Source organism: Bos taurus, chromosome 6, assembly GCF_002263795.3.
Source record: "Bos taurus isolate L1 Dominette 01449 registration number 42190680 breed Hereford chromosome 6, ARS-UCD2.0, whole genome shotgun sequence".
Classification (NCBI taxonomy): Eukaryota; Metazoa; Chordata; class Mammalia; order Artiodactyla; family Bovidae; genus Bos; species Bos taurus.
In genome coordinates, this window is record NC_037333.1 from 68,250,425 (window position 1) to 69,403,857 (window position 1,153,433).

General features: G+C 41.9%; 5 protein-coding genes, 3 long non-coding RNA genes, 5 other non-coding genes and 1 pseudogene across 33 annotated transcripts; 6 read left to right on the forward strand and 8 right to left on the reverse strand.

Annotated features, from left to right (window-relative positions):
• Positions 1-53,513: 53,513 nt before the first annotated feature.
• USP46 (ubiquitin specific peptidase 46) lies at positions 53,514-128,051 on the reverse strand. The gene is made up of 9 exons (NM_001192444.2): positions 128,016-128,051; positions 99,155-99,235; positions 96,305-96,518; positions 94,586-94,815; positions 80,595-80,671; positions 64,344-64,427; positions 62,019-62,216; positions 58,314-58,392; positions 53,514-57,455 (listed from the first exon to the last, which is right to left on the reverse strand). The coding sequence occupies exons 1-9, from the start codon at positions 128,049-128,051 to the stop codon at positions 57,354-57,356; spliced, it is 1,101 nt and encodes a 366-aa protein (NP_001179373.2). The 3' UTR covers positions 53,514-57,353.
• TRNAY-AUA (transfer RNA tyrosine (anticodon AUA)) lies at positions 123,417-123,488 on the reverse strand. The gene has a single exon. It is a non-coding gene; the product is annotated as a tRNA-Tyr (tRNA).
• An 11,496-nt stretch (positions 128,052-139,547) lies between the features above and the next one.
• On the reverse strand, positions 139,548-160,755 carry LOC132345517 (uncharacterized). The gene is made up of 2 exons (XR_009494900.1): positions 159,331-160,755; positions 139,548-148,195 (listed from the first exon to the last, which is right to left on the reverse strand). It is a non-coding gene; the product is annotated as an uncharacterized lncRNA (long non-coding RNA).
• Positions 148,919-157,567, forward strand: DANCR (differentiation antagonizing non-protein coding RNA). The gene is made up of 4 exons (NR_131910.1): positions 148,919-148,955; positions 149,256-149,394; positions 153,841-154,232; positions 154,925-157,567. It is a non-coding gene; the product is annotated as a differentiation antagonizing non-protein coding RNA (long non-coding RNA).
• MIR4449 (microRNA mir-4449) lies at positions 149,091-149,159 on the forward strand. Its single transcript, NR_129533.1, has one exon. It is a non-coding gene; the product is annotated as a microRNA mir-4449 (primary transcript).
• Positions 154,539-154,660, forward strand: LOC112447192 (small nucleolar RNA SNORA26). The gene has a single exon (XR_003035298.1). It is a non-coding gene; the product is annotated as a small nucleolar RNA SNORA26 (small nucleolar RNA).
• Positions 160,756-280,013: 119,258 nt separating the features above from the next.
• RASL11B (RAS like family 11 member B) lies at positions 280,014-284,473 on the forward strand. The gene is given in 4 exon segments (NM_001015635.2): positions 280,014-280,340; positions 280,946-281,002; positions 282,159-282,235; positions 283,016-284,473. Coding segments are annotated over 4 exon segments (747 nt in total). The 5' UTR covers positions 280,014-280,198; the 3' UTR covers positions 283,487-284,473.
• A 4,062-nt stretch (positions 284,474-288,535) lies between these two features.
• SCFD2 (sec1 family domain containing 2) lies at positions 288,536-685,597 on the reverse strand. Of its 2 annotated transcripts, NM_001078005.1 has the most exons (9): positions 684,672-685,597; positions 670,925-671,093; positions 638,243-638,370; positions 615,650-615,825; positions 527,268-527,517; positions 335,024-335,169; positions 317,762-317,896; positions 300,869-300,988; positions 288,536-290,069 (listed from the first exon to the last, which is right to left on the reverse strand). In NM_001078005.1, exons 1-9 carry the CDS (start codon positions 685,507-685,509, stop codon positions 289,977-289,979), a joined length of 2,055 nt encoding a protein of 684 aa, NP_001071473.1. In that variant the 5' UTR covers positions 685,510-685,597; the 3' UTR covers positions 288,536-289,976. The 2 variants fall into 2 exon arrangements, with proteins under 2 accessions (NP_001071473.1, XP_015327103.1); XM_015471617.3 differs by lacking the exon at positions 288,536-290,069 and having other exon boundaries at positions 300,901-300,988; positions 317,743-317,896; positions 684,672-685,586.
• Positions 445,664-445,735, reverse strand: TRNAC-ACA (transfer RNA cysteine (anticodon ACA)). The gene has a single exon. It is a non-coding gene; the product is annotated as a tRNA-Cys (tRNA).
• A 4,859-nt stretch (positions 685,598-690,456) lies between the features above and the next one.
• On the forward strand, positions 690,457-755,413 carry FIP1L1 (factor interacting with PAPOLA and CPSF1). Of its 16 annotated transcripts, none has more exons than XM_024992931.2 (18): positions 690,457-690,766; positions 691,928-691,972; positions 692,076-692,115; positions 695,329-695,386; positions 696,407-696,510; positions 701,171-701,235; positions 701,904-702,014; positions 702,451-702,581; positions 702,872-702,940; positions 709,950-710,059; positions 725,482-725,575; positions 727,322-727,478; positions 739,469-739,495; positions 741,497-741,551; positions 743,204-743,259; positions 746,781-746,994; positions 754,190-754,327; positions 755,101-755,413. In XM_024992931.2, exons 1-18 carry the CDS (start codon positions 690,682-690,684, stop codon positions 755,246-755,248), a joined length of 1,707 nt encoding a protein of 568 aa, XP_024848699.1. In that variant the 5' UTR covers positions 690,457-690,681; the 3' UTR covers positions 755,249-755,413. The 16 variants fall into 16 exon arrangements, with proteins under 16 accessions (XP_024848699.1, XP_024848700.1, XP_024848701.1 ...); XM_024992932.2 differs by having other exon boundaries at positions 701,907-702,014; XM_024992933.2 differs by lacking the exon at positions 739,469-739,495.
• Positions 751,961-943,586, reverse strand: LNX1 (ligand of numb-protein X 1). Of its 5 annotated transcripts, XM_059887616.1 has the most exons (12): positions 883,347-883,447; positions 863,403-863,894; positions 792,945-793,183; positions 792,304-792,456; positions 785,718-785,920; positions 782,981-783,352; positions 769,970-770,104; positions 766,272-766,449; positions 765,049-765,277; positions 757,344-757,502; positions 756,771-756,943; positions 751,961-752,224 (listed from the first exon to the last, which is right to left on the reverse strand). In XM_059887616.1, the coding sequence occupies exons 2-11, from the start codon at positions 863,792-863,794 to the stop codon at positions 756,808-756,810; spliced, it is 2,196 nt and encodes a 731-aa protein (XP_059743599.1). In that variant the 5' UTR covers positions 863,795-863,894; positions 883,347-883,447; the 3' UTR covers positions 751,961-752,224; positions 756,771-756,807. The 5 variants fall into 5 exon arrangements, with proteins under 5 accessions (XP_059743599.1, XP_010804438.1, NP_001069702.2 ...); XM_010806136.4 differs by lacking the exons at positions 751,961-752,224; positions 883,347-883,447 and adding an exon at positions 943,325-943,586 and having other exon boundaries at positions 756,355-756,943; NM_001076234.2 differs by lacking the exon at positions 751,961-752,224 and having other exon boundaries at positions 756,355-756,943; positions 883,347-883,474.
• On the forward strand, positions 873,599-873,670 carry TRNAG-GCC (transfer RNA glycine (anticodon GCC)). Its single transcript has one exon. It is a non-coding gene; the product is annotated as a tRNA-Gly (tRNA).
• A 66,324-nt stretch (positions 943,587-1,009,910) lies between the features above and the next one.
• LOC132345518 (uncharacterized) lies at positions 1,009,911-1,026,645 on the reverse strand. Its single transcript, XR_009494901.1, has 2 exons — positions 1,026,229-1,026,645; positions 1,009,911-1,010,045 (listed from the first exon to the last, which is right to left on the reverse strand). It is a non-coding gene; the product is annotated as an uncharacterized lncRNA (long non-coding RNA).
• A 125,463-nt stretch (positions 1,026,646-1,152,108) lies between these two features.
• LOC101906021 (ubiquitin-fold modifier 1-like) overlaps positions 1,152,109-1,153,433 on the reverse strand; it is a 2,067-nt pseudogene continuing 742 nt past the window's right edge.

Here is a 1,153,433-nt window from a genome sequence, read left to right on the forward strand (position 1 = left end):
GGAGGCGGATAAACTTCCACAATTCCTCATTTGCTGTTGATGTTGTTTAGTTGCTCGTGAGTGCATACTCAGTCATGCCCAACTCTTTGAAACCTCATGGACTGTAGTCTGCTGGGCTCCTCTATTCATGGGATTTCCCTGGCATGAATACTGGAGTGGGTTGCCATGTCCTCCTCCAGGGGATTTGCCCAACCCAGGGATCCAATCCATGTCTCTTGTGTCTCCTGCATTGGCAGGTGGGTTCTTTACCACTACCCCCGCCTTATCACCTGTTTAGCTGCTCAGTCGTGTCCAGCTCTTTGCAACCCCATGGACTGTAGCCAGCCAGGCTCCTCTGTCTATGGGATTTCCCAGGCAAAAATACTGGAGTGGGTTGCCATTTCCTTCTCCATGGGTTCTTTCCAACTCAAGAATCTAACCTGTGTCTCCTGCATTGGTAGGGATTGACATGCGGATCCTTTAGCGCTAAACCACCAGGGGAGCCCCCACTTCCTTGTCATACTTAAAAGCTAATTTGAAACATATCCCAGATATAATGTGAAAGGTACAATGACAAAGCTTCAAGAAGACACATGGGAGAATATTTCCTAGACTTAATGCTAGGCAAAGATTTCTTCAATGATACACAAAAAAGCAGCAACCGTAAAAGTCTTACAAAATTGTTTGAGAATTTGAGTCTCAATAAAACAAAGAACTTCTGTTTTTCACTATCAAGCTGGAAAACAGACAAGCCATAGAATGGGAGAAAATATTAGTAATGCATAATACAATGAAGGACCCATATCAAGAATATATAAAGAACTCCTCCAAATCAGCAAGAAAAAGACAGTCAATCCAAAATTAAAAATAGGCAAAAGAAATGCACGTCTCAAAACAATGTATCCAATTGGCCTATAGGCTTATGAAAAGTTGGTCAATGTCAGAACTTCCCTGGTGGTACAGTGGGTAAGAATTCGCCTGCCAATGCAGGAGACACAGGTTCAGTCCCTGGTCTAGGAAGATTCCACATGCCTCAGGGCTACTAGGGCTTCCCTCATAGCTCAGTTAGTAAAGAGTCCACCTGCAATGTGGGAGACTTGGGTTCGATTCCTGGGTTGGGAAGATCCCCTGGAGAAGGGAAAGGCTACCCACTCCAGTATTCTGGCCTGGAGAATTACATGAACTGTATAGTCCATGGGGTCACAAAGAGTCGGACAAAGTGAGCAACTTTCACTTTCAGGGTTACTAAGCCCCTGCGCCACAACCAGGAGCCTGAAAGCTGTAGAGCCCTTGCGCTGCAACAAGAGAAGCCACTGCAATGAGAAGCCCGAGCACCGCAACAAAGAGCAGCCCCCCCTCTGCAAATAGAGAAAGCCCATCAAAGCAATGAAGACCCAAAAATAAATCAATAAAATGAAATAAATAAGTTGGTCAATGTTATTACTCACCAAGGAAATGCAAACTAAAACCACATGATCAGAAAGAGAAAGACAAGTATCATTTGTATGTGGAAACTAAAAAAATTATGCAAATGAATTTATTTACCAAGCAGAAACAGACTCACAGATTTAGAAAACAAGTTTATGATTATCAAAGGGGAAGGCAAGGAGGATAAATTAGGAATTTGGAATTAGCAGATACAAATTACATAAAATACATAAACAACAAGGTCCTACTATATAGCACAGGGAACTATATTCATTACCTTGTAATAAACTATAATGGAAAAGAAAAAAATAAAAACCACAATGAGTTACCACTACATACCCCTGGAATGGCTAAAATTAAAGACTGAGATACCAACACTGGTAAGGCTATTGAGCAATTGAAAATCTTACATGTTAGTGATGAAATCTCAGCCTGACTTATCCTCCCTGCCTTCCCCTTTGATAACCATAAATTTGTTTTCTAAATATCAGGAAACTGTTTGGTAACAAGCACTGAAATTAAACATATACCTACCCTTGTTTGTTATGTCGTTCAGTTGCCAAGTTGTGTACCACTCTTTGCAATCTCATGGACAGGGCACACCAGGCTCCTCTATCCTCCACCATCTCCTGAGGTTTGTTTAAATTCATGTCCATTGAGTTGGTGATGGTATCTAACCATTGCCCTCTCTGCCCTAGAAGCCAACAATTCTCCACTTGGGTATATAATGAAAAGAAAAGAGTACTTGTGCCAACTAAAATATAAATGCCAGTATGTTCTTAGCAGCTTTATTTATAATGACCCAATATTGAATACAACCCACATGTCCATTCAACTGGAGAATAGATCCATTCTGATACAGTCACATAAAGAACACAATTGTTGTTTAGTCACTAAATCATGTCTGACTCTTCCCAACCCCAAGGACTGTAGTCCACCAGGCTCCTCTGTCTTTAGGAGTTCTGCAGGCAAGAATACTGGAGTGGGTTGCCATTTCCTTCTCAGGGGATCTTCCTGATCGAACCTGCATCTCCTGCTTTGGTAGATAGATTCTTCACCACTGAGCCACCAGGAAAGCTCCATCCCTGCTGCTACTACTGCTGCTAAGGCGCTTCAGTCGTGTCCGACTCTGTGCGACCCCATAGACGGCAGCCCACCAGGCTCCCCCGTCCCTGGGATTCTCCAGGCAAGAACACTGGAGTGGGTTGCCATTTCCTTCTCCAGTGCATGAAAGTGAGAAGTGAAAGTGAAGTCGCTCAGTCGTGTCCGACTCTAGCGATCCCATGGACTGCAGCCCACCAGGCTCCTCTGTCCATGGGATTTTCCAGGCAAGAGTACTGGAGTGGGATGCCATTGCCTTCTCCACCATCCCTACTCAGACCCTATTATTTGGATTGTATCTAAAACAAAATTTATTAAATCATCCATTGCGAAAAAAATAAAATAAAATTCAACAAAGTTGATAAAGATGAATGTACCCGAAATTATCAAACAAGAATTGATATTCTGAAGATAGTTGAGGATAATAAATCTATGAAATGCTATTCCCAACAGTCCTTAGTTCTTAGCTTCCCCATCCTCAGTTTTACAAAGAAAAACCTACTGATGCAAGCAACAATGTAAATGAGTCTCACAGTCATGCAGAATAGAAGAAACCAGACGCAAAAGAGAAATAGAGTTCAATTCCATTGATATGAGGTCCATGAAGAGGCAAAGCTATGGATTGTGGTAAAAATCACTTTAGTGGTAAACTCCAGAGAGGGCCAGGTATGTGCAGGCAAGAGCATGAGGGAACTTTCAGGAGTGCTGTAGATTTTTACATCTAGATCTGAATCGTAATTACATGACTGTGTATATATATATAAAATAGAAAGAACTAAACTTTACACTTAGGGTTGGACTTTTTGTGCACTTTGATGTTCACGTAAATTTTGTACCTCGGGGCTTCCCTAGTGGTCCAGTGGTTAAGATTCTGCACAGCTACTGCAGGGGCACAAGTTCCATCCTTGGTCGGGGAACTAAGATCCCACATGCTGTACAGCACAGCTAAAAACAAAATGTGCCTCAATAGGAAAGAAAATACATAAATTCTAAGTAAAAGACCAAATGGTGGAAGCAATGATGCTTCTCATTGTTTGTCCTTTCTAGACTATACTTGAAGCCATAATGAAATAAGGGAGTAGAAAGTAATAGTACTGATACTATAATAAATTGTGAATAGTTTTTAAAATAATGATGACATTGATATCCATATGACAAGAAATCCATATATTTTCTTATAGGGAAATGGAAAATGCTGTTCCATTTTCTGTGTTCTGGGGTCTTAATTTTCCTTGAAATCTACTGTTGAGCTTTAACAAACACACAGCACACTCTCTACCCTTAAAGCATTCTGGGAATCTGTTAGTTCAGGAAAAGTGAAGAGGGAAACAGTTTTTATCTAATCTGCAAAAGACGCACTGATTTCTGTAAAGGACAGAATGAAACTGTTAATGCTTATAGTTACCCTGTGTGCAGTGGTGCCTCTGGAGGGCAATACAGCTGTAATCCAAGTACATCCCACACTTGGCCTCCTGTTTGTTAGGAAAATAGGAAACAACACTGACATCAAGAAGACAAATCATGGATGGAATGCTGCTCCAGACAAAAGGGCAAATAGAAGCAGCCACCAGTGCCAGCCTGGAGGAGAGAAGAGTGTGTTGTATACGTTGGGACAAAGTCGGGAGGTGTGAGGTGGTATCTGAAAGCAACATGCAGAAAAGTAGAAATAAACTTGAGCAGATGGAAACTCCTGGGTCTGAAGGACAGCTTGCCTTCATCATTATGCCCTCATGCTGACCTCCCAGAAAATTAGATTTGCATCTAGGAGTAAATGTTCTTAGCCATAATTTATTTCTTAATACTATTTAAATACTAATAAAATAATAAGACTTTAAAGAGGAAAAAAATTGCATGGCAGGATGAAACAGAACTTTCCAAACATTTCTTGAAGGCCTGGTTCTATGATGAATGGGTTACATGGCCTTGTGCGTGTCCCCCAACTTTTCTAAGCCTCAAGAACGTTTGCTGCCCTAAAATTTAGATCAGTCTCTGAAAAAGAAAGAATTCACAGTTTGTAAATTCAATACAAAAGGCGTTAGACTTTGGATCAATCCACCAAGTTTCTGACTCAGGATGTACCTTTTTTTTTTTTCTTTCAAATAAAATGGACTTTTCTCCTATATAGCTCAGCTGAAGATAGTACCACTAACTGCACTTCATGATTCAAGTAGGCCAGGAAGACACTGACATAATCTGCTAGGTTGAGCAAATTAAAAATACTCTTCATCATAAAACTTTCCATGTTTTAGCTGGGAACTGCCAGGAAGGCATAAGGTAAAGTGCTTTGGCCACAGTTGACCCTGAAAGTGGTGCTTGGTATCAAGGGCCAGTGATCACCAGCTTCAACAAAGTACACAGGGGAAGGACAGATTCGATCCCATTCTCTCTTCTAATGGGCTTCCCTGGTGGCTCAGTGGTAAAGAATCTGCCTGCCAATGCAGGAGACCTGGGTTCAAGCCCTGGGTCAGGAAGATTTCCTGGAGGAAGAAGTAGCAACTTCCAGTATTCTTGCCTACAAAATCTCATGGACAGAGGAGCCTGGTGGGCTATCATCCGTGGAGTTGCAAAAGAGTTGGACACAACTTAGCAACTGAACAACTGTCTTCTAATACTTCTACAATCTGACACTCCACTCTTATCTTTTAACCTTTTCCTGCTTCTGGAATTTGTATTTAAAAATCTCAACTGCAGTCACAAAATAGCACTTTAAAAAATATGATTCCCCTAAACATGATCAATGGATAGCCAGCATCGCTGAGTGGGGAAGTGGGGGATGTGGTCCTTGAGAATACACAGATTCCTAGGCCCGGGCCCAGAGCTTCTGAGTCAGGATCTGTGGATAGGAAGCTGGCAATGTGTGTTTCTGACAAACATCCCTAGTGATTCTAAAACACAATGAATTTGAGAACTGTTTACACAGCTTCACAGCCTGAACAAAACTAATTTTCACTGTTACATTTTAACAACAGCTAAAAAAAGATAAAGGATAGAGGGTTAGAAGTTTAAATCATCATAGCTTTGGTCCCATAATATAGGGTATCATTTTTAAAGTGCTTTTTTATGTGCACAAGGCTCACCCGGGGATCTTGTTAAAAGGCAGATTCTGATTCAGTGGCTCTAAGGTGGGTCATGGTGTCTGCGGTTCCCAAGGCTCCCGGGTGATGGTGCTGCTGCTGATTCTTGGACCCCATTTTTAGCAGGAGGGATATAGAATTTGGAGATCTGCTCTAGAGCTCTGTATCTGTCTCATAGCTAAGGGATCTGGTCTCTGGCATTCTGTTAACCAATACATCCTCTTGTCAACTCGTCTGCATCTAGAATGTCATGGTAACCAGGGAACAGCCCTTCCGGGTGCTGACAGTACTCTAGAAATAATAATTCGGATTTGGGAGTTAATCAGTTTTGCCTTCGTGTCCCACTTTAACCACCTAGTTCTTGTGTACGACCTTGGGCAGAAAATTTCATAAATTTCATAACCTGTGCCACAGTTTCTTCGTCTGAAAAGAGGGTGCACTCCTGATGCCTAATGTCTGAGTTGTTGGGAGAATCAGATGAGATGAAAAGTAAAAACAGTCTGAGCTATAAAGTGCAGCATCAGTATGGATCATCGAGAGCACAGTCTCCAAAGTTCAGCGTTCCAGTTGTGCGACTTTGAATGAGTCCCATAATCTCTCAGGGCTTCAGTTCCTTCATCTGTACCATAAATGTGTCTCAAGATGTTGTTAAGAGAATTAAATCAGATACTGTGTAATGTAAGGCATATATCTGTTAGATGCCACTTAAGATAATTGCTATATTTAATATGATTTGCATATTAATATCATTGTTATATTTTTATTTCACTTGTTTAGTCACTAAGTCATGTTCAACTCTTTGTGACCCCATGGATTGTAGCCCACCAGGCTCCGCCATGGGATTTCCCAGGCAAGAATACTGGAGTGGGTTGCCATTTCCTCCTCCAGAGGATCTTCCTGACCCAGGGATCAAACCCATGTCTCCTGTGTCTCCTGGCAGGCAGATTCTTTACCACTGAGCCACCAGGGAAGCCCTTTATTTTATTACTACAAGTATTTTAGAGCATTCTAATTTTTTAAAAAAGAAAATGTGCACTATATTCATTAATCAGATTAATAAATCCTTGCTCTTATTGTGACAACCTTCCCTGAGTTTACCTAATGTCTCAACTCAAAACATGAATCTCCTGAAAAAGGGCATTAAGAGGAATTGATGATGGGAATTTGGGCAGAGAGAATGTTAAATTTAAACAAGGCCTTATGGGTGGGGCTCTAATCCTATATGTTTGGTGTCCTTATAAGAAGAGGAAGAGACACCAGGGGTGTGTACACAGAGGGACGGCCATGTGAGAGCATATAGAGAAGACTGCTATCTACAAGCCACGGAAAGAGGCCTCAGAAGTAACCGATCCTGTTGACAGCTTAATCTTGGACTCCCAGACTCCAGAATTGCAAGAAAATAAAATGTTGTCTAAGCTGCCCAGGCTGTGGGATTTTGTTATCGCAGCCCTAGCAAATGAACACAAGGAGAAGGAAACCCTGGGATGGAAGAAGATTTTGTCATGAACAAACATACCTCAAAAATACGCTGCTGTTTTTAAGCAGCGCCTCCTATTCTACATAGTTATTGCTATGTTCAGTAAAAGCATTTACTGCACAGCTAATGGTGTCGTTTTCATACTTTCACGTGAGTCTGAGCAGTTCCATGAACATGGAGGGAGGAATCCTTGCAGGGCCTCTGGATGAGTTTGGATTCATACTCTGGTCTTCCTTCCTGCAGCAGGTGTGAGGCTCCTACAGAACAGCCACACTCAGGCATCCCTCCATAACCTGGCAGGCCTGGGCAACTGGGCAGTTTGATGGGCATACCATGGGCAGAATAGTGGCACCTCAAAGACATTCATATCCTAATCTCTGTGAATATAGTAAAAGGGATCATGCTGTGTGATTAAATTAAGTGCTCAGTTGCTCAGTCATGTCTGACTCTGAGACCCCATGGACTGTAGCCCACCAGGCTCCTCAGGGAGATTCTCCAGGCAAGAATACTGAAGTGGGTTGCCATGCCCTCCTCCAGGGCATCTTCCCACCCCAGGGATCAAACTCAGGTCTCCTGCATTTCAGGCAGATTCTTTACTGTCTGAGGCACCAGGGAAGCCCAAGAATACTGGAGTGGGTAGCCTATCCCTTCTCCAGGGTATCTTCCCGACCCAGGAATCAAACTAGGGTCTCCTGCATTGCAGGTGATTCTTTACCAGCTGAGCTACCAGGGAAGCCCACATATTATGTATATGCTATGGATATTCTACGTTTATGGTGGTTTAGTCAATAAGTCGTGTCCAATTCTATGTATATACCAGCTAAACCTGTCTTACTTGAAGTTCCATGGGTAAGTGTATTCCTCTGTGTTCTTTGCTACCAAGGAGTGGAGAGTGTGCGTGCTTGTAGAGTGTGCATGCATGGGTTTGCACGGTGTGTTTGTGTCAGGAAGATGAAGAGAGAAGTGAAAAGGCACAGAAGGCAGAAAGCAGTGACGATTTGGGGAGAACAAGGAGATAATGGGGTAGGAGAGCCTGGCCATGGGACTAACAGAAATGGACAAGGTCATCATCGAGGCTTCTTGATACGTTTGGCACATGTGGCTTCCTGTGTCCCTCGGAGTCCCTTTCTCTTAAATATACCACATAGAGAAGAGGGCACAGTAGCCCTTCTATCTACATTACTGATCCATCATTGGATTTACTCAAAAAGTCAGTTCATCTTCTTCTAAAGAGCTGGTCTGTAGACCCTATAGGTTAGGACTCCTGCTCAAAAGGAGTAGAAACCCAGTTTGGACCAACATCTGGCTTCTCCTGGGCTGTCGGGCACCTTCCCGCTGGCCTGCTTAGGGCTGGGACCATGAGGAGGTGACTCCTGCATCCATATTCTGCAGGTTTCACCAGTCCAGACCACAGAGACACTTAGAGTGAGTGCTATAACCAGAAGGGAGCCATCAGCTGTGTTTTCATCAAATGTGAGAGCCTTGAAAAAGGTATGGGGCAGACTCGGCAAGCACAACAGGAGAGTTTGTTGGGTCTGTCTCTGAGCTGTTGGTCTGGCTCTGGGTGTGACCAGCACAGCCAGCACGGCCCGGACAGCCCAGTAGACTTGCAGCTCGTGTCTAGCCCAGTAGGAGGCAGCATCGCCCCTCCCATTATTCAGCCTTGCCGTATCTGCAGGCTGTGATGCCGGGCTTCCGTCTCAGCAGGAACAGGATTGGAAAAGTGATCTTATCTTCAGAAAAACTGCATCACACCTCAAATGTCAAGACTCTCCAAGAGTAATCTAGACTTTCCTCTTCCTTTTAAGTCTCAAATTTCAAAGCAGAATCATAAAACAGAAAGAGACTTTGGGATTATATTACTTCCAACATTCTGGTTTAAAGATGAAGAAATAGAAAAATTTAAGACCTAGAAATAGAATACATGACAAGAGGCAAAGGGAGATTCAAATATATATTTTAGTATTTGGTAGCAAGTTGCAAGTCATCTGAACCAAACATAGAGCAATAAAGGAAAGATTAAATGATCTAAATGAGGTGTCCGTTATCAGTTTTTAAAAGGCAGGACTAAACTTTTACTAGGAAGACAAATCACACACACAAAAAACCACCCAAGTAACCTTGAGGAAGAAACACTTGTACAATGATTTGGACAAGCACTGTGTGCTAGAAATATAATTTGAGCCACAAAGATTAAGTCATAGACATAATTTTAAGGTGACTGCCAGAATATTTTTGAAAGATAAGAAGAAATGGGTGAAATTAATTTTAATAACACTTTAATATTTAATCCACATATCCAATATATTATTTTACCATGTAATCAATTAAACATTGTGAACGGGAGCTTTCACATTCTTTTTCTGTACTAAGTCTTTGAAAGGCTGGTGTGTATTTTACACTCAGAGCACCTCTCAGTTCTGACATTTCAAATGCTCAGCGGCCACGTGCTGGTGGTTCCTGTGCAGGACTGTGCAGAATGAACAGGTTCATTCTGGGCCTGGCAAAGCTAAGGACTCGTCACACAGACACCTGTGCTCACCCAGAGCCCTTCCGAGAAATGTTTTCCCCAAATATAATGGGTAAAACGCCTTTGATCAAAAGGAGCTTCCTGTAACAAAATAACCTACGTTTGACTCCACCTCCCCTCCTCAGCTAAAGTCCAGAAGGACACATATTCATCGCCTCCTTGCTATTCTTAAACAGTGAGCTAGGGTGGACATGGTCAGGTCAATGCCAATGGGGCTGGATAGGAGAGTCTGTCCTGCTCTCTCCCAGAGGGACCCCACCTTCCATGACCCAGGAGGGGTTCATACGCTCTCAGCAAGCCCACTGAGAACAAATGTGCTGCAAACACCAGGGTCAACTTTCACAGAACTGCTCTTTCTGTGTAGGGGCTAGGGGAAGAAGCGGCTGTTCTCAGAGTGTGTTACGAGGACAAACAGAACACCTCAGGCACGTTGCTCCTTCTAGACAATAGCAGCCAAATAAACAAAACAGCTTTCAGGACCTCCAGACACTTTCACGTACTCAGGAAAGGACAGCTGTTTCAGTCTCAACATCAAAATGGAGACCACTCAAGGCCAACCTGGACACCAGCAAGGAGTGGGTTAAGGGGCCTCCGAGGCCCACCTTCCCAGCAGGGACTGGGGTGCACACGTGTCTTTTTCGGGCAGTGGGTGGTTTGTACTCTGCTCTCCTCAGCAGCCTTTGCTGTTATTGTTAGCTGGGGCCCGTGTCTGTGCACACCCCTAAACACCACCATCTCCCGCCCTGGGGGGCTGCGGCTTTTCTCTCCCTTGCAGTGACCTCGGAGGTTGAGGATTTCTCATTGAACACTGAGCAGAGCTGCACACTGACCCTGACCCAGCTTCACCCTAACTGCACTGAAGTAAAAGAAGCATCTGCTCTAAAAGGAGCCTGAGTCTTCCCTGTATTTATGGAGTCCACCCATCCCTAGAAGCCTGTGATAAGGATCTTTGTCATTCAGAGCCTCTGAGTCTTTTGTTCTAAAAATAATGATTGTCAGCCACCGACCACTAACTCTATTCTGCACTGGTTCACTGTAGTAACTCATGTGATGCCCTTTCCAGCAGTACTACCTTCAACTCCGTTCTAAGTGCTTTACTTACTGCATCAGTTTCCTAGGGCTGCTGTAACAAAGCACCACCAACTGGGCAGGTTCAGCAAAAGGGATTTGTTTTCTCATAGTTCTGGCGACTAGAAGTCCAGGATCAAGGTGTTGGCAAGCCTGATTCCTCCTTGCGGTTTTGAGAAAGAGTCAGTTCCATGCCCACCGCAAGCTTCTGCAGGCTTGTTGGAGATCTTTGGTGCTCCTTAGCTTATAATAGAAGCATTGTCCTGATTTCTGCCTTTATCTTCACATGCCATTCTCCCTGCGTATATCTGTGTCTAACTTCCCCATTTTCTAAGGACACCAGTCATCCTAGATTAGGGCCCACCCTAAGGACCTCATCTTGACTAATTACATCTGCAATGACCTTGTTTGCAAAGAAGGTCGTTCTCTGCGGTACTAGGGCTTAGGACTTGAACATGTATTATCGGGGGCACAATCCAAGCTCTAACTCATACATTAGCTCATTTAGTCTTCTGAGGAGCTCCTCTGAGACATGTTCTTTGATAGTTTCTCCCCAGTTTGTAGAGGAGAGCGCACAGAGAGAGGAAATGACTTGCTGAGATCACATGGTGAGTGCAAGTCTGCTGAGCAACCCTGAGACATGAACTGTTACTGCTATCTTGAACTTACATTTGAGGAAACAAAAGTATGCAAGGGTCACAAAACGCACCCTGGATTACAGCTAGTCATTGGTAGAGCTGAAACTGAACCCATTGCTTCTTAGCTCCAGTGTCCAAGCTGTTGACCACTCAGCTCTCCAACTTCTCTAAAATGAAAGAAGTCTTCCCAGAATTTAGGAAAGGCTAGTTTATTGCCATTTCACACTTTCAAAGCCTACACAATGTCTTGGCATGGGTGGTTGTATCATATTAGTGCTTGGAAAGGCGTGATACTGATACTTTGTATCAGTGGAACCAGGAGAGCATCAGGAATCAGGAATGGATAAAGGGACCTAGAAGGTTGCAAGTGCTTGATCCCCTACCCCAGCACTGTCCTGAACCACCCCAGGCTCTGCCATGGAACAGGGAGAGGACGAACCAGGTCATTCTGGGCTTCTTTGGCTAAAATAAAAGTGGGATAGGGAGTGAAAGGATTCGGGCTGAGAAGAGCAGAAATCCCATGGATTTCCCCTTATTCTTTCTTCATCGCTGGAGGAAAATGAGTCCCACCTTACTCACTCATGAGGAAATGGGGAGTCCAGCTTCAGAGCCAACAGACTAGTCTCACACTGGGTCATGTGCAGTGGTTTGCTCTAAATGAAGAGGCACAGAAACTAGGATTTGAGAGTTGTCTCATTAAAGTCACAGTTGGGGTCAACGTGGCCCTCAGGACTTGCTATTCAACGTCTGCTTGAATTCTGAGAGTAATTTGCTGAATTCCTCTCTCCTAACCTGGTTGTTCATTGTAATTGTTGGTGAATAGCATTTGAGTTGTTTTTTCAATACAGTTGGTATGAGTCTGGTATATGCATGATTCTAACAGATCATCTCCCAGTTTAAAGAAGTTTCCTTTATTTATTTTTTTAAAGTGTGATCTCTTCTCTATACCTTTATTGCCTATCTATACACTTACACACACCCACACCCCACCACATATACTTATTTCCAAAACCATTCAAAAGTAAATCATGACATTTTATTCCTAGAAACTTCAGCATGTATCTCTTGAGAACAAGAACATTCTACAAAACCAAAATATCCTACCCAAGAAAAGTCATGTTGGTACAATGTTATAAACCAATATATAGTCTATATTCAGAGTCTCTAAATGGCTCCAAGGATGTCCTTCAAAAAAAATTTTTTTTTCCAGTTTGGAAGCCCATCAAGATCACTTACTTCATTTTGGTCCCACTTAATTTCCTTTGAACTATGACATTCCCCCATCAATCTCCCTTTAATAGAAGTGACATTTTTGAGAAGTTCAGGCAGCTGTCTTGAAGAATGTCTCACAGAGGATGTCCAGCCATAAAACTATGTTCAAAAGTTAATCTATTCTTTCATTCTGTGTGGTTAATTAAGAAGTTTCCTTTATTTGACTCTTACGAACTAGACACCATACTACGAATAACTGTGTCTAAAATAAATCAATCATATTTACACTCTTAGTGTAAAAGCTCCATGAGGGCATTGATGTCATCTGTTTGATTTACTTCTATATCCTGAAGACCTACAAAAATGCCTATTACTGAGTGGCGTAAGTAATGATGACAATAATAATAATAATGAACAAATAGACATGTATAAATATTTCCTTCCATTTTATACATGTAGAAACTTGCTAAATATACTGTTCTGCATGTTGCTTTTTTTTCTTTAAGCTTATTTATATATACTGCAGATTGTCAACAGAGAGGCAGGAGGCAGAACTGAAAAGAATTCCAAGCAGAAAAAAGCAACTCTCCATCTATGCATTTGGGTACTAATCCCAGGAAGCAGCCATCACCCAGCATGAATCAGACCCACTGGGCAGGGCATGCCTGGTATGTGTCAGAGCCCCTCTTTGTTCTGTTTTTAAGTAAGATGATCCACATGATAGCCATTGTGTCTCAGTGCTCAGCATGGAGAATCAGTTAAATTTTTAAATGTCTGTTTTGCCCTGTGGAATCCTTTTATCTTCCTACCAAGCTAAACATGAGTGACTTACACATTTGCTGCTGTTAAGTCACAAAGCCGTGTCCGATTCTTTGCCACCCCGTGGACTGCAGCCAGGCTTCCTTGTCCCTCACAATCTCCCCAAGTTTGCCCAAGTTCATGTCCATTGAGTCGATGACGCTATCCAACCATCTCATTCTCTGCTACCCTCTTCTCCTTTTGCCTTCAATCTTTCCCAGCATCAGGGTGTTTTCCAATGAGTCGGCTCTTTATATCAGGTGGCCAAAGTATTGGAGCTTCAGCTTCAGTATTAGTTCTTCCAATGAGTATTCAGTATTTATTTCCTTCAGGATTGACTGATTTGATCTCCTTGCAGTCCAAGAGACTCTCAAGAGTCTTCTCCAGCACCACAATTTGAAAGCATCAGTTCTTTGGCACTCAGCCATCCTTATGGTCCAACTCTCACATCCATACATGACTACTGGAAAGACCATGGCTTTGACTATATGGACCTCTGTTGTCAAAGTGATGTCTTTGCTTTTTAATACACTGTCTAGGTTTATCATAGCTTTCCTTCCAAGAAGCAAGTATCTTCTAATTTCATGGCTGCAGTCACCATCCGCAGTGATTTTGAAGCCTTAGAAGAGGAAATCTGTCACTGTTTCCACTTTTCCCTCCAATATTTGCCATGAAGTGATGGGGCCAGATGCCATGACCGTAACTTTTTTAATGCTGAATTTTAAGCCAGCATTTTCATTCTCCTCTTTCACCTTCATCAAGAGGTTCTTTAGTTCTTTGCTTTCTGCCATTAGAGTGATATCATCTGCACACCTGAGGTTGTTGATATTTCTCCCAGCAATCTTGACTCCAGTTTGTGCTTTATTCAGCCTACCATTTCGAATGATGAACTCTGCATATAAGTTAAATAAACATGGTGACAATATACAGCCTTGATATACTTCTTTCCCAATTTGGAACCAGTCCCTGGTTCCATGTCTGGTTCTAACTGTTGCTTCCTGACCCACATACAGTTTTCTCAGAAGCCAGGTAAGATGGTCTGATGTTCTCATCTCTTTAAATAATTTTCCACAGTTTGTTGTGGTCCACACAGTCTTCCCTGGTGGCTCGGATGGTAAAGAGTCTACCTGCAGTGCAGGAGACCCAGGTTCAATCCCTGGGTTGGGAAAATCCCCTGGAGAAGGCAATGGCACCCCACTCCAGTACTCTTGCCTGGAAAATCCCGGGACGGAGGAGCCTGGTAGGCTACAGTCCATGGGGTCGCTAAGAGTCGGACACGACTGAGCGACTTCACTTTCACTTTCCACTTTCATGCACTGGAGAAGGAAATGGCAACCCACTCCAGTGTTCTTGCATGGAGAATCCCATGGACGGAGAAGCCTGGTAGGCTGCAGTCCATGGGGTCGCACAGAGTCGGACATGACTGAGCGACTTAGCAGCAGCAGCAGCAACTGAGTAAAATAGTACCTCAGAGTTTAATTTGACTTAAAATAATTGTGGTATAATGGAAAATATATATTGGTCTTTATTCCTAGTTCCTGGCACATAGCTTCTAAGACCTTTGTAATTTCTGAAACAGTAAGAATTTTTTTTTTGCTTTGGTTTGCCTTTTTGGCCGCTTGTAGGATCTTAGTTCCCTGACCAGGGACTGAACCCAGGCTGCACAACAGCAATGAAAGCACCAAATCTAGACCACCAAGGAATTCCCCAAGAGTGTCTTTTAAATGCCATTGTGATGACTGGTGGCTGGAGATGCCTAGATGGCTTTAGGATGGGGGCTGATGGCCAAAAAAGTGATGGTTAGAGGGTTGGAAATTTCAGAGTCCCCTGTCCTCACACCCCCGATCACTTCCTAGTCCCTTCCCAGGCCTTGGGAGAGGGGAGAAGGGCTGGAGGTTGAGTTTGATCACTAATAGCCAATGATCTGATCAAGCATCCATATAATGTTACCTTAGTTAAAAACCCTAAACAACAAGGGTCAGAAAGCTTCATCAAGGTGCTGGGAGGGCATGGAAATCCCACCCCCTTCTTCTAATCTTACACTGCATATCTCTCCCATCTGGCTCAGATTTTCCAAATAAATGAATAAATGATTTAATCAACTGCAAGTCCTCCAAACTCAGTCCATTTGGATCTAGTGTTTAGCATGAGAGCTCAGGCTTCTGGCAGCATGAAACCTTTTATTGGCTTTCATGTTTTCACTGTGGAGGAGCCCAGACAAATGATCTGGTTTCATTGTGTCTCAAGTCTTAAAATGGGAATTGTAAAATCACCATGAAATTAAATAATTTTAGAGCCATGAAGGATGTTCATTATTAAAATTCTCCTGCAGGGCTAGCCTCGGGCAAAATTGTGAAGCAAAGGAAACGGCTTTGCTACCTCAATTCTGCAAATCTCCTCAATCCTCTCCCCACCACCTAACATATGCAACATTCAGTTCCATAGACAGGCATGTTTTTTGCAGGGTTTGTTTCTATATACCTTGAGAAAATATCAGTTAGAGATCATAATACTATATACGTGTACATTTCAGTAAATTTAGTTAGGCAAATTTTTCTTCTGGCTTTGAAACATATCACTAAATCTCTGTGAACATCTGATGAAATTGTTGGCTTATAACTAGGAGTTGAGGTATGTGGAAATCCTTAACACTAGCAAGGTTCACTGTGGAGAGATAATCAATGTCTAGACCTCACTGCGTGCATGTATGCTAAACCACTTCAGCTGTGTCCGACTTTCTGCAACTCCATGGACTGTAATCTACCAGGCTCCTCTGTCCATGGGATTCTCCAGGCATGAATACGGGAATATGTTGCCATGCCCTCCTCCAGCGGATCTTCCTGACCCAAGGATTGAACCCACATCTCTTACGTCTCCTGAATTGCTAGGCAAGTTCTTTACCACTAGTGCCACCTGGGAAGCCCCAGATCTCACTAAAGGGCAGCATATTCCCATACCCCATTTCAGGGCTCACCTGAAGAATGCATGCAGTGAGTGGAAGGATGGACAGAGTTTACTCATCTGTTCATTCAACAAATCTTCTCTGAGCCAGGCATTGCTCTAGGTGCCAAGCTACTCTCACTTCTGGTCTTTACTCAAATATGCTTTCAATGAAGTTTAGCCTGACTTTTATATTTTAAGTTGCAATGTCAATTTCAGATTTTTTGTATCCCTTACTCTGCTCTAGGCTTTCTGATTTTATAACATGTGCTACCTACTAACATACTTTAACATAAGAACATTTTTTTAATTTTATATTGAAGGATGTGTGTGTGTTAGTTGTTCAGTCACGTGCAGCTCTTTGTGATCCCATGGACTGTAACCCACCAGACTCCTCTGTCCATGGAATTTCCAGGCCAGAATATGAGAATGGGTTGCCTTTTCCTTCTCCATTATATTGAGGTATAGTTGATTAATGGGCTTCCCTCATGGATCAGCAGTAAAGAATCCACCTGCTAATGCAGAGTACTCAGGTTTGATTCCTGGGTCAGGAAGATCCCCTGGAGAAGGAAATGGCAGCCCACTCCAGTATTTTTGCCTGGGAAGTCCCATGGACAGGGGAGCCTGGCGAGCTTAGTCCATGGGATCACGAAAGAGTCAGACACAACTTAGCAACTGAACAACAACAACAGTTGATTAACAGTTTCAGGTGTACAGCAAAGTGATTCAGTTATACAAATACATGTATGTATTCTTTTTCAAGTTCTTTTCCCACTTAGGATATAACAGAATGTTGAGCAGAGTTCCCTGTGGTACACAGTAAGTCCTTGTTGGTTAAGTGAAGTGAAATCGCTCAGTCGTGTCCGACTCTTTGCGACCCTGTGGACAGTAGCCCACCAGGCTCCTCAGTCCATGGGATTCTCCAGGCAAGAATACTGGAGTGGGTTGCCATTTCCTTCTCCAGGGGATCTTCCTGACCCAGGGATCAAACCTAGGTCTCCTGCATTGCAGGCAGACGCTTTAACCTCTGAGCCACCAGGGAAGCTGTACATGTCAATTCCAGTCTATCCCTCCCTCTCCTCCTCCCCCCTTATAAGTTACATATTTATTGCATTTTATTTGTATCTTTCTCCCCGACCCTGACTCTCAGTGTTCCAGCTCCAGAAGGCAGGAATCTTAATCTGTTTTTTTCACTGATATGGGACCTGGCCCATAATAGGTACTGAATAGTTGGTGAGTGAACAGAACAAGGCCCCCAAAGATACAATAGTGAATAAAACAGACAAAATTCTCTGCCTTCTGCAAATTTACCCTCCTGTCCCACTCCCTCCATCTGGGCACAGAGTTGTGATTCCCTGGATTGAGATGATGGATTTAACACGGGGTCCTGACATTTCCATTGTTTCCTGCAGGTGCTCCAGGCCATCTGTGGCTTCTCTCCAGAGCTAAGTGCCTTGGCTGTAAAACCTACACCTCCAGGTCATTCCAGACTCTAACTTCACACTGGTTCTTATGAAAATAAAGTTTGCCCTTTAAATGTAAAATGTTCCAGAGCCCCAGCCCTGCTTCCTGAACTCTCCGCATGGCAGTATTTCTGGGTTTAGCAAAGAAAACTTGCTTGTTCTTACTCTGATAATTCGAAACAGAGTTACAAAGGGACTTCTCTGGTGGCACAGTGGATAGGAATCTGCCTGCCAATGCAGGGGACACGAGTTCAATCCCTGGTCCAGGAAGATTCCACATGCCTTGGAGCAACTAAGCCCGTGCGTGGCAACTACTGAAGCTGTGTGCCAGGAGGCTGTGTTCTGCCACCAGAGAAGCCACCACAATGAGAAGCCCACGAACCACAAGTAGAGAGCGGCCCCCCTCTCCCCAACCAGAGGAAGACTACATGCGGTAGCAAAGACCCAACACAGCCTCAAATACATACAGCAGTGTGTACGTGTCAAAAAGGAAACCAGGGTTACAAAGCTATACATCTTGGTCAATAAAGTTAAGATTGCCACTTGCCCCTCTCCAAACTATGAAAAAGACAATGCTTGTTCCTCTCCCCAAAACCACATTAAAAGCAAGAGCATTCCAGTGATAGTTTAATAAAAAACAGGACATGCCAATAGAAAGACAGCTGGAATTAAAGAAGGGGGCCAGAAAGGCCAGATTAAAGATTCTCAGTGAGCTTGTCAACAACAGGAATGTTTAAAGGCAGGTTTTCATTAAAGTGCATGAAAATGATAACTGGCTTAAGTAACATCAGTGACCTTTCAACAGAATCACATTAGTATATGTGATACAGATTAGACATGAGGAAGTATTTTTCCAAGTAGAAAGAAAAATGGGAACAAAAAAATGATATATGGAAACAAATTAGGCAGAAAACCAGAGGAAAAAAGAGAGGATGTGAATAGAAGGCAGCTAAGAAGGGCTATCTCAGGAATTTGAAGGAGTGTTTTGGTGGGAGCAGAAAGGGACAAAAAGAAACTTTTGTGGTTTTTGTTTATTTTGCTGAAGAAAGAGAGGCCAGTAGTATCTGGTTCTGCAAACCTGGGACAGAATTACACCAAACCTGATCCTCTAGAGCTCAGTTCAATAAGGTTGCCACCAGTCCCCTGTGTTATTTAGAATTAAACTAAAATTAATGGAAATGAAATAAATTTAAAACATAGTTTCCCAGTCACTCTAATCACATCTCAAGGGCTCAATGGCCACATGTGACATGACATATTGTTGTTGTTGTTTAGTCACTAAGTCGTGTCCGACTTTTTTGCAACCCCCATGGACTGTAGCCTGCCAGGCTCCTCTGTCCATGGGATTTCCTAGGCAAGAATACCGAAGTGGGTTCTCATTTCCTTCTCCAGGGGATCTTCCTGACCCAGGGATAGAACCTGCATCTCCTGCATTGGCAGGCGAATTCTTTACCACTGAGTCACCAGGGAAAGTGACATAACATAGCACAGATAGTAATCTTTTCCATCACTCCAGAAAGTTCTATGGAACAACACTGCTATAGAGCTTGACAGTGGAAAAGCAAACACAGGTCAATATCTATGTCAGCTTGATCATTACTTATCCCCCTAAAGAAAGGCAGACTCATAATGTGGTAGCTGGCAAGGACCTTGGCAACCTAGATCAAAATTCTTACTGCTCCTAATGCTTTTTTTTCTCCTTTAACAAATGAGGCCCAGACAGGTTAGTTTAAACCCTTTATTAAACATATATTTATAAAGATTCCAGAGACACTAAAGTGAATAAAACACAGTCCAAAACTTCCAGATGCTCACACTTAAGTCAGGAGAATAGAGATAAAAGAAACTAATTATGTCAGGATGGTAAATATTATGGTAGAGGTATGTATTAGGCATTGGAACAGATAGGACTTTCTAAATATGGCATGGCAGTATTTTTAGTTCCACATGCCTTTCCAGCCCGCTGCCACATCACACATCAAGAGTCAGAATCATCCCCTCCAACCTCAGTGGGCTCATGACTGCTCTGCCAGATATAGTATGGCAGAAGTGATGCTATGTGACTTCCAAGGCTAGGTCGTATAAAGAATACAACTCTCTCCTGGTTTTCCCTTTCTCTCTCTCTCTCTCTCTCTCTCTCTCTCCCCCTCTCTCTCCCTCTCTCTCTGTACGCCTTTTGAGCCCTGAACCACCTTGGAAAAACTTCAGTTACCTTGAAGCTGCAATATGGGGAAACAACCGAGATATAGAAAGAGATGCCCAAGGATCCCCTGCTATTCCACCCTCCATATGATTGATCCCTCCCATCAACCACCAGCCAGGTGAACGAACCAGTCATCAGATGGTCCCAGTCCTGCTGTCAAGATTTCCAACTGAGGTAGGGACAAGACCCCCTGCCATGCCGAGCACAAATTCCAGGGAATCCAGGGACATAATAAACGGTCATTTTCCCCACTAAGTTTTGGAGTAAACTGTTACACAGAAACACCAAGTGAAACTCTGGGAGCATGAAATTCTTCACTCTATTTAGGGAAGTCAAATAAGGTTGTCCAGAGCAGCTGATATTTGAGCTCAGTTCTGAAGGAGGAATGCACAAGGAATTCTCCGGATGAACAATAAAGGGATATTCTTCCAGACACAGAATAAATTGTGCAAAATGCTGAAGCTAGAGAGCAAGGCCCAGGCTGCAACTAGTAACAGTCAGACACAGCTGGAGTGTGGAAATGTGTGGTCAAAGTAGGAGTTTCATTGACTCATTCTCTTATTAATTCATCCATTAAATACACATGGAGCCCATATTGCCTGGTACCCAACTCATGTATCTGTGAGGATTGCTTTTGACTGCAAATCCCCACTCCAAAAAAGTGACTTAAACACTAAGGACCTGTTATTTATTTAATGAGAAAATCAGAGGTTCCAAGGCAGGCAGCATCAGGTAATAAGAGGCAGAGCATGGAAAGATAAGCAATGGTTTCAGACAGCACGTTGATTTATTCAGAAACACAATGAGAAACAAACAAGAGGGAAAGAAGGGGAGGCAGAGTTAAGTAATGTCCACATCACACCTTCACAATAGTCACCCTTACCCACATGCACAATTGAATAGTTATTATTTAATTCAATAATAGGATATATTAGAAAACTCTGGTGCAGTATAGGAGAAGGATTGTCTTGGATTAGGTCAGAAACAGGAAGAATAGACTTGTCCAAAAAAAAAACAAAAACCCACCTGAAATGGACATTTCTCTGAAGAAGAAATACAGATGGCAAAGAGGTACATGAAAAGATGTTTAGCATCACTAATTATTAGAGAAATGCAAATCAAAACTAAATGAGGTATCACCTCACACTGGTCGGAATGGCCATCATTAAAAAGTCTATAGACAGCAGTGCTGGAGAGGGTGTGGAAAAAAGGGAATCCTCCTGCACTGTTGGTGTGAATGTACATTGGTACAACCACTGTGGAAAATAGTAAGGAGGCTCCTTAAAAAACTAAAAATAGAGTTACCATGTGATCAGTGGTCCCAACCCTGAGTATATATTTGGGGGAAAACATCATTTGAAAAAATACATGCACCCAAAATTCATAGCAGCACTATTTACAATAGCCAAGACATGGAAGCCACCTAAGTAGACTTCAACAGATGAATGAGATAACAAAATTGTGGCACATATACACAATGGAATATTATCCAGCCATAAAAATGAATGAAATAATGTCATTTGGAACAGCAGGGATGGACCTAGAGATTACACCATAGAAAGTCAGACAGAGATTACCATGGTAAGTCACACAGAGAAAGACAAATATCATATATCGCTTATATGTGGAACCTTAAAAAACATGATACAAATGAACTTATTTACAAAACAGAAATAGACTCACAAACATAGAAAACAAGTTTAAGATTAGCAAAGGGAGAGGGTTGGGAGAGATAAATTAGGAGTTTAGGATTAAAATATACACATTACTATATATGGAATAGATAACCAACAAAGACCTACTGTAGGGCAGAGGGAAATATACTCAATATCTTGTATTAACTTACAAGGGAAAAGAATCTGAAAAAGAACGTATATATGTGTGTGTGTGTGTATTTATGATGCATAACTGAATCACTTTGCCATATACCTGAAACTGACATGACATTTTAAATCAACTGTATTTCAAAAAAGCTTAAAAAAAAATTCACCTTAGTTTTAAAACAAATTGGAAGTCAAGTTTGAAGAACCGACTTCATTGTTATATGATCTACAGAAGCATGAAAATTGCCGTCTCCAGAGATCCTTTCAATTTAAATGTTTTCTATAATCATAGAAAAAGAAAGAGGCAGAAGTAAATTTCTTTAGATTCAAAGAACTTTCCAGTGCATTAAAAAGGAACAAAGGAACTTTGTAACAAAGAGTGTCAGTGCCAGAGAAGATGCCCATCCCTTCCCTACCAACAGTTCACCTTCCCCCAACACAGGAGGCAAAATGCAACTCATGTTTCACTGAACTGCCAAACCATATTTTCTCTCTTCCAACTCAGTCCTGGGCTTGATAGATAGTGTTCTAACAAGAAATGGCTCTGAGATATTCTAAAATAATAAGCTGCATGCACAATTGCTCTAGCCTAAACCGTCTCTAAGCATTTTTCTGCGGATAAGAAATAGACATGATTACCCCAAGGTTTCTGAATATCGGTGTTCAGAGGGCATATTGAGAGTGTAATTACACTGGAATGCTAGACTAAATGCAAAAGTAAACTGGATCATTCTTCTATGAAGTTACCTTTCTGCAGAAAAACGAATCTAACTGCTAGGTCTTGCTTTTCTCCCAAATCAGTGTTCACCAGGAGATTTGAAGACCCTGCTGCTGCTGCTGAGTCGCTTCAGTTGTGTCCGACTCTGTGTGACCCCTTAGACGGCAGCCCACCAGGCTCCCCCGTCCCTGGGATTCTCCAGGCAAGAACACTGAAGTGGGTTGCCATTTCCTTCTCCAATGCATGAAAGCAAAAAGTGAAAGGGAAGTCGCTCAGTTGTGTCTGACTCCTAGTGACCCCATGGACTGCAGCCCACCAGGCTCCTCCATCCATGGGATTTGCCAGGCAAGAATACTAGAGTGGTTTGAAGACCCTACAGGGATGGAAAAGAAACACATGTGAGTGTTGGTGTGTGGATGGAAGGGAATGGACACAACTCTTTGCTGAGGGCAGAGAAGGAAGTGAAGGTTTGTACGTAAGAAGTCAAATTTCCCTTCTAGCTGCCCTTGGCCCTGAGCTGCCCCAGCCAGCTGTAGCTCTGGGTGACTGCGGCACAGTGATGTGGGACCCGGGTAAGACAGACTAGTAAGCGCTGACCCCACTGTCCTGCAGAAGCCACTCAAACCACATTTTGCCCCTCCTGTGGGTCCTCAGTCAACCTCTGTGTTCAAGCCATGCCCCTCAAAACAAACAGCCATCCAGTAGGGGCAGAGCCATGGTACATGTGAGAGAGTGACCTGTTTGATTGGGGAAGAAGCGGGATGGGAGAGGGAAGTGACTGGGAAACTGTACCTCCTCTCCCCACCCCCACCTCCCATGATCTAACCCTCCCACCCTCTCTCACACATAGGCATGCTGATTGTTCACTTTATGTGTCAGCTTGGCTAAGCCACCCTACTCAGATATTTGGCCAAACTTTGTTCCAGATGTTTCTATGAAGGTATTTTTAGATGAGATTAACATTTAAACCAGTAGAGTTCGAGTAAACAGATTCCCTTCTATAATGTTGGTGGGCCCTGTTCAATCAGTCAAAGACCTTAATAAAACAAAGATTGACCTCCCCTGAAGAAGAGGAAATTCTGCCAGCAGACCTGTGGATTCAAGCTGCAACTCTTTCCTGGGTCTCCAATTTGCCAACCCACCCTATAGATTCTGATTTTGCCAACCTTCACTACTGTGTGAACCAATTCCTTACAACAGTTCCTCTTTTTCTCTCTCTCATCTGTCACGCTGGGGAAGCAAGCTGCCTTGTGTGACCAGCCCTGCAGAGAATCCCATGAAGCAAAGAACTGATGCCTGTGTGCTCAGGTGCTCCAGCCAGGATCCAGTGAGGTTCTGAGACTTGACAACAGCTGTGGGACTTCACTTGGAAACGAGTATTCCGTAGCATGTCAATGACCTGAGTGAGCTTAGAAGCAGACCATCTTGCAACCAAGCCTTCAGCGGCCCCGGCTTGAATGCAACCTCATGAGAAATCCTGAGAGACACCCAAATTCCTGACCCATCGAAACTGAAATACTGGATATTTGTAGTTGCTGTTTTTTAGTAAACAAGGCTTTATTTTAAAAAATATTTATTTGGCTGTGTCAGGTCTTTGTTACGTCATTCAGGATCTTTGTTTGCATTGCACAGACTCTCTAGTGGTGGTGTGGGGGCTCCACAGCATGCGGGCTCCGTAGTTGCTGTGTGAAGGCTTAGTGCCCTCAGGCATGTGGGATCTTAGTTTCCTGACGAGGGATCGAACCTGCATCCCCTGCACTGGCAGGTGGATTCTTAACCACAGGAGCACCAGGAAGTCCCTCAAGAAGTATTTCTTAAATTGCATGAATTGAACAGTTTGGGATATCCACAAGTTTGTGGGTGCAGGTGGTGCTGGCTGTTAGACAGTGGTAAAACTGAGTGTCAGGAAGAGTGAAAGGACACATCTAACCCTCTGTGAATTTCCTTTTTAATATGCTCGATAATCAGCAAGAGTTTTCCTGGTGGCTCAGTGGTAAAGAATCCACCTGCAATGCAGGAGCCACAGGAGACTCAGGTTCAATCCCTGGATCAGGAAGATCCCCTGGAGGAGCGCTTGGCAACCCACTCCAGTGTTCTTGCCTGGACAGAGGAGCCTGGCAGGTTACAGTCCTTAGGGTCGCAAAGAGTTGGACTTGACTGAAGCAACTAAGCACACAAAATTACTAAACCCACATGATTAGGCTACTCAGAATTTTTTAAAGATACCCAATAAATATGGTCTTATTTATTTCTTATTCCAGGTAAAATGGGAAGCATAGTTTTATTTACTTTTTTAGTATGTTAGTCAATAAATTTTCATTAGAAAAGACCCTGATGTTGGGAAAGATTGAAGGCAGAAGGAGAAGGGGATGACAGAGGATAAGATGGTTGGATGGCATCACCGACTCGATGGACATGAGTTTGAGCAAGCTCGGGAGTTGGTGATGGACAGGGAAGCCTGGAGTGCTGCAGTCCATGGGGTTGCAACAAGTCAGACACAACTAAGCAACTGAACTGAGTCAATAAATTTGCACAGACTGTTAGAAGAACTCTCCCAGCACTCCCCCTTTTCTCTGCCACCACCTGGACCAACTATATTCTTGCCCTTTGGATTTTAATTTAGAAGCGATCCCCTCCAGGACGTTAATTTTACTGACATGCATCACACTCTATATACTTTCCTGTATACCTGTCTGTTTCCCTGAGGGCAATATACATGATTTACTCATCATTAAATGCCTAGATCTTGGCAGAATGCTGAGTGCATGATAGGCAATTGTTGAATTTAACTATTCTGGCCCAATCCTTTATAATGCCCGAATATCATTTTATCATGTTTGCTTTACTTGGTGGGAACAAGGTACTCTTCACCCCATAAGACAGCTTGTTCCCAGCTTAGAAAGTTCTAGATTCAGAAAAGTGAATCTTCTTCAAAATAGGCTCATGCCTGCCTTCCTGTAATTGCTTCCACCCAGTGACCCCAGTTCCCCCTTCCTAAGCTGCACAGAAGCAGCCCAGTGCCTGTTCCATCAATCAGTCCTTGAGCCTGTGAAGCCACATCTTCCCTTCCTAAACTGCGCACATCACCTCCTCATTAGTCTTTAAATCAAGCGTCTGGATACTCATCAATGCATGTGAAGTATGTATCTTCTTAGTGAATACTTTTAGGAAATCAAACAGAAACCAAACTTCGGTCCAAAAAGAAGTAAGACATTTCTCAAAGCCAAGAATCTGTTGTTACTTTTCTTTATGTCCACTTTCCAGGGCTCAATAGACGTTCAAACTCAGTTACTTTGGCTATTCCTTTTCTTTTATTGTATAAATGTGAAAAGAGAAGCATGGCTCCCCAAAGTCCTCTCTAATATCACCCCCTCCTCATGCCCACACTCAGCCCTGGGGGAAGGAATTCACTGATCCTTTAGGTATTTCCACAGCCCCTTGTATAAACATATGTAAGAGTCCTATCACAGTGTGTTACAGTGAAGCTTCGTGTATGTGTCTATCCCCACTAGACCAGCAGCCCCTTGAGGAGGGCAGGATCTTATTTGTTGCTGTATTACAATACCTAGCACAGGGCCTGGCACATCATAGATATTCAATATGTTGCAAGTAAATACCATGGAGTATCTAAGCTAAAAATACTTTAGGGTACACAGGATTCTTTGTCGCATCCATTTTGAATAAAGAGATAAAGTTCTGCTTTGCTGACCATTTAGGGGCAAGAGAAGATGACTGTATCTATATTGTACTGTTCAGATATTTGGAGACTATCAGAACAGAGTCCTTAACAGGCTTTTAGAAGAAAAGGTATGTATTTTTTTTATGCTTCCATGTAGTAAATTTGCAGAGCACAGACTATACCCTGAATTGAATTTAATGGCATGACACTTCATTGAGGGCACTCTGACTTTCCAAAACACTATGCCTGGAGACTGCAGGTGATGCCCTAGTCCCTTTAAGGCAACCTGCATGGGAAACCAGCAATCCAAGACAAAACCCACCCTAGGAATCAACCCTTACAATGAAATTTCTTGCTTTTAAAAATTAATTTCTATCATCATTTTAATCTTCTTTAAGGACCTAATGAATTGATGGGTTAGAAATCAATAGCCATGACAACTTTTCTTAGCAGTTACGAAATTGGAAACGTGTGTGTAGCATGGGTGTGTGTCAGGCAGTCTTCAGTTCAAATAGAACCAAAGGTTTCTGAAATTTCACTGAGATGCCCCCAAAGACAGACGCTGAATCTCCAAAGTGGAGTATGGACAAAGACTCCATGGCAACCATTGCTAGGAGATATGGATGTAGTAAGAGAGAAAAGAGTTAGGAGCAACTGATGAGCTTTTATCTTATGACTATTACAAAGCAGGTAACTGTCCATTTCCCTGTCCATTGCAGTTGACTTTGAAAGAGTGAGCCAGCCCACCCTTAACAAGTGTGAGTTTACATTTTGTACACAGCCTCTTTGCTGAACCATCTCATATCTCTGTGTTATTTGTATCAGTCCTCATAAATTAGTTTGGGAACAATGTGAGAAATAGCAGAGACTGTGCATGGGGCTTGTCGCCTGGGGGGCTTCTCTGGTTGGACAGCAGGCTATAGATGCCTAATTCTTTACATGCTCAGGCTAAACACCACTAATTCTCTTTTCTTGGGCGGATTGGTTTTACCAGAGAGGCATCCTCTGATTTCCTGCCTGGGACAGAGAGGGACATAAAGCCTCTTTTCCAGTCTGCATGTGCTTTCAGAACCCAGTGGTGAAGGAGGACTAGGGAAGAGGGTAGTCACTGTTCAGCTGATGTCCTCTTGTGATTTCCCCTTTGGTTGTCCCTTTACTAAATACTGGTGATGGGGGAACGGTTGTAGACTGAGGTAAGTATGTGTTACCTACTATGATTCATGGCGATGGTCCTTCCAGTGATGTCAGGGTGGGGTTGGGTCACCTGTGATTGCATGAGAAGGAACATCAGGTATGACCTGTATCTAGTATCACGTATGACCTGGAGAACATTCAGCTGAACTTTCTCTGTTGGAAACAGAGCTGCTATTCTTCAGGTTGTCTACCTTTCCTCAGATCGTATTAACCCAGTTTGTTCCTGGGGGATTTAAAGGTCCCATGGTGAGAGCCCCAGAAAAGGTCCAGACGCTATCTGCCAAGTAGGTTCTAAGCTAGCCCCTATCACTAGGGACTCCACAGTCTTTGGAACCACTGTTAAGAGAGGTTCAGGTACACAGCAGGACCATCCTTGTCCGCTTCCTCCAAAGGGATGCTCCAGACTAGATTTCAGGCCAGGATCCTGCCAGGTGTGCCTGGTCTCCTTCTCTGTGATTGTCAACTCTAGAGAGCCCTAGTTTCCTCAAACAAACTCAAGTGTCCCCAAGCAAACTCAAGCCCAGGAAACACTGGGAGGTTTGGGCAATATGGGGAGGGTGCCCGTGTGGTACTAGGCAAGAGGGAAAGGGAAAAAACCCTTTCCTGGTGGAGCTTATATTCTCATGGGGATGAAAGAGAGCTTACATTTAAAGGGATTAAGACCAATTTTAGAAAACACTTACCCACTCATTCTAATTTGGTAAGAAAAATAAATACAAGGGGTGCATGTAGGCTTCTAAATCTTAGGAAACACAAGATCTCTTTATAAGCTCAAAGAGTGAAGATGGTGGGCACAGAGGAGAAGAATGGCAGGTTAGCAGGTCAGCAGTGGGTCAGCAATGTTCCCTGAGTCCCTGCGTGGTCTGAGGAAAGGTAGACAACCTGAAGAATATCAGCTCTGTTCCCAACAGAGAAAGTTCAGCTGAATGTCCTCTCCATCCATTGCTGACCCGGGGACCTAACATTCTAAAGTGCTGAATACAATGCTCAAAGGATAAATTTTGATATTACAGCCACTTTAGTGAACTGTTCTGCTTTCTACCCCTTGTTTGAGGACGACTCTGTACCCATACGCTCCCAGACACACTTCGCTTATCTGAAACACTGTTCCTCTAAAGCACTTGGATTTATGCTCCAGATAAAAATTCTCACTTAATCCAGAGCAAAAGCATTTGGAAAGCTGAGGTCTACTCTGCCTGTTTAGGATGTTGACTTCTCTTGCTGTTTTAATGCAGAAAAGAGGGTTAGGCAGGTCTGGTAATGGACATTTGTTGATTTCGGGTCATCCAGTATCCATTCACCCTACTTCCACCAACAGGCCCTGCTCTCATTTCCTTTGGGAAACCCATGCTCCCTTATTCTTATACCATGTAGATCAGATGTACACCACCCCTCACCTTCCCCCGTCCCCATGGCCCCCAAAGTACAGGGTATGAAACATGTGAGGTCAGCTATGCAGTTCATGCAAACTCTCTCCAGCAGTGATTGGTCTTAGGTACCCACATATGTTCTAATCAGAGCCAGGGAAATGCAATGAGACCTTCGATTAATTACTAGAATAGAAATCAGTGCTCTTACTTGACAAACTTGAACCTTGACGTTGGAAAATCGAGGGCCACAACCATCTTGAATGAGGAAGGCACTGAGAATAAAGCTAAAATTGAGGAAATAGGACCAAAAGTGTGAGATAAAATAGGAGAGACAAAGGATATGAAAGGAGGAACTTCCCTAGTGGTACAGAGGTTAAGACTCTGCAATTCCAATGCAAGGGGTGTGGGTTAAATCCCTGGATGGGGAACTAAGATCCTGCATTCCATGCAACACAGCCAAAAAATAAAATAACAATAAGAATGTTTTAAGTTAAAAATAAAGAATGAAGTAAGCCAGAAAGAAAAACACCAATACAGTATACTAACGCATATATATGGAATTTAGAAAGATGGTAACAATAACCCTGTATACGAGACAGAAAAAGAGACACTGATGTATAGAACAGTCTTATGGACTCTGTGGGAGAGGGAGAGGGTGGGAAGATTTGGGAGAATGACATTGAAACATGTATAATATCATATATGAAATGAGTCGCCAGTCCAGGTGCGATGTATGATACTGGATGCTTGGGGCTGGTGCACTGGGACGACCCAGAGGGATGGTATGGGGAGGGAGGAGGGAGGAGGGTTCAGGATGGGGAACACATGTATACCTGTGGCGGATTCATTTCAATATTTGGCAAAACAAATACAATATTGTAAAGTTTAAAAATAAAAAAAATTTAAAAAAAATAAGTAAAACAAAACAAAACACACAAAAATAAATAAATAAATAAAGAATATACAATGAAAGTAGGAAGAGAGATTGGATCCTGTTGACATTCTGTGAGCCCTGGATCAAACTGTGCTGGAGGCTGGAGGTAGATGCATAGATTTTTCAATTATGTCAGGCAATCATCTATTTCTACTTAAATCAATTTGCATTACCTTTACAATCGTGTGCAGAGAAAAAAGCCTGGTTGATAGGCTGGTGCAGCTACCAACACAGAGCAAGGAGGAAAGGATACCTCACTGATGTGACTTGAAGGACACCAGGTCCAGGAATTGCAGATGTAACGGGAGAGATTGTATTCGTGGAAGACCCTCCTGATTATCCTTTGGAACCTGGGATTGCTGAGACCTTGGAAAGAGGATACATTGTTTGTGTCAAGTAACACCAAGCCTATATGGCTATACATTTGGAAGGTCATGTGATTTGATAGACTGCAATTAGGAAAATAACAAACTGCTTCATAGGGAGATTTCCTAAGTCTCTCAGATTCCAGAAAGGAAATGATTCTCACAGGGTTTTAACACATTCATCAAAACGGTCCCCAGATCAAGGGAAAGAACCCAGTTTCCACACTCTAAACCGCAGAAGCTCTTTCTAATGTGAAGTACAAAGTCAACCACTGTCTTAGCTCAGGGTACTATAACAAAACAGCATAGACTGGTGGTTTAAACAACATTTATTTCTCACAGTTCTGGAGGCTGAGAAGTCTGAGATCAGGGTGCCAGTCCAGCAAGATTCTGGTGAGAACCCTCTTCCTGACTTGCAGACGGCTGCCTACTTTCTGTATCCCCTCATGGCAGGGAGAGGGGAAGCTCCAGTCTCTCTTTCTCTACTTACAAGGGCACTAATCCAATCATGAGGCCTGCACCCTCACGATCTCATTCAAACCTCATTACCTTCCAAAGGCTCCACCTCCTAATACCATCACACTGGAGGTTAGGACTTCAACATATTAATGGGGGGAGGGGCACAAATATTCGGTCTATAACCATCACCAAGATGCTGCCAATATTCAGAGGACTCCTGGCTGGTGCAGCATTTAAATGTCATGCTATTACAAATGCCTTCTGGCTTTTCAGAGGTTGCTGTGGCAATTTTGATAGTTGAGATTCCTGACTCTCAGTTTCCATCTGGCATCCCCAAACCAACGTGCATCTATTATCATGAAGTGGGTAGGTTTCCTCTGCATTTTCTTTCCATTCCAAGTTGGGGCCTGTTTTCTAAAATGGATATGCTGCCCTTGGCTGCTGATCATGGTGACCTTCTAAAGGGGCGTAGCCAAAAGAATAAGCCTTGTTCATAAGAAAGACCCCTACTGAGAAAGCTTAACTTAAACCACATTCCACAAATCACAGCACCCCAGGAGAACTTTCCATTCTAAGAAGATGATTGCACTTTTGTCTTTAAAGTAGAGCTCAAGCTCCTCTAAATTCTGTCAGGGATTCTCCATGGGATAATGAGATTTAGGACTAGGATGAATACCAGAGTATGTATCCCCCAAATTTCAAAGAATTACTATTCTTCAAACCCTGTTTTTCATTTTGTTAGAAGATGAAGTTAAAGGGACAGCAAATTACTCATTGGCTTGTCTGTTAATTAAAACAATATGGAGCAAGAATTCCATCTGTGGTCAGCTTGAACAAAGCATTCTCTACCCGGTGGTATACCCTTAAATTGCAGAGTGTGATTTCCATCTGGTCCCAGCCCAAAAGTAAAATAAAACAGAACTAGACAAAGGTTCTCATCTTCTCTATTAGAATCCACTCGCTATTGCAATAAGTAACTTAGTAATTTAACATTCATCAATTTTCTTACTTGCTTATGCAAAGTTCAACTGGCTATAAGGCAAGCAGTCTAGTGGGGTCACCAACTTCGAGCAGAGCCTTGGGACTCTGCTCCATGCACACCTCTACCCACCTCCCTCCTAACCACCTCCCACCATACCCCAGCAGTGGATTCCTGCAGTAAACCCCAACAGAGTACCACAAGAGTGTACCCAGGAATGTACCCTAGCAGAGGACCCCAGCAATGTACCTCAGTAGTGGACTCCTGCAGTGAACCTCATCAGTGTTCCCCAGCAGTACCCATAGGAAATCTCCCATCATGTAGAATCTCCTACTCATCTTGGGTCCCAGGGAATGTTGCTATGAACACTCCTATATCCCCCAAAGCCAGAAACCTGCTGTGCATGGACAGTCCTAGTGACCATGCTGAGACACCCCAGGGTGCTTCACTCCTCCCACAAACCCTTACTGACCACTGTCATGTAGCAGGCCACGTGCCCAGCCCTGGGGAGACAGTGGTGAATAGGTGGAGCTTGTCTCTCCCTCCTCTCATGGAACCTGAAGCCTGGTGAGCGAGGTAGTCAACAGTAATCACTAAATAAAGTTTAGAATCACGGTGGAGGTGGTTTAGTCGCCAAGTTGTGTCCAATTATTTTGCAACCCCATGGACTGTATGTAGCCCACCAGTCTCCTCTGTCCATGGGATTCTCCAGACAAGAATACTGGAGTGGGTTGCCATTTCCTTCTCCAGGGGATCGACCCAACCCAGAGATCGAAACTGCATCTCTTGCATTGCAGGTGAATCCTTTACCACTGAGCCAGCGGAGATTCCCAACAGAGTCATATGCAAAGTGAAGGACATGCACAAGAGCCTGTAGGAGGGAGATGGCGCCTCACCTGGGCAGGTTTGCTGCAGAAGTGGCATTTGGTGTGCAGATGCTAAGACAAGAGGTATAAGGAGGAGATGGGACTGCCTTATAAAACCCTCAGAGAGGAAGAAACTCAACATCTGCAAAGACCTGAGAGGTCTGTGTGACTAAGGCACAGGAAGCTGGGAGGACAGGACCCCAGTGAAGCCTGACAATTTCAATGACTTGTCCCAAGGTCGAACATCCAGGACATTTGGGGAACAGATGGATCCTGAGCTGGATTATGCAGAACATTGTAGCTTTAAGTTGTTCATTTCATGAACGAGGACATTTACTGAACACATACTGTGTACCATGCTCTGTTTTAGGCATTGACACAGAGAAGAAAACAGAATCTCTTCTCTCAAAGAGTCTGATCTTTGTCCAGAACACTGGAAGCCCTGTGCAAGAATTTTAGGCAGGAGATAACACAATCAGACTCATAGTATTGAGAGACTGGGCTACTTGCAGCACGCTGAAGGGCACAGAGGCCATTTAGGAGGCATCTTGGTGGTCAGGGTGAGAACCAATGGTGGCTGGGCCCGGAGAGTGACAGAGGACCTAGAAAGAGTGCACACATTACAGAGACATTTAGAAGGAAATGGTTACAGCACTTGGTGACTCATTCAATGTCAGGGTGAAGGTGATCACAGTTAACTTCCAGGTCCCTGAAGATAAGCAGTGCCTTCAGAATCACCTCAGAATGAAGAGTTAGTGTGCAATGCAGTGTAAATATTTGGATTCCTAAAATCAAGGACCCTGCTGTGGGACACCGTAGTTAACCAGAACTTGCCCTTTACTCTACTATGTTTAATCTGGGATAAATAAAAGGTGCATGTGAGGAGGCACTGTTATTTTTACTGGCAGAAGTAGATTGTCTAGGTCTACCCTCTAATTTTGTCAGTTACTGAGATTAAAACAATTGTTCAGAATGTCCTTAATCATCATGAGGATATTATTAGCTTCCTAGGGCTGCCACAGCAAATGACCACAAACATGGCGGCATAAAACAACAGAAACGTGTTTGCTAACAGTTACAGAAGCCAGAAGTATGAAAGTAAGCTGTTAGCAGGGTTGGCTGGTCCTTTCTGGAGGCTCTGAGAGGGAATCCACCCCACCTGCCCCCTTTTAGTTTCCAGTCATTAGCAGCAATCCTTGGCCTTCCCTGACTTGCAGACAGACCACTTCAGCCTCAACCTCAGTCATCATTGGCTTTCCCCTTTATAAGGTCTCTTATTCGTTGGTGGCTCAGATGGTAAAGAATCTGCTCATAATGCGGGAGATCCAGGTTCGATCTCTGGGTGGGGAAGATCCCCTGGACAAGGGAATGGCAACCCACTCCAGTGTTTTTGCCTGGAGAATCCCATGGACAGAGGAGCCTCATCCATGGGGTCACAAAGAGTCAGACATGACTAACACTTTCTCTTTTTTCTTTCATAAGGACCAGCCATTGGATTTAGGATCCATCCCACTTCCAGGATGATCCCATCTCATGATCCCTAACTTAAGTATATCTGTTAAGATGCTATTTCCAAATTAGTTTCATTCAGAGTGTTAGGGCTTGAACACAAGTTTGGGGAGATACCCTTCAAGCCATTATGAAACCATGCACCTCAAATTGGGACTTAAACCCACACGGCTAGAACTTGAACCCAGCCTAAACCCAGATTGGGACTTGAACTCATACAGACAGGACAGGACCTAGCCAAAACCCAGATTTTTCTTAACTGAGATCACACACATGGTTTCAGAACTTAATGAAGCTCGGGTTCTTAATGTCTCATCACAGAAAGAATTCAGTGAGAGAAAAAGTGCTTGGTAAGAAATGGGCTTAGAGAAAAAGACACTCCACAGACAAAATGTGGGCCTTTCAAAGATGGTGAGAGTGGCCTTGAAATATTGTATGGTTAGTTTTTATGGGCTGGGTAATTTCATAGGCTAATGAGTGGGAGCTGTTTCAGGGAAGAAGTGAGGACTTCTGGGAACTGGGCCACTGCCCAGAGACTGAGCTTTGATGGTTGACCTCAGAACTGTCATGGTGCCGCTGGGCGTGTCACCCAGCTTTGCTGTTGTTGTTCAGTGGCCAAGTCGTGTCCAATTCTTTGTGACCCCGTGGACTGCAGCATGCCAGGCTTCCCTGTCCATCACCATCTCCCAGAGTTTGCTCAAACTCATGTCCATCGTGTTGATGAAGCCATCCAGCCATCTCATCCTCTGTCAGCCCCTTCTCCTTCTGCTATCAATCTTTCCCAGCATAGGGGTGTTTTCCAATGAGTCAGCTCTTTGCATCAGGCAGCCAAAGTATTGGAGCTTCAGGCTTGTCATTTAGCTTGCTGATATATTAAGATGAACATATACTGAGCCTCAAGGTCTCAAGTGGAAGTTGACTTGTCCACCACCTTGGACCAATTTGGTTCTAATCAGTTTATGTGGTGTCTTCAGGTTATGTCATTCTTTTAAAGTTTTTACCCTGCCCCTTTCCCTCCTGTTTCAATTACAAGAAGATAACCTCGTATATTAGGACATATGACTGCAGGAAATAGATTTGAAGAGAGACATTTCTGAGTTTCAAGGATGTGAAATGTGATAGAAATGCACCAGCTTTCTCTATGTTGCTAAACATTAATTACCATAGTCTTTTTTTTTTTTCTTTCTGAAATGCCTTTAGAGGAAAGAGGAGGCTTCCATAGTTCCATCTCACAGTTTATATATAAACAGACAGAACAAAGGATTTGTTTCATTGTGCATGGCCTTGGAGATTTATACAAATTCTTTCAAGCTAAGACTAATTGTGTAGTTTAAAGGTTGATAATTTATGTGCCAAAGAGTCAGAAAGTAACCAGAGATTAAAGAACAGCTGTGGATGAATTAATTGTATCCCCAGTCACATGACTGAGAGCTGGAAATGTACCATGAGGAAAAGCAAACAAATGAATTGAAAATGTGAGCCATGTGCATCAGACTTAGGCTGATCATTTCCAGTCTATTCCCCACTGCAAAGAATAATAACAGCTTACAACTGAACATTTACTTTATGCTCGCCAACTACTGCTCAAAGCACTCTACACAAATGATCTAATGTGATCCTCACAACGCTATGACAATTACTGCCCTTATTTTGCAGAAGAGAACATTGAAGCAATAAGAAGCTAAGTACTTGCTCAAGGTCACAAAGCCAATAAGAAGTAGAGAGACCAGGATTTGAACTCAGGTAGACATCAAAGCACCTACTTCAAATCAGTACACAAATTTTTAAAGTCTTCTTTATTTCAAAGCTATATAATAACCACTATTACATATTTATTTATTTTTCTGCATAAGGCAAAAATGCTGGGTACCACATCCTGCCAGGCTCTACCAAACTCCCAAACTTCTAATTATCCTCCATCTTCCTACTTTCCAAAATGATAATTTAATTGTACCAAATGTCTCTCTACAGAGAATATTAAGTGTAAAATTGTTTCTTAGAGCAAGCAGCCTCTATTTGCCTATCTAACCAGTATATAAAGGACTCCACTGGGCAAGGTCACATAAAAGACACACTCTGAGATTAAAAACAAGAAAATGCAGATTGTAGACTTTATTTAGAAAAAAAAAAAAAAAAAGATGGAACCTGTCAATTAGTCTAATCTAAACAAGCCATGGCACCCCACTCCAGTACTCTTGCCTGGAAAACCCCATGGACGGAGGTGCCTGGTAGGCTGCAGTCCATGGGGTCTCGAAGAGTCGGACACGACTGAGCGACTTCACTTTCACTTTTCACTTTCGTGCACTGGAGAAGGAAATGGCAACCCACTCCAGTGTTCTTGCCTGGAGAATCCCAGGGACGGCGGAGCCTGGTGGGCTGCCGTCTATGGGGTCACACAGAGTTGGACACGACTGAAATGACTTAGCAGCAGCAGCAGCAAACAAGCCATAGTGTCCGAGAATGCACACCAGATAATAACGCTATTTTTAAAAACACAAGAATATGATAGCAGAACTATTACTTCTGGGGAAGTGGTGGTGGCGACAAGCATGAGGCACACGGAGGGGCTTCTGGGTGACCCCTCGGGTTCTGTCTCACCCTGGGTGGTGGTTACAAGGAGTTCAGTATGCTCACCATATCCCGCTAAACCATTCATTGGCTTTATGCGGTGTTCCTTGTGTTTTATTTTACCTTAAACAGATTTTTTTTTTTAATTTAAGCATGTTATTTACAAATACAGAGGTGGCCAGGAGAGATGGCTAGAGCAAGTGAGGCTCCTTCCTTCTAAGGGGTTGTCTGGCTTAGGGGTGATGAACACCTATATTTCATTGTAAACCTTTTGATGCTGAGTCTTTTTATTAAAAAAAAAACCAATTTGGGGACTTCCCTGGTGGTCCAGTGGGACTCTGAGCTCCCAATGCAGGGGCCCAGGTTCAATCCCTGGTCAGGGAAGTAGATCCACAAGCCACAACTAAAAAGGTTAGTTTTTGTGTGCCATAACTAAAAGATCCCATGTGCTTAAAGAAATAAATATTTTTAAAAATAAAAATAAATCAATTTTTAAAATAATATGAGGAAACAATGGAAATAGTGACAGACTTTATTTAGGGGGCTCCAAAATCACTGCAGATGGTGACTGCAGCCATGAAATTAAAAGATGCTTGCTCCTTGGAAGAAAGCTATGACCAATTTAGACAGCAAATTAAAAAGCAGAGACATTCCTTTGCCAACAAAGGTCCATCTAGTCAAAGCTATAGTTTTTCCAGTAGCCATGTATGGATGTGAGAGTTGGACTATAAAGAAAGCTGAGCACCGAAGAATTGATGCTTTTGAACTGTGGTGTTGGATAAGACTCTTGAGAGTCCCTTGGACTTCAAGGAGATCCAACCAGTCCATCCTAAAGGAAATCAGTCCTGAATATTCATTAGAAGGACTGATGCTGAAGCTGAAACTCAAATACTTTGGCTACCTGACGCGAAGAACTGACTCATTGGAAAAGACACTGATGCTGGGAAAGATTGAAGGCGAGAGGAGAAGGGGACAACAGAGGATGATATGGTTGGATAGCATCACTGACTTGATGGACATGAGTTTGAGTTAGCTCCAGGAGTTGGCAATAGACAGGGAGGCTTGGTGTGCTGCAGTCCATGGGGTTGCAGAGTCGGATACGACTGAGTGACTAAACTGAACAGAGCACTGGGCCCAGTGCCCAGCTTGCAGGAGGCACTCAGTAAGTGGTGGGAATTCTATTCCTTCTCCCCCACCAAACCATGGGATGGAGAAATGTATCCATGGATCCCCAGCACGTGTATCCTCTGGCACATGGTATGCACTCAGTAAATATCTACTTATTAAACAAATAAGTGAATATGCTGCTGCTGCTGCTGCTAAGTCGCTTCAGTGGTGTCCGACTCTGTGCAACCCCATAGACGGCAGCCAACCAGGCTCCCCTATCCCTGGGATTCTCCAGGCAAGAACACTGGAGCGGGTTGCCATTTCCTTCTCCAATGCATGAAAGTGAAAAGTGAAAGTGAAGTCGATTAGTCGTGTCCGACTCTTAGTGACCCCATGGACTGCAGCCTACCAGGCTCCTCCATCCATGGGATTTGCCAGGCAAGAGTACTGGAGTGGGGTGCCATTGCCTTCTCTGAAGTGAATATCAGATCAGATCAGATCAGTTGCTCAGTCGTGTCCGACTCTTTTCGACCCCATGAATCGCAGCACGCCAGGCCTCCCTGTCCATCACCAACTCCCGGAGTTCATTGAGACTCACGTCCATCGAGAAGTGAATATAGGAGTCTCTATATAATTCAGAATCTTTTCAACAGAAGATGCCTGGTAAATCTTTGCTAGTTCTAGCTCTGAGTCAGCTCAAAATGCTACATCATACTAAGGCCTTTGTAATTAGTGTGGGGGAGGTACTGAAGTATGGTTCAATTAAAACATTTCAGAACACAGCCTTTCTGCCTCCAGAAATAGTTGAATAAAAAAAAAATATTAAATTCTAAATGGCAAAAGTAACAGGTAATGTACCACATGGGAGAGGGGGTGTACTTCAGAGTGTGCCGAGGGCATTATGGAACATCCTGCTTTTTGAGTAATACAGCATTAAAGGAATGAAGCAAAGAAAGCAAAAGACAAGTAGCCTTAAAGAGGGAAAACTGTTTTGAACACAAATCGCCTTACAGGGACTTCTTTTTCAAGGCAGTGGCAATTCCTCACTCTCTTTTCCTTGGGCAAGCTTATGGAATGTTCGAAATGATCAACTGTGAGAAGAATGAGGAAGAGCTTTCCACAATGAGGGTTTAACGGGCTGAAGGAACTAGAGGAAGCCCAGTGTGGCTGGAGAGATGATGTGAAAAGGCTAGGTCAATGAGATGCCTCTGGAGGGTGATAACGCAGAAGAACCACGGGCTGATGACTTACCATGGCACCTCCGACCCCGAATGTGATGCTCAGAAATAGAACCTATCCAAAATGAATCACCCACATTTATTTACTCATGAGAAAACCTCAGATGAACCCAGATGGAGGAGTGTTGTGTAAATGACAGGTCTGTACCCTTCAAAAGAGTCTAATGTTACAAAAGACAAAGTAAATATTTGCTGGGGACCAGATCCTAGAAGAAAAAAGAATGCTATAAAGCATATTTTGGGCGCAACTTGTGAATTTTGACTATGGACTATAAATTAAATAATAGTATTGAATCAATGTCAAATTTCCCAATTTGATCATTGTACTGTAGTTACTGTGTTAAGAGGTTGCTCTTGTTCTTGGAGGATACAGGCTGAAATGTTCAGAAGTGAAGGGCCATGATGTCTCCAGTGTACTCTCCAGTGTATCTGCAAAAATAATAATGCGAATAATAATAGTAATAATAATAAGACATACATATTTAAAGAGAGAAAGCAAATACGGCAAAATATTGCAATCAGTAAATCCAGGGAAAGGGTATATCGGTGCTTATTACTCTATTCTTGCAACTTTTCTGTAGGTTTGCAATTTTTCAAAATAAAAAGGTAAAAGTAATCCCTCAGGCTTCTGTACCATGAATGGCCTTTCTGGGTGGCATTATTGGTAAAGAACTCTCCTGCTGATGCAAGAGGTGCAAGTGACGTGCATTCTATCCCTCGGTTGGGAAGATCCCCTGGAGAAAGGAATGGCTACCCACTCCAGTATTCTTGTCTGGAGAGGAGCCTGGCAAACTTCAGTCCATAGCGTCGCAAAGAGCTGGACACAACTGAAGCAACCTAGCAGGCAGGCACCATGAATGGATTGTCATATCTGACTATCCATTCATATGGATATCTGACTCTTTGCAACCCCATGGACTGTAGCCCACCAGCCTCTCTCTCCATGGAATTTTCCAGGCAAGAATACTGGAGTGGTTTGCCATTTCCTACTCCAGGGGAATCTTCCCAACCCAGGAAGAGAACCCACATCTCTTGGGTCTCCTGTATTGGCAGGTGAATTCTTTACCACTGCACCACCTGGGAAGCCCATGAGTGAATGGATTGGAGGAAGCAGTAAAGAAGGTTGGTCCAGACAAGACATAAAGTAGGCTGGACTAGGCTTTTGACAACAGACATGGAGAGATGCCTATGTGATTGTCATATGTCTTGTAGGTGAAGGAATGACATTTACACTTGTGACTGTGACAAGCTAAATGTCAGCTCCTTTCTAGCTGCTGTATTAGCAAAATATTACCTTTCAACACATTATAATAATCACTAAAATCACCATATGCATAAATGTATATGTGCTATCGGAGAAGGCAATTATTACAAACTATATATGAGTAACTTGTTTCTACTTAGGTAACAAATGCTTATGGGTGAACTGTCACCACAGGCCAGAGTCTGTGATCCAGTAGGTGTGGGGTGAGACCCAGGAAATTATATTGAAAGCTTCTAGATGGTTCTGATGTTGTCAGGTTGGGGAACAATGGCTCCGGAAACCCAAATCCATTCTAGTCTGGGTTTGGATTCTAGCCTTTCACCCTGTCGCCTCTCAGTGTTTTGCAAGAAGCCACCCTCAGCCTAAGTGGATTTATTACTCACTGTGGCAGGGATTATCTGACAGACAGACTAGATGATTCAAGAGACCCTGACGTCAAAGCAGGAGGAGACACTCTCACTCTCATTAAGGACTTTAGCTCAACCGTAGCTTCTTAAATTCTCTCTCCAAGTCCTACCCTTCAACTTTTCAATTTACAAATTTTATCTCAAGAACAGTAGAATAAGAATACATTTTGTGGCATTGACAATTTAAGTCATGTGACTTTAGCAACAGTTACAAAACAACCCCAATCAAGGAAAAACATTTCAGCAAGAAGGCGAGTTTCACAAGTGGACCAGATGGAAAGTCTATATGCTGGTGGAAAGGAAACAACAGAAAACCACACACTATCAGTTTTCAAGCCTTTCTCTTGGCTCTCAGACACTTGAAAGAATTTCAGACACCAGATGAGGATAGACATCAAGTCTACTGTGCTATAATGATGACTCCTTAGATGATGGCTCTAGGGTCTACATACATTAAACCAACAGGAAACTAAGAAATCTCTAAGTATTCATAAACCAGACTAGTTCTGAAGTTCCGTGTTCATTCCTGTCCAAGATTTAGAGTCCCTCTAATTTCCCCAAGTGCTTCCCTGGACTAATGCAACATTTGCACTTAGACAGCTAAATCTTCCAAGCCTACAGGTATAAATCCTTCCTGCACTAAGGGGGAAAGTTGTAAGTTTGAATTAAAAATGCTGTTTGCATAAAGATATATGTACAAAGATACTTATTGCAAGGTTGCTTATCACAGCAAAAAAGGACCTAAATGTTTTTAAATAAGTTATGGTATGTCCATGTTATGGAACTGTATGCAGTACCTTTTTTTTTTTTTTTTTTTAAATGAAGTAGCTCAGGTACATAAAGATCTCCAAGGCTATTAAGTTGGGGGAGAGGGAAGCAAGTTGCAGAATAATATTTTAAAACATTTACATTTTCTTTTTCTTTTTTTGGACTCACCTCGTGGCATGCATGATCTTAGTTCCCTGCAGCTGCTAAGTCACTTCAGTCATGTCCAACTCTGTGCGACCCCATAGACGGCAGCCCACCAGGCTCCCCCGTCCCTGGGATTCTCCAGGCAAGAACACTGGAGTTGGTGACCAGGGATAAAACCCCCCACACCCCCTACAGTGGAAACAAGGAGTCTTAACCACTGGACCACCAGGGAAGTCCCACATTTATGTTTAAAAATCAAAACTAAATACATATGTACATGTTAATATTATCTCTGGCACACATATGTGTGTTAATGCAAGAAAAGGTCTAGAAGAGTCTTCTACAACTTTCATTAGTAGTTATCTCTGGAGAAAGAAATAGAGTTGGGAGAAAGGAGAAACTTTCATTTTTACTCTATTTAACCAGGTCTTGTTGAATTTTTAACTATAATCATGATTCGTATGTCACTTCTATAATTTTCTAATTATTTATATGTAACTTAAATGTACAATAAAAAAATGGCAGCTGGTTTACTGGGCCAACCTTCAGCGGATGGACAGGGACAAAGAAGCCCTCACCCCAGGCTCCCCGTTCACTATCCCTCTGGGCCCAGGAGTGAACAGTATCTGGGAGTCTGGGACACAGCAAGCTGACTGCCCCTCGCTGAGCCCCACGGCCACAAAGGCCTGCAGCTGGCAAGCCCCTCTGTCCTGCAGGGGCAGAAACAGCCCCTGTGGGGACAGCACTGATTCATTAGACACCAGCATCAGCTTCCCACTCCCGGGGACCAAACTGCTCCCAGAGATACTTACAGAAGTTTGCACAAAATGCAAGGGTGACAGCTTGATGATCTCGGGTCTCTCTGCTGTCTTTTTTGTTGACTTGCCTCAAACAACATCCACCTATGCTGAGACTCCCACCTGCCCAAAGGGAAAAGAAGATATCAAACGTTAACTTTAGAACTGGCCATGGTAGAGGCCCAATATGAGCTGGTGTCTTTCCAGAGGAGATGATACTTTGAAAGGATCAAAGAATTAAGCTAGATGGTTTTAGCATCATCTCATTTCTTTCATTAGATTAATCCAGGCAGGGCTTCCCTGGTGATCCTGTGGTTGGGAGGCCCCTTGAAATGCAGGGGAAACCAGTTCAATCCCTGGTCTAGGGAAGATCCCCTGTGTCACAGAGCAACTGAGCCTATGGGGCACAGCTACCGAGCCCGAGCTCTAGAGCCTGCAGGTCCCGACTGCTGAAGCCCAGGAGCCCTAGAGCCCGTGATCCGAAATAAAAGAAGCCACTACAATGAGAAGCTCTGCAATGAGAAAGCCAAGCACCCCAACAAAGAGTACATCCCACTTGCCGAAGCTAAAGAAAACCTGCACACAGCAACAAAGACTCAGAACAGTCAAACATAAATAAATTAAATTATATATATATATATATACATCAGATCAGATCAGTCACTCAGTCATGTCCGACTCTTTGCGACCCCATGAATTGCAGCACGCCAGGCCTCCCTGTCCATCACCAACTCCCGCAGTTCACTCAGACTCACGTCCATCGAGTCAGTGATGCCATCCAGCCATCTCATCCTCTGTCGTCCCCTTCTCCTCCTGTCCTCCCAGCATCAGAGTCTTTTCCAATGAATCAACTCTTCGCATGAGGTGGCCAAAGTACTGGAGTTTCAGCTTTAGCATCATTCCTTCCAAAGAAATCCCAGGGAGATGTCCTTCAGAATGGACCAGTTGGATCTCCTTGCAGTCCAAGGGACTTGCAAGAGTCTTCTCCAACACCACAGTTCAAAAGCATCAATTCTTCGGCACTCAGCCTTCTTCACAGTCCAACTCTCACATCCATACATGACAACAGGAAAAACCATAGCCTTGACTAGATGAGCCTTTGTTGGCAAAGTAATGTCTCTGCTTTTGAATATGCTATCTAGGTTGGTCATAACTTTCCTTCCAAGGAGTAAGCGTCTTTTAATTTCATGGCTGCAGTCACCATCTGCAGTGATTTTTGAGCCCCCCAAAAATAAAGTCTGACACTGTTTCCACTGTTTCCCCATCTATTTCCCATGAAGTGGTGGGACCGGATGCCATGATCTTCATTTTCTGAATGTTGAGCTTTAAGCCAACTTTTTCACTCTCCACTTTCACTTTCATCAAGAGGCTTTTTGGTTCCTCTTCACTTTCTGCCATAAGGGTGGTGTCATCTGCATATCTGAGGTTATTGATATTTCTCCCGGCAATCTTGATTCCAGTTTGTGTATCTTCCAGTCCAGCATTTCTCATGATGTACTTTTAAAATAAGAATAAATGATGTTGTCTGGATTAATCCAGACAACATCATTTATTCTTATTTTAAATATGTGCTTAAGTGGAAGATTTGATGGGTACCATTTTGTTCAGGCAGTTCTATTAATGAATTAATGACAAAATAACAGCAAATACTTTCCAAACACATTCCAACATTGAATGTACTGAATGCCCTGAACACAAGGGTAGGTATTGTGTTATATGCCTGACATACTTCATCTCATGTAATCCTCACAATGACATTGGATGTGAGTGTTATTTTCATTATCTGTTTGACAGACGAGGAAACTGAGACTGACGAAGAATACAGAGCTGGTAAGCAGCAGAGCCCATATCCTGATTTGTGTTCATTTGATTTTAGAGCCTGCAGCTGTGTTATTAGAGGGAAAGGTCTAGCGTTTGCCTACAATGCAGGACACCCAGGTTCAATCCCTGGGTCAGGAAGATCCTCTGGAGCAGGAAATGGCAACCCACTCCAGTATTCTTGCCTGGAAAATCATTTTCACTTTTCTATTCCGCAGATAAACAAAAGTTCTAAACTACCTCATTATTTATACCTGGAATTCGAACCAGATAGCTCGAGTGGTACCAGAACAAAGTGCTCCAGAAAGATTCTCAGTGTACTCTGGAAGTCCCAGCTTCAGTTTTCTCATCTCTAAATGGGAATGGTGATACCAGACCCTGTCTCAAAGTGGTGAGAACCCAAGGAGGAAACTCATACAAAGAGCTTAGCTTAGTATCTGGCACATAGCAGTTGCTCAATAGATATGTAGTCAAAATAACTAATACTTGCAAAAGCATGCCAGGGATTATATCAGCTAGGCTAGTTTACCAGTACAGCCAGCAAACGGACAACTTCGTAGAAAGCACGGTGTGAGCCATGGGATACTGAATGTGGAAGTCTTGATGGAAGGACTATTAAGTCCATGTTCTTGATGATTCTCTTTTGAACTGGAACATACCCTCTTTATACCAATGTGGGAGCAGAGGGGAGGGAAGGGAGACAGGAATGCAGGGACCTAGGCAGAACAAGCTGGCTGCTGTACCCTCCTCTCCATCCTCCCACCAACAGTCTTAGAGAAGACTCCCGCCAATCTTAGTGAAATTGAGTTACAGTGAGTTCAACACTATTTGAAAGTTGTAAGACAGCTCTCACCACAAAACAAAACATTGTAACTATGCGAGGTGATGGATGTGTTAACTAACCTTACTGTGGTATTTATTTGCAGTACATACATATGTCAATCATTACATTGTATATCTTAAACATACACAAAGTTATCTGTTAATTGTATCTCAATAAAGCATAAAAAAAAAAATAGTTCAATGCTTTCTCTAAAAGGGGGAAAAGCCACGATGGTGCCCTATTAAAGGCTTAAAGATGTTTGGGTAAGGAAATAAAAGGAAGCCTTACCTTTTTAACATCAGATTGTTGGTTTTCAAACTGTGTTTCATGGAACCTTGCTTTGGGGGTTCCACAAATGTGTTAAGATTTCACTTTTAAAATACAACTTGGTTAAATAATCAACAGATATACTCAAGGGTGTTATAAATCAAATTTAAACTCATTGGAAGACCCCAACTGAGATAAATTGGGAGGTTAGTTTATTTTTATGAAGACCTCAAAAGTTCTTCTACTACCTTCCTTTATTGTAAAGAATCTTGGATAATACAAGACAGTTGTTTACAAAACAACAGAAACAAAAGAGGAATTTGCAATTATATATTTGTGTGAACTCGGATTGTCTTAATCCTCTGTGAGCAAAAACAAAATTCAGATACAAACTGAATGCTGAGACCAGTAGCAGATTGCCACTTCCAAAATTTCATGTTCTTCAAGTAGCCATTTTGTTCTCATTAACTTTCAAAATTTATTTATAAAAGAACCATACACTAGGACTTCCCCGGTGGCTCATCTATAAAGAATCTGCATGCCAATGCAAGAGATGCGGGTTCAATCCCTGCGTTGGGAAGATCCCCTGGAGAAGGGAATGGCAACCCACTCCAGTATTCCTGCCTGGGAAATCCCATGGACAGAGGAGCCTAGTGGGCTACAGTTCACAGGATCACAAAGGAGTTGGACATGACTTAGTTATTAAAGAACTCTACCAATAAAATAACATATAAAATACTATGTACGTATTTACAATAGTAAGGTTTTACGTAACATTTTATTTTTCAAAAAGATTATGGTACTATTACTAAATGAAAAGTTTGAGAATTTCAGCCTTTGATCATTTGAACAATGGAACAGAGAAGGTGAGTTCCTTGTATAAAACCCTCTGGATCCTGCGCTACCTTGACTGCTAAGACCAACTCTTTTCTCTTTCCTGCCCAATGCCCTGAAGCTCTGCAGGCATCAGGTAGACAGAGATTCAGGAAGATGAAATGGACCTGTAGTCCGCTTCTGCTGCGAGGGTCCACCGTACAGAACTGTGACCCTGCTTCAACGCCTGGCAACTTCTACCAGCCCCACCTCCTTATTTTAGGTAATTCTGACTTGGAAAACAATGAAGCAAGTCTTGCTAAGGTCTCAGGGCTTCCAGTTCTTAACATGACTATGGAAAACTTGCATTCTTATCCAGGAACGTCCTTCCTCTCTCTTGCATTCTTCAGTTTAATCCATTAACCGGTGAAACCAGCTAATGACACGTCATGAGGAAAAATACCAACAGGAAAAGCCAGAGACAAACAAATGTTGAGACTAACCCCATCTCTTTGGGGAAATTCCAGAAGTAGGGGGCAGATGGAAAAGTGAAAACCTGTAACAGAAAGCATGTGAAATAGCCATGGGCTTTTTCACTTTTGCATATATACATGTGAGATCATGCATATTCTATAGTAAAGTGCCATTATTTTTGTTATAATTTTCCAAATAAATGTGGTCACCTTCAAACACTACAGCTTAAGTTCCACTATATTTCACATTATTTAGCCACTATACAAAGTAAGCTTATTTCAACCACAATGCCTCTGTATCACCAAAAAACTAACAAAACCCTGCATTATGTGAGGACATTTCAACTGAGAGGAATGACACAGTATTTCAAGTCAGAGGAACAAACAACTAGGCAGATAATCCCTTAGAGACGGGGGTTAATGCAAGCCATACTACACCGCGCATGTCATCTTCTACCAGTTTAGATATTCTGAAGAGTGGAAAGTTTGTTAGTTTGGTAACTTTCCAGTATGATCTGAGAGTTCTGTCTGAAACAGGAATAGCCATAGTTAACTGGTGAAGCTGAGCTCCAGGTTCATGGAGGTTCAGAAATCCATTCTATTCTGTATCCTACTTTTGTACATGTTTAAAATTTCCCATAATAAAGTTTTAAAATGTATCTGCCTTCCTTGAAATCTATTTTAAAATAGATGCTTTCAGCCAGCTTCATCTAACTCTTCCTGTGACAGAAGTCACATGCTAACCAGCCTCGCCTACGAAGATTAACACACGTTCTTTCTCCCTGTTCCCTTCCGCTCCGCTTTGCAATTTTTCTTTATTGAATGTTCTCACACTTCTAACATTCACTATTCACACTCCTCTTCTTAGATTTCACTACAGACTTTCCATCCAATACTTCACTTCCTATATATCCAGAGAAGAGAAAAATACTGAGTCTGATGTAATTAAAGTTCTATTACATACGCTAAAGTTTGGGGTCAGCAGATAGGATTACAAATACAGGTCTCTACAAGAATAATGTAAGACTGCTCCAAAATGCAAAACAATTTCCCAGAAAATCTCAAACCATCAGCTCCCTGTGAGGCCTCACAGGCTTTATCACAAAAATCAATAGCTTGTGAAGAACTTTAGCCAAAATGTGCATAGCAAAATAAAATCTGGAGAAGATTCTTGAGAGTTCCTTGGACTGCAAGGAGATCAAACCAGTCAGTCCTAAAAGAAATCAATCCTGAATATTCATTAGAAGAACTGATGCTGAAACTGAAGCTCCAATACTTTGGCCCCATGACGCAAACAGCTGACTCACTAGAAAAGACCCTCATGCTGGGAAAGATTGAAGGCAGGAGGAGAAGGGGACGACAGAGGATGAGATGGATGGATGGCATCACCGACTCAATGGACATGAGTTTGAGTAAGCTCTGGGAAATGGTGAAGGACAGGGAAGCCTGGCATGCTGCAGCCCACGGGGTGGCAGAGTCAGACACAACTGAGCGACTGAACAACAAGAACAAAAATAAAATAGCATGTTTGCACTCTAGTTGGACTATAAGGAGTAAATTATGCCTTGTCACCTTAGCTGGCTTTCTGTGGGCAGCTCTCCTGTCACTTCCCAAAAGAAGACAGTAGCTCTTAGATCTTTGATTTAAACCCTTACATCACTTTCTCAAAGATGTCATTATTTTTCTTTCCTTCCATATTTTTTCTTCCCTTTCTGCTTTGTGACATTAACAATCTAAGTTGGACCAGGAACCAATAGTCCTCTTCTCTCTAACTCCTGCTTGACTTCATGCTCTTGTTTTCATCTTTCTCTAGCCATGACACTTCAGAGGTGAACAGGACAGTCTCTGTCTTCAAGGAGGTTTCTTTCCTCTCTCCTTTGACCCTGTGTTGCCCCATCTTGCTGAAAGATGACGGCCTGTTTAACTTAACCCTTGGCTTTGAGCCAAGGTAACTGTTGTCAGATTTTAGGTTGGCTTGTTTCTATTAAAAACCCATGGACAAATAATGTATATAAAATAAAAGCAAGACATGTCCAACAATTTTGAGAAAAAATCAGGAGCTATTTTAGACCATCACCACTAGAGGGCACTAGACCCAGCACAAGTCCTCAATCACCTCTTCTGCTACCTGTCTTCATCCTCCTCTGCTCTTATCCCAACCCAACTGTATGCTTCTAAATACAGAGCTCTTTGGCACATACAGAAGATCTGGAAAGAACTGAGACCTTGTCTGCTATAGAAAATTGGAATTCCTGAAGTAGATTTTGTACTCTTCCTACAGGTGGAGCTCAGGCCCCATCTTACTGGTTTCAGACCCTGCCCCAAACAGGGGTTCTGACAGTGAACTCAAGGGCTCTAGAGACAGACACAGCTGAGCCTGAGGGAGTCTAAGCGTAGGTATGGGGGTGCCAGGAATCCGTAAGCAATAAATAAATTGTCAGTGTTACCATATCCTGCTCATAATCATATTAAATACCTCTTCTGCTTTCTAGCAGTTTCTACACATCATGGCCCTGTTATCTCTTTCTTTTACAGGTTAGGGAAAAATGAGGCCCAGATTCATCCAAAGCTACTTGTAAGAAGCCTCCTTGGCAATCAGCCCTACACCTGCATTCCCTCTGGGTGGGAGTCACTGCAGATTGAGGTCTCAGGACGCTCAAGACAACCTTGAACTGGCTTTCTCCTTTGCAGCCATGAGGTCAGCAGCCACAGGCTGACCCCAGGAAGCAGCTGACCTCTCAGTCCAGCAAGTCCTGACTCCATGCTCTCCAGCCAGACCTCCAGGACTACAGCTGTGGTTCACAAGTGTGTTTAAAGCTCAGAGAGACCACACACTGTGGGGGAAGCATGGGGGATTTCAGTAAGAGGCTGTTAGAACTTAAACAGGATCAAGGCTTTGGTTTGGCGATTTGGGGTAGGGTTCAAGGAACAGGGTTTAGCTCTGGACCAGGTACTGTCAGGAAGCGGGGCTAGTCCTTTGCTTGTGTATCTTAATAGATCTCACCCAGGACAGATGGGAGTGGTGCTGACGCCATCACTGGTCCAGTAGCAGCAGTGACTGGGAACTGGTCCAGGAGGGAGGTTTGGTATTTTGTGGTTTTCAGGGATCTGGTTTTTGTCCACACTTGGGCAAACTTACAAAGTGGTCTTATTTCATTTCATCATGATCACACCATGACCTTGTCTGAGGTTGGTGTCCTGTGAGATTGTTTATGTCTAGGAAACAGCACAGCCCATTTTTAGACAACATCCCAGGCATAATTGTCATTGGCTATCTGGCTACTGGGGTTTTTTTTTTTTTTTTTCACTCAGCTCTTTTTAGTTTTGTCTTTTATGCCTGGAAGATGTTGTGGGGATTAGATTGAATGAAATAGTATAGCTACACTACCCCACAACCTCCTATTTAAGTAACTGAGCTCTCATGTGCATTCTATTGTCTTGGCAATTGCATCTCTATCTCCCTTGAGGACCTACAGAGAAGGGTCCCTCTGCCAAACACCACTCATTAGCATCCCAACCGCAACATTATGACCAACATCTGACTCAGGTTGGTAAGTCAACATCAACAGGTGACAAAGTCTTAACATCATCCAAGCAGGACGCCACAGTCAGGACGTGAACTCAGACCTTCTGCTTCCTGACCCTCTGCCTTTCGCACACGCTACGGTGACAGCACCAGTGGACGACAGCCTGCACTGGAACCTGGATTTGTGATTCCAAGTCCAGCTGGGCTTTCTCAAACTGCTATTGAATCGAGTCTGAAGTTTTACTATTAGAGATCAAAGTCAGGACGACAGAAAGGCCATCAAGCCCGTAGGTTGTCTGTCAGCTAGGGGCACTTGTGGGGCTCACTGGGATTCCCCCTTGACCCTGCAGGGCAAACGCACAGACTGGGACAGACATTGCAGTGACACCTGAGGTCAGAAGCTATGCAGTCACGTTAGAAGGTAATCATCAGTATGTTCCTATTTTTTTGTTTGGGGTTTTATTTTTAGTGATCTTTTCTAAGATTTTTTTTTTTCTTGACATACACCATTTTTAAAGTCTTTATTGAATTTGTTACAATATTGCTTCTGTTCCATGTTTTGTTTTTTTGGCCTCAAGGCATGTGGGGTCTTAGCTCCCCCGCCAAGGATGGAATCTGTACCCCTTGGAAATCCCTGTAGGTCTCTATCCGTTCCTTTCTCTTTTGTTCTCTTCTCTTGTGGTTTGATGACCATCTGTAGTGTTATTTGGGTTGCTTTTTCTTTTGCGTGTATCAGTTGTAGTTTGGGGGTTTGCTGTTTCGTGAGGTTTCAATAGAGCAGCCTCTCTCTATATATACAAACATTAGGAGGGTCTCAACCTTTTCCCCTCCTCTTACCCCCTGAAATTCACCCCCTGCCAACTTATTCTACATTCTGTACCAATTCCATTTGAGGGTAGATTCTGCCATGAGCTGCTTCTTCTTAATCTTCCCAGACTCCTCGAATCTGACACAAAGATCGGGTCAGTCAATGAATGTCCAGGAGGAAGGTTTCTCTCCATTCTACAATCTTCACCCCTTCTTCTGCTGGAGCCTCGTAAATCCAAGTTGGCACTGGCAACATACTTAGGCTAATTTATACTTATTTTTTGTTGTCTGGGCTTTAGGGTAACAGAGGTGGGAAAATATGCACAAACAATTTCTTTTCAAAAAGAGTTTTCAAATTGTTCTATGGGGTTGGTGGGGAGCGAGGAAGAGTCTCTCCTTTACATAAGTCTTATAACCCATCAAAATATATTCTTGTACCCCTCAGCATGGGAAACAAGCAATTCTTAACTCAAGATGGGCTCTGCAGTGAAGAGACTTAGCTTTCTGTGGAAGATATGACAGCTCACTCTCAAATTTTTCTAGTGTTTATTTTCATTTATCTCAGCACAGAATGTTCTCTCAGGCAAGGTCAACTAAGAGACACTCTGAAATACAAATACAGTTGAGTTGGATCATAGAAGGAGGGCTTGGTTAAATATATAGAAATAGTGGTTTCAACTATCCTTCCTGCCAAGTCAAATCTACATCTCAGTTTTCTTCTCCAAGCTCCCTATTAGGAGGAGGTTAGAAAAGATTTCCACCCACAACACAAACGCTTAACCTTCCTGTGCAGTTTCTGTGGAATTTCACACCTCCTTGATCCAGCCCATATGCTCACTTGAGGGAAGGGGAAAAAAGTGAAAGACACATCGATGTAACTTATACGATAACCTCAAGGTTGTTAATAAATACTTTATTAGGAACCATCACATGGATAATAAGCACAAAATTAGGGGCCCTTTTTACAAAATCTAATGTCATTTCTGACTTTGGTGTCTCAGAACCAGAATGAAGCTATCTAACATTTGTTTGTAAGCTCCTAATGTGCTTTGTTCAAAAGCACTATTAAAATATAATGGAATCCAAAACGGGAGCATAGGTTGAAAGGTCAGTAAAATGGCTTGAAAACTGATGCGTGTTTGATTTTGGTGAAGTAAAGTTAGGCTCTCATTATTCGGTAGTCACAGAAGGAGATTTTTTTAGATAATTTATTCATAAAATCCTGTGAAGATCTTCAATATTCTGGCTCTTTTAACATGAGCATTAACAAGCAAAATGCCTGAGTCCATCACTGTAACATAATGGATTTATGCGTTGTTTTAAAAATGGGGTCATCCCTGCTACAAGGAGCTAAAAGGAAGGTGAAGGCGACACAGAGCTCAGGCGAGGAGGAAAGTGGGGACTCCAGGAAGGCGACCCAGGGGGAAAAAAGAGCTGGCTGCTTCACCCACAGCACCAGCTGCAGCAGTGCCCGTTTGCACCAGAAGACCCAGGCCGAAGACCACAATGTAGCAGGTTGTGATGGCTTCCGCTGCTCACATTATTTCCACAATTTAAATTTCTTTTCCACAAAACTTTTTTTTTCTGAGGCAGGATACTAGAAAGGGGATCCTATCTGCTTCACCTTTTTACCTCCCAACTCCTGTCCCCATGCCTAGCACTTCCAGGTGCTAAGTGATGTCTTCATTAAAAATCTCTCCAATCTCTCCGTGTTGTGTTTAGTTGCTCAGTTGAGTCCAACTCTGTGCGACCCTATGGACTGTAGCCCACCAGGCTCCTCTATTCATAGGATCCTCTAGGCAAGGACGCTGGAGTGGGCTGCCATTTCCTCCTCCAGGAGATCTTTCTGAGCCAAGGATTGAACTCACGTCTCTTGAGCCTCATGCATGGGTAGGTGGGTTCTTTACCATTAATGCCACCTGGGAAGCCTGGAGGATCTCTAAGACAAGTCTAAGAGTTCTGTCCCCAAGATCAAAATCTTCCCTCAGGAGGAAAAATTATTTAGCAAGCCTTTTAATCTTCATGGGGATACAAGACATGGAAAGGGAAGTCTTCGTCCTCTGTTCAAGGGGTTTGAAGTCTCAGCGAACAGGAGGAGGGAAATTTAGAGAAACGGGCAATTCTCACACCCCAGAAACTGTATTGTGCTGGTGGCAACAGGCTTATCCCGTAAACCTTTTCAGCAGATGGACAAAAGCAGGCCACGCAGCTCAGCCAGGTTCACCTGAGCTGCTCTAAGATGGGTGGAACCCGGGAGACTTCAAGGCACGTTGCTCTGCTCTTGGTCTATGCGGTTTTATTCCCGTCACTGGGCCCAGGAAAATGTATTCAGATGACAATCTCCTGTCCACACAGGGACCCCTTGAAGTAACTGTTGGGGGAAAAAAACCTTAGACATTTTAACAGCAAGCTTGAGTATCAGCCCTGGGGAGCCACATGCTGAGACCACAAGAAATGGGCCCACACTGCCCCCCTCCAGGTAGGCCAGTGGTGGGACTGGTGTGCACCCCGCTGGGGTCTGTGCAGCTCAGACCCTACCCAGAGGCCTGTGGCTGCTGCCAGTATTGGGGGCAGGGGAAAGCCACACCGATTCTTTCCTAGAAACCAGATGCCCATGAGATCAATGAGCTGGAAGCCACTGCCTTATTTTGAGAATGGATCTTTTATTTCATAACCGATAAAGGGCATTTTCTATGCAAAATCTCAGCTAAGCAATTCATTACACCTAATATACCTACCCTAATTCTGTTTTTCACTGATATTCTCAATTTGCTCTTCCCAGACCCAGGTTTCTGGATTGTGTTGCTTTTTCTGACTCAAAAAAATGGTGAGTACCCTCCAGAACCCTAACTTTCTGAACTTCAACAATAGTGGCAACTTTACTATGATAACCAGAATATCCTCTACAATGCCTCAAAATCAGGCTTGGACTGATTACCTGGACATAAGACTTGCCAAGGACTCACATTTTATAAAAAGGATTTTAAATCCATGTGTGTTAACACTACTCAGATATAATTCTCTAGGAAGAGAATTCCTCTTTATTTTTCTGTCAACAACTTCAGAGGCAGGGTATTAAACTGATTGAAGTTTAACAAGATTGACATTATTGCTTAAAGTGCTTGAATTGGTTACATTAAAAAAAAAAGGTACAGATTTTTTAAATAAAAACTAAAAAAAAAAAATTTTTTTTGCAACAAAGTCAAATGTGCCACACAAATGCAGTAACTATTTTGGTTACATAGAAATGGAAGCCAGAAATATATTAATATAATACTGAAAAACAAATTTAATTAGGCAGAAATGTAGGAAATAACTTTCCCTGACCCGTGCCACTTACATGAGTGAATCACACTAGTGCTGATAAATGCCTTGACCATATAATAGCAGACAGGGGCAAAACATTTAGTGCACAATATTTTAATACACATGAACGTACAAAGTTGATCAAAATGCAATGTTTATAGATAAAATCCATCTTTGTAATAAAGCTACACTCCAATATCTAAAATAAGCCCTAAGCTCCAGTTATAACATAGTTCATTGTTAGGCATGCCCATGAAAATTAAGGGTATCCATGAAAATAAATGCATAGGGACCATTTCTGTCATTTTTTCCCCATTTCATCTGAAATCCAAAATATACCAAGCTATAAAACCAGTATGACTGGCTTCCTCGACAAAGCACCACTCTCTTGCGTTTTTGCTCCTTGGCTCTCTTCAAACCAGCTCACTTCGTGTTTCTTCGGAATGGAAAATGCATCAGAATAACAAGACTGGGCGTCGGCATTCTACCAATATTTACTTTTACATAAATGACACTTCAGCATACTGTATCATAAGCTAGATGTTAAACAAGGAAGTAACCAATAAAGCAAACATTCCTTCTCTTCTGAAAGTGGCAAACACTGTAACTTATTTTAAAACACCCAGCAGTGAGAAGAAATACAGCAAGCCTGCCCATTCCTGCCAGAAAAATGACACACAAAACCCTGGCCATTTGAGGGACTATTGCTGAGCTTTTGTGCTATCGTTCACCTCAGAATGGTCTCACACATCCCACACCATCCCTGCTTCACACAACGAACGAGGGATGAAAAATAAAGAAGTGTTATGTACTCTAGTCTTCACACAAAGTGAAATGACTTGGGAGGATGTAGCTGCCTAGTGTTTCTTTCATTTATTAAAGAAGAAGGGGGAAGATGATCCCAGATAGTGCTAAAGTTTAAAAAACTGATGGAGTGTGTTGGTGGATACGTGTATTTTTATCTCAATTTTCTTTTTCCTGCACCACACGACCATGTTAATGTCTTTGTATTATCTTCAATATTTATGCAAACATTTATCCATGAACACTGAATTTTAACTGACCTTTTCTACTAAAAGGAATTATTTCAGTTAAATCACTGAGAAAAACTTTTTGCTCATCCAAAAAAACCCCAAAGTACTGAATTTATGACTTAGCACTCAGATAATACTTCTCTAAGGGGCTTCCCTGGTGGCTGAGCAGTAAAGAACCTGCCTGCCATTGCAGGAGACTCGGGTTGGATCACTGGGTTGGGAGGATCCCCTGGAGAAGGAAACCCACTTCAGTATTCTTGCTGGAAAAGTCCCATGGACAGAGAAGCCTGCAAGGCTACACTCCATGGGGTCACAAAGTCAGACATGACTTCACGACTAAACAACACATTAGTTCTACAGGTTTCCAATTGAAACTTTTTTCCTCATAAATTAGCTTCAAGAGTCACTTCACAGATAATTTTAACAGTGTTTCTCATGTATCACTTCCAACTATATTAGGAATCAGCCATCGTTTTTTGAAACTTTGCAACCTGCAAATATATGGATTATGTATAGTATAAACAGCTCCCTGTATCAGTCACCTTCAATTGAAAAGCATCTCTTCTTAAAAACAGGATGAAAACTCACCTTCCAGGTAAGCGATAACTGCATAAGTCTTATGGAGGGAAAAAAGACAAAATATTTATAAATATGAATTCGCCTCTAAACAAGGCAAGGTATATTTTCATCACTTGTATAAAACAATAACATGAAGATCACCCTGTTTTTGTCTTCTCCAGTGAAACGTAAAACATTTCACTTCAAGCATGAACAGATGAAGGGTGGCATGCTTATGGAAGTTGTGAGCAATAAACAGTTCAAGATACTTCAAAGATAAAGAAATCCAGTTTTCATCTAGATAAAGTGCTATGCTCTTAATTGTTGCAAAATGGCCAGTAACATTTTCAATTTCAATTTTAGTTCACATTATGCCAAAAGTTTGCGTGTTCCTTCGCTGATGTATTAGGTAACAAAATAACAGGTTCACAGTATATTATAGTGTATGGAAGTCAGCGGTCTTCCCACAGGAAGCTGAGATCTACACCTCATAAGATTTGTAGGAAACCAAAAACCTGCTCAACAGCAAAACAGCATATCGAACCTTTTAATAAAAGGCATCGATACTCAAATGATTTAATAAATATACATACAACAAAAGTGAAAAAAAAAAGTAAAACTATGGTGAGATGAGGTTCTTCCAAAAAACTCCGTCTTGTCAAACATCCTGGGAGCCTGAGCCAAAGAAATGCTGCCACTTTGTTCATCGCACCACCTGCCCACTGACACTTCCTCTGACCCACCTGCATCCCCAGCTAACTCCAGTATCTCCTCTGGAGAAGGTTCCACGGTAGCCCTGGGCTTGCCAGGACCTGAAACGCTGAAATATGAACTGTTGTACAGTGTGGCTGATGGGAGGACAGGTGCAGCGTCTTTGTTCTTCCTGGGAAAGGACGGTGTTGGTGCTGCCTGGCCAAGCAGAGCTGGGTGGGTGGCAGTCCCCGTGGTGTCTCAGCCCTACCGCCTCTGACCATGGAACACCAGTGGGGTTGGAAAGATACCCTGGAAGGCTTAGCAGCACCGGATAAAGGAGAGATACAACTCACAGGACAGAAGAAGAGCATCACTAAAAACAAAGAGCACAGAGCTATTTTCCTGAAACTTGGTTTTGGTAGAAAGAGAAGAAAAGCAACTTTCCACTGTGTACAAAAGCTTCCTCCTCTTGGCTTCGCCTGCCCTGAGCTCCACGCCTCCTCAGCCCCTGGAATTGTAACGGCCGGGTGGGCACAGCCCTGGGCATCCTCGAACAGCTTCTCTTCGCCCTGTTCCACCCAGAAGATGAATTCAGTTTTGAGGTTACTCAATTTTAAAACATTTTCACTCGAACAAACTTAAAGCTATAGTTGCAGCTCTAAAAGGTAAGCATCTACCCCATTCTTCTGTCCTTCTGTCAGAAAAGAGGCAGAGAAGCTAAAAATGGGGAGCAATGTTTCCAGGGGCAAGTTAAAGGAATGCATTGAAAGGAGACCCCAGAAGCCATTTAGAAAGATTAGCAAAGACCCCAAATAGACTGTCGATGTTTGTAAGAAATGGCATTCTAATTTAGCCAGACAGCGGCATAGCATGTACCTGAAACTAAAATTAGCAAATGTTATTCATCTAAACCTTACTACAGTCTGATTGCAGTTAACTCTACCTCAGACTAACATAAAACCACGAGTAGTGCTGCTTGTAGAAAAATGAAGGGGGAAGAGAGTCACGCAGCCAGACCACCGAGACTTGGAGTGATGCCGTGCATCGGTGGCCCACTGGAGAGGAGGGACGTTTGCAGAGAAACCAGGTCCGAGTGCATTTTCCCTCACTCGAGTTAGTTCCACAGTCCTTTAAGTTATTCTCTTGACTGATAGAATAAAATATATCCAGATTCTGAATTTTTTGATATATCTGATGTCAGGCCATAGAATTCTTCAATAGCTTGGGCATCTATTTTCTGCAAGAAAAAGAGAAGTGAAACAACACAGTGGTTTAACATGATTACTGGGAGAAGGGAAGAAAGGCTAACGGGATGCACAAGAAAATGTAAGAAACACCGTCATAAAATTGGGACCTTTCAACAGCAAGTGGGTAACTCCACAGGCTTGACCGAGAGAACATGAAGACATACGCTGCAAATCACTGGGAAAGAATGCCACCCTTTCGACTATTAGCAACCATAGGTCTGCACTCTTTGAAGAAGACAGGACTTCTATCTTTCAAACGGTATACTGTGGGAGCTCTTGGGAATAAGCATAATTTATTCAGGTCATCAAAGTTTATTCCCTTTACTGCTACCTTAAGTGGGCTGAAACAGACCATGTCTTTGAGTATGGAAGTCTCTCCGGCTAGTGTTCCGTTACAACAAAATCAATATATGGAATATTCTGGTGTCATATAAAGAATTCTAGGTTGAACAGAGAGAAAACAAAATTTTCAATAATAATATCAGAAAATTTTGGTATAATAAAAGGATTTTAATACAACTTTGAAGTTTATTATTTGGTCCCAGAGTAGGCTTTAGTCACTGTAGGAAAGAGGACTTCCATGTAAACATGACTTAGGATGGCAAGGAGGTCCCACGTCTGTGGTCAATCAGTTAACAAAAATACAGTATTGATGAGCCCCTGATCTCACCCCTTCTCCCGTTCCAGAGAGGATGGGGAGCAGCGGAATGTATTTCTGAGAGAAATGTAAGCTGTTTTCAAGTCAGATGACGGGAATACAGGCCTATTTTAGAAAATGTCCACATGCACACATCCCAAAACACTGTCTCCGCCCCAGCTCCCTTGGATATAATCATCTGCATACCAACCTCTACAATGTCGTCGTCAAACAAAAGCCAGAAGCCATGACTTTTCACAATAGTAATATAATGCCCACGATTAGGACCACTGGAAAAGAACAAACAGAAGAATGTTACTAAGTTAACATTTACTTCTTTATAAAACTCTATGTAGCTCTTTATATGCAATGACTTTTTTGGGGGAAAAAAAAAAAAAAAACTATCACTGGGACAGAGAACTTTGGATAAGTCATGTCCACGTCCACATGTCTTTGGCCACAACTCACAGAGAGATACCTGGGTGCTGACACTGTGCTGGGCACAAGGGAAGATGAATAAAGTCTCTGTCTTTGAAGGATTCACAATCCACTGGGGAAAACAGACACTCAAATCCAACAAATATTAACACATAATTATTGTACACCCACTAGGCTCCATCTAGGTCCATTCAGGAAGTCAGGTAAAAAAAGCAGTGAATGGGGCTTCCCTGGTGGTCCCGTGACTCTGCTCCCAGTGCAGAGCGCCTGGGTTTGAATCCTGGTCAGGGAACTAGATCCCCTGTGCCAAAACTCAGTTCGCAGGACATCCAGCATGGTGCAACTAAGACCACGCAGTGCAGCCAAATAAATGAATAAATGTTAAGACTGGGAGAAAAGCCTCTTCTCTTCTACTTAAACAAACAAACAAAAAGCAGTGAATGAAACAAAGTCCTGCCTTTCCTGAGGTTGAGGGTTGGAGTGGTAATAAACTAAAATACAAATATATTTCAAGTGGTGATACATGCTGAAGAATATAGCAGTGCAACGGCTTGGTGAGCGACAGAGGGAAGATGCTACGGTGATGACATGAGATGTGAGCAGGAAGAATTTCCCTGAAGGGAAGGAGTGTGTGTGTGTGAGAGAGAGAGACAGAGGGAGAGACAAGCCATGAGACCACGTGATGGAAGTTTCAGGAAGGGAGGAGAGCAAGTGTAAGGCCTAGGGGATGGGTGGGGGTGGGCATAGTGTGATCAGGGAACAGCAAGGCAGCCAGAGCCAAGTGAGCTGCAGTGGAGGAGGGTTAGGAATGGGCCACTGTGGTTAAGATTATGGACTTCAACTGTGAGTGAGCCAGGAAGACACTTGGGAACTTTGAGGAGTGATGTGATCTGATTCGAGTTTTAGAAAGATATTAAACCAAAATGTATAATAACCAGTAGGAAAACAAAAAGGTACATTATTACACACTACAGAAAAAAGTAGACCGAACAACCAAACAGCTTCTCCTATGAAGTCAGATTTGCACAACTGAGGGAATTTTTAACTCTAACTCTGAAGTTTTGTTTTCTCAATGCATCATCAAAGTTGGAAAGTTGAATCTGCCTTAGTTTGCTTTTTCTTTGCTACACTGCACAGCATGCGGGATGTTAGTTCCCCAGTCAAGGATCAAACCCACATCCTGTGCATTTGAAGTGCAGGGTCTTAACCCCTGGACCACCAGGGAAGTCCCTTTAGTTTGCTTTCTTTAAATAAAAGATACCCCAGAGGACTGTTCTCACCTTTCTCCAGCCACTCTCCCCTCTCCCTCTGAGCTCCAGCCCATGGGCTGCCTCTGTTTTCACACACATCAGCATTCTCAGCTTGGGCCCCTGTGACTGCTGCAGCTCTGCCTGAAAGGGTCCTCACTCATGTCTGCATTCTTGCCTCTTTTTATTCCTTGGGTGGGCTTCAGCTCAAATGTCATCTCAGGAGATAAACCTTTGCTGACCACCTTCCCTAAAGGGGCACCTCCCACTGCTCTCTGTCATTGCCCTGTTCCTTACTAGGAAGGCTTCCCTGGTGGCTCAGACGGTAAAGCGTCTGCCTGCAATACGGGAGACCCGGGTTCGATTCCTGGGTCAAAAAGATCCCCTGGAGAAGGAAATGGCAATCCACTCCAGCACTCTTGCCTGGAAAATCCCATGGACGGAGAAGCCTGATAGGCTACAGTCCATGGGGTGGCAAAGAGTCGGACATGACTGAGCGACTTCACTTTAACTTCCCTAAAGGGGCACCTCCCACTGCTCTCTGTCATCGCCCTGTTCCTTACATCATGTGTGTGCTTAGTCGCTCAGTCACGTCTGACTGTGTGTGACCCCAAAGACTGTAGCCCGCCAGGCTCCTCTGTCCATGGGAATTCTCCAGACAAGAATATTGTAGTGGGTTGCCATTTCCTAGTATATACATAGAGTCAGACATGACTTATTGACTAAACCACCAGGAACATAGCATTTACATAGCATATACATAATATATGGGATTCCCTGGTAGCTCAGCTGGTAAAGAATCCACCTGCAATGCAAGAGACCCTGGTTCAATTCCAGGGTCAGAAAGATACCCTGGAGAAGGGATAGGCTTCCCACTCCAGAATTCCTGGGCTTCCGTGGTGGCTCAGACGGTAAAGAATCTGTCTGCAATGAGGGACACCTGGGTTCGATCCCTGGGTTGGGAAGATCCCCTGGAGGAGGGCATGGTTAAATCAAAGAAAACTGTTAAAGAACCCTTAGAATGAATAAATAAATAGAAAATAGATGTATGTGTATGTATGCTCAGTCACTCAGTTGTGTCCACCTCTTTGGGACCCCATGGACTGTAGCCCACCAGGCGCCTTTGTCCATGGAATTCTCCAGGCAAGAATACTGGAGTGGGTTGCCATGCCCTCCTCCAGGGGATCTTCCCAACCCTTAGGTTCTTTAAAATAATTAGCAGTTAGAAGTATTCTTCAGGGGGAAATAGAAAGGTGGCTTGTAACTGACCAACAAATACAACTTTCTGAGAACGTAAGACAATAATCTGTGACTATGGCTCTGCATGGAACAAAACAAGGGTTGCTTCAGGTATGTTACAGTTTCTGATACCATCCACCCAGTAGAGGAAAGGAAATCACTCCATCCCTCCCTGTGGAACCACGCATCCTCTTGGTAATGGTCTGTTTACTACCACTCCATCCAGGTGGATGGAGAGGAAAAGACACCTGCTCTGTGACAGGCCCCAATCTGAAACCTACAAGGGCGACAGCGATATCGATCCCAGGGAGGGGACACAAACCCATCCCAGCTGAGCAAATAATAACAACAGGTGAATTTTCAGTAGAGTTTTCAAGACTTACACCAAATTATACAATAAAAAATATTTCCTCAAAAGACTTCCAGCAAAAACACTTTGCTTCTCCATATCTAGGGGATGTCTCTCCACTCTTTTTTTTTTTTTTGATTATGTACTTACTATAGAATACAGGGGAAAGGCTTAAAACTGCCTAAAGAACACATAAGGATACATTTTAATTATTCAAATGCCAAAGAAGTACTAAATTCCATCCACTGCTTCCAGTCTTTATTTAGGTATCTTAAAACACTTTTGTGATCATACTAAATGAGTAACCTGGTTTTTCAAAAATTAAAATCACAGCACAAACATTTACTTTTCCATGTGATTTCAAATTCTTTGTATCCAATGGAGATTTATTATTTCCCTTATGAGAGAACATTTAAATTATTATTATGCATTAATTTTATCTTTATTTTTAAATTTATTATTTTACTTTATATACCTAAGTTTAGAGATTCATTTTGAGGTGATAAACTGGAGCTTAGAGGAAATTCCCCGAAGCGCCATCACCACTGAGTCTGAGATCCCCGGCCCCGCCCCTGAAAGATGTGGCAGAGTCCACGTGGCCCAAGGACAGCCCCCCCTCAACGCGCTCCTTGCCCGCCCTCACCTGCCGCAGTGTACCACCACCGCGACCAGGTCGTACATGCGGTCCAGGTTTACTGCATCACTGGAGGTGTTGAAGAGCCGGAGTTCCAGTGGGAAGACCACTCGGTAAGAGAGCTTGGTGTACCTATGGAGCTGCTCCATGTACTTGAACCGCTTGAGGTGCAGGGCCAAAATCATGGGCAGCTTTTTGACTCTCATCCTAAAATAAACCACGGAATAGAAAATCAGTGGCACCCAATCCCTGTGAGTGGGACCAATTATACCACGGCCTGCACAAATGGAGAGCAGGAGGGGTTCAACAAACTTCAAACCAGCAAACTGCCAATCCACGTGCCAGAGTAAAAGGACGCTCGCTTGTACAGACTTGGCTAACTGGAGCCTAGTAAGCAGAGAAAAGTGCAGCGGGGCTAGGATGTGGGGGGTGGGATCATATGCTTGGTCAAAGGAGACACCCCAGAACTTACGTACCAATAAAAATATGATGCACAATTGCTCTACGTCACTGCCCTCTGCCTCCCAGGGAGAACGATATTTGGATAATCCCTCAACTCTGAGATAATGGAGAGGAGGGGGACAGTTTTTGAGAAAAGCAGGCTAGGGAAAGGACAAGCAGAGGGTGGATTCTGTACATATAGGTTCTGAGAACCGACAGGCAGGTATGCCTCAGATACCACTGCCAACTGGTTACCATCAGATAACCAGGCATGCTAGGCCCTTTCTCCCTCCTTACCCCTGGGCTCCTGGGCAAGTCATTTCCCTTTTCTGGCTCTCAGGTTCCTCGCTTATAAATTCAGAGATTGATTGGCTTAGGGCTATATTTCTCAAAATAGGCTCGTGAGAGCACCGGAGATGTTAATGGATGCGGGGTTTCTGAGGCCAAGTCAGGATGCTGCTCTCCCTTCTGTTCCTAAGTTCCTCCTGGCACATCCACATACCAAAGGCTTTGAGAAATCCTGCAGAAAAGGATTTTTTGTTCGATGCAGCAGTTCCGCAACTTACACAAACATGAAAAGCTCTTTTTTTCAACTAGATGACCATTAAGATTCTTCGGTAAGAAGTTGCAAAGACAACAGTTTATGGAGATAACTCTGACAGAACAGAGGATTTTCTGGTTACCTTCGAGGACACCCTCTTTGAAGGCCCTGAATTATTGTAAATGCTGTTTGACTTGTGCATATTTTCCATGAATTATTGTTTGTAAAGGACACATTTAATAGAATATTATTTAGAAATCTATTGGAAAAAAAAAATCCTGTGCATAAAAGTAAGCAAAACCACACCATCAGCAGAAACATAAGATTTATGGGGATCCCTATTATTTTTCAGGAACACAGCATTTTAGTGTATACAACTTCCAAGGTTGAATAGAATATGCTTTCATGCTCCACTGGAAGACCTAGGATGGCCTTAGGCAGACTTAGTTTAGATTACACGGATGAGGACAGAGGTAAGCTCCCCAGCCACTAATAAATGTTAACTCCCATCTGCCACCACAATGACTAACCTTTCTCCAGTTCTGAGGCACCAAAGAAAGCTGTGTATGCCTGGGGATGAAGAGCTGGGAGACTGGTCAGAGAAACTCGTTCAACTTCAGCTCTAGACCCCTCATGGTGTTAGATGGTAGGAATGGGCATCTGTGAGTTATCCTGAATATGCCACAAACCATGGGCAGGGTAAAGTTAACTCATGGTAAAGCTTTACAGGATAGTAAAAAATGTCAAGTTTCTTGGCTTCTGGGGACAGAACATAGGGAAGGACAATTATTTCACATTGTTCAAGACCTGTAACCGACCAGTGCTGGTAAAAAGATGGGCAACCTTGGGTCTTGTATCAACTCTGAATACGATAACTTTCTTATTACCCATCCATAGACTGATGTTATTGGTTTCATGCTTCCTTACTAAATGATTAGTATTACTTGCCTCTATCTTCTAAATAAGAAGTTCCAACATTAGGCAATACTAACAGTGTTACTGGGTGACCACTATGTGTTATGTACTATGCTAAGTCATTTTTATAATTCACCTTTAATCCCAAGAGGACAGTGATCACACTTGATCACCACTTGTTTACCCAGCATGAGTATCTGGCACACTGAATAAATGAATGAACAAACAAACAGATGAACACATGATCAGATGAATGGGCAACTTCCCCAGGTAGGCATCCTTATTCTATTCTACAAGTGAAGAAGGTAACTGACTTCTCCAAAGCTACTTGGTTACGAGCCCTAGGAACTGGGATTCAAAAATCAGATCTGTCAGGCTCCACGATCTGGTCCCTTCTGCGGAAAGGAAGCCACCCCCTAGGCTAAACCCTTACGTACCTTTTCTGGGCCTCCTGTTTGCTGCAGCATGTTTCACAATAATACTTCTGTTCACTACACAGTGTTTCTGTGTTGCTGAAATCTCTGCAGAGAAAAATATTTTCAACTCAACAGAAGTCCAAAATGTACTCAGCTTACCATGTCCTAAACTCTCTATTACCTGTAGGGTAATTTTTAAGTGAATGTGGGGAAAGAAGTAATGAGAAAAGATCCTTCTTGGGAGCAAGTGCTATGATGATTAGAGCATGTTCACTGGGCTGGGTTATGATTTCACCATGAAAGATTTTCAAGTAAGCTTTATTTAATGGGACACAGATAGATCTAAATTAGGGTTTCCAACTGATTCAGGGAAAAAAAAAAAAAAAAAAAAGAAACTCAAGGTTTTTAAGAGACAGTACCCGAAAACTGGAGATAAAAATTATAATAGAAAAATACTAACTACAGTAAAAGCCAACCATTACAGTGAAAGTCAAATCCAAAAAACCATCACACAAAATGCCAGGAGACATTACTACACGGTTAATGAAAAACAATCTGTCTTAGGTGGTCTACATTTTCAAAGAGCACGAAAGATAATAAAATTTAAATCGTATTCAATGGCCCTTATATTGAACTCAGAAAGTCTCAAATTATCAGGAGATGACTACCAACCCCCTGCTCCCCTCCTCCCCACATGCTGGAAGATAAGAACTCCCAACTACCTCCTCTTGAGAACAAACGCCATTGGGATGCTATATCTGTATTCACCTCATCATAAGATTTTACTGTACTACTGATAGCTTTCATTTTTTAACATGTCATGGCTTTTCATTCTTCTCTGGTCATCAAGATTCTACTTAACATTCCTGGGGTACTGCCTCAAAGGCTGAATAGAATATCCAGAATATCATAACACCCTGGAGTCTTGAAAAAGGCCGTGACATTTCCTTATTCATAGGAAGTGTCCTAGCACTAGCTCGACCAGCTTTTACCAAACAGAAAAAGTTATTTACGTGGTGTTACTAACTCAACCACTTAAATAGAGCTTATCAAGAGAATACATAGATTATTCATTCATTAGATTCCCCAGTGGCTACCGACCATACCCTGGACTGGGTGCTGGGGATCCACAGAGAATGCCTGCCCTCACAGCACACAGGTTACCAGAGACACACGCAATGAGCCACTTACAAGACTTAGTGTTCGGTGCAGATTAAACATACATCATTTCATACTACTGACTCCCCTGCCTAAAGCTCTTCGATAGTTTCTTGGTGAATTCAGGAATAAAATCCAAATTTCTTTTTTAACTTCTTAAAAAATTTATTTGACTGTGCTGGGTCTTAAGTTGCAGCATGTGGGATCTCGTTCCCAGGCCAGGCATCAAACCTGGCTCCCCTGCATTGGGGGCGCCGAGTCTTGGCCACTGGACCACCAAGGAAGTCCCTAAAATCCACATTTCTTGCTATGCCAACAGACTGTCTGCTCTTCTGACCTATCTCCTGCCTTCCCACCTCCTTCACGCTGCTCCAGTCCCACTGGCTGGTCTTCTCTGCAGCTCCAGGGTGCCATGCTATCCCTACTCGGGGCATTTGCTAGTGCCATTTTTCTCTGCACTGACAGCTCTTTTTCCAGATGCTTCCATCACTGGCCCTGCTCATTGTTCAGAGCTCAGCTTCTACGTCACCTCTTTGGAAAGGACTTCCCCAGTCACTCTTTCCAAACCCATCCAGCCCCTACTCTGTTGCTGTCTTGTTTTCCTCTGAGCACTTATCACTATCTGAAACATCCTCCTACTTGCTGGATGACGTGTATGGGCAGTGACCGTGTCTGTCTCACTCACTGCCAGAGTCCCAGCACTGAGAATGGGCCTGACACACAACAGCACTCAACGACGTGTGCTGGATGAATAAAGAGAAACGCATGTGTATAAAGTCCCCAGCAAAGTACGGAGGATGGAGAAATGAATTTGAACTGCAGCAATTCAGTATGTTTCCCCAAGGGGTGATATCTAAGTCAGATTCTCAAAAAGGGAAAGTGAACCAAGGGATTAAGAGTCCAGGATTCCAGACAGAGTGAAGGCCATGGCTGAGAGGCATGAACACAAGGTACAGAGCACACTTCTTAGAAGCTGTGTGGACCCTGTGGCTCTCTAACTTGTCTCTGCGGGCTTGACAGCATCAGATGGTGCTTTCTGGACCATTTCTGGCAGCACTCTAGAGGAAGGACTGTAGGGGGTCAAAAAGCAAAAACACAGTTTAGAAGGCAAGTATACTCAACCCTCAGACTCCAAGTGCCTGATACCTGATACAGACTCAAACTCAGCTGAATGAATACTGCTCGGCTCTTCATGTTAAGTAACTGTTGTGAAATCTCTTCTTGGTCTGCACAAGATTTACTGGGGTAGAACAGAGCAACCAAGAAGGGGCAGTGAGTCTGGGTGAGGGTGGAGAGTCATAGTTTTGGAATGTCTACCACAGACAAACCTCTCCTCTATCCTACTAAAGAATCAGAGTAAGTCAGGCAACAACACTGTAAGTAAGGTACACTCCAATAAAAGTTAATTAAAAAAAGAAGACCTCAGGCAAGTACAGCAAATAAGAAATTAAACACTTTCTACTCAAATTTCTCAATAAAAAATGTTTTTGTAGATCCACAAAGGTAAAAACATAGCAGAAGTTGGTACTTAAAGACCCGATTCACCATCCTGCCCAGCCCTAGATGACTGGAAGCTTGTTGCCACAGGAGAGGCAGGACAAAGCCTTCAGAGCATCTCTGAGTCAAGAACTGGAAAATGCGGCTAAGTTATAAAGACAGAGTGGCCCCAGCAGGAAACTGAGGCACAGCAGAACTGTCAGATAATGCTGTACAGTTGTTGGAACAAAAGAGGGCAACAAATGTTGAGGAAACTCCTCAATGAGGAAATCAAAGAGGAGAGGAGAAAGGTCTTTTAGACACTTGGGATAAATTACATCAAAGCACAGAGGAGAGGTTACCAGGAAAGCACAAAACTCTGTATTTCTTGAAAAAGAGTCAAAGAAACACTTTTTAAAAATATACTTTGGGAGCAAGTCTAATATGAAACACATACCTTCATAAGGACTATAAAGCCTAATGGAAATGTACACAAGAAAACTTGAAAAAAATGGAGAATGACTATGTTTCCAGCTGAGACAGCTACAGGTTGTAATAGCAATCATGACCAAGGTAATGTCTATGTTTGAGAGAAAACATTTTTTATTTAAATCTTAACCTTTCACTCAACACATTAGCTCAAAAATTGATTTAAAAAAATTCTCAGGGGCGGTCCTAAGATGGCGGAGGAATAGGACGGGGAGACCACTTTCTCGCTCACAAATTCATCGAAAGAATATTTGAAACTGAGCAAATTCCACAAAACAATTTCTAAATGCTGGCAGAGGATATCAGGCACCCAGAAAGACAGCCCATTGTCTTCGAAAGGAGGTAGGACAAAATATAAAAGATAAAAAGACAAAAGAGGTAAGGACGGAGATCCTTCCCAAGAAGAGAATTTTTAAAAAGAGAGGTTTCCAAACACCAGGAAACACTCTCTCTGGCGGGTCTATGGCAAGCCTTGGGATCTCAGAGGGCAAAATAACCGGGAGGAAAAATAAATAAATAATTAAAATCCATAAATTACATGCCTAACAGCAACTCCCAGCGGAGGAGCAGCCCGGACAGACGCTCGAATTGCCCATTAGCAAGCAGGGGCTGGACAGGGAGGTGCAAGCCGCATTGCTTAGGGTAAGGACCTCGCCTGAATGCCCCAAGGGCAATCTGAGGGAACTAGCTTGAGATAGCAACCCAGACTGTGGGATAGCTATGGGTGGCTCAGACGGTAAAGTGTCTGTCTACAATGCGGGAGACCCAGGTTTGATCCCTGTGTTGGGAAGATCCCCTGGAGAAGGAAATGGCAATCCACTCCAGGACTATTGCCTGGAAAATCCCATGGACAGAGGAGCCTGGTAGGCTACAGTCCATGGGGTCGCAAAGAGTCAGACATAACTGAGCAACTTCACTTTCACTTTCAAGGTACACCGCCAGGCCTGCTCACAGAACAAAGGACTGAGCAGAGCTAGCCGGCTGCGGACCAGCCCATCCCCCACCGGAGACAGGCAGGTGAGGGCAGCCAGAGCTGGAAGAGGGCAATCCCGGCCCCAGAGAGGCATCCTATACCAAACTGCAAGCTGACGTCATTGCTAACCAAGACTTCTTGGGATTCTGGATAGTCAACATCTGCCAGGAGAGTTGCAGACAGAGATCAGTTCCCCAGAAGAGACACACGGCACACCTGAGAAGGCATGCCCGTGTACACCCAGAAAACCCAGTGGCTGGGATGGGGGAGGTGATAAGTCATAGCCTTCAACTGGGGGCAACTGCGCTCATCAAGCACCTGGTCACCTGAGCTGCTTGGACCTGGAAGGGCACGAAACGCAGGCCCAACCAACTCTGCGCCTTTGTGGAGTACCCGAGAACCTGAACGGCTTAGACCTGGAGACTGCATGAAACCCAGGGCCTGCATCAGACAGTTCCCGGCAGAGCAACCTAGAGCCTGAGCGGTGTAGACTGGGAAAGCACACACGCCATGAGCAGGGGCAAACCCAGTGTGGCTGAATCACTGTGAGCACACGCCAGTGATATTTGTTTGCAGTACCTCCCCACAGCACAACTGAACAAGTGAGCCTAAAAAAAGTGACCTCCACCGCCCCACTTGTGTCAGGGCGGAAATTAGACACTGAAGAGACCAGCAAACAGAAGAAGCTAAAATAAACACAGGGAACCACTTTGGAAGTGACAGGTGCAATAGATTAAAACCCTGTAGTTAGCACCGACTACATATGAAGGGACCTATAGACCTCGAGAAGTACAAGCTGGACCAAGGAACTATCTGAAAATGAACTGACCCCACACTATCCGCAACAGCTCCAGAGAAAAGTCCTAGATATATTTTTATTATAATCATTTTTTAAATTAAAAAAATTAAAAATTTTAAGTCCCCTATTACATCTTTAATTTTCATTTTTATAACCTACTATTATCTTGCAAAAAGAAAAAAGAGAGACCCTATTTTTAAAGCAAACTTCATATATATATATATATATATATATAATTTTTTTGACTTTTTTAAAAATATTCTATTTTTGAGAATCTAACCTCTACTCTAGATTTTTAATCTTTGCTTTCTGGTATTTGTTATAAATTTTGTACCTTTAAGAACCCAATCTTCAGTACCCATTTTTACTTGGGTACAAGATTACTGGCTTGACTGCTCTCTCCCTCTTTGGACTCTCTTTTCTCTCCACCAGGTCGCCTCTATTTCCTCCCTCCCCCTTTTCTTCTCTACCCAACTCTGAATCTCTTTGTGTGTTCTGGGCTGTGGAGAACACTTAGGGAACTGATTACTGGCTGGATCTGTCTCTCTCCTTTTGATTCCCCCTTTTATCCTCCTGGCCACCTCTGTCTCCTTCCTCCCTCTTCTCTTCTCTGTGTAACTTCGTAAACATCTCTGAGCGGTCCAGACTGTAGAGAGCACATAGGGAAGTGATTACTGGCTAGCTTACTCTCTTCCCTTTTGATTCCCCCTCTTCTCCTCCTGGTCACCTCTATCTCCCTCCTCCCTCTTCTCCATGTAACTCAGTGTACCTCTCCAGGTGTCCCTCACTGTGGAGAAACTTTTCATCATTAACCTAGATGTTTTATCGTTGGTGCTATATAGATGGAGAAGTCTTGAGATTCCTGTAAGAATAAGACTGAAAACCAGAGGCAGGAGGCTTAAGTCCTGAGAACACCAGAGAACTCCTAAATCCAGGGAACATTAATCAATAGGAGCTCATCAAACGCTTCCATACCTGCACTGAAACCAAGAACCACCCAAGGGCCAACAAGTTCCAGACCAAGACATACCATGCAAATTCTCCAGCAACACAGGAACATAGCCATGAGCTTCAATATACAGGCTGCCCAAAGTCACACCAAACCCACTGACATCTCAAAACTCATTACTGGATACTTCATTGCACTCCAGAGAGAAGAAATCCAGTTCCACCCACCGGAACACTGACACAAGCTTCCCTAACCAGGAAACCTTGACAAGCCACTCGTCCAACCCCACCCACAGCGAGGAACCTCCACAATAAAGAGGAACCACAAACTGCCAGAATACAGAAAGGCCACCACAAACACAGAAATATAAACAAGATGAAAAGGCAGAGAAGTACCCAGCAGGTAAAGGAACAGGATAAATGCCCACCAAACCAAAAAAAAGAGGAAGAGATAGGGAATCTACCTGATAAAGAATTCCAAATAATGATAGTGAAAATGATCCAAAACCTTGAAAACAAATTGGAGTTACAGATAAATAGCCTGGAGACAAGGATCAAAAAGATGCAAGAAAGAACTTCCCTGGTGGCTCAGACGGTAAAGCGTCTGCCTACAATGTGGGAGACCTGGGTTCAATCCCTGGGTCGGGAAGATCTCCTGGAGAAGGGAATGGCAACCCACTCCAGTATTCTTGCCTCACCCCCCAAAAAGCAGCTCAAAGAAATATTTTGGGCTTCCCTGATAGCTCAGTTGGTAAAGAATCCACCTGCGATGCAGGAGACCCCAGTTGGATTCCTGGGTCGGGAAGATCCCCTGGAGAAGGGAAAGGCTACCCACTTCAGTATTCTGGCCTAGAGAATTCCATGGACAGTCCATGAGGTCGCAAAGAGTGGGACATGACTGAGCCACTTTCACTTTCAAACCAACAATTTGCCCCATAATAATCATAGGGATAATAACCATAGAATAAATTAAAAAGAGTCAATATATAATGAATAATGTAATAAATGAGATCAAAAACACTCTGGAGGGAACCAACAGTAGAATAACGGAGGCAAAATACAGGATAAGTGAGGTAGAAGATAGAATGGTAGAAATAAATGAAACAGAGAGGAAAAAAGAAAAAAGAATTAAAAGAAATGAGGACAACCTCAGAGACCTCTGGGACAATGTTAAATGCCCCAACATTCGAATCATAGGAGTCCCAGAAGAAGAAGACAAAAAGAAAGACCATTAAAAATACTTGAGGAGGTAATAGTTGAAAACCTCCCTAAAATGAGGAAGGAAATAATCACCCAAGTCCAAGAAACCCAGAGAGTCCAAAACAGGATAAACTCAAGGTGAAACACCCCAAGACACATATTAATCAAATTAACAAAGATCAAACACAAAGAACAAATATTAAAAGCAGCAAGGGAAAAACAACAAATAACACACATGGGGATTCCCATAAGGATAACAGCTGATCTTTCAACAGAAACTCTTCAGGCCAGAAGGGAATGGCAGGACATACTTAAAGTGATGAAAGATAATAACCTACAGCCCAGATTACTATACCCAGCAAGGATCTCATTCAAATATGAAGGAGAAATCAAAAGCTTTACAGACAAGCAAAAGCAGAGAGAATTCAGCCCCACCAAACCAGCTCTCCAAAAAATGCTAAAGGATCTTCTCTAGACAGGAAACACAAAAAGGGTGTATAAATTCAAACCCAAAACAATAAAATAAATGGCAATGGGATCAAACTTATCAATAATTACCTTAAATGTAAATGGATTGAATGCCCCAATCAAAAGACAAAAACTGGCTGAATGGATACAAAAACAAGACCCCTATATATGTTGTTTACAAGAGACCCACCTTGAAACAAGGGACACATACAGACTGAAAGTGAAGGGCTGGGAAAAGATATTCCATGCAAATAGAGACCAAAAGAAAGCAGGAGTAGCAATACTCATATCAGATAAAATAGACTTTAAAACAAAGACTGTGAAAAGAGACAAAGATGGACACTACATAATGATCAAAGGATCAATCCAAGAAGAAGATATAACAATTATAAATATATATGCACCCAACATAGGAACACCACAATATGTAAGATAAATGGTAACAAGTATGAAAGGGGAAATTAACAATAACACAATAATAGTGGGAGACTTTAATACCCCACTCACACCTATGGATATATCAACTAAATAGAAAATTAACAAGGAAACACAAACTTTAAATGATACAATAGACCAATTAGACCTAATCGATACCTATAGGACATTTCACCCCCAAACAATGAATTTCATCTTTTTCTCAAGCGCACACGGAACCTTCCCCAGGAGAGACCACATCCTGGGCCATAAATCTAGCCTTGGTAAATTCAAAAAAATTGAAATCATTCCAAGCATCTTTTCTGACCACAATGCAGTAAGATTAGATCTCAGTAACAGGAGAAAAACTATTAAAAATTCCAACATATGGAGGCTGAACAACACGCTGCTGAATAACCAACAAATCACAGAAGAAATCAAAAAAGAAATCAAAATATGCATAGAAATGAATGAAAATGAAAACACAACAACCCCAAATCTATGGGACACTGTAAAAGCAGTCAGTGCTAAGGGTGAGGTTCATAGCAATACAGGATTACCTCAAGAAACAAGAAAAAAGTCAAATAACCTAACTCTACACCTAAAGCAACTAGAAAAGGAAGAAATGAAGAACCCCAGGGTTAGTAGAAGGAAAGAAATCTTAAAAATTAGGGCAGAAATAAACACAAAAGAAACAAAAGAGACCATAGCAAAAATCAACAAAGCCAAAAGCTGGTTCTTTGACAAGACAAATAAAATTGACAAACCATTAGCCAGACTCATCAAGAAACAAAGGGAGAAAAATCAAATCAACAAAATTAGAAGTGAAAATGGAGAGATCACAACAGACAACACAGAAATACAAAGGATCATAAGAAACTATTATTAGCAACTATATGCAAATAAAATGGACAACTTGGAAGAAATGGACAAATTCTTAGAAAAGTAAAACTTTCCAAAACTGAACCAGGAAGAAATAGAAAATCTTAACAGACCCATCACAAGCATGGAAATTGAAACTGTAATCAAAAATCTTCCAACAAACAAAAGCCCAGGACCAGACGGCTTCACAGTTGAATCCTACCAAAAATTTAGAGAAGAGATAACACCTATCCTATTCAAACTCTTCCAGAAAATTGCAGAGGAAGGTAAACTTCCAAACTTATTCTATGAGGCCACCATCACCCTAATACCAAAACCTGACAAAGATGTCACAAAAAAAGAAAACTACAGGTCAATATCACTGATGAACATAGATGCAAAAATCCTTAACAAAATTCTAGCAAACAGAATCCAACAACATATTAAAAAGATCATACATCATGACCAAGTGGGCTTTATCCCAGGGATGCAAGGATTCTTCAATATCCGCAAATCAATCAATGTAATACATCACATTAACAAATTGAAAAATAAAAACCATATGATTATCTCAATAGATGCAGAGAAAGCCTTTGACAAAATTCAACATCCATTTATGATAAAAAACCCTCCAGAAAGCAGGAATAGAAGGAACATACCTCAACATAATAAAGCTATATATGACAAACCCTCAGCAAACATTATCCTCAATGGTGAAAACCTGAAAGCATTTCCCCTAAAGTCAAGAACAAGACAAGGGTACCCAGTTTCACCACTATTATTCAACATAGTTTTGGAAGTTTTGACCACAGCAATCAGAGCAGAAAAAGAAATAAAAGGAATCCATATTGGAAAAGAAAAAGTAAAACTCTCACTGTTTGCAGATGACATGATCCTTTACATAGAAAACCCTAAAGACTCCACCAAAAAATTACTAGAGCTAATCAATGAATATAGTAAAGTTGCAGGATATAAAATTAACACACAGAAATCCCTTGCATTCCTATACACTAACAGTGAGAAAACAGAAAAAGAAATTAAGGAAACAATTCCATTCACCATTGCAACAAAAGGAAAAAAATACTTAGGAATATATCTACCTAAAGAAACAAAAGACCTATATATAGAAAACTATAAAACACTGGGGAAAGAAATCAAAGAGGACACAAATAGATGGAGAAATATACCGTGTTCATGGATCAGAAGAATCAATATAGTGAAAATGAGTATACCACCCAAAGCAATCTACAGATTCAATGCAATCCCTATCAAGCTACCAACGGTATTTTTCAGAGAACTAGAACAAATAACTTCACAATTTGTATGGAAATACAAAAAACCTTCAATAGCCAAAGCAATCTTGAGAAAGAAGAATGGACCTGGAGGAATCAACCTGCCTGACTTCAGGCTCTACTACAGAGCCACAGTCATCAAGACAATATGGTACTGGCACAAAGAGAAATATAGATCAGCGGAACAAAATAGAAAGCCCAGAGATAAATCCACGTACCTATGGACACCTTATCTTTGACAAAGGAGGCAAGAATATACAATGGGATTAAAGACAATCTCTTTAACAAGTGGTGCTGGGAAAACTGGTCAACCACTTGTAAACGAATGAAACTGGAACACTTTCTAACACCATACACAAAAATAAACTCAAAATGGATTAAAGATCTAAATGTAAGACCAGAAACTATTAAACTCCTAGAGGAAAACAGGCAAAACACTCTCCAACATAAACCACAGCAGGATCCTCTATGACCCACCTCCAAGAATATTGGAAATAAAAGCAAAAATAAACAAATGGCACCTAATTGAAATTAAAAGCTTCTGCACAACAAAGGAAACTATAAGCAAGGTGAAAAGACAGCCTTCAGAATGGGAGAAAATAATAGCAAACGAAGCAACGGACAAAGAATTAATCTCAAAAATATTCAAGCAACTCCTGCAGCTCAATTCCAGAAAAATAAGCGACCTAATCAAAAAATGGGCCAAAGAACTAAATAGACATTTCTCCAAAGAAGACATACAGATGACTAACAAACACATGAAAAGATGCTCAACATCACTCATTATCAGAGAAATGCAAATCAAAACCACAATGAGGTACCATTTCAAGCCAGTCAGAATGGCTGCTATCCAAAAGTCTACAAGCAATAAATGCTGGAGAGGGTGTGGAGAAAAGGGAACCCTCTTACACTGTTGGTGGGAATGTAAACTAGTACAGCCACTATGGAGAACAGTGTGGAGATTTCTTAAAAAACTGGAAATAGAACTGCCATACGACCCAGCAATCCCACTGCTGGGCATACACACCAAGGAAACCAGAAATGAAAGAGACACGTGTACCCCAGTGTTCACCACAACACTCTTTATAATAGCCAGGACATGGAAGCAACCTAGATGTCCATCAGCAGATGAATGGATAAGAAAGCTGTGGTACATATACACAATGGAATATTACTCAGCCATTAAAAAGAATACATTTGAATCAGTTCTAATGAGGTGGATGAAACTGGAGCCTATTATACAGAGTGAAGTAAGCCAGAAAGAAAAACACCAATACAGTATACTAATGCATATACATGGAATTTAGAAAGATGGTAATGATAACCCTGTATGCGAGACAGCAAAAGAGACACAGATGTATAGAACAGTCTTTTGGACTCTGTGGGAGAGGGCGAGGGTGCGATAATATGGGAGAATGGCATTGAAACATGTAAATTATCATATGTGAAACAAATCGCCAGTCCAGGTTTGATGCATGATACAGGCTGCTCGGGGCTGGTGCACTGGGATGACCCAGAGGGATGGTATGGGGAGGGAGGTGGGAGGGGGGTTCAGGATGGGGAACACATGTACACTCATGGCAGATCCATGTCAATGTATGGCAAAACCAACACAATGTGGTAAAGTAAAAAAAAAAAATCTCAAGCTAAGGAGGTCTCTCGATAATTTCATGTTATGATGCACATTTAAAAAATAGTGGCAAAAGAAAAAGAAAAACAAAACAATCAACAACAGCGAAAAATGGTGCCACGTAGAAAGGAGCTGAGGTACACTGACACGGCTGCTCTGCCGGCAGCTCCAGGCTCTGCCTGCAAGTTGAGGGGATCTGCACACACCTGGAACCCATCTTCCATGGCATATAAGCTAGGAAGCTTTGTTCTAGAGTCTACAGCAGTGGTTCACTCGGCTGCTCATCAGAATCACCAGGGGAGCTTTCAAAACAATCTCAATCCCCCATCACTCTGCCCCAAGCCAAGTTACATGAGAATGTCTCCAAGAACCAGAGGCACCATTGTTCTTAAAACTCCCTAGGTGGTTCCAATATGCTCCGTGGGCTGAGAGCCACTGTCCCCAGCGCTTTGCAAATATGAACATGTTATGGGAATCACCTGGAAATCTTGTCCAAGTGCAGGCACTGACTCGTGCACTCATTGTTGAAGGAGACCAGAGATTCTGCCCTACTAATGACCCAGGTAATGTCAACGGTACTAGCTCGCAGACCCCTATTTGAGTAGCAAAGATCTAGGGCAGCAGTTCTCAAACTCTGGCGGTATCAAAACCATCTGGAAAATTAAGGAATAGTAGATGCCCAGGCTAACAGAAGTTAAATATCACCTAGGCCTCCATTTTTACCAACTTCTCCAGATGATTCTGATATGCACCAAAGTTTGAGAACTACTGACTCAAGTGTTAAAGAAAGTTGAAAAAAAGAAATCCACAAGAAAGGTGTGTCAGATATTAGCAAATACCATATATGAGAAATAGCCAAAACTAAGACACAAGCCAGATAAAACAGAGAAACTGACAGATAAGCATATGGCAATAGATTTGTGATAGAGTTCCATATAAACTTGGCACAGAGAAGTTTCCAAAATGAAAAGACATTTTTTTAAAAGGAAGAGTAATTTTAAAATAGAGCTTTGGGAGAACTAAAAAACGCTGACCTCCCTGGCCCTGAGAGAATGGGCATTTTTAATGAGAGGAGGACAGAGGAAGAGGAGAGTGGTGTCAGAGCATCGAGCCCTTTGAGGAGAGAGGTACATTTCTGTGCAGGAGCCACAGGGAGGGACTAAGGCCCTGAAGTGAAAGACAAAAAATGCCCAAAAGGACAAGGGGGTAAGATAAACACATATTTTAAGTTTTTGCCTGAGGCTATCCCTGAACTTTTCAAAAGAAAAAGAAATTTCTCAGTATCCTCCTATGATGCAGATGGCTCACTCTGCCTGCCTAAGACACGGTGCTGTGATGTGAAATATTAGAAGTATACCTCAGCTACAATATGGCTTTAATGGCTTCTCTAAACCTGTTTCCCAAATTAACCACTATTTATATCATCATTTCTCTGGGATAAAAGTTCATTGAAAACACGTTGTAATTGATCACCTAAAGCCCTTCTGGAAGAAGGTGGCTTTAAATCCTACAATTTTAGCTTGATTTTTAACTTTTCTCAATATCAAAATAAATGGTAAGGATATCACACCAGAAAAGATACGCAGGCATGATGTTAAAGAAGACAACTCATAATTCTAGTTTGAAAAACAAATCCTCAAGAATGCAAACCACATTAAGCCATAAAAGGGGCCAAAAAAGATCATAATCATTCCTTCTCTTTTGTCTCAAATAGAAAAAGTTAACAGATCAGCTGGCATCATTTATTCCCTGAACTCTCTCCTGCACTTTGTTCCTCTGGGAGAGGCTGGAAAGCTGCCACCCCCACCCCAGAACTCTCAGTGGTTGAACAGCAACACCTGGCAGGCTTCTCTCTGTTGGGGAGGTGAGCTCTTAGGCACCGATGAAGGCAGGTCCAGGTAAGTCAGCCAACGTCTATTTTCAGGATGATGTACTAAGGGGGAGGGGCAGGCCCTTCAGGAATATCAGCCTGAACAATCAGATGAGAATTTGATGTTGTTTAAAATGTATTGTGAGGCTATTCTGTACCCATCCCGGCTTAAAGGCCTCCAAATGTCTCCAGTCTGCCTTCATCAGGTATGCACTGCCAATGTATGTATTTCCTCCAGAAAAAAAAAGTGAGGGGACTTAGTTCTGGGTTACATTTGTCTGTAACGAGGCTCCCCAATGGTTGAAATTCTTAGCTGGTCTCAAAGCTATAGCCACTGCCATCTGCCCTCCTGAACAGCCCAGGAATTTCTTAGAAGGGAGGGGAAGCAGCCAGCCTCCTAGCTCCTCTTCTCCAAGAAGAATGGGCAGGTAATACCCTTTCTTGTGCTCCCTCACATATGACCAGCTCTGGCATAACTTTATAGCTTTTTCGCCTCCTTGTGATCACAAAACCCTAAGGAAATCAAAACTGGCTTCTTTTCACAGGAATATTAAGAGCCCATGCCAAAAACAGAACCAATCAGAAGAAACAAAAAAAGCTATCTTGGCCTGAAAAATGCTTTGCAAACAGAGACCATAAATGTGTCCTGGACACCTGGACCCAAGGCATCTGGAGACAAACGATGAAATGCCAGACCAGCAGGAGGTGCTGAGGTAACTTGGTGGGGACAGGGGAAGGCTCAGCCTCCTGGGAATGAGAGAGTAACCAGCCCCCAGCTCACACAATACATGACACCCAGACGAACTGGGACGTTCTGCCAGGTTGGAATTGGTGCCTCTACCATGAAAAATGACTTTCTAACAGTCGACGGCCACAGCAAGTCCCTTTAATCTAAAGAGTTCTGAGTAACCTGAACTCCTGATAGAACAATTCTGTCACACAATGCCCACTGATAAAGATCAACAGGGCTTGGAAGAGAAAGACAAATACCATATGGTATCACTTATGTGTGGGACCTTGAACTTATCTATGAAACAGACTCACAGACATAGAGAATAACAGCCTTGTGGTCGCTGGCGGGGTGTGGGCAGGGGGTGGAGGATTGGGAGTGTGGGGTTAGCAGATGCAAACCATTAAATATAGGATGGATGAACAAGTTCCTACTATACAGCACAGGGAACTATATTCAATATCCTGTGACAAACCAAAAAAGAATGCATATATAACTGAATCACCCCGAGGTACAGCAGAGAGTAACACCACACTGTAAATCACCTATCCTTAAATAGAATAAACTTTTTTAAAATAAATAAATAAAAACCCAACAGTGCCCTGAGCTGATGAGGCATTCTAAGCAATGGGAAGGGCCACCCAGACCACCTGGCCTGCCCGGGCACCCCCACTACCAGCCACTCTCTAGACATGTTTAATGTCCTTCAAAGCACCAATTCCTGTCCGTGGATTCCCACCAGACTATAAGCGCCACGAGATACATACCTGACGCTAGCCCTTGACCTCCGGTGTATAGAAGAGTGGGGCTAATTATAAGTTAAAAGGAGGAGAAAGAAGTGAGGACAGGACAGTGAATTGTGTCTCCAGAGTATTAAAATAGCAGAGACATCACTTTGCCAACTAAGGTCCGTATAGTCAAAGCTATGGTTTTTCCAGTAGCCATATATGGTAAGAGTTGGACCATAAAGAAGGCTGAGTGCCGAAGAATTGATGCTTTCAGCATCAATTGTGGTGTTGGGAAGATGCTTGAGAGTCCTTTGGACAACAAGGAGATCAAACCAGTCAATCCTAAAGGAAATCAACCATGGATATTCATTGGAAGGTCTGATGCTGAAGCTCTAATACTCTGGCCACCTGATGGAAAGAGTCGACTCATTGGAAAAGACCCTGATGCTGGCAAAGATTGAGGGCAGGAGAAGGGGGCAACAGAGGATGAGATGATTATGCAGCATCACTGACTTCAGGACATAATTTGAACAAACTATGAGAGAGAGCTGAAGGACAGGGAAGTGAGGCATGCTGCAGTCTATGGGGTCACAAACAATCAGATACAACTTAGCAACTGAACAACAACAAATCAATTCTGAGCACGTTTTCAACTACAAGTCAAAACACAATATCTGCAGGAACCCTGGGCGTATGTTACTCTTACACTCAGGGAACCTTACCTCCCCTCAACTCTAATTAGGAGAAAGCCTTCTTCCATGAATGAGCTCTACACAATGCTGCGAGATAGAGGAAAAGGCAATGCCGTCATCGGTTCTCAGTTCAAAAGTGCATAATTTTTAAAATCAAAGACTAGATTAGCTTAGAAAAAGAAAGGAATGGTAGGCATCCGTAGCATTTTTCAACTTAATTGTGTGACTGTGATTGGGTATGTCTGTGTGTGTGGAGAGGCAGATGAGGGCCCAAAGCACACATCTGTATTAAAGATTAAAACCTTATTTTTAAACTTAATGACTAATGACTTCCACTTGATCCCCTCACTCCTCAGCAGGACTCTTCTCTAGACAACATATACTTATTTCTAATCTCTCTAGGGAAAGAAGAAATAGAAAATAATAGGATTACATTGGTTTAACAGAAAGGAAGATTATCTCCTGAAGAAATACAGGAAATTTTCCCCCATGACTTATTAGCCTCATCAAAAACTCAGACCATAGTCAGAATTCATGAGGTTACCTTAGACAGTGGGTAATAGATGTGTTCTGCTCCACATCAACAGAAAGGTCAAGAAAATCTTCATCTTTGCTGCTAACCTGAAGCAAAAAAAGGAAAAAGTATTAGGTATAAAATACATAACAGACAAGCAGGTGTAATTTTGAATACTTACAGGGAACCAAAACCCGTAACTACAGTTAAAGGCAGGTGTGACTTTGTATATTCACTGGCAACTGGTTAACCTTGAAAACAATCCCAAGCAAGAGAAAACTCTAAATTCTTAGAAAACTCTAAAGCATACCTATATCCCAGCTTTGACTCAGGCTTTTCACAATTATAACTCAACCAGATTTCTCTTCCTGTCCTTTCATCTCTCCCACTGTTTCAAAGCAAGAAGTATCAGACAGGTATCCTTACAGCTCAGCCTGGCAGAATGGTTAACAATGGAAACAGAAAAATGACAAGAGCCTTATAAACCTATTGCTCAGATGACTGCCCTCCATTAAGCTGTCTGCACTTCCTGCCAGTGCCCTGAAATCACTCCCTTCCTCTGGTGCCTCGTCATTCAAACTGTATGTGGGGCCAGGGAGCTGAAAGTGCTATGGGCCAGAGGGTCACCCTACCTGCACACACAGCTGTCCTCTGGCCCAGCAAGTGCCATCCTGCAGAATGCCCATTGCTGTCTGGGGTACCACCCAGACCTGGAGCTTGGGCTTGGGCTGCTTTGCTTGCTAAGTCACTTCAGTCATGTCCGACTCTTTGTGATCCCATGGACTATAACCTGCCAGGCTCCTCTGTCCATGGGATTTTCCAGGCAAGAATACTGGAGTGGGTTGCCATGCCTTCCTCCAGAGGATCTTCCCGACCCAGGGACTGAACCCACATCTCTTATGTCTCCTGTGCTGGCCGAGTTGATCATCAGTCCCGACTATTTCTCAGCCTGCACAGCTAACACCACACCACTTCTGGGTCTGTACTTAACGAAGCTCACCAGCTAGCCTAGCATTTCACCATCTTGGAGTAGGAGGGACAAACTAGCCCAGCAGCAACTTTAAGATGCCCAGTCACCTAGCAGCAAACAAAAATAATACGCCTATAAATGTGACAACTATCCTAGGAGCCAGTACTCCAACATTCAGAGATGTGGACACAATCCTTCATGCTTTTATTAGCACACCGAAGAATGGGTACTGGCAGTTGCCCAGCTCCATGTCCTGTCTCTGCTACTTACAGTGGATGACTTTAGCCACTCTGTACCTCAGTTCCCTCATCTGTAAAGTGGGAGAAGAGTAGCTATTTCATAAAGTTGTTATGAGAATGAAATAAACTAATACATGTAAAGTGCTTTAAGAAGTCAGTACTCAACAAATCCAGGAGGGGCAAAATATTTTAAATGGTCTAAAATGGTCAAATAGTAGGGAATGGGTTACTATGTTGTGGGCATAATATTACATGAAATACGGGACTCCTCTCCTGCACTTCCGCCACCACCATGAGAAAGGTAACCCAGGCTGGCCCCGTGACTGCTCCCCTGAAGAAGATGAGAGCCCACAGAGGAGAGTGTTCTCACTAAGGTGTCCTGGCGAAGCCCAGACTAGAGCTCAACCCCCACCAGCCTGTGGATACATGTGTGAGACAGCTGAGATGCAGACCCACAGGTCTGGGTAAGGCCAGCTGGATCAGGCAACTCCCCACCAACCCAAGGCTGCAGAATTATAGTGAAAATAAATCAGAGTTGATTTAAGCCTCAGAGTTTTGGGGAAGTCTGTAGCAAAGCAACAAATAACCAACAGAACTACTTAACATGACAGGCATTCCTCCTTTCATTGCACCTGGCAGACAGTGTGTTTTTTCTAATTTGAAGATTTGTGGCAACTATGTGTCAGGCAAGTCTATTCGGTAACATTTGCTCACTTCATGTCTCTGTGTCACATTTTGGTAATTTTTGCAACATTAAAAAATTTTTCATTATTATGTCTTATGGTGATCTGTAATCAGTGATCTTTGATGTTACTTCTATGGCTTACTGAAGGTTCAAATGATGATTATCATTTTTTAGATTTAAGTATTTTTTAATTAAAGTATTATACATTTTTTAAATGCAATGCTATTGTACACTTAAAAGACCACAATACAGTGTAAAAATAACGTTCACATGCACTGGAAAACCAAAAAATTTGTGTGACTTGCCTCTTTGTAATATTCACTTTATTGCAGTGGTCTGATACTAAACTCGCAATACCTCCAAGGTATGTCTGTATATACTTTTTATTTTTATTCATTTATTGTCAGTTTCCCCCTTACTAAAATGAAAGTTTGAAAGACTGGCTTCAGTAATGACTAAGATCCTGTCTTCCAGCACTCCTCCAGAAAACTATAAACTCAGATAAACCAACAGAGAAGAAACAAAGACAGGCAGATGGGCGGTTCACATTTGGGAGGAGGAAGAGTTGCAAAGGATGAATTCATAGTTTCACAGCCTTTAGCTGGGGATTCATGGGGGGAAAATGCAATCTTTCTGGTTTAGGAGGCAGAAAAACCATCCTGGGAAACCATGTCCACTGAGAACGGAAAAAATCTGAGAAGGTATTCCCAACTCTGGCTGCCCACATCTCTGGCTGACCCCTGAGCCACGCTCACACCGAGTACACTCACAGCAACACGGCTGGAGACAAGAGGGCTGACCCAAGAGTCAAGCTGCTGCCTGAGAAACAGAGTCTGCAGTTTGAGTCCAACCAACACAACTACCTGCTAAAACTTAAGAAACTCATCGAAGAAAAACAGCAGAACCCAGAGACTCTCAAACTTAACATTCTTAGCGTCCTAGATATGATCCAAACTTACCATATGTGAAGAATCAGGAAAATGGAAGATATTCTTAAGTAAAAGGAAATAACTGAGACCAATCCTGGGATGCCCCAGATGTTGGAAGTAACAAACAATGATTCTAAAGAAGCTACTGTAACTATCTTCAATAAAGTGAAATATAATATATTCACCGTGAACCAAAACATAAGACTGCAGAGAAATAGAAACAAACAAAAAAAGAATCAAATGGAAATTCCAGAACTAAAAAATTAATAAAGAGTCTGATGCTGGGAGGGATTGGGGGCAGGAGGAGAAGGGGACGACAGAGGATGAGATGGCTGGATGGCATCACTGACTCGATGGAAGTGAGTCTGAGTGAACTCCGGGACTTGGTGATGGACAGGGAGGCCTGGCGTGCTGCGATTCATGGGGTCGCGAAGAGTCAGACACGACTGAGCAACTGAACTGAACTGGACTTAACAGAGATCTGGAGAGAGATCAGTGGATTTGAAGACAGAACAACAGAAATTATCCAATGAGAAGAATAAAGGAAGAAAAAAGATTGAAATAAAAATTAATACTCATAAACCTGTTAGAAAATATCATAAACTAACGGGAGTCCCGGAAGGGGAGGAAAGAGAATAGGGCAGAAAAACTATTTGACAAATAATGGCTGAATATTCCCTAAATTCAGTGAAAGATATACATTTATAGATTGAAGATATTCAACAAGAATCAAGCAGGATAAATACAAAGAAGGCCAGCCAAGGTCAAACTGCTGAAAGCCAAAGGTGAAAAAGCAAATCTTAAAAACACGTAGAGAGAAATGACACATTACAGGGAGTTCCCTGGTGATCTAATGATTGGAATTCTGGGCTTTCATGACTGTGGCCCCAGTTCAAATCCTGGTTGGGGAACAGAGATCCCACAATAAACAATTTTTTTTTTTTTTTTTTCAAAAAATGACACATTACCGGAGAATGATTTCACTGGAAGCTGGTCTCTCATCAAAAATTCAAGGGCCAGAAGACACTGAACTTGTTTAGTGTGCTAAAGGAAAAACTATCAGAACAGAATTCCTGTATCTGATAAATATCTCCTTCAAGAATGAAGACAAGAAAATGAACAGAATTCATTATTAACAGAATTGCACCACAAGAAAGGTTAAAGGAAATTCTTTAAACCAAAAGTTACCAGATGGAAATCCAGATCTCAAGAAAAAATGAAAAGCATCGAAAATGGGAATTGTGATTTTGTCTTGTGGGGGTTATAATATGTGTAAATGTAATACATATAATTACAGCATAAAAGACAAGGAAGGTTGGGGTGGAAGGAATAGGCACCTACACAGTTATGAGTTAACTATGTTTTATGTGAAATGTAACATTAGTATTGGGAGAAGGCAATGGCACCCCACTCCAGTACTGTTGCCTGGAAAATCCCATGGATGGAGGAGCCTGGTAGGCTGCAGTCCATGGGGTCGCTAAGAGTCAGACACGACTGAGTGACTTCATTTTCACTTTCCATTTTCATGCACTGGAGAAGGAAATGGCAACCCACTCCAGTGTTCTTGCCTGGAGAATCCCATGGACGGAGAAGCCTGGTGGGCTGCAGTCCATGGGGTCGCACAGAGTCGGACACGACTGAAGCGACTGGGCAGCAGGCAGCAACATTAGTATTAGGTTGGTGCAAAAGTAATTGTGGTTTTGCAATGTTGAAATTTGCCATCTGATACTGGAATACGTTTTAAATAAATGTGGTTTTGTTATACATCATTTTAAAACACATTTCTCACTTTGTTTTTTGCTAATGATTTATTACTTGCTGTTCATTTTATATTTATTTTAGACTATGGAAATGACATTAGACAAAAAGCAAATTCAAGCGATTTTCTTATTTGAGTTCAAAATGGGTCATAAAGCAGCAGAGATTAACTTTCAGCATCAACACGTTTGGTCCAGGAGCAGCTAACGGACGTACAGTGCAGTGGGGGTTCAAGAAGTTTTGCAAAGGAGACGAGAGCCTTGAAGATAAGCAGTGCAGTGATCAGCCATTGGAAGTTGACAATGACAAACTGAGAGACATCATTGAAGCTGATCCTCTTATAATTACAGAAGTTGCCAAAGAACTCAACGTTGATCAATTCTGTGGTTGTTCGGCATTTGAAGCAAATTGGAAAGGTGAATAAGCTTGATAAGTGAATGTTTCATGTGTTAGTCACTCAGTCATACCTGACTCTTTGCGACCCCATGGACTGTAGCCTGCCAGGCTCCTCTGTCCATGGGATTCTCCAGGCAAGAATAGTGGAGTGGGTTGCCATGCCCTCCTCCAGGGGATCTTCCTGACCCACGAATCGAACCTGGGTCTCCTGCACTGCAGCTGATTCTTTATCATCTCAGCCACCAGGGAAGCCCTGAATGCCTCATGAGATGACTGCAAATCAAAAAAAATTGTCGTTTTCAAGTGTCATCTTTCCTTATTCTACACAACTACAACGAACTATTTCTTGATTGGATTGTGACACTGGACGAAAAGTGGATTTTATATAATAACTGGCGATGACCAGCTCAGAGGCTGGACTGTGAAGAAGCTCCAAAGCACTTCCCAAAGCCAAACTTGCACCAAAAAAAGGTCATGGTCACTGTTTGGTAGTCTGCTGACTGATCCACTATAGCTTTCTGAATCCCAGTGGAACCATTGTAGTGAGAAGTACGCTCAGCAAATTGGTGAGATGCACCGACAACTGCAGCACCTTGCAGCCAGCACTGGTCAACAGGAAGGGCCCGATTCTTCTCCACGACAACACCTGACTGCACATCACACAACCAACATGCTAAAAGTTGAACAAACTGGGCTACGAAGGTTTGCCTCACTCGCCACATTCACCTGACTTCTTGCCAATCAACTACTGCGTCTTCAAGCATCTCCACAACGTTTGCAGGGAAAACACGTCCACAACCAGCAGGAGGCAGAAAGTGCTTTCCAAGAGTTCCTCAAAGCCCAAAGCACGGATTTTATGCTAAAGGAATAAACAAACTTATTTCTCAGTAGCAAAACTGTGTTGATTGTAATGGCTCCTATTTTGATTAATAAAGATATGTTTGAGCCTAATTATAATGATTTAAAATTCACGGTCCAAAACTGCAATTACATTTGCACCAACCTAGTAACTTTAAGTGGACTGTGAAAAGTATACTATATTCTCCAAAGATACACTAAGAGAAAAATGTTAATGGAATTATTAAATATAATACATATACATATACATGCACAAATCATCCAAAAAGGGGAAAGAAAAAAAAATCGGAGAAAGAGGAATAGAGCTCAGGAGGAAAAACAGAAAATAACGGAGCATCAAACCCAACCATGTTAATAATTAAACACTTTTTTTCAAGTGAAAGTTTTAAGTTGGACTTTTTTTGAAAAGCAAGACCAGTTATATACTGTCCACAAGAGCTATACCTTAAATATAAAGAAATAGATAAGCTAAAAATAAATGGGTGGAAAAGATATACTATGTAAAGAGTCAAGATGCATATATAGTGGACTATTTAATATAAGAAAATAGATTTTAGACAAAATTATAAGTAAAAAAACTATTTCCTAGTAATTGGGTCAATTTACTAGAAAAACATAATAAAAAATACAGAAGTCCTTCATAGAAGTGTGAAAGTGAAAGTCGCTCAGTCGTGTCCGAGTCTTTGCAATCCCAAGAACTATATACACTCCTTGGTATTCTCCAAGCCAGAATACTGGAGTGGGTAGCCGTTCCCTTCTCCAGGGAATCTCCCCAACTCAGGGACTGAACCCAGGTCTCCCACACTGCAGATTCTTTACCAGCTGAGCCACCAGGGAAGCCTAAGAATTCTGGAGTGAGTATAGCTTATCTCCTCTCCAGGGGATCTTCCTGACCCAGGAATCAAACTGGGGTCTCCTGCATTGCAGGCGGGTTCTTCACCAACTGAGCTACTAGTGAAGCCCTAGTTTTTTGTAGCAAAGTCTCAAAAATATATGAAGCTGGAACACTTCACCAAGAAAAAAAGAATGAACCACATACTATAACGCAGATGAACTACAAAAATGATATGCAAGTAAAAGAAATCAGATACAAAAGACTACATTTGTATGATTCTAATTATATGAAATGCTCAAAAAAGGTAAATATCTGAAGACAGAAGTTGATATAATCCCACAAGATGATGTCACATTCCCATTCTTGATGCTGCTCAATACAAAGGATCTTATTGGTGTGGTGGAAAAGTTTTAAAACTGGATTATGGTTATAGTTGCATAATCCAGCAAATCACCAAAAAAATATATATATATTTTTTGCACTGAATGGATAAATTTTATGGTACATAAACTGCACCTCAACAAAGTTGTTTTTAAAAAGTAGAAAAAAATTCATGAAGCAAAAACTGACAGGATTAGAGGGAGAAATAAGACAATCCCACATTATGGTTAGATATTTTAACATTTCTTTCTCAACAAATGACATAAAACCCGGGGGGTGGGGGCGGGCAGGGGAGTTAAGAAAAACACAGACAATCTGAATAACTCTACCAATCATCATGACCTACTGATACTTAGAGAATACTATACCCAACCACTACAAAATACAAATCATTTTTGACTCAATGGTTCTTAATAAGGGAAACTTTGCCTTTCAGGGGATATTTGGCCATGTCTACAGACATTTTTGTTGTCATATCTTTGGGGATGCTACTGGCATCCAGTAGGTAGAAGCTAGGGATGCAGCTAACCATGCTCAGAGCAGTACCCCACAACAAAGAAACATTGGATCCCAACGGTTAATAGTTCTAAGGTTGACACACCTTGTTTTCAAGTACATTTACCAAGACAGACACTGTGTTAGGATCCAAAACATGTTACAGTAAATTTTAAAAGACTGAAATCATAAAGAATATATTCCTTAACCAAAACAAAGTGAAATTGGAAAACATTAAGAAACCTGGGAAAACACCAAGTATTCGAAAATTAAACAACATACTTCTAAGCAATACATGAGTAAAAGGAAAAGAGACACAAGAGAAATTAGAAAATATTCTGAGCTAGTGACAAAGAAAACATCAGGATTTGAGAGACGCAACCAGCACTGATTGCGTGATAAAAGGAAAAAGTATAACTTTAAACATGTACGTTAGTAAATAAAAGAGCAGGGACTGTCTTTTCTGTTTGCTTTAACTGCTATATCTCTAGTACATAACATAATTTCCATTATTTAATAGATTCATATTACTATTCACTAAATAAATGAATACATAACTGAACAAAAGACTGAACAAATGAAAAGATATCGAAATGCCAACAGTGGCATCTGGGTGGCAGAATTATGGATGATTTACTGTTTATACATTCTTGTTCCTGATTTTTAAAAACATAATTCACGGGTAGTATATTTTTTTCATCAGTAAATCTTTTTAAAAACTCAAATGGCCCTTCTTTGAGAGATAATAAAAGGATTCTAGCCAACTGAAGTTCACACATAATTTAGATAGTTCTACTCAAGTTCTTGTACTTAAAGGGGGATAAAAACAAAGAAACACTGTCTCCCTTTAGATGCAAATCTTTTCCTCTACTTAATTATTCTAGGGAGAGGGAAGAAAGGTACACATCTAATTAAAGGACTGGAGAAAGTTATTGTAACTTTCTCAATTCCCAGTGCAAACTGTTTCCAGAATTAAGAGTGAGCAAGCACTGCTCAGGTGGGTGAGCCACGCCAGGGACATCAAAACACAGCACTAACTCTTTCATGGGGATTTTTCTCTCTCCCTCTCCCTGTCTCAGACTGACATAGTCAAAAGCAGTGAGTGATCAAGCAATTTCCCCCCCCTCCCTTTTCTCTCTTCCCAGGAAACTGCCAGAAAATAAAACCATTTTCTTCCCACACAGAAGAATCTCATTCTGGTCTAAGTGAAAACACAGCTTGTCTCCAAGGAAACATATATATCGCTAAGACTCCAATACTCTCAGCAGGTACAGGCTACATCTTATTCTCCTTTCTTCCCTCCTGATTCTGGGCATGGACTTCCTCAGAAACTAATTTTAAAAGAGTGGAAGAGATCCTACTTGCTCTTCTTTTTAATTACAAATTAATAGAACAAATTAATATACAGGGCATACATAAAAAATCAGGAGCTTTGCTAAAAGTCCTGAGTAATTAAAATCCTATTCAAATGTGCTTCTAAATTCCCAGCAGCCTTTGCTAGGCTTAACAGTAAAGGTGACCAGGTGGCAGCTCCATGCTGTTCAGCCAGGAACTGAAAACTGGCTTAGAGGTGATGCCAAGAAGGTGGGCTCAGGAAAAGTGGCAATGACAGCCCATCTGAATCCCAGGAACCCAGCACCATTACTCAGCGACCACGTGCCCATCCCCCACTGCTCCTCTGTACAGGGCTCAGAAGCTCTACTGAATCAATTTTAACCTTGGCAAACAAAGCAAGAAGGAGCCTACAACTGGTACTTAATAAAGCAGCTCTTTAGACAAACTTTTGGCTCTAACAACAGATATAAATGCGTTAAAGCCACTGAGAAGCTATGAAAACCACAAATTTGCAAAGCAAAAACTTGGATTAAACAGAAGGGAGTGAAAATTAACAACAACAACAACAAAATTAAGCTCCAACTGGTGCAGCAAATCTTGTGACCCAAGCAGAGGACAACCAAGGGAGAGCTGAGGCTAGACTGGAAAATCCCATGCCTCAATTCTAAAGTACCTTGGTCAAGCTCATCTGGAAAATTCAGCAAAGGATGAGCCCCTTAAAATTGTCTCCCCAGTTCTATTGCAGAATGAAAACCGGCTGTTCTCCATAAACCTTTCCCTTGACATTTGCACTGCAATCCCAGGCAACATTTACAAAGGGTGAGACCCAGAAAAAGACAAAAATCATTGTTGTCTGAAAGCATGAAGACTGGCACAAAAGGTTTTTGCACAATTGGAGGAACTACCAGCTGAGGCTGCCCAGACAGCAAGGCTCCCCCAGGGGTCAATTTGCTGCTCCAGATCCAGTGTAGTTTAATCCCACTGTGAGCACTCACTAATGGCCTTGGCAATTCTGCTGGAAGCACTCTGAAAAGGCTGCTTGCCCTGGGCAGAGGACAGTACTCAAATGGGGCCCTATATTTCTCATCCTGTGAAGGAAAACTTTAACTTAAGGTCTTCTTTTACACTGAATTCTCAACGTTCTACAATAACAACGAAAAAGCCTGCAGACTATGTATTTTCTTAGAAAGTAGACGGCTTTCTAACAATCAGAGCTTTCTAAAAATGGAAGGTGTCGCCTGGGGAGATTGGGTTCCCTATCGCTGGACAGAATCCAGCAGATGCTGGTGACCAACTGGCTAGGACGTCACTGGAGGGACCTGGGCACAGGGCGAGAAAGGATTAGGTGACTCCTAGGCTCCCAACCAGTTACAGTCGCTAAGAAAATGGAGGTGATTATCCAAGTAACTCCAGAGCGGCGGTGGGGGTGGGGGGGACAACTCTTGCCACAAATCTAATCATTGCTATATAACACAGGAAGCCCAGTCTCGCGCTCTATGATGTAGAAGGGTGGGATAGGAGAGGGAAGGGAGGCTCAAAAAGCAGGGGAGATATATATAATTATGACTGATTCACATTGTTGTAGGGCAGAAACCAATACTGTAAAGCATTATCCTCCATTTAAAAAATAAATTAAAAAAATAAAATTGTGGTGGGGGGAAAAAGATCCAGGTTTTTCAAAATGCACCATCCTCCACAAAGACACAGTCTCATTGTTTTCTGCAAATGAAGTATAAATGGTTGGAATCCCACTGAAACAAACACTATGGTATGATCCAAAAGTTTTGGAGGAATCTTTGGGCACAGGCTTCTGATCCACAGTAACCTCACAAACTAACAGGCTCAGTAACAGGTTCTGCAAATCAGTCGTCTGGGGGTGCAACCTTTGTATTTTTTGGGATCAACTGACCTGTTCTTAGACAAAAAAAGAAATTACCAATGTGACTGAGCCTATCTGAAAATCCATGCAGAGAATCACAAGATAGATTTAGTAACTGTGTTCATTTCAAAGATAACCAAACGGATTAGACAATCTGGGGAAGGTTATCTGGCTAAATGAAGAGATGTGATGACCCACTGTTCTGGTTCTTGTATCATAAGCTCACAGAATACTCTGTTCTCCTTCATAAAATTTTGCAATCATAATTACAAAACTCATTATTTGTTATGTCTATCATTCATGCTCAAACTTCCAGAAAGGCAAAGGTCTCACTGCATCCTCAGTGTCTGTATCTTTACTTAGTACATGTGAAAAAGAAAAAAAGGTGTTTATTGAATAAAAGAATAATTGTCTATACAGCCACTATATTACCAAAGTGAAGATATCTAAGAATGGGTATAGATAAGAATGTAGAGAAATGAGAATGCTTATATACCAGGTGGGAATTTGATATTTTCAAATGAGTTTAATGATAAGCACACCTAATGACCTAACAAATTTACTTCTGTGCATATATCCTAAAGAAACTAAATTTATGTATACTAGATTATATGTTAGAATGTTCATTGTTCATAGTTGCCCCAAATTGAAAACAACTAAATATCCATCAGCAATAAAATGGATTCATGAATTGTGATATCTTCAGGCAATAATTAATTTAATAGAGAGCAAATATTAAGAAGTAAATCTCAAATAAATAGCTTGTATCATAAAAATAATAGAGTTGTATAAATACTGACATAGGACAATGAGAATGAATGAACTAAAGCATCATGTAACAACACAAATAAATCTCACAAGGGTTAGTGAGGAAAAAAAAACAGGATGCAAAAGAACACATATTGTATGATTTCATTCATATAGAGATCAAAAACAAGGCTGCTGCTGCTGCTGCTGCTAAGTCACTTCAGTTGTGTCCAACTCTGTGCGACCCCATAGACAGCAGCCCACCAGGCTTCCCCATCCCTGGGATTCTCCAGGCAAGAACACTGGAGTGGATTGACATTTCCTTTTCCAATGCATGAAAGTGAAACGTGAAAGTGAAGTCGCTCAGTCGTGTCTGACTCTGGTGACTCCATGGACTGCAGCCCACCAGGCTCCTCTGTCTATGGGATTTTCCAGGCAAAAGTACTGGAGTGGTGTGCCACTGCCTTCTCCAAAAACAAGGCAAACTGAACTATATGTTTTAAGGATGCAAAGATAAGTTCTGAGTTCTACCAAAACATTCAAAATGTATACAAACTCTCCCAAAGAAAATATGGACTATGTATGGACCATGTTTGGATCCTGATTTGAATTAACTAGCTGTTTAAAAAAAAAAAGACATACTTGGAGAAACTTGAACACTGAGTGAATTATGATCTAAAGGAATCATTTTTAGGTGTGATAATAGTATTGTACTGATGTTTAAAAAAATTTTTTTTTTCTTACCTTTTATTATCTTTCAGAGATTTATAGCAAAGTAATGAAGAAATGAGAAATGATGTTACCTGGGACTTCCTTAAAAACAGACCGGTTCAGTGAAGAGGGATATGACAGGAAAGACGATCAAGATGCGTCAGTGTGCTAACAATCACTGACCCCAAGTTATATACATATGGATTTATTACACATTCTACTTCTATATTCCATTGAATTTTAATGGAATATAAAATATAAAGGAACAGAAGGAGAAAGGGAGGGAGGAGAGATCTCTAGATAGATAAATATGTGTAGAAAATGTTTTGGCAGGATATATTTCAAAATGTTAAAATGTTTAAGTGGTTATCTCTGGGCTAACAAGATCACAATTTTTAGAAAATGTTACAAATTTATCATCTCTAGTGGAGATTACTGGTAACTTTTAGTCTCTTTTTGCTTAGCTATGTTTTCTAATTATTTCTACAATGAACATATCAGAACGCTTCAAAACTTGTTTAAAAGGATAGAAGACTGCCAAAAAACAAAAAACCTCTCACTTAAGTTCACATTTCTTAACCATTTCTGGGTCCTAGACCCCTTGCAGAATCTGATGAAAATCATTCTCTCCCCTAGAAATGCACAATTCTTGAGAATTTTTCATAGTGTTAAACTTTGAGACCCCAAATGAGCCCATACTCTCCATATTGTTAGTAGTTATAATAATAAATAATAAACGCTGACTTTTACTGCATACTTGGTTGGTATGTGCCAAGCATAGTTTTTAAGTGCTTTCAAGAGTTAACTCGTTTAATCCTCCCAGCAACACTGGGGCTTCCCTGATAGTTCAGTTGGTAAACAATCTGCCTGCAGTGCAGGAGACCCTGGTTCAATTCCAGGGTTGGGACAAGCCCCTGGAAAAGGAAATGGCAACCTACTCTAGTATTCATACCTGGAGAATCCTATGGACAGAGGAGCCTGATGGGCTACAGTTCATGGGGTCACAAGAGTTGGACACGACTTAGCGACTAAACCACCAACCAGCAACCCTAGGAGATAAGCACTCTCAACACCTCCAATTTACAGATGAGGAGAGTGAGTTCAGAGAGGTTGGATAATTTGCATAAGGTCCCATAGCTCCAAACTTGGCAGCCTACATACAAACTTGGCAGCCTGGCCCTAGAGTTGGGCTTTTATCTATCACATCATGAGGCCACTCATAGAGTTAACTCAAATATACGAAGCCAACGTGACCTCCTGAATCACCCTCTAGAAAACGTCTTCAAATTCAACACTAAGTGCCTACCACGTGCCAGACTCACCCAGGCCCTGCAACAGCGCTGTCAGAGATTCATCCCATTCACCCAGCTAACTGCTGGAGAATCAGAAGTTAGGTCTGTCTTTTGAGTTCAAGTTCACCATAGCACAGCTGATTCCCTTTATGCCGGGGAAATGGTCTGTTCTAAGTCACACATGACTTCCTTGTGGCCCAAATATTTTCAAGATAACTGGCAGAGGTCCAATTCAATAGTTCAATTTTTAGACCCTCAAATTAGCCCATGCTGCATAGTGATCTAAGTTTTTGAGATTTTTCCCTGATCACTCTACTTCCACCGGCTGAGACATCTAAGATAGAGACAAGCTTCCAAAGTTTGCACCTGAGGCTCAAACATATAAACAGAACAGTCTGTATACAAGGAAGACAACTGCTAGGTGCTACAATGCCACACTGCACTCATGCACAACATAGCTCATGCACAAATATGCACAAGCAAATTACATGAAAGCCCTCGTGATGCTTACAGTTTCACAGTTCAAGCATCGAGTTTCATTGGTGAGCGTTCCCTGAAAAATCTCATGGACCCAGGTGAGTTCTGGTTTATTATTCTCTGCAGGTTCATTCATGTTGCCATTTTTTAATTTTCCATTTTGTTTCTCCTGTTTCTTCTCTTCCTGCAGGATGTCCGCAATAGTGTTTAGCAAATAATTTAAAAATTCGTGGGCGTCCTGCTGCATGTAGTTATCAAAGAGATCTGGAAAGGAGAGGGTTGTTATTTCAGTCTCTGGCTCTTGAAAAGCAAAGGAAATGCTTAATTTTACAAACCATGTTTCAATTTTTATATCGAAAGAATGGACATGTATGGGATATATTCACCTCTATCTTGCAACTTCAATGGATAAGTTTTTTAAAAAATTTTTGTTCACTTCTACTTTTTACCACTGAGAACTAAATTTTCCCAATCTCCCTCTGTAAAGTCATCATATATATATAAAGCTACAAACACTTGTATTTGCTCTACAAAAAAAGAAAAGAAAAAGAACAGGAAATACTTGACAAGCTCCCTGATAAAATATCAATATTTAATATAATATGACCACCAATGATCAATTATTCAGTTTGTAATCTATCCAGAATGACAGGGTCTCTTCCCAAAGATCATATTAAACTCTGGACCAGCCTAGAAGCAGCTTAAATGAAACACATAAGGGAGACGAGAGATATATACGAGAATGTATCTATCTGATAGCATTCTGAAACCAAATACAGAAGATTCTAGCAGCCCGTTGCTGCTCCCTGCCATAAGGACAAACAATCAAGAGATGAATGCAGCTGTGAAACTTCATTATTAATCATGTTCACAAGGGAGACTTGGGAGGGTTCTGCTTCCTTCTCAGATTATTTTTATTCTGGTCTGTATAAACTACAACAACTTCAAAAGACAGCAATCAAATTAAATGAGACTTTAAAAAACAAACATCTGATTAACTGTGCAAGTCTGTTGCAATACGGCTGAAATCTAGGCTAAACACAAGTTGCCATATCAAATATTTCTATAGTCATAAAATTTACCCATGCAAAACTTCTGGAATAACCTTGTTTCTACCACCACATCTCCCCAAAAAAAAACAGATAAAGAGGGAAAAAAAAAAAAGAAGAAAATCAAGTGACAGCAGGACATTTTTATTATAGAAAAATATCAATTTGATATCCTTCAGCTCTTTTAGACATATAAAAATCAGAGGTATTATTTTTAAAACAGGAGAGGCTCTAATTAGATAATGTGCATTTAGTTTAATCACTTATGACAAGTTTATAAGACAGTACTGTTTTATTCAATTATTACATCAACCTATTTATTCCAGTCAGTGTCCTGCCTTGGGCAATTTTTCCTCTTATAATGATTACTTTTTTTTTTTTTTTGGCCATGTGGCATGTGGGATCTTAATTCCCTGACCAGAGATGGAACCCACACCCCCTGCACAGGAAATGTGGACTCTTAACCACTGAACCACTAGGGAAGTTCCAATCAGAATTTTTAAGTATATTTCTTTTTATCCAATTTTGCTTTATATACTGGGTGGAAAAGAAGAAATATCTTTTATTTAAAAACTGATATTTGAGTAGTTGGCCATACTATTTTCCCATTTAAAAAAAAGGGGAGGGATTCATTTTGAGGTTACACAGACCTGTTGATTCTCCTTATCTCAGATCCGAAACACATTCGTCTCCATGCCACTCACCATTTTCTTTTCTCAGCCTCGAAATGAACTTCTTTGGTGGGATCACGCCGACCTTCTTCTTCTGCGTGGCGATGCTGTGGAAAAGGTCTGCCAGGCATGTCAACAAGTTCTCTTTCTTTTTTTGCTGGGCCTTGTACGCCAGCACGTTCTCCCGGAACGGCCGGCAGAAGTACAGGGCCTGAAGAACGGAGTTACAGTAGCATGTGTTTCCGAACTGCCAAAGGACCAGAGGGCCGATTTAAATCAGGGTTCTCGGGATCAGTGAGGAGAGGGAGGGGCCGCCCTTGTGTGAACTGGCCCAGGTCCCCCATGTCATGCCGTGGTAGACCAGTAAGCCATGCAGAACACCAGTGACTATCTGATCACCAGGGAAATGAATGCTGGTACACACAAGCTGGAGAGATCTCTAGGCTATAAAAGTCTCTATAAAATGATAAGGAACACTCAGCCTTGGTTTTTAAAAATCTAATGAGACTTTCTGGTGCTTAAAAGAGAGGGTGAAGAAAGAAAAAAAAATCAACATGATATGGAGACACAGAAAAGCAGCTGGCGACACAAAAGACGTCACATTGCAACACATCAAAACTCCTATGACAGGGAAAATAAAAACCCCAATCAGAAAGAAATCCAGCTACTAGGAACCACTTGCTCAGCTGAACCAGCCTTAACCGAGCAGGAACTTGTTTTTAAGTTTCTCTCTTTCAAGGGTCTGGCACTCCTGCCACAGGCTTCAGACCAATCACCTCACTTTCTCCAAAGCAATCTCGTTTCTGCCGAAGTAGCCACTGCCTCAATACAATAGCACATAGGTCCTGGTCTCCTGCCATCATAGTAGGACTCAGAGAGTAACATTCTGCACTTCTCAAAAGCCACGGTTATGATTGAACGAGGCAAAAAGTCATAGTCTCACTGGTTTTCAACTGGCTGGATAACCAATTCTATGGGAGAACACATAGCTGAGACGTTCATTTTAGAATTTTTCATACATGCTAAAATAAAGAGGAAAACCATCTAAGGTAATTAGAAGATTAAGAGCAGGTTAGAAAATGCTGTGTAAGATTAAAATAGAACATGAACATCTTCTCAAGCCTGGTTTGTTGGCTTGTGTGTCATCTGCCCAAGAGCGAGGCAGATGCACGGCCATCCTTACCGTGACATTTCTTCGTATGCTAAGATAGAACACTTTCTATTTTTATACATTTTAATCTACTTTGACACAATTACATGATGAGACAAACCCCTTTTTAAAGAGAAGCTGTAACTTTCATGAACTACCATTCGAAGTGAACATGTACAAAACTATTAATAGGTTTAGATCTCACAACGCTTCCATAGGCTAGGAGATGGCTTTAGTTCTTTATTCCTCCACAGTCTGCATCTGTCTTTTCCCTGGCCAAGGCAGAATACCCTCAACTTGAATAACTATTCTCATAGAGCTTAAGCAAGAGGCCTTTGCACAATGCCTAAAAAGTTGTATTACAATTATAAGTCAGTATTCCATCAACACAGTGCCCTATATTTCAGTACTGTAGCCTCCTCCTTCCATCCTTTTCTTTACTCAGTACCTCACCTTTAGCCAGACACCCTTTAGTAACACTTGGTCCCTGGACCAGTGAACAACTCCTGGGAAAGAAAAGGAACTAACGTTTACTGAATGTCACTGTGTGCCTCAGCCTCACGTCAGGACCGTCAATAGGAGCTCTCATGGATCCTTCACCATAAGCCGGGGACACAGCTGCGGGACTTCACTTTCACTTTTCACTTTCATGCACTGGAGAAGGAAATGGCAACCCACTGCAGCGTTCTTGCCTGGAGAATCCCAGGGACGGCGGAGCCTGGTGAGCTGCCGTCTATGGGGTCGCACAGAGTCAGACACGACTGAAGCGACTTAGCAGCAGCAGCAGCAGCAGCAGCAGCAGCAGCAGCAACCACCGTGATCCATTTCACAGAGGGGGAAACGGAAGCTCAGAGAGGGCAAGTGACTTGCCCAAGGTCACACAGCTAGGGAACAGCACAGGCAGACTTTGGATTAGTCTGCACCACTTCAGAGACAATGTCCACTCCATTATTCCACAAGCGGCATTCGCTCAGGACACTCTCAGTAGAGACTATGACCTATGACACCTGAGTTCTGACAGACCATGCTCAGAGCAGTTGTTCCAGAAAACCTGGTGCTTGTGAGGTAACAGCTGATGTTATTTAAATCCTCCACCCCAGAGAGAAAGGAGAAGAAAGCTGCAGAAGAAAGCTCATGAGGGTGGTGCGTAATATTGCCTTACTACCTGGCCATCATGAACTTATCCAGGACACAGTGCCTGACAAGTCTGGCTATATACAAGGGGACCATTGCTGAGCACAAGTGAAATGAGGCCAAGGGATTTAGAGATAAACTGACCCCAGTCTCCCCCCACTTCCCATCCATGCTTCCGATACCAAATTATGCTATGAAGCAACCACTGGTGATGAGCCGGTAACCCTTTCAACACTCTGGCTGAGCTGATGTATACCATCTGACAAGCCCATTCAGATGGTAAAGGGAGGACACACAAAAGCAGATTTTGCTACAAAGGCTAATAATATTGCTCTGAAAGTTAGTGTGCAAAGGAAATCCTTTAAAGCACAGGGGAAAAAATGAGAATCTGACCTAATAATGCACTAATTAAATTTCCTCTTCTAGGGGAACTCATACTTCCAAAAATTGGACTAAACATCCCCTACTCTGCTATTTGCCACCTATGGTAACCAAGGAGTATGAACAATTATTTAAAACTTGGTAATGATGAAAATGGCAGTGACATTGCTTCAAGAATGCTAAAACACCTGAGTAACAGTACGTTTCAAAATACTTACGTTGACCAATCCGAAGTAGTGTTCATTGATCGGAAACTGCTCTGGACCAATGTCTTTTTCCAGAGCAGAGGCATTGGTGCCCTGAAAGAGAAAAACAGCAAAAGTTCTGTTGCATGTAAAAAAGACAAAAAGTAAAAGAATACTTGAGAGAGCCCGCTATTGAGACCAGCATTTCCCCGAGTGGCCACAGAGTCTGGAGATGGTCATGCTGAAAACAGGTGTTGGAAGCAAACCGTAGATGAGGTAATGAGGTCAGCCTATTCCTCTCCTCACCCAACTTCATCGTCCCTCAAATCTGTTCTACCCGGCTTCAATGACCTTCCATTAGGAAAGGAGGTTTAGGACAAGTAACGAGCAAACTACCACTCAGAACTTTCAAATAAAATGTTCTAAGCTCAGATACCTGGAGTAGCTTTTATACTTTTATACAGTGGTGTATAGAATCATACCACCAATGTCAAAGTCAATGGTGTTTTTCTGATAAAGATTTATCTACTGTGCACCCACCACATGCCAGGCACTATTCTAGGCTCTGACAACAGAACAGTAGACAAAGACAGTCTGAAAGAAAAAGCAAGTATACTGGACAGTACATCAGAACGCGTAAGTGCAGTGGAGAAAAACAAAGCTGGAAATGAGGGTAGGGACTCCAGGGAGTAGGGGGAGGAGGGAAAGCATGGAGTGGGGAGGCGTGAAGGATAGATAAGTTGCAGCTTTAAATAGGGTGGTCAGGGAAGGCCTTATTGAGAAAGCAAAATGTCCAAGGACATATAAATAACGGAAACATAGAATTTAAAACCTAACTGTTCCCAAGTGTATGAAATCGTAAGCCATGCATACTCATTTCAACACTCCAACACGAGGATAATAAGTTACTGGATACTCCCACTGTGTGCCAGGAACTGCACTATTTATTCTCACAACATTCCTATCAGGTAAATTGTTGTTGTTCAGTCTCTCAGTCGTGTCCAACTCTTTGCAACCCCACAGACTGCAGCATACAAGGCTCCTTCACTCTCTCCTGCAGTTGGCTCACACTCATGTCCATTGAGTCAGTGATGCTATCCAACCATCTCATCGTCAGCCGCCCCTTCTCCTCCTGCCTTCAGTCTTTCCCAGCATCAGGTCTTCCCAGGATCCAATGAGTCAACTCTTCGCATCAGGTGGCCAACGTATTGGAGCTTCAGCATCAGGTAAGTACTTACTATTATAATCCCCATTTAACAGTTAGGAACTTAAGGCTTCGAATGGTTGAGAATCTGTCCAAGAACCACAGTCAATAAGTGGCAGAGCTTAGACTTGAACCCTGGAGTCAGACTTGGGATTTCATACTCTTAACCAAATACTATGCAGAGCAATCCTACTGAATAAAATCATCTCCTGAGCCCTGCTAAGGGCCAAGAGGTCATTGGCAATACCTCACTGATGATCATTTCCCCCCAAGGCCTGGATACTGGGATTAGGAAAAATGACCAAAGTTCAGTCCAACCAGGTGAGTAATGTGGGGGTAGGGAGGACCAGGCCCCACGGTTACTCACAGCTCTACATTATTCTATGCTCCTCAAATCCTCGGGCTATCACAGAAGACCTACAGCTCACAGACTCTCAAAGATCTGGGAGACAGGCATTTTAAAAAGAGACTGTTTAGGCTTTATAAAAAATAAATCTGCTGCTGCTACTTATTCTGGATTCGTATAATTAGAATCTCCTATCACAGAAAGAAATGGCCAAAAGGCAGGCTAAGAACCTGTCAAGATGGTCACGTGTCAACAAGCAAACAATAAAGGGGCAGAACAACTCAATTCTGAGCAAACAGAACCTCAGCAGAAATAGTACATTCCATCCCCTTATCATAATATCCTTTGTTTCCACTTGTCTTCTAGGTCCATTATACTGTTCCGCCAATCTAAAGTCCACCAGAGACTTTACATTCAGTGGCCATTTGTGTGCACAACAGTTTCACTATCTTTTAATGGTGGGGGGTCCGGTTGGGGGGCAGGGAGCGATTCATTGCCTTCACAATGATGTGACTCCATATACAGGCTGAATTCATAAAATACTTCATTAAAGCAGGATTTCATGGTATTGAAAAAAATCACTAATATTTTCCAATAAAGCTACATCTCAATCATAAATCGATGTAAATAACGTGTATTAAATATACCCACGGCCATTTCTGAAGCAACGTTAGGATATATGGCTTAGTGCCCAGGAGGAATGTCAGATATAAAAGTAGAGCACATGGAGACAGATCTCATTAAATCTTTCTTTATGAGGCAGCCATTTATTCAATCCATGACTTCTGCTATTTGGGAATTCTTGAGTGGAGTCTGCTTTTTTCTATCTATCTTAATACTTTCCCACCAAAGAGGGAGCTGGTGGCGGTAGGGGGGGCAGTGCTGGTTGTGACTCAGGCTGACTACAGTGACTGGGGGTGGGGGTGGTGGTGCTTGAGAGGATACCCTGGACAAGAGGCAGCAGGGGAGGAGGCACCGCAGCACAGCTCAGGAAGAGGGAAGGGAGCTAACAGGGTCTTCATGAAACCTGAGAGCCACACTTCCTGGCCACGCCTCAGGTCAGGCCCACTCATCCTCTCGCAGGAGGTCTGGAAGGGTCAAGAGGGAGATCTGATACCCTGGGGGGCTTCCAGATCACTGCAATGTCACCCTTTTGTCAGAACAGCTACCCTCAGACTTCCCTGGTGGCCCACTGGTTAAAAATCTGCCTGCCAATAGAGGGGACATGAGTTCAATCTCTGATCTAGGAAGATCCCATGTGCCATGGAGCAACTAAGCCTGTGCCTGCAACTACGGAGTCCGTACACCCTAGAGCCCATGTGCCACAACTACTGAGCCCACGTGCTGCAGCTACTGAAGCCCGCGTGCCCCAGAACCCATGCTCTGTAACAAGAGAAGCCACCGCAGTGAGAAGCCCACGCGCCGCAACTCGAGAGTAGCCCCGGCTCACTGCAACTAGAGAAAGCCTGTGGAAATAAATACAAAATTTTAAAAAATCTGCCCTCTGCAGCCCATGCCTCCCAGCACTGTACAAACCCCTTCCTTTCTCCTCATCTTGCCTAACCCTCCATCTCCCAGCGACCTACCTTGACACCCCGTCTCCTGCCATCATGCTGGGTGGTTTCAGGATCCACGTGGCAGCACCTTCCCACACCTGCTCTCTCAGTGTTGGTGTCCTCTTTTGCAGCTGCCTTTTATTCCACTCCACTCCAGCTACCCACTCCCAAAGACACAGCCTGGATCTGGTCACCACCTAAACCCAGGCAGGCTGGGCTCTGCCTGCCGGCTCATCCCATTACAGCCACACAGAGACTGGCTGGAACCCCTCACTCCTCTCCTTTCTCATCTAGCTTAGAGTCCATGGATCATGATTTCAATGGCTCTCATAAACACACACCCCCACCCATCCTTTGCTTACACTACTTGGCAAAAAGTCAACCCAGAGGGGACCAAACTATCCACCCTCTCTGAACCCGGACAGATGAGCAATATTAGAGGGGAGAAGTCACACCCCAAGCTGACTGCACTCAACTGAACTCACCAAATTCAGGCAGCTCTCAACACGCCCACATTCCAATAGCGTTTTCCTAACACGCTCATTCTCCACTCCACAGTGACTATTTCCAGCCTTCTCCAAGCTCCTCAAAACTCTTACACTCCTTTGCCCCTCTCACTGGCCTCCCACTCAACAGCAAAAATAACAAAATAAAATGAGCAGAGAGGAGCTTTTTTAATTAGACTCCCAGAAAAACATCTATTTCTGCTTTCTTGACTATGCCAAAGCCTTTGACTGTGTGGATCACAACAAACTGTGGAAAATTCTGAAAGAGATGGGAATACCAGACCACCTGACCTGCCTCTTGAGAAACCTATATGCAGGTCAGGAAGCAACAGTTAGAACTGGACATTCAACAACAGACTGGTTCCAAATAGGAAAAGGAGTACGTCAAGGCTGTATATTGTCACCCTGATTATTTAACTTATATGCACAGTACACCATGAGAAACGCTGGGCTGGAGGAAGCACAAGCTGGAATCAAGATTGCCAGGAGAAATATCAATAACCTCAGATATACAGATGACACCACCCTTATGGCAGAAAGTGAAGAAGAGAGTGAAAAAGTTGGCTTAAAGCTCAACATTCAGAAAACTAAGACCATGGCATCCGGTCCCATCACTTCATGGCAAATAGATGGGGGAACAGTGGAAATAGTGGCTGATTTTATTTTGGGGGGCTCCAAAATCACTGCAGGTGGTGATTGCAGCCATGAAATTAAAAGACGCTTACTCCTTGGAAGCAAAGTTATGACCAACCTAGACAGCATATTAAAAAGCAGAGACATTACTTTGTCAACAGAGGTCTGTCTAGTCAAGGCTATGGTTTTTCCAGTGGTCATGTATGGATGTGAGAGTTGGACTATAAAGAAAGCTGAGCTCTGAAGAATTGATGCTTTTGAACTGTGGTGATGGAGAAGACTCTTGAGAGTCCCTTGGACTGCAAGGAGATCCAATCAGTCCATCCTAAAGATCAGTCCTGGGTGTTCATTGGAAGGACTGATGTTGAAGCTGAAACTGCAATACTTTGGCCACCTGATGCAAAGAGCTGACTCATTTGAAAAGACCCTGATTCTGGGAAAGATTGAGGGCAGGAGGAGAAGGGGATGACAGAGGATGAGATGGTTGGATGGCATCACCAACTCAATGGCCATGGGTTTGGGTGGACTCCGAGAGTTGGTGATGGACAGAGAGGCCTGGCGTGCTGCGGTTCACGAGGTCACAAAGAGTCGGACACGACTGAGCAACTGAACTGAACTGAACTGAACCCTTCAAACCTACATGCCTCCCCGTCAATGATGGAGATCTCGCTCTCGTCCAAGGTTGATTGCTCCTGCACTATTAGATCCTGCCCTGCTGAACGGAACATGCCTACATGTCTCTCATGTGAAAATATATACACACATCTTCTTCCCACATCTCCCCAGTCCCCATCCTCTCTCACCTTCTCTTCACAGCTAAACTACTTTAAACAACTATCTATTCTGAAACATTTTACAAATGAATCAGATGATTTCTAAGAGTTGTTTCAAATAATCCAGTGGGGAGAAGTGGGAGGTGGGGGGTGGGGATAAAACTCTGCTGTTGAAGCTGAGCGTGGGTACATGGGGCTTATTATACCATCCCGTTTATCCTTTACAGATATTATGGGCAGGGTAATGGTCTCCCAAAGATGCCCATGTCCTCTTGTAATGACATGGGCAAAACTTGTGATTACTCTCCAAACTTGTGATGACATCACCTTACGTGGAAGAGGGAAATTTACATTGCAGAACTGATTTGCAAATCAGTTGACCAAAAATAGGGGGATTGTCCTGGACCATCCAGTTGAGCACAACGTAATCACAAGCATCCTTAAAAGGGGGAGACAGAGCAGGACAACCAATGAGAGTGATATGATGTGTAAGTCATGCCTTTGCTGACTTTGTAGGTGGAGGAAGGGGCCAGGAACCAAAGAACCAAGCAGCCTCTAGAAGCTTAAAAGACAAGGAAGCAGGTTCCACTAGAACCTCCAGGAAGAATACAGCACTGTACTGCCTTCATTTTGGCTCAGGGAAACTCAGCTCAGACTTCTGACCTTGAGGCTATAAGATAATAAATTTGTACTGTTTAAGCCACTTAAGATTATGGTAACTTGTTACAGCAGCAAGAAGAAACCAATACACTGTGTTTGAAGTTTTCCATAATACGTATTGAGACCTGCCTCTGTTTTCTCCCCTTGCCATCTCTCCTCAAAATAGCCCCTTCTGGAGGCTACCCTGGATGCACTCCACACACGGTCAACTCTGGATGGTACACACAGCTGCTAGCTTTCCCCAGCCACTGTCTGAGGTCTTCCTCACTCCCTCCATGCCTCTCTGTGGAGGGTCCAGATAATAACCAGGCTTTAATCAGCAGCTATGTGCCAAACACCTCCAACTCTTTACCTTCATCCCTGGAAGCTCACTTCTGAGCTCATTCAGGTATGATGAATACACATTTCCACTTGCTTGTCTCACAGACCCTCAAAGTCATTCTACCCCAAGCCCTAGCTTTCATTTCTCCTTCCCCCCAAATCCAATCTTTTCCTGGTGTTTCCCCACTTAGTCCATGACAATGCTACCTTCCTTCCAGCTCCTTCTACAAACCTCAGGGCCAGGCCCAACATCCCACTCCCGGCTCAACACTCATTCATCACTGAGTATTGACTGATTGCCTCTCCTTAAATCTCTCAAGTCCTTTCGCTTCTCTTTAACCTCCAGCCACCAGTGAGACCAAGCCACCACCATTTCTCACCTGAATTTAAACAGCCTCCTAAATGGCATTCAACATCCACCTTGCTGGCCTTAACCCCACTGTCAACGTGGCAGCAAAACTGTTCTTTTTAAATACAGATCTGGGGCTTCCCTGGTGGCTCACTGGTAAAGAATCCGTGGTCTGGTAAGATCCCAAAACCCAATAAGCTCATGTGCCACAACTACTGAGCCTGTGCTCTAAAGCCTGGCAGCTGCAGCTACTGAACGCATGTACCACAACTGCTGAAGCCCACGCACCTAGAGCCCGTGCTCCGCAACAAGAGAAGCCGCCACAAAGAGAAGCCCATGCGCCGCAACTAGAGAAAAGCCCTCGCAGTAACGATGACCCAGTGTGGCTAAAGGGACTTTGCAGACATGACTGATTTAAGAAGCTTGAGATGGGGGGATTATCCCGGATGGTCTGAGTGGGCCCAGTGTCATCAAGGGTCCTCATGAGGAGGAGGCAAGAGTATCACAGTCAGCGAGGAGACATGATGACACATGCAGAGTTGAGAGAGAAGTGAAGATGCTATGCTGCTGGCCTTGAAGATGGAATGCACCCTGAGCCAAGGAATGCAGCAGGCCCTAGACAATGGAAAGTGCTCTTGTAGAACCTCTGGAAGCGGTGCAGCCCTGCCAACACCTTGATTTTAGGACTTCTGACCTCCAGAGCTCCAAGAGAATAAACCCTTGTCATTTTTAGCTGCTAAGGGACTTCCCTGGTGGTCCAGTTGTTAAGACTCTGTGCTTCCACTTCAGGGGGCACTGGATGGATCCCTGGTTGGGGAATTCAGATCCCACATGCCACACAGTACGGCCAAAAAAAAAGCTGCTAAATTTGTGGTACTATTTTACTGTAGCAACACGAAATTGACATACCCCCCTCCCCAACAACCTCCACCCTCCACTCATAGCATACCGTCTCCCTTACAGTATTTATGCCAATTGTTATTTGCATGATTATTAATATCTGCTGCTGCTAAGTTGTTTCAGTCACGTCCGACTCTGTGCGACCCCACAGACAGCAGCCCATCAGGCTCCCCCGTCCCTGGGATTCTCCAGGCAAGAACACTGGAGTGGGTTGCCATTTCCTTCTCCAATGCATGAAAGTGAAAAGTGAAGTTGCTCAGTCATCTCCGACTCTTCGCGACCCCATGGACTGCAGCCTACCAGGCTCCTCCGTCCATGGGATTTTCCAGGCAAGAGTACTGGAGTGGGGTGCCATCGCCCTAAACTATATGTCCCATGGTAGCAAAGACTATGTTTAACCTATTTAATCCTGCAAGTACAGTACTAAGTGACTAGCACAGGGCAGGCCCAGTCCTGCTGGGTGGGTAAATGGATGGATGGATGAATGAGTGGCTGGATGGATGAATGGTTGGATGGATGCCTGGATGGGAATGGTCAAGGGTGTGTGAACTGCTTCCATATCCATTATCATTTGGACATGGGTGCACACATGGATGCGTGCACTCTCCAGATCTATTGTTCAGTGAGGCTCAGTGAGGGTACAAGTGGTACCCTCAACCACTTCCCCATTCTCCCTGCCCATCCTAGGAATTCCTTCCTATGGATACAGAATGTTACTAATATTGACCCTTGGAACCAAACTCTTGGTTCACATGCTAGCATTTTCCATTGGTAACATGAATTTTTGTGCAACCTTAACAGATTTTGGAGTTCTCTATGTTAAATGTAGATCTCTGTACAATAAAAGGACATAGACATCATGGGGAATGTTTCATGAGATGATGATGACAGATACTTAAAGATCAATTAGACAATGTAAATCAAAACTTTAAATGAGCATGTCCTTCAGCCCTGCAATTTGTTCCACATCTATACTCACACAGGTGGAAAAGATACAGAGCCTGTATCCAGGCCCCAAATGAACCAGGCCTGGCTTAAAACAAGATGGAAGTTTCTTTCTCTCTTTCACGTAAGTGTTCACAGGAAGGAAGCAGTGCAGGTCTGAAATGGCAGCTCTGCAGGGCCAGGGACACAGGCTCCTTTTAACTTGTTGCTTTGTCATCCTCAAGAGTCTATCTTAGGAACCAACATGGCCACTCCAGTCCCCTATCATCAAACCCCTGCCGGGGCAAACAGACAAGAAGGAGAGAGATATGTCCTTCCCTTACAAAAAAGTTCCTGAGAGTCACACATCACATTTTCTCAAGATCTTGAAGGCCAGAACATCTCCCAGCCACGCGGCCACACCTAGCTGCCAGGGGAACTTGGCAAACGTGCTCCTGAGCAGCGATGAGCCACCAAAATTAGAAATGGAAAAAGGATACTGAAATAACAGTCAGCATGCAATGGTCCTCCCTGGCACGGTTTTAACAGAAAAAAGAAATAATTTAGTGTTAGTCATTCAGTCGTGTCTGACTATTTGTGACTCCATCGACTGTAGCCTGCCAGGCTCCTCTGTCTAGGGAATTCTTCAAGAAAGAATACTGGAGTAGGTAGCCATTTTCTTCTCCAAGAAATAATTTAACTGGTTAAATAATTACAGTAATAAATAAGACAGAATACCATATAGCTACTTAAAAAAAGCAAAGCTACTCCATAGGTATGGCTGTGAAAATTTGTCCAAGATACAACGATAAGTAAAAACATGTGAGTGAGCCAACGTGTGTACAGAACAATTACTGGAAACGTCCTCCATCCAAGCAACAGACACTGAGCCCACTTGGTCCACAGCACAACTACATACCTGAGGGACACAAAGGGACAGAGCGGCCAGAGCCTGCCTTCAACATCTGTGCTCTAATGGAAATTCCAGAAAGAATACTTGAGAAAACATTAACACTTGTCACCAGTGTCTGGATCATGGAAAGAGCAAGAGAGTTCCAGAAAAACATCTATTTCTGCTTTATTGACTATGCCAAAGCCTTTGACTGTGTGGATCACAATCAACTGTGGAAAATTCTTCAAAAGATGGGAATACCAGACCACCTGACCTGCCTCTTGAGAAACCTATATGCAGGTTAGGAAGCAACAGTTAGAACTGGACATTCAACAACAGACTGGTTCCAAATAGGAAAAGGAGTACATCAAGACTGTATATTGTCACCCTGTTTATTTAACTTATATGCAGAGTACATCATGAGAAACGCTGAGCTAGAAGAAGCACAAGCTGGAATCAAGATTGCCAGGACAAATATCAATAACCTCAGATGTGCAGATGATACCACCCTTATGGCAGAAAACAAAGAAGAACTAAAGACCCTCTTGATGAAAGTGAAAGAGGAGAGTGAAAAAGTTGGCTTAAAGCTCAACATTCAGAAAACGAAGATCATGGCATCTGATCTCATCACTTCATGGCAAATAGATGGGGAAACAGTGGAAACAGTGTCAGACTTGATTTTGGGGGGCTCCAAAATCACTGCAGATGGTGACTGCAGCCATGAAATTAAAAGACGCTTACTCCTTGGAAGGAAAGTTATGACCAACCTAGATAGCATATTCAAAAGCAGAGACATTACTTTGCCAACAAAGGTCCGTCTAGTCAAAGCTATGGTTTTTCCAGTGGTCATGTATGGATGTGAGAGTTGTACTGTAAAGAAAGCTGAGCTCTGAAGAATTGATGCTTTTGAACTGTGGTGTTGGAGAAGACTCTTGAGAGTCCCTTGGACTGCAAGGAGATCCAACCAGTCCATCCTAAAGGAGATCAATCCTGGGTGTTCATTGGAAGGACTGATGCTGAAGCTGAAACTCCAATACTTTGGCCACCTCATGCAAAGAGTTGACTCACTGGAAAAGACCCTGATGCTGGGAGGGACTGGGGGCTACAGACTCAATGGACATAAACCTGGGTAAACTCCGGGAGTTGGTGATGGACAGGGAGGCCTGGCATGCTGTGATTCATGGGGTCACAAAGAGTCAGACACGACTGAGCGACTGAACTGAACTGAACTGCACTGAACCAGTGTCTAGGAGAATGGCTTGCAGATGAGAAGCCCACCAAGGGGCTTTTTGTTTTTTCAACTGTTCCAATTTTTAACTATGAGCACATATTATCTTTGTCATAAAAAATGTAATGAAAGTTAGCAAACTAATATCCTGCAGACCAGTGATCGAACACCCACAGCACACACCTCACAGTTATATTTGGCCATTGTTCCCCCCAGTATGAATTTCCTTTTGATTTCAGGCACGTCCTCTCTCTTGGTCTTTGTTTCCTGGGTTAGAAGTGGGGTTGCTCATATTCAGCCTGCCTGTGGCTCAGGGTGTCAGAGGAAATCAAGCAAAACAAGGAACATTATCAGCACTAAGTAAATGGCAAGATGCATTGTAAACCCAAGTCTGCACTTTGATCAGTGGCACCCAGCATAATGACACAAAAGGCAAACGGGGCACTGAGAATAACTGACCAGATACTGAACGAAAAACTGATTCACAGCAGTAAGTCACAGGGTGTGCGGGTATAAGAAACAGAGTTTTCATTTACATCGGTAAGAAACGTGGTAACCTTTGAAAACAATGCACCGCAGTTTATTAAAAATAGAATCTGGGCTGGGACAAGTTCCAACAAGAAGACTGTAATGCTAGCTCTTCACAGCATGTCTGAAAGCACTTGTGTGGCTGCCAAGGGATGCGACAAAAACACAGAAGCAACAACAACGACTCGGGAAGAATGAATCATAAACGTATGAGAGGTATAAAGAAAGGCAATTCTTCTAAAGCAATTTTAAAAGCAGCTTATAGGAAAACAAGTTAGAATGGCTTCCCTCAGGGGAGAGGGGATGAAGACAGATTCTTGCCCAGGAGGCTGTAATCAGAACAATGGCACTGCAAGATCTAGCAAAGTCCATGAAGGATTTCCCTTGTTGGTTCAGTGGCTAAGATTCTGCACTCCCAATGCAGGGGGCCCAGGTTCCATCCCTGGTCGGGAACTAGATCCCTCAAGCTGCAGCTAAGATCCCACATGCCACAACTAAGACAAGAAGCAGCCAAATAAAACTTAAAAAATAAATAAATAAAAAGAACATTGTATATTATGCAGGAGCCTAAACTGAAAATAGAAACCAGGAAGGGGCCTTGAAGATCAGCTAGACCATTATACAGATCCAAAAAACCAACACCTAAGATCATAAACATAAACCTACTTCTCAAGATCACCCCAAGGCAGCCTACTCTTCTGCATCCTAAGGCATGCAGGATCTCTTTCAAGTTTGTACAAAGTACAGAAAGGCCCCAAAGAACACATAAGAATTCTAAGTACACAGAGAGTAAGTCGCTGATTATAAACCATGAATTAAAATACATGACAGGGGGTACTCTTTCTGCCCCCGAAGATGCCTATGTCAGAAGCTTTCTCTATCTCCTTTATACTTTAATAAAACTTTATTACACAAAAGCTCTGAGCGATCAAGCCTCGTCTCTGGCCCCGGATTGAATTCTTCTCCTCCGGGGGCCAAGAATCCCGGTGTATTCGCGTGATTCAACAACAACCTTTCATCTTGGGGGCTCGTCCGGGATCCTTCAGGACAAGGTAAGGATGCTTGGAGCTTTAGTTCTTTGTTCTCTTAGAGAACACATTTTCTGCTGTGCTTTACTAACTCTACCATGTGCTTGTGTGAATGAATGGCATGCCCTGCGTGAAGCAAGGAAGAAGCCCCGCTCTGCGGTTCCACGGTGATCTCATACGGCTTATGTCAGAAACCTGTCGGGGCGTTATACCGACCTGCCAATGCCAAGAGGCACCCAATGTCTCCTTCGGGAACCGACCAGAAATGGGCAAAGCCTGTGGACCGAACTCTCCTTTCTCGGTCAAACTTTTCGGTCTCTTTGACCATTTCATAACTCCTTGGGAATTAGAAGTACTAACCTAATCTATCGGATCATAGACTTTCAAGGGACTTGTGATCTATACTGTTATTGTATACTGTGGCTTAAGTCCCAAACTTGAATTGGTAGCCAATAAAGTATTTAAAAAATAAATAAATAAATAAAATAAAATACATGACAGGAGAGGGGAATGTTGTTGCTAAAACGACCTTTTAAAGTAGACATTCAAAAAAGGGCTGTTTTACCTAACAAGCGTGTTTCAAAGTACAAAAGTATTTTGAGGACAAATTCTCAAAAGGACTAGAATTCCCAGACTTCTGATGACAAAAGGTCTTTCGTAGAGCCTTAAGGAGAAAGTGAAGCAAAAATGAAGTGATGTTTTCTTCTGGAAGAAAGTTTTTGATAGAGTTTCTCCCCCCTCCCCCGCCACCAAAATTGACATAGATATTAAAATTTGGTGCTTATAAGGAAGGACTTAAAAATGAATAGCAATACTTCAATTAAAATTACAAATGAGAAATAAAAATAAGTAAATAAAGTGATGCTACTCAAGATCTCAGGATGAGTCAGGTGCCAACTGCCAGAATTCAAAGATGGTTAAGGACAGATTACAGTCACTGGCTTCCAATCATAATTAGTAATACTAATAGATAACACAAAAAATAACACTGTGTCCAGTCACTGCTCTGAGGACTTAAGGTATATTTTACTCATTTTAATCTTCACAATAACTCTATGAGGTGGATATCATTACTGTTTCCATTTTAAAGATAAGAAAATTGAGGTACAGAGGGAGTAAATAACTTCATCCAGGTTCACACAGATAATAAATACTGGAATTAGGTTTTAATTCACACCATCTGGCTCCAGAGTGTAGGCTCCCAAGCACTATACCACACTGACTCTCAAGGTCATAGGGTCCCCTCAGAGCCCCAGAACCGTAAGAATAGAAACCTGAGGAAAAAGAAGAGGTCACAGTTAAGAGATCTAATCCCCTACCTCTGAGGCACCACTCCAAATATTCTAGAATGAGGAACACAGGTATCCTTCTCTGTAAAATCACCACAGAACGCTGCAACCAATTTAAAGAATATATAAAACTGAGGTTGAAAATCAGGAGAAACCTGAGATGTAATCAAGAGGTAGTAATTTTTTTTTGCCAAAATAGTTTCAGGCTGTGAATTTTTACCCAGCCAAATATAATAGTAAAAGAAAATATTACTGTTTAAAATAGGAGAAAGCAAAAACAAGATCAAAAAGTAGAAATGAGTTCTAAGGAGTAAACCATTTTACATCTAATAATGGAATAACGTGCATTCTTACTTCCCTAACATGGACAGATATTGACAATTTAAAAAAGAAAAGGAAGCCAGAGAGAAAGGACCCACCAGAAGTATTCAGAATAAAATATGTTAATATATTAATACAGCTTATCTCTCAGTACTGGGACTATTTGGGAGGGGTAAGTGGGGAGAAATGGTGTGAATTATGTATCAGGGGAAAAACTTGTCATTTTTTTTCTTAGCCAAAGAAAGTGGCAAAGCCTCTGTCATGCCTCTATATAGACATAAATGCAGACTGCAATTCTGTGCCTCTTGGCTCAGAACTGGTGCAGCCAGTTCTCTGGCCCCTCAGCGCTGTCCCCTCTCCCCCAACCCCCACCACCCCTCCTTAGCATTTGGCTTTAACATCACTTCTTCAAAGCTATCTTCTCTGACCCTTCCCTCTCACAGAATCCTGTGTCACTCTTCATGCAACTAATCATAATCTGTAATAATATATTTATTTGGGGCTGATGTCTTTAACATCTGTCTTCCCACTGGACCACAGATTGGCAAATGACAGTCCCTGGGCCAGATGTGGCCCACTGTTTTTGTAAATAAAGTTTTATCGGAACACAGCCATGACCACTCATTTACTTATTGTAGCTATTTTCACAATACAACAGCAGAGTTGAGTAGCTGCGACAGAGACACGTGGCCCACAAAGCCTAAAGTATTTACCATCGAGCCCTTTACCAACAACCCTGCCAAGTCCTACACTGGACCATAAACTCTGAGGACAGGACTGTGTCTGATGGGTCTACCTGGACCCTACAGAACACTTGACATGAAAAGGCACTTACTAAAGTTGCTGACTGAATCAACTTGGTAAAAGGGTAATAAGCAGTATGTGCCGCTTGTGGTTCAGAAAATTTCACACCTCTGTACTCATCAACTCCACTGTCAACCAGCCAAAGCCATTCCACTTATTGTCCCATTCCACTCCGCCAGTAAGGGCAGAGCCAGGACTCAACCCCAGGCCACTTGGCTCCAGAGCCTGAGCTTCTGACCACAAGGCAGGGAAAATGATCTACCCATTCAGACTTTGAGTAATTCCTTAGCTGCAGATGGAGGGTCTGGGCAGAGGGCCATGACTGGTTCTGACTGCATCCTCGTTGGCTGCTGGCCCTCACACATCACCTAACCACCAGTGCGCTGTACCCAGAGGAGTTCAGATGCCATCCGTCCTCCTCAGAGAACAGACACGTCACCTGGTCCCACTGAGCAATACCGACACTCTCCCTCCAGACAAGGCACTCACTCGGACTCACCACCTCCATTTCATAGGTAAGGGAAATGAAGTTAACGGAGGTTCAGTAAATTGCCAAGGTCAAGTGTTAGTATGAGGCAGAGGTCAGCTGCAAACCCACAATCTTATTTACCATCACAATGCCAACTCCCGGTTCAACAGTGCTCCTGCACCTCCCTCCAGACTCCCCCAAGGAAAAAGGCATTCAGGAGAAGGCAGTGATGGGCATTTTCATTCTACACCAGGAGAGCATATCACTTCCATGCCTTTCTGGGGAGGGAGAAACAATGCTGGAAAAAAACCTCAGTGTGACTTCACTTAATGACCATAACACAGAAGCAAAAATGCCTGTAACTGAAGACGACGACCCTGGGATACATAATGACCCCAAGTCGTCATAGGAAGGACAGTAAAGAGCAGCGGGAGACTCCGGCCTGTGAAACAATTCTTCTCGTGGCTAGAGACAGCACAACAAAGTCCTCAGGCAAAGGCAAAATTTCAACTCAAAAGTAGAACAAAGAAAACTGGGACTGGGTCTGTCTTCCAGCAGAATGGGAAAGAGAAACTATTTATCCAGTCCCTGAATTCAGTGAGTTAGAAACAAGAACCTCCTTCTTTTTTTCGCTTTATTATTATTTTAAATTTATTTATTTTTAATTGGAGGATAACTGCTTTACAATGTTGTATTGGTTTCTGCCATACATCAACACGAATCAGCCATAGGTATACATATGTCCCCTCCTTCTTGGACATCCTTCCCATCCTCCACCCTATCCCACCCCTCTAGGTTGTCATAGAGCAAATTCCCACTGGCTGTCTATTTTACATACGGTAATGGGTATGTTTCCATGCTACTCCCTCAGTTCATCCACCCTCTCCTTCCCCAGCTGTGTCCACTAGCCTGTTCTCTGTCTGCATCTCTATCGCTGCCCTGCAATTAGGGTCATCAGTAGTTTTCCTAGATTCCGTATATATGCATTAATATAAGATATATGTTTTTCTCTTTCTGACTTACTTCACTCTGTATAACAGGCTCTAAATTCACCCACCTGACTAAAACCAACTCAAATTCATCCCTTTTTATGGAGTAACATTCCATTGTATATATGTACAACTTATTCATCTGTCGATGGACATCTAGGTCGCTTCCATGTTCTGGCTGTTGTAAATACTGCTGCAATGAACACATGCGTGTTTTAGAATTGTGGAAGAACCTCATTCTAAATCCAAAGTTCTGCAAAGGCACCAAGTTACCTCCTTGACCATCAGATGGCACAGGAATCCTGGTCAAAGAGGACAACTCTGCAAATTTAATTAATAGGGTGACCTCAAGTACTTTCCTCACTCTCTCTAGCGCAAGCTCAAGGTCTTTAAAACCCAGTACCCCCACTTGACAGCACAGACTCCTGCCCTTGAATCAGTATTGCCCTCTCAGAGATACTTTAGTCAAGTGCACTGGAAACACCCTGTAATGTACTCATTATGAAACATAAAATACAAAATTCTGTGGACTCCTCCCCCATTCCCAGACAGTGTTGCAATGGGAGAAAGCAGAGGGAACAAGGAGGTCTTCCCAGCAGCATTACTCAAAGTGTTATTAACCCTCTGCCAGGAGCAAAGTTCAGAAACTGAAAACATGTATAATGAACGCACAGAGTAATTTCCTTTCTGTTGAGTTTAGTAACAACAACAAAAACGACAAAAAAGAAAAAAAAAAAAAAAACAAACCCTAAAGTTGGTGTTTTATGTATCTTTGGGGTTTTTATTCCATTTTGCAATTAATTTTTTATTGTAGTTTACAAAAATATCAGTCTGTGACAGATTGAAAATAAAAATAAAACTGGTCCTTCCCTACAGACTTGGAAAATAATTGCCAACAGCAAAACAGCTGAGTGAAATTGAGCTTGTTTTCTGAAATGTGTGAATAGCTGCTCAAGCTCACTCTTTATATGAGAGATGCAAACTAAAAATATACTAAGACACCATTTCCCTCCTATTGGCAAAGATCAAAAGGCTTTTGGATAGCACCCTACTTTGGCAAGGCTGGGGCAGCAACAGTCGCACCCATTGATAGTAGAGGGCAATTTGGCAAAACTCATCAAAGTTACAAATACAGATGCACAGCAAGGAAGTCAGCTGACAGATACACCCCCATATACACAAAATGATGTAGGCACAAAGTTGTTCCCTGCAGCCTTGTTTGTAAAAAAGGCATGGAAAACTACCTCCATGCCCATCCGTAGGGGCTGGTTAAGTGAATTCAATACGTTCAGGCAACTGAATACTCTGCAGCCATAAAAAGAGAATGAGGGTGCTCTTCACACAGTGGCACAGACCCCACTCCAAGATACAAAAAGCAAAGGGCAGGTCCAGACTGTTCCGTATATGCTACAAGCACTATTTGTGTTTTTAAAAACTAGGAGAGAAACAAAACATACTTGCTTGTATATGCATAAGAAGACATCACTGAATACAAGAGGAAGAAATGGCAAATACTGATGAATGCCACAGACAAGAATCGGAGGGTGGAAATAACTGCAACACAGTATATCCTTTTGTACAATCTGAAATTTTTTTCTACCAGTAATTCATACTCCCTTTTCAAAAACTTTATTTCAAAACTTTTAAAAAGAAAGAAACTGAGCTTAGCCACTTCATGTTTTTGTTAAGAATGCCTCTGTACACCAGATAACACAAAAGGGTATGTTTGTTGGCTTATCAGATGACTGAAAATCGTTTACTGCATCACGCGTGCTCGTTACTAGGAAAGGGAAAACACAGCATCCTGACTGATGATTATAAAAGCTTTGCCACACACCAGCAGCCCTGTGTCTTCCAACATCTCAGTAGGAAATCACAGCTTCTTCCTCCTTTTGTCCGCTCCATGCACGTCCCCTCCCCAGGCCTGCCTCTGACTGGAAGCCCTAGTGAGTTTACAAGTCTGCTCATCTCTTTCTTTAGCGCTACTCACCAGAAGGAATGGCTCTTAGCATCTTACAGACCCAGAGACCTAACTCACCTGCCCAGCATCACAAAGCTACAAAGTAGCAGGATCAGGACTGGAACTCAGGACCTTGGATCCCAAGTTCAGGGCTCTTTACACTACATCCTGTGGATTCCTTTGCTAGTCGGAAGGAGGGGGCAGTAGAAGAAAACAGCAATAAAATAAAATGGCCAGGTTCTGGGCCAAGCACTACACACAAATGATGCCACTTACGCCCCGCAATGCCCCAGGGAGGGAGGTGCTCTCGTGACCCACATCCTGTGGATGAGAAGCAGAGTCTCTTGAGAGGGTGGAGCATGGAGAGCTCTCACACCTAACCAACCAGATCCCATCCACACACTGACCTGTCTCTGGAGGAAGCTCACCAGCCCACAACCTGCAAACCAGTTTAACAGTGTCACTCCAAGAGCCAGTTACATGAACCACCATAAAGAACTTCTTCTCTGAGCCAATGTCTCCCAAACCACAGACCATGAATGCCCAAAGAAGGAGAAATAATCTTAGGTGGCACGAATATGAACATTTTTTTAACTTTAGCAATTATACTTGATATGTATTTAAAAAGCATATAACTAGCTCATCAAACCCATTACTTCACAGATGTCTTAGCACAAAATGAGACTGAATTAAAAGAAGCTGAACAGATTTAAGGACAACTGCTAAATAAATAAGTTCAGGTGGTTCACAGATATAATGAAAACCATGAAGGAAAACAAACTGACATTCACGAATCATGGGTCTAAGGAAGTGGATCCAACCCACCGTTTTTATCTAGAGGAAGAGAAACTCAGGAATACTCCAGCACACAACACACATGGCTTCTGAATGTCGCCTTATTTGTATTTATTTCATTTCCATCTGCCCTTCACACCACCCAGCCTCGCTCAGATGCCCGAGGCAGGACCCCTGTTACCAAAGCAACTTGAAACCTTCTATCAAGGTTTGACCCTGAATAGTTCTGATTACACGTATAGTAGACCAGTTAATACCAGGTAATTATTTTGAGCGTGCCCTCTCTAAGTATCTGACCTGGCCAGCAAACTGGAGAGCCAACTGGGAGAGACCTGTGACCTCTCTCTAGCCCTTGTCGCCCCAGAAACAGTGAGAAGGAACCCCACTTCCCCAGCACCCGCAGTCAGAACTGCACCATCTGGTGAATGTTGCCTCTGCTCTTGCCCAACCTCTTTGTCCAATCCTATTGTTCCCCACATGCCCACTAAATGTAGACGGCAGGTCAGAGTTAAAGGATCCCACTGGCTCCTGCAATGTCAACAGCTCTGTGCTTTGATCAAACTAAAGAAAATGTTCAATTCACTAAAAGAGAATTATGAAAAGTAATATGTGTGAGGGCATCATGGTTCAAAATGCTTCCATAAGCGAGATATCCTTTGAGTCTCAAAAAAAAAAAAAAAAAAAAGCTGTGAGGAGGGTTTTTCATCATGTCTTTTTGTGTTGTAAAGAGATGGGGAAACAGGCTCTGAGATTTATCAAGCAGGATTTCAAACCCAAACTGCTCCACTTTAGAGTTGTATGGGGAAAAAAAAAATTTGTTTTCCTTTTCTTCCTAGGGTCTTAAGTGTGCTCCCCAAACCAAGAGCATCTGGTCACGAGAGAGGGCCCCAGAAAGGCAAAATGTCAGCCCACTCCTGACATACTGGATCAGAATCTGCATTTTAAACAAGCTCCCCAGGTAATTTCTGGGGACAAGACAATCTGAAGAGCACTGGTTTACTGCAAGGCAGTCCTTCCATTCTCCCACGCTGCATCTCTTCATTCATTTATCCAATAGTTATTTTTTGTGCATCTACTACACTGTGCTGAATGCTGGGAAATCCACGGTGAATAACATAAGCACAGGTCCTGCCCTCATGGGTTGCCAGTCTAACATAGTGGTTTTTCAACCTTGGGTGCTCACCATAATCAAAGGTGGCACTTAACAAAAAAAAGGCAAAAAAAAAAACAACAGATGCCTAAACCCCATCCCAGACCCACCTACATCTCTATACAGTCAGAAACTGAGACTGAAACCCTAGATGCTGCTTATCAGAAAAGCTCCAATTCATGCACCTACCTTGGAGAATAAGTTGACAGTATCTAGGAAAGCTGCAGGCAAGCGTATCCTAAGAGCAGCATTTCCATTTCCAGGACTATATCCTGGAGAAATGGAAGCATGTGTGCAAAGAAGACGGGAACAAGAACACTCACTGCAGCAATGCTTCCAGACAGAAATCTGGGAAACCATTCAACTGTCTTTAGATAAGGGAATGAACAAGTAAACCATGGTTAAATAAAGAATACTGTTAAAGAGCCCTCGGGATGCATAAACAAATAGAAAATAGATGTATGTGTGCTCAGTCGTGTCCAACTCTTTGAGACCCCATGGACTCAAAGCCAGGTTCCTCTGTCTGTGGAATTTTCCAGGCAAGAATACTGGAGTAGGTTGCCATTTCCTACCACAGTGGATTTTTCCAACCCAGGGATCAAACCTGCATCTCCTGTGTCTCCTGTACGTGTTGATATATTCTAGAATATAATTGTTGAGGGGAAAAAGATAGTTCCAAAAGGCTACATAATTTTATACATGCCATATATGGATTCATAAATATGAAGCATAAAGACATGCATGGCAAACACACACCATCTTCAGGAAAATGGCTAGTTCTAGGAGGAGGGGAGAGGAAAGAGAAAGTGGTGGTTAGTGGTTTTTTCTAAGGTACTTAGTAGATCTGAAAAAAGATCTTAACCAAATACAATTAAAGTCTGCTAAATCTGAAGGTTAGAATTTGGGTATATAATATATACTAAATTACATTTTTTCCCCATACATTTTTGGGTGCTAATGTTTTGTGATTTAATTTCTTTAAAATTCTTTCAAATGCTTCACAGGGGATGTAATATATAGTCAGGGTAAGGAATCCCTGTTCTAAGAACATGAAGCAATACAACTCTAGCTGTTTAATATCAGGAAATACATCTATAGAATGGCAATGATCTATAGCTCCTGAAGTTAAATTACTTCCTTAAATAATTTTATATATATTACAAAAAAAACTTTCACGTGGCAGATAGTTTCTACAAGCTATATATTTTTTTTCAGGAGCCAAAGGTAAGTATTACCCAAGGAAAGAAACATTTCTCAAACTGTGATCCTCAGTTCACCAGCGATACAAGGAAGAGGGAGTGAGAAGGAGAGGGAGTATTTATTAAAATGCAGATTCCAGGTTTCCTGCCTTGGACCTACTTAATCAAAAGCTCTGAGGGCAGAAACCCAGAGGCTGAATTTTTAATAAAAGAATGCACCCATGGGTGCAACTGTACACTGAAGAACCACTCAAGTATATTTTTTTAAGTTACTATTACTCAAATTTTTAAAAACATATGTGTCTGGTACGTCACCATAAGGTGACATTGCTTCATACTCTGAAAATTAAGGTGCAGGGGACATTTCCTAAATGCTCGAGATCATAATTCCACAAGTATATGCAAGAGCAGATCCTGATGAAAACTGGTTTCCCGCACAGTGTATCTAACCCTGAAGGACAAAGAAACGTATTTCAGGAAGAACATAACTTCACACTGCTTTTCTAAATAAAACAACTTCAAAAAGCAACTGGGTAAACAGGAAAGCTCCACAGATCCAGCCTTGCTGCTGGCCCCGACACCAGAGCCAGGTTCAATTAAACAGAAATGGTTAGCAGAGTTAAGAGATGCCAAATTTCTCCTCTTAGGACCATCTTCATTCTACTCTATAGTCCTTTTGCTACAAGTTTTCCACATCTTGTTAACATCTCCTTGATCTGAGTATCTTCCATTCCATCCTTATCTTTCTTGACTTTTCCTTCAGCCTCCCCCATGTTCCCCTTCATTTTCTATTTCCCTATGTGCAAACAAAACCAATACCACAGTCTGACTTTCATGCCCTGGAAAACCTCTCTGGAGCCCCTGGGGTTAAAAACAATCCAGTATAGGGAATTCCCTGGAGATCCAGGGGTTAGGACTCGGCACTTCCACAATCAGAAGTCTGGGTTCATACCCTGGTAAAGAAACTAAGATCCCACATATGCAGCCAAAAAAACAAACAAACAAACAAACCCACAGCACAGTGTGTGTGCATGTAGGGGGGAGGGTAAATTAAGAGTTTGGGATTAACATATACCCACTATTGTATATAAAATAGATCACCAATAAGAACCTACTACACACAGCACAGGGAACTATACTCAATATCTTATAATAACCTATAATGGAAAATAGAAAACAATGTATGTATGTATGTGTGTGTGTGTGTGCACGCGTGCCGAGTGCGTGCTCAGTTACTCAGTCCTGTCTGACTCTTTGTAACCCCATGGACTGTAGCCTGCCGGGCTCCTCTGTCTATGGAATTTTCCTGGCAAAAATACTGGAGTGGATTGCCATTTCCTCCTCCAGGAGATCTTTCCCACCCAGAGACTGAACCTGCATCTCCTGCGTCTCATGCACCGGCAGTGGATACTTTACCACTGAGCCATCTGGGAATTCCTAATAATGTGTGTGTGTGTACACACATATGTATAACTGAAACTAACACAACACTGTAAATCAACTATATTTCAATCAGCAATTTTTGAAAATAAAATTAAAAAGAAAGCACAACAAACACATGAAAAGATGTTTGGCCTCATTAGAAAATTAGAAATTGCACATTTTAAATCACAATGATATCATTTCACACCCATCAGACTGGCAAAACTTTAACAATTTTGAGTGTCTGCAAGCACATGAAGCAACTGAAACTCTCAAACCTGCCAGATGAAATGTAAATTGGTACAACTGCTTTGAAGAGAAATCAGGTCATATATTAGAGTCAAGATGCCCACTTCCTCTGACCCACAATTTCCCTTCTAGGTAGGTACACCACAGAGAAAAACTGAACAGACGCAGAGGGAGACAAGTTCCAAACGGTCATGGCACACAGACAAAATTCTAAAACTAACGGAAAAATGAATAAATATAACCCATCTGTGTGATGGAATATTATACAGTAGTTAAAAACAACCTAGATTACATGCTTGCATCAATAAACCTCAAAATCATAACTTAAAAGCAACTTTGAAGTTGTTCAGTATTACAAGAGCATGTTTAAAACGTGAGGAAGCAATACAATATGTAGTGTATGAATACCTACATATCTAGGAAAGGTGTAGAAACACATGATAAATTCAGAACAGCGGTCACTGTCTGGTAGCAAGGGGATGGGGAAATGCTCACTCATATTTGTAATATTTTATTTCTTCACAGGGTGTAGACACTGAGTGGCCACTCTATTAGTTTGCATATTTTTCTGCATGCCTGAAATTTCAGAGAAGGCAATGGCACCCCACTCCAGTACTCTTGCCTGGAAAATCCCAGGGATGGAGGAGCCTGGTAGGCTGCAGTCCGTGGGGTCGCTAAGAGTCGGGCATGACTGAGCGACTTCCCTTTCACTTTTCACTTTCATGCACTGGAGAAGGAAATGGCAACCCACTCCAGTGTTGTTGCCTGGAGAATCCCAGGGACAGGGGAGCCTGGTGGGCTGCCGTCTCTGGGGTCGCACAGAGTCGGACACGACTGAAGCGACTTAGCAGCAGCAGCAGAAAGACAGTCCCACGTCTGAGCTACCTGAAAGCATTTGAAGGTTCTGAAAGCAGAATCAGAACTTGATGGGGAGAAGGAAAGTTGGACCTGTGAATGGAAAGCTAAAACAACCAATAGCGTTCCTCTCTCCCTCTTCAAACTATCCATGGCAAAAAATCATTCTCAGAATTGTGGCAAAATTCCATATAGAGGACTTGTGACACCCCCAAAATTCTAAGCCACAATCCCAGAACAGAAACATTCCAAACAGCCTTTAGTGCTGACACAGAATTTATCTGCCTGAAGACATTTTTTTCCTGGTTCATTTTTTGGGTGGCCTCTTCTTTGAAAAGATCAGCAAGGCCTTTCAAACCCTTAAATGAGCATTGGGTTTCACCACAAACGAAGGTTTATTATAAGAAACTGCATTAAAATATTTAGGCCAGAAAAGTTAACTAGACTCAAAGTTAACTTCTACAACTCTCCCAGTTGGTTTGCTTTGGGCTGGCTCCGTGGGTAGGCCAGAGATAAAACCACCGAGAGATACCTTTCTGATGATACCAAAGAATTCAATACCATCATAAAACTTCAACTCATTAAAACTAACTAGACAGACTAGGCCCAGTGTAGGGTGAAAAAAGACATGTGAACTTTCTTGTTTAGAGAAATTTAGGGAGTTTTCTCTTAATTGCTTAAGAGAATAAAAACTTTCAGTTGCTACCCAAACACACCAAAATTCCACATTACTGAAAAATAACTAGGTTTTATTGTTTGGGTGAACTGGAACACACAAAGCTGATATCCAGAAGCGGGTATCACAGTCTTCAGTGAAAGTGAAGTCACTCAGTCCTGTCCGACTCTTTTCGACCCCATGGACTATAGCATACCAGGCTCCTCCATCCATGGGATTTTCCAGGCAAGAATACTGGAGTGGGTTGCCATTGCCTTCTCCAGGAGAGCTTCCCGACCCAGGGATTGAACCTGGGTCTCCCGCATTATAGGCAGACGCTTTACCGTCTGAGCCACCAGGGAAGATTTAATTCTAACAAAATACTGGCTTTCAGCTTTGTTTTCCCATATGATTCCAAGAGAAACAGAGAAGAATCTGTAGACCTAATTGTCAGGTCCTGACCCAACACAAACTCCTTCATGTTAGACCTAAGAGGCCAGAAGAACAGAATGTTTTTTTAAACATTAACCCAGCCCACTTCAGGCTGCAATTTCTAAATCTGACGATTATCAGTGTAGATGCTCACAACATGACCTTAACCTCTCCTAGCTGATTCATTAACTCAGAGTCTCCAATTATCTTTGCAATGGGAAGGAGTAACAGAGGAAGAGACACAGTCATCTCTTCTCTCAAATTTTGAGTTTTACATATTTTTAAATAATGTTTAAAAACTGTTTTCAACTTCTAAAAATGCCTGCCTCAAATAAGTAACTGACTTTCCAATATAAAATGATTTCTATAAATGTCCTCCAGCTTTATTACAAATTTCTAGTAATTTTATTTTTCCTTCATATCGAGGTGACTTCTATTTAAAAGAATTGAAATCTGGCACTCACAGTGGTGCCCAATAGCATCCTGGGGTTGTTCAATGGATGCTGAAATGGTAATATCTGGTAAATTCAACACAGTTTCAAACAAAGTAGTTAAATACTCAAGGAAAGAGTCTAAGAACTACTACTCACTAAGGAAGTTTCTGACAACCAAATATACATACACATTAGTTCTACAAGTTGAGAAAGAAACTACAGTCCCAAGAAACACAACAATTTGTTCAATGGCACCATTAGACTCAAGCTTAGCTGGAGAGACACCCAATAGCATAGACCTCAGTTCTAAGCTCTTCTGACTACAATCATAGAAAATAAAAGAATCAAACTTGAATCAAATGCAAATTAAAGAAACATCCTGCTGTGATCATCAGTTTACTGTACTGCTTCTGAGATTTTGCTCAATCTTTATCCGTGTGGATACCACACTGTATTGAGATAGTTTCATCTTTACCAATGTTATGCCCACAAGAAACCACTGAGTTCCTTGGGGACAGCGACTCCCCTCACTCAGTTACACACCTGCACATAATATGTGCCAACACTAACACAGAGATCCTCAACAGATGGCCATTTCCAGGAACAAAATGTGATCTATTTGACACACGGCATTTCTTTCATGGAATATTTTACAGCACTATTCACAAATGAAATTAAGATTTGATGATTTAGGCCAATCTGCATCCATACAAGTCACATTTCTAGAGGGCACATTTGGTTTCTACTAACAAATGCTTCCTCTTTAGAAAGTTCCTCAGGCTTTTCAAACAGAAAATCTACCCCCCAAAAACCTTTCACTTACAGAACTTAAATCCATTAGCCTGGCCAAAATCAGAAGACTATCAACAAGGGACATTTCCTCATGCTTGGTAGCAGCTAATACATTTAAAAAATTACAACATACCAGCCAAACAAGCTTTACTATCTCTGAACCAGACACGCTGTGTAGCTAAGGTGACAAGCCCTCAGCAAGCTGATCAAGAATCACTATGGCAGGAATTCACACGAAGTGAAATTAAAACAAACGGGAACTCACATTAAACTGCCAATGGACAATAAAACCTCGGGGGTAAAAGACAAGTAGAGGGATGGGAGTATTTTCCACGACCCCTATATCTAAAACTGGCACAAGAAGTGTGGGGGAAAGAGAAGGTGTTTATTTCTCAATCACACAAGGATTTGCAACAAGGTTTTTCCTGCTCTGCTGGGTCCTTTCTTGTCTGCTGGATGAAACAAATCCAGACTCAGTACTAGGTCCTGGTTTGCACAAGCCTTACCTAGAAGGATGTATCTTCTATCACTGTTTCTGTGACACACATCAGCCTGTTTAAAATATGCCAGATGACCTGCTTAAAAAAAAAAAAAAAAAAGACGCAACTGTCACTTCTTCTTACTACAACTCCATTTGGGATCAAATGGAGTTGGGACTGGGAAGGATCAGTTAGAGCCCCCCAGAGAGAAAAGAAGTGGTGAGGAGAGACCCACAGAAGACCTACCTGGAAACAATTCATCATTGAGTGAAGAATCTAAAGGGAGGTCCAATGAAACTGTATGTCTGAACAAGTGAAAACACAGCAGTCTCCTCATCACCGAGCCTCCTCTGTGGGAAGCAAGACTGGGAGGGACCAGGGCACCACAGCAGCCTTTTATAAGGGGGCGGGGTTAAGGACTCCCACCCCAGTCTCCCTGTAGGGCTTGGTCTGCATAAACATTTATCTTAGCAGCTGCTTACATCAGGTCCAAAAGACATTGTACTTTAAACAACTGAAGGTGACATAATGAGAAAGATGAATCTGATCATCAACACCTGATACTCAGTAAGTACTTGCTACATGGTAGGCTCAGTAACTCCTTTAATACAACAGTCCCATGAGGTAGGAACCATTATCATCCCCTTCTTGTACATAAGGAAAGTAGGAGAGAGAGCAACTGGTTCCGGGACAAAAAGCTAGTATATGTTCGAACCCTGAACCCAGGAAGCCTGACTTTACAGCCCAAACTCTTCATATCCCCTACTCTAGGCACAGGGTCCATATCAGAATGTACAACTCCCGAGTTGTGAATTGATTCCTCATCTCACTTGGGTGATGATCCTAAGTTCGGTGCCTTTTTAAGGACTTCACATGAGGTGTCAACTCTCCACAGCCCACTCTTCTCATGTCTGCCCTGAAGCTTGCCTCTCTAGCTGAGTTTTGTTGGAAACAGGTTGTGACATTCTGCTCAGGTGCGCCAAGAAGCCCCAGCTGCACTGAGGGCAGAAAAGAAAAAAAAGCTGGGGGCTGGCTTCATCTTGGCACACGCTAGTTCTCAAGTTTCCAGCCTGCTCCAATACAGAGGTGTCACCACACACAAGCAGGGCAGGAACACCACCACGGACGGCTTCACTGCCCTGTAAGCCCAAAGCCACCCCAGGAGGCACGAAAGAGAGTGTTGCTCTGGTTTCACAGTTCCCCTCAGGAGCTGGTCTTAGAAGACAGAGAAACCGAGAAGAAAGGCATCACCTTTTCAGTGCACCAAGCAACATTAATGCCACTCGACAGGAGGGAGCAGGGGGCCTGTCTCTGCGTGGAGAAGGAAGAGAGGAAATGGAAACCCACCAGGAGCCACCCACCACGTTTAACTGGTCCTGCGCCAGTATCTTTGCAGCTGTCACTCCGGGAAGGCCCAGCTTTTGCTCTGCCCACCACAGCAGTAGCCACGTCCAAGAGCACTGAACACTGAAGCCAGCCCCAGTAGGTCTTGATTCCATCCCTGAGTAACACATGGCTCCTTAATGCTCCTTTCCCATGTGTTAATCTTGCAGGGGAATGTGGGACAGAAGATTTTAAAAGCTCGGTGATGGGGGAAGGGCAGCCAGATCACCTTACTCTCAGGCTTCTCAATCAAGCCTCCTCAGATTCCCTTTAGCGGCCTGTGTTATTAGCTTCAGAGAGGTTTCCCCAAACTGGCATTAAAAGACCATGTGTTCCATCCAGCTGGAGGGAGGGGAGACAAAATGGGGGCGGGGTGGGGGGTGGTCTTTGGACAGGCGAGGCAAAGCACACACCCTCTCATCTTGCACAGGAAGGCAGTGCCTCACTCCAGGGGGCAAGCCTTGCTCCCCAAGGCTCTGACAAGTGGAGGTACCAGCAGGAGGCACCCTGGGGACCCAAGGGCTGGAGGTTGTTCCTGCAGAAGGCAAAGCAATGGGAGAAATACAAATTAAAGTGGACACGATGTCATGGGCCCCGTCCTCACCAGAGCCCAGCAGTGTCCTCTTGCTGCGTCCACACCCACCGGTCCACACTTGGGTCTACAGTTAATCAGGCAGGATAACCCTGGAGACCTCCTCCATGCCCTCAGGCGGCCCTTTAAATGTCACTGCCTTATGACCTTGTCCCCCTTTCACAGATGGGGAAACTGAGGCATCCACAACAAATGACCGTTCTTTCCCAAACCAGGTAGAAGTTCACTTCCCTAACCACAATTTTGCACTTTTTTACAGCTCTATCACATTTCAGATTTCTCCAGACACACCGACTGCCTCTGCAAAGTGAATCTTAAATACAGTTTAAAAGAGTGAACTCAAAAATGAGACAAGGGCGGTCAGGGAGTCCGGCAGGGCTTTATCTTCGGCAAGAACATGGTGGGCGTCCCCCGCCACCCCAGCTTCTCCTCCAACCTGGTCCCCCGGGACGTCCGGGTTCGGCCTACCCCCTCCCCCCAAGACGCTTCACCGCAACCCGAGGGCGGAGGCGCAGCGGCGCAGGGACGCGCGGGCGGGCGGGCTCCCGGGTCCCGGGGCCGAGAAGGGGGCGGGGGGCTCCCGGCCCCTCCCCCGGCAGCTCTCCGGGCCGCGACCGGCCCGCCCAGCCCGGGGGCCGGGAACTTCTGGCGGCGCCGCGCTGCCCCCGCCGCCCCCACCCCCACCGGCCGCTCGGCGGGCGTGCAGCTCGGGTTTCCCATTCTTCGTCTCCCCGCGCCTGGGGCTCGACCCTCGAGGCGGCGGCGGCGACCACTCACCATATTACAGATGGAGGCGATGTTTCGGACAGTCATTAGTCTAAAGGTTACAGCGATCCCGCACCGCCATCTTTACAAGGGGAAAACAGGACCGGCCATGGTGGAGCGCTCGCGGGGAGGCCGGGCGCGGCGGCGGCGGCGGCGGGGAGGCGGCCTGGGGTCCGGCTTTCAGTTTGGCTGGGAGAAGGGAGGCCGGGAGGGAGGAGAGGAGGCGGGGAGGGCGGGGAAGGCGGGAGGCGGGCGGGAGAGCGGAGGGGCGGGGAGTGGCGGAGCGAGGGAGCCTGGGCCGCGGCCGGCTGCGCCGGGAGGAGGGGCGGCCCGAGCGCCGCGTGCAGCCCGCACGCCCCGAGCGCTCCGGCCCCGACCCGGCCCGGGTCCCCGCGGCTCCTCCTCCCGCCTCCGCCTGCCGCCCTGGCTCGGCTTTTCTCTTTTTTCTTTCTCGGCGTCCTGCTTCACTCCGAACCGGCTGGAAAGCGCGGCCAGGCCCGGGCTCGCGCAGCTGCAGCCTGTCCCCCGGGCGGACCCGTCCGCGCCGGCGGCCTCCTCCGCCCAGCTCCGGCCCGCGGCGCCGCCCGGGAAGCGAGGACCGAGCCCGCGCTGGGTGTCGGCCGGCGGAAGGTGCAGCGCGCGGGCTGGAGACTCGGGGCCGCTTTCTCTCTTCACTTGTTCTTTCCGGCCGCGCGGCCCGCAGCAGCCCCGCGTTTTCACTTTCGGGCGAGTGGAGGAGGCAAGGGGCAGGGGTGACTACGTCCAACTTTTCGTTTGTCCCCGGGTTTCCAGCTAGATGGCACCGGCGGGGACCCACGAAGTAAATGGGGTCAGGACACGGGAGTGCCGAGAGCCCTTGGCCTGCCGGGTCGAGGGGGACGGGAGCCTGGGCCGAGGCGCGCTCGGGCACTGGGTGACAGTAGCAGGTACAAAGGGGAAGTCTCGGTTCTGGACAAGGACTAGGGATGGTCCGAGGAGCGTTGGACTCTGGAAAGAATGAAAAACAAACTTTTCCGCGTCTTCTAGAAAAACCTACTTCTCTCGGGGCCTCCCAGCTTGTTTAGGTTTGGAGGGTCATTGTATTGGCTTATACACATTTCCTGCAAACACAGTCGTGGTTTTTGACTCAAACCGTGAATCTACACCACTTAGCAGTTATGTTCTGTGAAGTGGAGGAGCCCGTTTCCGAAGGTGTAAAACAGTTCTCATACAAAGTTGCAGTTTTATGCTTTAAACAGAGAAGTCTTACGAGGGAAACGCCTGACAGTTCTTAAACCCATATATTTAATGACAAATCGAATTGGAGGAGAAATTAATAAAATTGAAGATAGCATTTATCTAACCACCAAGAGGAACATACTGGGAAAATAGCTCACTTCCTGTCCTCCATTATCTATTCAGTGTTATGCTCTTTAATAGTTGAAGACCATTGATTGTTAATGTCCCTAGGACCTGGGATGGAAATAAGACAACGGAGACTAAAAGTTTCGTTGGGGGTCATCTTGGCTCAGGATATTTAATGGGTTTCCAGACATCAATTCCTGCTTAAGTTATTCTGCCTACATCTTTTTTCCAAACAGATCCTGATAATGATGGTAGCTCACTGTGACTTTTTACCATTGTCAGTCATGATGCTCTTTACATTCAGGATCTTGGTCACCACCAAAACCATCAGATAATAGATCCTATTATAATCGCCTTTTGTAGGTCAGTTAAAAAAAAAAAAAAAGCTTAGGATACCAAGCATCCTACTGAAGCTGGTGTGCTAATCTGCCTGAGCACCTTGAAGACAAGACAACAAAACACCCAACCTATGGCCAGTTAGGGTAACTGACACCTGAGTGTATGTGCCTGCTCAGTGGCTCAGTCACATCCCACTACCCCATGAACTGTAGCCCTCCAAGCTCCTCTGTCCATGGGATTCTCCAGGTAAGAATACTGGAGTGGGTTGCCATTTCCTCCTCCAAAGGATCTTCCCCACCCAGGGATTGAACGCCCGTCTTTTGCATTCCTGCATTGGCAGGCAGATTCTTTACCACTGTGCCACCTGGGAAGCCCACAACTGACACCTGTAAAGGTTTAAAATATTATACTTGAGGAAAGTCATAGAACAAGTTCAGGAGCAACCTCAAGGCTAGAACTCAAGCCTTAGGACTCAAATTTCACAGACATTCCACTATAAAAGCATTAATACAAAATCTTAAATAATATAGAAATTTTATGCCATAATAGAGTTCAGAATTTCTGCCATTATTATAGCATAATGGATGGCAAAGTCCACAGGATTGAAAATGCCATTGACACAATGAAAATTGAACATCGTTGGATTGCTGAGTGCTATGTCAGCAAGGCATCCTTTGCATGAACAGCCTATAGGCTAAAACCTAAGTGTTCAATATAGACAAACATTCAGATTGAAACTCAGTGAATTACAAACAACAAATCAACTGAACACAGCAGATCTTGTCAGACTCATGAATAATTAAATATATTTTTACACTAGTACGAGGTTGGTATTCACAGGCCTTAAATCGGAAAGGGCATTAGTTGAAGAATTGTAACCTCAGTCTTTTTCAGCGGGAAACATTGGCGGTGATAAGATGCAAAGTAATGAAAATGTTGACAAGCTAATGAGAATTTTTAGGAGAAGTGTTTCACACATAGGGGCCAGCTGATTCGAAGATATAGAGTAAAATCTGGGCAAAGTACACAAGTGGAAAGTTGGGACATAGGCTAGCACTAAACAGATGAAGGAACCTGATTCAGGCCAGGCCAATGAAAGCACCACATGGCCCAGCCACAGTGATTGGTTCAGCTAGGAGGATGTGATATACGCTGAGCCAATTAGAGTTGGCCCTGGGTCTTTGGGGAAAGAAGTGCTCCCCTTCTTTAGTTTGCTGAGCTGGTACGATAATATCTAGAGCTTCTGTCTTTCCACTGCTTGAGTGAAGAAAAATAAAGCTGAGAAATGTAAAACAACATCTTTTGTCCTGCTGCCAAGGCCTTTTCAGCAACTCAAGTTGGTAATGTCCTTGTTTTCTTTGGTCGTTCAAATTGAGTGACTGCTGCTCATGACTGAAACAATTCTAAAACATCATTGTTTCCCTGTTCGCAAAATTCATTAGGTTCATTCTGAATTCATGATGTTCCCTTTTCCTCTGTTCTCTTCCTACTACGTGGATTTTTCCAGTCTTTCTTCTCCATGATGCCGTCCAAGATTGCTTCCCACCACCACCAATGAAGTACATCCAGATGGTTCATGCCCTTCTGTTGTTACCAGTTTTGTGTCATTGCCCTCCTGCTTCCCCTCTTGGCTTAGTTACCGTTATGCAGCCTCCAGATGACCTGAGACAAGATGGGATGCCTTTGTCATATGTTCTCACAGTGCCATCCCTCTTCCCTTCATGGACCTTATATTTGTGAATTGCTTATGCCATCCAGCACACAGCGTGGAGACAGTAGAGTGGGTGGTTAAAAAGGGGAGTCCTGGATCCAGACTCTCTGGACTTGGGCAAATGTCTTAACTTTTCTATGCCAAAATTCCTGGATCCATAAAAAGAAGAGGCCCTTCATAGAGTGTGATTGTGTTTATATAGAGTACAAAACTATGGCTGATGTGCATTATAAGTGATTGCTGCTATTATTTTTGTGCATGTGAGTGTTTAGTATCTGTTTCTCATCTCACATTAGATGTGAAGTGAGAGGTCTGTTTTTGCTTACCATTTTACACCTAAGACACAGTGCTTTGTCCAAAAGAGCAGCCAAGAAATCAGATATTAAATATTTGGGCAATTGCCTCTTTCCAAGTGGCCTGGAAGCTCCTAGAGGGAAGGTACCTTGTCTTTTGTATTAAAAAAGATCTCATCTGGTCTCAGGCACTGTGCCTGGCACATTCATCTCTCTCCCTTTCCCCTCATTGCTGAATAGGTTATTGCACCTCATTTGAAATGCAAAGACTAGTAAACATTTGGCTGTCAGGGGGAAAACATTTTCCTAGTTGTAGACTTCAGTTTAAAACCAGACTGGCTTCTGAGGGTTATATTTCAATTCTGTGAGGAACTTTATGACAGTCTTTTCCCTTTTACATCATGTATACAGCAAATACTAAAAACATGCTTTGCACCAGATGCTGTGTGAGGTACCAATGGTCCTAAAATAAGAGGAGGCAGTCACAGCATTCTGCTGTGCTCTGTGTTTCTAGTGTGGTGGTCATTGGCATCACTGTGGATGTCTTCACTACTTTTTGCATGCAGTTAATATAAATTAGGATAAGCAAACTTTGGAGTGAATTTCTACAATGAGAAAACTACCTCTAAAGCCATGAATGTGTTTATGGGTGGTTAAGATTCCCTAAGTCTTTGGAACAATTGACTTATTTTGAAGTGCCAATTGAAATGCCATTGAAGGACTTTTAAACTGGGCTAGAACATAATTTGATTTCAATTTGCTAATACATTTTGATTAACTGAAAGAAGAGATGACTATAGCTGGCTACTGTGTGGGGAAAGCGGGTTGACAGAAAGCAAAAGTGCTCTATGGGAGGCCAGTTAGAAATCTGTGGAGAGAGAGTCCCAGAGCTCCTGGGAGCCTGGGTTTAGGTAAGGAACAGCAATGGAAAGGGGAGAAGCAGACAGACTGCAGACGTTTTTGGAGGTTGTCTGGGATGAGGGACAAGGATGAGTCAAAGATAAAACCCAGGTTTCTGACTAGAATGAAAAGGAATGTCATTTTTCTTACGATAGAGAATGCTGAAGGAGAAAGTGCAGGTATAGGTGGTTGAGAAGAAATGAACTTGATTTCAGAAGCTGAGTTAGAAATAACCATGGAACAACCTGTAAAGATTATGTCAGATACCAATCTGGGGCTCAGAAGAGATGTCTGGGCTGGAGGTAAGTCTAATTAACATAGAGAAAATAACAGAAGGCATGTGGTTATGGATGAAATTGCATAGAAAGAGTTTTGCCAAGGAGTGTTGACTTAGAGTAGACAAAGGAATAGCTGGGAAGAGCCCCACCATGCAACCGATCAGGTGGAGGAAGGAGAAGCCAAAGGAAATGAATACAGTGCTTCTAAAGTGGTAGACGAGAAACAAACATGCAGCGTGGCAAATGCCAGAGTACTTCAAGATGGGAGGGGGTAGTCAAAAGTATCAAATACAGCTTAGATATCAAAGGTGATTAATAACAATGTTCAATTCTTGAGCAAAACTTTAAGATGCATTTAACCCTCTGACAATCCTGTGGAGGAAAGCACTGTTAAAGTTCCCATTTTAGAGAAGAGAAAACCAAGACTGAAAGGGTTTAAGTAACTTGTTCAGATTCAATTAAGCACCAGAACCTACTGCTGAAAAGTTCTTTGAATTATATCAAAGGCAGTTTGCATGGAACAGTTAGGATATTGGATTATTCGTATTAGATTAATAAGAGTGATATGAGAAAACAGACTAAACGTGTTTGGCTTTCAAGGGAAGAAGAGATAAATAGATAATTAAAGAGCTCAAAGTTACCTTCCTGAAGTGGGCCTCTGCTTGGTTTGCAAGGACCTCCTTTAAATCACATCACTCTGCCTCTGTGCCTGCAGCCTCACAGCTCCCCCCACCCTCAGCTGATTATTCTGCCTTCCATTTCAAGTCCACTCACTCCTCAAAACTCAATTCAAAGCTTGCTTCCAGAGGAAGTCTTCTCAGTCTCACCTTTCTTGGTAGGCTTTTATCAGAGGTCACTTTTGACATTTCTTTAGAAACCTGAAATGCCTGGCACAATGCTGTGTGCACACAGGAAGCTCTCAGATAATTAACAGGTAATTAATTTTTTACCTACAACACTTGGCTTCCTTGATCAGAACCATTTTGCTCACCATCCTGCTTTCCTGGTGGTTTTCTCTTTCCTTCAAGTTCTGATCTGAATTATACAGAATTTAGCCATCATGCGTATGGGGAAGGCAGGATTTAGAAGGTAAGTGCATGATGAGGAAGTTGAAGCAAATGAGCTTCCTTCATTTAGAAATGAGACTTCTAAAGAGATTTGATCATAAAATGAGAGATCTCAGCAGCCTAAGGAAGGCAAGGGAATCAATGGAAGGGTTTAGTCATCTTATTTTTTTCTTTTACCACAAGTATTAGTACATTTGTCATCAAGATGTGAGGAGCCAGTGAACCTGCAAGTGACGGTTATTAGAAGAATAGGAGTCAGGTTGAGCGGCTTCCCAGGTGGCTCAGTGGGGAAGAATCCACCTGCCAATGCAGGAGACGCGGGTTTGATCCCTGAGTCAGAAACATCCCTTGGAGCAGGGCATGGCAACCCCTTCCAGTATTCTTGCCTGGAGAACCCAATGGACAGGGGAGCCTGGCAGGCTGCAGTCCATAGGGTCGCAAAGAGTCAGGTGTGCCGGAGCACAGCACTCGTTCAGGTTGAGGGCCCAAGAGCTTTGGAAAGGAGGAAGTCATCCATCCATTAGATTGAAGAAATTAACAGGAGATGGCCTCCACTGTCTTAGTAGACAGGAATAGAAGCTCCATTGCCCCCAAGGGGTTTTGACTGCTTTCTTTATTGCCATGGCCCTCAGAACAGTAAGGCTCTTAGAAGGCTCAATATTTGTTGAAAGGTTGACTGAAAGGATAAGATTAGAAGAACTCCAAGTATAAACTCTCGTGTAAGCGAATCGTTGTTCCAATAGCCTAATCAGATTTAGAACAGGCTTTCTTTGGGGGCACTTGCATTCCTTCCATGTCCATAAACACTGTTTACAGTAGAGGAAAGATGTATGCCTCCTCACCAGATCATACCCAAAGGGGTGCTCCCAGCCCATGTCTGATCGCTTGCATAGCTTTAACAACCTCCCGACAACCGCTGCCACCTGGTGGAAGGGCAGGGATTCACAAGTGATGCCTGGAATGAGACTTCCCTCAGGCAGAGGCGCTTTTAAGTCTCCTTTGTGGTGCTGCTCTTCCAGAAAACTGGCAACCATGTGGTTCGTTGAAAGCAAGATTGACGTGAACTCTCTCACTGTATAGTTTTGTCTCCAGTGAATGTTTAGGGTTCTACTCTTGCATTTCTTCTCAGAAAAAAGGGTCAGCAATTTAAAAATAAATTTTAAAAAATAAAATAGGGTCAGACAGCCAAATTAAGGGTGATAGTAATAAGGCCACGTGAGCAGATCCTCCTACTGGTGGCTGTGGTGCTGTGTGCCCTGAAAAGTACTGTACACACGCCAGTCATCACCTACCATCGCCAGTGGTCCGAGAGAGGCTGTGAGGAGCTGACAGCTTGGGATGCTCTACGTACCCATTCGATAAGCCTTTCAAGATCTCCATGAGCTAGATGGTGGTGGTGGTTTAGTCGCTAAGTCATGTCTGACTTGTGACTGCATGGACTGTAGCCTGCCAGGCTCCTCTGTCCATGGGATTTCCCAGGCAAGAATACTGGAATGTGTTGCCATATCCTTCTCCAGGGCACCTTCCTGACACAGGGATTGAACCTGGGTCTCCTGCATTGTAGACAGATTTTTTTTAACCAACTGAGCTATGAGGGAAGCTCAGTAAGTGAATTCAAATGTTTCAAGAGTACAAATTGATTCAAATGATTACAAGTGATTTCTGCTGTTTTTGATGGAATTCTGATTCAACTGAAACAATGATACTGTGGATGTTTCCATTTTAAGCACACTATATTTGTTGCTGTTTGAACTTTATTTTTAAATAAAAAGGACAATTTAAGATAGCTTACTTCTTCAGCCATTTAGTTGAAGTCACTTATAATAAGTTTCAGCTATTATGATTCCTATAGGTTATAACAACTTTTTAAAAGAGCTGTTGATATTATGTCTAAGAACAGAGCATGAGACTTTTCTATGTTTTTAATATTTTAAATTAAAGCACACATTCAGAACTTCTAATTTTTAATTAAAACATACATACAGGCATAAACCTTAAGTGAATTGTCACAAAACAGGCACACCTGTACAACCACCACCCAAGTGAAGAAATAGGACATAATCAGCATTCCTGAAGTCCTCGCCCATGCTCCTCCCAACCCCTCTCCCCCCTCAAACCCCTACACTGACTTCTAAATCAATAGCTTATTTTTGCCTGGGTTTTCTGTTTGTGTTTATCTAAATAAAACCATGCAGTGTGTAACTCTTTTTTGTGTGGCTTCTTTTGCTCAGTATTATAAGATTCAGCCATGTTGCTCAGAAAATCTGTAGTTTGTTAGCTTTTGTTGCTATACAGTATTATGAAGATATCACGGTTTATATAAAAATTCAACACTGATGGATATTTGGTTGGCTTTCATCTTAAATGTATTACCAAAAAATGCTTCTATGAATGTTCTTGTATGTGTCCTTTGGTGAACATGCACACACATTTCTGTTGGATATACATCTAGGTATAAGTTGCTGGATCATAGGGTAGGCATGTTTTCAACTTGGGGTGATAATGCTAAACTGGTTTGTAAAGGGGTCATACTAACTTACACTCACCTGTTGCTTCACATGGCTCAGTGGTAAAGAATCCACCTGCAGTGAAGGAGACATAGGAGACGCAGTTTCAATCCCTGGGTTGGGAAGATCCCATGGAGAAGGAAATGGCAACCCACTCCAGTATTCTTGCCTGGAGAATCCCATAGTCAGAGGAGCCTGGCTGGTTACAGCCCATGGGGGTCACAAAGAGCCGAACACGACTGAAGTGGCTTAGTACATCAAGCTTTTTAACGTTCGCCTTTTGGTAAGTATGCCATATATAACTTAATAAAGTGAAAGAAAGTGAAGTTGCTCAGTCATGTCTGACTCTTTGTGACCCCATGGACTGTAGCCTATCAGGCTCCTCCGTCCTTGGGTTTTTTCCAGGCAAGAGTACTGGAGTGAGTTGCCATTTCCTTCTCCATATAACTTAATAACGCTTATTAAATATTTTTGGTACTGAATCCACATCACCCTGTTTCATTGTAAGCCCATCTCAGTAAGGTCCATGTCCCAACTAGTATAAAAGCAATAACATAGACATGTGACAAGTACATGTGAATCATCTAGCAAGAAAAGGATCCATCCACTCTCTCCTCAAAATAAGACAGAGGAATGAATAGTCAGTGCCTATAAGCAGTAACAGAAAATAACCAGCTTTTTAAAAAGTAAAGTGTGAGTTGTAGAATAATTGAATATTACAGTTACGTTAATCTAATTCAACTGCCTTGGAGCCGGGAGAGATTAAATGATTAAGACCCATATCAGTTGCGGATAGAGCCAGAACTAGAATTCTAGTCCCTACATCCCTGGTCTTTTATAGGGTACCTAAATTTTTATTCAATGTACTTTCTTAAGTCTAAAATTTCGCTTTGAACTCAATTTCTTAGAGTTCAGATTAATTTTGTAAGTGCACTTAGTTAACCATGAAAGAACACTCTGTCCACATGTTGTAATTATATAGCCATGCTTTCTCTGACTAATTAGAAGACAACAACACTGAAATCCAATCCCAACAGAACATGCCATCTGGCTATCACTCTTCAGAAAGACAAAAGCAGTCTGTCTAAATTCTCACTACTGTCTTCACCAGCAAGTCAAGACTAAGAGTTTTATAGAGCAATTCATGCAAATACTGTGCTGTCTTCCTTTGAGGACTCAAGGGGGGTTGAGGGCTAGCTCCATAATGTGGTGACTTTCTTGTAGGAAGATTTCACTACTGACCCACAATCAGTAGATTGTGAACCTCAAGTTATAGCTCCACACTGATCCTTGTACATTCATCCAGAACTTCTAGATTAAAAATGGCACACAATTGCAAATGTCTAGCCTTTCTCTACTGACCAAAATATAGCTAATTTATCCCTACGATGTTCATGGTTTGAGTTTCTGCTTCCCTTGTGGCTCAGCTGGTAAAGAATCTGCCTGCAAGGCGGGAGACCTGTGTTTGATCTCTGGGTTGGGAAGATCCCCTGGAGAAGGGAAAGGCTACCCACTTCAGTATTCTGGCCTGGAGAATTCCATGGACTCTATAGTCCATGAGGTTGCAAAGAGTCGGACACAACTGAGTGACTTTAACTTCACTAGTAGCATCAGCAAACCATCTATAGGCTAACTTTCACCATCTTGGTCTGGGAAATATAAGTTCTCCTCTATATCACTGTGGTATTAACTTAAGGTACTGTATCTCTTAAATCAATCCCAAATGAAATCAACCCTGAGTCTTTGTTGGAAGGACTGACGTTGAAGCTGAAGCTCCAATAGTTTGGTTACCTGATGCAAAGCACCAGCTCACTGAAGAAGACTCTGATGCTGGGAAAGATTGAAGGCAAAAGGAGAAGTGGGTAGCAGAGGATGAGATGGTTGGATGGCATCATCGACTCAATGGAGATTAATTTGAGCAGACTCTGGGAGACAGTGGAGAACAAGGGAGCCTGGCATGCTGCAGTCCATGTGATCACAAAGAGTTGGACATGACTTAGTGACTGAACAACAACAGTCCCTTAAATCAAAAGCCCCCAAACAATAGCCCACAGATGTGTTTAGTTTAACCAGTGCAGTGTTTAGAAGCTATTTGAATTAATGACAACCTTTGAAATCTAAAGAGTTCACATAAAAATTTAGATGATAAGCCTCTCTTGAAATACCAAAAGCTCGAGCCATTCAGAGATCTTGTTGACTGGGGTGGCTTTGTTCAATGGGGACATATCTCCCTAATTTACCAGCCTCCTATCCAGGCCTCTTCACTCCTTTATGCTGCCTTCCTTTCATAGGCACTTGAACTGACTCCTGCCCTAATCAAATAACATCAAGGCCAGGTTTCTGCCTGGAATTCAATGCCAGGGCATTCATTGGCAGCAACTTGAAGAATCTCAATAAAAGTTGCATATAATTCCAGTCCCCTGTAGGGACTTCTGGATCGCCCAGTGCTGTCCTTTGCCATGCCCTTCTCTGGGCTGGGTACTGGCATAACACAGAGCTTCACTGGCACACAATGAGTCTGCATTCATTCAGGGAGAGCTAGGACTTCCGCTATGCCCCAGCTACCTAATTCTCATTTGTTTTTTTTTCCCCCTTCAAGTACTTGGGCAGAAAAAATGCTGAGTGATGTAGTTTAGCATTCTCCAATCTGCAGAAAATTCAGTTGCCAAGATTTGCAAGTTTGGCTTTTCTTCTATGCATCTGTATTTTATCCCCTATGAGTCAGTGCATTCAACAATGATATTTAAAATTCAATAAATAAAGGCAAGTGAAATTACAGAAATGGATCATCACTTCTATGGAAAACCAACTAAATAAATGTTTCGCTCAAAATGCCAAGCACCTGGGGACTTTAATAAAATGTTGAAAGTATATCCCCTTGAGGAGATGAGCAATTTGAAAGTAGGACGTGTGAGAACGATGCTACATGATCCTCCAAATACCAGTGACACTCCATGTCTTAACGGATGCAGAGCCATGTTACCTGATGCGACGACACATCATGCAGTGATAGTCTCTGGGGCCTACTGGACAGCAGCTACGCAGGATCTGAGGCTTTGGATGTGAACAACACACTGGTCCAAGAAAATCCACAGGAGAGGTTAGTTCAATGTCATGTCGAGCCATGCTGTACAGAATTTATTGTTGTGGAAGTTTTCCAGAGTTCTAAGAACAATGTATAGTCAGAACCTAGATTGTCTCAATCCAGGTAGAGCACTGTAAGGGGTCCAGGACCATTTGCATCAAAGACCAGGCAAGGATTCTAGTGCTTTTCAGTCCAAAATGTTCGATGCTTCCTCTAATATGAAATGATCCACATGCATAAACATTATGTTTACAAAATATCTACCAAGTATTGAAATATAAGGTAGAACTATTATTTTCTTTCATTACACAGGCATCCCACTTTTATTTATTCAACTCTCTGCAAACATTTATTGAACACCCCAGGGATGGGGAAGCCTGATAGGCTGCCATCTATGGGGTCGCACAGAGTCAGACACAACTGGAGTGACTTAGCAGCAGCAGTATATGCCAACCACTTTTCTAGGCCCTTGAAATAGTTGGAAAAACGAAGTTCACTGCTCTAATATGGCCTGCATTCTAGCAGGTGGAGTCAGACAAGGGGCATAATAAATAAGTTGATAATTGCTATGTAAAAAAAAGGTAGTAGAACAGAGTAATTTGGCAGGTTGCCATGTTACGAGGTTAGAAGATTGGCCTCATTGAGACGGTGACATCTGATAGAAAACTTGAAAGAGCTAAGGTCACTGTACAGTACTACTCTTGTCTGTTGGGCCCTTTTTAATAAAAAAAATATATATATATATTTCATTTATTTGGCTGTGCGGGCTTTCGTTGCAGTATGTGGGATCTTTTAGCCTTGGCATGTGAATCCTTAGCTGTGGTATGTGGGATCTAGTTCCCTGGGGTCGAACCTGGGCCCCCTGCATTGGGAGCACAGAGTCTTAGGCATTGGACCACCAGGGAAGTTCCTGTTGGGCCCTTTTTGAAGGGGTTAGTGTATCCACCTTCTCTTTTCTTGAATGATCAGTGGTCATTGATCTTGTGACCTTATTTTGAATTGCTCAGCTGTGTACCCACCTGGGGCTTTGTCCCCGCGCTCTGATGAGGTTGTTCCGTAAAGCTACCCATTCCATAGCTGCTTTAGAAATCTTTAGAGAAGCTTGTTAGAAATGCAGATTCCGGGGTTTTCCTCCTTGGAGAGGAGGTCTTGGGGGGGGACCAGGAATTTACAAATTAGCCAGTGCCCCAGGGGATTCTGATGTATATGGTCTGTGGCCATACTTTGAGAAACTCTGGCTCAAAAGACTGATGCCAGTATTTCATTATTCCATTTCCAGCATCAGTTTTAGAAACTTACTTTTGATGAATGTAAAACATATAAAAATCCTGAATTCATGAAAATATGAAACCTTCCTGTAATTCTTGAGGTTGTATAATATTATTCTGAAATTTGAGGTGGGGGGGGAGAAAAAAGGTTTATCCTGCCTTACCCATGTGACCTGTTTTGGGGAGTAATCAAGCAGTATTTGAAGAAAACTTGTTCTTTCTAGAAGTCCAGCTAATAAAAGCAGAAGGAATGATTTTTTTAAAATTTCTAATAATTCTGATATTTTACAGCTATGAATAAAGAGCTTAAGGAATGAGCACTAGTGGAAGCCAAAGCCATTTAGTGAAAGGGTGCCTGTGTGCTCAGTCGCATCCGACTCTTTGCAACCCTATGGGTATGGGATTTCCCACCAAGAATACTGGAGTGGGTTGCCATTTCCTCCTCCAGGGGATCTTTCCAACCCAGGGATTGAAGCCACGTCTCCTGCATCTCCAGAGAAGGCAATGGCACTCCACTCCAGTACTCTTGCCTGGAAAATCCCAGGGACAGAGGAGCAGACACAGAGGCAGACACAACTGAGTGACTTCAGTTTCACTTTTCACTTTCATGCATTGGAGACGGAAATGGCAACCCACTCCAGTGTTCTTGCCTGGAGAATCCCAGGGACGGGGGAGCCTGGTGGGCTGCCGTCTACGGGATCGCACAGAGTCGGACATGACTGAAGCGACTTAGCAGCAGCAGCATCTCCTGCATTGGCAGGTAGATTCTTTACCACTAAGCCACCTGGGATTAACAAGAGACTAGTCAGTGATAGGGTGATGACTAAGGATGGTGTCCTGACACCACTGGAATGGGTTGGCATTCGCTTCTCCAACCTCAACCCACTAATAAAGTGTAAAAAGGGGCAAGTGTGCCATTATGGGCCTTTTGGTATGATGCACCAGAAGTGCTGAAAGTTTTCTCACCCCAAAATTCAACTTGATACTTATCCAGCTAGTTTGTAGAAAATAAGTTAAATAAAGAAAACAAGCTAAACAAAGATAAACACACTAAATGACAGAAGGGAAAACAAAAAGACAAATCCAGAATGTGGGTCATTTTAATAGAAAAAGTTACCCAATTCTACAACAAATCAGTGACCAGGTAAAGAAGGAGGATCATTAAATAAGAGAGACTTAAAGATGCAGCCAAATGTTATGTGTGGATCTTATTTGGATTCTGATGGGAAAAAACCAACTGTAAATAGAGAGTTTTGAGACAATAGGGGAAGTCTGAACATGGACCTGGTATTAGATGATTTAAAAAAAAAATTATTAAGTATGATAATGGCAAATAGTTATGTTTTAAAATGTTTTCTTATCAATCTAGAAATGCTTACTACAATTTCAATGAGTGAAATGACAAAGTCTGGAATTTCCTTGAAAATGAATAAAAATAAAGGTGGGTGGGCAGATGAAATGAGATTGGCAAAATGTTACCAATTCCTGAAGATTGGTGCTGAGTATGTGAAGCTTTTCCTTATATGGGGGTATGCTTGAAATTGTCCATAATAAAAAGTTTTTAAAATATACTTTTGCTGTAGGTATATATTCCTTACAAGCCATGGTAATGAGTCAAGACATTGAGATTATCATTAGTCACAAATTCAACTTTCCCTTTTACTGGTAACTCCCCTATAAATGCCCAAAACTAAGTTTTCATATCCTGATATCCTTTTTTTTTTTTTTTTTAATCTCTCTCTCTCACAGCCCAGAAAAGCACGGTGGTTTTTCTCCCACATTGATCTCTTCTGTAATAATGGAATGTGCAGAGTAAATGGAACTCCATTTGCTCCTTTGGCTGCTTGAGAACCATTAAGACCCTGTTAACATCACTCATCTAATAAGTGAAAGAAAATCCTTGTCATTGAATTAAGGGAAAACCACTCTTCATACTCAGGAGTTTGGGGTGTTTAAAATGCAATATTTACATAGTGAAAAAGATCATGAAAAAGTGTTGAAGCACATGCAGTTGTATATGGTTATAGCCTATTTCTAGAGGAAAAGGGGAGCTCTCTTAGAATACTTACGACCTACTTTGGCTTTGGTCACCTAAGAGAAAATGGCTTCAGATTAAGAATTAAAATTTCCTGCATCAGAAGTACTCTAATTAATCAGGCTGAGTGCATTTGTAAATGTTGAGGTCAATAATGTAAAGATCCATACAGTAATTTAATTCTTAGAGGCTATTTGACTTCCACTGTGTTTAAAACTAAATTTGGCTACTTCACTTACTCCAGGGTGGCTAATTAACATCCACAACTCATTTCTACTGGCCATCACTCCTGCAAATATCTAAATCCAACCCAGAAGACATCATCCAGGGTATTCACTTAGCCTCTTCTAGTAACTCTGTAGTAATATTTCCAACTTTATTTTTTAAAAGTCTTAGTCAATAATCTCCCAGTTGCTGTTATGACTTTTTTTTTTACGTCAAGTGCTATTAAAATCAAAATTTAGGGACACCTAATAGTGCTTCTGGACAAGGCTATGGCAACCCACTCCAGTACTCTTGCCTGGAAAATCCCATGGACGGAGGGGCCTGGTGGGCTGCCGTCTATGGGGTCGCACAGAATCGGACACAACTGAAGTGACTTAGCAGCAGCAGCAGCAGTAGTAGAGCTTCTCAAAGCATATTCTGGGAATACTTGCATAACAATCAACTGGTGGGTTAAAAAATACAGTTTCCTGGGCCTTCTCACCAGACTGCATCAGACTCTCTGCTGATGGGCCTGGAATTCTGCACCTTTAGCAAGGATGTCGGGTAGTTCTTTCATACATTAAAGTTTGACAAACAAGTTTCCAAGAATGTGAGTTTCTCTCAGGGTTTTAAGAAAAACAGGATAAAGACACCCAAGTTAAATAGCAGCAGAAGGAAGCAATCAGCCAACATGTGGAACATACCACAACACAACTGACCTGTCCACCAGCTAATAAACAGGTGAACAAAATTTAGTAAGTCCAATCAGTGGAATATGACTCAGCCATAAAGGAATAAAGTCCACCAATGCATAGCACTGCTCTTGTTTGTTCCACCTTGAATAACATTATGCTAAAAGAAGCCAGACTAAAAGAGGATTAAACTTTGAAGACGTACTAAATATAAGTAAACCTGCTTGAATCTCGATTCAAATAAACTGTAAAACAGACATTTTTAGACAAGCGGAGATGTTGAATATGAATTTGGAATTATTGTTTATTTTCTTAGCAACCACGTTGGTATTGTTTTCAGGTACAATTATGTCTTTTGAGATTCATACTGAAATACTGAGGCCTGAAATAACATAGTATCTGGAGTTTTCTTTGAAATACTTCAAGCAAAAAGGGAGATAAATGGAAGAAGTATGCAAAATAAATGATAGTTTTGGTTGACAGTTGTTGCCTGGAAGATAAATATACAGGGACTTGTTGAATTCTCTCCCTTTTATATTTGGAAATTTTTATGATAAGATTTAAGAATGAAGGAACTCAGGGCTTCTTGATGATTTTGTTTTGATTCCAAAAATTTCAATTGTACCTGCAGTGTTAGAGTGAGACTGAAGGGCAAATATTAGAGGCAGGTTTTTTTTTTTTTTTTCTTTTTCTTTTTTTTCCTTCAGCTTTTTTTTTTTTTTTTTAATTTTATTTTATTTTTAAACTTTACATAATTGTATTAGTTTTGCCAAATATCAAAATGAATCCATCACAGGTATACATGTGCTCCCCATCCTGAACCCTCCTCCCTCCTCCCTCCCCATACCATCCCTCTGGGTTGTCCCAGTGCACTAGCCCCAAGCTAGAGGCAGGTTCTTAACTTTTTAGCTTTTCAACAGGAAAAGATCAGAGGGAGAATTGAGAATAATTCCATATACTCAGAAAAATTAATGGACACACTGAAAAGGAACTGAGCTCAAAGTTCTTTGGCTATTTTTTTTAAAAGAGAAAAGCCAGTCTAATTCTTTCCTCAAAAGTCACTTTAAGTTCTCAGGGGATGTACAATGAATTGACTTCACATCAAAATAAATTTGTACTTTGATGTGCTGTTCTGGACTTAAGATTTCATTGTTGATAAATGCTGGAGAGGGTGTGGAGAAAAGGGAACCCTCTTATACTGTTGGTGGGAATGCAAACTAGTACAGCCACTATGGAGAAGAGTGTAGAGATTCCTTAAAAAACTGGAAATAGAACTGCCATATGACCCAGCAATCCCACTGCTGGGCATACACACAGAGGAAACCAGAACTGCAAGAGACACGTGTACCCCAGGTTCATTGCAGCACTGTTTACAATAGCTAGGATATAGAAGCAACCTAGATGTCCATCGGCAGACAAATGGATAAGGAATTTGTGGTACATATACACAACAGAATGTTACTCAGCTATAAAGAATGCATTTGAGTCAGTTCTAATGAGGTGGATGAAACTGGAACCTATTATACAGAGTGAAGTAAGTCAGAAAGAGAAACACCAATTCAATATATTAATGCATATATATGGAATATAGAAAGATGGTAACAATGACCCTATATGCAAGACAGCAAAAGAGACACAGATGTAAAGAGCAGACTTTTAAACTCTGTGGGAGAAGGCAAGAGTGGGACGATTTGAGAGAATAGCATTCAAACAGGTATATTATCAATATAAAATAGATGACCAGTGTAAGTTTGATGCATGAAGCAGGGCACTCAAAGCTGGTGCTCTGGGACAACCTAGAGGGATGGGGTGGGGAGGGAGCAGGGAGGGGAGTTCAGGATGAGGGGGACACATGTACACCCATGGTTGATTCATGTCAATGTATGGCAAAAACCACCACAATATTGTAACGTATTTAGCCTCCAATTAAAATAAATAAATAATTTTTAATTAAAAAAAGATTTTATTGTTGAGAACTTCCTAATTCTATAATGTTGTTAGAGATTTAGTTGTCTTAAAAATCTACTACTGTACACACACATATACAATTTGATGATGAATCTTTGATCAGGGAATTAACCCAAATTACCACGTCTTTCTTTGGGATCATACTACCTGTTTTTGATCACTGATTTCAGTGTTATAGAATGTGGCCTATCTGCTTCAAAATCAGGTGCAATTTTGTTCTCAGATGCATGTGGCCTGATAACCCTCCTATCACATGATAATTAGGACTTGGAAGAAAATAATTATTTTAAGTAAGTTTAAGCATGTGAAATCACCTTGACTAGGAAACTGTCTGCCCGGGGGTCAAAAATCTTGAACATGTGAATTATATTTTTCTAGGTTTTTGATATTGAGGAAGTTGGTTGCAGTGCCCTCTTTATGAAGACCCATGGAGGAAATTTTCTTCAGGAATCTTTGTGCTTCTCTTGAGTGTCTGATTTGTTTCCATTTTCTGGTTTTTGAATTGACTGTTAGGCAGCTCAGAGTAAAATTTTTGGCCCTTTTCCAGCAAGTCAACAGAGCTTCATGGGTTATATTTTCTGTACCAGCCCCAGCTTTATCTTATTTCCCCTGCAATCCAATTTTCTCACTGTGTTTTAAAAATAGAATTGTAATATATTCTTGTAAACTACATTCTTCTTGGGCTAAAATGAGATGTAAAACAGTGAATAAATGAATGAACAACAATAAATTATTTTAAAAATTACAAATAAATATCAATATAAGCACAAAAAATTACAAAGAAATACATTGCAGGTCATTTTCAAGTTGCTGGTTAAATCCATCTTATTTTTAACATGTTCCACATCTTTCTTTATACATGGATGTCTCTTTTCTGACATCAACTGTGAGCTTTACCACACAAATATAATGAAGGGACTAAGAAGGTTTCAGGTTTATTATGACTTTTCAACATTGAAGGGGGAAAAGTAGATTTAAAAAGGTCTGAGGAAGATACTGTGATCTATCTTTTTATGTGCAAGACAGTATAAAAGAAGAGCATGTGCTATCTATTCCATCCCAAGGAGAGTGGAGAAAGCAGAGTTAAACTGTTCCCAGATCACTTTCCCAGCAGTTTTTTTTGTCCAGAGGACTTGAGGGCTGCTTAGAAAGTGCAGGCAATTGGCCATTTTTAGAAAGTGCAATTGGCCAATGCAGGAGACATAAGAGACATAGGTTCAATTCCTGGGTCAGGAAGATCCCCTGGAGGAGAGCACAGCAATCTACTTAAGTCAGTATTCTTGCTTGGAGGATTCCAAGGACAGAGGAGGCTGGTGGGCTACAGTCCACAGGGTCAAAGGGATGGACATGACTGAAGCGACTTAGCACACATGCAGTCACACAATAGCCTACTGTATAGCACAGGGAACTCCACTCAATATTCTCTATGGACCTATATGGGAAAAGAATCTAAAAATAGAGTCAATATATGTACAACTGATTCACTTTGGTATACAACAGAAACTAACACTGTAAATCGACTATACTCCAATTAAAAAATTGATAAAAAACAAAAGGCTTGAACAGTTTTTCATTTGTTCTCAGCATAAAACACAAAGTCTGCCAGGGGCTCCTGCATGGTGTGGCCCCACGCTTTTCTCAGGCCACTCTACTCCTACATCCCTAAGTTCTGTTTGCACTTTGGAGCCCTTAACAGGTCAGTTCAGTCGCTCAGTCGTGTCCAACTCTTTGCAACCCCATGAACTGCAGCACGCCAGGCCTCCCTGTCCATCACCAACTCCCGAAGCTTACCCAAACTCATGTCCATTGAGTCAGTGATGCCATCCAACCGTCTCATCCTCTGTTGTCCCCTTCTCCTCCTGCCTTCAATCTTTCCCAACATCAGGGTCTTTTCAAAGAGTCAGTTCTTAGCATCAGGTGGCCAAAATATTGGAGTTTCAGCTTCAACATCAGTCCTTCCAATTAACAGGTCAAGCCCTTTCCATTCTATCTCAGGGCTCTATCACAAGCTGTTCTCTGTGCCTGCAGACCCCCAACTCCACTGGAGATGCCTACCTTGGTCAGCCATTCAAACCTAGGCCACTTGTTTTCCTTCCCACCCACCTGGGGAAAGCAATGTAGTGTGGTGTTTTGAGGGGCTCTGCCTTCAAAATTGGAGAAGGCAATGGCATCCCACTCCAGTACTCTTGCCTGGAAAATCCCATGGACGGAGGAGCCTGGTAGGTTGCAGTCCATGGGGTCGCTAAGAGTCGGACACGACTGAGCGACTTCACTTTCCCTTTTCACTTTCATGCATTGGAGAAGGAAATGGCAACCCACTCCAGTGTTCTTGCCTGGAGAAGCCCAGGGACAGGGGAGCCTGATGGGCTGCTGTCTATGGGGTCGCACAGAGTTGGACACGAGTGAAGCGACTTAGCAGCAGCAGCAGCAGCCTTCAAAATGCATTCAAATCCCAGATCCACCACTTGTTTGCTGCTCTGGACTTGTCTGGGTTTCCCCACCTATAATGTGACGATGATTAAAAATATTTTGAGAATTAAATTTAACAAATGATAAACTCTTAGAACAGTAATGTAAGTTATCATTTTATATACTCCAATTTTAATCCAGTTGATTGTTTGCCAAGTTTGATACCTGTCACCTAGGAAAGGTTTATAGCGCCTCTTTGCCCCCCCCCCGCCCCCACTCACCACCAACACCCTCCCCCATCACACCCACCCCCCACCCCAATTTACTTATTAAACACTGTGAATGAGTGAACAGAGAGCATGAAGAAAGGCTGGTCCTCCAGGTTTAGGAGGGACCATGGAGTGAGCTTGTTCAAGAAGACGTGGCTCTGGCCTCTAAGTTTAGTTTTGCAGGACACAAACAGAACAAGCGTAGCTACGGGAAGGGGAATCTCTGGGTTGGCCAGAGCCTTCTAAGGGCAGTCCAGAGGAAGACACTTGGCCGAGAGAACCAGATTCACGAGTACCAAGGCCTAGGAAGGCGGCAAGGCTCCTAGAGCATCTGAGTAGAACGCTCTGCGTAGGTTTGCCTAGTCCTCCTGCCACAGAAAGACCTGCAGCATCCGGTCTAGCCAGAGACCGCATGGCCAGGCCCGCACCGCCCAGGTCCGGATAATTCCCGGGATTGGCTGCCCGGACCGCCCCTACCCCCGACCGTCCCGCCCCGGATGCCCTGCTCGCGCCCCGCCCCGCCCCGCTTGCATTTTCTCGGCGCAGCACACGCGCACCGGCCTCAGTCTTGCTGAATTGAGAGGTGAGTGTAGGTCGGTGTGGTGGGGAGGGCACCCGGCCGGACTTCGGGCCGGGTGGGGCTGGGCTCGCCCCTCATCCCCTCGAGCTTTGCCCGCCCGGAGCTCCACTGCTCTCGGCGGCCAGAACGCAGGGGTAGAGCAGCCCTCGGCGGCCTGGGAGGGACGGGCGGCGGTGCCCGTCCCGGGGCCGCTCGAGGCACACTGCGCCGCGCCGAGTCGCCCGGAGGCTTCCATGCTGGCCTACCCGGGCTGTAGTAACAAGCTTGCGGGCGCGGTAACAAGCTTGCGCTTTGCTTCCCCAGGGTTCAGCCGCGGCTACTTTGTAGCGGGGTCGGGCCCCACCCAGACTGAGGCGGTTACAGCGGATCTTGAACCAACCGTGGGCCTGGGGAATTTATCTCCAGCTACTGCCGGCTGCAGCGGCCTGAGTACTAAGCGCAGGTATGACCTCGGGCCTAGAAAAAGAAGATAATGGGATGAGCCCGGGACTTCCCCCCGCTGTCCGGACCTTCCCGCCCCCTGCTCAATCGCAAATGGCATCACAGCTAAAGATCACCCAAAACGCCCCGCCTGACTAAAGCTTCTCGTATCACTTCCGCAACCCACCCCCTCACCCAAATACGCAGCCTCCCTGATCCTTCGCGCGCTCAGCCTGGTCGTCAGGCCGCTTGTCCCCTACTCCTTGCCTGACTAAAGGTAACCTGTCTTCTTTGAGGTCGTTTTCCTTTCTTTGCCTCATCCCGAACTATTGCTTGGAGAAGGCAATGGAACCCCACTCTAGTACTCTTGCCTGGAAAATCCCATGGATGGAGGAGCCTGGTAGGCTGCAGTTCATGGGGTCACTACGAGTCAGACACGACTGAGCGACTTCACTTTCACTTTTCATTTTCGTGCATTGAAGAAGGAAATGGCAACCCACTCCAGTGTTGTTGCCTGGAGAATCCCAGGGACGGGGGAGCCTGGTGGGCTGCCGTCTCTGGGGTCGCACAGAGTGGACACGACTGAAGCGACTTAGCAGCAGCAGCAGAACTATTGCTTTCATTTTTTTGGTGCTGAAACCCCGGAATGGGCGAGGCACTCGTGTCTCGCTCTCCTCTCTCCTCTCTCTCCTCTTTCCTCTCTCTCTCTGACGACCTCTGGAACAGGGAACTCTTGCCATTCGACGGCTCTGCATCCAATATTCCACTCACTCCGGCCCCCATATTAAGGTAAGATCCGGATAGTGTTCTAGAGGTACCCTAGTATACTGTCCTCTCTGGTCCCGGGGTCCCCTGGCCTAAGGCCACTCTGTAAGCGACAGTGAGGGCTGCTCCGCCTTGATAATGAGCTCTCTTCTCATAACTCCTATTGTGACTACGGGTGACGACCGAGACTCACAGAAGGAGCCTCTGCTTGCCTCCCAATCATGGGGTCTGGCCAGTCTATCCCAAAAGATTCCCCTCGTCCTGCGTCCTCAAAAATCCCAAACTACTCTTACTGAATTCAAGGCGAGCTGCTTAGAGCAGCTCTGTATGCAGATCTGGCCTCAGTACTAATTAGACAATCAAAACCACTGGCCTGAATTTGGCACATTTGACTTATACATTCTTCAAGATCTTACCAACTTCTTAAAATGGAATGGCAAGTGGTCCGAGGTCCCATATGCCCAAGCCTTTTGGGCCTTTCGGAGCAGGCCCTCCCTATGCAAGTCCTGTTGCATGAGGTCCTTCTGTGCACCTTGCCTCCCAAACAAAAGGACCCTTCTGCTTTAACCAGCCACGCACGACCTTCTGCACCCCCAAAGTTCAACCCTGTGGACGAGCCCCCTCCCTACCAGCCACACCATCAACCCCCTCCTTCCCCCTCACCGAACTCACCTAGTGACTCTGAAACCTCTCCTGAGCCTTTCTCAACCCCGTGACCCCAGTCCCTCCTCCCTGCTTCCCAACCCCCCTGCCATGCAATCACGTACCCAACACGTTTCTCCTGAGAGTGGCAGGACCAGAAGGCCCCACCCGAGTCCACGTGCCATTTTCATTGTCAGACATGAGCCAGATAGAAGAAAAGTTAGGATCATTTTCTGAAAACTCTACCAGGTACAGAAAAGAGTTCCTGAGGCTTACCGAGACCTATAACCTTCACATGGAGTGACATATATTATATCCTAAATGCCACTCTCAATCCAGATGAAAAAGACCGTATCTGGCAAGCGGCGGAAGCCCATGCCAGTCACAACCAAGACTGGGCCAGCCCAGCTGCTGAGGAGGTGGTGCCTCAACTAGAACCTCACTGGACATACCAGCCCAGTGACCCAGGCATCAGGATACTCAACCATATGGTCACCTGCCTCCTAGAGGGCATGCAGAAAAATACTCATATCCATGTCAGTTATGATTAATCACCCAAGGGGCGGACGAAAATCCAGCCTTGTTCTTGGTGTGCCTCACAGAGGCAGTCCAAAAGTATAACAACCTCAATATCAGTCCGCCCCTGACATTAGACGCAAACTTCGATAACTAGAGAAGGGCCCCAAGAGCTCCCCAAAGGGACCTTCTAGGAGTAGCTGGAGGTGTTCAATAATAGAAGGAGGCTAAAAGAGAAAAAGACTGAGAGAAAGGCTAAATATACCTTTTGGCAGCAGCAATTAAGGGAAGAGATCAGCCCAGCCCAAGTCATCCCAGACTGGGGCTCAAACCGCCCCCCTCCCTAACCCCCCTGGCCCGGACCCTGCAACCAGTTGGGACACTGGTCAAAGGCATGCCCAAACCCACTGACCCACACCAAGGCGTACCTGAACTGAGGCCAGTGGGAACACTGGAAGGTGGACTGCCCCCAGGAACGCCCTGGCACCCCTGGGGAGGTCCCCACCTCTCCCCAAAACTCCAGCCCGACCCTGTGAGAGTTGGTCCAATGATGGAAACCAGGTTCCAGCACCCCCCCGGCCTGTGTCCTGGACACGAGCTCAGAACTCAGGGTAGACGGGATAGTGGCTGAGAGAAAGGTCTCCTTCATAGTAGACACTGGAGCTGCCTTCTTTCGACCTCCTACTCTGGCCCAACCCAAAACTGAGAGCTCACAATCAAGGGGGTCTCTGGAGTCCCCCTGAGCCCAAGAATCAGCCTCCCGTTACTCGGTCAATTTGGAAACTTGACCCTTGAACACTCATTTCTCATAATGCCTCAGTGCGCCGTGGTGCTCCTGGGGAGAGATTTGTTATCCAAATTAGGGGTCTCTGTTACCATACCCCCTCTCAATGTGGTCTCTGTCCTACATGCAGATGGCACCTGGACCATCCGTATCCCCTACTCCTGACCTTCCCTGGACCTACCTGCCATAGACCCCCGAGTCTGGGGTACTGGTCACCCATCCATAGCCAAACATACCCCAGTCCACATCACCCTTAACCTTAGCCCTTGCTATAGACCTAACAACTGTCTCCTCTAGACTGGTCACCCATCTTCCATCTCTTCGTCAGTGCCACCTATGCTGTCAGCTGTGTTTTACTCCTAGGATTCTATTTCCTTCACGTTGTCTAACTACCAGACCCATGACTCGCCTTTTCCTTATCCTTGCTACGCTCCCCGGCCTTCTGGCTAGTTCCTGCCCCTGTGATGAAATTCATTTCTATGTCCATTCCTCATGTTTTAACACGGCCCCTAAACCATGCACTATGAACATCGGGGCAGGAAAGTCCAAATCCCTACTCACTGTTAAAGTACAGAAGACAGGGAGTGCCGTGAGCAGCTGCTATAAGCCAAATGGAAAACACATGTTTCTATCCCACTACCCGCTGGGGGTACTCAGACGGGGGAGGGGCACAAGATCAACAGTGTAAAAAGAATCAAGAACAGGTTATAAGAAACCTAATCTCCCAGTTACAGGCAACCCCTGAGTCCTATAGATGCTCAGACCACCTTTCCCAATTACGGCCCCTCCTAAATCCTCCCTCTGACAACTGACACCTTATCCTCCTTAACTCATTCCAGTTCTTCTAGAACACACACTACACATCCCAGTGCTGGATATGCATGTCGCTGTCTCCATCACTACACATAGCAATCCCTTTACTCTCCACTTGGTTGTCACAGGGCAACTGTACCTCCCCTCCCCAACAAAACACTACACAACTCATTGGGCCAGTCTCTGACAATATCCTCCTTTCAGCCCCTTCAAACCTAACCTGTGTCAACTACTCTAGTCCCAACTACACCAGGCTCACAAACTCCACTCTCTTCTGTTCCACTTTGGTTCTCTGGGACAGCACAAGTAATTGCACCAGCCCAGGAATCTTCATTCTCTGAGGGACCTATGCCTACTCATGTCTTCCCCCCAACCCCCTGGACCTTGCATCTTGGTCTTTCTGACCCCAGGTCTTACCATCCTAGAAGATAAAGAGATAGAACAAGTAGCAGATCCCCAGGTGAAACATTCCCACAGGAAAAAAACAGGCTGTCATGGCCCCCCTCCTGATTGGGACTGGCATAGCGGCAGCTCTGGGCACTGGGATTGGGGGCATCTCGACCTCAGCCCATTTCTACTACAAACTGTCCCAGGAACTTAAGGATAATATGGAACAGGTGGTGGAGTCCTTTGTTGCAGTCCAAAGGCAAATTAACTCATTGGCTTCTGTAGCCCTACAAAATAGACGAGCCCTGGACCTTCTCACCACAGAAAGGGACGAACCTGCCTTTTCCTGGGAGAAGACTACTGCTCTTTTGTTAACGAAACAGGCATAGTCCAGGGTAGGGTCAGAGAACTTAGAGACAGAATCAAAGGCCACAAAAAAGAGTTACAAAAGCTTTCCACTCCCCGAAGCCTGTTCCAACTGGCCTGCCCTTGGTTGCTCCCTTTCTTGGAACCATTAGTACTTATTATCTGACTCCTCTTATTTGGCCCCTGTTTCTTCAGTCTCTTTCAAAGGTTTCTCCAAGACCGGATTTGGGCCATCTCTCAAGACCAAGTCAAAGACCATTCTTCTTGAGAGCCTCACCTTAACTTCAGAAAAAGGAAACCCTGGGCCCTAGAAAGATCCTCTGTTCCAGACCCCAAAACCGTCGCCCCTATCCAGGAGGAAGTAGCCAGAGAGATACGGCACCCTTTTCCCATCCTTTTATGACTTCAGGGTCTGTAATGAAGGAGTCCTCAGGCCTAGAAAAAGAAGATAACTACCTCAAGGGCCCTTGCTGGACCACCTGACTTCAGGGAAAATAAAAGTGAACTTTGCCCCACTCCAGTACTCCAGGCAGATTGCATCAGCCTGGAACTTTCCACCCCCTGCTCAACTACAAATGCCATCTCAGGTAAAGATTACCCAAAACGCCCGGCCTATTCCTTACAACCCTGTCCTTGAGTGAAAGTAAGATGACCCAGGCCCGAGCGTGTGGCTAATGGTGACTGGAGAGTTCCCAAGCTCCATGCAAAGGCTTGGATCAGGCTCTTCCTTAATGTTAAAAGAAATGGATGTTTACTGGCTTCACCCAGCAGACCAGCTGCTTCTAAGTGGGTTTTCGGACTCGGCTAAAGAAACTGCTGATGTCCATGATATTATGAAGAGGAGTGCAGGAAATGGTAGAGAACCCTGTGAGAAACCCAGATCACCCTTTCCAGTGCCCTTTTAAGGTTGACACAGTGCCTTAAGAGGCTAACACAGGAGGGTAAAGAAAGTCTCCATAAAACCCAGAGAAGAGATTTTAGAACTCCTCTCTGGATCCTGTCTGGAGTCACAACTGAACCAGAAGATTTTAAGTCTTAGCACTTACTAGTATGTGTATAGTTAATACCAAGGTCATTAAATTTAAACTTGACCTTCGGTTTGACAATACTTTCAGGCCTGATTTTTAGATTCCTCTGCGGGTCCCATCTAGTGTATTCAAAAATACAAGACAGTTTGGGTACTTTGGTCGCTTCTGATGGTGGAAAAATATCTAGATGATGGAACACATGTACAAATTTTCTATTCAAAAAGGTAATTTTAAAACATTTATTTTTTTAGGTTGAAAACTACAGGTACAAGCCATTGAAGCCAGGATGCTCTCTGATGCTGGTATTTTAACTGACCTACACCAACTATATTGCTCTGCAGTGTACAACACACAAGTGAGTCTAATGAGGCCAGCTATTCTCACATAACTTGTAGCAGCTATGGATCTGCACTGGCATAGGAGTTGGGTCAGTGGGATAATGCTGGTGGTTTAATTCTCCCAGCTTTATGAAGTGGGTAGTGTAAAATTATAGATGAAGCAATATTTCAGGTAGTGAATTAATATTCTATCACATGCATAGCCCTAAACAAGTAACCTCATATGTACCTTTCTGGCTATGTAAACTATGGAAAGTCATGTATCTCTCGGGATTTAGTGTCCTCGTGTAACAGTAGAAGTATTCAAGTAGAGATTAGGCCATTTGGGGAGGGAGTTAGGATTAGAGACTTAGTATATATGTTGAAATTTGGCACAAAGGGACCATTCTTCAGCATGTTAAATGCTGCTGAATGTAGCACAGTGAGCTGTAAGAAGGAATTTAAAGGACACAATGATGCTAGATTGTTAGAATTCTGGAAGTATTGGAGGTGATGGGAAAGTTTTCATATAGGAAGAAATGTCAGTGTAGCAAAATTAATAGTCCAGTAGGAGCTAGGAATTCTTTCTGTTATCAGCACTGAATGCTTGCAAATACCTCATTTTCCAGAAATCTTAAATCTTAAGCCTAGGATTCACTCTTAATGCTTATTTCAAAACATTGTTTTAGCCTCTGTGTAAACTTCATTTTTTTAATATTCCAAATTCTGTAAAATCTAGCCTAATATAGGAAATTCAACAAATATGTTGTAAAAGAATAATTGCTAGAGGGAAAAGACAAGGAAAATAGGAAAGGCGTGTGTATGCACTCTGAGTGGAGGACATAATTTCAGATAGAGCTGGCTGAGACTGACTACAGAAGACCTGAAAGGGCTGCAGAGGGTAACATGGTTGTTACAGTCAACCTTTGAGTAACATGGATTTGAACTTAATAGGTCCCCTTATTCATAGGTATTTTCAGTAGTAGATACTACATGGTTGAATTTGTGGATGTGGAGGGCCATCTATAAATTATTCAGATTAACTCCTTTATTATACAAAGGTCAACTGTAAATATTTGGATGAAGAGGATTTCAGGTAGAGGGAAAGCAAGTGCAAAGGCCCTGGGGAGGGATATGTTTAAAGGTTTGTGGGGAAAGCAAGGTGAAGCTGCAGAGAAGTGGCCTTAAGTGTGTGTGCAGGGCTAGGGTGGGTATTTGAGACCATTCTAAGATGGCAGCTTGCTTTCTGGCCTGTCAGACCTTGGAATGCTACCACTTAACCTACAATGCCCCCTGCCATCCATATACTTTCCCACGTTTCTATTAAGTGCTATCTTCCCTCCCCGGTGCTCTTATTCTGGATTTCTATAGCACCTTGTAATGCCCTTATACTTGGAAGCACATTTTGTGGTTTCTTGTGAGCTTGCCAATAAAATCCATCTTGGTTTCTACCATATTCCTTGGGTCTGACCAAATACCTGGCATATTATAAGTTCTCAAATAGTCCTAAAACCATGGTGACTATAGTACAAGGAGCAGTATCATTTATAATACTATTGTTAGTTGTGTTGAATTGTCTTATAAATCATACTGAAGTAAGTGGCTTACTTAGGAGTGGAGCCTAGTTAGTAAGAGCCTAGATTCAAATCCCCATCCTAAATGATCTCTGACCAGTTCTTAACTTCAATTTCTTTATCTTCGGTGGTGGCTTAGTCGCTATGTTGAGTCTAACTCTTAAGTTGATGATAGTTACTGGGGTTTATACACAGTACATCTAACTCCCTGGTGAGTAGTAGGCACTTAGTAGTGCTATAGGATCATTTTGATAATACTGTATGGTCACTGTAATTTAGATCAGAATGAAAATACTGATACTTGATATTTATATGCTACTAAGATCCTGGCTTTAATGTTCGTTAAAAAAAATAATAGAGTACCTGCTATGGGCCAAGACCTATTCTGGGTATTGTGAACAAAGCAGATCAGAGTATGTAATTGCAACTGGTCTTTGACAAAGGCCTCCGGTGTAAAGGCCTGTGACTAGTTAGCATTTTGGTGGAGAAGTATTTGGTAGACTAAAGGCCTAGATGAAAGTCTGAGGGCGCTAGCAAAGTTTCCAAGGGTAACCACTGGTTGCACAAGAAGCGTCACTCCACTGAGCCCTGCTGGTGGTTCTCTGTCCCTTGAGGAGTCACTTGGGCTGGGCAGACAGGTGGAAACCTTGGGTCTGCCACAGATTTCCCCCTCTCCCAGGAAGCAACTGCAACCGGTACAGTCCTGTTCATATGTTGATTTTCCAAAAATTTTTTAAATAACCAGGAATTTGTTATTTAAAATTCTACATCCATGGGATTACAGTCCGTGCAGGCTACAGTCCATGGGGTTGCAAAGAGTCAAACACAACTGAGTGACTAAGCACAGCACACAGGTTGCAACAAATACTGATACCGAATAATGGCAGCTTCATGCTAGAGATTGGTAAGTAGATGGACAGACCCAAGTTTCTGAATAAAAAACTTACTGAATTTCAGTATTCTTGTGGGGCTATCACAGTCAATAAATAAAACATTGAAAAGATTGTGTGTTGTTTACATGTTGCCATTCACAGTAATGCCTTTTGAATCGCATTCCTTTCAAAGAAGTTAGGATCAAAACTCACCATAGCAAATTGTAGACCTGAATAGAGTGAAAGTATAAAAAACTCCCCACCATTCCTTTCTTGCTGACAAATTTGAATACCTATTGTTAATACCTTCCACAGCAAAAAAGTTTCATTATTACAAGTCTGAATATTTCTGCCTAAAAGTGGCCACTCTTCTTTTGAGATATTCCCATTATCTCTGGCTTAACTCCCTGGTTCCCTGGAGGCTCAGAAGGTAATGGATCCATCTGCAATGCAGGAGATGTCAGTTAGATCCCTGGATTGGGAAGATCTGGAGGAGGGCTTGGCAACCCACTCCAGTATTGCCTGGAGAGTCCCCAAGGACAGGAGCCAGGCAGGCTACAGTCCATGGGGTAGCACAGAGTTGAACGCGACAAGCAACTTGGCATTCCCTAAACATGCACCCAAGTGGCAGGTTCTGGTGCAGCCCTATTTTGGTTAGACTTCTACAGGATCATTGCCCACAACAGAGTTTGCTAGGAACTTCCCTCAGGTGCACGCTTCCTTTCAGAATGAATCTATTAATTCAGCTTCTTACTCATTTTTTTTTCTTAGTTAATTGGCTTTCAGCAAAATGCCTGACCCTCAACTGTTCATGTGTAATATGGATAACTGCAATATGCTTGCATCGTCCTGGGTGTCATCTCCGCCTTCAAGCCTTTTATGCTAGTCAGAGGCTTGCTCTTGACAGTACTTCTTCACCATAAATTATATTTTAACATTTCAAGGGTGTCGCAGATTTACACTTGGCTTTATACAAAGCTTAATACGAAATTTTTGCTCTAAATAATGATCATTCGTTTTTATGGTTGAAAAACAAATTGTCATCTACTCACAAAATTAGCTGGCAACCTAGAAAGCAGTGTGGTCAGCTGAAACGTGTTGTATTAATAGGCCAAATACATAACAAGAGAATGGATGCTGTTGTCTACAATCTACTACTCAAAATAGTACTTTTGAGTATATACCAGGATGCCGAACCTCAACATTTGCTATTTTCTACCACTTTCCACAACAGTACGTGAATATTCAGTTATGTACAGGGCTCAGTAGTCGAGGTCCCCATTTACCTTTTACCCCCTTCTTGGCCGTGCTTTTTCTGCAGTGAAAACAGACTCAGCCACAAGACTTTTAGTATTAAGTGTAAAATACTTGAAGATAACTGTGTTTGCCAAGTGCAAGAATTCAATACATATTGACACTCCCCATTACTGGAGGAATCTGCATTACTGCAGGTGTTTCCATTAGAAACGACCCTCAAAATGTAGATGTGACTTTATCCTCACTTAACTATCTGTACAGCAGCCGAATAATCACGAGCTAGAAACAGGCTAGAACATGAACCGACCATTTAAGCGAGGCGGTTCATTCCTCTAAGCATTCTATCTCACCGTCCTGCGAACACTCAAGCGCGGTAACCAGAAAGCCACAAACTCTTCCACTATTTTGAAGGCAAATATCCCTTCTGAGGCCGCAAACCGTTCAGTAGACGGAGTGAGCGTCAGTGCCCGGCAGGGCCCAATCAGGTCGCGCTTTACTAGCTTGGGTTCCTCCCGCCAAGCGGCAGCAGAGCCGCGCCAACAGCGAATCTCCGCCCCGCGGAGGGGAGGCAGGGAACCGAGAGGGAAAACCCGAGACCCGGCGGCTAAGCGACCCCACGGCCCAGGCCCAGCCTCACCTCCGCCTCGGGCACCACGGGTCCGGGGTTCGAGACAGGCAGCTCTTTGCCTGCGGCTCGTCAAACTCCCTGACCACGCCCACTGCCCCTCAAAGCCCCGCGGCTCGGGATAGCGAGCGAATGGACGCTACCAAGGGCCGAAGCATCCGAGTAGGCAAAGACACCGCACCCTCCACCCACTGGCAATGAGACCAAGTGTTCCAAACCCGGTGGAAGACCTGCCCCCTCGCGAGAGTTCTGACGCGCTGCTACCGGCCGCGAGAACCCCGGGGGACGCAGCCTGCCAATCACCACATGGAGGCGGTTCCGCGCGCACCCAATTGGCTAAGCACGGGAAGGTTCGCGTCCCATTGGCATGTTTTCCGGAGCCAACTTACCCTTCTCCGTCTGAACCCTCGTCCCACTCTCCGGCACTGCTTCTCAGCTGAGGAGATGGAGAGCAGGAGAGGAAACGCCTACGCTTGCCCCGAGTTCCTAGTGCGAGAGCTTGGGCTGCCCGAGTAGAATCCCACCTCTTCATCCGTGGCATTTTAGAATCATTTCTTGCCCAGATTCTAGCATGTCTTGTCTCGTTCCTAACCTCAGTTTTCTAACCTGTGTCCCCAAACTGACCTTGTCCTGGGCAGGGAGCTGTTTTTACCCGTGCTTGGGAGAAAACAGGCTTCCATAGACCTTGCCAAATTAAGGTATTTCTTTAAAAGCTTTCTGATCTCCAAACCTACGTCTTGCTCTGCATAGCATGCACTGAGAATTAAATTTTTTTTTAACAATCATTAACCACCACTCCCTGCCCCGCGTGCCTTAATTAATTAAATCATCAAAATAATCATCAGTGAAGTAGGTACTGTCAATGGTTTTTCAAGTGAAGAAACCAGAAGCACAGAGAACTTAAGTCACCTGCCCAAGTTCTGTGTTTGCTCTGCAAGTATGCACTATACTCTGTCCTTTTCATCCCTGTCTCTTATTTTAATCCGGGACTTCGTAATTGCTGGATTACCTCTAGAAACAACTTAACTCCTCTCCTTGCCATCCTCTACAAATCCAAGGATTAATCTTCCTAAGGCAAATCTGATCGTCTCTCTCAAATCCTTCTCAGGTCTCAGAAATCTCAAATCCTTCTGTGGTTCCTTATTGCCACTCTCTGGCACACAGTGCTATTTATTGAAATATTCGCATCTGCAGTTAAGTACACAAGCCATGTTGGGTGTATAACCAGAAACGGAACTGTTGGATCAGAGTTGTGCCATGTTCAAATTTAGTAGACATTTTAAAGCAGTTTTCCAGAGTGTTTGCACAAATTTACACCCTGATCAGCAACATATGAGAGTTCCAGTCATTCCACATATTTGTCAGTGCCAAGTATGTCCCATCTTTTTTCATTTTGGCCATTTTGGTGGGTGATGATTATGTTTTCTGTGATTTTAATTTTCATCTCCCTGATTAATGAAGTACATCATGAGAAACGCTGGGCTGGAGGAAGCACAAGCTGGAATCAAGATTGCTGGGAGAAATATCAATAACCTCAAATATGCAAATGACACCAGCCTTATGGCAGAAAGTGAAGAACTAAAGAGCCTCTTGATGAAAGTAAAAGAGGAAAGTGAAAAAGTTGGCTTAAAGCTCAACATTCAGAAAATTAAGATCATGGCATCCAGTCCCATCACTTCATGGCAAATAGATAGGGAAACAGTGGAAACAGTAGCTGACTTTATATTTTGGGGCTTCCAAATCACTGCAGATGGTGATTACAGCCATGAAATTAAAAGACATTCCTTGGAAGGAAAGTTATGACCAACCTAGACAGCATATTAAAAAGCAGAGACATTACTTTGTCAACAAAGGTCTGTCTAGTCAAGGCTATGGTTTTTCCAGTGGTCATGTATGGATGTGAGAGTTGGACTATAAAGAAAGCTGAGCACCAAAGAATTGATGCTTTTGAACTGTGGTGTTGGTGAAGACTCTTGAGAGTCGCTTGGACTGCAAGAAGATCCAGCCAGTCCATCCTAAAAGAAAGCAATCCTGGGTGTTCATTGGAAGGACAGATGTTGAAGCTGAAATTCTTTGGCCACCTGATGCGAAGAGCTGACTCATTTGAAAAGACCCTGATTCTGGGGAAGATTGAGAGCAGGAGGAGAAGGGGATGACAGAGGATGAGATAGTTGGATGGCATCACCGACTTAATGGACATGGGTTTGGGTAGACTCTGGGAGCTGGTGATGGACAGGGAGGCCTGGCGTGCTGTGATTCATGGGGTCGCAAAGAGTCGGACACGAACTGGACTGGACTGGACTGAACTTGAACTGGATTAATGAAGTTGAGCACTTTGTCATATGGTTATTGGTTATTTAGAAATAACTTTATGAAGTTTCTGTTAAATTTTTTGCCCATTTTCCTGAGTTTTTAATTTTTTTTCCTAATACTTGATTATAAAAATGTTCAAATAGCAAAGTTTAAGGAATTTTACAGTAAACACAGGTAAACCTGCCACACAGATTCTGTTGTTGTTCAATTGCTAAGTCATGTCCGACTCGTTGGGACCCCATGGACTGCAGCATCCCAGGCTTCCCTGTCCTTCACTATCTTCTGGCATTTGCTCAAACTCATGTCTGTTGAGTCGGTGATACCATCCAACCATCTCATCCTCTGTCACCCACTTCTCCTCCTGCCTTCAATCTTTCCCCACATCAGGGTCTTTTCCAATGAGTTGGCTCTTTGCATCAAGTGACTAAGGGCTTCCCTGGTGGCTCAGATGGTAAAGAATCTGGCTGCAATGCAGGAGACCTGGTTTTGATCCCTGGGTTGGGAAGATCCCCTGGAGGAGGGCATGGCAACTCACTCCAGTATTCTTTCCTGGAGAATCCCCATGGACAGAGGGGCCTGGCGAGCACCAGTCCATGGGGTTGCAAAGAGTTGGACACAACTAAGTGACTAAGTACAGCATAGCACACATAAAGTGACCAAAGTATTGGAGCTTCAGCTTCAGCATCAGTCCTTCCAGTGAATATTCAGGGTTGATTTCCTTTAGGATTGACTGCTTTGATCTCCCATTTTTTATACAACTTGTTTTATTATATTTCTATCCTTCCCTTTATCCATCTTCATGTTGTTGCATTTCAAAATTGATTGCAGATAGCAATATGTGTCTTCTAACTTCAGCATATATATAATTCAGTATTTAAGGTTTCTTCTTTTGATATAAAACTTAAATGCACAAATCTTCAGTGTAGATTGGCTGAGTTTTGAGCAAAGGAGTTTCAAGTTCAATGCCACCTTCCAGTCAATCTCCATTTCCACTTTCCTGATGGAAACCATAGTTCTGATTTATTTTTTCCCTACAATGGATTAGCTTTACCTGCTTCAGAATTTCATATAACTAGAATCATAAATATCTGCTATTTTGTGACTTCTTTCACTCAGCCTACTGTACTTTAGATTCCTTCATGTCGTTGCATGTGTCAATAATTCATTTCTTTTTATTGCTGAGTAGAATTCCATTGGGTAAATATACTAGTTTATCCGTAGTAAGAGGACTTGTAAAATATGCCTCCTTTGTGAAGTGTATGTGTTTCAAATATCTCTTTCAATTCTGAGTTCCTTCTCATTCTTCTAGCGATGCCCGTTGAGAGGGAGAGTTCTTATTATTTATTTATTGGCTGGGCTGGGGTCTTCATTGCTATATGGGCTTTTTCTCTAGTTGCAGTGAGGGGGTCTTGTCTGTAGTTATGGTCCATGGGTTTCTCATTGGTGCATCTTTTCTTGTTGCAGAGCACAGGCTCCAGGCATGAGGGTTTCCGTAGTTGTGACTTCTGGGCTCTAGAGCACAGGCTCAGTAGTAGTGGCACATGGGTTTAGTTGCTCCCCAGTTTCTGGGGTCTTCCTGGACCAGGGACTGAACCCGTGTCCCCTGTGTTGGCAGGCAGATTCTTTACAACGGAGACACCAGCAAAGCCCACGTTCTTAGTTTTAATACTCCAATGTATCAATTTTTGATGGTGACTGGTTTTAAGAAATCTCTGCCTACTCCAGGTTATGAAGATTCCTTCTCTATTTTCCTCCAAAAGTTTTACTGTTTTAATTTGCCCATTTAGAATAGTAATCCATTTTAAACTGATTGTTGTGAGTGATCAGATATAAAGGTAGATCCAGACATCTGTTTTTCTATATGGCTATCCAATGAATCCAGCATGGTTATTTAATCGATCACTTGCCCACATTTGCAGTTGTCACAAATCAGGTGACCACATACGTGTAGACCTATTTCCCACTCTGTCCTATTTAACAGGTTGATTTTGTCTATCTTTGTACCAATACCACATAGTCTTCATTACTATAGCTTTATAATTAGCCTTGATAGTGCACCAGTGAACTGATTTTTAAAATTTAATTTAAATAGCTATGGGGCTAGTGGCTACCATATTGGTAGAGCAGATATAGAAAATCCTCATAGGAAGTTCTGTTGACAGCACTGCTTTAGAAGACACCTAGAGGCCAATACCAGATACTTCATTTCACAGCCACAGGCCATCTTGAGTTTATGGCTGGGCTGCTCTTCAAAAATATCTGTGTAGTATCTTTTTAAAAAGAAATTAAAAATGCATCTTCCCAAAGATAGGTAAGACATCCAGCTGTTTTGACCTTGTACTTTTAGCAACGAAAATATTATTTCAGGTTTGGGAAAGTTTAATGTTTTAGGAGACATTTCCTGTGATCAGACACCATAAAATATGTAGCCCCAAATCACAGGGAAAGTTTGCTGCTATACTGCCGTCACCTGTCGTTTACTGTCTGCTGTCATCCAAGGTCACACAATTCTCTGTCAGAGGGCTTTCCTGGGCTGTTACTAGCTGTGTCTGAGAGTTTGCCCTCAGACTTGTAATCAAAGGTCTGAGTCAAATCTGGCTCCTATGTGTAAGGGATTCCTTAAACCATACTGTCCTATTTATTCCATGGTATCATTGGAGTCTTTTGACTTTTAAATGATACATATGTACTTATTATGTCCTTCCAGTGTTACTTTTTATGTTACATGTATTTATTTCTCCCCACAATGCTTGATTGCATTTAATGACTGTTTCTTTTCCAATGTCTTGTGTCTTATAGTTACTGTGATGGCTGTTTTAATTATCATCAGTTTCCACACATGAGGATAGCAGAGGGCTTACTCTGTGAGATGCCCTGTGCTGGCCCCTAGGATAAACTCTGACAAATAACCAATAATAGTTACCATTGAGCATCTACTAAATACTATACCCCAAGCACTTGCATTTGTTATTTTTAATCCTAACAACATTGTAAGATATATACTGTTACTACTTTTTTTTTTTTCAGATGGCTTATCAGTGCTGGAGCTGAGATTAAAGCTGTAAATCCCACCACCGCCACCTCTATGAGAGTTATCAGATTTAAAAGGTACTTTGTTTCCTCTTGAGGAACCTATGGTCTCATAGTGGAGGCAAACTCACAATAACCACAACCCCCCAGCAGAAAAGATATTACAAAAAGAAAAGGGGGTGAAAGCACAGAAGAAATGGCAACTGGCCATGAGTCCTGGCAGCAGGTCTGCAGCACACCATAGTTGAAACTAGTCTGTGGGAAATGAGTCAGATGTCCTTAGCAGCTTGGTCTTGTAGATGACTCCTAATCCTTTCTCCTTTTGGGATGATCCGAGGAGAAGGAACAAGTTTCCCTGTTCTCTTCTCAATCCTCAGCCAGGCTTATCTCTGATCTCACTTCTGAAGAGGAGCATTGCTAACAAGTGGTCAGTACCCTCTTTAAAGAATGACTCTCCAATGACTCTCACCTCAAAACCAGAATCTGTTCATGCTAGGCTGCTTTGAGAAACCCTCTAGAATAAGGATGGGCCCTTTAAGAAGACCTTCAATGTGGCTGTGATGGTTGCATCTCTAGCTGCCGTCTTTGACCATCTCCTAGATGAGATGGGTTGGATTGTGTCTCCCCTAAATTCATGTGTCCAAGTCCTACCCCTCCCCCTTAGACATGACTTTATTTGAAATGTGATATTGTAGGATCATTGCAGATGTAATTAGATAAGAAGGTCGTATTAAAGTAGACAGCACCTAATCCAGTATGACGGGTGTCCTTATGAAAAGGAGAGACATGGGCACAGAAACACACTCTCAGGAAGGATGCTATATGAATAGAAAGATGAAGGAAGAGATGATTCTACAAGCCAAGGAGTGCCCAAGGTTCCCAGGAAACCACCAGAAACCAGGAGATAGACCTGGACCAGATTCATCCCTCCAGCCTCTAGAAAGCTCCTTCTCAGATGTCCAACCTCCAGAACTGGGAGACGCTGCTTTTCTGTTTTTTAAGCCACCCAGTTTGTGGTCCTTTGTTATGGCAGCCCTTGGAAGCTAACACTAAAGATGGCAGAGAAATGAGTTAGGAAGAATCTGAGCCCCTGAGAACTGTATGGAGCACAACTTCTACATCAGCTTTGGTCCTGATGAACATCTGCCTTGTTCAAGGTCCTGTTACTGTGGCCCTGTTTCTGGCACAGAACGCCTAAAACTCTTGATGAGTACAATAAAAAGTGTCTTTTGTTATGCTAATGACATGACTTTTGGAAAGTACAGGATAGGGGCCGGTTGCCAGAGGACCCAACCCTGTGGTTCGAGGATTGGAAGTTTTAGTCCCTCCTGTCTTCCCCCTACCCAACACCAGGGAAGGAAGAGGGCTGGAGGCTGACTCAGTCACTAATAGCCACTGATTTAATCAGTCACACCTTAGTGAGGAGCCTCTACAAAACACCAAAAAGAACTCTGGGTTGGTGAACCCATGGAGATTCTGGGAGAATGGTACCCTCAAAATGGGCATGTAAACTCTGCTCCCCTTTTTAATATGTTGCCCTCTGCATCTCTTCCATCTGGCTGTTCCTGAGTTATGCCTTTTTATAATAAACTGATAATTTAGTAAATAAAATGTTTCTCTGAGGTTTGTGAGTCATTCTAATTACTATAGTTGAACCCAAGTCTAGAGTTGTGGGGACATCTGATCTAAGTCAGTTGTCAAAACCACAGGTAACAACCTAGACTCACAATTGGCATTGGATGTTTGAGCCGGGAGGGGATGTTGGGACTGAGCCCTTGATCTATGGGATCTGATGCTATCTCCAGGTAGATAGTGTCAGAATAGAGCTGATGTGTGTGGCAAATTCCCACACATCTTAATTAGTGATCAGAACCTTGGACACTATCACCGGGCCTCTGTTATTTGCATGAAAACCAATCCTGATAGAAAGGGAAAAGCTCAAACTCCTTATGATAACATACTAGACCCAGTTAAGATGTCCCCTGCCTTATTTTCTGCCTTCTCCCTTTGGAGCCCGCATATTCAGTCACATGGCACCACTTTACTCCCAACCTCTCTCTTAATCTCTTTCCGCTGTGCCAGTAACATCTTTCTTACCCTCTGCCTGTGTTCTTTCTCACCCTTCTTAGCCTGGCAACCCCTTAGGCTTTTTCATTCTCCAGAATTCCTTTCCTGACCTCATCAGGACTGGTTTCTGATCTCATGCTCCCAGTGTCTCCTGCTATCACGATGTTTATTAATTATGTTGTAGATTGTGAACTTCTTTTAGAGTTCAGTGCCTGGCCCATCATAAATACTCATTACCTCATTACTCAGTGATGAAGGATCACTAGGGGTTTTCCTTGGCCATCTATGGGAAGAGGTGTTCTGAATTTCTTTAAAAAAATTACATAGTTTTTTTTCTTTTGAAGAGCAGCCCAATAATAACTTAAGATGGCCTGTAACTATGAAATGAACTATCTAGAATTGGCTACTGAAAGTGAAAATCACTCAGTCGTGTCCGACTCTTTGTGACCCCATGGACTATACAGTCCTTGGAATTCTCCAGGTCAGAAAACTGGAGTGAGTAACCTTTCCCTTCTCCAGGGGATCTTCCCAACCCAGGGATTGAACCCAGGTCTCCTACATTGTAGGTGGGTTCTTTACCAGCTGAGCTACCAGGGAAGCCCAAGAATACTGGAGTGGGTAGCCTATCCCTTCTCCAGTGGATTTTCCGAACCCAGGAATTGAACTGGGGTCTCCTGCATTGCAGGTGGATTTGTTACCAACTGAGCTATCAGGGAAGCCTACATTGGCAGCTAGATGTCTCCTAAAGCAGCGCTGTTTCTATAGAACTTCCTGTGAAGACGAAACGTCCTATGTTTGTACTGTCCACTAGGGTGGCCACTAGCCACATGGATATTTACATTTAATTAAATAAGAAATTCAGTCCTCAGTATGGTGGATGGAATAATGGCCTCCAAACAGATCCACCTCCTAATATCCAGCACCTATTAGTTGTACCTTATGTAACAAAAGAGACTTTATGGATATGATTAGACTAAAGATCTTTTTTTAAATCTATTTTTTTATTGAAGGATAATTGCTTTACAGAATTTTGTTGTTTTCTGTCAAACCTCAACATGAATCAGCCATAAGAAAGAAAAGTGAAGTTGCTCAGTCGTGTCCGATTCTTTGTGACCCCATGGACTGTAGCCTGCCAGGCTCCTCCATCCGTAGGATTTTCCAGGTAAGAATACTGGAGTGGGTTGCCATTTCCTTGTCCAGGGGATCTTCCTGACCCAGGGATCGAACCCGGGTCTCCCACACTGCAGGCAGACTCTTTACCATCTGAGCCACCAGATAAGCCCCATAGGTGTCATATAATCCCTCCCTTCTTAACCTCCTTCCCATCTCCCTCCCCATCCCACCCCTCTAGGTTGACACAGAGCCTCTGTTTGAGTTTCCTGAGCCATACAGTAAATTCCTGTTGGATATCTATTTTACATATGGTAATGTAAGTTTCCATGTTACTCTTTCCATACATCTCACCCTCTCCTCCTCTCTAGATTATAGATCTTGAGGTGGAGAAATTATCCTGGATTATTCGAATGGGCCCTAAATGTAATTACAGGTGTCTTATAAAAAGGGGACAGAGAGATCTGACTGCAGAACAGAAGAAAAAGACAATGTGACAGTGGAGGCAAGATGCTACACTGCAGGCTTTGAAGGTGGAGGGGGGGCCTTGAGCCAATCAATGCTCAGAGTGGAGCTCTACAGCTAAAAGAGGCAAAGAAACAGACTATTCCCTGGAAACTTCAAGAGGAGCATGGCCCTACAGACACCCTGATGTTGGCCCAGGGAAACTAACTTCCAACTCTGACCCCCAGAACTGTAAGATCATAAATGTGTGCTTTAAGCCAACAAGTTTGTGACATTTGTTACAGCAGCCATAGTGAATTAATATACTCAGTAGCACTAGCCTCATTTCAAGAGTACACTTCTAGACAGTACAGTTCCAGAATCTTCTGCTTAAGGAGGAAGAGTATCTCCTGGAAATCTTTTAGAATTTAGAAACTCTGAATGTTAATATGTTCCTTGCAGCCAGTATGAATTTATGATACAATTATTTTGCATAGGAAAACCAAGCTCCGAGAGCTCACCTGTCTTCTGCTCAAGCAGATCATCCGGACTGGTAAATCAAGCCCTTTGACATTGTGATCCATTTACTTTGGTTAAGACAGCTTATAAATAGCCTCATTTCTGTCATGAAAATTTGATACCAAAGAGACTTATTTCACTTTATCTTTCTCTTTGGAACACCAGAAACAGCATCACATCGGATACAAATTATACTTCTCTTGCTAAATGTCTCACAGAAATAGTGATCTAGATGTCTCGGTTTTGTTTGCTGTGCACACGTACAGTCCAGGAGGGAGTGCATCAAAGATGTGAGGGTCAAAGAGACTCACTTTTGAACTTTGCTTCAAAAAGATCCTCACACAGTAGTTTTTACAGCATTGCATTGCAGATTTCAGCTTTACGGTCTCTACCTGTCTGCACACATGCAAAGGTTTTATAACAGTTAACTGTTGTCTGGTCTAGTGGTTAAGAATCCGCCTTCCAATGTGGGGACGTGGGTTTTATCCCTGGTTGGGGAACTAAGATCCCAAATGCCTTGGGGCAACTGAGCCCACACACCGCAACTAGAGAAGCCAGTGAGCTCTAGAGCCCATGCTCTACAAGATGGGAAGACCATGCTCCTCAATGAGAAGTGGTGCCACAACTACAGAAAGCCCATGCACTCAAAGGAAGACCCAGCACAGCCAAAAGAAAGACCCAGCACAACCAAACATTTAAAAATAAAGTAAAAATAAAAAGAACTGCCTTCTTTGAAAACGATGTGGAGAGAAAACCACCACCAAACTCTGTTAAGACCATTACTAAATTACTCTGTATCATAGTCCTTACCATCAACACTCTAAAACTAGCTGGGAAAGGTGGCTTGTAGCCCACCACTGGCAACCTTTATGCTTAACACTTTTTTATTGTTCTAAAATATATATAACATAAAATTTACCATTTTAACCATTTTTTAATGTACAATTAAGTGGCATTAAGAATATTCACAATGTTGTGCAATCAACACCACTATCCATTTCCAGAAAATTTTTGTCATCCCTAAACTGAAACTATACCTCTTAAACAGTAAATCTCCAAGACCCTGGTAACCTCTATTCCACTCTGTCTCTACAAATTTGACCCTTCTAGAAACTTCAGATTCAGGGGAATCATGCAAGATCTGGCTTATTTCACTCAGCATGATGTTTTCAGCATCCATGCATGTTGCAGCATCTAACAGAATTTCATTCCGTCTTAAGGCTAAATAATACTCCATTGTATGGATATGCACTTTGTTTATTCACATCCATCAATGGGTATTGGATTGTTTCCATTTTTTTTGGCTACTATGAATGTTGGTGTACACAGTGGCATATTTTACTACTAGGTTATACAGACCTTTTTAACCAGAATTTGTACAGGGTGAGAAACAGGTTTAGAGTCTTCCCTAAACTAGTGATTGTAAAACTTGGCCATATATTAGAACTTTCTGGGGTGTTTTTAAAAGCTTCCAGTGCTCATGTTGCACTCCAGACCAATTAGATCAGATTACCTGGGAGTGGAGCACAGGCATCAGTGTATTTTGTAAATCTTACCAGTTGATCCCAATGTGCAGCCTGGTTTGAGAACTAGTGCTCTAAACAAACAGTGGACTAGGAACACCGTTTCATTTAAAGTATTTTTTCTTTCCCCACAATATCTAAATCACACTTAAATTTCCCATACTTTCAAATCCAGTTTAACTGAATTCATCTTTATAATTTTAAGATCTTCTAGTCAGAGTATTTGGGGCTTCCCTGGTGGCTCAGTGGTAAAGAATCTGCCTACAATGCAGGAGACATGGTTTGATCCCTGGATCGGGAAGATCCCCTGTGGGAGGGCATGGCAACCCACTCCAGTATCCTTGCCTGGAGAATCCCCATGGACAATGAAGCCTGGTGAGCTACAGTCCATGGAGTCGCAAAGAGTCAGACACGACTGAAATGACTTAGCATGCACACAGTCAGAGCACTTAAACCTATAATCTAAGTTTGGAAGGGGGTGGTTGAGAGGAGGTCTCAACTCTACCTTCCATTATTATAGAAATCTTTGTTCCTATCAGAGACAAAGTGAACACATTTAAGAATAAAAAAAAATAAACTTTCATGCAATTAGATCTAATAAACTAGAATATTTTCTTTAATTTCAGGTCTAAAAATTAGCTCCCGCTTACACAACTATTTAAGATTTCTTTGGAAATTGTATGCTAATGTAATTATACATGAAAAGAGAAAAGCACCATTATTTGCTGGTAATGCAACTGATAGTCTTAGAAAATCCAGAGTAATTAGGTTTTAAAGAAAAATTCTAGAGATATAAAAATAGGTTAATGGTGAGAAAAAGATGAAAATTAATAGGATCCTCATGTAACCAGCTGAAAATAAGAGATCAAACTTAAAAATATACAATACTTAGATATATACTTTATTTTCTTTTGTTTTATTGGTTTAGTTATCAACCATATAGGATAGTGCTTCAGAGGGCACCTTATAGAGTGGGCTGTTTGCTGCCCATCTTGGCTTTAACTGTTAGCAGCTGTGGAAAATTGGGAAATTATTTAACTTCTCTGAGTCTTAGTTTATCCATCTGTAAAATGGGAGATTTTTGGAAAAGGAATAAAGACAAGTGGAGAATTATAGCATATTCTCAAATAGTGTGAATTTATAGGCATAAAGGACGGAGGGAGATAGAAAATAAAGAATGAAACATTGGGTATGTAAGAAATTCTGAAACTTGAAACTAAGTTTTTATATGTATGTGTTCCTTATTTATAATTGCATAAATATTTAAATTATAACATTTGATTTTAATATAATTCCAATTAAACATAGAGAATACTAAATTTAAATTAAAAATAATTTTTAAAATGGAAAAGTACATGGATTCAACTATAAACGAATATCTGAAAGGGAAAGGCTGTTATCAGTTTTTACATCCTCTTTTGCAGCAATTACAGACTAGTAGTGATATAATGGAATTCTACTTCAATGTAAAAGAATCCAGAAACAGACACAAGTTTAAAGAAGAAACCCCAAGTTTAAAGAAAGAAGAAACAGAAAACAGAAAATCTGACTGTGTTAAGAGCATTCAAAATCAAAGAGATAAAGGAAACTAATGAACATATTTTGATAACTGAATAGAAATCTAAAAGATAAATTCATAGATAAAAATTTAAACATAAAAGCTTAACTTCTTGGAGACTTATCAGGGAATGATTTTTGAGACACATCTGTGAAAGAAAAGTCAATTTCTCTCTGTTTTGAAGAAGTCAATAGAAAAAGACATTGGAATATATAACTTTAAATATTTGTAAAATGAAAAACAAAAGCACAATATCAGAATTGGAAGTTTAAAAACCAAGTACAACACAGTTAAATCATCACTTCTCCCAGTCTCCACAGCTACCATCCTGCCTACAGCCTTCCGTACCTTAACCTCCGAAACAGATTCTCCAACTTGTCCGTCTACTTCCACCCTTGCTTTCCTAAAAATCCATTCTCTGCATGATGAACTGAGTGATCCTTTTTAAAGATTTTAGTTAAGATTGGGTCAACTCTCACACTCAACACTCTCCCTTGCCTTTGCATGGCTCCTAAAATTTAAACCCTTGGTCAAGCTCATGTAGCCCCATGTAGACTCACCTCCCCCTCAGTCCCTGGCCTTGAAGGGCCCCGCCTGAGTCGTGTGTCACCCGTTTCCTCTGACTGGGATGTTCTCCCTAGCCCATCTGGGTCTCTTATGTCTTTTAGGTCTCAGCTTAAATGTTTCTTCCTCCCCGAAACTTTACATGAGTCCCCAGTTTAAAGTAATAAAAACTAACATTTATGAAGTGTCAAGGCACTGACACTTTATTTTCAATAATCCAAAACTCTCACAAGAACCCAATGAGACACATTCTATTATTATCCTTTCCGTTTTATAGTAAGGGAACTGACTCCCAGCAAAGATATGTAAAAATCTCAATATACTGCAAGAAAGTAGCTTATCAGAGACTTTGGTTAAGTGCTCTGCTGCTTATAAGATAGCCTGCCAGCTACTACATGTCACAGTCATACCTTTCAAAGTGTGATTTTGCTTGTGCATTGTTTTCTCCTCTTGGTAGAATGTAAACCTGTCTGTCTTGCTCACCGATTTATGTCCAGCACCTAAAACAAGGGCAGGCACATGGGAAATAATCAAGTAATGTTTATTTTTTTCTCAACTAATGTTTCTTGAATGTTGAATGAATGGATGAGTAAATAAGTGAATAATTATGAAATAAACTAGATAAAAAAAAAAGATCAGGAGAACCAAGTGAAGTCTTTCAGTCGTGCCCGACTCTTTGTGACCCCATGGACTGTAGACTGCACCAAGCTCCTCCATCTATGGGATTTTCAAGGCAAGAGTACTGGAGTGGGTTGCCATTTCCTTCTCTAGGAGAACCAAAGGTTCACTTTAAAAAAATTATTTCCTTTTTTTTTGGTTGTTTTATTTTTATTTAAAGACCTAATTTGAATTTTTAATTTTTTTGGCCACGTTTGTGAGATCTTAGTTCCTCAACCAGAGATCTAACTTGCCCCCCCCACCACGCCCCTTCCACGCCCCACGCTTTGGAAGCTCAGAGTTTTAACCACTGGACCACCAGGGAAGTCCCCAAAAGTTCACTTTTATTCTCATTCAAAACCGCCTACATTCTGATGGGTGTAGCCCGCACTATCCCTTATTTATTCTAGAAGGGAAAAAAATTACTGGGGAGTAAATGTGTCACAAAGTGAGGGATGCAGGTGCTTCTTGAGATGTGGTGCTCAGGTAAACAAAGCCTCTGAAAGGTAGTATTTAAACTGAGACCTGAGTGGCAAGAGCTCCAGTTATTGAAGATGGGGCCAGGGTGAGCACTGTGGGCAGAGCTAGAACAATGGTCTCAAGAGCAAACGTGGGGGAGAGAAGGCTCTGATCACTAAGGCCTTACAGGCCACGTAAGGGCTTTGGATCTTATTCTAGTTATCATGGGAAGCCCTTGACATGTCAGAAATTCTGTGATATTGTTCACTTTTAAAAGTCTCCTTTTAAAAGAATAAAGAATAAATTTTTATTTCTTGTAAATAAATAAAGAATAAATTTCAGGAGGACAAGATTGGATTCTGTTAGAAGAGTTAGTAGTGGGTGAAGATCCCCTGGAGGAGAGCATGGCAACCCATTCCAGTATTCTTGCTTGGAGAATCCCCATGGATAGAGGAACCTGGTGGGCTACAGCCCCTGGGGTCGCAAAGAGTCGGACATGACTGAGCAACTCAGCACAGCACAGCACAGCACAGCACAGTAGCAGTCTAGCTAGAAGTTATTTGAATAGGGTGATGTGGATAGAAATGAGTTGAAAGAATTTGCTGATGGCCTGGCAAATTGCATTTGTGGGCAGCTGGGGAAAAGGACAAAGGAATAGTGGAAACCATCTGATTCAGGGATGAGCAACTTGAGTGCACAGTGTCATCATTCACTGAGCCCAGGAAAACTGAAGAGGGAGCAGGTTTGGGGAGGGAATCGAGAGTGAAGTTTTGACCATGATTAAGTAGAGGTGGACATGAAACATTCAAGTGGTCACAACAAATACGTAAGAATATATTAATTTAGAGGTGAGACGAGGAATCAGCTTTGGAGATAGATTTGCGAATCACTGACACAAAGATACTGTTTATAGAGACTGGTACGGAATACTATGCAGATAGAGAGTAGTAGGGGTTTCCCAGGTGGCTCAGTGGTAAAGAATCTACCCACCAATGCTGGAGCTGCAGGAAACATGGGTTCAATCCCTGAGTCAGGAAGATCCCCTGGAGTAGGAAGAGGCCACCCACTCCAGTATTCTTGCCTGGAAAATTCCATGGATAGAGGAGCCTAGTTGGCTACAGTCCGTGGGATCATAGAGAGTCAGACACAGCTGAGCGACTGAGCGTGCACATTGCCATTGCACAAGTAGTAGGGAGTCCAGCCCCAGTCCCAGAACATGCCAACATTTAGAGATGGAACAGAGAGGGGTTGGCCAAGGGGAGCACCTTGTACAGTAGGAGAAAAGCCAGGGGAGTGCACACAGAGATTTATTTTTAAAAATTGGCTCATATGATTACAAGCCTGGCAAGCCTCAAGATCTGCAGGGTAAGTAAGCAAACTGGAGGTGCAGGAGAGCTGACGCTTTAGTTCCAGTCTGAGCCCACAGGCCTGAGAACCAGGAGGACTGAGTGCAGCTCCTACTGAGGGCCAGCAGGCTCATGACCCAAGAAGAGCTGGTGTTTTAGTTCAAGTTCAAAGGCAAGAAAAATGCTGATGTCCTAGTTTGAAGGCAGTCGGGAAGAAGGAATTCTCTTATTCATGGGAGAGGCATTCTTTTTGGTCTGTTTAGCCCTTCAACTGATGAGATAAAGCCCATCTACATTAGAGAGAGAAATCTGCTCTGAGACTACCCATTTAAATGTTAATCTTATCCAAAACACCCTCACAGAAACAGCTAGAACATTTGACCAAATATCTGGGCACCCCATGGCCAATTCAAGCTGACATGGAAGGAAGGAAGGAGGTATTTGGAAAGAGGAAGTGGTCAGTTATTAAGAATGGTACTACAGGCCAGGGGCGGGGCAAACATGGGCGGCGCGGGTCGGGGCGGGGTGGGGGTGGGGTCCTAGTTGTGCTCTCGGCGGTCGCCTTTGCAGCTGGGAATGCACCAGGAGCGCGCCAGGGGCGGGGCAAACCCAGGACGTGCGGGGTGGGGGTCGGGTAGTGGCGGGGGTGGAGGGGGTGGTTCCCAGTTGTGCTCTCCAGGGTCGCCATTGCGGCTGGGAACGCCCATTTCGTGCGCTCCTGGGTCCCCATGGATTGGCATCCAGTGAGCGGAGCGGAGGGGTGCGGACCACAGACCCAAGGCATGGCGGTTACTAAGAGACTTCCCACAGTACTTCTTCATTCCATGTGGACTCCTTCAAGGGCAGTGGCGCATCACAGCTTCCCTTGAACTTCGTCTGGAATATATAGGTGAACTATAAAGAAAGCTGAGCGCAGAAGAATGGATGCTTTTGAACTGTGGTGTTGGAGAAGACTCTTGAGAGTCCCTTGGACTGCAAGGAAATCCAACCAGTCCATCCTAAAGGAAATCCGTTCTGGGTGTTCATCGGAAGGACTGATGTTGAAGCTGAAACTCCAGTTTTTGGAGAGCTGACTCATTTGAAAAGACCCTGATGTTGGGAAAGATTGAAGACAGGAGGAGAAGGGGACGACAGCGGATGAGATGGTTAGATGGCATCAGCGACTCAATGGACACGAGTTTGGATAAACTCTGGGAGTTGGTGATGGACAGGGAAGAATGGTGTGCTGCAGTCCATGGGGTCGCAAAGAGTCGGACACGACCGAGCGACTGAACTGAACTGAACAGAAAAACAAATGCTGTTCAAGGACACTGAAAGAACCCTGATGTTGAAAATCAGATCTGTATTGTGAGCGATGCTTAGAAATCCATGAGTTGACACATAGTATTACACCTATCATCCTTGTAGTTCCCTCAGTGAAATATGTTGCGAAAAGCTCTTCCTTCATGGTATAGATTCATGAAGAAGCTAAATAGCATGAATCCTTTACATCACAACTGTGAATTTAAATCTCCTGTGAATCCTATGTGACAACCACACATACCAACATGATTTATTAGTATTATATCAATATTTTTAGTCCTACTGTATTTCAACTAAAAATGTCACTATACAATGGTACATGAAATCAAGACATAAAATCAGGGCAAATACAAAATATTCCGTGCTTTGAGAAAGGGAGCGAAAAAATAATGTGCTTTGCCTATTGCATTTTTATGTATTAGATCCTTAAGTATTTTATTCACCACACCCAACTGAATGGTTCACAAATGTTTCAGAGAGGAAAGGATTATTTCTCTTTAACAATGAGGAGCTCAACTGCTCTCAAAGCAAATACCAGACGGTAATCACCATGAAGGACAAAGTTGATTATTCATATTTATATTACTCATTCATTAGCTTGCCAAAGGTTCTAGATCTGTTACCACATTTTTTTAAAAATAATATCACCATGTGAAAGTGAAAAAAAAAAAAGAATGGTACTACAAGTGTATATAATAGAATACTTAGCCAAAGCCTTTGACTGTGTGGATCACAATAAACTGTGGAAAATTCTGAAACAGATGGGAATACCAGACCACCTGATCTGCCTCTTGAGAAATTTGTATGCAGGTTAGGAAGCAACAGTTAGAACTGGACATGGAACAACAGACTGGTTCCAAATAGGAAAAGGAGTACGTCAAGGCTGTATATTGTCACCCTGCTTATTTAACTTATATGCAGAGTACATCATGAGAAACGCTGGACTGGAAGAAACACAAGCTGGAATCAAGATTGCCGGGAGAAATATCAATAACCTCAGATATGCAGATGACACCACCCTTATGGCAGAAAGTAAAGACGAATAAAAAGCCTCTTGATGAAAGTGAAAGTGGAGAGTGAAAAAGTTGGCTTAAAGTTCAACATTCAGAAAACGAAGATCATGGCATCCAGTCCCATCACTTCATGGGAAATAGATGGGGAAACAGTGGAAACAGTGTCAGACTTTATTTTTCTGGGCTCCAAAATCACTGCAGATGGTGACTGCAGCCATGAAATTAAAAGACGCTTACTCCTTGGAAGGAAAGTTATGACCAACCTAGATAGCATATTCAAAAGCAGAGACATTACTTTGCCAACAAAGGTTCGTCTAGTCAAGGCTATGGTTTTTCCTGTGGTCATGTATGGATGTGAGAGTTGGACTGTGAAGAAGGCTGAGCGCCAAAGAATTGACGCTTTTGAACTGTGTGTTGGAGAAGACTCTTGAGAGTCCCTTGGACTGCAAGGAGATCCAACCAGTCCATTCTAAAGGAGATCAGCCCTGGGTGTTCTTTGGAAGGAATGATGCTAAAGCTGAAACTCCAGTACTTTGGCCACCTCATGTGAAGAGTTGACTCATTGGAAAAGACTCTGATGCTGGGAGGGATTGGGAGCAGGAGGAGAAGGGGACGACAGAGGATGAGATGGCTGGATGGCATCACCGACGCGTTGGACCTGAGTCTGAGTGAACTCCGGGAGTTGGTGATGGACAGGGAGGCCTGGCATGCTGCGATTCATGGGGTCACAAAGAGTCAGACATGACTGAGTGACTGATCTGATCTGATAACCACAGAAGGAATGAAATAATGCCATTTGCAGCAACATGGATGCACCTAGAGATTATCATAAGGGAAGTAAGTCAGACAGAGAAAGACAAATATTAATACCATATGATCTCACTTATATGTGGGTTTCAAGACATGACACAAATGAACATATCAGTGGCTCAGACCGCGAAGCGTCTGCCTGCAGTGCAGGAGACCTGGGTTCAATCCCTGGATCGGGAAGATCCCCTGGAGAAGAAAATGGCAGCCCACTCCGGTACCTTGCCTGGAAAATTCCGTGGATGGAGGAGCCTGGTAGGCTATAGTCCATGGGGTCACAGAGTCGGACACGACTGAGCGACTTCACTGGTTCACTGGTGAAAGAAGCAGACTCACAGACGTACAGAACAGACTGGTGGTTGTCAAGGGGGAGGGACAAATTGGGAGTTTGGGATTACTGGGATTAACAACTACAAACTATTATAGATAGGATGGATAAAAAATAAGATTCTATGGTATAGCACAGAAACTTATTCAATATCCTGTGATAAACCATAATGGAAAAGAATATGAAAAAGAATCTCTAACTGAATCACTTTGCTGTATAGCAGAAATTAACACAACATTGTAAATCAACTATATTTCAATACAAAGTTTGTTTTTGCCAAGGGTTATGTTTTTTAATGTTAGATAAGTAATTCTACAAGCAAAATAATATAATGAAACTTTTTTCTAGTAAGTTACTGGAAGGTTTCACTGTTTTAGGGACCTGTCATATATGAAACTTCTTAAAGGATAAAAAGAATATTAGATAGTCTCATAATTATGGGTAAATATTAAGGCATTATATTTTACAGTTTTAAATAAAATTCCATCTACCAAAAAAATAAAAAATAAAAAACAAAGAAATCAGTATTTTGTAATAACGGTAAATGTACAAAAGTAACCATACAAAATTGTATAAAAATTTAAAAAAGTTTTTAAATATGAAAAAGAATGGTATTGAGAGATTGTTAAGAACCTAGTTAGGACCACTGATTTGGCAAGATGGACATAATTGAAGTCCTCAATGAAAACAACCAGGTTGGTGGATACAAGCTTCATGCAAGAATGTGAGATGCAGACATTAGTAGGTTCAAGGGCACTTCATCAGAACAAAGGGAAGGCAGAGTGCAGGTACCAATAGAGGCTGGTTGGTGAGAAGGTGAATGATAGACTGCTTGTCTAATTGCTTCTACTTCTCAATGAATTACGAGGCAAGGTCATCAGATGAAAATGTGCTTGGGGGATGAGAGTATAAGACTATTCTGAGGGAAAAGATGACAAAGTATGGCAGTCATTAAAGAGAACAGAGATTATAGAATTGTCAGGCAGTGCTAAGTGCCAGTTCTGGTTCTGTGATTGTGAACTTAAAGTGAGACCTGGCAGCACATTTAGGTATCATGACAAATTGAAACAATAACAAAATAATCATTGTACAGGCATATAAAAATGGAGCCCAGTGTTCACTGAGGACCTCGTCTCACCCCTGAGAACTTGAACTTTCTATAAACTATACCTAACCAAGGACACCAACCATTTTTAAAACATCTGCTAGCTGCAAGCTTATTGCAAGGCTGTTCCCCCTTGTAACTATGTAACCATTTCAGACCCCAGTCAATCCTTGTTTAACAAGTATCCTTACTTCCTGCCAGCTCCAATTATAATTCTTGACAAACAAGTTATGTAACAACTGTAACCTTGCAGTTTTTACCTTGATAAACCTCTCCCATTTTGTAGTCTGGAGGAATGCAATTCAAGTGCTTCTTGAGGCTTTCTGAGCTTCAGTCCTAACAAACCCTCAATAAACATCTTTTTTATTTCAATCAGGTCTCCATTTCTCAAATTTTCATTCAGTTCAGTCCTGTCGCTCAGTTGTGTCCAACTCTTCGCGACCCCATGAATTGCAGTATGCTAGGCCTCCCTGTCCATCACCAACTCCTGGAGTTCACTCAAACTCATGTCCGTCGAGTCGGTGATGCCATCCAGCCATCTCATCCTCTGTCGTCCCCTTCTTCTCCTGCCCCCAGTCCCTCCCAGCATCAGAGTCTTTTCCAATGAGTCAACTCTTCGCATGAGGTGGCCAAAGTACTGGAGTTTCAGCTTTAGCATCATTCCTTCCAAAGAACACCCAGGGCTGATCTCCTTTAGAATGGACTGGTTGGATCTCCTTGCAGTCCAAGGGACTCTCAAGAGTCTTCTCCAACACCACAGTTCAAAAGCATCAATTCTTTGGCGCTCAGCCTTCTTCACAGTCCAGCTCTCACATCCATACATGACCATTGGAAAAACCATAGCCTTGACTAGACAGACCTTTGTTGGCAAAGTAATGTCTCTGCTTTTGAATATGCTATCTAGGTTGGTCATAACTTTCCTTCTAAGGAGTAAGCGTCTTTTAATTTCATGGCTGCAGTCACCATCTGCAGTGATTTTGGAGCCCAGAAAAATAAAGTCTGACACTGTTTCCACTCTTTCCCCATCTATTTCCCATGAAGTGATGGGACCAGATGCCATGATCTTCGTTTTCTGAATGTTGAACTTTAAGCCAACCTTTTCACTCTCCACTTTCACTTTCATCAAGAGGCTTTTGAGTTCCTCTTCACTTTCTGCCATAAGGGTGGTGTCATCTGCATATCTGAGGTTATCGATATTTCTCCCAGCAATCTTGATTCCAGCTTGTACTTCTTCCAGCCCAGCATTTCTCATGATGTACTCTGCATATAAGTTAAATAAGCAGGGTGACAATATACAGCCTTGACGTACTCCTTTTCCTATTTGGAACCAGTCTGTTGTTCCATGTCCAGTTCTAACTGTTGCTTCCTGACCTGCATATAGGTTTCTCAACAGGTACATTAAATCACAGCAATGCTCAGGTACAGAGGTTCCCCCTGAAATATTCCTTTGCAGTCATACTATTTATTGACAGCTACCTTTAAATACTTTATCTTCTGTAAAGTCCCAATATAACCATTAGAATACAAAGTGTTTTTTCCAGTAGATCATCTATGCAACATTAGAATTGAGTGAGGAATACATGCCATTTCCTTTAAGTGGTTTTCTTGCTCAATTTCATTTTTACCTAGATAATCTAGATTCCAATGATGGATCAATTTTTAAATAGTTTTATATCATATACACACATGATAGTATTTCGTTGTTTCAGAAAAACACATATATATTTTTTCCTGAAAAGATCACTGAAACATGAATTAAAAATTTTAAAATGCCAATCCTTACAGATATCTTTCTGACAAAAAAAATATCTGGGAGCAGACTTAACTTTTGAAAACAGTACTTTGATTGGATTACAACAGTACTTGTAAAGTACTTGTAAAGCTCAAGACAGACCAAAGCTGTATTCTAACTGGGAAACCTGAGACTGGTAGCGGTACAGGTCAGCAATTCTGTAATTTTATGCAACAAATTTACACACAGGATAGAGTTTAACAAATAAGTTTAACAAATGACAACAGACTTCCCATTATTAGAGACAGAAGTCACGAATAAGTAAGGGAGGCGGTTGGGTTAGAATGCACCCTGTGGTGCTGAGGGTGGCAGACATCAGTATGAACTCTTTTATTTATTATGTCTGGATACAGAACTGTAGGAGCCTGTGTCTCCATAGGTTAATATACAGATGTATTTCCTAGCTTTGTCCACCAAGGGGACCTAGGCACTGACACCCTCGTAACAGTAACAATGAGCACAGTGTGTGCCTAGATCTTGGTTTCTAAATAACATTATCAGTAAAAGGAGTCATGGTTACTTAGAAAAATGACAGGTCCTAGGATTGCACAGGAAAACTACAAGATGAAGCTGAAGCAATACAAAAAGAGTAAGGAAGTGTTCAAAACCAAAGACGGATGGGAGTGTGTCAAAAGGACGTAGAAGCCACCTTCAGAGTTCTGAGGCCAAAGCTGGGACAGTCTGAACAATAGTAGAAACAGTAGACTTGGATTACAACCAAAGAATAATGTATATATCCATAAGTCCATACTGATAAAAATGACTGAGATGACAAATCTTTCTTACAGTAGAATTTCCATTAATAAATAGAGAAGTAGTAAATCACCACAGTAATAACTGAAATAGGCAAGATCCACTGTAGAATAGCAAAATTCTGTGAGTTACACTTTAATAAGAAACAGGATATTTGCATAACAACACTTCAATTTTGGTGGTTTCATTCATTAAACTAAAATTTCTAAAATGGTATCAATTTGTGAACAAAGCACTTAAAAACAATGCCTTTTAGAGAGCTGTCTTAATTCTGAGTTCAGGTGTTCAAATCCTTTATCATTGTAACAAATATCACTCTTAACTCTAACAGAATTGATTACAGCGGCCCTTATTTTCTGGCATCTTTCACTGAGTCTTGGTAAATGTTGATAAATAATTCAATTAATTGCTAAAACATCTGAGAAGCCTTTTGAGTTGGCTAATAGATAAATTCTTTTGCCAATCAATGTATCTTGTGCTCCATCTGTTACAAAATGATGGAAAGAGGGATTCTGTCCCACAAATAATTTAAGATGGAAATATCAAAAAACATGTGTTCATTATTAATAATTTTGAAACTATTTTTACATAAAGAAGCATAAAAGATTCATATTCTTTAACCTAGTATTATGTTGCTAAACACACCTTGAAATCACTCATACCAGTTGACAGAATAAGACTTTATCCTTCAAAAAAAAAAAGACCTTATCCTTCCAACAGACATTTTCTAACATTCCAATCACTGCACTCTTATTTCACAACTGTTCCTAACTTTGTTAGAACTCAACAGTGTGAAATAAAGGCTGAATAGTTGTGGTGCAGTTTTAAAGAATCTGCATGCCAATACAGGAGACATAAGAGATGTGGGTTCAACCCCTAGGTCGGGAAGATCTCCTAGCAACCCACTCTAGTATTCTTGTCTGGAAAATTCCTTGGACAGAGGAGCCTGGTGAGCTACAGCCCATGGGGTCACAAAGAGTCAAATATGACTGAACAGACAGCGCACACAGTGAAATAAGGGCTGAATAAACACATCTGCATATTCATGTGAGGTTTCTAACATACCTGAATATTTGAAAAGGGAACCAAAGTGAGCCATGATCAGAACTCTAAAATGGTATAATCAACTTTATTCATAAGTTTTTAGAAATTTGCATCTGACAATAGCCAACGCTGAATTTCAAACCTGCTGATCATATTGGCTGTTGCTGTTGAGTTGCTAACTTGTGTCAGACTCTTTCGTGATCCCATGGACTGTAGCCTGCCAGGCTCCTCTGTGCATGGGATTTCCCAGACAAGAATACCGGAGTAGGTTGCCATTTCCTTCTCCAGGATATCTTCCCAACCCAGGGATTGAAATCATGTCTCCTGAGTCTCCTATATTGGCAGGCAAGTTCTTTATCACTAAGACACCAGGGAAGTCCAACTGAGTTCACGTACATTTAGTTAAGCAATGCCTAAGGTCAGGTTTACATGCATTACTTAATGTTCATCATCATCAAAAACCCTCTTCATCATGTTTTAAAAGACATGCCTGTCCTTGTGAAGCTTACATTCTACCAGGGAATAGACAATTGGTATACAAATTAGTAAATCTAGTCTGTCTCATCACTGATGGCATCACTGATTCTATGGAAATGAGTTTGAGCAAGCTCTGGGAGTTGGTGATGGACAGGAAAGCCTGGTGTGCTGCAGTCCATGTGGTCGCAAAGAGTTGGACACGACTGAGTGACTGAACTGACTGAATCTATCTCAAACCTCTTTAAAAGTGACCCTTGACCACAATGAGGTACCATCTCATACTGGTCAGAATGCTTGCCATTAAAAGTCTACAAACAATAGATGCTGGAGAGGGTGTGGAGAAAAGGGAACCCTCTTATACTGTTGGTGGGAATGCAAACTAGTATAGCCACTATGGAGAACAGTGTGGAGATTCCTTAAAAAACTGGAAATAGAATTGCCATACAACTGAGCAATCCTATTGCTGGGCATACACAACAAGGAAACCAGAACTGAAAGAAACACATGTACCCCAGTGTTCATCGCAGCACTGTTTACAATGGCTAGGACATGGAAGCAACCTAGATGTCCTGCTGTGGAGTCAGGCTCCTCCCTTAGAGAAAGCTCTCTGGGAGAGGGGTTAAGTGTATGTGCGCTCAGTCGTGGCCGACTCTGCACCCTCATAGACTGTAGCCCACCAGGCTCAGTGGGATTTTCCAGGCTAGAATACTGGAATGGGTTGCCATTTCCTTCTCCAGGTGATTTTCCTGACCCAGGGATCAAACCCACATCTCTTGTATCTCTTGCATGGGCAGGCAGATTCTATACCATTAGTGCCACCTGGGTTATAGCAGCTGAATTCTTAGAAAGACTTGCTATACATATCAAAGGGAAGTTGTTTGTTTTTTTTTTTTTTTTACCCCCTTCAGCTGCTGTTTGTTCAGATGTTCTCAGTTTAAAATAGTCATCATGCCATTTTGGTGGGGTTAGCCCCTTCATTTCCCTGTTATAAGTTGTCATGAAGTTTCACTGGCAAGGAGCTGTGGAGATTGCTGTGGAGAGCCGGGAGGTAAGAGACCTGCAAACAAAAGCACAGATACAAGGATGAATATGCCTAAAACAGCAAATCCCAACATGTAGCCCCATCTTTCACTGAACCAGTCTCTTATCCTCGAGAACAGGTCAGTCCAATTAATCCGTGCTTCCCTCATCTTCTGTAGGATGTCAGCCTGGTTTAGTAGCTGGCTCACATCCTTCTGTATTTCTTCTGACCTGCTTCCATACAAGCAGCACTGCCTGCCAATGATGGTATACTGTGACCCTTGTCGGGCAGCCCATGGGGCCAAGAGATGGTGATTTTGGAGCACAGAGGCAAAGCTGCCAACCCCCGGTAGACATACTTTCAAGGTGTGTGGGGAGGCAGTGAATCCTGGTTCCATGACTCTGGAAGTGTTCAGAATTGCTTCTTCTGGATCAGAAGTTCTCAAACTTGAAAAAGCATCCTTACTGAATCAGTATTGTGATACATGAGTACTTGCCTACGATGTCTGGTTGGATGCGTCTATGTGGTGCTACTTTATGCCTGAAGGACCCGGGCTTGTATCTGGTTAGCATTTAAAGTGGGATGCCTAGTGAGGGGGACTTCCCAGGTGATGCCAATGGTAAAGGACCCGTCCTGCCGGTGCTGGAGACCTAAGAGATGCCGGTTCAATCCCAAGTTGGGAAGATCCCCTGGAGGAGGTCATGGCAACCCACTCCAGTATTCTTGCCTGGAAATACCCATGGACAGAGGAGCCTGGTGGGTTCATAGGGTCATGGAGTTGGACACAACTGAAGTGACTTGGCACACACGCATGCACCTAGTGAGGAAGGTCCCAAGTAGCCAAGACCACGTCGCCCTGACCATTTATATGGGAACCCTTTATATACTTTATGGCCACCTAAAATAAGCAGACCAGAGGTGTTCACAGACAAGGTCAGAGTGGAACCTGTGACCCACCAGGTTGGAGCCTGGTGTCCACAGTGGCTTCCATCATTAGTTATCGTGGCATCTGTACATCTCCATTTCCCCACATGCCTCTGTGAGGTTGTCAGAGCAGAATGGATTGTGAAACATGGTGGTGAAGACCTTTAGTCCAGTTTCGGCAGCTGTAGAGATAGGTGTCATTACCTGCCCAGATCATTCCAGAATTCTGGTTGGCCCCTTTGTAGCCTGGGGCATGGGGCAGATCAACCAGGGAAACAGCTGAGCTGTTCCAGGTCCCATTTGTGTGGGCTGCAGACCAGGAATACTTCCCAGTTGACTAGGCAAACATTTGTATCATTATAATCAGTCTTGAACTCATTTGTAACACCTATGGAGGGTTTGAGGTGCCATCCATCCATGGAATGCAACCTTAGTACTTGATTACACTACTGCTTTGGTATGTCACCTAAGAAGAGTCCAGGGACATTTTTATTTTCAATGCAAAGAGAAATTTTTCCCTCCAATAGCCTCACCTGAGTGAAGGACAGACCCTGAGTTTCCATGGGGGATCCCCAAGTGCCCTGCCATAGGAGGAAGTAGGGTGTCTTCCATACATCCACTGTCCAGAATGGGTCCACCAGATGTTTGCACTGGCAGGAACGAAACCTAATTCAGGTTCTTGGGCAGTATTTAGATGTTGACATAACCAGCAATTACACTGATTAGTTAAGGTGGCTGTTGCTGCTGCTGCTAAGTTGCTTCAGTCGTGTCCGACTCTGTGCGACCCCATAGATGGCAGCCCACCAGGCTCCCTCGTCCCTGGGATTCTCCAGGCAAGAACACTGGAGTGGGTTGCCATTTCCTTCTCCAATGCATGAAAGTGAAAAGTGAAAGTGAAGTCACTCGGTTGTGTCCGACTCTTAGCGACCCCATGGACTGCAGCCTACCAGGCTCTTCCATCCATGGGATTTTCCAGGCAAGAGTACTGGAGTGGGGTGCCATTGTCTTCTCCATAAGGTAGCTAGGGTCTGGAAGATTAGTGTGAGTGGGTGTTGGGGCCATGTTAAAATTGTTGAAAAAGCAGTAAGAGTTAGTTGAAGCAAGACATAGCCTCAAAGGGAGCGCACAGTAAAGGAATAGAGCGGGGATAGGTTAAGACAAGCAACCTCCAGTTAATCTTTCACTAACTGAAAGAGGAAGGGTTTTGTTTTAAATTTGTAGGTCAGAGAATTTTTCAGGTCAGGCAGAGGAGAGGTTTCAAGGGAAGATAAATGGAGAAATTCTTGATCTGAGATCTTGGAAAGAGCCATCTATTTGTGGTGTTGTCTGCTTCTGGAACTCTAGAGAGCTCTGGAAATCCTCAGTTTGAGGTCGCTCATAGGAATGGCCTTCTAATCGTTCGGGAGGGTGATGTCTGGATGCAGCTTGCTATTTCATGTAAATCCAGGAGGACTTTTATTCTGATGACAGTGCACATAGCCGTACTTCCTAAGGCCTACCCTGGCAGGTTGATGGTGTATGTTTTCTTCTAAAAATGTTGATGTATACTCACCTCCTGGAAGAAAGGGAAAGCATGGCCTGTCAGTGAAGACCTTGCTTTTTTTCACTTGATGATATACACCAAGTATAGAACTAGTCAGAATACTGAAACTGTTCACTCAAATCCCCAAGATGCTAGCCCAATCCAGGAATGGAAGGTTTCCAAAGAGGTTCAAAAGAGGTTCATTTTGAGTCATCTGGATCTGCATAAGGGTCAGGGCTAATACTTCTATCCATGTAAGTCTCAGTTCAGTTCAGTTCAGTCCCTCAGTCGTGTCCGACTCTTTGCCACCCCATGGACTGCAGTATGCCAGGCTTCCTTGTCCATCACCGACTCCCAGAACTTGCTCAAACTCATGTCCATTGTGTCAGTGATGCCATCCAACCATCTCATCCTCTGTAATCCCCTTCTGGTCCTGCCTTCAATCTTTCCCAGCATGAGGGTCTTTTCCAATGAGTTGGTTCTTCGCATCAGGTAACCAAAGTATTGGAGTTTCAGCTTCAGCATCAGTCCTTCCAATGAATAGTCAGGACTGATTTCCTTTAGGATTGACTGGTTGGATCTCCTTGCAGTCCAAGGGACTCTCAAGAGTATCCTTCAATACCACTGTTCAAAAGCATCAATTCTTCAGTGCTCAGCTTTCTTTATAGTCCAACTCTCACATCCATACATGACTACTGGAAAAACCATAGCTTTGATTAGACAGACCTTTGTTGGCAAAGTAATGTCTCTGCTTTTTAATATGCTGTCTAGGTTGGTCATAACTTTTTCTCCAAAGAGCAAGTGTCTTTTAATTTCATGGCTGCAGTCACCATCTGCAGTGATTTTAGAGCCCGCCAAAATAAAGTCTCTCACTGTTTCTACTGTTTCTCCATCAGTTTGCAATGAAGTAATGGGACCGGGTGCCACGATCTTAGTTTCCTGAATGTTGATCTTTAAGCCAACTTTTTCACTCTCCTCTTTCACTTTCATCAAGAGGCTCTTTAGTTCCTCTTAGCTTTCTGCCATAATGGTGGTGTCATCTGCATGTCTGAGGTTATTGATATTTCTCCCTGCAATCTTGATTCCAACTTGTGCTCATCCAGCCTGGCATTTCGCATGATGTACTCTGCATAGAAGTTAAATAAGCAAGGTGAGAATATACAGCCTTGACGTACTCCTTTCCCAGTCTGGAAACAGTCTGTTGTTCCATGTCTGGTTCTAACTATTGCTTCTTGACCTGCATACAGATTTCTCAAGAGGCAGGTCAGATAGTCTGGTATCCCCATCTCTTGAAGAATTTTCCACAGTTTGTTGTGATCCACACAGTCAAAGACTTTGGTGTAGTCAATAAAGCAAAAGTAGATGTTTTTCTGGAACTCTCTTCCTTTTTCAATGATCCAGTGGATGTTGGCAAGTTGATCTCTGGTTCCTCTGCCTTTTCTAAATCCAGCTTGAACATCTAGAAGTTCACAATTCATGTACTGTTGTAGCCTGGCTTGGAGAATTTTGAGCATTACTTTGGTAGCATGTGAGATGAGTGCAATAGTGTGGTAGTTTGAAAATTCTTCAGCATTGCCTTTCTTTGGAATTGGAATGAAAACTGACCTTTTCCATGTAAGACTAATTTCTAGATAAATCTTTTTCCCCTTAACATTCTTTTTTATGTTTACACTTTGATGTCTTCCTTCCCTTGAGGATCAGGGATGGTAGAGAATATGAAATTTTAATGAATATCCTCTCACAGGTCTTTGTGAGCAAGTGATTTGCTTTTGCTGTAAAGTGAGTTCCTTGGACAAGCTACTGGTTACCAATGCAAGGGTGGGGAGAGGCAATATAGAGGTGGAGGAGTGGAAGGGACAAACTATTGGGTGTACAATAGGCTACAATGATGTACTGTACCACACGGGGAATGCAGCTAATATTTTGTAGTAACTGTATAGGGAGTGTAAGCTTTATTAATTGTATGAAAAATTTAAATATTATAAAAAAAGAGAGAGTTCCTTGGTCAGATTCAGTTCAAAAAGGAGTGCCAAAACAAGAAATAGTTGGAGTTGTTGGTCACAATCACTGTGACATCAGTATGTCTAACTGGAGAGCACAGACCATCCACTAAATGTACAGACAATAGCCAAACAGTGAAAAAGAGTCAAAGGCTGAAGGTAAATTGATAAAGTCCACCTGGAGTGCCATAAAGGACAGTCTGGGGTCTTGGAGGTCTCCCTGGGGTACACTAGTTACCTCTGGAAACTTGGTAAGATTATTATAGGTGGCGCACTGGGATACAATGTGCAGAAAGTACCTGCAGAGGTCAAGAAACTACGGCGCTGCCAAAGTATGCTCACAGCATGACAGACTCCAGAGGCTCATCTAGTTCTGTAAAGGGTTGTAGCTTCCCCTTCTGCCAATGTATCAGCCCTCGAAAGAGTTAGGAGTTTTGCTGCTTGGGCAGAGTTTCTAGTGGGCATGCACGCTTAGTCGCTCAGTTGGGTCTGACTCTTTGCAACCCCATGGACTATAGCCCTGCAGGCTCCTCTGTCCATGGGATTTCCCAGGCAAGAACACTGAAGTGGGTTGCCATTTCCTTCCCCAGGGGATATTCCTGACTCAGGGATTGAACCTGCATCTCCTGAGTCTCCTGCATTGGCAGTGGACTCTTTACACTGAGCCACTTGGGAAGCCCTTTCTAGTAGGCAGCATGCAGCAAGTGTTTTCTGTGGGATAGTCAGCTTCCTTGAAAATTTTATTACAAGAGCCATCATAGAAAAGAACACATACGGTTTGCGAAAGGATGCACTAAAGTTTTTCTTGTGGTTTAGAAACCATCTAGATGGTCATAAAGTGGGTGGAATGGCTCTTCCTTATGGCTTAAGGAGCCCGCGAATAGGAGCTGGGTTTATCTGGTGCCTTCCTAGGCCTTGGTCCTCATGGATCTGATTTTTCCCACCAATGGTCCCTCTACAAGAACTCTCCTAACAAGGCCTTCGCCTTTATCCTCTCTTCAGGTCTGCACCTGGTCCAGGGCTTCCGGTTACACAACCCCCTAGAATCCTGAGTTGCTTGCTCCTTTGCTCTGTTTCCATTTATTTTGCATGTCTCCTATGTGTCATGCACCCTTCTAATCCTTCAAAGGACAAAACAGAAGCCTTTGACATTCTAGTGGAGAACAACAACAAAAAAATCAAGATGTAAATATATAATGTCTTAATAAGAAAAAACTAAGTATTTATTACTACTTGGAAGACTAAAGATAGAAAATAGTATTTTCTGTGAACAAATGCCTCTTCTGACAGTGAGAAACAAAGAAGCAAAACTCATCATGATTGGTGTTACTGCGCTGCTTTAAGGAAAGCAGAAAAACATATTTCACTGCAGAAATGATTAAATGTGATAGAAGGTTTTTACCAGGAGTGATAGCTGGGTGGCGCCCTGCACACCCAAGTAAGGTTCTACTTGGATCTGTATTTGGTCACACAGAGGAGACTGAGATGGACAATAACAATGGCCCTGAGTTTTGGGACACGTGGTCCACAGTCCTGGGGGCAGTCACTAGTTAAAGGATGCTCAGGAAGAAGGCTAACTGTCATGGGGCTGGGATAGTGGTCTTCAAACCTTTCATATTCCTAGTCCTCCTCTCCCAGCCCTGAATAGGCCTGCAGTGTTATCCTTTCCAGTGTTCCAATAGCTCAGGGGAACCCTTCCAAAGAGCAGCAGCAATCCCACTGTTCCAGGCTGGGCTCCAGTCCCATTAGTCTCTTCAGCCCTCCCCAGGCTATTTATTTTTTGTCTCTTGCCTCTTCAGTGCCTGCTCTTTTTGCTCTTCAGTCTGGCTCCAGAAATGAGTGTAACCACTATCCAAACTGCCCTTTGCTTATGCTGATGGACCACCTCATTTGTAACTATCTTTATTTCATTGATGTCTCCTTTCCTCCCTCTCCCTTTTAAATTAAATTACATTTTGTTTTCCCCAAGCTATTTCTACCTACTAAAATATGTCTGTTTTTACAGTGTAATTGAGTAAAGTTGGGGATGAGAAGAACAGTGGTGGTGAAATAAAGTGGAAAGAGACAAACAAATGTTCAGTCTTTGGAAGCAATTGCCTCATGTTGGGATGTGTTTATTCATTTATAGAACCCATTTGTATTGAGAACTACCATATGCCAAGTCCTGTGCTAGACCTGGAGATAAACAGACCGAAGAAAAAAATGGAACAAAACACGGACCTTGCCGTGTGGAACTTTTAGTCTAGTGAGTAAAACACATTAATACAAGAATCACATTGGAGGTCAGAGACTCAGCTGTGAGGCTGAGGAAGGGATTTTTAAGCAGAAAATTGACGATGAGTTTATGAGGCCAAGTACAGGGGCTTCTATGAAGAGGGAAGAGCATGTACACGTGGAGTGTGAACTCCAGAAAGGAGCTCAGTGCATTCATGGAGATGGAGGAAGGCTGTTGTGACTTCTGCACTGAAAACCAAAGGATGAGGATGGAGCTGCAGGATAAGGCATGATGTAAACTGGGCTGTGGGGGTGGGGGCTGGGGTGAGGTTAGGGGTGGGGATTATAATGTGTTGTATATATGCATGTTAGTACAAATTTGTTTGCAAGCCTGGCATGTGTTCAGGCCAGCATGTCAAAGATAATAAGTGCTAGCCTTTACTGCACACTTACCACATGCTTCTGTAATCGAGCACGCCCCTATGGGGCCTTCCTGGGACATGCCTTACCCCAAACCCTCTGCTTCAGCTCCTCTCTAAAGTACCTATTAATAGATAATAGTATTTGATGCACATTTCCTGAGTCGTTTTGTAGAAATGAAATGCCACTGCCCCCCACCCTCACCAAGTGAAGGAACCTCTTGATGAGCATAAGCATGTTGTCTGGAGCCTAAGCACTGATAAAGTTAACCCCTGTGATACCACCCTTCTTCCTCACCATCAGCCAGTCAGAGAATTGTGCAAAAAACTGGTCAGGTACACTGCTGACCTCTGATGCCCCTCCCCTCCACCTGCCCTTTAAAAATGGATAAGAAAGCTGTGGTACATATACACAATGGAGTATTACTCAGCCATTAAAAAGAATACAATCGAATCAGTTCTAATGCGATGGATGAAACTGGAGCCTATTATACAGAGTGAAGTAAACCAGAAAGAAAAACACCAATATAGTATGCTGCTGCTGCTGCTAAGTCACTTCAGTCATGTCCAACTCTGTGCGACCCCAGAGACGGCAGCCCATCAGGCTCCCCCGTCCCTGAGATTCTCCAGGCAAGAACGCTGGAGTGGGTTGCCATTTCCTTCTCCAATGCATGAAAGTGAAAAGTGAAAGTGAAGTCGCTCAGGCTTGTCTGACTCTCAGCGACCCCATGGACTGAAGCTTACCAGGCTCCTCCATCCATGGGATTTTCCAGGCAAGAGTACTGGAGTGGGGTGCCATTGCCTTATTTGCCAATACAGTATACTAATGCATATATATGGAATTTATAAAGATGGTAATGATAACCCTGTATGCGAGACAGCAAAAGAGACACAGTGTATAGAACAGTCTTTTGAAGTCTGTGGGAGAGGGAGGGGGTGGGATGATTTGGGAAAATGGCATTGAAACATGTATAATATCATATAAGAAACAAATTGCCAGTCCAGGTTCGATGCAGGATACAGGATGCTTGGGGCTGGTGCACTGGGATGACCCAGAGGGATGGTACAGGGAGGGAGGTGGGAGGGGGGTTCGGGATGGGGAACACGTGTACACCTGTGGCAGATTCATGTTGATGTATGGCAAAACCAATACAATATTGTAAAGTAATTAGCCTCCAATTAAGATAAATACATTTAAATAAAGAAAAAATACTTTGCAAAACCCTTTGGCGAGCTGGAGGCTTTTCAGGGTATGAGCTGGCTTGTTTCCTTACTTGGCTTTGCAACAAACCTTTTCTCTTTTCCAAATTCTGACATTTCAGTTTGTTTGGCCTCACTTGTATGTTGAGCACATGGACTCGCCATTAACATTCCTTTAAGTGTTCTACACATATTATCTTATGTACTCCTTTCAGCTATTTACTGGGTATAAAATTTCTCATTTTGTACCAGAGGATCCACATATTTCTAATATTTTCTGAGAGCTGTTCCCTTGTCACTTTAACAGATTGCTGCTGCTGCTGCTAAGTCGCTTCAGTTGTGTCTGACTCTGTGCAACCCCATAGACGGCAGCCCACCAGACTCCCCCGTCCCTGGGATTCTCCAGGCAAGAACACCAGAATGGGTTGCCATTTCCTTCTGGCAACATATAAAGGGACTTCTTGGCAGTCCAGTGGTTAAGACTGTGCTTCCAATGCAGGGGATGCAAGTTCAATCCCTGGTCAGGACACTAAGATCTCACATGCCCTTTGACCATAAAAAAAATTGGAGGGCTTCCCTTGTGGCTCAGCTGGTAAAGAATCCGCCTGCAACTCGGGAGACCTGGGTTTGATCCCTGGGTTAGGAAGATCCCCTGGAGAAGGGAATGGGTACTCGCTCCAGTATTTTTGCTTGGAGAATTCCATGGACAGAGGAGCCTGGCAGGCTACAGTCCATGAGGTCGCAAAGTCGGACATAATTGAGCAACTTTCACTTCTCTTTACTTCAAACATATAAGGAATTATAAGCACGTCCAGTGTAGCATCTAGTGGGTCAAGTTCCTTTGTGAAATGTGTACACAAACACAAACTTAGGGAAGAAAACTGAAATCATAGCTGCAATGGCCAGCTGGTAGGCACAGGATGGCAGCATGGAATTCTCAATTTCTGTAGCTTTGAAGGTGCATTTCTCTAAAAATTATTGTGGAATTTAAATTAGAACACTGAAAAGACCCAGAAGTATGTTGATGGCCATATTAGAAGTGGCACGCTGATCAGCTGAACCTAAACAGCACTGGTGGTAGTGGTGGTTTATTTGCTAAGTCATGTCCAACTCTTGAGACCCCATCGATTGTAGCCTGCAAGATTCCTCCGTCCATGGGATTTCCCAGGCAAGAATACTGGAGTGGGTTGCCCTTTCCTTCTCCAGGGGATCTTCCCGACCCAGGAATCAAACTGGAGTCTCCTGCATTGCAGGCAGATTTTTTACCAACTGAGCTACATCATATAGCATTTGATTATATTGGATTTTAAATATTGCCTTTTCTTTCTATTTTTGGCCATACAACACAGCTTGTGGGATCTTAGTTCCCCAAACAGGGATTGAAACCAGGCCCTTGGCACTGACAGCACAGAGTCCTGACTGCTGGACCACCAGGGTATTCCCAAAGACTGCTTTTTCTTTAAAAAAAAAAAAAAAAAAGAGCACTCTTTAATTTGATTACATGTTATTCATGAGAAATGGAATATTTCCTGCCATGTCAATAAACAAAGGATGTCACGGTCACCAGCCATTGCAGCTACTGATGACAGAGAGCTAGTGAGCCCTGAGGGAACTTAGGAAGGAAAAGAGGAACTACCATCTAGCAGGTCTCAGACTGTAGCCACTCCCTACAGTGAGCCCTGAGGAAATTCAAGGTGTGAAGACACAGGATACTGGCCCTGCTAGCTGCGGTGCATATCAAAGGAATGACTTCAATGAGCCCAGACTCCTGCATTTTCCTATACATGCATGCATGCATGCTAAGTCACTACAGTTGTGTCCAACTCTTTGTGATCATATGGACTGTAGCCCACCAGGCTCCTCTGTCTATGGGCCTCTCTAGGCAAGAATACTGAAGTGGGTTGCCATGCTCTGCTCCGGGGGATCTTCCCAACCCAATCAAACCCCCTTCTCTTATGTCTCCTGCATTGTCAGGTGGGTTCTTTACCACTAGTGACACCTGGGAAGCCCTTTCTCATTCATAGAAAAGTGTTAAATTCCTTGACAAATCTGATTTTCCTTAAATAACAATAATCTCTTGACATTCAGACTACCTGCCCTTCTGTTGGAAAACTTTATATAATATCCTGGCTCCCCACTCAGTTCTCTCAGGGTTACTTGAGATGCTGCCTTCTAGGCTTGAAGTCCTAAAAATTTCCACCAAATAAAATGCAACTCCTGGACTTCCCTGGTAGTTCAGTGGTTTCGAGTCCACCTGCCAATGCAGGGGACGTGGGTTTGATCCCTGGTCTGGGAAGATTTAACAGGCATTGGAGTAACTAAGCCCATGCACCACAACTACTGGGCCCAAGTGCTGTAACTACTAAAGCCCAAGCACCCTACCGCCTGTGTTCCACAACAAGAGAAGCTACTGCAACGAGAAGCCCACAGTAAAAAGTAGCCCCTGCTCACCGCAACTAGCGAAAGCCTGTGTGCAGCAATGAAGAGCCAGTGCAGCCAAAGACAAATAAATAAATCTTTGCTGCTAAGTCACTTCAGTTGTGTCCGACTCTGTACGACCCCATAGACAGAAGCCCACCAGGCTCCCAAGCCCACCAGGCTCCCCCGTCCCTGGGATTCTCCAGGCAAGAACACTGGAGTGGGTTGCCATTTCCTTCTCCAATGCATGAAAGTGAAAAGTGAAAGTGAAGTCTCTCAGTTGTGTCCGACTCTTAGCGACTCCAAGGACTGAAGCCTACCAGACTCCTCTGCCCATGGGATTTTCCAGGCAAGAGTACCAGAGTGGGGTGCCATTGCCTTAAAAAACCCTAAAAACATAACTCTCAACTTTCAGGTTGTGAATTATGTATTTTTAGTTTCTATCCATTATGCTTAACATCCAGTGTACTCTATAAAAGTACTATATAAATTATATTTGGTTGGTCAGCTAAACTAATTAGCATAAGGTATCCAATTGAAAGTACAGTCTAAATGGACTATTTAATTCCATTAAATATAATGGGGTGAAGAGCTAGACCCTGCTTCTTCTGTGGCACAATTTTAATGAGAGTGCTTCAGATGAGTCTTGCTCTACATCAGAAAAGAAACACAAATCCCTCCAGCTTCTATTTCTGGTTCTACCACAGGCTTTGCTGTTATACCCAGAGCAAGATGGAACCTGTTACTTTTTTCCACCTGCAAAATGTAGGCAATGCTTTTAGCCTTTTTTACAGAGGCACAGGATTAATGAGAGCCACAAATGACCTTGACCTGTTTTGTAACTGCAAATGTCTTTTTATTGCCAAATATTCATGAAAAATGAAAATCTGCTAGTTTTTTTTTTTTTTAATGAGTCAATATTAGGCTAAAACTTTAAAGTCTGGAACATGTACTTTATCGGTTGTTTTTAAAAATTCCAGTTTCCAAATTTAAACAAAAGGAGAATAAGATAAATCTTTCAAGTGATAATCAAAACAGTAGGAAGGAAGTATATGGGTTGCCTTATAAATTGAAGTCTGTTTTTCAAAAACTATGATTTTCAGTAAGATTAGTAAGAGTGTCTGAAATATTTATGTTAGTAAAGCCATGGTGAATGAGGCTGACTTGCTGGAAGAAATCATGCCAAAAGTTGGCATGTCAGGATGTGGTATTAGTGTGTTTACATGTTAAGCCAGTTGAGAAGTTTGTGATAATGTGCTAATTTAGAATGATTGTTGACTACTGAAATCTTTCTATCAATCCCGATACTGATGCTGTGGGCCTGGGACTGATGGTTCACAAAGGAAGAAAACATTCTCAAACGTGGTGCTTTTGCAGAGCTCCAGCTAGTCAGGAGATTCTTTTTTCATCCTAGGCAACTGTTACTGGTCTATAGCACCATGGGAGAATGCAGTCCTTATTTCGGTGATTGAGTTAGATACACATTATGATTTACTTGTTTTTGAAAGACACAATTTAGGTCAGAATCACAAGGAATGAAATCAACTACTCCCAAAATATGGAGCTGGTTAGTGGAAAGTGCTTAATTCACTAATCTATAGGTTCCAGGTGGAAGTATTTCAAGTAAAATAACACGCTTGGTTGTCTGATTCCTTCCTCTTCCCCTGGGGAAGGAGGGGCTTCTCTCCTGGATGAGTTGGAGAAGGAGCTGGGCAGCTTCTCCCCACCTCCGGGGCCCTGAGAGCAGCTGAGCCGCAGGAGTTGATGTGATTTCTGTTTACTGCCACTGAGTCCATGTAACATATTTACTTCATGCTTCTGTCCATGTTATTATTAATGTTCATTATCTGGACTCTGGGATGAATTTTGCATAATGAAGACAGTTCATGCATATTCATAAAATTCCCCTCAATCAAGACTCATTTCAGTAACTCAGAGGAGAAATCACCCTTTTATATATCCTGGGATCCAGATAAAATGGAAAATAATGGATATTCTGTCTTTTACTCCTGTTCACCTTCTTCATATTCTCCACAGTAGTGGCTGTAGAAATGCAGAGGGAATGGAGAAAATGCAACATTTTTACATTTACTTTTCCTACTTTAATTTTAACAAAGACTGGGTTATACAAGGCCATCTCCTTAGGTCTAACATAGCAGCTAACACATATTTGAAGCTCAATCTTATTTACTGACTAAATGAATTATTAAATTCAGAACATTTTCATTGAAAATGTTTAAAAAACATTCTAAGATATTTCATAATGCCCTTAATCAAATTCCATAATTACTTACAGGTTATTGGATCGAGCCTGGGGGTCTTACCAAGCTTCTTTTGGGGCATCCCATCACAAAGGTCATGGGTATGCAGAAATGAGGAGGTTTTAAAAGCATTTATCACACAAAGGGGCAACTACCAATTAGCATACAGACTCCCCATCTCACTCCCCACCCCAGAACAGTGGTTCAAGCCATAAAAAAAATCCATGTGCAATGCAGGAGATACAAATTCGATTCCTGGGTCAGGAAGATCCTCTGGCAGAGGGCATGGCAACCTACTTCAGTATTCTTGCCTGGAGAATCCCATGGACAGAGGAACCTGGCGTGCTATAGTCCATGGGGTCACAGAGTCAGACATGATTAAGCATACACACACACAGACACAGAGAGAGAGAGAGAGAGATCTACATAAATATATAATACAGAAATATAGAATCCCAGACAAACACTTTTAGATGGGAAGCATCTATCATGGACACTAATTACAAGGAAAATATCAGCCTTTTGGGGCCTGAAGCTTTAGCCTGTGCCCAGCAATAGCTGTCATTCAATGTCCACCTCACCCTCGGCCTGTGCCTAATGAGCCCCTGTCTACTTACCAAGTGTACTTCCTCTGACTCCCTGGACCTTTCCACATCACAAACTCCAATTGCCTGTCCTTGCTCCAGATGACACACCTTTAGGGATTCTTGCTCTCCTTTCCCAGACTCCATTTTCAGCCTCATGGGTGGAGTGGTCTCAATTTCATTAATGCACTTAATTGAGTAACACTAATGGAGCACCAAGTGTGTTGAGCACTGGGCTATGTGCCTGGGATACAAAGATGATCTACACCTAATTCTAGCTCTCCCAGTGCTCACGGGTAATGACTGGACAGTAAGTGATGTGGTCGAGTTAGCACCAGGCACTATGGAGACAGAAATGAAACACTGAGCCAGACCTAGAAGAGTTCCAGGTGCAAGACCGCCTTCCTCAGGTTGCCATGTCCCAGAAGAGACTTAGGTGGAGGTAGAATTGAGATTTTGTTTTAAATTTTAAATTTTTTTATAATAGGTGTTTGTTGGTTGTCTATTTTATTAATAAATATAGCAGTTTGTGCATGTCAGTCCCAAACTCCCAATCTATCCCTCCTCCCAACCCTTCCCCACTGGTGACCATAAGTTCATTCTCTATGAGTCTGTTTCTGTTTGGTAATAACTCCATTTGCATTATTATAAGAGATATCATATAATATTTGTCTTTCTCTAACTTATTTCACTTAGTATGATAATCTCCAGGCCCGTGCATATTGCTGCAAATGGTATTATTCCATTCTTTTTAGTGGATAATATTCCACTAAATATATGTGTGTATATATATATATATACATCTTCTTTATCCATTCATCTGTCAATGGACATTGAGTTTGCTTCCATGTCTTGACTATCGTAGACAATGCTACAGTGAACACTGGAGTGCATGTATCCTTTCAAACCATGTCTTTATCCAGATGTATGCCCAGGAGTAGGACTGTTAGATCATATGGTAGCTCTATTTTTAGTTTCCTTAAGGAATCTCCATACTATTCTCCATAGTTGCTGTACCAATTTATATTCCCACCAATAGTGTTGGAGGCTTTGAAGGAGAAAACAAACAGAACAGGCTCCATCTTGAAAGCAGGACATCTTGGGCCGGACTGTGGACTTTGAGCTATATGCCCAGTATCTATGGAAAAGATATACCAACTGGAAAACCAGGCCCCCTGGACAGAAGAGCCCCAGGGCTCGTACCTAGACTCTCTGTTGCCTAAAAGAATATCTTAATTATCTGTGTAACTGAATAGAATCATAAATTCTATTATGCTTATTGGAGTATGACCACAGCCCTATTGATAATTGTCCCCTGTTAATTATGTAGGCTTAAGGCATATGAATCACGGGTTAACTTTGATTGTATCTTTCTTTTCCTCTGTTCAGACTAGTTTCAGGGAATTTAGCATGTACACTTAGGGTATATAAGGTTTTCAGAAAACTGGTTGGGGTCCTTGGCTAAGAGGAGACTCTGCCTTGGGCCTGCCAGTGTAATAAGCTGCACTCCACTATCTGCACTGTCCTTCTGAGTGAGTTTGTTTCCCAGAATGCGTGGCTACAACAGCTTCACTTTTCTTCATACCCTCTCCAGCATTTTTTGTTTGTAGACTTTTTGGTGATGGCCATTCTGACTTGAGAATTGAGAATTTTGAACAAGTCCCAGATCCACAACAGAAGGCTTTATGAAGCTGAGTCTGTGGTCAGATAAAGAGGAACAGTTAGACGTGGGCTCTGGAGAAGGAAAGGAAAGTTCCATAGACATTATAGAAAACGTTAGTTTAGATATGGGTGCTTAGAATCAGTACTCTTCCCTCTTTTTGATGGGGCCTTATTGGCACCTTTGAAAAACTGGGGTTAGAGAATCAGGGACAAGGGTAACAAGGATCCATTTACTAAAATTCTCTTATAATACATCAGGGAAAATTGTGTGTGTGTGCTGTAGTATTTTACTGTCATTTTAGGGGACGTTTATGACTCTGATGCTGGGAGGGATTGGGGGCAGGAGGAGAAGGGGGCGACAGAGGATGAGATGGCTGGATGGCATCACTGACTCGATGGACGTGAGTCTGAGTGAACTCAGGGAGTTGGTGATGGACAGGGAGGCCTGGCATGCTGAGATTCATGGGTTCGCAAACAGTCGGACACGACTGAGTGACTGAACTGAACTGAACTGATGGTTTCCTAACAAGCTTCACTCATTATAACTTGCATACTGGTATAGACAAGTTGAGGGAAAAAAGTTTAATTGACGATAATCCCAAAGGTGTTGATGGGAAGGGTTTTTTGTTTGGCTGTCATTGAAGTGAAGATCAGAGGTGATTCTTTGTCTCCCACAAAACTTTGATGTTTTCCTGCACTAATGCTCACAGGCAGGATGTAAACACCAATATTCAGTGGCAACATCCATATCACTTTATGATTAGGTGAGACGTTTGTTAAGGAAAATATAATTTGTTACTGCTCAGTGTGACTGTGAAATGTTCTTGGGCACCCTGAAGGGAAAGCTAGTTCTAGAATAGAAGCATTAACATCCACTAACAGTCTATATAAAAAACTGGTTTAACTGACTGCAAATGAATAGTTTGCATAGTTAAGACGACTAATACATAAGTACATGCTCAAAATGGTAGATATATTGATCTCGAGCAAACTAGTCATTTCACAAAATTTTAACTGAAGCCTCAAAGGATATGGTATCCTTTGATATGAATTTTAAGTGTACTAAATGCATTTACAGTTATGGTATGAATTTTATTTTTTTTCATTTTTCTTAAATTTATTTATTTTAATTGGAGTCTAATTACTATACAATATTGTAGTGGTTTTGGCCATACATTGACATGAATCAGCCATGGGTATGAATTTTAAATGCACTAAATGCCCCATATACCCTACCTTGCCAGCACTTCGTGGTATGATACTGGCTAATGTGTTTCATCATTGCCATGGAAGGCTGAAAATGTCAGACAGGACTCATGGAATAATATGGATGAAACCTGGTAGGGAACCTGGTAGAGGACCAATTTGTTCACACACATAATGATTGTAATTATCCTATATACTGTATTAACATAAGCCTCAATGATTTCTGATTATTTCTGGCTTTCTCTTACAAATATTATCCTCTCCTTAGTTTATAACCTGATATATAAAGGTAGGCACTTCCCTGGTGGCTCAGTGGTAAAGAATCCACCTGTTGATGCAGGAGATGCAGGTTTGATTTCTGAGTCAGGAAGATACCCTGGAGTAGGACATGGTAACCCACTCCAGCATTCTTGCCTGGGAAATGCCATGGACAGAGAAGCCTGGTGGGCTACAGTCCATGGGGTTGCAAAAGAGCTGGATACAACTTGCTGACTAAACAATAACAACAACACATAGGAAGCAGTGCTTTAATCAGCAGAATGGTCCTCTAATCTCTGATTATCCTGCTGCTGCTGCTGCTAAGTCGCTTCAGTCATGTCCGACTCTGTGCGACCCGAGAGACGGCAGCCCACCAGGCTCTGCCATCCCTGGGATTCTTCAGGCAAGAACACTACTGTGCCTTAAAGAAGGAAACTGCTGCCTGGCCCCACAGAACAACCAAATTCATCCAAACATCCATCCAGCTTTCATCCATGCGCGTGGCATCCATCCGTCTATCCATCTACCACTGTTCTAAGCAGTGGGGACATAATGTTAAGCAGACAACTACCCTCATAGACTTTGTAATCTATGAATCACTGGGGCGGCTGATTTGCCAGCCAGTTTGTCCTCACATCAGAGCGAAATAAGAGCATTCCATCCTAAATAATTACTTAATCTAGAAAATTTAGAAAATATACAAATAAAGAAAATGATGATCATTTTTAATATTTCCTAGAACTAATCACTATTAGGGACCTCCTTGGTGGTTCAGACAGTAAAGAATCTGCCTGCAATGCGAGAGACTCAGGTTTGATCCCTGGGTTGGGAAGATTCCCGGGAGAAGGGAATGGCTACCTACTCCAGTATTCTTGCCTGGAGAGTTCCAAGGACAGAGGAGCCTGGCAGGCTACAGTCCATAGGGTCTCAAAGCGTCGGACACAACTGAGCGACTAACACTAATCACCATTAACGTTTTGGTGTGTTTACTTAAAGTCTTCTGTGTTTGTATGTGTATAACAACAGTGAAATATACAATACAAAATTTTAAGTCTCTTGTTTTATTATTTGCTTAACATTATATCATGAGCAATTTCTATGCTATTAAATTATTAAAGATATGACTTATAGTAGTTGCTTGATGTCCCAGTCTATAGATCTATTAATTTTTGCAAAACATTTAGACTGTTCTTATTTCCCTTATTTTTTTGCTTTCAATTAATACTAAAATAACATCTTTAAACCAAAAATTGCACCCAAATCTCCTTATGATTTCCCCTTAGATTTCTAGAAGTGTAGTTTCTGGATAAATGCATATGAAAGTTTTATGGTTTTTGCTAAATTGCCTTCCAGAATAGAAAAGATTCCACTCTAGAATATCTAGAAAATTTAAAAATAGTTTAGCTCAGTGTTTGCTGTCATGCATATCAATCATGATGCCATATTTGGCTGAATGGTAGTGTCTTTTACAGGTGAATGTTTGGACACAGACTTTTTAAATTATAGGTTTTGAGAGGGTGACTTTGAATGAACCATGCTGAAAACAGTGGACATTTTTCGGGTGTTTTTCTTTTTTGTTCATTTCTTACAGCTAACCTCCTCATTCCCTTTCTTACTCTTTTTTATGCATACAATTTCAAATCCTTTACCCCATTTCCATGCCTTCACTTATGCTGGTAAGCCATCTTTCCATATTTTTTCTGAAGCTCACATAATCAGGTATACATTTATACACACACATGTACACACACATAATCTTGTTATTTTATAGAAATGCTATCTCATTATATTCACTTCCACATAAAAAAAAAAAAAAGAAAGCAGTGCCTCTGGTGGTATGTTCAGCAGAGTCTTCTGGGAATCATTACTGGAGGTCTAGCATAGAGCCAACTGTCCTAGCTTTTTCAATAAATTCTGGTATTAAGTTTCTCTCTAATTCAAACACCTAAAGTGATGCCTCTTTTATTCACTTGAATCCTGACCTTATTCAAGTCCCTTCCTCCAAATCCCATGATTATTATACATCACTGCTCTTTAAAATTCTTGTCAGCATGATGGGTATTGGGCTTCCCTGGTGGCTCAGTTGGTAAAAAACCCAACTGCAATGCAGGAGACCCAGGTTTGATCCCTGGGTCAGGAGTATCCCTTGGAGAGGGAAATGGCAACCGACTCCAGTATTCTTGCCTGGAGAATCCTGTGGACAAAGGAGCTTGGCAGGCTACAGTCCATAAGGTCGCAGAGTCAGACATGACCAAAGCGTCTGAGCATACACACATGCATAATGGGTATTAAGTGATGTCTTGGTATTGCTTAATCTTGAATATGAGTCTCCGCCAACTCTCTTGCTCTGATGTGTTTGAATATCGTCTTTGCTCCTCACTGCAACTCTCTCTGCGTTTTCCCCAGATTTTACTGCCCTTCTGCCCTTTGTGGTTGGAGTAATCTACTGATTCATAGGTTATTCCCCTTTATTCAAAAATTATTTTCACTCCTGCTTCCTTGATATTCTCTTCAACACTACTTCTACCCTACTGCTGCTGCTGCTGCTGCTAAGTTGCTTCAGTTGTGTCTGACTCTGTGCGACCCCATAGACGGCAGCCCACCAGGCCCTCCCGTCCCTGGGATTCTCCAGGCAAGAACACTAGAGTGGGTTGCCATTTCCTTCTCCAATGCATGAAAGTGAAAAAATAAAGTGAAGTCGCTCAGTCGTATTCGACTCCTAGCTACCCCATGGACTGCAGCCCACCAGGCCCCTCCGTCCATGGGATTTTCCAGGCAAGAGTACTGGAGTGGGGTGCCATTGCCTTCTCCACTTCTACCCTAATTTATGGCATATCAATATCCATGCAGGCCAATTCTTCCTGTATCCCTCCCTTACCTCTCCGTGATCATTCCTTTTTTTTTTTTGGCCATGCTAAGTGGCTTGCAGGATCTGAGTTCCCTGACCAGGGATCTTGCAGGGGAAGCAAAGAGACCTAAGCACTGGACCACCAGGGAATCCCCTCAGTGTTCATTCCTTTAGATTGCTGAGCTGCATTTCATTGTATGCATATAGCATCATTTGTTTATCCACTCACCCACCAATGGATCTTTGGGTTGTTTTCGGTTTTTTGCCCATTGTAAATAAAGCTGCTATGGACATTCATGTTAGTCTTTACAGTCAGATACAGTGACAAATAGAGTTTGTGACAAATAGAGTTTGCCCACAGATTCCAGCTGGCCCTTGACCTCCATTGCTCTGTTTATAGTTTGTTTCAGTTTTTTTTTAATGGAAACATAGTTGATTTATAATACTGTGTTAGTTTCAAGTGTACAGCAAAGTGATTCGCATATATACCGATATCTATCTATCCTTTCTTTTTCAGATTCTTTTCCATTATAGATTATTACAAGATATGGGGTATAGTTCTCTGAGCTATACAGTAGGTTCTTGTTGTTTGCCTATTTTACATATAACATGTGTATCTGTTAATCCCAGACTCCTAACTTATCCCCCACTCTCCTCTTTGGTAACCATAAGTTTGTTTTCTATGTCTGTGAATCTATTTCTTTTCATAAATAAGTTCATCTGTATGTCTCTAGCTCTTAAGTGCTAACCCTGCTAGCCGGCAGTAGCCCCCAGACTCACTGCAAATGCTGGGTGGTGGACTCTCAAAGGGACTATCAAAGGATATGCTCTACTTCAAGGTAGCAGCCTGCCACAGAACAGTCCATAGCCTCCTTCTTTATGATCCCATTTCAATAGCTGGCCATGCTTAGCTTCTCAAGAATCACAGACTTATCTGCCTACACCAGTGCACAGAGAAACTGTCAGTGACTTTTTCTCTGATCCATTAACTTCACCTTATAGACAGACTCTGCCCAGTCATTCAGATCTAAACCCTACCATATTCCATAACACCCACAGCGGCTTTGCTACCCTGACAAATATATCCTCTCAAAGCTGGAATAAACTTATTTCTTTGGTGTTCATTTCCTTTTTCTTCTTCTCTTTATAAAATGAGAATTTTTTAGCAGCTTTATTTGTGATAGCCTCAAACCAAAAATAGTTCAAGTAGCCATCAACAGTAGGAAGGGCAAATTCTGTATATTTTATTCATAGAATGAGATGCTACTTAGCAACAAAAAGAATTACCAACACCCTCAACAACACGGATGAATGTAACAGACAAATGCTAAGTGAAATAAACCAAAAAACAAAGAGAACACATTGTATGATTCTACCTGTATGAGGTTCAAATCAGAGAAAAGTGGTCTATGGTGATAGGAATTGGGACATTATGTCCTTGGAAGAAGGCCGTGGACTCAGAGGGACATGAAGATTTCTTTCTACTTATGGAAATGCTCTATATTGTGGTCTGAGTGATGTTTACAAGGATATATACATATGTTAAAATTTTAGCAAGCTGTTCAGTGATGATTAGTGTATTTTACCTTTAATATATGGAAAGAGAGAAAGACAGAAATTATAGTCTCTTAGTCTCTTGTCTGGACTCAAGCTTTTTAAAAAAAAAAATTTTTTTTTTAATTTGAAATGATTATAGGTTGTCGGAAGTTGCACAGATACTACAGAGAAGTCTTGTGTACCTTTTCCTCAGTTTCTCTCACTGGTTACGTAGTACGGTGTTTACTTCTTCAGAATCATTTCCATCATCATCATTTGGTTGCCCACTACCAGTGGGTTTGAAACAGTGGTATCATTTCTTGACAAGAAAGCCCAGAAAAACTTGTTTATCATTTATCAATAAGGTTTAATGTTTTAAAAAAATACAGATTTCAATTCTCTGATTCAGTTAATAACATATATCAAAAAACAGGTTTGATGAAAAATAAAAGAATAAATAAAGGCTTATATTGTCTCTGACTTTTTATACACATTTGTGTTACCTTGATGAACTGACCTTAAAATGTCACATATTGTCCTATGGTCCCACTGCACATGCCTGGTACTCATCCCACCCCCCTACCCCCACTCCCCGCCCTGGTGACAGAAATCTGATAGCTCTTGATGAGCCAGACCCTATTCACCGAGATGTGTCCACTAATCGCACACCTAGATGTAGAAGCAGGGTTAAAGTCAAAGGCTCCTGATGGGTTGTACCAAGTCAGTTAAATGCATGGCTGAAGTAACAGGCAAAGCTGTAGTCACTGTTCAGGCTCCAAGTCTCTCTGTTTCTGGAACTTTCTTTGAAGGATGGCCATTTAAAGTGCTCTTTTTATGTTTATCCACTATGTATTTGGAGTGGGGTCTGCATTAGCTCATGGGCTTCCCTAGTGACTCAAAGAAAAAGAATCCTCCTACAACTCAGGAGACCTGGGTTTCATCCCTGGGTCAGGAATATCCCATGGAGAAGGAAATGGCAACCCACTCCAGTATTCTTGCCTGGGAAATCCCATGGACAGAGGAGCCTGGTGGGCTACCGTCCTTGGGATCACGAGATGTGGACACGACTGAATGAGTAAACCACCCACTGCATTAGCTCAGGAGTCAGATTGTCTGGGCTCTAACTCTAGCTCCACTAGATACTAGCTGCATGACCCAGGACAAGTTACTGCACCTCTCTGGGTCTCTGTTTCCTCATTTTTAAAATGGGAGGAAAAAAAATGAGAAATTTCTGGTAAAGATTAAATGTCTGAAGCACTTGGAACAGGGTATGGAACTGGGTATCAGCGAGTACATTTTTTATTAGTAATATGTTATCAGAAGTACCTCTCTTAGATATATTATATCAAACCCTTGCAAAATTATTATCCAATTGTTAAATTAAAAAAAAATCTCATTTGAAGAAAAAAGCTAAGAATGTCTCTTCTGTTCTAGCTTGGGTTTTGCCTTTTCCAGAAGCCAGTGAATACTGTTGGTTTAATAGGGGGATGCGGAGGCTAAGAACTAAGCACTGTTGGGAATAAGATTTCCATAGGTTTATTATCCCCAACTAACTTCAGAATATCAATGTTTGTTTGATAATTTTAGATACACATCTTTATTGACTTTGTTGAACTTTTATTTATTTTTTTAAGCAAGGGATGGCTTAGTAAAATATAATTTTAGACAATCAAAATGATAAGGTATAAGAAGGGATGACTGACCTCTGTAATCAGATTGGGCAAAGCTATGGTTTTTCCAGTAGTCATGTATGGATGTTAGAGTTGGACTATAAAGAAAGCTGAGCGCTGAAGAATTGATGCTTTTGAACTGTGGTGCTGGAGAAGATTCTTGAGAGTCCCTTGGACTGCAAGGAGATCCAACCTGTTAATCCTAAAGGAAATCAGTCCTGAATATTCATTGGAAGGACTGATGCTGAGGCTGAAACTCCAATACTTTGGCCACCTGATGTGAAGAGCTGACTCACTGGAAAAGACCCTGATGCTGGGAAAGATTGAGGGCAGGAGGAGAAGGGGACAACAGAGGATGAAGTGGTTGGATGGCATCACCAACTCAATGAACATGAGTTTGAGTAAACTCTGGGAGTTGGTGATGGACAGGGAGGCCTGGTGTGCTGCAGTCTATGGGGTGGCAAAGAGTCAGACACAACTGAGCAACTGAACTGAACTGATCATGAAAATGGAAAGATTTTGGTGGTTGTATTTATCAAAATATGGTAAAATATGTGCATATATCAAAGCTGGATGAAGCACAAGCTAGAATCAAGATTGCTGGGAGAAATATCAATAATCTCAGATATGCAGATGACACCACCCTTATGGAAGAAAGTGAAGAAGAACTAAAAAGCCTCTTGATGAAAGTGAAAGAGGAGAGTGAAAAAGTTGGCTTAAAGCTCAACATTCAGAAAACTAAGAACATGGCATCTGGTCCCACCACTTCATGGCAAATAGATGGGGAAACAGTGGAAACAGTGGCTGACTTTATTTTTCTGGGCTCCAAAGTCACTGAAGATGGTGACTGCAGCCATGAAATTAAAAGACACTTACTCCTCGGAAGGAAAGTTATGACAACCCAGACAGGATATTAAAAAGCAGAGACATTACTTTGTCAACAAAGGTCTGTCTAGTCAAGGCTATGGTTTTTCCTGTAGTCATGTATGGATGTGAGAGTTGGACTATAAAGAAAGCTGAGTGCAGAAGAATTGATGCTTTTGAACTGTGGTGTTGGAGAAGACTCTTGAGAGTCTCTTGGACTGCAAGGAGATCCAACCAGTCCATCCTAAAGGAGAGCAATACTGGGTGTTCACTGGAAGGACTGGTGTTGAAGCTGAAACTCCAATACTTTGGCCACCTGATGCAAAGGGCTGACTCATTTGGAAAGACCCTGATGCTGGGAAAGATTGAGGGCAGGAGGAGAAGGGGACGACAGAGGATGAGATGGTTGGATGGCATCACTGACTCAATGGACATGAGTTTGGGTAGACTCCAAGAGTTGGTGATGGACAGGGAGGCCTGGCATGCTGTGGTTCATGGGGTGGCAAAGAATCAGACATAACTGACTGACTGAATGACTTAGCTTTGACTGATCAAAGCTAAGAAATGCCTTTTGTTGTGTGGTGTGATAAGCTTGGTTCCACTCTCTCCATGGAACAATGACTATCATTTACTCAACAGCTTCGGAAGTCAATCTTTCCTTCAATAGGGTTTTCCTATACAGTCACTGGGCTGCAGTCTATGGGGTCACACAGAGTCAGACATGACTGAAGTGACTTAGCAGCAGCAGCAGCATACAGTCCCTAGATGTGTTCCTGCTAATATCATGGCTCTGATCTACATACTGTGCTTCTTCTCTAGATTTTAAGAACTTGACTCTCATATTTCCTTTGGTATCCTTGTTGCATCTGTAGTAGTTAATTCCCTTTACTCTAAAATGATACAAGTAAAAAGCCCCCAAGTACTTCGTGTGTTCTTCTGGTGAAATAATAAATCAATGTATCTGTGAGTTCTACCAAGGATTTTATTTGATCACTATTCATTTTGCTTAGGTACTTTGCATTTTGCAATGTGGTAGAGTCTATTTAAATATATTCATTATTTTCTAGTCTCTAGCACAGCATAAAACTATAGCTATTTAAAGGGAACTCCAAAATAATTATTTTTTAAAATATCTACATTTCTATCATCCATCTATCTATATTCTAAAGAAAGAACTTGAAATAAAGATTTAGGGAAATCCTCATGGTGATTTTTGAACTGGAAATTGTAGAAAACATGTCCAGTTTCCTCATTACTTTTAATTCCCCATAATTACCAAATGCCTCCTCTATCACCTTCAGGAAGGCTTCTCAGAGTGATTAGAAGAAGACACCCTCTCTATCATACTTCAGGTTCCTACAAAAGCATGGGTCTCTTCAGGAGCTTTCTTCTCTTTCCATGGATATTTTGTCTAATACTTACTATTATAGGTTCATAATGCATCTTCACATTCTGAAGAGTAATTCTCTCATCTATCTCAGAGTTTCTTGACTCTTCTCAAACATTTATTTTTTCAATTAAACATTAGAATCAGTTTTTCAATTTCCCCAGAAATATCTAAATGGAAATTGGATTGGGATTGCAGTGAATGTATAGCTTAATGTGGAAAAATAGAAATATTTGGAATAATTTTATAATTGATGATTTGACAGAAGTTGCCCATAAAAATCATTTGAACATGCTGTCTTTTGGGAAGAGGAAAAAGTTTTTAAAATTTCTTTAGTATTTGTGGATTTAAATTTTTTATTTAATGAATTTATTTATTGCCATCCAGTATCTGAAATACCTTCCTGTTGGGGAATTCCCAACCTGTATTCATTGTAAGAGTTGAAACGATTAACACATACTTTTCTCTGTGCTCTAGCATCTAGGACCTGGAACTATGTTTTTGGCTCAGCTCATGGTACCCAGGATTTTAAGTCTGGAGCCAATTAGCAAAGAATCAGGGACATTCAAGAGAGTTGGGCTTTTTTTTTTTTTTTCATGTGGCAATGGTATGAAAAACAGCATCAAATGTTTAAGAACAATGCTTAGTGGTATCATGATATCCTTTTCAATTATGGCATGATTTACCTTTGGATCCTCTTTTTTAAAATTCATTGCTGCAGTCAGTGAATTAATATTTTATTTTGGGTATTTGCTGGCATAGTCATAAGAGACATTGGCTGGTAACTTTTCTTGCACTATCCTTTTTCACTGTTTTTAAAACAAGGCAAAATTATTTTGTTGCTTGACCATAGGAACCATAACTAAATCTTCTCTTCAGATCTTTTTCATATTGAATAATTTTTAGTATTTCATATTTTTCTAGAAAATTATCCCATTTAAGTTTTTAATTTTATTGGCCCAGAATATTCTTCATTCATAGAATACTCTATTTCCCTCTCTAGTGTACCTATGGTTATTATTTTATTTTCTGCCCTAATATTGGCTTGTTTATGCTTCAAAAAAGATCAGTGTAGCCGTAGGTCCATTTGGGTTTTTTTTTGGCCATGACACATGCCTTACCGGGATCTCAGTTTCCTGACCAGGGACAGAACCTAGACCAAGGCCATGAAATCCTGGAATCCTAACACTAGGCCACCAGGGAACACCTCCAGAGGTCCACTGCTTTTACTTGTCTTTTCAGGAAACAAATTTTGGGTTTTATAATCTCTCCTGTTTGTCTTCTGTGAATTTCTTGCCTTGCTTCCTGTTATAACTATACAACAGCTCCCAGATCTTTCCTAGTATCTGTTGATGGATAAAGGAATTAGCAGATTTCTGGCTTCTCAATTCTCGCAGGGAGCCCAGTTCCAGCTCTCTGCCCTGTGCAGGGCCCACTGCTTTAATTCTCGGCCCTGGGCATTAGAAGCTCAGCTCTGAAACCACTAATCCAGTCTCTCTCTCTGCAGGCTATATTGATTTAATCTCTGCATAATTCTGGGGCTGTGAGTTACTGCTTCATGTTTAGCTCCTGGAGATACCCTTTTCTTACTTTTGAGTGTGAACATGTGTGTTTTGTTTTGTTTTTTAATTTTTTGGCCACACCACGCAGCATGTGGGATCTTAGTTCCCTGACCAAGGATCAAACCCATGCCCCCTGCATTGGCAGCTCAAGAGTCTTAACCACTGGGGCTATCAGGGAAGTCTTGATGAATACATATTTTAAAATATATTTCAAAAGACATTTAGTCCATCATTTCTATGTATTTAAAGTACATCAGGATTCTGTTTTTGTCCGTCATGTCAACTAGAAGTCATCCTTTTGTGTATGTGTGTTGCTAACACTTCAAATTCTCACCTGTGCTCTCATTTTTAAGAATTAACTTCATAAAAATTATTTCTGACTTAGTCCTGAAGAGCAGAGAGAGTAAGTGGTGGTTAGTACTCTTGCCTGGAAAATCCCATGGACGGAGGAGCCTGGTAGGCTGCAGTCCATGGGGTCGCTAAGAGTCGGACACGACTGAGTGACTTCACTTTCACTCTTCACTTTCATGCACTGGAGAAGGAAATGGCAACCCACTCTTGTGTTCTTGCCTGGAGAATCCCAAGGACTGCAGAGCCTGGTGGGCTGCCGTCTATGGGGTCACACAGAGTCGGACACGACTGAAGCAACTCAGCAGCAGCAGCAGCAGCAGCATCTTTGGCCTTCCGAGGTGGCGCTAGTGGTAAAGAATCTGCTTCCCAATGCAGGAGATACAAGAGAAACAGGTTCGATCCCGGGGTCAGGAAGATCCCCTGGAGAAGGGAATGGCTACCCACTCCAGTATTCTTGCCTGGGAAATCCCATGGACAGAGGAGCCTGGCGGGCTATAGCCCATGGGATTGCAAAGAGTCAGACACGATTGAGCGGCTGAGCACAGCACAACATCATCTTTACCAACCCCCAGCTGCCATACAATTACCCTCCAGACAGAGGTGGTCATTTCAGAGGGAGGCAGTGCCTCTGAGCAGCATCTCCATCTACCCTGAGAGAGGCCTGCCGAGATCCACTCTGGGAGGAGACGAGGGTGTCCAGGTAGAGGACTGAACTTATGATCATACGGTTCAGGAGTGGTTTTCACACAGAGGATTAGCACGGTGGGATTGTCCCCTCCCTCTGTGTCCCCTTCTGCCCTGGTCTTGCTTTGCCGGCTCACTTTCTCCCTCCTCCACATTGAGGACAGTCCTGTCTTGATTTGCTGTTTCCTGGGTATTGGGGATTCTACACAGAGAGAATGGGTATGGGTGATAGGGCAGGAGAGGAGGGAGGAAAGAGGAAAGAGAATACAGCTTCCAAGAAACAGCGAAGCATCAAGATGCTGAAGCAGTGTCAGAGTGTGAGCAAGTAAGATCTCAGAAATGACAAGGAGGTGTGGCTGTGGCATATGACTCAGGTTCCTTTACTGATCTTGGTAAATATGATGAATAATTAGAGTTACTTTTTACTATTTCTGGTTTTCAGATATTTTCCTTCAAAGGTGCTTAATGTTTAATTTGGCAATATGAGCCCCACCTTACCTCCGGGTTACAGTTGGATAACCACCCCCTTTGTTTGCTTGGGTTGTTGACTCTTATCTGTGGCTGGTTAAGCTGATTCTCCCTGTCACCCAGGGAGAAATGCCTGGTATTAGGAGTAGGGAAGCATCTTTAAGGAGCTGAGAGTAAACTGGCTCTTCCTTACTTGGCTGGCTTCTTAATTACTTACTTCTTAATTTTTACTTGGCTGGACTTTCCAGTGAGGCTGAAGATTTCTAAATACTAGGAATTTTCTGGTGGTTCAGTGGCTGACTGCACACTCCCAATGCAGGGGCCCTGGGTTTGATCCCTAGTCAGGGAACTAGATCCCACACGCTGCAACTAAAGGTCCCACATACTGCAACGAAAACCCAGCGCAGCCAAATAAATAAATTAATTAAATAAAAAAGAATTCTAAATACTGTAGTTGAATATTATTGAGTAATTCTCAAAATGAATTTTATTGGTGTCATGGGAATATTCAGAATTTATTTTTAAAAATAATTTTATTTATCTGTTTTATTTTCGGCCGTGCTTGGTCTTCATTGCTGTGTGCACTTTTCTCTAGTTGTGGAGAGTGGGGGCTGCTCTCTATTTTCTGTTCATGGACTTATATTTGTGACGGCTTCCCTTGTTGTGCGGGCTTCAGGAGTTGTGGCTCCTGGGTTCTGGAACACAGGTGAGTAGTTGTGATGCTTGGGCTTATACGTTCCATGGCATGTGGGATCCTTTCAGACCAGGGATCGAACCCATGTCTTCTGCATTGGCAGGCAGATTCTTTACCACTGAGCTACCAGAAAAGCCCTCATTCTTTTTAAATTATGTATATGTAGCATCGGTTCCTAATTATCCTTGGTAGCCTTTTCCTTTTTTTCCTTAATAATAAAATTCCAAATGTTTTAGCTTCCAGGATAAGGACCACATTGCCCAAACTTCCTTGCAGCTAGGGGTGGCCAAGGACTCTGAGTGGAAGTTTATATTATCCTTCTAGGAAATGTCTTTAAAAGGAGAGCAAACCCTTCTTCAGGCCTTCCTGTCTTTCTGCTGGTTGAAGTGTGGACACAGTGATTGGAGTCAAGCAGCCAACCCGGACCATGAAGCTCAGAGCCTCAGATTTAGGATGAAGGATAAACAAGATAGACATCTGGATCCTTGATGACTGTGGAGCCACCCTATTAGCCTGGCCTGCTACCCTGTGGAGTATTTACATGTGTAAGAAGAGAACTACCATGTCTTTTAAGTCACTGTTATTTCAGTCTTTTGTCACACACAGCCAAAGCTAGTCTGAAATGATACATGTGCCAGACATCTAACTGTATATTATTTGATGTGTGAAAATATTACTATTTATTTTTTTAATGCACATTCTGAGAACCCAAAAGAACATGACATCATAGTTGTAGACTGAATAATGGGGTAACTACTTAAAAGTATAAGATGCAAAGGAGCCAACGTTATTATCATTAATGCTGATGGTGGTCTAACCAGCAGGAGAGTCCATTCTAATAGAAACTTAATTTTTTTCAGATACCTACTTACTTCTGTTCAACACAGCCTGGGATAAGACAACCTCATCTCTACTCTGTGGACAGCCTGGTGAACTAAGCATTATCCCAGATTTCTGCTCAGAATTTGGTTCAGGAATGGCTCTATGACCCAAGTTGGGCTGCTGGGATACAGAAAGCAGATCCAGGAGCTCCTGGGGAAGTTCTTTCTCATTTTCTTGGGGAGTTTCTGAAAGCTACCTTCTCTCACTTTCCCTGGATATTGCTGTCCAGATGCAAGGCCTGGTGTTACTGTAATCATCTTATCAGCTTGACGATGAAGCCGACACAGACGGCAAAGCCAGTTATGTCACAGACCTATAGAATCACAGCCATTGGATCTCTATCATCTTGAAGTGGGTTCTACCTCTGACCTTCCAGTGAAACGAGTCAATCAGCTTCCCTGTTATTGAGGGTAGATAAAATTGGGTTTTCTATGATCACAGTAACATGTAAAGTAAAATGGCCACATGGTGGAAATAAACCCCTGGCTGGAGCAGAACATTTGGTTCTATTCCCAGCTTTGCCACCTATATATATAGGCTGTGTGACCATAAGCAAGTCACTTCACCTCTCTGAAACTCACCTTCCTCATCTGAAGAGGCGAGGCTGTTGGACTAGATCAGTGGTCCTCAGCCATGGGTGGTTCCGCTCCCATAAGAGGTATCTGGGGAAATATGGGGCATTTTTCATTATTACAGTAAGTGTGGAGACACGGCTGGCACTCACTGAGCAGGCAGGCATGCCAAACGTCCACAATGCTTGGCGTGATCCCAATAAAGAAAATCCATTTCACCCAAAGTGCCTCTTGAGATACTGTGCTAGATGTTCCTCTTACTTTTTACCTCTCTTGTGACTCTGGGTCATTTATTCCTTTCTCTTGATTTCTGCTTTCCTACTTTTTGCCATCTGCTGGTCCCCTTTTGACTGCCTAGATGGAGCCTTTATATCAGTGTTCCTCTATTTAGGTCCCAAGGACAACATCCATCAGAGTCAGCTCGGGAATCTGCTAGAAATTCAGTTTCATGGGCCCAAACTGTGACCTACCAAATCAGTATCAACATCCCCAGGTGACTTGTATGGAGTCTTGCTTTACATGTTCCTCTATCTCACTAGGCCACAAAATGCCAAAATATAAAGCTTTTCTTATAAAACTTATAAATTTTAAAGTCACTTATAAAGTTTAAAAAATAAGGTTATCACTCATCCTGGTATTTGAGTTCTTTGCATAAATTATTTCACTACCCCTCACAAAAACTTAATAAAAGAAGTCTCCTATTCCCATTTCATGGGTTAAACAAAAGGATTCCTTATCATTACAAGTTGGTGAATGCAAGGACTGGGACTTGAGCCCAGATATGCTTGACCCCAAAGCCCCCTTCATTACACTGCATAGTCTCATGCTGTTCTCTGTCTTTGTGATACTGGCTACCAAACAGACACACCAGAAAAATGCCTGGCTGCTACTTACAACCATGTTCTGTTCACAGCAATGACGTACAATACATGTGACAGATGTGTGATTTGATTTATTGCTAATGAAGAAAGATCATCTTTACTGTAATAAAGCAGTAAGTATTAATATATATCTTTTTGCCTTTTCATACTGTTCATGGGGTTATCACAGCAAGAATACTGGAGTGGTTTGCTATTCCCTCCTCCAGTGGACCACATTTTGTCAGAAGGGAAAAAGGAGAAGAGGGTGGCAGAGGATGAGATAGATAGCATCACAGACTCACGGGGCATGAATCTGAGCAAACTCCAGGGAGATAGTAAAGTTCTGGGAAGTTTGACGTGCTGCAGTCCACGGGGTCCCAAAGAGTCAGACACAGATTAGTGACTGAACAACAACAACATTAATATATGTAGTATGATCCCATTTGTTAGCTATATTCCAAATGTTAACAGTAGGAGGCATTGCAGAATATATTTTTTAAATGTAATTACATTACACAGTGTGTCAGGGATGGCTGGTAACCTTTAACTCAGAGTTATTACTCAGACACAGCTGCCTAACTAGGGACTACATATCTGAGCCTCCTTTGCATCCAGAACAGGACGTATGGCTAGTTCTTAACCATGGGATGTGAACAGAAGTGCTGTGTCACTTCTGGTTTGTGTTTTAAGTAGTGGGCTATGCCTTTTTTCCTGCTCCCCTCCCTGCTTCCTGGCAGCCAGATGCAGAGGACTCCAAGGAAGCGGGCTATTGGACTCACCGTGTGGAAGGACCCTAGGTCCCTGAATGACCAAGTGTGGGTACAGCCACTCCAGGAGCTCTGCATTCAGATGGATATGTCTTTCCTTTTCTCCTCTGTCTTGCACTCAATATACCAGCAAAATTGGAAAACTGAGCAGTTGCTACAGTCAGTTTACATTCCAATCCCAAAAGAAAGGCAATGCCAAAAAATGTTCTAACTACCGCACAATTGCACTCATCTCACACGCTAGTAAAGCAATGCTCAAAATTCTCCAAGCTAGGCTTCAAGAGTATGTGAACCAAGAACTTCCAGATGTGCAAGCTGGAATTAGAAAAGGCAGAGGAACCAGTGATCAAATTGCCAACATCCTCTGGATCACAGAAAAAGCAAAAGAATTCGAGAAAAGCATCTTCTGCTTCATTGACTATGTTAAAGCCTTTGACTGGGTGGATTACAACAAACTGTAGAAAATTCTTCAAGAGATGGGAATCCCAGACCACCTGACCTGTCTCCTGAGAAATCTGTGTGCAGGTCAAGAAGCAACAGTTAGAACCAGACGTGGAACAACAGACTGGTTCCAAATTGGGAAAGGAGTACATCAAGGCTGTATATATATTCTCACCTTGCTTATTTAACTTCTGTGCAGAGTATATCATGCAAAATGCCAGACTGGATGAAGCACAAGCTGGAATCAAGATTGCAGGAAGAAACATCAATAACCTCAGATATGCAGATGGCACCACCCTTATGGCAGAAAGCGAAGAGGAACTATAGAGCCTCTTGATGAATGCAAAAGAGGAGAGTGAAAAAACTTGGCTTAAAACTCAACATTCAAAAACAAAGATGATGGCATCTGGTCCCATCACTTCATGGCAAATAGATGGGGAAACAATAGAAACAGTAAGAGACTTTATTTTTTTGGGCTCCATAATCACTGCAGATGGTGACTGCAACCACAAAATTAAAAGATGCTTGCTCCTTAGAAGAAAAGCTATGACCTACCTAGACAGCATATTAAAAAGCAGAGACATTACCTTGCCAACAAATGTCCATCTAGCCAAAGCTATGGTTTTTCCAGTAGTCATGTATGCATGTGAGAGTTGGACCATAAAGAAAGCTGAGTGCCAAAAAATTGATGCTTTTGAATTGTAGTGTTGGAGAAGACTCTTGAGAGCCCCTTGGAGTGCAAGGAGATCCAACCTGTCAATCCTAAAGGAAATCAGTCCTGACTATTCATTGAAAAGACCGATGCTGAAGCTGAAGCTCCAATAGTTTGGCCACCTGTTGCGAAGGGCTGACTCATTAGAAAAGACCCTGATGCTGGGAAAGATTGAAGGCAGGAGGAGAAGGGGGTAACAAAGGATGAGATGGTTGGATGGCATCACCGACTCGAAGGACATGAGTTTGAGCAAGCTCCGAGAGTTGGTGATGGATGGGGAAGCCTGGCATGCTGCAGTCCATGGGGTCACAAACAGTCAGACATGACTGAGCAACTGAACTGAACTGAAGTGAGGAACAGCCACAGGCTAGGCAAGAACACTTACAGTTATGTGAGCAATAAACAAGCTTCTGTTGTGCTGTGTTATGGGAATTTGGAGTTTGTTATGGCACCCTACCTAATACAAGTAATGGTGCTACCCTGTCTAATACAAGTTATACTGACTGATCAGTAATTACAATCTTTATTTTCTTCTTTTCATATATGTGTAATTAAAAACATATAAATAATATTTGTGGGTTTCAGAGCTCTACTTATAGCAATGAGCATCCTCACTGGTTTTTAATTCTCAAAATTCACATCATCTAAAAGATACTGGAGAGAGCTATAGAAGAAGGAGTAAAAAACTGGCAGTATGATCCTTTCTGTCCCTTTCTTTTAATATAGAATCTGATCTTGAAAAGAAAGTCATCTAAAAATCCTCAAGTTATTACTACTCCAAAGGGACAAAAAGGTGTCAAAGATACTGGAAACAGATACTGCAAATTTTGCTTTTCCTTGCATTGAGTGGAAAATAAGTTTGTATAAGCAAAGAACATCAGTTTGCAAAGTGCTCTTCAGTTACAAAGAAGAACGGGTAAAACATTTGCGGAAAGTTCTCTGGTGGTTCAGTTGTTAAGACTCCATGCTTCCACTGCAGGCGATGCGGGTTGGATCCCTGGTCAGAGAACATAAGATCCCACATACTGTGTGACAAAAAAAAAAAAAAAAGATTTGCCTACCCTTTATCATGAAACCTTGTATTAAATAAAGGAAGCTGAATTTAGTACCTCATTGACTGCAAGAAATCACAAGCTTTTGAAAAGCTGGGGGGTACCTTGGATTTTATTTCCAATTGTGCTACAGCATCTTATCCAATAACTCATAGTGGATTGCAGTAACATAATCCAAAGGCAATAAAGAACAAAGCTGACTTACCCATGAGACTTGATACGAACCACGAGGAGTACACATCGGAAGGGTTTTAATAGGTTTAAGATTTCATCAAACATTAAAAAAGAAAAGATGAAGGAAATGCTTGTAATTGCTTGAGGTAAGAAAAAACATCAAAATTAGTTTGACTGTTTAGAATGAGAATTGTGAGAGGGTTTAGCTCTAAATGTAAGAGAATATTTATTTTCATGGACAAGATCAGATAAAATGGCAATGACATTGGTTTCTTAGAGTTCTATGATGACTATGTTCTCTCCTTTGGTATCTGAATGAGGAAGGAAACAGACCTTTGTAGGCAGGGACTCAAATTTAAATAGATCCTTCACACCACCTGGCTATGTCTACACGAAACCAAAATATCAGGATAAGGAGTATAAAACTTTAAAAATGCCAGGCGATGCCAAGGTTCCTGATGTTTCCAAACATCCAAGTGTTTGCACAGATGTTTCCAAATATGTAGATGTTGGCAGTTTCATTGACGAAATTCAGATAAGTGCGGGGACTTTTTATTTTTAGCACAACTATTTTTAGCCTGAGTTTCTATCAATGTTTAGTAATGGGTGATAGAGTAACTGCTTCAAATTCTTGACCTCAGGAAGAGCCCAGGTATTCAGGGAGGCATTTGGAAAGGTGCTCATCCCTCCAGGCTTCTTTGGGTACCACTTCTGCTGTCACTTGAAACCTAATAAGTCCTTGAAACATTCCTGAGTTATTTCAGAGAGGAGAAGGCATGTCAAAGATGTGGGGAACCTGGCAAAAAGACTGGATGAAGAGCCAAGGGGTGGACATGCAGGAGACACTCAGTAAGTACATGAGAAAATGTGGCAATCGGAAGTGAAGTTTCCAGCCTCCTTTGACCACATCTACCCCCTGGTGACTTCTGGGGCCATATCTTAATACAGACGAATTTCCTATGGTCCCGTCTAAAGTCAGTTCTTTCACTTTGCACCAGAGCCCATTTGCTCTTGCCTACTCACAACATTATTCCAACAGTTATCTCTCCTACAGTCAGAAAGTCTTCTCTCTTCAGGATTCTTCCTAAACATATACGCCTGCTATTATTTAAACACACGTGTACACACAAATGGGGCTTCCCAGGTGGTGCTAGTGGTAAAAGAACCCGTCTGTCAATGCTGGAGATACAAGAGATGCGGTTTCTATACCTGGATTGGGAAGATTCCCTGGAGGAGGCATGGCAACCCACTCCAACATTCTTGCCTGGAGAGTCTCATGGACAGAGGAGCCTGGCTGGCTATAGTCCATAGGGTTGCAAAAAATTGGACATGACTGAAGCAACTTAGCATGCACGCATATACACACAAATGCACACACTGTAACTTCTTTTGATTATACTTCCTCAGCTAGCCCCTGTCACCTTTATTTTAGAGTAAAATTCCTCAAAGATGTGTCTGTACTCACTGTCTCCAAGCCTTCTCTCGTTTTTCCTCAGCCTACTCTCATCAGGCTTTTTGTTCTGCCCACTCCATCACATCTGCTCTCATCTGGTGAGGCTGCAGAATCCACAAGAACCCATCAGTCCTCCACCCTCAGATTAACTTGATCTCTCTGTAGCATTTGAACCACTTGATCATTCCTTCTTCCTTGATCCTTTCTCTTCACTGGTTCCGGGACATCGGACTCTCTAGTTTTCTTCCTGCCTTGATACTGGCTCTTATCACTCTCCTGCAATGCTTTTTCCTCTTTCTCCAATCTTATAAAGTTGGGGCACCATCATAGTTCAGTCATTACCCCTTTTCTCTTTTCTATGCAAATATATTTTCTAGGAGATTTTATTTAATCTAATAGTCTTAAAATTATCTCTCATATACCTATGACTCTTGTGTTAGTCGCTCAGTTGTGTATGACTCTTTGTGATCTCATGGACTGTAGCTGGCCAGACTCCTCTGTCCATGGAATTCTCCAGGCAAAAATACTAGTGTGGGTAGCCATTCCCTTCTCCAGAGGAATCCTCCCGATTCAGGGGTTGAAGCTGGGTCTCCCACATTGCAGGTAGATTCTTTACCTTCTGACCCACTAGGGAAGTCCCAAGTTTTAATTATTTGGTCACGCAGCAAGGCATGTGGTATCTTAGTTCCCCAACCAGGGATCAAACCTGCATCCCCTGCATCGGCAGCTCAGAGTCTTAACCACTGAACCACCAGGGAGCCCTGTCCAGATGGTCATCTTTCTAACTGCCTTCTCCATATCTCCACTTGGATATCTGATTGACTCCTCAAACTTAGCATTTTCCAAACGCCATGGCTGATCTTCTAGCTCAGTGAAAGGCAACTCCATTATTCTAAGTGCTCAGGTCAGAAGCCATGGAATAAATCCTTGACTTCTGTTCCTCTCACACCCCACATCCAGTTCACACCTATGGGAAACCCTACTGGTGCTCCCTTCACAACACGTCCAGACTCTGCCTATGCTGGGCCACTTGCACTCTTTCCACTTGATCAGAGTCATCATAACCTGTCACCTGTCATTGTCACCCTTAACAGACTCCCTGTTTCTACCCTCGACCCTTACAGTCTATTCCAACACAGCAGGCAGTGATTTTACAGCATGGAAGCCCCACCCTGTTACTCCCCTGCTCAGAAGTCTGCAGTAGTTCCTCCATCCACACAGAGGAAGAGGTCTTATAAGGCTCCATGTGGTCTGCCCCGCCACCTCTCTCTCATCACCTTCCCCTGCCACCCGCCTCACGGCTTTTGTTCCCACCACACTGCCTCTTGCCTGCCTCTGAGGCTCCAGCACACTCCTGCTCCCAGCCTTTCTCCTGTTATCTGCTTGTCTGCTCTCCCACCCTCTCCAAGTCTTTGCTCAACTGTCACTTTTTCACTGGCGCCTCTTCTGATTACCCTTCTTAAAATTCCAAACTGAAACCCCAAATTCCTGAAAATCCTTACACTGCTCTGCCTTGTCTTTCTCCATAGCACACTCATTACCTTCTAAGATACTGTACACTAGCTTCTTCAGCTCTATTATTTATCGTCTGTCTCCTCCTCCCCCACCACTAGAATGGCAGCTCCCATTCAGGCCAGGATCTTCAACTGTTCTGCTCACGGATGCCCCCCAAGTGCCAAGAGCAGAGCCTGGCACACGGTGGATGGGCACTCACTGAAGATTTGTTAAGTGAATTGAATCGATAGGTGGAAGAATCTGGTTGTAAGATTCTCCTGATGGACCAGCATCTCAGGTCCAAGCACTTTCTCTCATTTAATCCTCAAAATAGCCACGTGACATAAATGCACTGATTTCCCCCATTTTTCAGATAAAAAGTCTGCAGCGCAGAGCATTTCTATCATCTGCCTGAGATTGCATGATTGGAGGGTGGCAGAGGTTCAAGCCCAGTCTGCATGTTCCACTTCCTCACTATCCTTCTTCATTCCTGGAGTGAGTATTAATTGGTGTTGCTCTTATGGAGGGTAATTCAGCCTTTGTATGAATGGCTTTATGAATGTTCTCACCCTTTGTTTCAGAGAACTAATCATGGATACACACGGAGACATATCTACACCATTGTTTGTAATGGCAAACAAAACCCCAGGAGAGAACCCAAGTGATGCACAGGAGGGAACTGATTTTTTTAAAAAATCATGGTACATTCACATAATGGAAAACTACATAGCCAGTACTAATGATGGTATAAAAGAATGTATAATGACATGGAGAAACCTCCCCAGCATATGTTAAGTATAAATAACAAAGATGATAAACTATAACACTGTATCCACATCACAATTCCCCAATTTTGAAAAATTACATTATTTATAACACATACACAAAATGTTTAGAAGAAATACATCAAAACATTAATAATGGTTTTCCCTAATGATATGATTATGGGTGATTTTTATTTTCTTTGTAAATTTCTGTGTAACTTTTTATAATAATAAAACATTTTTAAGAGGAACTGCTACCTCAATATTAAAATATGCTTTCCTATTTATATTCTACCCTAATAAATGTTATGGAAAAAATTCAGCATACGGGAATAGCTGAAAGGTAAGACTAGATCCTTGTGAAATACCCAAGGATTCTAAGAAGTTAGGTTGTTACAACTGTGTTTTATTTGGCCGATTAAAATAATTTAATTGTATGACAACATCCCTATCTAGGTGAACTGTAATCAGCCATTTCATTTACGCCCACTGGATTTTCAAAGTTTTAATAAAGTTTAGTTTTTCTTTTTCTTTCTTTTGGAGAAATCCCCACCCCCACCCTGCTCCCTAACAGGCATTACATTCTGTTTCTCTTTGGAGCACTTGCATCTCTTAACTGGAGAAAAGTATCTCATTCCACAGCACAAAGGACCTCGAATTGTTTCAAGAACATCTCAGATAGCACGTTTAAACTGTGTCATCATATTAAGAAATTACAGTATTAAGGCACATTCTTAAGCAATTACTTATATAATTTTTCTCTTTTAACTCCACTCCTGGAGAATAATCTTGTTTAAAGCCTGTCTTGGAAAACGTCACTTGCGGGTTTTTTGGTTTTTGCTTTTTTCCTGATCACAAGCCATTTTAAGAGCAGTCAGAAACCTATATAGTGTGAGGGGTACTGTGGGATTCCTTAACATCAAAAATGAGGGCAATGCCAGAATGATTAGTTGACTTACTAAACGAAGAAGGAAAAGGACGCATTTAGATCTGCTAATGGAACAACTTGAAAGATTCAAAAAGGTTAATGTTTCTACATGAATGGTCATGCAATTGGAAGTGACTTTGAAACTAGCTAATTCCTGAAGCCCAGATAGAATCTGAACATTCTTGTGGGTTTAAAGATGAAATGTTTCAAAGGATTGGAATGAATTTGTTTAAAGACAGGCTGCGAAGAGAGTGGAAGAGCTGAAAGTTGACAGGAGGGGTTACACTGGAGAAGAACACGCATCACAGATAGGCACACACACGTGCATGCAAGTACACACCCCACTGTTCACATGGCCCCTGCTGCAAACTGTCCTCACTTCTAAGAACTGAACATGAGCCAAATGCCTGTTCCCAAGAGGGTGTTCAGCACAGTCAAAGGAGCCCAAGAGAAGGGGACAGAGACCATGAAAGAACAGACATGCCATCAACCTTGAAACAGAAGACGGTGGCTTCAGGCCTGAATTCCACATCTGGAATAGAGGCTGCGAGTGAATGAAGAGGTGACTAGCTGCCAGAGTGTCCCAGGGCAGGGCTATAAGCAGAAACAAGAGAAGAAAAGTAGTTCACATATGAGAACCTAGTGGTCCAGTGGTTTTCAGCAAAGGCCTGGCCAGGGCTGGACCAGCCTGGTGGCCGCCCACTGCCCCCAACTCTTCTTACTCACACACCCTCAGCACAATCTCACCTTTTCAGGTGCTGTCAGGGCGATGGTCCTTCTCACCTCAGGCCCCCGTCCGATCCTCCTCTCCCCTGGGAGCAGTAGGGAGCATCAGGCCAGGCTGTCAGATTTCCTAGTCTCACAAGCGGAAGAAGTTCCCACTGTGTCCTCTCCAAGCCTCCGCCTGCAGCCGACGTTGCTGGGGACTCTTCACTAGGTATTATCACAGACTTTTTTACTCATGAGGAAAGGAGGGCTTTCCTTGCTCACTCAGCTGAGAAGCAGCAGCAACAGGATTTAAAATCAGTCCTGCTTCCCTCTAAAACTCAGATGTTTTTAATCACCCCATAATGCCAATGAGTTCTAGCCCTAATGGTAAATCTTTAACAAATGGTGGCAAGAATTTCTGTTGGAATCTGGTTTTAGAAATTCTGATTAAATATTTTCTCCTTTCCCAGCTTCTGTCTGGGGCTTCCCTGGTAGCTCAGCTGGTAAAGAATCTGCCGACAATGCAGGAGACCCCAGTTTGATCCCTGGGTTGGGTAGATCCCCTGGAGAAGGGAAAGGCTACCCACTCCAGTATTCTGGCCTGGAGAATCCCATGGACTGTATATACCATTTAGTTGCAAAGAGTCAGACATGGCTGAGTAACATTCACTTTACTTCTGTCCATTCATTATCCCCCCTCTCCTCCATCCAGTCTTCTCTCTCCCTTTATCTTTTCTTTTTTCTAATCTGAAGGAGCAGTTTTAAGCCCCACCTCTTAATATCCAGCATTCCATCTCTGATATGGAAACAACGGATGTTTTTTGCATCATATTTGTAGTACGGCCTCAGAACAAGCCCCCTCCCCAAACCCCCGCTATCAGCCTGGCCCCACAATCCTGTCTTTGTAGAAGTTCCGCGCAGGCCCATGTTCCTGTGCACCTGTGATAGATGATCAACGTATCTGGGATACTGTGCCTCTCAGGGGGCACAAAAGGTAAAAAATCTGCCTGCCAATGCAGGAGACACGGGAGACACAAGTTCCATCCCTGGGTCGGGAAGATCCCCGGAGGAGGAAATGGCAAACCCTCTCCAGTATTCTTGGTGGGATAATCCCATGGACAGAGGCCAGCAGGCTACAGTTTGTGATGATACAAAGAGTCAGACATGACTGAGCACACACACACACGTGATTCTCAGGAAGCAAGGCCAGTCATCCAGGCTACCCCACTATTCCTGCTGTGCACTTTCTGGATCTTTCTTGCAATGGGCTGAAAACCCAGGTTTCTCATTTTTCTTATCCCTGTTGAACAAAAAGAGAAAGAATGCTCAGATAGGTGGGTGTAGGACATGAGCCCTTCCATGTGAGGACCACCCCTCCTAGAAAAGCAACTGAAAATTGTCCACACATTTTCATTTTTTTCAGTTTCAAGCCTTGTGTTTTCCAAGAGAAGAAAATGTTCTCCACTGAAACAATTATTGGAATAAAAGATAAGGATAAAGGTCATAACAAGCTTGTGGTGAAGAAGTATGAGTGGAAGAAAGAATGACCTGGTTCACACCCAGGGCCCAGGCTCTCTAGAGGTGAGGCCACTGCTGCCCACCTCTGTCCTCCTCTGGATGCTCATGTGAAGCTACCTTTCGCTCCAGACCTGCTGGAACCTAAGATGAGACATGATAAAATAAATGGGCTGACCAATAAAACAGGGGGAGCTGAGTTTCAGGAGAGCCTATCCTGCTGTCTTTACCAATGGTCCCTGGAGCTCTGTTTATAAGTAAATTAGGAGGATCGGCCTGCTGGGTCAAAAAAGCATAGTATAAAGCAGTAATAGTTGTGTGGTTGTGTGCGTGAAGCCTTTCAGACGCATTCAAGTGTGTTTGAATCAGAGACATCAGATTTGACTCTTGCATTGCTTCCTCCAGGAAGCCTTCCCAGACTGTTCCCAGCACAATCTATAAGGGTGGGTTAGGCCTTCCTCCCGTATACAAAGCAACCGCTCAGAATACCTAGCAGCACATTTAACTAGTGTACTTTTCCACCAGCTGTGAACTTCTTGTGGCCCAGGCCTGGCTTTTGTTTTTATGATACTAACACCTACTCCAGGACCTGGCACATAGTAGGCCTTCAAGACCTGTGTGCTCAGAAGTGAGGCATCTTCGGATTTTAAGGGGCTGGACACAGTGGTTTACACTGAATGGCTCTGGAGCCAGACTTCTAGGAATAAGCCATGCTATTAGCCTGTAGTAACTGTGGATTCTTGGAGCCCAATTTCCTCACATTTTCACTTGGGGGTATGATTGGGATCTGCCTCTTTGGACTATTGAACATTGAATGAGGTAATTATTTCAGGAGCTTAGCCCAGACTCTGCCACTTGGCTTAGTAGGCAGTCCATAAACAACAGCTAATCTTGCTGTATTGTTAGGTGAGTGAAACTTTCAGCACGAGAACAAGTGAACCCTAGTTCTGTCCCTACTTGGCCTTTAATCCAGGTTTTAGAGACCAGCTCATCCAAAATCTATCTCTGTGTGGGGTGTGAACAGCTTCAGCTTTCCTGGAAGCAACGTTCTAGTCCCTATCTCAACAGTCTGTGCTCTGTGACGAAGGCTCATGACTGCTCAGGCAGCAAGTCAGTTTACCTTTGGCATTTCCAAGGAAGCTGATGATATCAGCCTCATTCTGTCCACTTAAGGACAGTGGACATTATCCCACTTCTGTGCTCGTAAGGACTTCTTGCTGGTTGCTGGGTTACAGGAAGAACATCAGAAAGACAGAGTGTTGTTTGCTTCCTGCCGCTGCTGCTGCTAAGTCACTTCAGTCGTGTCCGACTCCATGCGACCCCATAGACGGCAGCCCACCAGGCTCCCCCGTCCCTGGGATTCTCCAGGCAAGAACACTGGAGTGGGTCGCCATTTCCTTCTCCAATGCATGAAAGTGAAAAGTGAAAGTGAAGTCGCTCAGTCGTGTGTGACTCTTTGCGACCCCATGGACTGCAGCCTACCAGGCTCCTCCGCCCAGGGGATTTTCCAGGCAAGAGTACTGGAGTGGGGTGCCATTGCCTTCTCTGTGTTTGCTTCCTGAGTGCCTCCAAATCTCCAAATACTTCACAGATTGGGAATTTCTCAAAATTAACATCCTCCCTAAATGTGATTACTCACTCCCACCCCCTGCTAAGCCTTTTAGTTATTATGATCTTACCAGCTCACATAACATGTTTATGCGGTGGGCAGGCTAGCCTCCCTTTTGTGGATGAGAAATCAAAGTCCCAGAGAAGTTAAAGGAATTCACAAAGTCACCTTGAGAACAGTAGTGGGGTGAGGGAAGGGCACTGTAGAATTCAGGACTCTTGACAAAGAAACCAATTTCCTGTTTTATAAGATGTTTTGGCAATGTTAGAAATATTCCCTTCCTTAAAGTCTTCCAGTACTATAGGAGAGACTGCTGTTTATCCATTTTCTCTCCTGCTTCCTTAGTAGTACAACATTCAATTCTTAACTAGGCACATGGGTAATGGGAGAAAGACTATTCCCCCGGCTCCCTCACAGGCAGATGTGAAAATGATGTGTATCACAAGAGGGAGAAAGCATATCCTCCCTCCTGCTGACTGCCATGTGGATGTGATAGCTGGCACTCAGGCAGCCATTCTGAACCATGAGGTAGGGGTGAACTGTGTTCTGAGGACTGCAGATGGAAGACTGAAGGTGCTAGTCCCTGATAACTGTGTAGCTTCTGATGGATTATGCAAACCTTAGTTCATGTGGGGAAAAGTTTAATTGTTTAATAGATTGTTATTTGGAGTTTCTGTCACTTGCAGCTGGACCTGACCTAACAAAATGAGTGGTTTTCTATTGTACTGAGAAAAAAAAATCTTAAGTACTCAATGAGGGCTGCCATGTCCTGCATGACCCAGTTCACGTGCAGCTGGACCTAACCTAACAAAATGAGTGCTTTTCTATTGTACTGAGGAAAAAAATCCTAGGTACTCAACGAGGGCTGCCATGTCCTGCATGACACTATCCTACTTACTTTTTCAGTATTGTCTTATATCCATCTCTTGGTCCCTACAGTTTAACTCCACTCTCCTTTCTCACATGCTGTTCCTTCTCTGTGGAGTGCTATTCACCTGGATAACTCTTGCTCACCATCGGGGTCTCAGTCTATGCACCCCATATTCAGAGAGGCATTCCTTGACCAAGTTTCTTTTATGCTTTTCCTTTCGCATTGTTCTTTTCCTTTTTCAGATCAGATCAGATCAGATCAGTCGCTCAGTCGTGTCCGACTCTTTGCGACCCCATGAATCGCACCACGCCAGGCCTCCCTGTCCATCACCAACTCCCGGAGTTCACTCAGACTCATGTCCATCGAGTCAGTGATGCCATCCAGCCATCTCATCCTCTGTCGTCCCCTTCTCCTCTTGCCCCCAATCCCTCCCAGCATCAGAGTCTTTTCCAATGAGTCAACTTTTCCTTTTTAGCACCTAGCTTTACAATGTGGAAATATACATTTTATTGCATGGTTGGTTAATGTCTATCTTGATTACTAGATGTTAGCTCTAAGGACTGGGGAGCTCTCAACAACTGTACCACCTGGCTGTACACAGATCCGGCTTGTGGCAGATCAGTTTCCAAAGAATCTGGCAACAATATTTCCTACCCAACGTATGCTACTGCAGGGTGACTTTCCACTCTCCCGTCAAGGAGTAGCATCTATTTCCCCACCTCCTTCAATCTGGATAGACCCTGTGACAGCTTTGACTCATCGACTATGGCAAAAGTGACACTACCTGTGCTGGGGGGCCCTTAATTGGGCCGGCAGATTCTGCTTTCCACCCTTGGAAGCCAGTTGCCATGTAAGACGTGCAGGTACCTTGAAGCTACCATGCTATGTGAAGCTCACACCAGGTGGAGAAGGCCTGGAGACTGAAACACTATGTGAGGGGAGAGAGTCCATGGGGCACCCGCTGGTGAGGGAGCCACCCTGGTCATCCTGCCCAGAGGGCCCTTTGGGTAACTCCAGGCCCAGCTGCAACCTGATGACAACCACATGAGACCTAAAGCTAGGACCCCCGAGCTGAGCCTAGTCAGAGGACAAATTCATAAGAAGTAATAGTAAATAGTTGTGTAAAGCCATTTTATTTCTGGGTGGTTTGTTAGTCAGCAATAGATAACGTGAACCCCAGGCACAGAGTAGGTCCCTGATCAAATGAATGATGGATGGATTTCCCTCTTTTTGTTCTTTGATAGCTGGAAGCTATAGGGCCACAGTAATGTGAGACAGACCTAGAACTGGTGTGTCCTCCAGGGGGGGACCTCTGGCCCCGGGCCACAGAATCCTTACTGCAGGCCTGTGGTTTAATCCTTAAGATTAATGCAAAAAGAAGATGGACTTCCCCTGCAGGAGTGGGTCCAGGAATTGAGGACACACGTGAGAGAAAAGACTGGGGGTGTCTGCTGGCTAGCACTGGCTCCCTGGCTTATTGCAGCAAATGCCATCTTTAAACCACCAGAAACACACCTAAAACATCTAAACAGGAGTGAGATGGGCGGGAAGTGAGGAAGTTCATGAGATGCAAAAAAGTGAAAGTGAGAGTCAACGTGGACAACGGCCACGGCTGTCTCTGGGTGGGGGGCGTATAGGCCGTTTCAAATGCTTTCTTCCTTCTGCTCGTCTGCATCTCCTAAATACCCTTCAAAACATGCCTTGCTGTTTTACTAAAAATAAGAAATACATTTGTATTTAAAGATTTTGTTTGTGCCCTGAACTTTGCAGAAGGAGAAAACAACCAACCAAAACTCAGGCTCCAAAACTTCTTTCTCAGCAGCCAATTGATTTTTGTTTTCAGTTTTAAAGGCCATTATTTGAGGAAATAAAGAAATAGACATATCCTATGACCCAGATAACCATGATGGTGTGATCACTCACCTAGAACCAGACATCCTGGAGTGTAAAGTCAAGTGGGCCTTAAGAAGCATCACTACGAACAAAACGAGTGGAGGTGAGAGAATTCCAGTTGAGCTATTTCAAATCCTGAAAGATGATGCTGTGAAAGTGCTGCACTCAATATGCCAGCAAATTTGGAAAACTCAGCAGTGGCCACAGGACTGGAAATGGGCAGTTTTCATCCCAATCCCAAAGAAAGGCAATGCCAAAGAATGTTAAAACTACTGCACAATTGCACTCATCTCACATGCTAGCAAAGTAATGCTCAAAATCCTCCAAGCCAGGCTTCAGCAATACATGAACTGTGAACTTCCTGATGTTCAAGCTGGTTTTAGAGAAGGCAGAGCAACCAGAGATTAAATTGCCAACATCTACTGGATCATAGAAAAAGCAAGAGAGTTCCAGAAAAACATCTATTTCTGCATTATTGACTACGTCAAATCCTTTGACTGTGTAGACCACAACAAGCTGGAAAATTCTTAAAGAGATGGGAATACTGGACCACCTTACCTGCCTCCTGAGGAATCTGTATGCAGGTCAGGAAGTAACAGTTAGAACCAGACACATGGAACAACAGACTGGTTCCAAATCAGGAAAGGAGTAGGTCAAGGCTGTATATTGTCACCCTGCTTGTTTGACTTCTATTAAAAAGTTGGAAGAGTACAACATGTGAAATACCAGGCCGGATGAAGCATAAGCTGGAGTCGAGATTGCTGGGAAAGGTATCAATAGCCTCAGATATGCAGATGACACCACCCTTATGGCAGAAAATGAAGAGAAACTAAAGAGCCTGTTGATGAAAGTGAAAGAGGAGAGTGAAAAAGTTGGCTTAAAACTCAACATTCAGAAAATGAAGATGATGGCATCTGGTCCCATCACTTCATGGCAAATAGATGCGGAAATAATGTAAACAGTGGCAGACCTTATTTTGGGGGGCTTCAAAATCACTGCAGATGGTGACTGCAGCCATGAAATTAAAAGACACTTTCTCCTTGGAAGAAAAGCTATGACAACCCAGACAGCATATTAAAAAGCAGAGACATTACTTTGCTAGCAAAGGTGTCTAGTCAAAGCTATGGTTTTTCCACTGTCGTATGGATGTGAGAGTTGGGCTATAAAGAAAGTTGAGCATTGAAGAAATGATGCTTTTGAATTGTGGTGTCGGAAAAGACTCTTGAGAGTCTCTTGGACTGCAAGGAGATCAAACCTGTCAGTTCTAAAGGAAATCAGTCCTGACTATTCATTGAAAGGACTGATGCTGAAGCTGAAACTCCAACAATTTGGCCACCCGATGCAAAGAACTGGTTCATTTGAAAAGACCCTGATGCTGGGAAAGACTGAAAGTGGGAGGAGGAGACAACAGAGGATGAGATGGTTGGATGGGATCACTGACTCGATCGACAAGAGTTTAAGTAAGCTATGGGAGTTGGTGATGGACAGGGAAGCCTTGCTACAGTCCATGGGATCACAAAGAGTAGGACACGACTGAGTGACTGAACTGAACTGAGTGTAGCTTATAAAGGACAAACAAGAGTGAGCATCAGAGTGGGGTGTAAAGGGGGAGAGCGGTCTGAGAAACAGGTAGAGAGCATGCCCTGGTCTGTATTTTTCCATGGCATTTTCGGTTTGCTTAGCTTGAGCCATCAGGGCCCCGTGTAGCAGCATCCTGGACTCATCACACTCTCTGATTTGTAATTATCCAGCTCTAAGTTGCTCTTTGGAAACTATTTTGGTCATTATGCTTGCTGGTGTGATTAATTATACCTTATTTAGAGACCAAGATATATTCTCTGGAAATGTAACCTTTTCTAATTTACAGGAAGTAATTTTCAGCTCAGGCAGCTTCAGGACCATATAACACTGAATCACCAATGGAGAATCACTGCTCCTGAAGTGGGCAGCTTAGTATTTGCAAATCTGATGAGGAAAAAAAAACAACAACTTGAAAAACTAGCTTGGAAAGGGAGTATTTTTGCCTTTGTAATAAGGTCTCCCAGGATTCTCCTAAGGGCAGGCTCCAGACTGTTTCATCTCATCTTATTCAACAGGCATTTACTGACTCCTGCTTGTATGCCTGGAGTTGTTTGGGTGACTGGTTCCCTGTAACATGTGACATTCATTCATTCATTCATTCTGTAAGAAGTTAGCATCTGTTATGTGTCAAACATTGCTGTATGTCTAGATTCTTGTGTTACATCAATGAACAAAACAGACATAAATCTGGTGAGTTGACATTCCAGTGGGAGGGGAGAATAACTATAAACCTTATATAAAGGATTTAATAACCATAAACCTTATACAATTGGCATAGTACACTAGAAGGTGGCAAGTACTATGGAAAAATAAGAAAATAGTAGCAGGGTAAGGGTGTCAGGAAGACCTGGTGTGTGTATCCGTGTGTAAGTATGTGTGCATGCATGCACACGTTTATAATTTTGCAGTTACTATATAGAGTGGTGTAGTGGGTTGAATAATGGCCCCCCAAAAAAGATGTCTCAATCCTAACGCCTGGAACCTATGAAAGTGACCATACTTGCGAAAAGGGTTTTTGCCAATGTAATTCAACTAAGGGTCTTCTATTAGGTTCTCTAGAGAGATATAGAACCAACAGGATAGATATAGATATATAGATCGAGATAGATAGATGTAGATTAGAAGAGATTTATTATAGGAATTACACAGTTTATTAAAGGCTTACACAGCTATGGAGGCCAAGAAGTTCCATGATCTGCTGTCTGCAAGCTGCAGAACCAGGAAAGACGATGATATAATTCAGTCTGAGCCTGAAGGCCCAAGAATCAGGGAGCTGATGTTGTTAAGACCTCATCCAAACCAGGAGCGCCAGAGTCCTAGGGCAGGAGATGGTGGATGTCTTAGCTCCAGGAGAGAGAAAGCAAAGGTGCCCTTCCTTCACTTTTTTGTTCCATTTGGGCTCTTGACAGCTCAGTGGGTGATGCGGGCTCCTGTTGGGAAGGGTCATCTGCTTTACTCATTCTGCTGATTCAAATGCTAATTCATTCTGAAGAAGATGTGCTGCTGGATTTGAATCTGGGCATTCTGGCCCTGAGGTTAGTGGTATTAGGTACTACACTCTCACCAATAGTTGACAGAGGTTCCTCAACAAACCTGAAAGCTCTCATTTGAAAAGAATTATAGAGGATCACAGTTGATGTATACACACTTGTATCCATACATACATACACACATGGCATATAGCTGCCAGAGGCAAAAGGGTTTTTGGTTTGAATTTTACTGCATTTGCATGTGTTTGTGTTTTAACTTCTCTAACCCTGAGCAGATCTGTTGCCATATGGAGCAGAATGCTTCCAAGATGATTACAACAATATCTCCTATCCAACACACCCTTTGCCTCTCCTTCAAGGAAGAGAATATGAAAATGAATATATATATGTACATATATATGCACATATGTAATACATATATATATATATATATACACACACATCTGTATGTCTAATTGAATCACTTTGCTGTACAACAGAAACTAATACTGTAAATCAATTATATTTCATTAAAAAAGAGTGAAAAAGTTGGCTTAAAGCTCAACATTCAGAAAACTAAGATCATGGCATCCGGTCCCATCACTTCATGGCAAATAGATGGGGAAACAATGGAAACAGTGGCTAATTTATTTTTCTGGGCTCCAAAATCACTGCAGATGGTGACTGCAGCCATGAAATTAAAAGACGCTTACTCCTTGGAAGGAAAGTTATGATCAACCTGGACAGCATATTTAAAAGCAGAGACATTACTTTGCCACAAAGTCCATCTAGTCAAGGCTGTGGTTTTTCCAGTGGTCATGTATGGATGTGAGAGTTGGACTATAAAGAAAGCTGAGCTCTGAAGAATTGATGCTTTTGAACTGTGGTGTTGGAGAAGACTCTTGAGAGTCCCTTGGACTGCAAGGAGATCCAACTAGTCCATCCTAAAGGAGAGCAATTCTGGGTGTTCATTGGAAGGACTGATGTTGAAGCTGAAACTCCAATACTTTGGTCACCTGATGAGAAGAGCTGACTCATTGGAAAAGACCCTGATGCTGGGAAAGACTGAGGGCAGGAGCAGGAAGGGATGACAGGGGATGAGATGGTTGGATGGCATCACTAACTCAATGGACATGAGTTTGGGTGGACTCCAGGAGTTGGTGATGGACAGGGAGGCCTGGCGTGCTGCAGTTCATGGGGTCACAGGGAGTCGGACATGACTGAGTGACTGAACTGAACTGAACTGAAAAAAGAATAAAAGAAGGGATTATCACTAAAAATTACATAGAAATCAAGGGAATAATAAGGAAATGTTTTAATAATCTTACATCCATTATTTAAAAATCTTCAATGAAAGGAACAAATTCCTTGAAAGATACAAACTACCAAAGTCCGTTTAAGGAGGCATATAGAACTGAACAGATCTGTATCTATTAAATAATTTGAATTTGTAATTAAAAACGTTTCTGCTGCTGCTGCTAAGTCACTTCAGTCATGCCCGACTCTGTGTGACCCCATAGATGGCAGCCCACCAGGCTCCCCCGTCCCTGGGATTCTCCAGGCAAGAACACTGGAGTGGGTTTCCATTTCCTTCTCCAATGCATGAAAGTGAAAAGTGAAAGTGAAGTCGCTCAGTCGTGTCCGACTCTTATCGACCCCATGGACTGCAGCCTACCAGGCTCCTCTGTCCATGGGATTTTCCAGGCAAGAGTACTGGAGTGGGGTGCCATTGCCTTCTCCGAAAAACCTTTCTACAAAGGAAAAAAAAAAACAGAATCTATTTTCCTTCCCTTGGATCTGGACTGCCCTTTGTGCCTTTTGCTCCAACCAGTTAGAGGATGGTGGAAATGCTATTATGGAACTTCAGGCATGCCTTAAAATTTAGCTTCTGCTTTTGGCTCAGATGGTTAAAAAAAAACTGCCTGCAATGCAGGAGACCCGGGTCTGATCCCTGGGTCAGGAAGACCCCCTGGAGAAGGAAAAGGCACCTCGCTCCAGTACCCTTGCCTGGGGAATTCCATGGACAGAGAAGTCTGTGGTGGGCTACAGTCTATGGGATTGCAAAGAGTCAGAAACAACTGACTGACAAACACACTTCACTTGGGGAAAGCAGCTGCCATGGGGAGAACTTGGGGCTATCCTGCTAAAGGGAGAAGACACCTGGAGAGAAAGGCACTGGAGGACCAGGCAGAATGAATCCAGAGAGGCTGCAGACAGATGGGGGAAGCATCTCGGATCTTCCAGCTCCGCTGATGGGTCAGCTGAATGCTGTTGCTGGAGTGAAGGAGCCAATGCCACATAAAAGTGTCTTCATACTGAGCCCAGCCCAAATTCCTGACCCAGAGAGACATGAATGGTAATAAATGGTTGAGGACTTCCCTGTGGTCCAATGGCTAAGACTCTGTACTCCCAATGCAGGGGACCCGAGTTTGACTCCTGTTCAGGGAACTAGATTCTACATGCCGTTAACCAAGATCAGAGTTCCCACGTGCCACAACTAAGACCCAAGTGGCCAAGTAAGTAAAAGTAAATAAAAAATATATAATAAATAATTATTAAAAAATAATGAATGCTTATTGTTGTAAACCATTAAGTTTTGGTGGTTTGTTATACAGTGATGCACAACTGATAAACTCTACCCAAATACTCTTTTTCTATTCCTAAAGAGTGTTAGAAATCAAGGTAGAGCCTTTTACTTTGACTCACAAATCTGTAGAAAACCTGGAAGGCCTGGGTTGACCTGCTCTGTCTTCCCTTGTCTTCATGTACCCAATAAAGAAGATCTAACTTTGTTAAAAGCTACTCCTCTGACACCAAAATGTTATTAACGGATTTCTTTGGATGCAGAAATAGCTAACTACCTGCATTTTCCAATCTTCCTAGAATTAGCAAAAATTCCTTAAAAAATGAGGACGGATATGCCATAGCTCTCTTCTATAATTACAGCAGCCACTCCTAATGCTTTTCCTCCTTCTTGTAGGGCCTTAAACAGCTAGATATTCATTTTCCTAGTCTCCCTTGCAGTTGGACCAGGCAACCAAGTATCATCCAGTAAGACACAAAGGCAAGATTGCCAAAGGGGTCTGGGGCAAGAGTTTTCCTTCCTGGGAAAAGAGGAGAAAAAGAGCTACCTACGAGAATTTTCTCTCACTCTCCTCCCTCTGCTTCCTGCCTTTGGATATTTTTACTTAAGACTGGGTAGTCTGGAGCTCATGCACGCATCTTCTAACTATGTGGCAGTAAGTCTACAGTTAAAACAACAACAACAGAAGGATGGAAAACACCTGACTTCTCAGTATCTTGATGTCACCTTTAGTTGCTGAATAACCCTGGGATTTTCTACCTGTTTTCTCCACATTAACTGACAGATATGCTGCTGCTGCTGCTAAGTCGCTTCAGTCGTGTCCGACTCTGTGCAACCCCATAGACGGCAGCCCACCAGGCTCCCCCATCCCTGGGATTCTCCAGGCAAGAACACTGGAGTGGGTTGCCATTTCCTTCTCCAATGCATGAAAGTGAAATGTGAAAATGAAGTCGCTCAGTCATGTCCGACTCTTAGCGACCCCATGGACTGCAGCCTACCAGGCTCCTCTGTCCATGGGATTTTCCAGGCAAGAGTACTGGAGTGGGGTGCCATTGCCTACTTAGGGCTTAAATCACTGTAAGATTTTCTTTTTCTTGCTTTTTTTTTTGCACTAGGTCTTCATTGGTGCATGCAGGCTTTCTCTAGCTGCAGCAGGCAGGGGCTATTCTCTAGCTGTGGTGCGTGGGGTTCTTATTGCAGTGGCTTCTCTTGTTGAGGAACACAGGCTCCAGGGCGCATGGCTTCCGTAGTTGAGGCTCGCAGGCTCTAGAGCTCAGGCTCAGTAGTTGTGGCACACAGATTTAGTTGCTCCATGGCATGTGGAATCTTCCCAGACCAGGGATCAAACCTGTGTCCCCTGCACTGGCAAACAGATTTCTAACCACTGGACCATGAGGAAGTCCAAGATTTTTTTTTAGTTCCTTGCTTCAGTTACTTGTATCAGTTACTTTAGTTACTTGTATCAGTCCTAGCTGATACAATAATACTGTGGTATTTAACATTCCAATACTTGTAATAATTTATTTTTTCCATAAGCTAAATCAAATTTCTCAATCTTGTAAATTGATCCTTTCCTTTTTATGTTGCCTCAGTAGAGTGAAGGAATTGATGGTTATCCATCTTTGCAATTTTTTCCTTTTTTTGCAGGCAACACTTTATATTTCCATTCAAATTTTTTTTTTTTTTTTTTTTTTTTGCTGCACTGCTTGGCTTGTGGGATCTTAGTTCCCTGATCAGAGATTGAACCTGGGGCCCCTGACAGTAAGAGGGCCAAATTCTAACCACTGGACAGCCAGAGAATTCCCTTCCCATATTCTTTTGAAGCAAATTCTAGAAGACATATCATTTCATCTGCAAACATGTCAGTATGCATCTCTAAAAGCTAATAAGTCATTAAAAAATATAACCACAATATCATTAGTATACTTAAAGACACTTCCTTAATATCATCGAATATTCTATCAGTGTTCAAATTTCCACCTGTTTTCATTTTTAAGATTGATTATATTATACATCTTTAGTTGACACAAAAGTAGCACATAATCACAGAACAACTCTGGGGAAGTATGGAAAAACTTACAGAAGACAATTTTGACTCACCCACAATCCTAGAGGGCTTCCCTGATGGTTCTGGGGTAAAGAATATGCCTGCAATGGAGGAGATGCAGAAGACATGGGTTGGATTCCTGGGTCACGAAGATCCCCTGGAGGAGGAAATGGTAACCCATTCCAGTATTCTTGCCTGGAGAATCCCATGGACAGAGGAGCCTGGGAGGCTACAGTCCATGGGGTATCAAGAGTCAGACATGACTGAGCACAGCATAGCAGTAGCAAGTACAGTCCCAGAGCTAACGCCAGTCTCCATGGTGCCAAGTATGTTCAGAAAAAGATGGCCCTTCCCAACAGGGTCTGTTCTGTGCCAAGGTGTCAGCCACTTCTGTTCTCTCAAATAGATGCCCTTGAGGGGTGCACAGACTCTCCATTGTGTGTTTGTGACCTAGAGTATTTCATCGATGTTTATATTTTGGATTATAGCCTTCCAGATTTTCAATGGCTATCTACCTAATTTTTGCATAATTATTTTCATACTGTAAATTCTGTTTTGTAAGCAGCTTTTTTCACTTAATAGCAGACCACAAACATTTCCCCATGTCATTAAATTTGCTTCCAAAGCCTGACATTCTGTGGCTATATAGGGGTGCATTGTATGGCTGTACCACAATTGGTGTTAGCAATGACCGGTTGTTCAGACCTGTCACCTTTGGAATGCAATGCCTGTATTTGGTAGATAAAACACAGGCAAGAACACACATCCTTCTCGGGAGGAACATAAAAACACACAGGGGAGTCTCTGCACACGCAGTGAATGATCCTGAGGTTTTACATTGGTTCCACCCATTGGTTTGGGAGGAAAGCAAAGGTATGGTTCCATTTAGTTCAACTCATGGCTGTGGGACTGGGAGCATTGTCCCTGGATGTGTTTAGATTCTTAGAAATTCCACAGTAAACAAGAAGCTTCAGGGAAGAGCAGTGAGGCAAGAAAATAGAACACGTCTTTTAGAACGGTTACTCCCAAAGTTATGCAACCAGATCTAGGATTTGGTCAATCAACCTTGGCCAATGTGTGAGGCTGACAGAAGGCAGTGGGCTTAGAGCTCCTGCGGGCCAGAATTGCTGGGTTTTAGGGTATGAACACAGCCACCCCTGGATGTAAACCACCAAGTGACTGCCTTGCAAGAAATCCCACAGACTCAGGAGCAAGCCAATGGATTCTGGAAAATTGCCAGCTCTTGAGATTGAAGATAAACATTAAGATTAATTGCAAAGCATCTATTTGACCAAACCCCTGGCCCACTGTCAGGCCAAGCCTGAGCCATGGTATTTTCTACGCCAGCTCTTAACCTCTTTCCTAAAGCCTGCTCAACAAAAGGACTCAGTTTAATGAAGTCATAGGGACAGGGAGAGGTCAGAGGCTAGATGTAAACCAGGAATTCCTAACCCCCGCAGCCACTCCCATGGGTCACAGAATTGGGTTTAAGCGCCTTGAAATTCCTTAGAGGGGAAGGCCATTCAAGAGCAAATGATCAGAATTATGTTGGGCAGCCTGAGACAGATTCAGGGGATAAGTCTCCTGGTTTGACATCAACTCATAAATTAAAGCTGAGAAATTGAGAAGGAGCCCATATCAATGGGCCTCATGGGAGGGCACATCTCAGGATAGGAGGCGGCACAGAGGTGACTTGCACAGTAAACGTGATCTGGTCAGTAGCCAGGGGTCCAGACCCATAACCTCTCATCGCTTCTAAGGAGCTGCATTTTCATCCAGAATTCACTTACATCTTGTATCAGAAATGCTTTTGGATGATGTATAGTTTCTCAGGGCTGCTGTACAAAGTGCACAGACTGGACTACTTAGAACAACCGAAGTGTACTCTCTCACTGTTCTGGAAGTTCAAAGTTTGGAATCCAGGTGTGGGGCAGGGCCATGCTCCCTCCAAGCCCTAGAGGAGGACACTTCTGTGCTCTTTCGGCTTTGGTGGTGTCATCCCACTGCTCCCTGGACTGTGGCTGTATAACCCTCATCCCTGCCTCCTCTTCAGGAGACTGACTTTCCTCTATGAGGGGGCCTCTGTCTACACTCCCCTCTTCCGATAGGAAACCACCATATTGTAGAAAGATGGTAGCGATAACCCTACATGCAAGACCGCAAAAGAGACACAGATGTATAGAAGTCTTTTGGACTCTGTGGGAGAGGGCAAGGGTGGGATGATTTGGGAGAATGGCATTGAAACATGTAAATTATCACATGTGAAACGGATCACCAGTCCAGGTTTGATGCATGAGACAGGGTACTCGGGGCTGGTGCACTGGGATGACCCAGAGAGATGGGATGGGGAGGGAGGTGGTAGGGGGCTTCAGGATGGGGAACACATGTACACCTGTGGTGGATTCATCTCAATGTATGGCAAAACCACTACAATATTGGAGAGTAATTAGCTTCCAGTTAAAATAAATAAATTTATATAAAAAATAAAAAGTCTGGGTGCAGAGAGAAAAAAAGGGAAATCACCATATTGGATCAGGGTCCCCCCAGGGACCTCACCTCGACTTGATTCCATCTGCCAAGATTCTGTTTCCAAACAAGGTCACATTCATAGGCAGCAGAAGTTAGGACCACAGCAAATCTTGCGGGGGATACAATTCAACCCATGACAGATAGAAAGTCAAAGTTCTAGGATAGAAGATCCAGCTTCATTACCAGCTGCTCTGTGATCCTGAGCAAGTCATTTACCATCTCTGGGTCCCAGGTGCCCTCATCTGTCCCCACAGTTACCCTTGTGGCCCACAGATACAATGCAGCTTGAGTGAGAGCCTGTGTGTGTACTGAGTCACTTCAGTCGTGTCCAACTCTGCCAACCTGTGGACTGTAGTCCACCAGGCTCCTCTGTCCATGGGATTCTCCAGGCAAGAATACTGGAGTGGGTTTGCCATGCCCTCCTCCTGGGGATCTTCCCAGGAGGGAAACTGCATCTCTCATGTCTCCTATATTTGCAAGGTGGTTTCTTTACCACTAGCGCCACCCAGGAAATCCAAACGAGAGCCTAATTTATTGCAAATTAGTTAAAGAAAATGGACTCACTGTGGAAAGGGTCTGCCAGGGTGGGAGCCACATCATGACTCTGAGAGGCAGACCCTCAGAGGAAGGGACGGAGTGGGCTGTGGAATGCGCTTCCTAGCATGGCAGGTTGGGTACCTCGAGTGCCTGGTATCTCTCTGGATAAAGAATCTGCCTACAATGCAGGAGGCCCAGGTTCAATCCCTGGGTGGGGAAGATTCCCTGGAGAAGGAACTGACTACCCACTCCAGTACTCTTGCCTGGGAATTCCCATGGAGAGAGGAGCCTGGTGGGCTATACTCCATGAGGGTCTCAAAGAGTCAGACACGACTGAGGGACTAAACCACTACCATTCCCTCAGGTACCCAGGACTGCTAACTGGGGACAGCATCCAGGATCATCAGCCCCAGAGCCCAGTGAGCACAGCCCATGACTCTTGGCTTCCAAAGCTCATCATAAAACCAGCACTAACAGGTGAGACCCCCCCATCAGCTTGGACAACTCAGTGTAATCAATCCAACTGCATGGCCCTCCCCTTGGCCCAGCTTAAATATTTAGACAGCCACAGCAAATATGTGTTCCAAATGCAGAGGCTGGGAGTGGGTGAGAGGGTTTTAGCCCCGGGTGAGATTGAAGGAACTTGACATGTTATTGAATCGAGGGCCACAGAAGGTGAAGCCGGGCAGTTACACATCCCAGGAATGCGGATGTAGCGCCCACTGTGTATCTGAGGCTGACAGGGTTTGACAGTCTCCATCTGGGAACAATAACCCATCCGCGGCAGGCTGAGCCTCAGGGAGGGCTGCTCTTCCCCCAGCTCTGTCCTCTTCTTTCCCTCCCTGTGTCGCTGTGGGATGTGGACTCCGATTGGGGTGGGGGAGCTGGTGGGGACATAAATGTCCCTGTTACTCCTGGCTACACGTGGGAGTCCTGGAGAAGGCAGGGCTGGGGACTGGCTCACCGAATGCCTGCAATTCCAGGAGCAGCGGGCTGAGGACAGAATCCATTTCCCCGCTCTGGGAGACCTGGGTGGAATGCCATGGTGGGGGAAGGCCATTTGGGATGCCAAGGGCTCACCAGCCCGCTGCAGCGGGAGGTGGTGAGGCTCGAGGGGGTGGGGGCCATGCGTTCATTCCCTGGACTTTCTTTGTGAGAACGGGGGAGGGGGCTTTCATCTGTGAAGTTCAAAGCACCGTTCACAAACTTCCTCTGCTAATCCTCACTCTGATCCGAACTCTGTCGTGTAACTAAACTGATTACAAGAATTTGGTGAATCAGGCGAGGTTGGGCCCCTTGGACAGGCTTCCTCAGTCTCTGCCTCCACGGAGGCCAAGCAGCCCTGGGGTGGGGCAGTGGGGTGAGGAGGCTGGTTTACAGTCCAGAGAATGCTAGAGGAGAAAGGAGCCTCGAGGACCCAGTCACACAGCCCTGCAGAGCCCTGTCTTATAAATGATGCTGAGGGGAGCCAGTGTGAGAAGTGCGACTTCAAAATCTTCTTTCTGTGTCCCAGAATGACAGCTCTGGCTACCTCCTGATTATCTCCACATGCACGCGCGCTAAATCGCTTCAGTTGTATCCAACTGTTTGCTACCCTATGGTCTATAGCCCGCCGGGATCCTCTCTGCATGGGCTTCTCCAGGCAAGAGTCCTGGAGTGGGTTGCCATGCCCTTCTTCAGGGGATCTTCCTGGCCCCAGGGATTGAACCTGGGTCCCTTATTACATCTCCTGCATTGGTAAGCAGGTTCTTTACCACTAGCGCCACCCGGGAAGCCCCTTCAAACACAAGCTGCCCAGAACTAAAGTCAGCATCTCCTTGCACCCTGCTTTCTCCTGGCAGCACTGCCCTTACACCTGGGTCCTGGGACCTCTGCCCCAGGGCACTTGGAGGCCCCCTTGCCTCCTGCTGACTTTTGCCTCTGCCCCTTGCGACAGGGACATGGCCACCCAGAGCACATGCCAACCCCTCAACAATCTTATGTTCCCAGGCCTCAGCATTCCCCAACCAAATAGTTCTGAGCTTCTCCCAGAGTTTGCGCTGGCCTCTGGCCCCAGATCAGCCCCCAGACGACGCTTTCTGCTTCAGGAGGAGCCATTTCTGTGGGAAAGGGTGTCAGGGGAGCCAGGCTATATGGGCCAGTGTGTCTACTTGCCTGACTTCTCAGGAGGCAGGTACAGGGCAGGCCTCAGCCACAAGTCCTGGCCTGTTCCCCTGCATTATCCAGTCCTAGGACACATCACCAGCTAGTGTCCAAAGCTAGAAACCCTGAGCTGGAAACCCGCCATCACATTTGAATCCCTTCTTCCGTCCCAAATCAGATACTCCTCACCACATTCTCTGATGTCACCACTGGCATGACTCTGTATGCTTCCCCTTCTCACCATCCAAGCTGCCTCTGCCCCCCGGCTCCTCTGGATGGAGCAACAGCCTCATCGCCGGGTTCCTCACCTCCACATGGGCCCCTCTCCAATTCATCCTCTGTACTGTGGCCACCAGGATCTTTCATCCTTTGATCTTGTGACTTCTTTGTTATTTACAATCTGAATAACCTCTGCTTGACCTTCAGCTCTCAACTTGGAGGTCACCCCTGTGACCTCCCACCTGTCCGGTTGTTGTTTAGTCAGTAAGTCGTATCTGACTCTTTGCCACCCCATGGGCTGTAGCCCACCAGGCTCCTCTGTCCATGGGATTTCCTGGACAGGATCAAAGGAAACCTGCCAAGGAACCACCAGGGAGCCTCACCTCTGGCCCCCAGCACCTCCCCACCATGCATTACCAGTGCCTATGGATTTCCTATAGGTGAGTACATGAGAACCAATTGACACTGCGCGTGTGGGTTCCTGCGTCCACAATACTTAGCACAATATCTTGGGCAGGTCAGATGTCAAATATTTGTTGAATGAATAAAGAATCCAGACTGATGGTGCTGGATTGCTAAGACTAGGACCTAGGTCTCTTGTCAGAGCCAGGTAACTTTTCAGACCAAGAGTTGAGGGGAGTTTAAAATATTGTTGTTAAGTTAAACCATCCTTAGTCATGTTCTGATGTGGAACAAACTCTATTTACTAGAATTCTTCTGTAAGAGAGTATAGTATAACATAGACAGATGGGAGAAATCTTAACATTCTCCAGGGGGATACTTGAGTAACAAGTAAACATGGTGCTTTAGGAATCACTTTATTGCTAGGTGGGTGTGCAAATTTGGATCCAGAGCAGAATTGCTCAGGACAGAAAGCTGGAGGCTGTGCTACTGCTAACAGGCTTCATTCTCCGCTTTCCCTCAAGCCACTCTCAGTGTCTTATATGTAACACAGCCTCTTCTGCGGTCAGGAACAGGTGTGTGGCTGAGCTCTGGCCGCTGAGATTTAGGCAGAGTTGCTCTATGGGATTTCTGGGAAGGCTCTGTAAAAGGCAGAGGGTGTGAATACTCCTTTTACCCTTCCTTGGTTCCTTCTTCCTGTTGTCTGGAATATAGATGTAATGGCTAGAGCCGGCAGCCACGCTGGATCATGAAGCAAACTTGAAGGATGAAAGCAATGAACCAGGATGGTGGAGCAGAAAGCTAAGGAGTTTGAGGAGCTACTACAGAAGTCCTCCAGACTTCTTTAAGAGAGGAATAAACCTCTTCTTGAAGGTACCACAATTAGATCGCTAATACAAACAATTAACACTATTTCTACGTGAGTCAGGAGTCAAGTTGCCAGGGGTGCTATATGCCTCCATTGGGTCTGCCCTGGTTCTTAGCCCAGAGCCTTCTTCCTTTTTCCTTCTTTACTTCCCTCACAGGCCCAGGAACCCAACGATTCTTGCAGGCTGCCTATAAACAGTTCCCCTCCAACTTGGCAAGGTGCACCCTGCTGAGGTAGTGCACGAGTGTGCAGCAGGAGATGGAGTGCCAAAACAGTGATCAGCCGGGGAAACACAAACTTGAGCAAGATTCTACAAATACTGTAAACAGAGAGGCTTTCTCGGAAGTTTGGCGCTTCTCATTCACTTTGCAACCTGTTGCCTGGAATAAACAGCTGACATGTGATTTTTTTCTCCTGAAATTGTAGACAAAGAACACCACTACGGTAGGCTGTTCAGAACACTCTGTAGCACTCCTCCCAGGACCAGGGTGCCAGGGAGAACTCAGGGGACTGGGGAAGACACCCTTGTTCTAGTGGAACAGGGAGACAGGGAGACAGCGAGGGGAGCGAAGGCAGCCTGGCCAGTTCGTGGCCCCCTCGCCTCCCGTGCGGTCATCACCTCCTCCTGACGGTGCCGCTTTGCTTCCTGTAAAGGCCTCAGCAGTTGCCAGGCCTTTAGAATGTGGTTGTGGAGTTTTGCTCAGTCTCAGCCTGGGAGGGAGGGCTGTCCATGGATTCCTGTGAGAGCACCTCTGCGGGCCTTGAGACGTGAACCTACTTGCCCAAGATCACCAAGACCATTCGAAGAGTCAATTCAACAACAACAATAATAATAAAAGCAACCAAGAGCTATATTATTACTAACAAAACATAAAATATGACAATACCTTAATTGGTGACAGACATTCTTCTGTGCACCTGACCCATTTCAACTTCTTTAATCCTCAGAATGACCTCATGGGATGCTAAGATTCCCATTTCACAGATGAGGACACTGAGGCACAGATAGGTAAAACATGCTCCCAAAGCCAACCCGCTGGTTCCTGGCAGAACCCAGACAGAGGGCCCCTCCCTCCAGAGTTCCTTCTACCCCAGCACGTGTGAGTGTGTGTGCTCACTTAGTCGTGTCCCACATTTTGCGACCCTATGGACTGTAGCCTGCCAGGATCCTCTGTCTGTGCAATTTTCCAGGCAAGAATACTGGAGTGGATTGTCATTTCCTACTACAGGGGATCTTCACCCTAGCACAAGCACTTAAAAAAAGGCCTCTACGCTGGGGTCATTTTTGAAAAGGCAAAATCTTTTAGGGTCTTTCTGTGATGGCTGCCTCCATCTGCATGTGACCTGGAGCAACAGACTTCACCTACAGGCTGGACTCACAGCAGGTGCTGGGGAACAGCAAGCTTTGTCTCCTCCATGCCTGCTCTGCCCTTGTCCTCTCTGGGCACAGAGGGCCTGGATGGGCAGCTTGGCAGATAATGTTCCCACAGGGTGGTATATGCTGATGACCTTTGAGTATCTCCACCTGGGGACCAGAGACCCTTTGAACAACAGATGAGCCGATAAAAAAGCTGATGCCTTATTTTTACAGACAATCCTGTTTGAAATGCCCAAAAAGGCTGTGTGTGTGAAACTTGGCTGAGAGCAGCTCTGTGGGGACCCATTCACATGGCCTGTTATCAGTTACTACCCACCCTCCGTTTTATTTCTCTTAAAAATGTAGGGTTTTGATATAAGGATTGTTGAAATCTGAATATCTCTGTATTTATGATTCTGAAACACAATCTCCAAGCGGGGGTGGGGAACACTAATCCCGACTAGTCCTGGGGATTAGTGACATTCCTGTAATATAAATGTGGATCTAGCCTAGGCTGTTTGGGAGACACCCATATGTCCAGTGGGGTGGCTTATGGTCAGCATGCTTTGTTTGACAAACTTTCCTGGACCCCTTTTCTTATGCATCTTGACTCATTCCCTGTATGATCTCATAGCTTAAGGAACATCTTTTCACCCACAGTTCCCAACAACCTACTCATCAACATCTCCACATGGATGTCCAGTAGACATCACACACCAATATGTCCAAACAGAGCTCCCTCTGAACACAAAAAGGAGTATGCCTCACCCACAGCTCCCCCATGTCAGTTAATGGAAACCATCTTTCAAGATTTCAGGCCAAAAGCCTTGGAGCCAAGCTTGACCTTCTTTCTCTTTCATACCTGACATTCAGATTCTCAGAAAATCCCATTGATATGGTTTTCAAAATATTTCCAGAATCTGACCACTCTCACCACCCTCCCTCTTACCCCCTGGTCCAAGCCACTCTCTTCTCTCACTTGGATTATTGCAGTGGCCTCCTGATCTGTCTTCCATCTTCCACTCTTGGCCTCTTCCATCTACTCTCACCACGGCAGCCAGGACAAACTGATTAAAATGAAAGTAAGACCATGTCAACCCTCCGCTCGGAAACTTCCAGTGGCTTCTTAACTCCCAGGAGGAAGTCACAGTTCTTGCTAGACCCCCCGCCTGCCCTGTGATTTGGCCTCCTCCCTCTCCATCCCGTCGCAGACCTCCTCTTCTGCTCCTACCCCTGACACTGCTCTGCTCCAGCCTCATTCCTCTGTCTTCAGTTCTGGGACCACGACCACATCCGATCACTGGGGCTGACCCTGCCTCTTTCTGGAACTCCCCATCCCAGCCTATTGAGGATTTTACCTTCCATTGGCACTTTATTCCCCCTTCCCTCCAAGGTAGACATTTCTGTCACCCTACCCAGATTCTTTTCTGGGCCAGTGCACCCACCCCCAGCCGTATGAGTGTGGCTGCCAGTGGCGCTGAGATGCCCTGTTTTTCTGGAGAACTGCCCTCAATTAAGAGGCTCTGCCTTGGCTGGGATGTTGCAGCCCTTCCTCACCCACCTAAGGGCAGCTCACAGCCAGTGACTGAAGGGTAAAGGGGCACAAGACGCTGGCTGCCATGCTTCAAGATGGAGACAGTTCCATAAGAGTTATATGAAAACTCTAGAGTCTCCCATGGATCAGACCTAAGCCCACATTCTTACTTGACTTTCTCCCATTCATTATCTGCTTATTTCACTCCCTTTCATCTAAGAACTTTTCCTCAAAAACAAAACCAAACAAACTAATAAAAACAAACCCACCTGCATGAAATCCCTGGCTCAGACTCTGCTTCTAGGGAATCCAACCTAAGACATTTCCTTTGTTTTTTCTTTCTTAGCTCTCACTTGACATAACATATTGACACATTTAACTTTGTCCATCTTTCACTAAACTGTCCGCCTAAGAGGGCAGTCATTATCTCCTTTGTTCCCTGCTGCATCCTCAGTAGCTAAAACAGCACGTGGCATATAGTAGGTGCTCAGCAAATGTGTGCTGAAGGAACGACTAAGTCCCTGCATCTCCATGCACCCCAGGACTTGCACAAATCGTGACCTTGGTCAACAAGCCAGGAGTCTTAAACTGTTAACACTGTTGCCCACAACCTCAGGCCACATTCTCATCTATTTTCTTCAGCCTATGGAAGCTGGCTTCTGACCCCAGGGGACTTTTCCTCTCTGTCTTGGATGCTCTGCCAGTAACCCGGCTCGCTTGCTTATTTGTCCAAGAGCATCTGTCAGCTTCTCTTGGGACTCCCTGCCTCCCACAGTCTTGCTCACTCAGGTCTCAGTCAAATGATAAGTAAACAAGAGAAATCTGTTCACCATCCCCGATGTGATCTGAAAACTACGTGGATGAGGAAAGATGCGCAGTAGAAGGCATCCAGGTAAGGCTGTGATTCCTCCTTGGGATGAGCGATCAGAATACGGTACCCAGGCAGGAATGGCCAGGGGCAGGGGAAAGACTTCTATTTTCCTGGGCTGGAGCTCTGCCCAAGCCAGCTGAGGACCACTGCCTAACTCATTCTAGAGGTTAATTCTGGCACATTTCATGGATGTGTCTGGGCTTCCCAGGTGGCCCTAGTAGTAAAGAACCTAACTGCCAATGCAAGAGACCTAAGAGATGCAGGTTTGATCCCTGGTTGGAAAGATCCCCTGGAGGAGGGCATGGCAACCCACCCCAGGATTCTCGCCTGGAGAATCCCACGGACAGAGGAGCCTGGCGGGCTACAGTCCACGGGGTGCACAGAGTCACACATGACTGAGGCAACCTGGCACACACATAAAAAGGCTGCGTTCCAGCAAGGCTGCACGGCTGCCAGCCAGGAGTGACTAAGGGACTGGACACATGGAGTCAGACAGTCAGGTGGGGCTCAGATCTTGAGGGTTCTGCACTGTTGACTTGTTAGTGACCTTGTTTCCTCCCTGGGCTTGGCTTCTGGGCAGTGTGTGTTCTTTGGTTTCAATAACAGCAAATGCTCAACACTACTTTCCACGGGGGCACTTCTTTGCTGTGAGCTGCACAAGCCCTGAGGTAGGGGAGAAAGGGGCTATGATGTCCCAGCCAAGGCAGAGCCTGTTGGTCATGGGCAGTTCTCTGGAAAGCAGGGCATCTCAGAGCTACTGGCGACCCCACTCACAGCAGCTGGGGTTGGGTGCACTGGCCCAGAAAAGAATCTGGGTGTGATGACAACAGTGTCTACCTTGAGGGAGGGGAATAAAGTGCCAGTGGAAGGTAAACCCTAGATAGGCTGGTCAGGGAGCGCTCGCTGAGAAAGTACCTGAAGGAGGTGAGGGAGCTGGTTGTGGGCAAGGTGGGGAGGGTGCAGGAGGGAGGGGAGTTCCAGGAGGAGGCAACGTCAGTCCCAGTGACATCTTCCCCTTTATCCTTTCTTCCTGTGACTCACTTTGAATTGTCCCCTGGAATTTCTGTCTGTGCCAGATATTTACAGGTCATAGAAAGGAGGAACCCTAAACCCCTCCCCTGCCACTCTCAGGAGAGGCAGAAGCAGGGCTTACTTGTGCAAAATGCAATACACGTTACTATGCTCTCTGAGAGAACTGCATCATTTGGTGGTTCACAAAATAAATTCGTATTTATCATGCAGCGAAATCCTGTCCTAGTAACACACTAAAATCTGTTTAAATTCTAAAATCCACAACCATGTGAAGTTGAGTTCTCAGAAGACCAACCCTAGGGGCTGGGTGATCTCCTAGACTTTATGGAGCGTGTGGGCTTCCTAGGAGGCGCTAGTGGTGAAAAAAAAAAAAAAAAACAAAAAACCTGCCTACCAATGAAGGAGACGTGAGAGACCTGGGTTTGATCCCTAGGTCGAGAAGATCCCCTGGAGTAGGAAATGGCAACCCATTCCAGTATTCTTGCCTGGAGAATCCCATGGACAGAGGAGACAGGCGGGCGATGGTCCATAGGGTTGTAAAGAGTCGGACACGGCTGAAGCAACTTAGCACGCACAAGCACGTGGTGAGTGTAACTGCTACTGTTTTCAGATTTAAAATCCTAGTTTCTCACACGATGGGCAGCACATATCAACTCATTCAATTATTCTTAACAAATACACTAAAGAATCAGCTAGGAATTACTGACCGTGGTGGGTGCTCAGTTACAACAGCTAATAGAGCTGACTCCAACCCTGCCTTCATGGAACTCAGGGTTTGCAGTGCTGGGGATGTGGTGGAGGCAAAAAGAAAATATTAAACCAATAATTGTGCAAATATTTAATTCTGTGATTTGACTCCAGTTGTTGCAGAGGAAAGAGTACAGGAGGTGAGGAGACTGCTGCACAGTCTGCTTCAGATTGCACTGCCTTGTTCTGCTTTTCCCACAAGGGCCAGACCCCTGAAGGCCGTGTGCCAAGAGGAGGCTGGAAGGCAGGGCGAAGGGAGAAAATCGAAGATATTTTGTCTCCTTTCCCTCCCTGCCTGGGAGATCCTAATTCCGACCAGACAGGCCTGCTTTGGTTATGGCTTCTGTCAGGGATCTCCTGCCTCAGCTCTGGTTCTCCCATCTCCTCTCTCAGCCTCCCCAGCCTTTGGGAGGTAGCTACTTCCTGATATTGTCAATGTCAGGACTGTCTCACCATCCCTCATTGGGCTTCTCAGCTCTCCCATCACTCCTGTAACAAAGTCCTTGGAATGCATTCCTTGTTTGAAATCCACAGTGGTTTTTCTTGGCCTCGTTGGACTCAGACTGATGGGATGACTCTTTGCAGCTTCAGCCCCGACTGTGACATGTGCTCTAGTGCCTGCTGCCAACGTGGAGCTGGGCTGTGACTTTTTCAGCCCCAGGGATGGCCGACAGCACTGAGCAGCAAGCACTCGGGGGGACAGAGACAGGGATTGTGATACAATCTCCACACTTGGGGGACTTCCCTGGTGGTTAAGAATCTACTTCCAATGCAGGGGATGCAGGTTCGATCCCTGGTTGGGGAATTAAGATACCACATGCTGCAGGGGAAACTAAGCCCACACAGAGCAACTATGGAGCCCACGCACCGCAGCTAGAGAGAAGCCCAAGCACTGCAATGGACAGCCTGTGCACTACAGCTAAGACCCATGCAGCCAAATCAATCAATCAAGAAATATTAAAAAATAATTTCCTCACTTGGGGGGTGAGGAACCTGTTCTAGAATCTCACATTTCCTGATTCCCAGTCCATTTCCTTGAGGAACCCACCTGTCACCTCTAGGGTCCCACCCATTACCCTGCGGTCCTTCCTACATGCACCTCAGGTTCACCTGACTTCATTACTACCCAAGCGAGAATTTGTCTGAGCCCAGAACCCACAATCCCCACCTGAAAGTGCTGTTGTTTCCATAGCGTGCTGAGGTGAAGGGGCAAAAGTTGGACTGTCATTTTAAGCAGGACAGAGGTCTCAAGTCCAGGGGATCAGCCCGCAGTGTGATCAGGGAGCAAGCCAGGATTGCTGATGGAAGGGCAGGAAGAGGTGAAAAGCAAGGCGGTGATTCCCTTGTCTTCAAGCCCCAGACTTTCCCAGGTGAGTGCCCATCAGTTGGAGCTGCTGCTGCTGCTAAGTCGCTTCAGTCGTGTCCGACTCTGTGCAACCCCAGAGACGGCAGCCCACCAGGCTCCCCCGTCCCTGGGATTCTCCAGGCAAGAACACTGGAGTGGGTTGCCATTTCCTTCTCCAATGCGTGAAAGTGAAAAGTGAAAGTGAAGTCGCTCAGTCGTGTCTGACTCCTAGCGACCCCATGGACTGCAGCCTACCAGGCTCCTCCATCCATGGGATTTTCCAGGCAAGAGTACTGGAGTGGGGTGCCATTGCCTTCTCCGTCAGTTGGAGCAGTAGCAGGTTAAAACCCACTAAGACAATCTCTTGGGCTTCCCAGGTGGTGCTGGTGGTAAAGAACCCGCCAGCTAAAACAGGAGACGTAAGGAACACGGGTTTGATCCCTGGGTCAGAAAGATCCCCTTGAGGAGGAAGTGGCAACCCACTCCAGTATTCTTGCATGGGAAATCCCACGGACAGAGGAGCCTGGTGGGCTACAGTCCATAGGGTCGCAAAGAGTGGGACATGACTAAGCATGCATGAACACACACACACAGTATAGTTTCTTGGTCCTGAACTGGCTGCTGGAGCCCGAAGGAGGATGAGAAACAGCCAGTAATTTCCACAGGGGACAAATGTTTCTCTCATCCAGCCCTGTGTGCGAAAGCCTGCCCTCCTCAGAAGAGGCAGCCAGAAAAACCCACACTCCTCATAATCCTATGGTTTCCCCTAATCAGATGTCTAGACAAGAACGGCCCCTGCCCCCTTTCCGGTTTGCAAATCTGCCTTGACAAGTCATATCCCCCCTGACAATACCATTAAAATGCTCTTTTATTTGCTCTGCAGGCCTTCTGCGACTGGGCTGCTGGAAAGACTGTTAGTTTCTGGATCCGCTCACTTCCCTGGACGTCATGCTCTGATACGCCTCTGCTTAAGTTTCATTCTCTTGAGACAGGTCTGTTAGCCAGGCAATTAGTACTCTCAGCGTAAGTTAGAGGACTGCAGGGTTCAAGGCCAGATGGCCCACAGGTTGAACTTGTTTCAGGGTTACTGCGACTCTGGACAGGGTGCCGTTCTCACCGTGGCCTTGACCGGTTCAGACAACACAATGAGTTTCTTTAAGGCGGTGAGGAAAACGGTGGGGAGAGGGGTTTCAATTTCCATCCATCCACTGGAGACCAGCAGAGGCTCTCAGTTAATTCCTCTCCCTTGGTATGCTAACATAATGAAGGCTAAAAGCAGGATCTATTTATATATTCTAAAATTAGCAATAGAATAGTAGCAGTGGGCCGGCTAGAAAACAAACCTCAGCTTCTTACTAGAGAAGCTGGGGAACCTGGGCCCTGGGCTCATGGTCCTTATCACCCCCACCTCCCTCTAGACACCACCCAGCCCGCCCCTTACTCTCAGAGCTGGGCACAGGGATGGCATAACTCTCAAGATCAGAGACAGCTGCAACAAACCCCCTTGACAAGAAAAAAACAGTGTTTTTGTTTTTCTTCGAAAACAGTTCATGCATGCGGCATTTGGAGCCTCTCTATTTGCAATCAAATGGCTGCTCTGCCACTTACTAGAGGTGTACACACTCTGTACTACACTTTTCTCATCTGTAAAATGGTCATAATAAGAGTTCCTACATCTTAGGGCATGGTGACAATTTTAAGTGAATTTAAACATGTTAAGTGCTTATAACAGTACTTGGTATATGATAGTGTGAAATAGTGGAAAAGACCCTGATGCTGGGAAAGACTGAGGGCAAGAGGAGAAGGGGGCGACAGAGGATGAAATAGTCGAATGGCATCATTGACTCAATGGACATAAGTTTGAGCAAACTCCAGGACACAGTGAAAGACAGGGAAGCCTGGTGTGCAGCAATTCATGGGTCACAGAGAGTCGGGCATGACTGAGGAACAATGAACAACAGCAAAGTGCCAAATCAGTGTTCATGATGGTAACAACACTTTAAAAAAGGTTCTAAAATTCAAATATTATAGATGGGGATGGAATGAAAAGTAAATGTTCCTTTGAGCTTGATTTGAAAGCTCTTAGTTTTCCTCTCCAGAAACAACCACTGTTACAAGTTAACCAGCTGTCAGCCAAGAGCTATTTAAAGCATATTTGTGTACAAATATAGTTATTTATACAGATATACACATAACAGAGAGGCTTCTCAGATCGCAAAGTGGTAAAGAATTTGCCTAGATGAAAGAGACTCGGGTTCTATCCTTGGGTCAGGAAGATTCCCTGGAGTAGGAAGTGGCAACCTACTTCAATATTCTTCCCTGGAAAAGTCCATGGACAGAGGACTGTGGCGGGTTACAGTCCATGGCGTTGCAAAGACTGAGCACTCACGCAACTGCACTACACATGATGGAGAGAGAGAAAGCTATAGATACAGATAGCTCCCAACTTAAATAAAATAAAACAGATTATACAATGATCTGTACTTTTAAATTTTAAGTACAAAAAAATATTTGTTGTAAATCAGAAAACAAATTGTTCCTTATGAATCCCTACAGATCCAGCTCATTCTCAGCAGCTGCATGAGCCCCTGTCTGGATATGCAGGGACCCTTTAACCAGCCTTTGGACATTTGGGTTGTTTCTCCCCCTTTGCCTGCATTGCTTTCGCTCCTACACGCTGCTCTTTGCCTTCCCTCACATCAGTTAAGTGGGAGGACCCTACCTGAGTCTTTTCATGAGGAATCTGAAGCAGGCCCTCGCTTCTTTATATATATATATATATATATATATATATATATATTTAAATTTTATTTTATTTTTAAACTTTACAATATTCTATTGGTTTTGCCAAATATCGAAATGAATCCGCCACAGGTATACATGTGTTCCCTATACTGAACCCTCCTCCCTCCTCCCTCCCCATACCATCCCTCTGGGTCATCCCAGTGCACCAGCCCCAAGCATCCAGTATCGTGCATCAAACCTGGACTGGCAACTCGTTTCATACATGATATTATACGTATTTCAATGTCATTCTCCCAAATCATCCCACCCTCTCCCTCTCCCACAGAGTCCAAAAGACTGTTCTATACATCAGTGTCTCTTCTGCTGTCTCGTACACAGGGTTATTGTTACCATCTTTCTAAATTCCATATATATGCATTAGTATACTGTATTGGTGTTTTTCTTTCTGGCTTGCTTCACTCTGTATAATAGGCTCCAGTTTCATCCACCTCATTAGAACTGATTCAAATGTATTCTTTTTAATGGCTGAGTAATACTCCATTGTGTATATGTACCACAGCTTTCTTATCCATTCATCTGCTGATGGACATCTAGGTTGCTTCCATGTCCTGGCTATTATAAACAGTGCTGCGATGAACATTGGGGTACATGTGTCTCTTTCAATTCTGGTTTCTTCAGTGTGTATGCCCAGCAGTGGGATTGCTGGATCATAAGGCAGTTCTATTTCCAGTTTTTTTAAGGAATCTCCACACTGTTCTCCATAGTGGCTGTACTAGTTTGCATTCCCACCAACAGTGTAAGAGGGTTCCCTTTTCTCCACACACTCTCCAGCATTTATTGCTTGTAGACTTTTGGATTGCAGCCATTCTGACTGGCGTGAAATGGTACCTCATAGTGGTTTTGATTTGCATTTCTCTGATAATGAGTGATGTTGAGCATCTTTTCATGTGTTTGTTAGCCATCTGTATATCTTCTTTGGAGAAATGTCTATTTAGTTCTTTGGCCCATTTTTTGATTGGGTCATTTATTTTTCTGGAATTGAGCTGTAGGAGTTGCTTGTATATTTTTGAGATTAGTTGTTTTTCAGTTGCTTCATTTGCTATTAATTTCTTCCATTCTGAAGGCTGTCTTTTCACCTTGCTTATAGTTTCCTTTGTTGTGCAGAAGCTTTTAAGTTTAATTAGGTTCCATTTGTTTATTTTTGCTTTAATTTCCAATATTCTGGGAGGTGGATCATAGAGGATCCTGCTGTGATGTATGTCGGATAGTGTTTTGCCTATGTTCTCCTCTAGGAGTTTTATAGTTTCTGGTCTTACATTTAGATCTTTAATCCATTTTGAGTTTATTTTTGTGTATGGTGTTAGAAAGTGCTCTAGTTTCATTCTTTTACAAGTGGTTGACCAGTTTTCCCAGCACCACTTGTTAAAGAGATTGTCTTTAATCCATTGTATATTCTTGCCTCCTTTGTCAAAGATAAGGTGTCCATATGTGCGTGGATTTATCTCTGGGCTTTCTATTTTGTTCCATTGATCTATATTTCTGTCTTTGTGCCAGTACCATACTGTCTTGATTACTGTGGCTTTGTAGTAGAGCCTGAAGTCAGGTAGGTTGATTCCTCCAGTTCCATTCTTCTTTCTCAAGATCGCTTTGGCTATTCGAGGTTTTTTGTATTTCCATACAAATTGTGAAATTATTTGTTCTAGCTCTGTGAAGAATACCGCTGGTAGCTTGATAGGGATTGCATTGAATCTATAAATTGCTTTGGGTAGTATACTCATTTTCACTATATTGATTCTTCCAATCCATGAACATGGTATATTTCTCCATCTATTAGTGTCCTCTTTGATTTCTTTCACCAGTGTTTTATAGTTTTCATATAGGTCTTTAGTTTCTTTAGGTAGATATATTCCTAAGTATTTTATTCTTTCTGTTGCAATGGTGAATGGAATTGTTTCCTCAATTTCTCTTTCTGTTTTCTCATTATTAGTGTATAGGAATGCAAGGGATTTCTGTGTGTTGATTTTATATCCTGCAACTTTACTATAATCATTGATTAGTTCTAGTAATTTTCTGGTGGAGTCTTTAGGGTCTTCTATGTAGAGGATCATGTCATCTGCAAACAGTGAGAGTTTTACTTCTTCTTTTCCAATTTGGATTCCTTTTATTTCTTTTTCTGCTCTGATTGCTGTGGCCAAAACTTCCAAAACTATGTTGAATAGTAATGGTGAAAGTGGGCACCCTTGTCTTTTTCCTGACTTTAGAGGAAATGCTTTCAATTTTTCACCATTGAGGATAATGTTTGCTGTGGGTTTGTCATATATAGCTTTTATTATGTTGAGGTATGTTCCTTCTATTCCTGCTTTCTGGAGAGTTTTTATCATAAATGGATGTTGAATTTTGTCAAAGGCTTTCTCTGCATCTGTTGAGATAATCATATGGTTTTTATTTTTCAATTTGTTAATGTGCTGTATTACATTGATTGATTTGCAGATATTGAAGAATCCTTGCATCCCTGGGATAAAGCCCACTTGGTCATGGTGTATGATCTTTTTAATGTGTTGTTGGATTCTGATTGCTAGAATTTTGTTAAGGATTTTTGCATCTATGTTCATCAGTGATATTGTAAGCAGGCCCTTGCTTCTCCTGAAATAATCAGGCCTCATACTGACTCCAGATGTGAGCCAGGCAGCTTCTGGAAGCAGCTCCATCTCCAGGTGGTTGACCACAGTCCGTGAGAAAGAAATTCACAGATATTGAAAACAAACATGGTTACCAAAGGGAAAAGGAGGTGGGAGGGACAAGTTAGGCATTTGGGGTTAACATATACATGCTACTATATACAAAGTAGATAAACAACAAGGACCTACTATTAATATATAGCACAGAGAACTATATTCAATAGCTAGTAATAGCCTATGGAAAAGAATGTGAAAAAGAATCAATTCAGTTCAGATCAGTCGCACAGTCATGTCCGACTCTTTGTGACCCCATGAATCACAGCACGCCAGGCCTCCCTGTCCATCACCAACTCCTGGAGTTCACTCAGACTCATGTCCATTGGGTCAGGGATGCCATCCAGCCATCTCATCCTCTGTCGTCCCCTTCTCCTCCTGCCCCCAATCCCTCCCAGCATCAGAGTCTTTTCCAATGAGTCAACTCTTCGCATGAGGTGGCCAAAGTATTGGAGTTTCAGCTTTAGCATCATTTCCTCCCAAGAAATCCCAGGGCTGATCTCCTTCAGAATGGACTGGTTGGATCTTCTTGCAGTCCAAAGGACTCTCTTGAGAATCTTCTCCAACATATACATATATATACATACATACATACATATACATATAACTGACTCACTATGCAGTATACCTAAAACTAACATGACACTGTAAATCAAGTATACTTCAATTAAAAAAATTCAGAACACCTGAGTCTGGTCAGACTTCCAAAAGTTTGTTGAGTTTTAAAATGGGTTTGAATGATTTTCAAGAAACCATTCTAAGAAGATAGATGTTGGATGTATACATAATTGCAGATCACAGACAGGTGAAAGTCTGCATATGTATTTATATATTTGTACATCAAACTTGTTTTTCTGGTCCTTGGGAACCCTAGGAACAAGCCATTATATGTGCACAGCCATTTATCTCACTTTCTGAATAGTTTTTTTTTTTTCTTCAGTTGCTCTAAGAGAATATTTAATTTTAGCATCACAATAATGATAGCTCTGGAAAATAGTCTCCCTTCCATCCTGACAGGCTTTCCAACACAATAACTTCAGGCATAAATAACAATTGCCATGTTAGAGTATTGTCCAAAGATTAGCTAATATGACTGGAAGAAAAAATATGTCTCTACTTCTCTCTAGGACAGGGAACATCTTCTGAAAGCTACACCATGGTACAATTTTGAAAGTTGGTAAATTTGTTTGAAATATCCAAAGGTCATCAGGGAGGCAGCTCTGTGATTATCAAGTATCAAGGTTTTCAGCCAGATGGGCCTGCATTTGAACCTCCTCCCCAGCCCCGGGCTGTTCACCACATATTAGCCAGTCACCTTGGTGACTTGCCCTCCATAAACCTTGGAGACCTGAGCTTTGACACAGGAATCAGGTAACCCCTGAGATCAGTGAGAGGGATGAGAGGAGAAATGAGGTCCTGCGGATGAGCCCAGCAGGTAGCGCGTGCTCAGGAACTGTGCCTCACTTTACGGGCCTGATGTCACTGTACTGCTCAGCCCTTGGAAGCACAGAGAGGATGAGACTAGCAGCCTTCCTCATCTTTCTTTCCTTTTAAATTTTGTTTCTGTTGAATCTGAGTGAGGCAGCCAGGGCCCCCACCTCACACAGGGCCAGTGTCTGAGGGCTCGGGGATGCTGGGAGACCCATTAGGCTGACCTGGGGGCCCACCAGGTCCCCATATGGTTTTCACATCACCAGGCTTGTTTTGACTTGCTTGAGCTTTCTCGCCACAATCCCTTCACGACTCTGGGAGAGAGGAAGTGAGGCCATCCTGAGTGAGGGCTGTGCACACAGACTCACTGAGGGTACAGGGAAGGAAAACACCTCCCAGGCCTGTGCAGAAGCCCCTAGAAGGGCCCCCTGCAGTGACGATCCCCACCCGCCCCTCTCCTTCCCAGGCTCCCAGCCTCTAGCCTGTGTCGGCCTTGCAACGACTCAGCCATGTCTGCTCTTTCTTCCCAGAGGAGGACAGCCTAGGGAATTTGGCAGTGAACAAAAGCCATGAGCAGCGTCTGGTCTGGCGGAGGCGGGCCTTGGGCTCTGCTGGGCTATCCGTGGGCTGCACCCTCCCTCAGATGCTCTTCAACAGTTGGTCCTCTGGTCGGTTCCAGTACCAGCAACTGGTCATCCAGAAATAAAAATGGATCAAGGAAATCAGGCCCTTTCTGTGCAGGGTAGTGGAGCGGGTCTGGATATAGCTTGCGAGTGCTGTGTGAAGACACATCTGTACTAATTATCATCAATTCAAGCCATATATGCTGAGCTCCATATTTATTGACTTTTATTTATCTATTTGCTTGTGGCTCCACTGGTTCTCCATTGCTGTGTGCAAGGCTTTCTGTCGCTGCAGTGAGCTGGGCTTGCTCTCTAGTTGCTGTGCACAGGCTTCTCATTGCAGTGGCTTCCCTTGTCGGGGAGCACAGGCTCTAGGGAGCACAGGCTCTAGGCACAGGGGTTTCAGTAGTTGCAGCATGCAGGCTCCCTAATTCTGGCAGCATGTGCTTAGTTGCTCTGCGTGGGTCATGTGAAATCTCCCCAGATCACGGATAGAACCTGTGTCCTTTGAATTGGCAGGTGAATTCTTAACCACTGGACCATGAGGGAAGTCCGAGCTCCATATTTATTGAGCCCCAGCTATATACCCGGTGCTGGACTAGTACTGAACAAGGTCTATTGTGTGGGCATGAGTGCAAGTCGCTTTTCATATGCCATCTTAACTAGCCTGCTCCTTAACCTCATGAAGCAGAAAGTAAAGTTAGCCCCATTCTTCAGCTGAAGAAACTGAGGCTTAGAAAAATAGGGCAACTTTCCCCAAATATTATCACCAGAATGGAAGCTACTGGTTGGGTGGTGGGCCAAAAAATGAAGCCAAGACCCTGACAGTTGTGGAGTGATCATGTCCATCCACCATGGATGACCCCAAGGTCCACCCTAAGACTTCTGTTACATGCAGCTCATCTACCTTTAATGCTCTCCAAGATCTCTTCCCATTCTGGAGTCCTGACTATGAACACAATGTCTAGCTTGCCTTGCAGCCTTCACTTTCTAACCTTTAGAACCCATGTAGAGTTTTACCCACTCCTCTGCTTTCTCCTCCACCTCAGGCTTCTCCTGGATAAGGAAAGAGAGGTCGTCCCAGCCCTGGAGAACAGCCCCTCAGTTCAGGGGCGCCTGGCTCCACCCACTCTTACAATCTTTTCTAATTCCCGAGTCCCTGCCTTCTTCTGAGACGAAGTTGCCATTTCCACCACGACCACCCTGGACCCCTAGGATCCTTCTGACCCATCTCGCTGCCTGTCTGGTGCTGGGGGTCCCCTGAATTGGGCGCTAGCTGGAAGTTTGCTAATGGGGATATGGAGGGAAGGCGCGAGCTTAGGAAGCTCTGCTACTAGAGCAAAGCTTCCAATTACTGGCTCTAGCAGGTCAGTTTGGTGGAAACGGAAGGCTGTACTTCTGAGGTTTCAGGGCTTGGGTCTGCATATCTAACTTCAAGGAAAGATGGAGCATAATCTCTTCTGCCCTTGTCTTCCACTCTGGACACTGCATCTTTATCATCGGTTGTGACCAACAACCGTCTTCTTCAGCTCAGTTTCAAGCATCTCTCTGACACCACTTCCCACATTTTCAGCTTCTTTTCTCTGTAGCTCGTCTTGCACCATTCTCAGCCTCATTGGGCAGAAGGCTCCCTAAAGCCTACAGGCAGTATACCTCCCCCACTTCCCTTCCTCAGTTGCCTCCAGCCCCAGTTTAGAGCCCATGGTCCACATCTATAGTCACTTGCTTGCAAGAACCCTCAACCCCTTGCCCTGTCTCTTTTCATTGAACTTTTTTTTGATAAAACATGAACTCTACTTAAATCCTGGTCCCCAGCTGCACACAGGCCGATGAACAAGATTGGAGGGAAACACTCACCCATGCTGTCTGGTCTTACTCTACAACCTCGACCACTAACCTCAGGTCAGTCCTGGGCCTGGCCACTGATCTTAGTATGTGTCTCCACGTCTCCTTACTCGTCCTCACTTGAAGTTGACAGTCTTGCTGTCTGCTTCACTGTGAGAAGGGAATGATGGGAAGAGACTCCCATGTGCCTTCCGTCCCGCTCCCCACACCCCCCTCAACCCCCAACTAGCCTGCTTGCTCCCATACACTGACCTGCCTCTGCCTGTTAGGGCAGAGGCCAGGGCCAGCTGCATCAAAGCCAAAAGTTTTCTTGCAACTCAATAAACCTCCACTTCTTCTTTCATTGGCTGGAACCATGCTTCATCCTCCTTGCTGTAAAGGAGACTGAGAAAGGAAAGGTTGTCTCTTCTGCTTCTGTAGCAAAAGCAGCAAGGGCCAGGGGGTTGTGACTGGCATTGGTGTGTCTGCCACAAATACAGTCTCATTCCCTGAGACTCATTCACGGCAGCAAATTGGTTTCCTGGATTATGTGATGTTCTCCTGGAGGGTCCTTCCCTCCTCAAAGTGGGTGGGGGAGGGGAGCTCATGGACACTGTTCCAGGAGGAGGAGAGTTCTCAGCTAGGCTAAAAGGAAGGGAACAGCTCTTCTGAGCTTTTTGACTTTCTGTCTCCCTCTAGGCCTTAATCAACACGCTGCTACTGCTAAGTCACTTCAGTCATGTCCGACTTTGTGGGACCCCATAGATGGCAGCCCACCAGGCTCCACCATCCCTGGGATTCTCCAGGCAAGAACCTTATTCAATCTGTTTGACACAGTCCCTACAACCTAAACCGAGCTGGAGGTTCTGTTTTGCTTATGTTTCTTTCTTGGTGATTGGCAGGTATTTCTTCATATTCTCTCAACCATGTATTTATGTTGGGGATTGAGACTGTTTTATAAAAAAAGGCAAAGTTACAACGAAACTCTAAACCAATTAAAACAATGAAGGCTTATCGATGAAGGTGCAGAATAGTTATACCAGGGTGTTCAGGATAAGGAACATGCATCCAGTTAAGGGTAAACCTCAGGCCTGAGCTTCCTGGGCAGTGTAATAGTGTACAGTAGCCACTAAAGAGCAAAAGGGTGTCAGGGTGGGGAGAAGAAAGTGGATGAAGAGAGTCAAAATGTACAAACTCCCAGCTATAAGGCAAATTCAGATCAGATCAGTCGCTCAGTCGTGTCTGACTCTTCTTGACCCCATGAATCGCAGCACGCCAGGCCTCCCTGTCCATCACCAACTCCCGGAGTTCACTCAGACTCACGTCCATCGAGTCAGTGATGCCATCCAGCCATCTCATCCTCTGCCGACCCCTTCTCCTCCTGTCCCCTATCCCTCCCAGCATCAGAGTCTTTTCCAATGAGTCAACTCTTCCCATGAGGTGGCCAAAGTACTGGAGTTTCAGCTTTAGCATCATTCCCTCCAAAGAAATCCCAGGGCTGATCTTCTTCAGAATGGATTGGTTGGATCTCCTTGCAGTCCAAGGGACTCTCAAGAGTCTTCTCCAACACCACAGTTCAAAAGCATCCATTCTTCGGCGCTCAGCCTTCTTCACAGTCCAACTCTCACATCCATACATGACCACAGGAAAAACCATAGCCTTGACTAGATGAACCTTTGTTGGCAAAGTAATGTCTCTGCTTTTGAATATGCTGTCTAGGTTGGTCATAACTTTCCTTCCAAGGAGTAAGCGTCTTTTAATTTCATGGCTGCAGTCACCATCTGTGGTGATTTTAGAGCCCAGAAAAATAAAGTCTGACACTGTTTCCACTCTTTCCCCATCTATTTCCCATGAAGTGGCGGGACCAGATGCCATGATCTTCGTTTTCTGAATGTTGAGCTTTAAGCCAACTTTTTCACTCTCCACTTTCACTTTCATCAAGAGGCTTTTGAGTTCCTCTTCACTTTCTGCCATAAGGGTGGTGTCATCTGCGTATCTGAGGTTATTGATATTTCTCCCGGCAATCTTGATTCCAGTCTCTATGTACTAAGAATATAGTGTACAACATGATACATATTTAATTGCTGTATGTTCTGTATGAAAAGTTGTTAAGAGGGTAAATCCTAAGAGTTCCCATCACAAGGAAAAACTTTTACAAACTTCCTTAGTATTGTATCTATATGAAATGATGGATGGTCACTAAACTTATTGTGGTCATTTCATGATGTATGTAAGTCAAGTCATTATGCTGTATACCTTAAAATTATACAGTGCTGTATGTTAATTCAGTTCAGTCGCTCAGTCATGTCCTACTCTTTGCAACCGCATGGACTGTGGCACACCAGGCTTCCCTTTCCATCACCATTTCCTGGAGCTTGCTCAAACTCATACCCATCGAGTCAGTGATGCCATCCAACCATCAACCATCTCATCCTCTGTCGTCCCCTTCTCCTCCTGCCTTCAGTCTGTCCCAGCATCAGGGTCTTTCCCAATGAGTCAGTTCTTCGCATCAGGTGGCCAAAGTATTGGACCTTCAGCTTCAGCATCAGTCCTTCCAATGAACACCCAGGACTGATCTCCTTTAGGATGGACTGGTTGGATCTCCTTGCAGTCCAAGGGACTCTCAAGAGTCTTCTCCAACACCACAGTGCAAAAGCATCAGTTCTTCAGTGCTCAGCTTTCTTTATGGTCCAACTCTCACATGCATACATGACTACTGTAAAAACCATAGCTTTGACTAGACGGATCTTTGTTGGCAAAGTAATGTCTGCTTTTGAAGAGAAAGAATGAAAGTGTGTCTCACCAGCCTGACTCAGTTCAGAAAACAAGAAATTCTGGGGTCTGGTCTGGACCAGCTTCTTTCTGTTGTGGATATCTCTGAGGAAGGTGGTGGCAGTGTCTGCTGTAACAACTGCCATGTTGAAGTCCCATGGCTACAGAGGCTCCTCACTGGGGCCTTGAACTTGGAGATGAACTATGGGAGCCTGAGGAGCTTTGTGAACAATGGGGAATTTTGACCAACTGCGAGGTGTTGGAAGAGGCAGGCACCAATCACTCCAAAGACATTGCATTTGTCAGCAGGCCCCCGTGGAAGAAGTAGAAGCAGCCATGCATGCAAGGCCACTGAAGGTGGATGGACAAGAAAATTTCAAGGTGAGCCAAACAAGCTTTTCTCAAGAGAAGGCTCTTGAAAGCCTGCCAACCTGGCTAAGTTAGACACTGAAGAACTCCTCTCAAGAGGTTAGTTGAACAGTATGGAAGTAAATAATAAAGTTGAGTGATATTGTGATAGAATCCACTTTATTGATGGGCAAAAACTTTAGTGGTTATGGTGGTCTTGGTGACAGTCCTGGTGGAGAAGGTAAATGATGTGGGGATGAGGGAGGTGGCAGAACCCACAATGCCCTTCCTTGGTCAATTACAATTAATCTTCAAATTTTGTTTCAGGAAAGGACCAAGATGTCAGAGGCAGAAACCTTGGCTCTAATGGTGGCAGAAGTCACTCTTCTGGCAAACCACAAGACCAAGGTGTCTCTGGTGGCTCCAGACGTGGTAGGAGCTCCAGTGGGCACAGACAGTAATCACTGCTGGGATAAGCCCTGGCAGGGGTGGAAAGCAGGAAAGCGAAAGGGCAGCTGCACTTCAGTCTTGGCTGACGACCATCCCACGTGCACTGTGCAGCCTGGGTCCCTTTGAGGTCAGATTTTGTGCTATAAGATTGATAAGTATTTCCAGTGTCACGCCTCAATAAAGCAGGTCTGTGAACTCAGCCAAAGCAGTACTAGGCCCTCTAAGCCAAGTTGTACAATATGTCCCTTCAGGCCAAGGCCTCCAAAATACCCCCACATGCTACTCCTTTGGGGCCTTTTTCTTTAATTGGACTGAATGGCTTATAGGGTCCCCTAACAGCCCTGGTTCAGAGGTAGTCACAAAATGAGGGAATCTTAGAGTCATGAGTACGCGTGCTCAGTTGTGTCGGACTCTTTGCAAACCCATGGACTGTAGCCTACCAGGCTCCTCTGTCCATGGGATAATATCCAGGCAAGATTACTGGAGTGGGTTGCCATTTCCATCTCCACTAGAGTAGAGAAGCGGAGAAGGCAATGGCACCCCACTCCAGTACTCTTGTCTGGAAAATCCCATGGACGGAGGAGTCTGGTGGGCTGCGGTCCATGGGGTTGCTAAGAGTCGGACACGACTGAGCTACTTCACTTTCACTTTTCACTTTCATGCATTGGAGAAGGAAATGGAAACCCACTCCAGTGTTCTTGCCTGGAGAATCCCAGGGACGGGGGAGCCTGGTGGGCTGCCGTCTATGGGGTCACACAGAGTCGGACACGACTGAAGTGACTTAGCAGCTGCAGCAGCAGAGTGAAGAAGAGACCTTAGATGGGTTCTAGTCCAACAACCTTATTTTATAGAAGGGAAAAATGAAGTGCAGAGAGAATTACCTTACTCTTCTGTTCAAATTAAAACTAGAGGCTGTACCAGTTTAAATCTCATTTGGCAGTGATCACTTACAATGAAAGAACGTTTATTACTATTTACTTACAGAAAGTCTGGAGGGAGGTGATTTCACTCATTTTGTTCACTAACTCAAAGGTATCATAAAGAGCTAGGCTTCTGCGTTGCCATCAAGTTGGCTTTTTACCCTTGTGCTTGCTACCTTATGATCACAAGATGGTTGCAACGGCTCCAGGCATATGTCTTCAGACAAGTGGTCCAAGCAGAAGAGAATGGGGAAGGAAGAAACTATGTTTCTTTTTAACTAGGTGGAAGGTGATTCCCAAAACCTCCCTCAGAAGACTCCCCTTTATATCTCACTGGTCACTTCTTGTGGCAAAGGAGCCTGGGGAAGTAAATATCCCATAGAGGGAAATGGGAGAGTTAGGGTTAGCTTAGACTAATCATGAGGCATGATGAAGAGCTAGGCCCATTTCTACCCACAGCAAAATAGGGTCTTGTTGGTGAGGAAGAAAGAATGATGAGGGAAAGAGATGGTTTCTGGAGGCAACCTGGGGTGTCTGCCACTATCTGCATGGTGGAGGAAATGTAGGCTTTGGGGTGAAAAAGACCGGGATTCAAATCTTAGCTCTACTGTTTACCAACTGGGTAGCTGTGACTAAGTTCCTTAGCCTCTCTAGGACTCATTTCTCTTTACTTTAAAATGCAAGAAATAGGCATTCGCTGGTGGCTCAGTGGTAAAGAATCTGCCTGTCATTCAGGAGACATGGGTTCAATCCCTGGCCTGGGAAGATCCGCAGGCCCTGAAGCAGCTAAGTCCAGTACCACAACTACTGAGGCTGTGCTCTGCAACCAGAGAAGCCATCACAATGAGAAGCCCATGCACCGCAATCAGAGAGTAGCCCCTGCTTGCCTTAACTAGAGAAGAGCCCATGTACAACAAAGACCCCAATAAATAAATATTTATATATTAATTATATAAATAAATAACTTATCATTTGTATATTTATAATTTATATACTAAAAGCATGGCCAAATAAATAAATGACAATTTTAAAAGCAAGAAATATAATGTATTACTGACACACAGCTATTACTGTAACTACTAATAGTCTATCAAGTACTTTCTCATAATTTCAAGCGTTCACATCCTCACCAGTCGTTGAGGTAGGGAGTAATTCCTTTGATTAACGTGTCCAAGAGCACATGGGAAGCAGGTGGTACAGCTGGAACTTAGACCTGGGAATACAAACATCTCTGCCCTCCCCTCAACCTTCCCCATGATGTTCTGATTGTCCAGTGCACGTGGGCCAGTCACTGGAGATAAAGGCCCTTTCATAAATGCCATCTAAATCCCATTTTTCTGTCTTCCAGAGAGACACACTAAAAGGAAACAAGGGAAGTACAAAGCTCTCAAGGAGTCTAAGACAGTGTACCCGGGCCCAGGAAGGCCCTGTTCTATTTCAATGTCACAGTCCAGGACCCATATGAGTCAAATAAGACCCCAGAAGAGACTGTTCATTTACGCATGGGGAGGGGCATGAGCTGGAGATCTGCTCTTTGACCTGCCTGGCATTCATTTCCTAATTATAAGCAGCCTGTTTTCACTCCTGGTCCCAGCAATCCAGTGGGGAATCCAGACCTCACCTGCACTGCTCCAGGGCTGGGCATATGATCCACACCTCATCAATCATCATTTTCTATCCTCTTGGTCGAGATGATTGCCTTTGGGTTGAAAATATAACCCAAGCCAGGCTAATGAGACTCAGTCCTGGAACTTTCTCTGGAGATACTGGGAGAGAGGTTGTCTCTTTGAGCTGAGAGTTGCACGCTGTGTGGCTGAGCTCAGCCTGGAGCTTCCAAGGAAAGTCACCTGGCTAGAGCCTGCCTGGAAAAGAAAACAGGCAAGAGAGGAGAAGCCGGCCTGGGACCTGTGGACTTATGAACACTGTTAGAGCCTATGAACCCATATGTTCAGCCATACTTAAACCCCCGCCAAGTCTACCTTTGGATATTCTGAGCAGTTACACAAGCTTAGAAATTTCATATTGATCCTTGCTGCTGCTAAGTCGCTCAGTTGTGTCTGACTCTGTGCGACCCCAGAGACGGCAGCCCACCAGGCTCCGCCGTCCCTGGGATTCTCCAGGCAAGAACACTGGAGTGGGTTTCCATTTCCTTCTCCAATGCATGAAAGTGAAAAGTGAAAGGGAAGTCGCTCACTCATGTCCGACTCTTAGCGACCCCATGGACTGCAGCCCACCAGGCTCCTCCATCCATGGGATTTTCCAGGCAAGAGTACTGGAGTGGGGTGCCATTGCCTTCTCCGATATTGATCCTTAAGCCAGTTTAAATGGAGTTTCTGTCATTTTTTTTCCCCGTAGAAAGTATCCTGACTACTTTGAAAAGAAAGCTTCTTCTCCTATCGTCCCTAGATAAGATGAAAACCATTCCACTAGCCTTGTTCCTTTGCTCTGTAGCTGAGACCAGCCCTGCTCTCTCAGCTAAACATCATGGATTATTCTTCAGCATCACAGATTGACACCGTGATGACCCCATCTCCAACAATGACCTCAGGACTGAGGGATTTCGGTTTGAGTGGGAGACAGCTGTGAGCAGAGGCTTTCCATGGAAAAGATTCAGCTTTTCCATTGCTTTGCTGACTCAAGCTTTCTATGGAAATCACTCTTCATCATTGTAAGCAATCAGACATCCGCTGTGACATTAAGCCAGTTTCCTACTATATAAACCATCAGTGGGGCACTACTATCCACTTCCTCAAAGCATCCTGTGCCCCCCCTAGTACCTATATGTGACTGCTAGCTCATGTTCAAGAACTCATGCAGCTGATGAGAAGGAAAAGTTGAAGTTTTGCAGAACTGAGGGCAGAGAAGTCCACAAATTTTTACTGACTTCAATTTTCTCACTCAAGTAAGTGTTTAATGAGGTAGAGAGAAAGGTATCATAACAGGTTTGTTGTTATTCTTTGTCAGAGGCCTTCCAGAGGGAGTAAAGCCATTTGTTCCGCAGCACAGACTAGAGAATCAAGTCATTTCAGGTGTCTGATCTGTCTCCAGAGGGGCTGGATCTGTTTGCGCTCATACTGACCTTTCATCACCGAAGGAAGGCAACCCCCTGGGGGCTTAGCAGAGGCAACTTTTTAATCTAGCATTTGTCTATAAATGTGCTTTAATTCTCACCTCTCCCTCTTCAGCACCTCTCTGCCTGCAGTTTTCCTCGCATCTATTCTAATGGGCAGACAGGAATGAGTGGGCACAAACAAGAGCTGATCCCTGGGATCTGGCAGGATTTGCTTTGGGGATGTGTACATGCTTATATATAGGGCTTCCCTGGCAGATGAGACAGTAAAGAACCTGCCTGCAATGCAGGAGACCTGGGTTTGATCCCTGGGTTGGGAATATCCCCTGGAGAAGGGAATGGCAACCCACTCCAGTATTCCTGCCTGGAGAATTCCATGGACAGAGGAGCTTGGCGGGTTACAGTCGCAAAAAGTCAGACATGACTAATGACTAAGCACAACACACACATGCATGTCTTACTCTCTTTTCGATGCCCTTTCAACTGTCAGCCTTGGCTGTTTCTATTCTTGTGTTTGACCCCAGGAGACTTCCCTAACAGTCCAGTGGTAAAGACTCTGAGCTTCCAATGCAAGAGACACGGGTTTGATCCCTGGTTGGGGAACTAAGATCCCACATGCTGTGTGATGCAGCCAAAAAGAAAAAACAAACAAAACAAAATATCCTTAGATGTGACCCAGAACCTAACTCTTCTGCACCAGGACAGTGCCTGACACATAGTAGCCATGCAATCCAGGCTACCTTGATGCACGACTCCAAAGGCCCAATTTATATTTATTCCACATGGTGCTGCAGTGGTGCCATTTATATGGAAAACAATGTGAATGGGCTCCCTGGAATCAGGCAACTCAGCGACAGCATTCAATATATTTTGCTGATGAATAGACGAATGAATGAAAGAAATCTTGGTTGGTCGTGCTTTGGCTTCTCTCCTTTAATACCCAAGGTTCTCCTTTTCACTAAAATTCTATTCATAAATATTGACTGGATGGCATCAGCCTCTAGATTAATCCTGTTCCCATGCCTAGCTGCTTTCCATTTAAGAAATGTGATTGTTTGTTTTAACTTCTGGACAAGTTCCACTCTAGCAGCGAACTCTTCAGGGTTCCTGGCCTGTACCCCTCTCCCCATCTCTCTTTTATTCCTGCTTGATCCTGCATGTGGACTTTTGCTCCTGGACTGTCAAGGCACCAGTATCAGTGGTTTAACTTCTTTATTTCTTATGGAAAAATAAATGTCATAAATGGACCATAATTCAAGTTAGCCATTAAACCATGGTCACTTTTTTTCTGCTAATGTTGTTCTTTATTTTTTTGTTAAGGTGATACTCTTTTTTGTTTTACTAATATTTATTGGAGTACAGTTTTGTGCAGTGCGTGTTGGTTTCAGGTGTACAGCAAAGTGAATCCGTTGTATGTGTGCATATAGCTCCTCTTTTTTGGATTTCCTTCCCATTTAGGTCACCACAGAGCACTGAGTGGAGACCCTGCGCTATACAGTAGGTTATCATTACTGTGGTCCATTTTTTACACTAACTAGGGTCTCATGTTTCTTCTCTCATTTCCTTTGCTTCCTTAAACCCTACTGTGCTAGCACCTTCTGCCTTGCGGGACCTTGGGGTTCCCTGTTGGGTTTGGGCACAGTGTAAATGTCCTGCCTGCCAGCTTCCAAATGCTTTCATCTTCTGGCTACATCTTACTCACCCAAGCCAAGTTCCCACTCCATCCTGGCACAATTCCTTCATCAGGGCAGCCTCTTCTACCCCTCTCTACGATGCCACATTCATTCCTCCCCTTTAAATGCACTCTCTTATCCAAATTTCACTCACCCCTCAACGTCCAGCTCCACTTCTAGTGCTTCTAAGAAGCCTCCCCTGGCCACTCCAGCCCTATTGATCTTCCTCTTTCTCCTTATGTACAACTTGACACTCTTTGTATGCATCACAATATATCATTCTTCCCTCCGTAAATCTTGCCTTCCTAACCAGACTACACATTCCCTGGGAGCAGGAATCATGCCAAATTATTTCAGTGACCTTCACATGGCCCCCCGTACATGACAGTTTAAACAAGTAAACAGATCCTACTTCATATTTAAATACCTAGTATGTCTGATGTATCTTCTTCTGTTAACATTTGAAAAAGCACCAGTTTTTTCAAACTTTCAGCATCACGTTGATGAGGACAATTGAACATATGTTTGCCAGGGATGCAGAACAAACTAGAATACTCTCCTCTGAACCCCTGCTGAAGCCTGTTACCTGTACATAATGGTCACATGGGAAGAACATACGAAGCAATCAGAGGGTCTATGAATGACTCAATGCTCAAGTGGGACTGCGGCATTTGTCAACAGCCACCAGTGTTCAGCAAATGTGCTTCTGGTCACTGAGCACCAGGCCTATTGTGAGGCATTATCTCTGCTCTGAATAGGGCTGATGTTATATAATAGGAGGACAGGAGGTGGAAAGAGAAATAGACGAATGCCACTTTTCCTTTTTTAAAGTACCTTGCAGAGTACCAGGCATACAGTTGGAGTTAAATGGAATTTCACTCCATAGACCCATTCATTTCTAAGTACCCAGTCCCCCAGTACAGGTGGGGCATTGGTTCCAGCAGGCCCCTCAGTGGCCCAAATCTACAGATGCTCAGTCTTCCCTCCGTTTCTGTGGGTTTTGCACCCATAGCTGTGGAGGGCTGGCTATAGTCTCTTTTTCAGACCTCGAGACTTCTGGGCAAAATGAAGAGGTAGTTGAACTGAATGCTTAAGTTAAATTCAAGAAGTGATACTCTTTCCTCTTCCCACCTTGGGAATAAGCTAAAAGTCTTTGTTTTGTCGCTTCTTTTCTGATGAAACAATCCTCCACTTTTGGGCTCTGATCCTAAATTGACCAGTAACACCCTGGTCACATCCCAGCCCTGTAGTTGTGGCTGGGAAATGCTCTTACCCTGGTGGATTATATGAGAAGCCACTTTTAAATACATATGAGAAGTCATTTTTAACAGCCGCAACTCCTGCTACACCACACACCAAACACACACACACAGAACTTGGGACTCCAGTCTTTCCCCAGTCAGCTGCCCTCTTCATCATTGCATTTCACATATTCTTTTCCAAATACAAAGCCTCTCCACCTGCAAGTTGCACAAAAGATCAACAAGCAAGATGAAGGCTGAGGATAGAGGGGACTTGGCTCCAGGGAGGTGGGACAGTACTGAGAAGGGGGCAATAGGTTGTGGGTGGCAGGGCTCTGGAGCCAGACTGTCTGGGTTCAGACATTGCCTTTCCCACTTTTCACCTATATCATCTTGAGCAAAGTGCTGAGCTTTTCTGGGCTTGTCGTTAAACAAGGAGACAACAGTATTAGCCTTGTCTTATGGGTTTGTGGCGACAATTAACTGACTCAATACGTATGGAGCACTTGGAACAGTGCCTGTCATGTGGCCTATGCCTAATCAGTATTAATTATCATTGTCAGGGAAGGCACATGAGTCCCCTCAGGACCAAGCGAAGACCCACACGAGACAATAAATGATAGAAAGCCACATCGGACCTGTTCCTGCACAAAATCTCCTCTAGCCATTAATTTTAATCAACCACTATTTACCGAGACCTGCTTCCCCAGTGGCTCAGTTGATAAAGACTCTGCCTGCAATGCAAGAGACCCAGGTTTGATTGCTGGGTTGGGAAGATCCCCTGGAGAAAGAAATGGCAACCCACTCCAGTATTTTTGCCTGGGAAATCCTATGGATAGAGGAGACTGGTGGTTTACAGTCCATGGGGTCACAAAAGAGTCAGACACGACTTAGTGACTAAACCACCACCAGTATGTGCCTGACACTTGCCAGGCACAGAGAATACAGTCCTAGCCCACTGTAAGCTTATGGTCCAGCCTGCCTGTCTCTGCACAGACTGGAGGCTGGCTGTGTAGCACAGGGACTGGCCGCCGGGAAGGTCCGAGAGTCACTCACCATTACTCTCTTCCTCCTCACGGACAACCTGCCCATGTAGATTCAAAAATCACCTGCCTATCCAAATCCCAGATACACTCACTCCCTTAGTCCCTTAGCTCCCTGAGATGCCATACCCCTTTCTCTGCTTCTGCTTACCTGCATGGAATGTTGTTGCTTGAGCTACACTCCCCATATTCCTATTCTGTTTTTAGCCAGTCCTTTAGTTTCTGAAGCATTTCAGTGGATTTGACTTGCCTGTTATGTTCTTCTTGAGCTATCCTCACCACCACCTGTCATTTCCTTGTCCTCTCCCTGAGTCTGGGCCATTGGTCTTAATTCTGCTTCCCCAGCCCCCAGTCAGCCGGCAGTAGCACCCTCTCCACCTTCTCCACCTGACCATAACCTCTGACCGCAAAGCCACCCTCTTAGTCCGTCTCCTGGCATCAGTGGAAACAGTGAGCCAAGGCTGAGTCAGAGCCTGGAGCAGCCTGGGAGCCTGCTTCACTTCTGAAGCCCTTCTCCATCTGCGTTCTCCTCCCCACTCTCCTCCCTGTGCCCACTCTCGTCCTGACTCCCCCACCATTCCCATCTACAGTTCTAGCTTCCTAGGCTCTCTTCACCACCTCCTTTCTCAGTCCCTAGAAAATGCACAGATTCTTTCATCTGTTCACTTTTCACAATACCTATAAGTGTTAGTGGGCTTCCCTGGTGCTTCAGATGGTAAAGAATCCACCTGCAATGCAGGAAACCCAGGTTCAATCCCTGGGCTGGGAAGATCCCCCAGAGGAGGGCATTGCAGCTCATTCCAGTGTTCTTGCCTGGAGAACCCCCTGGACAGAGGAGCCTGGTGGGCCACAGTCCATGGGACTGGAAAGAGGCGGACATGACTGAGCAGCTGAGCACGAACATGAGTAAGTGAGAGTATGTGCTATGCGCATGCTTCTGGGTTCTGGAGATGAAGCAACAAAGAGCAGCACATCTCTACTGCATGGAGCTTATACTCCAGTGTGGAGAGTTGGACAATAAACAAGCAAATAGTGTAGCATGAAGGGTGAAGGATACAGCACACTGCAGCATATTCCAGTGGCCCTGGGCCTGGTGGGTGAACTGGGAAGGAAGGCTGGAGGAACAGGACAGGTCATGCCACAGAAGGGCCTCCTGTAGGTCAGGGCTGTTTCATTATAATGAGGGAGAAGCTGCTTAGGGCTCCTTTAAGATGCTGCTTGGGCAATTTGAGGAATTCCCTGTGTCGGCTGCTGTACAGCACAACTGCCTGGAAATTGTTCTCCACGTGTTCTTGGGCTGGGTGTGCGCCATGACCTCAGGGAGCCGGCCGCGTTCTGCCCTCGAATCAGAGTGGGTCTGCTTGATAAGCAGTACACTGGCCGGTCCAAAAGACATGATTCCACCTCTTGCCTGCAGATAGGGAGAGAGGAATGCCTTGGCTGGATGTTTTGACAAATAAACACAAGAAAGGCTTTATTCAGCCTTGCTCTTTGCAGACTGTTTCCACATTTAGGCCCAGGTAAAGAGGGATTTGAGGGAGGATTTGACTGAAATGTAAATAGACTTGTGTGTGCTAAGTCACTTCAGTCCTGTCTGACTTTTTGCAACACCATGGACTGTAGCCCGCCAGGTTCCTCTATCCATGGGATTCTCCAGACAAGAATACTGGAGCGTGTTGCCATGCCCTCCTCCCAGATGTCTTCTTGACTCAGGGATAGAGACTGCATCTCTTATGTCTCCTTTATTGGAAGGTGGATTCTTTACCACTAGCACTACCTGGCATGCCTGTTGTCAATGGAATACTTCCCAACAACTGATTATGGGATGATCCAGGCTGGAACATTACTCTGCTTCAGTCTCATAATGAAGATCTAAAAGTATTAAACCTTGATAATTTACAGAGCACTTTCATATGCTTAATCTTAATGGATATTCAACATATATATAGCACAAAAACTGTTATAATTTATTTACTATTGAGCTAAACATATTTTTTTAGTTAATATGGTAGTATACATTCTTTAGGTGCTTCCCTGGTGGCTCAGTAGGTAAAGAATCTGCCTGCATTGCAAGAGATCCAGGTTCAATTCCTGGGCCTGGAAGAGCCCCTGGAGGAGGGCATGGCAACCCACTCCAGTATCCTTGTCTGGAGAGTCCTATGGACAGAGGAGCCTGGTGGGCTACAGTTCATAGGGTTGCAAAGCGTCAAACACAACTTAGTGACTAAACCACTACCACATATTCTCTGCAAAAGAAAAAAAAAAAAAAGTCATTGTTGTTTGCTTTTAGAGCAAGGTAAGAACTGTCTCAAGCTACACTGCAGTTTTCCTAGCTTGACAAATGCTAAGGTCATGGAGCGGCTAGCTTTACATTCCACATGAATTAATAATGGACTTCACACAACATTCCCGGCAGAGATGGCCCAGCATACCAAGCTTCATGTTCCTCAGGCTTGGAATGTGTAACTCCTCTCTGAGCTACATTCTGCTGTGTGAAGCTCTATTTTGGGACTAGGTTGTTTCTTTATATAGAAACCAGTACCCTTGTCAAATCAAGTGAGTACATGAGTCATTTGTGCATTTCCTAAAAGCGATCGCATCACGTTTTTCTCATCTGCTATTCATTTTTTTTAATCAGAAGGGAGATGCATTAACAATGCAAATATCTTGGTGCAAATTCTAAACTCTCATAGAGTTCTGTTGTAATGAAAATGTTTTCTTATTTTTTGGCAGTGACTGAATTTCATGCTTGTTTAAGAAATGATCACATCACGATTTATATTTCATGAACCAAATAACTTGGTTATTGACTAACCTGGGGGCCATTTCTATAATTCACAGTATGACCTGTGATATTTCAGACACTCCTGAATGGCCTGAGCCAGAGATGCTAATTAGGGCTTAGAAAGCATTTGATGGTTCCTGTGATTTTGAGAGCTAATTAAAGCAGTGAGAATCAGTAGCTTTGGCCCCAAACAAGACTTCGGTCCTGTTAATTCCGCCATCCAGGTAATTTTGGAATGAAGGGAAGCAGAAGTTTGTTCTCTCATAACATGGCTGGATATTTATGAAGTTTTAATTTCCTTTTAGCTTCTCACCTAATGCTTAGAAGCTGAGGCTGTGGGGAGAGGCTTTGCCTTCTCTGCAAAGACAAATAAGGATGACTGAAGTGTTCTGAGGTGACCTTTTAAGCACCCTAAGAAAAGTTAGAGGGTAAATATTAGGTGTGTCCAATCTGCTTAGGAACTTGGAACCAATGATTCTACTAAACAATTGGCTCAATTGTCTGATTCTTTCTGAACCGTTTCTTCTTATGTTTATCACCTGATCCCAGAATCCTGTCAATATCCCAAGAGCATCACTCCTGCAGGACCAATTCTTATTCCTCTTGGCTCCTTAGTCTTCTGGGCAAATGATGGGTTGGAGAGAGAAGGGGCAGGATCCTTGTATGCTTGCAGGATTATTTGCACTGGAGAAAAGAAGATGAAAACGATCTCAGAGAAAATTAACACTGTTTAGTGCTGATATTGTAAGACTTTTCATTTAACTAAGGGAACCTGAATCATGGCTTTATTAATAATGCAGTCCTGGAACTAATAATATGCAGTCCTAATAATTAGGAACTAATGCAGTCAGTTCCTAATGCTCAATGTTTTAAAAGGCTTCGGGAAAATGCACCCTGTGAGTTTTCTTACTTTCCATGAAAACACAGTGGAAATTCACTAGCTGCTGCAAGTAATGTTTAAACCTTGAATATATTCTGAGTATTGTCATCAGTGTGTGTGTGCTAAGTTGCTTCAGTCATGTTTGACTCTTTGCAACCCTATGGACTGTAGCCCGCCAGGCTCCTCTGTTCATGGGATTCTCCAGGCAAGAATATTGAAGTGGGTTGCCATTCCCTTCTCCAGGGGATCTTCCCAACCCAGAGATTGAATCTGCATCTCTTATGTCTCCTGCCTTGGCAGGCAGGTTCCTTACCACTAATGCCACCTGGGAAGCCCCACTGTCATCGATTACTTATCAAATAGGTCTTCTATGTTGCCAGAAAAAAACAACTTAGGCTTTAAGATATAAATCATTGAGAGGAGAAGAAAATCTCCAATTTTGCCCTAAAGGACTAGGAGGATTATCTCCACTTTTTCTTTTACCTTCACTTTATGTATTACATTCAAGTAGAGAAAGAGAGTGGAGGAAACCTTCCAGAATAAGAAAGATAAAATCTGGTAGAGCAGCAAGGGATTATAATTGTAGAACACTAGTTCTTCTTTCTCTCTGAGTGTGGAAAGGGGGGTGGGGAGTGTGGGTCATTCGCTACCATAGAAACCAACCAAGGTATGTAGAGGGGAGGGAAGGCCCATTTGAGGAACTTAAAGATCTTAACTTTTTTCAAAGTTAAATTGTTCTTGTCAATAGGTAATCTTTCTAATGGCAAGAGGTATGTGTATGTGTGCGCATGTATCCTTTTTATTTGATTTCCAATCTGCCTTCCCTCCTTTGTCTCTTGAGCTTAGTTATTCTTTCAGTCCAGCCTCTGCTAAAGAGAAGGTTGACAATTTAAAAAAATCACTGTGCCCCCACTGTGTACCAGGCATGACTCTCTGCAGTGGAATGCACAGAGCTGCAAGACATTCAACACGCAGCGCACAGAGCCACTGGGTGAAAACCCTCTATCACACTTACTTCCATCTGGTGCTATTGCCACACTCAGAAAGCTCTTAGAAAATGAGCAGCTCGAAATGAATTCTTTCCCCTCTTTCATCCAGATGCTGCTTCTGAGCCATGGTTCTTCTTAACTTTTAAAACAGAATGATTGAAACACTATTACAAGTCATCCTCAGTGAAGATGCAGGAGACTCGCCTCTGGTGGGTTTTTCTTGTTCCTTTAGGAAAGCACCTTTCCTTTTCTCTTATTCAGTCATTTAGTCCTTTCCAGATACCATGGAAGGCTTAGGAGCAATGGATCAGGGTTTGGAAAGCTGGTGAGGGTGCCAATGTCTGCTTTTCAGGAAGGAGGATCTATTCCCCTTGTCCCTTAATCTGGGTCAGTTCTGGGACTGACCAATATAGCTGAAGTGATGCTGTGCCAGCTGCTGTGCACAGGCCTTAAGAGATTGACAGCTTCTGTTTCCTTTCTTAGAATACTCCTAAAGGAAGCCACTTGCCATGCTGTGAGGGAGCCTGAGCTAACCACACTTAGAGGCGAGAGAGAGAGAGGAGAGAGAGAGAGAGAGAGAGAGAGAGAGAGAGAGAGAGAGAGAGAGAGAGAGATACTGGCCAGTCCCCAGCTGTTTCAGCCATTCCAGCTGACATGCAGGGATGTCAGTGAAGAAGCCATCTCAGATGTCCAGCCCAGATTGAGGCTTCAGATGACTCCAGCCCAGCTGCTGTCTGACTGCAACAACACGAGAGACCCCAAGGGAGAACCACCCAGCTGAGCACAGTCAACCCACAGAACTGTGAGACGTGAAGGCTGGGGTGGTTTACTGAGCAGCAGCAGAAAACTGCAATGGGAAGTAATGACGGCATCTACCTTTTAGGACTGTCACGAAGGAAAAAGGAGATTTTTGCTTGTTAAATCCCTAACCTGCAGCCTGGAATAAAACAAGCCTTCAATGTACATCAATTCTCCTGCTCCTTCCTCTTCCTTTATACTAATTCTATGTATTTCTGAGAAGGGGTAACTCTCAGTGTCATGGTCTGAGGCAGGGTGGGGTGGAGGTAGGTAGGTTCTTTGCTTGATATTTGGAATCTGAAGAGCTTTTGCCCATCTTTTTCTTCTTTCTTTCTTTCCTGTGTTCTTTAAAGCACAGTCAGATGGTTTAGACCTAAAATAAGAATACCAAATTCAGCCTTTGTGTTTCAGACAGAAAAATCATAGGCTTGGTACAGGCTCATGGTACTGAAAAATCAAGCTCCAGAAGCTAAAATGATTCAAAGCAAATTTCCCCTTGACAACTTTTGTATGTCTGTGTGTGTGTGTGTATAAAAAAACAGTTAAACAAAAACTTTATAGAGTACACAATTATTTTACCATGTAAGCATGATAGAATTACCACCTTTTTTTGGGAGGGGAGGTGGATTGAAAAGTACATGGTTACCTGTAATTACAGTCTTCTTAAGTTTGATTTTGTGGCTGGCAAAAAGAAAAACACAGCACATTTCTTTGGAGTGTCTATGAACAGCAAAATTCAAGTTTGAGTTAAACTATACAGAAAAACATAGTGCATTTTGGATATATCTTTTCCCTTTGGACTCAAATGGCTGAATTTCAGTCATTCTTGAGACCTCCCTAGAAGCCAATCTTTCCTTGTGTTTATGGCTAAGGTTGTGTGTCTTGCTAATTATGTTGCCTTTTCTAGCAGACTTGCTGCCAAGAAACTTGAGATTACTCTCCTATTTTGTCCTTGAGTTCCTGCAAACACCTAAACCATGACAGGCTAGAGAGTTCATCTCAGCGTCTGAAATGGGTCAGCATCATAAATTCTGTCACATACCTGGTCAGTGAAGTCAAGGTTGGAAGGGGGAGTTGAACTAGATGCCTGATGTGTAGATAAGGGAATTGGTTTACTTTACTTTTACATTTTATCCTTTAATGTGGGTGTGGACACAGTGCCATGGTGTTTGCTCTCATATACCTCTAGGATAAAAGCCTCTGGAAGATCTGGGGGCCGGCAAGGTTAGGGGGGTGGTGAGGATAAGGGGTGAGATGGGGGGTTGGGTAAGCGGTCAGCCTGAGTGTCTGGTGACATTGTGCAGCAGTTCCAGCTACAGAACGTTGCTTGCATGGGGAATTCAGATGCCTTTCCTTGGTGAGGATGTGAGGGATTGGAGCTTGGGATTTTATGAGTGCAAACTGGCATCAAATCACTTAATTGACTTTGCCATTCCTCATAACCAGAGACTAAGTTCAAATGCTTTTTGCCTCCCAATCTGGTCCCCGAGACAGCTGGGGCAACCGTTTCTTTCCTTTTCACAGCTCCTGGACGAGGTGTGATATGTGTGAGGCGCTAGAAAGCTTGTTCTATAATTACTTCTAGATTTGCCTCTGGGTGTGCTGCACACGCACCCGACCATATGTGTGTTCACGTGAGCCTGTCACTCGGCCAACAAGAGGCAGAACAAGAAGGGTGGCTTTATTTCCCGCCCCCTCCCCCCACCCGCCAAAGTCAACGTCAAAGTGGGAGTGGGTACCGGGTCTTTTAATAGATTGCCATTGTAGTCAAATCTGTGATTCGGGATATGCCACCCCGGATGCACCCGAGTCAATGTCTCCCAAATTTAGGAGACAAGCACGCAGCTGGACAGCCAGACGACAGACCCCGAGTGCTCACACCGTAAAGGCCCCGGCCTCCTGGGCGCAGGTTCCCGGAGGGTGGGCGGGGCTGGGCCCAGAGGTCCGCAGGCTGAAGGGAGTAGGCGGGCGGGCTGGTTATCCAGGCGGGTGAAGATGCCTGTGAGAGCTCACGAGGGACCGGGGCGGCGCTCTTGTGGGTAGGCAGGCAGACAGGGTGCAGACATCTCCCACCGCCGACCCCAGACCCAGCCCCGCTTCCCGGAATCAAGGCGCTCCCAACCCCACAGCCACAGCATCTGCCCCGTGCCGGCGCAGCAGGACCTAGGCCCGCGCCCGGCGCTGTTGTCCCCGGCGCCCGCCATTGGCTGCGCGGTCGCCTCCAACCCCCTCCCCGTTGCCCCCTCCCAGGCTGCCTGTCCCATTTCCCCCACGCCTCACGGGGCCCCGCACTGGCTCCAAGAGACCCCAGGGGCGCGGCGCGCGCGGAGCGGCGCCGTGGGCGGGGCCTCGCGCAGGGCGCCCCGGGATTGGCCGCGGGAAGCAAGGGGTGGGGCCGGTCGCGGAGAAAACAGCGCGCGCGCAACCCGGCTGCAGTCCCAGCCCGGAGCCTGAGCCTGCACTAGTTGGCCTCCGCGTCCTCTCCGGTGCATTTTTTCCCCCCATTTCTTTTTATTTTCTTCTTTTCAACCGCGGAGTCCTCTGCTTGGTCCTCCCGCCGCTGTCGCACAGCGCGATCCTCTTCCTGCCCTGCAGGTCCCGTCCCCCGCGGTGAAGCCCCGGCCGAAGCGGCGATGCGCCTTATTCAGAACATGTGCACCATCGCCGAGTACCCCGCCCCGGGCAGCGCAGCCGCAGCCGATTGCTGCCTGGGGGCCGCGGGCCGCCGCCTGGTCAAGATCGCCGTAGTGGGCGCCAGTGGCGTGGGCAAGACTGGTGAGTCCTCGCGCTCCGGCGAGAACCCGCTTAACTCTCGGTCCAGAGTTCGGCGGCCCCCGCTGGCAGTTTCGACTAAACCCGGCTTGGGGTAGAGGTTGATCCACGGTCCCTGGGGAAGGACCTTAGCCAGCTTCGTTTCCACTCCCCCTTCCTTCATCAGATGAGGGAAACAAACTGATCCTAAATGGCTTGACGGCCCTCTGCACAACCGACACAACTGGGATTCGAAGTTTTGGGTTCTTGAGCCCCTGGCAGTATCTGGCACAGAAAGGGGAGTCAGTGAACGTAACCCTTCCTGGAGCTCTTTAAGGTTAGGAAAGACGTTTGTGTGCGGGCAGGCTTAGGTGTGGCTCGGCCGGGCTCGGAGAATGGGGGTGGGCCAAATGACCCTTCCAGCTGGACAGAGCCATAATTCACAATGCCTCCTAGCCCCCTCGCCGTTGTGTCTGGAAGTAGGGTCAGGGAGCTGCAGGGTAGGAATTTCATTTGGTGGCTGGCTTTGCCTGAGAGTTGTTTTTTAGGGTGGGGGTTGAAGGGGGGAGACCAATCTAACTTCTTGTGCCAAGACTAACCCCCTTTCCTTTCTCTTTTCTGACCTGCAGCTCTCGTGGTCAGGTTCCTCACCAAACGATTCATCGGCGACTATGAAAGAAATGCAGGTGAGGAAATGTATTTGAAGAAAGTGCTGTCAGCCTGCACCAGTACTGCTGTTCCCATTTTTTAAGTGTCTACCAGGCAGGTTCCTTCAGAGTGACGGCCAGAGCACCGGGATCCTGCCACTTCCAACTTTCCTAGCCCCCTCCTGAGTGCCCCCCCTTCCCATAACTGCCATCTGGCCTCATTCCATTCCAAGCCCATTCATCATTTTATCAAGTGCCTGAAAGTATTCTCCTTGGTATGTTTTAACTATAGGGACCCCAGTTGGAAGCACCCTTTGTACTCAAGAGCCTCTCCCTTCAAAACACTCCTGCAAAAGTCATAAAAAAAAAAAAAAAAAAAGATGGCCAGCGCCTACCCCCACCCCTGGCCTTCTCTGTTGGCTGCCTTTCAGAGGTGACCTTTTAAAGCAGAGGCCAAAGGAGCACAGTTGTAAACCTAAAGTTCTCTTTTCTTAACAAAGAAAAATAACTACATGGTAAAATTTTAGGAGGAGAGTTCCTGAATAAATGATTGGACACCCTTTCAATCCCTGTGATTAAGGATATCCACTGGGGAGGCTTAAGGGCTTTCTACCTATGCTGTGTTAGCAAATTGCTTAATTCCTTAGACCATATGAAGTACCTACAGGGGATTACTTCAAATGTACTATATAAACCATCCCCTGATAAGGCAAGGCAGCCTTCTGCTTTGATGTAGAGTCAGCTATGTTATGTTACAATTTTATTCCAATTGATGATGTTGGCTGTAAATTTACTAACAATATCTGCCCACTAAGCCTTTATATCTAATGGCTAAAAAACAAATTGGTGCCAAAGAGCAATAAGTACGAAAATAGACCAAGAACATTTTTTTTCAAGGAAATTCTCTAAAAATGTAAGTTTTGTTTAAAATTAGACAATTAAGTTTCCAAAAATGTAAAAAGCTTTGTCCTAGTTTTAATAAACGTGCCTATGCAGGGTTGAAACTGCAGTTGTTTTAAAAAAACATCTGAAATAAATCCATTAAATAGAATAGACTATAGCTTATTTTGTGCGTTGGTTCAGGTTATAATTTCTAAGTAAAAATTATCCTATGATGTTTTTTTTTTCCTCCCTACAGTGTTTTAAAAGTTGTACAAGAAGGAAGGACATAATCTTTTTTTTCCCCTCTTTATAGGTAATCTCTATACCAGACAAGTCCAAATAGAAGGTGAAACCCTGGCTATTCAGGTTCAAGACACTCCAGGTATTCAGGTGAGTGTCTGATATATGTGATTAAGTCTAAAGGGAGTCTGCTTGGCCACAGAGTTGTTCTCCTGTTTTCAAAGTACCGAAGAAGGAAAGAAACCTGGGGAGTCAAGTCTAGGCTTTTATATATTGCTTGACACTTCAGTTGTATCTGGCTGTTGATCAGTCTTAGCCTAGATGGGAGACTTGGCTAAAGGGGCAGAAATCTTTTAGGACGATTTTACTCAGCAGGAAAGACCAAACCAAACACACTTGGATTTGGCAGAATGCCCGTACTAGGGTTTAAAAGGTCAGTTTTTACATTTGTGTTTTTGGCATTAAAAATCAAACATCTAGGTATCGTCTCCAAATCCTCAGAATCACTCTTACACTGTGGAAAGTTACTCTATAGACAAAGAGCCATGCTAGCATGTGTGTGTGTGTGTTTTCCCTCTTGAACTGGGCAGTTATCCAGGTTTAAATGCTTCCAGCTCCTATCTTTACTTCCCCAGACTTACTGTCTAGCCAGTTAATTTCCCATTTTGTGCAACTACAAAGTCTCTCTGCATGGAGTTCTCTGCAGGTCAATTTTCCACTTGAGTGTGGTGAGCAGCTCTGTTATTTATTCCAGCTCCATGCAGCTGGATCAACATATTGTCGAGAAAGCTAAAGTGTGGGGGAATAGAACTTGTTGATGGCCTGCAACCTGGTGTTCTTGCTCAGGGCTCTTTTGAATTCTCTCTGTAGCTGAGCCAGGGCTCTCTCTGGCCCTTGCCCTTCACCTTGCTGTCACCCCTTCTCTTTCAGGTCCACGAGAATGGCCTGAGCTGCACTGAGCAGCTAAACAGGTGCATCCGCTGGGCAGACGCCGTGGTGATTGTCTTCTCCATCACTGACTACAAGAGCTATGAGCTCACCAGCCAGCTTCACCAGCACGTGCAGCAGCTGCACCTGGGCACCCGGCTGCCCGTGGTGGTCGTGGCCAACAAGGCTGACCTGCTACACATCAAGCAGGTGGACCCTCAGCTTGGACTGCAGCTGGCCAGCATGCTGGGCTGCTCCTTCTATGAGGTGTCCGTCAGCGAGAATGACAATGACGTCTACAACGCTTTCCACGTGCTGTGCAAAGAAGTGAGTCACAAACAGCAGCCCAGTGGCACGCCAGAGAAGCGACGGACCTCCCTCATCCCTCGGCCCAAGTCCCCCAACATGCAGGACCTGAAGAGGAGGTTCAAGCAAGCCCTCTCGGCCAAAGTCAGGACTGTCACCTCCGTCTGAAGCAGGGGTACTCGAGGGGGTTCGGTCTTCCCGGGAAGGGGTCCGGGGTGATGCAGGAACGTTGGATGCTGGCGGTTACTTGTGGTTCCAGGAAGGGCTGGAGCAGAGAGGCCAGGAGGGCCTGTTGAACCGCTTCAGGAGAGGAAGTGTTGTCCTGAGCAGGGGAACAGAACTGATGTGGTGTGAACGAGTCACCTCTGATGATGCCAAACAGCCTCCACGACTTTCCCTCTGTAGTGGGGAGGGATTGGGTGATGGCTTGGGATTTTGTTAACTACCTTGTAAATGACAGTCAGTTGTAGATTCACCCAGTATATTGATGTGATTTACAGTGGGAATGAAAGAACAGATTAAGCATTCACAGACTTCTTTTTTTTTTTTTTTCCTTCTTTTTCTCCCCCCAAGAGAAAGAATTGATTTTTCTTATACAAGTATGTGTCTCTCGAATACTCTTCCTTATAGAATGACTTTCAAACCTGAAGGATACTCAGATTTCTTTTTTTTTTTTTTAAGAAAAAGAAGAAAATGCTACCTCCACCTGACTAGAAAGAGTGGAGTTTATGGGCCGAATGTTATATATGCAGATGTGTGTAAACTTCTGGGCTCAGACACAGCATGAGGATGCTGAGTTGGGAACGTGTTGGCTGGTTGAGAGCACAAACTCTTTAGCCCCAAACTTTTGAATAATTGTGAGGCTGTATAAGTTTTTTTTTTTTTTTTTTTTTTTCAGATCATTGCATCAGGTACAGAAAAACAAAATGTGTCCAACTGATTTTGGTGTGATTTGTGTAAACACAGCAATGACGCTGGGTTGTTTCCAGACCTGGCCGAGTTGTGGCTTAACTGTGGAAACACTATTTTACAGCAAGTGAACAGATGCAGGGGCGACTGCCGAATCCCCTACACAGATGCACTTTAAAAAGCCACTCATGCTTTGGCTTAAACTGTAATTTATTTTATGTACAATAAAGCTCATTTTAAAAGGGCAGACATCTGACTTGGTCTTGATCAAAATGTTCGTCTTTTGTCATTCAAACTGTATGTCTCAGCACCTGGTGTTTCTCTGGCACGTCGAGTGGGCATTCTGCCTTCCTGGGGTGAGCCCTGGAGTCTCCCAACAAACCACCAAGGTGCATTCTATTCTCATCCCTGTTTTACAGATGAGGAAACAAACTTGAAAACAAGTTAGATAACTTGTCAAAGGCCCCGGCCTTTGAGCTTGTAAATTCTGGTTTGCTGCTCTCTAGTTGAGAGTAACATATCTATTCATTTCCTTCCTGATCCTCCAGGGAAACCTAAGACAGATGTCTGGGTCTATATTTTAAGCTGATAAGAGATGTCCTGGCTAAGCCAAGGAAGATCATGCTCCTACACAAGATCACTGCTTATTATTTGCCCTATTTGGTGAGCCTTCATTGGGTATGCCACTTTTGAAAAGTGCACGTTTTTCTCATGTTGTAGAAGCTCATAGCCATTGATGCGGGTGGTTCAGGAACCCCTCCCTTGTGGCACCTGCCCCAGGTGATGTGCTAAAACTCTCATCTGCTTCCATCCAGGCCAGGGAGAGCTTTCATACAAGCCAGGTGAGTCACCACCTTTACGGGCAAATAATTACACCTTGTATTTGTCTGAGAGTGCTTTCACATATCTGATCTCATGTAACCCTCAGGATAACTCTGTGGGGAGGGCAGAGGAGGAAATACCACTGTTTCTACAGGTGAGAGAAACAGGCTCTGAGTTTAGAGTGATGTCCTTGAGTTCACAGATAGGGCATGAATCAATGTCTTCTGACTATATTCAATGTTCTTACTCCTTCACAGCATTTCATATACGGGCCACTGCTGCATGTATGGGGCCTTGGGACTGAGGGAAGCAGCCATAATGAAGAGTTGAAGCTCTACTATGGCACAATGCCAGATGTTCAAATCTGTTTTCTCACAGGGTAAATGTCCTGCCTGCTCCTGACAGGGCTTCTGGTTATGCCCTACACCTTCCTTAGGTAGAGGGCAATTTTCTACACTTCAAGCCTAACCTAACCTCTGAGAAGGTATTGGGTGCAGGGAGGGAATGGTGCTCACAGGAGATTCTAAAAACATCTCCTTTCAAAGGCAGTGACAAGGATCTCCAATTAGATTCTGCTCATGTTTGGTTTTATTCATCCTACATGGCTATATTAGTAATGTCCACTGATTGAGCGGTTCATCTTTATATACTTCACAATGGTCTTCTACCCATGTTCTGGAAGTGAAGATGAGTGTTCCCCGGGGCTTTACCTTGCAGTGGTGCTGAGCAGTGCTGGACATCCTCTGTTTATAAGGGGTCCCTGGCTGCCTCTCCATTCCACCTGCTCCAGGAATCTGCAGAGCTCAGGCAGACCTCTCCTCCTCCCTCGTGAGCTGTCCTTCCTGACCTCCTGGCACTTCTCCATTGCCTCTCACTTCCCCACCATACTGGACTCGGTCTCTTAAACTTCCTTTCAGAAATTCGAGCTGAAAGAGTCTCCGGGTTCTCATCCATCCTGGGGATAATGCTTCGCTGGAGGCCACTCTGGAAGAGAGAAATTGACCCCTGGCTAGAAACCACCTGAGTTCCACTCCTGTCCACTGTCTCAGGCTGACTTGACTATTTATAGTTCTAGAGTACACCATGTTTTCTTCTCACGAATTTATCTTCCTATTTCATTACCTTTGTTCCTCTCTTTCATTATATCTCTGAATCCCTTGTTTGTTTTTAGTATCTGCAATCACATGGCACTGAGGACGGTCCCCTCCTACCTAGGTAGGGGATGGTCTCCCTACCACCTGGGTAGAAGAAGGGAAAGGTGTGTGTGTGTTCAGGGGAGTGAAGAAAGGCATCAGAATTACTGAGCATTTACAGTATGCCAGACTATAATCCATCTCCTTTAATCTTTTGAAGAATCCTGCAAGGAAGGTAATGATAGCACTTCCAGTTTAAAGATGAGAAAACTGAGATTCGGACAGATGAAAGCTGGGATCACACAGACAGTCATTGTTTCTATTGACTGAAAACTCCAGCACTGGAGGGGGATTTGAAATAACTTTCATTCTCCACACCAACCCCACAATCCATCTTTAGTCCCTTCTACAGATGCAGAGAAGGGAGGCTCAGAAAAACAAGCTCCTAAGTGGCAGATTCAGATTCAAGACTCCACCCAGGTCTGCCTGATGCCCAGACGCCAGGCAGCCAGCTCACGACTTTGCCAGCTCACGACTTTGCAAGCCACCATCGCTTCTCTGTTCCTCTGGCTTGCAGATGCGGGCCCTCCCTGTCTTGGCCCCGTGTTCTTCATCAGGCTTCCCTTAGGCTTCCCTTGCTGCTACCCTGGGCTTGTGGCTCCTCCCTGGCCCAGGCCTGCCTGGCTGCCAAGGCCACATCTGCTCTTGCCATCAGCCAGCTGCTCACTAGCCTCCAGTCCCAGTTCAGTAATAAAGACGTCCAGGCTGGAACAGGGGCCAGCACGGCCCACAGCCCGTCTGCCTCAGCACCAGATTCTCGTCTGTAGAGATGTCTGGCTTTCAAGTTTCCTCCCTGCTGCAAATCAAAACCATCCGAACACTCTACAGCCAGCCTGGCACTGAGTCGTGGGCTGAGGTGGCTGAATGCTCCCGGCCTGGGGCTCCCTGTCAGCACCTGGCCATCACCCTGCCCGAATCCCAGGTTCCAGAGCTGTGGGCCTGCTTGCAGTGAGCTGCTCGTGCTGGTGAAAAATGAGATTTCAACATTCACTTTATACCCTGTGGAGGATAAAGCTGTTGCTCAAGCTTGTGGTGAAATCCCTTAGGAATGAGACCTTGGGTAACTCCGATGTGGGGTGGTGGTGTGGGGTTGCCCCGCTGAGTCTCTGCTGGTAAGTCAAGATGGTGCTTGGAAAAGGCCACTAGGAATTACAGAGCTTTATCTGTTACAATAAATAAACCAGGAGTGAAAACCCACCTTGCTCAGTGCCACAGGCTAGCTGTGTTAGGGATGGGATCCTTCTACAGCAGCCCTCTCACAAAGTGGGGACCAATCATTATTATTCCCTGGAGTTTATAGATGGAGGCGCTGAGGTCTGGAGATCACACTGCTGGCAGTGGCGAGCTGAGACTCAATCCCAGACAAGACTGTGGAGCTCTGTTCTAACCACTGCTGCTTCACAAGATGCCAAGAGCACAACTGTTCCCTGCACCCCCCACCCCATCCTCCACCCAGGGCCAGATGTGCTCCTTCTGGAGTCCCTGCTTTTTCCTTGTCTGCTGAAGGCCCTTTGCAGGATGTACACCAAGTCTTCATTTTACTCCTGCTTTTCATTCAAGAGCAGCACCCTGTCCTGTGCCTCCGACCTTTTTATTCAAAGCAAACTCTGGTCACCACGATCTTCTTTCAGCTCACCTTTCCTGCAAAGCCTTCTGCTATCTGATTGTCTGCCTAGCTCAGTTTCTACAACCAGTGACCACAGAGATGGAAAAAGATGATTATAAACTAAACTTTTGATGTTTCCCCCACCACTCAGAGACTGCCTTTGGCTATATTTAATTTAGTATTGTGAGCCTTTGGGGAACACAGTAACTGATGATGGGTAACATTTACAATTAGAAACGTCCTTTGTTTACCACTTCAGATTAGAAGCTTTGGAATATTCTTTTTATACAAGAGGAAATCAACTTGTAAAAATACATTAAAGGCCCAAGAGTAATATATCAATACATCTACTGTGAAAATATTCAAATGACACAAATATATTGAGAGTGAGTGAAGTTCTATAATAGACTCCTTCCCAGAGGGAACCGCTTGTTAGCAGTTTGAGGTTTGTATTTTCTGAAAGTTTCCTTTGCATATAGACATATGGTTTAAAACTTAACCTTGAGCAGATCCTCTCACAGGGCCCAAGCTTCAGGAAAAGCACCAGATGGGCATTCTGTGAGAGACATGGGGTCCAGGATGAGCCTCCTTCCCCACTGGCCTGGAACGCTGGGGACTGTCTGGCACGTGCCACTGGGGAGTTGGGAATGAATGAGTGATCAAATGAATACAGATTGGAGACCCACAACAGGTTACTTATTTACTTTATTAATGAATGAATTAATTTATTGGCCATGCTTAGTTCCCTGGTCAGGGAACTCAAGGAACTGCAGAAAAATGTTAAGTTCTAACCACTGGACCGCCAGGGAATTCAAGAGGTTATTTATTCATTTTAAAAAAGAGTGATCTTTGCTTTAATGATCATTTCTTTGGGGCTATCTGCCATTTTCTCCCTTACTCAAATTCAAACTTCTGAGTAGAATGAATGAAGCATCTGGGGCCTCCACTATTTCAGCACCATGAAAGAACCAGTGTTAGGTGGAAAACATACTTGGACAAAATAAAGAATCTTGGGGTCAAGAAAGCCTGCCTTGATGACATCTCAAAATGATTTCCAACTTCACAGTTTTCTCATAAAATGGTAGTGTTTTGCAGAGAACTAAAAGTAGAGACACATTTTGGTTTACATTTTATTTCTTCTACCTGTTTAATTCACACTAGTCATTGTTTTCAGCTTTCCCTCTTTATTGTAAACATCTTTTAGAGACACTAGAAATTTCCATCAACTATACACCTACAAATGTATGGGTTCCAAGAAGTTCCTGTCTGCTGGAGTTCTTATATAATTCCACTCTGTGGGTCTAGGTTTTTCTGTTATGGCTAGAAGGAAGGCTAAGATTTACAGAAAAGAAAGTAGAAATGTGTAATCAGTAGAAATGTGAAATCATAAGTCATAGGGGTAGGGTTCCAACCTAGACCTCCTGGACCAGATATCTTTACTGGGGCCTTCCTTTGGAAGGACAGGAAACCTTTCTTGGGCTGTCACAGTGCTCCAATCAACCTCTCTCCCACTCCTGTTCCAGGCAGGCTGGCAGCCCTGCCCAGTAAGCAGACAGGAACAATGCAGCTCTTTGTAAAGGCAGGAGATTTACAACAGAGGCAGACGATCGGCACTGCCCTAGCCGACCCCCTCCTTTCCTCCCCTGTTCAGAAATGTCTCAGCTCAAAAGAGAAACAAAGCCTCAGATCCCATTCGCAGTGTTCCCTCCTCAGCTACATTATCTTGAAAACCCAACTTTCCTGACACTCATGATTCTAAAGCATGTCTAACTTCTCCTGGAGCATCTGCAGATCAAACGGTTTGTAATCTACCAACACTCACCGACAGGCACTTGTTTAGAATGAATGAACTTGCAGGTGGAATCAGAAAGATCACAGAGAGAGGGGTAAGGATAAATGGGCATTATCATGAATTAGGCCAGCTGAAAGGCAGTTTGATGCCTTTAGAAAAATGATTTAAAAAAAAATCTCAGCAATACTTCACTGTGTGGTTATGAAGATCCTTTGGGCAACATTCAGTCATAACCATGATTAGTAACAGGGACATTGGTTTGGGAGGCATTGGATTTTAACAGATAACAGTATTGGGATTTCCAGCTCAGGTAGGGCTCATCTTCTTAGGAGATGCTTAGAAGCCAAGGTCTGGATGCAGCCGGTCAGTCGCAAACAACAGCTCAGGGATGTTAAGTGGCTTCAGGAGTCGTGTGGACAGCACAATTACCTAACAATGGGAGGGGCAAACACATTGCAGACAATTAGGAGAGCCAACCCAGCTTATTCGATAACAAGAAATAAAATGCAACACCCTTCTTTGAGGGGAAGGCATAGAGTGGATACTGTGGAGGAAAAGGCAGAAGGCAGCTGCTGGAATCAGTGGGTTCTCGAGTCCCAGGTGGAAGGAGGGGAACGCAGGCTGGGAAGGGTGGCTTGAGGACAGCAGGGCTGCGTCTGCTGAGCCTTTAACCAGTGGGCACTGGGCAGGGCCAAGCCTAGCCACCACCTCGCTGCTTAGTTGTACTAAATCAGACCTTTGCTTTGTAATCTGGTAATCTGAACTCCACAAAGAGGTCCCTCTCTCCTCCAGGGAGGCTTTGTTCCTTCCGGGAAAGAGAGAAGGCATACTCAAGAGCAGCATGTTGCTGTGGGTGATGATGATGATGATGACTGTATCTATCTCCTAGTACCCAGTTTCCATGACAGAAAGTCATCATCTCACAGCTCGGGAGGTCAGAAGTCCCAGATGCAGGTGTTGGCAGGTTGGTTCCATCTACAGGTTGCGAGGGTGAACCTTCCCCCTCAAGTTCCCTCATGTCTTCACCCTGTCTTCCCTCTGTGTGTCTGTCTCTGGGTCTCTCTTTCCCCCTTGATAAGGACACAGTTGTATAGGATTAGAGCTTACCCTAATGACCTCATCTTTTTTTAATTAATTATTTTAATTGGAGGCTAATTACTTTACAGTATTGTGGTGGTTTTTGCCACATGAATCAGCCATGGGTGTACATGTGTCCCCCCTGTCCCGAAACCCCCTCTCACCTCTCCCCCATCCCATCTCTCTGGGTCCCAGTGACCGGCTTTGAGTGCCCCATTTCATGCATCGAACTTGGACTGGTTAATGATTACTTTTTATTTTGAAAGAGAATTATCCTTGAAAATATATGGTTAATATCAGTCAAGTCATATTTTTGGCAGAAGAAGTACACTGCAGTCTGTGCTCACGTTTTTCCTTGAAAGCCATGTGATGAGAGAGTTTGAGGGCAGAGAGTGAACACTAGCACCCTCTTATCACATGGTATAGATACCACTGGAATACGCGGCTCTGGAGAGGGACTGTACTCACCCCTCAGGGTCTTCGAGACCAAGTCCAACAGATAGTAGAGAATGGTGGTACCCAGACCAGCAGGCTCATCAGATGCTAGCAGAGCCCGGCACCATGGCTGATTGGCTATGTACACTGGGGAAGGTTATTCCGCTTGTGGCCTCACTTTATCCGTCCCAGGAGAAAAATAAAAGCTTGTAGAATTATGGCAAGGATTACCCAAGGTGAAGACTGTAATGCATACAAGGTGCTCAGCAATTCTGAGCTGCTGTTTTATTGTGATTGGGTCATGTTGGTTTAGTCACTAAGTCGTGTCCAACTCTTGAGATGCCATGGACTGTAGCCCATCAGGCTCCTCTGTCCATGTGATTCTTCAGGCAAGAATACTGGAGTGGGTAGCCATTGCCTTCTCCAGGGAATCGTCTTGACCAAAGGATTGAACCTGGGTCTCCTGCATTGCAGGCAGATTGTTTACCTATTGAGCCACCAGGGAAGCCCAGGCCTCCTTTTGAATATTATGAAAGCTAAGAACTTTCTAGAAAAATACATGTACGTTCATCTATACAAGATTTTGAATATAGTTTCAGGTGAGGTTTGTGGCTAACTAGGATTCGTAGACCACAGGTTGTGCTGTGCTTAGTCGCTCAGCCATGTCTGAATCTTTGTGACCCCTTGAACTAGAGCCCGCCAGGCTCCTCTGTCCATGGGGATTCTTCAGGCAAGGATACTGGAATGCGGAGCCATGCCATCCTCCAGGGGATCTTCCCAACCCAGGGACTGAACCCAGGTCTCCCACATTGCAGGAGGATTCTTTACCATCTGAGCCACCAGGGAACCCCAGATAACAAGTTAAAAGACCCTTATTCAGATATTTTTAAAAGACCACACATAAAGACAAGAATCCTTTGCATGAGAGTAGACTCTCGTGAAGTACAGGAGGACAGGTAGCTAGGCCACAGGCCCCTCCCTTGCCCTGTGCTTGCCAGACCCCACCACCTGGGTCAGATGGGGCTAACCACCATGGTTAGACCATGCTAACCCCTGGGGTCTTAGTTCCAAAGCCAAGACGGCAGATTCCTCTCTGGCTCAGGTGAGGGCAAGTATAACGGCTAGGGTGAGTCTCTGAGGATGCGTACGTCTCGTGAACACGGTAGAGGAGCTGGGAGGGAAAGGCTGTAGACTCGGCTGATGTGCAGACTTCCAGGGCAGTGACAACTAAGCCCAAAGAATCCATCACTCTCAGGGTGTGGGCTGGGCTTTCAATCGTGGCTGATGGACGTTGGCCCAGTCACCTGCACTGAGCTGGCACTAAGGAGCGGGACCCTGTCACAACTAGACGAGTGGGTATTTGGCATAAGGGCTGAACCAGAGGATGTCTTGGGTGTGTGTTCTGGAGGGCAGGAAAGAAACAATGGAAAACAAAGGCAGTCTGTGAAGTAAATGAGAGGTGTCAGTGTCATTAGGAGGGAAGGACGTTGAGACCAAGGACTCCCGCCAGATGGTACAGAGGCCTTAGGAGTGTCCAATGTGAGTGGGGCCTCAGTTGGCCACCTGTCAGACAACAGACCCTGGAGAATTTGCTGGATCACTCTGAGCCTCAAGTTCTTCGTCTGTGAAGTGGAAATAATGACACCCACCTCACATGATTATCATAAGGATCAAATGCGAACATAGATATAAAATACTCAGCACAATGACAGGCTCTGGAGGGGCTTAAAATGGTGCCTGCTGGTTTCATCTTCATTAGCACCACCACCTCCACTAGTCCCATCCTCTGCTGCGCTCCCTCTACTCAGCGCAGAGCAGTCACTGGGCTGATATAGGGGAGGAGGATGTGCCAGAGATGTCTTCCTCACGTGTAAGCCTGATAGCATTTACTCACAGGCTGCAAATCCTGACTGCCTTCCTCCACCCTTTCTAAGCTTGACCCACTGCTGCAGAATAAACAAAGAATGAGAGAACTGAGGACAGTCTACTGGACCTCTGGGACAACATTAAAGGCATCAACATTCACATTATAGGGGTCCCAGAAGGAGAGAGAGAGAGAGAAAGGGCCTGAGAAAATATCTTAAAAGATCATAGCCAAAAGCTGCCCTAATATGGGAAAGGAAATAGTAACTGAAGTCCAAGAACCACAGAGAGTCCCATACAGGATGAACTGAAGGAAGAACATACCAAGACACATATTAATCAAACTGGCAAAACTTAAAGACAAAGAGAAAAATATTAAAAGCAACAAGGGAACAGCAACAAATAACATACAAGAGAATCCCTGTAAGGTTATCAGCTCATTTTTCAGCAGAAACTCTGCAGGCTGGAGGGAGTGGCACAGTATATTTAAAGTGATGAAAGGGAAAAACCTACAATCAAGAATACTTTACCCAAAGGCTTGTTCAGACCCGATAGGGAAATCAAAAGCTTTCTAGATAAGCACAAGCTAAGAGCATTCAGTACCACCAAACTAGCTGTACAACAAATATTAAAGGAACTTTTCTAGATGGAAAAGAAGAGGCCACAACTAGAAATAAGAAAATTATGAGTGGGGAAGCTCACTGGTAAAGGCAAATGTACAGTAAAGGTAGGAAATCACCCCACACAAATACGAATTCAAAACCAGCAACTGTGAGAAGAGGAGAGTACAAATGCAGGCTATTGGACATGCATTTGAAATTAAGAGACCAGTCTTGTATGTAGATAAATTGCTATATCAAAAACTTATGGTAACCACAAACCAAAAATCTATAAGCCTGATCCTCTTAGAGAGCATCGCAAGACTTTGGAGTCTGATGGCTGCTCAGCACTCCACACCCCAGCCCCTGGCCACAGCATCCCCCTCATTACCAGTTCCACATTCTAGACACTCTAAACTATTTGCAGTTTCACAAATGGAACTTTGGGGGTGTTTCTTCACCTAGAATGAGAGTTACCAACTCTTTGCCTGAAGATCTTTTAGTCATCCTTCAACAATCTGCTCAGGCATCACCACCTCCAGGAAGCCTTCCCAGACCACCTCTCCCTGAAGACTGAGGATGTTCCCATGGCTGTTGCTATTACACTGTATTCCTTGTTTCCTTGAGTTTCTTTGTTGTTTGCTAGCACAGTGCCTGATACCTCGCAGATCCCTGATACAATAAGTTAGCCAATGATTGATTAATTGAATAAACAAAAACAAGACTAGGAAGGAGGAAGTGGGTTTAGCCATGTTCAGCAGTGACTTTTTCACACCAAGAGGCTCTGGTAGCTCAAATATAATGGCTCTGTGTAAATTTGTTTCAAATTGGTTTAACTGAAAACCCATTTGTCTAAAATTCCTATTTTGAAGAGCAAGCAGGATCACATGGCTAACATTTCCTTTACAGTATAATAGCTGATGGTCCTTAAGTATTTTCACATCTCAGGCATCTTTTGTTCATTTTCAGTTTTCTAGCCTATTCAAGTGAAGGTATTTTTGCATTATTTGACTAAAACAGTCCTTAAAATTATAAAAATCTTAGCTAAATGGGGGGGGGGGGGCGGGGAGCGGAAGGACACTCTAAAATGAAAAAGAAAATGCTTAAAGCAATCCTATATCAGCCTGCTGGATATGAAATTTAAATTTTATAAACATAATCATCAAACGTGCGATATGAGGCAAATCAAGCACTAGAGACTTCCTTTCAGAGGACTGGCTTTTTCTCAAGCAGCCGAGGGCAAGGATGAAAATCTCCATCTGTGAGGCAGGGCCAGAGGGCCCAAGGGCACCTGGGAACCAAGCCCCTAAAAAGCAGCCTTTGGGGCTGCATGCAGGTTCTCCTCCAGCCGAAAGAACCGCTTGTCTCTGTGCTCAGTCTGCCCTAGTTCCTGCAGGGGTGGCCCAGTGCACCTGCTTTCTCTCCACTTTTCGCTTTTTTGGGCCATTGCTATAATTTGGAGGTGCCAGCATCTTCCTGTTCTATTTCTGCTGAAAGAGAGGAAGCAGGGCAGCCCAGGATTTAGACTCATATCCCTTGATTTCCAACACTGTGAATTGAAAGGAGCAGGGGACAAAAATGTTTTTTTTCTCTATTTTTCTTTTAAACTTGGGAGATGCTTTCCAGTACAAGCAACTCACATGCACAGGCACCAACATGCATATTCATCCAGCTGATGAACTGGCTCTTGAGCACATATCATATTCAAGGCACTATTTGCCCTCATTTGTATAGGTGCCACATGTGTTAAACATAAAAGGTGTGTCTTGTTAAACCACTGGGATAGTGGATTGAAACAGACATGATCAAGCTTTCTGGAAAACTCATTGCCTTTGTGTTGCTGGTGGGGTGAGTGTGTTGTGTTTAGGCTCTTCTAAAGAATGCCCTGAGATTTCAGATGTCTCCATTTTTGTCCCTTCCGATGGTTGTTTAAAAGGAAGTTACTTGAGGGAAAACAACAAGAAACTTCTATTGCAAATGACTTCAGCATTGCTAAGAGGATTGCATCAAATATCAAAGATACATGAAGTACATAGGAATAAAGGGCAATATTAATAAGAATAATATGAACATGTGTGATGCTGTCTAATATTTCAAATTATAAGGTAAAGAAGAAAAATTGTAAATCTCACTGACATTTTCCTTAGAGTAGGAAACTTCAAAACAAATTAAATGCAGACCAGAAGGAAAAAAAAAGAAGTTGCCTGACTTCTCTCCTTGAGGGCTTGCATTAAATTTTAGAATAACCTGGAGCCAGGGTTTAGAGTTAGGATTTAGTTATCCTCGAATGTCTACAGTGGCACAAAATTGTAAGCGTACGAGCATATTTCTGGGTCTACTTTTTTTTTTTCTATTACAGTCTCACTGAACATTTGGTTCCAGAAATGCAGACGCACATGAAAGCGTGGTTGGGCAACGTGTACCGTGAAGAGCCGTGGCGGAAGGTCAGGCCCACTTTGTCTCTCTCTGTTTCCTGAGCTGGCCTTTCCCTATACTTTCTGGGAGGGTCCCTCCCTGTTATTTTCCTCCCACAATCCCAGACTTCGGCTGGCATCTTGGCCACCTCCCAGCTCCAGGGTTCAGCCTGCAGAGCTGTCTGCAGTGAGAAGAGGCCAGTGCTGGGCACACGCGTTCCAGAGCCAGGGCAAGCCTGCAAAGTCAGCTGCTTGTGGCTGCGGCTGTTTGGGGTGGGGCTGAGAGGCTGCCTGTTTGATCCCTTTTTTTGTAGTCAGGGAAGAGGGCTTTCTCTAGCTGCCCACTTTCTCTCATCAGCACGTTTAGCAACAACCAGGGGAGGAGAGCAGAGAAAACACACCCACTGTAGTGCAGGACAGCCATCCTCTGGGACTAGCAGGTGCTAACGTGGTTTCTGAATGCCACTGTTTCCTGAGATCCTTATCACCCTCTGTAGAAGGGAATTTATTTCTGGATGTGCCTTGAGTGAGTGACAGTTGCTCAGTCATGCCTGACTCTTTGCAACCCCATGGACTATAGCCTGCCAGGCTCCTCTGTCCATGGAATTCTCCAGGCAAGATTACTGGAGTGGGTTGCCATTTCCTTCTCCAGGGGATCTTCCAACCCAGGGATCTTACATTGCAGGAGAGTCTTTACCATTTGAGCCACCAGGGAAGCCTACTATTAAGAGACATTTCTAGCTCAGTCGATAAAGAACCTGCCTGCAGTGCAGGAGACATGGGTTTGATCCCTGGGCTGGGAAGATCCCCTGGAGAAGGAAATGGCAACCCACTCCAGTATCCTTGCCTGGAAAATCTCATGGACAGAGGAGCCTGGTGGGCTGCAGTCAATGGAGTCACAAAGAGTCGGGCACGACTGAGCAACTAACACACAACACACTCTAAGTATAAAGACAGGTCAACTTAAAAAGTATCAGCAGGTACATGCTTGACTTTATCTTATAATCTATAGACAACACATTAGAATATGTAATGAACCCATACACCTTTTCCAAAGGAATACCCAAGACAGAAGTAGCAATAAAGTTATAAATGACAGTCATCAATCAGATGAAATAATTTAGACGAAGCTTTTTTCTCTCCAAGAAGTGCGGGCCTTACGTGGCTTCTATTGGCAGTTTCCTTTGATGAGTGGATCCCTGAATGCCTTGCACATCTCAGCTCATCAACCCTCTCCTTCAGGAGAAGCCGATGCCATCTGAAGGACCCTCCCGCCTCCACCCCTTTCCTGCAGGTATTCCCATCAGAGCACCTGCCTCTGTTCTAGAACACTCACGTCTGGCTGGAGCTTCTGTGTTTGATGTCAGTCACTCACTATTAGAGTGTAAGTTCCAGGAAAGAAGGTACACGTCTGGCTTGGTCACTGCTCTATCCTCAGCACAAAGAACAGTGCTTGGCACAGAGGAGATGCTCAATAAATGTTTACTGAATAATCAACTACTCCAATTAAGAGGCTGTTAAGTTCCTATTCCTGGGTCCAAAAAGCATCTATGTGGTATGGAATAGATATGAATTACAGCAACTGATGCAAAAGACAGGGTGGTCTTAGTTGTTCATAATCTCAGAATCAATAACAGGCTGGTGTAGTCTCCAGAAAAACTGCTTTTATCTTACAGTACTTCAATAATGCAAGTAGAATTTCTAGTGTTCTGTGGTGATGGTTTAGCCACTAAGTCACGTCCAATTCTAGCAACCCCATGAACTGTAGTCCCCCAGGCCCCTCTGTCCATGGGATTTGCCAAGCAAGACTACTGGATACCATTTCATTCTCCAGGGGCTTCTTCACCGACTGAGCCACCTGGGAAGTCCTCTAGTGTTCAATGTTCAATGAGTAATCATGACACCCAGTGCCAGATCCTTTCTGAGGTGCTGGAATTAAAATAAGTGCAAAGTCCTGAGGCTAGGGAAGAGAGGCCAGCAGAAGCGGGTAGGAAAAGAAGGCCCAGAGGCAGGTAGGGGCCGTGGTGGGAGGAGGAGGTGGCCTCAGCGCCTCTGCACTGCTCAGCCCCTGGCAAGGGAGGAGCTCAGGTGTAAGTGAGCCTGAAAAGAGAGACCAGGGTCCCAGGAGAGCCGTCTGGGAACTGGGATACCCAGGTTCACAGCACGGGCTGCAGTGAGGTGGCTGGAGGGACAGAAGACACTCAGTTTGGAGAAGAGCAGCCTGGAAGAGGACCTGTGGAGGAGGGGTGAGCCTGATCTGTTTGGAGATTCTGTGGGGCCCAGGAGCTACAGGCAGAAACTGCTGAGTGAGACCTCAGAGGGAGTGGAGGTAGACTCGGCAGAGCAAACAGTCCTAAGGGCCAAGGCCTCCAGGACTCGGGTAGGCTATGGGCAAGGGGGTAAATCCTCATCCCTAGGGACCTTTACATGTAGGCTGGATTAGACATGTATTAGCCAGCAGTATTAGATACGTATGTTTAAATCATCGGTCAGGTTAGAGTCACTCTCTTGGTTGCCAGACCTGCCCCCCTTCAGTTGTTCCCATGTGCGCCCCAGCAGAGACCTAAGAGGGCGACAGATTAGCAGGCCTTTCCGTGTACAGCCAGAGCATCCAGCCCTCATCCCTCTGAATGCACCTCTGAAGCCGGAGCTGGTTACATCTCAGATCTGGGCTGACTTAGCTGCCGGTCTGTGGAGGTCTAATACTGGGAGACCCGCCTCCGCAGGTGTCGCTCCAGCAAACAGGCAGGTAATCCACCTCCTTTCAGGACTTGGAATGAAGGCCATGCTGGTAAATAACTCCTCTCTGGAATCTTCTTAGGCCCTGTTAACTCTTCAGGGGGAGCTTTCTGCACAAAGGACAAGCAGCAGGCACGCCTGCCCCTTAAGCCCCCAATTCTTTGAGCCGCTCTCTCTGCAGATGACTGAGCACAAGGTCGGTCAGTTGCAGCCCAGCCACTGAGCCACTGCAGATTCCGGGTCTCTGTTGTCAAACTCAGGTCACATGGCTTTGAAAAAGTGTGCATTTCATCCTTTTAGAGGGGAGATTAACATGTCTGTCAGCCAGTTAACAATGCAGCAGCTAAGAATTCGGTTCACCATGTTAGGGGCAGTGAGAAGCATGCTTGCTGATAAAAAAAGAATGTCTTGCTCAAAAAGGCAACTGCTCACTAAACAGACCCTGAACACTGCTGATGGAGTAGGTGTGAGGTGAGGCTGAATTTACCACTTTATCAGAAATCCCACCAGCTACGACCAAGACAGGTGTTAGTAACAGCAGAAGTGGCCATAGCCAATGACGGGTCACTCCTTTGCTCAAAAACATGCCATGGCTCCCTGCACACCTGGGTCCCTTTCCTAAGTTGGGTGTTTGGAGACCCACAGAGATCTGGCCTTTTCTATACCACCAGGTGGGCTGGCCATCTCAACAACATCACACCACCAGACCTCAAGGTGACAGAGCTCCTGTCCTGTGCACAGGCCTGGGAAGGCCCAGTCTTTGTCCTCAAGGAAAGCACGTTTGCTTCAGGAGGCTAGGTCAGCAATGGGGATCCATCAGTGAGCTGTCTGGGATGCCAGCGGGGATAGGAGCTCCTTGGCTGGCTGAGTGGGTGGAAGTAGGAGACATCTGTACCTCTCCCCCAGGGCGGGGGGCGGGCAGCCAGGCATGGTTGGAATACCACCAGGATTCTGTGCGGTTATGGTGGACAGTTCTCTTCTGAGCCGGCATCCTACCCGAAGCACTGCACTGGCATCTCTGTTCTGCTGTCTCCAAGTCACAGAAGGCTGCTGGCAGCATACAGACCCAGCACAAAGCTGAAGACAGGCCCCAGGAGACAAGCCTCAACCTCAGGGTGAAGTCCCAGGCACTCCATCCCCTAGCAGGACAGTTTGGAGGACAGTCCTTGGCCCCGGGAGGACAGAGCCTGGGGTACCCACAGCAGCAAGCAGCCCAGCCACGCACTCTATATTGGCTTTTCTCCCTCCACTGTCTCTCTCCCAGTTCTCTCCCTTCTGCTTCTTGGGATCCCCTCCCATGTAAAGTCTGCTTGCAGCCTCCTGTTTCAGGCTGCTTTGGGAACCTACTAAGGCAAGGATTTTTTAGTCTTACTGAGTTACAGGCTCTGCTGCCCCAGCCAGCTGAGAGCTTCCAGAGACAGGGAAGTCCTTGCCTGTTCCTCAAGTCCCTATCCCTGAGCTCCTGCTGCAGGGTAGGGTGGCAACTGCTCAGAAGTGGTTTTTGATAATAACCTTGGCCACCTGTATCGAGGGCTGTGTGCTGGGCACTGCACTAAGAAGCACATTCTCTCCCATCTCTCAGTTAAGATTCACAGTCACCCCACCCTGTCGCTTCAATGAGAAAACTGAAGGCTTTTCTCACTTGGATCACCTGGCTAGTAAAAGGCAGATGGAGGAGGGCTGTGCCTTAACCACCATGGGCATTTTGTGGGGAGGGAGACGGAGCCTGGCAGGAGGCAGGAGAAGAAAGACACTGCACTTGTCACTGTCCAGACGAGGTGCCTTTCTGTCCTCTCCACAGGGTGGAGAGGGTCCCTGGGAGCCACCCTCAATTATCTAGAGCCTGGTAAGAGGTGAAACCGCTAGAGTAATTAAGCACTGCTTGGACATCAGAGAAGACATGCCTTTTAGGAATCGGGGGAACAGCACTGCAGCCCAGGGTAGGAGAGGTCTCAGGCCTGGGACAGGTAGAAGGAGCAGGGGAGAGGAGGCTGCAGGATGGTGACGCAGACGGCTGGGAAGCCTAACGGAGGCCCACCCTTCCCCCTGTCCAGGCTTCCCATTCAGATCATGTCACCAAGCGTCACCGAGGACTCAGTACCTGTGTTCCCGGCTTCAGGGACAGCACTAGGTCTTTGATCATTTTGGCTTCAGAGACTGTGACTCCGCCCACCACGAAGAGGATGAGGAGAGGGTGGTCGCTGGGATGAGGCCGGCTTACCTGCAACACAAAATGCGCCTAGCGTTAGAGGCGTCTTCAGGTGCGGTGAACAGCCACTCGAGAGATTATAATTCGTTAGGGGTACAGTGTGTTAGGGGGTGCGAGCCCATTGACCAGGAGCATGCCCAGCACGTCGCCTTCCTACAGCCCTTTACATAAATATTTTATTGAAAGAGAAGTTAAAGGAGCAGGAGCTATTAAATAACAGAGAAGACTGAGGGCAACTTTCCCTTCCTTTTCAGTCTACAGGTCTCAACACAAATGTGCTCCTGCCTTACAGAGCCTGTGCAGTTCCTTCCAAGCGATAGCCACAGCCTGGAGTCATCGTCTCTGCTTACACATGTTTCTTTGATGGCTGTCTCCGTTAATGGAACACAAACTGAGGAGGCAGCGATCTTGTCTGCCTGGTTCACTGTTGAAGTCCCAGAGTACTTGGTGCCGTTTCAGAGTAGGTGCTCAATAAATGCCTGTGGCATTGAAAGATGGTCACATCCCTAGGGAGGAGGAGGTGAAGGGTGGACAAAGATGCAAGAGCCCCGTGCCCACCTTTGGGGGCAGACTTCATGCCCTTACCTTCTGCAAACCAACCTCAGCTGAGGATTGCACCTGCCTGCGATGCTGCACTGAATGTCGTGGAGAATCCCTGCCGGGGCCTCAAGGTCTCACCAGCGAGGCACAGTATAAACAACTAAGATGAGAGCATCCCTCAGTACCATCTCAGGAAATGCACAATGCCAACATGTAGACCTGGTGACTAACCGAAGGGGACAAGAGGGGGTTCCTGAAGACAGTGTGTTCGAGTCCTACCTGCAAGTTCAGGATGGTTCGGGGAGGAGTGGGTACAAGTGGTATGAGCCAAGTTCTGCAGGCAAGAGGTCACCAGCTGGGGAAAGTGAGCAGGACAGCTGCATGGAGTCATTATAGGAAGGATGCTGCCAGCTGCCTGCATGACCAGTGAAGCCAGAGGTGGGAGAAGCAGGCTGGTCTCCAGCCAGAAGAGGGTAGACAAAGTAGGGAAGTGTCTGCACTCACCACACTCACTAACACACAAGCCATCTTTGGGCCAAAGGATGGTCCCCATGGGTGGCAGGGTGGGCAGCAGGTTGAGAGGAAGAGAGCCAGCCCTTCTCTTACCCTGGCTTCAACTCTTTTTTCATCTTGGTTCTTCTGACTCCCTTGCCTAAATATAACTTTTCAGTATCTTATTTTAAAACACTTAGGAAGGTAATACATTAAGTGCTTCCAGTTACATAAGTCATTCCTTGGCTTCTGGAGAGGAAACTCAGAGTGAAGAGGGAGGGAGGGAAGGATGGGGAGAAATCGGGGGAGGGAAGGGAAAAACAAAAGGCAGGAAGAAAGAAGGAAAAGTGGGTCTAAACTTCTTCCAAATGGGCAGTGGTGAATACCGGACAAAGTTACAGAACTCTTGGATCTTCAGAAACAGGCTCTAGACTCCCCGCCCCACCCCCCAGCTTTCTGCCCTGAGGTTCCTTCCCTTGACTGCATTTGTTGACGGCTGTCCTCCAGCCCAGGTACCACACATGCACAGCTGTGCTGCTTCTGTCCTGCTGTCCCCTGTAATAGCTCTCACTATAGTCACCAACGGCTGTCACAGATAGGGGTCGACAGACATTTGTCTTCATTATCTGGACATTTCTGTGGCATGTGTCCCAGCTGATGACATCCTTCTTGGCTACCACAATAGCACTCTCTCTGGGGTCTTCCTTCTACCTTTCCCATGGCTTCTTCTCACATTTCTTCATAGGTTCCTTTTCTTGGTCTGCTCAATTGTCGATACTCCTTGGGCTTTATCTTTGACCCTGTGCTAGGAATCAGTGACCTAAAATGGGACTGGAATGGGTGAATTTAACTCAGATGACTATTATACCTACTACTGTGGGCAAGAATCCCTTAGAAGAAATAGAGTAGCCATCATAGTCAACGCAAGAGTCTGAAATGTAGTACTTGGATGCAATCTCAAAAACAACAGAATGTTCTCTGTTCATTTCCAAGGCAAACCATTCACCATCACAGTAATCCAAGGCTATGCCCTGACCAGTAATGCTGAAGAAGCTGAAGTTGAACAGTTCTATGAAAACCTATAAGACCTTCTAGGACTAACACCCTAAAAAGATACTCTTTTCATCATAGGGGACTGGAATGCAAAAGTAGGAAGTCAAGAAACACCTGGAGTAACAGGCAAATTTGGCCTTGGAGTACAGAATGAAGCAGGGCAAAGGCTAATAGAGTTTTGCCAAGAGAATGCACTGGTCATAGCAAATACCCTTTTCCAACAACACAAGAGAAGACTCTATACATGAACATCACCAGGTAGACAACACTGAAATCAGATTGATTATATTCTTTGCAGCCAAAGATGGAGAAGCTCTATACAGTCAGCAAAAACACACCAGGAGCTGACTGTGGCTCAGATCATGAACTCCTTATTGCCAAATTCAGACTTAAATTGAAGAAAGTAGGGAAAACCACTAGACCATTCAGGTATGACCTAAATCAAATCCCATATGATTATACAGTGGAAGTGAGAGATAGATTTAAGGGACTAGATCTGATAGACAGAGTGCCTGAAGAACTATGGATAGAGGTTTGTGACATTGTAGAGGAGACAGGGATCAAGACCATCCCTAAGAAAAAGAAATGCAAAGAACCAAAATGACCGTCTGAGGAGGCCTTACAAATAGCTGTGAAAAGAAGAGACATGAAAAGCAGAGGAGAAAAGGAAAGATATAAGCATCTGAATGCAGAGTTCCAAAGAATAGCAAGGAAAGCCTTCCTCAGTGATCAGTGCAAAGAAATAGAGGGAAATAATAGAATGGGAAAGACTAGAGATCTCTTCAAGAAAATTAGAGATACCAAGGGACAATTTCATGCAAAGACGGGCACAATAAAGGACAGAAATAGTATGGTCCTAACAGAAGCAGAAGAAATTAAGAAGAGATGGCAAGAATACACAGGAGAACTATACAGAAAAGATCTTCATGACCCAGATAATCACGATGGTGTGATCACTCACCTAGAGCCAGACATCCTGGAATGTGAAGTCAAATGGGCCTTAGGAAGCATCACTACGAACAAAGCTAGTGGAGGTGATGGAATTCCAGTTGAGCTATTTCAAATCCTGAAAGATGATGTTATGAAAGTGCTGCATTCAATAGACCAGCAAATTTGGAAAACTCAGCAGTGGCCACAGGACTGGAAAAGGTCAGTTTTTATTCCAATCCCAAAAAAGGCAATGCCAAAGAATGCTCAAACTACTGCACAATTGCACTCATCTCACACGCTAGTAAAGTAATGCTCAAAATTCTCCAAGCCAGGCTTCAGCAATACGTGAACCGTGAACTTCCAGATATTCAAGCTGGATTTAGAAAAGGCAAAAGAACCAGAGATCAAATTGCCAACATCCGTTGGATCATCAAAAAGGCAACAGAGTTCCACAAAAACATCTATTTCTGCTTTATTAATATGCTAAAGCCTTTGACTGGGTGGATCACAACAAACTGTAGAAAATTCTTCAAGAGATGGGAATACCAGATCACTTGACTTGCCTCTTGAGAAATCTGTATGCAGGTCAGGACAGCAACAGTTAGAACTGGACATGGAACAACAGATTGGTTCCAAATTGGGAAAGGAATATGTCAAGGCTGTATATTGTCACCCTGCTTATTTAACTTATATGCAGAGTACATCAGGAGAAACCCTGGGCTGGATGAAGCACAAGCTGGAATCAAGATTGCCAGGAGAAATATCAATAATCTCAGATATGCAGATGACACCACCCTTATGGCAGAAAGTGAAGAGGAACTAAAAAGCCTCTTGATGAAAGTGAAAGAGGAGAGTGAAAAAGTTGGCTTAAAACACAACATTCAGAAAACGAAGATCATGGCATCTGGTCCCATCACTTCATGGGAAATAGATGGGGAAACAGTGGAAACAGTGTCAGACTTTATTTTTCTGGGTTCCAAAATCACTGCAGATGGTGACTGCAGCCATGAAAGTAAAAGACGCTTACTCCTTGGAAGAAAAGTTATGACCAACCTAGACAGCATATTAAAAAGCAGAGACATTACTTTGTCAACAAAGGTCAATGTAGTCAAAGCTATGGTTTTTCCAGTAGTCATGTATGGATGTGAGAAAGCTGAGCACTAAAGAATGGATGCTTTTGAACTGTGGTATTGGAGAAGACTCTTGAGAGTCCCCTGGACTGCAAGGAGATCCAACCAGTCCATCCTAAAGGAAATCAGTCCTAACTATTCATTGGAAGGATGCTGAAGCTGAAGCTCCAATACTTTCACCACCTGATGTGAAAAACTGACTCATTGGAAAAAACCCTGATGCTGGGAAAGACTGAAGGCAGGAAGAGAAGGGGATGACAGAGGATGAGATGGTTGGATGGCATCACCGACTCAATGGAGATGAGTTTGAGTAAACTCTGGGAGTTGGTGATGGACAGGGAGGCCTGGCGTGCTGTAGTCCACGGGGTCACAAAAAGTCGGACATGACTGAGTGACTGAACTGAACTGAACTGTGATACTCTCACTTGAGGACCTCATCTACTTATATGCCTCCAATAATCTTTCAATTCTTCCCAAATCTATGTCTTCAGCATCTCTATTTAGTTCCAGTGGCCATCTCCACCTGGATGCCTCCTGGCATTCCTAAACTCAACAGATTTCAAATTTGGTGCATGATTTTAACCACTCCCCACCTCCTGCCAAGTCTATTCCTTCTCTGAACTTTTGATAAGCATCATCACCTTCACAGTCACCTGGGCCAGATACCTAGAAGTCATCTTGGACTTGCTATCTTTTTGATCTCCTAGGTAAGTCTATTAATTCTGCCCCCTCCAATTTACTGATCTCTCTTTGATTCCCACTCTCCCTGTTCTGGTTGGCTTTCATTTCTTCTTCTTTTTAATCTTTATATTTATTATTTATTTTGGCTGTGATAGGTCTTAGCTGCAGCATGCAAACTCTTTGTTGTGGCATGTGGGATCTAGCTCCCTGACCAGGGATTGAACCCTGGCCCCCTGCAATGGGAGCTCAGAGTCTTAGTCACTGGGCCACCAGGGAAGTCCCTCATTTCTTCTTTACTAGATTATTGCTAGATTCTTCTAACTTGTCTTCCTGTCCCTCATCTGGCCACCCCCATCCATTCTTCTCATTCCTGCTTAAGTGAACTTTCTAAAGTGTAAATATTTATTATTGAATCTTTGTGCATTATCTTATCTCATTCTCAAAAATCCTTAGGAGGCAAATACAATCATTGGTATATGATGCAGATGAAGAGACTGAAGTTTACACATAGTGACTAAATTGTGGAGGCAGGGGCCAAACCGCAGAGGTTACACTCTTAAACACCGGTCACCTCCTCACATGCTCAGAGCCAGGAAGGATAAAGTTCAGACTCCTCAATTCAGTATATAAGGTTTTTCTCACATGGCTTTGCTTTTTGTCTCCATTTTCATCTCCTCCATTTACACTGTTTGCTGGAGTCAGTCAAAGACCTGAACCATCCATGAATGCATGGTATTTAAAAAAAAACATTTTGCTAAACATGCAACATCTTACTGAACACTTGCTCTGAAAAGAGCATTTATCACAAGTGTTCAATTTATTTTCATAAACCAAACCCCTGTGACCAGTACTTAGATCAGAAACAGAAAGCTGGCACTCTGGATCCCTTCATGCCCCCTTCACGTCACTACCTCGCCAAGGGGCAACTGCTATCTTGACTTCTAGCTGCTCAATACTGGGCTTTGCTTTTCTTGCTCAATGATATACCCTGAGGGTTTTTCTGTATTAGTGGGAAAGATCTGGGGCCCACAGGAATTGGTTGGGACCACACTGGTGGGTTGGCCTAGCCACACCAGTGGCCTCTGTCTGTGCCCATCACATTCCAGTTATTAAACACTTTGAGCACCATCTGCATTGTCTTATGTTATGTGGCATGGACAGTTTCCTCTGTGTAAAGTGCCCTTGGCTCTCCTTTTTATCTTAATATATGTTTTATTGAAGTACAGTTGACTTACATTTCAGGTACATAGCAAGGTGATTCAGTTATATAAATACACATACATTATTTTTGAAAGTATTTTCCATTATAGGTTATTATAAGATATTGACTATAGTTCCCTGTGCTATACAGTAAACCTTTGCTGCTTGTTGCATATTTGTCTGCTCTTCTTTATCTCCTTCCTTCTGTCTTTAAAAGCCATCCTCGCCTCTAAAAATCTCTCTCTAACCACCTCTCAACTCCTGCCCCATGACCCGAATCTGATAGACACCTCTGCCCTGGCCTTGTCACACGGGCTGCAACCTCGATAGGCCTGCCTATCTCCTCTTCTAGACTGTAAGCTACTAGAGGGTAGGGACTGATTGTATTTATCTTGGTAATTTGGGCTCTGAGCATAGAGCTAGCTCATGGTAAACTTTCAACAAGTGTTGCGTGAATAAAAAGAATGAATGAATGGATGAGGTCCACAGGTTAACTGGAGAGGTCTTTCTTTCCTTAGCTCTCTCTCTAAGAGAGAGATCTTTTAGACACTCCATTCTATGCATGGTTTTCCTGGCTGAGTAACAACCTGAAGTTCCTTCCAACCCACAAACAATTGTTTCTCACTTATTCCTGGGACAGAAATACAACTGGCTTCAGAACTTCACATTGGTACAGCATGTTCTCAAAGACATATGCTTTCCATAAGAGAGTCCGGACTCTGAAGTACATTGCAAGAATCTTGGAAGGATGCATTGAAAGATGAAAAGGAAAAAAGAAACAGCAACAGGGATTAATACCCCTGGGCCAAGGAGTTGAGAGAATGTTGATTTTGGTACAAATTAATGGGTGCCATTAATGCATGTTGCTGTTTGCTATTTTGGTTTCTGTTTAGATTTATGTTTTGATACAGCTTCCTTTATAGAACACATCAAGTTGGCAGACTATTGGGAAGTGGAGTCTTTCCAGTCTTTTCCATCAGAATAACACATTCCTTATAATCAGCCACACTCGGCTGAGTCTCATTTGTATGTGAGTTCACGGTGTAGGGCACTTTGAAGTTCCAAGATGTAAACGTCATTACTGCCATCATAAACACACAGATTAATAAAGCAAGTCGGGCTCACTGCCCTTTCTTTCATTTTCTAAACCTTCACTGGCTGTGACTTTAAGACATTTCCAAACCTTCATTGGCTGTGATTTTAAGACATCAGTTCTGATCAGAGAAGACAATTTCTCCCCACCATTTACCCAGCCTTTGAAGCCAAGGATGCCGACACCTTCTCTGCAGCTGTGGCCCCAAGAGCACTCTTTGATGTCCTGACTGGTTTCTATGGGAAGTGTTTCCTCTGCTCCTGGTTCCCTGGAGTTCTCTGGGCATTCCGGGAACCCAGCTGCTGATTCCTCTCCACTCTGTTTCTCTTCATGACTGACTCATTTGTCCCCAGCACACGCAACGGTCAGGTCCTCCATTCTCCAACAGTGGGCGGGCCTCGTAGGAGGGAGACAGCATAATGGGAGCATTGGCCCAAAGGGTTAGAGAGCAGCTGTGCTGACTTTGAAGGTGGCCTCGTAATGGCTCTTGTCCCCAAAAGTCAGTAACGGCACTGCTGCCGCCACCGAACACTTCACGTTCAGCTCCGCTTTTTATTCATTTATTCATCCATTCCACAAATACCTATTGAGCAAGTTCTATGGGCCAGGCACTGCTGTAGGCACTGGTAACTCAGCGGTGAATGAACCAAGAAGAATCTCTGCCATCAAAGAATTTATATTTTTGTTGGGGAAAATGACAAAATACAGAAGTAAATTGATAAGTGAGGAAAGCAGTAAGTGCTATGGAGGAAATAAAGCAGGGTTGGGGTTCCCACGTGGTACTAGTGGTAAAGAACCCGCCTGCCAACATAGGAGAAGTAAGAGACATGGGTTTGATCCCTGAGTAGGGAAGATTCCCCTGGAGAAGGAAATAGGCAACCCATTCCAGCATTCTTGCCTGGAGAAACCCATGGCCAGAGGAGCCTAGTGGGCTATAATCCATAGGGCTGCATGGAGTCGGACACAACTGAAGTGACTTGGCACGCACGCACAGGGCAAGGATTACTTTGCACAATCTTAGAATCTGTGAAGTAGGTAGAAGCTCCATTTTACAGACAGAGACAGTGAGGCTTACAGAGGTGAAGGACTTGTCCCACGTTTTCCAATTCGTAAGCTATAGGGCTGAGACAGAAATCCAGGTCTGCCTCAGAGAAGAGTGGGATACATTCCACATGCCCTAATTTATAAACAGATTCTTCCAACTGAAAGCATTTTTACTAGCTCTCATCTCTTAAAACTCTGTACTTTTAGTTCTTCGGCAATGTCAGCCAATGACCAGTTTCCTCGTGGGACTTATTTCATCTCAGCGCAACAGCTGCCATGCTGCCAGGGGCACTCTGTCATTAGCTCGACCTCCCTGCTGCATTTGCTGCCGTGGATGGCGTCCCCATTCTGCAGACTCCCACCCCCACCCCAACCCTTCTCTGTTTTCCAAGCCCTCTCGGTGTCTTTCCTGCCTCCTGGGCTCTCCTCTTGCTTGACCTGTCCCATCACACACTGTGTTCCTGACTGCTGGGGCCTCTTCTCCCAAACACCCTCCTTGGGTGGCCCTGTCCTGCCCACGGTCCAGGCCTCAGAGGGCCTGTGTCCCCAGGTCGCTACTGCAGGCCCAGGCTCTGCTGAGCTGCAAAGCTGTATCACAGGCACCTAAACTCTAAAACACAAGTTATTTTCTTCTCCATTTCTTCTTCTGAGTCAGAGAGAATGTAAACACCTGCCATCGAATCATCCCCGACTGGACGAGGGGCCCTGGATAATGCCCTCATTTACTTCCACATCCCATCAACGCCCAGTCCAGTGGGACCCACCAGGGCTGCATCCTTGACTTCATTCCCTCAGCCCCTACCTGACCCCGACTCTTCTTACCTTCTCTCCCTAATCTGGTGCCAGTCTGGCCTCCTTCCCTGCTCGCTCACTGCTGCCAGGTGATCTTTATAAAATACACACTGGTTGTTTTGGTGATTTAGTTGCTAAGTCATGTCCAATTCTCGTGACCCCATAGACTATAGCCTGCCAGGCTCCTCTGTCCGTGGGATTTCCCAGGCAAGAATACTGGAGCAGGTTGCCATTTCCTTCTCCAATACACTGGTTCTATATTCCTAAAAAACATGGTATAAAACCTCGTCATTTCTGGTCAAATGTCAAGCCTCCAGCCCTTCGTGACCTGCCTTCTGCTTCTCTCTCTGTCTTATCTTCTTCCACTCCTCACAGGCTGCTCTGAGCTCCCGCCATTTGGAGCTACCTGGAATCCCTTCGACTTAGCCCAGAACTTCCTTCACTTTGTATCTCACTCCTACTGGTCAGACACATTCAACTCCTCTGACTCCCTGATTAAGCTCCCCCTTCCCCGTACTCTCACAGCCCGCCCAGACACCACTTCTCTCTTGTACCCCCCACTCTCAAGGTTCCTGTCCTTCTCCCTAACCAACTGTAAGCTCTCCGATGTGAGATGTGCTGTGACAGGAAGGACAGCTAGCCTGTCTGCATCTTCCTTACCCACAGCAGTGACTAGCATGCAAGAGGCTCTCAGTAATTGTTCACAGGCAGGCAAAGTTTGTAGCCGGCCAAAACCAAGTTTGTGTTTAATGATTCCTTCCAAGATCTAACTCACTAGAACTTATGGATCTTATTTAGCAAATGTTACACAAAAATCAAACCATAGTACGGAGCATAATTGAGAAGGAGAAAATATAAACAATAGTTATAAATAGTATTGCAAACAAATTCCAAGACTTGTGCTGATTTAATCAACAGACACCAAATGCTGAGATGTTTTCCTCTCATCAGAAATACTATTAAGTATAATGGGCCTAAGCCAACAGTTCATCTCTGAGTTGTGTTTTTCTTATGTAAATGATGAGGAGCTGGACTTGATGACCATCCTCAGTCCAGGGATCTGACATCAAATTGCACCTGAAGCTCATCATTTTTGCCCTTTATCCTTACAGCCTCCTTCACCCCACTGTAGTTGCTTCTGTAGATGTCTGTCCAGCTCACACATGAACAGTCCCCGCCATCTGCATGGCCACGGGGTGGGCTCCTGGCAGCTGTGTAGTTACAGTGTGGTTCTGCCCTCCTCCGACCTCAACTGAATGGTACAGGAATGGGCCCCTGGCCCAGGCCCCATGTGAGACCCTCCCCTGGGAATGGAGACTTGACCAAGACAGATGGGGCCCAGTCACAGCTCCTACGGAGCAGCAGCACCTGTGGCACAGCTCCCAGCCGCTCACTTGACTCTTGTTCACTGAGCGTGGACCCTGAGCTGGGACGGCTCTTGGCATCTTCTGCAGCCCGCAGCCTGTCTTCAAGAACTGTCTGGTTTCCTGATGGCTTTCCAGTTCGTGGGCCCAATCTTTCCTGAGGCTCACTGCATGGCTGCCCTTGAGTTCTTGGAGACACTCGGTCCTCCTGATGAGGGCTTTCCTTGATGAAGTTAGTGCCACTTGGTTAATTGCCAACAACGTATCTCAGCTCCAGCGTTTCCGGGTGGGCCTGAGCAGCTGCCCCCTCTACCCTGCGGGCCCAGGCCATGGAACACGCACAGTAACTTCTACTGAGGGCCCAGAGGCAAGCACTGAGTCTTCTGTGAGTGTTTTTCATAAATCTTTTTTTTCCAGTTAGGCACGGCCATAAGAAAGGGAACGACAACAACACGCAGTTTAACAACGCTCGTAAAAGGAGGTGAAAGGGCCTTGTGCAATTTCATCAGATACAACCCGCCCTCCTCATGCCAATTCCAGCAGGGAAAACATCTTGACAAATCATGTCCTTTAGTCAAAACAAGCTGGAGTCCAAACACATGGAGCAGATATAAAATTTATTATTTTCAGGAGACTGAAATCCAAACCACAAATTCCAGAAACGCATTTTCAAAGTGCTGCCTATTAGACATGCTCATTTTAAATTAAATTAACGCTGTTGTGAGAGTGGGAAGGTATGGTTCAACTTATTTATTAGATCACTATCAAGTTTTTTTCTATAGAGATCAAGGTGCTTCACGCACAGGCATTGGGAGAGAAGACTTACTTGACTGTTTAAAAAAAGTTAGGTTCTGCCAAAGCGGTTTCTTTGGACTTTGATACTCCCCTCCATCCAGGACACTGCCCTTTGAAGCCGACAGTTCTGTGCGGCTAACCACAAGTCTAGCCTCCAGTGGAGGAGTATGCTGAGTTGACTCCAAACACTTTCTTAGAACCACAGGCAGAATGACCTCGAGGGTGCCCAGCTCTGCTCCCTGGCCTGTCTCTTTCCTTGACAGGCCTGATGGTGAGAATTTGAGAGAGCAAAGTTCTACAGCTCAGCGTCTCATCCCTCAGGAAGGCTTTTTTAATTTTTTGTTAATTTTTTTAAAAGATTATATTATTTAAAATGATTTAGGCAAACAGCAAGCATGCCTTTTGCTATCAGAGTCTTTCCAGGCTCACTTATTTTGAAACCAGATCAGAAGCATGAGTGAGTGAATTTTCTGTCCTCTAGATTGAAGGGAAACTTGTAGAATTCAAACACCATTCTTGCTGGGCTGGACAGCCAATCCTACACTTAGGTGGAGGGCAGATGGTATTTTTCCAAAGTGGCCTCGATGATATTTTCTGCTCCTCATGCTCTGGTTCCCTTTTTAACAGGAAGAGAGCAGGTCCCTCCCCTTGAACCCAGGAAGGCATTTGTGACTGCCTCAACCATCAGAGCACTGTGGGAGTGATGCTCTGCGGCTTCTGAGGTTCCCACCTGGTGCTCTCTCAGGATGCTTGTCCTTGGGATGCGGCTGCCTTGCTGTGAGGAAGCTCAGGCCACGTGGAGAAGCCTGTGTGGAGAGGAACTGAGGCCTTCAGCTCACAGGCCGGGCTGAGCTACCAGTTGATGGTCAGCATAACCTTGGAGGCGAATTCTTCTCTGCTGAGCTCTGCCCAGACAGCACATTCATGAACAAAATAAATGATCAATGATATTTAAAGCCAGTATTTCAACATGGCTTCTGATGCACCGATTGATATCTGGGACAAGTGGAGATGAGAGACTTGTCTGGAGAGTCTGATTTATGCAGGAAAGCGTGCTAAAGCAATGGAAGGAAAGTGACTTTAACAAGTTGCAGTCTGATATCAGTACATGAGGTTCTGACTGTACTAAGGGCAGAACCCAGCCGCCTTGACTTCCCTCTCACAGAGGATTAGTTTGATGCAGAGAATCCTGGACACATGGGGGTATCCCCTAACTTTCACCATCTGCAGACACGTACATCAGTGAGACTGAATGCTGTGAGCCACTTTGGAGCATCTGGGATGGAAGTCTCATTTCCCTACAGCACAGAGGCTGTCTGAGGGGCACTTGTAGGGTGGAGCATATGCCCTCTCCCAGGATGTGGAGACAGAGCTTCTGTAGGGCTCCTGGTGGAGTTAGGGGCCCGAGTTGTTGTGGGCTTCTGCCTCCATTTAGGTGGTCAGGGTCTAGCCCAGCTGGCCTCCTTTGAACCATCTCATCACAGCACATGTATGGAATCTCACAGGCTCCACAGCTTGCCCCAGGCGGGACGGTCTGTGTCCCCTGAGACTGAGGACACCAAGGTTGGACTCACGGGGGAGAACAAAAGGGTCTGGAAAACCACAGCGCGGTTGTACAAACACAGCTTCCCACAGGCACTGAGACTCCATGTCTCTTAGAAAGAACAAGTCAGGAGTGAGAGAGGACATGCTCGTGGCTTTGTGGGGAGGTGTCTATTCTCTCCTATGTGATTCACGTGTTCACTCAGCAGTCAATCTGTATGCATCAAATGCCCGCATGTTGGCTCCGCTGCTGCTGCTGCTAAGTCACTTCAGTTGTGTCCGACTCTGTGCGACCCCATAGACAGAAGCCCACCAGGCTCCTCTGTCCCTGGGATTCTCCAGGCAAGAACACTGGAGTGGGTTGCCACTTCCTTCTCCAATGCATGAAAGTGAAAAGTGAAAGGGAAGTCGCTCAGTTGTGTCCGACTCCTAGCGACCCCATGGACTGCAGCCTACCAGGCTCCTCCGTCCATGGGATTTTTCAGGCAAGAGTACTGGAGTGGGGTGCCATTGCCTTCTCCGGTTGGCTCCGCACAGGGATACAAAGATTCCCAAGGTGGCTCTTGGGAACCACACTCTGACCAGGACCATGAACTTGTAAAAATAAAAATAGCAAATACGTACTTAGCACTTACTGTAGGACGGGCACCGTTGTAAATACCCTGTATGTACGAACTCACTTTATTCTCACAACAGCCCTATAAAGTGGCTACTATTATCATCCTCAATTTATAGTCCACAAAGAGTTGGACATGACTGAGTGATCTTCACTTCACTTCAATGTGTAATGATAAAGATGTAGAATGATAAAGCAAGGACTATGTGCAGCCGCAGAGGTGTGTGCAGAAGGTACGGAGCCCTGACGATACCCTGGGGCCTGGAAACCCCTCTCCTATGGTCTTCCTATCACTGCTGTGGGGCCCACAGCACACCCTGTGGGAACATCTACTGGTCTACTTACTAGCACATCTCTCCCCGGCTTCTCACCCCCTGCCTAGGCTACAGGTCCTCCCTCTGATGACTCTGAGCTAATGTCATCTGTGAAACCATGTGAGTCCAGAGATAGGCGAGCAGCTCAGCTCCCTTCCCAGCACCACGGCTCTCCCGTTTGGATGAGCAGCACACCAAGCCGAGAAGGAGGCCACATGGACACCTTTATTTCATCAGGTTCTGTCTGTTTGCTCCTTTCAGGCTCAGCTTCAGTTGGTTCTGAGTGAGAAGAGGGGGAAACAGGTCCCAGAGGCAAAGAGTAGGGCAGAGAGTGGCAGGAAAGCAATGGCTGTTGGCCGCTGATACAGAATGAAGCTGCAGCGTGTGGAGGCAACCCAACACCACTGCACACATTTCTCCTCCCGGGGCTGTACGGCCCATGAGTCCCTGGACTGAGTCCCAGAGAAGCAGTACCAGCAGATGACCCTGGGAGAGTGTCCTCACCTGGCACTCCGGATCACTCCGGCCCGGGAGCTGATTAAGGCACTGCATAGATACTGGAGAGGGAAAGCATCTGTGCTAATGAATCAGCAGGAAGAAAAGAATTTATGATACATGAATACTGAACTTGCAAGAGAATACTTGGTAACATCCTGGTGCCAAGAAATGTTGTGCGTAAGAGCGTGGACTTTGGAATAAGATGGATCTGGGGATGAATCCTGGCATCCCACTTCCTGTGTGCTGTTCAGCCTTCTGAAAGTTCATGTCTGCTGCCTACCCCTTCTGGGCTTCAGTTTCCCCATGAGTAAAGCAGGGATAATCGAAGGGTCATCGTGAGGTTTGAATGTGAGAGTGGCTGATCCCCGGGTACAGGTGACCACAGCTTAGCTGCCTGACTTTGGTAGTGAGAAGCCTCAGAGAACAGGACCAGGGAGACTGGTGAATGGCTGTGGCCATGAGAGCCTCTGCCTCCTCCCTCCACATCCTCTTCTTTCCATCGGCCTTAAACCAAAGTAGAAGACACCCTCTCCTGATGGCGCACCCCCATGTCAAAGACAGAGCTCTACAGGAAAGCAAAGGTGGTTCCTAAAAGCCCTAGTGTTCCTCTTTTCATTTACTGCAGGTTTGTTCAAACCCTGACACATGGGCTGCCAGGAACTTTCCTTGCCAAGTTCTCTGGAATGATGAGAAGAGCCAGCCATAGAGGCCCAGGTACAAACAAAATAAAATGATTCTCCCTTGGGGTGCTGGGGTGGGGAGGGTTTTGCCTAGCTCACCAAGACTCTCCCACCACCTGCAGACAAATGAGACACCCCTGGTAAGTGAGTGCAGAGGCCCAGCAGCTGGGGGCTGAAGAGTGGGTCTTGGCAGCTGCTGGGAGAATGCATGATTCTTTTTCCTAAATCCATTAAATGGAAACCTCCCTTTGGGATCCATCTCTGGGGGCAGGAGCATCTCTGCATGAGCCCTAACTCCAGGGATTTGAATGGAGAGAAACATGGCAGCCCAATGATGGCCCAGGACAGTTCTAAACATCCCCCCAGGCAAAGCCCATTTTAGGACAGTGAAGCTTCCAACTGCAAGGAGAGCTACAAAAAACACACTGTAGAGTTTAAAAGGGTAATTTAAAGATGTGATGTCTCACGGTTCATGAAACAGCGATGGAAAATGTAAGTGGACAGTCCTCCTACAACAGACGGTCTCTGTCGGCCGTCGGAGAGTTGCTAAGTCCATTGGTGTATTAAAGGCACTGTGACATATGACAGCAAAGACTTTTGGTTTAATTTTCTGTTTAACTGAGGGTTTTCCGAACATATTTTGTCACAGAACCCTTTTCCAGGAAACTGTTCTTTTGTGGAACAACACTGGCAAGTTATGTTCGGGCAAGTTAGGGCCTCCTCTCACTGACACCGTGCCTCTTTGCAAATCAGAAACTCCTGCAGTGAGCAGAGCGCGGGCGGGTTCGAGCCTCCACTTGGGCCCTTGGCCAGACTATGGGTGCAGCAGGCCGACTGCAGAAGGTCACGGTGGGCTGTCCTCAGACCTGACCGATCAGAGCAGGGAAGTCCACACTTCTTATTTCAGTTTCTCTTCAAGGTTAAGTCCAAGCTTATGAGTGAAGCAATAGAGTGCTCAGGCAGAGAAATTCAGAGAGCACGTCTAGCTGGGAAGCATCTGTAAAAACCAGCCGGTATGAAGAGCTGCTAGACAACCCTGGCTCACATCTACACAGGAGCCCTTGAACACTTTTGAGAAGCTGATCTGTGCTGTATTATTTAAAAAAAAAAACAAAAAACAAAAAACAGATAGAGGGAAAATGCCCCAGCCACATGTTGCATCAGAAGCTGATGATGACTGGGAGCACTGGGGAGGAGACCTAGCATCCATTCCAGCTGCTCACTGCTTGGTTTAGAGTCTGACTGGCTTCCGCCCTCTGGCTTTTGGAGTGGACCAGTTTTCCTGGCATATGCATTTATTGAACTCTGAAAGGGCAGATCGTCTATGAAGATTAATTCATGATTTCAAAGACGCTTTGAAACTGGCAAAACATTCTGTTATTTCCAAGAGTTATTACAACCGAAATCCTGGCATAGATGAGGAGGTCAGCCTGTAATCTCATTTAGATCTTTTTAAATTTAGAAACTTTACAGTGGGTTAAAAATAGATCACATTTGTGTACTTTTCCTCCTTTCATCTCTACTGCAAAGGCAGTTTGGTAGTTTTGACTTAGCCTCGATATTAGCTACAGAAATTCTGGTACTTGTCACCCGGGAGTCTGCTAAGCCAAAATAAAAGTGATTTTCAAATGGATTTTGGGATGATGCTGGTTATATAACTGAGGAGAGTTACTTGTTATCCCGCACAGTACGCTCTAGAATTAAGGGCGCAAGATTACCACTAAGATCTGTATGTGGATTTGTGTTAAGTGAAAATGTGAACCAGGAGGGATGTTTTCAGTAGTGCTACCCTGGAGGGCTGTGTCCTTACCTATTGATCAGAAAAGATCATAATACTTAGGTCAAGGGAAGCTAGAGGGTCAGGCTGCTTATAAGCAAAAGTTATGTGAAGATTGTACCTGATTTCAGAAAGCCCAGACATTCTCTTCTGTGATAGTCACCAGGGTTAAGGAGGTACGAGCATTTTCAAGCCCAGCAAAGACAGCATTACACTTAGGATTACCTTGTCATGGTGACTTTACCTTCATGAACATGCTGAATCCAGTTTTAAGGAGATCAGTGAGGCCTGAAGACATATGTTCAATGTCAACTGGATCTGGCCTCTCGGGATTAAATATTTCCTCCACAACCTGCTTCAACAATGGTTTATAGGATGCCTGGAAAGACAAAACATTGTGCTGTAAGTAAAAGGGTTTGTTTGGTTTGTCTGGAGAGAGGATAGCTTTATCTGTACCAAACAAAGCAAAACAAGTTTATTTTCAATCCTGAGCAATGGCTATGGTTTTGTGTGTGTGTGAAAAGACAATATAGCAACATTGATTTTTTGGGAATTATTCCATTACACTAGCACTATTTTTTGTTTCTTATACTCCCTTCCACAAGCAAACAACTCTTACCAGAGCTATAGTTATAGGATGGCTAATTTTTCAATCTAGATTTAAAGTGACAATTTAATGTATCAGGTATAAGTTCAGTTCAGTCACTGAGTCATGTCCGACTCTTTGCAACCCAAAAGACTGCAGCATGCTAGGCTTCCCTAGCATGTCCATCACCAACCTTCCCCTGTCCATCACCAACCCCTGAAGCTTGCTCAAACTCATGTCCATCAACTCAGTGATGCCATCCAACCATCTCATCTCTGTCGTCCCCTTCTCCTCCTGCCTTCAATCTTTTCCAACATCCAGGTCTTTTCTAATGAGCCAGCTTTTTGCATCAGGTGGCCAGTGTATTGGAACTACAGCTTCAGCATCAGTCCTTCCAATGAATATTCAGGTTTGATTTCCTTTAGGATTGACTGGTTTGATCTCCTTGCAGTCCAAGGGACTCTCAAGTCTTCTCCAATACCACAGTTCAAAAGCATCAATTCTTTGGTGCTCAGCTTTCTTTATGGTCCAATTCCTACATCCATTCATGACTACTGGAAAAACCATAGCTTTGACTAGATGGACATTTGCTGGCAAAGTAATGTTTCTGCTTTTTAACATGCTGTCTAGGTTGGTCATAGCTTTTCTTCCAAGGAAAAAGTGTCTTTTAATTTCATAGCTGCAGTCACCATCTGCCGTGATTTTGGAGCCCCCAAAATAAAGTCTCTCACTGTTTCCATTGTTTCCCCATCTTTTTGCCATGAAGAGATGGGACTGGTTGCCATGATCTTTGTTTTTTGAATGTTGAGTTTTAAGCCAGGTTTTTCACTCTCCTCTTTCACTTTCATCAAGAGGCTCTTTAGTTTTTCTTCATTTTCTGCCACAAGGGTGGTGTCACCTGCATATCTGAGGTTATTGATATTTCTCCCAGCAATCTTGATTCCCGCTTGTGCTTCCTCCAGCCTGGCATTTCACATAATGTACTCTGCATAGAAGTTAAATAAGCAGGGTGACAATATACAGCCTTGACGTATTCCTTTCCCAATTTGGAACCAGTCTGATGTTCCATGTCCAGTGCTAACTGTTGCTTCTTGATCTGCATACAGGTTTCTCAGGAGACAGGTAAGGTGGTCTGGTATTCCCATCTCTTGAAGAATTTCCCACAGTTTGTTGTGATCCACCCAAAGGCTTTAGCATAGTCAATGAAGCAGCAGTAGACTTTTTCTGGAATTCTCTTGCGTTCTCTATGATCCAACAGATGTTGGCAATTTGATTTCTGGTTCCTCTGCCTTTTCTAAAACAAGCTTTAATATCTGGAGGTTCTTGGTTCACATACTGTTGAAACCTAGCTTGGAGAATTTTGAGCATTACTTTGGCAGCGTATGAGATGAGTACAATTATTCAGTATTCTGAACATTCTTTGGCATTGTCTTTCTTTGTGATTAGAATGAAAACTGACCTTTTCCAATCCTGTGGCCACTGATGAGTTTTCCAAATTTGCTGGCATGTTGAGTGCCGTACTTTCACAGCATCATCTTTTAGAATTTGAAACAGCTCAGCTGGAATTCCATCACCTCCACCTGCTTTGTTCGTAGAGATGCTTCCTAAGGCCCACTTGACTTCACATTCCAGGATGTCTGGCTCTAGGTGAGTGGTCCCACCGTCATGGTTATCTGGGTCATTAAGATCTTTTCTGTATAGTTCTCCTATGAATTCTTGCCACCTATCTTCTGCTTCTTTTAGGTACATACCATTCCTGTACTTTATTGTACCCATCTTTGCATGAAATGTTCCCTTGGTATCTCTGATTTTCTTGAAGAGATCTCTAGTCTTTCCCATTCTATTATTTTCCTCTATTTCTTTGCATTGATCATTTAGGAAGGCTTTCTTATCTCTGCATTCAGATGGATATATCTTTCCTTTTCTCCTTTTCCTTTAGCTTTTCTTCTTTTCTCAGCTATCTGTAAGGCCTTCTCAGACAACCATTTTGCCTTTTTGCACTTCTTTTTCTCGGGGGTGGTCTTGATCCCTGTCTCCTGTACAGTGTTAGGAAACTCTGTCCATAGTTTTTCAGGCACTCTGTCTATCAGATATAATCCTTTGAATCTATCTGTCACTTCCACTATATAATCACATGGGATTAGATTTAGGTCGTACCTGAATGGCCTAGAGGTTTTCCTTACTTTCTTCAATTTAAGTCTGAATTTGGCAATAAGGAGTTCATGATCTGGGCCACAGTCAGCTCCTGGTCTTGTTTTTGCTGACTGTATAGAACTTCTCCATCTTCGACTGCAAAGAATATAATCAATCTGATTTTGGTGTTGATCATCTGGTGAAGTACATGTGTAGAGTCATCTCTTGTGTTGTTGGGAGAGGATGTTTGTTATAACTGTTGCATTCTCTTGGCAAAACTCTGTTAGCCTTTGCCCTGTTTCATTTTGTACTCCAAGGTCAAACTTGCCTGTTACTCTAGGTATCCCTTGACTTCCTATTTTTGCATTCCAGTTCTCTATGATGAAAAGGACACTTTTTTTTTTTTTTTTGATGTTAGTTCTAGAAGGTCTTGTAGGTCTTCATAGAACTGTTCAGCTTCTTTGGCATTAGTGGTTGGGGCATAGACTTGGATTACTGTGATACTGAATGGTTTGCCTTGGAAATAAACAGAGATCATTTTGTCGTTTTTTGAGACTGCACTCAAGTACTGCATTTTGGACTCTTTTGTTGATACTGAGGGCTACTCCATTTTTTCTAAGGGATTCTTGCCCACAATAGTAGTTATAATGGTCATCTGAATTAAATTTGCCCACTCCGGTCCATTTTAGCTTACTGATTCCTAAAATGTTGATATTCATTCTTGCCATCTCCTGTTTGACCACTTCCAATTTACCTTGATTCATGGACCTCACATTCCAGGTTTCTATGCTTTGGACTTCACTTCCATCACCAGTCACATCCACAATTGGGCGCTGTTTTTACTTTGATTTAGCCTCTTAATTCTTTCTGGAGCTACTTCTCCACTATTCTCCAGTAGCATATTGGGCACCTACTGATCTGGGGAGTTCATCTTTCAGTGTCATATCTTTTTGCCTTTTCATACTCTTCATGGGGTTCTCAAAGCAAGAATACTGAAGTGGTTTGCCATTCCCTTCAGCATGAAGTATGCTGAAAAGTAAAATACTGTCAACTTAGATAGACATGAAGATGTTCTCAGGTCTTTCCTAAACATTCTTAGAATTATGCTCCCTTCCTTTAGGATCCCAAATGTTTTCTTACAATGTATTGTCACTAACCAAGCCCAAAGCAATCTCTTTTTTCTAGAGAAGTCAACTCCAAGTACAACTTGGCCAGAAAAAGAAGCCAAGATACCCCAAAGAAATCTGACCAAGGTCAGGACTCAGAGAAAGGATGCCACGTGAACAATAAGAATTTCAGTAGGGGACTTCCCTGGTGCTCCAGTGGCTAAGACTCCACACTCCCAACACAGGGGGCCGGGTTCAATCCCTGATCAGGGCACTAGATCCCACATGCTGCAACTAAAGATTCCACATGTCACAGCTAAGACCTGGCACAGTTAAATAAATGAATAAATTAAAAAAAAAAAGAATTTCAGTAGAATTAAGTTGATGTGAATTTACAATACCTACGGTTTGGCAAATGGTGCTACATCTATCCAGGTTTAGGTAATATTTGGAGGCAGCTGCCTCTGACCAGTGTGTATTCTAAGCAAATTCCCTTCCTCCTTTCCTTGGGTCTCTTTACTACCAAGCTTTTCCTCTCTCCTTCCCTTCCCATCAGCTGGACAGCTTTACTCCCAGTCATGTTGCTGCCTTTGCACTCCAGTTCTGTATGGCACCCCAGTGGGACCATGAAGGGTGAAGGAAGAGGAGTGTCTACCCTCAAAGCACTCTACTGCATCTATCACAGACTCAGGAAAGCCAGCACTGTAGAGATGCGGTGAACTGTGTGTCTCTTTGCACTGGCCAGATCTGTGACCAACCTCTAGCCAGTGTTGAGGACTTCTGGGGCGCTGACTTCATCCCTGGCCTCGTCCTGCTTTCCCTACAGTCATGTTTTACTCTGAGTTTTCCCTTATTCCAACTTTCTTACTTGAAATATCTTAGAAAGAAATCAGGGTATAAATCCTCACAATCATAAATAATCACTTAGCTAGAAGGCAACTAGTGCATTTAACAGGGATAAGATGCAGGGAGAAATGGCAACTGTCGAATTGAAGCTGCAGCTCTCCTCTGTTTATTAATCAAACAGACCATGGCATGCCCAGAGATCTCATATGCAGACGCTCACAAAAGGGATAGCACTGCGCAGAGACACAGAACTTTAAAAACAAACAAAACTATGAGTCAACCTCCTCATCATAGTGCTGTAACACCAAGTTCATTTTTTAAAATTTATCATACAGGCAAAAATACAGAGGTTTGAAAATACACTCTTTTGACAAGGTCATAGGGAAACAGACATGCTCATATACTGCTAGTGGGAGTGTAAATTGTTACAATCAGCACAGAGAGTAATCTGGGGATACCTATCAAAGTTATGAATGCATCTGACCTAGCAATCCCACATCTAAAACTTAAGCCTACAAATATGCTACTGTATGCAAATGAGATCCATAAAAGTCTGTTACAGCAAAAGATTGGAAACTCATGTGTCCATCAATAGGGAGCTGTTTAATAAATGGAATCCATCCACATGAAGGAATGCCATGGAAGTGAAGAGGGGAACTCTGTGCTGATAGGAAAAAGCAAGGTGAGAATAAACTGTGAGTGGAGAAAGCAAGATGAGGAACAGTATGAATAATGGGCTTTTGTGTAAAATGTGCCAAAGGGAATATGAAAGTTTGCACTTGCTGGAACATGCAAAAAATAAACTCAGGTGTGATATACAGAACCACCATGAGCAGTGATCACAACGTGGGGGACTGGACAAGAGGCAAAGGTGGGAGGACGTCTTTTCACTGTATTCCTTTTTTAAAAAGCACAGTTAAAACACCACCACACACACCTACACCCGCACACACTCCCACAGATCAAGAACGGTCTTTTTTTCTTCACTTGTTAAAAATTAATGTTATTTATGTCCAGAAGAGGTTGGAATAAAGCACACGAAAATGTAAACGAGGGCTAATGCTAGGTTCTGCGAGTAGGGGACTCTATTTTCTTCTTTTTCCAAAACTTCAGAAATTAACAGGTATATTTCTGGAATTAAAACAATCCAATATGTATTTTCAATGTTAAAAAAAAAAGTTCACAGAATGGCCTCTGAATTTTCCAAACCCTCCTCCCCGAGTAAACTGTCTTGAGAAATTTTCTACCATCTCAGCCTTTCTGGATATTTAATCTCTTAAACTTTAATCTCTCTAAACTGCTCTCCATGGAGAAGTCCTTTGGCCAATACTCCGCTAACTTACCAAATATTCATCAACTGCTTCCTTAGAAATAGAACCAGTTTTTGGCCAGGAACATGATCAATTGGCTGAAAACTCCATTCTGCAGCCTTTCTTGCTGCTGAGTCTGGAAGTTTTGGAGAATGATATGCAAGGAGAAGGGGAGTAGGACTTCTAGAAGCTTTCCTCCCCTTTCTCTTTTCTGCTGTCTGGAATATGAAAGTGATGGCGGCAGCCCCAGCAGCCACTGTGGAAAACTGAACCATTTCTTGGAGATGCTAGAGCAGAGGGCTGGAAGAAATCTGGGTCAGTGGAGACTCGTGGCAGTACCACAACACAGATGGACTGAATCAGAACCTACATATGTGACAAGACAAACCTTGCATGTTTAAGCCGTTATGTTTCAGCTCTCTGCTGCTGCTAAGTCGCTTCAGTCGTGTCCGATTCTGTGCGACCCCATAGACGGCAGCCCACCAGGCTCCCCCGCCCCTGGGATTCTCCAGGCAAGAACACTGCAGTGGGTTGCCATTTCCTTCTCCAATGCATGAAAGTGAAAAGTGAAAGTGAAGTCGCTCAGTCGTGTCCGATACTACTTGCAACTTAATAAAATTCTGTTACAAAGCACAAAGGGAAGGTAAATAAAAAGCCCACTGCTTCTTTCCTGGAGCTTACAGTTATTTCTTTTATTAGTCTACATATAGTTATACAGACTAACATGGGGCAGAACCAGAGATACACATAGGCTGTCACATTTAAGACAGGAGGGAGTATACCCCTCAACCTACAAAAACCAAAAGAAGGCTGTTGCTCGCCACAAGATGCACCTTCAGTAAGTAGGATGAGTAGTGACCCCAAGAAGAGCTCAGGCATAGGAAAAAGGCGGACCTGTTGTCCAGCAAAAACATTATGTTGGGGCCCCCTCTGTGCAAGGCACGGGGTACCAGGGTGACAGGACTGTGCTCAGGGCCCCAGAAGCCCCTGTGTAGACTGGAGACAGGGAAAGAAGGAAGCATGGAGGCTTAGACATCCCCTTTCTCCCTTGCTCCACTTTCAGCTCAGCCCTGGGGAATGCAGCTCTAGGGAGAAAGGCCCTTTGAGTCAGCCTCCCCTTAAGGATGAGCAAAGATTTGGAAGTCCTATTCCCTTAACACCTTCATTCTTGGGACTTTGTGATCATGGAATGTTACTTGGCAGGGCTGTAAACACGTTTTATTATTTTTTAAGATATGTAGGTAACATTTTTTAGATTGAGAAAAGCAGCCACAAATTAAGTATGGAAAAGTCACAGATAACAGACACATCACATAATCCAGAGAAATAATCAAAGTGCTTTTCTTAATGAACTGCCTCTCATACCTCCGTAATACTTATTTTTTCCCTTGACTGAACTCTCTCCTATGACATTCACATGACATTCTCACAACTGTCTTCTCATGATAGCAATTTTTTAAAATAATTTTATTTTTAATGTTGGCTGTGTTGAGCCTTCACTGTTGCATGGGCTTTTCTAGTTGCAGTGAGGTGGGGTTACTCCCTAGGTGTGATGCTTGGGCTTCTCACTGCAGTGGTTTCCCTTGCTGCACAGCATGGGCTCCAGGGCACGTGGACTTCAGTAGTTGTGGCTCCCAATCTCTAGAGAGCAGGCTCAATAGTTACGGCACATGGGCTTTAGCTGCTCTGCAGCATGTGGGATCTTCCCAGCCCAGGGATCTCTACCCATGTTTCTCTACCACAGGTTGATTCTCTACCGCTGAGCCACCGGGGAAGCCCCAGTTCAGTTCAGTTCAGTTGCTCAGTCGTGTCCGACTCTTTGCAACCCCATGGACTGCAGCATGCCAGGCTTCCCTGTCCATCACCAACTCCCAGAGTTTACTCAAACTCATGTCCACTGAGTCAGTGATGCCATCCAACCATCTCATCCTCTGTCATCCCCTTCTCCTGCCCTCAATCTTTCCCAGCATCAGGGTCTTTTCTAATGAGTCAGCTCTTCGCATCAGGTGGCCAAAATATTGGAGTTTCAGCTTCAACATCAGTCCTTCCAATGAACACTCAGGACTGGTCTCCTTTAGGGTAGACTGGTTGGATCTCCTTGCAGTCCAAGGGACTCTCAAGAGTCTTCTCCAACACCACAGTTCAAAAGCATCAATTCTTCAGTGCTCAGCTTTTTTTATGGTCCAACTCTGGGGGTGGGGATCGAAGCCCCATGATGGCAATTTTGAAATATCATTTTTCATAATTAGATGTGATGGTTATTAAGCTGTTTTATCTCGAGCCCAAATCTTCTCTTCCATGCTCAGTTCTGGGAGGCTGTCCTGCAAACCGTATTTGTGCTTTGCCATCTAGATCCATTTGACTCTGCCCACAGGAGCCCAGGAAGGACACTGGAAGGCAGGGAAAGCAAGCGGGAACCTGCCCCTCTTTGTTATTTCTGTTAGCATCACCCCAGCAATGGCTCCTTACCACTTGAAGCTGCCCCTTCTCTGGTCTTTTAAATCATACATTACCTTTCTTGTTTAAACTGCTTTCAGCTTTTTTCTTTTTTCTATTTTCACTGGTAACCAAAAACTCATTAAATGATATAAGTATGGTTAATTTAAAGATACATGCACCCCAATGTTCACTGCAGCACTATTTACAATAGCCAGGACATGGAAACAACCTAAATGTCCATTGACAGAGGAATGGATAAAGAAGGTGTGGTGTACACACACACAGAGTATTACTCAGCCATAAGAAAGAATAAGGCTATGTGCTGTACACACACACACACACACACATACACACAATTACTCAGCCATAAGAAAGAATAAGGCTATGTGGTGTACACACACATGCACACACACACACACACACACACACACACACACACACACAATTACTCAGCCATAAGAAAGAATAAGGCTATGTGGCATACACACACACACACACACACACACACACACAGTATTACTCAGCCATAAGAAAGAATAAGGCTATGTGGTGTACACACACACGCACACACACACACACACACACAGAGTATTACTCAGCCATAAGAAAGAATAAGGCTATGTGGCGTACACACACACACACACACACACATACACACAGAGAGTATTGCTCAGCCACAAGAAAGAATAAGGCTATTTGCAGCAACATGGATGGACCTAAAGATTATCATACTAAGTGAAGGAAGCCAGAGAAAGACAAATATGTATCACTTATATGTGGAATCTAAAAAAATGATACAAATGAACTTATTTACAAAACAGAAATAGACCCACAGACATGGAAAACAAACTTAAGGTTATCAAAAGGGAAAGGGGCAGGGAGGGATAAATTGGAAGGTTGGGATTAACATATACACACTATTATATATAAAACAGATAATCAACAAGGACCTATTGTATAACACGGGGAACTATACTTGATATTTTGTAATAACCCATAAGGGAAAATAATCTGAAAAAGAATATATATACATATAACTGAATCACTGTACTATATACCTGAACTAACAATATTGCAAACAACTCTACTTCAATTTAAAAAAGAGAGAGAGAGAGAGAATTTACAGTGATTTACGGTCCAGTAATTAGGACTTGGTGCTTTTACTGCTGGGGCCCGAGTTCAATCCCTAGTCAGGGAACTGAGATCCCACAAGCTGCACAGCACAGTCAAGAAAAAAAAAAAAAGACGTTTTGCCACTTAAATATTATATAGAAGGAGATTTCTAAATTCTTCTTTAAAACAACTAAGCACAGAACAACTAAATAACATTGTTCATTTAAAGAGCTCGATTTAGGAAAAGACTTTCTCAGGTTCAAAGCAATACTTGTCTCATGATTCATTAGCAAACACATTTCTTAGTTTCCCCAATCAGGGTTTTAATCATGAGAACTTTTGGCTTCTTCCTTACTTACTTTGGATTTTTTTCTGCCTCAAATCACGTCGCTGAAATCTGACTAGAATGAATGGCTTTGGCAGTAGCTTCTTTTTTTTTATATTTTAAGACTTTGAGTCTTTTTTTTTAATTTATTTTTTCCTGTGCTGGGTATTCTTGGCTGTGCAGGCTTTTCTCTAGCTGTGGTGAGCGGGGTCTACTCTCCAGCTGCTGTGTGGGGGCTTCGCATTGCAGTGGCTTCTCTGTTGCGGAGCATAGGCTCAATACCTGGACCAGGAATCAAACCTATGTCTACTGCATCGCTGGGTGGACTCTTTACCACTGAGCCACCAGGGAAGCCCTGGCAGTAGCTTCTTAAATGAGACTCCTCTAACTGTTATGGAATTTTCTATTCAGCCAGAAGCTACTTACTTCTCAGCAAAGGCCCACAGAAGGGGGTGATGGGAAGACAGATGTCTTTCCCTAGGGCCCTGTTCAGTTTTCCTCATGTGTTAGAGAGGAATAGAGGGGAGATCAGTCGTGTAGTTTGACTTCATGAGATGTTAACGAGAATAATTTAATTTTCCTAATCAAACATTCACTGGCAGTTCATCTTTCAGGGGAGAAGGAGAGGGATTAAAAATGCAGACAGATTCATCCCTATTTCTTGCTTCTGCCACATTCAGTGTGTCCCTGCAGTAGGGGGTCTATGCTCTACACAATCATTCAGACAGACATCCGTGTTCCTGCTGTTGAGCAGCCCCCGCCACCCCCTAGGGCTCTGGAATCCCACATGGAAGCCTTTGCATCTCATCAACTGAGGATGAAAGAGATAGTGTGGAGGGGATGAAAGAGAGATAGTGTGGAGGATTTCCAGGGAGGTTTTTATGGGCTGAAGGTGATCTGTATCACGCCTACCCATTGTTCATTGGTCAGAATTAATCACAAACCTACATCTACCGGCAAGGGAACTTGGAAAATGTGGTCTAAGCATGCCAGGAGGAAACAGAAATAGAGTTTGGGGAACCCACATAGCCTGTCTCTACCACAGACATACTGCAAATCTGAATTGAAATATTAGTTATTTCCTTAATAACTGGCAGGTTGCTTGTGGTAGGCAAAGGATTATTAAACCTCTTTTCCCTTCTGCATAAGAATTTGACCTTTGGTTAACTTTTGAGCTCTGTTTCCCTGGAAACCTGATAAGGGAAGAATGTCAAACGCTAGCCAAGCAAGATTGCTTATGATAAAAATGACCCCCGCTTAGTAAATTGCATTAGATGGGGAGAACTATAAATATTGGACAGAAAGTCAGGGCTTTGGGCTTCTCTGAGTACAATGACTTTTGTATAATTGGCATGTCCCTTGGAGGAATGCTAGAATCATGTCTGTGGAGCTGGTTCAGAGAAAGTGGCTCCTATAGGATATGAGAGCTTTAAGCCAGGAGACTCCTGCCCCCACCCTTCCTTCCTTGTGAGTCTAATTCCTTCACTCCTCAGCTGTCACTTTGGGACCAAACCAAACAGCTCCTGGGTAGCTGCATGGACTGAATCATGGATGGTCACAATGGTTACTCCAGAGGAGAAAAATGCCTGCCGCTGCCTATGAGTGAGCTATGTTCCTATCCTGGGCCGACTGATGCCAGTGGGGGCTATGACCACAGAGATGACTCAAGCAGGAGGTGCAGAATGCATGATGCCTAGGGCGCATGAGACCATTAGCAGTCCATGAAAATGTAATTTCTTTTAAAATCAGAAGAAAAATATGAACTTTTACATGAAAGATAATGTTTTGATATATAGTATAAATAGATTTGTCTCTATACCAATGTAACTGTATAATTACATGTACACAATTGAACATATGCAAATATAAGAATATTCATATAAACACATGAATTATATACTCAACATATATATTCAAATGAATATATTTATAAATTTTATTACATACAACTTTAGTCTCAGTATTAGTCACTCAGTTGTGTCCGACCCTCTGTGACCCATGGACTGCAGCCCGCCAGACTCCTCTGTCCAAGGGATCTCTACACACGAGAATATTGGAGTGTCATGTCCTTCTCCAGGGGATCTTCCCAATCCAGGGATTGAAGCTGCATTGCAGGCAGATTCTTTACCATCTGAGCCACCAAGGAAGCCCCACATAATACTTAATAAATATTTATTCACATAAATATATATATATATATATATATATATATATATATATATTAATATAGGAAGAGAGCCATGAGCCATGAAGGCAAACATGCTTAGGGCCGTGGAGATTGCAATGTGGGCCTGTATGACAGTCTCATGAGGCTAGCTTGAAGGTTTGGCAGAACCTAACGAGACCTCCATGGGTGTTACACGTAAAATAGATGAGGTTTCAAAAAAAACAGAAACTCTCTTTTTGTCATTAAATGGTATCTGTTCCAGAACAAACTGGACTTTTAATATCCCATAGTTAATCAGAATATGAAAAATAAAATACTTGTTTCTATGTCTTTGGTTCCTTTTCATGGTGGAGATAATGTATGATTCAGTCCAGAAGGTCCATACTGACCTGATTCCAACCCTTGAAGAAAGGTTCTGAGCACAGCAACAGTTTCTGACATTACACATAAGTCAGAGACAATTCTGAAAAACCAACTCCAACATCTTCTTAAATTTGGCCACCTGAAGATGGCCAAGGAGATCAGTTTTGAAGAAAACTGTTGTTGCCACAACCATATCCCCTCGGTCGTGCTACTGACCCTGGCCTTGCTGGTTGGTACTGGTGCAGCCAGGGCCTCTCTTAGTCCTCCTGCTGCAAATGCTTCTTTTCTGAAAAACGGACTCTAAACAACCAACTTCCCAGGAGAACTAGACTTGTACAGAGGATATTTACTTTGTTTCAATCCAAGATCACACGGAAAAAACTTTTGTTCAAAACTGGTCTTGGCTTTGGGCTTTGACTACTCCATGGCTTATTTATTTTTATCTTTTGCTATATACTATGACTGATTGTTTTCCTCCTTTCATCTTCTTAAGGATAATGGTTTGCTCTGGAGATTAAAAAGTAGTTTATTCGTCTATCTGTTCATCCATCCATTCATCCATCTATCCATCCCTCAAACCACAAGCAGATGACTTTTACAAAGTTTGTTTTAAGCCTAGTCCCTTTAATTTCAATATAAGGAAATCAAAGCCCAAAGCTATTAATCAACTTGCTTGAATTCACACACAGGCAGTTAGAAGTTAGGCTGCAGGAGAGAGTCAAGCTCCCTGGCCCCCGGTTTATGCTATCTCATGTAGATGCTTTCAAAAAGGATGTCAGCAGGTCTAGAGTTAGGTAGATAGAATTAGGAGGAAGAACAGAGCTTAGCACTTGGAAAAGGACAGCTGGTGGCCAGGGCTGGGGATTGCTGATGAAGAGACTGGGCCTACAGACTGTTCAGAGGCCCTATTTCACCAGGCACAAGATGAATTGAGCCTCCTTGGGCCCTGCAGGTTCTAAAGGCTCTTGTTCAACACGCCAGAGGCACAGAAGATGGTACCCATCTGTGGGACATTTCCTCCAACACAGCACAGCACTTTGAGAATTTTGCCAAAGCCACTCAAGCAAGAGTCATACAGTATTTTGTCTGAAAGGGCTCATAAGCTCCTTGCCCTGAGTCATCTGAGGAACAGCAGCACATCAAACGCTGACATTCAGGAAGAGGGTTAAGCCTCCCATTAAACTGGAACATTTGTAGTAAGAAACGAAAGCAGAAGAAGGCTTGTTATAAAGGCAAAACTGGGGCTTAGGTTTCTGGTTAACAGAGTCTACAGACAAACATGACTTTTCCAAACAAAGGGGTATGAGTAGTAAATTCTGACCATATGCCACAGCTAACGGGAAAGTCAACTTGAGAATGACCTCCTTTCTGTGTAGCCCATCTCCTAACAAAGGAAACAATGAAACTCTACAAAAGAGAACAAAGAGAAGGTCTATTTCGTCCTTTACACAACTGTTACAGCCAGTACTTACATAGCACTGTCTGTGTTGGCTTGTGTCCTAAAAAGCCTTATATGTATCAACTCACCTAATCATCACAGCACTTGTATGAAGGAGCTAATAATAGTGGCTAAGAGGAACTAAGCTCAGAGAAGTAAAGTAATTTCCCTAAGGTCACACAGTTAGTAAGGAGCAGAGCTGGGTTATGAACCCAAAGGCTGATGTTCACCTACATGCTAACCTCCCTCTCACTTAGAATTAAGAACGTAAGAAATACCATTCTGAATAAGACCCAGAGTCCAGGATCCATCCATCCATCCACCTACCCCTTTACCCTCAGGTGGCAAGCACTGAGCTGGGCTCTGTATTTACCAGGATGAGAAAACACAGAAGCTGTCTCCAGCTTTGCTGGCGTGTTCTTCAAGCCAAGAGCTTCAATGGCAGCCTCGTGGTGGACACCATGCCCACTCCCCTGGCTGTGGCAGAGGTACTGGTTCTCTTGGAACCAGGTGTGTAGTGATGTTTGGGGCTCATTTCTACATACCTGGTCTAGATCCCACTCCTCCAGCTCTTTCAGATACTACAGGTACTTAATTCCTTATATGAAATCACATTTTCTTTAAAATGATGAGAGTGGTGTCTGCTTTCTACATCTGAGCTGTGACCAAAACATTTACCTAAAGGGTTAAAGGATGAAGGTTAAATAAGAAGTGCCTCTAGCTAATAGAGTAAAGAGGAGTGGCTCTAAGAGTCAACTCATTTGCATCAGAGCAGGAGAAAAGTACTCTGGGAGGAAGCCTGGGGCTGAGTAGGGCCCCAAGATCCAGGGGAGAGAGCCCAGATACACAGCACTGGGCCGAGCCGAGGCAGGAATCCCTCGCCAGACCAGGTCTATGTCTTCTCTGAGTGCCCCAGGAAGCCCAGGACATCCCAACTAGATGATGTGTAGAAACAGCATGGAGCTAGATAGAAAGCACTAATTTTTCCTAGAGCTGAGGACCGAACTGGGAGAAGAGATGGACGGAAAACTGCCTAGCCAAGGTCCATCTTCAAAGCTAGATGGAGCTGGACTCTGCTTCTAGTCTGGACACCTGTGATTTTCTATCTGTATATATTTTTGTCCCAATGACTCTTCCAATATATGATAAAAATATATGTAGTGCATTCAAGATGTACCCCAAAACACTTATCAGGCACCCATTATGTGCATGATACCACTACAGCACCAGATCAAATCCCTGTCCTCACAGGGCTTACACCTGTGACTTAGTACTTCCTTACCTCTAAAAGATGCTGAAAAACCCAAACAGGTAAAAATGATCTGTAATCCCATCAAAAATTCTTTCTCTACATATATAAAGCAAGAAGCCAGAGTTCCTCCTTGTCCATTCGACCCTTCCTATTCCCCATAAGTAACCATTATACACTTTTCCTAAAATTTTAAATACTTATTAAGTATACATACCCACATACTTTTTATTTTATTGTTTTTTAAAAGAAAATTAGGATAACACTTTACAGAATAATCTACAACACTTTTCACCCAACAGACCACGAACCACTGTTTGAGTTCTCCAAGTAGAACCTAAGGATCCAAATACAGTCCTTGCTGAGTATGTAGAGATCTCACTTTTTGGTTGTATAGCATTTCACTTGGTGTCTGGATTAATATTATTAAATCCCCTCAAGATACACATATACTCTCTGCCTTGCCCCACTTCCACTCACGGACCTTTAGGGGTTTTGTTGAATGAGTTGATAATATTACTGACTCACTATACAGGAAGTGTATGCAACAAGGGAGAGTTCATTTTCCAAAGGCAAAGGCTGCTCAGACAGGGTTCTGAGGTCTGGAGAAATGACCGAGTTGGTGGCAGGGAGGTAAAGTCTAGGAAACTGATCATTGTCTTTGTCATGCTCAAGATTTATAGATAACATATTTATGTGAAGTTGGCCAAATCAGCCAACCATGATGATCAAAAAAAAGAAACTGAAAAGACCTTAGTAATTTAGTGGTTACCTTCCCTTTGTTAATGACAACAGCCACTTGCCTCTCAACAGTCTTTGGTCTAAATTTCATCATGCATCTTCAGTTCAATCACATCTTGTAGAACCAGTCTACACTGCCATATTTAAGACTGGTAATTTTTTAAATGACAAAACTACAGCTGATCAATTATCTGAGTGATTTTATCAGTATTTTTTTAGATCATTGAACAAAGGATGGGAACTTATATTACTAAGTTGAGTGCCAGTTTCTAAGGTCTTCGGTGTCTTGGTGGGTGACTTCATGTACCCACAGCACCATCAGTTAGTATTTCTAGAACCTCCATGAGAACCATGGTGCAGTGACTGGAAGTTTTGTGTTGGCAGCAAACACATGGTCAGGTCTTGGCCACCTGTGTGCCTGTGGCAAGTCACTGCGGCCTTCCTAGGTCTCTGATAATAATACCTCTCTGGCTTACTTGCATGAGGATCAAAGGGAAACCAAATGCAGGGGACTCTTCAAGTATCAGCTACTATCTGAATAAATGGGAGGAAGAACCTGCATGTCGCTAGGTGATCGTGGGTAACCTTAGCTCCTGTCTACATGCCCACCTTGGAGAGTCAGCACCCTGAAGCTGAACCCCTCACTGGATCATAGTCCCCACTAACAGCACATTCAACTCTCCAAGAAAGCCTTAGCAAATAGAGTGAATTCTGTGGAATATTTCCTAGGAAGATGGGAGAGAAGATTCCTTCATCCACTCCACACCAAAACCTAATGAGCTTTTCTGTCAGAAACATCTATTCTTCCTTGAAAGCTCATCTTTGGCCACCAGCAACCTGATCGCTTTCCTCCTTGTCTAACAGAGACTACCCAGCCTCGATGGCTCTAGCCTTTCTTTACCCTTTATCTTCCCATTGGGTCTTTCTGTGCTTCACTCTACGACCCCACTCTTCCCTTTTTCATCAAGTTGTGGTACAGTAATTACCCCATTCATCTTGGATTTTCTTACCATTTTCCAACTCCCTGTTCAAAACATCCTTGTAAGGTTCTCCCACTCTCCTTATAAAGTGGTGAAAGCGAAAGTCGCTCAGTCGTGTCTGACTCTTTGTGACCCCATGGACTATACAGTCCATGGAATTCTCCAGGCCAGAATACTGGAGTGGGTATCCTTTCCCTTCTTCAGGGGATCTTCCCAACCCAGAGATCGAACCCAGGTCTCCCGCATTGCACGCAGATTCCTTAACAGCTGAACCACAAGGGAAGCCCATAAAGTGATGGGGGCATTTTAAATAACAACTGTTTTTGCTGTCATCAACTTTTATTTTCTTTGCATAATATTATTCAGTAATTCTCTTATTCTTAGATCCAGAAACCTGGGCACTGTCTAAAGCCAGCCCCTCATCTAGCACTTACGGACTTGCCTAAGGTGACAGGACAGGTCTGGGCCACTGACAAAGCAGAGCTGACCCCCAGTCCATTGCTCATCTCACTGCATTAAGCCTTGGTACAAATAAATCGGGAAGCTTTCAGATTCAGGGGAATCCAGAACTCTGGACTAGAAGAACCTTAGGTTTGATCTTGAACAAATCCTTCATTTTAAACAGCTTAACATGGAAACTTTTCTTTTAGTCTCTGAATCCTAAAAACACAGCACAGATTAGCTGGTTACTTTAAAACATATGTACTTGCCTGGTGGGTATGATTTCCAGGAACATATACAGACTTGAACTGTTTCATGAGGTTCCGAGCTCCAGCAATATCCCGAAGCAAAGTGAAGAGTTCATCCACAGCACTTTTGGATTTGTGAAATGTCAGATTAATTGAAGAGTCACAGCCTGAAACAGTCCAGAGATATTTTCTCGAGTGAACAAATCTTTAAACAGAGTTTTAATCATGACAGGCTGAGCTCCATGTAACATTGCTGAGTTCCTCTTTTTTTTTTTTAACCCTATTTCCCCCTGGCTGTTCACCAATTGGGCTGTTTCAATCATCCCTGAGCAACGAAACACACTGAGTATAAATGCCTTTGACAGAATTAGAACTCAGAATTGCCTGGGATTGCAGCCACTGGCTTCAACCCCTAGACTGTAGAAGTTTCACAAAAAGAAAGCTCCCTAGGGTCTGCTATCCTTAGAAAATAGCTCTGAGAAAAGAGGAGGAGACACAGAGGAAAATACAACAGAGGACTGTGATGAGCCGCTCACACTTGAATCCCACCAACGGTTTCCATAAAATAGAACAGCCAGAACGAGAAAGCTCATAGAGCTGCTCCAATAACAGAACTTGCTGGGCTGGGCATCTAATGTGCTAACAAAGCATACAGCGTATTTGAAAAGGCAACCATTCAAAGCTGATCAAACACAAAGGGGGCCTTATATGGAGACTGTTCTCGGAAATGGTTCTATTTCCTTTTGAAACTTATAATAGATGGATTTATCTTCTATCTTGTTAGAAGCCTATTCAGAAGAGGAATGATTACGGTAAGTTAGAAGTTCAAAAAATAGAGAAAGACTTGAGATGAGAATTTTTGAGTGTTGAAATACTGCAGATATAGGAATTCATCAATCCCCATATCACCCTTATGAGGCAGGAGCTATTCTTTCTCCTATTTTGAGGATAAGAGAGCTGAGATCCAGAGAGGTTAAGGAGCACTCCCGCTAGCACGCTGACAATGCTCGGCCCATGCTGGCTCAGTCACTGCGGGTCGTGTGTAGGTCTGGAGAGCAGATCTTGTGGCCTCTGTGTCCTTCCTCAAGTACCTGCACGTCTTTCTCTTTATCTGTCTGTTTCTGTGTCTCTCTTCCTGTCTGAGGGCTTCTTCTGGTTAGAAGCATGGAAGTCAGCACTCAGAAACAACACCACAATTGTTGTTGGGGGAATAGTAACAGCTGGGGACAGGTGGAACGATTCTGAATTGTGGTCTCCATAGCCTGACGGGGAGGGGGTGGTAGGGCTGAGTCCCAGTTGCCCACAGCAGTAACTCACTCGTGAATGCCTTCACTACTGAGCTTTCTTTCCTCCCCTGTCTCACTTCCCTACTTCCTGACCACACTGCCTGGGACATCTTCTCAAATATAGTGCTTGCACTCAAACCCTTATCTCAGGAAACCAGAGCTTCCAGGGTGATCTGAACACAGGCAGCCTAGACCTTCCCAGATAGTGCGGTGGTAAAGAATCTGCCCACCAATGCAGGAGGGGCTAGAGACACAGGTTCGATTCCTGGATCGGGAAGATTCCCTGGAGTAGGAAATGGCAACCCACTCCAGTATTCTTGCCTGGGAAATCCCAAGGACTGAAGAGCCTGGTGGGCTACAGTCCCTGGGGTCACAAAAGAGTTGGACATGACTTAGTGACTAAACATCAAGAACAACAACAGTTTATATAATTTTTCATTTGGTCTCTTTCAATTTTTTTGAAAAATGAGGACGATAATGTTCTTCCATTAGGCTGAGAGGGATAAAACCATATCCTGGATTGTAGAGTACTGAAAATAATAAAGTACATGTGGAAGTTGTGGATTATACATTAGAATTAGATTAAGCAAAGGCTGTGTAATTCCAAAGAGGCAGGTTGACTGTGGAGCAGGTTGTTGATAGAAATGTTTACAAGTAAACTGAACTCAAAGAAACCCAACAGAAAAATAAAACTGTCAAATAAATTGTTGGGAAAAAAGTCCTAAATTTACAAATAAACTAAAATTTCCCTGAAAAACAGTTAATATTCTCCACTGTTCAAATCAACTACACAACGGCAACTTCTTCCAAACCATCATCTCGTTCTGATGTGTCTATTATCCTCAAAGCAAGTGCTCTACAATGGATATGCTTCTGGGACACCAGGCCAAAGGGGTCTCATTTTTATCATCTCTGAGCATTTTCATAACTTTATCAATCTTCACCAAAAGCAGGGTTTACATTCAGTTACCCAAACCCTATAATGAAAAGTCATTCACACAAACACACACACGAGAAATGTGGATCAAAGGAGACAAATGATGTGCAAAAGCACATCACCATCTCCAGCAAAATGTTCCTCTGATCACAGGCCTGACCTCCTCCATGTACACTGCCTCCTGCCTTTCAGAATATCTCCTCTGTGAATGCAGCTCATTCAACACTCATGCTGCAACTAATAATAGTTAAAGGAGATGTGGGTGCAAAAGTTATGAAATGGGATGAATTCTTTTTCTGTGTAAAAGCTATAATCACTTAAAGCTCACCTAAATAACCACTTACATCAGGCGCTATTCTAAGGAGTTTATAGATATCAGCTCATTTAATCTCCACAGAAACCCAATGAAGTACTACTATTATTACTCCCATTTTGCAGATGGGGAAACTGAGCCATGAGAAGTAACACGTGGTCACTCAATGAAAGCAGTAAAGCTATGATGCAAAGCCTGTGGTCTAACTCCCAAGACAGTCGTATTAACCACTCCACTCTACTGTCTTCATATGTGCTGGAGGCCACATACATAAAAGGTTAGTAAAGCACTTTTTGTTATTCAGCCACCCAGTTGTGTCTTTTGTAACCCCAAGGACTGCAGCACGCCAGGCTTCCCTGTCCTTCACCATCTCTGGGAGCTTGCTCAAACTCATGTCCATTGAGTTGGTGATGCCATCCAACCATCTCATCCTCTGTGGTCCCCTTCTCCTCCTGCCCTCAATCTTTCCCAGCATTAGAAGTGCTTTTAAAATGGAGTGAGTGGCAGATGCCTTTCTTGGGAAGACTTGGGCCCATCCCTGGGGGTAGATGCTAACAGTGTGGTTTGCAGGTACACCCTGGCCTGTCTTCTGCATCCACACAAGGTGTGGGATCTTGGGATCTCCCAGGGCTGCTGCACACCCTCCATCTGATCTCTGTCCTGTAAGGCGCTATATTCAGTTACTTCTTAGAAGCCCCTGACAGCCTGTTCCATTAAGCCAGCTTATGAGATAACGGTGTTTTGTAAGGGAACGCTAAGTGTACAATTCCAGTCAATTCTCATTTAATCCACTTAGTTTAATAGATAATAAAGCAGAAGCTGATCCTAGGCTTTGGCCAAGCACAATCTGTGTACTTCAGTTGCCTGCTTCTTGATAAGGGAGGCCCCCAACCCCCAGGGCACCCTTGAGTTTGTCTAAAATGGGGTATGACTCATGCTCCTGCAATTCCTTTCTCTGGAGGGCTTGGCGATCTCAGGCAGGGGTCCAGTTACTTCTCCAAGCAACCAAATAGGGCTCCCGTGTCCATGTCTGCCCTCGCCAGGCCCCTCTCACCCGTCTCCACTTACTGAAGTGGCTTTCCTCGGGCAGAGAGAGGAGAGCAGTTTCCATGGCTGTGAGTGCTGCAGGGACCCACAGTTCAGGCAACAACAAGGTTAAAGTGGACAGCAAGCTGAGTAGCTGAGCGATCCTTTTGGGAGGGCTGAAATGAAGCTGAACCCCTCTCTCCAGTCTGCCTACTCCTTCTGTTTGGTTCTTGCATGGAGCAGATTTTAAACTTTCTGGGGCATGGGGAACTTTTTTCAAAAGAGCCTGGCTTCCAGACTTTGGGTTTTATTTCTTAGGTATTCAGGAAAATAAAGCATTTTGCAACAGGAGGCTGCCTTATCCAAAGCTTCAGTTTGGATTAGAGATGTAGCACCTCACCTAAGGAGCTTCCCTAGTGGCTCAGAGGTTAAAGAGTCTACCTGCAATGCGGGAGACCTGGGTTCGATCCCTGGGTCAGGAAGATTCCCCTGGAGAAGGAAATGACAATCCACTCCAGTATTCTTGCCTGGAGAATCCCATGGATGGAGGAGCCTGGTGGGCTACAGTCCACAGGGTTGCAAAGAGTCGGACATGACTGAGAGCCTTCACTTTCACCTCACCTAAGGTCTTCCAACACACACACACACACACATACACACACACACGGAACCTGTGTGGTTGAATAAGCTGGGGAGCATGGTTGGAATAGGACTTGAAATGCCTCCCTATTTAGAGATATTACTCTCTTCACAGCTGTAAAGTTCCCTCACATCCGACTAGGAAAAGCTAGGGTCAAAGAGTATCACTGGAGCCTGGTCAAGAGGCTGTTTTCTTATTTGTACCCAAATTATCCAAAGATGGCCTCCTCATCCTTCTTCCAGCCCAAGATTGAGAACGTCAGGCCCATTTTTCCAATTTGCATTGGAAAATGCAGGGCATTGGAAAATGCCCTCCTGCCTCTCAGCAAACCCTTGGCAGCAGGGGACCCACCTCTGTGGGATCCCCAGGAAGTTAGAGAAAGGGTTGGCTTGGGAGGGCAAGATGGCCAGAAAGGACAGAGCGCTGGGAGGTCATGACCTTCCTCATCCATCTGGCTGTCTGACGTTGCCTTTTCTCTCTTTTCAAACCATTGTTTTAAAGATGGAGTCATTTTTTCATGGCTCTCAATAAAAGGTTGGTAAATGAAAATAAAACAAAACATAATAAAAAACCCAAATAAACCTTAGCGAGTGGTGTCACATCTGAAATCTCTTAGGGAGACTGACTGTGTAAAACCACTCCTGTGTACGGCAGTCCTGGTAATATTTACAGTAGAAGCCCTCCTTTTCAAATGTGCTTGGGACCAGTAGGTGTTAGGAGTCATTTAACACAGGGGAGGGATCATGAAAAATTGATCTCTCTTCCATGCATACACAAATGTATGTATACACATAGACATATATGTGTATTTGTGTGTATGTATAGTTTTGTTTAAAATTAAAACATAAACTATGAACCTATTTGCAGGGCAGCAGTGGCAACACAGACAAAAGAGAACAGACTTGTGAGCGCAGTGGGAGAAGGGGAGGGTGGGTCGGATTGAGACAGGAGCGCTGAAATACACACGTTACCATACGTCAAACAGATATTCAGTGGAAATTTGCTGTGCATGCAAGGAGCTCAACCTCGGCTCTGTGACAACCTAGAGGGGAGGGACGGAGGTTCAGAGGGAGGGGACATATGTATACTTATGGCTGATTCACGTTGTATAGCACAAACCAACACAACATTTTAAAACAATTATCCTTCAATTACAGATAAATTTAAAAAAATGTTAAGTGTCTATTTATTCACTAATCTTTCAAGAAAAGGCCAAGGTCTTTTCTTTGAGTACTGTCTGCTGATTAGAGTTCTTTTTTCTTCTTTTAAACCATTACATACCAGGTATAATTTCTAATTTTAGTCCATTAAAAATGGAACAAGAAGTTGAAGACACCTGAAGCACTATCTGAAAGCAGAATTCTTCTAGATTTTAATCTTGCTTTTTCCTTCAATCTTTCACAATCACCTAGTTCAGACCTAATTCAAAAGCATGTTTAAAATGACTCATCTTTAAATGCTTTTCGAAAGCATTCAATTTGGTTTTCATTGAAACAAGTTTTTTTGAATTCATATTTCCTCAGAGGACATTTAATTAGAGTTTGCAACTTAATAAAAAGTACAATTAGCAAAGGCAGGTTTGGGAACAAACGCAACTGGCTCCTGGGAACCACACGCCTAAACCAGGAAGAGCGGAGATGCCAGGCACAGGCAGGCTGCTTCGAGCTCTGCAGGGGTCACAGTTCTGCGTGAGTCGTTCTGTTTGTTTCACAGATGGATTGCAGGATGTAAGTTATTTGGGTGAATGGGTCATGTGGAGGCTGGTTGAGAACACATGAATTAGATGTACATATTATTTATATTCATTGAATTTATATTATATTGCATATACAGTAAATGAAACATATATATACATACATATTTCTAAGGTCTCATATTTATATTACACAGGCAATGTATTTATGTCATCAATCTAATATTTATATAATGATCTAGGGTGGCTTTTAAGTTCTTCTAACATAAAACAGCCAAAATCTGGGTTTTAAGCCTTTAGATCTTACTGGGCTGATTTCTTTCCTTGTAGGATTCTTGATCTACACCACACGGCAGGGGCTCCTCAGCAGGTGCCGACATAAACATGCTTGGACGAAAGTATTAGTGTGCCTGACCTAACTAAGAAAATCAGGGTCAGAAATACTCAGATGAGGCCACAACGGGCTGGAGACGGCTCACGGAGACTGGACCACCTTCAGAAGTCCCTTCAGATCTCCCCTCAGGCTCTTAGCCCACACTGATCCCATGGCCCCGTGGGGTACTGGATCCTGCTCAGGGTCCTGGAGTCTCCTAGCCTGAGGCCTCTAGTTATTGTTCAAATGACAGAGGAGGGCAGGAGGGGAGGGGTGAGGACAAGCTCCAGGGAAGCCAGGGCTTTACCTGGTTCTCCACTGGTCTCCAACACAGAGTCTTTGTTCATAGAAGAACTCATGAAATATTTCTCATTCAAATAAATGAATGAGCAAAATAGGTGATGGGAAAAAGCTTAATCAGACCAAACATGCCATAAAGCGACAGCAATGATTCTTGAGGAGCTGATAAAAATGTCTCTGCAGAAAATTTCAAACAAAGGGCTCCCAGATGGGTTTGAGCAAGTGCAGCCTCCACGCATAAGTGGATCATGTCCCAGGAAGGCTACTTTAGAAGAATAACCTCAATTGGCCGCATAAATTCATTTTGTCTCTTTAGCAAGCAAAACTAAACTTACATGGTTTGGGTATTCGTGCATATGAGATAAAACTGTTTTAAAAGGAAAGAAAATGATAAATACAAGCTTCAGAAAGTGGTTACCCCTAGGGGAGGAGGTGGGTGGGTAAGCAACCCTTTGGGAGGGGGTGATGGGTTCATGAGTGTTTCTTATGTAAGTATGCTTTATCGCATATATATCATATAATCTTTTAAATGTATCCCCTACCATCTTGGGCTTCCCAGGTGGTGCAATGGTAGAGAATCTGCTTAGCAATGCAGGAGACACAAGAGATGGGGGTTCAATCCCTGGGTTGGGAAGATCCCCTGGAGTAGGAAATGGCAACCCACTCCAGTAATCCTTGCCTGGAAAATTCCATGGACAGAAGAGCCTTGCAGGCTACAGTCCACGGGGTTGCAAAGAGTTGGACACAATCTTAAAAATTATAATGAAACAAAAAACCAGTCACACTACTTTCTTAAGTGAAAGTGAAAGTGAAGTCGCTCAGTCATGTCCGACTCTTAGCGACCCCATGGACTACAGCCCACCAGGCCCTCCGTCCATGGGATTTTCCAGGCAAGAGTACTGACACCGGCATCTCGTCCAAGGCCATGGGAATCATGAACTCCTTCGTCAACGACATTTTCGAGTGCATCGCTGGCGAGGCATTGCGCCTGGCACATTACAACAAGCACTCGACTATCACATCCAGGGAGATCCAGACCGCCGTGCGCTTGAAGCCTCCAGCAAATTTGGCTTTTTTATAACAGTTGGAGAAAGGAAGAAATGACAGCTGAAATGCTTTATTATTAGGCAGGTTTGGGGTGTGTGGTGGATGTGGAAAGGCTTGTACAATCAAGAGAGAATGTCACTGCCCAGAATTCTAGCCCAAGGTCTGAGGCTTCTTGTGAGAAAATCTGTGCTGGGGGAATCTGAAAGAAGGGACATTGTTAGGAATATGCTTTGGAACTTGCACCTTTAATGAAGGCAAGGAACAAGGTCAAGCTGTCAGTGAGGCCCAGGGAGCAGAATGGAGACACAGAGACAAGCAGCCTCGGGATCCTGACATCTGTGCCGCTTCAGGAAGAACCCAGGAGGCAGCAAGACAGACAATCCTAGATCACTGCACAAATAAGGAGACAGCCTCAGCTATTTCAAAACATTCCCTCCGAGATGCTGCTGAAAAAACCTCTCCAAAGCAGCTTTTTTGACTACCGAAACTATACGCAGAGTTTCTTTATCCTAAGATTTCATGTGATTAATCAAGGATGAAGTGTAAAAACTCTTGTGAAACTACATCATATTAAATAGTACAACTTCATATATCAGTTATTGTGTTATCCTATTAAATCAATCCAAATCACTGTAGACAAAGGGATGTTCAGCATTCAGAGAAAGTGAAATACCATGTTTGAGGCTATTTCTTTCAAAAGATAGACACTGGTTTTTGATCAGTTACCCAATCTCCTATTATTGGGGCTATCACCATTGGAAAAATCAGATTTCTCTCATATCATTTCAACTTTGGGCCCCCTTTCCAGGAACAAAACCTGCCACCAGTGGAGATGCCCACATAACCACTGAAACCTGCACTCATAAACCTGCCCAGTCCCAAGCAGGCTGGCACAGAGGCTGCTAACAGTAATCACGGATACGGTCTCAAACCCCCATCGCATGCTGAGTGCTTCCTAATAGGCTGATTGTTTTTATTCTGTTCAGTTAATTCTACTGATTTACTAACTTGCCACTGACACCCTAAGTCCCCTTTCAAAGCATGCTGACATTTCTGATGGTTCTGACTAGCTCAACATGGAGCGCTGGCCTCTTGGAGCCAACTTGAGAGATAATCTGCCTCTGGTTGTTTTCACAAGCTGTCAGGTGGCAGAGCACCTGTGAGCCTCAGAGACCCCTGTGACAATGACTGCTGTTGATCTTGTTTTCTAAACTAGGAGAAAGCAAGGCTGTGCTGAGCTGTGCTTTAGTCGCTCAGTCCCATCTGACTCTTTGCGACCCATGGCCTGCAGCCCGCCAGGCTCCTCTGTCCATGGGATTCTCCAGGCAAGAATACTGGAGGGGGTTGCCATGCCCTCCTCCAGGGGATCTTCCCAACCCAGGGATCGAACCCAGGTCTCCCGCACTGCAGGCAGATTCTTTACCAACTGAGCCACCAGGGAAGCACCGAAGGCTGTGCTACATGCACATAAAGGCAACCCCCGAGCACAGCCGTGCGCTGAGCACAGCTGGCAGTTCTTCTGTTAACATTTGCTCGCTTTTCGTCTGTTCATTTTTGGGTGCTACCAAAGCTGACGTAACAACAAAGGGAAGGAAACACAGGATAGATACAAATTTATGTTGGGGGAAATCTGATGTGCTTACTGTATTTTTCTCTGAATTGAGTAAAGTGTGCCATCGTTTGATTTTATCCATGAATAGTATTCCCCCAGGGCACAGTTTCAGAACCAATGAGGCAGTTGGGCATTTCAGAGAGAGGGAAAAGGAAGCCTAGAGGCTCCTTCTGAGACCTGCGGAGGCTGATCCCACCTGTCCTGCAGGAGGTGAGCCTGAGGCGTCACCACCTGCTACCAGCCCTGTTCCTCTTCACCTCCTGCGCTCCGTCCCTCCCTGTTTTCCCATGCAGAGAGTGTGTGTAGGGCGTGGGGTGGTTCCACCTGACACAGCTGCAGCAGAGGCCTAGAGCTCCCCCAAGAAAACCAGCTGGGGACTTCCCTGGCTGTCCAGTGGGTAAGACTTTGTACCTCCACTGCAGGGGGTACAGGTTCCATCCCTGGTTGGGGAACTAAGATCCTCATGCCACATGGCCAAAAAAAAAAAAAAAAAAAAAAGGAGACCTCTTGGAAGGCTTCCTAGAGGAGCAGAAGAAGGCAGATGTGAAGGACCCCATCAAGGTGCACACTTTCTGCTCCATCCTGAATCTTATTCCAGGCCCAGTCTTGCTCCTGGTTTTACAAACAGTACCAAAGGTCCATTGCCCACAAAGGATTCTTAAGAGATAAGGTTGTACTTTATTCTAAAATTTCAATAAAATTTAGAAGGTGGGAGTAATATAGTGTCGCTTCTGGCTATGACATGTCACTGGGCAAGGCTTTCTTACCTGAGTCCCAGTGAGTAAATTCCTCAGGCTTTGGTTTGTCTGCTGATTACACAAACCTGTGCTATAGCTAATCGCGTGTAGAAAAGGATGAAATCAAAAGTCCAAATCATGGCACATTTCAAAGCCTGTCAAATGACTGTCTGGCCCTCCCCAGCCTCTTGTTCTCACTGTCATTTAGAGGAGCTTTAAAACAAAATCTAAGTCTTTTCTTTTCTACTATGTTTCTGGAGATCACTGCGCTTGTTATCGTGAGACTTATAAGTATGGAGGGAAAGTAGTGTCTCTCTATTTATATTTTTGGGAAAGGCTAGGTGGTTAATGATACGGGATCATTTTCTGATCTGAGAAAAAGGAAAGAATGAAAGGGAAGCTTATTGGCCTAAGGTTTCTTTCATCCCTTTTGTTTCTTAAAAGAATGGAAGAGCAAATGGAGTTTATTTTTCTTCTAAGTAGCAGCCAGATCAAATGAGACCCCACCTCACCCTTCCCCCAACACACACAAAAATCACTCTCAGCCTCAATCTAAGGTTCCCCTGCACCTGTTGTTGTAAATCTCCATTGAACCGAGCCAGCATCGCTATGCCTGAAATTTAAGCTCCCACTAAATGAGGCCTCTTATCTATCACTTTTCTGTATTTTCTTTCGGAGGCAGCGTGGCTTAATTGTGGGTCAGCAGTTCCAGATGCAGAGATGGGACACAGTCCAGGGAGGCTTGCCAGTGGCCCCTGGCCTGGAGGGGAAGGGGAGAAACACCACCATTGCTCTTGTCTCTTCTGGGGGCAGAAGGAGCCTTGAGGGTGGGCCCCAGAAGCAAATGCAGAGAACTCTGGAAAGCGTACAGCCCGAGGCCTGCCTCCTGCCACTCAGAGTTCAGGTCCGGGGGGTTGGGGGGTGGTGGGCAGCTGTTCTCCCTGCCTCCCTAACCCTGAGTACAGAGCCAGGCTTCCTGTTTGGGTGGAGCAGGCTGCAGGCTGCTGTCTGTGGGTTTCTGGACACTTTTACCCGTTCCAACCCCAGTCCGGTCTCAGGTGGGCTATCACCCACCAACTCCAGCCTCTGATGGAGGTGGCTCAGACGAACTGCATGTCTACCAAGTGATTTCAACTCTGTCGACAAAAATGAACTATCACAAAGGCTTAGCGTTCTAGGCTTTCACTTGCTTCTGGGCAGGGACTTTCTTAAGCCCACAGCTGTTTTCACAGTCACTCTATGTCCATCACATGTCAGGGAGGGTGAGCAAGGGGGCCCTGGGTTCAGAGCTCTTTCCCCAAAAGGCTGGGTAAGGGGAGGGGTGAAATCACCGAGCTCTAGCCAACTCTGGGACCTGAAGGCAGGAATATCACTGCCCAAAAGAACTGTCTGCAATGATGGAAATGTTGTACATCTGTTTTGTCCAATATGGCAGCCACTCCTACTCCTGAGCACCTGAAATGTGACTAGGGGAATCTCAGTTTTAAGTCACATTAAATTTTAATTTAATTGCCACACATGGCTAGTGGCTACTATATTGGACAGCACAGCTCAAGAATTTAAGCCTAGTGAGGACTAAGACTTCTGTTTTAATTACAGATGTATCTGAATCTCCTAAATAGTGTTTGTGCCTTATAGATGGTAGGCACTCAATAAACAGCTGTCGAATGAAATAAACCACTGCCTGTTAAAGGTTGTTACCTATGGAATTACGGGAGACTTTCTAATTGATGTACTTCTGTGTCATTCTGACTTTTAAATAAGTATATACATTTTAAATTAGCAAAACAATAAAGATATTCCAATTCCAAAGTACAGTGCACACCAATCGCATCCTTTTCTTTTTCTTAACTGCTCTAAGTACCGCTCCCTTTGACTGGAGGGGAAGGCTGGCCCCTGAGTGGTGGTGTGTTTATTCTTGGCCACCTGGACCAATTTCTCCCAGATGAACACTGCTGGGTGCCAGTTCCACCTGCTTCACCTTGCCTCCTTGCTCCTGATTCATAGTAGATATCATACTCTCAATTTCATTTTCTTCCTTCAACAAGGCCTTCATGGCTTCCATTTCCCTAAATGAGGTCAGCAGAGAGTCTGTATTTCTAGTGGGAAAGAAAATCTGACAGAAAGACTGTCCCTGCCATTAAATGTGGGGTCAGGCACAGTGTTCTCTCTTATGTACAGGGTCAATTAGAGTCCTGACAACCTTCCTAAGTCAGCGCATGTCTTAGAATAAGACCCCCAGATACCTCTTCTCCACCCCTGGCACAGTCTAGGCCGTCTGCTTCTCCGTGTCCCGCCAGCACCCACTCCACCCTCTCCACGAGCCTTGATGAATGCCACCATCTGGCTTCTTGCTGGCTGGCCCCTCTGACTCACGTCCTACCTGTTCCTCTTCACAGTGTGACTCTAGAAACTGATTCAAGACCAGTCTACTCTGCCTCCTTCAGGTCACAGATGCCAGATCCCTGCTTCCTAAACTTCAGCCGTTCACTGATCCCCTTCACTCCTGCCACTTCTAGGCACTGCCTGCTTCCAAGATTGACTCTGCCTGTTTCTATAAGTTAGCTTGAAATCAACTCATTTATTAGTTCTACATGATACTGATTCAACTTATTTATTGTTCAATGTGAGTTGACCTGATGTGCTAATATTTACTATTTTAACATGCATCAGAAAAAATATAACTGAAAACAGAAAATATTCATTGGCACCCTCCCCTCAACTCCTCTCGAAGACCACCCTAAGGACTGGTGTGCACTCATGGGTGTGTGATGGATGCTCTTCTTGTGCAATGCCAGGACCACATGTCTTTTCCTAAGAAGCTCATCTGCTTCTCAGAGGCAGGGTCCCCTCTCCCTCCATCCCTGCCATGGCCCCAGTACCACGCTGCGTGTGGGAAACTGAGAGTCAGCCAACTGTCAGGAGGTGGCTCCCGGGCGCTGGGAACTACGCTGATGGTGACCGCTCAGAGCAGGTGCTGTTCTGCTCATTTTTCACATGAAGGCATGGATCCTGCAACGGCTCCAGGAAGGCTGGCTTAATGACTAAGCAACTACTTTAAAAAGAAAACAGCCTTGCAGAGTCAGGAGTTCAGGGAGGAAGACATCTCTTCTGCAGTACAGCTCTGCTCTCCCAGGCCTTCTTTATGACCATGTGACCCCAGAATCTGCCTTTGTTCCGACCTGCTTGGTGCCAGTCTAGCCTCATCAGGGGAGTCCCCTTGCTATATATCTGTGATCCAGTCCCACCATCCCTTTCTCCTTGCCCTCAGAGCTCAAGCTGCTCTGGCCTCCTCTTGTTCCCCAGTAGATGTCAAGCTTAGGATCTTTGCACTTTTTCCCCTCTACCTGTTTTGACCATTACCATATATATTAAGTATCAGCTTAGGACATCTCCTCAAAGATGCCTTTGGTGGCTCAGATGGTAAAGAATCTGCCTGCAATGCAGGAGACCTGGGTTCAATTCCTGGGTTTGGAAGATCCCCTGGGAAAGGGAATGGTAACTGACTCCAGTATTCTGGCCTGGAGAACTCCATGGGCAGAGAAGCCTGGTGGGTTGCAAAGAGTCAGACAAGACTGAGCAACTAACACTTCACTTCTTCACCATCTCAGTTGTCTTTCTTAAAGTATAATACTTGGTGTGTGCATGCTAAGTTGCCTCAGTCGTGTCTGACTCTTTGCTACCCTATGGACTGTAGCCCACCAGGCTCCTCTGTCCATGGGATTCTCCAGGCAAGGATACTGGAGTGGGTTGCCATTTCCTTCTCCAGGGGATCTTCCTGATACAGGGATCAAAATCTCTTGTGTCCTGCACTGGCAGGTAAGTTCTTTACCACTAGTGCCATCTGGGAAGCCCTAAAGTACTTTATCAACATTTATAAATACATAGAAATGTGTTTCCTTTTCTTGTTTTTTCTCCCTCCCTCCCTTCTCTCTTTCCTTCCTTCTGTCCCATCATTACACATTTACTGAGCCACTTGCTGGGCACTGAAGACAGTGTCTGCTATCAGAAGCCTACACTTCAGTGGGGGGAAGAAGACAATATGGAAATAAATAGGCAAGTAAACAAGTCATAATGTGTCCTTAGAGATAAGTGCTCAGGAAAAATAGAGTCAGGGGCTGTTTTAGACACAGTAAAGAAGGGCTTCTTGGAGGACGGGGCATTTTAGCAGAGATCTTATGGAGTGATGAGGCAAGCACTGCAGACACCCAGGAAAGACCTTTCTAGGCACAAGGGCAGGAGGTGCAAAGGCCCTGAGGCAGAAAGGGCTTCGGGAGAGCAAGGAGATAGAGCAGCTGAAGTGAGCAGCAAGGGGAGAACGGAGGCAAAGCAAGTGGGGGAAAGGGAAGGTCAGGGAGACAGGCAGAGCCAGGTCATGGAAGTGGGGGGACCTTGTATGGAATCTATGGTGGATGGAGGCAGAAAGAGCACACATGTGGAGGAAGAAGACGGGAAAGGAACGCACATCCACTGCTGGGCCGATGAGTGGGTTTTAGTGGAATGTGTGAGCCTGGGAGAGAAGCAGGCCATCTGGAAGGGGCTGCTGGCTGGCAGCAGAGAGCATATAGGCTTTGAGTCCACATGCACAAATATTTTCAGTGTCTCCCCACCTCTGACTGATGGTAAGAACACAATGGAACTTAGTGGGACAGAAAGCCACATCAAATAACATGACAACCACCCAAATTGCCACAGGAGGAAACTGGCATGTTAGTGTTGCTTCATGGCTACCAGCCCCTGCTGTGAGAGCTCAAAGCTATCATGCCAGGGTCACCCACAGAGGGTGCAAAGAGAAGGGCAGCCTGTGAAGCCCAAGACTGGCATGGCTGCTAGAATGTGTTAAGAGACTGAGTTGGCAAGCTAAGAGAAAATGAAAATCCCTGGTCTTTCAAATCCCAAGTCTTCCCTACAGTAGATTTGAGAGAAGGAAGTTCTCTTATTATTTTAAGGAAGGAATTGAGGGTTAGGCTGGATTTCAATTTCACCAGGGTGGAACCTATTCGTTGATTCACTCAACAAATATTTACTGAGTGCCCAACGTGAGGCACTGTTCTAAGCAACAGCAAATAAAACGTAAAAATTTCTTCCTGCATCAGGTTTCCTTTGTACTTTTCCCCTTTGCCTAAAAACAATGATAATCAGTTCAGTTCAGTCACTCAGTTATATCCGACTCTTTGTGACCCCATGGACTGCAGCACTCCAGGCCTCCCTGTCCATCACCAACTCCTGGAGTTCATTCAAACTCATGTCCATTGAGTTGGTGGTGCCATCCAACCATCTCATCCTCTGTCATCCCCTTCTCCTCCTGCCTTCAGTCTTTCCCAGTGTCAGGGTCTTTTCCAATAAGTCAGTTCTGCGCATTGGGTGGCCAAAGTATTGGAGCTTCAGCTTCAGCATCAGTGCTTCCAATGAATATTCAGGACTACTTTCCTTTATGATTGACTGGTTTGATCTCTTTGCAGTCTAAGGGATTCTCAAGAGTCTTCTCCAACACCACAGTTCAAAAGCAACAATTCTTTGGTGCTCAGCTTTCTTTATGGTCCAACTTTAACATGATGATAATAGTTAACATTTATTGAGGACTTCTGAGCCAAAGGATATATATTGAGGACTTACCATGTGCCAAGTACTATTCTAAGTATTTTATACGTATTAGTAATAATTTATTTAATCCTCAGTACTATCCTATAGGTAGATGCTATCATCACCTCCAATTCACAGCTGAGAAAAATGGGGCACAGAGAGGCTGAGTAACTTGCCCAAGGTCTCACAGCCAATTAATGACAGAACTATAATTTGAACCCAGGCAGTTAGGACCCAGAATCCAGACTCTTGCACCACAGAAATCAATAAACAACTTATTAACTAAATTATTATGATTAAAAAAAGTATAGCAAAAACACGGTAAAACAGCCCAAATTTAAGCAAAGAGATAGGAGAAGGGTCAGTTTCAGTTTAGTTCAGTTCAGTCGCTCAGTTGTGTCCAACTCTTTGTGACCCCATGAATCGCAGCACGCCAGGCCTCCCTGTCCATTGCCAACTCCCAGAGTTCACTCAGACTCACGTCCATCGAGTCAGTGATGCCACCCAGCCATCTCATCCTCTGTCGTCCCCTTCTCCTCCTGCCCCCAATCCCTCCCAGCATCAGAGTCTTTTCCAATGAGTCAACTCTTTGCCTGAGGTGGCCAAAGTACTGGAATTTCAGCTTTAGCATCATTCCTTCCAAAGAAATCCCAGGGCTGATCTCCTTCAGAATGGACTGGTTGGATTACATTATGACAAATTTAAATTCTAGGTTATTTGGAACAAACTATATTGTTACTACCTGCAAGTGCCTACTGAGACTAGGGTTAATTTAGTGACGGTGATCTACTAACTGGAGAAGGAAATGGCAACCCACTCCAGTGTTCTTGCCTGGAGAATTCCAGGGATGGGGAATCCTGATGGGCTGCTGTCTATGGGGTCGCACAGAGTCGGACACGACTGAAGCGACTTAGCAGCAGCAGCAGCAGCAGCAGCAATCTACTAAATGACAAACCACTGCAGTATTCTTGCCTGGAAAATCCCATGGACAGAGGAACCTGGCAGGTGATAGTCCACAGGGCTGCACAGAGCTGCACATGATTAAAGCAACTGAGCACACACATGCGTGTACACACACAATCTATTAACATAGGAAAATGCTGATGCTAGGAAAGATCGAAGGCAAAAGGAGAAGAGGGTGGCAGAGGACGAGATGGTTAGATGGCATCACCGACTCAACAGACAAGAATCTGAGCAAATTCCAGGAGATGGTGAAGGACAGGGGAGACTGGTGGGCTACAGTCCAGTTCAGTTCAGTTCAGTCACTCAGTCTTGTCCAACTCTTTGTGACCCCATGGACTGCAGCACACCAGGCCTCCTTGTCCATCACCAACTCCCAGAGCTTGCTCAAACTCATGCTCATCGAGTTGGTGATGCCATCCAACCATCTCATCTTTTGTTGTCCCGTTCTCCTCTGGCCTTCAATCTTTCCCAGTATAAGGGTCTTTTCCAATGAGTCAATGCGAACAGTCCATAGGGTGGTCAAGAGTCACATACAACTTAGCGACTGAACAAAAAAAACAACAATATACTAACAAGCAGAGGACTCTGCTGCCTGTTCGGACGAATATTTAAGACTGCAACTCAAGTGTCCATAGCTAATAACTCTTGCCTGGAAAATCCCATGGACGGAGGAGCCTGGTGGGCTGCAGTCCATGGGGTCGCGAAGAGTCGGACACGACTGAGCGACTTCCCTTTCACTTTTCACTTTCATGCATTGGAGAAGGAAATGGCAACCCACTCCAGTGTTCTTGCCTGGAGAATCCCAGGGACGGGGGAGCCTGGTGGGCTGCCATCTATGGGGTCGCACAGAGTCGGACACGACTGAAGCGACTTAGCAATATCCTTAAAAACTATCTGTTCTCTTGGGAAGAATATCCACTCATCATTACAATCTCATTAATTTTACTCATTTGCTCAACAGTCCTCATGTCCAATCTAAGCCAAAGTAAATTATGGTTTCACTGTACTTTAAAATCAACTCATTTTAAATATTCCTGGGTGGTCACTGATGTTCAGCTTTTAGCACCTTTGTCTCCTCTTTCTGGTGTGCGGTAGGATTACATGTGTCCCTGAGTGAGGTAGGACCATGGCGTTTACTTTGGCCTGTAAAATAGAAGTGGCAGTGATATGTGCCACTTCTAGGGGGAAGCCTTTAAAAGCCATGGTTCAGTTCCCCTCATCCCTTCCCCCTGCATCAGCGATCATAGAGGCCATAGCAAGAGCAGGTCCTTGGCATCTGGCAGAGTCCCTGTAGGCCTGAGGTGCACACGGACTACAGAGAAGAAACTACCATGGCTGTTTTAAATCACTAAGATTCTGGGGTTGTTTGTGTTTAGCCCATCTTAACTACTACAAACACCAACCCTCTAAATTCTTGGTGCAAAGAGAGATGAATAAATAATCTACAGAGCCAATTAGAAGGCAAAGGAAAATAAACCTTGACCATTACTATATTTTAGGTATTAACATATTATCATACCTAATCCTCTTAGCAACACTGAGAAGTAGGTATGACCTCCACTCTACAGACACAGGAACTGAAGTTCAGAAAGGGAATGGGACTTAGCCAAGATTATATAGCTAGTAAATGACAGAAGCAAGTTTGAAATTCAAGTTTGTCTGAATTGTGTGATTATGCAATGCTGTCAATAGAAACATATGCAGCTAGATTCCTCTAAAGGCCAGACTTAGGACCCCTTGGTGGGAAAGACAGTCAGTCAACCAGTCATTGACCAAACATGTACAGCACGCTTACTCTGCATCGGGCACTGTAGTGGGCTCCTCCAGTGACTAACATGGCTATGGCTCCTGCCCTGAGGAACTGACAGACCAGAGTCGGCTACAGATGAGAGAAGTTGCAATTTCAATACGGTCTATGAGCTATATGTTTGGCTAGGGCAAGGATTGGGTACAGCTTAGGAGTATACTCAAAGTCACGGAAGGGAAAAATAGGAGAAAAGCACCTTCCCAAACCCACACACAGCAGAGAAGGGAAACCTAGGAATGCAAATAAGAGATGATGGTCAAAAAAAGACGGGCCATTAATGGAATTCTCTTCCTTCTCAGATCTGCACACTTTTGGTAAGAATATGCCATATGCTTCACCCTGGCACATACAACTATGGTGGCATGCTGCCACTGACTGATGACATCAAGACACCCACAGAAGCCAAGAGAGGCAGCTCCACCTGCTGGGAACAGCAGCCCCCTGCCCAGCCGGCTCAGGAACTCAAACCCAAGCAGGAGTGTGCCTTCCCAGGTGGCTGGCACCCCAAGTCAAGAGGGCTGATGACAATCTGCTTGCTGGTCTTCCCTGCTCATCTGTTATTTTCTGTAATATTCACCAGACCTCATACGGGGCCTGATATGAGACAGCTGCCCAGTCAGTGCTGACTGGTGAAGTGCAGGGCATGAACAGGAGCTGTGGAGGTGGAAACGTGTCTAAGGAAGCTCAGGGGCTGTTAAGCACCCACAGGTCTGAGGCTTGTGGGGACTGGAATATATCCTAGAACAGCTCAGGCTTCTTCCGATAATACTCAGCTATGCAGGACCAAGAGCTTCCCAGATGGCGCTAGAAGTAAACTACCCGCCTGCCAATGCAGAAGATGTAAGAGACACGAGTCTGATCCCTGAGTCGGGAAGATTCCCTGGAAGAGGGCATGGCAAACCCATTCCAGTATTCATGACTGGAGAATCCCATGGACAGAGGAGCCTGGCAGGCTACAGTCCATTGGTTGCAAAGAGTCAGACTCGACTGAAGCAACTTAGCATGCACAAACTAACGCATGCAGGTCTGAGCTTCAGAAGGAGACCTCTCCCACTTGGGAATGAAGAAATACATGTCTTAGGGTAGGGGCTGCTAGGCCACATCTGGGGTCAGAGAGTCTAGGGAGAGAAACACAACCTGCTTTGGAAGTTAATGTTAGAGTCTCTGTTTTCGTCGATTTAAGGCTAGAAGGGTTAACACATCACACAGGAGATTAGAAGATGATCTGAGAGAAGTCTTGAAACCTGGAGATTCCAATTGCAGCTGGAAAGAGGCACGTGGGTGGAACAATAGGAAACATGAAACACTGCTTCTGTGAGTTCAAATTTCAAAAGGGGACCTCGGCATCCCCAAGCCACATGATCTCTGAGAGCTCGGACGGGGGCAGTCTGTTCTGTCTGAGGCAAAGGGTAAGGGGCTTCTTGTTGTGGGACAAAGAATTAAGAAGCAAAAGACATAAACTGATAGAAAGTTGGGGAGCGAATGGCGTTGCAAGGGTGTAAGGAGCACACGCCCCTCCGTGAGGGTGGGGTAGGAATGGGTAGGTTCTACGGACAGCAGCGGTCAGGCCCCTCAGGCATGCTCTTCCCTCAGAAACATCTGTCTGGACTCTGTGCTTGGTAAACTCGCCTTTTCTTTGCTTTACCCGCGTGGATGTCACCTTTCCCTGTGCAGTCCCCTTTGTGCCCCCTCAGGCTCTGGATGGTAGTTTTGTAGCCTAGGGGGTGAGACCCTCTCCCAGGCCCAAGAAGGGCACTGCTAAGTCCTGGCACTTTTCCCTGTAGAAGTGGGAGGCAGCCTCACACCCCTTCTTAGTACAGTTCCAGAAAGCTACTTCCAGGTGACTGAATTAATCACACACATATTTATTGAGTACCTACTTTGCCAAGAGAACACACTGATCGGAGCAAACACTCTCTTCCAACAACACAGGAGAAGACTGTACACATGGACATCACCAGATGGCCAACACCGAAATCAGACTGATTATATTCTTTGCAGCCAAAGATGGATAAGCTCTATACAGTCAGCAAAAACAAGATTGGGAGCTGACTGTGGCTCAGATCATGAACTCTTTATTGCCAAATTCAGACTGAAATTGAAGAAAATGGAGAAAACCTCTAGACCATTCAGGTATGACCTAAATCAAATCCCTAATGATTATACAGTGGAAGTGAGAAACAGATTTAAGGGACTAGATCTCATAGACAGAGTGCCTGATGAACTATGGATAGAGGTTTGTGACATTGTACAGGAGGCAGGGATCAAGACCATCTCCAAGAAAAAAAGCAAAAAAGCAAAATGGCTGATTGAGGAGACCTTACAAATAGCTGTGAAAAGAAGAGAAATGAGAAGCAAAGGAGAAAAGGAAAGATATATCCATTTGAATGCAGAGTTCCAAAGAATAGCAAGGAGAGATAAGAAAGCCTTCTTCAGTGATCAATGCAAAGAAATAGAGGAAAACAACAGAATGGGAAAGACTAGAGATCTCTTCAAGAAAATTAGAGATACCAAGGGAACATTTCATGCAAAGTTGGGTACAATAAAGGACAGAAATGGTATGGACCTAACAGAAGCAGAAGATATTAAGAAGAGGTGCCAAGAATACACAGAACTGTACAAAAAAGATCTTCACGACCCAGATAATCACAATGGTGTGATCACTCACCTAAAGCCAGACATCCTGGAATGTGAAATCAAGTGGGCCTTAGAAAGCATCACTACAAACAAAGCAAGTGGAGGTGATGGAATTCCAGTTGAGCTATTTCAAATCCTAAAAGATGATGCTGTAAAAGTGCTGCACTCAATATACCAGCAAATTTGAAAAACTCAGCAGTGGCCACAGGACTGGAAAAGGTCAGTTTTCATTCCAATCCCAAAGAAAGGCAATGCCAAAGAATGCTCAAACTACCGCACAGTTGCACTCATCTCACATGCTAGTAAAGTAATGCTCAAAATTCTCCAAGCCAGGCTTCAGTAATACGTGAACCGTGAACTTCCATAGGTTCAAGCTGCTTTCAGAAAAAGCAGAGGAGCCAGAGATCAAATTGCCAACATCCGTTGGATCATCAAAAAAGCAAGAGAATTCCAGAAAAACATCTACTTCTGCTTAATTGACTATGCCAAAGCTTTTGACTATGTGGACCACACAAACTCTTGAAAATTCTGAAAGAGATGGGAATACCAGACCACCTGACCTGCCTCTTGAGAAATCTGTATGCAGGTCAGGAAGCAACAGTTAGAACTGGACATGGAACAACAGACTGGTTCCAAATAGGAAAAGGAGTACATCAAGGCTGTACATTGTCACCCTGCTTATTTAATTTCTATGCAGAGTACATCATGAGAAATGCTGGGCTGGAGGAAGCACAGCTGGAATCAAGATTGCCGGGAGAAATATCAATAACCTCAGATATGCAGATGCTGCTGCTAAGTCACTTCAGTCATGTCTGACTCTGTGTGACCCCATAGATGTCAGCCCACAAGGCTCCCTTGTCTCTGGGATTCTCCAGGCAAGAATACTGGAGTGGGTTGCCATTTCCTTCTCCAATGCATGAAAGTGAAAAGTGAAATTGCAGTTGCTCAGTCGTGTCCAACTCTTAGCAACCCCATGGACTACAGCCCACCAGGCCCTCCGTCCATGGGATTTTCCAGGCAAGAGTACTAGAGTTGGGTGCCATTGCCTTCTCCGGATATACAGATGACACCACCCTTATGGCAGAAAGTGAAGAAGAACTAAAGAGCCTCTTGATGAAAGTGAAAGAGGAGAGTGAAAAAGTTGGCTTAAACCTCAACATTTAGAAAACTAAGATCATGGCATCCAGTCCCTTCACTTCATGGCAAATAGATGGGGAAACAGTGGAAACAGTGACAGACTTTATTTTTGGGGGCTCCAAAATCACTGCAGATGGTGACTGCAGCCATGAAATTAAAAGATGCTTGCTCCTTGGAAGGAAAGTCATGACCAACCTAGACAACATATTAAAAAACAGAGACATTACTTTGCCAACAAAGGTCCATATAGTCAAGGCTATGGTTTTTCCAGTAGTCATGTATGGATGTGAGAGCTGGACTGTGAAGAAAGCTGAGCACAGAAGAATTGATCATTTTGAACTGTGGTGTTGGAGAAGACTCTTGAGAGTCCCTTGGACTGCAAGGAAATCCAAACAGTCCATCCTAAAGGAGATCAATCCTGAGTGTTCATTGGAAGGACTGATGTTGAAGCTGAAACTCCAATACTTTGGCCACCTGATGGGAAGAGCTGACTCATTTAAAAAGACTCTGATGCTGGTAGGGATTGGGGGCAGGAGGAGAAGGGGATGACAGAGGATGAGATGGCTGGATGGCATCACTGACTCGATGGACGTGAGTCTGTGCGCTAGGTATAGTTTCTAGAAGATGCATCTGTGAACAAGCACAACATTCCTGCTTCGTGGCTCTTATATTTTGGCGGAGGAGACAGACAGTACCCAAATAGATACAAAAGGAAATGTTTGAATATAAATGACATGAAGAGAACAAAGCAGCACAGGGCAGACAGGGTAAATGGCTTTCCTGACATCTCTTTCTGCTGCCTTTGGTGGGTCTTTCTGTACAGTAGATGCCAGAAAACTAAATGCTCCACTTCTTAGAGTCTTGCCCAGGAGCTCAGAAGTTCCCTTGCAGTAGAATCAAAGACCCCAGAGATACTGTACTGGGGCATCCTCCCATTGTGTTGAGCCTGGTTCCATCATTGGACAAGCAGCCTCTGGAAGTCAGGCACTTACACTGGTTCACTAGCCTGGCACATTGAAGGCACATACCAAATACTGTTGAGTGAGTGGCTCCATCTAAAACAGACTACCTTGCCTAAACACAAGATCTGTCTGGTAGAGATGAGAGAAATTCAGAGAGCGAGGACATGGGGACAAGTTACCCATTGGATGGTGAATGCTAGGAGGCCCCAGGAATACTGTATTTTCAGTGAAAGAGAACCTATTGCTTGTTCTTTAGCAGCGGCAGGAGTTTGATGAAAATGGTGAGTGCTAAGAAATATTTCTCTAGTATCTATGCATGGAGGAACTAGAATTGACAGAAAAAGAGTTGGGGGCGGGGTGAAAATACTGAATCTAGATGGTAGAAAGTTAATAGCTAAAGGAAGAGGAAAGTTAGAGCAGAGGCTGCAGAGTGAGTGAAGTAGCTCAGTCATGTCTGACGCTTTGTGACTCCATGGACTGTAGCCTACCAGGCTCCTCCATCCATGGGATTTTCCAGGCAAGAGTACTGGAGTGGGTTGCCATTTCCTTCTCCAGAGGATCTTCCCGACCCAGGGATGGAACCCGGGTCTCCTGCATTATAGGCAAATGCTTTACCATCTGAGCCGCCGCAGAAGATCTGGCAAAAAGACTGACTTTTGAGCTAACTCGCTGAGGGACAAGAAGGAGGTGGGCCATGTTGGAGAAAGCAGGAAACTGAGTGTTAGTTTGAAAGAAGCTGAATGTTCTGATTCCAGTGTCGATATTCCCCGAGAGGAGCTGGGAGCAGATGTGTGGAGGTACCGCCATCTTGGTTAGAGGCACTGACTCAAGAAATGCAGAGTCAGGTGGCTGTTAGGAGAACTGGCTCCCAGGCCAGGCAGACAGGTGTGATATTGCCAAGCACAGGCTGTGTGAGCCTGGATGAATCACCTAACTTCTCTCGGCTTCATTAATACAGGTTTTAGTGGGGAGGGGAAATACACGAGTGAATACATAGTTCTTGAAAGTTAACTATTATTAATGTTATCTTTAGGTATAAAGCGTCTGCCTGCAAGGCAGGTAGACCTGGGTTCGATCCCTGTGTCAGGAAGATCCTCTGGAGAAGGAAATGGCAACCCACTCCAGTACCTTTGCCGGGAAAACCCCATGGACGGAGGAGCCCGGTAGGCTACAGTCCATGGGGTCACGAAGAGTCCGACACGACTGAGCGACTTCACTTTCACTTTTAGGTAGCACTGAGTGAGCAGCATTTCAGGGTGAGGGGTTTGGAGGGAGAGCGGCTGAGGTCCAAGGAGAAAGCACTTTAATGAGTACCTCTTAAAACAAGTGGGCCATTGGGTTGGCCTTGGAAATACTTTAGATGTCTTGAGCATTTTGATATGATAATATTCCTCATCAAAATGAGATATGCCTATATAACATAGCTTAAGATAGCTGGGTATCTGATCTATATAAATCTATTATGGAAGGGAAAGGCCCAAAAAAGGGTTAAAGAAAAAAAAAAAAAAAAAGCATTAGGCAGAAGGGAATTTGGCATTATTTAAATATGATACTGGGCTTCCCTGGTGGCTCAGACAGTAAAGAATCTGCCTGCAATGTGGGAGACCTGGGTTCAGTCGCTGGGTTGGGAAGATCCCCTGGATAAGGGGATGGCAACCCACTCCTATATTCTTGCCTGGAGAATTCCATGGACAGAGGAGCTTGGCAGGCTATAGTCCATGGTGTTGCAAAGAGTTGGACACAACTGAGTGATGAACACTTTTTTCACTTTCGAATATGATATGACCCTGCTGCTACTAAAGAAAATCTTTTAACATTGTAAAAAATAATTAAAACAAAGGTGTGAGAATAAGCCAATGATTCAAGGTGGTGTGCCTAACTCAAGAAGACAGGGGCAGATTCCAGCTTTGCTGGCTCTTGTGACCAGAGTAGGAATATGGTATTTTTAAATCTCATTTTAAAATGTTAGTTGAAAAAAAAATCCCTGTAAAAGATAGGCACTTATCCATTATGTACACGAAAACCTAGCATAACAGGACTGACACAAAGAGAGACCCTGACTTACACCGCAATGGCTTTGTATGGTCCATTTCAACTCGCCCGTTCTTTCCCAACCCTTCAGGATGTCTAAATAGAACCACAAGGAAGGGGTGAATTCAGACACAAGGCACACCTTTATTTTTAGCACACTGAGAACATTTTATTTACCAAACTATATAATGAAATGAGAGCCTAAACATAAAATCTCCAGGATGTCAAAATGTCAGTGGCATAGACAATTACTCAGCAGATAAGTCTTTTGAAATTGACAAGGATAATATGCGCTAAAAATATTGTCAATGAACTTTATTGTGCGATAGATAAAACTTGTAATTTTAGACATATTCTGTCCCTTTTAGTTGTGTCTAGAATAATATAATTAAGCATAAGACCTCTCAATACTTATGTCAATTGAGACTAAGACTGAGGATTCTTTTGTTCCTTTATTCATTCAAATAATGTATTATCTCATTTTTAAAAAGATTTCCATGCTGCAGCAATATTATAGAACTCATCACCCAGAAGGTCCATGGCGGGGAGGACACTGGAGATGATACTGCTTTGTAACAACTATGTCCTGGAAATGTTAAGCTCCCTCTCATACCCAAATGTCTGGGACATAAGAGTAGAACCTCAGCAAATAGGGTTAAGCACTAAAGGAAGAAACTATCAGGCAAAAAAGAATATCAACCTATATTATTCTTCTATTCATGCAAAATGCTGGACTGGATGAATCACAAGTTGGAATCAAGATTGCCAGGAGCAATATCAACAACCTCAGATGTGCAGATGATACCGCTCTAATGGCAGAAAGTGAAGAGGAACTAAAGAGCCTCTTGATGAGGGTAAAAAAAGAGAGCAAAAAAGTTGGCTTAAAACTCAACATTCAAAAAACTAAGATCATGGTATCCAGTCCCATCAATTCAATAGATGGGGAAAAAGAAAAGGTGGAAACAGTGGCAGATTTTAGTTTCTTGGACTCTAAAACCACTGCCAACAGTGAATGCAGCCATGAAATTAAAAGATGCTTGCTTCTTGGAAGAAAAGCTATGACCAACCTAAACAGCATATTAAAAAGCAGAGACATCACTTTGCCGATAAGGGTCTGTATAATCAAAGCCATGATTTTTCCAGTATTCATGTACAGATGTGAAAGTTGGACCATAAAGAAGGCTGAGCGCTAAAGAATTGATTGTGCAGGAGAAGACTCTTGAGAGTCCTTTGGACAGTAAGGAGATCAAACCAGTCAATCCTAAAGAAAATCAATCCTGAATATTCATTCGAAGGACTGATGCTGAAGCTGAAGCTCCAATACTTCGGTCACCTGATGGGAAGAGCTAACTCATTGGAAAAGACACTGATGCTGGGAAAGATTGAGGGTAGGAGTAGAAGGGGTCAACAGAGGATAAAATGGTTAGATTGCATCACCAACTCAAAGGACATGAGTTTGAGCAAATTCTAGGAGATAGTGAAGGACAGGAAAGCCTGGCATGTTCCAGTCCATGGGATCACAAAGAGTCAGACACGACTTAGCGTCTGAACAACAAATTATTCTAATCCTTCGGAATCCATGCCAGAGAACGAAGCAACCCTATAAAGAAACAGATGTTATGACTCTTCTATAAAAGAAAATTGAATTGCCTGTATCTGTTGTTCTAATGATACATTTATCATCCAAACTTTGCTCTCAATGACATAATTGGCTGACCTCTCTTCTCATGTGTCTTACTTAAAGAACGTCATAGAGGAACTATTTCAACTTTCTAATCTGGTTTTAAAAACATTTTCAGTTGATTAGCTGGGAGCTACTGCCTAATGTCTGAATAGACATATCCCTCTGAGCAGAGCTACAGGCAGGTGAGGTGACGGCCAGGTCAGTGGGTGGGTGAGGAAGGTGACCTCCCATCCATGTTCCTCCTGCAGTCAATGTCTTCGAGCTCCCCAGAGGTAATCAAATCTTGTACCTGCCCTTTTGTTGCTGTTTTTGTTTTAGTCCCTCTGCTGCTCTTGCTGCTAAGTCGCTTTAGTCGTGTCCGACTCTGTGCGACCCCATAGACAGCAGCCTACCAGGCCCCGCCGTCCCTGGGATTTTCCAGGCAAGAGTACTGGAGTGGGGTGCCATTGCTTAGTCCCTCAGTCGTGTCCAACTCTGCAATCCTGTGGACTGTAGCCTGCCAGGCTCCTCTGTCCATGGAATTTCCCAGGCAAGAATACTGGAGTGGGTTGCCATTTCCTTCTCCAGGGATTGAACCCCCATCTCTTAAGTCTCCTACATTGACAGGAGGATTCTTTACCATTGAGCCACCAGGGAAACCCTGACTTCTGGACTACCTCCTCCCTCCTGAATTCCACTCTCTCAAGCCCTTGTTTATTCCTGTCAACTATAATAGCTAGTTTCATAGAGGAGTTATAGAACATCAAGCTGAAAAGGCTATTGAGGCCATGCAGTACTCTCATATTACAGACGAACTCCTTTCCATGCCAATGGTCAGTGCTTCATCTAAAGGGATTTGTTTTCTGAAAGAAATTTCCAGGCTTTGATTTACACCAGCAGGAAGGATATTTTCCAGAAACTACTGTCTATCTCACCTCTCCTCGTGTAATAGTCACTCCTTTTCCCCCAGGATCTAGCATAAAGCTGGTTGCCATAGTAGCCACCTAGTCTGTCTTCAATTTGGGCTCTAGAGGAAGTACTGACTAGAGGCTATAACAAGGCATGTTTACAGTGAAGCTAAACATGAGGATATGGGCAGACAAAAGGTTCCTCTCTGTGTATATGAATTTATTAATATGACAGTTCTCAAAAGGCATTAAATATTAAATCTAATTAAATCAAAATATAATTAATTGCAAGCATTTTAAAGCATTTGACTACATCAAGCATGGTGGTGATATACAGTTGGTGGAGATGTGTATTGGTGAAATCATTTGGAGGATGGCAACCCACTCCAGTATTCTCGCCTAGAGAATTCCAAGGACAGAGGAGCCTGCCGGGCTACAGTCCATGGGGTTGCACAGTCAGACATGACTGAAGTGACTAAGCACACACACGCACAGGGTGGCTTCTATGAAAATTACAAATATGCAGGCCCTTTGACCTAACAGCTCTGCTTTTAGCAACCTACCCTAGAAATAATCTTATTTGGGTACAAAGAAGCATGTCGAAAGGTGGTCACTATGCCCGACTTACAACAAAGAATGATTAGAAATAACTGTTTAATATGTGCACCAATGAATAAGGATTAAATTAACATAGAATATTATGCAGCCGTTAAAAACAGGAAGGTGTAGATCTATACGTGGTCCCCTGGAAAGAACTCTAAGACATATTTAGTGGAAAAAACAAGTTGCAGAATAATATGTAGACTATGATATCGTATCTACTTTAAAAAGCCCTGTATACATCTTGGTATATCATTGCACATACATCTGGATGTGAAAACTTAGAAAATAATGTGGATGATTATATTCAAACTGATGACCAAGGTTACTTATGGAAAGAGGAGTGGAATTAGAGAAGGGGAGACATCAAGAGGAACTCATGTTTTTACCTGTACTGGTTAAATTTTGTTCAGTAGGCTATATTCATATATCACCAGTGTTATAAACTGAATTTTACATTTAACTTACCTTTCTTTAGGGAACTAGAGGCCTAGCCCCAAATCTACTTGCTTCTTTATTTCTATAGCTCGAGACTCCACTAAAGATTTTCTTCCCTCAAATCCTCTTCCCCCAACCCACACAATTTGGAACTGACAATCCTATCACATCCTTGTCGTGGAGACAAACATGAGGGTGTAACACTAACCTTTTCATAAATGTTTCCTTTTTGCATCAGTTCTTGGTGTTAATCCATGGAGAAATGAGTTGTGTTTCTGCTAAAGTCCAGGGGGAAAAAACGCAAATCCAAAAAAATACCACTACTAATAAATAAAACCAAGGGGACAGAATTCCTTATCGACAGAAAGCTGTGCTTCCACTAGGTCACGGCTTTCTCACAGGCTTCAGTTATCAGATATTTCTGGACATTCTTTCCAAGAAATGTAAAAGGGCACAAGTTTCAAACGGAACGATTCTTTTACTGACTTTAAATTTAACTCTCTTTTTCTTTCTCCAAACTTCCACTTATAGAGAGACCCATGAGAACTGTAATACTCTTTCCTTTTTTTCCAAGAAGGAATCATGAGCTTGGGATTTCTACATCAAACATCTTGTCTTATTCTTCTCTTAAATTATTAAGTTAACCAGGTTTTAAAAGCAAATGCTGCATCCTTCCTTTTTTTTTTTTTTTTTTTTAAATTTGGCAGAGTGGTGGTGGAGGATGCCTGAGGACAGTCCCCGTGAGCCAAATGTGGCATCCTTTTAAAATCATCTTCTAGATCTTATAGTTTAAGGAGAAAATAAAGCCCATAAATTTAGAATGATTAATTATAGTGGAAAAGTAGAATATGTTACTTGTAAAAAGTTGAAAATAGGATGCATGCTTGTTTCAAAAGCATAGAAAATTGTCTCAGGCAGCTAACACAGAATCTCTCTTGTTTTTGGCCACACTGTGTGGCATGTGGGATCTTAGTTCCCCAACCAGAGATCAAACATGCACCCCCTGCATTGGAAGGGCAGACTGTCAATCACCAGGGAAGTTCTGGAATCTCCTGGAGTGGGACTTAGGGATTTGAACTTTTACTGCCATAGTTGGTTATGATGGTCATAGCCAGGTCCCATCTTGGTGTAAAATTCAACCTCAAATGAGTGATTATCACCCATGGATATCATAGGTTTATCTTAGAAGAATTTTAAAGATATTCTCAAGTCTCATAGGAAAATATTAAAATTTTTTTCACTTCCAAATAAATATATTCAATTGAGTACTTTTACAAGATTAGGGAGGCTGTGTTTCAAAATTACTAAAAGCTAGGGTATTTCAATTCTAAAAAGGTCGGGAATATCTGTCCCTTAGAAAAACATTTGATGTATAAACCTCAAATTCATTATTCCTTCTTGAACAAAGAGAAAGGAGTATTATCATCCTCATGATAATTGGAACTACAAATGACTTACCACGACAGTGCCTATGATTAAAGTCATGAGCAGTCACTACAGTTTTCATCCCTCAACTCAAAAATATTGCATATGTGTCTGTAGTTTAATATAATACAGATGCTTATTTTATTTTCTTGAAAATCTTAAGAATTAAAAGAAACAGGCTCCCATCCTTTAAAAATCTTCATTTAATATGTATCAGAGCCTTCCAGAGTAAAGGATCAGCATTATTACTCTTCAGAATGCAGGGACTGTTTTTCTTTGACTCTCAGGTATTTACGGTAGGAGAGCTGGGAGGAACAGGAAAATACTCATCAGAGGAGAAGGGTAATAATCTTCAGGATGAAATTGGCTAGACATGTCATGCTCAGCAGGTTTGAAGACACCCTTCTTGTTTTCTCATTATTCTATTTTGAATCTTGTCTCACTGGCAGAGTGTCCAGCCTGTGAAAACTGCTCACTGGGTCCTGATGTTTATGAGTGTTCTCGTACTGGGCAGCATGGGAATCCAGCTGCCAGACCTGTGGTGGCCTTTGCACTGTTCTTACAGGCTCTTCTCTTCTTAACTACATATATTTGATCACTCAGCTAGAAAAAAATCTTGGCAAATTGCACTATAATAATCATTTCCCACCTTGGCTCACCATGCAGAGAAAGAGCTGTTGTAATATGCACCCAAAGTTCAGTCAAGGATGGCCATTTGGAAAAAGCTCTCCATTTACAGGGAAACCACCAGACAGAAGCCAGGTGTCCCTTCATTATTCAGAGCGAGCGCTGGCCTTCATGCACCTGTGACAAACTCAAGTCCCCTTAGGGATTAAGACTGTAACTATATCAGTTCTCTCCAGATAAATCTATTAACTCAGTATACCTTCAGTGCAAATCAAGAAAGTGAGGGGTGTGTGTGTATGCATGTGTAAAATTTAACAATTTGATTCTAAAACTTCTGTGGGAGAGCAGAGTTAAGAGAAACCAGCAAAAAGCTGAAGCTGGACAAGGTTCATTATACAGATTTAGTAATGAAGACAGTGTGGTATTGGCACAGGGAGAAACCAAAGAATGAAATGAAAGCAGAGAGCATGTGAACTGTCAGGCATATCATGAAAACTTGATATACAACCAAGATGATGCTGAAATTCAGTGTGGAGAGGATGAACTAATCAACAAGTCGTATTTGGACATAATCAGTATAAAGCTTGATTTCTATAACATTTATTATATGCAAAAATTCAGAGATATTAAAGACCCAAATGTGAAAAAACAAAATTTGAAAATCTTTTAGAAAAAAAGGAGAGATACCATGCATGCGTGTGTGTGTGCTAAGCTGCTTCAGTCGTGTCTGACTCTTTGCAACCCTGTGGACTGCTGCCCGCCAGGCTCCTCTGTCCATGGGATTCTCCAGCCAAGAATTTGAATTCTGGATCTTCCTGACCCAAGGACTGAACCTGCATCTCCTGTAACTCCTGCACTGGCAGGCAGATTCTTTACTGCTGAGCCATCACAGAAGCCCGAGAAATACCACAGGCAAAGTGAAAAAAGAAGCCTTCAATGAGTATAAGGCACTTGTAATATACAAAATCAACAAACTATTAGTCAAAGGAATAAATCAGTAAGAAAATCTGTAGAAAAAAGACAACCAACTAGAAAAACAGGCAAAGAATATAAAGAGGCAAATCACAGAGAAAAAAAATCACGTGACTGGTTAAAAATATGTTCATACATGCATCTTTCCACAGCAGTCAGGGAATGAGAATGACACAGACATGAGAGTCTGGTACTACCCAGGGGCTTTGGGGATGTGGCAGAGGCAGGGAGCCTTGGGTGAGAGAGGGCTGGGCTGTAACACAGAGATGCAGGCTCTGAGTGTCGGCAGATGTGCCATGCTCCTCAGATGTGCCCTCTTCCCTTTTCTATTTCACTGGAGCCTGGTTCTGAATTGGCAAAGCCACAGCTTGGCCAACTCTCTCCCAAGGCCTGGTGCCCCTAAAAAACGAAGTCACGACCGAGGCAACTGAAGGGTCACAGAAGAAATGAGGGGTTCTGAGTCAGAGAATCTGGACTTACTGTGGACTTTGGACACACGCTTTAACTTGTTATCCCATTTCCTCTTCTACAAAGTGACAGAACTACAGTGACCTCAATGTGACCTTGAAGATGCCAGTGAGCTGGTAAAGGTACAACTTAAACTGTACCCACTACACAGATGTATTGGCGCTGATAAGCTGCTGCTAGCGGTCACATGCCGACTCTCTTTGCTGCCAATGGTTCACATGTTGAAATGGCATTCTTTCCAACTCTTGCTTATACGTATGCAGTGATGACCCTGAAGGATGCAGCCACCAGCATCAGCACCCAACAGGAGCACATGCTAGATCATGCTGGACCCATTTTTTTTCTGATCAGTGTGTAACCACTAGACCATTCAGGTATGACCCAAATCAAATCCCTTACCATTATACAGTGGAAGTGACAAATAGATTCAAGGGATTCGATCTGATAGATAGAGCACCTGAAGAATCATGGATGGAGGTTCATGACATTGTACAGGAGGTGGTGATCAAAACCGTCCCCAAGAAGAAGAAATGCAAAAAGGCAAAATGGTTGTCTGAGGAGGTCTTACAAATAGCTGAGAAAAGAAGAGAAGCTAAAGGCAAAGGAGAAAAGTAAGGCAACCCATCTGAATGCAGAGTTCCAAAGACTAGCAAGGAGAGATAAGAATGCCTTCCTCAGTGATCAGTGCAAAGAAATAGAGGAAAACAACAGAATGGGAAAGACTAGAGATCTCTTCAAGAAAATTAGAGATACCAAGGGAACATTTCATGCAAGTTCAGTTCAGTTCAGTCGCTCAGTTGTGTCTGACTCTTTGCGACCCCATGAATTGCATCATGCCAGGCCTCCCTGTCCAACACCAACTCCCGGAGTTCACTCAGACTCACGTCCATCGAGTCAGTGATGCCATCCAGCCAGCTCATCCTCTGTCGTCCCCTTCTCCTCCTACCCCCAATCCCTCCCAGCATCAGAGTCTTTTCCAATGAGTCAACTCTTCGCATGAGGTGGCCAAAGTACTGGACTTTCAGCTTTAGCATCATTCCTTTCAAATAACACCCAGGGCTCATCTCCTTTAGAATGGACTGGTTGGATCTCCTTGCAGTCCAAGGGACTCTCAAGAGTCTTCTCCAACACCACAGTTCAAAAGCATCAATTCTTTGGCGCTCAGCCCTCTTCACAGTCCAACTCTCACATCCATACATGACCACTGGAAAAACCATAGCCTTGACTAGATGGACGTTTGTTGGTAAAGTGATGTCTCTGCTTTTCAATATACTATCTAGGTTGGTCATAACTTTTCTTCCAAGGAGTAAGCGTATTTTAATTTCATGGCTGCAGTCACCATCTGCAGTGATTTTGGAACCCCCGAAAATAAAGTCTGACACTGTTTCCACTGTTTCCCCATCTATTTCCCATGAAGTGATGGGACCAGATGCCATGATCTTCGTTTTCTGAATGTTGAGCTTTAAGCCAACTTTTTCACTCTCCTCTTTCACTTTCATCAAGAGGCTTTTTAGTTCCTCTTCACTTTCTGCCATAAGTGTGGTATCATCTGCATATCTGAGGTTATTGAGATTTCTCCTGGCAATCTTGATTCCAGCTTGTGCTTTCTCCAGCTCAGCATTTCTCATGATGTACTCTGCACAGAAGTTAAATAAGCAGGGTGACAATATACAGCCTTGACATACTCCTTTTCCTATTTGGAACCCATCTGTTGTTCCATGTCCAGTTCTAACTGTTGCTTCCTGACTGCATATAGGTTTCTCAAGAGGCAGGTCAGGTGCTCTGGTATTCCCATCTCTTTCAGAATTTCCCACAGTTTATTGTGATTCACACAGTCAAAGGCTTTGGCATAGTCAATAAAGCAGAAATAGATGTTTTTCTGGAACTCTCTTGCTTTTTCCATGATCCAGAGGATGTTGGCAATTTGATCTCTGGTTCCTCTGCCTTTTCCAAAACCAGCTTGAACATCTGGAAGTTCACGGTTCATGTATTGCTGAAGCCTGGCTGGAGTTTGAGCATTACTTTACTAGCGTGTGAGATGAGTGCAATTGTGCCGTAGTTTGAGCATTCTTTGGCATTGCCTTTCTTTGGGGTTGGAATGAAAACTGACCTTTTCCAGTCCTGTGGTCTGTGGCCCATTTCATGCAAAGATGGGCACAATAAAGGACAGAAATAGTATGGACCTAACAGAAGCAGAAGATATTAAGAAGAGGTGGCAAGAATACACAGAAGAACTATACAAAAAAGATATTCATGACCCAGATAATCACAATGGTGTCATCACTCACCTAGAGCCAGACATCCTGGAATGTGAAGTCAGTGGGCCTTAGGAAGCATCACTACAAACAAAGCTAGTGGAGGTGATGGAATTCCAGTTGAGCTATTTCAAATCCTGAAAGATGATGCTGTGAAAGTGCTGCACTCAATATGCCAGCAAATTTGGAAAACTCAGCAGTGCCCACAGAACTGAAAAAAGTCAATTTTCATTCTAATCCCAAAGAAAGGCAATGCCAGAGAATGTTCAAACTACCACACAATGGCACTCATCTCACACACTAGCAAAGTGATGCTCAAAATTCTCAAAGCCAGGCTTCAATAATATGTGGACCGAGAACTTCCAGATGTTCAAGCTGGATTTAGAAAAGGCAGAGGAACCAGAGATCAAATTGCTAACATCCACTGGATCATAGAAAAAGCAAGCGAATTCCAGAAAAACATCTACTTTTGCTTCACTGACTATGCTAAAGCCTTTGACTGGGTGGATCATAACTGTGGAAAATTCTTCAAGAGATGGGAATACCAGACCACCTGACCTGCCTCCTGACAAATCTGTATGCAGGTCAAGAAGCAACAGTTAGAACTGGACATGGAACAACAGACTGGTTCCAAATTGGGAAAGGAGTTCATTAAGGCTATATATTGTCATGCTTATTTAACTTATATTCAGAGTACATCATGTGAAATGCTCAACTGGATGAAGCACAGGTTGGAATCAAGATTGCCAGGAGAAATGTCAATAACCTCAGATATGTAGATGACACTACCTTTATGGCAGAAAGCGAAGAGGAATAAAAATCCTCTTGATGAAAGTAAAAGAGGAGTGTGAAAAAGCTAGCTTAAAACTCAACATTCAAAAACTGAAGATCATGGCATCCAGTCCCATCACTTCATGGCAAAATGATGGGGAAACAAAGGAAACAGTGAGAGACTTTATTTTCGGGGGCTCCAAAATCACTGCAGATGGTGAATGCAGCCATGAAATTCAAAGATGCTTGCTCCTTGGAAGAAAAGCTTTGCCAACATTACTTTCCCAACAAAGGTCCATCTAGTCAAAGCTATGTTTTTTCCAGCAATCATGTATGAATGTGAGAGCTGGACTATAAAGAAAGCTGAGCACCAAAGAATTGATGGTTTTGAATTGTGGTGTCGGAAAGATTCTTGAGAGTCCCTTGGACTGCAAAGAGATCAAATCAGTCAATCCTAAAGGAAATCAAAACTGAATACTCAGCGGAAGGACTGACCCTGAAGCTGAAACCCCAATACTTTGGCCACCTGATGCAAAGAACTGACTCACTGGAAAAGACCCTGATGCTGGGAAAGATTGAAGGCAGGAGGAGAAGGGGATGACAGAGGATGAGATGGTTGGATGGCATCACCGGCTTGATGGGCATGAGTTTGAGCAAGCTTTGGGAGTTGGTGATGGACAGGAAAGCCTGGTGTGATGCAGTCTATGAGGTTGCAAAGAGTTAGCCACTACTGAGCGACTGAACTGAACGGAATTGAACCTTCATGGGGGTGGACAGGCTAGATTTAAAACAATGGGTGGGTTGGTTCTTTCTGTGTTATTTCCAGGATTGTAATGTATATTCTCTCTCTCCCACATCCTGCCTTCTATTTTTCTTCTCTTTACACAGGCACTTTCAATACCAATTAATGAAAAGCAGGCATCTTAAGATATGGCTTAAAAAGACTCTCTTGCATCATCACGCTGAGATAAAATTCTGAGCATAAAGGCTTCTGGAGGAGAGAAATAGGACAAGCAGCCAGAAGAGACTGGCTTTGATAGATGCTGTGGAGCCATCCACTCTCTGTGGGACCCAGGCAAAGCCACATGACCTCTTTGGGGCTCCATGTTCTCATCGTAAGTTTTTACAGGGCATTAAAATACCGTCAGAGCACCAGTTTACTATATACACACATGGGTTTATTTTTTTATATTTAATACTTATATTTATTTGGTTATATTTTAAGAGTAGGATCTTTTCCAAGATGTACATTATGAAAATCTGGTTCAAGGTTCAGACGCAAGGGGCCTGGAGACTGAACAGGGCTGCTCTTCAGAGGTGGGTAGTATTTGTCCCCAGTAACTGTCTGTGGCTTCAGCTGCTTCCGAAAGCGGCCACCTTCCCTTTGGATGTCTGAAGGCCAATTACTTTAATTTTTTTTTTAAATTATTTTTTAAATTTTATTTTATTTTTAAACTTTACATAATTGTATTAGTTTTGCCAAATATCAAAATGAATCCATCACAGGTATACATGTGCTCCCCATCCTGAACCCTCCTCCCTCCTCCCTCCCCATACCATCCCTCTGGGTCGTCCCAGTGCGCTAAATTTTTAACTGAACAAACAGGTGTTCTTGTTCTCTCTGCCTCTTGGGCTGTCTTCCCTCGGCGTCCTGGGCAGACAGAGTTCTTCCCACAAGATTACTGAGAGGCCTGGCCCACTGTCTTCCCTCGGCGTCCTGGGCAGACAGAGTTCTTCCCACAAGATTACTGAGAGGCCTGGCCCACTGGCTCCACTGTTGGAGCAGCTGCCTGTTGTGACCACCCTGAAGCCTCGATCTTTTCCGTTTCTTGGAAGATGCAGCGATACATGGGTGAACCACAAAGGCCAGGCCTAAATGCTCCCTGGAAACAAGGAAAGTACAGATTTCTTATCCTTTGATTTAGGGCCTAAATACACCAGGCCGGCACCACCAAAATGTCAGAATGGGCAGGGTGTCTTTGAAGCTTGGTGCCGAGTCCAGAGCAGGGGGACGTCCAGCTCCGGGGGCAGGGGAGGAGGCGGGGTGGGGAGGTGGGGTTCCTCCTGGGCACTGTAGCCAGCAGTGCACACGTGCTGTGGAAAGCTGACCGAGCCTCTGCTCTGGACAGAGGTGGTGGACTGAGGCACCGGTGCGCCCAGCAGGACAGCAGACCCTGAAGGACAGGGTATGAGACAGATGAAGCTGTCCCTAGACCAAATCTGGGACCTAAGAAGAAGCTGGTGACTCTGAGAGCAGTACTAGGGAGGCAAGATAAGAATTTAAAGCATTAATGAGTTTCACATACATGCACAGAATCACATTTCTTTTGACCCTAAAACCCATCTTCTTCCAGGTGTAGAGTGTCAAAAGGTAAACTCTGAGGATTCTCAAGAGATTGAAAGAGGCAGCAGCAGAGGCAGGTGTCCAGTCCTCTTGACTAGAGAAAGGCCCCTGGGGTGGGGACGTCCGGGGAGAAGGAGAGAACCCTTGGATACGTCTGTAGGTTATAGAACAAAGGGCGTCTATGCTTCACCTCTTAAGTGGAGCCCAGGGGAGCAGAAGCCCCAGGGCTGTTTCAGACATCAGAGGAGGTCACAGAGCTTCCCATGGCCCCAAACTGCATGTGGCCCAGAGGGACCTGGCGGTCGATGAAGCCCTGAACAGACTCACAAGAGCCTCCTTGGTCAAGGGCAGCGGAAAGCTTCTCTTGGCCTAAGGAAGTTCAAAGAGACTCGGAGAGATAGAGAGCTTGGTCAGAGAAGCCTTGCAAACAGCTACCCATCGGGGCCTTGTGGACTGACAGCAGTGATCCTGTGGAACAAGGATGCTACAGGGGTGCCTTCAGGGACAGACAGCATGTGGAGCACAGGCACCAGCCTGAGATATGTCCTGGGAGAAAGGTGGAAAGATGTGGAATTGCCAGACAGAAATTTCCACCACGCAGAGCAATAGGAGCACATGAAGAGAGCGGAGAAAAAAAAACAACAACAACTAAGCCTGAATTTGTTAGATACCCAAATGTGTACACTGGTAAAAATCAACCCATTATGGATGAGTCTAATTTATGACTAACCCACCCCAAGAGGTAGTTTTATTTGTTTGACTGATTAATCGACTGACTGACTGACTCATTCCTTCCCTTCTTTGCTTCCTCTCTGACCTACCAAACAGACAGGTACTCTGCTGAGGACTAACAAGTCTTGCTTGCTTGCTTATTTATTTCTCTACTCATTGACTGATTCATTCTTTAGCTAGCTGTGCCTGGTTTTAGTTGCAGCAAGCAGAATCTTTGATCTTTGTTAGGGCACGTGGGATTTTAGTTGCATCGTGCTCTTCGTTGCAGAATGTGGGATCTAGTTCCTTGACCAGGAATCAAACCTGTGTCCCCTGCATTGGGTGCACAGAGTCTTAGCCACTGGACTACCAAGGAAGTCCTGAGCAATGCTTTTAAAAAAACAAACAAACAAACAGACTTCAAATATGTGTTTTCCGCCCTCAGATTTATTTAGTTAAGAGGGGGAGAGGCAGGGGGATGCACAAATAGAGACACTGACAACTAAATCTAACACAATTTGGTAAGGACTGTGATGAAAGTGCACACAATGTGGTCTAGGAGCACAGAGAAGAGCTTGCTAGTCTGAGATTCGGAAGTCTCGGAAAACTGATAACGCCCTTCTATCCAACCATTACCCTTAGGAAAGCTACCTTAAGCTGTCATCCACTCAGTCACATGGACAATCTGAGGCTGAGCTGTAGCAGAGACATCGTCTGCATACTAGCTATCCATGGGGACCCACCACATTTTTCAGCCTCCCTTGCAGTTAGCAGAGGCCATGTGACTAATTCTTGCCAACAGGCTACAACAAGGGGGACTCCTGAGACCACCCAGCTCAGCTTTCCTCTGTCCCTACCATGGTGCCTGTGGAGCCTTCTTATTCCAGGTGGTGTGGCTTTAAGATGTCTGAGCCTTCATCATCCTGAATCTTTAAGAAAATGTGTGGAAAAGAGTCTCCATTGAGCCACAATCAACATGTAATATGAGCAAGAAATAAGTCTTAAGTCCCTTAACTTTTGGAGTTATTTTGTTACTGCAGCAAAACTTAGAATATCCCGACCAATAGTAAGAATGATGATGCATTAAAAGGGGAGTTGGGTTATTGAAATGCACTCCAATATTGTTCAGAGGAAAAGGGGCTTTGTTCCTAAGTGACCAGTCTTTTAAGAATAATCTGAAAGAGATGAAAGTGACAGACAGTAAGCAGTGTGATCTCTTCATTTAGAGCTGGTACCCGGATATAGGTTCAGACGTTAAGCTGGTAAAGAGAAGCCTGAACAGAAGACAAGAGGGGGCAGAAGATAAGAGGGAGGCAGGAAAGCCACACTTCTGAGTTCTCTGTCTGTCTATGTAACAGTCAAAACCATTCCCTACCCCAGCCTCTCCCACCCGTCTACCCAAGACGGTCCCACGCGGGGCCCAGACAGTAAGGCACCCCCATCAGGGACCTCTCAGGGGACAGTCTCAGGATAGTTGCGCCTTTCTCTGCAGCCCCCTAATGTCTACTGAGAGGGAATGAATAGCTTAAGAGCTGACACCTTTGAAAGGGTAGTAACTCCTGAGAGAGAAGCAAAGCAAACAAACTGAACAAGGCCAGTGTAATTTCACCCTGGAATAAGGTTTCTTTTCCCCACTCCCATACTAAACATAGACTTTAAGATATTTCCATTATTACTGCAGCAGTTAATTTAAAAATATCTTTTGAAATAAGTAGGAACCACATATGGGTAACATGTAGGTGAAGCGAGTGTCAGGGAGCTGCTTCACAGACTGCTGAAGGCATTTTTTTTCTTTCCTGATACATGACTCATGATTTAGTGTGGAACAGGAGGGTTTACAGCTTTACAATCTGCTAGTGATAAGGGGACCCATGTTGGAAACAGGTCCATTAGAAAAATGATAATCCTTTCGTGCCCCTAAATGTTACTCAGATTCTCCCTGGCTTTTTCCCAGATAAAAATAGAAATCTTCATGCGTTCCCTGGGAAAGTCACCAAGTAGCAGGGAATGGATGATAAAGTGACAGCTGGCATCCTGAAATCTAGCATAAGTATTTTTTTAGTAACTGTAGAACAGTAGCAAAGTGCTCACAGTTTTATAATGTCCCACAGGGCTGGCAAGCTCCTCCGCTGGTTTGGTTGAACATAAGGGCCTGTTGGACAAGTAACAACACCACAAACAACAACAACTACAGCAACAGCTACATCAGTCTGAGATCTTGTAAAGCGCCAGGCCCTGAGCTCCACCCATCACCTCCAAATCTCACAGACAGCTCTCGAGGGGGTTATTATTATTATTACTACTACCCCCACCTGGCAAATGAAAACTCTAAAAGCAGTCATTTCACGACATTACTTTACAGCCAGAGAGTGGTGAAGAATGTGTGTCCAGCTGAGTCTGTTTTATACCCTCGAGACCTGGTGTCAGTCTATGCCAATAGCTGTGACGTGGAATCTCTCAGCACAGTCAGCCTTGGGTAGAATAGATAGGAAGGAAGGAGACTCCTAGTGTGTCTACTACCTAAAGAAGTTCATGACAGTGATGAATACCAATCCAGCAGGTATGAATACCTCCCTTCAAAAAATAAAGACACAGGGCTTCCTTGGTGGCTCAGTGATAAAGAATCTGCCTGCCAAAGCAGGAGACAGGGGTTCGATCCTTGGCCCAGGAAGATCCCACATGCTGCAGAGCAACTAAACCCATGTGCCTCAACTTCTGAGCCTGTGCTCTAGAGCCCGGGAGCCGCAAGTACTGAAGCCCACGCACTCTGGAGCCCGTGCTCCACAAAAACAACAGCTCCAGCAGTGAGAAGCCCGTGCAACCCAACTAGGGATCAGCTCCCACTTGTTACAACTAGAGAAAAACCCACACAGCGACGAAGCAAAGCCAAAAATAAATAAACTTATTAAAAGACACGGAAGCTGGGGGAGGGCAGATGGCCTCACCAAAGCCACACACCGGAAGTGTGGAGTGGGTCATGCATATCTTCAGTGTACCAAGTGAGTCCTGGGGTGAACCTCCCGTGGAGTCACGGTCAGTGCCTGCCTGACGGGAGTCACACGTGTGAGCTGGGAAAGTCCTTTCTACTCTCAGCGCGCTGGTTCCCTCAAGCAAGAGACAGGGTTTGTGAGGGATGAATGAGAAGATGATGGTGAAAGGCTTTGTAAGTCTCAGACGCTGCATATGTGTGAGATGAAAGAAGTGGAAGGTGGTGGCAAAATGCCAAATACAAATAAAATCCTCAAGCAGGTAATTACTAATGAATTTATATTAGAACTTATCCAGAAATGCAGTTTCATCCAAGCCAACAAGAGCTGGGCAGGCGGGGCAGGAGTGTTTGATGAGTGATAACAGTACAGTCTGCAGCAATGGACCTATGGGCACTGCTGACCTCTCCACTGTTAGGTCAGCCTTTTTTTCTTTGTCTTATTTGCATTTTTAAAAATTTATATTCTTTTTTAAAAAAATTGAAGTATAGTTGATTTATAATGTGTGAGTTTCAAATGTATAGCAAAGTGATTCAAATATATATACACACACACACACACACATACATATATATATACATTCTTTTTCAGATTCTTTTCCATTATAGGTTATAAGATATTGAGTAGAGCTCCCTGTGCTATTAGGTCCCTGTTGTTTAGTTTATACATAGTAGTGTGTATCTGCTAACTTCAAACTCCTAATTTATCCCTCCCCCATGCCCATTCCCCTTTGGTAACCATAAATCTGTTTTCTATGCCTATGGATCTATTTTTGTCTTGTTAATAAATTCATTTGTATGGTTTTCTTTTTTAGACTCCACATATAAGTGGTATCATATGGTATTTGTCTCTCTCCATCTGACTTACTTCACTCTGTATGATAGTCTCTAGGGTTCATTTCATTCATGTTGCTGCAAATGGCATTATTTCATTCTTTTTTTTTAATGGCTGAGACTTATTTCATTATGGGCTTCCTTGGTGGCTCAGTGATAAAGCATCCTCCTACCAATGCAGGAGATGTGGGTTTGATCCCTGAGTCAGGAAGATCCTCTGGAGAAGGAAATGGTAAACCACTCCGGTATTTTTGCCTGGGAAATCCCATGGACAGAGGATCCTGTTGGGCTACAGTCCATGGGGTTGCAAAAAGAGTCGGGTACAGCTTAGCAACGGAAACAACAAAAAATTATTACTTTACATGTATTTGGTCAAACATTCTGTAGTGTAGTGGTTAAGACCACTGACTCCTGAGCTAAGCTGTCTGGGTTCGAATCCCAGTTCTGCCACTTGCTGGCTGTGTAATGGTGGGCGAGCTCCCTGATCTCTCTGTGCGTCTGTCCCCTCATCACAGAGGGGGACCCTGCAAGTACCCGTGTCACAGGGCTGGTGTGAGGATTGTGAGCAAGAACCAGGAGCAGTGCCTGGCACAGAGCACCACTGGCAAAGCGAGAGCTGTTCGCATGTCCTTTGTCTGCTCCGGATGGTTAACCAGCTTTCTGTCACCATCAAGCCTCAGTGGCATGTCCTCAGGGCACGTGGCTATGGCCCCGTGCCTCTGGAAACTTACAGTTATAACCTAAATGTGAAAAAATTCACTTGTACCCTAAGAAATGGCTCTTTTGGTAGGTCAAATACGGGGGAAATTCCCAATTTCATATTCTTCAACCTAACACACATAAGCAAACAGAGGCAAAGCTTGGAAAAGCAGGGCAGAAAAAGGAACAAGCAGTCTAGCAAAAATCAGAAAGGGAGAGTCAGGTGAAATGTAAACAAAATAACCACGGCTGACACAGCTGCATCAGTATCAAAGAAATGTATAAACTAAGTGCAGGATCTAATCATGTCCCTTAAGCACAAACATTAGCTCAAGGAGCTGGTGGGTGTGCAGATGTACATGTGTGACTAAGAAGTGGGAAGAGGAGGCCTTTTCTTTAAGGCCATAAAAGAGACACGGAAGGGAGCCAGGGAGCCAGGGAGCTCGTTCCTATGTGCACGGCCGCACACGCCTCTTTCATGTGCCGCTTTTCTTCTCTGCTCCTTTTGATCCACAAAGGAGAATCTCAACCCACCCTCTTCACCCACCCCTCCTGCTCCTGACGTCAAGCCTCCTCCCACACTGTACCCTCTCCTTACTCCATCTGTCGGCGGCGACTCTCCTCCCACCCTTCAAGGCTCACCTTCCATCCCCTCTCTCTGACTAAGGCAGCCTGTTGGGGAGGAAGCAGAGAGCAGATACGTGGCCAGGCTTCAAGGATTCTCCCTTTGCACTTGTACTAGGCAGGAGGGCATAGGGCAGTGGGTTTTAGCACCGGCAAGAGGTCATGCCAGCATCTTTTTCTTCCTTTATCCCACTGCTCTTCATTCTGTCAAATTTTCCAAGTCCCATTTCCTAGCAGCAAAATATCTGACCAAACATAAGAAACCAGATCCCAGAGGCTCCAGGTGAAAGAACTAATATTATTATTGGTAATATTTTCTAAATTATTTACTAAATATTTACTGCTGCTGCTGCTGAGTTGCTTCAGTCCTGTCCGACTCTGTGCGACACCATAGATGATGGCAGCCCACCAGGCTCCCCCGTCCCTGGGATTCTTCAGGCAAGAATACTGGTGTGGGGTTGGCATTTCATTCTCCAATGCATGAAAGTGAAAAGTGAAAGTGAAGTTGCTCAGTTGTGTCCAACTCTTAGCAACCCCATAGACTGCAGCCTACTAGGCTCCTCTGTCCATGGGATTTTCCAGGCAAAAGTCCTGGAGTGGGGTGCCATTGCCTTCTCCTAAATATTTACTAAATGACACTAATGTGATAGAACCTATGGTAAGCCCTGTATATCTTTTAGAATATCCACTCTTCACAAAGGTCCTTATAACAGGTGGTATGGTTATCCCCATTTGTCATACATGGGAACCCCTTACAGAAGGGGTAAGTGACTGGCTTCAGGAGCCACCATTGGTAGGTGACAAAGCTGAGAGCTCAACCAGGCAGCTGAACTCTGCAGCCGCTGCTCTTAGCCTTACTCTAAATATCACCAAAAATTGGTCTCATTTTGCTATAACCTTGTAGGACATTCATCAGAAAATTCTGGCAGCAAACTCTGCCTCGGGATTGGGAACAGAAAACATACTTAACATACACGAAAGTAGAAAAACATCATTTTCTGTGACGGTATTCCAGGACAAAGGCAGTGGGCGACCACGATGATTCAGGACCGAGAAAAGCAGTCCTTGTATTGCCTGAAATTGAATGCTGAATTCACGTAAAGGCAGCTACTTGATGGAGGAAACACCTCCCAAGGACAGGTGACCGATTGTGTTAAGCCAGTGTCCCACAGCAGGTTGAGATACCTATTGCTGTGGTCAGTGACACCACGGGGACTTCAGATGTGCTGGTCAAGTGAAGGTGATACAGGGTCCCAATTTTCCTTCTGGCTTTCGGGTCTCTGAAGTATCACATGACAGGCCTTGATATAAATTTCTCCACAGCCTGAGTTTAATATCTGGAAGAAGCCCAAGACTACCTTTAGGCGCTCAAAGAACCCCCATTCCTGGAAGCAGTGGCTGTCTCCCCAACAGCACGTCACAATCACCCATCATGTGTGGAAGGAAAACCTCCTTTCTCTTGGAGACCATCTGGGGAGAGGCCGCCAAGGGGCCAGAGGAGAGTGGAGTGACTTCATGACAGAGGTCAACGTGACTGCATGAGCTAGGACTCTTGATCACAAGTGACAGAAACCCAACTCAAAGTATCTAAAGGCAAACAAGGGAATTTATTGGCTCAAGTAACTAAGCCGAAGGAAGGGCCAGGTGGCTAGCTGGGTCCTGGGGTAGTGAAATCAGAGCCCACTCTCCCTCAATGGCTCATTTCTCTTCTCTCTGATGATCAGCTGGACTCTCCTGAAGACTGGAATCTTCCATGAAGCATGAAATGTGGCTGCCAGCAGCTGTCATGAGCCCATCTTTTCAGCTAGGAGGGGACGCTCTTCATTTCAATTAGTAACGTCCGAGACGAGAAATCCAACTGGCCCACTTCTGTGGCCAACAAGGCAGGTATTGTGATAGACAGCCCCAGTAAAATCAAACAGAGGATGAGGATGAGCAATTGCTCACTTAAGTTTCCCGATAGGAGGACTAGTGTGGGCCAGGCAAAACCACAGATGGCCGCAAAAGGATCTTGCAGTCTTCGACCATCAGGTGTCTGCAGTCCCGTGGGGTGTTGCCCCAGGGTGACCAGGGGGAAACAATAAAGGGGACGGAGTTGCTGAAATCCTAGCAAACATGGGCTGGAGGACAGCATGAAACCCTCCTTCATACTCCAGTCTTCGATGCTTTGGGGAACTCACACAGCCTGGGAGACTGAAGTCACATAGCGGAAAGAGGGCAAGTGGACTACAGACAGCCCACAATTCCAGAAACAACTCTAAGCTTCAAATGCAAATGCTGCACTTCCAGAGGAACGAGACTCAGCCATCCTAGGCCAGGAGGGTTGGCGGGTGGGAGGGGCCCAAGGTGGGCTCAGCACCTCCACCTGGGCAATGCAGAGGCCACCATGACAGCCAGTGTAAGAAGCACGCACCTGGATCCGTGTGCAAGTCTACTGACACGAATAACCCTGGTGCGCCGTGTACACATCAGATGAACATGAAAGCTGCAACATCTGGAAAAATGTCACCATCTGCCACTCGGAGAGGAACACTGAAAGGATCAGCAGGACAGGAGCAGTATGGGGTCCGAGTTTAAAAAAAAAAAGTGTTGGCAGCAGCTGCCAGCTCTCCGCTGCTGAGAACAGCAGCGATCCTCCTGACATGGCAGTTTATGGACTCTCACAAATCCCGGCTGACCCCTCACAAAGGCGGGGGTCCACAAACCGAGTGGCTCCAATGGCCATCGCTCATCAAGCACATTTAGGAGCTTTTGTTCCCATCTCTTCTGCAGCCTCACAATGGCCAGCGCACACCAGGTCCCACTGCAAGAAAGAAAGGGAGGTGGCGGCTCGTGGAGATCTCAGCAGAAGGATTTTCCTCGTGCCTGACTCCTCTGACCTGCTCATCGTTTGATTTTATCCACAGAGATGAGCTTGCACGTGCGGCTCTTAGTGCTGGTTTAGATGAAACCCCAAACCCAGTGGGGTCATGTGCTCACGTCAGACCAAGGTGATGCTTATATCTTCACATGTTAATACAAATCTAAGTTAACCAGACCGAGCAGGACTCAGCCGGGGCTGTTTCTTATTAACTGGCTGGTCACTGCTGTTTTTAAGAGAGAGGGCCGTTAAACCCGACAGACGGCCCCCTTGTGCAGTCAAACAGTAAACGGGATTGTTAGGACTCCGGTTGCCATCTCCAGGCTCTCCTCGGAACACAAGCTCTTTGTACATGAGAAATAAAGTCAGACACAAAGGAGAAAAGGTTCATTTTCTCCTACTGCATCTAAAGTGTTCCTTTAAACTGAAAGGGGCTATTCTGCTCCCCAAGGTGGGAAGGAAAAACAACGACACTCTGAGTGCAGTGAAAAAATACACCCCTGCATAAACATTTGATCCCGGTCTGCATGACAAGGTTACGAACTTGTGTTCACATATTAAAATCTGCCTGGGCTCTGAGGCCCTTGTTGATACTGTAAGGAAAGTACCACGAATCTGTTTATTTCTGTTCAGGAAGGAAATTAACTGGGTTCTTACCCCAGCTGTCTTGGACCAAGTACTTCTCTCACTATTGACTGAGGGAGGGGCCACTGGACAAGGACTCTGCTGCTGTGCCTTTCGGGACTAACCTTCTATGACGTGGCGACTTTGTTCATGTGCTGGAGAGGTTCTCGTTACTGACCTTTCTTGGTGTTTCACCCCCAATGCCAACAATTGACTTTTGTCTGCTTACCGTCTGAGCCAACATCTTCATGTCTGTGACAGACTGCCTCATTCACAGCCACCACAGGCCAAAGGAAAAGCTCCCATATGGGCAGCCTTAACTTGGGGGACAGTGGAGTCTCATGTCAGTCACCCATGTCGGAATTGCAGAATGGAAGCTTGTGGCCGGAGCTGAGGAAGAGGGGCTCTGCCCAGCTCTGGAGTACTTCTTTTCCTCCCCAGGGACACGTTGTCAGTCCATCCCGAATGACCCTGGTACCTTTAGGCAAGCTCTACAGATAACTAGAGTTCAAACAGGGAAATAATACACCTAAAACGGTAACAATAAGCTGATAATAATACATTAACCAGAACCTATTACATATTACTATTAGGCATGATGCAAAGTGCTCTATGTGTACTATCAAACGTAATCCTCCCCAAAACCCTTGGGAATACACAACGCTGTCACTCCTGCTTTACTGAATAAGAACTGAGGCCTACAGAAGTAAAGCCTATATGGCTGTGTGATGCCCACACTATTGGCTGATGTTTACAACTACTGACTGAAGTTTCTTCCTGCCTAAAAGCGGGAGGTTGGCTGGGGGTCAGTATTTCCCAAAATGTGGTATGTGGACCACTCTCCCAGTGGTGCTTATTATCCCAGTGGAGTCACCAGGGGTGCTTATTGACCTGCAGACTCCTGGCTCCACCCCAGATAGAAATCCCTGGGGGTGAGGCCCAGGAATCCAACAAGAACCCCAGGTGATTCTTAAGCATATTAAGGTCTGAGAACCCCCAGGTATATAATCCCCAAATTTCACCCAGCTCTACTATGATGGCCTGTGCTTTCCTTTTGTTAGAGACTCTTCAAGAATGCAAGCGTTCCTCTTCCATCCCACCCGGAATTAACCCTTAAATATCCCACACATTTTCTTTAGATCAGCTTTATACAACATGTGATCTTGTTTCATATAAGACACAAGCAAATTCTTTATTCTCTAAGATGTTTAAACCATACGAAACAAATCCCTCCCATTTAGAAGGAATGCAAAAACAAGATGACATGACCTTAGCCAAAAGAATTTTCTTAAAGGTATTTTACAAGTAGAAGTCAACACACATATGGAAGTAGTTACTGAGAAGAGTCACTGGACAAGAGAACATCGACAATGATCTCTCTCATTTCTCAGAGAAAGGGGGTGGGAGGAGAGAAGGTATTTCTAAATCAAAACACACACACACACAAACACACACACTCCAATCATACACATAGAAGACACAGGTAACACTGGGCTGTGAGGGAAGAGTGTGAGAGCAAATAGGCCTTTTTTCACTGAAAACATGTTACCATCAGCCATGGTCTTGACTTTTCCTCCTAATTTATTTCCTTATTTCCCCTAAAAATGCCCTCTTACCTTTTGTTTTCATTCTTCCCTCTAGCTTGCCTTTTGGTTTCTTTATTTTTGTCCTTTCCTGCTGGCATCGAGGTCAGAGTGACAAGAAAGCCCACACTCAGCACACCTTGTAATGTCATCATCTTACTGCCCAGCATGGAAGGATGCAAGACCCCCTCAACCGAGGTCTCACCCCTGGCTGACCAAGATGGCCAAATGCCCACATCAATCATGCAGCCACCAGGCTCAGGGGCTGCCCGCTGCTATGTTTCCACGGAGACGCACATCTGCTTTTTCCATGCACCTCATCCCTCTTTCTGACAGACACACACGAATGCTAATATTAGCCAATGTCACTACCACAACAAAAATTTATTATGTATCAGTTGTGCAAAGCACAGTCCTAGGCACAATGAGAAAAAAACGAGAAGCTGCATTAGACGTGGTCTCTCCCTTCAAGGACCTCAGCACCTAGTTATAGATATGCTCCAGAAAGCAAGCATGGTGGGAGTTCAGAGGTCACAGTCAGTAGGCTGGTTACCAAACAGCTTCCGGGGAAAGAGGGACCTGGGCCTTGGAGAAGCTGAGAGCTGGCAGAGTACTTGGAGTAGAGGGGATGACTGCAGTCTTCATTCCCACTTCTTCTGGTAACAGTGCCCTGGTCTTCCTTAAACTCACCCTTAGCCCTGTGATTCAGGTGTGCCTGAACTTGACCTTGCTCATCAAAACCCTATCCCTTTGGCCACTATAAGGGTTCAGGATTGAGTACATGCTCCAGACCAGTCCAATGAGACTGGATCCCAAGACCTTTGCAGGAACCATGGATCAAGAGAATCTCTCCTTTCTTCATGGCTGTCTGCTAAGAGAATGTAATCCTGGGGCCACTGTGGCCATTTTACTACTACATGGAGGGGGGTGGCCTGAGAGCGAAGCCATCACAGATGGAAGCAGGGCCAACAGAGGTCTTTGTCCCGAGGATGAAGACTGAGGAAACCAGCTCTATACCTGGACGATTTACATCATGTGAGCAGGCTGTGTTTTTGTTTTTTAAAGCTAGTTTGGCTGATTAACTTTTTGTTGCTATAGGCGTAAATGTGTAAGACTGTTAACGGAAGAGTGGGAAGATGAGTCTCATTGGTTGATGTTGAAAGGACAGCTGGAAGAATAAACTGGGGCCAAACTTGGCAGGAGGTGGGAGGGAGGCATGATTACAAAGCGAGGGAATATGGGGTCGCACAGAGTCGGACACGACTGAAGCGACTTAGCAGCAGCAGCAGCCTATAAGCAAGAGAAGCCATGGTGAGTTCTGAGAAATGGAATACTGATGAAAGAGGAAATGTTTTAGTCAGGGGTCAGGCATGGGATAGAAGGTGGAACAAGATGAATTCTCTGGTTTCTTCCAATCTTGAGACTGTGCGGTAGATGGCAGTCACTGGTGATAGTCTGCATCATGGCTTAGAGGGGGTAGGACCGGAATCCGGGATATTCTCAGGCCATTATTGACAGGCTAGAGGCAATACTGTAGTGGTGATAGGAATGAGGAGGGGAGACTCAGAACGGCATTGTAAAAGCACTTTGATGACCAGCTGGGGGAGGCAAGGGAAAGAGGAGGCAGGTGATGTGGAGGGTCTGCTCCTGAGTTGGGAGGATGCCAGTTCCACTGATGGAAAGTAGATGTGGGGCTGGTTTGAAAGTGGGGAGGACTTCTCCTGCCTCAGACTTAAAGGGTAGCACTGGGAGGAGAGGGACTGGAGCTCAAAGGGGACCATAGCTAGTCCCTTAGCCCATCTCTACAGGGTTGAATAAGATGGTCTCTGAGGTCATGGCCAATTCTACAGCTCCCTGATTCCAGGAGTGAGGCTGGGGTTGCAAATGCAGATTTGGTAGTGAGGGGGAACTCACAGTTCTTAGTGACCTCAGAGGTTCCAACCGAAGCATAAGCTCCAACCGAAGACAGAACTCCCCTTTCCAGAAATGCTGACAGATGGCCCTTCAACCCTTCTTTACTCCTGGCACCTCACAAATTCCTAAGGCCATCAAGAGTTTGTCACCAGGTAGCTTTAACACAAAGTGATTCCTTTCGCTGAGCTGAAATGGATTTCCCTGTAAACTCAACCCACAGATTGTAGTAGCAGTTCCTCTTGAAAGTGACTCAGTTAGGAAGAGCATAGCTGGGCTGCAGAGTGGGATGCCAGAGGCAACTCTCCTTGGCCACACTCTCAAGAAGTGGCAGTTCTATTTCCAGTTTTTTAAGGAATCTCCACACTGTTCTCCATAGTGGCTGTACTAGTTTGCTTTCCCACCAACAGTGTAAGAGGGTTCCCTTTTCTCCACACCCTCTCCAGCATTTATTACTTGTAGACTTTTGGATCGCAGCCATTCTGACTGGTGTGAAATGGTACCTCATAGTGGTTTTGATTTGCATTTCTCTGATAATGAGTGATGTTGAGCATCTTTTCATGTGTTTGTTAGCCATCTGTACTGCCTTATGATCCAGCAATCCCACTGCTGGGCATGCACACTGAGGAAACCAGAAGGGAAAGAGACACGTGTACGCCAATGTTCATCGCAACACTGTTTATAATAGCCAGGACATGGAAGCAACCTAGATGGCCATCAGCAGATGAATGGATAAGAAAGCTGTGGTACATATACACAATGGAGTATTACTCAGCCATTAAAAAGAAAACATTTGAATCAGTTCTAATGAGGTGGATGAAACTGGAGCCTATTATACAGAGTGAAGTAAGCCAGAAAGAAAAACACCAATACAGTATACTAACGCATATATATGGAATTTAGAAAGATGGTAACAATAACCCTGTGTACGAGACAGCAAAAGAGACACTGATGTATAGAACAGTCTTATGGACTCTGTGGGAGAGGGAGAGGGTGGGAAGATTTGGGAGAATGGCATTGAAACATGTAAAATATGTATGAAACGAGTTGCCAGTCCAGGTTCGATGCACGATACTGGATGCTTGGGGCTGGTGCACTGGGACGACCCAGAGGGATGGTATGGGGAAGGAGGAGGGAGGAGGGTTCAGGATGGGGAACACAGGTATACCTGTAGGGGATTCATTTTGATATTTGGCAAAACTAATACAATTTTGTAAAGTTTAAAAATAAAATAAAATTGTAGTTGGAAAAAAAAAAAAAAGAAGTGGCAGTATTCTCACCTATTTTTTTAAGCAACACATTCAAATGACAGCCGTGTTAAGACTATGATATAAACAGTTTAGGGAAAATAAAATGACCACAAGCTACGGTAAGCAAGTAAATGGAAGCTGTATATTCTTGGCCCCTCCTCCCCTTCCTCTAATCAGTGGGTAGAAACTTGCCTCATCCCCAGGCTGGCTTCCAGATGATGGAATTTGGCTGTCTCTGAAATGAAGTCTAATCCCTTTTACCCAGAACAGCCTATCCAATATTTTACTCTCATGGTCATTGTGAACCTTTCTTTTCCAAATTAATTATCTCCACAGATGATGTAGCTAAAATTCTGAGCTTGGATGAGATCCCCAAAGGAGAGAGACTAAGAGAAGAGCCAAGGCCTCAAATTCACATAAAAGGGACTTGTTTATATACTAGCTCGTTGATTTCTGTCTTCACACACACACATACTGGTTTTGCTGAAATCAAGAAGTCACTAAACAAACAAGTGTTGGACCAAGTTTAAATCCTCACTGGCTACTAAAGCATTTTAACTACCTTCTATTATTATAAAAAGAACAAATGTATTGTCCTAAGCTTGCAAATTATTATCAGAAATGCCCTAGTTACTAATAAAAAAAAAATTACAAGTGGGATTACTATTGGGGTCATATGGGTTCATCTGTTTTCTGATGAACAGGAAACAGCCAAAGAACCTTTTTTTTTTTAGCCAAAGAACCTATTTTTCTTTATCTTTATTTTTGCTGTTATTTTCTTCTGATGCAATACAAGGTCAGAGGAACAGCAGGAATATTTGGGGTTACTCACCATACTGCTATAAAAAATGTTTACATATACTTAATTCTTCTGCACTAAGAATTTGCTGGAAGGTCCTTGAACTGCCTTCTTATTTTTTGAAGCCAGGTTCTACAAGGCACGCTATATTTCTGAGGGTACCCATGACCTTGACTTGACATTTTGTCTTTGTGATTTCCTCCCCCAAAATTATTGACCTTAGGGTCAAACTACTTCAGATATAAGTTTCAAGGATAAAGGTATAAACTCAACTGTGTTCAAAAGAGTCTCTATCAAATGAACTCAAATTCTTTCTTTTCTAGCCATGATTATCTATTTGGTTCTCTCAGGAAGAGGGGAAAAGAACTTCTCTGAGACAGGAGTCTTTTCATCAGCCTGAGGGGCAGTGTCCATGTTTCTCAGTCGGTCTTAGTTCCTCTCTCCACAAGTCATGTGACCGACAAAAACAGAGGTGATGGGAGGAGAAAAAGTTGCTCTCTGGTTTCCTAAGTTGGACAAGACAAGAATCTATAACGACAGAACTTTAAGCTTCTGTTATGTAGTTACCTGAATGGTTAAACAAATACATGGAACACAAAAAGATGCATAAGAAAAATTAGACACAGGAGTGAAGGCTTAATCATACATTTGTCCTTCCCAAAGTACATTATATGCTTGTTATTAATTGGGAGAAAAAGTAATACAAAGATTTTACTGAATTCTTTCCACTGAAAAGCTCAACACTAGATTAATGAAATCCAACACATCGTTCCCTAAAGCAAACCACTCAGCAATATTCTGGGCACCAGTTTTAGAAATGGAAAGATTCCAAGCTGTAGTGTTCCAAGACTTCTCAGTTAATTAGTGCAGAGAACTTATTTTTATCTCTGCATCATGTAAAGATTCAAAAACTAGGTCAGGAATGTTTTCTGCCTATTGTTAGTTGTTTAAGGTCTGGACCAGTTGAAGGCATAAGAGTTTAGCAAAGGGTAAAGCTGTATTGTGTCACCAGGTCAGACCTGATCCAACAATGTCATTAGAACCTCATGAAATGTATAAAAGGCCAAAAAGTCATTAGTACTGACTACGAACTGCTTTAGCCAACAGGCCTAAAGTTTTCAAAATATTAAAGAGAGAGATTTTACTATAATCAGAGGAGCCTCGCCCTTTTCTAAAACCAATGTCATTTCCAGTGTCCCCTGAAGCTTCTTGGTTCCTCCATCCAGGTTTCCAGGCATGTTCTATGAGAGTTGCAACTCAGCAGTTTGAGTTTTCCTTTCATTGAATGGATGGCTAAATAACACTGGTTAGCAATGTGAAGACAATACACTCAACTAAATCCACCTATGAGTGGATTTGCAATAAGATTATAAAGAGAATACTGACCTTGGGGGACTTGTTGGGGGGGGGGGCGGTCCACAGAAAAATGGACTCAAAGTCAGAAAGGATCCTTGAATCTTTTAATCCCAATTCCCATTCAATGTAGTTGTTTGTCCAGCCGTTACCTGAGTGCTTCTGAGTATGGGCCAGCACGAAATAGGATGGGCTGAGATAAGCATTTCAAATAAAATATCACCATGTTAACTCAGTCTGGAATTTAGAAAACTGTATCACTATAGATTCCATTCTACAGGGGATAAAAAAAAAAAACACCTCACAGAAGCTGTGAATAGTTACAAAGATGCTAAACTACATGATTCCTGACCTCAAAGGCAAGAATATATAGTCAAAAATAGATACATTAAAAAAACAAAAAGCCTCATATAGTAACCCAAACTGCACAGACACACACACCTGCGCACCTGCTGATGTCACTTACTCCATGTTGTAACCATTCATTCAAAAAGCATTTCTTGAGCACCTACTATGCACAGCACCACCATGGCCGCTGGAGGCTGAGCTGGAGGATATTAGGTTTCACGCTAATCTTTCCATACCATTTGTGCACCCCAGTATATGCCTTTCCTTTTCTGGGAGCTGCACTGTATCCCAGTAAGTGAAGTAGATTATGAAAGCTCAAAAATATGAGGAGCCGGGGTGCTTGGGGCTGGTGCACTGGGACGACCCAGAGGGATGGTATGGGGAGGGAGGAGGGAGGAGGGTTCAGGATGGGGAACACATGTATACCTGTGGCGGATTCATTTTGATATTTGGCAAAACTAATACAATTATGTAAAGTTTAAAAATAAAATAAAATTAATAATCTGAAAAAAAAATATGAGGAGCCTAGTGTTGATGTTTCTCATAGCATATTACTAATGTTTAAAGATTTCTTCACTTATGGCACAGATTTGCTGATTTCCTGCCTCAGCCCAGGGCTCTGTTCCCTCTTGCAGCCCCAACCTAATGCCCACTTTCTTCCAGTTGCTAAGTGCACATCCCTTTATTCCACCTCATCATTTCCCCTCCTTCTGCCCACACCGTCACATGTGTTCCTGCATCCCCCACAGCTGCCTCACTCTCTTCCTGTGGTGATTGGTCAGAATCTGTGCATGCCCAATTTTCACAGCACTGCACAGATGTTCAAAACGATGCCCACCCTGCTGACATTATGGTACCCAGCGGGAGTGGGGCAGGGCACACGTCCTCTAAAAAGGGCTGTGCTATGGCCACATCTGCTCTCCAGTGCCTCGCCTAGGATCTCCTCTGTAGCCAGCACGTCTGGCTTGATCAGGCCTTTAGGCAAACTCCTCACCACCGTAAATGATTTGATTTTATTTGCTTTAACAGTTGTTATAGAAGGAGCTTAGAAACTCATGATTCATTTATATGGTTAGAAGATCATAGCTTGATTCCTTCCTTTATCACTGGTTACTCAAATAATGCGATTCTAGTTTTTTCACCTAATATTCTATGGCAATACGACGACTAGCTATTATGAGAATTAAAACAGTATGAGCAAACATGCCAAATACAGAACCCCATAGGTGCTAAAAATGTGCTGAACTTACATCTGACTCATAAAGACTTCCTAGGGACATTCAGGGATGAGGATTTAAAACGGTAAATCTTATTGTAAAATGACATCTGAATTTACAGCATTGACGCTGTACTGTTCAGTCTTGACAAGCTTAGGTGCTTAAGATGTACTTAGACCCACCAGACTACTGGGGCTCTGGGGCCAACATCACCTGCCCTGCTCAATCCTCTTTCTGCCTACTCCTAATTGTCTGCTTTTTGTTTGGCTTTAAGGAAGTGCCCAAGGATTCAGGTCTACTAACCTTACTTATGTGGAATTTGAAACAGCCTCAGTGGATGGTATGTGTGTTTTTATGATTTTTCTCCTACACACATGCAGTGTTGGACTGGGTTGACTGTGGGTCCACTTTGATGACCTGATCCTTTCCCAGTCAGTGTCACTGGTCATCTGTCCCCTCCTGCTGCTGAGACCAACTTTCTGATTCCTTAAGTCTCTTTCTTCTTTACACATGACCTCTGAAACCACAGGGGGAACCTCTGTTTTCAGATTCATGATCCCTCCAGCTAGCTCAACTGTCCCTCACTCGAGCCAGAGCAGCTCTTCATCTGGTTCTCCCCATCTTCTGGGGTTGTTTCTAAAAACTCAACTTTATTTTGTAGAACAGTTCTAGATTTACAAAAAAAATTATGAAGATAGTACAGATATTTCTCATATACCCTTGAACCTAGCTTCCCCATTGCCATTTCCTTCGCCAGGAGATCTTCCCAACCCAGGAATTGAACCCAGGTATCCTGCATTGAAGGTAGATTCTTTACCAGCTGAGCTACAAGGGGAGCCCAGATCAGCATATTCATTTGTTACTATCAATGAACCAAAATTGACCCATTATTGTGACTAAAGTTCATATTTTATACAGACTTCCTTAGTTTTTTTAAAATGTGATCAAAGAAATATAACATTATTTTAACCATTTTTCAGTGTATAGTTTAGTGACAATAAGTCTATTCACATTATTGTATGAACATCACAATCATCCATCTCCAGAACTCCTTCATCTTGCAAAGCTGAAACTCTGTGCCCGTGAAACAATAAATCACCATTCTCCCCTCCCCACAGCCCCTAGCAACCGCCATTTTACTTTCTGCGTCAATGAGGCTGACTGGTCTGGGCACGCCAAGTAAGTGGAGTCATCCAGTACTTGCCCTTTAGCGACTGCGTTACTTCACTCAGCATAATGTCTTTCAGGTTTGTCTGTGTTGTCCATCTTCTGAATCTTCAACCGACTTCAAAACGGTATGATTTTGCACATTCTGAATCTTCACTCTACTTTCTTATTCTCTACTATAGATTTGAAAAGCAGAGACATTACTTTGCCAACAAAGGTCCATCTAGTCAAGGCTATGGTTTTTCCTGAGGTCATGTATGGATGTGAGAGTTGGACTGTGAAGAAGGCTGAGCGCCAAAGAATTGATGCTTTTGAACTGTGGTGTTGGAGAAGACTCCTGAGAGTCCCTTGGACTGCAAGGAGATCCAGTCAGTCCATTCTAAAGGAGATCAGCCCTGGGATTTCTTTGGAAGGAATGATGCTAAAGCTGAAACTCCAGTACTTTGGCCACCTCATGCGAAGAGTTGACTCATTGGAAAAGACTCTGATGCTGGGAGGGATTGGGGGCAGGAGGAGAGGGGGATGACAGAGGATGAGATGGCTGGATGGCATCACTGACTCGATGGACGTGAGTCTGAGTGAACTCCAGGAGTTGGTGATGGACAGGGAGGCCTGGTGTGCTGCGATTCATGGGGTCACAGAGTCAGACACGACTGAGCGACTGAACTGAACTGAATTGAACTATAGAGTTGGTCCTACACTACGGTGAGCTCTAGATTGCCTCTATTTCTGGGACTCTGTCCTAAATGCCCTTTAGTATCTGGGATCCAAGAATCCCTCATAGGAACTTACATATTAAAAGTACTTACTATGTGGCTCCTGTTCTAAACAATATATATATAATATGTGTAATATTAAATACATGTAACACACATATATAATACATATAATAACAAGATACACATACTATAGGTACTATTATTAATCTCGTTTTACAGATTAGGAAACTCAAGCATAGGGAGATTAAGCAACATGCCAAAGGAATACTGTTGACAAGTGGCAGCTCCTGAACTGGAAGCTAGGCAGCCCCATATGTCCTGTAATGTCTCTTAGTTTCTGCAAGGCTTGGCTTTCCTTCCATAGGGGAGGAAGTTTAGTTCTCTGAACTTTTCATATGCCCACAAATGGACACATTTTCTCATTAAACTACAAATGTTGCTGATTCCTCTTGGACTCTCTCTCCACTGTCCCGTCAGCTAGTTTGGGCCTGGTGGTACCGTGTTTGCCCTGAGCCTGGTCTGAGTTTCCGAGGCCCTCTGCTGGCTGCTCTGTCGACCACCTGGGTTCTGGAGCCTACGTCTCACGCCCTGTTCTGTGATTCTGTCCCTTCACCTTCCTCATGTCACCCTCCTGGATGCTGAGTTGCTTGCCAGTTTCAACAGAACTTCAGGCAGGTTCTGTCAGTCATGAATGTTTCAGTTCGGTGTAATTATTCCACTACAGGCCAGGTGGCCCTGGTGTCCCACTAACATTTTACTTTATAATCTGGAAGACTGGCTGTAAACATAATTCAATTCAAAGGCCATGGTAGGTCTTTGACCTGGATTAATAGAATCAATTTTATAACTGGGAAAGGTCACTGCCTTCACAGAGACAGTACGACTTCAATGCACCTTCACTTCATCGCTAGAGTCGTTTCTGTCTCATTTGGACGTGACCAATGAGCTTGGGCTGAGGGCCTGCCTGCTGTTGTTTGACTGTGCGGAGGGGGCTGATGCTGGATGTTTTAGAGGTTGGGCACAAAAGGCATTCTTAGCAAAAGGCCCAAAGTCAGGGCTGCAGGAGTGAGATGCTTAAAACAGCAACCAGAGTTGAAACGGGAGCAAACTAGAGCACGCTAGCGCGCTGGACTGTACTGCTGAGCCGGGCTTCGTCAGCGTCTGATCTTCAAGTCTGTGGCCAGAGGGCAAACAGATGACCAGAAGTGTGTGTGTGTGAGTGTGAGTATGTGTGTGAGAGTGTGTGTGCATGTGTGTGACTGTGTGGGTATATGTGTGTGTGTGCGTAGGTGTGGGAGTGTGAGTGTGTGTGTGTATGAGAGAGAGATATATATAGAGAGATTTCATACAGCAGGAGCAGGCAAATGTTGCTTGGTGACGGTACCATAAAACGCATTCAAATATAAACTCTAAAATCCTATATAAACTCCTTGCTTTTGGTATTAATACTCACCAGTATGAAAATAATTCAATAAATTATGACTTGCGGTAGAATATAACACAGTTATGGAACAGTAAAGGGATGTTTTCAAATATTCCATCTCTTGTTGTTCCAGGTACATAGTAAACGTCCAACCCCATCTCCCCTGAAGTTGGCTTGGCTGTGTGACTCACTCTGGCCGGTGGAAAGGAGCTGAGGTAATGGGTGTTACTTCCAGGCAGAGGTTTAAGGACCTGCCTATAATCTCCTGTTTCTCCTTGTCCTGCCTCAGTGAGGTGTGCGTCACAATGGGGCCCCATCCCTCGGGTCTGTGCCTCTGTGACTGTGACCAGCAGAGCTCTTGCTGGCCTGAGTGAGAGATGCAGAGTGAGTGAGATGCGAATTTGACTTGTGTTAAACTCCTGAGGTCTGGGAGTCGTGTTACTAGAGTTACTCTACTGACTAATATGAGCTGCAAGTACATTATGGAAAACATTATTAGATGGAGCCTGGACTGGAATACATCATGCAAAAATGAAAATCACTGTTAGCTTTTCTAAAAAGCACAGTTTTCTTTAATATCGTCATTTTTTTCACTTACAAAAATAGTTTAAAAGGCTAGAAAGCTCAAAGAACATGAAAAACTATCAACTGATCCTAAGATTCTCTTCTTGTATAAATGTGGAGCAGAAGGCTTTATTAAAGAAAGCACTGGGAATATTCTGCCAAAGGGCATTATTGTATTTAAATGAAGCAATGCATACCTAGCAGCTTTAATAAACAAAATCTGCCAGGGAGGCATTTCTGGGGTCTTCTAGAGTCAAATAGAAAATTAATTCAAAGTCATAGGAAATTGGTGCTCCCCTCCCTGCAGCTTGCTCTTTGATCAGCAGTGTCATTTCCAAATAGAGATCTCTCTCCTAGGGTTTTACCTTCTCCTGAGATACTGAAAAGTCTGGTTGGGGGGAAGGGACGCTGAACAAACCTTGATGAACTACAGAGAATGTGGGTTCAGTGTAGGCAGAATGCTCCCAGACCCTGGCATCGGAAGAGCTCACATTCTAAGGACCCAAACACCTGTGACAAGCTGCCACTCTGATCCTGAGGCATGGATAAGCCCGACCTGGGCCAAAGGCAGGTGTGGTGGCTCCACTCACAGAGAGTGAGCCCAGACGGCCACCAGCGCCTGCAGCTCATCACAGCTGCATCGTCTGAGCATCCTTTGCTTTGGTGTTGAGAGAGGTCAGAACAGAAATGCTGGCAATGACTCTGGGGACAGGCAGCCTTGATCTGAATCCTCATTCCACTTCTTACTAGCTGGGTCATCTTGGGAGAGTAACTTAACCTCTCTACTTTAGCTTTCTCTTCTCAAAAAATAGGAACAATAATAGTGCCTACTTTGAAGGTTGCTAGAGGGCTGAGTCATACATGTAAAGCTCTCAGCTTAGAGCCTCACCCAGGGCCTGGGTTCAAGGGGCACTTGCACACTGATTACAAAGTGAATGATGCCCACCTGGAGCTGTCCACATGCACGGCAGTCCTGCCCCTAGCCTTCCTTCACCCTACTCTCTTAATAGACATCTTTCAACCTGCAAGTAAGGTTATGCTGCTCCATTTCTTCAAATCTTAAAAATGAATGATAGGATCCTCTATGACCCACCTCCCAGAATATTGGAAATTAAAGCAAAAATAAATGGGACCTAATTAAAATTAAAAGCTTCTGCACAACAAAGGAAACTATTAGCCAGGTGAAAAAGCAGCCTTCAGAATGGGAGAAAATAATAGCAAATGAAGCAACAGACAAACAACTAATCTCAAAAATATACAAGCAACTCCTACAGCTCAATTCCAGAAAAATAAATGACCCAATCAAAAAATGGGCCACAGAACTAAATAGACATTTCTCCAAAGAAGACATACAGATGGCTAACAAACACATGAAAAGATGCTCAATATCACTCATTATCAGAGAAATGCAAATCCAAACCACTATGAGGTACCATTTCACGCCAGTCAGAATGGCTGCGATCCAAAAGTCTACAAGCAATAAATGCTGGAGAGGGTGTGGAGAAAAGGGAACCCTTTTACACTGTTGGTGGGAATGCAAACTAGTACAGCCACTATGGAGAACAGTGTGGAGATTCCTTAAAAAACTGGAAATAGAACTGCCTTATGATCCAGCAATCCCACTGCTGGGCATAAAAAGAGACACGTGTACCCCAATGTTCATCGCAGCACTGTTTATAATAGCCAGGACATGGAAGCAACCTAGATGTCCATCAGCAGATGAATGGATAAGAAAGCTATGGTACATATACACAATGGAGTATTACTCAGCCATTAAAAAGAATATATTTGAATCAGTTCTAATGAGGTGGATGAAACTGGAGCCTATTATACAGAGTGAAGTAAGCCAGAAAGAAAAACACCAATACAGTATACTAACGCATATATATGGAATTTAGAAAGATGGTAACAATAACCCTGTGTATGAGACAGCAAAAGAGACACTGATGTATAGAACAGTCTTTTGGACTCTGTGGGAGAGGGAGAGGGTGGGAAGATTTGGGAGAATGGCATTGAAACATGTATACTATCATGTATGAAACGAGTCGCCAGTCCAGGTTCGATGCACGATACTGGATGCTTGGGGCTGGTGCACTGGGACGACCCAGAGGGATGGTATGGGGAGGGAGGAGGGAGGAGGGTTCAGGATGGGGAACACATGTATACCGGTGACGGATTCATTTTTATATTTGGCAAAACTAATACAATATTGTAAAGTTTAAAAATAAAATTAAAAAAATAATAAAAAAAGAAAAAAAAAGAATTATAATGATGATGTTTAAGATGCTAAAAATGGCAGGTACATACCATGTACAAGGCATAGTACTAAATATTTCATGTTTTAACCTTAGTTCTTACAAAAACTCAATTATTCTCCTTGCACAAGTTATTCCCATTTTACAGAGGATGTGGTGAGGTTCAGAGGTGTTGGATAACTTGCCTAGGATCACAGAGTTTTAATGTCTCCTTTTATCGGGGAGGCACAGTAACAGTGCTTCATAGCAGGGCTAATGTACGGATGTGTAGAGCTGGACCACAAAGAAAGCTGAGCGCTGAAGAATTGATGCTTTTGCACTGTGGTGTTGGAGAAGACTCTTGAGAGTCCCTTGGAGACTTGAGAGTCCTTGGACTCCTAGGAGATCAATTCAGTCAATCCTAAAGGAAATCAATCCTGACTATTCATTATACTGATGCTGAAGCTCTAATACTTTGGCTACCTGATGCGAAGAACTGACTCCTTAGAAAAGACCCTGACGCTGGGAAAGATTGAGGGTGGGAGAAGGGGGCAACAGAGGGTGATATGGCATCACCAACTCAAGGGACATGAGTTTGAGCACACTCCAGGAGATGGTGAAGGACAGGGAAGCCTGGTGTGCTGCAGTCCACGGGGTCACCAAGAGTCGAATATGACTGAGTGACTGAACAACAACAACAACAACATAGCAGGGCTGAAGAGACGGCAGATGCGGCCTGGAGTCTCAGCTTCTCAGGATTACAGGAGTCATTTCATGGAAAGTAGTAGTTAGTGAGTCGGAGAAGGCAATGGCACCCCACTCCAGTACTCTTGCCTGGAAAACCCCATGGACGGAGGAGCCTGGTAGGCTGCAGTCCATGGGGTCGCTAAGTCAGACACGACTGAGCAACTTCACTTTCACTTTTCACTTTCACGCACTGGAGAAGGAAATGGCAGCCCACTCCAGTGTTCTTGCCTGGGGAACCCCAGGGACGGGGGAGCCTGGTGGGCTGCCGTCTCTGGGGTCGCACAGAGTCGGACACGACTGAAGCGACTTAGCAGCAGAAGCAGCAGTAGTTAGTGAGTAGTATTTCAGGACCCAATCAAACTTGATGGACAGCATGTGGGTCATACCAGACCCTTCATAACAAGGTTTCTTCCTCTCTTTCCAGCTTTATCTGGCCACAGACCCTCTGGAACCCCCAAAGGACACAGCTATTGCACTCCTGTTTGTCTGTATACCTGATTTTCTTTCTTGAAATGCTGTTTTCTTCTCTGACAGGTAAATACTATTCATGCATCACACTTTGCCTGATCCCTCCATGCTGAGACAGTTGTCCCAGAGCCCACAGCATCTTCCTTTATTTTTTCACCAACTCTTTTACATGATGGGCTTTCCCGATGGCTCAGCAGGTAAAGAATCTGCCTGCAATGCAGAAGGTGCGGAAGATGCAGGTTCGATTCCTGGGTCAGGAAGATCCCCTACAGGAGGAAATGGCAACCTACTCCAGTAGTTTTGCCTGGGAAATCCTATGGACAGAGGAGCCTGGCGGGCTATAGTCCAAAGGGTCGCAAAGAGTCGGACACGACTGAGCACACACTGGACTTTTACATGATTTGTTTGCATCTGGGTCTGCCTGCTGGACTGTGCGCCCTTTGAGAGCTGAGCCCAGGACCTACTCATTGTAGCCTGGTACTTGGTCGGTGTCTGGCATCCAGCAGATACTCAACAAAGTTTGCGTAACTGGACTGAATTGGTGTAAGGTTGGCTCAGTTAATAAACATGTTTTAAGAATTCACCTTCATTGTGTGTGGTAGACTGGTTTAGGAATATAGGCGGTGGAAGAAAGAAAACGGCTCAAAATTCTGGCTTGGGTGTCTGACAATCTGAAACTGAAAACCTGACAACACTGTCCTGTTGATGAGAAGAGGATAAACCTTGAAAATGCACTTTTAATACAGGATGGTTGGAATGCCAATTTAGATAGGTACCCACACGTAACTGGTGTGTTCAAATAGAGCCTAGGGAGAGAGCAGTAAATTTACTTTGTAAGGATTAAGTCTCCTGCCCTGCTGTAATTTGAGGCTTTTAGGCTTCTCATATGGTATAAACATCCCTCTATTAATTGAAAACAGTGCTGGTTAACATATACATCTCAGTTTCAAAGCACTTTTTATTCCTGTACTATCCTTGGAAAATATGTTCTGATGCACGTGTGGCTAGCCTCTTCTGCTATCTCAGGATCAGTGCTTTGTAGAAGGTTATTAAATGATACATTCAAGACAACTCCTGTCTTATCAAAGGAAATAGGAGGAACATTGCTGGAAAAGAACCAAGCTCCCGCCTCTCAGAGGAGAAAACCAAGGTCCAGGAGACTGAGTGACGTCCCCAAATCACACAGCCTCCAGGCACAGGCAGCATCATGTGGAAGGTCCCGAGCCCGAAAGAATTTGGAGAGGGTGCAGGGGAGGCAGGAAAGCTGGCGAGGGCTTGGTGGGCCGGCGCCAGGGATTGACATTGCATTCCCAGCTTAGTGGGCAGCAGCTGAAGGGTTTTACTCAGGAGCATGCCAGGATCTGACCCATGTTTTCAAACATAAAGACCATGTTGCTGCCCGGAGGAGAAAGGCCACTTAGAGGCTCTGGCAGTCCACAGGTGTGAGATGATGGCGGCCCAGGTGCCGGTGTGACGATGGAGTGAAAAAGAAGCGAACGGATTTGAGGTTTTTAGAATTGGAGGCATTTTTAGAATTAGAATCTAGAGGACTTGCTATTGTGGGTGGTCAGGAAGAAGGCAGTCAAGGATGATTCTTATGTTTCTGGGCTTATGTGGATGCAGGGACTATTTGTGAGATGGGGAAAAAAAATAAGGGCGAGGAACCAAGAATCCACTGCTGGCCAGGTGGTCAAGTGAGGCTTGAGACGGAACAGTACAATAGATGTGGACTGCCCCACATCTGGCAGGAGTAAGCATGGTGGCAGTGATGTTGTTGGCTTTTTGGTTGGTGTTTTGTTTGTTTCTTTTTTAAACCACTGGTGTATTCACTACCACCCCAGTGGGGTTACCAAGGCCAAAGGGAAACATCAGAATTATGGTGTAGTTTCTACAAAGGCTGGTTTGACTACAGAGAGAGTGGCAAAAACATTTGTTGGGAATTGATGCACATGTCTTGAATGTTCCATTTAAGTCGGCATTCACAGAAATGATGATCAGTTCTGATGACTTTCCTATATGATTAGTCTGTGGCCTGCTTTAGATTACAATGCTGCTGCTGCTATTAATGATGATGGAGCTTGTACAGAAGTTTTTACTGAATGTTTCCACGCCTCCAAAGGGAATAGTCTTAATTTTAATAAATAAACAGCTATTCAGTAATAAATACTGGCATCCTTATTTGATAACTTATTGTTTGGATGTTACTTAGCCATTCTTTAAAAGTGGATACATTTACAATATAGTTCAAAAGTGTCTTTCATTGTCAGTAGAAACTCAAGATCATTTTAAGAGAATATGCCTTGATTTTGTTTTACAGCCTCTTGATTTTTGGCCAGCTATGTGCTCTGACACTCTTCTACTGCTCTCTACTGTTCAAAATTATTCAGCAGCCAGCTAAGCTTGCACACATAGCAATCCACTGCTACTGCTGCTGCTAAGTCACTTCAGTCGTGTCCGACTCTGTGCAACCCCATGTACTGCTGCCTACCAGGCTCATCTGTCCACGGGATTTTCCAGGAAAGAGTACTGGAGTGGGGTGCCATTGCCTTCTCCGAGCAATCCACTAGGGAAGTAGCAACTCTACCTGCTATTTCATCTTAATTTATTTTAGGGAGATTCACATGACAGAAATATTCAAAATAATGATTCATGAGGTGTAACAAATATTTTAAAGCAAATCTATTTTCAAAGATTTCCACTGGGTGCTATTTATGATCACCATTCCCTACTCACTCTTAAAGAAGGTGTTTTTATTGAGTTCTAGTGTGAACTATTTGATCCCTTGCTTTAGACAATGTAATGGTTTGATGCCTTTAACATAAAACCTGGATGCTTGCTAGACAAGAGTCTATGGAAGTTCATAAGTAAAAGGACAAAAGGGCATGATGACTGCCTAGCCGCCTAAGGGCACCAGAGCCCATAAAACCAAATTCCAGTGCTCAATATGTACATCTGTCATTTTTCATACCTATAGAATTGGTTTTAAAAGGTATATATAACTAAAGTCACAGTGCAGCAGAAATTTGCAATAAGTAATATTTATGACTCTTCTTTTGGGCTAAATATTCTACGGGGGGGGGCGGAGGGATCAAAACTATATTATAAGGCAGCTCAAATAATTTAAAAATAATAGATGTGTGTGTACAACACACATGTGCATGTGTGTGCAAATGTTCAAAGGAGATGTCTTCAGCTTAGTCGAGACATTTTAAATACCAAGATCTAACTTAAACTGCTTGAACAATCTACAATTTCTAGATCATTGCTATTTTTCTTTATGCACAGAATAAAGTGGCCTGTAGATGGTCTGTCCTCAGTTCCAGGAACTGAGGGCTCAGTAACCACGATCCTTTCAATGTGTGGATTTTAAGCATAAAATCCATTCAGATCATGAAAATGGTGACCTCTGCTGGGAAAATCAAGAGGAACCTCTCCTTTCCTTTGGCTTGATCCCACTACCCCAGAGCATGGAAAAGGAAACATTCACATCCTAGCCTGCCAGTAAACAGGCGCTCTCTATGATGGATGCTCTATCTGCTCTCATCTACCATGAAGAATTTAAATTTAGGCTGTTTGGTGAGTATCTATTTTCCTAAGAGAAAGCTCTCTCCAAATCATGACTCCACACAGCTTTTTGACTAAGTTCCTAGGGTTATCAGTTTGCCTCTTCTCTGTAGAGTGGTAGTAGTGACTTGTGTCATGAAGGACTGCATCAACAGAGTCATGGACTTTTCACACAGCATGTTCGAAGTCTGCTCATGGTTGCTTTTCCCGGGTTCCCAAACAGGAAGACAGTGGAGCAGGTTGTAATTATGACACCAGTTGGAAACTTATGCCAAAGGCACTTTTTCTAAAACTCTAACTTTGGAAGAGGAAGGGGCTGGGTTAGATGCATTCATATTGAAAGGAAAGGGAGGAACATGTATAATGTCAAAATCACTGACATAACAAGTTGGAGAGTTTTGAGTGCTGGTTTGTCTCTGGAGCACCTTTTTGTGCTGCTCTGTACGATGATGACCTGAACACTATCACAAAGCCACCATTGTCCAGGGTGTCCTGCAAACTCACTGTGAGGATCCAACTCACTTTTAATTCTTTTTTTTTTTTAATTAATTTTATTTTATTTTTAAACTTTACATAATTGTATTAGTTTTGCCAAATATCAAAATGAATCCGCCACAGGTATACATGTGTTCCCCATCCTGAACCCTCCTCCCTCCTCCCTCCCCATACCATCCCTCTGGGTCGTCCCAGTGCACCAGCCCCAAGCATCCAGTATCATGCATCGAACCTGGACTGGCATCTCGTTTCATACATGACATTTTACATGTTTCAATGCCATTCTCCCAAATCTTCCCACCCTCTCCCTCTCCGACAGAGTCCATAAGACTGTTCTATACTTTTAATTCTTATTAGGGAAACAAAAGAGCCAAAAAGTGATAGACACTGAAATCAGACGCTCTCCAATGGGACTAGACTCATACCAGAGTCTGCAACTTACAAAGAATTAAGTTGCTCTGAAACTAAGGTCCTTTGGGGTCATCTATGACCTAAGAGTAACCATTATATGATAGGAAGAATGGGAAATTGCTTGTAAGCTGTGAATCCTAAATGGGTCTAAGTATTAATAGTTCTTCTGTTTGAATCAACAGTGACAAACCCTTAGGTCAGCAGAGGTCTGAGACTATCTATCTCCTGAAAAGAACAGGAGAAGGGCGAACCGAGCCACATGCAATGTGTCACCTCAGGTGCCAAGGACTCACCCGGAGTGTCCCCTTCTCATGAGCCGTCTCAGGCTTCCCCAAATTGCTCTAATGGAATGCACTGGGGTTTGTACCTTTCCTAATCATGTAGAAGATGGGAAAAAGGATTCCACTTACTTGCCTACACTTTTTATGAGTTAAAGTGTGAAAGGAACTATCAAGACCTTTGGAAACTTATTAAGCTGAATTCTGTCACCAGTAACACATTTACTGCTTTTTAAAACAGTTATGGAGAGGGACTTCCCTGGCAATCCAGTGGCTAAGATGACGTGCTTGCACTGCAGGGAGGCGTGGGTTCAATTCTTGGGGAACTAAGATCCCACATGCCGCACAGTGTGGCCTAAATAAATAAATAATTTAAAAAGCTATGGCGAATTTTCAGCAGGGCATAGGCATTTAAAGACACAACTCATTCATTTAATTGGGAGCCATATTGCTAAATCGCAAACAATTTCATTTTTAAAGTTTCTATTGGGGTTTTAAGAGTATTGACCTTAAAATCCTTCTCTAATATTGTTCAACTGTATGACTGCTCCCTGGTAGTAGGGGTAAACTCTCACCCAATTTCTACCCAGTTCTGAAGAGCTGGACATAATATTCAGGATGTGTTTGTGAAAACATATGAACACATTCAGCCTTATTCCACAGAGCACAGATTTAGGATCTTTCCACGGCAGCAAAGTCATTTTGGTTATTTCCAATAAATATCTATTTCATTTGGCATGGAGCTTAGCTTCATATTTTCTTAATTAGCCTTATGTTTTATCCTAATAGAAGCCTTTCAAGTTACTGATGATTCCAAATGCATTTATGATAAAATGCTAATATCATCTTTGTGACTGGGGATTTTGGTATTGATAATTTTTAGGATGTTTTAGAGTGGTGTCTTGTGAAAAGTCTAGCAAACTTTTTAAAAAAACGAAGGTAGTTTTATCTGATTAAGAGATCACCCCCTCAAAGGTGTCTGGAAAACTTCCTTTAGAAGGTTTCAAAATGCCAGATGCAAATATTTTTGTGTTAAAAAAACAAATAGATCAGGAACACAAACATCAAATGTTTATGATTTTAGAAGACCCACGTATCTGTCTGGAATTCTGGGTTAGAGTTAGCAGGTTAGTGTCGAGTTAGGTTTTAAAAAGTTTCTCCAAATATGTAACAGATGATACTCTGCAATTTCAACTATATTCACCCATTCTAGAGCAAAGCCCTAAACACACTTGGGAAATTTCCAATCAGATCAGACAAACACCAGAGAGAGCGGGTTGGGGTTGGGAATTTTTCAAATGCTGAAGCGATTGCCAGAAAACAATTTCTCCTTAGACAATGAGTTGGCAGAAGGGGTGCACAATTCCTCTCAAGATCTGGCTTTTGCTCTGGTCCCTGCCTGACATCTGGGAGGAGCACAGGGAAGCCGGCTTGGTCTAGCCACCTCCCCCAGATTCCGGGGGTGTCTGAGGGTGTCTGAGGGTGGAGGCTGGACCCCAAATCCTCCCTCTACAGTTGCTCCTCTTTGCATCTTGGAGAGGTACCATCTTTGCCTCCTCTTCTTCTTTCTCTGGGCCATTTAAAAGGGAAAAAAGTAGAGTTTTCAGTTGCAGGTCATAAGTAAGGTTTTTCAACTTCTTGCACTTTTTACTTTCTATACCAAGGTAAAGTTTGCTGATTAGAATTGAACTCTGCCATTTTGTGGCTAATAATGAGTTCCAGCCTGACTCTGAGTTTGTGATACAAGTTAATAAGTATTCTGTCAGTAACCACTGTGTGCTGGGTACTGCAGGGATTGCAAAGATACATAATCACCATTTCTCATCTCAGGAAGTTTAGAGATATGTGTGGGATGATAAAAGTACCTCATTTACGTTTTAAAATTTCCAAACTACAAGGTGGAATTTAGTATTAGTGACGAGAGGGAGTGAAAAAAAGTCTTAAGCAAATGAAATTGCTAACATTGAACATTCTTCTAGTCTAAAAAAATCAGAATTTCCATGGCTTAACAATACTTTGTGAGAATTTAGAGCTTGATACATAATGCTTTGTAACTTAGTTGCAAACTCACAATTGTTTGAAAGGATTTTAAAATGTATCACCCCCCTCTCCCTTCATTGGTTCATTATTTGTTTTTCTAAAACAGGGATGAGCAAATTCATTGTAAAATGGCCACCCCTTCCTCCTCAAGACAGCACTGCAAGAATCTGCTCTACTCTGCCTACCCTACCCCATTCCCCGTACCCCCTTTTGAAATCTCCAGGGCACAGGTTTCTGTAGAGTTTCTCTTTCAACAGAGCCTATGGAAAGATGAGCCATTTCATCTGAGGAGGGGAACCTTTCAAAAACTGGGGATTGGCAATCTGCCAATATCTGACTCTTTGCAACCCTATGGACTATAGCCCACCAGGCCCCTTTGTTCATGGGTTTTTTCAGGCAAGAATACTGGAGGGGGTTGCCATTTCCTCCTCCACGGGATCTTCTTGAGCTAGGGATCGAACCTGTGTCTCCTGCATGGGCAGATGGATTCTTTACCATTGATGACCTAAGAAGCCCCAATATCATTAAGCCTCTTGTAAATTAGAATAATTGATAATTCTTGGCTGTACTAACTCTAAGCTATTGCATTTCTGCTCAAATTCACCGATCTCCATCTCTTCATGTATTTGAATTATTCTCCATGCTTTTCGCACTATTAACTGCCTAGGTGGTGGCACACACAACTCCTATCCCTAAAAGAGAGGTGGAAAAAAGAAACAAAACACTGCGATGCAGTTGCCTCTTAACCGCTGACCAACATAGCACAGCACTTCTCCACACCGAAGGAACCACAGGTGATCTCCAGAGATACAGGGGCCTCAAAAGCCCCTACCAAAGTGCACATGAGAAAAAGGGCAGGTTGATGCAGCTGCCAAGAACCAGATAGTGTCAGATCTACTCATCACTGTGTCGGCGAGGTAAGGGTTTCCCTACACCTTGCCTCTCCCCTGTCTCTCAGAACCTTGCAGGTGCTGGACAGTGTGGTTTTTCAGCTATGGGAGGAGGAGGAGGAAGCTTAGAGGAGGGAAGAGAGAGGCAACCAGCCACACCTTCCTTCTTCAACTGCAGGAGGCAGAAACTGGGACAGAAAGAATGCCTGAACTTTAAATCAAGTTTGAAGTTTTGACTATTCCATGGGATTAGACACATAAATTACTAAATTGAGACCATTTATATTTCCTAAGGGTGACCATAAAATTTATGGACTTGCTCAATATTCATCCAAAGATAGGGAAAGAACTAGACCTCACTGAAAAACTGAAAGTAACATGGAGAAACAAAATAAGATTGCTTTATGATCTGACCTCCCTTGTGAGCCATGATTATTCAACACATTAGTTACACGATTTAGGGGGCCTATACAACCTGGGGGCCTAGCGAGGATACAAGTGCGAATCATCAAGACCAGGAGGAAATGGTTACTGTTATTGTTTAGGATTTCCAGTAACAAAAAATCAAGCTTCAACCTCTGTAACACTTGTTTTTATAGTGTCATTTCCACTTATCTCTTTACCTTAATCTTAAGGTATAGATTAAGACATCTTCTGAGGGATGGCAAACCTCCACTTTAATAGCATTTCCTTATGTCTGTGGCTGAACTGACTTCCTTTCTGTATTGATTTTTCATTTAGGTACATTAATCCAGGGCACTATACGAATACATTTCCCTTTCGTTTGTGACACACTAATCCCAGTATGCTTTCTCAGGAGTGACAGATTTCATTTCCTTGGGCTCCAAAATCACTGCAGACGGTGACTACAACCATGAAATTAAATGATGCTTGCTCCTTGGAAGGAAAGCTATGACAAAGCTAGGCAGCATATTAAAAAGCAGAGACATCACTTTGCTGGCAAAGGTCCATATAGTCAAAGCTATAGTTTCTCCAGTAGTCATGTACAGATCTGAGAATTGGACCATAAAGAAGGCTGAATGCCAAAGAATTGATGCTTTTGAATTGTGGTGCTGGAGAAGACTCTTGAAAGTCTCCTGGACAGTCAATCCTAAAGGAAATCAACCCTGAATATTCATTGGAAGGAATGATGCTAAAGCTGAAGCTCTACCAATACTTTGGCCACTTGACTTGAAGAGCCAACTCATTGGAAAAGACCCTGATGATGGGAAAGACTGAAGGCAAAAGAAGAAGGGGGCAGCAGAGGATGAGATGGTTAGATAGCATCACCGACTCAATGGACATGAATCGGAGCAAACTCTGGGAGATAGTGAAGGACAGAGGAGACTGGTGTGTTAGTCCACAGGGTCACAAAGAGTCAGGCATGACTTAGTCACTGAACAACGACAACAAGCATGGTTTCTCATGTGATTATTTCCCTTTTCCTCCTTGATTTAATCTTGCCACTCTCTTCTCTCCTTTCCTTGTTGATGCAATGATGCTTTTACTTGACTATAAAGATGTATATCACTAGTTTCTGTTGCATGAAAATAATAATAGCTAAAATTCATTGACCATCTACTTGTTCCAAATGCTTTACTGTATTTTTATCTCTAATAGGTATAATGATCTCCGGGGGCGGGGGGCAGGAGTGGCAGTATCCCCGTTTTACAGAGGGAGGAAATGAAATTTCAGACAGGCCAAGTTAGCCATTCCAGTTTATAAAGTTACACATCAGGGAGCCTGGACTCTCACCCGAGTATGTCCACTGCCCAGGCTCATTTGTTTATGGAAGATGAACAGAGTTGGGTGTTGTAAGAATGGAACAGAAAACTTGATGATGCTTCTATTCCATGAATGACTATGGATTATTTGACTAGTCTTTTAATCTCTTCTGGTGGCTCAGATGGTAAAGAATCCACTGGCAATGCAGACCTGGGTTTGATTCCTGGAAGATCCCTGAGAGAAGGGAATGGCTAACCACTCTAGTATTCTTGCCTGGAGAATCCTACGGACAGAGAAGCCTGGCAGGACGTGTCCATGGGGTTGCAGAGTCAAACATGACTGAGTGGCTAAGCACAGCACATGGTGAAACAAAAACCATGCTATATCTTATCTGTAAATATATCTTAAAGGGATATCATGAGTCAGATATACCACTGCTAACAAAGCAGGCTAAAGAGAGATGATGCAAACAGTTTTATTAACAGTGTAACTCCAGTTTTTCTCTACTCATACGATAATTTCCTTTATACTATTATATTACATTATATCAAATTATTTCAGCATTTGAAATGCCACAACTTAGGAGTTCAATTTATTGTAAAGGTACTCCATAAATTTCTCTAGTTTGTCTATTTCAAATATATTGTAGAAAAAAAAAAAAAGAATAAAACAGTCGTGGAATGCTTATGGTAGTGACTTTAGAGGAGCTCAGTAATCTGTATCAGGCAAAACAGTTACTCCTTGGTTTATAAAAAATAGCCATAATCTAATATGTGTTCTCCGTTTATGCACTGAAATATTCTTCTCAACTTTCTGTTTCCATTTTGTTTATTCCACTTTTTTCCTAATGTGCCTGATGTATTCTGTTTACTCAAAATTCAGCCTCCTCATTGGCGGACAATGCCATCTCTCTCTCTGTATCCTCTTTCCCCTCGCCTTCTGATGCCCACTTCCTGCCCTCTCTGCTTACGTGTTTTCAGCCCAGTTGCTCACCTCCCTTTATGTTTTCCTTCCCTGACTTGCCTCCTCTGTCTTCACAGTTAACATTCTGGCATTGATTCCCTCCCTCTCATCCTTCATGCCTCCTTCAACTTTTCTTCATTAATGCTGCACTTATAAATTGCCTCCAAGTGATCTATCATTTATCCAAACATGCTCAGATAATCTCCTGCCACATCTCACAGACAGTAGTGAACTGCGACGGGCAAACTTATCCTGCTCATTTATTATCCTCTTTGGAGAAGCGCTGAAGCAGGGGGTCAGAAGTGAAAGAGACATCCTGCCTGATTCAGCAGCTCCTGAAGGGAGAGCGAGTGATAGTTAGTTAGAAAGCTGTCTTCCTGCTTCCAAGGGTGACTGCAAATGTTTCCAAAAAGACAAAGTTGCTGCAAAACCAAATGACAGCAATCTCTGTATGCCCAAGGTGTTTCCTTAATTTTATCACTGCAATTAATAATAACTTATTATTGTGTACTTACAAGGCATCAGCTCTGTTCTATTAAAAGTGAATGAGCAAGTTCAGGGCTCTTAACACAGCCGAGCAGTCTGTTACTGTGCTCAGGAGTCCAGCAGAGAGGAGAACTGAGGCTGCTTGTCGAACTGTAGGTAAAAGCTACTGTTATTCCATTTTTTAGATGAAGAAGATGACGCACAGACAAGTTAAGTAATTTGCTCCAAAATGGAAGAACCATGTAAATTACAAAGTTAAAACGGGGCCTTTAATACATTTTAACAATTATATAACCTATCATGCTGTATACTAGTCCCTTACTAAACAGTAAGCAAATTGAAGACAGGCACTCGGTCCATCTTGTTCATCCCTGTAGCTATTATTTTTGGAATGAATGAAAAAATAAAGGGTAAAAGTCATGAAACACCAAAAGGGTTGATTTTTCCAACAAAAGAGACATACAATGATCTTAACTGTAAGATCTCACTGTTTTAACTCTTAAGCATTAGTTCTCTCTGTACGTCAGAACAGGGCTGAGGTGACCAGGGAGAGTGTGGGAGGGTGTGGACACCTACACTTGAACTTGGAATAGATGTGGCTGCGGGGGAGCAATGCAAGGCAGGCCTCTGATATGCAGAATCAGGACATCATGGTGATGAGGGTGGAAAATGGGCTGGAGGAAGGAGGGAGGTCCAGTAAGGAGTATTCGGGAGTACCCCGGAGGCTGAGTAGAGCTGGCGACAGGAAAGCCTGTTTACAGGTGATACAGGGAGACTCGGGAGATACACTGCCGCTGTCCCATGTGCTTAGGGAGAGGCAAGTTCAGTAATAGTGGCGACCACGCCTTAGATACTCTTGCGTCAGGCCCTGCCTACTAGAGGTGTTATTTCATCTGCAGCAGAACCTCTGTGATCAATACTACTATTCGTCCCATTTCAAGCTGAGGAAACTGAAGCTAAGCAAGCGGTCAGGGTTTTATGGTCGGTGAAAGGCAGATTGACTCTGGATTCATTCCCAGATCTGCTGATTTCCAAGTTGATATGCTTCCTCTTCACTTTAGGAGGAGAGGCTGGGGTTCAAGCGGAGACCCTTTGGGATCAGGGTTCAAGGGGAGAGTTTCTGCCACAAAAAAGACTAGAAGGGAAGGTTTCTGAGTTGGAGGACCAGGAAAAATCATACAGACTTTTGAGGATGACCTCAGCCTTGGGGAATAAGACTGGCACCCTTAACTTGGGTTAAGGTCAGGGAGAGGAGTTGATCACCAAAGGCAGATGGGGAGTCTGGTTATTACTTCTGCACTTCTGAGCAGAACCAGCCTCAAGGTTACTTGGCTTGGCCCCACCCAACTGCCAAGTGAGGGAAGTGCCTTTGATTCTCTCTGGTTCTGGAAACTGGAGTGGAGTTGTTGCTGTGTAGTCCTGTGCCGGCAGGAAGTCATTCGGGCCTGAAAATGTTGAGTTCAGATGGTTCTCTGCCAGTTATTTGTCCCGAAGCTCTCTCAAGTCCTTCTGGAATTAGGCAGGCTATGAACTTAACAAATGTACATGTCTGTACAGTAGATACATTTCCCCAAGCAGCCTTAAAAAGTATGTGCATTTTTCTTAAGTACTTTTTTCTTTAATTGGATCTTTTATTTATGTGCTGCAACTAAATCATCAAAATATTCACTACGGTGCATGTCTGAAAGTAGCTCTGTGTTTTGGCTTCAACTATGTTCATAGGCTTTTAAGTTTTTACATATGCTGTCTCTCTCCTCAAAATGACTGCTTCAAGAAAACTGAAGACACAGAGACAGTGGCAAGGGGCTGGCACACACAGGGTGTTTAGTCAAAACAAAATGCCATGCTGCACAGGCTGGGGAAGTGTAGACAATATCGCTAGATTTGCACCCCCAAGTCTCCAAACTACAATCATAATAAATGGCTATAAGGGGCTTCCATGGTGCCTCAGTGGTAAAGAATCCACCTGCCAAGGCAGGGGACACAGGTTTGATCCCTGATCCAGGAAGATCCCACATGCCACAGAGCAACTAAGCCTGTGCATCCCAACTATTGAGCCTGTGCTCTAGAGCTTGGGAGCTGCAACTTTAAAGCCTGAGTACCTAGAGCCTGTGCTCCCAGAGAAGCCACTGCAATGAGAAGCTCAAGCACCACAATGAAGAGTAGCCTCAGCTCGCTCCAACTGGAGAAAGTCCATGTGCAGCAATGGAGACCCAGTGCAGTCATAAATAAATAAATTAATAAAATTATTAAAAAGCCATAAAATCAATGGAAATCATTTAAACTCTCTAGGACAGGTACTTTTGTTTGGACACTGAAATTATTTACAGTGCTTTGTCCTTGACAGCAAACACTGTCAGGAGAAGAGCTGGAGATAGGAGGAGTGTGGGAAATTCTTGGGGCTGTCAGATAGATAGCCAGCGGCCCAAACTGTGGGTCTGCTGGCAGTGCTGTGGTGAGGGGCCGAGGACGCAGACGAGCCTTCTGCCGCCCCCGCGCCCCCGGCCCCTGTCTGGCCTCCTTGTCCGGAGGCTGGCCCTGCTTTCAACAACTGGGTTTGGATCAGGCAGCACTCTCAGGCCAGTGGCTCCCCTGAATGGCTGGGGGGAAGGATGACAAAAACCCCAGGGCTGTGGATCCCAGTGGGGGTACCTGAGGAAGCCCAGGTATTCTGGACACGTCTTGGATGGACCATGACCAAACAGAGAGGATCCCTATTTTTCTGTCTTGCTGCTGTGTTACTAGACATTTCTGCAGAGCCCCAACATTTCACTAATATCTTACACTGCCTCTGACCACCCTGAAATTATGACAGGGGCAGAGGAAAGGACCAGAGACTTGGATCCAGAGAACTGGATTCTACTTCCGGCTGTGCTACCACTGACCTCAGGTGGGTTCATTAAACCCTTTGGCATCAGTGTCCTTATCTCTCAAAGACAGAGGATGGATGCAAGCCCCGGTGGTCAGCGAAGAGCCTGGAGCTCATCTAGCCCATTTGACATGTGGAACTGAGCAGGGAGGAAGCCAAAGCATCACACAGCCTGTGCTCCCCTGGAATCCCGGGTGCTGGGGCCTGCGCTCTGTCTCCTGAGCCCTCCCGCCTCCTCCTCCCCACTCTACACCCAGCCACACTGTCATCAGGTGAAGTCCTGTCTGCCTGTGAGACTCCATAGAACCACAGACACTCACGTCATTTCTGCCCTAAGTGTTGACAATGCAAAGGCACCCACTAATATGATGAAGCATATTTACCATAATCATGACCAACATAAACATAAAAAAAAACTTTTCTAACACCTACTATGTTTATGATACCACCACCATCTGTTACTAGGGAAGAACAGGATATTGACTAGAGCTTAAAATTCTTTTTATTGACCTCTAATAATGTCAATTGTAAAAAAAGGAAGCAAACTGGTACCATAAGTAACTATTGTGTTTACTTGTGTTTCCTCTTCTAGATTCAGCTTCTTAAAGGCAAGGACTGCATGGACTGCTGTTTGGGCAGCACTTATTTAATTAGCACCATGACTGGTCTCCGTAAAACAGAAAAAAAAAACAAAACTTTGATCTCCTTCACACCTTTTCCAACAAAGCCCTGTCTGTTTTGAGGAACTAACAGCTCTCTGGATTCACCTCCAAGGAAAGGGGCAAAGAGAGCGAGCGTGGCAGCGAGAGAAGGATAGAGGGGAGGGGTCTGAAGTACGCCAGGTCTGCAGTGAGGAGGGTGGGTGTAAGCAGATCACTGTGGTCTTCCCCGCACAGTGCCAGTGCAAAGCAGTGCCGCCCCCTACACAGCCTTCGGAGGCTGCCCCGTGCCCCTGGCTCTAGAATCCAGCGAGGCAGGGCACTCAGAGCTGAAAGCAGGACAGGTCCTGCTGATGGCAGTCCAGACACTGAGCTGAGGACTCTCTCCACCCCGGATCTAGCCAGAGCAGCATGGGCTGCCGTCTATAGGGTCACAGAGTTGGACACGACTGAAGTGACTTAGCAGCAGTAGCAGTAGAGGCTAAAAAGACTTTTTCCTGGTGTCTCGGTTGGTAAAGAATCTGCCTGCAATTCAGGAGACCCGGGTTCGATCCCTGGGTTGGGAAGATCTCCTGGAGGAGGGCATGGCAAGCTACTTCAGTATTCTTGCCTGGAGAATTCCCATGGACAGAGAGGAGCCTAGCAGGCTACAGTCCATGGAGTCACAAAGAGTCGGACATGACTGAGCAACTAAACCACCTATGGCTAAACAACATTACACAGAAGCCCTGGGCCTGCCTTTGAGTTGCTTTCTTCCCCCACCTTTGGTTAAAAGTGAGTAAGTCCCAAACAAAAGGTCACTGTGGATTGCCCAGACGCTTGCTCACACGTTCATCACTCTGAGTCAGATAGGGAGCAGGCTTATTATTTGAATTTTTAAATGTTGAAGGAGACAGAAGGGCCTGCGAGGTCATGCTGACATGCCAAGCTCTCTAGCCTTGAGTATCCACTGTCTCCTGGAGCGGGAGTAAAAAGATCTTGGGGCTCTGATGCATAGATGGTAACAGGGCAGCGATAAAAGCCCTCCAGCTGGAGACGACTCCCCTCGGCCTCACTCCAGCCTCTGTCCCGTTTCCTGCACGCAGCATATTGGAGACACATTGGGGTTATTTTCCCTTTTAAAAATGCTGTTTTATGTTTCAGCTTTCAAGATGTCCTAGTTTCTGCATCACAGCGTCTTCACATACCGACTCCATGTGTTTCATCTTCACGCGGAGAGCCTGCCGTCCCCTCCTTCTAAGGCATCAAAGGGAAGGTGCTGGCTTAGGGGCTAAGCGGCTATGGGTTGTACGGGGTTTGGGGTGAGAAGAGGGAGAACGCAATGAAATTATGACTAATTTGGCCCATTTCATCCCAGAAAACCAGAACCCCGTGAATTATTTATGATTCTCCTGACCTCCACAGCAATGCAGATTGTGGTGCCTGCCAAGCACAAATGAAGCTGTCTGCATCTGTTACTCTTCCCAATCAAGCAAACCTCCTTGTGTGAGGAAGGAGAAAGGTCAGCAGCCAGGACAAAGGATCAGCCCAAGAGAAGGAGGAGATAAGGCTGCATTCCAGGGCTTCTACCAGAAAAGCCATTCACTGGAGGCACAATCGGGTTACTCTTCAAAACCCAGGCTGAGCACTCGGCTGCATTTGTGCTTCTAAGACACTCAGGACGGGAGCGTCACCAGGCACATTTCAGATGTCTAACCTGTACCTGGCTTCAGGGGCACGCGTGACTTCAGGCCAGCTATGAACTAGGTTCGGCTCAGGGGACTGTGACCTTCTTTCCCCAAACCAAGGACCCCCCCTGCTATAGCACTGGGTATGTTATGTTTAAGACTGTGTCCCTCTGAGCCCACTCGAAGTTGCCACTGTTGGCACCATACATAGCTTTTGAAGGTGGCTCATGATAAGAGACTTTCATTCTCAAATGCATATTGATGAAAATGAAAGGGAATATTCGTCTCAAAAGAGCTATCTTAGCTTTCCTAGTGCCTACTCCTTCATCAGCATCAATCCCACTTACATTTCTTGAGCATCTCCTACGGCTTTGATTATGGGTCTAAGGGTACAGACAATGCAAAGACAATCCCTGCTTCTGGACTTGAACACCTGTAAACAAATAACATAAATACTAGGTCCTACAAGGACAGAGACCTTCTTCCCTCCCTCTGCCACCCCTTCTTTCTCTTCTTCACATCACCTGGCAGGCATTGTTCTTGGTGCTAGAAGTACAGCAGTAAACAAAAGAATCTCTGGCCTTCTGAGGCATACGTTCCTGAGCTGTTTAATACAGTAGTCATCAGCCACATGTAACTATTTGAATGTAAATTTAAATGAATGGAATTGTACATTTATTTCCTCAGTTGCACTAGCCACACGTCAAGTGTTCTTTGGGCACAGGGGACTGGGGACTTCCCGAGTGGGCAGTGTCGATGCAGAACATGTCCACGGTCACCCACAGTTCCATCAGGCCGCGGTGCCTGGAGTCTTAGTTGTGATTAGGTCTTTGGAGTCTCGCACTGTGCTGGGCACACAGTAGGTACTATTAACAGCTGCTACATGTTAGGCAGTGTGAGAAGTACAACAATAAAGATATGTCCCAGTACACAAATATCAGAGAATGAAATATTTTACATAATAGGATGGGGGTCAGGGAATATCCTCCAGAGGAGAGAGGAACTGGTGATAGGATTTGAAATATGTTAAAAAGTTTTTATATACCTTTGGTTGACAAAGGCAGCTTCCTACAATTCTAAGGGGAAAGTGGAAGGGGATTCCTTTCAAGGTTGAATGACCATTTTAATGGTGCACTGTTCAGCTGCTCCTTGGATGGGGTAGGCTGCAAAATGCAGGGGAAGAGGAAAAGGCCACAATAACAGCTTTCAAACTCCTGAGGAATTCTCATTAGGAGGAAGTAAACAAAAGCATGGCCTCCCTATTTTAGGAAATAGACAGTTTGCAGTAAATGCCTGGAATAGTGCTGGTTTTTAAGTATCACTATATGCCTCGAAATGAACGCTCTACGAGGCCTCCCTTTTAATCAGCAAATATGCTAGTCAGAGCCTTCCATAAAAAGAAGCAGTACTTAGGTGTCCACTCCTTAGCCACGAAGGAAACTGAATGACAACATACACACGACATGCGGTCAGTGATGGAGACCTCTGGGGTCTCGTTCAGATCACACTCATCTAGAGCCGTCTGATTCCATGAGTGTCTCAGCTACAGGAGAGCCAGACGGCTGGGAGGTATAGAAGAAAGACATAAACAAGCAGCGCATACAGGCCGGGTCAGGCTGACTTCAGTTACCAATGTCTGCTGACCAGAAAAGCATGAAGACAACCTGGCTGGACCTTGTGTAAAGGTGACCAGGCGGCCGACCAGACACCCACCGCCTATCACTAACACTTCTTTAGCCTGTACCACATGCCAGGCGTCATTGAACTCGTTTAGTTCCTACAACAACCCTATGAAATGGGTACCCTTATGACTCCTCTTGACAGACGAAGGAACTGAGGTACAGAGAGGCGAAGTGACTTGCCCAAGGTCACACAACTAATTGGCAAGTGGTAGAGCAAGCCCCAGGAGTTGGTGATGGACATGGAAGCCTGGAAGGCTTCCGTCCACGGGGTTGCAGAGAGTCAGACGTGACTGAGCGACTGAACTGAACTGAACTGAGAGCTGGAATCTGAAAGCATTGATCATATGCCAAGTGTGGTTGGGGAGAGACAGGTCAAAGAGGGAAGAATGGTGGGAAGGTTCGACCCTTGCTTACACTGGTGGGGGCATCCTAAGAACTTTCTATGGTGGTTCTCCTGCCCAAATCCCTGAGGACAGGTGACACACCACCAGGAATGAGGAAGGTGGAGTTAGGAAAATCACTCATCACCCGATTTTTAATTCTGATATATCCTTTTTTGCCTCCTAAAATCTCAGTGCTCTCGGGAGAGATGGGGATTTCTACTCCGCTTTGGTCAAGACTGCACTCCCTGAATCCATGGAGGCCAAGGCAACAGATGCTGATGAGATCTGCAAATTCTGTACTTTTCCATGAAGTCCCAAGGGGTGTGAGCAAGAGTGACCCATCACAGCTGATCTCTGCTGGCGGGAAAGCCCCTGGCTTGCCTGATGGAGGTCTAGCATCTGATTCTGCTCAGCCAGGACCAAGAGCTCCAACTCTTGGCCAGTGCTGCAGCCCCAGCCACTGATGGTGCTTCCAACTCATGAGGGGGAGTTCATGTGCCTGCCTCGCACATTAAACTGAGAGGGCTGCAGGTGCCACCGACACTTCGTCTTCCTTTAGCCTGTAATCAGTAGGCATGCCGATTACAGCCTTACAAATACACCAGACCCTGGCTAAGGAAAGATGATTCATTTTCCTAAACTGGCATCTATCTCTTGAAATCGTTTTTGTCCCATAAAGAAGAGTCAAACTGTAATAAGATGAATTAATAAAACCTGCAATCAAAGAGATGCAAAGAATATCAAGCCAAAAAAAAAAAAAAGATTTATGTGCCCTTAACATGATGAAGCAAGCTTCTTAGCTGTACTTTATGGTAACATGCAGATTCTACTGAGATGGCCCACATTCTAAGCGCATTTGCAAAACCAAAAGGCATCATCCCCAACAGGGCATTCTGACGTGCACCTGCCTTAGAGGAAGCACTCCTGCCTGCCATGCTCTACACTCCAGGAGAAAAGAGGAAGAAGAAGGGGCCCCCAGCTCTGTGTGTTCCTGCCAGAACCTTTCCCTTCCTCCATCCCTGCCCCACCTTCAAGACTCAGGTTTCCACTACCGCAACTGCTTTGAAGACCAGTAGGACTAACTCCAACATATCCAGCACCCCTTTTTATATCTGTCACCCAAGGCTCCCAGTTATCCCTTATCTCGCCTGTTTTCAATATGGCCCTGCACACCCCCACTCTGCCTCCATTTCCTTTTCCTGCCCAACTTCCAAATCCCTGTGCCTTCTAGAACCTATGTCATTCAGCAGCAAGAGCCTCTGTATTCTCAATTTCTGTTTGGAAACACTGCTTCACCTTGCTGCTCTTCCAAAGAGTAGGCTCTCCCCCTTCCCACCACCCTCTCAAGCAGTGGCTGCTTTCTCTCCTACGAACTTCACAGCACTGGGCCTACAGGGGATGTGGATTCTCCTTTAGTTGGAAGCAGTAGCGATGCTGCTCAAACCTTATCTAGCTGGAGAAACAGGTGTTCACATGGGAAATGACCAAAGGCATGTGAATGCTTTCTAAAAGGCCGCACATCAGAATCACTCTTATTCAAGGGTCCCAGACCCAACGCTCCTGAGGATGGGAAAGAGCATTTATGTAGGACCAAACTGAGCAGAGATCCCCCAGCCCACCTTGTGAGCTGGAGAACACATCCCCACCTCAACGGGGTAGCTCCTACTGACCTTGGGCCAACTGTGGCCATGGCCTATGGGCCCCAATAACCAGATGATTTATTTTTTCAAGAGACATAGAAACACAGATTCTAAAGTGACATATGAATTTTAAGTGATAACTGGTGATTCAAAAACTTAAAAAAACACTGTGAGAGGTAACTTAGTATAGTGTTAAGGGCATAGATTCTAGAGCTAGGCAGGCTAGGTTTACATCCTAGTTCCAGAATTTACTATTGGTGTGTCCCAGGACAAGCTACCTAACTTCTCTGGGTCAGCATCTGTATTTATAAAAGGAAGATAATAATTGTGCTACCTGTTAACTCTATACTCTGCTTAACAGTGCCTGGAAGCATTCTATAAAAGTATGGTAACTGGCCAGTAGTGGCCAGTCAGGTTGCCAACTGGCAACCTCCACTCATTAGCCTTCTTTCCTGCACATCCACGAGACAGCAGCCACACACGTGTACAGCACCAGTCTTAGTGCAGTTAAGTTGGTATACAAGATGGCATTTTTAGGCACTGATGAGTGGGACAGAGTATAACGGCTAGCAGATCTCAAGAAGAGATTCATGTGGAATGGAGATAGTTCCTGAAGAAGGTGAGTCTGTGCCAGGCTCTACTGAATGGTGCTATTCATTAGACGGTAAAATAGACAGAAGAAGTTACAGGCAGGTGGGTATGTGAGTCAGAGTCTCTGCAGCAAAGAGGCAACACAGTCAAACTGGGTAAGATGCAGAGAGTTTAAAGTGAAAGTGAAGTCGCTCAGTCATGTCCAACTCTTGGCGACCCCGTGGACTGTAGCCCACCAGGCTCCTCCGTCCATGGGATTCTCCAGGCAAGAATACTGGAGTGGGTTGCCATTTCCTTCTCCAGGTGTGGAGAATTTAAGAAAAGGGCTATTCACAAGGATGTGGGCAGGGCTTATGGAAACTAACAAGTAGAAGTACAGCACTAGAGGGCTAGTAATGCCAGAGGCTCGTGCAGGTCTGAGACACAAGGGAAGGAAGCTGTGTCCAGAACGTGAGAAACAAGCTCTATGGAGGCGGTGGTGGACAGACACCCAAACCTCAGTCTCCTCCTACAAATCTCCAGCTGGTGCCTCTCCATCAACGAATCCCGACCAGAAGCCACAGGGCAAGGGAGCCCACTGGTGCAGTCCATACAGGTTAACCTTTTCCTCCCCGCCCCCACACAATGCACAGTGGCGAGGAGTGGGCAGTGGAGAAGGTCCAGCCCAAAGGGATGGAGGAAGCAAAAGGAAGAGAGGCCACAAACATGCTGGAAAGCAAGAAAGTTACTCTCAGCCTTAGTCTTTCAATCTACCGTGTATCTTTGTTCTCCCGAAAGTTCCATAAATAACAGGAAAACATTTTACAATGTTGGAAGGACACCGTGGCTACATACACATGCTCAGTGAGGTAGGGAAGTGAGAGAAAGGAGGGAGAGTCAACCAGTGGCTCCACAGGTGGAGAGCTGCATGCATAAAACTGTTTTCCAAAATAGCAAAAGGTTTCCAGGGAAAAACAACACAAGCACACCAGGAACAATACTGTTGAACCTGAATCTTTAGCCAGGTTTTTGGAGACAAGCTATAGAAAACAACTGATAGGGTCTTAAAGGACACGAACGCGAATCTTAAATAATGGAATGTGACAGGTCAGAAGGTCCAGGAGAAGTGTTTTCCAACTGTCTGTAATTTCATTATGTTGCAGGCCTCTGCTTGCTTCAGCCAAAATTTAAATGAGCTGTCTCTATGTACTTTCTCTTTTGATGGTGCCTGTCATGTCCTGATACAACAATCTAAATCCAGGGGCCTGGGTTGAAATTTGTTGTTGTTGTTTAGCCGCTAAGTCATGTCCAACTCTTTGGCGACCCCATACACTATAGCCCGCCAGGCTCCTCTGTCCATGGGATTTCCCAGGCAAGAATACTGGAGCGGGTTGCCATTTCCTTCTCCAAGGGATCTTCCTGACCCAGGGATCGAACCTACATCTCCTGCTTGGCAGGTGGATTCTTTCCCATTGAGCCACTAGGGAAGCCTGTGGGTCTCAACAGTAGCTCCCCAAAGCACTGTGTGGACTCTAACAACTTTCCTTCATATTGTGAACCTACACTTCTCAGTTACCTTTGACAAACCTGCCACCGTCCATATGTGTGTGTGTTAGCTGCTCAGTTGTGTCTGACTCTTCAAGTGGCTATAATTTCTACTCCTTGCAAAGTATGGTTTTCTTCCTATATCAGCTCTAGAAGTAGTAAGTTTCACATGGTCAGGAAGCACTTTCTTTGTCTCGGATGAACGTTCAGGGGAGAAATATCAATAACCTCAGATATGCAGATGACACCACCCTTATGGCAGAAAGTGAAGAGGAACTAAAAAGCCTCTTGATGAAAGTGAAGGTGGAGGGTGAAAAAGTTGGCTTAAAGCTCAACATTCAGAAAATGAAGATCATGGCATCCAGTCCCATCACTTCATGGGAAATAGATGGGGAAACAGTGGAAACAGTGTCAGACTTTATTTTTCTGGGCTCCAAAATCACTGCAGATGGTGACTGCAGCCATGAAATTAAAAGACGTTTACTCCTTGGAAGGAAAGTTATGACCAACCTAGAGAGCATATTCAAAAGCAGAGACATTACTTTGCCAACAAAGGTCCGTCTAGTCAAGGCTATGGATTTTCCTGTGGTCATGTATGGATGTGAGAGTTGGACTGTGAAGAAGGCTGAGCGCCAAAGAATTGATGCTTTTGAACTGTGGTGTTGGAGAAGACTCTTGAGAGTCCCTTGGACTGCAAGGAGATCCAACCAGTCCATCTGAAGGAGATCAGCCCTCGGATTTCTTTGGAAGGAATGATGCTAAAGCTGAAACTCCAATACTTTGGCCACCTCATGCGAAGAGTTGACTCATTGGAAAAGACTCTGATGCTGGGAGGGATTGGGAGCAGGAGGAGAGGGGGATGACAGAGGATGAGATAGCTGGATGGCATCACTGACTCGATGGACGTGAGTCTCAGTGAACTCCGGGAGTTGGTGTTGGACAGGGAGGCCTGGCGTGCTGCGATTCATGGGGTCGCAAAGAGTCGGACATGACTGAGCGATTGATCTGATCTGAAAGATCTTGGACTCCAGTCTTCCCAAAAGCATTTTCAAAAGTCCTCATAGACACTATGTGAACAAAAGATTCCACATGGTCAAATGAGTTTGGGGAAATACTAATTGAGATTCACAAAAGTTAAATAGATTTCCCTTAAGAATGAACTTCTGAGAGCTTTTAATATCAAATGCAAATGGTGAATCTCCTGGACGAACCTGTGCTGCAGAGAGATTTTCAAATGTATTTGGCTAAAGAGTATCTTTTTTCCCTGCAGGCATTTTGCAGGACAGGTGTGCTGCTAATGACACTTTGGAATGTGGGTTACAAAGGAAGAAACTTGGACTCCAAGAAAAGAAACATCTTGCTCAAGGCTTCGCAAGTGACACGGCTCCCTCCTCCTGCTTCTAGTAATGCTGAGATTTAGCACTGACCTTGTGTGCAACCTTCTTTCATAGACACAACTAGTCTCAACCTCCATTTTGGCAGACTGAAGAATCTCAACCTTTTTGATTTTTCCTAATATGGCCTGTGTCCTCTCTCACCATCACCCTTTGCTCCTCTTTATCATTTTAATTGCATTTCTCTGAACCTTGTCCAATTCCAAACTATTTTTCTCAAGGAACAAGGCCAGGAACAGCATATACATTCCAGGTAGGAACACCGGATAGCTCTGGACATGTTTTCAGTCTGGCTTCTTGTAACCTTCCCAAGGTCCCAGCGTTTCATTGGCCCTCCGGCCACAGGAGCCAGCGCTCCCTGTACTTTCTGCGGCTGCACTGATAGCTTGGAGCACATGGTCTTCTAGGTCAAGGGCTTAAGCTTCATTTCCTGCCCTCAGTTAGGCTGGGGACAATCTATCCTCTGTCATGTCTCCCACAGTGTCCAGTCCCCAACTTGAGGGCTGAGTCTCCAAAAGTTCTGCATTTGCTTTGCTGAGTTAATATTTTCGAAATTTCATCCCTGATTATCCAGCTTTTGCCCCAAAGAAAATACATTCATTGCTTTTCTACAGACGTGCCAGATGTTCTTGATGTTTACCCTTGACAGCGAACTTTGGAATTATGCCAAATTTACAGTTACTTTCTTTAAATGACTCAAAAACTATTTTCTATAAACTGTTTCTTAGGGCCTTGTACTGCTTCTTCTAGACAGGAGAAGGCAATGGCACCCCACTCCATTACCCTTGCCTGGAAAATCCCATGGACGGAGGAGCCTGGTAGGCTGCCGTCCATGGGGTCGCTAAAAGTCGGACACGACTGAGCGACTTCACTTTCACTTTTCACTTTCATGCATTAAAGGAAATGGCAATCCACTCCAGTGTTCTTGCCTGGAGAATGCCAGGGATGGGGGAGCCTGGTGGGCTGCCGTCTATGGGGTCGCACAGAGTCGGACGTGACTGAAGCGACTTAGCAGCAGCAGCAGCAGCAGCTTCTTCTAGATACAACAGAGATTTACGTCCAATTAGAAGGTTGCCTTTAAAATGAATAATGGCTTTCACACAATAGCAAAGATGCCAGCAATTAAAAGAACAGCAGCCAAGCAAACAGGTTTGTGCTTTCAGAAGCAGACACGCTGAGTTCTGCTGAATGTCAAGGCTGAACTGGGGCATCCAGTTGCTCCTTGCACTACAGCACTGAAAACAGAACATTCTTGCCAGAAAAGCCTGTCCTTGGGGGCAAGCTGCCTTTAAATTAGACCTCCCAGGACCTGGCATAGTTCTGGGCTCAGAGTAGATGCTCAATAAACACTGCTTAAAAGAATACATGATTGAATAAAGGAATGAACAGATGAGCAAAGAAACATTCGGGAAAAGATACATCTCAGGTAAGGTGTTGGTCTCTGCTCCCTAGCCAGAGTTTTCATTTCCCTGCATTCTCTTTTCCACCCCTTGGGCTCCTGATCCTCCAACATATCCTGTGTGCTCTGAGGACATTCCTGGGGCCCCAAATAGCAGGAGGCAGGCTAGTTAGTCATGTCTTTAGATAATAAAAAGTTTCTCCACTTCTTTTGTTCTAAAGAGAGTTAAGGCCATAAAAACATTAATGGCAGATCCTTCCAAAAGGCCTTTAGGAAATAAAGGTGACATTTGTTTCCACAGTGCTTTGAAAACCATTCAGTTCAAACACTGTTCTAAAGCACTAAATATGTCTATTTTAGTGTCCACATTTGGACTCTATTGTTTTCCTCTAAAGTAAAAAGACAGCAGAATATTCAAGAAACAACTGTTATTATACTGTATCCATTTCTATGAGGATATGGTTGTGGGACTGTGCTCATAACAGAACCTTCATTTTAAATCCCTGTAGGCCTCATGAATTTCACTCCATCTTAGCTTCTCCTCCCCTAAAGAAGTCACGCAGGTTCATTTAATAACCCCAGTAAATAGCTGCAGCCTTCCACAGCTGCAGAGGTTTACTGTCCTGGGAGATTTTCAACGTTACAATTCATGCTTCCAATCAAAACAGTGACAGAGTTGACATGATTTACTGAGGAGAAGGCCTTGATTGGGGACTAGCGCTACCCAGTAAATATTAAACAACTACGGGGAACTTTTAATATGCAACACTCTCTTTGTTCACAACAACAACAAGCCAGAAACAATTTCCTGAGCTACAGCGAACTGAAATGGAAGCTCGTTTCTAAGGCTCCTTGCTGTATGCTGTATGCATTTCAGCAAAGCAGCCTTCACCTAGGAGAAGCACTGGCTCCTTAAACAGCTCCCTCCTCATTTCAAATGGAAACCAGCTGTATGTTTAAACTGTAATGAGAACACCTATCCACAAGGTCAGAGCTGGACTGAAGGCACCTCACTGGAAAATGCATCAGGCTTCTTTATCTGGGTTAAAGTTTGTCTGCGGTGACTTGTCAGTGACAACCTGCGACCCGGAATTCAGTTCAGTGATGCTTTCAGAGCATTATCATTTCTTCCTCTCAGGAGGCAGACATAAACACACAATATATTATGAACTGGAGGCTGTAATAGACCTTGATTTGGGGGGAGAGAGAAAAAGACTCTGGAAAGACAAATCTGGGGATTTTCCATTGAGAATAAGTAATTTTGAAAACAAGTTTCAGGCTTTAAAAAAAAAAAATGGCTTGACTCCTTCGCACTGGGACACCATTTACAAACGCCCCATGCCTCCACTCTCTGGGCCCAAATTTCCAAAAACAACAGCAAAAAAGATCCTGGCAGAAGTCAAAGGGTCAATGGCTCCTAAATAGCTTTCAGGCTCAATTATACAATGTCAACGAGTAAAGTCCAGCCGTGTTATAATGAGTCACCCCTTGACAAGAGATTCCAGCCCATAAAACTGAACAACCGCATAGTTAGCACAAATCTCAACAGGGTAAGTTTGAAATTGAGAAAGGCTGAGATATCTTATTGGCATAAAATCACACATACTCACACAGTGAAGGCAAAGGGGGAAGTGGATGCAGAGAATGCGCTGTGATCCTGGTCACGTTAGGTGGCCCTCTGAGATGGGCTCCCTAATTCCCGAGGAACCCAGGGCTAGTTGTCTGGCCTGGGCACCACTCTGATGGACTTTTTTTGGACACAGTTCTTACAACAAAGTTAAAAACAGAATACTCTCTCTCCCTTCCCCTCTCTTTTTCTTTGTTTCTCTGTTCATGTAGGTTAAAATCGGCACCCCTTTCTGCCCCGCTGAATTTTTGCAGCTTTTCAGAAGAGACGAACTATCTAATGCTTTTCTGGAACTGCTCACAAGCCTGTTTCAGCCAGCAGGCAAAAAAAAAAAAAAAAAAGAAAGAAAAAAAATTCATCTGCATTTATGGAGTTAATTGACATCTATTAATTTTACTCAGATTCTCTCTCCTCCTTCCCACCTCCCTGTCTCTCTCTCTCTCTCTCTTTTTTTAAAGAGAGAAAGCTAATGAAAACCATGTTTATGTGCTCAAAGGCACAGAGGAAATTCATTACTCTGAGGAATAGCACACTCCACAAGTGAAATGAAAGTAATCTTATTTATGACAGGAAGGGGCCCCAGCTAGACTGAACGCCACCACACTTAGACTGTTCCAGAGACAAGAAGCTGCAGGGCTCCGGCACCAAGTCCAATGGCCGCCTCACTGACAGCAAACCGTTTGCAGTCTGTGCTTGAAAACTGTTAGAAGCCCCCCCTGCCCAAGACAGCCACCTGAGAGAGGCAAGGAAAGAAATCTGTCTAGAACAGGCTAATTGTTTTAGCTTTTTATTTTGTATTGGGGTATAGACAATTAACGCTGTTGTGACAGTTTCAGGTCAACAGCCAATGGACTCAGCCATACATATACATGTATTGATTCTACCCCAAACTCCCTTCCCATCCAGGCTGCCACCTAACACTGAGCAGAGTGCCCGGGCTATACAGCAGGTCCTTGTTGGTTATCCATTTTAAATATAGCAGTGTGTACATGTCCATCCCAACCCCCTAATTATCCCCTTTGCCCCAGCAACCATAAGTTTGTTCTCCGAGTCTCTTTCCGTTTTGTAAGTTAAGTTCACCTGTATCATGTCTTTTTGGATTCCACGTATACGGGATGTCATATGGTATTTCTCCTTCTCTGTCTGACTTACTTTACTCAGTATGACAATCTCTAGATCCATCCATGTTGCTGCAGATGGCATTATTTCTAGGACAGGCTATTCTTCTCACCTTCCTTACTTTCCTGGGGCTCCTTGTTTCTAAATTTCAAAAAGACACTTGGTCACTTCATTAGTTCATGGCATTTTCAAGCACTGATCCCTAAGTACGGCTACACTAGTTTCGAGGTCTATTTCTCTTATAAAGTTTTGTGCCATAGATCCACAGGCCATTTCCCAAGTAAATAAAAAATGTAACTGTTTAAGGAACATGTTTTCACAATAAATGTCCACTTTGGCCCTTGCAGACAATTCTCCCTTTCTTGAAAATCCCATCAATGGTACACGTATTTCTCACGTAACTACTAGGTTCCCCTCTATCTCATCTGTTTTTTCTCATTCATCTTGTAAACAAAAATCATTTAGGTTTTGTGTGCTAGAAGCTACTGGAGCGACAGTCTCTTTTATCATCTCCTCTAAATTCACAGGAGTATTTTACAAAATCTTAACAAACATTACGTGGAATCTTGGCAGTATAAGAAGGTTTTATAGTATTTATGGTGTGGCTTCCTAGAACCACTTTTGCTGGAAGGTACTCAGATCAACCAGGCCCAAGCCCTTGTTTACAGATAAGAGAAGGCAATGGCACCCCACTCCAGTATCCTTGCCTGGAAAATCCCATGGACTGAGGAGCCTGGTAGACTACAGCCCATGGGGTCGCAAAGAGTTGGACACAACTGAGCGACTTCACTTTGACTTTCAAACAGGCAAAGATAATAGACTGTGTATCTTTTTTATTAAGAAAAACAAACTTTCCTGTACTCCAAGAAACTTCCTATGTTTACCACAGAAGGAAAGGACACTGCTTGGATTCTATGCAGTGAAGGGTTTATATTCCCCATATCTATATAAGAGCTTGTCTCTTCTCCCAGCATAAAATAAAATAGGGCAACTAAAATATTTTTGGTTTCCAAGGTCACATAGAGAGACACAACACCAGAGAGCTATTGGAAATTAATTAGCTAATTTGATCAACACATCTTTCTTACTACTGGAGGTGCCAAGCCAGCGCTGGGCCCTGGAGGAAAGAGAACACACCCTTTTCCACGTGGCTTCAGGTCGTGCAGGGAGCCGGGCAGGTAAGCAGGTGAACCTGTTTCTGTGATGGCATGGCAGGTGCTATGGGGGGGCAGCACAGAGCCCTGTGAGCGAGGAGACCCCTCCAGGCTGAAAGGAGAAGATGGTCTGCAGACAGAGTTGCTGTGACTGTTCTAGGCAGAATGAACAACTTTTGTAAAAGTCTGGAAAAGAAAGTTTCGGGCTTTTTGATAAATCAGTATCACTGGTCCACAGTGGGGGGAACATAAGAAAGGGACTATAGTCAGAGTCCCCGACTTCAACTAGTCACACCTAAAATCCATACATTTCTTATTCGCTTTGTCTAAATTAAAACATTTTTAAGTGTGGTATGGAACGTTATTTGCCTGACTATTCTCCCCTGTAATCCAAGACACTGTTCTCAGTCTGGCTTTGCAATACACAAAGGTGCTTCCACCGACCTTAAATTCAATTCCTGGAGCACTTATTAAGCATCTCAGAGGCACTACTCTCTTCACTATTTCAGCCCTGTGTGTACAGATCACCTATATTAGGGCCCCCTCAGCCTCACCATGAAGTCCAGGGAGGACTGTCTCACCCACTTCTGTAACCTTAGCACAACGCCAGCCACATAAAGGGGTCAGTAAATGACTGTTGAATGACCCACGTGATTGGTGGGACATAGTTCAATTCCCAAAATATACTTAAATTCACCTTTAAAAAAAGTGTTTTCTACCTAGTATGTTTCAATGTAAATGGTAAGTGAACAGTAAAAAAAAAAAAAGTTTTTTTTGGAGGGGTGTCTCTGTTCTCTGAAAAGCAGCATAACTCAGCATTCCCTGCTATTAGGGCAATGGTACTATTTTCTTCTCCAAGCTTATTGTATCCACTAGAAGATTGTACTGGTGTAGTACTGGGCGGCAGATGTTTTGAATAAAAAGTAGACATTACAAACTAATGATTTAGCAAAACAAACCAAAAGCCAGCAAGTCAGGAGGGAGAAGGAGAATGAAGTCAAAATGTCCAACTTTATTATAGGGTCCACTATTTACTACCTCGGTTTCTCATTAAGCAAAGTTCACTGTATTTAAGGCGATTTTCAAAGAGTAAGTACAGAAAAACACAGTAATAAAGACTAACCATACACAATTGGCGGTCAAGACACAGGTCAAGATTATGGATTTCATGTCTCTGACCCACCACTGTTGTTCCTTAAATACCTATCATTTATCCAGCGTTTTTGGAGGACCTACTATGTGCCAAGCAGTATGCTATGCCTTGGGAATACAGAGGTGAGGAACACAACAACTCTGCTGTAAGGAATTGATAACCTAGTAAGGGATACAGAAAAGTAAGTTTAAACAGATTACAACTCATCTAACCTTTGGGGGAAGCAGTGTGAGAGAGAGGGCAGGATTCCCAAGAGAAACAGAATCTCTCAAAGGCATGCTGTCAATCATTGGGTGGTTCAGATGAGGCTTTCAAAATCGCTCATCACGTCTCCCATCACTAGCAGAAAAATATCTCAAGTAGAACGCTGGTTAACACTGGCTTATCTTCCGAGACGGTCAATAGCTCCATGTTCTCTCTTTGTATTCATACCACACCATCAAATATGTTTATAAAAATATATTTTGCCTTTAAAAATGTATGCAGTTTGGGGGTGGGGAAGAGAGAGCAGTTTGGCTGTCTTCATCCTCCTCTTGTAGTAACTTGCTCAGGCCACACAGAGGCGCTCTGGATTAAAGAATGAGTGGGCTTCTCTTTCCCATCCTTCATTTTTTTCTTTGCTCTATCAAGGGGCTTTCAGAGAACAAAATGGGTTTATCTAATATCAGGAAGGCCAGCAGCTCATGTAGGAAAGCAGATGTTTGTCCAGCACAAAGTACAGATGTTTTTGACTGAAGTTCCAAAATAAATCTTATTTATGAAGGAAGAATTACATGAAGGTGGAGACTGTTTCTTATGAGAGGGGGCTTCTATTACTAAAAATAACCGTTTTGCCCATCACCTCTAGGGGAGGAGGGAATAAATAAGTAAAGCAAGAAAACAAAATTAAAACATTAAACAACAACAAACAATGAAAACTCTCACAAAATAAAACAATGCTCTCAAAATAATGAGAACATTTTTGAAAGGGACTAACTCCTTGGACACGTCTATGACAGTATTCCCCTGGGCGTTGGTTTGTATGATCCTGTGCAAATAGGAATCTTCCTTAACCTTCATCCTGGACCAGTCAATAATCCAATGTTTGTAACATTACAGTCAGTTGCCATGGGAAGAAATCTGATGTCACAAAATAATCTTTTGGTTATTATCCTGGATCATATAGAAGCAGAAAGCAAGAAAATCATACCTGCTGTGTGCTAACGTTTTCACTTGTTAGGGCTCAAACTAGTTAGAACTATCATACAAACTTCAAAACTGTTATGACATTAATCTTTAAAAAGTCTTCAAGATCTTTACATAGATTTTCAAAAAAAGTACAAATTTTTTTTAATTTAAGTATCTGTTTTTTATAAGCTACTGCTGAGGTTTCTATTTTTTATTGCTCTTTTTATTAATGTACAAATTTATTTTCTAGCTAAAACTCCTGAGCTCTTTAGCCATCAGTGAGTATTCTAAATCTTCTTCGTATGAGACAAAATAAATGAATCAACTTAGAAATGGGTACGCGGTTCTACTTAGAAGATGGGTGAAAGAAAACATATACTTGTTACTTTGGGGAACATTTAATTTTAAAATTAAGTTTAATGGATTTTTTTAAAAAAGTCTCTTAGGGAACCTGAGAAAACATGAACCTTTCCCAAGATGGTATTCAGGATATACAAAACGATCAAAATCTTATTCTCCCTCCTGTTTCCATCCCCATTCCTTTCCCTAAAAGAGAGAAGAAGCAAAAATTCTTGTCTAATACTTATGTTTGGGTGGGCATCATTGCCTAATTATAACACAATAGGCTGTTTTCTGCTTTCTAAAAATAAGGAGGGTAATTATCCAGGGGTAGGGGTTATTATGCAATAGACCACATGGACCACACTTCACCCACTGAAAATAAACGTGGAAAACATTTCAATCACATATTTAAAACAAACAAACAAACGAAAGAAACCAAGGAGAGAAAAGATGAACAAAAACTAGTTACATAAAAAACACACTGAAATAAAAACATGTGAAATAGGGAACTCACTCGCCCAAATTTTTGCTGCTGATAATGCTGATCTGTCTCTATATTTAACATGAAAGATGAAAAAGGAAGTGTTTTATGGATTTTACAAATCTCAATAAAGTTGTCAAAAATTATTTTCCTCAATTTTCTTTTATATTCTAAAGTTAAACCAGCTAGATGACATTAGGTTAGGGATTTAAAAATATCCAAGATTAGTTTTTTTTTTAATTAATTTCTGGGGGGCAAAAAAAGAGAATAATTTGTTGTAGTATGAGGAGTCCTGGGTAGGGAACCAGGAGACAGGATTTGAGGTCAGCTCTATGACCACAAGTTCTCTGCCCCAGGCAGGTCAGTCAAACTCCCTGGTGGGCTTTGTCTGTAAAATGAAGGGGGGTGGACCACATGAGTTCTGAGCTCTTTCCGGCTCTATCAGTCCTTGTATATGAGGATTTTGGTCCTTAGACCCAAACCCCTAGAGTCAAAATGTACCAAGACTGGCAAAGAAAATCAGCCAAGGGCTACTGAAGGCTGAAGAAGCTGCCAGCCAAAGGAAAATCTGAAAATGATTTCAGAAACAATTTTATACAACTGGTCCTTCACTCAAGTTACTGATAATCATGGCACTCGTGGCCATAGTAATTCTCATTCCTCCTACACTTCTCCACTCAGTCTTCCACCCTCCCAGACCATTTACTTCAAACCTTCTCTTCTCCTCAACCTTCCAGTGCCTCCTGCCCCACCTCCCTGTTGGCTGGCGGCCTGGCTTCCTCCTTCACCAAGAAGCGAAAGGCATTGAATCAGGCCTTTCACAAGTTCCCACCGCCCACCTTTTAAGGGACTCCGACTTCCCTCCTGTTTCAGTGGATAAACCACCTCTGCTGCCAACAAAAACTGAAATCAAATCATGTCACTTCTCTGCTCAAAACCTCCACGACCCTCTCCTCACACAGAGCCAAAGCCAAAGCCTCCATGAAGGCCAACTAGGCCCTACCAGCTCTAAGCCCTGCCGCCTCGCCTTCCGCCCCACCCGTTCATTCCACCCTCCTGCTGCTGTTCTGGAAGAGGCCATGCAAGCTGCTGCTTTCTTTGGGGCCTCTGCATGTGTTCTTTCCTCTGCCTGGCATGCCATTCCCCAAAATGTCCAAAAGGCCCGGGGCCTTGTTCACTTCTGCTGCTGCTGCTGCTGCTGCTGCTGCTGCTAAGTCGCTTCAGAGGTCTGCCAGAGGGGCCTCTCCTGATCATTCCATATAAAATCCCATTCCCGTATCCCCTCTGTACCCACCCTGCCCCCTTCTCCTGCTCTATTTTCCTCCAAAGCTGTTATCAGCACGTGACATACTTCATATCTGTTTATTGTCTTCCCACGCCAGAATGTAAGCTCTACGATGGCATGGATTCACTGGATTTACTCACAGTTCTACTCCCAGGGCATGGGATATGACCAGATACACTCATGGAATGATTTAATAGATTTCTGGGACACTGTTAAGCATTTAAGAAAAAGCCAGTGGAATCTTGATAATGTTACAGAATGAGCCAAGCATTGTAAACTGTAATAAAATATTATAATCCATTGTTCCTAGATTACTAAAACGGCAACAAAGGAAAAAACAAAAACCTAGAACGTTACACCCACAGAAAAATCCTACAGCACTCCAACACTGCTCCAAATAACACGAGATCCAAAATAAGGCAAAAACGCAATGCTCCTGACAAGCATTGCCCCTGACTGCAATAATCCAATGTGCTCACACTTCAGAGGCCAATTTCCTTCCGGTGATTTCTCCCCAATTCATCCTGAGTGGACACAATCACTCAAGTCAGAGTGATTTATATTCAGTCAATCAATTCTCTGTCAGCAGGAAAACTCCACCCGGCTCACGATGTGCAGTTTTCACGCTTGGAGTTTCCTTTATTGCTTGACAAGACATTTCTGGGGAAGAGACTCAGCATATCAACTCTGGAAACCAAATACAACCCTCCCAGAGGATGCTCGGGACATGTATCAGAAGCAAAACTCATACCAGTCTGACTCTGCTCACTAAGAACTATCTGATGCACATACGGTGGACACATCTCAGATTGTCTGTGTCCATCTTACTTTAGACTAAGGGCGGCTGTAATGAGGTTTTTTGTGGCAGCCTTCCACACAGTATATACTCGAGACAGCCAGTTATGAAGCAGAGCAGCCTGTAAAACTATTGAAGTGATAGCCCAGTTGAATGCGCCAACTCTCACTTGATAAGTAAAGAATCATACTCAATGCTGAAAGGACTTCTGATCAGTCAGGCTGTCTCATACACAGATGACAGGAGTAAACAGCAGGACATTTCCTAGGTTACCATGTGACTTACATTCATTAGGAGTCTTAAAAAAGACTGCAAACTTTGACCTAGTAATTCCATTTCTATGACTTTATCCTAAGGAAGTAGTCAAAGATAAGGACAAAGACTTATGCACAAGGATATTAAAAATCTAGAAAAAACGGAAATGTTCAAAAATAGGAAATACTTAGGTAAATAATAGTAGATCTTAGAACATTAGGCAACTATTAGAGGTAAATTTGTTCCCTGGTGGCTCAGTGGTAAAGAACCAGCTTGCCAATGGAGAAGACTTGGATTTGATCCCTGGGTCAGGAAGATCCCCTAGAGAAGGTAATGGTAACCCACTCCAATATTCTTGCCTGGAAAACTCCATGGACAGAGAAGCCTGGAGAGCTACAGTCTGTGGGGCCACAAAGAGTCGGACACAACTGAGCAACTAAACAACACAACAAAGGTAAATTAAAAAAACAAAAAAAAAAACTTGGGAAGTAATCCTGATATCAAGGTTATATACTTAAGCCTTATTTATAAAGGTATATGTACACTTATACATACACATGCCTATGAGCTGAAAGAAACTTCCCAAAATATTTATACTGGTCATCTGTAGGTGATGGGATTAAATCTGATTTAAAATCTTTAGCTTCATAACTTTCTACCATAAACACATATTACTTAATTTTTTAAAATACCGTTGACCTGATTATAAAATGACAATTTACTACTTCATCATTAGGAGAAGAAGTAAGGAATAAAAGTTCCATTTAGATTTAAAGGGACCAGAGATCCTCAACACTAGGGGAGCATGTGATCACATCAGTGTGGCTGACATTCTCTCAGCCTCTCAGACCTATTACTCTTGTAAAAATCACCTCTAGACAGACTTCCCAATGGTCAGGCAACGGCGCTACTCTGCTGCCCGCTCCCAGCTCCCCAGCGGGTTCTCCGGTGGTCACTCATTGATTTAATTTAGATTAATATGGTCGGTCTTCGCTGGCTATCCTGCTTTGGATTCCAGGCAGTGCTAATTATTATTGTAAAAGACAAGCGTCTCAGGAGTTTAAAGTCGAGGCCCAGAGACCACCATCTACACTTCTGTTTGTCGGCTCCCCAAATTACAAGAGTCTGGTGAGTCAGTAAGAAAGATTCCAAACACAAGGGTCAGCACTGGGCTGCTGACCTTCCTGACCCCACCTCAGAGCCAAGAACTGCAGAGCAGTTTTTCCTCCCACGCCAAAACTATTAGCAGCCAGCTCGTCTTGGTTGATTCTTTTCTCTGACAACTATTTTTGAGTACAGAATGGCTCTTCCTGTGCCCACACACTAAATTAGCATGCCATTTCAGGCCTTTATTAATGTCCTGGTAACAAAACTGTACTTGCTTACGTTAGTTCACGTTAATTAAATGATATTCTCTTTCTAATCACACTGTGGTTCCTGTAAAAATTCATCTGGTCTTGAGGGGGTGTGAAAAGTGGGTTTATACATAGCTTACGAGAGAACGGGCCACTGTGTGAGAACAACTTTGTGACAGACAAATGTCTGAGAGCCTTTCCCAGCTGCTTTTCAGAAATCATTTTCAGAGAGCCTAATAAGGACAGAATAAGCCGAAAAATTGATGCTTTTGAACTGTGGTGTTGGAGAAGACTCTTGAGAGTCCCTTGGACTGCAAGGAGATCCAACCAGTCCATTCTGAATGATGCTAAAGCAAAACTCCAGTACTTCGGCCACTTCATGTGAAGAGTTGACTCATTGGAAAAGACTCTGATTCTGGGAGGGATTGGGGACAGGAGGAGAAGGGGACGACAGAGGATGAGATGGCTGGATGGCATCACTGACTTTATGGACATGAGTCTGAGTGAACTCCGGGAGTTGGTGATGGACAGGGAGGCCTGGCGTGCTGCGATTCATGGGGTCGCAAAGAGGCAGACACGACTGATCGACTGAACTGAACTAAATAAGGACAGACCCAGGGAGAGGTTAGGAAACTGTCAATGCTCTTCTTGTGTTTCTACTTCCCCATCCAGTCAGTCCCTAAATCCTGATGATTCCCATCTGAAGAGCTCTGGGATTTGTATCTTCCAGGCCACACACTACTCTGTGCCTGGAACTGGGTATCCTAAGAGATGAGTTCAGATCTCAGGGACTAGATGGCTGTTCCCCACAGTGCTTTCCCCTTCCTCCCAGACAGACAGCCAGCCTGTGTTCCCTGGCCTTCCCTGCAGGCAGGAAGTGCCATGGGACTGACTGCAGGGTCCACATGACGCTCTGCGCCATCACCATGTCTGGCCCATAAAGCCTACCCCAATGTGGTCATAGGAACCATGCACTGAAGATGATGGAGCCTGGCATTGAGGTTACTGCTCAGATGAGAACTGATCATAAATACCAGTCTCTGCTCTTGATGAAAATTTGTGTGGAGGGCCTTAATGCCATGGTAGATGGTTTTTTGTTTTGGTTTTTTGAGTTATATTTTTGTCCCAGACATTCCTCCTTCCAGAATTGCTCCTGTAGCCACTTCATCGACTCTCGCTGACTTGACTAAGCCAGCATTAATGTGACACATTAAAAAAAAAAAAATCTTACATTCTTTTAGGAATAATTTCTACTATGCTTTGCATGTACTTCACTTGTGATGAAATACTAATAATGTGAAAATTTTCATTAGAACAGAAACCCACTACTTTAGAACCACAAGCATGAACTTACTGGGCCATTTAATTAATGATAGTGCCGTCAAATGTCTTAGATCTGTTTTAAATGATACGGAGTAGCTTCAAGTATTCTGTTGGTTTTCAACAATAAGTTCAACTGTTTTAAAAATTGTCTTTAAAAGGATATTGTACAACCCGAACACTGAACTTTCTATTGCTAACTTTTATAAAAGGGAAAACAGCATTAACTAATTTATTTTTCAGAATGGCAAATTTCAACATAGTTTATTCCCACTGATTTAGTTTAAAGCTAACAGGAATAACCATTTTTTTTTTCTAAACTTGCAAATCATTCCCTGAACAGAAACATACTGAATGGTATGAACTTTAAAAGATACAGTGCATGTTTTCCTTTGAAGAGTTTACAGTCTAGTGGACAAGAGAGAAATACAAATAAACAACGGTGACATAATGCAAAATGAAAAGAGTTCTCCAGGGGGACAAGGAAGGTGAGGGTGTTGGGAAAAGCTCCTGGGAGAAGGTGACATTTGAGGTCCGTCAGAATTTGAAGATGTAGGGGAGAGGAAAGGAAGAGAGATGGTGCCGAGCCTTTTTTTTTCCCCCCAGTAAATTTCTTTTATATACTTCAGAAAAATCTTGTTTTGTTCACATAAAGTAAACAGTGCTGACAGATGAATAAGGTAATTGTTCTTCTGTAGTGCCTCCAGCCTTGGCCCTAGAGACCAGAAGACAGAACCCAGGTGACACTCTGTGATGACTGGTGCCAAGCCTGCAGATGGAAAACATTACAGGCCCAGCTCTACTCCAGTGCCTGGATGCCAGCACCCCTGTTTGAAAAACAGGAGGGGCCACAGGTCCACGCATCATAGAGCACGACGGTTAATGCCACTGGGGGTGCTGTCAAGTGACTGGGATGTGGGCGGAAACCCTCCTCCCTCTATAGTTTTTTATTCTTTAAGCTTTGGGGGGTAGGAAAAACACTGTCTCTGGTGGGTTAGGAGAAGGAGGTTGGGTTACAGAAGGAAGTCAAATGCAAGTTAACTATTAAGAGGAACAAACGTGGAAGGATGTTATTTTCCTTAAAGGGGCCTGGATTTTTAAAAATGATAGTGACAAGGAATAAGAACACAGTATCCGTCTGTCTTCTCTACCCATAAGGTAGCCCTGGAAATGAGCTGGAACCAACACAGTCAGGGCCCCCGAGGCCACTGGAGGCCAACATTAAATCAGGCAGTAGGTCTAAGAAAAAACTTCTGATTCCTTGCTACCTGTTAGGTTTTCTGAGAAATTTGTTGTAATCTACAGTGTCGCAAAGAACTGCTTATCTCCATCTATCTAGCAAACTGGAGGTCAGAAAATAAAGTAAAGGCACTAAACTGGGAAAATGGAATAACAGAGAAAGGTTAGGCCTTCGAGTTAAGAGACCTGGTTTTGAATCCTAGCTCTGTGTGACCTTGGCAAGTCTATACTTTTTCCTGATCTCTAAAGAAGGGATTAATCCCTGCCAAACTACCTCACAGGGTAATTTAGAGATCAGAATAGACATGGGATAATACCTCAGAGACTGATTGGTCAGCTAGAAAAAAATGCAAGGAGGGCTGAATTTTTCTTAACATTAAGTAGCAACAGCGAAATAATAATTATAAGCTGTATGTGTACAGAGATTTGGAAATTTTTATTCATTGCTTTATCCCCACAAAGTCTGGCATGAATGTGGAGTGTGAGAATTATCTATTATATAAATGAATGAATGAGGTGAGGTAAATAAGCAGTACTCCTACAGGCTTCCTGAAAAGTATCCAAAAGGCTAAAAGAAAGGCACAATAGACCTCTTCAGTGCATCACAGGCAACTGACTTGATTTATGGTACACACAGGTACTTGTGTCTTCTTGAGAACTTAGTGCATAGTGTGTCCAATAAATATTTAGACTCATGGGGACATGGGTCTGAACGCACAACTAGACTCCAGGGAGGAAAATCCTTTCGTATGACACTACATCTTATTTTAGACTCTTAATTCACTTCTCATGCCCTTCCTTCTGATTTGAATTTGCTCCCTCAAAGATGAGTATTGCTGAGATGAGTTGAAATCTGCATCCGTGTCTCCAATTCAATGAACTGTGTGTCTGCAACAGCACACTTGAGAAAACTGGGACACCAGCTTCCCAAGGCATGGTTTGGGAAAAGGAATCACAGACCTACATGACCCCGGCCCTAAAAATACTGGTGTGGCTGCTGGAGTTTCCAGGAACCTGGGAGACTCAGTCCAAACTTAGAAGGTGGAGTCTGCCTGGACAGAATGCTATGACATCAGTCCCCTCTCCCAAATTCTAACCTAATCTTAGTTCTCTCTTCTCCTTGGCTGTCAAGAATCTGGGTGCCAAATCTAGACCAATCCCAACAATACAGAACCCTATGGCTTTTATCTTATGTCTTAGAATTACATGAGAGATTATCTTACCTTTAGTTTCATTTTATTTTCTACTCTTCTCTTTTTGCTCCGGCATTATCACAGTTTTTACAGTGTGTTTCTCTGGAAATTACTTTGGATATCTTTTGGCTTAATATCAATAAATGCAACTCCAAGTGCCAGTCTGGGAGGTTTCCCAAGTGAAACCTGAATATGGAGTGAAACCTGTCGTGTGTGAGCTCTTAGCTCACTGGCTGGGGCAGGTCTCACCATGTGAAGTTAATCATCCAAGAGAAAACTTCATCCCTAACACTGAGAACACCTCTCTGTTTGGGTGGGAGATCATGGGTGGTGGTGGCGGCGGGGGGACCCTGCTGGTGACAAGTCAGAGCTCCAGAGACACTGTCATTCAAATGAATCTGCTCCGACTTGGAACCTAAACTCCAGAGTCAGCAGCAGCTCTGTTCTCGGGCATCTGGAAACAACTACCCAGTGGAAACCTGCTGTTTGCAAGATGTTTGCTTTCATTAACTATTTGTGGCTGTGTTTCTAAAAGCCTTATGGCAAGTCCTGGTCATCACAAGGAAACCTGAAGACTTGAAGATTCGCTTACCTCACCAGTGTGAAGGTTTCTGGGCTACATACATTCTGGCTCCAGAAAAGTCCTCTAAAGAGGTGATGGCTGGCTCAATTCTTCTCTTATTCAACTCAAACAGGCTAATAAACATTGGGAACTGAAGGCTTTTTTATCCAGCAAGTTCTAGGTGATGAATTTAACAGAATTTAAAGCCCTGTTTAAAAATGGCATGATTGACTTGGAGGAATATATTCATACAAAAGATGGGGGAGGGGTGGAAATTTGAAGAAAAGTGGTATCAAGTAACCAGATAATAAGTATTTGATGAATAAATGGTGGAATGAATAAACTGGTAGGCTAAGACACTATCAGTTCTTTATAAACCCTTCATTTGGCCTGTTTTGAAGACTGGCTATCTAAAGTCTTAATAAATAAAAATAACCAAAAAAATTCCATTTTTCCCCTTTAATAGTATTTTAATCGAAAGGTTATTTTTAATGTCTACATCCATTTCCTTTGCCTTCAGCTACTCCAAGTTGGTTCTTAGCTGATCCACAGAAGGATGTTACTGCTAAAGGGTTCAGGTGTCTCTGCTTCTGTTTTATTACCAATGCAGTAAGAAAATTGCAACCCACTCCAGTATTCTTGGCAACCCACTCCAGTACTCTTGCCTGGAAAATCCCATGGACGGAGGAGCCTGGTAGTCTGCAGTCCATGGGGTCACTAAGAGTAGGACATGACTGAGCAACTTCACTTTCACTTTTCACTTTCATGTATTGGAGAAGGAAATGGCAATCCACTCCAGTATTCTTGCCTGGAGAATCCCAGGGATGGGGGAGCCTGGTGGGCTGCCGTCTATGGGGTCGCACAGAGTTGGACACGACTGAAGTGACTTAGCAGCAGCAGCAGCAGCCAGTATTCTTTCCTGGAGAATCCCATGGACAGAGGAGCCTGGCTGGCTACAGTCCATGAGGTCACAAAGAGTTGGACTCGATGAAGCAACTAACACTTCAGTAATCACAGGTTGGCCCAGATTATTCCAGGCATGAGCAGTTTGAAGAAGCCAGTCCTTGGTAACCTAGAGGCATTAATACAGCTTCTAAAATTGTGAATCTTCCCCACCCCCAGAGCATCAGCTTGGACTGTGAGCATCTGTTACATCTACCCACTGGTTATACTGTACCTTATCTATTCATGGTTGAGGAGTGTTATGATTGATTCAACCTCCAAGCATCTCCACAGCCCTGCTGTGTTGCTCTGCTGCAAGCCTCTATTCTTATAGTTAGGAATACAAGGAATGGAATGAAAAGAAGTGGGGGGTAGGGGTGGCTCAGCCCTTCTGGGTGGCCATCTCCTAAATAGAAATCTATACTCGCTCATATAAATACCACTCTAAGTTTTTCAAATTCTCCAATCACATTTACACATTCAAAACTATCTTTATTTCCATGTTGTCCTGGATGAAACACAGATGGAGATATCCGTTGTACAACAAAATTATAAAGTCAACGCTAAAGCAAACATTGCTGTTAATCCACAAAACATTTTTTAGTTTACTTGATGCCAAATAGCATTGATACTTCCAAACCAAGCAATATATCAAAGAAAACCAAATATTCTCTGGGCTACTAATAGAGAATGCCCAGTAAGTACAATTTAGAGATCACCCCTGCAGGAGGAAGACAGCTCCTCTCCAAGCTCCAGCATTCACTTCTAAAGCCTTCTCAGTGGATTCTATTGTGGTATCACACCTCCAGCCCCCACTCCATCCCCCAGTTACTTAAGGGCATCATATTTCTACTATAAATGCTAAAGAATCAAGTTTTGTTTTTTATTTTTTAAAGAATTTCAAAAAGTTACTCAGTTCATGAAGGAGAAACTACCACACTGTGAGCTCCTTAAAGACAAGACTAAGTCATCTTATTCACTTTTGATGGCCACGTGGCCTGCTGCTGAGCCCAACAGAAGATACAAAAATTTACTAACTGGAGTCATATTACTGAGTTCATGGGTTTAATTTTGAAGTAAAAGTCTGTCAAGACCCAACCTTTGTTAAATACTAATTGTTAAATAAAACTAACTTGATTTGCACAAGGACAGTTTCATATATTAAACATTTCAAGAAATCTTTTAACTTGGACTGAATTATGTTCTTAAAATCTACTAGGGTTATCATGGATGATATAAATGACTCAAGTGTTTCATTTTCTTCTTTCCCATTCTTAGGAAAAGTCCATAACATTTTCCAAAAAAGCAAGCTATCACCCACCACCTAAACAACAACAACAACTCCCCCCCACCAAATTCTTGTGTTAAATTGTTGTTATACTAGGAACTTTTTTTCCATACTGGTTCTTAAATTAACTCTCTGTTCCCCTTGGAGACACTGGGAACTCTCTGCTTTCAGGAATAGAATATTCTAGTTGGAAAGGACTTTCCAAGATCTTTCATTTACAGGAAAGGAAAACCTGCCCAGATTCCGGTGCTAATTAGAGGCAAAAGCAAAGCTCCACAAGGGCAGGAACTAACATTAGATTTTCAATGTCTATCTAGCAGAATGCCTGGTACACAGTAGATATTCAATAGATATTTGTTGGATAAACAAATGACTTACTAGGAGCTGAAAATGCTGTCTCTGAGTTCCCTGTCCACTCTTTCTACAGCACTATGGCCAAGCCATAAGACCAGTCTTGCAGTGATACCCTAATTGGAAAATAGGGACGTCAGACCACATGCTTGGAGTGGGCATCTCCAGGGCTGAGTTACCTCTTGCCAGCTGTGGATACCAGGATGAAGTTACAGTGAGAAACCTACAGATGATCCTGGCATACTAGAATCATGTACTGCTATTTCCTAACCTCACATTTTCAGGCAGTCACTCCAGGAGCCTGATCCTTGTGGATATCTGAACCTCTCTATAGCTTCCACACAACCAGAGTAGTAGCAACTGCGTCTTCAAGGTCACTGGAACAAGCTGTGGTCCAGGGCACTAGAAGGAGCTTCATGAAATGCAAATTTTCAAACTTAAACCATTTAAAATAAAACAAACAAACAAACAAAAATTTTAAAGAAAAAAGGAAGGAATGGAGAATGACAAATTTCAAAGTTGAAAATGGTTACTAAACTCTTCCAGCTTTTCCCTACTAGTAAAAATGTGAAGTTAAAATTTCTCTGACTAAATGAGATGTGCATGCCTTATTCTTATAAAAGAGTGGTATAGTAATTGTCACCCTGGTAACCTATCAGAATTAATATACACCAACATAACAGGGTAGGGGGGCTTCCCTGGTGGCTCAGACAGTAAAGAATCTGTCAGCAATGCAGAAGACCTAGGTTCTATCCCTGGGTCAGAAAGATCCCCTAGAGAAGGGCATGGCAACCCACTCCAGTATTTTTGCCTGGAAAATCCCATGGACAGAGGACCCTAGTGGGCTACAGTCCATAGGGCTGCAAAGAGTTGGACATGACTGAATATGCTATGGGAGATCAGTGGAGAAGTAACTCCAGAAAGAATGAAGGAATGGAGCCAAAGCAAAAACAATACCCAGTTGTGGATATGACTGGTGATAGAAGCAAGGTCCAATGCTGTAAAGAGCAATATTGCATAGGAACCTGGAATTTTAGGTCCATGAATCAAGGCAAATTGGAAGTGGTCAAACAGGAGATGGCAAGAGTGAACGTCGACATTCTAGCAGTCAGCGAACTATGAACGTCGACATTCTAGCAATCAGCGAACTAAAACGGACTGGAATAGGTGAATTTAACTCAGATGACCATTATATCTACTACTGTGGGCAGGAATCCCTTAGAAGAAATGGAGTAGACACCATGGTCAACAAAAGAGTCCAAAATGCAGTACTTGGATGCAATCTCAAAAACGACAGAATGATCTCTGTTTGTTTCCAAGGCAAACCATTCAATATCACAGTAATCCAAGCCTATGCCCCAACCAGTAATGCTGAAGAAGCTGAAGTTGAACAGTTCTATGAAGACCTATAAGGACTTTTAGAACTAACACCCAAAAAAGATGTCCTTTTCATTATAGGGGACTGGAATGCAAAAGTAGGAAGTCAAGAAACACCTGGGGTAACAGGCAAATTTGGCCTTGGAATACGGAATGAAGCAAGGCAAAGGCTAATAGAGTTTTGCCAAGAGAACGCACTGGTCATAGCAAACACCCTCTTCCAACAACACAAGAGAAGACTCTACACATGGACATCACCAGATGGTCAACACCGAAATCAGACTGATTATACTCTTTGCAGCCAAAGATGGAGAAGCTCTATACAGTCAACAAAAACAAGACCAGGAGCTGACTGTGGCTCAGATCATGAACTCCTTATTGCCAAATTGAGACTTAAATTGCAGAAAGTAGGGAAAACCACTAGACCATTCAGGTATGACCTAAATAAAATCCCTTATGATTATACAGTGGAAGTGAGAGATAGATTTAAGGGACTAGATCTGATAGATAGAGTGCCTAATGAACTATGGACAGAGGTTTGTGACATTGTACAGGAGACAGGGATCAAGACCATCCCCATGGAAAAGAAATGCAAAAAAGCAAAATGGCTGTCTGGGGAGGCCTTACAAATAGCTGTGAAAAGAAGAGAAGCGAAAAGCAAAGGAGAAAAGGAAAGATATAAGCAACTGAATGCAGAGTTCCTAAAGAATAGCAAGGAGAGATAAGAAAACCTTCCTCAGCGATCAATGCAAAGAAATAGAGGAAAACAACAGAATGGGAAAAACTAGAGATCTCTTCAAGAAAATTAGAGATACCAAGGGAACATTTCATGCAAAGATGGGCTTGATAAAGGACAGAAATGGTATGGACCTAACAGAAGCAGAAGATATTAAGAAGAGGTACCAAGAATACACAGAAGAACTGTACAAAAGAGATCTTCACAACCAAGATAATCACGATGGTGTGATCACTCACCTAGAGCCAGACATCCTGGAATGTAAAGTCAAGTGGGCCTTAGAAAGCATCACTACGAACAAAGCTATTGGAGGTGATGGAATTCCAGTTGAGCTATTTCAAATCCTGAAAGATGATGCTGTGAAAGTGCTGCACTCAATATGCCAGCACATTTGGAAAACTCAGCAGTGGCCACAGGACTGGAAAAGGTCAGTTTTCTTTCCAGTCCCAAAGAAAGGCAATGCCAAAGAATGCTCAAACTACCGCACAATTGCACTCATCTCACACACTAGTAAAGTAATGCTCAAAATTCTCCAAGCCAGGCTTTAGCAATACGTGAACCATGAACTTTCAGATGTTCAAGCTGGTTTTAGAAAAGGCAGAGGAATCAGAGACCAAATTGCCAACATCTGCTATATTATAGAAAAAGGAAGATAGTTCCAGAAAAACATCTATTTCTGCTTTATTAACTATGCCAAAGCCTTTGACTGGGTGGATCACAATAAACTGTGGAAAATTCTGAAAGAGATGGGAATACCATACCACCTGACCTGCCTCTTGAGAAACCTATATGCAGGTCAGGAAGCAACAGTTAGAAGTGGACATGGAACAACAGACTGGTTCCAAATAGGAAAAGGAGTACGTCAAGGCTGTATATTGTCACCCTGCTTATTTAACTTCTATGCAGAGTACATCATGAGAAACGCTGGGCTGGAAGAAGCACAAGCTGGAATCAAGATTGCTGGGAGTAATATCAATAACCTTAGACAGGCAGATGACACCACCCTTATGGCAGAAAGTGAAGAGGAACTAAAAAGCCTCTTGATGAAGGTGAAAGAGGAGAGTGAAAAAGTTGGCTTAAAGCTCAACTTTGATTCAGAAAACGAAGATCATGACATCCGGTCCCACCACTTCATGGGAAATAGATGGGGAAACAGTGGAAACAGTGTCAGACTTTATTTTTCTGGGTTCCAAAATCACTGCAGATGGTGACTGCAGCCATGAAATTAAAAGACGCTTACTCCTTGGAAGGAAAGTTATGACCAACCTAGATAGCATATTCAAAAGCAGAGATATTACTTTGCCAACAAAGGTCCGTCTAGTCAAGGCTATGATTTTTCCTGTGGTCATGTATGGATGTGAGAGTTGGACTGTGAAGAAGGCTGAGTGCCGAAGAATTGATGCTTTTGAACTGTGGTGTTGGAGAAGACTCTTGAGAGTCCCTTGGACTGCAAGGAGATTCAACCAGTCCATTCTGAAGGAGATCAGCCCTGGGATTTCTTTGGAAGGAATGATGCTGAAGCTGAAACTCCAATACTTTGGCCACCTCATGCAAAGAGTTGACTCATTGGAAAAGACCCTGATGCTGGGATGGACTGGAGGCAGGAGGAGAAGGGGATGACAGAGGATGAGATGGCTGGATGGCATCACCAACTTGATGGACATGAGTGAATTCCGGGAGTTGGTGATGGACAGGGAGGCCTGGCGTGCTGCAATTCACGGGGTCGCAAAGAGTCAGATATGACTGAGCAACTGAACTTAACTGAACTCCATGGACAAAGGATATTTTTTTCAGTGAATGGCACTGAACTGATTGGACATTCATAAACAAAACATGAACCTTAACCAAGAAAATTAACTCTAACTGGATTATAGGTCTGAATGTAAGAGTTAAAACTATTATACTTCTAGAGGAAAACACAAGAGAAAATCACTGAAGTCTCAGGTTAGGGTAGAATTTAAATATGACATGTAAGAATGATAAATTGAAAATCATCAAAATGTAAAATTTCTGACATGTAAATGATGCAGTTTGAAAAGACACAGTCTGGAAGAACTACTTGCAGAATATCATCTCCTAAAGAATGTGTATCCAGAAAATACAAAGAACTCTCAAAACTCACTAATAAGAAAACAACCCAGTAAAAAAAAATGGGAAGAGATCTGAACAGACACTTTACATAAGAAAGTATATTGTTGTTATTTAGTTGCTGAGTCATGTCTAACTCCTTGCGATCCCATGGAGTGTAGCCCACCAGGCTCCTCTGTCCATGGGATTTCCCAGGTATGAATACTGGAGTGGGTTGCCATTTGCTTCTCCAGGGGATCTTCCTGACCCTGGGATTAATCCCTGGTCTCCTGCATTGGCAGGTGGATTCTTTACCACTGAGCTACCAGTGATTGTAACATGTAAAATATCATGTAAGAAACGAGTTGCCAGTCCAGGTTCGATCCACGATACTGGATGCTTGGGGCTGGTGCACTGGGACGACCCAGAGGGATGGTATGGGGAGGGAGGAGGGAGGAGGGTTCAGGATGGGGAACACATGTATACCTGTGGTGGATTCATTTTGATATTTGTCAAAACTAATACAATTATGTAAAGTTTAAAAATAAAATAAAATTAAAAAAAAAAAAAAAAAGAAGTTCTTAAGAAAGCATATAAATGGCAATTAAGGATGTGAAAAGATACTCAACATCATTAGTCACAACAAAAATGCAAATTAAAACCACAATGTGATACCACTATCAGAATGGTTCAAAAAACAAGAAACTGATAATGCTAAGCGCTAGTGAAAACACACAATTGGAATCCTCACACATTGCTGGTGGGAGTGCAGACTTGCATAGGCACTTTGGACACAATCTGGCAGTTTTTTATAAAGTTAAACATACACGTATGTGACTCAGTCATCTCACTCCTGAGTATTTACCCAAAGGAAATTAAAGCTTACATGAACACAAAACCCTACACATGAATATTTGTAGTGGCTTAATTCATAATTTCAAAAACTAGAAGCAATCTAAATGTCCCTCAGTAGGAGAACAGACAAACAAGCTGGCACCTCCACACAGTGAAGAACACCCAACAATAAAAATAATGAACTGATACAGACAGTAACATTGGTAGATCTCAGGAACACTATGCTCAGTGAAATAAGCCACATCCTGCATAATTCCATTTTTATGATATTCTGGAAACAGCAAAGATTATAGGAAGAAAAAACAGATTGGCAGGGGCAGATGGTAGAGAAAAGGGTTGGCCACAAAGGGAAACTTTAAGAGCAATGAAACAGTTCTGTATCTTAATTGTGGTGGTGGTTACATGACTATATTTGTTCATTAAAACTCACAAAACATCACACCAAAAACAGTAAAATTTTCTGTACATGAACCAAAAACTGGATAAACAATTACTATCTCATGTAAATACTATCCATCAACAGAAAGAAAGAAAGTCAAGTCGCTCAGTCATGTCCGACTCTTTGCAACTCCATGGACTGTAGCCTACCATGCTCCTCCGTTTCTGGGATTTTCCAGGCAAGAGTACTGGAGTGGGTTGCCATTTCCTTCTCCAGAGGATCCTCCCAACCCAGGGATTGAACCCAGGTCTCCTGCATTGTAGGCAGACACTCTACCATCTGAGCCACCCGGGAAGTTGCTATCCATCAACAGAGAACTGTCCAAATAAATTATGGGCCACTTCACAAAAAGATAAAATACTCCTTTCAAAAAAGAATAAGCTGGTAGCTCAGATGGTAAAGAATCTGCCTCCAATGCAAGAGACCTGGGTTCGATCCCTGGGTTGGGAATATCTCCTGGAGAAGGGTATGGCAACGCACTCCAGTATTCTTGCCTAGAGACTTCCATGGACAGAGGAGCCTCATGGGCTACATAGTCCATGGGGTAGCAAAGAGTCAGGCGTAACGGAGAAACTTTCAGGTTTACATTCGATAGCCATAAAATATGTCTAAGAGAGAAAAGCATACTCTCTCATTTGAATATCCATAAGGAAAATCTGAATTTTCCCATCAGCAAGTGCCTGACACATTTAAAAGAACGTTTTATGTAATCAATGAAAAAGGCAAATCAAACCTGGGACATAGCCTATAGATTATAAGCACAGGTGCATCAAAAGCAAAGTTTTTTTTTTTTTTTTTTTAAGTAGCTTCCAAACCTTAAGAATGCTTTTTAAACACTTATGTTCTCTAAGATCTGAAGTTGTTTTTTCACAGTAGAATGTCTTATTTTTCTAAAACCACATATATCCTTTATAGGCCAGAGAATGCCACTTGGCCAAACAAGGCGAGAAAATCTGTGATAAACATGCAAACAATCCAACAATGAACATAATGTCACAGTTCAACCAAACCCTGGGAAATGTAGATCTTGAATATTTTCTTGGAATCTTCTTCTTCCCTGTAAGCCAGAATATAAAGTTTTTAAGATTGCATTCAGTGAAAATAAAATGGTGGTGCTATAGTTTTAATGAAAGTGTTGGCCAATGTTAGGGTTTGAGTGTAACATTAAAAAAAAAATTAACTGGAAACACAAATTCACTCTTCGAGAGTCACACAGTTCCCAAGATTTTCCTTAACAAGAACAACATGTTGAAGATACTTCTGGAAAGAAAAATGAATACCAGTCTAGAAAAATTTCTATTTTCTGATTTACTGAGCTATTTACTGGCATTTACTGGAGTCCAGTAAGAGAACTCTGTAGATGAGGTTGCAAATCCCTGGGGTTGGCAAATCTTTTCATGAGTCTGAAGAGGGTTCCACAGACCAGGGAGTCTGCCAAAATGAAGTCACCTTTCTTTGGTCCATCCTCAACTGTAAGGGATATTGCATTTTTTTTTTTAATACAACTTTTCAGATTGATAATTGGGCTCTTGTACATTTCCTTATGGATATTCAAATGTTCACAGACGAGCTTGTTTAAAATAGCTTTCATTTTAAAACTGTCTGGTTTTAATGAAAATGAGCTTGAGTGGAGAGTTTTATATAGCAATTATAGCTTATGTCTAAGGCCTCTGAGTTTTCCCTATTATGAGTTTTACTCTTACGTACAAAAGGATGAGGGAAAGAACACAGGAAAGAAGACACCTAACAGAAAAAGAATATATGTTTATATTAAGAATTTGCATTCTGAGATTTCCTTCTACCAGCACCAAAGATTCCCTCAATCTACCATCAACAGTAATCTCTGTGCTCTAGTTTATTCCCTTCAGAATTCTGAAAAGCTCTTCTGTACTTTCACTTTCCATTCCATTAAAGAAGATTGATTCTTCTTTAGGGGGAGCCCCATTTGGAATCAGAGACTGGCTTTCAGGACATGACCTAAAACATAAACCACTGCTGTTCAATAAATGTTCATTCTCCCTTTCTCACTCTTCACTCTTGACTCTCTCATTTGCTATCCAGGTTGCATATCTGATTATCAGATCTATCAAAACAAGAGCCTTAAAACACCGATTTCATCAGGTAACTTCCCTGCTCAAAATTTTCCAGTGGCTCCTAACTGCCCACAGAATGTAATCTGAACATCTCTTCCCAGCAATCAAGGCCCTCTGTAATCTGACTTCAATTACTTCAAGCTTCTCTACCACATTTTAAAGACAAATTTCTAGTGGATCAGTTTTGTCACTGATTCGTGTTTTTAAATGGCAAGCCCCAAGCAAATCTTTCATTGTCCTCAACTTCAAGTACATCTTTGCATGAGATCTGACTGCCCCAGTCCTGCTCTACTGGATCACAACAGCCACAGGAACACCTGCCAAATAATTAGTGCCTCCTTCACGTCCCTTGGACTGCAAGGAGATCCAACCAGTCCATCCTAAAGGAGATCAGTCCTGGGTGTTCATTGGTAGGACTGATGTTGAAGCTGAAACTCCAATACTTTGGCCACCTGATGCAAAGAGCTGACTCATTTGAAAAGACCCTGATGCTGGGAAAGATTGAAGGCAGGAGAAGAAGGGGACGACAGAGGATGAGATGGTTGGATGGCATCACTGACTCAATGGACATGGGTTTGGGTGGACTCCAGGAGTTGGTGATGGACAGGGAGGCCTGGCGTGCTGCGGTTAATGGGGTCGCAAAGAGTTGGACACGACTGAGTGACTGAACTGAACTGAACTCACATCATGCATTTCCCATTACAGTATCTCATTTCATCATGGAAACAACTTGTAAAGAAGGTGTTCTGATCCCTGTTTTACAGATAAGGGAATTGGAGCATGGTGACATTGACTTTGGGCTTCCCAGGTGGTGCTAGTGATAAAGAACCCACCTGCCCATTCAGGAGACCTAAGTGACATGGGTTTGATCCCTGAGTTGGGAAGACGAAGGCATGGCAACCCATTCCAGTGTTCTTACCTGGAGAATCCCATGGAAAGAGGAGCCTGGCGGGCTATAGCTCATGGAGTCACAAAGAGTAGGACATGACTGAAGCAACTTAGCATGCACAGCATGACACTGATTTAAGATCATGCTGCTCTTAGAGAAGGGTGAAAATGAGAGTTTATCCTAAGGCTCCCTGATCCCACAGTCATTGCTCTTTCCTGGTTCTATGCTGCTTTCACACCATCTCTTCTGCTCTGAACCTTGCCCGGATTTCTCTTTGGCATCACTTGTGCTGTGCTGTGCTTACTCAGTCATGTGCAACTTTTTGCTACCATGGACTGTAGCCTGCCAGGCTCCTCTGTCCATGAGGATTCTCCAGGCAAGAATACTGGAGTGGGTTGCCATACTCTCCTCTGGGGGATCTTCCCAACCCAGGGATCAGACCCAGGTCTCCTGCATTGCAGGCAGATTCTTTACCATCTAAGCCACCAGAGAAGCCCTTGTTATCACTTAGTTGACACTTAATCTCACTCTGTTTTGAATGGCTGGTTACACGGTTCACTTGTGCTTTCTTTCCCAATGTGATTGTTAGAGGGCAGCGACTTCACACGTACTGAGAAATCACCTCCATCAGCCTCTAGCATGGTGCCGTGGACACAGCAAATACACAGCACGTGAGCGTGGCCTGAAAGCCTACATATGTGTTCCTTTCGAACTCGGTTCTCCCCTTGGCCTCTTATTTCTGTCAATAGCACTGCACTGTTTGTGGAGCTAAGGTTATCATATGAAGAGCATATCTTTGTATCTTTAGCCCATATAATTACACCCCATACATGAGGGTGTAACTCATACAGGATATGAAGAAGGAGGTGAGCCTGACTGCAGTATCAGTTGTCTGGCATGAATGAAATCTTCAATAGAGTTAAGTAAATCATCTGATGAAGGAGCTTTATAAACAATCTACGTCGGAATTTGATACTTTTTCTCTAAGCATACCTCAATTCCATACAGCAGGATTCATTTAAACCAAAAATTTAATTTTCTCCAATGCAATAAAAATACAACAGTTTGAGATTCTATAACGTTTTATTATGGAAGCTTATTAGCATGAAAATTGGAAAGCAGGTAGCTGTGTTTAATAGATATTTCTCTCTGACTACTTTGGCTGAAAATTTCTTTTCAGTTCAGTCTTTCAGTCATGTCCAACTCTTTGCGACCCCATGGACTGCAGCATGCCAGGCTTCCCTTTCCATCACTAACTCCCGGAGCTTACTCAAACTCATGTCCATTGCATTGGTGATGCCATCCAACCATCTTATCCTCTGTTGTCCCCTTCTCCTTTTTTAATTTGTGCAAGGACTTCTCTGGTGGTTCAGATGGTAAAGAATCTGCCTGCAATGCAGGACACCTGGGTTCAATCCCTGGACTAGGAAGATCCCCTGGAGGAGGGCATGGCAACCTACTGCAGTATTCTTGCCTGGAGAATCCCCATGGACAGAGGAGCCTAGTGGGCTATAGTCTATGGGGTTGCAAAGAGCTGGACATGACTGAGCAACTAAGCATACGTACGCAGCACACACGAACTGCAATGATAAATATCTCTGTATCTCTATTCTTTGGGTTCTCTATCTTTTTTGCAAACCACAGTCACATTAAGTTCTTCCAGTGGACACTTCTTATTCATTACCTCTTAGAACAGGTTCACTGTGGAATTCCAGTACTGTCAAAAAGCACTGGTTTTCTAATGACTCATACCTTACTGATGAATTTGTAAAGGATCTTTACCAAGAGTGAAAATGATAACTAGTTTTGAAAGTGGGGGTTAAAAAGTTTTATATTTATTGATATAGTCTTTTATGAATAAGATAAAACAAAACTTTGCTGAACCTAAATAATTATTCAGGTTCTGGGTGTTTATTCATTTCTCTTATTTGGTGGAGAGAGAGAGAAAACCACAGGGATTATTTAGTCTATAAATCTGCTACCAGACATGTTCTGTGAGTATTTTTATAGAATTTTATTATGTAGTCTTTAAGCAGCATCTTCATGCCAGCTGGGTGGACTGGAATAGAAAACACATCTCTGAGAAGAAGCTATTATTTAGTCAATAATATGTTAATTAAAGGGGTTTATGCAACCATCTGTGGGATCCCCAATAGCAGAGGCTTGTTTCTAGATCCCTCAGTGGTGCTGCATCTGTGGTTTCCGTTTTATTGGTGCCTGAAACATTCTTACCGATGATGATGATGATAACAAACGTGTTATTGAACCTTGTGGATTCATAAGAACTTAATAGGGAAGTGAAATCAAGGCCTATAACTTGGTAGACTTAACAAGTTTCGACAGAGTCAGGTTGCCCTAATGACAGTTCTATGGAGAGTATATCAACATCACATTACACTGCCCTTTTATAACACTTGTGCGTAGTAAAACAGCATTTACGTCAGGAGATGAGATGTCCTATGTGAGTAAGTGAGTAACTTGTGCATCCAGTCTGGCACTTTGGGATGTGTAAGAATTTAGTTTTGCAAGAGTAAGTTTTGGGTGAAGATGAGAGGAACAAAGAGAATGAGCCTTACTGTCTCTGGCTTTGACCATGGAAGTGGTCCCTTTGTACGTGTGGTTTATGGTTGGTTTGACGTAGCTCTTAAGAAATGCACATATTATTGCTTTAAAAACTGTGCTTCGCTATGTTGATGGTAATACAATTACTTGAAATTGGTGGTGTGAGAATAAGTTTTATTCTTGTTGAGTACTCCTCAGCACAGCTCTGTTTCCCAGGCCTTTCCCAGCTCTTTACTTCCATCATCTGCTGCCCCCAGGAGTTTCCTTATTTCTATATCTGCCCTCTCTTCAATGCAAGAACCTGAAGCAAAACCCACTCCTCTTTGTTAAGATAAGCTAAGGGATAAATAGGCTGTGTCCAAAAGATGGAACATCTCAAATATACTAGAGCCAAGACCGTGGCTAACAAGTCTCATTAAGGCAGAACTGGATAGTGCTTCCACCGACTTCTGGGCCCTTTGGTAACTGATAACCCTAATGTGGTTTACAGAGCTGGTCTTGGCTGGACTGATGTACAATTTTCTCTCCTCTATATGCGATGAAGATGGAATTGCTACCAGATACCAACCCAACTCTGGAAGAGTACAAAATCACTGCTCTGATTTCAATAACATGATATTACAAACATTTGTTTCTATGTAGGCAGTAGATGGTTTCTCCTAAAACAAACAAACAAACCCCCAAGATCTGAGAACACTAGGCTCTGATTCCCACATGGTCATAATAGAACTGAGCAAGTGTGCCCCTTTCCTGTGGTATAACCCAGGTCTCCTTATCATCCTTTCCTGGTTCTTGTAAGCATTTGAGTTTGCTGTTTCTGTAGGGGAAGAGCCATTGCACAAGGCCGTTAATAGTCTTAGGCTTCCTGTATTTGTATAAATCCATCTTGGCTTTTATCAAGGTATATGACTAATTTTAGAACACCATTGAAGGCATGAATGTGTTTAAAAGTTGGTGGGGACAGAACACATGAAGAAGCACTGAGACTGGAAAAAGAACCAAGATCTTGTCTTGGCTCCTTTCATCTCATTTCTAGGCCTCAGTTTCCAAGGAGCCCATAAGTGTCTGATTTGCATCATTAAAAAAAAAAATAACAAAGCCCAGAAAAACCTCAGTGCATATTTATATATGTTATGTATCAACTGGAGTTTACCAAAAGCACCAATATGTGCCACATAGATATGGGAGTTAATCCTACTATTTAGTTAAAGAGTATTCCGGTATTCAAAATAACAACCACCACCACCATTTACTTACCTGCATGTATTAGTGTTTTGATAGTATTTTGCAATTGCTGACGCTCAACAATGTGGATGTGCTTCTTCCTATTTCCCAGAGTGCTTTGTGTTAGGCTGGCCACATGATTGACTCTGAGCAATGTGAGTGAACACCCTTATGTAATCTCCAGGCTCTACAGTTAGGTGCACATGCTCCTTCCTCTCTCCCTTCCTCCCCACTCCCTCCACCTCATCTGCCTCTTCAAGTATAAGTCAGCAGAGCCTCAGGATGGAAGCACTCAGGAGACATATGGCAGCAGAATTAAAGCATCTGATTAGGTTGGAGCTCTTAGGTGCTGTCAACTAACAAATATAAATGAATTAGGGAGACCTGACGTGTAAGAAGCATGTTGAGAAAAGAACTCAGTCATACTTAACTCACAATAACCATTGACCACGTTGCTGTGACAGTCCATGCATTTGTAAACGAAGATTAATTAAATTGAAGAAGTATAAAATGAAAAATAATTATAACAAAACAGGGGGTGTTAGAACAGGGAAAAATGTTAATGTATGCTAGAGGTTATCTATCTTATGGGATAAAAAAGGCAACTTACAAGGCAGTATTGCTCTTAATATTGTTCTACTTTTCTATATACAAAGTATGTAAACATATATGACACAGAAAAAGTTTTGCTAGGAAACACACCAGATTTTTGAAGTGGTAACTGAGGGAACATTTCAGCTTTTATGTATTTGTTTAAAAAAAAAAACTCTTAAAAAATCATTTTTAAATAAAAACATTAATAGAAAATTTCCCCCCAAAATAAACTCTCTTATTGATATTTTTTGGCATTGATATGCTTCCTGCATTTTGTCAGCAGAACATTCACAGTTCATGTTAGGTGTTGTGGCAGCCATCTCCCTTCCTTTGAGCTGGGAGGAGTGTAATTAGTGGACAGCTGTCAGCCATCACCCACTGGCATCCTCCTCTGCTTCTAAGCCAAGGCCAAGGGCACACTTCCGGATGGACCAGCCAGTGACTGAGGATGGTGAAGGCACAGTCATCAAGGGCCTGCCACTACCTCCGAGGAATCTCCCCTGACAGACAGTCTCTGCTCTCAAATCCCCCTTGGTTTGGTCACCTCTCTGTCAGATCTGCATCCAGACTTGAGCCTCTCCTTCCCTGGTCCTGCCTCCCCCTTCTCCCCTTTCATGGTTGTCAGACCTACCTGTTAGCCAAAGGCTTTCCCTGCTGAGTCCCACTCCCTCCCCCTCTTACCTTTCAAAGTCATTACCAGCTACCCTATAACCCTGTCTCAGCACCTGCTTGTTGGAGGGCTCAGCCAACACAGGCATCTTTTGGGGGGTGTTACACACTTTACAGGAGAAGGCAATGGCACCCCACTCCAGTACTCTTGCCTGGAGAATCCCATGGACAGAGGAGCCTGGAAGGCTACAGTCCATGGGGTCGCTAAGAGTCGGACACGACTGAGCGACTTCACTTTCACTTTTCACTTTCCTACATTGGAGAAGGAAATGGCAACCCACTCCAGTATTCTTGCCTGGAGAACCCCAGGGACAGAGGAGCCTGTTGGGCTGCCGTCTATGGCATCGCACAGAGTTGGACATGAGTGACACGACTTAGCAGCAGCAGCAACACACTTTACAAGGACTCTTCTTTTTTTTTTTTTTCTGAGAATGCCTCTTTCCATCCTCACTCCATAATCTCTTGCCCAGCTTTGGTTTTATCGTTTGGCTTTGTCGTGACAATATTGGCCATGGAGGAAGAAGGCACATAACTCAGGCTACACCAATTACTCTTGGAGCTGATAAATACTTCCCCAGTTTCCCCACCTTTTTAAATAAAAATTTTATTGAAGTATATTGATATACAATGATGCATTAATTTCTGCTGTATAGCAAAATGACTCAGTTATACATATACACGTGTGTTAGTAGCTCAGTCATGCCTGACTCTTTGCGACCCTCTGGATTGTAGTCCGCCAGCTTCCTCTGTCCATGGAATTCTCCAGGCAGGAATACTGGAGTGGGTCGCCATTCCCTTCTTTAGGGGATCTGCCCAACCCAGGAATTGAACCGGGTCTCTCACACTGCAGGCAGATTCTTTACTGTCTGAGCCCCCAGTGAGGCTGCACACATATATGTACTCTTCATATTCTTTTCCATGATGGTTTATCACAGGATACTGCATATCGTTCTCTGTGATGTACAGTAGGAGCTCACTGTTTACGCCAGTTTCTCCTTTATGATGTGCATGCTAGCTCAATTAAACTTCTCTCACTTGTAAACACAATTCTTAGCTAATATATTCAATGACTCTATCTCTCGCTTCTAGTATACTCATGCACTGGACTTTGTTTTATGGAGATTCCTGAAAGGCAAGCTGAAAAGAAAGCATCCATAAAGAAAATATCATTTCCCCCAGTGATTTCCATCATAAAATGTCAAGTTTAGACCTTTAATGGTTTGATCCGAAGAAATGCAGCTTGGATTAGGCACTGATTTTGAGTCTGGAGACCCAGTTACAAATTCCAGCTTTGCCATTAACTGGTTATGCGTCATTGGGCAAGCCACATCACTTTCCTGGGGCTTGGTTTTATGATTTATAAAATGTGGAGATTTTAGCCTAATTTATTTCTAAGGATTCTCCCAACTCAATAATTCAATAATATGCCTAACATTATTTTTCCAGAGACTATAGACAGTGTCTGGCCTATAATATGGACTCAATAAATATTTTCTGAATTGAATCAATTAATAAGCAATTATGAATTTTAAGGATAGTAAGTAAATGAAAATATTTAAATGTGTGGGCAAAAGAAATATGATCTATTTTTCTTTCCTCTTTAAACTTTTCTGTAGTTTCTGGAACTTGCTTTCTTCTCTCTCCAGCCCACATCTTGTCATTCAAGAACTGTTGATCCTGTCACTACTTTCTCCTGCTAAACCCGAACGCGAGTCAAACTCCTATTCTCCTGTTCTACATCAGGTTTTCTGAGCAAGTAGTGTGAAAAGCCACCTGCAATGTGGGAGACCTGGGTTCAATCCCTGAGTCAGGAAGACACCCTTGAGGAGGGCATGGCAACCCACTCCACTATTCTTTCCTGGAGAATCCCCATGGACAGAGGAGCCTGGGGGGCTACAGTCCATAGGATCACAGAGAGTCAGGTATGACTGAAAGACTACGCACAGCACAGCATGAAAAGTACCATGCAATAATAGTATATTGTGCTTATTTGTCAACTCTGTCCCCCAGCAGGAATGTAGCTCCATGAAGGGACGGATATTTGTCTGTTTTGTTCATTGTTGTGTCTACAGTGCTTAAAACTGTGGCCTACACCTGATAGGTACTTAATAAATATTTGTTGATTGAACAGTAATTCTAAATATGGAACTATCCTTCAGAAAGGGGTTTTAAATATGAGGACTTTGAAAAGGGCATAGGAGAGGGGAGGTGGCATTTATCATTTTAATAGAGGAGGAAACATTCCAGCAAGGACCTGCAACTTGTGACAAAGGGAACTCCTCTTTTGCTTACTAAGGTCCTGGACCCTGTTCTTGGCTTGAACACCATCCAATACCAGCAGAACCAACAGAAGCAACAAAACCCCTACCCGAGGCAGGGGCTACCGCGAGGACAAAGGTCCTGAGGCGGGAGCGGCCTCGGCCTGTCTGAGGGACAGTGTGGAGGCCTGTGTAGCTGACGTGAAGTGACTAAGGGAAGGACAGTAGGAGGCGAGGTCCGAGGCAACATGGCAGGTGAGGCTTGTGGGCCACTGAAGAGACTACAGCTTTCACTGAGTGAGCTGAGAGGCTACTCAGCAGAGAAATGACATGGTTTGAATTATGTTTGTAAAAGCCGATTTTGGCTGCCATGATAAGATCATGGGGGAGCAAAGACAGGAGCAGAGAGACCAGTTTGGAGAGAATACAATTATGCCTGTTCCACAGTCATTCCAAACTACCGGAATCCACGGTGTCCTCCCCAGACATGTTTCTGTTTCCTACTCTTCCCCTCTTCAACAACAGCACTGCTTAAGTCCTAGCTGCCCAGTCTAGAAACCTTCTCTTACAACTCACACCAGACCCTGCTGACTCTCCTCCTCAAGGACCCTCAGAAACCATCAGCTCTTCTCCGCCCCACCGCCATGGCTCAACTGTCACTGGCCTGGACTAGGGCAGTAACCTCCTAACAGCGGGATTTTTTTCCAGTGCTGGTCTACAGAACAATAATTTTTTTCAAGACCCAAACATGAACACAATGGTCCTCGGCTTTCACGACTCCTCACTCCTTAAGGAATAAGGTGACTCTGTGCAGCCGGTCACACAAGGTCATTTGGGAAGTAGCCTTGCTTGGCTGTTTGGATTGGGCACCGCCGTTTGCTCTCTTGTATCCTATTATCTAGCTACAGTAGAAAAGTTGTTCAAAAGACTCTAACCACAGAGACTATGCTCTACTAGGTCTTAGACTTATTTATTTCTCCCTCCCCCCTCCTTTTCAATGTTACAAAGCTCCCTCATGATGCAATGCGGCCAGGATTAGAATGACTAGTGATCACACTGCACGTTTACAGCTCTGTCACCATCCCAGACCCTGAGTCCAACAAGAGGCAAGAGTATTTCTCTTTACTGTCATTTTTTTTTTTCACCTTTCTGCCAGCACCTAAGTGAATCCATCTATCTCTCCACCCCAACTCCCACCTCTACTCACCCATAAAAGAAAGCCTGTCTTGGTTTTGGAATGAGCTGTGTGAGCTTATTATAGTCCATTTAGTACAGATTATAAATAAACAAAACTACTGCAACGGGAAATTCAGCTGAAGAGTTTGTTGTTTGTATTCCGTGGACAGTAACAGGACGATAGCCACACAGTTCCTGGGGCCAAAGCGTGAGTTTCACAAATACCTAGGTTATCTGGAGAAGAATTCAAGCACATTTATAGCATTTTACTTTTCCCTTGTACTAGATTTTATTAATGTTATTGCTTTGACTGCACGTATCCTACTGGAACTCATTTGTTTTTTGAAGAGGGCTTTTTATCTATGAGTATTCAATGACATTTAGTACTTCTATTCGCTTTCCTAACCCCATGAGAGTACAGTCACTTCATTTACCAAATCAATTAATGCTCTGTTGCCTGCTATGCACTAGTATTCCATGGCCAATGTGTTTCTTATTAGATATGTAATCTATCTCTAAAAATGTACTTTTGAGGATAACTGTTACCATACATCCGGAGTTTGGGTTTTCATACACTCTACAAATACACACACACTCATATATATATATATAAATATATATATATATATATATAAAAAATATCTTTTTTCACTCTCCATATAATAAAACATATTTAAAATTTTATTTTCCCCCAAATTTCCTTATGAAATTAGATTGACTTGTTGTTCAGTCGCTAAGTCATGTCCGACCCTTTGCAACCCCATGAACTACAGCATGCCAGGCTTTCTTGTCCTTCACTATCTCCTGGAGTTTGCTCAAACTCATGTCCATTGAGTCAATAATGCCATCCCATCTCATCCTCTGTTGTCCTCTTCTCCTCTTGCCGTCAATCTTTTTTGACTTTTTATATCTACATATTTTATATTCTTATATCAGCAACCTCAGATATGAAGATGATTCCATTCTAATGGCTTCTCTTATATCCACAACACTCATATCTTATATTTTTATATTAACAACCTCAGATATGCAGATAATACCACTATAATGGAGAAAGTGAAGAGGAACTAAAGGGCCTCATGATGAGGATGAAAGAGGAGAGTGGATAAGCTGGCTTAAAACTCAATATTCAAAAAACTAAGATCATGGTATCTGATCCCATCATTTCATGGTAAATAGAGAAAAAGGGGAAACAGTGACAGATCTTCTTTTCTTGGGCTTCAAAATCACTGTGGATGATGACTGAAGCCTTGAAATTAAAAGCTATGACAAACACAGACAATGCATTAAAAAGCAGAGACACCACTTTGCCAACAAACATCCACCTAGTCAAAGCTATGGTTTTTCCAGTAGTTGTGTAAGAATGTGAGAGTTGAACCGTAAAGGCTGAGCACTGAAGAACTGATGACTTTGAACTGTGGTGCTGGAGACGACTCTTGACAGTCCCTTGGAAAGAAAGGAGATCAGACCAGTGTCAGTTCTGAAGGAAATCAACCCTGAATATTCATTGGAAGGACTGATGCTGAACCTGAAGCTCCAACACTTTGGCCATCTGATGCAAAGAGCCGACTCATTGGAAAAGATCCCAGTGCTGAGAAAGATTGAGGATGACAGAGGATGAAATGGTTGGATGGCATCACCGATTCAATGGACATGAGTTTGAGCAAACTCCAGGAGATAGTGAAGGACAGAAGAGCCTGGTTTGCTACAGTCCGTGGGGTTGCAAACAGTTGGACACAACGAAGTGATTGCACAACAAACCTTATATTCTGCCAAATAAGGTATTTTTCTTTGTGGGATTAACACACAATACCTGATGCATGTATAGCAGGTACACTTACGGAGTGTAAAACACTTATTTAATGAGTGAATGAATTTATCTACTAATTATTTACATATTTTAGAAAATAAGAAAGTCTATGACTACCTTGGTACTCATTCCTATTAACTAAGAAGAGCTTTAATATCCCTTGAAATGTTCTTCATAAATAAATTCTCTTATAATCTAGCTTCTTAAAATATAAAAGTTTACTAAATGTCCATGGAATTAAAAAAAAATCATAGCTTTGAAGAGCTGCAAAGTCTCCCACAGGTCATTTAGCTGAAAACTCCATTTTAAAGATGAGGACACTAAAGATCAGGGAGGTCGTTTAGTTATCCAAGGTCACACAGCTACTAAGGGGCAGAAGTAGGACCAGAATCCATCTCTCTAGATTTCCAATGCAATTTTTATTTCTACTTCACTCTGAATAGAAATCCTTTTCATATCCATACTGAAAAATGTTTTCAGAACAAATCTTCAGTGCTTGTAATCATAGAGTTAGCAATAGCATGAATGACTCTATAATATTTTTCAAAGAGCATAGTTTAAAAAAAAAGGCATATACATTTTCTGTGATAACTAGAAGCTCTTAAAATAAAAAACAAGTTTCAGAAAATAATGTTTCAAAAGGAACTAGAAAGTTCTAATTTTAATGGTACCTCATACATAGCCCCACTTTAACAACGCTATATTTCTTGCAATGATAATGCATGGTAATTATTTCCCCAAGTTTTGATTTCGTTTTTTATATTCAACAAATGTTTTCTGAATGCTTAGTATATTTCAAGAATTGTTCTAGGACTTAAGGAGAGCAAATGAAAAAAAAAAACCAAAAAACACATTTCTTCCTCTGATGGAAGTGCTTTTTGCAACATAAGATCCACCCAGTATGAATGTATCATTACACCTCTCCTGAGCTCTTCTCCAAGAGAAAAACATAGTTCTCTTCCAGGCATTTTCTTTATAGGTTATGTTTCCTCTTGACCCCTTAACTATCTGTTCCTTATCACCTTACCTATACAGTCACACATATATATCAATGATACACATGTGTGGTAGGTCTATAGAGGTTTAGTTACTTTAACAAACTCACACGGAGGGACTGGGACTCAGATCCAGGCAGCCTGGCTTCCTTGTACTCTAAAGCACATATGTCACCACTGTTAACTCCCCCCTCCTCCTCATTTTGTTCCCAAATGACAGAATGACAAATAAGAGTGAGCAGAGGTGCAGTGCAGTGTGATGAATGAAAGAAATTCGTCAGTTGGAAGGAAGCATGGGACCTTTTCTGGCCCAGCTCCCTGCACCCAGCCATCTAATCTGAGTCTGAGTTTATTTCTGTATAAAAATGTCTGATAATGTTATCTTCTCCGTGACTACCTCGTGTCAGAAAATTACATTTGATATTTTAGAAAAAAGGCCATAATTTTTTTTTTTCGTCCAGAAAAGCAGGATACAAAATGCTGATTAAAACTATGTTAAAATGTACAGGTAAAATTTGTCTTCCAGTGGAGCAATCACAGGTCTTTTTTTGTTATTGTTAAAAATTATTTTAGGTCATTTAAATTTTCTTCTTTTGGCTTTTCAACATTTAAAAATTTCTTTTATTAACACACATTCCTTCATATGTTCACTAACACATCCGACATATTTATTTATTTCTGCTATAGACAAGATACTATATTGAAAAAAAAAGGAAAAAACAATGGAAGATATTTTGATATATGGACACAAGTCTAAAAATATTCTAATGTGATATGCAAAAGTAAACGTTGTTGTCTAATGGAGTTAAGGATTTTTTCCCTTTAAAACTCCATCTTTAATATTGTTCTATGTCCATTTTAGAAATCAGAAAAATTTAAAAAGTCTTTAAAATACCTCTGAGTACTTAAGAGAAACAAGATCTTATAGGAGACAGCTTATCACCCAATAATGCTGGATGAATGAGGTGTTGATTAGACTTTTTCAAAATGGCAGACAGGGCAGTCATGGGCACTGCTTTCTATTAATACAATACCAGCTCCAGATTAAGTGGCGGCAAACCTCACCAACAAGGGTCTGGCCACACAGCTGATGTGATTAACTGAGTCAAGACAGACAGCAGAGGCCACGAGGAATATTTCAAGATGACAAAGAGCTCAGAATTGGATGAGATTATTCTACCTCAATAATACAGATAACATCTCCATGTCTGGAACTGAAAATTCCAGCACTTCCACTGGAGCCTATCAGTTTTATGTACAGTGGTGGGAGGCTATGAAGGAAGAACAGAGACCAGAAAGAAGCCATACAGATAAAACACCTGGGTTGCCGCCACCGTCCCTGGCCTTATTCCAATCTATCTTCCATGTTGAGGGCAGTGTTTTACAAAACATGTTTATGATCATGTACTCCCGGGTTGAACATCCTTCACTGGCTTCACACTGCTTTATGTCCCCCAGTGTTTGCTTCTCGTGGTCCACCAAGGCCCTGGATCATCTGGCTCCTGTCTCCCCATCCCCCCGAGGCTTCACCACACTTTCTTCAGCCCCTTAAACTTCCAGTGCCCCTTCTTGCTCCCTCTGAAAACTGCCCACTTCTTCTGTCTCTCTGCTCCCTGTCATCTGTCAGGAGACAGCTTAAACCGCCTCTTCCTCAGGGGTGCTCTCCCTGAACTCACGCTAATTTCCCTCATAACCCTTACTACAATGCTACCCCATTAAACAGCTGTTCCTGTGACTGTGTTATTTCTGTCCCTCTCTTGGCTGAACTGCAGAAACCATGTCTGTCTTGCTTTCCATTGTACTCCTAGGGTCTGGCACAGGGCTGGTACTTAGAACCCTTAGCGAATGGAAAGATGAATAAATGTAATCTGCAAAAAAGCAACAAAAGTTTGAGCACATTTTCTATCACTGTGTCAGACTGGCTGGAGGGCAGGATGCTGACTCCTTAAATCTTCCTGGCACTCAGGAGGTCATTTATCATCCTGTCTCCCTTACAGCTGAATTCTGGGGACATGAGACTGTGCTCTGGTCAACAGAATGTGTGCAGAAGTGAGACTCATCTCTTCCAGGACTTGTGGCAGAATGCCCAACACAGTCTTCTATGCCATTCTTTCCCCAGCAGTGCCATTGAAAGCTAAAGACTCTGAGATGATGGAAGCACCTGCGGACAGGAGCCCAGGTTCCTGAGTTGCCTCTTGGAAGACTGCCACCTCCATCATACTGGGCAGGAGTGAAAACATGAAACGTTAGGTTGTCACTTTGATTTTTTTTTTAAGTACAGTGGTTAGGGCTAATTAATACAAGTGCTTATGTTACTCTTAATAAATTGTTCTCAGTCTGGATACACAGTAAAACTAATGACACTGAAGTAGACTAGTGATGTATCAACGTGGTAACCCCTTTGAAGTTTAAATCCTGAGATTTACCACCATTAAATGAAGAGTTCAATTTAAAGAAGAAAGTTAGGATTTTAACTTAGTTCTGAAGAGTACTTCCCCTTACATTCAGTCAAAGGGAAGGAAGTTCTGAAAATCTAGGATGCAAGGAAGAGCAAATATACAGAAAAGACCTGAAAATGTTAAAAATGAGATGAAGCCATCAAAGAATAATGACTGGTCCCTTAACTAGGGCTAATTGTCCTACGGGTCCCAAACCAATAGGTCAGATATTCAGCAATAGGCCCCTTTCTTATAATAAACATGCATCACCGGGGAATCTAAGTATTTAAAAAATGCAAAACAGATCATATTACTCCCTTTCTGCTCAAAGGCTTTACGCTGCCTTTACAATAAAGTCCAAGATCCTTAAGGGAACACGAGCTCTCACTTGACTGGGTCACTGTCTCCAGTTCCAGCTCTGCCACTCTCCCCCTCTTCCTTTTCATTCCAGATATACCTTCTTGTAGTTTCTGAAGCTTTGGGGATTTCCTCCCACCTAAGGGCCTCTGTGACTGCTATTCTTCCTCCCTAGCTAACTGCTGCTCATCCTTCAGTTCACAGATCAACTGTTATCCTTTAAGAAAGTTCCCCAACCCTCCAGATTAGGAGAGACTCTTGATTGACTGTGTATTACAGACTTCTTGTTGCATGTCCCAGTGTCTGGCACCTTGTCAGTTCTCAATAATCATTTGTTAATTGATGAGGTGGAAGGTCATGGGAGGCAGTAAAGAATAACAGGAAAATAAAGACCTTACATTATAAACTAGAACACCCTTGAGCCATCTTCCCTTGGGATCTTAAATGTTCCAGGTATTGACAGATCCTTGGTCCTTCAGATGGCCCTTGTACGGTGAGCACTTTGTAAGGGGCACAAAAATGAAAGTGGAGAAGGAGTCCATTCTTGGTCCACTTTTAGGTAATTTTAGGTGAATAAATGAAAAGAAAACAGTAGTCACAAATACCTGCAGAGGCATTTTTAATACAAGGCAAGGCGACACAGCATTCAAACAGGAACAGGCTACGGCTGTACTCAACAGCATGGGTGATTCTCACACACAAAACGTGGAATGAAGGAAGCCAGACACAAAGGAGCACATGCTGTACGAATCCAGTTATACGAAGCTGAAAACTGGCAAACTAACGTAGGGTGAAGTAGTGAGAACGGTGGTCACCTCTGGGGGAGCTGGTGGGAAGAGATACTAGTGAGTTGCTGGAAATGCTGTTCACACATGAGTCGGACACGACTGAGCGACTGTAGGTGCATACGTATGAAAAATTCATTAGGCTGTGGACTTCGGATTTGCACGCCTCACTGTAGGTAAGTGGTACTTTAATGAAAAAGAAAACGGGGACTCTACTTCTGAAACCCCTTGCAATGGCCCTATCACAGTCTACAGGATAACGTCTAAATTCCTCAGGAAGGCCAAAAAGCTCTTTGTAATCTAGCCCCTTCCAGAGACGCTCTCATCTCAACATCCAGCGCTCCACATGTGCACAGGATGCTCCAGGCATGTGGTTCCCCCTGAATTCTTAGACGGACCATTGCATTGCTCACCTCCATGCTTCTGCATCTGCTGTGCCCATGGTGCTTATCAGACAGAAGGTGCCTGACAAACACTGGTTGAACTTGAACTGAAAAATGCACAAGTGCAAGTCGCTCAGTCGTGTCCAACTCTTTGTGACTCCATGGACTGTATAGTCCATGGACTTCTCCAGGCCAGAATACTGGAGTGGGAAAAATGCACAGTAAAGCATATAACTGTTAGCACAGAACAAGGACACGTTGACCAATGGTAGTTTAAAGAAACAAAAACCTTTCAGCGCATAAGGAGACAGAGATAGGTGACATAAAGAAACAAAATGAATAGCTTAGTCTTCAAAAATGAGGTCTTTTTTTAAGTCCAAGTTTAAAATGTTAAACAGTTTAAGGGAAGAGAAGCAACCATGATGATAATTTAGGGGACTGTGTTTATGGGTATAGGGCCTGAATTAGGTCAGGATATTCACAGTAATAGCAGTAATAATACTTAATTGCAATACCTGACATTTATTGAATGCTTACTATCTACCAGGCAATTTGGATTCATTATCTGATTTAATCTTCGAAGAAACTCCTTGAAGGTCTGCTCTTAACCTCCATTTTTACGTATTAGGTAACCGATGCTCTAGGAAGGTAAGGAGCCTGCTGGAGACAGGCTGTGGCAGCGTTCAGATTCTAACCCAGGCCTAAGGGGCTCTAGAGTCTGTGGCAGTGAGACTTTTACCAAAGACCCTCTCAAATGAGCATCTCAGAAGCCCACATCATGGCGGGGAACAGGCAGAAAAGTGGCACAGCCTCTCTCCCATGTTTATGGGCAGTATTTAAACATCCATAGCTGGAGATTTATCCTTGGGAAAGAACACCCAGGAGTCCCAAAGGTATGGAAAAGAGTCTAAAAATGGGCCCAATACAAAACCGCATTATGAAGCTGTGTGGCAATTTCCTGTAAGGTCAACCCAGCACCTACTACAATAAAGCAGAACCACCCTCGAGGGACCCACAAGAAGATACATCTGAAGAAATGGTTACCAACAACCGCATGCCAGAGAGCAAAAAAAAATGGAGAGAGAAAAGAAAACACCCGGATTCAACAGAATCTTATGATAGACACATGGGTCCTGCAACAACCCACAATACACATTATACTAAAGGCACTGGCAAGTTGAATGCCACCTGGTTTATTTTGGGCAAATTTTAGACACAGTATATTTAGTGTGGTTTCCTAGGGCTCTGGGTATTGGAGCATGTGCCCATCTGCTTGGCCTCTCTCCTGACTGGTTGCAGTGAAAATGACCTCTCTGGCCACAGCAGACCAACACTGGAAGAACCACCAACTTCTTGGAGACTCTTAATGTGGTTCATTCCTAGGCCTGGTACTTAATTGAAAAGGGAGGGTAATAAAGTACCCTCAGATGAACATGTATATATCCCTGGCACCTTTAACAAATTACATTGCCAGATATTTCTATGTTATTCCTCAAGGTATCTTCCAAAACCAACATTTCCAGTGTGTCCTGCTACTCTGTAATATAGCTAAAAAAAAAAAAAAAAAAATTTTTTTTTCAGGTCATAGGGGAAGGCAAACAGACACATTTTTTACATTGACAGGCCTAGAAAAATCACAATACACTGCCTGTATTACACAATGGGGCCTTGTATTTTTACAGCTAAGATGCATTAAAATACAGCCAGTGGATCCAGACTAAATCAATTTAATGACCTCAGGTGAGGACTCAGGGGATGTCCATTCTTACAGCAAATCTCGACCACGCAGCTTCGGCCACAGTAATTGAGCTCCACCAGCGTCTCTAAAATGTTACTGTGAAATGTATGTTTTGGCCCCCAAAAAATGACAGCTCCTGGACTTAAGGAAAGGAAAAATAGTTGACTTATAGGAAAGTGCTGATTCTGTTTTATTCACAACAAAGACTTACACCTAATATTTTTTCCCAAGTATTATTCAATTAAATGGCAGAACTGTACATGAACTACAACTTGAATAATAATAACAAATAGTGTGAACTATCCCAACTCCCTCCCAGAGACAGGATTTTCCAAGATATATTGTGTGTTTCTTTCTGTTAGCTTCTCTAGTAATAAACCACTTTTAATCACTAGTAATTTGTTGCTATACTTTCTTCCATGTCCTCTGGGTTGATTCTTGTATGTATCAGAACACCATGATGAGAGGGAAGAAGAATCAGGGTGCTGAGTGGGCAGACTAAAGGATGGAGGAAAAAGAGAAGTAACGAGGATGTGGGAGGAGATGCCGAGAAAAGGAGGACGCTTGAGTACAGCTGATAAAGTCAAAAATATCAGGGATGGGGCACTTGTTCATCAACTCGGGGAGAAAGTACACGCCAGGCTAGAGGGAGGGTGACTAGGAAGCTCTTATTGGTTTTCCAAGGTGGTTGAGCATAAAAATGAAGTCATATATACCTTGTGCTGCGTTAGGAGCCAAAAAGTAAAGTTATCAACACCACTGCTGAGCAGTTAGAGGGCAAAGCAGAGACCAGCAGAAACTACCTCCCTTTCCAGAAGGGCGACAGCTTCGAGGGTAGAACACCAGCCTGAGCCATCTCCAGAATGCAAGCACCACGAGTCCCCCTCATTGTCAGCACTTCGTTTCCCAGCCTAACTAAGGCTAGCAGACAAAATCTAAACATTCAGCACGCAGCTGAATTTATCACTGACTCAGCTCATTACAAATCTAATTCCAAATATGACGAATTTTCACAGTCTACTATAAGTAACAATGCTAAGACACAGAGGGCAATTTAAATATTCCATGCTATTAGATAGATTATTTAAATGAGACTCCTATTTCATTTATAAGTAATACTTCACTGGAATGTTTCCATGTAATTGTGTGGCAGAGAGAAGGAGATTTGTCAGCTTTAAGAAAAGATCTATACTGATGTTATATTTAGTGAAACAAAAATAATATATGTTTTTGATATACAAGCCAGTCAGACAACCACATAGAGAACTGACTGTGTCTTCAGTTCAATTACAATGTTCTGGGGAAAATGGCTGTTTTATATATATGCAGGATTTCAGTGGACTGGCTACATACTGGAATCACCTGGAGAACTTTAAAAATTGTTATTCCCAGGCCTCACTCGGGAATGTCTGTAGGTGAAATTAGGAGTCAGGAATTTTAAAACCTCAGTTCAGTTCAGTTAGTCACTCAGTTGTGTCCGACTCTGCGACCCCATGGACTGCGGTATGCCAGGCTTTCCTGTCCATCACCAACTCCCGGAACTTACTCAAAGTCATGTCCATCGAGTCGGTGATGCCATCCAACCATCTCATCCTCTGTTGTCCCCTTCTCCTCCCGCCTTCAATCATTCCCAGCATCAGGGTCTTTTCAAATGAGTCAGTTCTTCAGTTTCAGCTTCAGCATCAGTCCTTCCAATGAATATTCAGGGTTGATTTCCTTTAGGATTGACTGGTTTGATCTCCTTGCTGTCCAAGGGACTCTCAAGAGTCTTCTCCAACACCACAATTCAAAGTACGGCAAAACCAATACAATATTACAAAGTAATTAGCTTCCAATTAAAATAAATACATTTATATTAAAAAATAATAATAAAAGCCTCAATTGATTCCTATTTGCAAAGTTCAGAATTACATGCTAGGACTTGTACATTAAATCCTCCCCCAACTGTGAAAAGGAGGTGTCATTAGTTCCATTTTACAGGTGAAGAAACCTAGTAGTAAAGGACAGAGCCAACATTTGGAACTACCATTGATCTGGCATGATAACATCTTGTTTCATCCAATCTTCAAAGCGACCCTATAAAGCAGACATTTTAGAGAGGAGGAAACGGAGGTTCAGAGAGATGAACTATCCTGAGGATCTGTAAGGACCAAGTTGCAGAGGTGTGTTATACCTGACTTCAGAGCCTGCCCGATCACTTAAACATTAACTTAAAACATAAGCAGAGCCCAATTTACTAATCTCCAATTTGCAAATGCCTTCTGATAAAATCTCCTTTTCTTTTTCCTGACTGTGTCTGGGAAGGGGTAATCTGTAGGGCTCTCCTTCCATTTAGTCAAGTTTCAAAAACTAATTGAAACCAGTGTAACCCAACTGGAGATTCTAACGTGGCAGGAGGTTGACTGAGATGACTTCAGTTCTTCTCAGAACAAACTTAGTGCTCCTCACAATTGTGCAATCTGTAATTGCATGTATTAAGCAATCCCTAGGTCTATAGTAACTAGATACGTAAAGCAAATTCTGCTTTCTTCTTTTTTAATGACAATCTTTCCACTTTAAGTGAGAAGAATAGAATCTCATACCAAAGGATTCTTGGACTCATCTGATTCAATTTTCTCATTTACACAAGGGGACACCAAGGTCCGGAAAAATGATTCTTTCAAAGGAGCCAAAAACTTTTTCCATAATACTTAGACCAGGACAATATGCCCTGCTCACTGGATGTGAAATGAATGAGGAACACACAGGGGTTTTAAAAAAGAAATAAACATTATGGAATTAGGTTAGAGTGCTAAGGAACTAGAGGAGCAGTTAATTCCACTTCCCTTCCATGGATTTCCTATTTTCAAAAAGATATTACGCTCTGTATTATTCCAAAGTTATCACAGGGCTACTAGGGAAGGCCAGGTTCTGATCTATGACAGGCCTTCCAGTGTGGATATGTGGCATGAAATGTCATTTGTATTTTCCATTCTCTTTCTCTCCTGAGTACACAGTGGCTATGTGTCATGTGATATCACAACAGATTAAATACAAAAGATAGATAGGAGAACCCATCTGTCTTTTGTTGACAAAGATATTAGGGAAACTTGCAAAAATTTAAAACAATACCACTCACTACCTATGCTTTTTTTTGTTTTTGAAACTACAGTTATTTTTTATGAAGATATATTTACTTTCTCTGTTTACACAGTTTTTTATAAGTTACTATGTTGACATATAATGGGTTTATTATTGCCTGGTTTCATTTCTAACAGATAAAGAGTAACAGATAAAACATATAAACAAAAGTTCTCTGGGGTTTCTGAATTATTTATAAGAATATAAAGACGTCCCCAAGAGCACAAAGTTCAAGGTCCACTACCTTGTTGGGTCATAACACCTAGAGTGAGCTACAGATTAGAAGTTATTCTGCAATTATTTGTGAGCAGCAAAAATAAACTGCATCGTATTTTTGGTTAAATGCATAAAATGAAGTGCTTTTCCATAAATAGCATATACTAGAAATATCAATAATGAAAATGTAAATATTTAAAACATAGCATAATGTTTGTAAGCCTGTCTTGACATTTCTCTCCTTTAAATGTGCTAAGAGCTTAAAAACATTAGAGTTTTCTTGAATTCTGAACATCCAATAGTGAAGAAAATATGAAATTGAACTCAGGTTTGACACTGCCAACACCAATGGCAAGTATTTAGTGAGCTCCTACTCTGTGCCTGGCCTGTTCCTAAGTGTTTTCCACTTGTGCTCTCACTGAGTCCTCAAAATACAAGAGGATGGGCTTGTCCAAGCTCCTCTTCCAGTAAGTGGGAGAGCCAGGATTCAGACCTGTCTGTCTCCAGAGTCTCTACTCCAAACTACTGTGTGGACCACTGTGACTTACCTAGTCCACCCCTGTTTTAGAAACCTTCCTCTCCTTCTTGCCAGAGCAGAAGGCATTTTAATTGCAAATGAGGAAATGGGAAATACAAATCAGAAAACCTCTTAAGTGTATGACTTAAGGGATGTAGATGAGAATCCATGGTTCCGCCTTCTGTTGCCTTTACATCGTGGGTTCCTTTAGGGCAGAGTTGTCCTTACTGCAGCTGCATTATTTATTCATTTGGAAAATAACACCCTATGTGTGAAGTGCTTCAGGGCTGGGCCATCAGATGGTAGTTTTTACGAAATTTTTTTTTCCTTGGGGAGGTGTTTCACAAGAAATTCTCATAAAGGCAGTATGTCCCCTATTTCCATGGTGCAAATACAATTGCCTCACTCAGCCCTTCTTTAGGACGTTAAAAGGTAATGTGATACTAGTAAATGATGATACAAGAGAAACAATAGGTCACCCTTCCTGAGCCCACATTTGGACAGAGTGGTGACAGAGCCTGCTTGCCTGATGTTATTACATTCAGATGCCGCAGAGCCTTTAGTCTGGGTGACTGTCTTATCGGTGACTTTAAAATATACACCATTATTGTTGTAATTATAAAACACAATATATAACATCACCATCATCACCGTCACGAGTAGCAGCAGTCTTTCATGGAAGAGTAGCTATCTATCTGGCTCCTTACTTCTGTAAAGACAATAGGTGATTTGGAAAATTTCCTCTGCATTTCTGCTCATTCTAATCCTAATTATCCTAGAATGGATTCTAATCCTAATGCTCCTAGAATGGAGCAAAGAATTATAGGTCTTCTTTCCTTAGGCATCTTAACATGCATACCTAACAGCAAAAATATTATTTCTAGACAATTGGGGAACTCAAGAGCGGAGAGTGGTATTCTGACTAATAACCAAAATCAGGAGCTCTTCCTGTGCTTTCTAAAATTTACTCAAATTTTACAACTTTTATGCCACCATAATATAAATGTAATAGCAGGAAAAAAATTATTCAACTGTGACACAGGAAAAGGAAGTACTTTCATTTCAAGTGAGAGGTGATGCAATATCACATATGTGACGAGTCACAAGAAAATTTGCTTTTTGAGTACCCTCCAGGGATTCAGTCTCTTGAGCAACAAGACTGACATCACTACACGGAACCCATATAATTTAATAGATGTACACTATGCTTAATATGAAACTGTTTAATATGAAAATACTATTAAAATGTGTAATAAGCTTGGCCTACCAAAAGCAAATTCATCTAGTAACTTCTTGAGTTCCTTTCACAATGAGATGAAAAAAATGGAATCTTCACATAAAATTATATGTTCCTACTTAAGATTCCTACTTATTATGTGCAAGTCCTGTACATAATAACAACAAGAGCTTAACAGGGTGAGGATTAATTTAACAGTTTTATCTTCTTCTTCAAAGAATGTTTGGAATAATGTTTTGCTTGACTTCTTTCATAATTTATTTGTGAATACTGATTTTATGACTTTCAACTTAAATGGACAAAACAATATACAATAAATCTTTATATTAGAAAAGGCATGATCGTGTGCTCAGTCATGTCCCAATCTTTGTGACCTCATGGACTGTAGCCTGCCACGCTCTGCTGTCCATGGGATTTTCCAGGCATGAATACTGGAATGGGTTGTCAATTCCTCCTCCAGGGGATCTTTGTAATCCAGGGATCGAACCCGTGTCTCTTGTGTCTCCAGCATTGGCAGGCATATTCTTTACCACTGCGCCACCTGGGAAGCCCTTATATTAGAACCCAGAGCAATTATTCTGTATGCAACTTATCCCCTTATGTAACAATTCTCAAAGCAACTAAGAGGAGTATAGTTCCTTAAAGAAAAGGTATCATACAATACATTTAAATGATATTTCCCATTTCATAAAAAGATAAAAAGGGAAGGAAAGAGAGGGAGGGGTCTGATTTCACTTTCACAAATTTATCTAATGATCCTTAGGAGTAAATATTGATACTATTAGCCCCTTTAACAGATAAGGAGAGTGAAGATCAGAGAGGTGAAATTTACCCAAAGTCTCCAACCTGATAAACAGGGAAGTTAGGATTCAAACTCAAATTTGTCTAGCTCTAGGGCAATACTCCCGGAAGAGGAAATAGCAACCTACTCCAGTATTCCTACCTGGGAATCCCACGGGCAGAGGAGCCTGGCAGGCTGCAGTCCATAGGGTCACAAAGAGTTGGACACGACTGAGTGACTTAGCACTTAGCACAAGGACAATACTGCTTCTCTCTCATTAACTGAGAAAAGTGGAAAACAACTGCATAACCTGAATAAGATTCACTGTTACTTGATGAAGGTACTCAATTCATTCAAGGGATCTTCAGCCCAAGTGACTTTCTTAACACTAAAATTAGATCCATGTGATTAAATTAACCCTCCAGACCTATCCCAGGTGAATATAACAGGTCTTAAAAACAGACTCCTGTGGTAAATTCAATGTTTATCATAATTTTATTTTAGCTAAACTCTAGGCAGGGTTTCCTAGTGGCTCAGTGGTAAAGAATCCACCTGACAATGTAGGAAACCCTGGGCTTGATTCCTGGGTCGGGAAGATCCTCTGGAGAAGGAAACGGTAACCCACTCCAGTATTCTTGCCTGGGAAATCCCATGGACAGAGGAGTCTGGTGGGCTACAGTCCATAGGATCACAAACAGTTGGACACGACTTAGCGATTAAACAACAGACTCTTTTCTATCATTTGTGGCTAATTTCAAGGCAAATGACAGTTTCATACTCCCTTTTCTGTTCATCCTTAACAAGTTTCTTCTTTACATAAAAATATCAGTATTATCTCAAGTTTATGTTCACTCTTTCAGCAACGGCTCCCAACATATCTCTTTTGGATCAAATTCTTCAAACAGTGGGAAAGGTGCTATTAGAGAACCTTCCAACAACATCCTGATTATGCAAATGAACGTATGGAAACTATAAACAGAGGAAGGGATTTATTACTTGGGCAGCTGTTCTAAAGACATAATTGAGTTCACTTATGCCTCATTTTCAAAACTAGAAGCAACATCATTTACTTTCTATATCACGGAAGGTTCTTGAAAGCAGACTTGAGACAGTAAGGTGCAGTGGTTAGAGGTGAAGACTTCATTATTGAACAAATTCAACTTTCAGGAGATGCCCTAATGCAACAAAGTGTGACATTATTTATGTGGAAAAAGAAACAACCACAGTTCTTTTCTAGCAGTTTCAATTCTAGCCCCACCAGTTAATATTGAAAAGATCTTGAACAAACTTTTCTTGACTTTCCTGAACTTCAATTTCTTTGCTTGAAAAATAAGCATTAAAAAATAGGTACAGATTTCACAGGGTTCAATGAGATAATTCATATAAAGTAGTTAGTCTACTGCCTGGCACATAAAAAAAATGCTCAATAAATCACTGTTTATAATTAAAATATTATTGATATTTTATTTGGGTCATCTATCATTTTCTAGTAAGATGAGTGCTTCTAGAAGTTTGCTTATATAAGCTTCTATAGTTACAGGAGGCAAGAAAAAGGGGGTGGGGTGAGGAGCAATCAAAAAATAGGAAGGGAGGGGAGAGAACTCTAGTCATGGCACTAGATGTCTTGAGAGTGGCAGGGAAACTTTCAGTGGAAGAAAATTTCAGTAGAATAATTGTTACACAAAAGACAAGCATGTAATTAGCAATGGCCATAGATTGCTTTGAACTGTGGTGCTGGAGAAGACTCTTGAGAGTCCGTAGGACTGCAAGGAGATCAAAGCAGTCAATCCTAAAGGAAATCAACCCTGAATATTCACTGGAAGGACTGTTGCTGAAGCTGAATTTCCAAAACTTCAGCCACCTTATGCAAAGAGCCAACTTGTTGGAAAAGACCCTGATGCTGGGAAAGATTGAAGGCAAAAGGAGAAGAGGGTGGCAGAGGATGAGATGGTTAGATAGCATCATCGATTCAATGGACATGAATCTGAGCAAACTCCAGGAGATAGTGAAGGACAGCAAAGCCTGGCATGCTGCAGTCCATGGGGTTGCAAAGAGCTGGACATGACTGAGCAACTGAACAATAACAGCATAGACTGCTTACACCACTTAGCACAGTAAATTCAATATGGCTCTTATGAGTTAAGACTACTTATACCATATATAACTTAATTCAAAGATACAGACCAGGGAAGTAACCTGGGGAAAAGGATAGCTAACACAGATAAACTTTAGTCTAAATATAAAAGGGAAATATGGAAAGAAAATGAATACTTCTACTGAAGAACACATGATACAAATAAGAAGTCGATGTTATATTAGGAGAAAGCATGGAAGATCTCTGCAATCCTGCTGAGAAACTATCCCAGCAAACCTTCAATAATTCTCTGGTTCATCTAATAGATTTTATTATTTTTCTTAAACTATAGTTAGTCATATTTAAAGATATTAACGATTATCCTGCTTTTACAGTAATAATATCACACTTCAAAGTATGTCATAGTATCTTTTAGGTCAAAAACATTGACACTCTATTTCAAAATTTTTATCTTAGAAAAATAATTTAGTCTTTCCAGTTGGTTTCTGTTAGTGTGTCTTATCAAAAGAGTTTGGTTTAAAAAAAAAAATTTAAATACACATAATGCTTCCTGTTGCATTCCACTATCACAGTTCACATTTTGTCATTTTCAACAATTTGAACATATGCACCTCCCTCCGACTCTGTGTGACCCCATGGACTGTAGCCCACCAGACTCCTCTGTCCATGGAATTCTCCAGGCAAGAATAGTGGAGTGGGTTGCCATTTCCTTCTCCAGGGGATCTTCCTGACCCAGGGATCAAACCTGTGTCTCTTCTGTCTCCTGCACTGGCAGGCGAGTTCTTTACCACTAGTGCCACCTGGCAAGGGCCAACGTCTGCACAGTATAGCCCAATACACTGGAGAAATGAATAAGGTGGATAACTGAAAGTTTGAAAATGATCAACTGAACCTTTAAATAAGAACACCGTATGTTTTTCATCCATTTTCTTGCTACTGTACTCATTGAACAGCTCTTCTAAGAATAAAACCTTAAGGAACAGGAACTTGTGGCAAGACCGGACAGAATATTCTGGAACTATGCTTTGAAGTCAAATTATTCCTTAACATCAGGAGATTTAATACTACCATTTCACCATGAAAATAATCACAGATGAATGGTCTAACCAGGACTAATTGTCTTTGAAGTTCTTTAAATTCAAGCATTAAAAACAGTGCTTGACAAAACTCTTTTCCTTATCAAAAAATTACAAAGAAAACAACTTGCGGGCAAAGCGCAATCTAATTTGGCTTGCATCCAAAATCAAAGCCGCAATGTTAAACAAAATTTAAAAAGTGTATGAGAATCATGTTATGAAGACAACCTAAATTTGAGAGCCTGACCTTTGATGCTCATGTTACTTTATCAGGGTGACAAAGTAACTGCTGGACGACATCGGCCATTTAGCAATCAAAATCAGAACAATCAATATATGCAGTCTTTCCCTGTGATCGTTTTATGATTCGTATTCAAATTCTGTACCAGAAAGTGCAGCTGTAAAAACAAATTTTATAGCTGAAGCAAAACACAAAAGATGAATATCACAGGTTCAAGGGAACCTTTGCTTGCATCTGGATGAATCCTTTGGGGTGTCTGAGAGTCAGAACGTTTAAAACCAAAGTTTTTCTCAGTGCTCTAGTAGCCCCCTTCCAAGCTTCAGCACATGCTCTTCCTTCTGTCTGGAAAACCCTTCGTGTTCCCTGCCTCATTCACTTGACTTCTTCTTCAGAGTTCAGCTGAAGCGTCACTTCCTTGTGGTGTCTAGACTGACTTCCCAGATTCAGCCCTCCTATACAGTTTCCTGGTGGCTCAGGAGGTAAAGAATCTGCGTGCAATGTGGGAGACCTGGATTCGATCCCTGGGTCAGGAAGATCCCCTGGAGAAGGGAATGGCAACCCACTCCAGTATTCTTGCCTGGGAAATCCCATGGGCAGAGGAGCCTGGCAGGCTAGAGTCCGTGGGATCATAGTCAGACACGACTGAGCGACTAACACTTTGATTTTTGACTCTGATATTATACCAGTGTGCCTCTCTTCCATGGCACTTGGCATAGCTACAATTTTACATTTTTATGTGTTGTTTTTTGATCAGCTCCTTCCCATTAGACTATATACCTCATGAAGGAAAGGGGACATGGCTGCTTGTTCTCACCTTACAACCTCAGAACCCAGCACAGAGTTGAGCACAGAATAGATGTCTAATGCGTGTTAATGGGATGATGAAAAAGAAGGAAAGAAGTAATTACTGTTATTAGGTTTAAAACAGTTAGCACTGGGTAAAAATGATGACTAGATCTACCCCAAGCCAAGCATAGGATAGTGGACCCCCTTGCCTCTATCTTACTGGGTTCCCTTCTACCTTCTTCCTGAAGCCCCATGCTACTGAGAACATGGGGCAAGATATACAGGATTAGGAGGAGATCTCAGTACCCTGTATCATGGCCTTCTAGTGCCCTCACTCATCCTTACATGCTTTATTCATCCTGGACCTCACACCTTCTTTATGGTCATACGGTCAGTATTCATTCATACTCAAATTTCAGTGAGAGCTTTCTGGTGTGTGCTGAGTCACTTCAGTTGTGTCTGACTTTTTGCAAGCTTATGGGCCATAGCCTGCCAGGCTTCTCTGTCCTGGCGATTCTCCAGGCAGGAATCCTGGAGTGGGTCGCCCTGCCCTTCTTCAGGGGATCTTCCTGACCCAGGGATTGAACCAACGTCTCTTAAGTCTCCTGTGTTGGCAGGCAAGCTCTTTACCACTAGTGCCACCTGGAGGTCAGTCTTACCCAAAAGAGTGGCTGTAATGGTACGGCCTCAAACTTTCAGAGCAGTTACACGCATTGAATTGATTCCACAGCAGTGCCGCTGATGACAGGCCCCTGAGAATAGGGGTTATCGCTAACGCCTACAGGATTCCAGGGGGTACACAGTCTGTTTTGTTCTGTTGCTAGGAGGGGAAGGGGGCTGATAGTGTTTGAAGTTCAGGAAGCCAGGGGGAGTCAGTCAGAGGGAGAAACTCAGAATATGGGATCCTAACAGAACAGAGTATTCAGCAAGCCCTTACTGTTTTCCAAACTATAGCCACAGCCATCTTGCTCTTAAACACTCCCGGCATGCATGCTAAGTCAATTCAGTCATGTCTGACCCTTTGTAATCCTATGGAGCATAGCCCACCAGGCTCCTCTGTCCATGGAATTCTCCAGGCAAGAACAGTGGAGTGGGTTGCCATTTCCTTCTCCAGGGGATCTTTCTGACCCAGGGATTTGAACTGGTGTCTCTTACATCTCCTGCATTGGCGGGTGGGTTCTTTACCACTAGAGCCACCTGGGAAGCTGGTAAACACTGTCCTGTGGCTTGTTAAAACTTAAGTATTCATGTAACATGTGATTAGTGACATAATTTGTGATGGAGAAAAAAATAAAAGATGGCCAAGTAGAACAAGTGTAGAAGGGCTTCTAAAATTTTAATTAATAGATTTTATTTTTAGAGAAGTTTTAGGTTTAGAGGAAAATTGAGGTACAGAGAGTTCCTGTATTACCCTCTGCTCCCTCTCCACAGTTTCTAAAGTGTCTTTAAAAAATATAAAGACACTCCATAGTGTCTTTAAAAAATATAAACTTAACTGCCTGAAATAAAATGCTCTAAAATCTTCCCCTTATGTTTCATATTAATTAGCAAATTTTCTATTTTACGTAAGGATGAACACAAATCAACCTATTTTAAATGACTTTCTAAGTTATTTCAGAAGTAGAAAAGTTAATAAATACTGATGAAAGAAAGAAAGGGAAGAAAGAAAGGAAAATTCAAACATAATTCTTTCATTCAAAGGTAACTACAAAAAGTTTATTGGTACATATCTTTCTATGTATATATTTTTAACTTTTAAAAACAAAACTGGGATCATATTCTACATACTATTTTGGTTAAACAGGTGATAGTTATCCATTGATAATATCCTGGCCATTTGACACTTTATTAAATACTCTTCAATATTATTTTTAATGGTAGCATAATATTCCATTTTAATGGCAAGCATCATCTATTTAACCAATTTCTCCTAGTTCTGGATATTCAATATTTATTTGTGCAACTGCAAGCATCTATTTTACCAAATTCACTCTTTTATACAACTTTAAAGAATGGCACTTTGAAGGGTGGGAAAACCAATGCAGTGAAACACTAGACAATTTATTTTAATCTTTATACAAGATTCTAGTGTTGGCAAGACGGGAAAGAAGAAAAGCTCTTCCTATGACCCTTGTTTAACTTTAGACAGATGTGCACGGTTCAAGGCCAGCAAAGTGATAAATAGGTTTTGGCAGCTCATTCTCCCTACCTTGAGTAGGATTACAGTGTGTCATTGGGGTGGATCATTTAGAGCAGGAAGCCAAGGACACTGTGTGGTGTTCTCCCAGGAGAAACTCACAGATACCTCAGAGAAGGCTTTGGCAGGATTCTCAGCATGCACAGAGGAGCACAGAAAGTGGCTTTATTTGAAGGCTTAAATTCAGCTGAAGGAACCGCTGGGGAATCCAGAGAAGGGAATGCCTGGGCTTGGGTGAAAATAGCTGGTTTATTCTTGCTTCCACAGAGCACAAAAGCTTTACTGATGTGCCCCGCAGTCATTTGCTGACCTCACACCTTGAGATAAGTAACACACACACATCCTCATTAACACTGCGTCAGTGACTCTGAAGGGAAGGAGATGCAGGAGACTGAATTTCTAATTCACACTGACTTACTCTACTTTCACATCTCATTGCAATTCAGTGTAGCTATCAGCCCTGCACAGACAAGGCAAAGAAAAGGAGTTTCTTCAACAAAAGCAGCAATGTATCAAGTCTCCTGTGAAATTTCCTAAATGCTACGCTTTAAAATTGCAGTAGTCAGTTATGGGTATATAATTCTACCTACCTTCTAAATGACTTTTTAATTTCTTTCTTTCTTTTTTTAAGCATATGTGCTGCCAAAGTAAGCACTGTTGACTTTATTTTTAAAGATAGAGCTCTGCAGTGGGGAAAAAAAATCCCAAAATGCTACCTTTTTTTGTATATTTTATTATAATTAACTTTTCTTCAAAATGGGAAAAACTTGCTAGTTTTTTTTGGGGGGGGGAGCCTGGTAATAAAAGTAATGCAACATGACACTATAAAAATCCATACAATATGGAAGGAATACTCTAGAAAGTAAAAATCACCTTTAATCCCATCATTCACAGACAGATGATATTAAATGGTTGGAGAGCTGGTGTATATTGTTAGACTGTTTTCCTTCTGACACTTAAATATTGAAAAAAATACATTAGACATACTTACTTTGTAACCTTCCTTTCCACTTTAACAATATGAATATACATCTTTCTTTGTCAATCAAGTTTTTTAAATGGCTGCATAATTAACTATTTTTAATACTTAAAAAAATCCTGACGCATTTTTACTTTGACAACTACATTAGTAAAAACTTTTTCTTTCTTTTTTTGGGGGTCATGTGTTTAATGTTGACATCTGGCTTGTTTCTAAAGAGGGAAACTTCTTAGTGGACATTAATTAAAATAAATAATCTAACCATTTATAGCTACAAATTTTTGCATAAGAAAAGACTATGCGCAATAAAAACAAAAATTAAGCCATTAAAATGTCTAAACACTATTTACTTTTTTTGAGTTGGTTTTATCAGTTGTTTACTTTCGAAATGAATTAAGTTAGAATTTTTGACATTTTATGTGTTGCTTAACATGTGTTACTTAAAATGGGGTATAAACAATAAGATCAGATGATTTGTACAAAGCAAAGCTTTAAAAGAAAAATTCAATTAAGCTACAAAAGATGTTTACTAGGCTTTATTAATTTGAAATTAATTATGAAAAGCAAAACTCAACTAATTCTCAAAAAGAATTGAGATTAGAATCCAAAATGATGAAAGAAGAAGAGTGAATAGATACAATTTTAAATTGCTTAAAAATCTTTTAAGTAATACATCATCAGTAGAGTGCATGAAAAAGGTCACTAACTTATGTAAAGTGATTGATTTAAGAGAGTAAATTAGAATAATAAGCCATTATTATCAAATGGTATTGATACTATATATCTATGACAGCACTGAACCTCTGCTTCTTACTTCCTACTCTCCTGCTCACAGCACAGACAGGTGATAATCTAGAAAGATACCCCTAATCTATATATTTACATAGTAAAATAGCTGATTCTGTTTTGAAACAGTGGGGTTTTTTTTTCTATTTATAAATTTTAATAGACCTCTTTAAGATTCTGATGAAAGCACTATTTGAAATATATCTCCCCTCTATTCTGTTTAAAATATATACCCATTTTATTGCAGACACAGAAGATTCTCCCTTTAGGTATTCTCCCTTCCTGCTTAGTAATATGCTCAGTGGCTCAGCTGTGTCCAACTCTTGTGACCCCCATTGACTTTAGCCCGTTAGGCTCCTCTTGTCCATGGGACTGTCCAGGCAAGGATATTGGAGTGGGTTGCCATTTCCTTCTCCAGGGCCTTGCTTAGCAATGGATGCCCTAGAAAAAAGACTAATTTCTTAGTTGCTCTTAAGTGAGGTGTGGCCATGTGACTAAATTCAGTGAGATAAAATAGTTTAAGTGTCATGTTCAACTTCCAGGAAGTGTTCTTAAAGGCAGCATGTCTTTCCCACTCCTTTATTGTTGACTGAGTGTTTAAGCTGTCTGTCATTCTGGACCATGAGGTTAAAAACTAGAGGCTCAGTAAAGCAAAACAAGATGGAAGGAGCTTGGACCACTGGTGATCGTAGAACTGCCGTACTTGTCCTGGATGGCTTATCTCTGGAGTTTGTATAGTTTGGGAGGGAAGTGGACTTAACATTTTGTTAGACCACAGCTACCTCGTGTTCTGTCACTCATAGCTGAACCTATTATTAACTGATATAGGTATAAAAACATTCAAGTTTGCATATAATTTGGGGGCAGGAGGAGGGATGTTCATAGATCCCAAATTCAGAATATTACTTTAGAAACAGGATACAATGATAACTACTTAAATTTTGTACTCTGTAGTTAACAAAATTTTTTACATCCATTATCTCTCTTGATCTTCACAATCTGTGACATAAAAATTGCTTTTAATCCCATCAGTTTTTAGATTAAAAAGCAAACAAAACGCCACAAAATTGATTTAAAAACAAAAACAGACACAAAACTGAATCTCAGGATATATCTCTTGCTCAAAGTTAATAACAGAAAACTGTAACCAAGGGGGATGCCCATGCCCTTATCACTGTGCCAATGACTGTAGTACATATGTGTGTGTGTGTGTGCGCGCGCGCCCGCGCGCGCGCGCACACACTGTTGCTTAGTCGTGTCTGACTCTCTGAGACCCCATGGACTATATCCTGCCAGGCTCATCTGTCGTGGGATTTTTCAGGCAAGAATACTGGAGAGGGTTGCCATTTCCTTCTCCAGCAAATCTTTCCAACCCATCAATTCAACCTGTGTCTCGTGTGTCTCCTGCATTGCAGGCTGATTCTTTCCTGGCTGAGCCATCAGGGAAGGCCTGTATAGGCTTTCCTAACTTCTGTAAAAAATCATTCTTAAAACATCTAAGAAAGTTAGATGTGTATAAAACTTAAAAGTAAGAGTTATGTTCTAACAGGGGGATTCTATTTTCATTTAACTGAACAAAATTTTTGACATTACAAAGTTCTTCATTAATTAAAACTGCTTCTAGTTTTACTTTTAGCAACAGATAGTATTACAATTTGCCTATGATTATTTAAAATATAAAAAGCAAAAGAGAAATATTTGTTTAATGTGCAATGTTGTTTAATGTGCAATGCTGTACATCTTTTCCTCAGTGGTGTATAACCCAAGATAGGACAATTCAGTGCTCCTCTAACAATTTTATAAAGGGAGCTGGTGGGACAAAATTTCTTCTCTGCTGGATGATTATTAGAATATGGGCCTCGCGATGCAGATACTTAAAGAAAATCTCACGTGCAATAAACGATCATCACACACACATAAAAAGAGGGGGAGACAAGAGACAGAGGTGGAAAGAGAGTCCTGCTAGTTTTAGCCCCTGAGATGTCCAGGCTTCCCTGGATTCTGTAGACTTTGATTGGACTAGTCTCCTCATGGATGAAACAGGCACAAAATAAGTAATAACAGCTTTTGAACTGTGGTGTTGGAGAAGACTCTTGAGAGTCCATTGGACTGAAAGGAGATCAAACCTGTCAATCCTAAAGGAAATCAGTCCTAAATACTCATTGGAAGAACTGATGTTGAAGCTGAAGCTCCAATACTTTGGCCACCTGATGCAAGGAACAGACTCATTGGAAAAGATCCCGATGCTGGGAAAGGTTGAAGGCAGGAGGAGAAGGGGACGACAGAGGATGAGATGGTTGGATGGCATCACCAAATCAATGGATATGAGTTTGAGTAAGCTCCAGGAGTTGGTGATGGACAGGGAAGCCTGGGGTGCTGCAGTCCATGGGGTTGAAAAGAATTTGACACAACTGAGTTACTGAACTGTACTGAAGTAACTAACAAAAGAATGACTTTAACATGGAGACTTGGGATTTGCTGATGGAAATTGTGCAGTTCAAATCTAGTTAACCATCTCAAAAATTTTGTCACAAAATGCTGATCATCTTCTTTTCTTGGCAAAGATTCTAGAACAAGCCAGATCCCCAATCAACATTCTCTGAACTTCTTTAGCATTTAAAACAGCAAAGGGATAATTCTGTCTATACTTTTAGAGCCCTCCCAATCACTGTATCACTGCATCTTCGGTGGCATCTTTCTAGCATTTTGTATATTTTACTTAGCTTTTTTTTTTTTTTCACAAAGAAAAATACAAGTGATCAATTTAAACATAGTGTCTAATTGAGCCTAAAGATTCACTGCTTTTAATGCTCCTTATAATTTCTGATTTTCAGTACTAAAAATTCATTCACTGATTTCTGATATCTATTCAACAAGTATGTCAATTGAAAGCCTTTTATGTATCATATTCTTTTAGGTGCCAGGAATAAAGCAGGGAAGAAAAGAGCCCAAATCTTCTGTTCTCAAGGATTTTATTAAATTATAGTGGAAGTCTCACTAATAGCAAAACTTTCATTTTTCCATTGCTCATTAATTTTTATAGATAAGTATGAAATACAATAAAGTAGTTATATAATTGTCAAAACATCATTATATAAATATGATGACATTTTCAAGACTGGTTGCTCACTATGAGACAATGGCATCAAGAGTTAGAGATCTTGGCATATATCTGGAGAAAACCATAATTTGAAGATACATGTACCCCAATGTTCATTGAAGCACTATTCACAATAGCCAGGACATGAATGCAACCTAAATGCCCACCGACAGAGGAGTGAATAAAGAAGATGTGGTGCATGCATATAATGGAGCATTATTCAGCCATAAAAAAGAACAAAACAAGAAGCCCCATTTTAGTGACATGGATAGACCTAGAGAGTGTCACAGTGAGTGATGGAAGTCAGAGACAGATATCATATGATATTGCCTACATGTGGAATCTAAAGAAATGTTATAAAAGGTACAAATGAATACAAAACAGAAAGCATCGCAGAGGTAGAAAACAAATTTATGGTTATCAAGGGGGGATAAAAGCTTCCCTGGTAGCTCAGATGGTAAAGAATCTGCTACAGTGCAGGAGATCTGGGTTTGAGCCCTGGTTGGGAAGATCCTCTGGAGAAGGGAATGGCAACCCACTCCAGTATTCTTGCCTGGAGAATCCCATGGACAAAGGAGTCTGGTGGGCTACAGTCCAGGAGGTCGCAAAGAGTCAGACATGACTGAGTGACTAACACAAGGGGGAAATGGGGAGACGAATAAATTGGGAAATTGGGATTGACATATACACACTATTGTATACAAAACAGATAACTATGAATGTGAGAGTTGGACCATAAAGAAGGTTGAGTGTCGAAGAATCAATGCTTTTGAACTGTGGTAGTGGAGAAGACTCCTGTGAGTCTCTTGGACACCAAGGAGATCAAACCAATCAATCCTAAAGGAAATCAACCCTGAATATTCACTGGAAGGACTGATGCTGAAGTTGAAGCTCTAATACTTTGGTCACCTGATGTGAAGGGCCAACTCACTGGAAAAGACCATGATTTGGGGAAAGACTGAGGGCAGGAGGAGAAGGGGGCGACAGAGGATGGATGAGATGGTTGCATGGCATCACTGACTCAAAGGACATGAGTTTGAGCAAGCTCTGGAGTCGCAAAGTGCTAGACACAACTTAGCAACTGAACAACAACAGTAACATTCTACCATATAGCACAGAGAACTCTACTCAATACTCTGTAATGACCTATTTGAGAACAGAATTTAAAAAAGAGTAGACATGTATAACTGAATCACTTTGCAGTACAGCAGAAACCAATAGAACATTGTAAATCAACTATACTTCTATAAAAACTAATTTTAAAAAAGGTAGAGATCTTAACCAACTAACATATGAATCCAACTACAAAAATTTAAGTGTTTCAGTTCATAACATATAAAAATGCAGATTTACAGCAATTCCACTTTTGGGGAACTATCCTATAGAAATAACAGTGAAAATACATAGGACCTATGTATAGGAATGCTAATATAGCATTGTTTGTAATGGCAAAAAACAAATGGGAATAACTTGAGCTTCTGTCAGCAAGAAGACTGTGGTCATGTGACTAAATCTGGGACATGGGAGAATAAAGCAATGTTTAGAACTTCTGGTTGTGCCATTGAAGGGATGGTTCATATGTTCTCCTGCCCCTGTCCCCCTTCTAACTGGCTAGAATGTGAAATACTAGTGAGCATCCTGGACCATGAGGATAAGTTAGATCCATGTCTATTTATTGGGGGGTGTCCTTGATATACATGATAATCAAGTGATGAATAAATGCACAAATTTTGTAAAAAAAAAAAAAATTCACCAAAGCCTATATATGCATATATAAAAATATTCTTATGATTGCAGAAAGAAAAGTGTGGACACTCTGATTACTACAGAAGCAATAGGAATTGGGAAAAGGGGATGGCAGAGGCCAAACTCATCATAATTAACTCACATTACTTTGTGATTAAAAAAATACCAACTGTATAAAACTCAAAGACTAGTCATAGAACTTAAATATTCAGAGTAAACACTGGCTAAGACTTATGCTGTTCCAAATGGCAGAATAAAAAAAAAAATACAAAACACAAAACAGAGTTGAAAAGACTTCTGTGATCTTATTCCAATCTTTTTTTTAACTTTTTTTTTTCCTATGGGAAATCTGAAACCTACACAAAAGTAGAAAGAATAGTACTACAATAAAATCCTTGACACAACTTCAACAATTATAACTCATGGCCAATCTTTTTAATCTCCATCACACCCCCTCTTCAAATTATTTTGAAGTCAATCCCAGATATCATGTAATTTTATCCACAAATATTTCAGTACATATCCTTAAAGATAAGGACTTTTAAAAACACAACCATAATAATACTATCATACCTAAAAAATTAATAATAATTTCATTTAATCTGATGAAGTGGAAACTAATGGTGGTTAGAGACTTGTTGCTGACAAAAACCGTAATAAGATCTTTAGGTCCTCGGAGCTTTAACCTATAAGTCTTCATTCATTGAAACCATTTTGATTATGAGTTAATATTAATGAAGCCCTTATTAATGGCTTATTAATGAAGGCTAGGTTCTGTGAAACATGCTGTTTGGTCATACGTTATCTCATTTTATCCCCTCAAGGACCACATGAAGTTCATAATATTTTTGAAGAACTAAATGAGATGTTGCAGATCAAATGCTTGATAATTACATGAGATGGCAGCCATGAAATTAAAAGATGCTTGCCCCTTGGAAGAAAAGCTATGACAAACCCAGACAATGTATTAAAAAGCAGAAACATCACTTTGCCAACAAAAGTCCATATAGTCAAAGCTATGGTTTCTCTAGTTGTCATGTACAGATGTGAGAGCTGGATCATAAAGAAGGCTGAGCACTGAAGAATGGATGTTTTTGAACTGTGGTGCTGGAGAAGACTCTTGAGAGTCCCTTGGACAGCAAGGAGATCCAACCAGTCAATCCTAAAGGAACTCAACACTGAATATTCATTGGAAGGACTGATACTAAACCTGCAATACTTTGGCCACCTGATGTGAAGAGCCAACTAACTGGAAAAGACCCTGATGCTGGGAAAGACTGAAGGCAGGAGAATGAGACAACAAAGGACGAGACGGTTGGATGGCATCACCAACTCAATGGACATGAGTTTGAGCAAGCTCCAGGAGATGGTGAAGGACAGGGAAGCCCGGCATGCTGCATCCATGGGGTCGTAAAGAGTTGGACATGACTGAGCAACCGAACCACATAAAGCACATACAGTGTTTAATGCAGGACCTGGCTCAGAGAAAAAAACATGGTGATTCTTTTTGTGTTAGGGGGATCTAAGGACAACTTAATCAATAGGCTTGGCTTAATAAGATCTCTTTCTTGGGAATTTAAAACTGGGCACAAAGATTGAGTTAGTTAGCTGTGAGGAAATGAAGCATAAAATTATATAGAATATAGCCAGGGAGTCCTTCATGGCACATCAAAGTTCTTTGTTGACTAAGCTTATGGAGAAGCAGAAATCAAGGGAGGAGCACAAGATGCTGGCCAACTAGGAGGGCACCCAGATGTGCACAGAGAAGCAACATAGGAGACAGTCTTGAGATCGAGACCTTCTGAATCATACTGAACACTCAAAGATGTTTTAGTTCCTGTTAAACTTGGCTGTTTAACTTCCTGCAACTGGATCCCATAACACTTTCCATTTTTCCCTATAATCAGGCACCTTTTCACTTGTCTAGTTCATATGGGTTTTGGCTTCTTGCCACCAACTCTTTCTTACTACTAGTAGTATTTGTACCACAGTTACCACCACTGTTTTGTACCCTAGTACATACACCTAGCACAGTGTGTGCAATACAAGACATGTCCTAATACAAGTGAATGCCTAATCAGGACTTAACACTTCTCATCCCTTTGGCTAAACATTCATCTACAAAAGCAATCAGAATTTACCTATGAGGTGACTACTGTGGCCTTCCATAATGGTTTCGCAGGCAGATTGGTACCATGGGGTCCGTTCTGGCCAATCAGTCAGGCATGGTAGATCATGTTGAATTTTCCGGGGATTATCCAAAGACTACAGTAAAGGGGATACTTCTTTGTTTCAAAAATTACATGTCAATCATATTTTAACTAATGGGGTTATGTTTTCCCTCAGATTTATTTGGTCTTCAAATCTCTGAGATTTTTGTTGGCAAAAACCACAACATCAGACATTTCTTTCTGGCTGTGTTATGCATTCTTACTGTACCATGCAATCATTTCTTAAACATTTGTAAATGGAATTGCCTCTATAGACTCTAACAGTTTGCCACTTACTCTCATCATCAAGTAATCATAATCTGAATATAAATGTAGGAGCGTATCTAGTCACCACCTAGTTTATGGGCTTTTAATGTTTCCGTTTTTACATATTAGAGCTTCTTGAACTAGGACATACTTGTGTTTCTACTACACAGACACGACAGTAACATATGTGTTATTTTTTCCTCTGGAAATGTTCAGAGCTTTGAAAAATTACTTTCTACTACTTGGGTCAAGCTAAATTTATGGGTCCAAGAGGGTTGATAGAGTCCTTACAATTTACCTGAGCCATGGTTAGCCTCCAGCAGTAAATACCATCGGAATGAGGCCAGCATATCCAGCATTCCAAACTCTGTTCACCCTATAAGCACTACATTTGGACTGTCCTTCTGAAAATGAGATCAAGATGCTGAAAGGAAAAGGTAGGAGACATTAGCTTTCCTGCCAAAAGATCTGTAGACATAAGCAGGCAAAATGACATCTATGTGCAGGGATTGTTTACAAAAAATATAATAATAATAATAAGGGAAAGCAGTTTTATAGCAAAAGGTATAATTTCTTGATGACATTTAATGAAATCTGAGCCTAGAAAGAGTTGTTCTCCTCGGTCTTAGTTTTCATGCATTACTAGGAAAAGCTTCTATCACAGTTACAATTTTTCACTTGGACATCTGGGCTGGCTACTCCACCCCCTTTTAATCTTTGCCAAAGAAACATTTAATATATAAAAACATTCAGTTATTTTCTTTTGGCTAAAAAAAAAAATCCAGTCTTATAAAGGAGGTGTTCTCTACAGCATCAAGGTTGATGAAAACCATACTCTCGCACAGGAAGTTCAAAAGACAGAACGGCAAGCAAGAGCTGACCCATCTGCTATGGAAACATGTTACCATCTTGCGAGGGCCAAAACCACTGACAAGAACACACCGTTATTTATGAAAAGCCTCTGCTTCCCACCTCTGGTCAGACTCCTCGCTAAGCTGCCACTGGGCTGGGCAGGCCTGCTGATATCTGGCTGGCGTTGAGTCCTCATAACTGTCAGTAACAGAGGTGCTAGTGAAATATTAAGAGCAAAATGAGGTGGCCAGACCAATCAGTGGCAAAAGAAGTCATTTAAAAAGCTGTGAGGAAAGACGGACCTGCCAGTTCTAAGCATTTAAGTATAATTCTCCTTCAAAGTTGATGGACCCTTAAAAGGTGACAAACAGGGGCCCCTCAGCAGAATTTCTTTTCACTGGCCAGAGTCGACGCCCAGCACACTTGGGTTTATCCAGCGGGGCTTCGTTTTCTTTAAAGATAAGTTATTTCTTCATTCAGCAGCAGAGGAGAATCTGGAAACAATAGGCTTGGTAATTACTCTGATTTAAATGCACTGGAAGAGATTTCATATATTATTCAAACTTGGCCAAGGAAAGGTCTTAGGAACACCATTCAGCTATCAGATGAATATTGTTCTAGTATCCAACAGTATCATTCTTTGCTCTGAGAAAAGTCTAGCACTGGGGGATACATATGTAGGTAATCAGCCTAAGTGTGGTCACTTTTAACTTTAAGATCCCACAGTATGACAGTAAAAATAAGGACACAAAAATATAAGTTTTCCACATGTAGTTAATTCAATATTAGATGAGTGCTTTTCAAAGCTTTATGAAGATGATCTCTTTAAATGCTTGACTGTTTAACAGGTTATATTTCAGCCTTAAAATCTAATTTTCACTCCTTCCTTTCTCAAATCCACAAGTTTTCTGAACAAATCATGGCAGACTCCAGGAATATTTACATCCTTGTTTGACAAAGGCTCAGTTGTCTCTATGGTATTCAAAGCTTATTCGAGCTTTTCTGGGTTCATGAATATTTATTTCTGAAAAGTCATGTAGTCCAATGTCACACGTCAAGAACTTGGCATAAAACTTGCACAAGATCCCATAATTAGCTGTCATTATTAGCTTCTTGGATTTTACATCTAAAATATATACCGCTATTTCTTTAAGTCTCCATTTTCAGGCCAAAATTCTGCATGTGAGCTTTGCATCACGTTCAGCCAGGTGTATTGTTATCACTGTGAAGTTCCAGCGTGGTTAGGAGCATTGTAAGATCAAGGTCGGCACCACTGGAACTATCACATTAGACTTTTTACATGATTCATGTAACCCTTTCCATGGTTAATAGGAATTAGTTATTGGAACCATTTTTTGAGCACAGCCATTTCCTTGAACTATGATAGGTTGAATGCCTTTTTAGTTTCATTTTCTATAGAAGAATCTGAGGCTCAGAGAAGTTAAGTTCTTGCCTAGGATCACAATGCAGTAAGTGGCAGAATGGAATCTCACAATCAGGTCATTATATCACTAATCTTCATATTTTTTCTACGACACTAAATTGCTTTTAGTCGCAACTTACCCTTTTTTTTATAGCAAATAATTTAAATTATCAAAGTATTCTTAGGCCAGAAATTTATTTTAGTTCTACAAATGGAAAAAATTGTCATAATCAAGTAATTAATGAATAATTGGTGGCAAAGCCCAACATTAAAGGTTTTGACAAAAAGACAATTCATAATTTTAAGTTATTTAAATGTTTTTGAGTGAGAAAATATTCCCAAGGTTTCAATTTTCATTCTGTGCCTTGTATGCTTCTCTAAATAATAGGGTCCAAATTTGAAGTCCTTCCTCCTTTCTTCTCCCTTCCCTCTTCTACTTCCCTCTCCCCCTCCTTTCTTTCTTTCTTTCTTTTGGGACTGCTCCTCTGCTCCTCTGACAAATGACATTAGGATTCTACATCAAAGTTCACATGATGGCTTTCACTGTTCAAGGCTACTTTGCCAGCTCAGGCCCTTCCCCAGCTCCAAAGGTAGTTTTTTCCTATTGCTTGCTTTCTACAGCAAATCAAGAGGCATCCTTGGGCAGTTACTCTATATGCTGGTAATGTTCTAAGAGGTTCACTTCATGATAATGATACGGCTATGTGGCACATGTTGTTGCTAGCCCTACATTACAAATAAGAATCTTAAGGTACAGACAGGTCAAATAACCTGCCCAAAGTCAAACAATGGGATCAGAATATGAACCCACATAATCTGATTCCACTATCCATGACCTTATCCACAATACCGTATTAGCCAATATAATAAAACAACCTGCCAAATGGCTATAATCAGTTCTTTTACTCATGCTCATTGCCTTAAGATGGAATATAGAATGAGGTGTAAGTCAAGTAAGAACACATTGTGTTATCTTGGGTCTGAAATGAGTTTTTCATGGGTTATCCTGAGTCTAGACACTGTGTGCCATAACTGGCTATAATGCCCAGCTAGGCAGACACATCATTTTGCTGACAAAGGCCTGTATAGTCAAAGCTATGCTTTTTCCAGTAGTCATATAGAGATGTGAAGGTTGGACCATTAAGAAGGCTGAGCACTGAAGAATAGATGCTTCAGCATTATGGTGCTGGAGAAGACTCTTGAGAGTCCCTTGGGCTGCAAGGAGATCAAACCAGTCTATTCTAAAGGAAATCAACCCTGAATATTCATTGGAAGGACTGATTCTGAAGATGAAGCTCCAATACTTTGGCCACCTGATGCGAAGAGCTGACTCATTAGAAAGGACTCTGATGCTGGGAAAGATTGAAGGCAGGAGGAAAAGGGGGCAACAGAGGATGAGATGGTTGGATGGCATCGCCGACTCAATGGACATGAGTTTGAGCAAGCTCTGGGAGATAGTGAAGGACAGGGAAGCCTTGCATGCTGTAGTCTACTGGATCGCAGAGTCATACACAACTTAGTGACTGAACAACAACAAGGCAGACAGAGCTGAGAGTTCAGCGATTCAGGGTTTTCCCTGTCCTCTAAGAGCTAGTCCCCTTTCACCAGGAGCGGCCTGAACAGTGCTGGAAAGAAAGTGGGAGAGGAGACATTGTCCATATCATGTGCACATCCAAGAACCTGAAGTATTTTTTAACAACAGTAAGAATCCAAATTGGAAAGAGTATTCAAAGCACCTAATAATTATCATTATTTGTTTCCTGGCACAGCTATTATTAGGCTCTTACTAATGCATCCCCTCCCCTCACAGTCTGTTTTATAACTTGGACTTACTATCCAATTTTAAGTTCTCAACCAAGAGCATGAGAAAGTCACTTGCTCCATTATGAATTACCATTGAGCAAAGACCTTAGGGAATGCTTGATGGCCATATGGCATATACAGAAACATATCTGTGCTACGTAGAAAACATATATAAGAAGATATATATGTATAAATACACATTTTAATATATACATGAAAACATTCTTTTCCTCACTATGGGAATAGTTAGGTATTCTTGTTGTATAACACATATGGACATATGGCTGGGGTTATACATTTGTTAAAGGCAATGCCAGCAAAATTTTACCTTTGTAAAAGGTCACTATCATACAGAAACAAGTGTTGTAATAGTGAAAATACTCCCTCCCTCTCTACTCTCCTTGACAACTGCTTCTTAGCCTATGGATGCCCTGAGGTTTCATTTTATGTTTATATTTTTAAGAAGTATTGCCATTTGTAATAACCAGGTTCTCTCTGTGTTTAGGGGTAAAACAAACATCTTGTAAACCATGGATTAACAATATCCTCCTCAATCTCCACTCAGAAATCCAAAACCTTCTGCTTCCAAAGGCCTTAGAGAAGATACTTGGGCAAAACTTAATCATATGGCAGGAGTTTATGGTATACTTAAAATATATTAGAGCAATTTTTTCAAAAATTATAAAATTATGGTCTGTCATAGATACTTTAAAGACTTAATTCTCAAAGCTTCAAATCAAAATATCATATATAGAGACAGGAAATTTTTTTAATGCCTGATTATTTCAAGTTTCCATTTAGTCCTTCAAATGACCCAACATGACAGAAAAGAATAAGAAGGTGGACAACTTGAGAGGCCTTTTTCTTTTCAGTCCAGAGAGAAATGGATGGGAAACGTGGGAACCTTCCTTTAACCTCTGAGAACTATTTTTATGTAACTAGGATATATTTCAATAACCGGGTTTCCAAGCCTCAAAATAAACACACCACGTGGGTGCACTGGCAATGATATTTTAATATAAATAGCCCTTTAGGAGACAGCAAAGTTAATTTTGTATAACTACTCTAGAAAGGCATTAAAAGCAAACACACAGAGTACAAAATTGCCATATTTCATCTAATCCAAGACACTATCAATTGTAAGATACATCCCAAAGATGCTAAAATTTAGAAAAAAATGTGCAACTTAGAGTAGATAACTACAGTGAGTATGTGATAATTCCAGCTTTGGGGGTGATCCACTTCAGTATTTCAGTTAGAATTGCAAATTACAATCTACCTCCTAAAGCCCCTTAAATGCAACATATGGTTAAATCTATACTTGACCACCCAGCATTTCAGGCAATTATCTTAGTGTGTGGGTTAACAAAGTCTAGGTGATTTCTGTATAATTTATCTGTTATATCCTGGGAGGGATAATTGCTCAAACCACTTTCTAATAAGACCTCAAGGAGAAAAATCACAACTGAATGATATCAAGGTGATTCTTAATTTGTTAATTGATTTTTAAATAGATTTTCTATGTTGATTTTTTAAAGTAAAGTTGTAGTTCACATACCATAAAATACACCATTTTAAAGTATGCAATTCATTGAATTTTAGTGCGCAACCATCCCTACTATCTAATTCCAGAACATTTTCATCACCCCATAAAGAAGCCCAGGCCCCTTAGCAGTTATTTCTACTCCCTCTTCCCCACTCCACTAGCCCCTGGAAACCATTAATTTACTTGTGGTCTCTATAGTAAATTATTCCAAATATTTCACAAAAATGGAATCATATAACCCAAGCTTCTTGTGTCTGCCTTCTTTCATTTAGCATAAGGTCTTTGAGGTTTACGCAGGTTGTAGCATATGAGAATACGTCATCTACTTTTATGACTGAATAATATTCCATTGTATAGATATACCACATTTTGTAAAAACCATTCATCAGCTAAAGAACATTTGGGTTGCTTCTAAACTTTGGGGATTTTATGAATATTACTGTGACCACTCATGTACAAGATTTTGTGTAAACACATGTCCTCAGTTCTCCTGGGTACAAGAGTAGAATTTCTGGGTCATATGATAGCTTTACGTTTAACTTTCTGAGGAACTGCTATTTTCTAAAGTGGCTGCATCATTTTACATTCCAACCATTAATGTATGAAGGTTTTTCCACATCCTCACCAACATTTATTATTTTACTTTTTAAAACATATAGTCGTTCTCATGAGTGAGTGAGTGTAAAGTGTTATCTCATTGTAGCTTTGATTTATATTTCCCTTATGGCTCATGAAGCTGAGTATCTTTTCATATGCTCATTGGTCATCATCTTTGCATAAAAGTCTATTAAAATCCTTTGCCAGTTTTTCAGTTGGGTTATTTGTCTTTTAATTGTTGAATTGTAAGAGTTCTTTATATATTCTGAATATGAGACTGTTGTCAAATATGGATTTGCAAGTGCTTTCTCCAATTCTATGAATTGTTTTTTGACTTTCTAGATAGTATTCTTCAAAGCAAAAAAATGTTTTAAATTTTGATCAAGTCCAATTATGCTGAGGTATACAATTAGAGATATGCCAACAACCACGTTTCTGTTTTAAATTATTTCTGTTTAATTCTAAAGTTATGAAAGACACAACATCTATGAAGTAGAAAAATTAAAGAATGCATATTAATTTTGTCATGAGACATTTATAATAAAAGAATGTTTTTCTGTACAAGTTAGGGCAAAATTGCTTAATAGGACATTAAAGTAAATCTGTGCAATTTCTTTGACAATGGATAAAAGTTAGGACCATATCTAGACAGCCTATCTGCTTATAGAATTTCCTTATTTTTAAATATTTTGGAATCTGTATCTTGACTAAATGCTAATATTATTAGTTCACAGAACATCTTTGCTTGGCATCATTTCTAAAGATGTGAAGTTATACAAGCATATTTCCCCTGTGACATTTCAAAACATGCTCAATCATTAGAAAAAAATTAATTTAAAAGACATCTGTGCCAATATGTGTATTTGCTTCTTGTGTAGAGAGCTACAACAGCCAGAACTTCACTTTGGTATGAATAAAATACGCTATAGTGACTTCCAAGCACTGTACAGTTTTCAAATGGAAAACAAGCTGGAGAAGCTTTGAAGGTTTGTCAGAAACTGCAACGTCTGGGTGGCAAGTGGGATCTCACTGGGCTCAAGGGACATTGCAAAGCCCTACTCCCAGCCATCTGTTGCTTTGTATCTGCAATTCTACTGGAAGCCAGTCAAAAAGAGGATAACAAGTGAAAACTATTTTGGCAACAAAATAAAAAATAAGAAACCCAAAACAAACATCTCCCCACAAACAGATTTTCTGTTGGATTCAAATCATACATGGTAAGAATTTTTTGAAAATGTACAAGCTAAACTCCCTGAAAATGCCAAGAGAGACAGAGTGAAGACTGCAAGAAAACCAGGAGGGGACCTCCTCTTCAGGAGGCATTTGTCTGTTTAGTTGTGTTTCCTCCTAAGACAGAAGCTCCTGGAGGCAGAGACCTCTGCCTTCTTAGAACCTAAGGTCTGGCTAAATATGTTAGGAGAAGCTATAGAAAAGGATCATGTGATTTGTAGAGAAAATAAATGAGCCTGAATGAAAATACCTACAGCACGTGATTTCAGATGAGGAAAGAATAGTGACTGTGGAAGTAGTATATTCTACAGTGGAAGTGGCATTCTAGATGAAGTCTTTAACAGCCGTTCATCACTTATTCAGCAAACATTTGTAGAGCACTTACCATGGGTACTATCTTAGGTGCTGGTGACAAACAACTCGAAACAAAAAGAATGAAAACCTTGCCTTCATAGCACATACAATTAAAAACTAATGTTCATGGAGCATTGATTTGTGCCAACCATTGTATTCAGTTGGACAAGACTGAGCAACTGAACAACAGCTGTATTCAGATCTTCATATGTGACAGCTTCTTTGATCTTCACTCCAATCCTATGGATAAACTGCTATTATTTCTACCTTACAGGTGGGACAACTGAAGTTTAGGTTAAGGGATTTGCCTAGGTACAGGTATCAGTGACTCACACACAGGTCTGCCCAACCACTGAAACTCTAGTCTTCACAGCTGCATACTCCATCAGAGATTCACTATGTGATTCTAAGACCATGATCTTACAGCTGCTATCATGTTGTTTAATTTTGGATGACAATTATACAAATGACTGTTATACCATTTTTTCCTATATTATAGCAGTACAGTCATTTATGGGCTTCCCTAGTGGATCAGAGTGTAAAGAGTCTGACTGCAATGTAGGAGACCTGGGTTCAATCCCTGGGTCAGGAAGATCTCCTGCAGCAGGGAATGCTTACCCACTCCAGGATTCTTGCCTGGAGAATTCCATGGACAGATGTGCCTGGAGGGTTACAGTCCAAGGGGTTGCACAGAGTCAGACACAACTGAAATGACTTGGCACACAGCATGTAGTCATTTATAGATGAGAGAAAAAGCCTCAAGATTTGTAAAGTTTAAATACGTGACTATGTGATGGCATGTCTGTCTGATTATTGTTGAAAGGAGAGAGGAGATACAAAGTTAAAAGAGATATTCATGTGGGAAGAAATAATGCTATGAGTTATTCTAAGATGGAAAAGCACTATCTCCCAATAGAAATAAAGAAATGACTCTTGGCACCTAAAAAAAGAAGAAAATAGGTAAAAGAGGAAATCTGGCAAACTCTGTGCTAGAGGGGTGTGTAAATCCCAAAGTGATTATTAACAGGAGATAGATAACGCAAAAAAAAAACAAAAACTAAAGACACTAGAGTATATATTATCTCTGATGGTTTTTCGGTAATTCAGAGTCTTGAAAATACCTTATATTATCATAATCCTCCAGGAATATCTACAAAAATATGATTGCTATATAAAAGTTAATTATGGGTATTGCTTCATAAAATGTCAACTTATTTCAACCTTCAGTTCAAATTTAGAATACCAAAGTCCCTCCTGAGTCCTGTGGCTACAACTTTCATAAAAACGGCTTAGGTGGCCTGTGACATAACACAGGCAGACTGAGGATTTCTGGGAGAAAAGATACTCTCTGAAGTATATGGTACTTTATAATCTGTTTTAGCAATATCACATCTTCACTATTAAGATAAAGTAGGTCATGCTTTTTTCTAATTACAATAATTTATAGATTTTTCCTCTTAAATAGTAATTCTTCTAGATTTTATTCTGCTGGGATATCAAAACTCTCAAAAGATGCAGTGATTCAGTAATTAAAGAAATACAAATCTTCCAGGGTCAAAATCAACACCATTGCAGATTTTTAGTCAAGTGTGGCAAAAAAGGAGATATTAAAATGACAGCAGAATGTTATACATGCAAAATAGTCCCAGTGATTCATAGCTAAATTAGAAACTGCCACATGATGTATTGTGCAAATTGCAGCCCAGATTTGTGCTTCATTTCGTTTAACCAATATTTACATAGTACAGTATGCCAGGCTTTGTATTACAAGCACATAGAGACAGAATGGCACATTCTCAGCCTCTGATAAATTTACGTTACAATTTATCTAAAAAATACAGAATAATACACTTTGTAATATTGACTAATATAAATCAGTGAAAAAAGCAAAGAAGAGTCCAATGCTATCATTTGTATAAAAAGGGGAGAATAAAGAAGAAAATATGTATTAATTTATATATGTGTTAGCTACTTAGGCATGTCCAACTCTTGGAGATGCCATGGACTGTAGCCCAACAGGCTGCTCTATCCATGGAATTCTCTAGGCAAAAATAGTAGAGTGGGTAGGCATTCCCTTCTCCAGGGGATCTTCCTGACCCAGGGATCTAACTTGGATCACATGCATTACAGGCAGAATTTTTACCATCTGAGCCACCAGAGAAGTCCTATGAATTTATATATATACCCATATATGTTAGGAGAAGGCAATGGCACCCCACTCCAGTACTCTTGCCTGGAAAATCCCACGGACGGAGGAGTCTGGTAGGCTGCAGTCCATGGGGTCGCTAAGAGTCGGACACGACTGAGCAACTTCACTTTCTCTTTTCACTTTCATGCATTGGAGAAGGAAATGGCAACCCACTCTGGTGTTCTTGCCTGGAGAATCCCAGGGACGGGGGAGCCTGGTGGGCTGCCGTCTATGGGGTCACACAGAGTCGGACACAACTGAAGTGACTTAGCATAGCATAACATATATATTATATACTTTATATATATATATAATACATATACACATACATATATATATATATATACACACACACACACACATACATATATATATATAAATATGCTTCCCAGGTGGCACAGTGGTAAAGAATCCAAGTGTCAACACAGGAGATGCAAGAGAGGTGGGTTTGATCTCCAGGAAGATCCTGTGGAGTGGGAAATGGAAACCCACTCCAGTATTCTTGCCTGGAAAATTGCATGGACAAAGGAACCTGGTAGGCTACAGTCCACAGGGTTGCAGAGTCAGACACTACTGAGCATGCATGTGCGCACGTGTATGCACACACACACACACACACACGCTGTTGTGCTTCTTTTAGCTGTCTCCAGGAAAGATAAAAGGGTGGCTGGCAGGAGGACCTGGATATCGCTTCTACCATTTCTACAATGACCATGAATGTTAGAAATACAAAAGTAGTTAACAAGTACAAGTCTTTCCCAGTTTTCCAAGTCACTGGTATTACTCATAGAACTGTTTCATCAATCTCTCTTGTCCACATGGGATTGCAAAATTTCACAAAGTTGAGAATCGAAATAGAAAAGAGTAAAATTATCATTACATTCCTCCTCCTTTGTGCCTACTGAACACATAATTACTAACAATCCCCTTGTTAAATGTCCCCAAGTAGGTGTTAATGCACTGGAAGCTTTTGTTTCTTTAAAAAAAAATTATTTATGGATAAGAGATACGTGAATGTTTACAAAACACTCCATGAACCTCATCCCAGTTCTGTGAAAATGGAAGTATAAAGGAAAAACTAGTGTAGAAGCACACGAAATACCAACAAATGATAGTATGTGTCAATTAAAAGGAAGCCAGAGTGGGTATCAGGGAACTGGTGGAGAAAATGGAAATAACAGGACTCTTACCTGTCATGTTAGTTAGTAACCACAGTTCTTAGCCTCATTTCTGCTAAGTGGTTAAGAGCCTAGGGACTATATTACCAATAGTTATTACCTGAGTGAGCTTGGGTAAGTTATCTAACTTGCCTCAGTTTCTTCATTTGTTCAATACAGGATAATAATAGCAACCACTTAACAGGGCTCCTATGAAGGATAAGTACATCATTTGGAATAGTGCCTGGTATAGCTGTGTATAATAAATATTATCTATTATTATTATTTACTACATTCTAAAAGTATTAGCATTCCCAGTGATGGCCCATTATTAAGAATTAGAAACATCACAGTTCTAAGAGACTAAATAAGTTATACAAACAAAGAAATTTGTGCACATGCAGGCAAGTATATGTGCAAAGAGAAACAGGAATGGTTTCTTAATCTGGTTATTTAATTAGTCATAAAACCAATTTTCTATCCAGTCTCGTTAGCAAAATTTAATTACCTTCATTAAACTAGGTGTCAAAGGTCATTAGGACTACATTACAAATTCCTATTATCAGAAATTTGCTTTAATAGGTATTCTAACAAAATACTCATTGAGAATAAGACTTGAATGAATGACAAATGGCTGGAGATGAACAAACACACAAGGTTCCCTATGGAATCACATATGACCTCAGCAAGTATCAAGAGGTAATAGAAATTGAACTTCTGATTTAATTTCTGCTTTATTTCCTTTTCTTTTTTAGCATTTTCTAGTATTTATCCTTTCTAGTGAGTGTAAAGTACACCAATGTTGGAAGTAATTTGTAAAAAGCAGTTTGTAAGTTTCCATTAAAATCTCACAATTATGCAAACGCTCAGAGTTTTAGCATAAATACTCATCACTCCCCCGAACTGTGTTGCCGAATGAAACACGCAAACCCACAGCTGTGAGATGAAGTACAGAAAACACAGATCTCCACTCTGGCACAACTTCAAATGCCTCATCAGAGACAGAGAAATGTCAAACCCAAAGTTTACACTGAAGCACTGCAGCTCCCAGGGACCGGAAAGAAACTACCAGAGCATTCTGTATGGTAAACTACTTAACACACTTCACCCCTCATGCACTGTAAAAAGGATCAGCTTGCAGAAACTCGGGATGAGTGACTTTATGGGGCTGCACAAGTCACTCCCATGTTCTGCAGAAAAACCCAGCTTGAAGAGCTGCACGTTCAAATGGCTGCTGTTCCAATAAGACCCACTGTGATCTCTGGTCCTGTTCTTTTCCTTGATCATAGTTACAATATTCATGTTGCACTAGTCCAAACAGCAACTCAAGGAGCTTCTACAATGATATTCTCCTTTTAACAACAGCTGATCTTCTGAAATCTGGGTGGTGAAGGTTCCAGTGGATTCTAATCCACAGTACATGTGTGAAGCTTAAAGCATCTGCTGACTTAAGGAAGTTACTCATGGAAAAATTATCTTTGATGCACTGCACACAGTCTGGCTGTGCTGAGATAGTTGTTTGAAAAGAAAAAAAATGTGCTAAGCATTGCTTTTAGATAGAAATGTTAAAAACACCAGTAGAAGTTAAAAGATATTATGGTAGAAAAAACTCCATTTACAGTAACAATGAAAGAGGTAAACTTAAAAAGAACTTAAACTTGAAAAGCTTAAAACTTATATGAAAAACACTGTTTTAAAACCCTCCTCTAAAACACAATGGTATATTTGAACAAATAGAAAGACATCACTAGTTCTTGGTTAGAACATCTAAGCATGGTTTTTTAAAAAAATCAAAAGCCTGGGTTCTCTAAGTCAATTTATAAATCCCATGAAAGATATGACACTAAAATATGACAAGGTGTTAAAATTCACTTAAAAAAGGAATCATGTTAAAACAATATTGATACACCTCAGCCATCAGACTGGCAAAAAAATCAAAAGCCAGACAGTGGTGAGGCTAAAGGGAAATAGGCCCTCTTCTACACAGTTGACGGGAAGGGAAAAGAGTACAACCCCTATTTGGGGCCAGGGGATTTGACAGTATCTAATGGTGCTGTGAAAGTGCTGCACTCAATATGCCAGCAAATTTGGAAAACTCAGGAGTGGTCACAGGACTGGAAAAGGTCAGTTTTCATTCCAATCCCAAAGAAAGGCAATGCCAAAGAATGATCAAACTACCGCACAATTGCACTCATCTCACACGCTAGTAAAATAATGCTCAAAATTCTCCAAGCCAGGCTTCAGCAATATGTGAGCCGTGAACTTCCTGATGTTCAAGCTGGTTTTAGAAAAGGCAGAGGAACCAGAGATCAAATTGCCAACATCCGCTGGATCATGGAAAAAGCAAGAGAGTTCCAGAAAAGCATCTATTTCTGCTTTATTGACTATGCCAAAGCCTTTGACTGTGTGGATCACAATAAACTGTGGAAAATTCTGAAAGAGATGGTAATACCAGACCACCTGATCTGCCTCTTCAGAAACCTGTATGCAGGTCAGGAAGGAACAGTTAGAACTGGACATGAAACAACAGACTGGTTTCAAATAGGAAAAAGAGTATGTCAAGGCTGTATATTGTCACCCTGCTTATTTAACTTATATGCAGAGTACATCATGAGAAATGCTGGCCTGGAAGAAACACAAGCTGGAATCAAGATTGCTGGGAGAAATATCAATAACCTCAGATATGCAGATGACACCACCCTTATGGCAGAAAGTGAAGAGGAACTAAAAAGCCTCTTGATGAAAGTGAAAGTGGAGAGTGAAAAAGTTGGCTTAAAGCTCAACATTCAGAAAACGAAGATCATGGCATCTGGTCCCATCACTTCATGGGAAATAGATGGGGAAACAGTGGAAACAGTGTCAGACTTTATTTTTCTGGGCTCCAAAATCACTGCAGATGGTGACTGCAGCCATGAAATTAAAATATGCTTACTCCTTGGAAGGAAAGTTATGACCAACCTAGATAGCATATTGAAAAGCAGAGACATTACTTTGCCAACAAAGGTTCGTCTAGTCAAGGCTATGGTTTTTCCTGTGGTCATGTATGGATGTGAGAGTTGGACTGTGAAGAAGGCTGAGCGCCGAAGAATTGATGCCTTTGAACTGTGGTGTTGGAGAAGACTCTTGAGAGTCCCTTGGACTGCAAGGAGATCCAACCAGTCCATTCTGAAGGAGATCAGCCCCGGTATTTCTTTGGAAGGAATGATGCTAAAGCTGAAACTCCAGTACTTTGGCCACCTCATGCGAAGAGTTGACTCATTGGAAAAGACTCTGATGCTGGGAGGGATTGGGGGCAGGAGGAGAAGGGGACGGCAGAGGATGAGATGGCTGGATGGCATCACTGACTCGATGGACGTGAGTCTGGGTGAACTCCGGGAGCTGCTGATGGACAAGGAGGCCTGGCGTGCTTGCTATTCATGGGGCTGCAAAGAGTTGGACACGACTGAGCGACTGAACTGAACTGAACTGAATAAAACTAAATCACTTACTCTTGACCCAGCAATACCATGACTACAATTTATCCTGATCATACTATCTCCAACACATACACATAGGGTTATCCATTGTACTATCATTTGTAATCATGAACTATAGAAATGACCTAAACAGTACATCGTTGAATAAAGTATGGTGCACTCACACAATGAAATACTAGATGAATGTACTAAAGAACAAGAAAGTGCTCTATGAACTGATAGGGAATAATTTGCAGGATATATTTTTAGGTAAAAAAAAGCACAGTACATCACAGTATATATAGTATATGCTGCCTTTGTGTAAGAAAAGGGGGGGAAGTAAGAAAGCATAAAGTTCCCTGCTTATTTTTGCAAAAGGAAATTCAGGAAGAATAAATTAGAAAACAATGAAACTGGCGACCTACAAAAGGAATGAATGAGGAGGGTAGAACACAAATTAAAAGCAATGGAGGAGTGAGTGACATTTCTGAATATATCTCGTTTAATATTAAATGTGGAAAAATGTTAATGCTGCACATGTTCAAAAGTATCAATACAATTAAATCAATAAGCTTCAGAAAAATTCTAAAATTGAAAGAAAACAGAAATAGCATATGATCCCAACTGTGAAATAGAACTATGCTGTGGCAAGGGGCCAAACTAGGACAGAACTGATCCAAGTAACTTCAGAACACAATGCTTTGATACATACCCTCAGTCTGTGCAAAAAAGAAATGTACATACATCTTGAACTATTTTTAGTAGGCCTCTTTTTCATAGCACTATGAGTATAGCAATTCTGGGACTACTTTGTTTGTTTGTGCATTGTAGGATTGAACAAATGGAGCAAATGTATTGACACTGCTGAAAGCCAGGGCTCTCATTGTGAGAAAGTGGAATGCAAACATGGGATGAGGCAAAAGCAAGGAAGAATCTTGGGAGCTGGGGTAGAATGGCAGGTATATGTATCAACTAGACAGATATATACAATTATGCGACTACATAACTAATGATATAACTATATACAAACATTTTCTAATATATACATATGCTTCTGATATGAATTTGTATGTATATATGCTTTAATTCATACATATGTTTTAAAAAACTTTTTTTTCCCATAGCTTCATCTGCTGATGGGACTGGAGGCTATGATACATCAGTAACAATGAGTATACCTAGGTCTTGTTTTCTATATACTACTCCCTAGTAAAAGGAACCAGGGAATTTTTTTTTTTTAATGGATGATTTCAGGGATATAGGAAGAAAAGCATGAGCCCAGAATATTTTTGCTGTGCCAGAAATTAAGGAAATGCCCCCAAATAATGAGGCATATCAAATGCACATAGGGACCAGCTTTAAGAGCCTTGTCAGATCTGAGAAAACTGGCACCAAAATTATGATTACATAGCAATTTTGTATAATCAATTATATAGTGGAAGTAACCAATCGATTACAGTACTTGGATGCAATCTCAAAAATGACAGAATGATCTCTGTTCATTTCCAAGGCAAACTATTCAATATCACAGTAATCCAAGTCTATGCCCCAACCAGTAATGCTGAAGAAGCTGAAGTTGAACGGTTCTATGAAGACCTACAAGACCTTTTAGAACTAACACCCAAAAAGATGTCCTTTTCATTATAGGGGACTGGAATGCAAAAGTAGGAAGTCAAGAAACACCTGGAGTGACAGGCAAATTTGGCCTTGGAATACGGAATGAAGCAGGGCAAAGGCTAACAGAGTTTTGCCAAGAAAATGCACTGGTCATAGCAAACACCCTCTTCCAACAACACAAGAGAAGACTGTACACATGGACATCACCAGATGGTCAACACCAAAATCAGACTGATTATATTCTTTGCAGCCAAAGATGGAGAAGCTCTATACGGTCAGCAAAACAAGACCGGGAGCTGACTGTGGCTCAGATCATGAGCTCCTTATTGCCAAATTCAGACTTAAATTGAAGAAAGTAGGGAAAACCACTAGACCATTCAGGTATGACCTAAATCAAATCCCTTATGATTATACAGTGGAAGTGAGAAATAGATTTAAGGGACTAGATCTGATAGAGAGAGTGCCTGATGAACTATGGACGGAGGTTCATGACACTGTACAGGAGACAGGGATCAAGACCATCCCCGTGGAAAAGAAATGCAAAAAAGCAAAATGGCTGTCTGGGGAGGCCTTACAAATAGCTGTGAAAAGAAGAGAAGCGAAAAGCAAAGGAGAAAAGGAAAGATATAAGCATCTGAATGCAGAGTTCCAAAGAATAGCAAGAAGAGATAAGAAAGCCTTCCTCAGAGATCAATGCAAAGAAATATAGGAAAACAACAGAATGGGAAAGACTAGAGATCTTTTCAAGAAAATTAGAGATACCAAGGGAACATTTCATGCAAAGATGGGCTCGATAAAGGACAGAAATGGTATGGACCTAATAGAAGCAGAAGATATTAAGAAGAGGTGGCAAGAATACACAGAAGAACTGCACAAAAAAGATCTTCAAGACCAAGATAATCACAATGCTATGATCACTCACCTAGAGCCAGACATCCTGGAATGTGAAGTCAAGTGGGCCTTAGAAAGCATCACTACGAACAAAGCTATTGGAGGTGATGGAATTCCAGTTGAGCTATTTCAAATCCTGATGATGCTGTGAAAGTGCTGCACTCAATATGCCAGCAAATTTGGAAAACTCACCAGTGGCCACAGGACTGGAAAAGGTCAGTTTTCATTCCAATCCCAAAGAAAGGCAATGCCAAAGAATGCTCAACTACCGCACAATTGCACTCATCTCACATGCTAGTAAAGCATGCTCAAAATTCTCCAAGCCAGGCTTCAGCAATATGTGAACCGTGAACTTCCAAATGTTCAAGCTGGTTTTAGAAAAGGCAGAGGAACCAGAGATCAAATTGCCAACATCCGCTGGATCATCAAAAAAGCAAGAGAATTCCATAAATACATCTACTTCTACTTTCTTGACTATGTCAAAGCCTTTGACTGTGTGGACCACAACAAACTCTCAAAAATTCTGAAACAGATAGGAAAATTCTGAATAGGAGATTCTGAAAGGGAATACCAGACCACCTGACCTGCCTCTTGAGAAATCTGTATGCAGGTCAGGAAGCAACAATTAGAAGTGGACATGGAACAACAGACTGGTTCCAAATTGGGAAAGGAGTACATCAGGCTGTATATTGTCACCTTGCTTATTTAACTTACACACAGAGTTCAATTCGTACATCATGAGAAATGCTAGGCTGGATGAAGCACAAGCTGGAAGCAAGGTTACCAGGAGAAGTACCAATAACCTCAGATATGCAGATGACACCACCCTTATGGCAGAAAGGGAAGAAGAACTAAATAGCCTCTTGTTTAAAGTGAAAGATGAGACTGAAAAAGTTGGCTTAAAGCTCAACATTAAGAAAACTAAGATCATGGCATCTGGTTCCATCACTTCATGCCAAATAGATGGGGAAACAGTGACAGACTTTATTTTTGGGGCTCCAAAATCACTGCAGATGGTGCCTGCAGCCATGAAATTAAAAGACACTTGCTCCTTGGAAGAAAAGCTATGACCAGCCTAGACAGCATATTAAAAAGCAGAGATATTACTTTGCCAACAAAGGTCCATCTAATCAAAGCTATGGTTTTTCCAGTAGTCATGTATGGATGTGAGAGTTGGGCTACAAAGAAAGCTGAATGCTGAAGAATGGATGCTTTTGAACTGCGGTGTTGGAGAAGACTCTTTAGAGTCCCTTGCACTGCAAGGAGATCAAACAAGTCAACCCTAAAGGAAATCAGTCCTGAATATTCATTGGAAGCACTGATGATGAAGCTGAAACTCCAATACTTTGGCCACCTGATGCGAAGAACTGACTCATTAGAAAAGACCCTGATGCTGGGAAAGATTGAAGGCAGGAGGAGAAGGGGATGACAGAGGATGAGATAGTTGGATGGCATCACTGACTCAATGGACATGAGTTTGAACAAGCTCCAGGAGTTGGTGATGGACAGGGAAGCCTGGCTTGCTGCAGTCTATGGGATTGCAAAGAGCTGGACACAACTGAGCGACTGAACTGACTGACTGGCCCCAAAATTAGTAAATTGTAATACGTGAAATAGGAATCCATACTGATAACAAATAGATAAAAATATACACTGACATCTAGCGGGGAAGAGAGCTTTTTCTTCTAGCAGAATGTCAACTAATGAGCAGAGATATGGTGGAGTTAAAATCATTTTTTTGTAACCATAATTGTAAGATCTGTAAGAGTGAGAATCAGCGGGTGACAGCTTTATGTGGAGCAAGATATTTGTATTATATCAAAATAAATGATCATAAATTGGTTATTAGTTGCAAAAGAGAACACATTAAATACATTATAAGAAGAACCCCAACAATGCCTTGATCAGGTGACCAAAATTAACATCACAACTGAAGAGGAATAGGCGACCCTAAGACATCTACAATTTCACATGCGTAGTATTCTGATGGAGGAAAGGGGCGCATAAACTGAATCTAACACATTAAATAAGTGGATGGAGGATAGAGGAAGCCAGGTTTCTATGAAATATTATTGGTATGGAAGTATACCGAAAACAAGGGGATGAGGCTACAATGAGCCACATGGTAATGGATTAGAGTTGGAGACTCTAATAATATAAACTCATGTTTACTTTAACCTGAATACAGATGGCTTTGTAATGGAAATATTTATAAATGTGTATATTTACATGGGTTTATATACATACTGTAATTTGTTGTTTGTTAGTTGTGAAGGTCTAGAAGAATAATATCCCAACTGCAGTGAGCATACTTAACACCAGATCTTGATTTCTAATACCATTCTCCAGTGAAAGGAACCGGGGTTCCTTGTAGAAATAGCTGATTCTAGGACTGAGGCAAGAAATAAAAAGAAAACCCATAACTTGATTCTAATGATAAGAAAAACCTCAGAAAAATCTCAGCTGAGGAACATCCTACAAAATAGCTGAGCAGTACTCCTTAAGAATATCTATATCATCAAAAATACTGAAAGTCTCAGAAACCATCATAGGCAGGAAAAAGTTAAAGAGATACAATGACTAAATGTAAGATGATATCCTAGAGGTTCTTGGAACAGAAAAAGAACATTGGGAAACACTGCTAATTTTACTGTTTAAAAATTTCCATATTTGAATATATTAATTTGAGCTTTATGAAATTTTATGAGTGATTATATATCAAGATCACTTGTATTTCACAGCCTATCACGGCTTCCCTGGTGGCTCAGACAGTAAAGAATCTGCCTGCAATGTGGGAGACCCAGGTTCGATCCCTGGGTTGGGAAGATGCCCTAGAGAAGGAAATGGCAATCCACTCCAGTATTCTTGCCTGGAGAATTCCACAGACAGAGGAGCCTGGTGGGCTACAGTCCATGTGGTTGTAAAGAGTCAAACACGACAGAGCGACTAACACTTGCACTTTCATGTTCAAAAATCTATGCCATATAAAGATTAAGATAAGACATCACTGCTCTATTCTTGAGTATATTAAGAAGTAACTGCTACTTTACATCATGATGAATACATTCTGGAAAGTGAAAGAAGTCTAAAGAATGAGTTCCCCATTCTCTAGGAGAACAGGCTACAGCGAGAGATAGGAGGTTAGCCTAAGATAAACTGTATTTAAATAACTCTGCTCCAACATAGTAGAATGGGTTATGTGTCATTTTGTATAAACCTTGAACACTGTACTGAGGTCAATGGAGTACTTTAAGCCTGAATTTACTGTCTTCTAAAATACTTGAATGTTCTCTTTTGTTGATGGTTTATATGATTTGGTTATAAATATAATCACAAAACAAAACAAAACAAGAAATAACCACAGTGAAAATCATTCAGAACTGATTGGCAGAAGTAGAAAAGGCTTGGTACACCGGTGGATATTGTGCTAGACCCAAAATTCTGATGTCAGTAGAAGGTATGGGGAAGCATTTACAGAAGGATTTTGTATTGGCTGTGCTAGGTTTTCACTGTGGCGCACCAGATTTCTCTAGCTGTATCGCATGGGCTTAGTTGCTGTTCAGCATGTGGGATCTCACTTTCCTCTCCAGGGACTGAACTTGCGTCCCTTGCAGTGGAAGGTGAATTTTTAACTACAGCACCATTAGGGAAGTCCCTATGGAAGGACCTGGGAGTCTACATTATGAATCACTTTGTTATACTGCCCTGCAACAAAACATCACTCAAAAAATGACAAAAGTGATGTCCAAAGTGAATGGATGAAAGAAAAAGGGAACACAGAGAGGGAGGGAGAGGGGAAGAGAGGAATCAGGATGCATTAAAATCTCTAAGGTACCTTAACCAACCCTAAAACATCAAGCTTCATAAATTAATTTAAATGGAAGCATTTGCATATGATTTTCAACTTTGACTTTTACATCGCCTTGCTACAAGACCAACTGGAGGTGGAGTGCAGTGGTGAACAGCATCTACTTCAGAGATAAAAGGTGATTCTAAAAAGGTGAAGCATTCTATACAAGGCCAAGCACTAACAGGTCTTGGCCTGCTGCGTCCTTCCCACCCCCTTCACCTGCTCTCTTTCTTCTTGATTTGCAGGTGTACAAGGGGAGGCTGCTGGTGTGCAGGCAGACTGGGGGTTCTGTGTCCATTAAAGGAAGAGCTCTTGACAAACTTGCAAACTCTGGTCAGGTTCAAGAACAAGTATGCCAACCTTGGTTTGTATTTCTGCTAATTCTCCTTTTACACATTTCTTTACATATACAAGCAGCACACGTAAAGACCTATACGTATCACAGTGAAGAGTTTCTTCAAACAGCCAGACAGAAGATAGTAATCAGCAAGACCTATTTTTCCACCCAACCAGATGGATGAAGATTGTTAAACCGGATTTACATTTCAGTAAGTTGCACTCAATTCACCACCCACCCACTCCCTGCCACCAACATTTATTGAGTACTTCCTGTATGCCAGGTACTATGTAGAATGAATGTGGCATAAATACAAGTAATGTTACCACAACAATACAAGCTCTTTCAGGGCAGAAGCTTTCTCTTATATCCCCAGAACCCACTTCTACCTGGCACAGAGTAGGCACTCAGTAAACATGTGACTGATGGTCTACCAGGAGTTAAAAACATATAGTATCAGTCATGTTGATGACTGCGTTTCTCCACATGTAAGCAGATGGTGATTAGATCAAGAGGTTTGGTGATCAATAAACAAAGAGAGGGCTCATCCAAATATTTCTACCAGGGAAAAAAAAAAGTATTTACAAAATGTTTTGGTGACATGAGATCTCATAATTGAATAAGTGGAGTTCAGTCTAGAGCAAGGCATGGTAATAGTAATGGTAATCGTGGTAACATATTACTTACTGAGTGCTTAAAAAACTATGGGCAGGCCCAGCACTGGTCCTCCTGCACTGTGTGAGGGTGTACTTGTGATTCTCAGCTTCACAGAGGAAGACACCAACAGCTAAGAACGAGTCAAGGTCATGGACCTAATTGGCAGGGACACCTTCAATTCTGATTCTCAAAGACTTCCTTCCATACCTCCCTCCCATCTCTTTTATCCTCCACAGGACATTCCTCTTATAATCTGCAAGGCATCTACTGTTTTTTTTTTTTTTTTTTTTAATGGAAGTCTTTTGTTTCAGTAGGACACATATGACTTGGGGTTCAAAAGCCACTTTGGGAATCAAATATAACCGACAGAATTTGCTTTCTCTTGCAGACCTGAAAGGAATCTGTGAGGAATTGGAAAGAAAAGGCCCCAACACAAACATTTACTTTACAACTCTGTCCCTGAAATCGAGTTTCTGTCCAAAGTAAGTAAGGGGGTGGACTAGAGGGAGAGTTGGTCATAAAACCAGTTTAAAAATCCTGTGGCTTGATAGCTAAGGAAAAAAAAATCATTCCTTAAGGTCAACAGACACTGTTAGCCTTGTGAGAACTGCCAGTGTTTGGGACAGTCATGTCTTAGCCCTGAAGTGTGCTTTCATTTCAGAACTTTCCAAAGCCCTGAAAAGTGCTATGATCCCCTGTGGAACACAGATAAATTGAGGTATTCTAATAACACAAATGAAACCCAGACCTCCGGGCCAATCAGCAGTGACATCACAGCACATTCCAAAGCTAGCCTTTACCACAAGGAGCTTTACACAGAAACCAGTCTTGTTTTCCCTCAGTAAAAGGTGTGAGAGTGTGTTGAGCTTTATAGCATAGTAATTACTATGGGAAGATAATGACCTTCCCTCACATAGGCCTCGTCTGCCTTTTATAACCCAGGAAGTAATAGACCCCTTGTATGTTTATCTTGTTTTATCAAATCAAACTTGACCGCACATTAAGGGGGAAAAAAAAGCATACAAAACTCTTATAATCTGGTGACAAAAGCACTCCGCAATGCTCCAAGGAGTCAATGCGGGTAAGATGAAACTAAATCACAAAAAAGTTCTTAGTGGCTACGTTCTCAAAATTTCAGACAGACACGATTGCTGCTGTCACTGCCACCACCAAGACAGCAGCTGTCACTCACCGAGCACTCCCAATGTGCCCAGCACAGTTCTGACAATGCTACCATACCCCTTTTGCAGATGAGAAAATTAAGATAGAGAAATGATAGATAACTTGCAGGGCCACAGGATGAATCAGGATTTCAATCCAGGCAATTTGTGAAACCTTAGTCCCAAACCACTGTGATAGGACCATTGAGAACTTGTTTTGGGTCTGGTAGGGCAGAGCCCAGGTGCGAGGAACAAAATGAGGGTTCATGGTTGACATCAAAGGGCTCTGGGGCACAGAGGCAGCAGAGACATGGGAGGCAGTCCTGTTTCACAGCCCCACTGGGAGAAACAGACAGTGTCAGGTGAGAGAGACAGTCACACCCAACTAAACCCAAAAGGGCTTTTTGCTTAGTTGAGAAGAAAATTTACTGAAATTTTACAAAGTCACTAAAGTTTAATGTCTTCAAATAGGCTTCAGTATAAAGTGGTCAAAGTGTCCCAACACAAGATCAAGTCCTGTATTTCATGGAAAGTGAAAAATCGCTAGCTGGCTTCCCTGCTCTGCATATGTCTACAGAGTACCAGTAATATTCCCAAACTGCCCCTGATGTCTCTTTTTCCAGCCAAACACAGGACCCTGGGTCCCCAAACCCCTGGGCCTCTAGTCAAAGATTCAGTCAGTCAGCAGATGTTTGCCAAGTGGCCACTACATGCCATAGCTTGTGCTTGATACATTTCTCTAAAAACACTCAGGAATGCATGGATCTCAAGTTCCTGTTTACAAAATAGTGATGCAATGATAAGTGAACCCTTTCCAATTGGTCAGAATGGCCGCTTGTCCAGCTCGTCCATCTGCTAACAGGCAGGTGGAGGGATAACATGGTGGTGATAGGAAAGTACAGCCACACACTCCCTGCAGCAGGCGGGCCACAGATACTATAGGAGAAGGAGGTCAGGGACGGATGCCCCAGCCAGCTGGAGAACAGCTGCATGGGCGTGCGTGCTCATTCGTGTCTGACTCTGCAGCCCCATGGACTGCACAGCCCGCCAGGCATCTCTGCCCATGGTATTTTCCAGGCAAAAATACTGGAGTGGAGCCATTTCCTCTTCCAGAGGATCTTCCCGACACAGGGATGGAAACTGCATCTCTTGCATCTCCTACATTGACAGGTGGATTCTTTATCCACTGAGCCACCTGGGATGTCCAGAGAGAAGCCACGACTTAGCCTCAATCAATTCCTGCCGTTCTTTACATTTTTCAGAGAAACCAAATAACAACAGCTACAAAAACCCAGTTCTTTATTTAAAGCTGCTCTTTTCCAATCTGGCTTCCAAGTGAAGGTTTTCACAAACACTGCAGAGGCCAAACACAACAGGCCTACAGAACAGCTGAGGCTTGCTGGGTATGAGCCTGCAATCCGCTTTGCTTCTGAGGTGTGGAAGGAAAGAGGCAGCCTGGCTTCAGAGAAGGCTGTCATGGGCAGTTTCTTGGGGGCCCTTTCGAGTCCACAGCTGAATCGACTCTGAGTCGCCCGGAGAGCTGCCTCAGTGTGGGGCTGTGAGCTGCTCATGCTGGGAAGCGTGTTTTGCAGAGACCAGGCCTGGAGAAGCAGCGAGGCATGCAATCTTGACTCCCTCCATGGAAGAAAGTGACATTTCGGCCAGCCCTGCCCATGCACTCTTAAATATTACATAAACACAACTAATTGGTTATGATTGCTGCAGTGATCAGAGATGCATCAGCAATTTGATGTTTTAAAAAGCAGACATTAATCAAGAATACTAATATAAGCAGTTACCGGGAACGCTCTCATTTTTCTGGTCTTCTATCCCAAAATGTGTTGTTACTTTAAACGTTTCAGCTGTCATCATTGCCTCCTGTTATCCATTTAAACCAGGTTCTGGCCTAATGGGATCACCTGAGGAACAACTTCCCAAGACTCAATCACTTTGATAGCAAGTTATAAAAAATTCTAAAGGGAAATAACTCCTGGACCCTGATTTCTGAACACTGGCCGGCTAACAAACTCCAGCTCACTCACCATGAAAGGGAAGGAAGAGTCCCAGCATAAACACTGCCCTGGCAAGAGCTTCAGTCACCAAATGCAACAGCTGTGTCACAATAAACAAGGAGAAACCAACACAGTAAACAGGTGGGAAGGAGTGGCTGGAGGCGCTTAGTTGGGAATTAGCAGGCAACACAGTGCAGAGACAGAGACCTCCGACACTGGCCCCAGACAGGACTAGGTTTGACTTCTAGCGCCTTCACTTAAGAGCTGTGTGACAGGCACTTACAGACATGGCCAGCCAGTCGCCAGGTCAGTACCTGTAAGATGCCCGTTGATACCTCAGACTGCCTGCTGACCTACTCCGAGTAGACAACATCTACCCTGTTCAATAACCTGGCACCTTAAGTGCCCCAAAAGAGAGGGTGCAGTCCACATACCTCCAGCGGGGGTGTTTCTCAAGGGAAAGCCCTGTCTTGTGCCTGGTCCAGGAAGCTCCAGATAGAACACACTGCTCCTTTTCTACCCGGATCCCCAGACCTGACCCCTCAACTCTCTGATAGAGTAGGGCTCGGGTAGGGTCTATAACTCTGTTTGGTGAACAACTCTCTCTAGGGATTCTGACACAGCCGGTTTGTAGAACAGTGCTTGGGAACCACTCTGGGGAAGAATTCAAATGGATCTTCACAGGCACGTCTGTGGTAACAAGGGTCTAAGAATTCCCACCCGGCGCAGCCAGAGAACAAAGGCTCTGTGTGCTCTGGTGATAAGCCTATTGGAACAGAGTGCTGCTGGGGCGGGGCTTTGTCCTGCGAGAGCTCTGACATCTCACTGTATCATTCAGACGATGAGCTCAGTGAGCTAGATCATCCCACGAGACGGTTCTGGTGCCACGTCTGGACATTTTTGGTGTGCCATAAATATTAATTCTTATTAGTGCTGACAGACATGCTAGGAGCATGAAACCAATATTTGAGGAAGAGAAAGACCAGCTCTCTTACTGCCCTTCTTCTCATATAGGCAAATTCATTGGCGTCTGGTAACTCCACAGAGTTGGACCAGTGAAAGCTGAGGGTCAGGAGATTATACCCAACCTGCAAGATTTTCTTCAGAGAAAGGAAGTATAAGAAGAAAGTAAGTTCTTTCAACTACACATGGGTTAAATTTCCTTTTCTTATAAAGTTAAAAGAAATCTTATTGGTTCCAAATATGTATGTGTGAAAGAAAAATGTGAGAGTCAATGCCTAGATGAGTAAAGTAACTTTGGAGGAGAAGAATATCTAGATCTACTCTCAAGAAGATGATATACTGTTTACAGTGTTTGGCTTATCGGGAATAGGAGGAAAAGTTTTCTGTAATACAGCAGGTTTATAAAGCAATATTTTGCAAAAAACAATGTGTGTGTGCTTAGTCATGTCCAACTCTTTGTGACTCAATGGAGTGTAGCCCACCAGGCTCCCCTATACTCATTATCGAATATTTCTCTCACCATATAACATCTCAGAACCAGTTCTAGACCCCAAAGGCTGAGCTGTCAGTCTAGCCTCCATTCCATCTGAAACAAGTCTAGGAATAGAGAAAAGTGAAGGGCAGCATGAAAATACACACCCCAGTCTTTATCTCTTCCTTCACTCAGCACCACAATTTAAAAATGGGGACTGAGAATACAAGGGTGAATAATAAATGGCTGCTGCCCTCAAGGAACTTAAGGTAACAGAAACCAAACAACCACAGTAGCTGTATACTGTTAAGTGTATACAGTAGTCCAACAAGACATGTGGTATTATTTGTTGTTCAGTCGCTGAGTCGTGTCTGACTCTTTGCAACCCAATGGACTGCAGCACGCCAGGTTTCCCTGTCTTTCACCATCTCTCGGAGTTTGCTCAAACTCATGTACATTCATTTTAAAGATAGACTAGTGAAGAGAGAATAAGTAACTTGTCCAAGATCACCAGGTAGGAAGCACACACGTGTACAAGTATCAACCATGTGAGGTGACACAAATATAAATACTCTAGAGATGTCACAAGTCAATACTGAGGCGCAGGGTCACTTTGGGCTGGAATGATTAGAGAAGGAATAAGAAAGGCAATGCTATTGTAGTTGCATTTTGAATAAGTGGGAGTTTTACAGGTAAGAATGGAGAGGCAGGGGATGTATTTTAGGCATAAGAAATGTTATTGAAATATAGCACAATTGGAAAATACTTTATTGAAGAGTTGAAAATAAAACTGTTTAAATCCTAAGAAGAGAGCACTTGAGGTTCTTAAACACACTATTACATGTATCTGGATCTAAAGCTTTTCTCATTCTCATTCTCCTTCACTAGCATCTTGCAACTTTCCTATTTGCCACAGCAATAAGAAATGATCACAGATTCTTCTATACGTATGAAAAGCAAAAGGTGCTCAGGCTAGTCAGCTCCTGCCTTGAGAAGAAAAACTTCAGAGCCAGTATGCAGGCTCATGTTCCTATCAATGGGCACACATGCCTGATGATGGGACCTCAGGTTACACATGAGCAGACAAGAGATACATGGGACAGGGGGCAAACTCCCTCCTCCACTTTGTATGATATTATGAAAGCCAAGTCGTTTCCTTATCACTGAGTACCTAATAGAATACTGTAAGTTAGGAATGCTAGTTTCATGACTGAACTCCCATGGTTCAGGTCTGATAATTAGGTGTGGAGGTGCGGGGTGAAGAGGGTGGGAGCAGCAGATGTGGTGCAAAAAAAAAAAAAAAAGAAGAGTTATTTTAGAAAACATTTCTGGAGAAATGGTTCTGTTTAGGGTGGGAGGGGGAGAGTTTGGGAGAGCAGCCAGAAAGGGCTACAGAAGCTGGCTGAGGACAGATCAGCTCAGAGATGTTAGTCAGGAGGCTATAGCTGGATACTGCTGACAGGCATTCAGGAGGAAAGCTCTCCTGCCCCGGTGATTCTGTCCACGGATGTTCTGTTACATTGATACATTCAGGTGGGAGAAGAACTGTCAGTAGGCCTGAGGTTTAAAAGTTAAGTCAAAAAATGTTTTGCCTTCCAGGTGTGGCTGAATAGCAGCCTCACTACCTGGCCAGGAAACAAGATGAGGGGACAAAAGAGAAGACGGACAAAGAAATAAAGATGGAAAAAAAAAAAAAAAAGGAGTAATGGAAAAACAGTGAATTTAACCAAAAACCTCCAGAATTCAAAATCTGGCAGCACAAAGAGACTGCCAGATTTAGTATTTAGCACAAAATAACCGTTCCATCACTGGCTGATAGTCTTTGTTTTCACTGCATGAAACATTTTCTTCACTATATTGCAAACAATGGGATTTTAAACTCTCATTGGTGGAGCAATGGCTTCCTTTAATGTTCTATTCTCTTCTCTCCTCTGGTAAAGCTGTAACCTATTTGCAGCGCTGCAGTGTCAGATGAAACACTGGAGCTGAGCCAGGTCCGCTTTCTCATTCCCTCCTTCATTCAATAAATACTGTACTTACGAAAAGCCTTCCATGTTGCTCCTGAGTATAGCTGGTGTTTGAGATACAATGGTGAACCAAACTGATGGAGTTTATGGTCTGGGGCAGAGGGAAGGCAGACACTAATCAATTTACCACAAAAATATATAATAAACTGTTCACTAGACACATGGTGAGGGTGGAGGCTCTGAGCTAGCAGGCAGGGGCACAAGGCTGAGCCCAGGACATGTGGTCTTTCTGAGCCGTGCCCCAAAGAGGTTAACTGGATTGAGGTGGGGAGTTAGTGGAGGGTGTGTAGTGGATTTAAGGAACTGAAAAGCCTGTGGCTAGAACAAAGGGTATGAAAGAACACAAAACCTCCAGAGTGAGAAGGTGATTGTGGAAAAATGTCATTCTACTGCTCTCAAGAGTCCAGTGCAGAGGGTGTGTCCCTTTGGTCCAGACAGGGAGGACATCGTGGGTGGAGCACACTATTTAGTAACCATTTCTAGCTCCTCCCTACCCTGGAGAGTAATGACCCAGATTTTTTTTGAGCCTGATCATGTTCATTTTTGCTCTTCTATTATTTTAAGCAAAACACTGATATTTTTTTCACTGCCAAATTGCAAAACAAGAGCCATGTCCTTAAAAGGGCCAATCAAAAAGCCAACATATCTATGTTCCCAGAGCTTTTTCCTGGATTTTTCACATGTTGAATCTGCATTTTAAATAAATGATAAGGCATAACTTGGCTCAAGAGAGAACTGCAAAGATAAAACCAATAAGGATGTAATTAGAGATCTGATATTTTGATTGTTATTTGCACATACCCTACCAAGAAATTCCAACAAATAGACTCTGGTGGTTTTGCTCTATTTTAAACTCTGTGCATAGTGGCCCTGACACAGAATGGTGTCAGCACTTCCAGTCGAATATCTGGAAGGGATATTGCTCTGAAATGCTACAGTTGCTCTACATTCAAAAGCCATTAAATACCGATTTCTATAATAAAAGGCTGTACTCATCTCAGATGATGTCATGTTGTCTGGGCTTCTGCATTCTCCAGGAGAACAACTTGAAATAATCAAGAGTACAGTGTGCAAACTCCCCAGGTGACCAGTTTTCCGATTTCTCTGGTAGAAGTGTGAGATTAGGTGAGATTAGGAGGGAGACAGGGAGAAGAGGGATGGTAAGCAAGAGGTTCAAGTTTAAAAAAATAACAAAGGAAAAGTCATAGAAAAATCCGGGAACAAAATTTAAAGCATTCTGCTTTTTTTTTAAACAGATGAAGACATGTGCTTCACTTCTTGTACATCAAAGAGACGCTCTGAATACTGGAAACTGTAACTCAAAAGTGCTTGTTTACACAGTGAATTGTTTCTACACTTTGACAGAAAGGGTGTGCATTTCCAGTGAGGAAGTATCCAACCACATTTTAACTATGAAGGAAACTTTTTTGGCCAAAGATTGAATTCTTTGCAAGGTGGTGATTTGTACACAAAAGAAACTCAATTCTATATCACTGTATGCAAAAAAAAAAAAAAAAAATCAGATTTAACTGTTTTTCTTAACCACAACAACAAAAATAGCAAACAAAGAATACAATTATTTCAGAGTATAGTTTGGACAAAACCACAGCATTTAAAATTAAAACCCTAATGCATTTTACACGTTGGAAAATGTTAATTGTTAATGAACACTGCACCCTATCAGTTTCCTGTTCCAGATGGCCCTCTGTCAGGCTGGCAACAACTCAAGAGCCTGCCGAAGAGGTGCAGGCATATGTCTTGTGTTTAAAATGAAAGGAAAAAAAGCAGAAGGGAGCTTCATTTTATAAACACTTCAGTGAAAATTACCATTCCATTTGGGACCAATTCACTCCAGGTGCTAAGAACAGAATAAACAGGCAACATATGAAGGCAGAAAAAGTCAGGTTTCCATGGGAATTACATTCTTGGTTACATTTACAACTAAATTTCAAAATACAAATGAATATCACCATGGTCGTACACATATGTTCTCCTTCTGTTTTTTAAAATATTAATCTTTTCTCCTCACATAATAAAATAATATCAGTGTCTAGAGCCTGTTGTGTCTCTTTTTAATTTTCTTTTGCTGAAATTCTAGGCTGAACTATTTGTACCTAAGTGTTTTCTCTCCTACCCAAGGTCATAATGGTCCTCCTTTTTGGCTGAGAGAATTCTCCTTTGTATGCATTTCCTGGTGGCTCAGATGGTAAAGAATCCACCTACAATGCAGGAGACCTGGGTTCAGTCCCTGGGTTGGGATGATCCCTGCAGAAGGAAATGGCAACCCACAGCAGTTTGCTTGCCTGGGAAATCCTGTGGACAGAGAAGCCCCTATTCTTCTTTATGTTCTGATTAAGGGTAATTTGACTTTAGAGGGATAATGTCTCCTAGAACTCGGGACATTAATTCAGTACCAACATTCTCAACAATTACCTTGCCAATGTTAGTTTCAAAAGCCATATATGACATTATTCCTGATCCCCTTTATTTTAGGCACTCTGACCTTGACAGATAAACTACAAAACAAATTTAAAACAAAAATCTCACCTGCCACTTTTACTTGGGAAGCTTATATGGGATCTGAATTTCTACTTACCAATAGGTCACCAAGTACATATCAAAATACTAACAGTAGTTTTCTCTCAGTAGTGGGTTCATAGGTAACTTTAAATTTTATTCTGTGTTTATTAAAGAGTAAAAGATAGTCCAAATACTCTACAATGAACAAGTATATTTCTGTAATCAGGGAAAAAATCCAATTATAAATATTTTAAGAAATGTATAAACATGAATGGAGTTTTAAAATTCATCCAAATGATAATCACTGCCCTGCTAATACTTATATTCAAAGAATCACATTTAATTACACAGCCATACATGACAGGCACAATTATGGCTACTTGAGTGTTGACAGCAATTATATGGTGAAAGCAGTTTGAGGTCTAAGAATTTCCCCAGTTGTTCTGATGCTGTTTTCTAAAACATTAGTGAAAATTCCAGACAATGATTTTTAGGCATATAAACACCTACTCCGAAGCAATTATTCTGGTGCCAGTGACATCTTCATCCATTTACAGGCAAAGTACCAAACTCAAGAGGGAGAAGATAAGATACGTTTTTTAGATATAAAGAAAGAAAACTGGTTTATTTGTGAATGTTTTCACAATGGCCATGCCTAGCATTTGTACATCAGTGTCCCCTCCTTTGCGGAACCACTCCAGTCCCTCTTCTATCAGTAAGTGGTCATGCTGGGCTGTTGATCACAGACCACTGCCAGTTCTCCAAATCCTGCCCCCGTCTCTCCTGCCTACTCCCCAACGCAGTGATGAACTCAAGACTCAGCCTGGCCACAGACAACCCTATTCCCCTGGCAATGGAGACTGGAAGTCAGTCAGTTTCATGTCTTAGGGTTGAAAACAAAAACTCTTTTTCCTGAGTTGCTGTTCTGAAATGACAGAGGCCAGGAATGCCTTAGAGGGATGAGGGGGTCACATGGAGGCAGGTGTGACAGGAAAGAATGAGGCCAATACTCAGGAGGAAGAGAAGTTTGGAAGATGCAGAGCGTCCCGATCATGCCTCTAGAGTCCCTGCACCCTCATTCCTAAATACAGCTCCATCCCCAGACCTGCCGTTTGAGCAAACATGAAAGGCAAATACCAACCAGGAAGACATGTTAACAAAACATATGACTGAGCACTAATAACCTTAATACTACAGGTGCTCTGATTTAAAATCATCAAGAATAGAATTAATAACTCAGTCCGAAAAAAAGGAGAAGACCATGAGCAGACAATTCACAGAAGATGAAATACAAATGGCAAATACCTGTTTTTCATCAATATTCAATGAAATGAAATTTACATGTGCCTTCTACATTGTTCTTTACATTTCCAAGTTTTCTACAAAGAGAAAGTATGACTACTTTCTAGTGGTGACTACTTTCTTCTAGTGGAGGGAAAACCTTAAAGATATTAAAATATAAAATTAAACTTAAGAATGTTAACCTGGTTATCAGCAAGCTGAATGAGTGGGTGGGCAGGGGTGGAGTGGCCTTGGGCCACTGTGTGCCTGGAGCGCAGTGAGCATTGCTGGAGAACTGTGAACAGAGAAGGCCATCTCAAAGGAAGCAGACACGGCCGCAGGGAGAGCCCACAGCTCTCGGAGCGGAGGTTGAGTCAATGACTCCACTGCTTCCCTCCTGAGATGACAGTGATAGCCTGACAAAGACAACGGTACTGAGGAGGAGTTGGTTTAGAGTACACTGACTCTGATAAAAATAAAAAACAAATGAAGCTAGATCCCCAGAGTGGCAGCGAAAGAAGAGACCTAAGACGCACCTAATAAGACTCTCACTTTACAACGAGGAAGCTAAGTGACTTATTTTCAGGTTACACACCTATGACAATTTTGAGGAATGACCATTAGTCCCCTTCTCCTCTGTGCTCTTTTCGACCACAACACTCAAATCACTCCCATCTGATCCACAGCTATGTGTTTAAGAAAACTACACTGTATTCCATGCATTCCCTTTGTTCTCTTTCATGACTAAGAAATTTATAATCTAATGTGCAATTAATAAGAATCAGCAATTATTAACCTCTCTGTCACACACACAATTACTACTATTGGCATCATGAGCAGACATAAAAATGAATGATTTAGACAGTCTGTCTCATGCCTTTGTGCATATATAAATACCACTGCAAGAAGATCTGTTCCATTGTCTTAATTAAGAATGATCATTTTTTATGATCTGGCATGAAAAAATTAAGTACTTGAGAAAGTAATTTGTAGTGATCCCTTAATATCTTTGCAAAATTACTTAACTAGTTAGCTACCTTAATAGGCAGCTCTAAATATTTTTCTACACAGCTTGTGATGTATTTTAAATATGAACTAAACATTGTAAACTTCAGTTGATATAGCCATTTTGTAATACGTGCTGCAGTTAACTATTTTAATATGTTGGACAGTAAAACTAAATGTAACAGTTCCAACCTTTCTCATGGGAGTGATTTAGGGCAGACATATGTTCTTCATCAGAGTTTCCAGCAGAAATCTTAGAAATCAAGAGGAAAAATAGACCCTATTATACCAAACAGTGTTACAAATCATAATGGAAAACAACAGTCTTAAAAAGCTGTTTTGTTTTGTTTTGGTGCCCTGAAACAAGAAATCTGAAACACTAGAAATGAAGGTACATGCCTTGATGAAAAGTCTAATGCCGGAATGCCACAATAACTGAGACTCCATAAAATAGAAGGAAGAGATGAAGCAGAATCTTTTCTGAAATGAATTTTCCCCTGTATCCTGAAGTCTTTCAGCCGAGTGAGTAGTGGATTCTGCAGTCATGGTTTTGTAAACCGTCACCTACTGTAATGAGCTCAAGTTTTCATTCAACTGTGGGTAACATTTAAGCTGGCAATGAACTTTCAGGATCACTCTGCTAGTTACCACGGCAACATCCTTATCATTGCAATGCTCAAGGTCCAAGGAACAACTTTTCAAGGGAAAGATATCTGAAATCTTGAAAACTGTTTTTCAATTGAAATAGTGCCCTTAAGAGTAGAAATCTGCAGAAACGTATATTTTGAAATTTGATGAATTACTGAGGGGAAGCTGTGAAACGAGGAAAGAATGCAGACGTGATAGGGAAAGGAAGCACAAAAGCGGAGAAATTCTCATTACCTCGTCTTTTACAGTCCTCTGTTGGGAAGTACTTCGTATTTTACAAAGACTGACTTTCTACAAGGCTGGGAAAAGTACTTGACCAATGATGAAAAATGCCTTGTTTGAAAGATATACCTCTATTAACATAATAAAATGTCTATGTCTTATGCTGATGGAGATGAAAGTTTTCATAATAAAGTATCAGCCATGAATGGCAATAATAATTTTATATGGTCTATGTTTACCTGAACTTTTTCAAAAGAGAAAAGCTGTCATATACAAATCATTGCAAATAGATTTTCACTTTTGGTTGTAGAATGCGGCTTTGTTTTGCTAAGGACAGGAGCATATATACGCTTTCCATTGGCAAGCAGACCTGAAAGTATCATAAACTGCCTTCTACAACCCACTGAAAACAAATCCTCAGCTCCTTCCTCATTCGAAGTCCTCTCTTAGATTCCCATTAGAGAACACAAGTGGATGCTGGATGAGAGCTCTCTAGACTGTTCTTACCTTCAGCCTTTCCTCATCTGTCATCCATGGTTAATCTTAAATGGGACAATAGGCAAGTGAGGACGAACAGAGAAGAAAAAAACTCAGGAAACAAGATCTCTTAAAAAAGTTGAAGATGATTTAAAAAATCATGGTCCATCACGAAGGTAATTTATACATTTTATTCCAGTCAGTGTGAAGTTCTGATTATTCCAGTGAGAGTAACAGGAATCCTGCCATTATTTTATATCGAGGTTTGGGGAACTACATAGGAAAGGGAGCATGACTAAAGACCTTGCTAGGAAAAGTATCATCTTCCCAGAAATTGAGGACAACTTAGGCACCATCCCTTCCACAAAACTGACTTTTCGTAACATTTTCAAGTCCTAAAATGTCTTGGTAAAATTCCTACTGATGCTCAAGTTCTGGTGTCAGCCTTTTGTGCTGGGAAGCTCTTCTCATGGGAGTGAGTCAGACTTTCTGGCTGGCTTTATTTTCTTGATATGTCTTCCTAATATTAAGCCCCAAATTGCTTCCTTGCATTTTCCATCCAATAGTCAGAGTTCTGTGGGAGGTCGACTTCCACTTAGATGGTATCTTTACAGTATGGATTTGGAAGGAAAACCTATGCTACTTCACTGGTGAACTCACGGCAGATTAAAATGTAAACGAATGTGATTTTTCTTTTAGTTAAAAAAAAAAGTCAAAAAAGGAGTTCATGAGATCTGTAGTGTATAATTTCACTGCCTAGAGATCTTTCAGATTTCTAGTATTAGAGATTCAAAAGCTTTTCTCTATAATAGTCAATACCTTAAGTAGTACTTAGTCTAAAGATCGCAACCTGCATACTGGATACTAAAATCCAAAAATATATATATATATATATAAAGACTGCAACCTGTAAGCCTACAGGCTGAATCCTGCCTCTCAGTAAGATCCCTTGACTCATGCAGCGTTTTAGAAAATGAGCCAACTTCATAGGCAAATGATTACAAGTCTTCTGGTAGGACTTCCAGAAAGTTGTGGTTTTCCTGTACGAAGAAAAAAGGGCAGATTTCACTAGCATATTCCTTTTCCTTTCATCCTTCCTCCCTCCTTGCCCGAAGCATGGATATAACATATGGAAGAGGAGTATCCACCTCATGACCATGATGACAGAAAAAAAGGAGAAGGAAGCCAAAAAGAGTGTGAGTTCTGCTGCCTGTTTCTGACTTCCTGCTGTGGAAAAAAAAAAAAAACCTGTTTATTTTTATTTACTATTTAAGCTAATCTGGTAAATTTTCCATCACATATAACCAGGTACAATCCTAATACAAGAATACAGAAATTGATAATCCCAAATTATCAACAGGAACTAAAATAAGAATCTAAGAAATAAATGTAAGTCACAGTTTCCATGGTATTATCATGCTTCTCTCTGGAAGCACAGTTTTTAGATATTTTGAATCTTTCATTCCCTAGCATTACACTGAACCTTAATAAATAGATCTAGCCCCTTTAACGACATGGAAAAATTAAAGACAGGAAATAAAAAAATTCAGGAAAATAAATTGATTAATATAAAAATTGCTTACCAAAAAAATTTTTTTTCCAAGAGTTCTGGTGTCAAAAACTATATATGCAAGTTTTGTTTTTCTTTGTTTCCTGACTCCAGAGCCTTCTGACCAACACACCTTAGTGCATTGATTTGCCCTTAATAGTTTACAGGTGTGACAAGCTGCTCCTTCACTTCAGGTCACAGGTCAATAGGGTAGGGCCGGAAGTGATCAGAGCCCCTGCTGCTGGTTTCCTCCCACCACAATAGCCTGTCCACTCACCATGGGAGGCTACGCAAGTATTCTCATTGTTTGAATACATCTCAATGTGAAAAGGCTGAGAAGCACTGTCCTATATGATAGCTAGATGCTCGCAAAATAATAACAGCAATGGGAAAAAATTACCTATTACAATAGTAAATGGATCAAAAATTAGCTCATACACATAACATCGTTTTATTCTCAGCAAAACCATGAGTGGTCAATAGAGTGCTTGTATTTATTATCAAAGTTCAGAGACATTGATTTGCCCACTAACACACACTGAGAGGAAATGACACAGCCAGGACTTCTGAGTCAAGGATTTCTGTTCTAAGTCTATACTTTTCTGATATACCTCCCTGTATGAGGATAGTCCAAGTTTGCACAGATCTTTAAAATCAGTCTTTTGATTTCATACTCTGAAGAAAGTTCAAATGGTTTTCCCTTGTTTTCTCTTGTGACTGCCATGCAAACACTAACATATATAGAAACTGATATTTTCTTTGAACTTAGCAAGACTGAGAAAGCACAACACTAAATGACACATTTAGGCCATATCAATTTTCTTTTTACAGCTCCCATCCCTGACACCCAAGAGTCAACCCTTGTTATTTTGTGTGAATAGAAAAGAGTTTTTGCCCACCATTTTCCCCAAGAGTACCTATTAAAAAGAAAATAATAGCTGCCGTTGACCATCTTAAATTTTGTTTTGTTTTTCCAATCACAATTTCTCATTGCCCTTTCCATAAAAGGGAAGAATAGAGATAAAAGACACTGTCAAAAGTAAATTACATTTTTAACATATAAAAGGAAATATGCATTTTAAACACAGCACAATTATTGTCAAGAGATACTACTGAAACAAAAAGAATTTAACTTTGCTACTCCTGTTTTAGAAAGCTAGACAACCAACAGATTTCAATGACTAGAAAAAATATTTTAATTTCTTTATAGCAATGCAGAAACAAAGAGGATACATGCACCAAAACAGGACAGTACAAGGAAACATCTGTAAGTTGCTATTGGGCTTCCCTGATAGCTCAGTTGGTAAAGAAACCGCCTGCAATGCAGGAGGCCCTGGTTTGATTCCTGGGTCGGGAAGATAAGCTGGAGGAGGGATAGGCTACCCACTACAGTATTCGTGCGCTTCCCTTGTGGCTCAGCTGGTAAAGACTCCACCTATAATGCGGGAGACCTGGGTTTGATCCCTGGGTTGGGAAGATCCCCTGGAGAAAGGATCTTTACAGATAGATTCAAAAACACAAGTAATATCTATAATATCAACCAAATATTATTCACTGTTCAGAAAATGAGCATGCATGGCATAAAACAATAAATGTAAGCAAGCATAAGTTATAGAATACAATATTCAACGGTTATGGAAATGAATTTGTGTCAGCTTTAGGTCTCATGTTTAAAGACATGGGCTCCAGACTCAGAACACCTGGGCTCAAGTCCTGGTTCTATCACTTAGCAGTTGTGTGATGATAACACGCTTCATCTTTAGTCCAGTATTGAACTTTACTTTAGAAAGTATTGCTTTCTTGATTCTATCAATAGTTAAGATTAGTAAAATTACAACATTATATGAAAAGCACATTCTTATATTGATTACATGCTTATTTTCAATAATACTTCTAAATCTCATCAACCACAAACGTGCAGAAGACATAAAATAATTTCTGCCACCCAGTAACAAGTAAGTCAAGACTAAAAGTTGGAATAATGTTAAGTGCAACACTGTGGGCCAGACTAACCTAGTTCCATGATAGGCTAAGCACATTTGGAAGACAATTCAGTTCTTCCGGTACATACTGGGCATGCCTTGTACTGATTCAAGACTGAGTCACCCCTGCCTCAACACCATCCCATTACTCCTTATCTTGAGATGTAGGTTAAACATTCTCTTCAGCAGCTAAGTGTAAACATAAACCCGACTCCTCAGGCCACGTGCCATTTCAACATACTTAATAAGAGGCATATCTATACTGGCCAAGTAAAAGTCTGTCTTCAGAAAGCAAGTCCTTTTTGTGTCCACAGAAGTTGACCAAGGCACGCATGTTCCACTGGCAAGTTAACTTACATCAAGTTTAAACAGCACATCTTATTCATCTATTTAAATTGCACATCCAAAGTTAATCTGGGTAGGAATGTATACTTTGTATTATAAAACAAGATGTCACATGTACACCCATGGCTGATTCATGTCAATGTATAGCAAGAACCACCACAATATTGTAAAGTAATTAGCCTCCAATTAAAATAAATCAATTAAAAAAAAAAGATGTCTCAAAAGTTTAAAACTGCACTAAAACTTTCACAGATTCTTTTTTTCACCTTCAACTGCTAAGCTTACAAATTTTCCTGATATATAAATACAAATGTACAGAAGTGTTTTTAATCGTGAAATCACATTTATAAGCAAGAAAATGCAATATCCTGAGCAATCAAAAACAGAGAAACTAATAAAGAATGAAATTCTGGGTCAATAAACACCTTGAGCAAATATCAAATGAACACTCTGACTGCTTGACCTTAATTCCCAAAATAATACAGTAACTCACTAGTGCTGCAGAAAAGCTAGCCAAACACCCTCACTAAAACATACCATGCTTGTTGTCTGTTTCTGGAACTGTGTGTGTTAAGAATAACATCAAATTACACTCTCCTAGCATTCAAATCGACTTTGAATCAAATCACTGTTCTAAGCTTTATACAAACCGTATGAAGCCTTTCTAAGTCAATATTCATTTATAACCACACACACACATGGAATCACACACAGCGCTGTACCTTAATGAAATGGGAACAGCTCCCACACATTTTCCTTATGTAGATTTTATGTTGGCAAGCAGGTTCTGTACTGAGCAAGGAAATGCTTCACTTCTATGGGAACCTCATTCAGTTTCCATCTCATCAGGGTTTCATTTTCCAGGACCAGACATAGGAAAGGCCAGCAGTGGGGCACAAAGGAAAGCACATATGCACAGGACACCCAGGTGGACAGCAACACAGCTTACTTCTGAGCAAGCTCCCCAGCCAGGGAGGCAAGACAGGGGACAGGGGCAAGGTCGGGAGATACCTTAGTGACCTACCTAGTTGAGCCTTCCCCAGTGGAAAGGTCTAAACACACCCCCACGCACATACACTCAAGAATGAATGGCAACTTGGTCTGTTTTTATAAAGTATTTAAGTTTCACATGTAAGTTTTAATAACTTCTCACTCTCAAACAGACTTAGGCTCAATCCATACTACTGGCAATAAGTTTTACACAAAATATAAATAACATTGAATTTGATATGAAACAATACAACTGATTATCTCCTTAAGTTGGGCTTTCATAAGTTATATCACAGTTCTTATTAGAAATGAAAATGGTTAGATTTTATGACTTTTAATTAAATATTTTCCCCAAATCAGCACAGCCTACTTCACTGGGATATTTGGGTATTATTTTGGATACTATCAATTAACTCAGATTTAAAATGAAAAATGGAAGTCAAAATATAAAACTATTCTTGAAAATGTCAATTTTCATCCTATAACATTGTATAGTATCTTAGGGAAACGGGTTTGCTTTTTCTAAAGTTTGCAAAGACAATCTCAAAGAGAATACGTCATCAGAAACCTTTTGAATAGGATGTACCATATTTTATTTTTTCTTAAAGATATTACATCTTGTGAGAATTTTGCTGTTTTAACAAGACTTAGGTTCTAAGACTATGAATTCTAAAAAAGCAACTAGAAGGCCATTTTACTACCACAGTTGGAAAAAAATTTTACTGCAATAAAAACTTCTAATCCTAAAAGCCGACTAGAATTCATCAGGCCTCATTAAATCCTAACCAACTCCAATGAAGATAGTTCACCCTCTTTCCAAAATGCCTTTATTTTAAAACCTGCTTTCTGTATCAGTGATGCATACGTCCTCTATTTTTGTTAAACACTTACCTGTGATTTTCCGCAGCAAAGGTGACAATTCAGACTCCTCACAAAAGACCTGAGCCAATGCTTTCTTCACTTTTTCTTCACCTTCACCCAGGTCCTTGTCCACTGAGAACTCTCCACCGACAGAATAAATATATAGCAGGAGGACCAGCAGCTCTTCAGGGCTGTAGTCATCACTGGTCCTCTGGTTCAAAGGCTTAATCATGGGCAGCAGCTGATTTAACACAACAGACATTGTCGATTCCCCAATGTTCTGAAATAAAAGGGGGGAATAGGACATACGTCAATCTGTACAAAGGTGTAATTTATGCACTACATGAGTCCGAGGATAGCATGCAAACAAGTCTGTGATGGTCACTGACTAGATGGGTTTTTTATTTGTTTCTTGTCCTGGAGAGAATACTGCAGGAAATTTGGCGTTAGAGCTATGTTTTTGAAAGATCTAGTTCATCAAAAGGCTGGTCAAGTTGCATACCCTTTTGTATTATCTTACATATTTCTTAAACAAATAAGAGCCCGTGTATTCTAAAAATAAAAGTGTAAGTACTTCAGACACTAGAAAATGTAAATATCTGTAAAGTAATATGATTAAAAATAAAAACATGCCAGCACCTATGTATACAAATGAATGCTGACACTCCTTCAGAGGAATTACTTTGGATTTTATAGCATATTCTTTTTAATATTCTTTAAGTTGGCAAATATGAGTCAGAATAGATTTTTTTTTAATAACAATGAAAAGTCATTTTCTGCTAAATCTGATCAAAGTGGGTAATGACACCTCAAGATATTTTGGGGTTAGTCTGAAGGTATGGTGATGGACAGGGAGGCCTGGCATGCTGCAGTCCATGGGGTCACAAAGAATTGGACATGACTGAATGACTGAACTGAATTGATTCACCTTTAAACTTAAAAAAAAAAAAAAAAAGTGTGCTTTTAGATATTTCAAGTTCCTGAGTGACATTTAGCAGAGAATTTCAAAATTCCTTTCAAGTGATGATAGCATCGTAGTACTGAGCAAGTTGCATAATTTCCAAGGCACTATGCACACTGCTTGTACAAATTCTGAAGTTTTTGGTGAACAGACAAATCCCCAACTTACATGGTGATTTAATTTTACTTACAATGTAAAATAACCCTATAAAATAAAGTTCAACTCTTTGCATTTATATTAAAATCAGGAGCTAAATAATCAGAACTTGCAACTTTCACATGATTCATTTTGAAGCATTCCCTGAGCATCTACTATGTTCCAAGTACTACTCTGGGTCTGGGGAATATAGCAGCGAACAAAACAAATCCTCTGTTCTCATAGAGTTTACATTTTAGTGGGAGAAAACAGACAAAAAGCTAAAGAAGTAAAATATATAGCATATTGAATGTTGGTAAGAGCTATGGAGAAAAATAAAGCCGGAATGAAAGATGGGACTTCAGGGTGTGTTTGTTTATGTAGGTAAATATGCACTATTTTAAAGAGGAAAAGCCATGTTAAGAAGGGAGTATTGAAATAAAGAAAGACCTATAGAAACTCTCTATCTCTTAATGAAGTTGACAGTAAGCAGCTGAATTTGGTTGTTATTGGAATGACTACCCAAAACGAGCTTTTCTAGTCAAGTCATTCCTACACCTGGGAAAATTTGGATATATTATCTCAAGGTTAAAGTTCACAATTAAATTCTTTGGTACATGAGAAACAGCTGTTTTTATTTCCACTAAAAATCTTGGATGTTCACAATGTACCAAAACCAAAATGAAATGGATAAAAGTACAACTGGAAAAGAACAGAATGGAGCTTTTACTGTTACATGGTAACAAGATGTGGTTTACCAAGTATAAATATAGCCACGTCTCAAAGGACATGGCTGAAAGGTTTGAAGGCATCCTAGGGCTGTCCTATAGCCTTGGGAATCTCTTGAGAGGAACTTTCAAGGGTTTGTCCTTTGCTTTACATGCTGTCAAAAGCAATTTAAAAGAAAGGAGCTGTGTGTTAAAGGAGGGGCTGTGGGGGCTACAGTTTTCGCTTCTTACTTTTTACCCTATCACCAACTCCTGGATGTCATTAAGCAGATTCCTTTATCGCTTTATGACCCACTTCTAAAAAGCAGGTGTACACATCAAGTATCTGTCCTGTAGGAGCCCTGTGATTCTCTTCCCAGAGCAAAAGAAGACTTTTTTGGAGATAGTTATAAAAAGTAAAATGGGGCAGGGTAATCATCATAATGATTTGAAAAGATTCACTCACTAACATCCAGCCATCATAGAATCATTTTCGAGTCGTTGATCTAAGATATGCCCCTGTGGCTCAGTGGTAAAGAATCCGCCTGCAATGCAGGAGACACAGCAAAGGTGGGTCTGATCCCTGGGTTGGGAAGACACCCTGCAGGAGGAAATGGCAACCCACTCCAGTATTCTTGCCTGGGAAATCCCATGGACAGAGGAGCCTGGTGGGCTACAGTCCACGGGGTCACAAAGAGTTGGACATGACTAAGCAACTGAATACACACACACACACACACACACACACACACACACACACCTGCCACTGGAGAGCAAAATCCCTCCTCAGTGATACTGTGGTGGACTTCGGATTGCCTGGTCATGCTTGTGCACACCAACTCTAAAATGTTTATTAATGCATTCCAAGTAGTTAATAACTGAGTTGAAAACAAAGCTAAGAATACTAATCAGTCTTACAGAGGCATTAGATATGGTGGAAATAAAGAGATTTCATTTCAAATATCCAGAATCTACTTCTGACTATTCCACTAACTAGTCTCTTAACTTTTTTGGACCTAAAGGAGATCCAACCAGTCCATTCTGAAGGAGATCAGCCCTGGGATTTCTTTGGAGGGAATGATGCTAAAGCTGAAACTCCAGTACTTTGGCCACCTCATGCAAAGAGTTGACTCATTGGAAAAGACTCTGATGCTGGGAGGGATTGGGGGAAGGAGGAGAAGGGGACGACAGAGGATGAGATGGCTGGATGGCATCACTGACTCAATGGACATGAGTCTCAGTGAACTCCGGGAGTTGGTGATGGACTGGGAGGCCTGGCGTGCTGCGATTCATGGGTCGCAAAGAGTCGGACATGACTGAGCGACTGATCTGATCTGATCTGATCTGAAACTTCTTAGGAAGTCTTTATCTCTGAAATGATAAAGGAGGATGACTGAGTTCTTAAGTCATAGTTATGCTAAGATCTACATTTCTACTTTCTTCTTACTCCTTTAAAAAAATTACCAGTGATGGTAGAATAGAGTGAATCATATTCTCATTGTTTGCTACACAACAAAATATAAATACTCAAAATAGAAAATCTTTACTATAGGAAGAAATGTAGATGCAGAAATAGTGCACATACATGTGTAACATGGGCCGATATACACGCATGTATTTAACTTTGTCTACTGAGAAGATCTGGAAGTAGTGACACCCCAGCAGCAATGGGCACCCCAGTGGTCAGATCTTAGTTTCTAATTTCACTCTCCAATACTAGGAACCAGAGATCCTTGGAATGGCTGGGGCTGGGAGAACCTGGAATATCTTATAGTGCCACAAAGTAAGGAAATCCTCAGAAAACACACAAATGGGGACACATGAAGAGAACACAAGAGAAAACTGGAAGCCCTCCCAGTGGCCAAAGCTGGAACAAGTTGAGCAAGAGAATAATTAAAGTAGCAATGGATTATAACCCAAAGTATAAAGTAAATATGCATCACTCCAAACTGATATGAATAAATGACTGCATTAATAAATGCAGGACAAGACACAAACCTTCCTTAACAAAATAATTCCAGATTACTTACCTATATAGGATACTTCCCCTCCAAGAGGTAGAACTTAATTGCCCTACCTCTTAAGTCACTATGTTTAGTGACTTGCTTCTAAAAAATTATGTATGGAAAAGGGAGGGAAGAGCGACTTTATCTTAGAGGATCAAGGTTAATGTCACCAGTGATGTCATAGTGATATCATGTGTCCCTAACATGATGTGATAAGAACAGCACTTCATTTTTTGCAGTATTCTTCTCCCAAACCCATAAACCCATGAAAAAAAACATCAGATAGATGCTGAGGGACATTCTACAAAATGCCTGACCAGTACTCCCTCAAAACTGTCAAGGCATGAAAAATTAGAACAAAAAAAAAAAACTATCACACACTACATGAAACAAAGGAAACATAATGACTAAATGTAATGTGATGTCCTGGATAGGATGCTGGAACAGAAAAGGGACATTAGAGAAAAACTAGTGAAATCAGACCAAGTCTGGAATTTATAATTAAGAGTAATGTACCAATGTTGGTTTCTGAATTTTGATGAATGGTTGTGGATACACAATACTGTAAAGTGAGGGGTATACAGAAATTCTCTATATTATCTTGGCAATTTTTCTATAAATCTAAAACCATTCTGAAAACATTTATTGGAAAGGGAAGAGGAAGGGGAGAGGGAGGAGACAGGGGAAGGGAAGGACAGTAAGAGACAAAGACAGGTACATTCTGATCTTCTTTCTATCAGACTGAAAATTCCAGGAAGACTGATTTCAGCGTTGTATAAGGAAGAGGGCTTCCCAGGTGGTGCTGGTGGTAAAGAACCTGCCTGCCAATGCAGGAGGCATAAGAGACACGGGTTCAATCTCTGTGTGAGGAAGATCCCCTGGAGGAGAGCATGGCAACCCACTCCAGTATTCCTGCCTGGAGAATCCCATGGACAGAGGAGCCTGGCAGAATACAGTGCATAGTGTTGCAAAAAGTCAGACACAACTGAAGCGACTTAGCCTGCCTACCAGACTACAGAGGTCCCACTACTACTACTATTGCCTACTACCCCATGGACACCCTTTTTACCCAGCAGAAGTGATTAAGATGCTTGGGAAGGGAATGAAATACCTTCCAGGAATAAGAAGCCAGTAGTCTCAAAGGAAGGAGCAGCAGCCTACACACACTGGATGTGAAACCAGATTTTGGAACCTAACTGCAAAATTAGTCAAAGGTTAAAGGCAATATAAACATTATTAAACGCTGCCATTAAAAAAGCACATACAGAGTAAACCACAAAGAAAGGGGGGGAAATGGATTATTTATAAAGTACCAGGGATTAAATTTCTCACTCATTTTTATATAAATGGTCTTACTGGTGGGAGGTGGAAGACTGGAGCTGTGTCTGGAATGACCAAAAAAAAATTTTTCTTTTTTTTAAGTTCTGCAGACTGGGACTTCTGTTATTCTTGAATGAGTCCCCAGTAACTCTATACAAAAGGTCCTCTGTAAAATGTATGTTGTCTTTAGAAAAGCCAAGCTGGGGGCTGAATTAAAATCCCTCTGCAAAGTCAGTCAGTCTCTGCTGGCTAGCTCTGCAGGCGTGAGGTACAAACGGGCCACGTGTGGTATGGCTACAGAGCAGACCACTGATTCCACACCTGCCCCTCCGGGCCGTGAGTCTGAGGACTCGCAGGGGGACTAAGCCATCTAAACTGCTGCTCTGCTGAGAACTCGTCTGCAATTCCTGCAACTTCCGCTCAGTTAGTGGGTGCAGGCTCAAGAGATGCTGCCAGTGTGGGGCCTGAGGGAGTATGTGAGGCCCTTCTGACCCCAAATACCATATGTATTAATGGCCTTTGCCGTTCTTGCATTAATACTTGCCACAAGGCCTTAAATCCCCATAACTAAAGCCACTCTGCTTTTGGGGGGAGGGGATAAGCTTTATATGCTCCAGGGAAAACGCAAAAGTGTAACTTGGTGTGTACAAGGAGAACTAATTGCTGCCCTTGTGCATTTATCAACAAATATTTATTGTATACATGTTATGTGCCCTACACTGTGCTCTACTCTAGGCATGCAAGGAACAAAGCAAGACACAAGGAGCTTACAGGAGAGTGAGGACAGGAGTAAACAGTCATGCTGCTGCTGCTTTAGCAGAGGGATTCATTCACTCCGGAAATAGAGCCGAGGAACACCTACATCTTTGAAGAGGTGGTACCTCAACTGAGTCTTAAACAATCAACACCTAATATCATGGCAGAGCAAAGCTCTGAGAAATGAGTGATGGGTTAGGATCCTTTGTTCATCCCTTCAACAAATATTTAATACACACTAGTGCGTGGTAGGCAAAATAATGCACCTCCCCAAAGAGACCCACACTCTTGTCCCCAGAACCATACATGTTACGTTATATGACAAAAGGGACTTCGTAGATGTGATTAAGGTTATAGACCTTGAGATGAGGAGATTAACCTACATTATTTTGTTGTTGTTCAGTCGCTCAGTCCTGTCTGACTCTTTGCGACCCCACGGACCACAGCACACCAGACTTCCCTGTCCTTCACTATCTCTTGGAGTTTGCTCAAACTCATGTCCACTGCGTTGATGATGCCATCCAACCATCATTAACCCCTTCTCCTGCCTTCAACCTTTCCCAACACCAGGGTCTTTTCCAATGAGTTCGCTCTTTGCATCAAGTGGCCGAAGTATTGGCACTTCACCTTTAGCATCAGTCCTTCCAATGAATATTCAGGGTTGATTTCCTTTAAGATTGACTGGTTTGATCTCCTGGCTGTCCAAGGGACTCTCAAGAGTCCTATCTAGCACCATACGTCAAAAGTATCAACTCTATGGCATTCAGCCTTCTTTATGGTCCAACTCTCACATCCATACATGACTGCTGGAAAAACTATAGCTTTGACTATACAGGGCTTTGCTGGCACAGAGATGTTTCTGCTTTTTAATACACTAAGTTTGTCATACCTTTTCTTCCAAGGAACAAGCATCTTTTCATGTCATGGCTATTCTGAGGAAAACCATTTGTGCAAGTGTTTGAATCGTAAGCCAAATTAACTGTTTCTCTCATGAATACCATCATTACTTGAAAAAAATTTCAGATAGAGAAATTATAATTAAAATTTGGGTACTTGACAAACTTTTTCTCAAAAATGAACAAACTGAGCCTGTTTCTTCCAGGAAAACAACTGACATATTTATTGCCAATGATAAAATTCTGGCTTTTAAGTTAAAAAAAAAAAAAATATATATATATATATTTTTTTTTTTTTGGAAAACTTGTATCTCTCACTGTCAGATTCTAAGTACTTAAAGACCTTTTTTATGAGATCTAGTATGACATTAAAAATGTGACTTTTTTCTTTGAATTGAATGATGAAATGTGTCAACATTTGGAAAGATCTGCATACCTCAGTGAGTCAGTATTTTCCAAATGACCCATGCATGATATAAGAAAATCAGGCATAGGCAAAAGATTGATCCACAATGCAGGATAGATGAGTGGGTTCTAACGTAAAAGAGTACAGAAAGCTCATTGATATGATTTCCAATCCCGTATTACAGCATACCTTTAAGAAATTACTACTTGCAGTGTCAAGGTATGGTATCAAAACATAGTATCTGCAAACATCTGAAAAGGAAATCAAAATGTTCCTGCCTTTTTCAACTATGTATCTGCATGAAGCTGGATTTTCTTCAAATGCTTCAACCAAAACAACATATGGCAGCATATTGAATGAGGAGGCAAATATAAGAATCCAGCTCTTTTTCTCTTCAGGGAGACATTTAAGAGATTTGCAAAAATATAAACCAATGCCATTTTCACTTTTTTTTGGTTTGTAAATACTGCTATTTTTCATAAAATACGTCATTTATGTTAACTTGTAACAGGTTTGTTATTATTTTTTTTTCATTTTATTTATTTATTTATTTATTTTTATCTCACAAACTTTTATTTTTTATTTATTTATTTTTTTTTATTTTTTATTTATTTTTTATTTTTTTCTCTCTAATTTTATTTTATTTTTAAACTTTACATAATTGTATTAGTTTTGCCAAATATCAAAATGAATCCGCCACAGGTATACATGTGTTCCCCATCCCGAACCCTCCTCCCTCCTCCCTCCCCATACCATCCCTCTGGGTCGTCCCAGTGCACCAGCCCCAAGCATCCAGCATCATGCATCGAACCTGGACTGGCAACTCGTTTCCTACATGATATTTTACATGTTTCATTGCCATTCTCCCAAATCTTCCCACCCTCTCCCTCTCCCACAGAGTCCATAAGACTGTTCTATACATCAGTGTCTCTTTTGCTGTCTCGTACACCGGGTTATTGTTACCATCTTTCTAAATTCCATATATATGCGTTAGTATACTGTATTTATGTTTTTCCTTCTGGCTTACTTCACTCTGTATAATAGGCTCCAGTTTCATCCACCTCATTAGAACTGATTCAAATGTATTCTTTTTAATGGCTGAGTAATACTCCATTGTGTATATGTACCATAGCTTTCTTATCCATTCATCTGCTGATGGACATCTAGGTTGCTTCCATGTCTTGGCTATTATAAACAGTGCTGCGATGAACATTGGGGTACACGTGTCTCTTTCCCTTCTGGTTTTCTCAGTGTGTATGCCCAACAGTGGGGTTGCTGGATCATAAGGCAGTTCTATTTCCAGTTTTTTAAGGAATCTCCACACTGTTCTCCATAGTGGCTGTACTAGTTTGCATTCCCACCAACAGTGTAAGAGGGTTCCCTTTTCTTTTTAAAGGAATTGATAAATAAACATTTTAAACTTTTCTCAGTTTTAATTTCTACTATAGTGAAAATTAATATCTACTGGTTTAAAGACGTCACATCTAAAAAAAAAAATTTGTAATTTTGTGTGCTCTTTTCCCCTTCTCATATACCATCGATCCCTTAAACCAGAGCTTCTCAAAATTATGTGGATGTGGCTTACCTGGGGCTTTTGTTAAATGCAGATGCGAATTCACTAGGTTTGGGGACAGGGCTTGAAGATTCTGCGCATCTAATGAATTGTCAGGTGATAATAATGCTGCTGGCCAGTGGACCACATTTTGAGTGGCATCTGGACTGGACTATTCAACAATTTCTAGACTGCAGGGTATATGTGAAATAAACAATTTTGTCTGAGTCACTGTATTTGTGAATTTCCTTGATATGTCACCTTAATCAGAATACTTATATAACTCATAAATCTACATCTTCAGCCAAATTTCTTTCCTTTGCTCCCTATCTATACAGCCAACAAATGAACTTCTCATATATCTATTAGTAAATTTAATTCAACTTGTCTAAAACGGAAATGAAGATTTTTACCCTGGATTCTGTTCTGCAGTCTATACAGTCTATACCCATACTGACTGTGTGGTACCATCACTATTCCAGTTGAACAAGACTGAAACTTGCGGTCTACTTGGGTTTTCCTTGTCCCTGCCACATCAAATCAGCCACCAAGGCCTGATGATTTTATATATCCATCTCCTCTATTCCTTCCTCTACCACCTAGGCTGCAAGGACTAATAAACAGATCTAATCATGACATCTCATTCTGAACCAAAAATCTGATATCCTTCAAGATATTTCATGGTTTCCATTGTCTTCAAGATAAAGCTTTTACATGACACACACATTTCTTTTGCCTCTTTGGCTCTAATTGACCATTCAGCCTTATCCATCATGAACCCTTTCCTTCCAGGCTACATTGTAGTTTAGATAAACTACTTGCATTTGCCTCTGTGCTTCTATACAGGCTTCTATTGCTGTCCAGGATGGATTCCCCGCCCCCTCCTCATATTTTCCACCTGGTTGCACAATTATCTCCCCTGATTTTCCCTGTGTTAAGTGTACCTATGGAGAAGGCAATGGCACCCCACTCCAGTACTCTTGCCTGGAAAATCCCATGGATGGAGGAGCCTGGTAGGCTGCAGTCCATGGGGTCGTGAAGAGTCGGACAGGACTCAGTGACTTCACTTTCACTTTTCAGTTTCATGCACTGGAGAAGGAAATGGCAACCCACTCCAGTGTTCTTGCCTGGAGAATCCCAGGGATGGGGGAGCCTGGTGGGCTGTCGTCTCTGGGGTTGCACAGAATCGGATACGACTGAAGTAACTTAGCAGCAGCAGCAAGTTTACCTATTCTATAATCCCTGACAAGCCTCTATTTTCCTCTACTATGGTTCTTACCACCTTGAACTTCATAATTGTTTATTCATGTCTGCTGCTGCTAAGTCACTTCAGTCGTGTCCGACTCTGCGCGACCCCACAGATGGTAGCCCACCAGGCTCCCCCACCCCTGGGATTCTCCAGGCAAGAACACTGGAGTGGGTTGCCATTTCCTTCTCCAGTGCTTGAAAGTGAAAAGTGAAAGTGAAGTCACTCAGTCGTGTCCGACCCTCCGTGACCCCATGGACTGCAGCCTTCCAGGCTCCTCCGTCCATGGGATTTTCCAGGCAAGAGTACTGGAGTGGGGTGCCATTGCCTTCTCCATTATTCATGTCTAGTTCCCTTCTAAGACTGAAAAATTCTTCATGGCAAGAAACACATCTTATTCCTAATGGCATCTCCAGCATCTAGCTCAGTCCTTTGAATAAAGGATCAAAAGTATACTCATCTCTATAGCAAAGTAGCTGACATCTGAAAAAGAGAAACAAACATCTACAAAAATATTATTATTATAGATTATTTAATTTAATCCTCCTGATTACCCTATAAATGGGCATTGTTATTTCAGAGGAAGAAATTAAGGTTGAGAAAGATGACTTGTCAAGGACATCAGCTGGTGAATAGTTCAGCTGGGATCCACTTAAGGCTGTCTTTCTCTAAAACCGAGAACTGATCCACTACACATTTCCTCTCTAGAGCTTCCCGGTCAGAGGAAAATCTGAGTTTGTCAGGGAAGGGGATTTCAGACCCTTGAAACAGACTCTGAAGCCAGGATTCTGACTGGGACAAATCACCAAGGGAACCCAGTAAGTGAGATAAATCACACAAAGCAAGAGCAGCAGTAGACCAACTCAGCATGTCAGAGGAGATCTACAGACTTGCAGCTCTTTAGAGCCCCCCAGTAAGGTAGATGATTGGCCCCAGAACCTCACTCAAGGTTAAAAACCTCTGGTGGAAGGATATGTAGTCACAATGACAAAGTTAAGAAAGAATTTTTCATTCAGAGTGTTTCCATGCCATATTTACCTTCCATCCCTAAGCCCAAGGGACAGCTGGCTGAGGCTCAGGTCAGCCAATGCCACACGGCAGTGGCCTCCAGTTCTGTGTAGCTGTCAACCCAGTGTGTCCTTTACAAACAGCATACTTTTCTATGTATATCTACAACTATGTTTAAAAAAAAAAAAAAAAAGATGGGACACACTGAAGAGATATGCACAAAAAGGAATCAGATCCTGAAGTCATCAAAGAGGGTGGAAATGGTCTCCAGGAGCAGTTGATTTAAAGATGGTAGACTGGAACCATGGTCTGGGCTTCAGAGGAGAAGCAGCAGGAGGAAGTGGTAGATCAATGGTGTAGAAGTTGTTTAAGCAGGCTCAGTTCCCTTAGCAAGAGAATGGGAAGAGGATAAGACACAAGACGGACAAGGGCAAAGATCATTCAGGACCATATAGCCCATTGTTAGAACCTTTGCTTTTCTTCTGAGATAAACGAACTTTCAAACAGAGGAATGGTATGATCTGTTTTATGAGGCTTGGTAGGACGAGGGATAAATTGAGAGATTGGGATTGACGTAAACACTACTGTGCATAAAATAGATACCTACTAAGGACCTACTGTATAGCACAGGGAACTCTAGTCAGTACTCTGTAATGCCCTATATGGGAAAAGAATCTAAAAAGAGTGCGTGTATGTATATTGATTCATGTATTTATACTTTGCTGTACACTCAAAACTAATACAATATTGTAAATCAACTATTAAAAAGAAAAGGCTATTACTATCGTTTACAATTGCCAAGACGTGGAAGCCACCTAAATGTCCATCAACAGAGAAATGGATGAGGAAGATGTGGTACATATGTACAAAGGAGTATGACTCAGCCATTAAAAAGACTGAAATAATGCCATTTGTAGCAACACGGATGGACCTAGAGACTGTCATTCTGAGCGAAGTAAGTCAGACAGAGAAGGAGAAATATCATATGACATCCTTTATGTGTGAAATCTAAAAAGAAATGATGCAAATGAACTTACTTACAAAACAGAAACAGGCTCACAGACTTAGAGAATGAACTTACAGCTGCCACGGGGAAGGATGGGGGGAAGGAACAGTTAGGGAGTTTGGGGTAGACACATATACACTGTTATATTTAAAATGGATAACCAACAAGAACCTACTGTATAGCACATGGAACTCTGCTCCATGTTAAGTGGCAGCGTGGATGGGAGGGGAGTTTAGGGGAGAATGGATACATGTATATGCATGGTTGAGTCCCCTCACTGTTCACCTGAAACTATCACAATGTTGTTTGTTAATCGGTTATACCTCCATATAGAATAAAAACGTAAAAAAATGTTTTAAAAAGGTTATTACTCAGGCTCTGATGAAGAGAACAGACTTCAGAAGAGCAAGGGAAGCAGAGAGACAGGTAGGAAACAATCTCAATAATCCCAGTAAGAAGAAATGTGTCTTGGACTGAGGTAGACACATTGGAGGTGATGTGAATTAGTTACATTTGGAAATATTCTGAAGCTAAAGCTGGCATAGTTTACTAATGGATTGAATATCAAGTATGAGAGAAACAGAAGAATCTAGAATTATTGCAAGGTTTTTGAATGGAAGTTCAGAGTAGGAGGATGTGGTTCAAAGTAGAGAACAGAGAAGGCAGAATTGGAGTGATATGTAAGCACAGGACAGAAAAAAATATTTCAGAAAGGGGGGATGTCTGAGCTTAGGACTGGGAGAAAGAGACAAAAATGAATGGAAGGATTCTGGAGTGAGCAAAATACTATCATAGACAAGAAAGTTGGAAGAAGGTATCAAGAAGACCTAATAAAATAAGCAGATGTGCTACAGTCCATGGGGTCGCTAAGAGTCGGACACGACTGAGCGAATTCACTTTCACTTTTCACTTTCATGCATTGGAGAAGGCAATGGCAACCCACTCCAGTGTTCTTGCCTGGAGAATCCCAGGGACGGGGGAGCCTGGTGGGCTGCCGTCTATGGGGTCGCAGAGTCGGACACAACTGAAGCGACTTAGCAGCAGCAGCAGCAGCAAAGGAGCAATGAGAGGCTGATCTCAAAGTATGAAAGCATTTCCTAGAATTTATCCCTCTAAGGGGCCCTTGGAACTTACTGGCACTCTACGTCTGCAGAGCACAGGATTCTTGGGTATGGAAAATGGTGAACGCCTCAGGGAAGGTGCAGACAGACTCTACAAACTTTCTCTCCTACTGAAAATGCTCAGGAGAGAAAACCTGTGCGAGAGCCACACAATGAAATAGTACACAGCAATGAGAATGACCTCCAGTTTCATAAAACAACAATACAGATGAATCTCACAAATAAAACGTTGAATGAAAGAATCTGTAACAAAGAACATATTATACGATCCTATTTATGTAAAATATAAAAGCCAGGGAAAACTATCTGTTTTTAGAATTCAGGGAGGAAGAAAAAGCAGGACTTCCAGAGTTGCTGCTCATATTTTATTTCTTGACCTAGGTGCTGATTACACAGATGTTTTCAGTTAGTAAAAATTCATTGAGTTGTACTTTCCTACAATATTATATTTTACTTCAATAAAAACTCTTTAAAATGCCATTATACCAGGCCACATTTCCTGCATCCTGGGAAGAACAGAGCTATCTACTTAGAGTTCTTATTACAAATTAGCATTTACCCAAAGCCAGAGCAGGACCATATAAGAAGCTTATAGGAGTTATCAAATTATCTCATTTGACTACACTTAACTTCGGCTACCAGTAAAGGTTAGGGCCTTCATTTCAGAGAGGCTGGAAAGAACAACTTTTAAAGGCTATTCATTTTAAAACACACATATGTTTTAGGGGGGATAGAAACTTTTTTTGTAATTTTTTCCCCCCATCTCTTGAGAAATGATGTTACTTCAAACAGAACTGCCAAGTTTAAGAGGCCCTTTTCTGTACACAGGCCAGCTGGGCCGTAAGTTGCATGAAAGGAGGGACAAGCAGCTCCTTCAGAGAGCAGAACAGAACACCACAGGGAGCTGGGGACCAGGCATCCAGTGAAATCTCCAGCCATTTGTCTTTATCTGGCCACCTTTTGTGATTTAAGAGCCCTCTCTGCCATGTTATCATCAATCAATTATGATTGAGCAGCATCTAAAAAACCAGAGTTTTTAAAATGCAACTATCCGTGACCTAAATTTCCTGCTGGTTCTGTTGGCCCCAGGTTAGACCAGTTTGTCTGTCATCAAGGGAGCCAATAAAAATAATAAAAACAGGTCAGCCTTGGGCTTTCTGAAGCCTATATAAAAAATATTCACACTCCTCCAATCAGTGCCAACTCAACATGTCCACTCTTTGCTTGAGTTCTCAGTAAATTTCGTCTTTAATAACAAAATATCCCATAGGCTGTATACATTAACTAAAAACCAATATTTCCCCTCTGTGCTTGCTTGTTTTTTAATCTAGCTAAGCAACAATTTCACAACTAGCAGGCCACTGAAATGAAGTCATTTTGCTGACTCCAGAAAAGGAGTTACATTTTGGTAAATTAAAGGATATATGAGAAGATGGAAATATAAATTGTAGCTATCTTAATGGAGAATGTGATACTGCACTTCCCAGCCTGTGAGAGAATTTGAATTCCAGGATCTACAGAGCAAAGCAAAGACTACTGAATGGGGAGGAGGAAGAAAAATGCAGTGGAGGCTCCAGTAAAAAAGACCAGCAGAAAGGCTGTCTGTGTAAACCAGAACAGTTATTCTAAGTATTAGTTCAAAATGTTCTGTATCACTTGACGGGAAGTAAGAAGGAAAATGTACTGTAAGGCCTCGAGCCCCCTTAGGAAAATGACCAGCAACAAGGAAATTCTACTCAGTAACAGAATACTTCCTCATATCCATGACGGGCCTGCAGAAACCTATGAGCTGGGTGGAGCCGGGACAAGCTTCTTCTCCCAAAAGCACCCCGGCTGGAATCTCAGCAGGCTGCGTCATCTTATTCAGAAAAAACTCTGGAATACTCTCTGCTCCAGAAGAGAAGTTTGGATAGACTCCAGAAGACGCCGTAGTGCCAGACTGGGCACCCAGAGGCACAGTGGTGAAGGCGGTCAACTTGACTTGAGTGGTCTCCACTGTTCTTGCTGTGACTTTGCTCCTCCCTTTCCCTACCAAGTATGCAGAACTCACTGACTTCCTCCTAGCACCAGTGAATGAGCCATTCTTCCTCTAAGAAATGAATGACTGATGGCTGGACTTCTGTGTTTTAAAACAAGAGAAGAGAGACAGAATCTAAAAGTGAGACGACTATTCCATGATAAAATTTCTGGTTCATTGGTAGCTGGGCAGCAACCACATGTCACAGAAAGTCTTTCTAGAGCTCCTCAAAGTCACATTTTACAGAAATTAACTAAAGCATACTTACTATCTTTTTCCTACTCTATACAATCTTTTGTATAGATTCAGAATGTAAACATCTCATTTCCTTAAAGAGACAGTATGAAGGGGTGCAATTTAAGTCCCACTCTACTACTGAAAAGGCATTTAACATCTCAAGGCTTCAAGGTCTCGGTAAAAAGGACGATAATACCACATCCCTCACCTCAGACTTTTAGCTTAGAGTCAGACTTTCAAGGAATATCAGTGAAATGAGCACTTTATAAACTATAAAGCATTACTACATTTATTACTACTTTACCACCTTCTTTACCGAAGCCATGCTTCTGTTCAGAGATCTGGTGTCTCAGAAGTATTTATGCACCCCCAAAGACTCAGCTGCACATTGCCGTTCAGTGTCTGGACTTGGCCCCTGTTGAAGGGAGTGGCTGGGCCACTGCTCCACGGCCTCATCTCCCCACCACCAATGCCCTCAGACTTCCTGGGCACAGCTTGACTTGGCTCTCTCATCCCCACCAAGTGAAAGCCATATCGGCAACACGTCCATGCCCAATCCAACAAGTCCTGTGGAGGCTCTGACCTCCCTCATGGCCAGAGCCTAAAAGAGAAGACTACCTAAAAGAAAGAGGAGTTAACACTTCTTGTAATAAATTTTGGGCTTCCTTGGCGGCTCAGTGGTAAAGAATCCACCTGCCAATGCAGGAGACACTAGTTCAATCCCTGGGTCGGGAAGATCCCCTGCAGGAGGAAATGGAAACTCGTTCCAGTATCCTTGCCAGGATAATCCCATGGACAGAAGAGTCTGGCAGGCTACAGTCCATGGGGTCACAAAGAGTCGGACACGACCAAGTGATTGAGCATGCACACATAATAAACTTTAAGACCAATGAAAGGCAGGGGGACTGGAAAGAAGTGGCATAGAGTCTTAACCTAGCTCCTCCCCTACAAACAATTTTAAGTACCAGGAGAGCCACACACAGCTACAACGAGCTGTGTTTCTAGGGAGGCAATGGCCAGCTCAGCCGTCTTGTATCTGCTTTACTTCCTTCCTTGACTCATTTCTCTTTTTCCCTCACTCTTGCTGGTCTAGGATTCTACCTCCTTCCCCTTTTAAAGCATCTTCATATAAATGTTGCCTCTGAGTCTATATCCTAGAAAAACAAGACAAAAGATAATTAAAGAGGCCACAAAGGTGAAATAGGCAACCCTAGGGGCTTGATATTGCTCAACTATATGAGAGAGAGAAAGAAAGAGAGAAAGAAAGTGTGTGTATGTTGTGGTCACAAGTGTATACTTATAAAATTTTTGGAAAAGTCCTTGAGGAAAGGGGAACTCTCTGCTTGTGTTTATGTAATCAGTGAAAAATAAACACTAACCAGTGTGATGAAGAAAAGGATCTATTGTTACTTTAAGGCTGATGGAGCTTTAGTCTGGGGAAGCTTTGGAATGCAATGAAATCTGCACTTCTTGCACTGACCCGTACAACCCTCCAGAATCAGGCCTGCCCCACTTCTTACTTGTACCTAGCACCATTGCTCCCCCCAGCCTTCTCTTCCCTCCTTCCTTCAGTCTGCTCTGCTCATGCTGGTTACCACCATTCAGTTCCTCCATTCCTCCAGGCTGTCTCCATAATGGTGCCTTTGCACTTGCTCCCTCTGCTTGGAATGCTCTTTTCCAGGTTTTATCAGTGGAAATTCACTGATTGGTGAAAAGGCTGTCTCATCATCCAGTTTTCAGCTCAGCTGTCCACTTGTCAGAGCTCTTCTCTGCCATCTAAGGTAGCCTGCCTTCTATCCCACTGCTAGTCCTAATCACTCTTTAAGCTATTCTCTTATCTTCATAGCCTTTATTACTATCTGAAATATTTTTAATTAATTGCAAACGTAGTATGTATTTGTGGGGTATATAAATAAATCCCTTACTTTGACCTTTCAGGAGTCAGATCTGTAAACATTTTGAATAGAAAACTTGGTTGGGTAAGCGCTGTGAATTACATGTTACACAAGGAAATTACAGTGATTATTTTGAACCTGCCCTGCCCAATACAGTAGAAATTAATCACATTAGCTGGTAAATTTTTGACATGCAGTTAAGTCCAAATTGAGCTGTATTGTATACATATACACTATTTTATTATATATATTTTTGAAGACTTAGAGTAGAAAGGTAATAAATCTCATTAATAATTTTTTATTTTATCTTATTGAGATAATATTTTTGAACATATTTGGTTAAATAAAATATATTTTTTAACATCATTGTACCTGTTTCCTTTTATCTTTTAATGTAGCTATTAAAGATTTGAAATTATATACGTGGCTTATGTTGTATCTCACATTATATTTCTACGAGACAGTGCTGCTCTAGAGTCTAATACTTTCACCAACCTCCAAGTTCAAAACTAGCACTAGGTATTCAAAATTTATTGAGTTAGATATAGTATATATCTTCACATTTAATTTTAATGCCTAAAAGTGAGATCTTTATTCTACTGGTGAGAAAGCTAAGATTTAGAAATGGAGTAAATTGCCCTGAATAAAAAATCAAGCACACAGACTACCTAGACCACAGAATGATGGATTCTCAAAGATGCCAAGATCCTAATCCCTAGAACCTATGACTATGTTACCTTAAATGGCAAAATAAGTTTTAGATGGGGAAGATTACCCTGGATTATTCATATAGACCCAATGTAATCACAAGGGCTCTATAGTAAGGAAGCAAAAGGGTCAAAGTTAGAGAAAAAAATATGTGCAGAAGCAGAAGTTGGAGTAATGTACTTTGAAGGAGTAAGGAAAGCAGGAAAGGAAAGCAGGCAGCCTCTAGAAGCTGGAAAGGTAGGGCAATGTTTTCTTTCCTGGAGCCTTCAGGAAGCATACAGCTCTGTCAAAACCTTAACTTTAGCTCTGGAAGACCAATTTCAAATTCTCACCTCCAGAACTGTAAGATAATACATTTGTGCTGTTTTAAGCCACTATCTGTGTGCTAATTTGCTACAGCAGGAATAGGAAACTAACACAGAAGACAATTACTAATGTAGAGTCAGGCATTTGGAACCTGGTGAGCATTCTGGATTGCAGCCATGGTCCAGGGCTAGTAGTTAAGAAACAACAATAATGAATGAATAATGAATAATGAAACTCAAATGTGAATATGATTTATTCACAATTGAAATCTGTATTCTGCTGTTCCTGGATGAAGTAGTCTACAGATGTCAGTTCAGTTCAGTCGCTCAGTCGTGTCCGACTCTTCGCAACCCCATGAATCACAGCACGCCAGGCCTCCCTGTCCATCACCAACTCCCGGAGTTCACTCAGTTTTAAAGAGGGTGTTCCTATCCCCTACCGCTAGGGGGTCCCTATCCTACCCCTAGCCCTAGCGCCTACCTCCTAACCCTAACCCTATGCTCCTGATCCTGCCTGGGATTCAAACTCCTGGCCTACGGACCTGCCTGCCTGCCTGCCTGACTCTACCTGGTATGCTACCGCAGCTTGCTACAGATGTCAAGTATATGCAATTGACTGATGGTATTGTAGAGTTCAACTATGTCCTTCCTGATTTCTTGCCTGCTGGATCTGCCACCTCTGAGAGAGGGGTTTGAACTCTTCAACTAGGATAGAAATTCATTTATTTCTCCTTGCAGTTCTTGCCTCATAAAGTTTAACACTCTGATTTTAGGTACATATGTGTGAAGAATTGGAGAAGGTGATGGCACCCCACTCCAGTACTCTTGCCTGGAAAACCCCATGGACAGAGGAGCCTGGTAGGCTGCAGTCCATGGGGTCGCAGAGTTGGACATGACTGAGCGACTTCACTTTCACTTTTCACTTTCATGCATTGGAGAAGGAAATGGCAACCCACTCCAGTGTTCTTGCCTGGAGAATCCCAGGGACGGGGGAGCCTGGTGGGCTGCTGTCTATGGGGTCGCACAGAGTCGGACAGGACTGAAGCAACTTAGCAGTGTGAAGAATTATGTTTTCATAGAGAATAGACCTCTTATCATTATATAATGACTTAATACCTGATAAATTTCCTACCTCTGAATTATGCTCTGTCTGAAATTAATATAGCTACCTGTGATAGTGATAGTCACTAAGTCGTGTCTAACTTTTTGTGACCCCATGGACTATAGCTCTCCTGGCTTCTCTGTCCAGACAAGAATACTGGAGTGAGTTGCCATGCCCTTCTCCAGGGGAATCTTCTGGACCCAGGGATCAAACTTGGGTCTCCTCCACTGAAGGTGAATTCTTTACTATCAAAGCCACCAAGGAAGCCCATAGCTATCTGTAGTTTATTTTAATTAGTGTTAGCATAATGTATTTTTCTCCAAACATTTACTTTTAATCTACATGGGTCTTTACATTTAAAGTGGGTTTCTTATAAGCATATAGTTGGGTCATGTGTTTTTAAATCTCCTTTTACAATCTCTTTTAACTGGTGCATTTAGACCATTGACATTGCAAGTGATTACTGATAAGGCTGGATTAATATATACCATATTTATTACTGTTTTCTATTTGGTGCCTTTTATCTTTGTTCTTAGTTTTGTCTTCCGATCTGTTTTTGCTTTTGTGCTTTTAACTGAGCATTTTCTATGACTCAGTTTTCTCTCCTTTTCTAGTATATCAGTTAAGGGCCTATTTTAAAGAAAGTGGTTGCCCTAGAGTTTGTGATATATTGATACAATTGCAACTAATCCAGGTCTACTTTCAAATATCATTACACCACATCACAGGTAGTGTGAGTACCTTATAATGATAAAATAATCCTAATACCTTTTGCTTCCATTCCTTGTACCACTGTTGTCATTCATTTCACATATACCTAGGGGTGTGTGTGTGTGTGTGTGTGTGTGTGTGTGTGTGTCATATGCATATATATGATATATGGATAAATGCACTAGTTTAACATATTGTTGCTACTACTATCTTGAACCGTTATCTATTAGATCAATTAAGAAAAATAAATTTATTTGGAGATACAAAAGACTCTGAATAGCCAAAGCAATCTTGAGAAAGAAAAACAGGAATCGAGCTCCCTGACTTCAGACTATACTACAAAACTCCAGTCATTAGAACAGTATGGTACTCTATCCATTCATCCCACCCTCTTCTCCCGCACCCAATGTCTACAAATCTGTTCTCTATGTCTATGTAGCGTGAAAACATATACACTATCTATGTAAAATAGATAGCCAGTGGGAATTTGGTGCATAACACAGGGAGCTCAAACCGGGGCTCTGTGACAACCTAGAGGTGTGGGATGGGGTGGGAGGTAGGAGGGAGGATCAAGATGGAGGGGACATATATATACCTATGGCTGATTCATGTTCGTGTATGGTAGAAACCAACACAACACTGTAAAGCAATTATCCTTCAATTATAAATCAATTTTTAAAAAATGGTATGGTACTGGCACAAAAACAGAAATATAGATTGGTAGAACAGGATAGAGAGCCCAAAAATAAACCCACACACCTATGGTCAATTAACTATGACAAAGGAGTTATGACTATACAATGGAGAAAAGACAGTCTCTTCAATAAGTGGTACCAGGAAAACTGGACAGCCTCAAGTAAAAAAAACTGAAATTAGAACATTCTTTAACACCATACACAAAAATAAACTCAAAATGGATTAAAGATCTACATGTAAGACAATATAGAGGAAATATAAGACCAAACTCTTAAAGGAAAATATAGGTAAAACACTCTTTGATATGAATTATAGCAATATCTTTTTCAATTCATTCTCCTAGAGTAATGGACATAAAAACAAAAATAAACAAATGGGACCTAATTAAGCTCCAGAACTATTGCACAGCAAAGGAGACCATAAAAAAAAAAAAATCTGAAAAGAAAATCCACAGAATGGGAGAAAATATTTGCAAACAATGAGACTGACAAGAGATTAATCTCCAAAATATACAAACATCTCATGAAGCTCAATATCAAAAAAACAACCAACTCAACCAAAAATTAGGTTAACAATGTCAACCTAAATAAATGGACATTTCTCCAAAGAAGACATACAGATGGCCAAAAGGCACATGAAACAAGGTCAACATCACTAATTATTCAGTTCAGTTCAGTCGCTCAGTCGTGTTCGACTCTTTGGGACCCCATGAATCGCAGCACGCCAGGCCTCCCTGTCCATCCCATCTCCCGGAGTTCACTGAGACTCACGTCCATCAAGTCAGTGATGCCATCCAGCCATCTCATCCTCTGTCGTCCCCTTCTCCTCCAAATTACAATGAGATATCACCTCATACCAGTCAGAATGGCCATCATCAAAAAGTCTATAAACAGCAAATGCTAGAGAGGATGTGTAGAAAAAGGAACTCGCCTACACTATTGGTGGAAATGTACACTGATACAGTGACTATGGAGGAACAGTATGGAGGGTCCTTAAAAGGTTAAAATAAGAGTTACCATATGATCCAGCAATCCCACTCCTGGGCATGTATCTGGAGAAAAACATGGTTCAAAAGGATTCATGCACCCCAATGTTCTCTGCAGCATTGTTTACAACAGTCAAGACATGGAAGCAACCATTGACAGATGAACGGGTAAAGAAGATGTGGTATGTGTGTATGTGTGTACATATACATAAATGTATATGAATACTACTCAGCCATTAAAAAGAATGATATAATGCCATTTGCAGCAACATGGATGGACCTGGAAAGTATCATACGAAGTGAAGTAAGTCAGACAGAGAAAGACAAATAATATATTGCTTATATGTGGAATCTGAAAAAAATGATACAAATGAACAGACTCATAGACTTAAGAGGCTGGGACTAATGTGTAAACATTCCTATATTTATAACGTAGGATCTACTGTATAGCTCAGGGACCTCTACACAGTACTCTGTAACAACCTAAATGGAAAAAGAATTTGAAAAAGCCAGATATATGTATGTGTGTAACTGAATCATTTTGTTGTACACCTGAAACAAATACATTATTAATCAACTAAACTCCAAGATAAAACTTAAAAATAATAAGAAAAATAAAAGTTCTTTACTTTGACATTTCTTCTTTGATGTTCTTCTTTTCTTTATGAAGATGTGACTTTTTGACCTATATTACTTTCCCCTTCTCTAAAACACTTTTATCATTTCTTGCAAGGCAGATCTATTAGCAATAAATTCCCTTTTGTTTGTCTGAAATGTCTATTTCTCCTTCACTTTTGAAGGATTATTTTGCAGAATATAGGATTCTAGGTTGGTGAGTGTTTTTCTATCAACACTTCAAATATTTCACTCCATTCTTCCTGATAGCATAGTTTCTGAGGAGAAGCTGGATACAATTCTTACCTTTGTTTTTCTAGAGATAAAATACTTTCTCCTCTGACTTCTTTCAGAATTTTATCTATGATTTTTTATAATTTGAAAATAATATTCCTAAGCATTAATTTTTGGCATTTATCTGATATGCCTGGTGTTCTCTGAGCTTCCTAGATCTGTGACTGTCTAAACATTAACTTGGGGAAATTCCAGTCAATACTGTTTCTGATATGGCTTCTATTCCTTTCCCGTTTTCTTCTTTTGATATTCCCACTGTACTTAGGTTATACCTTTTATAGTTACCCCACAGTCCATGATATTCTGTCCTGCTTTTTTTTTTCTCTTTGCTTTTCAGTTTTTGAGAATTCCATTGATATATTCCTAGCTCAGGATTCTTTCCTTAGACTTAAATATAAGACCACCAAAGGTATTCTTCATTTCTGCTGCAGCACTTTTTTTTTTTAATCTTTAGTGTTTCTTTTTTATTCTCTACTAGAATTTCCATCCCTCTGCTTATACTGCCCATCTGTTCTTGCATTCCACTTTATACATTTCAGCCCTTAGCATATGAATCATAGTTGTTTTAAGTTCCCAAACTGATGATTCCAACATCCCTGCCATGTCTAGTTCTGACACTTGCTCAGTCTCTTCAAATTGCGTTTTTTGCCTTTTGGTATGCCTTGTATTCATAATTTTTTGTGGCAGCTGGATACGATGTTCCAGGTAAGAGGAATTGCTTTACACAGAACTTTAGTAATGTGGTAGTGTGGTGTAGGGTTCGGAGAAGAATTCTATTGCTTTATGCTTAGAACTCAGAGTTCTACCAAGCCTATGCCTCTGGACTGTGAACTTGAGAAGTATTTTTCAGTTTTTTCTCACTCCCCCGCCCCCCGCCCCCCCACCACCCCAGGGTGGAACAGGATGGCTAGAGTGGACTGGACCTGGGTATCTCCCTTTCCCAGGCCAGTTAGGCTCTGGTTAACTGGCTTCCCGAGGGCAGGCCTTGTTGAGAACAGAGTGCTCTGGCATATTTTCCTTGTTCCTTTCGAAAGCCCAAGGGGATTTTTCTCTTATATTTATTGTATAAGTACGGTCAAGTTCTAGGAGGTAAATATCATAACATGTGAGGGCTGTCCTATGACTGGATTTCCCTGGAGCTTTTAACTCTCAGTTAGTTCGCTGCAACTGAGCCTCCAGCAATTCATCAATCACAGTCTGGGTTTCCTTACCCAGCATGGGTCCTTGTGGTAGTTTCTGTTTGTGAATCTCTGCTCTGGGAAGTGGCAAATCCATGTGTTTGTCAGTCTCTCCAATCTCAGGGGCAGCAGCTTGCCCTTCCCTCTTGTGATCCAATGAGAATTACTGAATTTTTAGTTTGTTTAGCCTCTTGCTTGTTCGGCTGGAGTGGCAAGTTCTAAGTTGTAGAGCTAGAAACAGAGTAGTCTGTTTATGAGATTTTTATTATCCTGAATATAAACAAGATCATTTAAAAGGGACCACATGACATTTGAAGGAAACACTTTTAAATGCTGAGCAACTCATTCTTTGGGGCTACCCCATTAATGTTACTTTTGTGCCATAGACAGCCACATGGAAAAGCAGAAAAACAAAGACATTTAGCCAGACAGACATGGTTATAAATTCCTGCTTTGCTATGGTGACTTCCAAGAGTTTCAACAGCTACATCTAGAAAATAAGAGTTACTTGAATTATTTTAGAGATAAATAACAAAGCATGTATATGTGTGTGTGAGAGAGATGGTGGATATTAACTAAACTGAGTATGGTAATCATTTCACAATATACGTTAAGTCAAGCCATTAGGGTGCATACCTTAAATTTACACAGTGCTTATGTCAATTATATCTTAATAAAACTGAGGAAAAAAGATAAAAATAATATAGAATCTGAAGCCAGTGCTTAGTAAGTGAAATCTATCATTATTACCATCAGTCTGTCTCAAGGCCTTGACCCTTGCTACTTTGTCTTCCTGGAACCCTTCCCACAGACATCTGTGTGGCTGCCCCCTCATTTCCTCAGGTCTTACTTAAGTGCCACTTCTCAGGGAGTAACCTGACAAGTTACAACAGTCCTCACCTAATTCCAATTTACTCCATCCTCCTTTTCTGCTTTATTAAAGAATCTGCCTGCAATGCAGGAGACCCGTAGTTTGATCCCTAGATGAAGAAGACCCCTAGAGAAGGGAATGGCTACCCACTCCACTGTGCATGAGAATTCCATGGACAGAGGAGCCTGGCAGGCTACAGTCCATGGGCAGCAAAGAGTCGGACAAGACTGAATGACTAACACACAGAGAATTTTCACCATCTACTTACTACATGTTTTATTCATTTACTTTATTATCTGTCTCACCTTACTAAACTGTTCAGTGAGCCTAGTATTATCGTCTGTTTTGTTCATTACCATGTCTCTAGTGTCTAAAACATATATGATACATAGTAGAAACTCAATATTTGTTGAATGAATGGATGACTGAATAAATTAAGTGTCTTAAATAATGATGGGCTTCTCTGATAGCTCAGTTGGTAAAGAATCCACCTGCAAGGCAGGAGATCCTGGTTCGATTCCTGGGTCAGGAAGATACGCTAGAGAAGGGATATGCTACCTACTCCAGTATTCTTGGGCTTCCCTTGTGGCTCAGAATGACCCTAGGCACCACGTAACTTTCTCCAAGTCATCTTTTCTCAGGTGTACCTTTTAAATTATGGTAAAAAAAAATATGTAGCATAAAATTTGCCATTATTAAATGTACAGCCAGTGGCATTCGGTACATTCACATTATTGTTCAGCCATCACCACCACACATCTTCAGAAGTTGATCATCTCCCCGAACTGAAATTCTATGCCCAATTAAACACTAACTCCCCAAAGCTCCCCTCCCTCAGTCCCCAGAAACCATAACCCTACTTTCTGTCTATTCTATATATCTCACTTAAGTAAAATAATAAAATATGTATCCTTTTGTGTCAGGCTTATTTCAATTATAAGGTTTTCAATGTTCATCCATATTGTAGCAAGTATCAGAATTTCCTTTCTGAGGGTGAATAATATTCCATTGTGTGTATATAGCCTTTTTAATCTATTTATCTGTTGGTAGACATTTGGGTTGTTTCTATCTTTTGGCTATTGGGAATAATGATGTTATGAATACTGGTGTATCAAATGCACTTTTCATAGAAAAAAAAAAAACAGAACAAAGCCTTAGAAGTCAAGATATCCAAGCTATGCCAACATACCAATGTCTTTTCTTTGCCTTTGTGGCAAAAAGAAAAAAAAAAAATCTGTGAAGCAACCTAGCTATTTGAAGAAATCATTACCTCTGAATTGGTAATATCTAAAACATTTTTCCTTCATGCTTGTGAAATAGGCTTACTCTAGGGAAAGGTTCAACAGAGAGATAGGAAGGTTGGAAGACATAATAGAAAGTGAAATTTTGAAATTACATGAGAAAAAAAGTGTCCAAGACAAACAAAAAGCAACTCTCTAGCTTGAAAAAAGTTTCAGAAAATGAGAAAAAAGGGTTATAGCAACCTAAAGTAATATCAAGTACTTTCCCTACTCCTGCCATAAATGTTGATATATAGACACAGGAAGCAAGGCGGAGCCCATTCACAATCGAGGCCACCAGTAATCAAGACTTGGCTTGAAGATCCTAGAAGAACCAGAAATCATATCCTGAGGATCAGAAGTTGCCATCATATCAAAGATGCTAACAAAGATGAAACATTTAGTGGTACTTGAGAAAGCGGGGGGGGGATGTGAGGGTGAATGGAAGAAATAGAAAACTTGTGATTTTGTATAACACTAACTTTATAGCTTTGACCCCTTATAAGAAAATGAATGTGTTATGTTACTATTCATCTCTTCCTCTGAAAATCCTTTCTAAACTGCTCCATCTAATAATAACCCCTTTGCTTGGAATCCTTCAGCCTCCTTCTCTACCTGGTAATTCCTACTTATTCTATAACATCAAATTCACATGGCCCCCCTCCTCTGAGAAGTCTTCTCAGACTGATGGCTGTGCTTAATTGCTCAGTCATGTCTGACTCTTTGTGACCCCATGGACTGTAGCCTCCCAGGCTCCTCTACCCATGGGGATCCTCCAGGAGGGAATACTGGAGTGGATTGTCATGCCCTCCTCCAGGGGATCTTCCCAACCCAGGGATTGATGCCCAGGTCTCCTGCATTGCAGGTGGATTATTCACCATCTGAGTCACCAGGGAAGCCACCCATCTCAGACTGATGAGATTATTGTAGGTATGGATGTTCTCTCCTCAGTTCAGTTCAGTTCAGTCGCTCAGTTGTGTCCGACTCTTTGCAACCCCATGAATCATAGCACACCAGGCCTCCCTGTCCATCACCAACTCCCAGAGTCCACTCAGACTCACGTCCATCGAGTCAGTGATGCCATTGAGCCATCTCATCCTCTGTCGTCCCCTTCTCCTCCTGCCCCCGATCCCTCCCAGCATCAGAGTCTTTTCCAATGAGTCAACTCTTCACATGAGGTGGCCAAAGTACTGGAGTTTCAGCTGTAGCATCATTCCTACCAAAGGAATCCCAGGGCTGATTCCTTCAGCATGCACTGGTTGGATCTCCTTGCATTCCAAGGGACTCTCAAGAATCTTCTCCAACACCACAGTTCAAAAGCATCAATTCTTCGGTGCTCAGCTTTCTTCATAGTCCAACTCTCACATCCATACATGACCACTGGAAAAACCATAGCCTTGACTAGATGGACCTTTGTTGGCAAAGTAACGTCTCTGCTTTTCAATATGCTATCTAGGTTGGTCATAACTTTTCTTCCAAGGAGTAAGTATCTTTTAATTTCATGGCTGCAGTCACCATCTGTAGTGATTTTGGAGCCCAGAAAAATAAAGTCTGACACTGTTTCCACTCTTTCCCCATCTATTTCCCATGAAGTGATGGGACTAGATGCCATGATCTTCGTTTTCTGAATGTTGAGCTTTAAGCCAACTTTTTCACTCTCCACTTTTACTTTCATAAGAGGCTTTTGAGTTCCTCTTCACTTTCTGCCATAAGAGAGTGGTGTCATCTGCATATCTGAGGTTATTGAGATTTCTCCCGGCAATCTTGATTCCAGCTTGTGCTTCTTCCAGCCCAGCATTTCTCATGATGTACTCTGCATATAAGTTAAATAAGCAGGGTGACAATATACAGCCTTGATGTACTCCTTTTCCTATTTGGAACCAGTCTGTTGTTCCATGTCCAGTTCTAACTGCTGCTTCCTGACCTGCATGTAGGTTTCTCAAGAAGCAGGTCAGGTGGTCTGATATTCCCATCTCTTTCAGAATTTTCCACAGTTGATTGTGATCCACAAAGTCAAAGGCTTTGGCATAGTCAAGAAAGCAGAAATAGATGTTTTTCTGGAACTCTCTTGCTTTTTCCATGATCCAGCGGATATTGGCAATTTGATCTCTGGTTCCTCTGCCTTTTCTAAAACCAGCTTGAACATCTGGAATTTCACGGTTCACATATTGCTAAAGCCTGGCTTGGAGAATTTTGAGCATTACTTTACTAGCATGTGAGATGAGTGCAGTTGTGCGGTAGTTTGAGCATTCTTTGGCATTGCCTTCCTCTGGGATTGGAAGGAAAACTGACCTTTTCCAGTCCTGTGGCCACTGCTGAGTTTTCCAAATGTGCTGGCATATTGAGTGCAGCACTTTCACAGCATCATCTTTCAGGATTTGAAATAGCTCAACTGGAATTCCATCACCTCCACTAGCTTTGTTCATAGTGATGCTTTCTAAGGCCCATTTGACTTCACATTCCAGGATGTCTGGCTCTAGGTGAGTGATCACACCATCATGATTATCTTGGTCTTGAAGATCTTTTTTGTGCAGTTCTTCTGTGTATTCTTGCCACCTCTTCTTAATATCTTCTGCTTCTATTAGGTCCATACCATTTCTGTCCTTTATCGAGCCCATCTTTGCATGAAATGTTCCCTTGGTATCTCTAATTTTCTTGAAAAGATCTCTAGTCTTTCCCATTCTGTTGTTTTCCTATATTTCTTTGCATTGATCTCTGAGGAAGGCTTTCTTATCTCTTCTTGCTATTCTTTGGAACTCTGCATTCAGATGCTTATATCTTTCCTTTTCTCCTTTGCTTTTCACTTCTCTTCTTTTCACAGCTATTTGTAAGGCCTCCCCAGACAGCCATTTTGCTTTTTTTGCATTTCTTTTCCATGGGGATGGTCTTGATCCCAGTGAACGACAATGGTTCATTGTCTAACTCAATGAAACTAAACCATGACCGTGGGGCCATCCAAGATGGGCGGGTCCTGGTGGAGAGGTCTGACAGAATGTGGTCCACTGGAGAAGGGAATGGCAAACCACTTCAGTATTCTTGCCTTGAGAACCCCATGAACAGTATGAAAAGGCAAAATGATAGGATACTGAAAGAGGAACTCCTCAGGTCAGTAGGTGTCCAATATGCTACTGGAGATCAGTGGAGAAATAACTCCAGAAAGAATGAAGGGATGGAGCCAAAGCAAAAATACCCAGTTGTGGATGTGACTGGTGATAGAAGCAAGGTCCGATGCTGTAAACAGCAATATTGCATAGGAATCTGGAATGTTAGGTCCATGAATCAAGGCAAATTGGAAGTGGTCAAACAAGTGAACGTGGACATTCTAGGAATCAGCGAACTAAAATGGACTGGAATCGGTGAATTTAACTCAGATGACCATTATATCTACTGTGGACAGGAATCCCTTAGAAGAAATGGAGTAGCCATCATGGTCAACAGAAGAGTCTGAAATGCAGTACTTGGATGCAGTCTCAAAAACGACAGAATGATCTCTGTTTCCAAGGCACACCATTCAATATCACAGTAATCCAAGTCTATGCCCCAACCAGTAACGCTGAAGAAGCTGAAGCTGAATGGTTCTATGAAGACCTACAAGACCTTATAGAACTAGCACCCAAAAAAGATGTCCTTTTCATTATAGAGGACTCGAATGCAAAAGTAGGAAGCCAAGAAACACCTGGAGTAACAGGCAAATTTGGCCTTGGAATACAGAATGAAGCAGGGCAAAGACTAATACAGTTTTGCCAAGAAAATGCACTGGTCACAGCAAACACCCTCTTCCAACAACACAAGAGAAGACTCTACACATGGACTTTGATTACATTCTTTGCAGCCAAAGATGGAGAAGCTCTATACAGTCAACAAAAACAAGACCAGGAGCTGACTGTGGCTCAGATCATGAACTTCTTATTGCCAAATTCAGGCTTAAATTGAAGAAAGTAGGGAAAACCATTAGACCATTCAGGTATGACCTAAATAAAATCCCTTATGATTATACAGTGGAAGTGAGAAATAGATTTAAGGGACTAGATCTGATAGAGTTCTCTCCTAGATACCCTCATGATATACTGTGTATTCTCTTCTAGATCTTGGCCTATTGAACTATGATTATTTGCTTACATGACTTTCCCATTTTACCACCATGTCCAAGGCACACATTTCGATTATTTTTAGGTTACCATCCCCTAGAAACTGATCCTACTAGACTTAAACAATGACAGGGAAGCAAAACTAACTTATGAAGAATCAACTGAATATTTTGCAGCAACACTGATGTGACCAAAGTATATATAATAGGTCAAAAAGTTCCAACCCTGAAACAGTCGCATTTTGAGATGTCCACCTGGCCAGTTGTTCTCTGCATTTCCAAATGCTACTTGTAACCCGGCAAGTGAATCGAGACCCTTGATTTAGGTTTTAATTTTGTTTACAAATCATGTAAAAATACCTGGTAACTTAAGATTAAAAATAGTGCCAAGTGCTAAGATTTTGCATTAATTAAACTGTCTACCAAAATCAGGAGGATAAAGGAAGTTTTCGTTTTTCATATAGGACTAATCTCTGTAACTTGAAATGTTTACCCCATTTAAACACTTCATTATGCAAACTTCTCAAGATTAATAATGTCATATGTTTTATTTTCTTAACAACCCAGATTACTGGTGGTCTATTATTAAAGGGGGACCAAAGTGTTCTGGAGTATTACTGTGCTAGATGCTATGATGAGTTCCCTTGCTAAAATAAAGTTATCTTGCACACATACAATACAATCATAAATAATAATAAACTTTTCACTTCACTGCTGACTTGTAAGAAAGTAAAGAAAACCTATGCAGGTAAACAGTCAACCAGTGAGCTGAAACCCAACTTAGGATAATGAGTACCAGAAAGCTGGTGCTGTCTTGGGGAAACTACTGGATTCTACACAGAAATCTAGAAATTTGACTTTGGATCCCCTCAAGGTGAGAGAGCTGAATCTGCATATGTTACATTAATTAGGGCACTTATGTGGGCTACAGCAGGCTTCCTCAGTGGCTCAGTGATAAAGAATCCATCTGCTGTGCAGAAGACATGGGTTCCATCCCTGGGTCAGGAAGATCCCCTGGAGAAGGAAATGCAACCTGTTCTAGTGTTCTTTCCTTGGAAAATCCTACGGACAGAGGAGCCTGGCAGACGTCAGTCCATGGGATCTCAAAAGAGTTGGACAGAACTTAGAGAGTAAACAACAACAATGTGGGCTACAGCACTTGCAGATTGGTAGGTGTCCCTAGAGACCCTTAGCTTCAAGGGCAGTGCCTAAACAAATCATCTCTGAAGCAACACACTTCTGATTTAGTCTTGCAGAATTACCAAAGGTTATTCAACCAGAAATGATCGCAGAACCAAGAACTATAAAACATACAAAAAGCAAACCATGGATGAGTCAGCAGACACACTGTTCAGCAGATTCAGATCCCAGTGACTTCAGGATGAAATTATCAAATAAAGAATATAAACTGATAATATATAAAATGTTCAAAGAAAAGATGAAAAATTTTTAAAGTTGGGACTATTAGAATAAAAGTTTTTTTAAAGAGAAAAACGTATTATTTAAAATATAAAACTTAAATGTCAACTCCAAATACTGAAGAGAGAAATAATCAAATAGAGGATAAATATGAAGATATTACCATAAATATGGCAAAGAAACAAAAGACAAAAATATGAAAAGACAGTTGAATAAGAAGGTCTAAAATAGGTTTAATTAGAATCCCAGAGTGATAAAAAAAAAAAGACAAGACACATAATATTGGAAGAGATAATACATTAAAATCGTTTAGAAAAGCACAAACCCACAGACCTAAGGAATACAACATATACCAAGCAGGGCAAATGAAAGAGAGCCATAATCAGACATTGTAACAGTATGATAAAATTGTAAAAAAAAATAAAAAAAGAACAACTCACAAATCTGAAAAGTCAAAGGAAAATGGATTACAGTCAAAGGAATTGACATTACAGAGACTACAGATGTCTCAACAGCAATAACAAAGTCTGGATATACAAGGGATAAATAACATTCTCAAAGTCCTGAGTACCAGTCATCTCTGTGCACAAGCTCCTATTAAATTGCCGAAGTGAAGTCAAGTGAAGTGAAAGTCACTCAGTCATGTCTGACTCTTTGTGACCCCCTGGACTATACAGTCCATGGAATTCTCCAGGCCAGAATACTGGAGTGGGTACCCCTTCCCTCCTCCAGGGGATCTTCCAATTCAGGGACTGAACCCAGGTCTCCCGTATTGCAGGCAGATTCTTTACCAGCTCAGCGACAAGGGAAGCCCATTATATTGCCAAGCATACCCTAAACTGTTCAGAGAACAATGGTTGAATAAATCAACTCTATTCTTCTATACGCCAATTAAGTGATTAAATTACCCACTAGGAAGACTAAACTGAGATTTGTAAAATCTGAAATTGGCTTATTTCCTCATTTTGTTAGAGTCTTAGGGCAGGAGAAGGGAACAATAAATTCACCACAAAGTGAAAAATATCTGTTAATAAGAAACAGTCCCTATACCCTATCACTCTTGATCTCCGTCAAGAGAAATGCCTTTTATTCAGTATAGTTGGCATGGAATGTTTCTGCTTATAATAAAGATCCATATCGTCCATGTAAATGTTGCTGCCTGTGCTGTGAGCGCTGACGGCCGTTACACACGTTTGTGACAGACCACTGTACCACACTGACTAGAGAAAGTCTGACTCAGCTCCAACTTCAGTTTACTGTGGGGTTTCAGATTCTGCTGACTGCACACCAAGCTTTCTTCCCCAACAAGGGCTGCATATATTTAGTCATCCCCATAGAATTCCACAGGAATTTGAATTGAAATTCAGGAATGCATAAGGTACCTAACAAATAGAAAACACTTCAAACCATTTTAGAGTTAGTAATTTTCCAGTTAAGTAAAAAGAAAATATTATGAGTACAGAAATAAATTTTATTTCTTAAAACAAAAGCAGTGTAAGCTAATATATTATAGCTTCATTTGAATTTTTTAATTTCCTCTTTAAGAGACTAGGAAATTGGATGTACAAATTCACTGGAGACAAAACTGTAATATTTTCCAAATTATCCAAATATAAATGCTTCAAAATCCATCTAAATTTAAATTTTCATTTGCACATGGAGTGAAACTAAATAATTGGTTTAATCTGCAAGTAATTTAATGAGTTCATATGATAATTATGTTCTTCTGAAATCTTTCCATTTTTCAGCATTTATTGTACACCAAAATTAACTCCTAAGTTAACTGAAATATTGCCATGAATCAGATTTATATTTACAGTTAGTTTATTTATGCCCTGTCTCTCCCTGCTCCCCTGTCCCCAAAAAAAGACTTAAAGTGAAAAAAGTCTTTTATTTAGAAACTTTGGTATCTTTGAAAATTTGCCTCCATGGAATATTTTAGCAGACTACAGGCTACGACAGTTTTAGAAACTAAAGAGCACTTACGAAATCAGTCCTGAGTGTTCATTGGAAGGACTGACGCTGAAGCTGAAACTCTAATACTTTGGCCACCTGATGCGAAGAGCTGACTCTTTTGAAAAGACCCTGATGCTGGGAAAGATTGAAGGCAGGAGAAGAAGGGGACGACAGAGGATGAGATGGTTGGATGGCATCACTGACTCGATGGACATGAGTTTTTGAGTAAACTCCGGGAGTTGGTGATGGTCAGGGAGGCCTGGCGTGCTACAGTCCATGGGGTCGCAAAGAGCTGGACATGACTGAGCAACTGAACTGAACTGAAGACAACTGCCCCACCCTGTGACTTTGGACATATACTTGGGCACTGTTCTTATCTACAAAATGGGATCACTACATAAGTGGATTTCAAAGGTTTCTGGTTCCATCTTAGCAATCTCATGATGCTTACAGAATCTTTATACCTCCCAAGTTCCTGGCTTCCTTAATTATTCACTAAAAATCTATCACCATGGCTGTGAATTATAACCATAGTGACGTTGTTTTGCCAGCTCCATTCTTTATATCTCTCTACCCTCCACACAATAGCCCATTTTCAACTATTTCTATTTATTCAATAGAATATTTTACAGAACAGGCACTTTCAATTGGGAAAGACCTTTCAATGTTAAAGACAATAATTGAACACACCACAATAAAAATGTTTCATTGAATACTCAGGTTTAAATTAAATAAGAGTAAACTAAAAACATGTCCTAGCTCCAAAAAAGTCTTTCAGAAGTCTGCACCTTAAAGCATAAGTAGAATACATTTTGTCAAGTCGAAAAATATATGCTTTTAAATTAGTAATCTGAAAATACAGATAATGCTGAAAGGAAATTTATTTCCATGAACTGATGAAATATAAAAATACAGTTGAAATACATTGCTCAAAAACTCCTTAGAGCTCTCCTTGGAGCTCTTTGGGAATGAACCACTGAGATACCTTAGACAGAAAATGTGACTATTACCTTGACCAGCAGACCTTTCAGCCAACACAGAAATGCCCCCACTCCTACCACATTGATATTGCCTCTTTACTTGTCTTAACAGTAAAGAATCTGCCTTCAATGCAGGAGCCACAGGAGACATGGGTTCAATCGCTGGGTCAGAAAGATCCCCTGGAGAAGGAAATGGCAACCCACTACAGTATTCTTGCCTAGAGAATCCCTTGGACAGAGGAGCCTGGTGGGCTACAGTCAATGGGGTTGCAGAGTCAGACATGACTGAAGAGACTTAGCACTTTAGCTGGTAATAAAACCACCCCTTTAGCTCAGTGCATAGCCACCTAGAAAGAAAAAACATTTTCCAGCTTCCCTTGCAACTAGGTATTGCCCTGTAACTAAGGGGTGGAGGGGTGTGGGATGGTGAACTGTGGTGACAGGTACAAATTCTGGGTCATGACCTTAAAGGGAACTTGCTGTACCCACCACTACCTTTCGGTGCCTATTTTTTATCTATAGGATAAGGAAATGCTTGTGAAAGTGAGAGCAGCAGCCATTTGGAATCACAGAATGGAAGTGTGCACAGCAAAACATCCAAATGGAAAATAGCTGGGCCCCCAGCACCAAGGAGCTGTCTTACTAGCCCTAGACCACTGATGGAGAATTTTACGTGAGAGACAATGATATTTCTATCTTGCTTCTGTCTACCATATTTTAGAGTCTGTTTATGATAGTTGCTTAATATGTATCCTAATGAAGTGAACCATCATCTGCCTTGTGAGTCCAAAGGCCTTTCCAGATGGCTGGTGCACTGCCCTGAAGCAAATATTTGGCAACAGGGAACTCAACTCACCAACACCTCATTTTTGTACTCACTATTTGCTTCATGTCAAATGGCAACGGTGCTAAGCAGAAAGAACAACCTTCATTTGTTATCATGAGTTCACGCAGAAGCTTTTTCTTGCTCTAATATACTCAGGCCGCCCATGAAACAGTCTTTCTAGTAGCTACAGGAGATTAGCTTTCCTGATGAGCAAGCATTCTCTTTTAGGTTGTTTTATTGAGATGGTTTTGACTCATCTCTTATCAGGGGGAGAAAACACTTTTAAAACAAACTAAATGAAATATAAAAATGCCCTCCCCAAATAGAAGCCAGAGAACATTACTAACTGCTAACTGACTCACAGAGTGTGTTATCTCAGGTCACAGCGGTTGACTTAGGGCTGAATCAGTGAGACACATAATCCAAAGGGAAGTATGAACAATAATGAAATATCTCTGAAAATAATCCTTTGCAATATTAAGTTTAAGAATAAGAACCATATTACAAAACATCTTATCTTACTCCCCTGTTGTTGTTAGTCACTAAGTCATGTCCAGTTCTTTGTGACTCCATGGACTGTAGTAGGCTCTGAGTCCATGGGATTTCCCAGGCAAGAACACTAGAGTGTGTTGCCATTTCCTTTTCCCATCGTACTCCCTTACCGGTCTGTTGGTTTGCTAATATAATATTGCTTCAGGTCAAAATTGCCATGATTCTTCTCCCTTATGTAGGAGAATCATGGCAATTTAACCTAGAACAATATTTGGCACTAGCAAACCAGCAGACTGGTATCCTTAAAAATACTGGTCTGAATAGGAAACTAACATTTTAGATAAATTATAGAAGCAATTTCCAATTTTTAATCTGCTTTGAATTATAATACACAATATTCTTATTTGATTTCAAGTAGCTCTTTGTTATGCAAAATGCTTTCACAAATTAAAGTTTAAAAATTTAAGTTGACTTGGTAGAGAAGGGAGAGAAAAACCTCCCAGGGAGACACAGGGGCTGTGCTAGACTTTATGGATTCCAGGAAGTCAACATTATGCCTTATCTCAAACAGATCAAAGTCTAATGGGGAGGGGGAGATAGAAAGACGAATCCTCAAATCTAACCACATGCAGACTAGCATTTGCCCTAACAAGTGGCAACATAAGGTGCAGTGTGGGGGCACATAGGAGGGGTCAATTATACCCAGAGAGAAGACCCGAAATATTCACAGAGGAGGTCACATGAAGGATGAGCCTTTATGCATGGCAACTTTGAAATCTTTGGGAATGGAGGATTAGTACCATGAAACCAGAATAGAGGTTCCCAACCTGAATGACATTGTCCATCTCAGGGGCATCTAGAAATGGGAGCAGGGGAGTGGGCTGGCAGTATACCTGGGGAGCACTACAGTTTTAGTGTGAAGGTGGAAAGAGGGGACAGGGGCACTGAACATTGTTCAGTGCCCATGGCAGAATTGCACAACCAAATCCAAAATGCCAACTACATCTTTCGTGGAGGACAGAATGGGTGAAGTTATGTGGTAGGATAAAAGACTACAAGGGTGAAAGTGTCTTCAGAATGGCCTATAATTTTTCTCTCTTCTCTCCCAATCTACAGTCTTCACTTCCCAGGGCAGTACCACATGGCTGTATATTGTACATTTAGATTACATGCACATTTACTGTATACTTACACAATTAACATTATAGACATCATAAACTTGTGTACTGATTATAAAAATTTTCCATCAGAAGCAGTGGAATGTCTTAAGGAAACATATGTATACCTATGACTGATTCATGTTGATGTCTGACAGAAGACAACAAAATTCTGTAAAGCAATTAACTATCAATGAAAAAATAAATCTTTTTGAAAAAGCAGAAAAAAAAAAAAAAAAGGCCTTTTCTTACTCTTATTAAGGTACCATCTGAACTAGTGGTAGTTCCATTTTTCTCTCCAACTCCATACATGTACAAAGACAACTGGTTCTAATGGGGAAGGAAGAGATAGTTCTGATGATCTGTACGAATGGAGAGAAGAGTAAGGCAGATGGTCTGGTTTCTCACCGTGTCCCATGCAAGTGTTCCATAAACATTAAAGATCATCAACAGCTGAGCCCAGCCTTCAGTCCATCTACACTGATCCTGCCTGTAGCCTGTTCTCAAGGCTTGGAACTGGCTTCTATTCTCAAGGTAAGATGAGAAAGGTCTCACAGTCATCATCATTTGACGTAGTCCTGGCCCCAGGCTTCAGACTGCTATACAGTACTGCTCTCAAGTTCCCATTCTGGGTTTCAAATTTCCTGCTTTCTGGTTTCTGTTGCTGATTATTGTTCCCTGGCAGGGGCCTACCTCCAACTGGGAGAGTCCTCCAGACACCTAAGTCGCCCAAAGGAAAAGGTATCAAACATGGTTTTTAACTCTATTCATTGTCTACATTAAACTTGAATTATTCCAATACATTAAACTACTGCTTTAGTTACTAAGAGTAAGTTAAACTGTGCGTGCTTGCATACAGGCACATAACTGAAAATACTTCAGTTTAACTGTGATTACAATCTTTGAGTGAGACCATCAGAATCTCTTAATTAAACAGAAGTCTAAGGTTAATTTGTAATGAATAAATATTTTTCAAAATAAAAGCATGGTACATAAAAGTTAATAAAACTGGCTCCATGTTAATTATATTTATTTTCCTTCAAATTTATTTGCTCCCCTCCAAATGCAACATGAATAGCCTTGTGAAAGCAAGGTAGAAAATCATGACACATACAAATCGTCAACTACTAACAGAGAAAAATAAAGAGGGATATTCTAATGTACAAATACAAATCTACAAGGTTGGACTTATTCTAGAATCAGCACTTTTTTTTTTTCCAAGATTTTGCTCAAGTTGTGATCAAGAAGACAATGCTTAACAATGACCCAGCTCTTAACAACATACCAGGCACTGTCCCACACTCTTTGCATGTTATTTGTTTGATCTTTAAAACTGATCTATGAAATGGTTCTATTATCATCCTCATTTTATAGTCTGAGACTTTCTTATCCTTTGAGGTCTGATTTAAATTTCAGTTGCTCACAAGTTCTTCTTTAATTATGCCTACCTCGCTCACCAAGTCAAATTTTGTCTACCTCCCCCTCTCCACTATTTTATTTGCCTCTCTTTTGTAAGATTTACCATAGATCACCTCAAGAGTTCTTTATGTATGGCTCTTTTTCTCGCCATTACGTTACAAATTGTCGGAGAGACAGACTTTTTCTCATTCATTGCTGTATACCTATGGTGACTAATGGAGACTTCTTGCACAAAGTACATGCCCAGCAAATGCTGATGGAACTAGCATTAGTATTAATAGGAGAAGAAAGAAGGAAAGAATTTAGCAGCAAATTTAGAAACAAAGAGTCATGAATACAGAGCAACTAGCAATTATTCTCTGTGTCTGCCGAGGAGAGAACAGAAGAGATCCAGATATTATGGGATAAAGCATTTAATTAAATAAAAGGTAAACATATAACCATAATTACACTGAAAGAAATCACGGAACGTTTACATAATCTTAAGAGGTGGAAGGCATGTTTCTAAACATGACACCAAAAAAACAAAAGCAAGCAAAAGAGGAATGAAGTAAATGGTCAAGATGGCCAGCTCTGTGTCAGGCTGCAGACTCAGTTCCCAAGATGCCATTTGTAGAGTCAATTTCTTCACTATAAAATAGGATGATAATAATAGCAATCTCATACAGTTCACAAGGTGGAATTAATAAGATAATGACTGTAAAGTTCATACCACATGTCTGACACAGTGTCTTCCGTACATGTTTAAAAGCAAATCAACAGAGGAAAAGACACAGATGTGGCTGCATGAAAATAGCCTTTGTAGTCTAAAGAAAGAGTACTCACAAATAAATGAATATTAAATAATACACAAGATGAAAAAGGATGGATATCCTAAATATATGAAGAGCTTTAACAAATTAACAAGTAGAGTAAAACCCTAATAGAAAAAAAGTAGGAAAGCCTGTGCGCTTGTAGCTCGGTTAAGTCGGACTCTTCTTGATCCTTAGACTGTAGCCTGCCAGGCTCCTCTGTCCGTGGGATTTTTTCAGGCAAGAATACTGAAGTGGGTTGCCATTTCTTTCTCCAAATATATGAAGAACTTTAACAAATTAACAAGGAGAGTAAAACCCTAATAGAAAAAAAAATTAGGAAAGCTGAATTGAGCATTTCACAAAATATGAATAAATACAATGAAATATATAGTCAAAGCTATGGTTTTCTCAGCAGTAACATACGGATGTGAGAGTTGGACCATAAAGAAGGCTGAGTGCCAAAGAATTGATGCTTTTGAACTGTGGTGTTGGAGAAGACTCTTGAGAGTCCTTTGGACTGCAAGGAGATCCAACCAGTCAATCCTAAAGGAAATCAACCCTGACTATTCATTATACGGATGCTGAAGCTCCAATACTTTGGCCAGCTGATGCAAAGAACTGACTCCTTAGAAAAGACCTGGATACTGGGAAAGATTGAAGGCAGGAGGAGAAGGGGGCAACAGAGGATGAGACGGTTGGATGGTATCATGGACCCAATGGACATGAGTTTGAGCAAACTCCAGGAGATGTGAAGGACAGGGAAACCTGGCGTGCTGTAGTCCATGGTGTCACAGAGTCAGACACAACTGTGCGACTGAACAACAACAGTAAAATGACCAAACATGAAAAAATATCCACCTTAATTAAGTAATTGAAGGTCATCAGTGAAAACGAGATATAAGTTTTGCTTATTAAGTCAGCAATACTGATGATGGTATGAAGCAATGGGCATGCTCACAGAGCTCTGTGAAGAGTTTAAATTTGCACATTTCTATAGACTGTTTTGCCAAAGAGCATCAAAAGTCTTAAAATGTATGCATGTTTTGACCATGGAAACCAGGTATTTTTAATAAAGAAATCATCAAATACATAAACTAAATGCTTGCTTGTAAGAGTGAAAACTGGATGAGAATAGTAAATTACAATGCCTGTACAACACTGAATAATGTGATCTCATGGAAGATATTTAATACCATTCATGAAAAAAAATGCTATGACAGCACTACTACATGATTCTATTTTAATTAAACAGAAACCATGAAAGAACATGTGTGTGTATGTATGTGTGCATGTGTATACAGACACAAAAAAAGGTTTGAAAGGAAATATACCAAGAGGTTAATGTCAAATATCTCTAGATAATGAAATTTGAGGTGCCTTTGGAAAGCTATAACATATTTTAAATTTTTTATAATGACTGTATTTTTACAATCAAGAAAATGAAAACTGTCTCTTTCAAAAGAAAAAAATTTACCATTAGGGGACAGTCCAGTCCTATCAGAGACCCTTCATGTTAGATGGTATTCATCACCACCAATCAATAGTGGCTGCCCTGTGTTCCTTGAAATGGGCATACAAGAATGAAAATCAGCCTATAGGTTCTATGGGTATATAAGCAATTCAAGTAATTCAATGCAAAAGTTCAATTAAATACCAAAATAACTCAAGGGACCATCACGTGCTTAATGGTTAAATGGCATTAGGATAAAACAAAACAAAACAGCACTAAGCAGTACTGGATAAAGTTAAAACCTTAATCTCATGCTTACTCAGCAGCAAAGGGAAAAAAATAAAAACAAACATTAATTATGAAAGATTTAGTGATCTGTATGGTTATAATTCTAGAAACACTTCAGTGAGTGTTTATCTATGCTATAACTCATTGCTTTCTGCAAATTTAAAGGGACCTCTCGGCTGACAGGTCAAATGCTTGGTCACAACTAAGGGGAAAAAAATCAGTTCAATCATTTTAGAAATAGGCAAAAGAAGGTCCTCATGCTTCAAAAATGGGGCATATCTTTGTGTGTGTGTGTGTGTGTGTGTGTGTTTAGTGTGGCTTTCCAACTTCATAATAAATCTAAGAAAGGCCTTACTCAGAATGAAGCGAGTGTGAATACAAATACATTTAACCCCCACCACCCCGCATGGAAGGGAGGGAGCAGGCACAGATTGTGTAACTAGGTTGGACATTGATTCATTCTTACATCTAATACTGAACAAAAGTCTCAAGAATTCAGAGTAGTCCTACGGTATTCACTTGTGCCTTTTTAAAAGTAATGAAAGAACAGATCAATTGAAGATTCTTAATTTCATCTAGCAAAATAAATCTTGAACACAAAATGTTAAAAAAAAAAAAGAGAGAAAGACTAAGTAAATAACTATTTAAATTGCTATCCACTGTCTATCCCAGGTAGGCTGGTCACTTGTTTTTTCTGCCCAGTATTCACTGCCCCTTCTCTGGTTAAGAGCACCCAGGTTTCCTCTGGAGGACTACTTCTCATATTTTGGCTCATATGGTGGGGTTGACCTCATCTCCTAACTTCAGGAACTAATGAGTAACCCAGGAATGGTCATGTGATATAATTGATTCCCCTAGACAGGATGAATATTCAGCAGCCACAGGCCTAAGTGAGGACCATTTGGGGCAAGAATTAAGAATAAGAAAAGGAATCAAGAATTCTTAAAGAATAAGAATTCTTTAAGCTCCTGGGAAAGAAGCATATTCTTTCCTCCCTAGCTTCCATGCAAAGAATATAAACTTATTGCTGAGGACATCTTTGTCATTCCTTTGCAGTCCACCTAAGAAATAAAGAAGGGAATAGATCCATGAAATAGAGAGAAACAGACTTGTAACAAACTATTTTTAAAAGTTGGGTCAAACCATGCCTGAAGCCATTCATATCACTTGATTTGGATTTCTGTCAAATGAAATCAAAAGGAGACAACAAATACAGGGAAAGGGAGGTTAGACAGTCATGTCTCCCTCCCCAATAGATCTACCTATCTCAGCAGGGAGGGGCAGCTTTTTTAATTGGAGTACAGTTGTTAAACAATGTTGTGTTAGTTTCAGGAGTAGAGCAAATGGGACTTCTTTCACACAATACCATGGACTGGATGGCTTAAAGAACAGACATTTCACACAGTTCTGAAGCCTTGACCTCTGAAGGGTGCTGCACGCTCAGGTTCTAGGGAGGGTCCTCTCCCTGGCTTTCAGACTTTGCTGCCTTCTGGCTGTGTCCTCAGATGGTGGAGAGAGCATAAGCTTTCTGACCTCTCCTAGTACAGGCATTAATCCCACAAAGAGGATCTCAGCCTCGTGACCTCATCTAAACCAAATCACCTCCAAAAGGCCCCACCTGTCAATGTTATCATACCAAGGGTGTGTGTGTGTGTGTGTGTGTGTGTGTGTTAGTCAGTCATGTTCAACTCTTTGCAATCCCACGAACTATAGCCTGCCAGCCTCCTCTGTCCATGGGATTTCCCAGGCAAGAATACTGGAGTGGGTTGCCATTCCCTTCTCCAGGGGATCTTCCCATCTCAGGGATCGAATCCTGGTCTCCTGCACTGGAGGCAGATTCTTTACTGTCTACAAGTGAACTGTGAGTGGACACAAGCATTCAGTCCATAATGCTACCTAAACCACCTTTACACATACACATAAATAGATCGGATAAGGTTAGACTATGCTACTGCCCAGCACATGTGTGTAACCTTCATTGTACTAGAAACCATCACTAGGATGTTGGTTCTACCCTTAAATACATAACACTGCTTACTCCAAAGTTTTGTCCAGTGCCTGGCACATAACATGACTTAATAAGTATCTGCTGAAAAATGAATGACATATATAAAGATACACAGGAGGTGTCTAACACCATAAGGGAAACTAGAGATTCTGGCTTTGCAATCCAACACTTAATCAATCAACCTATTCTTCATCTTCTCTTTAGCCTGACATTCAACTGGCACAAAACACTTTAATCATGGAAAATCATCCCCAGTCAATGGCCTTTTCTATTTAATTAAATGGGGAACCAGTTCTGAAATTTTAGTGGAGACAGATACTTGAGAGTGTGTGTGTGTGTGTGTGTGTGTGTGTGGTGTGTTAGACCACAGTCTACAAGGTCCTACGGGGTCTGTGGGACCTTACATCCTTCCCGTGCCTACTCTTTTCTAGCCACACAGGGCTGCTAGGTCTTCTCTGAAAACGTCTGGCACCTCTCACCTCAGGACTTTGCTTCTCTGTAACTGCTGTCTGCACAGGATCTACATGGCTTACTGGCTTATCTCTCTTTAGGTCTTTGCCCAAATATCACCTCAGTGAGGGCTTCCTGACCACTCTATTTCCAATTAAAACTTCCTATTCCATAGCATTTATCACCTTTTAATACACTACATAATGTACCTATTTATATTCTTTATTCTTTTTCATTTTCTCCATACTAGAAGATAAACTCTATGATAGCAAAGATTTCACGTGGTTTTTGTTCTCTCTTGAATCCCCACTGTCAGGGAAATAATCGACGCTAGATAAATGAATGAAAATATGAAACAATAAAACCACAACTGGGTTATTAAATGCTCTGATTCAAATTAAATTAAATATGAGTAGTTTCCAATCCAATAAACTATAGCACGTATATATGTGACCTCTTCCAGAAGTTGAAACCAGAGTTGCTTAAATATTTTTAAAACCAGAGTTGCAAATATAAAGGTCCCTGACATTATAGAAATTAAAATATATAAAATTATTTGAGAACCAAAATATGTCATCACAAAAACTATACTGATATCCAAGAAGATAAGGTATACATTTACTTTGCTTTAGATATAGAACAGTATTAAATATAAAAGTTGAGCAATATTTATTTGCTAGCAGAAAAATCAAGTTTGAAAATATTCATGAATCATTTTTTCCTACATACATCAAACACAGGCATGATTATTTGGCTTCTTAACAGAAATAGGTAAGGCATGGTCATAGAAAGCAACAGAGATGTACTTTGAAATTCCAGAAAGGGGTTACTATAGGAAAATAGAAAAATGTCCATTGGGAAGGGGTTTCCTAGATGCCCTAAGGTCCCACGCCCACTGCCCGTAACTTTCCTTGTCCCAAAGTGTTAGTCGTTCAGTCATGTCTGACTCTGTGCAACCCCATGGACTGTGGCCCATCAGGTTCCTCTGTCCATGGAATTCTCCAGGCAAGAATACGGGAGTGGGCTGCCATTCCTTTCTTCATCCCTATTCTAAGAACACCTCTCTCATGGTCTCCTTTCCAGTCCATCACCCATGATGTGTGGAAAGATGAGTTCAGTCCCAGGGGTGGCCTCAGTTCTGGCTGCTCCTAAATGCGTAGACAGAAGAGCAATATTTATGTCAGGGGTCCCAAGCTACAGGCCCCGGAAATCAAATGTTTTATTTAGCAAGAAGGGTATTTGAAAATCAGGAAATTTCCCCCCAAATATTCAAACTTCCAACTTCTCTTAAAAATCCACAAGTTCAAGCAACACTGAGGTGCAACCACTGAATAAAAGGAGAATCTATAAAGAGTCACTGTCCCCTCGAGGCTGGGCATCTCCTCGTTGGGTCACTACTGTCCCCACAGCCCCTATTGTCTTCCACCTTGTTTACATAACCTGCCTGGCCCCCAAGTCCAACACATCCCCTTGATGACTTAAGCACAAACCCTAGATTTAAATCCTGCTGCAGAGTACCATGAAGTCAAGGCCAGAGCACTGAGTTGTTCTTTGACATTGACTATGTGACTGTATACAAATCGTTCATCTTCCCTCATTCTCATCTATGACATGGGGATGACGACTCCTCCCCTGCCTTCCTCACAGGGTTGTTGTGATGAGTAAATGGAACAAGAGTATAAAAGTGCTCAACGGAGAAGTGATGTCACCACATAGCGAACATGAATCCTTGATTAGGATAGGCACGTTTTGAAAATATTATAAAACAACAACATCTTACATGAATGTTTGAGGTTGGTACACAGAGAAAGCTTGATCTTCTAGTCATGATTAATGGCACAAAAGAAATTAGTAGGCGTAAAGACTACAAATTCAGGAAATGCAAATATATATTTATATATACTGAAAATATCTCCTTTTAAGGAACTTTATAAGCATAAATAACATTAAACTTGTCAGATTGCTAAACTGGGAAAGAAATAAATTTCCTGAGAACTAAAGATAAGTTTAAGGTCAAATCAGGTCAGCCAAAAAACATTTTCAGGAACTATACACATGACCAAAAAAGTTTATCTAGGAATGATGATATAAAACATGAGCAAAATTAGTCTGTGAAGAAAAGACAAATGCTGGTATTAAAAGGCATGTAATGAGCTAAGATTATCAACCTCCAATGAGAGCATAACAGGGTTTTATAAGTGGTTAACCAGCTTTAAGACTCCAGACAGTCAAGGTTGCTGTGATTATCTGTGACAGAGAAACAGATCTCCAGAATACTAATATATTCCAGTAGCAGTAATGAAAAGGCAAACATAATCTAAGAAAGTCCTTGAGGCAGCATGTCACTATATCCATCACTTAAATCTATGGGTCTCAGTAATTTGGGATTGAAAATTAATCAAAATGGTCTACAGGTCATTGGTCAGGTTTATTTAGTCATCAACAATATTGGCCTAATTAACCAGATTATGAAAAATGTCTTTTCTGGAAACCTTCACCTTACCAACAAAGAGAACTTCTGAGACTAAACAAAACTAAGTAAGGGTAGTTAATTTTTCATACCCCTGCTTAAGGGGACAAAGAAAAGTGTAATGGAGTACATGAAGGAATATTTTGTTCTTTCTTTTTTAAAAAAGTAGAGTCTTGAGTGTTCTTTTGTTTTTAATCAAGTGGGGGTTTTTGGTTTGTTTTTGGTTTGTTTTTGTTTTTTTGGCTGTGTGGCATGTGGGACAGCAGTTCCCTGACCAGGGATGGAACCCAGGCCCCCTGCAGAGGAAGCAAAATCTTAACAACCAGAAATCCTAACCAGGGAAGTCCCTTAATCAGAGTTCTCTTAAGAGAATTATTCTTATCAAAGTAAAACATGAATATGGTTCATAAGATTTGATTCAAATAGTTCAAGGGGTTGTAATGGAAAAGAACAGCCTCCTGCTCACTGCTTCCCAAGTCCACTCCTACTTGTTAAAGGAAACCACTTTTGGCTGATTTTTGGTTTTGGTTTCTCTGGAGATCACCATCAAAACATTAAATAACATGTTATATTCATACTACTTCTTTTATAGATCACCTTTTTCCTATATTACATTGACTTTCTACCATGAAAGACTAGAATTTAGCTTATTTGCGTCCCTACCCCATTCTCCCAAAATATAACCACACATATCCAGATATCAGTCATTTGTATTACAACTCTGGTTTCTCTACTGATCACCTCCTTCACTTTAATTACTCTAAGTGCGATAGGTCCATCTTTGTTTCTTCTTCCACCCACTTTAGACCACACATCTTATTTCACAGATCAACACTAGTAGTTAGTAGGGTTTTCTCCATTTTCTTCTCTTCTCCCTCTTATCATTACTATCACTGTAAGCTTCCACCTTTTGGGTTTCCTTTTTTATGGGGGATGGGGGTTGTCCAGTTATGTGAAGTAAAGAAGAAATTCACTATCATCGATCACAACCTCTTTAAAGCCTAAAATTATATGTTATTTCTGGTGATGTATTTATGCCTTACTTTTGTTTTTCTTTTTTTGTGCCTTATTTTTGAGGACAGACTGCTATTCATTATAAAAAATCCATTTTAATAACATACACATTCTGTTTGTTACGTCACAGGTGAATATAAATCAAATTTCTCAAAGAACAAAGTTTTACTCAACCAATGAAGTCATAGTTATAAGTGATTAATAGTTCTGCTGCCTTTGAGTAGAGGTCAGCTTATCTTTGAAACTGGAGGTCTTCCTGAGTAAAACTCTAACCCTCATTGGAAGACAGTATGGATTTAGGATAACTTAATTGTTTGGAAAGACAGATCACAGGCTAACTGCAGATTAACAAGAATCATCCTTTATCTTAGTCCTTCTGTACAAAGAGTTCCTTCCATCACTACCTGACAACCTCTGAACAGTCTCCCTATATCCCTTCTGCCTCCATCCCAGTTCACAACACAAAGCCATTCATTATCATGCTCAGGGCCACTCATCTGAGTATCATGGCTGTAGGGGCAGATAGAGCTGCTGATAAAAAAAAAAAAGTCCATGGATTTAAACTGGACAGCATTTGGCAATAACAGGATTCAAAGTCAAAACAGAAAAAATCAATATGTGTCATGCCATGGTTAAGGAAACTAAGAGCACAGCTCTGCAGTCAGAATTCCCAGTTTCAATGACCAGCTCTTTCACTACCAGTGGTGTGACCTGAGCACCACTGTACCCTGGGTTCCTCACTTAAGAAAATGAGTCGTTGCAAAGATGAAAAATAATGATACGTGTGAAGTACGTGGTACATGGCATATAATCAGAGCTTAACAAATGAGACTCACTAAAATGATCATTAGGCTTCCCAGGTGGTGCCAGTGGGAAAGAACACACCTGCCAATGCCAGAAACACAAGAAACGTGAGTTTGATCCCTGGGTTGGGAAGATCCCCTGGAGAAGGAAACACCAACCCACTCCAGTATTCTTGCCTGGAGAATCCCATGGACAGAGGAGCCTGGTGGGCTACAGTCCATGGGGTCACAAAGAGTTGGACATGACTGAGCTGCACACACACAAAATGATCATTATTATCTCTATTATTATGTTATTGGCTAGAGAGCTTTGTGCCTTTAAAAAAATTTTTTTACACTGAATCTAAGTACAGTTTCTACATCTGCACTGTCCTTCCCTTTCAAAAATCTGCCTTTACCTCTAATGGCAGTCACAGCTAATAGGCCTGGTGGGCAAATAGCCAAGCTGGCCCTTCTGGGCTGAGCTCCTGAGATGCTAACCCCCCAATTCCTGTAAGTCCGGGTTTCATGTCATGTCCTTCAAATACTTTCACCATGTTGCTTCTTATAGTCAGCCCTGATTTTTAAAGTTTTTAGGTTTATGGTTTTAGGTTTAGATTATTGGTTTAAGGTTTTAAGATTTTTAAGGTATAAGAATAACATTATGTTTGGAACCAGCTAACAATGCTAAAAACAGATGTGCTATCTTTCAGAAAGAACGAAGAAATCCTAAGAAAAACTGATTCAGCACTACCTGGATTGTGGCTAAAGCCCATCAAATGGTAGCTACTGCTAACAGTTCAGTTCAGTCTCTCAGTTGTGTCTGACTCTTTGTGACCTCATGGACTGCAGCACGTCAGGCTTCCCTGTCCATCACCAACTCCTGGAGCTTGCTCAAACTCATGTCCATCAAGTCGGTGATACCATCTAACCATCTCATCCTCTGTTGTCCCCTTCTCCTCCTACCTTCAATCTTTCCCACCATCAGGGTCTTTTCTAAGGAGTCAGTTATTCGCATCAGGTGGCCAAAGTATTGGAGCTTCGGCTTGAGCATCAGTCTTTCCAATGAATAGTCAGGACTCATTTCCTTTAGGATTGACTGGCTTGATCTCCATGCAGTCCAAGGGACTCTCAAGAGTCTTCTTCAGCACCACAGTTCAAAAGCATCAATTCTTCAGTGCTCAGTCTTCTTTATGGTCCAACTCTCACATCCGTACATTACTGGAAAAACCATAGCTTTGACTAGACAGACCTTTGTCAGCAAAGTAGTGTCTCTGCTTTTTAATGTGCTGTCTTGGTTTGTCATAGCTTTTCTTCCAAAGAGCAAGTGTCTTTTAATTTCATGGCTGCAGTCACCATCTGCAGTGATTTTGGAGCCCAAGAAAATAAAGTCCCTCACTGTTTCCATTGTTTCCCCTTCTATTTGCCATGAAGTGATGCTATTTGCCATGAAGCTACTGCTAGGAAGCCTAAGGAAAAAAGATAACATGGTCTTAGGGCCCTGTTCAACAAGTTTGGGGCAAAGGAAAGTACACTTTTATGGAAATTTTAAAGATCTTAAAGCTATTTTTAAGATAAACACAAATGAGAGAAAAACAGAAATTTAGCTCATGGACGCAAAGTCACCATATGCAAAATATCAAATAAATAGCAACTCTAATCTCAACTGGTAATCTTTCCTTGCAGCCTTTCTCATTTTATTGGGCCAAATATTTCAAGCCTCATCTGTGTTCTATTACAATCCTAAAGACAACATGAAATCTAGGATAGTGTTTATATATAAAAATCATATTCAATTAGGAGGTGATATAAACGGACATCCAGATTCCCTTTTCCCCAAGTCTTCATATAAATATACTGTCTTTTAAAAAAAAAAAATCCTGGAATGACTATTTTTTCCTTTGGCACAGAGGTTTTTTCCTCCATTTTTGATGCCAACATAGTATCATCAGGAAAATAAATTAAAAGTAGGTGGTCTGGTTAGTCTTCACAATGCTACATTTTAATCAGGCGAAGCAGTGAAAAAGATGATTGTCGAACTCCTGGCGTATCTTCAAACAACAGTGCGAGCTGTCCATTTTACTCACAGTGAAAAAGCTCTTGAAGAGATTTCGATAAAGGTTTCCCTCCTACTTGCAGTCCACATCTGTAATGTTTATATAAGTGGGGGATATAAATCTTCCTCCAATGAACCCCCCTGGTTTTTCAAGCTGACCTTGCGTTATAAACTGCCTGTTTCCGTTCTGCCTGCCTAAGCAAGCCAGGCGAAGCCCATTCGTGAGGGACTGGAACTAATTTAATGTGCTCCAGGTTGAAGCCCCCAGCCCCTGCGTCTTCACAGGGAGATTTTATGCAGTGGATTACTGCTGACTTTAACAATGATTCATATGATAAGTGGCTTTTGATTTGTTTTTTAATGTCAGAAAATAAGCATTGGCAAAAGAAATGTCATCAGAATCATTTTGTTAAAGCGGTATCCATAAAAAAGGAAAATTTTTTTCAACTTTTCAAAAAATAAAACAAAAAGGCAGCCTAAATTGTATTCATACCAAAGGCTTGTTCACATGTATCTGTAGCTTTACTCAACGTAAAAGAATACAAAGTTGTTTACAGACAGTTTAAGATTGGATAAATTCCAAGATATGATTGGTTGAGTTGATATATTTTACTCCAAGACTCATTCCCATTATTCAAAATACCAAAGCCACACCGAAGTTAGACAAAAGCATCATTCTTTATCCAGCCTCAAAGATACCCTGTGTGCTTTTTTTCAAAGATGCAAAATTCCTCGAAACCAACACAAATTAAAACAAAAACACATTCACAAAACCCCTAGTAAGATCAATCCTGTCAAAGTATATCAGGGGAGGAAAGTTTCCTCTTTTTAACAAAAGGAACAGAGCAGCAAAGACATTAATTCAAAAGAAGACAAAATGAGAAACAAAAGTATATATTTTATTATTTCAGATTTCTGCATTTAAAGGGCCTAGGCCATTCATCAGAGTATGCTTTTAAAATGCCAAACGTAATAAGATATATTTGCCCCCATCATCAGTTAGTTTCTCCTGTTTTTTTCTTGATGTTCCTTTGAAAGGGCCCAGTAAAGTTATACAGTAGGGGGCAGTATTGTAACATCATGCTCACGCTAGAAACAAGGCCTGACCAAGGGAGGAAAAAGAACCATTATTCTTCATTAAGATTTAATCATGTTGGCATAATTATCCTAATTTATTACAAATTTTAGACTTTTTCCTCTTGATGTCCAACTTGCTTTTTTACCACCTACCTACAATATTAAGATGTCTTAAATAATACAAAAAAGAAATGCTTTTATGAAAAAGAACACCTAAATATTGGAGACATGCTGACAGTTACTTAGCAGTGGAAGGAGAACTATTTATTAAATGTCATATTTCAAAAGCATGAATACTTCTCCAGTTGCAAATATCCAGATGTTCTTTATTGTAAATATTACATTGGGAGCTGGTAAAAAAAAAAAATAGAATGAATATTTCATTTTGGTCTAAAATGAAATGCAGAGCTGGTTTGTAAACACAAGTCAATGTGACCCAGTTAATTGATGTTAATTTCAAAAATATGGGGTAGGAAAATATTTAAAAGAATGTATTCATATTTTCTAGAAATCAATTTCTTTGCACTTGCCTAGGATGGCTCTTGGCTGGCCTGCAAGGAAATATGGAAACGGAAACTGTTTGCACTGAATGCTTGGCTTCCAATGACTTACTATGCTTTGGGAGTTAGTAGAGGAAAATAGCAAATTCTTGGCCAGGTACTAAGAATAAAACCTATAGATACATAATGGAAAATTTTTTATCATACATAATGGTAATCCATATGGCTTTCTCTAAATTCTGTATATTTGAGTGACTGGACATAAATTTACACAAAGCCTTAAGGTCACTAAGCAAAACAATAACTAATTATTTGACCTTAAGAGAATCAAGCTTTATACAGTCTTAAGTGTTTATGTGTATCTTTATCTCTAATTTTGACTCAAAGATTTGTTTGCTTACTTGCTTTAAGAGAGCAAAATATTATAGATTCAAACAAGCATTTTTCCCACCAACCTAATAATTCTACTGAAAAATTCAATATTAAAACTATTCCTTTACAGAGATATAAAGTAATATTTTTAAGGTTCATAAAGGGATCCTAAAAAAAATTATTGAGACATCAGGAGAAGCCAGCAAGAATTCATGCGATTATTGATATGTTTAAATTTAAATTTCAGTGCTTTAAGTTATGGTAGAGGTTATTCCTTACTCTTTCTCTACTTCTCCACTTCTGTTTAAGTTGTTTTGGAGTTAGAGCATTTTTGACTGCAAGTATACATGTGTGTGTTTATGATCCTTCAAGACTCTACTGTGTACGCCTCTTGAAGAATGTGATCTGCCCCTATGCCTTTCATCAAGGTCTTCTCAACTATGAGAGTTTCCTTTTTCAAGGCTTAACAGAAAAACTGGGTCTCTAATTACCACCAAACTTCCTCCAAATTGAGCTAAACAATGTACATTTCTGTTGCCAGCTGGGACATAATTCTTCATAATTATTGTACAAAAGAGCCTGTGACAGTTGCAACAAAGTAATTGGCTAAACAGGTATGCATTTCCTTGAAACATCTGTTTGAAACTCTGGGTCATTTGAAGTGTATGTAAAATTGTCTCATCTTCTAATTAGTTTCTCACCAGCCAAAATATCATTGCCAAAGTCGTTTTAAGTAGGATACAGGAGCTAAGGTTCTGTTCTGTAGCAAAACCTGATATAACCACTCAGTTCTCCAAAGGCAAGCATCATTTCATCTATAAATGCTGTCATTTGTGACAAGAGAATGGAGCAGCATTTTCCTTCTAATAATAATATATTTTCCTTATTATTTAAGACATTTCTCATTTACCTAGTCAAAAAGCATCCTGACAAGACACATACTTCCTTTTAGTTTGTATTTGACTCTAGTGAGATCATGGAATATAACTGAAGATTCGTAAGTCAGATTTTCAATTTTAGAAAGATCACAGGAATTCAGGGTTCAGATGGTGGATTAAACATTTATCTCTAAGTATGCTACCCACTAAAGCTCTACTGAAACTACCCAAGAAAGGTAACAGAAAAAGAAAGGTTTTGTATTTTTAATAAATAAACCCACATATACAATGAAAAAGCCACCGAGGAAACAACAGCAACAAAATGTTGGAAGCTTGAAAGTCAATGCATAAGTGTTAAACAATTTGGGAGAACCAAGGAAGCCAAGCCCTGGGATTTCCCCGACGGTCCAGTGGTTAAGACTTCATTCTTCTAATGTAGGAGATGAGAGTTCCATCCTTGTTTGAGGAACTACAATTCCACATGCCAGAAAGAGTGGCAAAAAAACAAAAGAAAAGCCAGGCCCTACCTAGTGGCAAAACTATTATAAGAAGCAAACCTACTTAACATTGCAGAATCCACAAAAGGCTCAGCAAATGGCAGCAAGAGGTTCTCCAGCAACCAGGAGGGAACTAGAGTACATTAGTAATAGGTGTGATAAAACTAGGTGTGATAAAACTGAGTCCCCTCTAACACTCTACATCACTTGGCAGCTGCCCCTCCCTCAGGCTGGCAGCAGACGAGAGGTTTATTCTCTAGAGAGAGTGAAGCAGAGGGCTTTGGTCTACAGATTGGCTGACAAAGACATAGGAATTAATTGATTGCACACAGCCACTATGGAGAACAGTGTGGAGATTCCTTAAAAAACTGGAAATAGAACTGCCTTATGATCCAGCAATCCCATTGCTGGGCATACACACTGAGGAAACCAGAAGGGAAAGAGACACGTGTACCCCAATGTTCATCGCAGCACTGTTTATAATAGCCAGGACATGGAAGCAACCTAGATGTCCATCAGCAGATGAATGGATAAGAAAGCTGTGGTACATATACACAATGGAGTATTACTCAGCCATTAAAAAGAATTCATTTGAATCAGTTCTAATGAGGTGGATGAAACTGGAACCTATTATACAGAGTGAAGTAAGCCAGAAGGAAAAACACCAATACAGTATACTAACACATATATATGGAATTTAGAAAGATGATAACAATAACCCTGTGTACAAGACAGCAAAAGAGACACTGATGTATGGAACAGTCTTATGGACTCTGTGGGAGAGGGAGAGGGTGGGAAGATTTGGGAGAATGGCATTGAAACATGTAAAATATCATGTATGAAACGAGATGCCAGTCCAGGTTCCATGCACGATACTGGATGCTTGGGGCTAGTGCACTGGGACGACCCAGAGGGATGGTATGGGGAGGGAGGAGGGAGGAGGGTTCAGGATGGGGAGCACATGTATACCTGTGATGGATTCATTTTGATATTTGGCAAAACTAATACAATTATGTAAAGTTTAAAAATAAAATAAAATTAAAAAAAAAATTGATTGCACACCAAAAGCTGGATGCTGACGCTACCTACCTGGTATGGTCTGATGTTTGGGTCAACATAATTCATATGTTGGAAGTCTAACTTCCAAAGATGATGGTATCAGGAGGTGGGACCTATGGGAGGTACTTAAGTCATGAGGGTGTAGCCCTCCTGAATGGGATTAGTGCTCCCGAGAGATCCCTCACCCCTTCCACCATGTGAGGACATAGCAAGAAGATGCTGGTTATAAACCAAACAGACAGACTTCACCAAAAGGTAACCATGCAGGCACTATGATCTTACACCCCTCAGCCTCCAAAACTGTGGAAAAGCTACCCAGTCAGTGGCATTTAGCTATAGCAGTCTGAATGGACTAAGATACCTCCCTTTCTTCTAAGTGACTCTCAGAAGAAATAGACAGACCTTTCCCATTCCATGAAGGAAACTGGAAGAGCACCCGTGGGGGAATACTTCTAGCAAAGATCTACTGCTAATCCAGATGGTTTATCAACAAACAACTCACCTGACCACTTAGAGTAAACTGCAAATTTGCAAACCAACCATAGGTTCAGCATGTCCAATCAGCTGGCTGGACATCTATTCTTAACCTTTTCTATCAGGAATTATCCAACATCTGAGGAAAACTTTTGATATGGAAGGTGGAGGAAAAAACAAATTATAGGGAAAAAAGGCAATGTGGAAAAACTATGCAGAAAGAAGATAATGTAGCTATAAAACAAAGAGAAAATGATATTCAAAAAATAATTATACAGAATACATATACACCCATATACAGACACATTCACAAAGAACTCTTGAGAATGGAGGTTTAAAACAAAAACAACAACAAAAAAAAGATTGAAACCCTGACTCTGATGTGATTAATCTTATGGATAATTATAACTACAGGACTAAAAAAAAAAAACTTTTTTTGAAACATGTACAAAGTTAATTGGTACAAATCAAACAACAAATTATTTCTTAACTCTAGAAAAGCAGAAAGTAAAAAGGTAAACATAATCACAGTATATTACAAGGCTCAGCTGTGTACATTATTTGTCTAGGTGTTATTAACACTAATTAATAGCCTCAGTTCCCCAAAACACAACTCAAATTTCAGTGTATTACCATGAATAACTGTAGACACTTCATTGTGAGTTCATTAGTCCACAAACACTACACAAATAACACATGTGCATCACGGTCAGTGACCAGTCACATCAGTTCTTTCAAAGTTTGCTGCACACCTGTTACTCGGCTCACACGCAGACAGCCAAGTATGCAGTGGTGTTACCTCCTTGTCTGCGAGTGACGAATTCACCCGACATTTTACAAAAATGGATGTCTGAAAGTAGAAATGAGTCCAAGAAGATGAAAGTGCAGCAAATAAAACAGGATAACACTAGAAACGAAGTTCAAATAGAGTGCTGATGTAATTACAGAAAGAAGAGCTGACTTGGAGAATGTTGATACTGCTGCCATTCAAGAAATTCCACATATGCAGCCAGCAGAAGGTAAACTTCACCACATAAGTGAGGGACGTGGTCACAAGGGGGACAAAGATGGTCCAGAGGGAGTGACACATGCAAAAAACTTCACATTAAAGGAACTCTCAGAGGCAGTCATGACACTGAAAGTACAGAGGATAAAATGTCGGAAGCTGCTCCAAACTCAGAAAGGAGTATGATATTCACCAAGGCACAGAAAAGATGCTTGCTCTACACGGCAAGTTATACAAGACAACAAGCAATGTTCCAACTACTCTTGAAAGATTTTTTAGCCAAAAAAATCCCACAATTCTCAATGTTTCTAATATTTCAAACTACAATGCAGGAAATAAATATTAATTTACCCTTATATAAGCAAAAGTAGATGAGTTGTCGGTTTTGACAAAAAAAAAAAAATGTTAAAGGTCATGGGACAACTGTAACTTTTCTCATTGACTGTTAAAGTTGCTTTGCACAGCTTCAGCCACTTTGTACAATGATTTTTGCTACTGTTCAAAGTGATGACTGTATCTGATTTATAAAAATTATACTCACGTATTACTCTGCTAAAAATTAAATTTAACAAAGACATGAAAACTAAAACTGCTGTATGAGTAAGAGAGGGAGATCAATGAGGAAAGTTTCAAGAATCAAAGAACAGTCCTTAGTGCATGCTAAACATGACTGTGTTATTTATAAGCCAAGTGCTGTTGTACACACTATCTTATTTTTGCTTCAAAAAACTGTGATATGGGTGCAATTCCTTTCTCCAAAACTGGAAAAGAAAAAAAAAAAGTCTCATGGAAGTAACTTGTCTAGAATCATACAGCTATAAAGTGCAAAGTACACGAAGCCATGCTCTTTCCACATCATTTGCCTTTAAACACCTTTATTTCTTTGGTTCTTAATCCACTCTCTTTGCAATCCTTCAAGTTTTTGAACCTAGCTGGAAATATGGAGAAAACTTCTAATAGATAAAATGAAGGACATAAAGTTTGGAAGTTCCAAAAAAGCAGGAACCAACGTTAACCCATGTGTGTCTAGTGCCTAGGCCTAAAGATGGCAAACCTGGGAACTTGATACATTTTTGCAAAAAGTGAAAATAAAAAAGTAGGAAAGGAGGTGGGGAGGATTTTTTAAAAAAAAGAATATTCATACTTCACATTTTTAAAATTACTGGGTTGACAAAATCAATAATCTCTAATGTTCAAAAAGGCCAAACTTAAATAACAGAAGTAGATCATGAACAAACAAAAATGTGGCTGAGTAATTTGAAAAGTCAGTAATAGAAAGTGTTAAGTAGTCATATCAACAAATAATCACATTTTACACCGATTATGTTCTCCAAGTAAAACTTGACATTGGAAACAATAGTTTTATCTGTGAAGCAACAAGTGGGTACTTAAGCTATATCAGCAATCGCTCTACAAACATTTATTGAAGAATTCAGTGTGTATCATATACTTTCCGACAAGTTGTCCCTCTTAATAATAATCAAAATAATCTGTGACATTGCTATTATCATTGATCCCATTTTACAGAAAAAGAAAGCAAGGCTCAGCAAAGCTAGGTCACCTATCCAAGGTCCCCAAACCTGGGTTTGTGGCAGAGCCAGTGTGCAAACCCAGTCTTCTGACTCCCAGCCACATGTTCCACACTGCACCATGGCTGGTAGGGTGATGGCACACATGCCTTGTATGCCATCATGAGACAAATGGGCACTGTTTTCTGTGGACTTGAAGGGATTCTGTGGTTCAGACTTGCTCAGTCCCTGGGACGGCAACTGCCACGTTCTTCCTCTAACTTTCCATCCCTGACCTCTCACCCCACAGCTGCATTTCCAGTTGCCTTGAAGCTGGGGTTGTTTGTGACAGCTGGCGAGGATCTGAGGGAAATCTCCAGACTTAGTACACTCAGTGGTAAACCAGGGGAAGTCTCAGGTACAGTACACTGGGTGAGATTATCATCCAAAGGACGTTGCATAACATCAGGGGGTACACATGCCCCAATCAAACAAAGTCTATGGAGATACTAACACAATATCAACAATTCAAAAGCTTAGACCTTAATGCGTCCTCCCATATCGTTGATCAAGGTAGACAAGAAGATACTCTAGATGAGGGCATAGCAGCCAGCAAGCCTGCCCCTTTGAATAAAGTCTGACTTTGGTTAATCCCTGTACCCCTCAAAAACTGGAAGCTGACATGGGAAAATGTGGTAATTCTCTTTAAAGATGAAGTTGATGTTGTTCAGTCACTCAGTCATGCCTGACTCTTTGCAACCCCATGAACTGCAGCACACCAGGCTTCCCTGTCCTTCTCCTGGAGTTTGCTCAAACTCATGTCCATTGAGTCAGTGATGCCATCCAACCATCTCATCCTCTGTTGCCCCCTTCTCCTCCTGCCCTCAACCTTTTTCAGCATCAGGGTCTTGTCTAGTGAATCGGGTCTTCACACCAGGTGGCCAAAATACTGGAGCTTCAGCTTTAGCATCAGTCCTTTCACTAAAAATTCAGGATGAAGATGTAGCGGAAGCACAAAATTAATAGTCTGTTCCTCTTTGAATACAAGAATGTCCACTTATCTGTTCCTCTCTGTATTGCTAACAGTGGAGTCAGAAAGAATTTATAATGAATTTCATTATACAACCTCTGCTTCATTCATTCATGGATGTATGCCCACACTATAGACTCGATCAATATTGTGAGGAGTATCTGTGGTTGTCAGACACTGTGTTAAGACTAGGAAAAAGATGACAAAGAATGGTCTCTGTCGTCAAGAAACTGCATCATAGAGAAATGACAGACCAGTGTTTGTAGAGCCCTTGGCTTGTTTTGTGAATGACTTTAAGATCTTACTCCACATTCTAAAATCGCAAAACTAGAAACAGTAGATGATGCATTTTGAATGTGGTTTATGCAAAAAATAGGGTGGAGAACTCCAATTAGCAAATCCTTACTTAAAGAGAAGACCGGACATTACATGAAAAGATTGGTAAATGAACAGATATGCTTTATATGAGTTTTTAAATGCTGATATGTGGATGAATCTTTATGTTTCTCTCTTTTGAACTGCTTTTTAAATTAAACAGTCATCTTCTGGCCCTGATCACCATGGATAAGACTTCAACTATAAGCTTTAACTTCAGAAAGTGGATTCATTCATTCTCAATTCATTCTATTGTTACTTTCATAATATCTGGAGGTGAACCCTTCCATGATAGACACAAGTCCTGGGTAGATTTCATTTGACTCTAATGCTTAAAATTCCGGTCTCCAAACTGTGGGCAGCTGGGGCAAAGGTGGGTGGAAGTGGGGAGAAGAACAGGCTGACATGTTAATACTAAGAGGCTGCATGGGGAGCTGACACAAGAGTGTGACTAGAAAAATTTGTCAAGGCCAACTGTTCTCAAACTGTGGTTAGGGGATGCCAGGGAACCTTTTCAGGTGGTCCACAAGGTCAAAATTATTTTCATAATAATACTAAGACATTATTTGCCTTTTTTTCACTCATACTCTCAGGAGCATAGGGTGAAGTTTTCCAGAAGCTATGTAACATGTGATATGACAACAGATTGAATGCAGAAGCAGATACGAGAATCCAGCTGTCTTCTATTAAGCCAGACATTTTAAAGAGATTCGTAAAATGTAAAACACTGCCACTCTTCTCACTAAATGTTTTTTTGAAAAAGTTATTTTCCATGAAAAACGTACTATTTATATTAACATGCAATGCATGTATTATTGTTGCTTTTAATGAATTTTAAAAAAATTTCTAAGATGCCTAATAATCAACAGAACCCATATAAACAAAAGCTCTTTGGGGTCCATAATAATGTTTAAGAATTAAAAGAAGTTCATGATCAAAAAGTTTGAGATCCACAAGTTTAAACTATCAACTGAAAGGTCAAAACTGTCAACTAAGGAGACTGAACTTTAGGCTGAATGAAGCTATTTTCTACTTTCTATTTTACTACTTCACCTTCACTTTTCCTTCCATTGTTTGGTTGTCTTATAATATCAGATGGGTGGTATATGCCCAAGCTGAACTTCCTCCAGCTGAATTTTAAATTATTCAGGCATGACACTTGTATTCCTTCTGCTGGGGAAAAAGAAAGAAAATTCTAGCACTTAGCGGAATTCACTGTTGGGAAAACATTCTCCTCCCCTCAAAACCAAATGCTCTTCTCCTTCCCTGAAATTGGTAAAGTTAACCATGTATCATATAGCTTTAAAAGGATTTGAAAGGGTCAAAACAATACAAAATGTGGGAAGTGTGATTGGCTTGGGGCTTCCTAGGTGGCTCAGGAGTAAAGAATCCACCTGCCAAAGCAGCAGACGCAGGTTTGATCCCTTGGTCGGGAAGATCCCCTGGAGAAGGAAATGACAACCCACTCCAGCATTCTTGTCTGGGAAATTCCATGGACAGAGAAGCCTGGCGGGTTACAGTTCATGGGGTCGCAAAAGAGTCAGACATAACTTAGCGACTGAATGGTAAATGTTTAGCGTGGTGTGCTCAGTGCACCTATTGACACAACCATGATGAAAGCAATTAGCTTGTCAGGAAGAATCTGCCCATCTCACTTTCCAAACCAACATCACAGTCCAGAACAGGCTGAAGAGAGCATCCAAACCAAAGGAAAGCAAAGGCTATTTGCACGTGAACAGAGAACAGCACAATAAAGTATTAAGGAGATAGGAAATTGGGATGGAGGGGAAAGAGATAAGGAATTAAAGACAAATGACTAATATTCATTAAAATACAAAGAAAACTGCTCACTTTAGACATGGAATTTAGTTATTTTTATACAATGGCCACATGGAGTCATTTGTTCTTTTGAAATGATGGCAGTTTTTTAAAGGAAACCGATTGAATCATTCAAATTCTGCTTTACAAGTGAACCTTAACTCATTTGCAATGATTACATCAATATATATATATTTTAACCAGCACATTCTCCTTTTTCTATCTTGTTAGCAAATATAGTTGATTAAAAAAAAAATCCACACATAATTAGGTGCTGGTAGACAGCAGGCCAAGAAAAATATTCAGCTTGAATGTATTCATTATGGCTGTTTTGACTGTTAAAATATTAAAACACTTCTGTAATAATGATAAATGAAGTATGTTTAAGCACATGTGGTACACATAAATAGTTTCTAACAGTGGTGATGATACTAGAATTATTTAGCAGGTTTAGAATTAAAAGTACTACCTTTTTACAAAGCTTACCGTCCAAAAACAACCCAACTGCACAAAAGCATTTAGATGCAATTGTCTCTAGCATAAGCATGAAGAGATGATGAGTTAAGATAGAACTCAAGTTTACAACCCTTTTACTCTTTATTGCTGCAGGTGTATGGGGAAAAAATTCCTCTTGGAGATGCACAGTGCCAAAACAAAAACTCCAAAAAAAAAAAAACAAACCTTCTTTGGAATAGAATTAGAAAAAACAACACCTCTGACTTAATTCACTTCTCTTCAGGGACCTGACTTTTGTTACAAAGAGAGGGCTGAAATTCAAACCAGAGTGAGTGGGGCCTGCGAAGTCCACCTGCCTTTAGTTAGGTTCTGTAAAAAAGTTTTCTGTCACAACTCTTAAGAGCTCATACATAAAAACTTCATGCTACTTCAAACTAAAAGAAAATTTAACAATTAAGATGCACAAGCAAATGGCATAGGATATAAGAGTACCAGTGGAATTCTTCTTCAAAGAGTTCTTAAATTTTTTTCATTCATTCAATTAATAATGCCATGTGTGTTTCCCCCCAGTGTTTAACATTATTTAAAATCTACTAAGATCAAAATAGAGCTTCCCTGTTGGCTCAGATGGTAAAGCGTCTGCCTGCAATGCGGGAGACCCGGGTTCCATCCCTGGGTTGGGAAGATCTCCTGGAGAAGGAAATGGCAGCCCACTCCAGTATTCTTGCCTGGAGAATCCCACGGACGGAGGAGCCTGGTGGGCTACAGTCCATGTGGTCACAAAGAGTTGGACATGACTGAGCGACTTCACTTTCACTTTCAAGATCAAAATACCAATAATAATTATTAATAATAACAATTGATAATAATAGTTACTACCACCACCACTAGCACTAGAGCCTACAGGGTTGCAAAATCTGCCCCCCGACCACACCTGAGCTCACCCCCACTACCTAACACTCACTCCCCAGTTATGGCCTCCAATCTGCACCAGGGTTTTGGCCCTTCCTGCCGCCTCTACCTGGAACACTCTTTCCTTAGATGGCCTCATGGCTCACTCCCTCTCTTCATTCAGCTTTCCACTCAGAGGTCACTTCAGAAATGTCCAGCCTTCACCACATGATATACGACAGCTTCCCCAGCCCCCGGTATTTATTATCCCCATGACCCAGATTCATTTTTCATCAGAGCACTTAGCACAAATAGCGTTACTCAAAGTATTCATGGAGAAGGAAATGGCAACCCACTCCAGTGTTCTTGCCTGGAGAATCCCAGGGGCGGGGGAGCCTGCTGGGCTGCTATCTTTGGGGTTGCACAGAGTCGGACACGACTGAAGCTACTTAGCAGCAAAGTATTCAAAGCCAGTAGAGCAGAGGCAGCAAACAATGGCATAGAGCTATAGATAACCCGATCAGTTTATAAGCTCAGTATCATATATGCTTTATATGTTTGTTCATTGTCTGTTTCCTTAACTAGAATGTGCATTCTATCAGAGAAGGGATTTTGTAATATTCACTGTTCTAGTCCTACCAGATGGAACGTGAGTACTAGAAACAAAGTAGGCACTCAATAAGTATTTGCTGAAATGAATAACTGAGTAGTTTCTGTGTGTCTATATATTAATATATTCTAACAAGTTATCAGAAATATAAAGAATATTGTTATATGAAATATAGTTGGGTATTGAGTTATTTAAACATCATATGCAAGTACACACATGCAGAATTTTATAGCATTAGATACAATAAAGCAGTTAATAATAACACCTTACTAACCATAAATCAGTATCTTTGCTGATTCAGAGGTCAACTTCAAGGCTTCACATATAGAACAAGAGTCCCAAAGACTTAGCCAATACTGACTGATTCTACTGCTGAGAGTCTAGAGGAGGGGGACTGTCTCTAAGAAAATAAACATGCCTTACCTAAATAAAAAAATTTGAAATGCTAAGCGCAGAGGTTAAAGCGTTTGCCTGCATTGTGGGAGACCTGGGTTCGAGCCCTGGGTCGGGAAGATCCCCTGGAGAAGGAAATTGCAACCCGCTCCAGTATTCGTGCCTGGAGAATCCCATGGACGGAGGAGCTTGGTGGGCTATAGTTTGTGGGTTGCAAAGAGTCGGACACGACTGAGCAACTTCACTTTCACTTTCAAATTATACGTAGGGGTATTTGAAATGTTATCTTCTCTTTCCTTTTCAATAAAATGAACAAAACTTCCTTTGCAGGAAGTGGTGCAAATGAATCTCAGCCATATCACGATGCTTATTTTAATCACGAAAAGAACTAGTATTGACAAAGTCCTAGGAAATAAGGAGGTAATGATAGCACTTGTAACAGCAACAGAGTAATAGCAGGCGCAACAGCAGTAACTGCAATGGTCAAATCTCTCTTTTGAGGAACCATGACCTAGCAGCACCATGCCTAATGCAGTGCATACATTATTCCTAATGCCCAGGACCACCCCAAAGTCAGCCCAATAAACAACTGAGAAATGGGGGGGTAGGATTAGAAAGATAAAGTAACTCTTCTTGGAGACTTGAAAGTCACATAATATTGATCATTAGAGTATTTCCACGAGGAAAGAAGGAAAGAAAATGTTTGTGTTTGATGAAGAAACGAAAAAGCAAAGGGTTTAAAGACTGAAAATCAGGTCTCCTGACTCCCATCCACAAGAGTCTTTGTCTGTTGAGACTAAAAAAAAAAACCAAAAAACTCCCATGCATTCTTAATTTTGTCAAGACTCTGCCTTGGAACAAAACAAAAAGGTAACATTAAAACCCTTGTTAAGAGTAGCTATTTACTCTTAAGGATATTACAACAGTTTGGGGTGTTTATGCCTCCCCATCTCTAACTCCTTCAGTGGTGATTTATATGAATCCCCATCCAACAGGTATTTCCAGATTTTACATGTAACTTTTAGAATGTGATTGCACTGATTGCTTGCTTACTTTTTTACTTATTACTTAAATGAATGTCAAATCAAGACAATTGTAATAGGAAAAAAAAAAAAAACAAAACAAAACAAGCTAACACCAAAATGGCATCACCAGGGGGGCAAGTTAGAGGAAGGTGAAACAAGATTAACATTGCTGGAAGATGGTGATGAGGAGCTTAAGAATGGGGAGAAACCAGAAGTTCTACCAGAGCCAGGCCTTGACCCCCCCCATCAACACCATGGGAGGCTACAAGAAGAGGCAGCAAAGGAAAAAAAAAAAAGCAAAACAAAAAAACCTATTTTCCCAACACATGGGACTGATTCTGCTCATCATGCCCCTTTGTTCCTGGTACCTGACATGACTCTGAAAGAGTCAAATTTCAGTATCACCAAGTTTCCTGACCACATTGTTTTCCCATTTGGCTTATTACTAAAACAGCTTTTTACAACATCAGTTAACACTTTGGAAAAATCTGTTTCAATACAACCATCTTATCTGGATTATGTCTTTCTAGCTTTTCCCCACTTTGTTTCTTTAACACAGGAAAAATGGTACAAATTTTAATCATGTTCTAAAACAGTGAGAGAAGCAACAGTGACTCAGTGAATTAAGAAGAGAATAAAAACCCTGGTGTTGAAACACAGAACTCTGATTGTGTTACCAGCACAGTCTTGAACATATGTGTATTTCAGCATTCTTCTCAAAGCTTTGGTCAAAGAAATTATTTTTAAATGACTGCAGAGCATACCAGTACAAGCGGTTGCCGAAAAGCTTAACTGTCATTTTTATCCATGGGACAGTGGATATCTATGATAAATTTTAAAAATATTAAGTGATAAATATTTGTTAATGATATCTTGAACTAACTTATCTGAAGTTTTTATTTGGTTTAATAACTTTTGATAACTACATTAATGACAGTTAAGGAGGAAAAAAAGATAAAAATTAAATTCATTAAATTTAGAAGAACTTTTCCACAAAGCATTTTTTTCCCTATAATATTGATTCTGAATTACCTGCCAGTACAATAAGCCAGTACTAGCTTTGGTTACTATATTTAATCACGATTTCAGAAAGATGTCAAAACATCAAAGGGCTATCATCACGAGTAATAAGTTGGAAGAAAAGAACTAGTGCCAAAAAGTTTAAAGCCCTAATTTGTATCGTGTCTTATTTAATCACTGTTATCTTTGAAAAGTAATACAATTTCAGCTTTATGCATTTAATTTGGGACCCAGATATTTGCAGACATGGGCAGTAGCAGATTCTACAGAAATGTATTTATGTAGTACCTCAAAGGAAATTTTGTTTTTCGCCCCTAAAAGACCATGGACTGGTCACCAGATGTGGAAGCCATATGGCACATGAATATGAGACCTGGGACAAAAGAACGGCGCTAATAAGCTCAAAAGGCTGGAAAAGCCACTCTGAGATGATGGACAAGTCTTCGGTTGCTGACTTTCTGAAAAATACATGTATATATTAATCATTTTACTTTTAAACCAAGAAATACAGCTTAGCCAGTCGTTTTTCCCAACTCTTTATTTTTTGGTTTGAAAGGAAATTTATCCATGTGTAGTTTATAACTAGCTCTGAATTCTGTCCTTTTCACATACAATTCATGCTGAAGTTGAAAGAAAACTGAATCAGGAACAGATACCAAAGCTTTAACTAGCGAACAGATACATTGTATTTGCTATAACTCTCAAGGAATTGTTAGAGCTAATCAGTCACTAAAACCTATATATTCTGATTCTGGATTGCCTTTTGAATTTAATCCTATTCTCTGCCCTTTTCTCCCCAAATGTGCATCTCATATTCGAATGCTGCACACTAAAAGATTCTCCAGCGCCCACACACTACCTGGAGTCCATGTCTGAATACATAGCTCCTACTACCCTGAGTGCCTTTCCCAAACTGGTGAATTCCCTTTGGTCCTTCAAAACATTATTTAAGAATCAGCTGCTCATGAAATCTTATTTGGCTTGCCCAAGCAAAATCATGCCTTTTCTTTGTAAAGCCTTTTTCAATTAGTGAATAAACCCACAAATACATTTCTATTCTAATGAGAAAGGAATAAAGATAATACTGATGGCAGATGGCATCTTATTTGTGCCAGATACACTGTTAAGTATTTTATGGGAACTATTTCACTCAAACTTATAAACTTAATATATAAGGAGCTCTTATAAATGTATACAAAAATACATTCATTATAGACTTTACAGAAACAAGGAAATAAAAATCACTCAATTCAATTGAGGTACACTAAAGATGGTCACAAATCCTTTGCTTCTCCTCCCCTTCTGAAGTTCAGTTTCATCTCCTTGATCCTGGGCTGGTTAATAGAAACAATGTTCTAGGACTTCCAAGGCTAGATTAGAATTAGAAGCCCAGCAGCTTCCACCAGTTTCCCTGGAACACTTTCCCAGGAAGACCTGAGCCTACCCCATAAGAAGTCTGAGCCCTCTGAGACTGCCATGTGAAGAGGTCATGTGTAGGAATTGCAGCTGAGCTCATCCTCTCAGCTGTTCCCTTCAGGCCCAGACATGTGACTGACAGTGCCTAGCACCCGCTATTTCAGCCTCCCTCCCAGCTGAATACCACCACCACCAAGCCACCTCATTAGCTGCTACATGGGGCTGAAGAACTGCCCAGCTGAAAGCTGGGCTTCCCTGATGGCTCAGATGGGAAAGAATCTATCTGCAATGCAGGAGACCCAGGTTCGATCCCTGGTTGAGAAGATCCCTGGAGAAGGGAATGGGTACCCACTCCAGTATTCTTGCTTGGAAAATTCCACAGAGGCGCCTGCAAGGCTGCGGTCCATGGGGTCGCAAACAGTCAGAGAACTGTCCAGCTGATTACTGCTTAAAATCCTGCCATAAAAAATAACTGTGAGCTATAATAAAATGCTTGTTTTAAGACACTAAATTTTGGGGTAGTTTTGCTGCTGCAATGATAGGTAACTGGAAAGCCCACTACAAACTGAAAACTATGATAATCATTCCCATGTATTTTTTCCATTGTTTCTTCTAATTTTGTCTATGTGCCTAATGTTCTTTACTTTCTTCATCCTTGTTGTTAGTTAAGAAAAATTAGAGCAGAAATAAATGCAAAAGAAACAAAAGAGACTGTAGCAAAAATCAACAAAACCAAAAGCTGGTTCTTTGAAAGGATAAATAAAATTGACAAACCATTAGCCAGACTCATCAAGAAACAAAGGGAGAAAAATCAAATCAATAAAATTAGAAACGAAAACGGAGAGATCACAAGAGACAACACATAAATACAAAGGATCATAAGAGACTACTATCAACAATTATATGCCAATAAAATGGATAACGAGGAAGAAATGGACAAATTCTTAGAAAAGTACAACTTTCCAAAACTGGACCAGGAAGAAATAGAAAATCTTAACAGACCCATCACAAGCACGGAAATTGAAACTGTAATCAAAAATCTTCCAGCAAACAAAAGCCCAGGTCCAGACGGCTTCACAGCTGAATTCTACCAAAAATTTAGAGAAGAGCTAACACCTATCCTGCTCAAACTCTTCCAGAACATTGCAGAGGAAGGTAAACTTCCAAACTCATTCTATGAGGCCACCATCACCCTAATACCAAAACCTGACAAAGATCCCACAAAAAAAGAAAACTACAGGCCAGTATCACTGATGAACATAGATGCAAAAATCCTTAACAAAATTCTAGCAATCAGAATCCAACAACACATTAAAAAGATCATACACCATGACCAAGTGGGCTTTATCCCAGGGATGCAAGGATTCTTCAATATCCGCAAATCAATCAATGTAATACACCACATTAACAAATTGAAAAATAAAAACCCTATGATTATCTCAATAGATGCAGAGAAAGCCTTTGACAAAATTCAACACCCATTTATGATAAAAACTCTCCAGAAAGCAGGAATAGAAGGAACATACCTCAACATAATAAAAGCTATTTATGACAAACCCACAGCAAACATTATCCTCAATGGTGAAAAATTGAAAGCATTCCCTCTAAAGTCAGGAACAAGACAAGGGTGCCCACTTTCACCATTACTATCCAACATAGTTTTGGAAGTTTTGGCCACAGCAATCAGAGCAGAAAAAGAAATAAAAGGAATCCAAATTGGAAAAGAAGAAGTAAAACTCTCACTATTTGCAGATGACATGATCCTTTACATAGAAAACGCTAAAGACTCCACCAGAAAATTACTAGAACTAATCAATGATTATAGTAAAGTTGCAGGATATAAAATCAACACACAGAAATCCCTTGCATTCCTATACACTAGTAATGAGAAAACAGAAAGAGAAATTAAGGAAACAATTCCATTCACCATTGCAACAGAAAGAATAAAATACTTAGGAATATATCTACCTAAAGAAACTAAAGACCTATATACAGGAAACTATAAAACACTGGTGAAAGAAATCAAAGAGGACACTAATAGATGGAGAAATATACCATGTTCATGGATTGGAAGAATCAATATAGTGAAAATGAGTATACTACCCAAAGCAATTTATAGATTCAATGCAATCCCTATCAAGCTACCAACAGTATTCTTCACAGAGCTAGAACAAATAATTTCACAATTTGTATGGAAATACAAAAAACCTCGAATAGCCAAAGCGATCTTGAGAAAGAAGAATGGAACTGGAGGAATCAACCTACCTGACTTCAGGCTCTACTACAAAGCCACAGTCATCAAGACAGTATGGTACTGGCACAAAGACAGAAATATAGATCAATGGAACAAAATAGAAAGCCCAGAGATAAATCCACACACATATGGACACCTTATCTTTGACAAAGGAGGCAAGAATATACAATGGGTTAAAGACAATCTCTTTAACAAGTGGTGCTGGGAAAACTGGTCAACCACTTGTAAAAGAATGAAACTAGAACACTTTCTAACACCATACACAAAAATAAACTCAAAATGGATTAAAGATCTAAACATAAGACCAGAAACTATAAAACTCCTAGAGGAGAACATAGGCAAAACACTCTCGGACATACATCACAGCAGGATCCTCTATGACCCACCTCCCAGAATATCGGAAATAAAAGCAAAAATAAACAAATGGGACCTAATTAACCTTAAAAGCTTCTGCACATCAAAGGAAACTATTAGCAAGGTGAAAAGACAGCCTTCAGAATGGGAGAAAATAATAGCAAATGAAGCAACTGACAAACAACTAATCTCAAAAATATACAAGCAACTCCTACAGCTCAACTCCAGAAAAATAAATGACCCAATCAAAAAATGGGCCAAAGAACTAAATAGACATTTCTCCAAAGAAGACATACAGATGGCTGACAAACACATGAAAAGATGCTCAACATCACTCATTATCAGAGAAATGCAAATCAAAACCACTATGAGGTACCATTTCACACCAGTCAGAATGGCTGTGATCCAAAAGTCTACAAATAATAAATGCTGGAGAGGGTGTGGAGAAAAGGGAACCCTCTTACACTGTTGGTGGGAATGCAAACTAGTACAGCCACTATGGAGAACAGTGTGGAGATTCCTTAAAAAACTGGAAATAGAACTGCCTTATGATCCAGCAATCCCACTGCTGGGCATACACACTGAGGAAACCAGAAGGGAAAGAGACACGTGTACCCCAATGTTCATCGCAGCACTGTTTATAATAGCCAGGACATAGAAGCAACCTAGATGTCCATCAGCAGATGAATGGATAAGAAAGCTATGGTACATATACACAGTGGAGTATTACTCAGCCATTAAAAAGAATTCATTTGAATCAGTTCTAATGACGTGGATGAAACTGGAGCCTATTATACAGAGTGAAGTAAGCCAGAAGGAAAAACACCAATACAGTATACTAACGCATATATATGGAATTTAGAAAGATGGTAACAATAACCCTGTGTACGAGACAGCCAAAGAGACACTGATGTATAGAACAGTCTTATGGACTCTGTGGGAGAGGGAGAGGGTGGGAAGATTTGGGAGAATGGCATTGAAATATGTAAAATATCATGTATGAAACAAGATGCCAGTCCAGGTTCGATGCACGATACTGGATGCTTGGGGCTAGAACACTGGGACGACCCAGAGGGATGGTATGGGGAGGGAGGAGGGAGGAGGGTTCAGGATGGGGAACACATGTATACCGGTGACGGATTCATTTTTATATTTGGCAAAACTAATACAATTATGTAAAGTTTAAAAATAGAATAAAATGAAAAAAAAAAGAAAAAAAAAAAGAGTTGGATTCATACTATACACAGTTTTGTTTTTCATATCCTTGATTAAACTGTTATTCCATTTGCATTACATGATTAACATTTTCTCACCTCATCAAAAATATTTTTCAATAACTTGATTTTTAATGACTACATACTGCATTCTACCATTGTACTGTAGAATATTTATGTGTGTGTGTGCTGAGTCACTCAGCATTGACTCTTTGTGACCCCATGAACTGTAGCCCACCAGCTTCCTCTGTCCTTGGAATCTTTCAGGCAAGAATACTGGAGTGGGTTACCATTTCCTACTCCAAGGGATCTTCCTGACCCAGGAGTCAAATCCACATCTCTTGCATCTCCTGCATCTGCAGGCAGATTCTTTACCACTGTGCCACCTGGGATAGTTAGGCTGTTCCTAATTCTTCATCATTATAAATAAAACTGCAACGAATACATATCAAAGTGAATCATAACAGCATCTCTGATTATGTCCTTAAGATTAATTACCAGAAGTGAAATTACCAGGAAAGGTATAAATCTTAAGAGTCTCACCATACATTGTCAAAGTGCTTTGACAAAATTCATCCCAAGAGTAATGTTTCTTGATCATGACATTGATCACTAAATTATCAATTGTTAATCTTTGTTAATTTGAAGTGGTAAATTGCTTTTCAGTGTAGCTTGAGTTTAGCTTTTTTTTTTAACTAGGAATGGTGAATATTTTTTCTTGCTCACTAGCCACAGTTATTTCTTCATCTGGATAATGGTTGGTCACATTGTTAAACCATTGTTTCCTCCACTGAACTGTTATGTTTCTCTTATCTATGAGTGGATTAGTTTCATGTCATGTGTTGCTGTTGTTTAGTCCCTAAGTTGTGTCCGCTAAGTCATGTCCAACTCTTTGTGACCCCATGGACTGTAGTCTGACAGGCTTCTCTATCCATGGGATTTCCCAGGCAAGAATACTGGAGTGGGTTTTCATTTCCTTTTCCAGGGAATCTTCCTGACCCAGGGACTGAAACTGCGTCTCCTGTGTCTCCTGCATAAGCAGGGATACTCTTCACCACTGAGCCACCTGGGAAGCCCCATGTCATGTATATCAATCTTCATCTTTATGGCAGTATTTTTCCCATTTTGCTTGCCTTTTATGGGATTTTTAATTTACCAACATCCTATATAAAAATTTTAAGGGTAGTGATAATGGTGAAATTTTTTTGCACTTTTCATGTGATTGGCAAAGGGTATTTTAGGTAAATTTTTGTATTCTAAAGATTTAATGAGTTTGCTATTATTATCAGCCCTTACAATTTATAGATGAAGAAACTGAGGCTTAATGAGGTAATAATTTGCTGTAAGTTCACTTGCTAGGTGACAAAGGCAATATTCAGATCAAAATTCAGATGGATCAACTGATTTTAAAGTCCTTTCTCTTACACACTAAGCTATAGTGAAAGAAAAAGAAAGTGAAACTCACTCAGTCGTGTCCAACTGTGACCCCATGGAGTATACAGTCCAAGGAATTCTCCAGGCCAGAATACTAGAGTGGGTAGCCTTTCCCTTCTCCAGGGAATCTTCCCAACCCAGGGATCAAACCTGGGTCTCCTACATTGCAGGCAGATTCTTTACCAGCTGAGCCACCAGGGAAGCCCTAACACTTTCCCTAGATAAAACATATTATTCCTAGATAAAACATATGCTTACCAATATTTTATAGTAGACTTATTTTGGTTTTGGTTTTTAATATACCATTTTTACACAGTAATAAAAAGGTACCAATTGCTTTTGCCCATTTATTATTCTTTGTTTTTCCAGGGCTTATGGTACTGCTTTCATTAAATAAACAAAATTTATAAATACACTAAAATACTACAGCATTTATTTCTGAACTATTTTATAGCAGGGAAAAGTAGTGATTATTACTGAATTAAAATGGGCAATACAAGAACAAAAACAAAAAATACTAGAAAACCTTAAAAAGTATTATTGATACATATATCGGTAGTATCATAACACAGGCTAAAATGGACAAGTGTTTCAATCAGCATTACTGTTTTTCATATCTTTATTGGTTATTTTTAAGAATAGTTGAATCAAATTAAAAAAAAATCATTCACTGGAATTCAGAATGGCATTGCATTAAATTCACAAGTTAAGAGGAAATCTTTATTGAACAGCTACTATATGGAAAAACAGCAATAAACAAAACATACAGGATCCCCACCCACAGACAGCTTAGTAGATAGAAATAAACTAGGCAATAAGAAGACAGGGTGATCAGCAAAATTGACGGGAAGCATCCAAGGAAAGGCAGGTAATTTGAACTTGAAGGAGGGGGGAGGGTATTCTAGATAAGCAGAGAAAATGATCTAGTAAAAGCAAACAGCATGTGTGAAGACACAGAGGACAATGAAATGACTGGATGTGTACATTAAGATCACTGTGGCTGAGAATCTCCTTAGAACACTCACCGCTACACCACAAACCAACTGCCCTATAAAAACCCCTCTATCACCAACACAATTATTTTTAACACACTTTTTGCACAGTGGTCAGATGATTACATTTGCTATGGATTATTTAACCCCAAGGGAAAAACGGAAGCCCCCAGAGAGATATACTTGGGAGATCTAGCTGTTAAGGATGTCTTGGATTATCTCATGTCTTCTTACCATTCTGTCTTCCGGAGGGAAAAGATGGAGCATGCGGCTGCCAGAACAGAAAGGTAGCTGGCAGGGGTGGCCCCTTCGAGCATCTCTTCTGGCCTCTTGGGTGAGTTTGAGTATCCATTGTCCTTCAATAATAAAGATCCTCCCTATTACCATTCAATAATCTTGTAAAAAAAGAGCACCAAGTGTAATTTCAGCCATGGAAAGATGACAAAATGAAGTAGTTTGAGAAAAGAGCATTGTATATAAGACTGCATCTCTGTGCTCAGTCGCTAAGTTGTGTCCGACTCTTTGTAGCCCACCAGGGTCCTCTGTCCGTGGGATTTCCAGGCAAGAATACTGGAGTGGGTTGCCATTTCCTACTTGAGGGGATCTTCCTGACCCAGGGATGGAACTCACATCTACATCTCCTGCGTTGCAGGTAGATTCTTTACTGCTGAGCCATTGGGGGAAGCCAGTATATAAGAGATACCAACATAAATTTTTAAATAAAGAAGTTTTTTTTTTTTTTTTTAAAGCAAATAATCTATTGCCTCAATTATGCTACCCCCTCAAAGTTAAGAGTAAAATCTGTGCGTGCAATATTTAGAAAGAAATCTAGACTTTAAATAGACTCACACAAGCTGTCCATAGAGAAGATGCCATAGAGGGATTCTTACATAGATGACCACTAAAGTACTTCCCAGCAAAGAGCGTCTATGGATGGTACAATCCAATACAGCTGAGAGTGCTGAAATAAATGAAGACAACAGTTCAAAGTCTTTTCAAAAACTCAAAAGCTGTGTCTGTTTGGATTAACTTCACTATACTTGAACATCCAAGTTTTGGACCTCGAACTATGGAGCCTAAACCCTCTCTACTCCTTATGCACTGCTCATCGTTCATGATGTATAGCTGAAAAGCAGCAAATAACATGAATTTGACATAGTGAAGGGGCTGGTTCCTTGAAAAAACTACAAGAACCTTTTATTTATACAAAAAATAAAAAAATAAGTGAGACTGACTTTATATTTTCTGGTAAATTTATATACAGGTGATTATTTCATAAATAGGCAGATTTTCATGTTCTGTACTAGACATGTAGCTTGACAACATTATTGAGCTCACATTTTCAAGAAAGCCTTCTGAAGTAGTGTAGTATAATTGCCGAAAGCACAAACTTTGGGATTGGGTGGAGTCAGGATAGAATCTAGCCTCTACCACCAACATGTAACCTTAGGCTGGCACTTCTCTAACCTTCTAGTTCCTCATCCGTCAAACAGCTGCTGGAACGGTATGTTGATGTTTAGTCACTGATTCATTTCTGACTCTTTTCGACCCCATTAACTGTAGCCCAGCAGGCTCCTCTGTCCATGAAATTTCCCAGGCACAAACACCAGAGTGGACTGACATTTCCTTCTGCAGGGGGCCTTCCCAACCCAGAGAATGGTAAGGTTTGAATAAAACAGTGCATATAAAGTACTTAAGTCTGGTTCCTGCACTTAGTAAAAGCTCAAGGATGGTGGTATTGAGGATTGATCATCTTGTAACTTCAGTACAAACATCTTCTACAAGCTTCAGAATGATTTCACAAAGTGTAAGGTAAAAATGAGAGTGGTTTGACAAAAGAAAGATGAATTTTTGGTAAGATTTGTAAATCTGACAAAATTTGACCAAGTTACATTAGACATGATCAGCTACACCATTCTCAAAGACCTTTCACAACAAAAATGGGAAAGTAGTATTCTTAAAGTTGGCTTGTCTATGACCCATGATTCCTTCATATGGGCATAAAAATATACATATTTTCCATGTGACCATAGGTGAAGTCGCTCAGTCGTGTCCGACTCTTTGTGACCCCAAGGACTGTAGCCTACCAGGCGCCTCTGTTCATGGGATTTTCCAGGCAATAGTACTGGAGTGGATTGCCATTTCCTTCTCCAAGGGATCTTCCCAATCCAGGGATTGAACCCAGGTCTCCTGCATTGTAGACAGACGCCTTACCGTCTGAGCCATCCCATGTGACCATAGGTAGTCACTGAAATTCTTTCATCTTCTGTTGCTTCAGCCATTAAATCACCTCACTTACATGGGTTTGGTGAAAATCAATTTGAGAGAAAAATCAGATGAAAATGTCTAACTGTGAAGAACTATATTCAGTGAACTAATATACACCACGAGCCTCATATATCACGTAAGCAAGCTCCAAGTGAAGGGGAAGGATGGATAAATAAGTCCTAAGATGCCAGTCTGTCAGTGTTGGTGTGGCTATGACAGATGGAGCTGGATGCAAGCAACCATCACTCATGTTATAACTAACATGCATATTACGGATGCATGTGAAGTGGGCTATGGCATACCCAAAAGGAATCACTCATGAGTTCAAACATGCATCTTTTATCAATTGAAAACTAATTTTTTAAAAACCCTTAACTTCTAACAGGATGCTTCACAACGAACTTTAAAAAAATATTTATTTATTTGACTGTCTCAGGTCTTAGTTGTGGCACGCGGTATCTTCCTCGCATCATGTGGGATCTTCCTCTGTGGCATGCAGACTCGCTAGCTGTGGTGTATGGGCTTGGGAACAAGTGGGCTCAGTAGCTGTGGTGCATGGGCCTAGTTGCTCCTCTACATGTGGGATCTTAGTTCCCCAACCAAGGATCACACCCAGGTCCCCTGCATTGCAAGGTGGAGTTTTAACCACTGGACCACCAGGGAAGTCCCAAGATGCTCAAAATCTGTGCTGATTGCAGGCTCATTATTTAACTGTCTGTTGCTTGACTTTACTCATTATATGATGTAAGCTCCACAACAGCAGAGACCTTGTTTTACTTGTTTACTGATGCAGCCTCAGTGCCAAGATGGTGTCTGGTGTCTAGTTGCTGCTGCTGCTGCTGCTGCTAAGTCACTTCAGTCGTGTCCGACTCTGTGCGACCCGAGACGGCAGCCCACCAGGCTCCCCCGTCCCTGGGATTCTCCAGGCAAGAACACTGGAGTGGGTTGCCATTTCCTTCTCCAATGCATGAAAGTGAAAAGTGAAAGTGAAGTCGCTCAGTCGTGTCTGACTCTTAGCGACCCCATGGACTGTGGCCCACCAGGGTCCTCCATCCATGGGATTTTCCAGGCAAGAGTACTGGAGTCGGGTGCCATTGCCTTCTCCGTCTGGTGTCTAGTAGGTGCCCAATAAATATCTGTTGGTTAAGCAGACAGATTTTATATTCTGGGTACATAAGAAGTAATCTTCATTTGGAGGTAATTTCACCAGTACAAACGTGAAATGCCTTTGCTTCTAAAATTTGATCTATATTTTCCTTTTTTTCCTCTATTCTTTTATCATGTTAAGCAAGAACACCGTGAATTAGTCCTTTTCACAATCAGTATAGTAATTATTCATAAAGAGAATTTCAATCAGGTAGGTGTCATTAGAAACTATTCTTGTCAGTTGAGTGCTGGTAACTCATGCCTTGGCTATTGTATTTTATCCTATTTAAACAGGCAGCTTTCCTCTAAAGAGATATATTTATGGGATTATTGGCAATGTATCTTTTTCTTTTCTCTTCTAATTTAGACTATAATCTTTAAAACAAAATTCTATGGGAGCAAAAGAAAAAAGAAACCCATCAAACAAAATTACCTTAAAAATAATGTTTTTCCAATTTCATCTCCTTATTTTTTTCCATTTAACATTACAAATCCAAAACGTTGCAAAGAAAACAACGCTTACTAATACATCAAACAAAACAGAAATACTGAACAAAACAACTCACTTAAAAAGAAAAAGGACTATATCAACTCTACGTGGACTAAGTAAAAAGGAATCTTTTGTACTCTTTTTGTCAAACTGCAATAGATTTAAAAATATATAATAATAATAACAGAAATAGCTCCATGTGGCAGCATGGTAATCTATCAATTTTTAACACATTTTGTCCCTAGGAATAGGCATATTGGCAACTGTTTTGCTTATCTGTTACTTTTTTTAAGAGCTCAAAATCAGGAGATTAAAAGAAAAGTAAGAACAGTGTTCCTGCATACTGTAGTAGGGAAAATTCCTGTTACAGACATACAGTACAACCAACATGGAATCGCCCAGTTGTGGATTTTTTTTTTTTTTCTGTGCAGATATGAAATCCCATCAATTACTAGAAGAACTATTTCCATAATGTTTGTAAAGTGAAACTGCAACAGTATCCTGCAAGTTATAAGCTAACACTGCTCCTTGAAAGAGGGCGCAGAAGTGCCACGTACAATACCCCTCGTAAGGGATGTCTGCTTTAGGAGATTCGGATCATTCGATGTTCTGTTCTTCAAGGCCAACACTTTCTGGAGAAAAGGGGACAGACTGGTCAGCTTCCACTCAGTCTTCTTGCTCTTCTGCTTTGAGACCCTCACCTTAGAAGCAAAGATGGAAGTAGCAAGGGGGCCACCAAGGCACACACATTTGGTCAAGGTGCTAAGGTAAACCAGGCATGGCCAAACCGAGTATGCCCCTCACCAGAAAGAAACTTGAGATCCTGAACAAACATTTCTCCTACTTTTGAAGATCAGTAGCACTGTTGTCGTCCATTAAAAAAAAAAAAAATCCTCAATAAATAATTCATTTATGTAACACTTTGCAGAGAAGGCAATGGTACCCCACTCCAGTACTCTTGCCTGGAAAATCCCATGGACGGAGGGGTCTGGTGGGCTGCAGTCCATGGGGTCGCTGAGGGTCGGACACGACTGAGTGACTTCACTTTCACTTTTCACTTTCATGCATTGGAGAAGGAAATGGAAACCCACTCCAGTGTTCTTGCCTGGAGAATCCCAGGGATGGGGGAGCCTGGTGGGCTGCCGTCTATGGGGTCACACAGAGTTGGACACAACTGAAGTGACTTAGCAGCAGCAGCAGCAGCAACTCTTTGAGAGTGGTGAAAAACAGAAAGCTTTTTAGATTTCTCCACACCCAGGCCCAAGCCTACATCTAGTCTCAGGTGCTCGTTAGTGATGTTAAGCAAGTCTCTGGCACCTTAGGTATTCTACGTCAGAAGTGAAGCACTGGGGTCCTTGAGACATTCAGCCAGCCTAGGCATAGGCTGAATCCCCCAATGGCTCAGGAGATAAAGAATCCACCTGCAATGCAGGGGACGCTGGAGATGCAGGTTCAATCCCTGGGTCAGGAAGATCCCTTGGAGGAGGAAATGGCAACACACCTCTGGCACTCCTGTCTGAAAAATCCCATGGATAGAGGAGCCTGGCAGGCTACCATCCATGGGGTCGAAAAGAATCTGACTGGACTGAGTGACTCGTATGCAGGTAGACACAGGCTTCCTTCAGAAAGACCTGCCATAAGGTTGCACCCAAGACATCCTGTGAAGGGGCATAAGCAAGACTTGGTTTCTCCAAGACTGACGAACACTATAAAAAGAAAACATCAATTAGACAGTATTATTGCCTTCCGTTCTTAAAAACACGGATGTTTAAATAGGAAAAGAGAACCCCAGCATTGGAGTGGCCAGCATAGTACAAACAGCTGGAGGGAGAGCCTTAGAAGATTCAGTCCATGCAGGGAAGCACGAACCATTATTATTTCCCTTTTGGTCAAGCAAACCAGAATGGCTGTACCCTTCTTGTTTTTCACAAAACGAAGCCCCACCCAGATGTACCTTTGGCCACTGGCATAAAGTCTGTATTTGAAACTTTTTTGGTAGACCCACAAAACGCTAGAACCAAAATTGCTAGTCTTGAACTTACTTTGCCTGATTACTAGCTCTAGCTTCCAGCTGGAATAACATATGATATCATTGCTTCTAAGGCAAACCCAGTTTAAAACAGTTTACTTAGCCTATATATTCAACTCTCACTTTCTAATCAGATGCTTGGCACGAATTCACCCAACTCCAAAACCTGGCAATGTGCCCTCCCTGGGCAAAGGAACAAAAAGTTCATGGGTATTTTTCTATTTTCCATGTGTCTTTCTCTTTTATTATTCAAAAACATAATACCTTAATGTGATAGAAGAGAAGAACCAGATTAAAATAAAATATTCTGTGGGATAAAAGTGAAATAGAGACATTGTATGCTTACAGAGAGATGTGTAAGTCTCATGCGGTTTCAAAAAAAAGGCTTGCTGAGGAGCAAAGCTCAAGATGAAATTCTAACCTGGATGCCAAATTTATATATGTATCAATAACAAACAAATTAGTGAAAAAACACATTTAAATGATCTCAGTGTTCACAGAGAAAGTTATCAATTTAAATGATATAAACTGAAATCTTAATTAATGAATTATGTAGACCTTATTGTGTTTTGAAAACTTTTTTATACTAATGCCTGAGAACAAGCGTGAGTGGAGTATGAGAAGAAAGTGGCCAATAGTCACTTGATGCCTTGCCGCAGGATAAATATTCCAGCACTACAGAGCAGCGAAGGGCATGGCTTCAGTATCAGACATATCTGGGTTTTAACCTGGTTCTGACTCTATTGGTAGGACCGTGGTCAAATTCATAACTTGTCCCAACCTCTGCTATACAATCCTCAAAGTTAAATCAGCAGTTCAAGAAATTTGTTTTTAAAATACTATAAATGCAGTACTCGGGTACTCAGACCAGGCCAGGAAATCCTACTTGGTCCTGTATCCCTGAAAATAGCACAGATGGTACTAAGCACTGACAGCTAATCCACATTACAGAATAAACTGAACACTCATCCAAGAAACCGTTTATGCTTTGGTTTTATAACTTCACTATCTGGCAAACAGTGTGTGTTCAATAGATTGTTATTATATGAAATGGAAAAGAATATTTTCTTTTGGAAAATGCGTTTGAGTTTTTCTCTCCACCATCTGGAAGTGACACCTCTCTTGGCAAGGAACTAGATGGCAGAGCTTCCCTGGAGGAGGCAGAAAGTGATGAAGAGATGATTTATATTTCTGAGGACCAGTAAAGTGTATTCTACCTACGGATGAGGCAGTGTCTCCCCAGGTGTTCTGAACTGTGAGGAGAAAGAAGAATAGAGGTCTTTTGAGTTAATACAAGAGTCTAATTACATGAGCCCCTAAAGAACCAACATCTTAGGCTACTCAGATCTCTTTAATTACAAATGTCTTTCATCTGGAAATTTACCCATAAATTTCTGTGGAAAAAATTTTAAACTCTATTTAGTGTTTCATAAAAATAAGTTAAATCTCCTATATTATTTCCAAATAACTCAGAATCTAGGGATGTTTAAGAGTAAAAATATTAAGACACTCCATTATGGTGATCACTTTCCCATGAGATCATAAACGATCAGAATTACAAGACTCACAGCACAGACTTCTGTGATGAAAATTATAGTGAAAGATGGCCATGTTAATTAGAATGCTTGGCCACTATCACTGAAACTCAAAACTGCAGTGGCTTAAACAAAATAGGAATATATTTCTCACTCACATGAAGACCAGGTCAGGAGTCTAGGGCTGGTATGGTGTTTACACCATCTTCAGCGAACCAGTTATGGTTCTTCCATCTTTCTATTAAATATCTTCAACACAGCAGCGTCCTCTCGTAATTCAAGTCAGCCACATCCTATTCTTACATTTCAACACAAAGAAAGTGTAGGAAAAGCACACACCCGTCCTTTCCCTGCACAGTCTGAAAGTGGCCCACATAATCCTACTCATTTCTCACTCAGGAGAACTTGATTGCATTAAGCTGGTAGGCTAACTGCAAATCACTGTCATTATTTTGGGTGATCACATAATATATATGTAAAAAGGTGACACTAGGTGGTGGGAACATTAAGAAGCCTCTGTCCTAAAGGCCATAGGGCAAGATATCATTTAAGACTCAGGTAAACCACTCAAATCTTTATCCATTTACTGCAAGCCAATCAAGAAATGGGAATACCAGATCACCTTACCTGTCTCCAGAGAAATCTATATGCAGGTCAAGAAGCAACAATTAGAACCAGACATGGAGAAGTGGACTGGTTCAAAACTGGGAAAGGAGTACATCAAGGCTGTATACTGTCTCCTTGCTTATTTAATTTATATGCAGAGTACATCATGTGAAATGCCAAGCTGGATGAATCACAAGCTGGAAACAAAATTGCCAGGAGAAATATCAACAACCTCAGAGATGCAGATGATACCACTCTAATGGCAGAAAGTGAAGAGGAACTAAAGAGCTTCTTGATGAGGGTGATAGAGGAGAGTGAAAAAGCTGGCTTAAAACTCAACATTCAAAAAACTAAGATCATGGCATCTGATCTCATCACTTCATGGCAAATAGATGGGGGAAAATGGAAACAGTGACAGAATTTCTTTTCTTGGGCTCCAAAATCATTGCAGATGGTGACTGCAGCCATGAAATTAAGATGCTTGCTCCTTGGAAGGAAAGATACGACAAACCAAGAAGCATATTAAAAAGAAGAAACATCACTTTGGTGACAAAGGTCCATATAGTCAAAGCAATGGTTTTTCCAGTAGTTATGTACAGATGTGAGAGTTGGACCATGAAGAAGGTTGAGCATCAAAGAAACGATGCTTTTGAATCATAGTGCTGGAGAAGACTCTTGAGAGTCCTTGGACAGCAAGGAGATCACACCAGTCAATCTTAAAGGAAGTCAACCCTGAATACTCATTGGAAGGACTGATGCTGAAGCTCCAAAGTTTTGGAGCTTCTCAGGGAAGGCTTCTCAGGGAAAAGCTATCCAGGGAAGGCTTCCCTGAGGAAATGGCATTTCAGTTTTAATCTGACCAGCCATGAGAAGAGCTGGAAAAGAACATTCTAATAAGACAGATTAACAATTGTTAAGGCCCAAAGGCTCCCTATTTGTCAGAATCAAGTTGCTTTAGCTCTAGTTTTCTTTATTTAGGCCTACTATACACGGGACAGGATGAAAGAACATGTGTGTGTTTGTGTGTGTGTGTGTGTGTGTGTAGGCATGCATGTGTTCACGCTTAGGAAGAAGAGATCTATGATTCTACTCCTAGGATTAATATTTAACATCTAGTAATAATGTGGAAAACTCCAAAACCAGGAAGAAAGAGAGCCTGGGGCCATACAGAGAAGAGATGAAAAACAAAACAAATGGTTACAGAAGTTGAGAGATAGCATAGCCTTTTTATTTAAAAGAATTTTTTTGTTTTCACTTGTTCTAAATAGTGTTTCTGGGTGCATATATTTCTTAAATAAAGTTAACTAATTTCAGGTATATTGTTCTAACTAACTTTTAGCTCCCAATGAGAAATTGGCAGCTGTAAATAAAATGTCTTACACATTTTATTTTAATTAAAATGAGAAGGCTGAGCACCAAAGAACTGATGATTTCAAATTGTGGTGCTGGAGAAGAGTCTTGAGAATCCCTAGGCCCACAGGGAGATCAAACCAGTCAATCCTAAAGGAAACCAACCCTGAATATTCATTGGAAGGACTGAGGCTGAAGTTGAAGCTCCAATACTTTGGCCACCTGATGCAAAGAGTTAACTCATTGGAAAAGATCCTGATGCTGGGAAAGACTGGGGGCAGGAGGCGAAGGGGGCAACAGAGGATGAGATGGTTGGATGGCATCACTGACTCAATGGACATGAGTTTGAACAAACTCCAGGAGATATTGAAGAACAGGTAAGCCTGGCGTGCTGCAGTCCATGGGGTCGCAAAGAGTCAGATACGACTTAACAACTGCACAACAACATACACAAAACAGGTTAAAAATAAGAAAATTTAATAATCAAATATTTGTACGTTAGTACCATAAATTAATATATATCTCAAATATCACACAACTTATATTTAGGGATCCAACCTAAGTCACATTCTTAAGCTATCGGGAATCCACTCATAAAAATCTTAACCTAAGGATTTGGTAGCACTAGCCAAGAGATCTTTCTCAAAGCATCTATTCCTTGGTCTGAGAGAAGTTTAGGAGAAAGTTCAGTACTGCTTCAACTATCATAATGTATTCACAGCATTGTCTAATAGTCAAAAATTTGAATAAAAGAAAGACCAACTTAACTTATGAAAGGTACTACAGTGAGATAACTACTCCAAGGGACAAATCTTTCTATCATACTCATGATCGGGCTTCCCTGATAGCTCAGCTGGTAAAGAATCCACCTGCAATGCAGGAGACCCCAGTTCAATTCATGGGTCAGGAAGATCCACTGGAGAAGGGACAGGCTACCCCTCCAGTATTCCTGAGCTTCCCTTGTGGCTCAGCTGGTAACGAATCTGCCTGCAAGGCGGAAGACCTGGGTTTGATCCCTGGGCTGGGAAGAACCCCTGGGGATGGGAAGGCTACCCACTCCAGTATTCTGGCCTGGAGAATTCCATGGACTGTATAGTCCATGGGGTCACAAAGAGTTGGACACGACTGAGCAACTTTTACTTTCTTTCACTTTTCATGACCAGTGAAGGCAAGCTGCCACTCAAATGTCACAATTTTAACACCAAGACTTTGCCAAAAGAGCAGTAAGAAAGGTACCAAGTCAGACCCAAGGTCTGGGGAAATTTTCATTGACTTCTACCTTCAAAACCCAAGTTCGTTGACTCTAAGACACAACTGACTGTAACACACAGCACTATTTGATGTACCCTAGCAAGGGGGGACGGAGAAGGCAATGGCACCCCACTCCAGTACTCTTGCCTGGAAAATCCTATGGACGGAGGAGCCTGGTGGGCTGCAGTCCATGGGGTCACTAAGAGTTGGACACAACTGAGCGACTTCACTTTCACTTTTCACTTTCCTGCATTGGAGAAGGAAATGGCAACCCACTCCAGTGTTCTTGCCTGGAGAATCCCAGGGACAGGGGAGCCTGGTGGGCTGCCGTCTATGGGGTTGCACAGAGTCGGACACGACTGAAGCGACCTAGCAGCAGCAGCAAGGGGGGAAAAAATACTGCACTTAAACTGAGAAATGCCACTGATTCCAAGATGCATCCCAATTTCAGAAATGTGAAACAAAGGATGTCTTAGAATCAATAGAAATGGTAGTATTCTTCAAGCCAAATGTGCCCCTTTTCTTTTCAGCATGGAAAATGACTTTCGCTATTTTCAGCTCAGTCATAAAAAAGTTTTCTTCTGTACTATGTTCATCCCTTCCTCTCTTTGTGTACAACTCCAAAGATACAACTGATAAATCCCCATTTAACCTTTTCTCCCAAATATTTGACATTTCATTCAAAATGTCAAACCAAGCTACCAGAATAAAGAATAAGAAGGGTAGAAAAAGAAGAGGCTGCCAGTCAATGAGGGCAGATTCTGACTCTGAAAGAGCTGAGCCTCACACTGCCCTCTGCAGGCAGGACACCTCCGAAGAGGAGAAAAGAGCTGAGCCCATTCACTTGTCCTGAACTTGCTAACTGGATAAAACTCCCTCTCCCTAAGAAAGGAGGGAATAAAGGGTCAGAAACAGACCAAGAGCACGCCTAGGAAGAACCTCTCCTTGTGGAAATCTGTGGGGGCGTGCGGTGTTTCCTCCTAATAACTTGCCTTCGCAGTTAAAAACACATATTTGGTTTCTGCCCAAAGTTCCGGGCACATAAGCCCTTGTAATTTCCTGATCAACAGGGGTGCCAGGAACATCTTTGTTTCCAATATTTGGTCTTGGACCCTGATTCCTGGCACACAGAACTCCTAAATCTCCAGGAATTTCCTGGGTGATAGGAGCATCTTTTGTTCTAATGAGGGGATTACTGGTGGGCTCCTGGGTAGCTCCTGGATGGGGGCCATCACCAGAAAGGCCAAGCCAAGAGTAGAATCTCGGACTTTCAGTTACATACGCATCGCCCATCCTCCAGGGAGGGGAGAAGAGCTAGAGACTGACTTATTAATCATGCCTACAAGATGAAGCCTCCATAAAAATCCCTAGAGTATAGAATTCACAGAGCTTTTGGGTTGGTAAACACACCATGGGCTGGGAGGATGGGATACCCCAACTCCATGGGAACAGAAGCTCCTGCTCTCAGGATCCTTTTGGACCTTACCTGAGCTCTAATGACCCAGTTAACTTAAATAAATGTTTCCTTGAGTTTTGTGAGCCATTATAACAAATTATGGAACCCAAGGAGGAAGGGGTGGGGATGGGGCATGGGAACCCTGATTGATAGTGGGTTGGTCAGAAGTATCCGAGGCCCAGACTTGAAATTGATGTCTACAGTGGGGAGCAGTCTTGTGGGACTGAGCCCATAACCTGTGGGGTCTGTGCTACTCCATTTAATCAGTCATAATTGAATTACAGGACACCCTCCAGTGGGTGTGACACCCAGGAGTGAGTTGGAGGATTGCCTGGCATGGGAAAAACTCCTACACATTTGGTATCAGAAGTGTTAAGAGTAGAAAGTAAAGAAACAAGAGGTTTTCTTTTAAGCATGCTCCACAATTTTTCTTCTCAGGAAAAATCCAATGAAAAATCTCCATAAATGTCAACAACACTCTGGCCTGACTTTAGGGATCACCATTTTCTGCTTCCTCCCTCACTCTTTATGGAAATAATATTGCCAGCACTTTGCAAGTCAGGACCTCCCAGGGTGTTGACGAAGTCAGGAACAGACCTAAAATGAGCCATTACATTTCCAAGCCTAGCCATCTGGCTGGGGGACCTAACAGAAGCACTAGAAGACTGAGAAGGTAAAACTCATCAATTTGCTACAGGACAAGCATGAGTTTGGGTGAACTCCGGGAGTTGGTGATGGACAGGGAGGCCTGGCGTACTGCGATTCACGGGGTCGCAAAGAGTCGGACACGACTGGGCGACTGAACTGAACTGAACTGAAGCAGACATACTGTCATTTAGTTTAGTTAAACTTGATCTGTTACAGAACAGATACTCTAAAATTTAGTATCTCATAAAGAAAACTAATTCTACCTATTAAAAACTACTTTGGCAACTGACAAGACGCCAGGTCTACTTCTCACTACAAAGATGAAAACGTTTAAAACTAAAGCAACGTTTACCTGGGAAATCTTGAGTGGCTCTATAAATCATTTACATTTTATTTAAAAGCCATTTTCCAAATTGGATTTTTTTTTTATTTAGAAATGTTAATTGTTACCTAAAAAATAACTGGAGATAGATATTACATACATATTTATAAAGTATGCTTTTCAGAAAGCATAAACACAGATGCTTCCTCTGCTATACAGTTTGTGATTGTTTCATAACCATTAAGTTATGATCAATAAAACTTTTTCTTTGAAACGATTAGCATAACATCAGATATACAGTGTAGAAACAATGGCATTTAAATCTGGATTTAAAGAAAAATACTGTTAAACATTATCAAATATTAAGTAAAAAAGATGGTAATATATTTCAATGTAACAGTCTCATTATTCCTTAATAAATTTTAATTTAGAAAATAAAATCTAGGTGAGAATATATTAAAACCATTATTTACATAAAGTAAACTGGCAAGCATTGGCAATATTTCTGGCTCAGCTAAAAGAATAATGACTAAGACTTACTAAGCATTTACTATATGTTAAGCAGTATAACTTAGTGATACACATATGCAATCTCATTCAATCCTGATGATAACACTGTGATGTAGGTACTTTATTCCCATTTAATTGAGGAAGCTAAATCAAACTTTCTTGCTAGAATATAAAAAAATAATTCTTCATAGGCTACCAAAAGAATTCTTTATAGGTTATGAATTCTTCATAGGGTTTACCATAGTAAACCCAGCTGCACATGTGTCTGCGTGCAGTCATGTTTGACTCTGCAGCCTACCAGGCACCTCGGTCCATGGGGATTCTCCAGGCAAGAATACTGGAGTTGGATGCCATGCCCTCAGCCAGGGGATCTTCCCAACCCAGGGATCAAACCTGTATCTCTTCTGTCTCCTGAATTGGCAAGCGGGTTCTTTACCACTAGTGCCACCTGGGAAGCCCATATATATATACATCTAAAAATTTAGACTCTCCATTAAGTGAAATTCAATACTTATGCATGACAAAAATAGCAATAACAATTACTCAGCAAAATATAATTAAGAAGAAACTTAAAAACAAAAAAATAATATTTAACAGTAAAACTTTAGAACATTTTCTTTATAGTCAGGAATAAGATGAAAACACCTACTTTCACTGCAAGTTTTAGTATGCCTGGTCAGTGCACTAAGAAAGTGCTATCACACTGGGAATGACCCAGAGGGATAGGATGGGTAGGGAAGTGGGAGGGGGTTTCAGGATGGGGAACATGTGTACACTCATGGCTGATTCATGTCAATGTATGGCAAAAACCACTACAATACTGTAAAGTAATTAGCCTCCAATTAAATTTTTTTTAAAAAATAAAGTGCTATCACATGTGGAAAGGAAGAAATAAAACTGTTATTATTTACAGATATTACTGCCTGCAGAGGAAATACAGGAGAACCAATGAAACAGAAAGAAAAAGGAAAACAAGCTCAATCCAGTGCTCTGTAACAACCTAGAGGGGTAGGATGGGGTGGGAGGTGGGAAGCTGGAGGAAGATTCAAGAGGAGGGGAACATATGTATATCATTACTGATTCGCATCGTTGTATGGCAGAAACTGACATAACATTGTAAAGCAATTATCCTCCAATGAACATTTTTTTTTAAAAAGTGGATAACAAATATAAATGCAAAATGCAAGGCTATTGGACGTGTGATCACCAATCAAAAGTCAGGAGTACTCCAATATACCAGTTAGCACTTAGAAAATTCAACTTACATATGGTATTAGAATCATTAAAATACTCATGAAAAATCTAGTGGTCAGTTTGGTCACAGATATTTTTTAAACTCATCAATATGCATGGTCAACAAATTTAACAATCCTCTCCAATGTATGTGCCCTAGAGACACTCTCTCACATGTAAACCAGAAGACAAGCTCCAGGATATTCATCTCATTCTTTCTAACCACACACACACACACACACAAATATGGGACAGTCTAGCTATACATCAATATGGATTGGATAAACTGTTGAATATTCATACAATTAAATCTGTATATGTCAATTTGGGTTATCTTAAAAACAGAATGCTGAGAGGGAAAAGCAGGTTGTTCAGGGATATTTACAATATGACATCACTTACATAAAAAGTAAAACCCATAGCACAATACTCTGTATTATTTATAGAAAAATAAGTTTTTAATAAATATATAGAAACAAGGAATCAAGCTTCTGATTACCACGGGAAAGGAAAAAGGAGAATCAGAGCACGGAAAGGGTTAAGTATCAGAGATGCTTCAACTTTACCTCTAGTTTTATTTCTTTAATGGAAAAGCATATAAATATAAAAAATTACTAAATTATATTGAATCTATGCGTAAAATACATAAATATCTAGTCATAATATTTTGTGTTTCAAAATACCTTATAATTTAAAAAACACATGTTTTTTAAAGTATCCCATGCAAATATTTAAACAATAATGAAAAGGCCATACCCCATGTACATATCTCTTTATAAAACTACAAAGGGAGTTTGCCTCCCTTTCATCTGTTACTAAACATCATTTTAAGCCACATGTTATCATATGTTGTAAGGATTAGAAACTATTGTCAGAAAAAGTATCAAAAGTAGCATATTCTACAGGAAAAGTAGCAAGGATTGAATAAAGATGCCATGAAGATTAAGAAAGGTCCAAATGGCATAAAATCGAGAAGAGGTTTTCAAAGTTTAGTTAAATACTCAAAAAGACATTTATCTAAGTATTGAGTGAGAAGCCAAAGACATTATTGTCAAGAGAAAAAAAAAGTAGAAAAACTAAAAAAATAGAAAAAGCTGCTACTTGCATTTTAAATTGGGGGCACTTACAGAATATGATATAGGGCACATGTCAACAATATGATTTATTACTCAGATTATAATAAATATTAAATTTTTCCCTGGAAGTAAAAACTTTAATTATTAATACCCCAAGAAGCCCCCAGAGCAACATACCTGGAGAAGGAGTCTTTCAAAAGCCAGAAAGTTGTCCCACTTGGCAGTCTGTGGGTGTTTCAGAGTTTGGACAGTGGCCAGCCCAAGCTGTAGGAGCCCACAGTGATTCCCTAGAGATTTGAGGTTGTTCTTGAAGAGCTGAATATAGGACATGAGCTGCCCCGGAGTGACTCTCCCTGGAAAAACATACAATTCATCAGCGTACCCTCTTCTGGGAGCGGTAAAAATAAAGAGGAGCGTGCCATTAATAATACTACTGCCTTGTTCAGTTGCTCAGTCGTGTCCGACTCTTTGTGACCCACAGACTACAGCACGCCAGGCTTCCCTGTTCCTCACTATCTCCCATCAGCACAAAACTTCAGAGTCAACTGCAAGCTTTCCTAAGCTTTTGTGACTCTTAAAACAACATGGTGACAACAGCAAAGTTGAAACTACCAACTGCATTTTGCAAGCAAAAAAACAGATGTTAAGTGCTCTTGCCAAAGCCATATTGTTATTAGGATTCATTTCATAACTCTGCAATACCCCATAAATGAGTTTTCAAATAAGGTCTTATGAATAAATATTTCTTGAGCTCAACGTGGAGTACCTCTGCAAGACATATGATATAGCAATCTAAGAGCCAAAAAGTCAAGGTTTCCAATTGTGTGTGTTATGTATATAAAGCAAAAGAGAAATCTGTTAGGACTATAGCTAAAACTTTATCACTGATATCAATGGGTTTATGACAACATCCTTGAGCATAAAAGCAGACTGGTGTTGGAACAAAAACGTATAGAGAACCAAAGTGGAAAAAACCCTGGAAGACGAGATATCAAAAGAAAGGGTTTCGTATGGATGACAGCACATTTACTACCATTGTCACCTAGATCTAGAAGAAGACTCTCACCTCATTAAAGACTGGAGTACCAAAAACGCAAACAAACCCTGTTGAAGATTCAGTCTTTCAGACCTCTAAGTCCAACCTTTTCCTAAATAGCACTCCTTCCATTTAGTCACTTCCCATTCTATTATGTCAGATCTCATTCCTGCCATTCATCAATGCAATGGGCAGAACCCCAGAACACCACAGTTTCTCCTCACTGGGCAAGAAGAGTGCAATGGAGCCAAACACAAATGCAAGGCCAGTAAATCCTTCCTGTACATTTCAGCCACACTGTCTTCCTGGTTTACCCTCTGATGCCTAAAATCCAGGTTTGTTTGCTATGCCTACGTTGGTTAATATCTGGCAATAAAACTACCCGTATTTATTTAGCACATGCCCTCTTCTGATTTTCACAGCAACTCTATGGGGTAGCAAACAAGTGAGAGTTCAGTGTCTTACACGGTGCTAAATGGCACTTGTCAATTAGTGGTTTTGCTACAGATTATAATACACAAAAAATAAAGACCTTGTCACAAGAAACTTCCAAGCCTGTAATATATTCTACCTGTTTAGTGCATATTTTGAAGAGATTAAGGATTCTAAAGTGCCTTTTTGCCCACTTATATGGGGCTTCCCTGATGCTCAGTTGGTAGAGAATCCACCTGCGATGCAGGAGACCCTGGTTCAATTCCTGGATTGGGAAGGTCCACTGGAGAAGGGACAGGCCACCCACTCCTTGTGGCTCAGCTGGTGAAGAATTAACCTTTAATGAGGGAGACCTGGGTTTGATCCCTGGGTTGGGAAGATCCCCTGGAGAAGGGAAAGGCTACCCACTCCAGTATTCTGGCCTGGAGAATTCCATGGACTTGTATAGTCCATGAGGTCACAAAGAGTCAGACATAACTGAGCAACTTTCATTTTCAAACAACAACAGTTGGTGGGTTGCAGCGAGGGGCAAGAACAGTGGAAATGCATAGCACAGAGCTGAGTCTCACTAGTTTCTTTGGTCCCTTGGTAAAGCATAGTTCATTCCTGATTCTCAGCAGCAAGCTAACAATTTGCTAGCTTAAGTACTAACAGAGAAGAGCCTCATTAATCCCTTCTTTGCTTGATTTTAAGTTGGCTTGATTAAGGTATAATTTACATACAGTAAAATTCACTTTTTTCTGGTTCAGGGTGTTCTCAAAATAATTCTATGAATTTTGACAAAAACACAGTCACAATCAAGATAGATTATTTCCTTTACTCCCCAAAGCTCCCCTTTTGTAGTCAATTCTCTTTTCCCATCCCAAGTCCTTGGTGAACACTTGTCTGTGTTTCTGTCCCATAGTTATTCCTTTCCAGAATGTTCTATAATTGGAATTATATAGCACATAGCCTTTTGAGTCTAGCTTCTTTTTACTTGAGCATAAGGTATTTGGTGTTCATTCATGTTGTTGCTTGTATCAGTAGTTTGCTCTATTTTCTTGTTGAGTAGTAATCCATTGTATGAACCATAGTTTGTTTAGACTTATCCATTCACCAGTTCATGATCATTTGGGTTGTTTCCAATTTTTAGAAATGATGAATAAAAACTTCACAAACATCTTCATATAGTATTTTATGTGCATACGTGTCTGTGGACATAATGATTTCAGTTTTTTCATAAGTAAATTTCTAGGGTTGCTGGGTCATATGCTAAATGTATGCTTAACTTTATAAGAAACTGACAAACTAATTTCCAAAGTCAGCTGTCCTACTAGTGACAAATGAGAGTTCTATTCCCTCACATCCTCAATAGCCTCGGTATTGCCAAGTATTTTGGTTTTAGCCAGTCTAATAGGTTATCTAGCAACATCTTACTGGGGTTTTAATTTGGATTTTTTAATGACTAATAATGTTGTTCATCTTTTCATGTGCCTATTTGCCACCCTATATCTTTTTTTGGTGAAGTGTCTGTTCAAATCCTTTGCTCATTTTTATTAAGGTGTTTGCTTTCTTATTATTGAGTTAAGAGTGTCATTAACTTTTATTAATCCATTGGTTCAACACATGTTTTTGTGCTAGGGACTGTTCTTACTGCTAAGCACAAGCCCATGAACAAATCAGAAAAAAGTCTGTCCTCACGGCCAACAAATAAAGAAGACAAATGACTCCCAGAATGCTCTCCTAATTAATCCAGCTCATTACATGTCACTCTCTTAGGGGATGGGATCTTTTGTGCAGAGGATGAACATTTTTACACAAGAACATTTCTGACACATTAAATATATGAAAACAAATTTTCACATGAAATGGATTCAGATCTAACACTGCAGTGAGCTCCATTTATTTCTTTAAACACTGTGCTGCAGTTGATGGCAGTATAGTCTCTGGACACACAGAGCTTTGTTGACCAAGAGAGATAGTCATAGAACAATTACATGAACAATTACTTAATCATTATTGTGACAAGTACTGCTAAGGCAACAACTAAAAAGTCTTGAAACCCTGAAAGGGTCTATGTGGTACGTAACTGCCTACCTCTCCAACCCTATCTCCAGGACCTGAAGGAGAAGAAATTTAAAAGGCTCAGAATACACACAATCTATTCATAACATAACTGCCCTTTCAGTTCAGTTCAGTTCAGTCGCTCAGTCGTGTCCGACTCTTTGCGACCCCATGAATCACAGCACGCCAGGCTTCCCTGTCCATCACCCAATTGTTAATTACTAATTGTTAATCTCCTGGAGTTCACTCAAACTCACGTCCATCGAGTCAGTGATGCCATCCAGCCATCTCATCTTCTGTCATCCCCTTTTCCTCCTGCCCCCAATCCCTCCCAGCAGCAGAGTCTTTTCCAATGAGTCAACTCTTCGCATGATGTAGCCAAAGTATTGGAGTTTCAGCTTTAGCATCATTCCTTCCAGAGAACACCCAGGGCTGATCTCCTTTAGAATGGACTGGTTGGATCTCCTTGCAGTCCAAGGGACTCTCAAGAGTCTTATCCAACACCACAGTTTAAAAGCATCAATTCTTTGGCACTCAGCTTTCTTCACAGTCCAACTCTCACATCCATACATGACCACTGGAAAAACCATAGCCTTGACTAGACGCACCTTTGTTGGCAAAGTAATGTCTCTGCTTTTGAATATGCTATCTTGGTCATAACTTTCCTTCCAAGGAGTAAGCGTCTTTTAATTTCATGGCTGCAATCACCACCTGCAGTGATTTTGGAGCCCAAAATAATAAAGTCTGACACTGCTTCCACTGTTTCCCCATCTATTTCCCATTTTTAGAGAGACCTAAAAAAATGGAAATCATCAGAGAAAGTCATCAGGTCTGTTTAGATTTCAGTTGCAATAACCATATGTTCAACTTAAAGATAAGAATGTCTTCAATTCAAAAATATAGTTAAACTTTATTCAGTTAGCATCTTCCAATCTCAGACTTGGACTCAACAACCATATTTACATAACACTACCTTCCAACATAAAGCATGAGATCCAAAGAACAAATGGCTATATTTCATAACAGGAAATGCCAACAGAATACTACATTGTGAATTAGCGATTATCCACCCTTGCTGCTCTAGTCTCTTCCCCTCTGTGTATCTTTTTCTTACATACACAAGCCACTAACACTTCTTATACATGTCATGAAAGCAGGGGGTTTTTGGTAAAAATCCAAAACATGGTAATTTAAATTTATTAAAAGAGTACTTTACACAAATGCTTTAAAATACAGACTAGTGACATTTTTAAATATAAGTTTAATCAGAATCTTACATAAAACAAGTCAAAATTAACTGAGTATTAAAAATGTTATACAATAAGACTAATAACTTGAGAAAACTTCCCAGTTCATCTCAACTAAAACTGCAAGCAACCAGGACCAGGTGTTGAAAAAGTAATAGAACATTTATTCATACCTCATATTACCAAAAAAAAAAAAATAAAACTTCTCAGGTAGATTTAGACAGTGATTTTAAAATGTCAACCCAAGAAGGCCTGCCAACACATTTTTTTTCCAGTCATAAAACAAGGGTTTTATATATTATATATTATCAAGACATAATATATAGCAACTCTGTGAAAAGGGACAATTTTGAAATTTGAAAACGAGTTTTCAAGTAAGAAAATCTATTAGGCTTTTTTTATATATACAGTTTTTAAGAAAGTGAAACAGACTTTTGATTTTTAGTTAAGAAAAAAACAGAAAACTTTAACAACCATTAATTCTATGTATATTTTGAAACAGCAAAATAGAATTATTGCTTGGGAGAAAGGGGACAGATTTAGAAAATAAAATGATTTAATATTTTAATATTGTCTATGATCCTTATAATATTTAATTCCATTGTATTCAAATGAATTATGGAAATTATCTTTCTATTTACTACATACATTTGATAAACTAGACTGCAGCCATGAAATTAAAAGACGCTTACTCCTTGGAAGGAAAGTTATGACCAACCTAGACAGCATATTAAAAAGCAGAGACATTACTTTGCCAACAAAGGTCCATCTAGTCAAGGCTATGGTTTTTCCAGTGGTCATGTATGGATGTGAGAGTTGGACTGTAAAGAAAGCTGAGTGCTGAAGAATTGATGCTTTTGAACTGTGGTGTTGGAGAAGACTCTTGAGAGTCCCTTGGAATGCAAGGAGATCCAACCAGTCCATCCTAAAGGAGATCAGTCCTGGGTGTTCATTGGAAGGACTGATGTTGAAGCTGAAACTCCAATACTCTGGCCACCTGATGTGAAGAGCTGACTCATTTGAAAAGACCCTGATGCTGGGAAAGAGTGAGGGCAGGAGGAGAAGGGAACGACAGAGGATGAGATGGTTGGATGGCATCTCCGACTCAATGGACGTGAGTTTGGGTGGACTCCGGGAGTTGGTAATGGACAGGGAGGCCTGGCGTGCTGCAGTCCATGGGGTCATGACTGAGTGACTGAACTGAACTGAACTTTCTGAATCTGTTTTGTGGCTTGGTAAGATATATTTAAAATATTTACACATATATGATTTTTTGTTGATTTTCTTAACAACAACAAAAAAGAGCATTCTGTCAGTGCTAGGTTTGACTTAATCCTCAAAGTGTGTCTTAATGGTAGAAAGCAACCATCAGAAATTTTGTCTAAAATAGTATATTTAGCTACTAAATGTTTTCTTAAAAAAAAAAAAAGTTCTATAAGAAATAATAACACCGTCATGCATGTTTTTTATTCATCATTGTCTTGAAACTGTGAATGAAAACCCAGTATGTGAAATCTGAATAAACAAAGTTATGTCTTAAGACATGTATTCCCAGAATTCAAATATCAGCATTTCATTTGTCTCCTTTTTAATTACTTTTCTAATATAATAAAGGCAAAGCATATTAAAATAATTAAATATAACATGTTCTGCTAAAACTCTGGTTTATTAACCTACACACAACTGGCAAACAGGAATACTTTTAATATTACACAAAAAGTCACACCTACTCATTTGTCACTTTTCTCATTATTTTAACATCCTGTGCCACCAAATAAGAGCAGCTGAACACAAAGTAAACAAACATAGCTGAACGCTACAAGCCATAAGAGAAACTGAGTCCTGACTGCACTCCTAGTTCTTCCTCTTAGCTCTGCTTGACCATATGCCCTGTCTCGGAAGTGCTTCCTGTTTGGTCCTCCCTGATCTTCAGTGCATTTTGCCTTTGCCTGCATAAACAAACAGCGTCAACTTCTCTTTACTTTCCCTTCCAGTGAGCTACTTTCAACTCTTTTGTTCACATGAAGTCCCAAATATACTGTAACATTTCTTTTATCTATAGGAAACTGGCATACCTTTTAACTGTGCTAGTATTTTAATCAAGATTTTTATTGTTTTTTTTTGTTGTCAGTGCTCTAACTATAAATTTGTATAGATTTTTAAATGGGCTTCTGCTAATGATATTTTTTATCATGAGCCCTGATAACCAGTATGTGATTTTGCAAAACAAATTTTCCAGGAATGCATGTAAATTATAGCAAGAGCGCTCATACTAACATGTAGACAAAGGTGGCGATGCTACTAAAACAAAACTATTGATTGGTAGGCAGCATGGTTACGGGAAATTTCCAATGTTAATTCTACAGTTGACATTAGAAAGCTCTTGTGTACAAAAGATGCTTTCGGAGTTCTGTAAATAATGTACAAAAGGTTCAGAGGGTAGACTGACACACGGGTTTACATCCTCATCTCATTTCATCAGAAAGACAAAAAGGAATTACAAAGGGAAAGGAATACACAACAAAGAGATCGTGAGATAGTCTCTAAGCTGGCAGAGGCTTCGAGCACTATTCCTCCCCATTTGTTGGTTATCTTCGTAATTTACATTACATTCTTAAACTTTCTTCTTTGTTCTGTCAATTACAGATGGTATCCTATGGCTTTTCGTCTCTAAGCAGAGGATATTAATCCCTCTTTGCCCCTCCCTCTACTTTGTATCTTCCCCTTTCATCTTTCAAATCATCTGTACTTTTATTTTCATCAAGATGGATAGCACTTATATTTTATGACCATAATGTAGCCTTACGTGCCTTTTTAAAAAATAATTTTATTTATTTATTTTTGGCTGTGCTGGGTCTTTGTTGCTGTGAGGGCTTTCTGTAGTTGCGGTGAGTGGGGGCTACTCTCCAGTTGCAATGTGCAGACTTCTCTTCCCGTGGCTTCTCTTGTTGCAGAGCATGGGCTCTAGAGTGCATGGGCTCAGTAGTTGCAGTTCCCAGGCTCTAGAACCAGGCCCACGGGCTTGGTTGTTCTGCAGCGTGTGGAATCTTCCCAGACCAGGGATTGAACTCATGTCTCCTGCACTGGCAGGCAGATTCTTTACCACTGAGCCACCAGGGAAGACCTTACGTGCTTTTTGTATAGCTTGATTCAAACAGTTCAAAATCAGTCAATTGTGTCTTCATGATAATGAACTATATAACTATTAATGACAGACCCAAGGTACAAACTATGATTGCATTTCCTTATGCATATACTTTGGCCCTAGAACGTTTATGGGCTTTTTCTAAGGGGATGGGGGAGTTGCATTCCCTGCCTTAATCGAAGCTGTGAAGTCTCCTAATTTCAAATACACTGTCTCATCTTTGAAGTCTGGGTTATGTTGTAGTTGTTGTTTTTAACTGAGGTATAGCTGAGCTGTGGGGTTTTTTGTTTTGCTTTTTCCCCTCCCTGAATACTTTACAACCAAACCCCTTCATTCTCCAGTCCCATCATGGGCGGACTGTTCTCCAGGCCCTTCTGTGTAGTCAGCAGCCTGGAACTGAGTCTGTTGCTTTCCTCTATTGGAACACTCTTTGGTTAAATTTCTGATATTTCTTTCCTGCTATGCTGCCTTGTTTCGCTGGACAATCTCAAGTAACTTCCTCAGAAAAGGTGTGTGGAAAGCAAACTTCTTTTTATCTTTAAAAACGTTTTTTCTTGCCCTCCAAGTTAATAGTTTATCCAGATCTATAATTCAAGGTTGAAAATAATGCATTGCTTCATTATCTTCTGGCTGAGCATTGCTTATAAGAAACCTGTGCTAGTCCTATTTTTGTTCCTTTGTAGAGGAGCTTCCTTTTTTCCATCTAGAGGTTCATAGGATCTTCTCATTCTCTTGTACTCTGAGGAGTCATGGTGATGATGTCTAGTTTAGAGAGTTTTTATTCTTTACACTTGCTTTTCAGTTAAGCCTGTTCTACTATTTGATATGTCTTTCTTCACATCTAGGAAGTCTCACATTCTTTCCTTACTAATTTCCTGTCCTCCGCTTTTTCTCTCTTTCTAAAACTTTCAATAGTTCTTGGGTTTCCTGAATTGGTTCTCTATATATTTTGCTTTTTGTATCATATTTTCAATGCCCTGTTCTTTCTACATTTTAGGAGATTTTCTTGATTTATCTTTAAACTTTGGTTGAATTGCTGACTCTTTGCGACCCCATGGTCTGTAGCCCGCCAGGCTTCTCTGTGCATGGGATTCTCCAGGCAAGAATACTGGAGTGGATTGCAATTCCCTTCTCCAGAGGATCTTCCCAAACCAGGGACTGAACCTGAGTCTCCTGCATTGCAGGCAGATTCTTTACCATTCAAGCTACAGGGAAGTCCTGAATTTTTTTTTTTTTTTAAACCATAATACCTTTATTACTAAGAGCTTATTTTTTTAAATCATTTTGTTTATTTATTTGGCTGCACCAGGTCACAGCTGCAGCACTCAGCATACTGAATCGTCACAGCAGCATGAGAACTCTTAGTTGCAGCCTGTGGGATCTAGTTCCCTGACCAGGGATCAAACCAGGACCCCCTGCCTTGGGAACATGGAGTCTTGGCCACTGGACCACAGGGAAGTCCCTAAGAGCTTCTTTTTTAACATGAGCTTTATAGAGATATAACTCACATATCATAAAATTCACCCTTAAAATGTACAATCCAGTGGTTTTTAGTACACTCAGAGTTATGTAATCATCACCACTATATAATTTCAGAACATTCTCATTATCCCAAGAAGAAAGCCTGTACTCAAATTTCCCCAGTTATGAAAAAGATATAAAGCTATATAAATCCATACATATTAGAATATAGCCCAAATAAAATTTCCATTTGGGAGATATAACTGTACTTAGTTAAACCAGGAAACAGAAATAACAGAAGGGAGAATATTCAGGTAATTATAGCTATAATAGAATTCTGGCTTTTTTATATGTAATAATACTATGGTGATGCACTAAAAAAATTTTTTTAATTGAAGTATAAATTCCTGGAAGGTAATATAGGACTAGAAAAATACTTACTATATCACAAAGCAAAACAAGCAATAAAAATAAATTTCCTCCCCTCCTACAAAGACTTTGCCTTGAATATGTGACAAGGCATTGCAACAAAGAGGGGTCACTTACCCAGAAGATATAACCAGTTCCAGATTCAGAGGCCTCAGATATAATGGAGGAGGAAAGTGAGGAGTATAACATAAAATAAAGCATACACATCTTAGGTATGTAGTTCAGTTACTTTTTACACATACATCTATCCACATAACCACCATGCAGATCAAGGTATGGAATATACCCAACGCTCTAGAATATTCCCTTGATACGTACCTAATCAATAATCCTACAACAGCAAACCATCATTTTTAACTCTCTCACTACAGCTAATTTTTCGTTTGCTTTTGAATGTCATATACACAGATACACTATTTTGTGTCTAGCTTCTTTAGTTCAACATCGTCCAAAATCTCAATCTTTTTTTTCCCTTCCTCTATTTTATTGTTCTATACCACTCTAACTGCTTCTCTGTCCATTCTACTTTGAAGGATATTTAGGGCCATTATAAATAATGAGACTGTGAACGGTCTACTACATGCCTTTTGGTAGACTCGCTTCCATTGGCTACATGTCCAGTTGTGAAACCAGTGGATCAGATGGGTATACTTAAGTTAATACGGCCGGTTTTCCATGGTTGTATCAATATATCCACACACTTTAAACGTGATCAAATTTAACCTAATTTAACATAAATTTTAAAGTATACATATAATGTTTAAAACCTGGCACAACTGTATAACTAAGTTTCCTTCATGGTATTTTATGCCGGGTAGCCAAAACTCTAATAAGAGAGACAGAAAGGAAGTCACAATCGAAACCACATTGTCATGCTCTTAGGACACACCTTTGTTTTGCTCATTGTTGGTTTACTAGCTTATTTACTTACTTTCTTACCTAATTACACAGAAAAAGGCCTGGAAGTCAAGATTCTAATTTAGGAACAAAGGTTACACTGAAGAGTAAGTTGATGGCGGGGGCGGCGGGGGGTGGATAGACAATTACTTTTTATTCTACTAATGGTACAATATGAATTTTCTAGAAACGTGCTATATTACTTTTTAAATGGTCTCTTGGTTCTGAAATAAAATAATATCTATTTCATGTGGAATTAATAGACAAGCATTTTTCTCTGGGAAATTTGAATCTATTACTATCACTGGTTTGTACAAGGGATGAAGCATTGTCTTTCAAGAGAAAAAGAAATATAAGAGTAATAATTACTGCTAGTTCCCCACCTCTATTGAGGTCAAAGGACAAAGAAATATGGTTAACATGCAGGTGGGGAGATTTAAGTCAGACCTGAGAAAAAAATTCCACATTCGTGATGACTATTAGACATTGAAACCAGATATTAAAGGAGGAAGAGGGAAGACATTATAAATCTTCTCCCGTAGGGATTTGAAGGGCAGTATATACAGCCATCTGTATAGTGAAACTTGGATAAAAACCAGCTGGGAATCGATGTCTACTTTTATAACACTATAAATACTGAAGAAGGTTTTCCTGAGATTTCCTTTAAATAGTATGTTTCTTGTTAAACAAATTTTTGAGCTCTACAGTATTACAAAGATAGAATAAGAAAGCAATGTGAAAAGAGCATTTTAATTATATGAATCAATTCAATCAAATGGATCCAAAATTGAGAAATCTATTGCAAGATACGATTTCAGGAGAGTATGGAATAAAGCATAACTGCTGCAGGACCAGAGGTCACAAATAGAAAATAAACAGCTCTCCCTGAGATTTATACAAAAAACATGAAATATAAAACCACCAGAAACATTTATGGTTTGGCTTTCTTTGGAAATGCAGCCTTCCTGAGGCTAACTTAAATCACTGCATCAATGTTTACAAACTCAGCTGAGCACACGGAAAGACACTGATAGACTACTCTTGTTTTCCACAAGGCAGATTTCCAGCCTGCCAGGGAAGGAGCCATTCCTCGGTAAGTCCACCCTGACTTGGAAGGCTATTCTTCCAAATAAAGCAACTCCCACCCCACAGCCATGGATCTTTCCTTGGGGGGTTTTAAACTCCTAGCCCATATTCTCATATGCTGAGGATTTCTTCTGTTGAGAAAACATAAAAATTAACATGAGGAGGAGGAGGATGAAAAAAAAAAGATGCACCAATTAAAGTTAAAAATATAGAGTCAGAGGACAGATGCTTGAAGAAAGGGTATTAGAAATTCAGATGACCATTTGTGGACAAGGAAATACAGTAGCAGAGGCAATTCAGGTTTTGTTTTAGGTGATGAAGTATAAGAAGGAAATATCTGTTTGCTGACCTTAAGGCTTTGGGGCATTATTAATTATTAATTCAATAAAAACTCTTCCAGCCCTTTCTCTAGATTCTCTACTTCTTCATATCCCTAAATGGATGTGTTCTTTACAGCTCTGCCTTCAAGCCTCTTCTCACTCATTCTATATTCTTTTCCTGGATGATCACTCTTATATTTCCTTAGAAATTCACTACTTAGGCTCTAACATAATGACTAGGTAACTAAATCTCCAGTCTCCACTTTTACTTCTGGAAATCACTACTCTAGCCACATGTCACCCAACTAAGGTGATCAGGGAAAAATGCTACAGACAATGTAATCCCACCCCTAGATTGGGTAGAATACTCTTCATATGCAATGGTATGACTTTTACTGGAAAGATAACTGAAAGCATATTGTTCTTCATACATTCTTTCCAAAAGAAAAAGAATAAAGTGAGTCTATCACTTCAAGGAAAACAGCTATTTGTTTTGTCAAAATAAAAACTCAAGTTTTCATGTGAAATCATAATTTTGGAAAGCTTGTATCTGCCTCTATAGCTTTATATCCTAATACGTAAAGATTTTCTAGTGATTAACAGTGGGGATATCAACAACTGTGGTCTGTTATATTGTATAATACGTGTCAACATTTGGAAAATCTGCATAATTCAGAGAACCTTTATTGTCCAAGTGACTAAGGTAAAATGCTATAAAATAATGTGTGTGTAAAAGAGCCAAAGTGCAAGAGAAATCAATGGTCTTTAATGTACCAGAGTGTGGAAAATTCAATGATATGGTTTCATATTCCACACTGCAATTACCTGTAAGGAATTACCTCTTGTAAATTTGGTATAGTATATCTGCAATTCTAGAATATCCACAATTTTCTGAAAATTATTTAAAAAAATCTTCCCCTTTTCAACTACATATCTTTGTAAGGCCAGCTTTTCTTTCTATCACAACAGATTCTATAAAGAAGCAGATATGAGAATAGAGCTGCCTTCTATTAAACCAGACGTTCAGTTCAGTTCAGTTGAGTCGCTCAGTCGTGTCCGACTCTTTGCGACCCCATGAATCACAGCACGCCAGGCCTCCCTGTCCATCACCAACTCCCGGAGTTCACTCAGACTCACGTCCATCGAGTCAGTGATGCCATCCAGCCATCTCATCCTCTGTCGTCCCCTTCTCCTCCCGCCCCCAATCCCTCCCAGCATCAGAGTCTTTTCCAATGAGTCAACTCTTCGCATGAGGTGGCCAAAGTATTGGAGTTTCAGCTTCAACATCAGTCCTTCCAATGAACACCCAGGACTGATCTCCTTCAGAATGGACTGGTTGGATCTCCTTGCAGTCCAAGGGACTCTCAAGAGTCTTCTCCAACACCACAGTTCAAAAGCATCAATTCTTTGGTGCTCAGCTTTCTTCACAGTCCAACTCTCACATCCATACGTGACCACTGGAAAAACCATAGCCTTGACTAGACGCACCTTTGTTGGCAAAGTAATGTCTCTGCTTTTAGAGATGTACAAAAAGGTAAAATGGTGCCACTCTCTTCCCCACATGATTTTATTTGAGAAAATAGTTATTTTCACAAAAACATGTTATATTAACATGCAATAGGTTTATTATAATATTTTTACATTAACTAATATTTTAAAAGTTTTCCCTACTTGAATCACTAATGTGATGTTTTCTTCCTAAATATTTAAAAAAATTTTCCCTGCTTAAATTCCTAATGTGATGTTTTCTTCCTATCTATCAGTCTCACATATATTAATAGATAAACCCCACATAACAAAAGCTCATGGTGTCCTCAGTAGTTCTGTTTTTTTCCATTCATAGGTTGTTGTGAACATCAACAGCTTTTAACAATGTAAAGGGGTTCTAAGAAAAGTTTGAGGACTGTCTAAACCAGTGTCCCTCTTGGATTCCATAGGAGAGAGAGAGAAAAAGTAATCCATTAGCTACATAATGAATACCAACTGACAGTATTAAGAATTTATTTATTCATTCCATAAAAACTTAATGACTATATAGGAATTTCAAGGTCTTGGGTTAGGTGCGGAGAATACTAGGAAGTACAGATAAGAATTCTCAGCCCCAACTACTCAGGGTCTGGTGGTAACTGCTGTAACAGAAGTATGAACAAAAACAGTACTGATAGGAATACAAGATGTCACCTTTCAGAAAGGATGATAAGGGATAAGAGATAGCATGGAAAAAATGTTGGAGGAGAATTTTAAAATACAGGAGGCTAAAATGAGCATTTTTTCTGGAGAGTGAATAGAGTAGGATAAGGCTTTAAGATCAGTAGCAATTATTAACCGAGTGAAAGAAAATGAAAGTGAAGTCGCTCAGTCATGTCCGATTCTTTGTGACCTCGTGGACTGTAGCCTGCTAGGCTCCTCCGTCCATGGGATTCTCCAGGCAAGAATACTGGAGTGGGTTGCAATTCCCTTCTCCAGCGGATCTTCCCAACACAGGGATTGAACCCAGGTCTCCCTCACTGCAGGCAGATTGTTTACCATTAACTGAGTACATACAAAGCACAACAAGGGATACAAATAGAGCTACATTCTAGAGGAAGCTAGAAGTAAGGAAGCTTCTAGAGGAAGCTAGAAGGAAGAGAAAGCATGAAGCAGTTATCAGAGAGAAGAAGATCATCAGAAAAGCAGAGTGACGTGAAGACCAAGGGAAAAGAATCAAGAAAGAAGACACAATCAGATGCTACAGGATATCAAGAGGAACAAGAAAGAGTAGAAAGCAGAGTTGTAAACAGAAAATAGTACTGTACCAACCTAGAGGGGTGGGATAGGAAGGGAGGTGGGAGGGAGGTTCAGAAGGGAGGGGATATATGTATATCTATGGCTAATTCATAGGTTTGACAGAAAACAACAAAGGTCTGTAAAGCAATTATCCTTTAATAAAAAATAAATTAAAAAAAAATAGTAATGCACGTAACTGAAAGCAGAAATACCCATCATGAATCTACTATTCATCCATACTCATTAGGCAATCATCCATCCAAGCAGCAAATACCAAGCCACCCACTATGTACCAAGCCAAACAGCCAACAGAGAATATATGACATGGACACTGTCTAGTATAAAGTTTTGGATCCACACACACTTAACTATTTTTCACCGTGGTAAGTGCTAAGACAGCAAAAAGAGAAAGAGCTGTGGGTCCTTAGAAGGCAGAACAGTCAACGAAGACTGCTGAGGAGGGGAAGGAAGAAGGGTAAAGGGGAATTAAATATGGTTCCACAGAGAAAGTGACATTTGTATGAGATCATGAAAACTAAGATGGGTTTCATAGGAACATGTGTGTGTGTGTGTGTGTGTGTGTGTGTGCATTGCAAAGTATGTGGTTATATAAATCAAGGTCCCAGCAGGAAAAAGATGGCACACACAAACAGAAAATAAGGTGACCTTAACAACATGACTTTCTAAGAAGTGAGGCTAAGGACAATCAGGAGTGTGAAAGGAATCCAACAAGGGAAGGGTAGAGAGAAGCAACCAACCGCATCCTGGCAGGGACGGAGTGAGGCAATCAATACCTGTAACCATAACTGCCTCTCACCCTCTAAATCTCCCGCTCAGGCCTCCCAATAGCCAAACTCAACTGAGAGGCCAAGGGCAGAAAAGCCTGCTGAGGCAGTCCATAACAGTGAGCCCCTAGAAGCACAGCAAGAGAAGAGTGAAGGGGATCTAAAGGGACACCAAATGAGAATATTTCAGGCAAAAATAACAAAGACCTGGATCTACAGACGTTCCTGCTGGGGAGTAGGGAGCAGGGAGGAAAAGTAACATGAGTGGTGGATGAAGCATGGGGCTAGAAGTCAGAGAGATTTACAGAAACAGCAGGCTAAGGAGTTGGTATACTGTCCTAAGGCAATGAGGAACCATTAGAGGGTTTAGACAGAGGACTGGCACAACCATATCTGTGTTTGAGCCTCTATAGCTGCTCCTGCCAGAAGTTTGATTCCTGATACAAAAGTCACACAGACCAGGCCACATTCTGGCTTACTTGCTGTAAGACTGTATCAGTCAGGGCCCAGGCAGAAGGTAGAAAACACACTAGTTATCTGAGTAGAGAAAATTTAGCATACAGAATTGTTAACTGGGTAGCTGAAAGGTAAAAAGAGAACTCCAAGGTATCATGCAGGCAACAGCTGTTGGAAGCAGCTACCCGCCAGGAGGGTGGAAGAAAACACAAACAGAAGGCCTGGAATTACCCCTCTGAGAACCGAGCATTACTCAGCTGGGTTGGTACCTCTGAGGAAAGGGTGCCATGGAGCTGGTTCTGCAAGAATTGGAAGAACTGCAAACTGGATTCAGCTGCTCCCACAGGAAGGACTTGCCACTGCCAGGGTGAAGAAAGTTTTGATGCCATGACACTCACAAGTAGAAGCGGACTCCACGGGGGGGCAGATGGGAAGGAGCAAGCTGCTTTTTCCCCTTTCAACCTTGCTGTTTCCCCCTGGCACCCCCCACCAGCATAGCCCACCAGGGAGCCAGAGGGTGGAACAGAATGTGGACTGCAGAGCCCCAGCCCCAGCAGCACAGAGGAAAAGGGTTGGGTGAGATCTGCAAGACAGGAACTTAAACAACTAGCACAGTAATTCTGGAAAAAATTCAACCTTTCTGAGTCTCAGTTTTCCTTGTCTGTGAAATGGGGATGGCGGGGGGAGTACCAGCTATATAAAACTTGCTATCAGTTCAGTTCAGTAGCTCAGTCATGTCCGACTCTTTGCAACTCCATGAATCGCAGCATGCCAGGCCTCCCTGTCTATCATCATCTGTCGAAGTTCACTCAAACTCATGTCCATCGAGTCAGTGACGCCATCCAGCCATCTCATCCTCTGTCGTCCCCTTCTCCTCCTGCCCCCAATCCCTCCTAGCATCAGAGTCTTTTCCAATAAGTCAACTCTTCGCATTAGGTGGCCAAAGTATTGGAGTTTCAGCTTCAGCATCAGTCCTTCCAAAGAAATCCCAGGACTGATCTCCTTCACAATGGACTGGTTGGATCTCCTTGCAGTCCAAGGGACTCTCAAGAGTCTTCTCCAACACCGCAGTTCAAAAGCATCCATTCTTCAGCGCTCAGCCTTCTTCACAGTCCAACTCTCACATCCATACATGACCACTGGAAAAACCATAGCCTTGACTAGACGGACCTTTGTTGGCAAAGTAACGTCTCTGTTTTTATTTTTTTTTTTTTTAAGGTACAATTGGTATGTTTATTTTTCTGCCCAACAGACAAGAACTTTATGCTATCTAGGTTGGTCATAACTTTCCTTCCAAGGAGTAAGCGTCTTTTAATTTCATGGCTGCAATCACCATCTGCAATGATTTTGGAGCCCCAAAAAATAAAGTCTGACACTGTTTCCACTCTTTCCCCATCTATTTCCCATGAAGTGATGGGACCAGATGCCATGATCTTCGTTTTCTGAATGTTGAGCTTTAAGCCAACTTTTTCACTCTCCGCTTTCACTTTCATCAAGAGGCTTTTTAGTTTCTCTTCACTTTCTGCCATAAGGGTGGTGTCATCTGCATATCTGAGGTTATTGAGATTTCTCCTGGAAATCTTGATTCCAGCTTGTGCTTCTTCCAGCCCAGCGTTTCTCATGATGTACTCTGCATATAAGTTAAATAAGCAGGGTGACAATATACAGCCTTGACATACTCCTTTTCCTATTTGGAACCAGTCTGTTGTTCCATGTCCAGTTCAACTGCTGCTTCCTGACCTGCATGTAGGTTTCTCAAGAGGCAGGTCAGGTGGTCTGGTATTCCCATCTCTTGAAGAATTTTCCACAGTTTATTGTGATCCACACAGTTAAAGGCTTTGGCATAGTCAAGAAAGCAGAAATAGATGTTTTTCTGGAACTCTCTTGCTTTTGCCATGATCCAGAGGATGTTGGCAATTTGGTTCCTCTGGTTCCTCTGCCTTTTCTAAAACCAGCTTGAACATTTGGAAGTTCAAGGTTCATGTATTGCTGAAGCCTGGCTTGGAGAATTTTGGGCATTACTTTACTAGCTTGTGAGATGAGTGCAATTGTGTGGTAGTTTGAGCATTCTTTGGCATTGCCTTTCTTTGGGATTGGAATGAAAACTGACCTTTTCCAGTCCTGTGGCCACTGCTGAGTTTTCCAAAACTTGCTATAGTACCTGAAAAAAGTAGCTATCCCATAAAATTCCCTTCCCCATTCTCCAAACTGTGGCAACAACTAACATGAAGACAAGCATGTATGAGAGTTAACACTCAGTGTATGTGCCTATGAGACATCCAGATTTTCTCATCTCTTATCAGTTACCATATGTGAAATTGGCCTTATTAGGTTTTAACCTATACATTTGGCAAAGTGTGACAATCTCCACACCCACTTCACAATCACACACACAGATGTATATGCATACATGTTTCTTTTAATCCCAAAACAAACAAACAAAAAAAAACTCTCCATAATGAAGGCAAAAGATATAAATGTGATCAAAACACAAAATAGGATGAACTCAAGTACCAATACTAGGAATCAGAGTACTCTCAGTGATGCTGAAAAAGTACATATTGAATAAAATTTTAGAGTGTGTTGATTTATTGCTATTTTTCAAAGCCAGTATTGCTAAATTATGAAAGCAGGAAATGATAGGTATGTGTGTCATTGGTGAAAAGCAAAAATCACTAATTTCATCTGGGGCTTCATTAAGAGAAGTACGGCGTCCAAAAAGAGGCAAAGAACAAGATGTCTTTATTCAGCTCTGAACATCACATTTTAGGCCAAACATTAACAAACTAGAGCTTTGTCAGTGGCTCAGAACTAGAAAAAACTGTAATGGTTAAAGGCTAGTCTTTTCACAAATGGTTGGATGAACTCATCACATTTAATTTGCAAAAGAGAAACTGATGGTGATTACATGGAGCTGACACTCCTGTGCCCCAAAATGAACAGAGTAATCATGAAGCTTCACAACACAATGGATCTGATTATTATCTGGAAACACAGCTCAAGAGAGCTTCCGGTAAAAGTGTGACCACAGAGGTCTGGGAATCCCAAATATAGCCAAGGTGATTTGAGGGTGAACAAAGTCAGGGAAGAGGTAACAGAACATAATCATAACTAAGCTGAAAATGGAAAAACTATTTAGAATTCTGCTCAAAGAAAGAATGTGGTATCAAAAGGGGAATACTCAGCATAAAGACTAGAAAAAAGACAAATTAAGTGGAAAGAATAAATTGGTACATTTCCAAGAAAGAAAGGAGAAAATCATTGAACTTGATCTGTTTTTATTTTACTCTCATTAAACAACCCTTTTATAATATGGTTTTCCATGTAGATTTCCACATTTTGTTGTTTGTTGTTTAGTGGTTAAGTCGTGTCTGACTCTTTTGCAACTCTCTGAGCTGCAGCCTGCCAGGCTCCTCTGTCCATGGGACATCCCAGCCAAGAACACTGGAGTAGGTTGTTATTTCCCTCTCCAGGGGATCCCCCCTGGATATCTATCCCATAGACAGAACACAACTGCAGCACACCAATTCCAGTTTGCTTGATAATCATAATCTTCACTTTCTCTGCAAAAAAGTACCAGAAGCCAGACTACACTGAACTAATAAGCAAGAAAATTATAAAGAAACAGAGGCATCAAGCATAGGACACTCTTTCAAGAAATCTGGCTGGGAAACAAAGGACAGTGTCATAAAGAGATCTGTTTCACTTCAGCCGTAATAGGATCTTTCTACCAGCCATTAAATGTAGCCACTCTGCAGAGAGTTATGGGATAAACCAGAGAAGATGCACCAACCACAGTGTCAGTCCAGAGAAACAGATTCTCTGTAAACAGAGACACTAACACGGGCAGCTTCTTCTCATTTCCTCTGTGAGTGAACATTTTGGGTCCAAACAAATGGGTTTCTTAGAGTCTGTTTGTTTTTTACTCTCAGAATACATTTTCCATAATGAAAGCCCAGTGGGAAAAACACAATTCAGTTTGCAATGTTTAAAAAAAAAATTAAAAGCACTTTTCTGGAACATATATGCTTAGTTAACTGACAATTTAATAACAAGCTCTTGGAAAGAAGGCATATGTTTATATGTGAAATGACAAAATGAATTTTTTCTTTCTTTTAGCAATTAAACTTTTTTTCCTAAGAGAATGATGTTTATTTCTCTTTATGCTCATGATGTTTTAATACGAACTTACCTTTTACTGGGAAATTTTATATTTAGAGCTGAGGTTTCAATCATGGGATCCCTCCCTGTGAATTTCAATATAAGAAAAATCTTCAACCTAGAATTAAAATATCTGTTTAATGTCCCCAAAATACTAGAAGCCTCTATCACAGTCAGAAGAATGTATACCTCAGTAGAATTTACAGCAGGGGTTGAACAGTGCATAGTTTGAATTTCACATTTTTTAATGCTGCTAGAAAAAGGATTTCAACTATCTAGGACATCAGAACATGATTTCTTTTTTCTTTTATGATAAGCAGTTTTTAAATATCAACATTTCATTTTGTTTAAATTCCAGCCTTTTCCCTTGCTGTTCATGGTTATGTATCTATTTGTAAATGGAAATGAGACACACCAGAAATTCTGACCAGTGATATGAAGCAGACATGCATAGCTGTAATGTGTTATCTTTTCCTAAATTACAGTTGACACATAGATAGAACATGATTTGGATCAATCTTTTTGGTCCTTCTTACAACAAAGGTTGTTAACAATTGTCTGATTCTTTCCTTCTCCCCAACCCCCAGCCCCTCCCCCATGTCTGGAGGTTGGGGATAAATCAAACCATCTTATCTAAATTTTTTTTTTTGTCGACAGAAAACTCAAATATTTAAACTGAATTCCTTACGGGCTTACCCGCTTTTTTTTTTTTTTTTTCCCTGACTCTGATTATTTTTAAAAGATACAGAGCTTTAGAAACGTAAAGTGTTTTGAACTTTTAAGAGTTCTGCACTGATTGAGCAATAAAAGCTGATTTATGCTCTGGGATAGCATCATAAGATTTTATCACTGAAACACAATATAAATTAACCTTTCACGCAGACCTTCTGCGCATTCCTACTTTTCTCTCTTCACAATGTGAATTAGTTCTTATTTCAGCATATGCATAGATAAAGAACTATACTAGGTAAACATACCTTATTAATGGATACCTCTAACTGTGGGTAGAAGGAAGGAAGGAAGAAGGGAGAGAAGCAGAGAGGGAGAAAGAAAGAAAGAGGGGAGGCAGGGAGGAAAGAGTGAAAAAAAAAACAGAATTACAGTCAAATACCAGGATGACCTCAAAGAAACAACTTTATTTCTACTCCAAAACAACATATAGGACTCTGGCGTTGGTTGTATGGAGCTAGGATAATCTTACGAACAAAAAACACACTCTTTCACATTACAATGTCTAGATTTAAATTCCAGTCCTACTCTTTATCAGATGTATGGGCCCTGGGTACATATTTTTCTCTATTTTAGGTCCTTTATCTGAAAAATGGGATACTCACGGTATCAGTCTCATAGAATTACTGTGAATTTTAAATAACACATGTAAAGAGTTAGAATAAGACCCGGTACATTGTAAGTGCTCAATAAATGTCAGTTACTTTCACTTTTCTTATCATCCTTCATGTTACTTAAAACCTTCATATGTAATCACTTAACACACTGAGAGTTACAGTTTTTTTTCATATTATGACCTTTAAATTTTTTTTTTTCTTCTGGATTCATCTGTATTTTTTTATTTCCAAAAGTCTGCTCTTCTATTTCAACTTGACAGTTTGATTTTTTTTTTTTTTTAACTCATCAGTAATCAAGAATTTGGGTGAGAAATCTCAATAAGAAAAATTTACCCATCTAGTAAAATGCATTAATATTTATCAGATACTTAAGATCAGATTATAAAAGAAACCTTGTTTTTAAAATAGAGAAATAAACCTTTGCAAGTTTCCAGAAATAAATTCTACCTTTTAACCAGATTCAATATCCATATTTAAATATTTCCATATTAATAAGTATTTATTTCAAAAAATGTAAAGCAAAGTTTATTTTTCTCAAAACATTAGCTCTCTGATTTTTTTAAATCAAAAGAAAACAGCAATTTAAAACTTAAATTTCACTGTAGCCCCATTCTTCTAATACTAAAGACAAAACTGCATGTTAAAAAGAGAGAGAGAGAGAAATGAGAAGAGTAAGTTATAAAACACCATGGTGAAGAAGGGGTAAGAGGGTTGTGACCAGACAATCAGCAGACCAGTCTAAGAGTGAGGAGCCGGAACAGAATATGTCCATTTGCTCAACTGATTTCTCAGCATCATCATTCATTCATCAATTCAAATCCAATAAAAGATCATTTAACCACAGCAAGTAGGGAGTAGGGGGCAGTGGGCAGAATGAAGGAGGAGTTCAGACTGATTTTAATCATTCTAGATGAAACAACTAACAGCATGACCCTTTGTGGGCAAGGACTTGCCTGGGCTTCCCAAAGCTGAGTCTAAGGAAAGGGCTCATGGTTGAGCCCCGGGGGGCATCCTTTCCTACTCTTTCAACAGTTTAAAGATGTCTTCAATACTTTTACCTAGATGCCATGATGACTAGGTTGGCCCACAGATCAGAGCAGGCTTAAAGGAACTTCCTCAGAGCAGGCGGTCATGGTCTGTTGGGGAAGCTGGTGACTTACCCACACTCATCTTGATTGGCAGGTTTTCTCTGCTTGCTGCCTCCACTAGGTGTCTCCGGACTTCCATCACTGCTTCTTTGTGCTTGGTGTTCAATAAGGCTTCCCACAGGGCTTTGGCTGCCGGGTCACTGCAATAAAACCACAAAAAGAGCTTTAAAGTAAATTTCTACTGAGTAATGGAAAGGGTAGCAAGCAAAATAATTTCTTAAGTGTCTTTTTTGAGTATCAATGTAGTCCTTCTAACTGATGGACTCTAAGTATTAAAAATATTAGGATTAAATAAAGAATATCTGATCCATTCTAAGCAGCACAAAATACTGAAAAATTAAGAAGACAGTAAAATCAAGCACCCTCAAAGTGGGAGGGAATCATACTATACTATGAGAAGTGTAGGGAAATTGTGTGATATCCTGAGAATTTACATTTAAAAGTATTTCAGAGTAAAACTGAACACTGCTAGATAAGATATAAATGTTATGTGAACCAAAATTAAATGCATGTCCAAAACTGATGTGATTATAAGCATATTGATTTCAGAGAATACACTTGTCTGAGAAACAGAAAGCAATCAGTAATGATTCAATGATTCAATTTCTCCTATTCAAAAATTACAAAAATTACTCAACAGAATCCCTAATGAGTAGATTTCCAAGTGAATGGCAATCAGGAATTAGGTTAAGAAACCATGCAAGTAGCCCACGTAGGGGCCTTGGGCTGCAAGGACGGCGCTGACGAAGCCCTTACAATTAACCGTTGATAAGCGCACGAAGCGCTGCACTGTGCAGGGTCTCATCTGGCCTCACTTCTCCAACAGCCCTCTGTCTCTCCCAACATGCCATGTCCCAATTATAAATGAGTACAGTGTTCTTTCCGGAAGATCGCTGCATGGAGCCAAGTATACACATTTGTAGTAACGTTTGAAAAACTGAGTATAAAGAAACAAAGGTTACTTCTGTCCCTTCCTAAGGACATTTCCCTCTACTTCAAGCCCCAGAAATACCTCCTACTATTCAGTTAGCCATAGTTCAAACACTGATACATTTTTAAAAGTTTCATCTTAAAAGTTATATCTAATAAGATATTAACTTAGCTTTAAAATTATACCTAATAAGGTATAACTTTCACGTTTGAATGTGATTTGGAATAATGGAATGATGTATTTCAGGCTGAGTTTAGAGTCTGGCACATAATAACCTTTCATTAAAAGCAGTTGCTTTTATTATCATTTATTTTTTCCTCAGTGAACTAACATTGCTGCTCAATATATTCCATTTGTTTTGATCTGACCAAAACTGTCATCATTAATATTAAAATTAATATTCTGTTTAATTTAAAGGAGCAGGTAAACTGCATGCCAAGCCCTATTCTCCATGGTTGGAACATAGACAAAAAAAAAAAAAAAAAGCCAGGGCACAAGCTTTTAGTGATTTATTGACTGGAAGAATAGGCAGACATATGAGCAAAGAAATTAACCCCCCAAAAGAGCATGGTAAGAGGCATAGCCAACGCTGACATAGATTTCTGTGGCAGCACAGAGGGGCTCCAATCCTCAATAGGAGGGCAAGGATTAAGACAATGATCTCTACCAGAAATGATGAGCAAGTACACAGATACAAAAGCAGCCAACAGAAGAAATTATAACTCAAAACTGGAAATTATATCTCAATCTTCAAGAAAGATAAAAATCTTAGCCACAAAACAAGAGGAAGGACATTTCAGAGCGTTCAAAGTCTAGGTCTTAAATGACTCTAAGAAGCACTGGCTTGTTTCATGCTAAGGTGGAAGGGGAGGGGCAGCAGATGTAAGTGTGAAAGAGATGGTGGGAGCTACTCTGGGGGGTGCCCTGCATCCCTTCCCAGGGTTCACTGACTTCAGCTGCAAGTTACAAGAAGGCAAGGATCAGGTGACTGATTTCACTTCCTGAAAGAGTAACATAGTTCAGCAGTCATGAACAAAGTTTTCATCATCATTCAAAACTAGGACTACATCTAGACATGGAACCTAAAAAATAATACAAGTGAATTTATTTACAAAGCAGAAACAGACAGATATAGAAAACAAATTTATGGTCACCAAAGGGCAAAGGGAAGAGGGGGAAGGATAAATCAGGAGTATAGCATTAACAGATACACACTACTATACATAAAATAGATAAACAACAAGGATTTACTGTGTAGCACAGGGAACAATATTCAATACCTTCTAATAACCTATAATGGAAAATAATCTGAATATATAATTGAATTACTTTGTTTTACACTTGAAACTAACACAATATTGTAAATCAACTACACTACAATTTAAAAATAATAGTTTTAACTAGATCTATTTGCTGTGGGGCTTTGGGAAAGTTACTTAATTTCTTTAAAGCTCTGAAGGCAATGGAGAACCACTGAGGAATTTTGAAAAAGGAAGATACACACCTCCCAGTTACCAAAATTTATGGTCTATAGACAGCATATTAAAAAGCTAAGACATTACTTTGCCAACAAAGGTCCGTCTAGTCAAGGCTATGGTTATTCCAGTGGTCATGTATGGATGTGAGAGTTGGACTATAAAGAAAGCTGAGTACCGAAGAATTGATGCTTTTGAACTGTGGTGTTGGAGAAGACTCTTGAGAGTCCCTTGGACTGCAAGAGATCAAACCAATTCATCCTAAAGCAGATCAGTCCTGGGTGTTCATTGGAAGGACTGATGTTGAAGCTGAAACTCCAATACTCTGGCCACCTGATGCAAAGAGCTGACTCATTTGAAAAGACCCTGATGCTGGGAAAGATTGAGGGCAGGAGGAAAAGGGGACGACAGAGGATGAGATGGTTGAATGGTGTCACCAACTCAATGGATGTGGGTTTGAGTGGACTCTGGGAGTTAGTGATGGATAGGGAGGCCTGGCGTGCTGTGGTTCATGGGGTCGCAAAGAATCTGACACGACTGAACGACTGAACTGAACTGAACTGAATCAATCACTTCCTACTTTTATTTTTCAAAGCTCCTAAACCATAGAGATTTCTCCTATACTCTCAACTCTATGCACAGAACCTCTAGAGTAGAAATTGACTGCCCTCTTCTTTTCCATGGGGCTTTCCTGGTGGCTCAGCAGTAAAGAATTTACTTGCAATTCAGGAGATGTGGGGTACATGGGTTCAATCTCTGGGTTGGGAAGATCTCCTGGAGAAAGAAATGGCAACCAACTCCAGTGCCTGGGAAATCCCATGGACAAGATAGCCTGACAGGCTATAGTTCATGGGGTCACAAAGAGTTCATGGGGTTGCAAAGACAGGATTGAGCAACTAATGCTCTTGCTTTCTTTTCCATGAGAATAATAGTGTCTCTAAGATCACAACAGGTTGAGCAATGCTGTGGCTGTCCCATCAGACTACCATAATGGTTAAAATATGAGTTCTGGGGTCAGATAAATCTGGGTTCCAACCCCAACCATCCTCCCTTCACCCACAGCAATTACATGGCCTCCGTGAGCCTCCTCAGGCACTCCAAGCACAGGGACCTCTTTCGCTCCTTTGCCAGGCATTTTCTTCTTACAAACGTTCCTCTCTCTCTTCAAGTGTCAGCTGAGATGTCACCATTTCAGAGAAGTCCCTCCTTACCACCAGTGCAGAAGAGTGACGAGAATCCATCGCAGCACCTTTTCCCAGCACCCCTTCCACCTATGGGGTTTTTTAGCCTGCATAATCCATATTACCATTGACTCATTCTAGGTTTCCATGTTTCTCTTTGTTGTCTAGCTCCCTCATTGAAGGTAAGGTCCTTCTATGAAGGCAGAGGTTCTTTTATACTCATTGCTAATTCCCCATTACCTAGAACAGTGCCAGGCTGTGGTAGTTAACACTGAACAAACAGTGAATGAACAAACAGTGCTTGCTAGTTGCGTAACCTCATGCATGTAACTAATGCTCTCTTATTCTCCATTTCCTCGTCTGTGAGATGGAAGCAACATAGTGACTACCTCAGAAGGTAGTTGAAGGGTTAACTAAGATAATGCATGTAGAGCACTCTCTTGATTTACAGTAAATGCATTTCTGTGGTTGTTGTGGTTGTTATTACTATTGCTATAAAAGGTATTGTCTTAAAATTCAATATGCTTAAGGGTTTGTGATATATTAAATGAATCTACTTAATTACACTGAGTATGTTTTACATACAATCACGATTTGTTCATCTGTACTGAAGCCACTGGGGTCTTGTACTCTCAGGCTCTTTTCTATTAAAACACTAAGAGAAATATACAGTTTATACAGTCTCTAACACTGATGTGGAGCTGGGTCATGAAAACTGTTTTGTTGATATGAATGATTCAAACTCTCTAGATACTACAGTTGCTAATGTCTACTTTCTGTCCAAAACAGTTTTCTAAACATATCATACCCCCCACATTGAACATGGTCATCATCAAGCTTACCAAGTTAACATTCATGAACTAGCTCTGGTTCTCTGAAAAATCAGAGCTGAAGAAGATCAGACTTGCCGGCAGCTCTACTGTGTCCTGCAACCACTTCTTCACCAGGTCACACTTGCTGCCACTTGGTGGCTTACACACATACTGAATGTGTAAGCATATATCAGCATCGGAGCTGAATGTGTTCACAAAATGTGTCCTCTGATGTGTTCACAAAAGTTGATTGAATAGACATTCAATAGACATTTCACACATGAAATCAATTCCTGATGTCCAATTTCATGTCAAGGAAAGTTCACTGAAATTCACATTATAATCATGATAGTATGTTTTAAATAATTCTCTGTCCTCTCTGAGTGTACAAGCTCTCTGTTTTCCCAATGAGGGAAAAAGCACTACACAGAGGGCAATCACAGCAGGGCCAGTGTGGCGGGCGCACGGGTGCTAGCAGCGCTGTAGATGGGCAGGAGCACAGGATCTGGATCCCAAACACGAAGGCTTCTACATCCCTGGCAGCGTTACTTAAATGCATGTTTCTTCCTCTGTTGTCTGGGGACGGTAATAGTACATATTCAGTGGGTTGTTATGAGAAATGAATGTGCTAGTATATCTAAAGACTTAGGACAATGCTTGGCACACAGTACGTGCCCCCCAAAACACAGCAGTAGCAGCAGCAGCAGTAGTACTAATAAAAAAAAAAAAAAAATCAGTCAACAGACATGAAGAACAGAGTTGTGGTTGCCAAGATGAGAGTGCAGACTGGGGGTTTGGGATTAGCAGATGCAAACTATTATATACTAAATGGATAAACAACAAGGCCTTACTGTATTCATAGCACAGAGAACTATACTCAATATTGTATGATAAATCATAAAGGAAAAGAATATACACGTATAATTGAGTCACTTTATTGTACAGCAGAAATTAATATAACATTGCAAATCAACTGTTGTTGTTGCTCAGTCGCTCAGTTGTGTCAACTCTCTGTGACCCCGCTGACTGTAGCCCACCAGGCTCCTCTGTTCATGGCATTTCCCAGGCAAGAATACTGGAGTGGGTTGCCATTTCCTTCTCTAGGGGATGTTCCTGACCCAGGGATCAAACCCATGTCGCCTGAGTCTCTTGCACTGGCAGGTGGACTCATTACCATCTGAGCCACCAGGAAGCTAAAATCAACTATATTTTAACAAATTAAAAAAAAAAATCAGTGGTCAGGATCTTCTCATAAGATATATAGAAGGAAGCCTGTTTTAGAAGTACTTTCATTTCTTCTACAAAATTATATATACATATGGATAACCACTCTCAGTAGGTTCATTTTCTAATATGAAAAGATCAACAATATATAGTACAAAATTCATAATGAAACATATTAAGACCAACCTAACCAATCTCCCTACATAAGACACTTTGATGAATTTTGATTTTCAGGAATAAGATAAGAAACTTTACTAAAGATAGAGACCCAGTTTTAGGGAATTAGCGTTTTCTGTACAAACTTTTTAAGCAATGACTTTGGTACTCATCAATTTAACAATACTGAAATCCTGTAGATTGCACACAAAAAGACATTTTAAGACTACAATTTTTACTTTTACAAGGAGTTCAGGTTCTATAAATACTTCCAGACTGACTTATAAAGTGGATGTACAACTTCAGGGGTAGAAGTGAACATCAGAAATAATGCTAACCAACTCTACATCTTCTGCAGGATGCTACTTAACCCAACACAAGCAGATATAAATCTATCATTAGTTTTTGAAGGCATCTAAAGAAAACTTTATGAGAAAAACACTACAGCTTCAAACAAATCAAACCGTTATTAGATACTCTTTATACCAAATCTAAATCCTTTGTGCTCTACTGTAAACCAACTCCATCATGCTTTATCTTTTAAATTAAGGAACAGCTGGACAACATCTTTTTTAAAAAATCTTCATATTTTCTATTGGGTTATAGCCAATTAACAACATTGTGATAGTTTCAGGTGAAAAGAGAAGGGACTCAGCCATACATATACATGTATCCATTCTCCCTTAAACTCCCCTCCCATCCCAGCTGCCACATAACATTGAGCAGAATTCCACGTGTTTATACAGTAGGCCCCTCGTTGGTTATCCATTTTAAACACAGCACTGTGTACAAGTCCATCCCAAACCCCCTAACTATCCCCTCCCCACATCTTTCTCCCTAGAAACCGTAAGTTTGTTCTTTAAGACTGAGAGTCTCTGTTTTGTTAAGTCCATTTATATAATGTCTTTTTAGATTTCACATTTAAGGGATGTCATATAATATTTCTCCTTCTCTGACTTACTTCACTCAGTATGACAATCTCTAGGTTCATCCATGTTGCTGCAAATGGCATTATTTCATTCTTATTCAGTTCAGTTCAGTTGCTCAGTTGTGTCCGACTATTTGAACCCCATGAACCACAGCACACCAGGCCTCCCTATCCATCACCAACTGCTGGAGTCCACCCAAACCCATGTCCATTGAGTCGGTGATGCCATTCAATCATCTCATCCTCTGTCGTCCACTTCTCCTCCTGCACTCAATCTTTCCCAGCATCAGGATCTTTTCAAACGAGTCAGCTCTTTGCATCAGGTGGCCAAAGTATTGGAGTTTCAGCTTCAGCATCAGTCCTTCCAATGAATATTCAGGACTGATCTGCTTTAGGATGGACAGGTTGGATCTCCTTGCAGTCCAAGGGACTCCCAAGAGTCTTCTCCAACACCACAGTTCAAAAGCATCAATTCTTTGGCGCTCAGCTTTCTTCACAGTCCAACTCTCACATCCATACATGACTACTGGGAAAACCTTGTACTAGCCTTGACTAGACAGACCTTTGTTGGCAAAGTAATGTCTCTGCTTTTTCATATGCTGTCTAGGTTGGTCATAACTTTCCTTTCAAGGAGTAAGCATCTTTTAATTTCATGGCTGCAATCACCATCTGCAATGGTTTTAGTAATAGTCCAGTGTATATACGTACCACATCTTCCTTCTCCATCCCTCTGCTGATGGACACTTAGGTTGCTTCCCTGTCCCGGCTATCGTAAATAGTGCTGCAATGAACACATGCACTGCAAGGTGCGTGCATCCTTTTGGATCATGACAACATCTTTTTAATAATTGAGCCCAGCCAAAAACAATTTTTTTCATGGGTAACTTAAGGAAGAGTTTTTAAAGGTAAATAAAAGATGAGTAAAAAACGCCATCACTACATTCCATTTTAGAAACATTTCAGAATTTAAAAAACAAGTTATGTCCCACACAATCCTCACCTCATGAGCTAAGCCATTATCACTGCCCCAGTTTAAAGAGCCTCAGAGAAGCCAACTGACTTCTGTAATGACTCAATCAGCATCTGGCAAAACCAGGTCTCATACCCAAGTTACTGGCTCTGATCCAGTAATCTTTCTACTATGCCGTGTCGTGTTGCACTACACAAATCACCAGGGAGAATTCATTACTCATAATAGCAACTACTTTAAACTTTACATGTCAGCTTTCTTTTCCAATTCTTAATATACCCTCTATTCTCTGCCTTAGAGAAGAATGAAGTAGATCCACATTCACTCATGAAGCAGGTGAAGTTTGCTCTCAGGATTTTGCACTTTTTATTTTAAACAATATCATACTACTCCCCTTGTAGGTCACCATTAGTCACTGATAGTCCTTGTGACACAATGACCATCATGTCCCACTTTTAGACAACTCTCTTCTTTAAATGTTTCTAAGAAGACTTGCTGAATTTTAAGTCAACATATATATAACATCTATGTAACTGAACTGACAAAAAAATTAAAGTCTAAATTGCCCTAAGATATTATTAGCTCTTATTTGATGTTCATTATATCTTTGGGAAAGAAAGAAGAAATGGCCTCCAGCTATTTTATCACTGATAAAAATGGAGACAAAATGAAGCCACCTATCTAATATCCCATTGTTGACAATAAAGGAAGGAATATTTAGATAGAGGAACTAACACTCAAAGCACCAATGAGATGTTTCTGTGATCTTGAATAATTTACTTTACCTTTTTGGTAAAGTAAATATACCTTTGGTAAAGTAAATATAAAATATAAATACCTTTATATTTTATAAATATTATTAATCTATTATTGTGATCATTTTCATTTATTGAAAAATCACTAATATTACTATATTATCTTATTGATCAACAACTCTCAAGGGTAAGAATCACTGCCACGTTACAAGTGAGAAAGCTGAGTCTTAATAAAATTATGTACCCAAATCACACAGCCAATAAATGAGGATTTGTACCCAGGTCCCTGTGAACTCCAAAATCTTACTATTTTACCATAGTTCTACACTATTCTGTAAAACAAAATGCTCAAACAAGAATACTACTGAGATTCCCAGGATCTCTAACAAGCCATATCCACATGGTTTTCCTTAGGCCTTGGTACTCCGAGTTCACATGTATGAATTTGATTACATGTGTAACACAGTGAAAGGTGGGTGAATATCCCCTGCTGTTACTTTTATTAAAACCTTTTTTCTTCCTCACAAGCCCAGTGACAAAAAGAGCTAACAAAAGAATATTCCTGACGGCTTACAAAATATATTAAATTATTTTCTACCTTTTCCTCTGTTTTTAAAGTCATTTTCCAATGAGACAAACTTTATTTCCCTGTAGTTACTAGAATACAATTTTATTTGCTTCAACAGATTCCTTGAAATATGTAATATAAAAGTAGAATATTTGTCCTATAAAAAGATCCATTTTATTACTATGAATTATACAGAATTTGTTTCTATACTGTCATTGTAACCAAATGCATACTAAATTTATGCTCTTTTTTGATAAACTGATTATCTTGTATCCTTAAAAATCAAACTGTTGTGTTTGAAGACTACAGACCAGCAATATACATAATAATAACCTTCTAGAATTAGGTTTAAGTCTCAGGAGACTTCTATACAGGAAGATATGGTCTTTCCAGATAATTCTTGACATCTTATTCACCAGAATTCCTCAACTATGAATGAAATCTTAGAAGCTGTATTGGTTTGGCATGTATAAAATGTCAGGAACAGGAAATATTCATCATCAAATAAAATATAAAAAAGACAGCACTAATTTTTTAAAGGTGGCTAAAAACTGAATCATGGTTGTACTTAATCAGATGAAAGGCTTGCAATTAAGAGACCGAGGGTAAAACATGAATGCACACTATTATCTTATGACTAAACTCAGAGAAATGGTTTCTCCATAGCAGGCACGGGAAGCTAAGCTGACTCACACAGTTTGCAGTAACAGTTACAGTATTGCACCAGAAATACAATGATACAACAAAAAAAACAACCAAAGAAGCATTTTCAACTAATTTTAAACAGAGGGCCATCTGAGTCATAGTTTTTCACAGCAGGGAATGATGGCTTCCATCAGTGGTAAGCTTAATGAGCTATGAAGGTAGGTTTGTTAACTGAATTATTCACAGAGCTTTCAATAGTCATCTTCCCTCTTGACTACTTTTGAAAACAATTACCTCATCTTAAACAAAATAATCCGTTAACCTTCATCTCAACAGAACAGAAAACAGCTAAGCACAGAAGGATACTGAAATAGACCCCTGGCATTGGAAAGCAGTTCTGCACTGCTTCTCTCTCTCAGAATATGGGCACGTCCTGTGAGCCAGGTGCTCATCACAGCTGGTGAGCAGCCTCCAGTGCCCGGTCCTCAGGGAGCTAGCAAGCTGGCAGGGAGGCTGGAACTGAGCAGACGCCTAGGGACTAGGCGACAAAAGAGGATATAGGAGCCCAGGGAGAGTAGAACACTGGTCTGGGTGTGAGCGCAGAGGACAGGGAGTAGGTAAGGATGTGACAGTGAGACCGGAAAATTGAGCAGGAGCTCGCTAGTTAAAAAACGAAGTAAGATCAGTCTAAGTAAGAGCAGCATCACAGGATGGGGTTCTGAGAAGAGAACTTGAGACCTTCTCAAGGAAATGAAAACTAATATGAATGGAGCATGAAGATCTAGTCTGATACTGCCTTCAGCTTATGTCAAATTATCTAAGGCTTGGTAATCCACATTAGAGATTGTAGACATTTTTTCAAGGGCAACTGAAGGGTCTTCAGCAACAGACTAACCTAATCAGATCTGCATTATTAAAAGACCACTCTGGCCCCATTGTTCAGAATGGATCTAAGGACTGGGAAAGAGGTTGCTGCTCAGTACAGGCAAGAACTTAAAGCTTGGACTACAGTGATTTCCTAAAGCTACCAGATCATATCATTTTCCTGCTCAAAACCCTTCTAAGCTTCTTACTACTATCACACTGAAATTTAATTTCCTTATTTTGGCCAACAAGCTTATATACTTCAGTGCATTCCTATATTTTACATCTTCATGTCTCACTTTTACCCATTAGGACCCAGCCACACTGGTCTGATTTCAGCCCCTTGAATGGGTCAAAGTATGTTCTCAGGGCTTTCGTATTTGCTATTCCCTTTGCCTAGAACCCTTTTCCTCCAGATGTCCATTTAACTCGTTCATTCAACAAATACTCACTGAGCACCGACCAAGTGTCAGTTCTGTTGCAGGCACTGCTCAAGGCTGCCCTTCTTGATCATGCTAGCTAATGTGGTGCTTCCTATTTCAAATCCCACTTGTCCTATTTTATCTATAACATTTGTCATTAACTCAAATTACAAGCTGTTAAATAGAATTTATTTTAATAAATCGAGAGGGAACTGTTTTCAGGGCACTGAGCACAGAGATATTCTAGCTTGAGCAGAATGTCAGCATCCTGGGTCCATGATGGGCAGTGTACTGAGGCCATCAATGACCCATGACCATGGACTGTGCCAGGCACCGGAGGTGTAACAGGGCACAAGAGTGAACAAGTCAGGCACAAACCCCTCAGAAAGGCTCAGAAAGGCTCCAAAGTCTAGTTGGGGAGAATAGATACTAAACTAGTCGTCTAATAAGCTAATGCACTATGAACTATTGGAAGAAATAAAAGATGAGGAAAGGAAAAGAGTAACATGTGGGATGGCCAGAAGGTGGGAGAGCAGGTGCTAAAGTCCTGAAAGAAGTTTAGTGTAGCTGCAGCCAAGAGTGTGAGCACGCGGGAGGGAAGAGAAGGAAGTGGCAGGAAAACACGGAAGAGATGAAGGCGAAGAAATAAGCATGGTACAGATCCAAGAAGGCATTCTAAAACAAGTGGAAGTTTTAGTCTTTACGTAAAGGGCAATGGAGAGCCACCAAAGGATTTTACTGGGATGAGGTAAGAATAAGATTTATTATTATTTGTACAGTTAAATGTATGTATAAATAGCCAGTCTTATAAAAATAACTCAAGATGAATATTAAAATTATAATGTATTCAAAGTCTGCCGATAAAATTTAATTTTAAAATATAATCATTTATTTCTTCCTATTGAAGATTCTTCTGTTGGGTTTTATTCATTTTTTCCAACAAATATGAGTGCTTACTTTGCACCAGGCCCTGTTCTTGGGACTGGGAATATTTTAGTGAACAAAAGAGACATAAAATCACTCCCCTCATGTACTGCTAATTCAAGTGTAGAGCTTATTTTTCAAGCACAGCACATGAAAATCACAACGTAAAAGGAATCTGAACCAAAGTTCCCTTAGAAATCACTCACTGAACTTTTCTTTTACAGAAAAGGAAACTGTGACTATGAGAAATTAAGTATCTTGCTCAAGGTCACAAAGTTTTGGTGGAAAAGCCACTACACTACAATAATGATTAGAAAACAAAAACTGCACAGAAACTGTTCAAAGACACCAAAAAAACAAACAAAAAAAAGCCACATCAACACATCCTCTCTGGTTCAACTGAAAGGAAGGGATTGCTTTAAGGACGTTTTATAGCCACTGTCCTATTTGTTAAAGAATGTTCCCATAACTATCAACTATATTGCTGAAAAAGATAAGGTCACTTCAAATATGTTAAACTCACTATGGCACTGAAGTACACTTCAGGGAAGAAGCAGAGGAGAATGGAAAAAGCAGGATCCATGATGCTGCTCCTACTATGATCAGGTCACTGGTACCAAACCCCCAACTCTCACTGATACTCTGTATCTCTTATACTATAGGGAAGTAATTTTCATTATTTGCTCAGGATATTCACTTAAGAATAAACCACCACACCAATTTACTCTGCATTAGTCTACCTAGGGAAAGAGCTGTCATTTTAAAAGCATAAATAAGTGTATTGTCTGTTATCAACTTTTAATTAGCACAATAATCTTGTGAACTATACTTTCAGTTTGGTATTCAAAAACTTTAAATGTCCTAAAAAATGCATGTGCCTTCTCTATCAATCTACAGCTAATAGAAATCTCTTGGTGTGACTGGTTCCACATTATAAATGCACTGGAATGACTTTAACAGTGCAGAAACCACAACCATGTGTTAAGCGAACTAAATAAAGTTCAGGATAAAACATTGTTTAAATCCAGGATAAACAGCTCCACACAAGCTTTATAATGTTCAGAATAATAAAAGAATAATCTCCACTTGATATATAATCAAAGTTTTCTCTCATCATTTCTTCCTTCAATATGATGCTTTCATTCAGCATAGCAATAGGCCTATGAAACTTCTTAAAAAATGGACCAGAATGCAACATATAAACTGTTTGACAATCATATAAAATAACTGTGGGAAGCTGAACTTCATCTCAGTACAGATAAACATTTCTTATTCCTACTCTCTACCAGCTCACTAATGATTGTAACCATAATCGATACAAACTTATTCATAAACAAAGAATAGGGGTTTTCTCATGGATTTCTAATGCATAAACAGATTAACTCAGTATGAAGACTTTAAAATTACTAACACAACTAAATTACTTAAAAAACCAAATACATGTCCCTTCTATGAACATTTTTCTGACTCTGAAGGCTATGCTTTGAGTTCCATGACCCATTCCAAAGGTCAGCATCTGCTCCACTGGGGAACTCTCCTCTGTGGTGGATTACATCTGTGTGTTTTGGCTTGAACTCGAGATTTGGAAAGTTGAGGACTGGTTCATGTGTAGAGAAACTATAAGATAAAGAGTTAGTGACAGTTTTATAGAGGCTCTTAGAGACAAATTCAACCTGTTCACTTCACACCTTCAATCACTCCACTCTATGAGGAAGATGGAAAGTCAAAATCAGCACACCTATTAATATTCTACTACCACACGGTGAGTCCAGAATCTAACACTCTACTCACCCTGGTTGACACCGCTGTACCTATACACACATTAAGAGTAAGTTTTCAAAGCTACTAAATCAAGAAAACTTGATTTGTTGAAATTATTACAGTCATTAATTCAGGTGGAATATGAATTTATGTTGCTCATATTATTTATATCATCTTAACACCCACATTTTAATATTTTGTTAAGGCATTTTGTACATGTCCCTTGGCACCTTAGAGATACAAAACTTTGTTGAAGTGTTACTATGGATGCAAATCTGAAGAGAGAAGAATATATAACAGATTTTTCTATAACGGTGGTTGGGGGGTGGCCATACGTTTAGAGGCCAGAAAAGAGAACTTATTTTTGAAGTTATATTTGCACAGCAAGCATACTATGTTAATTACAGTGAGGATAAGGTAGAGTTTCTCACAAAGCTAAATTATTTGAATTAAAGTGTTTTCAATACTGTAAGATAAAGAATCTTTAGTGTCTGTGTTGTATGGAAAAACTGGAGGACTTTACTTGACTAATAAAAGTCAGGAGCTTTACATTGTTGTTGAATTTCTCTGCTCCTTGAAATCTGAACATCTGAGAACCCCTTCACAGAGCTCCAACCATAAGGAAGGGAGTAAAAAGAAATCTTCAGGCTTTCTTCTAGATTTTTGTAGTTAAAATTATTCTGTTAGTAAAAGATAGTAATTCAAAGTAAAAACCCAAAATGAAGGGATTATAAGTACACATGTCTGAAACAACTCCGATTAAAAACAGCCACGATGGAAATAATTCAGCCAAGAAGTACTAATAGATGCTAAACCACTGGGTTAAAGTTAGATGAGGAAAAGCATATTTACATAATCTCAAAATGTCTCCTTTAATCAAGTGATCAAAGTTGTCACTACGAATGGACAAAGTTAAACTCTGTGCCACTGACAGAAAGTAATGAAAAGAACACAGCATTGCTTAGGTGATATTCTTGCCAAAAACGCATAATTGAAATCTATTCATGAGGAAACATGAGACAAACCTAAACTAAGGGATATTCTACAAAATAACTGGCCTATGCTCTTCAGCAATGTGAAGGTCATGAATGTCAAGGAAAGACTCATGATAAAGGGCACTAAGGAGATGTGACAACCAAAGCCAACGTGTGATTTTGACCTATTATAGCCTTTTGTTTCGATAAAGAATATTATTGAGATAAGTGGCAAAATGTGTGGGTTGGATGGTACTAGTTTAACAGTGTTGATTCCATGATTGAGATTACAGTGGAGAATATCCCTTTGGGACAGATACACACTAAAGTCTTTGGGAGTGATGGGCACAGGCAAATTATTCTCAAATGCTTCAAAGGGAAAAAAAAAAGTTTCTTGTACTATTCTTGCCACTTTTTTACATGTTAAAAAATATGTGAAAAAAACTTTTATGGCATCAATCAATTCAAAGAAAAATATCAAATAGCTTTGGAAGGTCAGTATATGAATAAGGTATTCTTCAATTAACAAAGTTTGGGAACACTGTTCTAAGTAAAGCCAAGGAAAAAACTCAGTAATACCAAACACCTAAATGCTCACAACCCTTCCTAAGTTAAAAATTATGCTGGGAGCTTAACCAAGGTGATAAAAGTGGTAAGACTCTGAGATCACCTTCTGTATGGGCACACCAAAATTATAACTGTTTACAGAGCATGCACTGATGAGAAAGACTAGAATCTAGTTTAAAAAAAAAAAAAAATATATATATATATATATATATATTTTTTTTACAACTAAAGATGTAAAGAAGGAACCACAATGAGAAAGGTGAGGCGGAGACATATAGTATAGTCAATACCTACACCCCTGGGTAGGTGATAATTAAGATAATTACAATTGTAGAGTCTCACCCCAAGAAGCAAGAGGCTCCTTCCTCCACACAACGGGCTCCCCATATCAGGTGCCACAGCCTAGGGGTCCAGCATCAGACAAGCCATCAGACCATTTGGTTTTGAAGGTTAGCAGGGAGGGCTGTGGGAAATAGAGACTCCACTCTTAAAGGGAAACAGAAACTCCACTCTTAAAGGGAAATAGAGACTCCACTGTTAAAGGGTGTACACAAAATCTCACACTCTCTGGGACCCAGGGAAGAAGCAGTAACTTGAAAGGAACCAGGTGCTGATCCTGAGCAGTCTCCCAGAGAAGACAGGAGGCAAACAGAGCTCACCCTGGGGATACAGACACTGGAGGCAGCCATTTTGGAGTGATCATTCTACCATGTGGACACTGGTCCTGGCAAGCGACATTTTTGAATTCTCCCTCGAGCTTTTTAGCACTGGGGTCTGGCCCCACCCACCAGAAAGCCTCGAGAGCACTAGCTTCAGGACCAGCCTCATTCAGACACACCACAGAATCCCCTGGGTCCAAGGTCCACCCACAAGTGGGTCAACACACCACCTCCGGGACCCCCAGGGCCTTGTAACCAGAGACTCTGTGACGCAGCTCCACCTATCAGTGAGATGGCACCAGCCCCACCAGAGGACAGGAACTAGCCTGGAGACAAACTTCACACACCGAAGGGCAGGCACCACCCTCAGGGCCCAGTGGGCCCAGGCCACAGCCACCAGTGGGCAGACACCAGCTCCAGGACCACCACAGTCATGCCGTCTGCCATGGCAGGCCCTGGCACATACACCAACAAGCCATCAGCACCCCAGGGATCCCCTGGCTTTCCATGGCCAGCCATCTCATGACCCAGCCCCAACAACCAGTGGCCAGTAGCCTCAGCACCAGGCAGGGCCTGGCAACCAACAGGACCAGGGCCCACTATGCCTACCAGACCACCAAGAGCAGTCAGCACGATACAAGAGAAGGATCCACAGAGCCCAAAATGAGGGCACCAATGAGAGCATACAGCTCTGGTGAGGAGAGGGAAGTCTGCTGTTGGGACACATGGGAAGTCTTCTGCAAAAGGCCATTGCTCCAAGGCCAGGAAATATAATCAACATACCAGAAACATAGAAATAAAAACAAGTTAGGCAGGACAACGGGACAGAGGAGCATGTTCCAAATGAAAGAACAAGATAAAACCCCAAAAGAACTACTAAGTGAAGTGGAGGTAGGCAATCTACCTGAAACAGAGTGCAAAGTAATGATGGTAAAAATGACCAAAGAACTCAGGAGAAAAATGGATGCACAGACTGAACAGTTAGAAGTGTTTTAAAAAGAGTTAGAAAACATATAAAAACAATCAAACAGAAATGAAGAATGCAATAACTGAAAGAAAAATACACTGGAAGGAGCCACCATAGACTAAATAAAAAAGAGGACTAGATTAGGGGGCTAGAAGACAGAGTCATGGAAATCACTAAGGCTGAACACAGAAAAGAGAAAAATACTAGCAATCCAAATTCAACTATACATTAAAAGGACCATACACCATGAAAAAGTGGGATTTATCTCAGAGATGCAAGGATTTTTCCACAAACCAATCAGCGTAATACACCACATTAATAGATTGAAGAATAAACATCACATGATGATCTCAATAGATGCAGAAAAAGCTTTGGACAGAATTCCATACCAATTTATGATACAAACTCTGCAGAAAGTGGTCACAGAGATGACATGGTGATGGTGGTTTAGTCACTGAACCATTTCCAACTCTTCGTGACCGCATGGACTGTGACCCACCAGGCTCCTCTGTCAGTGGGATTCTCCAGGCAAGAACACTGAAGTGGGTTGCCCTTTTCTTCTCCAGGGGATCTTCCTGACCCAGCAATGGAACCCAGGTCTCCTACACTGCAGGAAGATTCTTTACCAACTGAGCTACGAAGGAATCATATCTCAACATAATAAAAGCCAAACAGGGCAAACCTACAGCTAACATATTCACCAGTGAAAAGCTGAAAGCATTTCCTCTAAGATCAGGAACAAGACAAGGATATTTATTTTCACCACTTATATTCAACACAGTTTTGGAAGTCCTAGACACAGCATTCAGAGAAGGAAAAAAAAAAGGAATCCAAACTGGAAAAGAAGAAGTAAAACTGTCGCTGCTTGCAGGTGATATGATACTATACATAGAAAATCCTAAAGATGCCTCCAGAAAACTACTAGAGCTAATCAATGAATTTGGTAAGTCTCAGGATACAAAATTAACACAGAGACATCTGTCTCATTACCATAAACTAACAGTGAACTATCAGCAAGAGAAATTAAGAAAACAATCTCATTTACCGTCACATCAAACAGAAAAAACACCTAAGGAAAAAAATCTAACTAAGGAGGCAAAAGACCTGTACTCAAAAAACCATAAGATACTGTTGCGGGACTTCCCTGGTGATCCAGTAGCTAAGCCTCTGCACGTACGATGCGGGGGATTCAGGTTCAATCCCTGGTTGAGGAACTAAGATACTACACGCCGCAGGGCAATTAAGGCCACTCATTGCAACTGAGCCTATGCTCTGCAACAGGAGAAGCCCTTGCATCACAACTAGAGAAAGTCTGAGAGCCCCAAGGAGAAGCCTACGAGCCACAATAGACTCACCTCAGCCAAAAGAAAAAAGAAAGATGAGAAGAAAAAAAATATTCTCAGTATTCTCAGATTAATGAAAACTAGGAGATTCTGTCACCAGCAAACCTATCCTAAAAGAATGGCTGGAGAAAATCTCTAAAATGGAAAAGTAAAAATAGGAAATCTTAAAACATAATGAAGAAAGAAAACAGTCAGCAAAAATATAGGAAGGGCTTCCTGGGTGACTCAGTGGAAAAGAATCCACCTGCGAATGCCGGACTCATGGTTCCATCCCTGGTCTCAGAAGATCCCACATGCCACAGAGCAACTAAGCCCATGCAACACAACTATTGAGCCTGTGCTCTAGAGCCCGGAAGCCGCAGTTATCGAGCCCAAGTGCGGCCACTACCCAAGCCTCCACACCCTAGAGCTTGTGCTCTGCAACAAGAGAAGCCACCACCATGAGAAGCCTGCACATGGCAACTAGAGAGTAGCTCCCGCTCACCACAGCTAGAGGAAAGCCCATGCAGCAACAAAGATCCAGCACAACCAAAAATTAAAAGTAATTAATTAATTTTTTAAAAACCAGCTTAAATATATGTGTGTGTGTGTCTGTGTGTAAATACAATAAGCATTCCTTCTTCTCCTAAGTTTTCTAAACTATGTTTGGTAGTAGAAGCAAAAATGTTAACACTGTGTTGGAAGGAAAGTTATGACCAACCTAGATAGCATATTCAAAAGCAGAGACATTACTTTGCCAACAAAGGTCCGTTTAGTCAAGGCTATGGTTTTTCCTGTGGTCATGTATGGATGTGAGAGTTGGACTGTGAAGAAGGCTGAGCAACGAAGAATTGAGGCTTTTGAACTGTGGTGTTGGAGAAGACTCTTGAGAGTCCCTAGGACTGCAAGGAGATCCAACCAGTCCATCCTAAAGCAGATCAGTCCTGGGTGTTCATTGGAAGGACTGATGCTGAGGCTGAAACTCCAATACTTTGGCCACCTGATGCAAAGAGTTGACTCATTGGAAAAGAACCTGAGGCTAGGAGGGATTGAGGGCAGGAGGAGAAGGGGATGACAGAGGATGAGATGGCTGGATGGCACCATCGACTCGATGCACATGAGTTTGGGTGAACTCCAGGAATTGGTGATGGACAGGGAGGCCTGGTGTGCTGCGATTCATGGGGTTGCAAAGAGTCAGACACAACTGAGTGACTGAACTAAAATGAACTGCAGTCCTAAATGTATGTAGAGGAAATATTAAGATGATTATAAGTGTGGGAAGGTAAAGGGAAGTAATGCATGGTAAGCTTTCTATATTTCACTTAAACAGGTAAAATAACACCACCAATAAATTGTGATAAGGAACTTCAATATTAAAAAAAAAAGTCCAATTAGAAAGTGGGCAAAAGATGTGGAGACATTTTATCTAAGAGGATATGCAAATAGAAAATAAGTACAGGAAAAGATGTTCAACATCATGAGCCATTAGGGGAAAGCAAATCAACACAAGTAATCTCTAAATACCTAGTCTTTCCACTGGGTTGCAGTGTTCTAGTCTCAGATACCCATGAGGCTTACAATTTACTTCACTGAGGTCTTTGCTTGAAAGATACCTCCTTAAAAAGGCCTTTTCTCCCCTATCCATACATCTCCTCACCACCCCAAGTCCCTATTTACTCTTGACTTCCTTGCTTTATTTCCTTCATGGCACTTATTCCCAGCTGACATTATACAGTCACTTGTTCATCTGTTTGCTGTCTGTGTCCCCACTTATTAATAGAATAAGTGGCCAGAGATCTTGTCTTCATCAAGTGTCTGGCACAGAGTAGTCAACAAATATTTTGGATAAATAAACTACAACACATTCAGAGGATGTGTTTTCATATTTCCACTCATGAAGTTTTACTCAAATTTCCTGGATTTCCGACCTCATCTGCCTGCTGTGCCCTAAAAGCCTTCTCTAAATGCTAAAGCCATTGCCTTGTTCTTAGTTCTTACTTAATCCTCCTTCCAGCTTTGCTAGAAGGACACTTACCCCAACCCTGTTGATTCCCGCCACCCCATCACCAACCAGTGTGACACTGTAATAGAAGACAGAGTGAAAAAAGAAAGGAAAAAGACCCTCGAGCAAGAATACCAGCAGGTGTTAGACGAGAGAAGCTGTAGCCAGAGCTTTGGTACGTTCTTGGCATGCTGTTGAATACACCTTGGTCTATATAACACAAGACTGAGAAGTCAACCCAATAAAGACTGTGGTTGGCTTATTCAGCAAGATATTTTTGAACTTGTTGATTTTTGCTTGGCAGTGAACATCAAACTAATTAAGAACTTGTCATTCAAGTGTAGTAAGTCTTTCCATTCCTCCTTTCCCATTTTAGCTAACTTCAGAGCATTCCTGGCTTTATTTAAAGGACTCATAGTTTTCATTTAAATTATGGATCCCAAAGCCACAGTGACCCAGAATTCAGTCTTCTCACAACACATAGACCACAAATCATTGAAAATTTTTCAGATGAGCAAGATTCTGGGGATTGCCTGCACGTTTCTTAACAAACAAATACCATGACAGAGTTGTAATATGTAAGCGATTATAGAATAAGAATTTCTACCTTCAAATTTTATTTTCTTAGCGTGCATTTAAAAAAATTCAGAAATATATAACCATTAAACATAATGCTTTATCAAGAAATAAAAGTTAAATGTCTCTGGCATACCAAATTATTTAGCTATTTCTTAGTAGACACACTCACTGCTTCATTTGTAGAAAAGAACCTGGCTTATAGAATTCCTCCAAACAAAACAAAAAAAAGAAAGTTAAATATAGCAGCTGTATGCTGAGAAAAGGTAAGTCTTTCTCCTGCTCAATTTGTAATGTTTATTTAGAAGTAAAAACATAAACAAAATGCCATTTTTGCAGGGAGGTCCAAGCGGGGAAAAGAAGATACCCACAGCCTGTACCAACAGCCAGGTCACTCAAAGTCAATGCTGTATAGAGTTCAGTAACTCTATCCGCAAGGAAATGTAAAATCAAAGTACTATCTCTGATTTTGCTCTAATAAAAATTATTTTTCTTCCCTCTGAAAATGTTAGTCTTTCTTTCTTTCTTTTTTTTTTTTTTCTGGCTGCATCATGCAGCAAGCAGGATCTTGGTTCCTCCACCAGGGATCAAACCCAAGTTCCCCAAAGTGGAAGCATGGAGTCTTAACTACTGGATCACCAGGGAAATCCTAATGTTAGTCTCTTGAACAGTAATATTTAATTGGTATTTGGAACCAAGGAAAGAAGATAAAAAATTACCACTATTAAAAGGTAATTTAACAGTTTTTGACATTGAGTTAGTGATTTAATATACACCACTAACACGTTACTTAATAATGTGAAAGTTAACAAAAAATTAATTATAATTATATAATATAATTATTATAATTATAGCAAAGGAGAAAAGGAAAGATATAAGCATCTGAAAGCAGAGTTCCAAAGAATAGCAAGAAGAGATAAGAAAGCCTTCCTCAGTGATCAATGCAAAGAAATAGAGGAAAACGACAGAACGGGAAAGACTAGAGATCTCTTCAAGAAAATTAGAGATACCAAGGGAACATTTCATGCAAAGATGGGCTCAATAAAGGACAGAAATGGTATGGACCTAACAGAAGCAGAAGATATTAAAAAGAGGTGCCAAGAATACACAGAAGAACTGTACAAAAAAGATCTTCACGACCCAGATAATCACGATGGTGTGATCACTCAGCTAGAGCCAGACATCCTGGAATGTGAAGTCAAGTGGGCCTTAGAAAGCATCACTACGAACAAAGCTAGTGCAGGTGATGGAATTCCAGTTCAGCTATTTCAAATCCTGAAAGATGATGCTGTGAAAGTGTTGCACTCAATATGCCAGCAAATTTGGAAAGCTCAGCAGTGGCCACAGGACTGGAAAAGGTCAGTTTTCATTCCAATCCGAGAGAAAGGCAATGCCAAAGAATGCTCAAACTACCGCACAATTGCACTCATCTCACACACTAGTAAAGTAATGCTCAAAATTCTCCAAGCCAGGCTTTAGCAATACGTGAACTGTGAACTTCCAGATGTTCAAGCTGGTTTTAGAAAAGACAGAGGAACCAGAGACCAAATTGCCAACATCCACTGGATCATCAAAAAAGCAAGAGAGTTCCAGAAAAACATCTATTTCTGCTTTATTGACTATGCCAAAGCCTTTGACTGTGTGGATCACAATAAACTGTGGAAGATTCTGAAAGAGATGGGAATACCAGACCGCCTGACCTGCCTCTTGAGAAACCTACATGCAGGTCAGGAAGCAACAGTTAGAACTGGACATGGAACAACAGACTGCTTCCAAATAGGAAAAGGAGTACGTCAAGGCTGTATATTGTCACCCTGTTTATTTAACTTACATGCAGAGTACATCATGAGAAGCGCTGGACTGGAAGAAGCACAAGCTGGAATCAAGATTGCTGGGAGAAATATCAATAACCTCAGATATGCAGATGACACCACCCTTATGGCAGAAAGTGAAGAGGAACTAAAAGGCCTCTTGATGAAAGTGAAAGAGGAGAGTGAAAAAATTGGCTTAAAACTCAACATTCAGAAAACAAAGATCATAACATCTGATCCCATCACTTCATGGGAAATAGATGGGGAAACAGTGGAAACAGTGTCAGATTTTATTTTGTTGGGCTCCAAAATCACTGCAGATGGTGACTGCAGCCATGAAATTAAAGACGCTTACTCCTTGGAAGGAAAGTTATGACCAACCTAGATAGCATATTGAAGAGAAAAGACATTACTTTGCCAACAAAGGTCCGTCTAGTCAAGGCTATGGTTTTTCCTGTGGTCATGTATGGATGTGAGAGTTGGATGTGAAGAAGGCTGAGCACTGAAGAATTGAGGCTTTTGAACTGTGGTGTTGGAGAAGATTCTTGAGAGTCCCTTGGACTGCAAGGAGATCCAACCAGTCCATTCTGAAGGAGATCAGCCCTGGGATTTCTTTGGAGGGAATGATGCTGAAGCTGAAACTCCATACTTTGGCCACCTCATGCAAAGAGTTGACTCATTGGAAAAGACTCTGATGCTGGGAGGGATTGGGGGCAGGAGGAGAAGGGGACGACAGAGGATGAGATGGCTGGATGGCATCACTGACTCGATGGATGTGAGTCTGAGTGAACTCCGGGAGTTGGTGATGGACAGGGAGGCCTGGCATGCTGCAATTCATGGGGTCACAAAGAGCTGGACATGACTGAGCAACTGAACTGAACTGAACAAAAAATTAGCTCATCAGTGGTTTGGGTGAAACCACTGTTGCATTTGTCTCTCACTGTAAGATCTACTCTATTATTCCATTGTTCTATAGTCTAAGAAAAAAAAATCCCACCTTCAACATAAAAACTAACAAGAAAATTGGACTTAAGATATCACTTTGTGGACGTCCCTGGTAGTTCAGTTGTTAAGAATCCTCCTGCCAATGCAGGGGACACGGGTTAAGCCCCTGGTTTGGGAAGATTCCACATGTAATGAGGCAAGTAAGCCTGAGCTCCACAAGAAGAAGAAGCCACTGCAATGAGAAGCTCAAGTACAGCAAGCAGAAAGTAGCTACTGCTCGCCACATCTACAGAAAACCCACTTGCAGCAACAAAGACTCCACGCAGCCAAAAATAAATAATTAATAAACAAATTAACTAAGTATGTAATTTTAAAAAGACCTTGGAGCACAGTGCCCTGGTCTTAATTTATTTAAAACTATAATAAACCAGAGTACCCATAATTTCTGAATTCATTGGTCTATTTATACATTCATTAACTAAGCATGTATCAGAGGTTGGTATGGTATAGTAGAAAATAAATGTGCCTTGGAATTAAAAAATAATAATTTTTTTAAACAAAGCTCATTGATACAGAGAACAGATTGCTGCTAAGTCGCTTCAGTCGTGTCCGACTCTTGCGACCCCATAGACGGCAGCCCACCAGGCTCCCCTGTCCCTGGGATTCTCCAGGCAAGAACACTGGAGTGGGTTGCCATTTTCTTCTCCAATGCATGAAAGTGAAAAGTGAAAGTGAAGCCGCTCAGTTGTGTCCAACTCCTAGCGACCCCATGGACTGCAGCCTACCAGGCTCCTCCGTCCATGGAGTGGGTTGCCATTGCCGTCTCCAAGAGAACAGATTGGTGGTTGCCAAAGGCAGACGGCAAGGTACCAGAATGGGTAAATAGAGTCGAAAGGTGCAAACTTACAGTTATAAAGTCAATAAGTCCTGCAGATGTAATGTGCAGCCTGGTTACCACAGTTAATAATACTGTACTGCATATTTGAAAGTCACCTAAGAGAGTAAACTTTTAAAATTCTTATCACAAGAAAAAAATCTGGTGATGAATGTCTATTAGATTTGTTGTGGTGATGATTTGCTAATACAATCAAATGTCAAATCATTATGGTCTACACCTAAAACTAAAATAATGCTGTATGCCAATTATTTCTCAATTTTTTTAAAGAAACATCAAAAAGATATTTTCAATGACCTGATTCAATCAATTAGGGGAAGTTTGGCTTAAGGCAAGTTACTCAGTCTCTTTCTCTTAACTTGAACTGTGGTGTTGGAGAGGACTCTTGAGAGTCCCTCGGACTGCAAAGAGATCAAATCAATCAAACCTAAAGGAAATCAAGCCTGAATATTCATTGGAAGAACTGACGCTGAAGCTGAAGCTCCAATACTTTGGCCACCTGATGCAAAGAGCCAACTCATTAGAAAAGACCCTGATGCTGGCAAAGACTGAAGGCAGAAGGAGAAGGGGGTGACAGAGGAGGAGATAGTTGGATGGCATCACCGACTTAATGGCTGTGAGTTTGAGCAAGCTCCAGGAGATGAAGACAGGGAAGCCTGGCATGCTGCAGTCCATGGGGTCACAAAGAGTCAGACATGACTGAGCGACTGAACAACAACAACAAACAGTTGTTTTCAGAGTTAAATGAAATAATACATTTTAAATATTGAGTACAACGTTTGAAAAAATTTAGGCACTCATTGTTACCATCCTTCCTTCTCACTGACCTAGACAATAGGTGCATTTGGTGAAAAGTACATAGAAAATGCCTACTCTATAGGAACTTACAGAAGAAATTAAAACATATCAATGTTAGATAATGACCTAAGTGCTAAAATGAAACAGTTAAGGCTCTTCAGGGATTTATGTCATCATTTTTATACTTGGCCTCAAATCTAATAAAATTTATTCATTCTTTCTTTATGCGATTTATTAGCACTTTTGAAGTGCCTGGTGCACTACTACTTTTAAGGAATTTACAGTATAGTAGGGGAAATGGACGGGGCTTCCCAGGTGCCTCAGTGGGTAAAGAACCTGCTTGCAATGCAGAAGACACCAGAGATATGGTTTCGATTCTTGGGTCAGGAAGATCCCCTGGAGGAGGGCACAGCAACCCACTCCAGCATTCTTGCCTGGAGAATCCCATGGACAGAGGAGCCTGGAGGGCTACAGTCAATAGTGCAAAGAGCTGGACAGGACTGAAGCAACTGAGCACAGCACAGGGGAAATGGACACACACAAATTACTGGGGTATAATGTTTTGGCATTTTGATAGAAATATTAAAAGAAAAGTATGGTTCATTGGGAATGGAAGACAAGAAGCTCTGTAGAGGTTCCAAAGTGAGAGACAGCAGTTTTCCTTCCTAAGAGCACAGAATCCTACCTTAAGCTAGCTTAATAAGGGAGTAGTGTTTTTATTTAAATCTAATTTGTTTTCTAAATTTATTTTCAATTGGAGGATAATGGCTTTACAACGTTGTGCTGGTTTCTGCCACACAAGGACATGAATCAGCCGTAAGTATACGTATTTCCCCTCCCTCTCTGACCTCCCTCCCATATCCCACCCCAGCCCAACTCTCTAGGTTGTCACAGAGTACCAGGTTGGCTCCCTGTGTTAAACAGCAACTTCCCTTTAGCTATCTATTTTACATATGGTAATGTGTATGTTTCAACGCTACTCTCTCAATTTGTCCCACCCTCTCCTTCTCCCACTGGTCCACAAGTCTATACTCTATGCCTCTATGTCTGCATCTCTATTCCTGCCCTGCAAAAACGTTCATCAGTACCATTTTCCTAGATTCCATGTGTTATGCTTAGTCACTCAGTCCTGTCTGACTCTTTGTGGCCCCATGGACTACAGCCTGCCCGGCTCCTCTGTCCATGGAGATTCACCATGAATACTGGAGTGGGTTGCCATGCCCTTCTCCATGTTATCTTCCCAACCCAGGGATCAAACCCAAGTCTCCCACACTGCAGGCCAATTCTTTACCAGCTGAGCTACCAGGGAAGCCCCTAGATTCCATATATATATGCATTAATATACGATATTTGTTTTTCTCTTTTTGACTTACTTCACTCTGTATAACAGGTTCTAGGTTCACTCACCTCACTAGAACTACTCAAATTTGTTTCTCTTTATGGCTGAGTAATATTCCATTGTATATATGTACTACATCTTCTTTATCCATTCGTCTCTCAATGGACGTCTAGGTTGCTTCCATTTCCTGGCTATTGCAAATACTGCTACAATGAACACAGGGTACATGTGTCTTTTTCAATTATGGTTTTCTCAGTGTATATACTCAGTAGTAGGTCAGTCGGTAAAGAATCTTCCTCCAGTGCAGAAGACCCGGGTTCAATCCCTGGGTTGGGAACATCCCCTGGAGAAGGAAATGGCAATCTACTCCAGTATCCTTGCCTGGAAAATCTCATGGACAGAGGAGCCTGGTGGGCTGCAGTCCATGGGGTCAAAAACAGTTGGGCATGAGTGAGCGACTAACACTTACTTACTTATACCCAGTAGTAAGATTGCTGGGTCATATGGTAGTTTTATTCATAGTTTTTAAAGCAATATCCATAAGGGACTGTATCAACTTACATTCCCATCAATAGTGGAAGATGGGTCCCTTTTCTCCATATTCTCTCTAGCATTTACTGTTTGCAGATTTTTTTGATGATGGCCACTCTGGCTGGTGTGAGGTGATACTTCATTGTACTTTTGATTTGCATTTCTCTAATAACGAGTGATGTTGAATAATTTCTATGTTTTTAACAGGAAGATTCATTCACATGATTGAAAATACAAAACACACAAGTATATAATATATGTAATAAGACATCTTCTACCATCCTCCACCTTCATTCATTTCACCAACTTCTCAGCAAGCTCTGGCCATCTAGTACCCCTCTACAAAGGCAGCCAATATCATCAGTTCCTTGTGCACTTTCCAGGCATATTTAATGTATCACAAGCAAATGTGAATACATATCTCCCCCTTTCTAACAAATGGGTGTGCTATACCTTGCTAATTTCATTTGAAGTATGTCGTTGAGCTCATTGCTTATTAATATATAAATGGATTATTCAATCTTCATCCTATTTCAATAGCTATATATTATTTTATAGTATGAATATACCACAATCTACTGAACTGATAAGATATGAAAATTATTTCCAGTCTTATTATTAAAAATGCTGCTATGACAAATTAATGTAATATATCATTCTACATGTGTACAAAATACATCTAAGAAATAAGGTCTTAAAAGCAGAATTTCTGGGCCAATTTTGCTATATTTAGCTAACACGATGTGACTGTTTTAAATATTCAATAATTAGAGTCTAGGGACTTTCCTAGCAGTACAGTGGTTAGGAGTCCACCTTGCAATGCAGAAGATGTGGGTTGGATCCCTGGTTAGGGAACTGAGAACCCCACAAGCTAGGGGGCAACTATGCCCATGCACCACAACTAGGACTCAATGCAGCCAAATAAATGACTAGAATCTTGACATCCCCATATTAACCTCTCCTATGCTCTGGATTGACGTCACCTCTCTTAGTCTTCAGCTTCTCTGTCTCACAGATCTTGCCCTAGCAGCACCATCACCATCAAACAAACTCTCTTGATGAGAATTCCCTGGCAGTCCAGTAGTTAGGACTCCATGCTTTCACTCCTGAGGGCTCATGTTCACTCCCTGGTCAGGGAACTAAGATTCCCCAAGCTGCACAGCATGGCCAAAAACAAATAAACCAAAAAACCAATCAACAAACAAAACAAAACAAAAAAACAAAAGCAATCTCTTGAGTGCCAGGTATTGTTCTAGGTAGGGGGTCTGCTGCTGCTGCTACTGCTAAGTCGCTTCAGTCGTGTCCGACTCTGTGCGACCCCATAGACAGCAGCCCACTGGGCTCCACTGTCCCTGGGATTCTCCAGGCAAGAACACTGGGGTGGGTTGCCATTTCCTTCTCCAGTGCATGAAAGTGAAAAGTGAAAGTGAAGTCACTCAGTCGTGCCCGACCCTCAGCAACCCCATGGACTGCAGCCTTCCAGGCTCCTCCATCCATGGGATTTTCCAGGCAAGAGTACTGGAGTGGGGTGCCATTGCCTTTTACAGGTAGGGGGTATAGCTGCAAAGAAAACAGACAAATATCCCTCCTTCCAGAGGACTCTCTAGTAGTTCACTCTGTAGGTCTCTAGGAAAGGGACAGAAAAATACACAACATCAGCAAGTTCATTAGAAAGTTATCTGGGCTGAGGAGGAAAACTAGCTAGAGAGAGAAAGGAAATATGAAGGTCTGAGAAGGAAGGAAGACAGGAAATCAGGGCAGGTTTATATCTACAGGCAGAATGATCTAGGAAATCAAGAGGAAAGTCCTGTGGCAGGAAAGTGAGTGCCCTACTGGAGGAAGAGAAAGGAAGCAAGCGTAGCTGTAAGAAGCGAGGAAGGAGGAGAGAATGAAAGATGAGGCAGGCACACGTGGTGCTATGGGAGGAAAAGTGGGCACTGGACAGAGTGCAACCAGCTGCACTGGGGGTGTGGGGCTGAACCAAGGCAGGGGCACCAAGAACAGACACAGTCAACGCAGGTAGGGCATGAGGGAAAGCGTTCTTCAGGAACTGAAAGAGTGTAGGTTAGGAGACTGGAGCTGGGGCAGAGGATAGAAACCCACTTCAACCAAAGGTAAACATGAGAACAGAAAAGATCCTGCCTCTTTCTTGAACAATATATTCCACATAACCCAGTGACCAGTGGACAGGAACTGGAAGGCCATGTTATAATGCATCTAAGTTATCAAATTTTCATCTGCATAGGTCATAATTTTAATTGCTGTAATTATAAAAAACCTTTTATAAAAATTATTTTAGCAATCAAGTTTGCCTGTTAAGGTTTATATCCTAGTGAGAGACTTGGTTTTAAAAGATTATTCCACTGCAGTCACATTATTTATCGCCAAACAGCCATCTGTTTTGCCTTTTAGTACTGACTTTTTAATCCTCACACTCATTTCACTAAGAACTTTCTTGGGGGTGGCACTGGAGATAGTAGTGACTGTCATTATTCTGATGGAAGTATAGTAGACACTAGGTTGGCTGTAATTGATTTCAATATCTCTTTACAAAGAAATTAATCAGCATGATTCCTTCAGTCTTCAAAGCAACTATAAAGAAAATACCATATTTTCTCCTAATTATTGTTTTATATTTTTATTTGGTTATAATTTTCTCACTATTTTTTTATGGGAATGCTCTGTTTTATCTGTTCAAATTTTCTGTAAGTCTACAATAGTTCTATTTTTCTCTTTATCATCTGCGACCTGCCTTCTGGTCTCACTATGTCACCAAACTTGCTCTCCTTAAAGTTTTCTTTAGATCTTTCTAGAATTCACCACTGCCTTGGATATTTATGACTGCACTCTGATACTTGAGTGGCACTGAAAACTGATATTCTATGCAATACTCACTCATAGTCTAAAGAGAGGAAAAGGCACCCATTAAAAACACAGACCAGGAGTGGAAAAGACATATGCTCAGGATCTCTCTCCCTCCTTTTGATAAACATTCCAGTTTTCCTTTGAAGAACTATCCCTCTGCCATGCCATATGATCCTGGCACAAATCTCAGTCAGCATAAACTGCTCCCAACCCCTACTGGCCCCGAGTTAGGCCAATCTTACTTTTTCCCCTGGAATCTGAATCTTAGGTAGAGTGACTCAAGACAGAAAACAGTTGAAATTCAGTCTCTCTTGTGTCAATGACTGGAAGAGCTTTTCCTGAGCTCTTGGTCCCAGCTCTTGGCTCAAGAGCTCTTGGCTCTTGAGTTCAGTTCAGTTCAGTCCCTGTCATGTCCAACTCCTTGTGACCCCCATGGACTGCAGCACACCAGGCCTTCCTGTCCATCACCAACTCCTGGAGCTTGTTCAAACTCATGTCCATCAAGTCGGTGATGCCATCCAACCATCTCATCCTCTGTCGTTTCCTTCTCCTCCTGCCTTCAATCTTTTCCAGGTCTGTTTCAATGAGTCAGTTCTTCGCATCAGGTGGCCAAAGTATTGGAGTTTCTGCTTCAGGAACTGTACTAATCCATTCCAAAATCTGATTAACCATTCTTCCTTTGATTCTGTTAGCTTTCCAATCCCCTTTAATAAATTCCCTTTTTGCTGAAATTAGTCAAAACTGATTCCTGTTGTTCATGTAACCATTATGTTGAACACATAGGCTTCCCCAAATTAAATCATGAAATAGCTTTGTGTTTTTCTCTCTCATTGTTTATTTATAGCTATTCATGAGGCTAGATTTTCTCTGGCCCCTGCATACATAGTACATAAATTAACACAGTGCCTCGAAGTCAAATATTCTGGGCTCAAATTCTAATCCTATGTCCTACTAGTTACTTAATGTCTCTTTGTCTTAGTTTCCTTATACAGAATAAAAACATCTACCTCATTGGGTCATTGTGAAACTTAAATGACTTCCCCAATGCCTGGCATGTATAATAGTAAGTCCTGAAAAATGCTAATTAAGCTGATGCAGTGAAGGTCCAGTGATGGTCCTGTGACTGTCTTTATTTCTCACAACCCATCACATTAGGCCCTGACTGTCCTTATTTCCATACCCATCTTCATGCTGGCCCTCTCTCCTTTTCTGAATTCTTCAAGACATAACTAAAGTAAGCATCACCACTTCCACAATGCCCACACTGATCTACAAAGGCCACATTAACTTGATACTTCACTTATAGGAGTCATAATCTATAGCAGACACATGAGTCTTAATTCTGTATCATTCTATTATTTTTTAATTGTATCTGTGTGTAAATCATGGCTACCCAACAAGAAAGTGTTCCTTGAAGGCAAGAATGACATTTCATATTACTTTATGTCCTCCATATTACTTAGTCCAGAGTAATGCTCAAAGTAAGCCCTTAATAATAAAGTTTTAAATTGCCCTCTGAGAAGCTAAAAATATTTCCAATAATAATTACTTCTGAGTTTGTATAGCTTCAAGCCATCAGGCCGACATTTTAGCATATATGCTGCCAAGCACAAGCCGTTGTTTTTATTGTGTGTAAGAGCACACAAAAAGACAGGGACCGAACGTTCTGTTTTCTTCATACACTTGCCCATACACACTAGGCATCCAATAAATGTTATTAACTGTCTACAAAAAAGCTGAAAATCTCAGGAGCTGAAGATTAATCCCAACTATGACAGGAAATTCCAAACACATCTATTACTATTAACACTGGAAACTATACAGCTGAAAGGTCCTGCTTTGTTTAAAACTTTAAAACTTGGGAGGTGAGGGAAATAGCTACTCAAACACTTTTTTCTCTTGAAATATATATTTTTTCTCATAAAAACTGCTGATGAAGGAAGAAGTAGGAAAGGTAATTCCTGTTTCTTTTCATTGTCATGTTTCTGGAGTGATTTTTTTTTTTTTTTTTTTGGGAACTCTGCATAATACAAAATACCCCACCTTCTTTCTCTGATTTCTCTAACCATGTGCAAAAGTATACACAGAAATAAAAACTTTTCCCACTGATGCCCAAGAGTATATTATTTACATAATAAGATGGCACTGTTTCAGAGCTTTGTGGGCAGTATTTTCGTCATGTGGAAGAGTCAGCTAGGAAAGAGAAGTTGAGTAAGCCTAGCCTCAACTCCATGTGAAACTGTCTGAGGAATGGAGATGTATAAATTGACTCACTTAGCTGACCCTGGGAACAAACTTTTATTACATGTAAATAACACCTTTTCAAAATTCTTTACTTCTTGGCTTACATTGTTTAACAAACATGATTATTTCAAAGTTTAGAAAAATTATTTTTTCTAAATGTTATCCACTATAAATTTTTCAACCAGACTAACCAATCCATTCTGAAGGAGATCAGCCCTGGGATTTCTTTGGAAGGAATGATGCTAAAGCTGAAACTCCAGTACTTTGGCCACCTCATGCGAAGAGCTGACTCATTGGAAAAGACTCTGATGCTGGGAGGGATTGGGGGCAGGAGGAGAAGGGGACAACAGAGGATGAGATGGCTGGATGGCATCACTGACTCGATGGACATGAGTCTGAGTGATCTCCGGGAGTTGGTGATGGACAGGGAGGCCTGGCATGCTGCAATTCACGGGGTCCCAAAGAGTCGGACACGACTGAGCGACTGAACTAAACTCAACTGAACTCTTCATTGTTTCCTTTCTACAGGAACACTCCAGAAGAGAAAGAAAAGGAAAAGAGGGAAAAAAACCACACATCTTACTTGGATTGTGCAAGACAGCCAGGTACAACCACATTCTGATTTTCCTCCTCATCTTGGAGTGCAGTGAGCTCCACCATGTTAACCATCACATCATTGGTGTGGCCTGGAAGCTGGGGAAGCACTGCAAGGATCTTCTCCACCAAGTTATCTCCATGATGTCCTACAGCCCCTATTTAAACAGACAAGAAAATATGAACTCGCAAAATAGGAGGAAAAAGAAGCTGTTACAGAAATCAGTAACACAATCCTAACATTTTGCCGTTGGTAACACTAACCAGGTTCACAATTACCTAGACAATGTATGTCTTGTGTGTTGGACTTAATTGTCCCTGAGGGCAGGCACTATGTCTGCTCTGGTTACTGCCATATTTCCAGGACTTGGCATAGTGCCTACACATGGAAGGCATCAACAGGTATTTAGTGAATAAACAAACAGTCAACATTTGGTAGGTCAGGTAGATGGTGTCATAAGATGACACTATCTTGAAACTTTCGAGCCAAAAAGATTTTCTTAATTTTACTGATGAAGACTTTAAGACTTAGAAGGGCTTAGTGACCTGACCAAGAATAGCAGATCTCCCCTTTGCTAGTAGCTTATCTTCATAATGGCAATTTACCTAGTCCATTCTCTACATAAAGGCAACTTGGCAGCTGGTAGGTTTACTAATTATTTGTTAGATGAAGAAAATAACAAATGAATGAATGGAAAAATTTGTACTGATAGAAGGATTTATAGAGCATTTTCTATTTACCAGGCATTGCTCTAGGTGCTTTACATATATTAACTCCTTTAATAACAAATGAATTAACAAGCTCAAATTAAAATCAAGACCAATTACAAAGCTTAATGCTTTTCCATAAGGCCAAGTTATCTTTCCAAAAGTTATCAATGCTTGAAAGATACCATTTCAACAACCAGCTGTTGTTGTTGTTCAGTTGCTGTCATGCCCAACTCTTGTGACCCCATGGACTGCAGCAAAACAGACTTCCCTGTCCTTTACTATCTCCTGGAGTTTGCTCAAACTCATATCCATTGTGTCAGTGATGCCATCCAACCATCTCATCCTCTGTTGCCTCCTTCTCCTTTTGCGTTCAACCCTTCCCAGCATTAGGGTCTTTTCCAATGAGATGGCTATTTGCATCAGGTGGCCAAAGTACTGGAGTTTCAGCTTCAGCATCAGTTCTTCCAATGAATATTCAGGGATGCTTTCCTTTAGGATTGACTGCTTTGATCTCCTTACAGCCCAAGGAACTCTCAAGAGTCTTTTCCAGCACCACAGTTCAAAAGTATCAATTCTTCGGCAATCAGCTTTCTTTACGGGCCAACTCTCACTTCTGTACGTGACTACTGGAAAAACCATAGCTTTTACTATATGGACCTGTATCGGCAAAGTGATGTCACTGCTTTTTGAAATGCTAACTTTGTCATAGCTTTTCTTTCAAGGAGCAAGCATCTTTTAATTTCATGGCTGCAGTCAACACCTGCAGTGATTTTGGAGCCTTAGAAAATAAAATTTGCCACTGCTTCCAATCTTTCCCAATCTTCCAATCTTTCTGTTTGCCATAAAATGATGAGACCGGATGCCATGATCTTATTTTTTTGAAAGTTGAGTTTTAAGGAAGCTTTTTCATTCTCTTCTTTCACCCTCATCAAGAAGCTCTTTGGTTTCTCTTCACTTTCTGCCATTAGAGTGGCAACAATGGATGTGACTGGCCAAATCAGCTTGTTTTGATCTCACTCACTTCAAATCAATTAACACTTGATTTCCTAATGTCTTTCTATCTATATCTCTTTATTGTATTTGCCATGTCATATTAATTGGGTAGAAGAACTAGGTAGAAAAGACTACACCAGAAATGCAAGGAATCACTATCACCACCTTCATCATCTTCATCAGAATAGCTAATATTTATTGAGACCTGGTCAAACAGGAGATGGAAGTGGTCAAACAGGATATGGAAAGAGTGAACATTGACATTCCAGGAATCAGCAAAATAAAATGGAGTGGAATGGGTGAATTTAACTCAGATGACCATTATGTCTACTACTGTGGGCAAGAGTCCCTGAGGAGAAATGGAGTAGCCACCATAGTCAACAAAAGAGTCCGAAATGCAGTACCTGGATGCAATCTCAAAAATGACAGAATGATCTCTGTTCATTTCGAAGGCAAATCATTCAATATCATGGTAATCCAAGTCTATGCCCCGACCAGTAATGCTGAAGGAGCTGAAGTTAAACGGTTCTATGAAGACCTACAAGACCTTCTAGAATAAACACCCCCAAAAGATGTCCTTTTCGTTATAGGGGACTGGAATGCAAAAGTAGGAAGTCAAGAAACATCTGGAGTAACAGGCAAATTTGGCCTCGGAGCACAGAATGAAGCAGGGGAAAGGCTAACAGAATTCTGCCAAGAGAACACACTGGTCATTGCAAACACCCTCTTCCAACAACACAAGAGAAGACTCTACACATGGACATCCCCAGATGGTCAACACCGAAATCAGATTGATTATATTCTTTGCAGCCAAAGACGGAGAAGCTCTATACAGTCAGCAAAAAGACCAGGAGCTGACTGTGGCTTGGATCATGAACCCCTTATTGCCAAATTCAGACTTAAACTGAAGAAAGTGGGGAAAACCACTAGACCATCCAGGTATGATCTAAATCAAATCCCTTATGACTATACAATGGAAGTGAGAAATAGATTTAAGGGACCAGATCTGATAGACAGAGTGCCTGGTGAACTATGGACGGAGGTTCATTACATTGTACAGGAGACAGGAATCAAGACTATCGCCAAGAAAAAGAAATGCAAAAAAGCAAAATGGCTGTCTGAGGAGGCCTTACAAATAGCTGTGAACAAAAGAGAAGTGAAAAGCAAAGGAGAAAAGGAAAGATATACCCATTTGAATGCAGAGTTCCAAAGAATAGCAAGGAGAGATAAGAAAGCCTTCCTCAGCAAGCAATGCAAAGAAATAAAGGAAAACAATAGAAGAGAAAGACTAGAGATCTCTTCAAGAAAATTAGAGATACCAAGGGAACATTTAATGCAAAGATGGGTTCAATAAAGGACAGAAATGGTATGGACTTAACAGAAGCAGAAGATATTAAGAAGAGGTAGCAAGAATACACAGAGGAACTGTACAAAAAAGATCTACATGACCCAGATAATCATGATGGTGTGATCACTCACACTCACCTAGCGCCAGACATCCTGGAATGTGAAGTCAAGTAGGCCTTAGGAAGCATCACTATGAACAAGTCTAGTGGAGGTTATGGAATTCCAGTTGAGCTATTTCAAATCCTGAAAGATGATGCTGTGAAAGTGCTGCACTCAATATGCCAGCAAATTTGGAAAACTCAGCAGTGGCCACAGGACTGGAAAAGGTCAGTTTTCATTCCAATCCCAAAGAAAGGCAATGCCAAAGAATGCTCAAGATCAGATCAGATCAGATCAGATCAGTCGCTCAGTCATGTCCGACTCTTTGCGACCCCATAAATCGCAGCAGGCCAGGCCTCCCTGTCCATCACCAACTCCCAGAGTTCACTCAGACTCACGTCCATCGAGTCAGTGATGCCATCCAGCCATCTCATCCTCTGTCCTTTCCTTCTCCTCCTGCCCCCAATCCCTCCCAGCATCAGAGTCTTTTTCAATGAGTCAACTCTTCGCATGAGGTGGCCAAAGTACGGAGTTTCAGCTTTAGCATCATTCCTTCCAAAGAAATCCCAGGGCTGATCTTCTTCAGAATGGACTGGTTGGATCTCCTTGCAGTCCAAGGACTCTCAAGAGTCTTCTCCAACACCACAGTTCAAAAGCATCAATTCTTCGGCACTCAGCCTTCTTCACAGTCCAACTCTCACATCCATACATGACCACTGGAAAAACCATAGCCTTGACTAGACGGACCTTTGTTGGCAAAGTAATGTCTCTGCTTTTGAATATGCTATCTAGGTTGGTCATAACTTTCCTTCCAAGGAGTAAGTGTCTTTTAATTCCATGGCTGCAGTCACCATCTGTGGTGATTTTGGAGCCCAGAAAAATAAAGTCTGACACTGTTTCCACTGTTTCCCCATCTACTTCCCATGAAGTGGTGGGACCGGATGCCATGATCTTCATTTTCTGAATGTTAAGCTTTATGCCAACTTTTTCACTCTCCATTTCACTTTCATCAAGAGGCTTTTGAGTTCCTCAAACTACCACACAATTACACTCATCTCACACACTTAGTAAAGCTCAAAATTCTCCAAGCCAGGCTTCAGCAATACGTGAACCATGAACTTCCAGATGTTCAAGCTGGTTTTAGAAAAGGCAGAGGAACCAGAGATCAAATTGTCAACATCTGCTGGATCATCGAAAAAGCAAGAAAGTTCCAGAAAAACATTTATTTCTGCTTTATTGACTATGCCAAAGCCTTTGACTATGTGGATCACAATAAACTGTGAAAAATTCTGAAGGAGATGGGAATACCAGACCACCTAACCTGCCTCTTGAGAAACCTGTATGCAGGTCAAGAAGCAATAGTTAGAACTGGACGTGGAACAACAGACTGGTTCCAAATAGGAAAATGATTATGTCAAGGCTGTATATTGTCACCCTGCTTATCTAACTTATATGCAAAGTACATGAGAAATGCTGGGCTGGAGGAAGCACAAGCTGGAATCAAGATTGCCGGGAGAAATATCAATAACCTCAGATATGCTGATGACACTACCCTTATGGCAGAAAGTGAAAAACTAAAGACCCTCTTGATGAAAGTGAAAGAAGAAAGTGAAAAAGTTGGCTTAAAGCTCAACATTCAGAAAACGAAGATCATGACATCTGGTCCCATCACTTCATGGCAAATAGATGGGGAAACAGTGGAAACAGTGGCTGACTTTATTTTTGGGGGCTCCAAAATTACTGCGGGTGGTGATTGCAGCCATGAAATTAAAAGACACTTACTCCTTGGAAGGAAAGTTATGACCAATCTAGACAGCATATGAAAAAGCAGAGACATTACTTTGTCAACAAATGTCCGTCTAGTCAAGGCCATGGTTTTTCCAGTAGTCATGTATGGATGTGGGAGTTGTACTATAAAGAAAGCTGAGCACTGAAGAACTGATGCTTATCCAGAGACCAGCCAAGGACGGATCAAAGAGTTTTGAGGAGTCTACAGGGTAGAAATTCACTGAATCCAGAGCCAAAAATGAGTTAGGTGGTACAAAAAGTAGGGAAGGGAAAAAAGATAATATCATGATATAAATCTAAGATGCACATTCTGGGGAAGACTGGGAATCCCAGTCTTGACATAATTTTCATGAAAAAAAAAAAAAAGAACTGATGCTTTTGAACTGTTGTGTTGGAGAAGACTCTCGAGAGTCCCTTGGACTGCAAGGAGATCCAATCAGTCCATCCTAAAGGAGATCAGTCCTGGGTGTTCATTGGAAGGACTGATGTTGAAGCTGAAACTCCAGTACTTTGGCCACCGGATGAGAAGAGCTGACTCATTAGAAAAGACCCTGATTCTGGGAAAGATTGAAGGCAGGAGGAGAAGGGGACAACAGAGGATGAGATGGTTGGATGGCATCACCGACTCAATGGACATCGGTTTGGGTGGACTCCAGCAGTTGGTGATGGATAGGGAGGCCTGGCGTGCTATGGTTCATGGGGTTCAGAGAGTCGGACACGACTGAGTGACTGAATTGAGCTGATTGAGACCTGATGATGTACCAGATGTTAACTCCCGTACTATACATTTATTATCCACTTAATTATTAAAACAACTCTAATACACAGGTATTATTATGCTCAATGACACAGCAGAGAATTCAGTTTAAGTCACTTGCTCGAAATTATATATGCTGTAAATTACAGAGAAAGAACTCAAACACAGGAGGCAGATAACCACACTCTATTTAAAAAAAAAAAAACGAGCCATAAAAGTGACTCACAACAGAACCAGTATGAGTGCTTTTAAGGGGACTTCTGCTGTTAAAGAAAAGAGTTATTATTCCACCAGAAAAATATTCACTTATCAGGGCTGGAAGGAACCATATCTTATTTATGTTTTCTATGGTTTATGGTTGTCTCCCCAGCACTCAGACTATAACTTACTCATTAAATACTTGCTGAATGAATGCCTAGTGACTATTAGTGGCCCTGAGACCCACAGAAGAGTCGAAAGTCTCTAAGTGAATCCTATCTTTAACCCTGGAATGGAGATACTAGATTACCCTACAGCATCATGAATTTCACTTTCCACTAGTAACCTTCTCAATAATTTAAAAACTTCTCCTCATCAGCACAATAACTTTTCTTTGAACTCAGTGCCCAAATTCGGAGTCTTGCCCCTAAGTTATTCTCATCTGTCATTTGCCATTCTTAGACACATGGCACAAACAAGTTGTCTATGTGCCTTTCTTTCTTAACTTCTTTAGTGCCTACAGTCTAGCTGATACTCCTCCTCCCTATGCAAGCACAGGGGACTTTAGCAAGCCTCAATTCCTTACACTCTCAGCAAATTAAAACAAAAACTCTCATCAAATCTGGAAACTACTCTAGAAACTCTTCAACATGAGAAGTCAAGATACTTAATTTTCCTTAAGGTTCAGTAGCTAATAGCTGTTTTTACAGAACCAAAGTATTATTTACATCCTTAAAATATTATATACTAACACCCAAAATCGGAGAAGGCAATGGCACCCCACTCCAGCACTCTTGCCTGGAAAATCCCATGGATGGAGGAGCCTGGTGGGCCGCAGTCCATGGGGTCGCTAACAGTCAGACACGACTGAGCGACTTCACTTTGACTTTTCACTTTCATGCATTGGAGAAGGAAATGGCAACCCACTCCAGTGTTCTTGCCTGGAGAATCCCAGGGACGGGCAGCCTCGTGGTCTGCCGTCTATGGGGTCACACAGAGTCCGACACGACTGAAGCGACTTAGCAGCAACACCCAAAATAGCATAGAATATAGTTCCTGACAAATGGCTAATTCTAACCAACTCTCATTTACTTTGTTGTTGTTTTTCAGTCACTCAGTCGTGGCCGACTATTTACAATCCCATGGACGGCAGCATGCCAGGCTTCCCTGTCCTTCACCATCTCCCAGACCTTGCTCAAACTCATCCACTGAGTTAATAATGCCATTCAACCATCTCATCCTCTGTCACCTCCTTCTCCTCTTGCCCTCAATCTTTCCCAGCATCCTGGTCTTTTCCAATAAGTTGGCTCTTCACATCAGGTGGCCAAGGTACTAGAGCTTCAGCATCAGTCTTTCCAATGAATATTCAGGGTTCATTTCCTTTAGGATTGACTAGTTTGATCTCCTTGCTGTCCAAGGAACTCTTAAGAGTCTTCTCCAGCACCATAATTCAAAAGCATCAATTCTTTAACATTCATTTACTTTAGTGGCAGATAATAGGTTAGGTAGTAGAATTCTTCTGGGTTATATGTATGGCAAATTATTCTTATACTTACAGTCTTAGTCTTATATTAAAGGGGAAAACATACATTTCAAAGATATTAAATCATTTTAAAGGCATGTCATTAATTAATAATGGTAATAACTAACATTTTCCCCATCATGCACCAGACACTATTCTAGGAGCTGGACCTGTTAACTTATTTTACCCTGTTATTCTCAATTCACAGATCAAGAAACTGAGACTTTTAAGTTGAAACTCGCCCAAAGACTTATGACTAGGAAGGGCAGAGCTAAGGCCACTATGACTGCCACGTATGCCTATTACACACGCTAGAGAGTGTAATATTGAGGATCTGCCTCAATCCCCTCGCTCCTTACATATGTGATCCTGTGTAATGTAAATGTGAGCATGTCACATCACAGCTCAAAACCCTCCAACTTTCCTGTCATATTCAGGTTTTTACTCTAAGTCTCTAGTTTGCCCTACAATGCTTTCCTTCTGCCTATCTCTCCAATTTCATCTCACCTCACTGCCCTCCTTGCTTGCAGGGCAAGCTGAAGGAAGCCACACTGGACTCCTCAAACACGTCAGCATCTTCCCACCTCAGGTCCTTTGCACTTGCCATTCCCTGGGTGTTACGTATTTGATAGCCTGGTCTTTCGTGTTCTGTACCTGAGTCTTACACGTTCTATACCAAGGCTGTCATACATCTTATTTCCCCTCTCCTGTCATTCTCTGCTCAAAAGTCACATCCTGAGAGAGGTCTTCCCTAGCTATGCTACCTAAAATAGAAACACTATCCCTTTTTAATCTCTTATCTACTGTATTAGTTATATATTAAATAAGTAAATGGATGGATGATTTTATATTTTTCCAACAGCACTTTATGGTCATAATTTTCCCTGTTTACAAATGAAAAATCCCTCAAAAAGCTCAATTAGAACCAAACAGCAGGTAAGTCACTAAGCTAAGCCTTGAATTTATTATACCAGTCTAGATCTGACACTCACAACCTAGTCGGAGCCTTACATGGCTTCTCAATTGTTCTCATTACCTATGCTAATTTTAAACAATATCCTCTGAACCCTAAAAAAAAAGATGGTGGTGGTGGTTTAGTCACTAAGTCGTGTCCAACTCTTGTGATTCCATGGACTGTAGCCTGCCAGGCTCCTCTGTTCATGGTATTCTCCAGGCAAGAATACTGGAGTGGGTTGCCATTTCCCTCTCCAACATAAAGATATTGGTTGGTTATTTGGCATTTTGTGGAAAACCAGATGTGGGGGGAAAATATAAGTAACTTTTCTGAACACTAAGGCAGCACCAGAGTCCAACAACTGTGCTGAGTCTCTGAGGCTGCTAGCTTCTAGAGACCACATCAATGTCGTCTCTCCTATCCAGGATAAGAATAGCCTTTCACGTGAGAGAGATTATGAGCACAGGCTCTGGGGCAAGTTGCCAAGGTTCAAACCCCAACTCTTCCACTTACTAGCTGTATGATCTTGGATGAGTTCCTTAACTCTTCCATGTCTCTGTTTCCTCATCTGTAAAACGGGGATAATTATAGAAGAATTGTCATAAAAATTAAATGAATTTATCCCTTGTACAGCAAGGATGAGATGGTTGGATGGCATCACTGACTCAATGGACATGAGTTTGAGCAAAGTCTGAGGAATAGGGAAGGACAGGGAAGCCTGGCATGCTGCAGTCCATGGGGTCCCAAAGAGTCGGACACGACTTAGCAACCGAATAAAAACATATATGTACAGTGCTCAGAAAAGTAGTATGATCCCAAAGGTTAGCAATTATGAATAGTCTCAAATTTTAAGACCTTAATAAAACAATATACAACCACATCTTGAATGAACTAATAAATCCTAATCCAAGGATTAAGAACCACCCACTGGCAGGCTACAGTCCATGGAATCACAAGAGTTGGACACAACTTAGTGACTAAACCACCACTGGATTGGGAGTTAATCTTTAACTGGATGGATTTAATTTAAAAGTTTACATGAAACTAAAATTCAAAAGAATTGAACCAAGAAAGGAAATTTAATTCCCAGAGTTACTACTCCCTCTTATCTTTTGATCTTGAACCTGTAAATAATCAACAAAGCACTCTAGCCCATCTGAAGAGCCAGAAAATAGTAGGAAAAAAAAAAACCAGACTCAAATCTCTCTGATATTCATAAATTATGTCTACCTTTTTAATTGTACCTTGAAACAAAATCAGAAGCCAGAATGGTCCATAGAAGTTTGTCTTGAAATCCCCTATGCAAAGATGTCTGAAGAATACTGCAGACAAGCTTCTGTGTGGTCTAGATGTGGTAAAGGTATACCAAATCATAGCAACAGACACTGGGGGCCTTCTCAAACAATTACAATAACTTCTCAAACAATTGCAACAAATTTACTCTATTTTTCAGCCCTGAGAGCTTATGGACTGCTTCAGGGGATCAAGGAATGTGTCTATGTTGTTCACCAGTGCTCCCCTAGGCCTGAACAAAAGCTGGCACATAGCAGGCACTCAATAAACATTTACTGAAAAAAAAAAAACGAACTACTAGACAAAGTGACATTACTTTCAGCAAAGATGATGACAAAAAGATGAGAAGCTTCTCTATATTTGTAAGCATGACATTAACACTGTGGATTATTTATGAACTATTGGAGGTTACTTGTGTTATTTTGGGTAGCATCAATTTTATATCTAAGAAGAATATATACATACGCATATGTATCTTCTAATGGTAAAGTGTCAAGAATAGCACCCAAAATATTCCACAACAAATAACATTTTAATACACTATGTATATAAATTAACATTTAAACCAACAACTGAAAATGGATTTTCTTTTGGTCACTATATGAAAACCGCTGTCATATGTAATTTAAATTGAAATTCATATCAGATTCAAATCATTCTGATGATTTCCAGTTACCTTTTGATTTTTAGAAATTGTTGGTGCAATCTTCTACATGCTGCAGCTATCCTTAGCTAAACAATGCCCCAATCTAAGCTGCAATTTGATGTAAGAAACTACATCAAAATTCTTGTCACAACAAATTCTTTTTTTTGTAATATTTATTATTTACTTATTTGGCTGCCCCAGGTGGCATGTGGGATCCACTTCCCTGACCAGAGATCAAACCCTGCACTAGGAACTCAGAATCCCAGCAACTGGACAGATAGGGAAGTTCACAAGAAATTCTTAGTAACAAGTCATGAGCTCCCCAGTTCCCTATGCTTGCTGTAGCCAGGACAGATCAATTAAAAAAAAAAAAAAAAAAAAAAACTAAGCATGGTGATCGGGTGTGTTCCTGGATGTCAGAGCCTAGATCAAGGTTGGAAAGCACCTGGGCCAAAAGTAATGCTACCAACTCCACTTACCTTACCACCCCAGCCAGTTTTGGGCCACTGTACAGCAAAGGACACGTGTTGCTTCTCTACAATCATCACTACCAGCATGAATTCCTTCTGCAGCCTCAGTACCCTCAGCACCTCCACTTTCTTAGGCCCTATCACTTGTCTCTACCAAGCAACAGTATTAGGTGAGTTGTGGTCTCACCAAGTAGAGAATTTCTCTTTACTTACATTCTCTTTACTTATATTTTGTATGTTAGTACAAACATATTTGGGTTTCCCAGGTGGTTCAGTGGTAAAGAACCCACCTGCCACTGCAGGAGAGGCAAGAGATGTGGGTTCAATTCCTGGTCTGAGAAGATTCCCTGGAGGAGGGCACAGCAACCCACTCCAGTATTCTTGCCTGGAGAATCTTATGGACAGAAGGGCCTGGAGGGCTACAGTCTATGGATTCGCAAAGACTGAAGTGACTGAACACATGCACAGACATATTTCAGTCTTTAAAAAATAAGTTTGACAACACAACTGTATACCAGCTGAAAATCAGTCCTAAGAATTATCAGTATGAAATTGCAACACTATCTTGAAACATTTTTGACATAAATGAATGAATAAACTGATTATTTGGAAGACAGTTTGGATGATTACCACAAACACGTCCATTAAGAAGACTTTAATTTATAAGTTATTAGGACTACAGTAACAAATTTGTTCAAATTAGAATCTCTCCTCCAAAATCTACCCTCTATCCAAGCTTCATGGGAAATAGATGGGGAAACAGTGGAAACAGTGTCGGACTTTATTTTGGGGGGCTCCAAAATCACTACAGATGGTGACTGCAGCTATGAAATTAAAAGACGCTTACTCCTTGGAAGAAAAGTTATGACCAACCTAGATAGCATATTCAAAAGCAGAGACATTACTTTGCCAACAAAGGTCCGTCTAGTCAAGGCGATGGTTTTTCCAGTGGTCATGTATGGATGTGAGAGTTGGACTGTGAAGAAAGCTGAGCACCGAAGAACCGATGCTTTTGAACTGTGGTGTTGGAGAAGACTCTTGAGAGTCCCTTGGACTACAAGGAGATCCAACCAGTCCATTCTAAAGGAGATCAGTCCTGGGTGTTCTTTGGAAGGAATGATGCTACAGCTGAAACTCCAGTACTTTGGCCACCTCATGAGAAGAGTTGACTCATTGGAAAAGACCCTGATGCTGGGAGGGATCGGGGGCAGGAGGAGAAAGGGACAACAGAGGACGAGATGGCTGGATGGCATGACTGACATGATGGACTTGAGTCTGAGTGAACTCTGGGAGTTGGTGATGGACAGGGAGGCCTGGCATGCTGCGATTCATGGAGTCACAAAAAGTCGGACACAACGGAGCGACTGAACTGAACTGAGAATCTCTCCTCCAAAATTTACCCTCTATTAGCCAGCAATAATTTGATCCCTTCTGAAGGAGAGCACTGTCATAATTTAAAAATGGGATGTAGATCAGTGAAACTTTCTTGGCTACAGTATGCCAAAGTCGATAGGTTTCAAACTTGGTTCTATGCCCCATTAGAGAGGTAAATATGCTGGGCCCCAAGGACACTGTTATGCCACTCATTCTGGCTTCCCTTGACCCCCTCTCCCACCAGGGCATTGCTCCTGTCACCTGCTACCCCAGGCAGGTGACCTCTCCCATCCAGGAGATCTCACCTAACTTGAGCTCCCTTAACCAGGCCTGGGAGTGCTTTCCTCGATGTATGGACACTACCTGGCTGAGCCCCACCTGGTGCTTTTCAAATGAACTCTTCAGGAAGGAAACAGAGTCCTTATCATTTTAAATGTACTTGGGAAATATCTGAAGAAACTTTCTGGAGGTTCACTCTCATTGCTCTGTCATCACACTGTATATTTCTCTCAGCGCGCTATTGAAACTAATACTTTCACGGATCCTCATAAGCCCTGGACAAAGTAGATTGATTTTTCTTTCTCTTTTTACCTGTTTGTTGCCTTGAATCTACCCAGAGAAACTTTTCTATTTGCTCCCTTTGAACAATGCCCCTTTCAAACTTGAAAGTCAACTGTCTGTAGTATTTCAGTTATTTTCGTGTTTTGTTGTACAGCTTCCCTCAATTTGGTCATCTGTTAACAGTTCTCCAACAACTTAAATCCTTCTTATGAAGGATTGCTGTGAATACTCATATCTGCACATTTCCAAAGGTTCCCAGGTGGACAGTTCTCCTCCATGTCAGCATAAGTCCAGTTTTTCAATATTTGAGCTAGATGCAGTTGTTTTTGTTTAACAGGATAGTACACCTTAAGGATGTATTTATCCATTACAGCATTTAATAAGTTGATTTTAATTGCTACTTGTTTGCCTGGAAAATGCTATGGATGGAGGAGCCTGGTAGGCTGCAGTCCATGGGGTCGCTAAGAGTTGGACACGACTGAGCAACTTTGCTTTCACTTTTCACTTCCATGCATTGGAGAAGGAAATGGCAACCCACTCCAGTGTTCTTGCCTGGAGAATCCCAGGGACGGGGGAGCCTGGTGGCTGCCGTCTCTGGGGTCACACAGAGTCGGACACGACTGAAGTGACTTAGCATAGCATAGCATAACCCCCTCTAGACCATAAACTGTGAGATCAGGGACTGTGTCTATTTAGTTCTTCTTTGTCTCCTTAACCTGACACATAGTCAAAATGTCAGTCCCTCAGTCATTTCTAACTCTTTGGGACACCATGGACTGTAGCCTGCCAGGCTCCTCTCCAGGGATTCTCCAGACAAGAATATTGGAGTGGGTAGCCATTTCCTTCTCCAGGGGATCTTCCCAACTCAGGGGTCAAACTCTTGCTCTCCAGTACTGCAGGCGGATTCTTTACCGTCTGAGCCACCGGGGAAGTGGCTGACACATAGAAAGAGGTATATTAATTATAGGTTGAATCACTTTGGAGAGTAGTTATGAAGCCCCCCACAACAACTGCCAACTTACCTGTGAGATCCAGCGTTCTGTCCACAAAGACCACTGATGCCCGGCCTGTAGCAGTCTTCCTCCTGTTCTTGGCAGGAGCAAAATTGGCCAGATCTGCAGCGATGATCCGACTGAGGGCACCTACAGCAAAGCACTCCTCTCGTACCCCTAAATGCTCACACAGGGAACTGAGCCCTGACACCAGGCACCTAATCTGCAGCAGCAGCTCAGGGGTCAGGGCAGTGGCATCCACCTCAGCCAGGCTTCCCAGCCTCCTCCTGTCAGGTCGGGCACTGTTGAGGATATGCACATCCTGGGGTAACAGTGGGAAAAGGGAAGCAAAAGCTGGAGTCAGGGCAAGGTGGGGAGCTACAGGGGCGAGTAACAATGGTATATGCAGCACCTCAGCTGTGTAGTTCATGTTGCCCATCCACTCACACAGCTTCTCCTCCAGTTGCTCGAACACTGGCTGCTGCCCTTCCAACTCGGCTGCTGCCGCCGCCGGCACATGATTAGCCGTAAGATGCACTGCGTGGTTCACAGCCGTGACCACCACACAGTACTGGAAGTGACTTCGGCAGATGATGTCCCGCAGGGTCTCCACGATCCGGCCTTTCAGCAGGGAGCTCAACACAAACACTGCCTTGGGCTGCTCGACTCCGCCACCAACTGCGGCAGGCTCGAACTCGCGCAGGTAACACGCAGGGCTCCCCACCGCCTCCAGCAGCCTCGAGGACCCGCAGCCCCAGTGCAGGCTCTCGGCGCAGGCGGCGTCCAGGTAGACCACGGCCCGTTTCGCTTTGGCCAGCACCTGCTCCCAGGCTTGCTGGGTAAAAGACAGCACGCCTGGAGTGTTCATTGTTGGGAATTCGCAGACTCGGGGCACCGAGTGCAGGAATTTCTCGCAGAACTCACAGCTTCCGGGAACTGGGCTCCAAGAGATATTGACAGTCAACACAGACACGTGGGGCGGCCTCTGACTTGTCCAGTGTGGCGCAGAGTAATGACGCTCCGGAGCATGATTGGCTAGTGAGGAAATCCGTCGCGGAAGAATTGTTTAGGGCTCAGACGAAATGGGCGGGGCTCCGAGCCTCCAGGAAGCCACGGTGGGTTCGTGGAAGTGGGAAGGAGCTGAAGAAATACCTAAGGAATTTTGTCCTCCTCTCCCTCTCTGCTCAGATTATCCTTCGCTACTCCTTGAGAAATCTGAGGAGTGATAAAATGTAATTTGAAATATGATGTTTTTCACGGATCTGAACACATGTCTTTAAATGTACAGCCACTTTTCCCAAATTAAGAGCGGCCAGTTCAGTTCAGTTCAGTCGCTCAGTCGTGTCCGACTCTGCGACCCCATGAATTGCAGCACGCCAGGCCTCCCTGTCCATCACCAACTCCCGGAGTTCACTCAAACTACTGTGAGGTTTTGTTGTTTATAGATTACTATCCCATACAGTATTGGTCACAAACCTGTAATACACCTACCAGTTTTGCTTTCACTTTCTCTATCTTCCTTCCCTCCTCTCATTGGCACTAAATCTTGACCTGCTTCAAAATTCGAGAATCCAGTCCTTTCTCCTCATCCATCTTTGTTCTCACTGCCTTAATCCACCGTCGTCACTCAACTGGACAATAGCAGTGACCACCCCTCTCCTATCGTTTTCCAGTTTTCCACCTCTTCACCCTTTGATTCACTTTTCTTCCTAGTAAACTAAGTTTGTTCAGCCATTTTTCTGCTTAAAACCTCTCCTAGCCCAACTGCCTACAGATCCAGCCAACGCATTATAATGGCACTAAAAACCTTCACAAATTTTCAATTTCTCTCCAGCCACTCCTAGCTTAGAACATTAAATACCTGCACAATGAAGTCAACAAGATTAAGCCCAGATTGCATCATAGGTTCAGTTTGTTCAATCACTATTTATTAAGCACTTATTGTGATCACTGAGCTAAGCTCCAAAACAGTAGTTAATAAGATATATTACATAATCCATGAAAAATATATACCTCGGCTAAATACTTGCCATATCATGGAGTAAGTTTTAACATACTTGTTTTCCTTAACGTATCTGTTCTACTAGATGGGGCACTAGAAGCTTGGCTTCCCCAGCACTAGAAAATAACAGGTATTAAATAAATGTTAAATAAATGTTTGTTGAATTCATATCAGTATAATAGATAATATACTCAACCAACTTTTTAATGCATGTGTACAATATTCCATACATTGTGTTGGGCACTGAAGATTTAGATAGAAGTGATCCACAGCCTTGCCTTCAAAATAACCTGAAGTAAAAGGACTCACACTGTTTTGGCGAAAGTTTTACTTTCGTTTTAGGTGCAAAGGATTCATTAACAAAAGAAACCACTTATTAAACACAAAATAAACAATTTTTAATTTAAGAGTTAATATTTAACTTAATTTCAATATACAATCATTAAAAGAAAAGAAATAGAAACAATAGAGAGAGTAACGGCATAAACATCACCGAGTTGGGTCAAAACCTACATCCCGACTTGAACAGCACTGGGAAGTCCTGAGTAACAGCAATCTGGAGTCCCATTTTGGAAAAGGGTCCTGGGCGGTGCGTCCACTCTATGGGTGAGACTTCAGATTACAGTTTGAGGGGTGGAGGCGGGCTCCCATTTATAATCCCAGGCTGAAAACTAATATCATCGTCACTTGCGGGCACTAGTTAAGCCCCCAGGGGCTCAAGAAAGTCTAAGACCCACTCCCTTTCTTATCTAAGGAGCTGCTTGACTTGCTGGTAACAGTTGGTGTGCTTGCAGGCAGGCTCATAGTTCAGACAAGGTGCAGGCAGGTTAAAAGTTGGTCAGAGGCCTTTTGTCCTACTTTCTGAAGCCTGAACAAGACTTAATTTCCCTAACACACACAAGTAAAGCAAGCAAATGCAATAAAACATTACAGAAGCTTTTTCTTTTTTTTTTTTTAAGTTTGAGCTATAAAGTGGGAAAAATAAACTCTAAGCAAAGGAAAAAGGGAAGTGGTCAGAAGAAGTTTCATATAGGACATAAGTTTTTATTTGTCTTCAAAGAAAACCAGGTGTTAACCAGGTGTACAGGATGAGGAAAGGCATTCCTGGCAGCCCAAGCAAAGAGTGAAGCGTAAACAAAGGTACAGAATTATGAAACCTTACAATATGTTCTTTGGAGCTACAATGGTTTACTGTGGCTTGAGTGTCTTCTTTAAAGAGAGGCCCATGAAGAAATAGGAGCTAGGACATAGAAAATAATGGACTATATTAGAGTAAGTCTTATTTCCGTATTCTAAATAGTAGTGGCCAATGGGGAGCTATTAAAGTACAATCTTCTCTTGGTAACCCTATGCTGGAAGTTTGGTTCCAGTACAGCCCCTGCCCCGACATCTTACAAATAACAAAATACCATATGCTCATCTCTTATATAAAATGCTGTAATATTTGCATATAATCTATGCACTGTGCACTTTAAATCAGGTTTAGATTACTTGAAATGTCTAATACAATGTAAGTGCTATGTAAATGTAAATATGATGTACAAGCTAAGTCAATAGCTGCTGGTACACAGCAAATACAGGTTTTGCTTTTTGAAACTTTCTGATTTTCTTTTCAAATATTTTCTATCCAAAGTTGGTTGAATCCATGGATGTGGAACCCACCAATATGGAGGACCTGAATGTTTTTTTAGGAGCAGAAACATTTATTCACACCTTCAGTTTAGGGGAAAAAATATTCTAAATGGAAAATAATTTGAATGGAGTAAGATTTAGGGCAGGAAGGGCAGCTAGAAAAAAGTAACAGCAATACCTATGGAAAACAGTACATGAGAATACTACTAATAAAGGGAGTAGATAGTCTGGGATTTATGAAGAAATTTTAAGATAGAGACACAATTCAGGTAACTAGATTGACAAAGGAAGAGGCAGAGAGAAAATCACAGATTAATGGCCAGCTTTCTATGTGGGTCACTAGTAAGTGGCAGTAACTGAGATGTGGAAAAGCAGATTGGAGAATAAATATACTGAATTTGATTGGGACATGTTTTTGTTTCTGTTTTTTTAACAGTGGCAAAATATATGAAATTTACCATCTTAACCATTTTTAAGTGCACAGTTCAGTATTTTCAGAGTTTTCCAACCAATATTGAGAACGTTTTTGTCTGCTGAAAGTGGAACTCTACTAACAATTCTCTAGTCCCCCCTACCCCAGCAACCACCATTCTACTTTCTGTTTCTATGAGTTGACTATTCTAGGTCCCTTATATAAACTGAATTATATAATATTTATCTTTTTGTGACTGACTTGTTTCACTTAGTAATATCCTTAAAGTTTCTCCATGTTATAACATGTGCCAGAATTTCCTTTTTTTTTTTTTAGGCTAAATAATATCCCCCTGTCTTTTCATACTGCTCATACAAATAGATGGGGAAACAATGGAAACAATGAGAGACTTTATTTTCTTGGGTTCCAAAATCACTGCAGATGGTGACTGCAGCCATGAAATTGAGACGCTTGCTCCTTGGAAGAAAAGCTATGACCAACCTAGATTGCATATTAAAAAGCAGAGACATTACTTTGCCAACAAAGGCCCATCTAGTCAAAGCTATGGTTTTTTCAGTAGTCATGTATGGATGTGAGAGTTGGACTGTGAAGAAAGCTGAGCACCGAGGAATTGATGCTTTTGAACTGTGGTGTTGGAGAAGACTCTTGAGAGTCCCTTGGACTGCAAGGAGATCCAACCAGTCCATCCTAAAGCAGATCAGTCCTGGGTGTTCATTGGAAGGACTGATGCTAAAGCTGAAACTCCAATACTTTGGCCACCTCATGAGTAGAGTTGACTCATTGGAAAAGACTCTGATGCTGGGAGGGATTGAGGGGCAGGAGGAGAAGGGGATGACAGAAGATGAGATGGCTGGATGGCATCACTGACTCGATGGACGTGAGTTTAAGTGAACTCCGGGAGTTGGTGATGGACAGGGAGGCCTGGCATGCTGCAATTCATGGGGTTGCAAAGAGTCCGACACGACTGAGTGACTGAACTGAGGTTGGTCATAACTTTCCTTCCAAGGATCAAGCATTTTTTAATTTCATGGTTGCAATCACCACCCGTAGTGATTTTGGAGACCCCAAAAAGAAAGTCAGCCACTGTTTCCACTGTTTACCTATCTATTTGCCATGAAGTGATGGGACCTGATGCCATGATCTTAGTTTTCTGAATGTTGAAATGTTTCTGAATGTTGTACACTTTAAGGCTCATTAATCTCAGGTTCTTCCACAACGATATATTTGAAGCAACTATTGGAATTTAAAATTTCATAATGCTGCACCTCAAACAGAAAAACAATACCTACTTCTGGAAACCAGGGTAGTGGATGAGTTCTTTTTGACAAGGAAAACGCATTCTTGATTTTTTTTGACTTTTGTTTGCTGTTAAAACTAATTTTTCAAGAAAGTGAGCATGATTAGATTTCTTCTCTAATGAGAAACAGGGACTGATAGGATAACGATTTTATATCACTTCTGATAACAAGTGAAAAATGAAACGCTTTTCAGAAGATTTAGAAAAACAAAACAGGTAGAGAACAGAATGCAGGCATCAAAGCCAGAAAGACAATGGTGTACTCTTCAGCAGTAGAAACACAAGCGATGAGAGTCGACTTTGGGGGAGGAGAATTCTAGCCAACGTAGAACGTCAGGAGAGAAAGCCATGCTAAAAGGCCGAGGGGAATCCCGTGGGGGGCGGGGCCTGACACGATGCGCATGCGCAGACTCAGGTGGCCGCCGCCGCCGCCGCGGAAGTGAAGCCACCTAGAGACGCCGCGCCGTTTTTGCGCTGCTGCGCGTGCGCGGGCGGAGGGCGCCGGAGTCGTCTGCTTTGCCGCCTCCGCGGCTGTCTGCCCTGGATTTCAGTCTCGTGCTTCCTTCGTCCGCTCGTCGGCGGGTTCGCGCCCCTCTCGAGCCCCTGGTCAGCGAGGCAGGGGAAGGGGTTGGAGGGGGCTGTTGATCACCGCGCTTAAGTTGTGCTCGGAGCGGCCATGTCGGCCGGCGAGGTCGAGCGCCTAGTGTCGGAGCTGAGCGGCGGGACCGGAGGGGATGAGGAGGAAGAGTGGCTTTATGGCGGTACGGAACTTCCTGTCCCTTCTCTTTCCCGGGTTCTCTCAGGCTTCCCCTCCCGACCCGCAAACTGCCGGCGTCCCGGGCCCCTCACGCCGCCGCCTGCGGCCTTTCGTGCGGAGCTTTCTCTGGCCTGCCTTAGGCCGAGCGCGGCGTGCGCGTTCCCCGCCCCCCTCCGCCTCCTCCCGCCCAGCCCACGCCCCCAACGCGCAACGACTCCCCCCCCCCCCCCCCCCCACGGCTGCTGGGCCGGGCTGGGCCGGGGGCGCGGGGTCGGAACCCAGCCTCGCCCTCCTCCCCGCCCGCCCTTCTCGGCCGCCTCGCCTCAGCACTCTTTCACTTGTTTTCTTGTATCGATTCTGAGCTTTGTTGGCGTGTTTCTTGTTGCCCTTTGACTGTAGGATGCCCTTCTTGTCCCACAAACAGTCATTCTGTAATAATAGCTAAATAAAGTTGATGCTGTAAAACTAACGTCTTGTTTCTTGATGGTCAGTTTGTGTGGAATGCACCTGCAAGGGTACCTCCTTGTCTGAAAGTCGTGCTTTAAAAATAATTAATTAAAAGAGTGAGAGAAAGAGATGGAATACATTATGGCCCATAAAGAAAACCCCGAATGTCTCCTGTATTAAGGTGAAATTTTTCTTTTTTAAGAGACTTGGCTTTAACCCACATAGAAGTACCTCATGTCCCTTAGGCTTATGGTTTTCAGTATCATCTCGTGTATCTATCTTTTACACAAAATGAATTTACTGCATCTTTTACTTACCCGTTGAAAGAGAGTTGTTTGACATTTGTTTTTTAACTTCCATGAAGTCACAGTCCCTTTTTGTCTGTTACCAGTGCTAAATTTGAAAGTTAATGTTTGTTTCGTGCCTAAAAGGCATATTCTCGATCGTGTTTAGAGTAGTAAAAGCGCATGTTTGAGCACCTTGCTCCTTGACGTGACTTTGACAAATTTAATTTTGGTAAACTTGTGAAATACATTACCTTTGGTGCAAGATTTATCATTAGTTAGTACTCTTTGAAATGTAACTGTGTAGGGTTTCTTTTACAAAGATCTAGAAATCTTGAATACTTAAACGTTGGTTTTTATTAATTTTATTTTTCATTAAAAACATAATCTTGTTAAGTCATTATAAGGTGATCTAACTTTGGATGTGCTTATAGGCCCATGGGACGTGCATGTGCACACTGATTTGGCAAAGGACCTAGGTTAGTGCTTGTGATGATCACTTCAGATTTTCATAATAATAGTTTCTTTAAGAGTGATTTGTTTGTTAATTTTATTTATTTATGTATGTATTTTTTTTGGTAGATGAAAATGAAGTTGAAAGGCCAGAAGAAGAAAATGCCAGGTTAGTGAAATTTCTTATTGATACTTAACAAATATTGTGTGGTACAGTGATCCTGTCAACAGACTGTCAGCATTATTTGGTTATCATCATTGGCTTGAATGAGATTGGAAGACACTGAGTCCTTTATTACTATTTCAGGATGTACTCTTAAACCAATTGTTTGCTAATAGCCTAGGGGACAAAAAAGTTTTTGAGGTAAGGGTTTGAATATTTTTCATATTAAGTAACTTCGTAACCTTAAGTGAGCTCAGTAGTGGAGTATACAGTATAACCATTACACTACTAAGGAAAAAAGGTTTAAATTTTTAAAAAATAATTATTTGGGTAACTACTTTTATAACTAACTACTTTTACAACTTAACAACTTAAGTATTTCAAATTTAAAATGAAAAGTGGAATGAATGAATTTGTTATAAGACTGAAAGTGTTAGATTATCAGAAAGGTGTGTCATTTATTGAACATATTAAGGAGCTAGAAACTTATCCTAAATTCATAATAGCTCATGGATACAAGTACATGGATGGATACATGCTGACATTACTCTGACCAGATTCCTTAGTGTCTTATAATGAGGGAGGCATGATTGCAAAAAGGAGTTTTAAAGATATTTGGGTTTAAAAAGAGGAGGAAATGCCACGTCACACCCACTAGGATGACTGTAATCAAGACAGGTAGTAACAGGTGCTCCTGAAAATACAGAGAAATTGTAACTCTGATGGTGGAATTGTAAAATGGTTCAACTACTATGGAAAACTGTCTAACAGTTTCTCTAAAGGGTAAAACATAGAGCTGCCATATGCACATGATCCAGGAATCCTACTCCTAGATACATTCTTTAGAGAAATTAAAACACACATCACAAAAAGTTTTATGTGAATGTTCATAGCAGCATTATTCATAATAGCCAAATATGAAAGTAACCCGTGTCCATTAAATGATGAATGAACAGATTTAGAAAAGTGATACATTCATAAGTTGAAATACTGTTTGACAGTAAAGAGAAATGAAGTACTGACATGTGTTAGAACACAGTTGAACCTTGAAAACATTATACTTGCTGAATGAAGCCAGTCACAAAGGACTGTGTATTGCGTTTCTAATTATTAAGTGTACACAATAGGTAAATCCAAAGAGACAGAAAGTAGTAGTTACCAGGGTAGGGAAAAATGGAGACCAACTACATACCTGTAAGATTTCTTTTTGGGATGATGGAAGTGTACTATAATTAGATAGATACAGTATTCTGTCTTCATACTTAACGATCTTCTGGTTGTATGCTTCAATGAGTAGATTGTATGGTATATGAATTGTATCTCTGCTGCTATTTTTTAAAAAGTGAAGGGAAGAAGTGAGAAATGGAAACAGCTGACAGGGTGTTGAACTTATTCTCTGTTTAAAATACCCCTGTTTTGGACTTTTTTTTTAAAAATTATTAACTCAGTACTGTACCATCTGAAATCTTGTTATTTAATTTTGAAATGGATATATCCAAACCAGTTCCTAACCCTGATCTCAGTTAATCACAAAGTTAGGATTTGTGTAATCTATAGTGATGAAAGTAATATTATTTCCTATCCTGTTTTTCAGTTGGTCTAGAAATTAATGATAATAACAGGATTTTGTGAACTAATTTTTATTTTATTTTCTTAATATGAGTTCTTGGCTACAATTCTTGAAGCTTATTTTCTGATTTCTTACTTCCTCAGTACACAACCTGATTAAATTGATTGGAGAGGAAGCCCTCTCCCTCCCTTGTCACTGTCAAAATGTCTTCATGTTCCTTATTAGCACTTTATTTGGAAAGCAGTTTATTTCATCCAGAGGAAAAGATCTATCTTTAAAATTTTATTTTTCTATAAAAAGCTTATAATTTTACCACATTTCTAGCATTTTAGTGGTGATAGAGAACAAGTCTGTAGGGCACGAGCACCCTGCCAAACCTGTGTTCTGGTACTCAGAATGGTACATATTCCATTGCCCTAAATGATCTGAGCTCTTGCTATTAGTTTTCCCCAGATTCTTTGTGACTAAAAAAGTGACTAACCCATCCTTGAAACTGTTATTAACCATTGCATTGTGCTATCTCTAATTGTCATGTTTCATTGATCCAAGGTTTGGTTAAATGTACTGTTTAGTGACATAAAAGAACAAGCCCAGCTGGTTTCTGAGAAATGTACTGAATAATCATAGTTGCATGTTTTTTTCCTTGGGCTAGTGTAGAACAATGAAAATTTAACAGATAAATTTTTAGGTTTTGCCCTTTATTTTGGTTTATTTGGAAATTGTATTACCAAAAAAAAAAAAACACTGGAGATTAAATTGATTCCTATAGAAACTGTTTGACAAAAAGTGAAGTTTAGAAGAGATTAGCAGAAATTCAGTGAAAAGAGCTTTGAACTGTATCAACATCTGGACATTTTTCCTGGAAATGCTTTACCTAAATAATTGTGAGTTGCCTTGTACTTGAGTTTATTTATCTATAAAATGAGGTTAATGGTTAATTTCCACTATAAAAATTGTAGTTGTTAAAAATATAAAAAACCAATTGCACTACAGTACTGGAAATTTGACTTCATGGATAATGGCCATATGCTAAGTCTCGTGAGAATAAGAGTGTTTATTATTATATAGCAATTTTGTTATAACAGGGCAAATTCAAATTAATAACTAGCCTTAAAAAAGTATGTCGTGTGAAAATTAGATCTGGAGCTCTTCACTGCCAAACTGGAAGGCAGTCTTAAATGAAAATTAACTTTTTAAAAAATCTTAAAATGTGTTTTTTATTTGACAAAGGACATATATCCAATAAGATGAAACTATAAAATGAGGAAGAAAAGAGGAAACTGTTACATAGCCCTTGGCAGTTCCTACAGTACCTCAATATTCAAGGTAGTTTTAGGGTAAATAAGATTAAGTACGATGCATATTTTAAAAATGTAAAAAACTCAAATTGTATCCCACCATCAAACTGCAAATTTGGCATCATTAACAAACTGTGGGTGCAATTCCATTTTACTTCCAGTGTTGAATGTACATGTTTTGTGTAGGCATTAGGAATAGCAAAGTAAGACAGGCCGTTTTTACCATCTTTTTTCTTATGCAACAGACAGTAATTTCAAGAAACTATCAAACGTAGCTTAAAAATGCTACAATGTTCCATCCTTACTTCAGAAAAGTAATACAAAGCATGTGCTTGTTTTTGTCGCTTGTAGTGCCAATCCTCCATCTGGAATTGAAGACGAAACTCCTGAAAATGGCGTACCTAAACCGGTAACACAAGATCTGGTTACTTCTCTGTTCAAAATCTTTATCGGTAGTTTCCCGTTCACGTGGGGAAAAAACCAAAATTTAGCATTACTTGCAGTATTTCGCATGAGAATTAGTGGGAGGAAACTCTAGACGAAATGGAGCATTTACCAAGGCTTAATGTTTATTGCTTTAATAAAAGAGCAGTTTATTATTAATAATAATAGCCTAGTTTTTTCAAAGCAAGCATTGAGTCTCGCAACCCAAGTTTGTCAGTTGTTTTAGCAGATATATCTATATTTTATTTATATATATATATATATATATGTGACAGTCTGACATCATGCCTATTAAAAGTAATGTTTTGCAGGTAAACAAATCATTGTTCTTAGGAATATTTTAACATGTTTTAATCCTGTAAAAAAGAACTTGTATTCTGCAAGCTCGAACTTGTATACAAAAAACTATTTAGCCTACGAGTTCTGCTTTTTTTAATTTTGCTCTTATGTGACTAAGCATAAAACAGCCTTTTAGAGTCAAAATAAAACCTTTGTGTATGGCCCAACTTTTACTCATAGAAACAAAGTATTCCCTCAGTCATTTGCAGGGCCTCTACTGTGTGTAAATGATTGTCAGGAGTAAGTGAACTGTTTTTTTAACTGACTGATGATGTTTAACCATGACTCTGTGACCCTTAAAAATTGTTTTCCTTTTACCTTCATGTTCTTTGTGTTAAGAATTCCTCAAATTTTTTTAAGTTTATCTTCTAGATATTTTAGTATGTTGCCTTAGATCTTACTTTTAAGAGGAGCAGTTCTTAATAGGAAAAATACATACAGTGTTATTTACAAAAAGACAATGAAAAACTGTTTTTCATGTACAACTTCCGAGTTGTAAATGAGTTGAAATAGGCAGCAGCACTATAACTTTTTCCTTTACAAGGAGCTCAAAAAATGCAAAACAGTTACCTTTTCAGTTACTCATCTCAAATCAAAGGTTGAAATGGATTAATGAGTGCATTTTGTGGTTATTTTTTTGGTGTAGAAAGTGACTGAGACTGAAGACGATAGTGATAGCGACAGTGATGATGATGAGGACGATGTTCACGTCACTATAGGAGACATTAAAACGGGAGCACCACAGTATGGGTGAGTTATAAGTAACAGTTGTATGTGCTTAAATCAAAGGCAGTGTGCCTGTATCAGACGATTAGTGATTGATTCCATTGTTTTTACAATTTTCCATCTGACCATGATATGAATTCTTATTAAAATTTCATCTGATAAATTGCTAAGACAGTAAGTACAAGTTCTTGTCACAAGGAAAAAAAATATTTGTAACTATCTGTGGTGATGGATGTTAACTAAACTTACCGTAATCATTTTGACAATTTATACATATATCAAATCATTCTGTTGTAAATCTAAAGTTAATACAGTATTATATGTCAGTCATAGGGCTTCCCAGGTGGCAAGAGTGGTGAAGAACCCGCCTGCCAGTGCAGGAGACATAAGGGACAGGACACAGGTTTGATCCTTGGGTCGGGAAGATCCCCTGGAGGAGGGCATGGCATTCAAGTATTCTTGCCTGGAGAATCCCATGGAAGCAAGAGCCTGGAGGGCTGTGGTCCATAGGGTGGAAAAGAGTCAAGATACAACTGAAGCGACTCGGCATACATGCGTGCATCTAGTTGCATATCATGATGTAAAGGGATTTCAGAATGAAATTTTTTTTCCTAAATATAAAGTTAGGTAAACTTGTGTGGAAGTAGCAGTTTTTTATTCTTGAAATTGAAGTGTTTTTACAAATTCATTGAGTGCCACAGATTCTTTAATTAGAATTAGAAAACCTTAAATTGTTGTTTGCATCTATATTGTTTTTAACATTTTATTACTTTTCCAGACCTGAGTTTAGGTTCTTTAATTTTTTTGTTCAATAAAAACAATAACCAAAGTACTTCTTTTTGCTTTTTATAGTGTATTTTTCAAGTGGTTAATAATCCTGAGGGCTGTTTATGCCAATATGTTGTCTCAGGGTTTATAGTCTGTAAAGCTGGATCAAGCAAATGGACTGCTGAGGAATAAAGTACGGATTGGGATTATGTTATGGTGGTAGAATAAGAGTTGACGTTGTTTCTGTGCTTTTCAAATTTGGATGTATACTGTGGTACTAGTACATTGAAAACAAACGTTTCGTTAATTGCACTATCATTTATTAGGCAGTCTTATCTGAAATGGAACAACATATGCATAAATGCTTTTGAATATTTAATCTAGTAGAGAAATGTTTTGAAGTTATTTCAGGAAGCTTAAAGGTAATTCAGTTGTCATAATCAGTTTTGCATTATAGTAATGACTGCTTGTGGAATTTTAAGACCCTAGCAACTTTTGGAGGGGCAGGATTTAAATGATTCATGTTAGGGTAATGCTTGATGTTCTCCTCATCTCCACTTAAAGTAAATGATTAGTGTTGAGCTTGTGATATTAGTAAACCCTTATGGTAATAGGCCTTTGTCATCTGGGCTTCCCTGGTGGCTCAGATGGTAAAGAATGTACCTACAGTGCAGGAGATGACCCGGGTTCAATCCCTGGGTTGGGAACATCCCCTGGAGAAGGGAATGTCTACCCCCTCCAGTATTCTTGACTGGAGAATCCCATAAACTGGAGGAGCTACAGTCCTGCTGGCAGACTGCAGTCCATGGGGTCACAAAGAGTTGGACACAATTGAGTGACTAACATCTTGACTTCCTTTTTCATTTGCACTACGCAGAAGGAACACTTTAAGAGAATACCATAGTATTCATTGCATTTTTAGGAAGTATTGTCCTCTAAAATTATTTATATTTGCAAGTATAGAAGAATTAAAGGAAATGGTGATTATTTTTTTACTAATATGACCAATTTTGGGATAAGACTTTCATACAAATATTAAATACACATAGACTCCCATAGTACTTTATCTGAACTTTATTTCTTATAGCAGTTTCATGGATTGTAATTATGTTTGCACGTTTATCACAGTTAGACTCTGAAATCTTTGAGTAGAAACCATGGTTTATGAATTTTCCTATTTCTTACAGTGTCCTACGTATGGTATTTAGTAGGTGTTTATTTAGTAAATAGACTGCATATTAAAAAACACAGTTGTCTTTGAACTTTTTTCTTCCCTCAACATTTGACCATGAGAATTTTCAAACATTCAAAGAAGTTTAAGGAATTGATGTGGACACTTGTTTACTCATCAGCTGGATTATATAATTTATGTTTTGCTGTGTTTGCTGCATCACCTGTCTGTCTACTACCTACCTCCATGCCTCCACCCACTCATCAGTCCATCTTTTCTTTTGTAATTTTTAATGCATTTCAAACTAGGTTACAGATCTTTCTAGAGAGTATAAAGCTTTTTTAACCTTGTTATCTCAAGATATAGCCATTGAAAACTGAAAGAAAGCCAAGGAGGAAATAAAATTTAATGAATATTTACTTTGTGCAGTGTTTTCAGAAGCAAATTTAAAGAGCAAATTGTTTTTAAGGAACAATGCTAAATTGGTTTATTGTAAGCTGCTAGAAAGTAACAACTAGAATTGTTGTAGGTAACATACTTTTTGTTACCGAGTTTATTGTATCTATAAGTAAGGTAGGAAGAAAAGCAGATCTTAGGGTAGGAATAATTTACCTTGTGTAGAAGAGTGGCTTCTCAGCTATGTCTTTGAAATTCATCTGCTCATTCATTAAATACTTTTTAAAGACAGCTTGTCTGGCATTCTGTTAATTGATGATGGGAATATAAACTATTCTTGTTTATCAAAAGTAGTGAGGAAGACAGACGTGAGCAAACACTTTCTAGCTAAGCAGTGTAAGTGCTTAGCTAGAAACATGTACAGTGATTTAAAAATTTTGAGAGGACGGTTGCTAAAAGTCTACGTGTGTTGAAGAGAAAATTCTAGAGGAGGTAGTATTTGAATTTGTTTCAGTAATTCTTGAGACAGAAGGAAATGGACTGATGGTTTTTGGCAGAGGAAGCTACTTAGATACAGTGGAAGCATGACTTAGAGGAACCAGAATGCTGGAGAATAAGGTAGATGAGGAAGGTTGCTTCTTTAAACCACAGAAGAGGGAAGTTAGTACATTTTTGCCATGTAATCATGGTAAAGGTTATTAGGTCGGTCACATTTGAAATAAAACTCCAGCAGATGTAGTTGAGATGTGCTAGACAGAAATTATTTAGTAGATTTGAAGTAATCATCTACATGGGGTGATAAAACTAAGCCAGCATCAGTAATATAGTGATAGATGAAATAATTTGATATATATGAGTAAAGAATAAATGGAAATAACGTGGGTAATGGTTGGTTATAGATGGAAAGGGAGATAAAGGACTCATTGACCTGGAGATTTCTAGATTAGTTCATTGTGTACATAGCAGTGTATTACCATATACGGGTAAGGTGGGAGGAGCGGGTTAAAATAAAATTTCTTGGTATATTTAATTTGAAGTTCCTTTAGACAGCCAGGTACATAGGATCTAGCCCCTAGAGAAGCCTGACATCTCATGGTGGCGGGGTAGCTATTGATTGGTGTCAGATTTACTTGAATACAGTTTTCCAGACAGCTAAGCCTTTTTACTCACAATGAATGCAAAGGCTCGGTGGCATTAAAAAAGAAAAGTAACATTTTAAAAGGCACAGTGGGGAAGGGAAAGTAGCTGGGTGGAAAGTAAAGAACTTCATGTAATGAACTATGGTAAGCCATAAATACTGTTTTGATTTATCCTTTAGCAGTTCTGTAAGAGGACCATTTGGAGACAGTCCTTGGTTTTTGTACTTTGACTTTCAAATAGCTGGGACTTTTGTATATCTTATATAGATACCTCAGAGTGCTTTTGCTGTGCTGAACTTGATTGTTGAAATGTAAGTATTAAGAGGTAGGAACCATATTTGTCCAGTTCCTCTTTCTCTCTGCTTAGCTTAGAACTATATGTGATACATTGTTGGTACTCAAGCATTTATTGTTGTGTCCGACACTTTCGACCCCATTGACTCCTCTGTCAGGTTTCCCTGTCCATGGGATTTCCCAAGCAAGAATACTGGAATGGGTTGCCATTTCTTTATGCAGGGAATCTTCCCGACCCAGGAATGGAACCCATGGCTCCTGCTGCTCTCCTGCGTTGCAGGCAGGTTCTTTACTGTTAAGCCATGGGCAGAAGTATTTATTAGATGAATTAATTAGTCAGTGAGATGATAAAACCTTCAAGTTGGTAATGATGGTCCTCCTTGATAGTAACAGTTTTGTTTGGGCTACCTTATATTTCTTACATTTATAGCAGTGGAGCTTTATACAAATATTTGAGTATTTTATTGAATATAGCCTTACTTTTTTTTAGGCAGAATAACCTAGGTGTCACAATTAACACATTGGAGACAAAAGATGAACATTATTAGGCAGGCAAGAAGCAGTGAGTTTTTGCAAGTCCAAATGAATGAGTAGGAGATGAGGAAGTAAAAACTAGGCATGTAAACTATTCTTTCCTTTCCAGCCAAATTTCTGATTAGTTTGTAATAGTGGAATATTGAATTATTTACAGGTAGGTTTTTAAGATGGAAAATTAATCATACTTTTAAATAAAATTGTTTTTATCTTTTATTAAGCAAGTGACAGACTTTTAAAATTTAAAACATTTTCTAAAATGTTTGAGTTTAGTGTCTGTCTATCCAGTTAATATGTGGTTATATAATTTATATGTACATACTGAATATTTTGCTGTTTTCATTTCAGCATTTCACGATAATTTTTATTATTTTGCTTTTAGGAGTTACGGTACAGCACCTGTAAATCTTAACATCAAGACAGGAGGAAGAGTTTATGGAACTGCTGGTAAATTTATATTTGTACTTGCATCAGTAGGAAAATAGGGCATATATCTGAATAAGTCATGAATAGATGTTAGTTATTACAGCTCAGTTAAAAAGAACCGTTTTGACCATATATAGTGGGCACTTGGAGAAGGCAATGGCACCCCACTCCAGTACTCTTGCCTGGAAAATCCCATGGATGGAGGAGCCTGGTAGGCTGCAGTCCATGGGGTCGCACAGAGTTGGACATGACTGAAGTGACTTAGCCGCAGCAGCAGTGGGCACTTTCCTGTAAATGGCTGACTAATAAATACTTCAGGCTGTGTGGGTCACATAGGGGTCCTGTCATGTGTATGTTTTTGTTGTTGTTTGTTTGTTCTACAGCTTTTTTAAAGGGTAGAAATCTTTCTTAGCTCACAGAATGTATGAAGATAATGATTTAAAACAGGGAAGTTTCTTGGTACAGGAATCCCTTATTATAAACAAGAAGTCTCTAATCTCTGTTTTATCTTATAACTACACCATAAACTTTGACCTCACTTTTTATTTGTGGAAATGTTACTACTTAGTGTGAAATCTTGCCAGAATTAGTGCTAGCATTAGCAGTAGTAAAAAGGTGTCATTGTTTTCTGTTTGTCTGTGGTATCTCTCACTAATATGGTTCCTTTACCGTTTTGTAATTTTCTAAAGTAGGAACGAAAGTCAAAGGAGTAGATCTTGATGCACCTGGAAGCATTAATGGAGTTCCACTCTTGGAGGTAGATTTGGATTCTTTTGAAGATAAACCATGGCGTAAACCTGGTAAGATTATTGTGGATTATATCAGTTTAAAAAAATTTTTAGTATAAATAATCATTAGCAAAGTTTTTTTCAGCATCAGTATGAACAATCATTAGAAAAGTTTTTTCAGTATAGAATATTATTTTTTAAATGTAATTTTTATTGTCTTAAGCACACAAGTAATAATGACTTATATTATTAAATCTTACAGGTGACCTAGCATTATATAAAAGTAGACTCATTGTTTTTATTATAATGCCAATTCTAGAGGAAATCATTTTGGTCAAAACTTTGTATAGTTCTGTTGCTTTATGGTGTTAATTGGGAGAATTGGTAAAATTAGAAGAGGTGATAAGACTTAATAGAACTCTATATTTTTACAGTTTATTATATTTTATGTACTACATAAAAATAGAATTGAAATCATTTGTACACTGAAAGTGTGTTTTATCTTCAGGTGCTGATCTTTCTGATTATTTTAATTACGGGTTTAATGAAGACACCTGGAAGGCTTACTGTGAAAAACAGAAGAGGATACGAATGGGGCTTGAAGTTATACCAGTTACCTCTACTACAAATAAAATTACGGTAATTAGTAAATATTCCAAAATACCCCAGCCTTTTCTACTGTCCCAATTTTATTCCCTAAATACATCAGTTTTTCCCTATAAAGGTGGTTAAATGCTATATGATAGTTTAAAAATTCCATTTTACCGTGTTTGTTTTTTTCCCCTCCTTCCCTTCCAGAGTTTCATATTAATGATTATCTGATGTTTTTAGTTTCATGTTGCAGACTAGCCACAGCTGGTTTGTCTTTATGTGGCCTGTCAATTAAAAATTATGTGGTATCTTAATGGGGAATATGTTATTTAACTTAGGCCGAAGACTGTACTATGGAAGTTACACCAGGTGCAGAGATCCAAGATGGCAGATTCAATCTTTTTAAGGTGAATTTTAGTAAATTATCCTTGGTTGCTCTCATTTTTTGTTCTTGAGTCTGCTCCCATACCACTACTCGAGGGACAAGATTAAAATGGAAATAGCTACCTTTTTTCCAAATCTTCAGCTTCCTGGTGACTTACAAATTTGCTGATTGTTGTTTTATCTCCACTTTTGCAAGCATGTGAATTATAGCCTATTATACTAACAAATGCAAAGTAAAACTATTCTTGCTATATGTTGTGATTTTATTTTGAGTCAAGTGTATGTTTGTTTGTAGGATATAAAAGTTCATGCCAACAGGCTAAGCACTCATTGTAGATCCTGCTGTAATTTTTATCAGAATTGGAGACTTATTTTTCCTGATTTTCTGTTAAAGAATGGTAAGGTAGATGGCATACCCTGTATTATCTGTGTGACACTGAAATCATTGATGTGATGTCTCTTACAGTTTAAGGTGTCTCAAGAATCTTAGGTATTCTTTGAGAGTCGCCAAGAAAGACTCAACAAAATTAGGATAAAGTCATTGATTTTTTAAATGAATATTTAAAAGGAGCATGTTAGTGAGGAACTTGTAGGTTGATACCACTTGGGTATCAGGTCTGACTTTTTGCTTCTCTATTCCATATGATCATTCCAAAGAATAATAATATATTTTCATACTTGTGTGATACACAACATCCCACAAACTTTCTCAAAACCTGATTATAAACTCTTCTTCCTTTATCTTAAGTCTTAATTCTTGATTCTTGTGTGGAGTGACACTGGGATGTCAGTGACTGGGAGTGATTTTTAGTTGGAGCTATACACTCAGGGAATTTTTATAGTCAGGAACTTTTCTGTGTCCCTTTTGGGGCTTATAGCCCTGTCCTCCAAAATACTGCCTTATGCAATGCATGTGCTATATCCGCAGATGTAGCCGCTCTGCTGGACACAGTTCTGTATAGAGAATTTAATTTTAATTTACATCCTACTTTGGGTAAGTATTTGGTTCTTGTTCTGCTGTAAATATTTTGAAAGTGTTTGATGTCTCTCTTATTTTAAATGGTCATCAAGTTATTTTTGATGATACCTACTTATTTAGACATTGAATATACTGTCTTTTACAATTGGAATGAATAGTTAGAGAAGTTATCTTGATGAGGAAATAGTTTGTTGGCAATGGTGCTTTTCATTTTCTTCCGACAGAAATGAGAACTGCCTTTTTAACCTTCCAGTTTTTGTATATTTTGTGTTTTCTTGCAGTAAACTTCTAAAAGCAAAGAATAAGAAGAAACTGCTAGGGTCTGGTCTTTTATTGAAGATAGCCATAGTGAATAAGTTATACATACAATCTATCAAAAAATTATTTTGAAGTTTCTTTTGATCATGTGAGAGGAGATTGATTGTTCCATTCTGATTTACTTCTGAAGGAATAAGGACTTGAATTTGATAGCTGTAGTCAAATTATTTAAGAAATCAGCCTTATTGAATCAGAGAGTTAGTTCTTTTTGGAGAATAGAAGACATGGCTTTGTAGGGTGTAGTTTAATTTTAGAAAGCCTAGAAACCAGGAAGATGAGTTGGAGGAATTACTGCCTGTTCGTGATTAGGACAGTGAGTTACAAGTAATACTGTTTTGGTGGCAGTGTATGGTGTAGCTGAATAAAGTCCAAGCTCTTGTCCACTTCTCTACCATTTGGAACTGTAATTATTAGGATTGGTGAGAAGGAGATAGAAGGAAAAAAACTCACCCAACTTTATTAATATATCTGAATGCCTTCATTGTGCCCAGCCCTGTGCTACAGTAAAACAGTCTTTGTGTTCAGGGAGCTCATGATCTGAGTGATGTGTACATACAAACTGATAACCATATTGTATTGTGAAAGTCTTATATTCGTATATTAACAAAATACAGTAAGGAGTTCAGAGGGGAGAGTGGGTTATCCTACATTGCAGAGTCTAGAAGGATTCAAATGGGATGTGATGAAAAATGAATTAAGTTTGCATTACTAGGAGAGAGGAGAGTGGAGAAGATTGTAGGCAGAGAAAACAATGTGAACAAAACCAGATAGTGTGAAAGAAGTGTTGAGAATCGATGAAAGATAGAGGAGAGAAGCCTGGAAATGGTAGAAATGATGTGAAAGACTAATGTGCAAGTACCCTACAGATGTATGGATAGGTAATAGGAAGCCATTTGAAAATTCTTGGGTATAAGAATAGCATAAGCAAATCTGGTTTTCAGAAAAAACAGTTGGTAACCAGGGTGGGCCACAGAGTATAAAGGGTGGGAATGTGAGTCAGAGTCCAGATAGGAAACTGTTGGAGTACTATGGGCACAAAATGATCAAGGACTCAGACTGATACTGGGGAATGGACAGAAGAACAGGTTTTTTAAGTTATTTTTATATCTAATACAAAGATTTTTTTTTATCCTTAGTTATCTGAGGGACAGCCAATCAGCATCTTTAAAATAACTTTTAAAGTTTTTATTAAGTTAAATTTTCAAACATACTAACAAGTAGATTTGTTGTTTTTGTTTGGTCACTAAGTCTGTAGACTCTCTGGGACTCTCTGGAGTGGGTTACCATTTCACTGCACAAATGAACCAGCATGTGTTTATTATAGTGTCTCAAGTGATTTATTAATGTTTTAACATTCTTAAAGTCTTTTTGTACACTTCAGTATAAAGTCAATTGAGTATGAAAACAATTGTACAATTATATAACTGAGAGTGAAGGCAAGAAAGAAGTGACTAGTAAGAATGGGTGATATGTATAAGAAAAATTGACCACAGCCTTCTCTCAAAATATTAAAGTTTGTGTGTGCACACCTGCATAGGTTTCCCACCCGCCCTGCCCCCAGCTCTGTGGAAGCATTTATGAGCTTTGTCACCATTGTGAATTTCTTAAGATGTGTCGGTCTGTTATCCATTGTACCAAGCATTTATTTGTACCTTCTTAATCTGGAAGTATAAATCCTTCATTTCTGGGGTATTTTCTTGTTTTTTTTTTTTTTTTTTTTTACTTTGTCTTCATGTGCCTTTTGGACCTCTTATTCAAAAATTGGATCTCCTTATGCTGATTCCTTTTTCTTTTCCTATCTCTTTGTTTTCCATTATCTGGAGATTTCTTCGGCTTCAGAGTTCTTCTATTCACTTTTTTATTTCTACTGTTACGTTTTTGAATATATAAGAAGGCTTTTCTTCAGTATTTAACTGTAGTATCGAGTCTTTTCTTTAAAAAAAATTTTCAAAAAGATTTATTTTTATTTTTGACCTGTGGTTGAAACATCTTTGTTGTTGCGTGTGGGCTTTCTTTAGTTGCAGCGAGCGGGGGCTGCTCTTCCAGTAGTGCGGTGGCTTCTTTTGTTGCAGAGCACAGGCTCTAGGCTCATGGGCTTAATAACTCAGTGGCATGTGGGATCTTCTCAGACCAGGGATGAAACCGGTTTCCCTTGCATTGCAAGGCGGATTCTTAACCCCTGAACCACTAGGGATGCCCCTAGCATCCTATTCTTATTCATGTAGTGATGCAGTGTTTTTTTCTCCCTCTGTCTCTCAAAATATCTTAATATTAATGGTAGATTGATTGATAGGCTTTCTTTTTGTGCATAGTCTATTTTCTCCAAGTTGATCTTTTAAGTTTGTTGTTTTTGTCTTTTGCCTTTGACTTCTCAAATATTTGTTGATCCCTGGCCATTATTAATTCATGAGAGTGTGGGCCACTGAAAAGACAATTCAGAGGTCTGTGCATATGGGTAGAACCTGCTGATTGTATACTTGACTGTGGTTAAGCATTTTTCAGTCTCTGATGGTCAGTATCTTTATCTTTTTGCTTTTTTGGGTTTTTGTTTTTGAAATCTGAGTTTTCAGAGAAGACATTAGTCTCCTGTCTGAGGGCTTATGTTTATACTTGACTGGTTGAAATGTTTTGGGAGCTAGAGTTAGTTCCTGAATCTTTGCAGGTCTTGCTGTGAAAATCAATGTCTTTTTCTTTCTCATTGCTGACTTAGGATTCAGATTCTTTGGTTTGCTCAGTTACTTTTTTTTCATCTGCTTTCAAAGTCCTGACTTTTGTTGTCTTTGCAATATTTTTGTTCTTGTGAGTTGAAACAAAATTGTAATAATTTATTTGGTTTTCTACTTTTCTTTTTTCACCTTAACCTAAGCTGTTTTCCTAGGTTAATAAAGTTTTTTGATAAATAACACTTTATAAATAGTTGCATAGTCCTTTATTTGGGTGTTTCACAATTTATTTTTAGATATTATTTTGAAATATTAAGCTTGTAAATAATGCTATAAAGGACAGTTGAAGGAAATTTTACAAAATAAGTTTTGGCATAATTTGATAATTTGAGTAAATAGCTTCTTAAGGTTATAGACTATAGTCAACTTTTCTTTGAATACATAAAATCTGACCATTTTTTAAATAAAATCAGTCACAATGTCTTAGAGTTATTTCTTTTTTTATATAGTCTTTTCTTAAAATATTAGATCATGTGGAAAAAGTAATCTCATTATGTTCTGACTAAACAAGTTTAGAGTCTATTAATGCTGAATGCAACATTTGAAGATTAGGTGATAGTGCTATTGCAACTTGATTAGGAGGGTTGCTAAAATGGTGAAGATTTTCAGAATTGTTTGAGTATATTATGAAGAAATTAACAAGAAAAGAAAACTAAGTTAGGAAACAGCAATTTTTACATGTTTAAAAATGTACCATGCCTTCCTGTTACCTTCTCTCACTCTTTCCCGTATTATAAATACTCTAATTTTTACTCTCTTCCCACCACCCCTACTTCTTTCCAACCCTTCTCCCTTCCTCCTTCCCAGTTTTTTTTTTTCCCTCCTTCCCAATTTTTAATTGAGCATTGTCTGTGCGAGGAAGTTTCTTAGGTTCGAGTGAAAAGGGGAAATCTATTTATAGACATAGATTTTGTGGTCTTAGAGATTATCTGACTTAATGGGAAAGATAACTAGAAAATCATGGCAAAAATTATGTTGTTACAAACTCCAAGTGGGCTTCCCTTAGTGACATTTAAGCTGAGTCCTAAAGCCAGTCAAATAGCAAATATATTTGAGCACTAACTGCACGCCAGGCAATATGTTTAGGCTCTTAGGATATAGTCTTGAACTGGATGACATCCATGTTTTCCAAGATCCTGTGTTATAGTGGCAGCAGGCAGACAGTAAACATAAATAAGAGGACTTTAGATAATGATACTAGTGAGAAATTCTATGAAGAAAATACAAAATAGTAATGTGATAGAGATGACATGATGGAGACTGGGATTGGCCATTTCAAGGAAATATTTAAACAGTACTTGAATGATTACAAGGAGGTTGTCATGATGATCTTATAAAGCAAAAAGACCATCTAGTGCAGAAGCAACATTAAGGAGGAACTTACCTGTTAAAAAGAACAAGAAAAAAAGGCCATTGTGATTGGTGTTGTCAAAATAAGTTGGGGAGATAGGCAGGGTCCATACCAAAGATTGCTTTGACTGTGTACAGAGGATGGGTTTTAGAGAGGTAAGATCAAAGGAAAGAGTCCAGGTAATGTAGCAGAACAGTTGAGATATGGTGATGGGTTTGACCTGAATTTTAGTAGTGAACATAATGATAAGTGGTTGAATTTAGTATATATTGTCAAGGTAAAGTTGATATTGGATGTGCATATGTATTGGGTAATTGCTAAGGTTTTGTTTTTCTTTTTGTTTTTACTAAGCAACTCGGTAGATGATGGTGCCATTTACTCATAGGAGGAAGACTTGGAAAGAATCAGATTGGCGGATAGAGGGAAGTCAGTAGCTTTGTTTTGTCCATATGAGTTTGAGATGCTTGTTAGACATGGTAAGAAGCTAGGTGCTCAGGAGTGCTCTTGAGACCTTAGTGTCATTTTTGAGTATTCTTCACATCCCCAGGATGTGTTCTCATAGGATCTTTTTATCCCAGTTATTTTTTTCATAACAGTTACATTGCTCTGATGATTTGTGTGTCCGTATTTTCCCACAGTATGGGATTTTGTTGTATTTCTCTCTGTGGTCCCAGCTTCTGGTACATGGTAGATACTTAATAAATGTTTGACGAGTAAATCATGTTTATTTTCCCTGTCACTACATTCTGAATTTTACCTGTCACATGTCTATCAAATCTATTTCTGTCTTTCTATCTTCATTGTCTAGGTGCTGATCTTCATCATCTCTTATATAATTAGGATTTAGCATTAATATTTTATTTGAAAATGAGTTCCACATAATGTTTATTTGAGAGATAGATGGTTTCTGGACTTGAATCAGTGGTTTGAATATAGCAGAGTCAAGGTGTCTTGAGTTCTCTTGGCCTTTGCCTCATGGGGAGGGAGAGTGATGCTGAATTTAGACTGAACAGGGGTAGTAGAATTTAAATAGGGCCTAAGAAAGTAGAGATGTTTTTAAGTATAGGTCAGCTTGAACTTTAAATTTAATAAATTAATGATGATTTTAAGATAGGAAGATGAGTATGAAAGCAAAAGAGCATAAAGATTTTCACCAATCTAAAGGAGTATGATTGCACCATACTCAAGGATCTGATAGGAGCACAAAGGATGGGCAACTATGGGAGAGATTATGGAGTTAAGTAGATTACTGGTTTATAACTGAATGTAAAGAGTAAGAAGAAAGATTAAGGAAGCAGATGACTGACTTCAAGCTTCTAAGTGTACTGAATTCTTCAAGGCCTTTCATGAACTCTGAAACATGGAGTATTAAACAAGTATCTGGATGTATTTATAGTGAGTGATCTGAGGGAGTTTATGAAAGTCCTTAAGAGTTACAGTTTATTAGACTTTAAGTGACATTAATTTGAACTTTTTAGTAGTTGGAAACATTTTGATCCCACGATCCATGTTTGGTGCCTTCCACTTAATGCTATTCTAAAATAGGTTTAATTTATTATATATTTGGCAACAAAACATTCTTCATAAATTTGAAATAAAATATCTTTATGGTATTTTCTTTCCGTGTTTCATTAAACAAGCTAATAACCCTTTTTTTTAAGGTACAGCAGGGAAGAACTGGAAATGCAGAGAAGGAAACAGTGCTTCCATCTACAAAAGCGGAGTTTACTTCTCCTCCTTCTTTGTTCAAGACTGGACTCCCACCAAGCAGGTTAGTAAGACACTGATGATTTAGTTTATTGAAGGCATTGGTTTCTTCACCTTGAGTGCTATGTCAAGTATGAAATCTCTGAATGATACATCAAAAAACTGGAACCTTCTATTTGGTTTTTAGTATAAAACGAATTCTTTGTGAGAATAATGGAAGGGAGTATTGAATATTTGAGAGGAGAGGAGATGATATGAAATAGTTATTTAGAGTGTGTATGAGTAAACTAGGGAAAAGGAGTAGGGTTGCTAGGCAGTTACCTGGAGGGAAATGTGGGGTCAAGTGAGGGCTTCCCCCCCCGCCCGCCCCCCAGATGGGAGAAATCACAGCACTTTTATATGCTGATAGGAATGAGTTAGAAGATTGAAAAATTGGTGACACGGGAAGAGAGACTGTACATTCCAAACTGTTCTTCAGGTTGATGGCCATAAGTTGAAATGAGACCAGTCAACTTGTTTGGGTGTGTTCCCCTTGCCATTGTCAGGTGTTCATGTGTTCATGAAGAGTAGCTGGAGTTGGATTTAGCAGGAGTTGAAGTTTTACCAGACATGTATGACAAAGGGATATAGAGAGGGCAAGGAGGGTGAGAGTGTGCTTAAGAGCATGATTATAATGATGAACCATGGCTCCAAGGAGTGATAAAGGGACACTGGTGGATATGACACAGTGCAAAGGATGTAAAAAAATGACTGGAAGAGTTAGCTGACTCATCACTACTGCTGAAAAGAATGGGCAACTACCACCACAGCTTGTAGAAACAAACCCAACATGTCAGTACTGGCACTTTGAAATACAGAGAACAGTATTCATTGCTCATTAGAAAAATTTGTTTTCAGGATTCATCTTCACTTGATCAAAAGGATACTTCTCAGCCACTGTGAAGTATTCCTCTAAATATTTGTTTCTTATTCTTATATATGTACAAAGTGTATCTGTTTTATTCTCTGTACTTAGGGAAATTAGATGTTTTTGAAAGTAAGCTTGTATTGACTTTAGGGAGAAGACAGTGAATGTCTTTTAAGTCATAATAGACACTGCATAGCAAGTATTTAGCAGTAATGAGGTGTACTACTGATGTAGTCACTATTTTTTTTTTTTAATCTTAGATTATTTTATTAACGTATAGGTGACTGATAGAATGTTTACATAGAAATTATTTTTTAATGGTTCTTTGTACTTGATCAGTAGAAATGTTGGATTTCTGACTTTATGTACTGCCCAGCAAATTGACATAATTAAATAAAATGTTAATATTGAACATATCAGAATGTTTTGCTTAGTTTTAAAAGTTTTCATATGGAACAGGAAACAGAATATTACCATTACTACCAGAAGCCCCTGTTGTGCCCCCTCATTTATTGTTTTCATTTTTTAGTATTGACAAAAATTTAGACTTATGAAGAGGTGCAGGAAAAGTATTATACACAGTTCACTCAGATTCACTAATTATTAACTTTTTGCCATGTTTGCTTTATAATTTCTCAGAAATATTTTTTCCTGAACCATTTGAATGCTAATTATAGACATTGTGCCCTTTTTCCTTGACTACTTCAATGTATATTCCTAAGAACAAGGACATTGTGTTCCATAATTACAGAGAACAGTTATCAAAGCCAGAACATCTAATAATGAATCAGTACTTTAGTATATAACCAGTAAATTTTGCTGATTATTATATTTCAATAATATCTGATAATTCTTTTCTTTCCTCCTGGGTTTAGGGTTCGGTCTAATATTATTCATTACAATTAATTCTTTTGTCTCTATTCTTCTTTGATCTAGGACAGTATGAGCATTCTTTGGGTTTGTTGACATTAACTCTTGGAAGAGTTCTATCTGGTTATTTTGTAAATCATCCTTCAATCTGGTTTTGTCTGATATTTCTGTATTATTAGGTTTAGGTTTTGCTTTTTGGACAGGACTACTACCTAGGTAATGAATGCTGTATTCTCATTGAGTTAGTCTATAGGGCGTCATGTCAGTTTGTCTCATTATTAGTGATGATAACTTAATTACTTAGTTGTGGTGGTGTCCTTTGGGTTTCTGCAAAGTTATTGTATAAATAAGTAATTTGAGGAGACTGCATCAATATTCTGTCTTTGGACTTTCCCAAGAATTTCAATGTTCAGTTATGATTTTTATTTAATCAGTTATTACTTCAAAATGGTTATCGTCTGTTATTCCTCTTATATTTTAGTTGGCATTCTACTTTAAAAATGGGTTTTCCCACCTCCCTCACTTATTTATTATTGGATGCAGTTTTTATTTTATATGCTTAAGAGAGTATGTGTGACATTAATATGGCTTATTAGTTTGTGTGGATACCACACACACACTGTAATTCATACTGATTCTCAAATTATTCCAAATTTAGTCTGTGGGAACTTCTTTAAACCGGCTCCTATGACCTTTTGACATGTGCCTACCATCTCTTTTTTTGATGATTTCTATATTTTCTAAGCTGAGCGCCGAAGAATTGATGCTTTTGAACTGTGGTGTTGGAGAAGACTCTTGAGAGTCCCTTGGACTGCAAGGAGATCCAACCAGTCCATTCTAAAGGAGATCAGTCCTGGGTGTTCTTTGGAAGGACTGATGCTAAAGCTGAAACTCCAATACTTTGGCCACCTCGTGTGAAGAGTTGACTCATTGGAAAAGTCTCTGATGGGAGGGATTAGGGGCAGGAGGAGAAGGGGATGACAGAGGATGAGATGGCTGGATGGCATCACCAACTCGATGAACGTGAGTTTGAGTGAACTCTGAGAGTTGGTGATGGACAAGGAGGCCTGGTGTGCTGCAGTTCATGGGGTCGCAAAGAGTCAGACACAACTGAGCTACTGAACTGAACTGATATTTTCTGGTACTCCTAGATGTTTTAGTCTTGTCTTATACTTTCCCTGCCCCTTCCATAGAAGCAACCAAATCTTGAAGGGATCCCGATGCTTTTTAGTTGGAAATGGTAGTTAGAAACCACAATCTTGGCACTACTTATCTCATTGCTTTTGAGGTGTTTTAGTCTTTCTAGTCCTTTTCATCCAGAGAAGGCAATGGCACCCCACTCCAGTACTCTTGCCTGGAAAATCCCAGGGACGGAGGAGCCTGGTGGGCTGCCGTCTATGGGGTCGCACAGAGTCGGACAAGACTGAAGCGACTTAGGAGCAGCAGCAGCAGCAGCAGTCTTATTCAGCACTCAGAGCTAGGAAAAATTAAGCAGTTTTGATATGAAATTGCCATATGTACATTATTTTTATAAAATTTTAGTCACACAGTCATGTTTCATTTACTTCCAGTTTGAAACCACAGATTCTACTCCTCTTCCCTTATTTCATATTGCGTCTTCTTATTAATCATTTAAAAGATAATTTGATCCATTGTTTGTTGCTGTTCAGTATTAGCGTTTTTTCTCCACACTTACTAATTTTTTTCTACATGTTCAGAACATTTAACATAGTTCCACAGGCAAGACCATCTAAAAGTATACTTAAATTAGTTACTCTTTGCAGTTTTTTTCATTTCTGTCAATAAAAAGTTTCATTTCATATAGTTCTTTTTGTACTTCCTGTTTTTTTAATATAAATAAGCAGATGTATAAATACAAATATATTTTTCCTGTTGCTTTAAAAGAGTATCTTATTAATTTTTTAAAGGGTCAGCAAGAATGAAGTAGTTAAACACACAAGATAAAATTAGCTTTCTTTAGAATTTTACTTTGAACAACTATAATTATTTTTCAAAAAACTCTGGGTGCTTTTCACTACCTGAAATAAAATTTAGCCCTCTGAGTCAGTCTTTGTTGTTGTTCAGTCACTAAGTTGTGGCTGGCACTTTGCACCCCCATGGACTGCAGTGCACCAGACTTTCCTGTCCTTCACTATCTCCTGGAGTTTGCTCAAACTCATGTCCATTGAGTCAGTGATGCCATCCAACTATCTCATCCTCTGTCATCACCTTCTCCTCCTGCCCTCAATTTTTCCCAGCATCAGAGTCTTTCCCAATAAGTCAGCTCTTTGCATCAGGTGGCCAGAGTATTGGAGCTTCAGCATCAGTCCTTCCAATGAATATTCAGGACTGATTTCCTTTAGGATTGACTGGTTTGGTTTCCTTGCAATCCAAGGAACTCTCAAAAGAGTCTTCCCAGTACCACAATTTGAAAGTATCAATTATTCAGCATTCAGCTTTCTTTATAGTCTGACTCTCACATCGGTACATGACTACTGGAAAAACCACAGCTTTGGCTATACAGACCTATGTTGGCAAAGTGATGTCTCTGCTTTTTAATACACTTTCTAGGTTTGTCATAGCTTTCCTTCCAAGGAGCAAGTGTCTTTGAATTTCATGGCTGCAGTCACCATCTGCAATGATTCTGGAGCCCAGGAAAATAAAATCTATTACTGTTTGCACTTTTTCACCTTATATTTGCCATGAAGTGATGACACCAGATGCCATGCTCTTAGTTTTTTGAATGTTGAGTTTTAAGCCAGCTTTCACTGTTTTACCCTCATCAAGAGGCTCTTTAGTTCCTCTTCGCTTTCTGCCGTTAGGATGGTATCATCTGCATGGCTGAGGTTGTTGATATTTCTCTGGACAGTCTTGATTCCAGCTTGTGATTCATCCAGCCCAGCATTTTGTATGATGTGCTCTGTATGGAACAGGGTGACAACATACAGCTTTGATGTACTCCTTTCCCAATTTTGAACTAGTCCATTCTTCTCTGTCCAGTTCTAACTGTAGCTTCTTGTCCTGCATAGAGCTTCCTCAGGGGACAGGTAAGGTGGTCTGGAATTCCCATCTTTTAGAATTTTCCACAGTTTATTGTGATCCATACAGACAACGACTGTAGTGTAGTCAGTGAAGCAGAAGTAGATGTGTTTTTGGAATTCCCTTGCTTTCCCTATGATTCAACAGATTTTGGCAATTTGGCCTCTGGTACCTCTGTCTTTTTTAAACACAGCTTGTACTACTGGAAGTTCTCTGTTCTTATACTGCTGAAGCCTAACTTGAAGGATATTGCACATTACCTTGCTGGCATATGAAATGAGTGCAGTTGTTTGAACATTCTTTGGCATTGCCCCTCTTTGGATTGGAATGAAAATTGACCTTTTTAGTCTTTAGGACCTTTATAAAATTGGACACCACTGAATCTTTTCAATCTTTATTTCCAACTACAGTGCATAAACCCGCCATTCTTTTAGGTAGGTCAACCAGGTGTCTTTGGAAATATTATCTCCCTATTGTTTCTATGCTTCTCATATCCATTCTCCCTAGAATTTTGGTTTGTGTTCAAAATCTTAAATTTACAAAGCATACAACCTTGGATGGATATTGTAAACTCTTGAGTCTGTAAAACGGGAATAATAATTTCTAGACTAAGGGATGTAATGAGAAGCAAGTATGTTAGGGTATGAAAGTACATTGCCAACACTCATCAGTCTAAGCAATTATACTTTGTTTGATGAGTAATACAAACTAAGAACCTTCCTAATTTATCATTTGAAGTTTTAAACAAGGTGATAGTATATGGGGGTGTATCTTGTGTGTCTTTATTGTTAAAGAATTTAAAGCTTTTTTCCTGGGCAACTTGATGCTGTATTAGTGTGCTTTTAATTACTTTCAGTTACAGACTTAAATATATAAATTATGATCAGATGTTTTGGTCACAGCACCTAAAAGAAAAGTAAAAGGAGGAAACATGTCTAAATTTTATTTCTTCGATTTCTTTTCTTTGGGGATTTCCATTATATATTCCCTGTGGGAAGTAAGAATTTTCTCGTCAACTTGCTTTGATAAAATTTCTTAAGAGAAAATAAACTTACTCATTCTCAAAAGGGTATTCATCTGAAAGTCAAAAATATTCTGACTTTTCAGTAAATATCCAAATGATAATTGATGCAGACCAAAATATATTATTTATAGCCTTAGAATAGTCTCAAGTTGCATATATTATTTTAATAAGCTATAGAATGATAATTTGCATATATGACTGTTACTTTAAAGGTATCCTCATTGATATTTTTGCAGATGTGTTATATAATGTTGATCTTAGTTTTAAAATTAATTAATATATTTTTTTATTTTTGTCTGCTCTGGATCTTTGTTGCTGTGCAAAGCTTGTCTCTAGTCGTGGGTAGCAGGGGTAATCTCTAGTTGTGGTGCGTGAGCTTCTCATTGTGTTGGCTTCTCTTGTGGAGTATGGGCTCTAAAGCAAGCAGGCTTCAGTAGTTGTGACTCATGTGGTTAGTTGCCCCAGGGCATGTGGAATCTTCCTGGACCAGGGATCAAACCCATGTCCCCTGCATTGGCAGGTAGGTTCTTAACCATGGGAACCAGGGATCTTAGTTTTTAAAGCTGCAATTCCCCTTGAAGAACCAATAGAAAATTTTGAGTTGTTTTGAATAAAGAAAAATTAGATGTGACAGGTGTGGAGTGGTGTTTGAGTCTTCAACTTTTAATATTTCTGTGGAACTCAAAATTTAATAGCAGTGTTACTAATATAATTTCTAAATAACAATTAACTTTGTTATTATAGTGTATGAAGAAACACTTGGATTTATATTTAACCTGGCCAGCGACATGGAGAGCCTATTTAATGATCCCCAAAGGGCCAGACAATAGAGTGTTGTGTTCGTCATTCTACTATTGATAATGAACCAGTAGCCATATTGGTAGAAAGAGAATGACTACTTTCTTAAACTTAGAGCAGTTTCATGACATGGACATTGGATTTGGATATTATATTTGGGTTTGCACTTATGTTAATTTAGGATAGTTTCCTTAAATGTCTAGGCCTCTGTTTCCATGATTGTAAAACGATGGGGCTGGACTATTTTATCTGAAAAAGCACTTCTAATCCTGAATTATTTATTTTCTGGCTAGTCCCTGGTTTACATGGAAGAGGAGATTTGAGAAATTAGGGAGTTTGCCTAGATTCATGGCTAAGTAAGAGGCAAAGCCTCTTCACCTTCAAATGCTGCAGGTCAGGAAAGTTGACTTTCATAAGCAAAGCCACAGGGATACTTAAAATCATTTATTTTAATGTAACTTTAAACTTCATATTTGTTGCTTTTACTGCTACTGTTTTAGCATCTTAAGTTTCTTTTATATAAGTCATTTGACTTACAATTTTTAACTTAGTTTTTCTTTTGATGTAAGTTTATTTCTTGAAATAAATTGGCCATTTTATAAGGAAGATATTAGTTCTTTAATCTGAAAGTGATACATCTCAGTACTTAGACTGTATAACTCTCCCCACACTTCGCCTTCTCCCTCCCCACCCCCCCCCCCCCACCAAAAAAAATGGTTTCAGTAACTTAGAAAACTCCTATTCTGATTTTGTGATTAATGTCGGGGGTATTTATTAGGAATTTTGGCACTGTATTTTCAATGAGTATTTTGTGCTTTTGAAAACTAAAAGTAAAAACTGTAGCTGAAAGCTACACACACTTTTTTGAGCAGAAGATAGAAAATGAGATTCCAGCTCTTATAATGAATATAACTGAGAAATGAGGAGTTATTTTTGAAGCATTCCTTAAGTGTATATAAGAAGAGTTGTACAATGGTTGAAATCCATTTCATAAATTACTGTATTTGGAGACACAGACTTTTCTCACCATGTTACTCTTAATTTATATAGTACTGTGTTTTTGCTTTTTTCTTTTTAACTCTTGAAGCTAACTGTAAAGAATAATACAGTCTAGTATAGAGTCTAGTTTGTTTTGTTCATTCAGATTTGTTACTCTTCTAAAGCCAGTTAATGAGAAGAATGAAGTAGTTTTAATGAACACAGAAAATTGGAATTGGCGTTACAGATGATTGCTATAATCTTATCCAAGTGTTCAGTTTATTTCTGTATTTTGTTTCCATTTTAAATTTTAAACTGTGCTCCTTTTAGTTTATTAGTTGCAAATTCTACGTTGTTTCCCCATCTGTTTGCCTTGAAGTGATGGGACCAGATGCCATGATCTTAGTTTTCTAAACGTTAAGCTTTAAGCCAACTTTTTCACTCTGCTCTTTCGCTTTCATCAAGAGGCTCTTTAGTTCCTCTTCACTTTCTACCATAAGGGTGGTGTCATCTGCATATCTGAGGTTATTGATATTTCTCCCTGCAATCTTCATTTCCACTTGTCCTTCCTCCAGCCCAGCATTTCTCATGATGTACTCTGCATATAAGTTAAATAAGCAGGGTGACAATATACAGCCTTGATGTACTCCTTTTCCTATTTGGAACCAGTCTGTTGTTCCATGTCCAGTTCTAACTGTTGCTTCCTGACCTGCATACAGGTTTCTGAAGAGGCAGGTCAGGTGGTCTGGTATTCCCATCTCCTTCAGAATTTTCCACAGTTTATTGTGATCCACACAGTCAAAGCCTTTGGCATAGTCAATAAAGCAGAACTAGATGTTTTTCTGAAACTCTCTTGCTTTTTCGATGATCCAGCAGATGTTGGCAATTTGATCTCTGGTTCCTCTGCCTTTTCTAAAACCAGCTTGAACATCAGGAAGTTAACGGTTCTCGTATCGATGAAGCCTGGCTTGGAGAATTTTGAGCATTACTTTACTGGTGTGTGAGATGAGTGCAATTGTGTGGTAGTTTGAGCATTCTTTGGCATTGCCTTTCTTTGGGATTGGAATGAAAACTGACCTTTTCCAGTCCTGTGGCCACTGCTGAGTTTCCCAAATTTGCTGACATATTGAGTGCAGCACTTTCACAGCATCATCTTTCAGGATTTGAAATAGCTCAACTGGAATTCCATCACCTCCACTAGCTTTGTTCGTAGTGATGCTTCCTGAGGCCCACTTGACTTCACATTCCAGGATGTCTGGCTCTAGGTGAGCGTGAGTGATCACACCATCGTGATTATCTGGGTCATGAAGATCTTTTTTGTACAGTTCTTCTGTGTATTCTTGCCACCTCTTCTTAATATCTTCTGCTTCTGTTGAGTCCATACGATTTCTGTCCTTTATCGAACTCATCTTTGCTTGAAGTGTTCCCTTGGTATGTCTAATCTTCTTGAAGAGATCTCTAGTCTTTCCCATTCTATTGTTTTCCTCTATTTCTTTGCATTGATCACTGAGGAAGGCTTTCTTATCTCTCCTTGATATTCTTTGGAATTCTGCATTCAAATGGGTATATCTTTCCTTTTTTCCTTTGCTTTTTGCTTCCCTTCTTTTCACAGCTGTTTGTAAGGCCTCCTCAGACACCCATTTTGCTTTTTTGCATTTCTTTTCCTTGGGGATGGTCTTAATTCCTGTCTCTTGTACGGTGTTCATGAACCTCCGTCCATAGTTCATCAGGCACTCTGTCTATCAGATCTTGTCCCTTAAATCTATCTCTCACTTCCTCTGTGTAGTCGTAAGGGATTTGATTTAGGTCATACCTGAATGGTCTAGTGGTATTCCCTACTTTCTTCAGTTTAAGTCTGAATTTGGCAATAAGCAGTTCATGATCTGAGCCACAGTCAGCTCCCGGTCTTGTTTTTGCTGACTGTATAGAGCTTTTCCATCTTTGCCTGCAAAGAACATAATCAGTCTGATTTTGGTGTTGACCATCTGGGGATGTCCATGTGTAGAGTCTTCTCTTGGGTTGTTGGAAGAGGGTGTTTGCAATGACCAGTGCGTTCTCTTGGCAGAACTCTGTTAGCCTTTGCCCTGCTTCATTCTGTACTCCAAGGCCAAATTTGCCTGTTACTCCAGGTGTGTCTTGACTTCCTACTTTTGCATTCCAGTCCCCTATAATGAAAAGGACATCTTTTGGGGGTGTTTGTTCTAGAAGGCCTTGTAGGTCTTCACAGAACCGTTCAACTTCAGCTTCTTCAGCGTTACTGGTCGGGGCACAGACTTGGATTACCGTGATATTGAATGGTTTGCCTTGGAAACGAACAGAGATCATTCTGTCATTTTTGAGATTGCATCCAAGTACTGCATTTCGGAGTCTTGTTGACTGTAATGGCTACTCCATTTCTTCTAAGGGATTGCAGCCATGAAATTAAAGGACACTTACTCCTTGGAAGGAAAGTTATGACCAACTTAGCATATTAAAAAGCAGAGACATTACTTTGTCTACAAAGGTCCATCTAGTCAAGGTTACGGTTTTTCCAGTGGTCATGTATGGATGTGAGAGTTGGACTATAAAGAAAGCTGAGCGCCGAAAAATTGATGCTTCTGAACCGTAGTGTTGGAGAAGACTCTTGAGAGAGTACCTTGGACTGCAAGGAGATCCAACCAGTCCATCCTAAATGAGATCAGTCCTCGGTGTTCATTGGAAGGACTGATGTTGAAGCTGAAACTCCCAATACTTTGGCCACCAGATGCAAAGAGCTGACTCATTTGAAAAGACCCTGATGCTAGGAAAGATTGAGGGCAGGAGGAGAAGGGGATGACAGAGGATGAGATGGTTGGATGGCATCACCGACTCAAGGGACACGGGTTTGGTGGACTCCAGGAGTTGGTGATGGACAGGGAGGCCTGGCATGCTGCGGTTCTTGGGGTCGCAAAGAGTTGGACATGACTGAGCAACTGAACTGAAGTTCTTTTTTTAAGCTTTTTTCCAATGTCATAATTCTTTTAAACCAATTCAAACTCTTTTGAGAGGAATAATAAAATTCTATTACAGTGTAGAATTACTAAAATATTTAAACCTGCTTGGGTTTCTTATAATAGACAAACCTAAGACTTTTGATGTGGATGTTAAATGAGCATTAAATCTAAAATTGACTTCCTCGTTTGTTCTTGCACTACTTACTGTTCTATCTTAATTTGTATACTGAAAAAAATGAGATTTGTATACTGAAAAAATGTACCTGTTCTTCAAAGCATTTGAGCACTCTGAATGCATATTGCTATATTGTGTGGCTTGTAAGATTTTATGTGATTGCACATATGAAGGTCTTTATTTTTTTAAATTACCTGTAGAAGCATGTCTTTTCCTATCAGTGATACACTTAAAAAATGCAACTGAGCTTAAAATATGGTAATCTCTACCAAAAGTGGATCCTGCTGTTCCTGTTGCAAACAGATTGGTAGATAGTATATTTGGAATCCAGTGTATAATATTTACTCCACTCTTGTTCTCCTCTCGATCTAAAATGTCCTTCCTTCCCATCTGATATGGCTAAATCCATTCTACATGTCTTCTAAGGCTTTTTCCTAAGTAACTTAAAAAAATGTAAGATCAATTTTCATGCAGAATTGTTACAGCCGTCTATTCAGTTTATGACCTGAGTTAGATAATCATACCACCAAGTACATCTGTCTTTAATTTGGAAATATAAAATAGTCACATTGTACGTGTTTTCCTAGAGATTTCAGTCTTAAAATATCTTCTGCTTTGTTCTTATTAGAATCTCTGTTGTGAGAAAACTACATTCATAGATTTCTGCAAGGATATGTGTTCCATTCCTTTTGTTTTTTTTTTTTAGAATAGAGGTTCGCAACTTTCTTTGAAGCAGTAAGCCCTTTGAAAATTTGCTGCAAACAGTGGACTCTTGCCTAGAAAATACATGTATATTTATGCACATATTTAGGTTCAGAGACTTCTTGATTTCTCTGTATCCCATGCATGCTAGTTAAGAACTCTTGCTCAGAAGTACAATTAAATCCTTAGGGCAAGCCTGACCATCAAGAGGGCAGTGTTCTCAAACCACATTGTTTTGCTCCCCTGATTAAATTGCTTTTATTGACTAGTACATTGTTATGCTTCACCCAGTATGGAGGAAACTTGAGAAACAGGATGTGAAATTCACTTCTGTTTTGGCTATAGTAATATTGGAGACTTTGTCACTATTTCATTGTTTTTCAAAGCATTAGATTGCCATCCATTAGTGGGGTATTAGATCAGTTTGGTGGTCTGAGCCACCAAATATTAATTGATTTTAGTTTTTTTCCCCTGTATTATATGTAAATATTAATAAAGGCATATTTGATTTTAATGTTACCATTTTCCTTTATAGTGTTAGTACTGTTTTATGAAACTTCTGTTTTTGTTTTTTATATAATGTATATGCTGGATTCCTGTGTAAAATATATTTCCTAAATAACTGTTTTGTGGTTTAAAAGCTTAAAAAGTACTGCAGTCTATCATACTTTCTTTTAAGATATAATCAAAGGAGAAACTTCTTGTCTTTTTACTATCTATAAAATGGGAGAGGTAAAATGTACCTCATAGGATTGTTATGAGGTATAAATATATGTAAAATGCTTAGAACAGTGCTTTCCTAGCACCATAGTAGGTGTTCAGTGAATGCTAGCTATCATAATTACCAAGAAAAGTAATCTTCAGTGCTGGTGTTTTTTTTTTATCTTAAATGCACACTAGAGACTTTTGTTATTAAGAATGTTCTTTATTTTGGCTGTCAAAAAATAAACCAAGAGATAAATTTGTGGCCAAAGATTAATAACTAACCTTTTGTCCATCTTCCCTTGGTCCCGAGTTCATTACTTTAGGTTTTCTGTTGTATCTATGTAAGCAGCTCTCATACCCTTTCTGGAACATCAGAGTTCTCAAAATATGGCGTTTAATTTGATTCCATTAAAATTTCAGAGTTGTTTTCATATTCATCTGTGTTAGGAGGAGAGGTAGAGGTTCTTGTGAATATTAACTGCCTGTATTAAACTAGTTGATGAAACAGTAGCTGCCACCATGGTTAGTTGCTGTCTTTTCACTTTTTACTATGTGATTGAGTCTAATATAGAGAAGAGAATCTTGATACTCCATTAACTGTTGTCTGCCTTACTGAACAAGATTTTAAGTCCAATTAAATCTGTGCTTTGTAGAAATCCAAGTTATAGTAGATCTTCATGGTGAAGCTCTTCTAAATCTTTTTATACATTGAAATAGAAAGTGGTGCATGAGAAACTTTAAAAATAATATGGTTCAATATTGTTCTCCATAATGTGGCATCAAAATTGATACTTAATTATTCTGTGTTAATATTAAATATTGTCAAGGTAAATGTTACTGTGATACATATGTATCTTTTCTAAAATAACAAAATTTCTCATCAATTTCTAATTCCTAATAAAATTTTTGATTCAGTTAAATCAATTTGTATGGTAACAGTGCTTGGGCAAGGAGATGTTACTATTATGGAAATATAAGGAATTGCAATTTTTTAGACTCCCTCTAGCCATATGTGTTTGTTAAAACTAATTTCTCATTTGTATGTTTTTAGAAACATAGTATTTGACATTTTGAATCTTTTGTGATAGCCTGCTAAGTCACTGCAGTCATGTCTGACTCTTTGTAACCGTATGGACCATATCCCACCAGGCTCCTCTGTCCATGGGATTCTCCAGGCAAAAATGCTGGAGTGGCTGCCATGCCCTCCTCCCCGGGATCTTGCCCACCAAAGGATAAGACACATGTCTCCTGCAGCTCCTGTATTTCATGCGGGCAGATTCTTTACCACTGAGCCATGGGGAAGCCCTTTTAGTGATAGAGAAATCCATTTAAAGCTGAAAAAGATAATCAGACTTCTCTATACTGAAGATCAAATTTTGTTAAATGAGTACTCCCATATGGCCCAGAATTTCTGAAAGCACAAATGCTTAGAAATCCATGGTCAAAGTTATAGAATCTTTCCCTTTTGTTACTTTTAACAATTTGGAGGATTTGTAATGCAGATTGCAAACCCAAACAACTTTGTGAGAATTTATTCTTGACAGGAATAAATTTAAAAAGAGTGGAGTGGGGAGAATCCGGTGATTGAGAACAGAAGAGAATGGAAAAGAAAACAGAGTAGAAATAAGGATTTTTACAGTGAAGTCTAGGTACAATAAATGGTGAGAGAAGTCCAGACCTCAGAAAATACATACCTTTATCTGCTGAGACGTTAAAATCTGAGATATGTTTTTATATGGGAGAATGGGTGGCATGTGCATTTCATGTGAAATTATAGTGGTCATAGCTTTATAAGTATTCTAAATTTTAGGAAAAAATTACAGCAGTATTTGTTTTGTCAGAAGTATATGAATTTTCCTAATCTGTGAATGTTAGGATAGTTTCCCAGCTACACTAAAGGATACAAGTGAAGGAAAATCACTTTTGATCTTTGAGATCATGAGGAAACTTGGGGAGGTCAGTGACCCAGGCATAAAATCAGTAAGGCTTGAACATTTAAAAAAATATATTGATAGAAATCTTACATGGGCAGGATCAGTAGTTAAAGACATTTTAAATGATATTATAGGCTTTTTATAGGGCTCTCTTTTTCTGAGCGTAAGATTATTTATTGGTCATTTCAAGGTTTACTTGAGACATATTTCCACCAATTCTTGCTTTCCAAAAGTCCCAAGTTTTTCAAGGGCTGCTGTATCTTGCTGGAAGGCAGCATGGCTCAAGGGAAGGAATCTGAGGCTTTGAAATCAGAAAGACTCAGATGTGTAAATTAGTTTTGCCATTTAGTTATTACTGAGGTCAGTGATATCACTCTAGCTCTAGCTTTATCATCTGACTGGTATATGTTAATTTTCTTTAAGGGTTATGGTGAGGTTTAGGTATAGAATGTAATTGTTCAACAAATAGTAGCTGTTGTTACTAGTCATTTTAAGGAACCTAACTTGATGACTGTGGAAGGATTTATTGTATTTTGATTGTTCTAAAATTTTAAAAGCACAGTTGTTCAGAACTGAAGTACAGATAAAGAGAAATTCATCTAATTTGTGTCCATTTTTCATTGCCAATGCCTACAAGTGACTTTTGTATTTTATTAACCGTATGCATTTTTATAAAGTCCTTAATTACATGTATAAATGGCTTTTAATGTTATTTTTTTAAATTTAACTTGTTAGATTTTCCTATTAAATTTGCAGCATTATTTTGTGATAGATTGTTTTTCCATCTACTTACAAACTTTAATAGTTGTAAATACAGTTGGAGGTGGGCCTGGTATTTAAATATTTGAAGCTTTCTAATGGCAATGCAGAACTGGTTCCCTTTTTATTGTTTTCTGATGCTCAGAATAAATTACTAAGAAAAATATTCTTTGTGTCTCAGAATGAGCATTATATATTTTCAGGCCCTTTTGAAGAATTTTTTAATCTGTAATATAACTGTGGTATGTATTACAATTATAGTGGCCAATAAATTTTATTTCCATTTGTTTAGCATTTCCTACCTGTTTCAATTCCACAAAGGTAAATTCAGTTGGAGAGTACTAAAAAATAATAAACTTTAAAGAAAACCTTCAAGTATACTTAAAAATTAGCATTATGATTATTGTTAGATGTGCTAGTCTTAGCTCATTAATAAAACTTTTTACCTAAATGAAGTTTTTTCCAAAGTGTGTTGTGATAGTTTTATTTTAAATTACATTGCAAAGGGTTTTGGGCTTTATTTCTTTTTTTGGGGGGGGGGGCTTTATTTCTTACCTAATATGTATATACTGTCCAAACATCTAGTTAGGTGAAACTGAAATGATTCACTTTTTACGTTACAGGAGATTACCTGGGGCAATTGATGTTATTGGTCAGACTATAACTATCAGCCGAGTAGAAGGAAGGCGACGGGCAAATGAAAACAGCAATATACAGGTTTAGTATTTTATGAATTATTATCTTTAAATGAAAGATTATATCTATGTTCTGGTTTAATTTATTCAGTCATAGCACTCTCCTATGTGTTAGGTACTTTTGGTGCTTTTAATACAAAGGGGATTTAAAATGTGAATTAATCACTGCAACATAATCACTATGTTATTATAAAACTGTTCTATTTAAAATGTATAACCTTTGGATATTTTTCAGTAAAATTTCTTTTCCTTGCTATGAGTGTGATATATAGACTCATTGGACTAAAAAAGGAAGGTATGGGAAAAGTTTAAAGAAAATAAAATCATCCATAGTTCTGCCATTTAAAGACAACTACTCTTAACATTTTGATACACCTTTTCCTCGTCACTAAGTCAGATTGGGACAGATACAACTACAATTATATTTTTGTGTATCCATTTTTTCCCATTTAAAATTATCATTTGCATTTTTCTATATTCTTAACAATTTGATTTAAAATCTCCTCTTGATAGATTTATTCTGTGGCTGTACCATAATTTATTTAATGTGACATTTCTGAGAGAAATAGATCTCATGCTTTTCAGTTAAAAGGATGAAAGGAGATGAGTTATTAGTAGCTTGGATAACTCAAGTTTGAACTTGAGTAACTTAAGATTTTCAGCTGTTAATTGACCACACTTTTTCATTATTAATTTTCTTTCTCTAAGTACTTTAAAAAATATCCAAAGTGTTCTGATTCTTATTACTTTTAATAAATTAATCATATGAATGTTCTTTTTAGCACCTTTAAAGGTAAATTATTCCTAAACTGGAAGATAATCCTCTTTCTTTCCCCCACAATTAAAAGGCCATGCTTATTCTTAAAATAACTCTGCTTTCTACTTTAAAAAATAGCTTTTCAACATAAGCCTTACAAAAATTACTGTACTTAAATGTAGGAAAAGTTAATGAAAGGAAGGATTATCTGTTCAAATGATATGCTTTAGCCAGCAAGGATTTGAAAAGTATAAATATATAACATTATGTTGCCTGCTTTTTCTGTTTTTCCCAAACACATTTGCACATTAGAGTCTGTCAGGGATCTTGTAAAAAATTCATATTTCTAGGTGCCACTCTCCTGTAGGTTTGATGCTTGTCCCTTACCTATTCACAAAGATTGGTATTTTGTAAATACTTTTGCCTATTGAGTATAAACCCTTGTTCTTAAAGTTCCAAGGCTCGGATGAAGAAGCTTTTTATATATCCAGTGCCTGTTACTTGCACCCTATTTGATGCATGCCGTACAACCTCTTACTTTGCAACCTGAGATGACAGGCTTTGGTATAATGCATATCTGGTTCTGCTGCCGTCTTAGTTTCTTAATTCTGATATCTGTGACTAATGATTATAATGCCTTAATTTGAATACTTTAACTTTGGTTGAGTAACAAAGGTAATACTCATTACATTTTATTTGTGAAATACTTAATTGTCTCTTGCTTACAACGTTATTAAATCTCTTAGTTATTCCATAAGAATTTTACTTGTAATGATTCACTTTTTCCTAGGCTTTGACTATGAACATTTTTAAAAGTGTGTTTGAGTGTATACTCACATATGTGTAATGTTCACTCATACCCCATGCATAGAACAGTTAGTCCTACTTCTCCAAAATACGTGTATGTGAATAAAACTTATTTCTTAGATTAGATGAGATTCATTTACTGCGTTTACTCTTAGATAAGAATATTTATTCACCTTTTTACTTAACTGTGCTCTATAATTTTAGGTCCTTTCTGAAAGATCTGCTACTGAAGTAGACAACAATTTTAGCAAACCACCTCCATTTTTCCCTCCAGGAGCTCCTCCAACTCACCTTCCACCTCCTCCATTTCTTCCACCTCCTCCAACTGTCAGCACTGCTCCACCTCTGATTCCACCACCAGGTAAATAGTAAATAAGACATTTGATTCTGAAAGAAAAATAGCCTATGAGTGTTTTGAAATTTTGAACTTAACAATTAAAGTATATATTTGAAAACAGAATCTTCACTGCATTACATTAAAAGTAGTAGAATAAGAAATTTATGCTCAATCTTCAATAGATTCACACTGAATCAGATGTATATGTGTCTTAACAATTTCAGCAAAGCAAAGAGGCAGTGTACTAAAATAAAGACAAGTGGACTAAAACTGTGTTCTAAAAATATGATAGTGATTCCCCAAATTAAAGTTGCTGATTGTGTATGTATAAACTCACATTGAGTCATGTTACCTTGTTTTGAAAAAAAAAAAAAAAATTAACGCTACTTTTAGAATTGCATAGGTTAAAAAAAATTATGAAGAGAATGAAATGAAAATCTCAAGTCCAGTTGTCGTCTTTCTTTGTATACTGGTTTCCTTTTTGGAGACTGTTTCTGGGTGCCAGGGGCCTATTAAGCATGACAGAAAATTAATGTCAGTTTTTATAATATTCTTAGCCACTTTTGGTTATTTATTAAAAGCTAGATCAGTGGTAGTAGGAAAAAATTTACAAATAATTCCCTAATTGTATACTTTCAACTTTTGTCTGATAGCCTTCGTTATTTTATTCACAATAGGCTTTTAATATTTATAACCCTTAGCCGGTTTTTAATGAAACTAACCAGATAATTATTTTCTTCCTAGGGAGAGCTCCAGTAATAAGGGTTAAAAATTAGCTGCTGGTCCTAACCAGAACTACATGTGCCACATATGTAAAAAGTTGCTTTTTATTAATAAAATCAGTTTATACTAGAGAGCCACGTTCACTCACTCACGTTGCTTTTACCAGAGAGTTGTCTTTAAGAGTTGGCAGTTCTGATTAGAGTACAGAGGCATTTAAGGGATCTGAATAATCCTTTGTAATATTCATCCTTTTCCTCTAAAATTCAGCTATTGCACCAGCCCCACAACCACAGCACCTTTGATTTCCTTCTGAGATTCTGCTTTCCAAAAAGGATAAGAAAATTATGAAACATGACTTTGGCTTTAGGGAATCTGTTGTCTCAAAAAGTAGAAAGAGAAGATTAGATAGGTATGACTTGCTTACTCCAGACTGCATTATTTCTCAAGTTCAGTGAATTTCTTGTTCTGACAATAAATTGCTTGTTCTGAAACTGAAACCATTCAGAAGTTAAGATTCAGTCTGTGGTTATTAGATTTTTGATGTGGTGAGAATTAACTAATGATAAGAGAAAGTAATGAGGACTTAGTGATTCATAAATGGATCTTTTGTCCTATGAGAAAGATAAAATGTAGAAATAATGAGACTAAAAGATGATCAGTGCATATGGTCATAGTCTTTAAATTGCTTTGTAATCTTATTTAATTACTAAAGTTGATTTAAAAGAATTTTCTTATTTACTACCTAATACAGTATATCCCCAGGTATTCTTCAACACTTGTTATTAAAATAAGTGAGAGAAAATAGTGGTACAAATTAATAACAAAGGAATAAATACCTCACTGGTGTAAGAATATTTAGAAGCTCTGTAGGATATTGATAGGCAGTGGCATTATCTGGATGTGTGTACTTTTTCAAAATGGTAAAAATCATTTCATTTCTTTGCCATATAATCTCTGTTTATAAGGATAACAAATCTATTATTAAAATGTTTAGATTAGCTATGGAATTATACCGTAGAGTACCACTGATTATTTTTTTGTTGTTTAAGCTGTTTAATGTTAATTTGCAATTGCATGCTTTCCGTATTTTTAACACCTGTACAGATTTCTTTTGATGCTTATCCTTATATTACCTTTCCGTGTCATCCTGTCAGCATTTAAGGAATACAAATTCAGATGAATTCTAATGCTGATTTAAGCAGTATATATTGGTTGGGATCTTTGATATAGTGAGAATTAACTAAATAAAAAGAGAAAATAAGACTTAATGATTCATAATGGGTCTTTTGTCCTATGAGAAAGATAAAATATGGAAATAATGAGACTAAAAGATGATCAGTGCATGTGGTCATAGTCTAACTGGTATATTTGCTAGGGGTGATGGTGAGGGAAAGATACTAGTTCATGTTAAAACCAAATATTTGTTAAGTTGAGGCTATCTGGATTACTCCTTGTGAGCTGTTGGAGAGAGCATAAGCACTCCATTTCCATTTGTGTTTCCTTGCAGTGCCAATCACAGAGATCCTGTGTATACCTGACATTCCCTACATGTGTTAGCTAATTGAGTTAGCAACATATTTATGTATCCGTAACACCAAAGAAATTTTCAGATTGACAATTGGTACAGTCACACAGGCTCTTATCAGTCAGAGTGGGCACTGGCTTTAAACAACAGTATGGCTGCATTAATATATATACCAGATGAATATAGGCAGTGATTAAAGCCACATTTGCAGTTACCATTTACCACAGAGTCATATGATTACAGCATATTCTGTAGAGTTTGCTATAATTTAGATCATCTTAAGAATCATAAGCGGCTAATGAAAGAAAGCTGTGGCTCAAGCAGTCTTTTCGTAAGTATTGCTTTTAAAAGTACTCTGTCTTAGAGAAACCTTGGGTTTTCTTTTTGCCTCCTTCAGAAATACTGAAAGAAAAAATGGAATAAATCTTTGGAGAATTAATTTAAACATTCTAATGTTGGCTTTGTTAACATCAGCTTTCAAATGTTTAAGTTTTTAAGACTGTAGAGCTGTATATGATGTGGAACAAATATAGTAATGTTGTATTATGCCCTTAATTTGGGGTGTTAATCCAGATTTGTCTGGAATAGTCCTATTAAACCTATTGTCCCAGCTTAATTGTTGTTATTCACTCAGAAATGCCCTGGTGTGGAGGGTAACATTTATGATCAACTCTTGGAGGTTTACAGATGTGGCTTATTGCATGAGTAGACACTTGTGGTGGTGGCTTAGTTGCTAAATTGTATCCAATTCTTGCAACCCCAGGACTTCCCTGGTGGCTCAGGCGGTAAAGCGTCTGCCTACAATGTGCAAGACCCGGGTGCAATCCCTGGGTTGGGAATATCTCCTGGAGAAGGAAATGGCAACCCACTCCAGTATTCTTGCCTGGAAAATCTCATGGACAGAGGAGCCTAGCGGGCTACAGTCCGTGGGGTCGGAAAGAGTTGGACATGACTGAGCGCCGTCACTTTCACTTTCATGGACTGAAGCCTTCCAAGCTCCTCTGTCCACGGGATTTTCTAGGCAAGAATACTGGAGTGGGTTGCCATTTTCTTCTCCAAGGGATCTCCCTGATCCAGGGATCGAATCCTGGTATCTTGCATTACAGTCGAATTCTTTACCCACTGAGGTACCAGGGAAGCTGCTTCATTCAAGAAGCTTTCACTGTAAAATAGTTAACAGAAAAGAGATGTGTTGTTTCCTCTCCCCCTCAAACACACATCTACAGCATATGTGAAGTCTTGTTATAACAGACAAAGTCATATTTCTGGCCACAGTAGATTTGTCTAAAGAGTAAAGGAGGTTTTGTATTGGCGAGTACAATAAACATGTAAGGGACATTGGGTCCTAAATTAATGACTTCTGGATTAGCTTTTCTAAATGGAAAAGTAATATGGTTCCTTGCTACCATACTGATAGTAGCTTGAAAACAAACACTGTAACTTATTCAAGATCTTCCTTAATTTTCAGAAAATCTATTATTTTTAGTAATCCAGAAAATACTTTCTATTGTATGAGTTTTTTCAGACACACATTATTAGTGTGCTTTCATACTTTCACTGAGTAATAATAGAAATAAAAGTTAATGTTTATTGAATGCTACTGTTGAAAGCACTGTTCTGAACACATATCATGTTTTAGTTCAATTTGATTCTCAACACCATCTGAAGTAGATACTATTCTGGTTTTACAGATGAGAAAACTGGAATCATAATAGCTAGAAAGTAGCAGAACCAGAATTCTAACATAGGCAATTTTGCTTGAATGCCTGTTTCATTCAACTACATTGAAATGAAGAAGTTAATCATTACCTATCTGTATTCACCCTGGTAACATGGCCTAAAAGCTCTTTAAAAAATTTTTCTTGTTTTGAAAGTGCATGCATATATATTTGTGATTAAGGAAGTTCGGGAGTGAAAAGTAGGAATCAGACTTTAATTCATTTAATTGAAGTTTTGGGCTTCCTAGGTGGCTCAGTAGTAGAGTCCACCCGCCAATTCAGGAGATTCAGCTTCAGTTCCTGGATCGAGAAGATTGCTGGAGAAGGAAATGTCAGTCCACTCCACTGTTCTTGCCTCAGAAACCCCATGGAGTGAGCCTAGCAGGCTATAGTCCATGGGGTTGAAAAGAGTCAGACACGACCTAGTGACCAAATAGCGACAGTAATTGAGGTTTTACTGTTTGCCTGATTTGTGTTAAGAAGTCTGTTTACTGATTAAACCAGTTTTTAAATACGTGTGTGTTGGAAGAAAAATTGTAGAATTGGAAGGATTGATAATATAGAGCAGTTGATTTTGTGTGGGTGTGTGTGTTTGTGATAACATGACATAATATTGATCATCTTACCCATTTGTAATTGTACAGTTCAGTGGCATTAAGTACATTCACAGTGTTGTATAACCATCACCCCTATCTATACCAAAAACTTTTCCATCATTCATAACAAAGCCTATATATTCATTAAACATAATACCTTCCTCCCTACTGTAGCTGCTGGTGGCTTCTTTCTGTCTCTCTGAATTTGCCTACTCTTGGTGCCTTATATAAGTGGAGTCGTACAGTATTTGTCCGTGTCTGGTTTATATTATTATTTTTTAATAACGTTTTAATGCACAGTTGTAAATAGGCTGTTTTTTAAACTTTGATCAAACTGTATTATGTTTTATGATAGATTTTTAATTTAGATTTTAAATGTTAATTTACTTTTAGTGTCATATTTTATGTTCATTTTTATATAATTTAGTTTGTTGAACAAGAGAAGGGAGAGTCAGTTTAACTCCTGTCTTGTTACCTTAATCAGTGTTAAGGCTCATGTGAATATTGTTAAGTCTTGGAAACAATTGAAATCTAGCACATGAGTAGAATTCTACTAAGTTGAATAAGTCTCTTTGCTTTACGGAGATGGAGCCCAGACCATAGATAAGTCATCTCTGCTTTTAAAGTTGGATATAGAATTTAATGGGCTTCCCTAGAGGCTCAGACAGTAAAGAATCTGCAGTGCAGGAGACCCAGGTTCGTTCCCTGGGTTGGGAAGATCCCCTGAAGAAGGGACTGGCAACTGACTCCAGTATTCTTGCCTGGAGAATTCCATGGACAGAGGAGCCTGGCAGGCTATAGTCCATAGGGTCACACACAGTCAGACATGACTGAAGCAACTTAGCATATATGCATGCATGCATAGGGTTTAGGCTCTTTATCTAAATTTCAAAATGTATAAAATTCTGCATTTTAGAGCAAAGTATTTTTTTTCCTAGAAGACTTTTGTTAGGTAGGTAAGACAATTAGCATCTTAGTAGTCATCTGCTGCTAAGTCACTTCAGTTGTGTCTGAGACTCTGTGTGACCCCGTAGACGGCAGCCACGAGGCTCCCCCGTCCCTGGGATTCTCCAGGCAAGAACTGGAGTGGGTTGCCATTTCCTTCTCCATAGTAGTCATCTAGTACTACAAATTATATGAACCTAAAAATCTTATTTGTTCCTTAAATATTTTGAATTTGAGTTAGTGATGACACATGGGGCTGAAAGCAGTTTACTTCCGAAGTTTTCAGTATTTCCTCAGGATTTTCATTGTCTTTAGATTATTTTCCTGTTAGCAGTCTGGTTTCTAGTGCAGTGGCTGTTAAGCTTTTTGGTCACAGATCCCTTTATACTCTTAAAAATTACTGCAGACCCCAAAGAGCTTTTCTTTATGTGTGACATATTCATTTTTTTATTAGAAATTAAACCCAAGAAATTAAGATATTTTATTTAAATATTATTTTTAATGTATATCTAATCCAATTACACACTAAGATAACATTTTAATGAAAAATTATTCTTCCAGAATGACAAATTTTAGTGCAAAGAGTGGCCTTCTTTTATACCTTGTAAATCTCTTTGCTCATGTGGCATAATACAAAAAAAACTGGATTCTCCTGTTTGCTTTTGCATTAAATCAATTGTGATTGCACATGTCATGTAGCCTCTGGAAAAATTCATTGTACATTTGTAAGAGAATGAACACGAAGATGGCAAATAACATCCTAGTGTTTTTATGAAAGGAGTTTTGACCTTTCAAATTCTTAGAAGAGTCTTAGGGACACCCCAAGGAAGCTCCAGATAATACTTTGAGAACTGCTACTTTGCAGAAGCTTGGCTTATATTCAGTGAATATTATCTGCACCCTTGAGGAAGTATAATTTTGTCCCTTTATTTGAGAAATTATTTTGTAAGTATAACATTAAGCTGATTTACAGTTTCATCAAGATTTTTGGTCTTACGCAGCAAATCTGCAGGTTAATCTATGCTATTTGCCAAAAATGTAAGCACTAAAAATGTAGTTCCCAGAAGTACCTTTTGAAAAATAACTTCTTGAATTTTTAAAGAAGTACTCATTTTCTGTTTTGTTATAATTTTCTATATTAAAAAAATACAATAGTCTATAGTGTTTTCAGTAAACTCAAAATAGGGTATAATGCTAATTGTAATGAGCACAATTTAAGTTTAATAGCTATTAAAATGGAGAAGGCAATGGCACCCCACTCCAGCACTCTTGCCTGGAAAATCCCATGGACGGAGGAGCCTGGTAGGCTGCAGTCCATGGGGTCGCTAAGAGTCGGGCACGACTGAGCGACTTCCCTTTCCCTTTCACTTTTCACTTTCATGCATTGGAGAAGGAAATGGCAACCCACTCCAGTGTTCTTGCCTGGAGAATCCCGGAGACGGAGGAGCCTGGCGGGCTGCCATCTATGGGGTTGCACAGAGTTGGACACGACTGAAGTGACTTAGTAGTAGTAGTAGTAGCTATTACAAGCTTCTTTAAGATGTTGGTTTTTGAATGTCTTTTTCTCCCTGTGGATGCTGCCTTTATAATAGTTATATTTTTAATACAGTGTTTGTTGTTCAGTTGCTCAGTCATGTTCACCTCTTTGCGACCCCATGGACTGCAGCACACCAGGCTTCCCTGTCCTTCACCATCTCCCAGAGTTTGCTCAGACTCATGACCACTGAGTCGGTGATGCCACCCAGCTATCTTGTCCTCTGCTTCCCTTTCTGCCTTCAGTCTTTGTCAGCATCAAAGTCTTTTCCAGTGAGTCAGCTCTTGGCACCAGGTTGCCAGAGTATTGGAACTGTAGCTTCAGCAGCAGTCCTTAATATTCATTGATTTCCTTTAGGATTGACTGGTTTGATCTCCTTGCAGTCCAAGGGACTCTCAGGAGTCTTCTTCACAAGCATAGATGCTGTATATTGTAGAATTTAATTATGACTTAATATTTGCTTTCATTCGTGCTACTCTTCTAGTTATTTTGCCTTTAGAGTTTAATTCCTTTACAAGTAAAAATATTGATAGTTCTAATCTGAGATGTTTTTGTCTAACAAAATTTTTGTTTTCCGTAGGCTTTTAGGTTATTTTATAATTGAAAGAGTGAGAGATTGTAATAAAGATAAAATAATTCACCAATTTTATAGTTAATATAAAATTATCTTTTTTACTTTTTAGGTGTAGAGTATGCTGATAACTATTTCTGATGCTTTAAGTGTTCATAGTGCCTTTTAACACAATTTTTTCTTTCAAATTACTCCTGTTCCTTGTTGCACCTTGTAATTAATTGTTTTACTGTATAGGTTTATAAGTATTCTACGTCATATATTTTTTAAGTGTAGATTGTAGATGATGTGTATGTGTATGTAATCTTTAAAACACTGGTACATAGAAAAGCATGTGGTGGAAGGTCATATTTAAAGATTTTTATAAACCTTGATGTTTTGTACTCAGTTTTTTGGTGTGTGCAGAATTTACCTATGAGCTTGATGACTTGAAAGTAGTAATTGGTGAGACTTAAGGCAAGTGATTAGGCTTTTTGGTGTTTGTAACATACTAGTATTGATGAAGATTATAATTTCCAAGTGAGAAATAGAAAGCATAGTTTACATTGTTCTGGTGTGCTTCTTTCTTTCATTTGAACTGAATACAGAAATAGTAGGTAGTTGATAGCTGGTTACTATATTAGTTAGCTCTTGATCCATGACGACAGATTACTTTTGTAGAGCACAATGGTTTAAGACAACATACGTTTATTGTTGAACAGTGATTGTGGATTAGCAGTGTGGGGACGGCTTAGCTGGTCTTCTGCTTCAAGGTCTTTCACAGACTTTGAGATGGTCATCTCAAAGACTTCCTAAGAAAAGATTCATGTTCAGATTCACTGACTTCTGTGTTAAAAAGATTCACTTCCTCTCCACCATGGTAGTTTGCTTCATCATAGCATGAATGCTGAGAACACAACAGAAGAAACCAGCAAAATAGAAGTCAGTCTCTTTTGTAACCTAGTCATCGAAATAACATTCCATCATTTTTGCTGTATTTCATTTGTTGGAAATAAATCATTATCTAGCCCACCTTCAAGGAGAGGATATGAATATCAGAGGTATAAAAAGACATGCATACCAGGAGGCAGGAATCATTGGAAGCCAAGTTGGAGGCCTCCTATCATGGAACTCTTTCTTTGCCTAAGTTGTGTAAAATAATGATAGGATACATTAAGAATGAGTTCAGAGATAATTTTTATTCCATTTTTTAACTTGAATACAGAGCTATTACTTTTGTGTGAGAATTTTAAAAATAATGAATTTATAGTTGAATTCCTTTTGACGTGATGTTTTGCTGGCATGTTGCCTTTCTGTTTCTTTGTACCAGTTCCTTCAACCCCCTGACAGTCCCCCCACCCACCCTTACACTTCTTTACATTTAAAAGTTCATATTACATACTGGAAAAGTTAAATCCTATTTTCTTTCTTTTGAGGGTGCCAGACAGTATAAGCTGTCATATAGCTGTACTGTTTTATATCACAGTGGCACATGCTTTGTTTAATAAAAATTTGAAATGGAATTTATACATTTTGAGTAGCTCCACAGTGCAATTTGCAGGGAAGTTTGAGTGTAAATCCAGTGATTCTCAAAATATGGTCTCTGGTTAGCAACATCATTATCTCCTTGTTTGGAATGCAGATTCTCTCCCTCATGCCAGACCTACTGAATCAGAAGTTCCAGGGGAGGGGCCCAGCAATCTGTATTTTAACAAATTCTTGAAGTAATTCTGATGGTCGCTAAAGTGTCAAAACCCCATCTATTCATTCCCTTTAGAACTTGAATATAACTTTTCCAAAAGCTTTTGTCCAGTAATAGAAATCTTCCTTTTACTACTGTAATTTGCTACTCATTTTAAAGATAAAGGATACAGAAACACAATGCTTAATTTGTGTACTTCAAATCTGTTGGCTGGGCAGCACATGTGTTGACCAGGAAAGTTGGGAGTGCCAGGAGAAACAGGACAGGAAATTTTGAGGTGAATTTTGTCCTTCATTTTACTGTTCTCTCTTGTTAACAAAATCAAATACTAAATAGTGATTTTCTAGATGAGAATTGTGTTGGTCTAACATTATATTACAGATTAAACTTTTTACGTAGCATTTTTTAAATAAATTTACTAATTGTCAAAAGAATGGATCGTACAGTGTTTCATCAACTTTAAAGTTCTGTTTCAGTGAACTTTAATTCAAAATTAAGATTTTAATTATCTTAGGTGAGATATACGTCTCACGCTATCTTAGATGAGATATGTGTTTCACGCAAAAGGTCTTCTCTAGTTCTTATGCCAACTTTCTGATGTGTAGATATTGTTTGGAAAGACATCCATATCTATCTATGTAGCATAAGTTTTGTGTACTTAATTCCTTTCAGTTGATTTTTAAAAAGAATCTGTCTTATGGTACTACTGTAGTAAGAAAAATTAAAAGCAGAATGTTTGTAATTTTAACTGTCTTCATAGCACACTTAATAGTTTGGTTATATTCTTTTATTTTTATGTTTTGTGGAAGTTTAGTAACTTAAATGTTTTTGAAGACTGAATGTTGAGAGCTGAATAGTATTCTCTTAGTTATTTTATATGAGTTCACATTGTAGTTAGCTTAAGTGATGTATGTTGTTCATGTATTTACTTGGGTAAAGTTATTAGGATTACAGTGTGGGTTGCTGAAATCGGCATGGTTACCTTACCATACCTAGGACAGTGGTCATGAATTAAATAGTCACGTATTTAAACGTGAAAACTGGGACATATAGTGAAGCTCAGTAGTACTCTCTAAAAAAATCTGTAATCTTCTAATGAAGATCAAGTAATAGCAGCTATTAAGAGCATTTAATATACTGTGCCTTCCTTAATTTCCCAGTTAGTGTGGTGTCTGGAACTTTTGTTAGTCTGTATTCTTTGCTGGATTCTTTTAGTTTAGTAATGTAGGAAGCAGGGAGGTAGCTCGAGGTATGAGAATTACCATGGAGTGTAGCTCATTTTAGTAGACTTGTGGATGCCTAATGATTTTTGAAACATGACTGCTGCATTATTTATCTTTTTCGTCTTGTTGGTTTGAGTTTACCATATCCTTTTATTGCATGGGTGGTTAAGTAAGGTGCTTCATTCTCCATTTTAAGGCCTACTTATTTCCTTAAGTTCTGTTTGAATAAAACCTCTTAATCTGGTAAAACACGTAGAAAATTTTTAAATTATTAGCAGATGTTTCCATTGACAAGCAAACATTTGAAAGCAATTTTTTTCATTATTTTTTCCTATGTACTTAGTTAATGAATTTAGGTTACTTTTCCTCTTTGGGAATAGTTTTGATGTAGTTTTTAAAGATAGGATTTAGTAAAGCATTCTGACTTTGTTGAAGTTCTTTGTGATTTAATGTTTTTCTTGAAAAAATTTTTCATATTGGAAATTTTTCTACTTAGAAATGTCATTTTTCTTCAAACAAGAAAATTATAATTTGCATGACACGTAAATTTTAAATTAGGATTTAAGGGCGCATTTGAAGAGTCCCTGGTGGCTCAGATGATAAAGAATCTGCTTGCAATGCAGGAGACCCAGGTTCTAACCCTGGGTCAGGAAGAACCCTTGGAAAAGGGAATCACTACCCATTCCAGTATTCTTGCCTGGAGAATTCCATGGACAGAGGAGCTTGGTGGGCTGCAGTCCATGGGGTCGCAAAGAGTCGTACACGACTGAGCGAGTAACACTTTCACTTTCTTGACCAGTGTAAATTGAGAATGTTTATATGTAGTTTATTCCTTTAAAGATTATAATGTGTGCGAGTGAGAGTCACTCAAATTAGTATTTACTGACTTCTGTTGAAGTAAACCACTACATTCATCTTAGCGTGCCCTAGGGATGTAAATATATGAATTGGCTATATCCCTTGTCTCTACTCCCACAAGTCAAGGGAAATAATAACCTTTCCACACTCCTATCACCAATAAAAACAATTCATGTCCATATTTGAACATCCCTCATAGCTTTACTAAAGTGAATATCCATCATCTTCCGAGTTACCTTGTACTACCTGCAGTATTTAAGAGCCCCTTATCACTTTGCCTATTATACTGTTAAAATAACAAAATCAGATGTTGATTATTAAGCTTAGTGTTAATTTCATGGAGTTTGATATTTGTGTGTGCACAAAGGTGCTTTTTTTAACTAACGTCTCACTTTGTTCATGGTTACAATTAGTGGGGAAATCTTGTTATCAAGTTGTTAGACTGGGTTTTCATCAGGAAGTCTGATATTATACTCGAATTGTTGGTCCTGTGCAAGAAAACAGAATGCTGCTTTTGAGTGAATAAGCCAGGACGATGAGGCGAGGGGTTTTATTTCAAAGTTTTCTTTCGTGATGGCATAAGTACATAACAGGTTTTGAAATCCAGTTACTATATTAAATTTCATCACTTGTTTTTTAGGTATTCCAATAACTGTACCACCTCCAGGTAAAACTTTTTTCATGTTTTCTCCATCATTGTTAATAAACATGAAATTTCAAGCTTATAGTTACAGGAGGGACGGTGTTGATGTGGTTAGAATATAAAATAGGTTATTGGGATTTCAAGGTCCTATTTTCAGCTCTGCCTTTGCTTCATTCCAGTTTTGATTAAGATATTTAGTTTTCTTATACCTGTCTTACCCATTTCTGTAGAAATAGAGATTCTGAAAAAATTCTTACCATATCAATTTATTGAAAACAGTATAGGATTAAAAAGAAAATTTTTATCAAAAATTGTTTTTTCAAACCAAAGAATTTTTTATATGATGAAGTGACTGCAAGAGAAGAGAAAGTTCCCTTTATCTTGATTTTATCATGGTTTCTGATTGTTTTTACCCTCCTGACATAACTTAATATTGTGAGAAAATATGTTCTGAACCACACTGGTAGATTGACAGCTGGTCAGATGATTGTTCATAGAGCAGTGATTTAATTGTTCACTCTTGTAAGAATATGATCAACAGGAGTGTTACATGTGGCCCAGTGTGTTTTTTTTTTTAATAGTTTTTCAGGGTGATTTTTTTTTTTCTTTTGTAGTGTGATGCAGATATGATAGCAAGTGTGTTTATGAAGTTCAGTATTAAAAGACATGAAATGTAAAGAGATGAGAGGTGACAGTGCTTGGAAGGGTGGGTCTGAATTCAAAATGACCTTGATAAATAGTGGAGTTTAAATAGCTTAGGATAGTATACGTATTTAGTTGTCAGATAGAGAGTCACTGATTGTGTATGAGTGTGGCTGAAAAAGACCTATCAGGAGAAGTCTTAAAGGAGTCATTGGTCTGTCTTTATAGGTTAAGAAAAATGTGATTGTAAGATTGTCTAAAATAGGATTGTGGACTCTAGGACTAAGTAGTAATTGCTAAGTTTTACACTGCTAAGATATTTAATAGAGGAGAACCTAAAACTCAACAGTGAAAATGAGCATGGTGGATTTAAAACAGCTTGAAACAAGGCTAAAAATTGATTTAAATGGACATTTGAAAAGGGGTAGGAGAACTGAGATTCATTTTTACATAGAATACTAAAAAGGCTTAGTGGAAGTGTTTCCAAACATGTATTTTGTTGGATTGCTTCTTGTCCTCATTAAGATCAGTATGTGAATTGTAGTATGAGAGATTTAAATTACATAATTTAATGTACTTCCTAATAGTCAGGGTCCTTAAAACCTGGCAGAAATTGATGTCATAAAGAATTGGTATTGTAAGTTGTAGACTTTTCAAGCCTTGTTGAGATGCTTCATTGCCTGACTGAAAGTGCAGAGTAGATTAACTGTTAAGGTCCCTGGTAGCCGTATTCTGTGGTATTTCATCTAGGTTTTGTGAATTATTCAGAATGCAGACCTCATGATATAAAGCTGCACATTATTTCCTTTCTAAACTAATTTAAAAACTACATTATGTGCTTTTCTTTGTGAATTAGTTCTTTAGGGTTGTGCTATTTAAAACACATTTTATGATGGATATTCTCAGCCTTAAGCATTATATATTTACTGGTAAGATTTTATTTAAAAATTATGCATTTTAAGGCCATTTCTATACATCTAAACTCTCAAAATATTTTTGAAAGAGGTAAATGTTATTTTATTTGCTTTTCTTCTAAAATACTTTAAATGTATCTGGTGGCAATCCTACTACTGTTTAATATATGGAAAAGGTAAGGCATTGAGATTAACTTTCTTATACTCACAAAATGGGCTGTGTGTGGTGCTGAAAATAAGACCGAGTGTCCTGACTCCCAGTTTGTGCTCTGTGTATTAGACCAGACTGTTCATTCAAAGTTAATATTGATCCAAAAATCTGTTTATAAATTTAAGCTCCATTTTTTTCCTGTCCATTATAACATAGAGAAGCACGTTATAGTCCCAGAGAAATATAGTGACACACAACTTTTAAGTCGACATTGTGTTACATTCTAACTTCTTTTTATCTTATGATTGAATGTTTCAGGTTTTCCTCCTCCACCAGGTGCTCCACCTCCATCTCTTATACCAACAATAGAAAGGTAATCAGTATGGACACTGTAAATTTTTTATCATTCATAGGCTTTTGACAGAAGAATCATATGTATCTTGGTAATATTTTCAAAGATTTAATTTTGTAAACAGTAGTACCTGCCTTTTAATTCATAAGTCTAGATCTGTATTATTTACTCTCAGATAAGATATTGGACCTATACTTAATTACAGAAGAGGACAAAGAAAACGAAATGAATAGTATTTTGAAATATATTGCTTTGATTTATGGTACTCTTATTAAAGAAACCGCTAGATTGGTAAAAACTTGCCTATAGTCAAGTTTTGTGGGATATACAAACAGATGACTAGAAATTATGAATAATGCATGTCTGTTTTAGGATTAAGTAAGGACAGCTGTTATCAGGGACCACAGTAAAGAAAAGCTGCCTTATTCCTTGCTACCCAATGCAACTTGGCTTCCACAGAGGAAGAACGGATCCCTTTTGCCTGGCAGTTACCTTATTTTTTATACCCTGTATTTATAGTTCATGTTATTTGGAATGCTGTGGTAAAGAACATTTACCTCATGGATGGCAATACCATGTTTAACAGCATATGCTTTGGAATCACACAAACCTGGTTCAAATTTGGCTTCAAAATTTCCCAGCTTTGTGGCAAGGCAGGGTGCATAATAACTCATTGAGACTCAGGTTCCTCTTTTGCCAAATGGGGTTGATAGAATTATGAAGATTAAAACAACTCAGGTGAATATAAAGCATCAGCACCATTCTTGGCAGACAGAACTAACCAATAAATGGTAGCTATTATTATTTCCTCTTAAGTGGCAAAAAACTCTATTTAAAAAAATTACTGTATTTCTGAGAAAGTGATTCAGACTAAAGAAGAATCATGGGAACTTTAAATCAGTAGCTTCAAACTGCATATGATTTTCAGAAGAAATGATAAAACTCAGCAAAGTGACTTGTGAGACCATAAGCATTTAATTTTAAATCCCTGTTAAACATATATTTGTTTTCTCATTCAAAATGTTAAGAAGTAGTATTTGTTGAGTCTGTCAGTAGGGTGGAATTTCTGATTTTTATTCATTAAAATTAGTTTTTTTTTTTTTTTTTTTAAACTTTACAATATTGTATTAGTTTTGCCAAATATCAAAATGAATCCGCCACAGGTATACCTGTGTTAGTTTTTTAAGGCTAAATTTTAACTATGTCTGAAGTACTCTGTCAGCCTCAAAGTTTCTGTTCTCTCTTGTGTCAGGCTGAATTGATTGGACTATTCATGTTAAATAATAACAAGCTGTATCTTCTTTACATTTAGTGTTAGGCTTAATGCTGTTAATAGTCTGTGTTTTCAGTATTAAAAAATAAAGTTACTATGGAATTGCAGCTACCATTATATGGTGGTTGTAATTCCATAATAACTTAATTTTTTAGTACTGAAAACACAGGCTATTTAACAGTGTTAAACCTAACACTACATGGACAGAGGAGCCTGGCGGGCTACAGTCCATGGGGTTGCAAAGAGTCGGACACAACTGAGCAACCAAGAACAAACAAAAACAAACAGAACAAATTATATGGTGGTTAAGTAAAAGTCATAATTCTACCTTATGTTTTGCATTTGCACCAAGCTAAAATTCAGAACTTGCAACACGTAAAAATACATTTTTCTTTGACAGTGGACATTCCTCTGGTTATGATAGTCGTTCTGCACGTGCTTTTCCATATGGCAATGGTAAGTGTTATTTTTTAATTGCTCGGATTCAATTTAAACCAGTAAAATACTTAAATACTTTAAAATAGTAGAACCATGCTCCCATGGTTTAAAGTACTATCTTAAAAGGAATTAAAAAATACTTACTCTAGAAATAATTAATCTTACATATATTCCAGGTTACTTAACAGAATATTTTTCATTTCTTTAGTAAGGATGTAATTGTCCCTCCTTCCTTAGGTAGCTATAGTGTCATCTCCATTTGTGTATCAAGTTCCCTGCACGCATGTATCTATTTCTTAGCTTTCAAGACTATTCATTTGGTTAGTTTTTAATTATCCCTATGCTAATAGTGCCACACTTACTATAAAACTCTTTAATTTTGAGTTTTATAGTAAATCTGATATCTGTTTTAGCAAAAGCTATCTTACTCTGCTTCAGAAGTGATTTTGGGCCATTGTTCTTATATATCTATTTTAGAATCAACTTTTCAAGTTTCATTGAAAACTATTGAGATTTTTATTAATGACTAACTCATATTATGTTTACAATATGACAAACTATTGATTCAAGTAATCCTGACAGCCTTATATATAAAGCAGGCATACTGTTATGATCATTGTTTTATGGACTAGGGAATTTAAGAACAGCCAGATTAGGTAATTTGCCCAATGTCACACAGTAAGTGGCATAGTCAGGTCAGAATTTGAAACCATGCAGCCTGTCGCCAGAGTCCTTTCTCTTACTATATTTTATCATCTTGATGCTCTAGATCAGTTTGTAGGAATTCATACCTTACAACATTGAGTTAACGTCTGAACAAGCATTCTCTCCATTTATGGAGATATTCTTTAATGTGTTCCAATTGAGTGCTGTACCTCTCCATACACTTCTTAGACATCTTTAGTTAGATTTAGTCGTAGGTACCTGATGTTTTTATTGTCCTTATAAATAGTATCTTCATTTAAGCTACATGTTCTGTTTGTATTTGCTTGTATTTAGAAATAGAATTGGGTTTTGTTTTATTTATATGTATAACAGGTATATCAGTATATACTTCGTAGCTGTTACCTGTAGAACTCAGGCAGTATCATCTGCCCTTCTTTCCTTTTCAGGTATTTATTCGTCACACCCCATCCCCCTCATTTTTTGGTCTTACTGTTCTGACTAGGACCTCTGTATCATGTTGAAGTACTGCAAGTGGAGTTCTTGTCTGGAACCACCCCACCTACCCTTTTTAAAAAATTTTTTTTTAAGGAAATGCTTTTATATTTATACTATGAAATTTTTACTCTCAGATATTTGATAGAACCCTCTGTCAGAATAAGGAAAATCTCTTCTAGTTTTCCAAGGGCTTTTAAACTGAATGGATATTGAGTTTCATCAGATGCTTTCTGAGTTGATCGTATTGTTTTCTTTCTCTGTTAATGTGGCAGATTTCTAAGTTTTTCTAATATTAAACCACTGTTTATTTGCTGACATAAACCTAATTTGGTCACAACTGATTACTTTTTTAAAATAAATACAGACTTACTTAGAATTTTGACATCTAAGTCCACATATAATAAGTTTATATGTAATACTGTTCCGTGATTTTCCTTTATTTCTATTGTCCTTAACTGGTTTTAGTATTAAGGTTATACAAGCCACATGGGATAAGTTAAGGGGATAATCTTTTTTCCCATTCTCTGAAAGTTTTTGTATTATTCAACTGGTCTGTACCTTATAAATGAGTAAAAGTCACCTGTAAAAGCCATCTGGTCTTGTGGGAAGGTTTTAAATTGCTGATTTAATGTCTTTAATAATTACAGGACTAGTCAAGATTTCTTTGAATTAATGTGTTGGTCTAAAATATGTAATACTCTTTGTATCCCTGTAACATCTGTAGTCGTAGTCCCTTACTGGTTCTGATATTTTTTTATAAGGTCTCTTTTCCTAATCTTGTCAGAAGATTATTATGTTTTATTCATCTAGTCTTTAAAAGCCAACTTCTGCCTTTGTTTACTACATGCTAGTTTTCTGCTGACATGATTTCTTGTCTCCCTTCTGTTGGATTATACTACTTTTTTCTAAGCTCATAAGTTGAAAGTTTAATTCATTCACGTTCCATCTTTTGTAATGCAGGTTTTTTTAAGAATAATTTCCTTCAGAACAGTTTTCATCTCTAGACTTTTGACATATTGTACTTTTCTTTGTGTTCAGTTTTTAAATGATTTTAAATTTATGACATTTTTGACTCACCCCTGAGTTATCAGAAATGTGTTTTAAATTTGAAATAAATGGAGATTATTTTCCCATAACTTTTCATTTTTACTTCTAATTTAAATTGTGTGGTGGTCAGAAAACATGATGTCTATTATGCTTTGAAAGAACATAATATATTTTCATAAATGTTTCATATGGGTGAAGAGAATGAGTATTCTTTACCTGCCTGGCAGATTTCCATGTTATGTTCATTAAATCAACTCTATTAACAGTGTTTTGCTCAGTCCTTATATATCTGTAGTGATTTTTTTTTGTTTGCTTAAAGTGTCGATAATTGAAAAATTACATTAGTCCCCAATGATCGTGGTTGATTTTTCTGTTTCTACCTGTATTATTTTTATTAATTTTTATTTTAGAAAGTAAGGCTATGTTGTTAGATATTTGGAAGTTTAATTTGTTCTGTGTTCTTAGTGAGTTGCATCCTCTATCTTCACGTAGTCATTCTTCCTCGGGTGATCCTTTTAGTATGAGAATGCTTTGCCACTTATACAGTTACTCATATGGAAATTAGGGGATATAAGTGTTTTCCATTTTTTCTCCCATCCTTTCACTTTCAACCATCTTGTGTTTTTATGTTTAATGTTCAGAATATAGGTAGAATTTTTAAAAATACAAATCAACAGTTTCTGTCAGTTAAGTGATTAATTCCATCCTCTTTGTATTACTGTGATTTTTGAGCCATTCAAACTTGTCTTGCATATCCCCATTCTTTCTGTTGTGAAGTGACTGAAATTTTCAGGTGATTTTTTAAAATATTCTTTTTCCCTACATTGTTCTGAAATAATATATTTATCTCTATTTTTTTTTAGTGGTTACTCTTGAAATGCATTATGCATATATCTAATAGAAGTTATTTTTGTGTGTGAACTCTGTTTATAACTTTTGCTTATTTTTTGTTTCTAAATGTCTTTTGTTTTATTCTTCAAATATAATTTTGAGTACACATTTCTGGGTTGACCGTTACTTTGTCTCAGCACTCTGAAGATATCCTAATGTATTCTGATTTATATTTTTGCTATATTGGGAAGTTGGTGATGTATCTAATTCTGGTTTGCTGTCCACCTTTCAAATGAAGGGTCAAATCTTTAAGATTTGTTTCTGGCCATGTCCCCAGACTGTGGGTATTCACCATGTATTCTCTTTTCTACATACTAAATAATTTTCTTTTTAATCTAATGAAGCATTTTTGTGGGATTTTTACCTTTTTTTCCTCATCTTTCTCTTTTGTTTTTTAAGTACCATAACTTTTATTTTTGATTATTATTCTTTCTCTTTAGTTGCCTTTCCCCACCTTCCCGGTTCTACTCCTTCATGGCCTAGTCTTGTGGACACCAGCAAGCAATGGGACTATTACTCAAGAAGAGAGAAAGACCGAGATAGAGACAGAGACAGAGACCGAGAGCGAGATCGTGATCGAGACAGAGAAAGAGAACGCACCAGAGAGAGGGAAAGGGAGCGTGATCACAGTCCCACACCGAGCGTCTTCAACAGGTATGTTCAGTGCTCAGGAATTTATACACATGTATTTTATATGCACTTCAGAATTTTTATTCAGTGCCAGAATGGAAAATACAATTCAACTTGGAAAGGATTGTTTGAAGAGTAGTGAGGATAGCCATTTTAAAAGCATCAAGGCTGTCGTGTAATTCATAAGGACTTCCCACTATCTAAAGCAACAGTGTCCAAATTTGTTTGTTCGTTTCTTCCTTAAAACAGTTTTGAAAATGTCATACCCCTTCATGTATTTTTATCTTGCCACATAAAATTTTTCATTTTAAGTATAAACATTTGGCTAATTGGTAAAGAATCTGCCTGCAGTGCAAGAGACCCGGGTTTGCTTCAAGTCGGGAAGGTCCCCTGGAGAAGGAAATGACAACCCACTCCAGTAGTCTTGCCTGGAGAATTCCATGAACAGAGGAGCCAGGCAGGCTACAGTCCATGGGGTCAACTTAGCAACTAAACCAACCAACCAACCAGATAGATAAAATTTCCAGTCTGTTATAAGTATCATAATTTTGAAAGTTATCGTTACTCTTTTGAACATATCCAGTGGATTAAGGATACTACAGTGATTTGTTAAACATCATTATCCATCTTTTTAAAATGTATAAGCAAGCTCTCTTTAACAGTTGGAAACTCTGCATTTCTTTTTATGCCTAAATTCTTATTTCTGAACCATGTCCCGAAAGAATTTTATTCTAATGTAAAGTATTTTTATTATGAAAAAGTATTTTTAATTATCCATCCTATTTACCCTGCAACATACCTATGTAAGTTAATGTATTAAAAATGTAATGACCATACTATTAAGTATTTAAAATTTTTTTCTGATTTTGGTCATCATGATTTATTTCTATATATAAATATAATGCAAATTCTGAAAATAATTTACTGGAGCTACATTCCTTTATGTGATGAAAGAGTTTCTGCCCATCTCTTAATTAACGTTTGTATCCATAAATGAATGTTACTGTTGTTAGGGGGAAGAAAGGCTTTGCTGTTATTATATTTCTTTCTTTCTTTATTGTATATATGTAAGCCCTGACAAACCTTGTTCACATGAAATACGTAAATAAGAATTAATGGAATTTTGCTGTGGCTCTGTCACAGTTATTTGAGCACTTTAAGATTTAGTGATATGTCAAAATTATACAATTAACATATCATCAGAAGTTCCTTTTAAGGATCCATAAGCTCATGGCTCAGTTTTCTTAAAAGCAAAGAAATCACCAATTGTTACTCAGTATAACAATAAAAGTACCACAGACTTGTAGCTTAGAACAATAGAAATTTACTCCCCCATTCCATTTATGGAAAATAGCTAGCAAATAATTCATGAAATATAGCTCCTCTTTATTGGCAAGCCAGCCAGCCACATGACAGACCCAATTTCTGTGGGGGGAAAGTCTAACTTCATTTTTCTTGTTCTGTTAAATGAGTTAATCCATATCCCTTGTCTAAGATAAAATAGTCACAGAACTCAAAATAAGGTGCTGCCTCCCCAACACTTTGTTTTGCTTTCCTTCAGAAGGAATTTTAGGTTTTGTTTTTTTTTTTTACTAGTTCAGGGAAAATTCTTAGGACTCCCACCATACTCCTCTACAGTATATCTGAAGTTAGAATGTCTCAAGACACAGGCCAAAATATTCCATTTCTTACTTCATACTTTGTAACAGAAGAATATATAAGAGATAAAGGCCTAAAGCCCTGTAAAAACTTTATGGTTCCTGGAATAAAATTGATCTTACTGACACTAATATTTTAACTTAGATGCCATGATGGTTTTTATACCCTGAGCCAATAATGTACTGTAGTAAAATTGTTGAAAAGAATGCCTTTCTTTTGTAAAAGATCAGGAACATGATGGAGAAGAGATTAACTGGAGAAATGGTGTGATGTTTTACCTGCTGGTGTATCATTAGGCACTCCATATTTAGGAAGGAATTAGAGATGGCAGTGGCTACTCACTCCAGTATTCTTGCCTGGAGAATCCCATGGAGAGGAACCTGGCAGGCTACAGTCCATGGGGTTGCAAAGAGTTGGACACGACTAAATGACTAAGCACATTTAGGAAAGAATAAATATGGAAGTTCAGGATATGGAAATTGATTCCCTAAAACTTTGTGCCATTGGAAAGAACTCACTTATTGCTAGCCAAAAGAAGGAATTCAAAATTCTTTTTGTGACCCATAAGTCACAAGTCCAGTGCACCCTTCTGTATTTTAACCCCAATTCTCTCCCAAGCCAATATACTGCATGCTCTGTCTATAGTGAACTAGTTGTACATCTGGAAATCCTCACAGTTTTAATACCTCCTTCCTTCATGTTATTCCTATCCTTTACTGCCTCACAAATTTTTACTGATTCTTCAAGGTTCTGCTCACATTTGTCTTCCGTGAGCTTCTCTGAACCTGAAAGAAAGAATGTAATTATTCCTTCACATACTTCCTAAGCACTTTATGTATTTTCTTTAGAGCATGTCTGTCTTAGTAAGCCTCTTTCAGGGCATTGACTACCATTTTTCATCTCTCTGTTCTCAGCCCTTTGTCCATTTACGCCTGGCACATAATGACTATGTCGGTGAATAAAATGACGTACACATATCGGGAGGAGGGTGAATACAATAGAGAAAAAATGATCTTGAAAACTCTTGGTGAAACTGTGCTAGCTAGATAGGTTTTGAAATGGTTAAAAATCACCCTTTATCACTATCAAGACATTGATATGAACATCTTTCTAATTAACATATCCATTGAGGTACCTTTACAATGTAGAATGAAATATGTTTAAGATAACTTTTTCTTGCTTTATCAGCTATTTTTATGCATAAGATACACAGGTACACAGTTTTCCGATTTTGCTTGGTGAGATGAAGCAATGTATTAGTTCAGGATGTGAGCATATGCTTGATTCAGACATTTGTTTTGTTAGATGTGATCATGTAATCATATACTTCTTAATCCAAAAAGGTTCTTGAGGATTATCCAGTCTAAATTTTAACTTGTCAGGTGAGAGAATGGAAGCATAGAGAAATTAAACCAACAGTATGGTATCTAGTGGAAATATGGTTGAGATATTACTTAAAATCATTTCTAGTCTTGGAATTAGGTAGTTTAAAAATTCTATTGCCTTTGTTTTCCTTATTTTTCTGTACTTGATTTTTGTTTTTTCTTTCGTCTTTTAGAGGTCGTGGGGAATCGGATTAATTCTTTCATTCATTAACTGACATTCTTTGAATCCCCGTTATGTGCCAGGGACAAAGTTGTGTGCTGAGGATACAGAATTACTCATATCATTACAGATTAACCATATAATAACTGTCACCTTAACTAGCACTGTGGTTGGAAGTTTAAAGTTTTGTGTAAAAAAAGTGCAGAAAGAAACTCAGTAAGATTTATTAATCTTTTTTCTCTAATAGCTCCTAATAATATGACTTATACATTGTAGGCACCTGGTAAAATTTTATTGACTAAATAAGTGAAGGTACAATGGCACCCCACTCCAGTACTCTTGCCTGGAAAATCCCATGGATGGAGGAGCCTGGTAGGCTGCAGTCTATGGGGTCGCTAAGAGTTGGACACGACTAAGTGACTTCCCTTTCACTTTTCACTTTCATGCATTGGAGAAGGAAATGGCAACCCACTCCAGTGTTCTTGCCTGGAGAATCTCAGGGACGGGGGAGCCTGGTGGGCTGCCGTCTATGGGGTCACACAGAGTCGGACACGACTGAAGCGACTTAGCAGCAGCAGCAGCATGGCACCCCAGTCCAGTACTCTTGCCTGGAAAATCCCATGGTTGGAGGAGCCTGGTAGGCTGCAGTCCATGGGGTCGCTTAGAGTCGTACACGACTGAGCGACTTCACTTTCACTTTTCACTTTTATGCATTGGAGAAGGAAATGGCAACCCACTCCAGTGTTCTTGCCTGGAGAATCCCGGAGACGGAGGAGCCTGGTGGGCTGCGGTCTATGGGGTCACACAGAGTCGGACACGACTGAAGTGACTTAGCAGTAGCAGCATGGTCCATACATATGTTCGTATCTGTGTGTGTAGTATATGTTTCAAGTTTGTGTGGTGGGAAATGTGCTGTTAACTTTAGTCAAAAAAAGTGCACAAATTCTGTTAAATTCAAGGGCACTACTTTCCAGAAAGTTGAATTGTTTCTAATGTAGTTAAAAGTAATATATTTGAGATAGTACTGTTATCTCTTGAATGCACATGTTCACAAGGTAAGGAATGTAATGCAAAACTTAATAGGAAAGAAGCCTAAAATGAATTGCTTTGCTAGAGCTCATAAAGGTTTACTTTGCATGAATAATACAGTGTTTATAAAATACTTTGAGTTTAATTTCAGACACACCCATGCACAGATTCCACTCAATTTTTATTGGTGCTAAAAAGTGTTAATCGTTAAACCACATTTGATTTTCAGGTTGCTAGCTGTAGGGCATCAGAAGTAATGTTTACCTAAATCTGACTAAAAGTTCAAGGCCAGAGAGGGGAAAAGAGGTGGAAGAATTTTGTGTTGTTCTGAATTATCCCAGAAATAGTGTTCTCTGGAAAATCCAAGTGAAGTATAAGTAAAGGCTGTTTTTCCTCAAGACTGACATTTTAGCAATATGGCATGTAGTATGTGTTGTGTTACAAATTACAGAGTCATTGTTTTGAAAATTACAGACAAATTTCAATGTGTTTTTTAGGCTGCTTAATTGTGGGCCAGAGGGAAGGCTGGTCATTCTAGGATGTTCGAAATGAGCTCTAATGATTTCCAGGCCCAGAAAAACCTTTGTGCTGCAGCTGCTTATCGGAGAAGGGGTCTTTATATTTTGAGTATGAGACCAAATCTTCCACCATCTGTGGGAATGGTCCCATCAGATGGCTTGCTTTCAGAATCTTAAAGGCCTCAAATCTAATAAAAATTGGTGGCAGGGTGAGAGGGAAAGAGGTTACAAATGACAAATTGTGAGATAATTGACTTTAGTTATTTTTATGTAAATCCAGTTGGAATCATTACAAAGAGCTTATTTTGAAAAAAATTATTTTTGGCTGCGCTGGGTCCTCCTTGTGGTGCACGGGCTCTTTGTTGCTGTGCACCGGCAGTTGGCGCGTGGGCCTCTTGTTGCAGTGGCTTCTCTTGGTGTGGAGCACAGGCTTTAGAGCGCGGGGGCTTAGTTGCCCTGCGGCAGGTGAGATCTTCCTGGACCAGGAACTGAACGCATGTACCCTGCATTGCAAGGTGGATTCTTAATCACCGGACCATCAAGAAAGTCCCAAGAACCTCATTTTTAAAGAGGGTAACATTAATGTTAATATTTGTCATGGTAGGTAGGTGCGAGTTTATTCTCCTTTTAGAAGCTTTATTAGTTACCTTTACAAAAAGGGTTCCATTTCTGAAAACTTTAGCATTAAATTTAATGAAGATGATGAACCTGCATGTTAGTGGCCGTTTGTTGAGGGCCTGCCTACTCTTGTTCCAGACACAGTTTATAAATACTATTGTCAGTTCTGCAACAACCCTGAAAAGACTGTTGCCAGTTTTACAGGTGAGGAAACTGAGTAGAGAGGTTAAGTTACTTACCCTGGACCATAGCAGAGTCAGGATGCCCCTGGGCCTGCTCTGCCCAGACTGCTCTTGCTACTTCCCACTGCCGGACATAGTGCATTACCTTTCTGGTGGCACATTTCCATTTTCCCAATACCAAGTACATATTTATGATTAGAAAAAAATTATTTCATGTGTATGTGCGTGTGTGCATATATATATATATATATATATATATATATGTCTGCATATATGAATACTTTTAAAAATAAAAATGTATCACAGGCAATAATAACTTGGTCAGCAATATGACTTGGCATTAGGTATAACACTCCTGAATTATCACTTTTGCTAAGAGACCACTGTTAGGTTGATTGGTTTTTATATGGCTTATACTTCCACCTGATTCTGTTTCCTGTTATTCTCTAAGATTCCTTAGCATCTTGATGCTGTGTACAAATTACTAATTTAATAATTTGTATTACACATTAATATTTATAGAAACCATAGCTCTTTAGCAACAGTGTTCCAAAAGATATTTTTATTCATTCTAAAAGAGTTTACTGATATTAGGCTGTAGAGAATGTTGGCTTGTATGCTAAATAAAAAGACTTGAAGGATTAAGAAAAAACAGAAGTATATCTCAATTTTCACAAAAGGACCTGAAGAGAAGTCTCAGAAGGTAAAGATGATTATGCTTGTAACACTAGCCATCAGTCCCAGTTTCACTAGTCCATTTTCTCCAAGATCAGAAAATGGAGGTGCAGCTTAATACGGATTTGAAGTTATTCCCATGGCCACGTCTCCATCCCACCCCCAGTGACACACACACAGTAGTATTAAGTTATTGGGATGTCAGAATTCAAGTGTGTACACAGCCAATTTTCAGCCCACATTGTGTGTGGATATTGTGGAAGTTGTTTTGGTGTCACACTGTTCTTAATGTTTATACTGCTTCTTTAGATGAATATACTCTATGTGATTCAAAAACTTAAGAACCTTATCTGTATTTGAAAGCCAAATAGTTTTAATATGTTTTTAGAATTTTAAATGTCTACCTATGATTTTATAAATATAAGAATTTTGGTTGGAAATCTGAGATAAGCAAACATGCTTTTAATTATAAAAAGTAAAGTGAAAGTCACTCAGTCGTGTCCGTCTCTTTGCAACCCCATAAACTACAGTCCATGGAGTTCTCCAGGCCAGAATACTGGAGTGGGTAGCCGTTCCCTTCTCCAGGGGATCTTCCCAACCCAGGGATCAAACCCAGGTCTCCAGCATTGCAGGCAGTTTCTTTACCAGCTGAGCCACAAGGGAAGCTGCGAATTAAAATTTAAATCAGTTTCAGCTCCCAATTTCTGAAGAAAAACAGCATTGTTTTTATAAGATTTCTTCCCTGTAACAACTGAAAGCATAGAAAAAACTTGATCCTGTGTAATTATTGTATATTTTGTATTGTATTAGATCTAGTACTAATTTGGGAGCAGCATTGTTTTCCTCTCAGTTCAGTAGACACATACTTTGCACTTGTTCTGTTTAAGGTGCTAACATGGGGACTTCTGGACTCAGGTCACCTCTTTTGTAGTTTGAAGTCGTTCAGAATCAACAGTCCAGCTGTCAAGAGTACTTGTTTCTATTCTGTTTCAGTGATGAAGAACGATACAGATACAGGGAGTATGCAGAAAGAGGCTATGAGCGCCACAGAGCAAGTCGGGAGAAAGAAGAACGACACAGAGAAAGACGACACAGAGAGAAAGAGGAAACCAGACACAAGTCCTCTCGAAGGTTTGTTCTTTAATAAATAGTGAATCAGTTTGAAGCCAGGGAAATTGATTTGACTTCAGGAAGTAGAAGCAAACATTGCCAGTAACCACTAGAGCATATATGTGTTCCTAATTAGAAGATCAAGAGTAATCTGTTAAAGTAGTTGGTTCTTTTATAGATTTCAACAAAGACCTTGAAATCTAACAAGATTATGTTTAATACCCATAAGCCAAAATTAGCATGAAATGAAAAATATATGAAAATTATACTTACTACATTATCTTGAGCAGGAGGGAATTTGTCATGAATCAATTTTTAGTAGTAAATATTATTAAACAAAGCAATGTTCAGTTTAATCAAAGAACATTCAGGGCCCTGTAGTCCCAAAAAAAAGTATTACATTTTAATGTGTATTGCCTAAAATCAACTCTAGAAAGTATTTCCTGTTGTGATTTAGTATTTTAGTTTCTAATTTGTAATTAGTCTTTTAGAATAAAGTATATGGTCCCTACTGGCCCTCTCGGCACAGTGGGCGTTTTGTCAGTCTCATAATCTAAAGTATGTGGGCCTTACTGTTCTAGTATAACAACAGTGAAGGTGAGCATTAAATGTAAGTATAATCCCAGCATAGAAGTCACATAAAATGTGATTACTCTCCAAAATGTATTTGAGAAAAAAAGTATCAGGTTATTTAAAACCCATTGCTATACCAAGAATTTACCTAAAATGGGTTGATTTGTCACTACTTATGTAGTTAAACATTAAGAAAAATATGCCTTTCTTTTTTTCTTCAGCAATAGTAGACGTCGCCATGAAAGTGAAGAAGGAGACAGTCATAGGAGACACAAGCACAAAAAATCTAAAAGAAGCAAAGAAGGAAAAGAAGCTGGCAGTGAGCCTGCCCCTGAACAGGAGAGCACCGAAGCTACACCTGCAGAATAGGCGTGGTCATGGCCTTTTGTGTATAGTAATGCCAGAAGTAGATACTGTAAATCTTGTTATTTTTCTGGATAATGTTTAAGAAACTTGCCTTTCATCTTGTTCTGTTATGAAAATTTAATTTTCTCTTCCAAAATAAAAGAGTGAATTTTTCATGTTAAGTTAAAATTTTTGTCTTGTAATATTTAAAAAATAAAAAGGCAGTAATGACTTTGTATGGAAGAAAGTAATATGAATGAGTTACTCAGCAGAGAATTTAAAGAGCTATGTTTAGCTGTGTACATACACAATATCTGATAAAAGTCAAGGTTCCCTCTTGGCCAGTTTTCTTTCTTTCTTTTTTTTTTTACAGCTCAAGCAGGCAAGATTTATCGGGCAAGCAGTACACTTTCGGGGCAAGAGAGTGGGTCAGCCCCCACAGAAGAGGTCTTGGCCGGTTTTCTTGACTTAATCAAATACCAGTCTCTTATGAGGTTGCACTGCAAAAGGCATCAAAAGGTACCTCTGCGTATTGAGATTAAAACTAGTCTTTTCTCATCACTGTTGTGGCACTGTGGTTTTGCATATTAAAAAACTCGTATACAATTTTGATATCACAGCTTTTTTATAGCAGGTTTTCAGTGTTCTAAATTTGGGTTTATGGTGAAACTAAGTAGGGAATTTTTATATCCACAGTAATAAAATCTAATGGCATTTGGGTTGCCTCTAAAATAACTTGTAGTTTCTAGAGAGCAGGCATATGGACAGATACTCATCACTGACAAAAATTTGAACTGCCTCACTGCCATCTTCCATGAGCCAAACCAGGGTCAAGGTGGTTTGGCCTTTTCTTGATGCTTTTTCAAGGCTTATTGGTTGAGCAGCATGTTGGGTTTTTACAGTTACTAGCTATATTGTGAATTAAAATAAATGACAAGAGCTTTAGTAATTTTCTGTAACATTTAAGAAAATACAAGTTTACAAAATTCTGTGAACATTTTTAGGGATAACCCGTAGGAGGTGTTTGTCAGTGAAGGTAACAACATGGCTTTAAAAGAATGAATTACTAGGAACTTTTAAATAGTGATGGTAGAAATGCACTTAGTATCACATACTAAAGGACAGCTATATAATTTTTGAAAAATATTTATTTCTCATTTGATGAACACTTGTCAGCAGTGCACTTTTATAATCCTGTGTCTGGAAATTGTTTTTAAAATGCCCATAATGAATGCTTTACAGACCTCAGCACATACCAAATTTTAATTAAACTGTATGATTTAAATTCAGTGGGAGCATACAAACCATATCAGCTGTTGAAGAGCTTTATAGTGAATAGAAAATTTTAGCTGTGGAGTAATGAGAAATGTTCCACACTGCATAAAAATTAGTAATGTTTATGTTTTGAGAATTACATTTTCTGAGGTGTAATTGGCTTTCATTAGATCCTACTTTTCCTGATGTTACAGTTTAATATTTTTACAGTATAGCCTTCAAATAAAAAAAAAATTTGACAAGATAAATACATTGTTTCAACTTAGCTTACTTGTGATTTCCTATTTTTCTATAACCCATCATTCATTCTATAAAAAAGTGCCAGGCCAAGAAGCAATGGTGAGAGTTATTTTTCCTTTAAGTTCTTTTAGCATCCTTGCCAAGCAAGCATGGATCATTCCTGTTGTACTTCTACCATTGACAGCCAGAAGAATATCACCACATCTAAAAAGTAAATAAATGAACAAGGTATATGATTAACATTTTGAGCCATAGCTGAAGTTAATGCAATTTTTATGGTGGTCCTAGTTTTTGCTACGCTTCTCAGTTTTGATTATATTCTAATTAAGATTCTCCCCACACCCATCACTTAAATTCTGTCAAATTCTATTATTCAGCTTGTTTTAGAAAGAATTCTAAAAGTATCAGAAGTTGCTGTATGGGATCAAGAATAACTTAATTTTGGATTTCTTGGGAATGGAATGCAACATAAATGTTTCAAATTTATGACCAATAAAAAAAGGCATAGTAAATATATGCCTTATTTCAAATGGGGCCAAGCTTTTGCACATAAAAAACACAATCTTTGAATATAAGTTTTTTGTTAAGCAGTCATTATTATTACCTGATTCTCCCATCATTGTATGCTGGTGTTCCTTCAACAATGGATTTGATAAAAAAAGGTTTGTTCCCATTGTATTCTTCATAACCTCCTACGATGCAGAAGCCTAGACTTCCAGCTGTATTTCTTCGTAATATAACATCTTTACAGTTATACAGGTACCTTAAATAGAACAAAATCAATGTAAATGCACAGTTAATTTGAACTCATAGTAATTAATTACTGTGGTTCATCTTCCATTCCCTTTATTGGTATTATTAGGGTTAATAGCACAGGATGGGTCTCACTCAAAATTGTCATAGCCCAGTAACCTTTGTGCTAAAAAAGCTGGCTTTTTCTAATTGAACTTATCTTTTCTAAACACCCTTTAAAAAATGAGGCCATCTATTTATTACATTCTGTTTATATGTCTACTAGGAAAGATTCATTTTCTGCTTGAAGATTTAACCCCTCAATTTATATTAAAAAGTTAGTTATACCTAAATCTTTACTGATGAACCACGTTCGAGCATACTTACAGTACCATATTTTTATTATAGATATAAATAATTTTTAATGAAGGAAATTCTTTGAATAAATGGTTAATCTGAAAAAATTTAAACATAACCCTAATTAATGCATTGTCTGAAGTATTATTTTGACTTACCAGTTTATACATAGTTCTACATATTTGATAGGTTATAGAGAAGCATTCAGGCCACATAATATAGTGAGTGGAGATTGAGGTACATTTAAAGATAATAATGATTCATATCCAAGGGGGAAAAAATCAGCGATAAACTGAATTAGAAATAGGAGAATGACCACAGGTCTTCTGTAAATGGGTAGAACCTTCAGCTAAAATAGAAAATTAGATTGAGGAAGCTGGTCCTTTATTATTCAGTGGCAATTAGATCAGTGTTAACATAGATGCAAGCTAAGTACAAAACTGTGTTACAATTATGACAGGTATGTCAGGAGCTAGATTGGACTCCAGAATCCCCAGGCCAGCGTTTTGAAAGGAAATTAGCATTTTCATGTTGGTAAAAATCAAGATACAGTGATTTTGTTTATAAACTGTACATTAAAATATTAACTGATTTTTGAGAAACCAATAAAAATCTCTTGTGAAATTTTTTTAGTGATAAAATTGGTTATTGTTATCGACCTTGCTAATCAATGTAACTTTTTCTTGGCATTTTGACTCCCATTTGAAGTAAAATAAGATTTGGGTTTGATGGTGGGTAATTTTAAAATGTAGTACTAAAATTCAACTCAGTTTTTTTGTTTAGTATCTGTCATCATAGAGCATTTACAGTAATCAGTTTCACTGAAATGACAGCTGAAAAGTATTGATTTCATTACATGAAACAACCATATTTTTACTGTAAAATGTTTATCTGCTGTATTTCACAGTAGGACTTGATGTTAGTAAGTTCACCTTACAGGAGTCGTGGAGTTTTACACAGTGGCACCCTAACAGCTCGTGTTCATAGCAGGTAATTGTTCCCCAAACCCCAGAGCACTAATGTCCTCACCTATGCCAATACTTGGGGGAAAGCATGTGGGTGCTTCTTATCCAAGGTTATGACCAAATATATCTCTCTATTCTTTAAAATATATGAACGGGTACAAAGAGCAGTACTCAAAAACTTAAGTATTTCTCATCCTTTTGACTGTCTTTTCATTAAGTATCACCTTGACTCTCTTACTGAATATTTTATCCCATGTGGACAAGCTATACAAATAACCATCTAAAATTTTTATGTGCCAATAGAAAATTTTCAGCATAACATTGTCATAAGTGTGTCTTTTTTCTTAGACTCTTGTTTTGATACAAGTATACCATGCTCTAAGCACTTGGTATATATCAGTGAACAAAACAGGTGAAACCCCTGCCCTGTGTAGCTTTATTCAAGAGAATTTCAGTGTTAACTAATTTAACTTCATTAAGTGCTTTCCTTCAGTTAAGCATTTATTTCATTATAGCAGTGAGAACTCACTATGTTAAATTCTCAGAGTCAGATCTTGTTCAGTTGGGACTAAGTTTTAGGGCATTTTTTTCTTAAGTTGAATTACTTCACTCTCTACTGGGAAATGTGGTGGCTGTCTTGATCAATGTTGAGGATATACCCTTGAGAAATTAATTTAAAATCTAAATTTAAATGTGAGCTTTTTTCCTATTCTCGGTTCTCCAAATTTAGGCTTAGTTGTGAAGATTTGTGGAGAAGGTAATGGCAACCCACTTCAGTACTCTTGCCTGGAAAATTCCATGGATGGAGGAGCCTGGTAGGCTACAGTCCATGGTATCACAAAGAGTTGGACATGACTGAGCTACTTCACTGGTGAAGATTTAGCATAGTGCACAGAATAGTGATTAGATCTGGTAACAGAATGCCTGAAGAACTATGGTCAGAGATTCATAACGCCGTACAGAAGGTGGTGACCAAAACCATCCCCAAGAAAAACACAAGAAGGCAAAGTGGTTGTCAGATGAGGCCTTGAAAATAGCTGAAAAAAGAAGAGAAGTGAAAGGTGAAAGAGAAAGATACATACCCAACTGAATGCAGAGTTCCTGAGAATAGCAGGGAGAGATAAGAAACCCTTCTTAAGTGAAAAATGAAAAGAAATAGAGGAAAACAATAGGATGGGAAAGACTAGAGATCTCCCCAAGAAAATTGGAGATACCAAGGGAACATTTCATGCAAAGATGTGCACAGTAAAGGACCAGAAACTGCAAGGATCTAGCAGAAGAGATTAAGAACAGGTGGCAAGAATACACAGAAGAACTATACAAAAGGCCTTAATGACCTAGATAACCACAATGGTATGGTCACTCACCTAGAGCCAGACATCCTAGAGTGTGAAGTCAGGTAGGCCTTAGGAAGCATTACTTCGAACAAAGCTATGGAGGTGATGGAATCCCAGCTGAGCTATTTAAAATCTTAAAGATGATACTGATGAAGTTCTACACTCAATATGCCAGCAAGTTTGGAAAACTCAGCAGTGGCCACAGGACTGAAAAGGTCAGTTTTCATTCCAATGGCAAAGAAAAACAATGCCAAAGAATGTTCAGACTACCGTATAATTGCGCTCATTTCACATGCTAGCAACGTAATGCTCAAAATCCTTCAAGCTAGACTTCAGCAGTTTGTGAACCACGAACTTGCAGAGGTACAAGCTGAATTTAGAAAAGACGGAGGAACCAGAGATCAGATTGCCAACATCTTTTGGATCATTGAAAAAGCAAGGGAATTCCAAAAAATCTGCTTCATTGACTGCGCTAAAGCCTTTGACTGTGTGGATCACAACAAAGTGGAAAATTCTTAAACAGTTGGGAATATCAGACCACCTTACCTGCCTCCTGAGAAACCTATACGCAGGACAAGAAGCAACACTTAGAACCAGACATGAAACAATGGACGGGTTCAAAGTTGGGAAAGGAAGTATATCAAGGCTGTATATTGTCACCCTACTTATTTAACTTATATGTAGAGTATGTCATGTGAAATGCCAAGCTGGATGAAGCACAAGTAGAAATCAAGATTGCCAAAAGAACAAAAACCACCACAATACTGTAAAGTAATTAGCCTCCAATTAAAATTTTAAAAAAAGATTGCTAAAAGAAATACCAGTAACCTCAGATATGCAAATGACACCACCCTAATGGCAGAAAGCAAAGAAGAACTAAAGAGTGAAAGAGTAGAGTGAAAAAGCTGGCTTAAAACTCAACATTTAAAAACGAAATTCATGGCATCCTGTCCCTTCACTTTATGGCAAATAGATGGGGAAACAATGGAAACAGTGACAAGATTTTATTTTCTTGGGCTCCAAAATCACTGCACTGACCGCAGCCATGAAATTAAAAGGTGTTTGCTCCTCAGAAGGAAAGCTATGACAAACCTAGACAGCATATTAGAAAGCAGAGACATCACTTATCTGACAAAGGTCCATATAGTCAAAGCTGTAGCTTCTCCAGTAGTCATGTATGGATATGAAGGCATGAAGAAGGCTGAGCACTGAAGAACTGATGCTTTTTAATTGTACTGGAGAAGACTTGAAAGAGCATGACAATTTTAAGGACTTCCTAAAAAGAACCACACCTCTAAATGTCAGAGTGTAGACTGTTACCCCTTTTGCTTTCGAAAATTACTAGAACGCCAACTGGGGATCATGCAAACAAATGTGAACTCCATGTTAAAACTGAAGGAGAGCCACCAAAGGCAGTGAAAGTCAGATTGTAGATGGAAGTGAGGCTGCCTACACTAGGGACTTGCAAACTAAGCCCTCAGAGCCCTGAGCCCATGGTGAGTGCCCCCTGATGTGCCGAATGCCATTCTGCAGACAGCACCAGACCCAGTTTGGCCAAGAAGAAGGGCATGAGTGAGGCAGTGAAAACCCAAACAGATAACCTACACAGGACGCATGCCTGGAAATGCAAGAATTAGCAGCCTGTCCGAAGTTGCAGCCTGTCCTGGTGGTAGGGTGGGAGAAGGATGTGTACTGTGAGTGGCCCTGCAAGGCAGATCTTAATTGGCTTGAGAGAAGTAAAACACACAACTCTATCATAAAGAGATGTTTCTACCACCTGGAAGATGGTCCTGATTCCCTCCTTTGATTATACAGTTCCAGCAAATAGCCACTCCAGGAAAAATTTAGCTCGAAAGAATGAACCAGTAGAGACACATGATAAAAGATGGAAAGTTAGCAGTAAAAACAGTAACAGACAAAAAACAACTCACCAGAAGAATGCTGCCACAGAAAGGAACTGCTGCTATAGACAAGGAAATTTATAACACCAGCCCTTTTACTATGAATTTAAAATATTCCTGAAACAGCAGCTCTATAAGAGATAAAGGCAGAGACCCAAGATTCCAAGGGGCAATAAAAGACAAGAGGAAAAGGGTTGAGAAGAAAGAAGTGGAAGAGAAAAAACAAATATATAAGTGCCTACAAAGGCAAAGATGAATGACTGAAAACTTTGGAGTATGAAGAGGCAGTCAAACAAAAATGAAAGTGAACAGATGAAAATGATTCAAGAGAAAAGACACAAAACAAAAAGATAACAAATACATGTCTGAACTCCCTGGAAAGAAGAACCCAAATAACAGAGAACATTTATCTCGAATGTTAGATGCAAAGAGCAAGCCACATGGCGAAGGAAAGAAATGAGACGGATCTCATTTCTCCACATCACCACTCAGTGCTAGTCAACAGTGATACATCACCTACAAAGTCCAAAAAGAGATGATGAGATTGTTTCATAACCAAGTAACCTGTCACAGGGCTGTACAGATGCAGCATGATTTCTTTAACCAGTTCTTACCAGTAGTGGGCATGACAGTACTACAGTGAGTATCACTGTACCTTATGAATTCTTTTCTCAGCATTGCTTGTGAAAGCTAAGAGGGAAACAACCCAGTGTCCACTACCAATAGGACTGGCTGAATCAATATAGCACCTCATGCGAAGAGTTGACTCATTGGAAAAGACTCTGATGCTAGGAGGGATTGGGGGCAGGAGGAGAAGGGGACGACAGAGGATGAGATGGCTGGATGGCATCACTGACTCGATGGACATGAGTCTGAGTGAACTCCGGGAGTTCGTGATGGACAGGGAGGCCTGGCATGCTGTGATTCACGGGGTCGCAAAGAGTCGGACACGACTGAGCGACTGATCTGATCTGATACAGGAGAATACTCTCAGCCGTGGAGAGGAAGAGGCAAGCGGATGTGTCCTGATGTGAAATGATACCAGTGTATATTTGTAGATTTTAAAAAGTATGGTATAGCACATTGTGTGTTACCATTGTATGTGTGTGTGCATCTGTACCTAGACCAGGGGTCAGCAAACTACAGCCCAGCCCAACACCCAATTCTATAAATAAGCAGCCATACCTATTCATTTATGTGTTGAGCATTTACTGTTTATGGCTTCTTTTGCACAACAGCAGAAATGAATAGTGGCAACAGAGACAGAAAGACCCTCCAAACCTACACTCTGTGGCCCTTTTCAGAAAAAGTTTACCAACCTCTGACACTGACACTCCCTGAAATATTACACAAAGAACTGGTAACCGTGACCTCTGTTGAGCAGATCTGAAGGGCAAGGGCTGAGAGAGTCACTTTCAGAGGGTCACTCTGTTACCCTTTGGTGCCTCTGCATGTTCACTTTGCTTATTACATGACTGCAAGGAGATAAGTGGATGAAGGAAAATAAGAATTGCCAGGGTGACAGCAAACCAGTGTTGTCATTTCATGCTTTCTATTCTTAAAGGAAATGAGCAAAATTCACGTTAGACTTCTGGCAAGAGCAGGGAAGCGACCTTCCTGGTTATCCAGTGATCAAAACTCTGCAGTTCCACTGCAAGTGGGGTGCGTTCGATTCCTGGTGGAGGAACTAAGCTCCTGAAAGCAGTGCCAACAAAAAAACAAGTAGGGAAGTGCTGTGCCAAGGTCAAGGGCAAAAGGTAGAGGGAGAGAAAGCCATTCACTTGGTTGTATTTGGACTGAAAAAACATCTCACATTTGCTCTGCTTTACATGAATGAACAAGGAACTTCATTGTATGACACATAGCTTTCAAGTTCAAACATACTTCAAAATGATCTATTTTAACAGACTGCAGGCTTAGATTTTTTTAATATAACTTTAATACTCTCTTCCACTTAGGCTCAGTTTTAAAATTGTTAAAGACTTTTAAACTCAATGCTCAATTTTCAACCTAAAATGTACTCATTTTTAAAAACATTTTATCAAGTGAAGGCTCAAAAAGGAATCCCGGTTTGTATTTAAGGTAAGGTTGTTTTTTAAAACCTCATTTAAAAATTAGAGGCCAACCTATTCCCACCTGCCAAATGTACTCAAACCAAACATCGTACTTTGATTCATTTAATCCTTTGCCAGCATATTGTCATCAGCAATGCCCATGTTTAACATTGAAATCACACATTTGGGATTTTTAAGGCGCTCCTTCATAGGCCAAGAGTTCACACTCTGATGCAGGTGAGCAAACCTCAAGTTTATCTGTCCTGTGAATATTTGATTTCTGTATCTAGCCCTGAGCAAGGTTGCTCCCAAATCTTTTCCTGAACTTCTAAAACACTTAACTGGCTTCCCTATAAGGCTCTAGTTACGTCTCACTAGAATGACAACCCAGCCACTTCCTGAAGGCTTACACAAGAACTTTACAAGAGTAGGAACTAAGGAGAGGTGATCTGAGCCAGACCCTCAATCACACATGCCCCAGCATCTGCGCGAAAGGAAAATGTGCTGCTGTGTCGCTTTGTGTCTAGCCAGGGCCACCCAAAAGCTGGGTGAAGAGGGGAAGAGAGGGGAAGCCACGGAAGTTTTGCCTCTGCAGGTTCCCAGTGCTGCTGCTAACCAATTTGGAAAACAGGACCTTCCCGTGGCTCCAGGGTGTGTGAACACAAGCCCCTTCTCCCTGTCCGCTGGGCTTCCTGCTGCATGTATGACCCACACCACCATACATGGCAGCCCTGTAAGCTCCTCAACAGGAGTGCCCATATTCAGGCTTTCATTCCTGCCTGAGGATTACTGTGTTTTCAGTTACAAAAGGGAAGACGAATTATTTCAAATAGACCCACAATCACACATGGGTCTCATTAAGATTGTTAGTGCCCAGAATCAGCCCGAGAGAGTGAAACAGTGGTCTACGAACTATAATTGTTTCCTCCCACACCTCCCCAAGGATGTCACATTGGAACTCACCGCGGTAATTCCAGCCACATGACCCAAGAGGGGAACCAGTCGCTGGGTGGGGCTGTGTCTTGGTCAGAGTCCAGGGCTGCCAGGCTGCTGTCATCTTCCTGGGGCTCATACTCTTTGACTTCCAAAGCTTTCAGTACCACTGAGGAGGACGTGCTTTTCAATAAACCAACTGCCTCACTCCGGCTGACTTCAGTCAGTTCAATCCCATTCACATTCAACAAAATGTCACCTAGGGGCCAGAGAAGCAGAAGCCATTCTTAGTGAGGCTGCAAATGGGAACTTCTGCTGGAGAGGATAAGGGGCGGCGCTGACCAGGATGTGGAAAAGTGAGGGCAAAGGACACCCTTGTGACGTGAGGTTCGTTCTCACATAGCAAATTGTGAGCAGCGTGCATGTTGCAAAGTGTTGAAAAATTGTGTGTTGGCGGGGGGTGGGGGGGGCGCGGGGTCAGGGGTTTCTAAACGTACATGTTGGTATTTGGCTCTTGCCTTTAAAATGGGGGGAAGGAAGGGAGCGGGAGGATGAGAGGAAGACAGAATAGCCATATTCACTATTTAATCAGAGAAAACCTACTTTTTTTCCCCCCTTCTCTCCCCCACCCCCTATTTTTAGCACAAAGGCAGAGCAAGGTGGCAAAAGCTTACACAGAGCCTGGCATGTAGTAGGCACCCAATAAATACAGATTGAGTAAATAAGCTTCCCATGAGATTAGGCATCTCTTTCCTTAGAGTACCCTGGATCACATTAAAGTAGTGAAACTTTTCACCAATGAGAAAGTATCTGGCGTGGTATTTTCACTTAATATTCATTGAATCAAATCATTTTGCCTATCCAACCCATAAATACAGTTCACAAACAGTTTCATCACTGGTCATTCCAGCAAAGAATCACTTAGAATGAACAGAACCAAATTACTCCACTTAATAGAGGCAGCTTGCTCATAATTGCAGTTCTTCCCTAAATTAATGCTTGGCATCCTTGGCAGGTACTCACTTTCCCAGCAAGCAACGTGGCCCACCGTCAAACCACATGAACCAAAAGGGGTGAAACCCAGTCCAGCAACTATATTCGAACCAATCATGGTCAATAAGTAAGAGATGTCCTGGCCAGATCACCCTCACATTCTCTTGTTAATTCTGGAAACAGTTACCTAATCCAGGAAGCCACACTAATTCCTTTTAACACTCTGCTGCCCTAGTTCCTTAAGTCTCTTTACTTTTTACCTGTTTTTATTCTTCCATCTCTGCTTATGACTCCTCCGGGCTCAACACTGATGACATAGATGGGCAAATCCCACTCTGTGTGTGATGCGCCCCCTGCAACGGTCATGCCGAGTGATTCACCAGGGTCTTTTCGGACACTTACTACTTTCTCATGACAAGTGACCACAGGATGGAGGGGCTAAAGGCACAGACGGGAAAAAAAAAAAAAATACATATATATATATATATATAGCACATTTGTTCACAAGTGGGTTTGAGTTGCTTATATACAAAAACTACCAAAATTGCATAAACATGTGATGGAGGTTCTTAGAGGAAGGGCGGGGAGGGGGGAAGAGTTGGGGGGAGACAGATGCAGAGAACTCACTTGGTCCTCACTACAGAGTTACATTATCCCAAATGCCATTGGCTGACACGGAACATTTACATTTCAAATGGAGATGTAAAAAACGGAAAGAGGAATAGGGTGAAGACCACTGGAGAAATATTAAGTATACAAAGTGAACTGCACCTGAGATTTTTCATGTGACTCATTTATTCCTGATATAGTGAGTCAACATTTCATGAAATTTGTCACTCATGAATATCAGCACTTTTTTCTAAGTTAAAAGAGTAACCATATTTAAAGTAAATGGTCCCAGTTTAATTTATTCAGGTAATCACAGAAATCCACAAAGAAAAATAATGAACTTCATAGATATTATCCTCTAAAAACTCACCAATATCTGGGTTTTCCCCAGCTGACAACTTTATTCTTACTTTATCGTTCTAAATAATGTGCAGTTATACCCTTTAATTTTATTACATAAAATATACACATTGTATTAATAGAATAACTTCTAAAATTAAGAGAATTGTGATTTTTTTAAATTTTATTTTATTTTTAAACTTTACATAATTGTATTAGAATTGTGATTTTGATTCAACAGCACAAGACTAAAAACATCAAAGCCATATGCAACATTATCTTGAAAGCATTAAGAGTGAGTCAAGGAATATATATCAGTGAATATACATCAATATATATTTTTCTAAAAAGTTATTCTCTTTCCTGCTTGGGCAGTGACCAAGCAGATTAAGTCAGCATGTGCACTGCAAATAAATAGTTATAACACCTGATCAAACCTCAAGGAGGTTTATGGTTCAAAACATAGCTGATAGTTCTATCTAAAGAAAGAAAAAAAATTTTAATTTGACAAAAATAATCATGTCACAGAACAAAATGTAAGCGTGCTTCTGAAATAAGAACTTGTATTAGTTTTTGCATATTCATAAAGGAGCTCTGAAAGAAAAAGGAGGTGAGTACTGGGCAGGGCAGATATGGGTGAGAAACTATGCTTTCCATCTTTTGAACTCTGTGAATATATTATGTATTCAGTAAACCAAATGGGCTGTAATCAAACTTCTGTAAATTTGATGGTTTTCATAATACAGAACTAATGCTTGCATGCACAGAATCAATTTTTAATGCTTCATTGTGAAGCAAGATAAACCTAGGATTTTTGAGCATTTATTACCTCATGATTTCCTATGGTTTTAAATAACCCATGTCTCTTGTAATGGTTTTATTATATACAGTAATGCCATGTGAGTGTATCCCTAGCACTGAGCATAGCATTTAACACATTGATGACAATAAGTACACATCTGTTGAATAAATGGATGGATAAACTGCAAGTTGCCACACCTTGTTTTTGATAGTAATAGAATAATAAATTGGAAATTAATAATTATAGCAAGGTATATGCTGCAGTTAGTACTCCTAACATCAGGGGTGTGTTTAAATAAACCTTAGAACTTTGAAGTGCCGTGTAGAGATGGGTTGTGCAGGTGATGTAGCCACACTCAATCGTTCTTCAGCTTTTCAATTGGCTAAAAACTTCTCTGTCTCACAAATCTTGGTTTGCCTTCTTTTGGTATTTCTTTGAATCATTAAGTGCCTACTTTAAAAAAGCCATATTACTTCCTAAACAAAACTTGAGTAGGGTCATGAAAAACTAAATCATCACGTCTATATATTTTAATTTTAAATACAGCACTGTGTGTGTGTGAGAGAGAGAGAGAGAGAGCGAGAGAGAGAGGACACTCCAGAGGGCAGATAGAACTATAAATTAAAATAAAAATAATTACAATTTCCCACTAGGCCAGTCTGTTATGTAGGTTTTCCAGGAACTGGACACATGACAGAAGGTTGCAGCAAAAATTTGATCAGATTACCCTATTTCCATGATTCATGATGGTTAGGTGGAAGGGATCATAAAGCCACAGTGCTGGTGGAAGCCGCATTCTTAGTGCTTTAATGAACCAGAATATAATATGGTCTAGTTAACTCACACTGAAACTTTAAATAATTGAGCTAATAAGCCAGTTTTCCATTAACAGATACCATTGGTTTAATTTAAACACTAATGGTATTTATTATCAAAAAGACACCAGGTAGTCATTATCCATAAAAGGTTTTAGCAGGAGGTACTTGGTTTTTCTAGATTGCTTATTGTAAACAAACCTAAAATTTATGGATTTATGGGGTATGGCTGGCTGGCTGGAGGAAGGCGAGGTGGTGTAGCCTTGCAGGCTATGTAGTTAACAGTATACAAAGCAGAGATATTCCAAAATAAAAAATCTGCATCCATTGCTCAAAAACTCAAACTTGTGAGTTGTTCCAAACTGAAACACAGCCTGATATAGAAGGTAGGCATTCCTAATATCTGTTGCAAGAAGAATGGGCTACCTATAAGAGTTTAGTGACAAGTGATTTAATGAAACCAGGTCTCAGGAGAAATGACAGCTAGAAACTCATTGCCATCACAGTAGGATGCCAAGCCAAGGCATAGGACTAAGCAAGGTTTGTGTTACTTGGATACCCATCCAAATGGGGAGGGTACAATACTGCCTCTAATAAAAGCCACAGACAAAAGTACACATTGGCCTGAGTCACCTCACTTAAAAGACGCTACAAATTGCTGACCTGAAGGAGGCAGTCTGCCTAGTGATGCATTCTGCTTCATCCACAGTGTTTTAAAATTTTTCTGGAATTGAAAACCATAAGGACATACGCTCTGTAATTTGTCCCAATCCCCACCACTCCCTAATATTACATCAACTTGAATGTTTTTATTATCTTCCTGGGTATTCTTGCAAAAACAAACACACTAAAAATAGAAGGGGAAACAACCCTGGTGGTCCAGTAGTTAACACTCATGCTCCCACTGCAGAGGGCATGGGTTTGATCCCTGGTTGGGAAACTAAAATCCTGCATGACTTGTCGTGCAGCCAAAAAAAAAAAAAAAGATAGCAGAGAATCATTCATTTTCAGGCAGATTGGGTACTTCAAAAGCCAGAAACCAAGCCACCTTCCTCATTTCAACGTGAATAGGAACCGTCCTTAAACAAATCGCCTGTTTTAAAAATAAGACATCTATTTGGCTTAGACTAGAAATTAGGTCCCATATGAGGTCTGGTTTTCACGATTGAGTTTCAAAACACTCCTGTACCTTTCCCTCTCCTCCGTGGAAAGGAGACACCTGTTATCTCACCATGTCGCGAAGATGGGATTTGGGGCTTTTGTTTTACAAGACAAGTCAAACAGTGTTTAAGTGATGAAGTCCAGAGATGACACTTAGAAATGTTCAAGTGTGCAGGTTTCCCAAGAAAGAGCTCCCTGCAGGACCAGTGGACATATCCCGGCTGGGCCTCACCTTGGGAGTGTTGCTCCTGTCCCCTGACCCCGGGGACTGGCTGCCGTTGCTGTTCCAGCTGGCTTCCTGAAAGATGTCAGGACTGTGCCGCCGAACCTGGCGGGATACGACGAGGTGAACACGCCTTTCACTGGCCTGCGTGATGAGACACAGGTGTTAGCCACTTGGAGCTTCCATCCTAAACATCCAGCACCAATGACTTAGCGAGATGTCAGTCTGGTTTTACTTTTCTTTTTAACTTTTTATTTTGTGTTGGGGTATAGCCGATAAACAGTGTTGTGATAGTTTCAGGTGAGCAGCAAAGGGACTCGGTCAACGTATGCCTGTATCCATTTTCCCCCGAGGTTTTACCTTTTTTATGGAAAAAAATGATTTCCCACATTCTCCATGATTATCCCCACTTTGTAATTTGGCAAGAACTTGAGTTATTTCCTTTATCCCTATACTTTAGGTAACGAACATCACTTCAAAGGGAGAAACTAAGGAACATTTGACTCATTCAACAGTCTTTGAAAAGACACTGTTGGGCATTGCTAACTTATTTTTAATGAACTGCACACAAGCCACGACTGAAGGACTTTCCAGCTTGAACAGAGTGTACTGTGTAAAGTTGCAGCCTAGTCCAAATCCCAGACCCAAGGTCTAAGACCAAAGGCAAAGAGTAAAGAAAAGAAATGGAGTTGGTGACGGCAACACTCCCACTGCAGGAATACGAATCCTGTGAGTGACAGTTTCAAGCTTCTGAGTATTGGAAAAGATGAGCATTTCAGAAATCTGAGGATGACAGCAGGCTCTAACACAACCTGATTTGAAGGCCTTTCCTGATCTTTTTTTTAAATGTGACGGTCACTAATTGTGTTGACCAGTCCTCTCTGCTATGTACCCTGACAAAGAGAAGCTGCACTGCTTATTAGGAAGGTTGATTCCACACCATGAACCTACCAATTGGCTCTCTGCCACTGAGGAGTTTCACTTGTGTTTGAGAACACATGGGGTCATTATTCTAGAACAACTGACTACAGAGGTTCCAGACCTGCAGGCCAGATAGACGAAACCTTGGACCTGTGAAACATACCTAACAAGGCTCCCTGATGGCCCAGGCTGAAGGAGCCTGCTCACCTCCCTGTCACTTGAATAAAAGCTGACTGTGGCTGAGGCATGGCTGGATTTGACTGGAAACCAGGAAAGAGGCTTGGGGACCAGGGAGGTGGAGAAGAGAAGACTAAGTTCTAGGCATTTTCCCTCTACATCCCCTCCCCTAGCCACCAGCATCACAGCACAGGTGGATGGCGGCCTACCTGCCCTCTTCCTTCACTGGCACAGTTCTCAGACCATGGACAAGTCAGGTCATGAAAAGAGGCCACGGAAAGTCCATGTTCTTCTCCATGAGCTCAGACAATGGGAGTGGAGTTGTTCACTTCCTGCCTCTCTGCCTCTTCTTTCCCGTGGCCTGAAAGTCACTCTCAGGAACTAGGATCTTGTTTTAAAATCTTAAGCAATGAGAACGCCACCAATGAAATCAGATCCCTACAGTTGCCTAGCCCAAACTTTGTGGCTTTACATTCTTCTATTAATATCTCAGGACTCTTTAGAAACGTAGGTGTCATCAGCTGGGTGGTTATAATATAGATGAATGTTTAAAAACAGCTGCTAAAGTACAGTGCCTGTTGTAAACATCATGGTGGATGGTGGGCCAGCATGATTCATTTCACATACATGTAGAAAACCCTACAAAGAAAGTTTAAGTCCTTTACTTCCTCTCCTTCATATCAAGCTTGATCATCACTTCTGTTGCTCTGCCCAGTCATCACTTACAGAGTTGTCTCCCCTGCTCATTTGCCTATCTCGAATTCCCTGATGTTTCTCATCATATATAAAGCTTGTGTCAGACCAGGATAAAAATAACAAGCCCAGGAAACAACAGCGAAGTAAGCTGACATGAAGAACTATGGTACTAGCCAACTAAACTCAATTCTTGGAAGAGGATTTTGTAATAGCTTTTTCTTTATACTGTAAGCCCCACTTATCCAAATGAGGTTATCTCTGGGAACTTTTTGAAGCAAAAGTCACTAAAAGATAAGAAGTGGCAAACATTCAAGTCAAAACTTCAGCTGCTGAGTCCAAATATGCTCTTTATCTTCAGGGAAACTCCAACGTTTTGAAAGATCTCAGTGGTAGGTTTGTATCTAGGCCCACGTGCTGTGCCGTGTTCAATTTGGACTAGCAGCAGCTGCAGGCCTAAGCACCTAATAAGAACTGAGAGAATCAGAGACAGATTGAATCAACTCGCTAGGCAATATCCCAAATGCCAAGGAGTAGCCTGTAAGAGCTATTTAATTCACATTTTCCAGCATGAATTTCTCACTGGATTTTCAAATGCTGGCTCTGGCAGAAATAACACTCCAATAAACAACCCTGGTATCAATTTACTTGGAAATAAATTCCCTGCAAGGCTAGATCCCGGGCTCTTACCAGCCACCTTATAAATTGCTCTCAGAGAGATGCTATTTGATGCTCTTTCTTTCCAAGTATTTGAAGTTGAAGGTGGAAAATGGGCTAATGTGTTTATCCTGGCTTTAACTCTCAGGAGCAGCTGGATTTAGGGCTGAGAAATAGCCCTTAGCACCAGATAGCCTTTCTTTCCACTGGTTGAATGTAGTGTGAATGTGGGATGAGTATGAGAAGGAGGGGGGGAATCATAGAAAGACTGAATGAAGGAGGGAATGGCAAGAACTCGCTTATTTCATACCCACATAATCTGTGCCAGGAGGAAGGGGGGCAGCAGACCTGTTGTTTAACTCTCAAAAGAAGAGGGGGCCCCACTTCTTTCTGGCATATCTTGGGATGCTGTAATTTGGGCAAAAGAACTGTTTAACAATTGCAACTGAAGTAACAGACCAAGCTAGAGGTAATTTTCCTCTCCTCTCTTCTCTCCCTTAAACATTCTAAATTTCAATCCAGACAAATTCTGGACATAGAGGTTACAAGCTGCACAGTCTGACTGCAGTACCATATTTTTTCTATTCTAAGCACCCAAGCCTTAAATTCCTCTTCTCCCTTCCTTGTTTAAGGGGAAGGGATTCTAATGGCCTCCACCTTCTCCCCTGTGGACCTCCACTTGCTGGCAGGCCTCTCTACAAACATTCTGTCCCTGCGGTTGACAGGTGTCTGCTAGACTAGCCTCTAAGAGCCTCGGGGACAAGGCTTCTGCCCTCAGGGGGTTGTCCTACTTCAGGAAAAGTCTGAAGCAGATGCCAAGGAGACATGAGTAACACACATAAAAGCCTCCTGAAGTGGGACCAATTACTCCTAGCTGAAAAAACAGGACAAATCTCATATTCAGAGAAAACCAGAAGGTTAAAACTGAATAGCATTTCTCATGGAAAAGCTTGTTTGCTTTTGTTTCATTTAATGATTTCTCTGCTCTTTTGAGATTTGACTCAAAGCTGCCAATCATTTTTATATGATGAGAGTAAGCAGAGGTCACAAATGACAAGCATAGTCCAGCAGCCTCACTTATATTTAGCCCATTTTAAAATAATACAATGCCATCCCTCATAGCTGGAAGGAAGAAGAGTCTGAGAGTGCTACACTGATGTTTTCCAGGGCGAGCATCTTCCTTTGTGTTCAGCTTGGAAATGGTTCTTTTCTCTACAAAACCCACTGCAGTTGATTGTCAGGATGCAACAAGGACCAGGCATTTCAGAGTAGAGAAGTGGAAATCAAAGATGCCACTGCACCAGAGGCCAGGACAGATGTTCTGCAGAGCTGTGCCCTGGAGCAGAGTAGGACTCTGTACTGACCCACTGTGTCATGGTCTATATGGAGGCTAGTTAGGGCAGAGCAAGAGTTGATAGACTACCTGTACTTCAAAGTGTGGTGACCAAGCCAAATTCTCTACCTATTCATGTCCAAAACACTGGAGTTAGACCAAATGCACACTAGCATTTGCTGCTTTATATGTGTGTGTGTGTGTGTATACACATATATACACACACATGTATATATGTATATATATATATATATATTTATACATAAACACATATATTTAAGCATACATGTGTGCATGCATGCATGCTAAGTCGCTTCAGTCTTGTTTGACTCTTTGTGACCTATAGACTGTAGGTTGCCAGACTCCTCTGTCCATGGGATTCTCCAGGCAAGAATACTGGAGTGGGTTGCCATGCCCTCCTCCAGGAGATCTTCCCGACCCAGGGATCAAATCTGCATCTCCTATGACTCCTGCATTGCAGTAGATTCTTCACCGCTGCACCAGGGAAGCCCATATTTTAGCATATGTATATATATGCTTAAGTAAAACATTTTGTAAACTGTAATTTGTGTGGGTTTGGTCATTGCATTGACATATTAGCTTCAAAAAATCTCAAGTTAGGAGTTACCACACTCCTGCCCCCTCAGTGCTGCAGAGTATCATTCTATACAAAAGCCTGACACAGGGGACTCTGAACTGACTGATGGGCAGCCTGCTTCAGTTCCCCTCCAACTCCTTGCCGTGTTGTAACCCAGTGTGTGCTTCAGTGCATCCAATGACAGTGAAGTCACGGTGTCCCACGGTGGTGCAGGCCATTTTTAGACAGCACTAATTAGCAAGTTAGCCCTTAGGTTGAGTTTAAATTTGTCTTTCTCTTGCTTGTCCATTGGTTCTAGCCATGTCCTCTCAGGCAACCCCAATCAATTCCCATGTGACAAGCCTATTTGAAAATAACTCTCATGGCCCTCCCTTAGCTCCTCTCATTTCCAGGTCAAGGATTTCTAGTTTCTTTCATATTTAACAAGTCACCTCAAAAACATGAACTCTGAACTCACTCTGATAAAGTTGAGTTGGGTGTGTGTATGAGAATTAGACCTAGAAGATATATCCTGGTCTGACCAGCAGAATAAAGTGTTTTTGGATGGACCAGCTGCACCCAGTACTTTATTTATGGAGTTCCCATTTTGTCAATTCACATATGCATAAAGACTGTCTCTGTTCCATGGGGCCAAGACCTCCATAGGTGTCTGTCTTGGTTATTGCTGCTTAATTGAAAGATGACAGGGAGGTTCCCAAGATGCTGCTGTGAACACATCACAGCAGTGCAGCCTGCCTCTGAGATCACGTGTGGCACACAGACCACACACAGCCATGCAGGCAATAGGAGGCATCCGAACAGGGTTACCCCTGATATGCTAGCAAAGTAACAAAGTTGTCAGCTGTTCCTGCTGACAGAGCAACATACTGCACAGTGAGGTACAGAAACAAAGTCCTTGCCCAAAGGTTCTGCCAGTGAGCAAGAGAAGAGCTGAGAAACAGAAACATGTCTCCCTACAAGGAAACCCTCCTACACTGTTGCTGGGGATGTAAACTGGTGCAGCCACTATGGAAAACAGTACTGCAGTTCCTCAAAAAACTAAAAATAGAGCTACCTATTACTTTGCCAACAAAGGTTCGTCTAGTCAAGGCTATGGTTTTTCCAGTGGTCATGTATGGATGTGAGAGTTGGACTGTGAAGAAAGCTGAGCACCAAAGAATTGATGCTTTTGAACTGTGGTGTTGGAGAAGACTCTTGAGAGTCCCTTGGACTGCAAGGAGATCCAACCAGTCCATCGTAAAGGAGATCAGCCCTGGGTGTTCATTGGAAGGACTGATGCTAAAGCTGAAACTCCAATACTTTGGCTGCCTCATGCGAAGAGTTGACTCATTGGAAAAGACTGATGCTGGGAGGGATTGGGGGCAGGAGGAGAAGGAGATGACAGAGGATGAGATGGCTGGATGGCATCACCGACTCAATGGACATGAGTTTGAGTAAACTCCGGAAGTTGGTGATGGACAGGGAGGCGTGGCATGCTGCAATTCATGGGGTCGCAAAGAGTCAGACATGACTGAGCAACTGAACTGAACTGATGATCCAGTAGTCCTACTCCTGGACTTATATCCAGACAAAACTATAATTCAAAAGATACATGCCTGCCTGTGTTCATAACCGCACTATTCACAACAGCCAAGACATGGAAGCAACCTAAGGGTCCACTGACAAGATGAATGGATAAAGAGGATGTTATGTATATACAGTGGAATATTACTTGGCCATAAAAATTGAAAAAGACCATTTGTAGCAACATGGATGCACTAGAGATGATCATACTAAGTGAAGTCAGACAGAGAAAGACAAATATCACATGATATCATTTACATGTGGAGTCTCAAATGACACAAATAAACTTATCTAAGAAACAGAGACAGACTCAGAAAACACACCTGCGGTTGCCAAGGGATGGGTTTGGAAGTTTGGAATCACTTTACTATATAGCAGGAATTAAAACTGCATTGCACATTAACCATGCTTGAATAAAAAAGTTAAAAGAAATCTCTCTCACTGGGCAGTAAGTTGGGGGCTCCAGAATTACAACTCCAGGTTGAGCTAATAGGGCAATGTTAATTGCTGGTCTCTATAAAATGAGCTTGGTGAAGGCAAATCCGGTATGTCAACTAATTCACCATTGAGACTTTAGCTCCTGGCACAGTCTAAAGAGAATTGTGAATGTCTTTTAGACAGGCAGCAGCCAACTTGAGCTAAGGGTGACCAGAGTTGGGCCAAGAAGAAAGGAAATTAAGGAGGCTTTGAGGAAAAGTGATGAATAGGACCTTAGGGTTTGATGAGGGTAGAAAAGGAGATTTGAGACAGCAATTTGATCTATTTTTCCCACTAGACTTTAGCTGCATGTACATCTTTATGTTCCCAGAAGTGTATTTTCAAGTGCTAAGAAATTAACAACGACAGTCTGACTTATACAGGGTCAAACAGATGTCAGTGACAAGGTCAAAATAAGAATTTAGGTCCTGAACCTCAGCAGAATGACCTAAGTCCTCAAACGCCATTTCTTTTATGGCAACCGGAAATTACTCTGATTGATTTCATTCCATAATAATAAAAAACAAAACAAAATCATGTGTGGAGACATGAGAGGTGGGGAAGGGTAGTGAAAGTTGGGGAAGGATAGTGAAGTTTCGAGATCCCCTAATATTTGCAGTGTAGCTGAGCAGGAGATTCACTCATAAAATTCTGAGTTGAAAAACTGAACAGTTTTTCAAGTCATGCTTGAACCATGAATGCATGGAATCTGGAGCTTTGTGTTAAAAGCCATTTGGACTCTAAGAATTCAGCTCAAGAAGAATGTTTTCAAAATCTACGTACTGTTTAGTCTTATGTGCTTTAAAATGACTACCATACCACATTAAGAAAATTTGTTTAAATAGAGATTATATTAGCTGCACTAATCTGTAAAACACATATACACACACAGAACTCTTACTTCATTGGCAAATCTTACTGGCTCCAGAGGACAAAAGTTCTGCCCCTGAGCTTATGAACTGGAACCACCTATTTAGAACAAGTGTAGGTAATGTGAGTAGTCCATTATTATTAAATTTCTGAATCTGTTTAAAAGCCTATTATATCTTTCTAGAAAGTCTGAAGAACCTGGTTGTCAGTTGCTCTTTAGTGAAATAACTTCTCACTTAAACATTAATTCATGTGAAAGGGAAAGAAAATCACATAAACCTATATTAATGAGAGCTCATCTTATCACAACCTCTGCAAATGGTTTTGAATTATTTCAGCTTCTGCATCAAGTATGGTAAGTTGGCTAAGAAAAAAGGGCACAAAGGAGATACTCGAATTTAAAATCCATCATTGCTTTCTTCATTTATTAACTATATACACTTGAACTCCTAGATATATATTCATGGATTCAGAATTGCAGGTAGATGAGAGCATCTCAAAGCAGGTATAACTCTCAGCAGAAATCATTCTCACATTGAATATTGGATAGATATATGTGGAACCTTCCAGGTTTGGGATGCTGAGATGTCCCAGGGTCTGAAATCTCTGGCCATATTTCTTTGTTCTATTATTTTAGGTATGACACCAGACAGTTGTCCCTTTCATGCAGAGATTCTAGTCATGGTGCTCAAAAAGCTACAATTGACAACAGAGAAAAATAAAGTTGTACTAGTTTCTAAATAAGTCAAGTGCCCCATATTTGAAGCTTCCATCTCCACTGGGTTTCTCTCCAAGAGGCATTCGACTTTCAGCCTAACTCTAGGGTCTGGTACTTAGGGCTTCTGCTGAGTAAGCCAATGTTAGAGCTCTACATATGTAAAGTTGGTCAAATTCAAAACAGTTGTGGCTTCTCTGTAATAACTTTTCCCTGAAATAATGTAGAAAAAGGTAGAATGTGTGGGACTGTGGGCGAAAACATGACCAAAAGGGCATGTTGTCTGGGAATTTCTTTGCAAGACAAACATGATTCATGGAGTGGACACACCAGGCCAGTGCAGCCAAGGATTGGTTGGAAATTTGACTCTCAACTTTTGAAGGGCATTTGGTTTAATCCCCCCAGCTGGGTGTGTGTTACAAGTATCTCATGAATAAAATCCACACTTGAGGTCGCTTAACTGAGTTTGCTCAGCATTCTACTTTTTCCATTTCTAACTCATATGGCCCAATTTTTTTTCCCCCTTCTTCTTCCCCTGCCTACAAAGCACATTGGCTTTGTTTGGTAAGCAGAAGAATCTTTTAGGAAATCCCACTGTTAAGCAAGATTTTATTTCATAAGTTAACATTCTCAGGGAAAAAATTTTTTCCTCTTCTGTTACTAATCTACAAAAGTAGAATGCCATGTGTAATCAAGATTTTTCCAAGTGACATGAGTAAGGGAGTTTTTCTTTTGTCTATTGTGAAGGATAGTTGGCAGGTAATCTCTAGACTGTGAGCTGCACAAACTGACCTGCAGAGGGAGTTGACAAGCATTAACAGGGAAAAAACTGATGATCACCCAAGAGTCTGCTTTTTAAAGAGAAAAGGCATGCTGAGAGTGCAGTTTCTTAATAAAGAAAAAAAGCAGGGCTCTTAATTTTCCATGGATTAATATTTTCATAAACAATGTCTATTTCCTGTTCTCACCCATTGGCACATACAGGCTAGACTGCCTGCTCAGTGCTGACTTGACTGTATTTGGGGAGAGATGGGAATGTAGTTTAAGCTCTACGAGGCCAGGACTGTGTCAGTCTTGTTCACCGTTGTCCTACACACCTCTTGACATTTAGAAGGTGCTCAACCAATAATAACTGAACAAATTCAAGGGGACAAAAAGACTTCTACTTTGGGGGAAAATAATGTAAAAGTGGATTTGGTGCTTTTTCTTCAGTAAACGGTTTGACAAAAAATATCCCTATGAGATGAAATTAATGTGTGAATTATATAGCAAACTCCAGGAGATAGTGAAGGAGAGGGAAGCCTGGTGTGCTGCAGTTCATGAGATTGCAAAGGTTTGGACACAACTTAGCCACTGAACAACAACATAACCTGCTAAATTTATTCATTCAAATATTTATTGAGTGTCTCTTACTGCCAGACATTTCTCTAATTGCTTGAGGTAGAATACTGTACTATATACTATGCTAGATTGGCAGGTATTAATCAAATAATTTGTTAGCAGAACATAAGATTAGAGGATATAGAATTGAGGGGAAGGATGCAACTTCACTTTCACTTTTCACTTTCATGCACTGGAGAAGGAAATGGCAACCCACTCCAGTGTTCTTGCCTGGAGAATCCCAGGGACGGGGGAGCCTGGTGGGCTGCCGTCTATGGGGTCGCACAGAGTCAGACATGACTGAAGCGACTTAGCAGCAGCAGCAGATGCTACTTTAAGCAGGATGATCAGTGAGGGTGTCTCTGAGGTAACATTTGAAGAGAGACCTGAGTGAAATGCAGGAGTATACAGATATCTGGAAGAGTCTTTCAGAGGGTCAGCAAGATCATCAGCCTTGGGTTGAGAAAGTTCCTAAAATGCTTGAGGAGTAGCAATAGCAAGAAGGCAATGTTAAGAAGAGCATGGTTAAACAAGGCGGAGAATACCAGAAATCCTCCCATTTGCTTAAGATATGAGGTTGGAGAGACTACTAAAGACCAGATCACATGGCTCTGCTGGCCACTGTAAGGATTTGGTATTTGAATCTAAGTGTCTTAGGAAGCACTGGATGGCTGAGGGCAGGAAAGTGATATAGTGGGATTAACTCTGTAAAGTGGTCATTCTAAATGCTGTATGAGAGTGGAGATGGAAGCAAGGAGACCAGTTAAGAAGTTCTTGCAGCAGCCCAGACTAAACATGATGGCAGCCTGGCTGATGGAAGCCATGGAGGTGGTGAGATATATTACAGGCAAGGGATGTGGAAGAGAGTCAAGACACTTTTTGCTCTAAGTAACTGAGTAAATGACGTTGTCATTTCTAGAGTTAAGGAAAGACTGAGGGGAAGAGCAGGTTTGGCAAGGGGTGGAGAGTGGAGAGGCCAAGGTTTCACTTTTGAATATTAAATTGGAGATGCCTTTCAGACATTCACATAGAGATACCAAGTAGGCAATTGGCCACGTAAGTGTGGTGTTCAGAAAAGTCGGGACTGGGCATGTGAACTTGGGAATGGATGACATAAACTCCAGAAGGAAATGCCTTTTGTAACTCTGGTTTATTCTTCATCCGCTCCACAGGGCCTGACCTCAGGCCCCTTAGGGCAGATGGGCATCCACCAGATTGAGAATGACCTTGGAACTGAGACACCATCAAAAGCCCCAGATCAGGGGCCAAAGCACCATGCAGCCTTCCTGTCCTATGGATAGAAGAAGCAGGGGAAGTCCCCTTGCACCCTCTGCCTCAGGCTTTCCACATCTAAAATGACAATAATTTCATCCACTACATGGTTCTCCTCAAAAAAAAAAAAAAAAAAAAAAAAAACACAGAGATAAGATACTACACACATGATAGTGAAAAGAGTCGCCAACACCTGGAGGAACTCCGTTGGTTTGTTTTGTACTGAGATGATCAAGTCCTTGAGGGGAGGCTCTGTCTTCTGACTGTCATCCTCTGTGGAACTTTGATACAAGGTCCATTCAACTACTGCTGCTGACTCTCTATCTATACTTGAAGAATGAATACTTCTTCATTCTAAGCCACCAAGGGGAAGCTGACATGATATATGGATAACCGCAAACACATCTTAAGGCCTCCATTCCTGTCCCTCTCCTATGAGCTTTCCACTGCCTCTAAGGAGATCTTTCTAGAAAATCACATCACTTTCTTTCTTAAACCCTTCCAACGATACCTCATGGCCTTAGAGGTAAAGTCTGAACTTCTTAGCATGACTTATTAAACTCTAAATGATCTGGCCCTTCCCTACCACTACTGCCTTATCTACTGTTGCTTTTAAAATTGAATACCACACTCCAGGTGTTAACCATTTCCCTACCTGGCTTTTGGGGAAACATTCTTTTGTGTTGTATCTCCTTAGAATGACCCTCCCTGCCTCAGCCACCTAGAGAACCCCTTCTGATCCCTCAAAACCCCAGTTCAAGATTTTCCTTCTCTGTGAAGAATTTCTAGACCCCACTAAGTAAAGTGAAAAATATTACTTTTTTCACACAACCAAGAATTTAAAAATGCCATTTGCAGCAATATGGATGGACCTAGAGATTATCATACTAAGTGAGGTCAGACAGAAAAATACAAATATCATACGATTTTGCTAATATGTAGAATCTAAAAAAAGATATTAATGAACTTATTTACAAAACAAATAAATCCACTGACTTATTGTTACCAAAGGAGAGGGGAGGGATAAATTAAGAGTTTGGGATTAACATATATAACCACTATATATATATAAATATATATATAATATAAATATTATAAAATATTATAAAATAAATATAAATATATATATAAATATATATTAAATCACAAGGACCTACTGTACAGCACAGGGAACTATACTCAATATTTTGTAATAACCTGTAAGGGAAAAGAATCTGAAAAAGAATAGATTTTATACATATATAAAATATATTATATAGGTACGCATGCAGTCCATGGGGTCGTAAAGAGTTGGACACGATTGAGTGACTGAACTGAACATGTACATATATACATGTAAAACTGAATCATTTTGCTGTACACCTGAAACTAACACAACATTGTAAATCTACTATACTTCAATTTAAAAAGAAAACCAACAACAAAAACTCAAGGTCATCCAGCTGAAGTTAATAAGATGCATGCTGGGGCTTGGTGGCATCATGCCTGTCAGGAGCATGAACTAGTTTGAACCAATGTCAGGCTGTCATGAGCTCTATTTGCCTGAGTAATAATAATTTATACGCCTCTCTTACAGAGGGCTTCCTTAGGCTAATATTTGAGTTCCCATGGGCTTTTGAAGGGGGCTGGACTTAGCCATGGAGAGGGGCTCAACTTTAGCCAATCCTACCATGGTTTCTGGTCCACAAGATCACTGAAGGGCACATGGCCCAGCTTCTATGTGGATGTTCTCAGAGTGTATTTGCATGACCCCAAGCCCTGGGTGTTCTTTGGAAGGAATGATGTTAAAGCTGAAACTCCAGCACTTTGGCCACCTCATGCAGGGAGTTGACTCATTGGAAAAGACTCTGATGCTGGGAGGGACTGGGGGCAGGAGGAGAAGGGGACGACAGAGGATGAGATGGCTGGATGGCATCACTGACTCGATGGACGTGAGTCTGAGTGAACTCCGGGAGTTGGTGATGGACAGGGAGGCCTGGTGTGCTGCAATTCATGGGGCCGCAAAGAGTCAGACATGACTGAGCGACTGAACTGAACTGAACTGAACTGAAGGTCTGTGACTACCATACTGGGTACAAGGATGATGCAACCCTGCTGACCCTGAGTGATCTTAACCTGGTGAGGCTGCAACAGAGCCCAATGTGTCTACCTGCAGTTAGACTGGATGGCTGGCAACAGAATGCCCATGACCCTGAGACGTCATTTGCTGGAGCAATGTTCTTACCTGGCCCTTCACTCTTGACTCTGAAAAGGAGGCACTGTGCGTTACCCGGGGTAGAGACAGGGTAGGTGGATCAAGATGATGAGCATTCCTGCTCATGCTGGCAGTTTCTGACCAGGATCTTGTAAGCCTCTGTGACCTACCTGAATCAGATGAGCTGCGCTTTCTGGGCTGCCGTACCGAAGGTCATGCCCGTTGATGGCTAACACACGGTCATTCTCCTCCAGCTGGCCGTGTCTGTCTGCCACGCCACCGTCCAGCACGTTGAAAATAAACACCCCAGGTTCATCCATCTTGCGCACCAGTTTTATTCCAAGCTGTTCCTCCGGGCTGCTTTTGTTGAGGATCACGTGGAAACTGTCATCCCGGGGCCCGTAGGTATCCAGGGGCTGTCCGTCTGTCCTGCTCCGGAACTTCTGCTCCCGGAGCACGGTCAACCGCAGCACCTGGCATGGCTGCCGCAGGAGGCGCAGGGCGTAGTTGTGCCGGACATTGCTGATGTCCATCCCGTTGACCTAGAGGAAGGCGACCTCGAATCTGGAGCCACCGAACCATCAGCTCCACCTGCCACAATCCTGCCTAAAAGGCCCTGCCTACAGACCCCCCAAGGCCCTTCCTAAAAGACCACCTGCTCTGTCCCCTTCTTCTCTGTCCAAATGCCCAAATACCCCATCTTTCAATAGGACTTGTAACCCAGCTTTCCTCCACTGTTACCTGCACACCTTTTCAACTCTCTGTCTCAGCAGACAGAATCTTTTCTCAGCCCTGTCCTTACATAGGCCCTCAAGTTTATTTAGATGGTCCTAACCCTCATTTCTGTTGCTTGCTAAACTTGTTTTTTGGCTGAGGGAGGAAGGAAAAGGAAGAAAAAGTGGGAGAAGGCCAAAGAAGAAAAGAAAATTTTTGATTAATGATTATGTTAAAGTGCTATTTAAATCAAACTGAGAAAAAAAAATAAAAAAAATAAATCAAACTGAGTTGACATTTTCTTTCCAAACATCTCCAAATGAATTTTTCTCCCTAGGTAACCTGTAGTGGAATTTCTAGGCTTCATTGGTGTGTGTGTGTGTGTGTGTGACACAGAGAATGTATGTGTACATACATGTATTTGTGTTTTGGCAAGTGTGTGAATGTGTGTGACACATATTCTCAACAAAAGAGAAAAAAATCTCTGTACTATTTCAAATGAACTGATGTAAATGGAAGCTTCTAGGCTCTTTTACTGAAAGGCTGGGTCCCTTTATTAAACTGCTCAAATGTCCTCCAGCTCGGCCCACTCATTTGTGCCTTACTAATAATCTGTGGGACTGAGGCTGTGTGGGGCTTTCTGGTTTTAATTACTCTAGGCAGACCCAGCCTCAAGGCTTCGGCCCCCAGTGGTGATCACTGCTTGGGAAGAAAATAATTTCACAGCAGCACTGCACTGTTCTTAAGGAAGGAGGCCCCACAGAAGAGAAACAACCTTCTTGAATTTCTATGGTTTGGGAAGATTTCTCGCACTTGGCAGCCAACTGTTAGAAGAGTCGCGGAGTGAGATTTTCCCGGGCCTGCCTGCGCATGCAATTGCCCGTCCTCTGCTGCATCTCCAGGGATGCACGGAGGCTCCTTTGCACGTGGACAAGGCTCAGAACCTTTGTTCAAGCGCAGGTGAGCTCAAAGGCCTTGCTCTGCTCTGTCACCTTATCCCATGTCCAGCTTTCCCCATCACACCCAGGCCAAGAGAAAGTCAGGGTCGCCTGCTGAACAGTCCTGGCAGCTTTTTTGCTTGCAAGTGCCAGCTGAAGGCCACAAGAATCAAAATGTTTTCCTTATGCAACCCTCCCAGGCAGCATAGCTTCCATAGAACTGGAGGAAAGCCATATAGAGTGTTGCTAATTGCATGGCCAATCATCCCCTGAGGTTGACGGGCCCTGCCTCGTACTCCATCTTGGAGGCCAGTGGGAATATCAGTGTTTCTACAATAACTGCTTCAAATTCTTTCTCCTCTTATTCCAAAAAATAAGAATTTCTTTGCCAGAGAAATAGCACATAATGTGTTAGGAGCTGGCCTGTCAGCAACCCAGAAAGGATAGGATGAAACTGTCATCTGAGGGTCAGACAGGAAATATATGACCAAGGGAGGGATTCTTCCTTATCACTTTTGGCACATGTTAGACTTCTGTCTGATGAACAACTCTTCCTTTGTCCTTTCTCTTCATCTGAAAATTCTTCCCGAGCATCCTTACCCTCGGCCAAGCCACAGAGGACAGTAATGCCTAAGGCGTTCTGTTCTACCACCTGTCTCCCCTGGAATGTCTGTGGGTTGGCTGAATAGCTTAGGGATTTTTTTTCTTTGCTGAAGGGTCATTAAGCTATAGGAAATTTACTTTAGGGGAGTGTGTGAATGTGAGTGATTAGATAAAATACAAAATGTTCCAGTAATCTGTTCTAAAAACAACTTAATATGCTACAGTTTTATATTGTTTGATGTTATTGTTACTTAAAGTAGGAGAAAGGGATAGGAGAGGAAGAATGAGGAGGGAGAAGAAGGAAAAGAAGACTGAAGAGGTAGAGAAAGTTAGGGGAGGGGGAAGACAGGAGAAGAGGAAGGAGGAGAACAGAGACAAAATGATATAGAGATAGTATTTATAGAGAGAGAGAAAGAGGTCAGAAGCACAAGACAGACAGAAGGGTTAGGGACCTACTGCAAATTACTAATCTTGTATGAAGAGTCATATCAACCTAATAACTATGGAAAGTGACTGTTCCACATTTATGTTAGTGTTTTACTTATTTGTCCAACCACTCACCCATCATAACCCTAACCCATGCAGCCAATGATTTGCTCAGAAGTGACTCTTATTAAGCCCATTATCATGGCTCCACAGCCATAGTTTCTACCTTTAGGATGATGTCTCCTGGCAGGAGCCGGCCATCTCTGGCTATCACCCCATCACGATAAATGTGCTGGACAATGATATGGACCAGAGGGGTTTCACTGCCTCCCACAAGCCTAATGGAGAGGTTTTCATTGGGATCCGTTCGATTGATCTTGATGCTGGTAATTTCACCATCTGGAATCAGGTGATACAACCTTGGAAAGACTAAAATGGACAAAGACAGTGTTTATTTAAGACACCCACCAACGGCCATTTCCAACCACTTCTCTTCTTGCCAGGCTTTTGGTTCCAGCCAAACTAAACTATTCATCATTCTTTGTACATGTTTTCCATCTTCCTGCCTCTGAGCCAGCATAAGTTTCTCTGCCTGGAATGTTTTCCATCCTAGGCCTAAACCCAATTTTTCCTTCAAGGCCTGCATGAAATGATCCCTTCCAATTAAATTCTGCCCTCCTCCCTCCTCCCCCACTCTCTCTCAACTTCCTATTTCCCACAAAGCTGTATTTCTCAGGGCACTGAGCCTTCTATTACTATTATTATTACTCATGGCCATTTCTTATACCCACCATTGGACTCTAAGATCCTTGTTTCTTAGGTCTGTGCACAGACCTCTGTACACAGGAGACTTTGTCCCATGTTTATTGAGTAAAGAGGAATGAATGAACAGTCATTATGGAATGAACCACAGTTTGCTCACTTACTTACCGAGGCGAAAAAACAGAACAAACCTGTTCTGCTCTTTCTGATTATTTTGAAGGTTTCCTCCTGGGAGGCCCTGTCTTTCAGTCTCACTGAAAAGCAGGCTCTCTCCCCACCCCTGCTGTCAGGGAAGGGAAGTCAAACGGCCTAATTCACAATCAGGAACCCCCCGGGCCCAGCTGGTGGTGTCAAGGTGTTCGTCCCTGATCCGCTTGCATTGCTGAATTCAGAGCCAGAAGGAGATTCAGAGATCTAGGCTGGGGTTTCCAAACCTTACATTTTCAGTGAGGACCCTTACCCTGGAAAGTCTTTCACAGGTTACCCTGCCCCCATCCCCTGAGCCCACACACAGATCATTTCAGGCTGTGCAGTTTGACAACCATCAGTTCAGTTCAGTCCAGTCGCTCAGTCGTGTCTGACTCTTTGCGACCCCATGAACTGCAGCACGCCAGGCCTCCCTGTCCATCACCAACTCCCGGAGTCCACCCAAACCCATGTCCATTGAGTCAGTGATGCCATCCAACTATCTCATCCTCTGTCGTCTCCTTTTCCTTCTGCCCTCAATCTTTCCCAGCATCAGGGTCTTTTCCAATGAGTCAGCTCTCTGCATCAGGTGGCCAAAGTATTGGAATTTCAGCTTCAACATCAGTCCTTCCAATGAACACCCAAGACTGATCTTTAGGATGGACTGGTTGGATCTCCTCTCAGTCCAAGGGACTCTCAAGAGTATTCTTCAACACCACAGTTCAAAAGCATCAATTCTTCAGTGCTCAGCTTTCTTTATAGTCCAACTCTCACATCCATACATGACCACTGGAAAAACCATAGCCTTGACTAGACAGAACTTTGTTGACAAAGTAATGTCTCTGCTTTTTAATATGCTGTCTAGGTTGGTCATAACTTTCCTTCCAAGAAGTGTCTTTTAATTTCATGGCTGCAATCACCATCTGCAGTGATTTTGGAGCCCCCCAAAATAAAGTCAGCCACAGTCAAGCCTTTATTTCACAAGTGAGGATGCGTGAGCTGGGAGAACGGAAGTGACATGAACGGCTAGAGGTGGTAGTTCAGTGGTGGCCCCCAGAACCGGGTCAGAACCTGGGGCTCTTGTTAGGCTCCCTCCTTCACAGCTGGCAACAGGCCCACAGGGGACTTGCTCTATAGACACACACTCTACTGAGCCAGCAGTACCAACTGGCGTGGTTCTCCACCTCGGTGGAATAGAAGGGTACAGGCAACACCAGCTGGCCACATAACACCTAGCATGGCAGGAGCCGCAGCTCTTCACCAGATGCTGGAGGCTCGAGTCTGGACATTGAAGATGGGGTTACTTTTGTCTCCTGTAGCTGCTGACAGCAGCCGTTGCCCTAAAATTCTCCCTTAATTATATCACTGGGAAAGATCAAAACTGCAGGCCTGGTTCTACATAAAACACTCTTTGTGACTATTTTCAAAACCCATGACCTTAGTCCATTTTCCCTAATGAACTCCAAGTTCATTAACAAGTACTCAACTCTCTAGGAACGATACAGAAAGAATTAAAATTATTTCTAAGTATTATAGAACATGATAAACAAAGAAATTTAGTGGCCAGAGGAAGCCAGAGACGTTGTCAATATGGGCCCTTGACTGCCGTCGGGATTTGATTTAATGTAAGCAATTGGGCTTTGTTGTAAGGCTGTGGGCAGCAGTCTTCATCTGTCAGCTCCTGGTGCTAACAGTGCTTGAGTGATCAAGTTCAATTAATGTTAAAATGCTTTGATTACCTTAAGTAGGCGCTATCCACAAGTATTTGTTGGAACAGGCCTGGTGACAAGGGAATGGAAGTTCTTTAAAAAAATCATTTTGAGCTAAGAAAGATTTGGAAATAATCATCAAAGCTGCTGATTTTTGCTCTTCTCCCCCTCCCTTTCTATGCTTTCTCCCAACAGAGTTACAAAAACCATGCCCCCAAATCTAAACCAGTCAAGGCTGTTTGTTTTGATAGTCTGAAAGGACATACTCAGTCACAGCTGAAAATGTTAATTACAGCCACGATAATGAGACCTTCAAGAGTTAATGAAATTTTTAATTCCCACTTGGTGCTGGTCTGAAAAGAAATAGTTGTCCAATATTTTGTCCTTGCTTAAGGACCAAGAAATATAGTATCATTTACCAAGTGTTTATTATATGCTGACCATTCAGCTAAGCAATTTGCATGATATTTTTGTTTGTTTAGTCCTCACAATAGATCAAGATTGGAACTAGGTTATTTTTATCCCTGTTTTTTTAGCTAAAGCTTAGAGGAGTCAAGTAAACCATCCAAGTCATATGGCTGATAAATATTAAAGCCAATCTCTTTACTGATATGAAAAGGATGGACAAACCATGGAAGTTCACCACACTAACCATGGGTTACTGAAGAGAGACTCTAAGGTCATTTTTGAAATCTCTGTTACCTCACAAATCCTGTACCAGCCTCACTGAGTCTTAATCCCTCCCCCATTGTGAAGTAATAGGTCCTGTAGCAGAAAAGGAAATTTCATTCTCTCCCATGCAAAGCCCCTGTACACATAATGTAGCTGCAATCTTCACCTTCATGAAATAAAGTTTCGATTCTGCTATAACTTGATGCAAAAGCATTCAGGTGTGTTCACTGCCCCCAAGTCAAGACTCCTAAATGGCCACCAGGACTCTTCTAATCCGGCTTTAACCTCATCTTCCCCCACTTCCCAACACACAGTCAAGATCCCAGTGCCCATCCAGGTCATAAGTGTCTCTTACACGGACTATACTGTCCCATTGGGAAGTGGTGTGTCTCTCCTCGTGGCCCCCATTTTCATTTATTTATATCTCACTCTTCATGGTATTTTCTTTTCTTTTAGTCTTGAATGAACCCCTTGGAGCCAGGAACTAGATTTTATAATCTTTATATAAAAGTCCTCTGTGTGTCCTAAGTTGCTTCAATTGTGTCCGACTCTTTGTGAACCTATGGACTGTAGCCTGCCAGGCACCTCTGTCCATGGGATTCCCTAGGCAACAATACCAGAGTGGGTTGCCATTTCCTTCTCCAGGGGATCTTCCTGACCTAGGGACTGAAGCTGTATTTCCTGTGTCACTTGCATTGGCAGGCAGTTTCTTATATAAAATCACTAAGCCTAAATATATAAACAGCTCATGTAATTCTATCAAAAAAACCAAATAACCTGCTTTAAAAAGGGGAAAAGATACAAATGGTATTTTTTTCAAGAAGACATACAGCTGGCCAACAGGCATATGAAAAGATGCTCAACATTGTTAATCACCTCACACCTGTCCAAATGGCTATCATCAAAAATTCTTCAAATAACAAATGTTTGTGAGGATGAAGAGAAAAGGGAACAGTTGGTGGGAATGTAAACTGATGCAGCCACTATAGAAAACAGTATGGAGGCTTTCAAACAACTACAAATAGAACTATCATATGATCCAGCAATTCCATGTCTGGGTATACATCCAAAGAAAACAGGAACATTAATCTGAAAAGATACATGGACTCCAATGTTCATAACCAAGAGGTGGAAGCAACCTAAGTGTCCATCAACATTGGACACTTGATGTCCAATGGACACTTGATGTCCGTTCATCAAGATGAATAAAGAAGATGTGGTATGTATACAGTGGAATACTACTCAGCCATAAACAAGAATGAACTTCTCTGAGCATTTTATGCTAAGTAAAATAAGTCAGATAGAAAAATACAAATACTTTATGTTATCACTTCTGTGTGGAATCTAGAAAATAAAAACAAATGAAAAAACAGATTCACATATATAGAGATCAAACTAGTAGGTACCCAGTGGGGAAAGGGAAAGGGAGAGGGACACAACAGGGGAAAAGGTATAAACTGCTTATGCAAAATAATAAAGCTATAAGGAAATATTGTACAGCACAGTGAATAGAGCCACTATTTTATAATAACTTTAAATGGAGTATAATCTGTAAAAATAATGACTCTCTATGTTGTACATCTGAAACTAATACGATATTGTAAATCAATTATACTTCAATTTTAAAAAAGCACAAAGCTTAGGCCAATGTCCTACACATAGTAATCTCTTATTTTTAAAAGTTTCTGCATTAACATGCAAATCAGTCTTATTCAGGCAAGAGAAAACTTTATGTGGAATGGAATTAAGGAGCCTTTAATAAGGGGGAAGACTGGCAGAAAGGAAGTTATGATCCTTTTATTCATTGCAGAAACATTAGGTGAAAACTATTATGTACTAGATACTGTGCTTGGCCTTGAGAACACAAAGACTTACCCCTGCCCCCACTGGTAGAGTTACAATAAAAGGTGACATTGCTATAACAGAGATACAGGTGCTTTGAGAACACAAAGGAGAGAGGACTGGGGGAGTCAAGGAGGGCTCCCAGGAGGAGGCAAAGCCTAAAGAGAAATTAGGATGCCAGCTGATGGCAAGTGAGAGTGCAGTTGGACAACAACATGGAAGTGAGAGAAAGACACAGTATTTACACGATGGCGGTGAGAGTAGTGAGAGCGTGTAGTATATGTTCAGGGTGAGAGAGGTAAGAACGGGGCTTACACAACTGCTCAAAGTTCTCTGAGAGCATGATAAAGACAGAGGTTTGGGGTTTACCCCCCAACCTCGAGGGGGCTTCCCTGGTGGCTCAGATGGAAAAGAATCTGCCTGCAGTGCAGGAGACCTGGGTTCGATCCCTGGATTGGGAAGATCCCATAGAGAAGGGAATGGCAACCCACTCCAGTATTCCTGCCTGGAGAATTCCATGGACAGAGGAGCCTGGTGGGCTACAGTCCATGGGGTCTCAAAGAGTCCGACATGACTGAGCAACTAACACTTTCACTTTCTTTCACTCCCCAACCTTGAAGGAGCAGAGGGCACTTTAATCCAGTGAGTAAACGAATGGGCTCTGGAGCCAGTGGACACCCCAGGACTGCCATTTTCCAGCTGAGTGACTTCGGGCTAGTTACCCAGTCTCTCTAAACCTTGGTTTCTTCTGTAAACTGAGAATCACAATCCCCATCTCTTATCATTGCGACCTGAGCACTACCTGGCACCCAGGAAAGCTCAAAAGAATTCTTTTAGTTATTATTATGACGGCTGTGAAGTTCTAATGTAAGATGAAAATAAAAGAACAGGACAGTGTTTTCTCAGCTCCATTTATATTGAAAAAAAGACACAGAATCTAAGATCCAGAAACTTTCTTTGTGTGAATTTTAGAGCCACATTACTCGGATTCCAAATTCAGAAGGGGCAAACTAAATAATTGCCTGGTACCTCAGTTTCCTCATCTATAAAACAGGGATGATAATTGTAGCTCCCTCATAGAGTTGTTGAGGAGTACATGAATTAATACATAGAAAACCCTCACAATCACACATCACACAAGGTGGTGATAAAAATAAATCCTCATATAGCGTTTCCTATGTGCCAGGCACTGTTCTAACTGCTCTTCACTTAACTACATTATTCTTTATATTCTGAAGGTAAGGGTTCCGAAATCTTTTCCTTCAATCTGTGTAAAAAGAGAACAATAGGGACTTTCCTAATGGTCCAGTCATTGGGAATCTGCCTTCCAATGCAGGGGATATGGGTTTGAGCCCTGGTTCGGGAACTAAGATCCCATGTGTGGTGGAGTAACTAAGCCCATGCCGAACTAGAGAAGCCAGTGAGCTGCAACAAGTACTCAATGTAGCCAGAAAAAAAAAAAGGGAAAAGTAATTTTTGCCTTTGGTTACTTTTATAAGAAGTAGGGTGATCTAGGTAAAAAATATTTATGCCCTTAGGAAGAGAGGTGTTGTAGAAAGTGAGGGCTAGTCCCGTTGTCATCACCCCTGGAGTCATTCTGGAAGCCCAGGCCACACCCAGCCTCACGGGGGAGCAACTTACCATCAAGGACAGTGGTATTTTCAGAATCCTCTCGTCCCTGGTCAGCTTGGCTGACAACGGTACTTCCACTCTTTGTCCTTCGAAGAACACTCAAGGCTTGGTTTATTTTTTTAAAGGATCTGCTTCTGATGGTGGATCGCTCAAAGGGCCGTGCTGAAGACAAGAGAGAAGAAGGTCTCTTTTATGGACACGGCCAGTAAGACACACAACGGAACGCAAACGGGGATTACTTCGAGGTGGTGGGATGATACAATTTGCTTATCTGTATGTTCTCAGTTTCTACAATGAAATATGGACGGTTTATTTAAAATCTGCTTGTCTTTTTTTCCTAGGCTGGATGGAATATAACAGCACTTTTCTCGGGTTTCCTGGGCGGGAAGGTATGGACGCTGCGGGAGTGATGAATCACTAGGTCTAACTTCAACTCCTTTCACCAAGTCAGATTACACACGTTTCTAATGATCTCAAGTCCTCGTGGTTTCATTTCACTTTGGAGAACTGGACGTTGGGTTGTGGCCAAAACTACCAGAACAATTTCCTCTTAAACAAAACATTTCTAGGACTTTCCACAGTGACCGTTTCACAGAGGGCAGTCCCAAGGCAGAGAAGCCCATTCCCGGACAACCACCTATTTGACTCACCCCTTGTTCGGTTGCTCCGGCCAGAGTCCAGGGGGCTATTTGGCTGACCATCCTCTGCTGTGGACACGTAGGCAGGGTTGTCTAGGCCAGGCTCATCTGTCATTAAGGAGACGGTGGGAACTGTGGAAATCTCTGGGGATAGTGATGTTGCTGTGAGGCTGGTGCTGCCATCTGGACAGCCATCCTGAGAGCGCCTCTTCCTGTCTTTAGTGAGGCCGTAGTGGGAGGCACCTTTGCAGCTGTAACAAAGCCAGAAGGAGGTCAGAGAAGGCTTTGCACATCGCTCAGCTGGAGCTCTTCCAGTGCACGTGCTTGCTGCCCTCGGAAATTGATTTGCTTGCCCCTGGTTCCCCTCTCTTTTCACATGGAGGTAAGTCAATATACACTTGCCAATCAAACAAATGAATGACTTGAGAGAACAGCTTTTAAAATTTGTTTATTGCATTTTATTAAAACACTCTCTATCCTGGTGCCTGAAATGCAAACTGTGAGAGTTGCCATGGGGTCACAAAGACTAGGGCTTGAGGCTGGCAATCTTCAACTATTTGAATGTGGTAATTCCTTCTTGCTGGTGTTTATCTTGACCATGAAAACCCTTAGTCACCCTCTCAGTCCTTTCTTTGGGGTTTAGTTTCCCAAACCACTGAACATAAATACAAAACTCCTCCCAGATTCCATATTTAACTGTCCATGGAAATAGAATCGCCTGCATTACAAAGCCACAGGAGTTTGTTCAGCACCACGGTTCTCTGGAGGCTGGCTTGCTGGCTTCCAGTCCCCTGCCTTGGGGCTGGTCTCAGAGTGGCCAGGACCTCTGAGGGACTAGGGACTAGGGGCTCCCATGCACTAAAAATGTGCTTGTCTCCTAACATTGGGAGAGTAAAACAACATTCACAGTCTTTAAAAAGAATAGGTCTATATCCATTCACCCTCCACGTTAAAGAACAAGCCTAAGAGCCGGGAGACCAAGGTTTGAGTTATCTAAGTCCATATTTATTAGGCAAGTCATCTCAGCTCTTAGGTAGGTTTCCATCAGAAAATGCTGATGATTTCACTCTTTCATTGTTGTGGTGAGGATGTAGCCATAGACAGCCACACCAGCTTCCCAGTGGTTGCTGCTAAGTCACTCCAGTCATGTTCGACTTTGTGCAACCCCATAGATGGCAGCCCACCAGGCTCCCCCGTCCCTGGGATTCTCCAGGCAAGAACACTGGAGTGGGTTTCCATTTCCTTCTCCAGTGCATAAAAGTGAAAAGTGAAAGTGAAGTCACTCAGTCGTGTCCGACTCTTCGTGACCGCATGGACTGCAGCCCACCAGGCTCCTCCATCCATGGGATTTTCCAGGCAAGAGGACTGGAGTGGGGTGCCATTGCCTTCTCCAGTGGTATGAAGGCAGAAATTGAATGGGCGAGTCCCTTTAAGAAGCAGCTATTTGCATATAATGGATGTTAATTTCTAAATTATTTTCAACTCATTACAGAAAACTGGATATGGTTGAGCCATTTTAGATAACACTTTGAGAGCCTATTTGGAGTGATGTTTCTGAATAGAATCAAAAGCAGCCTGCAGTTGATGTGCCCATGATTGATACGGCCTGAGAGAACCATAGAGCTGGTGGGTAGAAGGGCCTCTGTCTGGATGGAAATCTTTGCTCTGAAATTTGCCTAGCTGTGTCATCTGGCAAAATTTGTTAATGTGCACATACATCTTGGGTTGCTGTGAAGTCTGCTAGATGTTAGGTCTTGGCAAGAGTTTAGTATCTTGCCAGATATATGGAAAATTCTCAACAGATTGTAGCCACTTCCATAATTGAACCATCTAAGTTGCCTGTTTTATCACATTAACTTCTTTGAGATTAGGGTGCATGGGGGATGGATGGGGTCCCAAAACTTCAGTTGCCAAGCTGCAGTCATGATGCAAATGCCATTGTCCGAGCATGGCAAACATGGTCAAAGGTGTCCAGCTTATCCACTCTTGGTACTAGGTCAAGTTTAAATGCTGTTCATTGTCTTAGAAAAGATTACATTACAATTAAGCATTGAAATGAAAAGTAACTGTATAAATAGAAACTCTCAAAAACAGAGCGGTGTCATGTAAATTTGACATTGGCGAAGTAAATATTTGTCATTAGAAGGACAGCAATTTCCGATTTTCTTGTGAAGAGACAAGCAGACACTTTATTTGCTTAGAAAGAAAGATACCACCAAGGAGATGAAAAGTGGTGTCACATTTTGCTACTAAAATCATCCAAAAGAATGGGGCTCTTTCATGCCAAACAATACAACTAGAGGGCAGGAGAGGTCTGAATGGAATTTGTCTGAATGGATTTTGAAGTCTGATCTAACCAACTCATGCATTGCAAGGATATCTTTAACAGTGTTTTGGAATGATTTAACCAGTGATAGTTTTTAAAATTTTCTTGTTGGTACATAAAACGTGATGCTTCTTATAATCAATGATGATGATTTTGTGTGGTTTTAATATGAGTAGAAAGGGACTCTGATTATACAACCCTACCTACATCTTTACCTTACAAAAGATGAAATGGGCCTCTAGCTTCTCATACTAGTCTTTCCCTCCCTTAAACAGTATAAGCTTCTTGCTTGAACTGGTGAGATTTTACTGTTCTGATGAGCTACTTTGGCTTTGAATCGTTCTGCTTAAAAATAGCAAAGTGGTTGATATGAGAAGCTCAAAAATTGGAAGAAACATTGTGTGATGGAAAAAATAAAAGCCAGCATGCAGTTGAGCAGCTCCAAAGTCATAAACACACGAGCGGAACACTTCTCTGTAAGCCAGCAGTCTCAGACTAGCAACACATGGGAAGGAAGTTCCTAGGCTATTTTGTTGGACTAGAAACAGGCTTTCTTTTCTTGGGGCAGCAATGCTCTTCACCATGTGCCCTGCCAGAGCAGGAAATGAATCTTCCAATTGGACAAATGACCAGTGAAGGCATAAGCCATGGCCTTCTGAGGGGATGGAGCACATCCCAGTGGAAAAAAGTAGCATCTTGTGCTGCTGCCACATCTGTGAGGAAGGGTAAGGTATTTAAAGATCTCTGATGCCAAGACCATGCCATTAAGAAACCATTTCTGTTTCAGATCCTTGGGGTTCCAAAGACACATTTTAGTCCAGGAAAGGAAAACATCATAAAATGGCTAAGATCACTCCCCACTGGCCTCGTACCTCAGCTATCCTTACGATAGCCAGGGAGAGTAGATTTAAACATTCAGACTCATAAGCTTTGTGTGAAAAAGGTTCTGCTAAAGTGACTAATACTTGTGTAATTTTGCTTGTTTCAGCTTCTTGGATGAGCTTGGATCTGAGGCACAGGGTGATCTATGAAGGTAGCAGCTTGTACTTACTAATTATCTCTTTTGTGTTGACTGATCCTGGGGCCTCTTGATTTACAGGCACAAGTGAGGGGAGGAGGGGGGAAGAGCTGATTAGCCTTGGCCAATACAGGAACATATGCTGAACCCTGGGTTGTGTTCAAAGCAAACAGGATTTATTCTCCCTTTAGTTATCCTGAGCATTAAGTACTCTCAGGTGGTGATGGGTGACAGCCATGAACTTGAAGGATGAACACAAGGAACGTGGTAAACCATTTTTCAACCACTTTGGATATGCCATCTGTTTAAAGTAGCTCTGAAGATCCGTTTTGTTAATAACAGAGTTGAGATCCTGAGCTCCTATATCAAAGTGAGCGGAGGCAAATCTGTCTTAATATAAAAATGCTGACACTGGGGGCATGTGCCACGGAATTTTTGTCTTTTCTGCAAGGGAGAGGCGAAAGTAAGAAGAGAAAATGAACCTCTTCTTGCAAAAATTCCTGAGTCCAAGCAGTGAGTTCACTGCTAATGGGGGTTGACTGGAAGCAGGTTGGACCCCTGATGTACTTTACAGAGGTTCTGATGGGATCAGAGCTCAGCACAAGTTGGTTTGCAGGGGAGGGCTCCTTTCTGATGATAGAATAAAAGAGGTCCTTGAGAAATCAAGCCTCAATACACTCACTGTAACAGTCTGGGTAACTATACCACCCCTCTTTGATGCTTCAACTTCCCTCACATTCTTTCTCAGTTCACTTCTGAATTAGGTAAACACTGAATCTGCCCTCAAATTGAGTTCATTAATTGCTCAGTCTGCTCATACTTTAAACCAGGGCTTGCAAACTCATACGCTAATCAGGCCGGGGGGGGTGGGGGGAGAGGCAGGCGGTGGTCGTGGTGAACAGTGCTATTCCATTTCAAAAGTGCAGCAGGCAACCCTACAGACCTCCTGAGTGTTGCCTCAAGAACACCAGCCTAAGAGCACTTAGTCAAGAAATGCAAGTTGCCAGATTGGAAAGGAAAAGGGAAACTGTCACTGTTTGTAATGCCATATTATATATAGAAACCTTCAAAGACTCGAAAAACAAAACAAAACAAAACAAAACAAAACAAAACAAAAAACCAAAAAACCTCGCTACAATTTTCCTGAACGAAAAAGCAAGAGTTCCAGAAAAACATCTACTTCTGCTTTATTGACCATGCCAAAGCCTTTGACTGTGTGGATCACAACAAACTGTGGAAAATTCTTCAAGAGATGGGAATACCAGACCACCTGACCTGCCTCTTGAGAAATCTGTTTGCAGGTCAGGAAGCAACAGTTAGAACTGGACATGGAACAACAGACTGGTTCCAAATCGGGAAATGAGTACATGAAGGCTGTATATTGTCACCCTGCTTACTTAACTTATATGCAGAGTACATAATGCTAAATGCTGGGCTGGATGAAGCACAAGCTGGAATCAAGACTGCTGGGAGAAATATCAATAACCTCAGATATGCAGATGATACCACACTTAGGGCAGAAAATGAAGAACTAAAGAGCCTCTTGATGAAAGTGAAAGAGGAGAGTGAAAAAGTTGGCTTAAAACTCAGCATTCAGAAAACTAAGATCATGGCATCCAGTCCCATCACTTCATGGCAAATAGATGGGGAAACAACGGAAACAGTGACAGACTTTAACTTTGGGGGCTCCAAAATCACTGCAGATGATGACTGCAGCCATGAAATTAAAAGACGTTTGCTTCTTGGAAGAAAAGTTATGACCAACTTAGACAGCATATTAAAAAGCAGAGACATTATTTTGCCAACAAAGGTCCATCTAGTCAAAGCTATGGTTTTTCCAGTAGTCAAGTATGGGTGTGAGAGTTGGACTATAAAGAAAGCTGAGCGTTGAAGAATTGATGCTTTTGAACTGTGGTGTTGGAGAAGACTCTTGAGAGTCCCTTGGACTGCAAGGGACCAACCAGTCTATCCTAAAGGAAATCAGTCCTGAATATTTATTGGAAGGACTAATGCTGAAGCTGAAACTCCAATACTTTGGCCACCTGAGGGGAAGAACTGACTCATTTGAAAAGACCCTGATGCTGGGAAAGATTGAGGCAGGAGGAGAAGGGGACGACAGAGGATGAGATGGTTGGATGGCATCACTGACTCAACGCACATGAGTTTGAGTAAGCTCTGGGAGTTGGTGATGGATAGGAAAGCCTGGTGTGCTGCAGTCCATAGGGTTGCAGAGAGTCGGACATGCCTGAGTGACTGAACTGAACTGATCTCTGAGCCGTGTTGATCATGGCCTCATGATAGGGTCTGGCAACCCAGAAAGGAGCTGAGAAGAGCTAACATCTACTGGACTACTGTGCACTGTACGTTACATTTCACAAATGTGGTCTTAGGCTCGGCTAAAACCCTGTTAAACCCTCGCAGTGCCTCCGGCTGTCAAGTCAGTTAAACCACCTCCACTCTGCAGATGAGGATATGAAAACTTGGATAAAGCTTTCTTCCCTTCTAGCTATCAGAGTGAAGCTGGGGCTTATATCCAAGTTGTGGGGTCCATGCTTTCTCCCCTCCTGTGGCCTGGCCTCCAGCCTGGAGCTTACCCTACACTCCAGACTCCTGATGTGTAGTCAGATTCCTGACTGCTTATGCCACATTTTCACTCTCAATAGGCATCTGAAACCTAACACATCCAAACGCCCCAAGCTTCCCTGCCAAACCAGCTCTTCCCGCCTCTTCTCTGTTTTACCTTACATCCTTCTCAGAACCCAAACTCCTGAGTCAGCCCTGATTCCTTTCTTTTTCTCAACCCCACAAATATAATCGAGCCAGATTTATCCAGAATCCAAATGCTTTTCATCACTTCTACCACCATGGCCCTAGTCTGTGCTGCCATCATCAAAGCCTGGATTATTACAACAGGCTCCTGAGAGGTCTTTCTACTTCTACACTCATTCCCCTCCCCTGTTTATTCTCAACAGAGCAGCAGTGTCATCCCTTTAAAACAGCTCTCCATGCCACTAAAACACAAGGCCCTCAGAATAGCCCAGTGGGCCCTGTATTCTCTCTGTGTTACTTTTGTCCTCATCTCCATCTCCTGCTCATCCGGCCTCCTATTGGTTCTCACCCTGGCCCAGCACGCTCCTGCCTCCCGGACCTTGCATTTCTGTTCCTGCTCTCTGTCTGGAACACGTGCCCCCAGATTCCCGCCTGGTCTGCTCCCTCAGCCCCGTTGGGTCTGTGATTGAAGCCCACCTTCCCTGAGTGTCCTTTTTCAAGCAGCAGCTTTTTTCCTGGAACATTCTAACTCTTCTTATTTTTCTTCCCTACTTCTCTCTTTTCTGCTTATTTTGGAGTAAAAGTTCCAAAGTTGGGGGGAGAGGGAGTTTAGTTCCATAGTTAACCAATTGAACCAAACTTTGAAAACTTTATCCCTCTAGGATCAAAAGGGCTTCATCGTATCGGTTCTTGGGAAAGAGTGAGCTCAGGGATTCCCATGTCCCTCCTGGCTGACAGTCCAGACACACCAGCTCTGTGTCAGCTGCCTGGTGAGCTTTGGGCATGTCTGCTCCATGGAGCCCAAAGGGAACGGAGGGAAGAACAAAGCCTTGCCCACCTGGTGACTTTCAGGGAGTCCACATGGTCAGTAGATTTCCTCAGGCAGGCACTTGGCAAATGTGTTGAATTAGACTGAAGTCTCCCTTTGGGTGTTCTATTGAAATTACCCGACTGGGGATTGATGATCCACCCACACGGTCCTGCTAACATGTAATTGTGGTTGGTTGTGATGCCTCTGCCAGGCTGCCTTTTCCCCTCAGAGCAAACTCATGATTTCCCTGTGCTCTAATGTGAGATGAGAAGTGAGAAGGAAGAGGAAAAAGTGAGATTTTTAACATTCTTTCTTTCACATACTTCCCTGGTAACTCTAAAAGGACTCTATTGGATCTGGGTTTTAAAACCATTCTGTACATAGGAGGAATAAACAGTTGCCATATACCTTCTTTTGGTCGGTTATGCTGCTACAATGGGATGAGTGATTTTGAATACTAATACTTTGTTTTTTCATTCAGTGGGCACTTATGGAGGACCTTCTGAAAAAGAGGGCAGAGCGATGTGGAAAAAGCTCAGGCTTTCATGTTTAAAACATCGCCAGTCCAGGTCCGATGCACGATACTGGATGCTTGGGGCTGGTGCACTGGGACAACCCAGAGGGATGGTATGGGGAGGGAGGAGGGAGGAGGGTTCAGGATGGGGAATACATGTATACCTGTGGCAGATTCATTTTGATATATGGCAAAACCAATACAATATTGTAAAGTTAAAAAAAATAAATAAACTCAAAACTGAAAAAAAAAAACATATTAAACAATACACTTGTAATTATGTCTTTGGAGACTACTACTACTAAAAAAAAAAAAAAAAAAAATCTGGGTATGAATCCTAGGTCTGCATCACCAGCTCTGTGACTGTGGACAAGTTCCGTGACTTCGTTCAGCCTTTCCCAGATGTTGGTAAAGAATTTGCCTACAATGCAGGAGACCCAGGTTTGAATGCTGGGTTGGGAAGATCCTCTGGAGAAGGGAATGGCAACCCACTCCAGTATTCTTGCCTGGAGAATTCCATGGAAAGATGAGCCTGGTGGGCTATAGTCCATGGGGTCGCAAAGAGTCAGACACAACTGACCGACTAACACTTTCATTTTTCACTTTCCCAGATGTGAAATGGGCTCAGTGTTTATTTATAGTAAGATTTACAGATCCATGCCAAGCCCCTAACAGTGCCTGGAATATACTAGCAATTCAATAAGCAGTAATCAGCATGATTATTGTATGTCAAGCATAATGTTAGGTCCTATGGTTGCAAAGAAACATATTATACAGTATATGCCTGCGAGGAGACTGGTATGAAAACAGAAAACTGCCGGGTTATCAGAGAGAGATGGAGGTACGAGCCAAGTGTTGGAAGAACTCAGAGAAGGGGGCCACTCACTCTCTGCGGGTAGCTCATTATCAAGGGGTAATCAGGGAAGGTGTCCCAGAAGAGGTGATATCTGAGCTGAGTCTAGGAAAGTGAGTGACATTGTGATGGAAGACTAGGTGTGAACGCCACATTTAAAGACCCCAAGGATGCAAGTGCATGGCTTATTACTGTGTTTGGTGCAGATCTTATCCCCTTGAGACATTGATGGAGAAAAACAGAACTGAAGTGAGGCCAAAGAGGAAGACAAATGCTGGCAGTGGTGTTGAGGAGAAAAGCCCAGGGTACTTGACTACTCGTTTGTCGCCACCTCTGGAGTTTAGCAGGGCTAAAGCCATGCCTGTGGGCACAGGAGACTAGGGCATTGAGAAGTCTGATGCCAACACAGGAGGGTGATGAAGGTGACAATGGAAGGCTCAAAGTCACCCCCTCACAGAGGCTCCCTTACCCTCTGTTTGAAGTGGATCTTCTCTCCCCCCAGCACCTGCTTTCAATTCCCAGGACTTAACATCTTTGAAAATGATTTTGTATGTTTACTTGCTTCCCTTTTAAATCACTGTCTCTCCCCAAAAGTAAGAGTCCAGCATGTCTTGCTCACCACTAAATCCTCAACACACCACACAGCGCTCGAGACATGGGGTCAGCCATGTGTCAGAGCAGTCTGAGACATTCTGGGAACAGCTATGTTTCTTTCTTACTCCCTTTAGTAGATGCTTTCTGTTTATACTTTCAATTATATTGACCTAGATATGTTTTTTATTGATTTTATGGAGGTACAATCGACATATTATAATAAGTTTCAGGTACACAACATAAGGATTTGATATTTTTATACTGTAAAATCAGCACCACAATAAGTCTACCTAACGGTCATAGTTAACTTTTTTTCTCTTTTGATGAGCACTTTAAAGATCTATTGTGTGCGTGCTCAGTTGTGTCTGACTCTTTGAGACTCTATGGACTGTAGCCCACTAAGTTCCTCTGTCCATGGGATTCTCCAGGCAAGAATACTGGAGTGGGTTGCCATTTCCTCCTGCACGGGATTTTCCTGATCCAGGGATCAAACCAGGGTCTCCTGCATTGCAGGCCGATTCTTTACCACTAGCGCCACCTGGGAAGCCGCTAAGGTCTATTGGGTTTGCCAAAAAGTTAATTTGAGTTTTTCCATACCTTCTTACAGAAAAACGCAAACGAACTTTTTGGCCAATCCAATACTTTCTTAACAACTTTCAAATATGCAATGCAGATTATACATACCATTCTGTATACTACATCCTCTTGACTTATTTTATAACTTTGAAGTTTGTAGCTTTTGACACCCTTCACCCGTTTTGCCTAGCCTTTACCCCCTGCCTCTGGCAACCGCTGATTGATTCTCCATATCTGAGTCTTGTTTTGCTTTTTAAGTTTCCACACATAGACCCATATGGTATGCCTTTCTCTGACTTATTTCTCTAAGTTTAATTCCCTATGCTATATATTTTTCTGCTCCTTTTATTAGACGCTTTCTGTTTATACTTTTAATCATGCTGACCCAGATATGTTTCCATTGTTGCAGGCTGCCTTCTTTTTTTTTTGGAGGAAGACAGGCTATGTTTTAAAAATATGTGATAATATTTAATAACTTTTAAAATGCAAGACACTGGAAATCTTTATTATGTTTAGGATAAAAATAAACACATCAGTCATCTTTTTCTAAATCAGACCCACTTAGGTTCCCTGAGCCCACCCTCTAACAGAACCCACCCTTGCTAATTAAGTCCTGATCACTTGGAAAAGACTCAAGTAACAATAGTATAACTTCTATTAATATGACTCCTCTAGTTTTTCAGCAGATAGATCTTAAGCACTGCAACTTTTTGGAGCATTTTCTGAGTTCGATTGGATAATTCTGTATTTCACTTATTATACCTGCAGCTTTTTAACTAATCTCTGGTTTAAGTATATTAGGCAAAGTCATTTTGTTTGGATTACTTTTTCTCCTCTAGGTTAAAATGCATGTTCCCTGGGGTTGAATTACATGGTCACTCATGAAGCTACCAGAAACCATACATAGAAAAGTCATTAGCACTGTTGTGTACTCATGGGTGAAACCAACATCGGTTAATAAGTGAAGGAGGTCATCAGCTGGACAAGCCTACCATCTGGGAGTCAGCTTAGACCCTGGGTATGAACTTGAGGCTGAAAGGCCCTCACCCCACGGGGCCAAGGGATTTCTTAACATCACCACTGACCACACACTTCTTCTTCTCATTAGCTTCTTTCTTCTGCCTCCAAACCACAGGGGAGAATATCCTCAGCGATTCCAACCACCCTTGCCTCCCTTGTTAATGAATCCCAGGAAAGGAGATTTAAAACAAACTGGAGAGTGACTTGGAAACACAGGCCAAGCTTTGGGCAACAGGAACCCCAGTCACCTGGGGCTGGTGAGGTGGGGTGAGGGGCAGGATGTCTTAAAGTGAAATTGGCTCCACAAACAAATGGTCTAATGACAATGAAGCCAGCATACGTGACTCAGTTTACCAAAGATGCTGATGTGTTCCTGTGAGACTGATGACCTGGTGCTGTGCAGGTATGAGAAACAGCTGCCCTTCTCTGCACAGCGTCTATTTTTATTTAGGCAGGGAAAGGCAGATATTCTTTTACCTAATGCTAAAGGCTCCTTTTCTATGTTTTCTGTTAGTCTGCAGGATTAGGTCTTTCAGACAACCTGTGACTTCATCTTTTTATCCTTCAAATCTCAACTCATATATTAATAATAATTTAGAATTATGGCCAACACTTACAGTACACTTATATGGACTAAGCACTATTATGCATAATATGCTTTATGCATATTAATTCATTGGTTTTCACATCATCCCAGTTAGCCACTTTGCTAATAAGCAACTAAGGCACAGAGAGGTTAAATAACTTTCCCAACGTCACACAGAAGGCAAGTGGAGGGGCTAGGATCTGAACCCAAAGCAGACAGGATTTTAGTTGAGGTGTGCACCTCATGATTGTAACATGCCATGAACTTTGGTGGCTGACAGTTTGGAGGGGACTGCAATGTAGGAGGCAGGGAAAAGGCAAGAAGTATGAGAAGGTCCTTTATAACAGCATACTCTGTACTACAGCTACTGTTTGCTGCCAGCTACGGTGTGGCTGCTATAAGAAATACAAACGGCATGAGCTGGAAGGGTGGCCTGTTCTAATCAAGTTGGCATCTTCAGGCTTGCAGTTGACAGACATGAGCGGCGAGCTTCGAGCTGCCCGCACCTCCGTTTCTGCCCCGTCAGCAGGGCCATTTGTCAGTGGAGCTCACGTGGTGGGTTGCTGGTAGAGTGAGGCAACTGCAGCGGTCCCCATGTGCCCGCAGGCTCGCTGTCTTCCTGCTCTCTTCACTTCAAACCTCTTAAGAGGCAGCGGCTTAAAACAATCTGGGCTGGGTGAGTGGGTAACTTGTGATTTATTTATTCTTCCTCTAGAGGGAGCGCTTTAGTCCAGGCATTTAGATACTCAAATACACCACATTTGTGGTGGAAAACAACTTATTAGGGGAAAAGAGGCAGACATCTCCATCCCATACCAGCAAGGAGTGCATCATCTTCTGCCCTATTAATAACGAGTCATATCAGTAACCACCTGAGCTGTCACTTGTTCACTTGTTCCAAGCTTGGTCTTTATCACCAGACACAGAAGTGGGGCTTAGGCTAGCAAACACTGCCCCAGCAGTGTTAGCCCCAGCTTATATTATCCTCATTTTACAGACGGGGAAAGTGAGGCTTAGAGAGTTAAGTAGTTTATCCAAAATGACACAGCACTAAGGCAAAGGAGCTGAAAGTTGAACATAGCTCTGTCTGGGATTTTGTTGCTGATTTAAACAATGTGTAATGGGCTTCCCAAATGACACCGGTGGTAAGGAACCTGCCTGCCAATGCAGGAGACATAAGAGACACAGGTTTGATCCCGGAGTTGGGAAGATCCCCCGGAGGAGAGCATGGCAACCCACTTCAGTATTCTTGCCTGGTGAATCCCCATGGACAGAGGAGCCTGGTGGACGACAGCCCATAGGGTCGCAGAGTTGGACATGACTGAAGTGACTTAGCATGAGCACACAATTATCAAGTTATCTTAGTCCTTAATGTGGGTCAGGGGCTTCAAAGCACTTTCCCCTCTGTTCACTTAGTCCTTACCACCGCCTAATGAGGTAGATATAATTATCATGCCCACGTTGCACATGTAGAAACATAATACAGAGGTTCACTTGCCTAGGGTCACACAGCACCCAGGGTGACAGGCCATCCCAGCTTGCCTTTGGACTGACTGGGTTCTTGGGATGTAGGATTTTCAGTTTTAAACCCAGGCCAGTCCCAGGCACACGAGGACAAGCTAGTCACCTGGTAAAAGGCAGAAACAGAGTTTAAGTCAGAGTCACGACTCCAAATAACATGCTCTTTACTATGGTATGTGTGTGTTAGTCACTCAGTCATGTCCGACTCTTTGCCACCACTTGGACTGTAGCCTGCCAGGCTCTTCTGTCCATGGGATTCTTCAGGCAAGAAGTTGCCATTCCCTTCTCCAGGGGATCTTCCCAACCCAGGGATTAAACTAGGGTCTCTCACATTGTGGGCAGATTCTTTACTGCCTGAGACACCAGGGAAGCCCCTTTTCTATGATACACTATGGCATTTTTTCCTTTTTCATATATTTTGCTCCAAGATTTCACAGAAGCAGAAGCGACTGAGGTGGGGGCTTTCATGGTTTCGGTGCCTCCCAGCGTGTGCTCAGATGACACCCTCTTAGCAGGGCCTTCAGAAGACCACCTCCCTACACTGCTGCTTTAGTTCAGCTTCACAGCTGCCCCGGCAGGTACGAAACACATGCAATTCCAGGGCTTTCCCACAACTGGAAGAATCAGCTTCATTTGTTAGTGAGGAAGACCCTCGCTGATAGCAAGGAGGGCCTGATGAATACCAGGCTGCTCCCTGGGGTGACGTCTAAGAATTCCAAAGCCCAAACCAGATGTGAAGTTGACAGTTCTTAATGAGCGACAGTTGAGGGCTCAGGCACAGTCCACATGCCAGGTCAATTCCTCACAGAGATGTCACAGTGGTTTATCCATTCTGTGAGTCTCTGGCATCTTTGGGGTCATGAAGTTGTTTTCCTGGATGTTTTGGGGGAAGGGAGAGCAGATAGTTCCCGAGGCACAAATGATTGGAGTCTTCCGTCAGCGTTCCATGGATTACAGTGTGTGTGTGTCGGGGGGAGGGTCATCGTTTTTGGGAGGCTAACATTTAGGTCCCTGCAATTCTTGGCTCCGTTTAGACTTGTCATCTTTACTTTTAAAATGCTTAGAAATGACCAAGGTTCAGCATCTCATTTTTGGGAAATTGGGCTATGGGTCAATGGCGCTTTCTATTTCAGGGTTGTCTAGGAACTGTGTTTAGGGGAATGGGAAAGGGTGGGTTTCACGGTGGTGAGGTTTTCTAAATATTGGAACTGACTGCCCAGTGAGGTTTTCTGATGGGCTCTGAAAGCAGCCTAGGCTTCTAGCCACCTCGGATGAGGTTTTGAGAGCCTCAATTTCTGTGAAATCTGCACAACCCCAAGGGCTGCTCAGAGGTGATGGTTTAGCATGGGGAAGGGGGAGGGGTGGGAGAAGGTATCAGGACCCTCCAGTGGAAATCATTCCCAGATGCTACTTTAAAGCATCTCCTTCTTTCCTCCCAGTGCCCTCAGGGCTAACTCAAAACGCCCCAGTTTTTCCAAGCTCTTTCTGGGCTGGGTGTCTAGAGCCCTCCTAGATGGACTTTACAGGACTCTCAGGTATAGAGAAAGTGGGTTCTGTCTTGCTCTGTGCTTGAGAATATGCCTTGTGAAGATACTTTGCTCTTTTGTGCCAAATCTTTTTGCCTGAAACAAAAACCCTATTTTCCCAGCCAGCTTCTGTTTGCTAAGTGAACTGCTTCTTCCTTCTCACTATATTCCCTGACTCCTGTAAGTCATATTTCATTTCCCCCAAATTACATTATGCAAATGGGGGAGGGAGCACTTGCAGGAAATGCTGGCTCTTATTTCTTTTTCTCAGATAATCGAACACTTCTTTCTCCCCCTGTCTTGCCAGGCCTGCCCTTTGGCTGCGGCTTAGCCCCATGTGTTTGGTGTGGCACAGTCAGTGCCCTCAACAAGACTTCTGCAGTCCAGTACATCTGCAAGCTGAGCTCCTCACACACACGACTCCACCATGGGCCTCTTCCCTGGATCTGTTTGAACGGTGGCCATGCCAACTCATTCTCCAGCGATAACACTAATCCCATTTTCTCCACTGATGCTTCAGGGGAATGGCTCTGCTCTCTGAACTCATTCCTCCCTTCCACAAAGGTCTGAGTGGCTACCAAACCCAGGGCTAGGTGTTCCTAAGGCTCTGCCCTTTACTAGCTAGTGATCTAGCACAGAAACAAGATTGGTCTGAACCACACGCTCTTAGCTCCAGGACAATGTTTCACTCCATATCGACGGACACTGCTTACATCTCTTGGACTAGCTAGCAAAGCCCCTAAGACCACATCTTTTGCATCCTTCACCATGCGAACAGGATTGCGAGCATGCTGGATATTCATAAAATACTTAGGTTTATTAGAATCAAATTAAAATAGTCCCCTTTTTAAATTTCAAAAGCAATAGAGGTTCAGAGAAGACAATTTTGAAAATATAGAAAAAGGAAAATAAAAATCCCATAATGATCCCACAAAGAAGTCTTGCTAATCTTTATTTTTGCTAATCTGTTATTTTTATTCCTCTAATCTCTTTAAATGTATAGATACACATATCCATCTGTTTATACTTATTTTTTTCCCATAACTGGACCAAATGAGATGCACGTTTTAAAGGCATTTGAGATACATTGATAATAGTTATTTACTAGCACATCAACATGCTTGTTCCCCTACCCAGTGGTTCTTAACCTTATGAACAATAGAATCACCTTGGAAGATTTTTAAAAATCCAGCCTCTCAGGTACTTAAATGAGCATCTCTGGGGTGGGTCTACCATGCATCCATGTTTTTGTAAAGCTCTCCAGGTGATCATAATGTGTAGCCTGGTTGAGAACGACCAGCCCAATCTTTTCCATCTCACTGATTATTTTAGTTGATTGAGTTATAGAATTTGCTTAGAACTGAATGCTCATCAGCCAATCACTGCTGTGTGACTCCTTGAAATCATGCATTTTTCACTGTTGATTCTGAGCGACCAGGCGTGCTGGCTTCCAGGGTACTGCTGAAGTATTTCCCTCGTTCCTCCTTGAAGGCTGTGCTGGGAACCATCCGTGGAGATAGTCTGGGGTGGTGAGAACTAGGTGTGCAGCTCCCGCAGGGAGGGAGGTGGGATAGTGTTTCCCTGCTATCGAGTCTGGACTTGGAAAAGGATTATGACTCACCGTCATCTCCTCCATGGGAAAGCGGTCACTTAACCCTGACCCTCCACAGTGCGTGGCGGGGGAGGGGTGTGGGTGTGGGTGTGTGAGGGGCTACAGTGTGCAGCACAAATCAGTGTTTTATCTAAAAAGCAATTAGCTGAATTCTTACAGTTTTATTTGCATGGTATAGTTAAGATATAATCGGGGCAACAACACATCAAAGGATGGCCATTATGATTACAAAGGGTAAATTGAAAGCCCACCTCAGTAAACACAATGATAGATTTTTATATGAAGGTCTTTCCCATTATCCTAGATGGTTAAACCTTTTAATAGAACCTATTGGGTTCTCTTTCAGCTCTAGCTTCTATAAGCTTAAAATAATGAATCCCTATTGGGAGCTAGGCTGAGTGCTTAATATATGACAGGCTGTCAATGAACACATGTTAAGTGTTGATACAAGCATATTTTAATAATTAGATTCTTGATTCCAACAACCTATGTAGAAGTGTCACCCGATTCCTGGTTTGACAGTCTCATTTAAAATCGAAATAACTTTAACAATACCCCTAACTTTCTCATCATCCCATTTATTTCCACACTCTTGTTTTTAAACCTTCTCAGGTGATCCTACTGTTCATCCAAGGTTAAGAAACTGGAAGGGGATGCACTGATACACTGATAGTAAAGCTATTTTCACGCCCTCTCTCCCCTACTCTCTCTTCTCACTTTCTCTCTGTCTCACACACACACACAGCTTATAAAATCCTTGAAGTGGGTAAATGTCTTAAGGTACCACTTACCCAGCATGTGTTCTTAATGACTTTCAACAAGCAGAGTTTAGGGTTTGCATCCTGTTAGAGGCTCTGTCTGTACCGTGACCCTTCAACACTCAGTGTTTGGTTTTGACCCCTGTGACCCTGACTGAATCCTCAACATGGCTTTAGCCCCGACTTTCTACCGCTGTGAGCTTGGAGGTTGCCTTTTTGGTTTCAATCCATTTGATTCAGTTTCCTTTTTCTTTTCTAGGAATTCAACAATCCCTAGGGAAGGGATAGCATGGAAAGGGAGTGGAAAAAGAATATAAGGGAAACCTAAATGTTGGCTGTTTGCCAACCATCTCATTTATCACTCAAGCTGCTCATGACTAAAATCTATCATCAGAGAACTGCACTGAAATCAGTGGAGGTCAAACAGTTTAATCTGTCCAATTATTCCAGAGGGAGTAAACACAGCCCCCAGATTTATCAGAGAAACGTGGACTTCCAAGTTGTTCAAGCAAGCTTTTACCCATCTGCCCACACTGGGAACCGGAGAGTGGGAAGTAAAGCTGCAGAGTATTATCACAAACAGTGGATGACTTACGTCTCTAAAGGATGGAATTTTGATGCAAACAGCCTTTAGATTTGAACTCTTACATATTTTAAAGTTTTATTTAGATGATAGGCCTTTCATCTGCTATAAGTTGTTTATCATAAGATAAAAATTGCACATACCTCCAGCTAGATTAAATAATAGGACCCTCTAGAAATCTTCGAAGGGAAGATCAACCTAGGCATGGGTTTCTGTTCTTGACTAAGTAAAGGATCATTAGAGAGAAAGAATGTTATACTCTGATTTTTGAAAATGATTACCTCAAGCTGTATAATGAGTTTAAGTATGAATATGCACATCTCATGCAAAATCAGACAGATTTTCTGATTTGTATGAGGACTTGAAAGTATAATTTTGGCCTCTTCATATGAAGACAGGCTCGGATATTGCAGAAATCACTCAGGTGGTCTCAGACACTCTGTCGATTGTCCTAAGATACCCTCTGGGGGCTCCATTTACACTGTCCCCCCCACCCCCACCCCCCGCTTGCCTGTCAGTGGCAGAGGATTCGGGTAATTACAGTAGGTAATTACATTTGGGTAATTCGTGTCTGACTCTTTGTGACCCCATGGACTGTAGCCTACCAGGCTCCTCTGTCCATGGGATTTTCCAGGCAAGAGTGCTGGAGTGGATTGCCATTTCCTTCTCCAGGGGATCTTCCCGACCCAGGAATCAAACCTGGGTCTCCCGCATTGCAGGCAGACACTTTACCGTCTGAGCCACCAGGGAAGCCCAATTACAGTAGAGGATTCTGTTAATTCAATACTGAGAACTGCTCTTCAGAAGACAACTTTTTCTATTAATTGTCATCCGGCTGGTCAGCCTATTCTTAAATTGATCATCAATTGGAGTACATAAAACTGACATTTTAGATAAGTTTTTGTTCTCCCAGAAAACCAGGAGATTTGGCTAACATCTGCTCTCTTAATGTTAATAGCATCAGTGTATTTGGGGAAGATATGGTTTGATAAGAAGCAGTGCAGGTGGACTTCCCTGGCAGTGGTTGAGACTCTGTGCTCCCACTGCAGAGGCCATGAGTTTGATCCTTGGTTGGAGAACTAAAGTCCTACATGTCAAGCAGCAGAGCCAAAAAAAAAAAAAAACAGTCCTATGTTTAAATTAAAGTGGGTTCTCCCCCACAGCCTCTGTTTTAAAATTATAGTTAGCAAGGCTTTTTCATTAGGCCTTGACAGCACTTTATTCATCATTCTGTTGATATTTTGTGGTGATTTGAAGAACTAGTGATGGAGAGTGAGGCCTCTTGTCCCAGTAATAACCCATGATCCAGGTTGTAGTGGCAGACATTTGTTGAGCCTTCTGCTACTCTTTCATACGTGATATCTTTCACATTTACTGGGTGGCCTACACACTACTGGGTCTCCATTTTACAGATGGGGAAACAGTCAGAGAAAACTAAGTCATTCACTCAAGATCACACAAGAAGACCAAGATGATTTTCCTGGAAGTCATTCAATGCTAACAACTGGTAGATGGCAGATCAAGGAAAGAAAAATGGGTCTATATGACTTCAAGTCCATATTTTTCTACCAGTAAATGTCATCTTCAGAATGAATCCAATTCCTGGGAAGTTTATTGCATTTCTGAGGAGACTACTAGTCAGGTTTAGGAGAAATAAGCACAACTGGGCAGTTTGGATCCTGCACAAAGGTGCCCAAGTGAGGGTTTGAGGGCCAGCATCCAGCTAGTGCTCTGCCTTCCAAGTCAAATGCCAGTAGAGATTTCACCTGCCAGGAGGAAGGGGCCCTTTCTTTAAAAAAAAAAAAAAAAGTCTCTGTCCATTTGCTAAGGGACTGCTTTATTCTAATTTACCTATGATCTAAAGGTGGTCTAGTGTGGAAGGAATCTTTGAGTGTACAGGTGAGAATTTGTGATTGATTTGGAAGCTTCCAGAAAGCTCTCATGTGTAGCACAGACAGTAGTCAGCTCCATTTTGTAGCCTCTGAAGCCACAGGACCTTCATATACTTCACATGGTCTTCTTTCACTCTCATTTAAAGCTCTCAGAGCCACTTGAGGTAGGCCATGAGCACCGCTTGTTACAGATTTGAAGAACTAATTAAAAGGTCTACCATTTGTGCAAAGTCAGAGAGTTGGTAAACCAAGAGGATAAAAACATGTCTTTTCCCACCTCCTTCCTTCCAGTTTTTTCAGTTCTATGCTCTGCCCAGCTTATCTAGTTAACCACACATAATGATGCTTGGTTTCTAATCTGCAATTCCAGCTCTATTTTGATCTCAGCGAATCTCAGAAATATGTCTATCCTTTAGTCTTCAAAGTTGGTTGGCCATCACTACCATAAGGAAAAAGCTATCAGTCAACCTGGTGACTGGAAATAGCTCAAGTATTTAAGATTTCTAAAGGGTAGAGAGAGACTCAGCAGGAGTCAACCTTCAACAGAAGGTTCTTGAATCAAAGACACAGTAGTGTTGGTGCAGCCATTATGGAAAACAGCATGGAGGTTCCTCAACAAACTAGAATTCCTCTACGATACAGCAACTCCATTTCTGGGCATATACCCAGCCAAAGCTATAATGTGAAATGATACATGCCCCCAGGGTTCATCACAGCACTATCTACAATAGCCAAGACATGGAAGCAACCTAGATGTCCCTTGACAGAGGAATGGATAAAGAAGATGTGGTACATATACACGATGGAATACCACTAGCCTTGAGAAAGAAGGAAACAGTGTCATTTGCAGCAACATGGATACACCTAGAGATTATTGTACTAAGTGAAGTAAGTCAGACAAAGACAAAGACCATATAATTTATATGTAGAATCCAAAATACAACACAAATGATCATATCTATGAAACAGAAGCCAACTCACAGACATAGTAAACAGATATGTGGCTGCCAAGTGGGAAGGGAGGTGGTGGGGAGGGAAGGATTAGGAGTCTAGGATTAGAAGACACAGACTATTACACACATTAAATAGATTGGATAAACAGTAAGACCCTTTGGTATAGCACAAAGAACTATATTCAATACCCTGTGATAAGCTATGATGAAAAGAATATACATGTATAACTTTGCTCTGCAGCAGAAATTAATACAACATTGTAACCAACTATACTTCAATTAAAAAAAAAAAAAAAAAAAACCTGGTAGTGAATGCTATTATCCAGTGGCTAGAGCAGCCCCGCCCTTTCAGGGAGAGTACTGGAAGGCCAGGAAGAGGTGTGCCTGTGGGGAGGTGCTGGCAAGCTGAGTTGATAGTTAAGATAATGAGGTTCTTTGTTAGCTCAGTCACATTTTTAGGAAATACCACCTGATTGGTGTTGGCATGCACCCTGTCATGTTATAAAAAACGGGCAAAGGGGTAATTTGCAAAATGGACTTTGCAAATTGTCAGTATGTAATTATTCTTTAATCAAAATAATCACTTGGTTATGGGTATTCAATTTTTAAAAAATGCTGGCAATTTGTTTAGAAGCTGCTTAAAAGAAAGCATCATAGCATGTTTTGGAATGTTTTAGAAAGAAAGAAAAAAAAACGGAGAAGGCAATGGCACCCCATTCCAGCACTCTTGCCTGGAAAATCCCATGGACGGAGGAACCTGGTGGGCCGAAGTTCATGGGGTCGCTAAGAGTCGGACAAGACTCAGCGACTTCACTTTCACTTTTCACTTTCATGCATTGGAGAAGGAAATGGCAACCCACTCCAGTGTTCTTGCCTGGAGAATCCCAGGGACGGGGGAGCCTGGTGGGCTGCTGTGTATGGGGTCGCACAGAGTTGGACACGACTGACGTGACTTAGCAGTAGCAGCAGAAAGAAAAAAAAGTAATAAAAATTCCAAGATAACTTAAGTCACATTCAACAAGAAAACTCTTCTAATCAATAATGATATGAACAACAACAAAAAATCACTGGCCACATTCCTAAGTGTTCATCCCTGTGTTTTCATCAGAATTTCAGTTTGGGGAATTTATACATGTTGATGTAAAATGATGAGGACTGGTTACTATGTAAATGAAACACATCAGCTACTTCTGAACTTTTCCCATTATCTGGAATTCTCATGTCTGAATTACCAACCAGTCAACCAACGAGTAACTTGGCACCTGATGGGGAAATCAAGTGTAACTTCTTATTAGAATGACAATGTTTGGAAGAAGTCTTAAAGACCAAGGAAAACTGTTGGCCAAGCAGCTGATAAAGATGCAGAATGCACATTCTTTCAGTCATAATGTTGAGAGATTTCTCCCTCCAGCAGCCAAATCAGAGAAGGCAATGGCACCCCACTCCAGTACTCTTGCCTGGAAAATCCCATGGACGGAGAAGCCTGGTAGGCTGCAGTCCATGGGGTCGCTAGGAGTCAGACACGACTGAGCGACTTCACTTTCACTTTTCACTTTCATGCATTGGAGAAGGAAATGGCAACCCACTCCAGTGTTCTTGCCTGGAGAATCCCAGGGACGGGGGAGCCTGGTGGGCTGCCGTCTATGGGGTCGCACAGAGTCGGACACGACTGAAGTGACTTAGCAGCAGCAGCAGCAGCAGCAGCAGCAGCAGCAGCAGCCAAATGGCCACCATCTCAGCGCCTTTCCATGTGCTCTAGTCTCTGCTTGCTTAACCTCTCCTAGGGTTCTCAGGGTAAAATTATTCTTTTGAAACTTCGTTACCTTTGGCAATTATTAGTTGTGAATTCCTCAGTCTCTTCAGCGAAACCTTATCTTAATTGTAGAGAGGCATATTAAAATCTTCATAATCTCAGTAGTTGGCTCCATGGAAGGCTCACAAGGTTACAGAATGAATCAAAATACAGAGTAAATTCCTTTTTGTAAGGTATACACTCATTTTAAAATAATAGAAGTGAAAGTCGCTCAGTCGTGTCAGACTCTTTGTGATCCCATGGACTATATAGTCCATGGAATTCTCCAGGCCAGAATACTGGAGTAGGTAGCCTTTCCCTTCTGCAGGGGATCTTCCCAACCCAGTGATCAAACCCAGGCCTCCCGCATTGCAGGCAGTTTCTTCACCTGCTGAGCCACAGGGGAAGCACAAGAATACTAGAGTGGGTAGCTTGTCCCTTCTCCAGCGGATCTTCCCAACCCAGGAATCGAACCAGGGTCTCCTGCATTGCAGGCGGATTCTTTACCAACTGAGCTATCAGGGAAGCCCCAAATAATAGAAAACGAAACCTAAACGAGGTGTAGGGAATGCTTGAATTAGAGCCCAAAGATATGCTGGGTCAAATAAAATTTCAGGTTCCTTTCAGAACCTTCCCACCCCAACTCCCCCCAAACCCCAGGAAAAACAAAAACAAAAAAAACAACCTGAGCTTGTGTTTATACACAGTAGTTGCAACTAAAATATATGGCTAGGAATTTAGAAAATTCAGTTCTTTAAAAAAAAGACTAAAGGTAGAGAAGAATATTCAGTGGGATAGAAAGGTACTCAGAGTGCAGTGCTATGTGAAAAGAAAAGCATGTTAAATACAGAATGTACAATGTCATCCCATTTTTATAAAATACTACGCATTACACACAACACTTAATGTTATGTACATAACTGAAATCATAAGCTTAAATCCAAAATTATGGATTGCCAGCTATTTTTATTTTTTAATGTCTTTAATAAATCCATTAATAATAATTTTAAAAAGAAATTCAGTTCTATATTCTCAGTACCAAGGTCAACTTCTTTACTACACCTGAAATAAAACTATATCCATTTACTGAAATTCTATTTCTATATAGTCAATGAATTAGCTGATTCCCAGGTTCACAGTACAAACATGCTATTTAAGTCAAGGGTTGTAACTAATTAGTTACCATTGTAACTAATTTTCCATTTTAAGAATTTATCCACCTAAATGTTTTCCTAATTTGATGTGGTACTCACTCTCTGATGGCTTCAAAATCCTTGGGAAGGGATCTGCATGACTCCCCATAACCAGAATCAGTTTCCACACGCCTGGTGCGGGCTCTGATGTTATAAAGGTCCTCAGTCCCAGGGCATCCCCTGGCTCCATCTTGTGGGCATGCCCTAGTCCCCTCTCAAACCGTTCACTGAGTCTAGGAAATGCTTTGAAGCCTCTGTACATTTCCTGTGTCTTTACCTTCTGTCTTCATCACTCAGCCAAGCCTGAATTCTGACTCCTCACTGGATCAGCGGTAATGCCCACATCCACAGATCCACCACAGAGGGTGTCGAGTGCAACAGGGGGCTGCACCAGGGAACTGGAGCACTGGGGCTGACAGCTAGTGTATCTGAAGACAAAGACCTCGTGAAACCACCCTCTGCGTGACAGATTCAGATCTTCCCCAATAATCAAAGAGCAATCGGATGGATTCTAATCCCATTACACGGCCAAAATGCCTCCAGCAACCAGATGATCACTGTGGTCTGATAGAGTCCCCTTTTTCTTCCATTCATTCATTTACCCTGTCAAAATATAAAGCTGAGCCTACTATATGCCAGGTCCTGGGAATAAAGTTTTATGTTTTTGAAGATTACCTAAACTTCCCACCCATGTTCCATTGTTTTTCTAATCTGTCTTCTAAGATGCCCTTAAAGTGTCAAAGCGTTAGTCACTCAGTCGTGTCTTTGAGACTCAACGAACTATAGCTGTCCAGGCTCCTCTGTCCATGGGATTTCCCAGGCAAGAATACTGGAGTGGGTTGCCATTCCCTTCTCCAGGGGATCTTCCTGACCCAGGGATTGAAACCAGGTCTCCCACACTGCAGGCAGATTCTTTACCACTTGAGCCACCAGGAAAGCACCCCACCCCCGCCCTGATGCCCTATGACACCACAAATGTTGTTGCTTAACCCTTTGGGCCTATTTTCCCTTGTGTCCATGTTCCCCTTTGAGATTGGCTCCTCCATGTGACTTCAATCAACCAATCGTGTACGCTTGCCCAGAGAAGATATCCAAAATAAATAAAAAGCTAGTGTGAGGTTCTGGAAGATCCTAAGCCCACTTCCTCCCACAGACACACTGAGTCTATAGCTACGGTTTGCAACACTTTCTATGGAATAAAAAGACTAAGAACTAGCTGAGTGACTTCTGCATCTTGAACAAGTGAGAGGGAAACACACTAAAGCAGGAAGGAGAGGCTGAGACACAAGTTCACCACAAGCCCCTTCCCCGACACAGCGACCCACAACCAGGAGGGAACGCAAAACTTGAAGTGTCTTCCTGAAAACCCCATACCAAGCACCCTATCTTTTAAGACCTGCACTCCAAGATGAGTCCTCGCAAACGCCTGGCTTTGAAAACCAGCAGGGCCCATGTGCACGAGACCCACAAAACTGCACCAAACTGAGAAATCGCTCTGTAAGGGCTCCAAGCCTGTGACTCATGCACCCGCTGGGATACAGCACAGAAGCAGCCATTTGGAAAGTACCTAGACTTATGGGAAAGATGTTCATTTGCTAATAGAGCATCAGCCTGAGGGGCAGGGGCTTGCTGGGATATTCTCCGGGGATGGAGGCTGGTGAGCGCCATGCTCACACTGTCCCTCTGCCTTGCTAAAGCCTGCAGGTGCCACTGTTTTCTGGGGGGGTGGTATTTTTACCCGCTCCATTAGCCACACTCCAGTGCCTGTATCACCTGCAGGGGAGCTTCTACATATGCGCCTGATGCCCAGGTTTTGGTGGCCGCTGCCCAGGGGACGTCCCTTGATTGGCTGGCTCTGAAGGCCAGGGCAGCTTGCCTTCCTGTGTCCCATGGGATTGTAACATTCAGAGAGACAGTTCTTGGCAGATCACCCCCCAGGACACTGCACAGAGCAGACCAAAACATCCCCATTTTTTCTGAGAAAGGAGCCTATTTGCTTGCCCAGGAGCTTTGCCTCAATGCAGCCTCTGGTCTGGCCCGTTTCTAGGAGCTACACAGGTGCTCTCGGGGAATGGAGGCCGGGGGATGCAGCCTTTGCGCTCTCCATCTACATGGCTCCAGCTCATTGATATCCTGCTACTGCTAAGTCGCTTCAGTCGTGTCCGACTCTGTGCAACCCCATAGACAGCAGCCCACCAGGCTCCGCTGTCCCTGGGATTCTCCAGGCAAGAACACTGGAGTGGTTTGCCATTTCCTTCTCCAATGCGTGAAAGTGAAAAGTGAAAGTGAAGTCGCTCAGTCGTGTCTGACTCCTAGCGACCCCATGGACTGCAGCCTACCAGGCTCCTCCGTCCATGGGATTTTCCAGGCAAGAGTACTGGAGTGGGGTGCCATTGCCTTCTCCATATCGATATCCTAGGGAAGCATTTATATCCCAGTTGGGCTCCTTGAATTTTGTGGCTACTACCAAGGGACACCTCTATATCTCCTGGGTCTGGTGACCCAAGAGGCTTATGCTTGCAGGTCCCACAGAACAGTAACCAATGGAGAAAAAGTCCTTAAACAGCTACCACCCTCAGGTGGTAAGATCATTCTTTCCGAACCTATCAGCTTATTATCCTGGCTGCAGCCCGAGGGACAGACATCTAATTAAACACATCTAAAGGCTGACTATGGGCCTCCCCACTGGCTGAGTGGTAAAGAATCCTCCTGTCAATGCAGGAGATGCAAGAGATGTAGGCTAGATCCCTGGATCGGGAAGATCCCCAGGTCAGGAAGATCACCTGGAGAAGGAAATGGCAGCCCACTCCAGTATTCTTGCTTGGGAAATCCCATGGACAGAGGAGCCTGGTGGGCTATATAGCCCGTGGGGTTGCAAAAGAGTAGGAAATGACTTGGCAGCTAAACAACAATAAAGGCTGACTGTAATGCTTTCCTGAGACCAGGGAGGACAGGCACTGTCCTCATGCTCTCCAGAGTGCCAGTATCACTTGGAGGGGATTTCTAACAGGTCTAGTGCCTCAGTTTTTACATCTGCTGCCCTGATTTTTGTGACTGGCCCCCAGGGAATATCCATTGATCATCTGGTTCTAGTAGGTAGAAGGCCTTGCAGTCCTGGGACCCATGGGACAGTAACAACCAGAGATAGCTTTTGGCAGGCTACCACCCCCAGAGCACTATGCAGACAGCTTTGACCTTTCTGTTAAAGAGTAAAATTTGCTAGTCCTGGAGCTTCAGCCTGGGGGCAAGCTTCAGGTTCAGGGTGCACACTTATGAGCCTCCAGAGGTACTCTCAGGGAAAATAGGCTGGGGGACACTTTCTTTGCATTCTCCCTCTGCCTCACTGTTCAGTTCAGTTTCCCAGCTGTATCCGACTCTTTGCAACCCCATGGACTGTAGCACGCAAGGCTTTCCTATCCATCACCAACTCTCAGAGCTTGCTCAAACCCATGTCCATTGTGTTATTGATGCCATCCAACCATCTCATCCTCTGTTGTTCCCTTCTCCTCCTGCCTTCAATCTTTCCCAGCATCAGGGTCTTTTCCAACGAGTAATTTCTTCACATCAGGTGGCCAAAGTATTGGAGTTTCAGCTTCAGCATCAGTCCTTCCAATGAATATTCAGGACTGATATCCTTTAGGATTGACTGGTTGGATCTCCTTGCAGTCCAAGGGACACTAGAGTCTTCTCCAACACCACAGTTCAAAAGCATAAATTCTTCGGCACTCAACTTTCTTTATAGTCCAACTCTCACATCCATACATGACTACTGGAAAAGCTATGGCTTTGACTAGACAGATCTTTTTTGGCAAAATGATGTCTCTGCTTTTTAATACACTGTCTAGGTTGGTAATAGCTTTTCTTTCAAGAAGCAAGTGTCTTTTAATTTCATGGCTGCAGTCACCATCTTCAGTGATTTTGGAACCCAAGAAAATATTTCTGTATCTTACAGAACGGAGCTTAGACACACATCTGGAACCTCACTTTCTGCAACTGCACCCAGGGACACCTCGGGATCGCTTGGCTGTGGCGGTCAGCAGGACTGTGTCTGTTTGCATACCTTAACAGTTGCTGCCTTAGGGTCTGGCTTCCAATCAGCCTGAATCTAGCTGCTAAAATGCTTCCCTTTGAGACACTGACAGGCCTTGGCACACCCTCAACTATGGGGAGCTATTAAAAATAAAATCAGTTGCTTGGATAATCACAAAGGTTTGAGAGACAGCCAAGAGCTAAGGCAGGGTTGAATGATGAGATTCATCTCCTCCTCAAGACTGGGAGATGTGGCTATTTAATATAATCTTAGAAACCAACACAGAGGGTCAAACATAAGAAACAGGAATATGTTACAAGGAAAGAATAAGATAAAATCTCTGGAAAAATCTTTAATGAAAGGAGTTCAAAGTAATGATCATAAAGATGCTCATTGAATTTGGGAGAAAAACAGATGAACACAGTGAGAATTTCAACAAAGAGATAGAAAATATAAGAAAATACCAATTAGAGGTGAAGATAAAATAACAATATCGACTTATGGGAGAACATCAAGCAGCCTAACATTTTCTATATACAGGGGTACCAGAAGGAGAAGAGAGTGGGAAAGGAGCAGAAAGTTATTTGAAGACATAATGGCTGAAAGCTTCTCTAACCTGGGGAAGGAAACTGACATTCAGATCCAGGAAGCCCAGAGAGTTCCAAATGAGAAGAACCACAGAGATCCACACCAAGGCTTCTTATAATTAAAATGTCAAAATTTAAAGACAAGGAGGGAATCTTAAAAGCAACAAGAGAAAAAACAACTTGTCACATACAAGGAAACCCTCATAAGACTCTCTGGAGATTTTTCAGCAGAAACTCAGCTAGCCAGAATAGAGGGACACAATATAGTCAAAATGCTAAAAGAAAAAAATTCCCAGAATACTCTACCCAGCAAAGTTCAGAACTGAAAAACTGATGCTTTCCAAACAAGCAAAAGCTAAAGGAGATCATCACTACACGGCCTTACAGGAGATGTTAAAGAGATTTCTTTAAGTTGAAAAGAAAATGTGCTAATTAGTAACAGGAAACATATGAAAGTATAAATCTCATTGGTAAAGGTAAATATTTGTTATAGATAGTAGATTAATCACTTGTGGAGCTACATAAAGGTTAGCCACAAAAAGTAGTGAAAATAATAACTACAGTTATTAAAGAATTCACAAGACAAAAAGATATAAGATGTGACAGCAAAATCATAAAATGTGAAGGGACGGGACAACTAAAATGCAGAGCTCTAGAATGTGCTCAGAACTTGTTATCAACTTAACATAAAATATATTTATTATAAGAACTTATAATAAGTAAAAGTTGTTATATGTAAGTCTCATGGTAACCACAAAGTAAAATCCTATAGTAGATACGCAAAAGATAATGGGAAAGAAATCCAAGTGTAACGCTAAAGAAAGTGATTAAACCACAAAGGAAGAGAGTAAGAGTAACTACAAAACAGTAGAAAACAATCACAAAATGGCAGTTAGTATATACCTATCTTCCCTGGTGGCTCAGTGGTAAAGAATCCACCTGCCAATGTAGGAGACATGGGTTTGATCCCTGGGTTGGCAACTCACTCCAGTATTCTTGCCTGGGAAATCCCAAGGACAGAGGAGCCTGGTGGGCTGTAGTCCATGGGGTCACAAAGAATCAAACCTGATTTAGCAACTTAACAACAACAACAATGAATAATAACCCTAAATATGTGTGTGTGTTAGTTGCTTAGTCACTTCCGGCTCTCTGTAACCCCATAGACTGAGCCCACCAAGCCCCTCTGTCCACAGGATTCTCCAGGCAAGAATCCTGTAGTGGGTTGCCATTTCCTTCTCCAAAAGGAACTATAGAAAGAAAGAAAGTGAAGTCGCTCAGTCGTCTCCGAGTCTTTGTGACCCCATGGACTGTAAGGCTCCTTCATCCATGGAATTTTCCAGGCAAGAGTACTGGAGTGGGTTGCCATTTCCTTCTCCAATTACTCTAAATGTAAAGTGACTAAATGTTCCAATCAAAAAACTGTGGTTGAATGGATAAAAAAAACAAGACCCTTCTACATGCTGCTACATGGTTTCCACACAAATGGAAATCAATGGAAAGCTGAGTGAAGCTATACTTGTAACAGAGAAAGTATACTTTAAAACAAAGACTGTAAAAAGCGACAAAGAAGGGTGCTACACAACGATAAAGGAGTCAACCCAACAAGAGATATAACATTTGTAGTATCTATGACCCAAAATGAGAGCACCCAAATATAGAAAGTAAGCATTAACAAACCTAAAGGGAGCAAGAGATAGCAATATGCACAAGATCTGAATAGACATTCTTCCAAAGACACACAGATGTCCAGTATGTACACGAAAAAATGTTCAGTATCACTTTGTCAGGTAAATGCAAATCAAAACCACAATGAGATATCACCTCACACCTGTTAGAATAGCTATCATCAGAAAGACAAGACATAACAAGTGTTGGCAAGGATGTGGAGAACAGGAAACCCTTGTGTATTGGTGGTGGGAATGTACATTTGTACAGTCACTATGATAAATGGTATGGAGGTTCCTCAAAGAACTAAAATTAAAACTACCACACAATCAACAATTCTAAGTGTTTGTCGGAAGAAAATGAATACTAAGTTGAAAAGATACATGCACTTCTGTGTTCATTGCAGCACTATTTACAATAGCCAAGGTATGAGTCAAGGTATGAATACAGCCTATGTGTCCATTAATAGATGAATGAATAAAATGTGTATATATACAATGGAATATTATTCAGCCACGAAAAAGAAGGAAATCTTGCCATTTGTGACAAATGAATAGCTCTTACAGGCATTATGCTAAGGGAAATAAGTTACAGTAAAAGACACATATCATATGATCTCATTGAGTAAGTAAAAAACTAAGCTCACAGATACAGAGAACAGATTGGTAGTTGCTAGAGGCAGAGGTGGGGTGGGTGGTATAGAACATGTGGGCAAAATGAGTGAAGGGGGATCAAAATGTACAAACTTCCAGTTATAAAATAAATAAATCATGGGGATGTAACGTACAGCATGGTGACTATAGATCATACTATTTGAAAGCCAATAGAATAAACCTTAAAATTTCTCATCACAAGAAAAAAATTTTATAATTGTGCAGGGAGTCAGATGTTAACTAGATTTATTGTGGTGATCATTTTGCAGTATATATGAACATCGAATCATAATGCTATGTACCTAAACTAATATAATGTTATATGTCAATTATATCTTTATTTAAAAAAATAAATAAAAAGCAAGAACAGCCTACATAGCAACCAGCAAGAATAAATAATTGAACAATATGAATCAAAGCCAGCCTTATGAACTAGTGGACTATACCTCCCCTGGCACCATCTTCCTTGGAGGCGAGAAGGGTGAGGCAGGTGATCTGTCTTAGCAATCAGAGCATCCACAGCTAAAGGGATTGGGTCCAGGATGGGCATGTGACTCCCATCTGATGAATCCAATTTGGAACTCTGCATTTCAGTTGGTGGGAAGAGGCTGTCTCTGAAAGAAGCCATTAGAGAGGAAAACAGACTATGAAGTGGTGAGAGAGAATCATACTGATGGAGACATGGATACCCAACATCCAGCGACGCCTGGGGTTTTCTGTATGAGCCGTCCTGTTTTTGCTGGTTTGACAACTGCAGCCACAGAGTCCTGACCGACACACACGAGAACACAGGTCAACACAACGTGATCAAGGCAGGAGAAGTGGATGGGGAGAGAGAATGAAAAGACTTAAGACAATGAACTGACACAATCTAGGAGATGGGGTGCTGGAACTGGATTGAGAAAGCCAGTAGCTGCCTTGCCCCATACGCACTGACTCATGAAACAGAACGGAATCTGCTCAGGTTTGGTGAGGAAGAGATGCTTTCTTCCACACCTGTCTTCTCCCTGATGCAGAGACCAAGAAAGGTTAATCCAACTGAAAAAGAGCATAGTATGAGCGCTGATTTTTTCAGGCAACCAAGCTACTACATTCACTTATTTCTACATTCATGTGGAGACCGAAATTCCCAGGAAACAAGAGAATAAAGGTCAAAGGGAGAAGGGGCGACATGTACATAGCCAGTGAAGCAGAAGAAAAAAAAACATTGATCTCATTGTAATTAAAGAAGTACAACATTAAAGAAGCAACACTGAGATAGTATTTCATCTATCAAATTGGCATTGATAATATCCACTGCTGGTCAAAGTGTTTAAGGTGAAGCACTTTGATAAATGCTTATAGTAGGAACTTAAATTTTTAGAAAGCAACCTAGCATATGTATCATATTTTTAAAGTCTCCTACTTTGAATAAGTAATTCTACTAAGACTTCAGTCTAAAAAAATAGGGGTTTATATTAAAGGATGTTCATCACACCTATTTGCAGGGCAGGAACACAGACTCAGACACAGAGAACAGACTAATATTCTCCACAAAGGCAGGAGAGGGTGGGATGAATTGAGAGAGTAGCATTGAAATATATATATACTACCATATGTAAAGTAGATAGCTAATGGGAAATATTTGTATAAAACAGGGAGCTCAACCTGGTGCTCTATGACAACCTAGAGGGGAGGGATAGCATGGGAGGGAAGTTCAAGAGGGAGGGGACATATGTATACCATGGCTGATTCATGTTTATGTATGGCAGAAACCAGCACAACATTGTAAAGCAATTATCCTTCAATTAGAAATAAATTTAAAAAAATCAAACACACACACAAAAGGTGTTCATCACAGATTACTTAGGGTTAGAATCTGAAAATTTAAATATGTCTATTCTCTAGACATAGGGACAATCAATTATGACATGCTAAAAGATAGAATACCAAGAAGCAAGTGAAAAACATTTTGTTGAGGTATTTCTGGGTAAAATTACATATATGTCTGGAATTTGTTTTAAAATATTCCAGTTAAAAAAAACAATAAAAAAAACTGGTGGGCAGGCTATGAAATAAAGTTGCAAAATGTTGATAATTGCTGAGCCTGGGAGATGTACATACAGGAGTTCCTTAAACTATTCTACTTTTATTTATGTTTGAAAAACTCTACCCTATAAACTTAAAAATCATATTTGTAAAGAATAGTAAGTAAAATGGAAACATGACTCAATTATTATGAATATTAAATATTATTAATTACAATATAAAATAAGAAATGCAAGATAGAAAATTGCTTATATATACATCTATATATACTATATATTTTAAAAGATTAGAAACCATATGAATATATATTTAAAATATATAACATAAGCTTAATTTCATTCAAGTCATGTTTTTTTCATGCAGTTTAGAGCATTGAACTGTCCAACTGAAAATTAATGAAAGTCACATAGGTAATTTAAAATTTTCTAATTATCATATTATATAAAGTAAGATTTTAAAAAATAAGCTAAGTTTTAATATACTTTAGCCTAGTGTATAATATTGCTATTTCAACATCAATTAAAAAATGTTGAAACAATTTACATTTTTTCCATACCAAGTTCTAGAAATCAACTGTTTTATGTTTGCAGCTTATCTGGACTTGGAAGTGCCACATTTTCAGGACCAAGAGCCACACGTGAGGCTTGTGGCTACTGTAACAGCAGTACAGAGCCAGTCCTTGTAAGCCCCTCTGACTTCGTACTGACTCCTGGGTAACGTGTTTGCACACCAAATAAATCAGTCAGAGGTATGATGCTCTAACCTCTAGCCTGTTCTCTTGGAAGACTAACACAGTAAGTTCAAGTGTACCTGGCCCTGTTGGACAATGGTAAGGAATCTTGAGGGTCCACGGACTTGCCCAGGTAGAAGCCCCACTTCCCTTCCTTTCTTATTTCTTCCTTCTTCTTTCTCCCTCGGTCTCCTGCCAAGGTCCTGGCGTGAAATGATTATGCCTCCTGGACAGGCCTCCAAGGGACCTCTTGTTCCTGTCCTTATTTTCTGTTACTCTCTTCCATTTTCTCTCTTTTGCACAAAACATGCATGTACCTAGGGCTCAGTGGTAAAGAATCTACCTGCCAAGAGATTGAAAGAGACAAGGGTTCAATCCCTGGGTTGGGAAGATCTCCTGGGGGAGGGCATGGCACCCCACTGCAGTCTTCTGGCCTGGAGGATCCCATGTACAGAGGAGCCTGGTGGGCTATATATAGTCCATGGGGTTGCAAAAGAGCTGGACATGACTTAGTGACTAAAGAACAGCAATGAATGCATGTACATGTGCTGCATGGACTGAGTTGTGTCCCTACAAACTTATGGTAAAGCCCTAAGCCCCAGTACCTCAATATGACACTATTTGCAGGTATGGGTCTTTAAATAGGTAATTGAGGTTAAATGAGGCCTTTAGAGTAGGCTCTCATTTGACTGGTGTCCTTATGGAAAATTAGGACATAGAAGGGTAGAAAGGGAGGAACACAAGAAACCACCTGGAGCAGACAGCCATCTACAAGCCAAGGAAAAAGCCTGGAACATGACCCTTCCCTCTTGGCCCTCAGAAGAAGCTAACCCTGCTGATACTCTGATCACAGATGCCTACCCCCAGAACTGTGAGCAACTAGACTCTTGCTGTTTCAGCCCACCCCACCTCTCTGCCAGCCTGTGACACTTTGTTATGGCAGCCTGAGCCAACTCAGACGTACTATTGATATATACAACTTCAGCCTTCTCTTTCTTCTAGTAAGTTAAGTTCAACTGGCATTGATGGAGGATTTTTCTCTACTTTTATGTAATGATAAAGTGCTGTGGATGTGAGGTAGAGAAAGGACACTTTACGGGCAACAGAATTCTGTGATTTGTAGAAGACTGGGTCAGAAATTAAGACATGCCACTGTCCGTTCTCTGCACCAGCTTGCTGTGTTCTCGGAAGCAAGCCACTTAATTTTCCAAAGCCTCAGTCTATTCATCTGTAAAGCACAGGATTGACTTGGATAACCTCTCTTGCCCAGAATAATCTTAACATCCTACGGCTAGTCCTGGCTCAGACAGGAGTCTGTCTCCTACTACACACCCACAGCTTCCTGGATGAGGCACATAGAAAAAGACAGTGGTTAGGACAATATTTAGTTTCAAAATGTTTTTAGTATAAATTATCTTAGCTTGAAGCTGCCTGCTTGCTTTTGCCTGCTCGGATGCTTCCCCACCATGTAAACATATAAGCTTGGGGAGAATAAAAAGGGAGGTGAATGAACTTGTGATCACCATGTAAACTGTGAACGAGGGTTAAACATGAGACTGAAATGGCCCGTGTTTGCAATACATTCAGACCAAGCTGCTGGTAAACTGTGATGTTCGCACTTCATTTTTTTTGACATGGGACCATAACGAAGGCTTGGAGTTCTAAGAAGGATCTTAGGATGAAGTGCTCGGGACTTGTCCCATCACATCATCATCCCGGTGATATAATTATCTCTGTCTCTTCAGGGATGCCTAGGAGACACAGGGTGGCCTCTTTGAGGATTGAACATCACCCTTTGCCTCAGTTACTCTTTTTTTTTTTTTTTTTCTGTAAAGGAACTAAAGACCTCTGGTGTAGTTTAAGAAATATCCAAGCCGTGAGCTGACCCCCAAACATCTACTCTGATTTTCCAGTGAGAAACCAATCAAGGCAACATATGTACTTATTTCAAAGTACGTTTGCGGCTTAAGTTCTTCAGAAAAGGTGGCTCAAGGACACAATGCCAACAATATACTCAGTGTCCTCTTCGAGGGTGCACCTGTTGACACCAGGCCACCAGCTACAAGAGCTGAGAACAAGGAAACCCACAGACCAGAAACCCTTGTGTTCCCAGAGCACGACCAGGTTTATTTTGAACAAAAGGTCTGCTTTCAGGAAAGATCCCCGCAGAAGGCCTTCTCGCCTTGAATGGACCAGCTCGGCCAGAGCACAGCACTTAGAGTTACCATAGGAAATTCTCCTCGTGCCAGTTGGAAAATAACATCCCCAGTATGACTGTTTGGAGAGGAAGTTCCAACCACAGGAGACAGACTAAACAGTGGAATTCCTGAACGCATCCAAGCCATTCACACTACAACAAAGGCATCAGATTCGGCTTTGCTGGTGCCCAGCTTGTGCTGGGCTGCAGGCTGATGGTCTCTGCTGAGGCTGCCTCACCTGCCCATGAATTCAGGTCCAGCCTCCCCAGGGAAGGCTCCATGCTGCCCCAGGAGTTGCTACCAAGCATCGTCTGCTCTAAATATTTCCCCCTCTGGGAGCCAGCCATACCAATTTTGCTTTCTCCCTTTTGGGTCCAAAGATCCCATCAGGGGAGCCTATTTATTGTTTTCTTGGCTTATATAACCACAGCAGGGACATTCCCTCCAAAAGTGCTCTGGTATTAAGCACATATGCTCCCTGGATGCAGAGTGGGCCATTCAATAGCACAGAGCAGGATTTTGTTTGTTTAGTTAATTGCCTTCTGGGCAGCACAGTTGGCCTCACCTGCAGTGAGGAAGAGGAGAACTGGGCTTTACCTTTTACTTCTACTAAGACAGCAGTCATCCGCTAGGTGGCCTTGGAAACAGGGGCTGAAGGACATGGCGTGTTGAAAGGGAAGAAGGGAAGCACGTTAAAAAGAGAATCCTGGCTACTCTTCCCTTAGGACTTAGAATCCCTAGGACAGTAGTTCTTAGCCAGGGACTGTTATACTCCCCAGGAGACAATGTCTAAAGACACTTTTGGTCATCATGACTAGGGAAGGGGCTACTGGCATCCAGTGGGTTGGGGCCAGGGTTACTGCTGAATATCCTGTGATGCACAGATGGCCCCCACAGCAAAGAGTCACCTGGTCTAAAATGTCAACATCCCAAGGCTGAGAAACCTTGCTCTTTGGGTTAGAGCAGTCCCAAGTACCTCTGTTTTTAAATAAACTCTGCATGTGATTCCAATGCACTCTGAGGTTTGAGAATTTCTACCCGTGTTGTCAACCAGCTGATGACATCAGGTTGCCAGGGCAGTGAGGGTGGGTCAAGGCAGACAGGGAACACACCAGGTAAGTAACACTAAAGACAGTCACAACAAACATAATTTACTCCACGCAAGACCCATGGGAGACTTTAATAGGACTTATTATGGGACCATGGGGATGAGTAACCATAGGGTCCAGTTATCCCCAAGCAGAAAAGCAAGGGAATGCTGAGCAGCTGTGCCTCTGAAATGTCAGCTTCACTGCCACTTTCCCCATTGTTATAACTTTGCTGGCTTGATTGACTCAAGAGAGTTTGCAAGTCTTCTTTGCCAGTGCACTGTGCTTCTGAGTAGTAGGGCCCTATCTTCAACCTTAAGCATCATAAGTGGATCACGGGGAGAACAGGAGTTATTTCTAGGGCTTATATTTTGGTTACTGGGTGTGCCACAGTACTTTGGCACATCTTTTCTTTGGGGAAAGATGCAAAAGTTAAGGAGAAACTTCTCCACCATCTTCTAGTGTTCAAGAGTTCCATATAGAGAGTCAAATGATTTCTGCTCTACTTTCTCTCTTTCCCCTTAGCAGCCATACACTTTGGCCAAGCTGCTGTCTCTGGAGGCCCTGGTGTCCTCGCCCATGATAATGCCTGACCTAACTCACTGAACTGCTGAAGGATCATTGAGAGGTCTTAGCAACGTGCTTTTAAAAAATTTAAATGGAAAGAGGTGATTGTGTTTGTAGGTGAAAGGAAAGAAACCAGTAGTGGCAACCTGTTGTAAATAGAAATGTTTTTCTATTAAGTCATGGGGCGGAGGGAAGGTGTTTATATTTTTCTTTGAATAATTATGATTTTTTATGGCTATAAAGAATCAGAAGAGAAAGAAAAGCAGAATAGCAGACTTTTCTTTTTGCATCATTACTTAAAGGTTTAGACTTTTTTTTTTTTTTTTTTTAAGGAACACAAAGAATATAACCAAGATCATATGGGACCCACCAACTTTACTATTTCCATTACAAGCTAAGCCTGTTTAATTAGGCTCAGTAGACCCCATAAACAACAGAGAACAGGCTTTGTTGTTTTGAATGCTTAAGGCATGATTCTTTTTCTCCTTTTGCAAATTCTACTTCAGTTATTGTCTTCCCCCTGAAATGTTTCTATGACACAAAATCTGCCTCTTGATGGGGCCACAAATGAAATATTTCCCTTCCATCCAGAAGAGCAAACTATTTTACTCTGTTTACCTGCAAGGGCACATGAGAAGTCAATCCAGTAAAACAGATTGGCTCATTAGTAACACATTGTAATGAAACTGACCATTAATGAAACCATATAAACTAATGTTAATTTTATTAACATTTTATTAAAGTTATTTTAATCAATAGATATTTCTATTCTATTAGTGAATATTTTTAAACAGCACATTAATCTTCTCAAAGGTAAACATTATCAGTTATAAAACAAAACAAAACACAGTAACCCCCTGATATAGACTGGAATGAAATGAGGAATGAGAAAAGCCAGGGAAACATGAGTTGACTCAATGATCAGCCTCACATCCCTGCTTCAGCTCCCTAGCCCCATATGGATGCCAAGTACTGCACAGTCAGTCCCCACTTCCTGTTACATCTCTCTTATTTCCTTTATTATTTTTCATTCATCTATTGGCTCAGTTCTTGAGCAACGGGGCTGGGACTATCTTTACTCCTACATTTGATATAGCATCTGATAACCATTGACAAAGGTACCATCACCCCCATTTTGCAGAAGGGTAACCTCAAATATTGGAGTTATTAAACTTAATCCAGGCCAGTACAGCTGAGAACTTTTCAGGGACAGCACCAGTGTAAGCCTTGTGGGTTAATCACTTGACCCTGACCTGAAGTCTTTTAGCCTGCTTTTAGTAAGTAACTGTCTTACCCTTGTTTAGTTAGTTATTCCACATAACATGGTAATGTGGTTTCCTCATTTAACCATGAGCAAATAGGTAGAGAATAAGGCCATCTCTGGGGCTTCTCAGGTGGCACTAGTGGTTAAAAAAAAAAAAAACAAAAAAAAACCCACCTGCCAACTCAGGAGACTTAAGAGATGTAGGTTCAATCTCTGGGTCAGGAAGATCCCTGGAGCAGAACAAGGCAACCCACTCCAGTATTCTTGCCTGGAGAACCCTGTGGACAGAGGAGTCTGGAGATCTATAGTCCATAGGGATGCAAAGAGTCAGACAGGACTGAGCATACACGCAAGGCCATCTCTATGTAAGTACAAAGCCCTCTATCTGTGAATACACCTCTGATAGTCTCTAGTCTCCTATAGAGGGTTAGATAGCATCACTGACTCAGTGGACATGAACTTACGCAAACCCTGGGAGATAGTGAAGGACAGAGGAGCCTGCCTGGTGTGCTGCTGTCCATAGGTTTGCAAAGAGTAGAACACAACTAAGTGACTGAACAACAAGTCTCAAGTTCAAGTCAGACTTTCATGGGAAATGCCTAGCAGGATTTTCTCCATTAACTGAAGATACTCATCACCCAGAGAAGAGGAGATTCTCACTGTACTCCTTCTTTGAAAGATGATCTTAACACAAAAGGTACAGCTACTGAGGTTGTCCCCTGAGGAACTGTTACTTTGGAAGACAAGTATAAAATGGTCACAGCAAAGTACCTAGAAATGTTCTTGAATGGAATGGTGCCTAGACCACAAGCAACTCCTGACCTAAAAAGATTTCCCCTTTCTCCTCCACCTTTGTCCTAGAACTCAGTGTGTTCTGCAATTATGCTCTATCAAAACTGGTTCAGCAGTCCTGATGTACGAACTCCAGATTAGATCTCAGGCCACCACGTCCCTAACCTAGTGCTTCTGTTCCCACGTCACTTCTTCAGAGTTTTAGATACCAAAGCGACAGTTTCCTTGAATGCTCTCAGTGCCTCTCAAGAGCCCCTGATTGCACTGAGGAAGCACAAAATGTTCTTGAGAAATCACCCCTTTGTTTTTCTATAATTAGCTGGTTCTCTTCCTCTTCTTGATTCCCCACCTAAGGATGCATTGACCCAGCTGAACAACAACGCTAAAGATGTAGGAGATAGTGTTTATCACACTATGATGCAAATATTAGCATCAGGATGGAATTTCTACTCCAGTCCCAGGACTGTTGTTTTCTCTGCTTGCAGTAAATTCTAAGTATCACTAACATGGTTTTAGCAGCAATCACTTCCTGATTACTTAGGAAAATTTACCTTTTTGTTTATTGCTTTATTTCTAGTCTAAGCTGGTCATTAGCATGCCACTAGTGAAAAGATTCACCACAAGGTCACTTCCCTTTGCATTTTAGGCTGGTACCAGGAAAGGTACACTGATTTTCCTGTGAAATGTAATTTGCCTTAAACTAAGTGAAAAAGATATATTTAAAGGCATCCAACTTGCATGAACACCTGGCACTTTTATGCAAACATCCAGCCAATCATAAAGGAATTAAGAGCATGCCTATAAATGCTTTGAAATGGTAAACAACAGCCCTGAAAGCCTATGTACACAACAGCCTTAGGTCTACCTTTTCTCAACTGAATGAATCTTTAGACTGAGGGTCAATTTCTAATGCTATGTCCAGTTCTATTCCTGGTGGAGAAGGGAGGGAGGCTGTTATTTTTCTATCAGTAGGGAGCCAGATGCTGGCTCTTTGGAAAGCATTCAATAGTTTTATTCCTTTTACAGGACTGCATGCACTCGTGTGCATGTGCACACACCCTGAAAAGTTACAAAGGACTGGGATGTGGCCACTTTTCAGGCTCCATTAGTATCCTCTCACCTTCTCCATTCTCTCTAACTCAGCTTTGCACGCAGCACCAGGCTCTGCTGTCAGCCTTGTGAGACGCGGGGATACCCAAGCTCCACAGAGGTGGGCGGCCCTGGGCACCTTCCTTTGCGTTGCCTCCCCATTGGATAGGAGTCCCAGCAAACCACACTCCACCACAGAGCCAAGGAAGAGAAGGTCTCGGTCACTGAAAATAGAAAGTGCTTTCGGAGAGTAGTACTCCTTCCTCATAAAAATGCACAATCTGGTCCAGCCAGATTCTTCCTTTCAGGTTATGATACAGGGAAGTCAGTTAGCTGGTTGACCTGAGACGGTATCTTCAAGCTGGGTGAGGCTCGGCTACTGTCAGCAACTGCTTCTCGCTTCTCATTCAGAAGGTGAAATATTAGGGGACCCAAAGTATGTAAAGAATTGTATTTGCACGGCACTTCAGTTCAGTTGCTCAGTCATGTCCAGCCCTTTGTGACCCCATGGACTGCAGCATGCCAGGCCTCCCTGTCCATCACCAACTCCCAGAGTTTACTCAAACTCATGTGCATCAAGTTGGTGATGCCATCCAGCCATCTCATCCTGTTGTCCACTTCTCCTCCCGCCTTCAGTCTTTCCCAGCATCAGGGTCTTTTCCAATGAGTCGGTTCTTCTCATCAGGTAGCCAAAGCATTGGAGTTTCAGCTTCACCATCAGTCCTTCCAATGAATATTCAGGACTGATTTCCTTTAGGATGGACTGGTTGGATCTCCTTGCAATCCAAGGGACTCTCAAGAGTCTTCTCCAACACTACAGTTCAAAAGCATCAATTCTTCAGCACTCAGCTTTCTTTATAGTCCAACTCTCACATCCATACATGACTACTGGAAAAACCATAGGTTTGACTAGACAGACCTTTGTTGGCAAAGTAATGTCTCTGCTTTTTAATATGCTGTCTAGGTTGGTCATAGCTTTTCTTTCAAGGAGCAAGTGTCTTTTTTTTTTAATTTAAATTTATTTATTTTAATTAGAGGCTAATTACTTTACAATATTGTATTGGTTTTGCAATACATCAACATGAATCCGCCATGGCTGCAGTCACCATCTTCAGTGATTTTGGAGCCCCCCAAAATAAAAATAAATTGCATGGCAATTGGTTTCAAACAGCCAATGGCTAAATATGAATGTCTCGTTAAAAAAAAAAACAAAACCCACAAACAATCACAAAATCCTCTCCGAAGCCAAGAACACAGAGGAAGGGACAGTGAGTCACACACAGAGCCCTAAGTGTGGGTGTCTGGATGGTACCTAGGGCTGGGACACTACAGTGTCTGGGCTTTATCTGCATCTCTTTCTACTAGCCTGGCCATATAACCTCTGTATTGAGTGGGACCTCATCTTTAAGCCTAAGAGCCAGGATCAGCAGTGACAGAAAAGCACCTTTGGCAGCACTATCGTTTGCTATTTAGAACAGCTTTTCCTTACAGTCTTGCTGCATTTGTGGCTTATAACTCCAGGTGAAATGCAGGGAAGAGACACATGCATAAATGGAGGTGCGGTAGGATAGAAGAACCCCTACACTTCTTTTCTGAATGGATTAGGGTTTACCTCTGGAAAACAACTAAATTACAGTTCTGGTCCAATTAATCTGAGTTAATTCTTACATTTTTTTTTTTTTTTTTGGCATTGCAATTTATTTATTTATTTATTTTTATTCTTCCAATTTTATTTTATTTTTAAACTTTACATAATTGTATTAGTTTTGCCAAATATCAAAATGAATCCGCCACAGGTATACATGTGTTCCCCATCCCGAACCCTCCTCCCTCCTCCCTCCCCATACCATCCCTCTGGGCCGTCCCAGTGCACCAGCCCCAAGCATCCAGCATCATGCATCGAACCTGGACTGGCAACTCGTTTCCTATATGATATTTTACATGTTTCATTGCCATTCTCCCAAATCTTCCCACCCTCTCCCTCTCCCACAGAGTCCATAAGACTGTTAAAAGAGTCAGTCAATCCGCTTGCTCTGCCAGATGTTGTAAGCCCAGTGTCATGGCATTTGTTTGGTTAAAAGCTTTCTGCGTGTAGAAAGCTCTTTTTCTGATTCTTGCTGAATTCATCTGTGATTCAAAAGCTGTGATTGAAAGAACCTTCAAATTTACAGATGTACAGGTCACTAGGGACATGACACAAGAGTCAAAATGCAGGTGTCATTAGCAACCAAGTCTCATGATTTTCATGTGGTCAGGAAAGGCCGAACATGAACACACTGGAACAAGGGCCCTTTTGGGGGAAGGGGGAAAGAGAGAGAGAGAGAGGGAGGGAGGGAGCGGGGGTAACAGAAGACCCTCAATAGGGACAACATGTTCTACCCCTTCTGGAAGCAATCAGAGGGAGTAAGCCAAACAGCTGACTGACACTTCTGCACGTTTACTTGACGGACTCCTGGAGAGCTGCCTGGCCGAAGGGGCTCCAGAAAGAGCATGAAATCAACTCGGTTCCACTGAAAATGGGGTCAGTTCCAAGGGCTTAATCTGTTTGCATTTTTTTTCTACTTTAAATAAGGTAGATTTCCTCACTAAAACTGGATCAGCCATATCCCACTTCTCAAAGGAGCCCACATGGGTTAAGGGCTCTCTCTGGCAGGAATGGGACCACAAGGGCCCTCCGCCAAGTGAAGCTGCCCAAGGCTAGATCTGAGCTAGAGAACGTCCGCTACCTCCTTCCCAGAAGGTCCCCAGCAATATTTCCTACCCTTCTGGTGCTCTAATCAGAGTCTCAAGAAGAGGGAACGTTATTTTACCTCCCGTCCATAAGACTTACATAGATATTCACCCACTGAGTTATGTCTGGGCTGATAAATGCTCACATGGTCCTTAGTTCCCCCTTTTAAAATGACTCACCTAAGCATAAGATTTTAGAACTTTGGTAGGTAATATTTTATTAAAAGAAAGAAAATTTTTAAGTGAAAGCAAGTTTATTTAGAGAGGTACACATTCCATAGGCAGAATGCAGACCGTCTCAGGTGAAAGTGGCCCTGGGGTGTGGGGGTGGTTAGTTCTGGGTTCGGTAATATTTTAGAACTGACATTTTCCTTCTAGTAGCAGGATCATGATTCACACAAAGTCTTTAATTTTTAGAGAGTAATTCAGCTCCAACCTGTTTGCTTTAACCCCTGCTCTGATCCCTTTTGCGTGTATATATACATAAGTCTCCAAACACCAGGACTTCTGTTATCTATATAAAATTGATACTACCAAAGACATTGTTTACTGCTTGTTTTAAGATGAAAAGTTTGCTTCCTGAGGACAGTGACAAGAGCTGCTTGTAGGGGACTCATCATGACCAGGCTGCTTCCTCTTCCACCACTAGCAGTAGTTAGTAATAATTTCTGCAGTCCTTGCAATTGTCATCCATGACAAAGGTTTTGATTTGGCTGCACAGTTAAAACTGGAAATTTAGTATTTGGGTTTGATCCAATTCTTTTTTGCTCAGGCTACTAATCAATACCAAATCGAATGCATTTGAATACAATAAAACTGCACAGCCACTTTTATTGCCAACCGCTTCAAATGACAATGGGCCTCACTTAACTGCTCTCCAACACAGCCTCCAAGGCAAGTGCCACACCAGCTGGCAAAGCTCATTAAGAAGGGTTATTGCATCAGAAACAGAGTTTTCTGTTGGAGTCATCACTGGCAAAGAGTCCTTACAGATTTGTGTCCTCGCCTATTGGGGTCAAACATTTGTCTTTAGTAAAATAAGGGCGTTGGACTAGCCTCTAAAAATAACTGGCAGGAATGTGTTCTATGACTTGAGGATTCTCCAGTGGGTGGGTGGAGGTATCAACCAAGTCAGGACACAGAATAAACTTCAGCAAAATGCTCTGTAACAGCATGATGACTTGGCAAGGTCATGTTAAAAAAAGAGGCTGGGTTGAATAAAATGATTTCTCGGAGGGAAAGAGTGAATAATTAGTGCCAAACTATTCGCATAGTGGAAAATTCTGCTCTTTAGGAAGATGAGACTTGGTGGGTTCTAAGAAGCTGATCAGCATATTCCATTGCCTTATTTTCTGAAAGAAATCCACAGTTCATAATTCTTTAACTCCAGTCTCTAACTATTTATATCAAATGGAAAAAGAGGACATCTATTCAGTCCTATGTCAGAAACTCTTAGAATCACTAAACAGTTTTCAATACTTAAGAACAGTAAAATGCCCAGACAACGGACTTTGTTAAACTCAGAGAAGAATACACATGAGTTTAAACAGGAGGATTTAATACTTAGCAATAGCTTTAAAATCTGTAAGCTCACCCTGAGTGATAAAAAAATAGGCCAAGAAGCTTGAAAGAACACAGATCTAAGTTTTTAAAAGAGGCAAACGCTGAAATGAAAATGTTAACACATGAAATGCTAAACTCCTTAAAGATATCTTTATAAGTACAAATAAGTATAAATAAAAATTTGAATAATTAAACTTAGGCAGAGTAGTTTGGACAAGAAAAAATTAGGTAAAGGAATATTTGGCAAACACAGACACACACACACACACATAAATCAGCTGCTCCAGATGACACACAGCCCCAGGGAATAAAAGAATTTGACTAATATGCTTACTGAACAATGGTGCAGTAAAGATGAATAATTATTTCTGAAAAATTACCTTGCACACAGGGGGAATGTCAGAAGCTTGGAAAAAGACCAACAACATGTGGCAGTAATGTAGAAAGAAAACAGAAGGAAAGGGTAGTGAAAAATTAGCGTATGATATATGCAATTGCTGGTTTTAAAAGCTGTGGAATAAACGTTGCTGTTGTTTAGTCACTAAGTCATGTCTGACTCTTTGTGACCCCATGGACTGTAGCCCTCCAGGCTACTCTTTCCCTGGGATTTCCCAGGCAAGAATATCGGAGTGGGATCCCCTTCTCCAGGGGATCTTCCCGACCCAGGGATTGAACCTGGGTCTCATGCGTTGCTGGCAGATTCTTTACCACTGAGTCGCCTGGGAAGGCCAGAATAAACATTAGGGAGGTAAAATTTAGGGAGGTTCAGAATAGTAGAGATGAATAAAACAATGTCTGCATTTAGATAACTGCAGATGAACTTGAGATTATCTTGACAACTTTGACACATTCTTGTAGTTAAGAATGTAAAGGGATGAGGAGGGGGACATTAAGGTGCATAAACATGCAGTGTCTCAGTTAAGATTTCACCATGAGACTAAAGATTCAGAAGGGAGGCTGAAAATGGACAGGAATCTCAAACAAACATGGTATTAAGCCCAGTCATAGGGACATGTTTCAGAAGACGTCTTAACAATCTGCCACCACATCAGTCTCAGTTAGTACCCTGACAGATGACCCAGGAAGGGGTGTCACAAAATTTATGGATGATACTCTGGTGGGGAGAGCCATGGAAAATATGAAAGAGGAGCAAGAAAAAAAAATAAACTAGGTTAGACATAGATACATCTGCAAAGAGAGAATCCACTGGAAACAGATACAAACAGGCTGGATAAATTTAGAGAACAACACAGTTTAGGGATGAGAATATTAAACACGAATTCACACTGATTAAGAATGGGGATGTGACAAGGTCCTACCATATAGCAGAGAACTCTGCTCAGTGTTATGTGGCAGCCTGGATGGAGGAAGAGTTTTCAGGAGAATGGGTCCATGTATTTGTATGGTTGAGTCCCTTTCCTATCCACCTAAACTATCACAGCATTGTTAATTGGCTATATTCCAATACAAAATAAAAAGTTAAATGGTAAAAAAAAAAAAAAAAGTTAAGGGGAAACAAGGTGGTGAGTAAAGGAGCGCTTGGTTTGCAGCCACTGTTTCTTCCGCCTTCAGTCGCATCTTTCGCAGAGCTTCTAACAGTGCTACGTTGGTACAGGGCATTCAGAGGTTCACAGCCTCTGAGGAGCCACTGTGAGGAGGGTCCAGGGACGAATATACTATTTTCAGTGGAAAACAAGTGGAGGCTACTAGCTATGATGACTGTTTTTTTGGGTCTGGATTTGCTCCACCTTCCTTTATAGTAATACCTGTCTGCTGCTGCCCGCTACATCGCTTAATTGTGTCTGACTCTTTGTGACTGCATAGACTGTAGCCCTCCAGGCTCCTCTATCCATGGAGATTCTCCAGGCAAGAATCCTGGAATGGGTTGCCATGGCCTCCTCCAGTTATAGTAAGACATCAACTGCTTAAAAAATAATCCATGAGACAGATATGAAGAGGAGTATGTTAAGAGGTGCAATCTCTTTAAAAAAAAAAAAAAAAAAGGATAAAACTCTTAATTTCAGCATCCTAGATAGGTTTGGCATAAATCCTTAATGCCTCTTCTCTGAAATATGGAACATGATAACTGAACATATGCTTCCTTTTTATTTGAGTATTATTGCATTATTAGTTTCTTAATTAAACATGTATGTGATTTCAAAAAGTAATCTAAAAAAGAAAAATGTGTGTGGAGAGGGAGGTTGCTGGTATTTGAGATTCCACTGAAAATTATATTCAGAGGACGTGACTCAGAGCAAGCTTTAACCAGGTAACTGTCCTCCACCAACCCTCATTGAAGAATAATCCAGAAAAGGTAAAGTGGCAGCAACAGGAAGTCACATTCCCCCAGCCCACCCAGATGCCAGTTCCTTTTCCATGGGTCTCCATGGATTTCCATGCCTGAGTAGTCAGTCAGTAGTCAGCACAAGAATCCTGTGCTGCAGGTCTCTCCACTCCCATTTCACAGATAAGACAACTGAGGACAAAGAGGTTAAGGCCATATACGGAGATGTAAAGCTAGACAGTGTCAGATCTAGGGGTTTGCAAACAGCACAGCTCGACTCCAAAACCCATGCTCATCCCAACATCAGACACCCTCACACCTTGCCCCACCTCCACCTTCTGATTTCTGCTCAAGTGCTATGTTTTTTTATGTAAGAAAGACCTTCTTATATCAATCAAATAGGGTATGGAGATGCTGCTTTATTTCATACCACTTATTTCTATTTGATATGCTATATATTTGCTTGCTTTCTGCCCTCTCGCTGGAATATATGTTTACTACAGAATCTCTAGTCTCAAACATGTCTGATACTTCACAGGTACTCAATAAATTTTGTTACTAAATTATACTCTTCTCAGGAACACTTTCCTTTTATTGCCTAAATGCACACTAATTCATCTATTAAAGGTGCCTAGTTTGGAAAAAATCACACTTAAAAAACAAAATGCTGAACAGAGGAATAGGAAATGTCTTGTTAGACTTATCCAGAATATTAATTTATGTCTACTGGACCAAGCAGACAGTTTCTGTAAGGTACTGTTTTTATTAATAGAAATTCCCTGCCTTTGTTAAATGTTAAATGTTAAAAGAATTTGAAGGAGAACCAAACCACTGGACTCCTTGGATGTCCACATGCCTTGATCCAACTCTGTCAACCACACCAAGAAAGTAGGAGGGGATAGATGGATGTGCAGAGAAACCAAGAAAATTGAGGTGAAAAAAGTCAATTCATTGCCCTGATGCTTTCTTTACTGATGCTAAGGAATTGAAGAGGGATTAAACAAACAAACAAACTGACTCTTTTTCTGCAGAATAATCTAAGTTGTTGGTTCTTTTGTAAGGAAATGATGCTGAGTTAAAGAGAACACTTTCTCTTCCTCTCCTTTACCCTCCCCAGTCCTGTATTTGAACCCTAGACACCATTTCTGTCTAGTTGCCATTTGGACTGTTTAATTCTTGGAAGCTGACTATAAGTGTCTGGGGGCTTTTCTTGGAGAATCAGTACTTCTCAGGGGTTGAGTCATTCTTTCACGATGGTAAAGGAAATATAAGTCCCTGATGGGGTTGGGCTGCTGTCCTGACTAGCATCCAACGCGACCATAAGAGGGGTACCTCGTCAGCAAGGAGCCTTCAGTAATCAGACACCAACACCACTCCTCTTTTGAAAAGAGAAAAAATGCACATAGGAAGTTGCATTGTAGAGTAGCAAAGCCCCAAGCGTAAGAGCTAACATTGGTTGTGAATGCTCACGTGGCAGGCATATTGCCGGGGCTGTAGTCCCCACTCACTCCAGAAGAGTGATCTTGGAGGTTAGGGTAGCTGCCTGAAGCCTCCACATATAGTGAATGACAGGACCAGGGTCGGTTTGGCTTTCTGGAGCCCACGCTCATGACCATAATGCTATACGACCTGCACAGGGTTTGTCTCATAGAGGGAGAGAGGATGGGGGGGACTTCTACTTTTGATGGTGCCCAGATGTTTTTCTACAAAAACTGCAGCAGCATCTTGGAGGGAAGGGTTATTCCAGATGCATTTGCAACAGAATCCCTTTGATCTTCTTTAATCTATCATCAATTAACTTATGGGGCCAAAAACCATTTTTGGCTGACCATTTTAAATAAAGTCTTTGGGACCACTTGTAGTCTGCCCTCTTATGCCTACTCCAGTGGCAAAAATGGTTGTGCATGCTGGAAAGCTCTGTCTTCAGCATGACTGGCCAGAGAAACTACCCAAATATCTCACTTGGAAAGGTGTCATCTACAAAGCAATTGACTTTTGGGGTTCTGAATCCATCTCAGTTCCCCAACCTGGTGCTAACGAATTGTAAAGGCCTGGAGCAACCCAAGATGCATTTCAGCAATGCCATCTCCATGGCAACAAAGGGAGATGCAGTAGAAAAGCAGCCTTGGTCCTTGAATCAGGATGCCTGTATTCTAGGGGAACCTCCTTAAGCTCAATGAAGCTTAGTTTTCTCATCAATAAGATGGGGAGTCACTACATTTGCTATGAGGTTCAAATGAGCTAGGTTATCATAACCATGGCAAATGTTTATAGTGTCCTTGGAATGCTCCAAGCATCTACTAAGTGCTTCATGCATATATTTAATTTTTAACCCAGGGGTTAGGTACTTATCATTAAAAACTCTGATTTAAGGATGAGAAACTTGGGGCCTAGCTGAGGTTAAGTAATCTATCCAAGGTTACACAGCTGGTAAGTGACAGGCCAGAACCTGAATTCAGATTTGAGTACCTTCTGAAGCCATGGTTTTAATCACTACAAGCTGAAGCTTGTGACTGCTTCGTGATTGGGCTCCACCCTGTCTCTCTGCTGCCATCCCCTGTATATGAGACCCTTGGGATTATATGAAAATCCTTGGAATGCCATATTCCAATGTGAAGCTTTATCTTTCTAAGGACCTCAGGTTGCATTTGTACAAAACTGATCAAGGAAGTCCCCCAACAATGCTGAGCACACCTGGGTGGTGATATACCCTCAGAAGTCACTCACTCCTTAAAGGTGATGTCACGTGTATCATTTTTACCACATCTATGCCATTGTTTTGTCCAAAACTGTCAGTTAAATTTTGATAACTAACTCCAGTTTTACTGTTTCCTGAGGAAAAATTAAAATAATGAATGCATTAACATTGTTTCCCCAAAACATCACGTTTGAGGTCACATAGCTTGTTACTGGTAGGGCTGAGTTATCTGGGTGAATTCCTATACCTTATGTTCTACAAAGTGGGCAGATTGGGTTGGATCATTTCCACAGCCCTGTTTGGCTAGAAAAAAAAATATGACTCTGGGTCACAGACTCCTCAGCCAAGAACCATGCTGGATCCAGTCTTCCTCTGCAAATTAGGAAAGGGGGAAGAAGGGTAGGAAAGAGGAAAGGAGAAGTAGGAGCTGCAATGTCAAAGTTATAAGACAAGTAGCTAAGTGGGGAGGAATGAATCTGGGGAGGAGGAAGCACGGGAGTCAGTTCAGAGACAAGGACCTACAGAGCTGTGTGGGAGGCAGGCCCCTTGTCCACTGACAAACGGCTTCGGCGTTTCCCCAGGTTTTCCGAGACACTAGTCATCCCTGTCTGAGCTAAGTCTTCAGAGAGGGAGGGAGGGAAGAAAGGAGGGAAAGTACACTTTCAGTAATTCCACTTTCTTGATCTCAGCCCATCCCTGCTCATCCTGGATGAAGTTTAGCTATTATCAAATTTCATTAAATATTTCATCTGTTGTAGGTGCACCATTATTTTACAGAAATAGAAAAAAAGCATTACCCATTATCTTTGTACAGTGCCATTAGAAGATAAGGGTGGCTCTTACATTAAGAATTATCTTAGAATTGATGAGAAATTCTTATAACTACTGTTATTACTACTAATAAAATCCATAACTTAATGGTTTGCTGCTGCTGCTAAGTTACTTCAGTCGTGTCTGACTCTGTGTGACCCCAGAGATGACAGCCCACCAGGCTCCACTGTCCCTGGGATTCTCCAGGCAAGAACACTGGAGTGGGTTGCCATTTCCTTCTCCAATGCATGAAAGTGAAAAGAGAAAGTGAAGTCGCTCAGTCGGGTCCAACTCTTCTCGACCCCATGGACTGCAGCCTACCAGGCTCCTCCATCCATAGGATTTTCCAGGCAAGAGTACTGGAGTGGGTTGCCATTTCCTTCTCCATAAGGGTTTGCTAGGTACCAGGAACTGTACTAAATGCTTTATATAATTGCATTCAATATTCGCGATCTGTGAGATAGGTGTCACTACCCTCATTTATAGAGGAGAAAAGCTCAGAGAGGCTACGTAACTTGTCTAAGTTTGCCCAGCTGGCAGAGACTGAATAGGAAGCTGAGTCAACCTGACTGCAGAGTGTGTGCCCTTAATCACCAAGTTATCTCACTTCCAACTTTTCAGTGGTGGGCCACTTCATTATGGTTCTCAGGGTGACAAAGGCCTTGGGGCCCAGGCCTCTCCCTGACTCTTCTGGGTAGAACTGATAATGAAGGAAGATGGTAGAAAAGGGCCACAAGTACTCCCTTGGCCCACAGAACAGTCAGGAAGACTGTGCTAGCTCTGGATATGTGGGAGTTAAAACACAGGAGGAGTGGGCTTAGAGGGGCACCAGAATTCCCAGAGCTTGTTCCATAACTAAAAGACAGTGAGAAGTGGGGAGGGAAAGGGGACACAGACACACAGCTGGTATTTCAGTGCTCACGCACGGGAGCGGGAGGCAGTGTTACTGTTAAGACTGATGATTCCAGCTCAAGGCATGCATGAGTCCTTCCAAGTCCTCACCAGGGACCTAGCCAGTATGAATTCATGATTCTGTTTCTTTTTTAAAGAGGACTCCTCTAAATGCTTCAGGCTTCACAACCCTGGACCACCCCTGCCCCTCAATGCCACCAGACCCAATGTTTATGAAAGCAGATGTTGTTCGGGATAGAGGAAGCTGGAAGAGAGTAGGGTCTACATGGGCCACGCAGAAGAAGTAATGATGATTGAAAATGGGGAAATAACTAGGAGAAAAGTTGTCTGGTTGTTTGGTCTGCAAGTTTTCGTTGGCTTGCAGAAACGGGCCATTTCCTGCCCTATTCCTTCCAAGGCCAATCCCACAGACTGGCAGTGGGAAATTTCCCCTGTTTACTTTAATGAAGGGGTTGTGTTCTGATGCCAACCAGTCCTGAGAGCCTGCCATTCCTCTGTGGTAGTCGCCAAAGTGATGATACCCATGAGGAATGTGGGGGACTATAATAGAGCTCTTATGCAGAATTTTCTGATCCTTTAACAGCATTTTTGTATGTCTTATAATGGATATAACACATTAATACATGTATATAATTTGTAAATACATATGCAGAAGATATAAAAGATGTGGGTTCGATTCCTGGGTCAGGAAGATCCCCTGAAGAAGGAAATGGCAACCTACTCCACTATTCTTGCCTGGAGAATCCCATGGACAGAGGAGCCTGTCAGGGTTTTTCAGGGTCACGAAGAGTTGGATACGACTGAAGCGACTTAGCACAACACAACACAGGATAGGTAAGGACTTCCCTGGTAGTTCAGATGGTAGAGAACCTGCCTGCAATACAGGAGACTTGGGTTCAACCTCTGAGTGGGAAAGATCCCACCAGTATTCTTGCCTGGAATGTATTGCTATGGGTCTGTGATGGAAAAAGGGCTTCCCTGGTGGCTTACACAGTAAAGAATCTGCCTGCAATGCAGGAGACCTGGGTTTGATTCCTGGGTTGGGAAGATCCCCTGGAGAAGGGAATGGCAACCCTCTCCAGTATTCTTGTCTGGGAAATCCCATGGACAGAGGAGCCTGGTGGGCTACAGTCCATGGGGTTGCAAAGAGTAGGACATGGCTGAGTAACTAACACTGTGATGAAAAAAGTTGGGAGATTATCACTTTAAGGAGAAGATACTGACTCTAAGTTTCCCCTCATAAAGCTTCTGGGTGACGAAGTCATCAAAAATACCTGTCTTGGTTGAATTCATAAGATTGTTCCATGTTTTGGATGTAACAATTGTCTTCTTTCCATTTCCCTCAACTTTACAGTAAATTAAATAATTGCTGTATTTTTTTTTAGCTACTAACCTGGTATTTGGAGTTCGCCAAGTCAACAGGGAAATGCTGAACTGATTGCATATTTAAACTGATTGCATTTTGATATTAAGGGATTATGGTTGTTTTGTGTGATATTAATGTTATAGTACATTTCTTAAGAACTTGTATCCTTTAGAGATAAACACTAAGACATCTGCAGATGAACTATGCTGTTTGGGATTTGCTTCAAAAGATGATATAGATGAAAAAAGCCATGAATTATTAATTATTGGAGATAGGTGTTAATGTACATGGGGATTCCTTATACTCTACTTTTACACTGAAGTTTTCATTATAAAAGCTAAGAATTTTAAAACAAAAATCAACCAAACATGAAGAAATCAGTGAGGCCCACTATTAAAAAAAAAATCCCCACTGTCTTTCATCTACCTGACATAGTTAAGTGACATCAAGAAAAGCAGACAATTTACTGAGCTCTAGAGTGGCACCTTGAGGCCCCTGCATTTGGCATTTTAGATCAGGAAGTAAATAATTTGGGACTGCTGTTGCTTTTCTACTGGCAAAAGAGAACTTGCTGATTCTCAAGGAGAAAAAAAATAAGACCATTAAACAGGATCACTATGCTCTTTGGACAAAGCATCATTACAAAGCACCATTTTGATGAGTTGAGTATAATGAATTGGGAACATGCAGCTTCAATTTCCTTCCAGATACACAAGCTGTAGATTTAAGGGGGAAATGCCCTATTAGACATGTGCTGAGCTGCAAAGCTTTGGAAGACATTGAGAGTCATTGAACACAAAAGGACTCTGGCTCTACTCCCCCAGAATGGACCTTGCTCCTCTCTAGTGGAGCAGGATTTCTCTACCTCACCCCATTTTCTCTGTAAATGCTACGTCCTTCCTTCTAAATCCTAATCTAAACTTGACCTTGGATTCTCAAAACATAGGATGAGAAAAATACAGAGACGGGCAGTTTTGTTTTGTTTTGTTTCCTTTTCAATTTTGATGAAAAAGATAATTTCTTTGAGACTTAACTTGGAAAGCATCTCCTGGCAAACCCATGGAGTTCACTCTGTTGGTTTAAACTTGGAAAGTGCTGGGAGTCGTTAACACAGTGCAAATGAAGTGAGGAGGAAAAGGATGCTGAGGTCATTCTACTGCACTCCTCTCCCTCAACCCTCTTCCTCCTCATTCACACGAAGAAGAGTCCAACAGCAACAGTCTCGACATGCCTTGTGTGGACCTCGGCTTAGTACAAAGCCTTTGGAAAAGATGCTTCCCCGGGCTGTGTAGCTCACGGCCAAATCTGGCTGAAGCCAGCAGGGAGGAGGCCAGTGCTGCCACATGACCTTTCCCTAAAGAAGGGGAAATGGAGAAGTTGGACCAGGGCAAACCATCTTGAAACCCTTGAAAGCCCAGAATGCCCAGTGGGGTGTGATTTAAGGCTCTTATTGGTCTTTTGAACCCCAATGAAGACTGCAATTTGTCAGAGGTGTGTTTTGCAAGTTGGTTCAAGGAAGTTCTGCTAAGGGAGCAGGGGGTGGCTGGGCTCCTTGGACCTGAGACATGTGGTGGGTGTTCTGCGTCTCTAACTCCCAGGCCCTACCCTACTTCCCAGAAGGACACACACAGGGCCGCCTCAGAACTGCTGTTCTTGGCAGTTTCTCCAGAGACATCCTTCCATAGCCTTAAATGATTCAGGTTGCAAAACTGGAGTCATGCATTTTAATTTCCCGAGCATAAAACTCCAGGGGGAATAAACCGTCCCTGTTTAGAGCTACTCTCTCTGCAGGGGTCAGGAAAGAGTGCAATTTCTCCCTCCAGATATGGGCATGGATTCTGTTTCTAGTGATGTCGGTTCCAAACCAAGAATATTTGACTGTAAGTGAGAAAGACAGCCAGAGTTTCCTGCAACCTGAGAAGCCACACAGCAATAGCACAGCACCAGTTTTAGGGACCAGTTATCCCCCATTGGCTGACGGTGCCTAGCTGCCTTATTGATACTTTCATCTTTCAAACAAAGGACAGTTACCTGCTTTGAAGAATAGGGCTCCAGCTGCTGGAAATTCACTCAGACTCTATACCACAAGCATAAACACAGCTTCCACCAAAATATGACACAAAGTGAGAATTGTTTTCAGACACTATAGGAGATAGAATTTGAACAGCTGGGGAAAGATGACAAAACTTTCAATTTTCTGTAAATAGTTTTTGAGAGTTGGGAGTGTATCATAAAATTCATTTCATCATTTCACCACCCCCAACTCTAGTTTCTCCGTGGGATTTTTGCTAAACAAAGTATTTAAAGAAATATTACAAAAGCCACAGATTTATTAACCTGAGCAGCAGCAGCCATTTCAGTTACTCAGGCCCAGTGCTGCTTTCTGCAAAACCTGAGATACAGACAACTTGTCATGGAACTGGCCAAGACACGAGGTGAATTCATTTCACTTAGTTCAATTTAAGCCTGTACTGTGCAGAAGTTGGGTGTACAGAAATAAACAACTCTCAACCAACCCTCCTTCTTAGGACTCAGCAGGCAGAGCAGAATGGATGGGAACGCTGTGGAGGACACACCACAGAGGAACGCAGAGGGACGGAGAGATGACTTTCCACAGGATGTCAGGGTGAGTCGACACCTGAGCTGGAACTGAGGGTTCTTAAATTGTAATGCCCAGAAGGATCACTTGGGGAGTTTTTTGTTAAGAATGAAAATAGGATGGGCCTCATAAGAATCAAGGGGAACTTGAGAATGAAAATGGATGCTCTCCACCCAAGACTTTTGTTTTAGGGAATTGATTTAGAGCCCGAACATCTGCATTTTAAAGTAAAAAAAAAAGTCAGCCCTCAGTTGTTATGTGGGTGGTCCTCATGAACCCTCGCTGCTCCAAGGACTTCACCTATAAGTCTGGACATGCATGAGGCTGTAAATAGACCCAGAAAGGCTATAAGGCTGGAACCGTGCTCATGTGTGTGAAACTCAAAGTCTATTTCTTAAATTTGCCTGGGCATCTAGAAAGTTCAGAGAGAGTTCATGGAAGTCTGGAGGTGAGGGCTTATGAAAGAAAGCACTGCCCTTGATCCTTTCGGCAGGCTTTCTGTAGACCCCAAGAGCAATCCTCAGCTCCCTGCCCCCTAATCTCTGATTGGGACTCCTTTATACTAAACACTCTGGTTTTAGGCTTCTTCTACGGAATACACTCTCCTCTGGGTCACGTCAACAGGTGCTGATGGAAATGTTTAAAGAAGGAGCTGCCTAGGGTCATAAACTCTTGGCCCTCAAGGCCAAACCATGCAGGCAGAAGCGTCTGCTGGATTGCACACAGGTGTTTTTATTTGGAGTTAAGTTGAATTGAATGCCTTTTAGCCAGTATCTATGGACTTCCCTTAGTGGTAAAGCATCTGCCTGCCAAGGCAGGAGACATGGGTTTGATCCCTGGGTGGGGAATAATCCCCTGGTGGAGGAAATGGCAACCCACTCCAGTATTCTCACCTGGAGAATCCCATGGACAGAGGAGCCTGGTGGGGTACAGTCCATGGGGTCACAAAAGAATAGGACATGACTTAGCAACTAAAACAACATCAAGCCAGTATATATGTATACATGTTTACTTTATGTATCATGTATGTTATACATAATATGTATATTATTATGTATACATATACATGTTTATATATATATGAAAGTGAAAGTTGCTCTGTCCTGTCTGACTCTTTTGTGACCCCATCCATGAATTATCACCAGATGGTCGACACCGTAATCAGATTGATTATATTCTTTGCAGCCAAAGATGGAGAAGCTCTATAGTCAGTGAAAACAAGACTGGGAGCTGACTGTGGCTCAGATCATGAACTCCTTATTGTCAAATTCATACTGAAATTGAAGAAAGTGGAGAAAACCACTAGACCATTCAGGTATGACCTAAATCAAATCCCTTATGACTATAGTGGAAGTGAGAAATAGATTTAAGGGACTAGATCTGATAGAGTGCCTTATGAACTATGGATGGAGATTTGTGACATTGTACAGGAAACAGGAATCAAGACCGTCCCCAAGAAAAAGAAATGCAAAAAAGCAAAATGGATGTCTGAGGAAACCTTACAAATAGCTGTGAAAAGAAGGGAAGCAAAAAGTAAAGGAGAAAAGGAAAGATATAAGCATCTGAATGCAGAGTTCCAAAGAATAGCAAGGAGAGATAAGAAAGCCTTCCTCAGTGATCAATGCAAAGAAATAGAGGAAAAGAATAGCATGGGAAAGACTAGAGATCTCTTCAAGAAAATTAGAGATACCAAGGGAACATTTCATGCAAAGATGAGCTCACTAAAGGACAGAAATGGTAGGGACCTAACAGAAGCAGAAGATATTAAGAAGAGGTGGCAAGAATACACAGAAGAACTGTACAGAAAAGATCTTCATGACCCAGATAATCACGATGGTGTGATCACTGACCTAGAGCCAGACATCCTGGAATGCAAAGTCAAGTGGGCCTTAGGAAGCATCACTATGAACAAAGCTAGTGGAGGTGATGGAATTCCAGTGGAGCTACTTCAAATCCTAAAAGATGATGCTATGGAAGTGCTGCACTCAATATGCCAGCAAATTTGGAAAACTCAGCAGTGGCCACAGGACTGGAAAAGGTCAGTTTTCATTCCAATCCCAAAGAAAGGCAATGCCAAAGAATGCTCAAACTACTGCACAATTGCACTCATCTCATATGCTAGTAAAGTAATGCTTAAAATTCTCCAAGCCAGGTTTCAATAGTACATGAACTGTGAACTTCCAGATGTTCAAGCTGGTTTTAGAAAAGGCAGAGGAACCAGAGATCAAATTGCCAACATCTGATGGATTACGGAAAAAGCAAGAGAGTTCCAGAAAAATATCTATTTCTGCTTTATTGACTATGCCAAATCCTTTGACTGTGTGGACACAATAAACTGTGGAAAAATTCTAAAAGAAATGGGAAATACCAGACCACCTGACTGGCCTCTTGAGAAACCTATATGCAGGTCAGGAAGCAACAGTTAGAACTGGACATGTAACAAAAGACTGGTTCCAAACAGGAAAAGGAGTACTTCAAGGCTGTATATTGTCACCATGTTTATTTAAATTATATGTAAAGTACATCATGAGAAACGCTGGGCTGGAGGAAGCACAAGCTAGAATCAAGATTGCTGGGAGAAATATCAATAAGCTCAGATATGCAGATGATACCACCCTTATGGCAGAAAGTGAGGAAGAACTAAAGAGCCTCTTGATGAAAGTGAAAGAGGAGGGTGAAAAGGTTGGCTTAACGCTCAACATTCGGAAAATGAAGATCATGGCATCTGGTCCCATCACTTCATGGCAAATAGATGGGGAAACAGTGGAAACAGCGGCTGACTTTATTTTTCTGGGCTCCAAAAGCACTGTAGATGGTGACTGCAGCCATGAAATTAAAGGACACTTACTCCTTGGAAGGAAAGTTATGATCAATCTAGATGCTGGGAGGGATTGGGGGCAGGAGGAGAAGGGGACGACAGAGGATGAGATGGCTGGATGGCATCACCAACTTGATGGACATAAGTTTGAGTGAACTCCGGGAGTTGGTGATGGACAGAGAGGCCTGGCGTGCTGTGATTCATGGGGTTGCAAAGAGTTGGACACGACTGAGTGACTGAACTGAACTGAACTGAGACAGCATATTAAAAAGCAGAGACATTACTTTGCCAACTGAGTGACTGAACTGAATCATGGATTATACAGTCCATGGAATTCTCCAGGCCAAAATACTGGAGTTGGTAGCCTTTCCCTTCTCCAGGGAATCTTCTAAACCCAGGGATCGAACCTGTATACATAATATGTATATTATATGTTCGGTAGTTAGAATAGGAAAAAGGAGTCCAGAATGGTGGTGGCTAAAAGACAAGGAAGGGAAAAGCCCGTGAAAATAGAACAAAGGAAGCTCAGAGGACCCGAGTGAGGACCTCAGGTAGGACAAACAGCACTCCTGGCTAGCCCAGTTTACACAGGGCAGGCTCAGGGGGAGGAAAAAAACATATAAAAAGAGGAGCCAAAGGGCTGGGGCTCTCTCTCTCAGGCTCATACTCTCTCTCCTCTTCTCTTCATGTCTTTTGGGTCAGCATGCCCTCACACCTCAAGGATGTATTTTCCTTTTATTTTCTAAATAAAATTGAGCTGTAACACGGAGCTGTACCACTGATCTGTCCAATAGCTGTAACACAGTCTGTCCGAGAACTGAGAGCTGTGACACGGCCTGTCCAAGGGCTTTAACGTCTGTCACCTCAAATTTTGTTGTGATGAGATAGAACCGAGGAAATTACACACTCCCCTGACATTATATATACATATATATGTGTATGGACTTCCCTGGTGGCTCAGACGGTAAAGCGTCTGCCTACAATGCAGAAGACCCGGGTTTAATCCCTGGGTTAGGAAGATCCCCTGGAGAAGGAAATGACAACCCACCCAGTACTCTTGCCTGGAAAATCCCATGGATGGAGGAGTGTGGTAGGCTATAGTCCATGGGTTTGCAACGAGTCAGACATGACTGAGCGACTTCACTTTCTGTTTCTTTTCGTATATGTTTATATATACATATATATGCATACATATTTGTACACCTACTTTCTCAGCAGTTGATTGGAGGCCTCAGGCCTTCCTGTAATCTTAGATCTGAATGATTCACATGTTTAGATAACTCCTGCCTGGTTCCTCTAGACATTTGAGTTTGAGACCCCTGGGGACCACATCTTAAATTTGAATCCACTTACTGGATTAACTCCAGTTTTCCAGCTGGGATGCTAGGGAAGAGGACTCAGGCTGAGGGAGTCTTGGTGTCAGAGAGAAAGGAAAATCCAGAAGGAGTTCTGTGGTTGGAAGCTCAGGACACAGGGCAAGCTTCACCCAAGGCCTGGACGCCAAAGCCTAGACGAGGGTGTCAGAAAAAGCCTGGTTAATGCACTCCACCTTTGAGATCCCAGCGGCCGACAGTAGCATCTCACCACCCTGTGGCTGAGAATACTGAGCAGATCCACCCAGCAGTGCCACTCACAGCTCTCAGTTGTTTTCTAAGCTTTGCTGACAACCACAGCCACCTCTTATCCTTTCTGAAACTCTGCCTGAAACATTTATCTGTGCATCTCTGATTCTGCCTAATTCCTTCCTAATTAAAGTTCCTGCTCTGGCCCCCATCTTCTTGCCAAGCTTTCCCTGATCAATTTCACTGAAATACACAATCTCCTCCTCCTCTCAACTGGTTACCTAACCTACTGTCTAAAGACTTACCCCTTTATGTCTTAGATCATTGTTTATATTTCTTATCTATATACATTTTATCTTCTCAATTAAATCCTCAACTCCTTGTGGGTAGGTGCTGTGACTAATTTTTTACTGCCCAAATATTCCTTCCAGTACATGCCGCAGTACCTGAACCACATTGCAGGTGGATTCTTTACTAGCTTAGCCACAAGGGAAGCCCCAGTACCTGAAACATGTCATTAATTCACTGATTAGTTCACTATCACTAGCAGCATCAGGTAACAGCTGCACAGAACTGGGAGCTTCCAAGAAAGTTCTATCAAATCAGTACAGGAACGTGGTATTTCTAATTTCCTCATATCATGCCTCCTGGATTGCTTCACATTGGGTGGCTAACTTGAATTCACTCAGAAAAGTTGCCTTTGATTCATGCATTTGTGGAAAAGAAAACTGTAAGAGCCTGCCTTTAATTAGGCTATAAAGGGAAAGTAACTCAATGGAAGGGTTCCTCATTAGCACTTGACATGGGTTGAATGGTGGCCCCTAAAAACATGCCACCCAGAACCTGTGAATGTGACCCTATTTGGATAAAGAGTCTTACAGATGCAATTAGACTAAGGTTCTCAAGATCATCTGGATTATCCAGATGAGTCCTAAATCCAGTGACATGTATCCTTATAAGAGGGGAAGAAGATGTAGAACTGGAGAGCACAAACCGTAGAAGGCTGTGTGAAGATGGAGGAAGAGACTGAAGTGATGCAGCCACAAGCCAAGGAATGCCTGGAGCCCCCAGAAGCTGGGAGAGGTGAGGAAGGATTCTCCCCCACAGCCCTCACAGAGTGTGCCTATTGCCACCTTAATGTCAAGCTCCTAGCCCCCAGAACTGTGAGAGATTAAATATGTGCTGTCTTGTACATAATTAGTTGCAGCCGCTCTGGGAAATTAATACAGCAAATAACAAGGATAGTAGATGGGGGTGGGGGGTCGGGGTGGAGAGATGCAGGTGGAAAGGGCTGGGAGGAACACTTGCTGGCACTAGATTTGAGAGATAGCTTCAGCATCCATCATGAGAGAGGAAGGGGCTTTTCCATAATCCCAATTAAATCTGCCATCATATGTTTTTCTAGAAAAGCTTCCACAATGTCATTATTACCCCAGAGATGCTCACTATTCAGGCTTAAGCCAGATACTTTCTCTATGAACCTTCTTATCCAAGGTGGACTGGGTTTACATTCCAATAAGGTAGGAGGACCAGGAAATCCTGAAATGAAGAGTCCTCAAAATGAATGTCCTTCATAGACCCAGGTCATTCATTCTCTTCTCTGCTTCTGGAGCATTTATTGAGCATCTACTGCGCTGGGCAAATTGATCAGTCTGCCTAACTATAACAGAGGCACTGGTTATATCTAAACATGTGAGCATCTCTACTTAAATCTGACCAGTCAAGCTTTTCTATTCTGGGATGTCTGGACTCTATTTAGAGTCCCTCTTTTCAATTACCCCCTACCCTGACTCTAATTTATAAAGAAGCAACTCTTGCTATTTTTACCTGTCTGGTGAGTAAAGAGAACTACATTTCTGTAAATACTCCCAACACTGAGACATACACAGCAGCACTTTTCATCTGATTGCTAGAAGCTGTTCACATCAGTCTGCAATCCTTTTTCAAAGCTTATTAACAGTAACAGCCTGAAAAATATCACTGTAAAGATTGGGGATGTGAGTCATTTCCTCTTACAAAATGAACATAGGTCATGGAGGAAAATGTCTTTTTTTTTTTTTTGAGATGCATAATGAAATATTTAGAGGTAAAATGTTATGATGACAGGAATCTACTCCAAACCACTTCCATAAAAAATAAAACAATGAGGAAAAATTGGCAAAATGTTAATCATTATATCTAGGTGGTATATCTAGGTATTCACTGCAGGGTTCTTTCTGCTTTCTGATTATATCTAGGTATTCACTGCAGGGTTCTTTCTGCTTTCCGATGCATAAAAATTATCAAAAATAAAAACAAAAAGGGTGTAGATTTTTTACATATAGGGCTATCTTGCCCCCATACTGACACTCTTGGTGTTTTCAGGATTAGAGACCGACTGTCTCAAAAAAGGATGATATCTGTTTATAACTAGAAATGTCCAATAGAGACCTCAGGTCTGTACACGCAGCTTCTGTTCTTAATGGTCCTTTGGTTCTATTTATGGAGGGAAGTGAAGAAGCAGCTATTGAGAAAAAGCAGAGTATCAAAAAAAAAAAAAAGAAAGAAAGAAAGGAAGAAAGCAGTGTTGGCACAGATGCCAGGGAAAAAATGCCTTGCTGGGAAAGCACTGCATCAGTAAGATGATGTTTCTCTGTTAAGTCACAGACCGCTAAGCACGCGACTTCAGACTACTGGCAGGATGTTTTGTCCAAGTGCATTTAGTGGATGTGGAATTTATTCCTCTAAACCGACATGCTGGCCCAAGGATGGACTCGGTCCCACCCCCGACACCCCAACACACAGACACAGGCAGGCACGGTGAGAGGGGACTCACAGTTCTGAGTATAGGAAGTGCAGATTGCCCACATTGTCAACGTAGTTGGCAGGGCTGAGCCAAGGCAGGATCAGCAACAGAAGCGCCTTCATTTTCCGATCAGGGTGCAGCTTTTTCTCCCCCCACCAGCCACCTTCTTTCTGTCTGTCAGTGGCAGGGGCCCAGCCCAGCCCCCCCCTTAAACAACCTTTGCCATGTTCCCACAATCAGCAGATCATAGAGAATCAGACTCAGAGCCCTTAGCTGGAGCTGCGTTGATAAACCACAGGCTCATATGAGGACGGTGAGGTGCTCTGATTCTCAGATGGGGAGATGTGAGAACGAAGGGCCCCACCAAGGCTGGCGAGAGGGTTAGGCTGAGAGCAGGCAGGCTGATGCCTGGGAAAGGGACCTGCCCCCTCCTGCCGACTGGTTCTTAGGAAGCAGCTGGTACATTTACATCACTGGCTGGGAGCAGACGGGCTGGAAGCTGATCTGTGTTGGAAGAGGGCATGAACATGGCACATGCAGAGCCCACTGTGTGAATAAGCAGATACTCAGAAGCTGTCCTCCAGCTTGACTGGAGGATGACACAGGTTGAAATCAGCATCTTTGGAACAGAGCCTAGAGAGCTGAGCTCAAAGTGAGTCTTTGGATATTGTTGCACAGGAATGTTAATAGGAACCAGCTCTACCTCTCCATGTCTATTTAGAATATGTACTTAAGGTAATTTACCTGTCAATGTCCTGACCACACAGACAGAGGTAAGGGAAGTGATGTCTTTCCTGTTCATTTTGAAAACTGTCCCTATGACAGAATAGGTTGTGCCATTCTCTCTGAGACTAATCAAAAGCCTCAATAGACAGACATGAAGTTCTTTAAAAACAGTTTATACAGACTCCTGATCAAGAAGAAATGTTATTCCATTCCTCCTGCTCCCTGGAGTAATTGAATTAGGCTCTGACACTAGCTGCAGGATTCTGGGCATTTCACTGAAGCTCTGAGCCTCAGTCATCTCATTTTTGAAACAGAGCTAATAATGCCTATTTCCTTGGTTCTGTGGAGGCTGGACCACAGCATCTCTTCCACCTTTGAGGTCTATGATTCCAGACCATACTACCTGTCTTAACAAGAGGGCTTCTTTGCATGCCTAAGCTCTGAAAACCATAGAAGCCTCAGATTCCTCTCCTTCCAGTTCATATTTAAGAAGATGAAAATCCATTTTGGTAACTAAAGACCCAAATCTTAACAGAACTGGCTCAAAAAGATAGTTACATTAACCATAACCGGGCAATTACAACAAACTCCACTTCACAGGAAGAAGACTAGGGAAAATCTACAGGATGACACCAACTGCAGGTGCTAGTGGTAAAGAGGAGACATAAGAGACATGGCTTCAATCTCTGGGTCGGAAAGATCCCCGGGATGAGGAAACAGCGAGCCATTCCAGTATTCTTGCCTGGAGAATCCCATGGACAGAGGAGCCTGGCGGGCTACAGTCCATGGGGTCACAAGAGTTGGACATGACTGAAGCGACTTAAACACACACACACACACACATATACACAAAAGCAGGAAACTGGCATGAGAGATTTGCATTCATCTTTGACAGTGCTAAAAGACTTTAACTACAGTAGACCCTGAGGATGTACAGATTTCACTTCTACAGTTTAGATCTGAGATACACAACCTTGATAAAGCATGGCATCTATAATTCTTTGGAGGTCCTAATTTGAATTCCACTCCCTTTCTCTGGTATGCAAGAGAGTCAGAGTCTGTGAAGAGCATAAAAAAGGAAGTTAGGTTTGGAATTGAGATGCTGTCATCAAACAGGCTTTGAGTCTGAACCCTAGCTCTGCCATAAATGAGCTGTGCGATACTGGACATGTTGCTTAATCTCTCTTAACTTCCGTATCCTCCTTTGTAAAGACAACAATAGTATGCTTAACTCACAGTGTTGTTATGAAGGTGGAATGAAATAATGCCTGTAAGAACAAAGGACTGCATGAGTGTTTAGCTGTTGTTGTAAATGTTATTAATAGCCACTAATAATTGTGGATGAGCCTGGCTGGCAGATCAGTATCCATTTCCAAGAGGCTCTGCTGGTCTCATCCTGGCCCTTCTTTCCTCCTGCTCAGTCTTTTCCTGAATACAGAGTTTCACAGAGTCCTGGGACATGCTCATCTTGAATGTCCAGGATCTACTGTATAGAGCATAACTCATAAGTAGCATCGTATATAACATAGACTATGGGCTTCAGAGTGTGCTGGATTGTATTTCTGATGATCTTGGGTAGGTCAGATTGCTTCTCCAAGTCTCTATTAAAAAGAAAGATGTCTACCTTTCACTTCTTGCATTTCAAAAGGATAAGATGCCTTAATGGATATGAATGCAATATTAAAATGAAGGTACTGTTTTTTATTGTTTCTGTCACTCTTACAAAAACAGCTGGTTTCCTATTCAATATCTAATCTCATCTTCTTCTTTTTAAGAGCACCTGTGTTTTGTTTATGGTGGTGATGCACTTTGCCTCTCCCACAGGCAGGCAGCCACGTAATATGACAATGGCCAACAATGTATAAGAAGAAATTACTGGGTGACACAGCCTAGAAAGCTCTTTAAAGGAGGGAGTCTCAGTTTGTACACTGCATTTTGCCTTTGAGGCCTGGTTCTTTTTGCCTGGAAATTGGATGTGATGCTGGGGCTTGAGCAGCCATTTTGAGGCCACGAGGTAATGATTATGAGGATGAATGCTAACTGAAAAGCAGAAGGAGCTTGGATTCTTGATGGCAACATCATACTAGTTGTGAGCTTCCTAGCCCCAAACTTTGTGCTAGATGAGAAAAAGGAAACTTCTACATAGTTAGATCAATATAACTTGAATTTTTTATTACCCATCCTCAGATGTAGTCCTATCTAATATAATCTTTGGGGAATAAAATCCTACTTTCAAATGGTCATGGATTGCTGTAAACAGTACAGTCTTAACCCTAATCCTTGCCTCCAGGCTCTGAGTCCTCTTTATCCTTAAATGTCAGCTCAGACATCACCAATCATCAATCACCTCCAGTTTTCTTGTATTTTTTCCTTGTCACTAAGCAGGGAACTCCTTGAGGGCAGGAGCTCTATTGGTCCTGTTTTCTACTGTATTCTCACCACAGCGCCTAGAACATAGTAGATGCTCAATAAATATCTGTTGAATGAAAGAGAATTCAACTCGGTTAAAGAGACCATTTCTTGGAATAGTCTTTCTTGATCACAGGCAAATTAGCAAAAATAGACTTCAAACTTCATGAGAGTGATGGCAGGGGTTGAGCATGTATATGGATGGATAATAAATGCCCAGGAACCAAGGTAAGGAATATTTCTTGGAATGGGTGTCTAGGAGAATGTGATTTCTTTAAAGAATTGCTTGGAGCATAATCTGATGGATGCTCAATGGTTCTCTCAAAAACAAAGGCAGAAAATTGCCTCATCTCTTCTGTGCCCAGGAGAACTAAAAGAACAGCTCTCAGTTAGGCAGGGCCAGGAGAAAGGGGGTTCAGGGTTGGAAAGTCATGTGAAGAATGCATTAAGTACAGTCAGAGTGGAGATGTTAAGCCAGGCTACAATGACCAACGAGACTTGTTATTTGACCACCTTTCCATAGGGTAATAGTCCCTGGTCCTTTACTCTGGCAGTAAAACCTTCCCCACCCTGTAGGCAGCTAGCTGAGTCTGTGTTTATGGAAAATGGTACAGAGAAGGGTCTGAATATTCACTGGAATGACTGATGCTAAGGCTAAAGCTCCAATACTTTGGCCACCTGATGCAAAAAGCCAACTCATTGGAAAAGACCCTGATGGCTGGGAAAGATTGAGGGCAGGAAGAGCAGAGGGCCACAGAGGACGAGATGGTTGGGCGGCATCACCAACTTGATGGATATGAGTGTGAGCAAACTCTAGGAGATGGTGAAGGACAGGGAAACCTGGCGCACTGCAGTCCACGGGGTCACAAAGTGTCAGACGTGACTGAGCAACTGAACAACAACAACAGAGAAGGGCCCTGATAGAAGAAAAGGTCAGGAGAGGTTCCAGCGTAGGTCTTCGGGGAAGAAATGTCCAGGACATTGGGTTTAAACTTAATCAAGAAAATAACCCTAGAGAGTCTTCAGTCAGGCATGCCAATACCATCACATTTTCACTCAGGACTGTTTTCAAAACACTGAACAATGAGCTCTTTATTTGTGCTAAGTAAATACTGAAGGGGGTCAGCTTTACTGTCTCACGTTTTTATTACCGTCCATGAGAGAGAAACTCAAGGGCAAAGTGGCTTATACCATGAACTCAACATGTGTGTGTTTTCAAATTCTCTTTTACCTTTCAGAGGTCATTTTCTCAGAGGCAGAAATTGTGGCTTATATAGATTTTTCTTTCATTCTGGGCCTGGCCTATTGTGGATTGTTGATAAATATTATATATGCACAGAATGATACTGCAAAATAAAGATGTAGTCTTGAGACTTAAAAAATGCCCACTCAGGATCAAAGAAGTAAAAGCTTCACTTCCACACACCCTCTCACTGCCAGTCTGGGTCAAGAGAGGTGCACTGAATTGACCCTCTGCTGTGCCCCAACTGCGCCCACTGCCAATATCCCTTGGTAGGGAAGTCTGCCATTGCACTCAACAGCCCATCACTCTCGTGGGAATTCTTTATAGTAGACCCATATGATGGGAGTCTGCAATCATCTAAGAGCAGAGGACAACAGAATTATCCAGAAGATTCCAAACATCAGCTCACATGCTTAGATTTACTCCCATAGAAGAACTCTTCAATCTGAAGTTAAAAATAGTCACCCAAGTCATTGCTGGTCCAGCCAGTCATGCACACCCACAGTTGCCCATACATGCTTTACTTTAGGATTTATATTCAACCCAAGGTCTGAAGTAGTAAGACAATGTTTACAAATGACATAAATTCTGCAGAAAAACAGGCAGCATCCCTGATAACCATAGCATGCATGATCCTCCAGATAGGCCGTGAACAGAGACCCTGCAGAAATAGTTCTTGAACACAGGTTATTTACTAAAGGGACAATGGAAACATTCTAAATGTGATTTATTTCTCCAAGAGCTTAGTATTCAAGGAGTCAACTAAAATAAATTCCCATTGCACGGGCGGACAAACCGCCTATAGGGAGCTTCCCGTGAAGCCCAGGGTTGCTAGCTCTCTAGGACCCCCTGGAAGGACATGTGGATCCACGTCAGTCTCCCCGTAGTTATCAACCAGAATTACAGTGAAGTTCTCCATTTTAGGTCAATTCTCAGCCTGACTACTTTATATTCATCAAAGTACCATCAGTCAAATAAAATATTTTTAACTCTTTACATTTTAAATACTGAAATGAAGAATGCAAAATTTATAAATATAAATTTGTCTTCTAGTACAAACATATGACAAGACTTCCATACAAGCAGCCACCGACCTGGAGGCCTCGTATCGGAATGCAAGGAAAACACCAGCTTCCTGGTAACGTGTGAGTTTTCCTACTTTAAGAGACTCAGCAGTAATAGTGCCTTAATCTTAACCTCTCTTCTAAGAGGAGGAAGAGGTAGTCTACTGAACTGGTTGGTCACAGGCCCCGGGCCCAAGAGGGCTCTGGAGTCAAGTTCTAGATTAGCTCCGGTTTCTGAATCCTGGCCAGTAAAATGCTCAGGGAGCAGGAGGCAAGGAAGTATATATTAAGCATTTGATGACTAACAAATTCAACGTATTTTTGGAAATGTTGGTTTTAACCTACTTAGGAAGCTGAAGTGTGGAGTCACAGCAAGTGTGGAGGCCCAACACCTTGCCCTGAGAGTTCCCTCGTCACCGAGGGCTGCTGAAGGGGAGGGTGAAAGACTCTGAGGGCCCAGCTCAGACATGTGAATTCAATTAGCTCTGCACATCTCGGTATGCGCTGAGCATTCCGCAGACCTTTCTCCCGGGCTTCCTGGAGGTGTGGGGTCATGCAGCCAGTGTGGGCAGCTGAGGTGCACCTGAGTCATCTCTCTCTCTAGACCCTAGAAGCCACCTCCCCCGCACCCGCCCCACCCCACCAGTCTCCTGGAAGACCTCCCCCGGAAGCACTTCTTTCCAGCCTTGCTCTCAGCTCCATGTGCTATCTTATCCCAATTCTTAGGGATATTCTCGGCCCCAAGTCAGTGCTTGATGAGGGGAGGAGGAAGGGCTGCCGTGTTTTCACTCTCTCTCTTCAGAGTGCTATTTCTCTCCTTGTCTCTGTCCTCTCTACCCATCTCCTGCAAAACTCCAGTAGTGGGCAGAATACTGACCATGCCCCTCCCCAAAGCAGTCTGCCTCCTCATCCTCAGAATTTGTGAATGTGTCACCTCACATGGCAAAGGGGACTTACAGATGCGACTAAATAATCCTGAGATGAGGAAAGGAACCTGAACTATGCAGGTGGATTCACTGAGTGGATCCCGTGTCATCACAGGCATCCTTGCATAAGGAAGTCAGGAGGATCAGAGTCATAGAAAGACATGTGGTGATGGAAGGAAAGGAGAGAGACAGAGAGAGAGAAGGGGAAGAGAGGAAGGAGAGAAGAGAGAGAGATTCTAGGCTGCTGGCTTTGAAGATGGAGAAAGAGGCCACAAGCCAAGGAATACAGGGGCCTCTGGAAGCTGGAGGCCACAAGGAAAGAGACTCTCCCCAGAGCCAAAGGGAACCAGTCTCCAAACACCTTGACGTCAGTGGGACCTGTGTTGGACTTCGAATACTCGGAACTGGAAGGTAACACACTTAGCATCGTTTTAAGCCACTAAGTTTGCGATCATTTGTTACAGCAGCAGCAGGAATTGAATACAGCTCCCAAACACAAATGTATTATACAAACGGCAAAAGTAGGCAACATGTGAATGGGGCAGGGAGGTCTCCCAGGGCCTTTTCTCCTCTTGCTACTCACCTCTTTTGTCTGGTGTGGCTGCAGTCTTGGCCCTGGCCCTGTGTCAGCATGTGTCTGCATCCACCTCATCTCTGACCCCAGACCCACACCCCTGCAGGCAACACCTCCCCTACCCAGGCAAAACTTGCAGCAAAGGTCACACACAGACTCCCTTGCCCCTTCTCCTCTGGCCATCCTTCCTTCCGGGCAACCAGACAAGAGGCACATCCTAGCTTACACACCTGAGATCACAGAGGGTCAGAGGCAATTCACGAATCTGACATAGATGCACCTGGCTCAACATCCAGGCAGGGAAAGTGTGTTCACTGACATAATTACTATGGAAAACACGTGTGAAGCATTACACCCAGGCGGGTGCTTTGGATGCAAACTTCCATGTTAGAGATTCTGCATGTCCCCAAAGACAAAGACTCAGATTCAGGGCTTAAGGAATGTGACCTTTAGAAAAAAAAAACAAAACACCCGCACCTGCCTCTAGCCCTTGTTACGACAGGAACCAAGATAAACACCAGTTTCCAAATTTCCTCTTACAAAACAACGCTGGTATTACTGTTCATGTCTTACTAAACACCTTAGATGCTCTAAGAGGGGAACTCCTGGGCCTGAGACCCAGGGCCGCCCCCTGAGGCTGTCCACAAGAAGTACGCTCAGGAACACACAATGTGAGTGGGCGAAGTAAGAGGTAGATGGTGGAGCGGCTGGTGTTGACCACCAGCAGGAGCAGTCACACCCCAGTGTGCACACCTGTGCTGAAAAACTTGCAGAACAAATCACTAGAAGGACAAAAGTTTTGTAAATCTCTCCTCTTAGAAACTTAGTTGAAAATACCTCGTGTCTTCTCAAAGGATAGTTGGGCTTTGGTATTTCCTGTACAGAGCAAATCATGGGCCAAATTGGGAGAGATTTTTTTTTTCTTACATAAAAAGACAAGCAATGTCCTCTAGGATATCTTTTTGGGAACCTGAGGCCTCACAAAATGAGATGAGAAAGCTGCTCATTAGATTCTCCACTATCTTTCACATTTCAGATGCACCCAAATGAAATAAACCAGTCACAAAAGAACAAATACTGAACAGTGCTTCTTATATGAGGTTTCTAGAGCAGTCAAATTCATGGAGACAGAAAGCAGAATGGTGGGTGCCAGTGGCTGGAGAGGAAGAAATGAGGAGGGTTTATTTTAATTTTTTAAATGGATGTGAAGTTTTAGTTCTGGAAGATGAAAAAAATTCTGGAAATGGTTATTGGTGATGATTGTTACATCAGTGTAAACTTAATGTCACTGAGCCACACTTAAAAATGCTTAAAATGGCAAATTTTATATTATTTATATTTTACCAGAAAACCTTCCAACCGTATAAACACACACCCACACATACACACAATCACACCCCACAACTCTACCACGTGCTGTTTCCTCACACTGAACCACAGCCAGAATACCTCAACCGTTTCTTATTTTGAATGAATCCTTTCACTGGCTGCAAAGCAGAAAGTAAAGAAACAGGCATTTCCAGGAGCACCGGGACCTTGGAACACCCGGCCCTTGCAGCAGCGGCCGTGAGGGCGGGGCTTCTCAGGATTGGCCGAGGGGCAGCCCCTCCCTAGAAAGTGAAAGTGAAAGTCGCGTCCGACTCTTCGCAACCCCATGGACTATACAGTCCATGGAATTCTCCAGGCCAGAATACTAGAGTGGGTAGCCTTTCCCTTTTTCAGGGGCTCTTCCAAAACCAGGGATCGAACCCAGGTCTCCCGCACTGCAGGCGGATTCTTGACCAGCTGAGCCACAAGCGAAGCCCCTCCCTACCTCGTTTGAAAGTGGTGCTCAAGGTCGCAGCGCTGCAGCACCTCGGTGCAGTGCTCCGTAAACGGGCAGGTCACCAGCAGCTTGTTTAGGAGCTTGTTGACCAGGATGTTGGATTTCTTGCAATGCTGCAGAACCAGAGGCTTTCGATCCACGGGGCAGAAGTCCTTCTCCACCAGGAAGTTGGTGAGGCAGACTGTACAGTAGGTGTGGCCACATGGAGTGTCCAGAGGGTCCAGAAGAGCTTGCAGGCAGATGTGGCAAATGAGGTCATCGTCCACATCTTCCGTGTAGGTGTAGAAGTGGTTTTCCTCGGGGGAGTGGGCTTGGCCACACACCACACACAGGGGTTCAGGGCTGGGATCCGGGTCCTCAGCGGGGTCTGGCTGGTTCATGGTCAACTGGGTGGAGCAGGATGACAGGAAACCAACCCCGGAAAAGAAAACAGTATTTCCTCCAGAGTAAATCAAGATCTTCTAGGAGCCATCCACAAACCTGAAAGAGAACAAGACTGCTCATCTATCTTGGTTATGGACATTAGGCGATGCTTCCAGTGGACAGAACTGAGCTGTGACTAGGAAGGCCTGGGCCGAGTGACCACTTGGTGACTGACTAATGAGACCTGAAGCCTGGCTTCTTTATTGCCTCAGTTTAACTACCTATCTTAGCAGGAATAATACTTACCTTTAATTTCCTCATATTAGTGCAGAGAAAATTATCTGAGTGAAATCTGAGAATGCCCAGAAACAGGCCCTAACAAAACAGATCAGTGATTTATAAAATTCTGTGTCAGATCATGACAAGAAGAAAAAGTTAATGCTCTGATGGCTTTCTCTTATCTCTCTTCACTACCTTTCTCTAAAACCCAGAAAATAAAGGACACCTCATAGTCTTCAACTAAATCATCTAAGAAACAAGCATGATGATGATGAAAGCATTGTTTTCTTCTGCGTGCATTTCATTTATTCAGTCATTTCGTGGTAAAGGTGTTTCCAGAGCCACGCTGCCTGTAACAGTCTTGCCATCACTGTGCACCAATGATTTAAGTCTCTGTTTCCATGTCTGTAGTGGCTCAGAGGTTTAAGCGTCTGCCTGGAATGCAGGAGACCCGGGTTTGATCCCTGGGTCAGGAAGATCCCCTGGAGAAGGAAATGGCAACCCACTCCAGTACTCTTGCCTGGAGAATCCCATGGACGGAGGAGCCTGGTAGGCTACAGTCCACGGGGTCGCAAAGAGTCGGACATGACTGAGCGACTTCACTTTCACTTCCATGTCTGTAAAGTGGAGATAGTACTGTAATGGCCTGTCTCAGAGGGTTGTTGTGAGAAGTAAATGACATATGAGGCATAAAACACTTTAGAATTATGCCTGAAATACAGTAAGTCCCCAGTAAGTATTAACTATTCTTACATATATGTGTTACTAAAGTCATTCTGTCTCCAGCCGAGCTCATTTGACCTGGAAATTGAAGGCTATAGTGCCTCTCAGGGGTCTTTTTGCTTTGTTCTCATAGTTCTCTTTCATTCAATTATATATATATATATTTTCAAACTAGTAGAATATTATCACACTATGTATTTTCCTTTGGTGAAAAGTGAGAGTCGCTCAATTGTGTCTGACTCTTTGCAACCTTATGGACTGTAGCATGCCAGGTTCCTCTGTCCATGGAATTCTTCAGGCAAGAATATTGGATTGGGTTGCCATTTCCTTCTCTGGGAGATCTTTCCAACCCAGAGATTGTGAACCTGGGTCACACACATTGCAAGCAGATTCTATACCATCTGAGCCACCAGGGAAGCTAATCTTCCTTTGGTATAGGAGTTTAAAGTGGAGATTTCAACATGCCTGATCAACATCTAGGAAAGTCTCCTGATCAGTCAATAAACATTTTTTTCTTTGCCTTCAATATTTTTTATTAGTGAGCTGCAGTAGTGTGAGATTAGTGACAATGATAATCATAAACATCTGATTTCAGTAAGCATTTTGTTAGCACCAATCTTGAGCAAGGTAGCAAATCGGCTGTGCGGGAGACCTTCAAGAGGACATGCCTACCCTCTTGGAGTCCCCAGACCTTCCCAGGGGATGTGGACGTGACCAAGCAATGAGAAACCTAGGTAAGCAGTGCAGACAGAGGTCAGCATTAGGGGACTCAGGGTCAACATTCATGACAACGAAGAATCCTGTAGTATCCCAGCTCTCAACTCAACTTTCTTCTTTTCCGAAAGTAACTAAAATGACTTTAAGTTTTCCGCAGAAACGTAAAGACAGATGAATCACCTAACAGGAAACTGGCCATGTTTTGAAACAGCACAGAAGTCATAAACTGCTTTACAGTTTTTTTCTTTTCCAAGTAAAGTTTGAGGTTGTTTGTATAAACGTAGCCTTATCTCAAAAAGAAAATACATTGACTTCAAACTTGTACTGAGTCAGCTTACATTTCTGCACTGTGTTAACAAGCCTTGAAGAATACTCTGGTCAAGAGGTAGAAGTAAAGTGCCCCAAATGTGAAAGCATGTAGAAATCACAGACTTTTATTTAGCATCAGAAGAGATCACAGGAGGCAAAAGTAGAGGATACAGGAGGGGGTGAAGCTGTTTATAGTCAAAGTTCATAGAAACCTACACAGCTGCTATTTGTCCTCAAGGCTCAGAGAAGATATTGGAACCACACAGGAAATGCTTTCAGTAGCATGAAAAACAGTTCAAAAATAAACATGAAAATGGAAATGGGCCACCCAAAAGATTATCATCTGCTACAGGAAAAAAAGTTCACATATTTTGAACTAAAACCCTATGTCTTTAGCACTTAGAGTTGGGTCAAATCCTCCCACGTATTCTTTCTCATTGTGCTGAACGGAAGGGTGATAGGAATGTAGGTGGTAGCTCTGCTCCGACTGCTGTAACAACAATGTCACATTTCTGGGCCGCTTCCTCGTTGGTGAAAAGGTGGAATTGGATCAGATGTTTGGTTTTCTCACTGTGCTCTGGAAGGTGTGTCAGATGCCTCAGGCTCTTCCAGGGAAGGGAAGGGGGATGGTAGGCTGTGTCCAATTTTCCACTCCATCCAGACCCAGCTCCACTTTCATCTCAAGCATGAGGTTCCTCATAAGATTCTTTTCAAAGGACCATGGCTTAAGGAAAACAAAAACCAAAAAAAATCCTCTGGACTAGATACTATGAAATCCCTTTCAGAAACAGAGTCCTATGGTTCCATGCTAATATAACAGAGATGTTTTCTTGGGGTATTTTAGGGTGGTTGGCTTTGGGGAATTTTTTTTTTTTTTTCTGGGGCCTATATATATATAGTTATGTTATTTCATCCTTACAAATCCCCAGGGATTTTGTTTGTAATTTAACAGATGAGGAAACTGGGTGTAGAAGGTAAGTAACTTGCCAGTTACACCAAAAAAGAACAAACCAGCAGGGGCTCATAACTCCTTACTGCTCTTCACAACATTGCTACTTTTCTCCCAGCATCTATCTTGACTAGGACCAGTCAGAATCCAAAAAAAGTAAAAAGGAAAGTGAAAGTCACTCAGTCATGTCCGACTCTTTGAGATCCCATGGACTATACAGTCCATGGAATTCTCTAGGCCAGAGTACTGGAGTGGGTAGCCTTTCCCTTCTCCAGGGGATCTTCCCAACGCAGGGATTGAACCCCGGTCTCCCTCACCGTAGGCAGATTCTTTACCATCTGAGCCATAAGGGAAGCCCAAGAATACTGGAGCGGGTAGACTATTCCTTCTCCAGCAGATCTTCCCGACCCAGGAATTGAACCAAATATAAGAGCCCCAGGAAATTATAAGGTTAAAAATCCCTGTAGGCCCCATTGCAGATGGAGTTTTCCAAGATCTCTGAATAAAAAGATTCTTCCACTTTACTGAGTGCTAAAATGCCTAAGACAGGATAAGTGGATTGGAGTAAGCAAAAATGGCAGATTTAGCTCCAACACCAATTTGTTTTTCTTTTCATTCTTTTTTTATCTGAGAGCAATTTGAATTCCCTGGCACTTAACTCTTGTGAGTAAACCAGATTCTTCATATAATATTAATGTAAACACTGCTGTATATATTTTTCAACTTTGCTTTAGACTAAATAAAGCCTATATGAATAGACACAGATTATGAGAGAATTGGCTAAAAAAGCAGTTTGGGTTCCAAGAAAAGAACTAGGTAGACTTTAAAAAGTATGATTAATATAATTTACTTGATGTTTATTTCCAGTTTACATCTTATAAATATGTATGATGTGTCATGTTTTTGGACATATATGTGCCTTGCTGATGAACTGAGAAGAAATTATAGAAACTCATTAAGGCTTAAAAGGTAAATTTTGTCCCCTAAGAGGGAGCAAGAGGGTCTGTCCATACACGTTAGTCTGTATGTCAGCTGTCAGCAATCTGGTCCTAGCTGGGGTAAAGAGAAAGGGATATGCAAGATGGCTTTTTTGCAGTTTGGAGGGAGAAAAAGCAGGAAGTAGATCCCTTCCCTGAGTATGTGTAGGGGTGGGGTGGGTATCTTACTCTGCCTTGATACAACACTCTTGTGACTTAGGAACCATCCTTCCTCCTTTTCTCTGGTTTGGGGACAACAGAAGCCTGATGGGACGTTTGCAGAGACGTGTAGTCCACCAATATCATGCCAGGAAGTGCCCGGAAAAATGACAATGTCCATCTCTGTTTGTCCTTAATCCCTGCTTCCTTTCCCACTACTTCATCATGCCTGCAATCTGTCCAGAAGTTCTTCTACCTAACTTTGAAATTCTAAACATCTGTGGTTGATAACAAAGATACGTTTCAGAGCAAATGTGAGTCAGCACCATCTGCGACCAAGAGGCTCATCAGAGGTCATATGCACACTGTCACCTGCTCTGGAAAATTCAATAGCCTAGAAACTTAGTAGCCTTAAGAGCAGCCTTCAGGAGGGCGATTAAGAGGTACAGACTTCCAGCTGCAAAATGAAGGAGCTTCATAGTTTATGAAATCATATACTCAGTAATGATATAATATCTTCATGTGGTAACATATTGTAACCAGATTATTGTGGTGCTCATTTTGTAATGCATAGAAATATTGAGTCACTACGTGTACCAGGAACTAGCATGGTGTTATACTTCAACAAACAAACTTGGAAAAAAACAGATCATATTTGTAGTTACCAGAGTCGGGGGAGAGTTAGAGTGGGTAGATGTAGTCAAAAGATTAAGAATTCCAGTTAAAGGATAGATCGGAGAAAGCAATGGCACCCCACTCCAGTACTCTTGCCTGGAAAATCCCATGGATGGAGGAGCCTGGTGGACTGCAGTCCATGGGGTCTCTGGGAGTCGGACACGACTGAGTGACTTCACTTTCACTGTTCACTTTCATGGATTGGAGAAGGAAATGGCAACCCACTCCAGTGTTCTTGCCTGGAGAATCCCAGGGACGGGGGAGCCTGGTGGGCTTCCGTCTATGGGGTCGCACAGAGTCGGACACAACTGAATCGACTTAGCAGCAGCAGCAGGGATGTGGGCATCCCTTGTGGCTCAGTGGTACAGAATCTGCCTGCCAATGCAGGAGACACAGGTTCAATCCCTAGATCAGGAAGATACCCTGGAAAAGGAAACGGCAACTTGTTCCAGTATTCTTGCCTGGGAAATCCTGAGGACAGAGGAGCCTGGTGAGCTACAGTCCATGGGATCACAAAAGAGTCAGACACAACCGAGCAACTAAATAATAACAACCTACTAAGGAGGGAAAGTTTACATATTGACCAAAATTTTTTTTCTCTGGAACTCACCTAACCCCTTCATGGGTGCCATTTAGAACATGTCTAATTCCTTAAATCCATTTCAATTATTTGAAGACAGCCCCCAAATTTTCCCATAGGTTCAGCAGCCTTAGGTGTGTCTGATATTCCTTCAGGTTTCCAGACTCCAAGAGCCTGACCACACTCTTCTGCAAGCTCTAAACTTATCAGTGTACTTTCTGCAATATATGGACAGCCTCCAAGACAGAGTGAAATGAGAGTAACCAACTGCTCCCATATCCAAAGACTGCATCTGCTTTCTTGGTGGCAATACACACCTTGGCTGTTACTGCAGTCCTGCCAGGGCTGAGCAGGGGACATTACACTGAGCCCTGAAGGAAGCTATTAGTAATTCTTGGCCACAGAAGTGAAAAAAAAATTAAGGATAATGAAGTAGAGAAGTAGATGCTTTAAAAGGCAAAAGCAAGGGCTTGGAGCAGTTTAGAAAATGCAATGATATTTACTGGCATTAGCTAGATTTCTATAAACAAAATAAAGTCCTTAATGGCCAAACAGTTCCAGTATTGGAATTCTCAGCATATAATCTGATCTGAAGAATGAATGGTATTTGGGGAATTTGGGGCTCTCCCATTTGTTTGTAAGCATTCCTTTATTTTGACAACTCTTGGTATTTTACAATATCCTGACATATATAACACAAGGGAAATGGAAACCACTTTAAAAAATGGTAAACCTGAGATAATTTTTCCCATCAGGATAAACATTGATGAGCTTTCACTGAAATTCACTATTAATGAAAAAAGGGAAATAGGGCCAAGGGCAGCTGATGAAGGGGCAGGTGATGGAATAAACTAGAAATTCTGCAACTCCAAATGCTCTGTACCTCTTCCTGTCCAGCTGCTTTAAAAAAGAAGAAGATGCACAAGTGCTTGAGAAGGAAAGTGTACCTAAGGAGGCTTACTAGCCAGTCACCTTGGAACATTAGGCTTCTCCATTTATCTGCCAGAAAGCATTGCTTATAGAAAATTCCTACTTAGCCTATGACAAACACAGGAAAAAATCCACTGAAGACATTCCTAAATAACAGATACACTTATCCCACCAGTGCTGCGTGCTCCACATTGCAATATGTAGTGTGTGCTTAGTCACTCAGTCACGTTCGTCTCTTGCAACCCCATGGTCTGTAGCCCGCCAGGCTCCTTTATCCATGGGGTATTTTTCCAGGCAGGAATACTGGAGTGAATTGCTGTTTCCACCTCCAAGGGATCTTCCCCACCCAGAGATCAAACCCATGTCTCTTGTGTCTCCTGCATTGCAAGTGAATTCTTTACCACTGAGCCATCGAGGAAGTCCCTATGTTGCAGCCTAAGGCCAAAGGAGATATGAGTCCTGATATACATGTGTATTTTTTAATGGTTAATTTCCCCTAGATCATTAAAATAATTGAAAAAACATGGGAAACATGAAAAACACATATATTAAATGTACAACATTATTTTAAGTTTAAATATTTTATTTATAATAAAAACAAAAAAATTTCCCCCATAGTTTCACTTTCCTGGCTTTAAAGGAAGCAAGCCCAGCAATACTATTTTCAAAAATCTACCTATTCTTTTGTCTGATTTTCAGCTGAGGAAACTGCTGTTTGACAATCTTTTTTGACTAAGTGATACCCTTAAATAATCTTTAGATAATTTGAGCTACTGATCCTTGTATTTATTTAAATGTTAATCATTTGTTCATCATGGATTTTTGCATTAGTTTTGCTTTTTTAAAATAATGCATTAAAACAGTACTTATCATGATTACCAGGGTTTTGGGGGCCCCCCTAAAATTTACACCCAAAGGTGAGTGCTGCATTTGCCTCACCAACTCATGGCCCTGTGACTGTTGTTATTTCAGAGACTCAGGTAGAGCTGTGTGTTGAGGCCATGGTTAGGACTCAGCTCTGCTTCCACCTACCTCTGTGCGTCTCAGTATTTTCCTTGCACCTGCCCTGATTCCCAGTCAGGTGCAAAGGCAAAGGCAAAGAATTACAACCTTGTCACAGGTGCACCACTAAATTTAACCAAGGTCTAAATTGATCTGACTGATCATTGTATTGATACATGCTTGATAGAGGCACCAGGTGAGCAATCTGCTGACGGGTTCATGAGGCAGGAGGAAGAACTTTCTTCAAATGAGAGGAAGAAAATGTAACCTAAGGCCAGGTCCCCAAAACAATCACAAGACAACTGAATCCTGAAAGAGCTTTGATTTGTGAGTATATAAGAGAGCCCATTCAAGTAATAGAAATAGTTCTCTCAAGGAAGGACACTGTATGAACTGTTGCTATACGAACAATGTGAGACTTGGCCCTACTTGGGGGAGAGATAAATTAGGAGGTTGGGATTAACACTATGCCCCACTATATATAAAATAGATAACCAACAAGGACCTACTATATAGCACAAGGAACTAAATTGAATATTTTTAATAACCTATAAGGTAAAAGAACCTGAGGAAGAATATACATGTATATATAAAACTGAATCACTGTGTTATATACCTGAAACTAACATGATATGTGAATCAACTACACTTCAACTTTTAAAAATTTTTTAAAAAATGAATTAGCCTTTAAAAAAAAAAAAAGAAACTTAGCTTAAGGTTTTCCTGTTGTTGATGATGTTATAAAATTTGGATGAAGCTCCACAGGGCAGAACGGCTGCAGGGCTGGTTTCGAACTGGTCACTGAGGCCATGTCTCAGTACAGAGACAGTACAGATCACACTCACAGTCAGGAACACTGAAACTGTGAAGACTAGATATACAGCCACTGAGGAAAAGGGTGGGTAGAACAATGCCAGTAAATTCTTGTAACACCAATGGCTTTGTCTCCCTTTCTACAATGATTATCAATCCAACCACTGCCCTGGTTCTGGCTTCAACACCTAAATTAGATTATTGGGGGAAAGGAATTGCCAAGGTCAGGGCAAACTCTATCTTTCTCTATTCAGTTCAGTTCGGTCGCTCAGTCGTGTCTGACTCTTTGCAACCACATGGACTGCAGCATGCCAGACCTCCCTGTCCATCACCAACTCCAGGAGTTTACTCAAACTCATGTTTATTGAGTCACTTTTGCCATCCAACCATCTCATCTTCTGTTGTCCGCTTCTCCTCCTGCCTTCAATCTTTCCCAGCATCAGGGTCTTTTCCAATGAGTCAGTTCTTGCCATCAGGTGGCCAAAGTATTGGAGTTTCAGCTTCAGCATCAGTCCTTCCAATGAATATTCAGAACTGATTTCCTTTAGGATAGACTGGTTGGATCTCTTTGCAGTCCAAGGGACTCTCAAGAGTCTTCTCCAACACCACAGTTCAAAAGCATCAATTCTTCGGTAATCAGCTTTCTTTATAGTCCAACTCTAACATCCATACATGACTACTGGAAAAACCATAGCTTTGGCTAGATGGGCCTTTGTTGGCAAAGTAATGTCTCTGCTTTTTAATATGCTGTCTAGGTTGGTCATAGCTTTTCTTCCAAGGAGCAAGTGTCTTTTAATTTCATGGCTGCAGTCACCATCTGCAGTGATTCTTGGGAGCCCCCCAAAATAAAGTCTGTCGCTGTTTCCATTGTTTCCCCATCTATCTGCCATGAAGTGATGGGACCAGATGCTATGATCTTAGTTTTCTGAATGTTGAGTTTTAAGCCAGCTTTTTCACTCTCCTCTTTCACTTTCATCAAGAGGCTCTTTAGTTCTTCACTTTCTGCCATAGGGTGGTGTCATCTGCATATCTGAGGTTATTGATATTTCTCCCGGCAATCTTGATTCCAGCTTGTGTTTCACCCAGCCCAGCGTTTCTCATGATGTACTCTGCATATAAATGAAATAAGCAGGGTGACAATACAGAGCCTTGATGTTCTCCTTTCCCTATTTGGAACCAGTCTGTTGTTCCATGTCCAGTTCTAACTATTGCTTCCTGACCTCCATACAGATTTCTCAAAAGGCAGGTCAGGTGGTCTGGTATTCCCATCTCTTTCAAAATTTTCCACCATTTGCTGTGATCCACACAGTTAAAGCCTTTGGCATAGTCAGTCAAGAAGAAAGTAGACGATTTTCCTGGAACTCTCTTGCTTTTTTGATGATGCAACAGATGTTGGTAATTTGATCTCTTGTTCCTCTGCCTTTTCTAAATCCAGCATGAAGATATGGAAGTTCACAGTTCACGTACTATTGAAGCCTGGCTTGGAGAATTTTGAGCATTACTTTACTAGCGTGTGAGATGAGTGCAATTATGCGGTAGTTTGAGCAGTCTTTGGCATTGCCTTTCTTTGGGATTGGAATGAAAACTGACCTTTTCCAGTCCTGTGGCCACTGCTGAGTTTTCCAAATTTGCCAGCATATTGAGTGTAGCCCTTTCACAGCATCATATTTTAGGATTTGAAATAGCTCAACTGGAATTCTATTGGGCTTCCCTGGTGGCTCAGATGGTAAAGCGTCTGCCTGCCATGCAGGGGACCTGGGTTCGATTCCTGGGTTGGGAAGATCCCCTGGAGAAGGAAATGGCAATCCATTCCAGCACTCTTGCCTGTAGTGATGCTTTCTAAGGCCCACTTGACTTTGCATTCCAGGATGTCTGGCTCTAGGTGAGTGATTATACCATCTTGATTATTTGGGTCATGAAGATCTTCTTTGGCTAGTTCTTCTGTGTATTCTTGCCACCTCTTCTTGATATCTTCTAGGTATTAAGAGGGTTAGTTAGGTCCATACCATTTCTGTCCTTTATCGAGCCCATCTTTGCATGAAATATTCCCTTGGTATCTCTAATTTTCTTGAAGAGATCTCTAGTCTTTCCCATTCTATTGTTTTCCTCTATTTCTTTGCATTGATCACTGAGGAAGGCTTTCTTATCTCTTCTTGCTATTCTTTGAAACTCTGCATTCAAATGGATATATCTTTCCTTTCCTCCTTTGCCTTTTGCATCTCTTCTTTTCACAGCTATTTTGTAAGGCTTCCTAAGACAACCATTTTGCCTTTTTGCATTTCTTTTTCTTACAGATGGTCTTGACACCTGCCTCCTGTACAATGTCACAGACTTCCGTCCATAGTTCTTCAGGCACTCTGTCTATCAGATCTAATCCTTTGAATCTGTTTGTCACTTCCACTGTATAATCATAAGGGATTTGATTTAGGTCATACCTGAATGGTCTAGTGGTTTTCCCTACTTTCTTCAATTTAACTCTGTATTTGGCAATAAGGAGTTCATGATCTGAGCCACAGTCAGCTCCCGGTCTTGTTTTTGCTGACTATATAGAGCTTCTCCATCTTTGGCTGCAAAGAATATAATCAATCTGATTTCAGTATTGACCATCTGGTGATGTCCATGTGTAGAGTCTTCTCTTGTGTTGTTGGAAGAGGGTATTTGGTATGACCAGTGCGTTCTCTTGGCAAAACTCTATTAGCCTTTGCCCTGCTTCATTCTTTCTTATTAAACAGTGTAAATTTACAGTTACATGTTAAATTATGGATAAGTTGTATGAGACTTGCAGGTATCAAAGTGCCATCATTTTTTTTTTTTATAAATACCAACTTTGAATTAAGATATATAAGAGGCTAGACAAATGCTCTGGGGGCTATACCTTAACTTACATTTGTAGTGGGGTGAAATTAGGGGCTTTAATGGGCTTCCCTGTTGGCTCAGAAACATGACTGAAGCAACTTAGCACACTGGTGACCCAGATGGTAAAAAACCTGCCTGTAAAGCAGGAGACCTGGGTTCAATCCCTGAGTCAGAAAGATGCCATGGAGAAGGGCATGGCAACCCACCCCAGTATTCTTGCTTGGATAATTCCATGTACAGAGAAGCCTGGCAGGCTAGAGTACATGGGATTGCAAAGAACTGGACATGACTGACTCACACTTCCATTTCCAGGTACTTTAGTGATCTAAATAAAAATAGTCATGCACAGGATAAAAGCTATCTTCAAACTAAGAGCCTGGGTTGGAAGTGGAGGTGGGGAGACGAGGGTGCCATGTGCCTTGCAGGGGAAAGAGGACAGAGGAGGGCAGGTGTGTATGGGCTACAAAGGTCAGGGTTAGCTCTGCTCCTACTTAATATCTAAATCACCAGTCTCTAGAGAGAGTAATTCATTAATGCAGTCTGTGAATGACACCTGTCTGTATAGTGTTGCCAACACTATAAAAGACAGAAAAAAAATGCAAATGGTCTTTAAAGAGGTTGAAATATAGTCAAGAAATTCAAGGAAAATTGAACTAAAAGGAGAACATGTGATATATCTGGAGTCAATAACTGAGAAGATAGATGTTCAGAAAATGGGAAAAACAAGGGGAGTGTTAAATGAGAAGAAATTGAAGTTTTAGAAGTCAGTGATGGACTTGCACAAGCTCCTTTTGGAAAGGAGCTTTGTCTCTCTTGTCAGAAGACTTTACTGCCTTTCCCCTGGGGTGTCAGGGCACACCTTTCAAACTTGGGTTTGTTTGTAAGAACTCTGGCCCATAAAAGATGTCCTTCTGCTTCCTGGTCTACCAACATATTGAGATGGAATTGACCCCCTGCCAACAACAAAATGAAAGCAGAATATTCTGCATTGACCAATGGCTCATGGCTCTTACAGTCAGTTGCCACAGGGTCCTGGGCAGGGCTGATGTCAGATGAGAAGTATGGTAAAGAAGCAGACTGGCCTTTTTACACTCAAGACTGAAAAACACACTTGTGCTGTGCCGTGCTTAGTCGCTCAGTCATGTCTGACCCTTTGTGACCCCATGGACCACAGCCCACCAGGCTCCTCTGTCCCTGGGGATTCTCTAGGCAAGAACACTGGAGTGGGTTGCCATGCCATCCTGCAGGGGATTTCCCCAACCTAGGGATTGAACCCAGGTCTCTTGCCTTGCAGGTGGATTCTTAACCATCTGAGCCACCATGGAAGCCCAAGAATACTGGAGTGGGTAGCCTAAACATACTTAGGAAATGCTTTTTTTTTTTTTTTTTTAACCTATAACCAAGGTTTAAGGAAGAAAGGACAAGGTGGAGGAAGACATTTAAGTGCTCAGCATATCTCTACTGTTTCAATTCTATAGGTATTTACCTTTTACGTGCCTGACTATTGCTGCTGCTGCTGCTAAGTCGCTTCAGTTGTGACCAACTCTGTGCGACCCCATAGACGGCAGCCCACCAGGCTCCCCCGTCCCTGGGATTCTCCAGGCAAGAACACTGGAGTGGGTTGCCATTTCCTTCTCCAATGCATGAAAGTGAAAAGTGAAAGTGAAGTCGCTCAGTCGTGTCTGACTTCTAGCGACCCCATGGACTTCAGCCTACCAGGCTCCTCCCTCCATGGGATTTCCAGGCAAGAGTACTAGAGTGGGGTACCATTGCCTTCTCTTGTCTGCATTTCTGTGGGAGTTCCCATAGGCAATTCAATTTCATCCTCAATGAGTTTTTCTAATTAGGAAAATGGAGCTTTCATATAGGAAAAAACAAACAAAACAATGTAAGAAAACACACAATAAGTACGGTCCTCCAAAATAGGAGCCAGGGACAAGTGTGGAGGAAAAGGAGTGAGAAAGCAGTGTGGCATGGCTCAGAACAGTCAAGGAAAGTTCTTGGAACAGATTGTCCTCAGGGAGGGTCATGAAAGATAAACGAAATTTGGGAAAGTTGGAAGAAATCCAGGCAGAAGGAAGAAACTGAGCAAATTCTTCAAGGAAAAGGAATCCACCCACTGGTGTCTGGTGTTCCTACATGTCTGAGATCCTAAAATTATTAAGAAGTCACAGGGATTTGAGTTGGGTGATAATCTTAGATTCTCACCAAGAGCAAGAATCCTCTTTATGACATGCCAGGGGATGACCTACCAGCTTCTGTTTGAAATATCTCCAATCATGGGCTCAGGGTTGAGTGGAGGAATCACTTCCTTAGCCAGAATACCACCTATCTGTTAAAGCAACCTAAGATGACCTTCACTGATTTGTTTTTGTAGATTCATCATACTAGTGACTGTGAAAAGATTCAGCAGGTCTTTAGCATATAAAGCACTTAACAATTGTATTTTGAACTTTGAACATAGGAATAAATAATGGTAGTGGTGAAGGTTGCCAATTCTGTTTCTCCCTGCCTGTACTTTGCCCAATATTTCAATCTCTAAGTAGATAAGGAATTTCATCATAAGAAGTGGGAGGGGCCTACGTGTAGGATTGTCCCTCCCAAAGATATGCCCACATCCTAACTCCTAGTACCTGAGAGTGTGAACTTAGAAAAATAGTCTTGTCTTTGATGATAAAATTAAGTTAAAGATCTTGAAATGAGATCATCCTGGATTATCTGATTTACCCCAAATCTAATGACAAGTGTCTTTTTAAGAGACAGAGGAAGAGAAAACATAGAGGAGATGGTGATGTGGTGACAGAGACTGGAATGAAGCGGCCACAAGCCTGGGACACCGGGAGGCACAGAAGCTGAAAGAGGCAAAGAAGGATCCTTTTCTGGAGCTTCCAGTGGAAGCAGGACTCTGCCAATGCCTTGATTTCACAGTTCTAGCTTCCAGAATTGTGAGGAAATAAATTCATGTTGTTTTGAGATGCCAAGTGTGTGGTAATTTATTACCGCAGCAATAGGAAATGAATACAGGGCTCTGTATACCCAGAAGGGGGTACACATTCCCCATGATCTTTTCCAATGCTTCTCTACAGGATTTAGGGACAATATGGTGAGCGGCAGCCATTTAGACATCTATTAATACATACTTCTGGATAGCAGTTCTGAGCTACTATAAAAACCTAATTTTCTTTTAATCCATACCTAAGTGAGAACACAGATGTCTCCAGAGATGACTGTTAAACCAAATTTCTAGGGCCTCAAGGGAGAAAAAAGAACTACAGGTAGAATAGCTGAGTTTGTGTGTGTGTTGTGGAAGGCATAAGACAAGCATAATGATAATAGTTAATGAGGAATCTGAAAACACCAGATGACTCATGTGTTAACGTGAGTATGCTGGAGCCTAAACATGTAGCGTACTAGTCAAAAACGGCCACGTGACTGTGAGAGCAGTCATCAGCAAGTTATGTAAATCATCTCAACAGATAGCAATGACATATTTAGACCTCACCATCATATATGTATTATTGCCATGCTCCATGCCAAGAGGCTATTAGAGAAAATTCTTGTAGAGTTTCCACTCTTTGCTATTGGTGAAGTCTTTTCCATCCCTGTGACAAATGCTTCAAACACAAGAAGCGACCAAGAGTCACTGGAAAATAATGGTGGAACTGCAGTCCACACATTCTAAGTCACATATTAATAATATATATATAAAAGATCTCTGGTTAATTGGGGCAGAACTTAGCCACTGACAGAAGTGTATTGTCAATCCACCATGTCAAAGAGTGTGGCTCCCTAAACTGGAAGGAGGGGGAGGGGATGAGGTATTCTTCTGGAAAGGCAGACACAGAAGGGCAGGATGAAGAGAACAGGAATAGAAAACCACAAACCTCAAATTTGGGGGTCATCTTTTCTATCCTCTACTTGAATCCCAGGAATCCCTTCTCTCCCCTCCTTTTTAGATTATATTTTATAATGTAAAATAAAAAACATAATTATTACTAGTTAATGAGCAGTTCACTAAGTGCAAGATACTATGTTGGATAATTTTCATGTATTTTCTCAGTTAATCTTTAGAATGACCCTATGAGATCTGTGATCTAATCTTTATTGTACAGATGAGTGGTATGTGCTGCTAAAGAGATGCAAGTCTTCTTTGTCATTCGTTCATTCAGTAAACATGTGAAGTTGCTCAGTCGTGTCCGACTCTTTCGGACTCCATGGACTGTAGTCTACCAGGTTCCTCCATCTATGGGATTTTACAGGCAAGACTACTGGAGTAGGATGCCATTGTACTAGGTACTAAATATAGCAAAAAACAACCACCTTCAGACAGGGAACTCAGTGCACTGCAAGGCAGTCTACTGGACTTTTAGACAACTCTAATTCTTAGAAAGTTCTGCCTCATGTTGATCGGAAATACATCTGTGGGTAAGCAACAGGTCACTGTGTTGTCCTCATCATAGAACCAAAGAAGAGGAAAAGATGAATGGAAGAAGTTTATAGAGGAGAATCAACATTTCTGTTTCTTATTTCAGCTCAGTGAAGTTTTTGTGCTTTGTAATTTGTATGGCTTTCATGTAAACCTGTATAGGAGATAATAGATGGTTAAATCCTATTAACCCAGAAAGAGTGATGTAGTCTTCCTTCCAAATGGTTTTGAAAAGCCCATGTTATTTAGAGGCCCTGTCAGAGAACAATAAATTTGCCACCCACATAAAAGTGAGTCTATGCGGTGCCAGCGCACAAATATCAGGACGAGTTACCTACATCAGAGAGTCCATGAATGCCGAGGCAAGGGGGAGGACACATTTTAGAGTATCTCTCATACGTCCCCTCTCGGCAGCATCATACAGAATGGCCTTTTAAGTAGTTAGAATCCTAGCAGACCTTATCTTCCCCACTTTAAGGAGTCCCTGGAAGCCAGGAATCACCACTCCAGGATACCCCACTGTGTATTTACATCATAGAATCGTACTACCCACAGTTCTGCAAAGGACCAGGCATTTCAACTGACAGCACCCCTGGCCTGGAACTCCAAGATAAACAAGATATTAATAATCTTTGTTACCAGGTTCTCCCTCTAAGCCTTTGGGGGCCTTTTGGGAAATCTGTTTTGCTCAGAGAGTATTTGGTTCTCAATTTACTACTGTTTCCATCATTATTATAGCCAAACTGTAGCATGACCTAGGAAGTCTAGCTGTATCCAATATAACAATTGCTTCCTTTAATACGACACAATTTAACACTTACTGAGTGCTTTCTATATACCAGCCACTTTATATGAAACCATTTCAGTTATTCCTCACAATAGCACTGGGTTTGGTAAGTATTCTGTTTTCCAGATGATGAAACTGAGACAAAGAGATATTCAATTACTTATTTAGTTTAATAATTACCTGATGGAACGGGCCCAGATCTGATTGATTCTAGCCACTATGCCTTCCTTTCAAGAAAATAATAGTTGACATTGTGCCAAAGACTATTCTAAGCACTTTAAACATTTCAGTGCATTTCAGCTTCACAATTTTCTTATAGCTGAGGTAAAGTGAGGTTACATAACCCATCCCAGGTTACAAGGGTAGTAGGAGGTGGAGCTGGGTTTTTTAACTCAGGGAGACTGATGACAAAGAACAGGCCACTGTTCTAATGCAGTAGTACCATTCCACCTAGAATTCAATAAATAAGACTAATATTTCCTAATGAGGCATATGGCCACTCCCCTGCAGTCAACCTGACCTACTCACATAGGTGCACAGCCCATCCAGCTTCTGTTATGGGGCCTGGGGATGTGAACCACAACACACTGACATCCCTTTCGGGGGAAAAGGTAAATATGGAAACTGATGGATGGCGAGGTTGAGGCGTATCTCCAGGTTCCACTGAGCAAGCTAGTAATCAGTTCAAGGTTATGAACCCCTGATCTCAATCCACTAGGCTGTTACCTTGCTCTTGATGTTGAAAATTATCTTTTTGATGATGACCTTATCTTGTCAGGATAAGGTGAGACCTGGAGAAGTTCCCAGGGCACTAGGAACACACCTGCTCTCACGCAATCGCTCAAGGTCATCAGAGGGCACACGACAGTCCATTAAGGAGATGATCATGTCTGCAAGACCTCCCAGTTCCCCTTCCTCAGTCGAGGGCAGGCTCCTCCTCCCAGGGACTTAGCCCTGCAGCTCACCAGGCTGCAGCCAAGGGTGTTTACCTGCAAGACTGGAGGAGACCACGCAGCAGTCTGCCCTGGAGATAACACAACTGAAAGCAGAGAGGGCTGTCTGCCAAGTCAGATTGCACAAATGCCAACAGAACGTTTCCCCCGAAAGCCTGCAGAGGACCACACTTTGTGGGCTGTTGTGGGATGAGAGTCTTGAGGAGGGAAAAGGCAGGAGTAACAGCGTGGCTAGCAGCTCCTAAAGCTGGCCTGAGAGAATGGCAGGAACCAATTTGCCTGGCCTGTTTAATGACACAGTTTAAGGATTTTCTTCCCTCCTGCCTGTGTCCTTTCTCTACACTGTGAACATCGGTGTTAATTACTTACAACTAATAACCATAACAAGAACTATCAGGGTTCCTAACAAGTGCAACCACATTAGACCTTTTATCTCAGAAAGGTCAGACTATTTCCTCCAGCAATCCAGATAAACACCCTCAAAGAGGCTGGATCTAGCCTTTGCTTGGTACCCACTTAACACCAGGCACTGGCCACTAGATGCTCTATATATGTTACCCTACGTACTTCTCAGGACCATTTTATATTGTTGGGATTATTAGTTCTTGTTTTACTGATGAAGAAACAGAGACTCAGAGAAGTAATGTAAGGAAGATGTAAATGGAAGAGACTGTACAGTTTTCAATCAAGCCATTTTGCACTTAACCAAGGGATGGAGTTGCTACAGGAAGGGAACCACTGGGGGTCTTTTCATCCCTGTGAACAAAACTCATGTACACATTATCCAAGATACCAGTTGCATTCTAAATCACCTGACTCTGAATTCCAGTCTCTGTAATTTTTTTTTCTTTCTTATATCTGGGGGCATAGTATCCATAGCTTTGTTCATTTAATAGTCAGGAGCCCTGGCATATAGTGATAAAATGATTGGCTTAGTCAGACATTACCTACTATTCAGAGACCTAACGAACCACGGCCCACAGGGGTAAGGAAATATCGTGGAGAGGTTTGTGACTTTAAGGACACAGTTCTATCCAGAAGATTTAGGATCTAAGAGATCTTTTTCTCTCTTGTGCTGACAAAACTCTGAATCAAGTGAGGCTATTGGTGAAGGACAAGCAGCCACCACCATCCAAACACAAGGCTCAGGGGAAAAGGACAGACAAAGGTCACCTGAAGAGCAATACAAGCCTCTGAGGAGTAAGAGAAACTGGCAACAAGTGTGAGGCAGAGTCTCGGGGGAGAAGCAAACATCTGAGATTAAAGTGTTCTCAATTTGTGTCAGTTTATACTTTAGGAGGAGAACTGATACGAACTTTGAATTTCTGGGTGGATGAATATGAATATCTATAGGAACAGGAATAGTCCTAACAGATTATTCCCTTGCTAACTGAAATCTCAGAAAAATAGCCCATGAAGGAATTCAGGATGAAATGCCTCCCTCACAGGTTGACTTTTCTCCCCCAGTTTTCCAGCTCATCCCAGTAGGGAGCCAGGTTTGGAGATGGTTTCTTTTCCTCTAACAACAGTATTGGGTGGAGAGTGTGTGTGGCTACTGGGCCATCCAGAACAGAAGTGGTAACAGTCTGTGTGGTCAGGATTAAGAAAACAAAATGGATCCTAGAGGTAAAATTACTCAAGAAAGAAAGGGCCTGGCAGAACAGTCTCCTTGGTATATTTGCAAAGAAAAGAGAGGGGAAAAAAAATGGAAGAGTTCCAAAAAATTACACATCAGACCTGAATCTATATTCTTGTAAACACTGAGGAAATGATCTTTACTTTAGCCAAAGGTCAGCAGGCAACCAACTCAGGGTCTGAATGTAAACAATTCTAATCCAAGTCTGTGAAGTAGTTTTAAAAAGAATAAAGGACAAAGAAAACAGGAGACTTCTCTAGAGAAGAAAGAAGGAAGAAGCCTGGGGTGCAGGCTTCTGAGTAAGGGCAATAGAATTTACCTGCTGGAGGAACAGATTTTCAGAGGGTGTGTGTGTTGGGGGGGGGGGTCATAATTAAGGTCATCTCATAGGTCTAGATGGAAATTGCCTCTGGTGAACGCAGAAAGTAAGGGAAAATAAGTCAACTCCGATTTCAGCCCTCTCCTAACACAGGTCTGCATCTTGAAGTTTCAAAAAAAAGTATCCACTCCTCCTCAGAGTTTAAAAATAATAGTAATCAGTTCAACTTCCCAGACAAGCAGAGGCTGGATTAATGATTAAGAGAAACCGAAAGGATTAAATATCTGACCTGGGAGAATTTTCCTCTGCATCCAAAATGTCAAAGGCATCTCTTTCTTTCAAAAAGAACTTCTCCCTCTGGGACAAACACCCAGGGCTAAACCATTCAGCTTCTATTTTTCACTCACATTCTTCCTTCAGATCCGTCAGGGGTCCACAGTCTAAACGTCCAGAGAGGAATAAGCAGGGTTTCAGCTCACCTTTCCAAGTGCTGCCTGGGGCTCTCAAAGCAGCAGCACCCCAGCCGTTCTCACGCCTGTGGCTGAGTCCAGCAACTCCTTGGGCTGCCCCGGCAGTAACCGGCCTCCACCTCCGTCCTACAGGTGCCTAGAGGAAGGAGGAGGGCATTGGTTGGTGGAGACCAGGAAATGTGTGACATCACAGGAGCCTCGACAGATAAAACATTGCTGGGACCTTAGTTATTCAAACATTCAATAGGTCCCGCCCACCTGTCATTCACCTGAATACCTGCGAGCAGGTAGGTGGCGTCTCTGGGTGGACAAATGAATCAGTTAGAGCAATTTGCCAACTGGAATTTACTTTCTTTCCTGCATGGCACGTGTCCAGCCCCAAGGACAGATCTGAATTTCTATGCCTGGTTGCTTCCTGGGCCCCTCCTCCCACCCTCTTCCAATAGTAGACTATAAAAGAGTTAAAAAGAAAGTTTATTTACTTTTATCATTTTGACAGCTTTCAAAAAATTGAAGTATAGTTGATTTGCAATGTTATTTTAGTCTCTATATTTTATTCCATTTAAAGTTCTTACAAAATCACAGCCATATTTCCCTGTGCTGTACAATATATCTTTTTTTCTTATTTATTTTATATATACTGGTTTTTACCTCTTAGTCCCCTACACTTAGGGCTTCCTTGGTGGCTCAGATGGTAAAGAATCCACTTGCAATGGAGACCTGGGTTCCATCCCTAGGTTGGGAAGATCCCCTGGAGAAGGGAATGGCTACCCACTCCAGTATTCTGGCCTGGAGAATTCCATGGACAGAGGAGCCTGGGGGACTACAGTCCATGGGGTTGCAGAGAGTCGGACATGACTGATTGGACACAACTGAGTGACTTTCACTTTTCCCCTACCCCATCTTACCCCTCCCCTTTTCCCTCTCCCACTGGTCATCACTAGTCTGTTCATTTATCTTTTAGATTTCACATGTGATAACCTAGGATGTTTAAATACAAAAACAGTCACTTAATGAGCATGAAAAGGAACTGTGTGAAGATTGAATGCTTGGAAAATATCTGAGATTTATTCCTGAATGCTTTTCTGAATGTCATCCATTTGGATCCCAAGTGCTTCTTTGTTCAAATTTAATAAATGAGAGGTGATATTTCAAATTCATTAAAAAAAAATCCAAATATGATGCTTCTCAGAACTTTCAGAGTCAAGTTTTCAAACGCTCCCCCACTCCCTGCCCCAGCAGTTCATCCCATGTTCAGGAGTTTGTGAAACTTCAGTTACTTCCTAGCTCAATGGTCTGGCAGCTAGAAGTCACACGGAGGTTACAGTTCACCGCAGACCTGCAATTAGGAGCAATTTACATGATTCAGATTGGAATGATAGTACAGTAATAAAGTGGCGTTGTCAGCTGATTAGAGCCAGGAAGGGGGAGTCAGGGTTATTTCTGTCCCAAGCGTGGTGTGTGACCCTGGGCAAGTCATTGTGTTGCCTCAGCTTTTCCAGCAGCAAAAGACAGGAACTCTACAACTCAGCCGGTGCAGCAGCAGCACCTGCGAGTATTGCGTCTGCCTCTTAAACACTCTGGCATCTTTCGAAGGATTGTCAACAGCTTCTATCATTGCATTTTAACGTCATGTATTTCTATGGCCCCAGTCCAGCATCTCTTGACAGTTTATTCACTCTCTGGAATGTACTACCTGGGGAAAACGTGGGTTCTCCCTCCCAGATAGATGGCCTACTTGCCCAGAGAGCTAGACTCTATTTTTTCCCTGGAAGGAAAAAAAAAAGTTGAAATTCTGATTTTTCCTCTTATTCTGTCTCCCTCTTCCCTCTCTCTCTGTTTTAAGTTAACTTTTACTGGAGTATAGTTGCTCTACAATGCTGTGTTCATTTCTACTCTACTCCCTCTTCTCTTGATACTGTTAATCCTTTGATTTCATACATTCTAACACTTTACCTCTTCAGAGGTTTTTGGATTGGGCTGGTGGGTTGGTGTTTTGACTGAGAGGGAGGGGTAGAGGAAGAAAAATAAATAGGAGGGGGAAGGGAGGAAGGTGTTGACTCCAGTCTCTAGTTCTCCACATTGACTGGGTGCTGCCAGTCATCCGATACCTTGTAAAACAACCAGGGAGGGAAGGAGGAAAAATTCTAGTCACAGGCCTGCAGGGCAGGCTCTGCATATTTCTCTTGCAATAGAGCTGGGTCCTCTCCCAAGCTGTCCCTGGCTGCTCTCACGAGCTGTCCCTGGCAGCTCTAGACCACCGTCCCCACCTGGGAACTGCCTGCACTTCACAGAGAGCTGGAAGCTTAAAAAAAAAATTCCCCATTCACGTTTTCATCCAATAGAAACTATGGTAGGTGTGGCTACTCCTTTATTATTAACAACGATTATATAAAAAGAATAAGGCAGCAAAGTCTTTTATATATTTGCCGGTGTTTCAGGAATAAGTACTGGTCCACTGGTTTGATACTCAACTAAGAAACACCTGCAAAACAGGGTTCTACGCTGGCTTGAGTGTCCCCCGAGACAGGAGGAGGGGCAGGGCCAGCCGCCAGCCTCATGAATCATCCAGGCCCGCCTACAGCTGCCTTCCATGTGTGACAATCACCTTTGAAGGCGGCAGGTCCCACCAGGTAGGGGGAAGCCACAAGGCTTCCCTGGTGGCTCAGAGGGTCAAGTATCTGCCTGCAATGCAGGAGAGCCGGGTTCAATCCCTGGGTTGGGAAGAAACCCTGGAAAAGGAAATGGCAATCCTATGGACAGAGGAGCCTGGCAGGCTACAGTCCATAGGGTCTCAAAGAATGGGTCATAACTGAGCAGCAAACACTTTCACAGAAAATATAGTAAAAGGAGGAGAAAGATTTCTGGGGAAAAGCATTTTCAGGAAGTGACAAGTCCTTGAGGTTAAGGGCTTCAGAGACACACAGCATTCTGCTCCTGTGGTTTGATGAATAAAAATTGAGAAAAGAAGTTCAACCAGGAGTACAGATCACGGTCAATAAAACAAAAAGAGTGGAGAAGTGTGCAAAAGACAAAGGAAAAATAGGCCATTTGACTTGGTGCTCTTGGATTTAGAATAATCTTTGAAGTTTCAAAAAAATCAGTGTGGGCTTCACTATTCCATTAGGGCTGTTGTGTTATTATGGAAATGTGTCTCAAATACTGGTGAAAAGATATACATAATAAACATAAAAAACTACCACTGACTAAGTGCTTAGCTGGTGCTACTCACTGTTGTGAGCACTTTTTACGACACTGAGTTACGTACTATTTGTGTAGACAACTGGAAAGGCACAGAGATATTGAGAACATGCTAAAGGCCAGCACGGCCAACAAGTGACACGGCCAGAGCAGTTTCATCCACTGGGGAAAAATGTGGAAAGGGTTTGATTTCATGTTCCCTGGCAACTTCCTGGGCACTAATCAAAGTTCTTACCCATCCTCTATTTAGAAGGAAGTGCCTTGTAGAAGTAGCCCTGGGAAGTATAGTTTCTGGGAAGGACTATCTCTAATTACAAAAGAATTGTTAATCTGGTTTATATATTGAGGATGAAGATGGATACGTTTATACACGTATTTGTGAGAAAACACACCAGGAAATCCATCATCCCTGAGTGCATCCTCAAAATCATATTTTGGGTTCTGTCAAACCAACCCCAAGAAGGGAAAGCCAGCTTGAGGGGCCCCTCCAGAGGGATCAGTTGTAACTCTCTCTGACATCTTTTATGGTTATCTCTTTCTAAAACTTTAACGGTTCATCCCTTAAAAGCTGCAAATGTTATCAGAAGGGCCATAAGAGCCTAGAACTTTATATAATGGGATAATACGAGACGATGTAAAATTAAGTTCCAACGCAACCTCTACCAAGTTAGACAGTTTAGACCAGGTTTGGCAAGTACTAGACACACACCGCTCCTATACCATTCTCATCATTATTGCTAGAAGGCCTTCAGCTCAGAGGTAACCTAGGAATCTACAAGACAGAGGTCCAAGCACAGCAACAATTTCTATCCTTGATTTGATAGTAAGTGGGAGGATAACCAGGAAAGGATAAGATTGGTGTTGGCTGGTGTCATTAGGCAAGATTTCATGGAGAATGGAACATGAATTAGACCTTGAAGGATATAGGGAGATAGTTGAGAGGGGCAGACAAATCCAGGCAGGGGCCTTCTTTGGTGGCTCAGTGGTAAGGAATCCGCCTGCCAATGTGGGAGAAATGAGTTTGATCCCTGATCCAGGAGGATCCCACATGCCTTGGAGCAACTAAGACCATGTCTGCAGTAAGAGAAGCCACCACAGTGAGAAGCCCACGTACCACAGCTAAAGTGCCCCCTCCCTCTCTCTCAAACTGGAGATAAGCCTGTGCAGCAATGAAAACAAAGAAAAAAAAAGCCAGTGCAGACAGCAGGTGGAGACAGGGGTGATCACAGCCTGTGAGTGCTGGGGAGGAAGGTGTGAGTGGAAACAAGGCAAAAGACAAGACAATAGAGTGTTCATCCTGCTGGGGTGAAGAGGAGCCATCCTCTGCTCGGTTTGCATGGGAAAGGTGGACCAGATGATAAAGAACCTCAAGGGCTGACTCTTCAGGTCTTCACATGACTTCTGGCTACTTGTTTCATGATGATTAAATAGCAAAAGGCAGAAAGAAAAAAAGGAATGGAGGAAGGGAGGAAGGGAGGGATGGAAGGGAAGAAGGAAGAGAGAAAGAAAGGAGGGAAAGAATGAAGGAAGGGAGGAGGGAAAGAGGGAAGAAGAAAGAGAAAAAAATTCAGCATCTTGGGCATGGGTCATTTATTCAGAGCAACAGTATTTTCAGAGTTGAGTTAAACTTCCACGATATGCCATTTCAGCTACTATGTGATCATCTTTCTCATTAGAAGCAAGCTTCCTTTGCAGCCAACATATCCTGTAAATTTTGTTCTTTGGAGAGACGGATGGAACGCATTAGAAAGCTCTCTGAACTCAAGGTTGGGCCTGTCCTAGTTAGGCAGCCAGCTCAATTGGGCTTTTTGATTAGTCTGAATTCTTTTATGTATCTTGACAGGGAAATCTATGGGGGAAAGGAGGTCTGTTTTTCAAAGCTCTTTCCTTCTAGATCACCACAATGAAGGTTGGCATTCTCAAGGATTCTTCCTGGCAGAAAACTATTGTAAGACATTCCTGGAAAAGAACTGTTGTTAAGACAGTACCTCAAGATTTGTTAGAATTACTTTGCCCCTGTTGGCTTCCTTTTTTTTCATAGCATATTTGTAGGGTTGTCTAAGATGACTGACTGCCACAACAAAAGTGAACAAATTCCATCTGGTTTTAATAAAATGCTATATACTTTAGCTGAAAGTACATAGCATTATGAGATGGAATTGCTATACACATTCCATCATGTTGGCCTCAGTTTCTTTTTTGAACTAGCTTCAGTTCAGTTCAGTCGCTGAGTCGTGTCCAACTCTTTGCGACCCCATGAATCGCAGCACGCCAGGCCTCCCGGTCCATCACCAACTCCTGGAGTTCACTCAAACTCACGTCCATCGAGTCAGTGATGCCATCCAGCCATCTCATCCTCTGTTTTCCCCTTTTCCTCCTGCCCCCAATCCCTCCCAGCATCAGAGTCTTTTCCAATGAGTCAACTCTTTGCATGAGGTGGCCAAAGTACTGGAATTTCAGCTTTAGCATCATTCCTTCCAAAGGACACCCAGGGCTGATCTCCTTCAGAATGGACTGGTTGGATCTCCTTGCAGTCCAAGGGACTCTCAAGAGTCTTCTCCAACACCACAGTTCAAAAGCATCAATTCTGTGGCGCTCAGCCTTCTTCACAGTCCAACTCTCACATCCATACATGACCACTAGAAAAACCATAGCTTTGAACTAGCTTAGCTCCAAATATTTCATTGGTTAATTACAATTACTTAGCATGATATGAGTAAACAGGACCCAGAAGGGCAATTACAGAAAATAATAGTAATAATCACAAATATCAGCTGATGGGATAAATGCCATCTGGTTCTGTGTATGTGGAAGAGATTGCATTTCTCTCACAAACTCACAGCCCATGTGTAGTCTGGTTTGCAGATGAGCTTCTAGGATACTGGATGGATTTACAGTTTGGGGGCAGACACTGCTCCAGGTTGTGTGCTTTGGAGGTAAGAGGGAGTACATTAGCCATTGGAGGTGGCACATATTTGGTGAAGATTTCCTCCATGGGCCTGCAGCCAGTGCATTCTTCTTTAGTAGGAAAAAAAAAAAAGACTTCATTGTTGCTCCTTCTATAAATGTTACAAGGCCTATATTCCACAACTGTAAATATCTGTGTTTATATGACTCCATTCTTGCATAAACCTGGTGGGTTATTTAATTTTTTTGCTGATGGTTGTTGATATTTTGAAGGTTGTTGTGTCTGTTTTTCTTGGTTCCATCACATTTGTGTGTTAGCTGCTCAGTCATGTTCAGCTCTTTGCAACTCCATGGACTGTAGACCACCAGGCTTCTCTGTCCACGGAATTTTCTAGGCAAGAATACTAGAGTGGGTTGCCATTCCCTTCTCCAGGGGATCTTCCCATATACCTATTAAAATCAACCCAATGTGTGTGTGTGTGTGTGTGTGTGTGCGTTACTCAATCATGTTGGACTCTTTGCAACTGCATGGACTGTAGCCTGCCAGGCTCCTCTGTTCATGGGATTCTCCAGGCAACAACACTGGAGTGGGTTGCCATGCCCTCCTCCAGCGGATCTTCCTGACCCAGGGATTGAACCCAGGTAGCCTACTTTGCAGATAGATTCTTTACCATCTGAGCCATGAGGGAAGCCCAATTGACCCAATACCATATGTCAAAAGTGTAAAATGTTGCCTCTCCTTTTGAACTTTGATGTCATTCTAAAGGAGTCCATGTCCTTGTGGATGACCCCTCTACATCCTTGACCCCACCCACTCTAAGGACACTCTATTCCTCTGAAACTGCCTATTTTCAGGGCTGCCGCTTGCATTTTCTTATCATCCCAAAATCTTACATTTCAAAAAAATCTGAGAATGTTACTCTCTTCTATATTCTTTTAACTGTTCAGATTTTCCACTCCCCTATCAAATTTTGCTTTCCTCTCTGAATGGATTGTATTCCTGGTTCTTGACTTCTGGAGCTCACCCAAGAGTATCTCTCTCTTCTGTTTTCACTTCAAGCTTGTCTGACCCAGGTCCCACTTCCTTGCCTGTATCTTCAACTTCCCAATGGCCTGGCGGAACCAGGGCTCCAGCCTTCTCTCTTCCTATAAGCATGAGGTTTGGAGCCACTGTATCCATACATCTGCAATGCCAGCCCCTCTAGTTGGTCTCTTCAGCAGTCCTGGTCCACCATGTCTCTTCTCTGCGGTCAGCCCACCTGCAGTCCATTTGCCTGGCCTGGCACACCAGGCTTGACATGACCCTGGGCCCTGCCTGCCTATCATACCTCAGCAACATCTCTATATCCTTTCCACCCTCAGAATACTGCCCGTGCCCCAGCCCCCATGCCCTAGTAACACCGTGTTAAAGGGGTCTGCCCTTGCCCCTCTCTCCACCCCAACATTTCCACAAGAAAGTGGTTTCCAAAGAAAACTCCAGCCGTACATCGCCCTTCACTCACTCTGCCCCCTGCAAGTCCTTCAGTGAAAAAATAGGAAAGAACAACAGGCCAGCTCAGCTGCACTCCTCCCTTGGCTGTCTTGGGAGTTTTCCTCTGCCGCTCCATATGCTGAGTCTTCCCAGGGCAGGCTTCTATTTGAGAAGACATCATGCCCAGATCTGCCCGGGCTGGGTGCCTTCAAGCTCTTTTTACCTTGTTCCAGGTCTTGTTCTCCAACTTAGCTATTACCATTTGAAAGGTGATATTTTGGCCTCAGTAATTACTCTTCAATTTTTCTCTAATTATTCCAAACTCAGGTGGGAAAGGGAAGCACTATTTGTTGGGGTCCCTCTTAGATACCCAAGAAAACCTGAATGTGATTCCCATAACAACCAGAGTCTCTCACTGCTAGGCTCTTACTCATGCAACACCACCCTAACAATTCTTATTCATCTAGCATCACCTGCATTGATGTGGTGCACTTTTAAATGTTCTCTTACAGGATCCTGGAAGAAACCCCAGGAGCTAACTCTACTTAACAGGTGAGGAGACTGAGTCTGTTAGAGGTAAAGTAACTTGTCCAAATTGCCCAGTGGGTCACAGGCAGACCTGACACTCAGGTATTTCTCCTCCCTCAGTTTGGGAAACTCCTACTCCATCTTCAGGGCTCAGCATAAGTGCCACCTCCTTTATAGAACCTCTCCTCACTTTCCCAAGCAGACATCCACACCTGTGCTGTGCTCACTGCATGCCCTACTCAGGCAGTTATTATCCTGATTACAATTTTTAAAATTATATAATATTATTTTATAATTTTATATATTTATATAATATTTAAAATTATCTTCTCTCTAGATAGTCAGCTAGGGAACATGACTTCTCATAGACCTGCAGGACTTGGCCCAGTGTCTGGAAGGAACACAGCCCGGTGCCTTCAACAGACATTAGTCAAAAGAACTAAAGGTGAGTGTAAAGCAAGTGGGTGAATGAGGGAATCCTCATTGTTAGGTCACCTCTGGGAGGATCCCTTCCTTTTCCTAGAAGTCTAAGTCTATGGACTTTAGAAAGGAGACTACCTTTATTACACATAATTTTCACAGTAATGCCACCACCTAGACCTCCATGATTCATTCATTCAGATATTCAAAAAACACATTAAACTGTTGATGTCTAGTCACTGTCAAGGATGAGAAGAATCTCAGTTTTCAGGAACTCCTCATCCATGAAGAAGCAGAGTTAAAGACAGAGGATTAAAGCCCAAGGTGGAGACTGCCAGGTATTCAGACAGTTATAGGAAAGAGGAAGGGTGGCTTGTTTCTTCTCATTTAAAAGATTTAAGTTGTTAAAAACTTCTGCCCAAGGTCGCCCCACTGATAATGACAGAGCTTACACTGGGGTGCAGGTCCATTTTAGCGCCCGTGACCTTCCCAGGCCCACATGGCGTTGCCCTGGCCCTTTGCCAAAAGGGGGCCCGTGAGAACAGGGACCCATCGGGCCTCTAGGTTTGCTTCAGAGAACCTGAGTCTTCCTGGTGGTGGTGGTTTAGTCACGTGGTCATGTCCTGCTCTTCTGACCCCATGGACAGTAGCCTGCCAGGCACCTCGGTCCATGGGATTTTCCAGGCAAGAATACTGGAGTGGGTTGCCATTTCCTTCTCCAGGGGATCCTCTTACACCTTAATGACTTTCACAAATGTAGATGTGGCTTATCTTGAGTGGGTAGAAAAACTGTGCCTCAAATGTGGTCTTGGAGTTTCATGCTCACAGTCAGGATTGGCTGGTACCTTGGGAAGAACTTAAAAAGACCTGTGCTCTCATGTGACAGTAACATCTGTAGCTATTTAGATGAAATTTCTTTCAAGTGGAATTGACAATGTTGGCAAACCTTTATTAAAGATCCCCACCTTAAACTTCATAAGCTTTCAGTGTTGCATAATTTAAGCCCCACTTAATTCTACTTTCTGTATATTCAGTCCTCAGTGAATAAGACCAAAGGACCATTTTATTCACAAAACCTCCTTATACTTGCTGTCTTTTATGTTGTCTAATAGAGTGCTCTGTCCAGGCCTGAGAGCCCAACTTCTTCAAACTTCTTCCTGATAAAGTTAAAATGTCACAATAACTAATAATGTACAGTGACTCATAGATACACACCCAAAATGGCCCAATAAGAGATGGCGTGGAAAAGACAAAAACAAGAGGCAAAACATGCTGCTGATCCCTTTGGGTGTTATAAGCATAGAAGAAGCCAACGTCTAGATGGAGAAGTGTTTTCTTTCCCAGTGAAATTTTGCCTCCATCCAAGAGAGGGCAGGTCCTCAAAAACAGGGTTCACTGCCAAGAATCCAGTCCTTCAGTTCTCCAAAGTCAAATATAAGAAAGAATATCTTGAAAACTACTCACCATTAATGGAGAGACAGCTGTTAACCTTCCAACAGAATCTCAGCAAGGGGCAATTCATTTGGCTTTTCTCAAATCACAAGCAGGTGAAGATTTTCCTTCTCAACTTGGACAATGAACCTGGATGACTGCCTCTCTTTTCAGCTCTTCTTAGAGATGAATTTCCCTGGGCACCTGCCGCTAAGCCATGATGAGGGGTCTGGAGTAAGTAAGGGCACTTCCTTGTGGCCGTAAAGCCACAACAAGGTGGAGCCATGGACACAGGCTCGGGTGACGTGGACAAAGGCATTTCCATGGCCAGTCCTGGTACCTCTGGCCCTAGGAGCTGCTGCTCCTCCCAAGGCCAGCATAGAAACTGCACTTCCAGTTGAAGTTTAGATGATCACAGAGTACTGAATAGTTTCCCCTCCTACAAGTCATGAGAATGTGGAGTTGTTATCACTGTGGACTTATCCTCGAGTCCTCCACCCCTGGATGGCTCATCTAATCCTGCACTGGAAATGCTGAACTCAACTGCAACCAAGTGCCAAAGTACAGGTGAGACAGCAGGAACTCATTCTCTCTAGGGTATGAGAATGTCTGAAACATGCCTCTACTTAATTTTCAAATCCATTCAGCTTAATTCCATGAATATTTATAGAGAGTAAAGAGCTAGAAAGGGTTTGATTTAGGTCATACCTGAATGGTCTAGTGGTTTTCCCTATTTTCTTCAATTTCAGTCTGAATTTGGCAATAAAGAGTTCATGATCTGAGCCACAGTTAGCTTCCTGGTCTTGTTTTTGTTGACTGTATAGAGCTTCTCCATCTTTGGCTGCAAAGAATATAATCAATCTGATTTCAGTGTTGACCATCTGGTGATGTCCATATGTAGAGTCTTCTCTTGTGTTGTTGGAAGAGGGTATTTGCTATGACCAGCACATTTTCTTGGCAAAACTCTATTAGTCTTTGCCCTGCTTCATTTCATATTCAAAGGCCAAATTTGTCTGTTACTCCAGGTGTTTCTTGACTTCCTACTTTTGCATTCCAGTCCCCTATAATGAAAAGGACATCTTTTTTGGGTGTTAGCTCTAAAAGGTCTTATAGGTCTTCATAGAACCGTTCAACTGGGTTCAACCATTCAAATGGGCCTTAGAAAGCATCACTACGAACAAAGCTAGTGGAAGTGATGGAATTCCAGTTGAGCTATTTCAAATCCTGAAAGATGATGCTGTGAAAGTGCTGCACTCAATATGCCAGCAAATTTGGAAAACTCAGCAGTGGCCACAGGACTGGAAAAGGTCAGTTTTTATTCCAATCCCAAAGAAAGGCAATGCCAAAGAATGCTCAAACTACTGCACAATTGCACTCATCTCACACGCTAGAAAAGTAATGCTCAAAATTCTCCAAGCCAGGCTTCAGCAATATGTGAACCGTGAACTTCCAGTTGTTCAAGCTGGTTTTAGAAAAGGCAGAGGAACCAGAGATCAAATTGCCAACATCCACTGGAACATAGAAAAAGCAAGACAGTTCCAGAAAAACATCTATTTCTGCTTTATTGACTATGCCAAAGTCTTTGACTGTGTGGATCACAATAAACTGGAAAATTCTGAAAGAGATGGGAATACCAGACCACCTGACCTGCCTCCTGAGAAATCTGTATGCAGGTCAAGAAGCAACAATAAGACCTGGACATGGAACAACAGACTGGTTCCAAATAGGGAAAGGAGTTCGTCAAGGCTGTATATTGTCATCCTGCTTATTTAATTTCTATGCAGAGTACGTCATGAGAAATGCTGGGCTGGAAGAAACACAAGCTGGAATCAAGGTTGCTAGGAGAAATATCAATAACCTCAGATATGCAGATGACATCACCCTTATGGTAGAAAGTGAAGAGGAACTAAAAAGCCTCTTGATGAAGGTGAAAGAGGAGAGTGAAAAAGTTGGCTTAAAACTCAACATTCAGAAAATGAAGATCATGGCATCCGGTCCCATCACTTCGTGGGAAATAGATGGGGAAACAGTGGAAACAGTGTCAGACTTTATTTTGGGGGGCTCCAAAATTACTGCAGATGGTGACTGCAGCCATGAAATTAAAAGACGCTTAGTCCTTAGAAGGAAAGTTATGACCAACCTAGATAGCATATTCAAAAGCAGAGACATTACTTTGCCAACAAAGGTCCGTCTAGTCAAGGCTATGGTTTTTCCTGTGGTCATGTATGGATGTGAGAGTTGAACTGTGAAGAAAACAGCATCAAAGAATTGATGCTTTTGAACTGTGGTGTTGGAGAAGACTCTTGAGAGTCCCTTGGACTGCAAGGAGATCCAACCAGTCCATTCTGAAGGAGATCAACCCTGGGATTTCTTTGGAAGGAATGATGCTAAAGCTGAAACTCCAGTACTTTGGCCACCTCATGTGAAGAGTTGACTCATTGCAAAAGACCCTGATGCTGGGAGGGATTGGGGGCAGGAGGAGAAGGGGACGACAGAGCATGAGATGGCTGGATGGCATCACCAACTCGATGGACGTGAGTCTGAGTGAACTCCGGGAGTTGGTGATGGGCAAGGAGGCCTGGCGTACTGCGATTCATGGGGTCGCAAAGAGTCGGACACGACTGAGCGGCTGAACTGAACTGAACTGAAGAGCTAGAAGCAGTGATCCAGAGGCCCTGGGTCACTAAGTTCCCCATTTGCCCTGTTGTAATTTGAGGCTTTGTCAATATCAGTACTGGCTATCAGCCTAGGGTGGCTAGACTGGTCCTTCCAGCTCATCCTGTCCCCCTGAAGCAGCATGGTTTACTTGGCAAGGGAGAGGCTGCCCTTCCAATCCTTTCTCCCATTTTCTCTGAGTTGCCCCAGAGGCTGACTGAAAGCATGTCTTTGGCAAGTCCTTCCACAGGTGTATTCCCACCTCCGTGTTGGGTGACTCTCATTAAAGTGTCTCCCCAGGGTGGCCAGTCCTTCTCAGTGATTTGGTGCACCACCCATCCATAAACTCACAGCTGTGATTTTGGAGTGTGTGTGGCAGCAAGCCAGGTGGACCTCAGGATGCTTATTCTTCAATATCATGTTGCTGTAGGGTTTTGGCAGAGGGGGCAGCAGTTATGTTGGGCATGTCCTGTCCTCATCTCTGCCACAAGAGAACACTGCACACACTAACTCCTATGAACTTGACGTTGGAAAAAGATCTGTGACTCTTTGGTCTATCCTCTACTTAAGGTAGCATCTTCTCCAGAATAAATGAACCAGGAACCACATGCCAGAGTTCACCAAGAGGTCTGTTCCAAGTTTCAGTCTTTTCTAAACTGATTGCTATTATTTCTCCCTGCCCTGCTCCACCAGTCCCTCTCCTACAAATCTTCCTGTTCGAATACTACCTACTCTCTTCACTCCTGCTTAAACGGCTGACTTCTGTTAGCACTGTTATCCTCCCCTGGAAGCGATCATATGAGATTGCATAAAAAAACAAAAGTAGATCCTTATTGGGAAGCTGTAGAAATCTGCTGGTGGGATGGGAAGAGGAACAGAGTAAGAAACAGCAATCAAGGTCTGTTAATGCGCATGCCCAAAGAAATGGAGAGGAAGTTACCCTCCATAGTGATACAGGGATGGTTTCAAATATAACAAACTACTCTATTGTCTGTGACTGTGATACCACCATTAGGAGTTAGTCTGGGTCTTGTGAGAAACAGATGCCAGGATGAGGCTAAGCACACAAGGATTTAATTAGGGAAGATACCTGTATGAGGGATAATGGGACAGGAGCTGAGAAAATTTGGGAAAGCACGTGGAGGAGCTTAATGATATCTTTATTGAATAGATGGATAGATGAATGAATGAACAAAGTATTGGGTTGGCCAAAATGTTTTTCCATAAAATTTTTTGGCCAGTTAAATATAGTTGGGAAAGGGAAGGAGAAAGAAGCATCTGGGTATAAAATGATATGAATTAGCAGAGTTGTTATTAAGTTGTAGGCAGGGTAGGTATTCAGCTGGTGTACACCATGGGGCTGTAGTGGGTCCTTACTCCTAACATCTCTAATGATTGGTCAGGTCTATCCAGATTGGTTGATGCCTCTGCTGTACTGATTACTAAATATTTTGAAAATCAACCCAATTATACGGACAATCATATTTGCCTAGAATATTTGGCAATGTTTTCACAAATGGAAAGTAAGTTATTTCTGATGGCCATTCACTGCAACATGGGGCCTCCACACGTATTAACAATTCTCACAGATGGTGGTAGTGCTGAAGTCAGGGGAGCTGCTCAAATCCATTTGTTGTTCTATGAATTTGGTGGAGGGCTATTTATCACTTGAGGCTATGTCCATTCCAAGTTTCTGATGAGCTGCTGATTTTTGCTCTACTCTCCCTAGGAAAGAATTTATATTACTTTTCCCTCACCCTCCCACTAAAAATATACCAGCAACTACTGCTGGTGGACTTCTCTGTTCTCTTATCATAAGCCCAGGACATCCTCCTTAAACTGGAGAGTGTTTGAAGAAAAAATAAATGGAGACCAAATGATATGTGACCTGTTGTTAAAGTTTTTATACTCACAACATACTGAAGTAATGGGGGTATTTGGGGGCAAACTGATAAACTGTCTAGACTTAAGCAGGAATAGCAGAGCCCACGTGGATGTAGGAGCTGGAGAGAGGGAGACGTAAGACAAAGGAACCCAGGAACCTCAGAGATTGTACCAAGGACTCTGAACTCTCGTAGGAGGTGGTACTGGGGTTCAGGCCAAGTTTAACTAGAGCTCCAAACGGCATGTGAGCATACTTCATATCCGAGGTGTACTTAGGCTAGCTGGATTTGTTATTTCTTACACCAGAAATGAATTATAAATATCAGTCCACAGGCAGAGACCGACTAATTTTTCTTTCATTTAATTCCTCGAGACTGAAAATCTGTGTTCATGTTTGGAATGGGCCTGGACCGCTTGGGTGGGAAACAGCAGGTCATGGGTGACTTCTTCCAAGAAAAGAGAGATGCACAAGCAGGAAACTTGAAAAGATGATGCTTTGGAGGTATAGAATTCTGAGGGAAGTAACATGTTTTCTTCCATGCATTTAAACTCCCCTTCCAGGGTAATGGAGTGGTGCATTTTCTGACATAGGGCACAAGCTCTCTTTCTCTCAGAGTTCTAATCATTGCTTCTCTCCTGCATGGTAATGGCTGCACCCACACCCGCTGGGCTTCCAGGTGGAGTTAGTGGCAAAGAATCTGCCTGCCAATGCAGGAGATGCAAGATTCGTGTGTTTGATCCCTGGGTTGGGAAGATCTCCTGGAGAAGGGAACGACAACCCACTCCAGTGTTCTTGCCTGGAGAATCCCCATGGACAGAAGAGCCTGGGGGGCTACAGTCCATGGGGTTGCAAAGAGTCAGACATGACTGAGCACTACTACAATACGACTATACAGCCCCTGAAAAGCATACTGTCTCTAGCTCGGAGTCTGCCCTGGCCTTCTGCTTACCTTTGGAAATGGCCCCTGTTGGTAAGCTGTTTTCAATGATTGGATTTGACAATGGTGGAGTAGAAGGTAGGAGAAAGCCTTCCTCATGGTTCAGGTCTATGGAAGGCAGATAAGAAAGATCAGACTTCTCATGAGAAAGGAATAAAGCTTAAGGCTGCAGAGGAATATCTTTAAAATGCTAGAAGGGGAAAATTGTCAATCCCAAATTCTATAGCAAATATGAAGGGAAATTGAGACTTTTCAGAAAAACAAAGACCTAGATCATTCATTACTAACAGACATGAACTATAAGAAATTTTAAAGGGATTTCTTTAGGCAGAAGGAATATGATATGAGACAAAAACTTGGACTTACACAAAAAATGAAGGACACTGGAAATTGTAAGAATGAACTGACTACAGAACTCAGTACACTTTAATGTCATTTTGGGAACACACCTGTAATCCAATCTGATTACACAGGCTACTTAATTTGCCTGAACTGCTCTGAAGGAAATCCAGCATTCTAAAGCATAAGGAAAATGGTTATTTATGTATGATTTGGGAGAAAAGGCAACCTAATTAAGGAAGAATGAGACTGAGACTAAGTTTATTAAAGGGCAAAAAAATTTTAAATTGTGCATCAAATGTAAAAAATAAGTAATAGAGATAAGAAAAAATTCAAGGAAGTAAAATGAAAACCTAAAGAAGAAAAAAAGGATTACGTTTTAAAATCTATCACTTTAATAATTTGAAATTTAAAATAGAATCAGAATGATGTTTTGGTAAGGACTTCCCTCATAGCTCAGTTGGTAAAGAATCTGCCTGCAATGCAGGAGACCCTGGTTTGATTCCTGAGTCGGGAAGATCCCCTGGAGAAGGGATAGGTTACCCACTTCTGTATTCTGGCCTGGAGAATTCCATGGACAGTCCATGGGGTGACAAAGAGTTGGACATGACTGAGTGACTTTCACTTTCACTTACAATGTTTTGATACAGAGCCATCCTTAAAAACACCAAAAACTTAAATAAACCCAATATATATCTCTTTGGACTGTATTGGGCAATTCTGTAGAAAAGAAGAAATAAGGACATATATGAACTGACATATATGAATTCTTTTTGTTTACAAAATTAATTATATAGCATTTGGTATGTGCTAATTTCTATTCTAAGTACTTAAGAATATTAAATAATTTAATTCTCTCAAATACCCTATGAGGTAAATAGCATTATTATTTATGTCTTACAAACACAGTCAAGGTCATATGGTAAGTTCGAGATTGAAAGTAGACATTTTCCTCTATTCTTTGCTTTTAATCTATGTGCCATACTGCTTCCACACACAATAACTGGAGAATACCCTACATTTCAAATATAGATAATTTTCATTACTTTTTATGTGTCTATAGAACATTTATAAAGACTGATCATATAGCTGGCAAAAAAAAAAAAAAGCTTCAGAAATTCAAAAAACAAAGATTTTATAGGTCACATTATCTGATCCTAATTCAATTAGTAAAAAAAAAATTATCAAAAGATGGCCAAAAATTGTCTTCTTGAAAATGAAAAAATAGAAAACAATTGACTTGAAGAAATCAAAAGGGAAATTACTGACCTTCTTTCACTAGGAAGGCCTTTTGACTGTACAATTTTTCTACTTTAATTTTATAGAGTTGTAGAAATTTTACAGTCAAAAGGCCTTCCTTGTGAAAGAATAAAGATGAGAAGTAAAGCAACTAAGTCTACATTCTAAGAAATTAGAAAAATAACAATAAAGAATGATTAATAAACTTTGGCCACCTCATGCAAAGAGTTGACTCATTGGAAAAGACTCTGATGCTGGGAGGGATTGGGGGCAGGAGGAGAAGGGGACGACAGAAGATGAGATGGCTGGATGGCATCACTGACTCAATGGACATGAGTCTGAGTGAACTCCGGGAGTTGGTGATGGACAGGGAGGCCTGGCGTGCTGCAATTCATGGGGTCACAAAGAGTTGGACACAACTGAGCGATTGAACTGAACTGAACTGAACTGAACTGAATAAAAGTAAAATCTTAATAGAAAGGAGAAAAGTAATAAAGTATATAAATAAATTTAAAATCTTATTATATTAAAATTCTATCCACTTGATAAACAATCTAATTTTTTAAAAGGAAAAAAAGCAAAATTATAAAAGATCAGAAAGTAGAAAGATCAAATATTAAAATGACCAAGAGTATTAAAAGAGAATATAATTTAAAACTTTATGGCAACAAATTTGAAAACTGGAGAAAACATTGGGAAAGAAGAGGAAAGATTATCTATTTTTGCAGATGATATGATTGTAAAGTTAGAAAACCCAAAGGAATCTGGTAAAAATCTCCTAGATTTAAGGAGAGAATTTTGTAAAGTAGACGGATCCAAAAATATGCAAAAAACAAAAATCATTAACTTTTCTCTAGTAATAAAATAGGAATGGAAAAAAACATTCCAAGTCAACCCCTATGGAATACTTAGATACAACAAAAAAGAGGAAATAACAAAATCATACTAAAATATGTATGTAAAAGGAGAAATGGACAGACATGCCATATTTTTGGATGAGAAGACTCAATGCCATAAAAATATTCCCTCAAATTGTGTATGTATTTCACTAACACTCACAGCAAGGTGGGTATTTTGGTTTGTTAGGCTTTGGCAATTAAATAAGATGATTTTATCGTTTCTAGAAAAAAAAATGAAATACTGAAGAAAAGGTAGGTAATTTTAGAAAAGTAAGCATGGGGCGGAGACGTCCTCACCAGTTATCAGAACTCTCTAGCAGGCATTGTATTCAGATAGGTACCTTATTTGATCCCAATTTTATTGTATATCTAAAGGTACAAATAGATGAGTAAAATGCACCAGTAAAAATAGAAAGGTAAAGCAAAGCTCTTGCAAGAAGAATCTAGATTATATGTACTACATTGTGCAGGAAAAGTTTCCTGATCCAAACTGAGAAGTCAAATGCTATGAGAGAAGAGGCAGGCATATTTAACTCTGAAAGTATAACTTCAAGGCAAAGCTATTGTAAAAATATCATCAACCATGGTAGGTTTGCAGAAATACATATTGTGTAGATAGTTTATTTCACTTGTATAATATACAAATATTTACTGTAATTTGACAAGAGGAATGAGAACAAACAAGTAGGAAAATGGGCATAGCATATGAATGGGTAACTCGTTGAAAAGCAAATCCAATGGCTAAGAAACACGGAAAGATGTTCAAGTTCACCCAAAGTGAGGGGAATGCAAATCAATGATGAGATGACTTCCCTGGTGGCTCAGATGATAAAGCGTCTGTCTACAATGCGGGAGACCTGGGTTCAATCCCTGGGTCAGGAAGACCCCCTGGAGAAGGAAATGGCAATCCACTTCAGTACTATTGCCTGGAAAATCCCATGGACAGAGGAGCCTGGTAGGCTACAGTCCATGGGGTCGCAAAGAGTCGGACATGACTGAGCAACTTCACTTTCACTTATCATTTTGTACCTACCAGATTTTCTAAAACTTAAAAGATCTGAAGCACTTCTTGCTGGCAGGGTTGTAGGAAAGAGATCACTTTCATAGTCAGAATGAGAAATGCTATAGCCTCTTGGGGAAGCGGTACCGCAATACCTACTAAAATTTAAAATACACATACTTTACAGGCCAGCAATATTCTTCCTGGGAAACACTCCCAATAGATGTAGTTGCTAGAACCTAAGGATTTATATAAAGTGTTTTTTTGGAAGGGGAGGATTGTTTTAGTTCTTTTTTGCAAATTGTCTCTGAAAGCTACAATGTTTCTGGCAATAGGAGAGTGATTGAATAAACTATAGGGGAGCCCTGTGGTTGAACAACAGGGCTATCAAAAAGAAGGACAGAGTTCTGCTAGTTGACAGGAAGTTTCAGAAAGTATTATTGACTGAATAAAGCACAATGCAGGAAAAATAAGGGTAATATTTTTCTGTTTTTGTCAAACAATTATCAAAAGTGCATGTGTGTGTAGGCATACATTTTATATGACTATACAGTCATCAGCGAAAGTAGGAAAGATACATATTAGATTATTAATATCAGTTATCTGTGTAGGTGGGTGGGTTGGGAACTGATATATATGCATGTAAGAGAAGAGGAAGCACCAAGTCTATAAAAAGGAAAACAAGCAAAAAGACCACCCACACAACCACACACCTATGTTTAAACTGATCTCATACATGCATTTGTGAAAATACATGAGTGTGTACTGTTCAGACATGAAGACCTCAGCCAGCCAGTTTGAAGGATTCTGTCTCCCTTAAAACTTCTTCCTTTCTAGGAACACTGGTTGTTCCATTTGTATCCCTGCACCAACACATTCCTCAGGAAAGAATTTCTGCTTCTGGGATTCCCATTCTTAATCCAAAGACTTATGAAATGCACCCCACTCTAGTATTCTTGCCTGGAAAATCCCATGAACAATGGAGCCTGATGGGCTACAGTCCATGGCATCACAAAGAGTCAGACATGACTGAGCAACTAACACACTCCTCTTGGCATAGTGTCTCATCTCAGAAACAGCACTCAGAAAGGCTCCAACATCCTTCTGGAAATGCATATCCTTTGGGGTTTCTACTTCTGTTGCTTTTTGTCTGTACTTCCTTCTGTGAAGTGACTCCTAGGTTAACCTTTGTAACTAAAGCAAATACACGATTTGGGGCTACTTCTCTAGGAGTGTCAGACCATGGTTCTCTCCCCACAACAGAGAAGCAGAAGGTGAGGGTTCTGGAAAATGACCAGTTGTTCTTTAGATCATAAGTCCAAGAACTTTAAAGATTGTCTAAATTGTGAACTTCTTCAGCATCAAATATGAGGTAAAATACCAGAAGCCAAGAAAAGGAACTGGAGCTACTATTAGTCAGCCTACGCTGTTGACTGCCCCCTGGGTGTGTACAGAACGTTTACTAGTTTTACATTCCGTGCTCCCATCTGTCCGCCTCCCTCCGCCTCCTCGTGGTGGAGCAATTTCCTTCACTTCAAAGGAAGCTCCAGGTGCAGGGAGGACCCCAGGCTGTGGCCCCGCCTCCAAATCTGGCTCCTCTTCTTAATGAAACATGTCCTCTCTTCATCTTATCCCAAGTTGACTTCTGGAGCTATTCCTCAATGCATTCATCTGCTTTTGAACTCTCAGAGTGAGAAAGAAGTGTAGTTTTCTTTTTTCCTCAAGTCATTGACCCTAACTTTGTCATGACATTTCAAACTGATGAACTGCAGAAACAGGAGGGATAATTACACATGCCACTGAAGAGAACATGACACAAGTTAAAGAGAGGTGAATGGGCTGTGGGAGGTTAGTCTTAGGCCTTTAACTTTTGGGGTGGTTTGTTATGCAGCAGTTAACTGATGCTGTGTCCAACCCCTTTGCAATATGATATGCTTCTCCCAATGAGAATTAGGGACCATGTCCCCACCCCCGTGAATCAACCTGCCCAGGTCTCAGGATGTTGTGGGAGTTCCAGAGCCTAGGCACTGAGGGGCTTGGCAGCCTCCACTCTTACCCTCCTGGGACCCTGAGATGGCCATGCTGTTAAGAAGCTCAGGCAAGTCTACTGGTGAATGAGAGGCCTTTGGAAGAGAACAGAGGCTCTCACCAATGGGCAGCACCAACTCCCTGATGTGGGAGTCAGGCCATCTCAGGCCTGGAAGCTGAAGGCAGGATCACGAGTGATCTCAGGCAAAATCCAGAGTGGGAGAGCTCAGCCAACTCCCAGAATTATGTGAAATAACAGAGGATTGTTGGTTTAGTCACTGAGTTTGAAGCAGTTTATCGTAACAGCAATAGTGATGAAGATAGACGCTTGGATATTTTAACTGAGTGTCTATCTTTTCTTTCTCTTTTTCTAGTGTTCTGTGTATAATGGGGCTCCTTTTAAATATTTTTCCTTAGAAATGTTGGGAAATACATTCTCTTCATGGATACAAATAACTCCTAAGTACCGTGCATTTAAAAGTTCCTTAGAGACAGAAGGTTCTAAAGGCAGGCAGTACGTCTTACGTGTCTGCTCTTCAGTATCCCATACCCAGAACAGCACCATATGACCCATGGATGGTCAGCATTTGTTGACCAAATTAAGTGTCTCGTGAGACACCTGCTGCCGCTTTCATCTCATTTTCTTAGTGTTTGTATGTGTCACTGAACAAATGGTGACTTGCGGGTGATTTGGCTTACCTGGACAGCCCGGCAGATGATCCCTTGTCGCTTCACTTTTCCACATAGAAAGTTCTCACAGTTGCCAGTCTGGAAGAAGTGAGCCCGTCTCCACTTGGTGGAGGAACTGATGTCATTGGACAAGACCGTTCTGACTATGGGCTTCCCTGGGAGCTTAGGTGGTAAAGAATCTGCCTGCAATGCAGGAGACCCAGGTTCAATCCCTGGTTGAGGAAGATCCCTTGGAGAAGGAAATGGCAATCCACTCCAGTATTCTTGCCTGGGAAATCCTATGGATAGAGGAGCCTGGTGGGCTTATGGTCCATGGGGTCACAAAGGGTTGGACATGACTCTGACTATAGTTACTGGTGGCAGGAGCAGCAGCTAAAGTTTATCGGCACTTATCAATATATCAGTCATCACACTATTCACTTTACATAAATTAGCTAATTGAGTCAATTAGTTCATTATTATTTCCATAAGGCAACTGAGGCACAGATGCACTTATTTATCTGCTCAAGCTAGCACAGTTACATGGTAAAGTCTTAGCTTTCCTGCTTTTAGCAAACATTCTGGCTTTTTGTAGCTAAAATGGTTACAGCAGAAAGGTTTAAACTAAAGAATATTAAACACAGTAATTTATAAAAGTTATCTAACAAGAAATCACCTATAAATGACAATCCCCAAAGTTTTAAGTATCACTGTACTTCTCATTAGTCAAGAACAAGTATTACTGACGGCATTACTGCAGTTGTACACACAAAGTTTTAAAACATATAAACTAATACAAAAAATAGCATTATATGAGAACTTGGCTTTAAGGGTATTTACACTATTTTGAAGTGACCAGCCTTATAAAATGAAATGACCAGAGAATAAGACAAGATACAATTTAAAAAAGAGCAAAGCATTTCTGAGACCTCACCTCTTGTAGGGAAGAATCTGAGTCATATTTCAAAGCTCCCTGTTTCCTTGAAGCAAAACCACAGCTTTCATGTTTGGATGTTACAGCACTAAAAGATGGCTCAATAGGCCAGACTAACCTGTGTTAGCAACTAGAATAATCTCCAGAAAAGAAAATTTACTTTGGGATTTAAGATGATCAAAACTGATTACTTTTCAAGAGGCTTAGAAACCCAAAGCTGTAAACACAGCTGGGGAAATACTTGAATGTGGGTCCATAAAAACTCCAGTGAATAATCCATCCTTCTGCCTCATGACGTGGACATTACACCACATACATGAGCCTATGGGGAAGCAGTAAATATTTTTATACAACCTTGTTTGTGAAGAGAGGAGAAAAATGTATAGACATGCCCACCCACATCTTTGATGTGTGTTAATATCTTTCTTGTTTTATTGAAGTAAAGGCTAAAGGATTACATTCAGCCCAGCAAGTAAACTGTAGCACGGGAATATTATAACCAAACTTATAAAAACTGGATTTATCTTCTCAAATTTAGAGTGCCAATAGGATTATTTTTATTGGATGAAAAATCACTGTTTTACTATTTTTTGACCAAAAGTTAATAGAACTGGGGCCAGTTTTCTCTATATAGGATAATTTGAACCTTTCTGTCCCCAGGAGGATAAACATCTATTAGTATATATTAACAATGAATATCTCTGGTAGTATGATTAGGAGTGTTGGCTATTTACTTCTCTTTGATTTTTGTTGTTTTTTAAATTTTTCAAAAGAGCATATATTGTTGTTTTCAAAAGAGCATTTATAATTAAAAAATTACAATTTTTAAAAGCAATTAACCTACTTAACTTACTGATAGACGTTCCTGCAATATTTAAATAATTTGCTCTTAACTACTTTGCCTACCAAATAAATCCTTGTCTTCAGTTTATTTAAAAGCAATTTTCCCTTTCCAAAGAATTCTTATGATCAATTTTCACCGGTATCTAGAAATTTATATCTAGGCTAAGAAAACTTTGACATAGGACTTGAGCCTTGAAAAAAAATTAACTGTGAAGAGGAAAGAAATTATGCCTTAAAAATTTCTTTTTCAGATGACTTGCTGTGTAGTTCATTAGCAAGAGACACAAAAAGTACTTTCTAAAATAATAATGGTCCAGGACCTTGCTCTTTGAGATAACAAGGCTCTGTTTTTGCAGGTGGCCTTCTACTCAAAGAACAAAAACTGGAAGCATCCATTGAATTGCCCTGTTTACATGTGTTGAGTCATGCTGATGGAACAGAGCTAATCAAGTCCTGGGTACAAAGCCCTTTATGTAAAGGAAAAGGACCAGCTTCAGATTCACTAACCCCAGATGCAAATACTTTCATGTGTCTCGACAAAGCCTCGAACCCAGTGAGGAGGACCTTGGAGGCAGATCAGGCCAATCGAAGGATCATGTGAGCCACAAACGAGAGCCACCTACAGAATTTTAGATTTTCTAGTGGCCACATTTTACAAGGTAAAAACAAACAGGTAAGTTAATTTTACCATTATATTTTATTTAACTAAATGTATCCAAAATAGAATCATTTCAATTTTAAAAATGTACTTTCAATTGCAGTGTGCATTTCACACTTATAGCACAGCTCACTTTGGACTAGCCACATTTCAAGTATTCAAGAGCCACATGTAACCAGTGGCTATCTTATGGGACAGTGCCCCTCTAGGATGAAAATGTTTTTCTCACCAAGTAGGATTATAGCATCTTAAATAATTTTTTATATTGAGATATAATTTACACACTGAAATTCATCATTTTAAGCATACAGTCCAATGCTCTTTATTATTATCACAAGACTGTTTGTTACCACTCTTAATCACCACTAATTCCAGAACATTTTCATCATTCCCCAGAGAATTTCCATGCCATTATCAGCCACTCCCCATTCCCCTCTTTTCCCAGCCCCAACAAAGCATTCTGTCTCCACGGACTTGCCTGTTTTGGACATTTTATATAAATGGACTCATTTATACAATATATGTGGCCTTTTGTATCAGACTTCTTTCACTTAGCATAATGTTATCAAAGCTTTATCCATGTTGTAGCATGTATCAGAACTTCACTCCTTTTTAAGGTTGACTGCTCTTCCCTTGTATGGATATATACTACATTTTCTTTAATTACATATTCATCAATAGATGGGACTTTGGGTTCTTTCCACATTTTAGCTACTATGAACAATACTATTATGAACATGTAAAAGTTTTTGTGAGATCATATGTTTTCAATTCTACCTGCTGCTGCTAAGTCACTTCAGTCATGTCCGACTCTGTGCGACCCCATAGACGGCAGCCCACCAGGCTCCCCCATCCATGGGATTCTCCAGGCAAGAACACTGGAATGGGTTGCCATTTCCTTCTCCAATGCATGAAAGAGAAAAGTGAAAGTGAAGTCGCTCAGTCGTGTCCGACTCTTAGTGACCCCGTGGACTGCAGCCTACCAGGCTCTTCCATCCATGGGATTTTCCAGGCAAGAGTACTGGAGTGGGGTGCCATCACCTTCTCCGTCAATTCTACCTAGAAATGAAATTTCTGGGCCAAATCATTACACTGTGTTAAACAATTTAAGGAACAGCCAAACTGTTTTCCAAAGTGTTTGAACCATTTTACATTCCCACCAGCAGTGTATGAAGGTTCCAATTTCATCAATGTGTGTTATTATCCACTTTCTTATTATAGGGCTTCCCTGGTAGCTCAGATGGTAAAGAATCCACCTGTAGTGCAGGAGACCCAGTTTGATCCCAGTGTCAGAAGATCCCCTGGAGAAGGGAATGGCTACCCACTCCAGTATTCTTGCCTGGAGAATTCCATGGACAGAGGAGCCTGGTGGGCTACAGTCCATGTGTTGCAAAGAGTCGGACATGACTGAGAGACTAATATTTTCACTTTTTTTTTTTTATTATAGCCATCATGATGAGTGTGAAGTATAAATCTTTTTAACAAATGTGGGGTTAGCTAATGTTTTACAGATTAAAAATTTGAAAACTGTGCTTACAAAAATGCAACAGGAGCTATTGCATTTCTACAGATTTCAAAGAAGAGGGGTAAAACTCACATTTGCCAAGTTTACTTGTAACGTGAAAGTATTAGTCACTAAGTCATATCCGACTCTTTGTGACCCATGGACTGTAACCCACCAGGCTCCTCTGTCCATGGGGATTCTCCAGGCAAGAATATTGGAGTGGGTTGCCATTCCCTCCTCCAGGGGATCTTCCCGACCCAGGGACTGAACCTGGGTCTCCTGCATTACAGTCAGATTCTTTACCTTCTGAGCCATCAGGGAAGCACATTTTAGCTTTGCTAAGAAGCTGTTTTATTCTCTCTGAGCCATCAGCAAGTGAGGTGAGTTCTTTTAGCAATGACAATTATTATCTGTGATTCCTGAGTGTTTTCTATATATTATATACATATATATTAGCTCAATGAATCCTCACATTGGTCCTAGGGGGTAGGTGCTAGAATTACCATCTTCATTTTATGGATGAGTACTCTGAAGCTTGAAGATGTTAACTAATTGCTCAAGATTCCACGGCTTAGGGGCCATGCTTTTAAGGCAGTAATTTGCTTTATCTCATTTGTTAGTACAACTTGTAGGAAGTAATTCATGATCTCCTCTGGACCAGTGGTTCTCAAAATGTGGTCCCCAGACCAACTGTGTCTGCATCACATATGAGTATGTGAGAAGTACAAACTCTTGGGCTCTAGTCCAGAATTACTGCAGCACAAACTCTGAGGGTGGGATCCAGCAATTTCTGACTTAACAAGCCTTCTGTCATTTTGATGCATGTGAATATTTGAAAATCACTGATCCAGAGCAAGAATGTCATAGGATCACAGTTTATAAATAAACCCCTATGAGTCAGATACAGTGGCAGGAGTTTGATGATTTCTATCTGAGCCTTCAATACTGAAAAAGACATCACTGTCCTTCCAGGGTTTAGAATCAAGTGAATTTGATAGAAGGGTAGCTCAGTGTTACCTTATAGTACAGCTGGTTCTAAATTAAGGTATGCACATGATGCTCCTCCCAGGGAAGAGTGAGAAAGCTTCCTGGGGGAAATACCTTATTGGGCTTCCAATAAACTTAGAAAGCCATCAGTTTGAGGTTATTCAAATATTTTGGTTACTCCTGTTACTTTCAGGAGAGAATCCAAATTCTATAGCATGACTTTTAAAACACTTTACTAACCAGCTCCTACTTCTGTTCCCACCTCATCTCTCCTATAGCCTCTGCTACTCAAAGGGGGCACAGAGCATACTGACATCGCCTGGGAACTCCTTAGCAATGCAGAGTTTCAGAGCTCACTCCTGACTACAGAATCAGAATCTGCATTTGAGCAAGAACCTCAGGTGATTTGCATGTATAATAAAGTTTCAAAAGTACAGCTCTAGCTAGTGGAAAGGACCAAGCCATTCTCCTGCTGCTGCTGAGTCGCTTCAGTCGTGTCTGACTGCACAATCCTATAGATGGCAGCCCACCAGGCTCCCCTGTCCCTGGGATTCTCCAGGGAAGAAAACTGGAGTGGGTTGCCGTTTCCTTCTCCAATGCGTGAAAGTGAAAAGTGAAAGGGAAGTCGTTCAGTCGTGTTTGACTCTTAGCGAGCCCATGGACTGCAGCCTACTAGGCTCCTCCGTCCATGAGATTTTCCAGGCAAGAGTACTGGAGTGGGTCACCATTGCCTTCTCCGAAGCCATTCTCCTAAACTGTCCAATTATATCCCGTGTAACGCCCTCTGTCCGGAATATCCTTCCGTCCTTTGGCTCTTCTGACCCACAGATAAATTGGACATCATTCTATGACAGCACCAGACTGCAGTTGTTTATTTATCTGTTTGTCTTTAGTACTAGTCTGAGAGTTTCTCAAGATCAGGGAGCTCATTTTATTTTTCTCTGTAATTTGCAGAGATTCAGGCCATACTGGCCTCATTGGACATAATGGGTGCAGACAGAAAGTTAGAACAACAGGGGACTGGGTAGTGGCCAGGGGTTAATCCAATTCCTACTTTTGAAAAGATCGCATTATGAGTTCTCTTTCTACTTTGATTTCCCAGATCCCACCTCAAAAGACAGAGGCCATGACATGACAGGATATGAGCACAGGGTTAAGAGCTGGGCTCTGAATACGATGTTGATCTGGGGTGAATCACTGTGGTCCTTTCCTTTCCTCTTCTCGGGCTCTGTCCCTTCATTAATAAGTGAGGGAGTTGGGCTCAGAAACCCCCTCAGTCTTCCCCGACCCCACCATAGATCACTTTAAACATTTAAGTTCTAATATTTCTGAGATATTAATGCCATCTAATGCAAGCAACTTTGGGAAATGCAGGTTTTATTTAAACAGGCCTCTGGAGGGTAATCAGTTTTCAAAATCTCTTTCATAGGCGAGTTATACTAAGTTATATGCTTTCGCTATTTCCTCAGACGTTTTCTTAAATCACGGCTTATTGTATTTTTAGTTTTTCATGAAAAGGAATCTATTGAATGGAACTTGCTTCAGAAAGACCTAGGCATATTGCAAGCCAGGAAGAGTGGATTTTGATCAAGAAAGTTGGCATTTGCAATAGACCCAACTTTGTTCTGAGTGACTAAGTTCCTTAGAAAACCGACTGACGCCTCAACGAGTGTGTCGATTGGAAAATACTGACAATTTTCAGAACACTGGCCTTGCATGTTAATGGCCCGGCGTTGCGGGAGGGAACAGTGAGGTACTGTTGCCGCACACTGGGCCGTTCTTACCCACGGAGACCGCCAACCTGGCTGGCCTGGGCAGACTGGGGCTCGCCTTGTCTCTCCACTGCTCCCCCACCCAAGGGCTGGCAAGGGACCATTATCTCTCATCCTGACATCTGAAGAGAGAATCTGAATGCCAGGAAGGAAGTTTTCCAAGTCGGTATAAAAACAAAATCCTCTTATTACAACAGGATACAGTAAAGAAAACACAGAAGGATGCTCGTGAGAAGGAAAAGGTTTAAAAGTGTAAATGAAAAATTTTTGAGAAAACCAAATACCTCTAGCACAGCACAGTTTCTTGCATTTGCTGGGGAAAAAACAGCATTGCTGGAGAAATGAGTGACCGAGTGGAGCTGTCACATATGTTGCCAGAAAGATCCCTCACCCTTGTCTACGTTATAGGGCTTTAAAAATCTAATTTAACTTGAAATCAGCAGCATTTTCTTTTACAATTTCATTTCTCTTAGAAGTAAACCATTATTCTTTGGGAGGGGAGTTTTCATGAATTTTGCCTAGAAGTGAATATGGTTGTACAATGAAGATGGAAAGAGCTTGTCCTTTCATTAGCCAGAGATTAAGGGACATGGTGTATGGTGGTATTCAGTCTTAAAAAGCTTTAATAACTTATCCAAACTTGGGGCTGAAAGAGATTTCAAAATGGTGTGCTGACGTCACCACTCAGGATCCACCATTCTAGACAGAGCACCCAATGCTGCATACATCATATGGCAAGAAGATGTCCAGGTCAGCCACTGTGAATGCTTGACTTAAACAAGGGCTAGCTTCATCTCCATTACACCAGAGGGTGGAAGGGGCAGAGGTCTGACTCCATAGAACATGAATAAAATATCATTTCAACCCACTGAATTCTCAACTGAAGTAACACGGGTGTGTTTCATTTCTGCTAGAGCTATAGAGAATGTATAATTATCCAGACATGTATGTGTAGTCCTCCTTAGAGTCCTCACATACACAGTCTGATGAGGTAGGTCTACTTTGTTCCCATTTTATAGACAAGCAAACTGAAGCCCTGTGGCGTTATAACGTTCCCACGGTTGCTCAGCTAATGAGTAGCCAAGCCAGAATCTAAACCCAGTTCTATTTCCACCTGGAGTACAAGTTATACATTTTGAACCTCTTTCATAATAGTTTAAATGACAGTCTTGCATTGAAAGGTCTATCTGTAGATAGTTACTTATCAAAGGAATATAGGTTTTCCTGATTTCCCAGTTACTTCAGTAACCTATGCTCTTAACTCTGCCCTCTCCTCTTCCGTCTAAGAACTGGGCTCTCCTGTTCTCCTTCCTTCAGAACCTTCAGGCTCATCTTCCTACTCGCTGTCTCCTCTCAACACATTCATATTCCAGTTACCTTTATGCTGAATAATTCTTGACTCTTTTGTACCTTTTAATAATTATCCTAGTTCTGTCCTTTCCTCAATAAGTAGGCTCTTTTGCTTCGACTTCATGGCCCTCACAACACACCCCCGCCCCCGCCCCTGCACCGCCAACTCTGCTGAAGCTGCGTCCTCTCGGCCACTCATGATCTTCAACCACCAAACCTGGAGGCTTTCCCTGGCTCTCCTTCACCTTGACCTTTCTGCAGCCTCTGGCCCTGCAGACCATCCACTGCTTGGAATCCTGTCTGCGCACATTAGACACACAAAAATTTATTAAATGATTGGTTAAAAATATATTCAAAGATTTTAAAAATTCTTAAATACAATGTGCATATGGTTAAAGATCAGAAAAAAATTTTTATACATAAACATCCATCTATATTTTTCAATAATTCATAAGAAAATGATTCTAGTTAAGGCAACTGCCCAACATTTCAGTAACAGCCCTCTTTTATAGAGTAAGGAATAAATTCAATTTTTAAAAAACAGATTTATATGTTTTTGATTAGTACTTTTAAAATTATAGGTATGTAATATATAAAAATTTAACTAAAAATGGATTATTAGCATGGTGACTATAGTTAACAATACTGTACAGTATATTTGATAATTCTTAATGGAGTACATTATGAAAGTTCTTATTACAAGAAAAATATTTTTGTAACTATGTGTGGTGATAGATATTAACTAAACCTAATGGTAGTCATTTTGTAATATGTGTAAATCATTATGTGATACATATAAAATGAATACAATGTTATATGTCAATGACATTTCAAATTTTAAAAAGGATCATTGGTTTAAATGCAAGAGTGAAAATTAAAACTCTTAGAAGAAAATATAAAAGTCAATCTTTATGATTTGAAGATTGAATTAAGTAATGGTTTCTTAGAAATAAGAAAAAAACATAGAAAGCATAAGAAAAAACAACAAAAGAAGAAATAAATTGGCCTTCATCAAAATTAAACATATTTGTGCTCCAAAGGACACCATCAAGAAAACAAAAAAAGAACCCATGGAACATAAGAAGATATTTGCAAATCATATATAAGATAAAGAACTTGTCTTCAGAATATATTAATATAAAGAACTCTCCAGGCCTGCCTCAATTTCTGTGCTTGAGCAATAAAATAGAAACAATTTTAAAAGAACCTTTACAACTCAACAACAAAAAGACAAGCAGGCCAGTTGAAAACTGGGCAAATGACTTAAATAGATATTTCTCTTAAATGACTTAAATAGACATTTGTATTGACCATACAAATGGTCAATAAGTACATGGAAAGATGTTCAACATCACAAATTAGTGAAACACAAATCAAAATCATGAGATACCACTTCACACCCACTAGGGTTATCTGAAATAAAAAAGACAGGACAAATATTGGCCTACAAGGAGATATCACTTCCTTTCCATCAGATTGGTTATTATTTAAACAAAAGAAAGAAAAGAAAGAATGAAAATAACAAGTCAGGCCAGGATGTGAAGAAATCCATTCATTATTGTTCATTATTGATGAGAACGTGAAATTGTGCAGCTACTGTGGGAAACAGTATGGTAGTTCCTCAAAAAAAATTAAACATTGAACTACCACATGATTCAGAAATTCCACTTTTGGATACATATCCAAAAGAATTTAAATCAGGGACTCAAACAGATATTTCTACACCCATGTTTAGAGAAGCATTATTCAGAATAGCAGAAGAGTCGAAGCAATTCAAGTTCCACCAATGGATGAATGGATAAAGAAAATGTGGTATGTACATACAATGAAATATTAATCAACCTTAAAATGGAAAGAAATTCTGACTCATTCTATGACATAGATAAACCTTGAAGACACACCGCTACATGGAACAGGCCAGTCACAAAGGCCAAATACTGTATGATTTTACTCATATAAGGCACCCAGAGTACTCAAATTCATAGACACAGAATGTAAAGTGGTGGTTGCAAGGGGCTTGGAATGGAAAGTTATAGTTTAATGGGTACAAATTTTCAGGTTGAGTAGATGAGAAAGTTCTGGAGATGGATGGTGGTGATTGTTATACAAGAAGTGAATGTATTTAATGCCACAGTACACCTTAAACTTGGCAAAAACAAAGCAAAACCAATCAAGCAAATTAAAAAAAAAAACATTGATAAGGATGTAGAGAAATTGGAAGCCTCATACACTGCCGAGATAGTAAAATAGTACAGCCACTTTTGAGTTCTGTAGTTCCTCAAAATGTTAAACAGAGATAACATATTATCCAGCAATTCCACTCCTATATAATATATATCCCTAAGAACATTTAAAATATATATCCATATAAAATATGTACACAAATGTTCATAGCAGCGTTCTTCATAATAGCCATAAAATGGAAACAGCTCAAACTTCCATGAACTGATGAATGGGTACAGAAAATAGGATATATCCATATGTGCACTCAGATACTCAGTCGTGCTCGACTCTTTGCCACCCCATGGACTATAGCCCGCCAGGCTTCTCTGCCCGTGGGATTCTTCTGGCAGGAATACTGGCATGGGCTGCCATTTCCTCCTTCAGGGTATCTTCCTGACCCAGGGATCAAACCTGCGTCTCTTCTGTCTCCTGCATTGGCAGGTGGATTCTTTACCACTAGCACTGCCTGGGAAGCCCTGCTACGAATATAATAGAATATTATTCACTAATAAAAAGGAATGAAGTGCTGATACATGCTACAACACAGATGAATCTTGAAAACATTACACTAAGTGACAGAAGCTTGACTCAATAAATGCTGGAGAGGGTGTGGAGAAAAGGGAACCCTCTTACACTGTTGGTGGGAATGCAAACTAGTACAGCCACTATGGAGAACAGTGTGGAGATTCCTTAAAAAACTGGAAATAGAACTGCCTTATAATCCAGCAATCCCACTGCTGGGCATACACACTGAGGAAACCAGAAGGGAAAGAGACACGTGTACCCCAATGTTCATCGCAGCACTGTTTATAATAGCCAGGACATGGAAGCAACCTAGATGGCCATCAGCAGATGAATGGATAAAAAAGCAGTGGTACATATACACAATGGAGTATTACTCAGCCATTAAAAAGAATACATTTGAATCAGTTCTAATGAGGTGGATGAAACTGGAGCCTATTATACAGAGTGAAGTAAGCCAGAAGGAAAAACATAAATACAGTATACTAACACATATATATGGAATTTAGAAAGATGGTAACAATAACCCAGTGTACGAGACAGCAAAAGAGACACTGATGTATAGAACAGTCTTATGGACTCTGTGGGAGAGGGAGAGGGTGGGAAGATTTGGGAGAATGGCATTGAAACATGTAAAATATCATGTAAGAAACGAGTTGCCAGTCCAGGTTCGATGCATGATACACGATGCTTGGGGCTAGTGCACTGGGACAACCCAGAGGGATGGTATGGGGAGGGAGGAGTGAGGAGGGTTCAGGATGGGGAACACATGTATACCTGTGGCGGATTCATTTTGATATTTGGCAAAACTAATACAATTATGTAAAGTTTAAAAATAAAATAAAATTAGAAAACAAAACAAAAAAAAGGACAGATATCATATGATTCACTTAAAAGAAACGTCCAGAATAAGCAGGTCCATAGAGATAGAAAATAGATCATAAGTTTTTAGGGACTGAGCAGAGCAGGGAATGGAGAGGCTCTGTGACTGGGTCTAGATTTCATTTTGGGGTGATGAAGATGTTCTGAAATTTGATAGTGTTGATGCTAGTGAAAAAGCATTTCTTTACACTCTTTTCACCATAGACACAGCAAGGAAGGGAAATAAGCTCTTCTCTAGCCTTTTTGTGATCCAAAAAAAAAAAAAAAAAAGCTCCAGGGTTTCTCAGGGGCTTCAGAAAAGAGCTTTATAATCATAAAACTGAAAGAGTATTAATTTTACCTTTGAAACCTAATAAAAAGCATGACATAGGCCCACCTTTGCCAAGAGTCTGAAATGGAAGTGGAGATGGGAATATGGCAAGAGATCTGGAGGACTGGGCCTTCATTCCTCACACATTATTGACAAACCACAGCATGGAATGAGTGCCGAGGACCCCAGGCCAGCTTGCACAGGAGCAGCACTCGGGGGCGCCAACTGCTCCAACATGTCTCCCTCTTGTCCCCTCGACCTCATGTGTCCCCGGGTACTTAATGGGGCTGCGTCACAGGACAGTTCAAGCTGTCGCCCAGCCTCTGTCTCCTAGGCCAGTTATGTCTTCAGGGAGAAGGAAAACTTAGCTAGTGTAATGACACTCTCCTAGATGGCGTGAAGAGACTTGGTTTAGAGTTATGGATTACCTATGGGCTGCCCCATCCTCTCAACTCTCTAATCACAGTCCTTAAAGGTACAATGTGGTCCTCAGAATGTATTCATCACCCTTCTCAGTTCTCATTAACATTTACAAGGAAAGCTGAATCAAGGGGTGTTAAACTGATTCTAACAGAGTTGAGCAATCTTGTTGAAAGCTTAATTTGCTGCCAAATAACTTGGGTTGACACACATCTCTTCCATGAGAATTCCTACCGATGGCAAGTTTTTATGTTGAAAGGAATTCACTTGCAAACAACTTGTTCCAAAAAATGCGATTTTTTTTTTTTAACTTGGAATTGATGTTCCTTTGACTCCAGTAGGGACTTCCCTGGTAAAAAGCATCTGCCTACAATGCGGGAGACCTGGGTTTGATCCCTGGGTTGGGAAGATCCCCTGGAGAAGGAAATGGCAGCCCACTCCAGTATTATTGCCTGGAAAATCCCATGGACAGAGGAGCCTGGCAGGCTGCAGTCCATGGGGTCTCAAAGGGTTGGACACGACTGAGCAACGTCACTTTCACTTCACTGACTCCAATAAAATGAAATAATCCCAGACTAGATTCTCTCAACCTAAAGAAAATTTAAATATTAAAGAAATCAAATAATTGTTGAGTGTATGGAAGCAAAGTAATTGGTGGCTCTTTTTTAAATGTGGTAAAGGGTCAAGCAGGCTTGAGTTAGCACACCTCTGGAAGACAGATACCATAGTCTGCTCAGATGTAACCTGGATGCTGCTCTGAGCAATATGGATGGACTTGGAGGGCATTAGGCTAAGTGAAATAAGTCAGAGAAACACAAACACCGTATGATATCACTTATTTGTGGAATCTAAAAACTACAACCAAAACGAGTGACTATGACAAAAAAGAAGCAGACTCGCAGATACAGAGAACAAACTAGTGGTTGCCAATGGGACTGGGGAGGGCAGTAGAGGGGTAGAGTAGTTGGAGATACAACTACTGCATGTCTAATAGGCTCAAGGATATATTGTACAACACAGGGAATATAGCCAATATCTTACAATTTACAAATGGAAAGTAACCTTTCAAATTGTATAATTTTTTTTTAATTTAAGAAATTTAAAAAACTTTTAAATTAAAATTTATTTTTTAAAAAATGTAATACTCTGAGCCGACCTAGAGCCTGTTAAAGCCTCCACTGCCATTGCTGGCCCTCTGAAGTATCCAGACATGGTTTTTAAGGAGCCTGCACCTTCCTTTGGAGAAGACAATGGCACCCCACTCCAGTACTCTTGCCTGGAAAATCCCATAGACGGAGGAGCCTGGTAGGCTGCAGTCCATGGGGTCGCAAAGAGTTGGTCATGACTGAGCAATTTCACTTTCACTTTTCACTTTCATGCATTGGAGAAGGAAATGGCAACCCACTCCAGTGTTCTTGCCTGGAGAATCCCAGGGACGGGGGAGCCTGTTGGGCTGCCGTCTATGGGGTCGCACAGAGTCGGACACGACTGAAGCGACTTAGCAGCACCTTCCTTATTAGCCTCCTTTGTACTCCCATGGGAGGATTCCAGGTGGGGGCCCAGTGGGAGTGTTCAGCTCTGGATCAAGTGGACCTGGGATTTACCTAATTCCAACTTCACAAGTCTCTGAAGGAAATTGCATTAGGAAGCAACTAAAAGAGAAGACGTGGGTGTTGGTTCACAGCACTCCAACCTGAAGGCATTTTTCTTTAACGCCTTTTCTCATTTTCAAGTGGGAGTGAAAATTAAATTCACTGGGAACAGAATCATCTCCAGGATTTTCATTAGGGAAACTGTGGAGGCAGCCATTTGGTTGTGAGGATGGGGCAAGTAAAGACTTCTTGAAGCTGAATGCACGTGACAAGTGCACAGGTCTTGAATGCTTGTGGGCTGATGAGGGGGCTACTTGAGATGGGCAGGGCAGGGAAGCCCCTACCCGCCGTGTCTCCAGCCATTCCTCAGTGCATCCACAAACACAAGACTGGAAGCTGCCCCTAGATGAGCCGGGGGCGGGGTGGACAGAATGATGGCTACAAAGTTCTTGCCACTAAGAAACAGACCAGTATCACACCATCCAGCAAAGGGGCAGGGTTTCAGTGCTAAGAACTCTCTCTAGCTCCTTCCGACCTGCGTTGACCCATCCTTTCAAATGTGGCCAAGGCAATGTCTGGTGGCTCAGGCGGTAAAGAATCTGCCAGCAATGCAAAAGAGTTGGGTTCGAATCCTGGGTCAGGAAGATCCCCTGGAGAAGGTAATGGCTACCTATTCCAGTATTCTTGCCTGGAAAATCCCATAGACAGAGGAGCCTGGCGGACTACAGTCCATGGGAATCACAAAGAGTTGGACGTGACTGAGCGACTAACAATTTTTTTCAAGGCAGTGCCAAAGTGCGGCTTCACTCTTGGACCTGGAAAGGCGTGTGCCTTCCAAATGGCCCATCTGTACACAGGCTGCAGCCCAGTTCAAGGGTGCTCTGAACCAAAGGCAAAGCCGTTTGCAATAGAACTGAACCAGAGGTCAGGGACAGGCTCAGACCTGGGAGGTGGAAAAAAGACACCCACTCCTGAAATCTGCTCAGTCTTTGGGGGTGATCAGGGTGGTAGTGGTAAGTCTGTGCCTCTTTCCAGCAGACCTCAGTGGGACAACATTGAGACCAACACCCCTGGCTTGGCGGGATCCTTTTGTTTTACATGACACAGACACTATGGTTTGATTTTTTTTTAATGAATGATACAATGTTGCACGGGGTGGGGGGGAAGAACCTCTCCATGTATCCACAATAGAGCATAAATGACTGTTTTTCTCCTTAGGACAAAACATTATCCTAGAGAAAAGCCAAAATCTACACAATGTACTGATTCTAATTTTTTCTATTATGTTTCATTGGTTGGTGGCAGGGGGCGGGTACCTTCAATCATCTTTGGAAGTATGAGCATTTTTCCACAAAAATTATTTCTTGGTTAAAAAAAAATAAAGAAATGTAATATCACTGTGTGAGTTTTCTCTTGACCTGAGCTATGTAGTGTTTCAGGAATTCTTGCTTAGTGTTTAACAGAGGCTTTTAAATTAATAGTGACACAAGTCATTAAAACATCTTGTCACTCAGAACATGATGCTTACACCACCAATCTTTTTTATTTGTAGATTCCATACTTGTGGATTCTCCTAGTTACTAAAATGTATTTGTAATCCCAGATTCAGTGCCTGTGACACTTTCACAGTCATCTGTAGAAGTGCTCAGACACAGTTACCTTCTTTTATCAGCTTTCATACTATAAACATGTTTTTTTCGTGATCTGTTTAATGCTACGTTTTTTTTGTTTTTTACATTTCTGTGCAGTTTTGTGCATTTTTGCCAGTTCATGCAAAGCCAGTCCAGGAAAGGCAATGAGGGGAATTAGGTGAGAACTTTGCAATAAGTCTCCACGGGATAGAAGTATATAGTCTTATGGATTGGGTCAATATGGAGAAGTGTGTGTGTGTGTGTGTGTGTGTGTGTGTGAAAGAGAGGGGGAGAGAAAGAGAGATGGGTAGGGAAGGAGGGCCGAGGGCTGTGTGAGGGAGGGAGCCCCTTGGAAAGATTTTCAGTATCCAGTGGCTGGTTTTCATGGGTGAAGGATCGAGAGTTTGGTGGGATAATACAGGAGCCTGAGCCGTCTTGATCAGGTAAATTGATTCTGGGCCTGATCTCAGGCACAAAGATCTATCACTTGGGGGGATTCTCCTGTGGACTTCCGGTAGAAAACTACTACCAGAAAGCTCTCCAGCAAGACCTGAAGACACATAAAGATTTCTGAAAAATCTGGTTTTACTGTGTGTGTGTGTGTGTGTGTGTGTGTGTATGTGTGTGTTTGTGTGCGCCCTCGCGTGTGCCCACGCATTTGTGGCTCAGTTGTGTCTGACTCTTTGTGACCCCATGGATTGGAGCCTGCCAGACTCCTCTGTCCATGGAATTTTCCAGGCAAGAATACTGGAGTGGGTTGCCATTTCCTTCTCCAGGTTTTACTTTGCATTTGATAGGAAATGTAATCAAACGGGCTATTGGCTGTTGAATTAAGTGTCTCTCCTTTCACCTCTGTTGCAATTGTCCTCAGAGTCCTCTTTTCGTTAGCACTCTGATCCCAACACAGTTCCAAACCTCCTATCCTGACATGCTTCCCTGTGGCACAATTCAAAAATCCCCCAACTTTCCACCTTGGCTGCACGTTTGAAGCATCTGGGGAGCTTTCAAAAATCCTGATGTCAGACCCCCACTTAAGATCAATCAAATCAGAATTTCTGGGGGATGGGCCCTAAGCATGGGTAATTTTTTCAATGCCCTGGTGATTCTAATATACTGGCCCCAGGTGACTGAAGTATGTCTGATATAGTGATTCTCAATCTTGGCTGCATTAGAATCACTCTGGTACTTAAATCTCAGGTGAATCAATTCAAAACCCCCTTGAAGGTAGAGAAAGCCTGGGCATTGGTGTATATTTTTTAAAGTCCTTGAGAATCCTTGGTTTAGTGAGATGCAATAGTAATCATATGTTTGAAATAAAATCTGCAAGAGAAAAGCAAGATAGAGAGTGGAGAAAGAGTTGGTGATAAATATGAATGTGGTAAAATATTTGAAAGTAATACACATATGAATGTAGTGAAAGTGAGACCAGCCATTGGTTACCTTCAAAGATCCTGGTCCTCTGATTCTTCTAATCCATTGAACTGTCACCTGGGAGGGGAGGCAGGTGGGTCATTGAGGGGAGCAGGGGATTTGAGGGGGGCACAGACCTAGGGCTGCATTATCACAGGAACTGCTGCTGCTGCTAAGTTGCTTCAGTCGTGTCCGACTCTGTGCAACCCCATGGACTGCAGCCCACCAGGCTCCCCGTCCCTGGGATTCTCCAGGCAAGAACACTGGAGTGGGTTGCCATTTCCTTCTCCAATGTATGAAAGTGAAAAGTGAAAGTGAATTTGCTCAGTCGTGTCCGACTTAGCGACCCCATGGACTGCAGCCCACCAGGCTCCCCCATCCCTGGGATTCTCCAGGCAAGAACACTGGAGTGGGCTGCCATTGCCTTCTCCAATGCATGAAAGTGAAAAGTGAAAGTGAAGTTGCTCAGTCGTGTCCGACTTAGCGACCCCATGGACTGCAGCCTACCAGGCTCCTCCGTCCATGGGGTTTTCCAGGCAAGAGTACTGGAGTGGGCTGCCATTGCCTTCTCCGATCACAGGAACTACCCCAGTGTAAATCTTGTTACCCACAGTTTGGCTGTTCAGTGGTCAGGCCTTTGGAACTGACATAAACACTTTGCATGGGTCTTTAGTGACCACTAGTGTGGTGGTTTCTTCTTTTCAGGGCCCCCTTCTCCTAAATAGATGCTCCCCTGAGATGTTACACCCCCCAGTGTTCCCCAGTCTGGCCAGGTGGGACGGTCCACAGACAATGACTGAGTAGCTGGGGTGCCTCTTGCCTCAAGGTGGGATGAATTCTGAAGGGTGATCCATGTGCTCTGTCTGATCAGGCTAAAACTAGACTCACTGTGGCTCTATCCTTGCTTACAGGTTCCCTGCCCCATCCTGCTTCCCTCATTCCCCTTCTCCTGAGAGCCCTTCCTCAAGACATCCTTTGTATAAAAATCCTTGACTCAGGCTCCACTTCTGTAGATAATTTGTAGGACAAGTAATGATTAGATAGTATGTGGGTGATGGGGAGGGTGGGGCAGAAAGAATATGAACCTCAGAGTCAGATATGTCTGGATTCACCCTCAACGTCAGCACTTCTTAGTTGCATGAATCCATCAAATTACCTAGAAGCTATGATACTCTATTTCCTTATCAATAAAATGTGGGATGGCCATGCATCCCTTGCCAGGATGTTGTGATGATATTAAAGGCAGCAAAAGGATGGATGTGAAATTCCATGGCACATAGTAGGGATCCAGTAATGTTAATTTCCCTTGCCTCCTAGAACCTTCCTGCCACCTCTCTCCAAACTTGGTTCTCCACTGATGTCTTTGGTGCCCCTGCGCTATGATTTTCTTAGTCCCTCCATTCTCTTTCTTCTCTTCTATATTATCCTTTTACTATCTCCTTTCCCTAGGGTTCCTCACCTCACTTTTTTATAGTCCTTTTCACTTCTTCCAGCCATGACAGACTAACAAAGATATACAGTAATATCCAGAAACACAGATCCTTGTTCTGTGGGCCATGGCCGGCGAAGCAGCAGTGAAGTTATCAGTTTTTGCCAGTTCAGCAGAATTAGGTTCAGTTCAGTTCTGTAAACAAGACTCAGGGGGTTGATTTGTGGCTCTTTCTGAGATAGTGTTTAGCCAGGAAAGGATATGTTATTTTCCTTGTGAGATGAAAATAAGGCCATTAAAAACCAATTACACTAGCACTGGACATAAAGAACCCTCATCAACATCAGACTTCAACTTCTGGGCCAAACAGTGGAGCAGAAGGGAGCTGATCACCACAGTCAGGACCTGAGACAAGACATTACTGGCTCAGCCACAAACTAGCTTTGGGACTGGGGAGATTACATAACCTCCTTGGAGTCTAGTTTCTCCATCACCAGGAAGGCTCTATAGCAGAATATGTGCCAGCTACTTCACTAGGGACCTCCTAGAATTCATAAAATGTTTTGGGAGGGAAACACTGGAACCCTGTGCAGAAACCAACTGAGAACAATGTATATTGTTACAAATATTCTTGTTAATAATGTTACGAAACCATTGCAATTCAACTCTGTGGGACATGAAGTATATCATGTTTGTCACGATCACATGCTCCGCTGAAGAGGGAGGGAAATCTGCAAGTCACACATTAGCTTTGGTTCAATTGGTATTAACCCAATACCAGCTGCTCAAGTGGATTTTTATAATAATTATTACCATAAGTTTAATGGAACAGCTGGAGCTAATTAATATTTTGTATCTGCCCAGCTCCTTTCTTTCTCCTCCTTCTGGCAGTGGCATTCCTTTTCCTCTGGAGAGCTCTGTCTCCAATCCCCAGTCCTAGTGGGGCTGTGATCGTGGTGGCTTGTTCCCCGGCTGACTCACCCTATCCCCTACAGGAAGGATGGGCATGCGACTCAGCCTCCATTGACAGCAGTCCTCTTCTCCCTGGTCACAGGCATTGGTCTAAGGGATGGCCGGCTCATCAAGTGAATCAGAATCCTTCTCCAGTATCTTGGAATAAGAGTTAGAAGGGTAGTATCCCCCATCTTTTTGAACACAAGCTGTTAGGATGAAGCCCACCATCCATTTTTCCTGTCACAGGGGTGGGGGTGGAGAGAATGCTACCAATACACTCAGAAACCAAAGTGTTACAAATACAGAGGCCAGATGTGGAGAGAGAAGAAAATGCTGACACTGCTTGAGCCAGAACTCCTCTCTGGACTGCCTGGTTACGTGAGCTAATGAAATCTCTCTTTTTCTTTAGTCAGAATTGAGGTTATAGGTAGGCTGTAGTCCATGGGGACGTGAAGAGTCGGACACTACTGAGTGACTTCACTTTCACTTTTCACTTTCATACATTGGAGAAGGAAATGGCAACCCACTCCAGTGTTCTTGCCTGGAGAATCCCAGGGACGGGGGAGCCTGGTGGGCTGCCGTCTATGGGGTCGCACAGAGTCAGACACGACTGAAGCAACTTAGCAGCAACAGCAGCACATAACTTACTACTACTACTACTGCTACTAAGTCGCTTCAGTCGTGTCTGACTCTGTGCAACCCCATAGGCGGCAGCCCACCAGGCTCCCCCGTCCCTGGGATTCTCCAGGCAAGAACACTGGAGTGGGTTGCCATTTCCTTCTCCAATGCATGAAAGTGAAAAGTGAAAGGGAAGTCACTCAGTTGTGTCTGACTCCTATGACCCCATGGACTGCAGCGCACCAGGCTCCTCCATCCATGGGATTTTCCAGGCAAGAGTACTGGAGTGGGATGCCATTGCCTTCTCCGACATAACTTACTACAATGTTTTATGTATACCTGTGATGGATTCATTTTGATATTTGGCAAAACTAATACAATTATGTAAAGTTTAAAAATAAAATAAAATTTAAAAAAAGAAAAAAAAATCTAATTTTAAATTATAATCTTCCATTCAGATCCTTCAATATCTTATATTAAAGAATATATGTAATTAGATTAGAATGAGTCCATTTAGTGTTCAGTTCAGTTCAGTTCAGTCGCTCAGTCATGTCCAGCTCTTTGCGACCCCATGAATTGCAGCACGCCAGGCCTCCCTGTCCATCACCAACTTCCAGAGTTCACTCAAACTCACGTCCATCAGTTACAGTTGACTCTTGAGTAATATGGGTTTGAACAGCGTAAGTCCACTAAAATGCAATTTTTTTCAATAGTAAATACAGTGCTACCCAATTGAACATTGATTGAATCTGTGGATGTGAATTGTGTATACAGAGGAAACATGAATGCTAAGGGCTGACTATCAGTGATAGGCAATTTTCAACTTTGGTTACCGTTGGTGCCCTAATCCCCACATTATTCACAGGTCAATTGTATTTCAAGGCTCAGAGAGTAAAGAATCCACCTGGAGAAGAATGTACCTGAAGAAGAGGGTTTGATCCCAGGTCAGGAAAACCCCCTGGAGAAGGAAATGGCTACGCATTTCAGTATTCTTACCTGGAGAATTGCATGGACAGAAGAGCCTGGTGGGCTACAGTCCATGGGGTTGCAAAGAGTCGGACATGACTGAGCAACTAACACACATATAAAGAGAAGTAGAATCACTATCTTGGTGTGAGTTATATGTGATTTAACATAACAAATGTCTCAGGAAGTGGGGCATGATTTGATCAATATTCTTTTCAACACAAAACTCAGCCATCTTATAATGGGCTGTTTTAGGGCATCATGAACTTGGCAAGGTCGCAACACAGAGAAGGCTTTCCTCATCCTTTCTCATCAGTGCTCTTCTAGGTGGGCACAGATTTTAGGTCTCTTAGTCAAAGGTGTACTCTCGGTTCAGAACTTTGAAGAACCACCAAGAGGTGGGAAAGGACAAAACTGTAGTCTTGAATCTTAGGTTTTCTGGATTTTACTCTGTACTTAACTATCAGCAGCGTTGTGTCCATATAATTCAAGTTTACATTTTTCACATCTGTTTTGCATGCACATGCACGTATATGAAAGTACTTCTTGTCCTAACTGCAGTGGGGAAGATATTGAAGGCTGTAAATATTTACTGAGTGTACATAAAACAGCAGTGTGGGCTGATACGGCCAGAGAAGGGAAATTCGAGCACTGGGCCCCACTTCTGGCTCGACTGCTAATTCCTGTGTGACCTTGAGCAGGTCAATTAAAATCTGTGTTCTCGTACTGCATTTAAACAAAGGAGATACTAATCTCTATTGGCCAGCTCTCCGAAAGTAATAACCTCTGAGGACAATATCTGCTTTTCAGAATGGAAACCGAAGGGGACTCTCATTGAGACTGCTCTTCTATTAACTTTTCTTTTTTTTTTTAAGGGAGGAAAAGTGATGGGATGAAAGGGATATATCCTTTCAGTCTTAGAGAAAAATGAAACTTTGTGGTCTCAAAAAAAGTAGCAAGCACCTGCTTCTGCATATCACTGTGAAAATAACCATGTGAATAAAGTGGTCAGGTTTGCAATTCCCTTTAGAGAAGGTGGTAGGACAAGCAGATGGCAGGGCTATTGTCACATCTTTGGGACACTGGTTGGCCCTTCTTGCCCCTTAGAATAGAAGAGCTGAGCTCTGAGACAGGACCTGGATGTTAGGGTGATTCTGTTCTGAAACTCTTGTAACCTTAATACAAATCATCTTACCTTCAAGTGCCAGGTTTTGATCATAGAGATGTGGAAACAGTAACGCTCATGTTTAAGTGTGTTGAAACAGCACAAGCACCTAACAAAATGGCACTCAGAAGGAGCCCGATGAATCCTGGTTTTCTAGCCCTCCCATTTATTTACTTACTTAGATAGGAAGTCGGCAATAGGACCGCAGACCGCTGTATTTTGCTCTCAGGGAGCAAACCCTCAGCAGACATTCAGTCCTACACATGCAATCAACAGATCCCACCCTTAATTTGTATTTAGACCCGAGAGAAATGTCTTGGATTTATACTGTTCCTTTACATCAAGGAAGAAACAAACATGTATAAGGAAACATGGCCAAGATCTGTAGTTTAAGACATCTGTTTGGAGTGAAGGTGTTACAAGCTTTCTCTTGTACACAGGATCCAGGTAACCTTCCTTCCTCCCCCTCCCCATCCCATCTCCCCCAACCTCTGCAAAAAAGGGCAATTGAGGTGATAATCTGGATGAACTACGTGAAAGAATCTTGGGGTATATTAATAATTTAGGACTGAATTATTACCTCAATTGTTTCACATCCCTTTTTCCACTGAAACAACAGAACATATGCAAAAGCAGTTTTATGAGAGGAAATCCAATTTCTACTGGCAACGAATCTCATAATGCAAATAATAGAATCCCAATAATCAGGTCCCATACAACCCCACAGTTGCAACATCATAGACATGGAGGAAGGACTGCTCTGGCCCCCAGAAACTTGTGTTTTGCTTTTCCCAAAGCAGTAGTTCTCACATGCTTTTTGGAATCTTTTTCCAATGACAAAAACATATCATGATCCACTAAACTAATTTGTTTGTAACAACCATTGCATGAAAAATATAGTCATAGGGGATCACGGGTGCAGCTTTTATGAAATTTCCTGAGTAACTTCAAAAGTAAAAAAGATTCGTCTATTCCAGGAGCAAGAAAATACCCCCCGTCATGATAACAATGCCCTCATTTGCAAGTGCTCTGCACTGTTCATATCCTTTCACACTCTGTTTACTTTTTCACACCAACCCTGTAAAGCTGCAGCATCTCCCAGTCCTCAACATATCATGAGGTGGGTATCATTATTCTTATATTTCATTGCTTTTAAGAGGCCAAAGGCTGGAATATTCACCTTTATTTTATGTACCACCCAAAAAGAAAACAGAATGCTGCCAGTTAAACCATGACACACTATCAGTTGTAAAACAAAACAAAAAGACCACGTAGTTTCAGATATGTTAAGATGTGAAAGAATGCTGCTGCTGCTGCTGCTGCTGAGTCACTTCAGTCGTGTCTGACTCTGTGCGACCCCATAGATGGCAGCCCACCAGGCTTCCCTGTCCCTGGGATTCTCCAGGCAAGAACACTGGAGTGGGTGAGTGTCTTTGAATTGATGAACTCTGGACTTCCGCTTTTACAGAGCAGGAAATGTACGGCTTGCTCAAGGTCAGGCTGCCAATGGAGACTGAAGCACCACTCAAAGGCAGACCTCTGACCTCAAACAAATGTTTAAAGTTTTAAAGAGAAGACTAAAAAGGTCGAGAATGGTTTAAACATTCTTTTGTTTATATTTCTAATTGCTGATACTCCTTCAGAGATTTAGATAGTAGAAAACAAGCAAGATTGTCAGGAAGGGGAGGAAGCACTCGCTGAAAGGGGGTGGTGGCCTTGGTGGCTAAGCACCCAAAGAGCTCAGAAGGAAGTGACTCCCCTGCAGAGATGTCTTCCCACCTCTGGAGTGCTTCCTTAGCTGTGGTACAAGCTGGCTTGACTATAGAGGAAGCACCGAGCTCCATTTAAGTTTCTTGATCTTTCTAGCCTTCTCTTTAAAAGTCAATAAAAGAAAATAGGGAGGAAGAAGAAGAGGACTGGAGAAAATGAGTCTATGGTCTTAATATTTTTCTGCTGAGGCTAGAGGGTTGGTAAGCATATCAAGCACACACTTATTTGCTAACCATAAGGAAGGCTTATTTCTCTTAAACCTTGATGGGAAATTGATGATAAAGAGCCACCAGTTACAAAGGGACCACACTGCATCCGTAATCCTGAAAGAAACATCAGCTTAGGGTGAACCATTGTTGCCAGTAGAAACAACCAAGGAGACTGTGCCGTTATAGAAATACTACGCCTCGCTGGTTTGCAAAAGAAATCTCCCCAACCTGGGGGAGGAAGTGGAGCGCCTTGGAAGGCGGTTTGTTTCCTTGTGGCCAGTGACTGATTTTTCACTAAGTGCGCATTGGTTAATTCTCCCAAGAGTATTAAAAATGAAGGGAGGGTTTCAGGTTCGACTCACATGAACTGCTTTTATTTGGACAGTCTTTGTTTTCTCCAGTCTGGTCGGCAGTCCTTCCGGGCCCTTCTTCAATCCCTGGCGGGGGCTGAGACCCAGTCCTTGTTTGGGATGAAAAGGTATTGGAAGGCCGGCTGCTCTAATTGGAGTTTGCACCTGCAGACCCCAGCCTTGAAGGCGGCTGGGCTCTGGTGCCGCTCTGTGTGTGCGTGTGTGTGTGTGTGTGTGTGTGTGTGTGTGTGTGCATTTGATTTCCTCAATGAACACTGGGACACGGCACAGTTCTTTTGGCCTGAATCATCTGGAGGGGATCCAAGCTGCTCAGCCACTTTCTCTGGTGTAGTGGAGAGGGACCCTCTTTTCTCTCCTGTCTAAGAAGGAGGGATTTTTAGCCCTGCAAGTATTAATAAATCTAATACATTTTGATCTAATCTCTTCTGGCCCCAAGAGAACTTACCCAGATAAGAGGCACCCTTCAGGTAGTATAAGAGGATGTCACAGCCTGGCTTTCACCTACCCAGAAGCTGCTGCATTTTTTATGGGTTTCTCACACTTGACTAGTGACATAATCCAGGCAGCATTCAAGAGTGATGGCTACAGCTCTGTGCTTAGCCCAGGGAGAGGGAGATGGAGAAACTGCCCAGGTGGATTTAATTAATGTCTGTGCCTCTGTTCCCCTCACAACACCCTAGTGCCCGATCTCCATCCTGATGCACATACTGAATGTGTACAGTATGATCAATTTTGGCATCCAGATAAGTCATGAAATCACCAGTGTGGACTGAAAACAACGCATAACCTAAAAGTTAAGGGTTATGTTTTATTCGGTGGACAAAACTGAAGATATAAGCATGGAAGACAGCCTCTCAGATAGCTCTGAGGGACTGCTCCACAAAGGTAAGGGAGGAGTCAGGATGTACAGAAGTTCTGCAACAAAAACCAGGTACTCAAACATCAAAAGATTACTATTAAAGAAAACTTGACATCTCAAGTTAATGAATTTAGTGCCTTTTTATGTATGGGAAGATGCAAGAGTCTGGGCTCACTAAAATCATTCCTTTGATATGCATCTTAACTAGTAATATCTAGGGCCAGGATGCTGATTTCCTCCATCCTGAATTCTGGGGTGGGAGTGGGGGGTTGCTGCAGTGGCTGCTTCCCTGATGGTTGCAACATCCTTTGTTTATTGATATAACAGGTGACTCTCTTCATCCACACCACAATCCAGATAATGAACCTGTCCATCACCCCCTAAAGTTCCCTTATGCCCCTTTATAATCCCTCCTCTCACTCTTTCCTCCACTCTGCATCCCCAACCATCAATCTGCTTTCTATAACTATGGATTATTTGCATTTTCTAGAGCCCCACATAAATGGAATCAGTATGATCTTTTTTGTCTGACTTTTTCTACTCAGCATAATACTTTTTGAGATTCATTCAATTGTATGTATTAATGGTTTGTTTCTTTTTACTGTTGAGTAGTAGTCCATTGTATGGATGTATCATAGTCTGTCCATTCATTCACTGTTGATGGGCATTTGGGTTGTTCCTAGTTTGAAGTGATTACGAATAAAGCTGCTGTGAATATATGTATGCAAGTCTTTGTGTGGATATAAGCCTTCATTTCTTGGTAAATTCTGAGCAGTGCAATAGCTGGATCGTACGGCAGGTATATGTGCAACTTTCTAAGAAACTGCCAAACTCTTGTCCAAAGTAGTTGTACGATTTTTTTCCCCCACTAGTAGGCGCTGTTCCTGTATTTGGTCCTGTACTTTGCAGCGTTTGGTATGGTCATTCTTTTTTAGATTTAGCTATTCTAATATGTATGTAATGGTGTCTCAGTCTGGTTTTAATTTGCTTCTCCCTAATGACCAATCATGTTGTGCATCTTTTCCATGTGTTTACTTATTATCTGTAAATCATCTTTTGGCAAAGTGACTGTGTAAATCTTTTAACCATTTCTTAAATAGGCTTGTCTATTTTCTCATGATTGAGTTTCTAGAGGTCATTATACATTCTCCCAGAGATATTTTTATTTAAAGAGTTATCATGGAATGTAAGACACTGCATAGACGATTTTGATAGAACTAATCAGAGCTCTCGTTGGAAAAAATCCTGATACTGGGTGAGATTGAAGGCAAAAGGAGACGAGGACAGCAGAGGATGAGATAATTAGATATCATCACTGACTCAATGGACACGAAATTTCAGCAAACCTGGAGATAGTGATGGACAGAGGGGCCTGGTGTGCTACAGTCCATGGGGTTGCAAAGAGTTGGACATGACTTAGCAAATACACAACAGCAACAAACCAGAGCATGTGGGGAATGATTTGGGGGCCTAGGGCCTTCAAGCCCCTGGAGATCACTCTCACTATGTGCCTGGCTCAGTCTTATCATGATGCAAGCAGGCCATGCCTGACAGGCCTGGGTCATGCCCACTTTTTGAGGATCTTAAGATATTTAAAATAAAAGAAATTCCAAAATAGACATATGAAAAGGGTGATGCATTTTAAATGTATATGTTGAACAAATGAGTGCTTTTGACCACATGCAAAAATTCAGCATGTATGTAACATTGGAGAGGATGTCAACATTTTAAATTTGAGGTCCAATGTGGGGCCTGAGACAAAGGACTCTGGTGTCTCACTGGCTACCTTGTGATGGGCCATGAAACACCAGTGCCAGCTTGGATACTTCTCACATACCTGGTGTACCCTAAAGTCACATCTGGCATGGTCATTCCATAGCCATTTATACTTGGGGTCAAATGAATGCTACAGAGATGGCTATGGAAGAAAGGACCATTTCCCAGATCAATGCAAATTTCCTACCAGAATGGTGACACTGGGAAGGTCAATCATGGCCATCAGGGCCTTTTGGAGGGACCCTGTACTCTACTCACCTGCAAGACTATGGAGCCTGAGGTTGGCCTTCCTTTGGGTGATTGGCATGTGTATTAGTCGCTCAGTCATGTCCGACTCTTTGCAACCCATGAACTGTAGCCCACAAGGCTTCTCTGTCCATGGAATTCTCCAGGCAAGAATACTGGAGTGTATTGCCATTCCCTTCTCCAGAGGATCTTCCCGACTCAAGGATCGACCCTGGTCTCATGCATTACAGGCAGATTCTTTACCGTTTGAGCTACAGGGAAGTCCTTTGGGTGATTGGAGTCTTGACCTTTTCCACTTAGCTTGAGGTCAGGATTGCGGGGTGACTAGGAGAGGGGCAGCTTTGTGTGAAGAAATCCCAGAGGCCTCCCAGCAACACCCACAGAAGCGCCTGTCCTCTGGGGAATTTTGCCATCACCTCTGAGAAACTTTCAATTCCTCTCACTTCTCATAGTATCCAGTGCAGGGTTCTCCACGAGGGCACATTTGGCAAAGTCTGGAAACCTTGTTGATTGTCAAAACTTGGGAGGTGTTACTGACATCTAGTGAGCAGAAACCAGGATGCTGCAAAATATTCTACAAGACAGCGCCCCACATCCAAGAATTATCCAGCCCTAAATGCCAGTGTTGGTGAGGTTGGGAAATTGTTATTTGTATGACTCAATCAACTGTCAACAAGAATGGACAGAGAATATGACTGCAGATTCTAAAAAACTGGTTCTGTGTCCATTAAGCAGACGAGCTCCACAGTACAGACATGGAGAGTTGATCACAGAACTTGAGGGGTCGTGAGCAGTGAGCTGCCCAAAACCTCTGACCCTCTCACCACCTTCCCCTGCCTTGCCTTCTCCCTCCTGTTAAGAACTGCCGTGTAACAGACTTGGCTTCAAACCCAGTCCTGCTGCTCAGTGACTTTGGGCAAGTGATGTAACCTTTTTAAGCCTCAGTTTTCCATCTGAAACATGGAAATTACCTTAGTACATTTCAGAATCATGAGAATTAAACCAGATAAGCCAAGCCACGTGAAGAGTCAGACAGGATCTGGCACGTGAAAAGAACTCAGAAGTGACTATCATTATTTTGTGAATCAAGCACCTGCTGAACTTAAAGCACCTTTTCTAGGTGTTTCCTAGCCCCCCAGTGCCAGCTGGTGACAATTTTTTATTAGTCTCCAAAGCATTTACTCTAAAAAGTCTTAATAATATTAATCCTCTCTGTTTAGAAACAAAGCTCAGTGGGTACATTGGATGTACTGTTTAGAACTTTAGTGATAAAAAGAAATGAATGAAAAATGATTTAAATTGAAACAATGTAGTCTGTATTGAGGTATTTATGCATGTATATAGATTTAAGCCTATATATTTTTTCAGTGTCCATGGAAAGAAATTTACACAGTCAAGTTTGTCAGAAACACAGCACTAGCCTGGACTCTTATAGCAAATCCTTGGGAACTCTTGGGCTGTCCCATTGCAGGATGAGGCAGGATTCCATGTCAGGTGACTTGGATCAGATCTCAGGTGGGGTCGGTTACTTTGGCACCAGCAGGGCCTCTTTGCCAGATGGCCAAGCAGAGACTATGAGGCTCGAGCCAGACTGAGCTCAGGGTGTTTCTGGAAGGTCATTGTTGCAAACCCAGAGAACCAGTTCTGTGAGGTTGGCTCAAAGGGGACATTTAGTCAGAGTAACAGAGAGGTATGGTAATGGAGTGGAGGAAGTCTGGGTAGGGATTACAACCAGTACAGTCCAAAGGCTCTTCTCAGCTTTCAGAAGAGTGAGGGAGAAGTAAAGCTTGGCCCTGGACTTCAGACAATACCTCGTTCTTGCCAAGTGTAGGAGAGTGAGTCCGCAAAATTGCCAGTGAGCCAAGAGATAATCCTGGTGATAAGGACTCAGCTAGGCAACCCCCAGGCAAAAAATTAAGGGTAGAAAATTTGCTTAACTCTATTTCTGCCGGTGTGTTTTCTTGTGGGGCAGGAGATATATTTGAAAACATGGGTATGCACTGTACTTGGGGGATATACAATGTAGGAATCCTCTGGGCTCTGTTAGCAAGGGAGCCCTTAAGGAGCTTTGGACACTGAAGCCATGAAAGAGCTCCTAGGAGCACTCTAGAAGACAGACTAGATTTCCCAGTATTAGGTCACCAGCCCAGGAGTGTGGCAGAGACTTCTCATGGAGGGGGTGAATAAATAGATGTAGGAATTTCCTTCCCTCATGAGGGTTATTCTCAGTATTAAGCAGTCAGAATGTGTATCCATAGGCGTTTCCCCCACTGGGCTAGTCCGGAGAAAGAAAGAGGTTTATCTACTTAAATCAGAAGTTTCAAGGGCCGCAAAAATTGTGTTTTAGCAGTAGGAGTGGCTGTCACTGAGGAAAGTCATGTAGAACTGCTAATTCTACTCTTAATCCCCCTGTCTAACCAGCTGAGAGAAGGTCGTTTCATGGAAGGATGAGAGTTTGAGTGACAGGCATTCTGTGCATTCTTCTGATACTCCGTGAATTGAAATCAGCAGGAGAAGAGGTCTGCATGGCATTATCTTGACCTTTCATACAACAGCATTCTCATAAGAGATACCCTCATCTCTTATCTATGGACACTAAGGGAATAGAAAACAATAGGCATTTTTGCATCCATAGCGCTTATGTTAGTGTCTCAACAAAGGGGTTTTGAATGAATGACCAATCAGTAGAATGTATCATACTTCTGTGCATGTGTTCATGAGGATACTGATCACTATATCACTCACAGTTCCCTTTATAAAAAGCCTGATATGGTCAATTTCTACTCCAAGTTTAAGTGAGGAAAGCTTTGTACCCATAAAGGAATGGCTCTCTTTCTTCCTTTCTGAAAATGAGGATGATGTCATTGGACATATCTCTCTTTTGCTCTAGTTGTCTGGAAGCTTAGGGTTCAATCTGATGCCCAGCTGTATTGATGATGAAGGCTCTTTTGGCATTCATGCTGCTGCTGCGGCTGCTAAGTCACTTCAGTCATGTCCAACTCTGTGCGACCCTGTAGACGGCAGCCTACCAGGCTCCCCTGTCCCTGGGATTCTCCAGGCAAGAACACTGGAGTGGGCATTCATACTTGATTCTTATTCCTCTGGTCTTGTCATCCTAATCTTATTTTTATTTTCCTTGTTCCCAGTTTAAATTCTTGATTATATTTCCAATCATTGTTATTGCAGAGTTCATAATCTCAGATGCCTTTAATTGCCAGGCAAGTAGCAGTAAATGATTGAAGTAAGTGGGGGTAATAGAGCATGGTGTAGACTGTGGCAAATGGAGAGAGGTCTTTCCTGGCCATTCTACTCTAATAGCATCACCTCCTGCCACTGTCGATCCCTAGCCCCTAACCCTGCTTATTCATCATTTTCTGAAATTATCTTATTTATCTGTTTACTGTCTCTCACCTCTGCTATATCCCCAGAACCCATAGCAATGCCTGGCTCTGAACTGTCACCCAATCACATCTGTTGAGTGAATTAATGACTCAGTGGGACCAGGGTGGCTATGTTTTTACTACATTTTAACAGTTTGGAATTTGGATTTTTATATAAAATCTGATTTTTAGATATTGGTGGCAAGTATAAAAAATTAAAAAACACTCTGCTGGCCAGAAATGGGCCATGTTAGCATGTGACCATTGTTCTACCTCATATTTTCAAGCTATAGCTGAGACAGGATAGGACCTGGGACCCTCTACTGGAGTGCTTGCAACTGGACAAATATCTCCTCAAGCAACAGAGCACAAAGAAACTATTAAGGGACTAAAAGTAATTGTGTGCATGCACAGTTGGGGCAAATTATGAACAATAGGTATAAAAAGGCCAAAACCTCAGAAAGCACATGAAAATATTCTCAGCATTGTTAATTATTAGAGAAATGCAAATCAAAACTACAATGAGGTGTCACCTTACACTGGTCAGAATGGCTATAATCAAAAAGTCTACAAACAATAAATGCTGGAGAGGATGTGGAGAGAAGGGAACCCTTGTACACTGTTGATGGGAATGTAAGTTGGTAAAATTATGGAGAACAGTATGAAGTTTCCTTTAAAAAACTAAAAATAGAGCCACCATATGATCCAGCAATCCTCCTTCTGATCACATATCAGGAGAAAACCATAATTCAAAAAGACACCCCAATGTTCACTGTAGCACTATTCACAATAGCCAAGACATGGAAGCAACCTAAATGTCCATGGTAGATGAATGGATAATGAAGACGTGCTACATATATACAATGGAATATTACTCAGCCATAAAAAAGAATGAAATAATGCCATTTGCAGCAACATGGATGGATCTAGAGATTGTTGTATTAAGTGAAGTCCGACAGAGAAAGACATATATGATATCACTTACATATGGAATCTAAGAAAATGATAGAAATGAACATAATACAGAAGAGAAACAGATTCAGGCTTAGAAAACAAACCTATGGTTACCAAAGAGGAAAGTTTGGGAGGGGAGGGATACATTAGAAGTAGGGATTAATATATACATACTACTATATATAAAAGAGATAACCAACAAGGACTTACTCTATAACAAAAGGAACTCTACTTAATACTCTGTAATAATCTATATGGGAAAAAAACCTGAAAAAGAATAGATAAAAGTATATATGTACCTAAGTCACTTTGCTGTATACTTAAAACTAACATTACACTGCAAATCAACTGTATTCCAATATAAAATAAAAATTAAAAAAAATTAAAAGGCTAAAACCTAATTTCCACTTTTGAAGTGCCAGGAGCAAAAGCAGGGTACTACACATGATCTTTGCACACAGCACCACCAAGGTGTTAGGCAGACCACCTAAGCCAACCCTGCAGCTCAATCCACTTATCAACTCCCACCCTCATCCCCTTGAAGGAACCAGCTTGCCGACAACCCCACTTCCAGGAATGAGCAAGAACACTTAAGGAAAATGGGGAATTGGTGTGGTGACTCCTCAAAGACTTATAAATAGAATTACAATCTGAACCAGCAATTCTGTTTCTGAGTATATGTCCAAAATAACTGAAAACAGGAAACCAAACAGATATTTGTACACCATGTTTATAGAAGCATTATTCACAATAGCCATGGGATGAAAGAAACTCAAATATCCATGAACAGATTAATGAATAAATAAAATAGGGTATAAACATATAATGGAATACTACTCAGACTTAAAAAGGAAGGAAATTCTGACACCTACCACAACCTGAATGAACCTTGAGAATGCTACATATTAAGTGAAATACGAGAGAGGAGGTCTCCACAGTGGGTCTCTCTGTAACACCTCTCCGGGACCATCCCTGCAACAATGGAAAGATTATGGTGGTCCCCCATCCCTCCAAGTATGGCAAAGGAAAAACAACAGTAAACCACAAAATATGCTTCTAGAAAGACAACAAAGTCCTGATTTTTCCAAAATAGCAGCATAGAGTTTCTTTTGAAATGCCAGTATCTATTTTTAAAAACTCTTCTTTCTTTTAACTAATGATATGTTTGCTGCCTTGGCTTTGCCAATCTCTCGTAGCTCAGTCAGTAAAGAATCTGCCTGCAATGCAGGAGACCCAGGTTCAATTACTGGGTCAGGAAGATCCCCTGAAGAAGGAAATGGCAACCAACTCCAGTATTCTTGCCTGGGAAATCCCATGGGCAGATGAGCCTGGTGGGCTACAGTCCACGGGGGTTGCAAGAGTCAGACACAACTGAGCGATTAAACTACCACAATCTCTTTTGAGCCATCTATTGGGAAATGATAATAACACCTAATATTTATTACTTGCTGTTTATATGCTAAGTTTTTTTCTGTGTGCTATATAAAATAACTAATCATTATATCAATTCCATGAGATAAGCATGACTATAATCTCTGGTTTTACAGTCAAGGAAACTGAGGCACAGGGCAGTCACTTGCTTAAGATCAGACAGCTAGTAAGTGGCAGAGCCAGGATTTGAACCCAGAACGCTGGGCTTCAGAGCCTCTTGTCCTAAAGTCTAAAATCCAGGCATATTAACCTGGAATGTGTGCCCACCTCTACCAGCCTGCATCTGCCTTTCCAGCTCTCCCCTCACCTCTGGCCCTCTACACAACTCTCCCTGTGTCTTCCTTCCTGCCTGTCCCACCTTGTTAATCCCCCATCAGGGTTCCCCTTGGGTATCCCCTCTCTGCCTTCCCTGTCTGGGGACACCTATGTCTTCCTGTGGCTGGCTGTTCAGACAGCTCACATTGCACTTTGCTACATGGAATTGTAGCTGACTCTTGTCTGTTTCTCACGGTGGACGGAGAGTTCCCTGAGGGTAGAGAACAAGGTTTTAAATCTCTGTGTCCCAACCTAGCTAAGTACTTGATTCGTAGTAAATGCTTGGTACCTGGTCTTAAGGAAATAAAGGAGGCAGAGCCCAGACTGGGACTTGGTGTAGAAGATGGAGCAATGATTGTCCAAATAGTAGCTTTCACCCTAGAAATGTTGTTGGTACCCTGAGCAGACAGTGGGGTGGGAAGTCCACATCTATGTAGACTGGAGAGTTCTGGAATGGAATTGAATCAGTGGTGTGAACCCCATGCCTTCAGTGCTAGTACTGAAAACATGTGCCTGATTCATATGGCAGAGACTGCTCCCCACTAATCAAAGAGACTGACAATGCTTACATACATGCAAATGCATACCATGGGTCATAGAGCCACTTCCAAGTTTTAAAAAAAATGTTAAAATTGAATGAATGTCTTCTTCATCTTCTCTTCTCTTCCTAATTTAGTATAATACTTAAGGCCATTAACGGGGTAAGGTAATCACCCACGTGGGAGGTGGAGAGGGTATGCTGGCCCAGATAAAGTAAGGAGATTAACCACCTAGAGGGGCTGCCCTGCACAAGGGCCAGACCCTGGATGGGCAGAGGAAGGGGTTCCTCTGGAGGGACAGCCTGGCTCGAGTGTCAGAATCCCAGCGGGATGAGGAGGGCACCTGTAGGGAAGGTCGTGACAGCAGTGGTCATGATAGCGGTTGGTTACATTCAGGGGATTGATCAAACAAGCAAGTATATTAAGATAACGGAAACCAAGCTCTGTAATGTGAGAGAAGGGACTTACAATATAGAAAGGGAGAAAGCTAGAAAGAAACATCAGGGGTTGGATTGGAATTGAAAGTATGAGTGAAATTCTGGTTTTCAATGCATACAAATCATAGATACACACACACACACACACACACACACACGCACTCATACACCCTAGCTCTTCTACTGAAAGAGTCGGGGAACAGCAATACCTAATGCAGCAATGAGCCTACCTAACAGTGAGAATTTGGATTCTAAATAATTTCCCACTAAATGGAACCAGAGCTCCTTGACTATAAGGCTGGAACATCTCATTGTAACAGGAAGTAAGGAAGTGCAAATAATGATGGGAACATATCAAAAGGACACATTGACAGTTTTATGGGAATGAGATTTTACATAATTTCAAGGTCCTTTTCTACAGAACATTTATGAATTTAAAAAAGGAGGAAGAGGAACTTTCCAGTGGAGATCCCTAGAAGATATCACTTTAACCACCTACTCTCAGTGATCTCCTATTTGGAGACCGGGGCCTCAGTGAAATTCTCAAAAGAATTTAAAATCTTTTGCCATCTAATAGGATGCAATGAGAAGAGTATGGCATCACTTCTGTGATATTCTTGCCAAAGTTGTAGAACCTGAATCTAAGTGTGAGAAAACTCAGACAAATTCCAAGAGAGGAACATTCTACAGAATAACCAGCCAGTATTAAAAAAAAAAAAAAAAAACAACTGTCAAGGTCATGAAAGTGAAGGAAATACTGAGGAAAGGGTCTATGTTGAAGTAGATTAAGGACCTGTGACAACTAAATGCAACGCTTGATTTGAAAGTACTCTTTTTGCTATAAAGAATATTTTGGGGACAAGTAACAAGAACTTGAACTGGTCTGAGGATCCAATGACAATTAATGAAAACTTCCTAGAGTCTGAGGATTAGATAATAGTAATGTATCAACATTAAGCTCCTGGTTTTGTGGTTGTGTGGGAGATGTGCTGTGTATGGGAAATGCACACTCAAGTATTTGTGGAAGATGAGGAATCTCTTTGGCAGCTTATTCTCAAAGGGTTCAGGAAAAATACATTATAGAATTTTTTGTACCGTATTATACTAGCAACTCTTCTGTAAATTTGAGATTTTTCAAAATAATATATCTATACCTAGTGATGTAGGTTGGAATGATACTGTTTTCCAGACTTGCCAGGACACAGGTACCTGGGGCCTGCCTTGGGTGGACAGAGCTTGGAGTGGCTGCCCCAGGAGTAGAGTCAGGGTGTATCTGCCAAGTGTTGTTCCTCTGCTGAGGTGCAGAGATGGACGTTCTCGTCCAAGTCATTTAGTAAAGAATGGGCATCTGGATTCTTGAATAACTAGACAGAGAGAACACAGTTTCTGTAGGACACATGCCAGCCACTTGACTTATCTCATGATGGGCTTTCTGCCAGAACCAAGGAAGTGGAAGCACTGAATACCCCCTTGCCCTGTCATAAAGTCTGCAGGATACCTAAGGCCAGTTCTCCGATGTCCATCTGGAGCATGGATTGTGCAGGGGACCCTATGTTCTTTTGAGACTTGGCCTAAAGGGCTGATAGTAACCACCACTGCTTACTGTGTACCTTCTAAGGGCCAGAAACTGGGACAGATGCTTCACAGATTCTTCTTATAATCATTACAATGGTTCTCCTTGTTAAATAAATCGTCCTCATCTTATAAATGAGGAAGTAAGGCTTGGGAAGTCTTAGTAACAGCCTCAGCATTATGGGGTGAATTGTATCCCCCCAAATTCATATGCTGAAGTCCCATATCTCAGAATGTGGCTGGATTTGGAGATAGGGCCCTGAGAGAGGTGACTGAATTAAAGACAGGCCTTGAGGGTAGACTCTAATCCAACTAATGACCGTCTCTCTTAAGAAGATGAAATGTGGACATACAGAGACAGACACTCTCCTTAAAGAGGAATGACCACGTGAGGACACAGAAATAAGGTGGCCGTCTGCAAGCCAAGGTGAAAGGCCTCACCCTGATGTTGGACTTCGGGCTCCAGAACTATGACAAAATGCATTTCTGTTGTTTAAGCCATGCAGGCTGTGGTACTGTTATGGCAGTCCCAGCAGCCTTACAGGTGGAGGCATCTGGGGGAGGATGAAGTTGGTGTTCAAATCAAATCAGCGCAGTCCTGTTCTCTGCCACCCTCCTACACACAGGGCCTCTGCTGTGTCACTTCTCCCCACCTCCCCCAACAGGCTGCCCAGAACCTCCATCCAGAATCTCCCAGACTGAGTGGATCCCTCCTCTGCGATCCCACAGCCCTTACCACACTGCATATATTGATAGTGGCACACAAGGAACTCATGATCTTGTGATCAAATTGAGGGTAGGGCTCCTCTTGTCTTTATCCCTGGCATCTCCCATGGAGCCAGTTACTATGTATTGAACACTTGTGTGCCAGCAAAGATTTCACACGTGTTATCTCATTTATACTTTTTTAATTAGCCTCTAATTAAAATAAATAAATTTAAATTAAAACAACAACAACAACTCCTTAAGATAGGTATCACCAATTGTTCCCATTTTACATGTCAAAAAACTGAGGTCAGAGGTGTTACCTGAATTACCCCAGACATAAAGCTGAAGCTCCAATACTTTGGTCACCTAATGCAAAGAGCCAACTCATTGGAAAAGACCCTGATGCTGGGAAAGATTAAAGACAGGAGGAGAAGGGGGCAGCAGAGGATGAGATGGTTGGATGGCATCAATGACTCAATGCACTTGAGTCTGAGCAAACTCCAGGAGATAGTGAAGGACAGGGAAGCCTGGTGTGCTGCAGTCCACCGGGTCACAGAGAGTCGGACATGACTTATGAACAACAGCAACAACAGAGCTAGTAGGTGGTGGAACCAGGATTCACCCCTGGATGGTCTAATTCTTCAGTCTGTGCTCTTCACCTCCTGCCCTGCTGCTGTAGTCTTGCTGTGAATGTACACTCCCTCCCTACTCGGGGGCTGTGCTGATCTGAAACCTCTCCTTCAGCATGCTAAGCCCGAGTGTGAAGCTCCCCTCCCACGGAGAGCTTTCTCACTCATACCCCCTCCCCCAGCCCCCACTCTGCCTCCTTCAGCACCCGCTGGGCATAGGGTCTGCACCTTGCACTGATGTGAGACCCAGAACTGGGCACTGGCGCCATCACTTACCAATATCTGTTGAACTGGCTTCAGTGTCCAGGGATGGAAGTGAATAAGGATACACGACACAGTGGCGTATTGTCCTGGATACTGTGACTCTCCATTTCTGGATTATCCAGGAGAGTTCCAGTTGCTAAAATTCTATCCTCTCATCAGACCATTTGCCAGAATATGCGACAGACAGTGTCGTCTGGCATTTGGTTTAGAAAGTAGAGTCACCATTCTACTGAAGAGAGGCAGGAATGGAGACAAGATGAGCTGTCTGTCACTTTCCTACACACTGCTGGGCAGGTCACAATTTCTCTGCACCTAAGTGCCTCTGTGGGTAAAATAGTAACAGAAATGCCTATTTCTACCACAGAAATGGGAAAAAACACGTGAATGTGTTTTGAATACTGGATAAAGAATAATGTTATTGAAACCCAGTCACCATTACTGGGATTACTTACATTTTAACTGACCAATTTGGCCAGTGAAAAATGAAATTAAAAAGTAGTTTTTATTTTTGAAAGTCAAGGAAATGGTATCCTTGAACATAAAGACAGTAAATGTCCTGAGGCCTTTCTAGAGTGTTGAAAATATTTCTAGGCTCTCCTTAACAAGTTCTCCTTAACCTGTGTGTGTGTGTGTGTGTGTGTGTGTGGTGTACGGCAGGAGTGGGGTGGGGGCTGGGCTAGGAGTGTCAGGGACAAAGTTTTCTCCAATTGCCTGAGACGCAGCCCTCTGGAGGTGGCAGGCCTCTTACCTTTGCTGCATTGTGGATCAGTTTTCAGCCGTGTGAGGCCTCCGGGTAAAGTCCATTTGGGAACTGAGTTTTTCTGACTCAGCAGTAGCCCGGGAAAATTCCCCTTCTCTTTCCCGTGCCCCGTCTTCCAGACACGCATGAGATCTACTCCACCTTGGACTCAATCAGTGCATGCCATGCCCCTGCTGCAGGCTCTGCACAGAACTGAGCCATAAACCCGAGAGCAGCCTCTGGGGAGCTTCCAGGGAGAATGGCTCCCACTGAGCAGCGGCTCAAGAGCATCAACGTGTCTGTTCTGGTTTGGATGGGCTGAGGCTCCCTCCAACTTCCTTCTGCTCTCTGCCAGAGCCAGGGTCCTTTTGTTCACCTTTAGGGCTGCCAAGTCAGGCCTACCGCACCCCTGGATGTTGTTTTCCTGCAGGCAATGGGAAAATGAGCTTGGAGCCAGGGAAGGGAAATCAACAAGGAAATAAACACAGGGTCATTACCCCTCCAGGTCATCACCAGGCTGGGACATCATCACGCTGGGATCACTTCCTAAAGAGGCAGGAGCTGGCCGCTGCCTGAAGGGGCCCCAGACATTTTTTAATTGCCCCAGGCATTTAAAAAATTTTAAATATGCAAAGAAGTGTGCATTTCTATCAGAAGTGTGAAATCTATGTTGGACCAATCAGGCAATCCTGACTCGCTCCAATGCCTTGCCAAATCTTTCAAAGATTTTTCCATAGGCAGCATCTCTTGTAACCAAACACTGGCAAACGTTTGTAGCCAAAGAAAAAGAATGAGCAAGTTTATGGCTGACACAAACCAAGACTTTTAAAGACACAGGTAAGACTTTCAAAGGCATCCTCTAAAGGTACAGGATTATTGCTTGAATAAAGTTTTCCTCTACTTGCTCTTCAACGTCAAGGTCATCATCAGCGGCAGCATCTTCGCCAGCATTTATTGAGAGCTTGTTGTCTGCCAGGTGCTGTGCTAATGACCTCAAACTGTGTTGTTTCATTTAATTCTCAACATAATTCTATCATCCTCATTCCCATTTTGTAGATGAAGAAAATGAGGATTAGAGAGATTAAGTCACTCCTGCACAGTGATCCCACTGGTTAAAAATGTAGAAATTGCCTTTCTGGAAGGATGCTCTTCTGAGTCTTGCTTTTCCCAACAGTCAGCTTAAGCACTTTGGTGGGCTGACAGCTCCTGTGATGGCCAAAGAGTTGCTTAAACAAACTCTTAGGCCCGGGAATAGAATTCTAAACAGAACCATGGCTCATGGTTTAGTTAAATGATCTCTTCCAGGAGTTACGAAGTGGTGCTACCTTTATGCGACTCGTACCTAAGACACACCTAGCGTGCACCCTCTCTTCTTCTCCAAGGGGGTGCTGCTGGCTGCTTTCACCCAGCTCTCCACTGTGATTCTGACTGACCCAGAAGGAAGGGCCCTGTAAATCTCTTGGCCTCTGCGTATGCTTCAGTTATGGCCTGATCACGCAAATTTGTCTTTTTGACTCTAGAAGCCTAACAGTTATAAGCTTCTTTTAATCAATAATCCAGGGGATGAATAATTTTAAGTTCCAGCTTGGAAACTTCTGCCTGATGAGAAGAAATCAGCACATGTATTTTCAGTCCTCAGGTCCTGCTGCAACATTTTTTTTTTTTTTTTGCCTCATCTTTACTTCTGTTAGCATGTAGCTCTCCTGCGCAGTTACCTAGGGCAACTGGCCGCTGGTCAAAGGAAAGTAAAACCTTTAATTAGGAGAAAAGGAGATGCCTCCCAGCGACGTCTAAGTTGTCCGTTTTTGTAAATATAGAACTTGCGACATCAGGGCCTCTGCTTGTGCATGGGACACTTGGGTTTGGTTTTGTGGAGCTTGGGGGTACTTTGCTCTGGGGCCACATATGCCTTTAAGTCTGAGGTTGGTCAGCTTTCATTCTCAACAGAAACTAAAGACTTATTTACTGGGTTTATAGCAATAAAAAAAGAAGATTGGAAAGGGGCCGGGCTTTTAGTTTAGATGTCATTTCATTTTTCTTTCCCAGTGGTTTACAACTAAACACAGTGTCCAGATATGTTTACAGACTCTGGTCTTGGAGTTCTTTGATGAGGAAAGGCAATTTATAACAGTCAAATGGGCCTTTCAACCTTATCGTATGAAATGAAAACCAAAATGTTGGAAGGGAGCTGATGTAATGAAAGCTTTCATGTTCCTCATCTGCTTCACAGCTTTTCACCACCAGGGAATAAAGATAGCAGACTTGGGGACTGTCAGATGCTTTGGGGGTTTCAATTCAGAAAGGTAATGAGGTAGATGGATTTTATTTCTCCTTCCTCTCCTTTGAGCATCTGGATCAGTACTGATTGAGTTGGTTCCAAGAGTTGAGTCCATTCTGGGATTGACAATAAACATACAAACCTCCCCCCACCCCATTTTTTTTTTTTTTGCATGGTCATGTAACCAAGGCAGCTGACTGTTTAAAACTGGAAACAGAGAGAAGTCACAGATGAAAAACAGGACGTATTAATTTAGCTTTACAAATGTGCCCTTTCCAAGGCCAGAATTACTCACTCCCTGGCAGCTCACAATGTGGGACCTGGGTCTGCTCAAATGCCATGGCTTCAGCGTGTCCTTTCCGTTTGGTGTGGGATGCTCTAGATGAGTGACAGGTTCCAACTCGGCAGAGACATCCAGATGCAATTAGAGTCCTCACGGATTTTAATTATTATGGGAAAGCAAGCACAACTTTGCCATGCAAGGAAATATGGCCATTCTTAGTGTCCCTAAAAGTAACGTGTCCACTTGTATGCAGAGAAAATGTCCTCATTTTTGGTGCATTTTGAAGGAGGAATATTAAAACTGAATTATGTAAAATGCTAGAGGAGCTATTTCAGGATTCTTTTTATTTTTTATCAAAGTATAGTTGATTTACATTGTTGTATTCGTTTCGGGTGATAGTTTCACAGCAAAGTGATTCAGTTATATATATATATATATTTTTTTTTTCAGATTCTTTTTCCACGTAGATTTTTTAACCAAATATTGAGAATAGTTCCTGTGGTATACAGTAGGTCCTTATTATTTATCTATGTTCTACATGATAGCATGTATGTGTTATTCCCCACTTCCTAATTTATCTCTCCCCTCCATATTTCAGTATTCTGTGATCAAGAAATCAGAACCTGAACTAGCTTTCTTTTAGGCTCTTTTGTATGCTTACAAGATGCTCAGGGTGAACGTGGATTTATCAAAATAGGAGGCAGAAAACGGTTTCCTTAGACCATTATGGCCTGATTGCTTTCCTTATCCTCCTCCACGCACATCACTGATAGTTTGTCCACCTGTGCCTGCAAATGGGAGAGGCCATGAGGAGTGCAAAGTTCCACCCTGAGGCTTTAAACACCATCTCTGTGCCAGCAACTCCCATATTTGGATCTCTGGCTCAGAACTCTCTTCTGAGTTTCCAACCATGTTCTCAGAATGTCACTGCCATCTCCAACTCCACTCAGCCAAAGCCAAGTCTTCTACCTCTTTCTGCCCCTCCTGCTGCTTCCATGGAGAAGAAAAATGGCAACCCACTCCAGTATTCTTGCCTGGAGAATCCCAGGGACACAGGAGCCTGGTGGGCTGCCATCTATGGGGTCACACAGAGTCGGACACGACTGAAGTGACTTAGCAGCAACAGCTGCTGCCTCCAGCTTAGTCAATGATCTTTTCAGCCACCCAAGTGCTCCAGTCTCTCCCTCCAGTCACACACCCAACCCATGAGTCTGTTCTGTCAATCTCATCTCCGAAATTGATATCAACTGCAACTTTCTATTCAAAATTCCTACCACCACAAATGCCGACCCCAACTTTAGCCCTTGTCTTGGCTCCTAGCTGGTCTTCTTGCTGCCCATGTTGCCCCCCTAACCAAATCTATGCTCCACATTCCAGCCAGAGTAGATTTTTCAAAGATAAGTCAGATGAGGCCATTAACTTACCTAAAAGCCTCAAGGCTTTCCAGTGCAATAAGGAGGAAATATAAAATCTCTGAACTGGCCAGCTAGTCTTGGCATAATTTGATCCCCACTCACCTCTCCAACATTGCCTTGGCAACACTAGCTTACTGTCAGTTTCTTGAACACTCCAAACTTTTCTCCAACTCAGAGCTTTGCTAATCTTGGGCTGGCATGTACTGACCTTCACACCCCCATTCCCAGATCTTCTGCCAACAGCACAAAAACTCACTCTCTTCCTGCCTCTTTCATCTTTCAGGTCTCAGCGCAAATGTCATTTCCTAGAGTCATATCCTCCCAACACCTATTTTCTTTGTAGTACTTGACGTGATTTGTAAGTATATTATTTATTTGCCTATTTCCTTAATATAGAACTTATATGGTTTACCCTCCTATGTCCACCCCTCCACCTACAACTAGGAAAGCAGGAACTATGTCTGTTTGGTTCACAACTACATGTCCAGGTTCCAAATTTTTTTTAAGTTGAATGAAGGAATGAGTAGTTGAATGAGAAAAATCTTTTCCTCTCAATTCGGATCACTTAAGGAAGAGTTTGTTAAATAGCTATTGAGCGGTACTTACTAGTTCTTATTCAGACACAGATAGAATTTGTAGATGTAGAGAATTAGCAAAGAACTGTGGTCTCAGAGAATCTAACCACGTTCTCCCTTCCGAGGGACCACTGGCTATTACATCTGGGAGTGCCACCACATGGCCCAGGGAGATGTCGGGGGAGAAGTGGGTGGACTGGTGTGGACCCAGGACTAATGCATTTCTGACTGTGTTAATTTTGTAATTAATTTCCCATGAAAACAATAAGGCACAGACTGTACTACTATAAAAACTTTGGGGGGCCAGCTTCGGGAAGCTAAACACCATTTAGATTTAGAACATCAGTTTATATGGAAAAATCTGTTCCAAATTCTCTAACAACCGACATACCCCCAAAAAACCCAAATAAAAAAACCAAACTTCTAAGCAGGAGAGCGTTTTGTGTTTCTTGTAAATTTTCTAAAATATGGAGACTCATCACCAGCCACACCCTCCCTGACTGCTCGTTGAATTTGGGTCCTGGTGAGCATGTGTTGGATGGCATTGGGGAGGCCCATGAGATCATTTATTCTCACAGGCATTTTATTTACTGGTGTTGAGGCACAGCCAGGAAACATTTATTTTCCTGTTCATATTTCAGAAGGAACCTGTGACTCATTCCCCAGGAAGGAGCAATCTAGAACCGTACTTCTAGCTACCCTCCCACCAGCTTTCCTGGTGCTGCTCCCAAGAGGAGAAGTGATGGCCAATCTGATTGGAAAGACAGGGTGAGAAGGTCCTTCCTGGGCCCCCTATGCCAGGTACTTGGCTGCTGCATTGAAAAGCAAAGACCTCTTTTCCTTTGCCTCCTGGATCTTGTCTGGCAAGACTCGGATGAAGGGAGGTGGTGACTATGCAGCCCCTATCTCCCCGTTAGAGGCAGGGGGTGTGGGGATGCCAGGCCAGTGGACACAGGCCTCTGCTTTCTTGCTTCCATTTTCTTCCCTCTCGTTGGCTGGAAGAGTCAGACTCCTGTGGGTCTTATAGTTCAGGGAAGGTGGCAGGAATCCTTCGTTCTCAATCTACCTCCTTAGAAAGCAGACGCTGTATCAAGATCCCCCTTGCTCTAGATGTCTGTCCTCAACCAGAATCAGTAATTTGTGTTGTATTTTAACTTTTTTATTTCATAAACAACTTAAAAAAAAATCACGTCCATTAAAAAAATATATATTTATTTGGCTGCATTGAGTCTCAGTTTTAGTGAGTTTAGTTTAGTTCTCTAGTTGTGGCTCATGGGCTCCAGAGCGAGGGCTCAGTAATGGAGGTGCACAGGCTTAGTTGCTCCATGACATGTGGAATCTTCTCAGACCAGGGATCAAACCTACATCTCTTGCATTACAAGGTGGACTGTTAATGACTGGACTACCAGGGAAGCCCCTCATAAACAACTTTTCTATATCTATGTGTAAAATATATGTGAAAATAAATCTAACACTTGAGTTATAAAGTGTGTACATCAAGTGTTTGCCAGTTATTAAGCCTCCAAAATCAGGGTTAAAATGAAGTCTTTCTACATCCTAGATTTTTCAACAAAACCCAGGAAAACTCCCTGAGGAATTTTATATGAATCAGCTTTGCCCTTGAGTTAACCCAAACAAATTCACACAGCCATGCATCCTGACTCCACATGTTGTCATCCGTGTAATCATAGTTTTACAAAGCTCTGCTCACAAATAAGTATCACGTCATTGAAGGGAATAGGCTAGAAGGATATAGGGGGCTTGCTCAAAACCACGGCAGGTCCTGGTGCTAGGCACATGAATTAGATATGTAGCTCTCAAACCTGCACACCAGAAATCCCAAATTACTGGGCAGTGGCTGTGTGTACATGCATGCATGTGTAGTCACAGTCATGTCCAACTGTTTGAGACCCCATGGACTGTAACCTACCAGGCTCCCCTGTCCATGGGATTCTCTAGGCAAGAATACTGGAGAGAGTTGCCATTTTCTCCTCCAGGGGAATCTTCCTGACTCAGGGATTGAACCCACGTCTCCTGCAGCTTCTGCATTGGCAGGCAGATTCTTTACCACTGAATTTCTCCTAACAGTTCCTTGAAAAATTGTTTGCAATCTCTGAAGAAATGTTCTTTTTCATATTTAAACACATGAGGTGCCCCAGATTACTGTCTTAAATTGGATTTGGGGGCAGAGGTTGGGCAATAAAAATAAATAAAATGAGTTGTTACATTAAGAAAAATCCAATTTTCTTTGAAATGTTTCTAAACTTAACCTGAGTAGAAAGACCACGTGGCTTTGAACTCTTCCACTGTGTCACAAATATTAGAAATTCTCAGTGTTCTGTTTATGATTCCCAGGGGTTAGGAAGATGTCATCTTTACACATATATTTCTTTACCACATACTTTTTTAAAAAGTTAGAGATATATCCATTTGAGGGGAAACTACCTCTTTCAGGGCTATATAAAATGCCATGCGAGTAAATATTGTACATTCTGGGACAATCAACGGAGAAGACAAGACTGTAATCTTTTAGGCAAAAACTATAGTCTCCTCTGGAATTTTGTTTCCAGCTCTGAGGATACCGTCAATACTTGGTAAATAACAAATAAATATAGCAATAATAAATATTGTGAATGGAAATAATGATGTGACAGGCATTCAGATTTCTTACAATCCAGAAATGCATGGAGTTACCACAGACTTTAGGGAAAAAACCCAGGATTCTATGACATTTATGTCTATTTTCAAGGGACAAAAGGCTTTAGATTCCTTATTTTTAAGAGGCCTGGTCAATTGCACTGATGAATTGATCGGGTTGGTTGATTTTTAAAACCACGTTGCAATGAAAAAACGATCAGAAAACATATAGGCGGGTTTTGTCTTTAAATGTGGGATTTCACAAAACTAAAAAGTTCAGACAGCTGGACCCCATTTCATGTGTTTTTTTCAAACAGATTCTCAGTGTTCTAAACTCAATCCAGCTGTATGTACTAATTGCATTTCAGTGACTCGGTTGGATGTCGTCTTTTTGGGAAAATCTCATTTAAAAAGAAAACGGACGCTTAAATCTCACTGGAGTTGCCTTATTACTGCAGTCTCGATGCTATGCTTGGTTGGACAGTGTTCATCTCCGTAGAGCAAGCCTGTGCTGATGTTCTGGGGGCATGTGGCACCATTACTAGAACTGAAGTGTCCAGAACAATCGTGCAAGGGGGCCTCTCTAAAGACTCCTCCATGGATCTGTACCTCCTCCTTCTGTACCTAGCCCAGGTGCTCATATTCATGTGTATATACAAATGCTTTGAAATAGCAGGGAAATTGTTTTTGTTTAAACAATTATAGAAGTAAACTTTCTTAGTAAAAAACTCAAACAAGTCTGAAGGAAAAAAGGGCCTTAATTCATAAGTATGTCTGCCTGCCCCTTAGTGCCAGACAACAACACACACACACACAAACATACACACACCCTTATTCCTGGTCTCTAGGGATAAACATTAAATAGATAGACAACATTTATCTTTGTGTATATTTATGTATATACACACTCACACAGAAGCCACAAATTATTTGCATCCCATTCATTCTTGAACATTGTATAACAAGCTATTCTAATATTTAGTGGCTTAAAAAAAACACTAATCATTTACTATCTCTCAGCTTCCATGGACAAGAGTGGCTTGAGCAGTAGTTCTAGGTTCTGGGGGGCTTAGGGGCTCTCCTGAGGCTGTAGTCACAGTTTGGCTGGGGCTACAGTCCTGCACACCTGACCGGGGCTGGAGGATTGGCTTCCATGGTGGCTCACTCCCACAGCTGACATACTCGTGCCGGCTGTTGGCAGGAGGCCTCATTTCCTATCTATGCGGGCCTCTCCACAGGCTGCCTGAACTTCCTCATGAAATGGCATCTGACTTCCCCCACAGGGAGAGGACCAAGAGAGCAAGGTGGAAGGTGCAAGACCTGGTGTGAGCTAGCCTCTGACGTCACACTCCAACACACACTCAGACATTCTGCTGGTCCCACAGACAGTCCAGGTTCAATAAGGGAGGGGCTACACAGAGGCATGGGTCTCAGGAAGTGAGGATGGTTGAAGGGCATTTTGGATGATGCCTTTGAGACAGCAACTCCCATGAAGAGGTGAAGTCTCTCTCTCCACTCCTTGATTCTGGTCTGACCTTGAAACTTGCTCTGACCAATAGAAACTGGGGGAAATGATGCTGTCAGGGTCCTGAGCCAAGCGACCAGGTTTCCTTTCGCTGCTCCCACCCTCTTGGAGTGCTGCTGCCATGAGAGCATCCTGGACTCACCTCCTTGAGGATGAGAGAACAGGAAGAGGGAGGGACTTGTCCCCGACATACCGGCCGAGGCCTCAGATACATGAGTGAGTCCAGCCAGTGGCACATACGGTAAAGACAGGCTGTTCTTGCTGAGCCCAACTCAAACTTTGGAATGGTTTACTATGCAACCATAGACAACTGATACAATATGGTAAACAAGAGTCTGTATTTTGTTGTTTTTAAGCTCAATAATATACTATAGGCACCCCTTCATGTCAGTACATAAAGATCTTCCTCATGTTTTAAAAAATGTTCGATATAGCAATCTCATATTATGGTAATGGTCTAGTTATTTAACATATTTACTATTCATGGACATCTAGGTTGTTAAAAATTTTTTTTTGCTAAAGCAAGCAATGCTTTTTGAATTTTATTTCTTGCATACATGCATAGAAGTAGAATTCCTGGGTCAAGGGAATTATGTATTTAAATATTTCATGTGTCAAATTGCACTTCAGAAAGGTTGTACCAATTTCCATTCCATTTAACAGTGTATCAAATTTTAAAGGAAACTCCTAATAGCTACTTTCTGTCCTCATCCTGAATTTGCCCTCATTTGAAGCCAGGGGATTGGGAAACAGAGCTGAGATGAGGTATAGGACTGTGTGAAACTGGTGCCTGCTTTAAGCTGCAATGAGAACAGACTAAAAAGTCAGACACAGAAGTAATGCGAGAGAGGAAGAGATGGAGTCTTGGAGGAGGTTGGCACCTCCCATAGGAACCAAAGACACTCTTTCTATCTCTGAGAGCTTTTTTTGGAAATAAGTTTAATAGACAAGGCTGTCAGCTAAAAGCTTTTAAAAATATATGACAATATTAAGCATTAAGTCTGAAGAATTGAAGACAGCCATTGTGGTTAGGGTCCTATAAGAATTTAACATCACAGCAACTTAAATCCAACTTGTCTGTCACATTTTCAGCGGGAGCATCTGGATGAACTCCAAACCCCAGGAGACCCTCTGTCATCCTAGATATGCAAATAACCATGATGCCTAAAAGGCAGCACATGGCAGACACTATAAAGGGCTTTACATATATGGTAGAATTTATTTCACACAGCAGAGGAAGAAACTAAGGTACTGAGTAATTGAGTAACTTGCTCAAGTTTGCAGTGGTATTAAGTGGAAGAGACAGCATTCTCATCAGTTTGGTACCAGAGGCTCTGATCCTGTCAATCTCTGTGTGGCTGACCTTTTGGCTGCCATTCTTCCTTCCTGGAAGGGACTGGAGTAGTGTTCTCTTCCTGCCTCCCTTGCAGCTAGAATATGTGACCCAGTGTTGGCCAATGAGACCTCAGGAGACATCAGCTGGGGGGTTTCTGGGGAAGACTTTCTCTCCTAATGGAAGAAGATGCTGGGCAAGTAATCTCTGACTCTATCTTTTCAATCTCTCTCTTCCAGATATTGTGGGGCATAACTGTGTTGCCTGGCAAGTTAACAGCATTTTTGCAGCTATGCTGCCAGTCTTGAAGGTGGCAGAATGGAGAGAGGAAAAGAACTTCCATCCTTAATGATGCTGCTGATCTGCTGATTCAGCTCTGTCCTTGCCCACCTACCTCTCAAATTATTGTTTTGTGAGATTACTAAATTCCTTTCTGTTTAAAACCACTTTTAATGGAGGTATTCTGTTACTTGTAACTGAAAGCAACTGGACTGAAACATTACTACATTATGCTGCCTCCCAGAAAATTTAATTATTAAAACCTGGGGTTTTGAGATTTCATTTAAAAATTTTATTGGAGTATGCTGCTGCTGCTGCTGCTAAGTCGCTTCAGTCGTGTCCGACTCTGTGTGACCCCAGAGATGGCAGCCCACCAGGCTACCCCATCCCTGGGATTCTCCAGGCAAGAACACTGGAGTGGGTTGCCATTTCCTTCTCCAATGCATGAAAGTAAAGAGTGTAAGTGAAGTCATTCAGTTGTGTCCGACTCCTAGCAACCCCATGGATTACAGCCTACCAGGCTCCTCTGTCCATGGGATTTGCCAGGCAAGAGTACTGGAGTGGGTTGCCATTGCCTTATCCGTTATTGGAGTATAGTTGATTTATAATATTGTATTAGTTGCAGGTATACAGCAAAGTGAACCTGTTACACATATACATATATCCACTCTTTTTGACACTGTATTTTAAAAAGAACTAAGAAATCTTGAGAGAAGAATCAGAGCATAACTGTCATAAATAATCATGAGATTCCTGCTTGATGTTTTCTCAGTTATTTGTCAATTTCCATTTGTATTCAGCTTTTAGTGAATTACAATGTTCCATATATACTAGCTGGGAAGTTTTTAAACTTACTTAACAGGAAAAAGACTTGGATGGTTGAAGATAGGTAGGTAGGTAGATCAGTTCACTCAGTCATATCCGACTCTTTGTGACCCATGAACCACAGCACACCAGGCCTCGCTGACCATCACCAACTCCCAGAGTTTATCCAAACTCTTGTCCATTGAGTTGGTGATGCAATCCAACCATTTCATCCTCTGTTGTCCCCTTCTCTTCCTGCCTTCAATCTTTTCCAGCATCAGGATCTTTTCAAATGAGTCAGCTCTTCGCATCAGGTGGCCAAAATACCAGAGTTTCAGCTTCAACATCAGTCCTTGCAATGAACACCCAGGATTGATTTCCTTTAGATAGATAGATAGGACGTATCTCTATGACCATGTTGATAAAGAGCAACCTCAGCATCTCAGTGAATTTGACCCCTAAATAAGACAAAGAGTTATCTCTTAAAATGGAAGAAAGGATTTACCAAGCAAATCCAAGAAGTCAAATCTTTCCCCCCATAGCACTGAAGGCAGAGAAGTTCCCTAGCTAGCCTCCTATTAATTTTAGAATTGCAGAGCCCAGGACATGAAGCCAACCCAAGTCACACACACATCATGGGTAAACAATGCCATGACAGCTGCTTTGGACCAGGCAAAACATATGGAGGGTGGAAACAAACAAGATTTCCTCCCAAATGTTTGTTTATTATTCTTTACAATCTTTGTTCTTAGAGAATAAAAATGAGATTAGCTAGCATTTTGGATCCATGTGTTTGTTTGCTTGCTTATTTATTTTTAAGTCTCTGTAATAGTTTTCTCACACTAAAAATGAAAATAACCTCATCAAAGAAAAAAAGCTCAACAACCCAGAGGTAGATATGGGAACAAGTGAAAATCCCTCGGCATCTCCCCCCACCCCATTCTCCTTCTGACCCATGGCCCTCCTGTCCCGCTCTGAGTCCCATAGTTAGTTATTGGGTGTGCCTCCCTCTAGTCAGAGGAACTTCCCTGGTGGCTCAGATGGTAAAGAGTCTGCCTGCAATGCGAGAGACCTGAGCGACCCTCTAGTCAAGGCTATGGTTTTTCCAGTAGTCATGTGTGGATGTGAGAGTTGGACTATAAAGAAAGCTGAGCGTCAAAGAACCGATGCTTTTGAACTGTGGTGTTGTAGAAGACTCTTGAGAGTCCCTTGGACAGCAAGGAGATCCAACCAGTCCATCCTAAAGGAGATCACTCCTGGGTGCTCATTGCAAGGACTGATGTTGAAGCTGAAACTCCAATACTTTGGCCACCTGATGCGAAGAGCTGACTCATTCAAAAAGACCCTGATGCTGGGAAAGATTGAGGGCAGGAGGAGAAAGGGATGACAGAGGATGAGATGGTTGGATGGCATCACCAATTCAATGGACAAGAGTTTGGGTGAACTCTGGGAGTTGGTGATGGACAGGGAGGCCTGGCGTGCTGCGGTTCTTGGGGTCACAAAGAGTCGGACACGACTGAGCGACTGAACTAAACTGAACTGAACTGTGCCTCCCTCTAAGCTTCTTTCTGTCGCATGAAAAGAAAGTAGACTCTTTTAAAACAAAAATTCATTGCCCAGTTTTTTGGAGGTAATCAATACTTTTTGTTAGAATTCTCAAACAAGTAAGAAAGATGAAAGCAGGAGGAGGTCCTAGCTCAGGAACTTTCTTTCTGTGTCTGTGTCTCCAAGACTTTCTCACCTAATTTAATTAACATAAATTTACATACTCACACATGCTTACATGTGGGACAGCCAAGGCCTAAGAAAGCACTCTTTCTCCAACAAAGATCCAGTTCTTCAAAAATGGTGGGAATCTGACCCTTGTCCCCTTGCTCCCCTCTACCTGGTAGGAATACAGGGAGTAATACCTCCTTCTTCCTTTTCAGTGATCCAGCCCTGATGCATTATATAACTTGGACTCTGAAAACTACAGCCTTTAGGAATAGATGATGAATTTTAAGAATGCCACACTCATTGGAAGTCAGGATAGAGAGGGAGAAGCGGGTAGGTCTGCAATTGCTGTTTTCTTCTTGAGATACAGTAAAATACAAATTGTCTGTAACCACACATTGGGAAATTGATGGAGTCTATCTCTGTGCCTTTTATGCAGACAATCACATAAACAAATCTTATTGGATGTTCACATGTTTACAGAGAAGAGGTCTGCAAAGAAGGAAATCCCCAGCCTGCCACAGTTTCCAGGCCAACATTTAACTGGCCTCACTCTAAAGTACTAAGTGGGCATTTTGGTTCTTATTTATTTTGACTCTTGTCTACCTCCTGTTCCTCACTGCGGAGTGGTCATCATCTTTCTTCTTGGATCCCGATTTGGAAAATCCTCACTCATGTCCCCCATTTGTTTTGTGAGCTTCTTATACTAGATCCTAGCTAATCACAATTAGCTGTAAATTGCTCTCTTTGCCCTAAGGGACAGTGAGCAAGTAGCTGGAAAGTTTGAAGGTGATGATGTATGGGGACATCAGACAGCCTATTCTGGGAACCAGAAAAGGTGGGATGTATGATTGGTTTAATACAGACATGCTCTCAGATTAAAAGCCGGTTTAGTACAGACATGCTCTTAGACATGCTCTCAGATTACATTTCTTCTATGTCTTCTGAAATTGTTTGTGTGGCCAGAGAATATCACTTTACACACAAAGTCATTTTGAAACTTCCAAATATCCCCAAGGCAGCAATCACATTAGAAGCTAGTGGGTACATGTGGTGGTTTCTTTCTTTCCCAAACAACAATGAAAGAAATTTTCATTTTTTCTGATTAAAAAATAATTTTGGCTTATTATTTTTAAAAGCACAGAAAGCATAGGCAGAAAGAAGAAATTAAAAAACACCAAACCCTTCCACTCTAATCATAACCAGTGATATTTTTATGGATATTATTTCAGACATTTTTTTCCTGCATGTATACACAAATATAAAACTCCATTCTTAGGCCTGCACCATCTAGAAGATTAGGGAGGCAGAACTCAGTTCCACACAGAGAGCAATCATATGACTCTGGAAGATGGTTCAAAATGTTGCCTTTCCCCTGGACTCTCATTTCAGGCCAAACAGAGCCATCTCAGGTGGGAACCTGGCCTGAGCATCTTCTCTGGTCTATAGTCCTCTACTCCCCACCCCCACATGGCTCTGACAGTCTTTTCTAGCCTCTGCTTGTTTCCAGGGGCCTCAGTTCCATTCTGGAGGGTCAGGGGCTTATTGCGCTTCACCCTGAAAGAGCTCTTCTTCCTGTGCAGGGAGGGGCATGAGACTTAGAGCTGCACACAGAGCTCAGCTGTGAGGGTCAGAACTCACCATCAAGTTCGTCCTGACAGCCAAGTCCCTGTCCACCTATGTGCTCCTGCCCCATGCTCTTGTACTATTCCATGCTGGGGAAACTGTACAAAGAAAAGACAGATGTGACTTAAGGATAAGAAGAGACATCAATAAAGCTTGAATCCCTTCATAATCTTTTGGCAATCAGCCCAGTCTCCTGCGTAGGAATTCCCCTTTAAGCCTGGATGTTTTCATCCATGAAATGGGGATAGTGATATTCACTTCACAGGGATGTTTGGAAGATATAGTTACCAACTTACATAAGGTCAAGAGAAAGGTAGACCCCAAGAGGTCTGGCTTATTGCTCTCCAAGAGTCCCTGCAAAGTATCAGCACCTGGAGGATCCAGAATCTGGCCCTTAGCTTTATATGTCCAGAATTTGGACTATGAGTTCATCTAGATAGGACCATGGGGTAGGAGAAGCTATTATGCATAATTTTATTAATTTTTAGGGGGGTGGGGTTAGTAAATAATCTTACTAAATTATTTAGAAGATGATGCAATTTACATAACATACTGAAAACATGAAGTTTGGCTTGGAAAAGGTGACATAATGTTCCATACACTTTCTTTCATCTTCCCAATCAAAGGATAAATCATACATGAGAGTAGGAAATGAGAAAACTCAGCAGGTTCTTTTTCTAAATGGCCTCATGACCCTGGAGCAAGTTGTTTATTCTTTGGCCTTCAGTGTCCTCATTTGGAAAATGAGCAGCTATCTCTAAGGTGCTTTCCAGACCTCAAGACTCTTTCACGTCTACATTTGACAGGATCTAGAATAGCACTGGAGCAAAGGCAGCTCTCAATAAATACTTGTTGATTGAAATGGGGCCAAGGTAACAAGATGCACTTTCAGCTGTTCTATGAGTACCAGAACAAAGTGTTCCCGCAAAGGCATAGAAGAGTCAGAGACTGACGGAGACCTTTTGGGAGACCTTAAAGCAACAGGGGAGAGTCCCCCCAAAGCAGAACTTGGCTAGATTACTGGAGAAAAAATAGCAGGAAATTGCACAATGTTGGAGGAACCAGATTAAAAACGCTAATGAAAGGAGACATTCCACTTTCAAGAGACATGAAGCAGGAGGCAAGAGCCCGTTGTTGCTCAGAGTGAAATAGCATAGAAAATCAACTGGCTCTAAATGTTTCCTCCAGCACAAAAAGTTGTTCTTGTTGCAGAGATTTAAAAATAGGACAAAGGGTTATCACTCCTACTAGCAGACTAAGTGCTCTAATGTTGCCAATCTCCTTTATCTTTTTTTGACCCTACATTCTCCCCTAATTACTCTTACATGGCTAGTTGCATCATCCCCTCCCATATTTTATCTCCTTCATCCCTGAAAGGAAAGAGAACTTTTGGTATAATAATACTTTCTTGTCTTCTATGGATGCCATAAAGAAGCCTTTAGTTCTAAGTATGCAACAGGCTCCTCCCAGGTTGCACTGAATGGAACCAAGACTCTGGAGGGGAAACAGAGGGGTACAAAAGGGAAATGAAAACAGAATGGACAAAATGGAGATGTTAAGATTATTCCAGGCAATAGAATCTTTCCAACTGTGGCTGAAACTGCTGGTCATCTCATAACATCTGTTCTCCCTTTCTGAATAGAAATTTAAGCCAGGCACATGGAAGTTCCACTAAAGAATCTATTTCCCAGCCTGCCTTGCAGTTAAGCGTGACCATGTGGTTAGGAGCTATCTCTCTGCTTATTTAATTTATATGCAGAGTACATCATGAGAAATGCTAGGCTGGATGAAACACAAGCTGGAATCAAGATTGCCCGGAGAAATATCAAGAACCTCATATAGACAGATGACACCACACTTATGGCAGAAAGCAAAGAAGAACTAAAGAGCCTCTTGATGAAAGTGAAAGAGGAGAGGGAAAAAGTTGGCTTAAAACTCAATATTCAGAAAACTAAGATCATGGCACCCGGTCCCATCACTTCATGGCAAAGAGATGGGGAAACAGTGGCTGACTTTATTTTTCTGGGCTCCAAAATCACTGCAGATGGTGACTGCAGCCATGAAATTAAAAGACGTTTGCTCCTTGGAAGAAAAGTTATGACCAAACTAGACAGCATATTAAAAAGCAGAGACATTACTTTGCCAACAAAGGTCCATCTAGTCAAAGCTATGGTTTTTCCAGTAGTCATGTATGCATGTAAGAGTTGGACTATAAAGAAAGCTGAGCACCAAAGAATTGATGCTTTTGAACTGTGGTGTTGGAGAAGACTCTTGAGAGTCCCTTGGACTGTAAGGAGATCCAACCAGTCCATCCTAAAGGAAATCAGTCCTGAATATTCATTGGAAGGACTAATGTTGAAGCTGAAACTCCAATACTTTGGCCACCTGATGTGAAGAACTGACTCATTTGAAAAGACCTTGATGCTGGGAGAGATTGAAGGCGGGAAGAGAAGGGGATGACAGAGGATGAGATGGTTAGATGGCATCACCAACTCAATGGACATGAGTTTGAGTAAGCTCCAGGAGTTGGTGATGGACAGGGAGGGCTGGCATACTGCAGTCCATGGGGTTGCAAAGAGTCAGACATAACTGAGTGACTGAACTGAACTGAATGAGATTGGAGTAGAAGTGATAGGTTTAAATTTCTTGCTATGCCCTTAAAGAGAGGACTTGTGCCCTTCCCTTTTTTCTTTCTCTGCTTTCTGGTTGGGATGTGGACATTGTGGTGAGAGCTAGGGCAGCTATGCTGGGCCATACTGTATCCTCCTAAAATTTATATCCTGAAGCCCTAATTCCCAATGTGATTGTATATGAAGATAGGGCCTTTAAGGAGGTAACTGAAGTTAAATGAGGTCATAAGGGTGAGGCTCTAATCCAATACAGCTGGTGCCCTTATAAGAAGAGGAATAGATCACTGAATCCTAACCACTAGACCACCAGGGAACACCCAATTCGTAAAAGAGATAGCTAGTGGGAACCTGTGGTATAGCACAGGGAGCTCAGCTTAGTGTTCTGTGATAATATAGAGGGGTGGGATTGGAGAGACGGTGGAACGGAGATCTAAGAGGGAGGAAATATCTATATCTATATCTCTATATATAGCTGATTCACTTCACTGTACAACAGAAACTAAGCACACATTGTAAAATAATTATGCTCCAATTTAAAAAAAAAACAACAGAAAAAAGAAGAAGAGACCCCAGGGATGTGCACACACACAGAAAAAAGTTCATGTGCAGACACAGCAAAAAGGTGGTTATTGGCAAGTAAGGAAGAGAGGCCTCACCAGAAACCAACCTTGGTGGTACCTTGATCTGGGACTTCCAGCCTCCAGAGCTGCAAGAAAATACATTTCTCTTGTTTGTGCTCCCCAATCTGTGGTATTTTGTTGTAGCAGCCCCAGCAGGCTGATATAGACCATGAGATAAAAGTCACATGTTGAGGATAACAGGACAATAAGATTAGGAGGAGCCTGGGATAATGGTGGTGGTGAAGTTGTTATACACAAACTTCTATGAAATCACTGTTATTTGGGGGTCTTTATTAAAGCATCAAAGCTTGTGTTCAAGCTAATACAGCAATCATCCTAGGTAAAGAAGGGTTGGTGGTCAAAGGGAAACATTCCTATGTGGTTGCTGCTGCTACTAAGTCGCTCAGTCGTGGCCGACTCTGTGCGACCCCATAGATGGCAGCCCACCAGGCTCCCCCATCCCTGGGATTCTCCAGGCAAGAACACTGGAGTGGGTTGCCATTTCCTTCTCCAATGCATGAAAGTAAAAAGTGAAAGTGAAGTCGCTCAGTCGTGTCCGACTCTTAGCAACCCCATGGACTGCAGCCTACCAGGCTCCTCTGCCCATGGGATTTGCCAGGCAAGAGTACTGGAGTGGGTTGCCATTGCCTTTTCTAATTAGTTACAATGTTTAACTTAACTGTATGGTAATGTTAGTTAATAATTCATCCATAGTGAAGAAATCCTTTCAAACCAATCTTTTTTGTCTTGCCACCTGATTAAGATCCCTAACAGGACACTGACTGAAGATAATTATTTGCAACAGGATGATCTCAACTAAAGATACATTCTCTTAACGGCTATCCTTTCAGGGACCTCTGGTGCATCTCTGTAGTTACCCTGCTCTGCCATTTTCTGTTTGATAGAAAAGGAGATGGCCTTGGGGATTCAGAATGCCCCCTGGAAAAAGGCCAGGTACCCATGGTGTCTGTGATACTTCTGACTTGTAGACTCATGCAGCCTCAAGAAATTAAGCAGGGATGAAAATTATGCTCTATAACTGTTATCATCAGAAATGTCACAAAAAGAATTTATTACTATGGAAGAGATTTTGTGGTCCGCTTAAATTCATTATGCTGTTCGGTTATCACTGTTAAAAAAAAAAAAGCTGAGTGTTTTAATTCAGTTCCTCTTTCTGCTTAGACTGTGTAGACACAGACTCTAAAAGTTATCCCTTAAACTTTCTTAAAAGCAACAAAGTTAATAGTCTGTAATAACTTTGCAAAGTTGATAGAAGGGATATGTTGAGATGATTTGTTTTGGTGTATAGAAACCTCTCCTATATCACGATCCTGAAGAATGGCTTGGCCTGTGAAATATTTATGGAGAGCACATGTGTGTATATACAATACACTTACAGACTCTGTGTGCCATTTGTCTTCCACCTCTCAAAAGTCCTCTTCAGAACTGAGGCTACCTCTGCATTTGCTTATTTCCTGTGACATTTGCTATTTCTCTGCATCTGGCCCTGTTTCTTTCTCTCGGTTTACAATAACCATCCCACCCGTTAAGGATATATAGACAACCACCGCCCTCCAACTGTTAATACTGCTCTTCAAGTGTATGGCTCTATTTTTGCTGAGTTTTTAAGGATTCACAAAATCAAGTGTAAACTTTTGAATCTGTCAGTCTTACAGTGTGGGAACCTGACCTCTGATGTACAGGCTGTCTCCTATCCTCCCATCTCCAATAAGTTCCATCTCTTCAGCTTTATAAAAACACAAGTTATTGAGTGCCTATACATGCCAGATGTTATGCTAGCTTCTTTTGCAGACACTGGCTCAGTGAATACTCACAGAGCAGACTCTGTTGATATTGTCTATCCAATATCATATACTCCCTTCCTTCTTGTTTACAGAACCTAGATTTTGTTTGCAGAGGAAATGGACTTTCTTTCCCACTTTCCCTTGCTGCTAGAGGTGACCATGTGACCAGCTGGCCAATGAATGTAAATAGAAGTATATTGATGGTGAGGGCTGGTTCTGGTACAGTGGCTGCTTTCCTGATAAAGAGGACAGAGGCAGCTTTCCTTACCCCAACCTCTTCTGTCATCTTCCTTCCTGAAATTCAGATGTAATGGCTGGAGCTGTAGCAACCATATCGCAATGGTAAAGATGTCAGCCCTAACATCACAAAACTGCCGAAACTATGTTAGCAATTGTCAACATCCATAGCTCATATGGGGGAGCCTGGCGGCTGCTGTCTATAAAGTCACACAGAGTCGGACACGACTGAAGTGACTTAGCATAGCATAGCATGGCATAGTTCATATTATATGAAAAAAATCCAAATAACTCCTTGTTTAAGCCACTATAGTCAATTTTACAGTTAGTCTTAGTAATGTAATTCTGATTGGTAAAACTCACAATGATGTTGGAGTTGGTTTTAGTTTTGTGCTGTCTAGGTTTTTCTCCTTTTCTTCCCCTTTACTGCATTGTAAGTCCATTTGTTTCTCCTCTGAGCTCTGTTTATATGGATCACTTCCCTGTCCAGTGCTTCTGCTTAATTTCATTTCCTTTTTGAGTTTTTACCTCCACATCTGTTTTCTCCTCTAGGTCCAGCCTAGTGTATTAAGGCTTCTTCATCTAGTGTATGATGAGTTCTGACTCAGTCCAGGGACAATAACAATGTGGCTTCGGTGTCATTGTGGACATTCCTTCTTATATTACCTTAACTTTCACACACACACACACACCTGGAAGGTAGTGGAAGATAAGAACATAGAATTTGCCTTAAGTCTTTGAAAATTATCCTGTAAAGAGTCGTGATTTTCATGTCCTATAAGTATTCTTGCAATGTTGCTGTTGGTTGCCTCCATTATAATCATTTCTTCATTCTTCTTTGCTAGCAGAGCCTTGATGTTTTTCAGTTTACAGGAAGAATTGTTTATGCTTATAGATTGAAACCCACACACACCAATCCACCAGTCACAAGAAGTCATCTGTAATTGTTCAAAGAATCATCCTTCTTGCTTGTGAGTGGTCAATTTCCTGTCTGTTCATGCACATGGTTCAACTTTTTACTTGTTCCTTTAACATAGCTATCATAGTTATCTTAAAGACACTTTGTGATAATGCCAGCATCTCTGAGTTGTTTCTATTAATGGCTTTCTCTCTTAACAATGGGTCTTATAGAAACAGAGAATAGATTAGTGGTTGCCAGAGGCAGAGGGAATAATGGGGGAAAGGAGAAGATGGTCCAAAGTTACAAAGTTGGGGAAGGTCTTCAAAAGGTTCAAACTTTCAATTTTAAGATGAATAAGTCCTGAGGATGTAACATAAAGACCTCCTGGTGATTATAGTTTTTAATGCTGTAGTATATATTTGAAATTACTAAGCAAGATCTTAGAAGCTCTCATGACAAGAAAAAAAAATAGAAGGTGATGGATGTTAATTAATTGTGGTAATTGTTTTGTAATATATACATCCATCAAATCACCTTAAACTTAAACAATGTTATATTTTAACTATATCTCAATAAAACTAGGGAAAACAAAAAATAATGTCTTTTTTTCCTCTTGCTCTTTTGTATCTCATCATTTCTCATTGACTGCCAGGCACTACGTTTAAAGAACAGTAAGGACAAGTAGTATTCAGTTCCAAAAGTGGGCATGCCTCTTCTGTCAGGCCATTCATACTGGGGAGCAGTCAGTCTGCTCGGTAGTTGAGCTGGATTGGGGCTCACTGTTGCTCCAGTACATTACCTCACGTTCCTCCAAGGTACACTGTCTTACCTTCTGTGGTGAGAGGCCTCGGGCACCAGAGTAACTTTTCCTGTATGCCTTCTCCACCCTCAGATTTCAGCAGTCTCTGTGCAGTCACCACAGAAGGGCGCTCCTTTCCCGTCCCTGACCCCTTCTCCTGCAGTGGACACTGCTATTGCTTGTGGCTTGGTGCTTGGTTTCTGATCAGCAGACAGGAGGGGATTGTCAATTGTCCTGGTCCAGCCTTGATCTTGGGCAAGGCTGTGCACTTGACCGTGCAAGTAAAGCCTCTCAGCATTCTTGCTCTTTCCCTCCCCACCCTCATGGCAGCAGAATTCTGTCTCACAGTGGTGTGCACTACTGGACAGGAGAGATTCTCCCGTCCCTTTGCCAGCAGCAGCAGACCTCTGCTTTGTACTGGTATGAGATCCAGGTACCAAGAGAGTTCCCTGTCCCTTCTCTAGGGAAGATGGTTTTGGCTTCTACCCTTCCCCTAGAAGCAGTGCATCTCTGCCTGGTTTCTGGGGGGCAGGAAGGAGACTTTCATACACTTCCCTCAAAGGGAGATGGGGTTTCCTTCCCTTCCCACTCCCAACAAGGAGCTCTGGAGGTGAGCTAGTTCCTCTGTGCTTCCCCCAGCAACATAAGGCTTTTGCTTGGAATGGCAGAAACGTTGGGAGAGCATGCAGTTGTTTTACCCTGTTTCCAGGGGCGTCTAGTCATTTCCTACACAAGCGGGCTACTGATGGATACTCTCTCTGGTCCCTGCCCTGCCCTCAGTCCCCGTGAATACCCGTTGGAGGCTCATGGAGAAAAAACTTAAGAGTGAAAGTGCCCCTTGTATCTATAGCTTCCAGTTATACTGGCACACTAGTCACTCTAGAGCTTTGGGAATTTCCTAAAATTTTAGCTTGTTTCTTTTGACTCACTTCTATGGCAGCCACCTCTTCTCCCTGTGTCTTGCTGAAAGTGGAACTGTTTATGTATCTCATTTCTGCTGGGAGAATCTTTTCATTTTTTAAAATTCCATCTCTTTGGTTGCCTTGAGACCTCAGCTCTCTGATGGACTTCAGTTATGATTTTATAGATGTTCCAGATTTTTCTCATTATTAGTATTCTTGTGGTTTTCTACATCCTAAGTCACAATGGAACTTTGAGACATTTATCATTTTTAAATTTAAAGTTTGTCTCAAATCTGACCTCCTTTAACCACCTTTACCACTTCTATTCTGATCTCATCTATCATCATCGCATGCTCAATTTATTACAAAATAATCAGACCAGAATCACTGCTTTTACCTTGTTTTTCAGGCAGTCTTTTCTCAACATGTTGGCCAGACTAATCCTATTAAAACACAAATCAGATCATGACACTTTCGTGCTCAATATTCCCCAAAAAATCCCCATCCAAAATCAAAGTCCTTTGAGGTGCCCTCCAGGGCCTTCCATGGCCTGCCCTCCACTTTGTTCACGCTGCTCTAGACACTTGGCCTGCATGCTGTACTCAGAACAGGTCAGTCATGTTCTAACTCTGAAGGCTTTGCAACGGCTGGGCCTGCTCCTTGAATCTCCCTGCCCGCAGGTCTCTGCATGATTATCCCCACATCTCCTTAAAAGTCTAGGCTCCAGTGACCACCCTGATAAACTAAGTATTTAAATCACTGCCCACCCCCTCCCCACAACACCAGTCCTGCTTTCTCTGACCAACTTTTTTTCTTTTGTCACTTTTATCACTTTCTAACATACTATGTAAATGACTTATATATTATGTTTTTATTTATTTTCTCTCTCTCTGCTGGATTGTTAACTCTGCAAGTAGAGGAATTTTTATCTGTTTTGTTTTTTGGTACATCCTAAGTACCTAGAATTACACTTGAAACATAGTAGATGCTTATACAAGTATTTGCTGAATAAATGAATTAATTGCAGGCTTATTTGTGGGTTGACTTGTTGAAGGCCGTCTCCATATCTATCCCTGGGACACTGGATGACTAAGTATTGATGTAGCATATCATAAGATCTGTAACACAATACAATGTGCAAAACGAAAGCGCATGTGCACAAAAGCATAGTTCTCAGTTGGCAAACTACACGTACATACAAAAACACACATAACATGCCAGAATGGATGGCGATGTGGAGGACAGTTAAAAGGTTAAGAAATAAGGAAGAAAAAACAAAATGGAAAGGAGGAAAAGAAAGGAAGGGACTTTCCAAGGACAAATTCTAACAATGCATCATGAAATGAGAAATGTGAGCTAATTCCACACTAGGCATGTGAGATTAAAAAAAACAATGCACTTCAGTAATTTTGCTAACTCAAATTGTTCTTCCCTTTCACAGATCAGATCAGAGATGGTTTACTGTGATTTCACTCCTCCAGTGGGGAACTGCAGGTTCAGGTTGGGTAAATGATACAGGAGTTAGGCCTGAGAGGACTTAGACTAGGATGCTCTGTGCCTTGCTCAGGGGTGTGATGCCTCTCATCTGCAAGTTGACTGAGTCAGCCAACTCTGCAAGTGGTTTACTCACATCCTGTAGCTTGTCCCAAGACCCACAGGTTTTTTGCCCTGAGCATTCACTGTTATTCTCTCTCTCACATCTCATACCAGTAAAATGTTTTCAATTCAAATACAGAATTCTCATTTAAATTTATTTTTGCTGCTTAAAAATGATGATGGAGTTTTTGAGGGTTTTGAAGTTATGAACAAAGCTAGTGGAGGTGATAGAATTACAGTTGAGCTGTTTCAAACCCTAAAAGATGATGCTCTGCAAGTGCTGCACTCAATATGCCAGCAAATTTGGAAAACTCAGCAGTGGCCACAGGACTGGAAAAGGTCAGTTTTCATTCCAATCCCAAAGCAATGCCAAAGAATGCTCAAACTATTGCACAATTGCACTTATCTCACATGCTAGTAACGTAATGCTCAAAATTCTCCAAGCCAGGCTTCAACAATATGTGAACCATGAACTGCCAGATGTTCAAGCTGGTTTTAGAAAAGGCAGAGGAACCAGAGATCAAACTGCCAACATCCATTGGATCATCGAAAAAGCAAGAGAGTTCCAGAAAAACATCTATTTCTGCTTTACTGACTATGCCAAAGCCTTTGACTATGTGGATCACTACAAACTGTGGAAAATTCTGAAAGAGTTGGGAATACCAGATGACCTGACCTGACTCTTAAGAAATCTGTATGCAGGTCAAGAAGCAACAGTCAGAACTGGACATGGAACAACAGACTGTTTCCAATCGGGAAAGGAGTACATCGAGGCTGTATATTGTCACCCTGCTTATTTAACTTACATGCAGAGCACATCATGAGAAATCCTGGGCTGGATAAAGCACAAGCTGGAATCAAGATTGCCGGGAGAAATATCAATAGCCTCAGATATGCAAATGACAGCACACTTATGGCAGAAAGCAAAGAAGAACTAAAGAGCCTCTTGATGAAAGTGAAAGAGGAGAGTGAAAAAGTTGGCTTAAAGCTCAACTTAAAGCTTAAATTCAGAAAACTAAGATCATGGCATCTGGTCCCATCACTTCATGGCAAACAGAGGGGGAAACAATGGAAACAGTGACAGGTTTTATTTGGGGAGCTCCATAATCACTGCAGATTGTGACTGCAGCCATGACATTAAAAGACACTTACTCCTTGGAAGAAAAGTTATGACCATGCTAGACTGCATATTAAAATGCAGAGACACTATTTTGCCAACAAAGGTCCATCTACTCAAAGCTATGGTTTTTCCAGTGGTCATGTATGGATGTGAGAGTTGGACTGTAAAGTAAGCTGAGCACCAAAGAATTGATGCTTTTGAATGTTGTGTTGGAGAAGACTCTTGAGAGTCCCTTGGACTGCAAGGAGATCCAACTAGTCCTTGGGAAATCAGTTCTGGATATTCATTGGAAGGACTGATGCTGAAGCTGAAACTCCAATACTTTGACCACCTGATGTGAAAAACTGACTCATTTGAAAATACCCTGATGCTGGGAAAGATTGAAGGCAGGAGGAGAAGGGGACAACAGGATAAGATGGTTAGATGGCATCACCAATTCAATGGACACGAGTTTGAGTAAATTCCAGGAGTTGGTGATGGACAGGGAGGCCTGGCGTGCTGCAGTCCATGGGGTCACAAAGAGTTGGACACGACTGAGTGACTAAACTAACTGACTGAAGTTGCCTACCTACACAAAGAAATGAATAACTGAATATAACAAATTCCAAAGAGGCCTGTCGTAAGAGGTATTAAACTGAAAGGGCTCAGTCCCATGTGGTTTATATAATCTGGAGTTTTCCTGGAATAGAGCTTCACATTTCTCTGAACAGGAGACATAAAAATTTACTATGAAATGATTCTCCTCTGGTCTGCATGGAACAAATATTTTGCTTCCATTAACACTTGAGCAATTTCTTCTCTTGTCCAATTTTGGGGGGTTGTTAGTACTTTGCCTTTTTTTTTAATATCAAAAAAGGTCCACAAGAAATCATCTACCACCTTCCATAAAGAGATACACAGAGGAGAGGTGGCTAGAGAATTGAAGCAAATCTCTGCTATTTAAGAAATAGAGCAAAGCCTGGGTCTCGGGCTGTATAACCTATGTGTGAGATTCATTCGAGGCAGACCCACTGGGAAATAGGAATAGGTCTGTTCTCTGAAGAAGAAACAACCAGAAAAGTCACAAGTGAGCTCTGAGAGTAGACTGGGAAACAGGACTGAATCAAAAGGCTTTGCCAGTGAAGCTGGCGACAGGAAATACAACTCATTCACAGGGAATGGATTGAAAGATCTCCAGAGTTTCTTTTGCATGGAGCTCACAGAGCAAGTCTTCCCAAGGTTTTCAGGATAAAGGGGCCAGAAACATATGGATTAAATTTTCTCAGAAACTCAGATGTCTTTCACAATAAAGTGGAAAACTGCTCTGAAAATACACACCAGAGGTTACCCTCGGTCTGCAAACCTTCCGAACATATTTTAAGCTGTTTTGCTGATTTTAATAACTAAGGGAATTTATAGAGGTGACTGTGTTCTGAGCTCTAATAATAAATAATAATAAATGGCAACTTGTCAACCTCCTAGGTGAGTTCCCTGGACTGAGCGTGGCTGGCCAAGGCTGGTGCTTTGCAACCTGGAGAGAAAAAAAAATTTTTTTTTAATGGAGGTTTTTGCTTCTTCTTCCTGCTCTCGTGTTCTCCAGAAAGGGTGCAGGGTGTGCCATTTACAACGGAGGGCAGATTCCTAAAGTGAGGGCAGGTCATGGGTTTGTTCAAAGCTGTTTCCTCATGAATTTAATTATCCAGCCAACAAGTATTTATTGAACACTTACTATGTGTCAGGCAGGCACTTTTCCATGAGCTGGTCATTTTCACTTCTCTGTGATGAGGACTGTATTCATTTCTTAGGGCTGCTGAAACAGAGCACCACAGACTAGGTGGCTCGAATGATAGAAATGTATCAACACCGTTCACAGTTCAGGGAGCTGGAAGCCTGAGACTAGGGTGTTGTCAGGTTTGGCTCCTTCCTTCTTTGACTCTGTTCTGTGCCTCTCACCTGGCTTCTGGTGGTTTTCTGATGATCTTTGGTGTTTTTTCGCTTGTAAACATTACCCTTATCTCTGCCTTCATCTTCACATGACATTCTCCTTGCATGAATGTCTTCTCCAAATTTCCCCTTTTTATAAGGACACCACTTGAACTGGATTCAAGTCACCCGAATGGCTTTATTTTACCTTGATTACCTCGTAGAGACCCTATCTCCCTCTCAGGCACTGGGTCAGGATGCAACATACAACTTTAGCAGGGACACAATCTAACCCTTACTATGGACTAAATGATATCAGACTGGCTGCCTGTTTCCCTTCTATCCATCCACCCTTTTAGCTACAGAGGTGTAGCTCCTTTGCACACTGTGCTCTTCCAGCCTTGGGGTCCAAGAGTCCCCAGTAACTCTCCAGGAAGTAGAAAATCTATCTAGAAAGTGCATTTGGACCTAGGGATCTCTTTAGTAGCTTTCTCAAAAGACTATGATAAAGAAACTACTTCCTGATTTGATTTAGGAAACTAATGGGCTATACGGAATCCTCCTTCCTCTTCTAAGACAGGAAAGAGACAGAAACACACAGCTGGGTGGCACTATTTCCTCAATGTCCTGGACTAGCATCATTATTTTGTATTCAGTAAAATATGATTTGAAAATAATTCTCTTTTCCTCTAATCAACAAATCATTACAATTCAGTTGGGTGTTGGTGGTTTAGTCACTAAGTCGTGACCAGCTCTTGTGACAGCCCACCAGGCTCCTCTGTCTAGGGTATTTCCCAGGCAAGAACAGTGGAGTGGGTTGCCATTCCCTTCTCCAGGGGATCTTCCCACCCTGTGTCTCCTGCATTGCAGGCGATTCTTTACCGCTGAGCCACCGTTCAGTTGTGGGGGAAGACGCAGAGGTGAATTTAACAATACTAACACATTACCCAAGGGAAAGAACACTATTCTAAAGTATTATTCTCATATTTCTTCAACCAATGTTAAACATTTGTATTATACTCATGTAATCAGGGAACTTTATTTTCGATTTTAGAATCAGAGAGTATTAAAGCTAAAAGTGTCTTTAGAGATCAACTTGTTGAACCTTTAGATTTAACTAAGGAATCTGTGTTTCACTAAGGAGAGAGGTTTATTCAAGGTTACAGCCAAGCTAACATTTGCCATGTGCTGGCATGTGCTAAGAACTCTCCATCAGCATCTGGTTCTCTGAGTGGTTAGTACGCAGTGGAGCTGAGACGGAACACATGGACATGCCCCAGAGCCAGACTCGTAACCACTGAACAAGAGTGGCTTAGAGGCAGAGGCTTTGCAGCCAGGCCTTCTGAACACCATCTAGTGTTTTTCCACAATCCCTCCCTGCTTCCTATCTTGCCATGCTCTATCTATACTCTGCATACAACTGCGAGAACAAATCTCTAACAAGTGTAACCCTAATCAGAACCTTTTCTGCTTACACTCCTGCAATCTCTTGCTGACCAAGAGGCGGGACAAATTCCTCCCCAATCTACTGAAGGCCCATGGTGGAAATTTTTAGCCTTGTTTCTGAATGTTCCCTGTGTGCACCACTAAACTCTTCAGCCAACTTGACCACAAGCTCTTCTCTACAAGAGGCCTGTCTCTTCTGCCCTTGCCCAGGCTGTTCCCAGTGCCGGGACTGCCCTCCCTCGTTTTAAGCAAGAATAGTCTCAATCTTTCCTCTGTGTACCTCTTCTTGTTCTTTTAACAGATGTAACTTCCTGGGTCTGAGGCTGCTGGTTGTCTGTCAATATCCATTCCCTTTCTTATTCTAGAGGAAGAGGTTCTGAGGCTTAACTAGGCAGACAGATCCCTGGAAGGAAGATGTTTCCTAGCTTCTCTCCTGACTTGGTGTGGCCATGTGATTAGTTTTGGCCAATGATCTGGAAGCAGAAGCAAAGTGTGCAGTGATGATCACAACCGAGAGGATGCAGGACCCCCTTCTGTCCCTCATACGGCATGAAATACAGACCCAGTGGATGTGGTGGGATGCAATGCCATCTTCAACCAAGCAGCTGAAGGCAATGCCACAGTGATGGCAGAGCCAGGAACTAAAAGGAGCCTGGTCTCCAACCCAGTGGAGCTGGTATATCACTCTGGGGCTGCCTATGTTTGGACCATTATGTGTGAGAGAGAAGTATTGCATTTTGTTTGAACCACTGTTTGGTTTTCATGATTTGGGGGTCTCTTCTTTATAGCAGCCCACCTCATCCAAATGAATGCATTCTTGTACCTTCCTCCCGCAGCCCCTGTTTTTTTCCCTAGGACACATCCTCCATTTACATATAGCAGGGAAACCATGGGATTTTAAGTTGGATAGCCCCTGCTTTGAATTCTAGCTCCACCACTTATCAGCTGGGTGACTGTGGAATAGTGATTTACCCTCTCTGAGCTTCAGTGGCTGACTTTATTTTCCTGGGCTCCAAAAGCACTGCAGATGGTGACTGCAGCCATGACATTAAAAGACGCTTGCTCCTTGGAAGGAAAGTTATGACCAACCTAGACAGCATATTCAAAAGCAGAGACATTACTTTGCCAACAAAGGTCCGTCTAGTCAAGGCTATGGTTTTTCCATGGTCATGTGTGGATGTGAGAGTTGGACTGTGAAGAAAGCTGAGCACCGAAGAATTGATGCTTTTGAACTGTGGTGTTGAAGAAGACTCTTGAGAGTCCCTTGGACTGCAAGGAGATCCAACCAGTCCATCCTAAAGGCGATTAGTCCTGGGTGTTCATTGGAGGGACTGATGTTGAAGCCGAAACTCCAGTTCTTTGGCCACCTCATGTGAAGAGCTGACTCATTTGGAAAGACCCTGATGCTGGGAAATATTGAGGGCAGGAGAAGAAGGGGACGACAGAGGATGAGATGGTTGGATGGCATCACTGACACGATGGACATGGATTTGGGTGGACTCCGGGAGTTGGTGATGGACAGGGAGGCCTGGTGTGCTGCAGTTCATGGGGTCGCAAAGAGTCGGACATGACTGAGCAACTGAACTGAACTGAACTGAGCTTCAGTCTCCTTACTTGTAAACCTGGAGCATCTTTCCATGATTCCAAACTGCCTCGAGCTGATTATCATCAGGCTTCAGGGACCCCATGAGTCACTCTCCTCCACTACAGGAAGACACCAACCACAGAAACCAGAATGTTCACATCTGCTCCTCAGCACCCTCTCCCACGAAGTAAGCTGGAAATGCTGACATGCTCTCCTGCTCTCCCTGGGCTCCCATCTGGGCAGACTGTTGCCTCTCTATTTGTAGACGTAAGGGTATGATTCACCCGTTCTCTATCCAACTCTTTGGAATTATAATTCCCCAATGATGCTTAGCATTACAAGGCACTTGAAGGCTGTGTGATCAGATCTTCTCTATCACATCAACAGGGTCCTTCAAGAACCAGGCTTGTCCACAGCCAACCTCACCAATGATCTTCTTGCCGCTATGAAGAGTCTCCACTGTGTCACATGGCAGCTTGTCCTGTCTTTCAACAGCACACTCATAATAGTGTTCTTTTTGATGTTTTCATCCTGTGCCATTTCTGTAAGCCTCATCACTTAGAAATGTTATACACAGGATGGGATAATTCAGTGGTTGTGCCCCATAGAAAGTGAATCTTATTCCTTATATACATTCTCAACAGTATTATTTGGAAGGAACTTATATATTGATACAATCCTTCTTCCTTTACTACTCACATATGGCTAGTGTTTTCCAAGTTTGTTTTGATGAAGCACCTCCTTCAGTAAGTAATTTCTGAGCATGCAGCTCCCAACATACACATGTATGTGTGTGTGTGCTAGGTCACCTCAGTCATGTCTGACTCTTTGTGACCCTTTGGACCGTAGCCCACCAGGCTCCTCCGTCCACAGGATTCTCTAGGCAAGAATACTAGAGTGGGTTGCCATGCCATCCTCCAGGGATTTTCCTGGCCTAGGGATCAGATGTCTCTTACATCTCCTGCACTGGCAGGTAATTTCTTTACTAGTGCCACCTGGGAAGCCCCCGACATACACATATTTATTATGTAATGATATATGCACCACTGTGTTAATGTATTATAAAATGAAACACATATAAAGATAGATATTAAAGGAGATAAGAAATATAGAAGTGGAAGTTCAGCTATTTTCTAGCCACATACCAAAAGACCATCTCGGCCATCCCTGGGCTGCACATCTCTCTCTTTGGAAACCTCTGAACTACACACGATGATTTTCCTCTCCAGTATGCAAGCTCCACATGAGGGCAGAGAGCCTGTCTCTTGTTTGCTGCTACATCCCATAATTTAGAACAGTGTCTGGCACTCAAGACACATTCAGTAAAACGTTTGAGACACATTCAGTAAAATGTTTGCTGAATCAGCAAACCTCTATGTATAGCATAAACTCATTTCCAACTGTCTACCAGACAGCGTTACCTGCATCTCTGTAGCTATTTTAAACCCAGCATATTCCAAGCTGAGTTCTTTTCTTCCCGCCACATAATGTCTCTGTCCACCAAAGCATCATCTCTTTTGTTTCTCTTCCTACTTTACACGTAGCCCCATGTGGCTAAACACATTGGAGTTAAACACAATCAGCCTGACTGAGCTTACTTGAGACCATATTATTTAGCCACAAGAAAGAAATTGTGTCATTTGGAAGAACATGGATGGATCCTGCAGGTACTATGCTAAGTGAAACAAGTCGGAGAATGACAAGTACTGTACAATCTCATCTGTGAAACCTAAAGATGCCAAACTCAGAGAAATAGGGCAGAGCTCTCAAGAGCAGGGGCAGCAAGAATATTGAAACTTGTATCTCCTGGATCTTAATTTTGCACTCTTGGCAGTGCATGGAAGGTGATCAGAAATGGAGGGGTGTAGGAAGGAAGATACACAGAGCTATGTAAATATGGAGTAATAATCTTTTCTTTCTTTTTTGAAAAGGAAACCAAGATGTATCCATTTTAAGCTCTCTGTCCTTATAGCTGTTGCATTATCCACTTAATTTATCATCAATGCTGGCAATAAAAGGTTTTAAAAGTAATTTGGAGCTGCCCAGTTTGAAGTCACATCATAAAATCTTTCATTTAGAAAAGTGAGAGAGAGTAGAATGGTGGTTGACAGTGGCTGGTGGGTGGCAAAAATGGGGAGAGGCTGGTCTAAGGATACAAACTTCCAATTGTAAGGTGAACAAGTTCTGGGGATCAGCTTGGTGACTGAGGTTAACAACTTTGTATTGTATACTTGAACGTTGCTAAGGGAGTACTCACCACCAAAAGAAATAGTAATTATGCACCATGATGAAGGTGTTAACTAAGGCTGCTGTGGTAATCTTTTCAGAATATATGTGTATCAAATCAACATTGCACACCTTGAACTTATACAATGCTATATGTCAGTTAAACTTCAATACAGCTAGAAAAACATTAAAAGATCATATATCGCTTAGGTGAGCATCACAACTGCCTGGCAATCCTAACATAACTGCCATCCAACTTGCTCTCTCAATACTGCAGCTACTCCTCATACTCCCCTCACCCACCCACCACTGGCCTCTCAAACTTCCAGCATCCCTTCTATAATACTTCCTCAATCTCAGCTGAATATTTTTCTAAGAAAGTAAAGCCAACCAGAGAGGACTCCTCCTGGCAAGACCAAGCACCTGTGCACTTACAGTCTGTCAATCTTCCTCTTAAAACAGGTGGGACAGAACCCATTCCCAAGACCAGTCCCTCCACTACACACTGCATCCCATCCTCCTGCTTAGGTCCTACGATTTGCTCCTCTTTCTCCCATATCACTAGCTTTCTGTTCTCTACTGGACAATTCCCATCTGTACATAAATATGCTGTGACAACAAAGCAAGATCCAATCGCCTTGACCTCTCATCCCCATCCAGCTCTACTCCATCTCTCTCTACTCTTCTAAAGCCAATCGTTTTCAAAGTGTCATCAATAGGCCTTCTCTTCTTTCTCAGCTCCCAGTATCCTTGTGTTTTCACCACTTTGCCAAAACAGCTCTTGTCAAGGTTGCCAATCATGTCCGTCTCGCCATGTCCAGTGGTCAATCCTCGGGTCTCATTTCACTAGACCTCTCAGCATCATCCAGCATAGAAACGCCCTCCTTCCTTCTGAAAATAAATTTCTTCATTGGTATTTGGGACACCACCCTTGCACATTTCTTTCACTGGTATCTCCTTCTCAATCTCCTTCACTGGCTGCTCCTTCTCCACTCAACAGTTACCATCTTGAGTGAACAAGGGGCAGTCCTGGACAGGCTTCTCTTTCCAATCCATGTTCAGCTCCCTGGTGACCTCCTTCAGTCTCAAGACATCAAACACTTACAAATTTTTATCTCCACCCAAACCTTTCCTAAGATCTCCAGATCTGTGTGTTTTTCCATATTTCCCCTTGGATGTTTAACAGGCTTTCCAAGTAAAATATGTCTGAAACAAAATCTTTGGTTCCCTCCTCCATTGCCTTAAAACCTATTCCTTCCCAACACTTTCCAACCTCAGTAAAGAGCACTAATATTCACCTATTTTCTCAGGTGATGAACCTATGAGTGATTTTTAATTTTGTTTTCTCCCACATTCAATCCCTCAGCAAATCCTGATTTTTCTACCCTCAAAAAACCAAAAAGGATCCCTACTTCTCCACTCTCTCAGTGCTACAACCCAAGTCTCAGCCACCATTTTCTTTTGCCTGGACTACTGCTTCCATTCATGCATCTCTCAAATTCATTCTATACTCTACAACCAGAATAACTTAACACCAACATCAAAAACATAAGTCAGGTTATGTCTCTCCCTTACCCAACCCCATCCAGTTGCTTCCCTTCACATTTCAAATGAAATTCATACTCATTGTCATGGTGGCCAAAGCTGTAAGTATCCTCCCTTGCTACTCTCCTTTATCCTGAAACATAACTTACTGAGCTTCAGCCACACTCACCTTCTCATTGTTTGTCAGACAAGACCTCTAGTTCCAGTCACAGGTTCTTTACACCACTCTTCCCGCCACCTGGATATATCTTTCCTTCCAGATCTTCACATGGCTCCTCTGTGCTTTCAGATTGTCTCCTTGGAGAATCATTCCTTGGCTCCTCCATAAAATAAACATCATGTTCCAACTTTTTAGCAAGCTATATCTTTTGCCAGAAGGCTTATCACAGTCTGAAATTCCACTATCTCTTTGTTTATTTATTTGCAGCCTCTTCTACTTGGGCTTTTCCTATTTTGTGTAAAGCCATAACCCCAGTGCCTAGATTAGTGCCTGCTACATAGTAGGTTTTCAATAAATATTTGTTGGACGAATTTAAATATTTACTCAATTACCCAAAAGACACTAGGGAGAGTCATTCTTGTCTCTTTCTGCTCAAGCCAGTCCCCTCTCCAACCCCCACCATGGTTCATCGAATCCTTTAGAAGCTGCTACCCCAATGTCTCGTAAATCCCTCCTCTCTGTCACAGCTGCAGTCATTCTGCAGGGCTTTGTAATCTTTCAACAGCTCTACTGAAGCAACCTCTATGGCTGGTCTTCCTAGCTTCCCCACATTTCTTTCCCCAAGGACAGCAGAGGAAGCGCAGAGTCCTAACCACTGGACCACTGTGGAATTCCCCAGAGAGTCCTTCTAAAAACATCAATCCTATCATGTCTCTCTTCTGCTTGAGTCTTCAGTATCTCCCCTTCACCTGAAGAAGGAAATCAAAACTCCTTAGCTGGACATGAGCGGATATTGGTTCACATTTCCCATCTCATTTCATGCATCCTTTTCTCCTATTGTACCCAAACTACCTGTAGGTCCCAAACAGGCATGTTCTTTACACCATTCCCTCTGTTTGAGTACATTTCCCTTTTCTTCACCTAGCTAGTTGCTACTTATCATTTGAAATTCAGCATGAAGTTACCTCTTTGAGTCAGCCTTCCTGATTTCTGTAAGCAGATGGTTTTATTTTTACCTCTGTGCTCTCAAAAAACCATACCTGCATAGCATTTTCTGGTTTGGTTTTACATGACTGTCTCATTCAGTCACCTCTTTATTCAAAAGATCAGTTCGTACTGAGTGAATGCTATATTCTAAGCTCTATTCTGGGCACTAAGGATATGGTTAGGTATAAAAAGGCAAAAATATTTGTTCTCAAGAAGCAAAGGGGAGACAATGGAAGAAAATAAGCAAAATAAATCCAGGGTAGTTAGATGATGATAAGTGCAGTGGAATAAAATAATTCAGGAGTAGCCAAACAGAGGCTTGAGGTGGGAACTGCAGGACTGAACAGGCAGTCAAGGAAGGCATCTTTGAAATGACACCTGAAGAAGGTGAGGAGTGAGCCTCCTGGACCTCTGCTGGAGAAGCATCCTGGCCTATAGAATAGCAAGTGGAGAACTCTGAATGTGGGAGTGGGTCTGTCCTGCTCTAGAAAAGGCCAGAATTCTTGGAGCACGGTCAGCAAGAGTTGGAGACAGGAGCCAGACCAGAGAGCAGGAACAGAGCACTAGGTGGCTAGAGGGGATGAGCTGCCGCACATTTGAATCCCTCTGCCACAGGATCCCTCTGTCTAATGTTTGGAGGATGAAGAGCCAGGGTGGAGGCAGGGAGACTGGTTAGGAGGCCTCTGCCAGTGTCCAGATGAAAGGCTGTCCCATTAGCCTGGGAGTGACATGAGAGCTGGGACAAAATCCCATTTATGTTTGAAACCCCAGCATAGAACCAAACACATAACAGCAGGCACTCAAGGACACTGACTAAATGAATGAATCAAGTTGTTCAGTCAAGAAACCAGAGCTCCTAGAGTCATCACTGTTTGTTTTTCTAGGACAAGATAACTGCAGGATTTTGTTTCCAGTGGGTAGGCTTTATTTTCTGTTTTTCCTAATTGAATGGCCTGTAGGCCACATTTTGAGGATGGTGTGGGTGTTTGCATGGGGGCCAACACCACTGAAGTCTGACAGTGAAATTGATTTTAAATTACCTTCGGACATCTGAAATTTGTGTCTTAAAAAGATCAGTAAAAAAAAATCACACATTTCTTCAAGGCAGGCTGCCTTAGGTAATCAAGCTCCCCCCAGCCAAGACCCCAGGAGCATCTTAGAATACAGACAAAACTTGTTTGGAATTTAAGTCAGGCAAGCCTGGTAGGCTACAGTCCACAGGGTCGCAAAGAGTCGGACACGACTGAGGGATCTCACTTCACTTCACTTCTGACTATCAAAACCCATCATTCTGGTTCTAATTTAAGGATCAAAAAGGAAAATGCGTTTTAAAAATGATTCCAAAATAATATTTAGATAAGATCATTGAGAAGGATTCATGAACCTGTGAATTCATTTTTCTAAGAAAAGGGAAATACACAGGGAGGTGTCGGAGGAACTTGGTAGTAAATAATTCATTAGTTCAGTTCAGTTCAGTCTCTCAGTCATGTCCAATTCTTTGCGACCCCATGGACTACAGCACACCAGGCCTCCCTGTCCATCACCAACTCCCAGAGTTCACTCAAACTCACGCCTATCGAGTCAGTGATGCCATCCAACCATCTTCATCCTCTGTTGTCCCCTTCTCCTCCTGCCTTCAATCGTGCATGTAGAGTCTGCTCTTGTGTTGTTGCAAGAGGATGCTTGCTATGACCAGTGTGTTCTCTTGGGAAAACTCTATTAGCCTTTGCCTGCTTCATTCCGTATTCCAAGGCCAAATTTGCCTGTTACTCCAGGTGTTTCTTGACTTTCTACATTTGCATTCCAGTCCTCTATAATGAAAAGGACATCTTTTGGGGGTGTTCGTTCTAGAAGGTCTTGTAGATCTTCATAGAACTATTCAACTTCAGCTACTTCAGCTTCTTCAGCCTTACTGGTTGGGGCATAGACTTGGATTCAGTTCAATTCAGTTCAGTCACCCAGTCCTCTCTGACTCTTTGCGACCCCATGAACTGCAGCACACCAGGCCTCCCTGTCCATCACCAACTCTCGGAGTCCACCCAAACCCATGTCCATCGAGTCAGTGATGCCATCCAACCATTTCATCCTCTGTCATCCCCTTCTCCTCCTGCCCTCAATCTTTCCCAGCATTAGGGTCTTTTCAAATGAGTCAGCTCTTTGCATCAGGTGGCCAAAGTATTGGAGTTTCAGCTTCAACATCAGTCCCTCCAATGAACCCCCAGGACTGATCTCCTTTAGGATGGACTGGTTGGATCTCCTTGCAGTCCAAGGGACTTCAAGAGTTTTCTCCAACACCACAGTTCAAAAGCCTCAATTCTTCAGCACTCAGCTTTCTTTATAGTCCAATTCTCACATCCATACGTGACCACTGGAAAAACCATAGCCCTGACTAGACGGACCTTTGTTGGCAAAGTAATGTCTCTGCTTTTCGTGATATTGAATAATTTGCCTTGGAAACAAACAGAGATCATTCTGTTTTTGAGATTGCATCCAACTACTGCATTTCGGACTCTTTTGTTAACTATGATGGCTACTCCATTTCTTCTAAGGGATTCTTGCCCACAGTAGTAGATATAATGGTCATCTGAGTTAAATTCACCCATTCCAGTCCATTTTAGTTCGCTGATTGCTAGAATGTCGACCTTCACTCTTGCCGTCTCCTGTTTGACCATTTCCAATTTGCCTTGATTTATGGACCTAACATTCCAGGTTCCTATGTAACATTGCTCTTTACAACATCGGACCTTGCTTCCATCACCAGTCACATCCACAACTGGGTGTTGCTTTTGCTTTGGTTCTGTCTCTTCATTCTTTCTGGAGTTATTTCTCCAGTCTTCTCCAGTAGCATATTGGGCACCTACTGACCTGTGGCGTTCATCTTTCAGTGTCTTATCTTTTTGCCTTTTCACACTGTTCATGGGGTTCTCAAGGCAAGAATACTGAAGTGGTTTGCCATTCCTTTCTCCAGTGGGCCACATTTTGTCAGAACTCTCCACCATGACCCATCCGTCTTGGGTGGCCCTACATGGCATGGCTCATAGTTTGAGTTAGACAAGGGAGTGGTTCATTAAAATCATAATAAAAGTCAGTGGTTAAATGGCCTCCTGGAGTTGAAAGGCTTCAATGAGATAATGAACCTAAAATACCCCGCATCATGCTGACCACAGAGTGGGACTCAAGAAATGCTCAGCCCCCTTGCCTTCTCCCTTAAATGCCCCCTGTATCTGCCACAGCCCCGAGTGTTCTTGATCCACCTGGCCACCCATGAATGATACGATCGCTTTTCTGATTTAATAACAAGCAGGGCCACCATGTGACTTTTGTGGCCCCTTCCTCATTATAATATCAAAATTAAAAGTTTTTGATAGAGCTTTAAATACTGCAACATTTTATTTCTATTTCGGGCAAAATGCCATTGATTATTAGAAATCCTAGAATTTTCTTTTTTTTTTTTCCCTGTGAGATAAAAACATTTTTTACCTTTGAAAGTTCTTTTCTTTTTCTTCTGATTTTAAAAGAAATGAAAACATTTTTGTGGGCTCTAAAAGCATCACAGGCCCCAGGGACTGTGCCTGATGGGTGAGTGGTTGGGAGAGACAGAAATGAGGAAGCTGCTACATGAGGAAGGGGTCTCGTCTCCTAAAGTGGATTTTCCCCACCTTTCCCCGCTTCCCGTCCCCTCTAGAGGGCCAGCGGGGGAGGGACATTATGAGATTTGTCCCTTGAAACTAAAGGGAAATAAACAGGCAACTTGAGATGGGGCTAATGTGAACTAGAGCAATGGTTCCTCTACGCAACTTTTGCACACCCTGGCCTGGTGTAAATCGTGCTTCCAGGATATCAGGAATGAATGCCCACAGCCCCTCCAGAAGCCCAGGAAGCCACCCACCCCCAGACCAAACTCAGGGTTCTCATGTCTCAGTTCCTGAGAGCCAACCGCCATAACTGGCTAACAAAACCAAAAGACTGGGCCTGCTCTGGGGGACAGGTGATTCCCAGACCACTGGGGAGTGCAGCAAAGAGACGAACTGACCTCCTAGGGCAACCCGAACACTTTACTACAGGACAGGGCTTCTCGCATCATCTCTAGGGAGCTTTGTGAATCAGTACTTCAGTGGGAGACAGTATGGACAGAAGCTTCTGGGACTGAGCTAACTAAGTATGGTAGCCTTCTTTTCAACCCTCTCAAATGTCTCTGGGGGTCTCTTGCCCTGGAGGATGAGTCTTGGTGAGTTGCTGACATTTTTCTTAACTAGGCTTTTTTCCTGGTATCCAGGGGATAGAACAGTGAGGAAATAATGGAAGTAGGTTGTTCTGCTCATAACTCATCTTGTCTTTTTATTTCAGTTCCTTTGCTTTATTGTCAGTTTATTAACAGCAAGCATGGCATCTAATCATTCATTCACTCATGCAACAAGTGTTTACTGAGGACCTACTGTGTACCAGACACTGTTCAAGGGACTTGGAATATAGCAGGGAACAAAGTAAAGACCCCTACCTTTGTGGAGCTGATACTCTAGAAGGCAGAAAGGGCCAAGAAACAATTAAATAACGCCATAGTTTACCATCTCTAAGATGGCAATGATATAAGCATACCATTATTCTGTGTGCCATGAAAAAAAGAAATTGATGCTAATGATTGCTGCCAATTATTTTTAAAAATCCTAATTTCACAGCTTCCCTGGTAGCTCAGATGGTAAAAAATCTGCCTCCAATGCAGGAGACCTGGGTTCGATCCCTAGGTTGGAAAGATCTCCTGGAGAAGGGAATGGCAACCCACCAGGAGAATCTTGCCAAGTATTCTTGCCTGGAGAACCTCATGGACAGAGGATCCTGGAGGGTAGGCTACAGTAGTCCATAGGGTCACAAGGAGTCGGATATAACTGAGTGACTAGCAGTTCATTTCACTTCAAAGTGTGTAAAATGTCGTGCAACTCAGAATTGATTACCTATGTGAAAGTGTTAGTTACTCAATCGTGTCTGACTCTTTGCAATCCCATGGACTGTAGCCTGCCAGGCTCCCGTCCTTGGAATTCTCCAAGTAAGAATACTGGAGTGGGTAGCCATTCCCCTCTCCAGGGGATCTTCCCAACCCAGGGATCGAACTCAGGTCTCCTGCATTGCAGGAAGATTCTTTATGGTCTGAGCCACCAGGGGAGCCCTGATTACCTATAGAAGATAAATTATATAGTATAGTAGGTGACAATGAGAAACAACGGAGAAGGCAATGGCACCCCACTCCAGTACTCTTGCCTGGAAAATCCATGGACAGAGGAGCCTGGTGGTCTGCAGTCCATGGGGTCACTGGGAGTTGGACACGACTGAGCGACTTCACTTTCACTGTTCACTTTCATGCATTGGAGAAGGAAATGGCAACCCACTCCAGTGTTCTTGCCTGGAGAATCCCAGGGATGGGGAAGCCTGGTGGGCTATGGTCTATGGGGTCGCACAGAGTCGGACACTACTGAAGTGACTTAGCAGCATGAGAAACAAAAGCAGAGCAGGCAAAGAAGCTTTGGGAAGACAAGTGGTGATATGGAACAGACTTGAAGGAGATAGAGCTGTTAAATTTTTATAAGACTTGATTTTTTTATAGCACTTTTAGGTTTACAATAAAACTGAGAGAAAGGTACAGAGATTTCCCATATGCCCCCTGCCCCCACACACACGTAGCCTCCTCAGTATGGACATCTGTCGTCAGAGTGGTACATTTGCCACGGGATGAACCAGCATCGATATATCATGATCACCAAAAGCCCACTGTTAACACATTAGGGTTCACTCTTTTTTAAAAAATTGGAGGATAATTGCTTTACAATGTTGTATTGCTTTCTGCCATACAACAATGCGAATCGATTATAACTATATATATATTCCCCTCCCTCTTGAGCCTCTGTCCCATCCCACCCCTCTAAGTCATCACAGAGCACCAGGCTGGGCTCCCTGCATCATAAAGCAGCTGCCCTCTAGCTATTTGACACGTGGCAGTGTATATATGTCAATGTCCCTTTCTCAGTTCGACCCGCCATCTCCTCCCCACACTGTGGCCGCAAGTCTGTTCTCTACATCTGCATCTCCTTTCTCTCCCTGCAGAGGATTCACTCCTGGTGTTGTACATTCTATAGGTTTTAACAAACATATAATGACATGTATTTATCATTATATCGTACAGAGTAGTTTCACTATCCTAAAAATCCTCTGTGGCCCATCTCTTCATCCCTCTCCTCCATCCCACCCCTGGCAACCTCTGATCTTCTTTACTGTCTCCCTTACGTTGCCTTTTCCAGTGTCTTATAGTCGGAATCATAAAGGATGTAGCCCTTTCAGACTGGGTTCTTTCACTTAGTAATATAAGTTTAAGGTTGCCTTATGTCTTTTCACAGCTTGCTCACTCACATCTTTTTTGCACTGAATAATATTCCATTGATTTTTTTAAAAGCAGCCTTATTGAGATATAATTTACATACCATAAAATTCGATGAATTTAAGTAAATCTACACTTATGCAAACATTGCCATAATCCAGATTTAGAATGTTTCTTTATTGTGGTAGGAACACTTCACATGAGATCAACCATCTTAACAGTTTTCATATATGTTGCACAGTCCTGTGACCTCCAGGCACTCTGCTGCACAGAGATCTCTATTCGTCTTGTAGAACTGAAACCTCATTCTTGTTGAACAGCTATTTCCCATTTCTACCTCTCTTCAGCCCCTGTTCTATTCTCTGTTTCTCTTGAGTGGAATCATGCTCTGTGGCTGGCTTGTTTCATTTAGCGTAATATCCTGCAGATTCATCCATGTTGTTGCATGTTGTAGGATTTCCTTCTTTTTTGAGGCTGACTAGCATTCCATTGCGTGTACATGCCACAGTTTCCTTATCCATTCATCCATCAATGGACATTTAGATTGTTTCCACATTTTGGCTATTGTCAACAGTGCTGCCATGAACAGAGGAATGCAAATGTATCTTCAAGGTCATGATTTTAATTCTTCTGGATAACTACTTGGAAGTGAAACTGCTGGATCAGATGACAGTTCTATTTGTAATGTTTTGAGGAACTTCTACACTGTCTTGCATGGTGGCTCTTTCATTTTATATCCCCACCAACAGGAGTTCCAGTTTTTCCAAATTCTTAGCAACACAACCTTAAAGAAATGTAACAGCCCGAGATAATCTCATTACGATTTTGATGTGCATTTCCCTGATGATTAGTTATGCTGAGCATCTTTTCATGTACCAGTTGGAATAGCGGCTATTTACTGAACAACTGTGAGCTCCGTTGGGCAGAGATCATTTTGTTCATTGCTCTGTCCTCACTGTTAAAGAATCTGACAAGTGATAGGCACTTAATAAATATTTTTGAATGAATAAGCCACCATGTGCCAGGCATGCAACAGATATTTTTTCCAAATTCTTATCAAATCAGAGGGAGGCATCAGCATCCCTATTCTATGGATTATAGATACGGATAGATATGGATAATGGATACTAAGATCACATAGCCAGGCAGAGGGAATAAACAGGACCCAAAACATGGGTCTTTGATGTGAACACACAGATGCTGCCTCTACTTCACTAGCTTCTCTGCTTCTGGCCTTTTAAATATCTTCTTAGTGCAAAAAAAACCAAAGGTAAATTGGTATCTCAGGAAAGCAAGGCCTCTGGATAAAAAATCCAGACTCACAGAAATCAGAATGAAACATCTGGAAGTAGAATATCCAATCCACTGCCTGGGAAATGCTGTGATTTGCACAACTGCAATAGTCAAAGCTATGGTTTTCTCAGTAGTCATGTGTGATGTGAGAGCTGGACCTCAAAGAAAGCTGAGTGCCGAAGAATTGATACTTTTGAATTGTGGTGTTGGAGAAGACTCTTGAGAGTCCCTTGGACTTCAAGGAGATCAAACCAGATAATCCTAAAGGAAATCAGTTCTGAATATTCATTGGAAGGACTGATGCTGAAGCTCCAACACTTTGGCCACCTGATGGGAAGAACTGACTCATTGGAAAAGACCCTAATGCTGGGAAAGATTGAGGGCAGGAGGAGAAGGGGACAACAGAGGATGAGATGGTTGGATGGCATCACCAACTCTATGGACATGAGTTTGAGCAAGCTCCAGGAGTTAGTGATGGACAGGAAAGCCTGGCATGCTGCAGTCCATGGGGTCACAGAGTCGGACACTACTGAGCAAGTGAACTGGACTGGCTTGTTATCTCAGATCTCAAGTTCTAGCTGCCTTCACTTTAAAATCAATTATATCAGTGAATTAAAACTCTCCACCTCAAAAGAGATGATTATCAGAAGAACCCTTTCTCAAACAGTTTAGCCCAATCTGTTAAAGCACAATTGCTAAAAATAAACTTACTTTGATACTTTACAAAATGTAAAGCCAGATAACAATGGACATGGAAATCTACCACAATTTTTCTCAGGAAAAAAAAAATGTATATAGATGTATATATATAGAAAAATATCTTGGGTAAAAATCTGTTAAGCCAATATTGTCTTAATTCAAAGTTACACCTAATTTGAAACAACTGCTTTTTCCTAGGCCAATGGGGTACTCTATTGTTTTTTAATAAAAACAACAGAAAGTTCAAATTCAGTTTCTGCCCCAAGAAAGCTATGTTTTATGTTAACAAAGCTCTACTGAAAACCACTCACTCGTGCTGGGAGCAGGGGTCTCCATCATGACCCCAGGGTGGGAGGAATGTCAGTGGTTAGCCAAGGTCCCGAAAGACTTGAAATTTTGCTTTCAGATGTGAGGGGATAATTTAACTTGGTCTGAATGAACCAGCCTTTGGAGCAGAGGAGGCAGAGATTAGAATGTAAGTTCCAAAGGCCTGTGTTACTTCGCCTTGTTCATAACTTGATCAGAGGAATACCCAGAATGGATCCTATGTATCAGTACACATTCTTTTTTTTTTTTTTTAATTGCAGTAGCATATATTCCTTTGCGTGACTTTACTTGAACAATGTTTTCTTATTCATTTTTGTGTTGATGGACAATTGGGTTGCTTTCAGATTTGAAGCATTGTAAGTGAAGCATTGGCTATAGTCAGGGGCTGGAGGAGGAGGGAGTGGTATTTATGCTGAGGTCTGAACTGTGTTCCTCCAAAATGCCTGTGTTAAGGGTCTAGCCTCCAAAGTGATGGTATTTGGAGACAGAGCCTTTATAGAACTCATTAAGGTTAAATGAGTTCATAAGGGTGGGGCCCTGGCCTGGCTGGGTGGCGCAGTAGTAAAGAATCCACCTGCCAATGCAAGAGACCTGAATTTGATCCCTAGGTCAAGAAGATCCCCTGGAGGAGGACATGGCAACCCACTCTAGTATTCTTGCCTGAAAAAAATTCCATGGACAAGGGGAGCCTGGCATGCTACCGATAATGGGGTCACAAAGAGTCAGACATGACTGAGCATGCACACAAGCACACTAATCTGATAGGAACAGTGTGCTTATAAGAAGAGACATCAAAGAGCTCGGTGCACAAATAAAAGGTCCGGGGAACACACAGTGAGAAGGGGGCTATCTGAAAGCCAGAAAAAGAGCCCTCACCAGAACCCAACCAAGCTGGAACCCTGATTTCAGACTTCCAGCCTCCAGATCTCAGAGAGATGAGTCTCTGTTGTTTACACAGTCCAGCCTGTGCTATTTTGTTATGGCAGCCTAAGCAGAATAAGAAGGGCAGATTGGGTGTGCACAAGTTACTGATTAGACAGAGACACAATGGAACTTTTCACATAAGGGTGAAGGAAATACTCTGTATCTTGATCTGACTAGTGGTTACATGGGTAGATATATAGATAACCAGATTGCATCAAACTGTCCATTTCAGATTTGTACATCTTTATGTCTTAACCTTTAAAAAGTCCTTCTTCTTCCTACTATCATCTTCCCAATGGTCTTAGGTCAGGCTGCTGTCATAAAACACTACAGACTGGGGGGCTTATAAATAATAAAAGTAGATTTCTCACAGTTCAGGAGGCTAAAATCTGAGATTAGAATGCCAGGATTAATGTGGAGGGCTCTCCACAGGATTACAGACCTCCTGTGGTGTCCTCACTTGGCCAAGGGATCGAGGATCTCTCAGGAGGCTCTTTTGTAAGGACTCCACCCTTAAAATATTCCATGCATGTGGGCTCCACCCTCATGATCTAAGACTGCACTACCTAATACCAGCACTTTGGGAGTTAGGAATTCAACACACACATTTTGGAGGGACACAAACATACCTTAGTACCAAGAGAATCTGTGTTTAAAAAATATACCAAAATAGTCTGAATACCTTTGAATAAGGCTGATAGGAGGGAAACAGACATATATGCTTTGTCTGATGTATTTATATACATGTTTGAATGTAATAAATAAGTATTGAATATAATAAAAACTCAGGGGATCCTACAAGTTGCCCTAGACCAGCAAGGACCCAATGGCGGCGCTAGATTTAGACCCCGCCCCTTTCCCTAACTGCAGCGTCTGATAGCAAACCCGAAGCCAAGGAAACGTGCAGGAAGGACTCCCTGGAACATCCAAGGCATAGAATGAGCAGGGAGGCCTGGGGTCAAGAGGGCAGCTCTGTGGGGTCCAGAGCCTGAGTCACCCGCTCTGAGGGACACCCTGCCTGCACTGCGCCGGAGGAAGGAAGCTGAAGTGAGGGCGATTCGAAGGAGCAGGCGGAGCAGAACCAAGAGCTCCAGGAGGGGAGCTGCACCACCAGCTGGGCGGCCTGGCCAAGAACAACAGGAAGCTTCCATCCCACCCCTGCTCACTACAGCCCCGGCGGGGAGCCCGGGGTCATTCTCTCCAAAGGGCCTTCAGCAGATGTTACGTAAACAAAACTTCCATTGACTCCAGTCTGGGCCTGGCCTAAAATAGCCCGCGGGCTTTCCCCCTTAGACTCTGCCGAGTCTCTCCAGCATCCCTCAAGGTCCCCAGCGCTGATGAGCTGCTTGCCTCCATATGCAAACAGTACTCTAGAGCATCCTCAAGAGATTTCCCCGGCAGCAGAGGGCGGGGTCCCTTTGTTTTCTCTGGCAGATGTCCCTCTATGCTCTAAGACCTTTGATGGCTACTGAGCCAAGGGACACATCCCTCACCAGAGAGGCAGGAAGCCAGGTCTGAGGGATAGCTGGGTGGGCCGGCAACAGGTGTGAGAGGGGCCGGCTCCTCTCTCTGAGTCTCTGTCTCTCTCTCTCCACCCACTTCACAGGATGGAGTGTGAGTGGGAGACCACGAGCCAGCTCTCCAGGTCAGACCACGAGGCTTCCTTGTCAGGGCTTTCTTTTGAGCCTTGTGCCTTCTCCTTTCGAGCCTTCCTATGTGCCTTCGTGATTGAACCCTCTTCGAACTCCTCTGAGCTCCTGTAAGCTCCTCTGACTCCATTTACATTTCTTCTTTTTGCAGAAAACCATTCCATCTGTGCACATCTGGAGCTTCACAGAGCTGTAACACAGCTGTGATGCCGCCCTCGGCTTTACCACCTCCACACAGCCCCTGAACACCGATAATGATCTTTTCCCCCTGTGTTGCCCCAGAATCCTGACTCAAAACAAAATAACAAACCAGCATCAGCAACTTAAAAAGATATTGGTTAAAAACTATGTGCCTGATACTATACTAAGCATTTTATGCTGTTTCATTTTATTTCTCATTGAGCAAGCCTATGAGATAGGTATGATGGTCATCTCCAGAAGACTTCAGAAGAGTAAACTGTAATTTCCTATATTTATAGAAGTATTATAGGGTGTGTTGATGATACAGCAGAGGTGGAACACACCCAAGCCTGTAGGGCTAGTTTTCACATCTTAACCGCTGCCTCAGATGTCCTAGAAAACAGTCCATAGGGGCTTATAGCACCTCTTTTCCATAGTCTTCCTTGGTCAAAATCCAAGCCCCCCTACTCATTCTCAGTGTAATTAAATATATTATATTGTTCAATTCCTTGCTTCACCAATATTTATTGGGCATGTTATGTTCTCTAGGCAAGATGCTACTTAAGCCTACAAAGGCCAAAAAGAAATAGCATGGTGTATGTGAATATTTAGCTCATATTTTATTGACAGTTGTACTCCGGTTGTGAGAGGGTCTTACGTTTCTCAGGTTGAAGATCCCCAAACCAAGTCTCTGGCTAAGAACTAGCAGGTGTGCCAGTCTGCAGGAGAGAGGGAGGGAAGCATGTGGGGAGCTAGGAGGAACCCTACATTGGAAAGGTCCACACTCAGACCAAGGGGCCAGAGCCAGGCCGTGGAGGTCCAGCAGGGGACTGATATAACCTGGGAAACCCTGGCATTCAGAGGAATTTAGTTCATATCCAGATCTTACTTCCCTGTAGCTCAAATGGTAAAGAATCTGCCTGTGATGCAGGAGACGAGGGTTTGATCCTGGGTTGGGAACTTCCTCTGGAGAAGGGAATGGCAATCCACTCCAGTATTCTTGCCTAGAGAATTCCATGGACAGAGAAGCCTGACGAGCTACAGTCCATGGGGTTGCAGAGCTGGACACGACTGAGCGACTAACACACACACACACCAGATCTCTGGCAGCCTCTGTGCAGCTGGCTGCTTCCAGGGTTGCTCTAGGCTCACCCCAGGTCTGAGGCAGCCCTAAGACTGAGTCAAAGCCTTAGTTTATATCTAGAAAAAAGCCCTATCTCTCTGGGTTCCCAAAGCTTTATTCTTTATTCATATTATTCATCTGTCTATCCGTCCATCCATCCACCCAGCCCAGAAAAGTTTTCTCGAGCATCTGTTATGTGCTGCTGCTGCTGCTGCTAAGTCGCTTCAGTCGTGTCCGACTCTGTGCGACCCCATAGACAGCAGCCCACCAGGCTCCCCTGTCCCTGGGATTCTCCAGGCAAGAACACTGGAGTGGGTTGCCATTTCCTTCTCCAATGCATGAAGGTGAAAAGTGAAAGTGAAGTTGCTCAGTCGTGTCCGACTCTTAGTGACCCCATGGACTTCAGCCCACCAGGCTCCTCTGTCCATGGGATTTTCCAGGCAAGAGTACTGGAGTGGGGTGCCATTGCCTTCTCCCCGCTATGTGCTAATTCCAGATAAACAGAGATAAGTAATCCATACAACATGATCAATAGAATTCACACTGCTGTACGTTATACATGAAAGTTAAGAGAGTAAATACTAAGAGTTCTCATCACAAGGATATTTTTTTCTTTTTTTGTGTGTGTCTATGTGAGATGATGAATGTTCTCTAAGCTTATTGTGATAATCATTTCATGACATGTAAGTCAAATCATTATGCTGTATACCTTAACCTTATACAGTGCCGTATGTCAATTATTTCTCAATAAAACTAGAAGAAAAAGAAAGAAAAGGAACAAAATATCTTATCAACTCCTGAACCCAAGAATAAAGTCTGGTATGTCCATACAATGGAATACTACTCAGCAAGCAAAAGAAATGAAATATTAATATGTTAAACAATATAGAAGAATCTTAAAATCATGATTAGTGAAAAAGTCCAGATAAATCTTCTCTCAAGAAGAAAGTTTTTTAATTGTATATTAATGAGATGGTAAAATGCATCTATATCTATCATGGCAATCATTTCACAATATATGGAAATCAAATCATCACATTTTGCATCTTAAACTTATGCAATAATATATGCCAATTATTTCCCAATAAAATTGGAAGAAAAAAAAGTAATGGAATACAATCTTCCCTTCTGGGAGTTCAAGTTCTGATGGAGGAGGTAGAAAGGAAACAGTGGTGGAGCACAATGCTAAGGGGACTGATTCCCAGGTGGCGCTAGTGGTAAAGAACCCATCTGCCAACGCAGGAGATGTGAGACGCGGGTTCAATCCCTGGGTCAGGAAGATCCCATGGAGGAGGGCATGGAAACCTTCTCCAGTATTCTTGCCTGGAGAATCCCACGGACAGAGGAGCCTGGTGGGCTACAATCCATAGGGAGGCAAAGAGTCAGACACGACTGAAGTGGCTTAGCACACACACAGACATCATCACAGGCTACGAAGCACAGGGTGGAGCCTTGAGTCGATCTGTGCAGGAGGTGCTGGGGTGTGTGTGTGTGTGTACACCCACCTGTATCCATACACAGGGAGGTAGGGTGAGGTTGCATGGGGGCTTCCAAGAGGAGATTGCTGGGGACACTTACTTCTGTCTCTTGATGCTTCCTTCCATGTGGACACCTCCAGCACAGCACAGCTCCTGGACTCTTGCCACCACTTTATTCATCTCCCCAGGGGGAGAGGAATGACTTATCTGATCTGTGAGTCCAGGAGAGGGAACTGGGAGAATGAGTCAGTCATTCTTTGGCGGGGATCATTCCTTCTGCTCCCCTGTGCCGTAAACTTTACAGAGCCAGGCTTTTGCGGGGAACATACTCTTTGTAATCTTCCCGGCAAGAGCCTGGGAAGAACGTTCAGTACAGAGGGAGAGATTAAAATGCCACTTGGCTAATATAATTAAAGCCATACTCACCAAGCCAGCTTGTATCAGCACTGTCATTTTGATCTCCATTTGCTTCATTGGATTCTCTCAATCCCCAACACAGATGATGCTTACTTAAGGTCTGGGCAGACATGTAGACAGGTGCAGAGTGGGGGATGTGTCACTTAGCCTGGGCTGAAGGAAATCTTCACTCCACATGCTCAATGAGACCAGAATCACCCTGAGCCCTGTAGACAAAGGAGACAAATTTTCAGGGACTCTCTTTGCCTCATCCCTTACTACAGAGCTTCCTGATTCAGGATGAAAGAAGCAAATCTGAACTGTCCTTTTTAAGAGTCTTTAATGGTCAGAAAAAGGTCACAAATGGTCTTCGGTTCAAACCTGGAACTCACACTGATTGTCCCAGATTAGACTCTTGGGAGAGCAGCCTGCCTTACTTTCAGTCTGCCTTTATTTTGAAAGGGCCCCCGTTTGCAAATGTGTTTTGGCTCATTTTTTGGAAACACCTTTGCCCTGTTGTTTCTTGTGCTTGTTGACTTCCTGTGGAGCTAAACTTGGAATCACAGTTGTTCCTAGAAACAAACGCTGTATTAATCCATGCACCTCTTGGGAAGCCCATCAGGATTGCTGACCCCCTTTTCCCAGATGACAAGTTACCGAGATGCAAGGTGGCAGACCCAAAAAGCATTGGCAAAACCCTGAAGGGTCCCACTCATATACCTGTTAGGATTTTCACATCAGGCAATGCTATTTCCTCATTGATTTTGTCAGCTCAACTGGTGGTAGCTGAAAGGTTTTGGCTTCAAACCTTTCTCCCTAGGTTTGAAACCAAAAGCTTCAGCGTCACTAACAGCCCAGTAGAGGGAGCCGTGTTAAACAATTTACTGAAGTCGAATGTAAAATACTTGACATTAGCCAAACAGGTGGTCCCTGTGTGTATTTTGGAAGCTCCATTTATCAATAGGTGGTTACCTAGTCAAAAGCTCAGAGCAAGAGCAAAACTTCTGCAAGGTGGTATCTTGGGGTTTGTGGGCTGCCCTGGATTGTGCAGCTTGCTTCCATCAGCAAAACTTGGTTTTGGCTCAGTGTGACAGTTGCCACAATTTGACAGGCTCACAGATTCCAGAGCAGGGCCTGGCTCCAGCACAGTGAGGGAAATGGGCGATTGTGCTGACCTTGCACTCACACACACAGTCAGGGCTGCTCATGTTCATGGTCTCTGAAGATAGATTCTATGTCAGAGAAACCTACAACTTAGGGAGCTTGCTAGCGACTACCTTTGAGGGCAGTGGATGGGAAGGGAAGACAGTGATTGGAGGATCTCACAGAATGTTTGGAGCTGGTATTCACTTAACCCATTAGCTCATTGTACAGACTCGGACTTGGCTAAGTTCAAATCCAGGGCGGCCCTCAATAAAGACTTTTATTGAGCAAACCTCTAACAGCAAGACTATTGTGAAATTGGAAAATATCAAGCAGAAGCAATATATGTGTGCACGTGTTTGGGTTTATGTAAGAATAGGAATTACCAAAATTGATTGCAACACTTGAAAGATAACAATGGCAAAGACAGGAAAGCTGGCAAAACCAGCATCTTTGAGGACTGATCGTATTTTAAATAAACACATCTGTTGGGAAATAAGGAAACAAAATGATACACAGAGAGACTGGACCATGTGTACTAGTTTTCTGGAGCTGCTGTAACAAAAATCCCACAGATTAGGTGGTTTAAAAAAAATGGAAATTTATTGCCTGCAGCTCTGGCGGTGGGGAGTCAAAGAACTGGCAGGCTTGGTTTCCTCAGAGGTCTCCCTCCTTGGCTCACAGGTGGCCACCCTCTCGCTGCCTCTTCCCATGGTTGTCCACCTGTGTACTACCACCTCTGGTCTATGTCTTTCCCTATAAGGGCACCGTCATGTCATTAGAACCCACTCCAATGTCCTCATTCTAACTAAATGCCTCTTTAAAGAACTTATCATGACACTCAGAGATACTGGGGGTTGGGACTTCCATGCATTAATTTTAGGGTGGCATCGTTAATCCCCTAACACCATGAATGTCTATGATAGAGAAATTGTACTGATTACTGTAGATAATGCTAGTTATTATAGCAGATAAGTCCTGAAGTTTTAGGGCTTAACACAATAAAAATAATTATTTTCATTCAAGTCCAAGTTTGTTTCAGTTAGAGGCTGTGGGGCAGCTGGACAAACGGTAGGCATTCAGGGATCTAGTAACCATCTTCAACACCTGCAAAGGACACTTTGGACAAAGAAGATAGAAGGAAAGTGTGTAGACCATACAGCTCTACTGGTCTTAACCCAGGAGTGATACATCATTTACACTTACAGTCCATCAGCCAGAGTTAGTCCTCACACCCCTGCCTGGATGCAAGGGCCTTGGAGATGCAGTTTGTGTCTAAACCCAAGAGAGAAGTGGTTTGGGTGACCATCCAGTCAGTCTCTGCCATGGGAATGAAGCAAGTGAGTCTCAAGTCTAAAGATGGGTCAGTTGTTCTGGGGACTGGCAACCGGGTACTGGAGAGAGAGTCTAGCACACAGAACTGAGGTAGTGAGGGATGCTTCGAGATTCCCAAAGCCAAGCTGCATCTTAGTCTTCAGAGGTGCTTCCCAACCTATTCATCTCCCAGTACCTGTGGAAAATGATCATTTGTGTTCTATGTGTGAGATACGAATGAGGCTATTCAAGGCCAGGGGTGGGAGTTCCAGGGCTCTAACCTCTCCAGGGGGCCACGTGACCACCGTGAAGGCTGAGGAGGAACATATACTGACGACCTGTTTGCAACATAGTTGTGAGCTGCCGCTCAGGGCGCAAAGTTGTGGTCCAGAGAACGAAGCAGGTGACGTACACCAGGAGTGTATTCTGTGATGATCAAAACCTACTGCTGCCATCATGGGCTACGACCCACAAGAAGGGAACCAGGACTATAAAAACCTGGGGAAGCAGAATTGTCGTGAAGGCTCTGAGGATGCTCAGGTGCTGGGACCACAGACTTTGCCCTTATCTGGAAGCCGCATTCAGAATGGGAGAGTCCCTCCTGGCGAGCAGGATTAGCAAGTTGGACTATCAATTATGTTATATTTGTAGCCAAAATATGAAAGGAACTCATAAGGCCCAGTAGCATGAGAACAATCCAATTTAAAAGTGGTCAGAGGAACTACATAGAGACTTTCCTAAAGAAGACAAATGGCTAATGAGTACACGAAATGGGGCTCAACATCACTAATCAGGGAAATGCAAGTCAAACCCACAACTAGTTATCTCCTCACAACTGTTAGATTGCTGCTAAGTTACTTCATTCGTGTCCGACTCTGTGCAACCCCATAGATGGCAGCCCACCAGGCTCCCCCGTCCCTGGGATTCTCCAGGCAAGAACGCTGGAGTGGGTTGCCATTTCCTTCTCCAATGCAGGAAAGTGAAAAGTGAAAGTGAAGTCGCTCAGTTGCGTCCAACTCTTAGCAACTCCATGGACTGCAGCCTACCAGGCTCCTCCGTCCATGGGATTTTCCAGGCAGTACTGGAGTGGGGTGCCACTGCCTTCTCCAAACTGTTAGACTGGCTGTCACCAAATAGACAAGAGATAGTAGTATTGGCGAGGCTGTGGAGAAAAGGGAACCCTTGTGCAGTGTTAGTAAGAATGTAAAATGGTTCAGTCACTGTGGAAAACAATAGTGAGGTTCTTCAGAAAAATTAAAAATATAATTACCATATGATTCCGTAATTCCAACTGTGAGTATATATTTAAAGGGGATGAAAACAGGGTATCAAATGAGATAACTACAGCCCCATGTTCATAGCAGCACTATTTACAATAGCCAAGACATGGAAGCAACCTAAATGTCCAGACAGATGAATGGATAGAGATGTAACATATTATCCAGCTCTCAGAAAGAAAGAAATCATGCCATTTGTGAATGGATCTTGAGGGTATTATGCTAAGTGAAATAAGGCAGAAAGAGAAAGACAAATACTCCAAAGTATCACTTATACCTGGAATCTTAAAAAAACACACACACAAAAACTAACTCCTAGACAGAGTAAAACAGTGGTTGCCAGAGGCTGGGGGGTTGGGGAATAGAGAGATGTTGATAAAAAGGGTACAAAGTTTCAGATGTGTGATGAACAAGGTCTGAGGATCTAACTTCAAACATGGTGACTATAGTTGACAACACTGTATTGTATAACTGAATTTTGCTGAGTGCAGTACTTAAATGTTCTCTTTAAAAAAAAAAAAAGGATAAATATGTGAGGTGATGGATGTGTTAATTAACTAGATGGGGAGAATTCTCTCATAACATGTATCAAATCATCACATGTACACTTAAATACCTTATAATTTGTCAATTATACCTTAATAAAGCTGACATTTTTTTTTTTTACAAAAACAAGAAAAGCACAAAGAAGAAGAAAACAGAACAAAGGTCCCAACATAGGTTCACTGTTAAAAAATATATATACATGCTATCTTTGGTTTGGTTTAAATCACCTCCACTTTGAATTAACAAATATTAGCTTCAACTATTAAAAAACCTCAGCTGGTGCTCACAAATTATGGAAAAATGCAGGTAGATCACATGGCACAGAGGCTGGAGGCCAGTTAAAAAGTTTGTATGCTTTTAACGGACACCCCACTGAAGGAAATAAACCTGCATCCTCATGATTATCAGAGAATCTTTGCAATGTTATCGATGCTGGACATCTTAGATTACAAACCCCAGGTAGCACTTTAAAGTAATATACAGTATACTTGGAGATTAAATGACATTTTGGTCTAAAAACCAGTTCTTTCTCAGAAATTGTTCTTGCTTCCTACGAAGTTATGAAAAATAAATTGGAGAAATCTTTTTATTAAGACTTTTAAAGTAAACAAATAGCTTTTAGGATAATATCCAATCCTTTGTTATTTCCTTTCTCCATTTTCACCAAATATGGGAACGTTTAACCACACAGGAAGAAGTTGGTGGGTTTGGAAAGTCGCTGAATTCTCTTATTTGAATCAATCCACATTAAACACAAGCTGCTGTTTTATTAGCAAGTAAAGGATAAGCATAGCTTATGCTGAGTGGAATGTGGAAGAGAATTTCTTCTTAGTCCAGAGATCCTGGAACAAATGAATGATTCCTGTAGAAACCTGAGGAGAGAAGGATATCCTGAGAGTGGGTCAGACCAAATCATCCATGTATCAAATCCGTGACACTCACAAAAATGCAGCTTCAAAGAACCATGGACACTTGAGGTCTGTGCACCACTGGGGTGGTTTGTGAGATGATTCAGGTGTAAAGATGAACAATTTTAACAATAATTTATTCAAATTAATGTATGTTAGAAAAAACATATCCTGCACAATTAAACCATGATTTCATCAATAATATTACCTACAGTGAAAGTAACGTTTTAAATTATTAAGGAGGCAATTAATATTAAGCACGATTGATCCTCATTATTCATGGATTCTGAATCTGTGAATTTGCCTACTTGTTGAAATGTAACTCCAAAGCCAGTACTTACAATGCTTCCACAGTCATTTGCAGATGTGCAGAGGAGCAAAAAATTGTATTGCTGGACCCGCAAGTTCTCAGCTGAGACTGGACAGGTGACTTGATGACTTCTTTTTTCAGTTCACACCCTGCAAATGTGTCCTTTTCAAGCTCTATTTAGTGCTATATTTTGTGCTTCTCGTTGGTGGTTTTGCTGTTTTAAAATGGCCCCCAGGCTCAATTCTGAAGCTGGACTTGTGTTTCTGAGTACTAGAAGGCCGTAATGAGCCTTTCGTAGAAAACAGGAAACACGTGTGTTAGATTAAGCTTCGCTCAGGCCTGAGTTGTAGTCTTGTTGACCATGAGTTCAACCGCTAGGAATCAATAATATATATTCTAAAAGTTGCCTTAAAAAAGAAACTCACATCAAACGAGGTCACGTATTGATCTATTGGTGACAATGTTGTGATCAGAGGCTCACAGGAACCTAGGCCCTGTATTTCCCCAGGAGCAACGTTTCACTACTTGCCAACTCAGTGCTGTTGACTGGTAACTGTGGTTCACTTGGAAAGCTGCCGCCACACCGCCCTTTTAGGAAGGCCTTGTTGCCCAGCTGGAGGCAGTGTGGTCAACAGCTTTCAGCTGGTGGCTCCTCTAGGCCCAATCCTGTGCTTCACATTTATCTTTAATAAACATCTCATATCCAAACTTTTGGCTTCCCTGGTGGCTCAGTAGTAAAGAATCCACCTGCCAACACAGGAGATGCACCCTCGATCCCTTAGTCAGGAAGATTCCCTGGAGAAGAAAATGGCAACCCACTCCAATATTCTTGCCTGGGAAATCCCATGGACTGGGGAGCCTGGCAGGCTACAGTCCATGGGGTTGCAAAAGAGTCAGACACGACTTAGAGACAACACAATTCCAACCTTCATTTCAGCCTCATTTTCTGAAGAACCCAACCTATGAGGTGGTTCACACATTTGGCAAATTATACATTATTCCAACCAAACTTGAGCCCACTTGCCCAAGCACAGTAAAGCCAGTCTACCGACACTGGTTATGGCGAAGGAAAGTGCAGCGTTTATTGCAGGGCATCAGGCTAGGAGTTCAGGCAGTTAGTGTCTAAGAGACCTGGATTCCCTGATGACTTTCAGGGAAAAGTTTTCCAAGACATGGTGAGGAGGGGGTTTTGGGGTGTGTGGTCAGCTCGTGGACATTCTTCTGGTTGGTGGGTGGTGAGGTAATCGAGAATCAACATCATCATTGACCTCCTGGTTCCAACTGGCCTGGGGTCAGTATGTAGTTATCAGTGATCGTGATCAGTATGTAGTTAACTTCTCCCACCTGGTGGGGATTTCAGTATCTGCAAAACAGCTCAAAGGACATGGCTCAGAATACTATCTATGGCCATTGAGGAGGAACTAAAGATCCTTGACTTTGTTTAATGGCTAAACTATTATTATTTTGCCTTCTTGACTGTTTTCCTTTGTTTCTGCGTTTTCTCATTTCTTGTATTAAATTTATTATTTGGAACTCAGAGAAAGCCTAGGAGGCTAAAGTTTTTCTATGAAAAAGATGCAGGCAGAGGACATGGAGTGGGGAAGGAGGGGTGGGAATCTGTCCTGGGAAAGGCCTGATAGGGTCCTGCTCTGTTACATATAGAGAAACACTTTGCTAAGACCCTCCCTTCTTCCCCTCCTGCCCTCCACAGATAGTAGCCTACTTGCTCTTATCCTCATGGTTCTGGACTCTCAGTTTAAATCCAAACTCAGATACCCATGCCCAGTCCTAAGCTACTGCTTGAGGCTGCGAAGTCTGGGTCCTGATAAAGGACTTATTTGAGGAGACAAGAGAAAGGGTGGGGGACTGGAATCCATCCTGTGTTCCCCTCACCAAATCATGGGCCCTGGGTGGAGGGGTGCCTGTCCCTAACTGGCTCCCGGGAGCCCATGGCTAGCAGTGGCCAAGAGGCCTCCCGGCCTCTACCCTTATGGCCTGTGCCCTCCTCTCCTCACTCTCACTGTCTGAAGCGAGGCCTTCACCTCTTGCCTCAGAATCTTCCATTCTTTGGGCTCCTTGCTCCTTAATTCCTTCCTCCTGGAGGAGATCAGTGACAGAAACACTCCCATTTCTGAGCATTGCCTTTGAGATTCAGTGCTCATACCAGAAAGCACCTAGGAAGGTTAGCTCACATTTTTATTCCCTCCTAGCCTCTCTAAATTGGAGAAGGAAATGGCAACCTACTCCAGTGTTCTTGCCTGGAGAATCCCAGGGACGATGGAGCCTGGTGGGCTGCCATCTATGGGGTCGAACAGAGACGGACATGACTGAAGCAACTCAGCAGCAGCGGCAGCAGCAGCCTCTCTAAATCATGTGTGTGTTCTGCAGGCCAAAATAAGGACAGTGTAACATCTCACTGGGACGTGCTTCCAAATAGCTCTGAGAAATTTATTAAAAAAAAAAAAGCCAGTGTTTACTGGGACTCACTACATGTCAGACACTCTGCTGAGAACTTCACATACTTTGATCTCATTCAATCTTCCTAACACAGGGAGGAAACACAGGCTTAGAGAGGTTAAGTAATTTGCAGAGTAGGATTGCCAAGGTGCTCTTGACTGACTACAGAGCTAGAGTGAGCTCTCTCAGGTGTGATGTCAGAGGACTTGTTTTCAGGCAAAGGCTCCTGCTGCTGGAAACAGCGGAAGGAGAGCAGGGCCCCGGCAGCCGGGTGCCCCTGCCTTTGGGGTGGAGGGAAAACACTGCTCTCACTTCCCTTCGAAGGAGGACGAGTGAGAAGTTAGGAGTGTGGGATTAACGAACTACAATATGTAAAATAGATATGCAACAAGGATTTAACAGGAAATTATAGCCATTGTTTTATGGCACCCCACTCCAGTTCTCTTGCCTGGAGAATCCCATGGACGGAGGAGCCTGGTGGGCTGCAGTCCATGGGGTCTCGAAGAGTTGGACACGACTGATCGACTTCACTTTCACTTTTCACTTTCATGCATTGGAGAAGGAAATGGCAACTCACTCCAGTGTTCTTGCCTGGAGAATCCCAGGGACAGGGGAGCCTGGTGGGCTGCCGTTTCTGGGGTCGCACAGAGTCGGACATGACTGAAGAGACTTAGTAGTAGTTAGGGAGCATGAGGGCTTCCCAGGTGGCGCTAATGGTAAAGAACCTTCTGCCAATGCAGGAGATATAAGAGATATGGTTTCGATCCCTGGGTCAGGAAGATCCCCTGGAGAAGGGCATGGCAACCCACTCCAGTATTCTTGCCTGGAGAATCCCATGGACAGAGGAGACTGCAGGCTACAGTCCATGGGGTCACAAAGAGTCAGACACAACTAAAATGATAACATGCACCCAAGGGATTATAATCTGCTAAAGTATGGAATCACTATGTCTACAGCTGAAACTAACAGGATACTGTAAATCCACTATACTACAATAAAAAAAAAGAAAAATTTCCACATTGCTTTACTTAAAATGGATAACCAACAAGGACCTACTGTAAAGCACAGGGAACTCTGTTCAATGTTATATGGCAGCCTGGATGGGAGAGGAGTTTGAGGGGAGAACAGATACATGTACATATATGGCTGAGTCCCTTTGCTGTTCACTATCACTATCCCTTTGCTGAAATTATCACAACATTGTTAATTGGCTATACTCCAATACAAAATAAGTTTAAAAAAATTTTTAAATTTTTTTAAAAGATTCAACTCGAGCTTAAAGCTGCACCAAGAGGAAGAGTTCAGCATTTGAGTTTGGTTGGCTTTGCTTTAACAATGGGCCTAATAATCTATCGTCACTGAAAGACCGTTTCCTCCACACCTGCATTCAAAATGCATACAGGGGCCAGTGTTTAAGGGAGAATTGCTCACAGCCTCTCATTTGCTCAAATGCAGCCTATTCTGAGCCATGTCACAGTTTAAGGATGTCAAGGCCTCTCAAAGTCAGGAGGTGGAAACAAGGAGAAGTGAGGCTAATCATTCCTTGGTTCTTGAAATTTCAAAGGAGGAGTTGGAACCAAAAATTGAAAGAAGGTTAAAGATTGAGCTGTGGGTTTCAGTTAGAATTTTTGTCATTTCTTCTGGGAGAAACAAGAAAATTGACGGCCTTTGATAGATCTCTGCATGGAAGTTTTGTCACTGTTTGGAGAGTCTTCAGAAATAAACTCTGATTGTAAATCAACTACATCTCAATTAAAAAATAAAATAAATATGAAAAAAATAAGTTGAATCTCCTCCCAAGATTCTTAAGTTGAGCCTTGCTGCAGATCATAGCAATGTGATGGGCAAGATGACTCTTCTTTTATGTTTCTCTAAGATTCATCAAGAAGACCATTTCTGTTGGTGAATAATCTGATTTATGAGCCTACCAATTGGAGACCCAAACAGGGATGTTAATGGCATTCCAAGCTTCAACCAGACACCCCAAGCTGTTTGCTGCTCTGGCATGATGGAAGCTCTGCAGTCAATCTCCTTAAAGTTTCTGAGATTCCTGTGGCCTTAGACTTCCAGCCATCATTCACTGATACTCAGTTCACTGACTGGCTATCCTGCATTTCAGACTCATTGCACCCAGTCCAGGCCCCAGAGAACTGCCTTCACTTTTGAGAATCTTCTCAATCTACATTTTCCTGTGCAAAAGAAGTGACTGGAAAGGCCAGACAAATCAGAACACATCTCTAAAAATCCTGGAGCCTGGAGGTTATGGTCACCAGCTTTGGAGTCAAATGGATCTGGATTGAAATCCTGCTCTGTTGCTTATTAGCTGTCTGACCCTGGACAAGTTACTTGACTTCTCTCTAAACCCCAATTCTTTGTCTGTAAAATAGATATAGTTGTATATGCCTCATCCCATGCTGTGAGAATGATGTGAGACAATGTGTGTACAGCACTTCAAGATGGAGAATCATTCAATATTGGAAGACTGTTAGAGGAGAAATTCAACATATCATCAAAAAAATCTCATTTGGAACCTTAAAAATATTAAATGAAAAAAGCCAGACACAAAGGCCACATGTAGCCATTTATACAAAATGTGTGTTGCTGCTGCTGCTGCTAAGTCACTTCAGTCGTGTCCGACTCTGTGTGACCCCATAGACAGCAGCCCACCAGGCTCCCCCGTCCCTGGGATTCTCCAGGCAAGAACACTGGAGTGGGTTGTCATTTCCTTCTCCAATGCGTGAAAGTGAAGTCGCTCAGTCGTGTCCGACCCTCAGCGACCCCATGGACTGCAGCCTACCAGGCTCCTCCATCCATGGGATTTTCTACGCAAAGTGCTGGAGTGGGGTGCCATTGCCTTCTCCCAAATGTGTGTTAAAAATAGGCAAATCTATGGAGAAGGCTATGGCAACCCACTCCAGTATTCTTGCCTGGACAAGAGGAGCCTGGCAGGCTACAGTCCATGGCATCACAAAGAGATGGACACAACTAAGCAACCAACACACACACACAGGGATAGAAAGTAAATGAGTGATGGCCTAAGGCTGCAGGGTTGGAGGAATTGAGATTGAGTGCCAGTGGATATTGGAGAAGGCAACGGCACCCCACTCCAGTACTCTTGCCTGGAAAATCTCATGGATAGAGGAGCCTGGTGGGCTGTGGTCCATGGGATCTCGAAGAGTCAGACACAACTGAGCGACTTCACTTTCACTTTTCACTTTCATGCACTGGAGAAGGAAATGGCAACCCACTCCAGTGTTCTTGCCTGGAGAATCCCAGGGATGGGGAAGCCTGGTGGGCTGCTGTCTATGGGGTCGCACAGAGTTGGACACGACTGAATTGACTTAGCAGCAGCAGCAGCCAGTGGATATGGCATTTCTTTTGGGAATAATAAAAATGTTCTGGAAATAGCTAATAGTGATGGTTATATAAATTTGTGAATATACTAAAGCCTACTGAATTGTACACTTTAAAATATATGTAAATTATTTCTCAAAATTTGTTAATTTTTAAAAAAATAGCTATCTATTATGAACTAAAACCATGAATTTTGAAGCTAATTTGTTTCATGGACTCTACCTCTTCAGCACTGGAATCAGAATGATCCATCTCATTGGAAGACTGTGTCTCTTTCTAGGTGAATCATTTGTTCTCTGATGACTGCCCAGTAACTGTCAACCCATTGCCATCTCAGCGTCTGTAGTTATCAGTAGCTCTCTGTCACTCCATAAAATTTATGGGCAGGAAGAGGCAGCCTATGCCCTTAGATGGGAGGGTACCTTGGATCTCAGCTCATCTGGGATATGTTGCAGGTGGTAAATGAGGTGTTTTCCATTTATCTTGGGTAGAAAAACAATGGCAGGAAACAGAAATGAAAGTCTTTGGGTTAACTGAATATTTTGCTGTTTCACAGTCATTGGTTCTAGCTTAAGTTGTGTGTGTGTGTGTGTGTGTGTTAAAGCGGGTAGTAGAAGAGAGAGACTTTGCCAAAAGGAAAGAGGGGAGGAGTTTGGATGAGTCAGTGTCTATTGCAAAACCAGAGTGGATTAATTCTGGAATTTCATTGAGCACACTCAATGCTTCCAAAATATAATTGAAAAAATGTGCAGTGTTTTTAGATTCATGTCTCAGACAGAGTTGTCAGCACTGCTTAGGGACAATTTCTTTCTGCGTGAGTAAGGCTACAGATTTTGATAAAAATTATTCCTTCACTGTTTGGAATGTCTGAATAGATTTGTGGTCTTTCATTTTGCTTTAAAACATGATTAAATATGCTTTAAAAATCAAAAACTTCTGTCTGGTTTTTGAATTTCTTCCAGACTCATAGCTGGTTAATATTATATATGCCAAGTTGATTTTTTTGGGGGGATCCAATAATATCAACTGAGATTCTTCCAAAGGAAAAAAAAAAAAACATTTATAAAAGAGAAGGAATCATTTCTTTGCCACACTAAGATATCAAGAAATGTTCCAAAATCTTTATCAGGAATATTTAGTTTTAAAAACGCTTTGCCAGAACTTCTAGGTAGAGTATACAGTCTGGGAGAAGCTGAGAGAGATCTTGGGGCAGGAAGAGAATCAAGGTGAGAGTAAACCCGAGTAGGTTCTCCTTCGACCAGGGAGGATACACTGGGCTCTTTTATTCCTTGTGTTTTTATTGAGAATGTGCTGTATATTGAGAGTTAGCTGAGACTGAAGGTCCTACATGCTGTGTTGTGTACTAAAAACCTTCAAGAGACTATGTAGGGTATCTTAGCTCAAGATGCTATAATAAAACCTGTGTCTTAAACAACAGAAATTGATTTGTTACATTTCTGGAGACAGGAGAGGCCAAGTTCAAGGTGGCAGCCAATTATGTTCCTGATGAGAGCCCTCTTTTTAGTTTGCAGGTGATTTCTTGCTGTATCCTCATATGGCAGAGAGAGGGGAGGGAAGAAGAGAGAGAGGTGTCAAGTCTCTTCCTCTTCTTTTAAGGGCACTAATCCCATCATAAAAGAGGCTTCCCTAGTGGCTCAGAGGTTAAAGCACCTGCCTCCAATGTGGGAGACCCAAGTTCCATCCCTGGGTCAGGAAGATCCCCTGGAGAAAGAAATAGTAACCCACTCCAGTATTCTTGCCTGGAGAATCCCATGGACGGAGAAGCCTTGTAGGCTAGAGTCCATGGGGTCGCAAAGAGTCAGACACAACTGAGCAACTTCACTTCACAATCCCATCATGGCTTCTTTGGTGGCTCAGTGGTAAAGAATCTGCCTGCCAATGCAGGAGACTCAGTGGGCTCAGTCCCTGGATTGGGAAGATCCCCTGGAGAAGGGAAAGGCTACCCACTCCAGTATTCTTGCCTGGAGAATCCCATGGACAGAGAAGCCTGGCAGGCTGAAGTCCACGGGGTAGCAAAGAGTTGGACATGGCTGAATGAGCATATACACACACACAATCCCATCAGAGGGGCTCCACCCTTGTGACCACATTAAACCTAATCACCTCTCAACACATGACTTTTGTGGGGCTGGGGTGGGACATGAACATTCAATCCGCAGCACGGGGGAGAAAATATACTCCTACATGGATGATTTGAATATTTCAGTTCAGTCAGTTCAGTCACTCAGTCATGTCTGACTCTTTTCGACCCCATGAATTGCAGCACACCAGGCCTCCCTGTCCATCACCAACTCCCAGAGTTCACTCAGACTCACGTCCATAGAGTCAGTGATGCCATCCAGCCATCTCATCCTCTGTCGACCCCTTCTCCTCCTGCCCCCAATCCCTCCCAGTATCAGAGTCTTTTCCAATGAGTCAACTCTTCGCATGAGGTGGCCAAAGTACTGGAGTTTCAGCCTCAGCATCATTCCCTCCAAAGAAATCTCAGGGCTGATCTCCTTCAGAATGGACTGGTTGGATCTCCTTGCAGTCCAAGGGACTCTCAAGAGTCTTCTCCAACACCACAGTTCAAAAGCATCAATTCTTTGGCGCTCAGCTTTCTTCACAGTCCAACTCTCACATCCATACATGACCACAGGAAAAACTATAGCCTTGACTAGATGGACCTTTGTTGGCAAAGTAATGTCTCTGCTTTTGAATATGCTATCTAGGTTGTTCATACCTTTCCTTCCAAGGAGTAAGTGCCTTTTAATTTCATGGCTGCAATCACCATCTGCAGTGATTTTGGAGCCCCAAAAAATAAAGTCTGACACTGTTTCCACTGTTTCCCCATCTGTTTGCCATGAAGTGATGGGACCAGATGCCATGATCTTCATTTTCTGAATTTTGAGCTTTAAGCCAACTTTTTCACTCTCCTCTTTCACTTTCATCAAGAGGCTTTTTAGTTCCTCTTCACTTTCTGCCATAAGGGTGGTGTCATCTACATATCTGAGGTTATTGATATTTCTCCCGGCAATCTTGATTCCAGCTTGTGCCTCTTCCAGCCCAGCGTTTCTCATGATGTATTCTGCATATAAGTTAAATAAGCAGGGTGACAATATACAGCCTTGATGTACTCCTTTTCCTATTTGGAACCAGTCTGTTGTTCCATGTCCAGTTCTAACTGTTGCTTCCTGACCTGCATATAGGTTTCTCAAGAGGCAGGTCAGGTGGTTTGGTATTCCCATCTCTTTCGGAATTTTCCACAGTTTATTGTGTTTGAATATTGAGCAAGCAGCAAATAACAATAACTACCATGTACTGACCACTTAGTTTGTCTGGACATCTACTGGGAATTTCATTTATTCTTCACAGAAACCAATGAGGTCTTTGTGGTCTTGTCCCTTTTATAGTTAAGGGAACTGAAGATCTGGGAGGTTAATAAATGGGCCTAACATCAAGCAACATGGCTTGGTTTGTCCAAAATTGGAACCAGTCTATTTGGTGCATGCTTTTGACTCTGCAGATTTGAAATTTTGAAACTGGATTAACAATACTCGGTTTCCAGACTCTTCCAACCCTTTGATTCTGTATCCTTAGAGATCCTTTTACAGCCTGGTGAGCTTCTCCTTGTAACATCTTCCACTCGTGAGTGACAGAGCTGCTCAAGTCAGAAACCTGCAAGTTAGTAAAGGTGCTCCCTTCTCCTTGGCTAGAGTAACAAGAGTTCTAGAGGTCCTGCCCCCTTGATTTCCTTGCAGTCCATCTTCTCCCACTCTGTGTCTGTGACTACAATTCAGCAGTTTATCATTTCATTGCATTACTTATAACAGCCTCCTTACTGCCCTCCCTGACTCTAGGCTTGCCCCTTCCCTTTCATGCTTCCCCAAAATGTTTTTACTCCCAAGAGTAACTTTTTGAAAAATCTGAACCCTATCTTACCTACTACTAAAAAAGTTCACTCTCTTTTCATTGTTTCAGGATAAAGTTGAAGTTTCTTGATATTCCTTGAAATGACACTGTTGTTTTGGCTTTATCTTTCCAGATTCATTTACTATGTAATACTTCCTTACTTAAGATTAGAGATTCCCTGGTGTCTCAGACGGTAAAGCATCTGCCTGCAATGCAGGAGACCAGGTTCGATCCCTGGGTCAGGAAGATCCCCTGGAGAAGGAAATAGCAGTCTACTCCAGGACTCTTGCCTGGAAAATTCCATGGACAGAGGAGGCTGGAGGGCTACAGTCCATGGGATCGCAAGGTGACTTCACTATCTTTCTTTCAACAGAAAACTAAAAAGTGATATAAACTATTAAACATTGATTTTTCCCCCCTTCTCATATGACAAGAATGTATTATCAAGTCTCCAAAACTCAAGTTCTTCTTCACTGCTCCATTTTCTTCATCATGTGGCTTCCACATCATTGGCCAAGATGGCTGCTTGAGATCAAGTTCTTGCACCTACATTTTAAACCACAGGAAGGAAGAGGGACCAAAGAGAGTCTTACTCCTCCCCTGATGGTCCCTTCTAAGAAGTGCCACTTAGTAATCTTCATTTAGGCTCCATGTAATTGTCACATGGCCGTATTTGCTGCAAAACAGATTTGGGAAATGCAGTCACTGTTTAGGGTGGTCATATACCCAGCAAACGGAGAAGGCAATGGCACCCCACTCCAGTACTCTTGCCTGGAAAATCCCATGGACGGAGGAGCCTGGTAGGCTGCAGTCCATGGGGTCGAGAAGAGTCGGACACAGCTGAATGACTTCACTTTCACTTTTCACTTTCATGCATTGGAGAAGGAAATGGCAACCCACTCCAGTGTTCTTGCCTGGAGAATCCCAGGGACGGGGGAGCCTGGTGGGCTGCCATCTATGGAGTCTCACAGAGTTGGACATGACTGAAGCGACTTAGCAGCAGCATACCCAGCAAAGTACTGAGGGACAAGTAGTAAACTCTGACACTTTCCCTCTCAATTATTTGCAGCAACCTCTGCAGAAGCTGTTCTTTCTGCCCTTGGTCTGCATCTCACCTGCATGTCCCTAAGAGCACTGATTATGCACCAGACACATAGATGTTCTTGTGTGCCTCACCATTAGAGAATTTCTTGAGGGCATGGACGACTGTCTGGCATTCAAGTCCCAGGTTTCTGGTTTTTTTTTTTCCATTAAATAGATCGCTGTCTTTAGCTTAAAAGCAGAAATATAACCATAGATGTCTGTGTCTGTGGACACAGCTTATAATTCTACACAAGAAACGTGCATTGCAAGAGTACTGATTCCAACTACTGATACAAAGCCTCCTCTTTGAGGAGGTGTTCTTTGAACTGAGATCAAAATTAGGAAAAAGTGCCAATCAAGAGATCAGAGGGAAGGGCCTTGTGGGCAGAGAATTCAACTAGGACAAAGCTTTGATTTGAGGCAGGAAGGGATGAAGCAGTGTGGAAAGCAGCATGGAAGAGGGAGGGAGAAGGTGCTGCTATAGGAATGATGGTAGGAACAGACCACCTGCCCTGTGAGGTGGCACTGCATGGAGGTTTTAGGTGTGGGTTCTGGAATATGCCCCTTGGACACCCATGGTTCTACCATTTACTACCCGGGACATCTTGGGTAACTTACTTAGTTCCTCTGTGCCTTGGTTTTCCCATCTGTAAAATGGTTATAGAATCGTGCCTTCATAGAGCAGTTGTTAGACTTCAACAAGTTAGCCTGTGTAAAGCAATGCCTGAAACATTGCAAGGACTCAATGTGTCCTTTACTCTCTTCCTAATATATGTAAAGCTTCCTGCCACTTCTGTTTCTCCAATATCGCTTACCCACAACCAGCTCCTGTCACCCCACCTCCCCCTCCCCGCTCTCTACATTTAGTTAGGTGCTTTCTCATTTACGATTATGTTGAACTGTATATAACAGAAAATAAAGAACAGGAGTCAAAGGGAGGAAATTTATTTTTCTTCCAAGTAGAAATCCTGAGGTAGCAGGCCCAGGCCGAGATGATGGCTCTGTGGACCCTGGTCCTTCCATCTTTCTTCTCTATCATCTTTCACTCTGGCTTCAGATAGTTGCTGGAGTTTCAGCCATTATCACACCCACATTCCAGAAAGATGAAAGGTAGGAAGGAGAAACGACAAAAAGGCACACTCCTTTAATACTGTTCCTGAAACCCCACCCAGCAACATGCTGTCATTCCATCGGCCAGAACGATTGACATGGCCACACACCCCAGCTAGAAGGGACACTGGCATCCTGCATGGGGTTTGGTTATTGAGGCTGAATCTTTCTGGGATAGGCCCATCTTCTTTATCACTGCCTAATTTTAATGCAATCTCTCGTTCTTTGTCTCTTAGGCCACTTCTCGTGGGCTCTCTGCCTAAGGTTCCCACCTTCACCCCACCTTACACATGAATAGTCTTCCTGGATATTAACACACTATTGACTGGAGATGTAGTATGGCCACAGGCATTAGTTTCTGCAAAAATCCCCTGGTCAATAATGTGTTAAGTGTCTCCCATCTCCTTTGAGCAGAACCCACAAACTAGCATCTCACAAGCAGCATCCAGCCAACAGAGTTTGATTGACCTTCATGTATTTTGAAAAATAAGTGAATTGAACTACTTATCAAAATGTAACAAACCAAAAATCGCTCTAAAATCCTGTGTTTCCCTCTTTTGATAGCAGAGACTCAGGGCCTGCACCCCTGAATGGCAATAATAGTTGCGGTGAGTAATCACTCATGGCTCTGGATAGAATTTGGGATTTCCAGTCTGCCCCAATCCTTACCTACTCGTCCTCTTGCTTCACACCCAGACCACCTCCCTAATTTACATTTCCTGAGCATCTCCTGTAAGGACTTGAGGTTATGAGTCTTGACTGAAAGTCTAAAAATCCTTGCTTGTTCTTTAAGGCTCTCCTACTAACTTGCCTTTGTTCTCTCTTCCACATTAACTTTCCATGATCCGCCGTTATGTGCTCTGTGCCCCAAACACTCCCCACACCACACCTCTTATCAGTTTTATGAGGCCAGAGGCCATGTCTGTTTTGTTCATCAAACTATTCCCAGCCCTTCCAAGCCATGCTCATGATGAATGCTCAATAATTCATTGTTCAATAAATCAATGAACCAATACTTACATTTTCTACTTCCCTATTTTTGCACATGTTTCCACTCTCTAAATTGACCTTCTCTCATATCCACATGATTGGGACTTAACCATCCTTCACAGTCAAGCCCCTCCTCTGTGAAGACCCCCAACCTCTTGCCAGAAGTAACTTTATTCTTCCCTGAACTCCTGTAAAACCCTCAGGCTTTTAGAAATCATAGAGCTCCCAGGTCACATATCCCAAAGTGCCCAGGACTTGTACACTCAGGAAGGAAACCAGGTTGTGGAAGACTCAACAGCCCTGAGACTCAGTATGCCAAATGACTTTGGTTACTGTGTTTGGGGAGGAATGGGAAGATGACTGGAGGCTACTGAAGCCATCCAAGCAAGAGATGATGGGAACTGTGGCCCCAGGGTTGGCAGGGAGGATGGAAAGAAGTGAATGGATCTGAGAGACTATAGGTATATAGGAGTGTCGGGATTGGATGATATAATGGAAGAGATAGTAAAGGCAAAGGAAAGGGAGACTTTCAAAGTGATTGGTGGCTCATGCAAGAAATGAATAGTACTATTACTCCTTGAAAGAGGAAAGAGTTAGGGAGAACCAGGCCTTGGAGGTTCATTTTGGCCTTGTTAATTTTGAAGCTCTTTGAGACATTCAAGCTGAAATGTCAAGTAAGAGGTTAGGTATATGGGTTTGGAGCTCAGAAAAGTTTTCTGGGTTGAGGATGTAAATTTGAAAAATATTAGGATTATTAGTTGTTGAAACTCTGGAAATGTTATGATTGTTGGATAACAAGGGGTATTGTAGAGAACAGGGCTCATGTCCAAGTATCAGGAAGCTGACACTTAGTAGCCAAGAAAAAACTGAGCCTACAGAGCACATAGAGAGGTAGTGTCCAAAGATCTAGGAGCAAACGAGGCAAGGATTGTATTGGAAAGCCAAGGAACAAAGGGTCTCAAGGTGGAAGGAGTGATAGGCTGATGAGAGGTTAAGAAAGATGGAAACTGACAGGTGCCATTGATGTAGCATCCCATGTGTCATGAGCAACCTCTGAAGGCGCCGCTTAGAAGACTGATGGGCGTCGTAGAAGAAAGCCCACTTGAGAGTGTTGGTTGGGAGATGAGGATAGGGAGAGACTGAGCACAGCTGTGGTATCCCAGGCCAGTAGTGGATAAGTGATGTGGACTTTATGGTTATGCCTGGATATGACAGAAAGTGTCTGTGGGTTTTAGTGATACAAAGGTCATGGGTGTCCTTAGGAAGAAGCAGCCACTGTTGGAGGGTATGAGGGTTGGAAGAGAGGTTAGAGGAGTTGAGGATGGGAAAGGAAATGGAGACTGTGAAAACGAAGTGGCCGCATAATGAAAACTGACTTCCCTCTCCTTTGTCTCTCTGCCTCCACCCACATTAAGTGTTTAATGGAAGCCTCACTCACCCTCTGCCTCCCCCAGCAAAAACATCAACAGAAGGTAGCAAGGAAGAGGAGATACAGTGTGTGGAGAAATGCTTCAGCTTTTCTCTGCATCCCAAAGACAGCTAGTGTACTGGGTTTTAGATAGAAACCATACCTCCTGTATTGGGTTTCCTCATTTGTGTGTTTAAATGATTTTGATGTCAAGCCCAAGGCCTACTGCTGATTTAGAGTTCAAAAGAATCTCCCCCATAGTCCAGGGACATCCCTGTGTGGTTTCTAAGAAAGATGGGGAGTTCAAAAAGTGAAGGCACTGTCGCACATAAAAAGAAAACGAATTCACTGTGCAATCCAGAAGGGACAGAGAGTACTGCGTGCAGCTGGGCTTCGGGATTCCATCCATCAGAAGTGAGACAGAGAGACAGTTCTTGAACCTTCATCCTTGCATTAGAGAACATGGCATTCAGATGACACAGATGGTGGTAAAAATGCAAAAAAAGAAAAGGTTTAACCACTGAGTTTTTTTCTATTAAAGTCATTTAGCCTATTCTCTAATGGTTAAGTACTTTACTTTCAAAACCCCATTGAATTTAAGGCAATAGATATTTATAGAAAAATTGGAATATTTAATTGATCATCTAGGGGCTTTAGAGAAGCCTTGAAATTTAATTCCATCACTCTTCTGTCCACCAACAATATTAGGTGAGTTTCTCTTCTTTAACTGTCCACCAGCAATATTAGGTGAGCCATGAATCTAACTTGGAATTTTCTATTGTTAGAAAATTAAAAGGAAACAGGTGAGAGACTTCTCTGGTGGTCCAGTGATTAAGAATCTGCCTGTCAATGCAGGGGACACGGATTCAATCCCTGGTCTGGGAAGATCCCACATGCCACAGAACAACTAAGACCCTACGCCAGAACTACTGAAGCCCGCGAGCTCTAGAGCCCGTGTTCCGCAACAAGAGAAGCCACCACAATGAGAAGCCAGAGCATCACCATGGACAGCCCCCATTCGCCCCAACTAGAGAAAGCGCAAACAGCAACAAAGGCATGGTGCAGCCAAAAATAAATACATAAACAAACACAATTTTTAAAAATGAAAGAGGTGAGATATTTTTTAAAAGAATATATATTTTATCTGAATATATCCAAAATATCATTTAAACCTGTAATCAATATGCAAATGTATTAATAGGATATTTTCTGTTCTTAAGTTCATACTAAGTCTTTGAAACGTGGTATGCATTTTACATTTATGACACATCCAGTTCTCATGAGCCATGTTTCAAGTGCTCAATAGCCACAGATGGCTGGTGGCTACTCTACTGGAAAATATGAATGTTGTAAACAACTATCAAAGAGTCATATACAGAGATTTAATTGGAAATAGGGAACTCATATTTATGGAGCAACAGCTATGTGATAGCCACTGGGCTGACAATTTTACTTATGTCACGTAATTTGCTCATCTCCATAATTCTGCCACACAGATATCATCATCCCCCCTCCACGGAGAGGGAAACCGAGAGGTTAACTAAATTGTACTTTACAATTAAGAAGTGCTCAAAGTCAGGTTTTAAACTCAAGCCTGAGCTTTTTTGGTTTTTTAACACATAACCCTTGACAACATAAATAATCAATTACAAATAGATATTTCTCCAAAAAGATGTTTATTGTTTAGTTGCTAAATTGTGTTTGACCTTTTGTGACCCTGTGAACTATAGCTCGCCAGGATCCTGTGTCCATGGGATTTCCCAGGCAACAATACTGGAGTGGGTTGCCATTTTCTTCTTCAGGGGGTCTTTCCTACCCAGGGATAGAACCTGCGTCTCCTGCATTGGCAGGTGGATTCTCTACCACTGAGCCACTGCTGCTACTGCTAAGTCACTTCAGTCATGTCTGACTCCGTGAGACCACAGAGACAGCAGCCCACAGGGCTCCCCATCCCTGGGATTCTCCAGGCAAGAACACTGGAGTGGGTTGCCATTTCCTTCTCCAATGCATGAAAGTGAAAAGTGAAAGTGAAGTCACTCAGTCGTGTCCGACTCTTCGAAACCCCATGGACTGCAGCCCACCAGGTTTCTCTGCCCATGGGATTTTCCAGGCAAGAGTACTGGAGTGGGGTGCCATTGCCTTCTCCGACTGAGCCGCTAAGAAAGCCCAAAGAAGACATACCTGTTGCCAAAAAGCACATGAAAAGATGCTCAGCATCACTAATTATTAGAGAAATACAGATCAAAACTACAATGAGGTGTCACCTCACACCAGTCAGAATGGTCATCATCAAAAAGTCTGTAAACAATAAATGCTAGAGGATGTGGAGAAAAAGAAGTCCTCCTACACTGTTGGTGGGAAGGTAAGTTAGTATAGCTACTACGGAGAACTATATGGAACTTTCTTAAAAAATTAAAAATAAACTACCTTATGATCTGCACTGCAGTCCATGGGGTTGCAAAGAATGGGACACGGCTTAGCAACTAAACCACAACAACCATACGATCCAGCAATCCCACTCCTAGACATGTCTGGAGAAAATCATAATTTAGAAAGACACATGCACCCCAGTGTTCATTGCAACACTGTTTACAGTAGCCGAGACATGGAAGCAACCTAAATGTCTATCAACAGAGGAATGGATAAAGATATGGTACATGTACACAATGGAATACTACTAAGCCATAAAAAGAATGAAATAATGCTATTTGTAGCAACACGGTTGGAGAGAAAGACAAATATCATAAGATATCACTTATATGTGATATGATATGATCATATCACATCTATGATATCTAAAAATATGATACAAATGAACTTATTTCAAAAACAGAGGGAGACTCATAGATATAGAAAACAAACTTATGGTTACCAAAAGGGAGAGGGGGTTGGTGGGAGGGATAAATTAGAAGGTTAGGATACACACTACTACACTGCTGTATAAAAAATAGATAACCAGCAAGGACCTACTGCATAGCATGGGGAACTAGTCTCAATATTTTATAATAACCTATAAGGGAAAAGAATCTGAAAAGCAACATATATAAATAAGGAATATAAATATAAAGAATATAAAAAGAATGTATATGGATGTATAACTGAACCACTGTGCTGTATACCTAAAACTAACACAATACTATAAATCAACTATACATTAATAAAAAACTTTAAAAGATCACTTAAAATCCCCCAGTCCTGGATATAGATCATGATGTTCACTCAAGACACGCGTTCACAGTAAGAACAGCTATAAGGCCACCAAATATTAAACAGTCTAAAGAGCAATGAGAAAGGGACACCTCGTGTGCACACAGGCTGTCAGTCAGTTGTATCCGACCGACTCTTTGTGAGCCTATGGATTGTACCCTGCCAGGCTCCTCCATCCACAGGATTCTCCAGGCAAGAATACTGGAGTGTGTTGCCATTTCCTCCTCCAGGGGGTCTTCCTGACCCAGGGATGGAACCCAGGTTTCTTATGTCTCCTGCATTGTCAGGCGGACTCTTTACCACCAGCGCCACCTGGAAAGCCCAAGAGACACCTCATCAATGCCCAGGTCCTATTAAATCATTTCAGGTCAGTCGTTCAGTCATGTCCGACTCTTTGTGATCCCGTGGACTGCAGCACACCAGGCTTCCCTGTCCATCACTAACTCCCAGAGCTTGCTCAAACTCACATCCATGAGTCAGTGACACCATCCAACCATCTCATCCTGTCATCCCTGTCTTCTCCTGCCTTAAATATTTCCCAACATCAATTAAATAATAGATGAATTAAATAATAGATGCTAACCCATCTTTTCCTAACCCTGGCTTCCCTAGAGGCTCAGACGGTAAAGCGTCTGTCTGCAATGTAGGAGGCCCAGGTTCAATCCCTGGATTGGGAAGATCCTCTGGAGAAGGAAATGGCAGCCCACTCCAGTATTCTTGCCTGGAAAATCCCATGGACCAGGAAGCCTGGTAGGCTACCTTCCATGAGGTCACAAAGAGTTGGACACGACTGAGCGATTTCACTAACCCATCTTTTATTGAGCATCTTCCTCGTATAATAAACATTATGGAGGAAAAAAAAGAAGTAAACAACATTACCTGGCCCTGACCCATCTCTGCAGTCTTCCTCTTCAATTTGCCTCACAGAAACCTTCCTGACTCCCATTTGGGCACCGCTGGTTCCCTCTGGCTGGGAGATCCTCCCTTTCCCTCGCTGAGCAATTAACCCTTTCTCATCCTTCAAGATTCAGCTCAAAGATCCCTTCCTACAGGAATTCCTCCATGACACCTGAGGCAAAGTGGGTCATTCTGCCATTCGTGCACTCACAGCATCCTTCTGTCAGAGACCTTATTGCACATGTGTTTCTAAATCTGCTTCCCACAGAGTGTGAGCTCCTGGAAGCAAGGAGAATGCTTTACTCATGCTTGTCGAGTAAGGGTCTAACTCAGCTATCAGCTAGGGTCACCCGGGTCCTTAAATTCTAGATAAGATTGCTCCAAACCCAATTCCATAGATTAAGGACACCTAAAGCACTTCCAAGGGTTCTTCAAATTCGAGGAGAAGTTCTTATAGACTTATAGTTAATTCTCATGTTAGTTGTATGATTAGTTCTCATGTCCTTACTTAACCAAACTTTGCTTTGCTCTATGTCTTGTAGCTAGTTCTTCACTCTGCTCTGGCATCAGCTGCTATATAGCATACAGCTTCTTCTCTGACCCACCCCACCCACAAAGCAACCATGAGAACAAGGCATTTTCCTAAAGACCAAGTGATCACAGGAAGGGTGACATTGCATACAGCAGAGCAAACAACTTAAAATCACGCATTAGCTCTTTCTTCGGCCTGGCTACCACCTCACGTAATGTTCCTACCTCTCAAAAACTTCCCAGCTCCTCTCTCTCCAATCTTTTTCCCACCACCCACCCTGCTTTTCCCCTCTATTGTTTTAGGAGCCAAACCCAACATTCTTCTCATTTTCTTACATATAATGGTACATCTTTCTGCCTGGGCTCTTCCAAATACCTATGTGCTGGGTGTTCTCCAGACCAAACACTCACCAAGCTATTTTCCCAAGCAAAGACAACTTCCTACTTAAGAAACTACTCAGCCAGAATTAAGGTAATTATAACTTCACCTTCTGTCTAGAGAATGAACCAGGAAACTTTTTATGCAAAGGTTCAGATGGCAAATAATCTTGGCTTTGATCTCTGCCACAACTACTCAATTCTGCCATTATAGCACTAAAATAGCAAATATGAAAGTGAATTAGTATGCTTCAATAAAACTTTATTTGTAAAAATAAGCAGTGGGGGAGGCAGGCTTGATCCCCAGGCCAGAGTTTGCTCAGGGGCAGGATTTAGCCCAAGGATGGTAGTTACTGACTACCCTGTGTGGGGCTTCCCCGGTGGCTCAGACAGTAAAGAATCTGTCTGCAATGAAGGAGACCCAGGTTTGATCCCTGGGCTGGGAAGATCTCATGGAGAAGGAAATGACTACCACTCCAGTATTCTTGTCTGGAGAATTCCATGGAGAGAGGAGCCTGGTGGACTACAGTCCATGGGGTCACAGAGTCAGACAGGACTGAGCAACTCACATGTTCACTTTCACCCTGTTTTAGACAATAAGTGAGCAAACAACCATATCCTTAAAAAGCTTCCAGTCAAGTCAGGGCAAACAAGCAGAAACATGAAGACCACTAATTTTTAAGAGGTCATGAGTGCTAAGTTCCAGATGAACAATTCAGGTTATCCAAGCTGACATTTTAATAGAAATTTCTTAATGCAATATTGGATGAAGCACAAGCAACCTTTATAGTGTTAGGGGGAAGTGCTCTTTTCAAATAGTTAAGTTCATTTGCTAGGAGGGCAATGATCGTCTTGTACAAATGTCAACAATCTACAGCCCACACACCAAATCCTGCCCACCACCTGCTTTTTAATATTTATGTATTTTTATTGATTGATGATTGCTTTCCACCACCTGTTTTTGCAAATAAAGTTTTATTGGAACACAGCCATACCTGTTCTATTTACATATTGTCTATGGCTACATTTGCTCTGCATGGCAGGGTCAAGTCGTTTCAGTAGATTGTATGTAGACCACAAAGCCAAAAGTATTTACTCTCTGGCCCTTTACAGGAAAAGTTTGATGACCCCTGATCTAGGATATTTGCAATATGGGGTTGAAAAAGTCATCATAACACTTTAATGAGACAACTTGTAAAACACTCAGTATGGTGCTGGACACATACAAAAATACTATTTTCCTCTCTTCTCTTTTTCCCTCCACATAGCAGCTGATTGTAGAATAATGGTGCATTCATTATATCTTCTATAATTTCCAAATGAAATCGATTTCTGTTTAGACAGTGTTAAGGCAAGCAGACTATAACACACAAAGGATTTCAAGATTCTCTTAAAATGAGCTTCAAGGGCATTGCTAAATGTGCATGTTGGTCTTTTGTTTATAAGTGGCATAAAATCAAGGAAAAGTGGCTTTAAAAAAAAAAAAGAATATTTATTAATTCACATAACTAAGAATTCCTGGTTGGACCTTTGTGTGTGGTGGGTCCAGACACTCAAACCCTGTCATCAGGAATCTGTTTCTCTTTGTCCTCTTCCTGGCAAGGCCTTCCTTCGAGCAGTTCCAGTCACAGGCAGACTCTCCCCATGCACATGGTGGTGACAAATGCCCAGGAGAACGACAGACTATGGCTCAGCACAGGGTCTGCAAATGATAGCCCTCAGGTCAAAACCCACCTGAGGCCTGTGAGCTAAGGAAAGAAAATGTTTGCCTTTTCAAGGGTTGCAGAAAAACGCGAAGACAATTGTGTGACACGCGTGGCTGGCAAAGCTGAAAAGAATTATTATCTGGCCCTTTACAAAAAGAGTTTGCTGATGACAGGGCAGTCCAATACAAAAAGAGCTACTCTTGTCTGTTTTTCCAGTAAAAGGCCCAAGACTGCCTTCCCGGGACCACTTGTTCCCCTGTGCAGGGTTCTGGAAATTTTTCCATCTGTCTCAGATGTCAGACAGAGCTAGATCAAGTGCTCCCCTGGTTCTTCCTTCAGCTGCTCTTAAGTATGTAGCCTTGCTCCTTTGTTCAAAGTTCTATTTGAACGAAGCAATCTGCTTAGTTTTGTTTTGTTTTGTTTTGATGGTTTCTTTTTTCTCATTAATCCTTTCTTACCTTTAATCACTTTCTTTGTTCTTATTTTATAGCTTCTATCTGATATCTGGTTTTGGAAAGATGGATATTTCTATTGCTATGCCTGCTGGCATTGGCTCATATGTTTCATGTTTTTTTTTTTTAAAGACCTTGTATTGTGAACTCATTTCATCTACTGTTTGATCCATGGGAACCTTGAGGCTCCAGGTTTGGGGATGTCTCTCTAGTAATGCCTCACCTCTGCATTTGTCAGGAACTTGGGGAGCATCTAAGAAGTGCTTCTATGCTAATTTAACATCCAGGGGTGTCTGGTACCATATGGGGAGTTCACTGTTGAACCCCAAGGCTAGAGAGGGCAGGCCTGGAGTTTCAAACTTTTCCACCACTGAGAGCTCACTCCAAGGAATGTGAGCCTTCCTGTCATTTCTCTTGGTCTTTTGAGGGTCTTTTCTATTCTCTTTACCCTTTCACTATGGGTAACAGCTTTACAAGCGATACTGAGTTTTCCTTCTGTCCCAGAGTAACCACTATACCCCAAGCTCCTCGGTTTCTGAGATCATCAAATCCCCCCAGGTAGCTCCAGCTTTAGTTTGCAGATTGTGCTCTGGTTTCTAGTTTTTGTTTCTTTTTTGGTCGCTGGGATTTCCTTTTCTCTCTTTTGAGTCCAGTGTGACATTTAAAGGAATGCTAGCTCTATTTTAGATCGCATTTCCAGGTGTCTTCATAGCAGGAGGGCTCTATGTATTTCGATCCACCACATTGCCGGGAATAGAAAGCCCATTAGGCCCCTGAGATCCTGTGTAAGAATCTGCCAGCATCATGTGCCACCCGCAGACATCTTCCTTTGTCACTTTATTTATGTCCTATAATAGCACCTCATGAGCTGCTTGCAAGAGGGTCACTGGAGATGATCATTTGAGCTAGTTACCAGGCTGCTGATGTAGGTACTCGATACCCTCGTTGTAGGGGAGCAGCACAGTAGTGGGGGTGGGAATGTTCTGAGTACAAGCTCTAGAATCAGACTGAGTTTCACATTTGGGTTCTTCTGCTTCCAAGATGAGTAACCTTGGGCAAGCCATTGAACCTCTCTGCACCTTCGTTTCCCAACGTGTGAAGCAGGAATAAGATAGAACTAACCCCAGAGAGTTGCTGAGAGCATTAGATACAGCAGTGCACACTAAGGGCCTGGCACGGGGTGAGAGTGCCAGGAGAAGGCCCTGCACTGGGGCGGCTCTTCTCTAAGCCCTCTCATAACCCAGACCAGTGACGGAGGGACAGAATTGTCCTGCCTCTTCTCCGAAGTAAAAACAAGGAGAGTGAAAAAAAACAACAACAACAACCCTGAGATCATCGCCTTTGCAACTGAAGAGATTCTGATCCAGTCCTCAGGAAAATGAATAAATAAATAATAAGATTCTTAAAAAGTCCCTTTGAAAATATAGACTTGGGTAAGGATTACCTAAAGGTGTGTGTGCATGAAACTTTACTCAAATAAACCATAATGGAAAAGAATATGAAAAGGGATATATATACATATATATATATGTATACTGAATCAATTTCTATACACCAGAAACTAACACAACATTGTAAATCAACTGTTTCACTAAAAAATAAAAAATAAAAATGAAACTCCACAGAAGGATTTCAAGTGGTTCTCAAGCTCAGAGGTGTCAACCTCATATAGAGAGGTTGCAGAAAGAATTCACAAACCACGTGAACCTTCCTGAAGGCAGGGCTGGCACTGTGGGGGTTCAGGGGACTCTTAACCTGTAAATGGCAGCCCACTCTAGTATTCTTGCCTGGAAAATCCCAGGGACAGAGGAGCCTGTTGGGCTGCCGTCTATGGGGTCACACAGAGTCGGACACGACTGACGCGACTTAGCAGCAGCAGCAACCTGTATCACTGTGGATCTCTACATCGCCCTCCATCAGTCTCTTATTTAACGCCTAAGTGTCAGTACTGAAGTGCCATACAAATTTTTTGGAAACTTTTACTCTAAAAAGGAGAACAAAAGACTGCCCAAAGCTCCTAAGCATTTTCAAGGGAAATTTGAACTGATGCAAAAAAAGAAAAAAATTCATCAAATACAAATGCATTTCTGTTACAGATTAGAATCAGCATTGTTGAAAAGATTCTTTTGGAAGTATTTTTCAAAAAGCTTTTGGCTACAGGAACAGTTATTTGTTCAAAAACTATTTCCAAATGGGTTATTTGGCACTGCCTGGCAGGGGTGTGTAGGTTAGGAAGTGATCCTCAGGCTGTGTCCTCTTGAGAAGTTCTTGACCCACTGGGAAATGTGTTTCTCACTCAGCAAGTGCTTATTCTGCAGCCTGAGAGGCAGAGAGAGGTGATAAGGGCCAGATATCAGGAGCAGTCTTTCTTCTTTGAAGGTTGCCTACGTTTATAGGAGCAACTATCTATGAGCCTTTAACAAAATTTTGTAGGATTCAGTTAAATTCAGATAAAAACTTGCTATAAAATTAATCATTTTTACAGCTAAAATCCTTTTTTTTTCTGCTGTGTTTTGGGGGCACAAGTAGAAAACAGTTCACACAAATTATTGTGATCTGTCTTGTTCATATACAAGCCCATTAAATCTTTCATTCTTATTTATTTCTTTTTAGTTTGCTGATGTCTCCACATTGTGACAACTTCAAATGATGCCTGTTTTGCCACCTGCTGACAGAGCAGAGCTAGAGTCTCTAGGCTGAAGTTCAGGAAAGCACATTTTGCCTTAATACACAGAGGTAATTACTCACACTGAGAGCTGTCTATTCCCTGAATTTGTTTGGCTTTGCCCAACAGTGAATTCCCATCACAGAGAGCAGGAGAAGTCATCATGAGAAATGCTGCAGGACGGTTTCTGAGTTGGCTGTGGGATTAAAACACAAGATCCTAGGCCTTTTCTAAGCTTAAGATTCTGTGATCTCATCTTCTAAAAATAATATTTGCATAGGACTTCAAAGTATTTAATAAACCTCACATGATCTCATTGATTTAGTTTTATTTTATTTTTATTTTTTGGTACAAAACTGTTTCTGTTTCATGTTCAGTCTTTCGGCTGAGAGGCATGTGGGCTCCTGGTTCCCAGACCAGGATGGAACCTGCACCCCCTGCCCTGGAAGGTGAAATCTCAGCCACTGGACTGCCAGGGAAGCCCCATCATTGATTTATTTTTAAGCAATGGAGATCACTTCTTTCTGACTTTATAATAAGTGTCAGTAAATAGAAATAATACAAACTTCTGAAGAAAGAAGGCAGAATGAAGACAAAATATTCTCCTCCCTTAATATATAGTATATGAACAAAAATAATAAAAACCAGTAAGAAAAGGAAATCAGCAACGGCAAGCAAACAAGGAAATGGGTACAAACAAGGAAGTGGAGTAATGTCAAGTGAAATGAAGTGAAGTACTTAAAAAAGAGGAGGACAGGGAAGACATGGGAACTTTTAGAAGAGTGTACAACCCTGTGCTCTGCCTAGAGGCTTTGAATTATCAAAAATCTTGAGCATTTTCATCAAAAGCTCCACATCTGGGAAGAAGAGAACTAGCTGAGTATATGAGGTTATAAAACAGGTTAATAGTAATATGAATTCAACATACTGAGGCCCAAAGGGAAAAATAATAAGAGAATGATCTTTTTTTAAAATGGAGATTTAAGGTCTATTGAAAGAAATTAAAGACCAAAACATTATCATGAAACTAATAAATAAAATAGCAAAAAGCTGAATAGACACAGCTCAAAATAAAATTACAGACAGAAAAAAATGCTTGAGATAAACAGTAAATATGAAAAGCGCAAAGCAATTTAAACCTGTTTGTTATTCTTAAAATAGCGAATCCACAAATAGGACAGACTAAATATGCAAAGATATAAAATAAGAAAATTGCCCTGACACCTGATGAAATGAAGCAAAGACTGAAAGAGCACAGCAGGATCCAGGAAAGGAAAAACTGAATGCTCAGCACTGAGACACAGCCTCTTTAACTTATTGAACATCAAGGACTTGAAGGGAAAACAAAAAAAAATCCTTTGGCGTACTGACATTAAAAGTGAGGGAATTTAATTAGGTCTGCACTTAACTGTGATAATCAGTACTCAATGCCAGAATAGAATGGAGCACCGTCTAGAACTTCTACGGGAGAGTGTGACTCAAGAATTGTTTACTCACCCAAGATGATTTCTAGCATAAAAATCTCAGACAAATATTGGGACATAGGAAGGGACTCACAGAAGACACACCTATAATCTTTCTTGAAAAAATTATTCAGTGATTAAACTTAGTCAATTTAGAGATGAAGCAAAACAAAGTATCTGGAAAGGGACAGGATGGGGAAAAAAGGATGGGTCATGAACATATCATTTTCTTGAATACCGAACTGATGATATGAAACCATTATGGGAGTAATGTTTCCACAACAGAATGTGAATGTTACAAATGATGATACTGTAAAAAACAGTAACAGAGTCAGCACAGGGAGGTGAGGGGTGGGGAGATGGGAGGAAGTGCAAGACAAAAGGTTTACTCATCTTTCATATCCTGAGTCATTCAATACTCTCTAAAATTGAAACCAATTCTTAAAAAGTAATGATTCCAACATCTTAAAATCTTTCATAATTTCTTTTCTTAACCTTATTTCCCCAATAGGGAATTTTAAGGAAATAATAGCCTTTGTGGTGAAGATACATTTAACAGAAGGGCAGCAATTCCTTCAGTTTTAATTTAGTTTTGCTTTTCCATTAAATTCAAGTCATATTAAATCTATTATTTTATTAAAAATAGCATGTGTAGTATTCTCACATTTCTGTAAAAAGATTTCTTCCTGTCTAGGTCTGTGTCATCTTGTCTCTTTTAAGCATACCTTCTTCTCTCCTGTCTTCTCCTCTCTAAACAGTGCCCTGATTTTCATTTAGCTATCTCCACCAGATAATATATGTCGTACATGCGTGTGTGCTAAGTCGCTTCAGTCACGTCTGACTCTCTGCGACCCTATGTACTGTAGCCTGCCAGGCTCATCTGTCCGTGAAATTCTCCAGGTAAGAATACTGGAGTGGGTTGCCATTTCCTCCTCCAGGGGATCTTCCTGACCCAGGGACTGAACCCGCACAGGGGACTCTGAACCCAGCTCTATCTCTGCAGTGCAGTGACTCATCCCAGGATAATCCCATTTCTCCTTAACCCAGGGAACTCAGGCAAAGCCAACCAGAGTGTGGTATAGTCCTGCCTCAGGATCTAGGCTTGTGACCCAGCTGAGTAAGGCCAGCATAGCTTGAGGGAAGGTTTGCTGGGGACTTCTGGGAAAAGAGGTATTCTAGCTTTTACAATACACACACCACACTCACCAGGGGAGGCTCCTTCTCTCCCTCTGGACTTGGTATGGAAAAGTGCAAAGCCCAGAGTGGCTACAGCCATTTTTACCACAAATGAAGCCAGCCTGAGGCCCCCACACACAGAGGGTAGAGCCACAGAAAAATGAAGTGGATCAGACTGCTGTCTTTGAACATCAATTATGGCAATCAACACATTTCCATATGAGTTAAACCCATTTGAATCAGATTTTATACACATCTTTTTGGAGCTAAAAACATTGTAATTGATTCATCTGCTTAGAAAGATGTGAAATATCATTCACTTAATGATAATCATTTGGGGTTATTATAAAGCATGGACATTTCTCCATTGCTTAAATACTTTACAATGAGAATGTTTCATTTTTACAAACACAGAATAGTCATCCTTCTTCAATATTAAATTGTTAAACATAAAAGTCATATATATTCATTACCAAAAAAAAATCTAAACATTTTCTCTACCAAGTGCCCCAAATAGAATTAGGGGGAAAAAAGAAAGAATATTCTTTGGTCAGAAAATATAATAAATATCATTTTTAAAACTATTAAATCTTTATTATGCTAAGCACTTTATATGTATTACCTCATTTAATTTTCACAACACATCTATGAAGCAGGTAACAATATTGTATCCATTTTATAGAGAAATATCTTTTTCACCTTTCTGTGACTTCCTGAAATTCCTTGGAAAAGAAAGTCTTTAACAGCATGATTAAACATCAAAGGTTTATAATATCCATGGGATGGAGAAAAGTAATATATACACATGAATAATGCTACTCAAAATGCAAATAGAGGTAATAGATCTTTTCCTGGTTTGGTAGACACAGGGTAGATTGGCAGTCTCTAGGCTTTTGGAAGTTGAAGGTGGCAGGGTTTTCTCAATCTTGTAAAAAGGAAGTCCCAGAACTCAGAGAGCTGCTACCTCCTAAAACTGGACCTCTGGCATTTTTAATACTCTACCTTATTCAACGTTGTCTCTCTAGTACCCATCACAGTAGCTGGTACATAGTGGGTCCTCAGTGAATCCTTGGAGGAAAGGAGAGAATGGGAAGAAGGGAGAGGGCGAAGGAGGGAAAGTAGAAGGAGGGAAGAAGGAAAGGAAGGAAGGAAGAGAGAAAGAAAAGCAGGAAGAAGGGAAGCGGGGAGAGAGGAAGGAAGAAAAAAGCAGAGAAGGAAAAAAGGAGGGAGGAATTATCTTCAATTTCACTTCTGATCCACCCACCTATACCTTTCTCCAAGTCCACCGTGCCAAGGGATGAACATGTTTTGCACTTTCTCCTTTTACTCTTTCCGCTGGTGGCAAGACGCATGATGGTAGGAGCTCAAACAGCCATCTCAGACCATGAGAGCATGAAAGGAAAGCTACATTTTGAGGATGGCAAAGTAACAAAATAGAATACTAGCTAAGCCACTGTTCCAGCTTGGATTGCTTCCCAGATTTCAGTATGGGGGAATAAAAAAGTTATCTTGTTTAAGTTGTTGCATCTTGGTGTCTGTTAGAAATAGCAGCCTGATTCTTGACTACTATGAGTCAAGTATGGACACATTCTAATAGAAACCATGGTTACCAGAATGGTGAAATCTCTGACATTTCCAATGGTTCTTTATTTTTAAAAATATTAGATTTCTAGAAACCAGTTTGAGGGAATTTATTGGGTCATATGATTAAAAACTCCAGGGCATTTTGGGGCCCAGATATAGTTAGATTCAAGGATTAAACAATGACTGTAGAACTTAATCCTTTTCTCCCTCTCTTGGCTCTGCATTTCTCTGTATTAAATTGATTCCTAGGGAGGGCTTTTCTATGAGGTGAAGGCTGAAACTCCTGGCTCACAGTATCCTTAGAGATCGCAGTTATGGTGGGGGGAAACAAAACAAAAACTCTTATCCCCAGAGTTCCCATAAAATCCTCAAGGCTCACTCTCATTGAACTCACGTAGATCATGTGCCCATCTCTGAACCAATCACTGTGGGTCATGGTTCAGGCCTGGGACATGTGCCCACCCCCGGAGCGGGGGATAATTCACCTTTATAGTTCACACTCAGGCACACTGGGAATGAGAAAGATGAGGTTTCCCAGAAAAGCTCCAGGTGCTCTTACCAGGAAGAAAGGAAAGAGTGCAGGCAGGCAATAACCGCAGATGTCTACTGTAATTTATTCCTTGATTTTAATAAATAGTTATTGAGCACCAAGAATGTACCTGACCTTGTCTTAGGCAATGGGCATGTAGACTGAATAAAGCAGACAAAAATCCCTTCTCTCCCAGAAAGGTCCACACATTCAAGAATGATGAAGCAATTTCTTGCGACCTCTTAAAAAGCTTATGTGTACCTTCTGGGAATATTACCAAACACACCAGGGGCTAGAGAATAATCTTTAGGTCCACAAAGAAGCAAGTGGGGCTTTTAAATCATAGAGAAGGGATATGCAAAGGCTGCATGGAGTTTTCCTGGTGAAGATGAGAGAGGCTAAGAGAAGAGCCATGAAACAATCAAGGAACTATCCCAACAGTTTATAGGTGAAATCTGGGCATTTTTCAGGTGATGTCATCTCATTCCAAGGAGAACTCAATTATTCTTTTTCCCCCATTCTAATCTTGCGGCAGAGTTTAAAGGGCTGGAAAAAATATTAGTCTCATATATGGGCACCAATTAGGCTTTTACAGGACTGGGGAATAAAGTACTAACTTCTATAAGTTGTTTTGAGTGAAAATTACAAAGCAATTTGTCTCCTGGAGAAGTACGGCAGCACTTGCCGTGGTTTCCTGTTTTGCACACTGTCTCTCTCCATGCCAGCTTGTTGTCTCGACAAATTTATTTTCAATGGCGGTAGGACATATGCTTATAATTTCAGGAGTGGAGCCACTTGAGGTAAGGTGGAACTTGTCACTGGAAAATGAGCTCCAGGGAAGTTGTTTCCTGGCCCCGTATTTCAAGATAGGCTTGTTATTCTGCTAAAAGCGCCCGAATCAACAAAATTGATTCAGAGCGTTGTGCAAATGTCTGACACAGGCACAGACCATATTTCAAATGACACATAAGCATTTGCTCTGTACCCTGTCTGCTCAGTGCTGGTCCTCTTCTCCCCCACCCAGCCGCCAAAACTTGGCAGATACTGCTAACCATAAGGTTTTTATTTCTTTGAACAAATATCTGGTGAAGAAAGAAAATGGAAATAATCAAATGTTGGTGGCGGTTGAGGAGTGGGGGTGGGGGAAGAGTCGAGAAAAGATCAGTAATGAATTTCGTTCTCCTCCAGTAGTTACTGGGGTGTTTTGGATGACTTGTTATGTACTTGCCAAAAGCAAAAGAAAGGGGCAGCCTTGACTAAGGTGAGTCAAGTTTTGTGGCTACTCTTTAACTCAACTTCTTAAAACTAAAGGATCTCTTACAGATGAACTTACTCGCTCTCTCTAAGTCTCAGGTTTCCTCATCTGTGAAATGTGCTTAATAACACATAGCCCCTAGGTTATGGTCCCATGTAAAGCACCAAGGAGGCTGGCGGGCACAGAGGGAGTGCTTAGTACCAGGTAGTCACACACACACACACACACTCACACAATGTCATGTTTATGGAGTCGTTTATGTCACATTTAGAGAGCTGGCAGTAAAGCCTGGGGCTACAGTCTTCACATACAGGTGACTCAACCAACAATGTCTCTAGATGCAACTCAGGAGCCACCAGGGCATTTGAGTGACAGGCTCACTCAGAGAAACCAACTTCAAACCTGGACAAAAGCAGCTCTCCTTGAGGCCTGAAGCATCCGCTTCTCCTCCCCCAAGGGGCCATTTAGATAACAGAGGCAAGTCTGAGATGAGAAATGGCTGATGGCAGCCCCGAAATAGAACAGACCTGAGGTGGGATAAAGCGCTCTGTTACCCATCAGTGTCAGCAGCACCTCAGTGTGAAAGGTGCTGCAAGCTTCCCATATAAGGCGGGAGATGGTCTCCAGGAGACAAGGGCAGGGTCTGGAAAACTACTGACCTGCAGTAGGTCACTCCTGGGGCCATCAATATGACACAAACCCTGGGAAAACCTTCCCGGTGGCCACATTTCCCAACTGAGGCTCCCAGAGGTCGAGTAAACTACCCGAGATCATTTCTTTAGAGGGAGGCAAAGCTGCCTCTCAACCTGCCAGTGCCTTCTCCATGTCTCCTGGGGTCCTCTTACCCAGGTGGAGCTGGAGAGGGATCCCTCTGGGAAACATCCAGGCTGGAGGAGAGGAAAGTCTCTCTGAGGCAGGGAGCACTAAAGAAGAAAGAGAAAGGAAAGTTCTTTTTTTTTTTTTTGGAAAGTTCTTTAAAAAAAAAAAAGAGTGAGAAAAAGAGAAAGGAATGCATTTTAAAATATAAAATTGATATATGCTCACAAAAATGACAACTGTATAACATAAAAAGTAAAAATCTCACACTGCTTATCAAGTACAACCTCCCCCATCCCGCCCCCCCCCCCCACCCGAGGTAAAAACTGTAAAGTTCTAGTGTGTCCTTCAGACTTTTTCTATGTATTAGTCCAGTCACTCAATCATCTCTGACTCTTTGTGATGCCACGAACTGCAGCATGTCAGGCCTCCCTGTCCATCACCAACTCCCGGAGTTTACTCAAACTCATGTCCATTGAGTCAGTGATGCCATCCAACCATCTCATCCTCTGTCAACCCCTTCTCCTCCCGCCTTCAATCTTTCCCAGCATCAGGGTCTTTTCAAATAAGTCAGTACTTCGCATCAGGTGGCCAAAGTACTGGAGTTTCAGCTTCAACATCAGTCCTTCCAATGAATATTCAGGACTGATTTCCTTTAGGATGGACTGGTTGGATCTCCTTGCAGTCCAAGGGACTCTCAAGAGTCTCCTCCAACACCACAGTTATAAAGCATCAATTCTTCAATGCTCAGCTTTCTTTATAGTCCAACTCTCACATCCATACATGACTACTGGAAAAACCAAAGCTTTCACTAGATGGACCTTTGTTGGCAAAGTAATGTCTCTGCTTTTTAATATGCTGTCTGCTGCTCCTGCTGTTGCTGCTAAGTTGCTTCAGTCATGTCCGACTCTGTGTGACCCCATAGACGACAGCTCCCCAGGCTCCCCCGTCCCTGGGATTCTCTAGGCAAGAATACTGGAGTGGGTTGCCATTTCCTTCTCCAATGCATGAAATTGAAAAGTGAAAGTGAAGTCGCTTAGTCATGTCCGACTCCTAGCGACCCCATAGACTGTAGCCTACCAGGCTCCTCCATCCATGGGATTTTCCAGGTAAGAGTACTGGAGTGGGGTGCCATTGCCTTATCCTAATATGCTGTCTAGGGTGGTTACAACTTCTCTTGCAAGGAGCAAGTGTCTTTTAATTTCATGCAGTCACCATCTGCAGTGATTTTGGAGCCCCCCAGAATAGTCTGTCACTGTTTCCATTGTATCCCCATCTATTTGCCATGAAGTGATGGGACCAGATGCCATGATCTTAGTTTTCTGAATGTTGAATTTTAAGCCAACTTTTTCACTCTCCTCTTTTACTTTCATCAAGAGGCTCTTTAGTTCTTCTTCGCTTTCTGCCATAAGTGTAGTGTCATCTGCCTATCCGAGTTTATTGATGTTTCTCCCAGCAATCTTGATTCCCGCTTGTGCTTCATCCAGCCCAGTGTTTCTCATGATGTACTCTGAATATAAGTTGAATGAGCAGGATGACAATATACAGCCTTGACGTACTCCTTTTCCTACTTGGAACCAGTCTGTTGTTCCATGTCCAGTTCTAACTGTTGCTTCTTGACCTGCATACAGATTTCTCAAGAGGCAGATCAGGTGGTCTGGTATTCCCATCTCTTTCAGAATTTTCCACAGTTTATTATGATCCACACAGTCAAAGGCTTTGGCATAGTCAAGAAAGCTGAAGTAGATGTATTTCTGGAACTCTCTTGCTTTTTGGATGATTCGACGGATGCTGGCAATTTGATCTCTGGTTCCTCTACCTTGCTTGACATCTGGAAGTTCATAGTTCACATACTGTTGAAGCTTGGCTTGGAGAATTTTGAGCATTACTTTACTGGTGTGTGAGGTGAGTGCAATTATGCAGTAGTTTGAGCATTCTTTGGCATTGCCTTTCTTTGGGATTGGAATGAAAACTGACCTTTTCCAGTCCAGTGGCCACTGCTGAGTTTTCCAAATTTGCTGGCATATTGAGTGCAGCACTTTCACAGCATCATCTTTTAGGATTTGAAAGAGCTCAACTGGAATTCTATCACCTCCACTAGCCTTGTTTGTAGTGATGCTTCTTAGGCCCACTTGACTTTGCATTCCAGGATGTCTGGCTCTAGGTGAGTGATCACACTATCATAATTATCTGGGTTGTGAAGAACTTTTTTGTATAGTTCTTCTGTGTATTCTTGCCACCTCTTCTTAATATCTTCTGCTTCTGTAGGTCCATACCATTTCTTTCCTTTATTGTGCCCATCTTTGCATGAAAATTTCCCTTTGTATCTCTAATTTTCTTGAAGAGATCTCTAGTCTTTTCCATTCTATTGTTTTCCTCTATTTCTTTGCACTGACCAATGAGGAAGTCTGTTATCTCTCCTTGCTATTCTTTGGAACTCTGTATTCAGATGGGTATATCTTTCCTTTCCTCCTTTGTCTTTCACTTCTCTTCTTTTCACAGCTATTTGTAAGGCCTCTTCAGACAACTATTTTGCCTTTTTGCATTTCTTTTTCTTGGGGATGGTCTTAATTACTGCCTCATGTACAATGTCATGAACCTCTGTCCATAGTTCATCAGGCACTCTGTCTATCAAATCTAATCCCTTGAATCTTTTTGTCACTTCCATTGTATAATCATAAGGGATTTGATTTAGGTCATAGCTGAATGGTCTAGTGGTTTTCCTTACTTTATTCAGTTTAAGTCTGAATTTGGCAATAAGGAGTTCATGATCTGAGCCACAGTCAGCTCCTGGTCTTGTTTTTGCTGACTGTATAGAGCTTCTCTGTCTTTGGCTGCAAAGAATATAATCAATCTGATTTCAGTATTGACCATCTGGTGGTGTCCATGTGTAGAGTCTTCTCTTGTGTTGTTGGAAGAAGGTGTTTGCTATGATGAGTGTGTTCTCTTGGCAAAACTCTGATAGCCTGTGCCCTGCTTCATTCTGTACTCCAAGGCCAAATTTGCCTGTTACTCCAGGTATTTCTTGACTTCCTACTTGTGCATTCCAGTCCCCTATAATGAAAAGGACATCTTTTTTGGGTGTTAGTTCTAGAAGATCTTGTAGTTCTTCATAGAAGCATTCAACTTCAGCTTCTTCAGCCTTACTGGTTGGGGCTTAGACTTGGATTACTGTGATATTGAATGGTTTGCCTTGGAAACGAACAGAGATCATTCTGTCGTTTTTGAGATTGCATCCAAGATTGCATTTTGGATTCTATTGTTGACTATGATGGCTACTCCATTTCTTCTAAGGCATTCTTGCTCACAGAGGTAGATACAATGGTCATCTGAGTTAAATTCACCCATTCCAGTACATTTTAGTTTGCTGATTCCTAGAATGTTGACGTTCACTCTTGCCATCTCCTGTTTGACCACTTCCAGTTTGCCTTGATTCATGGACCTAACATTCCAGGTTCCTATGCAATAATATTCCTTACAACATCGGACTTTACTTTCACCACCAGTCACATCCACAACTGGGTGTTGTTTATGCTTTGGCTCTATCTCTTCCTTCTTTCTGGAGTTATTTCTCCACTCTTCTCCAGAAGCATATTGGGCACCTACTGGCCTGGGGAGTTCATCTTTCAGTGTCCTATCTTTTTGTTTTTTCATACTGTTCATGGGGTTCTCAAGGCAAGAATACTGATGTGGTTTACATTCCCTTCTCTAGTGTTTCTACATATTAATATGTATATTTTTGGTTGACCATAGATGAGATTATAAAATAAATACCATTCAGGAAATTTACTTTTTGACATAATAATATATTCAATTCCATGTTGTTACTTCTATTGAATGGATCTACTTCATTGCTTTATGGAGAAGGAAATGGCAACCCACTCCAGTATTCTTGCCTAGGAAATCCCATGGATAAAATCTGACCCTGGTGGGCTATAGTCTATGGGGTCACAAAGAGTTGGACACTAGCTGCTCAGCACATAGTTTTTTGGTTTTTTTTTTTAGTTTTCTTTTTTTTTTTTAACTTTTATTTTATTTTTAAACTTTACAATATTGTATTAGTTTTGCCAAATATCGAAATGAATCTGCCACAGGTATACCCGCGTTCCCCATCCTGAACCCTCCTCCCTCCTCCCTCCCCTACCCTCCCTCTGGGTCGTCCCAGTGCACCAGCCCCAAGCATCCAGTACCGTGCATCGAACCTGGACTGGCGACTCGTTTCATACATGATATTATACATGTTTCAATGCTATTCTCCCAAATCTCCCCACAGTGTCATATTATTGGTGTAAGGTGATTTACTTAATGAGCTCTCTAATAATGGGCATTCTAATTGCATCCAACATTTTTCTCACTAATACAAACAAGCCAGCAATGAGCATCTTGTTCAAATACCCCATCCACCTGTGTGAGCATATCTCTCAGAAATATTTTAGAACTGGATCAAACAACATACTCATTTTGAATTTTGATAGATTTGCCTAACTGTGCTTTCAAAGACTGAATCAATTTGTATATCCATCAAGTGTGCTGCATGCTAGGTCACTTTAGTCATGTCCATTTTTTTGCAATCCTATGGATTGTAGGCTGCCAGGCTGCTCTGTCCATGGGATTCGCCAGGCAAACTCACTGGAGTGAGCTGTCATGCCTTCTTCCAGGGGATCTTCCCGACCCAGGGATCGAACCCATGCCTCTTTTGTCTCCAGCCTAGGCAGGCTGGTTCTTTATCACTAGCACCACCTGCGAAGCCCCAATTCCATCAAGAGTATAGGCCAATTCCCCTTTTTCTCACCTAGACTTCCCTGATGTCTCAGACAGTAAAGAATCTGCCTGCAATGTGGGAGATCTGGGTCAATTCCTGGGTTGGGAAGATCCCCTGGAAAAGGACGTGGCAACCCACTCCAGTATACTTGCCTGGAGAAGCCCCATGGACAGAGGAGCCTGGCCGGCTGCAGTCCACAGGGTCACAAAGAACTGGACACTACCAAGCACAGCACATCTTTCTGCTGTTTTCCTTGTGCTGTTTTAATGCATATTCTTGACTCAGCAAAATTGAACATCCATTTGTAAGGTGAATAGCTTTTTAAAATTATTTTTGTGTGATCTGCTTGTTTTTGTCTCCCCACCCCCATTTTTCCATTTGTTTTTCACCCTTTTCTTATTGGATTATAGCATTTTGTTGTAAATTAAATAAATGAATCTTTGGTATATGGGTGGTAGCTATATTTTCCCATTTGTTGTTTGCCTCTTGGCTATGTGTATTTGTTTTCCTATTTAAAACATTTGTATGGTCAACTTTACAAATCTGTTCTTTATACCTCCTGCATCTTATTTCATGCTTTGAGAGATTTTCACTGTTCCAGAGAATAAAATTCGATCTCTGTTCTAAATCTTTTATGGATTTTCTCTCTGTTGCAAATAACAGACAAAAAATGGAATTTATTTTAGGCAAGCAATAATGTAGGCCTCAGTTTCCTCTTTCCCCCTTTTTCTCTCTTTCTGTCTCTTTTTTTCTCTTCCTTTTTCCCCCCAGATCACTAGCTAATTGTCTCAATGCTATTGATTGATTGATTGGCTTGCTCTTTGATCAGTTATATGAAATGTCATTGTTTCCATAAATCAAGTTACTTTTCATACTTAGGCATTTCACTGGGTTCTATTTTATTTCACTGATCATTCTGTTCATTTATATACTAGTATCATTCTTTTTCAAGTACTATAGCTTTATAATGTATTCTATAAACATTAATCTCCCCATAACTCTTCCATAAAATGAAGTTTGTTTTTCTTTAAAAAAAAAAAAAAAAAGACTCTTGATTATGTCCCAAAGAAAAGACATAGCATTTTATTTTAAAAATCCACTACCATACATATTCTTCAGGTTTAGGTATCAGTGAAATCTTATAGTGTGTATATGTTCTTTCCTCCTCCTAGGTTCTGGACCCCTGCGTATACCGAAATTTGATCCTAGTTACTGTTTTAATAACCTCAGATATGCAGATGACAGCACCCTTATGGAAGAAATCAAAAAAGAACTAAAGAGCCTCTTGATGAGAGTGAAAGAGGAGAGTGAAAAAGTTGGCTTAAAACTGAACATTCAGAAAACTAAGATCATGGCATCTGGTCCCATTACTTCATGGCAAATAGATGGGGAAACAATGGAAACAGTGACAGACTTTATTTTTTTGGCTCCAAAATCACTGCAGATGGTGACTGCATCTATGAATTAAAAGATACTTGCTCCTTGGACAGAGAGTTATGACCAACCTAGATAGCATATTAAAAAGCAGAGACATTACTTTGCCAACAAAGGTCCATCTAGTCAAGGCTATGGTTTTTCCAATGGTCATGTATGGATGTAAGAGTTGGACTATAAAGAAAGCTGAGCACTGAAGAATTGATGCTTTTGAAGCATGGTGTTGGAGAAGACTCTTGAGAGTCCCTTGGACTGCAAGGAGATCAAATCAGTCAATGCTAAAGGATATCAGTCCTGAATATTCATTGGAGGGACTGATGTGGAAGCTGAAACTCCAATACTTTGGCCATTTGATGTGAAGAACTGACTCATTGGAAAAGACCCTGATGCTGGAAAAGATTGAAGGGGACAACAGAGGATGAGATGGTTGGATGGCATCACTGACCCCATGGACATGAGTTTGAGTATGCTCCAGGAGTTGGTGATGGACAGGGAAGCTGCAGTCCATGGGGTCACAAGGAGTCGGACATGACTGAGCAATTGAACTGAACTGAACTGTTTTAATGACATCAAGGGGTAACTGGTGGGTCTTTAGGAGAATGAAACACCCGTTGCAAGGTTTCTGTCCTGAGTGAGGTCAGGACAGAAACCTTGAGAGAAAGAGAAATTGATTATGAGGAATTGGCTCATGGGATTATAGAGGCAGAGAAGTCCCAAGATTGTCCATAAGCTGGAGACCCAGGAAAGCAATAAGATAGGGAAAAGGGAACAGAATCCGTCTTCCTCCACCTTTTGTTCTATGCAGGTCCTCAGTGGATTGGATGATGCCTACCCACATTAGGAAGGGCAATCTACTTCACTGAGTCCAACTGTTCAAATGCTAACTCAACCAGAAACAACTTCACAGACACACCCAGAAATAATGTAGAATCAGGGCACTCACTGTGGCCCAGTCAAGATGACATATAAAAGTAACCATCACCCCTTCAACCTGGTGCTTGATTTTCTTCACATTTTGGCATTTGAAATCTACAACATCAGCATCTCTGATGCTCAGATTCATGGCTCCTTTGCAAGGAAAGCTTCTGAAATAAATGGCCTCTTTGTAGAAAAAGAAAGAATAAAAGAATATAAATCTAAACCAGAGCATGAGATGTAGGTGATAGCACTGCTAACACAAAACTACTAGCTTGTAAATAAGACTGAAATCAGAAGGTCTCTGGAACATCATGAGTGGAATGATGAACATATGTTCCCCTTTGTTCCTATGATGAGAAATAGCTCTTAGTTAAGAGTCTATAGCAAAACTCAAGATATCAACCAAAGGGTTATGCCTATTCAAAGAATAAAGCAATGCCTACCACTAATAAAATAGATCTCAAAATACGGCTCCAGATCATCCATCAGTTTCAGCATCACCTGGGAACTTATTAGAAATGCAAAGTCTTAGGCCCCATCCTAGACTTATTAAACCAGAGACTCTGGGTATGGGGCCCAGCAGTATATGTTTTAACAAGCCCCCAGGGGATCTAGAGGTTTTCTGGTAGCTCAGACAGTATAATGAATCTGCCTGAAATGCAGGAGACCTGAGTCAGGACAATCCCCTGGAGAACCCACTCCGGTGTTCTTGCCTGGAGAATTCCATGGACAGAGGATCCTGGCGGGTTATAGTCCATGAGGTTGCAAAGAGTTGGACATGACTGAGTGACTAACCAACTGATGATCAGATGCATATTAATGTTTGAGAATTCCAAGTTTACACAGACCTGAATTCAAACCCTGGCCTTTCCACTTATAATCAGTGTGACATCGGCAAGATTTTTAATTTAAGCCTCAGTTTTGCCATCTGTGTCAGCTGGACCTTGACAGTAGCTACTTGATAGGATTGTTATGAAAATTAAATGATAAAATAAGTGTACAGAGCTTAGCAAAGAGTCAGTCACAGAGGATTCAGAAACTGTGGGGTGTGGGGAACCATCTGTGAGGGCTGTTATGAAGATTAAAAGGGACCATGTTTTTGAAGTTTAATATAGTAAACACTGAGCACACAATACACAGTATATGTTCAATAATGCTGGCTAGTAGTAGTATTAATGATGGTAGTAGTAGCAATAATGCCGAACACCTATATTGCATTTATTAGGTGTGTTTGGCATTTTTGTTAGGTGTGTTTGTAAACCCTGTGCATACTGCATTTTAATACTTAAAATGACCCTAAGAAGCATAATTATCACCACTTTCTAAATGAGGACATCACAGTACAGAGGGTTAACTTTCTTCATCCAGATGACAGTAGAGCTATGAAGTTATGGAACAAGGATCCACAACCAGGTTTTCTCATTCCAGAGTCTATGCACTGAAGTACTAATCTAGGGAAGATATGGAAGAAATGCTGGGGATGGGAGGGAGTGAATGAGAGGGGACAGATGTAAGAAAGGAGCGGGATGGGGAGGAGAGAGAAGATGCCATTTTCTGTTTATTCCATTTTCTTTTTTTGAAAATGGAATGCATCTTCTTGCACAATTTGCAGCCAAAGAAATGATGAATAGTGTTGCCTCCAGCCTGAGGTTCCAAGGAAGGAAGGGAAGAAAAATGTTGAGCAGGACCCCCAGGGGCCAGGGGTTGGCCAGCTCCGGGTTTACATCTTTTTCATTGGTAATGATCTGGGAAACAGAAAAAACATTACCTGTCAGTGTCATTGGAGTTGTGCTATTACGAAGAGTCCCACAGGACACACGGAAGGATCTAATAGAGGGAATTCAGAAATCCTGGCCAACTTGAGCCAAGACAGCTGTAAAAAAATAATCCTGGTCAGGACTTGAGGGAGGAGGCAGGGAGAGGCAGGTGAAGGCACAGGGCTTTCAGTCCACTGTTCTGCTGGGACGGAAAAGCCACACTCCCCCAAAGAGCCAAGACCACAGTTGGAGAAATTGAAGAGGTGGTGCCCCAAACATGGAGAACGGGGAACCCCCCTCTCCTCCTTCCCTTGCAGCCTGCAAGGGCACCCCTGGAAGATGATCTTTTGTAGTCCAGGGAGACCTCAAAAATAACTCCAGTTTCTAAAGATACTCAAGAGCAACCACAAAATACTGAGGAATAGAAGAAAGGAATTCTCAGATATGAAAAATTTAATTAAGTTGTAATGACTAGGGGCAGTGAGATTCTCATTTGTTAGTGCATGAAAAGGAGAGTTTCAATTCAGTTGTTCAGGCATTTATTACATCCCTACTATTTTTTACTTACTGTCTATGTTCTGGTGAAGTGGAGACCAATGAAACCCAGTCCTGCCCTGGGGAGCTCCCAGTTCAATCAATTCAGGAGAGAATTGTAAATAGATAATTACATGCAATGTTTTTTTTTTTTTAAAGGACCATTAAAAGGATATCCCGAGAACACAGAGTAGGGGTATATAACTCAGCCCAGGCGTAGAAAGGAGCAGGTATCAGAGAAGACTTCCTGGAAGAGGTAGTGCTTGAGTTGAGTCTTTAAAGATAAGGAATATGTTAGCTGGGTTGCCTTTGGCTGCATGTAACAACAAATCTAAACTCAATTGCCTCACATGATAGGGGAACTCATTATACCACATAATATAGAGTCTGGAGACTGTCAAGGACTCAGATTCTTTCCATGTCTCCCTTTTGCCCTCCTCAACATGTTAGCTGTGTTCTCAAACACCAAGGATCCCTCATGGTCACAAGATGGCTACAGAAATTCCAGATATTTCATGTGGATATACCCATGCCAGGAAGAAAGAGGGGTCCTCCTCTTTCGGTCTTTCTCTGAAGGAGGTAAATCCTTCACAGAACCTTGCCCTACACAGCGTTGTTCATTGTTCAGCTGCCCAGTTGTGTCCGGCTCTTTTAACCCCATGGACTGCAGGACACCAGTCCTCCTGCCCTCACCATCTCCTGAAGTTTGCCCAAGTTCATGTCCATTGCATCAGTGATGCTATCCAGATAGCTCATCCTCTGACACCCTCTTCTCTTTCTGCCCTACACTTTCCCTTGTCCCTTGTATTTCATTGTGCAGAATGGCTATTTATTCCCATGCCTAATTCAATCCCTTTGAGGGACAAAAGGATTTAAAAAAACACCGTAATAAACCTAGACCACTAGGGATCCACCACACAAGAGAAGTTACCTAAACAAAGGCAATTAAGGCCCAGGTTGTGGAGGATGCTGTATGGGCTGCATTTAATAGGGCAGATGTTGACAACAACCTCAGTTTTTCTCTAAAAGCTGTATTTTGGTATAACTGACATATTTACATTTTCACATATTTGAAGTATAACAATTTGATATGGTTTGACATATGTATGCACTTTTGAAAGGGCAACATAGCGAACATAACTACTCCTCTTACAAATTTTCTCCCTCAGGGCCCTTCCTACCCACCCTTTGCCCCTAGGCACCATTAATTGATTTTCTATCCCTGTAGATTAGCTCCTATTTTCTAGAATTTTCTATAGTTTTCAATAATCATACAAAGTATACTCTTTTTTCCTGGTTGCTTCCAATCAGCAAAATTATTTTGAAATTTGCCCATGATTTTTGTGTGTATCGTGTTCATTCCTTTTATTGTTTAGTAGTATTCCATTGTGTGGATATACTGAAATTTGTTTATCCATTCATCTGTTGGTGGATATTTGGTTGGATTATTTCTAGTTTGGACTATGCAAGTAAAACTGCTATGAACATTTGTGTAGAAGTCCTCTTATGAACAAATGCTTTTACTTCTTTTGAGGAAATCTCTAGGAAGATAATGACTGATCATATGGTAGGTGCATGTTTAACTTTTTAAGAAACTAACTTACTGTTTCCCACAATGGCTGTATCATTTTATATTCTTACTAGTGCTGTTTGAGAATCCCAACTATCCACATCTTCACCAGCACTCAATATGGTCAGTCTTTCTGATGTCACAGAAGTCAACAACTCCTTTCTATAATCAATACTTTGTAACACCCTTTCTATTATTCAGAAATAAAATTTGTTATTATACCTAGCCATATTCGGGGCTTCCCTGGTGGCTCAGATGGTAAAAGAATCTGTCTGCAGTGCAGGAGACTTAGGTTCAATCCCTGGGTCGGGAAGATTCCCTGAAGAAGGGAATGGCTACCCACTCCAGTATTCTTGCCCGGGAAATCCCATGGACATAGGAGACTTGTGGGCTACAGTCCATGCGGTCCCAAAGAGTCAGACATGACTGAGACATTAACATTATTCATAATGAATAATTACAGAAAGTCAACACAATGCCCTAACTGTAAGTGAAAGAGAAATAGAACATTTCTAATAAAATAATGTGTATTTCAGTATGTAAATAAGTGGGCATAATAAACTGGAAGCCATAGTTAAGTGGTCAAATGCTCACACTTGCGTGTGGAGTCCCTGTGAGGCCTCCTATGACAAATACAGATCAATAGAGGTGGGTCATTTTGGCAATCCAAACCCCACAAGTGGCATGCCATCAGTGATGTGATTTATCAAAATGGTGGACAACTTTACCTAAACTTTCAGGCAAAACAAAGTGTATTCTTTGTTTTGTTACCCAGGAAATGCATTTGTATAAAATTTAATATTTATTAAAACTATGGAAAATTTTCTTTATGCTTATTTATAAAGTTAGATTCTGGGCTCAGAAACAAAGAGATTTAACTTGTTATGTACCTAAATGTCCAGTGGGTATTAGGAAGCCCTGTAGAGAAAATTTTTGATTATATTATGGATTTTTTAAAACATCTAGAGAGACTATTTTTGGTACAACTTGGGAAATTTATAAATATGGGCTATTTATAAACTATTAATGTGACATGGAATTGTATAAGTGTTAGATTGCCTGAGTATATAATCTGTAGTTATGTAAGAGAATGTCCTTGTAATTAGAAAAAACAAGGTGAATTATTTCGGGGTAAAGTATCAGGATGTCTGAAAGTGAAGTCTGATGCTATAAAGAACAATATTGCATGGGAACCTGGAATGTTAGGTCCATGAATCAAGGTAGATTGGACGTGGTCAAACAGAAGACAGCAAGAGTGAACATCGACATTCCAGGAATCAGTGAACTAAAATGGATGGGAATAGGCGAATTTAATTCAGATAACCATTATATCTACTACTGTGGGCAAGAATCCCTTAGAAGAAATGGAGTAGGCCTCACAGTCAATAAAAGAGTCTGAAATGCAATACTTGGGTGAAATCTCAAAATTGACAGAATGATCTCGGTTTGTTTCCAAGGCAAAACATTCAGTAAACAGAGTAATCCAAGTCTATGCCCTGACCAGTAAGGCTGAAGAAGCTGAATTTGAACGGTTCTATGAAAACCTACAAGATATTCTAGAACTAACACCAAAAAAAGATGTCCTTTTCATCATAGGGGACTGGAATGCAAAAGTAGGAAGTCAAGAGATACCTGGAGATAAGGCAAGTTTGGCCTGAGAGTGCAAAATAAAGCAAGACAAAGGCTAAGAGTTTTGACAAGAGAACGCACTGATCACAGCAAACACCCTCTTCCAACAACACAAGAAATGACTCTACACATGGACATCACAAGACGGTCAATACTGAAATCAGATTGATTATATTCTTTGCAGCCAAAGATAGAAAAGCTCTATACAGTCAGCAAAAACAAGACTGGGACCTCACTGTGGCTCAGAGCATGAACTCCTTATTGCCAAATTCAGACTTAAATTGCAGAAAGTAGTGAAAACCACTAGGCCACTCAGGTATGACCTAAATTAAAACCCTTACAATTATACAGTGGAAGTGACAAATAGATTCAAGGGATTAGATCTGATAGAGTGCCTGAAGATCTATGGACAGAGGTTCATAACACTGTACAGAAGACAGTAATGAAAACCATCCCCAAGTAAAAGAAATGCAAAAAGGTAAAATGGTTGTCTGAGGATGCCTTACAAATAGCTGAGAAAAGAAGAGAAGCAAAAGGCAAAGGAGAAAAGGAAAGGTAAACCCATTTGAATGCAGAGTTCCAAAGAATAGCAAGGAGAGATAAGAAAGCCTTCCTCAGTGATCAGTGCAAAGAAATAGAGGAGAACAATAGAATGGGAAAGATTAGAGATCTCTTCAAGAAAATTAGAGATGCCAAGGGACAATTTCATGCAAAGATAGGCACAATAAAGGACAGAAATTGTATGGACCTAACAGAGCAGAAGATATTAAGAAGAGGTGGCAAGAACACACGGAAGAACTATGCAAAAAAGATCCTAATGACTCAGATAACCATGATAGTGTGATCACTCACCTAAAGTCAGACATCCTGGAATGTGAAGTCAAGTGGGCCTTAGGAAGCATCACTCCAAACAAAGTTATTGGAGGTGATAGAATTCCAGCTGAGCTATTTCAAATCCTAAAATATGATGCCATGAAAGTGCTGCACTCAATATGTCAGCAAATTTGTAAAACTCAGCAGTGACCATAGGACTGGAAAAGGTCAGTTTTCATTCCAATCCCAAAGAGGACAATGCCAAAGACTGTTCAAACTTCCACACAAATTCACTCATTTGTCACGCTAGCAAAGAAAGAAAGAAAAAAAGAAAGTGAAGTCGCTCAGTCGTGTCCGACTCTTTGCGACCCCGTGGACTGTAGCCCACCAGGCTCCTCCATCCATGGGATTCTCCAGGCAAGAATACTGGAGTGGGTTGCCATTTCCTTCTCCAGGGGAACTTCCCAACCCAGGGATCGAACCCAGGTCTCCTGAATTGCAGACAGATGCTTTAACCTCTGAGCCACCAGGGAAGCCCTTAACACACTAGCAAGGTCATGCTCAAAATCCAAGCTAGGCTTCAACAGCATGTGAACCAAGAACTTGCAAATGTACAAGCTGGATTTAGAAAAGGCAGAGGAACCAGAGATCAAATTGCCAACATTCGTTTGATCATAGAAAAAGCTAGCAAATTCCAGAAAAACATCTGCTTCACTCACTATGCTTGCTAAAGCCTTTGACTGTGTGGATCACAACCAACAGGAACATTCTTAAAGAGATGAGAATACCAGACCACCTTATCTGCCTTCTGAGAAACCTGTATGCAGATCAAGAACCAACAGTTAGAACCGGGCATCGAACAACTGACTGGTTCCAAATTGGAAAAGGAATATATCAAGGCTATATATTGTCACCCTGCTTATTTAACTTATATGCAGAGCACGTCATGAAAAGTGTTGGGCTGGATGAAGCACAAGCTGAATCAAGATTGCAGGGAGAAATATCAATAACCTCAGATATACAAATGACACCACACTTATGGCAGAAAGTGAAGAGAAACTAAAGAGCCTGTTAATGCACATGAAAAAGAAGAGTGAAAAAGCTGGCTTAAAACTCAACATTCAAAAAACTAATATCATAGCATCTGGTCCCATCACGTCATGGCAAATAGATGAGGAAACAATGGAAACGGTGACATACTTTATTTTCTTGGGCTCCAAAATTACTGCAGATGGTGACTGCAGTCATGAAATCAAAAGATGCTTGCTCCTTGGAAGAAAAGCTATAACAAATCTAGACAACATATTGAAAAGCAGAGATATTAGTTTACAAACAAAGGTTCATCTAGTCAAAGCTATGGTTTTTTCCAGTAGTCATGTACAGATGTGAGAGTTGGACCATAAAGAAGGCTGAGCACCAGAGAATTAAGCCCTTTGAACTGTGGTGTTGGAGAAGACTCTTGAGAGTCCCTTGGACTGCAAGAAGATCAAACCAGTCAATCCTAAAGGAAATCAACCCTGAATATTCATTGGAAGGGCTGATGCTGAAGTTGAAGCCCCTATACTTTGGCCATCTGATGGGAAGAGCCAACTCATTGGAAAAGACCCTGATGCTGGGAAAGATTGAAGGCAAAAGCAGAAGGAGGCGACAGAGAATGAAATGGTTGGATGGCATCACTATCAACGGACATGAGTTTGAACAAGCTCTGGGACATGGTGAATGTCAGGGAAGCCTGGTGTGCTGCTGTCCCTGGGATCACAAAGAATTGGACACAACTGAGCAATGAATGACAACATTAGGATATCTGCAATGAAATGTCACATGATTCAGACAAGGAGACAGGAAGAGATTTTCTTATATACATACGGTAACAATAATAAAGCAAATGTGCCAAAATATTACCAGTTGTAGAATATAAGTGGAAGGCACCCAAGTGTTTTTTGAGCTACTCCTGCACCTTTTCTGTAGGTGTGCATACAGTTGTGTGTGTGTGCCTGCTCAATCATGCCCAACTGTTTGCAACCCTGGACTATAGCCCAGCAGGCTCCTCTGTCCATGGGATTTCCCAGGCAAGAGTACTGGAGTGGGTTGCCATTTCCTCCTACAAGGGAACTTCCCAACCCAGGGATCAAACTGCGTCTCTTGCATCTCCTGCACTGTCAGGCAGATTCTTTACCACTAGCGCCATCTGGGAAGCCTGTGAGTACAGTCAGCCCACGGGTTCCACACCCATGAACTCAACAAACCAGGGATCAAAATTATTGGGGAAAAAATTCTAAAAATTTCCAAAAAAGTAACACTTGAATTTTCATAGCCCTAGTGACTGTTTATCTAGGATTTATATTGTATCAGGTATTACATTATAGAAAATTTAAAGTATACTGGAAGATTGTGTAGATTATATGCAAATACTACACGATTTTATATAAGGGACTTGAGCAATCATGGATTTTGGTATCCATGGGGTTCCTACAATCAATGCCCCATGGATACTGAGGGACACCTGTATTTTCCAAAATAAAAAGTTGAATGTGGGAGAAAGATTTTTGCTGGCTATGCATTCACGCTAAGTCGCTTCAGTCATGTCCAACTCTGTGACCCCATGGACTGTAGCCCACCAGGCTTCTCTGTCCATCAGATTCTTCAGGCAAGAATACAGGAGTGGGTTGCCATGCCCTCCTCCAGGGGCTCTGTCTGACCCAGAGATTGAATCTGTGTCTTGGGTTCTTTACTGTTAGTGCCACCTGGGAAGTGGCTATTGAGTTTAAGAAAGGGAAATTATGCAGGATATGGGATAATTCTTTGCCACCTGAGGCAGTTCTGTGCTTTGCAGAGCATCTAGCTTTGCCTGAGCTTGAAACTACTAAACGCTGATATCTCCCTTGAAGGCGTCCAAAAGTGCTCCCACGCATTTCCATTAAGAGTGAAAGAGACAGAGAGCCAGTGCTTGGTACCTCCCATCACTGTTGGGGACCCTGGGTAGTGATGGGTCCTGGGGTGGGGGTCAGAATACTTCATAGGCTTTTAGAATTAAACAAAGATGATCTCATTTCTCAAAGTGGGGTCCATGGACCAGCAGTATCAGCTTACCCTGGCAGGGGTGGGGGTGGGGGGTTGATTGAAATGCAGAATCTCAACTCTGATCCCACGTCTCCCTCTCCAACCCCGAAGTGATGAGTCAGAATCTGTGTTTGAACAAGAGCTAGGTGATAACGCAGGTTGAAATTTGAGGAGCACTGCTTTAGACTTCGGATTTAAGCCATGGTCTCAGCACATCCCTGAGGTGGGGTGGGCATGAGGAAGGAGGGGTCACCTTCAGTCCTGTTGCAACCACAGGCTCAGTTCCTTTGGCTTCTACTTAAACTTTGGGTTGAAGAAAATGGTAGAGAGCTAAAAAAATTTGAAAACCATCTTCTAACTTGTATTTTACCAATGAAGAAACACAGGCCACAAGAGGCAATGTAACTAGCTAACACTCACAGGATACATTTATGAGAGTCAGGACTAAGATCCAGCCTCCCCGACCCTGAACACAGCACTCTTCCCACAGTGCTCTGAACCTGTTTGCCTCAAATAAGTCCAGTAAGAGGCTGAACTGGGTGACTGTGGCTGTCAGAGAGCGCTGCAGACCACAGCCCAGCCCACTCCCTGCTGGAGGCCAGGGCACAGACCCCTGCCGCCAAACCCACCCCCTGGCTTAACGGACTGATCACCTTTATTTTTCCCAGTGCCCACTTATAGACGTCTGGGCCATCAGCAAATACTAGGCATGTTGACCCAGATCACTAAGGTGTCTGTTGGAGATCCTCTGATACCACCACCAAATAGCCCCCCATCCCTGCCCAAAGTTGAAGTGAAGTGAAAGTTGCTCAGTGATGTCTGACTCTTTGTGACCCCATGGACTATAGTCCATGGAATTCTCCAGGCCAGATCTTCCTGACCCAGGAATCGAACCAGGTCTCGTGCATTGCAGACAGATTCTTTACCAACTGAGCTGTCAGGGCACCCCCTGCCCAAGTTCAGTTCAGTTCAGTCGCTCAGTCGTATCCGACACTTTGAGACCCCATGGACTGCAGCGCGCCAGGCTTCCCTGTCCATCATCAACTCCTGGAGCTTACTCAAACTTGTGTCCATCAAACTGGTGCCCAAAATTGGTACAGGTCAAAAGTTTCTTTCCAATCTAAACTGAATGAGTTCTGTGATCTGAGATTTGTTTGTTGCATTTCTTACAGTAAAAGTGAGTGCCGTCACGGTGGATGTTCTTTCCAATTGTCTTACATCCTAATGGCTGTGCAGGACATGCTGCCTGCCCAGGCCTCTCAGGCAAAGCTGTCTTTATTAACTCATTATCTGAGGCATTATTAACTTACTACTTCGCTTTGTGTGGTGACTTGACTTGAAAAGCCAGCAATGAATCACATCTTCCTGCTCCAAGAGTCTCAGTTTAACTTCCTTTTTATGTCTTTGCACTCATACATGAGTTTGAAACAGTGATACGATGCCGAAGCATATATGAAACCTCAAATTGGCATTTTGCATGTTCAAAAAGTGGAGCAAAATCCATTTAAAAGGACATATTTTCCTCAAATTGGAAAAGATTATGACCAAGTTTTATTTATGCAAATACAGTCTCTCCTAGGCAGAATTGAAAGTATGCCCCCGAGGAAGGCACATTAACCAGCCCCTCAGACTAAGTCAATCAATGGACTGGTCCAGTTTTCCAGTTCCAGCTGACTGATTAACACAAAGTAAACAAAAGCCTGAAAGCTAAAGAGCAAAGTGGGAACGGACTGTTCTTTGCTTCTTTTCATTCTCTGCTATTGTTTACTAATTTGCGGCAGAGAGACAAGTGAAAAGTCCACTCCTCTTTCTATCTTAAATGAGTTTTAAAAGTGTGTACTTTTCAGACTGGCTCTAGATGGATCATTGATCAATCTTGAGATTACCCAAATTAGCACAAGTAAAAATTGTGCTCTGACCAGCTGCTACTGCCTGGTAATAGGGACTAAGAATTTCACTGTTGGGTCACAACACGTGCATTTACTTTTCATATGAGTCCTTTGTCTGAGATTCATACATGGAGGCTGAAAGCCCAAGAGACACCCATGTTTGGGCTTCATTTCTCAATGAAATCCTTGCTACCCAGTGTGATGGTTGAATTATGTTCTCCTCAAGTTCATACATCAAAGCAAGCCCCAGTACTTCAGAATGTGACTGGATTTGGAGATATGGTCTTCAAAGAGGTAATTAAACTGAGGTTGTTAAGGTGGTTCCTAATCCAAGATGACCGTTATCCTTATTGCTGTTGTTGTTTAGTCACTAAGTCATGTCCATCTCTTTGCATCCCCATGGACTGCAACATTCCAGGCTTCCCTGTCCTTCACTGTCTCCCCAAGTTTGCCCAAAGTCATATTCATTGAGTCGGTGATGCTATCCAACCATCTCATTCTCTGTTGTCCCCTTCTCCTCCTGCCTTCAATCTTTCCCAGCCTTAGGGTCTTTTCCAATGAGTCGGCTCTTCCCATCAAGTGGTCAAAGTATTGGAGCTTCAGCTTCAGCATCAGCTCTTCTCATGAATATTCAGGGTTGATTTCCTTTAGGACTGACTGGTTTGATCTCGTTTGATCTCCTTGCAGTCCAAGGCACTCTCAAGAGTCTTCTCCAACACCACAGTTTGAAAGTGTCAATTCTTCAGCGCTCAGCCTTCTTTATGGTCCAACTCTCACACCCGTACATGACTACTGTCTTTATTAAAAGGAAAACTGGACATAGCCATGTACAGAAGGAAAACCATGTGAAGATACAAGGAGAAGACAGCCATCTACAAGCCAAAGAGAGAGGCCTCAGAAGAAGCTACTCCTGCGACACCCTGGTCTTAGGTTTCCAGCCTCCAGAACTGTCAGAACATAAATTTCTGTTGTTTAAACAGCCACTCAATTTGTGGTACTTTTTTATGGAAGCTAAAACACTCAACTTTCATTCAGGTCTTAAATTTACTACTTAGGCTAAAAACTAATACATGGAACTTTAAAAGTTACATATGCTAGTTGTTACATATGTTAGAGATCATTTAAGAAGAGAATTTGGAAATCTTGGCAAACACATAGCCATCAGGTAGGCAGATTCTTCCCAGGAACTTGGTAACTGACTGGTTGGAACTCGTACTCTTAAACTGAGCTTCTCCTCTTACAGGTCAGGAGGGGACCAATTATGCATGAGCTGGAGGCTTCTCTGAGTTTCCTACCCCAGGAAGCTGAGGTAACTCTATGCACATGGGGTTCTGGTAAATGCAATGTGGTTTGATAATATGAATGTAAGGACATATGTATCTCAATCACTAGGTTAATTAATATAATATAAATATATTGTACATAAATGTAAATAATGTAAACTATCCACAGACAGAGCTTCCTTGTTGGCTAAATGGTAAACAACCAAGTTCAATCCCTGGATTGGGAAGATGCCCTGAAGAAGGAGATGGCAAGCCACTCCAATATTCTTATCTGGGAAATCTCATGGACTGAAGTACCCGGAGGTTACAGTCCAAGGGGTCGTGAAAAAGTCAGACACAACTTAGCAACTAAATAGCAACCCACAGACAATCCTCAAAGCCTTAGGGCCTTTATATGAAAAGGTTTGATAAGTCTTTACAATAAAAATTGATGTGGCTCAGCAGGAGTTCTCCTCCAAGTGGTGACTCAGGGATCAAGGATCCCTCTATCCTGTGATGCTGCCATGGTAACATGAGGCTTTCAAGACAAATACTGTATGTTAGCACTTCTATGTGGCAGCAAACTAGTGAATATAACATAAAAGAAGCATAAACTAGTGGTGACCAGTTGGGTAGGGAACAAAGAGGGGCAATACAACATGGAGGGAATTAATACAAAGTATCAAGTATAAAATAAAGTGTAATTATATACTGTATAACATGGGGAATAGAGCCAATATTTTGTAATAACAATGATCACTCACACGCACCTAGAGCCAGACATCCTGGAATGTGACGTCAAGTGGGCCTTAGGAAGCATCACTACAAACAAAGCTAGTGGAAGTGATAGAATTCCAGTTGAGCTATTTCAAATCCTAAAAGATGATGCTGTGAAAGTGCTGCACTCAATAAACCAGCAAATTTGGGAAATTCAGCAGTGGCTACAGGACTGGAAAAGGTCAGTTTTCATTCCAGTCCCAAAGAAAGGCAATGCCAAAGAATGCTCAAACTACCACACAATTGCACTCATCTCACACGTTAGTAAAATAATGCTCAAAATTCTCCAAGACAGGCTTCAGCAATATGTGGACCATGAACTTCCATATGTTCAAGCTGGTTTTAGAAAAGGCAGAGGAACCAGAGATCAAATTGCCAACATCCGCTGGATCATGGAAAAAGCAAGAGAGTTCCAGAAAAACATCTATTTCTGCTTTATTGACTATGCCAAAGCCTTTGACTGTGTGGATCACAATAAACTGTGGAGAATTCTGAAAGAGATGGGAATACCAGACCATCTGACCTGCCTCTTGAGAAACCTGTATGCAGGTCAGGAAGCAACAGTTAGAACTGGACATGGAACAACAGACTGGTTCCAAATAGGAAAAGGAGTACGTCAAGGCTGTATATTGTCACCCTGTTTATTTAACTTATATGCAGAGTACATCAAGAGAAACACTGGGCTGGAGGAACTACAGTGGTCCCGTCACTTCATGGGAAATAGATGGGGAAACAGTGGAAATAGTGGCTGACTTTATTTTCTGGGCTCCAAAATCACTGCAGATGGTGATTGGAGCCATGAAATTAAAAGACGCTTACTCCTTGGAAGGAAAGTTATGACCAACCTAGACAACATATTAAAAAGCAGAGACATTATTTTGTCAATAAAGTTCCATCTAATCAAGGCTATGGTTTTTCCTGTGGTCATGTATGGATGTGAGAGTTGGACTGTGAAGAAAGCTGAGTGCCGAAGAATTGATGCTTTTGAACTGGAGAAGATTCTTGAGAGTCCCTTGGACTGCAAGGAGATCCAACCAGTCCATCATAAAGGAGATCAGTCCTGGGTGTTCATTGGAAGGACTGATGCTAAAGCTGAAACTCCAATACTTTGGCCACCTCATGCAAAGAGTTGACTCATTGGAAAAGACTCTGATGCTGGGAGGGATTGGGGGCAGGAGGAAAAGGGGACGATAGAGGATGAGATGGCTGGATGGCATCACCAACTCAATGGAGGTGAGTTTGAGTGAACTCCAGGAATTGGTGATGGACAGGGAGGACTGGCGTGCTGTGATTCATGGGGTCCCAAACAGTAGGACACAACTGAGATACTGAACTGAACTGAACTGAACTTATATAATATTGTACAGGGACTGTGCTTTACTTTTAAAAATCAATTTTTAAAATGGGACTTTCAAGATCACTGTGGCAGGGGGAGAAAAAGAGCATACATATCAGCTTTTAATTGCCTAGACCCAGTGTGAAAATACGCTCATGTTCCTTTTGTTCCTACTAACATCAAGGGAAGTTGGGAAATGTAAGGGAGTGCTTAGAATATTTGCTAAACTATGAGGATCTCTGTCATTTTTTTGAACTTTCATTATGTACTAGTTACAGTGCTAAGAGCTTTACATATAGAGTTTTGCTTCATCCCGTCTTTATAAATGTGGAAACTGAAACTTAAGTGCTTATATTGCCCAAGGTCAAATAAAAGTAAATGGTAGAACCCACATGGGGATTCAGATATGTCTATTTCCAAGAGTCCAAAGGCATAGGCTATACTGATGGAAAATTTTTCCTAAAAACCTCAGAGCCCTTACCTTTATTTTTACTTGTCTTCTGAATCACTCTGAAACCTGAGGGAAAAATGAAAGATTAAAATCCTGAAGTATGATGTTTGCACCATCCAAATTATCTGGGTGACTTGAAGATATGAAGACTTGTGTTTAAGATTGGTGATACTCTTATAGCAAGTGCAGCATTTTATTTCTAATATTAAAAAATTTCACCCAGGTAGTATTTCCTCATGTGCTTTGTTATTTTAAAGGAAGATGTTTAGGTGTTTTGCACACTTTTGACAGATCGTTTCCAAAGTGACACAAACAAATAAAGAAGTAAGTTGACAGCACACAGCTTACAGCATTGAAATTTCATGTACACCCCCAGAAAAAGAGGCATTGCCCTGGAGATACCCTGTGACTCATAAACTAAGAACTGTGTGATGCTGTGGTCAAAAAAAAGGTCTGAAAAAATTCCAGAGCAGGGAAAGGTCACTGGCCCCAAACAAATCAGGCTCACCCAAACATTGATCAGATCCATGCCTTCCTCATGGCTGGAGTGGATTCTCTTTGCCAATTTGTGCTGTGATGAATTACCATTATTAAATCACCGATCATCTTTAAAATATGGTCTTGAGTTTTGGCCCCAACCTAGTCACCTATGTGGTTTGAACACTGAAAAAACTTCAGTTACTCAGTGATTTTATTTTTTAAAAATTATTTAGAGAAACATTCATATGGTTCAAAACAATACTCTGACCTGTGAGACTTGCCCTTAGTTTGACCTTGTCTCCAAGAACCTTACTGGAGACAATAGGAAAACCTCAAATATTCAGACTAATTGTATGGTGGGGGAGGATAGAAACCAGATGAAGTTAGTGGAAAGTCTGAGTTATAAATGATTCTAAGAAATACCATCCTATTTTTTTCCAAGCTATATTCAAAATCAAAGTGTTGTTAATAAGTGGCCAAAGGATAGATACTCCCAGTATTAATTCTTACCCTGGTGCCAGTCAATAGGTTGGGACTCTGTTTTCAGTGATTTGAAGCAAAAAGAGAAAAGCAAGAACCGTGCAGTGGTTTGTTCATGGGGTTATATTTATCCAGCTTTTAAATTCTAAGTTTATTTAATTCTTAATGTTTTGATTTTTAAACTATTCAAGAAAAATGGTGAAATAGGCTTTTTTTTTTAACAAAAGAAGAATGTGTTCATTTAGCAAAGCAAAAACTTGACACCCCTTTGACTCCCAAATATTTTAAAAATTTTACGCATCTGTAAAATCTAACAATGTTGGCCTCAATGTCTTTAGAGACCTGCCTTTCTTAATGAACAAGTTACAGGTTGGTAAATATCTGGATATCAATAGCTTTCACCACAAGGCAGTGGAGAGTAGTATTTAAAATCCTGGACTTTGCAGTCAGACCTCCATTCTAACCTTGGGTATACCACTTACAGCAGTAAGGCCTTGGGCAAGTCACATGACATCTCTAGACCACTGTGTCCTCATCTGTAAAATGGGGGTAATATTACAATATAATACATAATATTGTATAATAATATGTAATCGCAGCAGAGTACATCATGAGAAATGCTGGGCTGGAGGAAGCACAAACTAGAGTCAAGATTGCCAGGAGAAATATCAATAAGCTCAGATATGCAGATGACACCACCCTTATGGCAGAAAGTGAAGAGGAACTAAAAAGCCTCTTGATGAAAGTGAAACAGGAGAGTGGAAAAGTTGGCTTAAAGCTCAACATTCAGAAAATTAAGATCATGGCATCCGGTTCTATCACTTCATGGCAAATAGATGGGGAAACAGTGGAAACAGTGTCAGACTTTATTTGGGGGGGCTCCAAAGTCACTGCAGATGGTGACTGCAGCCATGAAATTAAAAGATGCTTACTCCTTGGAAGGAAAGTTATGACCAACCTAGATAGCATATTCAAAAGCAGAGACATTACTTTGCCAACAAAGGTCCATCTAGTCAAGGCTACGGTTTTTCCTGTGGTCATGTATGGATGTGAGAGTTGGACTGTGAAGAAGGCTGAGCGCCGAAGAATTGATGCTTTTGAATTGTGGTGTTGGAGAAGACTCTTGAGAGTTCCTTGGACTGCAAGGAGATCCAACCCGTCCATCCTAAAGGAGACCAGTCCTGGGTGTTCATTGGAAGGACTGATGCTAAAGCTGAAACTCCAATACTTTGGCCACCTCATGTGAAGAGTTGACTCATTGGAAAAGACCCTGATGCTGGGAGGGATTGGGGGCAGGAGGAGAAGGGGATGACAGAGGATGAGATAGTTGGATGGCATCACTGACTCGATGGACATGAGTTTGAGTAAACTCCAGGAGTTGGTGATGGACAGGGAGGCCTGGCGTGCTGCGATTCATGGGGTCGCAAAGAGTTGGACACAACTGAGTGACTGAACTGAACTGAATAACAGCACAGTATCTATTTCTTAGGGCTTCCCAGGTGGCTCAGTGGTAAAGAACCTGCCAATGCAGGAAATGTGAATTTGATCCCTGAGTTTAGAAGATCCCTTGGAGAAGGAAATGGCAACCCACTGCAGTATTCTTGCCTGGAAAATCCCATGAACAGAGGAGCCTGGCAGGCTATAGTCCATGGGGTCATGAAAAGTTGTATACAACTTAGTGACTAAATAACAATAATCTGTTTCTTTGGCACCCCACTCCAGTACTCATGCCTGGAAAATCCCATGGATGGAGGAGCATCGTAGGCTACAGTCCATGGGGTCGCAAAGAGTCGGACACGACTGAGCCACTTTACTTCACGTCACAGTTAATGTGAGAAATGGATGAGAAAGTGAATGTGAGAGCATGAGTGTGTGCATGCTAAATCGCTTCAGTTGTGTCCAACTCTTTGCGACCCTATGGACTGTAGCCCACCAGGCTCCTCTATCCATGGGATTCTCCAGGCAAGAATACTGGAGTGGGTTGCCGTGCCCTTCTCCAGGGGATCTTCCCAACTCAGGGACTGAACCCGTGTCTCTTATATCTCCTGCATTGGCAGGCAAGTTCTTTATCACTAGCACCACCTGGGAAGCCCACATGAGTGTATAGTAAATGCGCAATGAACACTGTCTATTATTATTATTAACATTATTAATAACTAAATGACTGCTTGAAACATGTACTCTTAGCAAGAGGTTGGACTGCACTCTTTCTTACATTATGAATTTGCCACACGAACCCTGTCTTTTGTTTCCAAAATGAATTGGTTTGGCCCCGGTTAAATGAGCCCAGCTTTCAGATTATAGTATATACAGTGTGGAAACTTTTTTGTCTGATTACCTCCCCCCAAGAACAGAGGGAAGAAAATCGTCTCTGCTCTCCCTGCCACTCCGCATCTCGGACTCCCTGGCACGAAATGCCTCGGCTACCATGCTGCCTTGCAATGTCCCTTGTGTCTCTCAGGCTCCACAGAGACACCAGGACAACCAAAGACAGACAGTGGAGACTGTCCTCTGGGCTCCTGTCACAGCCTCATGCAGACTCTCAAGGGAGCTTAGAGAAAACGTCTGTCTGTCTGTCTGTCTTTACCATTTTATCCATGAGGCAACTACAGTGGAGGATGTTGAAGTGATGGAGAAGTAAAGTTAGGGAGGTAAAGAGTCAAGGCTGAGTGTGTGTTCAAAGTCATTATTTCTTCCTGTCTAAATAACACTCTGTATGCGCACAATAACTTCCTTCACAGGATTAAAGCAGTTTTCACACATACGTGCCTGTCCACCACCAAACATCTAGGCAGAGTTCCCTTGGGGGACCTAGATGCACGAGTTGAGCATTCAGCACCATCAGCCACGCTGAGCGCCTCCCTGCCTCTTCTCTGGCCTCTCTTTCTCCCTCCTCCCAACGCCCAGTGCCCTCAGAGCATTCCATCCCAGCCCTCTGTTATCTGTTCGCATAGCACCTTGTATTTCTCTTTCCCAGATGTTATCACAATTCAAATTTTACTTCTCCCTTTTCAGACTCTAAACTCTCAGAGGGGTTCAGTCTGTTTTTGCTCAGTATCGTGTCTCAGCTTTTAGCATGATTCCTAGAACATCACAGGCCTTCAATAAATATCTGTTAGATGGAGGGATAGATGGATGAATGTATGGATGGATGGATGGACGGGGTATCCAGACTATCATCCCAAGGAACTCCAGGATTAGGCTCTCTCACTACTTCTTGTCCCATCAAAATGCATGGCTCTGTTTTCCATATTTATGTCTCTTTGCTCTTTTTAATTGATTAGACACACCTGAATAAATGTTCTCCAAAGCAAATCATGTGCATTTTAATAGGAGCCTCTGTCAAAACCAAATGCCTGAGGAGTAACTCAATAGTGAAACTCCAGGCCTTGGGGACCTGGGGAAGAGTAAGAGATTGAGTCAGAAGTCCCTTTGGTAACCTCTCAAGTCAGCAATTCCAGTAAGGAATTCACTCAAGCAAATCATGGAGTATAGAGACTGGTTAAGAACCTGACCTGAACTCTGACTCTACCGCTCAGTGACTATGACCTTGGGCACATTACTTTCTTCTCTGTATCTCAGTTTCCTGCTCTGTAAGATTGAGATGACACAATTCAACCCATGGGGTTATTATGAGAATTAAATAGAATAGTCTATCCGGAACACTTAGAACAGCTTGTCACAATAAATATCACCTATTGTTTTACATGAACTCGTGCCTTGTTTTTCCACCCCAAATAACTTAACCGTGTGGATAACATGCTTCCTCTATCTTATTTCACCATCTGTCTCAAAATCCAAGCCAAAGTTTGACTTGACACCATTGAGAAAGCTCAGAGGACTTCATCTTTGCTTGTAGGTCTGTGCAAAGCAGCATTCCACATGGAATGCTGGAGGCCCTGGTAGACAAGGTAACATCCCCATGGTGTGGCGACTTTAGAGGGCAATCTCCATTTGGGAGTGTAAATTCTGAAGCAGGCTTTTTTAAAATATCATTTGTACAAGGAGGTGGGATCTGTTTAGCTGAGAATGTGCTTGGGAGCCCAGATGTAGCAGATGAGGACACACAGACCCTGTGTTCTTTCCAAGGTTCAGGTGCCGAGGCCCGTTCCCAGGGTAACAGCGGTATCACTTCTCTGTCTGATGGCCCTGCATCGGTGGTGACCTGTACCTTTGGCCTCTCCCCCTGCTGATAAGCCTCACTCAGGGCCTCTTGGTAACTTTCCCATTTCAGTGTGTTTACCTTTACGACAAAGGCACATCTCATTATTAATGGAGCCTGGGGGTGAACAAGCAGCTGTTGTTTCTCACTGTGCTTTATAGACTTCAGAAGCCTCCATTAAACTCCTTGGACAAAAGTGTCTGAGGGGCCACGGCTCACACACCACCCACCCCGTCCCCCAAGTCCTTGTTTATGTGGAAAGTGAAGGAAAATGGAGAGAAGCAAAAAAAAAAGGTGGAATCTGAGGAACCAGACACTGCTGCTTGGGTTAAAATCTGTAAGAAACACAGAGTATCTCCTTCCCCAATCTTACTGAAGCCTGGCTGCTGTTGGAACCTCGCGAGAGAACTTGTCATAAACTGGTGGGCCTGCATATACAGGAAGAGACAGTGGCCATGTCCCAAACCTCCAGGGACAGGGACCTCAGACCTTTTCCAAAAGAGCTCTGTGTGAAATAAGCCAATCACAAAAAGGCAAATACTGCATGACACTTCTTATATGAGGCTCAGAAAACAGTCAAATTATTGACACAGAAAGCAGAATGCGGGTTGCCGGGGGGCTGGGGAAACAGGAGTTGGGGAATGTTGTTTAAACGGGTAGAGTTTCAGTTTTACAAAATAAAAGAGTTCTAGAAATGAAAGGTGGTGATGGTCGGACAATATTATGAATGCATTTAATACCACTGAACTGCCATTAAAATAATTAAGATGGTAAATTTTTGTGTATTTTATTACAATTAAGTATTTCTATATACACACATATATAAATATATGTAAAATATATTTATATACTTCTATATTATATATATAATATATACAATCTCTGTGTATGTGCATGTATTCTGTCCCCAGAGCACAGGTTGCATTAATTAGAGCTGTGGCCATGCTGTGCAGCAGTAGCTTCTCTTCCAGGCCCAACTTCACTTTGCCTGCACTGGCTTACAGGGCAGAAGAAGCTGACTCTGGGCTGGCCACACTGAGGAAGATTCATGAAAACCTTGCAGAGTTAACCTGCTGCAAACGTGTGGAGAAGGCAAGATTGGTCTTTCCCTCATCTCCCATTTCTTACATTTCCCTTAATTTTGTCTGACTTTTATGCTCTTGTCTGACTTTCTTTCATCACAGAGTAAGATTCACTTGAAAATAAAACTGTTTTTGGTCCTTGCACCTAGTAAACACTTGGTAAATATTAGCTGAATGAATAAACTATCCCACCCCCCCTCCCCCGCCAATTATTTCTAAAATCTATCTACTCTTTCCAAACCTCTTTCATTTCAGTCACTTCATTTTATCCTCAAAACACCTATTTCAGGTTTGCCACCACTGGAAACCTAGCATGAGAAGCATTAGTATTGCCCTTCATCGGGGCGGCGGGGAGGGGGGGCGGGGCACAATGGAACCCAAGATACACTTGGTTAAAGTCACCTGAAAAGTATTTGGAGATGCAGGCTTAGCATCAGTGCTCCTGGCTGGTTTCTCAGTGCCCTTTGCACCCAGCTAGAATGCCTCACTCAGGAGAATAGCTAACATTTATCAAATACACCCTGTGTGCCAGGCACCATGCTGAGAGCTTTTCATATGGTATCTTCTTTAATCCCACCATAATGCTCCAAGAGTGTATATGTGTATGTCAGTTCAGTTCAGTCATTCAGTCGTGTCCGACTCTGCGACGCCATGAATCGCAGCATGCCAGGCCTCCCTGTCCATCACCTACTCCCGGGGTTCACTGAGACTCACATCCATCGAGTCAGTGATGCTATCCAGCCATCTCATCCTCTGTCGTCCCCTTCTCCTCCTGCCCCCAATCCCTCCCAGCATCAGAGTCTTTTCCAATGAGTCAACTCTTCGCATTAGGTGGCCAAAGTATTGGAGTTTCTGCTTTAGCATCACTCCTTCCAAAGAACATCCAGGACTGATCTCCTTTAGAATGGATTGGTTGGATCTCCTTGCAGTCCAAGGGACTCTCAAAAGTCTTCTCCAACACCACAGTTCAAAAGCATCGATTCTTCGGTGCTCAGCTTTCTTCACAGTCCAACTCTCACATCCATACACGACCACTGGAAAAACCATAGCCTTGACTAGATGGATCTTTGTTGGCAAAGTAACGTCTCTGTTTTTGAATATGCTATCTACATATATATATATATATATGTATGTATGTATATGTATATATAATAATTATATATATATGTATGTATATGTATATATATAATAATTATATATATATATATATAATTATTATTACCCCCACTTTACAGATGAGTAAAATAAGGTATGGTGTGGGAGTGGTAAAGAGAGAGGGAAAGTCACATAGCTAATAAACAGTGCAACCAAGATGGGACCCCAAGCTCTTTGGCTAAAATTAACCACTTAACTACTATAACATTACCGTCTTAAAATGAAAGTGATGTAATATTACCCTGCAAAGAAGTTTTTTTTCAAGGAAAACTAGAGAAAGAGTGAATGCTAATCAAAAGGATGACCCTCTAAAGGAGGACTTTCAGAAACATATGGGGATTTTTAAAAAAGGTCTCTTTCTATAATAACTTCTCTGCCCTGAAGTCCCTAGTCTCTGAAACTGGAATAGATTTTGTTGGAAAATTTTCAAATGCGTTCTGGTTTAGAGGGAAGTTCTAGACTCTGGCCCCAATTTTTACTGATCCCAGTTCATCTTTCATGTTGCCTAAAGCAATCATTTCAACACAGAGTCTGTTTTTATTTTCATGTCCAATGCATTTCACTAGTTGTATCTAAGTCATGTCTCTGCTCTTCTGATTCTGTTTTGACTTGGATAGAGAGGGTAATACTGATCCTTTGATCCTATTTTCCTCTCTAATGATACTACATGGCTTGCCTGGTGACTAAAGAATCCATCTGCCAATGTAGGTTCGATCCTTGGGGTAGGAAGATCCCCTGGAGAAAGAAATGGCAACCCACTCCAGTATTCTTGCCTGGGAAATTCCATGGACAGAGGAGCTTGGCAGGTTACTGTCTATGGGTTGCAAATGAGTCGGACACGACTTAGGGACTAAACAACAGCAACAATGATACTACATTCCATAGTTGGACTTACCTAAAAATAAATAAAATAGTATTCTCACTATGAGTATTTAAAGAATTGCAATTACCTTCCTTCATAATGCTGTAGGTATAATGCTTCAGTTCAGTTCAGTGCAGTTCAGTCTCTCAGCCGTGTCCTACTCTTTGCAACCCCATGAATCGCAGCACGCCAGGCCCCCCTGTCCATCACCAACTCCCGGAGTTCACTCAAACTCACGTCCATCGAGCCGGTGATGCCATTCAGCCATCTCATCCTCTGTCGTCCCCTTTTCCTCCTGCCCCCAATCCCTCCAAGCATCAGAGTCTTTTCCAATGAGTCAACTCTTCTCATCAGGTGGCCAAAGTATTGGAGTTTCAGCTTTAGCATCATTCCTTCCAAAGAACATCCAGGACTGATCTCCTTTAGGATGGACTGGTTGGATCTCCTTGCAGTCCATGGGACTCTCAAGAGTCTTCTCCAACACCACAGTTCAAAAGCATCAATTCTTCGGCGCTCAGCTTTCTTCACAGTCCAACTCTCACATCAATACATGACCACTGGAAAAACCATAGCCTTGACTAGACGGACCTTTGTTGGCAAAGTAATGTCTCTGCTTTTTAATAAGCTATCCAGGTTGGTCATAACTTTCCTTCCAAGGAGTAAGCATCTTTTAATTTCATGGCTGCAATCACCATCTGTCATGATTTTGGAGCCCCCAAAAATAAATTCTGACACTGTTTCCACTGTTTCCCCATCTATTTCCCATGAAGTGATGGGACCAGATGCCACGATCTTAGTTTTCTGAATGTTAAGCTTTAAGCTTATCATTATTAAAAGTAACTTTGGAGGAGGCATAATTTTAATATTTAAGAAAAAGAAAAAAGAGTATTTCTTATATGTGTCAGTACTGTTAAGCACTTTCATTTCTTTAACAAATTAAAAAAGCTCAAATAAAGCTATCTTAAATAATAAAGGAAATGAATTCATATAATTAGGAAATTCAGAAATCAAGAGGGCCTGAGGATCCTTTAAGTCTCAAATGATGGGATCTGCTCCCTCATTCCATCTCTGTGTCCTTCTGGTCTCTGATTTTCAGGGTATTTGGGCCTCAGTTCCTCCCATCGTGGTTGAACCTCTGCCATGAGGAGGAACGTGGCCTCATACAGCTTAAAGCATAGTTACTCTTAACGAAGAGGTTTTCTCTCTGAGCACATATATAAACAACTCAAGAAAAAACTCTAACTGGTTCTTACTTGGTCAAATGCTTTTTCCTGGACCAGTCGCTGTGGCCACGGACAGGTTTGAGGTTGGCCAGGTAGAGAGTACATGACCATTTCTGTGGTCAAGGGCTGAGTGCTGTCATTAACTACCCTTCTCTGGGAAGAAGAACCCACAGGAGAGGGAGTGGGCCTAGTGCCCAGAGGCAGTTGAAAGCTGTGAATAGAAAGTGGCTAGTGTCATATGGCCAATCTGTGGCCCTGCTGCTACTGCTGCTGCTGCTGCTAAGTCACTTCAGTCGTGTCTGACTCTGTGCGACCCCATAGACGGCAGCCCGCCAGGCTCCCCCGTCCCTGGGATTCTCCAGGCAAGAACACTGGAGTGGGGTGCCATTGCCTTCTCCTCTGTGGCCCTGGCAGAGCAGAAACTGCAGTAAAGATCAACTTGAATGTAACCTTAATCATTTTAGCTAATTAGGGGATTTGGGCTCTAAAAATAATTTATTATGTTCCATAACTTATTTGCCCAATAATACACACAAAAAAGTCACATACAAACACACACACAAACACCCACAGAGCACCTCCAATAGACTAGAAAGACACACAATTTCTTATTCAGTGCAGAACAGACTGTATTGATTATCAAATGTGTGAGTGAAAGAGCTACTATCCCTTCATATTTTTCTTGTCTTTAGTGAGAATAACTGTATTCCATACCTCATAGTAATATAAACATGTTAATATATGTAAAGCCATTGATATAGAGCCTGCCTGGCTCCTAATAAATGCTGTGTTATTTTTTTTTAGTATTAGTATTAATATTCATGTTATGTAACCTTGCACAAGTAGCTTCATATGTCTGTGCTTCAGATTCCTCTCTGGAAAATGGAAAAGGTACACCTATTTCAAAGTGTGAGGTGTAGGGGCTTCCTTGGTGGTTCAGCGGTAAAGCATCTGCCTGCCAGTGCAGGAGACACAGTCCCATCCCTGATCCGAGAAGATACCACATGCCGAGGAGCAACTGAGCCCATGTGCCACAACTACTGAACCTGTGCTCTCGAGCCCAGGAGCAGTAACTGCTGAAGCCCACACACCCTAGAGCCCACACTCAGCAACAACAGAAGCCACCACAGCGAGAAGCATTCGCACCGCAACTAGAGAGTAGCCCTTGCTCACCACAACTAGAGCAAAACCCGCTCAGCAACAAAGACCCAGCAGAGTCAAATGTAAATAAAGAAAAAGGAAAAAATTTTTTAAAGAATAACCTAATCAAAAAATCTTACCACCTTAAAAAAAAAAAAAAAAACTGTGAGATTTAGGTAAAAACAACACATACAGAGGACATGTGTGAGTGCTAAGTCACTTCAGTCGTGTCTGACTCTTTGCAACCCCATGGGCTGTAACCCTCCAGGCTCCTCTATGAGATTTTCTAGGTAAGAATACGGGAGTGGCTTGCCATGCCCTCTTCCAGGAGATTGAACCCACATCTCTTATGTCTCCTGCATTGGTGGGTGGGCTCTTTACCACTAGTGCCAGCTGGGAAGCCCCCCATCTAAAGCATGTGTGTTAGTCACTCAGTTCAGATCAGTTCAGTTCAGTCTCTCAGTCGTGTCCAACTCTTTGCGACCCCATGAATCACAGCACGCCAGGCCTCCCTGTCCATCACCAACTCCTGGACTTCACCAGACTCATGTCTATCGAGTCAGTGATGCCATCTAGCCATCTCATCCTCTGTCATCCCCTTCTCCTCCTGCCCCCAATCCCTCCCAGCATCAGAGTCTTTTCCAATGAGTCAACTCTTCATATGAGGTGGCCAAAGTCACTCAGTCGTGTCCAACTCTTTGCGACCCATGGACTGCAGCCCACCAGGCTCCTCTGTCCATGAAATTTTCCAGGCAAGAATACTGGAGTGGATTGCTGTTCTCTTCTCCAAGGAATCTTCCCAACCCAGGGATCAAACCCAGATCTCCTGCATTGCAGGCAGATTCTTTACTGTCTGAGCCACCAGGGAAGTTATATAGACCGCAGTATATTGCAGAAAGACAAAGTTGGCCATCATCAGATGGAAAATGTTCTTGCTTCATAATTTCCGGCCCCATCCCTGGATCCTGACCATGGAAAAAGAATCAGGACCTAGTGGGAAAGAAAGCCTTGCTGTTGATTCCCTTCCAATGAATGTTATCCCATATAACTCCTGAATATTCAGTCACTGCAAGAACCCCTTTGGTTGTTCCCCATCCACAAGCAGTTTTAACATTTGATCTAAGTACAGGAGCAAATTCAGTGTGCTTTTTGGTAGTTAATGAAAAAAGGCAATTTTTCACCATTTAAATGATCATCGACTTTTCCCTGCTTATATGCTTCCTGTTCCAATCCATAGAGGCCTGTTGGAAATTTTAGCCTTAAAAATGACCAATAATCACTGCCTAAATCATAGGCCATGAGAACTGGAGAGAAGTTAGCCATATGATAACAATTAAGGTGATGCCTGAGAAAGGCCAAAAATGGTATGGACCTAACAGAAGCAGAAGATATTAAGAAGAGATGGCAAGAATACACAGAAGAACTGTACAAAAAAGATCTTCACAACCCAGATAATCACGATGGTGTGACCACTCACCTAGAGCCAGACATCCTGGAATGTGAAGTCAAGTGGGCCTTAGAAAGCATCACTATGAACAAAGCTAGTGGAGGTGATGGAATTCCAGTTGAGCTATTCCAAATCCTGAAAGATGATGCTATGAAAGTGCTGCACTCAATATGCCAGCAAATTTGGAAAACTCAGCAGTGGCCACAGGACTGGAAAAGGTCAGTTTTCATTCCAATCCCAAAGAAAGGCAATGCCAAAGAATGCTCAAACTACCACACAATTGCACTCATCTCACACGCTAGTAAAGTAATGCTCAAATTCTCCAAGCCAGGCTTCAGCAATATGTGAACCGTGAACTTCCTGATATTCAAGCTGGTTTTAGAAAGGGCAGAGGAACCAGAAATCAAATTGCCAACATCTGCTGGATCATGGAAAAAGCAAGAGAGTTCCAGAAAGACATCTATTTCTGCTTTATTGACTATGCCAAAGCCTTTGACTGTGTGGATCACAATAAACTGTGGAAAATTCTGAAAGAGATGGGAATACCAGACCACCTGACCTGCCTCTTGAGAAATTTGTAAGCAGGTCAGGAAGCAACAGTTAGAACTGGACATGGAACAACAGACTGGTTCCAAATAGGAAAAGGAGTTCGTCAAAGCTATATATTGTGACCCTGTTTATTTAACTTATATGCAGAGTACATCATGAGAAACGGTGGACTGGAAGAAACACAAGCTGGAATCAAGATTGCTGGGAGAAATATCAATAACCTCAGATATGCAGATGACACCACCCTTATGGCAGAAAGTGAAGAGGAACTAAAAAGCATCTTGATGAAAGTGAAAGTAGAGTGAAAAAGTTGGCTTAAATTAGCTCAACATTCAGAAAATGAAGATCATGGCATCCAGTCCCATCACTTCATGGGAAATAGATGGGGAAACAGTGGAAACAGTGTCAGACTTTATTTTTTGGGGCTCCAAAATCACTACAGATGGTGACTGCAGCCATGAAATTAAAAGATGCTTACTCCTTGGAAGGAAAGTTATGACCAACCTAGATAGCATATTCAAAAGCAGAGACATTACTTTGCCAACAAAGGTTCGTCTAGTCAAGGCTATGGTTTTTCCTGTGGTCATGTATGGATGTGAGAGTTGGACTGTGAAGAAGGCTGAGTGCCAAAGAATTGATGCTTTTGAACTGTGGTGTTGGAGAAGACTCTTGAGAGTCCCTTGGACTGCAAGGAGATCCAACCAGTCCATTCTGAAGGAGATCAGCCCTGGGATTTCTTTGGAAGGAATGATGCTAAAGCTGAAACTCCAGCACTTTGGCCACCTCATGCAAAGAGTTGACTCATTGGAAAAGACTCTGATGCTGGGAGGGATTGGGGGCAAGAGGAGAAGGGGACAACAGAGGATGAGATGGCTGGATGGCATCACTGACTCGATGGACGTGAGTCTGGGTGAACTCTGGGAGTTGGTGATGGACAGGGAGGCCTGGCGTGCTGCGATTCATGGGGTCGCAAAGAGTTGGACACGACTGAGCGACTGATCTGATCTGATCTGATCTGTTTGAGATCATAATTTCTGGTGGAACTTTATCACTTTGCCTTCTTTCTGATGGCAGTGACTAGTGAAGTCACTCAGTCGTGTCCAACTCTTTGTGACCCCATGGACTGTAGCCTACCAGGCTCCTCTGTCCATGGGATTTTCCAAGCAAGAGTACTGGAGTGGGTTGCCATTTCAAGTTACTCTCAAATCTCTTTTCCCCAAAACAAAATCTTGCTTTAAATACTCTTAGATTCTCAAAGTAGGCAAAATAATAATTGAATAAAATTTTAATACTTTAGAAAGTTTTGCCTAGATCAACACTATTTCTTTATGGCATTTTGTTTATTTGTTTTTTCCACTTAAACATCTATTTATTGGTAACAATGGAGAGCAATACAGCAGACTCTTGGCAGTGGAAGCAGGGAATGTTACAGTGTTTTGTTTTGTCCTTGTTTTAACAGCTTTATTGAGGCATAATTGACGTAATAAACTATACACATTTAAAGTGTCAACTTCGATAAGATTTGGCATATGTACACACCTGTGAAATCATTACTACAATTAAGAATAAGATAAAAGTCACTCCCAGAATTCCTTTCCCCTTCCTCTAAAATTTGTTTCACTTTTCTAAGGTAAAGACAAACACGGTTTATAAGCAAAGATTTTTAATACATATAGGGAAACTCGGCAGAGAAACTGGGAGTGGAGTGACACCTCCATTGCAAAGCTGACTTTCAGAACTTTAAGAGGAACTAATTACCCCATTATGGAGACGCTCTGCTTTCAGCTAGCTGCATGTCTGCTAATGATGAAAAAGGCTTTTGGAGCACAAGTGTCCTTCAGGGATTTCTAAGCACTCCATAAACTAGGCTCATCCAACCCGATGGGGCTCTCTGAGGTCTTATTGTAAACAGATGGGAAAGAAAGTATATCGACTCTCGGTGACCTTTTTGGAGTCACTTAGAAAGACGGCAGTGAAGGGGACGCTCACAAGGATGCTGTCCCCTGATTTCTGCAGCCAAATTCAACCCACGAGACCCAACAGGTTCAGATAAAGCTCAAGATATATATTTAGAAATTAAACTAAAAGGGAAAAAAAAAGATGAAACCAATGGAAACGCTCATTCTCTTCTGAGTCACGGCAGCTTCTGGATCCCCTAGTGAAGGGCGAAAGAATTATGAAATGTTTTGGCTAGGCTGGAGGAAGGAGTGTTCACCAGATTGTCTTGCAACGTGCTGTGCAGGAAATTATCCATCAGGTGGGAGAGGGTAACCCTGCAATTCCATCCAGATGAGGCACGATCAGAGCCATGAAGAGTCTATGTTGAAAAGTGAAACAAAACCAAATGAAATCAAAGGACATGAGGTTAAAGTGAGGGATTGGGAAGGATGGGAGCATTGGAAAACATGTCAGTTCTGTATACTCCTGGACCTTAGAAATAAGCCTATTATTCCCTCTCAGAGCTCTGATTCACATCTCTCAAATTCCTTGGAAGTCCAGGCCTATGGGAGGGGCAAAGGGAGCATCTATTGTTCAGGGGGTGGGAGGCTTAAGGCGTAATTGTTGAGATGGATTCAATATGACTGAATCTAAATAAACACACAGCTTTATCAGCTAGAGATGAAAGGGTCTGGCTAGCTCTGAATCTCTTTCCCTGAAAAGCATAGAGATACCCAAAGGGAATCTTATCAAGCGGTTTTAGAATCCAGAAAGAGATATAAACTAGTAGACTTAAAATATACACAAGATAGGACCTGGGGACAAATTGGACTGACTTGAATTCCCTTTGTCTTTCTTTCCACTTGCCTTTTTCTCTTGCAACAGCTGATGTATATCTGCATGCAGTGACAGCAGGAATCCAAGAAACATTGTATTTCTTAAAGTAAAAAGAAAAATGGCCCTGGCATATGTAAAAAGCCCCTTCTCCTTTGTGTTTGCATTGTGAGCAAGACTTTGCTAAGCCTTGGAATTGCTTGTCAAGGCATAAAGATCAGAAGCCCCTGGTATCAGCCAGGCTTGCTTATCCTTGCTTCAGGGGCTCCCCCAAAACCCAGGGGAGCTGGGCATAGACACCATGCCATGAAATCAGAAGCCTGTCTGAGCAGGACAGTGGGTATTTCAGATTTGTGAGGACATCCCAAAAGGAAGCAGAAGTATCTGTCCCTCTCCCGTCAAGGAGGGGGCTGCCTAAGGGTAGGTGCCTGTTCAACTAGGCAGTTTACCATTCCTCAGTCTTTCCTTTGTTTTTTAATATTACAATTTTCATTTCTGTTCACTTAAGATATATGAGAAAGTACAAATGGGCCAAAAAGAAGAAAACCACTGTTAACATTTTCTTAAATATTCTTCCAAAGCTTTCTGCAGAAAACCAAATGGAAGATAACACTAAACTTTTTTTAAATAATTTTCTCATTTCTTCCACTTACAATGAACATGTCATAATGTTTAATTAATCCCCCTGTATTGGACAGCCTGGTTATATCCAGTATTTTATCCTTATAAACAACCTAAATCTTTGTGCAAATTTCTCATTTCCTTAGGATACATTCCTAGAGGTGTCAAGCCAATATTGTGCATATTGTGAGGCTTCTTAGAATGGTTGATACTAAACTGCAACTTTCCCAACACCCACATTCCATGTCAAGTTTCATCAATCTTCACTCCCATATACTCTCTCTGTGCTAACTCCAGGTAGCATCACTCTTTTCTTCTGCTAATTTGATTGTGCAACAGTGGCATCTAATTGTTGTTTTAATTTGCATTTCTTTAATTACTAGTAAAACAAATTATTTTTCATATATGTATTGTCCATTTTTTTATTAACTAGCTATGCATTCCCTTACCTTATTTTTTGATTGTGATACATTTTTCATCTTTTTATTTGTAAGAACCCTTTACATGTAAAAGATATTCTTTATCAGCTTTTAATATGTTACATATTTCTTTAAAGTTTGTCTTTTGTCCTTTAACTTTTTAATAGTGTTTTGCTATATGGTTTTTCCAGTAGTCATGTATGGATGTGAGAGTTGGACTATAAAGAAAGCTGAGCGCTGAAAAATTGATGCTTTTGAACTATAGTGTTGGAGAAGACTCTTGAGAGTCCCTTGGACTGCAAGGAGATCAAACCAGTCAATCCTAAAAGGAAATCAGTCCTGAATATTCATTGGAAGGACTGATGCTAAAGCTGAAGCTCCAATACTTTGGCCACTTGATGAGAAGAGCTGACTCATTAGAAAAGACCCTGATGCTGGGAAAGATTGAAGACAGGAGGAGAAGGGGATGACAGAAGATGGGATGGTTGGATGCCACTACCGATTTGATGGATGTGAGTTTGAGCAAGCTCCGGGAGTTGGTGATGGACAGGGAAATCTGGCATGCTGCAGTCCATGGGGTCACAAAGAGTTGGACACGACTGAGCGACTGAACTGAACTGATATACTTAAAATTTTTTAATTAGGAAAAAAGAAGGTTTCTGCCTTGGAATCATGCTTACAAAGTTCTCCATTTTGCTCTCTGAGGAGATGTGGAGGCTTTTAGACAATGCTTCAACAAACCTCCAGGGCTATGTTTTATGCATTTTTTAGACAAAAGGAATAGAGGCAATGAAGAGACTCAGTGAGACTTAAATTACAGTGGAATAAAGTTTTATATATTTTTTCCTACTAGAGTTGGTTTGCTTTTGCTAATTTGTCACAGAACATGAAAAATCCAGTAAAGCCCCCCAATAGACCATGATGCCCAAAGGCATGCTGCTTCTTCACTTGAATGCTCAGATTCATTTGGAACCTTGTTTCTTTGGAGGGAGTTCTGAGCAGACACACTCACCTTACCTCAAGTTTCTTTCTCACCCCTGAGCACCTTACTGTGTTAAACACTCAGTTTGCTAAATTTGTTGGAGTGACTGCCTCTAACGGAGGCCCAAGGCAAGAGTCTCTTTGTTAACGGAGTGTTTCTCAAAAGTGATCAATCCATAGGGTAGGGTCAGCATAGGGGGTAGAGTCCTCTATTCAGAATCACCATCTTTCCAAAGACTCAGAGCCGCAGAAACAATCAACTTCCCTGAATTCCGTGGGGGGGACATGTGCTTTCATGTGAGAAATTCCTTCTACCTAAGGGGATTATTTTCCACAACGGGGTAATAGCCAATGGGCAAACCTCACCAATAATATCTAGAAATCCACTCTTATTCGACATGAGAGTCTAGAGTCCATCTCAGTTTTGTGCCTGTCTAGCACCTATTTTCTCTTCTTGGGTTGATGAAACTTGAATCTTCTCCAGGGAATTTAACTGCCCTCATTCTCCAAACACACAATTTCAGGACAGAGGTGCTGAGACCACCCCCTGACACGGTATAGACATAGGAGTCAGACCTAGCCAATCAGAGCATTTCATTCCCCTCGGCTACAGTGATTGGTTCAAGGATGGGCACAGGACCCAAGCTAGACCAATAAAATTTAGTTCCAAGACTTTCACTGATATTATTAGGAAAGAGACAAGTTCTTTTCACTAGGGATGCTGAGCAGACAGGCGGTAGGCCTGGACTTTGGTCTCCTTCTTGCCTCATCATGGGAAGAGCCTATCTGAATGAAACCTACTCAGATGAAAGTGGTTGGGTCTATTAAAAAGAATGAAATAATGCCATTAGCAGCAACATGAATGGACCTAGAGATTGTCATACTGAGTGAAGTCAGTCAGACAGAGAAGGAGAAATATCGGATGACATCCCTTATATGTGGAATCTAAAAATAAATGATACAAATGAATTTACTTACAAAACAGAAACAGATTCACAGATTTAAAGAACAAACTTATGGTTACTGGGGAGAAGAATGGGGGGAAGGGATAGTTAGGAAGTTTGGGACGGACATGTACACAGTGCTATATTTAAAATAACCAACAAGAACCTACTATATAGCACCTGGAACTCTGCTCAGTGTTACGTGGCAGCCTGGATGGGAGGGTCTTGTGGGGGAGAATGGATACACAAATATGTACAGCTGAGTCCCTTCGCAGCTCAACTGAAACTATCATAACCTTGTTAATTGGCCCTACCCCAATACAAAATAAAAATTTTTTTTAAAAAGGAAAAGAAAGTGCCTGAGTCCTAACTACAAGAGCAAGCCTGTAGACTGACCCATGCCTGAAATTGAAATATCCCCTAAACTGTTTCCTGAGCCAATAAACCCTTTTATTTATTTTTTCTTTTTTCGCTCAAGTCCATGTGAGATGAAACTGGTCACCTGAGCAGTATTTCTGAAAATGGCAACTTCTTATTACCTCTGGATGCCTTAGCAATAAAGCCAAGTGTGAAAAGAGTTGATCTGAGAGTCTGGGTTGTAGCCCTAGCCCCACTAACCACTTTAAAATGCTTGGGCTTTATTTGTGTGGGCTCACTTTTCTCATCTAAAAGAGGTTGTTGGAAGAAAAAAACTCTAAATGTCTCTTCTAGGGCCATAAGTCTTGGCTCTGTGATAACACTGTGTCAACACTTCAAGCTAATCTGAAGTTCTGTCTCCAACTGCCACCTCTACACCCAATGACAAATGACACTGATTTATTTTAAAAGTTGAAAACCAAATCATAAGTACCACATACACTTTAAGGGACTAGTAGATAGAGAAAGTCTATCTCTAGAACATTACTAGGATGTAGATTCCTCCGGAAGTGTGTTAATGAAGTGAGTAATACACTAATACATTAACTGTCATAGCTATTGTATAGATTAGTAATAAATATTTTGCTTTTGAAAGGTCTACTGCTCCAGTTTTGCTGAGCTAAAGTAAACGAAGTTCCCAGCATGTCAACAGATGACACAAGTGTTCAGAAGTGATGCTGTCTGCTCCAAGCAGATGAACAGAGAAAGCAGGAAGAGAAACTGGTCACACTCCCAAGTCTCTTTAGTCACATCTCCATTATTTACTTTGATGAATTATTGATGGTCAGAACTTAGACATGGTCATGAAATGATCTTTCAAAAACACAAACCAAATCATATCATTCCTCTGCTTCGAAGCTTCATTGATTCCCCGGTGCCTTCAGGACTAAATTTAAAAATCTTGATATGGTATATAATCCCTTAGTGGTGTAACCCTTGCTGTTAATTCCATATTGCAGCATCAACTCCTGCCATTCCTCTTTACGTACCTAACCTATACCAAGTAAATAGGTTTATACATATAAAACACTTAGCATGCTTCCTACCATTTGTAAATGCTTATAAATGTCAACTATCACTATTGCACATTAGTGAAACTCGTAGATTCCCAAAGATGCATCATCTCTGGTCCCTCGCTTCACCTGGGAATCCAAGCTCACCCTCCCCTTGCTCTGTTTTTATCCACCATGGCTGACACTTGCAGGCCACATTGTTTCAGATGGCCAGCTGGTTGGGTTAGGCCAGAGGGAGGCACTGGTGAAATAGGGAGGATAGCAAGAAGGGAGAGGGTATCTCTTTCCTTGCTGCCTCAGTGGCTTCCACAGCAGTAACAATGTCTCTTCTGTAGTTCTGGCCCTTACCAAATAGGCCCAGTGTGATTTCAGCTTCTGGTCCCTTCTTTTTCCCTCTAGTTTATTGTTACTTGCTCAATCATATCCAACTCTTTGAGATGCCATGGACTGTAGCCTGCCAGGCTCCTCTGTCCATGGGATTCTCCAGGCAAGAATACTGGAGTAGGTTGCCATTCCCTTCTCCAGGGGATCTTCCCAACCAAGGGATTGGACCTGGGTCTCATGCATTGCAGGCAGACTCTTTACCATCCGAGGTGATAATGGCTTCTTGCTGATGCCATTTTCTGCATGGACTCATCATCCCATGTTTAGCTCTCAGCATCTCTCTCTACCATACAGCCAGTCCCTTGCCTTAAATTTCCTCTGTTGTAAGGACTTTGAAGAGGTCTGCTCTCCTGCAGAGACCCTGACTTATTCACATAACCTGCCTTCCCACCACAGGCCTTTGCTTACTCTCTTCCTTTGCCTCCTCATCCCCAAAGCCAACTCTTAGTCATCCTTTAAGACTTTATTCTCCTGTCACCTCCTCTTTGAAACTGTCCCAGTTTCCCACCCACTTCTTTCTAAAGAATTAATTGGGTACCCTCCTCTATCACATCTCTCTCAAAATAATGGTTTATTCTTGGAAACCACTATAGATTTAATTTTCTTAAGAGCAAGTACACTGTAGTATTCATTGTGGTATCACAGACTTATCCTATAGAAAATATAATATTTATTAGACAAATGGCAAAATGTGAAACTAAAAAATACTTCTTATACTAACTGAAGTCAAAGAGAAGTATCATATGATTTCACTTATAAGTGAAATCTAAAAATTACAAATGAACCTATTTACAAGACAGATATGGAGTCACAGATGCATATTGGGATTGATACATACACACTACTATATAGAAGATAGATAACTAGCAAGAACGTTCTGTATAGCACAAGGAACTCTATTCAGTACTCTGTAATGACCTAAATGGAAATAGTATCTTAAAGAAGAGTAGATATGTGTGTGAGAGAGAGTGTGTGTGTATGTGAGCGTGCTCAGTTGTGTCTGACTCTTTGTGACCCCACGGACTGTAGCCCATCATGCTTCTCTGTCCTCGGAATTTTTTAGACAAGAATACTGAAGTGGGTAGCCATCCCTTTCTCCAGGGGATCTTCTTGACCCAGGGATTGAAACTGCATCTCTTACATTTCCTACATTGGCAATCATATCCTTTACCACTGTGCCACCTGGGACAGCCCCAGGATATATGTATATGTATAACTGATTCACTTTGCTGTACAACAGAATCTAATGCAAAGTGTAAATCAACTATACTCTCATAAAAATTAATTTTAAAAAAGAAATATCTTTTAAAATCCAGATAAAAGTAATTGTACACTATCCTTGTGGCAGATACTCTAAGTTACCCACTTGATAGTCTCATCTCCTTTTTTCTTGCTAACAGAAACCTAGTTCTGTTTGGAGCAGCAGTGTTTCCAGCCTCCCTTGCAGCTCAAGGTGGTCACATGAGAGGCCTATCCAGTGAAGCAAATCAGCACTTCCAGGGAGGTTTCTGAGAAAGCTTTTCTCTCCAAAGAAAAAAAGGGAAAATTGCAAAGCCAGGCTACTATTTCAGGGTATAAGGGTTAATTCTATGTTTTCAATTTGGCTAGGCCATGCCATCCAGCTATTTTGCTGTGAATGTATTTTTTAGATAACAAAAGAGTCTGAAATGCAGTACTTGGATGCAATCTCAAAAACAACAGAATGACCTCTGTTCGTTTCCAAGGCAAACCATTCAATATCACAGTAATCCAAGTCTATGCCTCGACCAGTAATGCTGAAGAAGCTGAAGTTGAATGGTTCTATGAAGACCTACAAGACCTTTTAGAACTAACACCCAAAAAAGATGTCCTTTTCATTATAGGGGACTGGAATGCACAAGTAGGAAGTCAAGAAATACCTGGAGTAACAGGCAAATTTGGCCTTGGAGTACAGAATGAAGCAGGGCACAGGCTATCAGAGTTTTGCCAAGAGAACACACTCATCATAGCAAACACCTTCTTCCAACAACACAAGAGAAGACTCTACACATGGACACCACCAGATGGTCAATACTGAAATCAGATTGATTATATTCTTTGCAACCAAAGATGGAGAAGCTCTATACAGTCAGCAAAAACAAGACCAGGAGCTGACTGTGGCTCAGATCATGAACTCCTTAGTGCCAAATTCAGACTTAAATTGAAGAGAGTAGGGAAAACCACTAGACCATTCAGGTATGACCTAAATCAAATCCCTTATGATTATACAGTGGAAGTGAGAAATAGATTTAAGGGCCTAGCTCTGATAGATAGAGTGTCTGATGAACTATGGGTGGAGGTTCGTGACATTGTACAGGAGACAGGGATCAAGACCATCCCCATGGAAAAGAAATGCAAAAAAGCAAAGTGGCTGTGTGGGGAGGCCTTACTAATAGCCGTGAAAAGAAGAGAAGTGAAAAGCAAAGGAGAAAAGGAAAGATATAAGCATCTGAATGCAGAGTTCCAAAGAATAGCAAGAAGAGATAAGAAAGCCTTCCTCAGTGATCAATGCAAAGAAATAGAGGAAAAAAACAGAATGGGAAAGACTAGAGATCTCTTCAAGAAAATTAGAGATACCAAGGGAACATTTCATGCAAAGATGGGCTCGATAAAGGACAGAAATGGTATGGACCTAACAGAAGCAGAAGATATTAAGAAGAGATGGCAAGAATACACAGAAGAACTGTACAAAAAAGTCTTCATGACCCAGATAATCATGATGGTGTGATCACTCACCTACAGCCAGACATCCTGGAATGTGAAGTCAAGTGGGCCTTAGAAAGCATCACTATGAACAAAGCTAGTGGAGGTGACAGAATTCCAGTTGAGCTATTTCAAGTCCTGAAAGATGATGCTATGAAAGTGCTGCACTCAATATGCCAGCAAATTTGGAAAACTCAGCAGTGGCCACAGGACTGGAAAAGGTCAGTTTTCATTCCAATCCCAAAGGAACGCAATGCCAAAGAATGCTCAAACTACCACACAATTGCACTCATCTCACACACTAGTAAAGTAATGCTCAAAATTCTCCAAGCCAGGCTTCAGCAATACATGAACTGTGAACTTCCTGATGTTCAAGCTGGTTTTAGAAAAGGCAGAGGAACCAGAGATTAAATTGCCAACATCCGCTGGATCATGGAAAAAGGAAGAGAGTTCCAGAAAAACATCTATTTCTGCTTTATTGACTATGCCAAAGCCTTTGACTGTGTGGATCACAATAAACTGTGGAAAATTCTGAAAGAGATGGGAATACCAGACCACCTGACCTGCCTCTTGAGAAATTTGTAAGCAGGTCAGGAAGCAACAGTTAGAACTGGACATGGAACAACAGACTGGTTCCAAATAGGAAAAGGAGTACGTCAAGGCTGTATATTGTCACCCTGCTTATTTAACTTATATGCAGAGTACATCATGAGAAACGGTGGACTGGAAGAAACACAAGCTGGAATCAAGATTGCCGGGAGAAATATCAATAACCTCAGATATGCAGATGACACCACCCTTATGGCAGAAAGTGAAGAAGAACTAAAGAGCGTCTTGACGAAAGTGAAAGAGAAGAATGAAAAAGTTGGTTTAAAGCTCAACATTCAGAAAACTAAGATCATGGCATCTGGTCCCATCACTTCATGGCAAATAGATGGGGAAACAGTGGAAACAGTGTCAGACTTAATTTTGGGGGGCTCCAAAATCACTGCAGATGGTGACTGCAGCCATGAAATTAAAAGACGCTTACTCCTTGGAAGGAAAGTTATGACCAACCTAGATAGCATATTCAAGAGCAGAGACATTACTTTGCCAACAAAGGTTTGTCTAGTCAAGGCTATGGTTTTTCCTGTGGTCATGTATAGATGTGAGAGTTGGACTGTGAAGAAGGCTGAGCGCCGAAGAATTGATGCTGTTGAACTGTGGTGTTGGAGAAGACTCTTGAGAGTCCCTTGGACTGCAAGGAGAGCCAACCATCAGCCCTGGGATTTCTTTGGAAGGAATGATGCTAAAGCTGAAACTCCAGTACTTTGGCCACCTGATGTGAAGAGTTAACTCATTGGAAAAGACTCTGATGCTGGGAGGGATTGGGGGCAGGAGGAGAAGGGGACGACAGAGGATGAGATCGATGGATGGCATCACTGACTCGATGGACACGACGAGTCTGGGTGAACTCTGGGAGTTGGTGATGGACAGGGAGGCCTGGCATGCTGCGATTCATTGGGTTGCAAAGAGTCAGACACGACTGAGCAACTGACTGAACTGAACTGAACATTTAAATCAATAAAGTAGATTTCCTCCATAATGTGTATGAGCCTCACCCAATCAGCTGAAGGCCTTAAGAGAGAAATGCTGAAGTTTCCCAAGGATGAATTCTACCTGTACATTGCATTTGAACTTCAATGCAATATGAACTCTTTCTGGTGTTTCCAGCCTGTGGTCTACCTTATAGATTTTAGACTTGCCAGCCCCCACAATTGTCTAAGCTAATTCCTTACAATCAAGTCATCTCTCTCATATATATGTATGTATGTATGTATGTATTTATATATATATAAAACAGAACCAAACAAAACCAATATATATCATTGGTTCTTTTCCCCCAGAGACTCATACTAATACATTGGGTATACATAGAAACTCAGGTAAGGAATAAACTTTTAGTAGGAAGCAAAGATCCCTTGAAATATCCACCTCAGCAGAAACCAATAAGAACTGTCATTCCAAACTTTGTTGAGCATGTTTATAATTTTTTTGGGTCATTTTTGGATAAAGAAAAACTTGATCTATCCTACTTTCTCTTTTGATCAAAGAGTAGTCTACATTCCTTCCAGGCTGAATTTACTTAATCTACAGCATTCTTCTTTTCTTTTCTGTGCAGTCATATCCATTAGATCCTGGCCCAGTGGTCAGCATCTTCACAAGCCAGTTTTCCACCAAGTGCAGATGGGAGTCTTCTGGCCCTGCAGATTGCATCTGTGATCTCATTCTATCATCCAGGGAGTTTCTTTGTTGCTGTCAGAGTTAAAATTGTAGCCCTGTCTTCTGCTACTTCGAATGAAAGGTCATAGGATGAGGAGAACCTATCAACAGGGGTGGATTACTTACAAAATCAGGTTTTGGCATTTTAACTTCTGAGCATTTTACTAGGTTAGATTGCTGGGAAATGACAGCACTTTTTAGTGTGGGATGTGAGCCATATTGAAGCACAGATGTTAGTCTGGTTCTCACCTGTTCCTCACTGATGGCTGCAAACTCTGAAACAGGCCTGCCTCGGGCAAAATCAGGCAGTGCCAGCATCTGCTCTGTCTTCAAGGTCTGCTTTATGTCCTTTAGTCAGTTAATCCCTTCAATGAGTCCTTCCCCTTGGGGGCCACCATTGCCATCTCCTCCTCTCTTGCTAAAGGGAGAGAAGACAGAAAACCTCTTTCTTTATCTAGATGACTAACCTCATCGGAAAACTTCGAGGCTCTTTAAATCTTCATCTAGCGGGATTTGGCAAATCACGGCCCTTGGGCCAAATCCAGACTCTGTAGTCCTCTCAAGTTAAAAATAAAAAAGGAAGAATATGTGACAGAGACCACATGTAACCCACAGAGCCTAGCATATTTACTCTCTAGCTTTTAATAGTTTGCTGACCTCTCTGGATTCGATAGGAATAAAGCCTTTAGCAATGGAATTGCAGGCATGAATGGGGGGGGTGGAGGAATTTTGTGGTATGAGGCTTGGGCCAGCACTGTTTAACAACAAAAAAAGAGGGACTTCCCTGGCGGTCCAGTAGTTAAGACTCTGCATTTCCACTGCACGGAGTGAGGATTCGATCCTTGGTCAGGGAGTAAAGATCCCATTTGCTGTACAAGTGTGGCCATAAAAACACATAAGTAAATAAAAACAAACAATAACAACAAAAAAAATACAAAGGGAAGTCCTTGAAAAATTGTGGTTGAACAGCTTACCCACAGGAAATGGATGCCTTGCTGATGAACTTCTGTGACTGGGAGAAGCCTAGCATTTTTAATTATCATGGATTCTGAAACACTTGGTGTTTCTGTTAACACATTCTTATCTAGCACCAAGTACTGCCCAAAGCACTTTCCATGCATTTTATCTCCCTTAATCCTCACAACCAACTCCAAGAAGAAAATGTAGTTACTAGCCCCAGTTTATGGACAGGTAAGACAAATCTTACAGATCAAATTGGTCCAGGATACACAGCAGGTTAGAGGAAGAACCTCGTCTCAGATTCAAGACAGTCACCGTGCACATCACCACCAGCCTATGTTGCTTTCCAGTTCTGACAAAAGTAGTGGGTAGTGCAACCGCTTTTCCTTCCACAGCTCGTTGGAAGGTTCTAGAATCTTGAGTGTGCTTGCCCATGCTTCCTGCCCTTCTGGTTCCCATCCTCTGGCCCGTCTTCTCCAGCCTACTTCCTATCCTAACCTTGGTCCCAACGTGGGGGTGGAGGGAGGCCAGGGCAGTGCGGTCACTTAACTCTATTATGCAACCATGTAATAGATCCCAGTCCTTCAGGAAGCTTGACAAACTGGAATATGTGTTTAGATTTCTAAACTCAGAGATGTTTCAGAGCAAAGAGGATCAGGCTGCGTCCTCCAGATGGTACAAACGGTTTTCCTCTTCTGTGTACCATTGGGTCACAGCTGCCACTGGAATACAGCTGTTTAGAGTCTGTGCAGGACAGTATGCGGGGAATGTCAGAGCTGTAGGCCTGCTCCTTCCTCCCTGAGGAGGGGAGAGCAGCCAGGCTTTCATGTTTCCAATGCCCATTTAGTTCAAGAATTTATTGAAGAACCGCAAAGGGTTCAAGGCTCCCACTCTACACGATATAAGCCTGGGTGCAGTGGGCCGTGGGTATGTGTGAGTTTCTTGTGGCTGCCATAACAAATTACCATGAACTGGATTGGTTAAAACAACAAAAATGTACTCTCTTGTGGTTCTGGAGAGAAACACAGAAGCCTCGAATCAAGGCATCAGCAGGGCCACACTCCCTCTGGAGGCTCCAGGAAGCAGTCTTTTTTGCCTCTTACAGCTTCTGGTCAGAGAAGGCAATGGCACCCCACTCCAGTACTCTTGCCTGGAAAATCCCATGGGCGGAGGAGCCTGGTAGGCTGCAGTCCATGGAGTCGCTAGGAGTCGGACACGACTGAGCAACTTCACTTTCTCTTTTCACTTTCATGCATTGGAGAAGGAAATGGCAACCCACTCCAGTATTCTTGCCTGGAGAATCCCAGGGATGAGGCAGCCTGGTGGGCTGCCGTCTATGGGGTTGCACAGAGTCGGACACGACTGAAGTGACTTAGCAGCAGCAGCAGTTTCTGGTAGCTGACAGCTTTCCTTGACTCCTGGCTGCATCACTCTAATCTCTGCCTTGGTGGTCACATTGTGTTCTCGTCTGTCTTCTCTTCTGTGTGCCTCTTATAAGGACACTTGTCACTGGACTGAGGTCTTATCCAGTTAATCCAGGATCATCACCTCATCTTAAGAACTTTAACTTAATTACATCTGCAGAGATCTCTTTTTCTGAATAAGGTACCATTCACAGTTGCTGGAGATTGGGACATGGACGTTCAGCCCACTGCAGGTGTGTACTAGTATAAGAGAGAGAAAGAGAGAGAGGCAAGGGCATGGAATAAACCAGTTGCCTACCCAGGGATCTCAGCTTCCAGCCAGCTCCAGCCCCTAATCCCATTTTTCAGTCATGGGGAAATGTCATTAGTGGTGAGTATCATACATACAGTACTCAAACAGTATAGGTGTTTATCAAGTTTATGATGTATGAGATATGTTTATCATGCAATGAGGGCTTACCTGGTGGCTCAGAGGGTAAGGCGTCTGCCTACAATTCAGGAGAGCTGAGTTCGATCCCTGGGTCGGGAAGATCCCCTGGAGAAGGAAATGGCAACCCATTCCAGTACTCTTGCCTGAAAAATCCCATGGACGGAGAAGCCTGGTAGGCTACGGTCCATGGAGTCGCAAAGAGTTGGACACGACTGGGGAAACATCATTAGTGGTGAGTATCATACATACAGTACTCAAACAGCATAGGTGTTTATCAAGTTTATTGTGTATGAGGTATGTTTATCATGCAATGAGAGTTAAGAGATAGGCAGCTTAAAACTATCATGCTGCTCTATCATTGTCTGGGGGAGAAGGAAATGGCAACCTATTCCAGTATTTTTGCTTGGAGAATCCCATGGACAGAGGAGTCTGGTGGGCTACAGAACATGGGGTCACAAAGAGTCGGACATGACTGAGTGACTAACACACACACACACACACACACATATCATTGTCTGGGACCCTTCTGCTCCTTGTCCCTCTGTCCAGCCTTAGTTTAAGGTTTCCATCCTTGAGTCACCACATGGTTCAACCAGGCTGCTGAAGCTTCAGCCATCACATCTACATTCTAGGTAGGAAGGAGGAGGAAGATTAGGAAGGGCAAAGTGGTGTGTGTTTCCTCAGTCAACTCATTTAAAGAGCTTCATAGAGAGTACACCTAGTGCTTACATCTCTTTGGTCAGAACAGGATGGGCCATAGGTGCAAGGAAAGCAAGCAAAACAGGTGTGTGTGTGTGTATGTGTGTGTGTGTGTTTAATCCATGTTGAACAAAATAAAGGGTCAATTACTAAGGAAGAAGGGGAGACTAGATATTGGGTGGGCAACTACTCTACCACAGGGGCCTTGTAAGCCACACGTCTTGGCACTCATATGGCTGAGGCAGAGAACACTGTCACCTCCTCTAACTTGTAATGTTTGATAATAAAAGAAGCTAACATTTGCTGAGGGCTCTCCGACACTGGACTTGGTTCCTCCTGATTCAATAAAACTGACAACAACCCTCTGAGATTGATTATATTATGGTATTCCCACTTACAGATGAGAAAACTGAGGCTCAGGAAGAGCAAGTAATTTGCCAGCGGTCCCATGGCTGGAGAGTGGCAGAGCCAAGCTTGAACCAGGTACGCCTGCCGCACAGCCCAGCCTCCATGACAATGGGGCTGCTCTAAGACTTTGAGGAGGCTGAAGGAGGGGACTGAGGTCCACAGCACAGTGACTGTGGGAGCACCGCTGAGAGCTGCCTTTTCTTGCCTGTTGCTACATTAACTAGATGTGCAATACTGACTTTGCAGTCATCTCTGTTGTATGTGGTTGTTCAGTGGTTCAGTCGTGTCCATCTCTTTGCAACCCCATGGACTTCAGTACACCAGGCTGTCCTTTGCTGTCCTTCACCTTCTCCCTGAGTTTGCTCAAACTCATGTCCATTGAGTTGATGCTGTGTTATATGTTTCTATTCCTTTAAAAATATTTTCTTAATCCTCCCACCTTCTACTTTGCCCACGGCCTCCTATATTCATATATACAATTACATGTGAATTATATATAGAGAGAGGTGTGTGAATATAAAACACTTGTCTTACCCTGCTGATTGTTGCCTGACTAACACGTGAAGCCGCAGGTGGACTCTGCCAGACACAGCTGACTCCCAGAGCACAAAGTTCTGCTCCTTCTCTGCCTGAACACTGTCCACTTGCCCACCCCTACGCCTTTGTACCTACCGACTCTTTTGGGGGGAGAATCCTTTCCTTTCTCTCTCATCCTAAGTTTAAGCTGCTTCCTCTAAGACCCCCGATCCAGAGTCCTTTTATCACGCTGTCCGCCTTCTCTGACTGCCCTTGCTGACAGCTCTCCTCTCCTGTCTCCTCCCTTCCTGTGTTCCTTTCTCTCTCCTCACCCCCGTCAGTTCTCTGGACCTCTTTTCAGTACCACCCCCTTGGCCTGGAGCTGTCTTTGAGGCCCACATCAGGCGGTACGTATTTTAAGCCATGCATTTTCAGAAGGTCGATGGCGATCTCCTGCTTTTTAGGTTCCCTGAGTCCCCCGCATCCCTTTGTGCCCACCTCTTTCCACAGCCTGTGATGCAGTCACAATGACAGCACTGGTTCAGCGGGTTACACGCTCCCTGAAAGGCTCTCACACGCTCTCGCGTGTTGCGTGCACATGTTTATGGGACAATCCTGTTTATTTAGGCAAGATACAGAGCAAAAGGACAGGGAAATGGTCACCCCAGGCAGGGGCAGGTGCGGCCTGTCTGGATGAGGTTTCTTCTTTGCTCCTGAATTCTCTTACAGGCAGCACTGCAGATGGGGCTCTGCCAGAGTTCAGGAAAGGGCCCAAGCCTTGCTCAGCCACTGTTAGCCTTAGGCTCACCCCTCCCCAGGAAGAACTTACACTAACAACCAACGGACTTGCATTTGTGGGGCTGATCACAAGCATCAGCCTGGAGAAGGAAATGGCAACCTGCTCCAGTATTCTTGCCTGGGAAATCCCATGGACAGAGGAGCCTGGCGGGCTACATTCCATGGGGATGTGAAGTGTCGGACACAACAGAGCGACTGAGCACTCAGCACTCACAAGCATCAAGCTTTCCTGGATCTGACCTGGACTTAACACCAGTAAAACCACATCCTCATCTGGGAGGAGAAGGGAGGGTCAGGGTCCAGGAGATGCCAGCTGGGCAACATCTCTGCCCCGGTTCTCAGCATCCCTGATGGCCCAGTTTCCCAAACTTGCCCAGGTGGATGGGATTTCTGAATCTCATTGTCGCCTAAAGAAAGGACACCATCCATGTGGAATTCCAGGTGCTTTAGGAAGGACGTGAGACCACTGGCAGAGCAGGGCCAAGCTCACTGTGCCTCCCTGGTTTTTCTGATGCTGCCCAGGGGAAGGGAAGCTTTGCACGCACGGTGGGTTCACTGCTTCTCCTTCCCTTTGCTTTCTGCCCAGGGCTTCTGAACTGGCTTCCCCAGTCGGTATCGGCAGGCACAGGCTCTCTGTTGTGTGTCCATTGTGAAGTCGTTCTCAGGCCCCCTTAATTTACACCAGCATCAGCTGCATTGCAAGCGACTGCATTTAACAGATTTGGGGGACAACTCCAAGCCCCACCCCTACTCAGTCTTACCCAGGATAAGATGAGAGCTGCTGCTAAAACTAAACTAACAGTATTCCCTGACATGTTTGTTTATCCTCTGAAGGCTCCTGATGACTCAGCTAGAGCCAGCTAAATCAAGGTTGATACTGGACAGGATGGAGCCCATGAATTAGATGTATGGTCATGTTCCATCACTGGGAGAAGTACCCAGTAGGTGGTTTAACACCTTTCTATCAGACACAGTGATGTAGGGCACACATCTAGGTTCTAGGCCTTGGGAGCACCTGAGACTCCCTCCTGTTCTTCAGATGCCCTCCAAGTCCTGTACTCAGCTGCCACTTCTTGTAGATCATGCCCTTGAAGAAGCTGTCCCTGTCTTTCCACCTCCATCATTCCCACCACTGCAGGTGAGGCATTACCTGCTCATACCTAGATGGATGAAGAAGTTAGATGCCACAGAGCAATTTGACTTCACTCTACCTTAAAATCCCTGTCCTTACACCCTCCCAGTCTCCTAGCTTTATCTCATTCACCTCTTTGGCCCCAGTTTCTTGTCTCTCTTTCCCTATTGAGGAATAAACTCCATCAAGTGCACAAGCCTTACTTGTAGCTCACCATAATTGTCCACAGGCACACACATGTATACCCCCACCGAGTCAAGATAAGGAACATTTTCAGTCCCACACCCACTGGCTCCTTTGTGGCCCCTTCCAGCTATTATCCACCTCAAGGGTAACCACCATCCTACCTCTGTCCAGCATAGACTAGTTATGCCTAATTCTGAGCTTCGTATAAATGCAGTCACACAATAGGAACTCTTTGGCATCTGTACTATTTCAATTTTGTGCTTCTCAAACTCAGCACCATATCTGCGAGATTAATCCATGTTGTTCATAAAATGCCAGTATTTTATTTTTCCTTTGCTGGGTAGCATTCCATTGTCTGAATATATGCTGCAATTTCTCTAACCACTCCCCCATAGATGGGCATTAGGGTTTCCAGTTTGGGGCTCTTTCACATACAGCTGCTGTGAGCATTCTTGTCCAAATGTTTGATCATTCCTCACACCCTTCCCCATCTCTCCTCGTGTTTCTAATCCCTTCCCTTCCCATTTCTTTGCCTCATCTTGCACATGTGGCCAGAAATCTGAACACTTCTAACTTGAAAGAAAATAAAGGGTAAAAAAGGAAAAAACAAAATTCTTCTGACCAGAGATCACCTGTTCACCACTCTCCCCATCTCCTTCCTATGTTCCCCACAACTCCTCCTGGAAGTGCCCATTATCTCCATGTCTGTGGTGCCCACTCAGGGCAAAATACCTTTGGGTAGTCCTGATTTTCCTCCCCCACCTAGCCCCTCTTCCCCTCCTGCTCTTGAAAGCAGGCTTTCCTCTCCCGGAGCATTTGATAAAGTGGCATCTAGGGTGCTCCCTGTCTGCAGACCCAGTCCTGGCCTCCCAGACCAACATCTAACATCACTAATACTACCTCCTCCATTCCCTCAGCTGGGAGTAAGGCCCACTGCCCCGCACTCCTGCTGTTTGTCATTTGAGATTCTTTCATGGCATTTACCACTGTCTGCCTCACGTTATTGTTACTTGGGAATACACCCCATTACCCGCCTGGGCCTCAAGTCTCTGCGTGTTGATCTGCATCTGTGTCATTTCTGATTTGTCCCAACACCAAGCACCATGGCTGGCACTGATATGCTATGCTATGCTAAGTCACTTCAGTCATGTCCGACTCTGTGTGACCCCATAGACGGTAGCCTACCAGGCTCCCCTGTCCCTGGGATTCTCCAGGCAAGAACACTGGAGTGGGTTGCCATTTCCTTCTCCAATGCATGAAAGTGAAAAGTGAAAGTGAAGTCACCTAGTCGTGTCCGACTCTTAGCGACCCCATGGACTGCAGCCTACCAGCCTCCTCCATCCATGGGATTTTCCAGGCAAGAGTACTGGAGTGGGGTGCCATTAAGGCTTCCTCAAATGAACAGTGTTATTTATTTATTCCTCTCCATGGGATTCTCCAGGCAAGAATATTGGAGTGGGTTCAGTTCAGTTCAGTTGCTTAGTCGTGTCCAAGTCTGCTTGGACTGCAGCTTGCCAGGCTTCCCTGTCCATCACCAACTCCCAGAGCTTGTTCAAACTCTTGCCCATCAAGTTGATGATGCCATCCAACCATCTTATCCTCTGTCATCCCCTTCTCCTGCCTTCAATCTTTCCCAACATCAAGGTCTTTTCAAATGAGTCAGTCCTTCGCATCAGGTGGCCAAAGTATTGGAGTTTCAGCTTCAGCATCAGTCCTTCCAATGAATATTCAGGACTGATTTCCTTTAGGATGGACTGGCTGGATCTCCTTGCAGTCCAAGGGACTCTCAAGAGTCTTCTCCAACACCACAGTTCAAAAGCATCAATTCTTCAGCGCTCAACTTTCTTTATAGTCCAACTCTCACATCCATACATGACACATGGAGAAACCATAGCCTTGACTAGATGGCCCTTCATTGGCAAAGTAACGTCTCTGCTTTTTCATATGCTGTCTAGGTTGGTTATAGCTTTTCTTCCAAGGAGCAAGCGTCTTTTAATTTCATGGCTGCAGTCACCATCTGCAGTGATTCTGGAGCCCAAGAAAATAAAGTCTGTCACTGTTTCCATTATTTCCCCATCTATTTGCCATGAAGTGATGGGACCAGATGCCATGATCTTAGTTTTTTTTGAATGTTGAGTTTTAAGCCAGCTTTTTCACTCTCCTCTTTCACTTTCATCAAGAGATTCTTTAGTTCTTCTTCACTTTCTTCCATAAGGGTGGTGTCATCTGCATATCTGAGGCTATTGATATTTCTCCTGGCAATCTTGATCCCAGCTTGTGCTTCATCCAGCCTGGCATTTCGCATGATGTACTCTGCATATGAGTTAAATAAGCAGGGTGACAATATACAGCCTTGAGATACAGCCTTCCCAATTTGTAACCAGTCTATTGTTCCATGTCCAGTTATAACTGTTGCTTCTTGAGCTGCATACAGATTTCTCAGGAGGCAGGTAAGGTGATCTAGTATTCCTATCTCTTGAAGAATTTTCCCATTTTTTGTAATCCACACAGTCAAAGGCTTTGGTGCAATCAATAAAGCAGAAATAGATGTTTTTCTGGAACTCTCTTGCTTTTTGGATGATCCAGTGGATGTTGGCAATTTGGTCTCTGGTTTCTCTGCCTTTTCTAAATCCAGCTTGAACATCTGGAAGTTCATGGTTCAGGTACTGTTGAAGCCTGGCTTAGAGAATTTTGAGAAGGATGCCTCTTCTCCAGGGCATCTTCCCAACCCAGGGATCAAACTTGGGGCTCCCGCATTGCAGGAAAATTCTTTACCATATAAGCCTCCAGGGAAACACATTCATTTACTATCTCTCATTAATAAATTATTAAGTGGTTTACTATTAAAGTACTTGCTACCTGTACCTATATTTTGAAGATTCTATCTCTGAAACACATCCAAAAAGTTTAAGACCTTCAAACTTTAAAGAATAAAACGAGGACATATATATATATATAGTGTATGTGTGCATGGTTGTCAGAATTCTCAGTCTAGGGTGGCTCTGAGTTGGTACACCCGAGTGGCTGAGTGTGCGGGGGCTATGGGGGTCACTCAGGCCATGCAAGAGCAGGCTGTTCTTGAACATTCGGTGAATTCAAAGATTCTTTGATCCCGAGTTAACCTCAATGAGGGCAAGAATACTCAGAAGAGAGCAGAAGAGAGAAATGCTCAAGGCATTCATCAGACCCCCAGTGGCTGACTGCAGCTAATTCAGCCTTGTAGAATTTCTTTGCAATGCCTCACAGTCTATTTTTTATCCCAATATTTTCACTACTTGATGACAGCTGGTTTTTCTATTTGATTTCTGTCTGTGTGTACCAGGGTGTGATCAGAAGGAAACAACTTTATCCTCCAGTTTTCCCCTTAGTCTTGAAATGCAACCAATCTAACTAAACCCGCATTTACCAAAAGTTAGGTGCGTATGACATCACTTTTGGATGCCAAACACTTCAGTTTTTCAGCATAGAGTAAGTCCTTAGGACTCTGCCCAGCTGCCTGGGGAAATGCCATGTGGGGAACACGGCCTTCTTTGTAACGCTCATGCCAGGCACTGTTGTTCCCTCCGTGGGCTGTCCTTAAAAGACGGGCTGTGAAATTAGCCTCTCCTTTCCAATGAGCACTATCAAAAGCGCAGCATTCTCAGTTGTCCAGGAGTAACATTTCAGAAGAAATGCTAGTTAAATAACTTCTTAGGGTCATACTTTAATCCAGAAATATTATTTATCTAGCGGTCTGAATATCAACCTTGATTTTTATCCTCAAGAGGGAAAAGAGATGGCAAAACTTGCTTGAGAGGCAGTCTCCATGATGAGTCTTGTAATTATGAATCACTGATTCTTTTCTGGGAAGAAAAAAAATAATTGACTTTTTGAAAATCCACAGACCTTATTTTTCAGAGCAGTTTTAGGCTCATAAAAAAGCTACCTCCCACAGGGCTTCCCATGTGGCGCGCTAGTGGTAAAGAATCCACTTGCCAATGCAGAAGACACAAGAAACATGGGTTCAATCCCTGAGTTGGGAAGATCCCCTGGAGAAGGAAATGGCAACCCACTCCAATATTCTTGCCAGGAAAATTCCATGGGCAGAGGAGACTGGTGGGCTATAGTCCATGGGTTGCAGAGTCAGACATGCCTGAACGACTTAGCACAGGACGGCACAGGACCACCAGGGAAGTTCCCAGAGTAGTCGGTTTTGATGAGGTGGTGGTGGGTGGTGCTTGAGAAGGAAGAGTGACTTTAATAGGGCTTCCCAGGTGGCTTTAATCTGCCTGCCAATGCAGGAGACACAAGAGACATAGATTCAATCCCTGGGTCTAGAAGATTCCCCGGAGGAAGAAATGGCAACCCATTCCAGTATTCTTGCCTGGAAAATTCCATGGACAGAGGAGCCTGGCGGGCTACAGTTCATGGGGTCACAAAGGGTTGGATCTGCCTGAGTGTGTACACACACACACACACACTCACACACACAGTGACTTTAATGTGCAGCAAGAATTGAAAACCACAGGAGAGGCTGAGATGTTTGAAGGAGACTCAAGTGAGAGGAACTGGAAGGTATTTCTTCTAGTGGGCAGGAAACAGAATTACTTGAATTTTCTGCTTCTCTCTCTTTGTTTCTATATGTAAATAGCATCCATTCATCCAGGCCCATTCCTTACAGAGAGTGACACTGATGTAGAAAGAGTCCAGAACTGATCTTTGATGGAAACAATTATTCACTTTAGAGGTTCAGTGTAACCCTGAAAGCGGCACTGAAATGGAAGCTCTATGAGAACAAGGACTTTGTTCTCTTTGCTTTGTGTCTCCAGAACCTAGCACTGTATCCTGAGGATGCTTGTTATAACACCTAGCCCAGCCTGACTCATCCACTCCTTGAATCTTCTGTGACAACGTCCACAATCCTCCCAGGAATAAATGAAACACATCAAGACAGTACTGTTCGCATCCACCATTCCCAGAGAGAGGAGAGAGGCTGTGACCCCGACGGCAGTCACTGGCATTAGTGGGTGGCAGGGCAGGCAAGTTCCTGCAGCCTGGCAGCAGATGCAAGTGTGGCAGTCCTGCCACTCCTAGGAGGCTGGTCTCACACCAGCTATCGCCAGAGAGGAAATGAGAGCTTTCTGGTTGGCCCTGCTTAATGCAAAGTGGTTTGCAATGGGAACTATTTTAAATGGGCCATCTGGTATAAATTCACATACTAAGAAGGGATAAATATCAAATCATCTCCCGTCCTCCTCAGAAACATCAAAGCCTTGGTTGTAGCCTTTTCTTCCACCCCTAGATAATGTAAATACCAAAGCAAACTTCTTTTGTTCTCCTTCCTCAGAAATATTCAGACCAGGAGGCCTCATTATGAGTTTGAGGGAAAAAAGTAATTTTTACATGATACCTGGAAAAAAAATTTTTTTTTTCTAAATCAGTCATTCTGTTTTCCTGTAAATGGTGACCACTTGCTGAGTTAACACTCACTGGAAGTCAAATCTGATAATGTAACTAACACGCAAATGACAAGCACTTTGGAATTCTCTGGTGTCTGGGCTTGGGGTGAGTTGTCCACAGCCTGTTTTTCTACCATGTAGTAAACAGGAAATACCTCTTAAAGTTTTTGAAAAAACTCAACTATGGGGGAAAAAAAAAAACCAGCACAGGGACGAGTTGGGCAATCAAGAGTTTATTTTGCTGTTTGACCTCCATAAAGAGATGTTTGCCACTGTTGGTGTCTTTCCCCTGGGGAGCCATCTCTTAAAATCAGGAGGAAACTCAACTCCTGAAAAGACCAAGAGAGAATTCAGATGGTGTTTCATTCTATTTGAGAAAGACCAGAGTCCTTTCCAATTTGTGTAAAAGCCTTGCCCAAAACACTGAGGTTACATCTCAGTTTTTCCAGAGTAAACAGTTGCCCAACCAGCCACTATCCTTTCTACTTTTGTTTCATGTTTTCTACAATCCCTATAATGTGGAAGATCAAATAAAGAGAGTGTCCTTCAGTTTCTGATGAGACATAATAAGATGTTTCCCGTAACTGTGCATATTTTGATTCACAAGCTTTAGAGGCAAAGGAAGTTTGCCCCTTCCCCTAGTCTGGAAGTATTATGCAGAACTTTAGGCCATTAGAGCACAGAAGGCCTAAATAGACATCTCTCCAAAGAAGACCTGCAGATGGCCGAGAGACACATGAAAAGATGCTCAACATTACTAATTATTAGACAAAAGCAAATCAAAACTCCAAAAGGTATCACCTTACACCAATTGAAATGGCTGTCTTTAAGAAATCTACGAACAAATGCTGGAGAGGATGTGGAAAAAAAGGAACTCACCTACACTGTTGGTGGGAATGTAAATTGGTACAGCCATTATGCAGAACACTATGGATATTTTTTAAAAACTAAAACTAGAGCTACCATATGATCCAGATACCCCACTCCTGGGCATATATCTGGAGAAAACCATAACTTGAAAAGATACTTGTACCCAATGTTCATTGCAGCACTATTTACAATAGCCAGGACATGGAAGCAACCTAAATGTCCATCGATGGAGGGATGGATAAAGGAGTGGTACATATATACAATGCAATATTACTCAGCCATAAAAAAGAATAAAATAATGCCACTTGCTGCAACAAGGATGGATGGACCTAGAGACTGCCATACCAAGTCAAGTCAGACAGAGAAAAATAAATAGCATATAATATCACTTATGTGTGGAATCTAAAAAAACAGTACAAATGAACCTATTTATAAAACAGAAGTAGAGCCACAGATACAGAAAACAAACTTATTGTTACCAAAAAGGAAGGGGAGGAGGAATAAATTGGAAGATTGTGATTGACATAGACACACTACTATACATAAAATAGATAATAAGAACCCTTGTACAGCACAGAACGGAGAAGGCAATGGCACCCCACTCCAGTACTCTTGCCTGGAAAATCCCATGGACGGAGGAGCCTGGTAGGCTGTAGTCCATAGGGTCTCTAAGAGTCGGACACAACTGAGTGACTTCACTTTCACTTTTCACTTTCCTGCACTGGAGAAGGAAATGGCAACCAACTCCAGTGTTCTTGCCTGGAGAATCCCAGGGGAGCCTGGTGGGCTGCCGTCTGTGGGATCGCACAGAGTCGGACATGACTGAGGTGACTTAGCAGCATAGCACAGAAACTCTATTCAGTACTCCCAATGACTTATATGGGAATAGAATCTAAAAAAAGGAGTGGATATATAGCTTATATGCAGAGTACATCATGAGGAACACTGGACTGGAAGAAACACAAGCTGGAATCAAGATTGCTGGGAGAAATATCAATAACCTCAGATATGCAGGTGACACCACCCTTATGGCAGAAAGTGAAGAGGAACTCAAAAGCCTCTTGATGAAAGTGAAAGTGGAGAGTGAAAAAGTTGGCTTAAAGCTCAACATTCAGAAAACGAAGATCATGGCATCTGGTCCCATCACTTCATGGCAAATAGATGGGGAAACAGTGGAAACAGTGTCAGACTTTATTTTTCTGGGCTCCAAAATCACGGCAGATGGTGACTGCAGCCATGAAATTAAAAGATGCTTACTCCTTGGAAGGAAAGTTATGACCAACCTAGATAGCATATTAAAAAGCAGAGACATTACTTTGCCAACAAGGTTCATCTAGTCAAGGCTATGGTTTTTCCTGTGGTCATGTATGGTGTGAAAGTTGGACTATGAAGAAGCTGAGTGCCGAAGAATTGATGCTTTTGAACTGTGGTGTTGGAGAAGACTCTTGAGAGTCCTTTGGACTGCAAGGAGATCCAACCAGTCCATTCTGAAGGAGATCAGCCCTGAGATTTCTTTGGAAGGAATGATGCTAAAGCTGAAACTCCAGTACTTTGGCCACTTCATGCGAAGAGTTGACTCATTGGAAAAGACTCTGATACTGGGAGGGATTGGGGGCAAGAGGAGAAGGGGACAACAGAGGATGAGATGGCTGGATGGCATCACCAACTCGATGGACGTGAGTCTCAGTGAACTCCAGGAGTTGGTGATGGACAGGGAGGCCTGGCGTGCTGCGATTCATGGGGTCGCAGAGTCGGACACTACTGAGCGACTGATCTGATCTGATCTGATATACATATATAACCAATTCACTTTGCTGTATACCAGAAACTAACACAACCTTGTAAATCAATTATACTCCAATTAAACTAATTTTTTTTAAAGAAGAACTTCAGGCAATTAGAAATTCCTCCATTGCCCAAGAATCAGTTGATGTTTTCTAATATATTTCAAGTAAATGTCAAGCTTTGCAAAGTGAATCAAAAGGCATTTAAAAGTGGCATTTGGCTGGACCATGATAGGAAGTATTAATAGTAAATAGCTTTAGAGAAGAGGCAAGGTTATCTTGGATTTATAGGTCTTGCAAATATTTACGCAAGGTGCTAAAAAGTAGCATCTCGTCTTAAAATTATTGGCCAAAGCGGGCTTATGCTTTTACTTTGTAAGTAAATATTGCTGCGACATCCTAAACAGATTTATTAGGCCTGTCACCAACAGCCAAATATTTATGCAAGATCCATGGGTTGAAACGGTAATTTAAGGAGACTGTTTTAACCACAGCATTGTAAATGTTTAAGGTAACATCCTGCCTCTTTGAAGCCGTCCCACCTAGCCATATCATCATATTTATAATAAAAAGACAACTTGTTCAAAGTGATGCATTATTTCCTGCTGTCCAGAGTGAGGCTTCTGTCCTTTTAGCACAGCCAAGCAGAAAAAAAAAAAAGATTTCAGAGAGATCCTTCTATGCAATACCTGGGAAGAAGCCACTGACTGTGTTACTAATGGGAGTTGGGAGAGAGAAACTGTAACTCTTGTAGCAGCTGTAAACACAGGCACACCTCAGAGGTATTGAGGGTTCGGTTCCAGACCACCACAATAAAGAGACTATTGCAATAAAGTATGTCACACGATTTTTTTCATTTCCCAGTACATATAAAACTTGTGTTTATACTATACTATGGGCAATAGCATTATGTCTAAAAATATGATGTACATAAAATTATTAAAGATATTTTATCGCTAAAAAAAAGCTAACCATCATCTAATAATGCAGGGTTACCACAAATCTTCAATTTGTTTTAAACACACACAGTTTGTGAAAATGCAACAAAGCAAAGTACTCATAAAATAAGTTTATGCCTTTGCCATGGAGTAGTTTTTTTAAATGCAATTAGACCTTGCTAAGAATACACAGATATATTTAATAGTTGTATTCATTTTTCAATCTATTTTGGTTTAAAGTACCTCAGTAACTACTGATAAGCTTTGGTCCCAAGTCTGGTCTGATTTATCAGAATAAACTTGTATCTGTGTATGACTAGCTAAGTGAATTCTGGGCTTTGCTAAGTTCTGGCCGGTTCCTTTGCTTTGGTCCTATTGGCCTCACTACCACACTATGATATATCCCTTAGGACCCTTTCAGTAGCAAGTGAAACAAACCGAACTCAACTAGCTTAAACAACACAGACCAGGCATTGGCTTACATAATGGAAAGGTCCAGGAGGAACGCCTTCAGGCACAGCTGGATTCAGGTGCTCAGAGTTGGTGCTGAAATCCTTTGCTCTCCTTTCCTTTGTACTGACTTCACTCTTCAGCAGGTTTTAGTTTTGTGGTGGTCAAGATGAACTCTAGCAGCTCCAGACATTTTTTTTTTTTTCCTACCAGCAAAATTGCAGAATGAGATTTGGTTGAGACTGGGATACACGGCTGTTCACAATAATCATGGTGACTTTGGGTGCCTTCCCTTGTTGAAAGAGGGAGAGGTGTGACTACCAGAAAAAAGTCTGAGTGAAGTCACAAAAGCTGGAGTTGCTGATTAAGACACTTTTTATAGTTATGCACAAACACAAGAAGCTTGTTTTCAGATTCCAAAGATGACACTAAGATAGATGTGCTGAATGAGCATCTAGAAACCAGAAGCTGCCTGTCAAACTGGTAGGTAGTGACATACCAAGAAATTAAGAGGATGGGAGAGATTAAAAAAAGAGTTCATTTGTGTAGAAGTTTATTAAATACCCATCACAAAGAATTTCAGCAGATCTGCTCAAATTTGCTAACATCCTAGTGTCGATTAACCTAATAGCATTGTTAAGGATTAAGACAACTTACTTCAGGGCCCTGGACTTCCCTGGTGGTCCAGTGGTAAAGAATCCACCTGCCAATGCAGGAGAAACGTTTTGATCCTGGTCCAGGAAGATTCCACATGCCACGGGGCAACTAAGTCTGTGCACCACAATTACTGAGCCTGCTCACCCTAGAGCCTGTGCCGCACAAGAGAAGTCAGCACGGTGAGAAGCTCACACACTGCAACCAGAGAGCAGCCCCTGCTTACCACAACTGGATGAAGCCCACGCGCACCAACGACGACCCGGAGCAGCCAAAATAAAGGCATAGATCAAACTTTAGAAAAAGAAAAATATTGGCCTTGTTTCACCTGAGGTGCTTATAAAAATGCAGAATCTTGGAGCCCAGACCTCTTTGTCATGCTATCAGGGAATAGGATATCAACATTTTCACATACTCACTAGGAAAATTTTAATAAACTGGCTTACATGGTAAAAATCTGGGGATTTTAGACCATGGGGTTTATGTTTCGCTTAATTCCACTTGCTATCTGCTCACTACCTGGTTAGTTGACATCTTGTTGATGCCATATGCACAAGAAAAAATGACCCCAGGTTATGGCTAGAGTACAAATGAAATACTTTAGGTAATAGGATTATTGGGGTAAATTGAATTATCAGCCCCAATTCTTCACCTTATACTGGCAGGGAATACTTGCCCACCCCTTGACTTTGAGTTTGCCCATATATCTTGCCTTGCTCAATGGAATGTGGACAGATGTAACATACACAGTTCTCAATCTGGGCCTTTGGAGACCTTCAGTATCTCCACTTGCCCTCTCCCATTTTTGCCAAATCCCTGAAAGACATTTCCCCTGAGTAGAGGCAAGCCACCTTTCATTCCAAGCCCAAAGTAACACATTTGGAGCAGAGCTTCCAAGAGAAGTCTGACTGGACCCTACAGCTTGAAGCAAAGCCTCCCAGACACAACAAACTTAATCAACCAAGCTCAGTGATAGACCCATGAGAACAAGTGATCGCTGTTTTAGGTCACTGAGTTTCGGGCGTTTTCTTACACAGCATTGTATAGTAACAGAGGTAAGCAATACAGTCAAGGGCTGTAAATATCTTTGGGGGTTTGGTTTAATTTGTTTTGGGTTGACTCTGCCTGAACTGAGGAAAGCAATTTGGAGAGTAAGTGGCAATTTCAGTAGGAGGGATCTTTCTGGCTGACAAGGGGCTCTAGCTTCTGGGGAATCCAGGAGAGATGAGGGGAAACTGTGTTCATTGTCAGGACCATCATCGTAAACAGCAAACACTAAAGGCACCTGCCCTAGGCCCAGTGCTGGGGGAAACTATGGGAAGTATAAGGTCAGGTCAGTGCTCTAGAAAAGCTATGATCTCACTGCAGGACAAAATCTGGGATGGAGGCACTGAGACCACCCTCTAACACTATATAGACAGAGAAGTCCGACCTAGCCAATCAGAGCCTGTCATTCCCTTTGGCTACAGTAATTGGTTCAAGGATGGGCACGTGACCCATAAAGCTAGACCAATACAATTCAATTTCTAGACTCTCTTTGATATTATTAGAAAAGAGATGAGTTCCTCTCACTAGAGATGATTAGCCGACAGGTTGTGAGCCTGGACTGTGGTCTGTCTTCTCCTTGCTCCATCATGGGAGGAATCTGTCAAATGGAATTCCATCTGAATCGACTCAATCTGGCCAGATTTCCTTCAAGGCACACTGGTTAAAGAATAAGAGCTTGGTACTAATGGTAACAGAGAAGGCAATGGCACCCCACTCCAGTACTCTTGCCTGGAAAATCCCAAGGACAGAGGAGCCTGGTAGGCTGCGGTCCATGGGGTCGCTAAGAGTCAGACATGACTGAGCAACTTCACTTTCACTTTTCACTTTCATGCACTGAAGGAAGGAAATGGCAACCCACTCCAGTGTTCTTGCCTGGAGAATCCCAGGGACAGGGGAGCCTGGTGGGCTGCCGTTTATGGGGTCGCACAGAGTCGGACACGACTGACGCGACTTAGCAGCAGCAGCAGCAACTAATGGTAAAGAACCTGCCTCCCTATGCCAATGCAGGAAACTTAAGACATGTGTGTTCAATCCCTGGGTCAGGAAGATTGCCTGGAGAAGGAAATGGCTACTCACTCCAGTATTCTTGCCTGGGAAATCACATGGACAGAGGAGCCTGGTGGGCTACAGTTCATGGGGTTGCAAAGAGTCGGGCACCACTGAAGAGACTTAGCACGCGTACATGAAAAGTGAAAAATTCTCCCAGATTCTAATCACCACCCTAACATTTACTCCCAAAAAGATTTCAACATAGAAGTTTCCAAGCCCCTGGAGCTGAGTGGAAGGATGGAGTGAGTGACCTTCCTCACTGGTGGTCCCCAGGATTTCAGCAGGGCCGAGCTGAAAGCTCACTTGATGCAGGAGCTCTAATCGAAATCCATTTCCTTCCTCATGTCTCTGTTCTCACTTTCTGGTTGACACTGCCACCCAGGACTTCTATATAATTTTCAGGGCTCAGTGCAAAATGAAAATTCAGGACCCTTTCAAAATTTACTCAGAATTTCAAGACAGTGACCACAGAACATTAAGCACCTGGTGTGGACTCTTCTGAGTGGGGGTGGGGGTGGGGTCATGGTGACGGTGTAGGTGTCACACAGGCAGGAAGCTGCCCCTATGTCACCTGGAGGGTAATCCCCATAGCTGATGTATACTTGTGTTAAAGGAAGCACCAGCCAGGGGTCCAATCCTGGGGGAAATCATAAGACGACTCCCAGACATTCATTCAACAGTCACTGTCTCAACCACCTCCAAGCCACCTATCAGGTAGAGTGGTTAAGTCAAGGGAGGGCCAGCTCCACAGAGAAAATCAGCTGCTTCCTCCTGTCCAGCCCAGCTCCGGGGCTGAAAGACAAGAGCAGACACAGCAGTGACTGGGAACTGTTCTGCGATCCCAGTACCCTCCCCAGCTGGGCTTCTCACCACAATCATTCCAAAAATATTTGTCTGTGAGCCCCCCAAAGTGCTTCAAATACAACTCTGCCTTGCCCGTGGGTTTGAGCGATCACAGCTGTGAAGGTTGCACAAGAGGAACACAGCGTCTTCGCTACCACACGTGGGACTCAGCACAGCCTAGAAGTGCTCGAGCCAGCCTCTGCCAAGGTAAGACTGGCCCACCCCAGGGACCCCCAGCCCACAGCAACTGCTCAGCACGTGCAGACATTTGGTGACCAGACCCTCCTTTGAAGTCCAGGCAAAACTGGGCAAACGTTCCTGCCTGGGAACATGTGGCTGTCAGTGGGAGGAAGGGTATAGTGGGGGCTCCCTCTCTCCTGCCCCCAAAGTTTAGGAGCTGGCACTTCTTTTCCTACAGTGTGAGAGCTTCTGCTGTCCCCACACAGAGCTCAAAGGCTCGTCTACTCATCACTGTCTTTAAAATTTCAGCCCAGTGCTTAAGGTCAGGGTGAAAGTGCCCACTCTGTGTACTCCTGATTTCCCTTGAAAGAAATAAGAAAGTGGTTCTCAAAGTGTGGTCCCCAGACCAGCAGCAGCAGTAACTGGTTAGAAATGCAAATTCCAGGCACCACCCCAGATCTATTAAATCAGAAACTGTGAAGGCAGGAACCAGTAATAGTAAACCATCACACCACTCACTTTCAACAATAAGCATTTTAAGAATGACCACAATGCTTATAACCAAGTTTATTCAACATTTCTATTTGCCAGGTACTGTTCTAACTTCTTTTACATGGATGATCTTTCTAAGCCATACAGTTTGGGTGTTTCGTTATAGCAGCCTGAGCTGGGACAATGGGGACCACTGAGATCACGCTGCTAGGTCTTCATGGGGCATAGCTGGGATGTAATGTGATCAAGGTCAGCATCCGTATCAGACTGACATGCACCACACAGCCATTTGCTGAGTTTTGGGCACCGTTGACCAAGCAAGCTGATACAGAACTACAACACAGCATGATGCAATGGAAGTAGGCCATTACTAAAGTATGCAAGCATTCTCTGCTTATGATGACAGCTGACATTTATTGAGAACTTCCTGTGTGACAGGCCCTGTTCTGAACACATCATGGATTATCATCCTAACTAAACAGAAGAGAGCCCATGCAAAGATGGGCTCGATAAAGGACAAAAATGGTATGGACCTAAAAGAAGCAGAAGATATTAAGAAGAGGTGCCAAGAATACACAGAAGAACTGTACAAAAAAGATCTTCAAGACCAAGATGATCACGATGGTGTGATCACTCACCTAGAGCCAGACATCCTGGAATGTGAAGTCAAGTGGGCCTTAGAAAGCATCACTATGAACAAAGCTAGTGGAGGTGATAGAATTCCAGTGGAGCTATTTCAAATCCTGAAAGATGATGCTGTGAAAGTGCTGCACTCAATATGCCAGCAAATTTGGAAAATTCAGCAATGGCCACATGACTGGAAAAGGTCAGTTTTCATTCCAATCCCAAAGAAAGGCAATGCCAAAGAACGCTCAAACTACCGCACAATTGCACTCATCTCACACACTAGTAAAGTAATGCTCAAAATTCCCCAAGCCAGGCTTCAGCAATATGTGACCATGAACTTCCAGATGTTCGAGCTGGTTTTAGAAAAGGCAGAGGAATGAGAGATCAAATTGCCAACATCCGCTGGATCATGGAAAAAGCAAGAGAGTTCCAGAAAAACATCTATTTCTGCTTTATTGACTATGCCAAAGCCTTTGCCTGTGTGGATCACAATAAACTATGGAAAATTCTTCAAGAAATGGGAATACCAGACCACCTTACCTGCCTCTTGAGAAACCTATATGCAGGTCAGGAAGCAACAGTTAGAACTAGACATGGAACAACAGACTGGTTCCAAATAGGAAAAGGAGTACGTCAAGGCTGTACGTCAAGGCTGTATATTGTCATCCTGTTTATTTAACTTATGTGCAGAGTACATCATGAGAAATGCTGGGCTGGAAGAAGCTCAAGCTGGAATCAAGATTGCCGGGAGAAATATCAATAACCTCAGATATGTAGATGACACCATCCTTATGGCAGAAAGTGAAGAACTAAAGAGCCTCTTGATGAAAGTGAAAGAGGAGAGTGAAAAAGCTGGCTTAAAGCTCAACATTCAGAAAACTAAGATCATGGCATCCGGTCCCATCACTTCATGGCAAATAGATGGGGAAACAGTGGAAACAGTGTCAGACTTTATTATTTGGGGCTCCAAAATCATGGCATATGGTGATTGCAGCCATAAAATTAAAAGACGCTTACTCCTTGGAAGGAAAATTATGACCAACCTAGATAGCATATTAAAAAGCAGAGACATTACTTTGCCAACAAAGTTCCATCTAGTCAAGGCTATGGTTTTTCCAGGAGTCATATATGGATGTGAGAGTTGGACTGTGAAGAAAGCTGAGCGCTGAAGAATTGATGCTTTTGAACTGTGGTGTTGGAGAAGACTCTTGAGAGTCCCATGGATTGCAAGGAGATCCAACCAGTCCATTCTAAAGGAGATCCGTCCTGGGTGTTCTTTGGAAGGAATGATGCTAAAGCTGAAACTCCAATACTTAGGCCAACTTATGCGAAGATTTGACTCATTGGAAAAGACCCTGATGCTGGGAGGGATTGGAGGCAGGAGGAAAAGGGGACGACAGAGGATGAGATGGCTTGGTGGCACATGGACTTGATGGACGGACGTGAGTCTGAGTGAACTCCAGGAGTTGGTGATGGACAGGGAGGCTTGGCGTGCTGCGATTCATGGGGTCGCAAAGAGTTGGACATGACTGAGTGACTGAACTGAACTGAAACAGAAGAGGAAATGGGAATGTATATTGGTTAATGCACTTCCCAGGCGGCACAATGATAAAGAACCCACCTGCCAATACAGGAGATGTAAGAGATTTGAGTTGAATCCATGGGTTAGAAGATCCCCTGGAGGAGGGCATGGCAACCCACCCCAGAATTCTTACCTGGAGAATCCCATGGAAAGGGGAGTCTGATGGGCTACAGTCCATAGGATGGCGAGGAGTTGGACACGACTGACACAACTTGGCGTGCACGCATGCCTTGGTCTTGTTTGTTCCAGCTTATACAACTGATAACTGATGGAGCCAAAAATCGAACTCAGGCACTCTGGCTCCAGAGTCTGGGCCCTTAACCCCACCCCTACCTCCTCTTCAATGTGACCTGAAATAGATGTTGGCTTCAGAGAGAAATGCGCCTTGAGTCCCCCCACCATCCCAGCCCTGACCTCAGCCACCAACAGAAACCAGATCTAAACGGAGGCACAGAGATTCACTTTGCTGTACACCTGAAACTAACACAACATTCTGTCAACTATACTACAACAAAAATGAAAAATTATAAATAAATAAGAGCCACAGAACTTCACCTGGCTTGGACCTCAGCCACAACCCAGAGAAGATGTTAGTGTCTATGGATGAAATAATCAAGGTGCTGTAGGTTAAAACAAAACTAAACTTGACCAACAAATGGTGGCTAAATCAACAATGGCACATGTGTTCAATTTGGTGGGAATCCGGTGAGCCATAAATCAGAAAAAAGCCTGGGAGGGCTTAGTGGGGCCTCCTTCCTGGGCTGTGTTTGTACCACCCCAGAGCTGGAGCCACAGCCCTGGGTGAGCCTTGCCCTGGCACGCAGGACTCCTGGGGCCTGGCACGCTGCTTGTCTGCTGGCGGTTGTGCTAACAGCTGGCCCGGCTCAGTGAGCAGTTGGGGCGCCACTCCTGCACACCTGCAGGCTGTGCCCCTGGCACCACACAGCTGGGCACAAGGCTGCTGCCAACATTCCACCTGATGCCCTCCTCGACCAAGAAGGGCTTTAGGAAGACAGCCCTTGGGGACTTGGCTGGGTTGTGGGGACCCCTGCAGTGAGGAGCCAAGTAAGAAATGAACCAGATGGACAGTTCTCAGCAGGCGACGTGGAGAGAGCATGTGAACCCAGCCCCCCTCTTGTTCAGCACAAAGTGAAAAGGCTGGTGGGGACTCTACAATTGGGTCCTTCAAGCACCCCACAACTATGTTCCCTGAAATTTGTAGAGACTGGTATTTTCATCTAAAACTCTAAAAGCAGGTGGGGGTAGAGTAGCAGCTTGCCTGAGAAAGGTCAATGCTTGTTGCTTTTGGGACAGGGAAGAAGAGGATCCATTCATGTTTCCCAAGCCAAATGTGGACCTGAGGAAGGGAGCTGCAGGCGGGATGAGGTGAACCCAACAGAGACCCATCCAGAAGCCAGAGGGGTGGGGGCAGGGGGCAACTGCAGCCAGTCAAAGCAGACATTGCTTCAAAGGAATCTTAGGTGGGAAATGTGAAATCTCCAATGCTGAGGATGCAAGAAACCAGGGAAGCATAAGCTCTGGGGCATGCAGCACACAGAGGGTCCTAATGAGAGACTGCAGTGACAACTTGGCCCTTGTCTCTAATTCACCCAGCCTCTCCCACCGCATGCTATCCTGACCCTCAGAGCTAAACAAAACCTGGAAAAGAAGGAGGTCTAGTGAGGAAGGGAGGAAAAAACAGGCATTACTGTATCCTTGTCCACTGCAGTCTCCTTGCCTGAGGCAGGTCAGTGCTAAAGGAGGAAACATTCTCATTGGATGAGAGTCCAGAGTTTAATGGATAGGCCTGGACATTTAACATTTGAACTTGACCAAAAAAGCTATTGGATTGCCGGAGACTTTACCCAATGGGTAGTGAAGAATAATTCAAGTCTTCAGAGTATCTGATGAGAAATGGTAAGAAAGGAAAGATGCTGCTTTCTAGGTAGAATTTTTGATGTTCAATTCATTCATCCATACATCTTCATATATTAAACACATACTCACATCTCTCTTTATATATATTTGTAAGTATAAGGATGCCCAAAAAAGACATATTGATACTATGTGATTGAAAGGTGATACAGTATTATAAAAGGAGTGATGGGATATTTGTAGGAAAAATTCAGGTCAGCAAAGGGTGAAGCAAATGCCAAGGATATGTCTTGGACCCTTGCAGAGAGAGCATGGCCATATGCCAAGAATTTGTCATTGAAAAGTCAATACATGACAAGTATACAGAAGATGATGGGAAGAGGCTGGTACCTAGGAATAGGTACCCAGGCTGAAACCTCAGTGTGGTCAATGCAGGGCCAAGTGTAATGGGGATCAGTTATCTCTGTAACAGGGGATCAATTATTTCATGGTTTTTAGTGGATGTTTTGTGAACACTCACAATGTGCTTGGAACCATCAGGACATATGGGTAGTCTTTTAAACAATAAGCATTTTCATCACCTACATGGAATTTCTTACACTCTTGACTCATAAAATGTAATGAGGTCGCTTTCTCTTAAAAGACCCTATCCTTCACAGAGTAGATATTTTGTGTAGTCATAGAACCCTAATCTCTATTTTGACAAGGCAGACAGATGTGTGTCATATGGTAATCAATGTTATTATCCATGGAGCAGTAGCAGACTAGCCGATCTGTCTTTCACCTTGGCACTCAGGGACCAACTTAGAGAAATGTTAGCATCCAGCTCTTAAAATAGTCTGTACATTAGGTGAAACATGCTTGAGTGCACACACTGTCTTAGAAGAAAGGAAAACATATTGATTAAAGAATGTCTCAAACTTAGCAATATTAGAATACATTACTAAGAGTAATGCTAACGTTGGTATATGTTAGTTACTAACATTAGTTACTAATAGTACATTAGTACACAATAGTAACACTAGTAGTATACAATAGTAATATTAGTATACATTACTTAGTGAACTTAGTAATGTATTATAGTAGAAAGTAATGGCCCCAAGTATAGAAAATAGAAATGTACTCATCCCTGTATAAAAGCCCAGAGTGAAGCAGGTGATCTTGGGTGCAGGTATTTCCAGCCACGAGCTCATCCACACACCAGGCTTGATATCTCTCCCATTATCAACATGTGGCTTCCATTGCTGAGTCTAAGAACGCTACTCAACGGCACCGCCACCATTTCTCAGTGGTTAGGGACGTCCCCCCGACCCCATGCTGCTCATGTCATTTGCTTTCACATTCCCATGGCCCAAATGTGTCAAAAGGTCACAAAATGGTCACAGGGCCACAAGTAAGGCTGGATAATACAGTCTGTGGCTGGTCACCAACATGCCCAGTGAAATGCAGGAGTTCTGTTACTAAATAAAAAGTGGGAGAATGGATACAGGAAGTACTTGGGGGACAGTAGTCTCCTCTATGACTCAGTAATTATTAGAAAAGAATTAAGTCTGTAATTTCACTTAACAAACATTTATTGGGTATTTCTTGTGTGCCAGTACTCTATTTTGCCACAGAGATAAACTTCGAAGAAAAAAAGACTTTGTGAGTGTGATGCCTTTTTTAAAAGGAAAATCCCAACCTATTTTAACTAAATTCACAGATAGATCATCCCTTATATATTCATTTCTCTGTGGGAGAGAGAGCACAGTGAAGGTGAACCCATTCCCCTCTCACCTGGCATCAGTTGAATTAAAATGTTTTGAACACCCAGCGGTGATGCAGCACTGGGTGAGCTCACGGAAATATGAAGAGCAGGCATAGTGTTCACCAGGTACTGGAAACCTAACCATTTTGGTCTGGCAGGAAAAGTCACGTCCAGGACTGCAAGTGAAGCCTTCTGCTGCGTGTCATCCTCTCTTCGTATTCACACTGCACGTGTAGTCCTAACTCAAAAACAGTTCTTTAAAATTGTCCTTTAGGAGCAGAGACAGTGAGAGCTGGGCTAGGAGACAGAAGCCCTGGCTTATGTAATGACTCTGCTGCTGACTGGTTGCATGACCTTGAAGAAATAACAGACGGAGCCCAGGTTTCTGGTGCAAGAATTCCTCCAATGAACGTGCATTTGTCACCTGCCCTGCGGGCTCTGTGCTAGGACTATGGAGGCGGCTTCTCTTCACCACCTTCTTGGAGTCTTCCTGATGCTCTGTGTATCCCAGCTTCTGTGGACCAGAAATCTCACCATGCACACAAAGCAAACAAACATGGGCGTGGGTGTTTGTGGCAGAGCCTGCTAATTGTCCTCCAGTGTCCCTTCTGTTCTTTCATTGTAAAATAATCCTTGATTTTCACTTGGGCACAAGGCCACCCCTCCCACCCTTCTTGGTAGCAACAAAATTCTGGCCAATGGGGTGTGAGTGGAAGTGATGTGTGCACCTTCTGAATTATGCTCTGAAAAATAAGAAGCGAGCCCTGCTCTTTTTCTTCCCCCTTCCTGCTGGTGAGTCATCTCGTACCATGTAGATGAGAAGGATGGCAGAGAAATGGGATGGAAGAAGCCTGGTATCCTGTATTAGATGATTATTTCTCTATAATAAGCCATTCTAAAATATAGTTGCTTAAGTAACAAACATTTATAGTCTCCCTCTGGGTCAGAAATCTGGATCTCCTGACTCAGAGTCTCTCTCAAGTCTGCAAACACAGTGCTGGCCAGGGCTGCTATATCTCAGAGATCCACTGAGGTGGGACCCATGTCCAAGCTCACTCCTGTGGTTGTTGGCAGCCGTCAGGTCCCAGCTGGCAGTTAACCCAGGACATCAGTTCCTCGCCCTGTGGGCCTCTCCGTGGGGCAGCTCACAGCATGGCAGTGGCTTCCCCGAGAGTGAAAGAGAGACGGAAAGAGCCAGCAAAATGGAAGACATTCCTTCCATACCCTTCTCTCAGAAGCCACATCCCATTACCTCTGCCATGCACTATTAATAGAAGGAAGTCTCCAGGTCCAGCCTACATTTGAGAGGAAGTGTTTCCACAAGGGCATGAAGGATGAGGAGGAGAGGGTCCCTGGAAGAGTTTTCAGAGGCTGCCTCCCATGGGTCCTGACGCCATGAAGTTGCCCTCTCCTTGTTGGTCTGTTTCTGCTATAATCATTGCTGCTGCTGCTGCTAAGTCGCTTCAGTCGTGTCTGACTCTGTACGACCCCATAGATGGCAGCCCACCAGGCTCCCCCGTCCCTGGGATTCTCCAGGCAAGAACACCGGAGTGGGTTGCCATTTCCTTCTCCGATGCATGAAAATGAAAAGTCAAAGTGAAGTTGCTCAGTCGTGTCCAACTCTTCGAGACCCCATGGACTGCAGCCCACCAGGCTCCTCCTTCCATGGGATTTTCCAGGCAAGAGTACTGGAGTGGGTTGCCACTGCCTTCTCCGCTATAATCATTAGGGGAGGTTAAATAAACACTCACCTTTAAAACACGGTGTGCATCACAGTAGCCACACCTGCGTTCTAGTTGATAGTATTGAATTTGCTTCGTTCTAGTGAAGATCCTGCAATAGACACTTCCTGGAACAAGTGCCTGGAACAAGTTTAGAAAAACTAAACTCTTTTCTCAGAAAATTTCCCCCTTCCTCCACCTCTGCCCTGCTTCTCCTTTCTGGGAATTTCTGTGACCATTTTTGTAATAAATAACTTCAGTCCTCCCTGGCTCCATCCAATTAAAGAAAGGTTAAACAGCTGAACTAAGATGGGCCAACTCTGCCCCACAGGCATTTAGAAATGGAATCCAGAGACCCTGGTCAGTGCCCTGAACACCTGGGCATTGTGTGATGCCAGAACTGGGTCTGCACAGACATGGAAAGAGAGGAAGCCAGCTGCAGAGAGGGGAGGGGGAGGCAGATGCGCAGGGAGAGGCCTTCAGAGTGCGTTCAGCTCACGGCTTCCTGCATCAGGTGCTGTCTAAGCCTGGCTCTCCCCCATCTCAGGTGTGTGACATGCCTTCTTACCCTTCCAAAGATATGTCCTCACCTCACCCCTTCCTTTTTTTTCATTTAAACCAGTTTGAGGGGTCTTCAGGTCATTGAAATTAAACAATATCTGACTACAAAAAGCCCTTTCTGGGTTTTCTGTGAATTTTCAACACTTGGTTTTCAACCTTAACATTGTCTCAACCAGCCCATGACATCCTTGCCCCTCTCCTACACCCCTTCCCTGAGAAAATAATGAAATCTTGCTGGAAAACACTAGGGTGGTCACCAGGGCCCACTGGCAAAGAATGGTGCCAACAAGGATGCTGTGTTGATACATGTCTGTGATTTGATCCACTACTTAGTTGGAGGTCAGGAAAGGAGATGTTTTAGTTTGGTGTGGTGGAGAGGGGAGGGTGATACACCATTGGGCGGGGGCGGGGGGGACTCACAAGGTGTCAAAGGACTAAAGACGTCATCTTCTCTTGCTTTCACCTTCTGTGCACTCACATGCTGCCTGTCTAGACCAAAACCAAGTTACTCCACACCCTCGTCACTGAGTCATTAGTTAAAAAGACCCCTACTCTGAGTTTCCTCCATGTCCTTCCCCGCAGAAGCTTTGCTCTGGTTCACTTTGAGTTCCCCAGTGACTCCCTAAGAGACAGTCTCTGCTCTGAGACAGTGTCTCTGTCCACACATCCCCTCAGCACGCTGCTATCTGCCTGTTTACTGCAGAATCCGGGCCAGGGTGCTGCGGACGGGTTGTATTTCTCCAGCGGAATTCTGCACGCCCCTCCCTGAGTCACACTCTGCATTCCGTTGATGCCTCCTCTGAGGAAGGGTCACTGGGCAGCAAAACTATTGGCTGCATGACCCATGGAGGGCTTGCACCCAACCTTGTCCTAGCAGCTGACCCTCCGGTATGGAAGGAGGCTGAGTGGGGTGTGGTAAACAGGAAGGCAGCAAGCGCTGCTTGGCCTGGAGAGCAGGAAACATCAGCGACCACGCTCAGCCCTGGGCCCGGATCACAGCCATCTGAGCTTGCAACACCTCCCAGGCTGGTTTGAAGATTCTTCCAGCAGCTTGGAGTTGTCAGTGCAGCAGGAAGAACTTGTCCTAAGATGCCACCTCAAGAATTTCAGGGTTTCTGAGTCTGGTGTGATAGATGGATAAACAGATGGATGAAAGGAGGAGAAGGGAGAGTCAGAGGGAGCAGTGAGGGGCGGGCCAACCTCTCACCACCTTGTTGTAAACAGTTACTGACTCCACCTCCCCCTGCATGCCCACCCCTCCCTCACCAGGCCGTATTTTTTCTATTTCTATGACTTCCAACATACTTTATTTTTATTATCTGTCTTTTCATTCTAGAATGTAAGCCTTATGAGGACATGGATCTTTGTTCGTACCCTTATAGCTTCTATCAGCCTCCACAGTGCCTGGTACACAGTGGATTCTCAACAAGTATTTATTGGCTAGATGGGTGGATAGATGAATAGGTGGATAGACGGATGGATGGATTTCCCTAGGGATGCTTTTAACAATATTCTTACTACATGTCTTTCACTATTCTCCTCCTGTTCTCCAAACCAGGAATGCCCCCTCCCAACCCTACTAAATATGATCTCATTCACCTTCCATGGGCCAGCTCCACTGCTACTTCCGCAGTATGACAGTGCAGTTAAGAACCAGGCTTTTGGAGTTCAAATCCCTATTCTACAGCTTGCTTACTGTGTGACCTTGATTAACTTACTTCATATCTCTAAGCCTTAGTTTCCTGATCTAATGGGATTCCTGTGAAGGTGAAATAATATGATGTCTGAAATATGCTTAATTAATACACCTCTGCTACTGCTCCCTAACTAGGTATCTAGCATTTCCTCCTTTGAACACCCATATTACATTGACTCTCTTAAGAACTTGTCACACTTTCTCATCTTCTAGTTATCTTTGTACATACAGTGCTTTCCTTAACAAAAGGGGCCTTCTCAACAGGCACATGAAAAGATGCTCAACATAGCTAATCATCTGGGAAATACAAATCAAAATCACAATGAGATACCACCTCACACCTGTCAGAATCAGTTCAGTTCAGTCGCTCAGTTGTGTCCGACTCTGCAACCCCATGAATTGCAGCATGCCAGTCCTCCCTGTCCATCACCAACTCCCAGAGTTCACCCAAACTCACATCCATCGAGTCGGTGATGCCATCCAACCCTCTCATCCTCTGTTGTCCCCTTCTCCTCCTGCCCTCAATCCCTTCCAGCATCAGGGTCTTTTCCAATGAGTCAACTCTTCGCATCAGGTGGCCAAAGTATTGGAGTTTCAGCCTCAGCATCAGTCCTTCCAATGAACACCCAGGACTGGTCTCCTTTAGGATGGACTGGTTGGATCTCCTTGCAGTCCAAGGGACTCTCAAGAGTCTTCTCCAACACCACAGTTCAAAAGCATCAATTCTTCGGCGCTCAGCTTTCTTCACAGTCCAACTCTCACATCCATACATGACCACTGGAAAAACCATAGCCCTGACTAGATGGACCATTGTTGGCAAAGTAATGTCTCTGCTTTTCAATATGCTCTCTAGGTTGGTCATAACTTTTCTTCCAAGGAGTAAGCGTCTTTTAATTTCATGGCTGCAATCACCATCTGCAGTGATTTTGGAGCCCAGAAAAATAAAGTCTGACACTGTTTCCACTGTTTCCCCATCTATTTGCCATGAAGTGATGGGACCAGATGCCATGATCTTCGTTTTCTGAATGTTGAGCTTTAAGCCAACTTTTTCACTCTCCTCTTTCACTTTCATCAAGAGGCTTTTTAGTTCCTCTTCACTTTCTGCCATAAGGGTGGTGTCAGAATGGCCATCATCAAAAAGAACTCAAATAACAAACACTGACAAAGAGTGAAGAAAAGGGAAGCTTCATACGCTGTTGGTGGGAATGTAAACTGATGCAGCCACTGTGAAAACAGCATGGAAGTTTCACAAAAGACTAAAAACAGAACTTCCATATACCCAACAATTGTACTCCCGGGTATATTAAACACTAATTTGAAAAGATATATGCACCCCAATGTTCACTGCAACATTATTTACAATAGCCAAGATATGGAAGCAATCTAAGTGTCTATCAACAGATGAATGGATAAAGAATATGTGATACACACACACACACACACACACACACACACAATGGAATAGTACTCGGCCATAAAAAGAATGAAATTTTGCCATTTGCAGCAACGTGGATGGATTTGAAGGGCATTATGCTCAAGTGAAATAAACCAGACAAAGGAAGACAAATACTGTACGATATCACTTTTTTATGAAATCTAAAAAATATTTAAAAACTAGTGGAATATAACAAAGAAGAAGCAGACTCACAGATATAGAAAACAAACAAGTGATCACCAATGGGAAGAAGGAAGGGAGGAGGGGCAATATAGGGGGAAGGGGATTAAGGATATATAGTGGGGAATATAACCAATATTTCATAATTACTATAAATGGAGTATAGACTTTAAAAATTGTGAACCACTATGTATAAGGAATGATGCTGAAGCTGAAACTCCAGTACTTTGGCCACCTCATGCGAAGAGTTGACTCATTGGAAAAGACTCTGATGCTGGGAGGGATTGGGGGCAGGAGGAGAAGGGGACCACAGAGGATGAGATGGCTGGATGGCATCACTGACTCGATGGACGTGAGTCTGAGTGAACTCCGGGAGTTGGTGAAGGACAGGGAGGCCTGGGGTGCTGTGATTCATGGGGTTGCAAAGAGTTGGACACGACTGAGCGACTAAACTGAACTGAACTGAACTGATGTATAATAGTACACTTTTTACCTATATAATGCCTGGAGGAGGGCATGGCAACCCACTCCAGTATTTTTGCCTGGAGAATCCCCATGGACAAAGGAGCCTTGCAGGCTGCAGTCCATGGGGTCACAAAGAGTCAGACATGACTGAGCAACTAAGCACAGCACAGCACAATCTATATAATATTGTATATCAATTGTCAATAAAAATAAATAAATAAATGAAAGGGAAGAAAGAAGGATCCTTCTGATATAGTATTTTGCAAATACATACTTTTAAACACCCTCCTTGAGTATCAATACCTGCAGCAAAGAAGTGCCTAAGCCCAGGAGTGAGACATTGCTGGGAGGAAGGAACAGGGGCAAGATCAGTGTTCGGAGGCTGAATGACACATTGTCTAGAAGACCTAGGAGGGTGAAATATTGTAATGTAAAAGCGCACAATCAAAGATCCATTTACACAGCACAAGCATTTCACATTATGAGCTGCAACTTCACACAAGTTTCTGAGTGAGAGAAGGAATCAGCCATCTCCGGTGAACCAGAAGCCCCTTGTTCAAAGAGAGCTGGTGCAGGAGCCAAAGTCAGGCCCAGACTTGAGGCAGCAAAGCCTTGGCTTCTGTAGAAAAGGACCTGCCCCTTGCTGTTATGGTGATGCCTGGAAAGTCACTCATGATAAACACTGGTGTGTTTCTGCAATCTGGCTTTCGTCCCTTCAAAGATTCCTAAACGGGGGGCAATTAACAGAACTGGGGAAGCCAAGAAAATGCATTGAGAGTATAAACAGCCTGACAGGACATTTATACAGCAGCAAGCAGAGCTGGGTCCCCCTTCCCCGGTGTGCTAGAGGCCAGCAGGGGAGATCTAGAGAGCTAGACATCCATTTTTGTTCTTCTTTCTGAGATGGGCTTCTTCTGGCAGTTAGGAAAGATCCTGGCTGAGTTTCTGGGAAGGATGAGCGATGGGGTGGGTTTGCAGGGACAGCAGCAGATGGAGGAGACGTCATCCTATTCCCACTCAGGACCACCGAAGCTCTTTTATAGGAAACAGAAGAGGAGAAGTCATAATCTAACTTCTTTCTTCCAGCTTTATTGACGTACAATTGATAATTCCCAGTCTCTAGTAACCACCAGTCAACTCTGCTTCTGTGAGTTTGACTATTTTAGATTTCACTGATAAATAGAATCAGGCAGTATTTGCCTTCTGTATCTGGCTTATTTCATTTAGCATAATGTCCTCCAGGTTCCTCCAGGTGGTTGCAAATAGCAAGATTCCCTCCTTTTTGTTTTTAAAGCTGAGTAATATTCTGTTATACATGTATATATAAAGCAAATATATTTATCCATTCATCTATTGACATTTAGAGCTTCCCTGATAGCTCAGTTGGTAAAGAATGCGCCTGCAATGGAGGAAACCCTGGTTCGATTCCTGGGTCAGGAAGATCCACTGGAGAAGGGATAGGCTACCCACTCCAGTATTCTTGGGCTTCCCTTGTGGCTCAGCTAGTAAAGAATTACCTGCAATGTGGGAGAACTGGGTTCAATCCCTGGGTTGGGAAGATTCCCTGAAGAATGGAAAGGCTACCCACCCCAGTATTCCGGCCTGGAGAAGTCCATGGACTATATAGTCCATGGGGTCACAAAGAGCTGGACCCAACTGAGAGACTTTCACTTTCCCACTGATATCTAGGTTGTTTCCATGTTTCCACATCTTTGCTATTGTGAATAATGCTGATTTGAACGAGGGAGTGTAGATTAATTATCAGGGAAATGCCAGTAAAACCACAATGAGATATCATCTCACATCTGTTAAGATGACTGTAATCAGAAAGACAAAGACAACAAATGTTGGCAAGGATATGGAGAAAAGCAAACCCACGTGCACTCTTGAGGCAATGTAAACTGATACTTTTGAAAGCTGAACGAGCCAACCTGACTACTGTTGTATCCATGGTCAGGATTCAATGATTTAGAAACTCAGTCCTCGATATCCTCCTTCCCTATGTGCCAGGCTGGCAGGACCCTTTGTCCTGGAAAAGGTTTATAAAGGTCTAAGAGTACATATGTATGAGTATATGCCTGAAGGAGGCAACCTTGAGATCCAGCAGCGGCTTGGCCATTTACTGACTGTAAGTCTATCAGACTTTGCCATTTACTGACTGTAAGTCTATCAGACCTGGGCAAGTGACTGCCCTCCTAAGGTTTGCTTTCTCTGCCTCCAAAATGGGAATAAAGTTAATTCCTTTCTCATGGATTCTCCTTAGGAATAATAAAGAAATAAACACAATTCCAGGTTGCCAAATGCCCTCAATGAAGGGTAGTCCCTTCGATTATCATTAAAAGATGAAACCTGTGTTCTTTGGTGGGAGAGGAAGAAAGAAGCCCTCATGTCAGAGATGAGAGAACTGGCTTTTGGAATCTGAGTAGAATGAGTGTCCTGAAGCCATATATTGGGCTTTCCAATTTGAAAGAAGTTTACAACTTTTTAGTAGAGGTGATGAATAGGTTCACTGTGTTGATCGTGGAGTTGTATTACATATGTCAAAAACAAACATATCAAACTATATACTTTCAATGAATATAGTTTATTGCATTTCAGTAGTATCTCAATAAAGCAGTTAAAAAGGAAAATAATTCACTTGTAGAACAGCAACAAAAAGACCATAATAATAATGGTTTTCAGGCTGGTGATGATAAGTGGATGGACATGCGGGTGTATGAAAACTTCAGTATAAACACTTCACATATGACTATTCCTTGCAGTTTTCTTAAAGCCCCTCCTTTCTCTTCCCCTTCATCTATCCAGACCCTTCCTTTTTAAGCCCCACCTTAAGTCCCACCTTCTCTCAGAAGCCTTCACAGGCCACTCCACCTCATAATTGAACCCACCTATGAATGTCTTAGGGTTTCCCAGGTGGTACAGTGGTAAAGAATCTGCCAGCCAAAGCAGGAGATGCAAGAGAAGGGGGTTCGATCACTGGGTCAGGAAGATCCCCTGGAGCAGGAAATGGCAAACTGCTCTAGTACTCGTGCCTGAAGAATTTCATAGAGAGAGGATACTGGCAGGCTGCAGTCTGTAGGGTCGCAAAGAGACAAGACTGAGAGGACAAGCATATACATGTCTTAACACATACATACTAATTTCTCAGATAGCGCCTAAGACTCCTCATGTACTCTCATCCTATTATTTAAATCATTATCTAACTTCATGTGTCTGTGATGATTTTGAGCTCTGAAGAACAGGAGACACCTTTTGTGTCTTTGAGCACATCAGTCAGTTCAGTTCAGTCACTCAGTCGTGTCCGACTCTTTGCGACCCTATGAATTGCAGCACGCCAGGCCTCCCTGTCCATCACCAACTCCCGGAATTCACCCAGACTCACGTCCATCGAGTCAGTGATGCCATCCAGCCATCTCATCCTCTGTTGTCCCCTTCTCCTCCTGCCCCCAATTCCTCCCAGCATCAGAGTCTTTTCCAATGAGTCAACTCTTCACATGAGGTGGCCATAGTGCTTGTTAATATCAATATTTCCTATTGAATGATGAAATTTAGAGTTCTATCTCCTAGGCTTGACTCTAAGCACCATGAACTCTAAGGAATGATCCCCAGTCTCCTATTGGATAGGAATTCTATGGTATCAACCATTGCTTGACTAAATAGACCATCTGTTACATTTGATTGTTTATCATTTGTTTTCATACAAAGGATCTGTTTTAACTACTGTGTTCATCCATGATGGCTTTTCACACAAAACTAATGGCTTTCAGACTTGAGAAACATCCCCCCAAAAGTCTTGTTTGATTGCAGCAGAGTTTCAAAGACTTGTTCCAGCCCATCTGTATGTGAGCAGCATAGTTCTCAATGCCAGTCAAGCTGGGGTCCCAGACCAAGCGTGGGTCAGTTTAGGGAACTGTGGAACATTAGGGAATGACACTCCAGTGGCGGCACTGACCCTATTCCATTATCCTAAGCCCTTGCCTTTTCTGTTTGTTTGTTTTGAACTCTCCTGGAAGTCTAATGGAGACAGATACTACACCTCCCAGAAAAGGAATGACATTTACAACCCCTCTCTGCTCCTGCAAATGGAGGGATTATCTAGCGGTTCCCCCATCAGCGGTCCTTGGGACCTCAGGTATCCTCTCAGCCTGGTGCCCTCGGAGTCAGCTCCAAGGTTGATGGTTTCAGCAGCCAGGGAGCCTCAGACCTTAACGGCAGGCTCATGACTGAGAGTTAGCAGAACAGCTCTAAGTATCCTCTTCCTGTTTCAGAGGGTTGCTGGCAAGTTTCTAAAAACCTGCAGCTTATTTATGTCTTTAATGCTGGGCTCCTGGCCACTGCTCATTTCAGGACTAGCTGCAGCTCTGTTCAATATTAGGTCAAACTTCCCACCCCCGCCACCATCTGCATGAGGAAGGATGAACACCATCGTGTTCAGTGCCTGCCAGGGAAGCAAACGAGGGTGCCACGGGGCTGAATGCATGCTGGGTAAGTGGCGTGGTGGCATCTGTTTCTCTAATGGGACACAGAGAGCAGCTTTGGGGAATAGGAACTAAAAATACGGGAATATTTTGGAGGAAATGCTCTTTCCCTAAGATAGCCTTTATGGTTCTGTCTTTCCTTTCGATAATCATTTACTGCTGAATTAATTGTAGACTTTGCAGTTCCTAAACTGGGATCCATGGAGTCAGTGGATGTTTCTTTTAAAAAAATATAGAAAGAAGATTTTTTTTAAAACCTAGGGAAATAAAGATCAGGGGAATAAGGGCTCTAGGACCAACCATGGGAAGTGGTGACAAAGGCTACAGAGTCATGGAAGAGTGATGTCCGAGGCAGGTCAGATACAGACCAGGCAGAAGTAGGTCTGTTCAACAAATAATAAAATGACAATGCTCAGGGAGAAAACAGACCTCTGGCTGAGAGAGTTTAGTGCAGACTAACTTTCCTTGATGTAATTCCAGGAAAGGTTTCTCACTTTCAGGAGACACACTGCACACAAATTGCTGTGGCAGACCCTGTTGTTTGCCTCTTCTAGAGCTCATACTTGCACACGCATGCATCACATCCACACCCACACACACACACATACTTCTTCCCTGTTGGTAGAGCCTTGATTTTGTCTAGGTGCCCCCCTCCCATGTTCTCGATGGAACACATCATCCTGGCCCCAGAAGATGCACATTATAATAGTTTTTAATCATAGTAACTTTTTGCCATGTACTGGTTTGGGTGCAACCACATAACACAAATCTGACAAGTGGAAGTTGAGGTGGTCCTTTCAGGACTTCTGGAAAGATTTTTCTCCATAATAAGAAGAGACAGACACATGGAAGGGCTTCCCAGTTGGCGCTAGTGGTAAAGAACCTTGCTGCTGATGCAGGTAGACGTGAGAGACCTGGGTTCGATTCCTGGGTTGGAAAGATCCCTTGGAGAAGGGCATGGCAGCCCACTCCAGTATTTTTGCCTGGAGAATCCCACGGACAGAGGAGCCTGGCAGGCTGTAGTCCATAGCGTTGGACAGTTGGACACGACTGAAGCGAGTCAGCAGCAGCAGACACGTGTAAAGAAACACACCTACTTGCTGAGTGTGGATTTTCTGTGATGCATCAAAACTACTGCAAGCATCATACAGCTTGTCAGAGAATGGAGAGAGGGCTGTAGACATTCTGGGAATGGCAGAACAGCAGGATGTTAAAGACCTGGATCCTTGATGATGCAGTCAAATGGCCAAAGTGACCCTGGAGCCACTCCACCCCTGGACTTGGTATTAACTGAGATTAAATTCCATTCTGCTTAGGCCACATGAAGCTGAGTCTTTGGTTGTTTGCAGCTAGATGTTTCATGGTAAGAGCTTTTTCCCTTGATAAAACATATCTAACAACTTGATACCTTAGGCTCCCACTTAGTTCCTTGGCAAAACTCTTCACTTAGCCCCATCACAGTGTAAAGTTTGGCCATCTGCTTGCCCTGGCCAGTGGCTTCCTCTGCATCCCCACCCCAGCTCCCTCTCCTTTGAGGAAGCCATGGCTCCCACTCTCACCAAATCCAACCACCATGGTTGTATCTACTGATGGTTCAGAGCACAGGTTTTAAAGTCAGACAGACTTGAGTTTTAACCCTGGCACTACCACATGTCTGTTGTAGTTTTCATAAAACAAATTCAACTTCCCTGAACCACAGTTTCCACAGCTATAAAACAGGAAAAATAGCTCATCTCATAGGTCTATTTTAAGAAATCTGAGATGATCATGAAAAGAGCTTAACAGTCCCTAACATGCTGGAAGTGACATGTAAGTCATAGTCTTAACAATGGTAATAATGATTTTTTTAATTAAAATTGATAATTGCTTTGGATCAACTAAGGCTACCTGATTCAGATTGGATCATTCAAATAACAATAGGGCATTGCTGTCACCAAATGCAGCACAGCAGCAAGGAAAGGTAATAAGTAATCTGGATACTTTGCCATATAATTTGATATTTTACTAAACATATTTCATTTGTTTACTCCCCAAAGAATCTTTTAAACATCAGTATCATTCCCACTGTACTGAAGCAAATGGAGGTTAAGAGAGCCTAACTGTGTGCCTCAGCTCACATACTGGTGATTGAAATCTACATCTTAACACTTTCCAGATTACAGCTCTTTCCATCATGTTGCCCTGTGCATTCACATCCACTCAGCTGCTGAAGTTGATTGTCCTAGGCTCCTAAACTTTTGTGACTGGATTCTAGTACATCCTAGATTGGTTGGTTGCCTTCTGTTTCAGAAGTTTGCATGTTAATATCCCTTGAAAATATTCACTGGCTCTGAGAGTGTTTCTGTGTTGGGGGAAAGGAGGAGAATTATGGCAAGCCACCCAGTGTTCTAGCAAACTGTATGGAAGGCTGGGTTTGCTGCTGTGCTTTGTCTAAGCTGCTCCTGGTTTTGGCAATAATTTATATATTCACACTACTTCTTAGCTTTTCTTTGTTTACCCAGGGGGTGAGACTTTGTGATAAGCAGTCTCTAATGAGGTTTATGTGACTAGGAGTGGACATGTGCTGCTAAAACTGTTTACTATCTACTGAGTGTCAACAGGGTCCACTGGGTGGCTGTCAAGAACATACTTGTTCAAACAGAAAAGGATAGAAAAAGAGAGAGGGGAAGGAAATTTTCTATCCAAGGAAAATAGGGATGGGTTAGAAGCTAGAGAGGGAGATCTTTTAGAAATTCATTGCCAAAGAAATAACTTAGTTTAATGGCTTGGTAATATGTATAAAGTCTGTTTTCACTGGTTTTCTTGTAGATGACAGTCTAAATTGTTCTCAAAGCCACCCATGTATTGTGGACATCTTTTGTTATATTCTTCATTAGGGTCTACCAAGGTCAACTCAAAGTGGGAACCTATTTATGAAAGGCTGAGTTTCTTCAGGTTTTCTGTTGTTTTGCAGTATTTTGAATAAAGACTTGAAGTGATCACTGATCAGGGATCTTTAGAAGACAGCTCTCATCTTGAGTGGAAGTTGTACCGAATTACTATTTGAACCCTTTCCAGCTCCAAGATTTAGCCTTGTAAGCATTGGTTGGCTGTTGAGTTTCTCTAATGTTATGTGTATCTGGAGTGGCAGTCTCCTGATATATTTTTTAGGTTCATTCTACTTCTGTAAAGTTAAAAGTAAGAATATGACCTCTCTGAAATATATAGTCTTTAGGGTAGCTCTTGATCTGGGTCTGAGTGCCACTAAATCAAAAATTTGAGTGCCAGTCATTTATTTTGGGGGTTACCATGGGAAGCACTGTTCAGGAAGTGAAGAAGGGATAAGAAAAGGAAAGAAGCCAGTGAATGGTACATTTCAGAGTCAGCAGGGTGGGCAACTGGAATTCAGTTCTGCTGGATGGTAGTATAGAACATGCCTCAGAGTTATCTCAACTGAAGGATTTAGGAAGCTGGTGAATTTACCCATCAATAACATCTCGAATCTGCTACTGATTCAAGGATTACCAAGGATATTAACTCTGGTATTTCTAGCCCATCCTATGCACAAACAGAGCTTGATCCTGCAATCAGGTAGAAAGTTTTCAGGAAAAGAGTTGTCAATGTTCACAGCAAGCAGCCTTGGGTGTGTAGAGGTGAAAGTTAAGGTCACTGGGAAGAGTGCCAGTGGTATGTGCTAGACTGTTGTCTTTGTGGTACTCAGCTTATGACATTTCTTTCTCCTGATTCTAGGCACTAGTGTTTTTCATGACCTTCAGGTGTGAGGAAAGGGAAGGTGGAAATAGCTTTGTATTTCACCACCATATCCATTTCTGATGCTACAGTTCAGGTCAGCTCCTCCACATTGGAACACAACTGAGAAGCACATGATGAAAACTCCATCTCTTGTAAAGTGTGTGAATCAAGGTAATTTAGATTATGCATGTGAATTAGTGAAATGTTAATGTGGACTTTTGAATCTGCTGTTTAAAAGTCTATTGCTACAGAATCTCTGAACAGATTATTGTTTCTTTAACACATTAGAACAGCCCTTTGTTGTACTGTGTGTGTGTTTCTTCAACTAGATAAGCTCTTTGAGGATTGTGTACAATGTTGCATAAGCATTTAACAGAAAATGTATTATTATTATTATGTACCTGAGATGAAGTACATTCTAGGAAAGAAGTTTGGACTATGAGGACAGTCCTTATCCACGAAGAAAGCAAGCTCAACACAATTAAAATAAATAATAAGGAGCTGAAAGAAATTTCAGGGAAAATTTCTTTCCCTTGACAGAAATATTACAAGATTTTATGGGGAATTTTCAACTGAAGATGTTGGATTGAATCCATGCCTTAGTATCTAGTCCCTCCTGAAATTTCTCTCAAATAACAATAAAAGTATAAAAAAAGGCATAAACACATAAAAATAAAGAATTCCAGAGAGGATACAATAGCAATGAAATTTTGGAAATTGGAAAGCATATGTCTGCATAGTTACTGATCATCTCAAGAAAGATAAATCTTAAGTGAGGGAAATGGAGACACAATTTATAGTGAAGAACTCACAAAAGTCTGAGGAATTGGAGGCACTTGTAGAATTTGGGGAAGAGGTGAGGCTAACAGTGTTGAATGAAAATCTGTTTAAGAAGAGCTTATACCCTTCATATCCCTTCTCTCTTATGGAGCCAGGTGACAGGCTCTACCAAAGTGAGAAGAAGAAAGAGGACTGGTCTTTGGAAAAGATAAACCATGGTTTATGGACTGGAGGACACCAGTCATAGCTGAGGGTGAAGATGATGTAATAAAAGCAGAATGACCTCAATGGTGAAAAATTGAAAGCATTTCCCCTAAAGTCAGGAACAAGGCAAGGATGCCCACTCTCACCACTACTATTCAACATAGTTTTGGAAGTTTTAGCCACAGTAATCAGAGAGGAAAAAGAAATAAAAGGAATCAAGACTGGAAAAGAAGAAGTAAAACTCTCACTGTTTGCAGATGACTTGATCCTCTACATAGAAAACCCTAAAGACACCACCAGAAAATTACTAGAACTAATCAGTGAATACAGTAAAATTGCAGGATATAAAATTAACACACAGAAATCCCTCACATTCCTATACACTAACAATGAGAAAACAGAAAGAGAAATTAAGGAAACAATTCCATTCACCATTGAGATGAAAAGAATAAAATACTTAGGAATAAATCTACCTAAATAAAAAAAAAGACCTATATATAGAAAACTATAAAACACTGATGAAAGAAAGATGACACAAATAGATGGAGAAGTATACCATGTTCATGGATTAGAAAATGAGTATACTACCAAAAGCAATCTATAGATTCTGTGCAATCTCTATCAAGCTACCAACGGTATTTTTCAGAGAACTAAAACAAATAATTTCACAATTTTTAGGGAAATACAAAACCCTCAAATAGCCAAATCAATCTTGAGAAAGAAGAATGTAACTGGAGGAATCACTGCCTGACTTCAGGCTATACTACAAAGCTACAGTCATCAAGACAGTATGGTACTGGCACAAAGACAGAAATATAGATCAACGAAACAAATAGAAAGCCCAGAGATAAATCCATGCACCTATGGACACCTTATCTTTGACAAAGGAGGCAAGAATATACAATGGAGAAAAAACCATCTCTTTAACAAGTGGTGCTGGGAAAACTGGTCAACCACTTGTAAAAGAATGAAACTAGAACACTTTCTAACACCATACACAAAAATAAACTCAAAATGGATTAAAGATCTAAATGTAAGACCAGAAACTATAAAACACCTAGAGGAAAACATAGGCAAAACACTGACATAAATCACAGCAGGATCCTCTATGACCCACCTCCCAGAGTAATGGAAATAAAAGCAAAAATAAATAAATGAGACCTAATTAAAATTAAAAGCTTCTGCACATCAAAGGAAACTATTAGCAAGGTGAAAAGACAGCCTTCAGAATGGGAGAAAATAATAACAAATGAAGCAACTGACAAAGAATTAATCTCAAAAATATACAAGCAACTCATGGAGCTCAATTCCAGAAAAATTAATGACCCAATCAAAAAATGGGCCAAAGAACTAAACAGACATTTCTCCAAAGAAGACATACAGATGGCTAACAAACACATGAAAAGATGCTCAACATCACTCATTATCAGAGAAATGCAAATCAAAACCACAATGAGGTACCATCTCATGCTGGTCAAAATGGCTGCTATCAAAAAGTCTACAAACAATAAACACTGGAGACGGTGTGGAGAAAAAGGAACCCTCTTTACACTGTTGGTGGGAATGCAAACTAATACCACCACTATGGAGAACAGTGTGGAGATCCCTTTAAAAAATGGAAATGGAACTGCCATACGACCCAGCAATCCCACTGCTGGGCATACACACCGAGGAAACCAGAATTGAAAGAGACATGTGTACCCCAATGTTCATTGCAGCACTGTTTACAATAGCTAGGACATGGAAGCAACCTAGATGTCCATCGGCAGATGAATGGATAAGATATACACAATGGAATATTACTCAGCTATTAAAAAGAATGCATTTTAATCAGTTCTAATGAGGTGGATGAAACTGGAGCCTATTATACAGAGCGAAGTAAGTCAGAAAGAAAAATACCAATACAGTATATTAATGCACATATATGGAATTTAGAAAGATGGAAACAATGACCGTATATGTAAGATAGCAAAAGAGACACAGATGTAAAGAACAGACTTTTGGACTCTGTGGGAGAAGGCGAGGGTGGGATAATTTGAGAGAATAGCATTGAAACATGTATATTACCATATGTGAAATAGATTGCCAGTCCAGGTTCAATGCGTGAGACAGGGCACTCAGGGCCAGTGCACTGGGATGACCCTGAGGGATAGGACGGGGAGGGAGATGGAACGGAGGTTCAGGTTGGGGAACACACGTACACCCATGGCTGATTCATGTCAATGTATGGCAAAAACCACTACAATATTGTAAAGTAATTAGCCTCCAATTAAATTAATTTTTAAAAAAGAAAAAAAAGCAGAATGATTAAATGAATATTTACTTAATGTTGAAACTCAAACATTCATCTCACCCTACTTGGCTCTCAAAGCACTGGAAATCAGGTTTATATCTTCCATTAACACAGCCTTCTCTCTGGAATCTGATCAACTCACAGGAAAAGACCTAAAGATAATGAGGGTTCACTAGAAAATGATGGTATACACTGAAAGAGGGAATCAGAGGGCAGACAGACTGAAACTACAATCACAGACAACTAGCCAATCTGATCACATGAACCACAGCCTTGTCTAACTCAATGAAACTAAGCCAGGCCATTGTGGGTCAACCCTGGATGGCCGTGTCATGGTGGAGAGGTCTGACAGAATGTGGTCCACTGGAGAAGGGAATGGCAAACCACTTCAGTATTCTTGCCTTGAGAACCTCATGAACAGTATGAAAAGGCAAAATGATAGGATACTGAAAGATGAACTCCCCAGGTCGGTAGGTGCCCAACATGCTACTGGAGATTAGTAGAGAAATAACTCCAGAAAGAATGAGGGGATGGAGCCAAAGCAAAAATGACATCCAGTTGTGAATGGAACTGGTGATGGAAGCAGGTTCGATGATGTAAACAGCAATATTGCATAGGAACCTGGAATGTTAGGTCCATGAATCAAGGCAAATTGGAAGTGGTCAAACAGGAGACAACAAGAGTGAACATCAACATTCTAGGAATCAGCAAACTAAAATGGACTGGAATGGGTGAATTTAACTCAGATGACCATCATATCTACTACTGTGGGCAGGAATCCCTTAGAAGAAATGGAGTAGCCATCATGGTCAACAAAAGAGTCCAAAATGCAGTACTTGGATGCAATCTCAAAAATGACAGAATGATCTCTGTTCTTTTCTGAGGCAAACCATTCAATACTACAGTAATCCAAGTCTATGCCCCGACCAGTAACGCTGAAGAAGCTGAAGTTGAACAGTTCCATGAAGACCTACAAGACCTTCTAGAACTAACACCCAAAAAAGATGTCCTTTTCATTACAGAGGACTGGAATGCAAAAGTAGGAAGTCAAGAGCTACCTGGAATAAAAGGCAAAGTTGGCCTTGGAGTACAGAATGAAGTAGGGCAAAGACTAATAGAGTTCTGCCAAGAGAACGCACTATAGCAAACACCCTCTTCCAACAAGAGAAGACTCCATACATGGACATCACCAGATGGTCGACACTGAAATCAGATGGATTATATTCTTTGCAGCCAAAGATGGAGAAGCCCTATACAGTCAGCAAAAACAAGACCAGGAGCTGACTGTGGCTCGGATCATGAACTCCTTATTGCCAAATACGGACTGAAAGTGGAGAAAACCACTAGACCATTCAGGTATGACCTAAATCAAATCCCTAACAATTATACAGTGGAAGTGAGAAATAGATTTAAGGGACTAGACCTGATAGACAGAGTGCCTGAAGTATTATGGATGGAGGTTTGTGACATTGTACAGGAGACAGGAATCAAGACCATCCCCAAGAAAAAGAAATGCAAAAAAAAACCAAAATGGCTGTCTGAAGAAGCCTTACAAATAGCTGTGAAAATAAGGGAAGTGAAAAGCAAAGGAGGAAAGGAAAGATACACCCCTTTGAATGCAGAGTTCCAAAGAATAGCAAGGAGAGATAAGAAAGCCTTCCTCAGCCATCAATGCAAAGAAATAGAGGAAAACAATAGAATGGGAAAGACTAGAGATCACTTCAAGAAAATTAGAGATACCAAGGGAACATTTCATGCAAAGATGGGCTCAATAAAGGACAGAAATGGTATGGACCTAACAGAAGCAGAAGATATTAAGAAGAGGTGGCAAGAATACACAGAACTATACAAAAAAGATCTTCACAACCCAGATAATCACAATGGTGTGATCACTCACCTAGAGCCAGATATCCTGGAATGTGAAGTCAAGTGGGCCTTAGGAAGCATCACTACGAACAAAGCTAGTGCAGGTGACGGAATTCCAGTTCAGCTATTTCAAATCCTGGAAGATGACATTGTGAAAGTGCTGCACTCAATATGCCAACAAATTTGGAAAACTCAGCAGTGGCCACAGGACTGGAAAAGGTCAGTTTTCATTCCAATCCCAAAGAAAGGCAATGCCAAAGAATGCTCAAACTACCACACAATTGCACTCATCTCACATGCTAGTAAAGTAATGCTCAAAATTCTCCAAGCCAGGCTTCAGCAATACGTGAACTGTGAATTTCCAGATGTTCAAGCTGATTTTATAAAAGGCAGAGGAACCAGAGATCAAATTGCCAACATCTGCTGGATCATGGAAAAAGCAAGAGAGTTCCAGAAAAACATCTATTTCTGCTTTATTGACTATGCCAAAGCCTTTGTGTGTGTGGATCACAATAAACTGTGAAAAATTCTGAAAGAGAAGGGAATACCAGACCACCTAACCTGCCTCCTGAGAAACCTGTATGCAGGTCAGGAAGCAACAGTTAGAACTGGACATGGAACAACAGACTGGTTCCAAATAGGAAAAGGAGTACGTCAAGGCTGTATATTGTCACCCTGCTTATTTAACTTATATGCAGAGTACATCATGAGAAATGCTGGGTTAGAGGAAGCTCAAGCTGGAATCAAGATTGCCGGGAGAAATATCAATAACTTCAGATATGCAGATGACACCACCCTTATGCAGAAGGTGAAGAGGAACTAAAGAGCCTCTTGATGAAAGTGAAAGAGGAGAGTGAAAAATTTGGCTTAAAGCTCAACATTCAGAAAACTAAGATCATGGCATCCAGTCCCATCACTTCATGGGAAATAAATGCGGAAACAGTGGAAACAGTGGCTGACTTTATTTTCTGGGCTCCAAAAGCACTGCAGATGGTGATTGCAGCCATGAAACTAAAAGTTGTTTACTCCTTGGAAGGAAAGTTATGACTATCCTAGACATCATATTAAAAAGCAGAGATATTACTTTGCCAACAATGGTCCATCTAGTCAAGGCTATGGTTTTTCATTTGGTCATGTATGGATGTGAGAGTTGGACTGTGAAGAAAGCTGAGCACCGAAGAATTGATGCTTTTGAACTGTGGTGTTGGAGAAGACTCTTGAGAGTCCCTTGGACTGCAAGGAGATCCAACCAGTCCATCCTAAAGGAGATGAGTCCTGGGTGTTCATTGGAAGGACTGATGTTGAAACTGAAACTCCAATACTTTGGCCACCTGATGCGAAGAGCTGACTCATTTGAAAAGACCCTGATGCTGGGAAAGATTGACGCAGGAGGAGAAGGAGACGACAGAAGATGAGATAGTTAGATGGCGTCACCGACTCGATGGACATGGATTTGGGTGAACTCCGGGAGTTGGTGATGGACAGGGAGGCCTGGCGTGCTGCGGTTCATGGGGTCGCAAAGAGTTGGACATGACTAAGCAACTGAACTGAACTGAGAAAATGACTCATCTGGCTCACCCTACCATGAAGCTCAGAGTTGATAACCCCACTGACTCAGAATTTCCAGTCAGCTTTAGAGTGTCCTGCTTTTAAATATGAGTGTATGTCCAAGCCAGACATATTAGGGGAAATTCTCAATTATAAAATATTAGGGACAAAACCAATACACAGATGAAAATAACTTGGAGGCAGAGAAAAGCTGAAAAGAAAAAAAAAAAACTATAATTACTATCTTTAGGAAAAGAAGATATTGCAGCATGAAATAGAAGCGGGAGACTAAATGAAGAATACTCAGAACAAAGAAGAGGTCTCAGAAATTAAAAACAAGATAGAAGAGATTTTAAAACTCAAAGGGAGAAAAAGAGGGAACAAAATTTAAAAAAGAAGGAAAACAGGAGAGAACAGAGAATAAGTCAGAGAACCTTTCCAGAATCTCCAATATCTGAATAAAAGGAGTTCCAGAGAAGATGATGTTATCAACAAAATGACGGGAGGAAAGTTCTCAGAACTGAAATATGTGAGTTTCCAGAGTGAAAGAGAATCACTGCAAGCTTCAGAGCACGTGTTTAGAAGACACTGCAGGTTCTTTGTCCAGATCTCCTGTACCTGCCCAGCACATTCAACTGCTTCCCTCTCGGGGCTCATAGCCCCTTTCTCTGGGGCAGCTGTGTCTCCTGGAAGGATCTGTCCACCACTCCAGCTTCTGCATAGAAGAGTTCACACCAATGACTGATGAGAAAGGTCTAGAGCCTTGCCCCCAAAAAGGAACCAATGTTTGTACAAGTTGTGCACCAGAGCAGTGCTGGGTACTGGCCAAAGCTAGCTTCCAGCCAAAACCACATCCTTAGCTCTTTTCCCTCATGTACCATCTCCTGAGATGAATCCCTCAATTAGTCACATGCACTCAAACTCCTGTCTCACTCTCAGTTTCCAGGAAACCCAACGGAAGGTGATAGGAAACAAAGAGGATTCTAAAAGCTTCCAGAGATAAAAAGTAGGATTATCCGAAGTCTCAAGAAGCAGAATGGCATTGGCTTTCTCAAACTTGGAGTCTGAAAGACAAGGGAGAGGTTCCTTCAAAATTCTGAAGGAAAATGATTTCCAACGTGGAACGATGTTAAGTGCACGAGTGCATGTGTGCTCAGTCGAGTCCAGCTCTTCGTGACCTCATGGACTGTGACTCAACAGGCTCCTCTGACCATGGAATATTACAGGCAAGAATACTGGAGAGGATTGCCAGTTCCTCCTCCAGGGGATCTACCAGACCCAGGAATCAAACCCATGGCTCCTGAGTTTCCTGCATTGGCAGGTGGATTCTTTACCACTGAGCCACCTGGCAAGCCCTACCCAAGATAAATGAAGGGGAAAAGAAAATTAAAGGATTTTGGATTTTTAGACTCCAAGATCTCCAAAAGTCTACCTCCGTTTCATTTTTTCTCAGAGATGGTTCACCAGAACAAGAAAGTACACCCAGGAAGAGACAGACATAGAACGCAGAAAATAGGAGACCCAGTGAAAAGAAGAAGTGAAGAAAAACTTCAGGAAAATGAGGAAGGGCAATCCCAAGATGACAACTGTGATGAGGCCCACAGGGCAGACTCCAGGAGGGACCGTTTCACAGCATATAAAATTAATAGACTCTCTAATATATGTGAAGACATTGAAAGAGTGAAACAATTGGGGGACGGTTTAGGAATATGGTAACGACAACTGCACAGGAAACTAAGTTCATGTAAAACCAAAACTGTTATTAACTTTAGGACAACAAATGTTTGTGCTAGAAGATAATCATACGTGACTCAGGTATGAAGTTTACAAAGTCATCAAGTACTACACATCAGTCTAACCAAAATTACAGTACACGGAGCCAAAAAAGTCTCTGTGTGGCAGAGGTAGGTGGGGATGGGAAAGAAAAATAAATCCTCATTTTCCATAGTTGAAAGTCAATAGATGATGCTTAACACTGAAAAATCAAGAATTGTCTTGAACCACAAGAAAGGCCAAAGGAGTTGAAAGGGCTTTGGAGACATGGTATATGGATGGGGAGAGGCTGCTATGTTTTGGGGAAACTTTGTAGATACATTTGATTCTTTAAATCCTGTGCAGTATATCCTTGATTTTTAAAACTACATTAAAAATGAAAATGCCTCCAGGTACAGATGCCAGTGGACATAAACTAGATTACTGGATAAAATGCTGTGAGGAGGGCAGTTTTGACCAGTTGCTGGCATGGAGCCCAGATTGAGGGAATATTTTTCTCAAGGGACCGAAGATGCTGAGAGAAAAAGCTGACTCTGGCCCAGAGAGTGGAAGTAGAGTGATGATGATGTGTAAGAGGCATAAGAGCACCCTGACCCCAGGGGCAAAGTTGGAGCCTACTGCTGCTGCTGCTGCTGCGTTGCTTCAGTCGTGTCCAACTCTGTGCGACCCCAGAGATGGCAGCCCACCAGGCTCCTCTGTCCCTGGGATTCTCCAGGCAAGAATACTGGAGTGGGTTGAGCCTGCTAGTTGGGAGGAAATTGAAAAGAGGCCGCATTACGGCTTCAGCAACTTGTGAACTCCCGTGTGATCACACTAAGATTAAAGCCAAATTAGAATTCCCACTTGTTTGTTTTCAAGACAACAGTCCTCACCCCCTTCAGAGTCCCCTCAGCTCACTGGGGGCATCTTCAAAGGCGTTCTCACGCAGGCTCACAAATATGCCAGCTACAGTCAACACACCTAAGCCACCGTGGTCTTCCTTTCTGGTCCCTCACTGTCTAGTCCAGGCTGTCCAGAGGCTCATCCTTTCACTGAGTCTCAGTACTAAAGTTGAAGGCTGTGGTCCTATGCTCTGTCACACTGGATTAGATGTCAGTATACTCTGGACAAGATACCCAGAGTGATGCTGGTTGTCATGGCAATAGCTTTGAAGGGGGCTAGAGGTAAAGCACAGATGCAAATCTCAAATCTGACTTTTGGAGGCACCTTTCCTGTTTTCCTAGAAGATGGCCAAGAAATTTATCCCAAAGGTAATAAATGTGGGAGACCCACTGGGGGAGGCTCATGTCTAGTGGTGCCTCTTTGAGAATTACTCAGGGGAGGAAGAGGATTGCCTAGCTGACCAACATAGTTTCTCATTTTAAATAAGGCTACTGGCTAAATATTTCTTACTTTCTATGTATCTATCTAGGCTCCCCTGAATAGGGGAGTGAGTGGCTCAGTGGTCAAGAATCCTCCTGCCAATGCAGAAGATGTGGGTTCAATCAGGAAGATCCCCTGGAGAAGGAAATGGCAACCCACTCCAGTATTCTTGCCTGGGAAATCCCATAGACAGAGAAGCCTGGCGGGCTACATTTCATGGGCCACAAAGAAATGGAAATGACTTAGTGACTAAACGACAACAACAACAACAACCTATCTATATTAATTAATTAATAATCAAGGGAAAATCCATTGGATTAACCAGAGGAACTACCAGCAGTTTCACTCAAATGGTGAATTGCTCTATTTCTTTAGAAAATGAATCAACTTACCTCAGTGCGATGGACACATCTATTGTGAGTTTGTAAAGCTAAGTAAACCAATAATAGGCTCACAGCTACTGATCTCAAGGGCCTGGACAGAAAACTTCACAGAACTTGTTTCTAGAGAACTGAATTCCTTTTTTACCTTAGCAAAAACCAAGACTCAGAGAGGATAGGCAACATGCCCAAGTCACACAGCAAGTAAATAGCAAGTCTCTATATTCCAAGTCTGGATATTTTTTGCCTCGAATTATCTGCCCATTAAAGTGAGGCAACCATCTTTACAAACGCGTAAGGGTGAGTATATTCCCGTATTTTCCTAAATCTATTATCACACTTCTTGTGGGAGTCTGACAGCCATGGATTATTCATTTCAGACATTAGATGCTGATATAATCCAGCCTCCCTAGGATTAGATTCTTCTACCACAAGTAGGAGGGAGTGGATGGGCAGGCAGGAGCAGCAACCATGGCTGCCCAGCATCCTACCCAGAGAGCAGATGAAGAGCTCTGGTGGGGGAGCTTAAGCTTGACCCCTTTGGCGAGGGCAGCTCATCAAGACTGATGGCCAGTGGATTCCACAGACAACATTCAATTACTGAATGACGCCTGAGAGCTTCAATCTCTCTCTTTTTTTTTCCCCTCAAGTAACCCACCTCCTCTCTGAAAGCTTCCTAGTCTCCTCCACCCACCCACACTTAGATCTCTCCTTTCTGATGGTGGGCCTATCTCACGTCCCATTGCCCTAATCTGACAAGAAATCAAAGCTGTCAAATACCTTCCATTCGTATACGTTCTAGGACTACAGCAACTGTAGCTACTGACAGGAACAGAAATATTTAACCTGAATTATCCTGCCACTTAACTAGACATCTGTGATGGTTGGTTTTACATGTCAACTTGACTGGGTCCTGGGAGCACCCAGATATTTGGTTAAATATTGTTTCTGGGTATGTTTGTGAGAGCTTTCCAGATGAGATTAATATTTGAATCAGTAGACCAGGTAAAGTGGATGGCCCTCCCCGGTGTGGGCAGGCACCAACCAATCCTTTAAGAGCCTAGAACTAGCAGAACAAAAAGGTGGAGGAAGGGAGGATGTGCTCTCTGCCTGACTCCTAGAGCTGAGGCACTGGTCGTCTGCTCTGGGACTGGGGCTTCCACCTGGTTCTCAAGGCTTTGGACCCAGGCTACAACTATGGCACCAGTTTTCCCGGGTCTCCAACTTTCAGACAGCAGACCTTAAGACTTCACAGCCTCCTAGTTATGTGAACAAATTTCTTATAAAAAACAGCACACATGCACACACACACACACACACACACACACACATCTCCTATTGGTTCTCTTTCTCTGGAAAACCCTGACGAATACATCATTTGATTTTTAACTCCTCTAAAAGCTAGTCAAGAGTGGATATGTTTTTTACTAATTCCATCGTTTTGAAGCCTGTAAGAACACAAGGGGTTGAAAATGTCTTTTTCACAGGCTTTACCTACTGTCATTGTGGACTTCTGTGGTAGGATATTTATCAATACAAATAGTATCATAGAATAGTTAAACATTAAAGTTATTATCCCATGAATCAAAATCAATTCCAAGTGAGTAGAAATTCAATATAAAAATTCCAACCAACTACCAATGACGGAAACATAATATTTTTCAAAATTCTAAACATAGGTGTAATTTACTAAGTATAGAAGACAAAGTAAGATTCTAAGCACAGACGTAACAGAATAATTAACAAGGGAAGAGACTGATTGATTTCACCACATTTTAGAACTAAAGGTGAAAAATAACTTTAAAGGCCAGGATAAACAAATATGGAATGGCTGAAAAAGAGAAAAAATTTCAACCCAGAGCTGAAATAAGTAGATAACAAAAACCAAAGATACTGGTAAAGAAAATTACTTGGACAAAAATTCCTCAAAGAAGATTTTAAAAAGTTGTTTGCAAATATTTATAGCCACTTGATTCATAATTGTCCAAAGAGGAAACAGCCCAACTGGCTAATGGATAAACAAATGGCAGTGCATTCATACAGAAGAATACCATGCTGCTAGAAGAAGGAACAGTCGCTGCTATATGCAATAATATGGCAAAATCTCAAATATCATTATGCTGTGACAGAAACCACACCAAGGAGCCATACACACTTTATGATTCCATATACACGACACTCTGGAAGAAGAAAAACCGTAGGGACAGAAGACACATTAGAGAAAGCCAGGGACTGGCGATCTGGGGAGGAGATCGTCTACAAAGAGAATTTTGGGGGTGAGGGTGAAGAAAATATTTTATATCTTGACTGAGGTAGTGGGTACATGATTACAGACATTTGCCAAAGCCATACATCTGAAAATAATGAATTTTACAAAATACAACTATTACAAATATCCAATCCTGGCTAGGTTTCAAAGAATCTAGTGTTCTCATACGGTAATGTTGGTGATGTAAATTGGAATGACTCTTTTGGAAATCATTCTTGAAATATGTATCGAGTCATTAAATGTTTACTCTTTGATCTAGAAGTACCATTTATGGGAATCTATGCCAACGAAATTCTGAAAATGGATTGAACAATCATATTCATGGAATAATTTATCATAGATCATTAATAACTGAACAATTAGAGAAACTCAATTTTCAGTAGTGGGTGCATTGAATTATTATGGAAAATTTTATGGTGGTGTTATGCAAGAATTAAAATGATTGTTATAAAATCTATATAACCACATATACATATGGAAGTATATACATGATGTAATATTACTGAAGAGAGCCAAATACAGACTTATATGTGCATTCTAGAAAGTCAGTAAGTATAGTGGTTAAAAGCAGAGATCACTGAGCTAAGCTGGCTAGGTTCATGTCCCAGCCCTGTCACTTACCAGCTGTGACCATGGGTAGCTTACTTAATCTCTCTGAAACTCATTTCCTCATTTGTAAATTAGGAAAAACAGTAATGGCTTCCTCATAGGTTTTTTTCCCCCAAGGGTTAAATAAGTTACTATCACATAAAACTCTTATACAAAAATTCCTGGCACAGAGAAAGCATTTTATTTAATGTTTTAATATATGTTTGCTATGCTGTTTTGTCTCTGCAAATGCAAAAGGGCTCGACAAAAATAACACAACAGTGTCATTCTGGTATATGTGGTTGTGTAATTATTAATTAGGATGGTTAAGATTGTGGGAACTTTTGTCTATTTTTTCCATTTTTGCATTTAAAAAATTATTTTGATTTTTAGAGGCTTACATAGATCTCACAACAGATTTATTTACCTTCAGATTTTATTAAACATTTTCCCAGATTTATTTTTTGACTTGCTTGTTAATGGATTTCCAAGCAACAGTGTGACTAAAGAGCTAAAAGGATATGTATACCAATGACCCATGTAAATTCCATTGAAAGAAGCACTCTGAAAATAGGAAACATCACAAAATGGTTTGAGGGTAATCATATCCATGGAAATACTAATTAAGAGTATTTACTTCGTTAAATGATCAGAAGGTGCCCAATTTTCAAGAGCAGAAAAATGATGAATTAAGTTACAAGATAGCTACCCAAAGGAATATTATCAATAATTTAAATTATGATTGTAAAGATTATATAGCCATATATACACATGGGAATGTGTAGGAACAGAAATGTCAAGGGAAGAGAGTTAAATATCTTTGTCTTGAAACAAAGCTTAAGATACGTAAGCAAAGGATGGACTCTCTCTTGGTTCCCCATGCTCCTTGCTTTCTTGGAATTTCTTTCTCTGGTATGGGAGATTTGGAAGATCTTACCTACAGCCAACATTGTGTCTCTGCTTTGTCTCTGTAGAGCTGGTTTACACATAAGATATATGCTGGGTGGACACAGGGCTTAAGAGTCCCTACCTCGGTGCCTTCTGCCTGTGTGTTCCGGGCAGCACTGGGAACCAAGCCTGGACCTGAAACGAATCTGGGGAAATTTATGCTGACACTTGGTTCCACATCTGGAAATGCTGAGGGTCAGTCATGATTCTCAGCATTGCGGTCATTCTCTTCTTCAGCAAAACGTCAACATACCTCGCAGGCAAGCACTCTTCTTTCCAGACGCCCAGGGCATTCCAGCAATTGACTTTCTGAAAACAGAATGGGTTTGCACGTTCAGCCCAGAAGGTGAAATTTTCCAGTGTCTTTGGCTGGAAAAATCCAGAGCTGCGTAGATCTGCTACCAGTTAGTTTCTGGTCAAAGGAGACATATTTTACATAGTACTCCCTAGATTAAATAGGCTATTTGAAAAACTTTTTCTACCAATACTTCATGTGTCTTTTAAAAACCGATTAAACTTGACAATTTAAATCTTGTGTCTCAGACCTTCCTGAAGTGAAAATGTGAAAAAGAAACAAACAGAAATTTTATTAAAGTTAGAAGACCAATGGAAAATAAAAGTCAAAGGAACTTTTTACCATTATTTTGCATAAAAGAAAATGGTGAGCTGAAGCGAGTGTCTATGTCACAATTTAAAGAGAATTGTATTTATATCTTGTGCTATCTTTTGCTTCATGGCTTGTGTAATTTGTCTTTCAGCAGGGAGGAAAAAAACATTGCTTGTTTATGCCTTGACCTAGATAGAGGAAAGTGACTTCAGTGGGAAGGTTTTAACATCATGAAGTACTTTGTCAATCAGTAAGCTGCTTTTCAAAAGTGCTTGTATGATTACATCCCTTTATTTTTCAATGTGGTAATTATTTATAGGGCCAGTTGTAGGTTTAACTCTGGTAAAACGATTGCTGGGAGGGCTCCCAGCCCTTAGCCCAAGCACAATACTGCTCTGTCAGGCCTCTGCACAGATGTTTGTTCATATGGATCCGGACTCAGCTGTGTGTGTGAGTGTGTGTGTGTTAGCAGTGGCAAGGGTTACTCTTAATCGGGTTTTCCTAGAACATGGAGAACACAAAGTGATCCTCTTTATTACTCTGTGCCAACAAGATGCTTCTGACCCTCTGGGCAATACAAACCTCCCACCCACTGCCCACCCAAATGGGAAACCGGTGGGGTTTTAATTCACCATGGCTGAGGAAAATAGACCACCCCTGAGAAAAGCACAGTCAGGTTGTGTGGGGTTACGAGATCCTCATCAGATATAGACATCCAGGCCTCCTGTTCCCTGACAAAGCAGGAGTCAGGGAAGCTTTGAAAATCTGCTTTGGCCTAAAGCGCAACTTATGTTAGGCAAGTAGACACGCTGTAAAGGCGAACATCTGACCCGGCACTCTAATGCAGCTGTTCCTGAGACCCGGCGTGGTCCATCAAAGATGCACCTAACCGAGAGGTTAAAAACACGGACTTGGGAGCCTGCCTTCCTGGGTCTGAACTCTGCTCTGCAACTTATGAGCTGGGGAACCTTGGGCAAATTACTTAACCTCTCTGTTTCTTTTTCTGTAAAAGGGAGATGCTAATCACACCTCGGAGAAGGCAATGGCACCCCACTCCAGTACTCTTGCCTAGAAAATCCCATGGACAGGGGAGCCTGGTGGGCTGCAGTCCATGGGGTCGCACAGAGTTGGACACGACTGAAGCGACTTAGTAGTAGTAGTAATCACACCTACTTCATAGGGCTAGTAAGAGGACCTTTATTTGCAGAGTGCTTAAACCTATGCCTGGTCAGAGTTAGATCAATGCGTGCTGAATAAAATGAACAGATTTGCAGAAAAGATTTCATTTCCAGTGCCACTTCTTTCCATCCGTGGATTCTATTTGATTTAAAAACAGTAGTAGTTTCCTTACTTGTCCCAGATCTATTGTTTTTGACTTTCAACTTAAATGTATTTAGGGGGGACAACTTTGGCTTTGGAAGCAAAAACATTGAACAGAGATCATGCATTCATTGAAGAATATGGGTTAAAATATGAATTCAACACTCAACTGTGAGGACTTGAGAGAGTTTCCTAAGTTCTCTGAACTCAATTTATTCACTAGCAAATTGGGAATAATATGAGCCCCTTAGGATTATGAAATTAATAAAAGTTATTGTGGAAAGTACTTGGCAGATAGTCCAGTTGGCGTGACTGGGGCGATACACAGTTGGCTGTGGTAGAGGGAGGGAGAGTTCTCTTCCTGATAAGATTCAGCCTTTATCTTTTTACTTTAACCTGCCTGCATTTAACAGGTTTTCTTACAGTTTTTGAAAACCTGGTCAAGGATTCATACTAGACTGGGGGTGGCGGGGTGGTGATATTATGTAAACCGCTGAGCCTTTCTATTCTTTGAGTATTGTTACTATTAATATCTTTCTTAAATCATAAATTTATCCGTTCAGTTAATGTGAGTCACCCTTCTAATGATATTTGTAAGATCCAAAGACAAAGAGCTGGTGAAAATTATATGTATTGGTAAGAATATGTTGAGAAAGTACATTTCAGGAAACTCCTCTGGATATGGGGTTGTGGCCCTTTAAGATTTTCAACAAATGTTGAATTCTCTCCTACTTTGGCTGTTTTCAAAACATCACGTCCTTAGGCAGATGTCCCCTGGAGCTTCTTGCCTTTTATGACAGGTTTTATTTGTCTGAAAGGTGAGTTTTTTTAAGAGAGAGTTTTCTATATCTTATTTTCAATTAAAAATCTGGAGGTGTCAAAATTAACCAGGATTTTCAGCTGCCCAGCGCTTGTGTCACATATGCTCTTTCTTAACAAAGATTTTTTTTTTCTCCTCAATGTCAAGTTTAAGACCCCAAATCCTCCCCTAAACTCTATTTCAAATATTGAGCAAGTTACTCTCCGTGGGGTTTGCTGACGCAGGGGCGCCTGTGTTTGTTTTGACAAAGGAACGGCATTTCTGAGTCCTGTTCCTTCACTCTCGGAATGAATCCCCGGAGACTTTAGCAAACCGACAAATTGTCTCTCCTGGAGAGAGGAATCCAATAGTCGTTACTGTGTTAGCCACTGGGTGCCCTGGTCACAGACACACATGCAAAGCCCAGGCCAGGGGAGGGGGCCGGAGTGGGGCTGGGATGCCCCCACCCCAGAGGCAGTGCTCAGCCTCAGAGACATGGTGTCTTTTTTCTAAATGGCTTACAATCAGCCTTATGCTTTACGATGCTCCACCCAAAACTAAAAAGGTTTCTGTAGTCAGGCACACTAGGAGAATCTTAAAGTTTAAAGAGTGTTGCAGATCGTGTTCCTTTCTCAGAGTCACAAGACACATTAACATATTCAGTTTCTTAGTAAAGAAATTTAACTTCTTCTCATGCTACCTGGAATTGTTTAACCTGGAAGCCCATTTTTTCAATATTATCTGATTGAAAACCTAAGAACTTGAGGTCCCCTGGATAATACTGTTTTACATGAAAAATGCACACATGAAATTAGGAGTTTGGGATTAACAGATAAACACTACTATATATAAAATAAACAACAAGGACCTACTGTGTAGCAAAGGGAACTATTTTCAATACCTTGTGTGTGATAACCTGCAATGGAAAAGAATCTGAAAAAGAATATATATCTCATCTCTCTTGAAATACAGGGCAGCCTTTTTAAAAATATTCCACAAGGCTCAGCAAGATCCGACTCCTGCCTTCAATCAGATTTCAACTTTTCTTGTCTCCCGTGTTAGAATCTAGTCATTCGTTACTTGCACTGTGTTCCCACAATACAGTCTCTGTGATCCCCTCTCTTAAAACTCATCAGCCCATTCCATTCAATCACCCAGTTTCCCTGACCCTGACCCCAGTCCTTTACCTAGCTGCTTTCCCCTCATCTCATGTGTCACAGTCTAGACATCATTTCTTCCAAGAAGCCCTCCCCGGCCCTTCCACAAAGCTGGATGGGCTGACCCTTCTCTGGCATCCCTTCACAGCTCTGCTACCCACTTCATAGCGTTCCCTATGCTTCACTATAATTGAGTCTCTGCACTGATCTGTCTCCCACTTTGGCCTGTAAATTTCAAAGGGGCTAAAGCTTTTTGTGTTGCTCCCCACTGTACCCCCAGGTCCTGGCTTAGGACCTCTACTGTGGCAACTGTTAATAAATACATGATGAAGGAAAGGATCAGTCAGTGGATCCAACTCAGCTTTGCTGCCATGCGTAACCATAAAATTCTATCACCAGATCCCCGAATCTCAAATTCTCATTCCCCAGGGAGGAATCTCTCAGATGAATGGTATAATACAATCCAAGACACAGTCTCTGAAATTATCTTCCTCAGGCTTTCAGAAGGTGTGAGGCAAGCGGTGGAGGCTTCCTTTTATTGACAAAAATGAAGTACAACCTCCTGTCAGCTCTTTTTATGCTGGCCTCAGCCAGTTAGGGCCAGGCTTCCTCCCATCAGACTTCTTAAATAAATCATCAGATTCAAAACTCTTGAATTGGGCCTAAGCATGGCTTCCCAGAAACCTGCTTCCCGTTTTCATGACAAATCATGCATGTTCTAGGGCTCTGAGAATCCACTTTATTTATTTTTTTTGTCTCATTGCATAATAAAAGACAGGCACACAGAATCACACACAGACTCAAAAGCAACCTTATTCTCTTCTGTTCTTGTGCAAACTGAACCGAAGCCTCACTCAGCAGCCAAATTCATATTCTAATAAGATGACAAGAAACTATTTCCCTAATGCAATCATGAATCAGTCTGTGTCAGACAGAACTGTTCCCCACAACGCCCTTCCTGGTTGGAAAGCAAAACATGTAAGCTGGACGGTTTCAGAGAAACAAATTGCTTCTGGCTGCAATGAGATGACTGTATAGTTGACCAAGGAAAACATGCAAACACACAAAAACACCCCTATGAGATGAATTACTTGAAATTAGCAGGCCTACATTCCTGGGGCCAGATAGCAAAACTATTTTACCCCCTTAAGACATGATGCTAGAGTTAGTCAGACATTTCCAGAATTTACGCTCTGTGGAAAAATATGTTGACCCCATTGCAGAAAACTGCTCTAAGAGAGACATGTTGTAAGCACATCCGCAGCAGAATAAAGGTTTTCAGTGGTAGTAAGGGGTGGCTCTCTCACAGGCCCTGCTGCCGCTTCAGTGACCGGAATTGTGGAAAGAGTTTTAAGGTCATGGGGGTGGCTCAGAAACAGGATTGTAAAATAACTCCACTCAATGTCTGGAGCCATGACCATATGCTTTAACTTTTCCATTCTCTGGGATGTCCAAATGCAGCAAGGTAATCTACTTCTTTCTGTACTATTGGCTACCCAGCTGCCAAAGCTCATTCTTTGCTCTCTGTAACCATCGGGGTATTAATACAAGTTAAAGGGTATCAAAGAATGTAGGGGATGACTTGTAGGGAATACTGGTAGCTGCTAAAATAGATAACCTCCAGATGTCTTTGACTTAATACAGTGGAAGTTCACAAAGACCAGTGGCTCAGGGTGGGCGTATAGGGAGGTGCCATGCAGTTATTCAGGGACAAAGGTTGATTGAGTTTCCACCATCAGAATACATCTTCCAAAGTCCCCCGGGGCATTGCTGTCAAGTCAGCCTATGGATAAAGACAGAAAGTAGGCGATACTATGAAGTGTCTATGGGCCAGGACTGGAAGTGGCACAACGCACTTCTACCTACAGAATTTGGGCACTTGGCCCCATGTAACTACAAGGGAAGATGGACAACGGGTCTGTCTGTCTGTGGGCTCAAGAAGTAGAGGAAACAGGTTTTGGTGAACACACACCATTCTCAGTGTCTGTCCAACACTTTAGTCATTGAATATCCATTTCACTTTTTCTCCCCAAGGGAGGCAATCCAAAGTCCCATCCAATTATTTTCAAAGTCCAGGACCCCCAAAGGAATGCTGACTCCCCCTTATTATCTATCGATCATGACCAAATGTGGTCCTTATGATTCAATCACCTATGAACTCATCTCTCTCTCACACACACACACCATTATACAGTGGGGAGGGAGATAGAATAACCACAATGAAATTTCCATTCACAAATAGAAAGCATGGGGAATACTCAGCATAATTATGCCATAGCAATGATGGAATTTTGCTGGACAGGTATTAGAAAAATCTCTATCCTGAAGATAGAACAGGTTTCTTGATTAGACCCTGATTTTGCTATGAGCACATTAGACAGAAGTCTATTTTTCTCCATAACTCAAGGCTCCACCCTATGGGACATTCTTCCACGTCCACCATGGCCTCCTTGGCTACATCTGAAGTGGACATTGGAAAGAATGCCCTTTTAGGGATTGCCCAGACGTGAAAACATTCCTGCAGGTTCAAATTGTGAGGTCCAAATGTTATCTTATGCATTAAACAGGAAAAGGCATTTTTAGTCTAGTTTCATGGTTCTTTATTCATATTTCTTTGGTAAAATTTCCTCAAAAAGAGTAATGTTTCCCATCTCTCTGCCTCCTACAAGTTGCAAACATCAGTTTTTAGATTTCATTCTATAGTCTGATACATTTCTTTGCTCTCTTGCTCTCATGACTCTCTCAACATAATGGCAACCAACTTCAGGCCATCCAGCTTGGATCTAAAAAGCCATATAATCTGATCTTTGCTATAAATCTGCATCTTAATAAACCAATGTAGTTCAAAGGGTTTCTCCATCTTATGTCCTAGTGTTTGGAGTCTAAAAGCAGATGGATTTTTTAATCTTTCAGTATTCAAATATCTGGACTCCTTAGATCCATTGTTATTTATGATTTCAAATCAGCAAATCCTAGTCTGAACGTATTTCTTTCTTCTAATAATACATCCAGTCACAACAACCACACACTTTTAACATTCTGTCTTCCAAACATTTTCCTTGAAGTTAAAGAATTGGTAGCATGGTCTTCCTGCCACAAGAGCTCAGGCACAGTTTTAACAAATGTGTTTGTCACTGTAAGACTTGGGTCACTATATGCCAACCTCCAATATCACTGCCTGCCATTTGACGACTAAAACTTTGTCATTTGATTTAGTTGGACCATTTAGCCCACTTATATTAGTGTAGTTAATGATATATTGGCATTTTTATTTACCATAGTACCATTTATTTTATATGTAACCCATATTTTTTTCTCTTTTCCTGCTTTTTTTGATTAATAATTAATCATAATTTTTATCTTTATTGTTCCATTTTCTCCTATGTACATTTTACAACTGGTTTAATGATAATTTACATGTCAAAATGTTTCCTTAACTTACCATTATCTAAATTATTATTTTTATGAATTCCTATACAATGCCAAAACTTCAGAAAACTTTAACTACATTTATAATATTTTCAACTTTTGCATTAATGCTATCCTAAACTTTAATTCTCTATATATACAGAAATATAGATGATTAATACTATACATATTAATATCATATATAATCATATATTGTTGTTGTTCAGTAATTAAATCATGTCCAACTCTCTCATGACCCCATGGGCTGTAGCCTGCCAGGCTCCTCTGTCCACGGGCTTTCCTAGGCAAGAATACTGAAGTAGTCTTTCCCTTCTCTAGGGGGGTCTTCTCAACTTGAGGATCAAACCCATATCTCCTGCCCTGGCAGGTGGATTCTTTACCACTGAGCCACAAGGGAAACCCCATGATCATATGTAGCATAGAGTTAATATTTATTTAAAATTTATTTAAAATTACAAATTTCAGTTCAGTTCAGTCGCTCAGTCATGTCCAACCCTTTGCGACCCCATTAACCGCAGCATGCCAGGCCTCCCTGTCCATCACCAACTCCCTGAGTCTACCCAAACCCATGTCCATCAAGTTAGTGATGCCATCCAACCATCTCATCCTCTGTTGTCTGCTTCTCCTTTCATCTTCAATCTTTCCCAGCATCAGGGTCTTTTCCAATGAGTCAGCTCTTCGCATCAGGTGGCCAAAGTATTGGAGTTTCAGCTTCAACATCAGTCCTTCCAATGAACACCCAGGACTGATCTCCTTTAGGATGGACGGGTTGGATCTCCTTGCAGTCCAAGGGACTCTCAAGAGTCTTCTCCAACACCACAGTTCAAAAGCATCAATTCTTCTGCACTCAGCTTTCTTTATAGTCCAACTCTCACATCCTTACATGACCCCTGGAAAAACTATAGCCTTGACTAAATGGACCTTTGTTGACAAAGTAATATCTCTGCTTTTTAATATGCTGTCTAGGTTGGTCATAACTTTCCTTCTAAGGAGTAAGCGTCTTCTAATTTCATGGCCGCAGTCACCATCTGCATTTATACATTTGTATAACAGCAATTCTGTCACCTTTATTTCAATTTTATTACAATTTGGGGGTTTCCTGCAATTATTTTCATTTTGTCACAAGAACTCTGTTTAGAATTTCTCTTATTGAGGTTTGTTGGCAAATGAATTCTCTCATTTTTCTTTTTTCCCCTTGACTTTTGAAGAATATTTTGTCTGGATATAACATTCTGGGTTGATAGTTTTTCTTTCAGCCCTTTAAAAATGTCTTCATTGTCTTGAAGTTAATTATTAGAGTAATTTTTGCTCCTCTGAAGGTAATACGCACTTTTTCCTAGCTCTTTCTGAGATTTTTCTCTTTGTCTATAATGTTCAACTATCTTACTACGATGCATCTGTATGTGGGTTTTTTTTTTTTCATATTTATTTTGCTTGAGGTTCAAAAAACTTCCCAAATCTGTGGGTCAATATCTTTCATCAGCTTGGGAAATGTTTTTAAATATTATGTCTTCAAATATTCTTCTGTCTTATTCTTTCTCTGACCAATTATTTCTCTCTCCTCTTTTCCTAGTACTCCAATCACATGTGCCCTACATGTCTCAATCATCTTTCCTGCAGTCTCATTCTTTTTTTTCTCTCTGTGCTTCTGTTTGGTTATCTTCAATCACCCTGTTCCCATATTTCACTTTATCTAAACTGACATTAAGCCTATCTAACAGGTTCTTAATTCCAGGTATTGTTCTTTGCTCCTAGAATTTGATTTTATTCTTTCTTACAAATTCCAAATCTCTGGTGAAATTCTTTTATCGTATATTTTCTCTACCTTTTCCCCTATTTTTTAAAATATAGTAGTCATAGTTATTTTAAATTTCTAGTTAGCTACTCCAATGTAGGACTATTTCTATTATTTATTTTATTTCTTGATTTTTATTCTTGTCATGCCCTCTTGTGCCATGACTAATAGTTTTTCTGAATGAAGGAGGGACATTGCATATTAAAGGGTGTAGAAGCTCCATGTGATGGCAAGTTCCTTCAAAGAGGGTGCACCCTACCTTTCACTAGGCCAATAAATGTGGTGTTCTATGAAAGCTCTATTGTAGTTCTTGTAATTTTAATATATTTATTTTTTATTGGAATATAATTGCTTTACAATGAAGTGTTGATTTCTACTGTGTAACAATGTGAATCAGTCATAAGTATACATATATCCCCTCCCTCTTGAGCCTTCCTCCCAAACCCCCCATTCTTCCTCTCCAGGTCATCAATGAGCATCAAGCTGAACTCCCTGTGCTACATGACAGCTTCCTTCTAGCTAGCTATTTTACACAAGGTAGTATATATGTCAGTGATACTCTCTCAATTCATCCCACTCTCTCCTTCCCCCTCCCCGTGTCCATAAGTCCATCCTCTACATCTGTGTCTCTATTCCTGCCTTGCAAATAGATTCATCAGTAGTATTTTTCTAGATTCCATATACATGCATTAACATATGATATATTTGTTTTTCTCTTTCCATCTTACTCCACTCTGCATGAGAGGCCCTAGTTTCATCCACATCACAACTTATTTTCCCCTGACAGGGGTTTTCAGCTGAGAGGCTGGTGTATTCTACACACTCTGTCTTCCTGGCAGGTCCTGAACATGAATCTTGGCCTTGCCAGATGCTGAAATTCTGCTCTGATTTTCAAAGGCGCTTGACCTCCTGTGGCCTCCCATCCAGTACAGCCCCCCGTTTATGCAGAAGTCCCAAGTGAGGAGCTGGTCAGCTGCTTGAGGCTTCAATTCTCTTCGAAAAGATGCAACCCACCCCCAGGAGATATCCTCACCATGCACCAGCTATTATTGCTCCAGATGCCAGCACTCTGAACCACCCAACACAGAGCATTCCTTGCTTATCCAGTTGCCATCTCACTACCACTGCAGCCAGAAATTTCAGATGATGTCTGCCACATTACACAAGCTTGTGGATACTCTTCTCTTTTTCTTATAATTTTTAAATTTTGTTTATTTTTGGTTGTGCTGGGTCTTCATTGCTGCACAGGTTTTTCTCTAGTTGCAGCAAGCTAGGGGCTACTCTGTGGTTGCAGTATGCAGGCTTTTCATTGCGGTGGCTTTTCTTGTTGCAGAGCGTGGGCTCTAGGGCGCTTGGGCTTCAGCAGTTGCAGCACATTGGCTCAGTAGTTGTGGTTCCTGGGCTCTGGAGCACAGGCTCAATAGTTGTGGCACACAGGCATAGTTCCTTTACAGCATATGGGATCTTCCCAGATCAGGGACTGAACCCATGTCTCCTGCATTGACAGGCAGATTCTTTACCCCTGAACCACCAGGAAAGCCTGATACTCTACTCCTTTGATGGCTGTCAACAAAATCCAACATGGCTTTTCTTCTCTCACAAGCAACAGAAACAAATCTTTAAATAAGGCCCTAACAGACTTCATCTAAGAATTATCAACTGTTCCTCAATGTAGAATTTTACGTGTGACATAGAACAGAGCTTTAGTACTAGACCAATTTTTTTTTTCTATTCCTGGAATTTTATTCTAAGACTCTCCCATGAGTGCCACTGGGAAACATAGCTCAACTATCTGCAAAAGCTCGAGCCCTGCTGGTAGGAAAGAATTAAACCCACACTTGACTTCTTGATGAATGAAATAACAAAATACCTTTATCCGCCTGTCACTTGCAGCCAAAAGCATTCTGGTTCATGCCAATTTAAGCACGGCACAGCAGCCATGATGGAAATCAACATCTCAGAGGCACACATCCAAAAGCACAGACCTCTTTCTAGTTAGGAAATAATGTGGGCAAAAGAATCAAGAGTTGGTCATTTCCTTTGTGTGGACCTGATTCCAAATGAGCCAACCTCCCTCTTGCATTGAAGTGAGGTTTCATGGCTATAGACAGAAATATTTGAAACCATACATCAAATTGTACTAAACACCATTGCTTCCAGATTGCTACGCTGTAGGTAACAGGCCTGGGAAGAACCACAGGAGGAATTACAAAGTAAGGAAGGCAAACAGAATGCCTGCTAGGAGTCAAGTGCTTTAGGCCACATGTGTCTCGTTATGGGTCGTGACTCATTAGACCAACTGCTGCTCTCCTTTGCCTCATTTTTTCCACAGGAGGATAGAGAACTGCTAGAGACTATCCTGCTGCTGCTGCTGCTGCTGCTAAGTCGTTTTAGTCATGTCCGACTCCTAGCAACCCCATGGACTGCAGCCTACCAGGCTCCTCCATCCGTGGGATTCTCCAAGCAAGAGTACTGGAGTGGGGTGCCATTGCCTTCTCCGAGAGACTATCCTAACATCCTTTTTTAAGGACTATTTCTTTTTGCATCTATTCATTCTCAGCCAGATACATTTCTGGTTAGCTCAACACCAATTTACCATGAAATGATAAGGCACATGGTGCTTCCTAAATTCTCACCTCAGAAGGTGGAGTATTTGCAATCAGCATCCTCAAAGAATTCTTTAAAACTCCAAAATCCAGGCTACTTTGAAATATTATTGATCTCAGTGCAGGGAAGAGGAAGGGGTGGGGGGGTGTCTTTATGAAGGCAGAACCTTTTCCTAAAGCATTGATTTGAATAGTTTAGCTTCAAAACCAAGATGGAATCACCAGAGAGAATCTACTGAGTGGAGGGCCTAAATTCATGTCTACAATAAGATAATCGCTACCATCTGCTAAACATGTTCTATAGGCCAGGCACTGCGCTAACCTCTTTATTGGCGCTATCTCTTGTGAACATCACCATTCAGGGTGGTTTTGGTATCCTCAGTTTACTGATCAAAACACTGAAATTTCAAAGAAAATAGATTAAATAACTCACCCAAAATATGCATAAAGTAGATTAGAAATAAATGAAACAACAGTTCAAACACAGTGATAAATGGCAATGAACATACAGCACCATTTGAGGGAAATCAGTGAAGAGAGACCTTGCTCAGGTTAAAGGGGAGAAACCTCTCTTCAACTGCAGCCCCTTTTGGTGTGAGGGAACCCAAGCCCAGTTTTTCCAGATCTCCAGTCTTTCAAGAGAAAGCAGAAATCCAAATTGTTATGTGAAATTGAAATCTTATTGTTAAATGTTGGCAGCTATTAAAAAGTTTTTCAGCTCTCTGCAGCCAAACAAAATACAGCTGTGGGCTGGCTTCAGCTTGTAGACCGCCTGTTTGCAGACTCTGTCCTCTGTCCTGGGCAACTGGGGATCATTTGGGGTTCTTTTGTTCTCTTAAAGAAACATGGCTCCTTCCACAGGCCAGAGAGTTTTAAATGATCATTAATGGTTCAACATTAAGGCATAGCCATTACCGGCCCACCCACCTAAGGACCCTGAGAAGTACAAATATCCATGACATTACTCCTGGGAACACCCCTATGTAATTTGTGAAATCATTACCCTGTGTGACTTGAGGGATCTGAGTTGATGTGGGGGTACTCAACGAAGAAGACACAAGATTTTGAAAAAGGAAAAAATGAGCACCCAGAGAAGACATTAGAGCACCCTGCTGAGTGCTGCCCACCCCCGTGCCCGGGTGTCTGTTTTCACCATCTAAACCCCTGAGGTCCCCCATTCAGAGCCTCAGCCCACCATTCTTCATTTCTGATTTCTCTCCTCTGAGCAGATAAGGACGGCCCAAGGCCTCTCAGTGTGTTTTACATCAAAGGCCACTGAAGGGTCCTGACAGGCTGGATGTCAGGGCTGCAAGTAAACCATTAATCACTCTGCCATTTCATGGACATATTTTTCCCAGAGGGCACGAACTTTCTCCAGGTCACTAATATAAACCACATCTTCCCTGAGCCAGCGGGGGAGGCAAAGTGGGTGTCAAGGCGCAGAGAGCAGGTTCATCATTGACACACCATTATTTTCTCTTAACCCCACAGGTCATTACTATAGTCCCGGGGGATTGTAAATGGTCAATTAAAAAGGAGATGGTTGAAATGAATTAAACAAATGAAGTCACAGTTTCAGGGAACATGTATACCTCAGGGCAGCTGCTGCCAACCCTCCCAAACTTTTCACCTCTAGATCAAGTACTGAAAGAGGCCACAGGGACATAACAGGACATGCACAATTTTGCCACTGACCCAAAGCAACAAGCCTTTGGCAGACCCCCAGAGTCTGATTTCCAAGAAGTAGAGTCAGGGAGAAGGCATAAAATGCCTTTCCAGAACAAGTTTCTCCTTTGCACAATGAAGTCAGGAGCACCTGAACAATGAGGCTAACTTGGCCAACACACCCACTAAAGGCCAAGTCTTCAGTGCAGATTCATTCATTCACTGAGCTTCTCCTGGGGCAGCACAGTGAGGCCCTGCTCTTGTGGCATCGACATTTCCATTGGGGCAGGCAGCCGATGAACAGACCAGACAAACTTGGATAGTGCTATAAAGAACATAAAATAGAAAGGTGGTGTCAACAGTGATGCCTGTTGTAGCTTGAGTGGAAAGAGGAGAGCTTTCATTCACTCAGTAGCTAAACAAGGTAGTAGTCATGAAGGGTTACCAAAGAAAGAGAAGGAGTGATGGTTCTGTTTGAAGGACCTTGTGTGTAGCTGGAGAGATGAGAGAAGAGTGTAAGTGTTCAGAAGAAATTATGAATATGCAAAACCTACATGTAAACCTGGAAGCATGGGACAGTGTTTCCTTCACAAGGCAGTGACTGGAGCAAGCAACAGCAAGAAAGGACAGGTTTCTCAAAAGATGAGTCTTAGCAACTGGGAATAAATTGTGCATCTGGTTGTATGGGGTGGGGGGCGATGGGGAAGAGCCTTGAGTCCTTAACACTAAGACACTGGGAACAGGGTCAGAATTTGATACCAGGCTAAGATTCCCAAGCTGAATTGTAAGGCAGAGGAGATAACGAGGTACCAGCCTGAGACCAGATTTGGGAGGAAGGACAGAAAGAGACGTAGTAGTACCTGAGCCTCCAAAGTGCCATCCGCCTCCCCCAGGTCTTCTACTTTCCACCCTCTCTAAATCCACACTAGCCTCTCACCCACACTCACCTGGGCTCTGCTGGCCCATGGGGACTTTGTACTCGCCAATTCTTCTGTTCAGAAAGTGCCTCTTTCACATTCTCCCATGTCTGGCTCCTTCTTGTCAACTAGATCTTGGCTCAACCATCTCCTTCTCTGGGAGGCTGTGGCTGGTCTTCCTACCCAATTCCTTCCCGTCCCCTTGCCTTGACATATTCTTTTCAGAGCATTTTACTATCCAGCATCTTTTATTCCCTTATTTGTTTCCCTGTCTGTGTCTGTTTCTCCCTCTAGACAGTAAGTTTGTTTGAGCAGGAAGCTGTATGCATTGCTCCCCACCACTCCTCACTGCTAAAATGCCCCCTGGACAGAGCCAAAGCTGAACAGATGCTTATTGCTCAGAAGCTAAGTGTCTACTTTACCTCCAGCATCAAGTTGTGCTCTTTCCATGATGATGACATCCTATGATGTCGCATTTAATCCTTATGACCATGCTAAGTGACAAGTGCTGTCAAGCTCATTTTATAGATGAGGAAACCGAGGCCCAGAAAATGGGCCTCCACTCAGTGGAAATGGCTTTTGAGATGAACTCTGAACAAGAGTGAGTCCCAGCTGCAAATGGCAATGTGATCACTCAGCTTGTCTGCTGAGGTGGTGGCACAGGGCCCCAGACATTCTGTATTTGCTATCTCCACTGTAGAATTACACTTGGCTTCCCTCTGAACTTGCTCCTAGGAAATGACACAGCTAGCACTGACCACTGCCTTCAGGCTTGAGGTCAACCACTACACTGCACAGAAGTGAATGTACCTCAACCCTATGTATCCATGGGTTCTGCATCTGTAATTCAGCCAACCCATCTGCTGTACCAACTCCCTTGACTACTTGAACAGAAAGTGGACAATAGCTACCATGTATTAAGTGTCGATTATGTGCCCAGTATTGCAAGGCAGTTCATATTATCCTAATCCATAAGTACGTATTATTATTATTTCCAGTTTACAGAAGAGGAAACTGGAGCTCAAAGACGTAATGAATAGTAAAGAGTAAAGCCGGGGTTAACACTCAGATCCATAATTCCATAGCCCTTGCTCCATCAGCCACACCAGTAGTTCAGACACCAGCCCACACAAAAAACACAGCTTTTGCTGATTCATGACAAAATGAGAATATCATAGTTTACTTAATTTTACATCATCTTTTATAAAAATAAACGATTGTTTAATAACCTATCAGAAGGGGAAAGTATATAGTAATGTACCTTTTGATTAAAAAAATTAAGCTATGTGATGATTTCAAAATTATATATGATAAAGAATTAAATCATAAGAATTAGAATTTAAAAAGTAGAAACATTGTGTAAGATTGTCATAAGAACTGTGCATTTATTTTGAGCTCATATCATTCCTAGTTTTGTGTGTTTAGCTCTTTTATAAAATCAAAACTAATAGATGACAATTATTTTTTTTAAAAAATCCTTAGTTGGTAAAAATAAGAACTGATTGTCCTCTCCTACAGTTTTGCTATTTGAAAACTCCCAATATTTAAGAAACAAAGCCCCTTACACTATGGTGTCCCACCCCCAATGACAGAGTCCACAGACTGGGGGTTCCTGAGTCAAATTCAGCCCAAATACAGAGGTATTTTGGCTTGGTCACAGCGTATTTTAACATTCTACATTAACTGACAATATTTACATTAGGAAAGGATTTATGTGCAAATCTGGATTTCTGGCTTTTCTTTACAATTCCAGGGATCTGAATTGTGAAAAGTGAAAAATGTTAGTTGCTAAGTCATGTCCGACTCTTTGCAACCCCATGGACTGAAGCCCACCAGGCTCCTCTATCCATGGGATTTTCCAGGCAAGAATACTGGAGTGGGTTGTCATGTCCTTCTCCAGGGGATTTTCCCAATCGAGGTATCAAACTCGGGTCTCCCACGTTGCAGCAGATCCTTCACCGGGCCTCTAATCCCTCTAGAATATGGAGCTGGGTGTTTGGAAAGGCGTGCTGTCTAACTGTTCACATGCTCCCCTTCTCCTGTGGCATGGTATCTAGGTAGACTGCTGCAATTATGGCCACAATGTAGGGCCTCATGGCACCCCACCCTTTCATTGTCATCTTAAACTCTCATGTCTCCAGGCTCACACATGTGACTCACTCCACGAGACCCTAGCAAATGCAAGCACAATCAGAAGCTTGAACAGTGCTCAAACATGGTGACTCGTCTTCGCTGAAAACCCTAAGGCCACCGTGCGAACAAACCAAGCTGGCCTGCCAGAAGGCGCATGAGCAGGTGAACCCAGCACACTGGCTGGTAACCCAGGGCTATACCCGAGACAGGAAAGCCATGCTGGACCATCCAGCCCCAAATGGGCCACCGCTGACCATAGCCACGGGGATGAACCAGAGGGAGACACACCAAGCTGAGACCAAACCAAGTTCTACTGTTAAATCCTCCTTGTCTTAAGCCACTTGATGTTGAGGTATTTTGTTATGCTGAGAGCACACCCCAGGCCTCTCTGGTCTACCTTAATACCTGGATTAAAATCACTCAAGTCTGTGACTCCTACTTTAAGGTGTCAAAGATCCATTCCATGTACGTTTGTGTAAACACATACACACACTCACATTTATGAGCACTCGATTTTTGAACGAGAGCAGGGAATTTAAATTGTTCCCTCCAACCCCCAGGACGACGTCTGGCACACAGTTGGCCCTTAATAAATATCTTTTGAATGAATGAATAAATTCACAGATGTTTCCCTAAATACCTTAATTTAAAAGGTAGCCTAGTGGTGGTCACAGCCCCAAGACCTTAGCACTAGAGGAATCCCCGAGGTAATCTCCAGGTAGCATTAAAGATCATTGAACACCCATTGCAGCCAGGCTGCTGGCTTCCCAGACAGCCTGCTGTATCTGCTAAACTAGTTTTGGAAAATCAGCACATGTGAACGGACTCAATGGGGACTGAGGTTTGACAACACTGATAATCACAACCTATTTGTCATTTGTGCTTGTCCTTCAATGGGTGTTGACAGAGGTCCAGATGGCAAGGGGGTCTCCTGTGACAGCCGAAGGAAATACGATGGAGCTGTGCGTGTCAGCTGAAGAACGGCCACAGTGAGAGCTGGGTCCTGCTTGCCTGCTGAGTGAATTGTAACTGTTCTTTGTCAAGGGATTTTAAAAAAGGAATGTCTTATGAACAAAACGCTGGATACTCCAAACACCCAGACATGAACATGTGTCATTCTTGCCTGACCATGAAAAATTGTTCAGCAGTGGAAACTGTCTTCCACTTTCTACCGTTTTCTTGTTTATTTTCTCCTTTTTCAAAAATAAGAGAATGTTTATTAATCAAAGATGCTATTCTTGGGACATGCATAGCAATCTGGAACCCATAACACTAGGAGAAATGGGCAGCAACTCAGAATTGCAAAACTGGAAGTCCTACATTTTAGTGCAATCACTGGCTTCTTAATTACTTGACAACTGAGCTGGCCCGTCTCTCTAAACGCTAGATTGTGCATCTACAAGACGGTGGAAATATATCTATTTTGTCAACTTCATAGGGGTTTTGAGAAGACTAAATGAGATGACAGAAGTGAAAATGTCATTTAAACATTAATAATTACAGAATAAAAATTGGTAATGATCAACAGGCACAAACACAGGACTAGAAATAAAATCTGTGTGAGGCCCTCCTACAAAGACACTGGAAACCCATTGGCAGCCGTGCCAGAGTGCAAACACCAAATCTCCAAGAGGGGAGACAGACAGATCAGCACCAGGTCAACAGGCTGGAGCAGAAACAGACGGATGGGGGCTAGGGGTAGCTGAGGCCTTCAGCAGGCCTGGGATGCAGAGATGCTGGGGGCCAGCGAGGAGGGTGCTGGGTATTGAGTGGACAGCTGCTGTGGTGCCCACCCAGCCCCTGTCCTTCTTCCCTGCTTTCCTCCCTGGAGGCCTCTGCTCCCTCATCCTGTGTGCTAGGTCCACAGCCTGACCAAGCACTTTCCCTACAGATGGACCTATTCCAGCCACATTCTCTTTGCTGAGCATAGAAAGCCTTTACTGGAATGACATAAGCATGAGGAATATTTGGAGCGAATATATTCCTTAGGACCACCCTGAAAGACCATTCCTGAGTTCTCCTACTGAAATCTCCAAGGCTGCCTTGTTGCCAGTCCTTTCCGAGACCCAACTGGTCAGATAAATCAACGCACCCAGAATCCTTCCAATATTTTCTCTTTTACTTTTTTCTTTTCTTCATTTCCCCCCTAAGTTAACCAGAGTCCATTTCTGCCGCTAATAAGCAAATAAGCAAATACAAACAATCCAGGCATCTACCTAAGGTCTGGGTTCATAGGTAGGGACAGGTGTCTTGCATGCCTTGTTGACCTCCCCACCTTGGCCTCCCCTGCTTGTTCTTGTGAGTTTTCTGACACAATCTGAGAAAACTGTTGGGCCACTGAACAGGTAGTGTTGGAAAGACAAAGGCATAAGGTGAATCTCAGGCTTAAAGACAAGCTGCTACGAGAATCTAAGAACAGAGATGACACAAACCAGTGCCACTTCCTCAAAACTAGTGCATGCCCAGTGGTCGTCAGCGCAGTGTGACTAACTTTACGTTCCACAACCTTAAGAGAATCTGAGGCAGCGTGGAGTGAGAGAAGTGAGGGAGCGTGGAATATGGCTAGGGGACCACCAGGACCCAAAGCCATGTTCTGCCTCTCAGAAGCAGTGTGAGCTTGGAAAAGTTAGTTAACCTCTCTGCAACATTTTCACCACTTCTCTAAAATGGAAATGAAAACAGTACCTATGTCTATCTCATGGGGCTGTCATGAGGATAAAATAGTTTGGTATTTATAATGTACCTAGAATCATGCTTGGCACACAGCAAGGGCTGTATAAGGGTTTGCTAAAATAAATAATGTTTCCCCTAAGACAAACTTGGGAACCTGAGGTGGTTTAGCCTGGAAAGGAAGTCTTTTGGAAAAGACAAGAAAATCTCTCAATAACAAATATGAACTTTGCCTAGCTAACCACATGCCGTTTGACACCAAGAAGAGGATCAAAGGAAATCAGCCAACAGGGCCCTTGTGTCATGGTTGTTTGGGGTCAATTCCGTCAATTGACCCTTATTTATTTTGTTTCAGAAGAGGAGGATAAGGCTTCCCCAAGGGCAATGAGGCTTTGGTCCAGCGATCCATGCAATGACAGGCTATCTTAAACCACAGACAGAGGACTTCCCTGGTGGTACAGTGGATAAGAATCCACCTGCCAATGCAGAGGACATGGATTCGGATCCCTGGTCCAGGAAGAGTCCACATGCCATGGAGCAACTAAGCCCATGTGCCACAGCTACTGAGCATGCACTCTAGAGCCCTGAACCACAACTCCTGAGCCCACGTGCTGCAACTACAGACACCCCTGCACCTAAAGCCTGTGTTCCACAATAAGAAAAGCCACTGCAGTGAGAAGCCTGTGCACTGCTAGCCCCTGCTCACCGCAACTTGAGAGAAGCATTCACGCTGCAATGAAAACCCAGGGCAACCAAAATAATAAAATAAATAAATAACAAAATAAAAAAATTAAAAAAAGAAAACTCTACAGACAGAGGACGGCCCCACCCCCTCAGGTCTGGGGACCCTGTGTGCTGCCTGATAGAGTAAGGCATACCCAGGGACACCATCCTTCCCTCTTTTTGCCATCTCAGCCGCTCGCTTCCTGCCTCCCCCAGTAGTGGGGTACCTTTTGCCCTTGGTGATGGGCACACAGGTGGCAGTATGAGCTCTGGCCAGGCAACCTGCTGAGGGGGAGTCTCCCTGGATCACAGTTAATGCCTCCTTTCCAAAGATCCCATGCTCCAGCCATCACTCGTGGGTGGAGAGTCCCTGCCACCTCAGTCCCTGTGGCTTTTTGTTGGCATATTTAGACCTCTGCTCAACGAAGATGGGTTGTGTGCCACATGAAAGCCAGAGAAAGGGAACAAATATGGGGAATACCCATGGTGATCTGATAAAGGTTAAATGAATTACTAGAGCTAGAATTGCTCTTGGCATCAGCCTCCACTTTATTGTTCCCTTTTAGCTAGAAGTATTTGTGGTTCAGCCTGTCAGCAGTTACTTATTGCTTTTTCATCAGATGGTTTGCCCTGACCCACTTGCTGAAAGTTGCTTGGGCAAAGAATCTTTCTCTCCACTGACTTAGATGTCAAACTACTGGTCGTAGAACCATCAGAGGGTTTCCATGACCCCCACCCCCACCCCCCTGCTTTGTTCCCACTGTGTATCCAGAACCATCCCCTCTCCTGGCACTCATGAGCCTCACTGGCTGTGGCCTGCACACCCAGTCAGTCTCCAATTCCCCCCATATTCCTCACTCCAAATGTCTTCCATTTGCTCTCCATTCCTGGCCAATGCACATTTCCCAGCCTTTGTTGGGGTTATTTTAAGACCTTTCTAGACCCTAAGCATTCTTACTTCTGGAGGCTCCACCCCACATCAAAGAAGACATCCTAAACTGCATCCACTTCCCATCATTGAATATAATTTCCATCTAATAACAGAGGAATTGAGTTGCATATGACTGACATATGACTACTTTTTATAGACATTTAAATAAACATTTTTTTTTTTTATGGTGTAAGAAAATGTATTTTCACAAGATATGAATCATGTACCAATAAAGCACTTTAAACTAAATACACCACTTTGAAACATTTTGCACAAAGAAGTTACAGATCATATTTAATAACATGTCTAGTTCTATACAAGGAAATATTTTTAAGACCTGACTGCAATAAAATTTTCCAACCAAAGAACAAAAATTTTTAATTTATGAGACATCATAAAACCTATCTGTGTGACAAATCAGGCAGAATTCTGTGCTAGAAACAGAATGAGGGAAAATCTAAATAAGACAAAAAATTCAGAAAATAGGCATTCATAAATTTCTCATTAATGGAGGTTTAATGTTGTTAAAGACCAGGAGTCTTTAGGCATCAGAAAATAAAAATCTGCTTATAAAAATAAAAAATTCCACGAACATTAGTTAACATACTTTTCTACCTCAGCACAAATTTTTTTGCCCTTTACAATTCTGAAGACTGCTAGTCATTGTCAAATATCTGAACCATGTCTTAGTCTTAACCAATATCATCTTTCGGATACTGATTCTGTTGCATAATTTTTTTTCCCCAATGAACCTAGGGCCTATGCACATTTCAATAAAAATTGGTTTTAGAAATACTTTATTCATGAATAATTCAACACCTATATCTTGAAGCTTACATTTTCCAGGCCTCCAAAGTGCAAAACAGATACCAACCAACCAGGCCTGCCTCCAGAGACCTCAGCATTTAGAATACAGCAGGTCAAGTGCTGGTTCTCAATCACTATAAGCCTTCACCTTTCAAGATATGCAGAGATACTGATGCCCTCACTAAGGGCAACCATAATCTTCCCTTATGTGTATCTTTCTTTAAACTAAGAGAATTCCAAAAACCGTATGTTGACAATGCCTATGCTGTGCTTTCTCTGATCATCTTCAGCTCCTTATAACAATGTCAAGTATTTTGTTTTCCCTTCAGTTCTTTCCATTGCCTCTGTGGCTTTGTCTACCCAGTCTGGCCTTTTCTGTGACACTCTCGTTACAGGTTTCTGCTTGCCTTCCCTTTTGTTTCTTTCCTTCTTGCTAGAAGCCTGGTCATCTGGGCTTCCCCATTTTTCTTCCCTAGCTTCTTATTCACCCCACAACTATAGTCTTAATGCTTCCTTAAATGTTCGGTCTTCATTATGTATAACTAACCAGAATTTAAATTAGCATTTTTATGAGCTCTGTTGTGAACTTTCAGATGTTCTTCTTTACACTTTCTCCCTGAAGGCTATTTAGGATTATCTTAAAAAAGATGATGGTTTCTTGAGGATTCCTATTTTAAAGGTTGTTTTAAAAGAGATCAATAAAGGAATGCATAGTTCAACAACTGATGCTTCTACTTTATTCTTAATTTTCATCATTACAAGTACTGGAGTCTGCAAGATCATCGCTAAAACTCCTTGGTGTGAGATACCAACCAATTTTACCCATAAGGGCTAGATGGAAAATGCAATTTTGGGCTCTTTGATATCAAATTAAAATTTATTAAGAACTCAAGAAGTCTGAAACTTTAAAACAAGCTAAATGATAAGACAAGTTATTCATTGATATGATCCTTTACCATAAATGATATATAAGGAGGAATTCAACTATGTTTGTGTCTGTGAGTCAGATGC

Excerpts from the sequence above, each read along its gene's own strand:
- USP46 (NM_001192444.2), bottom strand. The coding sequence starts at position 128,051 with ATGACTGTCCGAAACATCGCCTCCATCTGTAATATG. Across the intron at positions 94,816-96,304 it reads GAGGCTGAGAAAAGAAAATG|ATCTCTTTGATAACTACATG; the intron begins GTGAGTGGCATG and ends TCTCCTTTCCAG. Across the intron at positions 64,428-80,594 it reads TCTATTACCCACTGTCTAAG|AGATTTCAGCAACACAGAAA; the intron begins GTAACCTCATGA and ends TTTTCTCTGCAG.
- SCFD2 (NM_001078005.1), bottom strand. The coding sequence starts at position 685,509 with ATGAACACTCCAGGCGTGCTGTCTTTTACCCAGCAAGCCTGGGAGCAG. Across the intron at positions 527,518-615,649 it reads TTGAAAGACTCCTTCTCCAG|AACATTGGGGAATCGACAAT; the intron begins GTATGTTGCTCT and ends CTTTTATTTCAG. Across the intron at positions 317,897-335,023 it reads CTGGAAATCATACCCACCAG|GCATCCTATAAACCATTGTT; the intron begins GCAAGTACATAT and ends TTGTCTTTCCAG.
- FIP1L1 (XM_024992931.2), top strand. The coding sequence starts at position 690,682 with ATGTCGGCCGGCGAGGTCGAGCGCCTAGTGTCGGAGCTGAGCGGCGGG. Across the intron at positions 702,582-702,871 it reads CTACTACAAATAAAATTACG|GCCGAAGACTGTACTATGGA; the intron begins GTAATTAGTAAA and ends TATTTAACTTAG. Across the intron at positions 725,576-727,321 it reads ATGAAAACAGCAATATACAG|GTCCTTTCTGAAAGATCTGC; the intron begins GTTTAGTATTTT and ends CTATAATTTTAG.
- LNX1 (XM_059887616.1), bottom strand. The coding sequence starts at position 863,794 with ATGAACCAGCCAGACCCCGCTGAGGACCCGGATCCCAGCCCTGAACCC. Across the intron at positions 770,105-782,980 it reads GCGCAGCTCATCTGATTCAG|GCCAGTGAAAGGCGTGTTCA; the intron begins GTAGGTCACAGA and ends CTCATCACGCAG. Across the intron at positions 756,944-757,343 it reads TACAATGATGGGAGAATCAG|ATGTGGTGATATTCTTCTGG; the intron begins GTAATAATAATG and ends TTTACTTTTTAG.